At 47.0% G+C, this 1,046,179-nt stretch overlaps 394 protein-coding genes across 394 annotated transcripts; 200 read left to right on the top strand and 194 right to left on the bottom strand.

The window, feature by feature from the left end:
- Positions 1 to 506: 506 nt before the first annotated feature.
- On the top strand, positions 507 to 4,317 carry N7483_006963 (carbamoyl-phosphate synthase (glutamine-hydrolyzing) CPA2; the record flags this gene model as incomplete). The annotated part of the gene is made up of 3 exons (XM_057090400.1): positions 507 to 858; positions 1,094 to 4,149; positions 4,210 to 4,317. The coding sequence occupies 3 exons, from the start codon at positions 507 to 509 to the stop codon at positions 4,315 to 4,317; spliced, it is 3,516 nt and encodes a 1,171-aa protein (XP_056945141.1).
- A 731-nt stretch (positions 4,318 to 5,048) lies between these two features.
- N7483_006962 (S-adenosylmethionine-dependent methyltransferase) lies at positions 5,049 to 6,899 on the top strand (the record flags this gene model as incomplete). The annotated part of the gene is made up of 3 exons (XM_057090399.1): positions 5,049 to 5,312; positions 5,503 to 5,799; positions 5,922 to 6,899. 3 exons carry the CDS (start codon positions 5,049 to 5,051, stop codon positions 6,897 to 6,899), a joined length of 1,539 nt encoding a protein of 512 aa, XP_056945140.1.
- A 271-nt stretch (positions 6,900 to 7,170) lies between these two features.
- Positions 7,171 to 9,361, bottom strand: N7483_006961 (tricorn protease N-terminal domain-containing protein; the record flags this gene model as incomplete). The annotated part of the gene is made up of 3 exons (XM_057090398.1): positions 7,171 to 7,375; positions 7,429 to 9,085; positions 9,148 to 9,361. 3 exons carry the CDS (start codon positions 9,359 to 9,361, stop codon positions 7,171 to 7,173), a joined length of 2,076 nt encoding a protein of 691 aa, XP_056945139.1.
- A 2,987-nt stretch (positions 9,362 to 12,348) lies between these two features.
- pex1 (AAA family ATPase peroxin 1) lies at positions 12,349 to 16,175 on the bottom strand (the record flags this gene model as incomplete). Its single annotated transcript, XM_057090397.1, has 4 exons — positions 12,349 to 15,581; positions 15,643 to 15,721; positions 15,771 to 16,007; positions 16,065 to 16,175. 4 exons carry the CDS (start codon positions 16,173 to 16,175, stop codon positions 12,349 to 12,351), a joined length of 3,660 nt encoding a protein of 1,219 aa, XP_056945138.1.
- A 295-nt stretch (positions 16,176 to 16,470) lies between these two features.
- On the bottom strand, positions 16,471 to 18,171 carry N7483_006959 (cytochrome P450; the record flags this gene model as incomplete). Its single annotated transcript, XM_057090396.1, has 6 exons — positions 16,471 to 16,867; positions 16,927 to 17,198; positions 17,252 to 17,496; positions 17,554 to 17,705; positions 17,769 to 17,960; positions 18,020 to 18,171. 6 exons carry the CDS (start codon positions 18,169 to 18,171, stop codon positions 16,471 to 16,473), a joined length of 1,410 nt encoding a protein of 469 aa, XP_056945137.1.
- Positions 18,172 to 20,886: 2,715 nt separating this feature from the next.
- Positions 20,887 to 23,242, top strand: N7483_006958 (uncharacterized protein; the record flags this gene model as incomplete). Its single annotated transcript, XM_057090395.1, has 3 exons — positions 20,887 to 20,969; positions 21,028 to 22,262; positions 22,329 to 23,242. The coding sequence occupies 3 exons, from the start codon at positions 20,887 to 20,889 to the stop codon at positions 23,240 to 23,242; spliced, it is 2,232 nt and encodes a 743-aa protein (XP_056945136.1).
- A 99-nt stretch (positions 23,243 to 23,341) lies between these two features.
- On the bottom strand, positions 23,342 to 24,950 carry N7483_006957 (Zn(II)2Cys6 transcription factor domain-containing protein; the record flags this gene model as incomplete). Its single annotated transcript, XM_057090394.1, has 2 exons — positions 23,342 to 24,821; positions 24,880 to 24,950. The coding sequence occupies 2 exons, from the start codon at positions 24,948 to 24,950 to the stop codon at positions 23,342 to 23,344; spliced, it is 1,551 nt and encodes a 516-aa protein (XP_056945135.1).
- A 549-nt stretch (positions 24,951 to 25,499) lies between these two features.
- N7483_006956 (DNA replication licensing factor MCM7) lies at positions 25,500 to 28,136 on the top strand (the record flags this gene model as incomplete). The annotated part of the gene is made up of 4 exons (XM_057090393.1): positions 25,500 to 25,814; positions 25,892 to 26,025; positions 26,091 to 28,008; positions 28,068 to 28,136. 4 exons carry the CDS (start codon positions 25,500 to 25,502, stop codon positions 28,134 to 28,136), a joined length of 2,436 nt encoding a protein of 811 aa, XP_056945134.1.
- A 2,271-nt stretch (positions 28,137 to 30,407) lies between these two features.
- Positions 30,408 to 32,015, bottom strand: N7483_006955 (acid phosphatase PHOa; the record flags this gene model as incomplete). Its single annotated transcript, XM_057090392.1, has 4 exons — positions 30,408 to 31,207; positions 31,270 to 31,560; positions 31,627 to 31,771; positions 31,833 to 32,015. The coding sequence occupies 4 exons, from the start codon at positions 32,013 to 32,015 to the stop codon at positions 30,408 to 30,410; spliced, it is 1,419 nt and encodes a 472-aa protein (XP_056945133.1).
- A 1,255-nt stretch (positions 32,016 to 33,270) lies between these two features.
- On the bottom strand, positions 33,271 to 34,041 carry N7483_006954 (class I glutamine amidotransferase-like protein; the record flags this gene model as incomplete). Its single annotated transcript, XM_057090391.1, has 2 exons — positions 33,271 to 33,395; positions 33,450 to 34,041. The coding sequence occupies 2 exons, from the start codon at positions 34,039 to 34,041 to the stop codon at positions 33,271 to 33,273; spliced, it is 717 nt and encodes a 238-aa protein (XP_056945132.1).
- An 824-nt stretch (positions 34,042 to 34,865) lies between these two features.
- Positions 34,866 to 36,068, top strand: N7483_006953 (alkene reductase; the record flags this gene model as incomplete). The annotated part of the gene is made up of 1 exon (XM_057090390.1): positions 34,866 to 36,068. The coding sequence occupies one exon, from the start codon at positions 34,866 to 34,868 to the stop codon at positions 36,066 to 36,068; it is 1,203 nt and encodes a 400-aa protein (XP_056945131.1).
- A 1,605-nt stretch (positions 36,069 to 37,673) lies between these two features.
- N7483_006952 (fungal specific transcription factor domain-containing protein) lies at positions 37,674 to 39,704 on the top strand (the record flags this gene model as incomplete). Its single annotated transcript, XM_057090389.1, has 1 exon — positions 37,674 to 39,704. One exon carries the CDS (start codon positions 37,674 to 37,676, stop codon positions 39,702 to 39,704), a length of 2,031 nt encoding a protein of 676 aa, XP_056945130.1.
- Positions 39,705 to 40,069: 365 nt separating this feature from the next.
- Positions 40,070 to 44,122, top strand: N7483_006951 (uncharacterized protein; the record flags this gene model as incomplete). Its single annotated transcript, XM_057090388.1, has 2 exons — positions 40,070 to 40,681; positions 40,739 to 44,122. 2 exons carry the CDS (start codon positions 40,070 to 40,072, stop codon positions 44,120 to 44,122), a joined length of 3,996 nt encoding a protein of 1,331 aa, XP_056945129.1.
- A 389-nt stretch (positions 44,123 to 44,511) lies between these two features.
- Positions 44,512 to 45,610, bottom strand: N7483_006950 (uncharacterized protein; the record flags this gene model as incomplete). Its single annotated transcript, XM_057090387.1, has 2 exons — positions 44,512 to 45,549; positions 45,605 to 45,610. 2 exons carry the CDS (start codon positions 45,608 to 45,610, stop codon positions 44,512 to 44,514), a joined length of 1,044 nt encoding a protein of 347 aa, XP_056945128.1.
- A 668-nt stretch (positions 45,611 to 46,278) lies between these two features.
- On the top strand, positions 46,279 to 46,675 carry aspf8 (ribosomal protein P2; the record flags this gene model as incomplete). Its single annotated transcript, XM_057090386.1, has 2 exons — positions 46,279 to 46,437; positions 46,505 to 46,675. 2 exons carry the CDS (start codon positions 46,279 to 46,281, stop codon positions 46,673 to 46,675), a joined length of 330 nt encoding a protein of 109 aa, XP_056945127.1.
- A 764-nt stretch (positions 46,676 to 47,439) lies between these two features.
- On the top strand, positions 47,440 to 48,446 carry N7483_006948 (40S ribosomal protein uS19; the record flags this gene model as incomplete). The annotated part of the gene is made up of 5 exons (XM_057090385.1): positions 47,440 to 47,457; positions 47,523 to 47,541; positions 47,755 to 47,812; positions 48,024 to 48,320; positions 48,377 to 48,446. The coding sequence occupies 5 exons, from the start codon at positions 47,440 to 47,442 to the stop codon at positions 48,444 to 48,446; spliced, it is 462 nt and encodes a 153-aa protein (XP_056945126.1).
- Positions 48,447 to 49,494: 1,048 nt separating this feature from the next.
- On the top strand, positions 49,495 to 51,314 carry N7483_006947 (acyl--CoA ligase; the record flags this gene model as incomplete). Its single annotated transcript, XM_057090384.1, has 3 exons — positions 49,495 to 49,594; positions 49,670 to 50,305; positions 50,362 to 51,314. 3 exons carry the CDS (start codon positions 49,495 to 49,497, stop codon positions 51,312 to 51,314), a joined length of 1,689 nt encoding a protein of 562 aa, XP_056945125.1.
- Positions 51,315 to 52,293: 979 nt separating this feature from the next.
- On the bottom strand, positions 52,294 to 53,718 carry N7483_006946 (uncharacterized protein; the record flags this gene model as incomplete). Its single annotated transcript, XM_057090383.1, has 1 exon — positions 52,294 to 53,718. One exon carries the CDS (start codon positions 53,716 to 53,718, stop codon positions 52,294 to 52,296), a length of 1,425 nt encoding a protein of 474 aa, XP_056945124.1.
- Positions 53,719 to 54,490: 772 nt separating this feature from the next.
- N7483_006945 (uncharacterized protein) lies at positions 54,491 to 61,253 on the bottom strand (the record flags this gene model as incomplete). Its single annotated transcript, XM_057090382.1, has 8 exons — positions 54,491 to 54,529; positions 54,584 to 55,330; positions 55,362 to 56,948; positions 57,015 to 57,264; positions 57,330 to 58,681; positions 58,741 to 60,537; positions 60,609 to 60,906; positions 60,976 to 61,253. 8 exons carry the CDS (start codon positions 61,251 to 61,253, stop codon positions 54,491 to 54,493), a joined length of 6,348 nt encoding a protein of 2,115 aa, XP_056945123.1.
- Positions 61,254 to 61,783: 530 nt separating this feature from the next.
- On the top strand, positions 61,784 to 62,648 carry N7483_006944 (uncharacterized protein; the record flags this gene model as incomplete). The annotated part of the gene is made up of 2 exons (XM_057090381.1): positions 61,784 to 62,552; positions 62,611 to 62,648. The coding sequence occupies 2 exons, from the start codon at positions 61,784 to 61,786 to the stop codon at positions 62,646 to 62,648; spliced, it is 807 nt and encodes a 268-aa protein (XP_056945122.1).
- Positions 62,649 to 63,037: 389 nt separating this feature from the next.
- N7483_006943 (Zn(II)2Cys6 transcription factor domain-containing protein) lies at positions 63,038 to 64,213 on the bottom strand (the record flags this gene model as incomplete). Its single annotated transcript, XM_057090380.1, has 1 exon — positions 63,038 to 64,213. The coding sequence occupies one exon, from the start codon at positions 64,211 to 64,213 to the stop codon at positions 63,038 to 63,040; it is 1,176 nt and encodes a 391-aa protein (XP_056945121.1).
- A 1,587-nt stretch (positions 64,214 to 65,800) lies between these two features.
- N7483_006942 (uncharacterized protein) lies at positions 65,801 to 66,417 on the bottom strand (the record flags this gene model as incomplete). The annotated part of the gene is made up of 3 exons (XM_057090379.1): positions 65,801 to 66,160; positions 66,223 to 66,320; positions 66,384 to 66,417. The coding sequence occupies 3 exons, from the start codon at positions 66,415 to 66,417 to the stop codon at positions 65,801 to 65,803; spliced, it is 492 nt and encodes a 163-aa protein (XP_056945120.1).
- Positions 66,418 to 66,804: 387 nt separating this feature from the next.
- N7483_006941 (uncharacterized protein) lies at positions 66,805 to 68,445 on the top strand (the record flags this gene model as incomplete). Its single annotated transcript, XM_057090378.1, has 5 exons — positions 66,805 to 67,183; positions 67,261 to 67,372; positions 67,455 to 67,759; positions 67,830 to 68,037; positions 68,112 to 68,445. 5 exons carry the CDS (start codon positions 66,805 to 66,807, stop codon positions 68,443 to 68,445), a joined length of 1,338 nt encoding a protein of 445 aa, XP_056945119.1.
- Positions 68,446 to 69,822: 1,377 nt separating this feature from the next.
- N7483_006940 (FAD-binding oxidoreductase) lies at positions 69,823 to 71,374 on the top strand (the record flags this gene model as incomplete). The annotated part of the gene is made up of 3 exons (XM_057090377.1): positions 69,823 to 69,911; positions 70,036 to 71,177; positions 71,238 to 71,374. The coding sequence occupies 3 exons, from the start codon at positions 69,823 to 69,825 to the stop codon at positions 71,372 to 71,374; spliced, it is 1,368 nt and encodes a 455-aa protein (XP_056945118.1).
- Positions 71,375 to 72,429: 1,055 nt separating this feature from the next.
- N7483_006939 (uncharacterized protein) lies at positions 72,430 to 74,419 on the bottom strand (the record flags this gene model as incomplete). The annotated part of the gene is made up of 6 exons (XM_057090376.1): positions 72,430 to 73,479; positions 73,534 to 73,595; positions 73,653 to 73,735; positions 73,796 to 73,954; positions 74,025 to 74,194; positions 74,252 to 74,419. The coding sequence occupies 6 exons, from the start codon at positions 74,417 to 74,419 to the stop codon at positions 72,430 to 72,432; spliced, it is 1,692 nt and encodes a 563-aa protein (XP_056945117.1).
- Positions 74,420 to 75,234: 815 nt separating this feature from the next.
- On the top strand, positions 75,235 to 76,068 carry N7483_006938 (Minor allergen Alt a 7; the record flags this gene model as incomplete). The annotated part of the gene is made up of 4 exons (XM_057090375.1): positions 75,235 to 75,261; positions 75,325 to 75,410; positions 75,474 to 75,870; positions 75,970 to 76,068. 4 exons carry the CDS (start codon positions 75,235 to 75,237, stop codon positions 76,066 to 76,068), a joined length of 609 nt encoding a protein of 202 aa, XP_056945116.1.
- Positions 76,069 to 76,230: 162 nt separating this feature from the next.
- On the bottom strand, positions 76,231 to 77,948 carry N7483_006937 (amidohydrolase family protein; the record flags this gene model as incomplete). Its single annotated transcript, XM_057090374.1, has 4 exons — positions 76,231 to 77,012; positions 77,065 to 77,373; positions 77,445 to 77,576; positions 77,633 to 77,948. The coding sequence occupies 4 exons, from the start codon at positions 77,946 to 77,948 to the stop codon at positions 76,231 to 76,233; spliced, it is 1,539 nt and encodes a 512-aa protein (XP_056945115.1).
- A 1,069-nt stretch (positions 77,949 to 79,017) lies between these two features.
- On the bottom strand, positions 79,018 to 79,969 carry N7483_006936 (uncharacterized protein; the record flags this gene model as incomplete). Its single annotated transcript, XM_057090373.1, has 2 exons — positions 79,018 to 79,589; positions 79,720 to 79,969. 2 exons carry the CDS (start codon positions 79,967 to 79,969, stop codon positions 79,018 to 79,020), a joined length of 822 nt encoding a protein of 273 aa, XP_056945114.1.
- A 617-nt stretch (positions 79,970 to 80,586) lies between these two features.
- Positions 80,587 to 81,834, bottom strand: N7483_006935 (glycoside hydrolase family 28 protein; the record flags this gene model as incomplete). Its single annotated transcript, XM_057090372.1, has 4 exons — positions 80,587 to 81,045; positions 81,127 to 81,268; positions 81,294 to 81,547; positions 81,607 to 81,834. 4 exons carry the CDS (start codon positions 81,832 to 81,834, stop codon positions 80,587 to 80,589), a joined length of 1,083 nt encoding a protein of 360 aa, XP_056945113.1.
- Positions 81,835 to 87,519: 5,685 nt separating this feature from the next.
- N7483_006934 (uncharacterized protein) lies at positions 87,520 to 91,038 on the top strand (the record flags this gene model as incomplete). Its single annotated transcript, XM_057090371.1, has 1 exon — positions 87,520 to 91,038. The coding sequence occupies one exon, from the start codon at positions 87,520 to 87,522 to the stop codon at positions 91,036 to 91,038; it is 3,519 nt and encodes a 1,172-aa protein (XP_056945112.1).
- Positions 91,039 to 92,066: 1,028 nt separating this feature from the next.
- On the top strand, positions 92,067 to 94,642 carry N7483_006933 (uncharacterized protein; the record flags this gene model as incomplete). The annotated part of the gene is made up of 3 exons (XM_057090370.1): positions 92,067 to 92,334; positions 92,391 to 92,657; positions 92,823 to 94,642. The coding sequence occupies 3 exons, from the start codon at positions 92,067 to 92,069 to the stop codon at positions 94,640 to 94,642; spliced, it is 2,355 nt and encodes a 784-aa protein (XP_056945111.1).
- A 627-nt stretch (positions 94,643 to 95,269) lies between these two features.
- N7483_006932 (uncharacterized protein) lies at positions 95,270 to 95,756 on the bottom strand (the record flags this gene model as incomplete). The annotated part of the gene is made up of 2 exons (XM_057090369.1): positions 95,270 to 95,409; positions 95,702 to 95,756. The coding sequence occupies 2 exons, from the start codon at positions 95,754 to 95,756 to the stop codon at positions 95,270 to 95,272; spliced, it is 195 nt and encodes a 64-aa protein (XP_056945110.1).
- A 656-nt stretch (positions 95,757 to 96,412) lies between these two features.
- N7483_006931 (putative glycerol dehydrogenase) lies at positions 96,413 to 97,489 on the bottom strand (the record flags this gene model as incomplete). The annotated part of the gene is made up of 3 exons (XM_057090368.1): positions 96,413 to 96,612; positions 96,680 to 97,060; positions 97,129 to 97,489. 3 exons carry the CDS (start codon positions 97,487 to 97,489, stop codon positions 96,413 to 96,415), a joined length of 942 nt encoding a protein of 313 aa, XP_056945109.1.
- Positions 97,490 to 98,413: 924 nt separating this feature from the next.
- On the top strand, positions 98,414 to 99,388 carry N7483_006930 (inositol oxygenase; the record flags this gene model as incomplete). The annotated part of the gene is made up of 1 exon (XM_057090367.1): positions 98,414 to 99,388. The coding sequence occupies one exon, from the start codon at positions 98,414 to 98,416 to the stop codon at positions 99,386 to 99,388; it is 975 nt and encodes a 324-aa protein (XP_056945108.1).
- Positions 99,389 to 100,058: 670 nt separating this feature from the next.
- Positions 100,059 to 100,397, top strand: N7483_006929 (uncharacterized protein; the record flags this gene model as incomplete). Its single annotated transcript, XM_057090366.1, has 2 exons — positions 100,059 to 100,219; positions 100,304 to 100,397. 2 exons carry the CDS (start codon positions 100,059 to 100,061, stop codon positions 100,395 to 100,397), a joined length of 255 nt encoding a protein of 84 aa, XP_056945107.1.
- A 3,844-nt stretch (positions 100,398 to 104,241) lies between these two features.
- N7483_006928 (putative NAD binding Rossmann fold oxidoreductase) lies at positions 104,242 to 105,420 on the bottom strand (the record flags this gene model as incomplete). The annotated part of the gene is made up of 2 exons (XM_057090365.1): positions 104,242 to 104,982; positions 105,094 to 105,420. The coding sequence occupies 2 exons, from the start codon at positions 105,418 to 105,420 to the stop codon at positions 104,242 to 104,244; spliced, it is 1,068 nt and encodes a 355-aa protein (XP_056945106.1).
- A 262-nt stretch (positions 105,421 to 105,682) lies between these two features.
- On the bottom strand, positions 105,683 to 107,499 carry N7483_006927 (uncharacterized protein; the record flags this gene model as incomplete). The annotated part of the gene is made up of 4 exons (XM_057090364.1): positions 105,683 to 106,403; positions 106,475 to 106,611; positions 106,671 to 107,100; positions 107,183 to 107,499. 4 exons carry the CDS (start codon positions 107,497 to 107,499, stop codon positions 105,683 to 105,685), a joined length of 1,605 nt encoding a protein of 534 aa, XP_056945105.1.
- Positions 107,500 to 110,204: 2,705 nt separating this feature from the next.
- Positions 110,205 to 111,622, top strand: N7483_006926 (uncharacterized protein; the record flags this gene model as incomplete). The annotated part of the gene is made up of 5 exons (XM_057090363.1): positions 110,205 to 110,375; positions 110,459 to 110,569; positions 110,638 to 111,029; positions 111,089 to 111,153; positions 111,213 to 111,622. The coding sequence occupies 5 exons, from the start codon at positions 110,205 to 110,207 to the stop codon at positions 111,620 to 111,622; spliced, it is 1,149 nt and encodes a 382-aa protein (XP_056945104.1).
- A 720-nt stretch (positions 111,623 to 112,342) lies between these two features.
- On the bottom strand, positions 112,343 to 119,653 carry tor (putative TOR pathway phosphatidylinositol 3-kinase TorA; the record flags this gene model as incomplete). Its single annotated transcript, XM_057090362.1, has 3 exons — positions 112,343 to 112,732; positions 112,827 to 119,458; positions 119,527 to 119,653. 3 exons carry the CDS (start codon positions 119,651 to 119,653, stop codon positions 112,343 to 112,345), a joined length of 7,149 nt encoding a protein of 2,382 aa, XP_056945103.1.
- Positions 119,654 to 121,129: 1,476 nt separating this feature from the next.
- On the top strand, positions 121,130 to 122,389 carry N7483_006924 (SDR family oxidoreductase; the record flags this gene model as incomplete). Its single annotated transcript, XM_057090361.1, has 5 exons — positions 121,130 to 121,151; positions 121,220 to 121,271; positions 121,331 to 121,463; positions 121,530 to 121,820; positions 121,883 to 122,389. The coding sequence occupies 5 exons, from the start codon at positions 121,130 to 121,132 to the stop codon at positions 122,387 to 122,389; spliced, it is 1,005 nt and encodes a 334-aa protein (XP_056945102.1).
- Positions 122,390 to 122,672: 283 nt separating this feature from the next.
- N7483_006923 (mitochondrial 37S ribosomal protein bS1m) lies at positions 122,673 to 124,080 on the top strand (the record flags this gene model as incomplete). The annotated part of the gene is given in 2 exon segments (XM_057090360.1): positions 122,673 to 123,518; positions 123,538 to 124,080. 2 exon segments carry the CDS (start codon positions 122,673 to 122,675, stop codon positions 124,078 to 124,080), a joined length of 1,389 nt encoding a protein of 462 aa, XP_056945101.1.
- A 501-nt stretch (positions 124,081 to 124,581) lies between these two features.
- Positions 124,582 to 125,133, top strand: N7483_006922 (40S ribosomal protein eS17; the record flags this gene model as incomplete). Its single annotated transcript, XM_057090359.1, has 3 exons — positions 124,582 to 124,694; positions 124,757 to 124,988; positions 125,053 to 125,133. 3 exons carry the CDS (start codon positions 124,582 to 124,584, stop codon positions 125,131 to 125,133), a joined length of 426 nt encoding a protein of 141 aa, XP_056945100.1.
- A 506-nt stretch (positions 125,134 to 125,639) lies between these two features.
- On the bottom strand, positions 125,640 to 126,632 carry N7483_006921 (Rtr1/RPAP2 family protein phosphatase; the record flags this gene model as incomplete). Its single annotated transcript, XM_057090358.1, has 1 exon — positions 125,640 to 126,632. One exon carries the CDS (start codon positions 126,630 to 126,632, stop codon positions 125,640 to 125,642), a length of 993 nt encoding a protein of 330 aa, XP_056945099.1.
- A 1,035-nt stretch (positions 126,633 to 127,667) lies between these two features.
- Positions 127,668 to 131,408, top strand: N7483_006920 (SH3 domain protein; the record flags this gene model as incomplete). Its single annotated transcript, XM_057090357.1, has 4 exons — positions 127,668 to 129,399; positions 129,466 to 129,547; positions 129,598 to 130,064; positions 130,126 to 131,408. The coding sequence occupies 4 exons, from the start codon at positions 127,668 to 127,670 to the stop codon at positions 131,406 to 131,408; spliced, it is 3,564 nt and encodes a 1,187-aa protein (XP_056945098.1).
- Positions 131,409 to 133,862: 2,454 nt separating this feature from the next.
- Positions 133,863 to 135,328, top strand: cwc25 (U2-type spliceosomal complex subunit CWC25; the record flags this gene model as incomplete). The annotated part of the gene is made up of 3 exons (XM_057090356.1): positions 133,863 to 133,888; positions 133,987 to 134,642; positions 134,709 to 135,328. The coding sequence occupies 3 exons, from the start codon at positions 133,863 to 133,865 to the stop codon at positions 135,326 to 135,328; spliced, it is 1,302 nt and encodes a 433-aa protein (XP_056945097.1).
- Positions 135,329 to 135,702: 374 nt separating this feature from the next.
- N7483_006918 (putative AP-2 adaptor complex subunit beta) lies at positions 135,703 to 138,190 on the bottom strand (the record flags this gene model as incomplete). The annotated part of the gene is made up of 5 exons (XM_057090355.1): positions 135,703 to 136,819; positions 136,878 to 137,306; positions 137,362 to 137,726; positions 137,789 to 137,864; positions 137,943 to 138,190. The coding sequence occupies 5 exons, from the start codon at positions 138,188 to 138,190 to the stop codon at positions 135,703 to 135,705; spliced, it is 2,235 nt and encodes a 744-aa protein (XP_056945096.1).
- Positions 138,191 to 138,967: 777 nt separating this feature from the next.
- N7483_006917 (ER membrane protein complex subunit 4) lies at positions 138,968 to 139,651 on the top strand (the record flags this gene model as incomplete). Its single annotated transcript, XM_057090354.1, has 3 exons — positions 138,968 to 139,099; positions 139,170 to 139,516; positions 139,576 to 139,651. The coding sequence occupies 3 exons, from the start codon at positions 138,968 to 138,970 to the stop codon at positions 139,649 to 139,651; spliced, it is 555 nt and encodes a 184-aa protein (XP_056945095.1).
- A 242-nt stretch (positions 139,652 to 139,893) lies between these two features.
- Positions 139,894 to 143,689, bottom strand: bna5-1 (kynureninase; the record flags this gene model as incomplete). Its single annotated transcript, XM_057090353.1, has 8 exons — positions 139,894 to 141,174; positions 141,284 to 141,544; positions 142,053 to 142,301; positions 142,411 to 142,478; positions 142,556 to 142,701; positions 142,726 to 143,036; positions 143,091 to 143,437; positions 143,494 to 143,689. 8 exons carry the CDS (start codon positions 143,687 to 143,689, stop codon positions 139,894 to 139,896), a joined length of 2,859 nt encoding a protein of 952 aa, XP_056945094.1.
- Positions 143,690 to 144,501: 812 nt separating this feature from the next.
- N7483_006915 (short-chain dehydrogenases/reductase) lies at positions 144,502 to 145,520 on the top strand (the record flags this gene model as incomplete). Its single annotated transcript, XM_057090352.1, has 2 exons — positions 144,502 to 144,804; positions 144,939 to 145,520. The coding sequence occupies 2 exons, from the start codon at positions 144,502 to 144,504 to the stop codon at positions 145,518 to 145,520; spliced, it is 885 nt and encodes a 294-aa protein (XP_056945093.1).
- Positions 145,521 to 145,812: 292 nt separating this feature from the next.
- On the bottom strand, positions 145,813 to 147,142 carry N7483_006914 (uncharacterized protein; the record flags this gene model as incomplete). The annotated part of the gene is made up of 5 exons (XM_057090351.1): positions 145,813 to 146,195; positions 146,264 to 146,413; positions 146,487 to 146,796; positions 146,873 to 147,017; positions 147,117 to 147,142. 5 exons carry the CDS (start codon positions 147,140 to 147,142, stop codon positions 145,813 to 145,815), a joined length of 1,014 nt encoding a protein of 337 aa, XP_056945092.1.
- Positions 147,143 to 147,967: 825 nt separating this feature from the next.
- N7483_006913 (HesB/IscA family protein) lies at positions 147,968 to 149,014 on the top strand (the record flags this gene model as incomplete). Its single annotated transcript, XM_057090350.1, has 2 exons — positions 147,968 to 148,291; positions 148,649 to 149,014. The coding sequence occupies 2 exons, from the start codon at positions 147,968 to 147,970 to the stop codon at positions 149,012 to 149,014; spliced, it is 690 nt and encodes a 229-aa protein (XP_056945091.1).
- Positions 149,015 to 149,686: 672 nt separating this feature from the next.
- Positions 149,687 to 151,249, bottom strand: N7483_006912 (putative eukaryotic translation initiation factor 3 subunit EifCl; the record flags this gene model as incomplete). The annotated part of the gene is made up of 2 exons (XM_057090349.1): positions 149,687 to 150,808; positions 150,944 to 151,249. The coding sequence occupies 2 exons, from the start codon at positions 151,247 to 151,249 to the stop codon at positions 149,687 to 149,689; spliced, it is 1,428 nt and encodes a 475-aa protein (XP_056945090.1).
- Positions 151,250 to 153,028: 1,779 nt separating this feature from the next.
- On the bottom strand, positions 153,029 to 155,339 carry N7483_006911 (putative C6 transcription factor; the record flags this gene model as incomplete). Its single annotated transcript, XM_057090348.1, has 6 exons — positions 153,029 to 153,446; positions 153,525 to 153,872; positions 153,925 to 154,110; positions 154,180 to 154,331; positions 154,415 to 155,113; positions 155,196 to 155,339. 6 exons carry the CDS (start codon positions 155,337 to 155,339, stop codon positions 153,029 to 153,031), a joined length of 1,947 nt encoding a protein of 648 aa, XP_056945089.1.
- Positions 155,340 to 161,173: 5,834 nt separating this feature from the next.
- Positions 161,174 to 162,275, top strand: N7483_006910 (BTB/POZ domain-containing protein; the record flags this gene model as incomplete). The annotated part of the gene is made up of 3 exons (XM_057090347.1): positions 161,174 to 161,253; positions 161,310 to 161,436; positions 161,490 to 162,275. The coding sequence occupies 3 exons, from the start codon at positions 161,174 to 161,176 to the stop codon at positions 162,273 to 162,275; spliced, it is 993 nt and encodes a 330-aa protein (XP_056945088.1).
- Positions 162,276 to 163,416: 1,141 nt separating this feature from the next.
- Positions 163,417 to 164,724, top strand: N7483_006909 (branched-chain amino acid aminotransferase, cytosolic; the record flags this gene model as incomplete). Its single annotated transcript, XM_057090346.1, has 3 exons — positions 163,417 to 163,831; positions 163,918 to 164,498; positions 164,551 to 164,724. 3 exons carry the CDS (start codon positions 163,417 to 163,419, stop codon positions 164,722 to 164,724), a joined length of 1,170 nt encoding a protein of 389 aa, XP_056945087.1.
- A 303-nt stretch (positions 164,725 to 165,027) lies between these two features.
- N7483_006908 (AAR2 splicing factor family protein) lies at positions 165,028 to 166,449 on the bottom strand (the record flags this gene model as incomplete). Its single annotated transcript, XM_057090345.1, has 1 exon — positions 165,028 to 166,449. One exon carries the CDS (start codon positions 166,447 to 166,449, stop codon positions 165,028 to 165,030), a length of 1,422 nt encoding a protein of 473 aa, XP_056945086.1.
- A 626-nt stretch (positions 166,450 to 167,075) lies between these two features.
- N7483_006907 (40S ribosomal protein uS11) lies at positions 167,076 to 167,750 on the bottom strand (the record flags this gene model as incomplete). The annotated part of the gene is made up of 3 exons (XM_057090344.1): positions 167,076 to 167,396; positions 167,548 to 167,620; positions 167,684 to 167,750. The coding sequence occupies 3 exons, from the start codon at positions 167,748 to 167,750 to the stop codon at positions 167,084 to 167,086; spliced, it is 453 nt and encodes a 150-aa protein (XP_056945085.1). The 3' UTR covers positions 167,076 to 167,083.
- Positions 167,751 to 168,158: 408 nt separating this feature from the next.
- Positions 168,159 to 170,177, top strand: N7483_006906 (prephenate dehydrogenase (NADP(+)); the record flags this gene model as incomplete). The annotated part of the gene is made up of 7 exons (XM_057090343.1): positions 168,159 to 168,253; positions 168,655 to 168,715; positions 168,764 to 168,875; positions 168,950 to 169,098; positions 169,166 to 169,765; positions 169,823 to 169,954; positions 170,022 to 170,177. The coding sequence occupies 7 exons, from the start codon at positions 168,159 to 168,161 to the stop codon at positions 170,175 to 170,177; spliced, it is 1,305 nt and encodes a 434-aa protein (XP_056945084.1).
- A 1,964-nt stretch (positions 170,178 to 172,141) lies between these two features.
- Positions 172,142 to 172,828, top strand: N7483_006905 (uncharacterized protein; the record flags this gene model as incomplete). The annotated part of the gene is made up of 1 exon (XM_057090342.1): positions 172,142 to 172,828. The coding sequence occupies one exon, from the start codon at positions 172,142 to 172,144 to the stop codon at positions 172,826 to 172,828; it is 687 nt and encodes a 228-aa protein (XP_056945083.1).
- Positions 172,829 to 173,133: 305 nt separating this feature from the next.
- N7483_006904 (uncharacterized protein) lies at positions 173,134 to 173,717 on the bottom strand (the record flags this gene model as incomplete). Its single annotated transcript, XM_057090341.1, has 3 exons — positions 173,134 to 173,544; positions 173,591 to 173,656; positions 173,706 to 173,717. The coding sequence occupies 3 exons, from the start codon at positions 173,715 to 173,717 to the stop codon at positions 173,134 to 173,136; spliced, it is 489 nt and encodes a 162-aa protein (XP_056945082.1).
- A 1,344-nt stretch (positions 173,718 to 175,061) lies between these two features.
- N7483_006903 (uncharacterized protein) lies at positions 175,062 to 175,692 on the bottom strand (the record flags this gene model as incomplete). The annotated part of the gene is made up of 4 exons (XM_057090340.1): positions 175,062 to 175,257; positions 175,318 to 175,349; positions 175,403 to 175,543; positions 175,681 to 175,692. The coding sequence occupies 4 exons, from the start codon at positions 175,690 to 175,692 to the stop codon at positions 175,062 to 175,064; spliced, it is 381 nt and encodes a 126-aa protein (XP_056945081.1).
- A 1,264-nt stretch (positions 175,693 to 176,956) lies between these two features.
- N7483_006902 (putative protein kinase) lies at positions 176,957 to 178,433 on the top strand (the record flags this gene model as incomplete). Its single annotated transcript, XM_057090339.1, has 5 exons — positions 176,957 to 177,201; positions 177,269 to 177,603; positions 177,663 to 177,964; positions 178,019 to 178,184; positions 178,249 to 178,433. 5 exons carry the CDS (start codon positions 176,957 to 176,959, stop codon positions 178,431 to 178,433), a joined length of 1,233 nt encoding a protein of 410 aa, XP_056945080.1.
- Positions 178,434 to 178,652: 219 nt separating this feature from the next.
- N7483_006901 (mariner-Tc1 transposon family protein) lies at positions 178,653 to 180,194 on the top strand (the record flags this gene model as incomplete). Its single annotated transcript, XM_057090338.1, has 1 exon — positions 178,653 to 180,194. The coding sequence occupies one exon, from the start codon at positions 178,653 to 178,655 to the stop codon at positions 180,192 to 180,194; it is 1,542 nt and encodes a 513-aa protein (XP_056945079.1).
- Positions 180,195 to 180,969: 775 nt separating this feature from the next.
- On the bottom strand, positions 180,970 to 182,307 carry N7483_006900 (ankyrin repeat domain-containing protein; the record flags this gene model as incomplete). Its single annotated transcript, XM_057090337.1, has 3 exons — positions 180,970 to 181,668; positions 181,753 to 182,250; positions 182,305 to 182,307. 3 exons carry the CDS (start codon positions 182,305 to 182,307, stop codon positions 180,970 to 180,972), a joined length of 1,200 nt encoding a protein of 399 aa, XP_056945078.1.
- Positions 182,308 to 184,954: 2,647 nt separating this feature from the next.
- On the top strand, positions 184,955 to 188,995 carry N7483_006899 (putative cytosolic regulator Pianissimo; the record flags this gene model as incomplete). The annotated part of the gene is made up of 4 exons (XM_057090336.1): positions 184,955 to 185,299; positions 185,391 to 188,522; positions 188,573 to 188,733; positions 188,809 to 188,995. 4 exons carry the CDS (start codon positions 184,955 to 184,957, stop codon positions 188,993 to 188,995), a joined length of 3,825 nt encoding a protein of 1,274 aa, XP_056945077.1.
- Positions 188,996 to 189,590: 595 nt separating this feature from the next.
- Positions 189,591 to 191,342, top strand: N7483_006898 (uncharacterized protein; the record flags this gene model as incomplete). Its single annotated transcript, XM_057090335.1, has 2 exons — positions 189,591 to 191,248; positions 191,309 to 191,342. 2 exons carry the CDS (start codon positions 189,591 to 189,593, stop codon positions 191,340 to 191,342), a joined length of 1,692 nt encoding a protein of 563 aa, XP_056945076.1.
- Positions 191,343 to 191,498: 156 nt separating this feature from the next.
- On the top strand, positions 191,499 to 191,813 carry N7483_006897 (uncharacterized protein; the record flags this gene model as incomplete). Its single annotated transcript, XM_057090334.1, has 1 exon — positions 191,499 to 191,813. One exon carries the CDS (start codon positions 191,499 to 191,501, stop codon positions 191,811 to 191,813), a length of 315 nt encoding a protein of 104 aa, XP_056945075.1.
- Positions 191,814 to 192,094: 281 nt separating this feature from the next.
- N7483_006896 (quinate permease) lies at positions 192,095 to 193,984 on the bottom strand (the record flags this gene model as incomplete). Its single annotated transcript, XM_057090333.1, has 5 exons — positions 192,095 to 192,391; positions 192,462 to 192,896; positions 192,956 to 193,342; positions 193,459 to 193,829; positions 193,888 to 193,984. 5 exons carry the CDS (start codon positions 193,982 to 193,984, stop codon positions 192,095 to 192,097), a joined length of 1,587 nt encoding a protein of 528 aa, XP_056945074.1.
- Positions 193,985 to 196,167: 2,183 nt separating this feature from the next.
- On the bottom strand, positions 196,168 to 196,998 carry N7483_006895 (uncharacterized protein; the record flags this gene model as incomplete). Its single annotated transcript, XM_057090332.1, has 3 exons — positions 196,168 to 196,782; positions 196,847 to 196,953; positions 196,977 to 196,998. 3 exons carry the CDS (start codon positions 196,996 to 196,998, stop codon positions 196,168 to 196,170), a joined length of 744 nt encoding a protein of 247 aa, XP_056945073.1.
- Positions 196,999 to 197,831: 833 nt separating this feature from the next.
- N7483_006894 (uncharacterized protein) lies at positions 197,832 to 198,848 on the bottom strand (the record flags this gene model as incomplete). The annotated part of the gene is made up of 1 exon (XM_057090331.1): positions 197,832 to 198,848. The coding sequence occupies one exon, from the start codon at positions 198,846 to 198,848 to the stop codon at positions 197,832 to 197,834; it is 1,017 nt and encodes a 338-aa protein (XP_056945072.1).
- A 4,088-nt stretch (positions 198,849 to 202,936) lies between these two features.
- Positions 202,937 to 204,895, bottom strand: N7483_006893 (C6 transcription factor; the record flags this gene model as incomplete). Its single annotated transcript, XM_057090330.1, has 2 exons — positions 202,937 to 204,711; positions 204,772 to 204,895. 2 exons carry the CDS (start codon positions 204,893 to 204,895, stop codon positions 202,937 to 202,939), a joined length of 1,899 nt encoding a protein of 632 aa, XP_056945071.1.
- Positions 204,896 to 205,540: 645 nt separating this feature from the next.
- On the bottom strand, positions 205,541 to 206,604 carry N7483_006892 (NAD(P)-binding protein; the record flags this gene model as incomplete). The annotated part of the gene is made up of 3 exons (XM_057090329.1): positions 205,541 to 206,267; positions 206,322 to 206,503; positions 206,566 to 206,604. 3 exons carry the CDS (start codon positions 206,602 to 206,604, stop codon positions 205,541 to 205,543), a joined length of 948 nt encoding a protein of 315 aa, XP_056945070.1.
- Positions 206,605 to 207,478: 874 nt separating this feature from the next.
- N7483_006891 (uncharacterized protein) lies at positions 207,479 to 208,445 on the bottom strand (the record flags this gene model as incomplete). Its single annotated transcript, XM_057090328.1, has 2 exons — positions 207,479 to 208,129; positions 208,194 to 208,445. 2 exons carry the CDS (start codon positions 208,443 to 208,445, stop codon positions 207,479 to 207,481), a joined length of 903 nt encoding a protein of 300 aa, XP_056945069.1.
- A 484-nt stretch (positions 208,446 to 208,929) lies between these two features.
- N7483_006890 (VOC family protein) lies at positions 208,930 to 209,712 on the bottom strand (the record flags this gene model as incomplete). The annotated part of the gene is made up of 1 exon (XM_057090327.1): positions 208,930 to 209,712. One exon carries the CDS (start codon positions 209,710 to 209,712, stop codon positions 208,930 to 208,932), a length of 783 nt encoding a protein of 260 aa, XP_056945068.1.
- Positions 209,713 to 210,993: 1,281 nt separating this feature from the next.
- On the top strand, positions 210,994 to 211,671 carry N7483_006889 (uncharacterized protein; the record flags this gene model as incomplete). The annotated part of the gene is made up of 1 exon (XM_057090326.1): positions 210,994 to 211,671. The coding sequence occupies one exon, from the start codon at positions 210,994 to 210,996 to the stop codon at positions 211,669 to 211,671; it is 678 nt and encodes a 225-aa protein (XP_056945067.1).
- Positions 211,672 to 213,063: 1,392 nt separating this feature from the next.
- Positions 213,064 to 215,096, top strand: N7483_006888 (sugar porter family MFS transporter; the record flags this gene model as incomplete). The annotated part of the gene is made up of 7 exons (XM_057090325.1): positions 213,064 to 213,146; positions 213,221 to 213,684; positions 213,741 to 214,102; positions 214,185 to 214,334; positions 214,408 to 214,619; positions 214,674 to 214,766; positions 214,853 to 215,096. 7 exons carry the CDS (start codon positions 213,064 to 213,066, stop codon positions 215,094 to 215,096), a joined length of 1,608 nt encoding a protein of 535 aa, XP_056945066.1.
- A 1,490-nt stretch (positions 215,097 to 216,586) lies between these two features.
- N7483_006887 (uncharacterized protein) lies at positions 216,587 to 217,480 on the top strand (the record flags this gene model as incomplete). The annotated part of the gene is made up of 1 exon (XM_057090324.1): positions 216,587 to 217,480. The coding sequence occupies one exon, from the start codon at positions 216,587 to 216,589 to the stop codon at positions 217,478 to 217,480; it is 894 nt and encodes a 297-aa protein (XP_056945065.1).
- A 165-nt stretch (positions 217,481 to 217,645) lies between these two features.
- On the top strand, positions 217,646 to 218,465 carry N7483_006886 (uncharacterized protein; the record flags this gene model as incomplete). The annotated part of the gene is made up of 3 exons (XM_057090323.1): positions 217,646 to 217,828; positions 217,887 to 218,237; positions 218,331 to 218,465. 3 exons carry the CDS (start codon positions 217,646 to 217,648, stop codon positions 218,463 to 218,465), a joined length of 669 nt encoding a protein of 222 aa, XP_056945064.1.
- Positions 218,466 to 218,879: 414 nt separating this feature from the next.
- Positions 218,880 to 220,567, top strand: N7483_006885 (uncharacterized protein; the record flags this gene model as incomplete). The annotated part of the gene is made up of 6 exons (XM_057090322.1): positions 218,880 to 218,993; positions 219,074 to 219,235; positions 219,303 to 219,651; positions 219,705 to 220,318; positions 220,367 to 220,483; positions 220,541 to 220,567. 6 exons carry the CDS (start codon positions 218,880 to 218,882, stop codon positions 220,565 to 220,567), a joined length of 1,383 nt encoding a protein of 460 aa, XP_056945063.1.
- A 99-nt stretch (positions 220,568 to 220,666) lies between these two features.
- N7483_006884 (uncharacterized protein) lies at positions 220,667 to 222,028 on the bottom strand (the record flags this gene model as incomplete). Its single annotated transcript, XM_057090321.1, has 1 exon — positions 220,667 to 222,028. One exon carries the CDS (start codon positions 222,026 to 222,028, stop codon positions 220,667 to 220,669), a length of 1,362 nt encoding a protein of 453 aa, XP_056945062.1.
- Positions 222,029 to 222,577: 549 nt separating this feature from the next.
- N7483_006883 (putative MFS phosphate transporter) lies at positions 222,578 to 224,841 on the bottom strand (the record flags this gene model as incomplete). The annotated part of the gene is made up of 4 exons (XM_057090320.1): positions 222,578 to 223,947; positions 224,006 to 224,134; positions 224,190 to 224,332; positions 224,396 to 224,841. 4 exons carry the CDS (start codon positions 224,839 to 224,841, stop codon positions 222,578 to 222,580), a joined length of 2,088 nt encoding a protein of 695 aa, XP_056945061.1.
- A 3,040-nt stretch (positions 224,842 to 227,881) lies between these two features.
- On the bottom strand, positions 227,882 to 228,373 carry N7483_006882 (nuclear transport factor 2 family protein; the record flags this gene model as incomplete). The annotated part of the gene is made up of 1 exon (XM_057090319.1): positions 227,882 to 228,373. One exon carries the CDS (start codon positions 228,371 to 228,373, stop codon positions 227,882 to 227,884), a length of 492 nt encoding a protein of 163 aa, XP_056945060.1.
- A 4,414-nt stretch (positions 228,374 to 232,787) lies between these two features.
- N7483_006881 (SUR7/PalI family protein) lies at positions 232,788 to 233,490 on the top strand (the record flags this gene model as incomplete). The annotated part of the gene is made up of 2 exons (XM_057090318.1): positions 232,788 to 233,108; positions 233,239 to 233,490. 2 exons carry the CDS (start codon positions 232,788 to 232,790, stop codon positions 233,488 to 233,490), a joined length of 573 nt encoding a protein of 190 aa, XP_056945059.1.
- Positions 233,491 to 235,178: 1,688 nt separating this feature from the next.
- Positions 235,179 to 236,345, top strand: N7483_006880 (mannitol-1-phosphate 5-dehydrogenase; the record flags this gene model as incomplete). The annotated part of the gene is made up of 1 exon (XM_057090317.1): positions 235,179 to 236,345. One exon carries the CDS (start codon positions 235,179 to 235,181, stop codon positions 236,343 to 236,345), a length of 1,167 nt encoding a protein of 388 aa, XP_056945058.1.
- Positions 236,346 to 237,398: 1,053 nt separating this feature from the next.
- On the bottom strand, positions 237,399 to 238,443 carry N7483_006879 (enoyl-CoA hydratase/isomerase family protein; the record flags this gene model as incomplete). The annotated part of the gene is made up of 2 exons (XM_057090316.1): positions 237,399 to 238,012; positions 238,212 to 238,443. The coding sequence occupies 2 exons, from the start codon at positions 238,441 to 238,443 to the stop codon at positions 237,399 to 237,401; spliced, it is 846 nt and encodes a 281-aa protein (XP_056945057.1).
- A 496-nt stretch (positions 238,444 to 238,939) lies between these two features.
- On the bottom strand, positions 238,940 to 240,651 carry adaB (chromatin-binding transcription regulator ADA2; the record flags this gene model as incomplete). The annotated part of the gene is made up of 3 exons (XM_057090315.1): positions 238,940 to 239,008; positions 239,072 to 240,463; positions 240,559 to 240,651. 3 exons carry the CDS (start codon positions 240,649 to 240,651, stop codon positions 238,940 to 238,942), a joined length of 1,554 nt encoding a protein of 517 aa, XP_056945056.1.
- Positions 240,652 to 241,487: 836 nt separating this feature from the next.
- On the top strand, positions 241,488 to 243,851 carry N7483_006877 (serine/threonine-protein kinase; the record flags this gene model as incomplete). The annotated part of the gene is made up of 6 exons (XM_057090314.1): positions 241,488 to 241,509; positions 241,651 to 241,806; positions 241,894 to 242,671; positions 242,747 to 243,162; positions 243,226 to 243,590; positions 243,654 to 243,851. The coding sequence occupies 6 exons, from the start codon at positions 241,488 to 241,490 to the stop codon at positions 243,849 to 243,851; spliced, it is 1,935 nt and encodes a 644-aa protein (XP_056945055.1).
- A 1,183-nt stretch (positions 243,852 to 245,034) lies between these two features.
- On the bottom strand, positions 245,035 to 247,987 carry N7483_006876 (coatomer subunit beta'; the record flags this gene model as incomplete). The annotated part of the gene is made up of 6 exons (XM_057090313.1): positions 245,035 to 246,240; positions 246,299 to 247,567; positions 247,622 to 247,653; positions 247,719 to 247,740; positions 247,792 to 247,854; positions 247,970 to 247,987. The coding sequence occupies 6 exons, from the start codon at positions 247,985 to 247,987 to the stop codon at positions 245,035 to 245,037; spliced, it is 2,610 nt and encodes an 869-aa protein (XP_056945054.1).
- Positions 247,988 to 248,762: 775 nt separating this feature from the next.
- On the bottom strand, positions 248,763 to 249,594 carry N7483_006875 (complex I NDUFA5 subunit family protein; the record flags this gene model as incomplete). Its single annotated transcript, XM_057090312.1, has 3 exons — positions 248,763 to 248,826; positions 248,881 to 248,985; positions 249,047 to 249,594. The coding sequence occupies 3 exons, from the start codon at positions 249,592 to 249,594 to the stop codon at positions 248,763 to 248,765; spliced, it is 717 nt and encodes a 238-aa protein (XP_056945053.1).
- A 448-nt stretch (positions 249,595 to 250,042) lies between these two features.
- N7483_006874 (putative disulfide isomerase) lies at positions 250,043 to 252,448 on the top strand (the record flags this gene model as incomplete). The annotated part of the gene is made up of 4 exons (XM_057090311.1): positions 250,043 to 250,263; positions 250,336 to 250,417; positions 250,449 to 252,017; positions 252,083 to 252,448. 4 exons carry the CDS (start codon positions 250,043 to 250,045, stop codon positions 252,446 to 252,448), a joined length of 2,238 nt encoding a protein of 745 aa, XP_056945052.1.
- Positions 252,449 to 253,029: 581 nt separating this feature from the next.
- On the top strand, positions 253,030 to 253,805 carry N7483_006873 (cytochrome b-c1 complex subunit 10; the record flags this gene model as incomplete). The annotated part of the gene is made up of 5 exons (XM_057090310.1): positions 253,030 to 253,053; positions 253,106 to 253,167; positions 253,467 to 253,520; positions 253,592 to 253,739; positions 253,797 to 253,805. 5 exons carry the CDS (start codon positions 253,030 to 253,032, stop codon positions 253,803 to 253,805), a joined length of 297 nt encoding a protein of 98 aa, XP_056945051.1.
- Positions 253,806 to 255,033: 1,228 nt separating this feature from the next.
- Positions 255,034 to 256,898, top strand: N7483_006872 (amino acid permease; the record flags this gene model as incomplete). Its single annotated transcript, XM_057090309.1, has 3 exons — positions 255,034 to 255,292; positions 255,358 to 255,469; positions 255,551 to 256,898. The coding sequence occupies 3 exons, from the start codon at positions 255,034 to 255,036 to the stop codon at positions 256,896 to 256,898; spliced, it is 1,719 nt and encodes a 572-aa protein (XP_056945050.1).
- Positions 256,899 to 257,443: 545 nt separating this feature from the next.
- Positions 257,444 to 258,414, top strand: N7483_006871 (NAD(P)-dependent oxidoreductase; the record flags this gene model as incomplete). Its single annotated transcript, XM_057090308.1, has 3 exons — positions 257,444 to 257,488; positions 257,551 to 257,902; positions 257,927 to 258,414. The coding sequence occupies 3 exons, from the start codon at positions 257,444 to 257,446 to the stop codon at positions 258,412 to 258,414; spliced, it is 885 nt and encodes a 294-aa protein (XP_056945049.1).
- A 7,828-nt stretch (positions 258,415 to 266,242) lies between these two features.
- On the top strand, positions 266,243 to 268,044 carry N7483_006870 (C2H2-type zinc finger protein; the record flags this gene model as incomplete). The annotated part of the gene is made up of 3 exons (XM_057090307.1): positions 266,243 to 266,999; positions 267,152 to 267,922; positions 268,019 to 268,044. The coding sequence occupies 3 exons, from the start codon at positions 266,243 to 266,245 to the stop codon at positions 268,042 to 268,044; spliced, it is 1,554 nt and encodes a 517-aa protein (XP_056945048.1).
- A 1,476-nt stretch (positions 268,045 to 269,520) lies between these two features.
- N7483_006869 (uncharacterized protein) lies at positions 269,521 to 270,087 on the top strand (the record flags this gene model as incomplete). The annotated part of the gene is made up of 1 exon (XM_057090306.1): positions 269,521 to 270,087. The coding sequence occupies one exon, from the start codon at positions 269,521 to 269,523 to the stop codon at positions 270,085 to 270,087; it is 567 nt and encodes a 188-aa protein (XP_056945047.1).
- A 725-nt stretch (positions 270,088 to 270,812) lies between these two features.
- Positions 270,813 to 272,732, bottom strand: N7483_006868 (GMC family oxidoreductase; the record flags this gene model as incomplete). Its single annotated transcript, XM_057090305.1, has 2 exons — positions 270,813 to 272,411; positions 272,487 to 272,732. The coding sequence occupies 2 exons, from the start codon at positions 272,730 to 272,732 to the stop codon at positions 270,813 to 270,815; spliced, it is 1,845 nt and encodes a 614-aa protein (XP_056945046.1).
- A 957-nt stretch (positions 272,733 to 273,689) lies between these two features.
- N7483_006867 (uncharacterized protein) lies at positions 273,690 to 275,037 on the top strand (the record flags this gene model as incomplete). The annotated part of the gene is made up of 5 exons (XM_057090304.1): positions 273,690 to 273,851; positions 273,900 to 273,936; positions 273,986 to 274,059; positions 274,133 to 274,512; positions 274,593 to 275,037. The coding sequence occupies 5 exons, from the start codon at positions 273,690 to 273,692 to the stop codon at positions 275,035 to 275,037; spliced, it is 1,098 nt and encodes a 365-aa protein (XP_056945045.1).
- A 145-nt stretch (positions 275,038 to 275,182) lies between these two features.
- Positions 275,183 to 276,709, bottom strand: N7483_006866 (ERG4/ERG24 ergosterol biosynthesis protein; the record flags this gene model as incomplete). Its single annotated transcript, XM_057090303.1, has 2 exons — positions 275,183 to 275,194; positions 275,249 to 276,709. The coding sequence occupies 2 exons, from the start codon at positions 276,707 to 276,709 to the stop codon at positions 275,183 to 275,185; spliced, it is 1,473 nt and encodes a 490-aa protein (XP_056945044.1).
- Positions 276,710 to 277,168: 459 nt separating this feature from the next.
- Positions 277,169 to 279,668, top strand: N7483_006865 (OPT family oligopeptide transporter; the record flags this gene model as incomplete). The annotated part of the gene is made up of 2 exons (XM_057090302.1): positions 277,169 to 278,050; positions 278,145 to 279,668. The coding sequence occupies 2 exons, from the start codon at positions 277,169 to 277,171 to the stop codon at positions 279,666 to 279,668; spliced, it is 2,406 nt and encodes an 801-aa protein (XP_056945043.1).
- Positions 279,669 to 280,470: 802 nt separating this feature from the next.
- Positions 280,471 to 280,871, bottom strand: N7483_006864 (uncharacterized protein; the record flags this gene model as incomplete). Its single annotated transcript, XM_057090301.1, has 2 exons — positions 280,471 to 280,779; positions 280,860 to 280,871. 2 exons carry the CDS (start codon positions 280,869 to 280,871, stop codon positions 280,471 to 280,473), a joined length of 321 nt encoding a protein of 106 aa, XP_056945042.1.
- Positions 280,872 to 282,561: 1,690 nt separating this feature from the next.
- Positions 282,562 to 284,721, bottom strand: N7483_006863 (SH3 domain protein; the record flags this gene model as incomplete). Its single annotated transcript, XM_057090300.1, has 1 exon — positions 282,562 to 284,721. The coding sequence occupies one exon, from the start codon at positions 284,719 to 284,721 to the stop codon at positions 282,562 to 282,564; it is 2,160 nt and encodes a 719-aa protein (XP_056945041.1).
- Positions 284,722 to 285,957: 1,236 nt separating this feature from the next.
- N7483_006862 (putative cell division protein kinase (Ctk1)) lies at positions 285,958 to 287,414 on the bottom strand (the record flags this gene model as incomplete). Its single annotated transcript, XM_057090299.1, has 5 exons — positions 285,958 to 285,990; positions 286,044 to 286,199; positions 286,282 to 287,127; positions 287,197 to 287,299; positions 287,359 to 287,414. 5 exons carry the CDS (start codon positions 287,412 to 287,414, stop codon positions 285,958 to 285,960), a joined length of 1,194 nt encoding a protein of 397 aa, XP_056945040.1.
- A 778-nt stretch (positions 287,415 to 288,192) lies between these two features.
- N7483_006861 (uncharacterized protein) lies at positions 288,193 to 291,128 on the top strand (the record flags this gene model as incomplete). The annotated part of the gene is made up of 5 exons (XM_057090298.1): positions 288,193 to 288,228; positions 288,322 to 288,414; positions 288,499 to 288,584; positions 288,661 to 289,349; positions 289,405 to 291,128. The coding sequence occupies 5 exons, from the start codon at positions 288,193 to 288,195 to the stop codon at positions 291,126 to 291,128; spliced, it is 2,628 nt and encodes an 875-aa protein (XP_056945039.1).
- A 993-nt stretch (positions 291,129 to 292,121) lies between these two features.
- Positions 292,122 to 293,258, bottom strand: N7483_006860 (uncharacterized protein; the record flags this gene model as incomplete). The annotated part of the gene is made up of 1 exon (XM_057090297.1): positions 292,122 to 293,258. The coding sequence occupies one exon, from the start codon at positions 293,256 to 293,258 to the stop codon at positions 292,122 to 292,124; it is 1,137 nt and encodes a 378-aa protein (XP_056945038.1).
- Positions 293,259 to 294,466: 1,208 nt separating this feature from the next.
- N7483_006859 (uncharacterized protein) lies at positions 294,467 to 295,508 on the bottom strand (the record flags this gene model as incomplete). The annotated part of the gene is made up of 5 exons (XM_057090296.1): positions 294,467 to 294,681; positions 294,768 to 295,031; positions 295,094 to 295,180; positions 295,233 to 295,369; positions 295,438 to 295,508. The coding sequence occupies 5 exons, from the start codon at positions 295,506 to 295,508 to the stop codon at positions 294,467 to 294,469; spliced, it is 774 nt and encodes a 257-aa protein (XP_056945037.1).
- A 560-nt stretch (positions 295,509 to 296,068) lies between these two features.
- Positions 296,069 to 299,950, top strand: N7483_006858 (uncharacterized protein; the record flags this gene model as incomplete). The annotated part of the gene is made up of 1 exon (XM_057090295.1): positions 296,069 to 299,950. One exon carries the CDS (start codon positions 296,069 to 296,071, stop codon positions 299,948 to 299,950), a length of 3,882 nt encoding a protein of 1,293 aa, XP_056945036.1.
- Positions 299,951 to 300,861: 911 nt separating this feature from the next.
- On the top strand, positions 300,862 to 301,251 carry ccpA (the record flags this gene model as incomplete). Its single annotated transcript, XM_057090294.1, has 1 exon — positions 300,862 to 301,251. One exon carries the CDS (start codon positions 300,862 to 300,864, stop codon positions 301,249 to 301,251), a length of 390 nt encoding a protein of 129 aa, XP_056945035.1.
- Positions 301,252 to 301,647: 396 nt separating this feature from the next.
- Positions 301,648 to 303,726, top strand: N7483_006856 (lysophospholipid acyltransferase family protein; the record flags this gene model as incomplete). Its single annotated transcript, XM_057090293.1, has 1 exon — positions 301,648 to 303,726. The coding sequence occupies one exon, from the start codon at positions 301,648 to 301,650 to the stop codon at positions 303,724 to 303,726; it is 2,079 nt and encodes a 692-aa protein (XP_056945034.1).
- Positions 303,727 to 304,998: 1,272 nt separating this feature from the next.
- Positions 304,999 to 305,395, top strand: N7483_006855 (uncharacterized protein; the record flags this gene model as incomplete). Its single annotated transcript, XM_057090292.1, has 2 exons — positions 304,999 to 305,250; positions 305,285 to 305,395. 2 exons carry the CDS (start codon positions 304,999 to 305,001, stop codon positions 305,393 to 305,395), a joined length of 363 nt encoding a protein of 120 aa, XP_056945033.1.
- A 1,098-nt stretch (positions 305,396 to 306,493) lies between these two features.
- N7483_006854 (uncharacterized protein) lies at positions 306,494 to 307,330 on the top strand (the record flags this gene model as incomplete). The annotated part of the gene is made up of 1 exon (XM_057090291.1): positions 306,494 to 307,330. The coding sequence occupies one exon, from the start codon at positions 306,494 to 306,496 to the stop codon at positions 307,328 to 307,330; it is 837 nt and encodes a 278-aa protein (XP_056945032.1).
- A 770-nt stretch (positions 307,331 to 308,100) lies between these two features.
- N7483_006853 (uncharacterized protein) lies at positions 308,101 to 312,540 on the bottom strand (the record flags this gene model as incomplete). Its single annotated transcript, XM_057090290.1, has 7 exons — positions 308,101 to 308,652; positions 308,703 to 308,953; positions 309,003 to 309,249; positions 309,304 to 309,750; positions 309,803 to 312,085; positions 312,172 to 312,360; positions 312,460 to 312,540. The coding sequence occupies 7 exons, from the start codon at positions 312,538 to 312,540 to the stop codon at positions 308,101 to 308,103; spliced, it is 4,050 nt and encodes a 1,349-aa protein (XP_056945031.1).
- Positions 312,541 to 313,667: 1,127 nt separating this feature from the next.
- Positions 313,668 to 314,692, bottom strand: N7483_006852 (uncharacterized protein; the record flags this gene model as incomplete). Its single annotated transcript, XM_057090289.1, has 2 exons — positions 313,668 to 314,474; positions 314,531 to 314,692. 2 exons carry the CDS (start codon positions 314,690 to 314,692, stop codon positions 313,668 to 313,670), a joined length of 969 nt encoding a protein of 322 aa, XP_056945030.1.
- A 2,730-nt stretch (positions 314,693 to 317,422) lies between these two features.
- N7483_006851 (uncharacterized protein) lies at positions 317,423 to 319,470 on the top strand (the record flags this gene model as incomplete). The annotated part of the gene is made up of 4 exons (XM_057090288.1): positions 317,423 to 317,486; positions 317,572 to 317,633; positions 317,718 to 319,232; positions 319,354 to 319,470. The coding sequence occupies 4 exons, from the start codon at positions 317,423 to 317,425 to the stop codon at positions 319,468 to 319,470; spliced, it is 1,758 nt and encodes a 585-aa protein (XP_056945029.1).
- Positions 319,471 to 320,321: 851 nt separating this feature from the next.
- N7483_006850 (uncharacterized protein) lies at positions 320,322 to 321,362 on the bottom strand (the record flags this gene model as incomplete). The annotated part of the gene is made up of 4 exons (XM_057090287.1): positions 320,322 to 320,665; positions 320,719 to 320,786; positions 320,841 to 320,958; positions 321,023 to 321,362. The coding sequence occupies 4 exons, from the start codon at positions 321,360 to 321,362 to the stop codon at positions 320,322 to 320,324; spliced, it is 870 nt and encodes a 289-aa protein (XP_056945028.1).
- Positions 321,363 to 322,434: 1,072 nt separating this feature from the next.
- N7483_006849 (uncharacterized protein) lies at positions 322,435 to 323,863 on the top strand (the record flags this gene model as incomplete). The annotated part of the gene is made up of 5 exons (XM_057090286.1): positions 322,435 to 322,575; positions 322,638 to 322,764; positions 322,839 to 322,962; positions 323,027 to 323,466; positions 323,550 to 323,863. The coding sequence occupies 5 exons, from the start codon at positions 322,435 to 322,437 to the stop codon at positions 323,861 to 323,863; spliced, it is 1,146 nt and encodes a 381-aa protein (XP_056945027.1).
- Positions 323,864 to 324,882: 1,019 nt separating this feature from the next.
- N7483_006848 (4-hydroxybenzoate octaprenyltransferase) lies at positions 324,883 to 325,905 on the top strand (the record flags this gene model as incomplete). The annotated part of the gene is made up of 1 exon (XM_057090285.1): positions 324,883 to 325,905. One exon carries the CDS (start codon positions 324,883 to 324,885, stop codon positions 325,903 to 325,905), a length of 1,023 nt encoding a protein of 340 aa, XP_056945026.1.
- Positions 325,906 to 326,597: 692 nt separating this feature from the next.
- Positions 326,598 to 329,948, bottom strand: N7483_006847 (Sfi1 family protein; the record flags this gene model as incomplete). Its single annotated transcript, XM_057090284.1, has 2 exons — positions 326,598 to 329,821; positions 329,885 to 329,948. 2 exons carry the CDS (start codon positions 329,946 to 329,948, stop codon positions 326,598 to 326,600), a joined length of 3,288 nt encoding a protein of 1,095 aa, XP_056945025.1.
- A 386-nt stretch (positions 329,949 to 330,334) lies between these two features.
- N7483_006846 (uncharacterized protein) lies at positions 330,335 to 330,628 on the top strand (the record flags this gene model as incomplete). Its single annotated transcript, XM_057090283.1, has 3 exons — positions 330,335 to 330,397; positions 330,461 to 330,556; positions 330,608 to 330,628. The coding sequence occupies 3 exons, from the start codon at positions 330,335 to 330,337 to the stop codon at positions 330,626 to 330,628; spliced, it is 180 nt and encodes a 59-aa protein (XP_056945024.1).
- Positions 330,629 to 331,139: 511 nt separating this feature from the next.
- On the bottom strand, positions 331,140 to 336,014 carry N7483_006845 (pentafunctional protein ARO1; the record flags this gene model as incomplete). The annotated part of the gene is made up of 3 exons (XM_057090282.1): positions 331,140 to 331,169; positions 331,231 to 331,275; positions 331,335 to 336,014. 3 exons carry the CDS (start codon positions 336,012 to 336,014, stop codon positions 331,140 to 331,142), a joined length of 4,755 nt encoding a protein of 1,584 aa, XP_056945023.1.
- An 897-nt stretch (positions 336,015 to 336,911) lies between these two features.
- On the bottom strand, positions 336,912 to 340,210 carry rat1 (5'-3' exoribonculease Dhp1; the record flags this gene model as incomplete). The annotated part of the gene is made up of 5 exons (XM_057090281.1): positions 336,912 to 337,449; positions 337,521 to 339,307; positions 339,371 to 339,496; positions 339,551 to 339,831; positions 339,904 to 340,210. 5 exons carry the CDS (start codon positions 340,208 to 340,210, stop codon positions 336,912 to 336,914), a joined length of 3,039 nt encoding a protein of 1,012 aa, XP_056945022.1.
- Positions 340,211 to 340,846: 636 nt separating this feature from the next.
- Positions 340,847 to 344,385, top strand: N7483_006843 (uncharacterized protein; the record flags this gene model as incomplete). The annotated part of the gene is made up of 5 exons (XM_057090280.1): positions 340,847 to 341,122; positions 341,182 to 341,232; positions 341,288 to 341,483; positions 341,553 to 344,257; positions 344,314 to 344,385. 5 exons carry the CDS (start codon positions 340,847 to 340,849, stop codon positions 344,383 to 344,385), a joined length of 3,300 nt encoding a protein of 1,099 aa, XP_056945021.1.
- A 386-nt stretch (positions 344,386 to 344,771) lies between these two features.
- N7483_006842 (isoleucine--tRNA ligase ILS1) lies at positions 344,772 to 348,532 on the top strand (the record flags this gene model as incomplete). Its single annotated transcript, XM_057090279.1, has 9 exons — positions 344,772 to 344,896; positions 344,953 to 344,963; positions 345,014 to 345,117; positions 345,212 to 345,427; positions 345,499 to 346,262; positions 346,322 to 346,702; positions 346,767 to 346,885; positions 346,938 to 346,993; positions 347,048 to 348,532. 9 exons carry the CDS (start codon positions 344,772 to 344,774, stop codon positions 348,530 to 348,532), a joined length of 3,261 nt encoding a protein of 1,086 aa, XP_056945020.1.
- Positions 348,533 to 348,792: 260 nt separating this feature from the next.
- On the bottom strand, positions 348,793 to 350,592 carry N7483_006841 (cytochrome P450; the record flags this gene model as incomplete). Its single annotated transcript, XM_057090278.1, has 5 exons — positions 348,793 to 348,921; positions 348,978 to 349,848; positions 349,921 to 350,045; positions 350,111 to 350,298; positions 350,361 to 350,592. The coding sequence occupies 5 exons, from the start codon at positions 350,590 to 350,592 to the stop codon at positions 348,793 to 348,795; spliced, it is 1,545 nt and encodes a 514-aa protein (XP_056945019.1).
- Positions 350,593 to 353,716: 3,124 nt separating this feature from the next.
- Positions 353,717 to 355,119, top strand: N7483_006840 (putative integral membrane protein Pth11-like; the record flags this gene model as incomplete). Its single annotated transcript, XM_057090277.1, has 6 exons — positions 353,717 to 353,852; positions 353,910 to 353,929; positions 353,991 to 354,027; positions 354,077 to 354,144; positions 354,198 to 354,568; positions 354,636 to 355,119. 6 exons carry the CDS (start codon positions 353,717 to 353,719, stop codon positions 355,117 to 355,119), a joined length of 1,116 nt encoding a protein of 371 aa, XP_056945018.1.
- A 763-nt stretch (positions 355,120 to 355,882) lies between these two features.
- Positions 355,883 to 356,809, top strand: N7483_006839 (ankyrin repeat domain-containing protein; the record flags this gene model as incomplete). The annotated part of the gene is made up of 1 exon (XM_057090276.1): positions 355,883 to 356,809. The coding sequence occupies one exon, from the start codon at positions 355,883 to 355,885 to the stop codon at positions 356,807 to 356,809; it is 927 nt and encodes a 308-aa protein (XP_056945017.1).
- A 7,377-nt stretch (positions 356,810 to 364,186) lies between these two features.
- N7483_006838 (stress-regulated transcription factor RPN4) lies at positions 364,187 to 366,256 on the bottom strand (the record flags this gene model as incomplete). Its single annotated transcript, XM_057090275.1, has 1 exon — positions 364,187 to 366,256. One exon carries the CDS (start codon positions 366,254 to 366,256, stop codon positions 364,187 to 364,189), a length of 2,070 nt encoding a protein of 689 aa, XP_056945016.1.
- Positions 366,257 to 372,991: 6,735 nt separating this feature from the next.
- Positions 372,992 to 373,447, bottom strand: N7483_006837 (uncharacterized protein; the record flags this gene model as incomplete). The annotated part of the gene is made up of 1 exon (XM_057090274.1): positions 372,992 to 373,447. One exon carries the CDS (start codon positions 373,445 to 373,447, stop codon positions 372,992 to 372,994), a length of 456 nt encoding a protein of 151 aa, XP_056945015.1.
- Positions 373,448 to 375,337: 1,890 nt separating this feature from the next.
- N7483_006836 (fungal specific transcription factor domain-containing protein) lies at positions 375,338 to 377,077 on the top strand (the record flags this gene model as incomplete). The annotated part of the gene is made up of 4 exons (XM_057090273.1): positions 375,338 to 375,344; positions 375,410 to 375,975; positions 376,037 to 376,749; positions 376,813 to 377,077. The coding sequence occupies 4 exons, from the start codon at positions 375,338 to 375,340 to the stop codon at positions 377,075 to 377,077; spliced, it is 1,551 nt and encodes a 516-aa protein (XP_056945014.1).
- Positions 377,078 to 378,662: 1,585 nt separating this feature from the next.
- Positions 378,663 to 379,109, bottom strand: N7483_006835 (histone H4; the record flags this gene model as incomplete). Its single annotated transcript, XM_057090272.1, has 3 exons — positions 378,663 to 378,688; positions 378,749 to 379,024; positions 379,100 to 379,109. 3 exons carry the CDS (start codon positions 379,107 to 379,109, stop codon positions 378,663 to 378,665), a joined length of 312 nt encoding a protein of 103 aa, XP_056945013.1.
- Positions 379,110 to 379,923: 814 nt separating this feature from the next.
- hhtA (histone H3) lies at positions 379,924 to 380,574 on the top strand (the record flags this gene model as incomplete). The annotated part of the gene is made up of 3 exons (XM_057090271.1): positions 379,924 to 379,948; positions 380,126 to 380,233; positions 380,297 to 380,574. 3 exons carry the CDS (start codon positions 379,924 to 379,926, stop codon positions 380,572 to 380,574), a joined length of 411 nt encoding a protein of 136 aa, XP_056945012.1.
- Positions 380,575 to 382,060: 1,486 nt separating this feature from the next.
- Positions 382,061 to 382,888, bottom strand: N7483_006833 (uncharacterized protein; the record flags this gene model as incomplete). The annotated part of the gene is made up of 1 exon (XM_057090270.1): positions 382,061 to 382,888. The coding sequence occupies one exon, from the start codon at positions 382,886 to 382,888 to the stop codon at positions 382,061 to 382,063; it is 828 nt and encodes a 275-aa protein (XP_056945011.1).
- A 476-nt stretch (positions 382,889 to 383,364) lies between these two features.
- N7483_006832 (ribonuclease H-like domain-containing protein) lies at positions 383,365 to 384,123 on the bottom strand (the record flags this gene model as incomplete). Its single annotated transcript, XM_057090269.1, has 1 exon — positions 383,365 to 384,123. One exon carries the CDS (start codon positions 384,121 to 384,123, stop codon positions 383,365 to 383,367), a length of 759 nt encoding a protein of 252 aa, XP_056945010.1.
- A 2,396-nt stretch (positions 384,124 to 386,519) lies between these two features.
- Positions 386,520 to 388,383, top strand: N7483_006831 (MFS transporter; the record flags this gene model as incomplete). The annotated part of the gene is made up of 2 exons (XM_057090268.1): positions 386,520 to 386,859; positions 386,918 to 388,383. 2 exons carry the CDS (start codon positions 386,520 to 386,522, stop codon positions 388,381 to 388,383), a joined length of 1,806 nt encoding a protein of 601 aa, XP_056945009.1.
- A 701-nt stretch (positions 388,384 to 389,084) lies between these two features.
- On the top strand, positions 389,085 to 390,116 carry N7483_006830 (Mpv17/PMP22 family protein; the record flags this gene model as incomplete). Its single annotated transcript, XM_057090267.1, has 2 exons — positions 389,085 to 389,632; positions 389,699 to 390,116. The coding sequence occupies 2 exons, from the start codon at positions 389,085 to 389,087 to the stop codon at positions 390,114 to 390,116; spliced, it is 966 nt and encodes a 321-aa protein (XP_056945008.1).
- Positions 390,117 to 390,499: 383 nt separating this feature from the next.
- Positions 390,500 to 392,530, top strand: N7483_006829 (exonuclease V; the record flags this gene model as incomplete). The annotated part of the gene is made up of 2 exons (XM_057090266.1): positions 390,500 to 390,931; positions 391,019 to 392,530. 2 exons carry the CDS (start codon positions 390,500 to 390,502, stop codon positions 392,528 to 392,530), a joined length of 1,944 nt encoding a protein of 647 aa, XP_056945007.1.
- Positions 392,531 to 392,718: 188 nt separating this feature from the next.
- On the bottom strand, positions 392,719 to 394,238 carry N7483_006828 (heme-dependent oxidative N-demethylase family protein; the record flags this gene model as incomplete). The annotated part of the gene is made up of 5 exons (XM_057090265.1): positions 392,719 to 393,484; positions 393,542 to 393,665; positions 393,739 to 393,791; positions 393,849 to 393,951; positions 394,025 to 394,238. The coding sequence occupies 5 exons, from the start codon at positions 394,236 to 394,238 to the stop codon at positions 392,719 to 392,721; spliced, it is 1,260 nt and encodes a 419-aa protein (XP_056945006.1).
- A 2,635-nt stretch (positions 394,239 to 396,873) lies between these two features.
- Positions 396,874 to 397,114, top strand: N7483_006827 (uncharacterized protein; the record flags this gene model as incomplete). Its single annotated transcript, XM_057090264.1, is given in 2 exon segments — positions 396,874 to 396,976; positions 396,993 to 397,114. 2 exon segments carry the CDS (start codon positions 396,874 to 396,876, stop codon positions 397,112 to 397,114), a joined length of 225 nt encoding a protein of 74 aa, XP_056945005.1.
- Positions 397,115 to 399,739: 2,625 nt separating this feature from the next.
- On the bottom strand, positions 399,740 to 401,640 carry N7483_006826 (dolichyl-P-Man:Man(6)GlcNAc(2)-PP-dolichol alpha-1,2-mannosyltransferase; the record flags this gene model as incomplete). The annotated part of the gene is made up of 3 exons (XM_057090263.1): positions 399,740 to 399,997; positions 400,051 to 401,518; positions 401,582 to 401,640. The coding sequence occupies 3 exons, from the start codon at positions 401,638 to 401,640 to the stop codon at positions 399,740 to 399,742; spliced, it is 1,785 nt and encodes a 594-aa protein (XP_056945004.1).
- A 209-nt stretch (positions 401,641 to 401,849) lies between these two features.
- On the top strand, positions 401,850 to 403,860 carry N7483_006825 (RNA-binding snoRNP assembly protein NAF1; the record flags this gene model as incomplete). Its single annotated transcript, XM_057090262.1, has 2 exons — positions 401,850 to 403,080; positions 403,106 to 403,860. The coding sequence occupies 2 exons, from the start codon at positions 401,850 to 401,852 to the stop codon at positions 403,858 to 403,860; spliced, it is 1,986 nt and encodes a 661-aa protein (XP_056945003.1).
- Positions 403,861 to 404,560: 700 nt separating this feature from the next.
- N7483_006824 (U4/U6-U5 snRNP complex subunit PRP3) lies at positions 404,561 to 406,294 on the bottom strand (the record flags this gene model as incomplete). The annotated part of the gene is made up of 1 exon (XM_057090261.1): positions 404,561 to 406,294. The coding sequence occupies one exon, from the start codon at positions 406,292 to 406,294 to the stop codon at positions 404,561 to 404,563; it is 1,734 nt and encodes a 577-aa protein (XP_056945002.1).
- Positions 406,295 to 406,598: 304 nt separating this feature from the next.
- Positions 406,599 to 411,870, top strand: N7483_006823 (DNA-directed RNA polymerase I core subunit RPA190; the record flags this gene model as incomplete). Its single annotated transcript, XM_057090260.1, has 5 exons — positions 406,599 to 406,783; positions 406,823 to 407,359; positions 407,419 to 408,626; positions 408,679 to 410,162; positions 410,233 to 411,870. 5 exons carry the CDS (start codon positions 406,599 to 406,601, stop codon positions 411,868 to 411,870), a joined length of 5,052 nt encoding a protein of 1,683 aa, XP_056945001.1.
- Positions 411,871 to 412,437: 567 nt separating this feature from the next.
- N7483_006822 (FAD-binding oxidoreductase) lies at positions 412,438 to 414,201 on the bottom strand (the record flags this gene model as incomplete). Its single annotated transcript, XM_057090259.1, has 1 exon — positions 412,438 to 414,201. One exon carries the CDS (start codon positions 414,199 to 414,201, stop codon positions 412,438 to 412,440), a length of 1,764 nt encoding a protein of 587 aa, XP_056945000.1.
- Positions 414,202 to 415,037: 836 nt separating this feature from the next.
- Positions 415,038 to 416,133, top strand: N7483_006821 (uncharacterized protein; the record flags this gene model as incomplete). The annotated part of the gene is made up of 2 exons (XM_057090258.1): positions 415,038 to 415,315; positions 415,545 to 416,133. 2 exons carry the CDS (start codon positions 415,038 to 415,040, stop codon positions 416,131 to 416,133), a joined length of 867 nt encoding a protein of 288 aa, XP_056944999.1.
- A 447-nt stretch (positions 416,134 to 416,580) lies between these two features.
- On the bottom strand, positions 416,581 to 418,361 carry N7483_006820 (Zn(II)2Cys6 transcription factor domain-containing protein; the record flags this gene model as incomplete). The annotated part of the gene is made up of 4 exons (XM_057090257.1): positions 416,581 to 417,420; positions 417,481 to 417,624; positions 417,677 to 418,210; positions 418,302 to 418,361. 4 exons carry the CDS (start codon positions 418,359 to 418,361, stop codon positions 416,581 to 416,583), a joined length of 1,578 nt encoding a protein of 525 aa, XP_056944998.1.
- Positions 418,362 to 419,048: 687 nt separating this feature from the next.
- On the bottom strand, positions 419,049 to 421,607 carry N7483_006819 (TFIIH/NER complex ATP-dependent 5'-3' DNA helicase subunit RAD3; the record flags this gene model as incomplete). Its single annotated transcript, XM_057090256.1, has 4 exons — positions 419,049 to 420,839; positions 420,902 to 421,018; positions 421,066 to 421,522; positions 421,591 to 421,607. 4 exons carry the CDS (start codon positions 421,605 to 421,607, stop codon positions 419,049 to 419,051), a joined length of 2,382 nt encoding a protein of 793 aa, XP_056944997.1.
- Positions 421,608 to 421,702: 95 nt separating this feature from the next.
- N7483_006818 (ubiquitin-protein ligase RKR1) lies at positions 421,703 to 427,224 on the top strand (the record flags this gene model as incomplete). Its single annotated transcript, XM_057090255.1, has 9 exons — positions 421,703 to 421,887; positions 421,980 to 422,256; positions 422,313 to 422,706; positions 422,766 to 424,491; positions 424,551 to 425,395; positions 425,450 to 425,863; positions 425,918 to 426,291; positions 426,343 to 426,642; positions 426,703 to 427,224. The coding sequence occupies 9 exons, from the start codon at positions 421,703 to 421,705 to the stop codon at positions 427,222 to 427,224; spliced, it is 5,037 nt and encodes a 1,678-aa protein (XP_056944996.1).
- A 941-nt stretch (positions 427,225 to 428,165) lies between these two features.
- Positions 428,166 to 429,259, top strand: N7483_006817 (uncharacterized protein; the record flags this gene model as incomplete). The annotated part of the gene is made up of 2 exons (XM_057090254.1): positions 428,166 to 428,602; positions 428,671 to 429,259. 2 exons carry the CDS (start codon positions 428,166 to 428,168, stop codon positions 429,257 to 429,259), a joined length of 1,026 nt encoding a protein of 341 aa, XP_056944995.1.
- Positions 429,260 to 429,765: 506 nt separating this feature from the next.
- ppm1 (protein C-terminal leucine carboxyl O-methyltransferase ppm1) lies at positions 429,766 to 430,956 on the top strand (the record flags this gene model as incomplete). The annotated part of the gene is made up of 2 exons (XM_057090253.1): positions 429,766 to 430,018; positions 430,085 to 430,956. The coding sequence occupies 2 exons, from the start codon at positions 429,766 to 429,768 to the stop codon at positions 430,954 to 430,956; spliced, it is 1,125 nt and encodes a 374-aa protein (XP_056944994.1).
- Positions 430,957 to 432,272: 1,316 nt separating this feature from the next.
- Positions 432,273 to 433,810, top strand: N7483_006815 (SUN domain-containing protein; the record flags this gene model as incomplete). The annotated part of the gene is made up of 2 exons (XM_057090252.1): positions 432,273 to 432,602; positions 432,692 to 433,810. 2 exons carry the CDS (start codon positions 432,273 to 432,275, stop codon positions 433,808 to 433,810), a joined length of 1,449 nt encoding a protein of 482 aa, XP_056944993.1.
- A 757-nt stretch (positions 433,811 to 434,567) lies between these two features.
- Positions 434,568 to 434,864, bottom strand: N7483_006814 (uncharacterized protein; the record flags this gene model as incomplete). Its single annotated transcript, XM_057090251.1, has 1 exon — positions 434,568 to 434,864. One exon carries the CDS (start codon positions 434,862 to 434,864, stop codon positions 434,568 to 434,570), a length of 297 nt encoding a protein of 98 aa, XP_056944992.1.
- A 971-nt stretch (positions 434,865 to 435,835) lies between these two features.
- N7483_006813 (uncharacterized protein) lies at positions 435,836 to 436,768 on the top strand (the record flags this gene model as incomplete). The annotated part of the gene is made up of 2 exons (XM_057090250.1): positions 435,836 to 436,271; positions 436,359 to 436,768. 2 exons carry the CDS (start codon positions 435,836 to 435,838, stop codon positions 436,766 to 436,768), a joined length of 846 nt encoding a protein of 281 aa, XP_056944991.1.
- Positions 436,769 to 439,453: 2,685 nt separating this feature from the next.
- Positions 439,454 to 440,284, top strand: N7483_006812 (HpcH/HpaI aldolase family protein; the record flags this gene model as incomplete). The annotated part of the gene is made up of 1 exon (XM_057090249.1): positions 439,454 to 440,284. One exon carries the CDS (start codon positions 439,454 to 439,456, stop codon positions 440,282 to 440,284), a length of 831 nt encoding a protein of 276 aa, XP_056944990.1.
- A 54-nt stretch (positions 440,285 to 440,338) lies between these two features.
- N7483_006811 (uncharacterized protein) lies at positions 440,339 to 440,959 on the bottom strand (the record flags this gene model as incomplete). The annotated part of the gene is made up of 1 exon (XM_057090248.1): positions 440,339 to 440,959. One exon carries the CDS (start codon positions 440,957 to 440,959, stop codon positions 440,339 to 440,341), a length of 621 nt encoding a protein of 206 aa, XP_056944989.1.
- A 188-nt stretch (positions 440,960 to 441,147) lies between these two features.
- N7483_006810 (fungal specific transcription factor domain-containing protein) lies at positions 441,148 to 441,558 on the bottom strand (the record flags this gene model as incomplete). Its single annotated transcript, XM_057090247.1, has 1 exon — positions 441,148 to 441,558. The coding sequence occupies one exon, from the start codon at positions 441,556 to 441,558 to the stop codon at positions 441,148 to 441,150; it is 411 nt and encodes a 136-aa protein (XP_056944988.1).
- Positions 441,559 to 442,165: 607 nt separating this feature from the next.
- Positions 442,166 to 442,636, bottom strand: N7483_006809 (uncharacterized protein; the record flags this gene model as incomplete). Its single annotated transcript, XM_057090246.1, has 1 exon — positions 442,166 to 442,636. One exon carries the CDS (start codon positions 442,634 to 442,636, stop codon positions 442,166 to 442,168), a length of 471 nt encoding a protein of 156 aa, XP_056944987.1.
- Positions 442,637 to 443,302: 666 nt separating this feature from the next.
- Positions 443,303 to 444,912, bottom strand: N7483_006808 (uncharacterized protein; the record flags this gene model as incomplete). Its single annotated transcript, XM_057090245.1, has 2 exons — positions 443,303 to 444,463; positions 444,514 to 444,912. 2 exons carry the CDS (start codon positions 444,910 to 444,912, stop codon positions 443,303 to 443,305), a joined length of 1,560 nt encoding a protein of 519 aa, XP_056944986.1.
- A 396-nt stretch (positions 444,913 to 445,308) lies between these two features.
- On the bottom strand, positions 445,309 to 446,181 carry N7483_006807 (uncharacterized protein; the record flags this gene model as incomplete). The annotated part of the gene is made up of 1 exon (XM_057090244.1): positions 445,309 to 446,181. The coding sequence occupies one exon, from the start codon at positions 446,179 to 446,181 to the stop codon at positions 445,309 to 445,311; it is 873 nt and encodes a 290-aa protein (XP_056944985.1).
- Positions 446,182 to 446,917: 736 nt separating this feature from the next.
- On the top strand, positions 446,918 to 447,616 carry N7483_006806 (fungal specific transcription factor domain-containing protein; the record flags this gene model as incomplete). Its single annotated transcript, XM_057090243.1, has 1 exon — positions 446,918 to 447,616. The coding sequence occupies one exon, from the start codon at positions 446,918 to 446,920 to the stop codon at positions 447,614 to 447,616; it is 699 nt and encodes a 232-aa protein (XP_056944984.1).
- Positions 447,617 to 447,684: 68 nt separating this feature from the next.
- N7483_006805 (uncharacterized protein) lies at positions 447,685 to 448,260 on the top strand (the record flags this gene model as incomplete). The annotated part of the gene is made up of 1 exon (XM_057090242.1): positions 447,685 to 448,260. The coding sequence occupies one exon, from the start codon at positions 447,685 to 447,687 to the stop codon at positions 448,258 to 448,260; it is 576 nt and encodes a 191-aa protein (XP_056944983.1).
- A 401-nt stretch (positions 448,261 to 448,661) lies between these two features.
- Positions 448,662 to 449,645, top strand: N7483_006804 (uncharacterized protein; the record flags this gene model as incomplete). The annotated part of the gene is made up of 1 exon (XM_057090241.1): positions 448,662 to 449,645. The coding sequence occupies one exon, from the start codon at positions 448,662 to 448,664 to the stop codon at positions 449,643 to 449,645; it is 984 nt and encodes a 327-aa protein (XP_056944982.1).
- Positions 449,646 to 450,049: 404 nt separating this feature from the next.
- Positions 450,050 to 451,289, top strand: N7483_006803 (putative transsulfuration enzyme family protein; the record flags this gene model as incomplete). Its single annotated transcript, XM_057090240.1, has 2 exons — positions 450,050 to 450,205; positions 450,261 to 451,289. The coding sequence occupies 2 exons, from the start codon at positions 450,050 to 450,052 to the stop codon at positions 451,287 to 451,289; spliced, it is 1,185 nt and encodes a 394-aa protein (XP_056944981.1).
- An 82-nt stretch (positions 451,290 to 451,371) lies between these two features.
- On the bottom strand, positions 451,372 to 453,144 carry N7483_006802 (Zn(II)2Cys6 transcription factor; the record flags this gene model as incomplete). Its single annotated transcript, XM_057090239.1, has 3 exons — positions 451,372 to 452,083; positions 452,149 to 452,626; positions 452,853 to 453,144. The coding sequence occupies 3 exons, from the start codon at positions 453,142 to 453,144 to the stop codon at positions 451,372 to 451,374; spliced, it is 1,482 nt and encodes a 493-aa protein (XP_056944980.1).
- Positions 453,145 to 454,893: 1,749 nt separating this feature from the next.
- Positions 454,894 to 456,233, top strand: N7483_006801 (IST1 family protein; the record flags this gene model as incomplete). Its single annotated transcript, XM_057090238.1, has 2 exons — positions 454,894 to 454,914; positions 455,112 to 456,233. The coding sequence occupies 2 exons, from the start codon at positions 454,894 to 454,896 to the stop codon at positions 456,231 to 456,233; spliced, it is 1,143 nt and encodes a 380-aa protein (XP_056944979.1).
- A 750-nt stretch (positions 456,234 to 456,983) lies between these two features.
- N7483_006800 (AP-2 complex subunit sigma) lies at positions 456,984 to 458,866 on the top strand (the record flags this gene model as incomplete). Its single annotated transcript, XM_057090237.1, has 7 exons — positions 456,984 to 457,553; positions 457,658 to 457,682; positions 458,189 to 458,228; positions 458,282 to 458,321; positions 458,375 to 458,404; positions 458,476 to 458,706; positions 458,765 to 458,866. The coding sequence occupies 7 exons, from the start codon at positions 456,984 to 456,986 to the stop codon at positions 458,864 to 458,866; spliced, it is 1,038 nt and encodes a 345-aa protein (XP_056944978.1).
- Positions 458,867 to 461,624: 2,758 nt separating this feature from the next.
- N7483_006799 (sulfotransferase family protein) lies at positions 461,625 to 462,630 on the top strand (the record flags this gene model as incomplete). The annotated part of the gene is made up of 3 exons (XM_057090236.1): positions 461,625 to 461,769; positions 461,847 to 462,123; positions 462,195 to 462,630. 3 exons carry the CDS (start codon positions 461,625 to 461,627, stop codon positions 462,628 to 462,630), a joined length of 858 nt encoding a protein of 285 aa, XP_056944977.1.
- Positions 462,631 to 465,136: 2,506 nt separating this feature from the next.
- Positions 465,137 to 467,361, top strand: N7483_006798 (arylsulfotransferase family protein; the record flags this gene model as incomplete). The annotated part of the gene is made up of 4 exons (XM_057090235.1): positions 465,137 to 465,253; positions 465,328 to 465,456; positions 465,545 to 467,039; positions 467,096 to 467,361. The coding sequence occupies 4 exons, from the start codon at positions 465,137 to 465,139 to the stop codon at positions 467,359 to 467,361; spliced, it is 2,007 nt and encodes a 668-aa protein (XP_056944976.1).
- Positions 467,362 to 469,532: 2,171 nt separating this feature from the next.
- N7483_006797 (putative MFS transporter) lies at positions 469,533 to 471,587 on the top strand (the record flags this gene model as incomplete). The annotated part of the gene is made up of 2 exons (XM_057090234.1): positions 469,533 to 470,361; positions 470,440 to 471,587. The coding sequence occupies 2 exons, from the start codon at positions 469,533 to 469,535 to the stop codon at positions 471,585 to 471,587; spliced, it is 1,977 nt and encodes a 658-aa protein (XP_056944975.1).
- Positions 471,588 to 472,153: 566 nt separating this feature from the next.
- dph5 (diphthine synthase) lies at positions 472,154 to 473,206 on the bottom strand (the record flags this gene model as incomplete). The annotated part of the gene is made up of 3 exons (XM_057090233.1): positions 472,154 to 472,751; positions 472,819 to 472,943; positions 473,072 to 473,206. 3 exons carry the CDS (start codon positions 473,204 to 473,206, stop codon positions 472,154 to 472,156), a joined length of 858 nt encoding a protein of 285 aa, XP_056944974.1.
- A 1,056-nt stretch (positions 473,207 to 474,262) lies between these two features.
- On the top strand, positions 474,263 to 475,291 carry N7483_006795 (uncharacterized protein; the record flags this gene model as incomplete). Its single annotated transcript, XM_057090232.1, has 1 exon — positions 474,263 to 475,291. One exon carries the CDS (start codon positions 474,263 to 474,265, stop codon positions 475,289 to 475,291), a length of 1,029 nt encoding a protein of 342 aa, XP_056944973.1.
- Positions 475,292 to 475,582: 291 nt separating this feature from the next.
- Positions 475,583 to 476,783, top strand: N7483_006794 (transcriptional regulator SPT3; the record flags this gene model as incomplete). Its single annotated transcript, XM_057090231.1, has 3 exons — positions 475,583 to 475,714; positions 475,874 to 476,137; positions 476,181 to 476,783. 3 exons carry the CDS (start codon positions 475,583 to 475,585, stop codon positions 476,781 to 476,783), a joined length of 999 nt encoding a protein of 332 aa, XP_056944972.1.
- An 825-nt stretch (positions 476,784 to 477,608) lies between these two features.
- Positions 477,609 to 478,350, bottom strand: N7483_006793 (blue light-inducible protein Bli-3; the record flags this gene model as incomplete). The annotated part of the gene is made up of 2 exons (XM_057090230.1): positions 477,609 to 478,079; positions 478,147 to 478,350. The coding sequence occupies 2 exons, from the start codon at positions 478,348 to 478,350 to the stop codon at positions 477,609 to 477,611; spliced, it is 675 nt and encodes a 224-aa protein (XP_056944971.1).
- Positions 478,351 to 479,149: 799 nt separating this feature from the next.
- Positions 479,150 to 479,629, bottom strand: N7483_006792 (F-box domain protein; the record flags this gene model as incomplete). Its single annotated transcript, XM_057090229.1, has 1 exon — positions 479,150 to 479,629. The coding sequence occupies one exon, from the start codon at positions 479,627 to 479,629 to the stop codon at positions 479,150 to 479,152; it is 480 nt and encodes a 159-aa protein (XP_056944970.1).
- A 564-nt stretch (positions 479,630 to 480,193) lies between these two features.
- N7483_006791 (U4/U6-U5 snRNP complex subunit SNU23) lies at positions 480,194 to 480,844 on the top strand (the record flags this gene model as incomplete). Its single annotated transcript, XM_057090228.1, has 1 exon — positions 480,194 to 480,844. One exon carries the CDS (start codon positions 480,194 to 480,196, stop codon positions 480,842 to 480,844), a length of 651 nt encoding a protein of 216 aa, XP_056944969.1.
- A 350-nt stretch (positions 480,845 to 481,194) lies between these two features.
- On the bottom strand, positions 481,195 to 484,030 carry N7483_006790 (baculoviral IAP repeat-containing protein; the record flags this gene model as incomplete). The annotated part of the gene is made up of 4 exons (XM_057090227.1): positions 481,195 to 483,313; positions 483,369 to 483,478; positions 483,534 to 483,830; positions 483,893 to 484,030. The coding sequence occupies 4 exons, from the start codon at positions 484,028 to 484,030 to the stop codon at positions 481,195 to 481,197; spliced, it is 2,664 nt and encodes an 887-aa protein (XP_056944968.1).
- Positions 484,031 to 484,518: 488 nt separating this feature from the next.
- On the top strand, positions 484,519 to 486,027 carry N7483_006789 (phosphatidate cytidylyltransferase; the record flags this gene model as incomplete). The annotated part of the gene is made up of 1 exon (XM_057090226.1): positions 484,519 to 486,027. The coding sequence occupies one exon, from the start codon at positions 484,519 to 484,521 to the stop codon at positions 486,025 to 486,027; it is 1,509 nt and encodes a 502-aa protein (XP_056944967.1).
- Positions 486,028 to 486,735: 708 nt separating this feature from the next.
- On the bottom strand, positions 486,736 to 487,667 carry N7483_006788 (DNA-directed RNA polymerase core subunit RPB5; the record flags this gene model as incomplete). The annotated part of the gene is made up of 3 exons (XM_057090225.1): positions 486,736 to 487,261; positions 487,387 to 487,469; positions 487,563 to 487,667. The coding sequence occupies 3 exons, from the start codon at positions 487,665 to 487,667 to the stop codon at positions 486,736 to 486,738; spliced, it is 714 nt and encodes a 237-aa protein (XP_056944966.1).
- Positions 487,668 to 488,039: 372 nt separating this feature from the next.
- bfr1 (putative nuclear segregation protein (Bfr1)) lies at positions 488,040 to 489,801 on the top strand (the record flags this gene model as incomplete). Its single annotated transcript, XM_057090224.1, has 3 exons — positions 488,040 to 488,159; positions 488,368 to 489,519; positions 489,592 to 489,801. The coding sequence occupies 3 exons, from the start codon at positions 488,040 to 488,042 to the stop codon at positions 489,799 to 489,801; spliced, it is 1,482 nt and encodes a 493-aa protein (XP_056944965.1).
- A 659-nt stretch (positions 489,802 to 490,460) lies between these two features.
- On the top strand, positions 490,461 to 490,930 carry N7483_006786 (uncharacterized protein; the record flags this gene model as incomplete). The annotated part of the gene is made up of 2 exons (XM_057090223.1): positions 490,461 to 490,478; positions 490,613 to 490,930. 2 exons carry the CDS (start codon positions 490,461 to 490,463, stop codon positions 490,928 to 490,930), a joined length of 336 nt encoding a protein of 111 aa, XP_056944964.1.
- Positions 490,931 to 492,479: 1,549 nt separating this feature from the next.
- On the bottom strand, positions 492,480 to 493,115 carry N7483_006785 (uncharacterized protein; the record flags this gene model as incomplete). The annotated part of the gene is made up of 1 exon (XM_057090222.1): positions 492,480 to 493,115. The coding sequence occupies one exon, from the start codon at positions 493,113 to 493,115 to the stop codon at positions 492,480 to 492,482; it is 636 nt and encodes a 211-aa protein (XP_056944963.1).
- A 414-nt stretch (positions 493,116 to 493,529) lies between these two features.
- Positions 493,530 to 494,686, bottom strand: N7483_006784 (Gfo/Idh/MocA family protein; the record flags this gene model as incomplete). The annotated part of the gene is made up of 2 exons (XM_057090221.1): positions 493,530 to 494,593; positions 494,650 to 494,686. The coding sequence occupies 2 exons, from the start codon at positions 494,684 to 494,686 to the stop codon at positions 493,530 to 493,532; spliced, it is 1,101 nt and encodes a 366-aa protein (XP_056944962.1).
- A 466-nt stretch (positions 494,687 to 495,152) lies between these two features.
- Positions 495,153 to 496,080, top strand: N7483_006783 (NAD-binding Rossmann fold oxidoreductase family protein; the record flags this gene model as incomplete). Its single annotated transcript, XM_057090220.1, has 2 exons — positions 495,153 to 495,488; positions 495,541 to 496,080. The coding sequence occupies 2 exons, from the start codon at positions 495,153 to 495,155 to the stop codon at positions 496,078 to 496,080; spliced, it is 876 nt and encodes a 291-aa protein (XP_056944961.1).
- N7483_006782 (NAD-binding Rossmann fold oxidoreductase family protein) lies at positions 496,081 to 496,284 on the top strand (the record flags this gene model as incomplete). Its single annotated transcript, XM_057090219.1, has 1 exon — positions 496,081 to 496,284. One exon carries the CDS (start codon positions 496,081 to 496,083, stop codon positions 496,282 to 496,284), a length of 204 nt encoding a protein of 67 aa, XP_056944960.1.
- A 92-nt stretch (positions 496,285 to 496,376) lies between these two features.
- On the bottom strand, positions 496,377 to 499,747 carry N7483_006781 (glycoside hydrolase family 35 protein; the record flags this gene model as incomplete). The annotated part of the gene is made up of 8 exons (XM_057090218.1): positions 496,377 to 497,704; positions 497,763 to 498,253; positions 498,292 to 498,434; positions 498,481 to 498,615; positions 498,667 to 499,048; positions 499,107 to 499,409; positions 499,477 to 499,553; positions 499,613 to 499,747. 8 exons carry the CDS (start codon positions 499,745 to 499,747, stop codon positions 496,377 to 496,379), a joined length of 2,994 nt encoding a protein of 997 aa, XP_056944959.1.
- A 1,255-nt stretch (positions 499,748 to 501,002) lies between these two features.
- Positions 501,003 to 503,856, bottom strand: N7483_006780 (tRNA (cytosine-C5-)-methyltransferase; the record flags this gene model as incomplete). The annotated part of the gene is made up of 4 exons (XM_057090217.1): positions 501,003 to 501,324; positions 501,385 to 503,478; positions 503,570 to 503,769; positions 503,833 to 503,856. The coding sequence occupies 4 exons, from the start codon at positions 503,854 to 503,856 to the stop codon at positions 501,003 to 501,005; spliced, it is 2,640 nt and encodes an 879-aa protein (XP_056944958.1).
- Positions 503,857 to 504,430: 574 nt separating this feature from the next.
- On the bottom strand, positions 504,431 to 506,113 carry N7483_006779 (mitochondrial processing peptidase; the record flags this gene model as incomplete). Its single annotated transcript, XM_057090216.1, has 5 exons — positions 504,431 to 504,821; positions 504,891 to 505,585; positions 505,652 to 505,729; positions 505,785 to 505,910; positions 505,964 to 506,113. 5 exons carry the CDS (start codon positions 506,111 to 506,113, stop codon positions 504,431 to 504,433), a joined length of 1,440 nt encoding a protein of 479 aa, XP_056944957.1.
- Positions 506,114 to 506,484: 371 nt separating this feature from the next.
- Positions 506,485 to 507,453, bottom strand: N7483_006778 (SDR family oxidoreductase; the record flags this gene model as incomplete). The annotated part of the gene is made up of 1 exon (XM_057090215.1): positions 506,485 to 507,453. One exon carries the CDS (start codon positions 507,451 to 507,453, stop codon positions 506,485 to 506,487), a length of 969 nt encoding a protein of 322 aa, XP_056944956.1.
- Positions 507,454 to 508,418: 965 nt separating this feature from the next.
- N7483_006777 (uncharacterized protein) lies at positions 508,419 to 509,960 on the bottom strand (the record flags this gene model as incomplete). The annotated part of the gene is given in 3 exon segments (XM_057090214.1): positions 508,419 to 508,898; positions 508,918 to 509,823; positions 509,877 to 509,960. The coding sequence occupies 3 exon segments, from the start codon at positions 509,958 to 509,960 to the stop codon at positions 508,419 to 508,421; spliced, it is 1,470 nt and encodes a 489-aa protein (XP_056944955.1).
- Positions 509,961 to 509,975: 15 nt separating this feature from the next.
- On the top strand, positions 509,976 to 510,443 carry N7483_006776 (uncharacterized protein; the record flags this gene model as incomplete). The annotated part of the gene is made up of 1 exon (XM_057090213.1): positions 509,976 to 510,443. One exon carries the CDS (start codon positions 509,976 to 509,978, stop codon positions 510,441 to 510,443), a length of 468 nt encoding a protein of 155 aa, XP_056944954.1.
- Positions 510,444 to 511,105: 662 nt separating this feature from the next.
- Positions 511,106 to 512,353, bottom strand: N7483_006775 (uncharacterized protein; the record flags this gene model as incomplete). Its single annotated transcript, XM_057090212.1, has 4 exons — positions 511,106 to 511,174; positions 511,213 to 511,248; positions 511,295 to 511,490; positions 512,118 to 512,353. 4 exons carry the CDS (start codon positions 512,351 to 512,353, stop codon positions 511,106 to 511,108), a joined length of 537 nt encoding a protein of 178 aa, XP_056944953.1.
- Positions 512,354 to 513,421: 1,068 nt separating this feature from the next.
- On the bottom strand, positions 513,422 to 514,090 carry N7483_006774 (uncharacterized protein; the record flags this gene model as incomplete). Its single annotated transcript, XM_057090211.1, has 3 exons — positions 513,422 to 513,467; positions 513,574 to 514,014; positions 514,086 to 514,090. The coding sequence occupies 3 exons, from the start codon at positions 514,088 to 514,090 to the stop codon at positions 513,422 to 513,424; spliced, it is 492 nt and encodes a 163-aa protein (XP_056944952.1).
- A 1,126-nt stretch (positions 514,091 to 515,216) lies between these two features.
- Positions 515,217 to 516,474, bottom strand: N7483_006773 (rRNA 2'-O-methyltransferase fibrillarin family protein; the record flags this gene model as incomplete). Its single annotated transcript, XM_057090210.1, has 4 exons — positions 515,217 to 515,448; positions 515,509 to 515,987; positions 516,061 to 516,206; positions 516,348 to 516,474. 4 exons carry the CDS (start codon positions 516,472 to 516,474, stop codon positions 515,217 to 515,219), a joined length of 984 nt encoding a protein of 327 aa, XP_056944951.1.
- A 727-nt stretch (positions 516,475 to 517,201) lies between these two features.
- Positions 517,202 to 518,018, bottom strand: N7483_006772 (uncharacterized protein; the record flags this gene model as incomplete). Its single annotated transcript, XM_057090209.1, has 3 exons — positions 517,202 to 517,444; positions 517,467 to 517,694; positions 517,746 to 518,018. 3 exons carry the CDS (start codon positions 518,016 to 518,018, stop codon positions 517,202 to 517,204), a joined length of 744 nt encoding a protein of 247 aa, XP_056944950.1.
- A 1,943-nt stretch (positions 518,019 to 519,961) lies between these two features.
- Positions 519,962 to 522,292, bottom strand: N7483_006771 (CCAAT displacement transcription factor COY1; the record flags this gene model as incomplete). Its single annotated transcript, XM_057090208.1, has 3 exons — positions 519,962 to 520,673; positions 520,742 to 522,110; positions 522,169 to 522,292. The coding sequence occupies 3 exons, from the start codon at positions 522,290 to 522,292 to the stop codon at positions 519,962 to 519,964; spliced, it is 2,205 nt and encodes a 734-aa protein (XP_056944949.1).
- Positions 522,293 to 522,683: 391 nt separating this feature from the next.
- On the top strand, positions 522,684 to 526,506 carry N7483_006770 (uncharacterized protein; the record flags this gene model as incomplete). The annotated part of the gene is made up of 4 exons (XM_057090207.1): positions 522,684 to 522,837; positions 522,894 to 523,510; positions 523,605 to 525,521; positions 525,580 to 526,506. Coding segments are annotated over 4 exons (3,615 nt in total), but the record flags the coding sequence as incomplete, so codon positions are not given.
- Positions 526,507 to 526,906: 400 nt separating this feature from the next.
- Positions 526,907 to 527,445, bottom strand: N7483_006769 (U6 snRNA-associated Sm-like protein LSm7; the record flags this gene model as incomplete). The annotated part of the gene is made up of 3 exons (XM_057090206.1): positions 526,907 to 527,034; positions 527,092 to 527,163; positions 527,268 to 527,445. 3 exons carry the CDS (start codon positions 527,443 to 527,445, stop codon positions 526,907 to 526,909), a joined length of 378 nt encoding a protein of 125 aa, XP_056944947.1.
- A 994-nt stretch (positions 527,446 to 528,439) lies between these two features.
- N7483_006768 (Zn(II)2Cys6 transcription factor domain-containing protein) lies at positions 528,440 to 530,340 on the top strand (the record flags this gene model as incomplete). Its single annotated transcript, XM_057090205.1, has 2 exons — positions 528,440 to 529,052; positions 529,118 to 530,340. The coding sequence occupies 2 exons, from the start codon at positions 528,440 to 528,442 to the stop codon at positions 530,338 to 530,340; spliced, it is 1,836 nt and encodes a 611-aa protein (XP_056944946.1).
- Positions 530,341 to 531,662: 1,322 nt separating this feature from the next.
- Positions 531,663 to 532,725, top strand: N7483_006767 (intradiol ring-cleavage dioxygenase; the record flags this gene model as incomplete). Its single annotated transcript, XM_057090204.1, has 2 exons — positions 531,663 to 532,381; positions 532,455 to 532,725. 2 exons carry the CDS (start codon positions 531,663 to 531,665, stop codon positions 532,723 to 532,725), a joined length of 990 nt encoding a protein of 329 aa, XP_056944945.1.
- Positions 532,726 to 533,086: 361 nt separating this feature from the next.
- N7483_006766 (fasciclin domain-containing protein) lies at positions 533,087 to 534,958 on the top strand (the record flags this gene model as incomplete). The annotated part of the gene is made up of 3 exons (XM_057090203.1): positions 533,087 to 533,121; positions 533,153 to 534,128; positions 534,248 to 534,958. 3 exons carry the CDS (start codon positions 533,087 to 533,089, stop codon positions 534,956 to 534,958), a joined length of 1,722 nt encoding a protein of 573 aa, XP_056944944.1.
- A 343-nt stretch (positions 534,959 to 535,301) lies between these two features.
- N7483_006765 (PAN-complex poly(A)-binding subunit PAN3) lies at positions 535,302 to 538,001 on the bottom strand (the record flags this gene model as incomplete). The annotated part of the gene is made up of 8 exons (XM_057090202.1): positions 535,302 to 536,329; positions 536,387 to 536,542; positions 536,605 to 536,749; positions 536,812 to 537,003; positions 537,275 to 537,575; positions 537,625 to 537,679; positions 537,741 to 537,806; positions 537,929 to 538,001. The coding sequence occupies 8 exons, from the start codon at positions 537,999 to 538,001 to the stop codon at positions 535,302 to 535,304; spliced, it is 2,016 nt and encodes a 671-aa protein (XP_056944943.1).
- A 1,113-nt stretch (positions 538,002 to 539,114) lies between these two features.
- N7483_006764 (clathrin-mediated endocytosis regulator UBX3) lies at positions 539,115 to 540,712 on the top strand (the record flags this gene model as incomplete). The annotated part of the gene is made up of 2 exons (XM_057090201.1): positions 539,115 to 539,249; positions 539,306 to 540,712. 2 exons carry the CDS (start codon positions 539,115 to 539,117, stop codon positions 540,710 to 540,712), a joined length of 1,542 nt encoding a protein of 513 aa, XP_056944942.1.
- Positions 540,713 to 542,825: 2,113 nt separating this feature from the next.
- Positions 542,826 to 547,352, top strand: N7483_006763 (pleiotropic drug resistance family ABC transporter; the record flags this gene model as incomplete). The annotated part of the gene is made up of 2 exons (XM_057090200.1): positions 542,826 to 544,520; positions 544,581 to 547,352. 2 exons carry the CDS (start codon positions 542,826 to 542,828, stop codon positions 547,350 to 547,352), a joined length of 4,467 nt encoding a protein of 1,488 aa, XP_056944941.1.
- Positions 547,353 to 548,329: 977 nt separating this feature from the next.
- Positions 548,330 to 550,210, bottom strand: N7483_006762 (ferric reductase family protein; the record flags this gene model as incomplete). The annotated part of the gene is made up of 1 exon (XM_057090199.1): positions 548,330 to 550,210. One exon carries the CDS (start codon positions 550,208 to 550,210, stop codon positions 548,330 to 548,332), a length of 1,881 nt encoding a protein of 626 aa, XP_056944940.1.
- Positions 550,211 to 551,854: 1,644 nt separating this feature from the next.
- On the bottom strand, positions 551,855 to 552,788 carry N7483_006761 (putative 2-deoxy-D-gluconate 3-dehydrogenase; the record flags this gene model as incomplete). The annotated part of the gene is made up of 3 exons (XM_057090198.1): positions 551,855 to 552,304; positions 552,378 to 552,593; positions 552,657 to 552,788. The coding sequence occupies 3 exons, from the start codon at positions 552,786 to 552,788 to the stop codon at positions 551,855 to 551,857; spliced, it is 798 nt and encodes a 265-aa protein (XP_056944939.1).
- A 532-nt stretch (positions 552,789 to 553,320) lies between these two features.
- Positions 553,321 to 555,665, top strand: N7483_006760 (uncharacterized protein; the record flags this gene model as incomplete). Its single annotated transcript, XM_057090197.1, has 4 exons — positions 553,321 to 553,430; positions 553,489 to 554,783; positions 554,835 to 555,120; positions 555,176 to 555,665. 4 exons carry the CDS (start codon positions 553,321 to 553,323, stop codon positions 555,663 to 555,665), a joined length of 2,181 nt encoding a protein of 726 aa, XP_056944938.1.
- Positions 555,666 to 555,874: 209 nt separating this feature from the next.
- On the top strand, positions 555,875 to 556,774 carry N7483_006759 (SDR family NAD(P)-dependent oxidoreductase; the record flags this gene model as incomplete). The annotated part of the gene is made up of 3 exons (XM_057090196.1): positions 555,875 to 555,936; positions 556,001 to 556,431; positions 556,503 to 556,774. The coding sequence occupies 3 exons, from the start codon at positions 555,875 to 555,877 to the stop codon at positions 556,772 to 556,774; spliced, it is 765 nt and encodes a 254-aa protein (XP_056944937.1).
- Positions 556,775 to 557,021: 247 nt separating this feature from the next.
- On the bottom strand, positions 557,022 to 558,328 carry N7483_006758 (NAD(P)-dependent alcohol dehydrogenase; the record flags this gene model as incomplete). The annotated part of the gene is made up of 2 exons (XM_057090195.1): positions 557,022 to 558,203; positions 558,272 to 558,328. 2 exons carry the CDS (start codon positions 558,326 to 558,328, stop codon positions 557,022 to 557,024), a joined length of 1,239 nt encoding a protein of 412 aa, XP_056944936.1.
- Positions 558,329 to 558,988: 660 nt separating this feature from the next.
- On the top strand, positions 558,989 to 560,268 carry N7483_006757 (D-mandelate dehydrogenase-like dehydrogenase; the record flags this gene model as incomplete). Its single annotated transcript, XM_057090194.1, has 6 exons — positions 558,989 to 559,075; positions 559,125 to 559,223; positions 559,276 to 559,507; positions 559,584 to 559,666; positions 559,719 to 560,000; positions 560,062 to 560,268. 6 exons carry the CDS (start codon positions 558,989 to 558,991, stop codon positions 560,266 to 560,268), a joined length of 990 nt encoding a protein of 329 aa, XP_056944935.1.
- Positions 560,269 to 560,383: 115 nt separating this feature from the next.
- Positions 560,384 to 561,805, top strand: rpl17 (60S ribosomal uL22 domain-containing protein; the record flags this gene model as incomplete). The annotated part of the gene is made up of 5 exons (XM_057090193.1): positions 560,384 to 560,394; positions 560,553 to 560,700; positions 560,899 to 561,112; positions 561,400 to 561,587; positions 561,656 to 561,805. The coding sequence occupies 5 exons, from the start codon at positions 560,384 to 560,386 to the stop codon at positions 561,803 to 561,805; spliced, it is 711 nt and encodes a 236-aa protein (XP_056944934.1).
- Positions 561,806 to 562,920: 1,115 nt separating this feature from the next.
- Positions 562,921 to 563,634, top strand: N7483_006755 (putative haloalkanoic acid dehalogenase; the record flags this gene model as incomplete). The annotated part of the gene is made up of 1 exon (XM_057090192.1): positions 562,921 to 563,634. One exon carries the CDS (start codon positions 562,921 to 562,923, stop codon positions 563,632 to 563,634), a length of 714 nt encoding a protein of 237 aa, XP_056944933.1.
- A 661-nt stretch (positions 563,635 to 564,295) lies between these two features.
- On the top strand, positions 564,296 to 565,816 carry N7483_006754 (uncharacterized protein; the record flags this gene model as incomplete). The annotated part of the gene is made up of 5 exons (XM_057090191.1): positions 564,296 to 564,332; positions 564,381 to 564,472; positions 564,524 to 564,577; positions 564,663 to 565,037; positions 565,109 to 565,816. 5 exons carry the CDS (start codon positions 564,296 to 564,298, stop codon positions 565,814 to 565,816), a joined length of 1,266 nt encoding a protein of 421 aa, XP_056944932.1.
- Positions 565,817 to 567,858: 2,042 nt separating this feature from the next.
- Positions 567,859 to 568,863, top strand: N7483_006753 (chitin binding protein; the record flags this gene model as incomplete). Its single annotated transcript, XM_057090190.1, has 1 exon — positions 567,859 to 568,863. One exon carries the CDS (start codon positions 567,859 to 567,861, stop codon positions 568,861 to 568,863), a length of 1,005 nt encoding a protein of 334 aa, XP_056944931.1.
- Positions 568,864 to 569,323: 460 nt separating this feature from the next.
- On the top strand, positions 569,324 to 570,726 carry N7483_006752 (Zn(II)2Cys6 transcription factor; the record flags this gene model as incomplete). The annotated part of the gene is made up of 2 exons (XM_057090189.1): positions 569,324 to 569,360; positions 569,423 to 570,726. 2 exons carry the CDS (start codon positions 569,324 to 569,326, stop codon positions 570,724 to 570,726), a joined length of 1,341 nt encoding a protein of 446 aa, XP_056944930.1.
- A 567-nt stretch (positions 570,727 to 571,293) lies between these two features.
- Positions 571,294 to 574,196, bottom strand: N7483_006751 (glycoside hydrolase family 55 protein; the record flags this gene model as incomplete). The annotated part of the gene is made up of 2 exons (XM_057090188.1): positions 571,294 to 573,899; positions 573,959 to 574,196. The coding sequence occupies 2 exons, from the start codon at positions 574,194 to 574,196 to the stop codon at positions 571,294 to 571,296; spliced, it is 2,844 nt and encodes a 947-aa protein (XP_056944929.1).
- A 1,960-nt stretch (positions 574,197 to 576,156) lies between these two features.
- Positions 576,157 to 577,628, bottom strand: N7483_006750 (aminotransferase-like domain-containing protein; the record flags this gene model as incomplete). The annotated part of the gene is given in 4 exon segments (XM_057090187.1): positions 576,157 to 576,360; positions 576,371 to 576,620; positions 576,676 to 577,061; positions 577,149 to 577,628. 4 exon segments carry the CDS (start codon positions 577,626 to 577,628, stop codon positions 576,157 to 576,159), a joined length of 1,320 nt encoding a protein of 439 aa, XP_056944928.1.
- A 1,812-nt stretch (positions 577,629 to 579,440) lies between these two features.
- On the top strand, positions 579,441 to 582,210 carry N7483_006749 (uncharacterized protein; the record flags this gene model as incomplete). Its single annotated transcript, XM_057090186.1, has 2 exons — positions 579,441 to 580,013; positions 580,102 to 582,210. The coding sequence occupies 2 exons, from the start codon at positions 579,441 to 579,443 to the stop codon at positions 582,208 to 582,210; spliced, it is 2,682 nt and encodes an 893-aa protein (XP_056944927.1).
- Positions 582,211 to 583,969: 1,759 nt separating this feature from the next.
- On the top strand, positions 583,970 to 584,494 carry N7483_006748 (uncharacterized protein; the record flags this gene model as incomplete). Its single annotated transcript, XM_057090185.1, has 2 exons — positions 583,970 to 584,009; positions 584,061 to 584,494. The coding sequence occupies 2 exons, from the start codon at positions 583,970 to 583,972 to the stop codon at positions 584,492 to 584,494; spliced, it is 474 nt and encodes a 157-aa protein (XP_056944926.1).
- A 2,196-nt stretch (positions 584,495 to 586,690) lies between these two features.
- N7483_006747 (uncharacterized protein) lies at positions 586,691 to 590,340 on the top strand (the record flags this gene model as incomplete). Its single annotated transcript, XM_057090184.1, has 2 exons — positions 586,691 to 587,373; positions 587,424 to 590,340. The coding sequence occupies 2 exons, from the start codon at positions 586,691 to 586,693 to the stop codon at positions 590,338 to 590,340; spliced, it is 3,600 nt and encodes a 1,199-aa protein (XP_056944925.1).
- Positions 590,341 to 590,932: 592 nt separating this feature from the next.
- Positions 590,933 to 594,323, top strand: N7483_006746 (ankyrin repeat protein; the record flags this gene model as incomplete). The annotated part of the gene is made up of 2 exons (XM_057090183.1): positions 590,933 to 591,034; positions 591,090 to 594,323. 2 exons carry the CDS (start codon positions 590,933 to 590,935, stop codon positions 594,321 to 594,323), a joined length of 3,336 nt encoding a protein of 1,111 aa, XP_056944924.1.
- Positions 594,324 to 594,602: 279 nt separating this feature from the next.
- On the bottom strand, positions 594,603 to 595,596 carry N7483_006745 (RTA1 domain-containing protein; the record flags this gene model as incomplete). Its single annotated transcript, XM_057090182.1, has 3 exons — positions 594,603 to 595,054; positions 595,124 to 595,366; positions 595,446 to 595,596. The coding sequence occupies 3 exons, from the start codon at positions 595,594 to 595,596 to the stop codon at positions 594,603 to 594,605; spliced, it is 846 nt and encodes a 281-aa protein (XP_056944923.1).
- A 564-nt stretch (positions 595,597 to 596,160) lies between these two features.
- Positions 596,161 to 597,692, top strand: N7483_006744 (Zn(II)2Cys6 transcription factor domain-containing protein; the record flags this gene model as incomplete). The annotated part of the gene is made up of 3 exons (XM_057090181.1): positions 596,161 to 596,229; positions 596,297 to 597,147; positions 597,212 to 597,692. The coding sequence occupies 3 exons, from the start codon at positions 596,161 to 596,163 to the stop codon at positions 597,690 to 597,692; spliced, it is 1,401 nt and encodes a 466-aa protein (XP_056944922.1).
- Positions 597,693 to 598,057: 365 nt separating this feature from the next.
- On the bottom strand, positions 598,058 to 599,389 carry N7483_006743 (Hsp20/alpha crystallin family protein; the record flags this gene model as incomplete). Its single annotated transcript, XM_057090180.1, has 1 exon — positions 598,058 to 599,389. The coding sequence occupies one exon, from the start codon at positions 599,387 to 599,389 to the stop codon at positions 598,058 to 598,060; it is 1,332 nt and encodes a 443-aa protein (XP_056944921.1).
- A 2,043-nt stretch (positions 599,390 to 601,432) lies between these two features.
- On the bottom strand, positions 601,433 to 601,705 carry N7483_006742 (uncharacterized protein; the record flags this gene model as incomplete). The annotated part of the gene is made up of 1 exon (XM_057090179.1): positions 601,433 to 601,705. The coding sequence occupies one exon, from the start codon at positions 601,703 to 601,705 to the stop codon at positions 601,433 to 601,435; it is 273 nt and encodes a 90-aa protein (XP_056944920.1).
- Positions 601,706 to 603,009: 1,304 nt separating this feature from the next.
- On the top strand, positions 603,010 to 604,816 carry N7483_006741 (flavin monoamine oxidase family protein; the record flags this gene model as incomplete). The annotated part of the gene is made up of 2 exons (XM_057090178.1): positions 603,010 to 603,379; positions 603,552 to 604,816. The coding sequence occupies 2 exons, from the start codon at positions 603,010 to 603,012 to the stop codon at positions 604,814 to 604,816; spliced, it is 1,635 nt and encodes a 544-aa protein (XP_056944919.1).
- Positions 604,817 to 605,020: 204 nt separating this feature from the next.
- N7483_006740 (putative nucleoside transporter) lies at positions 605,021 to 606,559 on the bottom strand (the record flags this gene model as incomplete). Its single annotated transcript, XM_057090177.1, has 1 exon — positions 605,021 to 606,559. One exon carries the CDS (start codon positions 606,557 to 606,559, stop codon positions 605,021 to 605,023), a length of 1,539 nt encoding a protein of 512 aa, XP_056944918.1.
- A 1,999-nt stretch (positions 606,560 to 608,558) lies between these two features.
- On the top strand, positions 608,559 to 610,280 carry N7483_006739 (putative pyridine nucleotide-disulfide oxidoreductase; the record flags this gene model as incomplete). Its single annotated transcript, XM_057090176.1, has 1 exon — positions 608,559 to 610,280. One exon carries the CDS (start codon positions 608,559 to 608,561, stop codon positions 610,278 to 610,280), a length of 1,722 nt encoding a protein of 573 aa, XP_056944917.1.
- A 195-nt stretch (positions 610,281 to 610,475) lies between these two features.
- N7483_006738 (uncharacterized protein) lies at positions 610,476 to 611,576 on the bottom strand (the record flags this gene model as incomplete). The annotated part of the gene is made up of 2 exons (XM_057090175.1): positions 610,476 to 611,502; positions 611,557 to 611,576. 2 exons carry the CDS (start codon positions 611,574 to 611,576, stop codon positions 610,476 to 610,478), a joined length of 1,047 nt encoding a protein of 348 aa, XP_056944916.1.
- A 539-nt stretch (positions 611,577 to 612,115) lies between these two features.
- Positions 612,116 to 612,969, bottom strand: N7483_006737 (uncharacterized protein; the record flags this gene model as incomplete). Its single annotated transcript, XM_057090174.1, has 2 exons — positions 612,116 to 612,872; positions 612,938 to 612,969. 2 exons carry the CDS (start codon positions 612,967 to 612,969, stop codon positions 612,116 to 612,118), a joined length of 789 nt encoding a protein of 262 aa, XP_056944915.1.
- A 1,534-nt stretch (positions 612,970 to 614,503) lies between these two features.
- N7483_006736 (histidine phosphatase family protein) lies at positions 614,504 to 616,269 on the top strand (the record flags this gene model as incomplete). Its single annotated transcript, XM_057090173.1, has 3 exons — positions 614,504 to 614,633; positions 614,696 to 614,852; positions 614,919 to 616,269. The coding sequence occupies 3 exons, from the start codon at positions 614,504 to 614,506 to the stop codon at positions 616,267 to 616,269; spliced, it is 1,638 nt and encodes a 545-aa protein (XP_056944914.1).
- A 126-nt stretch (positions 616,270 to 616,395) lies between these two features.
- N7483_006735 (uncharacterized protein) lies at positions 616,396 to 618,247 on the bottom strand (the record flags this gene model as incomplete). The annotated part of the gene is made up of 7 exons (XM_057090172.1): positions 616,396 to 616,590; positions 616,647 to 617,054; positions 617,106 to 617,472; positions 617,544 to 617,702; positions 617,759 to 617,883; positions 617,942 to 618,035; positions 618,099 to 618,247. The coding sequence occupies 7 exons, from the start codon at positions 618,245 to 618,247 to the stop codon at positions 616,396 to 616,398; spliced, it is 1,497 nt and encodes a 498-aa protein (XP_056944913.1).
- Positions 618,248 to 619,345: 1,098 nt separating this feature from the next.
- Positions 619,346 to 620,832, top strand: N7483_006734 (M20 family metallopeptidase; the record flags this gene model as incomplete). The annotated part of the gene is made up of 5 exons (XM_057090171.1): positions 619,346 to 619,447; positions 619,517 to 619,899; positions 619,964 to 620,350; positions 620,413 to 620,540; positions 620,600 to 620,832. Coding segments are annotated over 5 exons (1,233 nt in total), but the record flags the coding sequence as incomplete, so codon positions are not given.
- A 213-nt stretch (positions 620,833 to 621,045) lies between these two features.
- N7483_006733 (uncharacterized protein) lies at positions 621,046 to 621,312 on the bottom strand (the record flags this gene model as incomplete). The annotated part of the gene is made up of 1 exon (XM_057090170.1): positions 621,046 to 621,312. One exon carries the CDS (start codon positions 621,310 to 621,312, stop codon positions 621,046 to 621,048), a length of 267 nt encoding a protein of 88 aa, XP_056944911.1.
- Positions 621,313 to 622,457: 1,145 nt separating this feature from the next.
- On the bottom strand, positions 622,458 to 623,192 carry N7483_006732 (DUF3716 domain-containing protein; the record flags this gene model as incomplete). Its single annotated transcript, XM_057090169.1, has 1 exon — positions 622,458 to 623,192. One exon carries the CDS (start codon positions 623,190 to 623,192, stop codon positions 622,458 to 622,460), a length of 735 nt encoding a protein of 244 aa, XP_056944910.1.
- Positions 623,193 to 624,135: 943 nt separating this feature from the next.
- On the top strand, positions 624,136 to 626,010 carry N7483_006731 (putative general amidase; the record flags this gene model as incomplete). The annotated part of the gene is made up of 2 exons (XM_057090168.1): positions 624,136 to 624,444; positions 624,499 to 626,010. The coding sequence occupies 2 exons, from the start codon at positions 624,136 to 624,138 to the stop codon at positions 626,008 to 626,010; spliced, it is 1,821 nt and encodes a 606-aa protein (XP_056944909.1).
- A 99-nt stretch (positions 626,011 to 626,109) lies between these two features.
- On the bottom strand, positions 626,110 to 627,109 carry N7483_006730 (oxidoreductase, short-chain dehydrogenase/reductase family; the record flags this gene model as incomplete). Its single annotated transcript, XM_057090167.1, has 3 exons — positions 626,110 to 626,524; positions 626,599 to 626,913; positions 626,994 to 627,109. The coding sequence occupies 3 exons, from the start codon at positions 627,107 to 627,109 to the stop codon at positions 626,110 to 626,112; spliced, it is 846 nt and encodes a 281-aa protein (XP_056944908.1).
- A 1,383-nt stretch (positions 627,110 to 628,492) lies between these two features.
- N7483_006729 (superoxide dismutase) lies at positions 628,493 to 629,246 on the top strand (the record flags this gene model as incomplete). The annotated part of the gene is made up of 3 exons (XM_057090166.1): positions 628,493 to 628,534; positions 628,603 to 629,079; positions 629,139 to 629,246. 3 exons carry the CDS (start codon positions 628,493 to 628,495, stop codon positions 629,244 to 629,246), a joined length of 627 nt encoding a protein of 208 aa, XP_056944907.1.
- Positions 629,247 to 629,447: 201 nt separating this feature from the next.
- On the bottom strand, positions 629,448 to 629,987 carry N7483_006728 (uncharacterized protein; the record flags this gene model as incomplete). The annotated part of the gene is made up of 2 exons (XM_057090165.1): positions 629,448 to 629,673; positions 629,728 to 629,987. 2 exons carry the CDS (start codon positions 629,985 to 629,987, stop codon positions 629,448 to 629,450), a joined length of 486 nt encoding a protein of 161 aa, XP_056944906.1.
- Positions 629,988 to 630,353: 366 nt separating this feature from the next.
- Positions 630,354 to 630,688, bottom strand: N7483_006727 (uncharacterized protein; the record flags this gene model as incomplete). Its single annotated transcript, XM_057090164.1, has 2 exons — positions 630,354 to 630,513; positions 630,570 to 630,688. 2 exons carry the CDS (start codon positions 630,686 to 630,688, stop codon positions 630,354 to 630,356), a joined length of 279 nt encoding a protein of 92 aa, XP_056944905.1.
- A 452-nt stretch (positions 630,689 to 631,140) lies between these two features.
- On the top strand, positions 631,141 to 632,856 carry N7483_006726 (TPR domain protein; the record flags this gene model as incomplete). The annotated part of the gene is made up of 1 exon (XM_057090163.1): positions 631,141 to 632,856. One exon carries the CDS (start codon positions 631,141 to 631,143, stop codon positions 632,854 to 632,856), a length of 1,716 nt encoding a protein of 571 aa, XP_056944904.1.
- A 231-nt stretch (positions 632,857 to 633,087) lies between these two features.
- On the bottom strand, positions 633,088 to 634,810 carry N7483_006725 (glycoside hydrolase family 47 protein; the record flags this gene model as incomplete). Its single annotated transcript, XM_057090162.1, has 4 exons — positions 633,088 to 633,173; positions 633,230 to 633,404; positions 633,463 to 634,507; positions 634,575 to 634,810. The coding sequence occupies 4 exons, from the start codon at positions 634,808 to 634,810 to the stop codon at positions 633,088 to 633,090; spliced, it is 1,542 nt and encodes a 513-aa protein (XP_056944903.1).
- A 2,352-nt stretch (positions 634,811 to 637,162) lies between these two features.
- N7483_006724 (histidine biosynthesis protein HIS4) lies at positions 637,163 to 639,897 on the top strand (the record flags this gene model as incomplete). Its single annotated transcript, XM_057090161.1, has 3 exons — positions 637,163 to 638,009; positions 638,075 to 639,634; positions 639,698 to 639,897. The coding sequence occupies 3 exons, from the start codon at positions 637,163 to 637,165 to the stop codon at positions 639,895 to 639,897; spliced, it is 2,607 nt and encodes an 868-aa protein (XP_056944902.1).
- A 576-nt stretch (positions 639,898 to 640,473) lies between these two features.
- On the bottom strand, positions 640,474 to 641,501 carry N7483_006723 (uncharacterized protein; the record flags this gene model as incomplete). Its single annotated transcript, XM_057090160.1, has 2 exons — positions 640,474 to 640,784; positions 640,841 to 641,501. The coding sequence occupies 2 exons, from the start codon at positions 641,499 to 641,501 to the stop codon at positions 640,474 to 640,476; spliced, it is 972 nt and encodes a 323-aa protein (XP_056944901.1).
- A 664-nt stretch (positions 641,502 to 642,165) lies between these two features.
- Positions 642,166 to 643,117, bottom strand: N7483_006722 (rRNA-processing protein UTP11; the record flags this gene model as incomplete). Its single annotated transcript, XM_057090159.1, has 2 exons — positions 642,166 to 642,939; positions 643,022 to 643,117. 2 exons carry the CDS (start codon positions 643,115 to 643,117, stop codon positions 642,166 to 642,168), a joined length of 870 nt encoding a protein of 289 aa, XP_056944900.1.
- Positions 643,118 to 643,559: 442 nt separating this feature from the next.
- N7483_006721 (uncharacterized protein) lies at positions 643,560 to 644,149 on the top strand (the record flags this gene model as incomplete). Its single annotated transcript, XM_057090158.1, has 2 exons — positions 643,560 to 643,716; positions 643,893 to 644,149. Coding segments are annotated over 2 exons (414 nt in total), but the record flags the coding sequence as incomplete, so codon positions are not given.
- Positions 644,150 to 644,984: 835 nt separating this feature from the next.
- Positions 644,985 to 645,875, bottom strand: N7483_006720 (putative transcription initiation factor TFIID, 31kD subunit; the record flags this gene model as incomplete). Its single annotated transcript, XM_057090157.1, has 1 exon — positions 644,985 to 645,875. The coding sequence occupies one exon, from the start codon at positions 645,873 to 645,875 to the stop codon at positions 644,985 to 644,987; it is 891 nt and encodes a 296-aa protein (XP_056944898.1).
- Positions 645,876 to 646,682: 807 nt separating this feature from the next.
- N7483_006719 (putative lipin Smp2) lies at positions 646,683 to 649,166 on the bottom strand (the record flags this gene model as incomplete). The annotated part of the gene is made up of 4 exons (XM_057090156.1): positions 646,683 to 647,607; positions 647,667 to 648,552; positions 648,627 to 648,986; positions 649,058 to 649,166. The coding sequence occupies 4 exons, from the start codon at positions 649,164 to 649,166 to the stop codon at positions 646,683 to 646,685; spliced, it is 2,280 nt and encodes a 759-aa protein (XP_056944897.1).
- A 611-nt stretch (positions 649,167 to 649,777) lies between these two features.
- On the top strand, positions 649,778 to 652,090 carry N7483_006718 (fibronectin type III domain-containing protein; the record flags this gene model as incomplete). The annotated part of the gene is made up of 3 exons (XM_057090155.1): positions 649,778 to 650,016; positions 650,080 to 650,273; positions 650,355 to 652,090. The coding sequence occupies 3 exons, from the start codon at positions 649,778 to 649,780 to the stop codon at positions 652,088 to 652,090; spliced, it is 2,169 nt and encodes a 722-aa protein (XP_056944896.1).
- Positions 652,091 to 652,184: 94 nt separating this feature from the next.
- Positions 652,185 to 653,304, top strand: N7483_006717 (uncharacterized protein; the record flags this gene model as incomplete). The annotated part of the gene is made up of 2 exons (XM_057090154.1): positions 652,185 to 653,161; positions 653,223 to 653,304. The coding sequence occupies 2 exons, from the start codon at positions 652,185 to 652,187 to the stop codon at positions 653,302 to 653,304; spliced, it is 1,059 nt and encodes a 352-aa protein (XP_056944895.1).
- Positions 653,305 to 653,783: 479 nt separating this feature from the next.
- N7483_006716 (tRNA guanylyltransferase) lies at positions 653,784 to 655,240 on the top strand (the record flags this gene model as incomplete). The annotated part of the gene is made up of 8 exons (XM_057090153.1): positions 653,784 to 653,797; positions 653,850 to 653,939; positions 654,155 to 654,286; positions 654,341 to 654,385; positions 654,442 to 654,617; positions 654,698 to 654,786; positions 654,864 to 654,968; positions 655,028 to 655,240. 8 exons carry the CDS (start codon positions 653,784 to 653,786, stop codon positions 655,238 to 655,240), a joined length of 864 nt encoding a protein of 287 aa, XP_056944894.1.
- Positions 655,241 to 655,397: 157 nt separating this feature from the next.
- On the bottom strand, positions 655,398 to 656,318 carry N7483_006715 (uncharacterized protein; the record flags this gene model as incomplete). Its single annotated transcript, XM_057090152.1, has 1 exon — positions 655,398 to 656,318. One exon carries the CDS (start codon positions 656,316 to 656,318, stop codon positions 655,398 to 655,400), a length of 921 nt encoding a protein of 306 aa, XP_056944893.1.
- A 715-nt stretch (positions 656,319 to 657,033) lies between these two features.
- Positions 657,034 to 658,759, bottom strand: N7483_006714 (WD40 repeat domain-containing protein; the record flags this gene model as incomplete). The annotated part of the gene is made up of 6 exons (XM_057090151.1): positions 657,034 to 657,171; positions 657,249 to 657,375; positions 657,472 to 657,809; positions 657,938 to 658,004; positions 658,077 to 658,176; positions 658,450 to 658,759. The coding sequence occupies 6 exons, from the start codon at positions 658,757 to 658,759 to the stop codon at positions 657,034 to 657,036; spliced, it is 1,080 nt and encodes a 359-aa protein (XP_056944892.1).
- Positions 658,760 to 662,184: 3,425 nt separating this feature from the next.
- Positions 662,185 to 663,452, top strand: N7483_006713 (class I SAM-dependent methyltransferase; the record flags this gene model as incomplete). Its single annotated transcript, XM_057090150.1, has 2 exons — positions 662,185 to 662,492; positions 662,561 to 663,452. The coding sequence occupies 2 exons, from the start codon at positions 662,185 to 662,187 to the stop codon at positions 663,450 to 663,452; spliced, it is 1,200 nt and encodes a 399-aa protein (XP_056944891.1).
- A 950-nt stretch (positions 663,453 to 664,402) lies between these two features.
- N7483_006712 (Set1-mediated histone H3-K4 methylation subunit Swd1) lies at positions 664,403 to 666,092 on the bottom strand (the record flags this gene model as incomplete). Its single annotated transcript, XM_057090149.1, has 5 exons — positions 664,403 to 665,459; positions 665,532 to 665,672; positions 665,732 to 665,820; positions 665,909 to 665,970; positions 666,023 to 666,092. The coding sequence occupies 5 exons, from the start codon at positions 666,090 to 666,092 to the stop codon at positions 664,403 to 664,405; spliced, it is 1,419 nt and encodes a 472-aa protein (XP_056944890.1).
- A 185-nt stretch (positions 666,093 to 666,277) lies between these two features.
- Positions 666,278 to 667,428, top strand: N7483_006711 (uncharacterized protein; the record flags this gene model as incomplete). The annotated part of the gene is made up of 2 exons (XM_057090148.1): positions 666,278 to 666,308; positions 667,061 to 667,428. The coding sequence occupies 2 exons, from the start codon at positions 666,278 to 666,280 to the stop codon at positions 667,426 to 667,428; spliced, it is 399 nt and encodes a 132-aa protein (XP_056944889.1).
- A 122-nt stretch (positions 667,429 to 667,550) lies between these two features.
- On the top strand, positions 667,551 to 673,022 carry N7483_006710 (DNA-directed RNA polymerase II subunit RPB1; the record flags this gene model as incomplete). The annotated part of the gene is made up of 6 exons (XM_057090147.1): positions 667,551 to 667,679; positions 667,746 to 667,902; positions 667,965 to 668,035; positions 668,100 to 672,501; positions 672,554 to 672,944; positions 673,007 to 673,022. 6 exons carry the CDS (start codon positions 667,551 to 667,553, stop codon positions 673,020 to 673,022), a joined length of 5,166 nt encoding a protein of 1,721 aa, XP_056944888.1.
- An 878-nt stretch (positions 673,023 to 673,900) lies between these two features.
- N7483_006709 (ubiquitin ligase complex subunit HRD3) lies at positions 673,901 to 676,632 on the top strand (the record flags this gene model as incomplete). Its single annotated transcript, XM_057090146.1, is given in 5 exon segments — positions 673,901 to 673,964; positions 673,995 to 674,129; positions 674,215 to 674,800; positions 674,820 to 676,144; positions 676,205 to 676,632. The coding sequence occupies 5 exon segments, from the start codon at positions 673,901 to 673,903 to the stop codon at positions 676,630 to 676,632; spliced, it is 2,538 nt and encodes an 845-aa protein (XP_056944887.1).
- Positions 676,633 to 676,772: 140 nt separating this feature from the next.
- On the top strand, positions 676,773 to 679,761 carry N7483_006708 (putative DNA repair protein Dds20/Mei5; the record flags this gene model as incomplete). Its single annotated transcript, XM_057090145.1, has 5 exons — positions 676,773 to 677,438; positions 677,506 to 677,600; positions 677,708 to 678,851; positions 678,899 to 679,306; positions 679,360 to 679,761. 5 exons carry the CDS (start codon positions 676,773 to 676,775, stop codon positions 679,759 to 679,761), a joined length of 2,715 nt encoding a protein of 904 aa, XP_056944886.1.
- Positions 679,762 to 679,833: 72 nt separating this feature from the next.
- Positions 679,834 to 681,867, bottom strand: N7483_006707 (amidase family protein; the record flags this gene model as incomplete). Its single annotated transcript, XM_057090144.1, has 1 exon — positions 679,834 to 681,867. The coding sequence occupies one exon, from the start codon at positions 681,865 to 681,867 to the stop codon at positions 679,834 to 679,836; it is 2,034 nt and encodes a 677-aa protein (XP_056944885.1).
- Positions 681,868 to 682,644: 777 nt separating this feature from the next.
- On the top strand, positions 682,645 to 684,370 carry N7483_006706 (putative MFS allantoate transporter; the record flags this gene model as incomplete). The annotated part of the gene is made up of 4 exons (XM_057090143.1): positions 682,645 to 682,848; positions 682,907 to 682,937; positions 682,994 to 683,278; positions 683,340 to 684,370. 4 exons carry the CDS (start codon positions 682,645 to 682,647, stop codon positions 684,368 to 684,370), a joined length of 1,551 nt encoding a protein of 516 aa, XP_056944884.1.
- A 751-nt stretch (positions 684,371 to 685,121) lies between these two features.
- On the bottom strand, positions 685,122 to 685,643 carry N7483_006705 (amine oxidase catalytic domain-containing protein; the record flags this gene model as incomplete). The annotated part of the gene is made up of 3 exons (XM_057090142.1): positions 685,122 to 685,241; positions 685,286 to 685,529; positions 685,591 to 685,643. 3 exons carry the CDS (start codon positions 685,641 to 685,643, stop codon positions 685,122 to 685,124), a joined length of 417 nt encoding a protein of 138 aa, XP_056944883.1.
- A 69-nt stretch (positions 685,644 to 685,712) lies between these two features.
- Positions 685,713 to 686,543, bottom strand: N7483_006704 (amine oxidase catalytic domain-containing protein; the record flags this gene model as incomplete). Its single annotated transcript, XM_057090141.1, has 2 exons — positions 685,713 to 686,353; positions 686,534 to 686,543. The coding sequence occupies 2 exons, from the start codon at positions 686,541 to 686,543 to the stop codon at positions 685,713 to 685,715; spliced, it is 651 nt and encodes a 216-aa protein (XP_056944882.1).
- Positions 686,544 to 686,791: 248 nt separating this feature from the next.
- Positions 686,792 to 687,425, top strand: N7483_006703 (uncharacterized protein; the record flags this gene model as incomplete). The annotated part of the gene is made up of 3 exons (XM_057090140.1): positions 686,792 to 686,984; positions 687,102 to 687,172; positions 687,270 to 687,425. The coding sequence occupies 3 exons, from the start codon at positions 686,792 to 686,794 to the stop codon at positions 687,423 to 687,425; spliced, it is 420 nt and encodes a 139-aa protein (XP_056944881.1).
- A 64-nt stretch (positions 687,426 to 687,489) lies between these two features.
- Positions 687,490 to 687,999, top strand: N7483_006702 (dihydrodiol dehydrogenase; the record flags this gene model as incomplete). Its single annotated transcript, XM_057090139.1, has 2 exons — positions 687,490 to 687,667; positions 687,740 to 687,999. 2 exons carry the CDS (start codon positions 687,490 to 687,492, stop codon positions 687,997 to 687,999), a joined length of 438 nt encoding a protein of 145 aa, XP_056944880.1.
- Positions 688,000 to 688,176: 177 nt separating this feature from the next.
- N7483_006701 (M3 family metallopeptidase) lies at positions 688,177 to 690,473 on the bottom strand (the record flags this gene model as incomplete). Its single annotated transcript, XM_057090138.1, has 4 exons — positions 688,177 to 688,387; positions 688,445 to 688,946; positions 689,018 to 689,144; positions 689,202 to 690,473. The coding sequence occupies 4 exons, from the start codon at positions 690,471 to 690,473 to the stop codon at positions 688,177 to 688,179; spliced, it is 2,112 nt and encodes a 703-aa protein (XP_056944879.1).
- A 1,187-nt stretch (positions 690,474 to 691,660) lies between these two features.
- Positions 691,661 to 694,197, bottom strand: N7483_006700 (OPT family oligopeptide transporter; the record flags this gene model as incomplete). Its single annotated transcript, XM_057090137.1, has 4 exons — positions 691,661 to 692,104; positions 692,162 to 692,395; positions 692,453 to 693,867; positions 693,936 to 694,197. 4 exons carry the CDS (start codon positions 694,195 to 694,197, stop codon positions 691,661 to 691,663), a joined length of 2,355 nt encoding a protein of 784 aa, XP_056944878.1.
- A 2,606-nt stretch (positions 694,198 to 696,803) lies between these two features.
- On the top strand, positions 696,804 to 698,492 carry N7483_006699 (uncharacterized protein; the record flags this gene model as incomplete). The annotated part of the gene is given in 5 exon segments (XM_057090136.1): positions 696,804 to 697,050; positions 697,070 to 697,392; positions 697,458 to 697,721; positions 697,798 to 698,064; positions 698,157 to 698,492. The coding sequence occupies 5 exon segments, from the start codon at positions 696,804 to 696,806 to the stop codon at positions 698,490 to 698,492; spliced, it is 1,437 nt and encodes a 478-aa protein (XP_056944877.1).
- Positions 698,493 to 699,208: 716 nt separating this feature from the next.
- N7483_006698 (Zn(II)2Cys6 transcription factor domain-containing protein) lies at positions 699,209 to 700,981 on the top strand (the record flags this gene model as incomplete). The annotated part of the gene is made up of 2 exons (XM_057090135.1): positions 699,209 to 699,279; positions 699,334 to 700,981. The coding sequence occupies 2 exons, from the start codon at positions 699,209 to 699,211 to the stop codon at positions 700,979 to 700,981; spliced, it is 1,719 nt and encodes a 572-aa protein (XP_056944876.1).
- A 1,343-nt stretch (positions 700,982 to 702,324) lies between these two features.
- On the top strand, positions 702,325 to 703,389 carry N7483_006697 (Ldh family oxidoreductase; the record flags this gene model as incomplete). The annotated part of the gene is made up of 1 exon (XM_057090134.1): positions 702,325 to 703,389. One exon carries the CDS (start codon positions 702,325 to 702,327, stop codon positions 703,387 to 703,389), a length of 1,065 nt encoding a protein of 354 aa, XP_056944875.1.
- An 819-nt stretch (positions 703,390 to 704,208) lies between these two features.
- Positions 704,209 to 707,508, bottom strand: N7483_006696 (putative serine/threonine protein kinase (Kin4); the record flags this gene model as incomplete). The annotated part of the gene is made up of 2 exons (XM_057090133.1): positions 704,209 to 706,071; positions 706,153 to 707,508. The coding sequence occupies 2 exons, from the start codon at positions 707,506 to 707,508 to the stop codon at positions 704,209 to 704,211; spliced, it is 3,219 nt and encodes a 1,072-aa protein (XP_056944874.1).
- A 3,241-nt stretch (positions 707,509 to 710,749) lies between these two features.
- On the bottom strand, positions 710,750 to 712,363 carry N7483_006695 (senescence-associated domain-containing protein; the record flags this gene model as incomplete). Its single annotated transcript, XM_057090132.1, has 2 exons — positions 710,750 to 711,618; positions 711,688 to 712,363. The coding sequence occupies 2 exons, from the start codon at positions 712,361 to 712,363 to the stop codon at positions 710,750 to 710,752; spliced, it is 1,545 nt and encodes a 514-aa protein (XP_056944873.1).
- Positions 712,364 to 712,841: 478 nt separating this feature from the next.
- Positions 712,842 to 713,696, top strand: N7483_006694 (Ser/Thr protein phosphatase superfamily; the record flags this gene model as incomplete). Its single annotated transcript, XM_057090131.1, has 2 exons — positions 712,842 to 713,234; positions 713,277 to 713,696. The coding sequence occupies 2 exons, from the start codon at positions 712,842 to 712,844 to the stop codon at positions 713,694 to 713,696; spliced, it is 813 nt and encodes a 270-aa protein (XP_056944872.1).
- A 326-nt stretch (positions 713,697 to 714,022) lies between these two features.
- dus3 (tRNA dihydrouridine synthase DUS3) lies at positions 714,023 to 716,379 on the top strand (the record flags this gene model as incomplete). Its single annotated transcript, XM_057090130.1, has 3 exons — positions 714,023 to 714,228; positions 714,283 to 716,232; positions 716,298 to 716,379. The coding sequence occupies 3 exons, from the start codon at positions 714,023 to 714,025 to the stop codon at positions 716,377 to 716,379; spliced, it is 2,238 nt and encodes a 745-aa protein (XP_056944871.1).
- A 469-nt stretch (positions 716,380 to 716,848) lies between these two features.
- Positions 716,849 to 717,658, top strand: N7483_006692 (uncharacterized protein; the record flags this gene model as incomplete). The annotated part of the gene is made up of 1 exon (XM_057090129.1): positions 716,849 to 717,658. The coding sequence occupies one exon, from the start codon at positions 716,849 to 716,851 to the stop codon at positions 717,656 to 717,658; it is 810 nt and encodes a 269-aa protein (XP_056944870.1).
- Positions 717,659 to 717,849: 191 nt separating this feature from the next.
- Positions 717,850 to 720,739, bottom strand: N7483_006691 (uncharacterized protein; the record flags this gene model as incomplete). The annotated part of the gene is made up of 4 exons (XM_057090128.1): positions 717,850 to 719,377; positions 719,434 to 719,471; positions 719,525 to 719,642; positions 719,706 to 720,739. Coding segments are annotated over 4 exons (2,718 nt in total), but the record flags the coding sequence as incomplete, so codon positions are not given.
- An 852-nt stretch (positions 720,740 to 721,591) lies between these two features.
- On the top strand, positions 721,592 to 723,235 carry N7483_006690 (uncharacterized protein; the record flags this gene model as incomplete). Its single annotated transcript, XM_057090127.1, has 1 exon — positions 721,592 to 723,235. One exon carries the CDS (start codon positions 721,592 to 721,594, stop codon positions 723,233 to 723,235), a length of 1,644 nt encoding a protein of 547 aa, XP_056944868.1.
- A 704-nt stretch (positions 723,236 to 723,939) lies between these two features.
- Positions 723,940 to 725,080, bottom strand: N7483_006689 (uncharacterized protein; the record flags this gene model as incomplete). The annotated part of the gene is made up of 3 exons (XM_057090126.1): positions 723,940 to 723,966; positions 724,094 to 724,409; positions 724,482 to 725,080. 3 exons carry the CDS (start codon positions 725,078 to 725,080, stop codon positions 723,940 to 723,942), a joined length of 942 nt encoding a protein of 313 aa, XP_056944867.1.
- Positions 725,081 to 725,192: 112 nt separating this feature from the next.
- N7483_006688 (uncharacterized protein) lies at positions 725,193 to 725,458 on the bottom strand (the record flags this gene model as incomplete). The annotated part of the gene is made up of 2 exons (XM_057090125.1): positions 725,193 to 725,224; positions 725,245 to 725,458. The coding sequence occupies 2 exons, from the start codon at positions 725,456 to 725,458 to the stop codon at positions 725,193 to 725,195; spliced, it is 246 nt and encodes an 81-aa protein (XP_056944866.1).
- An 832-nt stretch (positions 725,459 to 726,290) lies between these two features.
- Positions 726,291 to 729,035, top strand: optC (uncharacterized protein; the record flags this gene model as incomplete). The annotated part of the gene is made up of 8 exons (XM_057090124.1): positions 726,291 to 726,436; positions 726,500 to 726,630; positions 726,708 to 727,242; positions 727,298 to 727,796; positions 727,856 to 728,194; positions 728,250 to 728,381; positions 728,446 to 728,631; positions 728,703 to 729,035. The coding sequence occupies 8 exons, from the start codon at positions 726,291 to 726,293 to the stop codon at positions 729,033 to 729,035; spliced, it is 2,301 nt and encodes a 766-aa protein (XP_056944865.1).
- A 73-nt stretch (positions 729,036 to 729,108) lies between these two features.
- On the bottom strand, positions 729,109 to 731,300 carry N7483_006686 (Zn(II)2Cys6 transcription factor domain-containing protein; the record flags this gene model as incomplete). The annotated part of the gene is made up of 2 exons (XM_057090123.1): positions 729,109 to 731,157; positions 731,214 to 731,300. 2 exons carry the CDS (start codon positions 731,298 to 731,300, stop codon positions 729,109 to 729,111), a joined length of 2,136 nt encoding a protein of 711 aa, XP_056944864.1.
- An 849-nt stretch (positions 731,301 to 732,149) lies between these two features.
- On the top strand, positions 732,150 to 733,096 carry N7483_006685 (putative BAP31 domain protein; the record flags this gene model as incomplete). Its single annotated transcript, XM_057090122.1, has 4 exons — positions 732,150 to 732,170; positions 732,356 to 732,490; positions 732,548 to 732,651; positions 732,715 to 733,096. The coding sequence occupies 4 exons, from the start codon at positions 732,150 to 732,152 to the stop codon at positions 733,094 to 733,096; spliced, it is 642 nt and encodes a 213-aa protein (XP_056944863.1).
- A 516-nt stretch (positions 733,097 to 733,612) lies between these two features.
- Positions 733,613 to 734,916, bottom strand: mdm12 (ERMES complex subunit MDM12; the record flags this gene model as incomplete). The annotated part of the gene is made up of 2 exons (XM_057090121.1): positions 733,613 to 733,988; positions 734,039 to 734,916. The coding sequence occupies 2 exons, from the start codon at positions 734,914 to 734,916 to the stop codon at positions 733,613 to 733,615; spliced, it is 1,254 nt and encodes a 417-aa protein (XP_056944862.1).
- Positions 734,917 to 737,685: 2,769 nt separating this feature from the next.
- On the bottom strand, positions 737,686 to 737,841 carry N7483_006683 (uncharacterized protein; the record flags this gene model as incomplete). The annotated part of the gene is made up of 1 exon (XM_057090120.1): positions 737,686 to 737,841. The coding sequence occupies one exon, from the start codon at positions 737,839 to 737,841 to the stop codon at positions 737,686 to 737,688; it is 156 nt and encodes a 51-aa protein (XP_056944861.1).
- A 5,033-nt stretch (positions 737,842 to 742,874) lies between these two features.
- N7483_006682 (uncharacterized protein) lies at positions 742,875 to 743,183 on the top strand (the record flags this gene model as incomplete). The annotated part of the gene is made up of 1 exon (XM_057090119.1): positions 742,875 to 743,183. One exon carries the CDS (start codon positions 742,875 to 742,877, stop codon positions 743,181 to 743,183), a length of 309 nt encoding a protein of 102 aa, XP_056944860.1.
- An 8,390-nt stretch (positions 743,184 to 751,573) lies between these two features.
- Positions 751,574 to 753,534, top strand: N7483_006681 (zinc-coordinating transcription factor SFP1; the record flags this gene model as incomplete). The annotated part of the gene is made up of 3 exons (XM_057090118.1): positions 751,574 to 751,917; positions 752,078 to 753,140; positions 753,220 to 753,534. The coding sequence occupies 3 exons, from the start codon at positions 751,574 to 751,576 to the stop codon at positions 753,532 to 753,534; spliced, it is 1,722 nt and encodes a 573-aa protein (XP_056944859.1).
- A 1,442-nt stretch (positions 753,535 to 754,976) lies between these two features.
- Positions 754,977 to 755,730, bottom strand: N7483_006680 (uncharacterized protein; the record flags this gene model as incomplete). The annotated part of the gene is made up of 3 exons (XM_057090117.1): positions 754,977 to 755,229; positions 755,350 to 755,434; positions 755,496 to 755,730. The coding sequence occupies 3 exons, from the start codon at positions 755,728 to 755,730 to the stop codon at positions 754,977 to 754,979; spliced, it is 573 nt and encodes a 190-aa protein (XP_056944858.1).
- Positions 755,731 to 757,122: 1,392 nt separating this feature from the next.
- Positions 757,123 to 757,584, top strand: N7483_006679 (uncharacterized protein; the record flags this gene model as incomplete). Its single annotated transcript, XM_057090116.1, has 1 exon — positions 757,123 to 757,584. One exon carries the CDS (start codon positions 757,123 to 757,125, stop codon positions 757,582 to 757,584), a length of 462 nt encoding a protein of 153 aa, XP_056944857.1.
- A 121-nt stretch (positions 757,585 to 757,705) lies between these two features.
- On the top strand, positions 757,706 to 758,098 carry N7483_006678 (uncharacterized protein; the record flags this gene model as incomplete). Its single annotated transcript, XM_057090115.1, has 1 exon — positions 757,706 to 758,098. One exon carries the CDS (start codon positions 757,706 to 757,708, stop codon positions 758,096 to 758,098), a length of 393 nt encoding a protein of 130 aa, XP_056944856.1.
- A 1,215-nt stretch (positions 758,099 to 759,313) lies between these two features.
- On the bottom strand, positions 759,314 to 760,965 carry N7483_006677 (transcription initiation factor IIA large subunit; the record flags this gene model as incomplete). Its single annotated transcript, XM_057090114.1, has 4 exons — positions 759,314 to 759,353; positions 759,410 to 760,386; positions 760,703 to 760,804; positions 760,948 to 760,965. The coding sequence occupies 4 exons, from the start codon at positions 760,963 to 760,965 to the stop codon at positions 759,314 to 759,316; spliced, it is 1,137 nt and encodes a 378-aa protein (XP_056944855.1).
- A 740-nt stretch (positions 760,966 to 761,705) lies between these two features.
- Positions 761,706 to 763,697, bottom strand: N7483_006676 (WD40 repeat domain-containing protein; the record flags this gene model as incomplete). Its single annotated transcript, XM_057090113.1, has 1 exon — positions 761,706 to 763,697. The coding sequence occupies one exon, from the start codon at positions 763,695 to 763,697 to the stop codon at positions 761,706 to 761,708; it is 1,992 nt and encodes a 663-aa protein (XP_056944854.1).
- An 852-nt stretch (positions 763,698 to 764,549) lies between these two features.
- On the top strand, positions 764,550 to 766,782 carry N7483_006675 (Kelch motif domain protein; the record flags this gene model as incomplete). Its single annotated transcript, XM_057090112.1, has 5 exons — positions 764,550 to 764,736; positions 764,807 to 764,893; positions 764,966 to 765,094; positions 765,160 to 765,459; positions 765,512 to 766,782. 5 exons carry the CDS (start codon positions 764,550 to 764,552, stop codon positions 766,780 to 766,782), a joined length of 1,974 nt encoding a protein of 657 aa, XP_056944853.1.
- An 844-nt stretch (positions 766,783 to 767,626) lies between these two features.
- Positions 767,627 to 768,499, top strand: N7483_006674 (alpha/beta fold hydrolase; the record flags this gene model as incomplete). The annotated part of the gene is made up of 1 exon (XM_057090111.1): positions 767,627 to 768,499. One exon carries the CDS (start codon positions 767,627 to 767,629, stop codon positions 768,497 to 768,499), a length of 873 nt encoding a protein of 290 aa, XP_056944852.1.
- A 2,398-nt stretch (positions 768,500 to 770,897) lies between these two features.
- On the bottom strand, positions 770,898 to 772,325 carry N7483_006673 (uncharacterized protein; the record flags this gene model as incomplete). The annotated part of the gene is made up of 1 exon (XM_057090110.1): positions 770,898 to 772,325. The coding sequence occupies one exon, from the start codon at positions 772,323 to 772,325 to the stop codon at positions 770,898 to 770,900; it is 1,428 nt and encodes a 475-aa protein (XP_056944851.1).
- Positions 772,326 to 772,536: 211 nt separating this feature from the next.
- Positions 772,537 to 773,646, bottom strand: N7483_006672 (5'-methylthioadenosine/S-adenosylhomocysteine nucleosidase family protein; the record flags this gene model as incomplete). Its single annotated transcript, XM_057090109.1, has 1 exon — positions 772,537 to 773,646. One exon carries the CDS (start codon positions 773,644 to 773,646, stop codon positions 772,537 to 772,539), a length of 1,110 nt encoding a protein of 369 aa, XP_056944850.1.
- A 765-nt stretch (positions 773,647 to 774,411) lies between these two features.
- On the bottom strand, positions 774,412 to 774,750 carry N7483_006671 (uncharacterized protein; the record flags this gene model as incomplete). The annotated part of the gene is made up of 1 exon (XM_057090108.1): positions 774,412 to 774,750. One exon carries the CDS (start codon positions 774,748 to 774,750, stop codon positions 774,412 to 774,414), a length of 339 nt encoding a protein of 112 aa, XP_056944849.1.
- A 1,790-nt stretch (positions 774,751 to 776,540) lies between these two features.
- pbs2 (mitogen-activated protein kinase kinase PBS2) lies at positions 776,541 to 778,502 on the top strand (the record flags this gene model as incomplete). Its single annotated transcript, XM_057090107.1, has 3 exons — positions 776,541 to 776,946; positions 777,014 to 778,044; positions 778,101 to 778,502. The coding sequence occupies 3 exons, from the start codon at positions 776,541 to 776,543 to the stop codon at positions 778,500 to 778,502; spliced, it is 1,839 nt and encodes a 612-aa protein (XP_056944848.1).
- Positions 778,503 to 779,524: 1,022 nt separating this feature from the next.
- Positions 779,525 to 780,304, top strand: N7483_006669 (sulfotransferase family protein; the record flags this gene model as incomplete). The annotated part of the gene is made up of 1 exon (XM_057090106.1): positions 779,525 to 780,304. The coding sequence occupies one exon, from the start codon at positions 779,525 to 779,527 to the stop codon at positions 780,302 to 780,304; it is 780 nt and encodes a 259-aa protein (XP_056944847.1).
- A 309-nt stretch (positions 780,305 to 780,613) lies between these two features.
- Positions 780,614 to 782,394, bottom strand: glr1 (glutathione-disulfide reductase GLR1; the record flags this gene model as incomplete). Its single annotated transcript, XM_057090105.1, has 3 exons — positions 780,614 to 781,047; positions 781,110 to 781,942; positions 782,021 to 782,394. The coding sequence occupies 3 exons, from the start codon at positions 782,392 to 782,394 to the stop codon at positions 780,614 to 780,616; spliced, it is 1,641 nt and encodes a 546-aa protein (XP_056944846.1).
- A 1,374-nt stretch (positions 782,395 to 783,768) lies between these two features.
- N7483_006667 (uncharacterized protein) lies at positions 783,769 to 784,202 on the top strand (the record flags this gene model as incomplete). Its single annotated transcript, XM_057090104.1, has 3 exons — positions 783,769 to 783,943; positions 784,006 to 784,070; positions 784,146 to 784,202. The coding sequence occupies 3 exons, from the start codon at positions 783,769 to 783,771 to the stop codon at positions 784,200 to 784,202; spliced, it is 297 nt and encodes a 98-aa protein (XP_056944845.1).
- Positions 784,203 to 787,202: 3,000 nt separating this feature from the next.
- Positions 787,203 to 788,931, top strand: N7483_006666 (uncharacterized protein; the record flags this gene model as incomplete). Its single annotated transcript, XM_057090103.1, has 3 exons — positions 787,203 to 787,290; positions 787,348 to 787,770; positions 787,874 to 788,931. The coding sequence occupies 3 exons, from the start codon at positions 787,203 to 787,205 to the stop codon at positions 788,929 to 788,931; spliced, it is 1,569 nt and encodes a 522-aa protein (XP_056944844.1).
- Positions 788,932 to 789,542: 611 nt separating this feature from the next.
- On the bottom strand, positions 789,543 to 799,385 carry drs1 (putative ATP-dependent RNA helicase DRS1; the record flags this gene model as incomplete). The annotated part of the gene is made up of 8 exons (XM_057090102.1): positions 789,543 to 790,386; positions 790,444 to 790,756; positions 790,824 to 791,300; positions 791,553 to 791,900; positions 792,023 to 792,093; positions 792,199 to 792,252; positions 796,920 to 797,563; positions 797,655 to 799,385. 8 exons carry the CDS (start codon positions 799,383 to 799,385, stop codon positions 789,543 to 789,545), a joined length of 4,482 nt encoding a protein of 1,493 aa, XP_056944843.1.
- Positions 799,386 to 800,011: 626 nt separating this feature from the next.
- N7483_006664 (GNAT family N-acetyltransferase) lies at positions 800,012 to 801,662 on the bottom strand (the record flags this gene model as incomplete). The annotated part of the gene is made up of 2 exons (XM_057090101.1): positions 800,012 to 800,084; positions 800,137 to 801,662. The coding sequence occupies 2 exons, from the start codon at positions 801,660 to 801,662 to the stop codon at positions 800,012 to 800,014; spliced, it is 1,599 nt and encodes a 532-aa protein (XP_056944842.1).
- An 872-nt stretch (positions 801,663 to 802,534) lies between these two features.
- On the top strand, positions 802,535 to 803,369 carry N7483_006663 (uncharacterized protein; the record flags this gene model as incomplete). Its single annotated transcript, XM_057090100.1, has 6 exons — positions 802,535 to 802,593; positions 802,648 to 802,758; positions 802,808 to 802,824; positions 802,880 to 803,025; positions 803,074 to 803,154; positions 803,238 to 803,369. The coding sequence occupies 6 exons, from the start codon at positions 802,535 to 802,537 to the stop codon at positions 803,367 to 803,369; spliced, it is 546 nt and encodes a 181-aa protein (XP_056944841.1).
- Positions 803,370 to 805,644: 2,275 nt separating this feature from the next.
- Positions 805,645 to 809,119, top strand: N7483_006662 (uncharacterized protein; the record flags this gene model as incomplete). The annotated part of the gene is made up of 3 exons (XM_057090099.1): positions 805,645 to 805,807; positions 805,949 to 806,938; positions 807,000 to 809,119. 3 exons carry the CDS (start codon positions 805,645 to 805,647, stop codon positions 809,117 to 809,119), a joined length of 3,273 nt encoding a protein of 1,090 aa, XP_056944840.1.
- A 95-nt stretch (positions 809,120 to 809,214) lies between these two features.
- On the top strand, positions 809,215 to 810,724 carry N7483_006661 (putative gelsolin repeat protein; the record flags this gene model as incomplete). Its single annotated transcript, XM_057090098.1, has 2 exons — positions 809,215 to 810,425; positions 810,481 to 810,724. The coding sequence occupies 2 exons, from the start codon at positions 809,215 to 809,217 to the stop codon at positions 810,722 to 810,724; spliced, it is 1,455 nt and encodes a 484-aa protein (XP_056944839.1).
- A 1,050-nt stretch (positions 810,725 to 811,774) lies between these two features.
- N7483_006660 (D-arabinono-1,4-lactone oxidase) lies at positions 811,775 to 813,502 on the top strand (the record flags this gene model as incomplete). The annotated part of the gene is made up of 1 exon (XM_057090097.1): positions 811,775 to 813,502. One exon carries the CDS (start codon positions 811,775 to 811,777, stop codon positions 813,500 to 813,502), a length of 1,728 nt encoding a protein of 575 aa, XP_056944838.1.
- A 3,124-nt stretch (positions 813,503 to 816,626) lies between these two features.
- N7483_006659 (Zn(II)2Cys6 transcription factor domain-containing protein) lies at positions 816,627 to 817,842 on the top strand (the record flags this gene model as incomplete). The annotated part of the gene is made up of 3 exons (XM_057090096.1): positions 816,627 to 816,815; positions 816,874 to 816,971; positions 817,050 to 817,842. The coding sequence occupies 3 exons, from the start codon at positions 816,627 to 816,629 to the stop codon at positions 817,840 to 817,842; spliced, it is 1,080 nt and encodes a 359-aa protein (XP_056944837.1).
- A 1,352-nt stretch (positions 817,843 to 819,194) lies between these two features.
- N7483_006658 (J domain-containing protein) lies at positions 819,195 to 821,644 on the bottom strand (the record flags this gene model as incomplete). Its single annotated transcript, XM_057090095.1, has 6 exons — positions 819,195 to 819,352; positions 819,424 to 820,362; positions 820,418 to 821,075; positions 821,159 to 821,385; positions 821,459 to 821,543; positions 821,615 to 821,644. 6 exons carry the CDS (start codon positions 821,642 to 821,644, stop codon positions 819,195 to 819,197), a joined length of 2,097 nt encoding a protein of 698 aa, XP_056944836.1.
- A 600-nt stretch (positions 821,645 to 822,244) lies between these two features.
- N7483_006657 (ABC transporter) lies at positions 822,245 to 824,561 on the bottom strand (the record flags this gene model as incomplete). The annotated part of the gene is made up of 8 exons (XM_057090094.1): positions 822,245 to 822,271; positions 822,323 to 822,416; positions 822,473 to 822,630; positions 822,679 to 822,789; positions 822,845 to 823,029; positions 823,377 to 824,164; positions 824,232 to 824,278; positions 824,466 to 824,561. 8 exons carry the CDS (start codon positions 824,559 to 824,561, stop codon positions 822,245 to 822,247), a joined length of 1,506 nt encoding a protein of 501 aa, XP_056944835.1.
- A 2,373-nt stretch (positions 824,562 to 826,934) lies between these two features.
- N7483_006656 (uncharacterized protein) lies at positions 826,935 to 827,327 on the bottom strand (the record flags this gene model as incomplete). The annotated part of the gene is made up of 1 exon (XM_057090093.1): positions 826,935 to 827,327. One exon carries the CDS (start codon positions 827,325 to 827,327, stop codon positions 826,935 to 826,937), a length of 393 nt encoding a protein of 130 aa, XP_056944834.1.
- A 3,791-nt stretch (positions 827,328 to 831,118) lies between these two features.
- N7483_006655 (uncharacterized protein) lies at positions 831,119 to 831,534 on the top strand (the record flags this gene model as incomplete). The annotated part of the gene is made up of 2 exons (XM_057090092.1): positions 831,119 to 831,331; positions 831,394 to 831,534. The coding sequence occupies 2 exons, from the start codon at positions 831,119 to 831,121 to the stop codon at positions 831,532 to 831,534; spliced, it is 354 nt and encodes a 117-aa protein (XP_056944833.1).
- An 824-nt stretch (positions 831,535 to 832,358) lies between these two features.
- On the top strand, positions 832,359 to 834,027 carry cp8 (putative carboxypeptidase Y; the record flags this gene model as incomplete). Its single annotated transcript, XM_057090091.1, has 4 exons — positions 832,359 to 832,934; positions 832,993 to 833,356; positions 833,432 to 833,904; positions 833,956 to 834,027. 4 exons carry the CDS (start codon positions 832,359 to 832,361, stop codon positions 834,025 to 834,027), a joined length of 1,485 nt encoding a protein of 494 aa, XP_056944832.1.
- Positions 834,028 to 834,481: 454 nt separating this feature from the next.
- N7483_006653 (SDR family oxidoreductase) lies at positions 834,482 to 835,813 on the top strand (the record flags this gene model as incomplete). The annotated part of the gene is made up of 4 exons (XM_057090090.1): positions 834,482 to 834,585; positions 834,643 to 835,109; positions 835,161 to 835,420; positions 835,481 to 835,813. 4 exons carry the CDS (start codon positions 834,482 to 834,484, stop codon positions 835,811 to 835,813), a joined length of 1,164 nt encoding a protein of 387 aa, XP_056944831.1.
- Positions 835,814 to 835,927: 114 nt separating this feature from the next.
- N7483_006652 (fungal specific transcription factor domain-containing protein) lies at positions 835,928 to 838,452 on the bottom strand (the record flags this gene model as incomplete). Its single annotated transcript, XM_057090089.1, has 5 exons — positions 835,928 to 836,689; positions 836,739 to 837,314; positions 837,375 to 838,092; positions 838,147 to 838,327; positions 838,356 to 838,452. 5 exons carry the CDS (start codon positions 838,450 to 838,452, stop codon positions 835,928 to 835,930), a joined length of 2,334 nt encoding a protein of 777 aa, XP_056944830.1.
- A 421-nt stretch (positions 838,453 to 838,873) lies between these two features.
- On the bottom strand, positions 838,874 to 840,540 carry N7483_006651 (aminopeptidase P family protein; the record flags this gene model as incomplete). Its single annotated transcript, XM_057090088.1, has 2 exons — positions 838,874 to 840,255; positions 840,429 to 840,540. 2 exons carry the CDS (start codon positions 840,538 to 840,540, stop codon positions 838,874 to 838,876), a joined length of 1,494 nt encoding a protein of 497 aa, XP_056944829.1.
- Positions 840,541 to 841,047: 507 nt separating this feature from the next.
- N7483_006650 (SSH4 family protein) lies at positions 841,048 to 842,807 on the top strand (the record flags this gene model as incomplete). The annotated part of the gene is made up of 3 exons (XM_057090087.1): positions 841,048 to 841,534; positions 841,611 to 841,916; positions 841,993 to 842,807. The coding sequence occupies 3 exons, from the start codon at positions 841,048 to 841,050 to the stop codon at positions 842,805 to 842,807; spliced, it is 1,608 nt and encodes a 535-aa protein (XP_056944828.1).
- Positions 842,808 to 844,446: 1,639 nt separating this feature from the next.
- pdeA (3',5'-cyclic-nucleotide phosphodiesterase PDE1) lies at positions 844,447 to 846,148 on the top strand (the record flags this gene model as incomplete). The annotated part of the gene is made up of 4 exons (XM_057090086.1): positions 844,447 to 844,479; positions 844,667 to 845,240; positions 845,290 to 845,361; positions 845,421 to 846,148. The coding sequence occupies 4 exons, from the start codon at positions 844,447 to 844,449 to the stop codon at positions 846,146 to 846,148; spliced, it is 1,407 nt and encodes a 468-aa protein (XP_056944827.1).
- A 311-nt stretch (positions 846,149 to 846,459) lies between these two features.
- Positions 846,460 to 847,449, bottom strand: N7483_006648 (alpha/beta fold hydrolase; the record flags this gene model as incomplete). Its single annotated transcript, XM_057090085.1, has 1 exon — positions 846,460 to 847,449. The coding sequence occupies one exon, from the start codon at positions 847,447 to 847,449 to the stop codon at positions 846,460 to 846,462; it is 990 nt and encodes a 329-aa protein (XP_056944826.1).
- A 719-nt stretch (positions 847,450 to 848,168) lies between these two features.
- Positions 848,169 to 848,363, top strand: N7483_006647 (uncharacterized protein; the record flags this gene model as incomplete). The annotated part of the gene is made up of 1 exon (XM_057090084.1): positions 848,169 to 848,363. One exon carries the CDS (start codon positions 848,169 to 848,171, stop codon positions 848,361 to 848,363), a length of 195 nt encoding a protein of 64 aa, XP_056944825.1.
- A 417-nt stretch (positions 848,364 to 848,780) lies between these two features.
- N7483_006646 (amidase) lies at positions 848,781 to 850,724 on the bottom strand (the record flags this gene model as incomplete). Its single annotated transcript, XM_057090083.1, has 3 exons — positions 848,781 to 849,904; positions 849,958 to 850,529; positions 850,597 to 850,724. 3 exons carry the CDS (start codon positions 850,722 to 850,724, stop codon positions 848,781 to 848,783), a joined length of 1,824 nt encoding a protein of 607 aa, XP_056944824.1.
- Positions 850,725 to 851,069: 345 nt separating this feature from the next.
- gwt1 (putative GPI anchor biosynthesis protein Gwt1) lies at positions 851,070 to 852,627 on the bottom strand (the record flags this gene model as incomplete). Its single annotated transcript, XM_057090082.1, has 3 exons — positions 851,070 to 851,218; positions 851,310 to 852,462; positions 852,532 to 852,627. The coding sequence occupies 3 exons, from the start codon at positions 852,625 to 852,627 to the stop codon at positions 851,070 to 851,072; spliced, it is 1,398 nt and encodes a 465-aa protein (XP_056944823.1).
- A 2,968-nt stretch (positions 852,628 to 855,595) lies between these two features.
- Positions 855,596 to 856,465, top strand: N7483_006644 (bZIP transcription factor; the record flags this gene model as incomplete). The annotated part of the gene is made up of 1 exon (XM_057090081.1): positions 855,596 to 856,465. The coding sequence occupies one exon, from the start codon at positions 855,596 to 855,598 to the stop codon at positions 856,463 to 856,465; it is 870 nt and encodes a 289-aa protein (XP_056944822.1).
- A 573-nt stretch (positions 856,466 to 857,038) lies between these two features.
- On the bottom strand, positions 857,039 to 858,469 carry N7483_006643 (acyl-CoA dehydrogenase; the record flags this gene model as incomplete). Its single annotated transcript, XM_057090080.1, has 3 exons — positions 857,039 to 857,405; positions 857,463 to 858,311; positions 858,372 to 858,469. 3 exons carry the CDS (start codon positions 858,467 to 858,469, stop codon positions 857,039 to 857,041), a joined length of 1,314 nt encoding a protein of 437 aa, XP_056944821.1.
- Positions 858,470 to 858,809: 340 nt separating this feature from the next.
- Positions 858,810 to 859,890, bottom strand: N7483_006642 (dihydroflavonal-4-reductase; the record flags this gene model as incomplete). Its single annotated transcript, XM_057090079.1, has 2 exons — positions 858,810 to 859,384; positions 859,461 to 859,890. 2 exons carry the CDS (start codon positions 859,888 to 859,890, stop codon positions 858,810 to 858,812), a joined length of 1,005 nt encoding a protein of 334 aa, XP_056944820.1.
- A 659-nt stretch (positions 859,891 to 860,549) lies between these two features.
- On the top strand, positions 860,550 to 861,029 carry N7483_006641 (tautomerase family protein; the record flags this gene model as incomplete). The annotated part of the gene is made up of 1 exon (XM_057090078.1): positions 860,550 to 861,029. One exon carries the CDS (start codon positions 860,550 to 860,552, stop codon positions 861,027 to 861,029), a length of 480 nt encoding a protein of 159 aa, XP_056944819.1.
- Positions 861,030 to 861,823: 794 nt separating this feature from the next.
- N7483_006640 (SIMPL domain-containing protein) lies at positions 861,824 to 862,567 on the top strand (the record flags this gene model as incomplete). The annotated part of the gene is made up of 1 exon (XM_057090077.1): positions 861,824 to 862,567. One exon carries the CDS (start codon positions 861,824 to 861,826, stop codon positions 862,565 to 862,567), a length of 744 nt encoding a protein of 247 aa, XP_056944818.1.
- A 104-nt stretch (positions 862,568 to 862,671) lies between these two features.
- Positions 862,672 to 863,116, bottom strand: N7483_006639 (uncharacterized protein; the record flags this gene model as incomplete). The annotated part of the gene is made up of 4 exons (XM_057090076.1): positions 862,672 to 862,735; positions 862,823 to 862,867; positions 862,894 to 863,050; positions 863,098 to 863,116. The coding sequence occupies 4 exons, from the start codon at positions 863,114 to 863,116 to the stop codon at positions 862,672 to 862,674; spliced, it is 285 nt and encodes a 94-aa protein (XP_056944817.1).
- A 371-nt stretch (positions 863,117 to 863,487) lies between these two features.
- N7483_006638 (Zn(II)2Cys6 transcription factor) lies at positions 863,488 to 865,770 on the top strand (the record flags this gene model as incomplete). The annotated part of the gene is made up of 3 exons (XM_057090075.1): positions 863,488 to 863,771; positions 863,811 to 864,765; positions 864,820 to 865,770. The coding sequence occupies 3 exons, from the start codon at positions 863,488 to 863,490 to the stop codon at positions 865,768 to 865,770; spliced, it is 2,190 nt and encodes a 729-aa protein (XP_056944816.1).
- A 285-nt stretch (positions 865,771 to 866,055) lies between these two features.
- Positions 866,056 to 867,969, bottom strand: N7483_006637 (alpha-keto acid decarboxylase family protein; the record flags this gene model as incomplete). The annotated part of the gene is made up of 3 exons (XM_057090074.1): positions 866,056 to 867,698; positions 867,748 to 867,883; positions 867,955 to 867,969. The coding sequence occupies 3 exons, from the start codon at positions 867,967 to 867,969 to the stop codon at positions 866,056 to 866,058; spliced, it is 1,794 nt and encodes a 597-aa protein (XP_056944815.1).
- A 2,239-nt stretch (positions 867,970 to 870,208) lies between these two features.
- Positions 870,209 to 872,809, top strand: N7483_006636 (Six-hairpin glycosidase; the record flags this gene model as incomplete). The annotated part of the gene is made up of 2 exons (XM_057090073.1): positions 870,209 to 870,273; positions 870,346 to 872,809. The coding sequence occupies 2 exons, from the start codon at positions 870,209 to 870,211 to the stop codon at positions 872,807 to 872,809; spliced, it is 2,529 nt and encodes an 842-aa protein (XP_056944814.1).
- A 772-nt stretch (positions 872,810 to 873,581) lies between these two features.
- Positions 873,582 to 873,881, top strand: N7483_006635 (uncharacterized protein; the record flags this gene model as incomplete). Its single annotated transcript, XM_057090072.1, has 1 exon — positions 873,582 to 873,881. The coding sequence occupies one exon, from the start codon at positions 873,582 to 873,584 to the stop codon at positions 873,879 to 873,881; it is 300 nt and encodes a 99-aa protein (XP_056944813.1).
- A 686-nt stretch (positions 873,882 to 874,567) lies between these two features.
- N7483_006634 (uncharacterized protein) lies at positions 874,568 to 874,850 on the top strand (the record flags this gene model as incomplete). The annotated part of the gene is made up of 2 exons (XM_057090071.1): positions 874,568 to 874,599; positions 874,667 to 874,850. The coding sequence occupies 2 exons, from the start codon at positions 874,568 to 874,570 to the stop codon at positions 874,848 to 874,850; spliced, it is 216 nt and encodes a 71-aa protein (XP_056944812.1).
- A 38-nt stretch (positions 874,851 to 874,888) lies between these two features.
- On the bottom strand, positions 874,889 to 875,143 carry N7483_006633 (uncharacterized protein; the record flags this gene model as incomplete). The annotated part of the gene is made up of 2 exons (XM_057090070.1): positions 874,889 to 875,058; positions 875,116 to 875,143. 2 exons carry the CDS (start codon positions 875,141 to 875,143, stop codon positions 874,889 to 874,891), a joined length of 198 nt encoding a protein of 65 aa, XP_056944811.1.
- A 550-nt stretch (positions 875,144 to 875,693) lies between these two features.
- On the top strand, positions 875,694 to 877,084 carry N7483_006632 (anaphase promoting complex subunit DOC1; the record flags this gene model as incomplete). The annotated part of the gene is made up of 2 exons (XM_057090069.1): positions 875,694 to 876,180; positions 876,246 to 877,084. 2 exons carry the CDS (start codon positions 875,694 to 875,696, stop codon positions 877,082 to 877,084), a joined length of 1,326 nt encoding a protein of 441 aa, XP_056944810.1.
- Positions 877,085 to 878,025: 941 nt separating this feature from the next.
- leu2A (3-isopropylmalate dehydrogenase LEU2) lies at positions 878,026 to 879,530 on the bottom strand (the record flags this gene model as incomplete). The annotated part of the gene is made up of 7 exons (XM_057090068.1): positions 878,026 to 878,258; positions 878,332 to 878,830; positions 878,853 to 878,960; positions 879,081 to 879,176; positions 879,231 to 879,299; positions 879,360 to 879,380; positions 879,480 to 879,530. 7 exons carry the CDS (start codon positions 879,528 to 879,530, stop codon positions 878,026 to 878,028), a joined length of 1,077 nt encoding a protein of 358 aa, XP_056944809.1.
- Positions 879,531 to 880,314: 784 nt separating this feature from the next.
- N7483_006630 (CDP-diacylglycerol--inositol 3-phosphatidyltransferase) lies at positions 880,315 to 881,378 on the bottom strand (the record flags this gene model as incomplete). Its single annotated transcript, XM_057090067.1, has 3 exons — positions 880,315 to 880,683; positions 880,756 to 881,132; positions 881,207 to 881,378. 3 exons carry the CDS (start codon positions 881,376 to 881,378, stop codon positions 880,315 to 880,317), a joined length of 918 nt encoding a protein of 305 aa, XP_056944808.1.
- Positions 881,379 to 882,415: 1,037 nt separating this feature from the next.
- On the bottom strand, positions 882,416 to 884,275 carry ptcA (type 2C protein phosphatase PTC6; the record flags this gene model as incomplete). Its single annotated transcript, XM_057090066.1, has 3 exons — positions 882,416 to 883,345; positions 883,377 to 884,011; positions 884,122 to 884,275. 3 exons carry the CDS (start codon positions 884,273 to 884,275, stop codon positions 882,416 to 882,418), a joined length of 1,719 nt encoding a protein of 572 aa, XP_056944807.1.
- Positions 884,276 to 884,837: 562 nt separating this feature from the next.
- On the bottom strand, positions 884,838 to 886,714 carry N7483_006628 (putative RNA splicing factor (Pad-1); the record flags this gene model as incomplete). Its single annotated transcript, XM_057090065.1, has 4 exons — positions 884,838 to 885,096; positions 885,154 to 885,630; positions 885,690 to 885,998; positions 886,059 to 886,714. 4 exons carry the CDS (start codon positions 886,712 to 886,714, stop codon positions 884,838 to 884,840), a joined length of 1,701 nt encoding a protein of 566 aa, XP_056944806.1.
- A 719-nt stretch (positions 886,715 to 887,433) lies between these two features.
- N7483_006627 (fatty acid alpha-hydroxylase) lies at positions 887,434 to 888,672 on the bottom strand (the record flags this gene model as incomplete). The annotated part of the gene is made up of 3 exons (XM_057090064.1): positions 887,434 to 887,587; positions 887,643 to 887,891; positions 887,945 to 888,672. 3 exons carry the CDS (start codon positions 888,670 to 888,672, stop codon positions 887,434 to 887,436), a joined length of 1,131 nt encoding a protein of 376 aa, XP_056944805.1.
- A 1,151-nt stretch (positions 888,673 to 889,823) lies between these two features.
- N7483_006626 (alpha/beta fold hydrolase) lies at positions 889,824 to 890,792 on the top strand (the record flags this gene model as incomplete). The annotated part of the gene is made up of 1 exon (XM_057090063.1): positions 889,824 to 890,792. The coding sequence occupies one exon, from the start codon at positions 889,824 to 889,826 to the stop codon at positions 890,790 to 890,792; it is 969 nt and encodes a 322-aa protein (XP_056944804.1).
- A 2,014-nt stretch (positions 890,793 to 892,806) lies between these two features.
- Positions 892,807 to 894,024, top strand: N7483_006625 (uncharacterized protein; the record flags this gene model as incomplete). The annotated part of the gene is made up of 1 exon (XM_057090062.1): positions 892,807 to 894,024. One exon carries the CDS (start codon positions 892,807 to 892,809, stop codon positions 894,022 to 894,024), a length of 1,218 nt encoding a protein of 405 aa, XP_056944803.1.
- A 981-nt stretch (positions 894,025 to 895,005) lies between these two features.
- Positions 895,006 to 896,132, top strand: N7483_006624 (uncharacterized protein; the record flags this gene model as incomplete). Its single annotated transcript, XM_057090061.1, has 2 exons — positions 895,006 to 895,269; positions 895,350 to 896,132. The coding sequence occupies 2 exons, from the start codon at positions 895,006 to 895,008 to the stop codon at positions 896,130 to 896,132; spliced, it is 1,047 nt and encodes a 348-aa protein (XP_056944802.1).
- A 3,323-nt stretch (positions 896,133 to 899,455) lies between these two features.
- Positions 899,456 to 901,076, top strand: N7483_006623 (uncharacterized protein; the record flags this gene model as incomplete). Its single annotated transcript, XM_057090060.1, has 2 exons — positions 899,456 to 900,311; positions 900,373 to 901,076. 2 exons carry the CDS (start codon positions 899,456 to 899,458, stop codon positions 901,074 to 901,076), a joined length of 1,560 nt encoding a protein of 519 aa, XP_056944801.1.
- A 647-nt stretch (positions 901,077 to 901,723) lies between these two features.
- N7483_006622 (CeGAL family transcription factor) lies at positions 901,724 to 904,696 on the bottom strand (the record flags this gene model as incomplete). The annotated part of the gene is made up of 5 exons (XM_057090059.1): positions 901,724 to 903,221; positions 903,275 to 904,041; positions 904,094 to 904,205; positions 904,279 to 904,532; positions 904,601 to 904,696. The coding sequence occupies 5 exons, from the start codon at positions 904,694 to 904,696 to the stop codon at positions 901,724 to 901,726; spliced, it is 2,727 nt and encodes a 908-aa protein (XP_056944800.1).
- A 1,371-nt stretch (positions 904,697 to 906,067) lies between these two features.
- N7483_006621 (coatomer subunit delta) lies at positions 906,068 to 907,815 on the bottom strand (the record flags this gene model as incomplete). Its single annotated transcript, XM_057090058.1, has 4 exons — positions 906,068 to 906,971; positions 907,039 to 907,235; positions 907,289 to 907,732; positions 907,813 to 907,815. The coding sequence occupies 4 exons, from the start codon at positions 907,813 to 907,815 to the stop codon at positions 906,068 to 906,070; spliced, it is 1,548 nt and encodes a 515-aa protein (XP_056944799.1).
- A 456-nt stretch (positions 907,816 to 908,271) lies between these two features.
- Positions 908,272 to 910,750, top strand: N7483_006620 (uncharacterized protein; the record flags this gene model as incomplete). Its single annotated transcript, XM_057090057.1, has 3 exons — positions 908,272 to 909,366; positions 909,430 to 910,325; positions 910,366 to 910,750. The coding sequence occupies 3 exons, from the start codon at positions 908,272 to 908,274 to the stop codon at positions 910,748 to 910,750; spliced, it is 2,376 nt and encodes a 791-aa protein (XP_056944798.1).
- An 801-nt stretch (positions 910,751 to 911,551) lies between these two features.
- N7483_006619 (uncharacterized protein) lies at positions 911,552 to 912,599 on the top strand (the record flags this gene model as incomplete). The annotated part of the gene is made up of 3 exons (XM_057090056.1): positions 911,552 to 911,620; positions 911,761 to 912,072; positions 912,276 to 912,599. The coding sequence occupies 3 exons, from the start codon at positions 911,552 to 911,554 to the stop codon at positions 912,597 to 912,599; spliced, it is 705 nt and encodes a 234-aa protein (XP_056944797.1).
- A 48-nt stretch (positions 912,600 to 912,647) lies between these two features.
- Positions 912,648 to 913,973, top strand: N7483_006618 (uncharacterized protein; the record flags this gene model as incomplete). Its single annotated transcript, XM_057090055.1, is given in 2 exon segments — positions 912,648 to 913,622; positions 913,635 to 913,973. The coding sequence occupies 2 exon segments, from the start codon at positions 912,648 to 912,650 to the stop codon at positions 913,971 to 913,973; spliced, it is 1,314 nt and encodes a 437-aa protein (XP_056944796.1).
- Positions 913,974 to 914,779: 806 nt separating this feature from the next.
- On the top strand, positions 914,780 to 915,705 carry N7483_006617 (ankyrin repeat domain-containing protein; the record flags this gene model as incomplete). The annotated part of the gene is made up of 2 exons (XM_057090054.1): positions 914,780 to 915,188; positions 915,215 to 915,705. The coding sequence occupies 2 exons, from the start codon at positions 914,780 to 914,782 to the stop codon at positions 915,703 to 915,705; spliced, it is 900 nt and encodes a 299-aa protein (XP_056944795.1).
- A 1,560-nt stretch (positions 915,706 to 917,265) lies between these two features.
- N7483_006616 (DUF803 domain membrane protein) lies at positions 917,266 to 918,802 on the top strand (the record flags this gene model as incomplete). The annotated part of the gene is made up of 8 exons (XM_057090053.1): positions 917,266 to 917,275; positions 917,339 to 917,364; positions 917,470 to 917,560; positions 917,622 to 917,712; positions 917,766 to 917,926; positions 917,983 to 918,096; positions 918,128 to 918,275; positions 918,337 to 918,802. 8 exons carry the CDS (start codon positions 917,266 to 917,268, stop codon positions 918,800 to 918,802), a joined length of 1,107 nt encoding a protein of 368 aa, XP_056944794.1.
- A 729-nt stretch (positions 918,803 to 919,531) lies between these two features.
- N7483_006615 (uncharacterized protein) lies at positions 919,532 to 922,625 on the top strand (the record flags this gene model as incomplete). Its single annotated transcript, XM_057090052.1, has 3 exons — positions 919,532 to 919,748; positions 919,869 to 920,638; positions 920,697 to 922,625. 3 exons carry the CDS (start codon positions 919,532 to 919,534, stop codon positions 922,623 to 922,625), a joined length of 2,916 nt encoding a protein of 971 aa, XP_056944793.1.
- Positions 922,626 to 924,117: 1,492 nt separating this feature from the next.
- N7483_006614 (putative importin beta-2 subunit) lies at positions 924,118 to 927,153 on the top strand (the record flags this gene model as incomplete). The annotated part of the gene is made up of 3 exons (XM_057090051.1): positions 924,118 to 924,219; positions 924,366 to 926,990; positions 927,052 to 927,153. 3 exons carry the CDS (start codon positions 924,118 to 924,120, stop codon positions 927,151 to 927,153), a joined length of 2,829 nt encoding a protein of 942 aa, XP_056944792.1.
- A 2,280-nt stretch (positions 927,154 to 929,433) lies between these two features.
- N7483_006613 (CVNH domain-containing protein) lies at positions 929,434 to 929,869 on the bottom strand (the record flags this gene model as incomplete). The annotated part of the gene is made up of 2 exons (XM_057090050.1): positions 929,434 to 929,630; positions 929,737 to 929,869. 2 exons carry the CDS (start codon positions 929,867 to 929,869, stop codon positions 929,434 to 929,436), a joined length of 330 nt encoding a protein of 109 aa, XP_056944791.1.
- Positions 929,870 to 934,512: 4,643 nt separating this feature from the next.
- Positions 934,513 to 936,395, top strand: N7483_006612 (putative C6 transcription factor RosA-like; the record flags this gene model as incomplete). Its single annotated transcript, XM_057090049.1, has 4 exons — positions 934,513 to 934,622; positions 934,691 to 934,990; positions 935,048 to 935,275; positions 935,327 to 936,395. The coding sequence occupies 4 exons, from the start codon at positions 934,513 to 934,515 to the stop codon at positions 936,393 to 936,395; spliced, it is 1,707 nt and encodes a 568-aa protein (XP_056944790.1).
- Positions 936,396 to 939,121: 2,726 nt separating this feature from the next.
- Positions 939,122 to 939,691, bottom strand: N7483_006611 (uncharacterized protein; the record flags this gene model as incomplete). The annotated part of the gene is made up of 1 exon (XM_057090048.1): positions 939,122 to 939,691. One exon carries the CDS (start codon positions 939,689 to 939,691, stop codon positions 939,122 to 939,124), a length of 570 nt encoding a protein of 189 aa, XP_056944789.1.
- Positions 939,692 to 940,426: 735 nt separating this feature from the next.
- Positions 940,427 to 941,525, top strand: N7483_006610 (putative 26S proteasome-associated ubiquitin C-terminal hydrolase; the record flags this gene model as incomplete). Its single annotated transcript, XM_057090047.1, has 3 exons — positions 940,427 to 940,468; positions 940,524 to 940,618; positions 940,703 to 941,525. The coding sequence occupies 3 exons, from the start codon at positions 940,427 to 940,429 to the stop codon at positions 941,523 to 941,525; spliced, it is 960 nt and encodes a 319-aa protein (XP_056944788.1).
- A 1,161-nt stretch (positions 941,526 to 942,686) lies between these two features.
- Positions 942,687 to 943,474, bottom strand: N7483_006609 (uncharacterized protein; the record flags this gene model as incomplete). Its single annotated transcript, XM_057090046.1, has 2 exons — positions 942,687 to 943,163; positions 943,205 to 943,474. The coding sequence occupies 2 exons, from the start codon at positions 943,472 to 943,474 to the stop codon at positions 942,687 to 942,689; spliced, it is 747 nt and encodes a 248-aa protein (XP_056944787.1).
- Positions 943,475 to 943,510: 36 nt separating this feature from the next.
- On the bottom strand, positions 943,511 to 944,041 carry N7483_006608 (uncharacterized protein; the record flags this gene model as incomplete). The annotated part of the gene is made up of 2 exons (XM_057090045.1): positions 943,511 to 943,931; positions 944,001 to 944,041. 2 exons carry the CDS (start codon positions 944,039 to 944,041, stop codon positions 943,511 to 943,513), a joined length of 462 nt encoding a protein of 153 aa, XP_056944786.1.
- A 743-nt stretch (positions 944,042 to 944,784) lies between these two features.
- N7483_006607 (uncharacterized protein) lies at positions 944,785 to 945,921 on the bottom strand (the record flags this gene model as incomplete). The annotated part of the gene is made up of 3 exons (XM_057090044.1): positions 944,785 to 944,853; positions 944,928 to 945,699; positions 945,806 to 945,921. 3 exons carry the CDS (start codon positions 945,919 to 945,921, stop codon positions 944,785 to 944,787), a joined length of 957 nt encoding a protein of 318 aa, XP_056944785.1.
- Positions 945,922 to 947,614: 1,693 nt separating this feature from the next.
- Positions 947,615 to 950,157, bottom strand: N7483_006606 (uncharacterized protein; the record flags this gene model as incomplete). The annotated part of the gene is made up of 5 exons (XM_057090043.1): positions 947,615 to 948,253; positions 948,308 to 948,451; positions 948,510 to 949,029; positions 949,088 to 950,003; positions 950,085 to 950,157. 5 exons carry the CDS (start codon positions 950,155 to 950,157, stop codon positions 947,615 to 947,617), a joined length of 2,292 nt encoding a protein of 763 aa, XP_056944784.1.
- Positions 950,158 to 951,151: 994 nt separating this feature from the next.
- N7483_006605 (Zn(II)2Cys6 transcription factor domain-containing protein) lies at positions 951,152 to 952,731 on the bottom strand (the record flags this gene model as incomplete). Its single annotated transcript, XM_057090042.1, has 2 exons — positions 951,152 to 952,162; positions 952,210 to 952,731. The coding sequence occupies 2 exons, from the start codon at positions 952,729 to 952,731 to the stop codon at positions 951,152 to 951,154; spliced, it is 1,533 nt and encodes a 510-aa protein (XP_056944783.1).
- Positions 952,732 to 953,203: 472 nt separating this feature from the next.
- On the bottom strand, positions 953,204 to 955,082 carry N7483_006604 (methionyl-tRNA synthetase; the record flags this gene model as incomplete). Its single annotated transcript, XM_057090041.1, has 3 exons — positions 953,204 to 954,476; positions 954,727 to 954,835; positions 954,899 to 955,082. The coding sequence occupies 3 exons, from the start codon at positions 955,080 to 955,082 to the stop codon at positions 953,204 to 953,206; spliced, it is 1,566 nt and encodes a 521-aa protein (XP_056944782.1).
- Positions 955,083 to 955,651: 569 nt separating this feature from the next.
- On the top strand, positions 955,652 to 956,824 carry N7483_006603 (NAD(P)-binding protein; the record flags this gene model as incomplete). The annotated part of the gene is made up of 1 exon (XM_057090040.1): positions 955,652 to 956,824. One exon carries the CDS (start codon positions 955,652 to 955,654, stop codon positions 956,822 to 956,824), a length of 1,173 nt encoding a protein of 390 aa, XP_056944781.1.
- Positions 956,825 to 957,325: 501 nt separating this feature from the next.
- On the top strand, positions 957,326 to 957,997 carry N7483_006602 (uncharacterized protein; the record flags this gene model as incomplete). The annotated part of the gene is made up of 1 exon (XM_057090039.1): positions 957,326 to 957,997. One exon carries the CDS (start codon positions 957,326 to 957,328, stop codon positions 957,995 to 957,997), a length of 672 nt encoding a protein of 223 aa, XP_056944780.1.
- A 180-nt stretch (positions 957,998 to 958,177) lies between these two features.
- N7483_006601 (uncharacterized protein) lies at positions 958,178 to 958,784 on the top strand (the record flags this gene model as incomplete). The annotated part of the gene is made up of 3 exons (XM_057090038.1): positions 958,178 to 958,247; positions 958,320 to 958,672; positions 958,737 to 958,784. 3 exons carry the CDS (start codon positions 958,178 to 958,180, stop codon positions 958,782 to 958,784), a joined length of 471 nt encoding a protein of 156 aa, XP_056944779.1.
- A 284-nt stretch (positions 958,785 to 959,068) lies between these two features.
- Positions 959,069 to 961,348, bottom strand: N7483_006600 (nonhemolytic phospholipases C family protein; the record flags this gene model as incomplete). The annotated part of the gene is made up of 8 exons (XM_057090037.1): positions 959,069 to 959,665; positions 959,721 to 959,923; positions 959,979 to 960,089; positions 960,147 to 960,533; positions 960,581 to 960,704; positions 960,754 to 961,018; positions 961,073 to 961,152; positions 961,220 to 961,348. The coding sequence occupies 8 exons, from the start codon at positions 961,346 to 961,348 to the stop codon at positions 959,069 to 959,071; spliced, it is 1,896 nt and encodes a 631-aa protein (XP_056944778.1).
- Positions 961,349 to 962,395: 1,047 nt separating this feature from the next.
- Positions 962,396 to 964,708, top strand: N7483_006599 (multicopper oxidase-domain-containing protein; the record flags this gene model as incomplete). Its single annotated transcript, XM_057090036.1, has 7 exons — positions 962,396 to 962,744; positions 962,832 to 962,948; positions 963,011 to 963,342; positions 963,394 to 963,548; positions 963,599 to 963,796; positions 963,850 to 964,267; positions 964,325 to 964,708. The coding sequence occupies 7 exons, from the start codon at positions 962,396 to 962,398 to the stop codon at positions 964,706 to 964,708; spliced, it is 1,953 nt and encodes a 650-aa protein (XP_056944777.1).
- Positions 964,709 to 965,001: 293 nt separating this feature from the next.
- On the bottom strand, positions 965,002 to 966,957 carry N7483_006598 (Auxin Efflux Carrier superfamily; the record flags this gene model as incomplete). The annotated part of the gene is made up of 5 exons (XM_057090035.1): positions 965,002 to 965,068; positions 965,132 to 965,208; positions 965,291 to 966,367; positions 966,444 to 966,610; positions 966,702 to 966,957. 5 exons carry the CDS (start codon positions 966,955 to 966,957, stop codon positions 965,002 to 965,004), a joined length of 1,644 nt encoding a protein of 547 aa, XP_056944776.1.
- Positions 966,958 to 967,664: 707 nt separating this feature from the next.
- On the bottom strand, positions 967,665 to 969,287 carry N7483_006597 (phosphatidylserine decarboxylase 1; the record flags this gene model as incomplete). Its single annotated transcript, XM_057090034.1, has 1 exon — positions 967,665 to 969,287. The coding sequence occupies one exon, from the start codon at positions 969,285 to 969,287 to the stop codon at positions 967,665 to 967,667; it is 1,623 nt and encodes a 540-aa protein (XP_056944775.1).
- A 625-nt stretch (positions 969,288 to 969,912) lies between these two features.
- Positions 969,913 to 971,678, top strand: N7483_006596 (uncharacterized protein; the record flags this gene model as incomplete). Its single annotated transcript, XM_057090033.1, has 3 exons — positions 969,913 to 970,263; positions 970,328 to 970,895; positions 971,011 to 971,678. The coding sequence occupies 3 exons, from the start codon at positions 969,913 to 969,915 to the stop codon at positions 971,676 to 971,678; spliced, it is 1,587 nt and encodes a 528-aa protein (XP_056944774.1).
- A 943-nt stretch (positions 971,679 to 972,621) lies between these two features.
- N7483_006595 (uncharacterized protein) lies at positions 972,622 to 973,984 on the bottom strand (the record flags this gene model as incomplete). Its single annotated transcript, XM_057090032.1, has 3 exons — positions 972,622 to 972,631; positions 972,732 to 973,622; positions 973,719 to 973,984. The coding sequence occupies 3 exons, from the start codon at positions 973,982 to 973,984 to the stop codon at positions 972,622 to 972,624; spliced, it is 1,167 nt and encodes a 388-aa protein (XP_056944773.1).
- Positions 973,985 to 974,064: 80 nt separating this feature from the next.
- Positions 974,065 to 975,216, bottom strand: N7483_006594 (uncharacterized protein; the record flags this gene model as incomplete). The annotated part of the gene is made up of 1 exon (XM_057090031.1): positions 974,065 to 975,216. One exon carries the CDS (start codon positions 975,214 to 975,216, stop codon positions 974,065 to 974,067), a length of 1,152 nt encoding a protein of 383 aa, XP_056944772.1.
- A 1,357-nt stretch (positions 975,217 to 976,573) lies between these two features.
- N7483_006593 (uncharacterized protein) lies at positions 976,574 to 976,789 on the bottom strand (the record flags this gene model as incomplete). The annotated part of the gene is made up of 1 exon (XM_057090030.1): positions 976,574 to 976,789. One exon carries the CDS (start codon positions 976,787 to 976,789, stop codon positions 976,574 to 976,576), a length of 216 nt encoding a protein of 71 aa, XP_056944771.1.
- Positions 976,790 to 976,898: 109 nt separating this feature from the next.
- N7483_006592 (uncharacterized protein) lies at positions 976,899 to 977,478 on the bottom strand (the record flags this gene model as incomplete). Its single annotated transcript, XM_057090029.1, has 2 exons — positions 976,899 to 977,318; positions 977,455 to 977,478. 2 exons carry the CDS (start codon positions 977,476 to 977,478, stop codon positions 976,899 to 976,901), a joined length of 444 nt encoding a protein of 147 aa, XP_056944770.1.
- A 394-nt stretch (positions 977,479 to 977,872) lies between these two features.
- On the bottom strand, positions 977,873 to 979,410 carry N7483_006591 (uncharacterized protein; the record flags this gene model as incomplete). Its single annotated transcript, XM_057090028.1, has 4 exons — positions 977,873 to 978,040; positions 978,103 to 978,541; positions 978,600 to 978,841; positions 978,898 to 979,410. The coding sequence occupies 4 exons, from the start codon at positions 979,408 to 979,410 to the stop codon at positions 977,873 to 977,875; spliced, it is 1,362 nt and encodes a 453-aa protein (XP_056944769.1).
- Positions 979,411 to 980,021: 611 nt separating this feature from the next.
- N7483_006590 (uncharacterized protein) lies at positions 980,022 to 981,231 on the bottom strand (the record flags this gene model as incomplete). The annotated part of the gene is made up of 4 exons (XM_057090027.1): positions 980,022 to 980,097; positions 980,171 to 980,728; positions 980,791 to 981,131; positions 981,196 to 981,231. 4 exons carry the CDS (start codon positions 981,229 to 981,231, stop codon positions 980,022 to 980,024), a joined length of 1,011 nt encoding a protein of 336 aa, XP_056944768.1.
- Positions 981,232 to 981,594: 363 nt separating this feature from the next.
- N7483_006589 (40S ribosomal protein uS8) lies at positions 981,595 to 982,313 on the bottom strand. Its single transcript, XM_057090026.1, has 3 exons — positions 982,159 to 982,313; positions 981,846 to 981,915; positions 981,595 to 981,792 (listed from the first exon to the last, which is right to left on the bottom strand). Exons 1-3 carry the CDS (start codon positions 982,289 to 982,291, stop codon positions 981,603 to 981,605), a joined length of 393 nt encoding a protein of 130 aa, XP_056944767.1. The 5' UTR covers positions 982,292 to 982,313; the 3' UTR covers positions 981,595 to 981,602.
- A 1,322-nt stretch (positions 982,314 to 983,635) lies between these two features.
- On the bottom strand, positions 983,636 to 986,592 carry N7483_006588 (karyopherin beta; the record flags this gene model as incomplete). The annotated part of the gene is made up of 4 exons (XM_057090025.1): positions 983,636 to 985,345; positions 985,447 to 986,250; positions 986,390 to 986,448; positions 986,553 to 986,592. 4 exons carry the CDS (start codon positions 986,590 to 986,592, stop codon positions 983,636 to 983,638), a joined length of 2,613 nt encoding a protein of 870 aa, XP_056944766.1.
- Positions 986,593 to 987,895: 1,303 nt separating this feature from the next.
- On the bottom strand, positions 987,896 to 990,694 carry N7483_006587 (uncharacterized protein; the record flags this gene model as incomplete). Its single annotated transcript, XM_057090024.1, has 5 exons — positions 987,896 to 988,440; positions 988,502 to 988,568; positions 988,623 to 989,366; positions 989,421 to 990,373; positions 990,451 to 990,694. The coding sequence occupies 5 exons, from the start codon at positions 990,692 to 990,694 to the stop codon at positions 987,896 to 987,898; spliced, it is 2,553 nt and encodes an 850-aa protein (XP_056944765.1).
- A 399-nt stretch (positions 990,695 to 991,093) lies between these two features.
- Positions 991,094 to 992,915, bottom strand: N7483_006586 (uncharacterized protein; the record flags this gene model as incomplete). The annotated part of the gene is made up of 3 exons (XM_057090023.1): positions 991,094 to 992,569; positions 992,622 to 992,826; positions 992,884 to 992,915. 3 exons carry the CDS (start codon positions 992,913 to 992,915, stop codon positions 991,094 to 991,096), a joined length of 1,713 nt encoding a protein of 570 aa, XP_056944764.1.
- Positions 992,916 to 995,850: 2,935 nt separating this feature from the next.
- Positions 995,851 to 996,714, bottom strand: N7483_006585 (uncharacterized protein; the record flags this gene model as incomplete). Its single annotated transcript, XM_057090022.1, has 1 exon — positions 995,851 to 996,714. One exon carries the CDS (start codon positions 996,712 to 996,714, stop codon positions 995,851 to 995,853), a length of 864 nt encoding a protein of 287 aa, XP_056944763.1.
- A 1,265-nt stretch (positions 996,715 to 997,979) lies between these two features.
- N7483_006584 (Zn(II)2Cys6 transcription factor) lies at positions 997,980 to 999,962 on the bottom strand (the record flags this gene model as incomplete). Its single annotated transcript, XM_057090021.1, has 4 exons — positions 997,980 to 998,810; positions 998,867 to 998,896; positions 998,980 to 999,123; positions 999,222 to 999,962. 4 exons carry the CDS (start codon positions 999,960 to 999,962, stop codon positions 997,980 to 997,982), a joined length of 1,746 nt encoding a protein of 581 aa, XP_056944762.1.
- A 1,886-nt stretch (positions 999,963 to 1,001,848) lies between these two features.
- Positions 1,001,849 to 1,003,929, top strand: N7483_006583 (uncharacterized protein; the record flags this gene model as incomplete). Its single annotated transcript, XM_057090020.1, has 2 exons — positions 1,001,849 to 1,001,915; positions 1,001,999 to 1,003,929. The coding sequence occupies 2 exons, from the start codon at positions 1,001,849 to 1,001,851 to the stop codon at positions 1,003,927 to 1,003,929; spliced, it is 1,998 nt and encodes a 665-aa protein (XP_056944761.1).
- A 2,229-nt stretch (positions 1,003,930 to 1,006,158) lies between these two features.
- On the top strand, positions 1,006,159 to 1,007,133 carry N7483_006582 (uncharacterized protein; the record flags this gene model as incomplete). Its single annotated transcript, XM_057090019.1, has 2 exons — positions 1,006,159 to 1,006,439; positions 1,006,497 to 1,007,133. The coding sequence occupies 2 exons, from the start codon at positions 1,006,159 to 1,006,161 to the stop codon at positions 1,007,131 to 1,007,133; spliced, it is 918 nt and encodes a 305-aa protein (XP_056944760.1).
- Positions 1,007,134 to 1,008,936: 1,803 nt separating this feature from the next.
- N7483_006581 (uncharacterized protein) lies at positions 1,008,937 to 1,009,791 on the bottom strand (the record flags this gene model as incomplete). Its single annotated transcript, XM_057090018.1, has 1 exon — positions 1,008,937 to 1,009,791. One exon carries the CDS (start codon positions 1,009,789 to 1,009,791, stop codon positions 1,008,937 to 1,008,939), a length of 855 nt encoding a protein of 284 aa, XP_056944759.1.
- Positions 1,009,792 to 1,010,319: 528 nt separating this feature from the next.
- On the top strand, positions 1,010,320 to 1,010,649 carry N7483_006580 (uncharacterized protein; the record flags this gene model as incomplete). Its single annotated transcript, XM_057090017.1, has 1 exon — positions 1,010,320 to 1,010,649. The coding sequence occupies one exon, from the start codon at positions 1,010,320 to 1,010,322 to the stop codon at positions 1,010,647 to 1,010,649; it is 330 nt and encodes a 109-aa protein (XP_056944758.1).
- Positions 1,010,650 to 1,011,632: 983 nt separating this feature from the next.
- Positions 1,011,633 to 1,012,472, top strand: N7483_006579 (nucleotide diphosphatase; the record flags this gene model as incomplete). The annotated part of the gene is made up of 1 exon (XM_057090016.1): positions 1,011,633 to 1,012,472. One exon carries the CDS (start codon positions 1,011,633 to 1,011,635, stop codon positions 1,012,470 to 1,012,472), a length of 840 nt encoding a protein of 279 aa, XP_056944757.1.
- A 483-nt stretch (positions 1,012,473 to 1,012,955) lies between these two features.
- N7483_006578 (CybS family protein) lies at positions 1,012,956 to 1,013,862 on the bottom strand (the record flags this gene model as incomplete). Its single annotated transcript, XM_057090015.1, has 5 exons — positions 1,012,956 to 1,013,121; positions 1,013,177 to 1,013,296; positions 1,013,369 to 1,013,435; positions 1,013,608 to 1,013,625; positions 1,013,730 to 1,013,862. 5 exons carry the CDS (start codon positions 1,013,860 to 1,013,862, stop codon positions 1,012,956 to 1,012,958), a joined length of 504 nt encoding a protein of 167 aa, XP_056944756.1.
- Positions 1,013,863 to 1,014,350: 488 nt separating this feature from the next.
- N7483_006577 (MDR family NADP-dependent oxidoreductase) lies at positions 1,014,351 to 1,015,388 on the bottom strand (the record flags this gene model as incomplete). Its single annotated transcript, XM_057090014.1, has 1 exon — positions 1,014,351 to 1,015,388. The coding sequence occupies one exon, from the start codon at positions 1,015,386 to 1,015,388 to the stop codon at positions 1,014,351 to 1,014,353; it is 1,038 nt and encodes a 345-aa protein (XP_056944755.1).
- Positions 1,015,389 to 1,016,530: 1,142 nt separating this feature from the next.
- Positions 1,016,531 to 1,017,682, bottom strand: N7483_006576 (NAD(P)/FAD-dependent oxidoreductase; the record flags this gene model as incomplete). Its single annotated transcript, XM_057090013.1, has 1 exon — positions 1,016,531 to 1,017,682. The coding sequence occupies one exon, from the start codon at positions 1,017,680 to 1,017,682 to the stop codon at positions 1,016,531 to 1,016,533; it is 1,152 nt and encodes a 383-aa protein (XP_056944754.1).
- Positions 1,017,683 to 1,019,048: 1,366 nt separating this feature from the next.
- On the top strand, positions 1,019,049 to 1,019,804 carry N7483_006575 (aminoglycoside phosphotransferase family protein; the record flags this gene model as incomplete). The annotated part of the gene is made up of 3 exons (XM_057090012.1): positions 1,019,049 to 1,019,151; positions 1,019,238 to 1,019,482; positions 1,019,541 to 1,019,804. The coding sequence occupies 3 exons, from the start codon at positions 1,019,049 to 1,019,051 to the stop codon at positions 1,019,802 to 1,019,804; spliced, it is 612 nt and encodes a 203-aa protein (XP_056944753.1).
- Positions 1,019,805 to 1,020,126: 322 nt separating this feature from the next.
- helA (putative DEAD box RNA helicase HelA) lies at positions 1,020,127 to 1,022,235 on the top strand (the record flags this gene model as incomplete). Its single annotated transcript, XM_057090011.1, has 2 exons — positions 1,020,127 to 1,020,485; positions 1,020,552 to 1,022,235. The coding sequence occupies 2 exons, from the start codon at positions 1,020,127 to 1,020,129 to the stop codon at positions 1,022,233 to 1,022,235; spliced, it is 2,043 nt and encodes a 680-aa protein (XP_056944752.1).
- Positions 1,022,236 to 1,022,825: 590 nt separating this feature from the next.
- On the bottom strand, positions 1,022,826 to 1,024,453 carry adB (adenylosuccinate synthase ADE12; the record flags this gene model as incomplete). The annotated part of the gene is made up of 4 exons (XM_057090010.1): positions 1,022,826 to 1,023,536; positions 1,023,593 to 1,024,044; positions 1,024,236 to 1,024,304; positions 1,024,414 to 1,024,453. 4 exons carry the CDS (start codon positions 1,024,451 to 1,024,453, stop codon positions 1,022,826 to 1,022,828), a joined length of 1,272 nt encoding a protein of 423 aa, XP_056944751.1.
- A 743-nt stretch (positions 1,024,454 to 1,025,196) lies between these two features.
- Positions 1,025,197 to 1,028,169, bottom strand: N7483_006572 (uncharacterized protein; the record flags this gene model as incomplete). Its single annotated transcript, XM_057090009.1, has 3 exons — positions 1,025,197 to 1,026,002; positions 1,026,043 to 1,028,004; positions 1,028,073 to 1,028,169. 3 exons carry the CDS (start codon positions 1,028,167 to 1,028,169, stop codon positions 1,025,197 to 1,025,199), a joined length of 2,865 nt encoding a protein of 954 aa, XP_056944750.1.
- A 1,611-nt stretch (positions 1,028,170 to 1,029,780) lies between these two features.
- Positions 1,029,781 to 1,033,053, bottom strand: N7483_006571 (Zn(II)2Cys6 transcription factor; the record flags this gene model as incomplete). Its single annotated transcript, XM_057090008.1, has 3 exons — positions 1,029,781 to 1,030,683; positions 1,030,746 to 1,030,798; positions 1,030,854 to 1,033,053. 3 exons carry the CDS (start codon positions 1,033,051 to 1,033,053, stop codon positions 1,029,781 to 1,029,783), a joined length of 3,156 nt encoding a protein of 1,051 aa, XP_056944749.1.
- A 1,624-nt stretch (positions 1,033,054 to 1,034,677) lies between these two features.
- N7483_006570 (MFS transporter) lies at positions 1,034,678 to 1,036,763 on the bottom strand (the record flags this gene model as incomplete). The annotated part of the gene is made up of 3 exons (XM_057090007.1): positions 1,034,678 to 1,035,470; positions 1,035,633 to 1,036,518; positions 1,036,667 to 1,036,763. The coding sequence occupies 3 exons, from the start codon at positions 1,036,761 to 1,036,763 to the stop codon at positions 1,034,678 to 1,034,680; spliced, it is 1,776 nt and encodes a 591-aa protein (XP_056944748.1).
- Positions 1,036,764 to 1,046,179: the final 9,416 nt, after the last annotated feature.

Here is a 1,046,179-nt window from a genome sequence, read left to right as displayed (position 1 = left end):
GCCAACACTGAGTTTAAAAATTTTTTCTCGGTAAAGATATTGAATTTGAGATGATATACTGAGATCTTGAGGCTTGAGGGTCTTTAATTAATCTATTTTAGCTCACCATATTCTATTGAGAGTATTGAGTATGCTGTATATAGGATTTTCTGGGGTCTCCACTCCTTAAATCATCCACCGAGTTCAACGACTGACTCATACTTAGGACCAAAAAGATAGTAAAAAAAATAGGGAAAAAAAGGTAGAAAATCAAAATATTGCAATTGATCTTTCTCTTCTTCTTTCTCTCTCTAAATCTCTCCTTCTCTCTTCTTCAATCCATCTTTCAACATACAAATTTCACGAAAGAAAAAAGAAAAGTGGACCCTGATACGGTGAAGCCAACGAACCAATTAGCGAGCCCGGTGGGGGAAAAAAAAGACCTCCCCGTCGACTCATCTTCTACAACTTATTCCCACCTTCGGGCCATTGGACCTTTCTAGTTCTTAAATTGAACTTGCGGCACGATGGTTCTTGCAGCTCGTTGTGGGCAAGCAGCCAATCTGCTGCGCCAGCGATGTCTCGCTGAGACTCGCCCGGCTCTCTCTCTCCGCGCTTTCTCCTCTCAGTCTTCTGTCCGATCAACGGCCTCCGCTCTGCGCCTGCAGAAGCTCCCTTCCCCGGCTCGTTCCCAGCAGCTGCGCTCTTTCTCCAGCTCGCTTTCTCGCCTGGCTGAGGCTCAGAAGACTCCCTCCGCTGAGTCTTACCTGGCCAGCGGTGTTGTCAAGCCCGGCAGCAACCTCGTTGATGTCAAGAAGGTGCTTGTCATTGGTAGTGGTGGCCTCAGCATTGGCCAGGCTGGAGAGTTCGATTATTCCGGTATGTGTAAAGGATTGATAATTTCTTTGTAGAGCATGATGGTCCGGTTGTTGTTTCATATCCATTGAGGGTAGACGGCATGGAAAAGCGCAGGCACACGATAGCTTGCCTTTTTCAAAGCCCCTGCCTTCTCTCCGCGGGGAATTCGCATTGGACATGGTCATCTCCGCAAGCACTTTTTATATATGTAACAAAGTCATTCAGACCACTGACATCTGTCTCTTACGTTAATTAGGTTCTCAGGCTCTGAAGGCCCTCAAGGAGGCTGGTGTCCAGTCGGTTCTGATTAACCCCAACATTGCGACTATCCAGACCGACCACAAGCTGGCTGATGAGGTCTACTACCTTCCTGTTACCCCCGAATATGTTACCCACGTCATTGAGCGCGAGCGCCCCGACGGTATCCTGCTTACCTTCGGTGGCCAGACCGGTCTGAACCTGGGTGTCCAGATGAACCGCATGGGTATCTTCGAGCGTTACGGTGTCAAGGTTCTCGGAACTAGCATCAAGACTCTGGAGACCAGTGAAGATCGTGACCTCTTCGCCCAGGCTCTGAACGAGATTAACATCCCCATCGCTGAGTCCATTGCTGTCAACACCGTCGACGATGCCCTGAAGGCCGCCGAGACCGTTGGCTACCCTATCATCGTTCGTTCCGCCTACGCTCTTGGTGGTCTGGGTTCCGGCTTTGCTGAGAACGAGGATGAGCTCCGTGATCTGTCTTCTCGCTCCCTGTCTCTGGCTCCCCAGATTCTGGTTGAGAAGTCCCTGAAGGGCTGGAAGGAGGTCGAATACGAGGTTGTCCGTGACGCTGCCAACAACTGTATCACTGTTTGCAACATGGAGAACTTCGACCCTCTCGGTGTCCACACCGGTGACAGTATCGTTGTTGCCCCCAGTCAGACTCTGTCCGACGAGGAGTACCACATGCTCCGTACCGCTGCTATCAAGATCGTTCGTCACCTGGGTGTCGTCGGAGAGTGCAACGTCCAGTACGCTCTGCAGCCCGATGGTCTTGACTACCGTGTCATTGAGGTTAACGCGCGTCTGTCCCGTTCCTCTGCTCTGGCTTCCAAGGCTACTGGTTACCCTCTTGCCTACACTGCTGCTAAGATCGGTCTCGGCCACACCCTGCCCGAGCTTCCTAACGCTGTGACCAAGACCACCACTGCCAACTTCGAGCCCAGTCTGGATTATATTGTCACTAAGATTCCTCGCTGGGATTTGAGCAAGTTCCAGCACGTCAACCGTGACATTGGTTCTGCTATGAAGTCTGTCGGTGAGGTTATGGCTATCGGCCGTACCTTCGAGGAGTCCCTGCAGAAGGCCATTCGCCAGGTTGACCCTAAGTACCTTGGTCTCCAGGGTGACCACTTTGAGAACCTTGACGATGTTCTTACCAACCCCACTGACCGCCGTTGGTTGGCTGTCGGCCAGGCCATGCTCCACGAGGGTTACTCTGTGGACAAGGTCCATGAGCTGTCTAAGATCGACAAGTGGTTCCTGTACAAGATCCAGAACATTGTTGACTGTAACAACGAGCTTAAGGAGATTGGCAGCCTCTTCGGCGTCAAGCAGGAGATGATGATGAAGGCCAAGAAGCTTGGTTTCTCTGACAAGCAGATCTCCCTCCTGGTTGGTTCTACTGAGGATGAGGTTCGCGCTCGCCGTAAATCTTTCGGTATTACCCCTTGGGTCAAGAAGATCGACACCTTGGCTGCCGAATTCCCTGCCGACACCAACTACCTGTACACCACCTACAACGCCACCTCTCACGATGTGACCTTCGATGACCACGGCACTCTCATTCTGGGTAGCGGTGTGTACCGTATCGGTAGCTCCGTCGAATTCGACTGGTGTGCTGTCAACGCTACTCTCTCCCTCCGCAACATGGGCAAGAAGACCGTTATGATCAACTACAACCCCGAGACCTACTCCACTGACTTCGATACCGCTGACAAGCTGTACTTCGAAGAGCTGAGCTACGAGCGTGTGATGGATATCTACGAGCTCGAGGCCGCTAGCGGTGTTGTTGTCTCTGTTGGTGGTCAGCTTCCTCAGAACATCGCTCTCCGTCTCCAGGAGACCGGTGGTGCTCACATTCTCGGAACCAACCCCCAGGACATTGACAAGGCTGAGGACCGTCACAAGTTCTCCCAGATCCTTGACAGCATCGGTGTTGATCAGCCCGCCTGGAAGGAGTTGACCTCCGTTTCTGAGGCTGAGCGCTTTGCTGAGTCCGTCGGCTACCCCGTCTTGGTTCGCCCCAGTTACGTTCTGTCTGGTGCTGCCATGAACGTCATCTACAGCGTCGATGAACTCAAGGAGAAGCTGCTTAACGCTAGCGCCGTCTCCCCTGACCACCCCGTTGTTATCACCAAGTTCATCGAGGGTGCTGAGGAGATTGACGTTGACGCCGTTGCCTCCAACGGTAAGCTGCTCCTCCACGCCGTCAGTGAGCACGTTGAGCCCGCTGGTGTCCACTCTGGTGACGCTACTCTGGTCCTGCCCCCTGCCAACCTTGATGAGTCCATCATGGCTCGTGTGAAGGAGATCGCTGAGAAGGTCGCTAAGGCCTGGAACATCACCGGTCCCTTCAACATGCAGATCATCAAGGCCGATGAGGAGGGTGCTGAGTCTCAGCTCAAGGTCATTGAGTGCAACCTGCGTGCCTCTCGTTCCTTCCCCTTCGTCAGCAAGGTTCTGGGTACCAACTTCATTGACGTTGCCACCAAAGCTCTTGTTGGCCGTGATGTTCCCGAGCCCGTTGACCTCATGAAAGAGAAGCGCGACTACCTCGCTACCAAGGTTCCTCAGTTCTCTTGGACCCGTCTGGCTGGTGCTGATCCTTTCCTGGGTGTGGAGATGTCCTCCACTGGTGAGATTGCTTGCTTCGGTAAGGATCTTGTTGAGGCCTACTGGGCTTCTCTCCAGTCCACCATGAACTTCCGCATGCCCGAGTCTGGTGAGGGTATCCTCCTCGGTGGTGATGTCACTCAGCCTTACCTGTCTACTATCGTTGACTACTTGAGCCCTCTTGGCTACAAGTTCTACGCTGCCAACGACCAGGTCAAGTCTCACCTCGAGTCTACCTGCAAGGGTGACGTCTCTGTGCAGGTCATCGAGTTCCCCAAGACCGACAAGCGTGCTCTGCGTGAGGTCTTCCAGAAGTACGACATCCGTGGTGTCTTCAACCTGGCCAAGACCCGTGCTAAGACCCAGCTGGATGAGGACTACGTTATGCGTCGTAACGCTGTTGACTTCAGCGTTCCTCTGTTCATGGAGCCCAAGGTACGTAATCTTCACTCCTCTCCACAATAGACCAGTTTATGCTAACCACTCTAATTACAGACTGCCCAGCTTTTTGCTCAGTGCATGCACGAGAAGATGCCCCGTGTCGACGGTATTCCCTCCGAGGTCCGCAGCTGGTCCGAGTTCGTTGGTGGCAAGCTCCTGTAAATCATGGCCCATTCTATAAAGCCACCAAAAAAGCCTCCTCCCAAACCCTTTGATACCACATCCATTGGCGTGATGTAAGTGGGAAGGAAGAGTGTATTACTGATAGATGGCTTGCATTTCCTTTATACTACACTTCTGGTCTGATCATGTATTTGGGGTTATTTATTCTTTAACTTCCCCTGGCGAAACAAGGTGGGACACAGAGTTGTGCTGATCCAACTCTGATGGGTTCAGTTTCTTCTGCACCATCGATGAATTGGGTCTTTGCGACTTGATGTGATTTGATTCTGGGTTTCTTTTCGTCTGCACTTCGGTTATTGTGTTTCAGCGACAAAAGAATTTTATTTTCTTTATAGTATTTCATATTCGATATCATTGTCTGTATATTCGCCAATCTCCACTTCAACTAAGTTATTCAAGTTTTTTCTAGTGTCCTTTGCAGCAAGTTGTTTCGTCTTGGGTAGTTCCTGGCAGTACATAGTCCACAACTTGAATGAATACCTAGATACCTATGTGTTACTAGTGGTAGTACAAATTATATGTAATAGTTCCTTTTAGCCCATTATCCGATGTTGACCAATATTGAGGTGGATTTTCAAGATTGCCCAGGTGTTCACCTTCAGGGCTGAAGCGAGACCGCTGACTAAGCATGCCAACGGCCGCCCGTGGGCATCATCGCGCAAAGTATCGAAGCAGTTGATTCAACCATCAACAAAACATTGAAACTTGAAATGGCTCCTCAAGAACCGCTGCCATCAGTGACTACAAGAACAGTTCCTGGTCCCGCGCCCAATGGCATGGGTAATGGGCTGTTCGCGACCGAAGATATCAAAGTCGGCGAAGATGTTGTGCATGCTAAAACACCTTTCGTTGCGATTCTTGATTCCCCTCGGCTGGAGGATACCTGCTCCGGATGCTTTGGAAAGCGACAGATGGCAGGCAATTCTGATCTGAAGGCCTGCACTGGATGTCGGGTTGTGAAATACTGTGATCGGGTGAGTTTATTTACACTAGTATAGTCACGGTGTTATGACGGGATCGCCCGAGGAATTCCTGTTCCGAGAGTTCTATACATCCATCTTGATGTTTTCTTCAAGTTCAACACTTGATTCCCTCTCAAAAGCCCACTTTCAAAGCATGCTGTTTTTTATGTGTCTTTTCTTCATGTTCTAACTATTCTAATAGGTATGCCAAGCTAAAGACTGGAAGTTTGCTCATTCTATGGAATGTAAAATCTTCCAGAAGCTTAAGCCTCAAATCCTGCCTAACAATGTTCGGGCCATTCTGCGTATGGTTCTGAGAACTGGCAAAGGGAAATACACTGCCCAGGAACTTGGTGTATTCTCCAATCTTGAAACACATATCACCGAGATTCAGCAAAACCAAACCCAAATGGATCGTGTCTCTCTCACGGCTAAGGCTGTTAAAGGCTATTCTGAAACTGATATGACTGAGGAGGCCATTTGTGCATATGCCGCCAGGGTAAGTCAATATACTCATCTTCACTGGCAATCTGAATGCTACTATTAGTACTCGTGATATGCATACTAGTAGAATGTACCCTATGATGACATGAAATTCATACTAATCAAGTTATCAACTAGCTGGATCTCAACTCCTTCAACCTCACAACAGCTCTTTATGACCGCATCGGTCTATATCTCCACCCATATGCCGCCTTGATCAATCACAGTTGTGACTACAACGCAACAGTCGGCTTCGACGGCGAGGAACTCTTCATCAAAGCAATCAAGCCAATCAAAAAGCACGAACAAATCTTCATCTCCTACATCGATACCACAACCCCACTCCAAGTCCGCCGCAGTGAGCTTTCGGAGCGATACTATTTCACCTGCAAATGTCCCAAGTGCAGCAAAGGACCAAACCCCAATCTCAACGAATCTCAAAACGAATCCCTATCCACATCTCCAGATACAGATGACAACCCCACTGCAATCGTCGAAACAGCAGAGCGGGACGCTCTGGAACTTCTAAACGCCGCCTCAGACTCAGACGCCGATTCTTCTACATCTATCAAGTCTCTGAACAAGGGTCTAAACCTTCTCGCCTCTTCAGCAACCTGGTCTCTATCCCGACAACCATATCCACAATTAAGAGACCAAATCATCCTCTCATACCTGTCGACAAATAGTTTCAGCGCAGCTTTCATACACGCTGCGATCCGGTATCTACGCGTTGACCCACTCATCTACAGTCCTGCACACCCAATCCGACAACTCCATGCGTGGATCCTCGCAAAACTAGCTATCTATCTCTCACAAAGCTTTGAGACCAAGCCGGATGATCCGGTGCGATTAGAGGATTTCCAGTTGAATTTCCATTTCATCCTTTGGTATGTCTTGGCTGATTTGGCTAGTCGGCAGATGGAGAGTTGTACTGTCCCCTCTTTCCGCACGTTGGTTGGAGCCAATTTTAAGCAGGTCAATGATGAGTTTAGAGCGCAGGGTATTGATTTGGGTTCGAATTCTCAGGCCAAGGCTTTGTTAGGTGGGGCTTGGGCTAATTTGGAGAGGCTTGTTGATGCGGCGTTGGAAAAGGAGAGTGTGCCTAATTTTGATTAAGTGTTGATTGATATCAATTTGTAGTTTTATCTTGTGTTCAGAATTGATACTGAGATTCACTTGGTTACTGAAGCATCTAGAATACTACAAACTGTGTGAATCAAGCGCATGCGAAAACTTGAAGCCGGAATTTGATAAGTCATGAAAATACATTTCGTCGAGTAACAATTTCTTAAGAAACATTGACATGAAAGAAGAAAAGTCAATCTATTTACATGCAACTGCGGATCGCAGAAGAACAACCTTGGACCTTGAAATCTGCAACATGCATCTACTCAAGCCATTCGTTAAGAAGGTACAGGGGCATAGAATCCTCCCAAATGGTATCAGTGAGAAGAGTCTTGTTGGTACCGTCGTAGTTCATGATCATGATCTGGCCATAAGGCTGGAAGGTGTTGTCGAAGAGAGAGCTCTCATCCTTGAAGCCGTACATACCAGTGCTCCACATGATACGGCCATCCTTGGACCAAACAGCGCTATAGAAGGTTAGTGTTTAGTTCTTTTCTCCCTAGTGATAATGTGAACTTACTGAGCATCGTTGGCCAAACTATCCGTAACACGGGTAAGCTCTGAGCCATCGGGATGAATGGTGTAGATATCGAAGCGGTCATCGTACCAACGATCACCGTAGGAAGTGGTGTAGTTGTTGTTACGGGTGAACACAATGCGCTCGCCATCGGGGGACCAGCCAGGAGTGTTGTCCCAACCATCAGTGAGTTGGCTGGTCTCGCCAGTAGTGAAGTTATGGATGTGCAGACCCAATGGGGCACCGCTCTCCATATCCCAGCGACGGTAAACGTAGGCGGTTCCATCAGGAGAGTATGATGGGAAACCGTCATTCTTGGTGTAAGAGACCTCGGTCAGGTTAGTGAAAGTGCTACCGTTGGCAGTGGCACGGTAGATAGCCGCGGAGACGGTGGTACGATCAGCGAACCAACCACCGAAGCCAACGATGAGCTCGGTACCATCGGGGCTCCAAGTAGGCTGGAAAGCACCGGACTCGCCCTCCTCGAGCAAGATAACTTCAGTGGTATTGCTGGTCGAGTAGACAGAGTAGGAGTTCAGCGCAGTGACGACGTCGTTGTATAGTGGGTCGGACGACACCATGGAGCCGTTGGCACCACCGAGAACCTTCTGAGTGGTAGCGAGACGGTTGACTACCTCGTTGTGCATAGGGAAAACATCCATGTAGCGGTACTCCCAGTCATCGTCGAAGCTCCACAGCTCTAGCTCAGCAGCCTGCTGGGTCCAGCTGGGAATGGCGTAGACGATCTTAGATCCATCGGGGGACCATGAGGGGTCACGGAGGTAGGTCAAGTTGAAAGCTTTGTGAGTAGAGTCAGTCTTAGTGTAGTGCACACCCTCGAGATCACCAGCCTTGATGAAGTAGCCGATGTTGCTCGAGTTGGCCACGTAGTGTTGACCAAACTTAGGGTAGGCGCCTGAGGTGTGAGCAACAATGTTCTTGCCGGTGGCAAAGTCGACACTGTAGATCTGAGACTCAATAACTTCCTGTTCTTCGGAGACACCGTGAGCATAGTAGGTGTTCTCGCGAGTGATGTTGTTATAGATGATTCGCTTTCCATCACCGGACCACTGCGGGGTTCCTAGGGCGTAATCATCTTCAAAAGCCACTTGACGGAAGCCTGTGCCATCTGGGCGAATGACATAGATACCCAGGGTCTGAGTATGCTCCCAGCCAGTGCCATCAGAGTGACCAGTCCAGTCAGTGTCACGGTCAGAGCTGAAGGCAATCCACTCTCCGCTGGGGGACCATGAAGGGCGGAAGTGGCCAGAGGGCCAGATGGAGCTGCTACGTGTAGAAGCAGTGTCGGTCAGATTACGAGCAATGCCAGTATCAAGGTCCTTGATCCAGACGTTGGCGGTAAAGTTGCCCTGAGTGGAGACATAGACAACTGACTTGCCATCGGGGGACAATGCACCGTTATCCTCAACAGAGGAAGTATCGGCAAGAGTCTCCAACCCTGTACCATCAATCTTTACACGGTAAAGATCAGATTGTCCAGCTCCACGACGCTCGCCAGTGAAGACAATCCACTCGCCATCTGGTGACCAACTAGGGTGGTAATCAAAAGCATTGGTCTGGTCACCCAACAACTTGGTCTGGTTGGTACCATCAGCATTGGAAATCCACAGTTGTGAGCCAGATGGTCCAATACGGTTCACTAGATATTGGTATCAGCATATGAGCCCCTTGAGCACTGTGGAGTAATGTATATCAACTTACTATAAAAGATACCCTTTTTACCCTCAATCGCTGCACGGCGAGAGATAGGGTTAGCATTTGGTGCAGCGGCAGCTTCAGCAGCACGCTTGGCATAAGGGCATGCTGGAGCAGCATTGGCCCCAGCAGCACGCTTAGCATATGGGCAGCCAGGAGTGGCAGCAGCAGCAGAGCCGGCAGCAAGGGCCGCAACGGCAACAGCAGCTGAGAATCGCATAGCTCGAAAGTCAGATCAACTGACAAACAAGAATGTGAAGATCAAAACAACAAAAGAAGAAGAAGAAAAAGAGAGGATCTTGACTGATTCTATCCAAGATGGGAGAGGATTGACGGCTATATGTATGTCCCAGGTGAAGAATGTCTAGTACTAGTCAGTCTTGGCTCTCTCCACTGAGGACCGTCGGTCACTTCTCTCCTGCCAGTGTTCTGCATGCCCAGACTGACCGTGGAGCACGGAGAAATAATCATAATAATTTTAAAAAAAAAATTAGATTGGGATCTGCAACTTCGGGACGACGCGACATCACGTCGGCGGTGCGGACGACCAAGCCTCAACTGGTAGAAAATCTGCGGTCATCATGAAGGATATGAACAGCGATTGGACAATCGGATGGTCAAATGGAACGTGGAGATTTTCAAAATAGTAATTGTCGCTGCCTTCGAGAAGAAATTATGATGTGATACTGACTGGTGCAAAGGCTCCACTAAATGGATGCGGGAAAAACCTGGAGGGAGACGGTTAGACCCCGTTTGAGGAATAGTGGCAAGGTCCAATAAGGGTTCAATGCAGTCAGTTAGCGTTGCTGATCATTACCCAGGGGGTCCATTTTTGATAACGTGGTCGCAATCAGATTGGTTTTTATTTTATTTCTAGACAAATCTACATCCAGGAAACAAGACCGTACGTGGGTCTCGGAGATATAGGGGAAGTCTGAATTCAAGTTGAAAATCGAAGATACTAGTAGTCTAGTACACCGAGTAGCATGGAAATAGTTATATCCATTGAATCCTTTCAGGTCAAAATGGACGATTTCACACATGTGCATATTGGATGATTTGTTCCGAGTCTATCTGGATCAGGTACTATACTCTAGATGCACCAATGAACTTGATACATTAGTATTAGACTAGCCAGGATCATTCTTACAGTAGTACTAGTGTATAGCCTTTTATGTATCAAGTGATCCTTCAATATTCCTACTACATACTACAAATAGTAAACATCTGAATCCTTTGTCGCCCAATATCTACCACACCTCCATGTATCTTGGCGTAGATTCCATGAAATTCACATCAATTGTAAATGCTCTAAGCGAAGCCTGATTTCCTCACATTTCTAACGGGAAAATAAGCAGTATGACCCTTGGCATCTCCACAAGTGTACTAGTAGTAGTGGGTCTTACAACCTTCTGACCGGAGGGTCCGTCCGACACCGCGAGCACTTGAGGGGGTCCTTGGCATAGACGTGGTACTTTGGATCTGCACCTAACCAGTATTGCAGTCTAACTTTTTTTTTTTAAAAAAAGAAAAAAAACCCTCAAGATTACATATGCAAGCGTGGCGCAGGGTTCACATATCTCTGCTGCCTATTATAATATTAGGTTGAGGCTATTCTTAGGAAACAACGCATGCCCTAACTTGATATTCTATTGACCTATGTAAAGTGATATCATTACTGCGGGGTCCAATAGGTAGAAGGTTCCTTTCTTTTTTTATTTCTTTTTTTATTTAAGTTCAAGCCACAGATAAGTATGCTTGATATTGCTTAGCATCACACATCATTTCTATAATGAGAAATCACTGCTCGGACGTTTCCGATCCAGTCCGCCGTGAATGCTATTTTTTACACAGTTACAAGGCGCTGTGCCAAGAGACTTTTTCATTTAATCAGTGGAGTCTTAACATTAGACGGATTCCGAATTAAATGCTCCGAGTTCAAGTTTGTATGTCGATCCTTCAATCCTTCAATGCTCACTGATTCATGAATTCTCTCCCAATTGGTATTGTCTGCCGCTTGATTGGTGAGATTGCCATGAAACGGATATATGAAATCAAAGGACTATGAGTGTCAAGCGAGGAGAATTAAGATGAAATCGGTTAGAGATATTCACAGTGATTGATGCGATTGAATCCATACTACAGTCCATAGTACAGCGGCATATGCGGAAACTAATACACATTAGGACCGAGACTCCATACGAAGTGGACTCAAGGTACGGAATAGTAGTACCTGGCAAACATCATGATTACTATTTAGCGACATCTATAGATCAAGATGATGAGTACGGAATACGCCGATATTAAACTTCTCACCATAGTTTTCTTTTCCCTTGGGCACGAACTCGGATATTCCATAGCCTCGGAGAGTATGCGGCATTGCATACATTCAATATGCATGCCAAGATGTCTTCAATGTATGAAATTGATATTCAAATGTTGACCAAATAAATGACTTCTTTTACAAATCCGGAATATTCGATTATTCATCTACTACCCAGCCCTGGAGGTATTAGTAGTAGTACCTTGATACTGGCTATAATCCATACTGATATTATGTATAGTAGAGCGGTGTCAATTGTCCCTGAAGCTAATCAGGATTTCAGCACTTGAGACTAGGAAGTTTTCCCGACTGTATATTAATTCAAGATCAGTTTGCAGGACCCTGATACAATGGCCATTCAAACGGGTGAATTTACGCCACTATCTGGATGCAGGTGCGAGAGTAATCCTGATTCCATGTAGGTACTAGTGCTAGTAGGACTAGTAGTACTTATGCTGTCAGACGACCCCTGTTAGCGATTTATCATCAACATTTGAAGGGGCGGTGGGGTTAATTACTAGTATAATCAATTCCGTGATTCCGTGAATAATCACACGTGGATTTCAAGGTTCTTCGGCGCCTCATCTTAGCTGAAAGCAGGAACAGAAACAGGAATACTGCTTATGGACTGAGGTCGTACTAGTAGAAGGTCCACTAGTATCACCAGTAGAGACTCGGACTGCGTAAAATCAATAAAGATACTCATCCAAATGCAACTTGAATGGAATAAATGTGTAGGTACAAGCAAAAGCAAAGTAAATAACCACAGGAACAATGCAAAATGATAATGTTTACAAATATACAGAAACTCGGACCTCGTCCAGATGTTCCCACTACCGATCCATCACAATCTACCCGTAGATACAGGGCTAGACCAAGGCCGATCACATCAAGCTTGTGCGACCTCCAATTTCATTTCCTGCTTCACCATTGGGCATTTCCCCGTTTCGCCCAACCACGAACTCTCGATAAATTCCATTGAAGCGACGGCGTTCTGCAGGGCTAAGCGAGGGGCGGGTGCTCTTGAGCGATCGCTCAATATGTTCCCACCGGACAATAATTTCATCACGGAGCTCATCGGCAGAGCCGTCGGCCCCGTTAGTTGCAGGAGCTGAAACGGAAGAAGTCCCAGATGAGGCGCCGCCATTCTCAAGTTGGCGTTGGCGGCGACGGGAGTTTTTGATTGCATCCAGTTTGGCTGCAACCACGGCTGGAGGGGGCATCGTGACTTTCCCGGACGCCTCCTCGGAGGAAGAGTAGAGAAATTGGATGAAGGATCTGCTGGATGTATTCGAAGGTGACGGTTTTGTGGCGCCTGACTTGGCGTTGGGCTTGGTCGCTTCGGCGGTGCGGTCACCAAGTGCATCATGCACTGCCTCCAAATGGGCATTATACACCACTGCCTGGATGTCAGCACCGGAGAATCCTTCCGTCTCGCCGGCGATCTCATTCAAGCGAGAAGCAACCTCGTCATTCATCTTCAGTTTTGAGCTGACCGCCCGAATGATGTCAATGCGATCTGCATGTGATGGCATATCGCAAAGCAAAGACTTGTCCAAACGTCCAGGGCGAAGAAGAGCCGGATCAATCAGATCAGGGCGAGATGTCGCCGCGAGAACATAGACTCCCGAGAGACCCTCCGCTCCGTCCATCTGTGTAAGAAGCTGGTTGACAACACGATCAGTGACACCAGTGGAATCGTGACCACGCTTAGGGGCGATACTGTCAAATTCATCAAAGAATAGCACGCACGGACGAGCTGCTTGAGCTCGTTCAAAGAGATCGCGAACACTCTTCTCACTGGCACCGATGTATTTGTTCAGAATCTCGGGACCCTTGACGCTGATAAAGTTCAAGCCGCATTCACCTGCCACTGCGCTAGCTAGCATGGTTTTACCACAACCTGGGAATCCATACAGTAGGAGACCAGATCGTAGTCGTAGGGGACACTGAGCGAAAATGGGCGCATATTTAGTTGGGTATTGCAGGGTCTCCAGCAGCATTTTGCGAGTCTCGAAAAGACCGCCAATTGCCGAGAAAGTTGTCGTAGATGAAGTGAGGGTCACGTTGCGGAGAGAAGCGGGCGTGAAGCCCTTCAAGGCACTTTCAAAATCATCGAAGCCCAGAGTAATCATCTTGGACTCCGCAGACAAATCCTGGACAGAGCGGATGAGTGCCTCGTTGCGAGCTCGAGCTACTAATAGTACAAGATCGCCCGGCATATACCCGTCGGTCTTTCCAGCAAGCTCAAGGAAATCTAGATCTCGGCTTAAAACAAAGCCATCGCCACCTGAAGAACTGGGCCGACTGCCAGGATTTGAAGGATCAAGCCATGAGTCTTGAGTGGAAGTACTTGTTGTACGTTGATGACCATTCAAAGCCCGAGTAGGTTTGTCTTGGCTAGTGAGTGTCTCCAGCACCTTGCGACGACCTTCCTTATCAGGGGCTCTCACGTTGATGATCTCTCGAACAACATGACCACCAATAATAACATTATTGAGGGATTCCTTAGCCTGTGCCGTAGCCAACAGTACCACTGATGAATTCATAGAACAATACTCTCGAACCATAGAGCAAATGACCTCGCTATTCTGGCGGCTGCGTCCGTTGTCTCCACCGACTTGCATCTCAGTCTCCATGGGACAAAGCTTGTCAAGATCATCAAGGACTACAACCGCTTGTCCGCCGAGACGAGCACACCAAGAAGCAGACATAAAAAGGCGATTCAAGACCTCTTTTATGTTTGAAATACGAGTCTCATCGGTCACCAACTTGCGACAAGAGAAATACTTGACGTTGAAAAGATGATCTTTACGGAGGCGATGGGCCAGAAGTTGTGCAAGCGCTGTCTTTCCAGAGCCAAGGCCTCCGGTCAATAAAATAGATGATGATTTTGTCAAGTTTGACAGAGACTGGGAGATCAACTTGTCAATCCCAACGAGGTGAGGGACAGTATCTGAGAGAGGATCATCCGTGGGCAGGGCAGATGAGCCCGAGCCAGATGGCCTGGGAATGTCAGCCTGAACCTCGATGTTGAGGATAGCTTCAGAGCCCAGAAGCCATCCAAACATGGTCTTGGTCTCGTCAGCCCCTCCTTTCAGAGGAGGGTCAAAACGTAAGATAGCACCATCAAATGAAGAAACCGAAGGATGGTTTTCGACCTTAGGAAGAACCATGCCATCAGTCAATGGGCCAGAAAACAAACCGATGTCGGAACCAGTACTGCCATAAATGACCTTCAGACGCTCAGCTAAGGCATCTCGAGACGCAGCAGTATCAGATCCGAACTTGAGCCCATCTTTCTTCTTGTAAGCATCCGCGATGAACGGGTACACCTTGAGTGTCTTCACCGCTGAGCGATGCAATTGTGGCGGAGCAGCTTCCACGCGCACGACTCCTCCCACCATATTCTCTGCACCAAGGGCCGTGCAGAGTAAAGTAGACATCGCTGCGTGTCGACTATCAGGAGCATCTTCCCAGGGAAGCAATTTAGCCACCAACTTAGTAGTAGGAGAGCCCGCCTCTTGAGATTTCTGTTCCTGTTGGGCCAATTGCTGCTGGGGATCTACCGGGGGCTTAAGACCTGAAGGCTGTACAATTGAGACGCATGCCCAGCTCGCACCCCGCAGTTCTTGTGACGCCAGTAGTTCTGGATCCACCCAAACGCGAAGTCCATCGTTCTCGTCCTCTTCTATTTCAGTCTCGAACAATTCATCTGCAGCCCCGCGGTCAACGCCGCGAAGGTAGAGAGCGCCTCGACTGCTGGAGTCAGACCGATTCTTCTGGCGAACCGTACTCGAAGCACTTCGTCCGCCAGTGCTCTTTCTACTACTCCCAGCGTTACTCCGACTGTCACCACGAGATTGTTTACCGGGCTTCGATCGGACTTTCGGCGCGACAATGACCTCTGCATCGGGCGCAATCTTTGCAAACGGAGAAGTTGTTGATGGGGTGGGGTCGAGGGAGGTAACGACGATATTCGCAGTAGATGTGGGGGAGAGGTGGAGTGCAAGCGGGTGCATATGCTCCGATTGCGCCGTGGCGTAGGAAGGATTGGGAAGAGCTCGGATCTGTGATAAGAGATTGAGTTCCAAAAATGTGGCATGGAGTTCAATGACTATTCAAAGACATATAATTAGTACCGTGCGATTGTTCTGCGATGGGTCGGGGAAACTTACTCTCCCAGTCCTCTGGGGTCAATGGCTCGATATTGATCGTATGCGCGACGGGCGGGTCAAGATGTACAAGTAGTCCGACCTGCACTAAGTTAACACACGACTCAAAATACAGCATAATGAGTCCAAACCTTCTGTCCCTCTGTAAGGCTTAGAAGTCTTCCAAATGTTGTGTCCAGCTCCACGGTTGAGATCTCTTGTTCTCTAGAGTAGCCGGCGCCGATGCCGTCGCGGCTTACTACCGGCGCAAGCCTTCGCTTGCTCGGCATGCCCGTCCATCCCAAGTAACATGATCGCTCTGGCGGAGCTCCATTCGCTTTTCCAGTCGGAGACTTGTATTGCAATTCGATTATGACATTCTGTGCAGTCTACAATCACATGAGTTAGCCGGAAAAGCGAATCTTAGACTTGTTCCTGAGACATACCGTATCCGCATTGACCAGCAAGGAGACCAGCGACGGCGGGAGATTGACAAGGCAGTTCTTCAAAGGAACAAGAGCGACTTCCGCCGTCGTGGAGGGCTTCTTGGGCGCCATGTTGGTGTTCATGAGAAAGAGGTGGGGAACGGGGGCTTCCCCGGTCTCTTGACTGCTCCAGGGCTGGGTCACCGCCCGGGAATCGGTCCACTGTGAACCTCGGCTGATTGATTGTGGCCTTTGAAATCGGGCATCAAATGCAGTTGAGATGCCGACTTGAGGTTCAGCCCCTGACGTTAACACTCTAAATTAAGCTAACTCCTACATTGATACACGAATCAAAACGCATACGAAGTTTCTAGCTTCCAATATATTCTTGCTCTCTCACATGCTCTCCATCCGTGAAATCGAGCTCCTACATACTGGGTAGAAGTGCCGCATCACTTTTCTCCCAAGGATACAATTCCTCCAGAGATTCAATGAGCTCTTGATGCTTCTGGCTTCTTGGGCTGACAGATACTTTGTAAGGGGCGGGGTGGCTGATGACTCCTCCTCCTGTGAAGTTCGGTTGAATATCCTGGACCTTCCCGTCCACTATATGCTTCGAGATGTTATACACAGCCAGAATCTGGGCCACGGAAAGAAATATGTTCCCATCAGCCAGGACCCGGCCAGGACATGCTCGACGTCCGAAGCCGAATACATAGCGATGGGGATCGGGTGCTGGTTTATGCCCATTTGAAGATTCCAAGAAACGATCCGGCTTAAAAGTCATGGGCTCATCATAGACATCTGGGTCGTGAGTGAATGTCCTGTACTGGGTTAGTATCTATTCATAACCTCTGATTTCTCAAAATTCAGGGCTGCATACCATATGTTGGCAAGAACGAACGATCCTTTAGGGATAAAGTAGCCCTCGCACTCATCATCCTGGACTAACGCATGAGCAATATTCACAGGCAACACCGGGTGCCATCGGAGCACTTCCTTGACTAATGCATTCATATAGGGGAGGGATTCCCGCTCGTGAGCTTGAGGGAGTCGATGGCTTCCGATCACAGAGTCAATCTCTTCCTGGGCCTTGCGTTGAGCTTCAGGGAAAAGAGCCATAGCTAAGAAGAAACTGGACATGGAAGAGACAGTCTGGTATTCTCTTAGTAACAGTAATATACTGTGAGTGTTGTACTTTCTCTCACCGTATCTGACCCACCAGCATACAAATCTGCTGCTGCCCATTTAAGAATAATTTCTTCTTTGGATCCAGGTGCTACAGGATTGCGCTGCAGACAATTAGACAGGAAAGATGGCATAAACGAGTCTGTCTTCATTTGTTGCTTGACAAAATTGTATGGGATATCAGTGAAGGCAGTTGAATTGACCTTGAATTGCCGAGCAGTTTTGATAAAACCTGCACCAGGGAACCAGACCGGCAAATATTTTACTAGTCTCACGAATTAATCATCAAAGCTTAACTTATGTTCCTTGAAATCTCACTTACAGATTGGCACAAAGTCCACTAGCCATGACGTTGGGACGAGCGCAAGCGAGAATTCATTTATTGCTGTTTCGGCAAGATCCACCAAGGGATCACGACTGTGAGGTTCAATGTTATAACCGTATGCAATCTTCAAAGTGATCGCGCCAGCCTCTCTGGTTGGTGTTAAAAATCAATTGCGCTCAAGCTTTGGTCACTCCGATAATTGTTGCACTTACTTCCTTATAATTCCTTGAAGCTCATCTGGTTCTTTCAGTAGTCTTAACAACAAACGACTAACCTCCGATCTTTGGATATCGTCGAAGGATGAAAAAGATCCTTTGGTACCAATCTCTTGATGGAGAAACTTTCGAGTTAATCGAATGTCCTCTGGCTTGATGAGTGCGCCAAGGATTCGACTCCAACCCGACCTGAAGAGGTCAGCTGTCACCTCTCGGTTGAATGGTTGGGTTGTTTCTTCGAGTCTTACATATCGGCAAAATTCGATACTGGGCGCGACCAGTATTTACCAGAGCGTTTCTCTAGTAGCTTCAAAGCAATATCGGGATCGCTGAGTATAACCAGAGGCTGTCCTAAAACCTTCATGTAGCTGATAGGGCCTGTGTCAAGAAGCGTCAACATTTGAAGGTCCAAGTCGCTAATCCATTTTGAGAGCCGATTTTCGAACCATATAGCTTTTTGTGCTTGTGATAGCACTCCCAATCTCTTTCGTGTCGACCTGGAAGATCCAGTAAGTTACCGATAATAGGTAGTCCTCGAGGACCTGGTGGTAGGGGCAAATTCAGCTTTTCACGGCTGCGAATGGTAGTGATAAAATAGACAACCACGGGGAATATAATAAAGGTAAAACCCAGAAGAAGAGACATAGCGTTGTTGACGAGCTGCAAATAAGATAGTGACAATATTATCTCAAAGATTGTCAATAATCATGGGAATGGGAATTTAAAAATCTTCAAGTTTCCAGAAAGAGGGGGTGCACATCCAGGTGCCATCATGATGTCTTTTTTTAATCTCTTCCTTCGATGATTGTTCATTTTCGTAAACCATAACTGGCTGTAAAATCATTATCCTTGTAGGTAACACAGCAGAGAAGAAGTGGACCCAGCGACGAGGAGGATTTTGTCCAATAGGTCCATTATGATCGTTGAGCGGGGTTCAGTACGTCTTTGCATGAGGAAGATACTCCTGTACCCTCCTTGCTCCGAGTCATTTGGTCTCGTCTAGATGAATCATTTGCTAATATACAAGCTGTGATGGTCTCGGCGGCTCTCATCATCGCTATCACGGAAGGACTAAACATTCAAATGTTACTCTACTTCAACACATACTTCTCAGCTATTACCGTTGGAGAAAGGATCATCAATGAGTACATTTCCCAGAAGATAAAAATGACGCTTTGAACTGGAACATGTGAAACATCGACAGGGTGATGAAACCATGAATCATCCAAATGGCCCCTCTCTAGCTTCAACATTTGAATGATTCGAGTTGCCATATAGAATTTCAAATCGAAGGTATGCATCTCATTGCGTCTTATACCCACATAGTCTGTTCATAGGCTATTGGTATGACATTGAAATGTTCAATATCGTTAATCCTGCACGTCGTGGTGTCGCTGAGCAAGTTTACCAATCTTAATGAGATGCGAAGACTCGGAATCCCTCATTGAGCTATGCGGACCGGCCCGGTGCAGCCTATGTGGGACCGAATCCCAGGGCTGAGAGATTTTGGATGAAACTAATTAATCTAGTTATTACAACTTAAAGGATCCAAATACTGAATATTTTGCTTGGTCTTGGAACTTGAAGATACATCCACGGATTCTTTCCTTAAAACCAGAATGTGCATTCCAAGGTTGCCAACTTGAACCCGAACCTTCGAGTGTATGCGCACGGTTCAAGTTGTACCTTTGGCTACAATGCCCATTATATCAAGTGCTTAAAGTTACTACATAATCAAGGACCCATTCATCCCGGATACATACTCCATTGATGCTATTACAAATTTCCATGATTCGCTCGGTATCTTACGCGAGTAAAATATTAACAAAAATGTCGCTTCCAAGGGTCAAGTTCCAAGATTAAGGTTTCCACCTGGGCAAGGAAGGTTATCTACCACGTGTCTTACCTAATTGAGGGATTTTTAACGAACCTTGGAAACTTGAAGTTGCAAATTGTGCTATTACTTGCTTGCAATTCAACGACATGATCCAGGATGCCCAAGAATACCTAGTATCTCAACTTGAGCTTGCATGTGCACATGATATCCGAGTCCCTTGGTGCTTTACTTGAATGCTCTGCCACTCGGGGTGAAACATCCAGGATTATACTAGTACCACAAGTCGAACTTTCAATGTTGGAACATTCGAAGTATCTTGGGTGCCTAATCAGTCAATTGGTTCTATCATGATGTTCACATGCCAAGACCAGTTGACAGCTTGAAATTTCGTATTTATAGAATCTCACACCCGGGCACATGTGCCTATATAGCCACATTTCCATTCCTGAGTCATATATAACCTCCAGGGCTTGGAATGATGTATCGTCAGGCGGCTCTAATATAATCCGGATCCCATGACACGCATTATGTCGCGAAGACTCGCGTAAATCGCCCAGAATACTGAGCCGCAATCACGATTCTACCAGCCATCTTCTCCACTATATGGAAAAGACCCACTCATCGCCAGGACACGGCCCACGTGCTCGTGATATAATTAGTATAGATTAATTACTCCGTGTTCCAAGGTTCAAGTGTGTCAATGCAACATGTCATTATGCAGGGGGAGAGGGGAACTCCGAAACGTCAACTTGAAGTTATAATCCTTCCAACCTAGAAAATGCGCACATCTTTATACTCCCGTTGTTTTTTCATGAATTCTATGACCTTTACGTCTCACCAGGAGATCTAGGTACCTGTCCACCTCAGCACTGTTAACACTGCCTCGGATCTCACAAATCTTGAAGCCGAGGTAACGGAATTTTTAGCCTACATTGTAGGTCACGGTGCAGCAACTCTGAACATTCAATCCACTTTTGTAATAGAGTCTACAGGTAATTGCCCTCAAATCAGAATCTCAGAATACCTTCAAGTTGCCGATATATGGATCTCCAGCCCACACGTGCACTGACCAGATCGAAGAGCGCAAATCATAGGGTCAAAAGTGGCACCACAATTTTATGACGTGATGGATAGATATCAGAACCATCGCCCACCCTCTTCCGTACGCAGCTCAGTCAACTCTGTTAGCCTTAATCATGTCGCGACCATGGTAACACCGCCTGCCTCTCCTCCCTCATATCCATCCGGCTCAGCGCACCTACCCCATCCGTCAGGCCAATGGCCACTAAGTCCACCAAGTACTCGTACATCAATAGCAAGTTCAACACATCCAAAACCGACGACCCGCACTTTACCAATAAGTGATCATGAACTCCGCCGAGACCATAGCAACGCTGTGATCGAGGCTGCAAACCTCAGGATCAAGGATGAGCAGGATATGCAAAATATGCTTCACAGCGTCCAACTGTCATGCCAAATCTGGAATCCCGAAATTGAACCCGAGCACGAGACTACCCATCTATGTGAATGTGCCGTGCATAAATATTGGAAGCGAAAAGTCGATCGCCTAGAAGTCCAAGAAGCGTGGTCGAAAGCCGTGGTATACCCTGGAGAGAAGCCATATCATGACTGCACTCACCTACGTCTCTTTAACAACAACCCATACACTTTAGAGGTGTCATCACCTTACGGATTCTCCGGCGTATCTTTATCGGGGAGCTCAAAACCGGATCCTCAAAATCATGCTGAATTTCTTAATCAGACCATAGCACTCAACGCAAGTCTCGATGCGAAAGCGAAGATAGCAGCTCAAGTCCAGGAACCGTCCTTCAGCATTTGGGATTTGGAGCAGCTAGAATCTTGGATAACAAAAACCGCCCCCTCCAAGCCCCCAGAGAACGCTGATCATCCAGAAAAATCATCAAGGCGAGCAAGCTTTAAAAAGGTACTTTCTGTCAGGACATCAGATGAAAGGGCGGCAGAAAAGATAAAAAAGAAATTCTCTGTCGGATTCAAGCTTCGTGAAGACATCCTCAAAGAGGAAGAAGGTCGATGGCAAAATGACTACGACAGACAAATCGTGGCCATGTATCAGCAGGCCCTTGGAATCGTATCCAAGGTGAAAGAGCTTCGGGCAAAAAGTCCTTGTCAATACCTCCACCTTCTACGAGCGGGATATTTTGAACCTGTTCCTCTCGCTTGGAATGCAGATACTCAAGCCTCAACACCCTTGAGATTCTCAATTGATTCTGCTGTCGGTTGGCGGGGCATCACCCCTGCATGGAGGGCATTTGAAAACACCGCCGAGGAACGACTTTACTGGGTCCTCAGCAACCGAGATGGAGGCGGTGTTGTCCTCAAGCCTGACATTGTCTCAGCCCTGGATATGGCTCGCACCCGCATGAGTTCAGCAGTGGAGATACCCCCTGTATATCATTACCCTGATGATACCTGCCATGTTCACCTTACATCCCAAGGCTACTCAAAACAAGTTAAGAACAATTTCCGATCTTGGAGCAATTTTATATCCCCAACCGATGAGACTGCGATTCTGCTGGATGTCTCTGGCTCTATGGACTTCAGTCCTGCACGACCCAACTATAACAAATATCTCATCACTGGTTTTGTCAAGACAAGTCAGCCAAAAAACAAAGGTAAAACTGAATATTAACATTGGACCTTTTTTTGATAAATGCTTACAATTATTCCTTGCCATACAGAACTCGCAATGGCGATAATAAATCGTTTCATGAAGTCAATGGAGACCTACGATAATCATTTCCACGGATACCCTCTTGTCACCTTCTCGAGTCAAGCAAATTATATGGGAGTTGTCAACCAGCTGAACGTCAATGACGTCTGGAATAATGTTAAATTTGGTGGACGAACACGAATCATGACGGGATGGAACAAGATTAAGCAGCTGCATTTCCAAAAACACTTCAGCTCATCACAATATCACTCCGTTTACGGGTGGCAGCCAGGTGTGGATACCCCTAACCTTAGGCTACTGATGATACTTGATGGTGAAGCTAGTGATATGGATGAGTTTGAGCTTGAGCTCTTGAGTCTCTCTTGGGCGTATGTCACAATATTTTTGATCGGCATTGAAGGAAGTCTCAATCACCATCGCCATGCAAACCGACTACAAAGAATGAGTGAGGTCAATCCACGAATCTCTTTTGTAGAGGCACAAGGAAACGCTTCTGAGCGATTTATCCTCCATGAAATCCTCAAACGCCATCTCGGTCGCGATATCTCCATGGCCGAGTTCCGACACCTCGAGTACCTCCCCACGGAACTGTCCTCCCCTGTGACTATCCGTCAAAATATACGAGAATCAGCTGCTATCCAGCTTGAGCAAGTACCGGTTGAGCTACCATCCCTCGAAGAAACACGACACTGGCAGGTTCAACATCAACAGAGACCAGCTACCCCTGTCGCTGAACTACGGGCAGATCGTGATCCAGTTGAGCTACCTGCTACACCCCGGCGGTATACACCATTTCCTCCACCGGAGAGATTCAATTTCCCACTACCTTTCCCACTTTCACGCCCGCGACCGTTGAATGGCGAGCAATCTCCACAAAGTCCTTCGGACGATCCACCTCCGTACTTTGAGACTGCACAGTGAAAGCCTACGAATACTCAATGAATGCATGACAATTTTGCGAATATTTTCAAGTAGCCAAGTACAAGTAGTCTATGAAATCACTCGCGCGTAATAGTGATTTTATTCCCAGTTTAAATATTCCCACCAGGTCTTTACCGCGGTTTTCGGCCCGTCTGGCTTCCACATCATGAACACTGGAACAGGGTTCCGATACACGCCTTGCGTGGCAGCGGCATACGCGAGACATAAGCGCTGATGTTCCAGCGGAATCCTTTGTTCAATGGGCAGGGTAGCAAGAGGCGCCTCCTCAAATTCAACAACCCTTTCCACAAGTCTATGGGCGACCTTCGTATTCCAAAACCCTTCTCGTTTAGGATGGCGAGCTAGGACGGACACAGCTCTACGTCTAAGCAAGGGATCCCGACATCGAGCAGCTGTGAAGGAGACCATGGGTGTGATTTCAGCCTCTATGGAGAATAGCTTTGAAAGTGGTGAGGTGATGTTTTGTGGATCCACGCTAAGAAGTAAGATCTGTTCTGCTGCATGGATGATCGCTTCCCAATGAGACGCGTGGACGTCATAGTCCGATTCAATGTGAGATAAACAGGTCTTTGCATACACTGTACAAGTATGATGCGCGATTTCCATGGCGAAAATTGCGCGAGGATCAAGAGACTTGGACTTTTTAGCGGAATCCACTATGAACTTCTGGAAGGCTGCTTCCCAGGCTGGTGCCATCTGCAAGATCGCATTGTATTCTTGTTGCATTTTCTCCGTTGCTATTTCTCCGTTCTCGTTTAAAGACATCGATCCGTTGAACATTATAGTACGCCGCTGCATGGTTGTGGTTATAGCCCGAGCCTGCTCGATGTTGTCAAAATGCATGGGCTCCTTGTCCATCTCTTTAAAATCGGCCTCGGATTCAAGGGGAACAATTGCTCGACCAAGGTAAGGTTGTTGATTGTTGAGACGACACAGGAATTGGAATACTGGACTATCCAAGGCGCGATCGCCTGTTCTCGCTCGGTATCTCTGCATGAGTTGGAGTGCACCATCTAGGTGACTGAGTGCCTGATCTTGATCACCTCTCACCATCTCCAAACATATGAACAGGATACACCCAACAAGCACATGCTCGAATTCTTGACTTTGAGCCTTCGATGCAAAATCCACAAACTCCTTGATGGCTTTGTTATATTGCCGGAGTGCGACCACACTGTTCTGGGAAACGGAAGATCCGATGGGACAAAATTGCTCTAAACAGGCTGCGCTTACAGCTGCCACCGCATGTCGAATCATGGGTTGTTGATGGATGAGTTGTGGGATAAGCTGATTCCAGAGATCAGAGGAAATAAGTCCGCTCACACACCCGGCACCTTGCGCATAAAACGTGTTAAGGTACTGGCGCTCTTGCTTGCTACCCGGGGTCATCACTAGTGTGTGATCTGCACTGAAGGACATAGTAGGTCGACGATAAGCCTGTTCCAGTCTGGCTCGATGTTGCATTTGGGTTGCCGTACTGTAGCCATCGCATTTCCGTCCCGAGTTGACGCATTTTAAACAGTTTGGTTTTTCCTCGCCACACTTCACATGTCGAATCCTGTCTCCTGGTTAGTGGGATGTCATTGCTAGAAATAGGAGATAAAAGTGACACTTACTTGCAAGTGATGCAGCCAGATCGTGATCTGGCGGTGCCTCGTCTAACCAGCCTGCCCTGCCCGTCAGGCATTGTGGTTGTGGGAGCCAATATATGCCAAAGCAGGACAGGATCCTTTGCCCAACAGGTTAGTAATTAGGGGGGCCCATAACTCAGTTGGGGCAATACGGGGCCGGGATTATAACAAGGCTTGAGTCGCTTGACATCCCTGTCAGTTTAGTGGGGTTCAGGATTTATGCCTATTTAGTAAGGCGGCGAGTTATCCATAACTAGAAGGAATTAAAGTGCGCAGGTGGCAAACACCTTTCCAAGATTGGAAGTACAGCTGCCAGCTGGGCATGGATCCCTTAGCCCTGGTGACAAGGCTGGAGGGTACTTTGACATAACGAATCAGCTCAGTAACCTTGGAAATGACACCAACTGGTCAATTACAGAGTGGGTCTATTTCCACCAACCATCATCTCATACTCTGGTATTTCTTGGCGCGTTAGTGCAAATGTACGCGTTTTACGTGTTTCGCGTGTCTAGGGGCTGGAGATCCATTTTCGCCGCAAACCAGCTCCCCACCACTTTTGCGTTCTCTTCACTAACTTGAGCCTGCATCCCTAAACCCCCTTCGGCATGGCTTTACTTCAATATCATGCACCGGTGGATTACGCCGCCCAGTTGGATGCTTTCAAGGATTTTTTGAAGCATTTCAAGACTCTCCAGTCGACCTCCGAGGCTGCTGCGACCGAGGCCCTCGAGGACCTGAATATCGATGGTAACCGCACCAGTGATGAGTACGATTTCATGGATGATGTGGAAGATGAGGGCGCTACAACTCGTGGAGCAAGGAGGCGCCGGGAGCCTAAGCTCAAGTATATGCAAATTTTGCAGGACATCGCCAATCGAGATGTCGCACACATCTTGATTGAGCTGGATGATGTTGAGATTGTGAGTTTTCTTCGGCCGTATTTTTTTTTAAACCCTCCCTCTCTAGATTATCGAACCTAACAATTGCGCCATGATAGTTCGAGAAAGCTCTGCCTGAGGAGCAGCAAGACATGAAGCTGGTCGAGTCCATTCAGAAAAACACCAAGCGCTATATCGATGTTTTCTCGCAAGCGGTGGATGCGATTATGCCCAAGGAGACTAAGGATGTTACGTATGTCAATTGGATCTCAATGCCTCTTGTGACCATAAATTGACCCGATCGCTGATATCTTACAGGTTCAAGGATGATGTCCTGGACGTGATCATGTCGCAGCGTGACAAGCGCAACGAAACGATGGAAATGGCCGCAGAGGCTGATATGGACGCCGCTGCTACCGCAAGCATGTTCCCCCCGGAGCTGACCCGCCGATACACCCTCAACTTTAAGCCAATCACTCCCTCTGGATCCAGCAGCGACCGTGGTGGAAAGGCGCTTGCTGTTCGCAACGTTCGTGGTGAGCATCTGGGTAGCCTAATCACTGTGCGCGGTATTACAACCCGTGTCTCCGATGTCAAGCCCGCAGTTCAGATCAATGCCTACACTTGCGATCGATGCGGATGTGAAGTTTTCCAGCCCATCACCACTAAGCAGTTCCTTCCTCTTTCCGAGTGTCTGTCAGAGGACTGCAAGAAGAACAACTCCAAGGGTCAGCTGTTCCTCTCCACCCGTGCATCCAAATTCGTTCCATTCCAAGAGGTCAAGATCCAAGAAATGGCCGACCAGGTTCCTGTTGGTCACATTCCTAGAACGTTGACTATCCACTGCCACGGAGCCCTGACCCGTTCTCTGAACCCTGGTGATGTTGTTGACATTGCCGGTATCTTCCTGCCCACCCCTTACACTGGTTTCCGTGCCATTCGCGCTGGTCTGTTGACCGATACCTACCTCGAGGCACAGCACATCACCCAGCACAAGAAGTCCTACCAGGACATGGGTATGGATGCCCGCACCCTGCGCAAAATCGAGCAGCACCAGAACTCGGGTAACATGTACGAGTACCTTTCTCGGTCCATTGCTCCTGAGATTTACGGTCACCTTGACGTGAAGAAGGCTCTGCTTCTTCTCCTGATCGGCGGTGTCACCAAGGAGATGGGTGACGGTATGCACATTCGTGGTGATATCAACATTTGCCTGATGGGTGACCCTGGTGTTGCCAAATCTCAATTGCTTCGATACATTACTAAGGTCGCCCCTCGTGGTGTGTACACCACTGGTCGTGGTAGCAGTGGTGTCGGTCTTACTGCTGCGGTCATGCGAGACCCAGTTACCGATGAGATGATGCTGGAGGGAGGTGCCCTGGTTCTTGCCGACAATGGTATCTGCTGTATTGATGAGTTCGATAAGATGGAGGACGGCGATCGCACTGCTATTCACGAAGTTATGGAACAACAGACTATCTCTATTTCCAAGGCTGGAATCACCACCACCTTGAATGCCCGTACTTCCATCTTGGCTGCTGCTAACCCTCTCTACGGACGATACAACCCCCGTATCTCCCCCGTCGAGAACATCAACCTTCCCGCCGCTCTTCTCTCTCGTTTCGATGTCATGTTCCTGCTCTTGGATACTCCATCCCGGGATACTGATGAGGAACTGGCCTCTCACGTAACCTACGTCCACATGCACAACAAGCACCCCGAAACCGAGGATGCGGGTGTCGTGTTCACTCCTCACGAGGTCCGTCAGTACATTGCCAAGGCACGCAGCTTCCGCCCGATTGTGCCTTCCAATGTCTCCGACTACATGGTCGGTGCCTATGTGTCTATGCGTAAGAGACAGAAGAAGGACGAGGCCCGTCGCCAGCAGTTCTCGCACGTCACCCCTCGTACCCTGTTGGGTATTGTTCGTCTCTCGCAGGCGCTGGCCCGTCTCCGATTCAGCGAGGAGGTTGTCCGCGAGGATGTTGATGAGGCCCTGCGTCTCATCGAGGTTAGCAAGGCTTCGCTCTACAACGACGGTGAATCTGGAGCCGATCACACCCCTACCAGCAAGATCTACACCCTGATCCGTAGCATGTGGGAGAGTGGTGCTGCTGTGATTGATGATGATGAAGATAATGCCATGAGCATTCGACGTATCCGTGAGCGTGTGCTTGCCAAAGGCTTTACCGATGATCAACTCACCACTGCTCTCCACGAGTATGTGGAAGCGAACGTAAGTTTTTTCATCCTTATGATCTATTCTATGATTGAAATACTAATCTTGTTTCACAGGTCTGGCAACTCTCTGCCAATGGCGCACGTCTTGTCTGGGTCATTGCGGATGATGATATGATGGGTTGATTTACTTTTTTTTCAATGTCGTTTTTTCACTTCTCACTTCTTTTTCTTGAGGTTTATCGAACTCTTTTTTTTGTGCGTACCAAGCTGCATTCAGCGGAACTGGTAGATGATTCTTACGGCGATGGGTTCAGTGGAGAAGATCGTTCAAGGAGTTAAAGGCAAGGAGCAAGGAACTAGCATAGGAAAAGCCATTTATTCTCATGCTGGTAATAATTAAAACTTTTTTTCATGTCATCACCACGAACACACTCCTGATGTCCTGGGAGATGATTGTGTAGACCTTAAGACCTCTTCTTTGTCACTACCTGGCGAATAGCGGAGACAAAAAATCGGCTCATAGCTGAAGTATCTCTAGGGCTACATTTACCTAGTTTTAAAGCGGTTAGGTAGTCTAAAGGGGTTTCCTTGTAGGTGCCAAACCTTGGAAGAAGTTCAGCACATTAATACCTTGTTCTGTAAGCTCCGCCTTCTGATGTTCTCCGCCCTTTCAGCCTCGTGTCCCCATGACCTTTTCCTCCTGCACTCATCGCTTCCCTGTTTCTGTCCTCATCAACCTTACGAATTGGGTCTCAGGCTAATACACTAACCCCCTTTATCCTACCTGAGAATACCACTCTATCCAACATCAAGGTGGTCATCCTCGTCCTCCATTTCTTAATTCCAATCATATCAACAGACTTTGTTCAACCACTGGCATGGAAACACTTCGCTGCTACACATTAGGTCCATTTCGGTCCAGTATACATGACAAGGACTCCGAGATAAATGCCTTCGTCTCCAACAAACAGTTCCAAATCGAGTTGAAAGCCTCCAACTTTGAGAAGTCACCGAAACTACTGGCAGATTACCTCAGACATCTTGAGCATTAGAACCTTATTATCTGCCTAACCCGGACGAAGAATTTGAGGATCCTCTTGAAGAATTGGTTGACTGGGCACTGGAATATTTTCTTCCAATTTTTCATGAGATTCCACCATTGGACTTACATCAGAAATACACTCTCCACGATTGCTTATTTCCAGAGAATTTCCATTACTCACTGCATGCCGATCAGGGCAAGCTGTTGCCTATCTTCTTAGATAAGACTGGAGTCAAGCGATTCATGGGCGCTCTTCTCCCGGAGTCTAACGAGATGGATTATTCTGCATTTCCAATTTATCGCCCTGACGAAATCGAAATTTCAATACCAGACGAGAGCAGTGCCTTACCAGCTATTCCCCAAAAAGTATACATCCAAGGGAAACAAGTGCTTTCTTGAAATCAGTGGGCGCCGGGGATGTGAACAATCCATTCAGAGAGCTCAAGGCATACGCAAAAATACACTCAGCATCATTTTCCGAGCCTATAAACACATCTAGGCTACTTGGAATCGTTCATATTCCTTCTTCGGGTCGTATTGTTGGCCTTCTTCTTTCATACATCGAGTCCAACAATGACACCTTGCTTTTGATGGGAAAACCCCCCAATATAGCTCGATGAGGCAGAAATGGATGGCCCAGATTACAAGGTCTATAGAGGAGCTCCATGCTTCTGGTGCTATTTGGGGAGATGCCAAACCGGATAATATTCTAATAGATAGTACGCATCATGACGCGTATCTCATTGATTTTGGTGGAGGCTACACCAGGGGATGGGTGGATAAGGAATCAGCAAATACGTCGAAGGAGATCTTCAAGGTCTGCAAAAAATCTACGACTTTCTCTTTGAATAACTCTTTCCATGGCAAGAGTAGCCATTGAGTTGGTAACGGTCCTTGTCTGCACTACCCAGTGGATACTTACGTTTTACAAAAGTGTTCAACATGATCTGCATCGGAGCGCATGTGCTGGTTCCAAGTTCCAAGGTTCTCATCGAAAATTTGTACCGACGGTCTTTTCCTCTATACTAGTACCAGATGATATTTTGGTTACAGTAGTATGATTCCTCTATACCTAGTTTAGTGATATCTCTCATACTACCGGCACCACCAATCAAATGGTCTCCGATCGCCATGCTTTTCAAGTTTCATGTTCAAGCCCTTGCAATATTCCCATTGCATGCCTTCTCATATTCGTGAGCACTGGTATGTAACTTGAAGTACATACTTTTGTGACCATTTTACTAGTACGATTCACACTCATGTCCACCGTAAACGCATTATCTCATTCTCAGTATCTGACATCCAGTATCACATATCACGTATCGTGAGACAGCATAATTAAATAAATACAAAAATCATAGAGCAAGCACTAGATCCATATTGGATAGGCGCAACTATTCATAACTCGAAGCTTACAGGAAGCTAACGAGGGCAGCCATAACAGCAGCCACGGAGCCAATGGCGGGCATGTTCATACCAGCGCCAGAGACAGCAGCGGCAGAAGAGGAGGAAGCAGAGGAAGAGGTGGAGGCGGTACCGTTGGAGGTGTCGTGAACAGAGATACCAGTACCGTTGACACCAGAGACGTAGGTGGTACCGTTACGGGAGTAAGAGACACCAACGTCCAAGGCGTAACCAGCATCGTAGGGGAAGGGAGCGGTGTAGTTGTAAGTGGGGGTCATACCGCTGTAGGTGTCCTTGACAGCCTGCAGGATACCGTAACCAGCGGAGCAGGTCTCGTTGGTAGCGGGAATGGGCCAGCTAGCACGGTAGACGGAGTAGTCGGACTCGGAGAGAGGACCGGGCAGGGACTCGTTGATGTAGAGGTTGTAGTTGTCAACATCCCAGTTGGTGTAGCCAACCTTGTCAGCGACGAACTCGATGATGTTGGCACCACAGTCCCAACGACCCAGAGAGGGGAGCTCCCAGTTAGCAGAGATGGTGGCAATGGTGGAGTAGTGGGTGTAGACTGTGTCATCCACGGTACCAACGAGGTCCTCGGGAACAGCACCACCAAGCAGGATGCTGAAGACGCGGTTACGGTCAGCGTAAACCTCGGACTCGGGGACATCGTAGGTCTCGGTCTCATCGAAGGTCAACAGAAGCAGAGTGTTGTCCCAGAAGTAGGTGTTGTTCATCAAGGGCTCAACGAAGCTACGGAGCCACTCGGAACCGAAGGTGATGTTGGTGTCGTGAGCGTCATTAGTCATGTCTGCATTTCAGAATTAGTATTTACTTTCTTTTCTTTCAATTGATGTAAATCAAGAAACATACTGGGAGTGATAAAGGCCCACTGGGGGAGGACCTCGTTCTCGAGATCATCGGTGAAAGAAGTGAAGTTCTTGATCAAGCGCAGAGCAGTGTCGTTGCTGGAGACGGAATCGAAGGAAACCAATGGGTTGTGCTTGCGCATGTAGTCATTGGCATAGGTGACCTGGTTGGAGTAGTTGTAGCCCTGGTAACCGGGGAAGGGCATGTGCTGCTGGTACTCTCCCCAGGAGATACCCTTGGTGTTGAGCAGATCGGCAAGGGTAGAGACGTTAGAAGGAATATCGTGGAAGTTATCTAAAATAAGTCATGTTAGGTTCAAGCTCCGGGAGATCAGATAAGATAGGGAGAATGATAATTCACCATTGTCCATTCCGTAGTTGTCACCACTGGCAGCAGCAACGTAGTTAGGCTGCGAAGGGTGACCAGTTCCGTAGTAGTTGGTCAAGGTAATACCCTTGCTGGCCAACCACTGCTGGTTGGTGTCATTGGCAGCATTGACATAGTCCTATTCGTAGTTGGTAAGCAAGTGAAGGGCAATCGTTCATACTGGGAAAGCAAATACTTACGACGTTCTCCAACCAGACCTGGTAGAAACGGTCGAAAGCCTTACCCGTGACGTTGGTAGACCAGGTCTCGGGCACAGTGGTCGCCTGAGCAGCCTTAATGGCAGCCAGAGCAGGCTCAGTGGTGGTGATGGTAGCACCGGCGGCCATGCCGGCCAAGGCGAGAATAGCAGTCACTGCAGCCATTGCGCGGAACCTTTTCAAGAGAGCTCTAAAAGCGAGAATCAAGGTCAATTAGAGAGAAGGAAGCGGCTCACAGTAACTGAAAAAAAAATTCAGCTGGCAATCGGTTCCTTTTATAATATCTCGCGTGCTTAGCGGACTTCGGAGGTACCTAGCGCAGGCACATGGGCATCAGATGCGACCGTGGAGATGTATTTCCCACGCGCAGGGGAGATACAGATAGTATGAACGAATTAAAACATCAGATTCACGGCACGTTTTTAACTTGTCTCACGCTAAAGTCCACTTGAGGTGGGGGTTAGAAATAATTCCAGTTCAATTGGCGGGTGGCTGGTAAATGTGGAGTTGGGCGGAGGCTTATGTATGGTTAAGCGTCCAGATGCCCCGGCTAACAGCCCACTTCTGGTACATGTATACATTGCAAGGCGTAACCAACCGTCCCCCTCTCCCTTGTTCGCCTGCATCGAATCTCTCAAATTGCTTGTTTTTGCTTTTTTCCCTTCGATCGGAGTAGGCCGCCCGTTCATATCCGGGAAGTATCTCCATCCACACCAAAGAATTTCAAGCCACCACGGGACTACATATTAACGCTAAAAAGGCTAAGAAATACTCGCCAATTCGGCACGTTTGAGCCGGCCCCCGAGTCGTTTGGTTCAAAGGACCAATCGGACAATTCGAATTTGCCCTATTTAGCGTGGATTTATGTTACTCCAAGTTCTTCTAGACGTTCACTTCATCCCACGTGCGCAGCTCAAGCGGATCTCCAGGGCTGAACGTCGAGAAAGGGCCCACGGGGTCGAAAGCTTGTTATATTGGGTAATTTCGATCGTACGAGTCAAAGAACATTCCAAGGAACACATGTACAGCTATGGAATAGTAGTTCCTCAGCACTAACTTAGTGCTTAGACATATGAAGTATCCTCGTCTATACGAGAGTCATCGGGAATACCTAGGTACCCAATGAAGCTAGTATAAACGAGGGTGTAAAGTATTCCGAATTCCGTCTGGGGCCACTTTGAACTTGATGGTCAGGTACGCGCGCTGTGGAGATTCATGGGCAGATATTCAAGTTCTAAGTCGCATGTTTGAATATCATTACCTATTACAGACCAATATATGGAGTATGTTCTTGAGGCTCATATCGGTTCGGTACTTCCAAGTTTATAGTTAGCTTGAACTATTACATAAACAATGATTAAAATCATTAATTAGATTCTCTGCCTGGTTAACTATCACTATCGATCTTCCGTTGGCCCATTTAAAGTGTCTCAAATACTTCAACAGCGGCAACGGCTGTAGAAGCAGCACTGGCAGGGTTTTGACCAGTCACCAATCGACCATCAACAACGTGGAAGTCATCCCAAATACCATCTGAGCGTACATCTATATCCATCGTCAGCTCCAATTCTTAAGAAGGAAAATGGATTAGTCACTTACAAGTCGCACCCAGCCGCTGGGAAAGCTCCTCCACCATCTCAGTATCCAGGGCTCTCAATTCACCCATGATACCCATCGTATTCTCCGCCTCGGTAGTAAACCCAGTAAGCTGTCGTCCCTTGATAATCGGCTCGCCCGTAGCAAGATCTTTGATGTTGGCAAAGATGGCAGGACCATGGCAAACAGAAGCCACGACTCCGCCATTCGCCCAGACTTGCTCGGCGATATTCTGCAACGCGCTGGCAGTGGGGTAATCGATCAGTGCGGCGTGGCCAGCAGAGGCATAAAACAGGCCATATTTCGAGGCATCCAGATCAGCAGCCTTGACCATGTTGTCGAGTTTCTGGCGGAAGTCGCTGTTCGTGTCATTCCAGATCTCCAGATCCTCGCCGTTCAGGAAGTCGGGCTGCTGGGAGAGCCAGTCGGGTGTGTAACTGCCTGTCTCGGAGGAGAGGTCTACTTCGAAGCCGGCGGCTACGAGGACCTTGTACGGGTGGAGAGCCTCACTGATGAAAAGACCAGTGGTTTCCTTTCCATTGAAGAGGGCGGCACTGGCCGAAGTGATGGAGATGAGAGCTCGACGGGCAGGCATTTTGTAAGATGTTGGTGCGTTGATAGTAAGCTTGAACTTCGAGTTGAAGAGGGGATTCGTAGGCTGATCTTTGGATCTTTGGATCTTTGGATGTTTTGTTGTTCTGTTGTTGCTTTGGATGTTGAATCAATCAGAGGCATCACGACCTTTTATATTCTTCCCCGCCATAGCAGTCATGATAAAATAATCTCGTATCTGCACTTAGCATGAGTGGCTGATTCGGATCCGGAATCTGCTCCGGCTTACTGCATACGGATTTCTGGAGAAGAAGATGGTAGATTGATAATATTCAGGATCACTGAGTTCAGATGTCAGCACCTAGACTCCGTCCATTATGCATACGGAGATAAGGACCCTGAAAGGGCCTGGATCAGCGGTCCTCCACTCCTCGATTCCTTGACTCCGTGAGTCCGTATAACGTGATGACGGAGTTACGGAGCGGTGGGGTCTGTCTGGCCATCAACCAATCATGTTATCGTTATCTAACATTTAAAGAACGCGACTCCGAAACTCCGTGAGTAGATCGACTGATTCTTTTTGATGCTAAACATGTTCAAATGTGGATTTGTCAATGATGTGAAAATTGGCATTGTGTATAATAAATTGACCCACTTGATGCTAATACAAATAGATCTTCTTGTGTCCATGAAGTTCTGAAGATTCCAAGCACCTAAACCCAGATCAGTGTCAGCTACCAAGATCAAGTTCGAATTCGAAGCAACTTGAACACAAAATATATTATACTACCTACTATATTCAAAACACTCGATCAATTACTACCACCATCTGCACTCGAGTCTACTACATAACTTGAATCAGCCACCATGGGTTCAATTGCAGAATACACCCCTTCGGAATCCCGACTTTTCAACCCACTGACTATCGGCGATTCCACTCTTCAGCACCGTGTTGTCTTTGCACCCTTAACCCGCCTGCGCAATGATGACAATCATGTTCCGCTGCCACTGATGGAGAAGTACTATGCCGACCGAGGCTCCACACCCGGAACGCTCGTCATCTCCGAAGCCACCTCAATTTCACACGGCGAAGAAGGCAACGCAAACAACCCCGGTCTAGTCAGCGAGAAGCAGGTTGAAGGATGGCGCAAAATTTACTCCGCAGTTCACGCGAACAAGTCAATCTTCTTCCAGCAAATTTGGGCTATGGGTCGAGCCTCCAACCCCGATTTACTGGCTACTCGAGGTTTCCCTTATAGATCTAGCAGTGCTGTGCCAATGAAGGGATCCGAAAATGTACCCCGAGCAATGACTGAAGCCGAGATCTTGGAGACAATTGAAAACTTTGCCGAGACTGCGAAACGGGCTGTTTTGGCGGGTGCGGATGGTGTGGAGATCCACTCTGCACACGGCTATCTTCTTGATCAGTTCCTGACTGCCAGTGTCAATCAGCGTACCGATAAATGGGGTGGATCTATTGAGAATCGATCTCGTCTTACCCTCGAAGTAGTCAAGGCTGTGGTTGGAGCTATTGGCGCTGGAAAAGTGGCTATTCGATTTTCTCCATATGCTGGATTCCAGGGTTCCGAAAAGTCCGATTATGTGGAGCTATACACATATCTCATCTCTGAATTGAAGAACATGAACGTGAAATTCGCTTATCTCTCACTTGTCGAGGCTACTGGTGATCCAGGTGCCTTGATCTGGAATCAGAAGCAGGTCCACGAGGGAAAGACTCTGGATTTCATTCTTGAGGCATGGGACAATTTGTCGCCTGTTATCGTGGCAGGTGGTTACCGACCAGATTCTGCGGCTTGGGCAGTCGAGGAGAGGTATAAGAAGTGGGAAGTTATGGTTGCTTTCGGTCGCCATTTCATCTCCAACCCCGACTTGGTTTTCAAGGTCCAGAATGGCATTCCCCTGGCACCATATAACAGGCCAACCTTCTATAGCCGCAAGGAGTGGGTGGGCTATAATGACTATCCATTCAGTCAGGAATTTTTGGACAAATACCCGCAAGCTGTGCACCCCATGACTGCAGAGGAGAGTAAGGAACTTGGAGGGTTATAGACTTATCGTGCATTAAAGCCTGAGATGTTTCTGTTGTGTTAGCCTTGTGTCATAACTTTTTATTTACGTTTAGAAGACCAACAAAATTTGAATTAAAGTCACATTGAAAGACAGTATCTCTTCCTTCCAGTATAAAAGGGGGGAAACAATTGGCCTGGGCATGTATTTTCAACACTTGGTCATATGGAAATAACTGGCTCTCACTTACTAGTGGTATATTGAGCTAGATGGGAGTGCCTCAAGTCAATAACTTTGGAAGGTATCAAAAGGATCTAAGGTAAAAAAAAGAAAGGTGGGAGCAGGGATCGAACCGGGGACTTCTAGATTTCGCCAAGTGAGGCATCAAAATGAGCAAGGTGATGACAGCCTCAACTTTCAGAAAATCATAACAAATCCAATAAAATAGATAAAAATATAAAAGTAATATCAAAAGAAAGAGCAAAAAGAAAAAAGCTCCGCAGAAGTCTTTCACATAGTCCGTTGCATGCTTTCTCACGGTGGTGTTCCACTTAGGCAAGTCTCACACTCGCTGATGCTACTGAGCAACCCTCAGTCCCAGCATTCTAGACTTATAGTATCATAGTGTCAAATCACATCGGGATAGACACGATAGCCCGCTGAGCTACTGGGATGTGGATGGTTATCTGGACTCCCAAATTTACCCCTATAACTGAGAAACAGTATCAACGCCAGAGTTTACAGGCACCCATCACCAGTTGACCAATTTTGAGGAAGACTTCTATAACCCACACCTATGTGCACTTCCAGGGTTAAAAATTTTATTTCGCCAATTTGCCCGTAACTTTTAAATGTTAGATTATAAAAATAGAAAAAATAAACAAATAACAGACATGCCTGGAACCCTCTAATTTTTAGTCTCTGATCTGTATCAATTTAACCGAGTCTTGTTAAATGAACGCCCCTATCCTAATTAGGCTTATCTACTCCGCCCTTGTAGGCCGTAACATAGTCAACTGGTGACCCGACACTACCTACACACGCTATAGAATTGGAGAGAATTAAATCATAGCCTCCAAATGTTGCCAGGCTAATTCAAAAATGATTTTCTATGTCGGTTTCTGCGGGCCTTATAAGTTGAATATTGTTGAGAATAACAACATCGAGGCGGGATTGGGGATTTCCACCGCGGAACCTTGTAATCTGGAATCTGACAAATCTCTCCCCCACACCACCCTTCACCCTCATGAACTGGTGCGAGTCCCTCGAATCGGTATAAATGCACAGATATGCATGACCATACGGGAAACTCAAGGACAACCATCGCAGATGCAGGCATCGTGAAACCCATGAGAAAGCAGGTCGGACGCGCTTGTGATGGATGCCGAGCAAGGAGAGCCAAGTGCGATAATGAACGTCCATGTAAAGCTTGCCGCCGAAGAGATGAGCCTTGCGTACAAACTGGACCAAATGGATCAACTGAATCCAGACCATCAACCGAAACAATGAGGTACGGAATGCTGCTGTGATCTCGATAGGTTCCTCATCTAATGATAGGGTCATAGAGAGGTAGAAAGATTGAAAAGTCACATTAAAAGCGTTGAAGATGAACTGCTCTGGTACAAATCACAATACCCAGGGAACTCGATGACCAGCACAAGGACCAACACAAGGACCAACACAAGGACCAACACAATACGAACGACCGACTCACCTGGTCAAACCTCTGTACCGGGCTTGGAGTGGTCATCTAGCCGGACGACTCATTCATCGCCAGAGATGACCATTTCACAAAAGATAGGATATTCTGACCAAGGGTCTCCCTGGGAGGGAATCCAGATCGGTACTGCTCGCTCCCCAAACACCTCCTGGTATGGACCCTCATCACTATTTTATTTCATTGGGCGCATGAATAGCTATCTGGGTGCTATTCTCCAACAGACCCAGATGTCAAACCAAATGGTTCTCCATGCCACTGCGAGTACATTATTAAATGGTACAATGGATGGAAGTCAGGAAGAGGTCTCGGCTCAGCAAGCCGCCCTTTCCGAAGAGAACCCTTTCACAGCTGGAGAATTTCTCAGCCCAACTCAAGAAGAATACTTTCTCGATTTATTCTGGAAGTCCTACCACACATGCCTATTCCCCATAGTGAATGAAGCGGAATTCAAGGCTCATTATCAGTCACTTTGGGCCGCATCAGAGCAAAAAAGGAAATCATGTGCGCTTGTCGATATTATGGTAGCTATTTGCATGCAACATGGTGTTTCCCAGCTGGACCCCCAGCAACAAAAGTCCATAATCGACGGGGATCCCAGTGTCGCTGGATGCTGGTACTTCCGACGTTGCCATCAGATAGTTATTTATCAGCTTGAAAGCCCTACCATATCGACTGTACAGACTCTCATGCTGTGCTGTATATACCTGTGCAACGGCTCATTTCAGAACATGTCAGCTACCATGGCTGCTCTTGCCGCGAGAGCAGCTTATGCCATTGGCCTTCATGTCACCCCTTCGCCTACTTTACCAGCACCGCAACGTGAGCTAAGGAACCGCGTATGGTGGGCTCTTTATGAGCTTGACGCGAAGGTTGGAATGAAACTTGGTCGTCCCTTTCTTCTTTCTCGTTCTGCCACCGAGCCTGAGCTTCCTGATGATCAACCTGAGACTTCCAAAGATTCCGGATCTCATTTCGCTCATTTGGGCGATAGCAAAACCTGGCTCAGTTTTCATCTCTACAGCTCGAAAATTTTCATTCTTGCGCGGGAGATACACGAAAAGTTCTATGAGAGGGATCTCAATCTGACTCAAGGTCAGGTCATTTGGGACCACCCCCAGTTGTTGGAATCACACGCCGAGTTTGTACAGGCTCACGCGGGAAGCCTATACCAGTGGGTAGACGAAGTACCCAACGCTCTCAAGACAGATCGAAAGGAGAACGGAACGCCCTTCTCTACAGATGGAACCAAACTCAATATCGAGCCATTTGCACCGATCTGGCTCCAGCGCCAGCGTCTTAACTTGGAATTGATATACCACACCCTATCGATCAACATCCACCGACCTTTCATATCCTTCACCCCCGGACCTACCATGAGTATAACTGAAAACATGGCCACTAAATGTGCTCTTCATGCAATGGCACTCATTAACATAATACATCAAACGCTATCTTCAACAACCATTCTTACTGGCTGGCACGAGGCTTTTCAATGGCAGTGGAATGCATCCATGACTGTTGTCGGTTTCGTACTGGCTTACCCCCGCGGGGTCTTAGCTCCTAAAGCGATTCAAGCGATTGAACTGTCCATCGCTGTTTGCGAGATTTTCGGAGAAAAATTCTCTGTCGCGAACAGTGCAGCAACAATCCTACGAAACCTTGGTCCCAAGATCAACTTCCTGCAACAGTATCATTCAGACATTCACCCTACGCTACAGGAAGCTGGGACCGAGCAAGAAATGCACACGGATGGAATGATCAAGCCAGCAGCTGGTACTGAATGGCTTGATAATCTCATGGGTGGGTCCTCAGAGCTCGATAGCTCTCTCATGATGCCGATGCAAGATATGTTCCAGATGGCGTATTCAATTGAGCAGTGGATTGATTTGGATAATTTGTTACCGACATTGGAAGGTGAATCATGGAATATGCAGGGCCCTAGTTTAGGTACCTTTTGAATTACTCGCAGTCTAATTTGGATACATTGGAGATTCAATATAACTTCAACTTGAATCCCATCAGGTCTGAAGGAATGAACAACTATTACTACCTAGAGAAGAGAAATCTACAGAGTAAAAATTTCCTCCTTTCCTTCTTTCATACATAACCCAGTTTTGGTATGAGAGTTGGGTAGATAAAGGCACTCGGCTTCCAGGGTTTCATTCATGGATACTTCCCATAAGGGAAATGTGGCTTTTGCTGATGGGCCGTTAGCGCCGGTCAGCGTTGGGATGAACCTGCAAAGGCACCACAAGAGAAACGAAAGTCGAACCTTGCCTCTCAATACGCAGTTGAATTAGCCTTCATATATCGACTTTCAGAAATGCCGGTTCGTTTCTGGCGAAAAAATAAGACAAGAATAGAGAGCTCGGTTGAAAAACAACGTACGGACACACCTCCTACTCACACATCTACTGATAGTGCGGCTGGAGCGGGGTATCAACCAGCACCCTCTTCAACCACACCTGCAGACCTCACAGAAAATAAGACTCCGAGTCAGGATAACCCCTTAGAGAAGAAAGGCCAAACAGCTAGGATACCATTCCAGTCATTTGGGGACTACCTAGATGCTCACCATGCCGCAGATGGATCACTATGGGAGCAAGCGTTTGAGGAACTTCGCAAGGATGAGCCTGATTTAGTGGCTTCTTTTGAGCGTGTCGTCGACTCGGAAGATGACTCCAATAGCGGCCATGTACATGCGAGTGGCCAAGACCGCCAACAGAGGATGGCCGCCCTGGTCGACAAGAAAATCGCACAAATGAACGATCGCAAATGGCGACTCAGCATTGGAAAGACAGATATTGAAGTCCGAGAGAAGGTTGACCAGATCGTGAAAATAATCATGGTCGCCAAGGACTTTGTATCCTCAGCTGCCAGTATTGATCCTGTTCATGTCGGGCTACCGTGGGCTGGTATCTGTGTTCTGCTTCCGGTAGGTCTTGCTATCTGTAGTAACTGGAGAAGGAACCCCCCTCTAATACCTTTTTAGCTCTTAGTTAATGACACGACTCAGCGGGATGATGCACTGGCTGGACTGAAAACCATTTCGGAGCTCGTAAGGCGCTTTACAGAAGTTGAGAGACTGTACTTGAAGGATGAGCAGGAAACTACCAGTCAATCGCTGGAAAGATCAATCGTGAATCTATACCGACAGGTTTTGGAGTATGAAGCACGTGCAGCATGCCAGTTTAATCGGAACACCGCTCTGCAGATTGCTAGAAGCATAATCACGGCAGATAACTGGAAGAGCATTCTTGATAAAATTAAGATGGCAGAGGCGGACTGTGAGAAGGTTATGCGTCTCCTCGACGCGAAGGACCAGCGAAGCCGATTCCATTCGCTGGAGTCAACAATTGAAGCTCAGAATCGTCGTGTTGAAGATATTCTTACTGATCTGAGTCGTTGGGATAAGATGCAAGAAGAGATTTTGGCTGAGACGAAAGGCATCAAGAAGCAAGCGGAAGAGTTTCGTCACAGTGACACTGAACGCCAAGTCTTGGAACTTCTTCGAACGACAGATTATGCAATGTTGAAAGATCGAAATCCAGCCAGAGTACCGAATACTTGCCAATGGTTCCTTCAGCACCAAGATTTCCTAGACTGGAAGGATATCACCAAACAAAAGAGCTTGCTTTGGGTATCTGCAGATCCCGGATGTGGAAAATCTGTGCTGGCAAAGTCCTTGGTTGAGAACGAGCTTAGACCGACTGATTCTCGAACCACATGTTATTTTTTCTTCAAAGATGACAATGATGTACAGAAGAGCCTGACTTCAGCTCTTTGCGCTTTTTTGCATCAGTTGTTTGGACAAAAACCTTGGCTCATTAAACATGCATTACCTGACTTTTCCAAGGAAGGAAAGAAATTGTCTGAAATCACGTCCAAGCTATGGGATATTCTGATCCAGGCCTCGATGGATCCGGCTGCGAATGAAGTCATTTATATCATCGACGCTTTGGATGAATGCGAGAAGACCAATCGACGTCAATTACTTGATAACTTGTCCCATATCTTTGAAAACCAGACACTCGGTGATGGAAAGATCAAGTTTCTTGTGACAAGCAGGCCATATTTCGATATCGAGCGGTCTTTCCGTACAATGATCCAGTCTTCTAACATGATTCGCCTCGAGGGCGAGAAGGAGTCCGATGCGATCAGCGATGAGATTGATCTTGTCATCGAAAGACAGGTGCCTGAGATTGGCAGAATGATTGAACTAAGCCAGAAGGAAGAGGCACTTTTGTTGGAACAACTTCTCAGTATTCCGCATAGGACATACCTCTGGCTCAAGCTGATATTCGAGTTCATTCAAGAAGAGCTTTCTCTCAAAACGAAAACAATTCGTCAGATTACCGCTTTGATTCCTGATTCCTTGGAAAAGACATACAACGCAATCTTGGATAAAAGTACGGATACTGAAAGAACTCGAAAGCTGCTTTTTGTCATCGTCTCTGCGACGCGTCCGTTGAGCTTGAGAGAAATGCGTATAGCTCTGGCTATTGAGCGCGACAGTCGTTCTTACGATGATCTCGATCTGGAGAAGAAATCCACGTTTGCGACTGTGGTCCGGAACCTCTGTGGCCTTTTTATCAATATTGTCGATGATCATATTTACTTGATTCATCAGACAGCCAAAGAATTCCTGCTCAGCGAGAAGACTATCAAATCTGACTCTTGGAAACATTCATTGAATCCGGTGGAAGGTCATCTTGTTATGGCTGAAATATGTGTTGCGTATCTATGTTTCACGGAATTTGAAGAGACAATGAGTAGCGCTGATCTCGAAGCGGATGAGCTCATGAATACGCACCAGCTTCTTTGGTATGCTGCAACATGCTGGCATGCCCATGTTCGTCAAGCTCAATATAAGTGCGACTCAGAATTGACGAGTCTTGTCTTTTCGCTGTGTGATTCCCGATCATCAGGTTTCGAGGCCTGGGTCTCTGTTTTGAGACCAATGCTTGAAATTGATGGGTTTGCCTATTGGGAGAGCCGCACGCCTTTGATGGTTCTCTCCGGTTTTGGGTTGCATACTCTAGCAAAGACTCTCTTAGACTCACTTGGAGAAAGTCCAAATAAGAGGAAGAGTAGAGCTAGTGGTGGAGCCACAATGAATGCGAAAGACGACGAGGGCAGAACTGCATTATTCTTAGCCGCGCAGAATGGACATACAGAAACAGTAAAGGTTCTCATTGAGTATGGAGCGGATCTAGGAGTGCCGAATGAGATGGGTACCACGCCTCTTGCAGCTGCAGCTAGATCGCCATTAGGTGCAGAGACAGTTGAATATCTCCTCGACTGTGGTGCAGATATGCAAACTACGGAATTGAATTCCGGGTACTCACCTTTAGTCTCTTGTTTGCGCAGCTTGCAAGGACCAAGTATCCGAACTATCAAAGCGTTTCTTGATAAAGGCGCAGGCCTGGAAAGTCAAGACAATAGTGGCTGGACTATCTTATTCCATGCTGGTTCAACAAATAATGAGGAGATCATCAACTACCTTTTGAGTTACGGCGCAGAGTTGAATCATCAAGATTTCTCCGGAAACACGCCACTGATACATACGGTACTTGGAGTGTGGCCTCGTGCATTTCAGGCTTTACTCAATGCTGGAGCTGATGTCAACATTGTGGATTGCGATGGAAGAAACGCATTATTCCATTGTGCTCGTTCGCAGGTATTTGAATTTGAGGAGCAACCCTACTATGACATGGCCGCAGCTCTCATAGAGCATGGTGCTGATACAGAAGTGGAGGATTATCGACACCGAACTGCTCTTCTAGTCGCATGCAAAGGGTCCACAGGCGGAAAGAAAACAATATTTCCAAGAGCCATCTTGGAGCTTTTGCTTAAAGCAGGGACTAATATTGAGCATAAAGATTGGGATGGCAAGTCTGCGTTGTCTCTAGCTGTGGAGGAAGGCCATAATGAGATCGTTCAACTGCTCATCAGTCGGCATGCTGACCTCGAAAGCCGAGACAAATCTCTCTCCACTCCTCTTTCTCATGCTGCACGTGAAGGCCGGTATTCCACAGCCAAAATTCTCATTGAAAATGGGGCAGACATCAATGCTGTGGATAATATGGGGGACACTCCCCTAGGAATCGCAATTGGTCAATTCCGCAGAGAGAATCTCAAAAATCGCCACGGGAAGCCCGGTCTTACATTGAAGCAACGGATGCTCAATGAAGTTGCTGGACTGCTTTTGCTCTGTGGAGCTGACTATAGCCTCATAGAAGAGGGAGATCGTGCCATGTTGGAGTTGATGGCTGAAGAGGCAGAATATGAGATTCCACATCTATCAGGTATTCGAGGCGTTGACGTTTCGGTGGCTCAGTTGAACGCCCCTACGGATAGAAGAAGGAGTATGTAGGCTCAATGTGAATGAAAGACAAAGAGCAGAGCAGACTGCAATACAACCTTGGAAGAAGCCTTGGCAGTTTCCCAGCACTCTCATTGTTATTCATGGACCCTGCACAGTGTCAAGAGCTCTAGAGACCAATGTTTTCTCTAATTCTACGAAGATCGTACCATATCGAATTGAACAGACCGAAATTTGAATATCAGATTGGTATTGCTAGGACGCCCGCTATGGATTGTGTTCAGAATACTGAAAAAGTTCACCATCTAGTATAAACACCTCGAAACGCTCAGAATGCTCCGCAAAAGACCCGTCCCAGACAAAAGAAAAATAGTAAAGAATTGATCAACCAAAGATCAAACAGTGGAAGAGTGTAGAAATCAGTAAGAAAGCCATCGACTTTAACGCTTGCGCGAAGCAAGAGCAGCCAGTCGTTTCTGGCGCTCCATCTTCTCCTGCTTGGCAGCCATCTCCTGGCGCAGCTCTTCTTCATCCTCCTTGCGAGCATTCTTCAAGGCAAAACGATCTTCGTCCTCAACATCGTTAAAGCCAGCCTCCATGTCCGACGAGACGTCGGAGTAAAAGCCATCGTCATAACCGTAGTCCTCGCCTTCATCCTCCTCGTCAGTACCGAGATACTCGTTCTTGCGGTGCTTCCCATGCTGGCGACGATCGTTGCCACCGGTCTTTCCAGGCAGGCCTGCAGTTCCACGGTAGGCTGGTGGCTCGGGAGTCTGGGTTGGCTTGGCGGTGCCTTTGTAAGACAGGCTCTCGGGGGATGACTTGCGGGAGGGGAACTCTGGCGTACGCGTACGGCGTCGCTCGCGAACTGATGGCTTCGGAGAAACTTTCTTGCCACGAGTCTCAGCACGACCGAGCTTCTTAGCGTCCTTGAGGCGCTGTTTGAACTCGCGGTGACTGTTTCGGGCCTTCGGTTCGGTCTGATGGTGTTGAAGGACGCCCACCTTTGGGGCTTTGTCCTGCATGGCCTTAGCCTGTGCCATGAGGTCGGCGAATGAACCCTTGGGCGGGGCCTTGGTTGGAGCCGCTGGGGCCGCAGTTTTAGTAGCCTTGGGTGGAGCAGGCTTGTTGGGTGCAATTTTCTTAGCGACGGTGGTGCCAGCTGTGCCGAGCTTTGAGGCAGGCTTGGATGGAACTTTGTTCGTGGTGGAAACCGGCTTGCTTGCGGTCTTGACAGGAGCGGCGGTAGTCACAGGTCGAGAACCAGGTGACTTAGCAGATCCTGGGCCTGCAGGGCGAGTAGGGCCAGTCAGTTGGTCTTCGGCCTTGCGCTTGATTCCTCCATTGTTATTTGCGTTCAAAGCGGGCTGGCGTCCATCGCGATTGGTAGCAGAGACAGCAGGAGCGGCAGGAGGCTGAGAGATGGGAAGTGGGCTAGCCTTGCCGGTCTGCAGCGAAGAGAGAACCGAGTCGAGGAACTATGCCGGCTGTCAGTAGATAGACTCGAAAGAACAAAGAAAAGTATAGACATACACTCATCTTGGCAGGCTCAAAGCAATAACAATACGAAAGTATGTGGTCGTGGATGTTTAAGTAGGGCGAGTAGAAAAGCAAGTGCTTCGACAATGATCAATCAGTATGACGAAGTAGAAAGCTTCATGACTCCGAACGCGAGACCATAGAAATGGATCTCCGCTCGGAGAAGCCGAAAATGCGCGCCACTAAAAGACAGAAAAAAAGAAGTTTCGGAAACGCAGGAGCGAGAGATGGTGCAGGAAGAGTCGAAGCCGCTCGTAGAGATTCCTGACGGCTTTATATAGACAATGACGATCCCAGTGAATGAGCGGGGAAAGAAGCCACGCCCAACATTCACTGTCGACGACGTTTGAGTCACGTGCTTTTGTTTGCGCCACACTCGCTTAGTTGGTTTTCTGCCGGGCGGTAGCACCGCCACACGGAGCCGCAACGCACTTTTCCCACGAATTTGGCATCAGATTTCTTAACCATCTCCAACCCGAACTCGACGTTGCAGTCTCCGCCCAAACTCGCGGTTAAATCGATTGTTTCTCCTGTTCTTCAAAAGAAACGTCAGTCACCCATCACCTCTCTCCCACCGTTATTCTACGATCACCAGTCGTTATTCACCCAATTTTCGCATATTCGCAACCAAATCCACTGACATTGAATTCGCACACAGTCCATTCAAAATGAAGTACCTCGCCGCTTACTTGCTCCTCGCCCTCGCTGGCAACGAGTCCCCTGCCGCTTCCGACGTCAAGGAGGTCCTGTCCTCCGTCGGTATCGATGTCGACTCCGACCGCCTCGACAAGCTCGTCGCTGAGCTCCAGGGCAAGAGCCTCCAGGAGGTGAGTGATCTCGAAAATTCTTGAATGCGCAATCGAACAGAATAGTCGACTAACTTTTCAACTACAGCTGATCGCTGAGGGTTCCGCCAAGCTGGCCTCCGTTCCCTCCGGTGGTGCTGGTGCCGCTGCCGCTGCCCCCGCTGCTGGTGGTGCCGCCGCCGAGGCTGCCCCCGAGGCCGCTAAGGAGGAGGAGAAGGAGGAGTCTGACGACGACATGGGATTCGGTCTCTTCGACTAAATGCATTCCACCTCACGACCTCAAAAGTAACGGCTTGGAGGAACAGACATCTGGATGGTCTAGTCAGTTCGGGAAGGAGTTTCGCCAACTGGTATCTCAAGTGTGCATCGTTCAGGCTGTTTTGACGCAGTTACGAATTTTTCATATCTAAGTTCGAAAGAGCTTCTACTAGCCAATCCAGAGAATCTATCCTCCACTACTGTTCTATCTTGTAGTCTGTAAGATATCATGCACCGCGTGCTTCAAATGTCCCTTGTATTTAGATGCGCAGTGACGTATGGACCCCGAGTGCCCATCTTGCAATTGCGAATATTTCACCACAGTTGAGCCAACCTACTCCGCATATACATTTTAATGAATGTGAAATGCGTAATCTTGAATAAAGATCATCAACTTTATATCAAGATGTATCGACCCCATTTCCCGCATCCATGCAGAACTGGACCCATCATGATTGTGTAACTTAAATACGACAACTTGCATGCTCAAGGCACAACAGATTTAGCACTGTAAATCGGCGAATAAAATGTACATATCAAGTGATGGTATTTTTGTGACCCGTTATTTACAACCGTAATGTATATTACCTATTTCGGACTAGTATGTTAGGGCTTAACCTACCCGTCGCTTAGGCGAGTCCCTGCCCACCTCACCAGTTTCAGTGTAGGCGAGATCGCTCTAGCGACACGACAATCCCGACAACCTATCTTCCTTCGCTTTTCGTGACCGTTCGAAAAGCGACCTCCAAGGAAATAACCGCTAAAATGGCTGACATCGAATACGTGAGTCCCCATCTTGTCATATACGTCTTGCGCCCCAGAATGATCTTTACTAACTCATAAATTAGAACGCCGAGGAGGCTGCCGGTACGTCTTGAGTCAACCCTTTCCCCTGTCTATTTCCGAATATCGTCAAGTGGTGGAGCGAAACTGTTGGGAACTGAGTGGAGGAACGACAACATCTCATATCGAAGAGCCCGTGGGAATGAAATTTCGACATCGCATGGAACGAAGGGGGAAAAGACGATATTATACACCACGACCGAATGCCCAGGCCGCTGACAGGAATTCGCACAACAGAGATCAAGAAGAGAAGACAGTTCCGCAAGTTCTCTTACCGCGGTATTGACCTCGACCAGTACGTTCACCCTTCAACTTCAACCATCCGCCACCCCCACTCGCGACGTGCATCTCGAACTTGTGTATCATATAAAAGGAGCATGGATATTATGACCGATCATACCGGCTCTTTCTTTGAACCTCGTTCTCAGACCATCATGTCGCGAGCAAACACAAATTTTCTACCGATGAAATTTTTTAAGACCCGCAATCTAACATCAAGCTTTTAGGCTCCTGGACCTCTCCTCCGAGCAGCTCCGCGATGTTGTCCACGCCCGTGCTCGCCGTCGCTTCAACCGCGGTCTTAAGCGCAAGCCCATGGGTCTGATCAAGAAGCTCCGCAAGGCTAAGCAGGAGGCCAAGCCCAACGAGAAGCCCGACCTCGTCAAGACCCACCTCCGTGACATGATCGTTGTCCCCGAGATGATTGGTTCCGTCATCGGCATCTACTCTGGAAAGGAGTTCAACCAGGTTGAGATCAAGCCTGAGATGGTTGGCCACTACCTTGCTGAGTTCTCCATCTCTTAGTACGTTTTTCTACTTTTGTCGATCTGTCTTGATATATGTTCTAACAACCCAACAGCAAGCCCGTCAAGCACGGTCGTCCCGGTATCGGTGCCACCCACTCTTCCCGTTTCATTCCCCTGAAGTAAACGATTTCGAACGATTCCCCTTGGAGTGGCGTGTGGTGGAGAAGGTGCTGGAAAACGAAAAATGGAAACCAGCACCATCAACTGGGTTCCTTTATTCAGATTGTATTTCCAGTCCGGGTCAGCTGTTTTCAGCTAAATTTAAGATCTTGTCGGCATAAAAATTTTGAGGATTCTGACCTCTCTTCCGGCTTCCGTCAATTTGGCGAAGCAAAAGAATACCCTTCTACTAGTTACATTTATGTTGCTGGAGAGGGTATGAAATTCATGATATGATAACTTTCATTCCTGCAACGACGTAGAAGATCAACCGTAGTACAGCCATAGCAAGCATCAAAACATTTGAGGTTGATTCCATGTCTACACCAGCCACGATCTGAATGTACATACCAGTATTCGGTATTATAGATATGATATACATACAGAGTATACAGACGGGGTATCGCACATATGCAATCATCCGTGCAAGTACGTCTTAAAGGAGACAAGACTTACGATTTTCCTACTAAGAAATCGAAAGAGGGGCCCTTGCTTGCCATCTGGCTTGGAGAAGTGAGACTGATCGACAATAATTAAAGCTTCCTCTCCCAATATATCAGAAAATGCCGGATAACGCCGAGGAAACTTAGAAATTTTCTCTACAAGTCTTATCACCTCTATTTTGTCGTGATGAATAGCAATACGAGCACATATGCAGTCAGCCCCTAGGACTTTTTATTCCCTGTTGACTTGGAAATATTCAGTTCAGCCCATCGAATAGCCCACAGACCCCTCATCTTACCCCGGCACTATTAGCACCAAGTGGAGGCCATTTCGGGTATAGATAACCAGTCCAGTAGTGGACCGAGGCAACCCGCTCCCCCAGAACCGAGAAGGGCGGATTGAAAAGCGGCCTTAATTCTTCCTTCTTACATATCTCTAAAATCTCTCTTTGCAAATTTGTACCTATATATTGGTCGTTCCGACTCCTGCAGAACTAGTCCATAGTCGCACAGCACACTGACGCATTTACCCCGGATCGACGCTTGGCTTCGAGTCTCTTCCCCGCAATATGCCGGTTGCCTCCAATTATCCGCTGGTCGACATCCCCAATGTCGACCTCTGGACGTTCCTGTTCGAACGAAAGGACAGGCCGTTCCCAGATGATAAGAGTAAGTTAGCAATCTCCATCACATTCTCACATTCCTACGGGAGCCATTCTTACTCATTTCTTGCGTTGCCACCAGTCCTTTACCAAGACGCCGAGACAAAGCGCCATTATACCTACAAGACCCTGAAAGATGGCTCGCTAGAATTTGGCAAGGGTCTGAAGGCCATATATGACTGGAAAAAGGGCGATGTGCTCGCCCTCTTCACCCCTAACACCATCGATACCCCAGTGCTGATGTGGGGAACACTGTGGGCGGGCGGTATTGTCTCCCCCGCGAATCCGGCCTACACTGCAGACGAGCTAGCCTTCCAGCTGAAGAACTCCGGAGCAAAGCTTCTTGCAACTCAACCCTCTGTTCTTTCTGTCGCTAAGGAAGCCGCTAAGAAAGCTGGTATCCCTGATGACCATATCATTCTGGTGGGCGACCAGCGCGATCCACAGGCCCGGTTCAAGCATTTCACTTCCGTGTTGAATATCTCTCGGGCAACCCGGTATCGTCAACAGAAGGTTACACCGGACTCGGACTTGGCGTTTTTGGTTTACTCCTCCGGAACTACCGGTGTGCCTAAGGGTGTCATGCTATCGCATCGGAATATCATTGCCAATGTACTGCAGCAGGCCCTTGGGGAAGGAGGGAATCTGTCGTGGAATGGCGGTCCTGACGGGAAGGGGGATCGGATTTTGGCATTTTTACCATTTTATCACATCTATGGTATGATTGACTTCCTTTATTTCAGTGCTTGGAATTTCACTAACTTTTCCCCTTAGGATTGACCTGTCTCATTACTCAAGCCTTATACAAGGGTTATCACCTGATTGTCATGGCAAAGTTCGATATTGAGAACTGGTGCGCGCATATTCAAGAGTACCGCGTCACATTCAGTTATATTGTACCTCCAGTTGTGTTACTATTGGGAAAGCACCCAGCGATCGATAAGTACGATCTTTCGAGTTTGCGCATGATGAATTCTGGCGCGGCGCCACTTACTCAGGAGCTGGTTGAGAGTGTATATTCGCGCATCAAAGTGGGTATCAAGCAAGGGTATGGTCTCAGCGAAACCAGTCCTACCACTCACTCCCAGCGATGGGAGGACTGGCGTGAACACATTGGGTCCGTTGGTCGTCTGATGCCTAACATGGAGGCAAAGTATATGACCATGCCTGAAGATGGCTCGGAGTCGAAGGAAGTTACCACCGGAGAGGTTGGCGAGCTTTATCTCCGTGGTCCCAATGTATTCCTGGGTTACCACCAGAACCCAGATGCTACCAGGGAGTGCCTGTCTACTGATGGTTGGTTCCGAACTGGAGATGTGGGGTACCAAGACTCCAAGGGCAATTTCTTCATTACAGATCGTGTGAAGGAACTCATCAAGTATAAGGGCTTCCAAGTACCTCCTGCCGAGCTGGAAGGCCTACTGGTTGATAACGATGCTATTGATGATGTGGCCGTGATCGGTATTGAAAGTGAGTCTCACGGGTCAGAGGTACCGATGGCTTGTGTTGTTCGCAGTGCGAAGAGCAAATCTTCTGGCTCGAACGAGAAGGATGAGGCCGCCAAAATTATCCAGTGGCTGGATTGTAAGGTCGCTCATCATAAACGTCTGCGTGGAGGTGTACGATTTGTGGATGAAATTCCCAAGAATCCCAGTGGAAAAATCCTCCGTCGCATGCTAAAACTGAGGTTCAAGGATGAGTTGAAGGGACCCAGGGCCAAGCTGTAAATTCACTTTGAGACTTTATACACAAAGACTGGGGCGTATTTTTAGTTGGCATTCAACTTGTTAGCACTTTACAATTAGAGCATTGAATCTGAGAATCTGCTAGTGCACATGTGTAGTATATATTATTAGTAGTGGTATGTGGTACTCACATGTGCAAGTGCTGCCAGTGGTAGCTACTAGCCCTGGAGGTAACCCTAGAATACTATGTAGTAGCACTGAGATGTAAAGATATATATTTCAATCCCGACCAATGGTGTTAAAGCGGCGGGAGTAGAACAGTACACTATACTGAATTGGGAAGTCCCGACACACCGGAAAAACTTACGATTTAAAGATTCCTCGTGACTTGATGTTCCCAATGTGGAGCTACCTGTGCGTAAATTCGATCACGTGAATAATTTCCGATTTCCAAATTTAGACACGCTATACCTATTTGGGGGTTTCCGGCAAGACCCACCACTTTCCAAGGTTCAATGTTTGATTTTCCTCATTGGTCTGAGCACCTTCAAATGTTCAAATTCTATAACGCCGGCTGTAGTCCGTCAACCACATATGCAACTCACTGAGCTAGACTCCATTCACTTAGCCTTTCTAATCCTTAACATGACAACAGATAGTATTAGCCACTCTTTCTAGCCAACAGCGTAACCGGTTGCCAGTGAAGCTGTCCGCTCCTATCTTGCTGCAGCGCTCTAAGTGCACTCATCCATTCTTTCGAACTAGGCACAGAGGGCACAGTCTGTTTCACCTGATCAAAAAGCGCCGCGTTATTCTCGAATGATGAAATCCACATTCGAATGTTATACTACATTAAGTAAACTTGGTGATTATCACAAAATCCCTCCTTGGCATTCTGGGCCCCACAAGGCTGAGAGTCAAACAGCGACAAGGCTGGAAGTTAGTTTGTCAATTAACAAATCATCTCTGACATTCCAACATGGTAATGTCCAGGTCGAAGTCTTGGTATCCGATCCTGGTTTCAAATTGATTGTAAGATTTCCAATTTCTCATCTGGGAATGGATCTTTAGAGATTGAGCTAGTGGGGATCTTTTCGGACTCCGCATGCAGCACGGACATAAAGTCTCGTTCAACCTTCCAGATAAACGCCAATTCATTGAAGAAGTAAGTACCAATGAATGCACGTGTTGCTCCTGGAGAGAAACAAGAGTACTGGTTTGATTGACCAATTAGAGGGTGAATAACCAACTTCATCAGGCTTTTTTCATGCTGACATGCGTGGATGCGTGTGAAGAATTCCTTCGCTAGACTCTCGCCAATTGCGCAATTTATCATGCAATCCCGAATAAACCATCTGCGACATTCAATATTATCAATCGGACGAAAAGTCAATGTGCTCATTTCAAAATCCGACAAGTCACGGGGTGGGATCGGCATCCTGTTGGCATCCGTTTGAGGTAAACAGTTCAGCAGCAGATTGAGTTCCTTCAGTCGAGGAAATCGGCCTAGAGCAGTCCACATATCGGTCTCGAGGCCCCGGTATCGTTGTACACATATAAGAAGCTTCTGCAGAGATGAACACCTGTCTGCTAGCTGCAGAATATCATGGGTCGAGAATATAGGCCCAATTTGTCCTCTTGTTTGGAGCCTTTGAAGTTCTTGGTCACCCCGTTGGGTATACCCATGTAATTTCAGCTCGTGCAGAGTTGATCCATGGCGAGGAAGAACCGAATTGGCTAAAAAAGTCGATAAAAACTTGCCAAAGAGAGCAAGATATGTTATTGAGGGCAGAGATTGGAACATTGAATCTGCAGCCTGCCAGAATTCTAAGCTGTCGTGGTCCCCAAGAGGTGGAAATAAGGCAAGTGTGAGCCTTGTTAAGCGCTGAAAAGGATGAATATCCACGATAGTCTGAAGCAGCGCCGAGTCTCCAATACAGCCGACTGTCCATGATTCTAGTAGACTAAAATCAGTAATTATTTGCCAGTCCTCGAACTGCCCCGCTGTAATTTCGCTATCAAGAGGCCAGGATAGTGTTTTAAGCTTGGCAGGTGGCTTTTCACTGGTGGTTCCCTCCACCTTGACTACTTCGCTAAAGCGCCAAGCTGAAAGTTTATAACCATTCCGACTCCTTTGTAGTGCAAGCTCCTTGATATGAGGCGCAAGTAGTATCATGCTCTGCAGGACCCTATCGGGATGTTCAATAAAATTTCTGGAATGCGGGAATTCGGGACAGGTAACATGCACGGCATATAGCATTGATGAGAGAAGCCAGGCCCTCTGAATGATCGATTCTGGGGTAAATTTACCCTCGGAAGGCCAAGTGGTGAAGATGGAAACTCGACAAGTGGGATGATATTGCGAAATAGTCTCACAGAGCTCGACCGGGCCCCCCTTTCGAACAAAAAGATCGACATTGCGCAATAAAGGTATTTGTCGAATCATATTGAGAACGGGAGTCCAATCTCTACCGGAGTATTCGTAGTCACCAACAACGGGGATGAACGTATTCCCTAATTCTTCTCCGTGATCACGACTCGGAGGAAGGCATTTGAATGATTGACGAATTCTCCTGGAAACTCTGGCACGAATTTCTTCGCGATATATACGTGGTGAAACACGGTTTTCCACCACAATACTCAGTCGTTTCACGTGTTTGAGGATAGTTCGGGCATATGGTAGAGCAAGCCACTGGCATGTGTCGTTGGCTTCTTCTCTTAGGCGAACGATGAGATGTTCGTACAAAAAAGGTATACTGATTCTATTCCAGTGTCGATTTACTAGTGACAGTGTTCGGAGGCTTTCCTTAGACCTGTCCTCAAGTTCGCCTACCTGTCTATTCAATTAGAGCTGTAAGATTGTTATGTCAAGTAGGGAGACTCACATATTTCGCAATGATATACTTTATTTCAAGTGGTAACTGATCCATAGTTGTGAAAAGCCCCTCTGAATATTTGATATGGGGAAAGGAAGATTGAAAAGTATGGTAGTGATAAGTAGTGTATGGAGTAGGCAACAACTTGGAAGTTCATAAATTAAATGCATGAAGCTAAACCCGAAAAGGCAAAACCAACTACATTCAGTTAATTCACAATTTACTAGTCTCAAGTGCTTTCCATTTTACTCCATACATAAAAAATTAAACAAAATATCACTGACAGTCTATATGGCGTATAGTCTGAAATCCCTCCTTCAATATCTTCAATCTACCTCTATTCTAGAAATTATCCCGAATGGCCCCTCCAAGTTCCTTCACCTGCAAGATTGTCAGTTGAGAATAAGGGGATACAAATAGGAGCAGACCACTTACCAATGGGTTCACAATCATGGAGAAATGGTTCCCTTCCATGGAAACACAGGTAAAACTCTCCTTGGCTATGAGCTGATCCCAGCCATTTGGCCCAAAGTCAGTACGATTATCCAACAACCAGTCCATGACCTTGGGGTCAGTAGGCTCTCGCTTTGGTCGCGGACTATTGGCGTCCTTGCATACGCCTTCACGAGCCCAAATGGCAAGAACCTTCGGCTCAGTTCCACGCGGGAAAGGGCGCGCGATGTATGTATCCAGGTTCCGGATCATTGCCTCGAAGTGAGGGATGAGATAGGGTGGTGATTTCTTATTGCTCCGGTCACCAAGCACGCCCATGGAATCGAAGAAGCGGAAGAGTTTAGAAGGCACGGGTTCAAGCTTCACGGGGCAAGGGGCGTCGATTAAGATGAGCCTGGAAACGGTATCCCCCTTTGCCTGGAGTTGAAGGGCGGCCTCATAAGCCATGACTCCACCAGCGGACCAGCCGCCGATGTTATACGGACCCTTTGGCTGCCGACGCTTCATTTCCTCGATATAGATGGTTGCTACTCCATCAATTCCACATTGGAATTCCTCGGGGATCTTCATGTAGGGACAGTTCAGCGCGTAAACGCAGACATCTTCACCGATGGCTGGGATAGGTGCGTAAGAGGTGGCTGAGCCAGACCCGTCAGGAAAGAAGAAGACAGTCTCGCGAGCGTTTCGGGGACTCCCTTGAATGAGGAACGATAGCGCCTTTGGGGTGGTCTTCGGGGGGGGTCTTTGGAGAGATGCTCACGGGTGCTGTTTGAGATACTAGAGGCTTCGTGACTTGCTTTGTAGTAGCCTTAGGAGGCTGAGCGAGACGAAGCGCTTCTTCCAGTTGAGCGACAGTTGTGCATTGAATCAAAATATCGTCCGGAACGTATAGCCCTGTTTGTTCCCGGATACCAGCAGTCACTGAGAGTGACATCAATGAGTCCATACCCATGCTAGCAAGATCCGAATTGTCTGCGATTTCCTCCAGACCCACTCCCAACTCCTCAGTAATGAGGGTCCTGATGGTGGCATAGAGACTATTATCCCTGGGAATGTCCATTGCGCTGTCATAGCTCGAAGAAGATTCTTGCGAAGGTGAAGCTGTGCCAGATGGGCTACTGTTGTACCCGGAATCTAATACACCCGTCGAAACCTGCTCATCAGCATATGACAGAGCCAGGAATCTCTTCAAATGACCAAATGTTGGATTGTCAATGAAGAAGGAAGACGGGAGGTCAAGACCAAGATCCTCTCTAAGCTTTGCAAGAATTGCCAGCGAAAGCAAAGAGTCTAATCCAAGGCTCTCAAACGCGGAGCTATCGTCTAGCTCCTCCAGCTCGATGCTGCATTCATTGAGCACAATATCGAGAACCCTCGCGCTCGCAGGCTTTTCAAAAGTCACGGCGGCTGTGACTGGCTTCACCTGGGCCTGAGTTACTAGAGCGGGCGCTGCTGACCGTGAAGTAGGCTTCAAAGAAGATACAGTGCCCTTAGCCGCTGTAGGCGGAGCTGTTGCTTTTGATGCCTTGCTCACTGGAGGTAGCAGGTGATTAAGGAGCCTGCGTGGCACACACTGGAACTTGACGCCACCAGCCACACCAACAACTGTGTCCCCATCAAGAATATAGACGTCACCCTGCCTAACAGCGCTACCCTCCACGAGCGCCATTCGTGCATAGCATCGATATGTCTTATCATGGGAGATCGTGGCCCCGAGACGGAGCGACTCCCAACCGTGAGAGATGTACACTTGCTCACCAGATTCAGTTGCTTCGCTTGCATTGACAATGAACCCAGAAATATGGCACAAGTTATCCATCCATCGAGGATTCATGTAATAATCAGGATCTCTCTCCCCAGTTTTGAAGTTCACCTTTGCAGTCGCTTCAAATGCGGTTGCGTCAAGCACCACTTCATCCATGCCACGGAAGGTCTCGTCGTATTCAACCAATGCCGAAAAGAGCTTGTAGGCCATTCCCCGACCGACTCGGTGGGTGTTTGCATTGCCAACTGCTGTCTCAAGCTTCTTAATTTGCTCATGGACTAAATAAGCGTGCTTGTTCCACTTTCGGAGCCACTTTTCTGGATCGCCGTATTTGACCTGGCACACACCATACTCGACTGTTGTCTTGCCAGTCTCATCGACGCCGAAAAACTGGAACCTGACGGAGCCTTCGCTAAGTGTAGCTGCAATCCTGACAAGTTGTGCCTTGCTTGTGTCTGGACTCAGGACCAAAGGCTTTCCGACCTCCATGGAGCAAACGTTCATCCCGGTCGGGGCGGCTCCATCGAAGCCCTTCTTGTGCAGGTAGTCTCCAATCGTCAAAGCCATCTCTGCGTAGACAGTCTATGAAACGTTAGAACCAGTAGGTCACTTCTGGTAAAAGAAAAAGGGAAAGCAAAAGAAACGTACAGAAGGGCATAATCCGGCTCCATTCACGAGATGGCCGAAAATGAGGGCTCTCAGCTTGGGGTGAGAGACATCCGACTGCGCCAGGAAGGTGATAATGCCATCTTCGATCTTCTCCTCCAATATCTCCTGGACAGTAAGAGAAAGTCCTCGCTTGGCCGAAGGAGCCGAAGGCAGTTCCTCTTTCTTAATTGCAGATACTGCTGTGTCTCCCTTTGAGAGACACCAGTCGTTCTGGTATTGAGTCCAATAGCTACAGAAATTTAGCACTCATTAGTAAAAATGCAGAAAATTAAAAAGAAAATGGTGGAAACTGACTTTTTCAGATCAAAGGCGTATGAAGGAAGATTGAGAAGCCTGTGTGCGTGCTCGAAATCTCGGTGGTATTCACTCCAGTTGATCGAGAACCCGCGGTTGTACAGAGTTGAAAGACTGGATGAGAGCGTAGTCCACGGGTCTTCAGATCTGCGCAAGGAGGCAAGACCGACTGTCTCTGAGCCCAGGATAGATTTAAGCATCCCATTACAGATGGGGTGGCTGCCAACCTCTATCCAAACAGTCTCATCATCAATGATACTTTTGTCTTTCGCATCGGCGACTGCAGCAGAGAAAAGAACCGCTTCTCTAGTATGGCGTGCAAAATATTGATGGCTGAGTTCGCCGCTAGTTGGCTCCAATACTCGCCCCAGAAGAGAGGAAATGATCGGAATCTTCGGCGTGGACAGTGTAACTGAGCTAACCACAAACTCAAAGTCGGGCAGGATTGGATCCATTTGGGAGGAGTGGAACGCATATGCAACTGCAAGCTTCTTGTTCTGGATTCCTTGTGTGGCCAATTTCTCTGCCAGGTCATCAATAGAATTTTGCGGTCCACCGACGACGATTTCTTCTGGGCTGTTCTCGCATGTGATATCAAGATCAGTGCCAGTGATGTACTGAGCCAACTGCGATTGAGAACTCTTAGCAACTAGCATTCCATGGCTTCCTGTTAAGCAAAGCTTTTCCATAAGCTCTGCTCGACTTCCCACAAGGTGAATTACTTCACTCGCCGAGAGAACACCTGCAGCATATAGGGCAGCGTATTCGCCAATACTGTGACCAACCACTGCAGATGGCTTGATTCCCCACGAAGCCCAGAGATCAACTAGAGCCATCTGCACGCAGACTGTAGCAAGGTGCACAATAAGAGGCTGGACTGTGTCAAGATCGGAAATTGAGCCGTCAATCACAGGAACAAAGGAGACAAAGCCCTGTGTCTTGGCTAGCTTCTCGCAGATCAAAATGGTGGAACGGAACTGGGATGATGTTTCAAATAGAGACCGTGCGAGAGAGGAGTATACAGCGCCCTGGCCTGTGAATGCAAAGGCCACTTTCTGAGTCTGGATGGGACGATAGTCTTGTTCAGATGCAGCTGCTAGTGCTTTCTGGGCTGCTGATATGTCTGTTACTGCGCAGGAGAATCGGTAATTGTACATTATCCGCCGGGCCATGGTCGTGTATGACAGATCTGCTAGAGAGGCTGAAGGGTTTCTAGCTAAGTAGGCCGCGAGATTTTTAATGTTGTTCTTCAGTGCGCTCAATGATCGTGCGGAGACGGAGATCACCAGGCGGGATCTAGGATCAGCCTCTGATGAAGGCAATTTGAATGGGCCTTCTTGAATAAGTATCGCCTAGCAAGTGATTTTTGGTTAGTGTCAAAAGTGTGTAGAGGGACGAAGGGAGCTTGTACAGTATTGCCACCGGCCGCAGAAAAGTTGTTCAAGAATACCAGACGAGGTGAGTAGTCGGCATGAGGAGACCAGCGAGTCAGCTCCATGGGAATATGGAGGTTCCTTTCTGTGAGGTTCTTGGGGAATTTCTCATTGATGATGCCACTTTTGATGCCGACATTCGGAGGGATCGCATTGTGCTCCAGCATCTTCAGAACCTTGATCAAAGACATGACACCAGAGGCAGCTTCTCCATGACCAATGTTTGCTTTGATGGCTCCGACGTACAATGGAGAGGAGCGTGTCTCCGTGTGCTCTGACGCAAAGACCTCGCTGACAGAGAGCATCTCGTTGTAGTCACCGGCTTGCGTTCCAGTACCATGCATCTCAACATACTCAACCTCGTGCGGGTTGACTCCAGCTTCCTCCATAATACTGCGACAGAGGAACGCTTGAGCGCCATGATGGGGTCTTGTGATTGAGGCTGCCTCGGCTGAATGGTTTGTCTTTGAGCCCAAGATCACGGCGAGGATATTGTCATTGTCAGCTTCAGCATCCTCCAATCGCTTGAGGATAATGCTTGAAACACCATCAGCACGACAATAACCATCTGCCTCGTTGTCAAATGTCTTGCATTGTCCAGTTTGAGACAGGAAATAGCCGCGGCTAAGTCCAGCAAAGATGTCAGGGTTAGTCAGGATATTCACGCCACCAGTGATAGCAGTATCGCACTCTCCTTTGCCGAGCGATGTGCATGCAAGCTGAATTGCCGCAAGACTAGAGCTGCATGCAGTATCCACGCTATAGCTAGGTCCAGAAAACTTGAAGTGGTAGTTGACACGACCAGGGGTAAAAGCACGGATGCCACCGGGGATAAAGTAGGTATCCACGTCTTGGCCTGAATTCACTTCTCTCCAGTCGTCACCAGCTTGACCGTAGAAAGTTCCAATTCTGTTTCTCTGTGATGATGGTGTCCGTCCTGCAACGCATCCAGCCATCTCAAGAGCCTCGTAAGCCGTGATCAAAGAAAGCCTCTGGACAGGGTCCATCTGGAACGCTTCTCTGGGAGAAACGTTGAAAAATCGTGGGTCGAATAGCCCTGGATTCTCAACAAATCCACCAAATCTTGTCTGGGTTGTGTTTTTCCTCTTTGCAGATGGATCATAGTGAGTATCGATGTCAAAGCGTTCTTTCGGTACCTCGCGGTGGACATCACGCCCGTCTCTGAGCAACTCCCACAGAAGCTCCGCGTCCGCCGCTCCAGGAAATCGTCCAGAATAGCCAACGATGGCAATTTTGTTACTTCTTCCGGACGTCTTTGCATCAGTTGCCTCCGGCTTGGGGAGTATATCACTGTAGTCTTGTAGTCCAAGAGCTGCAAGCAACTCACGAAGCGCAGGCTTGTCTCCGAATGCGAAAAGCTTGCGGTCTGATCCCTCAGCAGGAACAGAACTCGAAATTGTCCCACAGAGAGTTGGAAAGACAACCTTACTTTCAAGGACGTCCCGTACCTGCTCCACAAGCAGCTCGTAGCCATTTTTGCTCGACGTTGTTATTCGGTGCGGACTCAGAATAGACTTCTGCTGATTCATTTCTCTGAAAGCCTTCTCACCGCACCAGCCACGAAAGACGTCCTCAGCATCTTCCATGCTGTAGAGATGGGGAGCATTTAAGCATCCCGCGGTAGGTGTGATAAGCCTCACATATTGCTCCAATGCAGGACGCTTAGCCAGCTCCAACAAAACTCCGAATGGTCCAGTGACCACGATGGAGTCGCTGTATGACTCTTTAGTGTAAGGGCGAGAACCGGGTGTTAACTGTAAAAGAAGAAAATTCATTGTTAGCCTTAATCTGAGGTTTGGTCTCGAGTATAAACGTTGGATCGTACCTGTTGTAAATCTTTCTGTGTGAGAATGGCTTCTACATCGGCTTCTAGAATCCCCTCAAGGGTCATCAAACCATAACCGCTGGTTGAGTCATCAGTTCCCAGGCTCTGAAGCTCTGCAATGCGCGAGATGTAGATTCCGAGCCTGAGGGCCAGAACAACCACCAGCGGTCCGATTTTCGATAGTTCTGTGACATCTGCAGACACGGCTAAAGCTGTTGCGGCGAGGAGGCCAGCCTCAAAGCCTACAACTTGAGCGGCTTTTGAGTTTGACGATACCAAGGATGTGTCTTTGGAATGGCTGATAGAGCAGAGTGATTGAAGTTAGCTCTGTGTGTTTTATTCCGTATTCTTTATTCCTTATACTTACAGAAGACTACCGATCTGATATATGCAGAGAAGCGCATACTCGAGGATAGGAATATTCCGATCATGAGATCGCTCAATAAGTTCCACGATATCTGCAAACTGTGGAATCTGGTCTCCGATGTGCTGGGGTTGTCGAGACACTTCCTCCCTTAATAGGAAAGCAGACTGGCGCATGAAATCTTCCAAGAGAGGGCTATCATGGCTGTGAACCAGTCTCCTTAGGACTGATAATCGCTCGTCCGCTTTATTATCAAAGAAAATTATACTTGAAATCGACATCTTGGCCGGAAAATGTTGAATCCCGGGCTCCAAGTTTCGATGTTGAGTCTTGAGGTTTTTGGATATACCAATGCAAGGGAGCTCCCTCACGATAAATCATACAATAATATACTAAACTACTATCTAACTTCATTCTTACTAATTAATCTAATCTGCCTTGTTCAAGCTTACTTCTTAGAATAACGTTGTTACACTGGTAGGCCTGAACGTGCGCCTAAATCTGCGCTAACAGAAAAAACGGTTTTTGAACTTGGAAGGATTCGGTGACCGAACGCGTTATCATTTGGAGCTAAGAAACGTGGCGTCGGAAGTTCGATGAGCGCCTGAAGTCGATCATCGAATGTTTAATTTTGTGAAAGAGTGGGTACTATCGTTCGGGCTTGAGTGGTTCCTGCAAGCTATGGTCCAAGCACAAAAAGGATGCCTTACTCCAGGTGAAGTAAATATTTTATTATCTCAACAAGAGCCAGCATCTCGGAATCCGAACAAGCAAAACAAAAATCTCAAGTCAGACATCTGTATCTTTAAAAATGGGCTCCATCTCCACACCCACAGCTCTTACCCTTGAGGGCAAGGTCGCCCTCGTGACCGGCTCATCTCGCGGCATTGGCCGTGAGATCGCTCTCGGCCTTGCCGTCCGCGGTGCTGATATCATCATCAACTACTTCTCCAATGAAACCAAGGCCCAAGAAGTAGTCAAGACCATCAAGCAGTTGGGCCGCAACTCCGTCGCCATCCGGGCTGACGTCTCCTCATACGAGTCCATCCAAAAGCTCTTCCGTGAGGGCCACGCCGCATTCGGCAAGATTGACATCGTTGTCTCCAACTCTGGTGTTGAGCACTTCGAGACAATTGAGAAGACCACCCCCGAGCAGTTCGACCAAGTCTTCAGCGTCAACACCCGTGGCCAGTTCTTCGTCGCCCAGCAGGGTTACCAGTACATCTCCCCTGGTGGAAGCATTGTCCTTATGTCCTCCATCGCTGCCAACCTGCGTGGTCTCGCGGATCATGCGCTTTACTCTGCTAGTAAGGCTTCCATTGAGGCCTTTGTGCGCTCGCTTCCCAGTGACTTTGCCCCTAAGCGTGTTCGTGTGAATGCTATTGCGCCTGGCGGTATTGATTCTGATATGGCGGTTGAGAATGCCTGGCGTTATGTTCCTGGTGCTACTCAGGATACACCATATGCGGAGGCAAAGGAGGCCCTGGGTAAGATGTGTCCTCTTGGCCGATTCGGTTTGCCAACAGATGTCGCCAAGGTTGTGGCCTTCTTGTCCTCTGATGATGGTGGCTGGATCAATGGTGAGTTCGGTAGAAGTCGTGAGATTGTTTGGGATGATAGCTTACTTGGACATTGCAGGTCAAACAATCACTATCTCCGGAGGAGCTGGCCGATAAGCATTGGTAGTTGGGCTTCGAGTTTCTGTTTTTTCCTCCCCTTCTTTAGGAAAGAGGTCAGCCATAAAGAGAACTTGACATAAACATGCATATTACCTATTATTTAAGAATTAGAGAATGATACATGACCTATCACGCTGTCGAACGCATTTCTTTTCTAGAATAAGATACATCAATATCTCACAAAGTTGGATGATAAAGATACTGACCTGGGAGAGTGTCAATCAAAGTGCCAATAATGGGTGTTAAATACTTTTTTTCTAAATAAGGGGGAAGGGCTCTAAGTCTGTAATCAATGAAAGCATTGAAATAGTATCTCAATCCACCAATCATGACAGGAAAACGCCTCTCATCTATTAGTAATCTATTTACATTGCAAATTGTATAGTCTATCTACCGTTCATCTGGTAAAGTTCCCATTCCTTGCAAGTTGACTCCCACCCATTACGTGTGATATTCAACTGCTGCTCGATCAATTCTGCCAGTTTTACACACACGAGTGTTTGGTGGTCATACTCTAACTCATGATCAGATGTCGGCTGGACAAGGGCAATCCCTCCCGTTGTAGTTGATACCAAGTGATCGTCCCTCGATGTGCCGTTTTTAAAGATCCGGAGCAACTTCTCGACCCTGGCCAGATGACCGAACACGATTTCAAAAGTCAATTTCACATAATCGTCTTTGTCTAATTGGTATTCCCCAATGTACGCGGACTGACGGATCGATCCATCGAGATGAGCAAAAATATCCTCTCTGGAGATATCAGTATGCGCCGTCGACATACTATTGGCAAGTGAAAGAGAGCTTGAGCTTCTGGTGGAAGATTCGGTATGGTATGGCATCACAAAGAGAGTTTGTTGGTAATGTTGTTTTGCTCTATCATAGATAGCAACAACGCGGTCAATGAATAGAGCGACAGTGACCAGAGAGCTGTAGTGGTGTTGGGAAAAGCCAATGCAGTTTAACACACGTTCGCAAAGATTGATTGACTCTCGTCCCTGCTCGAGACATGCGTCGATGGGGGCGGGATTGGTTCCTGTGAGAATGGGGTGTGTGGAAAAGAAAGAGAAGATGCTGGAAACACAGGTGCATGTTGCTGTATCTGCGGCACAATTGCCTAGGCTAACCGTAGAGCTCATATCACTTTGATTCCAGTTGCTTGATAAAGGAGAGGAGTCGGTGAACATCTCAGTAAACATTTCTGGGAAATGATTAGAGTTCGGGAACTCGTGGGGTTTGAGGCCCATAGTTAGGTCGTCGAGCAGGGGTATGGAATTTATCGGAAATTCGTCAGGGATCTGTGCGTGTCCGGGATGCTGGAGCAACAAAACGGGGTCGCTAGTTGATGGTCGACGATGTCCCCCTGCAAGCGTGGTTTGATCGTCTGCGGATCGATGGGTCGATGCACGGTTTCTGCCCGCCCGTTGAGAAATGCCATAGACGCAGTTTATTTTGTTCTTCACGCAGCGTTCGCAGGTGGGGCGCGCCTGAGAGCAACGTACCCTTGCTTCGTTGCAGGAGTCACAAGAAGCTCGGGGCTTGCGTTGTCGAGATGTTGAGGCCATTGTAGACTCCCGAGGTAGATGGCAACGGGACTTTTGGGAGGTACTGTGGATGTGACGCTTTTTCAAGACAAGGTTGAACTTGTTGAACCACGATCCTGCTCAGATGGTCTCCAAGAGATCACTGGGCATCTCACTTACTCTTCCTTATATAATCCACACCCGTCTCCATCGTCTCCTCAATCAGCCATCCATAGGGCCCGCCGCCTTTGCCTCTGGCCCCCATGGCGTCTTCTTCCAACCTCACAGCTTGCGAGAATGACTCGGAGTATTCATTCGAAACCTAAGGCTGTAAATCCTGAGTGGTTTACATTATCTCCAACTTCGTATAAGTGGAAACCAATCAACTATGGCATATGGGGTCGCCTAATAGCACTGATAGAAGGGTTATTGGTTATCGCACAGCTTGCCCCATTTTAATGCAGCATTAGCACGTTTTAGACGTTTTATGATGGATCTGACCCGAAAAGAATAAATAAAGTGAATTTAAGTGATATCCGGGTAATTATGCTTCAAGTTCCGCTTGGTGGCGGACTACAGTTGGAAGGACCCAGAGGGACCCACGGGTGGCCCCGGCCCCCGGTGGCTATGCCTAATATCCACAACGGCCCGGGGACCAACCCGATCCCGGGAAGTGTACAGAATAACAACCTTGGAATGACTAGCGTTTATTAGCGTAACGAAGGAACCTTAGTGATCACAGTCTAAGAGATCCATTCTAAATTTATGGATACAATTTCTCCGAGTCAGAGTCGCTTAGCTGCTCATGTGAAACATGGAATATTTAGGGCATCTCCGGACTCCTCCGTATAACTTGGCAGTTGACGCAATCTGGACTCTTACAGACTCTCAAAGTGTGGATGCTGTCTTCATATTGTTGGATAGATCCAATAAAATCATCTAGACTCCCGGCGCCGACGGAGGATTAGTAAACTGATATTAATAAACTGATATTCCTACCTAGGTAGTATATTACACAATGTCTATACTAGTACTGGATAGGATAACCGTGCGAACTTCAAGTTGAAGAGTGGAACGGAACTAGAGCGGAAATCAACAAAGTTCAGAAGAAAGCCATTGAGGTAGTAAGAAAGCGAGTAAGAAAGCTATATGCATGAATGCTGGTGGCCCAAAATGGTGTGTGATGAGATTTAGTGTGAGAGATACTTTTAACTAGGCCTTCTAAGGCTGCAAGGTTGCATAATGTATGTGCCAATACGGAGTACTCTGGAAAAATTACCCGTTGGGGGCCAAATATGCCCACCTGGGCAACTGTGAGACTCTGTGAGTGCTATTTTACAATACGAATACGGACAAAAGTACATCCCTCGGATATGTAAGGCAGTGCTTAACTCTAAAAAAAAAAATTAAAAATTAAAAAATTAAAATAAATTAAAATAAAATAAAATAAAATAAAATTAGAAATATTGAAATTAACCTCGGTGATTGTCAATCATTTGATAAGAACTGGATACTAGGTAGTAATAGCATAGACTAGTAGAATTCAACATTAGATAAAATCACTATGCTCTCCAGGGCTAGCAAGGTGATCATGAACTCCGGAGTCCGGATCATGGAAAATTCCGCTGTTTACAAATCAAACTTGAAAATCTTCTCAAACTCATACTCATTCCATCTGATATCAGTTGTAATACCTCCCCATTTCCATTCGCCATCGACCTTCTTGTAAGTCAGCGTGATGACTGCATGACCATGGCCCTTGGCCTCGATCTCCTCTAGTCCAAGTCCGGTGTATCGCTGGTGGGCCGCACGGATCTGGTGATAACCCTCAATGAGATCTGGTGCGATTTGCCGATACTTAGACGCCCCCATCAAGTGCTGAGTGTGGATCAATGGGTCTCCAAGAAATTCGGGTGCGGACATCATTTTCACAAAATCCGCCGCGGGTAACTGGTCGTCCTTGAAATCATTCACGGCTGCATAGTGGATCTTTCGGCCGGTCAGCACTTTCCCAAGGTTGTCGTCTCATGCAGCAGTGAGACATTTCTTACCTTGACTGTTGGCGCCAAAATATTTGCTAGACGGCTCCAGTTTTTGGTATCGTAGCTGTCTGCCCATTCAAAGGTGAGCTCGCTGCATGCGAGATAATCTATGGCTGAAATTAATTTGATGTTTTTTTTATCTGTTTCATGCAAAATGGATATGTGCTTACCAGAAAATGAGATTTCAGTGCCGGTAGAAGCCATTGTAATGGTCAAAGAATTGTCCTTTGAGAGAGAAAGAGAGCAGTTGAGAGATTTGTGGGTTTGTAGAGATCTTTCTGCATGTTTTTATTTGTATAGATTCGAAAACAAGGCCATACATCACCCATGGAGTTCGGTAGCCGATCAGCAATTATGGTATAGATCTTGTTCGGTGACCGATCAATCCATCGACAATCGAGTATTCCACTTACGCCCATGTCCAACAATCCCTCGAATCCTAGGCCCTCCACGTAAGGAACTAAGAAAATCAAAGACTAGAACGCCTAATAATGCCTACGTCGGCCTCCAAACCATCCCTAGAGACGTGCCTATTTTTGTCTCGGTAAACCCTTCTGTCTTTGCCAAAAAAGAGAGTCAAGTCAAGCCAATATGTTGAATTCAAAACTGCAGAACCAGATCACAGACCTGAGCGCAGCAGCTCAGATCCTCAACTCTTCAGTTGAAGCTCTCATCGCAGAGTGGAAATCTGATGATGCCGAGGGCAAGACTCTTGACAATGGTGTCCTCCTGCCCACTCAAGCATCCTATGATGCCCACAAAACCATCCTTGGCGCTGTTGGCAAGATCCAAGAACTGGTTTCAAGTCCGCCCATCCGACTGATCGAGACTTCGTGCCAATTCTATGAATCGCGTGCGCTGCATATCGCAGCAGAGCACCGGATTGCGGACCTTTTGGCTGCACATGACGAGCAAGGTTTGGCTGTGACTGAGTTGGCAACAAAGGCAAACGTAGACACAGACATGCTTTGTAAGTTTTCAAGAAGACAAACAATATTTAACTAAAATCCATGGATGCTGTATTTGCTAATGTCACACCGGTGGTAGTACGCATTCTGCGAGTCTTGACTTCCATTGGTATCTTCCGGGAGGTCTCTGACCGATCTTTCGCCAACAACCGCGTTTCAGCAAGCTTGGTTGGAAACGAAAGTCTGCGCTCGTACCTTATGGTCTTGTATGGATCCTTTTCAATTCCTCCCGACGGTCATGTTTTTGGGTTTTGGGTGACTAACCTATTCTAGCTCGATCTGTCATTACAAGGTTTCTGAGAGTCTTCCGGCTGCTGTTCGACAATCTGGCAGTGGATATACTGCAACCAACACAAACACAGCATTCAACATTCGCCATGAGACTGATCTGTCTTTCTGGGACTGGCTAAACACGAAAGTCGAACAGGATGATGGCACTGTGGGACCACGACCAGAACTCGACTACTTTGCGAAGGCCATGACAGGTATCGGTCGAGTCAGTAGCACGGCAATGATTTACGACTACCCTTGGGATTCACTTGGCAATGGAACTGTTGTGGACGTTGGTGGTGGAGTGGGTAAGTAATAATACTGCTCCCAGACTTCTTTCACTATACCAGTCCTTCAAGCTGACTTAAATTTGACTAGGTACACACTCAATGAACATTGCGAAGGCATATCCCGAATTGAATTTCATCATTCAGGATCGCCCAGAGGTTATCGAGAAGGGTGTGGCTCTGTGGACTAAAGAGCTACCCTCATATCTGCAGAATGGCCAAGTCCAACTGACTCCAGGAGACTTCTTCCAGACCCAATCAGTCAGTGGAGCCGCAGTTTACTTCCTGCATACAATTCTGTAAGTTTCCAACCATTTCCCCTGCATGAGTATTTTTACATGATGAAATAATAAGCTGATATGTTGTTGATCAGCCACGACTGGCCCGATGCGGAAAGCATACAAATCCTCAAATCGCTGACACCAGCCATGACGGCCGATTCGCGCGTACTGATTGGCGAAATGGTTATCAACAATTCTTTGGGCACCAAGGAAATCCCCGACGCACCAAAGCCTCTGCCGGCTGACTATGGCCTCTACAGTCGCTACAGCCACGAGCGGGACCTAGTCATGCTGTCGCTGTTCAACAGCAAGGAACGAACCATGGATGATTTCCGCGCGATTATCCACGCAGCAGGCCTGGTAGTGGAGAGTGTTTACGAGTGTCGCAGCCATATGAGCTTGATTGAGTGTCGGCTGGCAGTATAGAAGAGCCGATGGATGGTAGCAATACTACTATGAATATTACCTGCGAGGTTTCATATAGTTTACCTAGGTACTGAACTTTGTAACTTGTAACAAACCTAAAAAGCAATACAAGAGTTTGAAAATACATACTAGTAGGTAAAATGTGAAGACCTGCAGGCTGCAGCCCTGGAGCCACCTATAGTAATCTTCAGGTCGGAGGCTAACGGAGGCTAACCAAAACCCGGCAAACGGTCCAAGAAGGATTCACTCGCATACAGGTAGATTCCAAGCTTTTGGTTCGCCACCGCCATGTGCATACAGAGGCTGACACATGCATTTGAATACGTACACGTAGGTGTCTTCCAAGGTTTATTGGCCCCTGAGGACTCCGCTTGTCCTAAAAAACTCCGAGTTTGATCCTTCAAGCCACCCTTGTCAGTGGACCCTCGCTGTAACTCCGTATAATAGCGTGCGCTTAATCTCACCCGATTAACCTTGTATAAATAATGCACAAAATTTGGAGTAGAATTCATCTATTTTAGCCCCTAGTCTATCCCTTATATAGACTAGTGGTTTGAATGTCACTTAGCCTATCTATTGTCAAAGGAGGCGCCATGACTGCAGCAGCACTAGTCTGTTTTCAGTAGGACCGTGACACGTCGATCAAGCATAAGATTATAGTAGCAGTTGCATGATGAGATCAAACAAAAATGGAAGAGAAACCAAGACTAAAAGATTATATTGTTCGTTCTCTTGCATGTAGCTCTAAGCCTCGGTTGTTTACGGCATCTCAAGTACTACAGCCCCAGATCTCGACTGCCTAATACTACTAGTAGTATGCCCAGGTGACAGGCATAAAGGCTATACGGGGTACGGATTACGAATCAGGAATAAAAAAAAATCAAATTCAGCTGAAGTCTTAGCATTCAGCCTTCGCAAACCTTGGAATTTGCTCACGCAGCATTGATCCTTCTGTTTCCTTCACTACCGATCCATCTTCCCGCGGATCCACCTGTATAGTGTTGACCCACTTCCAACGTGTCTCACAGGAATGAGGATGTAGTCCGATACAATAATTATCATAATCACATTCTTCATGGCATGCTCAAAATCATAACTACCGATATCACCTCGGTGATCGAAAACGGGGGCTGATGTCGATGACCGATTGGAGCGTAGAGTACAGTTGCAAAGGAAAGGAAAAGCCCACCACGCCACTTTTGCAGCTTCAAGTTCCAATCTGCTTGCTTTCGTCCGTTCTCCGCTTAATTGCTATCCCCGTAGTGACAGAATAAATAGTCCTCTCGCAGATACAGGCTAGGAATGAACATTATTAGTACCTATTAGATATACATTCCTCTCCACAAACCTCGATAGACCAGAACTATTGCATTAACAATGAGCGACACTACCAACGTCAATACATTGGCTTCGGCACTCCAGGCCGCTGCCAAAGACTCAAGCGTTCTCCTGCCTGGCACAGCAGGGTACGACCAATCCATGCACAGATGGGCTCCTAACACGGAGAAGCGAGCGGCAAGTCCCTATCAACGAATTCTCCCGCGTTTAGAAGTAGTGCTGATTTAGTAAATTCAAGGCCATTGTACTCAGAGCTTTGAATGCGAAAGATGTCTCCACTGGTGTTCTCTTTGCTCAGGCCATCGGATTGGAGGTGGCAGTAGTCGGTGGTGGACACGGCACAAACGGGTCTGCCGCGACGCCAGGCCTCTTGATCGACTTGACAGCCATGAACAAGACCTCAGTCGATGTTGAGAAGAAGACCATCACCGCGGAAGGTGGCTGCCGTTGGGAAGATATCGATACCCCGCTAGGCCAGCACGGTCTAGCTACCGTTGGCGGCCGTGTAGGCAACACCGGCATTGGTGGCCTTACGCTAGGCGGTGGAGTGGGCTGGCTTTCCGGAAAATATGGTCTGGTCGCAGACAATCTGCTCTCCGCAAAGATCGTCCTCGCAGATGGGCGTCTCGTCACGGTATCCACAACTGAAAACGCCGATCTGTTCTGGGCCGTGCGAGGCGCAGGTCAGTGCTTTGGTGTGGCCGTTGAATTCACCTACCAGGCATATGACCTGGCACACCCGATCTGGGCTGGCCAGTTGATCATGAAGCTCGATGCATTACCGGCCGTTGTGGACTTTGCGAACAGCTTCCCAGAGCAGAACACCGCAAAGGCGGCTATGAACATTGCTATGGCCGGCCCACCAGTAAACATGTTGACCGTCACGCTGTTTTACCCTGGTGGGAAAGAGGGCGCCGAGGCGCTCTTTGCACCATTGCTTGCTCTGGAGCATGTGGCCAACACCACCACCGAAAGACCGTATACTGAGGCTAATGGTATCCTGACACCAAAGGTTCCCTGGGGTATTCGTCGGCAATATCACGGAGTCGCCTTTGCCACGCCGCTGCGAGCGGACTTCGTCAAGTCTTTGGGTGAGGACCTGGCGGAGCTGCGCTCGCAGATCTCACCCGATGCTGCACCAAGTATGATCATGTTGGAAATGACGCACAGGGAGAAGATGGGTTCGGTTCCTGTTAACTCGATGGCGTTCGCTGGTCGTCAGCTTCATCAGGTCTGCTTTGTTGTGGCTCAATGGAGCATTCAGGAGCACGATGCGCTGGCGCGACAGTGGGTTTCCAAGACTGCAGCAAAGTTTGACGTTGAGCTGGAGCGTACAAAGAACGAGGGTGCTGATGTTGACCTGGATGCAGTAAGAGTATACTCGAACTATGACGGTAGGTTTTCCCCTAGAATGTTGTTAGGTGACAGGTTTTTCTGATGTGAAAATTTTCTAGGTCTTCTGCTCCCTGCCGAGCAGATATTTGGCACCAATCTGCCTCGCTTAACCGCTCTCAAGAAGGTTTACGATCCCAAAGACGTGTTTTGCACATCATATTCCCTGCTCCCTAAGGAGCCAAAGAGTCTGTTATAATTTGTTATGCGTTGATAACGTGGTTCAGTACCAGTGAATGAGTTTATGTAAAAAATAGAGAATGCAGCCTTTGACATTGACTTATACTCTCGTCAATCCTCAGTTGTTTTTGTGGATTCAAGTCACCTCAATATTAGCTAGAGGGAAGTAGTACTAGCATATAGCCACAAATGGTTCAAACATTCACGGCCATGCGCATTCCTTCAACACTGCCCAAGTAATAATAGATAAAAGGGGGAAAAGAAATCCAGGAACAGGGATCGAACCCAGGACCTTCAAAATCAGAAATGCGTGAATAGCCTCAACATCTCTCACTTGATACATCCATCCTCAACACATAATCCTTTCCATCTCCCTCAATTATTTTTATTTTAAGGATTTGAGAGTTGCAATAGAAAGAGAAAAGCTGAAAGTATGATCGATAAAAAAATTCAAAATTCAAAAAAATAAATGTCCCTGACCGTAGCCAGAAATCCCACCCACTCGCTAGTATTATCTCTGCCACCGAAAAGCGGCCCGACCCACCTCGATTTCAATACCTTTGTCCCCGGTTGGGTCGCAGGCCGCTGACTACTAGGCCAGCAGAGCAGAATCCATACCTGGGGAGCTTTTTACTCAAATATATGGGAGCTCTGGTTCCTTGAATGGTCGACTCTCTCTACTCCGTACTATGTATTATTATTACTATAATCCATATTTAGATATCAGAAAAGAACTAAATTAAATTAAATTAAATTCAAGTTCTCGATAATCAATCCATTCCATATGATTTTAGTTTTAATGTTCCAAGGTTGGAAGTACGTTCAAATCTTTCATTATTTTTAAATGAGCTGCGTAAGAAGTAAGTTTAAATCATTAAAATAGACCAGTTAGAAAGTACCTGAGTATATGATACATTGTATTCTCAATTTTATTAAAATTAGCATGTTCAGTCTTCTGATGTACATTCGTAACCAATCACAACGGACATCTTGCGCAATCCTCTCCCAAAAACCTCGTCATCTCATTAAGAGAGACAATAATTTCTACCGGTATACAGTGACTTGGTGAATAACTTAACCTCCAGCTTCCAGAGTCATGTGGATCTTCTCACGCTTCAAGAAAGCAGAGGCCACGATCATGACCGCTCCGGCCGCCACAACCAAATAGTACAGGTCACCAATAGAATGAACGATTGCATGATTCACCACACTCTGCAGCTCCTCAGACAAGTTATTGTAGACAGTACTGATCGATCCAGAAAGCGTCTCGTGAATATCCTCAGATCCAAGTCCAGCCGCACTCAAAGGCCCAACCAATCGATTATAGGTAAGATTCTGGAAAAGAGTTCCGGAAATGGTCAGGGCAATGACGATGGCACCAATCTGGGCGATATTGATAAAGGCAATTGCGCCGGCGATAAGACGGCCCTCAACTTTCGCTGGGGCAATCGAATATCCAGCTTGCGAGGTTGCTCCGGCTCCGACCGCGATCAGGACACTGTATCCGTAAATCGCAGATGTTGAGGTTGTCAATTTCACAGTTGACATCAGAGCTCCACCGATGAGGATGGTGACTCCGCTGAACAGGTACCAAGGCATGTAATACCCGAATTTAGGCATCATTGCGCCGTTGAGGAGCATGAAGAAGACGAGAAGGAAGACAAATGGCAGGAGTCGAACAGCCGACTCGATCGCATCGTCGCCTCTGAATTGGAAGAAGAGAGGAATGTAATACAGTGGGACGAACATGGCGGCTCCACAGGACGCAGTCAGGATGTGCAGGAGGACTGTGGTGCGGTTCTTCAGCAGCTCCACGGGGAAAATGCGCATGTCTTTGCTGGTAAGGGTAGAGAAGCGCTGTGTCACGCAGAAGGTGATCAGCGTGACTCCGCAGACGACGAAGCATGCGATGGTTCGTCCGTCGCCCCAGGCCCAGGAGACACCTCCAAAGGTGAGTGCCATAATCCATGTTACATAGATGGCTGCGAAGAGTAGTGTACCTAGCCAGTCCATGGCAGCCAGTTTCTGGACATATGATCGAGACGGATCCGGCTGGACGCCGGGCACAATGAAGAGGTAGACGGGAGCAAAGACAGCTCCGATGACCAGGTTAAGGTAAAATGCCTATGATGAAGGTTAGGAATCGTATCCCACTTTTTTGAATTTGGGAGATCATACCCAGCGCCAGGTGGCAGAGCTTTGAACAAATGCACCACCAATGACAGGTCCAAGGATGGTTCCTAATAAGGTCATTGGAATCTTCTCTTATCACAATGCGTACTGATGATATCACTCACCCACACCCCAGACCATTCCATTGATTGCCATGTAGATTGGTCGTTCTTCGAGTGTCGTAAGTACCGCGGTAAGATTAAGGCCACTTCTCAACTGTTAGCCCTCTTTCATATCCTGTTAACTTCCAAGAACATCATGAACTCACCCTAAATACATTCCGGCACCACCAGCTCCAGCAATCACACGACCGATAATGAGGGCATTCATATTTGGAGCAGCTCCGCAGATGGCGCTGCCGATCTGAAAGACAATGATGCTTGACACCCAGAGCCATTTGATGTCCCACAAGCCATAAGCCTTTCCACTATATGATGTTTATCTTCATTAGCTTCACTGGTTCAAGTTCGTTTCTCATTGTTTATCGTGAAACATACACAGACAGGAGCAGGGCGATGGACCCAAGAGGGAAACCACTGCCCAGCCAACTAAGCTGCTCGATTGCATCGAACCTCTCAACGACAGCACCCTGGATATCGGCGACAATGGTGTTATCCAGTCCATAAAGGAAACTTCCGGTATTGATCGCGATGGCTATGACAATCCGCTATAATTTATTATTAGTCAGAGTGTAATGAGACTACTATTATCAAGGTGAACTCACGCGCCATCCAGACATTGGACTTCCAGTTGCTGTCGTGTTCTCCTGGACCTGGTTCTCAGCCTCATCTTCCTGGCTGGACGAGGAGCGGTAGACAGTTTCGCCCACGGGCACATCTCCGAGAGTCTTCTCCTGGTCGCCATTGGCATGTAAAGTGGGAGGATCCTCCATCGTTTCGAATAGAATTTGCTTCCACTTGAAAGTATAACAGATTCGATACTCTGAGTAGAAGTGAGCTCTTAAGGATCAATTGAGATCAAATGAGCGTCCCTGAATAAACTTTTTATATAGAGACAGGAACTATTCCGAGCCTCTATAAACCCTGAAGATCAAAGAAAAATGGAGTAATAGCTTCAAGTTCCAAGGTTCCTAAGACCCGAAGATCCGAGTTTAGAATACGATTTCTAAGCTCTATGGTCTGGAATGTATTGTTTCAATTGTTTCAACCCTACTAGTAGTAGTCTAAAGTCGAGGGGAATCAGATGAATCGAACTATTTTCGGCTGTTCGGTTGTTCTGCTCGGTTGTTCGGTCTTTCGGTCCTTCGGTCAAGAAGCTGAACGAGCGAGGGCACTGTCCTCGCCATAAGATCTTCAGCCGAAAGTTAAGTCAAAAATCCACAACGGATAACTAACTTATAGAAGGCTAGCTGGAAAGTTAGTTGTAATCTTCAGGGATGGGGCCATTTTCTTTGTTTTTTAGTCTCGGTTCTGTATCACTAATGTGGTTCGATGACCGAGGCTGGATTGCGAGTGGCTTCACGGTCAATATGAGCCACCCGCAACAAACAACTTGAAAATGCCGGCAAATATTGAACCATCGGTAACCGAGCTGTATCCATTTAGAGACTTATGGAAGGCCATCATACATTGATCGCTCGATTGTCAAGTGATATTTCACGAAGGGGACACCCAGGATAGTAGTTCCTGTTTCGGTAAATCTATCTTGAATTTCCGGTCTCGGCATTTACTTAGACACTCAGAAAAAATGGCTCCAAAAATTGCAATTGTCTTTGTGAGTTGAATTTTCTTTGGGAAAAGCAATAATCAAAAAAAAAATTAAAGTTAACGTATTCAGTATTCCACATGGACACATGTCCAGCAGTTGGCCGAAGCTGAAGCAAAAGGCATTGAGTCGGCAGGAGGACAAGCCGATATCTACCAGTGAGTAGCATTAAACCAAATTCCATCCCTGTCTGTAAGTCGTATGGTCTAATATGTGGTCAGGATTGCCGAGACTCTCCCCCAGGACATCCTGGAGATGATGCACGCTCCGCCCAAGTCTTCATACCCGGTCATTAGCCCAGAGAAGCTGGTCGAGTATGATGCAGTCCTCTTTGGAATTCCAACCCGCTACGGAAACTTCCCAGTGCAGTGGAAGTCTTTCTGGGATAGCACTGGCGCCATCTGGCAGAGAGGAGACTACTGGGGTAAGTATGCTGGTATCTTCGTGAGTACAGGAACACTTGGTGGTGGCCAGGAGTCCACGGCCATTTCGGCTATGAGTACATTGGCTCACCACGGCTTTCTGTATGTTCCACTGGGTTATAAACCAGTGTTCCCACTCTTGACCGATATGTCGGAAATCCATGGTGGTAGCCCGTGGGGTGCAGGCACTTTTGCGGTAAGCTTCCCCCCTTTTCGGAGTCCTGCTTGAAGAGGAATCTCAAAATTAGAAATCTCAAAATTAGAACGAGACATCCTAACAAAAATTATACTATAGGGACCTGATGGCAGTCGTCAGCCGACAGCCCTGGAGTTATCCATTGCTGAAACTCAGGGAAAGACTTTCTACGAAACTGTCAGCCGTGTCTCGAACTGAGTTGCAAATGAACTCTCGTTGCATATAGACTTTTCAACCAGAGCATGATCAAATGATATATGAGAATCAAACAAACTATTTGTGGTACTAGTACAATAAGTAATCAATGTAGTACAAACGGGGATGAGATACTCTTCGAGATGATGTAAATCTGAAATTGATTCAACTCGATTCATTTCCATCCATAGGGAGCATTCTCATCGTTCCAGAGACCTGGTGTTCAAAGTCATCCGCGCCGGCTTTCACAATGGCAGCCTGGACTCTCTTTCGACTGGCAAGAAGCTGCTGTGCAATCGTGCACCAATCGACTCTTTGCTCTGCAATGTTGACTTCGTCAAGTGTTGGCTTGAAATCCACAGGAACGAGGCTACCATTCTGTTTACAGATCCGCCCATCAACAATGACCATGTCAATATCCCGTATCGATGAGTGCAAAATAATAGCCGCAACGGGGTCTTCCTCGGCGGCACAAATCATCCCTGGGGTTTGACCATCGAAAATAACCAGGTCAGCTAACTTTCCCACCTCAATCGAGCCGATCTGCTTGTCCATGCCAATGGCTCGAGCGCCCTGGATTGTGCCGAGTCGGAAGGCATCCTGCGCGGATAGATCCAGTGAGCGCGGATGCTTCCCCTGTGCGACAATGGGGTCGTTCTTTCGAGCCCGTGCATTTTGAAGTACCATGCGCATTTGTGTGGGTATATCACTCGTGTTATTACTATGACAGTCAATTCCCAGAGAGCTAATCCCAGCGCAATCCTCCCGAAGACACATAGGATTTCCTAGGCCCATCTGGAGCTCGGTCTCTGGAGTCGAGGAGATCCAAGCATTGGCCTTCACAAGCTTTTTCACGTCACTATCAGTTAGATTTGTCGCATGAGAGAGCAGGATATCCGGCCCGAGAAGGCCATAGCTGTCAAGAAGATCAACGAGAGAAGAATCACCTACAGTGCATTTAGCCAGTGTATCCCCACTTACTGGGAGCATGTATCTTACAAGGATACCCATGTACACAGTGGGTAGTAATAACTTGGACGCCAGCTTTGCGGGCCTGGCCATGTAGTCCAATGACAACGTCTTTTGGAAGGAAGTACCCATCAAAGGCGAGGCCTAAACGGACTCGGTCATCTGCCCATGGGGCCGAACGAGCGAGGTCATTAAACTGATTCTGTACCCAATCGCCGAACCAGTCGTCTAGGTCTGCAGGAACTAGCTCGGGCTTCCATGACTTAATCCGATTAGTGGGCGTGTAGCAGAAGATAGATCGGATCCCAGATGCAATAGTGGCCTCCACACCATTGGCAGCTAGTTCTCAAAAATGAGCAAATGCTTCGACAATTTAAGTTAGAAGGATTTAAGTAGTGCCAATCACTTACAGTGTGCTGTGGAGATGTTCATATGAGCATGATCCACAACCGTCGTAGTACCTGCATCTAGCGCTTCAAGGCAGCCTCCCAATTGGCCCCAGAAGATGTCTTCCGGCGTAAAGTTCACTGCTTGAAGAAGTCCTACAGGGATGAGAATCCTGGCACACAAATGGGTTGAGGAACGGCTGGGTCCGTACCAGTTGGCATATACTCCACAAGAGTGTGGTTTGCATGACGTCCCTTTAGCTGGGTCTGCCAGAGGTGGTGGTGGGTATCAATGAAACCAGGAGAAATTATTTTGCCGGTGCAGTCTAGGATCTTAGTGTCTGAGTACTTAGTTGGTGGCGGGATGTCCCGCAAAATCCGGGAGATCCTATTGCCCTCGATGAGCAATGAGTGACGTCGGAGAGCGACTACATGGTCGCTTGTGTCACCGGAAGGAACAAGGATTGTTGCGTTTGTGAGAAGAATTGAAGAAGCCATTTGTTGGGCGTTAGTGAAAGCTGCCGGCATCTTCTGCAGAGTGACTGGGTGTATTTATGACTTGGAAGTTTGTAGGGAATGGATACAGGAGACCTTGGGCAAGTGTCAGGCGAGAACCTGAAGTCCTTACCAATCCCTCGGCCTTTACCAATCAACCGCAACTGGAACAAAGAAAACATGGTGCTTGCGTCGATCGGCAAAGGCCCAGATCCTGGAAGGCCAACATGCCATGCAATAAAGACAGGGATCATGGAGTAAGGATACTACGACAGCATGCACTTAAGCGGTACTCCGCATAGGAGAGTCGGTTCTCGTGGTCACCGGTAGGCCTAATGACGTCTCAATTTCTCCAACTTGTTGACACGCGACACTGGGACATGATTCAAGGTTTTATTTTATTTTGTATATCTGTTGGAGTCCATATAGCAAACATACCGAGGCGTATTGACAAAAAATAGTATGCATATGGACTGGAATGTGCTAGTATTGAGGTGCAGCGTTTGCGTTCTCTGAATCTCGGTGTTGACGCGTTGTTTGATTTCATCTGGTCAGTTGTTGCGGTGTGTCTTGCTATCCAGTAGGTTGACCCCCACGCATCCTTAGGGCTGCTACCTTCGAGATTTCTCCTCTTTCTAGAGTAACTGAGTAATCCATCGGTACAAGAAGAGATCGGTATAAGAGATCGAGAGTGTCTTTGTGTTTGAAAGGGAGTATGCAAGGGGTGAGTTTATCATGCTGACCGGTATGCGCGGATTTACTTTTTACCGAACGTGCCTTCCATCTTAGGTAGGCTTCATCACATTCTTCTTTCAACAAGACTTAGTGTCGAAGAATTGACATTTCCAAGAGTAGGAAAAGAAAGCTCTTTCACCCAATTTGCAAACTCGGACCAGCCATCACAAGGAAACTTGGAGATTGAACTCTTCTGCCTCAAATTTACAATGTTTACAGGAAAATACCCAGATCTCCCCCGGGGCACATGTATAAGATCCCGAACGTATTCATATTTCTGAAATTCAAGGCCTCTTGCTTCATTCTCTGTACCATTTCAAGAGGCCAACAAGTTATATATCACCCTGAGACACATAAAAATGTGCATCTAAGGGAAGAAACGCTTCACCATTGCATCCACATCCTCCTCCTTGACTGCATCAATCTTCTCGGCCGCAACCTTCTCAACAGCTTCCTCGACTGGCAAATCTCCATTAACAAGATCAAACCAGCCATCTGTATCAGCTCTTGCAAGCAACTGATCCGCAACAATCGCCACATCCTCCCGCGTAACACTTCCCCTCCCCTTAGCGGTAATTCCCAACTCCACCTTCCGAGTAGCAGGTTCATCAGTTAGCACACCAGGCCGAAGATTAATCGCCTGGAATGGATGCGACGCAAGCGCAGGATCCTGCTTGCGCTTGGCTGCCAATGCAGTCATGTACTCGTCGGCCTCGAGCTTCGCTGCAGCGTATGTGGGCAATCTCTCGGTCTTGCCAACCATGATACCTGCCCAGGCGTCATCGGGCATCCAGCTGGGCTGGCTACGACGGCTGCCAATCCAGGAGACCATGAGGAACTTTGAGACACTGGGTGCAGCGAATGAAGCTGTCATAAAGTGTTTGGCGGCTTCTTGGTCGATGGCGATTGTGCTAGCTGGTCCACCTTTTCCGCCGGCTCCTGTATATTTTTCACATTAGTTACGCTATATATCAGTTCCAACCTTGAGAGGATTGTTAAATTGTTTTGGTTGGGTGAGATAGATCCATGGGTATGCTGTGTTAAGAGTGAAAAGTGGGGTGGAACGTACCAGCCGACCAGACTACAAAGTCCGGAGTTACAGTGTCGATGATCTTTCGGGCATCGGCAGCGCTTTTCACATCTTCGAGACTCGAAATCAACACATTAAGCTTGCCCTTGCGGCCCTTGCCGAGCGCTAGGATCTCGCTCTCGTGGTCTGGGTTGCGCACTACGCTGGTAACGCTCCAGGCGCGGTTCAGAAGAAGTGGGGTCATGTATAGGGCCACCTTGCCGTGGCCACCGAGGAGAAGGACTTGCATGGTGAAAATGAAGGTTGATTGTCGCTTTAGGGAGTTGTTGAGCAAGATACTTGGAGATTGATGTTGGTATGCTCAAGTGCTACCCAGGTTGTGAGGGACTGATCGAGGGATTGCGGGGAGCTGTAGCTGTTCAGCTATGACGTTATGGAAAAACGCAACTGAGCAACATCAGCTTACATTTGTCATCGAAACTCAGGTACTGCGGGTCTTGAAGATCAGAGGAGTTGATTAAGAAGAAAATCTCCATTTGGCAATCAGAAATTGTATTTTTGTGATTATTTAAGTAGGGAATATGGCTTTATGGCCTTCAGGTCTACTTGAAATCCTCTCATCCTAAAGTTGACCCCTCAGGCATAGCATTGATATGATTTTTCTCCAAGTTTACTGAACTATCAATCCATTACTCTACCTAGGTACGTAATTAGTCCTGTAAAAAACAGGAAGTTACAAGCATCAAGTGCTCCTCAAAAAAAGGATCCTTATTATGAACCTGGTAGAACACAGAAAACCTGATTGGAGTAACCAGCATCGGAGCAACCACCTGGGCACTCAACCAAGAAATCGAGTTAACCGGTCGATAGTATTGAATCAATATCTCGATGATACTATACATGTATCTAGCAAGACGCACCAGATGGCACATTCTCGCACTCATCACTGGTTGATCCACCCGTGACACTAACGTCAGACCAAGTCCAGTCTGAGCAGGCACCCGAAGCACACAGGATGTAGACCTCGGTCGCATCACTTTCGACAGTTCCAGTCACACTCTCCACGGTGAGGTCGGTGATAGGAACACCATCAGTAGGGGTACCAGTAGGATCGCCGTTCTCGTAGTCCTGCTCAAACACAATGCCGTAATCGGTGATTCCTGAAATCTGAATGTTTGAGAATGTGACCTCAGAGACAGATCCGGTAGTTCCAGAGTTTGTCTTGATGCGAATACCGTTCTCCGAATCCTTCACAACAGAGTTGGTGATAGTCACGTTCTTCACAGTGTTGTCGGAGCGTCCACCAACAGAACCGATAGACAAACCATGGCCGCCGGAGCAGGTACCACCTGTGAAAACGATGTTCTAGAGCCGCGTTAGTCAATTTATTTCGTGTATATCTGCTCAGATCGTGTATATCTGCTCAGATAATATTCTATCACTCACTGTGCCAGAATTGACAGCTAGGCAGTCATCCTGATTCATGACAACGGCGTTACTAATAGTCACGCCGGTGCTATCGCCAACGTCAAATCCATCAGTGTTGTGACCACCATTAGAATCACCATCGGAATCATCGATGGTGATACTTTTTAAGAACCAGATTATCGGACTCAACACTGAATGCCTGGACGGGTGTGTTCTTGATGTTCAGACCGGTGATTGTCGAGTCGTCCAAGCTATGGGCATAGAAGAACTTGGGCTTTGTTTTACCACCATTGGTGCCTTCACCATCCCACCATCGCTCTCCGCCACCATTGATGGTATGGTTAGAAGTTCCAGAAACGATGATGTTTGAGCCAGAGATCTCAATCATGGGTCCATCCCATTCCTCATATCCGAAGGTAGTCTCGCCACTGAAAATGACCTAAACGATGAATGGTTTTTTAGTACAGTGTCCTGGATCCTGACTGAGGTTGTCCATACCTTTGTACCGAAATTGAGATCGGTCAGGTCCAAGGTCTCACCAGCAGGCACCTCAATGTTTTCCAACACGATTGTGTTACAGGATGACTTGCTGGCGCTGGCGCTGGCAGCCGAGTCGAACGTGCAGGAGGTTGATTTCTTCACCATCTGCGAAACCCGAGAAGGAGTAGGTGCGCCGAGTGCTACGGCGGATCCCATGGCTAGCTTGGACATGAAAGAGGCCCGCATTTTGTATAGATTCAAGTTTGTCTGATCAAGAAATGGGAAAGCGAATGTGAAATGAGACCAGCTCAATTGATACCAAAGAATAAGAAAAATGAATGAATGTGATTGAGAAAAAGCGATCGATATTTGGGCATATTCCAGTAGGTATATAAGGACCTCGATCTCAACCTCTCATTTTGAAACGCCGACAGAAGGACTTCTTCAAGTTCCGCTCAACCGAGACACTCAGCATCCATATCTGGCAGGGTCCGGTTTGTAAGATAATCTAAGTGAAGCTGTGACAGCATCCCCACATAGTCTATCATATCCCCAAAGAGCTGTTTGCTCCACCATGTAGTACTATAGAAGCTGATCTGCAGGGGTGCCGACCGTGCTACGGTAAGAGTAGGGAAGATCCCAGAGTCTCTCCCGCCCATGTGCTTGAATTTCGGGAGATAGTCGGCGAACTTCATAACTCAGTCGGGATGGGCAGTTTCAGCACAAGACTAGCCAAAGTCTGTCCCAGTATATTCATGGATAGGGGGGTTCGATCTAGAGCGTTGCAGGACCGTCGGGCAAGACCTTGCCGAGTGGGGCAATGCTCGAGTGGGCAATGCTTAGTTTCTCTTAATCAACATCAAGCATATCTGCGAGTTAAGTCCATATCCGTAGATTCATCTTGGCCAACTTTGGGATAAAGTTCTTGATACTTCAAGTTCAATGTATGCAGATGCGGTGTGGTGCTGCCATAAAACATTGTTTATTATGGACACTGGGATGATTCAATATTTGAATGCGTAAGCGATATCGCATCGGGCCAAAAGTTTGATATGAAGTATAGCATTGATTGAAACCCTGGTAACATCAATTGATCTGTTTGCGCGTAGATCGGAATGATCTGTGCCCAGGTGTAATGGAGTGATGGGATGAGACATCTGGAGTCCAGCATTTGGGGTTTTCGGTGTCATGACGCCCTCAAGTTGTCAAGCTCAGCCTTAACATTTTGAATATTGGATGACACGGCATAGCGTTAGTATAAAAATCAGAACCAATGAAGTATTTCCACGGAGACATAATTGATTGATTTTTCTGGATTCAGAAAATCTTTGAGACCTTCAGTCCGAGTCGGGAATGAATCCGAATGATAGGCCAGTGTTGTGGTGTTGGGTGTTTGAGTTGTTTGCAGCGCAAAACAAACAAATGGCAGTAAAGGGCGGTGAGAACGCGGCCCGTTGGGTCAACATTGGAGGTCAACTGGTACCACTGACTCTATGGATGGATATTAGACTATATCACTATGGAATCATTTCTGCTATTAAATCTTCTAAAAGGTTTGGGATCTAATTTACGGATTGCTGTTCAATCAAAAAGGGGGCACTTTTTTGGAATCTCCAAAAGTGAAAAACTTTGACTTTTACCAGTAATCTTAGGGATTTGCCTGTGTGTTTTGATACGTACCTACTCCAGGGCTACCGCCAGTGCGGTACTCCGGATGGATATATATCCATTCATCCAAACTTAACCATTTCCAAGGTTGAAACCGTGATGAACGTTTGAATATGTACTCCGTACTACCAGCGGACTACTACCATCATCTGAACTGTTTCTTCCGTCTAATGAACATTTGAAGGCATTCACCAAGCTCTAGAAAAATTTTTTATTACAAAAGTACTACTAGGTATGTACCAGTTGGTTAAACCGATGAAGCACTCTATGCTGGCGGTACGCATCTGGATTCACGGTCGGCCCCAGCCCCACCTGGGGACCGTTGAGAACTTGAACCTCTTCAATGTTGTTAAGTATCATACAACGGTCACGGTCACGGTGCCATACAGCAAACAACTGTCCATCATGGTTGTACACGTTGCATAGATCCATCCATGGATGGATCAAATAATGGCTGCAAGGTCCAACACTCATTGGTTACTTGAGTGACTCGCTCCCAAAATCCCCCAATGATCAATGAGAACACGCCTTAGTTGGGATTACCACCCACCATAGGGTCAGCCCAGTGAGAAAAAAAACAGAACCGATCGCACGCTGAAACAACGGCGCCGCGGGGCATGCAATTACAGCCCTGGAGTCTTTCCACAATGCGGAGCCATCAAGTTGGGATTGGTGGCCCACCAAGGGATCAATTTCCCGACCCCAACGCTCACCTTCATCTAACTTGAATCCGCAAAGCTTCCTCAGACGCTCCTCTTTGTTCAGTTCCTCCCGCAGGAACACAAAATCGTTGGATCTGCCAGGTGGTCCAGACCCGGAACTTGTCAACCGATCGATCCCCCGAAAGCACGCGTTGGCTCCGGTACAGAGTCGATCAATGCAGGCACTGCATGATTTCGAGGGTGGCAATGATCTATTTGAACTTGGAAGGAACAGAATTGAATTCAACTAAATAGTTCTACGCGCGAGTTTATAGGTCTCCTTTCAATTCAATGCATGCACATATGGTATGGTCAAAGGCCGGAGAGATTGATAGATCCAAAATACGGAAATTAATTTCAGAGAGCCTCGACCAGCCATTCTCCACGAGACGGAGCGAGTACGGAGGTTCTGGTTCTATGATACGGATTACCGGTGGAGTCAATACCGGCTGCTCCACCGGTACCAGACATAAAGTACCAATTGTACTTTCGACATTCGACACCTGAGGGGAGCAGGATTGTATGAGTTCTTGTTATTCTCTTCAAAGTTTTCTTTTTGGTTTCAAATCATTGCAGAGAACATTGAATGATTTGATATAATCCATAGACCTGAATCCTTGACCTATGATATTACAAATTCTACTGGATGAGACGCAAATGAATCGTGCATCTGCAAGCGACATCAAAATTACTGAATTCCGCCTGATGTGGACTAGTCAGGGGCATCCATCATCTGGTCAACCAATGCGCTACACCGGGGAACTGAAGGACGGTTATTAGGGTGCCAGTACTATCACATCTTGGCATTGAGGGGGAAAGTGCGTGGAACTATATGGATTTTGACTGATTCTCAAAGAGGGGAAAGCTCCCACAAAGTGTGGATCTAAAACAACCACGCACTAAGAAAAACAAATTACCGAAGCGAGTTTCTCTGAATCTCCACCTCTTGCCCTGACTTATTATGATTCTCCAGGGCTGATGAAAAAAAAAAAAGAGATTTTTTTCCTTCCTCGGCCCACAGGTACGAGAGGAGAAAGTTCTCCGCGGCGTGGGCCAGAATCGAGTTGGGCGAAGCTTGCTAGGCGACTGGGTCCTACAACGGCTGTCAATCCTGATGCCCCTATAAACCCGCGGCCTAGAAACGCGCTAGACGAAGTTTGCTTGTTTTGGTCTTGGCTGCTGGTCTCGTTCGGATGGCTTGTCTCTGCTTAACGAGCATCTCTATCCTGGCCTGTGCACATGATCTCATAGGTCCACCAGGGCTGGGAAATGATCCGGAATCAAGATTGTTAATCATCTATCGATGATGCAACACTGGTCCGCGCGCCTCGGAAAAGAGGTCTGAAAATTTTCAAAACAAGCAATTATCTTGATGCAGAGTGGAGGATATACGATGAGTTCGTCGGAGAGGGTGCCCATTTGATGGTGGGAACTCCAGTATCGGCAAATGAGAACAATGAAATATGCGATATGCGATCATAGACTCCATTCGGAGTACTTCCTAGAATCTGAAAAGGAGAGGTATCTGTTTCGGTGGCACAAGATGCAAATAATAGCATGACATGGTACGAAGTAGATACGCGCCTTGAGATCAAATGTGTATGCTGCACGACGCAGGAGGTGCTGCACCATCGGAGAAATAGCTGCAAGATTGGCTAATTTTACCCATGACCAGGCCTACAGGGCGTGGCTGGAGCTGGATTTTCCAGTTTATGGGCAATATGACATACGAATAGTTGAGATTAATTGCATTGTTCATATTTGCCGTTATGCAAGGGGATACCATTTTGAGGCAAAATGATAACAGCCGATGCCAGTAAACACGGAGGAATCTGTGTAGCATACATCATAGGTGCGGCACTTCAGATCTATAGAATCAAATGTTCGGAGTAGAATGCCTCCTTTCAGGTAAACTACCGGACATTTAGTCTCCACCGATTGTACCGTCGAATTTGCGATCGTCTCCTATATCTAAATTGGAGAATTGGCACTGGAAAGGTTCCCGTGTTCCAGAGCTTCGGTACGACTAGTGCCGGTGGGCTACCTTTCTTCTTTCTTCTTTTAATGTTATGAGAACTTGATGGTACTAGCACTCAGTACCTGTAATCTCTCTTATCCTTTCCCGTCTATGCCCAGTATAGGTATGGAATAATGGATAATGGACTAGAAAATTTATCAGTATATGGAGAGATTACAGAACTCGTGACTCGTGTTAATAAAGCAAAAATTCAATATTCTCGGTCAAAGCTCGGTATGGACACTTCAGATGTCTCATCATCCTTAATTATGAGATCAAACATTCAGATAATTGAAGGCGACTGGGATACTGGCAGTGGCGCTCAGCCCCAGGTTCCACATGCCGCTGCACGAGGAAAAATACCAGGTAATTTCTGTTATTTGATTACAGTACTTGGGCACCTAGGTAATGAAAGCTGCAAGGGACCAGACTATTAGTGCTATCAGTGGTTCCCGAGGTCCTATGATCTGACCCTAATTGTATATTGTAGGTAAAGCTCCACTTAGACTCCATAGAATATAACGACGTCCACCTTGGGCATTGTGGCTCGTAATAAAAAATAAATAAATTAATGTTACCCGATTACAACTCCAAAAAGGTCCATCCATGGATGCACTTTACGGGGAACCTCCATGATTTGACCACATAGGTAGCTTAGGAGTAAACAAACAAAGAATCAGATAAAAACCTCAAATATTTTCCAACCCTCCAAATTCATTATAATTATTTTTAAAAGAACAGAAGTGTACATCATAATCTAGATCGAGCAAGTGGACATGACGATCCGGATCCAGATCCCAGGGCTTTTTTTTTTTCAATTGAATTTTCTAGTGTCATACACACCAATTTAAGATTACCATACAATACCTGTCATCAAATCGGGTACCTCACTACACTTTCCCTCCCATTCTCGACCTCCAATTGCATTCTTCAAAGAGGTCCTGTCATATTTTTCGCTTTTTCATTCATTTTTTCATTCCCTTTTCCCACCCTCTACGCTCGTTCAAATTGAATCTTTGGCTTTTCCATCTTTTCCAGCCACGATTTACCTGCAGCTCCCGATCTCCCCTATCGATTCGACTTCCCGTCCATTCCCTCTCGTGTGTGATCAATCAGACCAATTCGCCTTCAACTTCGCCTTCAGCGCACTTGATTGGTGCTTGAACCCCCCTGCACCAGCTTGCAAATCGGCACACGCTACGCGAACAATTGAACCGCGGGGGTTTATTGGATTATTCTTTACGCGCGCATTTCCCCCCCTCTCAGGAGTCTACTCCATACAGCTCTTTACTCCATACTTTCCCCTCAAACCAACTTGACCGGGTACCTGACGGTCATGCCGCTCTTTTTATACCCTTTATAAGCAAGACCTAGTGAGTATTTGAAGAGGGATATGGCAAAAACCCCCTTCAATTCTAGAGTCTAACTGGTACTGCTTGAATAAGTCGCTAGTCACTATCGTTACCCTACTCCCCGAGACCCTATCGTGGGAACAATAGCCGCTCTTTTTACCCCCTACATACATACTTCGGTCCCTAGATCCCGATGATGAACCGATTCCGGAAAAATAAGAAGGTCAAGGAAAACAAGGAGACGTTGGACGAGTTGGAAAATGGCCCATCCACTTCCCCCTTCAGCTTGAAGCTGTCGAAAAAGAAAGATGCCGCGGAGGAACAAAAAATACTCGATCTTGCCGATGTCCTCCCTCCCTCGGATGATTTCCGCACTAGTTTGCTGATGCCGAAACTATCAGCTCGATTTAGTATGCTGAGAGAACAAGATGATCCCGCCTCAAAGATTGGCAAGGCCAGTGACGATAGTGTACTGTTTCCGAAGCGGGCATCCCGATTGAATCTTTTTGGACACAGCCCAGCAATGCTAGCAGATATCGACGAAGTTTCCTCCAATGATGGCAGCCGACCTTCCCTCGCCTTGGGCCGTACCGACTCGTATGCTTCTGGTGGTGATGGAGGATATGGAACCGATGATGATCGATCGCATGGGAGCATTATGAGCCGAGCTCGTCGAGCTGAAGGAAATAATTTGTTTGGCGGCCGACAAAAGGTGTACCGAATCCCTGCCCGCTCTCCAGGAGCATCCTCGCCCGCTACTGAGAGTCCACGAGGAATGGGCAGAGTAGTATACGATCACGATCTGAATATGTCGGCTTTTCAACGCATGAGACACCAGGAGAGACAAGAACGGTCCGACGACTTAGGCCATGAGATCGCAACTCGTGACTCGGAAGATGCTCCTTCTATCTCCGCAAATCGTGGTACCTTTTCATCGACATCATCCGGGCATGCCTCCAATGCTCGCTCCTCGACCGCAGCAACTTCTATCGATGAGTTCCAGTTCAATGTATCTCAGCCAGAACCACAGTCCTCGATTGCAGTTCCAGTCCTGGACTCTCCTGTCGAGGGTCGTCCTTTCTCTACTGCGTTGAATGGTCGGCCTGGCTCGGTTCGATCTCGACGTTTATATGGCCAAGGTTTGACACAGAACGTGCAAAACCACCAAAATTCAACACTGAATCGATTGGAAAGCTTAAGTCGTCATCGTTCCGGAACTCCTGATCTTTTGAATCGTAGCTACTCTCGGAGTGCGACCAACCTTCGAGATCGACTGCAGAAGCTTTCTATCGTCGAGCCCAATGGTCCTCGGCCTGCCAGCCCGCCAACATCTGCTACTTCACCGAAGCAGTTGCCTCCCCTAGACACAAACCCCAGAGACCGTATTTCTCCAACGGCTGCCGCCTTTAGCGCATCCCCTTTGAGTCCTCCGGCTAGTGAGAATGAGGATGGAAATTCATTGCTCGCGGCAGCACTCAACCCAGAAGATCATGGAAAAGCCACCGCTATGGGTCTTTTCAACAGACCCGCCACAGGCTTCGATGAACAGCAGTTCGTTCGCCGTCAGCTGCAGTTGCACCAGGGACGGGATACCCCACCCCCTCTTCAGCCGTCTTCTCCACGTCGTGTAATGTCGCACGACCAGCCAGCTTGTGCACGTGGTCTTTCTAAATCCAGCTACCGATCCAGAGCTGAGTCGGCTTCATCACATTACAGCAGCGATGCAAACCATGGAGTGGATTACTCTCGAGCATCCAGTGTAGAAACATCTCCTCGTGTTCCTGGTGTGAGAGGTTACTATGCCCCGTCTACGAACAGTGATTCCGGTGATGAAGGAGAGGACCGTCGTTCCTACGAAATATCTTCCATGACATCCATGACCACAGACCAGGGTCATTCTCTTCATCGCTCTAGCATTGCGTCTAAACCGTCTACCCCCACTGGGGAACAACTTGAGACCTTGCCTGAGGTTAGATACTCAGATCTTGGCGATCTCAAGCCAATCGAAGAAGATGTGATTCCCGAGGAGGCCCACTCAGCTTCCGAAGCGTATTCGATGATGCCAGAAAGACCGGATTCTCCTACCATCCAAGTCCCTGGCATTGGCCTTGATAGTATTCGATCTCATCTGCGCTCTGTCAGCGAACGATCGACTGCCTTCTCTCCCCCTTCGCCCACATTACCTGTGGCTGTGATTGAGCCTAAGAAGCTCGAACCAGAAGTATCTGTCGTCGAGGTCCAGCCCAGTCCTGTACTGGAAGAACGCCTCCGTGTGAACAGCATTGTTGAGTCCATTGAGGCGGAGACCTCCAGCAACCGAAATTCATCCCGCCAGTCCGCGGGAGAGACTACCAGTCGGGGCAGTGAAGATTCATCCGATGCGGGACCATCTTGGCAACGAGAGTTGGATTATCACCACCACCGACGCGATGGCAGCACTGAAACCCAGAAGGAACAAGAAGAGTTTGCGATGGAGATTGCTGAACGCCGCCGAAAAATCCAGGAGAAGCTCCGAAGTGTTGCAGAGAGCGAGAGCCGCTGCAGCAGCCCGACTCCTAGTTTGCACAATGTTGACGGCCCTAATGTCAAGGCTGGTAATGCTTTCTCTATTCTGAAACATATGACTGGCAAGCAAAGCACGCCAAAGAACGACCTGTATGGTTACAATAGTTCTTCCACCCCGTCTCTCATCCCTGATGACATGGCGCGCGAGGAACGACCGTCTCTGTTCAGCCGGCACTCCAACTCTAACGTTCCCCAAATTCCCACTGAGCGGTCCCTTCGATCCCGTATGCCCACCCTCAGTCGTAGCGCATCACGAGAGTCAAGCCGAAGCCGAGCCACGTCTCCGCAGCCCGGCTTCCGGGCACCTCGAGATCGCTCCAGCTCTGATGCTTCCGGCCGATCTAAGAGTCGCACTCGGTACCGTGAGCGCGACGATCTCGAAACTGTAGAGGAAGGAGCCGTCATTGCTCATGAGAATTTTGTTATCCCCGACAACTTCGAGCCCCCTGTGCCTGGCTCCATTCCAAGCTCCGCTCGGCCATCCATGGATGGCATTGATTCTTTCCCATACGACCGTTCGACATCAGCCGCCTCGGGCAGATACCGAAGCGCTAGCAGATCTGGAACCCCAAGTTTCCATTACGAGCGACCTTTCCAATTTAGTCCGGCGCCTAACCCAGTTTCGATGATCGGTGCTACACCACGCCCTTCTCCTGCCACTCCCGCCTACTCTGCAAATGCAACACCCCCTTTGAATGAGATTGCCCCAGATCAATCATCGACCAATCCTGCCTCTGTGTCTGCATCTCAAGCACTACCCCAACGTGCTCCGGGCCACAACATGCTGCAGAAGCGCCCAGTGAACAAGAAGCTCATCTCCGAGCCCACCTTGGTATCTTGTACTTCAAATGTCCCCACTGTTGGCCTTCCAGGTGGCGCTGCTCCACCATTGCCTCCTATGAACCCTCGTCGTCGTCGTGGTACCCAAACTATTCTGTCTGCTTTTAAGCCGGAATCTCGAGTTTCATCCCCCGCTCCAAGCGTTTCAGATGAACATAGTGTGTTCCCCGACGATGAGAAGCACCCTCAATCCCGCAGCCGTCTGCGCAAGAAGTCTATTGAAGGACAGGAGGCAATGCTCAGTCCTGCTCCAGCAATCCCACAATATCCTCCACCGGCAATCCCGGTTGATGGGGGCATGTTCTAATAAAACATTCCATTCTTTGTTCTGATTTCCTTTTCCTTTTTTGATCTGTCTGTCTTGGTTGCACAGCATATATCGGGCCCTGTTCACGTTCACTTTCTCGACCACCTCTTTCCGGTCTCTTTTTCCTTTGACTTTTGACTATTCATGACCATATACCACCTGGTGCATTTCTGAGCGTATATCTTCAATATCTTGTCTACTCTACCATCTACTGGATTTCTTTTCTTTATCTCTTTGTTTTTCTCATAAATATCCAGCGCCAAGGTGTAACCAGGTGTACTATTTGTTAGTTCAGTGAACAAATTTCCAAATTTGGCAATTTTATTTATTGGTGAACAGACTTGTGATGCCGTAAAATTGTTTATCTAAATAATTAACTCAGCAATACTATGAGACTGGTACTACGCATGCATATGTGCCTAGTTACATGCTGGTGCCTAGGTGGTATGCGTGGATTGTTAGTACTAAAAGTCACGTGGACCACTTTACCCTGATTCTGAACTATACTAGAAGAAAGATATTAAACAACAGACAGTATACTAATCTAATAAAATTGAGTATAATGGGTATCAGTAGCTCATTATAAAATATTCGATCTGTAGGTTAATTGGCAGTGCTCAATTATGCTCAAAAAACCCTAGTACTTAAATAAAGATACTTATTTAGTGAAGTCCTGGCATCGGTACCTAGATCGCGTGGCAATGAAAATAGTTTGACCCGCGTGGTATTTAGGCAGCGACGTGCACCGAAGTGAATGTGCGTGCGTCGAATCCTGGGAGAAGAATACTGTTCTCTTATTGACTCAAACTGCCGCCACTAAAAGTGGGGACCCACCCTTCCCTTTAAACATTTTCGCTCCACGCGAAATCCTTTTTCCTCCACGCGTCTCCACTTCCCCACTTACCTACTTACTTTCGCACCCCACCCATCACACTTGACCACGCATATCAATTTCGTATTGTCACGCACCTACCCTTGACCTATCTCGACCAAGCCGAGTCCGAGGAACCGAGTTTTGAGGCCTCAAGATGGCAGTTTTATCTGTCATGGCCTCAGAAGATCCAGGGGATGAGCGTATTGATCCCCACGCCCTGGAGAAAAATGCAGACTGGATAGCCTCACTCCCGGCTCATCTGCTTGGTGAATGGGGCGTCACTCTGCCTGATCCATCTGAGGGATCTTCTGATGAGGAGGAAGTACTGATCCCAATGAAGGGTGCTTACAAAGTCCTCCAAAACTATTGGCGACGTAAGATTCCAGGGTCCGAGTGGGACGATTTCACTGCGGATATACTAGGTACGTTTCTGAATGTATATTGTAAATTGCAAAACTTACTAATAAATGCGCCATAGAAATGAGTTTGGGGAGATTGGAGGAGGAAATAGATTTGGAATCGCAGATGGAGGTGGATAGTGGCTCAGTGAGGCCACAAGCACGCATGTTGAGCCTCCTGCTCGTCATAACTGAGCGGATCAAGGAAAGGGTGGGCGAATTGGAGGGCGCTGATGATCAGAGCCCAAAGATTAAGGCTGAGACTATCAAGATGAAAAGAATGCTTGCTCAGTCAGAGGAGTTGTATGAGGAGAAGACATCAATGTTCGGGGAACAAATGAGGGCCTGTCTGAAGCGCTTTCATTCACATTGGGAGTCTTCACCTCTCTCTTCTTCTTCTTCTTCTTCTTCCTCATCCGACCCCCCTCCACCACCTCCATCTCCATCCCCGACCCCCTCAACCGCCACCATCATCGTCTTGAATGATGCGTCTTCCTCTGCTGTTATTTCAGACCTGAGAAGGCCCGTCAGTGAACTCAATTCAAACTCACCAAACCGGACTGTGAGCGCGTTACCTCAGTCCCTTCACTCACCAGAAACTGCTGTTGTTTTGACGCCAACAACAACTTCCCCACCATCGTCTCCAGTCACTTCCGCCCCACGGAACACTGAGAAACCGACTACTTCTGAGCAGTGGACGTCGCTCTCTACTGTCCCAGAGGTAGTCGAGGACATGGCGCCACTTTCGCCTTCAATTGCCGCTGACCCAGCAAAGGGCAGCAAGCGCAAGAAGAAGGGAAAGAAGGCCAAAGGGAAGAAGCAGTCTTCTGAATCCACCCCCCTGCCGACCCCGACTTTGGAAGCCGCGCTTCCCGAGACGTCCACCACTAGGGACGTAGCCACGCAGACCGATGAGCATGTCAAAGACGTGTCCACTCAGACCGACAAGCATGTCAAGGAAATGTCAACCCAGACCGATGAGAATGTCAAGGACGTGACTACTCAGACCGATGAGAATTTCAAGGACATGTCAACTCAGACCGATGAGCATGTGTGGTTTGCTGCAACCCCGCACCTCGAGAACGCGAACCAAGTCGAGCCCCCGGCAGGCTCTCCCATCCCCCCTGCCAACAGTGCAGGCTCTAACGAGGCCGGTTACCCCTCGTTCCAAACAGCGACGATGACAGCCCAGGCCATTGCACCCCCGTCGCCAACCTCCTCTGTTACCACCGAGGACCAGCAGCTATGGAACCCGTGGTGGAATATGCATTTCCACAGCCGCACTCAGCTTTTCTGGCTATTTCAAGATGATCGACTTGAGGCGACCGAGCTCTCTGCCTTGACCCGCGCCAATAACGATTCTCCATGCCGATTCTTGCCCGACTGTCAGCAACATACAGGCCACAAGCTGTGTTGGTGTCCAGAGTGTCAACAGGGTCTGACTCCGCGTTGGTGCTGCTGCGCTCACTATCCCGACTACTGCATCAACAGTTCGCGCCCACAGCAACAGGATGTGATGGTGTTAGATTACCCGGATAGTCAAAGTTTCGTCAGATCGTCACTGCATTACGTATCTCGGTTCACCTTTCCCGGACTTGCTCAAAGCACCGGTGCCGCTAGAGTCACTCCTGCTGAAGTCACTGCCGCTGATACCCCCAAGGGCCCCAACAAGCCCCCGGCATCCACCTTCAACAAAAGAAAGGCTCAGAGAACTGGCGCCGCTCAAATCACTCTTGCTGAAGTTAACCCCACTGGAGCCACCACTGGTAAAGCCACCGCTGCCAAAGCCACCGCTGCCAAAGCCACCACTGCCAAAGCCACTGCCGCTGGTACCACCAACAAGCCCTCGGCATCCACCTCAAACAAAAGAAAGGTTCAAAGCACTGGTGCCGCTGAAGTCACCACCGCTGAAGTCACTGCCGTTGATACCGCCAACAAGCCCTCGGCATCCAACTCAAACAAGAGAAAGAAGGCCAACAAGAACAAAAGAACCCAAAAGAAAAGAGCCGAGGAACATGAGAAAGAGCAAGCCATGGGCTCCTCTGCCGAGCCTGAGCCTGAGCCCGAGCCAGCACCCGAGCCAGCACCCGAGCCCGCGCCCGCGCCCGAGCCCGAGCCCGCACCCGCGCCCGCACCTGAGCCCGCTTTGCCAGCTCCATCCCAGGAGTTGTGCCCCCAACCCAGCGATGCTGCCGAGGTAACTCTTGACCCACCATCTGAGAAAGTGGTCGTTTCTTTTCCCCAGCCGATTCCTCAGCCTGGCCCTCGCGTGCGTCGGCTTTCCTGGCCACTGTCCGTGCTCAGCGTCGAGGAGGCATACCCACAGTCCTAAACGTGGGGTGCAAGGTTGAGTACGCGTGTGGAAGCCTTTCAATGTTAGATTACTGTGAAAGTATCGAGGCCAGAGATGACGATTCCAAAAAAGCCGCTGACGAACAAGCCGCCAAGTCCCGCACAAAACCCTGATGGTTGCCGCCACCAAGAATGCCAACTGAGGTCAATCCCGAATTTCCCTGCTGATAACACCATTTCCACTGATGACCATGCCACCGTTAAAGAAATGGCTGAGCCCGATACTCAGAAAAGGTGCTTTTCAGTTTGGGTTTAACACCTCTCTCCCATTGACTCTTATGATATTGACGACGTGACGACGAAATAAACACTGCACGACCTGATGACTTTCTGAACCTCTCTTTTTGAACCCTTTTTACCTTGCCGATTTGACTTGCCACTTAATTCCCAACCTCAATGGCTTGAGTCAGGCGTCAAGAAAGAACATCACCTGGTCTGAAATCAAAGGATGTTGCTGGATCCGATATCAAAATCCACTCCAACTCAACGGCGTGATACTACTGGAGTTCTTGGTTGCTGCAAAACCACAAAACCACAATCAACTGCGTTCCAGAATTCAAAATCTCTTACCATATTCCCAAATCCTTCGAATCTTCATCTCGACATCTCAGACCATTTCAACACGCTTAACATCCCAAGCCACATCCGCATTTGTCGCTTTCAAGGGTTTCCACTGAGTCTGATGTGCTTCCGAATTCTCTTCCCAAGATCTCATAATAATCAAATCAGACTCTTCTTGGCCCTCATCTTAATTCTCAAACCAAAATCAATTTTTGTCGCTTCTGGGTTCCATATCTTGACAGCATCAGATTCAACTCTCACAGTGCTGTTACCAGTTTTTGATACCCAACATAAATGAAGCGGCTTTTGGTTCTTTTTAGTTCATTTTGAGGAGCTCCAACCTTTAGTTGTAATAGTAACACCCTGGCATGTGGTAAAATAATGCTAGAAGGTGCATAATCACGAACAATTAGCTGTATACGTACTACTTAGACCTCGGCCTACTTCCTAATGATGTAGAGGAAAGAAACATACATACTACTAATACCTCGCGAGGTCTTCTTTCCAGGCCCGACAGCGCAAGTCCGAGTCATGATAATTAGCTTTTTGAGAGAAAATTCCGACATTACTTTCCATTATTTGACAAGCGGGTCATTGCTTCGATGGAGAATGTGGCTGGTGGAGGAGTGTATACTTGAAGGGTCCGCCCGGCTAGTGAACTGTGAGTATTACCGCGAATACTGCGTTGAATAGTTGAAACAAGAGGGATACTCGCCATCAATAGTCAAGTAGGATGTTGTTCCTGTAGTTTTTGCGGATGGGGATGATTCTTTACCATTGAATGGAGATGGAAGAGGAGATATTAACAAGTGCAAGATCCAAATATGTGAATCAGGTAAGCTCATATTTTACCATAATGACTAATGAATCGCAAACGGATGAGTGATCTCACTGTTTCCTTTCAAATGTTTGGTGAATTCATGCCTGAAGGCGAAGAAGATAACAATGAGATGGGCTAGTGGAGCCATGCACAAAGACAAGGGGTCCAGGATGACCAGTTGACGGCTGCGCTCCCGGTAATTGCCAAGGGCCTTCATACTGAAAAATGGAGTGTGCAACAAATAGTAAAGAATATTTGAAATATGTCTTGAATAAATAAAATAGAGTCTATTAGATTTTCTTCTCTGTAGAGCCCATCAATATGTGCAAGGTATCATCAGTCATGTCTATACAATCCTCCAAGAACTATTTACTGCTTGTCCGGGAACCCAAAGGTCACGCCAAAGGCAGGGAAAACATATCGCTCGAAAGAGTTGGTGGCAGCCAAAGAGTCGGAGTACTTCTTGATAGTAGCGACATCCTCAGCATCCAGCTTGATCAGATCCTTGCGGTTGGCCTCGATACGAGAAGGAGTAACGGACTTGGCGAGAACGGAGGAACCACGGGCCACTAGAGGAAAAGAAATGTTAGAACGATCATGCACATAAATTGGCATTGATAATTGTGTTGGATTTACCGTGCCAGCTCAGCAGAACGGATGCAGGAGTCACGCCTCGCTTCTCTGCAACGGCCACAATGGGCTCAGCAGTAAACAATGGGCTACCGGTGCTACCAAGGGGGCTGTAAGCGGTAATATGGATACCCTTCTGGTTGCAGAAGTCGACGATCTCCTGCTGGGGCAAAGATGGATGGTTCTCGATTTGGTTGACGGCAGGAGTGATTTCAGCCTCGGCCAGAAGCTTCTCAAGGTACTCAACACTGTAGTTGGAAACACCAATGGCCCGAACCTTTCCGGTGCCAATAAGCTTTTCCATGCTCTTCCAGGTAGTGACGTGAGAGTGGCTGTGATCAATATCCCGGGAGCCATCTGGCAATTTGGGGAAGATAGGGTCGGTGCCTGTTTGTTTATTAGTTGATTGCTTCTAAATCGTTTACCCATGGAAACAGTATGGAAAGAAAGCATACCATTGGGGTTCATAGCCAAGGGCCAGTGAACCAAGTATAGATCCACATATTCCAGACCAAGATTCTTCAGACTCTGGTTAATTCCCTCCTCGACCTTAGAGTGGTAGGTACACCACAGCTTGGTGGTCACGAACAGATCCTCGCGCTCAACAATACCGGCATCGATGGCCTCCTTGATACCCTGACCAACCTCGTTCTCATTGCCGTAGCAAAGAGCAGCATCAATATGACGGTAGCCCACCTTAATAGCGTGGCTTACCGCGTTGGCAACCTCTCCGGGTGCGGCCTTCCATGTTCCCAGGCCCAATGCCGGGATCTCAGCGCCAGTGTTGAGCTTGATATGGATATCTACGGCAGCCATTGTGATTATATTGTATATATTATCGATTGAGGATTTGAAAAGAGAGAGAAACGAAAAGAAGAGAAATGCAAAGCAGTAATGGCTCGTTATAAAGATGGACCGAGAACCGACACTTTTTCTCCCCACGCGGGGGTACGCGGGGGACTCTTCAACCCCACTATTTGGTTCTTCATAGCCGATTTTCCCCTCGATTTTCCCATCAATCATAATCCTTGAGATTCGATGACATTCTTTTCCCGGTTAAAGTCGCACACGATTCCCTTTTTTGCCTGAAAGAATACAATAATCCAGTTCAAGTTCCATTTGGAGGTCACGAGGGTTACACGTGCAGGTATACATCATTTTCGTGCAGTCTCCATTGGAAGGACACGGCGCTAATTACCTAAATCGACCGATTCAGCAAGATCGGAAACCAGAATCCTAAGCTTCTTCATTCTTGGTTCTTGCTGACATCAGTTTCTCCATGACGATGATTCACACGGATCATGATTCGCCCCCGCGTTCACCTACTGTGGGGCACCATCTCCCTTGATTGTAGGGCTTCTCGGCACGGATTCTGGAATCCGTGATCTATGCTCCACGAGGCCTACTCAAACAAGACATGGCTGCAAATCATGGGCAAGATCTGGAGAAGCCTAACAGGGAAGAGAAATCTTCTCCGTACCTGTGTGCTCACCATCGGAAATCTAGATGCGATCTGCTATCTTGGTAGCCGTGACGATGGTTACTCTATATATGGATCTGACTTCCTGGAAATTCTGGGGTTGATCAACTACTCTATCGATCGCGAATAATAACACTTGAATTTCTCACCTGTGAGATCATCTCAAGCTTTTATATTGAGCGCCTTGCAACTCTTTTCAGACTGCATACCAAAAAAGTTCTTCAGTCTTCTCAACTTCCAACTCTACATACACATACAAAATGGCACCCGTCGCTATTGAGAGCAGCCCACCTCCCACTGCCAACAACTTGAAAACCCGGGATGGCCAGGCTCTTGAGGAACTTTCCGATGCCATCGATGAGGTCAACGTCCTCAAGGCCAACATGAAGAAGGAGAAGGAAGCCCTCCAAGATAAGGGACTATACGATGAGTCCGAGTTCGACAAGGAGAAGGACAAGTCTGGTTTCCGTCAATACCAAGACGCCTGCGATCGAGTCAAGAGCTTCTACAAGGAACAACACACCAAGCAAACTGTCGCCTACAACCTCAAGGCCCGCCACGAGTTCCACACACAGACCCGCGCCGAGATGACCATCTGGGAGGCGATGGAGAAGCTTAACACCCTGATCGATGAGTCCGACCCCGACACGAGTCTCTCTCAGATCGAGCACCTCCTCCAATCTGCTGAGGCTATCCGTCGTGACGGCAAGCCCCGCTGGATGCAACTCACCGGTCTGATCCACGACTTGGGCAAGCTGCTATTCTTCTACAATGCCCAGGGCCAGTGGGATGTTGTTGGTGACACATTCCCCGTTGGATGTGGTTTCGATGATCGAATTATCTATGGTCGGGATTCCTTCAAGGACAATGAGGACTTCGGTCACTCTATCTACGATTCCAAGTTTGGTATCTACAGCCCCGGCTGCGGTCTTGACAAAGTTATGCTTTCCTGGGGTCACGATGAGTACCTTTACCACATCGCTAAGGAGCAGTCTACTCTTCCTGATGAGGCCCTCGCCATGATCCGATACCACTCTTTCTACCCCTGGCACAATGCTGGTGCTTACCACGAGCTCATGGATGAGCATGATAAAGAGATGCTGCGCGCTGTCAAAGCTTTCAACCCCTATGACTTGTACAGCAAGAGCGACGGCATCCCCAGTGCGGAGGAGCTGAAGCCCTACTACATGGAGCTCATCAACGAATACTTCCCCACCAAGGTTATCCGGTGGTAAATTTGGAGACACACTTCATATACATAGACTTGATCTTTGCTTTTCGTTTTATCCCTTCTTATAAGATTCCCATTTTTCCTTTATTACGATGAAGCGTTGTTATATAAAGAGATATATGATCTAAATGAATTATCATTTCCAGCTGTTCTTGGATATTTCAATCAATACTCCCCTCAATTTACTATAGTGTTTACCAATATCGTTGAAAGTCTACGTTCGGCACATGGGCCATAGTCATCAAAAATCCAACTCATGGTCTAAAAATGAGTATCTCATCTATTTGCTTACCTTTCTCGACATTGCACGAATTGATCTGACAACGGTCACTCCGACCCTTTGGGCAGTTCTCACCTGCAGTGTCTATGTTTCTGATAACATCCATGGGTGACAACCGTGCAATTGAACGAATTTCTTACATGGATCCATACACTTCGACCTGCGTTTTCAATCACTCTTGAAAGGGCATATCACTTACATTCAACAATTTTGATATGTTAAAGTCCATACGGATTCTACTTGACATTAGCCAGACTACCTGACATGACTTTTGTTGCAGAAGCAACCAGCCATGATATCTTTCCTTCAGCCCGCCCTCTTCACTCTCCTGGAAAAAGAGAGACTCGAGCAAGGAGAACAAAGATGGCTCCCTTTCAAGATTTGGTTGCGCCAAATGATGCCATCTAAGGCGATGATGGACGTCACTGCGATCTACCTTTACGAGGATTTCTCCGCGAAGAAGCAGCAATGGTTTAAGTGGCCGAAGAGAGACGAGAATCATCCCTCTTACTCAGTGGTGGCGAAGGAAATCGTCTGCCCATGGAGAGCCCCGGAGTACGATGAATACTGAAATTTCCCTGCCGACCTTGTTTACCGAGATGCGAGTCCTCGAAAGTTAAGCTAGTTCCACCGAACTAGTCCTTCGGGCGAGTACGATGAGTTGCTCGACCAATCTATCGACGAGAGCGTCAAGCTCGACGACATGTCTCTATGTCAGGAGCGGTCGCAATAAGATTAATCCCCTTTTCTGGCTCTTGGTTATCATCCGAATTGCGGCACAAGAGTCGCGCGAATGTACCAGGTATTATAACACTAATATCTAAAAGTGACATTCATACACCACAGGAAAGGATGTATGCAGGCATCTATGACCTCTGAAGCCTCAACAGAGAAGGCGTACCGACAATTTCCAACATCACCAACTACAAGGATATCTTCTCATTCACGGACAAGATGCGTGACCTTTCCCCTACCAAGTCAGAAGAAGTAGTTCGAGCCAACTTAGCAAGCTGTCTCCGTGGAGCAGCAAGTGGAGGAACAACTTCGTGGTATTCATCCCAATTATCCGACTTCGAGCGTTCTCTCAGTTACGCCAAGCTCATTGCAAGGACAAAAGAAAAACAGCTACCTAGTAAAGAGGGGAACCGTGAGGCAGTGTATTCGAGATACACGGGTCGATCCAGCTAGACTGAAAGAACAACACCAACCAACAAAGACAATGTGTCCGGACTACCCGTAGGGGTCAGATCAGAGATGTGTAGGAGTGTGTATTGTCTTCTAGTATCGAACGCCAATCTTGTACGTACAATAACACAACATAACATAACGTAAGGAATGAACAATACCGAAATATCATACCCGTACGGTACGTGTAGTAGGGGACAGGGTACCCCACTACACTAGGTAGCTGTACGTACTGGATTTTCCCCGACAGGTGGGGCTTTCCTATTCTGGTGACCGCCGCTTTATGAGGGCGCTCAGGCTCAGGCTCAGTGAGTAGTTTGCAGTCTGGGGCTCAGGCTCACTGAGCGAGTCCGTAGGTCACTGAGTGCTCAGTAGTTAGTTAGTGGCAATGTCAAATAAGTGGCTTATTCAGCAGCATTGGCTGAAAGGGGGCATCTAAATGGCACCCAAGCTACTTCCTACCCATAACAAAAGTAGTATCAATCATCAACCAGGCCGATTAATTTTTCCATTAAGTTGTTTAGCAATTACTGGGTCATTTGAAACCCCCTTTATCACAATATCGATTCAAGGAAATGGGGTTCCAACTTCAGGGTTACTGCGCGGTGATCTATGCGCTCAATACAGTCCGTCCCTGATATACGGGTTCGGCCAGGTCTATGGCGATGTACTTCAATGACCAAAAATAAAACCAGTTATATTTCACCAACTTCGATTGTCTGTCAGATTCGGGCTCTCAGTATCCAGTCAAATGCTGACAATGTGGCCATATACAAACTGGTACGGCCAAACGCATGTCTATCCGCTAGAAAGAATCGAAAAAGAAAAGTCATGGTTATGCGAGGGCCATGACTAGATCTGGCCATCGCGGTAACGCCATTTTTAAATGTAGGTCCACTAGCTTTCCTTTAAAAAGATAACATATTAGCTCTGGAAATGTGGAGACACTATGAAGAACAAAGAGTAATTTCATGCTTCATGAAACCGGCCTCAAGTTAGCCAGGAAGAGAATCATACCAGAAGCTAAAGACACAGCAAAAATGTTCCCATCCTATTAATCGGCATTTTATTGACACATTTTTGCTTCGTCATTCACGCGGACGCATTGGTCTCCAGAGCAGCAATCTTCATCAACGTTGCAAAAGAGTGCATCTAGCAGAAGAGGAATCAATCAAGGTTAGTATATGATATTTCCCTCTGAAAAATACAAGGTAGCCATACTGATGCATTCGCCATCAAGAATGAATGACCGTGGAACAGCAGCCCCAGCAACTTGAACAGCAGCTCCAAGAGCGGTGGCAAGGAGAATAGTAAAGAATCTCATGATTGTTGTAAATTTTCGGTTTGGAATTTTTGTGGAGGAGAAGTTGGTTTTCTTTTTCTTTTCGAAAGCTAAGATTTCAAGCTTGAGTGTTCTTGTTGCAATCTTGGAGGGAGGAGAAGATGGATGATAGTTCTGAATCTGGGTACCGGATATCTTGCTATTTATGTTATTTTCTGGATTATGTTCTCGACAAATCTTCACTGACACATGGGCATCAGTTCTATATTGCACTGTTGATTATCCAGAAATGGAAATTTCAGATGAATAATATTTCAGCATTGGAAGTCGATTTCCAATCTGGAATGGCCCATGATCATTCCCGTTGATCGGATAGCTAAAGTCAGGGCCAAAACATTCGTGCGAAACCCGTTAAAGCTTTTTGCCTGGCAAGGCTCGCGTTGATCAGCAGGGGCCTGCCCCAAATCTCAGCGTGCTTCAGGGTCTAGCTCCACCCTTGGAATCCTACCCAGGTACTGGCCGTGGACCCCGGGGCTGAAATTTGCAGAATTTGCCGGATGATCGGCAACGTTCCAAGAAAGATTTGTCCTATTTATAGCATCTGTATGGTGAGATTTTATTATTTCTATAGGGAAGGCTGAGATCTACCCACATCCCGCTTTATGACAGGTCACAGCAGCGTGGAAGAGGTCACCACTTTATACATCATGATAGCTGGTTCCTATACATGGCCAGAACCGGGGTGATATCCTTTGTACTGGAACTCCGGACCCTGCCAGGCTTCTAGAACCCTCTTTAGTGACGGGAAGATGGGGAGCCCTGCTTATTACTTTGAACCTTGTAAACAGTAATTTGTTTCAATGGGAGATCAAAACAGCTTCATTTCTGCGGTGATGAATCAGGTAAATATTAGAAAACACTGATTGGCACCAGTAATTACAGTTACCTACACCACTTCACCTTCAATTGTATCTCTTCTAAGGTTATTGACAATCTGGTGCCTATATTTCCTTCCAAGGTTTTACAACCGTCTACCTCCTCCATAGATATTTTAACTTCCTTCCAAGGCTTCTTCTTTATCAATATTCTCACAAACTTTCCCTCTTCATTGATTCTCTCTTTTACAACCATCTTCATCTGGGCATCCTCCTTCTCAGTCTTTGTCCACTATAACAACCAACAATGCCCTTCCCCAAGAAGACACGCCCACCTTTCAAAGATGCCTCCTTCACCCTCCTGCCGAGAAACAAAAGCCGGGGGTTATTCAAGTTGCCTTCAATCGTTTGAAGATACCCCAGGTGCCAATATATTTTGTCACCTGCCAATGTATATGTCACGCGATATACCTGTGGCTTTGCAAGGTTCGTACACAAAATGGACCACTCTTAACTTCAAGTTGAACTTGCATGGTTAATTACCGAAAGGTTAAGAAGAGGAAATGAATAGGATCAATTATTCAAATGTTCACAACCGCCAATCTACTTGACACTCTTTCAAGAGTCGTTCTAGAAGGGGAACAGGGGATACCAAATTCTTCACTCCTCCGTTCCCCCAATTTGAACAGAACAAAAAAATACTCTGGGTATTACCGATGGGGCACTTTTTCCTTGCAGGATGAAGCTAAATCAAATTCACGCTAAATGTGGACGACGATTTTAGACCCAAGACTTTGCCATGGTCTCTGGAGTTCAATTTTGGATATCCTGGATGACACTGTGACTGAGCATAACCGCCTGCCAGAAGATCAAAGAAACCTACACAGCTCATTAGACACATATGATCTAATGAGAGCGAAATATTCACTATCCATGCAACCTTGGAAACCCCGTCTCTTTGAACCATTCAAGTCGCCGAATTAATCAGAGGAAGACAGGATAGTGAGTGGCATCTTTGACATTCTGAAAAATCATCAAGAGACAAAGCACTTTATATTCTCAAGTGTCGATTATTCTCTCTCTCTCTATCTTGCACAATGCTATGAGGCTATGAGGCTATACAAAAAGACCTGGACTCTTTCTGAAGTACTTCCTCAGTTGCAATATAGTAACTTGGAGTCTATAACTCTCTAATGAATGTATGTAATTGAACACCGAGTCTACCCAACACGAATCTATAATTTCGAACCCTCAACCCGGCTCCCACTCTCATCAAAGAATATCTTCTGTCCAGAAACCATAGCTTCCTGCAAGGCAGCTCCAATTCTGACAGCCTGCACAGCAGACGTCAAATCCAACGGCAAAGCCTTATTATCCAGAACCGCAGCGGTAAACTCATTCGCCTCAGTAACAAAAGCATACTCAAATCGATCCCAGTAAGTCTGAGGGATCTCACGTCGAACACCCGATTGATCAGACAAGTGTACAAGGTTCATCTGGGGCTGTGTATTAACCGCCAATTTACCCTTCGTGCCAATAATCTCAGTTGTATCTTCCTGTCCCGCAGCCATCATGCGAGATGCATAGAAATACGCAATCTTTCCATCGTGGAACTCGACAAGACCAACTGCGTTATCGCGGTCATTATGTTTCCGGAGATCAGGTTCAACGGCTGTGTTTCCGACAGCGGAAACGGATTTAACTTTGCTGTTTGCGCCGAAGAACCATAGTGTGAGGTCGATGTCGTGGATGGAACAGTCGACGAAGATTCCGCCCGAGAATTCGGCGTAGGCAACGAAGAAACCGCTGGGATCGAGCTTGTCACAGGTTTGGCTGCGCAGGATGGAGGGGGCACCAATGGCTCCGGCTTGCATCTTATTGAAGGCGTCGCGGTAGGAGTTATCGAAGCGACGGGAGAATCCACACATCACTTTGAGGTTTGGCTTCGTGTTGGCAGCGTCGACAACGGATTGGGACTGGAGAATAGGAGATTGGAGTTAGTATATGGGAGGACGAGAGATGTACTTGTTATCTGGGATTCTCAAGTATGATATTGAGCTGGTTATTCAATACTGGAGTAAACTTACCACTTTCACACTGGTCGACAGTGGCTTCTCGCAAAGGACATGCTTGTTGGCATTAATGGCCTTAATCGCTTGTTCGGCGTGTACAGCTGTTGCAGATGCAACCACAATAGCTTCTAAGCCTTCGTGCTTGAGCATGTCATCGTAGTTCTGGTATAGACGCACACCGAATGGCTCAAGGTGCTCCTTGCCCCATTCGAGCTCGACGGGGTCAGGGGTGCTAGCTGCAACTAGCTCAGCTCGGGGAGTTCGTTGGAGGAAGTTGAGGGCATGGCGCTTGCCCATACGGCCCAGGCCAGCACAGCCAATCTTTAATCTTGGAACAGACATGGTATATATACTTGTGAATAAACAAAACAGTGCAATGCAGAAGCAAAATTAATGAAAGGAGCTGGAATTTGTAAGGAGAATGCGGAGTCTAAAATCCGAGTATTGAGTGGAGACTCCAAACCCCGGAATTGGGAATTCGTGGGGTCGGAAAGTGAGTTCCTTTTCCCCACAGTTCATTCAATTCCCATAGAAGAACGAAACCGATATGGAACAAATAGATAAATTAAAAACATAGAAAATTAAATGAGACATGTTCAATCCATTATTCCACCTTCTTAGATGCCCGCTCGGCCTTCCGCTTCTCAGCCTCAACGGGATCGGCAAATCCGTCACCGCGCAACCAGCTCAACGCCTTACGCACACCGCCACCTTGAACAGCGTCAGGAGTGCTGTCCAGGATTGAGCCCATAAGGGCCCATGACAGCACAAATACTGTCAGCTCGTAACGGCGTGTTCCCTTCCAAAGCTTGCGCTTAACACCAGTCTTCCAGGCCGAGTCCACGGCAGCACGGAAGAAGTATGTGAAAAGTCCACGGTTGCTACTCAGGAGTAAGAATGGCAGGGATCCCATAGCACCACTAAGGAAGAAGCGCTTGGTGGGGAGTGTTGAGCCTGGAAGTCTGTTGTTGAGCAAGCAGACACTGCCCCAGAGCGAGGCAAGACTAGTGGAGAGAATGGTCGTCATCACCAGAACCTTCTTTAACATGCCACTAATAGCAGCCAAAGGCTGGGCCTTGATGCGCTTGAAGCCAATAAGGCCGTAAACCAAAACCACACCGCCAATTAAACGGGCAACACGGGGCACCGAAAGCAAAATTTGATGCAAGAATGCGGTGCTGCATCCAGGCAGACTTGGGTGTAGTAATGCGCAGGCGAGATTTGCGATCGAGGGATGCGCAGGTCCAGTAATCGGGGAGATAGCCTTGACCGCTGCTGGCAAGGTGTTGGGATCATTGGGGTGGAGAATAGGAGAAACGAACGACCTGGGGGTATTGTTAGTATAAAAATACAAAGCTTGTATATGCTGGCTCAGAGCCTAATATTGTATACTTACGGCCAGCGTAGGTCCGCAATGGATGAGAGTGAGTCCACAATCTGCTCCTTCTCCGGCCAGGCAACATCGGCAGAGAGCGACGCCGGGCGGTCCTGGATGTATCCCATAGACAATCGGCGAACGACCACCTCAAACCACTATAAATAATCAGCAGGCCATTCGATAGAGGAGTAAAATTTTGAATTTCATAACGAACCTTGGGGGTAGTCTCGCGATCAAAAACAAAGGCATGGAAAAGCTGTGCACACGAGACTGGCATCAGCAGCCAGCTGCCGAACCACCATGGGCATTTGCCCAACAGCCCATTAATATCAAGGGCATCGTAAAGGTATTCAAGGGATTTGGTCGATGTCCAAATAGCAGCCGTCAGGCGTAGCTGGTCTTGTGGACAACCGCCGAGTGCGAAACCAGCCAAACTGGCACCGACAGCGGGCGCATAACGCGACGTCAACGCACGCGAAATATGCGGGTTTCGCTCGCGGAAGGGACGAGCATCATCGCTACGGAGATTTGATCGTAACCTAGCGAGGAAGCGATATATGAGACGATGGAGAAGGAGGAGGAGCGAGAGGGAGATGGAAAGACGGAAGTTAGGAGAGCGGAGCAGAGGAGTGCGGGTTTTCGTCCTATGCGTTGTGATGTCAGTTATGAGTCTACAGTGATGACATTGACTCCATGGATGCTTTGAAAATCTTTGAATTGCCTTACTTTGCTGCTTCACCCTTTACACGGCTCATGACCAATTCGAAGAGCTTCAACGCGAGGCCTGTGCCAACGAATACACGCATGGAGGCGCGGAGCGCGCCCAGGTTATGACGACTCCTTGAAGAAGTGGCCGAATCATCGCACAGAGCTGAAGACAGTTTGCTCTGCAATGCCGGTGCACGTTTACCGGCGATGTAATAGAGAGCTCGATATTCTTTCGCGCTGAGACACAGACGAACAGCGTTGCGAACCGCGGGGTTGATGCCCGGCGTACCCCCAGAAGCGGAGGCCGGAGCCTCTGGAGCACTTGGAACAGACATGGTGAAATTTGAGTCCAGATTCCAAGTTCAGTCCATCGCAAAGTATTTAAAAGAAAATCCAAGGTTGGGGTCCGAGGAGTTGGGGGTCGCAAGAGAATGGGGTCCAAAGAAGATAAGCTCAATACGGCCCGAACCTCGGCATCTACTTCCAAGGTTGAGAGAATCAATCTAGGTATACTCTGTACTGGGGTCATTACTTCTAGACTATTTATCTCTTGAATTGATTTTTTCTGAAGTCTTAGGGTCGGGTTCTATTTGAAGTCAGGGTACAATGACCATACTTCGATCTTGAATTTTTTTATCCTATAATGGGGGCCAAATCCTTCCAGCTTACTGGGTCCCAGTGATGTAGGTGAAGAACCCACTGTTTATTTTTGGACAGTAGTAACTAGGGGGGCCATCAGACTATACTTCAGGGCTGTATTTCTCCCGGCAAGTGGAGCTTAATCAATTAAGATGGCACCACTTTTATGAGGGCGCTCAATTTCAGGCTCACTGGGTACCTAGCAGTCTGGTCTCTCACGCCCAAAGCTCTGGAGACTTCGGGATGTGGGCACCTGGGCAGTCACCAGGCCCTGGAGCCACCTGGAGCCCTCCAGGGCTGGCCCAGCCATGGCTGACTAATCAAACACTAAGCACATCGGAATATCAGTAAATCCGGATAGACGCGGTAGCGCAGATTTCAAAATATCAGACGAGATTATGCTTACATGTCCAGTCTACATGTAGTTATTCCACGATAGATAATTACAAACATATGATCATTTGAATATAATTGAAAAAAATACAAATTCACTTCTCATACCGATATCTCAATTGCGGAAGCAGTACATTCAACACCCAAGGTTATTTTGCAGGGCCTGAAACACGTCCTGAAACGAAACTTGAAGGAGCGTGATAGAACCTTGGAAGGGCACCTGGGTATACCCTCACGACCTACTCGTGAAACTTTGCTACGTTCCCACTGCGAGACTCGCTACATGCAGATTGGATTTGAACGCTTGTTTGTCCGATTTCCTACCAATAGTTGCTCTCGTTCGTTTTCTCAACTGCCACTTGTCACTTTCTCCCTGGGGATCTTGGTTCCAAGGTTCTCTTGAACCCATTTAGCTTTCGATGTCCAGATCTTCTGATATGATTCCTTGTTGGTGCTCGTCCCATATCTGCCATGTATCCCGCAGCTGCATGACCGTCCCCACGTGAAGAGTTTCACATCTGCGCTTTGTTTCAACCGAACTTTCTCGCTGTCTATGCCGCTCTTAATCTTGCCTCTACGCCCACGCCGATCAGTTTTCAATCATCATTGGAGCCTAGGAGCTGGCAAGCTTTCAGAATCGTCTTACTCATGTCTTCCTAATAACTGATTGCTCGTTCTATCCATGGTACTGGATAAAGGTTTATCAGCATTGACAGAAAACGGGTCAGTGGTGGATCCCACATTCATATACGAGATCTAGATGGTTCCTCGGGAATTTTTGCAGGTTGATTTCTCCACATTTTGGCAAATGTGCTTGGACCCCTCTGCTCGCGTGTTTTCTATGGAGACGAAAATGCCGAAGACATGATTCGAGCACTTTGCAGAGGTCCAAGCAAGTGACAAAAAAAGCTAATCTTGGTAGGATCCTTGGTTATCGAGTTTTCAAATCCAATAGCCGGAAGCCAAAAGAATAGAAATGTGGATTTGAGAGGATGCATATCTGGTCCAAACATTTGAATTGTGGTATGTTGTTTAAGGCGGAAAAAACAGCCATTTATCTTTGAAAATGGTTCGTTATAACTTGTGATGATGAGCTTGAATCATGATTTGACCTTTTAAGTTACAAGATTTGAACCAAATTGATTAGTGAGTAAACGCCTCTCTGCCAGTGCGGCTGATGTGGAGTATTCAAATGTTATACAGTTTGGTACTATAAAGCAGTGGCGCACTTGGTGTTATCTAGCGTCCCCTGCTAATTAGACGAGTCCCTCTTTCAAATGTTGATCCAGGGGGTTTTTTTATGCCACACGTTTCTGGCCAGATTATGCACAGATCCGTGAAGAATTCAAATTTCCTGCTTCAAATGTTCAAATGTTGTTATGTGCCATATCCCGTATGAATATCCTCATCCTCACAAATGTGTACTCATTTTAATTGTCCTGGATGTTTCGAACTTCTAAACTAAATCTAATTTGGTCCTTTTTCTCCTTCATAGCATAACTAGGGCATTGTATTCCACTTATTCAGGACATTGCAAATTGTGTATAAGTCAACTATTGTCCCCGCTTCAGCCATGTATCTAAATTTACTGTTTGTACTCCGTAGATCATGACCAAAACTCTCAGAGCTATGAATATCCCCACTTCAAAGATTCGGCACAGCGGCTAATTAAACCTTACCAGGGAAGTGTCCTATTCAGACTATTCAGACCAGATCGTACGCGAATATTTGAGGGTCTGATCGCGTAAGTGGAGAACGCGAACAGCTTTACTCCGTCAAAATGTTGGGAGGTGGCAATCAATCGTCGGCTGTTTTTATTACTATTTTTTCACTCTTGAACTTTTCCAACGCCTCCTGAGACAACGAACCATTCATTTATAACTCCAGATCCACGGAGATTTGATCAGATCGATTCCGATTCTTTTCGTGTGATCTAAATGGCAACCGACTAACATTCGTTTAAAGTCCTCCCCATATTTTTGTAGGACGATTACTACAAAGCGACAAAATGACTTCCACGGCGGCCCATATCGAGCTTGTCGGGCACAGCCTGGCAATGTTGACAATAGAAAGCGTTATGATGGGTCTTGCTATAATCGCGGTCGCCTTGAGATGCTTTGTTCGATTGTATATTGTTCGATCATTTGGCTGGGATGATTCAGTGATGGTCGGCGCATTAGTACGGGTCCACTTACCGATGAGGAGAAATCGGACCCTTGACAACTTGAACTTCAGTATGCTAACGAGGTTCTTCTACTATAGGTCATTTTCATCGGACTTTGTGTCTGTAGTATTTGTGGAGCAAAAGATGGTGTTGGGCATCGACTCGTGGATTTTGGAACTGATGTCTTATTATTAGAAAAAGCACTTCGGGTAAATCATCCAAGTCTCATACAGTCCGTTGAATCATGTTCGCAATGCTAATATTTGTGCCCTGACAGTGGTGGTGGTTAAGTCAGATTCTTTATATCTGGGCCTCAGCTGCTGCTAAGATCTCTATTGCCCTGGCATTGCTCCGTCTGGCAGTGAAGCGATGGCAAAGAAATTTCCTATATTGTTTAATTGGGTTGGCCCTTGTCATCGCATTACTCTTTTTCTTTGTCTTGACATTCGACTGTCATCCTGTTTCCTACTTCTGGAAACAAGCAGATCCTTACGCAAAGGGACACTGTACATCCGTTGATGTTTTGTTGATTATCGCCTACTTGTACAGTGGACTTACGATCGTGGTTGACTTTTCCCTCGGTGGCTTTCCACTTTTGTTGGTCTGGAATTTACAAATGAACTCTCGGACCAAGGTGGCTGTTAGTGGAATTTTGAGTTTGGGTGCTGTGTATGTGAACCAAACCGACATGAGTACAAGAGGAGCAAGACAATACTAACAATTAACAGTGCCAGTATCGCTGTGGTCATTCGAATGCCGTTCCTTAAACATTATGAGGACACCGACTTCCTTTGTATGTGATCTCAATACTTGTGATGAACACATGACGCTAATTTTGAATCCTTATCATAGACTCGACTTACCAAATCGCCATTTGGACTATCATCGAAACAGGACTATCAATCATCGCTGGTAGCCTTATCACCCTTCGTCCTCTCTTCCGCTGGTTCCTCGATGGAAGCCGTTACGGTCCAAGCAAGCCTTACATCAAAAGCAACACCCCGAAATATCCTCTGGCTAGTTTGGAAAGTGTGAAGCTCGGTGATATCAACTTGAAGCGTTCGAGTAATGACCCAAAGTTCTGGCGCCCAGATATCAAAGAAAGCCACAACATGGTGACGAGCGTTTCATCCCCAGAAGGCCCACGCTCTTCTCACTCAAATAGCAGCGAAGAACCTTTAGATCCGAGCCATGGAACTCGCTATCCCTACAGGGTCAATGTTCATGAAACTATAACAGTGGAGGAGAGACGTGGGGAATAGATAGCCCTGGAGATCAACTGGGCATCCAACTTTAAATGTTCAAAGGATTTTCACTCCCAGTGGCACCCACATGCACCACTGGATCATGTATTTATTCAAATTCTAGCTATCTTAATGTTTTCTCTAATTCTTCCTCATTCAAGATTTATCTAGAAAATACAACTTGAATGTTCAAGTTGAAGTTGGGTTGGCAAGGGACTCAGAAATTAGAATAGCACAAAGGATCATCGCTTTCTGTAAGGATGACATGTCGAACCATAAACTAGGGCACCTGGGCAAGATTTCAACCGGGTTCATTGACCGCCATTATGGTAGGGCATGTAGTAGTAGCGGGTACGAGCACTGGAGTGGATATCAGTTGACAGAAATTGGAATCTAGCTTCAAAATTATTGACTAAGAACCTCCAGAAGAAACAATTCCAATAAAGTGGATATCTTGATGGTTTATTGCAACTTGGATCATTGCAAGCAAAATTTGAAACTAGAAAAACGCAACAAGTCCAGAGGACATTATGGACTCTCACGTGAGATTCAACAATAGACGACCCGCAGGAGGAAACATTGAACGAAAGGTAAGGCAAAAAGAGTATGGAAACAAAAAAAGGGGCCGGAGAGGCAATTGTAAATACAAACATGACAGAATAAAACAAAAAGCGTGAGAAGGAAATTTAAGTTGAATCATATCGCATCACAGGCACATTGGGCTTCAGAGCATAGTGCTCACCAGAAGCTACACCATCCAATCCAGTGCTGACAGATGTTCTCCACATTAGTGGCTTGTGCAAGAAGCTTATCAACCTGGTCACTGATGTTGAGCTCCTCGTAATGCTTGAAGTCGCGGCCAGTCAGCTTCTCTCTCACTCGGGCTAGAACTTGCACAGCCCGGGCATTTTGAGCTTCCCGAGCCTCTGCAGGAACACCCTCTTGAGTATCAAGAATGCCGCCTTCGAGAATTGAGGGTCGGCGGTGACGAGAGAAGTTACTTGGTTGCACACCATCAGAGAAGTTGATGCCCTCAATGAGCGACTGGCGACGTTCAGCGGTAATAGATGAACGGTCGGGGGATTCTTGGGTCCCGAGACGCCAATTGATCAAGGGGTCGTGAATGAACTGGAAATAAATGTTAGTATCTTGTTCATTCACATGGAAAGCAGAGTAAACCAGTGCGATTGTATATATAAAAAAAAAAAGGGAAATTACTTACAGCTTCAAGAACTGCCATCAATGAGTCCTTGTTCTCTCGGAGGACACGCATAACAGCCTCGCAAGTGATACGGTAGCTTCCTTCGATGTTGCTTACTTCCATAGCAAACGTCAACATGCGAGTAAGTCGGAATGGAACCCTTTCGGGGTACTTTTCACGGTGCATCGCGACCTCGAAGCAGTCACCGAAATCGATGTGAACCACCCGGCCAGTGACACGATCCAACAACAAGTTCGAAGGATGTCGATCACCCAGACCAAGAATGTAGCCGACCATCGACATGACACCAAGAGACCTTGTGTAGTTGGTACGTCGTTCAAGCCAGGCTTCGGAGCTTTTACTCTTGAGCCAAAGGACCCTGTAGAGATCTTTGCCGGTGGTATTGTCCATGGCATAGCCGAACACTTCGACCTTTTGCATGAGAGTGAGACTGTCATAGTCAGGTGCCATCTGAAGCATGATTCGGTGTTCGATGTTGAGCAAGATTCGACGGCTTTCACGGTATTCCTTAATGAGCGCGTGTAATGTGTCACTGTTGCAAACCCAACCTAGCAGACCAGAGCTTTGTGACAGCGGGATAGCGGGGAAGCGTTGAACCGAAAGATGACGCTTGAAGCTCTCACTATCGTTGTCAAGAAGTGTATTACATAGTCCGAAGAGCTGCATAACTCGCTCGTCCTGACGAATATCTTCATGACCCTTGAGAGCGTACATGTAGGAATGGCCGGTGCTACCCTTGAGTGTCATCCGTCGAGGTCTCTTCTTTGTCTGAAGGACATGGAGAATTGGATCAAAGCTGATGATGCGAATAATTGGACGGCCACTCTGGTATGTTCCCGGCACGGCCAGGTCCAGATCACAGCAGTCCTTGAGACGAGGAGAGACATATTTGAGATCCAGAATAGACAGCTGGGGTAGTTGCCTGCTGATCTTGCGGAAAACGGTGTAGTAGAGGTCCCATGCTTGATTCAGATCTCCAATCTCATCGGTCTGGCGGTAAAGCGCACAGTAATGCTTGGCTTCAGCTAGATCACGCCCAAAGGCTTGAGCGAAAGAAACCTCACGGAGAGTCTCCGCACCCTTGTCCAACATGTCGTGAAGAGGCGCGAGAGTTGCAAACATGCCCTCAACATTGTGATCACCAAAGTAGAGACGGGAAGCTTCCTCAAGACCTTCATGCCAAAGCTCGTGCCATAGCACTGCCACTCGGATCAGTTCGTGACTGACAAGATCGGCCTGCTCGACGAGCTTTGCGCTGTGCTGTCGCATGCTTTCCATGATGCTGCTAGCAGACTGTGATCGTCGAGTTACGTTCGACTTCATTGCCACGGTCAAGGGATACACAAGTGCTTGAGGGTGTGTCTTGCCAACCTCAGCAAGCAATCTGTGAACAGAGCCTCGAACCCTGATGTTGGGTTGATTAATGCGTGCAATGAGTTGCGGTGTCACAGAAAGCCAAGTATCGATATTGACAGTAGTAAATCCTTCGGTGACAACGGTGTTGACTTCATGGTCGCCACCATGAGCGAACCACAGAGTAAGCAATCTTAGGGTATCTTGCAGGGAGGATGAAGACGACAATGCAATGGATCGCAAGAAACCGCGGATAGCAGGGATGACATGCTCTGTGACAATATGAGCTGGAATTGGTGATGGTTTGCCTTCTCGGTTAGCTTGGTTGGCAATCGCGGTGACTACCTCGAAGTTGGCGAGGGCCCAGGCATGCCAAGCCTTGTAGGAATCACGGTTGTATTGAGTGGCCGCTGAGTATGCGAGAAGAACATCGCGGACATACTCGGGTCGCCAATCGCCCTTCTGAAGAGCAGTTTGCCATTCGCCCTGTCTGAGATAACTCTTCGATAGAAGTTTCTGGAATTTCGCGACATCCCCAACTCGCTCACGTAGGCTGATTGCATCAGGGTGGTTCGGATCCATGATACCATTAACACCGTTCATTCCGTGATGCTCTGAATGAGAGATCATGGTGGTGTACTTGGACAGGTCATCACTCAATCCAGAGGTGAATTCCTTGAGCATCTCCAAGGATTCTTGTTGATGCCCGTTAGCCCAACTGAATTTCAGTCGAGCGTAAGTGACCTCGGGCGGTGCAATTGTGCGCGTTCCAGAAGCATCGGTGATGACAGTTTCCAGGTCAGCAAGTGATCGCTCAGCAAGTCCCATGCGGTTCGATTTACGACAGAGATTGGCGAATTTGATGGACATTTCAAGATTCTCACGAGGCGCTGTGACGAGTGCGCGGACCTTGAGCATCCGCTGCCATACTTCCACATTCTGCTGGCAGCCGAGTAGTCGCTGATTCCATGTCTGGCGCATTGCCTCCTGTTTCTCAGGGTCACCAACATTCTGTTTGTATTTGATGATCTCCTCAAGTTCGGCAAGCATTTGGACGCGGACGACAACATTGTAGGCTCGGTTATAGGACTCCCCGAGAAGAGCCGAAAGTTCAGTATCCAGCCCATTGCGTGCCTTCTCAATATACATGTTGGCTTCTTCAAACTGGTTACGGTGAATTGCGAGAATAGCACCGAAGAATGAACGATCAGGAGACTGCTCTTTCATCACGCCGAGGTACGAGTCCATTAACTCCCACTGGCGGCGGCCCCACGCGGCAGCTGCAGCAAGAGGAGCAATGGCTCTGCGGTGTTCTAATGAAGCTTGGTTCCATTTCTCCTGGGCAAGGTCTGAAAGAACCTTCCACTCGCCGAGAGCATGAAGACAACGCATTTTGCCGACAGTGATACCAAAGGAATCAGGATCCGTCTTTTCGCGTCTCTTGTAGGCAGCAAGAGCCTCGTCCCATCGTTGAAGCTTTTCAAACCAAGTCTCCTTCAACTCCACATCACGGTACGCTTGCGCCTTGCGCAGGATACCAATCGCAGCATCAGACTGCTGAAGTTGATTGTTAATGGTGATGAGAGCTTCAACGGCACCCGAGTTTTGATCTTGCTCGAATTCGAGTTCTTTGTAATGTAGAGCCTTGGCAAATGCGTGACATTTGGCTGCATATTTGCCAAGAGTGCGAATATCGATCGGAAGGGCCTTATCGTCATGCTCCATGAATTCAGCAAGATTCAGCAGAATCTGCAAAATTTCTGGCGAAATGTTGGGTGAAGTGAGTGCCTTTTCGATAGAACGAACCAACTCTTCTTGATATTGGTCATAGAGCTCAGTCCAGCAAGACACAAAGGCAGCGTTGAAGAGATCTCGGGCCAGCGGTTGATAGATTCCCGCTAAACTGGCACAGGCTCTTAACGCAGGAGATGGTGACTCCTTCAGAAGCTCGACACTGAATCTGCGAATCCACTCTTGCCAATCTTCACGAGTAGACTTTTGAGAAGCATCCCATGCATTCTTGAGATGTTGCTGGTTAACGACCATTTTCTTCTGGCCAATTTCCGCAAAATTTGTGTCATCAAGAGGGAATGCATAGTTTTCCTCGGGGTTCAGGTCTTGGGGTAATGGATCTCCTTTTTGGAGCTTTGTCACCAAAATCTGATAGTTGACATGGCTGATTTGCTGCTGCTTGAGGACCTTGTTCAGCAAGTGGATGTAGTGCGTGAAATCTTGTCCAAGCTGGAAGATAAGAGCACAGATACAATCCATCGCAGCTTGCCGCAGAATACGATCGTTGCCGGCCACAACTCGAGATAGAGAGTGAACCATGAGTGATGCAAAGTCGGAGACGTTGACTTGTCTGGAAAGTTTGGTCAAGCTGTCAATGGCAGACTTTCGAATGCTTTGAGGGTGTTGCGACCCATCGAAGAGGCGGACAATGGAAGGAATGATGAGATGCATGTATTCTTCTCCACTGGAGCCGAAGATCAAGAAAGCATGCAATATTTTCTCCGATGGCTGACGACGAGGCGTAGTATCCTTCTCAAGAGTATCCAACATCAAGGGGACAAGGCCAGCCAAGTACTTCCGGAATTCTCCCTCCAGAGATCTGGCAATAGCCTCGATTAGAGACAAAATCGTGCCTTGGACTTGGTATGAAGCATCCCAGAATTCACGGATCACCTCAATGATTTCGGGCAAATATGCTCGAATGTGCTGTCTGACGATGTTCACCAGAATAGCCATTTGGTTGAAGTAAGACTCGAGACGACTGGCAGGAGAGCTTCGAATAACCCCAATGAATCCTGGGATGATCTGACCAAGGAATGGCACACACTTCAAGCCCAAGGTCTTGAAGATGGTCACGATCGCGTCAATCACAGCAGAATGGTACTGGACCAATGAGTTTTCCCTCAAGATATTTTGCAATAGGGTATGGATGACTACAGTAGGGTAATACTCCTCATTTGATGGAGTCAACCCCTGCATGATCAGCGCGACATCCGAAACATTCTGAATCTCGTTGATGTGATGGACATCCGGTTCCACGTCGCTTATCTGTTGATACTTGTATGGATCCAATGCACCGAGAACACCGATGAGCTTGATGGTCTCCTTTCTGAGAGAACCAGTTTGCTCAGTCTTGGTGATGTTGATCAGGACATCGAGGAGATGCGGGTACTCGAGATATGGTTCAATCACATAGCCCGAATTACTGGCCAGTTGTGCTAGGGTTCGCAAGGCAGCTTCTCTCTTGGTATGCGAGGACAAATCTTGGAGGGAATCCAAGATGATTGGCATGATCTGTGGTAGATAACGTCTCATCTCACTCCCACCAACATCCGCAAGCTCGCCTACAGCCTTTAATGTGACAGCAGCGACACCAGGGTTGCCATCTGTTGCTTTGGGCAACAAGGCAGTCACCATGGGATCGACGTAAGACCTAATCAGCTTGGTCGCATTCGAAACAAATAGACTGATGAGCTGAGCGGTTTCTTCCTTTTGGCGAGCTGTACTTGCGAAACCCAACCCTGTCAGGAGGTTGACTAACAGCTTTCGTAAGGGTGGGAAGACATAGGCTGGGTTCACGCTTGAAAGGCGCCCGATGATACAGATAGCCGCTTCTTTGACTTCAAAGACCTCATCATTAACAGCAAGGAACAAGCATCGAATGTTCTCCGGTCGTGCCAAGTGTCGATCAAATTTTGCGTCCAATGACCACAGAACTGTACGTCGAATCTCTGGATCGGCATCGCCAATTCCAACTGTCAACAACTTATCAATCACTTCACTGACCACTTGAATGGAATGACCACTCGTCTGATTAATGATCGGATCATGGACAAAAAGCTGGCAACAGGTAAGGGCTGACGCTTTTCGGATCTCTGGGTTATCATTCTCCACATAGTTTATGGCCACGTCTCGAACAAACTCATTTAATATGTGCCCGGAGAAATCGAAGCTTCCAAGAGTGTGAAGCGCCAGTGCAATCTCTGCATCGGGATGGACATCATGTGGCACGAAGTCTTTGGCAAATGATGGCATTGGGGGAAGACGATTCTCGGGGCAGCCCAATGGCCTGAATGGTGTACCACAGAGAATTATGCTGAGCATGTCAAGAAGTTTCTCTTGAATTGTGGGTTTGATGGGCGGAATGTAATGGGCCATGTCAACAAGGGCCTGTGTTAATGATTTGCTCAGGCCACAGGCAAAGATTGGATCCAACAAAGCCTCCATGTATTTACTGAGGGCTTGTCCAACAGCCAAAGAAAGCATGCTAATACATTCAAACATTGGAGCCTCGTTAACATTCATGCGGTTCCTTGCCTTCATTGCAAGTCCTTCCCGAATGTAAATGATAATGCCGTCTAGGTATTGAGCAATTGCCGGTCCGACTGCATTGGCAATCTTTCCAATAGCAATGAAAGCAGAATTTCGCTCCTTATCTCTCTTCAACTGTGCCTGAAGATAGATCATGAAGCGATGCAAGTAGATCTCAATAAAATCGGTCGGGGCGTATGATGCGAGGATAGGAATGGTAAGGACTACTTGGGTGCGGATTTTGGTGTCGCGATGGTCCTTGAGGCGAAGCACAATCTCACAGGTGTTCCTGAAGTGGTCATGCATGAACATGGTACCCTTCAAAATCAATTCTTTCAGAATCAACAGAGATCCATGAATCCAGTCCGTATTATGAGATTTCAACCCAAGCAAAGCCTCTTCGTAGATACGGGCAAACCAAGATTGGCGGACTTGTGCATCTCGGGCCACAATGATTTCAAGGCACTCTCCTACTGCCTCAGCTGCAGTCTCTCGAATAAGCACTTTTATGTCACGGAGCGCAACCCAAACCAGCTCGAATATCTGGGGCACAAAGCCGTACAGGAGGGTTGGTGAGCCTTTGGCTAGCTCTCGGATCACAAGTACTGCAGCAAATCGCCTACTTTCCTGGCGTTCTGATTGAAGCCATTCTAATGCAGACTGAATCTCACTCTCCACCAGCTCTGCAGTCAGGGCTCCGCCCGGTTTAGCCAGTCGGCCCAGCGATCGGGCTGCATACACCAATACCACGTTATCATTGCTTCGGAGGGCGCTGCGAAGGTAGCTAGCGAATCGTGTCGTTTTTTGGGCCGAATCGACGCCGTCGAAATCGATTAGACGGTCAAGGGCGAGGAGTCCTCCGACTCTCTCATGTGCATCACTTCCCGTTACCACCAGCTGGGCAATCCGCTGGCTGACAGCATTGTAGAATTCCACGAACTTTTCGGACGGCCAGTCTGTTGATAGTCGATAGATGTCAGACGGGTCTACCAAAAGCTTCCAATATTTGGGGAGAGGGTCATACCTCGTGACACGGATAGAACATTATCGTAGAGCTCATAGGCAGCTCGACCCCGGGTCTCCTCATTCTTCGATTTCAAATCCACAAAGAGCCTCTGGGTCACATCGGTCATAGGGCCTGGTTGCGCCATGTTTGCGAGCTGCACCCCAAGGTGGACATTGGAAGCCAACCTAAAGGGGAAAGCAGAGACGCAGACACATTAGTGATGAGGGAGGGAGCGTTGGAAGTGTGAGGCTCAGGTCGATGTCCCGCGCACAGACCACCTCGGGTTACCATCCACCTGACGTCCTTCACCCTGCGCCCGGTAATGGTAACACTTGGTTAACCTGCTTCATAATCTACCTGGTTGATATGAGAACTCGCAAATAACAATCCAATAAGTTGGAAATTCCAATTAGTCAGGTTATAGGGTGTAATATTCTAACATCATTTTTCCGCCTATTTTTAACTATTTTTTAACTATTTGGCGGCCACGATTACCCAGGTCTGGCTCAACTAAGAGATCTAGACATCGGTGGACTTCAAGGTTCTCAGTGACACAAACGAATTACATGTACGGAGTAGTAATGCACGTGAGTAACATAGTATGTATTTGACTTAAATGTGATATATCAACTTGAATGTGGGGGTGAATAGCTGCCTCGTGAGTCGTACTAGTTAGAACTTCAATTCTTATATTTAACATCATTGGAAGCTTCAAATAGGATTTGAAATAGTGAAGGTATGTACCGGGGACTCCGAGTAGTAAAAAAAATCAGCAAGTAATCGTCAGTAGAGTAGGATACGAATCATGTGATATCTCTGGATGGTCTATAACTACCCCTAGGCATAGATAGTAGCACGAGTCATCTTGAGCTACAATACATACTACCGCCAACGAATGAGCTCTAGGAGAGCATTTGGAATATCAAGAGAGTGGTAGAAGCAGTTCAAGTGGATGGTATTTAGTAACACTTGAGGTACTATGCATACTAGTACATAGGTCTAAAATTCAAAGAATGCTCCCACTCTAGCACAGATTAATACTGAAAATAAGAGCACGAGTTGGGGTTCATTGCAACGGTGGAGGCATAGAAAGCTTGATTTTATCTTAATTTTAGGTCAGGCTACCAAAAGACACAGCCAATGCTACTTAAATGTTATCAAAAGCAGTCCAGATAACATTCACAGTCTTAAATTCTGGGATACTACTAACTAATAGAATAACAGATTTGGCAGATGACTGGACAGATGATTGGATCAACTTAAAAAATGGATGATGAACTATGGTCTTAACTCCTAAATATCGGAGTTTAAGCTGACAGTTTTGAAAATGAATCGCACTTTAATTAAGATTCTAACGGCATCAGCGGATCTAGTCGGATTTATGCAGGTTTTATGCACAGTAATTTTGCATTCGGAGATTCTCAAGGTTGTTATTATCGGTAATCGACGGCACCGAAATTTTTGGTTCATGGGTGGGGATTGATGACGATAGAGGGGCCATCATGATGGAAGACCATAAAAAGAAGCGTGACGCCCATGGCCTTCATGCCTCTTATCATAATCATTTGACTTTGAGTGATTCAAATACTAGTAGATTTTCCTGTCAATCAACGTTGTCACAATGGTTAAAGTCCTTCTTACTGGTATGAAACTTCCTATACTTCCCAAGTTCATACCTATATAGACCTCTAATATTTGGCTTATCGGACAGGCGGTAGCGGCTTTATCGCTGCTCACATCGTGGACGTTCTTTTGCAACATGGGTATGAATCAAAGGCCTCAATGGATAGTTCTTCTTTACTGACATCATTGACTTGGTAAGTTTTGAGGCTGTGGTGACTGTTAGATCCGAAGAAAAGGGCAAACGCATTATTGACGCCCACCCTGACATCCCCAAGGGAAAGCTGTCGTATATTATAGTCAAAGACGTTGCTCAGGATGGAGCATTCGACGAGGTAATTGAGTCCTTGAATGGTCAATTATCGCTATTTCAAAGCTGATTTCTTTTAAACTTGATATAGGCCGTCAAGTCCACACCGCCATTTGACTATGTCCTTCATACAGCATCGCCATTCCATTATAACATCAGTGATCCCGTAAAGGACTTCTTGGATCCTGCGATCAAGGGAACCACAGGCATTCTTAAGTCTATCAAAGCATATGCTCCCTCCGTGAAGCGAGTGGTCATCACGTCATCTTTCGCTGCCATCTTGAACAGCGACAGGCACCCCAAGGTCTACAGTGAGCAGAATTGGAACCCGGTCACCTGGGAAGAAGCTCGGGATCATGCAAAGGTCTACCGAGCTAGCAAGGTAAGAGATCGTGCATCTCAAAAACTGATAGTCACCTCAGCTAACCGCTCTTCCTTTTTTAGACCTTTGCCGAGAAGGCTGCATGGGACTTTATCGAACAAGAGAAGCCTAACTTCAATATTGCTACCATCTGCCCACCCCTGGTTCTCGGTCCAGTTGTCCATTACCTGAATTCCTTGGATGCCATCAACACATCCAATCAACGAATCCGTGACATGATCCAGGGTAAATTTAAGGATGGACTCAGCCCAACTGGCATATTCATCTGGGTCGATGTCCGCGACGTTGCCCTGGCACATGTCAGGGCCATTGAGGTGGCTGAGGCAGGTGGCAAGAGATTCTTTGTCGTTGCTGGGTACTATTCTAACAAGCAAGTTGTTGATGCTATTCGGGAGACACATCCTCAGCTGGAAACGAAGCTTCCTTCCACGGATGTACCAGATGATTTCCCCAGCGACATTTATGAAATCGATAATAGCAGATCCCGAGAGATCCTGGGTCTAAAGTATAGGCATCTTAAGGATACCGTCTCCACCACGGTCGAATCTTTGCTGGAGGTCGGTGCTTAATCAGGTCCAAACATGGTGGCTTGGAATTTTTGACATGGTACATATGTGTATATCATGTAGCAATAGTGGCGAAAATAGAAGGCGGTATCCAAGTGAAATTCATAGCATAATTCAATGATGTAGATTGTAAGAAGTGGATGTCGGATATAGATGGCAGATGGAAAGTTGCGCTGTTGGCGTGTATTGCGCACCGTATTGATTGGCCCGTGTGCTTCGGCCAACTTTTCTTCGCGCGATTCCCCGGCGTCAGTTCAGCTCCATTACCCCGTGGCATTGAGTCAAGATGGCGACTGCCAGGATTTCGCCAACGGCAAATCTTCTTCGGAAGTCACGTTTATTTGCTCTTCCTCAAGCTCTGCAGCCACCACAGGACCCGCCGTCATCGAGAGCTGTTTTTGAGTCGCCAACAGCAACACTCCCTCATCCCATCCGAGCCTCCATCGTTACTCCGCCGAAGGCCCTCGCACGGGGCGATTGGGGTCTGAAACGTCCTCTCCCGGCTAAATCGACCTCAGAAAAGTCATCGAGACCCGTTGTTCGAGTTCAATCCCTGGATACTTATGAACATGTCACCGATTTCGAGTCCGCCGCGGACCACACCATGACCTTGGAGAAGTTGCAAGATTTGAACTTGCCCATGTCTCTTCCAGTCAAATTCAACTATTCGAGCAACGTTATTCCTCGTCACCAAAGTCCCTTCGAGACCCATGTCGATAACACAGAAACCAGCAAGACCCTCGGAGAGCCCGGCTCCAGACAATACCGACATTCCGGCCCTTGGTTGTCTGGAATGAGCCAGGCGGAGTTTGACCATTACCTGAAATCAGTGCGTACACAGAAGCCTGAATTGCTGCAAAAGTTGCGTGAGCGGTTTGAGGCCAAGCGTTTTGCGGAGGCCCGCAAACAAGCTCAGGACAACGGGGAGGACTTGGAAAACCTTCAGCCCGTTAAGGTCACCGATGAGGAGTTCCAAGTATACATCAAGTCCCTGCGACAGGATCCCTTCGCTCTGGGACCGGCTATTTTTGAGCTTCTGGATCTTCCTTCATCTCCTGCAGTGCCAAGTGAGCGTATCGGCAACCCATACTACCAATCCCCCGGCACCAAGTTGTCTTCCTCCGAATATGCTGTGACTGGTCCCCCCCAAGACACACCCATCCGCTGGTCTTTCTTACACGCGAACCCATGCTTTGACATACAACCACCCACAATATGGTCCCCAGGCCTTCCAACGCCCGGTGCAGACACGTATCCTGCGACCTAAGGGTCGTTTCAAGGGCAGAACTTCCAAGGCCATCGCTGGTATTGCTGGTATTGCCGTTGAGGACCTCAATGCCATGAGTTTCAGCCAGGGACCACCTGCTGGCTTGACCTTCTTCGATGCTACCATTCCTGGAGGTGGTAAGTACTGGGTCACTCCCATCCGTGCCTCTGTCGACTCAGAGGGCAGACTCGGCATTGCATCCTACCGTGCCACCGCCTCCGCGAAGGCACCTTATGGTATCGAAGATTACCAGAAGTCAAACGTGTTCACCATCACTGAGGCTGCTCGTCGCGACGCTTTTGTCGTTCCGCGGTTGGACAGGGAGCTCAACAGGGCACGTTTCACACCTAACAGCCGGACCGGTCGTTCGCAGCAGCAAAGCACTGATGAGGTTGCCCGCAACCTTGTAAAGAACCTTGGAAACTAAATTTTCAATGGTTAGACGGGGATTTAGAGGAGTATGAGCGGAAATAGTTTCAGCGATTTGTACGATTAGATTTGGTGCTTGTGTAAAGTACTACTCTCATTATCTTCTTTTAACATGTGATATAAATTCGATGCATCAATCTTATTTCTTTTTCTTATTTCATATCGGATACTAGTTCTCAAATTTACGTAGTCTTTGACTTGATCTTAGTCCAGATGTTTGTCGCCCTCAAGTCCTGCTTCGGTCCACTTTTCCTATCGAAAGGTCCCGGGGAATATAACTAGATATTGACGTCTTAAAAAAAGGCATAAAGTATTACATAATCCCAATTATGCCGCCCGGGCGGTCAGGCGGGAGCTCTATCAACACGTGATCTAGGGCTGCTCTAGGGCATGGATCCACACAAGACTAAGCGAGAGCAAACCGCCGACCTTATCCAAAACTGGTGAGACTTCACTTCCCTCGTTCGAACATCCTTCCAGCCAACAATTATCCGCCAAAATGGGTCGCGTCCGTACTAAGACCGTTAAGCGGTCCGCCAAGGTCATCATTGAGCGTTACTACCCCAAGCTCACCCTGGACTTCGAGACCAACAAGCGCATTTGCGATGAGATGTTCGTTTTCGCCCAAGACACCAAAATCCGACAAGTCAGTGAACTAATGATTTCGAAAATAGTGCCATCATTGCCTCCAAGCGTCTGCGCAACAAGATCGCCGGTTACACCACTCACCTGATGAAGCGTATCCAGCGTGGTCCCGTCCGCGGTATCTCCTTCAAGCTTCAGGAGGAGGAGCGTGAGCGCAAGGATCAGTTCGTCCCCGAGGTCTCTGCTCTGGATGTCTCCCAGACCGAGTCCGGCCAGCTCGATGTTGATGCCGATACCAAGGACCTGCTCAAGAACCTGGGCGTAAGTTACAACTACTCTTCGATTTGACGGAAATTTCACGAGTCTAACATGATATTTTACACAGTTCGACAACCTCAAGGTCAACCTTGTCACCGTCTCCCAGCAGCAGGTTGCTGAGCGCCCCCGCCGCTTCGGTCCCCGCTAAATTTAGCACCCTCGATAATATCCAAAAGTGCTTGTCTTCGGTCGACCCGGTTGGCGTTTCCCGATACTTGTTCTGGTTGGCGCTGATTCCCCGGCTATCATGGGTTTAGCTTGAGATTGGAGGCTATCTATGGATGAGGAATGAAAAAATGATTCCCTATGACAAAGGTGTCGCCGATTCCCCATATGGGGATGACGCTTGATTGCCAATATTTGTTCCACGTGTTCTAGTCCCTGTGTGGACCTTTATCCCCAGGTTGAACTACGTAGGGGTTTTGGATCTCTGATTCAGGAGACAGGCCCAGACCTGTTATCGATGCTACGCCCCCACTATGCCAATATGCCCTTTCATACTGGTTATTGTGCAGGCCGAGATCGAAACATGAAGGTCATATCGTAGATTTGTATTATTGATCCCGCGTACGCTATTTCTGATGCCTCTAGGGTATAATCAGTAAAATCGACAAACACATAGAACGCCCACTGATGCCATGGCCAATGCCATCTTCAAATCTGATCAAGCAAATCCTTCTCGTCTAGTTGGACGGTTGGCTGATCTCTGCGTTCTTGCGGAACATATCCTTCAATGGAACCTCCAGTCGCATCCTCTGGTTTCCACTGGGGTGCGCTCGCAGATGAACCAGCACTCTCCTTCTCTTTGATCTGGATTTCTATACGACCATTGCGAAGAGCAGGTGCTGTATCTCCTCGCTCGATCGCTAGTTCCTGAGAACGATCCTCTTGAATATTCAAGTTGCTCATGCCGTCAGTCACACTTGCAGTCGATAAACCTTCAGCCTGTGTCTGCTTTTGCTTCTGCTTCTGCTTCTGGCGTTTAGCTCTTGCCTCCTCCAGCAATTCGATATGGTTGGCGCGTATATCATCAGCCCTTCTTTCCCAGATAGGTGCTTCTGCCAGTTGTACCCGAATAAAAAGTGCCCGCTCTGCACACTCATCCGAGCACCATTTCTCTAGTTTATCCCGAGACACTATATCGACGCTGCGTCCTCGTCCGCCCGGTCCACTACCTTTAGCACCGTATTTGAAATGAAAAGTCTGACCCTTGGCGTTTGCCGACGCTTTGCGATTTTCACGTGGACAGAGTCCATAGCCACAGAGATCTTCGTAGTTTCGTTCCGTAATGAGATTATCGTAATCAGTCGGTCGGAAGACAAAGAGCGCAGACTTAAAAGTTCGTGCGTCTTCTGTGGAGGGTGCGGCAGGGTCTGCTGAGGATGAAGTGGGGATAGAGATAAGTTCCACGGTGCGGTCTAGGATCATCTCTTCGGCGACCTTCTGGGCTTGGATTTGATGGGCATGTTGTAGTGCAATTCCCAAGTGTTGGGCATTTGCACCTGGTCGGTTTGCTAGGTATTTCTCCTGCTCTTTTTTGGTGGGCAATGATTCGTATCCATGTGGTTGTTCGGCGTTGACAGCGGCGTATGCAGAGGGAAGAGAAGTTTTGAGGGCGGACTTGGAAGGACCTTGTGATGGTGACATGGTGGATAGAGTGGTCTCTTTACCGTATGTATGTCGTAATTTTCTTTGTTAACCTCCAGGGATAGTTCCGAGTCGCCACTGGAGAGAGAAAAAAAGAAAGGAGTATGGTCAAGGTCAAGTATATGTGAAGTTTGGTTTTGCGGGTTTTGGTCCCAAAGAATTACCAACGCCAATCAAACCCCAGGATTTTAATGCAATAAGGGAACAGCTTGGGCTGAAGCGGGGGTGTATTGGGTATATAAGAGATGAGTTGTCATTTATTATAATATTCATAAAATAAAATACCTAAATTTAACAATACATATTTTAAAGATGATCATATATAATTTCTAAAATTAAGTCGTCTTTTTTTTGCCCAGAAATCCGGGAAGCTGCATCGTCATAACTCCGTACTCGTGGACCTTATTGCAGGACACGGGACATAGCTATAACCACCCCTGACGCTAAGAGTTTATAAATTAAAATTTGTTGTAAATTTTTTTCTAATTCTCTACTAGAAATCTCCCCCTAATATAATCCATATATAAAATCGACTAATACTCCAGTTGCGCCCAGGTTTCTCTTATTAGCCGCTGATCGTCAGTGGAGCCTGTTCCTCATCCCGCCAAGTGACGACCACACCTCACACCTTCCTTTCCACCCCCCTCTACCCATCCGATTCGGAGATTCTGTCTTCTAACACATTATCTTTGTGTATTGATCAATCCTCTTGAGCTGTTGAGGGTGATCGATTCCCCTGGATCTCCATCGGTTTGTTTCCCCCCAAGGTCTACCCTTCTCCACCAAAGCCCCCCCCCCCCCTCATCTCCTACTCCTAGGCACCAGTTAAGTTCCATCCCCACGCTGACTGGTCTTCAGGCGAAATCCTTTCCTTTCAACAAACAATCAGTCTATCAAACATTTCAAACTCACTGCATGCTGAACGTACTGGAGCTGGTGCTCGGTTCTGTACAGTTCTTCCCCGATTGTCGTTACACACTTGGTGTTTAGCGTTCTCTCTTAGACCTCTTCCCCAAACGTGGTCGAACTTGCCAGATGTCCACCCCACCTTTCACCGTTCGAGCGGTCTTCGAGTACAGTTCGGGCCACGATGACGACCTTAGCTTCCCAATCGGCCAAATCGTAACCGTCACCGCCGAGGAGGATGCGGAGTGGTACTACGGAGTGTACACGGACGGCTCGGGGGCCAAGCAAGAGGGCATTTTCCCTAAGAACTTTGTCGAGAAATATGAGCCGCCGGCGCCTCCCCGACCCGCACGACCTACCAGGCAGAAGAAGGAACCGGAACCAACACCTATGGAACCAACTCCAGCTGTGACGGAGAGCCCAATTCAACCAGAACCGGAGGTTCCCGCACAGGCTCAAGAGGAGGAGGAGGAGGAAGAGCCAGAGCCAGCTCCTCAGCAACCTCCAGCTCCTCAATCTCCAGTCCTACCCTCAAGTCCACGTGTTGCTGAATTCCAGCCCTCTCCTCCCCAGCCTGTTCCTGCCCCAGTTCCCGTCCCCGCTGCTGTGCCGGCGGCTGCTCCAGCCCCGCCTCCAACCAAGGCATCTTCAAAGCCCCCACCCCCGGCGGTGGCGGAGAAGCCCTCAGGTAACTCGTTCAAGGATCGCATTGCTGCTTTTAACAAATCTGCAGCTGCACCGCTCGCTCCCATTAAGCCCAGTGGTCACCATCCGTCTTCCTTTGTCAAGAAGCAGTTCGTTGCTCCGCCTCCAAGCAAAGACTTCTACGTGGCTCCTCCAAGTCAGCCTGCAGCCAAGATTTACAAGCGAGAGGAAGACCCGGAGGTTAAGGAACAGCTTGCTCGTGAACCACCTGTTTCGGAGAGTCGGCCGCCGCCTCCACCCCCAGTGCAGGAGTCCGGAGAGGGTGCCGAGGATCAGCCCAAACCCACCAGCCTCAAGGATCGCATTGCTCTTCTTCAAAAGCAACAACTTGAACAAGCCCAGCGTCACGCTGAGGCTGCTCAGAAGAAGGAGAAGCCCAGGCCTCCAAAGAAACCCGTTGAGCAACCTGTAGAGCCGATCCCAGCTGATGATGAACTGGAAGAGGAGCAAGAGGCCTCTCCCATAGATGCACCAACTACTGCTCGAGATGCCAGTGTTGATACATTGAGAGCCAGAGCTCCTCCTACTTTACCTCCTCCGTTCTCCCCTCAAGAGGAGATCGCCAGTGAATCAAACGATGCCGACTACTCCGCCGCGGCAGACTCTGAGGATGCTGGAGAGACATCTGCAAGCAAAGATGATGAGGAAGAGCGTCCACGTCACGTACCACCTCCGCCAGCTCGCACGGTTGAACAGGGGGACGAGCCAGAGGAAGCTGAAGAAGAGGAGGCAGCAGAAGAGGAAGAAGAAATGGACCCCGAAACCAGACGCAGGATGGAACTTCGCGAGAGAATGGCAAAGATGAGTGGCGGTATGGGTATGATGGGACTTTTCGGTCCTCCGGGTGGTTTGCCCGGCATGGGTGGCCCTGCACGCAAGCCCAAGACTCCTGGCGAGTCCGAGAAGAGGCTTGCTGAAGCTGATCCGATAAGCCCGAACAATGCGGCTCCGATTCAAATGATTCCCCTTCCTGGCATGAACGTGAGCAGCAAACCGGCTCCCCCAGTTGATGTTGAAAAGGAAGAAGAGGAGCCTGTTGTGCCTGCTGTCACTGAACAGCATGGTCCACAAGAGGTTCCCGATGTTGAAGAGGTTGTTACTGAGGCTGCTCCTCCACGTTCATCATTCGACCGTCCTCCTGTTCCTCCCACTCGTGGTAAGATATCGATCCCCCATATATCTATTGTCAATGCAATATGTTTCAAAAACTTACACTTCACAGAACGAGCGGCTCCGTCCTTCCCCCCTAGAAGCTCGACCAGTGCCCACGGAGCAAATGGGTTCTCCTCCTCCAGTCCCTGGTGGTAGGTTTTACTGATGGAATTCACTGTTTTGAAAGGAATCAAACTAACAGTGTACGGTCAGGTCGTCCTGCTCCTCCTCCGCCCAGGCCATCGGGTATTGAGGAGGGCAATGAATCCGATGATGAATTATCCATTCATGCAAAGAATTTGTCTTTGGGATCCCCTAAAGAGGTGTCTGCCCCTGCAATCCCCGATTACCTGGATTCTCGCCGTTCATCAACCTATGACACCCCACCTCCCATGCCTCCTACGTCGACTGCTGAAAAGAGAGCCAGTCGTGCACCGCCCCCAATTCCAATGAATCCACCCATGCCGCCGGCGCAGAGCCGTGCTCCTCCTCCACCACCTCCAAGCCAGCCACGTCGACGTTCCACTGCTGATAGCCGCAGCAGTGCTATTGCTGCTCCTCGTCAAGCTGGTGAGGATGTTGAAGGAGAGGTCACTGAGTACGATGGTGATTACGACACTGATATTGCGTCTGGTGTCAAGCACAAGGATGCTCTGAGATCACACGAACGTGATTCGAGCTTTGATGAAGGCACAATGACCGATGATTATTCTCTACAATCCCCTCGCAGTCCTCTTGAATCACGCCCCCCCTCAGCTTCTTCCTCCTACTGCCGCTCCCAGAGGAGCTCCGCCGCTACCCCCAAGCCAACCTCCTCGTAATGCCCGCGCTTCTATGGATACTCCTCGGGGTCCCCCTCCACCACCTCCAGGCAGAGAGCCGTCGACTGATGAATATGCTGACGAGTATGATCCATTTAACTATGCTGATCCTCGTCATGGTATGCCTACCCCTCCGCCTCCTCCCAGTGGACGGCCTGAAGCACCTCCTCCGCTCCCTCCCACTGAGAGCTATGATGATTTGTACGATGAGTCCCCTATTCAAAGCCCATTGAACGAGGCACCCCCTGTACCCAAGCACGAGAAACGTCCATCTCTGGTGGCGCCACTACCTCAAAGCCAGGTTCCGCCTATGCCATCTCCCTCTGCAGCGCGCAGTGGGCGTCCATCTATGGACATGGCGAGAGGCCCTGCTAATGTCCGGCGATCCATGGATGTCTCTCGACCTTCCATCGACCAAGGGTACATTGCCATTGATGTGGATTTCGCCGAGCACACTCTTTGGTGGACTCAACCCAATACCTTGCCACCGTCTCTTCAAGGCCGTAAAGATGTTCTTTTCGAAGTTGAGGAATCTTCCTCCAGCAAGCGAGGCGGAAAGACTACCATATCCAAGGATATCTATATTTTATTCATCGATTATTCCCAAACCGTTATAGCAGTCCAGTTCGATTCCAGGAACCCTGCGGATGTCTCTTTGGAACAGCGCCATGAGCCTCCTCCACTTCAGCCTCGCCAGGATCAATTGGAACAGGCGCATAATCAAATCGGTACTCGGATTGCAGAATCAGTGACCTCCTTCCAAAACTCCACCGTTGGAGATGGAACTCCCTTGACTCTTATTCAGCAGCTACTGAACCCTCTGAACGATGCATTGCTCCCTGTGGGCAACCGAGCATATGGTGCTTTGGTTTACTCTAACCTAGCCAATGCCTCGGTCTCGCAGAATGACGAGATTCGCGCTGGTGACATTGTGAGCTTCCGCAACGCTCGATTCCAAGGTCATCGTGGTACTATGCATCAGAAGTACAGTTCTGAGGTGGGCAAGCCTGACCACGTTGGTATTGTTGTGGATTGGGATGGTACCAAGAAGAAGATTCGCGCCTGGGAGCAGGGTCGTGAAAGCAAGAAGGTCAAGATGGAGAGCTTCAAGCTGAATGACATGCGCAGTGGCGAGTGCAAGGTCTGGCGAGTTATGCCACGCAGCTGGGTCGGTTGGGAAAGTACCAAATAAGTCTACGAGGTCTCAGTATGCACTGGGATGCCTGTACTTGCCGGCATAGATTAGCCTTGGAGGTGGTGGACTTGTGTATGAGTGATGCTTGTCACTTTTTTATCTTCATATGTGTCCTATCGTCTCCCCCATTTTTTTTATTTCTCTGTCAACTGCTTCCCCCCTTTTGGCCATCCTGCTCATATGTTAATGAGGAAGATGCGGGATGGTTGCTCTTTTGTTCTTTGGAGAATTGAGCGAGCGTGCACCCTCTTTTTTCTTTCGTCGCCATCCTCGCAGATGCTGCATGATGAGTTTCTCCTCTATTATGACTTCCCCTTTCATTCTACATTACCTGTACCTATTTGCAATGTATTCATTTGATTCTACCAACACAAAGTTCAAGATTCTATGTGACTATGTAGTTCAGTAATAAGCCTTGAAATTTAGGTGTCGAGTAATTAACGTGATCGGTAAGCGAGTGGCCAATGTAAGCGAGTGGCCACCCCACCTAATTTTTTTCGCGTCCCGTTTCATGCACCTCTTTTCTATCAACCACCATGCCTCCAGATCGTATTCGACAGGCTAAAAAATTAGCCGAACAAGAAGGGCGTATCTTGTTAGCTATACAAGCTATCAAAAACGAAGAAATACGGTCTGTTGCCGAAGCTGCACATCGATTTGATGTACCTCGTACAACCCTCCGTCGCCGTATCACCGGTGATACTTTTCGAGCTGATACTCGCGCAAATGGTCATAAATTGACCCAACTTGAAGAGGAATCGCTTAAGCAACGGATATTGTCTCTTGATTCACGTGGAGCTGCCCCGACACAAGCTCACGTACGAGAAATGGCAAATATTCTACTTGCTAAGCGTGGTTCTATCCATATTCAAACTGTTGGTGAAAAATGGGTATATAACTTTACTCAACGTCATCCAGAGCTTAAATCTCGCTATTCACGACGATATGACTACCAACGAGCGCAACAAGAGGATCCAAAAATCATTCAAGAATGGTTTGATTTAGTCCAAACCACAATCCAGCAATATGGTATCCTCGCAGATGATATCTATAACTTTGACGAGACTGGATTCGCAATAGGGCTTTGCTCAGCACAGAAAGTGATTACCCGAGCAGAATACTACGGTCGGAGATCAGTTTTGCAGCCTGGAAATCGTGAGTGGGTAACTGCAATCGAATCAATCAATACTTCTGGATGGGCGCTTCCACCAACACTCATTTTCAAAAGTAAACGATATAACCAAGCATGGTTTACAGACCTTCCATCTGATTGGCGCTTTGAAGTTAGTCCTAATGGATGGACAAGTGATGAAATAGGCCTTCGCTGGCTTCAACAACACTTTATTCCATTAACAACTAGTCGTACGCATGGGCAATATCGACTTTTAATTCTTGATGGGCATGGAAGCCATCTTACACCACAATTTGATCAGATTTGTGCTGATCATCAAATTATACCAATTTGTATGCCAGCACATTCATCACATCTTCTTCAGCCTCTTGATATTGGATGTTTTGCAGTATTAAAACATTCATATGGTGATTTAATCGGCCAAAAGATGCGAGTTGGGATCAACCATATCGACAACCTTGATTTTTTACTAGCTTATCCACAAGCTCGTACTAATGCTTTTAAGCTATCTATAATCAAAAATAGCTTCCAAGCATCTGGAATTGTACCATTTGATCCTCAAAGAGTACTTTCTAAGCTAAATATTCAACTTCGAACACCTACACCCCCCTGGAAGCCGTGGCAGCCAATCAAGTGCTTTTTGCCCACATACACCTGCAAATGTTCATGAGCTTTTAAAACAAGCATCTTCTATTAAAGCTTTTCTCAAGCAACGCTCAAATAGCGCACCATCACCATCACACACTGCATTAAATCAGCTTATCAAAGGCTGTCAAATTGCGATGCATAATGGTATACTACTTGAGCAAGAGAATAAGCAACTACGAGCTGCAAACGCTATTCAAAGACAAAAGCGTACTCGTGTTAATAGATGGGTTGAATATGATGCCGGTGTATCTGTTCAGGAAGCTCAGGAGCACGAACAAGCTCATAACCAGCTCTTCCAAGCTAGAACACCAGCAATGGTCGCAGCACAGCAGGCTTCATATACTCCGGTAGCACGGCGCCCACCCAAGTGTGGTAAATGTGGCGAGTTAGGACATAAGCGAAATATGTGTATAGCTACAGATTAGACAATTTAACGGCGTTGTGGTTGAGATAATCTTAAAAAAGTAGAAATAACTTGGGTAGGGTGGCCACTCGCTTACATTGGCCACTCGCTTACCGATCACGTTAAGGCACAAAGGCACCAATCACATGAGAGATGCGTTCTGCCTGAGGCTACCTTCAAGCGCAACTTCCATATCGGGTCTCGAGTCTAACCTCCAACCTCTCACTTTCTCTCCACCCCAAGCTTTCTACCATACACAGCCGTCAATATGGGTGGTGATCTGAACCTGAAGAAGTGAGTTAATTCCACTAAGATTCTCCCTGGATAATTTCAAGCAACCAGAATCGTCCCCAGCGCCACGCAAGAAGAAACCTCACTAACCCATCCAACAGGTCATGGCACCCCTCCCTCCTGCGCAACCAGGAGCGCGTCTGGTCACAGGAGCAGAAAGCCCTGGAGGAGCGCAAAAAAGTCGATCAACTCCGCCGCGAACGTGAAGAAGAGCGTCAGATCCAAGAACTCCAGCGTCTACAAGAAGCCTCCGGCAAACAGAAGCAACACAACCGCGTCGACTGGATGTACCAAGCACCTTCTAGCGCGACGGGCCACTATTCCGAAGAGATGGAAGGATACCTACTCGGCAAGCGACGAATCGACGGCATCCTACTAAAGAAAGATCCTGATACCGCGAAACTGGAAAAGGGTGCAGATTTAGTCGGTGCTAATGCTGCGCAAGCTGCGGCGCAGGGCCCTTCTATTGGATCTGCCAGAGATACCATGTCAAAGGTTATGGCTGATCCGCTTCTGGAGATTCGAAAGCGGGAACAGGCAGCTCAAGAGGCTTTGATGAAGGAGGCTATTAAGAAGAAGGAGAGAGAAGAGCGGCGGGGAAGCAAGCGGGACGGAGATCGGGACCGGGATCGCGAACGCAGACATCGCGATCGTGACCATGACTCAAAGAGAAGACGCTACAGTGATGAGGGGGACCGGGAGAGAAGTCATCGCTCATCGCATCGGCGTCGGTCTCGATCTCCCGCTCCCGCGGATGGTGAGAGATCTTCGCGCAGACATCGCAGTGAGAGAGACCGTGACCATGACCGCTGTCGTGGGGAAGATCGAGACCGTCGTGATGACCGCGACCGGGAACGATACCACGACTACCGCGATGAGCGCGACAGAAGAAATTCAAAGTCAAGCCGTCACGACCACCAAGACCGAGATAGCAAACGAGACCAAGAACATGATCGCGAGCGCGAGCGCAACCGTGACAATGATAAAGAGCGTACTCGATCTCCTCGCCGCTCGTCTCCTCGTCGACGCAGTCCTTCTCCACGCCCTAATCCACGCCCTAACCAAGATCGAAGTGACCGTGTCCATAATCAAGACAACCGCCGGGACTATCCTCGACGCGATTACAACAATAATCAGAACCGGCGCGACTCTGGACGGGCGCCTCGCCCAGCACAGCCCAGACCTGACCCTAAGGCGCTAGAAGAGGAGCGAGCACGCAAACTAGCGGAAATGCAATCCAACGCAACTGAACTGGAGTCGGAGAGACGTCAGCGCATTGATGATATCAGTGAAAAGGAGGCAGCAGAGAAGGAAGCCGATGATCGGCTACGATCAGACCGCGGTGCGTTCATGTCTCAAGTTCACAAGCGTGTGCAAGAAGATAGCCTCGACGAACGTATCCGTCGCAGTCGTGGTGGTTTGTCCAAGATGGAAGACGAATAAGGGTCATTTATGTCATATGGAACATCAAGTTCTCCTTTTTACTGTGTATTACAACTTACCCTTTATGAGCTGGGCTTTATCCTGTGTATTCAATACACTCAGTTTCTTAGCGACGATATCCAATTTTAAAAGACCACCAGTTGGTATTGATATTTGAACTTTGAAACAGCATTATTCAAAGTAGAACCGTAGAAACCAATATGAAAGATCCCCAAAAGTGCCGGTAGACTGTTGAAAACAATAAACACGAAGTATAAAAATTAAAGATGAACCATTCCCTATGCTATGTCAACTCGTATGAATAACATGACGCAACATTTTCTTATCTACAATTACAGTCCATGGACCCTCGAATCCATCTCACGAGAGAGGAGTTAGAGTAGCAGCAACTCACCCGTAGCTGCTCCACCAGCTAGTTGGCCCTGGTAGACCTGCTGGGAGTTTTGCGTCACGACATATTGATTTTGGGCACCACCACCACCTATATCACCATCATCACGACCGCCTAGGTTCATTTGAGCCATTTGCTGCGATCCAATGCCATTGAAATAGGAATCTGCCGCGTTGATAGCAGCAGAACCGGGGCTTGTACCCGTGCCAGCAGTAGGGTCGACGCCAAGAGGGAAGCTGGGCGGAGGAGGAGCATTGATCGGACTGATCGGGTTGCCCGTTGTAGTGATTGTGGCAAGGCCACTATTACTAGTTGATGCTGGAGCGACGTTGGCTGTGGGAGGGTTGTATTCAAGCATGCTGGCGGTGCCATCCTCGATGCGGGGTCTTTGGAGAGCCGGACTGGGTTGTAAACGACGAGGTCGCGCTGCGCGGAACACCTGATGGATGGGCTTCAGGTAGACGGTGGCGAGAGTGCCAACGTTCAAACAGAGTTCCTCCAGTGTGCGAGGGTCGAGTTTCTCGCTTTCGGCTGTGATAGGCGGCTTCTGGCCCATGACGACTTGCTTCGCGGTTGCGGGGTCGGTCGAAAGAAGACGCCAGTACATGTAGCCACGATCTCGTAGATCGGGATCATCTGTTTCCTCCGTGCACCACTTCAGCACCTGGGGCACGAGCTGCTGACCCTTGGTCGGCCGTTGAATGAAAAGCTTGACGGTGGCTGTGAGCAAAGCTAGCTGCACTTCGATCGTTTCGTCGTGGAAGGTAGCCAAGTAATCTTGTAGAAGACCGTCTGAATTGTCGATTCGGTCTGCATATTGACCGATGATCCAGATAATGGCTGCCTTTGCCTCGGGCTCGTCCAGGTCGTCAATGTTGCGTATCACGTGGCTGATGATGCTCTCATATTGGTTGGGGTATTTGCGGAAAATGTTGCGAATCACAACTGTGGCCTCTTGAACAATGTAGGGAATCTTTGCATCCACCAGTTCTAACAATGTATCGATACATTGTTTCGCGGCTGACTCGATCTTGATTGCAAGTTTTCCAATGGCACGGACTGCCTTGCGCACAAAATGGACATCGATTTCAGTGGCATATCTAGAGTATTGTCAGCAAAAGAAATTGTAGAATTCAGGTCGAGGAAAGGAGGACTGACTCTCGGAGCTCCGCTAGGACCACCGAGATATTATCTTTAGTGGTCAGCATGAACATCAACTCCAGCTTTGTCACCTTGACGTAGATGGGGTCGTTATAATTGCAGAAGAATACCCGGATGTCATTTCGCAGAACTTCAGGTCTCTTTTGGAGGATGAGGATGGCATTCCGCAAAGCGAGGTACTGGATCTCTGGGGGTTTGGCGAGGAGAGTGACGAGAGGCGGTGACATTTTCTTGCTTAGTGAGGTAATGTGCTTTTTGTCGGAGATGTAGTTCATTAAGTAGAGGATTACACGGCAGGAAGTGAGAACGACTGCAGAATTTGAATGAGATAGCCGTGGAGTTACTCGCTCGGCCAGCAGAAGTGCTTCGGCAGTGTCCTGGGGAACATAAGACATCAAGGCTTCGAGAATGTAGGTTTGACCCCATCTATACACATTGTCAGCACACCTAATTTGGGATTTCAGAATTAGAGCAGTCATACTCAGAGCAGTCCGGTAAAATCGAGACCAGCTTGGAAGCACTGGTATAGTCGATGGTCAACGAGATCGATTCACTTCGACCCCAGATATCCACCAACGAAGCCAGCACGCTGGAGACGACTGTCGGGTTCTCATCTTTAAGCATTCGATTCAAGCGATCAATCAAATCGGAATTTTCCACCGTTTTCTTATCGTGTTCGTAGAGTTTTGCGACGCAAAAGGCAGCTGTTTTGCGGACGTAAGGATCATTGTCCTGCATGAGGCGCTTGAGAGGTTGGAACGTTGCTTCAACGAATTCGCGCACATGGACATATGAGATAGTTCGTAGGGCAAGCGCTCGGACTAGAGGGTTATTGTCTCCCATATCCTATCAATAATATCAGCGACTTTTCTATGGATTCAGTTATGATCCAAAAATAGAGGCCATACCTCGACTAGAGTAGGTAGTGCCTTCAAGGCGACCTCTGGCTTCATCCTGGAATAGTTCACCAAGAACAAGAAGCACCTGTTTTCATATTAGCGAAAGCTTCTTTTGTCGAGTGTTGACGACATTAGAATAATCACGTATAAGACGGCAACGTACATCTTCTTAATCTCCAAACTTGGCAGGTTCATGCACTCGATGACATCGGGGAACAGCGCAACCATATCATTATTGCTCATAGTCATATTCGCAACGATCTTCTTCAAGGCGATCTTTTTGGCCGAGTAATTCTTGTCTTTCTTGCCGCCGCTTTGCAGCTCGGTTCGCAACTCGGCAACCTTGCCCTGTGCAGTACGCGGAAAATGTGAGCCATAGGTAGGAGCATATGGGGAGAATCCGATAAACATGGGGCCAGTGGGATGTGGGGGTATGAACATGACAAGAAAATAGGTAGTAACAGGCTATATAGCGCTGCGAAGCCCGCCAAAGGCCATCGCATTAAAAGCGCAAGAAGCATCCTGGTGTGCGGGGAAGAGGGGAGGAAGTCACTTTCGGACTTTTGGGTTGGAAATCAGACGATCAGACACGGTACGTACCCTAGCGAACAACTTCGCATCTCCCCCGGAACTCATGGTTGCTGGACGAATCGCAGTAATTCCTTAACGGGCGGTTCCTTTGTATCAGTGGCTTGAGTTCTAGCGGCCGTGCAATCAATCACATGCGACAATTGAGTTGGCGATCGTCGAGAGTCAAAATGAGATTCAAAGGAAATATCAGAAGGTTTGGAGAGTAGTAAGAGAGTAAGAAAAGTATTTGTATTTCAACGAGTTGTGACGGTTCTGGCCGGAATAGGGACGAAGGTGTATAGGGTCGAGGGTAAGCGTTCGAGAAAAGGGCGCGAAATCGGGACTTTTGTCACTACACCACAACAGGATTGGTTTAATAAGTGATGGAAATCATTGATTTGGCATGACCAAATGTAAGAGGCCAAATTGAACGGAGATTGGAGAATTGTGTGGAAAGTAGAAAAGGTGATGATTTCAGGAGAGAAAGGAGAGTCCAAGGCGGAGTGGGAGAAGCTGCGGAGGGAAACTCCAAGGTGCACGCCCCATTTCCCACCTTTACGATCTTTTGACCTTCCACCACCACCATCTCCAGGTCTACAACCTCATCATATTAAAACTATGTCGTCGCCTCTTCCACCTCCCCCTCCACCACAATGGGTTGTTGGGCTGAACTCCCCTATGCCACGTCCTACCAAGGCCGCTGCCAGTATTCCGGATCCACCAGGCTTCTCCAGCCGGGCAGGTAAACAGGTAAGATAGCCAATACGGATACAGCTCGATTATTGAAGTCTACTCGAGAAAAGTTCTAACAAATAAACAGCAGAAGCAGCAGCAGAAACAACCGATCGAAAAGAAGCCCGAAGATACCGACACCTTGAAGCTCAAGAAGGCGTGGGAGATCGCCATCGCTCCCTCCAAGCAGATCCCGATGAACGCAATCATGATGTACATGTCCGGCAACAGTCTCCAGATCTTCAGTATCATGATGGTCTTTATGTTGTTCAAGGGTCCTATTCAGGGTTTGATCGGTACCAACGCCGTGTTTGCGAAATTTGAGACTCCTTCGACCCGCGGGCGTTTGATGGGTGTGAAGGCCGTCTATGTGCTTGTACAGCTGGGACTACTAGCCCTGGGAATCTGGAAAGTCAATGCTATGGGTCTTTTGCCGTATGTTATAAATTGTTTTGGAGAGACTACGTTGATCCCAAGTACTAACTCTCTTCTAGGACAACGAGATCAGATTGGCTGGCATGGGAGTCGGAACGACAGCCCCTGGAGCGAGCTTACTTTGCCTTTAGGTGATAAGCTCTGCTCGCACGGAGAGCTTTGGATCGATAATACAATATACCGCAAATTCGCATTAGCAGAAGTTTGATGATAGTCTCTGAGAGTATGTATATGAGATATTTGAATCTGAGACAGGGTATAGACATGGCTTGATGCAATATTTTCAACCAATTGATCATAATTTCGTAAACTTCAATAGAGCACACTTCTTCGTAGCATGCATGCAAGACTTACTCAGCCTTGACAGTTGCATTCTCTCATGACATCTCGTTGCTTGGCGCGGTACTGAGCTTCCGAGCCTCTTCCTTAAGTCGACGCTCCTCACGCCACTGGGGACCATAATGAATCACAATCCAAAGCAAAGGTGATGTACACAACATCACGAATGCAATGAACGTGAAACACCAGCCACGACCCATGGCAGACAGCATCAGATCAATAACGGCCGTGGCCCCGGCTCCAAGTAAACACCGAACGAAGTTATTCGCAGCTGTAGCCTTGGCAGCCTGAGTAGGATATAGATCAACTAGAATCGTGCTGACAGTATTAAATGATCCGGTAAGCGTCAGTCCCGTGAAGAACAAAATGGTGGTTGGTGCAGCAAGATGAACCCCATAGTCCAAGCACCATCCAAAAGCTATAATACATAGACTTGCTATCGTCAGCAACGGAAACGCAATCTCGAGGCGAGCTTTCTCAATAGGAAAATTGCGCAGGTCTACAAAGCGATTGTTGACCAACGGGAAATCCAGTCGCTTTGCCAGACGTCGATAATTGAAGTCTAGAAATTTGCCATTCAAGAGAGAAGCGAGGCTAGATCCAAGACCGAATGGGATATAACACAGGCCGATTTGGAGATCATCTAGCCCATATAAGTCTTTATAGATCGAAGGAATCGTCGCACTGATATCATAGAACCCGGCGAAAAGGATCGCATTACACAGCAGAATGATGCTGGTATCCTTCTGGAAAACGATGGCGAGAGTCTTGTAAGGATTTGGGAAACCAAGTTTTCGCTTTTCTGGCCTTGTTGCTGGGACGACATCTTCCTCTCGAGCCTTGCGAGATTGAAGGTAATTCAGCAAAGACATATTCCATTTCTGGGCTGGTAGGGATCCATCTCCCACAACACCACGGGCCGTTTCAGGGAAGAATATGATGAATGGGATGAGGAAAGATCCGGAGAAGATCAACAGAAACCAGAAAATCGCCCTCCATCCGAGATACTGTGCTAACAGGCCTCCGATTACAGGACCAATCGAAGGACCTAAGAGGGAGCCTGCTGTGACAAATCCCATATAGGAGCCTCTCTCGGATGCCGTAGCGACATCGGAGACCACACCAGAGGATAGAGCGATGGTAGTGCTACTTCCTGCACTCTGCAGACATCGCAGGACGAACAGTGCTGCATAGTTATTCTGCAGCGCAAGTCCAATATTGGCGGCATTATAAATCGTGAAGCATATCAAGTATGCTGGTCGTCTGCCAGCTTTATCGGCGAAGTCTCCGATGAACATCGGCGATAAGCCTTGGAAAATCTGCACGGTTCGGCGAGTCAGTCAAGTCCCCGAGACGGTGATTCAAGAGGTATGTCTTTTGAATTTCGATTCAGTTATATTTTTTTCTTTGGATGTAGAGATAACGAACCATGTAACTCGTGAGTGTCAAATTAATCAATGAATTGGAAACATGAAGATCTTTAGCCAGAGTATTCAGTGCTGGGAAGTAGATCTGTGAGGAGACTGGTGAGAAAAACCCCGCCCATGATGCCATAAACACGATAAATCGCTTCTGGCTTCGTGTGAATACTGAATAGTCAACATCGCCAACCTCTATAGGGCGGTTTCCCGTACCCTGATCTTGTGGGTTCTCTAAATCAGGAGAGAGTGTTGTTTTTTCCATTGATATCTAGAGATCCATCCACAGATAACGGGTATAGATGCTCAGATGGGAAACTCCAAAGAAAAGAAAAGTCTCCAAATTCCGAGATCGGCAGAGCAAATCACAGGTTCTGCAACATCATACCTGTTTTCTGGATCTACTGATGGTGACTAAACGTAAAGAGTTGGAATGTAGGGCCTGAAATTGCAATATTTGAAATTTCTTCCAATTGAAGGCAATTGTGGCGCCGGTACATTGCCGAGTAGCCGAACCTGTTCTACAAAGCGGGTCTTATCAATCATCCCTACGGAGTAAGCTGTACTCCGTATGATATAATTTGATTTTACTAGTAGGAGCACGAATTCATTAGTATGACTTCAAGGGACATACCTAGTAAAAAGTACTTCTGAGAATGAGTGTGATGAGGCATCCTCTTTGATTGCTTGTAACCTCAAGTCAAGTCAACTGATAGATTTTGATTATTCAAAACAGGTATGCAGTACATGTTGAGGCATGCTTATTGGCGAGCTTTGACAGCTTCTCGACATGCCTCCAGAAAAATTTGGCAAAATTCCCAGGCTTCCACGTAGGTGTTATACAATGGCGCTGGTGCTACTCGAACCACATCGGGTTTGCGTTCATCGATGACAACCCCATTTTCTTCTAAATGATGGAGCACATGGTCGAGCAATCCAGGTTGAAGCCTCAAGCTCAGTTGGGCACCTCTTTCCGCTGGGTTGGAGGGAGTGATGAGAGTGAAGGGCTTGTCTTCAGGGGGGGCAATCTAGGGGGTATTTCAGTAGCAGATGCTCAAGGTAGCCAGTAATGTTCAAAGATTTTTGTCGAATCTCCTTCATACTCGCTCGGTTGAAGATCTCGAGAGAAGAAATGACAGCGTTTATGTCAAGCACTGAAGGATTGGAAAGCTGGAATCCCGCTGCGCCAGGTTGGGGCATGAATTCTGAATTCGGCAGATAGTCAGCATATCTATGCATGTTTTCTTTTTCTCTTGGCAACGAATTTCGAATAATCACGTACTATTTTCCATCTTGAAGCGTGTCTTGCTATCATGTCCCCACCAGCCAGATAAACGGGGTCGAAATGATACATCGTCGCCGGTCTGTTTTTCATCTACATTCCCATGCCGCTCGTGAACAAATAGTGCCGCCATTCCGCCTGGTCCGCTGTTGATATATTTGTAGGTGCACCATGCTGCAAAGTCCACATTCCAGTCATGCAGGCGCAGATCTACGTTTCCAGCGGCATGCGCACAGTCCCAGCCAATAAGGATGCCCTTAGAGTGAGCATGAGCTGTGATACGTTCGATATCGAAATATTGACCGGTATAGAACTGGATTGCAGAAAGCAACACCAGGGCTGTACTGGAGGCATTATCATCAATCACCTTCAGGATCTGCTCGGTAGTCAAGATGGGATAATCCAGGTTTTCTGGCTCAATCAACACCATTGCGTCCTTTGGATCGAGGTTGTGGTGCTGAATTTGAGATTCGACTGCATACTGTGGTCTACATTAGAAGAATCTTCAAGCAATTCTGGTTATCACGCAACGTACATGGTCACTAGGAAAAGCCTTGCCTTCCAGAATAATTTTGTACTTTTCTTGGGTAGGACGGTAAAAGCTAGACATGAGAAAATGAAGATTGGCAGTCAATGTACCCATGACTGCAACCTCACTCTGCAATGCTCCCACGATAGGAGCCATCGACTTTGACCCGGCAGTATCGACGTCAACGAAAGGAGGAAGTAGCTGATCTTCATGTGGCACAAAATGACCCATCACACCCTTTGTTGCCCACGTTCGCAAGTACTGTTCAATGTAACTGCGTGTGCTACGAGGCTGCACACCGAGGGAGTTGCCACAGAAGTAGATACATCTATCATCTGAGGCTTCGTCGCTTTCTTAATTCTAAATCAATGGCTGTCTCAAATCGGGAATTAATTCGCGTGATGCTTACCTGCACTAGCGCCGGCTACCAACGTAGTTCGCTTAAGATCTTTCTTGGAGGGAATGATAAACTCATCTCGAAAGTGACGGAGTGGATCTTTCTCGTCAAGAGCCGCCGCATATTCCCTTGTGTAGGCTCGAATATCATCATGGTATGGAAGTGGGGGTCCTGATTTCATCTCACGAAGATGTTGCCGCGAACCCATCTTGTGAATTGGCGAGATAATTGTCTTTCAGTTCTATCACGTTTCAATCTGCCAACTCCCCGCGTTTTTGAAATGAGAAACGTTTGAACAAGAGAAATCTCAAGTGCTGGAGAACTCCATCAATAACCCCGCGATTGATTTCCTGGTTATATATTCTGCCACTACTTCCCGCTCTTGCCCAGGACTCGGAGTCATCCCAACTGACAGCACCAACTTGAACGTTCATAAATGCCTAGAGAATCTAGGACTGAGAGTGCATTTGACGAAAGGATGATTGCTCGTTATGACAGCCTCCAAAGTTGCTTCAGTTCAAGTTATATTGAAACTTATCGAGATTCAAAAATTTGCGGCAAAATCATTCGGGCTACTTGTATGCCCAGTGGCACAACGGTCTCAACAGCAATTTTGGTAACAAACTTGTTGAACTGGTCTCTCAGTACGAATCCTTCCGAATTCCCGTCAATGCGATATTTAAGAATATCAATGTGTCATACCAGTTGACGGTTCAGAGCACCGACTCTGAAGAATGTGGCCCACGATATAAGCATAGATCCATAGCGGGTCACGGTAGAGTGGACCCTTGGGGAATTCCGCACGCTAGTGTAAAGATTGAACTTGAACCTGCCCTTCGTGGCCTTGCAACTTCGCAAATAATGGGAATAAGACGCGGGTCTACGCTAAAGTGCGCATTCTTTTCAGTTTCAATTCTTCAATAATCGATACAAAAGATCCGCTTAACCCTTTCAACACTCCATTCTCTTCTCAAGTCCTTCGCAGCGCACGAGTAAAGAAGAATCACCGAAACTTTCACAATGGCTCAAACTTTGACACAGGTGCGGGAATGGAATGCAGGTTTACAGGCTCTCAAGCCGGAAATGGTGGCTGTCTTTGTTGAAGCGACCAGCGGCATCGGAAAACAATCAGCCATTAAATTGGCTAGCGCGGTTGACGAGCCCGTTATTCACATTATCGGCCGCAATGAAGTCGCCGGTGCTCAAGTCATTGAAGCTATGAAAATTGCCAATCCAAGGGGTACTTACAGCTTCAAATCTGTGGATGTTTCCAATCTTCGCCTCGTCGATAAGGCTTGCAACGAGCTCAAAAGTCAATTTGAAGTAAGATCTCCTGTTTCTCTCTCCTGGAGCTGTCTCATTTAGCAAAAAAGGTAAGCAAAAGAGCTTACTAAACTCTTCAAAATATCCTGTCCCCACCATGAAACTCAGTCTAACAACTTTATACGAATACAGAGACTGATTCTGGGATCGATCAAAACCATATGTTGCGATACTATTCTCGCATGAGATTCATTGTCAATCTCTTACCTGCCCTTCAAGCTTCTAGAAATTCCCGCGTAATTAGCATCCTGGCTGCTGGTAAAGAAATCATGATCGAAGAGGACAACTTGGACCTGGAGAAATTCTCTCTTTCTGCTGGCAACGGCTACCCAGCATCGATGACCTCCCTCGCTTTTGAAAAACTCGCTGCCCAGAATCCATCAATCAGCTTCCTCCACGTCTTCCCAGGTATCATGGCCACCCCTCTCATGAAGACCAGCGTTGGATTTTTGATGGGTGCAGTGATTGGATTTTTGTTGAAACCGATCTCCATCTCGGTGAGGAGAGTAGCGAATGGAATACCTGGCTATCGACCTTCCCCAACTTCGCACCCACGAACTCAGGTCAAGGTACCTATATTCTTAACCACAATGGAAAGGATGCAACGAAACAAGCGCTCATGGCTGAGCTCCGAGGAAAGGGATTTCCCGAAATTGTCTGGCAGCACACCTAAACCACCTTCGACCGAATTCTGGCGTGGGACTAGCTTTGCATGATTCCTTGAGGGTATTTTCCAGAGGTGGCTTGTGAAAACCAATTATGCAGAGGCGCAACTGTTTCTTTTTAGGGTTGAGACACTTTTCATTGGGGTAGCTTATGGATATGGCGAATTGTTTCCATGACAGATCTAGATCTTTATGTAATACTAGCACTTGAGTATAATTTTTGTTCCTGCTCTTCTGTGTCGGCCGAATAATCCATTCCAGCTTCCTGAGTGTGATGAGGTGGTAGATTTAAATCGCTACAAGTGTCCGCAGATTCTTGTCCAACTGACGGAGACACAAAGATCTAGAGAGAATTCATCACCTCCTCGACTTTAGCCCGGCTTCTCTTCTCAGCCCCCACAAAAGCCTCAAGAGCCTCAGCAAGTCGCTTCTTAGTTTCAGGATCGTTCTCGTTTTCAAGATCCAACTGTGCCCCATTGTTCGCCAAGTAATCTACATCAGTAGCTGCCAACACTCCATCCCAACCAGGTGTAAGCGGGTCAACCTTGGCAATCTCTTGAAGCCGGGAGGGTGTGAGAGCCGCATCCTTGTAAGGATGAGGTGGCTTGGGGAGACCTTGTCCAGGCTGTTGCGAGCTATCATATGGGCGCTGCGACAGCTCCAACATTACTTGGTGAGGGATAGTTGCTGAGTGACAACCGATTTCACCAGCTGCCATGGCTTCTTCTGCGGATAAAAAGCTAAGAGAATGGTCAGTTATAGCATAGTGGCGATACGGTTACTGATGTACATACCCAGCATGCTTGATGAAGTGCTGCTCTTTGTCTCCTTGTACATCTGCTTATAAATCTCAACTATCTGGATAAACCGAGATGAGAATGGATGTAGGCGCGCAGGATCGGCAGACTTTGGCCACAGTGTGAGATCAAGGTGGGTCGCAATGTCTGTTTAAATGTTTATTGTCAGCTTCAAATTGATCTACAAGCTGGTAATCCAACAAGTTTGAAAGCAATTTACCATTGTAGTAAGGGCTGATGTACAAGCAACCAGCTTGGCTTGCTGCTATTGCTTGGTGAACACTGAAGACTGCAGTGCCGAGGGTACGGATTCCTTCCTGGAGGAGAATTGGGCATGCGCTCAACGCAGGACCAGTGACAGGGATCTTGATGCAAAAGCGATCCTTCAAAATACCGACATTTTCGAATTCGCGTGCATACATCCGAGCGTGTTCCACGGTTTTCTCAGTGTTATAAGCACAAGACGGCAGAGTTTGAAGGAGAACCCGGCCTTTGATATTGTCAATATTTGCCTTGCACATCAAGACAGCCTAAAAACACCATTAAGAAGTGTCCCAATATCGGTATATCAACTAATATATGAGAAGAACATTGGAATGAACTTACCACTCGGGTGTAAATTGCCAGCCAGCCAGCGTCTTTGTACTCTTTCGCAACATCCATCAGAAGTTGTTCATTATCAGGATGACACATCCGCTCATGAACAATGAATTGGTTGCTGGTCACATCATTTGGTATGACAGGAAGAAGACTGAGCGTGAAAGCTGGGTCCATGTAGTCGAGGTCCACATTGACTATATTTGAATTAGCAATGAATCACCACCAGTCCAAGTATGAAGTTGATACTCACGCTGCGTGGAAAGAACATCCAGCCATGATTGAGTAGAAGCGCTTCCCATTTTGACAAAAATATGATAAGTATAACAGATGCTCAAAGACTAGATAGGGTTGAAAGGCTGAGAATCGATCTATGGCTCTATGTTCTAACTTCGACCACAATCAAAAACGAGGGATTGAAGATGTTTCCAAGATTAGAGAAAGGACAAATGAATTTAAGAGACAATGAACAGATGGAGGGGAGCCTTGCGGGAGTGCACCCCACAATCCTCGAATCGAGTACCCTTTTCGGTGGAATAGCGGCTTCTTTGCCACATCCAGCTATTCAGGCGAAGCTTACTGCAGCGGCTATCATTGCCTTTACAGTAATTGTTCCGCGAGGAACTTCAAGTTGCTTCTGACCATAATGTGCACCAGGCTCACAATTCACAGTTTCCTCTAGAATTGGGATAACCTCGATCAATATTGAATCCACCATGGATGTCTCGTTTCATACTGCTACATGAACGTGAAGCAAAGATGTGGTTTTTTTTGATATAAATCACACTTTTGTTGTCTGCAAATGAAAAGGCTATTAGTCTGGAGTATGAATCTGCTTTATCAATTAGCACTGCAATGAACTTTGCCTGCAGTGTATAAGAGATACCCATATCATCTATAGAAGAATGCAACCTTCAACACCCCGCGATTTGGGTCAATAGAGTTGATTCTGCCACCGCCCTCGCTGCCGCCTCCCAGGCTGACCAATCGCGCCACTGCCGATCCAACAAACCGATATCTGTAGATGAGCAATGCGATCAAGTCTGAAAGCCATCTTTCTCCTTCCAACAAGTTTCTAAAAGAGAGCAATTGTGATATTTCAACATGAATCGAGCTATGCGAGGTTCATCGCCTGTCCGCAAGCTGTCCCAGCGACCGGGCCGGTTCCTATCCTCTCAGCCGACCGCACGTCTCTCTTCATTCCCCGTCGGCGAAGTCGCTCGTCACCAGAAACCACTGATTACCTCCGGACCATCGTTTCAGTCATCTGTGCCCGGATCCTCTGCCTTGCGATCATTCCTGCGTTCACCTGTTGCATCATTTTCATCATCGGCTGTTCGCCCAGCCAGCACCAAGGTCCTACAAAACCCGCGAACCGGAGAAAATGGAGAAACACTCATGATTGGTATCTCTGATCGAGCTGTGGAGGTAGGTTCACAATTTGTTCATGTGACTTGTTTCCCTTTGCTTCGCTTTGCTTCGCTTTGCATGAATGTGAAGCTGTTGTCTTGTTGTGCATTGGATGAGGGGAAAGTCCGGGGACCGGCTTAAGCTAGTTCAAGGATCATCCAAGCACATACGACCACAGGGTGTGGAGAACAGGGCTTCCCGTCCGCTCAGCCGTACTTAAGCCACACGCCGGTCAGTTAGTAGTATGGTGGGTGACCACATGCGAATCCTGACTGTTGTATGTCCTCTTCTTTTTTGCATTTTTTTATTGCTTCTTCTGCTTTGTTGTTTTGCTCGTCTTGTTTTATCTTTTGGTATCAATCTAACAGTCTCCAGCGTTTACGTGAAATTACCGACCCGACATCTTCTCCTGCTGCTACAAAGGAGGAGAATCCTTACCACCACCTCAGAATCACTGTCACTAGCGGTGGCTGCCATGGTTTCCAGTACATGATGTCTCTCGAATCGGCATCCAAGATCGACGCTGAAGAAGACACCATCTTCGAGGGCGAAGCAGAGGGTGCAGCGGTTAGTTCTGCCGGACAAGCTAAGGTCGTTATGGATGAACCCTCACTGGAGTTGTTGTCTGGTAGCACTGTCGATTACACCACCGAGTTGATTGGAAGTCAGTTTAAGATTGTGGACAACCCCCGTGCTACAAGCAACTGTGGCTGTGGCACGAGTTTTGATGTGATGAGTTAATTGCATTAAAGCAACATTACCTTTGGATTGTGCTTAACTAGCTTCCTCTTTTTCCTGCGTGTACAAATATGGGCATTTGTGTGGTGAATAGATAGGTCAAATTGCATTGATACCCTCTTCTCCTTTGAATATTCTTCTCTTTGGTCTGAATTATGTGTTTGTGGTGTATTTATCTCATTAAGTGGCAGGTCAGAGAAATAATAATTGGTCTATGCATTTCATCAAGTCTTATTTTTTTTCTACCTCAACTCTCATACACTCTCCTTATAGAGTTAGTCACTCCATGGAGAAAGAAGCAGAACAGCAGACCGGGGGAAATATGAAATTGTACGCCCTCCTGAACCATCGCGGAACCCCTGATTTTTAAATCCATAAGGATTTCTTAGACCAGGAATCAAACATAAAAACAGATCACAGGAAATTGTGAAATAATAAAAAAATTGTAAAAAAGGGCATATAGCAACCAGGGCAATGAGGACAATATGAAAAATGAGGAAAACAAGGGGGGCGGGATAATAATATGAAAGAAAAAAATCATCTCGAGTCATGTCCGTTCTTTCTTGCAATGTAAGAAGTCCATTCTTCACTTTTTTTTTCTCCAACCTCACATGACACCAACAAATGTACACACCGGACTAAAGAGGATGTGTAGATTCATGTCCATGTGCGCGCTTAGTAGACACGAGCAAGGTTGCGCAGGTACCAATCCACAAGGCGACGACCAGCCTTGGTCTCACTGACGTGGATCAGGTCATCCTCAAGAGCGTAGTCGAGGTCGTTGGCGATGACGGAGTCACCCTCAAGCAGACCACCCTCAACCCAGCGGATCTGGCGGCTGCGCTGCTTGTTAACGAGCAACCAGGAGCGAAGCTGCTCAGGCTGGACCTCAAGGAAGCCAGCGAGCTTCTTCAGATCCATGGTAGTGTACAGCTTCAGGTAAGAGCGAATGGTGGGGTTGAACAAGGTGTTCTTAACCTCATCCATGAAAATGGCGGTGTGGTGGTCGACAGGGTCGACGTTGTGGGCAGGGTTCTCGAAGTCAGGAGGAGTGGGGCTGATGAACTTGGGGCAAGCGGAGCGGAACAACTCCTCGAAGACGGGCAGAGCCTCAGGGCCGCCACGCTGCATGCGGTGGAATTGCTCACCGTACTTCTCGCGGACGGCAGTGTGGATGGTGTCATCCAGACGGGTAGGGTGGAGGGCGACGCAGATGGCGATCAGGGCGTACATCTGGTCGTTCTTCTTGGCGATGGCATCGTAGTTGTTGCCACCCTTCTGGAAGTTCTTGGTCCGGGAAACGTAGACCAGGATGTGGCTGAACATGCGGATGGCATCGGCGTAACGGCGCATCATCATGTAGGAGAAACCGACGTAGTAGTAGGTAGTGAAGTGAGCGGCCATCACACGGGCGAACATGGCCTTCTTGTTAAGCTCGATGTCATCGAGGGTCTTCAGGGCCAGGCTGAAGTCACCGAGCAGACAGTGCACACGCAGCAGACCGATGATGGAGAAGTAGCCCAGCATCTTGTAGAGAGGGCGGGAGCCGTACTCGCCGGCGACGGCAGCGGGATCCTCACCACGCTTGATGGCGGCCAACTGCTCGTTAATCTGGGAGCGCTGAATAAGCGAGTAGAGGACGTTCAGCACAGAGTAGCAGCCCCATGTGTTGGGGTTCTCGCGGAGAAGCTGAGCTTCCTCCTCGTTGGATCCGGTGCGAGCGACGCGGTTACGGTAGCGGCAGAACGACTCGAATTGGTAGATGAACTCGTCAATAACATCCCAGGCCCAGTAGTACTAATTAGTAGAAAGAAAGAAAAAACAATTGGTCAGCTTTGTTGTTCCCATTTGGTCTCCGCAATATAATTCCGTCTCAAATGTTCATTTTCTTTGTTTCTCAACGGGGTGGTGAAGATCGCATCAATGACCTACCGAGGGAACTTCCAAATCGACGGGGCCTTCGGAGTTGAGGATGTAGTGGAAGAGACTGCAGTAGTTGTCGTAACTGGCGAACTTGGTCTCCAGGGTGGCCTGGTATTCCAGCGGGGTAGCAGCAGCGGCGAGCTGTGCCTGCAAATCCTGGGCTTGGGAACCACCGAGCGAAGTTGTGCGGTCCAGCTCGCTCATGCTATCATCGTAGTTGACCTGCTCACGGTAGTCGTTGACCAGAGCCTCCTCCTCAACATCGGACTCATCGTTCAGGTTGGGGCGCGCATTGGCGCGGTCTTCATAGGACATTGTGGGAGGGTCGTAGGAGGAACGGAGGGGTTGCGAGGTGAAATAGAACCAAAGACAGAAATTCTCTGATTCAAGATGCCGAGATGACGGCAAGGAGCGGAGGCAAGAGATGGGTGTGGGGGTTGCACGTCGTCGGCCTGTGGGATTTACCACCCGAAGTTGAATTTTGAGGGTTTTCGCTTCGCTGTTTGTGCTTATCTTATCTGCGCATAAAATCATATGCTGACTAAGATTTATGCTTTATGCACTTACAGTATACTATGTTTTGAGTCTTTTGACTATATTAGCCCTGAAGTACTGGGGTTTTTTACTTGAATTACTTAATAAAACCTTTGAAGATATTATTGGACTGGAATTTGAAGGTAAAATCCCTATCTCTACCTAGGTACTATATGTAAGGTCTAGTTCCAAAGGCATATCATGTACTCCGTACTAGCCAGTTGATTCGTGAGCCTGCTTCGTTTGCTACATGAATATCAAAAATCATGGTGTTTTTTTTGGATAAAAATGGGATTTTACTAGACTTCTACATTCAATAGAGACCTACGAACTACACATTTGAAAACTATGATATTACTACTACCTAAGTACCAGTGGCGAAAGTGTAGGCAGGTGCTCCAGAGCTGCCCAGGTGCGCGCCACCGCGATCCTATTGGGTTACAAATAACATTTACCGATAGTATCCATGGCTCAAAATCCATATATCATGCCATACTAGTAGAGACTCGGACGCCACATATGCATGTCTACTATCATTCTCGTCGAGTTTTATTGTTCTGAATACTAAACATGTATACAGACGTCACATATGATGTCTTCTACTTATTTCCAATGTATCGTTTTGGCCCTGAAGACCTTGGGAGCCTTAATAGTCTTAAGGAGTCCAACTTGAACTTGAATTTCACTATAATCATTAAACAGATTCGTTGGTTGAGCGATATAAAGGGGAAAAAGAAAAACACACATTGAGGCATAGGGATATTGCGAGAAATGGCACAAGAACCAAAGTCACTCCAGACATGAGTTCAAACCCTTGGAATTGTCACGGTGTTGGCATAGTAGAGCCAACCTTGGGAATATACTTCAATTCATCCCAGGGGTGAGAGAGCTATAAAGGGTCTTTTATGAGGGAAAAAAGACCCAAACAAAGCAGGGTTCATGGAGTAAATGCACCCATCAAGTTGTTTCCTGCCAGCCCAAATTGCGATTGGTGTTAGGGTGAAATAGGACTTGTGTTCCCATCCCATGGGGCTTTCTAGCCCCGGAAATTTATTCCGGGCGTGTGAGGCCGTGAGAATAAAACAAGTTGACTCAATTCTCACCACCATTTCCCTTTTCCGAAGAGGAAGGCAGGTGCTACCGCTTCACAGCTTCATCTTACAGTTGTTTGCTTTCATCCCTGAAAGTTTTCTCTGGTTGAACAGATGATGCCATGGGAGCGATATACACTTTATACACCAAGATGAGAAGGTAGGGATTTGAAACCCTTTTTGCCCCGAGTCTCTTAGGCCAGGACCAAATCTTCATCGAGGGTAATCTCCAAAGTCATTGGACCATCAATTAATAAGCCCCTCTTATCAGCCGGGATACAGGCGTTAGAGATTAGTGTTCTTCTATCTTCGATTGTGGAAAAAATGAGTTTTTTTTCTTTCTCGCTTCCGTTCTGTTTGCATCCTTCAACATGCTCCTTGCCCTGTCTCTAGCCCCCGTCCCCTTCCGATCGCCCTCACATCCATTCCAAGACGACCAAGACGATCTGCTGGTAAGCTACGCGGCCCCCTATCTCGTTTCCTGATGTCCTCGGAGTTCAGCACCGTCGAGAATCGCGATGGCATCAAGGGGAAGCCTCGCTGTTCCGCGCTGGGAGAGTGAGAGGATTGTGTTGATGGAGTCTGCAATGGGCTTGAATCGCTGGCTTAGGCCAGCCCCGATATGAGACAGTTCGATGAACGCATATCTAGCCTCTTCAATTTCTTCCAACTGATAGACAAGAGCATGGAGAGCTGATTGCACAACACCGACAAGTTGGCTAGGGATTTGCCGAAGCCCATACGAGACACGGTAAAAACGAAGACATTGCGTGATTTCCACCGCGGATTTTCGCCAGTTTTTCCGCAATTGCAAAGCCATGTCCCCATGCTCATCCCGTTCGATCAACCTCTCAAGGAGACTCATGACTGCGTGAAGAGAATGGATGCTGGGTGTGTTGTCAATATCGGGAAACGCCTTCGAAGGGTTGTCGATCACAGAAGACTCCAAGGGTATTCTCACTTACCGGAGTACTACGAGCTGTGGAGTCGACTGCTGTCCAATCTGTGATGCTTCCGGCCAGCTTTCTAGCCATTGCTCTAGACGGTTGTAAGGAACCTCCGCTTTATCCAATAGAGACCGGAAATCTTGGCGGAGGTTCTCGTCGTCGAACAATTCATGTATATGAATATTGATCTCCGTCAATTCCGCGAGACCCGTCCGCATCATAGGGAGACGTGCCGGGTTGGTGGAATAGCTCGCTTGATTCGATCGCGGATATGGAATCCAGTCAAAGTCATTATCGGCCCCCAGGTCACAGTTGGATAATGGCTGCACCATGCTGGGATCCTTCTGGAGCTTCGTCGAGATTTGTCTTGGTTTGGATTAGTGTGGCTCTACTCCCACACTTGAACACGACCACTTACATATCCATATTAAATATTGCCCATGCAGTGATCGTACGGACTCTTTCCATCTCCTGTGACAATCGCTTCCCCTTATATTTGGCATTTCGATTCCTATGATGCCTAAAAAGTCCCAAATCTTTCCCCATATGGATCGCCTGCCCCAGCATAAGCCAGCTCATGTTTCCTTTGCCTTGACAAAAGAGTCTGCGGGAAAAAAAATTCAGCCTTTACGATTCAAGACAGGCATCGCAATTTTTGTGGTGAATCACATACACACAACACATCAAAAGAAGAGCCTGGACAGTTGTTAGGCGTGGGGCTCCTTCTTCGGCACGTAGCAACCTTTCTGTCTCCGCGAGAAAGTTTCGACCGCGCGAGAAGGTACTCTCCGAGTCTGAGAGCACATCGGGACGATCCGAGTACGCCTGTTTGCTCAGTGTCAGAAACAACAAGTTCAGGTTCAAGGGGTACACGGAAACAAAAGGAGAGAAAAAAAAGATGGCCGTACACTTGCTACAGCCAAAATAGCATTGACCAGCACTGGAGAGCAAAACTCAGACTCTGGCAATCCTCGCCTCATGTGCTCGAGAAATATTCTTTGATCAAGAAACTGCGCGCATGGGTGGTCCCATGTGAAATAAAGTGAGACGAGATGCGAAACAAGGTCATTATCGATCGTGATTTCCGTCCACGGTTTAGCCGGTACGTTAAATAGCGGCACATCGCAGAGACTTTCCAAGCTGACTCGTGCGTATGGATTAAATGCAGTTTTCGGAGAAGCCTTTGGCTTGTCTTGCTCTGACATACTAGAAGCTGACTCAAGGTCTGAAGGCCTTCTGTTTCTGGCTTTCTCCTGTTCCATGAGTCGGGCATCAAAACTGCCATCTACGTCTTCGGTTATGGACAGGCTCGTGGCTGACAGAACTTTGGAGTCCGTGAATCGAGTGACAGGACTCCCCACGGCACAAGCGATATCGTGGAGGGATCCATTATCCTTGACCAGTCCCACGATTTTTTCTAACTTGTCCGAATCTGCTGCACGTATGGCCGACAGCAACGAATCAAACAGATCTTTGTAATCTGACAACTCTTGGATAGTTCGTTTCACGGCAACTTTGCGTCTCAGATCTCGGCTTGGGTCGAAATGACAGTCATTTTCGGTACCGGCGCTGATACAGGCCTTACAAGGGTTAGGAGGCCCAGAACACTATATCAAAAAATATGCAACACTCGTTAGCCTATGTTACTCTACCCCAACCCCCGCACGCTTCGAGGATCGAAGGACCGACCTTCCTCTTGGCTGCCTTGCATGCCAAACAGGCAGTTGAGTTCTTTTTTGCCTTACTAACGGCTATTTGCGTCTGGGGTGCGAATGTGCGAGGTGGACCTGGTGCCAGGGCAGGAAATGACTTCGACGCGTCGTGGTGGCTCATTTTCCGCACCATCAAGTTATCGATCGTATGGTTGATATTCTAAACCGTATGTTACGGACAAGCTGGGTGATGGTCGATCGCCATTCGATTGTTATCTATGGACGAAAGGGTTAGCCGGCCACGTCTCCCGGTCATTAATGGGGCATTCTTATAAATCAGACCTTGGTCGCAATTATACCGCCACTTGTAATCAGGCGTGGACAATCTTGGGCCAAAGTACCAACGTATTCATCAAAATCGTGGCGGTATTCGAGGAACGTGCCGAGGATGGCGATGTTGTAGTGTGTTTCCCCTGTTCTTGATTCCAGACCGAGGGGAGGCGAAGAGCGCAATCGTATTTATTGGGGTGATTCATTACACCTGCAGGCGACAAGAGACAGAGAAAAAAAACGGGCGAGTCCAGGCGAGAGGCGGGGGGAACTTCTTCCACCACAAACACATACACACCAGGGTCGGCGGCTGTGTTACAGCCCGGGGTGTGTGGTCTGGTGGATCAGTGGCCCAATATCGAATGGGGAATGGTGATTGGAGATGGGGTAGATCCAACAGCCTGGGGATCTTTTGTGCCGCTAGTCACATACAATAATGCCAGGGGTGGTAAGGTCTCCCATCAGAACGAGGACGTGCGGTTCAACGGGATATTTGCGAGGAAGCCGATGCGCTCTAGCGTGACGGGTATTCCCCAAGTGGGAACTATGATACCGTCTTGAAACAAGGGCTCAGCAATCCTTGAACGCTTTTTATTACAATGACATCAAAAAAATGGGGAAAGGACAAAGGCCTGGAGACTTATTGAAAGATCGACCTCGGATTTTTCTTCCGAAAGACCAAAGATACAATTGACTTGCGATTGCCACGAGAGACTTGAAAGAAATCCGCATCCGTAGAATGTAGCCAGAGATGGTCATCCAATTTTCGACCAATGGTGAACGGGTTCAATTTTCTATGATATCCTAAACCGGTTCCGTTCAGTGGGGAATGCATCCGAACACCCTCGCCTCTAGAAACCGGTTGTGGAGAATCGAGGATTCTCTCTCTATGTATAATGACTACTTAGGTACGGAGTACTGACTCGGATAACCTGGCCGACCTTGCGTATGACTACATAAGTGAGGTTCCCAGGATCTATCTCTCTTTCTAATTGGCTTCGTTGCCACACCATCTGAAGCTCATGGCAATGCAGCTTTGGATAAGTCGTATCATGCCACAATCCTGGTCATCTTTTCAGCTACACTACTGTATATGATACGATTGAACCGGAGGTATTCGTTGCTTTGCAATGATGTCAAGAATGTTTGCACCTCACACAAGCAAGCAGTGATACAAGCAGTATCAACGACATGCGACCGTATTTCATTTCTGGGACCTGCCCCTGGTTTATGTCTTGCATCAAACGGCTGGCTTTGTGGCAACATTGAGGAAGATCATCAGATTATTCCAAGGTTGAGATGATTTGTAAGTTGGTTGTCTGGAGAAACTCCGCGGAGTACTTTTATCTGGTTCCCTGGGGTTCAAGTTCCAATCTTTTAGTAAGTTTGGTTACTCATTTTTCAATCTATTAGTATCATGATATTCCATATATCTCTTACTAGTAGTTCATCTATTTATATAATATTATCTTGAAAACCGGATTTCTAATAAAGTTTTCAGATCCAGCCGCTCAAGTCAAAGCTCTGGAGATGCCATTTCAACTCTTCCGGTGCTATTGATTGGCCGGTAACTATCCGACCAATCGGGTATCTGGAACCATTAATATGGTGACTAAGTAGACATATCATCCATGTAACCGATGGCAGATGAATTCAACCTTTTGACCTGATCATTTGAACAAAGTTCATATTCCGAGACCCAATCGCGGCTACGAGTGTCCACCGAACAGAACCCTGGGAATCCTTTTCCTACTCGGAGTTACCAGACACCTGTCACCCGATATTGTGGATATCGGTTTTAGCTACATACCCATGAGCACCAGCTCTTTCTATATTCAGACTAGACAATATCCACCTCAAAAATGTGGATACTTGCTTTTGCGCCATGTATCGGGACTTTTTCACCCGCCGCGCGTTGAAAAGCGCCTGATACTAGTACATGGCTATAAGCAGGAATCTTTTATACTGAGACTAAAAACCACAGGCAATTGCAAGGATCATAATCCAGTCGTTGCTCACATGTGCAGTCATTTTACTCCAATTTTCAAATCCCTGCTGTCTGTTTTTATTTTTATTTTTATTTCCCTTTTTTTGCTTTTTCTCTATGTATTTCTTTTTTGGCTCTTTCCTTTTTCAATTTCTTATATAAATTTTACTGTCATTTATGTTTTGGTTTAAAAATTTTTCCCCCTACTATATCTGTGTTCCTAGCTAAAAGTATTCAAATATTATATAGGTCTTACATACCTTTCATGGACCTCGGTACATACGGAATAACTAGGGCCAGTCGACTCCGACCAGGCATACTAGTGCCTGTAGAGGTTTGAGGACTTGGACCTTAATCGATTGGTATATTAAGGAACTTGAAGCGCTTATACTTTTATTTACGCAGAAGTCCGTATTACCAGTGGACCCCAAGGTTTCAAGCTTGTTTTCTCCAATTCGTCCAACACTGAAGTGCAAGCAATGAGCCGTGTGAGCCGTGTCGGCCTACTCGCACTTATGTCGATGTCCCTACAACTCCGAGTCCCTCCGTACAGAACGCGGGCAGGTGGATACATAACATGATCTTGACGGAGTCCGAAGTAATGTACTATGTACTTATGATGACTCATCAGTTCAAGTTCAAGTTTGCAAAAATCTCAAATTCTAGACAAAAATCCTCTCGGCACTCGAATCTCTTGACGCCCCTCTTGCTTCAAATGTTCAAATTCTCCACTCCAAATCACCTCGCAGATCGTAATATGCATGCGGCCACATGCGGTTTCCTAATCCTTACCAGGTCAGTGGTCACCGCGTTAAGAATATCCATGGATTATATCCAAGATTGATATGCTTACGTAGTCTTTCATAATTCGCTCTCGGGTTGGCTTTTAGATGGATGTGAGAAAGCAGCTGGAAGGGCTTGATGCATTTCCTATTGGGTAATTTTGTGATCACCAAATGTACCAGCCTGAGGCGTGTGCACATATGCATGTGCCGGCAGTAGGATCGCCATCCCCACTGTAGATACTATATGATACTAGTACGTACCTTTGTCAATGGACAATCGGAGTCGGGCCCAGTACTCCGTACGGCTCTTGACAAAAGCCATATCTTAAGTGCCGTGATACATAGATACTTTCCAAGGTTTTGGGGGCCGTTACTAGTATTATTATTATTTTAATTTTTTTTTTTATTATTAATTTTTTCTTTTTTCTCACTCAAAAATGTTCACTTTGTATTCCATTGGAGTTTTTTTTATTCATCCAGATTCAATATTTATCTTAGTTCCTAATAGAAATCTCTCTACCTCGTACTATCAAACAAGTCATCAACGGTCAAAGCACAAGCCAAAACCCTTTAGCATGCAAGTGAACCTATTAGTGAACACGGGATACTTAATCCAAACAACAAATATATGAGTCCTCCCTAGCATGGTTACGAGTCATGATTATTTCATTTTGGGGCCAAGCTACCTATGTCACGTCACGTCAGACTCCCGTGGTTGTGGGTTTATCGCATCCATTCTCTCGGGTCTCTCCATATGTATGTTTGACGTGACTAGTATATTAGTCTGACAGCTTTGGGATGCTCAAACCGAGGGTTACAAGAATAATGCCTGCACTTGGGCACATTTTTCCTTTTTTGCCCACTTGCACCTCAATGTTAGTCGACCGGGTCCCATCCGAACCTTATCAGCGGGTTACCCCGCCTTGAAATTACTTCTTTTCTTTCTTTGTTTTCATTTTCTTATTTAATTTCCACCCCCAAATCCTTCGTTGATCTCGCTAATCTAAACCCCTGCTCTTTTAGTGTGATCCCGGCTTTGAGTCTTCTTTTCCGTTGCATTAGTGTAGATTTGGCGGTTGTGGCTGATAATTTTGGTTGGTGGAACCGTTGAATGGGATCTATTTTGGACGCCTAGCGCAGGCTAGTCTGACATGGCTTGCATGTTTTACGGCTAGGATACTACCGGAAAGTTGTACTTTCAACTAGCTGCTTCAGGTTCAAAAATATTCTCTTGTAGTCTGGGCATGGATACTATTACCATGTAGATCGGAAGACTCCGTGCGTTTATTTCCATTTTAATGTCTAAATAGAGAGGACCTTGTGTTCAGTTGCTTTTTAATGTTTCTTTTTCTTATTCTATCTGATTGCTTTGCTCACATGTGCACACCGTGACCTATATTCAGACTGGATATTGCCTCGTAGTTGCCAGTACCTCATATGTACTATTTTTATCTGTAACCTTAGAATCTGAACCAGCATATGCCCACAGGCGCCATGTGCTCTTTCTCTTCGGAGATACCTGGTTTAATATCAGTCAATCACGCCACTGTTCATTACCCTAAGTGCTCTATATTCAAAGATAAAAGCATACGTACTAAATCACATCAGTGTAATTCTTGGTATAGCTCCATTATTTTACTAGGTACTAGTTACATACCAAGTTGGAGCGAGTTGTCTGAAAATAAATAAATCTCAAAATTTAGGATGTGAAAAGCACTAGATGAATGCCAGTAGCTAGAATTAAGGGTAGTTTGGTGTAGTCTAGGACCGTGGACGCACCCCAGGGCTATAGTATGGATGATTATATCCATGATGCAGCATTTGAATACACCGCTTCTTTGCAATACCTCCAGGGCTGTAAGTACATATGCAGGATGTTTGACCAATACCCTTGGAAGGAACCAGGACACTCTGTGCATATCTGTGAATTCAAACACTTCAATGAGAAAACATTTGAATCCATCACTTATGTGCCAGCTGGCGTTTGATCATTGTGCCAGCACGAATATTCAACTGAGTATGCTCAGGCTTTAACTTCATTCTGTACTAAGATGCCCTATATATCAAAGTAGTTAGAATTTGAGAGCGCGTATGAACTGATAAATACCTGTAGATTTTCCTGAAAATAGTTTAGCGTGAATCTTGGAAGACTTATACAAATTCATTCATAATCTAACCTTGGGAAGAGGTGTAATGCAACTTCACGTGTACTGTGCACTGTCAGCGCTGCGTATACGGGGCACGTGAGCGCCCGAAGCCCTTAAGTGCTGGAGAAAGAACCATGAGATTCATCATATTAACGAATATGGACCACCAGCGTGAGCTCCTGGACCTGAATATGCCTATAAATTTTGAATTATACTCAGGCTACCGTGATATCTCGGTAATATGTAGGAATACGCTCCAATCCCAAGGTTGATGGCCACATCCGAGTCCTTCCAAGGTTAGAATGCCACAGCTAGGCCGCGAACATAACGTATTTGCTAACCGTAAGAGCTAATCCATGGATATTATCGATATAATAAATTCTGATAATATTCAATCATCATGCTCAGATGGGCCGAGAGCCGAAAGTTCGAAAAGATCAATTGATGGAATCGCGACTTTATCGTCGATTGTACAGTCTCATTGAGGTCCTCTCCTGTTCCAAGGTTGAAGTCCTGTCGTAATCAAGTCCTGTCGTATTGCCCAGGTGAAGTCCTGTCGTATTGAATGAAGGTGATATGTACCATTCTTCAAACTTCTCGGCGCTGACGAATTCTTTTCTGAAAGTCTTCTCTGGCAACCTGGTTATCTTCCTCCCACACCTTTCGTTTACCTCCATCACACTTTTCGTTTACCACCACCCCTTTCGTGTATCACACGTCCTCAATTCATCAAGTTCTAGGACAGCGTGTCACTCACTCTGTCAAAATGTCTCCATCGCCTTCGAAGATGACCATGGATGAAAATGTCAACTCTCCTCAGCTCAGTCAGTTTAAGACTTTCAAAGAGTAAGACTACCTCGACACTTCAGGCCTTTGTTTCTCCATGAACTGACTTTCCAAAGTTTCTTCCTGAGCGAGGAGTACAGTGACATGCAGATCATCTGTGGAGACAGCATCTTTCCTGCCCATAAGATGGCTGTTTGTACTAACTCGGCCTGGTTCAAGAACGCGTGCCGCAGTGGCTTCCAGGTGAGTCTTCATGAAAATATTCTATCAGACCTTTAACAGAGTGTTCCATATAGGAGTCCTCGGGAATCATTCAGCTGCAGGAGATGGACCCTATTGTGTTTCAGAGAATTCTTGAGTATCTGTACAAGAGATCATACAGCATTGAAGGAGTAGCTTTGGACGCTTGCACCCCAGTTGGCAAGACCTCTCCGAGTGCTTGTGCTTTCGGAAAACGAAAGGACTCTAACCCGCACGGGTGGCGACGCAAGGGCACGAAGCGTCAGAAGATCATCTCTCTTGCTGAAATCACAGGTGCCGACAAAAATATTAATTCAAGCGATTCTGCTGGGCCTTCCAATGCTGGATCATTTGTTACCGAACCCTCTGTTGCCGAACCTTCCATCGATGAATCTCCCGTCACTCCTCCTGCTGCAGATCGCAGCTGGCCGCCACTCACTATTTGCCCTCCGACTTATTTCCACGCCAGAGTGTTCGGCGATGCTGATTTTTTCATGATGGATGAACTCAAGCAACAGGCACTTGCCAAATTCCGAATTGCGTTGCGCGGCATCAACGAACTTTGGAAAGTGGAGCTTCTCATCTCGGAGCTTTGGTCCAAAAATGCGAACTACACCCAGCTCCGACCCATTCTTATGGCGAGTATCCTGCACCATCATTCTCGAGCTCACGACCATTTTAAGGGCGTCAGCCGGGAGTTTCTTGATTCTCAGCCCGGGTTTGTTTCGGACTTCTGTTTGTCGATGGTGAATAGTTTCATTTGGGATGACCCTGGCCGAGAGAGAGTATTTGAGGAGAAACTCATCCCCCTCAGTAACGAGATACTTGACGCTTCGCTCTAGTTCACCTCAGAAGTGTAGGTGAGGGTAAGCTTGGGATTTCTTGTTCTCTGTTTCCTCTTACTTGTCTTCGTTTGTTGCCTCTGGGTGGATGGAGAACTGGGCATGGTCTGTCTGATTTGTGATAATCATTTAATCATCCGGCTTTTTTCTTTCTTTTTTTTGTGTTATTACTTCTCTTTTTTGCTCTGGATGAGCACACAATCAATGTTGCACCTCGCCAATTCGGCATTATGAGGATGCACTAATAATGGAATTTGTTTTTTTCCACACCCTAGGTATCTTCTTACTTGTAACTGACATGTAGTACAACGTCTCCTATTTCAGTCATGGGCTTCTTATTTTGGAAATCCGTGCATGAACGAAGAACCTTGGAATATTATCCCGGATATATTATCCACTCGATTGAACATGGATCGCTGATAAAGTTGCAGACTCGGAGTCTGTGCAACACGCCGATTTTGATGTGAACGCATGACATGATTTGACATTTTCAGTACTTCAACCCTTACCAATTGACTCCTAAACAGTCGAATAGACTTCCCCTATCTGGTCATCTGAATCAATTCAGTAACATTGAATATTCCAAGTTGATTCTACGGAGTAAATTCCATTTGTCATTCTTTTGAACGGTTATTCTCGGCATTTCCATAACTAAGTGGGCCATTATGGATCATCGATAAGGGAGAGATCTGATTGCTCTGTTACTGAAAGGGCGTAGACTATTCTACTCAATTTACATGAATGTCGCACAACCGTCCACAATTGGATATGAAAAGTTGAATAATTATATGCACTAGACTAAATTCGCTCAATTGAGTTGACTCCTTTAGTTTATCTGGTACTGATGGCAAAAATCCACATTCCTTTGCCGCTTGAAAAATTTTTTGTTGGCTCGGCCCTGATAACAAAGTCCGGGGCAAACCGCGTAATACATAAGAGCCTGAGTCATTCCTATTGTCTTTTCGTCTATAAGATCAACATATTTCTTATTTGTTGTCCACGGGTGCACATTTAAAATATTCATTCTGGACCAAGCTTTTGATCCACTATCCATTGACTCATCTTCACATTTGAACATCTCACATCTACATACATAGTAAACAGCCATTGATCTACCTCATCTTGAATTTCCAATATCATCATGGGTTCTATCTCTCAACACCTGGCTGAGCTCGATGCCTCGAATTACAAGGTCACCCGATCTACCACTCTGCGTGATGTGCCTCTTCCCGGCTCCCCAGAGGAATTGAGCCACTCCCACTGCACTGACCACATGGTCACTGTTCGATGGACCGATACCAATGGCTGGGAGACACCCGAAGTGAAGCCATACCAGAATCTCAGCATCCCACCTACAGCATCGTGCCTTCACTACGCTACTGAATGTTTCGAGGGAATGAAAGTTTACCGTGGCTACGATGGCAAGCTGCGTTTATTCCGTCCAGACTGCAACGGTGAGCGTCTGAGCAACAGTGCCCAGCGCTCTTCGCTTCCTGGTTTCAAGTACGACCAGTTGAAGAAGCTCGTTGCTAAGTTGATGCAAATTGACGGTCCTCGTATGTTCTACCCAACCCAACTATACACCAAAAATATACTACATCTCTATTCTTGAAAATACAGTACTAATATATCATACTCTCAGGCTGGCTAGCCAAGACCCGTTCAGGTTCATTCCTCTACATCCGCCCTACTATGATCGGCAATGGCCCGCACCTCGGCGTCCAGGTTCCTAAGGAAGCCCTTCTCTTCGTCATTGCCGTGCCCTGGCCCGACACCTCGAGCACGGGCTTGAGACTCTATGCCTCCACCCCGGATACTATCCGTGCCTGGCCCGGTGGCTTCGGATACGCGAAGCTGGGCGCAAATTACGGACCATCGTTGCAAGCACATGGACAAGCCAAGGCCATGGGATTCGATCAGATTCTCTGGCTATTTGGTGAGGATCGTCAAGTGACAGAGGCTGGTGCTAGTAACTTCTTTATTATCTGGCGGGATGCGAGTAGCGGCAAGTTGGAGCTTGTTACTGCACCCTTGGAGAATCAGCTTATTCTGCCTGGTGTTACTCGCCGCAGTGTACTTGAATTGGTCTCTGAGAGACTCTCCAACCAAGCTGTTGGATCACTGGAGCCGCTGAAGGTTGTGGAGCGGACCTTGACTATTGCGGAGATTGAGAAGGCTGCGGAGGAGGGTCGAATTGTGGAGTCTTTTGTCTCTGGCACTGCTGTGAGTTTTATTCTTTTTCTAATCGGAGACACTGAAGCTGACGATGAATTAGTACTTCATTACCCCTGTTGCTATGATTCGGAACGTCAACACTGATATCAGCACACTGGGTCCCAATGGCGAGCCTGCGGGCTATGCTGCTCTTATTAAGTCTTGGCTCGAGCACATCATGTTTGGCAAGGAAGAGCACGATTGGGGCTACGTCATTGAGGACGAGGAGAACTAAAAGGCTGAGACATATTAACCCCCACTGGATAGAATTTGGAATTAGATGGCGAAATTAAGAATTGGTCCTACAGTTATTGCGTGCGATGATCTTTGGATCATGTAAATAGTGCTTTCAGATCTTTGAGGTCTAATGTCAGAGATGAATCATGATATGAGATTACTGCAAAATTGCGGATTTACACACTGGATACTATACAGTTCCACCTGGGCAAACTCTAAGACCAGAATTTGGTACGATTAGGCACTTGACGTAGATTCATGAGCTTCATTATTTTTAGTTCTAGATGCACCGTAGTATAGTTTAAAGCATGGTCTCCTCAGAATCGACGACCATCGGTGCATACTCGCCAGTCTCCTCGTCTTCGTCGTTATCCTCCATGTCGAGCTCAATCTCTTCCCCGTCCTCAAGACGAACCATACCACGCTTAACGAATACCTCATGCGTCAATTCCCAATCATATTCCTCTTTCAGCCATTTTTCTAAATTTGAAAGCTCTTGTTTAACCCTAGATGTTGAATCATCTTCAAGAATTTGGTAAACGAGGCGTCGGAACTTCTTGAGCAGATCACGAAGGAATGCACCACCGTCATCTCCATCCATCTCAAAGAGCCCACCCTCAACATCGTCACACCGTTGAAGCTGTCGTAGTAGTAGAGCCAGGAATTCAGCCATGAACGGTTCCCTATCCACAATAGCAGAACGGGAAGTTAGAACGAGTTCAAGCATGCGTTTCCATTGCTGCAGACACGAGTAATTCATCATAGTCAGCACCATCAGGAACGTGAATTGCACCTCTCCAAGAAAATCCCTCTCGGCCTGTTCCTCATCGAATGAAGGCTCGCCTGTAACAGGATGTACCGCACGGGATAACCGGTGGATAAGACTCCCCAATGCCCAAGATCTATCTTGAGCAGCTTCTGTCCTTTCACGTCCAATAGCACCAGCTGGCCAAGTGTGTTTCAGATCAATCGGAAGGAACCAGATATCTCGTTCCTGTTCGCCAGTCGTTCTGGGAACACCGTCTTTGTCTACTCTTTGGGGATCAAGTCCAGGGATATTGTCCGCATCACAATCAGCCGTGCTAGCTGAGGTAACCATCCACCGCGAGCGAGCATCAACGTCGATATTCGGAGGGCCGATGATGCGCATTAAGACATTGGGCGTTATGCAATCAGTAAGACGTCGCCAGTCTGCACGTCCGCTTGCTTCGGTTTCGTCATCATCATCAATCAATGTCACTTCGCTCTGTGTTGAAGTCTGAGCTATATCTGTCGTGCTTGATTTAGGAACACGGCTTCGAAACTGAAATAAACCTCCACTTTGCCAGATCGCGCCGAGATTGGCTTTGTACCGCATGGCTTCTTGGGAGTCTGAATCACTTTCACTTCGCAATGAAGCCAGAGACTCTGTGTCTGTATTCCATTTCCAGATCAAGATCTCTGGCTTGGACTGTTCACTGTGTTTCTGTTTCTGTGGTACGAGTGATAACTCTTTGTATTCGTGTTGAGTCGCTGTGACGTCGCCGACGTAGAACCAAGCTCCGGAACGAAGTGAGAGACTCTCCGTGGTCCCTGTATAGAGAAAGTGCCATCCATTAGGGAGGTCCTTGATACCATGAAAATTGGCCGTTGAGGTGAAGGTTATTAGATCGATCCCAACCAGTGTCTTTGGAGGAAGCTCGGGGAGAAGGATTGTAGATGAAGGTTGGATGGAGGCCGACATGTTGACCGTGGGCTGTTTTGACTTATTTGCGAGGGGTTTAAGAGGTGATAATGAATCCGGCAAGGAGGGAAAGAGGTGTATGCGATTTGGTTGGAGAAGAAGCGCGCGGCGGTTAAGTGGGATGATAGCGGGAGGAGAGTTCAATAGGACATTATGTATTGGTCTGATATATTGGTGCGCAAAGCGCGGGGCTTTGGGATCGGAGGAATTGATTGGCGTTTATAAGTTGGTATTTGAAGTGATTGTCAAGCTCTTCGCAGTTTTTTTGTCTTTTATCGGCAGCACGATAAGCACCCGGCACTGCGCTCATGTTCGACTGCATATAGCCTCTCGGCGGCAAATAGAACTAATAGGAGGCTACGGATATACATACTATGCGTTTATACTACAAGTTAAAACATGTATAATAATTACTCAGAATTAATTAATGAATTCAGCAGTCAGAAGACTCCCCAATCTAACAACTAAATCTGAGCAGAAACTTTTCAGGGTATGAAAATAATTGAAGACCAGGCAATGAGGGCCGTTCTTCGCGTTTATTCCATCCACAAGTGCAGGTAGACCCCGCAGGCAGCCCCCAATCCAGCAGCGAAGCAAGTCGCAATCGGATAGATGACACAATGCCCGCACATATCTACAGACGACGACCACGGCGACCACCCTTGCGACGAGTAGAGTCGGAGGGAGTGGGGGTAACGTCCTCAATGCGACCAATGCGCATACCAGCACGGGCAAGAGCACGGAGAGCGGACTGGGCACCGGGACCGGGGGTCTTGGTGCCGTTACCACCAGTGGCACGGATCTTGATGTGGAGGGCGTTGATGCCGAGCTCCTTGCAGCGGACAGCAACGTCCTGAGCAGCCAACATGGCAGCGTAAGGGGAGGACTCGTCACGGTCAGCCTTGACCTTCATACCACCGGTAACACGGGTGATGGTTTCACGGCCGCTGTAGGAGGGGAAATATAGGTTAGCTTTTTACATCTTTGATTTGCGCAGTCTATGAGATTCCCAGTCGTGCATCGTTCCACTAATTTGAAGATAGATTGAAGACGGAGGGTTTCGGAGTAATTGAGCAACATTGAGCAATGGGAACGTACGAAAGATCGGTAACGTGAACGAAGGTGTCGTTGAAGGAGGCGAAGATGCGGGCAACACCGAAAACGAGCTTGCCTATAATGCGATTGTCAGAAACTGATCATATCCTCAAAATGTCGAATTTTTGGTGCAACTCACCATCACCGGCGAGGGGGCCGAGGGAGACGTTCTCCTTGACGGCGGGAGCCTTCTTTTGGGGAGCCATTGCGACGTTTGTTGGATGGAGTTGGCGTGGATGGAATACAGAAAGAAGAATGAAGAAATCGTCAAAAAAGAAAGTGGATGTGTGCCCTCGGCTTCAAGTTAACTCTGATTGGTCCATATGGCTGGAGTGGATAAGCGAGCCGATGACTAAGAGATTACCGGTATGACAGTCGGCCCGCCGGGCGGTGAGACCTTAGCTCCTCTCGCCTATTTAATTTTTTTCTGGAGCGGAAACTACTTGCATCTCTTTACACTGCCATTGATCTTTCAAAACTCTACTGATCTTGTAAACGACCAGGGTCTTGGACTACGAAGATACAATTGGACAGAAGCTGACACTTCACGACCGGAGGAATAGCAGCAGAGAAGGCGAAGAAAGCCGAGTCAGCTTGCGTGACTCATTACCAATATGGGACGCACCAAAGAAGATGCCTCAATTGGCATCATCGGAATGGGTGACATGGGCAAGATGTATGCCCATAAGCTCAGCGATGCAGGATGGAGGTAAATAACCAGCATTGCATTTTAACGACTACGCCATGTTTTTCTTGAGAAGGTAAGCATCTACTCCTACTCCCTCTTTCCCTCTTCCCTTCGAATGATGACTTGAGTGCATTTGGCTCGAGTATGGTCGTGGGTTGTGCTGCATAGCCATTCTGGTCGTAGCGCAATCCTGGGCTGTCAATGATGTAAATTATCTCGCTACCTAAAATTTTCTTGTCTGATTGAAGTTCTTCGGAACTTTTCGAAAATCTCTATCTCGTTTCGCTCTTGACGTGCCTTTGAAGCATACGCTAACAGTGAATTACGATAGGTTCTTCTTTTTAATATTCAATCGTCGATGGCCTTATGAATTTACGATGGTGGTTCATTACATACTAACAAATTTTGCTTTACTTCTCAAGGATAAACGCCTGTGATAGACCTGAAAATTATGAATCGTTACAACAAGAGTTTTCCTCTAAAGTACGTCTCCCGCTGGGATCATCCCGCCCAGACGCTCATCGTATATAGAGAGGTGTCACCATCTTCCCGAATGGCCATGGGGTTTCCAGAATTAGCGATTTCATTCTTTACAGTGTAGAGGCCGGTGTGATCGACCGAGTCGTGGCACAGTACGGGCCATGTATGTTTCGGACCCATTTGACCCATGCTAGCCCAATGAACCAATATAATTCTGACTTGTGGAATAAAACAAAGCTACCAAAGTCGGTGCCGTTGTCGGTGGTCAGACCTCATGCAAGGCCCCCGAGCTTGCTGCATTCGAAAAGCACCTGCCGAAGGATGTAGAGATTGTATCGTGCCACTCGCTGCACGGCCCAAAAGTCAATCCAAAAGGACAACCTCTGGTAGGGGTTTAGCCCCATCTTTATTTCCTTCCAGACCAAGCCGTCATTGACAAGCATGGTGTACTAGGTCATTATTCAACATCGTGCCTCCGATGAAGCCGTGCAATTCGTCGATTCGATCCTCTCCTCGTTCGGATCCAAACATGTCTATCTCACCGGCGAGATGCATGATCGAATCACTGCTGATACGCAAGCCGTGACGCACGCCGCCTTTTTGAGCATGGGTACCGCATGGCAAGCCAATCAACAGTTCCCCTGGGAGATGTCACGCTGGGTTGGTGGTATCGAGAACGTGAAGATCAATATTACTTTGCGTATTTACTCGAACAAATGGCATGTCTACGCTGGCCTCGCCATTCTCAACCCAGCTGCCAAACAGCAGATTCGACAGTATGCCGAGTCCGTGACGGATCTGTACAAATTGATGATTGGAGGCCATCGGGAAGAGCTCAAGGCTCGAGTGAAGGCTGCTGGTGCATCCGTGTTCAAAGAGGGCACAGAAGCGCAAGATCTTTTATTAAGAGATGAAGTGCTGGATCGATTCTCTTTATCCAACCGGTCTCGTGAGGCGTCACCTCCAAACAGTCATCTAAGTCTACTGGCCATCGTGGACTGCTGGTCGAAACTGGGCATCGTTCCTTATGATCATATGATCTGTTCCACTCCGGTATTTGACAAGCAAATTGAAAATGTTTTTCAGAATAGTGCTCTAATAATCTTGCAGCTTTTCCGCCTCTGGCTCGGTGTCACTGAATACTTATTCCGTAATCCTGAACTTCTAGAGGAAGCACTGGACACAGCTATTGATGACAATTCTTTCCGATCAGATGATCTGGAATTTACATTTGCTGCACGGGTAAGCACTCAACAAGGGACTTTGACCTCAGTCTCAAATACCACTAACACGATCAATTATCTTATAGGCTTGGTCTGACTGTGTCTCATTTGGAGACTTCGAATCTTACCGCGATCGCTTTGAGCGCATTGCCCAGTACTTTGCTCCTCGCTTCCCAGAGGCAGCTACGCTTGGAAACGAGATGATGAAGACAATCCTGGAAAAGACCACCAACCAACCTTGATTTGTCCAGGCTGCAAGATAAATTGAAATTGAATGAGATATGTGACAGTGGATAGTGGGCATCTGTACAATAGGGAAGCTTAACCCCGAGGCCGCAGTTGATATTTTATTGATGTTATGTTAATTGATGTACTTGACTAGATCAACTTGAACTAAGCCTTCACGTGTTTAGCTATCTTTTTTTCGTGTTCTGATGCAACTATCAGATTTAAGACTCCCCGCGTGAGTTTCATAGAAGAATACTTCAACTTTGTGAACTTGAATCATGTTTCATCACTAGCAGATAGTACCTTGAACTCGAAATGGAATTGATGATTGAAGCCTTGAGTTTCATAACACCAGTGGTACTACGATATTCTATGCCAGTGACCAGTAATTACTGGACTAGTAGGTTCGGACATCCGAGTTCACCTGCACTGCCCACTCGAGGCTTATACTAGTAGAGTCATCTGCCCAGGTGGTTGAATACTACCTAGGTAGCTGTACGTACTGGATTTTCCCCGACAGGTGGGGCTTTCCTATTCTGGTGACCGCCGCTTTAATGAGGGCGCTCAGGCTCAGGCTCAGTGAGTAGTTTGCAGTCTGGGGCTCAGGCTCTCTGAGCGAGTCCTTAGGTCACGTGAGTGCTCAGTGAGTGCTCAGTGATCCTGCTCATGATCGTTCGCTGACTCATCGCATTGGCTGAAAGGAGGCATCTAAACAGCACCCAAGCTACTTCTTACCCATAACAAAAGTAGTATCAATCATCAACCAGGCCGCTTGATTTTTCCATCAAGTTCTTGATGGCCCTTCATTTCCACATGGTCATCAATTCCTCATATCTCAATATCTTCAATGTATTATTAGCTCTAGACTATGGCGCATACCCACCATATAATCCATATCGCTTTCACTAACCGTCTTGGTTACCAATATAAATAATACTGATATCTCCTCCATTTTCTCTCCATCATATCTAAGTCTTCCTTTCTGAAATGATCATTCTTCACTACGAGCTTTGCTATTGAGATCAGACAACATCTTCAGTGTCACCGGGACTATTGAAGGATGCATCCGACTCTAAAAAGGAAATCTTCCGCTGCCGAAAAAGACGATCTTGTCAAACGCAGAAAAATAAACCGACAGATACAGAATGGCTATATGTTTGGCGCCTATGCAAAGGAGGATGCGATCAGAAATAAAGACAAGCGTTTGCCAATAACAAAGGACATGTATGCTCAGATCCTGAAGTCTTGGATGAAGTATGTTTTCATACAACTTTATGTTGTAAAATTAGTATTAAACCGGATTATTGATTTGACTACAGATTTATCACGAGCTACAATCTCACAGAATATGACTTGAGGCCAGGCAGCGCGACTCCGGACCACATCACTCTCAAAGAGTTTATCCGTTTCTATGTATACGATGCGAAAGGAAGGTTATGTGAGAATGGTCGACTAGTGATGTCAAGTGTTATGAACTGCGCAGAAAGACTTTTCGGTGGATTTGAAGAGAAACTTTCTGTCACGATTGTAGAAGAAGATCGGCTGGAAATTTACAATATGAGTGCGGTTTAATAATTTGCGATCTACTTAAGAGTAAGTCACGCTAATCGTGAATAGTGGATCAAGAATACTTTGACCGCAAAAGAAAAAGTGATTGAAGATGTTAAGTCCCTAAATCTTAAGTTTTCAACAAAGGACTTCTTAAGAATAGTCTCTTCCTTGTGGCAAACAGATCATTGCAGGTTTATGCCTGGATTACTCAAAGTTATAATTTTACTGGTACTTTAACTATATTTGTTCACTGGAGTAAGAATAGGTGCCTTTGTTCCAGCCTATGACCAAAGGTTTGAAAGAGGTCTCTAATATAAAGTATTCTACAGGACGGCAAGCGGGGGGGCCACAAACCGCTCCCATTGCACCGTTTTTTCGCCGCCCCCGACCGCCTGCCCGGCTCCGCACTGCCCCTGCCCCTTTCGGCATGGTGCCCACTGCGGCCGCCCGACTGGGCTTAGTGCCGCAGTGGCCGCTTTTATCGCCCGACTTGTCCGTTGGTCCCTCTATAAAAGACCACTTGCCCTCTTCTCAAATCTCCCACGCACTTTCACTCCTTGCCCACCCGGGCTCCTTTCTTCTCGCCCCCACTGACCTTCGACGCATTGACTTTCAGCCGGATGCACTGCCCCTTTCATTTCACCGGCGATGCCGCTCGATCCGCCGCCCAGGCTGGTGCAGCCAGCGCGGGCTGCGACGCGATCTAGTCGCTCAGGGACAAGCGTCCTGGGATGATGCAGCTTTCAGTTGTTCGTCTTCTCTCCCATATCCCATCTCCAAGAGAGTGACAGGAGTTGCATGTCACGAAACTGGCTCGTTCGCGCTCCCCAGAGCTCCTAGCCTCTGCCATTCCTTTCCTGTGACCTTGGCCTTCGCCATTGCAATGCCCCGGATACCGTCCTTGAGCCCGCGCGCCCAACTCCATCCGCCACGTCAGCTCCGTCTGAGGTTACATTGCACAGCCCTGGCGTCGCTGATCCTCGGGTTACCTGCTCGCGAATGCTTTTTCGCCCCGCTGGGGACATCGTCGGTCTCCACGGTGAACGCTGCACCTACCCAAGGGAGCCTTCGATATCACAGTCGACTGAACTCCATGGATATATCTCATAGCTAAGAAAGTCAATATCTATTCAGCATCAAAGAACAGCACACGTACCTTTTCACGGCGGAGTCAGGCAGAGAAAGGATAATTCCTTGAGGTTCAACGTGCTGCCATTTCCACCCAAACCGAGAATACAATGAAATCGACCTTTTTGTCTTACTTTGCTTCGCGACATCAGCATCCGGCCAAAGCCTTTGCACAATGACACGCAAGGAGCTTGGAAGAAACATTCTTTTTCGATTGGCATTCGGCCTATTCGCATTTGGATGCTTAGGCCTGGATCTTTGTCTTTTGCCGTTGATATGCAATTGACGCTGCTATTCCTGGACCTGCTGTGACAAGATGATCAACAAAATCTTTCTTCTTAATGGATCAATCTCTCTTATCCGTTCCAGGTCAACAAAGCAGCGTCGGAATATATTTGGGTTAGGGATGTCGCCATCCCAGAATAGCTGCGGACAACTAGACCAAAGAACTGAGCACAACAACAGAGCTTCAATTCTCTCTTCCGTAAGCGCCCAGTTTTTGGTGATATTGGTAAGCTTATTCACTTGCTTCTCGCTCAGGTTTTCTCCAGATTGTGATGAGAAGCTTTGGAACCATGCATGACGTTCAGAGAAAGCAGAGTCATCCCGAATCGTCCGCTTCAAGTTCGAGGCGAATATCTGATGAAGAGCAGTTATCTGCTCTGGGGATTGAAGTATCTTCTTAAGCAGGTTACCGGTTTCCTGGGTTAATCAGTACCTGAATCCACGATAAGTCTGAGAATCTCACATTGTCACCAGCCTCACGAAGTAATAGCTCGAGATGCGAAAGGGTAGCACGTAATGCTCGGTCAACCTATCAAGAATTAGCAAAGGTTGATTTCGGCTGTATCTGAACGACTTACTCGAAAGCCCATCTTAAGTGTGATGTGAAGTTTGGATAAAGGAAAGTAGCTCAAACGTCCCACTAGAGTTGCTGCGCTCATGTGACAGGTTCTAGCATGAGCTTCTCCTCATTCGGAAAGAGGTATGTGGCTTGGACGCTAATGCGGCAGGGATGGGATATATGTGCCCGGGCACACATATCCCATCCCTGCCGCATTAGCTGCATTGGCCGCAGTTCAGACGCTTTCTACCATCCAGCGATCTTAAAGAAACAGGTTTTGGTGGCTGCGCCCCAGTTCGCATTCTCTATGGTTCGTGCCAATATATTGCATTAATGCCAATCATTAGGCGGGTTTAGCGCCAACTTACCCGGAGTGACAGTGAATAACTATCAAATGGAAAATAGCCGGTATATCCAATTGGCCCGGTGATACAGAAAGCGGGGTTTAAGAATATAGGTGAGACAGCTGGTTCATTCAGCTGCAAAGAAGCGTCAAGCGAAGATGCTTCCGCATGCCAGCAGTCGATTTGGAAAGAGACGGACTCGTGATAAACATTAATGAGCATACCTGGCTGGCATCGGCAGATTGCTTCATTCATCGAAAATTTCTACCCAAGCTCACAGTAGCCGTATGGCCCGGAAGGTGCGCTACAAGTGGTCGGTCCCCTTGCCGATCTACCGCCCACCGGCTAGACCATAATGAGTAATGGGGCCAGCGCTTGCCTAATCGAAATCCCCATGACGCGCTCTTCAGTGGGGTAGGCGTCCAAACCGTCGTTGGATCTCCTCAATAATCAGCGAATTGGTTACCATGTTTACATTAGTTCATATGCAGCCCAAAAAGTCTGATATAGATTGCTACTTTTCGGTTTATTGTCGACATCCGTCACATACTCGAGCTGCGGATGATCCCAAATACCGCATCTGGACTGCACCTACAACGCATCGGTAGTCCCTCAGTTAGGGTCTGCTGCCGATGGATGGATCTTTAGAAGCGTCCAGCCCAAATCGGGGCGGTGGGGTTGTGTCTTCGTGGGGACTCTTATCTGCAGGTCAACCGCTGGAGAAGTATATGAAACATCTTGGTGGGTTTACAAGCACCTCCATAAGCCGTATATCTCCCATACCGTTCATATTTTAATAATTTGTTATTTCGAGCCTGACAAATTTGTATTTCATACTATGTAGAATATAACAGTATACATTGAGCGTGATACCGTTGTGAAATGGTATTCCAGCGGCTTGCTTCCGGGTATTCTTGCCAAGTCGTATTGGAAAACCCCCCCATAACAAGCTATCCAGTCCTGAAGTGTTTATCCCATGCGGTGAGCCCTAGAGTCCCCTTTCGAGAATCTCCACGCGAAAGAATTGTGACCTAAGACCCCTGCGTGGAAGACGTGGAATATTCGCGTCTGTCGCCCTTTTTGATGGTACCCGTGCCATCCGGATATATGTGGTGAGTTCGAGCTCCGCTGCCGTCTGCTGGTGTGATTCGGGCGCTGATGATCAGCGCCTTGTCATTGCGGTTGAATTGAGACTGATGGACAGGGCTCGTGCCATCGTTACGATGCCTGCAGGAGAATTGTGAATGAAAGACTCATTGATGGGAACTAATGTACGCCAGCACTTACAAAATCTCGATAGAGTCAATTTTGCCGACTTTCTGTGACAGAATTAGTAAAAGGAAAGACTTCCATAAAAGTTTCAGTAACCAACCTTTACGGCACCGTTCTCCGCATATATCTCGGCAGCCTGCTTGAAATTGGGCGGGAGTAATTCCTTTTTGAATCCTAACCATCTCACAATGGTCTCGCGGGCGGTAGAAAAGCTCGAGACATGGCAAAACTTCCTGGGTTGCTAGTGATTGGAGCCAATAAGAATCAAAGACAAGAGGTCTTTGTGACGATCAAGATAATGATATTCTAGACGCGGAGTTGTGAGGCTTTATATGTCGACCAGGTCCTTGAAATTCCGTGGCTATGTTATTTTCTAACCACTCCCCTCATCTTTCTGTTCAGGGGCTTTTCTCAACTGTATCAGTTGCCGCTGAACCCATTTCCACCGTGCGCCAGGGGTGCGTCACAGTAATGTGTAATATAGACCCAAGTACGCATCTAGACTGCAGTAGCTGGACATGTTCATCGTTAATTAAAAGCTCGGGCCGCTACTGATTTGTAATTCGCGCGACGATAGAGCGGCTCTCACCCTAAACTCACCCGGGCGACACCTAGTAGTATGGTGGGTGACCACATGAGAATCCCTGCTGTTGTATGTTTTTGAATTTTCGCCCTTTCTTTGTTTGATTATTTTTTGTAGAATTTATTTTGTAAATGTTGGTGACTATTTACTTTCCCCTTCTGTGTTGTCCAAAATCCGGTTATTCACGTCTCTATTTCTATTTCTCGGTTCTTCGTTTCAGGGCCGATGCGCGCAACGCGCGCGTCTTCCAGTTCATTGGAGCGGGGCATCTACGATCAGTCTAAATTAGAACATAGAGTCTTAGTGATAGGTAGAAATAGATACTAGGCTACTTTAACAGCGACTGTCTCTTTTAATGTGGTGATCAAAATGTATATGGTTATTCTTACCATATACCTTTAGCTGCAAAGCTAAGACGGATAGAGGTATAGATGGGATACGTGTGCCCGGTCACACATATCCCATCCCTGCAATATTAAAGTTTGCTGAAGTCATCTCAGAGGTGCTCTCGTCGATAAAGTGACGTTGGAAGGGCCGTGAAGTTCGGCGGCTAAATCTCACGAACGTCGCACCTTGGGTTTCATGCAGAGAACCCGCACGGTAAGGGAGGAACTTTTGTGGTTATGTAATTATTTTAGAAATTAATTAATACTACATACTCATTTCTAGTGCAGCTCCTAGGAATTAATATAACTAACTAGTTGACTTGGTAACGGTGTCGACATGTTGTTGCCTAATCCATAAGGCATCCATGAGTGGCCCATGCAACAGATATCGTACAGCTCTCATTTTCTGTTTCCCTAGATTTCCATCTTCATAGGGACTTCAAGCTTACAGTATCAGTTTTGTTTGTAACGCTTGACAGAATGTGCTAGCGAGTCTAGAACAATCGTGGAGTCTTTGAGACAGGTCACCTGACCTGGTAGTCTCCGCCTCCGTGAAACATGGAATTTGGTATGTGTATTTAATATCTGCATTATCTCCAACACCACACAAAGTTGAACAACTTGACTCTCTTATTTTGTCACCAAATAAATCAGGTATCTTACCTATCATCCATTTTCTCAGACCATGCTTCCATCGCTGCTACGCTCTTTCTCTCGGCTTGGACGGGCGTGGAGACCCCTTGACTTCTCCAATACAAACTTCACACGGATAAACGACAGTCAGAAGATCGAAGAAGAGACCATCCCAGATTACATTGCTTCACGGTATTATCCTACTCGAATAGGACAAGTCTTTCAGGACCGATATCAGGTCGTAGGGAAGCTAGGATTTGGAGCTAGTTCGACTGCGTGGCTTGCGCGGGACATGAAGTGAGACTCACCTAGCGCTAGTATCCAAGGATATGGTCAATACTGAACAGATCACACTCTATTACAGTTGTCATCGTTACGTTACCCTTAAAATATTCATTAACTCCACATCCTTGGGACAGCAGTTGGATGACGAGCTCAAGATGTACCAACGCATAGAGAGAGCCTCGAAATTCCACCCAGGTCGCAATGCTGTCAGATCGCTACTTGACTCATTTTACGTTGATGGTCCCAAAGACAAACATAGGTGTCTCGTGCATCCTCCATTGTGGGAGAGTGTGTTGACATTTTTGCACCGCAATCCGATACGGCAACTACCGAAACCAGTTCTGGCATTTGTGCTACAGCGCCTGTTCTTGGCGCTAGATTATCTGCACACAGAATGCAAAATCGTACACGCAGGTCCGTGCTCTCCTATCGTCATCTACTTCTTGTATTAACTGTCACGATAATTCTGTTAGATATCAAAGCCGACAACATCATGTTCGGAATCGCTGATGATTCAGTCTTCACTGACTTTGAAGAAAGGGAGCTTGAAGCTCCCTCCCCAAGGAAGGAACTAGATGGAAGAATAATATATGTGTCCCGGGAACTCAGGATGCCTAGGGAATGGGGAGCCCCCGTCTTATGCGACTTTGGCTCTGCTATGCCTGGTGGCATAGAGCATTTCGAAGACATCCAGCCTAATATCTATCGAGCCCCGGAGGTGATTCTGGAAGCCCCATGGACTTATAGTGTCGATATATGGAATGTGGGATGTATGGTAAGAAAATAGGTTTGATGATACCGGACAATATTTCTAAGACCTCAATCACAGATTTGGGACCTGTTTGAAACCGAATCGTTGTTCACTGGATACGACCCAGAATTTCAGACTTACCGAAGTCGGGCTCATCTCAGCGAGATGATAAGCCTCCTCGGTCCCCCTCCACTCAGTCTGCTTGCCCAAGGGAAGTCAAGCCACAAGTTCTTCTCTAATGAAGGTAGGAAAATTGCTTCTTTTGTCTGGTCAAATCCGAAACCCGCTCACTTTACCTGGTTTTCTAGGTGACTTTTGTGTTGAAACCCCATTCCAACCTCGGATCCCACTGGAGGAGAGAGAAACTACACTTGAGGGAGAGGACAAATCAAAGTTTTTGCACCTAATAAGGAAGATATTGCAGTGGGAGCCAGGCATGCGAAGTTGCGCTAAGGAACTAGCACAGGACGAGTGGATTTGTCAGAACTTATGAGTTTTACTGATTTTACAGTCACTACAGTAAAACCTTCGTATTACGAACCTGGTTGTAACGAATTCCTGGCTATAACGAACGCACGGCCCGTAAAAATTAAATTTATCATATATATAACGAATATCCCCCCTACTACGAGTTCGTCTGTTTTTTCCCCAATATTCGTCTTATACAGGTGATTACTCATCATTTATCCCTTTCCAGGTCGAAATTTTAGCGATGTCTACCAAACCGCGCTCCGCTATTTCTGTTGAACAGAAGAAAGCGATACGAGCATACAAGCGAGACAATCCTACCAAAAGCAACATTTTCATCAGCAATTGGTTTAAAAGCACCTTCCAGCGACCTATCGCGCTTTCCTCCGTTTCCGAGATCCTTTCAAAGAGGTACGCCTTCCTCGATGAGCAGCACCAGCGACAACTAGCCCAGCAACGTAACCGACGTGAACATTGGCCAGAGCTCGAGGACGTTCTATTTCAGTGGATACAGCGCGCAGAGCAACATATCACTATTACCAGTGCTACGCTCCGTGAGAAAGCAGAGTTCTTTTGGAAGAAATTGCCAAATTATAAAGACCTAGAGATGCCTACTTTTAGTAATGGCTGGCTACAAGGCTTCCAGCAACGCCGCGGTATCAAAAGCTTTAAGCAATTTGGTGAGCTTGCTAGCGTAGCAAATGCTGAAGATGAGATGGACTCTATTCGACAAGCTCTAGCGGGGTTTCAGCCACAGGATATATTCAATTGTGATGAAACTGGGCTATTTTGGAAACTGACACCTGATCGAAGCCTTTCTACACGCTCTTTACCCGGTCGGCGTAAACAGAAAGCGCGTATAACCATCCATTTTTGCACCAATGCCGATGGATCTGAGAAATTACCTTTATGGATAATTGGGCGAGCTGCAAAGCCACGAGCTTTCCAAGCTCTTGATGTCTATTGGCGGTCTAATCAGACTGCTTGGATGACTGCCTATATTATGAAAGAGTGGCTTTATTGGTTTGATCAACGTATGACTGGGCGAAAAGTTGTCCTTTCAATGGATAATTTCTCTGCCCATGAAGCTGCAGTAAATCTGATAAAACACTCTCAGATTCCTCTACAGAATACCTTGATAATATGGCTTCCACCAAACACGACCAGTAAATACCAACCTTTAGATCAAGGTATTATTAATGCTTGGAAGGTCTATTGGCGCAAAGAATGGGTCCGCTATATGCTTTGGGAATATGAAGCTGGAAGGGATCCTTCAGCAACAGTGGATATCTTAAAAGCTATACGCTGGGCTCTTAAGGCATGGGAATTCGATATTAATGCCTCGGTAATCACCAATTGTTTTCGCAAAGGTCTATATGGTTCAAAGGACCAAGCGGATACTCCGCTAGTACACCAAGATATATCGAGGGATATCGAACGCCTTCCAATCCGTGATATGATGGATATTAGCCAATTCTTAAACCCAGTGGATGAAGAGGTTATTGATTCACATGACACGATTGAAGAGCTTATTCTATCCCAGTTCCAAGGGCCTCAAACAGAGGATATTGAGGAGGAAGACACTGGGCAGGAGATTGAAATGCAGCCGCCGATCACGCTACCCGTGGCACTCTCCGCGATCCGAGACCTTATCTCTTTCCACGAGCAGCAGGAAACACCTGATGTAGCGTATATTAGGTGCCTACGGCGAGATGAGATCGAGATGCAGAGGAAAGAAGTCGAAAACAGAAAACAGAGCGATATTCGGGGGTATTTTCGTGTATAATAGTGGATGACTCCATATAACGAATTCCTGGATATAACGAATTGAACCTGTGTAAAAAATGATTCGTAATACGAAGGTTTTACTGTATACGCAAAATTAATCTTCACAAAGACCACGAGTTGATCAAATGAAATGACCTAAAACATTAGTCTATTCTTATGTGATTAAATATCGAAGGGCTTTTACGATAAAGTCTCGGCAAAAAATTCACGCCATCAACCCCGTTCAGAGAAGGAGCTAATTCTTTCATACGACAGGGTCAACTTTTTCTTCTTGCAGGACTTTATATATGTACATAAACCAGAAAAAAGGAAGTGGAGGACAATGAATAGGCTAATTCTAGAGAATAATAGTGGTACAGTCACTAGCAAAATCTGCTTCCTTAATGATCGGTTTCCTTTTCTCAGGGTCCACTGCCAAGCCCTTAGCGTAGATTCTCCCTTACTGGCCCGCGCAAAGTTAAGGGCCGCCGTAAAAAAAAAACTAAAATCTTTATCCAATTAGTACGATATACGATTACTATCAACTTTCACCACCCAATATTCAGCAAAAGGTGTAATCTTACTGTACATAAGAAGATATAGTACAATAAAATATGTATTATTCAACAGCCTTTAACTTATCAACGGGTGGTCAATAAAGCATCTACACCAAGGCCCTTACAGCGGGGCCCGAGGAAAGAAAAGCGATCACTAAAGAGGAAGCAGATTTCGCTGATGACTGTACATAGAAAACTCCTTGTCTAATTTCACATAGTTTGGATTGATTGAGATACCTATAAGCGATCTGCTCCTCTGTCGGCCATGGATTGAATGATCATTTGAACGATTTGGTGGTGGTTGAGCTTGTGGGCGATCTCTACCGCACTTTCGTCCTCCTTGTTCCTTCTACTAAGCTCAATGCCCTTGAATTTGAGGAGCTTGTTCACTAGGGGAACATTGCCATAAAGAGCTGCAGCAATGAGATACGTGTCCCCCTTTCGGTTATTCTGGCAATTAATGTCAAGTCGGCAGTCGTTCAAGAAGAGTTGAACTACGGACACTGAATGTATTTGAATCGCCAGCCAGAGGGGATCATTTTCTCCTTCGTCAACTGCGTTGATCCGAATACCGTCTGCCTTGAGAAGCATTGCCACGAGCTCATAGATGCCTTGATATGCGGCGGCTCTAAGAGGACTCATTCCCATATCTCCTTGGATGTTTGGATCCACTCTGGGAAAATTTGTCGCTGCAAGAATGCAGGAGACCATTTGAATATTCCTGCGGTAACAGGCAATATAAAGAGGTGTGGTTTGCCATTGCGGGATTACACTACCACCCCTGAAGTTCACATCCACTCTGCTATCATTCAGAAATCGCTCGCTGATCTTGTCACGCCCGAGGTGTACTGATAGCCAGAAGGCCGATCTACCCTTGCGGTCCTGGCAATTCACGTTAAGCTTTTCGCTGGATAAAAGCAAGTTGACTGCTTCTAGCTGGTCATGGCAAGTAGCAATATGTAAGGCGGTGTGCCCTTCTCAATCTTTTGTGTAGAAATCTATGTTTCCTTGCGCCAGTACTATTTTCATGGTTTTAAGCTCCCCGTAGTGGGCTGCCCGCATCAAAGGTGTTTCACGATCCTCATTAAGAGTTTTAACATCAGCGCCCAGCTTCAGGAGAAACCTGATGGCATTGACACTGTCGGAAATGTCGGCATGGTACAAAAATAACTGGTCAAGGCTCAGGCCACCCTGAAGTATCTCGGATATCGAGGTTTTCGGTCGAGAACCTAGCAGCATCCGCGCTATGAGTTCATCGATGAATTCGCCCTGCATCAAAGCAACGTGAATAGGCGTCATCCCCTCATTATCCGTCACATCAGGCTCTGCGCCACATCTAATGAGGAAATCCACTTTCTTGTGGTCACGCGTTCTGACACAGTGCCACAGCATGGTTCGGCCCTGGGCGTCCGGCGTATCGACCTGCACATTCATGCATTCCAAGACATCCAAAAAGCTCTTGATATTCTCGTGAGAGAGAGCTTCTGCAAAACGAGCGCGTAACTTCTCGGTGCTAGACTGAATGAAAAGTGAGCAATCTCTCGACCCTTTTTTATATCAAACGTAACTTACCATCGATGAATTCTTCGCGACTATTTGAGACACAGAATTGATAAGAGTTGAAGTGAGAAAAGCGTGTGAGGATAAACGGTGGAAAATGAGTTGCTCTGAAAGGAGGCCGTAGTTATATTTATACAACATCCTGTTGTCCGAGGACTCGCTCGAAATTATCGAATGTAATGCCAAGAGTAGTAAAACAGCACCTAGACTAGTCTTACCTAAGCCATAGATGTGAAATGGCTTTCCTTCTATTTGACTGACGCAAGCGTAGCAAGAGTGGTACAGTCGATAGCGAAAACAGCTTCTACCCTTATGATCGCTTTTCTTTTCTTAGGCCCTACTGCCAAGGCCTTAGCGCAGATCTTTTATTAATGGCCCGGCAGTAATCTAAGGACTATTGAATAATATATAATATATGGAACTGTATTTTCCCCGGTAAGATTGGATCTACTGCTGAAAGCTAGGTGGTAAAATGTTTAAAGCCCTGGTATTAGATATAATGTACTTTATGGTAGCCTTTAACTTATTACGGGCCAGTAATAAAGGCTCCACACTAAGACCTTAGGACCTAAATAAAGAAAAGCGATCATAAGGGTAGAAGCTGTTTTCGCTATCAACTATACCCAGAACACAGGAAAAGCCTCCTATCTAGTCTGCGATATGATGTTACAAAGCTAAGACTTAATTAAGAGTAGAAGTCAATCTTACCAGGTTTATCAGAGACTATAAAAGATTATAGATAGAGAATGATATATACAGAATAAGATTCCTCAGACTCTCAGAGTAGATGGTATCATGGCTACCAAGATTGTCACTCAGAAAAAGGCTAGTCTAAATGAAGAGAACTTTATTAGTTTGCTCCTCGGAGCTTCTCATAGTGATAGAATTTGGAAAATAATCTCTCCGTAAGTAAATTTAATATATATAAAAATCATTAGAACTCCTAGGAGCTAATTTAATCTATATAAGCTTTTGTACTTGTCTTAGGGCTTATATAGCTACTATATATAATTATAAGAGATTGTAACGGGTTGAACCCGACGAGGGCTTGTCAATCCTCGACGAAGCCCAAAGCCACGATCATGTACGGTCACGTTCGACGACAGTTGACCACGGACGTCTCCGCTTACAGCCCCACACGTGATCCGCGGAAAGACATATATGCCCCATCATGTACTATAGCTTCCTCTTCCTTAAGCATGAATGTAAACTGCATGTCGGCCTATATCGTTCTGCTTCAGTCTTTATAGAGCCCATCACAAACACCATATCATCACACAGACAGATAATATTTATATAAGCTTTAAGGGTTGTCCGGTAGAGGTAATTAACCGCTATTCAGGTTTTATATCACCACCCTAAGTAAGGGTATTAGGATTAATTAAAGCTTCTTCTAAACCTCTGCTAAATACCAAAATTCTATTACTATACCTAGAAATGATCGATCCAGTTAGAATAAATGAAACAGTAGGCTGCCATTCACTTTGGAATCGCTAATACTTTCTTTTTGACAAGTACGCTTACTCACAAATTAGTTATACTGGTGACTTATTTAAGCGGATTAACTAACTACGTTAATATACCAACGCTCTTCAGAAATTATGGCAGATCCCTTCGAAATACGAAGAGAGCTCTTCGCACAATTCCATCTTTACTATTTATTATTAATATATTATCAGCAACACCGATTTTCCTCTAATTAATTGTTTTGCCACAAGTCACATAACTCACAAAAATGTAATCGTTTTGTAAGGATTGAATTAAGGTAATAGTCTATGGCCTAACTCCGTTTTACGATCCAACCAAGAATTGAATAAAACCCTATGAAGTTATATAAGTAGTGTAGTGGGGTACCCTGTCCCCTACTACACGTACCGTACGGGTATGATATTTCGGTATTGTTCATTCCTTACGTTATGTTATGTTGTGTTATTGTACGTACAAGATTGGCGTTCGATACTAGAAGACAATACACACTCCTACACATCTCTGATCTGACCCCTACGGGTAGTCCGGACACATTGTCTTTGTTGGTTGGTGTTGTTCTTTCAGTCTAGCTGAATCGACCCGTGTATCTCGAATACACTGCCTCACGGTTCCCCTCTTTAATAGGTAGTATATCGCAGACTTGGACTCTCTACAATTTCAATACTTCCAATACATTTAGATAAACCATTAATCTACCTATTGATACAATTTAATGCATTTCTTCACTCAATTAATTAGTAGATGTCTTAATTCTCTATACACTACTCCGTACAAGCTCACCACTAATGAACCTTGGAAGTGCTAAGCCCCCGGGGCCCTGGAGTGGCGCCTTAGTCATCCATATGTTTTCGTGGACCAGGCTGAACCGATCGGAGTGGGACAAATCGACTATATGGGTGGTGATCGTCTATTCCAGACGTGACCTTCTTATTTCTTGATTTCAACAGTTTTATGGTCATGGCAGATGTGGATGCTCTGTGATCATCACGACTAACACCCGTGACTCTACCTGTGCGGAGATCTTTCCCCTCCCTTACACTGCCTACGTTTCCCCGTATAGCCCGAACCCTTGCGCCGCTATCGACCTCTCTATTCTCGGCCCTCAATGCAGCCTCTCGATACTCAGGATATTTGTCACAGATGATAAATTGCCCCTGTGGCTAGATGGAGCTTCATGGCTTCCGGACATACTTCAGCATTCTCAGCGTCAACCCAGCACCGCGTCTTGGGTGATGGACGCTCCTCATTCAGTCAAGATGGTACCTCAGTGGATGGAAGCTATGCCGATGGAGCTTCCCGATCGGTTCGCAACGGACGTTCAGGCTCTGGGGGCAGCATGTCTACAGCTCCCCGTGGAGCATCACTGGCCCCATCGTTTGGGGGCCCAGGTAGCTTCAGCGCGGAGCTCAAAAGCATGCATTCCCGCAGCATTACACCTCGACCCGATGGCACATATACAAGACGAGCGAGTCGATCGATCGGCGAAGACGATTTTCCGACAACCGAGGAGCGCCAGGCTGTCATAAGGGATAAGATCGCAAAGGAGATAAAGATTAAGACTGGAACCGAGAACATGCTGGAGGCGCTATACGCAAAACCCCCCTAAGCAGACCAAAGAGCAGCGCCTTAGAGTGGAATCGGAACTGAGCTCATCGAATCGGAAACTAGCAGAGCTGCAAAATGAATTGGAAGAGGAGCTTCTACGTGCGCAGGCGCCGTCCTCTACCCCTCCGCGCAGTCGACTTTCCAGTCTATTCCGAGGAAGCCCTATGCGCTCACCAACACGGAATAACATTAACACCGGACCCATGGATGAGGAGGAGGAAGGAGAGGGTGACATGGAGTCGCCAACTTATGTACTCACAGAAGCCCTTCAAGAGCTCGAGGTTGAGGGAATGTCGCCCGACTTCTATGTTGAGCACGCGAACAGCCTGGTCGAGCTATTCAAACGATACCCAACCTTGAAGTATGATCTTGCGTGGTCTGTATTTGGGCTCCGTGTCCAGGTTATGCTTCTTAGCGATAGCAAAGAAGTGGTGGCTGCCGGTTATCGGTTGACTCGTTACGCCATTGCAGATCGCAAATCTCTTCAGACTATTCGAGCGCTACACACGGATGAACTTGTGATATTGTCACTTGTCAAAGAGACCAAAGCAAGCATTGAAAGGGAACAGGCACTGAAGTTTGTACGCGCTTTCCTCGACGTCAAAGACGGAGTGAAGGAAATTTCTCGTGCCATTGTCAGAACGATCGTCTCCATCGCAGAGCATCATGAAGATCGCTTGCGAAATATTTCAATTATGACTTTGGCAGAGATATTAGTCAAGGATCCTGAACTTGTTGCCTCTGCCGGTGGTTTTGCTGCTTTGCATGATGCCTTGTCGGAAGGCACATTTGGCGCTTCAGAGAGTTTGATCTCAAGTTTTTTGCATGTCCTTGATACCCCGTACAGCCGAAAATACCTACAAGGCTGCGAACTAGAGGCTGTGCTTACACCTTTTACCGACTCATTAGCAGACTCCTTGCGCAATGGACGCTTAAAGTCCGCCGCTCGGGCCATCTCTGCTATGCTGAAGACCTGGCCTGGGTTGGTGATCCTTGCAAGACATGGGGCAAAGCCTTTGCGTTCTCTGCTAGAATCACTCCAGTACCCCGATCCTCAAGCTCGCGATCTCATTATGGAGCTGCTGTTTGATGCATTGCGAATCAAGCCACCATCTTGGTCGTCCTCTTTCCTAGCGGGCAGGAGGCTGACAACCTACGGTCGTGTCTCAAACCTGAGATCTGAAACCGAAACTAAGTATCAACGTGGCTTTACCGATAGTGCTTCAAATAAGTTTGATTTGACTGCCCACTTCTCTACTCTCATTCTGGCGGCTCTAATCGCTGCGGGCTTACCAAAGGCTCTTTCGGATCTCATCGAAGACGAACCAGACTTGTCTCTCAGACGCAAAGCTACTCTCCTTTTGACAGAGGTCTTGAAATTGGCACATCACTCACTGCCAGCAACTGTCAGCGCAAAGTTGCAAGTACTACCACATTTACTCCCGGCTGCAGTCAAATTCGAGACAGAGAATCACGATGTTTCAACATCAACTATTTTCCAAATTGAAAGCATTAACCGCACATTGGCACGCTCTGTAGCTGTCCCCAATGGCGTAGGCCGTTACAATGTTGATACGGACATATCGGCTTCTCTACTTCCAGGCGAGCAAAGCAAAGATAAGCTGAGTCCCTCCATGGATGAAACGCAGTTTCGCAATGCAATTCTGGAGACACATGTTTTGAATACTGTCAATTATATCAAGTGGAAGTGGGATCTCATCCACCGTCTCGTTGAAGGCCCGCTCACGAATCCCAAGCGAATGGACGAGGCTATCAAGGGCTCAAAATTCATGAAGCGCTTGATTGGATTCTACCGACCCTTTAAGTACCGATACTCCATGGTTCCGAACACAAAACCAAATCAACGATATGTACGAACTGGCTGTGCTCTCATGCGGACTCTCGTTCAGACTCCAGAGGGCACCAAGTATCTTGCCGAAAATAAGTTCCTGCGACAGGTTGCCGAATGCCTGGCACAACTGGATCGTATGAGTGGGCTGACATCTGCCTCTCCGTTGTTCTCACGAGAACAAATGGGCAACACCATGAGTGGTGGATATTTCGCGATGCTAGGCACATTGAGTGCTGACGCAAACGGACTTCTCATGATGGAACGATGGCACATGCTCAACATGTTCTATCACATCATTGAACTGCAAGATCGGAATGATCTAATTCAAACCCTTTTGGGCAATATGGATTATAGCCGAGAAAGTCATCTTCGAGTGATGCTGTCAAAAGCTCTCACAATTGGCTCCAAGGAGATCCGTATCTTTGCAACCAAGCTGCTCCGAAAATATGCTGTTGGAGATGCTATGATATCCTCGCACGTTGCCATCGCCAATGCGGAGTGGGTAGTGAAACTTCTTGTGACTCAGCTTTACGATCCCGATGTCACCGTTTGCCAGGTTGCTGTGAAGATCCTTGAAGAGGCGTGCAACCAGCGTGACTATCTCGAATTTGTGGTTAAATGTCGCCCTTCACTTGATCATCTGGGCGAAATTGGTGCACCACTCCTCTTGCGATTCCTTTCTACCTCCGTTGGCTATCATTATCTTGACGGCCTGGACTACATCACACAAGAGATGGATGACTGGTTTCTTGGTCGAAACGATTCTTACGTAGGCCTTGTGGAAGCAGCTCTATCCCGAGCCTATGTTGATCAACCACGACGGAATAGCTTTGCGCCAGAGGATTTGGTTGACATGCAGGATCTCGGAGTAGTTCCACCTCATTTCTACCGCGAGCTTGCACGCACCGCTGAGGGATGTAAGTTGCTCGAGCAATCCGGGCATTTCAATGAATTTGCTTGGACAATCCGTGACTTCCGCTTGGACGAGGAAGAGCACGAAGCGCTTCTCAAAGTCAAAGGATGTCTTTGGGCCGTGGGCAATGTCGGATCAATGGAACTTGGTGCAATTTTCCTCGATATTGAGATCGTGAAACGCATTGTCATGATTGCGGAGAGTGCCGGAGTATTGACCATGCGAGGAACTGCTTTCTTCGTCCTCGGATTAATATCTCGTAGTCGGCATGGACTCAAGGTTCTTCGCGAACTCGGATGGGACTCTGCTATCGATCAAGAAGGTGACTCCTTAGGTCTTTGTTTGCCGACTGATTTCCGGAAGTTGTTCTTGGTATGTGCACAGTATCTTTAATTGGTGTAGAGTATAGCTAACAAGTTTAGATCTCCTTCCCTGGCTACAACCAAAAATCAAGGCGGACGCCACAAGACACGCTCAAGGAGGCCACAACTGATCCCGATCCCACGAACCAGAAAATTCTGAAACACATCGTCGACATGGGAAACACTGTTCTATCCAAACGATCCGCAACGGACCTACACAAGTACGCTTTTCACCCACTGTTTCTCTCTTTCTCCCCTAGGCCCTAGGCTAGGTGCTAACTTTGAATGATTTCTAGCTTGAAATCCAAGCAACCTGAACGATTTCACCAGGTCCACCTTTTCCGAAAGGCTCTCTGCATTCTCGAGAGTCACCACTTCCGCTTACCAGCGCGAAGGTTTGCACTGGATCTTTTTGATAAGAGTGTTATGAGGCGCATCGTTCTCGAGGAAGATTCAGAATCTGATTCGGATTCGTCCGTCTAGTGTCGATGATATCCAAACTTCAATAAACCTTCTGTCTTTTTACGATTGATCCCCCTGTGGTGTTGGCGCTTTCTTCTTAGTCTTTGGGTCTTTACCAGGCCGCATGGTTCCTTCTATGCAATGATTTATCGACAATTTTATAAATACCGGACTCGTTGGAGCCATCGAAGGTTGAGATGGGTCACGATCTTGGTTTGTCTGCATTTGTATTTTGGTGTGGCGGTTTGCGTACGAATGAGACACGAATATCAACTCCTTGCTTTGAGTAACCGAGGGTGTTTTCTTTTCATTCCACTCTGTGGCATTTCAAAATTTGCCATATCAAAGTACTAGTAGTACGAGATACGATTGCCTCCCAGGATACTGCGTACTCCGTATACAAATATGCACTGCATCTCGTACCCCGTATGTCCGCAGTTGACGATTATCTAAAATTGACCCGCTTTGATTGCCGATCTCCATTCTCCTTCTACATTTACGTGGAGCCTCCCCCCGTTACTTTCCATGGTTTCTTTTTTCTGTCTCTAATAAGAATATCTACTTGAAAACTCCAATTTCACTGCACTGAACAAGTCTTTCATGAAGATCAGCAGTCATGGAGCCTGCAGCTGTATCACCCTCGCGCCCGCATTCAGCCGATGACTCGGCCCCGACCGTGGAGAGCTCAGACATATCTAGTTCAGAAGAGCATAGCAACCCAGAGGTAGAGATTGCCCCTCATATGATTGTGCGCTTGATTCAGTGTCAGCACTGCTCAAAACCTCTGCGCAACCCTTGCCGATTACCATGCGGTAATACTGTGTGTCGGGAATGTTTGCCACATGCTAGACCGCGTACTGGGATTACGTACCCAGTGGCTCCCGGTAGACATGAGGGCTTTACATGTTACTGGGAAGGGAAACGAGGATGCGTTGGCGAACATTGTGTTGTCGATTGCGGCACTGACATCGTCCTTTGCTTTGTAGCTGGACTTTTTCATGAGGAATTCATGCGGGTGCTATCGGATACCGACAATCCGGACCCACGCCATGAGGATGAGCGAGTTATTCGCTGGAGACCTGCAGCCACCCCTGTCTCAAAACTACAGAATCTCCAAATTGGTCACCGAGGATGGCTCAATGGAATTTATCAATTTGCTCTCGAGGGTCGCGTTCCCTGCGACGCCACAGATGTCTATTACGAAGAACCCAGTGGTAGTACGTCGGATGAAGACACGCAGACGCCCCAGGCTCTGGCACAAGATGATCGCATCCGATTTCAGAAGTTGAGAGATAGACTCCGAGCAGAAGTAGACTGCCAGGTGTGCTATTCTCTTATACTAGACCCTATGACTTTGCCTTGCGGTCATACTTTTTGTCGAACATGTATTGCCCGAGTGGTGGACCACTCAGATTTATGTCCGATATGCCGTCGCAAATTAGGCATGCCTACTTCCATTCAATCGGAGCCAACAAACTGGGTACTCTCGAAAATCATTGATCAATTCTTTGCCGACCAAGTCATCGCCCGACGAGAGGCCCTTGCGCAAGATGAATTAAGCATGGATCACGATAGGAGGCTACCCCTTTTTGTCTGCACATTGTCCTTCCCAACAATGCCTACATTTTTGCATATTTTTGAGCCCCGATATAGGCTGATGATTCGACGAGTGGTCGAAAGCGGGGATGGTAAGTTTGGAATGGTCATGTATAATCGCCGGGGTCGGCCACAAGGTGATGAGATAGGCAGTGCGCCATTCATGCAATTCGGTACACTGTTAATGGTTGAACGCTACGAACTGCTTCCTGATGGACGTAGTCTTGTCATTGCGACAGGTGTATCGCGATTCAAAGTGCTCGAAGCAGACATGCTGGATGGATATCACATTGCTAGGACGGAACGAGTGGATGATATCTCGCTTGCAGAAGAGGAGAGACTGGAGGCGATGGAGACTTCAACGCATCAAAATCCATATGCTTTGCCAGAGGATGATATCGTTGAGCCGCCGTTGGACTCGATGTCTACTCAAGATCTGATGCTCTTGACTCGAGAATTTATTCGCAAACAGCGCCAGTCGGGTGCACCATGGCTTCACCCACGCGTGATGTTGGCTTATGGGCCTGTGCCCGTAGATGCAGCTCGATTTCCCTGGTGGTTTGCCAGTATTTTACCAATAGCCGAAGAAGAAAAGTACCCCATCTTGTCCGCAACGAGCGTCCGAGAACGCTTAAAGATTAGCGCACGATGGACAAAAGAACTAGAGGCTCGAGACTGGTATGTACTCAGAGGATCAACGTCACCATTCAGCTTTCTCACGTCTTCATTTCCCCGCAGGTCATCTCGCTCGTCTCTCAATGCTGTCTTGTGACTAGCCGCCCCTCTCCTCGTCCTTTGCCTCATCCCAATAGCACTAAGTCCCCTCTCGACAATATTTTCTTCTCTAACGCCGAATGTGCTCACGTCGTTTACACCTTTCTCTTTTTCGATTTCAATATCGATTGGTGGCTCGCCCTTCCCGAATGCTATGCGACAACTGAATAATCGAGACCAGGAACAGCAGACTAACACGGATGATTCGCCTGCCACGTATATCCCACGAACGCTTGTTATTGGAGCATTTCTGGCAATATTTCTTGGTCAAGTTGGCATCAACGTTTTGCAGGTCCTGCGAACTGGGCGACGTCAAAGGAGACAAGCAATGGAATTACAATTCCCGCAGCCTATTCCTCCACAACCACGAACCCAAAATTGGGGAACGGAGAGAAATAATGGAGCTCAGGCTGTGCCAGATGATGGAGAGGGTACCCAAGTCACTGATTCCAGACCTGCTGCTGGATGAGCACCCCTATTTTGAACACTTTCAAGAGTGGATTTTAAGCCCTGGTGGCTTAAAGTCAACGTGAGCTTTGTAACATATTTTTGACGAGATTTACAGACTAGAATGGATATCATTTATGACGCGTATGAAATAATTCTCTTTTGAAGGAGTAGCAAATTAAAAAACACAGAATGATAAAGATAAGGACACATTCTTCTCAGTCTACTAGGTGACCGGTCATGGCCAATGAGTTTTGGTGCACTAATATGAGGGAAGGATCAATTAGCCAAGCTCTTCAAGAATCAAGATATCAAGGACGTAAAGTATTTGAATCCAGATGGATGGAAGGTAGTTTTACCTATATTCTCTGGGTCAAAGGGAAGAGATGCATCAGTAGTGGTAGAAGTGCCGGCAGCGCTACTCATAGAGTGCGAGGCAGGTAATCCCGCATATAGCTGATTTGTTTCCTCTAGTCCTTTGCCCGATGTCTCTGGAAGGTAGAAAATGGCAAAGATGAGTCCTAATAGTGAGACTCCAGTAAAAAACCAGAAGGTTCCCGCTGGTGTTAACCCAGAATTAAGTAGCAAATATGGGGTAGCCTAGACGTATTATAGATGGTGGTCAGTATCTAAATGCAGACAATGGCTTAACTCCGAGTCGGGATCTCACCTTAGATGTACCGATACGATTTCCGAAATGAATGCAAGTAGCCAGACTTGCACCACAAAGACGGACGCGTAGAGGAAAAGTCTCTGCTGTGACGAGATATTGAATGGAGTTCCACCCCATTGCCCAGCCAACACCAATAAAATACATGAAAACGATTGACCCAACTGCGGCTTGCATCGTTGAGCTTGAGTGTTTATTTGAGCTCGATAGGTTGGAGTAAACTGTTAGGAAGATAGAGTCATAGATGAGAGCCAGAACTTGAAGGGTAATCCCTATATAGAGGGTTTTCTTTCTGCCCAGTCGGTCAATGAGCAATACTGCGCATATCAATGCAGATATTAGTTTGACCAGTCCAAATATCGCCGTGGCGAAGAGCTTTTCGTCTTGTCCACTGATACCAAAAAGACCGAATAACTCCGGAGCATATGCTAGCTTCTGTTAGCAAGTGCCCATCGATGAAAGAGAAAAAAGAAGAAAAAGAACATACTTGTTACCGAGTTTGGTCCGGACCATTGACTCAACACTTGTAAACACAGGATAAAAATAATGCGACGCAGATTGGACCGCTGAGTGAAGAGCTCTTTGAGAGATGAGATCAGGTACCAGCCAGTAGTCTCTTCTTCCTGCTTCAGTTGCTTTCTTATATTTCGCATCTCTGTCTGAATAGCTGGATCCATAGGATGCAGACCCCAGAGCCTTGCAAAGACCTCACAGGCTTTCTCAGGGGTGCCCTTTTTGCAAAGGAATCGAGGACTTTCCTCACAAAAAAGTGACAGAATGAATAAAAAAACCGCCCACATGGCTTGAACACTTTGTGGCACAATCCATTGAGTTGAGCTGGAATTTGAGATATGGATAGATGCGCCCCAAATAGCAAAATACTAACCCTTCGATGTCAGAAAATTGTCTTCGTACGACGAAAGAAAATGTTTTTAAATCACTCTGAACTCACCCCAATAAAAATCCCGAGATATTCAGACATCCCATACATACATACCATCATACCGCGAATTCTTGGTGGTGATATCTCTGCCAAGTAAACGGGTGCGATGACTCCTGCTTGACCAATGCCCAATCCCATGAAAAATCGACCGATATAAACATCATCAAGAGTATGAGATGTTAGGAAGACAATCAAACCGACTATCCAAATTAAGCATAACTCTCTCATTGTCCAAAGAATTCCAATCCATTCACATAGAAGGAAACCGAGGATTGCCCCCGGAAGACTCCCCATATGAACCATGGACGTAACATTGGATAGACGATTGGCTTTTTCGGTAGCACTTAGACCAGCAGCGTCTAAATGGAATTTTCGAATAAAGGATTCCTCTGATACTGTGCTTGCAATAAGTCCTTCGTCTAGACCTTTTGGAAGTAAATATTATTGAAAATTCATAACCCTCGGCTTGCAGTTGACACTTACCTCTTGCCGCTCCTGATAATCCAAAGCAGAGGGCCCCATATAGCAACTTTAGTGTAAATTCTTGAGACAAGAGGTTTCTCATCAGGAAATTAGACATTTTTAAAAATTTCTCGGCATAAAAGCTGATAATTATGAAGGTAAGAAGAACGCCGAGAGGGATGAAGAGAAGATCGCTTTCTGATGTCTGTGATACCATCCTGGTCACATGAATGTCAGAATGATAATGCTTCTTAGTAGTAAATTGAAATTGACCATTCAGTTCAAATTGTACATAGGTGTATCTCCTACGCGGCCTATTTCCATGGACACCGAGTTCACTGTGGAGACAAGGTGGGCCAGTATGAGTACCTTGTGACGGGGATTAATAAAATAAAATCAAAAATCGAGACGATGGAAGATCCAAATCGCAATAAGTGACTTGGCTTTGGAAGTGAAACCATTAAGTGAAAATCCAAGATATTGGAAATATCTTTGCCTATAAACCACGGTCATTGCATTCAGGTTCAGGACCTTACTCTGCTTTCTTCAAAATCCTCTCTGTTCTGGGATGAGCATCCTTCTTGAAAAGGAATTAACTTTTATTTTGATGATCTTTGAAACAAACAAGTTTTTATAGGCTAATATATTACAGAAATGGACAATAATCCATCAATGAATGGATCCCTGAGCAGAATAAGCGGGGACCAAAGGAACCGGTTATTTGTCGCAACCTTCAGCCCTACGGCAGGGCTGAACTCCACATTTATTCTAGTGTAAATTCGAAGGGGTCAAGGTTAGGCAGCAGCTTTCTTGCATTATGATTCCAAGGTTCAAGCTGTACTCCATATTATTCTTGCTGATAAATTTGTCGATTATTGATCTTTACGCTTTAGCTGAGCCAGCGGGAACATCTATAAACAAGAATCCACGAACAAGCAGAATAGTACCCTGCAATTGTTTTATTTGGATTGAACAAATGATCTTTTACTTCGATTAGATCAATCAGTGTTTTGCTACGCACTTGCAGTAAAGAAGTAATCAAATCAAACCCATATCTTTCGCCGCTCAATAGACATCAGTTCCAATAAACGGCATAGAATATTTCTAACTGCAGGCTGCTCGATTTGTTCCGAATTCAATAAATATCCTATCAACATTCTGTTGGATCTCTGAACACCCTCGTAGTTCTGAAGAGATCGCAGATCAATGTAAAGTGGTGTAAGTAGATCGAGGAACCGGCCAGCGACGAAATCGTTTCTGGAGCAAAATCGTAGCACTTGAAGACAAGAATCAAGGAGGCTCATTATTTGAGGAATATCGTTTCCCTTCCTAGTAAAATGTGATTGACACACACTGAGTAGCATCATACTCACTGCGTCAAAAGTTGCATGGCTAAATTAATCTCAATTAGTCAGGGTAGAATCTCTTAAGAACTTAAAAGCTATGTAGTACACTCACATAACTATCCAGCAACGGGCAAAAATATTCTCTTGATCGTATAGAAGGCAGATTATTCGTGCAAGCTGGATTGAGAATGAGGTATAAGTTGAGAATATCGACTCCTGCATCTGGTAAATTATACGACTTGGATCTGTGGTATCACCATCTTGGCTTGTGTCAGTCCGAAGATAAGAGTCGATGAAACGAAAGTATAGTAAGAGTTGTGTGTCGATGAAAAGAGTATGCATAATATAAATCGCGGTCACTTGCTGAGGACTAAGAGAAGCATCTACCTCCCCAAGTGTAGATAGATGTAAATTTGGTGGAAGCTCATGATACCATATGTTGAGATTCTCAGAGCCTCTGTTAATGTCGGTCCGTAGATCGGATCCTAAAATTAAGTGTGTTATCTTCTTATACTCCTCCACCACCATGGCGATCATTTTGGCCATCTGAGATTGAATCTTATTAGCAACAGTGAAGGCTGCACCTTGTTCCTCGGATATTTCAGCTTCGATATTTTGTATCTGAAGTTTTGTTAGCGCTTTCATCAGAGTGAAAGGCAGGACTGACATACCAGACTTATCTCATTTTGTAACAGACTGGATTGATATCCAAGAGAATATGTGACCCATCTTTCAAACATTAGATTATGGGATTTCTCGAAAATGCATTCAGAATCCCGAGGGGCAGCATACCCTTCGAGGGAAATGAGTGTCCTAACGAGTCTGCGATGCTGACTCTGAGCACCTCTTTCTCCAGTGTCCTCCCTCAACTCTCTTGTGACTTGGCTTCTGGCAAGATTCAGAGCGGAGACTAGAATTTGTGAGATTTGAGCAGAAATTCTCAAAAGGAGGTAGGTCAATGTTTACCGATGAGTGTCCTCGCTGTCGTGCTCTTGTCCATTATACAGTTCATGCATAGACAAATGAAGACTCGGACTCTTTGTACTGACTCCAGTGGGACAATACCATTCAAAACAATAGAAGCGCGATAGAAAAATACTGCTCGGGCTTCTTGAGGGACTCTCTCTGCATCATAGTGACTTCTAATTGCGGCTAGAGCACAAAATTCACTCATATCTCCAACCGATACGTTTTCATCTTGATAGACACGATAAAGTAGCTCAAGTGCTTCATCATGGGTTTTGATGAAAAATAAAGTGGCTGCACATCGAAAGAAGCCATCCACAGCATAGTGAGCAATTTGCTCGTCAGGAAGACCGTGGACCGTAGATGTCTGGTAAGCCTCAAGTGAGGGCTGGGAATTGAGTAGGGTCGGGTATGCTGCTGTGCCGGTATAACATATATTAAGCATATCATCTTGGTTCAAGTTGGTATATTGCGCAACTCGAAATGTGGAGCCGCGACTGTGGTCCAAGGTGGAAGATGACGCCCCTTGAGATGAATCGCTTTCAGTGATCTTGCCGTTGCTTGCACTTAATTGCTCGACAAGTCCTTCAAGGTATCTATTTCTCTGTTCAAGAGCTCTGATCCTTGCATTTTGATCTGTTTTCCTTCGCTTGTCGTTTACTACGTACCGGCACTCGACTTGAAGCTCTCGGCACTTTCCGCAGGGTCTTTGTCCATCGCACTGCCAATGAGGTGATGTTAGTTGGCTCGGTATCCAGCATATATCTGAGGGCTGCTGTAGAAAAAAGAAAATCTTACTCGGTTCCGGGTCGATCGGCATTTTTCACATGCTCTTGTTATGTGTCGTTTTCTTTCAGCATAGTGGGAATGATGTAGTAGCCCTGGAGGCCTTGGAGCAAGGGGTTGACTACTACTCATATCCACTATACCCGCTATATGTACTAAAGGATAAAGCTCAAACCAAAGCATCAGACCCTGAGCACTTCCAAGGTTGAGGCTTGGAGGCTTTATGCAGCCTCGGAAATTGCATGTGGTGTCACCTTTTACTGCGACGATTAGACTTTCAATTAGGACCTCGATTCTCCATCAACAACTTATAGTGAGCGAGTGACATCATGTGTCTACATAGCACTTGTCCAACCTGGGACCTTGGAAAGGCCATCTCCGGATTTTGGGCGTGGATAAATAGCGAGGTGGGCTATCTGACCTAAATGCCCGCATTTTCTCGAGTCCATCGGCGGATACCTGGAAATAAACATTTTGGATGCGGTGCTCTTCCAGTCTGCACATGTAACATCATCTTTATCCTGGGACCCTACATATTAGCGGCTTCAAATTTCCAAAGGAGGAAGGGCCCTGACACCTCCTATTACTACATGAAGTTATATTTAAAATCCAGCTTCAGTTTTTATTTGTCGTAATCTTTGAATGATATCATATCAGTAGAATGACTATTTGAACTATGTTGCTACCTCATAATGTAATGTAACGTACTTGAGGGACTATTAGTAATCAGGGTCAATTCAAGTTCAAATGTTGGAATGATAGAAGATGCATTGAAAATTTCATATTGAAAAAAGATACTAGAAATGAACTAAAGAGCTGATCATTTATTAAGCATAAGGAACATAGCTATCGTAAACATCGTGATTCTTAAAAGCGCTGGGAGCCAATAGTCTTCGATCCGTCAAGGTCGGAATCCACACGAGGGTCAAGCTTGTTGGCGACATCACTATCGTGAGGGCCAACAGTGTGCTGAGGAGTGTGGTGGTGAGAGCTGTAGCTACTACCAGCAGCGGCTCTGCCTCCGATATCCTCATTCTGCGACTTCTCAAAGGTCTGAGTCGTAGTCGGGGCCTTGTTACCAGAAAGGTGCAGCACACCGCCTCCACCAAGGCTTCCCTTGTGAACATCCTTATCAAACTCAGAGTTACCAGTGAAGGTTGCCTTGCTGCGGTCGCTGTCGACACGAGGATCGGCTTCGTTGGCAACGTTGCTCTTATGGGGTCCGGCTGTCGACGATGCGGGCCCGGTGGAGGAAGAGTAACGGGCATTAGGAGAGTCACTATCGACACGAGGATCCATCTTGTTCTCTAGGTTGCTGTCATGGGGACCGGCGGTAGAGGTGGCAGGACCAGTGGAAGGTGTGTGAGTAGATGGGTGGTGGGAGGCAGCATATCCAGCACCAGCACCAATACCAGCATATCCAGCGCCATGACCAGAAGAAGTGTTGTGTCTAGCGTGGTGGTCTTCCAGACTGCTATCAACCCGAGGGTCCGCCTGATTTGCAATGTTGCTGTCGTGGGGACCATAGTTGGATGATCTGGCGGAATCGTAGGTGGATCCGACACCACCAGTGGCAGTTGGAGCAACATGGGAGGTGTTTCGCATAGCATGAGAGTCAAGATCGCTGTCGACACGAGGATCGGCCTTGTTTGCAATATTGGTATCATGAGGACCGTAGTTATCGGTAGTTGAGCCGGTCAAGTTAGACCGGTCGCTATCAAAGCGGGGATCGGCTTGGTTGGCAACGTTGCTGCCATGAGGGCCATAGTTGGAAGACTCAGGAGAGTCATAGGTGTTACCAGTGGCCTTCTCTGCCTTTTCCTCTGCCTTCTGCTCCTTATGATGGGCAATGGTGTCCTTGACTTTGTTGATGATGCCTGACATGATTGAAGTTGGTTGAAAGAGGAGATTTGAATAAGTAGTTGTTAGATTCAAGTTGTAACTTTGAAGTGGATTGAGTAATAATGAGGAAGCAAGTGATATTGATTGATCTGGATGAGTATTGAATGACTGCCAGTGTTAGAGTGTTAGACTGGTCATTGAGCGAACTATATACTAGATTTTCAGGCCCTGTGACGCCATTGCAAACAGTTGGAGAGACAACTTGAAAAGAGTAGATGACGTGCCCCGCAAATACGATCGCCATAAAGATCAAGGTAGTGTCAGTGGTCAATTTCATTGAGTTTCAACGTGTTGACCTGGTGGAGTTAGATCCCTGAACAAATAAAGATAGTATCAAGGAACAAGAGCTGACATGATCATAGGTAACGTCATCCACCGCCACCATCCATGGATTTTCTTTTTTGCCTCAAACAAATACTCAGCCCTATGGAAATGAAACAATTGTATAGTCTTCCATATCAAGCTAGAAGGATCATACGTAAAGATCAACAAGATCAACGGCATATTCATCACCAAGCCTCGTTGCTTTCCCCGGCGATGTTGAGTTGATGACGACCTTTCAAGGTTGGAAGCCGACTACTAGTGCAGAGTGATCCTCTACAGAAGCTGTACATGTAACTTCAGCCATAATTCCGAATCAAAGGACATCATGCATTCTGAGCTCATATTGAAATCTCTTGGTTCACAGCATCATTGAAGCGATTCAACTGTTGATTCAAGTTGCGTAGTCAACTTCAAGGTGATGTCATCGGATATATATTGAACCGAGGTCACGTGTGCATCGGACTTAGTAATCAAGGAACTTTCCATGGATCTCGGCCCAAGTGGACCCGTGGATTGGACATGGATGGTTCCAATTTCCAAGGTTCCTTCAGGAGTTCTCGAAGCTCTTCAACCCCCGGTCAATCCTTGCTATAACCTGCATACATGGCAGACCCGGGTTGGACCTCCCACATTGCACCAAATGCTTCCAGTTCAACGACATTGATCCAAGACTGGCAAACTTTGTATATTCCCCAAACCGCAAGTTTGAATAATCGAAGATCCCGAATATCGCTCAAAATCGAGAAGATGAAGCGTCCGCACCGTATCCGAGTCGTTCAATGTGTTGTTATTCTTCGCTAAGGAGCCTCAATAAAGGCCCTCTCTGGATGGGGACTTTGGAAACAATATATGCACAGCGAAAAAAAAGTCAGCATCGACAAAAGTCTCAACTAGGTGGGTATCCAATCCTCGCTCAGAGCTAATACGCTGTCATTTTTTGTCCATCAAGGACTCAGAATACCCAATGTTCATCATGAAGTAGTGGAAAGAAATACCCACCTATTACTGGGGGTGTGCTGCTTACCGCAAAGGTCCATGCTCCGTTGTCAGAACTGTCACGAATGCTTATAACTGCTAGAAGATAAATGGGGTTAGCCTTGACAAAAGTCTCCACTCAGTGGGTAACCAATCCATGGTCAGATCAGATCACTTATAATCAGTAAGCTCCCGAGCTCAGTGTACACACTGTGATCAGATTATCATCATTGGTCATTGGCAAAAGAACCCACATATCATTGGTGATGTGCTGCTTACCGCCAATTTCCATGCTCCGCTGTCAGAACTGTTATGAAAGCTAATAACTGCTAGGAGATAGATGGGGTTAGCCTTGACAAAAGTCTCAACTAAGTGGGTAACCAAACCTCGCTCAAGGCATGTCTTTTTCCATCATTGGGGTTCAGAGAGACAGGCTACATGATAAAATCATCGTGGTTTGGAAAGGAAACCCACCTATCATTGGTGATATACTGTCCCGTCGCAAAGGTCCACCTAGGCCTTGTTTATCAAAGAATAATCCTGAATGCTGACAACTGCTAGAAGGTCAATGGGGTTAGCCTTGACAAAAGTCTCAACAAAGTGGGCAGCCAATCCTCGCTCAGATAATGTTGTTATCATCAGTCTGTTCTTGAGATTCAGAGAGACAGGTTTAATTGAAGGTTGATCATCATGTGTTGGAAAGGAAACCCAGCTATTGTTGGTGATGTGTTGTTCCCTCGCAAAGGCCGATGTGCTTTGGTTGTTCAAGAATGGCCATGAATGTTGATGACTGGTAGAAGATGGATGGAGTTAGCCTCGACATAATTCTCAACGTATGGGTCAATCCTCGCTCAGGTACATGCGTTGTCTTCAAAAGGTCACCGGGCCTTAAGAAAGTGAAGAATCTCATCATTTCTCATTGGAAATAAGTACTTACTGTGTTCATCTTTTGAAACATTAACCGAGACTCACCTTCATTGAGAACGACACGCGGGCTTGAAGTTGAAGTCGATTGAAGTGGGGAAACATGTTGATTCAGAGTGAAACACAATCTCAACTCAAAGGCTCGATGTCCATCGGCCTTTTGCCGCTCTGAGAGTCCAAGTCTGTCAAATTTTTGCCTGGAAAAGGTACTCACGTTTGAGAAGCCGGCGTGTAATGCTTCAAAGAAAGGATGGCCTCAAGGATCCAAAGCACACGTCTGAAACACGCTTGGAGCTTGTGGCCGCAATTGGCCATGGAAAAATGTGGTTGATAGGAACAGAGAGGAAGAATTAACAGAAATTTAGGAGTAAGAGGAAGGAAAAGAAAGTGTCAAAAGGAAAATGGGGAGAGTGAAGGGCGATTGACGCTTGACACCGCGAGGGGAAGTGGTCTGAAGTATGGCTAGGTTACGGTCAGTGTGAAATTGATTGTTTGCATATACTAATTAACGTGCTAGAACCACATGAAATGCTCTTCTAATCACGGCCTAGGACTCTCCATGTAGAATGTTGAAATTTTATATGGTTGTCTTGAAAATTATTCCCGAGTCTCTTTCGTCCGCAACGCGATCCTCAACTGCATCTATATCGACCTCGAAATCTGTACGTACATAGTAATATTTGAAATATCAGATAGTTCCTAGTATGTCAGCTCTGGGTATACGAATCAAAAAAGCAGGTGCTTATGTGCGTGCATGGGAAAAAGGAGTACCTCCGGGTCCAACGTTGTGTGCGGAAAACTCAACGTGATAACTTGAAGTACATTATACTACGACAAATCTAGAATAGGGTGAGATTAAAACACTACCAGGAGTATGCTATAGACTCTCGGAATTCTCAGGTTGTTTTTCACTATGCCTTAAGACAAAATTTATGATATCTCAACATTTGGACTGATAGTAAATACATGTAGATATTCCTACTAGTTCTATGATAAATGCACCGTAACGTACATATGGACAGCCTGGCCGTGAGTAGTACCTAGGTGCGCAATTGATGATGTGATTTGAAACAGTTGCACTTGGTAGCAATGAATAGCCCCAGAGGGAGCAGATGAATCATTGTGCTATAACTTCAAGTTGAACACGTATGCACAAACACACAGAGTGTGCACTTGCTTATAGTAGAATTTTGATGGGCCTGAGTTCTGCAACGTTCTCTTTGACGGTCGAATCACATCTGGCATTCACGGCTTTATATCCAAAGGAAGCGAGCCATTGGTAGCATGGCCCTTTAAAGAGGCTCAATTCTTTGAAACAGTTCAAGTTATAAAAAGGAAATACAATAATCTAATGATCACCATACACATGGCAGCAGATAGGGTGCCAGCGTCAGCAAGTTTGATGATAAACCTTGGAACTTCAAGTTGAAGGACCTCTGCGTAAGCCCAGGGCTCGGTAACATCACGTGGGCAGAAGCATCAGACGCATAGAACTCATCCAACACATGTAGCCTCCAGACGTCCTTTGTCCTAGAAATACTACCTAATGTATGTAATGAAATCAGTACACAGCAGTCTGCGATATTTAAAGCCATTGCGGTCGCCCTTTGAGGATGATAAAAATTGACCTTCGATTTGGCTTGTGAATCTCGGAGTCTGCAGCTTCCTCCTCCTGACCTGTCTGGTTTTCTTCATGTCTCATTCAAGCTTCGGAGCTGGAATATTTTGTATCACAAGGGTTTCTGTGGACAAGTATGAGGAGGATGGTGCGAGGTCCAAGATTCACAAACTCTAAATCGCTGATCAAGAACCCAATTAACGATTTACCATGTCTTGCAGGGAGATCCCTAGAGAGGCCCTGATAGCCAATCCATTGCTGAAAAAGAGAACTCTGGTACTCCGTCCAAAGGATAATTTAGGTTTGTTGAGAAACCAGTAGATGAATTTTCAATATCTGGGTCAGTGGCAGGTGCTGGAGCCGAAAGCCTGTCACGGAGAATAGACTGCGGGATGGGTAGCGAAGTGGATATGTCACGCGGGATTTCCAGAGAGTCCAGCTTTCTTTTTCTTGAAAGGGTGGCACGCTCCATTAAAGACGAGAGGTCAGTCTGAGTTTTATCACCAGTAGCGAGACCCTCTTCTTGCCACTGGTTATAAATCTCCGAAGCGACATCCCATGCCTGATTTGTTTCTGATGAAATTGGACGAACAGAAAGCTCAGAAAGGATAAACGCCATGGCATGCCGCTGCTTGTAGGTTTTACAAAGCCATGCCCACTGTGCTGTGGCCTCGTTCTTCTGTATCAGGTTGGCAAATTTGACTATTTCGACAGCCATTTGAAATAGCTCGTCATTGGTGGCCACTGGGGCTTTTTTTGTCTTCTGATTATTGAGAAGGCTGACAACTCGCGCTTTGGACAGGGAAAGACGAGCAATGACAGCCGTCAACCATTGTATCGGGATGTTCAAATCAAATCCTTGTAGGTATTGTTCTTCAATGCGAGTAGCTAGAGAGCTCAATATTTTTTCTTGCTCAAGGACGGGAGATGGAGTAGCCTCAAGGTTTAAATTGACGCCTGCCCAATACAAGTTGATCATCATCTCGCACTGAATGATGCATAGTGTGATATCAGTAAACCCCGATTGAGAGTGTGGCGGCATGATCATCTCTGGTGAGAGGTCGTCAATATCAATGTTGGAGGGAATTTTAGTATCGAACATCTCTGGTCTGATTTGAGTGTCAGTTCCTTGATCTTCGGAGCAGAGCATGTCAAGGATGCAGATATGCCACCACAGACGGCGCCGCATTTGGATATTGAACGGAGTTAGCCCCGAAAATTGGCCGTCACGATGAACGCCTTGTCCTTGTGCAACACGGATCACGATGGCTGTTTCTGCCCATGCGATCCTGGGATCAATCCAGCGTAGACACAAAAGAAAAATCACTGCAGCTTGCAGAACCTCAATTTCTTTGGCATTGATCAAGTTCGCTGTTGCCAAAGCCTGCTCCACAGCAAGACGAGTTCTGGAAATGCATAAATCACGATCCTGGTTGAGGATTGACAAACATTGCTCTTTCGTTGCACTGACCATGGCTGAAAAAGATATGGCTAGAATCAGGGCCTTCAAGGGAGAATTTAGACTCGATACGGCCTGTGCGCACGCTTCGTGGATCATGGCCTCGATTGAACGCTTGTGCAAAAGTGACATCATGGGCGCGACATTCTTCTTAAAGATACTCCATAATGCTTGGATCTGTAGCGGCTCAAGGGGAAGATCGTGGGTCGGCTCAGATCTTGGCCGTGATGGTAGCCCCAGAATTCCTACCGAGGGCAAATGGAATTGACCATCAACGATTTCATGGGATGAGCTGTTCTCTGAAACGTTATTGGATGATTGTTTATGAGCCATTTCGAGTGCACCGACGGTCGATTGGTAGACCCCGTTGCCTGATTGAACATGGGGATCTCCTTGGTCTCTAATGACAGAGTCGCTGATAAAGGCTTGAGCGTCTGGAGATTGCGCAGCTATATGAGCGTGTTGGGTTTCCCCATGATAGGCCTGCGTGCGAGGAGTCGATGCATTGTCATTGACATCAGATGAGGCTTTTAATCGCTTGATCTCTTGTTCCAAGTGTCTAAGTTGACTTAAGATTGTCGCAACTGGAGGTCGATTCAACTTACGTGGGGCCCGTTTGTTCTCCGGGAAGAAGCACTCCACATTAGCTTGAATACACCGACCGCAGGGGTGCTCTCGGTCGCAGCGAACTTTCCGCTCGTGGCAGCGAAGGCAGCTTCGTGACATCATCTCTCATCCACTTGAATCGAGGTGAGATTCAATAGATGCACCGAACTTCAGCCTGCAGTCAATTCCAGTCATACACTTCAATGAGGAGCCAATTCCAAGGTCGTCATAATCAAACCACATGCCTCTAGGTATAATGTTGGGGTCCGAGGAGTATGTGTTCATGTTTCACAAGAGGCCATTTTCCAATGCGGTAGATCTAGGGCGGGTCAATTGAGAAACGGTTGGTAAGCATATGGAATTGCTCAGGTGGAGACGAGTCCACCTGGGTAGTCGTCCTTCCAAGGTTAGTGTGGAAAATGTGCGATGCAATTCAACAATCCGATACGCTAGCCCAGATACGGCAGACGGAATAACAATATACCGTCTGATCAGTCAAACCGGGCGGTGAGTTTAGAGCCTTGGCAACATTCCAAGAACCACCCGTAGACCCTTCTTCACACCCTTGCAAGTCTAATTAATTATGAGCATGCCTTCCAAGCTTATTGATTTTGATCTTGTCCAACAAAGGGCCAATTGAAAAGCTCGATTCAAATTTTCGAATTACTAATTTGATACTATTAAAATTTTGAACTAGCGGAAGTGATTTTGATGATTGAACAGAGAATATTTGAAAGATCAGTATCTACCAGCTTTGATAAATCTACGCTATTGCATATAAATTATCAAACAAATTTGCCCAAGATCTCCTGAATGGTATTCTTCAGCTCCTGCTCGGACATAATCCTGAGACCCAGCCGTGCATTCCAGTTGAATTCCATGAAGTCTCCCCCCCTTATATCCCTCCTCATACATCATTTGGAAATAGTAGTTGATGATAGCAGACTTGTCACCTTGCTTCAGGCGTTCATCTGACTCTTCGATCAGTTTCTTGACTGAAACTTGTTCCGGAGTACCAAAATCGATACCAGTGACCTCAGAAACTAGTTCGGTCATACGCCGCTCGGTGATGGCAGCGGAGCAGATATATACAGGCTGATTGGCGGCGGAATTAAAGGCGCTATCAGTCTCCAAAAGCTTAACGATCGCGATGGCGATATCAGACAGGAGTGAGACAGCGATCTTATTATCTCCACCGTTGTGGAAGACAGCTTTCTTTGTCATGATGTTGGGCCCCAGAACGCCGTACGGAAGAGTCATGTCCAAGAAGGCGCCATTGTTGACTGAGGTCCAGGTAGTGGGACCATTGGCGTTAGCCATGACAGAGGTAAGGTACTGGCGGACCAGAACCTTGTCTTTAGCCACAGGGAGATTGATGGCCAAAGGCGACTCCATCATAGTTGTAAATTCAGATGGAATAAAGCGCTTCACAGATGCAGCAATGCAGGCATCAATGATGATCTTCTCGGAGTCAAGGGTCGGGAAGGGAACGGCACTAAGCATGAGTTAGCTAATTTTCAAGCACCAAAAGATCATGGAGTTCAAGTACCTGATGACAACATCTTGTCCTTTGAAGATCAATACCAGTTCCTCCTTCTTTGCATAATCTACCTTGACACTCTTGAATCCCTCGGGTGTAGACTTGCCCGAATCCTTACGTTGGACAGCGGTCACCTCATAGCCAGCGGCTTTCAAGGTACTAGAAATCCGAGAGCCGAGAGTACCGGTAGCCTAAAGATGTGCAAATATTAGCCACTGTGAAGAATTGATGGCAGTTTGTATGAAACGCATACCCCAACGATAGCTACTCTTCTGGTGGTAGTATTCGCCATGGTGATCAATACTATTCAAATGTTGATAAGGTTAACGAATTAAAAAAAAGTCGCTTGGGAATGAAAATCCGACGAATTTAAGTAAAAGCCTGTCCTATAATTTATCAGCTCGGAGCTTCACAGTTGGCACGCCGAGTGGCTATCTCCACCTTCAAGTTTGTCATATATCGGATTTGAGGTCAAGACCGAGCAGTAAACTATCGCCACACGGAGCCGAGTGGATTGAAATGCGCCAAAAATCAAATAGTGGGTCTCAATTTATGAAAAATAGAGCCAGATGATTAATTTGTGACCCCAATTTTGGATCTATACTATTCTACTAGTAGATTATTGAACTTGTTATCATCTAATGTGATGCCACACAGACCGTGGTCGATATATCACTTGAGCTTTCAAACTATGCGTCAATCTATTCCAGTTATCAACTAGCAGACGGGCAATTTTTTCAAAAGTTTGGCTTTTCCCTCTTCTCAGCAACCAATACATCAATTTTGTGGGAGACTTCACATTTTTTTTGTTCCATCTTAAGAAATATTCCCGTTGTTTTCCACCTGGTGTATGCACTTGCGAGTGACGCCGCTTAAGACTTCGTTAGATTGTATTTATTTCTATTTAGACGTCGATCTGTCTGATACTACCTATATTTCTCTATTAAAAAAAAAGGTCTGGCCCTAAATATTTCCCTTTGATCCAACTTTAAATTTTGAGATTCGAGTCATTTAAATGTTACATTAAGGTAGTTGAAGCGGAGAATGAAACATGCAATTATGGTATGGAAACTCAAGATCTATTTCTTTTGAATCAATAACCGAAATCAAATCGCCACATATAAGAGATTCCACATTAATTTACACAGAAAAATATTGAGCCAGTCTCAGTGCTTCGCAAATCCACTGTCTTGTTCAAGCCATGTCCCAAAGTCTTTGAGGTCTGGGTTGATTTTTTTCAACTCGGGAATGTTTGCCTTATAGCCGCTGTCATGGAACCACTTGAACATATAACCCATGTCTTTCATTGATGCCATGAAGACAGAGCAGAGAATCCGGTATGTCAAAGGAATCGGCTGGCCCGTCTTTTGCTCGAAGATTTGTGCAAACTGATCGTATGTCAATTCATCTCCAGCAAGTGACAGACCATCATTCTGGTACTGCTCTGGGTGCATGAAAGCCTCGGCTCCAAAGAATCCGATATCCTCGGCCGCTACCATCTGCAAGGGCTTGCCCTTAAGTGCCATTTTGAAACTGGTCGCAAAGACCTTCCCGAAGAATCTGGGCGCAAGATTTTCATAAAAGGCCGAGGGGCGGAGAATGAACCACTTCATATCTGTATTTTTGCTTTTTTGGACGAGGTGATGTTCGATGTTGTACTTGTTTATGAAGTGCGGAACATCGGTGGGAGTGTCGTAAGATGCATTGCCACCTCGATCCACAGAGCTGTATACGAAGTATTGAACATTTTGCTTCAATGACTCGTCAATGAGAGCCTTTCCTTGCTTCTCCTCTAGTGAGCTGTTGCCGATTGCAACCTTTGTATTATAGTGAGTACCAAGTCTTCGATAAGAATTGGTAGACAGGAGACGCTTAGCTTACCTGAACACTGTAGACTCCCCAAATAGCGGACTTCGTCACCTCACGTGCATTTTGGAAAAGAGCTGCAGGATCGTCCAAGTTTCCCTCAACTAGTTTGATGTTGGATGATAACTCCTTCAGCTTTTGGGCAGATGAAGAGCGGGTATTTCGCGTGACAGCAAGGATCTCCAAGGGGGACTTTTTGGCGATAAGGTTTCTGATAATCGAGCCTCCTTGGGTTCCGGTCGCGCCAGTAATTAGAACGGCTGGCATTTTCACGGTGAGAGATGTGAGTTTTTCAAGTTGTAAAAAAACTTGAAAAAGTCAAGTTTCCAATATTTGAAGGTTCAAATGTTGTAGATTTTCAGATGTTCAAGTTGAGGTCTAGTATCAGAGCCTAGAGGTGGAGGCGGCACCTGGCGACTATATAGTACCTTGAATGATTCTCTGGGAGATGAATGGATGAATTTAGAATATTTGAAATTCAGTTAATCATGAGAATACTGCAGAATTCAACTCGAACCCTGGGCTTATTGAAATCATTATGTCATCGCCACGTCTCGGGGTTCAAACCAAGACCGAGCTTAATAAACGCGATATGATTAGAGACTCGGGCTTGAGTTGAAAGCCCAGATTAGTTACCAAGAAACTCAATCATCAGTTTTTCATTGATCACACTTGAATTGATATATCAAGAAACAGAAGAGACAGTATCAAATATCAGACTCTTTCAAGTTTTTCTAGATTCCAAACAAGGTCATGCTGACTCAATACGAAGCAGAAGACCAGGTAGCAGCTCAACTTGTCCAGGTCTTGGTCCACGAAAAACCAGATGAATCGAGCGTTCACCTTCAGTCAGAGAAACACTATGCTGGCTAGACTTAAAGCCAGACGGAACCTGATATCGCCAATCGCCACCGAATATCCCATCATAAGCCCCTTTGAACTTCGAAGTGTCACTAGCAGGAATCTGCACTGAGACAGATAAGACACCTTGAACACCATTAGGGTGCTGAGTCAGATATGGCTCTACTTCGTAAGGCACACGATTCGCGCGAGGTGTTCTGTCAAGACACCAGAACGGTAGAGATCCTGGTGCCACCGTACTACCTTGTGCATCTCTCGAAGTGCAGACTGCCCATTTTAGGACAGTGCCATCTGGTTTTGTGCGACCACCAGGGATGGGATCTGTATAGGAAAATTCTGTGTCTGCGTCTCCGATTCGCTTTTGAATAAGTTTGAAGTCGCTTTCTGTGGGCAACGTGAAAGCCCAGTCGATTATGGTTCCTTCCGCCTCATTTCCCCAGCGATGCTGCTGGCGTCTTTCGGGGTCGATATCGTCAAAGAAGGCAATGAGTTCCAAATAAACGCCGTCTGGAAGTAGAATCAATCTGTTGGTGGTGAGTCCATCGGCATGGTCTCCACCTGGGGCTAGGAAGAACTGGCCCTCGATGTGTTCGGCGATCCCGAGGAGAGTTTTATGAGACACGAGAACGACGATGTGATCGAGGATGGGAATCAGTGGGGTGTTGTTAGACATCTTGGCATTCCCAGACTTTCAAATGTATGGGTACTGTCACAAACTTAGTTTTGAAGACAAGGAGATGAGTGAGAGGTGTAACTTGACTCCTTGAGAGTTCCCCGCACCACTTTAGATAGCTGCGGAGTAAGAAGACCCCCGCAGATGATTCAACTTTCCAACAAAATAACGACATTTGAACATGTCTGAGCGCCAATTCTTCTTAGAGGAGCAGATGTGCAGTGAGATTCAAGTTTGTAATTTTTAACCTCTGCATAAGTCAAGTTGAGCACGAACTTGAACCTCAGGCTTGGAAGTTGCCACATGTGCAGTGGATATCTACTATCGGTCCTACCAGTACATAAATATATACACGAGGTCCGCTGCTCAGTTTGCTCAGTTCAGATACTAACATTTGAATCTTCCACTCAAGTGCTTCAAGTTCAACTTGAAGGGCATACATCTCTCAGAGGTATTTTCTAGTATTAACATCATGATATACCTGCGCATAACCTTGGAAGTGTTAGCAGGTACCAACCAAGTCCAATCACTGGCACGCCCTGGCGTCGGAACACGATCGACTCGGAATCACTGGCACCACATCATGATGCAGTTTGTGAGGCATCTATGGTCCTACTAGCTGTTGCCGCCTGATAAATGCCCGGATGTTGGTTAGGGGCCTGCGCTCAAGCATCTAGGCATCTCGGCCCCTGTGCCCAGGTGGAGGTCCCGAGATCGCTGGCGCCCCGGTCCCGCGGGCGGGATATATGACGCTTACTAATCACCTCGCCCCGGGGCGCTAGCACTTGAGTCCCGAGATCCCGAGTCTTGATTCTCCTGAAGACGCGTTCGTGTCTTCCAACATTTTAATCACGCCTTGCTTGCGTACATATTCAAATGTTCGCACGAGTGGTGTGTTTGAATTGTTTCTGCGTGACCGAAAAGCCCCGAGAAAAACATCAAATTAGCTTCCACTGGAATTTACCGGCCTGTTGCCCAATCGTTTCCAAGGTCGATAAAATCAGAGCCCGGTAGACTAACCACTAGCGCGAGGCGTGCAAGCTACCATCCAGGCAGCAATGCAAAATGAGGCTAAAATAAAGAAACCTGTCCACTCGCCGGGCAAGCTAAGCCTCAAAGTGGAGGGGCGATATTAATTGGGGCCAACATTTAAAAAAAGATGAAAAGAGTCCGGATTCAATATTATAGAACTTCCTCCTTAAAAATTTCAAATTCTGCCATCGCTCACTTTCTCCAAACATTTGAATAGGCAGCTTCTGGCAAAGGCCAGAAAATATCGCAATGTCGCCCACACTCACCACCCTGGTCATCCGGGCCCACAAGGTTATTACAATCGGAATTTTCAGCCTCTGGATAGCCGCCGCTGTGGGCTTTATGAAAATCGATTTTCTCGTTATGGAAGAAGACGAATGGGAATTTTTCGACCTCTGTCTCTCCACCAGTCTCCTGACCTGGCTGGTTTGTCGCTTAATTGTGACGGTCCGGAAGGACATCTGGGGTGGGTCCTTGGTATACCGTTTAAGCAGCGCGCATCACCACCAATCACGACTCGATGCACTCGTGTTATTCATCTTCTCTTGTGCCTGGATATGGGAAGTGCTATTGAAAATGATCATCATGATTTGGCTGACCGTGCTGGGGGGTGCTGTATATGCATTCCATATCTACGGCGATGCCATTGCGGAGATGGACGCAGACACCGAGAATGGGATCGAGTTTGACATACCAGAGGCCTTGGAAAATATAAAGAAGTTCAAGACGGAGATGAAATTTGACCCTGCCGAGACTTTTGGGTGGATTCCACCCAAGATCATGGTGGCTTGCCTCGTGCTAGCATGGATTTCGTCTAGTACGCTAAGCTTTTATGTTGTTCGCGTTGGTTGGAAGTCATTGAAGGTGATTTTCAGGCTTCCTTCAGAGGAGTCTGCTGCCAGTGCGCCCAAATTGTATGTGGCTTAGTTTCAAGTTGTTTTGTTGTTACCCTAGAGATTATCCGACGGAATCAATATTTGAACGAACACCTGGGCATACAACAAGCTTCCAATGAATTTCTTTGTAGATCATCTCTCTCTAAGTGTGCACGTACACAGCCAGGGCAATGATCGTCATCTTTTTTAAGTTACTAGTACACACGCATCATGATGCACCCAAGACAGGAACTTGAAGAAGAGACATAGATAGAATAAGGAAATTACCGCTCTTGAAAAGGATATGAATGAAAGGGTGAGCTTTCAGGCAGTTTGAGTTGGTCGCTTTGGATCACAGGGTCGAACTGGCTAATGGAGATTAAAACGGTGCATTACCGTTCATTTCAAGCAATAATGCATTAATTATTAGAGCTAACACCTTCGAATGCCGAAGGGACAAAGAACTTCCAAGGGTTGAAAGGATAATGAGTCTTATATAGAGCATGGAGGAGAGGAAATGAGTGGTGTCTACCTACTTGGGACCTGACGCGCCCACATGCATAATAGGTTTTGATATTCTAGGCTAAGACTGCGAAGCACAAGCTCATATGAAACTCGACGCCTAATGCATCCTTTCGATGCAATTGGGGAATTATCCTGTACCTAATGCAAGTAATCAAATGCAGCATGGCCAAAGAAACACGAGAACCATTAAGAAGTTCGCTTTCGTCATAAACAATCTCGAGTAGTATTTCTGCCTATGAATAATTCGCCGAGTGCTTCTTGGCTCGCTGGGCGCCCAGAAGTGTGTCCAAGGTTGTTATAAGATTTGAACTTGACGGATTACTCTTATGACGTAGAAATAATATTCAAATACGAGGTAAGGCCCCAGATAAATTGCCTCCAGCTGGTTGGTAACTTGTTCGGACCATACCGGAATCATGGAAATGAACTGGATGGCATATTGAGACTCCGTCTATTTCATGACACTTGCACGTCCCCTTCGGAGTGAGCCGCCAAGTTATGCCACGCCGCCAAGCGAGGCTATACGGATGACGGGGGCCATTAGATGTACCCGCCAAGAAGGTCTTTCTTGGACGGCAGAGGCGTCGTTGTCAATGGGAAAGGCGGAAAAGTGGACCCTTGAACCACTCAGAAAACTACTCTCATCCATGGATGAAGTGCCCGCCCCAGATTCTGACCCCACGGGGTTCCCATTCCCGCTGCGCACGAGCAATCGATGGCTGGCTTCAGGTCTTGGCCATTCTTCCAATGCTGGGGAAATACAGTTACCCCGGAATACCGGATTTGTCCAACCGGGGTGATTGTAATGAAATGAGTGCTATATAGCCTGAGTATTGTCGGATTTCTTTTTCCCTGACTCTTGATATACCGATTGACTTTCGCCAGTGGCTTTTGAATCTACACGTGGCGTTTCACAACCATGTTTGGATTTTCAAAATATTTCGGTTTGAGAGGCAGGGCTCTCAACCTTGCTATCAGCTCTCTTGGGAGTCTTGATTTCCTGTACGAATAGTGCCGCCTCATGAATGCACACTATATTCCTCGAGATCATATTGATTGGCTAATAAATGCTTTAGACTATTTGGATACGATCAAGGAATAACAGGTGGTCTCCTAGACCTACCGTCCTTTATCAAGTACTTCCCAGAAATCAATCCAGATGACCCACTCATTGCAGACTCCCCGTCTATCAAATCGCAACGCAGTCTGAATCAAGGCATCTCTGTCGCCTCGTATAACTTGGGTTGCTTCTGTGGAGCCATATTGACGATATTCATTGGAAATCCCCTTGGTCGACGACGAACTATTTTCTGTGGCTGCTGTATTATGGCCACAGGAGCACTCCTACAGTGTACTGCGTACCACCTACCACACTTCATTGTGGGTCGCATTGTGACCGGAATTGGAAATGGAATGAACACAAGTACAGTGCCTACATGGCAGTCGGAATCATCAAAGGCCCATGATCGTGGAAAGATGGTCATGATTGAGGGTATGCTAATCACGGCTGGAATTACTCTGAGCTACTGGATCAACTATGGTGAGTAGACTTTCTCACTATTCAATTAAGTCCACGTGCTAATAAATGTAAACCAGGAATGGCATTCATTGGAGAGTCTGAGGTGGCCTGGAGATTTCCCCTCGCCTTTCAGATCACCTTTGCAATAATCATTTTCACCTCTATCCTCAACTTACCTGAGTCTCCCCGATGGCTTGTGATGCAAGGCCGAGATGATGAAGCCTTGGATATCCTTGAATGTCTCAATGAGACGCCGAAAGATGACCCCTATATCCAAGATGAACTACTACATATTAAGAAAACAGTCAAGGAAATGTCCAAGGGCTCATATAAAAGTCTTTTTAAAATGAGCGAATACCGAGAGTTTCATCGAGTTGCTCTTGCTTACATCAATCAAATGTTCCAACAGATTTCTGGAATCAATCTGATTACTTACTATGTGAGATAATCTCTTTTCTCATTTTCATATTGGCATTCTCATATTGCCAATTCTCCTGAGCTCTGCTAATAAATCTCTCCAGGCACCTTCATTATATAAGGAGATTGGTCTTGGAAAGGGAAATACTCCCAAATTGCTAGCTGCATGCAATGGTACAGAATATTTGATGGCAGCAATTATTCCAATTTTCATTATCGAAAAAGTTGGACGTCGCCCACTCATGCTTTTTGGGGTAGGTCAACAGTACACAACATTTGAATTTCATGCCTTACAGACCTGGTCGACTAACAGAGTATCTAATACAGGCTGCTGGAATGTCAATTTCGATGGCCGTCTTGGCGGGTACCAATTATCGATTGACTCATCTAAATGATAGCCAAGCTGGTATCGGACAGGCTGTCTTCCTTTTCGTATTCAACACGTTCTTTGCCATTGGCTGGCTTGGAATGACATGGTTGTACCCAGCAGAGATTGTGCCCCTTCGGATTCGGGCACCTACCAATGCGCTAGCCACAAGGTACAAAATATTCTAAATTATATCACTATACAGTCTAACTAACACTCTGACTAGTGCCAATTGGATCTTCAATTTCATGGTCGTGATGATCACTCCCGTCGCATTCAACAGTATCGGATATAAGACCTACATCATTTTTGCGGTCATGTAAGTCCGACTCGGTGTATCCAAACTTCCTTTGTCCCTTCATTTCATGTGGCACATGATAAGAAGAGTCAAGCTAACTATAGTAGAAATGCCTTTATCTTCCCCGTTGTCTACTTTTTCTTCCCAGAAACGCGATATCGCTCACTCGAAGAGATGGACACCATCTTCAAGAAATCTACCAACGTTTTTAATGCTGTGACTATCTCTATCAAGGAGCCGTATCGCTACGACAAGCATGGTCAGCTTAAGCCGGAGTATTTGGAGGAAGCTATTTGCCGTGTGAGCGTCCATGAAGCGGGTGAGAAAGTTGAGAGTGAGGAAAGCCCATAGGTGGGCTGCCGAGCCATTCATGTAATTGCCCATGAATTGGTCCGAGTTCTGAAGTGCTACTATATAGTGTTGTGTTTATCCAATTTACAGATATCCTTGCTTCGATTACGTTCGAAAATCATGACTCCCTGCTTCAAGTTGATTCTGGCCTCTACGCAGTAGAACCGCATTATAAAGATAATCTACCAAATTCACACCTTACCACCAATCATTAGAGAGAATCAAGGTACTCTCAAGTCAAAATTCTTTCCAAAGTTTTCTTTTGTTCCTTTGATCCGAGCTCACAGGTCTTTGAGCGGAGAAGATGGCGTTTGTTGTTAATCATAATTTGTGGACCATGTCCTAGGTGGATCTCACAACGCTTTGATGGATTTTCGACGCCCTGTTTGTGATAAAGAGAAAATAAATCTTCTCCATGAAGCTGACATCTCGAGTATTGAATTGAATGAAGGATTGATAAACTTCCTTTGACAAGCCTGATCTTGACCTCGCCCTTGATCTCTTTGAGAATTCTCTAAAAGTTCGAGGTCTGTTTCTTTCATTCTAACGGTCTCCGGGTCTCGGGCTTTGTTGTAGACTTGCGCCTTTTATGAGTGATTGTGTCTTTTCCCACATAATAGTGAGCCATTTCTATGTTAAATCTTGTTTCATCCAACATCAATTTTCTATACTCCAAAAAATTTCAACTCCATCTTCTGTATACAACAATGAGTACTAATCAACCGCAAAGCAATAAGAGAAAGAGAGAGAGACTGGGGTAGGGAAGCAGCCCAGAGCCGCTCCAAAATCAAAGAAATCAGGAGCGAAAACAATTGGTATGTCTATACTCCTGCATATCGAAAACTTGATAATTACGTGAAATGTCTAATTTCAAAATTTATTTCAGATTTAAGCCATCTACCAGAATGTGATGGGAGGCCGCCTGCGTGGGCAGAGGCAAGTGACAGCATTTCACCGTGACCCAGACTCCTATATCTGAGTCCGGAGAATCACAAACTAACCTGACCTTCCACTTGAACAGGTTCGTCCTGATCTGTGTGAGACACTTGTGTGGTTCAAGGCTTATTACGCAGGCACACAAGCGTCGGCTGATCGGGGATGTTACGGGATTCTACTAGACGGAAACGCTGGTAAACGGGCATATGTGGACGAAGAAATCATTATCACACGACTGTAGGTTGACCTTTTAAAGATGACTTATGTCAATTAAATCTATTCTGGCTCAATAGATTTGCTAATTGAAAGTTCGAATTAGGGGAGGAGCTTACTCGTCAGATGGCGATTCGGGCGAATTGAGGCTATACAAAGACCAAACATTCGCTGACCGGATCACTGCAAAAGACCTGCTTCTCTCCGTAGAGCTAGGTCAGCCAATTGGCATCATTTTGGGTATGCTATTCTTTATTATCAAATCAATTGACATATTTGATTCCAAGAGTTATTGACTGATACTGCTCATAGGCGATAGACTTTCGGTTTTCAAGACAAAGATGCCACACCGATTCAATGTCATGAATTTCTTTCTTGCCACGGATATATGGTACGAAAAAATGGGTAAATATGTCGGAACGTTAGTTCGTCCTCAGAAAATTGATCTCACAAAAAAAAGTTGGTGGGCTGTTAAAGGCTCTCCTCCTCCACCTACCGACCGAAACTGGGAGATGCGACCGGAATGTCAGACATGTTCTCAATGTCATTCAGAGCACTATCGCGTCTACGAAGCTGGTTGGATGTGCCTGAATCACAAATGCACCAAATTCTGGAAGCTTGATGGAGGTGGTACGCCACCCAATAATCCCGCGTACCATGATAAATTCATGTCTTATCGATTCAATTGGGACGTGACCAAGTACCTGAGCAGGCTCAATTATACCTTGACTACACCGCCTCTAGTGATAACTGATGATAACCAGAATGATTACAGAGTTGGAACTATGTCTAACACCGGCATAACATGTCCACTATGCGGGAAATGTATACCTCGTATGCATTTTCTCGGCTGGAAATGCGCGCCTGACCGTGAGGCGTTTGATATCAACGAAAACCAGGATTCCAAAGAAGAATGCCCTTGGAAGCTTATTCTTAAACCTCGAGCAGTACCACTTAACTGGGTCACCCCAGCTCCTCCCAATGATATCGATTCCTTCTACGAAGCTCCTAGGGTCGAAGCCCAGAAAAAAAAAATCCAAGTTGAGCTTGATGTGACTTCTTTGAGTCCTTATCGCAGAATCAAGTATACAATAGGCGACGTGAGAACAATCACGCATCTGGCATCGAACTCTGAAATGAATGCAAGAGCATTTGGACCTGACTATCTATTCCAAAGCTTTCAAACTAACGGCCTTGGTCCTCGACGACATCGTCTTGGAGTCTCAATGGGTTAGTAACGCGTTCTGGCTTTTGATTTTCCAAAAAATCTGGAGCTAATCAACTGACTTTGTTCCTAGTTACTGGGGTTCTCACGGGGCATTTCCTCCGGAATATTGTGAGTAAAAGAAAGAAAACCGAATATCTCGTCTGAATGTCCTTTACTAACTAAGCATTAGGGAATGCCATACAAGTTTATCGTTCCAACACTTTCGCAGTCTCTCAGTGAGACTCACCCAGATGTGCGTCGTGCCTATTCTCGCTTGCAGTGGGCTACACAAAAAGTGACACAGGACTCAAATTTCGAGTACAAGAAACCAAATGAGCTGCTTCTTCTTGGCTTCGCAAACGGTATGGATATTGGTGTTAGTTTGTACTAAATCCGTGACAATCTTGTTTTTCAACGCTAATTATGTTTTGAAGTATCATGACGATGGAGAGAAGACATTAGGCCCGACTATTGTTACCCTTTCTTTGGGAGCAAGAGCGGCCATGTACATTCGCATGAAGAAATATTACTTTGAGGGTATGAGAAGTAATAATGAACCCATCGAAAACGATCCTGTACTCGAGGGATGCCGCGATTATAAAGCTCGAAAAGAATTGAAAGATCGATACGAGGCAGGCGAACTCAACAGGATAGAATATGCTGAAGAGCGAATGAAAATCTTACAACTCACTAAAAGCAGTACAGCACCGACTCTTATGAAGATAGAACTTCATCACGGCCATATGCTTGTCATGAACGGGGCAAACTTACGGAAATATTATGAGGTATGTCAATGATTTCTAATAACCTACATTTCCCAAGCTTTCTGCTCCCATCGGAACATCTGAAAGAATATGTGACCTTTCTGACCATTTTAGCACATGGTGGAACCTGAGGGAGGACTGCGTTTTGCAGTTACAGCCCGTCATATCCTCGAGTCAAAGGTTGAGGCGGCTGACCGTTGGATGGGCGATTGTGATATCCCTGAAGATATGATCTACGATGGGAAGTGATTGGGTTAATATTAGCTTACAGAAGTTGGTATTTCCGAGTGAACTCAGCTATTCATCTCGAGTTCCTATCGTTCCAATTTCCTTGTGATTGAATTTCTTTCCTTCAAGTTTCACATAGTTTTGTCTTTTGGCTTATCCTGTTTGAAGTTATGTGTGCATATTTAGTAAATTTGATTTTTTCCTAAAAGAAGCTTGGAATAACTCTCCTCGAATCTCAGATATCATTTCAAAATAATAAAATAATGCATTATTTAGCACCCAAATGTAGTTCATACACTTTCGCTTCAAACATAGTATGGCTTACGTAATACACCGCGCGCGACTCAGACGCGAATCTCGACAATTCCCCATTCCCTATTGTCAAGACCCACCTTGAATGGCAAATACATCGTAGGTAACAGATCGAGCCTGAACATGACGAGCCTCAAGTTATCACTGGCCCCACCGGCTCTGGTGCGGCTTCACGATGCACTGATATGCCTGGCGAAGTTTAGTGACACCGTCGCCATCGAGGCGGAAAATGACCTAGTAAGCTCAGCTTGGCATCTATATGGCTGCTGTCAGGCACGACTCGCACGAGGCTAACGCAACTTGTTTCAAAATTCCAGCTCCGGTTGAGCGCCCTTAACACTACCAAAACAGCCTTCGCTTCTTTCGTGTGCGAAAAGGATGCATTCTTTGAGTCGTACGAGTTCAGCATAAATCGAAGTAATCGGACCTCATTCCAAAGTCAGGGTGGCGATCGATTTGACTGTCAGATATTACTTAAGGTTTGAATCAAGCTGCCCAAATGTGGGAGATGAAGGTGATGATCAACACTAACTATCCTTCTTCCAGGCCTTGCTTTCCGTCTTCCGTGGGAGGGTCGATCGCAACAAAGACACAGCTGTAGAACGCTGTGAAATGGAGCTGCATGAAGATCCCCTACAGACTGAGTGTCGGCTGACTATCAAGATGATTTGTGGACTTGATGTGATCAAATCATACAAACTGATTTATGAGCCTGCTTCGATTCAACATGCAGTGTTTGATCGGCGAAATGCAACTAATCAGTGGATCGCAGATCCGCGGTTCTTAAAGCAAATTGTTGAACATTTCAGCCCATCAGCAGAGCAGCTAGATATTTGTTCTGATGGCGAGAGAGCTGTTTTCACTAGTTTTACCACCAAGGTCATGGAAGGAAAGGGTATGTTGCTGGTGTATTCTGCGTTGTCGGTACTTGTCTAACGTTTTTTACAGAGATTCTAAAATTCCCGGTGCATACTTCAGTCGCAACCGACAAGAGAGATTTTGAAGAGTTTCTCGTCGAAGATAACATGCATATCGCCATGAACCTTAAAGACTTCAAGGCAGTGGTTGCTCACGCCGAGACGAGTAGTGCCACGGTCACGGCACGATACACTCGGCCTTGTAAACCGCTCCAGCTAGCATATGGATTTGAGGGAATCAATGCCGAGTTTACGATCATGACTCGTGGCGGATCAGACGGCGAAGATGTACCTACTTCGACACGGGCTTCACTTCCTCAGCTCTCACGGCAAACACCTGCTCCTGTGGCCACGCCTGCCCCGATCTCATTCAGCAGAAGTGATTCTTTGCGACCAACACCTAACACACAAATGCCGCCTCCTCTGGTACGAAACAGATCTATACGGCCGCTGAATGGAACTTCAACACAGGAACATCTATCCCAGCGACCAACTTCGGAACACCCATCAAATCTGACATCAGCATCGGCCTCGATGGACTTCGACAGTCTTTTCGTGCCTCAGGACGATGACAGACAGTGGGATGAGATGAATGAAGAGGAAGAGCCACAGGACATCCTTGGGTGGGATGCAACGGGCGGTCAGGTATGTAATGATCTTTCAGATGCCAAGTGTGTTGCTGATTATATCCAGGACGCGTTCGAAGGAACACTCCGTGACGCAGAACCAGGTTTCTCAAATTCTCGGACATCCCAAGATCCGACAGCTCAGGACGATATGGGTATCCCACCGACACAACGAATGTCCCAGGTACTTTCTCCACATCATCCTTCCTCTCATATTCGCAATTGATCTAACATCTCATAGGTCCGTGGACTGGGTCTGTTCGACTAAACATATTGCCGGACAACAAATTCTTTGGACAAATTTCTCTTTGGTTTCCCCTCAGACGCGTCGTGCGGAGTATTGGGGTTAGACTTGACTCCATTTTGATCAATCCACAATCAGCCAACTCGTGGCACATCCAGCCCCGACACCAACCACCCTCTTCCGATCAGCCAGGGCATCGGCTAGAGGAACCGACTTGTATAACCCGGCCACATTGCCGTGAGGATCCGTTTCTGGCCCACAATTCCCATGCTCGCCCCACCCGAAGGCCGCCACGGACCCATCGCGTAGAAGGGCAAGGACATGCTCGCTACCAACAGCAAGCTCATCCAAAGCAGGAAGATCAGGCGGAGGAAGCTGGCCACGATCGTTCCGGCCCCATGCAATAAGCATGGAGTCAGATTTCTCCATAGAACCTATATGAGCATCGGATAAAGACTCGCCAATATTAACATGAGCATATATCCCATGCCAACTAGCCCCAATCTGCCCCAATCTCCACTTATCCGCCGCACCAGCGAAAGAATCCACACTAGCTTTTTCCATTTCTTCCTCGCGTGTACCTTCAGTTCCAGTTCCAGCTCCGTCCGTCTTCCGTTCTCGTATCCGTAACCGTAGTCCCTCCGAATCCACCACATCCAATATACCCCATCTATTCGCTCTATCCCCGAGCACCATGAACTCCATTTCTGTCTTCTTTCCAAGTAAAACAGTAAATTCTCGTCCGCATACAGCTCCCGTTGTTGCAAATGGAATCCCATTGATGCGTCTGGGTGTCCATGAAATTTTCTCTCCCTTCAATTCATCACCGAGCTGGCCTTTCCGCGCCCCGCCCCAACCATAGACCTCTCCATTTGAAAGAACAGCAACAGTGTGTCCCATACTGCTCGCAAGCGCCGATATCTGCGTCCCTGAAGGTGGGAAATCAGGTATGGATGTCCCGGGGATGATCATTGTAGTACCAGTATCACATCTTAGGCCGAGCTCCCCTTTCGGTGATGATCCAAGAACGAAGACCTTATCTTGATGAGTGGGTTTCTCGTCTCCGGCATTGATAGCTGCATTTGCAACGAGGATAGATCCCTCCCATGTAGCGGAGACATGTTTGAATGTGTCTATCCTGGATCCGGTCATACGGTCTGTGATAATGACTCTTCTAAAGCGTAAAAGGTTCTCTCCACCATTTCGCGGCTGCTCCTCGATAAAAGAGTCCAGGTTGTCCGGATCCGGACCGCAACGCCAATCTGTATTGCATCCTGAGGCGTAAACGTGACCTTGGTGTGTTAATAGCAGGGTATGATTCCCGCCTGCGACTATCTGAACGATATTGTGCTTTGATGGGATTTCGGACTCTATTGCGTCTGTAGATTGCTGCATGGAGAGACATTGATGTGGTGTGGAGACGTCTTCTTCGTGGCCGAGTCCCAATTGTCCTGATGCGTTGGAACCAAATGCGAAGAGATTCATGGTGCTTATTTCCCTCCTTCTTTCAGGTCGTCCTATTGGAATGTGATATTTCTTTTGTGGTGTGCAAGTAGATACTTCAGGTGGGGTGCTGTAAAAGAAATTTGTTACGTAAGCATAAGGGACGCGCCCGGGCGGCCTCCAGGGCTGGATCACAGGTGACAGCCCTGCATGTGGAGGAGTACATAGTTCCGAGGTCAAATGTTTGAATATCCTATCTTTACTGAGAGATAATGTTCCGAGTCGTGTTCGTCTATATTCAAAAGAAACCGGATTCTAATCGATAGAATCCATGATCATTTCAAGCCCTGGAAAAGAAGCAGGGTGTGTGAGGTATCAACATCTAATTATAAACAGGCGCCATGTCAATGCAACTTGAAGTCATGCAATGTCCAATGCAAGCGGTCTAATGCGCTTCATCCAATATAAACAGCCCAGAAAGAGAGAAGAAAACTTTTCCAAAAACCCCGTGAAAAGAAAATACAAGAACCAAAAACAATGCCAAAACAAAACATGTATAATATGTACTAGAGAGGTCTGTAGGTGACCACCCTATGAGTGTTTCTCACTCGATGAGAATGTATGTGACTCGCTCGATAATGTGTGTTGCTGAACTTGCTCACTGGTAAATGTGTGCTGTTCGCTGGTATATGCGTCGCCGTTGGCGTCTGATAATGTTTGTTCCTCAGAGGAAGCCACACGCACATTGCCAGGGTTGTCATGTCGCTCAGCATTGACATAGACATCCTCATCAACCTCAGCAGCGGGGGGTAGCTTGAATTCATCCTTCTCCTTCTTCATGGAGGATCCAGGCTTCTCCAAGGGGCTCATGCCCTTGAACATGGGGCTGGTGCGGTGGAAGTAGGTGTGAACGTGGCCCTCCAGCAAGGAGTCGTCGGTGTCCTCAAAGCTTTCCTCGCCCTGGTCTTTCTCAGTGAACTTTGCGGCCATGGCAGACTCCCACTCGACACGGTACTCCTCAACCTTGTGCTGGTAGTCCTTCTCGGCATCATAGTTGCGATCAAGATGCAGGACCAAGCGCTCGTACAATGAAAGGTGCTTGGGGTGTACTGCAGGGCCGTGATATTCTTTCTCTTCGCCCCGTCGGATGTACTGCCAGCGACGCTCTTGCTCCTTGAGATCCAGTCCGGTTGTGTCAGGTAGGAAGAAGAAAGTCAGGAGCGCACCCGCCAGACCAAACCAAGGAATAACCAGGAATTTGGTCTGGTTGGAAATGTAGTTGTAAAGAACAGCTGCCAAAAGGGCACCGGATTTACCGGCCGCTGCAGACAAGCCGTGGGCTGTGGCACGAATAGGAGTAGGATACACCTCAGCAGCAACGAGGAAAGTCACGGAGTTCGGGCCAAATTGGTTGAAAAACGAGCCAAGGAAGTACATCGCTTGGAAAGCTTTGATGTGTGCCGAATCGGTATAATAAGCGTACTTGAAACCGGGGATTGCGTACAGAACGAAACACATGATGAAACCCAAGATTTGCATCTTCTTGCGACCGTAAAGCTTGTTGTCGATAAAGAAGGAAGCAAAGTAGTAACCAACAAGGGAAACTCCGATGTTAACTAAGCTCCATAGCCACGTCGGCATAACGGAGTCGGTGGATGGGCTAATCACAGAGATAAATTCACTCTGGAAAAGCTTGTTTCCGTAGAAAAACATATCGTTGCAGAACCAGCCACCAGCAGTGGCAATCAACCGGGGACCAAAGTATTTGAATGTAAGAGCCAACGAGTCCACATCGTAGCCAGTGACGGACGCCTTCTTCTTGGCTGCGGTCAACTGCTTGCTAGCTGCCTTCATGTGGTAAGCACGGAAGTACACAAGCCAAAGTGTTCCCACCGCAGGAATGGCGAAGGAGATTCGGTAGGTCCATTGTGTTGCCACTTCGGAGTAAGGGGGGGTTGCCGCTGCCGTGGTGGAAAATGAGGAGACAAATGATAAGCAGTAACTGGTTGAGAAGTTGACCCCAGCCCTGCATCAGGAAGGCACTGGTCACTTTGCGGCCACGATGCAAACGATCCTCCTTGGTCGAGATCTTTCCTGAACCCACAGCATTCTCCATTCCACTTGTCGCAGTCATAGGGTATTCACCACCTATATCGATGATTAGAATTCAAACCGTTTTCCTGATGGCGAATGATCAACTTACCAACACCGACACTGTAGAAGAAAAGCGACCACGCATAGCAAATGATCCAGCCATTCATGGTCACACCCCATGCAGCTGTGAGCATCACTAATCCAATCAACATGATAGTAGCATCTTGAATCAAACCCCAACGACGACCGAGCCTATATTTCCGCGTTAGTTATTTTCCCTCAGTCTTTTCTTTTTGTTCTTTTTCTGATGCATACCAATCACCAATAATTCCGACCAAAATTTGACCAAAGATGATTCCAATGATCTCCAAGTAATCCACGGCATTGATCCACTGCTGGTTACACGTTGTGGCCGAGTCCCAGCAATCAGGCCAAGTTTTTTGAAACAAGGGTTTGATGTTGCCAATTGAGAAGAGCACATAACCTTCCAACCCGAGACCGGCACCGGGTAGAACCATGTTTCGAAAATAATATGAGATAGGTGAGAGAGGATCCTCTTTCATCATCTCCCAGATGTTACCGAGTTCACGTTTGGCCTCGGCAGCATCGTAGGAGCTAACGAATTTGACCTTCTGCCCTAATGGCAAATCTGCCCAGTATGTTCCGTCCTTGGTATAGCTATCGTCCGGTCGAATAAGCTCGTCGAAAGCGCCTCTTTCGTGAGCTTGCATATCCTCCAACGGGTTATGTGTGCCCGTCATATCGGGGCCATGGGGGGGCCCGTAATCCGAAATCAGCCATGGCGAATTGACTGCCGAGCTTGACGGGACAATTTCAAGCGAGGGTGGCGAGTCTATTGAACCAATATAACCCGAGAGTGCCCAAGTCGAGGAGAAGTAGAGGAAGGTAGGAGGGAAGATAGGTAGTAGGAGGGAAAAAAAGGTTAGGGTAAAGTTCCTAATCCGGATTGTCAGATCTTATAAGGAATTTTTTAGGAAAGAACGGGAGATACGGAAGAGAAAGCCCCAGCCAAGTTGTGCTGGAGCATTTTGCTGGGCAATTACTAGGCATTACTAGGTACTAGACTACAATGATCAAGTGGCAAGCTCCACTACAAAATTCCACATCCAACAACGCGTCGGTATCCTCTCCAGGGCTGGTAAGATAAACCACGATAAATCACGAAAAAATTAAGGAAATTATGAAAATAATGTGAAATAATGGAAAAATTCTTAAAAATTAGGAAATTTGTGGTTCGCACGAATTCGACGAATGCAGCCTAGTGGGGTCACTGGACTCGAAAGATTCTCCGTTAACCAATGATTGTAGCACGTGGGGGCAGAATTTTGTCCACATCTGCAACTCTTGCATTTACCGCCTACGAGAATAGGAACACTAGATCTGCGGAGTCCACCACTGCTCCAATTCAATCCCACACTAACGCCCAGACCGACAGGTGGTCGCGTGAGGGGTTGAAACGGCTTCTTAACAGGATCAATTTGATGAACATATTGCTTATGATTTTACAGAAAGATAGGACATTATTGAGATATGAAAGTGTACCTTGCGAATCAAGAACACCTCCCTTCGCCTCTCGCATGCATTCCAATGGTTCCAAACCGGCAAAATTCCAGGAACTCAACCGAATTTTTCCACACGTGCACACAAACGTGTGCACACGTGCCGAATTGCCTGATTTGTGACTAGTGTCAGATCTTGCATCATATCTTGTTGAGCTACTGTAGGGTTTCGCAACAGCCCACAGTACGGAGTGCAGGACCCTAGAAAGGATCTGACGTTGCCGCGTTTTAACTTCCAAACTAACATCTGGGGAGATCCTGCTCCATCGACCAGTTAAATACCCGGATGAGCGCACATGCTCCCCTTAGCGCCCTTGGGTGGCCGGATACTCCCCGCTTCAAGCTGGAAGAACCGGACCTGGACTATCTTGGATTCTCTTGGGCGCTCTTGGGGCTTTCTTGGTCAGTCTTGGTATACTTGGATATCTTCCGGCATATGTTTTGAATGAATAATACGGATACGGAATCCATTACCGCTGTATCTTGTTCTCATAGTCTGATATTCATGTCATCTGGATCGGCATAGGAAGTACATCGCTCAAAGATAACTTGGACTTATAGCCCCACCGACCCGTTGATTGTCTATCATTGCGGGACTGAATATTATTTCTGCTGACGAGTACCTATGGACGCGCTTGACATCTTTTCCGCCTATGTACTCACTCTCATTCGGCTCCGGGAGCTATTCAGAGCTGGTCTGCGGAGTATGTAGCCGTCTATTCTACAGTGGCAAGGCTACCTCGCACTCAGTTTCTTTTTTCTGCCATTTCTTCCTTTTCCCCCCCTTCTTTCTCTCTTTTTGCTTTTCTCGGGCAATACATCCTTACACATCGAACCTTAGAACTGACAATCTAGTCTCGTGTTGCGCCCGGTCGCGGGGGTTGCCTTCAGGATTACAAGTATGACGCGGGTATTCCGTCTATCAAAGCTTCTTTCCAGGAACTGCCAGGGACTGCCGAGATTCCGGAGTACCGGAATTAAATGATTATCGGAAACCAAAGACTAGCTCCGGGATTGTAACCAATAAGGATGGCAGTGACTTTTCTTACTGGGCGCAGATATCAAGGCAGCCGAGCCGAATGCCGACTCTTGCAGAAGCCCAGCCACCTTCTAGAAAGTTTCCAGACTGGGGAAGGCGCCCCAAGCTATTCCTGATCCTGCTGATCTTGAGCCAAGGGCCCAGGTTTATGAGCTTCCACCTCAATACGGAATAGCTTTATCGGCATGCCACATGGCGTATGGACTCAGTGAGACATTCATACCCCGTCTTGACACATCATTGTACGTAAAATATTCCATCTTGTACATAGCCGACTCCCTGTTAGAGGTGGGCAAGGTTTCCATTCAATGTTTTCTCAGCGGGGCACAAGGATCCGCAACGATGGCATCCGACAAATGAAGCGTTCCGGTCTGGACGAAGTTCACGAAAAGTAACTGTCTTTTTTGGGTTGCCTTGAATGGTAGTCCACTTTTAGGTATCTGAGTCATCCTGTTCACTAACCCGTGTAACTTTTATTTTGGTATTATAATGGTCCAATCGGCTGGATAAGGCGCTTCGAGCGTCTCATTCAAAAACAACCGAGTGTGCTCAGGCTTAACTACATCATGGTAGATGATCGTCACGGTCTTCAAGTTGGGCTACTTGGGCATCATACTACATTTAGAGAAAAAAAAAAGGTATGTACATTGAGAATTCAGATTCTTACTAGTAGTAGTAGTACGTAGCCCTGGAGTGCTCAGCAGAATGTTTTCATTCAGCCGCCCAAATGGATTCCAGTGTGCAGGTGCATGCATGCACATGTGTGATAATATTACTATCTCTTCCTCGCCTGCAACATTTGAACATTTTGAAAGCACTTGAGTTGAGCAGTGCAGTGCCATTAGGGCTCAGTCAATGCCAAACCAGCCAAGCCAAGCCACATGCACATGCACATGTGTGCATCTTCAACATTTGAAGTTGAAGGTTATATATGTATGCTACTATGTAGTAGCACTTGACCCGGAGTAGAAGTGCTATGGATATATTCAAAAAATCAATCGGCTGCACATGTGATGGCCTACATACATGTAGGTACAGCACTTGAGCTCAGATATCAATTGATAGTATTGACATCCGAGTCTGAAACAATCGTACCAGTACCTAGTACCATGGCAACATCTTGGACTTGAACTTGAATCACTCCGAGTCGGAATATATTCAATCTATTTATCTCTACATTTTTCACCCGGACTGTGCAGACTGCATCACAGAAAAATCACCCTGTACCCAAATAATATCCACAACGAACATCGATGCCTTCCATAGCCCGTCACTCTCATCCTTGACTAGATTAACTCGATACTCTCCTCCAGACATGAACTTCGGCCCGTCCGGCTCAGCACCCCGTCCAGGCGGACAGTGCTGTGCCTGTGCATATGCCGTCAGAGAAGCAGTGTTTGCGCCTTCTGTGTAATTGATGCGAAAATTGCTGAGAATGTGTAGGGTATCCAGGGGACCGACAGCTTTTAAGACGCCTTCCTTCATAGCAGTGACGCCGGTGGTTATCTGCGGTTCGCCGGAGCCAATCTTGAGTTCGAAAACAGCGTCCTCGCCTGTCATGGAGGATTCGAATATCTCGGGGTCATGGCGGTCGAAACCAATTACGCAGCGGTAGACAGCATCTTGGATGGCCTCTCTGGTGGTGAGGTTGGGGAGGTGGATTGGGCGTGCCATGTTGGATCTTGAAGATTGTAGACTTGCTTTGGGGGTGTTCGCTAATGCGTTTTAATTGGAATTGAATGCTCTGACGTTGAATCTGTTAACTTGAAGTCAGATAGCCCGTGTTAGCAGTGCATATTTATATTCTTGATTCACCTAGAGATTACGTCGACCTGTGGATTCGTTGGTATATTCCGGTCGGGGATAGGCGGACTTAAGGAAGAGGTGGACTTAGTTAGCACCGAACAGTCCGACTTCAGTGACCAGGACCTTGTTGATAAGAGGGGTGAAAATGAGCCCACCTATTTCCAAGTTCAATCTTTCATCGTTTGTCTTTGAGAAGGGTGATGGTCGATCAGAAGGCTGTAAACGCTTTGGGATATGAGCCAAGTTGCAATATCCGGAAACTATGTCTCAAAGTAAGTCTTAAAGTATATTGCGCCTGCAAGCAATGCCAAAGTTAACCGAATTTTATTGAAAAAGAACTCTATTGTGCTGCCAGTTCCACAGCTTTTCAATGCCGGAACGCAATCGTGGGTTGGCCGTTGAGCCGGGGATAGAAAGGCGCAGTATTGAAGCTGAACCCCAATTTGGCTCGGAAGCAAGACTGTGACTGTACTGTAGAGCCATGAATAGATGAAGTACATCCACTGTAGCTCAGAGAAGCCTCCAGAGCTTGCTCGTCCGAGCTTCGATAAGAACGGACTTGACCCGCTGCCCAGGTGTGTAGAATCCTTTTTGGCGTCAGCTCTGGACATAATTTTGACCGCATTAATGAATCATTTTGGGTGACATACCGCTATACTGCACGCAAAATACTTGTCAACAAAGCTATTTGGGGAAATGTAGGATCGTTATTCCTGGGGCAGTTCACGCCCTGAATGAACTGCCCAGATGGTGTGTATTTTTATAGGACATTCAATCGAGCTCTCCTCGTAGCTGTTGCGGGAGAATGGGTTGTTAATGGGCAAAATCCACAGTCTCAAGGGACAAAGCTATATCATGAACTAAGGGAATCAGTAGCATGACTCAGATATGCGACATGATTCTAAGGCACCTGGTCCGATCTCAGTCGCGGTGATTTCGCTTAGAAAGCCTCATTGGGAAACGCGATTCTCTGATCCTGGCGTCCCATTGGTCGATTCAAAGTAAGAGATGCAGATGCGAGCAAACATCCTTAAGTATGGTGAGTTGGCTGTGGTTTTATTGTTTACGCGAGATCACTCTCTCACTTCGTCGTCTTTCCCAATTCGGACGTGTGTGATCTTGGAGCCTGCGTGATCTTGGGTGATCGTTCTGCCTCCCCCCCAGGTTATAAATAAATCTCTCCTGGCTTTTTAATTCTTCTTCTTCTTTTTCCCCACCATCCCTCCTCACACAACAACTTCTTCACTTTTTCTTTTTGTATATCTTTCCCATCCTCCACCCTTCCACACCATGGTCTTGTATCATCCATTGACGCGTCCCCACCTTGACCTTGACGTGACCCCACTTTGTTGACATGACATGCCTCTGTCTACACAGATTCACTAAGTCCATATCACTCTGCTTCCTCTCTTGACCCTTCACTGACCATGGTCTTAGGAAAAGGATCTTACACAATGGTCTCTGCTAGTCATCAACCACCTTGATGATATCAACTCTCTGTTGATGTGACTTGACTCTGCTGATATGAACCTACTCCTGTCCTGGTCTTGCCAAGGTTCACCAACACAGCCTTACAGATGTCTTCATCTTCTCTTCCTGGCATATCTTGCCTCTGACGCGTCTCCGTTTGGTGGTATGACCACATTCACTCTACTGGTCCTTTTCCCCTTCAAGTTGCTGCCTCGGGCTGCTGCCTTGCCTAACATCTTCTAGGCAAACATACTTTCTGGTCTTCGCCGGCCTGATACAATCTTCCCTTCAAACAAGTTCACAATATCGACCAACTTTATATGGCTTTCCCCCATGGGCTTCTATCAAATGATCCTGGTCATCTCTGATCTTCACAAGTTCTCAACAATCTGCTGGCTCTCCAGACTTTCAACAATTTGTCAACCATCTTTCAGGTGAGCCTTCCGTGCCCATGGTCTCGTCCTGGGATTTGTATTTCTATTGCTCTACGGAGTCCTGCCCACGGTGCCACTAGCAACACCCTTGCTAAGAGGAGATGCGTTCGGTCTTCTCAAGACCCTAGGTCCAATGCAGAGCTGCAAACCCAATCTTCAATCCTCCTCGAACACCCTTTACGCGTTTTATCAACAAGTCACAACCTCAATCACCATTACATTGATGCTTTTCCTTGGGGACCTTCCCAGTTTTCCAACAATCCCCACACCGTTTCAACTCAATCAATCTTTCAAACTTCTACACCAATGTCAACAGAAGTGATACATATCTGGTTTTTTGATGGCACCTGCTGAGAAGAAGCTCGGGGGTGGTGGATATTCCCTTGTGTGATGCGAGGACCCACAACCGGCATGATGGAGCTGATGTCTGCGGCTTTACAGTTATACTGAGCGTTGCTTGCAACCTTAATCCGATGTTCCCATGAGCAAATGATGGCATCGGCCTGATGTGTTGACGGGTCCTGCTTATTAAGGCTCTGGGGCCCACCAAATATCTATGAACTTGTTGCCTCCTCCTGCGCTCCGATGTTCCCATGAGTGTCTACCCGCCGGTTCGCCGGTAGATGGTGTTCGCGTTGACGGGTCCTGCTTAGCGTGGCAGTGCTTCAACTTTACATAGCTCTATAGCAGTGGTCAAAATTCGCTCACTTCCCTGTCTGTAACGTCTAACGGTCAGTTTCATTGTGGGGGCGGCGAGGCATGAAATCGGTCACATTAAGGAGGGGGTGGTGGAGGGGGTTTTCTGCTCCGAGGATGGGATAATCTAAGGGGGTCGTTCCTAATGAGTTGCACTATAGAGGGATTGCCGCTCTTTCTAAGAGACACTTCCCAGTGAAGAGTGCCGCGAAGGGATTACTTCCTATGAAATGCTTCCCTAGGGGCTGCGAGAGGTGACGAGGGCAGTGGTCGGTGGACTGGGGTGTGCATCAACTTCTTTTTTGTGCTTGACCATTTTGATTTCCTGTTAGCTGCTGGGCATATCTTCTCTGAGCTTTTAGATCTTATGATCCCCTATCTTCTTTGGGTCCTCAGATACATCAATTAAACCCCTTTGCACCCCCAACACTTTCAAAGCTCAAACTAGTCTTCCTTATTCGTAATTCAGACTTGGTGTAATCATTATTCTTGAAGCGGAACATGACACAATATTTGAATCCCGGGGGTCCCTCTACACTTCACCAAGACTACCCTACATTTCACGATCTAGCTACCTCCACGAGAGAGTCGATTTAAGTGGGCCAGAGTATCGGCATCTACATGTCGCCGTCGATGAATCGATGATGATTTCTGGAATGTGGGCTTGGAGTATCACTACATGTCATACCCGGATCGAGAGTCAACCCCGTACTTATACTAGCAGCAGATGGCTTCGACATATTATTTCATACTTTATTTACCCCGCCTCTCAGAATAATGTTCTACTGAATTGTTCCTTGATCAAGGACATTCCATACACGTAAATGTGGAGGTAGTGGTGTGCAAGATCCTCAGTGGCGGGCAACATTCCAAACAGCTAAGCTCTCCATCACCCGATTCACCCCTTCCGATCCAACCAAACACGATCCACCAAGACCCACAATACCGATGAATGAAGTCCAATGTCTTTCACGATCGTTCTCATCGCGGGAGACATGCTTGGGCGGATTATCCCCGTGATGACAGCCACTCGATATGCAGGATCGCTCCTGTCCTCGCTTCCTCCTGCTTGTTAGCCCACGCAGGGAATGATGGCGTGCATTCACGAATCCAACTCTCTCGATCGCGTTGTGCTGGGATATAAGGAGGGAAGGGACACCAGAATCGCAGATCTGTGGTTGTCACTGAGTCGGGCAGGTTGAGCGCATCACGGATTACAAGGATATCAGTACTGTGAGGGTCGTTCCGTTTCTATGAATTTCACAATACTGACTTTGATCTTTCTTCAAGACTAGGATTCTATTTGTCTCCATCTAAATATTATTTGAGCGTCGCTAGTATAAGTGGGTGACAATGACGATGAGGCTCTGCCCCCGCAATGCTGACACCTGCTGACACCTGCATCAGAAATGGCTCGACCTGATTTCAAGAGTCTCTTCCCCATAATAGTAGCATTCATAGCGTTTATCCTTACGCTATTATGTCTATTCGCAGGGACTCAAAGAAACCTGCTTGATAATGCGGACCTCCTAACAGTACGTCTCTATGTTTCACCCCGGATTTACCAAGAAAAAAAGCAACCATACAGTGCCAAAGGCTAATTTCTCCACCTGCGTCACAGCTATACACCCCAAAAAGGCGATTTGACCTCAGATACCTATGCCTTTTATTCCATCCACGTCATGTCATACTGCCAAGGGACATTGGGAACAGTTGAACCAGGTACCCCGGGCGGCACACGCAATGTAACTGAGTGTTCGGACCGCCAAATACTCTTCTCGTTTGATCCTACCGAAGACTGGACCGATATCACACATGGCCCGACATTAGAATGGCCGCGTGTGATCAGCGATGACTTTCATGCTTTCCGACTGACTACCCAGTCAATGGCCGTGCTATATTGCATCGGTGTGAGTGCCATAGGAGCCGTACTCCTAGCCCGGGTGGCATCCTTTATCGCGCATAGGGCCCAGCAGGGACTATTTGAGTTTGGGTTCCTAGTGGTAAGCCACATCTCCTGATCCTTACTTTGTGCTCGCACCTCTGCGCGCATTATACCTTGCGTTGTGGCAGAGCCCAAAAACGAGAGAAGTAAAGAAAAAAAAGTGACCTGGCTAACTTGAATGTGATTAGCTCGGATCCCTCAGTATGAGTATAGCGTCTATTATTGCCACGGTTGTCGCCTTTGAATTCGTGGCTTTGATTAATGCCCACGGGGATGGGTCGAACGTTTCGGCTAGATACGGCGACAAGTTCCTCGGTATGACTTGGGCTGCGGCTGGCCTACTTCTGGCGGGGAGTATCGCTAGTTTCGTTAATGTCTTTGTCCGGGCGCCAGTGGAGGAAGAGCCTATGGTTGTCTCCAAAGATGAGGAAGAGGGCTAAATGAGACTTGGTGTGAGTGGGCGAGTCAATGAATGGTAGACGAGTTGAAATAGCGGGGTTAAAGACGAGAACTGTCGGCAGTGCTTGAGCGCATTACGATCCGACGATGATGCACAGTTCGGGGAAACTCGTACAATGTAGAATAAAGACATGTAGGAATTTTTGGTTTTTTCCTCTCTATTTTTTGTTTATTGTTTTGAATATTTTTGAGGACTATATGATAATGCCACATGAATGAAACCACTTCAAACCAATCAGATATGAACCATAAAGCGGGAGAGTGACAAAAATGACAGGAGTCTAGTAAGTTCAAGTCTTTTTTAGTATACTACCCCCCAAATTTCAAATTTAGTCTTGATTTAGTCTTGATGCCCGGCGACTTCCATTTCACCGGAGTATTGATCCTTAGGAAATCCGGCGCTAACTTGTTAACCAATAGATGAAGCCATTCGGGAACCTTCTACGGTATCAGGATCAATTAAGCCAAGGATTGGGTGATGTCCCCCCGCTTCAAAGAAACATGAGACCCGCATAGATGACCGATGATGCGAGGAGGATTCTAGATGATAGAGTAAACTCGAAATCCTCCCCTGGATGATCAAAGTACTCATCTGCGACTAAATGAAAAAAAAAAAAACTGGGTCTGATGGACAAGAATGACCTATCACGAGAGCGTTACTCATGATCTTAGTTACCGTGATAAAGTGGAGAATGCGCAAAAACAAAAGGGTCGATCAAGTTGTATAGATGCAGTGCGACTATCGCGTATCAGATGCGATGTCCTTGAATGCCACCTAGTCAGCGCCGCAAAGCCCGCAAAGTCTCGTAGGACCACAGTACTCCGGGATGGCTTAGTATAGCCTGGGGTCATAGGTTGGGTAACCTGGGCTAAGCCACGTTCAGCCAATGGTTCATGAGGCCGGGGAAACGTTCGGGCATGCGGAGAATGTACATGACGAAAGTGACGATGTTGTATGGAGTGTTGCAAGTTTGCGGGATTTGAGGGTCCCTCATTGTAGACGGGGAAACCCGGGGAATCTGTTCATGTCCGTTCTATACTCGTCGGCCGGTGTATTGATAGGGGATTTAGAATGGAATGAACAAATGATAATAGAGTCTGGTTAGTTTAATAGCATGAAGGGGGAATTACGGGCCAAAAAGGGTTAAAGTGGACACGATTAGGTCCCGACGTAATGCAGTATGTACGCCTTTGGGCTCAGGTTGTACTATGGGTTTCAGTTACACTGTAAAATTATCTCAGAACATCGTGAGAATGAATGAAATACTTCATGAATGATCAAGGTAGAATGTAGAATTTAGTACTAGTAGTCTACTTAGTATAGAAACAATCATAATGACATGAAACAAGGCGGACAAGAGTTCCGTGCGCAGCCCCCATATAATGGATCGATGAAGTCATCCACTTTTTTGATAAACCGGCAACCGTGATGGGAAAGGTGAGAAATTGGGTAATTGCTACTTTGAGTAGGTGGCTCTTTCTAAATAAATACACCTTTTACATTATACAAAACCATAAACAGTAAAAACCCCTCAATCCTTTTTTTTCTCTTCTTATAAATACTCTCATGTCCCCCCCAATCCTTCCCCTGCATATCAGCCACCCACCTTACCCTTCACATCAAGTCTTACTTCCTTAATTCTTTCTATTAATTTTCTTTCCTCCAATCATGGGTAAGAAGGCTATCCATTTTGGCGGCGGCAACATCGGCCGTGGCTTTGTGGCGGAATTTTTGCACACTGCTGGCTATGAAGTTGTTTTCATTGATGTGATGGACAACATCATCTCTGCCCTGCAATCCACCAAATCCTACCAAGTCACCGAAGTTAGTGAGGACGGTGAAAACACCAAGACGATTACCGATTATCGTGCCATCAACTCCAAGACCCACGAAGAAGATGTTGTTCAGGAAATTTCCACCGCTGATATTGTCACCTGTGCCGTTGGCCCCAATGTGCTCAAATTTATCGCCCCCGTAATCGCCAAGGGAATCAACATCCGCTCCACTCCTAAGCCCCTGGCTGTCATTGCTTGCGAAAACATGATTGGCGGTACCGATACTCTGCACGGCTATATTAAGGATCACACTGATTCGGCCCGACTGGATTCTCTCGGTGAACGTGCCCAGTTCGCCAACTCGGCTATTGACCGTATCGTTCCCGCGCAACCAGAAGGCAGTGGTTTGAACGTTCGTATCGAGAAATTCTACGAATGGGTCGTTGAGAAGACCCCCTTCGGCGATGTTGGACACCCCAATATTCCCGCCATCCACTGGGTCGACGACCTCGAGCCCTACATCGAGCGCAAGCTATTCACTGTCAACACCAGCCACGCTACTGCTGCCTACTATGGCAAAAACGCAGGCAAGGCCACCATCGCGGAGGCCGTGCGTGACCCGTACATCAAGAGTGTGGTGCGCGATGTTTTGAACGAGACTGCTTCGCTGATCGTCGACAAGCATGAGATCTCTGCTAGCGAACAGCAGAAGTACGTCGAGACCATCATCAGCCGTATCTCGAACCCGTATCTGGAAGACAGCGTTGAGCGTGTTGGTCGTGCCCCGATCCGCAAGCTGGGTCGCAAGGAGCGATTCATTGGCCCTGCTGCTCAGTTGGCTGAGCGTCATGCTCGTTACCAGGCTCTTCTGGGTTCCGTCGAAATGGCCCTCCGTTTCCAGAACGTTGAGGGCGACGAGGAAAGTGTGGAACTAGCCAAGATTCTCAAGGAAAACTCACCCGGTGATGCTACTGTCCAACTGACCGGCTTGGAACGCTCGCACCCTATGTTCCAATCTGTGGTGGACATAGTTTACCTGGTACAGTCCGATTCGAAGTAAGTCTTGGACTATTTTTTCTTGCAAACGTGGAGTTCCATACTGATGAATTCTCTACAGGGAAGCTGGACAACCCCGTATCTGATGGGATTTCTTTTGATTGATTCTTGCTAAAGCATGGAGCCTGGGCATAGGTATACGGCGTGTCGGCGAGCTAGCTTGTTGGTTCCTTTTTTTTTTATTCTGGTATGACTTTATGATTCTATAACTATGACTAGCAAGGCGTAATTGAGCCTTGAATTTTGAAATGGAAACAAATCTTTTATAAAAAATGAAGTTTCTTGTACATTGTAGTTCAATTAAGTCAGCGGCGTTTTGTGTGCCTTGTTTTTCCTTCTTCCCCACGATCTGTAGCAGCCACCATGCAGCCACCTGGATGTGATCAAGATACCTCGGCCCTGTTCCTAACCCGACTAGCTTTGATGCAATACATACGCAATTAGTAGCCTAAAAGTGACTTCAGGTACCCAGGGTTCCACCTTTGAATCCCACCTATAGAATAACACCGGGTAAACACAACTCCTTTATCATGTTAATTTATCATGTTAACCTTGGAATTGTACTCGAGTTCAGGAAGTATTAAATCATGCATGCCTCGTCACCTTTCTGCAATGTGATGATTCTAAGTTACTATATTCCCGCTATTCTCCGACCCTTGACATGGATGTGGGAATACTTCTAGTCTCCGAGTCCATACGGGTCTCTGTACTCCGTGCCGTTGCAGCATAATTTGAATGTAACATTTGAAATTGCAATGGATTTTATTCAGCTTGAGAGTAATTGGTGGTCTGAATATACCAATTCCACCATTGGCATTGCTTCAAATGTGTTTCAAGCCTCGGGTGGCCATGGCCCATGTGCCTCAAAGAACTACAGATTCATTACCACATGTTCACTCAGTGCTGGCACCAATCTACATTAAATGCCTCAATTGATCAGTTAACATAGCCTTGGAAGATTCGGAGTTCTATAATCAGATTTTGGTTATTGGGGTGTCTAAAGCATCACTGCCTGCCAATTGATGACAGGCAATGCCAGTGTCACACAATACCACACTTACAACTTACTATCCTTCCAAACAGGCGCTCTCTTCTCCACAAAAGCCCTCAACCCCTCCTTAATATTCTCCCCATCATTCAATCTCTTCATCCAAGTCTCACTCAACATGCCCGTCGCCTCATCCGCCCCAATCCCTTCCCAACCCAGCTTTATTCCTTCCCTAGTAACCAGCACCGCATCAGGACTATTCCCCGCAATAAACCCCGCAACAACAACCGCCCTCGAAACAACCACCTTATTCCCCTCCTCCTGACTCAAACCCTTCACATCCACAACCTCATTAACAAGTCCCCACCTCTCAGCTTCTTCGGGTAGGATATTCCGACCTGTAAGCGCCATCTCCATCGCTCGCTGTTTACCCACAGTCCGAACAAGTCGCGGTAACGCTCCTGCTTGGGCAACTACTCCACGCTTTACCTCAGGTAGCCCGAACACAGCGCGCGAAGAAGCAATCACCATGTCGCTGTTGATGGTCATTTCGCTACCGCCGCCAAAGCAGAGTCCATTTACGGCTGCTATTACGGGTTTCTTGCCTTTTCGTCGAGCTAGACCGCCGAACCCGCTTGTTGGCATTGTCGTACGGGTATTTGTAGTAGTGCGGTTATTCCACTCTGCGTGATGTTAGTTTCAATTCGTAGGTAAATGGGTCAGTTCAATATGCGGAGATGGGGATATTGGGAGGGTTGTAGTTCGGTGGAGCTTAAGGGTCAAGGTAAGATAAAAAGGAAGCTCAAGGTTTGTGTTATAAGTCGAAGGATAGGTGCAGGTTGGAAGCAGATGCGGTATTATGTTCAACTGGTAAGTTGGTACCTTTTAAATCGGCTCCTGCGCAAAAAGCCCTTCCTGTCCCTGTGATAATGCCCACTCTCACACTTGGCTCCTCATCCATCCATTCCCATACTTCATGCAGATCAACATGTCCTTGCGAATTGATGCAATTCAACCCGCGAGGTCGGTTGAGGGTTACCAGAAGGACGTATGGTGCTGGGAAGGAGAGGAGTGCATGTTCCGGGGTTGGAGGTGGCGTAGTAAACTTCGACATTTTGAATGATTCAGAGAAGGTTCTCACATGTGCAAGAGTTTATAGAATCTTGTAGTAAGTTTGTTTAGGTCTGATTCAATTGCGAATTGCCAGTGTGCACATCGACATTTTAAAGTAGGTAAATGAGGTTGGGGGTTCAGTGCGGAGAAGATGGAGATGCCGAGGGCCGATGTGGAGAGCCGGGTATCTATATCCACACTGATCCATTGTTTCGGTCTATAATTCCGTTTCACCAGGATTATTACTACCTAGGTAGTGTTTTAGTACTTCCCGTGGTCTTCGAAATATTGTACAAGAAGTCTTTCTACGAAGTGATAGTGTGCAACTTGAAGTTCAGTTAAGGTCATAATATTGGAGTATCATTACCACCCAGTGCCTGATATATCCACAAATCAATTCCACCCATCTTTCACAAGAACGCCTGAAACAAAAACGCTACAAATAGGCGTGGATATCGAAAACAGAGACGCTTCCACAGCCTCTCCAAGGATCAAAGCTAGCTCTTGTTGATCCATCCGCTATGTACCATGAAATCGTAGATTCGGCTGGTTTTGGTGCCCTCGATCTAAGTGAGTGTATTAGTATGAGGAGAAATGCTGAATTTATAACTGATGAAGAGAGAACTCACCTTGCAAATCGTCCGAGCATCCTTCTTTTTCAGATTTCCACCTTGCTTCATAGCCTCCTTCAATAGAGTCTCTTTGATGACCAAGTATGGCTTTGGCATCAGGCGCAGCACGTTACAGATTTCAGTTTCTTCCGTTGTGAGGAGATGGAGATCTGCCGCCCCTTCGCTATCCAGCTTCCAGGGTGAGACTCCACTGAGTGGTTGTATGATGTATTTCGTCTTCGCGGGGGTTGGTGGTGCGGCATCGCCATTGATCGCGAAGAGACGATCAAAGTCATTCATGGGCTCATTGTCAGAGTCTGGCTGCTTGTGTGGGCTTGCAGCAGTTTGAAGACGAAGTGGAAGTTCGGGGGTTATGAGCTGAAGAGCCGCAGATGGCGTCTCCGAGATCTGGTTTTGCTTCGGGCGTGCACTAGCAAAGCGATCGAAGGAGCCCTGAGGTATCATTCGCTGAGCACGTTGCTGCTTATCCTGCTCGTACTTCTCGCCTGTCTTCAGATCTCCGATGCCCATCTGCCGCCACTCTTGAAGCTGCCCAATTGCTAGCCGCAGATTGTGTTCATACTCTAGTCCTTTGTTAAGCTCCTCGAAGTCCTTCTCGTTCATCATCCGAGCTAGAGGCTTCGCTTTGTTAAGGAGATCTCGCTCTTCCTTCGAGCGCTTCTTCTCTAATGCGGTGTTCTTCCGGTACTCCAGGAGATTATGCTCAAAGAGCACTTTCTTACGCTCTGTACGCGCTGTGAGTCGCGAATTGTAAATATCGACGACCGTCATCTTCAGCTCGGTTTCGGCGTCTACCTCTCCATTGGCACTAATACCCGCCCCGGGCTCAAACGCCATATGCTGAACCGCCTCCTCCGCATCGTTAAGGAACTCCGTTTCAAACTCCAATCGACCAGGCATGTAACCCTGCACTTCGTGGCATGCCGGTACACTGGCGGTTGGCTTTTGCTTCGGTGTTGTAGGCGGCGCTGCCTTTGCCGCTTCCTTGCGTTCCTCAATGCGCCGTTTCTTATGTGACTGGAATTCATCTTTGGGTATAGCTTGTTGGAGACTGTGATCGTCGGGGTCGGCACGGTCGGGAAGTGGGAAATTTGAGCTGTCTATGTAGGTATCAATGTAATGGTCGCGAACCTCATCCTTGCTGCGATAGCCACCAATATGGTCGGCGATATCGGCCCAGGAGCCCAGTCCGTAGATCTCGGCGCCCTCGAGCAAGAGCAGCTCTTCATCAGCTCCCCATTCTCCCTGGAAGATAGGGACTGAGTTTTGTTCGATGACTTGAAAGGGGTGAGATGATGGATCGTGGTTTTTTGATTTCTCCCCGGCGGCAAAGCAGGGGACGCAGAGGTCGTATTCATGGCAGCTAGGGTGGGCGCAGGAGATGCGGACCTAGTAACCCATTAGTCTTTCATTTCAACAAATATTACTTCTCCAAGCAGTCGGAAAGCAAAAAAGAAAAAAAGAAAATCAACGGCGCAACTCACAGTCGAAGTCACATCAACAGAGCACACGTCACAGTGGAACTTAGTGCCAGCCTCGGTGCCGCGCGAGGCGGTCTTCTTGCGTATTACACCCATCGATCCTTGGGTCCTTTCATCCTCCACTGAATCCGAAGCCGTCGCGAAATTCCAAAGTCGCCCTCCAGATACCTGAGAGGGCAATTATGGAAGGAGATAAGATCTGGGGGTGGAAGGAAGGAGGTGATGAGGTGTGATAGCTGGGGTAAGATCTCCGCGTGATGATCTGATCGGGGAGATACGATTCGTCCAAAGGTAACAAGGATTCCAAGAAAGAATCCCGGTAAGAAACAAATAGAAAAAAATTGTAGAAAAATCAGAAAAATTGGTATTAAGTAACGATTTGATCAAGTTTCCGAAATTGAGGTTCATCAAGAGTGGAATGCTCTTTGGAGTCTCCATTGACTGTGTGGCGCAGTCGTTGTCCCGGTCATGTGGCTGGTAACTTTACCAATACAATTATATTACACTATTATGACTAAAATTACAGCCCTATTGGCCCCATCTTCATACTTAGGAGCCCCCGTGTCAATCAGCCCCGAGGGGAATCTTCGTATCCCCCATACGCCACTTTCCCCCCCCTTCTCTCCCCTGGACATCTTCCTTCTCACCATACTTTGTTTGTACATCATTGCCACTCTTTCCCTTACCAACAATATTTTCAAAGGGGGGGAAACAGAAGAAAACAACAAATTTCAGAAAATTTTCGACGGAGTGAGAGAAAAGAGACAGGTAGGATCATCTGTGCTGATCCTGTCCCGTTGGTGTGGTTTCAAAAAGGGAACTTTCAGATGTTGACTTGTTTGGTGGCCCAGTCTACAACAACCGCGGTCTTGGTATTCGATCTTGTTAAAATCAACTGATACAAGAATCATAACCTCACAAGACCGCCCATCATGTCCTGGAAGCTCACCAAAAGTATGTTCAGTTGGTCTCCCTCTCCATGTCCTTTGTTCCCCTCAAAATTCAATCGGTCAACCCCTCCTTAGGCGGATGGTTGTGAAACATTGAGGACTTCAGGGGCTGAACTATGTGGCTGACCAATTTATTTACTACCAGAACTGAAGGAGACGCACCTGGCCCCTTTAACTCAGGGCTTCGGTCGTTCCTCGTCTACTTCTACAATTAAGGGAGACTCAAATGGCGGTGGTGATGAGACCCCAGTGACTGCCCAGGCCCCGAGTGTTTCTCAGGCCCCCTCGACAAATGGCATTGGTAAGATGGAAAGCATGAAGACTTCATGAAGCATTATATTCACAGGGGCTTCAGGCTAATCTCCGTGCTTTTCTCACAATCTTGTAGTTGCCTCAGAGTCTCTTGTGTCGCCTCCCGTGGCCCCAGTGAACCCCGGTATTCTCATTGTCACTCTCCACGAGGGAAAGGGACTCGCTCTCTCCCCGCAACTTCAGCAGATCTTTAACTCTCATTTCCAAAACAACTCCTACGCCGCCTCATCATTGCGTCCCAGCACTTCCTCCTCTTCGCATTCCTCTCATGGTCAAGGTGGCTCCTATGTGAACTCAGCCCGCCCACAGTCCACCAGTGGGGGTATCAACGCCGCACCGACCATCCACGGCCGTTACTCCACCAAGTACCTTCCATATGCGTTGCTCGATTTCGAAAAGAACCAGGTCTTTGTCGACGCCGTGTCGGGTACACCTGAAAGCCCCCTATGGGCAGGCGATAACACAGCGTTCAAGTTCGATGTCTCCAGAAAGACCGAGCTGAATGTCCAGCTGTACCTGCGTAACCCTGCAGCCCGAACCGGTGTCGGCCGAAGTGAGGACATCTTCCTGGGAGCCGTCAAGGTCCAACCCCGCTTCGAGGAGGCCAGCCAGCCCTACGTGGAAGACCCTAAGTTGAGCAAGAAGGATAACCAGAAAGCCGCTGCCGCCCATGCTGAGCAGGAGCGCACCCAGGGTCAGCTGGGTGCTGAGTGGCTTGACCTTCAATTTGGAAGTGGTTCCATCAAGATTGGCGTGTCGTTCGTTGAGAACCGCCAGCGCAGTCTGAAAATGGAGGACTTCGACTTGTTGAAGGTTGTTGGCAAGGGAAGTTTCGGCAAAGTCATGCAGGTCATGTAAGATGCAATACCTTTTTTATCACTGCATATTCTACTTTTGGACGACTGACTCATCATTTTGACATGGAACAGGAAGAGAGATACCGGCCGAATCTACGCCCTGAAGACCATTCGCAAGGCACATATTATCTCCCGATCTGAAGTAACACACACCCTCGCAGAGCGCTCCGTGCTGGCGCAAATTAACAATCCTTTCATCGTTCCTCTGAAGTTCTCGTTCCAATCACCAGAAAAGTTGTACTTCGTGCTGGCATTTGTCAACGGTGGAGAGTTGTTCCATCATCTGCAAAGGGAACAGCGATTTGACATCAACCGCGCTCGCTTCTACACTGCCGAACTGCTGTGTGCCCTTGAGTGTCTCCATGGTTTCAAGGTCATCTACCGTGACCTGAAGCCTGAGAACATTCTGCTTGATTACACTGGCCACATCGCTCTGTGTGATTTCGGCTTGTGCAAGTTGGATATGAAGGACGAGGATCGAACAAACAGTAAGCATTTATACCGTTCTACCTTAGACCGTTTTTTTCCAGTTTCTAACCAAGACACGCTAGCTTTCTGTGGAACTCCCGAATACCTTGCTCCTGAACTCCTGCTTGGTAACGGTTACACCAAGACCGTGGATTGGTGGACTCTTGGTGTCTTGCTCTATGAGATGCTGACAGGCTTGCCACCTTTCTATGATGAGAACGTCAATGAGATGTACCGCAAGATTCTACAGGAACCCCTGACCTTCCCCAGCAGTGATATTGTACCACCAGCGGCTCGGGATCTCCTTACACGACTGCTGGACCGCGATCCCCAGCGCCGTCTTGGTGCCAATGGTGCTGCAGAGATCAAGTCTCACCATTTTTTTGCCAACATTGATTGGCGCAAGCTTCTCCAGCGGAAGTATGAGCCAAGCTTCCGTCCTAATGTGGTATGCTAACCCTTCTTCCCCGTGTCATTCAAAATAAAATATATACTAACGCTCTTAATCAAGTCGGATGCTCGTGATACGCACAACTTTGACGATGAATTCACATCCGAGAAGCCTCAAGACTCATATGTTGATGGTCCTGCCCTCTCATCGACTGTCCAGGAACAGTTTGTAGGATGGTCGTATAACCGTCCTGTGGCTGGTCTTGGCGACGCCGGTGGCAGTGTGAAAGACCCATCATTTGCCAGCATTCCCGAGTAAATCAAGAAGAAGAATCAATGAGCAAAACAATTCTATTCTAAACCAGGGATTGCCGCAAGCTGCTTGTCCCGTCGACTAGATCGAGCACAATCGATGTGCAAGAAGGGCCACATAGACACGATTCTCCTTTGTACTGTGTTTTTGTCTCGACCCACATATCACCAATCTTGATCATTCATCTCTTCCTTTTTTTTCTGCCTTGTCTTTTGTTTCCTTCCCATCCAAAGGAGTCCGCGGCATCCCGGTCTCGGAGCCTGTTTCAGTTTTCGAGACTTTTGTTTCCTTTCCCTGTCCTCTTATATCATTCCTCCTCTCATCCACCCACTCTCTTCCCCCATTGAGCGCTTTGATCATGTTTGTCTCCTGGTGATTCCATCTCAGCGTCATCGAAATCGCTTTTAGGCAGGTTCCTTCCACCCTTGTTTTTTCGTTCGACATTCTCAAGCGGTCCTTACCTGTCGTGTTGTCCTTGTCTTATGTATGTTTGGGTATAAGAATGCCTTTCCCCGTACTCTTGACATTTTACAATTGACAATGCCAACATTTTCTTTGAGCTAAGTTTCTAGCGTAGTTGGGCTTTTAAAGTATATGTAGTCTGAGTAGTTTATCACGTAGTCAATGCAAGGGTCACGGTCATACTAGTAGTAGTAGCAGTAGTAGTATCGCGGACTCGGACTTGGATACCAGTAGTGTTGATTGTCCAATTTCCAAATCATACATCGAATACTAGACTATGCCACGTGTAATTCAAACAGTCAGATGTGGCCGATAGTGCCATATATCTTGATGCTTAAGGCCTCCGAGTCGTCTGAAGTCGAGCATCTCTACTACCGAGTATTCGTCCAATTATCCCTTCGGGTTCCGGAATATTTTGCAATGATCATGATCATGAGAGGGTAGCACATGGAAATTATCCTATGGAGACCGGGTTGACGTTTTAGGTTAGACTTCAAACGTTATCATTGTCTATTTGATATCAGGTATACTACCAGGATCGAGGCTAGGTAGTTGTGCGGCAATTAAACTTGAACAAGAAATAAGAGAAAATGAAGAGAAGAAAATCAAATAATAAAATAAAAGTTAGAAGCACGTTAAGACGCCGCTCGCATCAATCGGAAAGAATAAAATGGTCTTCTATCAACACTTCGCCCGAGAACGTACGAATACAACCGAGTTGATCTTTTTACTCCTCATCACCCTCTGCTTCAGCCTCTTCCTCGAGTTCATCCTCGGCTTCGGCTTCGAGTTCGGCTTCGGCCTCGGGCTCCTGGTCATCATCCGCATCGATATCAATGAGAGACTCCGATGATGGGGGCTCGGGAACGCCACCTTCCTTTTCAAGGCGAATGTATTCATCCCACTCAGGGAACAAGTCATCGTCAGTTGACACGACATCAGGAGCTCCGGGAGGAACACCAATCAGACGAGCAACCTTGGTCTTGCCCGAGGTCTCGAGAGACTCCTTCCACTTGACAACGAGCGCAGGTGCGCGGCTGGGCTTGTATGTTTGAGCTAGGAGCACAGCCTCGGCGATTCGGTTTGTTTGGATCAGGAGATTGATACAACCATCGACGTCACCAAGAGACCAGAGGGTAGAGAAAGCAACGTTGTGAAGACCAGCCTCCGAAGCCTGAGTAACCAAGGCGCGAAGACCATCGCGATTGTTGCTGGCAGTATGTAAAAGAAGAAGGGAGCCCACATCCTTAGCGGATGTGTAACACTCTGCAGCAAGAGCAAGGTTCCAGCCAGCTAGCGCGGCATCTCCTAAGCTCTTGTATTTGTGTGTGTTCTCGACATTAGCATCATCACGGACAATCTGAAGGGCAGTCTCAAGATCGTTTAGTGACAGAGCCAAGTCAAAACGGTGCTCCGGATCCGTGGCGACTTCCAGCGCAATTTCTTTGTATCCTTGACCCTCGAGAAAGCGAGCGACCTTGTTCATCTGATCCTGAGGCACTTCTTGAAGCAGCTCCGCGGCCGCTTCCATATCACCTCGCAACACGACGGTTTGGTAGCTGACCATGCTGAGGGAGAGTCCAAAAGAAGTAATAGTAAGGGACTTGTCGATCAAGTAGATTCTGCCATCTCGGGGCAAGTATCCCAGGATGTATGATGGCTGGTCGAAGTGGGAGATTGTGTAAGTCTGGTCACCCACCAGGTAATTCAAGCGGTTTGCGGAGTTGACGTAGTTGAAAATGTCTCCAACCCAGGTTGCGCTAACAACGGTTTCATTAATAGAAGCAACCAGTTCAACAGCCGCCTCGACACCATCTTCATCAGCTTCGCCATTGTTGACACCTTCAATGAATGCCTCCTTTGAGTATCGCAAGACGTAGAAAGCGTCCTCGCATGCCAGTGCAACGAGCTCGCCAGATTCGGACCAGTAGACCTGCAATTAACAATTAGTATACCACACCTGAAAAAGAATTCCTCGATGCAGAGCTTACCTCCTTGGGGTCAACTTCAATTCTTCGGACCAGACTGCCAGACTCCCAATCGAACAGACCGATTCCACCCTGGCCCTTAACACCAAGAAGGCAGCCGCTGCTCAAGCCCTCTGCTTGGAAGCCAACATCTAAGCCGCCAGTTTGCTCCTTGAAATTCTTGAAAATTTTGACGCTAGTTGCTGATTCTCGGATAGCATAGTCATTGCTGTTGTCTTTGGAGCCCCAAGCGAAGTCCAATGCCTGTCCAAAAGATCTGTTGCGGAACGCCAGTGATGTGTAGATGATATACTCGCCATCACCGCAAATGGAAACAAATCGTCCATTAGGAGAGTGGGTCAGAGTTTGAGGGTACACCTCGCATGTTCCCAAATCCTTTGTTGGCAGCACAAGGGGTTCGCCATCTTTGAGTGTCTCATCACCGCCCTTGATGACAGCTGACACAACCTCGCTGTTCCTCGCCCAGATGAGCTTTCCGGATGTATCCATTGACACAGCAGGCTCTTCACGACCCATCTTTACAACAACCGCACCATCATCGAAACCCATTGCGACTCCCTGCTGGCCCCTCTGGTAAGCAACACACCATGCTCGCTCTAAGCCGTAGCTAAGTGACTGCTCCAAGCGGTAGGTATTGGCGTGCCAAATCTTGATTGTTCCATCTTCGGAACCTGAAATGATCACAGGCAATTCGGGGTGGTAGCATGCGAAAGAGACGTTGCTGGTATGGCCTTCCAGTGTGGCAACAAGGGCCTTGGTGGTGTAGTCCCAAATCTTGATTGTCTTGTCATCGCTGGTAGTCAAAATATAGGGCTTGTCGGCGCCTGGGTAGTAGTCGACGTGATTGACACCCTTGGTTTCGTGGGCCTCGAGGGTCGAGTTGGCGTGAGAAGAGCCGAGATTCCAGATCTTAACGGTCCTATCCAAACAGGCCGAAGCGAATGTATTCGTATCCTTGGGATTGATCGACATTCCCATCACGTAATGGCTGTGGCCCTCGAAGACCTGGACACACTTCCAACCCTTCTCCCAATCCCACAGCTTAATCGTCATATCATCACTGGCGGTGAGAATGTAGGGGAGGGTTGGGTGAACAACGATTGATCGAATATAATCCGGGTGAGCTTCGAAGGAGGTAATCTTCTCGGAGGTGTTGTAGTTGTACACACGAAGCTGGAAGTCGTCCGATCCACAAACAATCCAGTTCTTGCGCGCAACAAATCGACCGGCGCGAACGGGGACATCTGTGAGCTCGAATGTTTTAATGATGGACTAAAATGGGCTTGTTAGTTTATTGACGACACAATTGACTGTCTCAGAGCATACCTGTGTCTCGTATGACCAGATGTAAACGTGACCTATTGTGGTGAAGTGTTAGCATACAGGAGGTATAGCTTGCGAAATCGCCTCTCCTCAAACATACCACTGTACAATGTAGTCAAAATCTATTGAAACGTCAGTGTGAGAGCACCTCAAGGATCATAAATGAGACTTACCCATGGCTCTGTGGGGTGGAAATCAATACCCTTCACCCGCTCTGAGCGGGCAAAGAGCTGCCTCTATATGATACCATTCTCGTCAGCAATCCACCAATTCCGAAGATGCCCATCCCTCAAAGTCATATCTCTCATGCCGTCTGAGACAAATGCCCCGGCATTGAATGAATCGGCGTACCTTGATGTCGAGCCGCATGTTGTGTGGGGGATGCACGGAGTGTTTGTGTGATGCGACGGTCTGGCGTACACGAACAAGGAAAGATCGGCGAGCCGCTCAGGGAGCCCGAAAGGTTAGATACAGATGAAGCTCTGTACCCGTAGAAGATCGATTGAGAGGAATATCGAGCTTTTCCAGGCTGGAAAGTGAGCTTGATGGCGTTCAGGGACAATGTATGTGTCCACAAGGGATTCCCGCGCTCACCGCCTTCCACCTGATTCGAGATCTGACCCACGTGAAGTACGCAGTATAGGTTGATGGAAGTTGGACAGATAAAGATTGTCAATTTATGGATTGAGATGGATAACCTATTTGTAACAATCAATGCATCTATGTAGGTAGTATCGACGTATCTTGGAAATGCACATCATGATGTGGATACTGCCTTCAAATATATGCTAGGTACTACTATCAATAGTGGGTATATAGTACATACTCCGTACTATGAGGGGAACTAAAGCTCACGCTGTCACTGGAGGAGCGTCAAGCCCTGGAGTTCAAGTCTACATTGTAAAGCACTTGAATTCAACTGTATCGTCAGTGGTAGTGGCTAGAACTTGATCTTGGAGAGATGATAAACTGGGATCATGACGCATCCATGTGTTTTGTACATGTGAGTATAAAATTCATTCATTCGCCAAAACATGAAGTTGAAAATACTAGAGATTGGAAAGTAAAACAAGGGAATTTATTCGAACATCCGCTCCTCTAATAGTTACAGAAACTTGGCTTATAAGCCTATTTCCGCGATCACTTAATTGCCGCGCTCGAAGTAGGTCCACTGACCAGGAGCGGGCTTCTCTTCCAGTTCCTCCCACCTATAAGCAGTCAGCAATCTAAGCCAGAAAATTCAAGACTTGGATTGAACTTACACTTGCGCCTTGTGAAGCTCATCAACCAGCTTCGACTCAGCCTCTGCAACCTGAATAATCTCTTCGATCAGGCCTGCACCAATCTGCTGCTCAATCTCGGCAACTCTGTTACAAGGATTAGTCTCCGATCCTGTATACCGGTAATTCTGCACAATAAGTAACATACTGCGAAGCTTCCAGAGCGGGTTCATTCTCCCATTTCATGGCCACCTCGTGGAAGTCAGAGTGGTTGTTGGCTGACTCGCTACCCTCCTCAATAATCTTAACCCACTCGGCTTCCTCTTCCGCGGTACGGGTAGGACCCTCAGTGGTAGCAGACAGAGTCTCACCATCCCACTCCTCACCGCGGGCGTTATCGCTGAAGTCCCGCTCCTGCGAAGCGGCGTAGGCGAACGCGCCGTTCTTAAGCTGAAGTTGAGCGAATCGTTCGGGCTCAGCGCCAACGGTCTTCTTCGCGCGCTCTAACCACGCATCAAAGCCGGGAGGCTTCTGTGACTCAACAATCTGGAGACGGTGGCGGGTCAATGCCTCGACGGACTTGCGGTAGGCGGATGATTCGGGGAAGGACTGCAGCTTTTGCAGGGTGTTGGTGTAAAGGAAGATCAAAGTCGGGCGGGGACTCGGGTGGGTGATGAGACCGGTCAATCCGGTAGGAGCAAAAGGCTCCAGGTACCGGGGCTTGACATTGGCCAACAATCGAAGTGTAGACCTCATTATGGTGGGTTGAGATGTTGAACTGGGGGAGGTTTGCTGATTGCGGAGAGCCCAATTGGTCAGGGAGCAAGTTCGACGGTCGGGACCCGGATTAACTTAAGTTCCTCCGTAACCGTGAGAAGCAGGGGCAAGCCACCTTTTTGTTACTTTTGTTATCTTCACTCACGCGCCTCAAGCCGGCCCTTTGGTGTGTTGTCTGATTGTCTTCTTTCTACCGCTCAGGGCTTGGTGAACCATCCCTGCTACTTCCACGCCTTTTCGATATTCCGCGCCCATCCTGCGCAACTTTTCGCCCCCTCCGTTGTCCGATGTGCCACCTGTGATATTTCCGTAATTGCACCCTTCGACGGCCGTCCTTCGTTTTAATAGTCTCAACTAGCCTCGACGTTCTACTCCGTACTCTCTTTTCAAACCCTTCCTTGAGGTTGATTCCAAAATTTCCGCAAAAATGAGGGCTTCCTGGCTAGGATGGTCCCTCATCTCTTTATTGGCCGTTCCGACACCGTCCGCATCTTCAGACGTTGAATCGATCGGTGTCAATAGATTACAGAAGAGATCGAGCAAGGGCCTCGACCCTGAAGAGCCCTCAGTGTTCAATGGGTTGGATGTGCCCCCGCTGTTTCAGCTGACCCCGGAGAATTTCGAGGAGGCAACTAAAGATGGCACTTGGTCAGTACTCCTTATGTCCAGTTATTAGTGTAGGATGAGGGGCATCGTTTTGGTTCTGACTGTTTTTTTTAGGTTGGTTAAACACTACTCTCCATCCTGTGCCCATTGTAGGAAGGCTGCGCCCTACTACCAAACCACCTATGAATACTATTATGTGAGTGATTGATTCCCCTTTACTTTCATAGATTCGACTCGTCGTGTTAATATATCACTTTAGACCTCAAATCCCATTGCGCCAACATCCGGCAAGACCCCCCAATCCAAAATCCGTCGACTCGTTCACTTCACACTACAACTTCCACTTCGCTTCTATGAACTGTTTGGCCCACGGAGATCTTTGCGAGAAACTCGGTATTACCGCTTACCCGACCTTTGGATTCTACGAAAATGGTGTACAGAAGGATGTATTTGTTGGCGCGAAGAAGATTGACGATCTGAGTAAGCTCATTGAGCAAAAACTCGAGACTCTCTTCCCTGGATCCCGCCCTCCGCAGGGCATCAAATTGCCCGAGGTTGGCGCTACTACTGTGGATTTCTCTGCTGAACCGGACTCAGTGTATGACAATGACAAGCCCTCTGCTCCTGTTGTAAAGGATGAAGAGAACCAAAACGAACTGGCATCCCAGAAGGACTCTGGTTCTGCCGTTGATACCAAGTCGAGCACTATCACCGTCACAAAGGAGAAGCCCAAGAGCGCGCCTCCCAACCCGCAGGGAATTTCAGTTCCTCTGACTGCCGAGAGTTTCCAGAAGCTCGTGACTACCACTCAGGACTCCTGGTTCATCAAGTTTTACGCCCCTTGGTGCCCTCACTGTCAGGCTATGGCTCCTAACTGGAAGGAGATGGCCAAGGAAATGAAGGATGTTCTGAATGTTGGCGAAGTTAACTGCGACGTTGAGACCCGGCTTTGCGGGGATGCGCGGGTGAATGCCTTCCCCACTATTTACTTCTTCCGAGGTGGACAAAGAGTGGAGTACACTGGTCTGCGTGGCCTGGGTGATCTGCTCTCTTTCACTAACAAGGCTATTGGCCCTTACTCGGAAATTGAGGATGTGGATGCCGCTACTTTCAAGGAGCTGGAGGAGACTGAGGAGGTCTTGTTTTTGTACTTCTACGATCACGCAACTACCTCAGAGGACTTTGCGGCCATGGATCGTCTTACCCTCAGCCTTGTGGGTCATGCTCGGATCGTTAAGACCAACAGCGCTGCATTAGCGGAGCGCTTCAAGATTTCGACTTGGCCCCGTCTCCTGGTTGTCCGTGATGGACGTCCTAACTACTACAATGTGCTTGCCCCCAAGGACATGAGAGATTTCCGTCAAGTTCTGTCTTGGATGCAGACCGTATGGCTACCAATTGTCCCAGAACTCACAGCTTCAAATGCTCGAGAGATTATGGATGGCAAATACATTGTTCTTGGAATTCTCAGCCGTCGCCGTTCCGACGATTTCAAGCAGTCCCGGCGTGAGCTGAAGGAAGCTGCTTCTGAGTGGATGGACAAACAGATTCAACTGTTCCGGTTGGAGCGGTCTGAACTCCGTGATGCCAAGCAATTGCGTATCGAGGAAGCTGATGACCGAAATGACCAGCGCGCTCTACGAGCTGCCAAGAACATGCGCATCACCATCCGTGAAGATGACAAGAAGCCCGTTCACTTTGCCTGGATCGATGGTGACTTCTGGGAGCGCTGGCTGCGCACCACTTACGGTATTGATGTTGAGAATGGTGACCGTGTGATCATCAACGATGAAGATGTAAGTTCCTTTGAACACTCCTCTTTGTATTTATTCCCTCTTGAGACTAACTTTTCTTCTTCCAGAACCGTCGCTACTGGGATACTGCTTCTAGTGGAGCTACCATCATGGCCTCGCGTACTTCAATTTTGGAAACCATCCCTTTGGTCATTTCCTCGCCTCCCAAGCTGTCCCCCAAGTCTACCATTGGCACCTTGGAGTCCTTCTTCTTTTACACCCGCTCCTTCCTTGGCAGTCACCCCATCCTCTTCTTTATTCTCCTTGGTCTGGTTGTTGCTGTGGCTACTATTTTTGGCCGTGGCCGCTTACTTCGCCGTGCCGGTCTCGGCCGTGGCGGTATTCTTGGTAATTCTAACGGTAGTGGTGGCTTTTTCCACCTGGATGGCAAGGAGGGATTCTTGAATGGAGGCTCGACAGGAAAAGTCGACTAATGAGAGCATGTACAGTTCAGGTGTTTGGCTGCACGGATTCTTATAATTCTTTCTTTTTCAATTGTATTTGATTGATTTCCAGGCTGTTTTCATTATGCGCAGTCTCCATTTGGTCTTTGCATGTCCGAACCTGGGGGTGTTGAAGCACATACGTCTATTTCTTTTATTGTTTACTTTCTCATAAAGAACTCAGAACACATTTCCGCAAACCTGATCATTCTGTCATTAGTAGATTAATTATAGACTATAAGTGAGTACTATATACCATGTCCTTGTAGTACATAATGAGTATTTGAATCAATTATAAGGCCTCTGATTGGACAATTGGGTTTTGCTCACGTGAAGGAGACAAGCTCGGCTTCTGATTGGCTATTCGGGCACTCCCGGTTTTTGTCGACCTCGAACATTAGAGTGCCAGCTCCTTGTCCCTCCAGCAATTCCCACGACTTGCCCTCGCTGACACAATGGTACGTTATTGAGGTTATAGAGACTTGTTTCTCATTAAGTTCCCTTGATCCATTCGAGATCTCCCTTGACTCCCCTCGATACGGGATCAAGTTGGACACATCGCGTCATTGAATATGACCTCGGGATGGGCGCGGAACGTACGACCACCACCTTGAGCAGATTGCTAATGATGTTTGTTTTAATTTATAGGTTTTCACTCCTACCCTCCGCCGCGCTGCGGCCCAGGCCACCGCCTCTGCCTTTGCCCCCAAGTGAGACCTCCCCGAACGGAACCCGACGTCTTTCGACATTGAAATGTCAAAATCCCGAGATGGAAGGTGTACAAGGCCGGATTGCCAGCGGACTAGATGAGGAATTGTGCTTTGATGAGTGACCCTTTTGGATTACCTCTTTGCCTTGAACTTATCTATCAAGTGTGGCTTAATGATGGCTTGATCATTGCCGCGGCCGGTGCGGTCGGTACAATACCTCACATCTCGGGAGATGACCATTGATAGTCGACATATTTATAGCACTGGACCGGACTAAGCAACTAATATTATGTTTGCAGGATTGCCATTCCCCGTCGTGTTGCTGGCTTCGATCTGAGCAGCGCTGTCAAGGCGTAAGCTTACCCAACCTTTTTCGGTGTTTTATCACCATAACTGGAGATTTTTTACTGACGGTTCACTTTAGTGGTACTCTTGCTGGCTCCTTCGGTGTCTTCGCCGGTACCGCCGCTCTTTTCATGCTCGGCGAGGTTCCCCGTGTCCGCCGTGACATCCTCCAGCAGTTCCCCTTCCTGGACACCTACTACGACCGCACCATTGCCCCTGAGGACAACGTAAGTTCTTTCATCTTCAGGTATTTCGCTCTGTTTGGGTACTAACTCCTGTCATAGCCCTTCTAAATTATCTTTTTGGGGATTGTAAAAACCTGGAGCGCGTGTGATCACAATATTGGCGATGGGAGGACGTGTGTAGAATATCGATGAAGTCTTTTATGTTTTGAATAGCACATAGAGGCAACCGTTTCAAACCAAATTCATGGTTTTATCTTCTTTCAATGCTGTGCCAGTGGATATCATTGATACCTTATAGACCTTCATGAGTTTTCGGTTATTCGGGTAAGTCCGAGTCCTGACCTCCAAGTCGGGACTATACAACCTGGGTACATAGTATCAAGTACCATACGAGCACGAAGTATATCAGAGCTTCAGCTTCATCTGATATCAGAATAGTATCCGCCCTGTGATGACATGTTCAAATATTATCAAAATACGCTTCTCCTATCCAGGAAGGTCCATGCTGTGACGTAGATAAGGATTGATTGATATATGGGCAGCCCAACGCCATCAGGCTTATCTCTGGCCCCTGTTCTGCTTCGGCTGATAAGGAATTCTCGTCTCGACGCCTGGAGTTTCCCTGATGAGTTTAGGGAGCTTTCCTGCCAAGCTAACCGGGGTAGCACGGATCTCATCTTTTGATCGAATAGCAAGACGTTTGAGTTCGTGGACCACGAATCACAAGGTCTATGGTGCGGAGAAGTCCATGCGTTGTGCCCAAATCAAAGGATTCCCTAGTCTTTCCAGGATGCGGCTTTCACGGAGATTGGTCTATCAATTAGTTTATTTGACTGCATTGCATTATGTGATACTCCAGGATTCGTTATCAGACTGTGTCAACATGTGGAGAAACGCCCATGCGGTCTTCTTGCCGCTCGATCCATCCCGTTTTTGCCCCTGTTTTGTGCCACCCCTCATTCCATAAAAGCTTCCGATTGTTTTCTATGGTCCCACCAGATCAGTTTCACGGAGTGTGGTTGGTTCTTTGACACAAAGTTATCTCGTTGTTGTCATGGTAATCATAGCGCGGGGATAAGCCAACCTTGCTATATCGCCGTCATAGATAACCACACAGATGCCCCTAGACGCGAGACTTGTGAAACCTTGATCACACTTCATTTAAATAAAGCCAGAGCCCCGTGGTCATGTCGGACAGTCCGATATCTGTACATGTGCACTCGAGCGATAACTCATAATCTCGCTGTTTACACATTTATAATCAAATCTTCTTATACATTCTCATCTCCTTCTCATATCAATTCCTCCACGGGCAGTGGAGGAAACAATCCCAAGAATGGGATCTAAATCCTTGGATTCGGGTACACATAGAAGACCCTCGGCGTATAATGATTTCCAGCATGCCCAGGTAACCTCTGTGCTTGCGGATGGCGACGTGCCATATGCAGACCATGAACTGGACGCCGATGAGCGAGTGATTATGGCCCTGGGTTATAAACAAGAGTTCAAACGTGAATTCTCCCTGTGGACAACCTTTTGTGTCAGCTTTGCTGTCCTGGGATTGCTTCCCTCTTTTGCGAGTACAATGTATTATGGTATGTTTCTCAAAGTCTCACCTCGGGTATCCACACAAGCTAACACGGGGTTCGGGATGGAATAGGGCTGGGATATGCAGGTACAGCAGGTATGGTTTGGGGCTGGCTCATTGCTATGGTCTTCATCCAGTGTATTGCTATGTCAATGGCCGAGCTGTGCTCGGCTATGCCCACCAGGTATGTCAACCAGCTATACTCGTGATGATATCTGAATCAAGAAAATATGTGATATTAACTTAGATATGCTCTTCTATATAGTGGTGGACTCTATTATGCTGCTGCCGTCCTTGCGCCTCCTGGTTGGGGCCCTTTCGCTGCTTGGCTTACAGGATGGTCAAACTGGATCGGTCAAATCACCGCAGCTCCCTCAGTCGACTATGCGCTGGCCGCAATGATTCTAGCTGCTGGTTCAATAACCAATCCTAGCTATGTCCCACAAAACTGGCAGATCTACCTCCTCACCGTTTTGATCATGATCATCCATACCGTTATCAGCAGTCTTCCCACCAAGCGAGTCGCCCAGTTCAACTCCTGGGGCTCGACATTCAATGTCCTCGCCCTTGTGGTGACTCTCATCGTCATTCCTGCAGCTGCAAAGAACAGTCCCAAATTCACCTCATCTCATGAGGTCTGGAGCCACATCACGAACCAAACAGATTTCCCCGATGGTGTTGCCGTCCTCATGACCTTTGTTGCTGTGATTTGGACCATGTCAGGCTATGACTCGCCCTTTCATCTGAGCGAGGAATGCTCCAATGCTAATGTCGCCTCTCCACGCGCTATTGTCATGACTTCTGGTGTGGGTGGTGTTATGGGTTGGTTCCTGCAACTAGTAGTTGCCTACACCGTGACCGATATCGAAGCCGTTATCGATTCTGAACTCGGACAGCCGTGGGCATCATACTTGCTACAAGTTCTGCCACAGAAGGCTGCGCTAGGTATTCTTTGTCTGACTATTATTTGTGGGTTCTCTATGGGTCAGGGTTGTATGGTTGCTGCTTCTCGTGTGACATATGCCTATGCTCGCGATGATTGTTTCCCATTTTCAAATTACTGGAAGCAGGTCAACTCATACACACAGACACCCGTTAACGCTGTGGTTCTCAATTCTGTCCTTGGAATCTTCATGTGCCTATTGATTTTGGCTGGAACCACTGCCATCGGTGCTTTGTTCTCTATCGGTGCCATTGCTCAGTTCGTTGCCTTCATTATTCCTATCTTCATTCGTGTCTTCTTTGTCGGTCACCGTTTCCGCAAGGGACCCTGGAACCTTGGTCGTTATGGGCCTTTCATTGGTGGTATGGGAGTCGTTTTTGTTGCTCTCATGGTGCCTATTTTGTGCTTGCCCAGCGTCACAAAAGGAGACCTTACCCCAGATCTGATGAACTGGACTTGTCTTGTGTATGGTGGACCGATGCTCGTTGTTCTGATCTGGTGGTTTGTTGATGCCCATAAGTGGTTCACTGGTCCGAAGGTCAATGTGGAGCATGCGATTCACCATATCCATGATGAGCCAGAAATCAATGAGGGTGTGGATCCTACCCCTGCTCAGGAAGTGGAGGCAACGAAGGGGTCAGATAAGTCTGATGATACTCTTCCAAAGTAGCGTTAAGAGTATCTAGGCTTCCCTTCCTTTATCCTGGCTGGAGTACATGAAGTGCTATGGTGCATTTACATTTAATTTGTCTTCTATATATGATATAGTGGGAGTCCGGTGCGAACCATACTATCTACATCGAGGCTCTCCCATTCTTTAATTCATTTCGATACAGAACTTCAAGTTTCTAATGCCGATCCACTTTCCTGATTATTCAGAAGTTGAAATTTTCTTTCAAAATCCTCAAGATGACCAATCTTCTAATAAAAGAGGGTAAAAAAGACGATCTTCAGGGTTTCCGCTCCTGCTCCACCCTCCGCCACTGCGGAGTCTAACCCGCTTTCGGGTTGTATATAGATCGAGCTTGGCTTTGGAATCATTCTATTCAATTAGAATTAATCAGCAGGAAAGTAGATCTGAGTGGATTTGTCTCATCTTTTACGAGTATAAATTATGTTCAATTGTCTCTGGCTGTTGTAAGTAACACCATCTGATCAACTGAACTTCAAGTTCTCAACTAGACCTCTCAGGTTATGGTATATATACTTCACAAAATGGCTCTCCGAATTGCCTGGATTGGCCTCGGCAACATGGGTCGGGTGAGATATCATTCCATCCAATATGAACACATTGAAGTCCATAAATTAACAGACCAAACCAGGGCATGGCCAGGAACCTCGCTACACAGGGTCCCCTCGACACCCCATTGGCAGTCTTCAACCGCACGACCTCACGCGCAGAGACCTTCGCCTCAGCAAATCCCAACATCAAAGTCGCCTCCAACTTAGATGATGCTATCACCAGCTCAGACATCATCTTCACCTGTCTAAGTGACGACCATGCCCTCCGCGAAACCATCACTGAATCCCTCCCAAACGCCAAGAATAAGCTCTTCGTCGACTGTTCAACCGTCCACCCAGACACCACCACCGAAATCGCAACCACTCTCTCAGCTCATGGTGCCTCCTTCGTCGCTAGTCCCGTCTTCGGCGCCCCTGCCATGGCAGAAGCAGGTTAAGTAATCTGCGTTCTAGCAGGCCCCAGCTCATCCATTGACCGCCTGAAGCCCTACACGACAGGCGTGATATCGAAAGCGAACATCGAGTTCCGCGATAAAGAAGTTTGCAAGGCCTCCCAGCTTAAGGTTCCGGGAAATACCTTTGTGTTGAATATGGTGCAGACGATTGCGGAGGGTATGGTTGTTGCAGAGAAGTCGGGACTGGGAACTGAAGCGCTGCAGCAGTTTATCGAGGCAGTTTTCCCTGGTGCTTATGATGCTTATGCGGGAAGAATGCGCAGTGGTGATTATTTTGAGCGCGCTGAGCCGCTTTTTGCGGTTGATCTTGTGAGAAAGGATGCACGCCATGCGATGGATATGGCGGCGAGTGTCGGTGCTACTATGCGTGGTGTACAGTCTGCGGATGCTTATTTGGCTGATGTTAAAGCCGAGATGGGTGTCCGGGGTGATATTACTGGGATTTATGGGGCTGTGAGACAGAATTCTGGGTTACCTTTCAAGAACTAGAAGGGATCAAAAGTTGTCGTGGTACTATCCAGTGTACCTAGTACTAGGGCTACCTGCCCAGGTGGGCTTGGATGTATGATGCTCTTATGTCAGACTGTCAGTACATAACGTCCCCCAAAGTGAGATAGATTGAACACATATTTTGAGATTTCGTATTCTTTACTTAAGTGTGAGATTGAAGTAGGAATCAGGATGGTTTCACACGGTTGAGAATCTCACTACTGTCACCCCACTAATCCCAAAGAGGAAACAGTGAACATCCCCTAAAGTATCATGTCCAAAACAAACTTCTAGTAATGCTAAGCGACGTACCTGAGACAGGGGGTTTCTAATGTTATTTTATCTACATAGGTCTTACGATTCCTATTAGACCTCAATTGAGCATTCCTACTACGCGCAACCCTTAGAGTGCTATGTACATAATGAAGCCAGCAGTACTCGTTGCGATCAATTAAGTTAGCCATTGACGCTAGCGCATGCGTATGTCGGCTCTATGTATTCAAATCTTATTATTATTAACCTTTGACTGTAATTCTCAGGCACGTATGTATGCACAGTGATCTTGCTAGCTAAGAAAATCTGGCATACTACTCAAGTACTGTGTCTACTACCATCACTAGATACAGTAACTTGCAGCACTTGAATCCTGTAGTATGTGTATACAAACGCCGAAAATACTAAAATCCCCACAATCGTAAAAAGAAACAATAGGTACCCATGCCCAAGCCCACTCAATGCAAGTGCTAAAAAGTGGGCGATCACCCTCGAGAGTTTTCAAGTATTGGGTACCATAGAGCACCCAACTCGGCGGATCATATATCGTTAGTAGCGAGATTTGAAAAGCCAATCAAGAAGCTTAGGACACATCAGAGCCAGCCACGACAGATAATCAAGTGAAAACCGCCACGTGTCTCACAAAAAACACAAAGCCGAAGACTACCTCTTTCAACCCCTCCAAGTACCCTGTACACAGTTATCTTGAACGCTGGGATCCCCGGGGAGAATCCTGCGAATAGATCCACCGGCCCCCTGGACAAGTCCCCACAAGCTGTGCGGTGGGCACTGGACATGGATGCAACGGAGAAATAAGTCGATGGGACACACAGATATGCTTAAACTGACTCCAGATGGGGGGCATCCACATCCCCTCTTTCTTTCTTCCCCCCCCCCCCCCTGACACGAGGTACGCAATATGCGGATCCACATTTTTGGTTCTATTCAGATGGTGAACTCTATCTCCAATAACGCTTTTTGTCTTAATTAATCTCGTACTATAGGTCTGGGTAGAATGTTTAAATTATCATGGTAATCTGAGGAAAATCCGAAATACGGTGTGTACCAAAATACACTCATTGAAAATAGTTGATTTTCGATGTCATAGCGATCGGGTAGAGAGAGTATACTTTGTACTATTGAACTTGATGTCCAGATGAAGTTATGTCGAAATAATACTCACGATGTTTTTTTATGTATATCCATAACTCCGTAATTTTTTTTTCCTTTTTCTCATACTGAAGTGCTGGCATGGATACGAACTGGAAAATTAGACAACCGGTGAGAAATTACCTCTCTAGGAGGATTCTTGGTAAAACAAAAAAAAATTGAATCTGGTTTCGAATTCTACAGCCTTCCTAATTTAGGAATTAAATTCAGTCTCATTCAACCTTTTTTTTCTAAATTATTTATTTTTCGTGACCTCCTTTGTCTGCAACACGGCTGATGCTGTGCCGTACCCGATCGACACTGTCAGGGGGTTACTGCGACTGGCGTATCTTGCCGAGGGATGATGTATGCGGTTCCTGGAACCACATTCGGGTCTTCGCCACAGTTCCTTGCTGGTGGATCTTTGGCGACTGTTCCTGAATCGGGAGGACCCATTTTCTTGCCGATTTTCATTAATTTCAACATTTCATACAAGAGAGGGGTTAATTATCGCGGTAAGCGAGCTGTACTGGGGCAAAACAAGAGAACTCTTGGGGCCAAAATCGTCATATGAGAATGATATTCTATGGTTCATAAATAATGGTCGGGGAGAATATCGGTATTAATGTTGTAATTTTACCGTTCTTCAATTCAAATTTTGGAAATGTTCGGGCTTTTTCCTCCCGCCACTCTCAACAAAATAACAACTACGGAGAGTGTACACTAAAGGGGAGAGAGGCTGCATCTTAGGCTTCCGAATGCCCAATCATGAAAGACAAGATCTCGCCGTAGTCGGCATGCATAACTCAGGCAGCCATGGACATTTATGATTTAGATTCAGATTTCAGGTTTTTCCTAATTTTGTATTTGCGGTTTTTTTATTTTTATTTTTTTATTATTATTTAATTTTATCTCCTTCTCTTCTTGGCGCCTTGCATTCCAATTACGCATAACCTTGGAACTGCAAACAGTAATCTGCTGGATTACAATCCACGGCTCCGACTTTTGATGTATCGTTTGCCTCTAACTCTACTAAACCTGGTACAATCAATCATATGCAATTCGAACCCTTTCTTTGAAGTTCAAGTCCTCATTATGAGTCTCTTTTCAATATCGGTTCCATGGAAGATTATTGAAAACCACATGACGTGGCCAAGTGGCAGGGGCAAAGAAATTCCCTGTACTCCGTAACTCATAACATTAAATATTCTCGTATCATTGAATACTGTGAATACTGGAAATATAACTATTTCATCTCAAATTGAATTTTTGATATTTTTCATATATTTTATCTTATTTTTTTACTCTCATTTTTTTTGCCTTTATGGGATTTCCAAGTCCACGGTACTCCGTACAGCGGCTAATAATAATGAGAACAACCTCCGCGGGCATTCCCTAACCCCCCCGATGGGAAAATCAATGTCACCGATCCACCTTTCAAGCACATGGATAATACATTATTCCGGTCTATTGAAATTTTTAACTTGAAGACTCGGAGTATTCCGATGTGATCTTTAATTAGTCTCCTCACATGGTACATTCGAAGCTGTAATATTCGATATACGGAGTAGAGAATGCATGTGATGTGCGCGTTTCGACCCCAATTTTTTTTTTTAGCGGGATGCATCCAAGGACCTTTGAAGCAAAAAAATCCCCCCCAACTGACCCAACTAACTAATGAGCCTATTAACCTATGAGGTGGGTGGCGCCCATAATCCTCTCGTCCGCTGGGGGCCGTGTGATTATATGATTGGCTATAGAGGATCCTGAAACTCGGCGATCCGGACTTGGCTTCAGGTTTGCTTTCCGGCCTCTGCCGGGATAAGGCTCCCAGTTCGGATGAGTTACGGGTTGGGCAGGTCGGATGTGTACCTTTGTATAAATCTCTATACCGATCTGACCATTCGGTTCACCATATGGTCTTATGCGGAATTCCTCCGTTTATACCTAGGTATGTTACCAGGGTATAATGTTCTACCGTAGACTCCCGACTCTTTTGTATACTATACCAAGCTGTAACTCTTGTGCTCTCGTGCCCTCGTGAGGTCCTACCAGTTCGGCCGAGATGAGAGCGGAGACAAGAAAGCGGGGATCTACATGATCGTAGAACCCGGCGCGCGCTATTTTGTCATCGTTATGGGCCTCTACGGAGTAGTTAATGTACAGTGACCTCAATGTCGGAAGGTAGCCCTACTGGCGGGGAACCCGAAACAAAAAAGCAAAGGGGGACGGCATATGGGGATAGACGAGGATTGCCGCGGGTCCAAAATGACTTAAGCTTTTATTCCGTAGAATATACGGACATAAAGCAGTAAAGGGGAAAAGGGGAACCACAAGAAGACTCCGAATAGTATTAAAAGCCCCCAAAAAATGATTGTATGTACTCCGTACATGCCGATCCTTAAGTGGATTGGGGATCTCTGCGCTACGTTAGTGTTGGATTCGAGGGCGGAGTTCTGCAGCGTCAAGCTATAACAAAGTTGAAAGTATCCATACGGAGGACATACGGTATAGCTATGACAAAAGGTAAATCCCTTTGCCATGGAATAAAGAGGATCCGGAAAACCGTCTCACCGTAGTTTTGAAGCGGGATCCGCTAGTCCTTTCTTTTCTCTCACCTACCCTTTGTTTTTTTTGCCTAACTAAGGCATCACTAACGCCGTAAGTGCAACTTCTCGTGGACCGAACCGTCTCGGGAGCCCCTGGGTGTGGAGCTCGCCAACTCCCGGCTATGCTGCCGATGGGGGGAGTCCACCTGATACAGAACTGATTTTAACCTATGATTGCTCCGGGATGGAGTTTTCGGATGTCCACTCTGCCTTCGGAGTACGGAGAGCTAGTACATACTATGACTAGTCACTTGAATATTTTGCCGTAATAAATACACTATAATTTTTTAGGCTTGATCTATTCCACTATTTTACCCTCCTTTCACGTAATGAACTTCAATTTAGGGGGTTGAATGAGGACCTGAACACACCGTGAATCATACACAGTATAGTCAAGCCACATTACATAGTAGTCCAAAATGTTTATCCCGGAAACCGCCATCCGAAGCCAGCGCGCAACCACCGCATACCGAAATTAAAATTAGAAGGTTAAGCGAGAGGCTGTCTCACTAGTCACTTTCACACTCATTTCTTCTATCTGGCCTGCCTTTTTGGTCGTAGCTTGGTAACAAAGTCACTAATACCAAGAATTAACCCGTGGACAAAAGGACGGAATTAATTCTCAGTTCGCACGGATCTCACGGTCGACTCTGCTCAGGATCTGATAGTTTCAAAAGAAGGTCACGAGGTATGGTCAGATCCGATCATTGATTATTTCTGCAGAACCCTGGTCGAAGCCTTTTGCAGGTCCACAATCGAAGCGGGAGAAGCTCTTACGAATTTCTGTTGGTGGAGAACAGAGGGGCCAGGGTGGTACCTGTACACCTGAACAATATCAGTTTCGCTTATGTTATTCCTTACTCAAGATCTTATTATTTTATTATTGAAATATCAAATCATTTTGCATCCAGGGGTGATGCTGGCAGTAAGAATGAGACAACATGGTGTTTACTGTAGTAACCCCTGGATATTACTTTAGGTAATAATGGTCGAGATCGGGCGAACTTCAGCGAAGCCGGAACTCACATACGGAATTAGACACGCGGTCCAATAAGCGGGTTTTATGCAGAATTCTTTTTAGGAATCTTTTATATTTTTATAATGGAATAATTTCATTCCTCGTAACCAGGGGTACATAGTACAGAGTAATTTTGATTGTGGTCGATTTATTCCCTCTTTTTGTAATTTTGATTTTTACTTTAATCCGCGCACTATTGCGGACCATATGTTTGAAGTTTTTTGATGCCGGAAAATAAAACCCCAAATGTTACAAAGTACCAAATTGAAGTACCAGTTAGGTAGAGATACAGTAGCGTCGATGGGGAACAGCCATCCGGCTCCGGCGCAGTACATAGAAGGCGGCTACGGCGCATCCACTAAAGTATGTACTAGTCTTGGGCATGCATGTTACAGAACCAGCTTTGAGCATATGAAGATTGACAACAAACTTACTCTCATGTGATTCAATATAACATGCATGATATGACGAGAAGGAGAAAGAAAAAAAAATAACCAAGATGATGGCTCGGGTACGAGAAGAAAAATAATCGGGGCTTGGATCTCTCATAGGGAGAAGTTCCGTCTGCATGCACCAAGAAAACACAGCCTGCAGGTCTGCATGGGGGTAGGAGACCATTATTGGATTAGGCTGCACGGTAAGGTAATATCTAGGAACATCTCGTTGCTTTTCTTCCCTGGATTATTCAAGGCTCACACGTTGTAGTGCTTAAAAGCTCTCGCGTCGGGAAAGGATGACGTGCGGCCAACCCGTTGAGGGATCAGTGCGAGGGACCTCGACCGTTCGGTTCGTGCACTCGTTCCGAGTTACTAGCGTATGGTTGGAGCGATCAGCTTGAGGGAGCTTGGAGGCCCGCATTTTCGTAGCTCTGATTGAGCAGAGAGGCAAAGTGTGCAATGGCATTGCATCTCCCTGCATGAGATGTGTGATCTGTTTACCTGCGGGGCGTGTCAAGCCACTGCGGAGCCAGGGTCAGGATGTCAGAACGGAGGTCTCCAGTCTCCAGTCTCCAGCGACCCCAGTGTTTCCAGGTACTCCAGTGACTCCAGCTCTCCCGTGTAAACCCCTCTCCAATGGGACTGAAGTTGGGAACCACTGGAGGATATACGGAGTAGAATTTATGTGGTTCCAAGATGATTATTTATGCTCCATAGGTGGTACTTTGTATATACATATGGGTACTATACTCTACAAGAAAGTTATTATGATATTTACTACTCCGTACATAACCTCGGGATTCTCTTATACATGTATAGATCACGCTGATATTTACATTTACAAATTCGGCTTCTTAAGTAACCGATTGATTACTATGAGTAATTATCTGAATTGTTGCTTACTATTTTGGAGAATTGTTTCGCCTAGGCACCGATCTGATTTCTTCAATTGCTCTCACCCAATCATTATATCACCGGGAAGGTATACTCGGTACTCGGCCCCGTGTGCCTAGGTGGTATAACTTCACTGAGGCCGTAATCGGGAATCACAAATATCATGGTCACAAACTACAGATATTCAAATGTTTGGCATGTAATTTTTTATTTTTGCGCTTTAAACATTTATTTTTTATGCTATAGTTATCCTCAGTATACCTAATACTACGGAATACGGAAAAAAAACATAGATTCCGATTGATCTCGCATATTCTTATAGACGGATCTGTCCACGTACTCCGCTTGCGCTCACGGTCATTCCTGTCTTCGGAAGACGGCCGCGCCCATCGTCATCGGAGAACCAGGATTATCGGTATGTCTGAGTCAATACTATTTTACTTTACTTTTAGTATTTTTTTTTTTCTTTTTCAATTCTATAATTTTTCAATATGATTTTTCTTTCTCATGAATATAATAGAAGATGATAGCTATATCAACATTTGGGCATCAAGAATTATAATGATATTCCTTTTGACTTTTTTTCTCTTAATATTTAGGCTCATCAATGGTTCAATCCGTTTTTCCGGATTTTTTGATTTTTTGGTATTTCCCGTCTTTTATACCGTATTGTAATAATACGGTAATCTTTTCTTATTCTTTTTTTTCTCAAATTTTTTTTTGATTACGAGATTTTTCCCTTTTGCAACACATTTAGTTTGGTTTAGTAACCATCTGGTAACTTTTGCCCGCCCCCCATTTCCCTTCCTTTTTTCCTCCCCCATCACAATTTTTCTTTTGAAAAAACTCGAGTGAAAATTCTTATCTTTGATCTTCTTCCACCACTAATAATCAAATTGATTCTTCATTCCGGGGGAAAGAGATCTCATCAACATTCCGTGACGCGAAGCAGATCTGAACTAGTTGTTGTGCTGCGAGTTAGAGACCCACTTGCACGCCCGCTTCCCTGGTGGATACAGAGAACCCATCGACGCTGACAACGTGCGGATACACCCAAAAAGTTCCCACACGACTTTCTTCGGTGGGTGACCGTGGGGAAATCTTCCTCAAAGCCTCTTCCTTTCCTCTCTCCTCCTGGCTGCTGATAAACTGACCTTTGTGGTGGAGTCAAAAGAATACATCAATTGATCTTCCTCGTGACCTGGCCACCTTTCCGCCTCCGGAAAATTTGCTGAAAACAAGGAGCTTGAAAATCCTCACACCCGTGAACACCCCCCTCGAGAAGGACGTGAAAATTTGCAAAAAAAAAGAGAGAGAGAGTTGCGGATAGATTTTCGATGATCGTTTGATTGAGTTCGATTATCCAGACCTTTCACTCCCTCCTCAAATACGCGCTTTCCCATTGTCTTCCCCTTCAACTCCGTCGAATCCCCAAAAAAAGAATCAAGATGGATCCCCGATCGCACCCTTCGCGGCCTCCCTCCACTACCCTGCCTCAGGGTTCCACGCCGCTGTCAACTCCTATTTCGAGTATGCCTATGCCTCAATACTCGATGCAGCCGCAGTACCCTGTGTCTCAGCCGCACACTCTGCCCCCGCTGCAGCCCCATCATTCTCAGTCTCCCGCGCCGCATCATCCCTACATGGCTCAGCCATACCGGCCAGACCTTTCGCGCTATCCCGCGTCTACTCACGACGTGTACGGGGGATCGACTGCCCCTATCATGCCGCACACGACCGTCGGTGGTCAGCCGCCGTCATTTTTGTCGCATCCTAATCATTCACAGGGCCACCAGTCTTACCCCCCGCCCCCAAGCGTGTTGCCTCCCGCGTCATCTGCGCAGAGCTACCCCCAGCCAATTGCTCCCGCTCCCCCCCGTGACCGTCGCGACTTCAATGGTCTCCCCTCCGGAGCCTTCAGCTACTCCGATGGCAAGTCTTGGGGTATGGGTCCCGACGTGAATGGCGCGAATGGCTCACCTTACGGGGCCAAGGAACCGCCACGGACGCAGGTCGTGGGCTCTCAGGGCCGCCGTGGTATTCTGCCGAGTGTCCCGGGCCGCGCGACTCCGGTCGCCAACGGTGTCAATGGCGCCGCGAAGAGCACTACCATTCCCGCCAAGGACGCCGATGGCAAATTCCCTTGCCCACACTGTAACAAGACCTACCTCCACGCCAAGCACCTTAAGCGCCATCTCCTCAGACGTGAGTTTAATTCTTGTTGTCCTCGGCGATCTGCCAGTTGGGCTGTAACAGATTCTTTACTTTCCCCCTCATTCCTTTTTTATTTTTATTTTCTCTCTCTCTCTCTATTGGATCATGCAACTAATGACGCGTCTTTTTTGGGAACTTTATAGACACCGGTGACCGCCCATACATGTGTGTTCTTTGCAAGGATACCTTCTCTCGCAGTGATATCTTGAAGCGTCACTTCCAGAAGTGCTCAATTCGTCGCGGTAACCCAACGGGCGCGACCCACTTGTCGCACCCCCAGGCCCATTTGAAACGGTCGCAACAGGCAGCGGCCGCCGCTGCTGCGGCGAACCCAGTGAAGCCTTTGGATGAAGTTAGTAATCCCGTCCCATCTGCCAATGGTGTCATGGGTGCGCAATTTAGCGATGGGCATGTGAATGGAAACGGAATGGCCGTTGGCCGTCCCGGATACCAAGATCAGCAGCATCTGGGGTTCAGTATGTCACCGGCCACCGGCATGAGCCGTGGACCTGGTGACAACGCGTATGCCGATCAGGCATCCGCGCGAGCCTCCTGGATGGCGCCCAAGCCGAATCCGTACCTTATGCACTCTGGCCCTGAAGCCCATGGTCAGCAACTGAGTGTTGATCGTCCTCTTGAACAGGTAAAGCCCCTAGTCACTCCAGACCATAAACATCCGGTTATGTCCGGCCCCCATTCGAATCAGCCGGGTGTTGACTGGACTTCGATGTTTCAGCACAATCCCTCCGAAGGTTACATGAACCCGGTTTTCCCTCACTCCATGGCCGCCGGTCAGGAGCCGATCCACGCCCCCGTCGATGCCGAGCGCAAGTTCTACCCCGCCACGACCGCGGGCGGCCCCGAAAGCGGTATGAACGGATTATACCTGGCTTCGACCACTCTGAGCGGTGATGGTAAGTTATTATAAAATTTCTGCTTTTAATCGAACATCCGTGGAAGTTCGTACAGAAGAATTATTCTAACCGCCAATCTCTTTCTCTTCTTTATAGGTACCGTTCAGCCTGCACGACAGTAAACAACTCGGTGGGACCGATGAGGCGCGACAGTTTCAGTTGAAAGAGTCTAACAAGATTTCATATTGAGGGAGAGAGACAAACTAAGAAGGGGATGATAGCCTATTCTGACCATCGTGAGGACTCCTTAGACCGATTTCCCCGCATACGATGGATGCGATTTGTGTTCGTTTGCAGTCTTGATTTCTTTTGATAATGTTCGAGGCAGCTCCAGATATGGCTTACTTCCTTTTCTTACTCTCCCTTTTGGGTTCTTGCACTTTTTCTTCTGCCAAAAATGATATGTTTTCTTTTTATTGGGGGCATTTCTTACCTTTACTGCGATACCGTCGTCCATCCGGTCCACCCGATTGCACGCGACCTTGCGTCGCAGTGGTTGTTTTTCTGTGAATTATGGCGTCCAGTCCTGGTTGATTTTTATTCTTTCCTCTCTATTGCCTCGATTTGTGTATTCTGCGTCCTTGATGGCTTTATTTTCCCGTCTCAGATCCCATCCGGTGTGGGACCGCATTCTTCTCTCTACGGCGAGTACAACTTTACGGTGGTTGATTGCGAGTCTGGTTGTTTTTATTATGCCCTTTTGATGGGGGCAGATGGTATGGCGGGTGGTTTCGTTCGGCGTCCACAACTATAGACATGGGCATGTGTTCTTTTGCGTGAATGATTCGACAGAGAAAAAAAAGCTTTATGGGAAGGCTCCTTGTGTCGAATTGCAGGTCGATTATTTCTCTTCCTTTTTTTTCTCTGATTCTCTTCTCTGGTTGCTCGTTCGTTTTTTCTCCCCCGATGCATCTGCATGGTCTCGTTCTTGTAAGTAGAGTCAGCACGGTACGGACATATCTGCTCGGGTTTTTTCTTTTCTGGTGTGATTTAAGGTGTTGTGTTTTTTTTTTCCTTTTTACATCTTCATTTTTAAGGAGGGAATCTGTTCTACTGGAAAAGCATCTAGAAATAGACCCGATGATCCATTATGGTCCACATGCAGTTTTATAGTAGTATGTAAGCCGATGATCCGGGACGATCCATATAATATGGGCTGGACTGGACTATAGGTACTAACTACTCCTTCTGCACGCATGGAACAAAAGAAAAAAACTTGGAACTTTGATAGACTAGATCTCATCAAGCAAGATTTCCTTTCATCCGCATCTTATTGTTAAATCATCTTCCACTTCTTCTATTCATTAAATACTCCAATTATTTTTAGCCTCCGAAATCTTCCTGCGCAACGTCATGTCCATAATCCCCCACATTTGATTGGATCATCACAACCACTCGGGAGAAGTTGGATTCGGGATCTCTGAACCCCCCGCCAGACCCTTCATATGCTCCGCTTCCGATAACCTTGGCCAAACCCACTTCCCACTTTCTCCAGGTTATCCCACTTTGTGCTCCGTGATTCTGTGATTCCGGGGAAACACAATCCATCTTCATACACCACCAGCGGCCCAGCGCAAAAGCCACACCGCAGAGCCGCCATGTCTACCAACCGACCCTTCCTTTCTAACTTCCTGGCTGCTTTCCGAGCCCAGTCTACCTTTAAACCAACTCAGCAATCATCTACCTCTTCGTTATCACCCTCCTCGATCTCTCAGAGTGCTCGCGCCCTTGCTTCTAAAGCCGCAGGTTCCGGCTCGGGTCCATCAGCCTCGTCATCTCAGTCTCAGTCTCAGACAACTCAGCAACCTGCATCGTCAAATGCGAATGCGAATGGAAATGGAAATCCAGCTTCAACCTCCACATCTTCCCAGCATCGCCATACCCATCATTATCATCACTCCTCAGAATCATCTTCACCTCCAACTCCTGCATCCTCAACCCCAATACCCATAAATAGCGGCCCAGCAGATCGCCGTCGTCGTGGAAGCGATAGTTCCAGTGGTTCGGGTGGATTCCGGGATGCGTTAGGTCCGGAGAAATGGTATATTGGAGGACGGACACCAGCGGGCGAAGAGAGGTTTTATAGATTAGGGATGGTGACAACAGGAGGTGGGAGATTAGGTGGCGGAGGAAGAGTTGGGAGTATCGATCAGCTGAGTTTGTGATGAGTATGAGATGATATTCTCTTTATTCTTCTCTCTTCGATTCTGATTCTTGATTCCTCACTTTTCCTCTACCTGTCTACGCGGTCAGAGAATGTCGATTTAACTTGGCGAAGTTGGTTACTATCAAGGTCGATCGAGTTTGAGATCATGGATTCCTTCAGTTTCCCTACATGCAATTATGAGGTCTACGTATGTCTTTTCAGGTCCGGGTTGGGCCTAGGTTTTTCTTTTTTGGCATGAAATATCTGGATTCTTTCCACTACTGGGTACCTTTCATTTGTGGCGTTGGTTCTCGGAGTTCAGCGTTGAGTTCTGATACTCTGCTTTTCTTCATTTCCTTTCCCTTTCTTTTCATTACATGGGCTGTTGAACCCCAATCCAGAGTGCTACCGGTGTCATTCAAGAAAAAAGATAAACAGTTACAGCTGTTGCGTTGCGTTTTTCGAGGGATAGAGCACCTGAGTGTTCTCTCATGTTGATACGTATATGGGGACTTTGGGAGTCTCCTATGCTTCCTTTGGTGATTATTTGATACAGTTTCTCCTGGAGAATGGAAAACAAGATGTGTTGATGTACAGTGGAATATTTCTGTTGAAAGATCCTCTTTAGTATCAAGTTGTGACTATTTTCCTATAAGGTTACCATTCATTAGATCGAGATTATCAAGTGGTACTCAAGTCTATCGAGATGACAAAACCTGAGTGCAACTTCCAAGGCTATTTGAGTTATTTCACATCCTCCTTGATGATATCCGCCGCCTTCTCAGCAACTGCGAATACAGTCGCCTGAATGTTTCCTCTTGGTTCCAGGGGGAAAATACTAGCATCCACAACTCGGATATTCGAAGTGCCATAAACCTTCAATCGAGCGTCGACAACTCCACCATCTTCCTGAGGCATCATGGCACAAGTTCCACTAACATGATACATTGATAGAATCAACTGCTTACACAGCTCCTTAGACTCCTCCAGGGTATCCACAGGCTCCGGAGTATGTAATCTCTGACCTCCCTTCTTGAGAAGCGAAGCTAATGGTTCAGTTTTGACAAGCTTATCCAGCCAGATATTGTGACGAGCGTGCATTTCCAAATCAACTGGATGGCGTAACATTCCATGATCAATAATTGGTGCAGCGCTTGGATCAGCGGAGCCGATATGAACGGATCCACGAGACAGTGGGTAACTAAGCAGAGAGACAAGACTGATGAAGAGCCCTGGGTAAGGCATACCGAAAAGACGTTTCGGGTTATCGCCTTCAACTGCAGGTAATTGGAACGGTGCAAGAATATACTGTGCTGTGGGCTCGGATGAATCCTTCAGGACAGTTTGCAGGGCCTCGAACTGTTTCTTGTGTGCAGGAGGTGTTTCGGGACTCTCGATTGAGGCCTTTAATCCCTGAAGCATCTGAGCATGCTCCTCCTCGGCGATATTCAAGCATGGCATAAACGCAGAAACAAATGGTGCCATGCCTAGTGGTCCTGAGCCATTCTTCTGATAGGCAGCCATCGCTGCCGCTGCAACGTTCGGATCTTTGGCCATATCACCGGATGGAAGTCCATCTGCCACTTCGTATGAGAAGGATACGATTCCGTGATCTTGCAGATTCTCTCCAACGCTAGGATTTTCGATAATGGGTTCGATTCCTTGGGACTGCAGGATCTTCTTATCTCCAATACCTGAAAGCTCCAAGATCTGAGGAGTCTGCGTTGCTCCCGCAGCCAGAATGACTTCTTTCTTAGCCTGAATGCTGTATGTCTCCGAGCCCTTTTGAAATTTGACACCCGTAGCAAGGACTTCCTCGCCCTGCTTCGCCAAGATGATATTTTGCACCAGTGCACCAGTCACAACACGGAGATTAGGTCGAGCCTGCACATCTGGTCCCAAGTATGCAGCCGCCGAATGACTCCTGGTATGTGTTACAGGATCGATAGCACCAGGTGTGACAAAAGGACCCAGACCAGCACCATTAACCGGATCTTCAATCTGCGGATATCCCAATCCCTCAAAAGTCTGCATCCACGCCTGGTGGTATGGCATATACTGATCACCGAAAGATACTTGGACAGGTCCACTGCTACCATGATCCTGTTGTTCGAACTTCATACCCTTGAAGAACTCCCGATTGGCATCTGAGGGTGCAGCCGCAGTTTGAGACTTGCGAATATACGGGGATAAGCCATCCCAGCCCCAGCCAGGGTTTCCCAATGCTTCCCATGCATTCAATCCAGTTCGAGATGGGTACACGACCATTCCAAGGTTAATGGCAGAGGAACCACCAAGTGTACGGCCTTTATTAGCTAAAATGATGCGACCGTTAAGTTGTTCCTAGTATCTCCAAGTCAATACTAACATCCAATTGGGTTATGTGGATTGGATTTCGTTCATTAATTAGGCTCGTACCTGGGCAGTTGATCGGAAGTTCCAATCGAAATCCGGGTCTTCGAATGTAGCCACACCTAATCCTGGAACTGTCAATCGAGGATCTCCGAGTCGATTTGTACCTGCTTCAAGGACGATAACGCTCAGGTTGGGATCTTCGGTGATTCGACTGGCTACCACCAAGCCAGCGGTTCCACCGCCAACTACGATGAAGTCAAATGCAGCATTCTCAAGCCCATCAACAGACTCTGTATCGAATGAAGCCATTGTTTTGATCTCAATCAGGAAATATGAGATCTAAGAGTTGAAGGATTCAAATGGTGATGTGGAGTGCCTGAGGGGTACCTTAGCTTTTCTAAGGAGTCTATGCCCCTCCTATCATAGGATTAAAGTCCCGGCTACGGAGTGTTCCGTACCCCGTATGGAGACATGAACGGCATCCATTTGCTCCGTAGACGCTAGCATTATAGTGGCGGATTGGGTGGGCCAATTGCGTAGGTCATAGAGTTCAAGCACTATCACAACAAGGCTCTAGATTGGCGTTAATTCATCTCGGTAATTAAGTCTGGTAATCCCTAGGGGTAGACTGATCTTTGCACTTGATGGTGGCAAATGCTTCTCTCCAAAATGAACGGGTGATAGGTCATTGTAGTGTCTATCAATGGGACGAAAGGAACTCGAATCGCCACCCCAGGTTCGATCTGTATTCACACACTAAGAGTGATGTACCAACTAAATACAGTCATAGTCCCCGATAATTGATATCCACAGCCGGCAAATAAGCACCTGAAACGACATAGCCTTCCAATGTTCTACGCTAACCCTCACAATTCCCAGATTACAATCAAACCAGGATAGATCATTTAACACATGGGGAAAACGCTACGTGTCAGAGATTTCTAGTGCTGATGCAGGACAGACAACAATGGTATAGCGGTATGAGACTAAATCCTTCGTCTTTATTAGTATTATCGTAGCGCCGCACAACTTAACTACTCTTAGTATGGTCGATCCGCGATGAACCCGCTGTGGGGTCGAAGGATCAAGGTCTGAGCACAAATGATGAATAAGAACGAACTCGCGATCAACTCCGAGACAGCCGCGAGGGTATTCTAGAAGGGTGGACTCGTTATTGTCTCCTCTTTCTTGTACTTTCAACTACAAGTATGGAACTCTCATAGAGTCAACTCCACCAGCCCCGGGAAATCACTATATTGAGCCACAATGGGGAGTTATGGACTTCAGTCCAAGGAGGGTAGGGATATGGTGATTGTCATCCTGGTTTTTGGATGGATTGCGATTCTCTCGACAGTTCTACGGGTGGTATCCAGGAGGATGAGGAAGGTTGGTTTGGGATTGGATGACTATTTCATGCTACTGGCGACAGTGAGTTCATTTATCTCTTATTTCGCATTTCACTGCTAATTCAGATAGTGTATGGTGATTGTATCGACAATAGTCGTGATTATGAGTGTGGATTATACCTGGCGCAACAGAGTGCATGGCTAACAGATCGATAGCTGTCACCAAAGGAGGCGTGGGATTACATGCGCTGGATCCGGTCGCGTGGGTGGATATTGAATTTGTGTTGAAGGTACGATCAAGGATATCAATGCATCTCAAGGTTGAATTACTCGAATGTCGTAGACTGACAATGTCTTCATTAGATGATTATCGTCTGTCAAGCCCTCTATGGAGTGGGTCTCGCCCTTGTCAAAACGTCCATGATGATCCTTTACTATAAACTATTCGGCACAAAGAAGAGTATGCGACTTGCGATTTACACGACCGGCGCAATTGTATGGGCTTGGGCTCTCAGTATCGTTCTAGAGTCATTTCTGCTCTGTCACCCCATTCGATATAATTGGGACCCTAAAATAGCAGGAGGTGGATGCGGCAACCGAAATGCAGCCTTTGTCGTGGCTGGTGTGTTGAACATGGTCACCGATTTTATGGTCATGTCTCTTCCAATTCCATACATAATGAAGCTCCAGTTGCCGATTGGGCGGAAAGTGGGATTGGTTATTGCTTTTAGTCTGGGACTCTTGTAAGTGAAGCATACTCCCCTTGTGCATCGTTGGGGAAACTTCTTTCATGAGTGAGTTACTAACACAAGAGATCAAACAGTGTCAGCGCCGTCAGCATGGTTCGAGTGGTCAGCCTTTTACGCATCAACTTCGACGATGTCACCTATACCCTTCCCTTACCTCTTATGTGGAGTATCGTCGAGGAGCAACTCGCTATCGTTGCAGGAAATCTACCCCTTCTTCGCAGGATTTTCTCTTCAATGCTTCCAGGAAGTTGGATTGGGTCATCAAATCACAGAACAGATAGTCACGGTCAATCATATGGGTTTGGCGCGAAGAAAAATTATGCTATCACTCGGATGGATCAGGGGTCTAATAAGAGTGAGATCACTTCTCAAAAGATGAAACATGGTGCCCAAATCAGCCATACCAGATGGAGCGATGATGGTATGGACGGAAGTTCAGATGTTGAGTTGACCTCCAATGTGGCGCCTCCAGGCGGGATTCAAATATCTAAGGAGTTTCGAGTTGATTCGTCTGATTGAGATTTGAAAACTTGAATACCGATTGAATATCAAAAATAAATATACACTATAACTTTATGCCTTCATTATGACAAAACCATCAACACCCACATATCAATCAATACCGTGACTCCGGTATCAGATCCGCTGTTCTGAATCTTGGAAATTAAACAACATACTATAAGAAATCCGTTAGCAAAAAGTCAAAACCAGCTAAGCAGAGATAACTTACTGGAATGAAAAGATATGGAACTTGTTTCTCATATGCCGTCCACGAAGCACCATACTTGTACCTACACTTATTGATATCCCGCATTGCTCGATGCGCAATCATGATCGAAAAGAAAACGGGGTAGAACCACGGAAACGGGCTTTCAAAACCAGTGATTAGACCCCATGAAATAGCGAAGAACATGTCACAACTGTAGTGAACCTTGCGAGCAAGTCCATACCATCCATCAGCAAGAATGGTATCTCCATTCTCAGACACAATGGTCTTCGGATTATGAACTTCCTGCCAGGGAAGCTGTGGGAATGTGTTTCGCTTCACCCAAGTTCCACGTTCCATCATACGAAAGGAGTTCTTCTGGCCATTGGCTGTATCCCAGACCCAATACACAAATAGGTAGGAGATGAAGAATGCCGCCAATGCAGGTCGACTCCATGCATATGTGGATGGCTCATGATTTGCCAGGTACAGTGTGCAGTGACAGTATGACATGGGTACACCGGCCATATTCCAGAACGTCAACATGAATCCAAGTTTCTCTTGATACATGTCCCATGTGGTGGTAATGAGATGCTCTGCCTTGGCACAGGCGTTGGCGTAAGTATAGTGAGCCATCACCAGGAACAAAACTTCGCCAGAAACATAACCATATCTTTCGTACTGGCGTGTGGCCGCCGCACAGCTGAGACCAAAAAGGATAAACCAGGGAATCCGGACTTCGTAGAACATCTTGAAATCCATGATTCCAAAGAGGCGGGGATTCAGCTCAGCCCCCATGAAGAAATCATAAATGGGGTAGCCAGTGATGCGATGTTGTGTACCTCGAACAAATGCTTGGACATAGGTGATCAAGCTGTTGAGATAACCAGAAAGAATGGCAACAGACATCAGGGGTCCAAATTCATCCAAGAAAGTGTAGATGGGAAACAGTCCAGTGCCGTGCAGAAAAGCCATAACCACAATAGTCAAGTAAAAGCTGGTATAGGCAGAGCAATGATACTTGAGCTGTTGACCACCCAAATGAGCAAGAGGCTTTCCATAACAGGTAAATCCAGGCATAAAAACGTAGCAGACAGCCTCAAACATGAAGTAGGTCCAATAGATGCGCCAGGCACGAACGTGGGGGAATGCACCAGTGTAAACTAGGTGGCACAAATGCTTCCCGAAATCAATATAGGACTGATCCTTCTCAGGCAGAGGAAGCTTGCCATCATAGTACGTAGCACCAATCCACATGTAATACATCAACAAGGGAAAGCCAATAATCAAGCCTAGACAACCGACTGAACCGCCGAATTCGAAGTGACCTGAATCATCGACCTTGGGATCCATGCCTGGCTGCCAGCCACCAGTGATATGCTCCAAAGTGGAATCATTTAGCTTAACTTCAGGAGCTATCTTGGGAGTAATCGCTTCCTGCTCTTTTTGAGCCCGTTTCCGGGACTTGACCTTAGTTGCGGCCATGCTGTGTTGGATTGACCAAGTACAAAACCTGATGGTGATTTAGCGAGGAAAAATATCATCACAATGAATTCCCTATGAAATGAGAATTTCACTTCCTATTTAAACGATTGTCGCTGTCCCTTTTTAAAGAGTCATCTATTCATTGAACTTGCTTGGCCATTGTATCTGTGTCCCGTTTGGGTTTAGACCCCGATTCATATCGGGGACTAATCTTCTGCTGGCAGTGGGGCAAGCAAGGATGGGTCTTGACATGGATATTTTAAGAAAAGTTTCATCTGGTAATATTAAAATTAGAGCTGTGCTATTAGTCAATTGCAGTTTGATCCACATATAATGGGAAAGAAAATGTAAAAGAGGTGACAGCGAAGATGAGATAGATCAGGAACCACTTACCCAAAATGGTAAAGTGACGTCAGGTGACCTTATCACCGGGCATTAATCATCTCAGCTTATCAATCCATGGATGGATCCCCGGACTCTTCTCAGCTTCTCCTCCATGAATCTGCTGGGCCGATGAATTACCAGACCCTCAGCATGGCAGGCGATGCCTCCGAGTCATCACGGGAGAGGATAGAAGAGTCATCCTCTCCCAATTTACACCCGAATGCCACTTCGACTCCACGAACGCAAACCACCTCCGCACAGAGCTTCACACCCCGCTCGCTCATCGTCGGCCTTATTATCGGTGCATTGATAACCTTCTCCAACACCTACTTTGGTCTCCAGACGGGATGGATCAGTACTATGGCAATGCCTTCTGCCCTGATAGGCTTCTCGGTCTTCAAGGTGTTATCGAAACAGCTCTCGTTCCCGTTTACGCCGATTGAGAACGTCCTGATCCAGACCGTCGCCGGGGCTGTGGGAACTATGCCGCTTGGATGTGGATTTGTTGGTGTCATTCCAGCCCTGGAGTTTCTGCTCAAGGATGGCGAGGATGGGCCAGCGGGTGATGGAGGTGAAGGCGAGGGCGGGCCCCTCAAGCTTGGATTTTGGAAATTGGTGATCTGGAGTCTGGGAGTCTGCTTGTTTGGTGTTGTATTTGCGGTTCCTCTGCGAAAGGAGGTTATTGTACGGGAAAAATTGAAATTCCCTAGTGGCACCGCCTCTGCATTGATGCTCCGGGTTCTTCACGGGGCTGGAAAGAATGAGAAGGTTCCGGTTGAATCTCAACATAGCTCAGTCGAGCTCAATCAAGAGACAGGAACATCACAGCTTCCCTCGGAGGAGACAAGTGGTCTGCTTCTGAAAGATGGCGAGGCGGAGGATCAGGCAACGGACCAGAAAGATTGGCGATCGAAGATGCGGTTGCTGATCGGTGCCTTTGCGGGCTCCGGTCTTTATGTAAGATTAGCCCATATTCATCAACGTGATATCTTTGGATATCCTCGCTTCTCGCTCTTTATTTTCCATTTCGAACTTCAGCTGACATCCATAGACCGTGTTTTCGTACTTTGTTCCATTGATTCACGACATCCCACTATTTGGTGTGGATCTTGCTCGTGACTGGCTCTGGACTCTAAACCCATCTCCTGCATATATTGGCCAAGGAATTATCATGGGCCCATCAACATGTATGCATATGCTTTTTGGTGCAGTGCTTGGGTGGGGTGTACTTTCACCTCTTGCCAAAGCTCGCGGGTGGGCCCCCGGGGCTGTTGATAGCTGGGAAGATGGAAGCAAAGCCTGGATCGTTTGGATCTCATTGGCAATTATGCTTGCAGACTCTCTGGTCAGCCTCGGCTGGCTCGTTGTAAAGCCCTTGATTAACAATGGTCCCAGATGGCTAGCCCGGTTCCGCGCTACACGACTGGGTAGATGGATTGGTCTACACCTCCAATCTTCTCAATCACAGGACCATTCCTACGTTAATTACTCTGCCCTGAGTCCGGGTGGATTACACGATGATGGAATCCATGATCAATCTGCCCCAGCCGTCACCAATGTGGAGGAAGAAGAGGATGCGCCACCATCCCAGCTCATCTCAACCCGCACAGTGATCATCTTACTTCCCCTAACACTGATCTTGAATGTTATCTGCATGCACTTCGCTTTTGGTGATATCATATCTCCATGGCTATCTAGCCTAGCCACTCTTCTCGCCCTACTGCTTTCTATAATGGGCGTCAGAGCTCTTGGTGAAACAGATCTAAATCCAGTATCTGGAATCAGCAAACTCACACAACTTCTCTTCTCACTTGCAACACCCGCATCTCACTTCTCCCGCCGGACAGCACTTGTCACAAACCTACTGGCAGGTGCAGTCTCAGAATCCGGCGCTCTCCAAGCAGGTGACATGATGCAGGACCTGAAAACAGGACACCTCCTCGGCGCTAGCCCTAAGGCCCAATTCTACGGCCAAATGATCGGTAGCGTTGTCGGTGCCGTCCTCTCAACAGCCGTCTACAAGATGTACGTCAATGTATATGAAATCCCAGGTGAAATGTTCCAGACCCCAACAGCGTATGTTTGGATCTTTACTGCCCGTCTGGTCACCGGCCAGGGACTGCCAGATATGGCATGGCAGGCATCACTGATTGCAGGTATGATCTGGATGGGACTTACAGCACTGCGCATTGCCGCTGCGTCTCCTGCTTTTGCGCGTGATGGAAAGCCTCCCGCGTGGAGAGACTGGATTCCTGGTGGAATTGCCGTTGCTGTTGGTATTTTCAATGTTCCTTCCTTTACGCTTGCGAGAGCCATTGGCGGAATTATCGCTTGGTGGTGGTCTCGCCGTCACAGCTCGTCCACTCAATCTCATCAGAATGACGGATCTGCTCAGCCAGGCTCGGCGGACTCCGCTGCTAGAGTCGAGGGACCTGTTTCCACAGCACAGGCAGCCGAAAAGGCAGATGCTGCCACCTCCACAATTGTTGTTTTGGCCTCTGGTCTTATTCTTGGTGAAGGTATCATGAGTATCGTGAACCTTCTACTTGCCAGTGCAAAAGTCCCTCATCTGTAGATGAATAGAATGGTGGACTGACTTCTGCCCACCAAATGCATGTTTAATTTTCATTTCTATGTGGAAATCGTTAGAAATTTGGTGGTATTTATCGCGGCCGCTGGAGAACAATAACTCTATCATCTAAATTTTTCATTTTCATTAGATCTCTATGAACATTGTCTCAGGGGTCTTGATCAGAGGTTTTATGTGATAGTAATGGTGTTCTTGATTGTCAGAGACATTCCAAACAACTTGAAGTATACTCAGGCTGTATACATATTAAAGGACCACCCTCCACTCTCCTCTCATTATCCTAGACTCAGCCCAGAGTAAGGTTGCGAAGCTCGATAGCATCCAGTTTTCTCGTCGAAATTGAAGATTCTAGAAACCTTTCAGTGTTAACTGTATTAGTATCATAACCCAGGTAAAGATAAGGCCACTTCTTGATCAGGTCTCGTACAACTCAAAAAAAGAGCAACCAAGGCACGGCTTGTAGTATGGAATACGCGTAGATGGAAAGATGGTCATTACATTCTGTGGTGGCAGCGACTCATATGGAGTCTACTGCATGACTAATATATGAACTAAGGCTATCCCCAATTGGGGAGCGTTGTGCAGGTGCCCGAAAGGGCTACAAAAGGGTAAAGTGCTAGAATAGTGGTAGGGGCTAGGCCCGCAGCAATGCCTCAAACAAAAAAAGGGTGCACCGTCCTCGGTGTACGAAACAATAAAAGGCCATCGCTGTAAAAGAAAAGGTCAGGGAAGCAAATGCAAGTCACCGTTGGCGGTGAAAGGACAGGAGTGAGTCACAGGGTTAGAGCTATAGGCCGCAGTAGTTCAGCCAGTACCTCTTCTGTTCATTGGTAGGCAAATGCCGGAGCTCGCAGCGGAAGTCGTCCTCTGCGTCGTCACGGACCTCTGTAAGCTTCTTGTGGCTGTTCGAGATCCGCAGGAGGCGGGCGGCTGCACGTTTCATTCTGGACCAAGTAGCGACCTCTGGAGGGGCGTCCTTGCTTTGACTCTGAACATTTGCGACAAGGAGATTGAGCCCCATATGGTATAAAACATGGAATTTCCCATCATCAGTCATTAGGCGCATCCACTCTTCCGCAAGGCCCTCATCATCATGCTGCTTGGCATCTAGTTCATTAGATCATAGTATCAATACCATGTACCTTTTAAAATCAGCTCAGGATAATAAAAACTTACTTCAAGCCGCATGGTTAGTATAATGTTGACAACCAGAATGTGAAGATAGCAAAGGTAATGCTACGGGAGGACCTGAAATAGGGAAGGAATATGCCCTGTGTGTGGTGTGCTGGGGTAAGAGAGTGTGTGATATTTGTAGAGTTAGTACCTAAAGGGGAAGCTAACTACCATCAATCACAGGACAACTTGAACCTTGGAAGTTATACACGTAGGTAGGCATATACACCTGGTAGATAAGGAAAAAACTAGAAGTATAGTCTGACCGTTAATGTAAAGAGGTTAACTGGAATACTGCTAGACAGTCAAATAGTCTATCACCTGAGTAGCCTAAGTAATCTGTAACTATAGGAAACTTTAGAACTTACTTTAGTTATCTCTTACTTTAGCTATCTCTTCTCAGATTACTTTACCCTTATAGAATATAATGCTTAGGGGTGAGGTAGTCGAAATTTATTACAGGAAAGAGAGGTTTGGCTTGCAAGACATCCATGGATGTTGGCATTAATCTCATCCGCTACATTTGGAATCATCAAACAGTCAATTTATCTTTACTTAGATTATTATAAGAATGCTAATAAGTTATCTAGGCTGCTCAAGGATGGCACACTACTGCAGCTATACCAGTTACTCGACTTTGGGATTTCAATCAGGTACAGTGAGGAAAATCTGAGTCCCTAGTAGGGAAATTGGGGAGGGTATTGTGCCAATGTATTTCTTAAAGCGTATACTCAGAGTGGACCTTAGATAGACTAGTACGGACTAGACCTCTTTTCCTACTTGGGTTGCAGAGCTTTTTCAAGTTTCCTCCCCGGCAGAACAGAGGGGCATAATTAACCTATAGCTCATCCCTATGGTTACCAGTTGCCTATATCCAACTACCTAGCAGCTAGCCTTCCCTTCCAGGTAATCATTCAGGTAACCCTGTAGGTAATCCTGTAGGTACTTACATGCAAAGAGGGGTATATCACCAGTTACCTGTACATAATACTGACTGAGTATTTAACCATGTGAACATGGCTGTAGTGTCACTGTGTCTACTTGACCGAGATTCCTGGCCAAGTCCTTCAAATGTGGAGTGCTGAGTAGATATGTACCTTGCCCTATTTCGCTGCTATATACAGTGCTTCGCGCGGCACGAGGACTTGTACTTTTATACTTGGTATGATTGCACTATAAGTCCCTTCAAGTATCGAACTCTATTTGACAACTCTTAGAGAAAAAAAAGAATATGGACTCAATAAACACTACTAGTACACATGCGATAGTATCGTGGAAATTCGATCACTATGGTACAGGTTTCTGGGGATTCCGATTCATTCACGCTCAGTGTCGCCAACTGCCCACAAAGAATAAAAGAAATCTAAGCTAGAATTAACTCGGGCACGTAGAAAAGAAGAGTAAAATGTAAGCGCAAGCGTCACGTCTGGACTGGGTAAATCTCGACACTCAAGGATGGCTGTTCAAAAAGAAATCGACAACAGGATGTTCAAATGTTGAGAGAACGTCAGTAATATGCGACATGCAAAAGGGCGAACAAGAAAAATAAAGGGAAAAAGAAGAAAAAATAAAACAGGTTCATCAGGACGTAGAGATTGAGTCATACATGGTGGGCTCATCCGTCCAGCGGGACACTGAAGAGAAACAATAGTTCAATAACGACTTGGTTCAAGGAAATGGGTATCTCGGTCATCAGAAGTTGTGATTAGGGCGCAATGGGCTTCCTGCTAATCTGAGTTCCAGATGGAGAGTTCGGTATGGAATTTGGAAGAGCAGGAAGATTCCCCCTTGGAGCTGGGACAGGTGGTCCTGTTGCAGCTAGCGGACTTGACCGAGGAGCAACTTGAACGCCGGGAATGTATGGTGAAGACATATTACCAGCACTGTTGCTGCGTTGACGCTGGTTAACAGGCATTGCAGGTCGTGGCATTCCGCCATATGGACCAGGACTCATTGATCGAGGAGGCATGGGATATGGGCCTGGACCTGGAGACATTGATCGAGGTCCAGGTCGCATTCCTGGACCTGGTGACATGGATCGCGGGCCCGGCGACATCGATCTTGGCCCGGGACTCATAGCGCGAGGGATGGGAAATTGGCCAGGGAGCTGGCTAGAAGACATCGAACGACCGGGGTAGGCACGTGGAGGGGGTGGACCGCCGTAACCAGGGCCTATGGGTGATCTGGGGCGTACGTCTCCGGGATAGAATCGACCTGATGGTGGACCACGGCCTGCTGGGGACATAGAACGGCCATTTGGACCTGGACCCATCATAGGGGGGCCACGCGGACCAGGCCCGGGAGGTCCACCGGCTGGGGGTCGAGGACGAGGTTTCACAGGACGAGCAGATAGACAGGACCTAGGAGCAACTCCTTGCTTGGAGCGATCAAGGCGAATGCAGAGAGCCCATCCATCGTCGTATTCATGAAGCATGCGGATTAGGGTGCCAGCTCGAAGTTCAAGCTCATCTTCCATAGATGGGTTGAAATCCATTTGCACGCGATGTACGTTAGCTGGGGCTGGAGCAACGCCTCCTGCAATGCTACCAGGGCCCATAGCAGCCGATGAAACAGATTCACCGTCAATGCTAACGGGACTTGGCGAATTAGGTGGGCGAACATCGGATTCCGTTGGCTCAGGCTGGCGAGAAAGTTCGGGCTCATGAGAAGGCTCTTTATTAGATTCGTGCGATACTACCGCCGCGGCACCGACGATTCCAAGAGCGCCAAGCGCAGCACCTTCAGCTGGCACCAGTGCAGGCGCAGCATTAGATGCCGAGGACCCAGGAGGAGATGCAGAATTCATGTATTGAGCGGTCATGGGTGCGTTGCCAGTATTGAAGGGATTAACCGGATCCGTGAATGGATTCGAAGAACTGCCTGCGGTCTTGGGAGGCGTAGGAGGTGGGATATCAGTAAGATTGCGCGTGGCGATTGCGGCCGATCCCATCGCTACACCACCTGCTGCTGCGGCACTGGCGGGGTTGAACGAGGCGCTGTTGCTTAGATCGGGTGCAAATTGGGTGACCGGGCGAACCTTGAGTTGAGGAGGAGTCGAAGCCCTTGAGGGAACCATTTCCTTCATTGGTGGAGGAGGTGGAAGGTCCTGAGCGGTGAAAAGTTTCTCTGTCATGACCGGCTCATCTCCATTGTTGCGTCTCTTCTTTCGAATGAAGAAGAATATCAGAGCTGCAATCACACCCACGCCCAGGATGACACCGATAGCAACACCCGCTTTGGCCCCAGAAGACATGCCTGTGGACTGGGAGGAAATGGCACCTGTATTTGACGTTGATGCAGCTGAATCTGTAAGCGATGCAGTCTCTGTTGCACTCAAACCAACACCAGCTGCATCTGACCCAGTAGAGGTCTGGGTTGCCGAGGTCACGAATGTGGATCGAGTCGCACCCGTCTGTGCATCCTGAGTAGCAGTCGTGATGGTGCTGTGCTCGGTCTTGGAAGTCTCCGCCGTGGTTATCGCCTTCTCAGCCTCGGTGGTTGTCTTCTTATCTTCAGTAGTACTCTTTTCGGATTCTTTGGATGTTGTCTTATCGTCCTTGGTTGTCTCTTTAGCCTCCTCGGTTGTTGTTGTCTTCTTTGCCTCTGCAGTAGTCGTCGTCTCTTTGTCGGTTGTCTTCGTAGCAGCAACAGCTGGTCCAACGCCAACATTGCTATCATTTTTGCTCGTCGTAGTGTCGGCATTTTCAGTGGAATAACCACCAACATCACCAGTAAAAGTCGCATCGAGGGTGGTATAGACAACCACAACATTGCTATCATCCTTGTTGTTGTTATCGTGACCCCGCTCCTCTAGGTCACGAGCCTCTAGAGGGCGGTCATGGGTGTGCGTATGCCCGTGTACCATTGTGACCGTGGTGCCGTTGACTCTCGGACAGATGGTTAAAACAAAGTAACCGCGCCTGTAGGAAAGAAAAAGCTATTTGACAATATCGCTAGCTCCACAAGATTCTTAAGATTCCAACGCGACTTGAAAGCCACCGAGAATGACGTTCGGTTAGTCAGTGCACAAGCGTGTTATGCGGAATGTGGTGTGAGATTCGAAAGAATGGACGACTGTATGATCAAGCTCTGCTCGATACAAGTCTGGATGAAAAAAAAAGAGTGACAGCGACGTCCAGGTCGTGATTGAAAGAGTGTGTGAAGGAGACAAGTGCCCTGAGATCAGCGACCAGCGATGTATTACAGGAGATGAGCACGAGTGAAGGGAAATGCATTATAACCTTGGAACACAACAGACCGATGGACCCGTGGACCCTGATCGAGTATTGGTATTGAAATATTACACAGACTAACCTATATGGGTAGATGATCGGTGGAATGGATACATTTTATTGGGGAAATCAATACGGTACCTAGTATTGAATATGTTATTGCATCAACCATGGAAACCATCTCAATCTGCAATCTAATCTTCTCCCTTTCAAGTTGCATGTACTTGATGTATCTTGATGAGATTAGATACATTTAATTTTAATTCACTTAAAAAGTAATTCACTCTCTACTCTGACATTATACCTCTTCTCCCACAGAGTAATTCATAAATCCTCGATAAAAATATCATGATCAGCATTACCTTCAGCCCCCAAGCGGGATCAAGTCCTTCGCTAAGCCCAAGAACTCTTCCAACGCGGGGCACGGACACCATCCGTGTTGGTGGCTGTTTCACCCACGGCCCGCCCTTTACTTCTCATTGATCAATGGTTTTAACTGCAATTTCCGGTTCTCCCGGATATTACTCGGACAAGGGAAAGTGCAATCAATTAAAATTAAGTCAAGGGGAAAAAGTCAAACATACATCGCATGGCCCCAGATCGGCACCGAGCGGGTTCGAGGCTCGTGTTTGCATACGGTGTGCACATGTGCATTGAGGTACAGGGCTATGAAGGGATGCAACTCATTATGCTCTGGACTATCGAGATTGGTATTTTAGATGCTAGTGGGATCGGGATCTCATTAAAGCATACTTGTCAGAGGTAGTACTCGGCATGCTTCCAAGGGGAAATTATGATGTAAAAATGGCTGTCAAGTTGATGTGGCTGAAATTACTGGGCATTCCTGTGGCGCTCTCGGCATATCGAGATTAAGGTGTGGAGAAGTACGGGTGTTGGAGGGCCTTGGTAAATTAGCGACCGTTGGAAATCGACTTTCAATCTCGTAGTTACTTACCTCTTCAGCAGAGAGTCGCTGACTACTCTCATAACATACCATCTGGCGGACTAGGTCTCGGCCTTTAGATGATGCACCGGGCAAGATATCATCCCAGGACTGCGCCGAGAAGGGGTGGAATTCTACTTTGCCCCAATCGGGCAGCACATGGATACCCTGCATCCCGGTTATTTAAATACTCGAAATCTGCCACGTGAGAGCAAGATGAGAACGAGGAATGTGGTAATGTGGTACTTACTGGCCAGCTATTTTCATCTGGAGTGCCTAGCCTCTGGAAGATAGAGTGGATCAGTGAAAGATCACTACCCAGGGGCCCGGAATCAAAAAGGGACCGATGCCCGACGACGGTGGCTTCCGCAACCACACATCCTGCTGCCCAGAGATCTAACGTTGTGTCGTATCCCCGATATCCAAATAAAATCTCAGGTGCGCGGTAGCAAGTCGTTCCCACATCGGTGATTTTCTCATTGGAAATCTCGCACCCAGGATCGCCCTCCTTCCAGGAGATCCCAAAATCAGCCAAATATGCTGGCCCATCAGGCGAATCCATGAGGATATTGGAGGGCTTGATATCTCGATGGATGATCCCAATTTTGTGTATATAAGCCAGCGCAGAGAACATGTCTTTCAATATGGAACGCGTCTGGTTGGCAGTGACCAAGTCACGCCGAAGAAGTTTTTCAAAATCGAACCGGAAAAATGGGAAAACGAGCACTAGTCGCCCTTCATCCAGCTTAAATGTCTCTATCAAGCAGACAACATTTGGATGAGATGCTTCATGAAGCAGTCGAATTTCCCGGATAGCATCGTGGGGTGCTGTCATCAAATGAGGGACGGTTATTTTAATTGCTCGCACAGATCCGTCCTCTGCATTAGCTTTGTAGATGCTGGAGTGTAGACCATCAAAATGGGGAGAGCAGGCTGTGTAATGACCAAATTTTTCACCAGTTGACGATTCAGCAGGTGACTGGTTCTCCAACTGAGAGTTTAGGACGACATCTTGGTTGGAGCCTGAACTATGAGTTGTAGTGGCTCTAGTCTCTGCTGCATCAATTCCTTCCTGGCATTTATGATCGTATTCTTCCTAAGCAGACTGTCAGTTGACTAAATATCCAAATTATGAGAAGTTATAGCAGAATGCCAAGAGATGGACCTTTGAGGTAGATTGATCGTAAGCTTCATTTTCATATTGTCTGGCCTGAGCTTGAGCCTCGGCAAAAGCAGCTGTGGAGGATGCTTGCTGATATGCCGTGGTACTGAATTAAAAATCAGCACAATCAATTAATTTGAGAAGAAAAGAATAAAAATTGCTGACAGAGATTGAATGGCTCTTAATCGGTCTGTGAAGCCCAAGTCCTGATGCCAATCCATTGCTGTAGACAAAGCTTGGGAGATGGTGTGGAACCAACAATAAAGCCACTAACAATGATGTCATGTGATTCCATGAGCGGAGAAAACGGGCAATTCCGTCATGCTGAATGAGATTCTGATTGGTGGTGAAATTGGTGAATAAAATGAATTCATTTTATGCATTTGATATGCAGTATACATGCACTATTAATCCTCTAGGAAATTAACAATCAATAGCCACAATACTCCAAACCATATGGAGTGTCGTTAGAAGTAAGGGAACCCAGTTTAACTGATCTTGTGCCTTGTTATGTCTAGAAAAGCAATAGATCGGCGGATAGCCCCCGTTTTTCGCCTGAGGCATTAAGCGGGTCAAGTATACTGCCATTTCAGACGAACTGCTCTATAGTTGATTTATCACAAATGACTCCAAATTACAGTCATTGGAGAGGATGAAAAAGAATTGAGAATATTAAGAACTAGTTCAAAAACCCACTTATCTGTTTTTTTCTGTAGATATATCCATTGTGCCCTGTCTATCTGGTAATATCCACAGCGGCTCTGCAATGGGCCATAGCGCCACACCGCCTTCCACCCCGACCCGGGCCCCCATCGTCATTCCACAGTTCCCTTTCCCCATAGCCGTCCTCGGCGATCGAATGCCACTCCCCGTTCAATCACTATCCCGCATTCATTGGCATTCAATCTCGAGTTCTTCCATCTAGCTGGCCTTGCTAGTGCTTTTTATCTATCCTGATTATGCGCTGAATGCGCTTTACTCACCCTTGACCTTGAAATCATGGAGCTATCCCGGCAGGAATACCCAGCGCTGCTGGTAAGATTGACTCCCCAAGCTCTGAATCTCCGCTCTGGATCTCTCGGCAAACCCTACATTGACCTGTTTGGAGACAATCTCACACCTAAATAGGCTACTTTGCACCCCACCCAAGCTACAAATGTCTTAAATGAACGTATTCGAGTGATCAACAAGATTCACACGGATATCGCGGACTTTCTTCAGGTATGAGAAATGGTGCCCGGCTACTCGGCAAATTCACATTCTTTGATTTGCGGGGTGACACCAATGCTGACCTCAGACTACCAGGAACGCCGTCGCGTGGAAGAAGCATATGCTCAAGGCTTGCGAAAGCTGGCAAATCGCACTGTCCTCGACAATGGGGCTGCACTTGGGTAAGTCATCGGTCCTGCAATTGAATAAATACACCCTTGTGATAGCGCTAGTGAACACTTCTAACATATATGTTAGTATCTTTCAGATTCCTTGGCAGCGCATTGTCAGCGCGACAGAGGCGTTAGCTGTATCACACGAGACCCTTGCGACCAAGATCGAGGAGGATGTTGAGCGCGCGCTCAGAGAATACAGTACCAAGAACCGCGATATGCAGTCCATGCCCGGAGTCCAGAGCAATCTTGCAGCATTGGCGAAAAACATTGAGAACGCACAGGATAAGGTTGAAAAGGCCAAGAAGAAGAGCACCAAGAACCCCAAGCAGCTGGCGACTGCAGTCACTACTGCAGAAGAAGTCAGTCAGCAATGGGATTCGCGTGCGCCTTATGTATTCGAGCAGCTGCAAGCTGTGGATGAAGGCCGTCTGAATCACCTCCGAGACATTCTTACGCAGCTGGAGACCCATGAAGTGGATCAGGTTGAACGTGGAAGGCAAGCCGCTGAGAGTTGCTTGAATGTTCTCCTTAATGTGGAGACAGCAGATGAGATACAAACCTTTGCAGCGAAAATGAAGGGCAGTCGCAACCCGCCCCTGCCTGCCACACCACGAAGGCAACCGTCACAGGTGGAAAGCTCCCCTGTAGCACCGCCATCGGCTGAGATCCCAACTAATGCGCCCCTTCCTCCTACCCCACGCGCTCAAGACGATGCGGCTAGTCAATTCTCTGAGAGGTCGGACAGACAAGCACCCCTTCCAGTACTACCTGGTGAGTTCTCAATCCCAAAATAGCTAAATTCGTTGCATAGTTTAACATTTCGTAGCACCAGAACCACAGCCACGCCACACTCCATTGGGAGGCTTAAGGCGATTGGGAACCGTCATGGGTAGGCGAAAGAGTATGGCTGCGGGTCCCTCCGGAGGCTTTGACAAGAAGGCAGACAAAAAACGCAGTCCATTCGGGCCTTTCAAGAGAAGCGATTCTGCTAGGGAAATGCAAATTCCAGAATCCCCTCCATCTACAGCAGACCGACCCGGCACCTCTTTTACAGAGGAGTCTGCGCGACACCCCAGCATTTCGCAAGACCCCAACCCATCAGACACGATAAATGCGGCCCCTTCTACCTATCCAGAATATGCTCCCACCAATGGTACTGCCCACTTGGCTCAAGCTGGAATTGTCAGCAATGGGACTCATCAAACTCACGTTGATTCGGAAGGATTCACAGAGCGTCCTTCGACGGTAGATGACGTCACGCGTGCTCAGCGAGAGGCAGCGGGCTTGGACGAGTCCGGAATGAATCTTACCATCCGGGACCAACCAATCTTTGAAGATGAGAGCCAGGCCAGACAGGCTATGGATGATATGGCAAACACTCTCCGACTGCGGGCCCAGCACTCTGGACTTCGACGGAATGCAGGCACTATTCGCGGTCGTCGCGATGTTCGAAACACCGTCTTTGTTGGCAACCCAAGCCCGGATCTGGCCCCTACACAAGGGTCGCCTGACCCATATTCCCCGTCTTCTCCGATTAGACACACTCCCTCTCTAAGCATTGCAACAGACGACCATGCTATGTCAGACACAACCTCGGTGCGGTCAGGGCATACCGTACACGGATCAGGCGCAAGCATGCACCCCGAGCTGTACGAACCAGGATTGAATGCGTCGATCATTGAAACTGTCAATGCCTGGTTTTCCGAGAGCACTGTGACCAAGTCTTCTGTTGTGGGAGAGCTCGCTCTAGCTCACAACGTGGCTCCTGGCTTTGCGGCAGATTCGGCCCGCATCCGTCTTGAGAACTTCCCGGTACTAGAGAAGGTTGCTGCAAATCCTAACTTTGTTCATGAAGTGCCTAATGGCCCAGCGGAAGAAAAGCGAGGCGAATACGACCTCCAGCTCGGCAGTATTTCTCGGCCGATGCCAACAGTTGCCTTCAAATACCAAGTGCATCTCGACCCTAGCAACGCATCCACTTACTGCCCGGTTATCTTCAAACCTGTCTGGAATCTACAGGAATATCAAGCCAGTGCCATCATCTTCTACTCCATTAACCCGGCCTTTGTCTCACAATCAACCGGCCCCATTACCCTGAAGAACCTGGTGTTGACTGTCGGCCTGGATATTGCGAATGAAGATGAGACTACCAAGCAGCCACGTGAGAGCGTCGCTCATGCCGCTAGTGCTGTTATGCATCCTAACATCGGAGCTACCTTCCGCCGTAAAAATTCCACTGTTCTTTGGCGTATTCCAGAACTGGAAGTCAAAGCTCCTGGAGCTGGCGAGGATGGAAAATTCCTCGTTCGTTTCACCACATCTACAGCTGGACCTCGCAAGGGCAATGTCGAGGCCAAGTTCGAGCTCCACACCACCGATTCTACCTCTCGATTGGGTATCAGTCGCGCTGTGTCAAAGCCTTCTCAGCCAGAGGTTGATCCATTCGCCGATGCCGGCTCTCCACAGGGAGCCCCATCCCCTATTCCAAGTAACTGGCAGGAAGTGCCAACTCATCGTAAGTTGATCAGCGGCAAATACGTTTCTTCCTAGAACTGGAATAATCGAAGTCTCCTTTTTTTGTTCTCATATACCTTGTCTGCATTATTTCTCTCTTGACTATTTCTTTCGTTTCTTTTCTCTATTTCTTGTCCCCCGATTCTCACACTCACGTTATGGCAAGGAGGAAAGGGTCGGGCTTGATGACATAGCTTTCTTTTCTATTCCCCCAATTCTCTTGCAAATAGCGCTCTTTTCTTTTCGCGGCTACGGATGTAGTTAGGAATTCAAGTGTCATGTTTCTCTTTATTCGTTGTAAAATCAACTCTTCCTTCATTTACCACTACTACTGGAAGATCGCACATCAGTATAATTAGCAGTGAGGTGTAGATTCATGTGCATAGTTCGGGTATCTTGAGTAGTACTAGAACAAGGAAAAAAAGAAAAGAAAACCAGCAAGGTCAGGAATCGAACCCAGGACCTTCAAAATCAGAAATGCGTGAATAGCCTCAAAAGCCTCACTTGATACATCCATCCCCGAAACATAATTCCTTCTATCTCCCTCGATTATTTTTATTTTAAGGATCTGAAAGCTGTAATAGAAAGAAAATAGCTAGAGTACAGTGGGTAAAAAAAACCAAAATTCAAAAAAAAATAAATGTCCCTGACCGTAGCCAGAAATCCTACCTACCCGCTAGTATTATCTCTGCCACCAAAACTGGGCCTGGCACCACAATTTCAATACCTTTGTCCAACGCGTCGCCAGCCGCTTAACCGCTAGGCCAGCAGAGCGGAATCCATACCTGGGGAGCTTTTTACTCAAATTTATGGGAGCTCTGGTTCCTTGAATGGTCTCCGCTACTTACTACCCTTGCATTTAGATATCAAAAAAGAAAATTCAACTTAAGAAGCCGGTTCGAATTAATCAGACAATATCTAGTCCATGTAGGTAAATTGAACATTAAATTATATCATTAAGATTCATCTTTTCCCAGTCCACATCTTTCTCAGTCTTGATTCCATGTGTGCTGCCGACCCATAGGGCCATCACTCAACCTCAGTCTTTGGAACATCAGTATCAAATCTCATCCTCATCCACCGATCACGCGCCTCTTCAGCCTCCCATTCTTTGTTTTTACAATTCTCCTTCGCCTCTTGCAACCATCCATCCCAGTTCTTCGTCGCAGGGGCCGCATGAGTCTTCTTAATCCACCCAATCTTCTCCGTCGTGCGAATAGAGTCCCACAAAACCTGAGTAAAGTTCGTACGGACAACATCTTCAAGTTTATCCACTTTGTATCTTGCCTCCATATTCCAAGTCTGTTTGGGCTCTGTCAATAAAGCCATAGCCCAGTAGGCAAGGTTAAGAATGATATACCCGAGACCAACAGCGATCTGAATCTTCCAGGAGGAATTACTGAAGAATATAATAGCAGCCATGAGAAGAACAGTACTGGCTCCAAGAAGAGATTGGTGAAATCTTCCACGGAAGACATAGTCACACACTTCGGTACCAGCGTAAAGCTCGCGCGCAATCTCCTCTTCGCACTTGACAGCGATAAATGCTCCAGATCGTGTGCGAATCACGACGTCGCCGGGTGGTACATCGCCTTTGACATTTCGGACGGAAAGTTTGGGTCGCCATTGGGCAGACATACACGCAAAACTGGTGGATAGCGACATGGTGCCCAGACCAAGGAGACCAACGGCGTCGTGCTCCACTCCGGCCCAGACGAATAAAGCGATGGTCATGAGGATCGAGGCGAAGGTGACTATGTTCAATGGGCAAAATTTGTGTAGCGGAATGTGCGCTTTGTCGGCGGGTGTGCCATTCTTCTCCGGATCTTTCTTTTGGTGTGTAATATGATAGGATTGGAATTGGTAGGGAACGAGTCCGTTCACGTCGTGGATCACGTCGGCGAAAAAATTGAGCTCGTTGAATTGATTTCCGGAGTGTACGCCGACAACGGTGACATCTTTAACGGCGGGTAGTCGAGGTGGACGATCGGTGTCTAACATTGTCTCGGGGGCGGGCAGGAGACGTGGGAAGCTGCCAAATGGTGATGCGGTAATAGCTTGTGCGTGCTTCTCGATCGCGGATCCTCCGACAACTGCCAGTAAACCGACGATGTCGAAGCTCCAAGTGACCTCCGCATCATCGACTTTAAGTGGAAACCAGACCATCTTGCCCTTTGTATTGTTTACTCCTTTGCGATTTCTCTGGAGGAAAACAGAGTTAAGAGGCTTAGGAGAGGGAAAAATGTACAGTGACAAGGGGAAAAGAAACCGCTATCACCGAAGAGCATGGGTAAGGCCCTGGACAAATGCAAAGCTGCATAGTGTACTCTGAGTGGCCCACATCCACATCACTATGGGGGGCACTTGGCCAAAAACAAAAACAAAGGCAACTAGCGACCGGCAGCAGCCAAGGGATTGTCTCCGGAGATCATAGCCAACGGTTGACTGTTTTGTGGATAAGCTGGCGGGACTCTGCATGAAAATATTTGTCCGACTAAGCTAGATGCGTCTTTCTTTCATGGATCGACCATGTGTGTATACTCCGTACCAAAGAGACATTACGGAGACGCCTATCACTACCCAGGTGAAATGACGCACGAGTAGTTCGTTGGATTGGGTTCAGCTGAATTGGAGGGACCATTAGCATAGGTCCTAGCACATCAGCTCTAAGGCAGAAACGGGATGTCTGCATGAGCCTGCAGAGAGCACATTCTCTCTGTACGGGTTTCTCCGTTTGTGTACTCTGTACTCCATAGGAGTCGAGTCTTCATAAACTTCATGGTATAATCCACCTGAATAATAACTATCAGAATTTTTCATAAAATCAATACCCACAAAAAATGGGGAACTCACCAAAATCCAAAATTTCAGCTTTGACTGAGTTTGTGACGAGACTGGAGAAGCGGAGATGCAGAATTGGTGTGGGGATCCACAGATGAGCCAGCCACCACAACACTCCAACCTCCTATTCAAGAAACTAATGGCAGCTGATGCATTCTAGCCCACAAGATCCACAATTTGAAGCAAGAATTAGCGACCTTTAAACAAATCTATTGGTTATCTCAAATGACAGACAAAGAAGAAATTGCACCTGGGAAGTGACCAGTTCACTGTGCATGTTCTCCACCGGATCTCCCCGTCTCTCGAGCCCTTTGTCGATCATCTCGAGATTGAGATTGACAGATTATGGTCCCCTCTTCTGACTCCACCGCAAAAATGCATCTTGAGTTTATGTCTGTGGTGGAGTGCATATGTACGAAGGCTTGTCGCGACGATCTTTATTCCAATGTTCCAACATTCTGATAAATGTACGTACATACGGAGACTCCGTGCTCCACAGAAGTTCAGCTACTTCCAAGGTTGGTTTCTACCAACTAGATCTTCTCATTCGATAGCGCCTGTCGTCCAGCATCACTTCCTGACGTCAATCCATCGAGGTATTTTTTCGTTGTGTCGTCCAAACGGGATCCAGCGAGAAGAACGCCCATGATATGTCCCGCTAGCTGTCCCTGGGTGATGATACCACAACGAATCACATCGCTCATCAAATCATAAGTACTATGTGGTTTCAGCCCCCGCATGATGCGCTCTTTGATGTCTTCGATTAGCTTTTTTTTCTTTTTCTTTGTTTCATTTGTCCTCGTGCGAAACAAGTCGTGCAGGTGTGATACTCACTGCTCAATGCCCAACTTGCAGGTTTGGTGATCTCCACCTTGTATGGGCGGATCCACGACTTGGGATACGAGGCGCGGAGTCCAATAGGGTGGCCTAAGCTCTTTATCGAAAGGGTGCTGGTTTTTCGGAACTCAGGCGAAGTGATCTCCTCATCTTTTTGATCGCCAGCCCCCTTTTTAGAATCGGCTGGTGCATCGGCTGGCTTTGTTTTCGCGTCTTCGTCCGACTTCGTTGTCGCATTGGGGTCCTCGGCGTTATCAAGGTCTGTAAGATCTGTTTGTTGTGAGCAAGATTTCGATGGCATCATTCATATTTTGGATACCCACTTTCTTCAGGCTCCGGATGCTCCTCGTCCGCGGCAACGTGTTTAGTAGACTTGATACCCGTCAACTGCTCCAGAGCTAGTTTATCCTCTGTATAGTTATTAGCACTATGTCCCACCGATAGTTTCATGGGAGAGCTGACTATAGACGATAATCCCATGCTCGAAACGGGCATTTGCGGAGTAGGAGATGAGAAAGAACACATCCACAAACCCGATCAAGCGGATTTTACCAGCCCATTGCTCATCATTAATGGCGAGTTCCCATGGGTGAATGTCACTGTGGGATGTCAGCTTTTGATCTCCAGCGGTACTGTCATTGTTCTGAAGGTAAAGACGAGAGCGCACCAGTCACATTCCAGAGTAATATCATTAACAGATCTTCCAAATGTTTCCAATACTCGATGATAGGACGCCATAATGAATTGAAATTTGAGAATCTTGGGATAGAGTGATTCGAGTTTTCTATGGGATGTAATATGTTATTATGTTCAAGTTGAGAATTGTTCAATTATTTGACCAAAAAGCCACTGAGACTGGTAGCCACTCGGGATAGAGTGGATCTATGTATGCTGCATGACCCAGATTGTGTCTTTGCATCTTTGTGGGTCTGAGATGGGGCGTTCTTCAACCCTTGTATGCTGACGTGTCTGTATCTGTGTCTGTGCTCCAGTGGATTATCCCTCCAACCCCTCATGGGTGTCATGGGTGGATTAGAAGCTGCATGATGATAGGTTCTGTCTGCCCCGAAAGTTCAGCTGCGGATATGAAGCCCTCTTAGGCGATTTGACGATGTTTTTCTATATTCCAGCGCCACCTTGGTGCTTGATCGGCTGGACCGGCTCGGCTGTATATAGCTCGTGCTCAAGGGACAGGCGGCACATAATTGGAATCACAATCCCCTTCCAAGGTTCCACCTCCATACTTTCAAGTTTAAATCCATTTGACGCAAACTTGTGGATATCATCTGGATTGAAAAATGAATTCACTGGGTACCATCAAGTCAGCCCTGTCAGACTCTCTCATTTCCAATTCAGCACTCAAAGAGGCGTTCGACATTGCCAGCTTTGTCACCGATCGCACCAGTCGATTCAAGGATGTTGCCTTTAATTCGGACCAGAAGCATAAACTCCGACGTATTCTAAACCACTTCCTTACCCCAAGTATTACGCCAAAATTTGTGGATGATGAGGATATCACATCTCACGATGATGGCGATGTCCCAGACGACTGGCTGGCCAAGGCCGAGGACGATGTCAAGATGCCTTTTCGCATGATTGATGTTGACACGATGAACATGGTTCCTACATACAGCCTTGGCTTGCAAGATCAGTACTGTATTGTGTCACATAGCTGGAAAGGCTCTGAAATCACGTACGGATACTTTGGTGAAGCCAAAACATTTGAGCCCAAGGAAGACTACGTGCAAGATGACTCAAGTCTCCCTTCAAGCGATGTAAGCAATGTTGTCAGCAAATGCAAATCCGATATCGCGGAGCTGGAGGCGAAAATCGAGTCTGCACTCCAGTCTGTCCGTCCAAGAGCCGATGGGCAGAGACCTGAAGACATCAAAACTTTGCTTGAATGGTATATCGACGCCAATGGTGCCGAGTACGGCCTGAGAAGCTCACAGAGAGCTCTTCACGATGCGTCCTCCGGTCTTTCAAGTGCAACGCGTGAAGCCAAATATTATCGCTCATTATGGGAAACCATCAATACCCTCACGGCGGAGAACTCATCTACTACCGAGTCTGAGGCATCCCAGAAGAACCCAGAGATGGAAGAAGTGGACTCAGCAATTCTGAAATTAGAGACAGAAGCAGCGGAGCGACGCAAAAATGCAGAGACACGATTCCAGAAAGCCTCCGTGGCTAGAGCAGAGTACGATGGTACGATCAAGTTCTTCGACCACAATCGCGAGCTGTGCTACGGAATCGAAGCACTTTTGGTCGCATTGCAAAGAATCCGATCTTCGCGAAAAATCCTTGAGTCCATTGCTCAGTCCAAGAAGCTCTTCGACGCTCACTTCCCCAAGGGCGGAAAACGCTACGTGTGGCTTGATACCTGCTGTATCAACAAGGCCGATAGTTATGAGTTGACTGAGTCTCTGGCATTGATGGGAGACTGGTACACAAATGCAGATCTCTGCCTAGTGCATGTTGATACACCACGGTCGGAGTCGTCGTGGATTGAGGAATGGAAGTATTGGAAGGATCCTTCCCACGTTCCTGTTCCTCTCAACATGGTCGAGTTTGACCAGATTGGTGCTGATGGCGCCAATGAAGAGGAGAAGGCAAAGAATCAAGTCGAATGGGCCACGCGTGGATGGACGTTACAAGAGTTGGTTCTGAGCAAGGTGACCTACTATGTGAACTCTCACTGGCAGAACCTGGTCAGACCCATTGAGGTTATTGGTCCTCTATACTTCCTGCGGCCTTTTATCCAGCGTTATTTGTGTCACCCATTTGTCAAGAGATTCAAGACAACAAGTCCCGAGATCTTGGACACACTCAAAGAGCTGCTTTCTCCTACCTATCTCAAGGAGGGAATGACCCCGGAGCATGAGCTCGCGGTGTTGCTTCAAATCTTGGGATTCTCAGTACCAAGAGGTCTGAAAGAGAAGACTGCTGAAGCACAAATTGGTAAAGCTGTTCTTGCAGCCTCTGGACAGCTTCCTGCTGTATTAGAAGACCTGATTACAAAAGAAAGTGTCTCTGATGCATCCAGCTTGACAAAACTCAGAGAGAAGGAGAGTCATCTTATCGACAAGATAGCTGTTTTCAATCATCTCTTGGGCAGTCTCGTAGGTCTCACAGACAGTACCATCCTTGAAGATCGAAAGTTCATCGCACAATTCAGCAAGTGTGAGAACATGAAGAATTGGATTGTTGGAGATGGCCTTCTGGATTCCTCTGCTAGTACCTCTCTCGTCACAGCATCTCAACGTGTGACTACCGTCCCCACAGACCAGGCTTACTCTCTGATGGGTATTTTGGGTGTGCGCTTCCCTGCTTTCCCTGCCGAGGGACTTCCCAAGGCACTGTCACGACTTCTGGACGAAGTGGTTATTGCCTACAACGATGTTTCAGTCTTCAACTGGACTGGAAAGCACCGTGGCAGCCCCCTCCATGGAAGATCGCTATACCCCTCCAACATTGACGCGTTTGTTGACCCTGCCAACAATCCAAAGATCATGTCACAGGCACAGACCAGCAAGCGAATTCTTGACTTGTTCCGGGCTCAGCGAGTACGCCAAAGTGAGACGGCTAGCAATGTGAATATGCTACTGGCTGAGATGTTGGCTCTCACCAAGAAGCTACCAGAACAATGCTCCGTATTCGTTAAACTGAGTCTTCTTGCTACAAAAGTTAAGCAGGTCAGCTTTGATAAGCTGGAGGCTCACATTGGTGAGTTGAAGGGTATTGTCTCGGAGCTCAGAGACTTCACACCCAAGGAAGAAGACCCTATCACCCAGGATAATTCACTGGCTGGAAGACTTGGAAGCGGGTTTGACCGAATGGACTCATTTTCCAAGTCCGTCATGGCAACCAAGTTCGAAACTCCAAAATTTGAAGTGCCCAAGATGTCCTTTGGATGGAAGAAGGGCGGCTCAAAAGTAGTTGAGAAAGAACAGCCCAGCGAGCCTGTCACACCCGTCACACCTTCCGTGCCAGAGCCCGCTCCAGCTCCCCCTGTCGATCAATATGAGCATCTGAACAATGCTATCCAGCACGTCATTGATGTTCTCAGTGACAAAGTTACTTCTCAACTTAGTGCTGCTAAGGACTTGCCGCTAGATGTCAAACCCGAGGCCGCCGATGCTGAGATCAAGACTCAGAGCTTGGAGGAGCAAGAGGAGAAGAGAATGGTCTGCCCCAATCCTATCGTGGTGAGCAGCGGTGGTATTCGAGGTATCTTCGATATTCAGCGAATCATTGTCACAATGGTTGAGCCTGAGGTTCTACGCTCTCGGGTCCGAACGGCAGTCCGTGGACAAATGATTGACGGCTGGTGCACTATTAGTACCGGTCTCTCCATGACACTTGTTGCCTTCTCTTGCGAACGAGATGTCCTCGCCCAGCAGCTCGATCTAGCGGAGGTTATCAAGACCTATCTCGAGCCTGAAGATCCCACGACTCCAGAAGGCGAGAAAAAAGAGAACAAGAAAGATGAGGACAAGAAAAAGGATGAGGGATTCTTCGACCAAATCAATTTGAAAAAGACACCGGAGCAAGCCAAGCTTGCCCGAATGATCTCATTCGTGCAAAAGCAAACTCTGGAAGGTATCGCTGGAGAATGGGTTCTTGCCAGATTCTCAGGTGTCCCTAATGCGAAGTGGTTCCTCTGTCTTTTGGAGCTGGGCGCCGGAAATGATTTCTATGGACGTCGTATCCCCACAGATGCCTTCAGCTTCGAGGATGCTGCTCCTGAGCAAGGTCTGACTGAATACTGGCATCAATTTACCATGGAGAAGAAGGCACGAACTTGCGACACGCTGGATATGTATCTCAACCGACAAAAGATGTGGCAAGCTGCTGGTGGGCAGCTGGATCAACTGCAGAAGGTGGAGAATCCCTCTCAGGGACAGGGCAAGGAGGGCATCCAAGGTGATTTGGAGACGACATGGGAGATTGTACAAAATGTCTCATTGGATAAGGTGGTTAATCTGGGCAAGATGACTGGATTGGGCATTGGTGGACTGGGAGCTCAGCTCTGGGCTGATCATCTGGAAGGACGCATCGAAAAGGGTGCACTGAAGCGTGTCCCTGTGTCGCTACGAGCACCTGTGAGAGATCTTGATCACAACCGGAAGCTGCTCCCTGCTATGTTCCACGCTGGTCGCGAGATGCATATGTTCTAAGCGTGAGGATGATGATATACATGTATGACATTTGAGATTGAAGAGCGAAACTGCGTAAGAGCAGGGAATTTGTGTTGACAATTGTACTTTTGTCTCAGGTACTAGACTGTGATTACCTTAATCCTCTTCCAGATTGACATTATATGTTTTACAAGCTTACTTCCAAGGTTGGACGATGATATCCATAGCTTTTCTCAAACTTCAAATGTTGAAGTGACTGTCTCGGATGTAGTCAACTGGTGTACCGTACCCAGGTTGATACTAAGAAATCCGATTCCCAACAATCAACTAGTTTTTCACCTTACTCGCCGATCTTTAAAAACATCAAAAGAATCACAGTTTCTTTTCAAGTCGGATCATTTCTAGTAAGGGATGTGAACCTTGGAAGCGTTGCAGAATATGCCAGGTACAACCTTGCCCTTTCAAGGATGTCTCCCTGTCCCTGATCCCTTCACTTTTACCAACTCTCGGCTCATTCTTGAAAATGATCAGCAGGGCTCACCTACTAGGATACTCTTGGTCTTCAACAGATCGTCGCATTCCCCTCTCCAATTGCTAACAGACTTCTCGTCTGAGTAGTGCTGCGATGATGATCAACGCTCCAATGCTCCTGCATTCCGACCACCATGTTGTGCTGTGACTGGATCACAGCAATGTTTACTTTGATCGACTGTTTTTTGCGTGCCATGCTCCTGCGAGGAGACATCTACTTAAATGCTTTCAGCCGCTACCGCCATCGAGAGGTTTGATTTCGACCATACGACAATCGACAACCCCGGCCTTCCGACAACGACCACGCTCGCAGCAAAGTACCCAACTCCCAAGATGCACTTCGCTACAGTAAGAAAAAACCTATTGATTTAGAGTTCATTGATGTTAACCAAATGATATAGTTCCTTGCCTCCGCGGCCATGCTCGCCCTGGGTCCTATCACTGTCCAGGCCGGCATGCCTATTGCCAGCGTTGAGTTCCAATCTTGGGAGAAATGCGACGTGGGTGCTCCAGCTCTCGGTGAGCCCAAGTTCAAGGCTTCAATCACCGCTACCCCCGTGACTTGCGACAAGACCACCGTGAACCGTGACTGGAGCATCGACAATTTCGCCTTCAAGGCCATTCTTGACACCAAGGATGCCCACTTCTGCTCTGGTGTCACCGTCTGGAACAACGACAAGTGTTCTGGAGAACCAGACTACTTCCTCCCACTCGATGGCAAGCCTGTTGTTCAGGGCCAATGTCTCCCTGATTTCCTGGATGCTGGATTCCTCTCTGTCCGACTTGAGTGTGATTTCTTCGGTGCTTAAATCACGATCGGGGCCCCTTTTGAGATTCCCTGGGACTATGAAGAGTTTGATCCTTTTTATGTGTTGATTATTATCATGTACGGCAATTTTAATCCAGGAAATAAACCAGAAAAAGACACGAAATCCTTGGTGTCAATGGAAAAAAATAACAAAAATAAAAAACCGAAATACTTCGTACTCGTAACGCGTCTAATCGTGCCACATCATAAACTTCCCGCCCCTCATCTTTTCTTAGCCCGCTTTTAGCCTCTTTTCTTTTCTTTTTTTTTTCTTCTTGCATTTCAACGCTTTCGTCTCCACACAAACACTGCATGACCGTTACACCTTGCCTCATTTAATTATCGGAGTGCGTCCGATCTATCAATTTTGTCGTGAAGCCCCATCCACGCGCCGATCATGGTGGGCCGAGACACCTCCCGCCGGATGATCCCGTGGCTATATGATCTGGTCTTATGGCTCTTCACGTGTGCATTAGACCTCTTCTTCCGCGAGATTTATCCTCGAGGAGCATGGAGAATCCCCGAAAGAGGACCGGTCCTGATTGTCGCCGCCCCTCACGCTAACCAGTTCGTGGACTCGGCGATTTTGATGCATCTGCTCAAGTCGCAGGCGAAACGACGCGTCTCTTTCCTCATTGCTCAAAAATCTATGAATGAACCTTACATTGGAACTCTGGCGTCATGTATGGGCGCTTTACCAGTTGTTCGGTCTATGGACTTGACCAAACCTGGAAAAGGTAGACTCTATTCACCTGACCCAGAGAGTGATCCAACTCTGATCAATGGCATCGATACTGATTTCACGCAATCTGAATATGTGGTCGGTGGTTCGCTCACCGTGAAAGGTCCCGATGGACCGCAGACTACTTCAATTGAAGAGATTATCAGTCCTACTTCCCTCAGACTGAAGAAGGCATTTGCCGCCCCCTTGTCTGATGACGCCGGTCGCAAAGGTGCAACTTTCAAGGTTGCCCCTCATGTTGACCAGAGCCGGATGTTTGCTGCTGTCTATGAAGAACTCTCGAATGGGGGCTGCATCGGAATCTTCCCCGAAGGAGGTAGCCATGATCGTTCTAACTTGCTGCCACTGAAAGCCGGTGCAGCGTTGATGTCTCTGGGAGCTTTGGCGCAGGATCCTAACTGTGGATTGTCGATTGTTCCGTGTGGCATGAATTATTTCCATGCACACAAATTCCGATCTCGTGGTGTGATTGAATTTGGACGACCGATCCATGTCCATCCTGACCAGGTTGAGGCTTTCAAGGCTGGTGGTACTAGCAAACGCAATGCCGTGGGCTCACTTCTTGAAACTATCTACGAGGGACTTGAGTCCGTCACTCAGATTAGTCCTGATCATGAGACTCTGATTTTGGTTCAGTCTACCCGCAAATTGTACAATCCTATCAGCAAGAAGATCCCCCTTCCTCTTGTCATTGAGTTCAATCGTCGGTTGCTGAAGGGTTACACGCGACACCGAGATGATCCCCGGATTCAAACTCTCAAAAAGGCTGTGACAGAATACAACACACGCCTCGAGTCTCTGGGCATCAAGGATCACCAGGTGGAGTGGGGAAATATTGAGGAGAAGCCATGGTGGCTCATACTAATTACCTTATTTTATCGTCTTTGCAAGCTTCTTGTTTTGAGTGTTGGAACACTACCGGGGACACTTCTTTTCTGGCCCGTTTTCGTCACGACCAAAGTGATCTCCGAAAAGAAAAGAAGACGTGCACTTGCAGCTTCGGTTGTTAAACTACAAGGACACGATGTCGTGAGCACGTGGAAGATTCTGGTTGCTATGGGACTTGCACCTACACTGTACGCCTACTACACCATTATAATGACTGCTTGGCTTCGATACAACAGACAGGACGGTTATTACACACATTCGGTTCCCTGGTGGATGACTGCAAACACCTATGTCCCCAATTTCGTTTCCTTGTGGTTTTTCGCCATGAGCTTCTACGGTTTCATGGTATTTGTCAGTTATGCAGCTCTACGTTACGGTGAAGTTGGCATGGACATTATCAAATCTCTCCCACCCCTTCTGGTAGCACTCAACCCACTATCATCTTCATCTTTGACGGATCTACGTGCTCACCGTGAGGCACTTTCCGAACGAGTCACTCAAACGATCAACGATCTCGGATTCGGTATCATGCCCGATATCGATGCTGAAATCCCATCTGATTCATACACCCAAGATGCTTATCAGTCTACTCTGAAGAGTATGCCACCCAGTGAGCCCGAGAGTCGTGAAAGCAGTCGGAGTAGATCCGATGCACCTGCCTCTGCACCTCGCATGAAACCACTGAGCTCTGTGAACTCAGAGGGAGACTTGGAGGAAGTTGATCGGAAGATCCAGACTATCAAGAAGGGTAGAGGTCGACGATCCAACACAATCAATGGATACGAGACGGGTGAATCTATTCTAAAATATCAGCCGATCATCGAGGAGGATAAAAAGAGGAAATAAGCTGCTTTGCGATATGTTTTGACATTTCAAAGTCAGACCTACATGTATGCGAGATTTCAAGTCATTTTCTTCGTGTAGATTATTTTTGAATCGATTTTTTTTTCTCTAGTTCTGTGCCGTGTAGGATTGGAACTACTAGTAGAGTAGTAAGTACTAGAGCCTGCAGTTCTAAAATAGATTCAAGTTGAACCAAGTAATCTCTTTCTACTAGTATCACTTCAAAATGGTCTAGGGTTGTCTCCAGAGCTATAATGGGTGCGGCCCTGGATAGACTTGCCACTAGACCATAAACAGACTCGGCCATAAACATCAGGGTATACTATACCCAGTTGCTTTATTCCTCCCATGGTTCCCCTCTCTTAAATCGGTAGAATCTCCGGTTTTTTATGATCAAAGTATTCCAAATTTCATTGTCTCTTAAATATGGACTCAATTTGATGCCATGAGCTCTACTCTCCACACAATCATGGATGAAATGGCGTACCCCAATGCGTTCGGATATTTCGCGAAGCTCCTGGTTGAAATCAGAGTCATTATTTGGGACTTTCTTCTGCTTGAAGTCAAAGACCACAAAGACCACATAGAAGCATTCAAGAATCCCCTCGCGATTCTCAGCTGCAGCTCTTGGATTTACGGTGGCATGGATATCACATCATTCCCATCGTAACCGAATACCGTTTGTTGTTATAATAAGCGATAATTATACTACTTTTAGATATATAACCGTGAAAATTCCGTTCAATCACCTACACATACAGAACGAGAAGATCTTAAAGGACAAGGTTACCCTACAATACTACATATCTTCATGCTTTTATTCGGCGCCAGGATCCCAACAAGAAAGCTCATATCGAGATCCATCCGCTAGGTTATAATCATCCAGAATACACTGACAGGGCTCGTACTCTCAGTTGCTGGAACAAGGTCACCGATTTATCGGAAGTTCTGAAGCAATGGTCACATACCTCCATGTTGCATGTACAAGTTGAATTGGTGGGAGAACTTTGGGTCAAGGGAGATAGACCCAGTCAGTCTTGGAAACGCGAAGTTTTGAACTGGTATTCTATCCACTATAACTTTCATCGTATTATCGCTGACCATGATATTGCCATCCTCCCTTTCTCCATATTGCCAGATTGGGAGTACGTGCTGCCACCACGGCTTGAGAGTGTATTAAACGCACAATCAAATGAGAGCTCACCATCTATACTTGAGAAGTCATTTTACTGAAGTACGACAAGCACAGTGGACATTGTCACAGCTTCAGCGTCCATGTCTCTCAATGACTGGCTTCTTAAGACTCGTTATCTATTCGACAACGAACTCGACCTCAATTGGGCATCCTCGGCTTATCACTTTCGGCTAGAAAGATTCCAGAACTGGTTTAAAGACCAAGGCTATTTAACTCAGGAATGCGAATCTAATTACGAAAAGCGATTTCTGGCTGATTTGGAGTCGGATCATAAAGTTGTTCTGAGACAGGATCCATACTTGGGTGCGGCGCGCCTACGACACCATTACTTGGTATGTCGGCATAACTCTAATTATAAAAAGGCAGCTAGATACGGGGCTGATTTTGATGTACCCGGCAACGCCGAATGTTATCCCCGTTCTATCTGGGACACTCGTCTCTGGTCTGCCTTTGATCAAGGTGGCCTCGGAAGGTTGACAGGGACTGCCCCCATCTTTCAAGTTTGTGATCTTCACCAGAAGTGTTCAAAATGTTCGACATATCAACATTATAAGAGAAAATTTCCAGTTATACGCAAGTTCAGTGATGCTCTGAATTGGTGGGGATTTCAGGCTCCGTATATTTTCGAGGACCATTCAAAGTTCAGCGAGACAGTAAATTGCGAGCTCTGTTCAGAGAATGGAAGTCCTTGCTTTTGGTGCAATAAATACAAGCAGAAAGCACAGAAGAAGTGTAGTTACTGTCGAAAATGGGCTGAGACATCAACCTGAGCTTCACAGGTTTCATCTGCTCTGAATACTGATTTGCGTCCTCCTACTTCTATATTTCAATTCAATGTCATATCTTGCTCATGACTGATGTATATAAGGCTATTACTCTCAGTTTGAACCCGAGTATTATTAATTCCATGTTAGAATCAAAGGACAAGGTTTGGGGCATATAAGTATAAGTGGTAACGATATTGCTAATAACCCCAAATGTTGCCAATCAGACTTCTCCAAATTCATCCAGAGATTATCATTGCCAGTAAACACCATACAAATGATGCTCAGTGCTTGGATCTCGAGGTTAAAATCCATGAAGATCTTGTTAGATTCGTCCCATCCACTTCAAAGCCTTCAGTACTATCGTGCCCCGCCATATTCTGGAATGTATGAATGACTCTGGAATGTTGTGTCCAGCAATCAACATCATCCACTATGACCTAGATCAGCATCTCATTGTCCATAAGGGGATTGGAATGCTCGATTTACTCTTTAACTGGTGCCCATGTAAACAATTGACCCTCCCCCGCCACCAAGTATGACGCAAAAATTCATTCATACGGCGTAAACCCATGAAGGGTCAAGTTCATCGCGTTTCATCTTAATATCAGTGCCATTCCAATGACTCCCCGCCTCCCAAAGCTCATAATTCCCACGTAGAGGAATGAATGAATGAGTGCGTATTTAAAGAAGTGACTGTCACCGGTTGTAGGAGAGCATCAATCATCAAGCCTCAGTACCTCAACCACTCTGATTCCTTCAAGTAATATACTCCTCTCTTCAGATTCTATAAATCTTCAAGTTGGCAATCATGCATTCCACAATAAGCACTCTATTCCTCTTCTCCACGCCCATCCACGCCACAATCACGGCCCGCGTCTGGACACATTTCTACCCATCTTGTCCTGGAGCGCCATTCGCCGATCTAACAACCTATGAAAACTATGAAGAAACCGCCCCATCAAAAGACATCACTGCTGGCCAGTGCATTCAAATCGGTGTCCCATCATACGAACACAACCTCGTCAGCGCTCTATCTATAGACGCTGAGATCCTTTCCCAAGAAAAGGGTCACCCCTTCCCACCCGAGAACGCTCCAAACTGCAACATCACTGTTCACGAAGTGCCAGAATGTATCGAAGACCCGCTCATCAGTAGCAAGCTGCATAATGGCGTGGAGGTGAGCTCGTGTCATGAGCGTAACTTCGTTGCGTACAGTGATGTCTGGGTGAAACTTGTCTGTGAGGGTATCCCGACAGAGGAGACCGAGTCTCTAGAAGATCAGCAGAAGGATACCCCACGCATTGATCAGACTGCGGCTGTGCAACAGTCGGCTGATGTGCAGACTCCTGGATCGAATACCAATTCGTGGCATTTGGCGCAGACACAGAGTTCTGAGAGGGAGCCGATACAGGAAGGTCGTGTCAATAACGCTGGTCATGCTGAGAGTGATGCTATCGTGCATCGCATTATGGAAGCTTTGAATAAGAAGCATAAGGGAATCAACCTGGTTTCTGGGAAGCATAACTCCACCCGTTCTCTGAACGCGACTCTTGCTCAGAATGGTACTGCGCATGGTAACCACACCGTCATGTCGAGACGGAAGTTGTCTGTTCTTCGCAACCGGGCGGCCCGTCTGTATTACTAGGGATCTTGTTTGTGATTTGTGAAGTGACTTACAGCGCCTTTTGTTTTATATGCTGGATCATGAGAAAAGATTGTGTCAATAGTTAGCAAAAGAAGATTTTGGAATATAATCATGAGCTTCTCAGTGAGCCCAAAACTACTAGTATTAGTACCGTAGCCGTGTATAAGAATAGTGAGAGTCTTGTGCTAAATGGATCCGGACTCAGCCCAAATGCTTGGTTCAAGTTGGGCTTGACTTCAGTCACTTCACATTATCGATGTAGACCTCTTTTACTACTTGGGTTCCTGCACTTTTACTTATCGAAGGAGGGAGGCAGAATCAGCTTACAGCTTATCTCTAGGGCTGCCAGTTACCTATATCCAACTATTCACATGTAGCAGCTAATCTTCCTTCCCCTTCAGGTAACCCCGTACGTAACCCCATAGGTACTTACATAAAAAGAGATGTAGATCATCAGTCACCTCTAGATGCTTCTGACTGAGCCCTCAGGCTGTACTTAAGTATGTGAACACACTTAGCCAAGTACTTAAGTGCTTGGGACATACCTTTCCCAATTTCGCTGTTACAGTGCCGCGCGAAGCGCGGCGTGAGGACTTGTGAAATATGTCACGTCGGATGTCATGCTAAAATGATGAAATGCTGGGAATGACGAGCTGATTGAAGAAAAATGGCATTTAATGACATATGCGCTCGATAAATGCATACAGAAAGTAGAAAATAAGAGGAAGGATATCTCAGAAGTACATAGTCCAGAAAGATGCTCGCTAAATCTAGAAACCAAAGCTATCCAACAATGAATTAGCATCTGGTTCATGGAACATCGTAGGAGGCGGCTTCGGCTTCTGGGGCTGTTGATCCTTCTTTTCACCCGAGTCATCACCTCCATCATTCTTATTTGTGTCAGGCGACAAAGCAGAGACAAGAGGTCGGATTGGTAGATCAGCGACAACAAGACTGCTTCGCCGGCGGAGCAGCTTTCGGTAGTCGATGCCATTCTCATGTAGTTCAAGTGCGGGCTGGTTTTGTAATGTATTCGAATTTGGTGGGCTACCAAGAAACTCCCAGTGGCGTACTAAATCGAGGGCAAGAAGATCACAGCCCATACGATCGTATAGTCTGGCATTTCGTAGGACGAACTCCCATTCTTCGACTGGGCGGACCTGAGAAGCACCTTTGAGTGTCTGTAGCGTTTTTTCGCGAAGCTGATGGTAGAGGACCACTAGGGCGGGATCGTTCGAAAGATAGGATTTGGACTGGAGTGTAACACGCCCTGGACTTCCAGGCGAGGCAGGGGTAGGCAATAGGAGGGTCTCGATTGGTGACTGTACATGATTAGAGTGATGATGTGAAGGAACGGAAGGGTTTCACTTACAATTAGAGCTCGTACGGCCATGTCCCGCCGTCCAAGCATCCAGAAAGCCCAGGAGGCTTGCCATCGGTTACCTTCGGACGCAGCGTCTGGGAGAACTTTTTCCTCGAGGAATTCTCTCAGAACTGGACCATTGTCTCCCTCATAGGCTCGGATAATGGTAATTGCAAGTTGAATATCACCCATCTGGTTCGCGATGACGTTGGCAGCATCGCGAAGATGATCCGCCAGAAGGAAAAAGGAGGCGGCGTATTCTAGTGCAAATTAGCTCACTTCTTTAGAGGGTTTCTTTTCGACACTCACCAAATCGTCGTTTCCCGAGGAGGGCATAGGCATTCTTTAGCGCGGATGTCTTCCATCGTGCCTCTTTGAAGTCATTGGCGAGTAAACGTTGAGTAGGCCCTTGCTCACGATGCCAATGGGCAATTCGCCAGAGACCTTGGAGAATATTCTTCTTTCTCAGAGCGAGATAGAACAGAGTGCAGTCAATGGGGTTCTTTTCCTCCGTCTTGGTGTATTCATTTCGAGCAACAGACTCCAGTTGTGCTTTCTAGTATGAGGTTAGTTGAGGTCTCACATCGTAACACAGAATGAACCAGCATACCAAAGATGTCAAATCCGATAGCCACATGAACAAACCGCTCTCTCTAGCTGCCTTCCATGTCAATTTACCATTAAATTGGCGAGATACCAGGTCTGTCAGGATATCCTGGCTACCGCTGTGAAAGGCCCAGACAATTTCTCTCCAAGAAACGCGGTCTTTGTTCGCCACGCCTTGAATTTTTCGCAACATGTGCTGTCGGAAGAAAAGAAGATATCGAGCTGCATTATCATCCATTGACCGCCGGTGTTTTTCTACAGTTGCAACGCATTCGATGGTATCCACGAGTCGGAATTGTTCGTGGCTGGAAAGTTGGGGCAATGCGATACGAGCCAAGTTCTCGTTTAGAATTGCGGAGATAGTTTCATCGACAACTGATGATTCTTCATCTTCGCTAGAAGCTTCAACAAATGAGGAGCGCATCTCCTTAGATGCCGCCTTTTGTGATACCTATAAGTCATTAGCTCTCGAAAAAGACCCTATCTGGAACTATGCAACATACCTCTTGTTCTTCGTAGAAGCTTTCCGTTGGCATATCCAGAAATCCATCCAGATCATCACCCTCAGTATAGAACTTCAGTTTTCTGTGAAGGTTCATCAGAATTGAATGCACCAACGTTGACTTGCCAGCCAGAATGCACTGCGCTAGAAACTGTGGGTGGAAGACAGGTAATGGTCCATTCAACCGACTGACAAGGTCGAAGAGATCGATAGTCGATTGGCCACGAGAAGGAATTCGCAGACCAGAAACAAGACGATCTGCTGCATCGATATCTTTGTCATATATGAAGAGCTGGTTGCCTGCACCAATGACTAGATGACCGTACGTGAGCCAGCACGAGTCACCAATTGGGTGAGGTGTGAGATCTCGTATCCATATTTCCCTAATCTGTGTCCATGAGGGTTGAGAGTCCAGATAATCATAGCGCAATTGAGAAAGCAGAATGACCTTGTGTGGGAAGCCCACAGCTAGGATGGACTGCATATCTGGAGTAGAGGTCCAATCGAGATCTCTGATAATATCATGCTGAGGAAAGTGCTCCTCGAATTCCAACTGAGCATTGTTCGTGTCCCAAATCGTCAAGTGAGTCCGATCCTTATCCACAAGCGCGGCCTTACGAATAGTACTTCCACTAGCCAGCGATGGATTCTCAATGCCAGTGTTAACTGTCGATTTGAGCAACCACTCAACTTGTGAGTTTTGAGAATCAACTTTAGCTGTCCAGGTACGAACAATACCGCTATGAGTGTAGGAGAGCGCAATATCAGGGGCAAACGCATCAAAAGAGCCTGAAGTCTTGGCTTTAGGTCCTGCCGGATCAACAGGCAGAATGTAAGCCAGATCCTCTTGCAGCCCCATGTCAAATGTGCAGAATTTTCTGAGCTCGCAGCTTTCCTGCTTTTGCTTGGTGCCAATCTTTTCTTGCTGCGGGTCCCATTTGAGTTCCCAGGCTATTCCATGCATGTCGGCACCAATTGTCGCCACATAGGCTAGACCTGGGCTGCCATCTGGCGTGGGAAGCGGGAGTACACACAGTGGCTTACTTGGCAGAGTGAACGGCAAATGCGCCAACTTCTGGGCGTGGTAGGAGCTGAAGTCGTAAAGAGAAATTCCATTGTGATGGAGATTGACGAGAAAATTGCTATTCTCAATCATGCAAGTCCGGTGAATATGTTCATCAGATAGCAGCACGCTCTTATGAACAAGTGTTGACCCCGTTTCGCGAGTCTTTTGCTTCCAAATCATAGCCTTGTCCTCGGAGGTTCTTGAAATAAGGGTGTCACCAGTGGCGTTTCGGACGATTTTTTTCACGGGAGCAGTATGCCCAGACCAAGATGCTCTGGGTACGATGCGATTCCTCCGATAGGACGGATCAAACAAGACATCCACTCGCGAGTCATACCACTCAATCCGGCCATCGAAGTGATGGACAATAATACTGAGCTTGTCTTCGGAGGTGTTACTTTGGAATGCACGAATCTGTGCGTAATCCTCTTGGATTCCCAGATTCGACAGGAATCCGAAGTCAAGGCCTTCTACATGCAAAACATTGAACACGCTCAAGTGTGTTTTCGCCTTTGATCCAATGTCCTCCAAAGCCCATGCTGATATATGACCTTGGCCATCAGTTACCAAGCAAATCTCAGGACTCTTGTTCGCAACTTCAATGAGATGCTCCAATGCGTGATTTTCCTTGTTTCCTGAATTTCGTTCCACGGCGCGCTCTGTCGCAACACAGAAATCTCGACTGTCCAAAATGAAGCCATATCGCCTCTGGGGTCCCTCATTTTTGTCTGAGGCATCTCGGGGTTGTACAGATGCTTCCATGTCAATCTCCGCCCAGAATTGCAACGCCGTAAGAGCGTGGTGATCTGTCACAGCCCATACGCGAATCTTATTGTCGGCGCACAGGGTGTAGAGGACGTTGTCGGCGGACTGTTCTCGATGATATGGAAGTCGCCAATGAATCCCAGTGATGACATGCGGATGAGGAAGATACGAGACCTCGAATCGCACCTCATCTGCTCCAAATGCCAATCTTCTCCATATCTTGGCCAGGCGATCATATTGTCCTACTGTCACCACCAGTCCCGCATCGGGAGAGAACTGGGCAAATTTGACCGGCGTTCCAAGCTTTCGCTCCCATACTAAGCGTGGCATGTCATCTAAAACCCAGAGAGAAAGGCGGGAATTTCCTAAGAGCAGCTCATTTGAGGAGCCCCAAGATAAAGTGTGAATCGGCTCGTCGTCATCGTGTGCGTGGAAAGTATGGGCAAGAGACCACTATAAATACGCCATGATGTCAGTCAGTCGTTTCCAATAGCTGCGCGACAAGCTCATTAGAGAACTTAGAGCTCCAGTATGCGCACCTTGGGTGTCTCGCCCTTAATACCCCACGGTTGGTAAATGAACACATCAGCGCCACCACAAACAGCAATTTTGCCTGATGCCTCGTCGAAGGCTACCACTTCTAGTTTATCGGTATCATCGACGTAGATCGTTTGGAGGGGGGTTTGCGGGCCGCCGAGGATAACCAGTGCATGACCGGATATGTACGCCTATGGTGAACACACAGGTACTAGTATTAGCGCAAGCCTCGGGCCGAGAATATATAGCATGGAGCAGGTATAGAAATGATGCGATTTAGGATGACCTACAATCACACGAAGTCCATCCCACAGCGCAGTGCTGAACGACTGGAGCTTCGCTGGGGGTCTCCCCGGCAGGACCGCTCTCATGGAGGCGGGTCAATCGAAAGGTGGCCACTTTTTGCGCTTCAGGCCACGTTAAACCATTGCCAACTTAGATGGCAGAAGTCTTGATAGGCAAGAGATTTGAAGATATTAAGGGCGGGAGATCATGCCAATGCCAGTTGCTGGATGATGCTTGTACGGTAGGACGACGAGCCCCCCCTGATTGGGTAACTTTTGTCAGGCAGAATAATCGCCTGACGACGACAAGATCATCTGCCACAGACGCTGATTCCGATCTATGAGTGGTTTAAATCTCACCGCTTAACATACCGCCTTCATACCCTTCTACTTTCCGGCACTAACCTGATTTAGCCAGAACAGACATCATCACAGATTCACAGCAAAGACATCTATAAATTCTATAGATACTCTTTGTCTTCATATTCAAATATTTTCACAAGGAATAGGAGTTGGATAAAGTGCCAAGGAATAGCGTGATTTCCAAGGTCGGTGCCATGCACAGTTACTTACACATGCAGCTTGATTGAAGCCGGCTACATTACTGCAGAGCTGATTCGGGAACCTTGTCAACTCAAATGCCGTGGGTTCATTATATCAAAGTGCAATTGAATGAATCATGAAATTGTCTAAGAACTCAAATAAGAAAATCACTCTGAAGTGCCCAGCTTCTCCCTCAAAAGGACGGCCTCTCTATTGCATGAGTAGTCTTAATTTGTCTTCAAGTCCTTTATATCCACGCCAGATAAAATCCGCTTCGTTAAGAGAATCAAAATCCCATATCTGACGCTGAATTTTTGAGTCTGCAAGCGGGTATGGGAATCCATCTGAGGATTCCAGATAATTCGGCTCCAGGTTGTCAGAAGCCTGACTCGTCTTTTCTGGGGCCTCGAATGCATTCTCCATCATTTTGCTCCACTCTTTTATACGAGAGACTCGAACCATGCGGGATATGGTGAAGATTTGTAGAATTCTGCGTAACTCTATGGCATAGGGACGACGTGCAATGAGCTCTGCGAGTATAACGGCCGATTCCATTGCTATCGCTGCTCCTTGGGCCCTATATATTGACAATGTGTGGTCAGCAGACACACCAGGAACTTGAACATCAATGAGGAAGTAGGGAAGGAGGGAAAGAGGAATTGAAGGTAGTCTCACATGTATGGGAGGATGGGATGCGCCGCATCACCCAAGAGGATAAACCTGCCACTTGGATGTACCCATTTTTCATTCAGCTTATGCTCATGCAAGGTCCAACACTGAGTCTGGTCAGTGAGTTCAAGCAGTTTTTGTAGCTTGGGATCCCAATCTTGAAAATATTCCCGCAAGACGTTTATGTCTGCTGGTTGTGGGCCAATCGTAGGGGCTCCAGCGGGAGCAGGCAGGGTGAGAACGACATTGAAGCTGTCGTCTCGATCCAACTGATAGCAGATCAAGTGAGATCCTGGTCCATACCAGGCCTGGATGCCACCTGAATTGATGAGACAGCTGAGGTCAGGATCCATAGCAACAACGGAAGCAGGCACCATCACTCGATAAACCAAATTCCCGCTGGACTGGGAGGGATTCTTTGGGCCCTGGAGCAATTTTCGGCACACTGAATGTTCGCCGTCGGCACCAAGAATGATATCAGCCGTAAAGGTTGTTCCTGTGGACAAATTTACGGATCCTGCCTCGAAGTCGACATAGTCCACGCGAGCATCTAACTGGATATGCACGCCCAAGTCCAGTGCTTCTTCATATAAGACGCGGATAAAATCTGCTCGATGGATAACGAGATGAGGATAGGCCGATCCGTGATTTTCATCCGAGTTGATTATTTGATTATGGAGCTGGTTTCCCTTATGAGACCGAATAATCAGGTTTCGTGGTGCTATGGCCTCATTCTCGATCTTCTGCAACACGCCCAATCCCTCAAGTACTCGGGAACAGTTGGGAGGAATCTGAATACCAGCACCAATCTTTTTATCTCATCAGCACTCTAGTTCTGGGAATAATGATAGAGACATGAACTTACATCTTGCATAACAGGGGACCTCTCCAATATTGTGACCTTGAAATTGGCCTGTCGTAGCCGGATGGCTGCAGTCAGTCCGGTCAACCCTGCTCCAATGATCAACACCGACTGAAAGGTGTCAAGCTCATTGCTTGTAGCTCCAAGTAACTTAAACGAAGGCATTGTTGGAATGAACTTGGAGTAGTTAGATGGAATCCAAAGTCACGATTCTATGTGAACATAGTAGATATAGCAGTATGGATTCCTCCAGGGCTCTTAGATATAAATAGAAATCTTGGAATACTAGACACTTGAACTTAGAATATGCACAGTGCCCGTTTGATTAGTATTGGAAAGTCCTTTTGCTAGCAGTGTCACTATCTCCAGGGCTCATATGTGCATGCATAACTTTCGAGTCATCATGATGTGTACTACTATGTATGCTGTGGCTTGATACTAGCTTTCTCACTCTGTATAATCGTTGGATATAGATGGTCCCGATTCCATGGTTTCAAAAAGCCCCATAATTAACACTGAAGAATCCTCGGGCCGTTTTAATCTGTAAATGTTCATTTTTATCGCTCTGACGTCAAGGTAGCAGGATAAACTCTTGGGAAGGAAAGAGTTGCGGGCTTATACTTTCTTCAAAACGCCGTTTTTCCATTCAGGTACTAGTAGCTTTTTCCAACCTTCCTAATTGATCATGACAAGGAGTATAATAATAATATACGAGCTTTTCTAGCCAGCCACCTGGGCATAGGGCTGTGTCAACCGAAGCTGGACTCGCCATTTCTAGTAATTACTAGTACTGGTAGTAGTACCTACGAGTTTTGTGTTTTCGAAAGAGAATCTATGGATGCTATTAGTGTAATTTCTATTACTAGAAGTCTACAGGCTTGAGATCGTATGACATGCAATACTACTACCTACTAGTAGTACTAGCACTGAGCATAAATGCACGCACGGATGAAGTTCATATGTACTAGTATGTCTTATATCGGTCCCATAACTTGAAAATCGATCAATAACTCAAATGTGGAAATGTGTATAAGTAGCGGAAATCAATGTCATACCATTTTGAATGATTTAAATCGAGATTTCAACTCGAGTGATGTGATAGCGTAATGATCCTGATGGGTGCAGGTCATGATCATACACGTATACCTGGCAGACTCCAATGCTCTATTTTTGATACGAGTTGATAAAGATAAAGGTAGTTCATTTATTCAGTTCCTAACTACTAGCATTGATGAAAACATCGTGTGTTCATTACGAATATTCGAAAAGGTAAATTTGAAGGTTGAATTTAGGGCCAACTTGAAAGGGACTACTTCGGGGATCATTCTCCTTGCGGCAGTGACTTCTAGAGGCATATCTAGCGCGTGAGGCTAATTTAGTTTCGTCTGGTAAAATCAATTCAGCGTTTGAATTCAGACATGTCGCTTCGAGGAACATATCATATTGGCCCCCAAACGCAATGAACCCTAAACAATGCCTGGGCCAACGCACATGAACCTTGGAAGAGTAGCCTGAGATCACCCAATCGCCCTTCATCTGATTTAAACCTTCACAAATATACGGCCCCCGGGGCTATGCAGACCCTTTTTTATTTTCCATTATCAATTCGCCCCGCTCAAGACAGAGGCGCAGGGTATTCGCCCAGAGGAGAAAAGAATAAATAAATTACACGTATTATGCATATCACAAACTAGGCTAAACCCTTAACGCTAGACCCTTAGAAAAAAATGACAATTTGAATCTTTCATCGGGAATTAAAAATTGTGGATCCTTTGTCATGATTCATGAATAGACAAGCGCCACAACTTCACGGCTACGTGTCGCTCTAAATGTCTTGTTTTCTATGTCCTCGACTTAACTGCTTATTGACAACTAATTAGTCTGATGGTACGATCTCCACACTATTCACAATCCTGATAAAGGAGATAAAGCGAGATTGTTTTTCCAGCGTTACATCCTGTTAGATTGAGGTATAAACTCTGACGACTGGTACTGCCTAGGTGAGTATGGGGACTCGGACATGTCGTATCCACTCACGGACTCATGCATTCATTCATGCATCTGGAAAATTCGACGTCACTTTGGAAGCGAAATTAGGTCCATGATGATACAGAGAAGATCTTACAATCCAATTTCCGAGAATATTTCCGAGATCTCCGGCTCGAGTCTTCCACATGGTAAGATTGTCGCGTGGGTACTATTATTACTATTTCAATTCCATAGGCCCGTCCATACCTAGTACAATGTCTTAGAAGATAATTATTGGCATCAGTTAAAACCTTGGAGTTCTAGCAGTAAGTGTCAATGATTATCTGATTTTGGTCACAAATGAGGAACCATTCGCACTTCGCACTCTTCCAAGCTTCTTTCCGGGCCGTTTCTCGTATTTGACCATGGCATTTTGAACTTGAATTGTTCAGCCACCCAGGCACCAGGCCAGCATGGTGGCGTCACCAATTCCCGGTGGTATGGGGCGGTTCATCAGGGAATTTGCATTCGCACACATGTGCATGTGTTGACTGACATGGCTGTATGATAGGTGGGTCACTGGCAGCTAACATTGAAGGCGAATTATGGCTCTCTAGGCCTCAATTTATTCTGCGCTACGCAAGCACATATGCATGTGCGGACTTCGCGTATGCATCCTTCCATCGCAAGAGAACACTAGTAGCCTTGGAACCTTGGAAGGCTCAGAGAAATAATCAGCCCCGACATATGAATATGTTCCTGAACGCTTTGAATCTAACTATCAAATATAACTCAAATTTATAAATAGTTATATTGGCCCCCTTATACTCTGTAGAGCGAGTTTTAAGACCAAACTGTTGGATTTTGTCAGATATTCTGGTGGCGTCGAGCATTCCAGCTTCATATTCTTTTGGTATTGAAACCATAATGAAGATCCATTCACTCTTTTGGTTTGCTGTAGGAACTGTTGCTACGTCGAAGTCGATCACTGGTATTTTACACCTATGGATTGTTCTTGCTGGAAAATCAAAACGCGGCTGTATTAATTGCTCTAGCTAATGCATGACTCTGTTTAGAAGCCTCATACCCTTATGGAAACCTCCCCACTGATCCCCTTCCTGCGTGGATAAAATGCAAGGTATGAGTTGACTCGATCAATTGTAGTGCTGAGCAAATACTGGTTCATCTAGATGCTAATACCAGTACTGATTGGTTAATATAGTCTGGTTCTGATAAGGCACCATGGTCTGGTGTTTCTCCTGCAGGAGAAGCCCCTGACACTGGTGTGACTCGATACTATGATTTCACTATCTCTCGAGCCTATAATGCGCCAGATGGTTATAATAAGAGCGCGATTCTGATCAATGGCCAGTTTCCCGGTCCCATGATTGAGGCCAACTGGGGTGACATGATCTCTGTGACGGTGAACAATCAGATCTTAACTGAGGAAGAAGGTCTGACTCTCCACTGGCATGGATTGCGTCAAGAAGGAACGCCATGGGAAGATGGAGTCCCTGGTATTACTCAATGTCCCATTATTCCCGGGGGCAAGTTCACCTATAAGTTTAAGGCCGATCAGTATGGTACTAGCTGGTATCACTCTCACTACAGCGCGCAGTACACTGATGGTGCCTATGGGCCTATGGTAATCTATGGTCCTGTTCAGTCTGGTGCTTCCTATGACCTTGATGTTGGTCCCGTGATGATCTCGGATTATGCTCACCAGTCCTATTATGAGATTCTGGAGATGATTCTCTCTATTCCTCCATCATTCCCCAATGTTGACAATAATCTCATTAACGGACATGGTGCAAACAACTGTAACACTACCGACTGTGGATCTGGCGCTGGCCTGGCTCAGTTTAACTTCACTTCTGGGAAGACTCATCGTCTCCGACTGATGAACGTTGGCTCCAATGCAAACCAGAAGTTCAGCATCGACGGCCATGAGATGACCGTCATTGCTAATGACTTTGTCCCACTCGAACCTTACACCACGGATGTCATAACTCTTGGGGTCGGTCAGCGCACTGACGTGTTAGTGAAAGCCACCGGCAGTGCCAAGAGCTCGTACTGGATGCGCGCATCGATTGACATAGCCTGTCTCAATGCTACTGCCACGTACGAGACTGTTAAAGCGGCAATCTACTACGAAGATGCTGACACCAGCGCCTGGCCAAACTCCACCTCCACTGCCACCTGGGAGAGCAACAATTGTCGGAATGACCCGCTTGACACAACTGTTCCTTACTATGCCCAAAAACCGCCTAGTACAGTTGCAACGACCCAGACCGTGGAAATTGACCTTGGCGTTAATGCTACAGGGCACTATCTCTTCTTCGTGAATAACTCCACATTCCGCTCAAACTACAATGCCCCCGTGCTCCTGCTCGGCCGCAACGGCAATTTCTCGATCGATAACCCCGACCTCAACCTCTACAATTTTGGCTCAAGTACTTCGATTCGATTTATCGTTAATAATGTATATGCGATGCAGCATCCTATACATCTTCACGGACACAATTTTTGGGTTTTGGCCGACGGGCGTGGAACTTGGGACGGTACCGTGACGAATCCTTCTAACCCCCAACGACGGGACACACAGATTTTGCAGCCTGGTTCAACTGATGATCCCGCATACATTGTGTTGGAATGGCGAGCGGACAATCCGGGTGTGTGGCCCTTGCATTGCCACATGTCCTACCACGTTAGCGCGGGATTGGTACTAAATGTTATCGTAAGTGGAGCGCCTTTTACCCCATGCAGGCCCCCAAATCTAGCAGGACAGGAGAGAATTCCACGAATGAAACGTGCAGATTACGCATGAGACTAGTTCTGACCCTTTTTTTCCCTTACAGGAACGACCGGACAAGATCAAGGATCTTGACATCCCTGCTAGCATGGCCCAGACCTGTCGTGACTGGTCTGTGTGGAGTGGAAACGAGTATGTGGATGAGATCGATTCTGGGGTTTGACAAACATACGTAAATATTCTGTAATTAAGATTTTAGGGGTTTGAAGTCTTTTTCTTTGTATCCAATATGCTGCAGTAGAATAAACACGTTATTATACTTCGTGGCTGGACTTCTTTCCCGTAGTTACTAGCAGTGATCGAAGTTCTTCTCCAAATCCGGATACTATTTACTTCATGCCAAATCCTTTGCAGACTCAAAGCCAAGTATTTTTTTTTCGCCCCCAAAGAATGGACTGAGTGGCTTTTCTTCCAAGGTTTAAAATGCGCACCTGTTATGTCTGAACGGCGTACTCCGGGATGGCGCCAAACTCAAGTGCTTACTGCGTATACGTACCCCGTGCTAGTATAATTTTGCTGAAAGGAATCCCTTCATAGTCATCCTGTTCAATAGGATAATGCTTACATGGATCTTAATAATAATACATCTGGACTATGAGTAAAAAATACCGTATGATGGATTCACGATGTGGGGGCACGGTTCGGCCCACTATGTGTCATCCATGTGCCCATGGGCCATGTGAACCCGACAATACGAGTTAAGTGGGCTAGGGTAATTAAGCACTGAGTCTGCACATGTTAGCCCCACTGGCCTAAGTACTGGGGTCCGATAATCATAATTTGCGTGTACGAACCTTCGAAATGTATAATAGCGTTAATATATTAAGAAAATCAAGACTTTTATGATTAATTATGCTAGCTATCTGTAGAACAGGATCCACAACTCGGCACACGGGCACCTGGGCACATTTAGTTACGTTTTATGGAGGTAAAACTTGGAATACATGTACAATTAAATTCGTTTCTCTATATACTAGTAGTGACAGGATCCAACTTGAACCCGGGTAATACAACCTATCTCCTCTCGTCGGCAACAACAGCATTGGGCATACGCGTAGCCCGACTATCCGCATTTGCACTGTAGTTGTTAAGTTGCCCGAGTTCTTGATCGGGGTATTCCTCCGAGTGAGACATCCGTGAAAAGCCATCAGGAATTTGTGACCCCTGGCTAACCCCCATTTTGCCGAGCGGGTTGGATCTCTTGCTACTGGAAGAGAAATCGTAGTAGCCGGTGGCGGAATTTTGGGTGCCAGAACCAAATATGCGAGTAATCAGGGGTCGGATGGGTGGGATTGAACCACAAATGATAATCATCCAAAATTCGAGACTGGTCCAGATGTAAAGAGGGTATGTTTCCCCTGGATACTCTAGTCAGTAAGGAATATCATGTCGGAAAGCATAAGTCACTTACAGGTCAAATCGGAGCGTGCAGTCAATGTAGACAGTAAGGTGACTTTGACAATACCAAAGCATCCAGCACTAGGCACAAAAATCAGTCAAGTAGACATTCAATAATGATGTGCCATTACTTACACGATACCCAATCCTAAGAGAGCAATTGTTGCTAGTCGTTTCTTCAGAGTAAGGGATGTCTTGATAACAATGCTGACTGGGAGCAAGGCGAGGGTAAAATCGGCCAGAACATTCCACGCTGCATCAAAGGAGATCATGTTAGACTTAAGTGTATGATAAGGTCAATTAGGGAAGTAAATTACCTCCAACAAACAGAGCATAGTCGGCTTGGACCGAACTATTCCAGCATTTGGCGTTGGGAACGAGATCCCAAAGAGCTCTTGGTGGATCACATTGAGCAAAAGTGATGATACAATCCACCAGACTGAACGTAATCAGTGAAGCAATGAGAGCGTACAGAGCCCATCGGGTGATTTTATTATTTGGTCCGATGATTCTCAGAAGCTGCAAAGCAACTGATACTTTGCCAGCCACGAGGCCGGAGATTCCCCATTCTTGAGTGATCCAGTTCCACTTGACACAAGTGACCTTTTCCTGATCACTCAGATCGGCAAGATGTCGAAATCCACCTTGCTTGGCCATGTATGTAGTAAAACCGCTTAATATAACGAAAAGAACCTAGTTTCACATGGTTATTGATATTGTCTGATATCAAGTCAAGACTGATTGCTAGGAAATGAAAGAAATCAAACGCGGAAAGCCATTCAAGGAGCTCATACTACTGTGAATAACATTGTCCAGTCATCTTTGCCCAGCTTAGAAGATAACGTGCGGCCATAGAATCGTAATGCAACCACGAGAATTGCAATGGCACTTTCAACCCAGAAAAGGGCAATGATCGCTGGGCCTCGATCGGGAACCGCCGCGCCTGACATTCTGTTTCAAACAAAGAGAAATCCAAGCCAGCGGATATAGGATCTAAAGAACTAAAGAAACAAAGAAAATAAAATGCGACAAAGCGGGAGTGGTTGGAGACACAAGAACCCCTGCAAACTATTATGCAGTATCGTCCATATATGAACAACTTCCATCCACCTTTGGCCACTCTGGGGGCCAAAAGTAATTGTCTGATATGCCATAAACTATTTTGAGAAGAAATTCTATTTTGCATTTGTCTTGCGTATTTCCTTGCGGCCCCACCAACCAGTGAGGTCACTAAGGACATCGGGATTCGCTCGTACTTGGTGCATTGCAGTAAGACGAACCTTGAAGTGCCCCCAAGAGGGATAATAACGGGATAAACGCCTCATTTCCAGATCTAGTTAAGTCGGATGAGGTGATATACATCGCTTCAGAACATATTCGGTATGTGTTAATGATTGGGTACGATTAAGCCTGCATATGCAGGGTCTAATCCCATCGTGGCTCTAGCGTCTTTGGTCTTAGAAACGGGCTGTGCGTAAGCGATGTTACTAGTATGTATCATTAGAGAATAATTTGGGATGCCTCTCTATCATAGGATGAAGCTTCGATCATCCATCAATCCCTACTAGTCATTCCAAGGTATATTACCCCTCATGTTATGATTACTGCCTTGACCGGGGTGTATAAATCCCCAGTCCACAGCAGGGCTGAAAAAAGATTCGCACTTCCAATGTTCTTTTGAGTCGCTTTTCTTTTTACCATACTTCTCCAATTCCTCCCCTTGATCAACATGGAAGCTCTCGTGGAACAGGTTCGCTCTCTGGCCAAGAATGGCGACGAGAAGGTCCGCAAGTCTATTCTGGACACCTTGCAGTCGTTGAGAAACTCAATCGAGACCCCCGATGATACCATTCAGCGTTATACCTTCTATGTATGTCAAATCTGGTGCGCGCATTTAAAGTTGATAATACTAATCGTTCAACTCTCATACAGAACCTGCAGCTTGCTGCCCTGCGAGTCGGAGTTAACCTGAAGCTCTTTAACTACCTGGCAGAGAGCGAAAAGCCTCTGACAGTTGCTGAGCTTAGCGAGAAGACAAGCGCAGACCCAGTCTTTCTAGGTATATCACGATTCCCTCCTACGTTCCTCCCTCATAAGTCGAAAGATAGAGCTTGGCTAAATATCAACAACTAGGCCGCATTCTCCGTTACCTGGCTTCATTTGGAGCTATCAAAGAGACAGAGCAGGATGCCTTCACCCACACTAACATCACACAAACATTCGCTGTGTCTGGATTCCAAGCTGCTGTCTGTCACTAGTGAGTTACTCTCTATGGGCCAATTGATATATAAACAAATGCTGACCAATTGGTGCGAATATAGCTTCGATACCATGGGCCCCGCGATTCAGAATCTACCCGACTTTTTGAAGGAGACCAACTATGCCGACCCTGAGAACAGCGCCAACACTGCCCTTCAAAAGGCGTTCGGCACCGACCAGCCCGCCTTTTTCTGGCTTCAGACTCAGCCAGAGAAAATGGGCTTTTTCCAGGAGTACCTCACTGTGAACCGCGCTGGAATGCCCACATTCTTGGATGCCTACCCAATCCATGAGAAGGCAACTGGATTAAGCCCAGAGCGGGCGCTTTTTGTTGACGTTGGCGGTGGTTTTGGTCACCAGGCTATTGCTTTCAGGGAGAAATACCCTGACCTCGAGGGACGTGTCATTGTTCAAGATTTGGCACCCACTCTCCAGCATGCCCTGAAGCATCCAAATGTGGAGACCGTTGAGCAAGACTTCTTCCAGCCCCAAGCTATTCGGGGTATGTGTTTAGCCCTTCTTCACTCCAACATATGGACTATTTACGCCAAGATTAAATGGAGTACTAACATTTGCTTAACTTAGGTGCCAAATTTTACTACCTGCGAAACATCTTCCACGATTGGCCTGATGACAAGTCCCTAGCCATTCTCAAGAACATCATTGACGCTTTAGCGGAGGATTCTGTGATCCTGATTGATGATATGGTTTTGCCTAACGTCGGAGTTCACTGGCAAGCCGCACAGTTGGATGTTCTCATGATGACCACTTTGGCAGCCCGGGAGCGTACCCAGGATCAGTGGTATAAGCTGCTGGAGAGTGCTGGCCTGAAGATCAACAGTATCACCCCTTATACTTCTAGTCTGAAGGACAGTATCATTGAGGCTGTTCCTGCTTAGATCAATAGCTCTGTTCAATATGGATAGTTAGTCTACGAATAATAGTGACAATTACTTTTCAATTTCAATTCGTAAGCTCTAAATCTTTCAAAATTTTACAATCAACTCTCTATAGACGATTTCCATCCCAATTTCTTTTTTTTTGAGATCGATGGACTACTACTCCAAAAAACGGCTTTCGTCCAAATTGGGGCTGATTCAGATTGTAGCCACGTGAGGCCCAGGAATCACATTATACACTCTTTCTGGCATAGCAGCATACTCAAAATCGGCAATTCTTCAAAAGATGATTTTCTTCAAGGGATTGATAGTCGGCAAATTTCTTGGAAGCTCTAAGGCCAGCACAGTAAGCCCCCACATGCCACTAATACGAAGCGTGAGGTCTAGGTGCTAAACTAAGTCTTAGAGTCCACTGGCAGGAACTTTCACCTAAACAGTAAATAAATGACCGCTAACAATCTTACTTTAGCCCCATCAAGCCACATATGCACTAAAAAGTGACACATCATCATATGGGGAAGTAATCCTTCGGGCCCGACCTGCTGCCAAACTACCAAACAGGGATGGATTCTATAGATTATCTTAACAGCATAACAGCATAACACTATCGGCATAAACTTGCCGGCATTTCTGTGGAGCACGGAGCACGGAGCACAGCGTCCGCTGGAAGCTGAATCATGGTTTCATCCCATAAATCGATTGGTCCCTGTTATATTCGATACGAGAGGATTCACCATGACGTCTTGGAAGAGCGCTTAACTCGTACAGTATGTGGCTTCCGATAGTTTTGGCCCTCTTTCATGGCTTGGAGACTAAGAGAGGAGCAGTTGGAGACTCATATAGATGAAAATCTAAAAAGGTGAAGCCATAAGCGAGCAGACCTAGAGATTAAATTGGAATGTATCCTCTTCATTCCGGTGGTATTCCTTTCTTACAAGCTATTTCTTCTTCCTTCAGAGCCAAAATAGTAAATCAATCTATGAAATATTGAAGTTTGAATCAATTCATCCCAAGACACAATGACGACTCAATATGGCAGTATCAATGACCAGAATGGTGACGAAGAACCCATCGACAATGGCAAAGCTCAGGCTCTGCCCCAAAATGTCGTACGGGAGCCATTCAGCTTGACTCCATACATGCAATTAATGCGACTTGATCGACCAGCCGGCTTCATCGGCTTCTACATGCCCTCTGTTCTGGGTCTCGTCTACGCTGCAAGCATTGCCGAGCCATCAGCCGTGAGCCCAGTACAGTTACTGCAGATGTGCATCTTTTTCTTTGTTGCCAATCTCCTCATTCGCGGTGCAGCCTGCACCTGGAACGACAATATCGATCAAGAATATGACCGAAAGGTCGACCGCTGTCGCAATCGACCCATTGCTCGAGGGGCCGTCTCCACGACCCAGGGCCACATTTTCATGCTGGCGCAGACAGCCGCTCTAGTATGGCTTTTCAATTACCTTCCCCGTCAATGTGATGTGTACTCTATCGCTATGGGCGCCTTATACGTTCTCTACCCCTTCTGCAAGCGGTTCACTCATTACCCACAAGCTATCCTGGGTGTGCCTTTGGCTCTTGCTATCATCGTTTCTGCATACTCGTTTGGTGTTCTTGAGTCTCTCTGGAACAGTCCTGACACTGCCAAGGCTACAATCGCTTTATGTGTTATTGAGATTTTTTGGACTATGATCTACGATACCATCTACGCCCATCAAGATCTTCAGGATGATATCAAGGCTGGAGTTAAGTCCATGGCTGTTCGATTTCAGAACAGCACAAAAAAGCTTTGCACTATTCTTGCCATTCTGCAGGTAGTTCTGCTTGTGTTGGTTGGAATTTGGACTAATATGACGACTGGATACTTCCTTGTTGGGTGCGGAGGAAGTGCTGTCTCCCTGGCTGTGATGATTTACACCGTCGACTTGAACGTGCCGGCTAGTTGTGCCAAGTGGTTTAAGCTGGGCTTTGTTTTCGTTGGCGGAAGCATGAATGCTGGGTTCTTCGTGGCGTATTTGGAGAAACTGCTTGCTCATCAGTAAGAGATAGGGCTCGCGTTTACTTTCGCTCTACGGTTGTCGCAAAGTTGCGATTCAAGTCGAGTCCATGCATGTAAATGGCACTGGCACAGACATACTAGTACTAATTCTGCCTGAGCTTGAAATTCCACATGTTGCTGGGATCATTATCACATTAAACATGTCTTTACGATCTTCAAGTTCACGACTATATAGGGGATTTTCATTCAACACGAAATCCCTGAGCCATCATACTACCGAGTTTGATCACGGTGTTATGCTTCTTACCTCTTCAAAATTGCCATGTACATCAAGGGTCCTTTGGTCTTTACTTCATCTCCTGCATAGCTATCCTTATCCCTGCAACTTGAAGTCGATATCGATCTCTTAAGATTTTCAAAATATTGTATATAAACAGGTCTAAGTCATTATATTTAGCTCAAGAATCCAGATGGTGTTCGTTACATTCATTTTCATTGTAGTCTGAAATACATTGCTTTATGCTCCAAGGCTCAAACAAAAAGCCAGATATCCACCAACCCCTTATATGCTGCGCCGATTGATATGCATGCTGAAACAAAACAAAACACCCATCACAAGATACAGGGTAGAAAGTATGGTTGTCACATGTACAAAAGCCCGTAGGGCCAAGTCAATTAGAAAATTTGATTGAACGGAGAAAAGAGACGGGACGGATCATATGTGGGAGGAAATACTCATGATCGTCGAGATGAAGATTTTCGACCATCAGTAGGGGACTCCGGAAGGTCATCATCTACAAACCGCACGCTCGTTGCGATGGAGTTCCCTCGGCCAGTACGAGACCGTCGAGAAGAAGCTGACTGGCCAGTCGATGCTTCGGCACGAAGTAGTCGACTGGCAAAGGGTGTGTGTAAGGGAGTAGCAGGTGTTGTGGACATTTGTGCCAAGGCTCGTGCGCGGGCAGCTCGTTTAGATGGGGAGCTCATGTAGTTCGGTGTGGCTAGTGGAGACGCGGAGACCGGCTCCTGCGAATTCCTCGTAATGTCGGCAAGTTTGAAGGGGGTTTCGACGGTGTTGCGATACCATGGATCGAACAAAGATACAGGGCCATCCTCGACGGGGATGGTTGAGAAGCGTCCACGTCCAGGTGTCAGGGTAGGTCCAGCTGAATCTCGAGCTTCGATCTTGAGTCGAGCACTGTCCAACCAAAGACGGAATAGATTCCTTGCGTGTTTTCGTGAGGTTCTTTCGCGCATTGCCTCCGATGTTTCAACTGTGTTTCTCATCTGGAAAATGCGAAGGCTGAGCTTGCGCATTGCCGCTCCTGCCTGATGGAGAACATGGTTACGGTGGAAGTTATCGGCATCATCTTCCATTTCACGACGAATAACAAAAATCTCTGACATTTGGATCAGTTGAGCGTATGCAGCTCGGTGTAGATAATGGTAATCAGCATCTTGGTAATCTTGGACTCGTTTAAGTGCTTGTGTATTCCAGCTAGAAAAGCAATCAAATGCATCATCAAGTACCCTAGCACGGTCAAGTGTACTTGCTTGCTGCTCCATATCCATGATGTCACTGGTTTTAGATCTCCAAGCAGTGAGTGCTCTAGAAGCCAAGTTCATCTTGATTTTTCGGCGCACCTTAGCATAAGCATCTTTACGTCGTTGCTTGGCCGAGTCAAGTGTTGCTTGACGCCAGTTCTTCAAAGAACGTTTCATTAAAAAATAGAAATGTGCATCTTTGGCCCAGCCTTCCATTTTCTGATTCTTTTCATGCTTTGATCTCCAGGCCGTGAGAGACTCTTGTGCTAGTCGAGGTGCGTAGAATTCAAAGGCCGTATACTCTCTCTCCCGTTGGAGGTGAAGTCGGTCACGCCAGAGAGCTAATTTGGCACGTGCCAAGTCCTCATCTCGGTGCTCATCATGGACCTCCGCATTGAAGAGTAAGCGAGTATAAGTATCACGGGTGTTCGTGACGAATCGAGTAAACACCTCGCGCTTGATTCGTTGCTCATGTATCCGACGCATGAGCTGGAATCTTTCCATGAGAATCCACTTATACATGACCTCCATCTTGAGTCGTTCATCAATTCGGGCTTGGAGAGCCAAGCATCGGAGCGTATCGTTCCAAGAAGTCCACGCATTGCGCTGTACTCTGAGTCGATCCTTCTCTTGCGCTTGACCAAACATGCGAGCCTTCGAAACCCATTTTGAAAGTGCGTTTCGAAGAACCCTGGTATTCACCATGTCGGTGACCTGAGCAGCGGCTGGGGCCAACCGAGATTGAACTTTCCATTCGTCAAATGTTTCTCTCAACACTAAGTAGCACCGGGTATCTTCAGCCAAATTTTGTGCGGTCCCAATGGATTGGGCCTTCTGAGACCATATTTGGACGGCAGACGCCAAAGCTGACCGCCTATTATGCACTGCTATTTCATGCTCACGTTCTCGATTGGTCCGAAAGTTTTGTAACCAACATAAAAGTGAGCGTCTCTTAAGACGATAGTCATACCACTCGGGCGCACGTCGCTCACAAAAGCCCCAGAACCATTGCCAATATGACGCATGCTGTAGACTTCGTTTGTGGACGGTCACCGCTTGGGCTTCTGCTTGCTTGAGATCTAAAATTTTCTTGCGCCACTTATTGAAGGGCCTTTGCAGGGCAAACCGCTGAGCTTTAAGTTCATTGACAGCGGTGATCTCCCGCCAAGCATTGAAGTATTTTACACCCAGGACATGTTTTCGGGCTGCAGATGTCCGAGCAACCTCCTCAGAGGTAAGCTGGGCCCAGTGAGTGAAGGCTTTTGTCATAAGATACAAGTCACGGGCGCGATTGGCACGTTCATCAAGGTGCTTGAAAAAACGGTCTGTTCTTGCCACATGACGCTTTTGTTGAATGACTGATTTCCATGGCTCGAATGCCTGCCGAAGTAAAGTAGTCCTATCACGATTTACAGCAATTGTTTCTCTCGCTTGGCGAATATGTCGTGTCTGAAACGCACGTTTCAGCCACTGTGTCAATATCTTGCGGCACATTGCCCGTTGTCGATACATATTGAATGTAGATGCATCCCGGAGCAAGTCTGACAATTGAGGACGATAGAGGAGCTCAGGCGGTGGCTCTTCCTTCTCAAACGAGTCCTGTTCTAGGGCCTGCGACGCACTAGATCGCGATTCCTGAGACTCAAAGCTACCAGAAGAGGTCACAGAGGCTGTGCGCCGAGATTGTGAAGGGGACACCATTCTTTTGGAACGGTCCCGGTCAACAGCAGCCCTTGCCAACACGCCATTAGTCAAGGGCGCAACTTCTTTCTCCAAGCTCTTTTTCTGAACATCGTCAAATCTACTTATCAAGCGCCGACCAACATCCAGGAATTGAGCAATCAATTGCGTGCGGTCTGGCGATTTAAGTGACTGATTGTGCGCAGCATTAGGTTTGGGGGAAAACTTTGGTTTCAAAAAGTCGGGTTTTCCAGTTTGTAATCGTGACATTGATGACCGAGAGCTCGGCCGTTCAATAAAACTCCTTTGAGTGCCATCATCTCCAATATCAACGGTGGTGTTAAATGACGCTCGTCTCCGTGGGGTTATCGGGGTTCCATTCGGGGTGGGGTGGTGGTGATCATGATCGTGCGTTCTGCCGTGGGTAGCATCAACCGTATATGATTCATTTGCCCTTGTTTCATTGATTCCAGTCGAGCCTTCTTCGCCTCCAAAGTCAATCACGATTCCCATATGCTGAAGCGCATTCTCGAACTTGTCAAACAAGGTCGGCCCCTCCACATCTTTGCCCCCCATTTTGAACAAGAACCGTAGGCACGCATGCCCTGGATCAGTATCAAATCCATGTTCACCAATAACTTCATCATATGCTGCAAAAAGCGCTCGGAATGGTAGCCGTTCAACGTCGCGTTTGTGTTCAGCGCGAGTGACAACTTGGTAAAGGAATCCAACATCTAGAGTTTCACGTGCATGTCAGATCAATGATCATGAGAGCTGTAAGAGAAAGTGTTCCCTACCATCATCGGTGAGAGATGAGTTCTCGTCGGTGACAGCGCGCTGCTGAGAGGATATCGGAGGCATCGAAAATTCGCGACCTATGGCGCGCTTGTCGCATCTGGGTCATAAAGCCGACGGACCAAATAAATCATCGCGACAGCGGGATTGACCCGGAGTGAAAATACAGGCGCAGATACCAGTCTGCGCTCAGTAACACAGAAAGCAAGAAAAAAAAATATCAGATCAGAAAAATCGGGCTCAGAATAAGGCCATGGGCCGCAACTCGAGTTGTTTTGGTGGTCGCGATAGAAACATGCTCCACAGTCACGTGTAGGTATGCTGAGGTAAGTATTTAGTGCCTCAGGCCGCAATAAATGATCTAATTCCAACCTTCCACTTCTTCTCTTTGTCTTTTGGAGCTTCGAATCAGACAATTCATCCTGTTTCTAGTTCATCCCAATTCTATCAAAATGCCCACGAAGATTCGACCAGTTGAGAAATTTGCCAAGGCTACAGCCCAGTGCTCTGTAGAGGTATGTTTTGCTAAACGTCAGAAATCATATGATCTACTAAGCTCTAACCATGGTGGTTATCAGGCTGCGGCATATGGCAAATGCGTGGTTTCGGACTACAATTCCGTTCAGAAGGACATGTGTGCCAAGGAATTTATGCGATTAAAAGATTGTTTCCTTGTATGAAAATCCCTTGGCTTGATTAAAGGATCCTCGCTAATAGGTCTACAGGCTGCTTCCAGAAAGGGTTGAACAGGAATCATGATCCTATAAGGTTGTTTGTCTATTTAAATTTGCTTCATGGAGTTTTGGACATAGCACAAATCGCATTATCACTAGCAAGCTTAAAATGAACTGTAATTTGACCCAGTATTTGAAAACCTTGAGATCAACATATCTGAGATCACTGATATAACTTGAAGTAGACTCAAGTTGCTTAGTACGGTGGACCAGTGGTCCCAATTTATAGCACACTGGCAAGACAGCAGTTGAATCAAGACCAATGCCACATTGGTCGCGGCATAAACATTCAATATTAGAACTACATCAGGATTCAATGTTCATGGATGAAAATTGATGCTGAGGAAACTTAATTGGAAAACTTGATATGTAATAACATTTGGATCCAGAATGAAGTAATAAAATCATAATAAAAGCCGAGAGTACTGATCTCTTCTTTTGCTTTTTGTGGACATGTGGACATGTTAAAGAACAGCGCTGAAATTGGGAATTTGAAAGAAGAAGGCTTATGTTTGGAACCCAGTTATACTGACTTGGTACCCATAACCGCATCCTGAATAAAAAATAAATTAGTCACCGACAGGATCAAGATTATATTGAAAGTGGGAACTTACTCTAGCAACGTGGTACAAGGGTGTGATACCGGTCCACTTGTTGAACTGCCGAAATCATTAGTATTCAAGTTCAGTAAATAGAGAATTTCATAATGAGTACATACCTGGTGAACACCCTGGCCAACAAGAACCTCCAATCCAGGGATGGTCTTCCAACCAGCATCGGCAGCCAGTTGCATCAATGCAGTGACGGAAGGCTTGTAGGCCATCTCGAGCAGAACTCGGGGAGACTGCTCATCAACGGACTTGCCAATGAGCTTTCCATCGACCTCCTGGGCTTTCTCGAACATCTTGCACAGTGTTTCACGCATGGTAGAGTCGATGGGACGGTCAGCGGGAATGGTGCCAACAGCGATGCGAGGAATGGTATCCAGCTGACTGTAGTCGTCCACAACGCGAATGTTGTAGCTTGTCGGGAAAGTAGAAACCATGCCCTCAAGCTTAGCGGCAGATCGTCCAACAACATAGATCGGGGAGTATCCCATGTTGTGGAGGGCAAAGATAGCAGCACGGGCAGTGCCACCGCCACCAACAACCACAGCACTCTCCTCGCCCACAGCTCCGTAGAAACCCTCATTACGCAGAGACATGATCATTCCTTGCCAATCAGTATTGTAACCAACAAGTTTTCGTGATCCGTCAGCGTTATCAACGGGAACGACAGTGTTAACTGCACCGATGATCTCAGCCTCCTGAGCGACTTCATTGAGCAGCGGCATAATGTCAAGCTTGAGGGGAATTGTTACAGAGGCACCACCGAATTCGGGGGCATGAATGAAGTCCTTAACATCCTCGACATTTGTGGTCTCGAGGCGGCCGTACTCATGGGGAAGGCCCATCTCAGAAAAGAGAGTGTTGTGGAGAGGAGGCGACCGTGATTGGGAAACAGGAGAACCGAAAATGGCAAACTTCTTGGTTTTGATTTCACCCATCAACGAGAGACCTCTGCGGATCTCAGTTGCAGACAGTTGACCGGGCGCTGCCTTGAAGGGCAGGCTGGGATGAGACACCGGGGTCATGAAGCCATTCAAAATGCGGCTAAGCTGACCGTTGTCACCCATGTTGATGGCAATCAAGGGGATGCTGTGTGCTTGGGCTGCCCAGTTCTTGAACTTGCGCAGAGCGTTGTTGTCATCGAGACTGTTAGCAACACCCACAAGCTTGATCACATCACCGTACTCCAGTGCCCTGTTGTAGGAGGGAATCCATGACATGTTAGCCCATGAGAGCTTTCCTAACGGGTCGTGGTGCGACGCAATGATCTTCGAGTGACCCTTCATCTCGGTGACGGTCCGAAGCATCTCATCGGGGAAAGCAATCTCAAGATCCACAAATTCAGCGCCAGAGCGGAATGCCAAGCGGTACAATTGCATTGCAGCCTCATGGGCATCGTCAGGGAAGCGACCACCTTGGCTCTTAGTGCGGATAGTGAAGATAAGAGGCAGGGCAACGCGCTTGCGGAGGTAGGACATTTGCTCATTAACAAAATCGACTGAAGGAATGTCATTGTCGGACTTAGGATCCTTGAGCAGATCGACACGGAGCTCTACAGCATCCGATCCAATGCAAACTTCAGTCAAGATTTCGCTGCAGTCTCGCAGGTCGGGCAACGTCAGAGAGACGAAGAAAGTGTGGGGTTTCTTTTGGATAAGCTCGAGGTTATCTGTTTGACCAGTAACAACCTTCATGAAACGGTTGAAGTCTTCAGATGCCAGGGCAAGTTCGGTCTGGTTTGAGTGCTGGCTGTAGTACTGGATGTTGCTACATTGCTGGAACCAAGGCTTGCGACGCAGCCACACGCCCATCATGTCCTCGACATAGGCTGGCCGAGTCTTATCAATGTTCAGGAAGTCCATGACCAGGTTGATATCGCGCATCACAAGAAGAACGTTACCCTTGCTTTGATGCCATTCGGCCAGGAGCTTACGAGCTTCGGGCATCTCCACAACACCACCACCACAAGCAAAGACATAGCCGTTTGGTCGATCGGTCATGCAACGCTTGAGCACAGCAAGTTCTTCATCACGGAAGCCTTGCCATCCACGCTCCTTTATCATGTCTGGAATCGACATACCCACTGTGCTTTCAAGCTCAGTGTCCAGATCAATGAAGGGACGATCCAGACTCTTCGCAACCCAGCTGCCGGTGGTAGTCTTTCCAGCGCCACGCATGCCGATGATGAAGATAGAAGCGCTGGCCTTTTCTTCCTGTGTGGTTGTAGCCACTTCCTCTTCAGTCAGTTCCTTTCCTTCGATTTTAACATTCCAAATGCCCTTCAGCGCATCCCACCAGGCAGGCCATGTCTTTCCGACGCACTCCTTCTCGAGAATCAGAGTGGGACGAGGGGTAACAAGCGATAGAACACTGAAACTGAAAGCGACACGATGATCATCATAACAGTAGACACCACCTGCTGGCAGACGAAGAGTGGAACGCTCAATGCCGTCAATTTCAAGACCATCATCATGCTCCCGGCAAACGACACCGAATTTAGCCAACTCATCCTTCATAGCTTTGATACGGTTGCACTCTTTGACACGCTGGTTGGCAATTCCATAAATGCGAGTTGTGTGGTTCGAACCATCTCCCTGAGCGACGGCCGCGAGAACAGAAGCAGTAAGGAAAGCATCCGTCATGGGCTCCATATCGACGTTCTTTAAGGGGCGGAGGGTACCAGTGCTGGGGCCAGTAACAGTAGTCGAGTTATCAGTTTGCTCGACCACGCAGCCCATGGGCTTAAGAACGTCAACAGCAAAGCGAGCATCACCCTGCAGCGACTTGGAACCAATGTTAGGCACTGTGCACTTGGTGCCTGTGATGGCAGCAATTGCGAGAGGGTAAGTGGCGGAGCTGGCATCACTCTCAACAACGTACTCCGCAGGGTTCACATAGTGACCCTGAGGAATGTGGTAAGTATGCTCCTCAGTGGTGGACTTCTTGACATCAATGCCGAAAGATCTCATCATGGCAGTGGTCATGTCAATGTAGGGCTGAGAAATGGGCTTGCCTCCGACCAGCTTCAGTGTAACCGGCTCCTTTGCGTAAGGAGCACACATGAGGAGAGAGGAAACGTACTGAGAAGACACCTTGGCGGCCAAGTTAATCTTACCTCCGGCGAAACCGCCAGAAGCAGCGATCTTTAGAGGCAGACTACCCTTGCGTTCCATGTACTCAACGCCGGCACCATTGACGGTCAATGCATCGACCAGATCGCCAATGGGTCGCTGCTTCATTCTGTTGTTACCAGTGAGGACACTGTGGTCAACACTGCTCGGTGTCGCAAGAGTAGCCACGGTTGTCAAGAATCGAGAAGCAGTTCCAGCGTTGCCCAGGTACAGAGGTGACGGGCTAGCAACAATGTTGCCGCCCTTTCCATTCACAACGAGCACCTCACCCTCCTCCTCCCAAGAGAAGGTCGCGGCACCCAAGCGCTCGAGGGCATTCAACATGACTTCGGTGTCATCGGAGTGCAAGAGGTTCTTGACACGGCAAGTTCCTGAACCAAGGGCAGCAAGTACAAGGGCTCGGTTAGAGATAGACTTAGATCCTGGAGGTGTGCAGGTGACATCGAGAGTCTTTGGCACGCCAGGGTGAACTTCCACACTGGGGGCCAGGACAACGCCAATATCTTGGTTTGATACAACACTAGCCTTGGGCTCGTGGGTGCGTCCAATTGCGGAGAGTAGGACAACCTTCTTCTTGGGACCATCGTTCTTCTTGTCAAGAGCCATGTTGAAAAGCAGCTGATCGACAGAGCAGTGCTTACCAGCTGTCAACTTGCGTACACGAGAGTCTTTCATTGAAGTAGGCAAGCCGTAAGCGGAGATACACTTAACAATACGAGCAACGGCAACACCCTTCAAAACTCCCAGGTGCCGGGCCAACTCAGCCTCCTTGACCATACCAATGGCAACACATTCTCCGTGGAGGATCTGGGGAGTCAGAATAGCCTCAATTGCATGACCAATAGAGTGACCCCAGTTGAGCAGATTGCGGAGGCCACCCTCACGCTCATCTGCAGATACAACATAGGCCTTGTGGCGAGCTGAGGCCAGGATTCTCGCCTTCAGAATATCGTGAATGCCATCGAAACGGCCTTGGCCGGGCTTGGCTTCGCTACGGACAGCATTCAGGATAACATCTGCATTGTCTTCGAGAGCAGTAAACTCCTCTTCGCTTGAGATTGCAGCGGTCTTGATAACCTCGGCCATGCCGTTGATAAACTCTCGCGCAGGAAGGGTCTCCAAGAATTCGAGATCAATGTAGATTCTTGATGGTTGCCAGATGGCACCAATGAGGTTCTTTCCAAGAGGTGTGTCAATTGCAGTCTTGCCTCCAATTGAGGAATCCACCATCGCAAGCAATGTAGTGGGGACTTGCACATAGCGAACACCGCGCATGTAAGTTGACGCAACAAATCCAGTCAGGTCACCGATCACGCCGCCACCCAATGCGATGACAACAGTATCCCGGCCACATGGTGGGCTCTGGCTGAGCATCCAATCTTCAATGTCGGCCTTTGTCTGTCGGGATTTTGAGCTCTCTCCGGGGGCGGCATTGTAGACCAAGAGGCGAGGAGCGGGGGAAACTGATGAGGCAGCAACCTCAAAGGCTTTTTGAAAACTGGGGGTATAGATGGAACCGAGATTGGTATCGGTGATGAGGACGTAGGTGGTGGAGGGCAAGCCACTGACCAGGTCTGCTGCGACATAGTTGCGCCACAGGCCAAAATCAGCAACAATGCTCTCCTGGCCCAAGATGCTGATCTTGGTGGGCTCAGTCATGATGCGTGCAGCGAAGTAGTGATATTTGTTTGAGGATGCAATTCGGGCTCAATTCATTCTGCAATTCTTTTAGTATAACCCTCTTTTCGGTGACTGAATTGGCGGGATTTCCCCCACCGACGGAGCTAACGATGCAAGGTGCGCACAAATCTGGGGATAGAAAATTGACACCACTACTCGAAAGATTAATATGAGATGGCTTACCTGGACTGCTACAGCCAGCCTCAGCAAATCACCCCGAGGAATGCAATTGGGAATTATATGTAGAAACAACGACTGTCAAGTTGACTCAATTCTTTCCCCTCCGATTTCGCGGGCAGTTTAGATTGACCGCCTTTGTGAGTCAGTACTTGTGGGCCACTAGCGTTGCGACTATTTACTCCACGGTGATTCATATGTGACAGATCATTCTTGACTTGAAAGATAAAAATAGTATGAAAAGTAGAATTGTATTCCCCTTGCGTGAAGAGCTCTGTACCTCATGGTAATGATTCCATCATGTTCATCCGAGTCCGACTTCGGAAGTCATATAAAACATTGAAAGCCCTAAAGACTGGCATGTTCGCTACTATGCAGAATACATAATACCCGCCAACCCCCGCGATTACTAGGGGATCTAATACTGATGAGGCAAAGCCCCCGTAAAAAGTACCGAGTTCAGCATCCTTTCCATATGACCTCGGGAATGGTGAAATTAGTCGGACTAATGGAAAAGGAAGAATAAAAATCCAGTTGATGCGGATTGCGATTTACTAGTACATTTTTTTAGTTGTACATGTTTTCTTTTTTCCTGTGAAAGTTCATCCAAACGCCATTGCTATCACAGACAACCTCTGATCAAGGCCCCTGAGACAATGCTCATAAATTCTTAGATATTAGAAGAAACATGGACATAGATCAGTAATGTCCATAGCCACCACCACCTCTGCCTCCCCGGTTTCCTCCTTGTTTGTTGCCACGGTGTCGGCCTCCACGGTAACCACCTCGGCCACCTCGATTGTCTTGGGAGCCATAGTTATGTCCACCCTGATAGTCTCGAGGAGGGTACTGGTGAGACATTCCGCCTCGTGGGGGTGGGGGTGGGCCTCGCGAGTAGTCACCCGCACCTTGCTGAGGAGGTACCCACCCAGGAGGCATCATGGGCATGCCGCCCGGGGCTCCTGCTGGTGGTCCACCTTGGGGAATGTTCATGAAACGAGGGTCAATGTGCGCCGCAAAGGGATTGGGGCGACCTGGGTTGTAATCATTATGACCACCTCGTCCTCGTCCTCGTCCATTATTGAATGGAGCGCCTCCGTATGAACGACCTGAATGTTGAGCGCGGCCCTGAGTAGCGCGAATGTCTGCCGAGTTCAGCATTGGAGTTGCGAACTTGACCCCACGGAGCAGCATGGACTTGTGGAGGTGAGAGGATTTTGGAATCACGTAGTTAACCCTAGTGAAAAAAAAGTTAGTATTGTACAAAATTAAATCTTGAGAATGGGTGGGGGTTGAGGTTCAACTCACGTAAGGGAACGGTCATCATCTAGACCTGGCATGCCATAGTCCTCCAAGTTGGAGACTAGAGATCCATGTGGAATGTATGTATCGCTGCGTTCGACTATGCCGGCTAAGCCATCACTGAGACGCATGTTCAAGGTATGCTGGGGAGGACCAGGCTTCTTGGAGTAGAAGTTTCCAACAAGGTCTTGATAGAGTTGGTGTTGATCAGAGAGTAGCAATACTTCGTGGCCATGAGTATTACGAATCCGCTCTTCTTCAGTCAGAAGAGGATACTTCTTCTCCATTGCATTCAAGAGACGCTTCTCATCAATGAATGGAAGTAAAACTACACCTTGCCAGGCAAACTTTTTGCCGTTGAGATCCACGGGGAAGTCTTCGGGATAGAAATCGATTATTTCACTCTCGGGGTTGCTCATAAGGTCATGGAACACTTCCGGTAGGGCGTGGTTAGAGGCTGCCGGCAAAACTCCCATCAGCTGCTCGAAGGGTTTGAATGGCTGGCCCTTGCTAAATTCGGATAACATATCACAGATATCCACAAAGTCCGCGGCGAACGGAGCGTAATGGTAAGGGTAGTACCAAGTCCACGAAGGACAGCCCTGGAAATAATAAAGCAGCACCCAAGCAAGACCTTCCGCGTAGGCGCGGGCGACCTTGTGACGGAATTCATGATCCTCGGGATCAACACCAAACTTCTGCTCGTAGTATCTATCGGCATATCCAGGTTCCCAAAGTCGGACAGTATCCTGGGGTTCATCATTCTCCTTGGGTTTGGGAGCAGGGGGAGGGGGTGAATCTCTGCCTGGAGTTCCCGAGTCTTCTTCCTGCTTCTCCGAGTCTTCCTCATCCGCCTTTCTCTTTCCGAGAACCGAAGGTGAAGTCTGTTCAGGAACTTCAGTTGGTGTGTCTTCTCCTGTAGCCGATTCACTTTCGGTAGTGGGTTCAGCCGCAGCACCACCTCTCATGAGCTTGCTCTTGAGTACAGCAGCAGCACTTTTATTCTCCATATTGGCGCGATACACCGCACCTCTGTTTACGACCATGCTGTGGGTCAAGTCCCTAGTCTCTTTGGCCAAGTGGCCACGGCCTGGAGTGATGAGCTCCAATCCAGCAGGTGGGGCATTATCGCCGCCTTGTGATCGATTGTGAGTTGGCCTGTCATAAGATGGGGAGCTTCGTCGTCGCTTGCTGGCGTGGTCATTCCGAGCCTTTTCTTGCTCCTCGCGTCTCTTCTGGTTAGCAGCCTTTCTTTCATCGACCTGTCTTCTGCGTCGGAAAATGGCATCCTCTTGTTTGGCGACACCTTGAAGAATCATTTGAGCTCTGGCGAAGTTGACCTGACCATCTTGAGTCAAATAACCTCCCATGGCCGGAAGACTGTCACGCCAGATAGCGATAAGAGTATCGATACCATTCTCACGAACATCCAAGGCAGGAAGATGGGGCAAGAAATCGTTTCCAACGAAGAAACACATGAAAACCCAATCATCCAGAGCTCGCTCGAGATCAAAGGGAAATGGCTGCTGAGGAACATGCAATTCCGCAGCCAAATACTCTCTCAAAACCGAGACATGAAGCCAGATGAATGGTTTGAGCGCAACCGCGTTCTGCTTCTCGTCAAACTCTCCACTCTTTTCCTTCGCTTTGCCCGTGCATTCCTCAGCCTTGTGACCAACCTGTCCACACAATCTGCAGGTACGAGGCTTGGATTCCTGGAAGAAGACATCTTCACGCAGGACTCGGAAATGAGGTTCATGGGTCCCAAGTCCCAACATGATGAGATCGGCGTCCTAAGACGATCCTTGTCAGTCTTGTCGGGCGGAAAGTTCAAGATGATATTGTCAAGCACTTACAAGACCATAGATGACATGGCGCGTATTGGGGTCGTGCTCCGGCGACGCTCTTTGTGATCGCACGAATTCCATGATTTTGTGCTCGCCTTCTCCAGGGACTGTAGCGTCGGAGATGATAATTTTAAGCTATTTCAAGTTAGCGGAGGGTTGTTCTTGGATGTATTGGTGGGCTAATCTCACCTTCTCCCAAGCAGGATCAGTGTTGAGCTTGTAAGAAATCCAGTAACGCAAAGAAGCAGCCAGAATATCCATGAATGGAGTTCCGGGAGTGATGACGTTGCTATCCCAAGTCTTATGGACAGCCTGCTCTTCCATGACAGAATCCTCGCCCCTCTCTGCACGCTGTCGTGCCAGGAGCTTCTGGAGCTCTTCCTTCTTCTCGTCGTTTTCCTTAGCTTCTTGGGCGGATCGGAATCGACGCGAACGCTGCTGGTTCATCTTTGCTCTCGGCGCAACACCATCTGTTTACAGCCAAATGCCATGTCAGTTATACTGGTTGCACAAATAATGTTAGTAGAGGGTGCATCACATACCGATAGCAATCATGAGCAGTTTCCTTGGGCGAACCATATTGACAACCCGGTCAGTATACTTGAAGATCTCAAGCATCATCTCCTGCTCATTGGCTGGTGGGGGTCGCCCTTCGGGGTGAGTACAAGGATGAACAATACCGTTCATATCCAAGTACAGGTTATCCATCTCCTCTCCATTGGGGTTTGGGCGCGTTGTGTCAACGGGAATTTCTTCGCCATCGACTTCTTGGGGCAACTCCTCAATCACCTGAGAGATGATCTTCGGATATTTGGTGGAAAGCCATCGGAAGAGCGCTGGGACACCCATAGTGGCGACGCGACAGCAGATTGAGCTTCGTTGGTCTTATCGGTTCGATGCGGCGCTCAAATGCGACTTCCGGGTAAATCTGACAGCTCCCTAGTACCCGGTATTTGTGAAATCTCGAGATAATAGCTTTGAAACACTGTCGCCTGGGAGACTGGATTCAGGCAAAAGTCAAATGGATGCAACCGCGTCAAATTTCGCGGCGCAGTTTGGTGTTGAAAGGAATCGAAAGTCTCTGCGGCGAGGTTATTTCCGGCGCCGGCCTTAGTCATGCAGAATGAGCGGTTCTGCAACAAGAGCCTGAGAGACTTCTATGGTTGGCGGAGTGGAGTTTTTTTGTACAAGGCAGAAAGGGGGGACGAAAAATCAATTTACAAAGATGTATTGGGCTGTTTACAAAAGATCAATATTCTTTTCTTCTGAGATCTCTCACAGATGTTTGAAATTCATAAGTAGAAAGCTTCTCAATATAGAAAGCGGTGAGGGCTTCAATCCAAGGCGGTCAGGGAAGGCCAGCTTTACTGCAATCGGCATTGCCCAAGCCCCCGATCCCCCGTTTGTTGACCTTAAAGACTTTCGATGCCTGCCAATTCCTGCGCCCTCGGCCGGCGGTGACCATGATATTGAAATCCTGTTGCGATGTTTCGAATCCTTGAATCGCAAGCTCCGGCCAAACAAACGGCAACGGATACAATCGACGTTCTTAGCAATCGATTGCAGAGTGCCACTTTACTAGAAGATCGACGGGCCGCAATCCAAGGCCTACGAAGCTTTGCAAAGCTCTATCCAGCATCTGTTGCTTCAGGAGGCTTACGGTCTCTTATCAGCAGCCTGCGCAATGATAGCGAGGATGTCGACACCTTGAAGGTGGTCCTAGAGACCCTATTGATGCTATTTACCCCAGATGAGAATAGTGTCAGTCATTGTGGTGAATCATATGGATATAAATACGGATATGCTGACTGTTTCTTCAGCCTGAAGCGTCAGATGAAATTGCTCTCTGGCTGGCAGACGAATTTACCCAGGTAATTGTCCTTGATCTTGGAAAAATACAGGGCAATAGAGCTAACAGTGCACCAGCGACAAGATAACATCACCATACTCTTAGACCTCCTCGAAACCCGAGACTTCTATTCACGTCTTTACTCCCTCCAGTTGATGTCCCACATATCTGCTGCACGACCAGAGCGAACACAGGAATGTATTTTTACGGCACCTTTGGGTATTTCTCGGCTAGTAAATGTGCTGACAGACTCGAGAGAGCCGGTCCGCAATGGTATGTTAGCTTCAACGAATTTCATCAGACTAGGAGTTCAAGCTAACAAATATTTTACCTATATTTTAGAGGCTCTAGTACTGCTCATTGTCCTGACTCCATCTTCGGAAGAGCTACAGAAGCTTGTTGCGTTTGAGAATGCATTTGAGATCTTGTTCTCCCTGATAGAATCCGAAGGCTACTTAACCCATGGCACCGAAGTAGTGGAAGACTGTCTGTCTTTACTCGCCCACCTCCTGAGATATAATATATCAAATCAGTCATACTTTCGGGAGACTGGCTGCGTGCAGAAGGTAACAAGGCTTCTCGCTGAGTGCCAGCAAGACCTGGAGGGTGACGAGGCCCCCTCACAGTGGGCCCTAGTGCAACGCGACAAGAATGTGTGGGGTCTTCTGGCCATCATTCAACTCTTCTTGATTCGGGGTGGCAAAGGGACTCCCAGCAATCAGACTGCATTTTGGCAACACGGTGTGACAGAGCAGGTACTCAGCATAGCCTTTGGGCAGAGATTCAGTGTCAATGTCACAGCAAAGGCTTTGGCGACATGTGCAGATCTCATACGCGGCAACTCACCACTTCAAGAACGCTTCGGAGATATTGAAGTCTCATGGGGCTCACATTCGCCTGGGAATAAGACTGCCAACGGGAGTACAGAACCAGAGCGAATCAATGTTATCGAAGCTTTCCTGAAATTGAGTCTCGAGCCTTCGCCTAACAATATGTTAGATGCTCGACTCGCGGCCTGCGAGTGTATGAAAGCATTCTTTGCTCACCATCCTGGTATTCGGATGCACGTGCTACGACGTGCTATCGAGGGACATACTAGTGGACAAGACCGCATCCCTAATATTCTGTCCGTATTGCTCACGCCACCTGACTCCCGAGGGAACGCCGATCCATATCAAGTATGGATGGCTTGTGTCTTGATGTCTCACCTCATTCTTGATGACCACGAAGCCAAGTCTACTGTAATGGGCGTTACCGAGGGCGATGCTGAAAGTGGCGAAGAGGTTGTCACAAGTGTCCAGTCCGTGGTTGCAAACTTAATCACCGGGCTTCAACGTGGGGACGATGAAAGAATCACAGTCGGCTATTTAATGCTGCTATGTGGTTGGCTCTATGAAGACCCAGATGTGGTCAATGATCTACTTGGAGAAGGAAGTAGCATCCAAACACTGCTACAAGAGATCAAGCACCAAAGGGTACCTAGCAAGTTGATTCCTGGTCTTTGTACAGCACTTTTGGGAATCATCTACGAGTTTTCTACCAAGGATTCACCCATCCCTCGAGTCACCCTTCACAAGTTGCTCGAGGAGCAACTCGGAAGAGAGCAGTATATCGATAAAATCACGAAGCTAAGAGAATGTCCATTGGTTCGTGACTTCGAAGTTCTCCCCCAAACAGCAGCTGGGCAACTCGAGGGGGGACTGCCCGAAGTGTTTTTTGACCAGTCATTCATTGAATTCCTTAAGGACAACTTTAGTCGCCTGATTCGATCGATTGACCGCGAACCGGGCTTTGAGGTCTCAATCGTTGCAAATGGAGTTGAAAAGGGTGTTTCACGAGAATTGGTAGACTCTTTACGGGCAGAACTCGAAGATCGAAGTCAATCCATTCAGAAGCTCGAAACAGACCTTGTCGATATCCAGCGAAAACTCGATCAAGAATTGTCAGATCATCGAAAGACGAAGGAATCGAGCTCATGGGAGCTTTCAAAGGCCCAGCAAACTCAGCAGCAACTTCAGTACGGCCGCGATCAGGATTTGGCAAAGCTCGAAGCGCAGCATGTACAGTCAAAGAACGAGCTGCTCAAACAGCATGGAGAGCAGCTTCGTGCAATTGACAATCAATTGAAGCAGGCCTCGGCTGAATATGAAAGAAAGAGCACAAAGCTGCGAGAACATCATGAGCATGAGACTGCTGGGTTCCAGAAAACTATTCGCGGGTTGGAATCTGAGCTGACCAAGACTCGAGACCGGCATGTTGGTGAGATCAATGGCTTGAAGAAGACTATTCAAGATCTCAATACTTCCATTGGTCAGTCTCAAGAAGGCCACGCGGGTGAAATTTCACACCTAGAACAGCAAGTTCGGACACTAGAGTCTACTATTGCTCAACTCCAGGACAGTCATACTGGAGAGATTTCCGGCCTCAACAAAACAATTGAAGAGTTGAGGTCGACCGCCGGAAAATCTGGCAAAACTCATGCTGAAGAGACTGCGGCGTTGCAGAAAACTATCCAGGGATTGGAGTCGGATATCAAGAAATCAAATGACGCCCATTCGGATAAGGTTCAGGGTCTCCAAAACAAGTTGCAGAGTGTGGAGTCTCTCCTTGCATCGACCAAAAGTCAACAGGAGACCGAGGTCGCAGGGCTCAGGGAGCAGATTGGAACTTTGGAGTCGAACCTGACGGCTGCTCAAGGACAACAGAACGGCGAGGCTGCTGAGCTCAAGAAGACAATCGAGAGCCTTCGCTCAGACCTTGATGAGGCCAAATCAAAGGCCACGAAGGATGCTGAGGCCACCAGTGAAAGTGTTGCGTCGCAAATTTCTGCGTTGGAAGCACGCGCCGCTGAGGCTGAGCGTAAAGCCAAGGAAGCTGAGTCGCAAGCACAAAGCGCCAAAGAGGCACTTAAGCAGGCACAAGCCCAATTTGAAAAGACCCATTCCGAAGTTCAAGAGAAAGAAGAGGCTCGGCAAGCCACCCAGTCAGAATTGGACGATCTATTGATTGTCTTCGGTGATCTAGAAGCCAAGAGGAGCGAGGATAAGGTATGCTAGCTTCTTCGTTATCATTCTGTTGAACTATTACTAACTTCTTTTTTCAGCAACGTCTCAAGGAGCTGGGTGAGGAAGTCTCGGAGGATGAAGATGATGATGAGGATGCGGACGAGGAGTAGAGTGAACAGCCTCGCCTTCAAATGTTGTACATACTACTGCAAATCCCAACCTAACCCTGTTTTTGGTCCCCTTGTTTGTATAACTTGAACTTGAACCCACATACTTGTAGCTCAAATTTATCAATCAAACATTCATGACTTTTTCCAATACCTGAAATGCCAATGGTTAATTTTTAAAACATACATTTCCTTTCATCTATTTCATCCTTGTCTCTTCAGACCAATCAGTATCAATAATTCATTATGATTCATCGTGAGACCTTTGGCATTGTCATAAAAGCGGTGAGAGAATACCACGGCAGAATTCCATAGTGGGGTGACTCATCTTTTTTATCTGCCCCTCCTGTGTCCCTCGTTCTTGTTGAAATCACCAATTCACCATCACCATGTCTATGGATTTTCCCGCCGAAGAGGAGGCCGTCCTCAAGCGGTGGAGAGAGATTGACGCCTTTAACCGCCAGGTTGAACTGTCCCGTGGTCGGAAACCATTCACCTTTTACGATGGACCTCCGTAAGCACTTCATTGTTCCGTGCTAAATGAACTATTAAGCTAACTAGGATCGGTAGATTCGCAACAGGTAGGGCTGCTATACTCTGATTAGCTCTCATTCATTCTAAACGAAACCAGGTCTTCCCCATTATGGCCATCTCTTGGCATCCACTATCAAGGATATCATTCCCCGATACTGGTCTATGAAGGGTTACTATGTCGAGCGGAGATTCGGATGGTACGTGTGATTTGTTTAATTGCTTAATTTTCTGTTATCCCGGTTTCATTTCTGACTAGCTATATAGGGTGTGTATTTGATCTTCCGGTTCTAAATAGGTTCCCTTGCTAACGTCCCCACGGGATTGCCACGGTCTGCCCATCGAATACGAAATCGACAAAAAGCTTGGCATGTCTGGCCTGCAGGCCGTTGAGAAATTCGGTATTGAGAAGTACAACGATGAGTGCAGGGCTATTGTCATGCGATTCTCTTCGGAATGGCGCCAGACCATTGAGCGACTTGGTCGTTGGATTGACTTTGACAATGACTACAAGGTACGCGGGTTGGGGAAATATATCCACAGGTCGATAACCATAGGCCTTGCTAATTTCTTCGCTGGAAATAGACTATGGACCCATCTTTCATGGAGTCTATCTGGTGGGTTTTCAAGGAGCTCTATGACAAGGGACTTGTGTACCGAGGCCACCGAGTGATGCCGTATTCGACCGCCCTCAACACGCCTCTCAGCAACTTCGAAGCTCAACAGAACTACAAGGATGTGCAGGATCCCGCGGTCGTCGTGACTTTCCCCCTCCTGGATGATCCAGAGACCTGTCTGCTGGCATGGACCACTACCCCGTGGACTCTTCCATCCCACACAGGTCTGTGTGCTCACCCTAACTTCGAGTACATTAAGATTTGGGATGAAGCCACCAAGAAGCACTACATCCTCCTGGAATCCTTGCTTCGAACCATCTACAAGGACCCAAAGAAGGCCAAGTTCAAGATTGTTTCTCGCTTAAAGGGATCTGATATGCTGGGATGGAAGTATGAGCCTCTGTTCCCTTACTACTATGACGAATTCAAGGACCATGGTTTCCGTGTTCTGAATGATGAGTACGTCACCTCCGATGCTGGTGTTGGTATTGTCCACCAGGCGCCTGCGTTCGGTGAGGACGATTACAAGGTCGCGGTTGACCACGGTGTGATCAACGAAACCCGCTACCCTCCCAACCCCGTAGACCCGAATGGTCGCTTCACTGAAGAAGTTACCGACTTCGCTGGTCAGCATGTCAAGGAGGCTGATAAGGCCATCATTAAACACCTGAAGGGCACTGGGCGTCTTCTCGTTGACAGCCAGATTACCCACTCATACCCCTTCTGCTGGAGGTGAGTTTTTCTATATTTTCTACATTATCAGTGCCAGATTCCATATTAACGATGAACAGGAGTGATACACCCCTGATCTACCGCGCTGTGCCCGCTTGGTTCGTGAAGGTTACTCCCATTATTCCGACCATGCTTGACAGCATTGAGAAGTCTCACTGGACTCCTGACTTCGTCAAGTCCAAGCGTTTCGCCAGCTGGATTGCCAACGCCCGTGACTGGAACATTTCTCGTAATCGTTTCTGGGGTACCCCTCTTCCCTTGTGGGTTAGCGAAGATTACTCAGAGATTGTTGCCGTGGGAAGCGCACAAGAACTCAAGGAGCTTAGCGGCTACGAGGGTGAAATCCATGACATCCACCGTGACAAGGTTGATCACATTACCATTCCTAGCAAGAAGGGTAATGGTGTTCTGCGTCGTGTTGAAGAGGTTTTCGATTGTTGGTAAGTTAAAGCTTTATGTGAACAAAGTATCTGGTTTCTTGAGTATGCTAAAACAAGTTACCAGGTTCGAATCTGGCGCCATGCCCTATGCTTCTCAACACTATCCTTTTGAGAAGAAGGAAGAGTTTGAGCAGACTTTCCCCGCTGATTTCATTGCTGAGGGTCTTGATCAAACTCGTGGCTGTGAGTATATCTACTCTGGTTCATTTCCCTTATGTTACTAACAATTTCACAGGGTTCTACACCCTCTGTGTCCTTTCAACCCATCTCTATGGGCACATTCCATTCAAGGTTCGATGACTTCTTGTCCTTCAGGTTTGAGACTTGACTAATTATATTTTGCAGAATGTTGTTGTCAACGGTATTGTGCTGAGTGACGATGGCAAGAAGATGAGCAAGCGTCTCCAAAACTACCCAGATCCTACTTTGATCATGGATCGTTACGGTTCAGATGCTCTCCGTCTGTACCTCATTAACTCCCCCGTCGTTCGTGCCGAGCCCCTCCGTTTCAAGGAGTCCGGTGTCAAGGAGGTTATTAGCAAGGTCCTCCTTCCTCTGTGGAACAGTTACAAGTTCTTCGATGGCCAGGTGGCTCTTCTCAAGAAGTCCTCGGACGTTGACTTTGTCTTTGATCCCAAGGCAGAGGCCACTAACACTAACGTTATGGACCGTTGGATCTTGGCCAGTTGCCAGAGTCTGCTCAAGTTCGTTAACGAGGAGATGGCTGCCTACCGTCTTTACACTGTTGTGCCCCGTCTGTTGGCGCTGATTGAAAACACCACCAACTGGTACATTCGCTTCAACCGCAAGCGTCTTAAGGGTGAGAATGGCGTTGATGACACTTTGCATGCCTTGAACACACTCTTTGAGGTTCTTTATACCCTTGTTCGAGGCCTGGCACCCTTCACTCCCTTCCTTGCCGACAACATTTACCAGCGCTTGCTTCCTCACATTCCCGAGCCTCTCCGTGCTGAAGACAGCCGCAGTGTTCACTTCCTTCCCTTCCCCGAAGTGCGTCAAGAGTTGTTTGACGAGGTTGTTGAGCGCAGAGTTGCGCGCATGCAGAAGGTCATTGATTCCGGCCGTCTCAGCCGTGAGCGCCGATCCATCGGTCTCAAGACCCCACTGAAGTCCTTCGTGGTTGTCCACCAAGACCAGCAGTACCTGGATGATGTTAAGTCTCTCGAGGGCTACATTCTGGAGGAACTTAATGTTGTTGAGCTTGTTCTCACATCTGATGAGGAGAAGTACAACATCCAATACAGCGTCAACGCCGACTGGCCCACTCTGGGTAAGAAGCTCAAGAAGGACGTACAGAAGGTCAAGAAGGCCCTGCCTGCGCTCTCCAGCGAGGATGTTAAGAAGTACGTTGCGGATAAGAAGATCTTGGTTGATGGCATCGAGCTGGTTGAGGGTGACCTTGTCGTCAAGCGAGGCATCAAGGAGGATGCCAGCTCATCGGGTATGGAGCCCAACGCTGACGCGGATGTCATCACTATCCTCGATGCGAACGTTTACCCGGAGTTGGCTCAGCAGGGTCTTGGCCGTGAGATCATCAACCGTGTCCAAAAGCTGCGCAAGGCCGCAGGCTTGGTGGCAACTGATGACGTGAAGATGGAGTACACTGTGCTTTCCGACCCTGAGAACATTGGTATCAACGAAGCCTTCAAGTCCCAGACTCAGGCTATTGAGAAGGTCCTGCGTCGTCCTCTTGATGAGGTCGCGCTGGTTGATGGCAAGGTGCCCGCCGCCGATGAAGCAGGTCTTATCTCACAGGAAGAGCAGGAAGTCCAAAACGCGACTTTCCTGCTGCGTCTGCTGAAGCTATAGATTAGCACTTGGGTTCTTTAGACATCAAGATAGCAGCTGTAGATATCTACCAACAAAATATCTAGCCCATGTTCATTTTTATGCATCTCAATGAATTGATTTCTTGTTTCTCTATATTGATACATCGTACTCACAATCAAGAAAGTAGAGAGGGAAGCTGTACAAGGGAGATTTCATCCGAACACGATTATCACATTGAAGACCACCCATATCAACCTTGAAACACTCTATGAATCAAATATTCAACTCCAAATTCTTGATCACTGCGCCTCTTGTGGCCGCTTCGAGATCGTCAACCATAGGTCCCTCCAGTACCCAACACCACCCTTGACCACAAATTTGGCTTCTGGCTTATCCTTAAAAGACACTGGCTTGTAGCGACGAAAGAACTAAAGCATTCAGTTAGCCAGCGCTTCTTCCACAAATCCGAATCAATCAATCTCACCCGCAAGGGACCCTTGAAAAGCTCCATCATTGCAATATCCCTTCCCAGACAGACACGAGACCCATATCCAAAAGCCATATTATACTTATTATAAAGCTTCGCCCTCTCAACATTCAACCACCGCTCCGGACGAAACAATTCCGCATCATCACCATACAGTGCCGGATCCCGATGCACAATGTAGGGGTTGCTAGTGATCTCCGTACCAGCGGGTGCAAAATTCCCATAGAGCTCTAAACCCGGCTCAGGGACATATCGAGGAAAGATATTCGGTGCGGATGGGCAAAGACGCATGGTCTCCTTCACACAACCCACATAAAAGGGTAAATGTTCAAGAACCTCATCATATTGCGGCATCTCGGAAATCAGACCCTTACGAGTAGCCTCGTCAATTTCTTCCATCATTCGCTCATAGGCCTTGGGATTTTCTAATAGAAACTGGATCATCGCTTGGAAGGCTGTGCCAGTTGTATCTGCTCCAGCTAAAAGAACAAGGAGTACTTCTGCACGGATATACTCCAGGTCTAGGGGTTTACCTTCGTCTGTGCGAGCTTCCAGAAGCATCTGGAGGAGGTCGACGCGTTCGATCTTCTTGTCGGATTTGATATCTTCGAGACGCTCGCTGATAAGACGATCACGGAAACGCATGAGAACACCAATACCTGAGTCATCTTCTGGTTTTGCGACGAGGTACTTTTTCAGGAAGGTAGTCTTTACCCATGATGTGAACGGGTGCAGACGGGCAAGGAGACCAAAGGCTGGAAGGCCGTCGTGAAAGCCTTGGATAAGACCACCAATGTCTTCGCCCTTTTCAATGAACCCGAAAGGAGCACCAAAGCCAATTTCACTGATAATGTCGTAGGCCATATACCTGAGTGGAGTTTTGTCAGTTTCGGCTGCTGAATACGATATTATTCACAGATCAAAGTGGATATAAACCTACACTGCCCACCAGGAGAAATCAAATGCTTTGCCAGACTTTACGAATGTTTCATCAAGCTTAGTACTCCACTCTGTGATACGAGCATCAATCAATGGCTCCATTTTCTTGATATTCGTGAAGCTATACTGTGTTTATTGTTAGACCCATCTGTATTTATGATATACTTTTTGGTCCTCGTGTTAATACTTACAGGCCCCGCAACATGTTTTCTGAATACAGCATGAGTCTTGTGTGATCTCATGTTAAACAGACTCTCTGTTTCACCAAAACTTCCCGTAATGTAATGGCCTGTTTTATCGGCATTGCGGTGGTAGACCTCTGGGAGCTTGGAGTGGTCGCTGACCAGCAGCAGAGTGGGGGTAATACGAACAACGGGTCCTGTGAGAAGATATAATGTTAACGACTGTGTTTATTTAATAGATTGAAGCTCCTCAATTTACCATATTTCTTATAAAGTTCATAGCATGTCAAGTACTCAGTCTCTTTCAAGTTCTGTGAAGTAATCCAAAGACGAGTGACAGACGCCCAAAAGGGACCAGGGAAGGCAGCAAGAGGGTGAAAAAGGCGATAGTAAACAATTTGATAAACAATCTTGTAGGTAATGTAGACTAAAAGAGAAACAATGATGTTAGTCACTGTCAACAGTGACAACACATTCTCCGCGAGACCCATGGTGCTGCTTTAGAAATCAAATGCCAGCATCTGGTTGATTGAAAGAGTTCTCATGCAGAAACAGAAGCTCAAAAATAGCCGCAAAGCAGAGTCACCCCTCTGATTAGCTTGACCTCTGCATAGTAAGAGAACCAAAGTCATTGGCTAGCGGAATTGGCCGACAGGTGCACGACGCAATGAGTCTAGCTTAGTCTAGTCTGGACTTTACTGGGTCTAATCCCAAGGCTCTAGCAGATCAGCAAGCCTGGGCAGACCGCTCATTTTCATTCACTCTACTGCTCTATTATATGTCTATGAACTACCGGTTCCTGCATTACTTCTCACGCATCGCGGTTATATGATCTGCGGCTCCCGTCAGCCACATATAGACATCTGGAACGCCTTTGCTATAAGTCCTAAATTTATTTCGGTAGGTCTAGACAAGAAAGCGAATAAATAAACGAGAGAATTTTGCTTGGAACTATTCAAAATAAGGAAAGATCATCGTTTGTGGGAGAGCCATGGAGAAACACGGGATATCAAATATTATCAAAGGGGCAGTGAAAGCCGTTAGCAACGTCTGCGACAAAAGATCGACATTAATATGGGCCCCGGTAAAGGTCCATTTGCCACAAGTGAACAACCGCACAACACACAGCGTCCGTAAAATGCCGGGGAGTACTCCGTAGCAGTCAAGGGCTCAGGCTCAAGTGGGACTTAGTTGTGGATGTATCATGTGGTTCCACTCGAGACCTCCTGAGTCCTAGCTTCCATGACTCCGTAAATGTCAATGGATTGTTCGACTCAGTCCTGGAGAGGGTTCAATTGAATGTATGTGAAATCAAAATCTTCACGAGAAGCCTCGTATAACTTAATTTGCGTTTAAATAGATTGAGTCCGATAGTTCATCCTTCTGCCGATGTGGCGCCCTTTAAGAGCACATAGTGGACAAGCCAGTTGTCAAACTCATACTAGGAGTTAGTAGGGATCACAAAGTACATCAAATGGAGAATTTGAAGTCGGGCCGAGGCGTATATGTACAACCGAAGGATCATCTCCATAAGACTATTGTGATACCCCTGTTAGGCCAGTGTTTAGGAAAAAATTTGACAGCGGAGTTCCTCGCTAGTTGCATATGATCCTGCAACTTGAATGAATATTCGGCTGTACGGCACTATTGTTAAGCCTTGGTCATAATAATAGATCCTGATATTTGATAACCATTCTCCGCTTTTGACAATCATTATAAAAAAGAAAAATGATGATTTGCCTCGGAAAATTATCGGTGCAGATCTCCAACGGTGATCGATAGCCCGGAAATCTGTGCTCAGATACCAATCCCAAGAATGGAAATAGATTTACAGAGCAAGCGGAGATGGAATTCCGGGACCTCTTGGGAACCATCATGAGAGCGGGCTGGAGGTTTTCGATCGATGGGGAATGGGGGATGGGGCATCTCATCAACGGGAAGAGATCTCACTCCGTGCGGAGGACTCCATACAAGAAGTTAGGACGGGAGGACATGATAGATTTGACATGCAGTGCAGGTTTCATAGTGATGCATGTGCCATGTACATCTGTTTCATCTTGTTTAGATGTTTCTGAGCTGTCATATTTAAGCCGAGGAATCATTTTAGGGTCCTGGAGTCGGAAATATGACGCCCAGCCAATCTCGCTTAACACGCGGTTGAGTAGCAAAAATTGGAGACACTCATGACCCACTTGACATTTTCCCTCTCTCAGTCCTTTTTTCGAGACGGCTCGGGGAGGCAGCTCCTGCAGATCGAGGCCTTGAGTCATGTTAACTTCAGCGATGGCTTCAAAAGTGGGTCTTGTGGAGTCCATTGTCTTTTCTCCCTGCCAGAATAACCTAGCATCCGAAACATGACAATCCCATTCATCCTAGCATGCGGAAATCCCTGTTTAAGTTCTGAACAAGAAAACAAGAAACAAAGGAGAAAGTCAAAGGACCACTTTTCTGGCCAGTCAGTGCCGAGAAAGGTGCGAGACATGGTTAAACTCTGAGAGACGCGCTGTCACTTGCAGCTAGTGCCGCGTGGCGCACCTGGCAAAATCCGACAAATAATCAAAGTTCCGTTAGTTAAGAAAGAATCCATGGATGCTTCCTTACTCAGAAGTTACTAAAAAGTAACCCGACTAGAGGTACTAGTCAAATCAGTATGTAGCTCAGAAAAGTTATCCAGAGATTTCCCATTAGGTAGATATACCCGAGTCTCGGGGCCCACGTCTGGGCGCCTTACGCCTTGGTCCTCTAGATCATGATTCTGGTGAGATTGTATCGATGAGATCGGGAATTATCTCAAACTATCAGATTCATCGTTCTAGGGAGATAGTTAACCAATTTTGAATTCCTTTGGTGGTGGCTTCGCCCAAGGTTAAGGGGAAATTGAGTGTTCCCACTAGCACTAGATTAGCAAATACGAGACGTTTTCATGCTAAAAAAACCTTCCAGTCAACAATCCCTGTCAACAACAAAAATATGGTTGGGTCTTGCCTCGATGAAGTGGATCTCACGAGGTTTCTAAGGCTCTCGGCACGGGGCTGACGGGTGACGGCAGCTTCCAACGCGTCTGACTGACGAATGAGAGTAACGATGTAGGGTTGTTTAATGGATCCCAGTGTCCATCAAGAGACCTAAATAGCCCGATGTCAGAATTACTCCAGATAGAGCACATACGGAGTAGGAGGAGAGCATTAGTACATGATCGACAGACCGTGACAGGATGAATGTTTGGTTCTGCTCTTATTTTGGTAAGCTAATGCCAATGCCCTCTCTCCTTTTCTTCTGTGGCAAGCTATCTGGGATGTGGCTGGTCTAGAATTTACAAAGATGCGCTCGAGAGATTGGCTGCTCGTTTTGAAGTGTTATTTGTATGCAAGCTTTGAGGTCTAAAGCTTAAGGGACGTGCATTTGCGAATAGTCTTCGATAAGTGGAGTGGTTCACGGAGTAGAGAATCACTTTTTCCGAGTGCAGTTTCATTTATGTCCTCTTTTATCATCCCCTGGCTATCCTGGTGAGACTCTTCACCTGCTTGGTAGCAAATCGATGCATCTACCAACTCCGAAACTGGACACCTAATCGTTTCTCCTGGCTCCCTGACACATTCATTCTTTTAATTCACCATGGCAGGAGACCATGGCTCTCAAGGCCATACAGTCGTGGCCATTGGCATTGCTTTTGCGACCTTGACATTTTTTGTACTCGTTTTGAGACTCTTTGCACGAATTTACGTTTTGCGTAAGATGGGTCTCGATGATTGTGAGTAATCCTCAATATCTCTCTTGAGTACAAAAGTTGACTAACATTGATCTGAAGATCTCATTATAGGCGCATGTGTAAGGAGATATCCACACTCATAAAATGTATGATCATGAACTTACCGGATGAATCAAACAGCTTCTAGCTTGGGCATTTGTCGGAGCAACTGTTGCTGGTAAGTGACTAACTTCTTATCTGAATGATAGAATTCTAACAGGCTATAGCTGTCAAGAATGGACTTGGACAACATTATGAGTATACCGATAAGAGCTTGCTCATCAATTACTCCTTTGTGGGTCTATATCTCCCGTTTTAACAGAACTTCTATCTAATACTCTATATCAGGCTGTCTGGCTAAGTTCGATGTTCTATCTAGCTTGTCTCGGATTCGTCAAGACTTCTGTCTTGTGGTTCTATACCCGACTTGGAGACCGCTACCTCACCCGAATGTCCTATGTCATGATGGCCGTCATCATTTGCCAAGCTGGTTCCTTCGTACTCGTCGCTGCATTCCAATGTACCCCTGTTAGCAAAGCCTGGACAGGCACAGGGAATGGAAAATGCGTGAACATCAATATTTTCTATCTCTGCAACGCCGCTCTCAACATCTTCACGGATCTCCTAACCTACACACTTCCGATCCGAGTCGTTCTCAAACTTCAGATGCCCCAGAAGCAAAAGGCCATCCTCGGCGTCATTCTCTGTCTAGGTCTCTTGTAAGTTTATCTGATATCATTTATTCCACAGCATTGTCCTCGATTCCTAACTTATCCATGTCTCTAGTACTTGCGTCTCTTCCATTATCCGAATCACCTACATCCCCGCCATGCTCACTTCCGCGGACTATACCTACGCCATTAGCGGAGCCATGTACTGGTCCATTATTGAAACCAACATCGGAATCCTCGCGGCCTCAATTCCTTCCTTCAAAGCCATCGCCTCACGATTCCTACCCCGCTTCATCGGCGAGTACAGCAGTGGACGCAAATATGGTCCGTGGTCAGGCACTGTCGATGCTCGGAAATACGGATCTGGGTTCACCAGAGTCACCGACCCCAACAATGTTACAATGGGCACTATTAATGGTGAGGATATCGCTATGGGTACCCAGATTGCTGCTGGAGATCGAGACAACTCGAGCGAGGATCGGATTATCGTCCCGGATGGAAAGATCTTCGCACAGACGGAGATTGAGACTACGGTTGAATCCACTGATGATTATGATACCTCACGCGAGCAGGCTCGCCGGTCAAAGCGGCGATTTTAATATTAATATGCACAGTCTTTCTTTTTTTTGAGAGGGGGGGGGGGTTTTTTCATTTTTCCTTCTCCTTTTTTTCCTTTTCCCACTGTCTCAAAAAGCCGAGTCAAGACATGGAATGTCATGTACAGAAATTGACCCCAATCAACACAGATCTCAGCAGACTCTTGAAAATAGAAGTATCACTTTTTAAGTTGACTTTCAGTTCCACAATACTACCTTGGATATGATCATGATAGGTTGGTGGGGCGTACAGTAAACGGGTTTATCTACGAAGGATCCATGGATCTATTAAGTCTGCATAAGTATGCATACGAACCACCTCAAATAGGCTGTCACAAACATGATCTATCAGATTAAGTTGACCGAACTACTCGATCACATTTTTTCTGCACAGATATTCTCCTAATATGCAGCCACAATATAGAACATGTCATTTTTTTGACCAGTCTCATGATGAGTCAGCACCACCCGGGCCAATGGGCTAATCCTTAAAAGGCATGAGGCTCCTTCCATTTTGTCGCCGGGTTCATCTCCTCTTATGCGATAACTCTTAGAATCATCTACCAACTGGCCTGAATCAACGATAAGAAAGGGAAAAAGAAAATATTATATACATATTTCCCCCATGGAATTTGGCGAAGTGGGGATGATGATGCCGCAAGATAGCCGGCGAGCGGCACAAGAACGAGAACTTGGCATGGGCAATGTGAACAATCGATTGTCTTTTATAGCGCCCACTTTTCCACCCTCGACAGGGGTCTCATCTATGCCAGTGGAACACAATAACATCAACTCACACAATGAACAAATCACACACTTCGCCTCTTATGAAGCAGCCTGTCGAGAAGGAAACCTGCACACGGTACACGCCGTGATCTCATCACAACCGCAATCCGCTGCGTTTCTCCACCATGGTCTGATCCTTGCTCTCGAGACTGGAAATGTCGACGTAGCCCGCTATCTCCTTTCAAGCGGTGCTCCAGTGACCCCAAACACACCTGTACATATTCTCTCCGCACCACCAAATACCCAAATCCCACTTTTCGAGCTCCTCGCGCAATCGGGGTGGGGCCCGAATATTCCCGGCGACTATGGCGCTGTGCTTTTACCCAAAGTCGTGACCAATCTCCCTGTTCTCTGCTGGTTTCTGGCCCACGGCGCAAACCCCAATCTTGGCGCGCAGCATGACAGCACTGATATAGCCGCTCAGCCGAACCCGCAATCATGTGCTGCCCTGGAGGCAGCTGCCGCGCGGGGCTCGGTGGAAGCGGTGCGACTACTCCTCGATGCAGGGGCATCGATTCATTATGGCACGCCACTCCATTTTGCGGCAGGGGCCTGTTCGCCTGGGATCGTGCCACGCAGTGTGGTTAGTAGAGAGTTCGATACGAGTCGGATCCCTGTTATGGCGTTGTTGGTGGAGCGGGGTGCGGATGTGAATCAGATGGGCCAGTCACGGGTTGTGGTGCATCACCCGATCATGTACGCTGTTATGGCTGGTGCTGTGGAGCGGGTTAAATGGTTACTGGAGCAAGGAGCTGACCCCGAGGCCAGAGGGGCTTGGGGCAGTGCGGCGGAGTATGTGGAGATGGTTGGCAGTGAAGACTTGAAGAGTGTTTTGCGACAAGGGATAAATTTGAGGGCGAATGGAGGTTTACATGAGAGTTTGACTATTCGACCGCGTGTGCAATAACGATTGTCTAGGACGGCGGACATGGCTGGGTCATAGAAGTTGGTAGACATACGTACGATACACGAGGTACATAGATGTACACCTGCATTTATCTATTCGTATTTTGATACCTAAGTTAGAACTGATCTATTTTGCATGCAATGAACGACTTCCAATCATCTTCAGCCATCGATACATCGCGGTAACCACCACATTTATACTAACATCAACATGATTTGTGAATATTTCATTGAACTCATTGTACTCGAATATCACGTTGGTTTAAATGTACATTCCACGTCAGAAGAGAATGAAAGGATTCTCAAGTGCTTAGTTTTGGTCTCAGCGCGACGGAGAAGACCGGCAGCCATAACTCCTCTGAACGAGTGCCATCTTTCTTAATGTAAAACTCAGCTTTCACTCCCAATCAATGGGTCAAACCAGAACCTCGGGGGCTGCTTCGTGACCTCGTTGACTTTATTGGGAGCCCGATTGAGCCCTTTACAGATCCAGAGCAGCAACCTGACCTGACCTTCGACATCTGTCACCTCGTTGAACGGTCATTTTCACACCCGTATAGTCGCATCATTTTCTTGGTGGTCCTTTTGGACAATGGGAAGCATCTAGATTGTGTCTACTTCCTGATGTCGCAGACTTTTCCCAGGTTCCAGATAAGAAAAAGGAAGGGGTGTGCGTTAGACGATAATATACCAACAGAAGTGACGTAGACGAGGCGTAGATATGCAGCGGTAGGTAGTAAGGTAAGAAAAAAATACGACTTGAAGTGAAGTGAGAGTGAGTTAAAGAAAGCAGAAGATCGTGAGATTCTATCATGTTGCTAGAGAAATGGAGAATGGAAGTATGCTATGCCAGAATGTGTACTGTAGAGAAAGAAAACTAGACATATCAGTCATCTCTCACTTCGACCTTGTTTATTATCGATGATAAAGCAAGGATGGTGAGCTAGGTGGTTGGAATTCATTAAGGGGAAATGGGATTTGGCCGTGTGACTGTTGTAGGCCCCCGTTCTCTGCCTGAACAAGCCAGGTGTTTTCGCTGTCTCCAAGCCCCCGTCTTAATATGAGGATTTTTTAAGTTCCTTCACGTCGGAAGTCTTTGAAAAAATGGCGCAGAATGGCCCGTGAAATCCATGAGCCCCATTTCATTCTCATGGCAGATTTCCTTGACGAGATCTTTGAGCTCATGTCGATGTACAGCCTTGGCAAAGCTTACTGCTTTGGCTTCTTTGGGTTCTTTGAAGAATCGGATATTCTGGTAGGTGGTGCTGGATGAAAGTTTGGATGGTAAAAGCACCCGGAGCTATGAGTCAGCCTGCTTATATGTGGCTCTCTTCAGCTCTCAGGTGGTCAATGATGTGGAAGAAGTGAGGTATGTCAAGTGGTAAGGTGATAAGGTGATGTACCTAGCACTCTCCAGGGCCGTCTTATAACCTACTTAGACTGGCCATGTCACATTCCAAAGCTATTAACAAATGAGATATTTGATTATGGTTATATGTGCTATGCCTGTTGCGATATTCACATCTTGCAGCAACTAATCAAGCGGGCCGATCAATTATGTCTTAAGATCACGTTCAGCAAGCGGTTTAAGAGTTTGTGCTCGTTGTGCAGGAACTGCATAGAGGGTGAGCGATGATCTAGTTAGAAGCCACCTGGTTATAGAGCTCTTCCAAGAAGAATATCATGGTCTTTGGGTTCAACATCACCAGTTGACTCTACTCACTATCTCCGATCTGTTCCGACAAGAATCGTATCGTTACTATCAAAATGCGGCCCGTATCGAGGCTTACAGACTCGTTCTGACACGATAATCAGACGGACCAAATAGACAAATAAGTTTTTGAGGGCTGAGACGTGATGAGCAACTCAAATTGAGCTGACTTGTTCCAATTACGGTTCATCATCTTACCACCAGCCGAAATTCATTGCTACATGAACCCATTTCTTGTTTCGTAGCATATTTCTGAGGTCATCTTGAATCATATCAATGACAGGCTTGTTATGCATGCACATCTCCAATGTAACGATCACACAATGAAAAATTCGAATTGTTTCTCAAACTACGTGGTATACCGGATGCATGACATTGTCTCACATAGCCACCACCTGTTATGCAACCTGTCTTGAAGAACTCCACGTTGTTTGAGCCCCGATCAACGCTTGTATCTGAGACAACGTCAAGTTATCCACTTCGAGCATCTCAACGTTGTCAAAGAGCCAAGAAAACTACCCCACTAGTGGTCGAGTCTCAACATGACAGTTGGAATATGGTTCCCGTAGCTGTAGATCATTCTAGCATAGCCACCACTTAATATGCAGTATTCTGTGAAGATTGACAAGTGACAATTTAAGCACTGGCACATTTAGGCATCTACTATACAGTAAAACATGATCTGATACCACACCCACCATCTAAAAATAGTCACTCATAACACCACCAGGGCACCATGCACGCAACCTGCCCAGGGCACTGATGATCACCTAACCACCATACCATGACACCATGAGATAAAAAAGCCACTGCAGCCACCCTGCAGCCACTTCATAATACCACTCAAATAAAGCAACCCACCACGTCGATCTCCTGATCCGAAACCAGTTTAGCGTATATACGAAATAGGTGCAGATGACTCATCACGCACCTCCACATACGGAAATACAGAAAGAATACTCACCTGGCAGTGTACGAATACGAAATACAGACCCATCAGGCTATCCGTTATCGATAACCCTTACAGATTACGCTGCTCAAAGTGGGTCCCGAGGTCCCGACTCCACTGTATTTTGATTTTAATTTCCATATACGGAGTATGTACGGAGGTCGGTCCGGAAAGTTCTCGCCAGAAATTATAATTTCTTTTTCTTGATATATTACCGGCCCTGTATGTCAGGTGTATAGCCTGCTGTATATTGGATGTATTGCCGTGTTACGTACTAGGCTAAATATTGCTTATAACACCCGTGGACACGTAGATCTTTATCTTTTACCCCGCCTACAGTCCGTACACCCCTTCACACTTTTATCCCACCTACACAGCTACACTTTTGTCCCACCTATACAGCTACAATGAAGACCAATATTGCGCAACGTGCTGTCATTGTATACCTAAGGGCCCAAGGACATGCCCCTAAGGAGATCAGTGAATTTATGAATATTCCACGGCGTACTATAGGAGACATATGGAACCGTGCACTCGAACGAGGTTTTCAGCCGAATCAGCGACCATTCAATATATCAGATGAAATGTTAGCTGATAAAGCACGTTCTGGGCGTCCATCTAAGCAAACAGATGAGCTTAAAACCACACTTGGGGCGAAAATCCGTGTAGACCGCTATGGGCGTGAGAAAACATGTGAACAGCTAGCTGCAGAGCTACGCAGTGAATCAGGTTAGTTATTCTAAGATTTGATATTTTATTTAGTGTGTTATTTAATATGTTATTTAGTATAATATTTGATGTGTTACTTGGTGTGTTATTTGATATGTTATCTCATATGTTACTTGATATGTTATTTCCTCTAATATTTCTTCTATAATTAGGGATTAATATATCAAAAACAACAGTTTGGCATGTACTACGAAAAATTGGCCTACGAAAAACAAAGCCTACACGTAAGCCTGGGCTTGCCGCTGAGCAGAAAAAACAACGTCTTGAATGGTGTTTAAAACACGCCCATTGGACTATAGAAGACTGGAAGAATGTGATTTGGACTGATGAAACTGCGGTTGTTTTATTACACCGTCGGGGTGGATATCGTGTATGGCGTACTTCTAGTGAGCGGTTCGTCCGAAGCTGTATTCGAGAACGTTGGAAGGGGGCCTCTGAGTTCATGTTTTGGGGTGCTTTTTCTTATGATCAGAAGGGCCCCTGTCATTGTTGGGTACCTGAAACTACAGCCCAAAAGCGTGAAGCAGAACACCAAATCGCCGAATGGAATACTGAATTAGAGCCTATTATGCGTGCAGAATGGGAGCTTAATTCAGGTATACAGCGATTAGGGCTACGCAATAAGCCTGGAAGACAACCTCAGTGGAGATGGACTCAGAAGAATGGAAAGCTTGCACGCAATTCGAAAGGTGGAATCGATTGGTACCGATACAACACCGTGATTTTAGCCCCAAAACTACTTCCATTCGCCCAAGAATGTGCTCGAATTCGAACGAAAACAATAGTTCAAGAGGATAAAGCACCAGCCCATTCACATCACTACCAACAGCGAATATTTGATATAATGGGGGTCCAACGAATGATCTGGCCTGGAAATTCGCCTGATCTAAATATGATTGAACCTGCATGGCCTTGGATGAAGAGATACACTACGCGAAAAGGAGCACCTAAATCGCGTAAAGAAGGGATTAAAGTATGGGAGGCTGCGTGGCGTGATCTACCACAGGCGCAAATTCAAGCTTGGATTGAACGTATACCATGGCATATACAGCAAGTCATTAGACTAGAAGGGGGCAACGAATACGGTGAGGGGCGTGATAAATTAGGTGAAGTAGCCCCTAGCGGGTTAGGTGATAACGCCTATAACAGCGGCAGCGGCAACGACAGCGACAGCGACAGCGACAGCGACAGCGACAGCGATATATGGGAAGATATGTGAATATTTACTGTTTCAAGCTGTTATTATATTTCAGTACTATATATTTCCGTTTTATATACATCTTGATTACGCGATATATTTCAATATTTACTGTATATAGCCTAGTGTGAGAAAAAGAAATTATAATTTCTGGCGAGAACTTTCCGGACCGACCTCCGTACATACTCCATACAACGGGGGGTTAAAAGGACGAAGTTCCTTCATCTACTCCCAACAAAGTAGTGATAAACCGTCTTATCTACAAGCCACTTACTCCACATGTGGAACCCATGGCTTTCTCCGCCCGCATGGAGAGCTGACACAGGAAACCCAATCCCTTTCTCCGATCATTATGATTGCTTGGAACTCATTAAGCGGGAACCCTGGAAGAGGGGGTACATAACAAGGGAATTAATGATCGCTCGCTTTATGTCTTTTCTGTAAGTCTTCTCTCCACTTTCATGTGAGTGAACTCCACTTTCTACGTGTACATGTTACATGTTACTGCTACCCTTAGGATCTCTGCGCCTATCAGTTTATTTAGATTATTGGAGAGTATTCGCACGGACTTGGTGGAAATTCAATTGGGGTTTGTGTTTATCCAATCATGGATCTTTGAATTTGTATATGCGATCAATAGGTATTGTGCCTGTTTGAGAACTTCCTTACCTGTAGGCATCAGAATACATGAAACTTGTTCACTTGGGTTTGTTTAGAAATCGATGTTTTGGATTTGTCGGATTAATGTTCTGATTGCTCACTCCCGTCTCACTTTGCATCATGCTCGTAGATCGATAAGGCATAAGAAATCCAAGGTAATTGGGGCCAGTAATGGTATAACGGATAGTTTCAAGGCTGTTTTAGAAAATACTGTGAAACGAAAACGAGACGAATTCCAAGTGTGGACATCAATATCAAGGTTATCGGACCAATATAGCTCGATTTGATGTCAAGATCTGGAACTGCCGGTGCATATGGGGGGGTTATTGGGGCCAGATTCGAAACAATATGTAGAAAACAGATAAAGTACAAATTTAGGTAGTCGAAACAAGAGCTATTGAGGGTCGAGAAACTCGACTCTTTCCATATCTAGTAGCCATTTATCAAAGCTACTTAAAAATTTCCCAATAGAGTATCCTTCAGGGATTTTTCCTTGGGGGCCAAAAATATGGTTCGGCTCCGAGGATTGTACGAGATACGGGCTTATATTTGTTATTTAAGAACCATTGAAGGAAGAAGCGAGATGGGGGCTAAAGAGCAAAATAAACAAAAGATAAACATTGAGGTATGAAAAGTGTAAGAGGGGGGAGAAGAAAAGAAAAAAGAGCTAGTGTGGACTCGGCGCAGCGGGAGAACAAATTAGGGAGGCATTGCGGTGTCGCGGGGGCCAATTTTTCACATTCATTGCTTCCGAAAGTGGCATTAGTACGGAATAACTAAGTGTGATTTATGGAACGCGGGAAGCTTACCCTGCTAACGGGGCCAGTTAGGCCAATTGGACAAATTAGTCCAGTTAGCTCCATTAGCTGCTTCCAGGATCAGCAAGTATGATTGGATATAAGGCTTATTTGGTGCTGTATGGTTCCGCAAGCTCCCAAGCCGCGGGCGGCTACTGTCGAGTGGTGATCCGTGCAGCTGCCGACTGGGATGTTTCAGTTGGGTTTTTGTGGATGGAATCAATTGGAGGTGGGGCTTTCGGTGGGTTCTTTTGGAATTTAAAGCAAGCCATGTACACCATGTACTCCGTCTCCTCCGAGTAAAGATACTTTTTGTGATCAGTAGATGCACGATGACTTACTCCCGGTAGGATGTAAAAGCTACAAGGGTGTGAAAGTCTCCCTAGTGGTACCATTACTTGGTAAGTATCTACAACGGTCAACATCAGACATGGCAGGTATTAAAACAGAACATTTTGAAGGGAGAAAGAAGGATGTACTAACTACAGTTTATGCAAAAAGAATAAAATTGGACTTGAAAATATTCAAATGTTTCATAATCTATGTCACTAACTATACAATCCATGTTGTTTTCCCATAATGTACAATTTTTGGCCATATTTTCTTCGATATGGTACAAAATCACAAAAGCCAAAGACTGTATACGCAACAATAAATGGTCAATATACAACACCGCCTTTTTCGATAAAAATTCAGAAGCACCAGCCAATGCAGAAGTGGATAAAAAACAAAATTGCAAAATTGCATGCAAGCCATCATCGCGTGAGATCATAAAAAGCAAACAAGAGGAATGATAATAATAATAATACATAACCATATGAAGTTCGTAACAGACATGAAAGAGCTGCAAGCGAAGATAACACACAAAACAGACCCATACACACAAGATACATGCATTATTTTCTTTTCTCGAGAATGTTGCGAACATGGATCAGATGTGCCAAGATACCCGCACACGTCAGGCGAGGCAGGGGGGATACGATGAGGCCATCCACCAACAGTAGTGACAAAAGGGTGGGGTGCGTCATCTGGTGTGGTGGTTTCTGTGATCGTCGACGTATGGTCGACGTCAGCCGAAGCAGTGGAGGACAGATTGGAGTATGACGTCAGTGGCCGGGGTTATAAGGCCACAAGGCCACAATCATCGGCAGTCCATAGTCCCGAAACGGAAGTAGGCACCGACGATCTGGAACCCAATGTGGGTCGCATCTCTGGATCGGGATGGGTGTGACGTCATTGCTTCTATTGGTCTGAAGTTCGACACCAAAAGAAAAACTCAAATGGAATTTCGGTATTTTGTTCGTCATGATGATGATCTACCCCCTGCGGATAGTTCAGTCTCTTCCCCGACGACGCTGCTTGCCTGGCCAATCAACTTCAGGGTGAACCACTCGCATGTGTCGAGTGAGAGCATCGTTGCGGCTGAAGGTCTTTTCTTCGGTACACAAGTGACACCGCACTTTTTGCTTGCGTGCATTGTGAATGGTATCTTCATGGCGAGTCAGGTCATAAGGTCGAGAGAAAACAGAGTTGCATGGCTTTCCAGTGGATGGGTTGATGCGCTCGCACTTGTGGGGGCCAGCCTGAGAGTTTCGTAGAGTAGTGTCCCGAGTAATCAGGTGTCCACCAGGAGATGTCTGCCGGTGTGCCTCACGCTTATGGCGCTGTAGCTTAGCAGGAGTCTCAAATCGGAGCGTACAGCCATGGTATGTACAGGTGTAGGTACCCGCATCCGAGGAAGTGTTGCTGGGCCGGCTGATGCCATTGCCAATGGACTTGACGTGAGCTTGAGGAGTCATGTCGGCAGACAGGTCGCTGCTGGAGTCCACATGGGTAAGCCCGTTCAGAATCTTCGGCTGCTGCAAGTAATTGGGCTGCGGTTGGTGGGTGAAAGAGAACCCAGTCTGCTGAACGGGCGCATACTGTGCAGGGAAAGCGTCCATCGTGGCCATGGTGGAGGGTTGGAGCGAGCTAGAGGTCTCGCGACGCAGTCCAAGAGCATCTCCAAGGTTGAAGTCGGCTTGCTGAGGAGGGAACAGAGGAGCCATTGCCACATCTTCACCCTCATTAAAATCCAAAACCGCATCCTTAGGCGACATAGTCTTCAGATCAGTAGTGTTTCCTGAAGAAGACATGTTCATTCCATGCTGAGGCATAGGAACACTTGTAGCCATCTGCGACTGGAGAGCCGAAGCACTGATAGCACCAGCGAATGGAGAGTTCTGGCGGAAGGGTGATCGTTCACGCTTCATTCCAGCCACTGGAGACAGAGAGCGGGCGGACATGTGGCCCTGGTTAGCAGCTTGCAGTCGGTCGGCAATGACATTTCGCGAAGTCAACATGTTCTGACCCATGGGCTTGGACATCTGGGGAGCAGCCATAATGGCCGGGTTGTACAGCTCGTCTTGGTAAATATCCGAAATAGTGCGATCAAGCTTGGGGATCCCAATGGGCATGCCAGTGTTGCTGTTGTATTCTGAGAAGGCGTCGCCACGTAAGTATTGGTCCATCCACTGGTCAAAGTCAGGAAATCGGGTCTCACCATTGGACATCGACTTGGATGCGTCCTCGAGCTCGTCAAGGCTAGTCTGTGGGGTCACAGGCGAGTTATGGCTCAGTGTGGAAACTGAGGGGGCCAGAGAATGTGAGTACTCTTGTTGTTGCTGCTGCTGGGGAGGTGAAGGATGTTGCTTTGTCTGTTGATCCAAAATCGCCCTTCTCATCGCTGATTCCGCCTCGACACTGCTACCATCATTGATAAAAGGATCGTAGTTTTGAAATGCGGGCGCGAGGAAAGTGTTGTGGAGCGGTGTCTGCACCGGGGTGGGCAGCGGCTTGGAAGAGCTGTCCGATCGGCGATGTTGCTGAGCAGCAATGTGAGGAGAGATGGTGGCACCGGAGGGAGCAGATCGTGACGAGACTGAGCTTGGCGAGGCCTTGTGAGTAAATGGGAGACGAGCCGGGCTCAACAGCTGCAAGTTACTATCCCAAGCTTGATTGCCGGGAACAATAGGCTGTTGGGCTAACATGGAGGTGTAGTATTGCTGATATTGGCCGATATATGGATGTTGTGAGGAAGGCGAGGCGGAACTTTGCTGAACGTCCAAAGACGGGTTATAGGAAGAGACCGGGGTCATCGAAGGAGCCCCGAGAGACTGGCTGTCGACCGCCTGAGGGGGGTAGGGGATGGAGAAAGTTGGCGAGGAAAATGTGGGTGAAGATGGAGCGGAAGATGGCGGAGAGGCGAACTGGTTAGGTTTGTACTGGAAAGGCGGTTGCAGATACGACTGCTGGTACTGCTGGGAGTTCTCGGCGAACTCAGGTGGGAACTGATCGTCTTGTATGATGATGTCTTCTTGGTGGTACGGATCGGTGATGAGACCCTTACGTGGATACATAAACATTATGTTATCACGTATAGGACGTCAGGAGTGGAGAATGAGGGTGTTCGCCACCGGGGATGGCGAGCTCTTTATACTGTGGAATTCCGCCGGCTGCAGGTCCGAGAGATCCTTGGGAATCGATAAACGAGGCGCAGTTGTTTGGTTAAAAGTAATGAGAAGAGTCTGGAAACGTCGAGGTGGCTCGTGATCGATATGATAAATGGTACGGGTGAACCTTAATAATGTGAAGTCTGGGACAGAAGTATGGGGGATTAGTGATTCTGGAGGATGACTCGATAGAGATTGGAGATGACACAAAGTACCTTTTGAATAAAGATAGAGAGATAAAGGTGTCAATATTATGAGTTATGAGTAATGGGAAAAAGAAGGTGATGACTGGGAGTGGGAAAGATTGGGCTTAAAAAAGGTGAAATTGATTCCACTTATACCCATGACGTTTCCTCTCTTGTAGGGGCCACTTAGGTAGGGAAAATGCTTTGGTGGATACTTGAGACGTTATTCATCGGGGAAGCCCGAAATATTTCAGTATTGTAACAATAAGATCGACATTAGATATCTCTACTTTGACTCATAATGGTTATTTATCATAATGGTGTTACCTATTTTTACCATTATAATACCATTTTTTCTATTCATATGGTATTTTTCTGTTTTTTATTTTATTTTTAATTTTTTAGATTTCATTATTTTAGATTTTATTTTTATTTGATTTATTTGATTTATTATTTTGATTATTTTATTATTTTATTATTTTATTATTTTATTATTTTATTATTTTATTATTTTATTATTTTGTCCCACCGGGTCTCTCTTAGTCCCACTGATCTACCGGAGATTGTCTGTGCTTTCAGTATTTTGGACATTTCTGCTCTACAACTGGTAGAGTATTTCGGGGCGGTTTGTACTTTTTTTCCTCTTTTTTCTGGACCTTTTTTTCGTCCCCTTACCCGTTTAGGCTTTAATATGGTGATGAATATTTTTATTCTTCATTTTTTCTGAATATCTGGGTACGGAGTATTGATACCTCTTCTCTATTATCGGTGGCTTTTGCGGAGACAGCCACCACTCCACTCACGCAACAAATAGATTCAAATCAATAAAATGAAATATGTACAATAGAAAAATGAACTAAAAAAAATTAAAAAAAAAAATACATTACAAATTACAAATATTATTCATAATCATACGGGAATACATACTCATCACCCCCGAGTTTGAAAAGAAATATTCTGCCTGCATCGACCCGGTTCCCCCGAAAAGAGTCATATCGGACGAGACAAAAAGAGTAAACCTAGAGGAATTAAGCTAAAGATCCCGAGCACTCAGTACGATTCGCTTAGAAATGGTTCAAATCGTGCATACCCGAGCCAATCTCGAAGATCGGGTCCATTTTTAGGACGTGGATTCCGACAGGGCTGAGCCACACCTTGTTTTGGATCGGGGTTTGGGGACTTTCCGCGTGACCAGCTGTCCTGTACATCTTTAGTGCGTGGAACGGAGTCGAGAGAAATGGGTCCAGTACTCCGTACATCCGTACGGAAATGCCGAGGTCCAGTCAGTTCAAGCCACAGCTGTCTGCTGCGCCACAACGTGGGACCCTTGCATTCTCTGGGGTAGAACAACACATCGCAAATGCCAGCTTCTGATCCAATGCAGATGAAGATTATTGAATATTGCTAAACCTTTCTAGGAAGGTCGATTGAAAGGAGAATTTTGAGAATTTTGATTTACGAGGGGTCCAAGATGGTTTTTTTTGTCAAAGCTCTCTCCACCTTGGGGGTTGTTTCATTCCGTTTCCTGAATAGGCAGAGACCCCCAACTTGGGCTCAAGGTGCGAGGTACGGTGTCAGCTGGTGTTTAAGAGATCAGCTGACCCCATATTTCTATCTAGTAAATAGCTAATCTAGACGCGGCTCGGTCAATCGAACTTGATAAAAACAGTACTGCCTACTAGTAAATGTGAGACTATCGTCTCGGCTACAAGGGGAACCAGGGTTGGAAGGTCACATGGCCGGTAACAATGCCCAAGTGAAGAGTCATCATTGATAATCAAAAAAAAATCGAGTCATAAATCACACCATCAAAGACTAGAAACAAAGTACGGAGTAGATTGAGTCACAGTCACAGAATAAAGAATTTCATCCGAATGATCGGATGATTAGAATTCCATTGGCTTGATCAAACCACCGGGGGAATTCTTTCGCTAAACCCTGTATTCGGCTAACTCCCGAATCCCCGCGTGGATAATAAATCCACTCTAAATTTTTGACTAGAAGAATCTGGCATGTAGTACGAGGCTATCATCGGCCAGCTGAATCTGCATATCAGATCGGATGAACGAACTCCGACTGGGGGAGGCCCGAGTGTACCGGAGATATCTCTCCTTGGGCCTTAGGCGCGAGACTAGAGACTAGCGAACCCTCGCGTGACTCAGGGCCGCGGAAATAGCGTAGAACCGAAAAAAATTTCTTTTCTGTCATGCACCAAAACGTGCAACTAAGCCTTAGTCCCGGTGCCTAACGTGGGTCCATTACTTTGTGAAAAGCTGAAGAATGCCACGAGACCAATACAGGCAGAAAGAATGAAAAAAATCCTCGGTCGGCGTTAGTGGTTTAGTGCTGACCCGGGCGCCGAGCCCTTACGGGTCCGGGGTGCCGTGTGAACCGAACAGTCTAGCCCAGAATTTCCGATATAGCGATCATGACTACGCTCTTCTAGTCTTGGCGTTTATTGATTTCCTCGCGGCCGAGATGCTGTTCCAAGTTTATTCTTGGATCCGAGACAAAAAGTCCGAGACAGAAAACGTGGCCCTTGTCTGGGGAAGTGGCGAGATCTCGACTTATCGGCCCACTGCGCCCACTGTAGCCGTCGCCAATTCTATCTTAGATATGCCAAAGTAGACCACCCAGTACCCAGTATGCAATGAAGACCGCAAAGGAATTAAAAAAAGGAAATAAATACGAAGCAAAAAAAAAAATTTATCCGCGAATACGAAGCGAAGCCCAATGTACGCAGCCTCTGGAGCCTCTAAAGTAAATACGCAAGGCACCACGTATACTATACACTCAGTATTCACATACACGATATCCTGAACTGGGGCATCAGCTCGTGTAGTCAGGATACGCATAGACCCCTGCAGAAAAAAAATTTCATCGGGATCTTATGCCGAACAAAAAAGATCAGTACATTAGTGTCAGCACTCTAATCCGGAGTACGGCAGACCGGGAGACCGAGTGTCCAGCCCTGCAAGATTTTGACAGCCATTGTGCATCGTAAAATAGCAACCAGGCTAATGCAGGAAAAAATTTTCCATGTGAATGATTGGCTGCTCCAGTCACACTTGGCACAGCCACAGCGCTGGTATGTGCGGGTACGCCGTGGTATAGCGCTAATGGTATTGTGTATTGACTCGAACGCAGCCCTGAAGGGAAAAAGGAAGAATTCTCGGGGCCGCTAAGGCCTTCTGGAAGCTTTGAAATCCTTCTAGAGGACTCCGGCATCTCGGCACCGGGATTCTCCGTTGGACAACGCATCTGCTTTTTTGCACTATGAAAAAATTTTCATGGTTGCATCTTGATGACACTTTTTATTCCTTGAGTTACCAATGTTACCAATCCTTTTTTTTAGGCTGGTTTAGACTAGCGTCAGCCTCTAGTCTGTTTTACATGTTTGTGCCTTTTACATGGCTGTTGCACAGATTCTGCAGATTCCCGATTTGTTCCGATATCGCTATACTTCGAGACTTCATACGAGGAATGGAATACACCATCCCTTGTACTCCTAAAATAAAATTGAAAAACTTTTTATGAAAAAATTCTAAACTCGACAGGGGTTTCAGGAGGCTTCTGGAACATTGTTCTACATAAACCACGTTTGCTACCACATGCAAGGGATACAAATACTTCGTGCGGTTACCTACGCCGTACATGATAGACTTCGATAACTCGACAGAGCCTAAGCCACCTGACACTTCCTAAATACACTAGACTAAAACCACTAGAATCAAATACCAATTCCCGATTGACAAGGAGGCTAACAAAACAGGAAAGGCCCTGTCACTTGACTCAGATCCTCGGGGTTCTTCCTTAAGCGATAGTCTACAACAACCCAGCCTTGATTCAATGCAAACAAATCGGATTGCGCGTCCTAGAAATTCCAGAGTTGAAGTGAACACACTCCAGCTGAAATTGAAGCAGTTTAATCCAATCAAGCCCATGGAGTCGCATGTACTTGATTGAATACGACGATCTCTAAACTCTGATAGGATGGATTGCTTTGTGCTCTCGTGGTGGCGCTATAGTATCCAACGAATCCACTTTGATCCTTCGATCTGAGACACAGTCGTCAAGTATTGTGGTGACATTCGTACCCGTCTCTCCACTTAATCTTGTCTGTCGTTTGCATGTTAGAGAATGTTAGACCTGTCGGGGATTTACTCTGTTTCCACGGAGATCTAGCGGGTTTGTACTGCGAGTATTGCTAAGTATACTCAGATTCATGGATTGATCACTTTTCACATGCTGATACAAATTTTGTAAAATGGGAAATTTAATTTTGTATATTATTGAAATTTAAAAACGAGATGTAAGAAACATCCATGTCTTCCAAGGTTTCGTAGATAATACGCAGTCCACTTGTATTAGGTGTGGCGTTTATCAAGATAATAATCTAAAGATTAAGGTGTGGTTAGAGTGGCACAGAGAGTACCCACTGTGTGACGGGCCGAAATCGCCTCAGCTGTCATGTACTCACCGCTATTCATACTGACTTTTCATAGGCACTCAACGAGTTTGGTGGTGAAAAAGAGGACAACAAATATCGATAGTGCTTTACAGGTATGACATCCATGGATGTTGGTTCGACTACGGAAGAGAAATTAGAGAGGAGTTACGGGAATTCATATTTATACTTGAGCACAGCATGGTGTTTATAGTAAAGTTTGGAGGGATGTCAACACTTTGATTTCAAGTCTTAGCAGACAGAAGGTATGTAGCATGAGATGAAAAATGAAGGGTGCAAGAGCCTCAGAGATGTCTGGGATAGAGTGTGGATATGAAAAGGCTGTGACAACTATGGACAACAGCCAGGCCTTGGGGCCTGAATAATCAGACATGTATGAAAACAAAGTGTATTGACAAATGGGAAAAAATAGAAGGATGGAAAGAAGAATGTGTAGAAAGATGTAGGGCTTTAAACTTGAAGACCTTGTGCGCTCGGAGCTTCCTCCCCGCTGTGCGCTGTGGGCCCTGCAGATTGTGCCACCCCTGCATGTCGTGGATTTGGTTTATGCACTTGGAGCTTCTTCTCCCCTGTGCGGCGTCGTCCCTGCAGATTTTGCCACCACCTGCATCGTCGAAATCGGAGGGGGAGGGCGTTGGAGGGAGGAGGGAGGGAGAAATTTATCATGGGCAGGTGGAGTGCGGAGAGGAGAAGCTGTTGTACAGGTTGATGTTAGCAAGATTGAGTTTCGAAAAAGACATAGTTGACTCACATGTCCACCAAAGCCCAGATATAAGACACACAGCAGACCAGGAGTGACAGTTTGAGAAGAGGATATTGAAATTTGTAAACATATGGAACATATGTTGATGGATTGTCAGAGGAGTTTGAGACAACACGTTGTTGACAGAAGGTTTTATTGGATTGATGGATGGACGTGTCAATGATCATGGTGTCAAATGTAAGAGAATATATCAATAGCAGACGCGTCAAATGGATAAATGTCAAGGAATTGGTTGTGGAAGTCACGTCAGGAATGTTGTGGTAGAAAGGTGTGTCAATAAGGTCATGATGGAGGGACATTTCAATGGTCATGATGGTGTAGTATAGCCTTCGTCAAATGTTGATTGATAGAAGGATTTATCAACAGCAGACGCGTCAAGAAGGTAAACAAATGTCAACCAAGTTATCATGAAGGTCACGCCAAGAAGGTTGTGGTAGAAAAATGCATCGACAGACTGATATCGACAGGATCATTATAGAGGGGCGTGTCAGAGCACGGCCATATCCATAGAGAAAACGAATGACAACCATGTGGAAGGTTGTGGTAGAAAGATGTGTCAACAAGGTCATGAATCTTATTATGGTGCAGTATAGACTTCGTTAAAGGTTGATTGATCAAGAAGGTAAAAACAAACGTCAACCAAGTTGTCGTAGAAGGCCATGCCAGGGAGTTTGTCGTAGAAAGATGTGTCAACAGAGTGGTGTCAACAGGATCATGATGGAGGTCCTGACAGGTTCATGTCAACAGAATGAATGTCAACCATGCGGAAGGTTGTGTGTGGTAGAAAGATGTATCAACAGAGCGATTTTAACAAGGTCATGATGAAGAATGCCACGGCACTACCTAGTGCCTCAGAAACAATAGAATGATCGCAATACTCGTGATCCACTCTACAATATCGACTTCGGACAAGAGATTTGGATATGCTGGCGGATAGAGGATTAAAGCAAAATTAGTTGTACTCGCTTCAATGCGTTTAAAACTCCCATTTTTCTTCAGTCTCAACCCAGTCTGGTCTCCGGGGTGCGTTCGCTAGCCTGTATGTCACATAACAAGTATTAGACCACTTGTAAGGTCCCTCGACAGGCACAGCCATTCGGAATCCTGATATGTGTCTATAAGAAGAGTTAGTACCTAGTATAGGGTATTTTGTTATAGAGATTTCCACATACATCCTTCCAGTAGATTGATTGTATGTCAGTTTGGAAAGTGTGGCAGGGAACAGTTGAAATCTACAATATAGAAGCTTTCTTGTAGCCTCTGGGGATAATTCCGGTATCCGCTTGCAGGGTATGATCATAACCAAGGAGCTGCGGAACAACAGGACATGAGTGTTTCATAAATGTTTTGAAGGCTGACAGTTCTGCGGGCTCAAAAAATGCTGCTGCCTGATTTGCGCGCTGTTGTGGTAGACTCCATTCTGTCCCGATGACTGGTGTTTGACAATATAGTCGTAAGAAAGCTGGGGGTTGATGATCGTCGCTCTTAAGATGACAAAGGGATGTCGTTGCTGTGAATCCAGGACCAATGCTATCTTCAAGATCTTCCTGGTGCATGGAAAGCGAAACTTCTTCAAGTTTGGTAGTGATAACCCACGTTCTCTCAGGCAATTCGAAGTCTGGCTGGGCCGGGGTGACTATTTCAGTACCTTCAAGGCCATCGAGGAAATCGGATTCACCGCTACGCATTGCAATGCGAAAAGTTGTGGTATGAATGGAAAGGGGGAAAGTGGCGACTATCGCAAGAGGGAATGAAGGCAGAGAGAGGCCACTTTATCGGCAGCGAGTAGGAGCTGGCGCGGCGGGATCGAGGTTCGCTGATTTTCTCTGCTGCTGCGGAGTCTCGATGATCTGCAGGTCTTGAAGTACTCAGTGGGGAGTGACTTCAAGTTGGTTTTGGGAGAGGTTTGTGATGAGCTAGCCAGGTCCTGTAGTGGTCACAATCACGCAACGCCTTACGTAGCTCTTAGCTCAACCCATCTTGTACATGAAAGAGCTCAAGTGCGCCTATGGTGTGTTACAAGTCCCAGGACCGCGTTTCGCGCGGCGCTACCTAGGTATATGTAGCCAAAAAATTGGAAAATTATGTACCTGGCTATGAAGCTCTGTCAAATGGACGCCCTATATCGCGATAAGCCTGATATTTAATTAAGTACTTATGTTTACATACTACTTCCAGGGCTACCCAGCTGGATACTCTTCTATTTATGTAGATACCTTTAGGCGTAACTACAGGTATGCCTCCAGGTGTCCCTACAGCTGTATCTATATGATATAAAGGGGGTAGGCTAAAGGAGTACCTAAAGGAGTACCTAAAGGGGTAGGCTAGTTGACTGCTGCATACCCGTATTGGCTACACATAATATTGATAAGGAAGAAAAATAATAGTATTGAGCCAAATGTAAACACGAAGCGATCAACTGGAATAATGCTGGGTGGTCAAAAAACTTCCAGTACCCCAGTAGTAGAGGTCTTGGATCTTGGATTGGATTGGATTGGATCTTGGATCTTGGATCAACATGCAACGAGGCATCTTTCTTCGTCAGGAAAATATCAATGGAGTTTATGAAATTGAGTATTCCCCGGTGATAGCCCAGTCAAGGTGTTATGTTTCGCCTGATCCTACCAACATGGTATCCAGAAGCAGACCGGGCGGATCGTTGCTCTTGGAGTTTTTTCCACTCATCTCCATCTTTTTCAACAGCTCTTAAAGAAGCTACAATGAAGTTCAGTTGTCCCGTTGAATCCTATCACAAAATCATCATGGAAGAAGCTTGATTTGGTATTTCCATGTCTTTGGAGGAATGACGCGAAGATTGATCTGTCACACTCCGTTGCAACATAATATGAATAGCAAGATTCCCTGGATTCTCTTGATTCTGAGAAGAAGTAGTATTGCATCAAATTCCATACTAAACTGGGTGGTTAGAGATGCAAAGGCACATACCCCAGAAAGACACCACAGAATCAAAACTTGGTTATCGACAGGGCTCGCCTATCGGAACACCTTAGGCGATCCTGATCAAATTTCCACATTTTATTGATTTGAATGACTACGCAATTAATTAATGTCGAGTTTCAACCTTGGAGGTCTTCTAAGGTTCTAAGGTTAATTATGACTCCACCAAGTCAGGTTAGCGGGCTTTCCGAGGTATTCCGAATTTTAGCGCCCCCTCCCTTATTCCAACCTACATCTCCAATCAAGGTGTCTACAATGGCCACTAGCCATACTGACAACGATAACCCGATCAAACGGCGCCGCCGGATCGGTCGATCCTGTGATGCATGCCGTAGAAGAAAGGTTCATTCCGAACGTCTTCCCTATCACTTCGAATTACTGACTCTTGGACCCAGATAAAATGTGACTTGGAAAAACCAAAGTGTAATTGGTGCTTCCATCATAATGCACCCTGTACTTTTTCTCGTCAGGCGGCGGAAACAAATACACATTTCGATCGACTGTATGTATGAGATTATCGCCAGAATTACCGGTTTCAGGAATTGATTTTGCTTACCAGACCACCTATGTCACGCAACGTTGGTCCCTCTCCTAGGGTGCGACCACTAACTGGATCAATCATGCAAGGTTTGTTATCAGATTCGCTCTTTGAATCCAGCTATATTGGTCTTGGTTTGACCAACTATTGATAGCGTCGGAGCAAGAACCCACTCTGGGGAGTGTCATGAAATTTGCGGGTGAGAACCTTGGAAATATCCATGCATTCAACGGACTTCCTTTCTTCTCTGAGAGCGGTCGGCGCTGGATTAAAGCATGCTCTGGTGAAGAACTTACTCTGCAATATCGACCTGCTCCCGATGACTCTTTTTGGCAATCCCCAGTCATTGGAATTAATATGGACGCCTATGCAAACCCATCTTCGCCTCTTAGTCTGCCGAGTATCAGTTCACTGCGAGAAGATATTTCCACTTATCGAAAATCGGACTTTTCTCTGTTCTTCCCTGTCATTGATTCTTCTCTGTTTGAGGACACCATCAAGACAGTCTACCAGAGCGGAAATTCCTTGGCATCGCCCGAAATAATCAGCGCCAGGGCATGTGTCTTTGCATTTTCAGCAATGGTTTCCATCATGATTCGCAAAACTAAAGGCTCGGCGCAAATTCTCGAGGAGCAATATACTCGGGAGTCATATCGCCTACTGGCACCAACTCTGAACAAGATTGTTAACGTGGAGGGGCTTCAAACGCTGGTCATACTTGTGGGTCTCTCAAACATATGAGTCTGTCTGCTTTGTGCGCTGCGCTAATTAGATTTCGCAGGGCATCTGTTCTCAGGCTATTGCCGGTGAGCTTCTCGTAATATACAATCTCTTGACAAGTGCCACGAGATTCGTCTATCGTTTAAAGGCGCATATTGATCCTACTTTGTTGTACAATGAACCAACCCGATCTCAGTGTCACCTGAGGAACTTATTCTGGGTGACATACTTATGCGATAAAGCGATTACACTCGGTACTGGGCTACCACCTATGCTTGCTGATTCAAACTGTGATCTCATCTTACCTACGAAACCATCAAGCACAGTGGAAGGACTCCAATGGTCCGGCAATCCATGCCCTGGTTCCTTCTTCCACACTGCTATTAGACTTTCCATCCTTCACGCACGGATTTATCAAGAGCTATACTCGCCAATCTCTCTGCGTCAATCTAATGCCAACTTACTGAAGAGCATTCGAGACTTGGACCATGAGGTTCATGAATGGAGTGAATCTATTCCATCAAACATACGGCCGTCAATGCTACCAAAGAACCAAGCACCGGAAAGTGTCGACATGCGCACCACTGTCTTCCAGTTGCAGTACCACCACTGTATGGTCATGATTCATCAGGCCAGTAGTCGGTGCTCTTCCTGGGTTGAAAATCAGGATACCCGGGGTATGTACTCTAGTCTTGCCATCTCTGTGGCTGCTAGCAGGTCTTTATTACACAAGTTTCTGGACTACCAGATGGAACTTGATTCTCATAATCTTCTGTATGAATTCCCACCGGGACGAATACCCCATTTTCGCCATTCATCGAACTAATTATATCCCAGATTCTCACTTTCTTACGTGATTCATGCTATTGTGATCCTCTTCTGCAATATCTTGACCAAACCTCTGGACCCTGATAATATACAAGACCTGCGCCTTATCTGCGCGACTCCCAAGCTACTCAAAGAGGTGCATGAGCGTTCAATCGAACGTAACAACTCCACAAGTATCGATTTTACAGAGGATTTTGGTGTGGAACTGAGACGAATCGCTCAGGCAGCGATTGAAAAGGCACTTCGGGATATTGGACGTGGCGATGAACTGTAGTGCCAGGAGTCAACGTCTTTCTTTTTTGGATGGAGGTAATAAACACGACAACCCTTTTTATAATACTATAGACTTCTAATTCTTATGCTGGTTTATGTAATATTATTGCGAATTCGCGAGAGGGTAGATACTTGATGGTCCCGGAACGCGTCACGCGTCGCTTTGTCGCTTCATGTATCGGTCGGCACAGGCATCATGCAGCTGGCACTGATTTTCAGTAGGGCGGCTTGTCAATAAATTAGCAGTGGGCTGTTTCGAATTGGATTGAGGTTTGTATGGATTAGTTTCAAGTTGGATAAGGAAATGGAAAGGGGGGGGGGAAGGAAAAGAAATTTTAAAATAAAAAATAAAAATAAAAATAAAAATAAAAATAAAAATAAAAAAGTCGCTCGAAGCCGCTCAGGCGGGGATTCGAACCTACGAGTTTCAAATAAATGGCACCATGACTACTCGGCCAACCGGCAACATATCAAATTAAATACCGCCAAGCGGGATTATGACCCACTCTTTCTATGGCCCAAGCCCATCCACTCAGCAGTACCATTTTCACTTCGTACGCTCACAATATGCAAATTAGTAGTTCAAAAATTGTGCTATAGGAATCATCACTCCATAACACACAAGTTGGTGTGATTTTGGCTGAAATTAACCCAATTTTGATGAAGTTAGATTTCGAGTGTCAAAGTTGTAGGAAAGGTGGAAGTATATACCTCTACATATATCATGGACAACCCATACAATGAGCTTCACTGGCAACTTCAAATGTTCAACCTTGGAAGAATTTTATGATACCTGCGAACACTATAGTCCCGAGCAATTGAATACAAATTTACAATGCACTTAAAAAATCCCCATCATGAGGAAAATTTAGTACAGTAATGGGCGAATCGTGGAATTACTAGTAAACATGCACATGTGATGTTCAAGGTTAAGTGCTAGCATGGACTTGCGGACCACTATTATCTTTACGGACTAGACATGCACGAACGACTCGAATTGATTCAAACTAGAGCTCAAATATTCTATATGGAAAGATGCAATCTACAATGCCTACAAGTGACAAAACTATTGAAGTTAAGAATAATGGGACTAAGGGTTCCAAGGTTTATCCGCAAGGTTTGGACCGAAACAGTAGTAGAGAGAAGACGCGAAATGGCCCCTCTCCTGACGTGCATGAAAACAACGCGAGACATGCGTGTCAAAATGACGACAAGAGCACACAGGTAACGATACACGCAACTTTTTTTTTTTTAAAAAAAAAAAAGAACAGAATACATGATACGAGACTACGAAGGATGATGGAAGACAGTATTGAGTTTCAAGTTAATTGTATTCGTATCGGATCACTTCATTAGAGTAAGTTGATCCCACCACTTGTGTGGTGCCAGCCATTTGATGAGGCCGCTATGATACAGGAAAGCTCAGAAGCGAACACTAGCAGACCCATAGTGGACGCGAAAAGTGGTAATCGTTGTAAAGAAAAATTCAAACCCAAGACCCATGACGATAGTAAAAATCAGAGAACACCCCAACGTCCCATCATACCGATTGTAACAACCCGGAAAAGAGAAAAGACATAACAAGCTTAACCACCGAAACCGTACAGGGTGCCTGAAAGAAGAAAATGGTTAGCGACGCGTTGTGGATACAAGAGACGCGTGAAAAACTTACGGCCCTGGCGCTTGAGAGCGTAGACGACATCGAGAGAAGTGACAGTCTTGCGCTTGGCGTGCTCAGTGTAGGTGACGGCATCACGGATGACACCCTCGAGGAAGGTCTTGAGAACACCACGGGTCTCCTCGTAGATCATAGCGGAGATACGCTTGACACCACCACGACGAGCGAGACGGCGGATAGCGGGCTTAGTGATACCCTGGATGTTGTCACGCAAAATCTTGCGGTGACGCTTGGCACCACCCTTGCCGAGACCCTTGCCACCCTTTCCACCTGTCGTAACGCGTTAGAAAGACGCGTCTTTGGTATAAAGATGTTTGTCATATGGGAGAAGTGGATAATACTTACGGCCAGACATATTGTATGAGGTATTAAAAAAAGGGGTTTGTGTTTTGAAAAAAGAGGAGGAGTGGAGACTTGAAGTTGTTGTCGAGAGTTGTTGAAGGGAGAAAGCGGATGGAAGAAGATTGGGGCAGGGGATATTTGTATCAGAAAGAAGTGAAGACGCGGGGAGTTGGAAATCACGCGCTAGTGGGAGGATCAACCAATGAGAATGAAGGATCCGATCCGGCAGGCGTGATCTACCGGGCCCCTCCCAACCGAAGACTGTATGGGATGCCGATGATTGATCTTGATCTTTTGATCAGTACACCGCGAAACATGTAGATCAGAAAATGAAAAAAATGTCAATGGTATCCAGGTAAGATCAAGAATGTTCTCCCATGAGTTGATCAACATATTGGTATTTTGGGTGGCCGGGATCAAAGAGAATGGAGGAGGAAGTATTCCAGTCTCGTGATCCTCAACGCTGATTGGTGGAGAGTGAAGAGTCTCGCTTATGAGAATAAAGTGGGTCTATCATTGGATCAATTACACTATGTAAGAACATTCTATGCCTTAGGCGCCTAAGATCAAACGCAGATCAAACGTAACAAACTTGTAAATTCCATGAAATCTGGTTATCTCCCCTTTGGTTGATCTGGTTCCCCCACTCTGATTGGTCCATTTTCCCATCACCCAGATCACTCCCTTTCCCCCTCTTGCTACAAATACCTTTCCCCCACCCACTTCTCACTTCTCTTCTCCATCCACCACCCCGACAACCAACTTCATCAACCACTTTGGGTTTCCATCAAAAACTCCACATTTTTCATCAAATCCAGTCCTGAAAAATGGCTCGTACCAAGCAGACTGCCCGTATGTCTTCCTTTTTATTACATTTATCCTCGCTGTCACTGTCGCTTCACCTGAGATGAGTCTTGGAGTGCGCCCCCACTTTGGTGTTACGCCTTACTTATTCGGGTTGAAAACATCGACGCGTGGACGCGTCCCTTACACAAAAACAACATTTGACTAATCTCACTTCTCTTACAGGTAAGTCCACTGGTGGCAAGGCTCCCCGTAAGCAGCTCGCCTCCAAGGCCGCTCGCAAGGCCGCCCCCTCCACCGGCGGTGTTAAGAAGCCTCACCGTTACAAGCCCGGTATGTTCATCCCGAATCATCATATGATCTACTCTCAAAGACATTACTAATAACTCTTCATAGGTACCGTCGCTCTGCGTGAGATCCGTCGCTACCAGAAGTCCACTGAGCTTCTGATCCGCAAGCTCCCCTTCCAGCGTCTGGTTCGTGAGATCGCCCAGGACTTCAAGTCCGACCTCCGCTTCCAGTCCTCTGCCATCGGTGCTCTTCAGGAGTCCGTTGAGGCCTACCTCGTCTCTCTGTTTGAGGACACCAACCTGTGCGCCATCCACGCCAAGCGTGTCACCATCCAGTCCAAGGACATCCAGCTGGCCCGCCGTCTCCGTGGCGAGCGCTCTTAAATGGCCTAATATGGTGCCTTTTTCTTGTTGACACTTCTGGGAAGGCGATAAGGGGTTCTGTTTTTTCTTTTTTACGATCGGCGACACAATGATGGGTTTTGCTTTCGAATATCAATGGGTTTCGGAACAGGGTTGTTTCTGAATTTTGCGTTTTTACTATTTCGCGTGATCAATGCTACTACCATACCTTCAACTTGGGTGGTTAGTACGTGGGCATGTACATTACAGGATTTATTCCTTACCACGGTGCCTTAAGTGCCTTCTCATGACATAGACGCTGAAATGCGATATTCTATGCTCCTATGATTCAATCTCTTTCCACTTCTTTCTACCGTAGTCAATAGTCCTTAGTACAGACCAGGTCCTTCCGGTGTTGTTTTGATTTGGACGCGTTGTGCCCCCCCACTTGATCACTGGGTTCGGTCGCGTCGACCCTGTCCGCGGCCATGCCTTCCAAGGTTGATCTTTGACGGGTGGTGTCGCCACTCCACAGAGGACTCAAATCCTTTGTTTGGATTTTCTCTCCATCACAGAACCATGTTTCACTTCTTTCAACTCTACGAAGGTCCCAAAATGCTTTCTTCATTTCATCCAGATTTCCAAGGTTGCATTATGCCCCTGGCCTTGCTGCTATGCGACCGGGAAATGCACGTCCATGCATAACAACTGTACCTGAATGAAGATCTGAGCAGGATATGTACACCGAAGCATACGGTGTTAGATCCAGCCAAGTCTAGATTTACTCTGAGGAGGACATGACTACACTGACTCTGTCGCTGATTCTGAGCATTGACAGCTGAACATAGAGGCGCACTGACCAGGACTGTCTGTATCGAGTCATATGTGGATACCGGAGGTATACCATGATCCAAATTTCTATTCTTGATTTTCAGCCCCAACAAAGTAGAAAATAATTCAAAATGAGATATATGGATTCAAAAAGTTTGGAGAATTCTTTGACACCAATATTCTCATGTTTTCATATGATTTGCATGTAAGATCATGATATTTCAATTTGATAATGTTAAACAAGGACCCAGTCTAAGTGGGGCATGGCGCTTTGTCCATACTCCATCAGTCCTTAAGATCAAGGCAGCAAGGCAGACATCTAGTCGTATGACCAACCTTGGAAGTATGTGAACAGCTTCCAAGGTTCAAGGTCCAAGCCTAGGCGTCTACCAATCTGTTTATGGCGTCTGGATTCATCCGAAACGCGCGTCATTGTTGGTGTTTCTCTTAAGAATTATCCCTGATCTGTTCCATATGAGAAGGCGAGGTGAGGGAGTCGGTCGGAAAGAGTATCTCTGTGGAGATATTCCATGATTTAGGCATAGAGTGCAACATGTGGACTATGTATGTTGAAGAAAATTCATTTAAAATGGAGGGGAATTAGATGGGCAAAGATGATGATATTGAACCTGGACCTTAGCCTAGAGCTATCAAAATGGGTGGAATGATGAATGTGTAGTCCCTGAGCAGAGATAGCTCAGACAAGCACACCACAGCGCTTGGTAAAGTTTTCGTTTCTATTCTCTTCAGCAGCAGCAATTTTAGCGTGACGATCAGCATCTGTATTCCACTCGCGTGGAATACGCCAAAATTGGATATCCAATCCTTCCTCATCTGCCCGCTCTATCTCCCCAAGTAGACACTCCCAGAGATCCCGATTCTTGACCAAATTTCTCGAATTTGTTCGCCATTCCCGGCGAATCCATCCAATTATCCATGTTGTAATCCCCTCAACAACGTAGACGGAGTCCGTTGCAATGACCATGGTTTTGAATCCTTCCCCAGACCAAATTCGGAATTGACAGGCTGCGATAACAGCCCGTAGCTCAGCACGGTTGCTTGTTTGAGGATGGAGGTCATTTCGAGGACCTTTGCTCTCAAGGGCGAAGCGGACATAGTTGTCTGCTGAGTGTGATTCTGGCCTGAAAACAATGCCGCAGCCAGCCCTGGGGTTCGCGGTACCGTTACCGAGACACGCCCCGTCTGTGTAGACGAGGAAGCTTCTTGGATTTTGTCGATGAATGAAGCGTTTAACCGGGGGTGTAGCACGGTATCCAATACCAGCTGGGAAGAGGAGCTGTGGGGTGATCTCGTCATCCGGAGGGATGAACTTCTTTGGAATGAGTCGCCCTGTGCCGATTCTCAGTCCGTTCCTCCGATCTAGTACGATGTTGTGATCGACGGTAGGGTTGTAACTGATAATAAATCCATGCTCGAGACCGGGATTAAAGGTGGGGTCACCGAGAATAAATCCACGTGGGCGATCATTCGGGGGTTCAATAGGGCTGTCTCTAGGGCGAGACATCGTGTGGACGAAGGAGGGTGTGGAAGGTGATGTGAAAAAGAGAAAATGCAAAAAGGCCAATGAAATTCAGGCGTGAGATTGATGAGACAATTTTGACACACTCTAGGCAGAATACATTAAAACTGTCTTGTTTTGAAGTGATCTGTCACAGCTAACGATGGAAAGCCTTTGGAAGGCCCGAAGGATATTTTTGCCAGAGACCCTCGACTCGCCTCACCCCTTCGGCTTGAATAAAAAATATCCTCTGGTCATTTTCTTGCTAGAAGTAGTAGGTACAATGTTCTACAGGTTGTAAAAGTTCACACTTATTCTACTAATTTTGGTTTAAGGCTAAACTCAGAGATTGAGGTAAAGACGATAATATTCAATTCAATACAGGCCTAAGGGCCAACCTTGGAAGAGCTATAAAGAAAACCTAACGATAGATGGAAAACCTCAAAGGTAAGAAACAGAGACTGTAAGTAGGTAGCTTTAGCTTAGACACGTGCACCAATAATTGGGGCAAAAATACTAGGAACCTCGTCAAACCGAGCAGCGAAATCAGCATGGCCATTTGCCTCTGTATTCCACGAGGGTGAAATATGCCAAAACTCGACGTTTAGTCCTCCGTTAGGTCGATTACGTGCGTTTTCTAGTTCTTCAACTAGACATTTCCAGAGATCATAGTGGCAAACCAGGAACCCATCCCTTGTAACCCAGTTCTGATGTGCCCATGCGTGTACCCGAGTTGTAATACCCTCGACAATATACTCAGAGTCAGTAGCAATTACCAATTTGTTGAATCCATCTGAATCCCAATTTCGAAATTGGAGAGCCGCAATTACAGCACGCAGCTTAGCACGCTGAGTGGTTGGAGTATGATCCTCCCCAGAAGGTCCCCTCATTTCAAGGGCAAAGCAGGAATAGTTTCTATAATCATTATCGATGAAATTAGTTTCACCAAGAGCCCGAGCAGATCGCGCATCGCCCTTATAGACAATGCTACAGCCGAACAGTGGGCCCTCGTCCTCGATATCTAGATATACGCCATCCGTATAGATGAGCATACATTTATCATCATCCCGGTTGATCAAGCGGTTTACTTTATGCGTCACTGATGCATGGGGTATTGTAGTAGGAGGAAAAAGGGTCTCTGGAGTCTCCTCTTCATTGGGAGGGACGAATGCCTTAGGATGGATATTAAGACCACTGGGACCATCCAGAAGCTCGGGGCTAGGAGAATCGCCTTGCCTCATTTTGCAACGTTAGATTTTGTACTTGAGTGAAATTGGACTGTAAGGTATTAGTGTGATTGCAGTGAATAAGGCTGAAGATCTGAAAGATGCTGATGGATTCAAGTTGCTGAGTCGAGAGATAGCAGTGGATGACCTTTATTTTATACCAGTAGATGACATCTCGATCTCCATGGCTTCATTCAAGTTTCAATTCCTACATAAAGGACTCTCCCGCTTTGTATTCATACCTATCTTTGTACTATTCTATGAATACATATATCTTTTCTTTGCAATCTACAGTGCAGTTGTTGGTCGAGTATAGACATACAAAGACTGCTGGTTGCGTGTCTTTCGCCACATTTTTGAAGCTCTGAAGGCACCATTTGAAACTAGAAACGTCAGTTCTAATTCCAGAAGTCCATACCTAAAAAAAATATTTTTCATTTGGGACACCTTTCACCCAGTGCGTTGAAAGAGGTAAATGTAAACTTACCACTTGACCGGGACTACCCGTCAATGTAATATTATGCCCTATCTCTAGGCATTGATGGCCTGAGGTCACAAACCCATCACATTAATCCATTGATCCTTAGTGCTTAAACAATGAACTTTGATCCTGGTCTGGTTATTGAATGAATACTAATTTCAATCGAAGCCTGCATAATGAGTCATTGTTCCTCGTGTATCAGGTTAATTCGAGCCATTGACTTCGTCTGGAAATTACCTGTTGACTGATTCATCTGGCATTTTCTCAAAATCGGGACCAATATGTAGCACTTGTATATATCATCATTTGGTCCATCATCCGACATGTGCATACTACTACTATGGCACCTCAGTATAGTACATACTTGAATTAATTTGTGCCGATCCATTCAAAAATGATCCATGCGTCCATGGCTTACAAGGCTGGCATAAGTTTCCTGGCCCGAACTTGCTCAGCCTCAAATGGGCCGAAACTTGAAGGATGTCTCAACACGCCCTGTCGGAGACGGGACCCAACCTTGGAGCCTTGGAAGGCAGCATCATCTATGCATGATTCGTAATTTGACCCGCTGACGTGCATACTATTGGAACCAAATATTATGTACATAATAGTGTACATAAGATGAATAAATTAATGTTCAAATGTTGACGTGAGCTTCTAAACATGAGCTTTGTAAGCACTTGAGATAACCTTGGAAACTCGTAGTTAAGATTAACCCCGCGACCCAGTGAAAGCTCAACAGCTCGGGGCGGGGTTAGACCAAAACCGCCCACTTGATGCAGGGCAACCGTCATATCGGGTGTGGCCCTTGCACTAGGAGCATTAATCTCGAATCTCAATCTCCGAAACCCGAAGCCTCTCAGTATGTACTTTGGGTAAGAATGCTCGGGGTTTTGGACCGGGGCCTCGATTTTAGATTCAGTATTAGTATATAGTCGGTGAAAGTTTCAAATATGATACGTGGAAACTTGAAGTTAGAAAGGTGGATAATGGTATATCATCTATTCATCAAGGTTCACACTACATGAAATTCTCGAAGATGCCAAGACTAGATTGATGTCTCACATTGCGAGCTGACCACTTAAATGCTTACGGTGTTGCCGAGTACCCGTAGTGACCCGGCGCACAATCAAACGTGGCTTTGCATAAGGAACCACGTGACATACCCGTTTTCATGTACTTTATACTGAGCTTTGAAAGAATTGAAAAGGGGGTTTAACTTGAGAGTATGATTTATTATATGTAGATATAGAGTAAAACCTAGGAATTATGGAGCAGCATTTAAAATATCTTTTTTTGAAGTGGGATAGTCATATCACAGCTCTCTAGATCTCAGGGTCACCTTTATACAGGAGAACCGTGGAATGACTCAGGCTAAATGCATAAGTTGAAGGTCTGATGTGGATCCCAACACCAATGGATTCTTTCATCATTTTACCTTGTGAATGGCCCAGAGCTGGCTCCCTCACACTACCTATGGGCGCTTAAGTTATGCACAACCCAACATTAAATCCAGAGACCGGCATACCTCCGGGCCCAACCTTGGATGAGCAAGAAAAAAAAATTAAAAATTAAAAATGAGGACGCCACGAAAAGGGACCTACGTATATCCACCTGGCTTAATTAAATAGTGGCCCTTGCCCTGAATTGGCGATTTCTCTGTTCAATTTCCATATGTTTTTGTGATCTTAATTGTGATCCTAATTGTTTGTGGTAACATACTTCGTCAATTTACCACGCTGATTCCGGCATAATTGCCCCCCCGGACCCTCATCGGATCTCCCCCCGCAAACAGACCATAATAGGCAAAAAGAAAACCAATTTACACCTCGGCTCGAACTTGCACATATAGTTCTAGCTTTCTCTTCAAGTTCTCCACAATCGAGTGTTTACATTCCCCGACTTATACGACATCATAATCTTGCCCACAATGTCGGACATTGAAAAGAGCCCCGAAAAGGGCCAATCACCTGAGAAACTTGAACCTACGACTCGAACTAAGATCCCATACTGGCGAATGATCTGCGACCAAGGTGTTGTCACTCAGGAAATTATCGACTATCCCTATGTTGGATCTGGAACAGATGAGGATCCCTACGTGGTGACATGGATTGACAACGATCCTCGTAACCCTATGCTTTTCAGTGATGCAACCAAATGGGGATATACCATGATCGTCTCAATTGCGACCCTGGCTGTATCATTGGTCTCATCTGCATACACTGGAGGTGTCCAGCAAATCGAGGACCAATTCCATATTGGAGACGAACGTAAGTTATACCTTGCCTCATATATAGCCTCGAGAAGTTTACTAACTAATATTCATAGTTGCCACGCTCGGTGTTTCGCTTTTCGTCTTGGGTTTCGCTATTGGACCATTGCTCTGGGCTCCTATGTCGGAACTTTTTGGTCGCCAGATCCTCTATGTCATCACCTACGCTGCTCTTACCCTTTTTAACATCGGAACAGCCTGTGCACAGAACAGTTGGTCGCTGATTATCCTTCGATTCTTCGCTGGTTCTTTTGGATCCTCCCCACTTACCAACGCTGGTGGAGTCATCGCCGATATGTTCCCCGCAAAGCAGCGAGGTTCCGCGATGAGTCTCTTCGCCTCCGCACCATTTCTCGGTCCTGTCCTTGGACCTATCATCGGTGGTTTCTTGGGAATGAATGCTGGCTGGAGATGGGTCATGGGCTTTTTGGCTGCCTTCTCTGGAGTTGTCTGGATTGTGGGATCTCTACTTATGCCCGAGACATATGCGCCTGTCCTTCTTCGACGCCGTGCTGAGAAGCTTTCTAAGCTCTCAGGTAAGATCTACCGCAGCAAGATTGAGATCGATCAGGGTAAGGTCTCTCTTACTGAGGCATTCAAGGTCGCTTTGTCCCGCCCCTGGATCCTCCTCTTCCGCGAGCCCATTGTCTTCCTGTTGTCGCTCTATATGGCTATTGTGTACGGTACACTGTATATGATGTTTGCGGCATTCCCTATTGTGTATGAGGAGGACCGTGGCTGGAACCAGGGTGTGAGTGGATTAGCCTTTTTAGGTATCATGGTTGGTATGCTTGCTGCAATTGTCTACAGTCTTTGGGACAATAAGCGGTATATCAAGACCGAGGAAAGGCACGAGGGCTTTGCTCCCCCTGAGGCTCGTCTACCTCCCACTATGATTGCTGCCATCACGATCCCTGTTGGCTTATTCTGGTTCGCCTGGACCAACTACCCTTCAATCCACTGGATGGCCAGTATCGCAGCCGGTGCACCCTTTGGCTTTGGAATGGTGCTTGTGTTCCTCGGTATCATGAACTATCTCATTGATGCATACACCATCTTTGCAGCTTCCGTCTTGGCCGCCAACTCCGTTCTGCGTTCATGCTTCGGTGCCGCATTCCCTCTGTTCACTACTTACATGTTTGACAACTTGGGTATCCACTGGGCCTCTTGCATCCCCGCATTCTTGGCTCTCGCTTGTCTGCCCTTCCCCTTCTTGTTCTACAAATACGGAGCTGCGATTCGCAAACGCTGCAAGTTCGCCGCTGAGTCCGATGCTTTCATGCGCAAGATTCAGGAAATGGCCAAGGCCATCCCCTCTGAGGAAGTCGACGTCAAGTTCGATCGCACCGAGGCTCCGGCGCCCAATGAACCCCTGTCCAGCGACTCCGACGAAGGATCCGCTGTGCAGCGAAGCCGCAGCCGTGCCCACTCCACAGCTTCCTCCTTAAACCGAGTTCCTACCTACGAAGGCAATCCATTTGATATGGATCGCGTCAACACCAAGGACTCCTTCAAGAACTAATTGACACCCTCAACACATACCCCTACACCTGAACATCCTCTCACGCTCGTGGTATCAAATACCGATGCCCGTGCCTTATAATCATAGTTTCTATTGACCGTGTGCATTTCATCACCACATACGATTATCATTGTTGTTGCATCCCACAGAGTTGATTTCTGTGCGCTTATGGTCTATACCCTTACCCTTTAAAGGGATGAGTTTATGCGTTTTACGCATTTCAAAAAAAGCGGCGTTTCTATTAGATATGACTGAATATAATGTATTTTCCAAACACTTTATTCCAATGTAGATCTATGGTATCAGATTGAGATCTCGGCCCAACTTACAAGGTTGAAGTATATGGATCGGAGTTAATCGGGAGTCATCGGTCGGCAGCCGAGTGCCGAGTTCTGCTTATTGCGTGCGCTTTGATTTTTAATCGTGACTACGCTATCCTATAGATTATTTTTTTTCTTCCCGCCATTTCTCCATTTTGCGAAAAAAAGAGTTATTTTTCTCTGTCTGTCCTTTCCCTTTCGATATATCCTTCTAGCCTTGAATCGCCCGGTCAATACCTCCGTTATCGCTCCTTTGTATTTCGCCCTTATCGCCACAATCGGACCTCCGCCCCGATAGGTTGGATTATTTCGCATCGGCCTTTGTCTTTCCTTCATTGCACCAGAGATACGAAGTCGATGTGCTTGAAGTAAGCCTTGGATATGAGTTTATTACAGAGGGGGCTCACAACCCAAGTGTCGGCGTTTGCGACCCGTTCCCGCCCTCAGTCGATCACCTTCGGAGTTCGATCGCCTCTGCGCCGAGTACGACAACCTCGACGATACAACTCTCAAGCCCCTAAGCCCGAGACACCGAATGAGGGTCACCATATCGCTCAACCGAATGCCAGTGCTACTGCCGCAGGCGCTGCTACGCCAAATACTGCGACAGCGGTGAGCCGGTCTCGAGCGTTTCGCGAACTTGTGAAGGCCAGCCCTTTGGGTACATTTGGAAGATGGTATGCTCGTGTACAGAGTGAGAGCCCATACAAGACTCAAATTTGGAGCTCCATCATCATTTATCTATTTGGTGACTTGGGTGCGCAACTATTATTCCCATCGGACGATCAAGCGCCTAAGGCCGGTCAGAATAAGGCAGCAGAGCTGAAGAATGAGGATGAGAAGCCGAGCTTTGGAAGCAGTTATAATCCATGGAGAACGGTGCGACACTTGATGATTGGAGCAATCTCTAGTATTCCATCATATAAATGGTGAGTACAGCAATCTTCTATACGTCGATTCCGTCCCATACAGCATACTAATCATGAAACTCGCAGGTTCATGTTCCTTCATAATAACTTCAACTACTCCTCGAAGTTTCTCTCCATCTTGACCAAGGTTGTGGTTCAACAAATGTGTTTCACCCCTGTCTTTAATACCTACTTCTTCAGCATGCATTCCCTGCTTGCAGGTGCCAGTTTTGAAGAAACCTTTGAGCGCTTGAAGAAGGCACTGCCCGTCAGTATCACCAACAGTGTCAAGCTCTGGCCGGCGGTCACCGCATTCAGCTTCATGTACGTGCCACCAGAGTTCCGGAATGTCTTTTCTGGCGGAATTGCTGTTTGCTGGCAGACATACCTGAGTTGGTTGAACCAGAAGGCCGCTCGTGAAGTTCGAGAGGCTGAGGCTAAGCTTGAATCCGCTGCCTCGCACACGATATCTAGGAACCTGCTCCCTGCAGCTGGAACTGCATAAAAAATAAAGCCATATTGGCTTTGGCTTTTGGAACTTGTACAGATTTGATGTCCCGACATATTGGCGTTTGGGGCTTTGCCATAGTGTCTTTCTCGGAGCGTTGTATTTGCAGATACCAAGATTAGACCATAGATTATTTACCAATAGACTAGAGTTTCCTTTCGTTTATTTTATCTCAATATTAATATAATAATCTGAATTGTTATAACTATTGCGACGAATGCTTCATAATATAGTGGATAAAGCGCCAATTATCGGTACCGGTTTCCTAAAACAACAGCCATGGATATCTCAATCTAACGCGCAATAACGCACTCCGCATCTTCAACCCCCGCAGGCCATGAGCCTCCTTGATTGTCGCAGGCGTTTCCTGCCCTCCACAAATGTCCCAGCATAATGACCCTGACAGCAGCGACTACGGATCTGACTTCACTCCGGATGAGGAAGTGCTAATTAACCAGTTACTTACACAAGTGGCTACGGAGCACGCGCCCGCCGAGTCCGCCACCCCAACGAGTTCCTCCACGCCCAGAGCAACCCCTGTCTTTGCGACCGCGAATAATTTAACCCCGACAATAGCGGCTGACACTGCGCTTACTGGATCTTTACAGCCTGCGTCTTTCGCGGCTATTGTTCCGGATATTGAAGATGGTATTGAGCCACCAGCTGCCAGGTTGCCTAAGGTACTGGGTCGGGAAAAGCCTCGTTCACCGTGGAAGCAATACACTCGTCAGACATGGACGGAAGTCTCATCTGCGCGCACTGGATTGGCGGGGGAACAACCCAGGGCGCAATCAACAGTGCCCTTGCGTCTGGTATGTGAAGGAGATTCGAGACATGTTTAACTCGCAAGTTGCGACAGATTTGGATTTCGAATTGGGCTGACGTATTGATATCCGAAGCGTTTAGTTGAAGACGCTAATTCAACAGAAGGTCGGCAAAGAGAGCGAGAACGCGTCGCGGCGCGTGAACAAGAATGGACACAGCATGAGCAACTGCTGCCGACCTTGGATCCTCGGTCCCCCGTTGAGCGATTCCGAAGACCTCCTCACAAAGCTTTCTCTGTTACGGATCTGATTTCACCTGCTTGGTGCGAGCTACAATATTGGTATACCTTGACAAAACATGGGAGAAAACGGAGGACCCCGGCCATGAAGACTGGTAGCGTCGTGCATAAGAGCCTCGAGGATCAGATATACACTACTGTTCCTGTGGAGATTACCACCAAGGAGGATGCATGGGCTCTACGGATATGGAACGTGATTCAGGGATTGCGAATGTTGCGCCAATATGGAATCACGCGCGAACTTGAAGTTTGGGGACTTATTGATGGGGAGTTGGTCAATGGAGTCATTGATCAGCTTTCCTATGAATGTCCGGATTCAGAGCTTGAAGCCACGGCTGCGAAATTCTATGAAGATGCGGTGGCGTCGAGAGCTGCTTTACCGGAGTACCAGATGTCGCTCTCCGATTTCTTATTATCTTCATCCCAGGGTGGGCGACGACTTTCAGATCTAGGACAGACTGATTCGATGGATTTGGGTGGAGCGGTAGATCCTGCACCTACACAGGAAACTTCACCAGCTGCGTATGACCTCCCACGAATTTACATGACAGATGTGAAAACGAGAGGTAGTCGTTCTATCCCAACAGTGAAGAGCACATCATTTCGGCCCACTTCTCTCCAGCTGCAGCTTTATTACCATATGCTCAGCCGCCTTTTGACGAGTGATGATGTGACAATCGATCTCCTCGCAGAAAGGTATTTGCTTGACCCTGAAAAGCCATTCACCGACGCCTTCATTATGGAAGTTGGAGGTCTTAACGATGAATTTTTTGATGCCCTTTCCTCTCAAGAATTCGATCTTGATGATCCGCCAACACCAGAAGATGTACGGAGGATCTCGCATGGTTCTGGTTCTGGCTCATCCAGTCCACCACGAGCAAGTCAAGACTCAACAAGTATCTTGTTGACTCACGGAAACTTGTCCAAGCTATGGGCCTACATGAAAGAGCAACTCCGATACACCTTCATGCCAAATATCCCAGAAACAAGGTCCATCGCACCATCTATTCCACATCATACTCAACCCGAGCTGCTACAGGAGTATCCTACTCTACTCTCACCTGTGCTCACAGCGCGGTTTCTATCCTCAGCTGCCACAGATAACCTCGAGTCACGACTATTGGGAAGCCGATCTTTCCTATTTGATCCTAATAACATGAACGCATATATTACTGAACAAATGGAGTGGTGGCGCGGTCAGCGTGATCCTAACGGAGTGGGTATCGCAGAAGCGTGGAAATGCCGGATTTGCGAATTTCGAGATGAATGTACATGGCGCCAAGGACATGAATGGGCTCTCGCAAGACGTAATCAAAGACGGAGCACCAGTGCCTCTGCAACTACTTGAGGCTCTATCATAGATGTACGATATTGGATAAGTAGATTCACAAAACTACTCAATGAAAACCTTCGAACTAGAACTTTCACCTCTACTCCCACATACAAGCTTGGTTTAATCATGCGGTTCATACCTGTTAAATTAATGAAAATTGAGAATAGAGGTTTAAAGCTCAAGATTCTATTCCAACTTGAATCTCACATTGGATAACTCCGCATCTCATCCTCCTTCCCAAGATCCAACCCAGCAGCAACCTGTTCCGCATGCTTCGCGTCCAAATATTCCAACAAAACCTCCGCATACTTTTCCTTCCCCTTATACCTCGAAACATCATCTCCCCAACTCCGAACAGCAGACGCCAACCGTCCCGGAACATACGGCTCCTTAACAATCTCGGTGACGGGCTCAAAATACGTGCGAATAGTAAAGACCACCCCACCAGACCGCGGTAATCTTCTGAGAGACTGTCGCTCAGATCGGAAGAAATGATGCTCAATCGCTCGATTCTTCTCCGCCGTATTCCATGATACCTCTTCCGAGTCTTCAGATCCAATACTAGGTGACCAAGCCAGCTGGTCATCTACCTGGATAAAGTAATTATTGCGAAGAACAGGTTCCTCAGGTCGAAGACGACGGAAGAAGTTTGTCATACCGCGCTGCAACTTCTCACGGAATTGAGGCACGTCACCGGATGTGTGAATTTTTTCTAATGACATCCCGAATTTATCGCTTAGTCGCCAGAATCCCGCGAGGAGGATCGCTCCTGCTAGGAGGTAGTATTCACCGTCTGGTCTCTCAATCATTATGGCGAGGTCATCTTGGACGAGCCTTGCAGCTGTTGCCATTGGGTCTTCTGGAAGTGGGCGTTGAGTTATATTGAATGTTTCGTGGGTTACTGTGTTGGTTATTCCAGTTGGTGTTTTCTGGAACATGTTGGGATATCGCTCGGGTAGGTAATTGCAGCTTTGAGAGGGTTAGTTTGAGTCATTTGGAGTGGTCTGCTTGGTTTATTGTACTTACAGCTCTTCTAGTAGTTCTATCGCGGCGTCCATGGCTTCGGGTGCTGTTCTGTAGCACTTCTCGCCGCGTTCTTCGATGCGCTTGGATTTGTCGGCATGATACTTGAGGTAATGATTATCGAGTTCTTTGTCAGATGGAGGTATATGTTAGCTGGAGTTCATTATAGTATTTTCGTGCATTTGCAGATGAGCTCCTACCTATCCATTCATCCCATTTCATACTCCGTAGGCCCATTGTCGTGAAATAATTCCTAATTAAGGTTTCAGATACAGAAAAATACTCCTATTTTGAATGGGTATGCACTCACGGGCCATATCGAAATGGTCGGTAGGGAATGGGCTTCGAAGTGTGAACATCCCAGTCAGGGTATGGGGCAGCAGTTGGTCTCTTGAAATCAGACGGTGTCCATTCTGATGCATGAAAGATTAGTTATGAAATCTTAAATATTTATGCGTCATACAATTATCGAGGAAAGCGACTTACCTCCGGGCTTCCTGATAACCTTTTCTCTGGCACCTGGTCTTGATGTAGACTTCTCCAGGTCTGGAGTAGAAGGCCTGGGTGCTTTATTGGACGCATTCCATTTTCGGACCACAATGGTAATGATGTATGCACAAATATTCAAAACCAGGAAAACACCTATCGTATCCTTGCTTGGAGTAAAGCTCCCTCGTAGGGAGTCTGTCGCTATCGCCATGGATGCTGATGAAATGTATGGACATGTATCGAAAACAATGCTCTAAAAGGTCGTGGATGTATTCATAATAATATAATCCGAGAATAATCGAATATGAGACATGCAATTTAGTACATCCATATAAGCGATACCTGAATGACTGAAAATTGTAAGGTCATCAGATAAAGTAGCTCTATGTAGGCGGGGTCAACTGGTGCCGCTTTAACGATAACAGAGGTGGAGTGTTCCCCGCGTACATCCCAGTCTGGCTGCATTCGACCCATTTAATAAGCACCAAGCTTAGTTACTCTAAAAGGACCCACAACTTGTTTACAGCCCTGGAGTTATTGACCTCCAGCATCCTGTTGCTATTGTACTGATTAATATTACCATCTACTAAATGATACTCGGGATAGATGATGGTTGAAAGGGAATGATGGATTGAGCTCAACATCAACATGTGATAGAGTATATGACAGGAATTGAACTGTCAAGGGTGTGGACTTATAGTGGGAAGTATGAAAAGGTCAAATGGTACATAGTGGAAATTACAAGAAAGAAATAAAAGATTGACCTTAGAGAAACCCGAATGTACTTGTCCACTCATGTATGTTTGTTTGTTTGTTGGAGGTTGGGTTGAGATTGTTTTGAGATTGCACTCGGAGCTTCCTCCCCGCTGTGCGTTGTATGCCCTGCAGATTGTGCCACCCCCTGCATGTCGTAGATTGTGTTATACACTTGGAGCTTCTTCTTCCCTGTGTGTTGCTGTTTCTGCAGACTGTGCCACCACCTGCATTGTCGAAATCGAAGGAGGGAGGGCGTCGGAGGGAGGGGGGGGGCGGAGGGAAGAGGGCCAGGTGGAGCCTTAAGAAGTGGCTGCGTGGAAGGTTAGTAAGTTCTTTTTATTGATAAGAGTATGGATCACTTGCCTGTCCACCAAAGCCCATAGGAAAAAAAAACAAAGACCCATTAGACCGTGAGAACCATCAAACCAGACCATGGTATTGTATTGCAAGAGAATGTTTAGATGTGTCAAAGACATCTCAAACTTGTAAGAAGATGTTGATCATCAGAGGAAATCATCAAGTAAGATAAGATTGAATTGCTAAATTCATGTTGATGAATGGATAGACTAATGGATTGACGGATGAAGCCTAAGGTCTTGAGAAGACCGAACGAGTCTCCTCTTAGCAAGGTGTTGCTAGTGGCGCCGTGGGCAGGGCTCTGTAGAGCAATCAAAATACAAATCCCAGGACAAGACCATGGGCACGGAAGGCTCACCTGTGGGATTGATGCCTTGACCAAGGTGACATGTCAAGATGAAGGTCATGTAGTTGATAGGTCAATGTTATGATGGATGATGTATGGGTTGAAGGACGCGTCAACAAGTTTATGTCAACAAGGTAATGTCATGTCAACAAGTCATGATGGAAGGACGCGTCGACAAGACGTCAATAAGGTCGTGTCAACAAAAGAGGAATAAAGACAAGGTAGTCTCAGAGGATATCAGGTCAAGATTGCCATTAAGAGAAGAAAATGTAGAGAAGTTTTGGGGAAAAAGGAGGAAGAAGTTCTGAAGCAAGAGAAAACCTGGGAATTTATACCCTGCTGTCAGGGCTCCCAATGTTGGAAGGCGTACCCAAATCACTCGCACAGCTCTTTAAATCGACCAATAAGAACCTTGGGATCACCACGGAAGTACATATGCCTCGTTCTCCATACATACATGGCTGCCACACGATGCTTGGTTACCTCCCCACAATCTGAGGCTCTGGAATCAGTGGAGATCAACGTCAATTAACCGAAGATCACCCACATAGAATAAGCGAGCCAACGAGACTTGAAGAATCAGCTAAGCGAATCAAGAGCACATGGACAAATGGATCCATCTTTATCACAATGACTCTTGAGGGTTAAAAGGACCCGTGGACCTCAGGATCGGCGGCGAGAAATAATTTGACTCCATCATAACCTTGGAACCTTGGAAGCTCACTCTTTTGAAATCTTTCCTCTATACAAGCTAGATTATTTTCAACACTATACATAGAGCATGTTTATTCTTTTTTTGATGTCGAGACTCGGGAATATTTTGAGTGTCAAGTCCACATACTAGAAGCGGGCCGATCCGGCATGGAGTTAAGCTTCCCGAGCCCCGGAATTTTGAGTGTGCCGACCTTGTATAATAATAATTGTTATTATTTGCGCTATGAATAAGTGGAGAGCGGGTAATGACAGGTCAAGAATGCACTATTCTGGTCAGATTCAGAATCTCGTCGTCTACTTCGTGCCACGTAGTCATACATAAACAAACTGCAGCCACTAGAGGTCCCCGGTAAATTGGGCGAACAGGGGTCATCCAGAGTCCAATAAAATCATATCTTGACCCTCCTTCTTGTCACAACAAGGATACTTACTTATATGACCTGTCATACCTACTGGACCTGATAGGCACTGGTTATGAGCTGCCTATAATAAGCCGCGATTTCTGCACGTCAGTGTCTGTTTCCAGTGCATCTGTTCAGTCTTCAAAATGTTCCCTCCAGACATCGTAAGAAAATAAAAAAGTGTTATAATTCCTCCATAAAAACGTGCAGATATATTTGACTCGTTTATCGCTCTATTTTTTTTCGTTGCCATTTTTCCTTTATCTTTCAGTATGGCTCCGAAGCCCCGGAGCCCTGAGATAATTTGTGCTGAATCTATTTCCCTTAATCATCTTCTACATGAGATTCCAGAGAAACCGAGCCCAAACCGAGTGAGTAATTTCATCTTCAGCCGGGTCGCACCATAAATTCCCTTTCACCAAGGAACGTGACTTGGTAGAGACTCTCTCGTTCCTTTCTAAGACCATCGATGGCTCTGAATACATCCCCGCAGTCTGTGTTGAGAAGGATTAAAGTGGAGACTCCCTGAAAGTAATTATCGCAGTCAATAAAAGCCGCCCGAAGGATAATGACGACATTCTTCGAGACCTGAAAGAGGGACTCGAAGAGATTTTTGAAATACTCCACACTGCAGATTATGGTTGTATGTCCCTTCTCTAAAGCTTTGATTTGAGTGTACTAACAGAAAGTGTAAACCAGAAAATAGAGAGATTTCTCGCGATATTGAAGCAAAGCTTCGCGAGTCTATCATTGAGATGTGCTCTGCCCGAATACTGAGTCGTCTGCGCTTAGTCCCCAACAAACGCAAAAAGACCCAGGGGTTAACCGACCTCAAGGAAAGATTGGCTAAAGCCAGCAGGGCATTCAAAGTATAGAGCATCAGAAGCTCCAGAAAGCGAACCTGATTGAGGCATCAGTGCAAACTTTATCGAGTTTGAAGGATGTGATGCAGTTGATCACCAAATGGTCTAAATATCAAGTTCCAAACAGCTTGAATGAGTTCCTGGCGGGAATTTGGCGATTGAACAAAGTAGAGAACCTATCTAAACTCCTGAAGCTCATACCAACCGGCAAGTTTGGCTTGGTTCAGGACTCAAATTTTGCTACCAGTTTATTCAATATGATCAGCAAATTGAGCAGATATCACAGGATTCCGAGGGTTCTCTATCGCTTCGCCAAGAAATTCCCACTTGCTCGAAATATGCAGGTTCAGCTAGCAGAGCTCCCTCCAGAAGCCTTTGATCGACCTGACCGGTCTGGGTATGCACCAAACATTCAGGATGTTGCATCGCTCTTAGTTATAACCAATGGGCGTGGCTTTGAAGTCTCCGAGATCTCGAAATGCATGAAACTGGCCAAAGGCGAAATCCCTTCACAGGGGGTTTCAAAGCGGACATGAAAGATTCTCAAGGAATCAAAAATCAATTCTGAGATTCAGCTGATTGCGTATTGCGAGATCAAATCAACACCGGAATTGTTTCCTCGAGTAATCGCTTCCAGTAAGGATGCCTGTTACCTTTGCAAGGCCTTCATTGAGATGCATGGACGAATGCATACATCGCGGACTCATGGGAGATTATATTCTGGATGGAGAATTCCATCGCTCTGGCAGTTCAAAGATCTACAGAAGAAATTTAACAAGGTTCTCTTGGAACGAGCCGGAAACACCATTGGTGCGAGAGTGATGAACTCTCATGCTTTCCTTCACCCTCAACCTCCTTACGAAAGCACCATTTTTCCTCTGTCAATCTCAACTGCAACAGCAGCTATGTCACAGTCAACAAGCACATTAAAACCAGCAAGTGTATTGCATCCGGCGAGTACATCAAGATTAGCGAGCATAATGCATCCAAGGAGTGCGTCGCGTCTAGAGATCATTTAAACAAGTCCAATAGAGACTACAGTGACAGAAGAGCCGATTGTGAATGGAACAACGACATCAAATGCATCAATAAAGTCTTTGGATACTGTTTTTGATCTTGCTATAGGAGGGATGAGATCGCTCGGGAGTACTATGAGAAGCGGACCTATCTTTGTATCAGGTTCTCTTGAAGTTCACTTCGACGTGGAAAGAGTTTCAGATTCCGCATCAACGACAAAGAAATTTCAGTATACAATTGAAAGTATGGAGTCCAATTTCGCGAGAGAAGCTCCGGATGAATCGTTGGTTATTGATCCATCAGGCCTCCTGGATGAAACAACATACGAGCTCTCAAAAGATGGTTCTTGTTATATCACATTCCAAGATACTACTCTGAGAATTACTTCCTGTCCGTGCGAGGGCTAATTGTGTCATGCACATATGGATAATAGAATATCTTGAAGCGCGAAGCGCATGAATCCTAAATACATGATGGAATACATGGACAATGCTTCTTTACTAGGCAATAATTTCTATATAGACAAGCCTTGGCATCATGACTTAATAGACTAGGTGCTGCATTTTATTCAGGTTCCATCATCGGGTCGATCACCCGAATGTGGATCAGACAGCATGCGTGCTCAGTTCTTCTCATGAACAAAAAGCAGCAAGGCCTGTGTACTAAAACGGCAGGAGAACGCTAAATCATGGTATCAATGACATGCTAGTTCGAGCTACATCAAAGATAACGTTGCTGGTCTCGCGCCATTGACCATTCTGGTTAAGCCGATGCGAGGTCCTTCCTTATCTTCATGTGCTGGAAAGAGGGGAAGAAATGCATGCAACATCCGTCTGTTTAAGGCCGATGGATCCGGGTTTGCATGTAGCAAGGCTTATCGCCTGAGAAAAGCGACAATCAGCCAGTAAGATGGGTTATCAGCTGTGAGGGGCTGCTTATCGTTGACCTTGGAAGTATTGTGTGAACTCATAGAGGGATTTCATTTCCTAATTGGGTAAAGTGAGTCGTGAAATAAAGTTTTACCCCAGATTATCAACATTTGAAGAGAATTGCATTAAGGATTTAGAATATTTGAATCTTTCAAGGTTAGTAGGAATCTACGTGACTCGTCTCAAGGGTGCTGACGTGGATGGACGACTTAATTCTAGATTGAGGCCAGAATCATCCTCTACAAATGAATATTTACACGTAAACCTTCAAAATGGTATAGATACAATAATGCTTCGAAAATTTTGCACAAGTAAACACAATAGGGGACTTATACAATGCCGGACTCAGCCCTGCGTTGTAGGAGGCAGTATTGGCCCCACTTGCGCTGGAATTGATCAGGAATAAATGGCAAGTCTGGCACCCAGATTAACCGACCCAGAAGTCCTGTCTCAGCCGTGTCTAGGAACCTTGCACAGGACAGGGTCTCCCACTGAGTGTCCTGGAGGATGTAGTGAGGCTCAAGCTCAGTTTCCTCGCGCCCTGGGAAATAGGAGTCGACCAAGAAAGAGCATTCGGAAATATCAGTCTGAAGAGCCAGGTTAGCGAAGTAAACTGAAAGTCGTGGTTCGTTACACTTACGTATTTGCTAGGATCTTCCAAATTGAGATCGTTCATACCAGATGGAATCTTCGACGCACCCTCCAAGCGACCGAGAGGATTCGAAGACTCCGGAAACTCGCCCGGTAACAAACCGCGGAACTCGCTGCGAATGAGCTTGGCGCGCATATCTTGTGGCAGGAAGTACGATGAGGGGAATCGATACCACTCTTTACCGATGCAGACCGAGTTTCCTGTCTGAGCGACATCCACCTGCTGCAACGGCTCAAAAACCTTCAAAGGAGCATTGTACGCTGTCACCATTCCTAGAATGCGCAGCATGCCGGCATTGAGAGCCAACAGAACAACAGACGAAGCAACAATAAGCTTGAGCTTCGTGGGAATCCGGCCCATTAATTCCTTTGGATTGCTAGATCCAAGATAGGTAAGAATCAAATGGAATGAGAGAGCGGCGTTCAGGGCGAGGAATGGGTATGCGGGGTACATGAATCGCTCCTCCTTGTGAGGTTGAATTGTGAAGATTGCAAACCACATATAGAATGGGGAAGTCAGCGTAATCGAGCGCATAAATTTCTGGACGGCCGAAGACTGAGAACTGAAAATGACCTGCAGCACTAAAAGCGGAGCTGCTAGCATAGCGAGGACAAACCAAACATTGAAGTTGAGCAGCAAGTTTCTGATGTAGAAAGCCCAAGGCTCGACGCCAAAAATTTCAGGTCCCTTGCCTTGGCCTCCAAAGATATTGTAAGCTACAATATTCCAGGGAACAAGAACCAGCTTGCGGAAAAAGGCATAGTCCACGGCAACCTCAAGAGCTGCAATGGCAAGACATCTCATGGCGCCGTCGATAACAGCGAAGAGAAGCGAGCCAAAAGAGCCAGAAAGAATTGAAATAATGCCCTCCGAAGCCAGAAGAGGCACGATCAGAGCCCCTGCGAATGGCCAGCCAACAATCGCACCAAGAGAAAACCACATGATACCCTGAGCGATTTTTGGTCCACCTTTCAAGTCCAAAAACGCAGCCAGCCCAAGCATCGAAGTGTACATAGTGAAAGTGGACGGCAGGAAGGCAGTCGAGGCATGAAACATACCAGGGCTGAAGATAACGACCATAAGGAACAAGAGACCAATGCGGGGATTAAGAGATCGGCAGATAGATGAGTATAACCTAGTCTGGCATGCAGCACAGAAAATGGCCAGGAATACTCGGATCACGTAGAATTCGGAGGTCTTAGAGTGGACAAATAACGAGCCCAGCTTTCCAACAAAGGCATGGAGAGACACGTAGAGCCAACTTCGGATGGAGTAGACAGGGGAATACTCCCATGTTTGAAGCCCATATCCATGTTGAAGGTAATGAGCTGGCTCCCAAAAGTTGAATATTTCATCGCAATCTTGAATTGGGGCCACGAATGCCGCGAGGCCATTGGCAAGGAGGCATACGTAGAGTGTAATGTTTAGTGGGAGATAGAATGGAGATGGAGGAGGGCTGTAATTGGGATTATTAGCTACTACTATCAAACATCTATGTCAGTGAGACTCAGTCCCATACCGTTGTTTTGCTTTTGGAGTATGAGAATCTCCAGAATTGGAGCTCTTTACCCCGGCCATCTTTGTGCTGGATGTTGCAGATGTGTTGAATAACGCCAATCTTCGGCGCTAAGATAAACGATAAGGCGGAGCTTGTCCGGTGGCCGCTACGGCAACTGACGCAGATCCGCAAAAAAAGTTCCCGCAACTTTTTTTTTGAGAAGAAAGTTCCTTCAGTCGCAACGCATTTTTAAGCCAAAGTTTTTTTTTGCTTTCTTATCTGCATCATCATGAGCGACCAAAACACTGTCCCCGTTGAATCTGCGGGTGTCAGTGACGGCCCTCCTTCGAAACGACCCTGCATGGTCGATACGCCGCCTATCGCAAACACACCGGACGATGGTAGTGATTTCTACAACACTCCCTTGAATGCTGGAACGCCAGTGATCGGTGCGACCCCGGAGGCTATTGCGCCTGTATCAGAGACATCGGGGGTTGCGTCTACGATGCCCATGATCCCTGGGTTGGGCCTTGTCAATGCATCCAACGGTCAATCTGAGGAGCAACCGGCGCAACCTATCGCTCTGGCACCAGTCAAACAGGAGTCAGATGTACCTGTCAACCAGGAAGAGAATGGAGATGGCTCGAATCAGGCGGAGGCCAATACTAATTCTGCCCATGAACATCACCAGACTCCAGCTCAGGCTGAGCCAACGGTTGAGGCGAACAGTGATGCGATGGAAGTCGACGTGAAAGCCGAGCCCAGCAGCACAGAAATTCCCACCGAATATACGCAAGAACAGCCACAAAATGCACAAGGAGAAGAGGAGGAAGAAGAGCACCCTGAATGGGAAGTCGACTCCGACCCATACGTATCATCTTCCGACAGCTCGACCGATTCCGACTCCGATGACAGCGACGACGAGGATTACCCAATTCTTAGCCCTGAAGAACAAGCCCGGATACTCATGCTTGCCGAAGGTGGCTCCGATGACGAGGGTGATAAGGGCAAATCTGGTAGCTATATCCGTTCGACCAACGAGGTTGCGGATGAAGTTTTGCCCATTCCCGAAGTCACCATTACTCCCGAGATGAAGATCATCTACCTCGGAAAAGTCCAAGCAGCTATTGACAGTGCTGTTCTTGTCGAGGCAAACACATCTGGTGAATACCAAGTCCTAGAGTCTGGTTCCCTGCTTTGTTCAGAGGACCGCAGAGTTTTGGGTGTCGTATCTGAAACCCTTGGCCGAGTTGAGCACCCGCTGTATACCGTTATGTATCCAAGCGCGGAAGAAGTGCAGGAAAAGGGCGTGGTCAAAGATATGCCTATCTACTATGTTGAATCTCACTCTACCTTCGTCTTTACCCAGCCACTCAAGGGTATGAAGGGTAGCGATGCCTCGAACTTCCACGATGAGGAGGTTGCTGAGGATGAAATGGAGTTCTCCGATGACGAAGCTGAGGCTGATTATCGCAAAAAGCTGAAGCAGAAGAGACAAGAGAGGAAGGAAGGCAAGGACGGTGGCAAAAAAAAGGGACCCCCCAGGACCTTCAAAGCTGAGTCAAACTGAACTCAACTACGATGAGGAAGGAGGCGAAGAGGGCTACACACCGCTTGCTCGTCCAAAGAATCTCCACGAGATCATGGGCTCTCGCGAAGCACCCATCGAGGGTGGGGAGCGAGGACCTAGCTTCCGTGGAGGTAGAGGTCGTGGCGGCCGAGGCACTGACCGTGGCCGCGGCGGTCGTGGGAGAGGTGGTGGTGGACGAGGCGGCCATGGTGAAAGAGACCAAGACCGTCGACCTCAGCATCAACAGGCCAGCGGTTCTTCATATGGTCAGCCAGCTCCGTCTCCTCAAGTTCAGCAAACTCCTTACGGCCAGCCGGCCTATCCCCAACAGCAGCCCGCTTTCAGCATGCCCCAGCCTTTCGCTGGTTTCCCACAATATGCCCAGCAGTATGCGCCACAGCAACCGGGACAAGCTCCTCAAGGCGCAGTTCCGTCACCATTTCCTTTCCAATTTCCTTTCCAACCTGGCTTCCCTCAGCAAAATCCATTCCAAACCATTCCACAGGGGGCACATATCAACCCTCTGTTCTTGGCCGCTTTGCAGCAACAGCAGCAACAGCAACATTACCAACAGCCTCAACAATACCAACAACCTCAACAATACCAGCAACATCAACAACCTTCTACACAGGCACAACAGCCGAACCCATCTATGAACTTTGAGCAGGTCAAAGCCCAGTTGGATCTGTTGCGGAACTTGAGCAATGGTAACCAGGGACCTCCTTCTTAGTTTTGCTTTTAATACCTTTTGTTTCCCATGTTCACCTTGGATATTTCCAAGGTTGTGGCATGATCTTGATATTGAAACATTTTGCATTTGGAGCGGGGTCAATGTGGTTATATGGATTTAGGTTTAAAAGTTATTGATTTATCGAAAGGCATGGGAATCTCCCCAAGGTTGATGGACATATCAAGTATAGAGTACAAGTCATTACGTCGCGCTTCGGCTGACACTGTAGTAGCGAAAAAAGGGAAAGGTATATCCAGGGCTCCTCAGCACTCGAGCGCTTGGCTAGGAAGCTCAGTTAAATGGACACACTGGCACTCAGTGCTATATCATCTCAATCAGATCAACTTGTAAGCACCCTGTAAGCACCCATGACTGCCCAGGTGTTCACATCCTCTCAGGCAGCCATGTTCACATACTTAAGTACTCAGTCAGAAGTATCCTTAAGTGACTGTTGACCTACCCATCTATGTATGTAAGTACCTACGGGGTTACCTACGGTATGACGTGGAAGGGAAGGCTAGCTGCTTATAGTTGGATCTGGGAAAGTGGCAGCCCTAGGAATAAGCATAAAAGTGCAGGAACCTAAGTAGTAAAAGAGGCCTAAGGCCTACGTATTCATTCGTAAAATAAAATAAGGATTTGAGATTCTTACATGATTAAGAAAAGAAGAGGACGACTCTTGTCCTTAGCTATCACCGCCTCAGAACTCGGCAGGTTTATGGCTCTTCGCCAATGCCCAGAAATTCTCCATCTTTGATCGAGTCAAAGCTTCTTTAGCGGCGCTATCCGACTCACAGATTCTTGCACCAAGCCATCGCCTGAATGCACGGGTCTTGGCCTGACCCTCCCAAAGAAGGGTGCAAGAGTTGTGGCTGAAGTCCCGTGGTTCGCCTTTATCATCCTCCGTAGACAGCCACAGTGGCTGACTTTCACGGTTGTTGTCCGATGTAGTTGGGCCAGGATTCTCGGTCCAATCAATACGGTTGAGCATCAGCTTGCGGTAGGCGTTAACAGAGTGTTTTCCACCCTCAACAATCACGAGGTTCAACCTCGGATGCACGACGCAAATCCCAGTCAACTTATTTTGCTCTGCATTCTTGCTAACCTTGAAACGATTCCTTCCGCTCGCAAGACTGTCAATCCGGTAAACGGATATGTGGATGCCAAGGGCAGCATCCTTTTCTTGTTGAGATTCTAACTTCTCGCGGCGTTGATCTTGGGTCAACTTGCGTTCTTGGTTCATGATCTCGTGCTGCTCCTTGCGGTCCGCAATTTCTTTGTTCACACGAGCTTCCACCGCTGTTGGATCTTTAACTGCTTGTTCTCCCAGCACTCGCATCAGATTGGATTTCTTGACCTTGGGCGCTGGGGCTGGCTCAAGACCCAGTCGGATCTTCGCTTGTTGCTCTTTCAAATCCGCCATGCGGCGCTGTCGACGAATCTTCGCTTGTTCCTTTGGAGTGAGGTACATTGGCTTCTGAGCGGGGACGTTCTTCTCTTGAGGAGGCTCGAGGAGGATTGGGTGTTGGATATAGTGGGTGATCGTACTGTCGGCGGTGTCGATTTTGAGATTTGCTGGATCATCAATGGCAGCATAATCACTGCCATTAATCAAGCCTTCATCCCACCATTCTACGGCCGGAGGAGCTTGTACAAGATATGATTTCTCCACCTCCATGTCTTCATCGATACCCGCTTGACGAGCTCGCTCTGCAATCCGTCTCTTCATATCCTCCAATTGTGCCTGTCGGCGCAGAGCAGCCGCCTGTTGCACATATTTGCCCTTTTCATTGAAAATGAGTTGTCGAGACTGACGTGGCTTTGCGACGGTTGCCTTCGGGTCGAGGCTAGGATCGAAATAGGGATTGTTTTTGATTTCTTCAATAGATGGCCCGGATAGATCGAGTTGCTTGCCACGAGGAATTCGACCGCCCTTAGATTGTTGGCGGCTCTTGCTTCCTCGAAATTCAGGCGCAGCATCAGAAAGCAGGGCGGGGTGAAGGCCGACATCGAGACCACCACGGGCCTTAGAAAGGCCCTCGTCGTCGAAGGATTGAGGCTGTTGGTAAGGTGCGGGGGCTTCGGATCTTTGGGGAGGGGCATTTGCCTTTGCCGTAGCTGCTGCAACTCTAGCCTTCATCTGCTCTAATCTTGACATCGCAGGACTGGGTGCTGGTGGCGCAGGACTAGGACTCGACTCTGCCGGGGGAACGGGAGGTGTCGCACCGCCGCGCGCAGCTTGTAGACGTGCGCGCACAGCTTCAGCCTTCGCTCTGGCCTCAGCCACCATCCTTTCAATATCGACTTTGCCAGCAGGGGCACTGCCTTGGCCTGGCGCTGGGGACCCATTATTTGAGCGGGTTCTTTTCTGAGAGTTGCTGCCGTCATCCTCAGGGTGAGGACGCTTCAGCGCGTTGCCCGAAGTATCCGCCATGGCTAGTTGCGAGGATATAAATCCCGCGTTAGCTTTACTAGCAGATGTTGACGGAACAAATGAGCAAGAAAGCACAAAAAATCTTGGAAGGAAGAAAAAACACCAAGCTAAGATCAATTGAGGCAAGCACGAAGATCCATGGTCGCTGTTGCCCAAAGCGGGAGTAGGCGGTGGAGCTGGGCAGAAAAAAAAGTTGCTTGAAGGTTTCAACTCTTCCGCAGTAGAAGCATCATTGGAGACTGCTCCTCCAAGACGATTTCGCAGCGCCAGCGTTTTCTGTTGCTCCACTGAGCTACAGGACACAATGGCGACCTTTTCGCGCCCAGTCGCCTCGAGCATTGCCGGGGTTGGATTTGACGTCTACTCCGATGAAGAAATTAAAAAGCTATCAGTGAAAAGAATTCACAATACTCCAACTTTGGATTCTTTTAACAATCCAGTTCCTGGTGGTCTCTATGACCCTGCTATGGGCGCATGGGGTGATCATATGTAAGTGTTCGCATGATACGCTTCCTATCATATTATCAGCTCGTGTCTAATTTGGGAGGAAAAATTCGCCTCGATCAGCTGTACTACATGTCGTCAAAATTCTTGGTCTTGTACCGGCCATGCCGGCCACATTGAACTTCCGGTTGCCCTCTACAACGTTACCTTCTTTGACCACATCTACCGCCTTCTCCGGGCCCAATGTGTGTACTGCCATCGCCTGCAAATGTCTCGTTCGCATGTGAACCTATACACCTGCAAGCTGCGCCTTCTCCAGTATGGACTTGTTGATGAAGTTGCTGTTGTTGACTCAATGGGATCCCCCAAGGGAGCGCCAACAAAGGGTGGAAAGGGCAATGCCGATGATTCTGCCGACGAGGAAGAAGATGAAGAAAGCATCATGGACAAGCGTACCGAATACGTTGAACGTTCCATCCGAAAGGCCCAGAAGGACGGACGACTGGATGGTTTATTAATGTCTGGCCACAAGAATCCAATTGCAGCAGAGCAGAGGCGCGAGCTGGTAAAGACTTTCCTGAAGGAGATCAACAGCTACCGGAAGTGCTCTAACTGCAGCGGGTATGTCACCAATCATTCTTCGCTCTCTATTTTGCTTGTCGGCTAACATTGAGTTCAAGTATTTCTCCCGCATTCCGAAAGGATCGTTACAACAAGATTTTCAAGAAAGCCCTCCCCGAGAAGTCTAAATTGGCCATGTTACACGGTGGATTCCAGGCGCCCAATGCTCTGGTTCTGCTTGATTCTGAAAAGAAGGCAACCGCCGAACTCAATGGTACACGCTCCGAGAGCGTAGTCTCAGAGACACATGGTGCCGAAGAAGAAATCCGTCGTAGTACTGCTGTTGCAGCCCAAACCGGGGTTGGACAGGAGTTCATGAGCTCCGTCGAGGTTTACAGCTGCATAAAGCTGCTCTTCGCCAAGGACGGCGAAGTCTTGCAACTGGTCTATAATGGTCAACCCGTTCCAAAGGGAGCGGTTGTTGTCAATGCTGACATGTTCTTCATCAAGAGCCTCATGGTCCCCCCTAACAAGTACCGACCAGCCGCCCAACAAGGCCCAGGTGAGATCATGGAGGCGCAGCAGAACACTTCCTTCAACGCTATTCTTAAGCAGTGCGACCAGATCAATCAGATCAGCAAGGAGATCCAGAACGAGAATGACGAAGAGCGGACTGTGATCCGCAAACGAACTTATGGCGATTTACTCTCGTCAATTATCGTCCTGCAAGACCATGTCAACGGACTGATTGATAAAGAGCGAACTTCTGTCACCGGATCGGCCATTGCGTCATTGCCCAACGGTATTAAGCAGCTTCTTGAAAAGAAGGAAGGATTGTTCCGAAAGAACATGATGGGAAAGCGTGTCAACTTTGCTGCCCGTAGTGTCATTTCGCCCGATCCTAACCTTGAGACCAATGAAATTGGTGTGCCTCTTGTCTTCGCCAGGAAGCTGACCTTCCCGGAGCCCGTGACACAGCACAATTTTTGGGAGTTGAAGGAGGCCGTTATCAACGGTCCTGACAAGTATCCCGGTGCTTCCGCGATTGAAAATGAGAATGGACAGGTTGTCAACCTCAAGTTCAAGAGTCTAGATGAACGCACAGCGCTTGCAAACCAACTGCTGGCACCGTCAAACTGGCGTCAAAAGGGATCGAAAAACAAGAAGGTCTATCGTCACCTCACCACCGGTGACTATGTTCTGATGAACCGTCAGCCTACACTTCACAAGCCCTCTATCATGGGTCACAAGGCTCGTGTGCTGCCTAATGAGCGAACTATTCGCATGCACTACGCCAACTGTAACACTTACAACGCCGATTTCGATGGTGACGAGATGAACATGCATTTCCCCCAAAAATGAGCTTGCTCAAGCCGAAGCCCGGATGCTTGCTGATGCTGATCATCAGTATTTGGTTGCTACGTCCGGTAAACCTCTTCGAGGTCTGATTCAAGATCACATCTCCATGGGAACATGGTTTACTTGCCGTGATAGCTTCTTTGATGAGGAGGATTATCACCAACTCCTCTACAATTGTTTGAGACCCGAAAACTCACACATTGTCAGCGATCGCATTCAACTAGTGGCACCTGCGTTTGTTAAGCCCAAGTATCTATGGACTGGAAAGCAGGTGATTACAACAATTCTCAAGAACATCCAGCCCCCAGAGCGCGCTGGTCTTACTCTGAAGAGTAAGTCATCTACTCCTGCCAGCCGCTGGGGCGAGGGTAGCGAGGAGGGTGATGTCATCTTCAAAGACGGAGAGTTCCTGTGTGGTATTCTCGATAAGAAGCAGCTTGGTCCGACTGCTGGTGGTCTGATCGATGCCATTCATGAAGTTTATGGCCACACCATTGCTGGAAAGCTGATGAGTATTCTCGGTCGCCTTCTCACTCGATTCTTGAACATGCGGGCGTTTACTTGCGGTATTGACGATCTTCGATTGACCAAGGAAGGTGATCGCATGCGTAAGGAGAAGTTGGCCACCGCAGCTCAAATGGGTCGCGAGGTGGCTTTGAAATACGTGACACTGGAGAAGACTTCCCTGTCGGACCAAGAGGACGAATTGAATCGCCGACTTGAAGATGTTCTTCGTGATGATGCAAAGCAAGGTGGCCTTGATAGCGTTTTCAACGCCCGCTCTGCCCAGCTTTCCTCTGAAATCACCAAGGCCTGTCTCCCCGCTGGTCTTGCCAAGCCTTTCCCATGGAATCAAATGCAGTCTATGACAATTTCTGGTGCCAAGGGTTCCGGTGTCAATGCCAACCTGATTTCCTGCAACCTGGGACAACAAGTTCTGGAAGGTCGTCGTGTACCAGTCATGATCAGTGGTAAAACATTGCCATCTTTCCGTGCCTTTGAAACTCATCCCATCGCTGGTGGTTACGTTTCTGGTCGTTTCTTGACCGGTATCAAGCCTCAAGAGTACTACTTCCACGCCATGGCCGGTCGTGAGGGTTTGATCGATACCGCTGTCAAGACATCTCGATCTGGTTATCTGCAGCGTTGTTTGATTAAGGGTATGGAGGGATTGAGAGCTGAGTACGACTCGTCTGTTCGTGAAGCGTCAGATGGATCCATGATTCAGTTCTTGTATGGTGAGGATGGTCTGGACATCACCAAGCAGGTTCATCTCAACGATTTCGGATTCCTTGCTGAAAACCACGAGTCTATTTTGGAGCAAGTTCAATCTTCATCCTACAATGCCCTGGCCAAGGACGAGGTCTCCAACTGGCACAAGGATGCCATGAGGAAGGTGCGCAAAACCGGAAAGATTGACGCTATGGATCCTGTTCTGTCTAAGTATCACCCTGGAGGTAACCTGGGCAGTACGTCTGAGGCATTTGCCCAGGCGCTGAAGAAGGTATGGAATGCTTTATTATATTTCTGCAGTTCGAGTCCAGAGTTTACGCTAATATCCGTTTGATCTACAGTATACCGATGACAACCCCGACAACCTCTTCAAGGAAAAGAAGAAGGATCTCGAGGGAGTTCAGAAGCTGGTGGATGGCTTCAAGAAGAAGTTCCCGAAGAAGACATTCGACGCTATCATGAACATGAAGTACATGAAGTCTATCATCGACCCCGGTGAGGCAGTCGGTATTATGGCTGGTCAGTCTGTTGGTGAGCCTTCAACACAGATGACATTGAACACCTTCCATTTGGCTGGTCACTCCGCAAAGAACGTCACACTGGGTATTCCCCGACTTCGTGAAATTGTCATGACTGCCAGTGCTTCGATCATGACACCTACTATGACTCTCCTCCTGAATGAGGAGATTCCAAAGGAGGATGGAGAGAAGTTTGCCAAGGCTATTAGCAAGCTCACCATTGCTGAGGTCGTGGATAAGGTTCAAGTGAAGGAGCGAATTGGTGCGGGTATCGGCCACGCCAGGGCGAAGATCTATGACATCGACATCAGCTTCTTCCCTGCTGAGGATTACACCAAGGAGTATGCTATCATGGTTAAGGATGTTCAGAACGCCTTGCAGAACAAGTTCATTCCCCGTCTCTCAAAGCTTACAAGGGCTGAGCTCAAGAAGCGAAATGAGGATAAGTCTGGAACGAAGGCATCTGCCGCTGCTCCCGAGATTGGTGTCTCTGTTGGCAGGGTTTACGAAGGACCCAGTGGTCCTGACCGCGAGGACGAACCTGCTGACGACGATAATGAAGATGATGAGGATGATGCCAAGCGATCCCGTGGAAACCAGAACCGCAGTAACCAGGTTTCTTATGAAGGACCCGATGACGATGAGCAGGATATCATCAGGCGGCAGGATGAGCAGTCAGATGATGATGATGATGATGAAGATGCCAAGACCAAGAAACCAAAGTCCGCGACTGACGTCGAAATGCGCGACGCCGACGACTCAGAAGAGGACTCAGACGACGAGGAGGACAGCAACAACCGTGAGGATGATGTCAAGAGCAAGTTCGAGGAAATCACCAAGTTCAAGTTCGACCCCAAGAAGGGAACATCATGTTCTATTCAGTTGCAGTACGACATTGAGACCCCCAAGCTTCTGCTCCTCCCACTGGTTGAGGCTGCCGCGAATCACGCAGTGATTCAGTCCATCCCTAGCCTCGGAAACTGTGTCTTTATTGAGGCTGATGCTTCCAAGGATGAGCCTGCCACCGTCCTCACCGATGGTGTCAACTTGCTCGCTATGCGTGATTACCAGGATATCATCAAGCCACACTCCATCTACTGTAACTCTATCCACGATATGCTCCACTACTACGGTGTTGAGGCTGCCCGTGCCACCATCGTTCGTGAAATGGACGCAGTTTTCAAGGGTCACAGTATCTCCGTCGACAACCGTCACTTGAACCTGATCGGTGATGTGATGACTCAGTCTGGTGGATTCAAGGCCTTCAGCCGTAACGGCCTGGTCAAGGATTCCACCTCTGCGTTTGCTCGTATGTCTTTCGAGACTACAGTCGGTGCTCTCAAGGAGGCTGTTCTTGAGAGAGATGTTGAGAACCTGAAGGGCCCCAGTGCCAGAATTGTCGTTGGTCGTTCTGGTACCGTTGGAACCGGTGCCTTTGACATCCTTGCCCCTGTTGCATAGATGATATAATACTGGGAGTATGGTTTCTCTTATGTTACTTTCATTTATGCATGTGTATATTCCTCGCAAAATCTTGTATCCTCCCTGTCTCTTTACTTGTTTTATTTTCCGCTATGTTTGCCATTTTGTGCCATCTTGACGTGTCGATGATCTGGAGTTCTGTTCAGCGGAAACACAAAAGTGCGTGTCCCTGTTCATATAAGCATATCTTTATTTTAGTTAAATAGAGTTCTCAACCTCTTCGCCAGGACTAGGTATTATTCTACTAGTATGTATTATCAACACTGACTCCGTAGAGACTTTGAATCTTTGATTTCAAGTACAAAGTCTTAAGTATGGCACATCTATCCATGCACATCCCTTTATTTCAGTTCGTCCTAGCCATGCAGCTTCCAGGTGTTGTATCCAAGAAACCCACCTGGGCACATACTAGTCCATGATTTCGAGCTGCAGCTGGAACCCCAAGTTTGCAGTCGGACTCACGCGTAGCAGGAGTAAAATGGACTAAAAGGTTCGTTAGCATATTTCTAATTTTATCACGAGGACGAAATAACACAGCGAAGACACTCACTCAGACTCTCCTCTCCATCCAACACATTTCCAACAATCAAATATATGAGTGGGATCATATTGGTTCTTCACCTCCAAAAGCCGATCATAGAAAGAACCAAAATAAGTCTGTTCCCAATCTGGCTCCAGGTAACTTGCTTCGTTCAGATAGGCACCTCCACCAGGACTCAGCGCCTTCAAAGGGTCCACCGTGTGCAGAATGCCTTCAGCAGTGGATTTCAACAAGCTATCATCCATTGGCTCGAGCCATTCGCCAACATGGATGACATGCCAAAGGGCGTCCCGCCAAGCTGGGTTAACAGCTGATGATTCGTCGGCGTTTGCATTGGTCAGAGGAGTCTCACAGACAATCTGGGTACCGCTGAGGTCGAGAAGACTTCTGGCTGTTGCAATCCCCTGCAGCACACCTTCCACTAGCTCATCGATGGTTTTCGGATCAGTGAATACCTTGGTGGGTATCAATCGCGAAGACAAAAGCGAAAATATTCCAGATGGCTCGGTGACTTTGGCGTCGGCCGCAGTCACTGACAAGTATTGAGCATAATTGGTGTATGAATTATATCCGTTCTCTGATACAGAAAGATCTGTGCGATTGCTGAGATACTTGTCAAAGTCTGCAGTAGCAGCCTTCAGTTTTGATCCATTGTCGCCATATACTAGTACCAAACTGACGGCAAGTTTTTCAGGAAAGTATTCGATCTGACCTGTGATCAGTTGAGAAGACCAGCCAATCTGTCTCTGGGCATGTTCTGTGAGAATCTCACGCAAGGCAACATTCTCTGTCGCATTGGTCTCGGGTGTAGCATTGGTGAAGTTTGCAGTGAAGGTGTATGTGTGGATGGGCAAGGATGGAAAAAGCTGCACGCGATACTTTGTGAGAACCGCATAGGTACCACCTCCACCACCTCGCATGGCCCAGAATAAGTCAGGATCATTGCACTGGTTGATGACACGTAACTCTCCGTCGGCAGTGACAACTTCAAACTCCACAGCGTTGTCAGCCATGAGACCGTAAGTTGTTGTAAAAGACCCAACACCACCACCTTGAGCAAATCCGCCAGCAAGGCCTACAGACTCTTCATAGCCTCCCATAATATCCATCCCGTGGCTATTAAAGAAGCGGTATGCATCCTGAGCAACAACTCCAGCGTCAAGCTCTCCAACGTTTTGACTGTTCGATGCAGGACAATCATGAGCTGTGAAATTGGAGTAAAATGTGAGGTTATCGAGGTTCTTCGTCCAGATAGCAAGTGTATTCGGAACAGAGGACCTTCCGTAGAAGTCATGACCTGTATTCTTCACACTAAGACGGATGTTGTGCGTCGTTGCAAACTTGAGCGCAGCAGAAATATGCGATGGATCACGAACGTCGACATAGTATGAAGCCAAGCGACCAATTGAGCAATTGGCATAGGTGGTCTCAGTCGGATCAGATTCCAGAAGCGTACATCCAGAACTCTGACAGGTCTCCCAATTGAGCCAGTAGGTCTGCCCGAAGTGTTCACCGCGAATAATACTATCTCCGTAGTAATCCTCGACGACTTCACAAGCCTTCGGATCATAATGAGCCGAGCTTTTGTAGCAAGAAGCAGCAATGGGAATAGTTTGATGGAGATTACCATCAACACTGGTGTTCAATTGCTGCCATTGGCTTAAAGAGGGCCAACATTTTTGACCTGGTCGGCAATCGTAACTAGCAGCAGTGGCAGATGCAGCTAGACCAAGAGAGAGGAGAAGGATCGAAGAAATAGAGCTGGCCATTTTGTGCCAAATTGAAATGTCTCACTTCGGCAATAATGATATTTGGCGCAATGATGGAGAAAGCTGTGCTGGATCTTGAGATTTATTTTATCCTGGCTTCCAGTCCCTTTAAATAATATTTGTGAGAATCAGCTCCAGAATCTGGCTACTGGCATGTCATCAACCGTGACAACTTCCTGGTTGGAACCTTGGAAGGATTGAAGATCATCGCTGCGACTCGGAGTCTGCGACATAAGCATTCCATAGAAGGAATCCAGTACGAGGCGCCACGGAGAAACCGTATGCGAAAATAGTCAACAAATCAGATTTAGAAAAATTGAACACAAGCAAAGTCTAAGCTTTTCCAAGGTTGTGGCTTTTGAAGCTTTTTGTGGTGATCGTATATGCAAAGGAAATCTGCAGGGCATCGAAACCCTTTCCTAATCGGGACAGTGCTTATCACTTCCCGTTTCAAGGGTTCAACACTTAGTGCATAGGGCTTAAACTATCATCATCCTGAACCCTTGAATAACAGCGTAAAATTTATTAAATTCTAGGCTATCATAGATTTTGAGTACGGATTACTCCGTAACTCACTGGCTTATTTTCCTTTCCAAAACCAGTTCGGGAATGTAGCTCGGTTAGCACTCAGCCACCTGCGCAGTTCTAGAGTATAGTATAGTGTTAGACTTCGCCTTGACTTAGTCCGAATCTCAAGTAGCGACTAAATTATTATAAAATAGAGATCAAGACCGATCATAACTTGAACCTTTTTCTCTACACGATTATTTCCATCACTTCACATTATCTATTCATTTGCAGGTTCTTCAACACCTTAACGCCTATACCGATCATCAATGGCTGTTACTTCAGAGCACATCGCCATTGCAGAGTTGGTCATATACATACCTGTCACTCTAGTTACCATCCTTGTCGTTCTTCGTCATGGATTCCATAAGCAGTTGGGATGGATCTATCTTTCTATCTTTGGTGTAATCCGCATTGCTGGTGCCATCATGGAAATCCTAAGCACCAATCATCCAGACAACGCAAACGATAAAGAATGGGCTCTCATTCTACAAAGTGTCGGTCTCTCTCCTCTACTTCTTTCAACTTTGGGACTTTTGAAAAGAATGTAAGTATTCCTCAAATCATGCACATGTGGTCAATTTCTAACCTTTATACAGCTTCGATGAAACAACTCAACATGTCCCATCGGATCCAAACTCCAAAAGTAATCTCATAGTAGAGGTGCTGGGTTTTCTACCTATTGTTGGTAGAATGTAAGTTCAAATTCTCATCTTACTACTGGGGTATCTGGAGTCCTTTTTGAACCCTTTAAATGCTAACCATGTCCATCACAGCATCTCAATCTTCTCCAAACGAGCGACTGCCATATCTCGTCGCAGCAAAATTGTTCAAATCCTTCATCTTCCCGCCTTGATTGCCTTGATTCTAGCAATCAGCGGCGGAAGTGACCAAGCTTCATCGAACGTATCCGACCATGCAGGAGGCAAGAAAGAAACCCAAGCAGCGATCATAATTTTCCTCATGATTTATGTTATCACCTGCCTACTTTTCGTCATCACGGTGAAAGATCTCCGTGAGATGCAGCCAAGTCAACAACGTATCTACATCTGTGTCTTCTTTGCATTGCCCTTGATTGCAGTTCGCTTGCTGTACAGCTTGATCAGTGACTTTGGTCACGATGCGAAGTTTTCGTTGATCGATGGTGATCCAAGCGTTCAGCTGGGGATGGCTACTATTGAGGAGTTCCTGGTTGTTCTGATGTATACTGTTTTGGGTGTTATCACACCTCAATCTAGTATTGATCGTGCTGTTGGAGGTGGAATTGTTGCGCCGGATGTTCATGCATTGGAAGACGGTCGCACTGAGAATCAGGATGCTTACTTTGCTCAGGCTGGAGCTCGAAGTGCCTACTACGCCAAGTAGGGATATGGCCCCGGCCTGGAGGTAGTGGTGAAGCTCGACGAAGTAGCTGAATCTGCGAGTGGTCCCAACTTCGGAGTGCTGCAGTTACCAGTGTTTGAGAGGCACTGGCAAGATTGAATGTTTTCCCGGGTGCGATATAGATGGAAATAGGCGCAAGGTGTTAGTTACGATGGTGGATTCTTTTTGTTTGAACTGTTTTTAAGGTTGTTGGCATTGGAGACGATATTAAAATTAGTATTAATGTGATTGTTTACGAACTTGAAGAAACGCGAAACTCAGAATATTATTACTTGAAAATAGAACACTCTGTTTCAGATGGATGGTCATCCTTAATTTTTCCCTCTCAATCAATGCCAATTAGCTCTAATTTTCATTATAATGCCCAGGTGCCAACTTCAACCGCCGAATTAAAAATTTAAGTCATCCAAACATGATATCGTAATCTATCTAATCCTCTACAACTCCACTGTAGCAGTCGCTGATGGTTGTAGCACTCTCTTCCAGTGATAATGCTCGGGAGCTCATTCCTCGCCGCAAGACTTGAGCCATAGCTAATGCTTGATTGATGCCCATAGAATGACCGATCTTATCCAGGCAGTTCATAATCCACTGACGAAGCTCCTGACACGCGAGTCCGGAGTTAGCAGCAATCAATAAAGGCCACATCAGACTGAACCCCCCTGCTGCTGTCACCTGAAATGGGGCGGAAGCCTCAATATCATTGCCATCATTAGTTTCTGATCCTGCACCAAGATTAAAGGGTACACTGGAACATATATCTTCCACCAATTGATGGGCAATAAGTCGGCTTTGACTCGCCAACGCACGTTGTTGCCGACGATGGGTCTCTTCCGATGTGAATGCATCAAGGCGCTTCACGGTGTCGATGATCAATTCGTGGACGAGAATTCGGGCGGAGCGGTAGTTATTCCACATGCTGCTTGCTGCAAGATTCTCATAGATATGGTAACTATCTCCCCAGACGGCTCGAGTGATGGCTTCCCCGTTGAAGATAGGAACCTTGACTATTCTGTAGTTCCAAGAAGCTGGGACCGTAATGAAAAGTGATGTGAGATTCGCATCGATGGTCAAGGCCGCACGAATAATCTCGCCAGGATCTGTAACGCTTCCGTCCTTCATTGAAGCGCAGAAATTACTCAAGCGGATGACTTCCAGGCCTAGTTCATCAATAATATGATCATTTGGGTCTCGGTATTCCTTTGCTTTCTCAGACAAGGTGAAAAGGAGCGGCGAACTGTATTTTTCTTGGTAGATCTTGCCAATATGCTGCAGTCAATTGTTAAAATAGGCCGGCTTTTTTTTTTCTCACCAGGAGATGAGACTTACAATTTGTGCACGTAACTGGGTAAACAAGTCCAATCCTTCCTTCCGGGTCAATTGATCAACGCCCCGGAATTCTATCAATCTGGTCGCACCCTCCATATGTTTCATCCAACGGTCAATGAAGGAACCATCGGAACAAGTCAGACACTGGATTGAGTTAGCACACAGCTAAGCTTTCATATTTATAGGTCAGACCCACCTCAAACATGCCTAACAAGACCACTGCGGCCAGAGTGTCATCCCTCTTTGACATCGTGATGTTAGCCAATGCCTTGTTGGTCTCCGATAACGCCTTGGTGTACTCATGTCGCGCTTTCAACATCATTTGAGGTGATAGTCGAATATTGGACAAAGCGGCCAGCCCAACCGCATTCAGCGCAGAATTCACCGCTCCATTGGCGGGATCGGTAATCAGAGGCACGAGGTAAGCCATATGCCCCTTTGAGAGGCCACCAGTAATGTAATGAGAAAAGAAATAACCTTTCGCTAGATCTTGTGCCGGGTAATCCAAATTATTGATTGTCGGAGAAAAGCTCAAAGCCCTAGACGAGAAAGACGCTTCCGTGCTTGGAGGAGTGATCGCAACAGGCCGTTTCTTCCTTGCGGCGCGTTGAGCCCGACTGATTACCTCCTCATTCTGGTCCCGGAAGCTTAAATCAAGGCGGTTTCGATATCCAGGACATTCCACTTTGGCCCTGATACATGCGCAGCATGACGGTATACTTTGGTCGCACTATTGAGCTACGTCAATCCCTGTCCTTGGCCTTTCTAGGATGCGGCTGTACACCCCTCAAAGGAGAGAGCGCTATGTGGGTCCAACATACCTTCAATCGTCTTGACCGACATCTCTCACAAGCAGCACTTGGCTTGCCTCGATAAACCATGCAAGCAAATAGAAAAAGATAAAAATAGATCGAATTCAAGATCAATTGACCCTGTCCAGAAGAAGTCAACGATGAGTCGTCCCACTATGACGACCCCCTGGTTCAGGTATGACGAATTCAGAAAGGTTCAAGCTTTTGAGCAATATAAATGAGAAGGTGGGAATCGGTTTGGGTAAGTATTTCGATGGAATGGATCGAAGCTTAAGAGAGGGAGATGTGGAGTATGTATAGATTGAGCCCTGCATATGACCTCTCAATATGGCTTAGTCTGGCCTGTCCCGATTGGGAAGGTGTTTCGATCTGACTCAGCAATAATGGATCCATCGGGGCCACCTGGGCATCGATTCATCCATGTCTTATCGTCATCAAGGAGCTCCACTGGCATTGGGTAGCTAAATGCAGGGACTATGGCCCGAGTATGGTTAGTCTTCAAGACATCACTGTAGACCGGAGTAATTGATATCGGTTCAAAGCCATGAATTTGGGGGCCGGAATCAATCTTAATATTTTCTTCAAATCCAATTAACGCCATCCATGCTATGTAGTTTTTATGCCCTATTATACAGTAAAACACAAACGCCTGTTGATTAGTACCAGAACCCAAGAACGCCGTTATTACGTACCATAGAAAGAAAAAAAGAAGGGGAAAACGTGAAAAATTCAAGGCCAGAGAAATATTCAAAGAGCTTACTGCGCATCGAGCATCGCGAGGTCTTCATCAATATCGTCATCGAACTCATCCACGACTTCGACCGCGGTTGTCACAACACCGTCCATTTTATGACCGTTGGTGAGGTCCTGCTCCGCCATACCCTCTTTAGCCTTGCGCTTGGCCTCATGATTTTCGATATCAGCTAAGCTCCAGGTAGAAATACCTTCTTGATCCCGAGCCTTGAAAGGTTGCGCCATAGTGCGCAAGAAGTTTTTCGCATTTGAGACAGCCATATCTGTACTGAGGTTGGTCTCGCTGTCCAGCATCGCTTGGTTGATCCATTTGGGAAGTTGATTGCGCTTCCGTTCAAATCGGCGATCTGCCAACACCATGACTCCATAATCATCCTTGCCACGCAAGACACGACCCAAACATTGAGCGGCATGTCGCATAGCATCGAATGAGAGGAAATCATTCTCTCGGATACGGTAGTTTTCGCGCAGGAACTCCAGGCGAGCTTTGAGAATACGAGACTCGGTGTATTGGAATGGGACACCAATACACAACACAGCTCGACCATAATGGTGATCAAAATCGATACCTTCCGAGACTTTTCCTCGAGCGACACAGAACATGATTGCTCCGCGACCATTGCAGCAAGCCGTTCGATAGGTCTCCAAGGCAAGTGCGGATTCTTGTGCATCGGGTGTTTCAACCATGATCAACTTGAAATTCCAAATTTGATCCAAGATACCCATGCCTTGCCACATACTGATAATGGACTCCATGTAAAGGTATGAAGGGAAGAAGACCACAATACCATCTGGTGTGATACGTGCGAACTCTGTGAGAAGCGATCCGTAGTTTCGCACCACACCAGGGTCGTTACGAATGCTAAAAGATGATGAGACCTGAGCCTGATCGGAGCCTCGGGTGACAACCATAGGCAAGAACGAGCGACGTGCTAGCGTCATGCTATATGATTCTTGCATGACGGCAGTAAAGCCCAGCATCTTCGGGTACATCTCCAACGGGGACAATGTTCCCGAAGTAATGACTACAGAGCTGAAGCGGTCGAATACAGGCTTGATTGCAATAGCGGCATCCAGACACGTGAAATGAAGGATCGGGTTTGGCACAGTGGCTGTTTCTGATTCGAACGGCTCAAGGATCAAAACAAAACCTTTGTCATAAGTTGCGACAAGTGTCGCGAAGGTTGCCACTTCCTGAAGTGGTTGGTAATCCTCAATGTTCATGAGCTCAAGCGTTCGCACAAGAGAGGTCAGCCGCTCCGCACAGAATCTCAGAGGTTTGCGCTCAATATAGGTGAGATCTTTCAAGTGGGTTAGGAAAGAAGGCGGGGTCTCCGAGATGGTGTGCGTCACCTTCATTCGAGTCTTGAGATATTCAATAAATCTCTTCAGGAAAGATACGAAATGCTCGGCACGGCGAATATTTCCAGGAACCGCCTCCTTCAGAAGGTCATCCGGCAGAACTGGATTTGAAATGAATTGGTCCTCCTCTCGGGCTTGTTCTGCCTGCTGCAATCCTTCCACTAATTTTGAATATTCGCTTTGAAGCTTCTCAGCATCTGTGCTTTTCATCTCTTCGATCCTGCGTTCGAGATTGTTGGCGCCTCTGGTAGCTTTCCGAAGGGAGTCCTGGCTGATGTCGATGCTGAGAGATTCAATACAGACGTTGTCGATGTTGTGGGCCTCGTCAAAGACGACAATGCAGTCCTTGGAGAGTTCTCGGGACACTCTTTCAGCGATTTTTGGATCGAGGAGGTAATGGTAGGAGTAGATAATCACGTTGCACCATGGCATCTATCATGTATCGCATTAGTTCATGAGTATTTTTCTAGGGTCACTTATCAAATTGGACGTACCATGCGACGAGCAGAAAAGTACGGACATTGTTTATGTTCTTCGCCGTATTGCAAGAGATTGTCAAGGGTGAACACGCCTGGGGGGATGAGATTATGCGGTTCGAGAAGATCGAGGTTCTAGATGGATTAGACAGCGTAAGAATCGCAGATAGTTCAGCACATACATCATGATATATGCAAAGATCCACGTCTTCACCGCGCTCTTTCTTCTCTTTGACAAACCCAGCTGTCAAGCTTCGGCACCTAGCATCCACAACACTACCACTCTTCTCCCGTTTCACAGACGGATGAAGACAGAGATTCTTTCGACTCGTCAAGCCCAGGCCTCGAAATTCCTCCTCAAAGCCCAGCTCCTGTGTACGATATTGCATCAAGGATTTCAGCTCTGCCAAAGCTTTTTCGATCTCGGACATTGTTCGTGAACAATAGATAAGCTTTCTATGCTCTGGGTAGTGTTGCTGGTAGGCGACGATCAAAGAGAGCAGAGAAACGGTTTTTCCTGTGCCTGAAGGCATTTCCAGCACACAGTGACCCCCTGCATCGAGGGTCTTCTTGAGATCGCACATGTACGCATATTGCTCGGGGTAGATACGCGGATACGGGAACAGCACCGGAAGATCACTATTTGAGAAGAAATTAGGTAAAGAAAGGCGAAAATGACACGAAAATGATGAAATATTGTAGCATACTCAATAAAGAACCTCATGGCGACTGATATCCCCGGAGCGCAGAGGCAAGGTAAGAAAAAGAAGTGACCGCCGAGAGAAGCTTAAGTCCGCAGCTCAGATCATTTCTCTAGCAATGACACAAGACCACGTGATTTCCCTATCGGGAGTCCGCAGTGAATTTGCTTATCAAACTATTCAATTTCAAAATCCTCTACTTTCTTCCCAACTCACCATTGTGATTCAGAGACATTGCGGATCTGGAACTTATTGCTCCAAACTTTTAGTCTTGGACCAGCCTCATATTCCCTCATTGGAGTCGTGCCGGTCCAGCTTTATTCAACTCCAAATCACTTTCCCCCACTATTCCCGCTGACCTCATACCCCACATGAGCAAAAAGTTCAAGTCACAGGCTTCCAGCAGTAGAGCTGCTGCTGGGGGGCTTTGGATCATTTGGAGGCTTCTCAGGTACATTTGGAAGTGATGGACGTGAACCGTCTTCACTGACGTACATTGCCGAACCCCCGGATCTTTCACGCATCTTTGACCAACGATTGGTTATTGCATTCAAGAATTTGCTCAAAAAGGATGAAATCACACGAACAAAAGCTCTTGAGGAACTCAAGGACCATATTTCCACAGTTCAACAGAAGAAGGGAACATTAGATGATGGCTTCTTGGATGCCTGGGTATGTATATACTTGGTCATTTATATCTCTAACGTGTGACTAATTTGTATCCAAAGGTCAAAATTTACCCCAGAGCTTCAATTGATCTTTCAAGAAGGGTAAGGCAGCTATCTCACGTTCTACAAGGCTCAATCTCCGGGCTAGTAGGCAAGAGAATATTGCCTCATCTTTCCCGGGTCATAGGTGCATGGCTTGCAGGCATTTATGATAATGACCGGCCAGTTCAACGTTCCGCCCTAGAATCATTTACTACTGTCTTCTCAACAGAAGAGAAGAGAAGCAACGTATGGAAGATCTACCAGAGCTCTACATTGGATTTTATCGACGATGTCCTTCTTCACCAAACACCCTTGACTCTGAGCGATGAGCGAACAGTCAAGCGGGATGATGCGGAAGCGAAATACTCGCGCGTTGTTGGAGCTGCATTGATGCTCTTCAACCGGATCTTAGGTACCTTCATCTCTTCATACATTAGAACACCAAAGCAGAACTAATCCCGAAAAACATAGGAAATTCACCAGATGACGATCTTCAGCGCAATATAGCTGAAATTGAGAATTTGCTAGGTAGCAAGTCTCTCTGGGCTTTTTGCAGTCACGAGGACCCCTTTGTACGACGGTCTGTTTACATTGTTTTACGATCAGCTGTCTCAAGAGAGCCTGCTTGGATTGATTGGAAATTGATTAGCTCGGCAATCATTGGAAAGGCACTCTCCATTTCGCAGCTTGGTTCTGCTTCTGAGCTATCTGAGTCCTTGCTCATTCTGACTGCATCAAGACCACAGGTCTGGACAGATGACTATACCTCAAAGACTTCGGCGTCCAAAAGACTGCGCCAATATATTCAGAAAGGCTCAGAGGGAGGTCTTGCAAACTTCTGGTCCAACCTGGACAAGCTGCTTCGTTTAATCCCACGAGAGGTCCTCGCTGGAGCCGATAAAACCTCAACCGATGAGACAGTAAAATTATCTAGCGCATCGGCCCTGACAGAAGCTTTTCAAGCGGGTCTCAACTCAAGAGAGGAGCCACGTCAGAATCTGATTACTGGATGGAAAACCTATATTCGGGTTGCGGCGTGGCTGGGAATTCTCATGCCTCAGGACCAAAGAGCGGAATTTGTCGAGAAAAGGATGTCCCCCTTAGTTGCACAGTATGTGCGACCTGACATCGAAATGACCCAGTGGTCACTTCCATCGCCGTCTGCGCAGGAGATTTGCAGCGATTTTCTCCTTACTGTCATTTCTCATGAACAGAGCCACCAGCTTGAGCCGCTGTGGACAAAGTTGTCAAACAACTTACTGGAAGCCGTGAAGCTATCATCACCTGAACAGTCAAAAGACTTCCGCTCCTCCCAAGACGCAGTGTGCGCCGAGGCTCGACGTTTCCTCAGTTTAGAGCCTGCAGTTCTTTCAAGAGTCACGGACGCACATTGTGAAAACCAAGCCCAGAGCATCTTTGAATCATCAAACTTATCTCTTCTTGAAAACTGTCTTGAAGTGGTCCGTTCTCGTAAAGGAAAGCCGTATGGAGCTGCTGGCGTTGTGGAGGAATGTGTCCGCAATATGCCTTCCGCTGCGAAGGGATCCCAAGATCTTCTCAAATTTGTACAGAATGATGTATCGGAGCTTCTCTTTTCACCATCAGGCGATCGACTCATTGCCATTGTTATGGAATGTCGGGAGTGGGATGGGTTTGCTTCCAGTTTCGATAATGTGGTTGAAAGGGCCATGGATCTCGAGCCGGAGCAGTCGAATGCACATATCCTACAAACCCTGCTTTCCAACCTTGATTTCAACGAGCTGGGAGATCAAACCAAGCTCACTTTGCTCGTGATGCGTGCCTTAGATAAGGCCTGCCGGGGAAGCTCTTCTCACTGGCAGATCATCGCATCTGTCCTTCAAAATCAAACTTCTCGGGGCCAATTAATGGATAAGATATTCCTATCTATTGTTGACATTCTATCCCAGGAAGAGAATATTTTGGATGTATTGCATGGTCTATCTCATCTTGGGAAGACCGTTCCCTCTGCTATCAAGGACTTTCAGAATGGACCCAATGGCTCAAAGTTGACCGGAAAACTCCTGTACCTCACCGAGTCGCCTTCGGAAGAGGTAGCTACCTTGACCGAGTCTCTGATTAGGTCCTTCAAGGAAACAGTTGTTGGTGATTCAAGCACTGCCTCTAAGATCGAGATTTTACGTCATGAGCTCAGCAACGCAACAGAGGAATCCTTATCGTGAGTGATGCTGTCACATTCTGATTCTAGATTTTACTCCCACTAATATTTTGTACTAGTATCGAGGCTCTTCTTGCAATCACGAACGATTTGATTGAAGGCATCAAGGAAGATGGAGATTACACACTCAAAGATATCTTGCCTGATTCCAATGTCTGGGAGAAAGCAATGGCCCCTTTCCTTCAACTTCCACCTAGACCCTCAACAACAATAACAAGTCCCCTTATGGGAATTGTTAATTTGACGGAACGAGAACTTTCAGAAACATTGAAGACATTGTGGCTTGAGGTTCCTCGTGATTCCAATCGCTGCACTGTTGCGTTCCGCCTGGCAGCCTTCACCATCAAAGTCTTGTCGAAAATCGATACCACAATGAAGTTGGAAAGTGCGGACTTTGAAGTCGTCATTTACTTCTTGCCTTTAGTCATTCAATTGATCGATGATGACTTGAGCATTGAGAACTGTAACGGGATTTCGGGCCTTGAGCTCGCGGATCAACGAGAGGAGTATATGGAGCTTGTGTTTGATGGACGCAGATTGATCAGCAATTGGATCTCTACCAATGGACCGCTGAAATCTTTACCTGAGTTCACAGTGTGCTCATATCTCATATCTTTCTGGGAGAGGAAGCTAGAAGAGCTCAATGGAACGTCTCCTGTGGACTATCGCGTGGGACAGTCTTTTGTCAAATTGATGACATCGGCGGAGTCACTCCAAGCTCACAAGTCACCTGAAGACGTTGCCAAGATTTGCCGGGAATCACGGAGTGCCAATGGAATACGCTCAGCAGCATGGTTTTCTGTGCTACGAAGCTCCATTTTAGCCAATTCCGTGGGAACCCGAATCTGCAATGAATTAGTCGCCGATTCAACGGGCCTTAAGCCCGAAGATCCTTCTTCACAGGGTAAGTCTTGGAATAAAATCAGCTTTGAAATATCTGGATACTAAACAAATACAGGACTTCGAAAGCTCGCGCTTCTGAACATCTTACTTTGTGGCGAAGAAGATGTGGTTTCGGCCATTCCTACTCAACGATTGGTCTTCCTTACCAAAAATCTCATCGACTGCCTTAAGTCAGAGATGACGTCTCTTGGACTCAGAGCAGAGATCTTGCAAACACTAGTTTTCATTCTTCCTGGACTTGCTGAAATCTATGGCTCACACTGGGAAGACATTACCGAGACCTTGAGTTTTGTTTTCCGCGAGGTAAAAGGAGGCGAAGACGGCCTTGCTGTGCTTGTGTCCTCTTTCCGACTTTTTGCTCGCTTTAAAAAGATGGCTGAAGGTGACAGCAATGATGACCTTCAAGACGTTTGGCTGGAGCATAAGACCCGCCTTTCTAATGAATTGGTCTCCACCATTGCGAAATTCGGTAAGTCTTATAGTCCTGGAGCTTCTGGAGGCACGATTTACTTACACTCGATAGATGCCTCGACCACATTCCACCAGCCTCGAGATATCGCGGTTGAACTTCTATGTCGCTTGATCAATACCATCCCAATTGGTAACATCGAAGACGTCAGTGGTGTCTTCCATCTCCTCACTGCTCACAGCCGCTCCGTTCAACGAACAGCCTACACAATTCTTCATCGTTATATCCCTCAAGCTCAAGAACAGGTATCATTCGATGTTGCTCTGTCAAAGACATCGGTTAGCCTGCCCGACGAGTTAATATCTCTATTGCTCGAGACGCCGACAATGAATACGGTTTCAACTTCGTTTGGAGATGACAAGATGTGGACCAGTGTGAGGTCATATCTTCTTAGCTGGAAAGTGGTATTCGACCACTTTTCTAATGCTGTATGTACCCACCTCTCAAACTATATGATATTTTACTTACAACTCCACCAGTCTATTCCGGTACAAGAGCACTATGCGACAAACATCAAGGAGAACAACGTCTTGATTCCGCTGCTCGAGTTCATGTTCAAATTCCTTGAAAAGTCACAGGGTAAGCTTGTTGACGCGTCCAAGCTTGAGATCCAGTCTTTTGAGCCGGACAACTCGGAAAATGCCGAGAAGGAAACACAGTGGCTCCTAGTGCATCTATACTACCTGTGTTTGAGGCACTTGGCGAATATGACCAAGAACTGGTGGATTGATACACAGAAACGAATCAAGGGGCCAGTGGAAACCTGGACAGAGAGATATGTAAGTGAAACCTCAACATGCTCCGTTATGACAAGCAAACATAACTAATTTTATCATTAGATCTCACCATTGGTGGCCGACGACGCAATTCGAGGCGTTACCGAGTGGGCTGCCACACAGGATCCCAACGAAGAGCGAGCCCTATCTGTGAAGATGTCTCCGCGAACAGCAGAAGTCATTGCCAGCATTCCAGTGGATGAAGAATCCCCCCCTGTTTCAATTTCTATTTCCCTTCCCCCAGCATACCCTCTTCACTCCGCCGTCGTGGTTGGCCGCAGTCGTGTCTTGGTTGACGAAAAGAAATGGAAGAGCTGGCTGCTCACAATCCAAGGTGTGATTATGTTCGCCAATGGAAACCTGGTGGATGGTTTGTTGGCATTCCGGCGAAACGTGCAGGGTGCTCTGAAGGGACAGAGTGAGTGTGCTATCTGCTACTCGGTTATCTCGACCGATATGCAGACGCCGAATAAGCGATGCGCCACTTGCAAGAACACCTTCCACTCTGTTTGCTTGTTCCGATGGTTCAAGAGCAGCAACCAGAGCACCTGCCCGTTGTGCCGTAATAACTTTGTATATGTTTGAGCGTGAAAAATGGATAGATAGGTGCGACTGGATATCCTTAAAATTCATAGAAACAATGTCTTCTGTTCTCTATCAAACCTTAAGTTACATACTGGTTGCGAGTGAGGTATTTCATAAATATCACCAAGTAGCTCATTTTACTTCCAGCTTACACGCGATACGATGCAGACCTCCTACAAGAAAAAAAAAGAAATCCAGCAAGGTCAGGAATCGAACCCAGGACCTTGAAAATCAGAAATGCGTGAATAGCCTCAACATCTCTCACTTGATACATCCATCCTCAACACATAATCCTTTCCATCTCCCTCAATTATTTTTATTTTAAGGATTTGAGAGTTGCAATAGAAAGAGAAAAGCTGAAAGTATGATCGATAAAAAAATTCAAAATTCAAAAAAATAAATGTCCCTGACCGTAGCCAGAAATCCCACCCACTCGCTAGTATTATCTCTGCCACCGAAAAGCGGCCCGACCCACCTCGATTTCAATACCTTTGTCCCCGGTTGGGTCGCAGGCCGCTGACTACTAGGCCAGCAGAGCAGAATCCATACCTGGGGAGCTTTTTACTCAAATATATGGGAGCTCTGGTTCCTTGAATGGTCGACTCTCTCTACTCCGTACTATGTATTATTATTACTACAATCCATATATTTAGATATCAGAAAAGAAAAAAAAATTTACCTTCAAAATTTCTAAATAGTCAATTATTTTAAATGATTATATTATTACTACCTACCTAGTAGTAGTACATACTTTGTATCCTACATACATATCTACATATCTTGAGGTGTTCAAGTGTAACTAGGTATACCGTATACCTAATGTATGTGGGTCTACTGTGGATAACAACAACACGTGATTTCAGCCTCTTCTCCACCTTTGGTCCGCAGCAAAAGACGTCTTAACCTTATGACCCACGACCCCCTGAAGGATTCCCGAAATCATGACAGAGTTATCGTGGAAAGAACAAGAAATAGACCAGTTCTTTGAAAGACGGCAATCTACCAAACAGCTAGAATGCGACGAATACGCTCATAAGATTTCCGGTGGCTCGATCGAGGCCGTTGGTGTTCCGGGTTCGTTGAGCTACACCGTTCTTTGCACAGATTGCCCAAGAGAACCGCGAAATCTAATCGTATCTTTACGAGAAGTCTGGTCCACTCTGGATACAGCCATAACACAACTAGCGAAATCAATACACGGCGACTTTGTACCGGAAGCCTCATTCCATGGTGAAATGCCTAATTCAAACCCATCTCTTCTTGTCTACACAATGCCATACCTGCAAGGCATCACCTGCCTAGAAGCATTCGGCTCCAAGCTTGAGATGAAACCAGAAGAGAAGGCTAAACACCTTCGCTTTTTCAAAGATTTGGCCAGGTAGCTTATTGTGTTATTTATCAATTTAGCTATTTAACAAAATGGCGTATTATTGATTACCTGTCCAGATATTTCGCTCGGTGCTGGTCAAGCCCTCAGCCAGTTGACTTTCAAGTCCAAAATGGTACCCAGGAGGAAATTCATCGTCAACTTACGAAAGTCAAGTCAACCCATTTCGAGTCTGTACTACCGGACGCAACAATCCTCGAGCTTCAACGCAGCCTCCCAGTCCTCTTTCAGCAAACCTACCCACAAGTTCTGACGCACAATGATATTTCTCAGACAAATATTCTTGTTAATGAGGAGACTTTTGAAATCACAGGTCTCGTCGATTGGTCCTTAGCCAAGGTACTTCCGTTTGGCATGGAGCTAGGAACTCTTATATTAGCAACTGGCTACATGGGCATCGGAGAATGGCACACTTATACCTGCCGTCAAAGGCTTATTGATGCTTTCTGGGCTGAGTTCTGGGCTCAATGTCAGATAGTCGATCCTATACGCCAGCAGGAGGTCCGTTCCATAGCGATGCAGGGGGCTAAAATCGCTTCCGTCCTGCACTATGCATTCAAGCGGAATGCTGATGGCACTTCATCCGAAGAATTGAATATTACTGACTGGGCATTGAGATGGCTGGAAGTTTCGACTCAAGACTACTAGTGACCATCTGCACATGTGTGTACAAATGCCGGGTTAGATATTGGGAATGTTGCTTCAGATGAGGGTTCATTCGTCAAGCTCCGCGACTTTTCAAGCTCGTCCGTGCTAACTTCAAGTTGATGCTTGTTAATAACTCTCATTTAGGGGAGAGTACAAGCCTTCTATTAAATATTATTTCTCTTGTCTTCCAAGCTTCAATCCGTATTTACACCTAGTTAGTAAATTCTGACTTTGATGCCTGAATTTTCTGGCATAAACTACCCTGGAACCTTGGAAATCGGTGAGTATTTTCAAGGCGATCAATCCGGCGTGTTAACATTAGAGAGATACTCAAATATGTATGGATTTTGGGAATTTCCGAAATTCCAAGATCGCATAGTTCCTAATCTCCACCACTTGGCCAGTTCTAGCGGGACTATTTACGTGGGGGTAAGAGGGTGAACCCCACCGCGTCCGAGCTTCACGAGCTTTACGAGCTTCCTCCACGTCTCCTCGGTACGCCCTTCATGGCCGCACCGCATATTCCAAACTTAAGCACACTCCGCAGAGGACGTGGTCGAGGCCGTGGAGGCCTCCGCGGAGTCGAGGATAGTCATGGTACACGCACAAGCGGCAAGGACCGTGTTGTGCAGGGCACCGATAATGACGCCAGTGTCTCCCGCCTGAGCGCCGTCGAGCTGGGCTATTTGGGCGACCCGTTTGCGAAAGCCTTGACGGCGCCTGAGAATGCAACAAGGAGACTACCAATCATCAATCGAGGTGTGTATTGAACCCGAAGGACCCTCGCGTCGGAGCTCAGGGAGCTAACAGCAGTTTTTTTGCTAGGAACGTACGTTCGCACCACCGCTATCGATCAACTCGTCGACCGTTTCCTGGGTTCACCTTCGCAGGACGGCACGACACAAAGAAAACAGATCATTTCACTTGGTGCGGGCTCAGATACCCGTGTCCTTCGCCTGTTCAGTTCGCGCCAGCCTTCCAATCTCATCTACCATGAACTCGATTTCGCTGTCAACACCACTGCAAAGATCCGCGCGATTCGAACCACACCCCTCCTCCAACGAGCATTAGGTATCGAGTCTTCTAGTAACGATGTTATCGTATCGGAAGCTGGCGATGCTCTCCATACAAGCTCCTACCATCTATACCCCCTCGATCTACGCTCCCTGTCATCGAGTAGTTCTCCGTCAGAGCTACTTCCACATGTTGATATCACCCTACCCACGCTTCTGATCTCAGAATGCTGTCTCATATACTTATCGCCAACGGAGGCGACAGAGGTAGTCTCATTCTTCACTGAACGTCTCCTTGGTCCGCAAACCGCTCCGCTTGGATTGGTGCTATACGAACCGATCCGACCAAACGACGCCTTTGGTCGAACGATGGTATCGAATCTTGCAACGCGAGGTATTCAACTTCAGACTCTACATAAATACGCTACTTTGGAGGCACAGCGGGAACGACTGCGCGGACAAGGATTTACTAGCGGTCAAGCGGTCGCTGATATCGAGTTCATTTGGAATCGTTGGGTAGACGAAGAAGAGAAAGAGCGAGTCTCTCGTCTTGAGATGCTGGATGAGATGGAAGAATGGCAGCTTTTGGCAAGTCATTATTGCATTGCATGGGGATGGAGGGAAGGGGATGATACTGCGGCTTTCAGTGGGTGGACCACGCTGCCGGCTCAGCCTGGTGAATGAGTTCTGGATATCTAACGTTGGTCTATATCTTGAGATTCGGTTCATAGATAAATATTATAACCTTTTAGTCGAGATTGCCGCTCAATTATACTCACCGCATACATAGGATCAATATGGGTGGGTCAATGCACCTGGACATGCGCCATGCTGCAAAAAATCAACGCCCTTGCAGGTACTCCGGAGTCGAAAGGACTTCCCCACCAAAGATAAGGTGTCATGCAACGGCTTTTTGACTCAAGCTATTTACTCTGTATAGATTTTTCAGACGCAAGGAGACATCTAGAGAGATAGGCCGCTCATCTGGTTAGAGCTGCTGACATACATAGGAGATAGATAACGGTCTATGACCTTAAAACAATGCGAGGAGCTAGTAGCAATTATGGAGCCATTCCAAGGTTGTCATGTCCACAAGCTACTGCTAGTAGTTCGAATACTACTCCGTATATTGAAAAGTACTAGCAACTTACTCTTGGAAGGAATTCTCATATCTTCTTGTTCCCGAGATCTACGCTCGTGCGGTAAAAGGGGCAACGGGTTACGGGACTCCCGAAAACTTGAATATGAGCATTGAAAATCAGTCCGTGGGATCAGCAGGTCTAGACTGTGTCGATAAGGACAACTCCGGTGGGTTTAATTGTGATTAGCGATGATATAGAATGATACAAAATGTGTATAGTAGAGTATCTGAGAATGTTGGGAATTCTTCTAGAACATATAGGATGAAAGGGGTCCGGGGTACTAGTATTTCTGGGGTATGAGCATCTTTCATCATCAGCTTTATCATGTATGTCAATTGATGATATCTCCCCTGAACAAAAGCTTGTTATAATAAGCCATTATCTCCGTATTCTGCACATTATAAACATTATAAAATACGTTCTTTCATGTGTTAATCTCCACTTGCCAAGCAAGAACCATCGGGGGACCCCGCATAATTATACATATGATTGGTCTAGTTTTGACACTAAAAAAGCACTAAAATATTAGTGTAAATATAACTATTGATCTCGAATCAGGGGGCTCGTTTCTCCGTATTTGGACCCAAATGGTCTCTTATTGGGGAGGAGATCTACAAGAGGGTCCAGGGGAGTTCAGGGTTCTTGGCCCCGTGGGAGTGTTTGGACCCTGAATCTAGTATTCCGTATTGGATGGTGTGATCCCCTTTTCTGCTTGAGTTTCCCCCCGTCTGGTTTCCTTTCCCTTGACCTTCATACTTTGCGAGCATTGTGTCCTTGTCCCAGCGGCCTTCGTTGCCCTAGTCATTCGTTTGATCCAACTTCTTATTCATTCGCTCTTTTTTAATTCCCACATTCACTATGAAGTTTGAGATTTCTTCCGCCCGTGCCGTTGCACTTGTCGCTCTCTTTGCAAGCGTCGAAGCCGCCCACCATGGACATTACCATGGCCACCATGAACCTCGTACAGTCCCAGAGAATACGATCCTCCAGAAGAAGAGTGGACAGTGCGAGTTCCCTAGTGATGCCGGATTGATTGCTGTCACTCCCAGTGAGCAGAATGCAGGATGGGCTATGAGCCCTAACCAGCCCTGTGAGCCTGGCAACTACTGTCCCTATGCTTGCCCTCCTGGTCAAGTCTCAATGCAGTGGGACCCTGAAGCTACTTCTTACAGTTACCCTATGTCTATGGTAAGTTTTCTACTAGCGAATGTGTCATATGCAATAAGATGCAATGACATATGCAAGGAGAATCCTCCCTGACAGCTGACGATCTTTAGAATGGCGGCCTATACTGTGACGAAAATGGCGATATTCAGAAGCCATTCCCAAGCAAACCCTACTGTGAAGATGGTACCGGATTCGTCTCCGCCATCAACAAGGCTAGCCAGGCTGTCTCTTTCTGTCAGACCGTGCTGCCTGGAAATGAGGCCATGCTGATCCCAACCCTGGTCGAGGAACTTGCTACTCTTGCTGTTCCTGGAATGTCATACTGGTGCTCTACCGCTGCTCAGTTCTATATCAATGCTCCCGGTATCAGCGTCGAGGAAGGTTGTATCTGGGGAACCAGTGATAATCCTGTCGGTAACTGGTCTCCTTACACTGCCGGTGCTAACACTGATGGCGAGGGCAACACCTACGTCAAGATTGGTTGGAACCCTATTTACCTGGAACCCACCACCCCGTTCCGTGATGTCAAGCCCGAGTTCGGTATCGAAATTGAGTGCGATGGTGACGACTGCGAAGGTCTTCCTTGCCGTATCGACCCATCCACCATGGGTGTTAATGAGATGAGCGCTCCTGATGTTTTCACTGGCGCCGGTGGTGCTACCGGGTGTGTCGTAACTGCTTCCAACGGCTCCAAGGCAAACATCGTTGTCTTTGAGCTGGGTGGCAGTGACTCTAGTGACTCTAGTTTCAGCGAGACTGTTTCCGTTCCCACCAGCACCGTTGCCCCCTCCAGTACCATTATCAGCACTAGCACCAGTACCAGCAGCTCAACCTCAATCTCAACCTCGACTTCTACCTCCACTCCTACTTCAACACCGACTACTACCAGCACCACTGAAACTCCTACTACCTCTAGCACCTCCACTGCTACTCCTACTTCTTCAGCCTCCTCAACCTCTACTCATACATATGCCCCTACCTTTACCGCTACTCCCACCTCTTTCCGCTACTCGAGCATCAAGCTTCCCATGTCCAGCCCTGGAAGCTACACATACCGCCCACAAGTGTTCAACCCAAGTGGCGATGCCGAGATCTCTTCGACTGGATCTGCCACTGGTAGTGCCTCGCCCGCCTCGACTTCCACCACAGCCAATGGTGCCTCTAGCGCTGTTATCTCCATGATCAGCATGGTCTTCGGCGCTGTCGTTGCTCTGGCCATTCAATTCTAAACCCGTCTCAAATAGTCAGGTGCCCCATTTACCAAGAGTGCGAGGTGATATCTCTTCACCTTATCTCATGTCCCTAGTGCAGGCATGCATACCTTTCTTCGATTCTTTCTGCACCTTTTTATCTTTTCCATTTCTGCATACCCTATTACACTATTTCTTCGTCCGCTGGACTCTCTCTTAACGACTTTCGACGTCACAATTTTTACTTTTTACGATTCATATACCTTTGCTCCTCAGCACTTATGTTCTTTTCAACGCTTCTTGAATATCTTTCCTGTTTGGTTTGCATTGGGGGTTTGGTCTATCCACTGGAGGATTGGTGACATTTTTTCAGTTAGGATGGTGATTTGTTGATATCACAAAATGGTTCAATTTATGCCGCATACTATCCTTAATGTTTTTATTTTTGGAATGCATGCCCTTCCTGGGTGACTCGAGATCCAAATTGGGGCACTGTACGAAGTAGACCTCAGGCTCGGGATAAATTCCGAATCAAATCTATGCGTGCACTGTCATATACTATTATTCCGAAATTTAAGTTTTGATTTCAAATGTTTAAATATGATATTGATATAATTTCTTTGATATGTCCACAAGAAAGTGAATATGTAATCCCATGTGCATCCTCGATAGATCTAACATCAATATGTTTCCAAATGCTTCATAAACATACATAGTTCAAGTTTCAACCATAGAACGCCACATCCCCAAAATGAAAATGAAAACGCCATATATGCAATTGATAGATCTTAATATCTCACTCCCTCATTTCCTGAATAGGAATAATCATATCCGGCCGCTTCGCAGTAACAGCAAAGCCATTGAGGTTTCGCGCCCGAACTTCGCGCATGTATCTTCTCTGCTCGTAGGAAACGTCGCGAATACCGGTGCTGTCAACGCCGTGGTACATAGTGTACAGACCGAATCCAATCAAGCTGACTCCAATACAGCCGGCGATGATACAGAAGATGTAAAGAGAGTAGTCGCTTCCGGTGCTTCGCTTCATCAGGGTGGACATTGTGTGTCCAGATTGTGTGAGGGTGGTAGGAGCCATTTTGTTGTGATTGTTGTGGATTATAGTTGCTTCAAGAGAGGGTTGTAGTATAGTCTTGTAGGAGAGTGATTGTAGTAATATAAGAGAGAGACTCGAGTTGTTATGAAGAGAGTGATCTTTAAGTCAATCATGTTAGTCAAAATATCAAAACCAAGTCCATTGCGTATCACATACTGTTATGAGTGGCTCCAATGGTGGAAGTAGCGTAGCACTTTAGAGAAAGACCGTAAAAGACCGTGGTGTATAGAAAGAGTGTGATAGTGAATGTGAATATGAAGATTGAGTTTGAATGAGACATGAACTGACAGGAGATTTGCGAAGCTTTAAATACAAGAGATTTCTCGCCCACGAATCCACGTCTACAGCCTTGTATCCCAAGTCGTAGACTCGTAGTTCATGAATCCCACTTGGACATCTAGATGTCCTAAAAGGGCTTAGTTTGTCTTGGTCCTCGCATTATGATGTCATAAACCGAGCTGCCCAATAAGAATCGAGAATTGGGATTTAGAGAATGGGTCCAATTCCCTGAGTTAAACCAATCAACAACGAGATCCAGATTGCAGTTTCTTATTTAGCCTACAATCCTGATACTCCACTTATTTATAGCTCTAATTTCTGTCTAATTTCTCGCCCCCAAGAAAAGAAAAATATGACAAACAGTTCTCTAATCTCAGCTCCCTCTAGAGACTAATTTGGGTCTGCCCCTCTTCGCGAACCCCCTTTATCTGGGTGGCACATCACTCCGATATCAGCCGCCTGTGCATACGCGTACCTAGACCTTTACGGTACTCGTGCTGGAGGTTATTTGAGTTTTTTTAGTACTCCAGTTGACCATTTCCCGAGGTCAGATTCCAGTTAGCTAGGGGATTTTCCTAAATTCCTTCCTTATCCAAATACATAGCGGCTAGCCGACGTCTTCAGGCACCCGCGTACTACATAGAGGAGTATGTAACCTTTCATCTGCATATACGATGAGCAACAACTTGAACGAAGACCACCCGAAACATCATGATGCTACTGAGACCACATCCATCAAGTTCGAATGGACTCCTGAACTCGTGAAGATTGGAACCTCTCGGGGAGCGATACACCCGTCGATTGGCCCTCTCGAAATCTCCAACGGCTTACCAGAATGCAAGTACCGACCGGATATGACCCTGCCAGACCCCGCAGATACGTGCGAGTGTCTAAAGTGGGTGGGGCTATCTGACCAGAAAATCATCGAGTTCGAACAGAAATTCAATGATTTATTTCCGAAATGCCAAGCGCCGAAATGTGGATATGATGAGAAATATCAGGCTTATGGACGTGGCTTTAATGAAATTACATTCCCTTCGATTGACAGCATGTTGAGACTGTTCATTCAAGGAATGGGCGATGACCATGAAGAGTTCCAATACACCCATAGTAAGTATTTTCTGACTATATGAAAGCGGATTCTCTTATTGATTAAATAACTGCAGTTGGTTATATCGAGAAGGGTATTTCAGTTAGGCTTCCGGCCTGAATTTGCCATATTTTGTGGATTACATAAAGATGACCCCAGAGCTCTTGAAGATCCCGATCTATTCGAGAAGACATGGTTTCGATTGGGACCTGCAGATATCATGGGTGATACTCTAATTTCATTTTGGGGGCAACTCAAGGAGTTCATGGTGACGAGATTGTTATATGAGGGGAAGGCATGGAAAGACCGGTATGGAATATGGTTGCTTCGTGAGGGAGAAGATATGGATCAAGCAAAGGCGAGAATGAATGAGAAGGAGCGTGAAAGATTGAGAGAGCAAGCGAGGGAGGAAAAGAAAGCCGACTTGGCACGTCAGAAGCAAGAGCGCGACAGGGAGTATGCGGAGGACATGGCAAGATTTGCAGAAGACAGAGTGCCCGCGGAGATGACGAACTAATAAGGCATCTGTAAGGATTATCAGTAAAAGAATCCGAGCAGTATCAATCATTGATTATTCCAGAGTCCTAGCTTCCAATAAACCATTAGAGTAGTAGGACTCAGACTTAGACTCGACTTCGGATGCTGTCCGCCATCGGAATTTCTCCGGCATCATAGCCGCAATCCAGCACCGCCTATAAATCACATGTAGTAAGCCCTCTAAATTGAATGAAAGTGTTGACTTATACTTCAATTCTTTAACATGAGCTGAAAGTACTCGCAATATACTGCCTTCGATGACCTCCCGTTGCAATAGGATGTCCACACGGCAACGCCTGGGTCTTGTGGAATGTCGCATTTAGCTGGGCCTTAACTGCGCCTCCATACCCTCCCCTGACACGTGTAACCCCTGAGCTAAAATTTATCAACTGAGCGCTTAGCAAGGCTGCTCATGATGAGGTATCCTCCCTTCATATCGTAACAAATTCGTTTACGTTGGAATCTCAAGTGGTCGTTTAAATCTCAGTGTAGCTCGCAGTAGCTCGCAGTGGGATGGGGCTCGATAGTATGCCTAACAAAAAGAAGATGTCAGTCATCTTAAGAGATGGTAGAATGGGCGCCAAAATCTCACAGATATTGCAGAAAGAGATATTGCTGGACGCGGTATTTTGATAGATTGGTGCAAATGGGCCGGCCGCTCTGTCGATATCACGACTCTTCATGAAGTGCCACCCGAGGAACTCATGCGTTGAGATATCAATGACTTAAGCAAGGGGATGTCCGCGTCGGGAATATAATCAAAATTTGTTTCGGCTATATCAATCGAGATGAGAACATGTCCGAGGAAAAACACGTTCAGTTGAACGAGTTGTATAAGACGCAGAAGCCCAAAAACATCGGGCTCGAACCATCTGACGCATTGCTGAGATTTCTGTAGAAAAGAAAGATCGCTGCTGTGCAGGTGATACGCGCCCTCTAGTTATGGCCTTGTACATAGACTCAGTGGCATCTGCATGAGTGGTTGTTGACAGGCTGGAGAATGCCGATCGGCGAGTTGTTTAACTTGGAGAAGTGAAGTGAAGCTTGTGATGAGACTCAGAGATACATATTCTTTCTCACGAGGTTTTCCATGGATATAAGCATGTCTCTCTATGATGTTTGTAAAAACAATGAGACCTCTATGTGTGGAAAGAGACACCTGGGGGCCAGGGTAGTTGCAAGCCCTCCTAATGTATTTTTATTCCTCTAAGATAGTATTCCTACTGTCATTGACTCTTAGTAGGATAATTTATAATATTCTCATATTAGAAATATCATATTTACTACCGAGGTATATTTTATATGAGCTCCAGGTACCAAAGTAGAGTGACAGTGATGGTTTCCTAATTAGGCGATGACACTACCTCCAGCTAAACGAGCCTTGGAAGTGAATGATTGTTTGTCCCCAGACGCGTTCCCACCTCCCTGACTATTTAATCTTCTTCTATCTCTCTTCTCCTTCTCTTCTTCTTTCCCCAGATCTGCCGGTGTCTCCAACCCGAGGACCCACAACTTAGCGCTTGCGGCTTACGTCTGGGTAGGGAGGGAGATATTAGCAGGTGTCCCGTCTTTCGGAGTTCTGTATCTGATCATTTCATTTTGAATACGGAGCGGAGCGAAGCGAGACGTTAAGCCCGTGATCCTATGACCCAACCGAGTCTCTGAGGTGCCACCCTGTACATATTCAAGCTCGGACAGCTCTTGGCGAGGTGAGGTGGCCAGGTCTCCTGCTAAGGCATGCATTCTGTGGGCGTCTTGTGGGCATCTTGTGGGCTTTTGGATTTCGACCGTGGCTGGTCAGCTGCCTAGGACGCACGCACCTGAACTTACTACTCATACTGAAAGCGCATGATGAAAATACTATATGCCGTTCTGAGCTTTCTTTTCCCCCTGCACCAGCACCCCATTCCCCTCCACATCATGTTTTCCTTCGTTTTTCCTTCGTGTCTTCTTTCGTGTTTTCCTTCGTGTCTTCCTCCATGTTTTCCTTCAGTCTCTCTCACACCCCCAAGTTCACTATATCCTCAAGTTGAATACTCCCTGTAACTAGAGACTATTCATATATATTTTGACTACCAGTGGTGGATTTCTTTTGTCTGTGATTCCTTTTGCAGGCGGTTATATAATGAAAATGGTCCTCAACTTTGATATTGAATGTATGAAATCGATCACTGTACCAGTATTTTCTAGAATTCTCTAGATAAAACGATGAAAGTAAATGAGATTATCTTCTCACGATTTCCAACTACTGTTGAATCATAGATTCCTTCAGTTTTTGGGGAATTCTGGGCTCCCCAACATTGGAATACCCCACGGGGTGAGTCCGGGGTTAATCCGCCCTGTGAGCGCTTGAGACCTCTGAGCAACTCTCCATAAAAGGCAAGGCTCTAGAGTCTCAGAATTTACCCCCACCCAGATAAAACTCTTGGCCGAAATACTAGCCACAGTCTCACTAACCCCAGCCAGACTATCGAATCGGTGGTGTCAAGTCTAAGCCGATCGGACATTATCCATCCCCTTCGGAGATTTCCCGTCAGACCCATCCACATACATCAACATATAAGAATGGCATCGGTATTTGGACACAAGTATTTATTCAATCATTTTCATATCTCCATTCAACTGAGCCAAAAGACTCTACTCGACCTAGTCAAAATCATTCAAGATGGGCTCCATCGGCGAACAAGAATTCACCGTTCCGAATCCCTTCCGGGCTCGCATTCTAAACGGCCAAGTCACCCCAATCGTGACAATAAAGTACGCCTTGGGCAACGAAGTCGCCACGATGGCTAAAATGGCCGGCTTCCATGGAGTCTTCATCGACATGGAACACTCAGCCTTTACTCTCCGCGAGGTCTCTCAACTCATTTTGGCATGCAACTACGTGGGCATCTCACCCATTATGCGATCTCCATCCAAATCGCATTGGCACATTAGTCGCATTCTCGACGCTGGAGCTGCAGCGGTTGTGATTCCTCATATTGAGTCTGTTCAAGAAGTTCGTGACATTGTTCACCATGCGAAGTATGCGCCCATCGGGGCTCGTGGGTGCACGAACAATCAACCTGCGTTTAACTTTCAGCATATCCCCACGCTGAAGCAGAATGAAGCATTGAACTCACAGACAATGCTTATCCCTATGATTGAGACACCTGGTGCTGTGGATTTGGCGGAGGAGATCTTTGCGATTGAAGGTGTTGATGGGATTTTGATTGGCTCAAATGACCTTACCACGGATCTTGGTATCCCTGGCAAATATGATGATCCTCTGTACTTGAACTCTGTTACAAAGATCATCAACGCGGGAAAGAAGTATGGCAAGCCGATTGGAGTTGGAGGTATTGGAGGTCGTCTTGATCTGCTGGAGCGATGGTTCTCGCTGGGTGCTACCTGGTCATTGAGTGGCCAGGATGGAGCAATCTTGCAGAAGGCGTTCAAGCAAATCGTTCACAATTATGATGAGATCAATGAGAGAGTGCAAAAGCAGAAGGTATAGATTCGAGATTTTGTTTTATTGTCTTCATAGTTAAGTCCATGTGTGTTCAGTTGATCAACCTTCAATGTTCTGAAAATCAAACGATTCATCCAAATACGAACTTAGCAGGGGATCCCCGTATGCATACTCATTTAGACCGGCTTCCATATTCCACAAAAGATCGTCTTCGAATATATCCCAGGATGGCAGAGAGCTTTCTGAGAGGTGAGTTCCGCCTGGTAGTATACCCGGAATTCCCTCGGGTGTGAATTCTGCTTCACTGAATGGTGCATGTAGTGACGATTGAGGATAAAAATTCGCGTATACCCTTTCGCCTCCAGATAATGCAGGTTGCTCCAAGGTATTGCGACTTTCATATTGGCTATCCCATGCTCTTGGATTGTGGGGCCGGGCTGCCGTTCTGGATGGTGACATTGCGGTCGGCATCTCCGATGCGGGATGAGTATTCGGCAAAGCATCAACTTGGAGCTGACGACTGTATTTTCGTATAACATACCGACGCAGCGCTTCGTAAACGGCAACGTAGCGTTTCGCATCAGGGAGTTCCCCGCCCATACGCTCCAAGGCGGCTTCGCCCTTGACCACTGCCTCAGTGCCCCGTCGGACAGTCATTCGATCAAAGTCCTTAACCACAGACAAGCAGAACATCACAGAAACACCAGCAGCAAACAGCATTTGGAAGTAACTTCGAGTGAAAGTAATTTTTTTTGATCAAATAGTTGACAGAAGAGTGTAATAGCTCCTGTGGCACATTCAATACATAGAGATAAGAGGTCTTTCGGGGGAATATTGTCTTGCTTTGGCACGATATCCATGGTCTTTCTGACCAGCAGTAGACGCTCTCTATGGTAAAGAAGCTCGTATCAATCTTGCATCTCATAGAGGTTTTTCGGGCTATGGAAAACTGGCGTGGATGATCGCCAATGTTGCAAATCCTTTAGTAGTTTGTCCAAACCGGTGTAGATAACGCCTCTCGCTGTGGTATCATTTTTCCCGCCTTGACGGGTTTTTTTGCCACCAAATTCGATATTAATTCGTGAGGTAATCTGACGTAGTCTGAGACAAGCAAAGAATACAGACATCTCAGTTGTTCTCATTGTTGTTGATGTCAGAGCAGATGCGGAGCCAAATGAGTCCAAGTCAAGAAAGGCGCCAGAGGCCTCTGCAGCTTCAATTTCCTCATCGTTCGCATCCACTGGGAAGCCGATTCGGATGTATCTCTCAGGGATTGCAAAGGGGCGTATCAATGTGATTGAACTATATCGATCAATCATGTAACACTCCCAGAAGACTCGTCGTTGAAGTTGCTCTTCCAGCAGTCCTATTTTTCGCTTTTGGGGAGTAGGTTTGTGAAGGCCTTGTTCTATACACATTCGCATTCCAAGCCGAGTGACCTCCCATATTAAAGTTCCTACAAGATATTTTAGTATTATGGATTTAACAGTTAGATAAAGGGGTCCTGGACCACCGAGAAGGAAGGAAATGAATCGTACCAACGTGATGATATATTGCAAACCGGCCTATCAGGAGAAGATCCTGAATAGAGGCAAGTCCCCCCGGAAAGAAAGCCATCATCCAGGTACTTCAATGCAGATAGGTAGTAGCCATAGGGGTGATGCTCGAATTCACCGTTGCGATATGGGAGAACTGAGCCTATGGCAAGGATCATGAAAGCTCTGAAAAGATCACGATTTGTATTCGAGTTAGAGCTTTCCTGTTGGTCTTCATTATCCCACACGAATACTCTGTTATAGGTACTCTGTACGTCACGTCGGAGCATGAAAGGGTTTTGGACATGAGATCCATTGAGACTGTTAAAAATATTACTGTCAGCGCCCTTGGTTCAAATTTAAGTTTCAAAAGTTTTCCATAGGTGACATACTACTTGTCAAATATTGCCTGCGCTCGCTCTGAGGTTGGGAGGAGCGCTGGCTTAACTCCAGCTTCAGCAGGCCCGGAGCCCTTGGAGAGATTTTGGAGAAGACTCGGGTCATGCTCACGCCATTCTGAATCCGCAAATAGGTGTCTCATAAAACTGTTGCCATTGTCAGCCAGGCATATCTCTGGGTCTTTTGAGTCTATCCACCTTATTCCGCCACCCTCAACAAAATTTGGCGAATGCTCTCGGCGGTCTTGTGGGTTAGAAGGACCCAAAGGCGTGGAAGATTCCTGAGAAATCAACTCATGCGATCTCGATTCTGCAAGTTCCTCCTCGAGGGACTTGACTTCTTGTTCAAGTTCTCCGATATACCTGGGAATGACTTTGTTAGCCATAGGCGAATTCACTTCTTGGTAGGGGTGGGCTGCATACTGTCTAGTGACCGAGTCACTCTCATCCACAGAAAGTGTCATGCATTCCTGTCCGTGCTTGACACAGAGGCTGCACTTGGGCCGAAGATTATCGCACTATTCTCCGTTAGCGGGATATCTCCGTGATGCAGCTATGACTTCAGGAGGCACGCACCTTGGTCTTTCTTGTGTGACAAAAGCGACATGCCGGTAACCGAGGAATTTGGCTTATACCATCTTCCACTAGTTGAGAGATATTCCCATCAGCTTCATTATTCTCCATTTCACGAGTAACTCGTCACGTGGAGAAATAATCCGATGGGGATGTGAATGCCGGAGAATATCCGGGGAATAAACGTGGCGGGAAGGGTCCTGACTCCCCGCTTTTCCACTCCAGCTTGAACCTCTTCCTGCATATGTGGCAGTCGCTGCGAGCGTGATCTACCACATGTGCATGGATCGATTGCCACTACTAGTAACCAAGATTTAGTTTCTGTGTACGTAAAATCAAAAAAAGTCTTAATATATGTATAGTCCTGATCTAGGATTTCGACTAGTACTAGTACGGATGTACAGTATTCAGGTCACCGGAATGTCATGAGAGTAGGTATTACTAAAACTTGAACATTCGAATTAAATTTGCAGATAGATTGATGTCACATGCTTTGGTGCTATATAGTATGCCTCTCATGGGTTCAAGTTCTCAAGCACTTGAGTGGAATTAATGCACTAAATAACATACCTAAAGTTATTCTGCACGGCATTTCTTTCATCTTCATTCAAGTGCAGGATAGCATTAGTATCATTCAAGTCAATCTCAACAGCCAGACGCTCAAATTTCCGGTTGGTATATTGAAGGATATACCGAAGAGTCAAGATACAGGTCATTCCCAGGGCTTGAAAGGCCAATAAGCAGCCCCATGATTCTCGATATTCAGGCTTATACTGATCCAGCCAAAAGTAATTCGCAAAAAGAGATGCCCAATTGGCACATGTATTTGCCAGCCCGATAGCAACGGCGCGTTTGATGGGTGGCTGCGTCAAGGTCGAGGATAGCCAGGCGTATGTCGTAGAGTACACTCCAAAAGTACCACAGCAAACGAGAATTGTGAAGGCATAGCGGGCCCAGAGCTGATCGGTAACTGCAATCAACAATATTGTTCCAACCATAGCGGTTATCTGAGAGATCCCCGAAGGAATTGAACGAGTTTGCTTTCGGTCAGAGAACCATGCCCATGACAGCGCCCAGATGAATGCAACAAAATAAGGCGGAGAGCTAAGCAGAAGAACAATGGTGCTGTTTTGAAATCCTAGTTGCTTAATGAGAGAAGGGAAGAAGTGAGAGTAGGAAATGGATGCCGTTGTGGACATTTGCATACAAGCAAAAATCCAGGTACGGACATCTTTCACAGCCAAAATGGAACCACGCGTTAGTGACACTTCCTCGGGATCAAGAATGGTGTCATTGCCAGCATCAATAGCGAGACGTGCTTGAGCCACAATTCTCTCGGCATCGGTGAGCCACTTGGTCGTTCCAGGAAAATCTGGAAGGGTGAAGAATGAAACAACGCCGAGCAACATTGTAGCAAGATCTTCAAGAATAAAGAGCCATTTCCATGCTGTAAGACCTGCAACCCCGCCCATGCCTGATAAAATACCAGCCGAAATCAGCCCGGCAAAAGCATTAGACAGCAGGATGCCACAAATAAGCAAAGCCATCCTAACACCAATCTCCCGCTTGGTGTACCAAGCGCTGAGGTAGTAGACTGCACCGGGAAATAGTGGTGCTTCTACAAATCCAAGGAAGAAGCGAACCATCAGAATGCCTGGGGTGTTGAACGTCGCCGCAGTACACCCGCTCACAAAGGCCCACAGAACGATACATGTCGGCTTGAGAATTGTTAGTAACCATATCAAATACACCATAAGAGGTCTCTTACCAAGTAAATAGAGGGGCGGAACTTGGTCATCATGACCGTGGAGGGTAGCTGCATGACGATATAGCCAGCTGAAAAGATCGAAATAGCAGTTTGATATTCTGCCCCCTGAAGGCCTGTATCCTCTTGGAGTCCATAAAGCCGCGCCTGAGTGATCGAGTTTCGATCAAGATAATTGAAAAGATAAATCAAAACAATGAGAGGGAGGATTCGCGTGTCGATTTTGTGCCGCAATTCTCGTTCGGTTTTCGCACGAAACTCGGGATCATATGAGCGATAAATGGACAGAGGATTATATGAGTCGGTTGGATGAGTATCCTCAACCCATGAATCTTTTTGATCCTTCCCAGGAGAGTCATTGCCATCCAGGGAGGTTTTTGAGTGAGAAGTGCGAGTGGACATTTCGATTTGGCTGGGGCGATTTGGGGATACCAGAAGCAACTGCCTCTAGCATCAGGCGAGCTGAGCCCAATACTTATAGCATATTGAGTCCTGCCCAGCCTTAGAGGTGGCTTTCTACACTAGAGAAGATTGAGATTTTCCCCAGACGGAAATCCCCACTTTTCCTGGGGAAGTCCAGGCTCATCGGAAAAATGCCGACAGCTGGGGGCGATTAAATTTGCCTTCCAATGTGCCGCCATTGAATACCGGTACCCAGTAGATGCACCTCGTAATCACATAAAGACATGTTAAATTTGAGGTAAGACTATTCGTCTTGGAACGTTGTTCCTACGTAAATGCGTCTGGATACGGAACCATACGCTTGCATTGAAAATGGATGTGGGCCTGGCATAGTATTCAATATCCAAACAGACGATCCGGGTTGTCAACCAGCATCTTCCGAAATTGATCGGCAGACAACCAGCTCTTCAATAGCAAAAGCTCCTTATTTGGATCTGCCAACTTGGGTTTCCCTGGATCGTATGACCCTCGGCTAGAGGCATCCACATGAGGCCAGTCACTGCCCCATATAAGTGCGGATGGGGTACTGTCCGCAAACATTTGAATGATGTGTTTCATTGGAGTGATGTCTTCTCCAGATCTGCGGTACAAGGCAGATATTTTCACATTCAATCTACCAGTATGAAGTAGCTGGACAAAGTCATCGAGGCTGGAGTCTCCAATATCGGCAGGAACTGCGCAACCGACATGATCTGCAATGATTGAAAGACTGGATATTTCAGGGTCGCTCATAATGAAGTCTTTCAATGAAGACCACAAAGCTAGAGGAAGCTGTGCTGAAAGGCCCCAGCCAAGTTGCTTGGATGGATATGACCGGGCGAACAGACGGATCTGTTCTTGCAAATTGACAGCATCCATCTTAATTCCACCATAGAAATAGTGTATACGACAATAACGGACACCCAGCTCATGTAAAGCATAGAAATCTTCGTTGGTCAATGCGTTCCAGTTTTCATCCATGCAAATAACACCACGGGCGACTAAGTGGGGGTATTCGGTTCGAATGCGGCGGAGATGGCCTATCAATCCAGCGGGACCATCTTCAATAGAAGCTTGGACTAGGACTAACCAAGATGCTCGGCTTTGCTCGACCCAAGCCTCTATGGGGGCTGGAGCGGGCGTATAACTGCGTGTAGGTTTGAATGGGTAGAGAGCTGGGTCAAAACAGTGGAGATGAGTGTCCCACATGCCCTCCACATTGAGCTCCATGATAGATGATTGGAGAACGAACAGTCAAATGAGCTCGTATGCATATGTTTTTGGATCATTTGTAAATAAAAAGGATCCTAAAGTGCTGAAGCTAAATAGGACCAAGCGCTCTGTTCAAAGGCGGAGAGAAGCCGACGTCACCCCATTAAGGGTCCTACATCCGGACATCCTCCGCAATCACTCCGCTTCCCGTCAGCAACAATTTGAACTCACCTGCGCAAAATGGTGGATGGTAGCCCGGTTGCACCAGGCTCTCAGTCCTCATCAAAACAACGTGGCCAGGCATGTGAGAGATGCTGGAAGCGAAAACAAAAGGTTCGGCCCCCTGTCCCCCTCCATTTACTGTGCCAATTATTAACTTACGGTTCCAGTGCGATAGGGCTCTACCTGCATGTACATCATGCGTCCAAGTTAATGTGGAGTGCGTTCTCCGCAAATTTGCTATTGAGCCAATTAGCAATAGCGGAGGTAGCCTCTCTCACGCTGCCATCCCTAGGTGAGAACATCAAGCAAGCTTGCATTCATACAGAATACCATTCTGACCGTTTATAGCTATGTGAATACCTTGAAGAGAAAACGCGATGAACTCACAGAACAAATTCAACAACGTCGAACAGTACGGCCTAGGAATACCACAACCGAAGTGCTGCAGGCTCCTAGGAGTCCTAGGTCCCCGTCGCGCCATGGACATGGCTTATCGGGTCAAGAATCCACTGAGCATACTGTTCAAGCTGCAATGGGGGAGATTGGGTTCCTGTCTCATAGTGCAATGGCAGAGCCCCGTGATGAAATGGGTAATTTCTCAGAGGCGCTGACGATGGGCCGCATGGTTCGAGCTGCAATGGCTCTATCTGGCGCAACGCCATCTCAGTCAAGCGTCGATCCTTACATGCTGAGGATTGCCTCAATGGGCGACTCGACTGTCGATATCGGTAGAGATCTAGCTGCACCTTTCCTCACTACCTTCCTTCAAACAATAGGATCACAATTCCTCCACATTGATTCGAAGGATTTACGGACGGATTTTGATGCTATATTCAATAACTCTTCTACTTTGTCAGATGACATTATCTCAATACCCGATGCAAAGATTTTTGTTGTCTATATTTATGTAGCTACAGGCGTCTTAGTCTCACAGGATTCAGGAGCCCTTCAAGGACTTGCTGGTGCCCTCTACCGAAAAGCTTCGAAACTGCTCCCAGCAATCATGAAGTCTGGCAATAGGATTGAAATGCTAAGTTGCATGTTGTCTTTGGCCCTCTACTCGATGCAAAGTCCACAGGGCGGATCGACATGGCATCTCGTTGGGTTGGCAATGAAAAAGGCAATTGCCTTCAGATTCCACAATGACCCGGAATCTTTGGGTACTATACCTTCTCATGCATTCCTTATGCGACGTAATATCTTCTGGAGTCTCTATAGCATTGACCGGTAAGCCCTCAAACTTGAACCTTGTGACTGATGAAAATCTTCTTAACGTCGCCTAGAACAGTAAGCACAATAATGGACCGACCGTTTAACATTGAGGATCATGAGATCACCGTACCCGTAAGTGTCTCTCCCGATGTCGCAGAGTCACAGCAATATGAATCAGAAACTTATATCATTCGCAATCAGAGCCCTGAAGAATATCTGGATGGTTCATCCAGTATGAAAAACATTGTGGCACGCAAGTCTATAGCACATGCTAGGCTTATGTCAACAGTTCGTGATGGGGCATCAAATAGCGTTCTCTTTCACTATAGCAACATATGTTACTGGAGAGATTCATTTCGAGGCACCAAGGTGCAAGCCTCTAATTCAAATTTCAGTCGAAAATTCGCTATGCAACTATCAAGCAGAGCCATGGTCGAGATGTTGAAGTCGATCGGTTCCACGCACATTGAGCCGAGTATGATCCATGACTCTCAAGCCATAACGAAGGATATCATCGCAACCTGTTCGGAGTATATTGAGGATGAGTATCGAAGCTCCGAGCGCGGTGAATTCAGTGGTGGATTTGTGGAAGCACATGATATATTCACAGCAGGTATTATTATCTGCCTCACTGAGAATCCCCCAACTCATTTGCAGACTTAGGCGCTCAAAACAAGTGTACAGCTCTGTTGACCGCAGTTGGGGAAAGATTTGTCGGTCTAAGGGTCTTCCGACGAGTGCTTTGGGCTCTCTCCGATGCTGTCTCGGGCAATCCGAAAATCGATCCAATCATCCATGAAATCCCGCCGATGGTTCCGGATGGCACTAGAGACCTGATAGTCGAACGTTTGCGATGAGTCGTGACTAGTCAGTGATGCAGGTCACGAAAAGTGGGCCATATCTTTATAGTATCGGACGACCGACGGAGAGTGTCCGACGGCGAAGTTCCGATGTATAGTACACCTCTTCAGCTTGACCGAATTATATCAGAACGGCAACGCGCAAATGTCTACTCGATAATATCATCCGAATCTGATATAAGTCGCTTGACTTTTCTCTACATTATGGCGCCAGGTATTGTTGACAATGGGGACGAGCCACACTCAACCATCAGCTCTGAGGTCAAGCTTACTGTATACATTCTTGATGCATGGAATGAGGAGGCCCTTGCCCACGCGAAAACCCTCTTCAATGTCATTCAACCCGGAGACAGTGGATTCTCTAAGTGGCGTCAAAACGCCTCGGCCCTGTTGATTCGAGGATCATACCTTACCGCGGACGATATTGCAAGCTGTCCCAACTTAATGGCTATTGGCAAGCACGGTGTCGGCATTGACAAGATCGACCAAGATGCATGTGCGAAGCGTGGCATCAAGATCTGCAATACACCAGGTGCCAATGCGCGAGATGTCGCCGAACTAGTCCTTGCTCTTACCATAACAATTGCTCGAGACATTCGGTCCATCACGACCCGCCAGATGATCAAGCCAGTTCCCAAGGAAACTTGCAACGGGCTTACCCTTTACAAGAAGACTCTTGGTATCATTGGCATGGGAAATATTGGGCGAACAGTTGCGGAGATATTCCGTGGAGCTTTCGATGCCGATATCATTGCTTACGATGTCTTCATGCCAGACAATGCTTGGCCACATCTCGAGCATAAGAGAGTTCAGGATGTCCAAGAGGTCATTAAAAATGCCGATATTCTCTCTGTGCATGTTCCTTTAACAAATGAGACCCGCGACTTGATTTCCTACAAGGAGATTCAATCAATGAAACAGAATGCAATTCTGATCAACGCGGCAAGGGGTGGGATTGTCAACGAGGCCGATTTGACCAAGGCTCTTGCTGAAGGCCATCTTTGGGGAGCTGGATTGGATTGTCATGAGCAAGAGCCACCAAGTTTTGAGAAGTATGGACCTTTGTGGGGGAATCTGAATGTCGTTAGTACGCCTCATATTGGAGCTGCGACACGTCAGGCACAAACTGCAAGCGCTATGGCAGCTGTGAACAATTTGTACGAACACCTTATGAGTCTTTCAAATTAGTAATGAATATCAAATCAAATTCGAACAATACCATTCCTCCCTGGATTTCGCCTCCAATTCGGACATGGGATTTTTACTTTTCAGCTTTATTGACCACTCCCACCGAGATCTATAAATTTTCTCTCACGCCCTTAAGATCACAAGTATTTGAAAACTAAACTGAAGCGGGCATTTAAACGGAGTGGATCATATATAGGTGGATCAATAATGTCAACTTGATTGGCTTAACCAAATCTATCCATGACTCCATATGACCGTTTTAGGAACTTGACGGGAGTGGGTCCGAGTCTGAAGATGGGGTCAAGCGTGAACATTTGAATCCGCCGACTATAAATTCAGATCCGTCTGGCTTCTGTCGAAAAAAAAATCAAAAGAATCCTTCTTTTCACTCCAGTCAGTTCAGAATGTCCTCTGTTGAGAATAAACATCAAGCGACTCAGGCACTTCACGCCGATGATCGTTTGAACCTGGTGACCGACGTTGCACCTCCACTCCACCTGTCAACCATTTTCCGATATCCAAGCGACCCTAACAAGTTGACCGTATCCGAAGATCCAGTTGTATGTCTATTCAATAAATCAAGCCGTGAGCCTTAGCTAACCATGACCCGTTCAGGCGGAATTCGACGGAACAAACTTCGTCTACTCTCGTGAATTTGCACCGAACCAGACCCGTTTCGAAGCTATCCTATCATCACTTCTGAAGGGTCATGCGGTGTGCTACGCCACTGGTCTCGCCGCTCTACACGCTGCATTAACACTATTGAACCCTCGCCGGATCTCAGTAGGCGAGGGCTACCACGGTAGCCATGAAGTAATTGCAGTCGTCTCTCGGCTCTCGGGACTTCAAAAACTCAGTCTCGATTGCCCACCCGAGGATCTGAATGAAGGAGATGTCATTCTCCTCGAAACACCCATCAATCCTTTGGGTACGGCTTTCAGTATCGAAGAATATGCCAAGAAGGCACACTCGCGAGGTGCATACTTGATCGTGGATAGTACTTTCGCACCTCCCAGCCTACAAGATCCTTTCTTATGGGGCGCGGATATTGTCATGCATTCAGGATCCAAGTACTTTGGTGGTCACAGTGACCTCCTTTGTGGTGCTCTTGCGACGAAGCGTGCAGACTGGACAAAACAACTTTTCGAAGACCGCCTAGCTCTGGGGAATGTCCTTGGAAACATGGAAAGCTGGCTCGGGGTGCGAAGTTTGAGAACTCTTGAGGTTCGTGTAGAACGCGCAAGTCAGAATTCGGCGAAATTGATTTCGTGGCTTCATGGTGCTCAGTGTGCCCCGTCACCAGCTCCGGGCTCCGAAGGAGCTGTTGTGCAGGCCGTACTTCAGAAGATCTACCATGCCAGTCTTCAGAATGAGCCATGGTTGAAGAAGCAAATGCCTAATGGCTTTGGACCGGTGTTCTCTATTGTTTTACAGCGGGAAGATCACGCAAAGCATCTGCCGAGTAAGCTGCATTATTTCCAGCATGCGACCAGCCTTGGTGGTGTTGAGTCTTTGATTGAGTGGCGGGCATTGTCTGACCCTCGAGTGGACCGGAAATTGTTGAGGATCAGTGTTGGTTTAGAGAACTGGGAAGACTTGAAGAATGACCTGCTCCAGGCATTCCAATCTCTCCTTCAAGTTTGAGAACCATACAGAGCGAGAGTCTCAAACTTGAAAATGATATAGTTGAAATGAATAATGAAGTGGGTATAGAGCATGATAAATCTCAAATCCAAAGCCAGTCCCGACCTAGTTTACCAATGTCAAAAATCCACTGTGTTTTGGGATTATTTGACGACTCGGAGTCCTTCTCCTGCCAGTGATCCCGTAATATCTTGGCTGCATTAACAGCATTTAAACAACTTGTCAATGTCCAAAATCTCTCCAGACAACCAATGAGAAAATCACGCTGGGCTTGCCATTTGCATTCCAACCCAGCGACGAATACTGGCCACAGAATGCATTTGAATAAATCTGGATCATCCTTTAAAGAATCAATGAGGCCCAATAATTCGGAGATCAGTTCATCTTGCACACTCTCTTCCTTGATCAATGCATCGAGGATTCTTCTTCCATATAATAGGGTCCCAAGCTTATAGGACTGGGAAAGTATACATAAGTTGGAAACTTCCTGGGCTGAAGGATTTCGAGAACGTTGCAGATTTGAGGCCCAGGCATAGCAATCAAAGTTTTGCACAAATTGCATCAAATATTCCGTCTCTCTTATATGTGAGGCAACTGTGGCTAAATCAAGTGATGCAGAACTTGAGATGCTATCTCTTTGCACCGAAAGACATTGGATAGCTGTTAAAATGTACTCTGGGCACCCAAGGAACGACTTCTCAACGGTTTCCTGGAGTTGCAGTTCTTGCTGACCAAATGAGCTGAACTGTGATAGTAATTTTGGACGCAAGAAAGTTGCCCCCAGAGTTTCAATTCTATCAATATTATTAAAAACTATGAGTGATAAAATTTGAAGATGTACCACTCTGGCATGACTCACAAATGGATTTGGTTGGTGATGAATCCCCGAATCTCTTGCACAGTCTCACCGGGTCCATAGTTGACACCAGCTTGAAGTTCTGATTGAGAATATAGAGACGTAATCAATTTCTTCACGCCTTCAAGGTGAAAGTTCCAGCCGTCTCCACCAGATTCTATCAGATCCAGGAATATCAGAAGGAAAATGCTGGCGACTGTTGTGTCTTGATTGCGCAATTGGTCATGTTGCACTGAGCGCGATAATGCCTCTATGGATTGGTGTTTAAATGAGAGAGCATCCCGATTTGCATTGATTAGGCCGGGCTCTGTGGGAAGATTTGCGTAGTGGAAAGATCTCCCTGTATTCACATGGTGCCGAGCAGCAAGTGCAAGGAGAGACTTCAGAAGAACTGGGTCCTTCAGGCCCAAGGGGATGAGGCTTCTGAAGGGATTTCGGTCACTGTCATATACGATGAAAAGTTTGCATATGCGTTCATTATCTGAAATGATGGTTAAATTCCGGTGCTCTTGGCTTTAAGAGGGTTGATGCTCACAATAATCGATATAATATCGGGATACTCTGTCCAAATTCCCGAGCAACGGATCCTGGAGAAACCCCGTTGGACAAGACATCGAGCTAACAGGTAAATCTAGGTCGAAGTCAGCGTGTGAAAAAGTGCCAGATGAGCGGCGAAGCTTCAGAATGCTCATGAGATAAATACATACCATTGAAATGCAGGTGCGAATGGAACTCCGACTCGGAGTTCGTCGCAGGCTTGACCCGCGCGGAGACAGATATCATATTATCATTATCCTCACTCGAAGACTCGGTATTATTTTGAAATGAGCGACCTCGCATATTGCCACGAATAGCAACACCCTTGACCCATCGAAAGGGCCTCTTATCAAAGCATTCCAATCCGGCCTTCTGGCATTTCTTGCATGGTGTACAGGTCTGATCACATTGAATTCGCCGATTGCGACATGTCCAGCATGGCTCAATATTTCGCTGATTCATTGCGAGTAGTGCAGTGGTTCTTGTCCTATAGGTAAGGTTGTTCTTGTGGTGTCATCCATGATCCCGTGTTGATCATGTCAGCAAACTCTGATGCCCCCAAGTTCCAACCTTAGGAAGTTCCAAGATTTGGACCTGAACCTTTGATTTATGATTCCCGTCGCCAAATAGGGGATAGTACTAGTTAACTAGGTGTACGGAGTAATGATTAAATCATTCTTAAGTTAAATAGATTGAATGACTATCTTGCACTGGCAGAGACTTGGAACTTCAAATGTTCACTGGCACTTACTAGTAATGACACTCGGAAGAAGAAATATTTACTCGAACATTCCAACTTGAAGGTTCCAATCCATAATCACGGGTATACTCAACATTTGAAGTTCCCTCAGAAATGCGCTATTTTCGCCGTCAATCACAAGAGACGACACCGTGACCGAGTTCCAGGGGCAAAGTGATAACATAGACCAAAAAAGCAAACCAGCCAGTGCGAGTCCTGATAAAGCATTTTCACGCAAGTACAAAATTCTAGGCGACAGAGATACTACAGAACAGAAACATGAGCGATCAGGAGATATAAATATCCTTCAAAGATATCGCCTAACACAATATGTTCAGGATCTTTTCAATAATTCCGAGTTGGAAAGTCCGAGTCGTTATACCTCACATCACCTTTATTTTGTTGAGGAAGATCTCCGAGAAGTTGTTCAAGAAGAAATATCAATTAAACTTGAACTCTCTATCCTAGGAAAGGAGGGTATAAAGGATACTCAAGCTAAAGAGAGGCTTGAGGTTTTGAACAAGAAATATTGGCTCTCGGAGCAAGAGTGGTGGCATTATCATTCGTCCCTAAGAGATGGATATGAGCGCAACGCGTTTGATTTTTGGCGCTCTGATCCAAAATGGTACACGCATCAAATACTTCAGGAAGATTGTGCTTCTAGGAATGGTTGCTGTTCCCGTGGATGTGGATGCTGTTATAGTCGCGAACCTTCTCCTACACGGAAACTAGGAGTTGGACATTGCACTGCTGAATGCAGCTGTTGTTGTGAAGCTCGAGGCTTTAAGATTCCCGAAAAGGATAAGGAAGCATTGAAAAAGAAATGTCGTGCAATTATGCTTAACAATCCTAGGCACCGTCTCGTTCGAGTTGCAACATGGGGCGTTCTTGGTAATTGCGCTGCAAACCCGCTCGATAAGATTCAACATGCTAGTAAATGATTGAACTTAGCTAAAATTTGATCGGAATGGCTTGACAAGAGGACAATCAAATTGCTATTGACGCTTATCAGTTTCAGAAATTCTTCCAGGGTTGCTTTTAGGAATGACAAAGGAATCAGATAATGATTATAATAACTATGAATTGGGCCCCAATTCAAGCTCCTCTCACTGGCATAGACTAGTATGAAGCATAGAGTAAATATGACTTTACCTAGGTACCCAAGCACAGTATAAATAGCGTGTCCAGCAACTTGAACTTGAACGAGAGCCAAACCACTAACGACAGCAATATTGGCGAACCACCACATTATGAAAATACACACCCCTGCGTTACATGTCTTGGATCTTAGATTTCCAGTAAGAATAAACAACTCAACATTTGACAAGGATCACTTCATCCCTCTTCCAAGGTTGCCTACTGTGCATTATGTAGATGCGGAGCCAGAAGTGGAGATGCCGCCTCATGCCCCCAACTTGAAATCCACCCCGCCTCAACATCCCTTCTCCAGTCATCCCCTCGACATCACCAAAATGCCTCCTTCAGCACAAACGGTGAGTTTCTCAGATATTCACACCCATTGATTACTCAAATTTGCACAAAGTTCCTGGCACCATGACCTCTTCCTCAGACTTGCTGCCTGGAGCTTACCCCGCATTGTTATCATTCCCGATTGCATATTCGTTTGCAGTGTACTCGAAGTCGAGATTCACAAGAAAAGTGTGTAAACTAAGCTAATATTGAACCAAAGACAAGATTAGTGTCAACACTACGCCTCCTTATCCCGCGTCTCCGCCTCTCGCAGAAGAAGGACAACGCCTCCTCTGTCGTCCAACGCCGCGAGCTCTCCCAACTCCTTAGCGAAGGACGCGATGCCTCCGCACGCATCCGTGTCGAAAATGTGATCGCGACCGATATTGCCGTGGAAGCCATGGAGATGGTGGAATTGTACTGCGAGTTATTACTTGCGCGCGCCAATGTGCTAGACCAGCTCGCGTTCGGAGAGAAGGGTACCCGCGCCAGATTGCGCGCCAAGGAACTACACAAGCGACAAACACAAGCTTCAAATGCGGCATCGACTTCTACGGCAGCGAAACCAGTAGAAAGCACTGGGTCCCGATTCGGGTTCTCGTGGCTAGGAGGATCGCAAAAGAAGGAGGCCCCGATCGCATCTGGCGGTACCGAAGATATCGTGCTATCGGAGGAAGAGAATGCCTACATGGATACTGCATTAGACGAAGCTGCTGTTGTTATCTTCTACGCCTGGCATCGGTTCCCTCATGAGCTGCGCGAATTGACGATGCTTCGGACTATGCTCGGAGAGCGATATGGCAAGGAGTTCATGGCGCTGGCACAAGAAAACAAAATCGATTCAGTCAAAGTTCCTGATCGGCTTCTCAGGGCATTGCGAGTTCGTCCACCAGGACAGGAACTTGTCGAGAGCTACTTACAAGAAATTGCGAAAGCATACGGGGTTGCATGGGGAGTGAGCGAAGAGCCCGAGGTGCAGCAGGCGCTTGGCGATGCACCACCAGAGTTCGTCGATGACCAAGATGAAAGTGGTGATCTTCCACAGACACCGAGTAAACAACGAGATCAGCCCAGCTTTTCTGAAGCACGGCGGGCATCCGAGACTAGCGAATTGAACAAAGCCACGCCTCCTCGCGGTCTTGCTACAGGCCGCAGTCCAGTCAGTGTAGCACCACCTGCTCCTAGAACGGACAATCCAAATCCCCGGGTCAAAGTGCCCGGTGAGGAGAAGGGGATCAATCCTCCCAAACAGGAATCCGCCGCTCCCGCAAAAAGCAATAATGGAATCCCCGAGTTGGACGAGTTGACCAGGCGGTTTGCAGACCTGAAGAGAAAGCCTTGAGCCTCAATCTAGGTGATCATCTCCACTTAAGGTGGTTCACTACCTTTTTTCCCTCCCACTTTTCTTTTTGCTTTTTCTCGACTTGATCTTTCAGCCTTGCATTTTCAGGGTCCAGGATTTCCCTCATGTTTTGTACTACCTTTGTGTATTGAGTCAGTCCGATTTACAACTTGTCACACTGCTCAATTTCCACCACTCTAGGAAACTTGGCCCAAGATTGTTTGGAAGAGAACCGAATATTTTAGACATAACAAACGGCGTTCTCTATCATGATTTTTGAATAATGGTTCTACGATAAGGTAAATCTTCCAAGGTTGAGGGCAAGAGAAATGCATACATAACCTAGACCACGATGCTACAAATTAGGACCCACAAAGTGACCTGCATAATACCAAATCCCTGGGTTCTTTCAAGATAGAAATGCAAGGCAAGTGTCAAATGCGAGATGTCGGTAGTCGCGCGGGCCGTTGGAACTAAAAAGGTGGAACCATTCCTACTCGGGTTAAGGTCTAAAATCCGATCTCGATTCGATGCATCACAGTCAGATACCAACACGAGATTCTTCTCTTCTTTTTTTTCTTCTTCTCCCCCCAACAATGTCGCACTCCTAATATGCCAAATTTGACCAACCCTCCGATCCTCTCCAAATCTACATTCCAACTATAGCCGACTCTTACTAGGCTCCTTCTCCTCATTTATTCCTCCCCCAATCGCCGTTGATCCCTCCGTTCCCATCTATAAATTCCCACCATGCCCGTTTACATGGTCCACGGTTTCCGGTGGCCTCGTGCAGGTTTCACAGGAATCCGGGTATACGTCGTGCTGCATAACTTGGAAGAGGCAGCCGCGGAATACATCCAGCAACCACTTACGACGGAGTTAATCAACGAGTCGTTCCAAAAAACACAACCAGATCTGGTGTCGCGATTGCCTGAACTACGCTTCATCGAGCAATATGACCCGTACGACGAGTCCAGTAATACCGTCAGTCAGGAACACGCCTATGTGGCATCTAGAGTCTTGACTATCCCCGAAGATGGATCTTCCGAGGATTCTGGATTAAATATTCAGGATTGTGTTGAACAGGGATCGGGTTTAACGCAGGATCAGGAGGAGGCGTTGGAAGAATTGCGCAATCGCTTGGCACCTGAGGAGAAGATTGGCTGGTTTATGGTTTACAATGGGGACCCTGAACGGTATTATCCACCTTCAGATGATGATAGTGAGGAGGAATATTATGATGAGGAGAGCTACACTGATGAGAAGTCGGTCGCGCCTTCGGAGACTATGACTGAACCGAGTACCCCGCAAAGCTATACGGTATGTTCTGTTCGGATATTTCTTTTTTTGATTGTTATTTTCTCACCTCCTGTTCATAAAGTGGGAGACGGTGTGGAATGCTGAATGCTAACTGGTCCGCATAGACTCGATTGACAAGACTTTGGAATCGTATGAGCACATCATAGCTTAGAAACTTCCCGGATCCCCTTGCAACATGCTCTTCGCTCCAGTCCTAGAGTGATTGAATATGTTGCGTATGAATTAATGACCCTCTTGCTAGTTTCTTAGCTCTTGAGGTGCAGGTTTACCCTCAAGTGCTGTTGGAGCGAAATTGTGATTGGATTTTGACGAGTTCCATGCCTTATGCTTGTTGATAGTCTGTGATTGTTGAAAGTATTTTCCTTTGATCTATGTGACTACTGGTGATCTTGTCTGCAAATTTCTGAGTGTTCAATTTAGCCGACTTCTTTTTCTTAAAAAAACTTGAGGGCATATCCCTTGCTCCTTGTCTACTCTATAACTGGTTCTCTCAATGGCCACCTATGATCCACTTTGATAGTAAATGGCGGTGAGGAGAGGCAGTATAACGAGGGGAGCTTCAGGGACCGCGGAGAACCTCTCGAAGTCGCGCGATCAAGCCAGCAAGACTCAATGCTATCCAGGTGATCTACTAGTCAAGATGGTCCTCTCATTTATTCTCGTTCAAAATCGCCAGTGAGTATGTCTATGGAGAGGAGTGCGCGGTCCAAGCCTGACAGACGATATAGGGGCAAAACACGACTGGCGAAATGGTACGCTCCATACAGTGTGAGTACTGCGATTCTTCATTTGGAAGAAAAAGGATACTAATTCTTTATCAGGATGAAGAGAAAGTGAAGCTCAAGGGCGAGGTTTGTCCACCCAGGCACTACGAACGTTCCGCACTCGAATCATGACCAACTAACGTCCGCCCTCCGCGCAGGTCCATCGCCTTGTCGCTCCTCGAGATCAGAAATACCAATCAAATTTTGTGGAATTCCGGCGCAGTACCAAAGTTGTCTACCGACGATACGCGGGTCTATTCTTCTGCGTCTGTGTCGATGCCAATGATAATGAACTGGCCTACCTGGAAGCCATCCACTTTTTTGTCGAGGTTCTAGATCAGTTCTTTGGCAATGTATGTGAATTGGACCTGGTGTTCAATTTCTACAAGGTATGATTGGGAGGGCTACAACATATATCCGACGGAATACTAATAGATGTATACTTAGGTCTACGCTATCCTAGACGAGGTCTTTCTCGCCGGCGAGATTGAAGAAACCAGCAAACAAGTCGTGCTCACGCGACTAGAACATCTGGATAAACTGGAGTGAGGACGATTTGCGGTCTGAACCGAATAGCAGGCGGACTTGATTCTTTGGATGGGAAAGCATCAGCAGCGTATACATCTTTTACTATGGGATAAGGAGTTTGGGAGTTTCAAATTTCCAAGGCGGAGTCTATCAATAATATACTCCTTTTTATTATCATCATTATTTTCATTTGTGGAAATCGGAGTAGTGAGATCGATATCACACACATGTGCAGCTGTCGGCTCTCTGAGACATGATTATTGAAAATGTTAATTTCCGCCGGACATGCCACTACTTTAGGGCGGATGTCGAAATCAATAACCAATCTGCAAGGCTATGCCAAGACCTGCATATCGTATTCACTTCCTGGGCTGGACAATGGACCCTGGAAGGACCCTGAATCAGGCATCCCATCAGTGCTTGTACAAGAACGCAGGCGCCTGATCTAACTGCCGAAATCATTGCCGCCAACACATTCCAGGCGGGGATCGGAGGATCAAATATGCTATTACTGGAGCAAGATCCCCTTAAGCTCAGATTGGGTTCCAAATGTCAATTTCAACCTCATGGTTCGGTTCTGGAACCCGACTTGGCCCCGCGTGAGGTGATTGCCCTCATCGATGGCGAACATCATGTCGAGGTCTTGGCATTAACCATATAATCAGCCTTGCTCCCTGCAGGACCCTGAATGTTCTTTGGGACCCTGAGCCCCTTTTTTTCTGTCTTGGTGTTTTCTTCTCAGTTGTTCCAACTGAATTTAGGATTATATCTTGAGTTCAGAGTGATGGGAACCTGAGAGACACCATGACATTCTCGGGATGGCATCATTCGCTTGATATGGACGAACAGCGCTTTACTTGAGAGTACTCGTATTAACTAACGAGTACTCCACCGCCAGTCGTTAACTGAACAGGTATTAACTACGACAGATCTCTAACATTTCAGGGATTTACAGAACTAAAAACACTCAGCTCAACTCAGTTCAACTCACAACACCATCGCTGATCCACCACTGATTCTCAACGACCCTGAACTGAGCGGGTACGCCCCAGGAGACGGGACGATCTCCTAGCCCGGGCGAACAAGGGACACGAGTCTTGATCAGTTCACTCGAACAATCCTCGGCAAAAGACCTACGTTATGTGACACTACTGCGACTCATTGGATACTCATACAGACAAACTGCAACTATCCGCGAATTCTCCCTACACAGCCTCCACCAAACAATCAACTGTAATGAGGCCCCGCTTATCACAGACCGAAGTCGATACCTGATACCCCTGTTGGAGGAGACCAAGGAAATGTTGATCATCACTTTACTCCGTATAGGGGTCGGGTTTATTGAGTTGGATCTTTCTTGGCCGGAGAGGGAAACGTTGGTCCGTTGGTGTTGGTCTCGACCATGAACAAGCGGGAGCTCAATTGCAATCAATTCGCGGAGCTAGTGGAGCGCCACTGGGTTATTGTTATGAAACGGGATATTGGATCCAATCGACATGTCTCCCTGGGCCCAGATGAATGAGGATCGGCTTTGAAAGTTCAAAGTCCCAGTTTCAAGGTTGAGGGCATTCCACGGACAACGGGCTACGGGGAATATTGGATTGCCTTCCAGAAGACTGAGTATACGAGGTACGAAGTACTCTCCATACACAAAGGAAGTACCATTTTCATGGTTACAGATAACCTTCAAACTTGAATCCATGTGAAGTTAAAGCCGGAAATATCTTTGAAATGTGATATCTTTCAAACTTCCCAATACGATCCATAATTCTTGTTACATTTAACATTTTCTTTTTTTTCAAGTTTTATTTATTTCTTTTTATTCTGTTTTTTCTACTCATCGTACATTACTCGACTCAAACCACGCATCCGTTTCAGAGGCGCATTCCCCACTGTGGACGCGTGTGCGTTTCCCCGCTTTCCACCCAATCATGAATGCCAAAAGCACGGATCGTCTCCTTCAGACCCGGAATCACAAAACTGGAAACTGGAAATTGATGGGTTTTTATCTGGAAGATCATCTCGCAACACAATTTTCCATTACCGAGTTTACGTGGATGGCTTGGCGCTGGCGTGTACGAAGATTTCACTGTCATAACCATTACAGAAACTCCACCCCCTGACAATCCCTGACATCCCTGCGTCAGCCTGTGACGTCTTGTCCCTCTGCGCCTCCATTACCGTTGATCATACCCTTGAGGGAATATTCTGTATGGAGAACTCCGTACACTCGCATGGGAAAAGAAAAAAAAATTTTGACGACGTCGTCAGTGTACGTGGATTGATTCAGATATGCGCCCCAAAAATAAATAAGTGGAAAAAATTAGAGCCCAGCGCCAGGGGCTTATTGAACAAAAGCCACCAGCAATTTAGCAGCCGCCGAGGGGGGAACGAGCGGAAACATCGCCACTCGCGGGGGTCAATCGCCCTTGGAATTATGGAAGAATGGTTCGCTTGATTTGATTGGCGACGCGCCTCTTGACAGATGTTCCACTCTGGCAACTTATCGGCTCTAATCGATCTTTGAGGATCAGCGTATTTTATTTCTTTTTTTCCCTTTTTTTCCTCTTTGTTTCTTTCCCCATAGCACTACATTCACCCTATCCCTTCTAGACCTTTTCGATTGTCTGTCCCTTCTTTTGGTTTATTTATCCACTTGGATCTCCCACCCCTTTTTTCATTTCATTATATATCTTTCACTCTCTCCTTCTCTCAAGAGCTTTTTGTTGTTGCGATTGTATAGTTCATTCCTCGAAATTCATATACCTATACGCCCATCATGTCTCTCATGCTTTCGGACAACCTGGCTCCTCAGCCCATGACTGATGTCTTCACCGATGACACCAACATTGACCGTCGCAAGTGCCACCGCACTGTGCCCATGAAGGTGCTGGCTCTGGGTGTTGGCCGCACTGGTACTGCCTGTGAGTTTGGATCAAAGTGAAGCTGTAGCTTTGCTCCAATTGCAAATAAACTGACTGGTTTTTGTTTCGCAAATTAGCTCTTCGCAAGGCTCTTGAGCGTCTGGGCTACGGAAAGTGCTACCACATGATGTGTGCTAGTGTTGAGAACCCGCCTGATTGTCTTATGTGGCACGATGCCCTGAACGCTAAGTACAAGGGTATTGGCGAGTTCGGCCGTAAGGAATGGGATCAGCTTCTGGGTGACTGCCAGGCTGTTTGCGACTGGCCCGCCTGTGCTTTCGCCAAGGAGTTGATCGAGGCCTACCCCAATGCTAAGGTCATTCTGACCACCCGTGATGTTGACCCATGGCACGCGTATGTTCGCCCTGTTGCAGAAAATACAGAAAACACAGAAAAAAAAGACAACCCAGCTAATATCTCAATAGGTCCGTTATGAAGACCGTCTTCTGGCGTGTCAGTGACCCCGAGCACAAGTTCGTTTCCAACTTCAGCTGGGCCGCTGGCATGTACTACCCCATGCTTAACAAGTTCTTCGAGACCTTCTTCCGTGGTGACTTCCCTACTCATGGTAAGGAGGTCTACAATGACCACGTTGCTGAGGTCCGCAGCATGGTTCCCGCCGATCGCCTTCTGGAGTACAACATCAACGACGGCTGGGGTCCCCTGTGCGAGTTCCTTGAGGAGGAGGTTCCCGACACCGCTTTCCCCCGCGGTAACGACATGGCCGACTTCTACAAGCGCTGCAGCACCCGTAACCGCCACCAGATAATGAACGCTGCTCTGCAAGCTGTCACTGTTGGTGGTACTCTCCTGGCTACTGGCTTTGCTGCCACCATGGCCTGGAAGCGCTTCGTTCGCTAAATCATCCTTCATCCTTCATAAAAGAACTAAAAAAGCCCTTACATCATTGGGCGACATTCTTTTAATTACTCCCTTCAGTTTGTGCAGGCGCATACTGGAGGATGTAACTTTTTTTTTTCGTGATCCAGTCTGCTTTCTCTTTTCTGGATTGGTCACATTCTATCATCTGTTTATTGGTCTCTATAATATTCCCCTTTACTGTCTGACGAGGTTGCAAGAATTTACATCCCGTTGGTAATTCTTGCAGTACATATATACATCTGTTTTTATTTACTTTTTGTCATCTTTCATTTGGGTTGGAAACCGGTTTCGGTCATTCCTGGTACAAGATTTACTATTTTTGCATTGGTTTGAAGAGCAAGGCACATTGGAGAATCCTCGCCGAGGAATGAAATACAAAAATGACAACCTTTACATAACGATCCTTCCAGTTTTAAGCAAGGGATGTAGGTCTCATGTACTTTAGAGAATATTCAAATTTGGACTTGAAAACCATTTTCACTGTACCATAGTAAGCACTTGAGTGCTACACAAGCTGTATTCCATGTACTAGTAGTCCACCTATTGATACTACCTAGTAGTATAAAAGGGATAATTATTCCGCCCTATAGCGCTGAGATGCCGTGAGCACGTTCCATTGCACGGGCTCAATAGTGAACTAGCTATTGTACAACCTGGGACCATTGATATAGCTGACTTCTAATTGGCACATATTTACTCCGTATAGTCTCCGAATATCAGTTTTAAAGAGACCCACGACCCTGAGTCCCTTTTTCTTAGGACCCTGGGATCCTCTTTGAAGGGGTTCAAATGTTTAATACAAGTAGAACTCGTACTCGTAACACTGACTCGGAGATTGCTTGGCCCAACTAGCGGCTTGGCAGGACCCACCGACTTAGTCAGAACCGTGACTTGCCCAGGTGAGGAAGGTTCAAGTTTACCAGCAATTTTGCTTTTGTTGATCAGGGTCTATCACGGAGTACATATTCTTTTTTTTAATTTTGATTTGAAGACTCTTATTCTTATTCTCATTTTATTCAATAAAACTGAAACTGCCTTGTCTTCAAGGGTCCTATTTCTAGTCGGCGCTTATGTAGGCAAAAGTACCGGCGGTGATTTAGAGCGTACGCAGGTACTCCTATGCTCTAATTGTGGAAGGTGATTCGTCGAAAAGGGCAACGTCATTCAGCTTGCGTAGTTACTAGTATCAATTACTTTGAATAGTAAAACCAGTCTGTGCGGAGTACAATTTGTTTTGTCCTGCTACTAGTACTACATAGGATGTAGTACGTATAGGATTCTTCTCCGAGTCTCATCCATGCCTCCGTACCAAGTGCTCCATACTAGACACGGGTGCTATGGGGCCCGGGTAAACATGTGTTCCCAAGCTAGTGTTCTAGAAAATTAAAGCGGGGTTAAAAGACCCCTCAGCGACAATACTCCGAACCTGTTTGGGCTTATTCAAAGGTTATCAGCATTTTGATCTGGCGGTACCCTAATGGGGTGCTTGGACCCTGTTCCGTTTGCATTGATATGTGGAATATCTATTCAATGGAAGACGGGGTCAACCGGAAACAGACTAATGGACCTAATGAAGCAGGGTGCAACTCTGTGAGCTGAGGCTTGAGTGGGCCGTGTTAGAATAGATTTGGCTTGCATCACCTGCGTATGCAATCTAGACCTTGTCTGCGCGTACAACATGCGAGTTTATACTAGGCCCCGGGTACTACGATACCAGATTACGGAGTACCAGAATCAGAAATTAGAATACTCTGATTCTGGTTAGCCACGAACATGTGGATTCTAGTGTGGCGTATGTATATCAAAGTTGAAATGAACGGTGATGATCAGTGGATGATGAATTGTAATTATTGATTCAGGGTGCATACGCCATTGCAGTACGAAAATCTGGATTTTAGTTCCAAAAAATGATTCTGCGCCAGTCAAATGTGTATGACGTGGCCTGGGGCAGGGGAAAAGAATTACCAGTACGGTATTGTAACACCACATAAAGTTTCAAATGGATGAGAGAGATGAGAGGAAGATCGTTGTACAATCCTGAAGAGTCTTCCAAGGTTCATGATCATATTGGAATTCTTCTATCCAGTAATCCATATTACTTATTCATATTGTTCCACTAGATATAAAAATTAAACATCAATATATCAATCAAGCCTCTAACGAGTAACTTCAAGCTACAGAACTTGGCTCTCTTGGCAATTCCTTATTCATGGGGCGATAACTTATCGCGCGGCTTTATCGTAGACCATGCCACGGTTCATCCAATCGTCAATCCTTCTGGCTCTCCACTCACTGCTACTCCGCTGGTGACAGTTTGGTGGACCGGCCTCGTAACCTTTTCTCTTCGATGAATTCTTGACTTCATCTCTCCTTGCATATCTGTACTTCTAACTCCTGATTCTCTCCCTATCCTTACTTTAATCCCTTCCCTTTGGGTGTTTGATTTTGGTTCCTTCTTACCGTGGAGTGATGTGAAGGAGGATCCATGGTCGCCACCATCTCTTCCTCAAGGAGGACATCTCCCTCCCTAGCCTTGCTCCTAGGTCTTCTACTTTATGTCCTTGGCGTAGTAGCAGAGGATCCGGTTGCTTTCTACAAGTCGGTACGTTGATCGCTGCATACCAATCACGCCATTTTAGCCCTTGTCTAATCATCTCATCTTTCCCGGTATAACAGAGACCTGATATCTATCCTCCGATCTTCAAAATTCAACATGTCGACACTGAGAAGCTGAGCCCTGGCTATATATTTATCACTCCTTATGAGGCTCAGAACCCCGGCCCTTACATCTTCGATAACCAAGGAGTATGATTGATATCCCAATATCCCAAACGCGATTGCGACTACATTCAACCGGAAAGCGCTGACTGGAAACCTCGGTTTTGAACAACAGGAGCTAGTATGGAGCGGCTGGGGTGTATCTGGACCGGGTAATGCCCACGGAATCCATGTATGTAAATATAAGGGTGCAGACCACCTGTGCTTCTTCCAAGGAAATCAACAGAAGGGATACTGTCGCGGACATGGCATTATCATGGATAACACATACCGCATTGTGCGATCCGTCCAACCCGGCGGCGGAATGGCATCCAGTGATATGCACGAATTTATGCCAATCAACGATGGCAAAACCGCCCTTATGACCGTCTACCAACAGCGCCAGTTCGATATGACGCCCTGGAACATCAAAACCGGAGTCGGGTGGCTAATGGAGAGTGTATTCCAAGAGGTGGATGTTGCGACGAGCAAAGTGATATTCGAATGGCGGTCTCTGGATCATGTCGACCCCTCCAACAGCTACACCTGGCCCGCGCATACCGATACCTCTGGAACCGGACTGAACGTTCACGAACCTTGGGATTATTTCCATATCAACTCGATCGATAAGAACTCGGATGGCGATTACCTCGTCTCGTCTCGTCACACTTGCGCGATCTATAAGATTTCCGGAAAGGACGGCTCCGTTGTTTGGCGACTACACGGTTCGAATCCGTCATTCCGCAATATCAACTTCAGCTTCTCCCAGCAGCACGATGCGCGCTGGTTGTTCGAGAATGGCACACACTCCGTCGTCTCATTATACAACAATGGCTACAACGGATTTAATCGCACCCATGCCTATTCCGCTGGTATGATCATTCTCATCGATCATGTCGATAATACCGCTCTCCAGATTCGCGACTACAAGCCTTACGTACACGACTTAATTAGCTCCAGCCAGGGTAATCTCCAGCGCTTGCCGAACAAGAACGTTTTCATGGGATGGGGTAACAACCGCTATGTCTCTGAACACGACGAAGAGGGCAACATCGTTCTCTGGGCTGAGTTTGCGGCGGGCCCCGTCATGAATTACCGCGCAATGAAGTTCGATTGGGAAGGTAACCCTACCGATTCTCCTGCTATGTGGACCTACTCTCGTACAGCGGATCCGTTTTCGCCGACGACCATGTACGTGAGTTGGAACGGTGCCACACGAGTCAAGGCATGGCGGTTCTTCGGTTCGGCAAATATGACAGGGCCGTGGACTCCCTTGGCTGAGACCAATAAGACCGGCTTTGAGACCGAGTATACCAACACTAGCTTCTATCCTTGGACTCGAGCCGAGGCTCTTGACCTCAATGGTGTTGTGCTAGGTCGATCCGAGATCAAGTATACATTCGTACCTTCGCCCGAGCTACGTGAATTCTGTCAAGATGAAACTTGCTCTGATGCCCCCGGATTTGGCTTTCCCGGCGAGGAACGTGCTGAACCGTTTATCCCACTTGCGGGTGTTAATACTGTGCCATGGGTAGACCCTGACCATGATGGAGCTATCTGGACATTCCCCTCTGAGTCTGGCTATCCTTCAATGACCGGCCCGACCACTCACAAGAGCTGGACCTCTGAACGTAAGTTGACATTTATCTACACTTTTACCCTTTCCATTTACTAATCGATTTCACAGCTTTGTATCTCTGGGGTGGCATTATAATACTATCATTACCACTTCTCGGCGGAGCCTATTATGGCTACCGCTCCTATCAGCGACGCCAGCGGCTGGATCCGTTGGATGATCACGAGTCAGCTGAGCCGTTGAACGGTATGGCTGAGCGTAAAGCTCCGATTCAGTCCAACGATCTCCCCTGGTGGAATTGGAAGCGATGGACTGGGGGAGATTATTTCTCACTTGCGGATCGCAGTCCACCACATCGGAGACAGCGAACCGAGTAAAAAGTCCCCATTTCATTCTATACTCCATTTGCATTGCATTGTCGGCCTGTCCCTTTTTTAATTCCTTTGATGTTTCTTTTCTACTCATTTCCTTTTCTATCTCCAACACGTATATACCACACGAAGATTACAAAATCTTTTAGATCGCCTGTATAGAATACTGAAATACAGATACCCAAATTCGAAACTCCGAGCTTTTTGTAATTTAATTAAGGCCGAGACACCCGGCACTTAATGGTTTTTTCTTCCTTTTTTCTTCTTTTTTTTCGCCTCCAGATTTTTCTCTTTTGGGCCCGTTGAAATGCACAGGTATCCACACATACGCGTCACCCCGTCATATGGATCTCTCTGAGGCGCTTCCGGAATTCTTCCACCTTTCGCGCCTCCTCATCAGTTTCTAGCGTATTAACAACCCCTCAAAATGAATCCCTCAAGAATCCACATATCGTCTCGAGGTCATAAACGAGCTCAAATCGTAGAGGCGAATGACCAAATTGGTTTGAATTCGTAACCCGCTCTTCTGGAAACGGAAATAGTCCGGTCCCTGACCCATTAAAGAGGGGCAACGGGTAGTCCATTCCCTCTATGGAATCTTATACGAAGTACATCTGGATACTAATTAACTCAATTGATTGATTGATACCCTGGGATACGATGTACGAGTGCACAATACAGATTCATTAATCTGATGGATATCGTAAGTCAATTTAATCGGCTTAATTGGATAGGAATTTACCTTTTAGCCTTTTCCCTTCACCCTGTAGAATACAGATACATAGTAGAAATTGAATGTATCGATCACCACACTGCAACATCACTACGAAACATCTCTCACACCTCTCGCGTTCAGTAATAAAGACTTGGCACCAGCCCTGCGACAAGACTGAAACGTGGATGTTGTGTGCGACGAATCGCTAACTTAGTTTTAGTTTCTATATGAAGATGCGAAGCTTTTCTCTATCTCCTTCACGGGCGCTCCGTTACAGCTGAGGAATCGATCGTCCGTCGATCAGTGCCGTGTTAAGCGTAGAAAATAAACACTTGTCCTTTGGATTCAAGTTAACTGAATGTACCAATGTACCAGTGGGAGGAGTACTAGCACGAACTACGAGTCTCCGCTGACGAGGATGGCTGTGTTAAGTTCCAAGGTTAAGTGTCGGCTATATTTCCTTGGTTCACTAAGATGACCGGGTATCATTAAGATCTCCAGGTGTGGCTGGAGAAATGTACGATGACTTAAGTGTAAGTCTGGGCAGAGCTTATTTGTATTTCTTATTCGTTATGAATGGATCATGATATCGATCTGGACTTTCATCCTTATGAAGCTATTTATGGAATTGTCAAACATCTAATAAATCTATGTAGTAGACGCTCAACTCAGATAATTACGTAGTCAGTAATTTACTGTATAAACGTGTATATTTCGTACATGTATTGAGCCCTAGAGTCCACTGCCAAGACCGCGGGCTGTCAAGGACCCGGAACTCGGGAGTACAAGTGGAGCGTCGTCGCAAGCCCCGTCGTGTATCAATACAGTCTGTATGAAGCAATACGAATCATTCCAATGTAAAGAAATTTAGAGAAAAGAATCATCATTGCAGAATGAGAATGAGAATGAGATAGTTGATATAGCATTGATCTATATAGATACTTCGATTGATCTAACTAGATGCACTAGTTGTGATTTATCCCTATCTTATACATATGTTATACGTAAATCTATGCAGATCAAGGGTACGTAAGTCATGACCCTTTTTCCCTGTGGACCATTGCAACAAACAGCCTCCAGCGGCTTCAATGGATCAAGTTCTCCTTTTCTTCTCCCCTTTAATTATTCAAAAACCCTATTTACATTTATACGAACACGCCAAATAAAGCGAATAAGAGAGATCAACTTGGAGAATCACTTGATCCGATTTTTTTTTTCCACCTTTCCTTTTCTTTTACTCAACTTGAACTTTTCTACTTATCTATCCATATTGGATTTCTATTGAATTTTTTTTTCTTTACCCCTTGAGATTGCGGGCCAATTAATACACGTCCCATCAATTGAAAATTACACGAAACGAAAGGGGTCGTCGCAACCTGACGTCGTTTTTCTCCATCGGACCGCCTTGTCTCCTCCATTAGCTTAGCCCCGGTGCTTACATATACTAGTACATTCCTGGGTCATGCCTCCCAGATCCCAGAACCATAAACCAAGTAATGCCCGCCACGCGCGTACGACTTCATGGTCGAGTGGCTATCATCATATAACCCAAGGAAACGGCACCGGTGAACAATCCGACTCAACATATCCTCCACGACGTCGTCGCGAGTCCCAAATATCTCTCGCCAGCGTTGACGAGGCCCCCTCCCCAGATTCCTACGGCCCCGATGACCCCGACATGATCCGCAATACCTCGATGGATTTGGATAGCCAAAAGAACCATGTTCGCAGCCGCTCGCAGAGTCAGGCCCAGCTTCACGCTCTGCAGCAGTCGGATCTGCCAGCTGCACCTCCTCCTTCCCGTCCCGCCGCCGTGACGTGGATGTCTCTACCGCGCAAAGGCCAATTAGCTTTACTTGGTCTTTGTCGTGTGTTTGATTTCTTGCAGATCGCCTCGCTGCAGGCTTACATGTTCTACCAGCTTAAGTCCTTTGATGAGAACCTCTCCGACTCCGATGTTGCTACCCAGGCTGGTATCCTTCAGGGTGCTTTCACAGCAGCCCAGTTTGCGACGGCGATCCCTTGGGGTCGTGTTGCCGATGCGGAGTGGGGTGGTCGTCGATTTGTCTTGCTGGTAGGACTTGTAGGAACTGCGGTGTCTTGTTTGGGTGTTGCGTTCTCCACGTCGTTCGCGCAGGCCGTGTTCTGGCGTTCATTTGGCGGTGCTATCAACGGTACTGTTGGTATTATTCGAACTATGATTGCGGAGAATGTGAAGGAGAAGAAATATCATTCCCGAGCTTTCTTGATTCTCCCTATTGGATTTAACATTGCTTCATTATTTGGTCCTGGTAAGTGATATACTGGTTTCATCAGCAAATTGGATTTTTTGAAAATGCGCGTGTACTAATTGAAATTCTTGCGTTCAGTTATGGGTGGTATGATGGCCGATCCTGTAAAGAGCTATCCCCGCTTGTTTGGCCCGAACTCTTCATTTGGAGGCGAGAATGGTGTAAAGTGGTTGGAACACTACCCATATGCTCTGCCCATGTTGTCTAACTTCTTTTTCCTGACCACCTGCGCCTGTTTGGTGGCCTACGGTTTGGAGGAGACCTTGCTTTCTTGCAAGGGTAAGCCCGGTTTGGGCTCATATGCTATGAAGTTCTTCGCTCGTGGCGTGAGGAAAGTTGTTGGATCTTCCTCTCCTCTGTACACAAGACTGCCTTTCCGCGACTACGAGGAGAGCGGCCCTCTACTTGCCGGTGCCTTGGATCGCTCTGAAAGCTATGAAATGGAAGAGAAGGCTACTAAGCCTGTCCGCACGAAGCGCGTGCTGCCCTTCCGCCGCATTTGGACCAAGAACGTCCTGTGCACTCTTGGAGCACAGGCTTTCTTCGACTTCCAGATGGGTGCTTTCAACAACCTCTGGCTACTTTTCCTGTCCACTCCTCGCTACGACCCCGCTGACCCCGCCAGCCCCGCTCAGAGCCTGCCTTTTATCTTTACTGGGGGCTTGGGTATGCTGCCGCAGAGTGTTGGCTTTGCCACTGCCATTCTTGGAGTTATTGGCATGTTCCTTCAGTTCACCATCTACCCCTCTATCAACGGTCGTCTGGGTACAGCCAAGAGCTACCAGTACTTCCTATCTCTTTTCCCGCTTGCCTACGCGCTGGCGCCCTATATTGCCTTAGCTCCATCTACCATTCCTCCTCCCGGTCAAGCCAACGGACCTTGGGTTTGGTTCTGGATCATCGTTGTGCTCTTCTGCCAGGTTACCGCGCGAACCTTCACCCTTCCAACCTCCATTATTCTTCTGAACAACTGCTCGCCTCACCCATCCGTTCTCGGAACCATCCACGGCATCGGCCAGTCTGTTTCATCCGCCTTCCGAACCATCGGTCCTATCTTTTCTGGTGCATGGTACGGTTCTGGTCTGGATATGGGTATGGTTGGTTTCGCCTGGTGGCTTATTGCCTTGGTCTCCGTATTTGGCTGCGTTGCTGCCATCTTCGTGTACGAGGGCTCTGGCCATGAGATCCTTCTTCCCGGTGAGGAAGATGAGGTTATTGACCATTAAGTGATGTGATATGTTGATTCTTCCTTATTCTTTCTGTTTGAACTGTACATTGCTTCAGACTTCATTTTGCATGTGAATGGTGTCGGTATGGTCGTGGGTTTTTGCTTTTGTTTCCCAAATATCGCCTTCAGTTCATCTATGATATATGCCTATCTGGCCAGATGAACGAGCCGATTTCTTGTGTGGATCTCGAGCCATTTTCATATTTGTTCTTGTTTTTCTGTCTGGATACCATTTCTCTTTATTTGCATTGTTCAGCTTGTTGCGGCCTGCAGATTCCATTTCTAATGTCCCCGTGGCGTTCCCGCTTTCATGTTTCATACGTTTGTGCCGGGCTCTTTCTCCTGTTTTCGCCTCGAAGCGAGCGCGAAAGGGATCAAATGGCAACTGTGGTCGTTAGAATATAGAGACCGAGTTGTTTTTCTGGTTACCATCAGAGAAATAACGCTCGCCTCCCTGTGCTATATACCTCAAAATAATAGACCATTTAACTTCACTTTTCTTCCAATGTAACTTGAAACTTTGAAACGTTCATTCATCTAAAATATTGAATATGTCGATATTAATCATGAGGTCTTGCCATAGTACTTGGCATAACTGGCATCAAAAGTCGCCTCGTTAACCGCAAATTGGCGAATGTAATCTCTCTCCAGATCATGTGTCCTCCTTCCAAGCAGAACAACACTGTGCAACGGCGCACCAAGCTCAACCTCCGCCAATTCCGTCAGAGTACCCACAACAAGCTTCTGATCCGGTGCTCCAACCCGCGCAGCACCCATCACCAAACTATCAGGAGAGTAAACACCTTCCTTGCGATCCTCCTCAACCTCCAACATCTGCTGCGCGCACTGCGCGACAGTCATGTAACGAGGAGGCTCGAAGATGCGTCGTCCGCGTGCCATGTTCTCCATGGATTGCTCCTTAACCTTGATATCCAAGAGGACGAGCGTGTGCAGACCAATTTGCGCGTTCTCGCGAATACGGTCGTAGAATGAAGATGGGCGCCAGTTGTCCAGGAAGAATACCATGCTGACTGTTTGGCCGAAGTTGTAGAGTTGGAGACCTGTGCAGCCGATTCCGGACATGATGGAGGCGTTGGGCACGACATTGGTTTGAATGCCGAGTTCTCGGGCCCGGAGGACCAAGTCTGTGTGTGTTGTTGCGCTGTTTAAATGTTAGTTGGTTGTTTTATATAGAAGTTGGAGCTAATAGTTCTTGATGATATACTTACCCGAATGGATCGCCAACAACTAGGAAGGCAACATCTGCCTTGTCTGCTCCTGCGAGGATCTCATCGCTGCCGGTTTCAACTAGTTCACGGTCTGCCTCGATGACTGGTCGACCATAGAAAGCTTCCTAAATATATCATTAGCGGAGTTCGCCTAATGCACACATAAAACTCCACCCGGGTGATTCCCCATAGTTTCGGAGCATTAAGGAACATATAGGAATACTCAAAACCGAGTCTGATAGATTCCACTTACAAGCTTCTCCTTGTCCACGAGCAAAACAGCAGTGTATGCCTCAAGATAAACCCGGTCCGCGCGCTTCACAATCTCCAAGCCACGGACAGTAATATCGGTCTCATCCGCGAGACCAAGACCAACGAGATGCAACATCGTTTCAGCAGTTGTAAAAAGATCAATTGAGTCGTAAAGAACGTAAAACTTCCCCTCGATAGAAAATAATTCCTTTGCCCCGCGGCAGAATCGGCCACACTTGCTCACCGCCCGGACATGCGGCGGAAGTGAATCTCCGATTATCGTGCTTTATCGCTATCGTCAGCCCCCATACAAGGTTCAACTTCCCTTCTCTCTCCTGGACTGTTTCTATCCTTCGAATCCAGCTTTCTTGTGTCGTAATTGACTAGTACAACTTCTATCCTGAATAGATTTATCTGGTCTTCTTGTCCATTCCTTTGAGCAGCTTCTTGGGTTGATTTAAGCCCATTTCGATATTGGACGAACTGCTGCTTTCGTCGTAATTACTGCTGTTGCAGGGAGCCGCCATTATGAGCTCTGATCGTCAGCCCAAGTATCGGCAGGAGATCCAGCAGGTAGGTCTTTGCCAACCCTAATTTAACTTCCTTGACAGGTACTATTGGGGTCTTCGGTCTTTTTCATGTCTTCAAGGTTGGTATCCTTGCTGTTGCGCCGGGCATACAGTATCTTGTTTAGGGTTGGTCTCTGTGCCCTCTACAAAATATGGAGATATAATTATATCTGTGAAATTAACGTTCAAAGAGTGAAAATTCTGAACATAGGGTTCACATATGGGCCTTGCATCATGTCGATGATGTCCTTCTGCACATATATGGTTGAAAAAGCCTGGGGTTGAAGCATGTGCAGGAGTAAGTGACAGGATGCCTCTTCTGCTCCAGTGGCTGCCAGCCCTGTGAGGCGGCGAAGCATGTGGCTAACCTGGCCCGTGGCCAGTTTGCCCTTGCCCTTATTGTTGCTCGTTTGCACATCTCGCTAACGAAGCTATTCGGCTTTGGACGGCAGAACATCGCTGTCGCCTAACTGACGCGTTGTTTATTAAATGGTCTTCCACAACATCTTTCTCTTTCTCTTCTTCAACTCCGCGACTTCGCTCCCACACCATCAAGAAACTTCCAATATCTTTCTTGATCCCTCGTGCTTCAACCTGTCGGAGTTTTTTCTTTCTTGCTCGCAATGTCTGACCACCGTTCCCGACTCATGGAGGAGGTCGTCGAGCTTCGTGGCCGAGAGTTGCTTCTCCTGGCACGGGCAAGCCTCTTCAACCAGGGGATTGAAGCTGGCTCTACTTCTCCCATCCCCCGACAAATCACTCCCCGTGTTGCTGCATTTTTCCGCAGCCATGGCTATGGTCCTAATGGACACGCTTCAGGTCCTGTTCCTGCAACTATTCACGGAAATATCTCCCAGCTGGATGGTTCGGGCGACGATCAAAGCCCTCCTCCCACCCGTATTCGGTTCCCAAACCCCGAGTACCACCAGCACCGAGTGCGGGCTTCTCCCACCCGCATTCGGTTGCCTAACCCCGACCACCGCCCAAGCCAAGTGCGAGCTCCTCCCACTCGCATTCGGCTTCCAAACCCAGACTACCATCAAGGCCGATTGGGAGCTTCTTCTTCCACTCGTATTCGGCTGCCAAACCCGGACCATCATCGAGGCCAAGTGCGAGGCTCTCCCACTCGCATTCGTCTCCGAAACCCGGACTACCATCGGGGCCAAATGCGAGCTTCTCCCACTCGTATTCGGTTCCGAAACCCCGAATACCAGCACCGCCAAGGGTCGGGAAATAACCCTGATGATCATCACCCACCTCGCCTTCGTCTTCGGTTGGCCAATCCCAATCCCAACCATCAGACCTCTGGTCCTGGGAACCGGAACCGGTCTTCGAGTTCTCAAAGCCACGCTACCAGTGGTACGACTCATTCAGGATCTGGCCATTGGAACCGGTCCTCGAGCACTCAAAGCCACGCTACCAGTGGCACAACTCGGTCAGGATCTGGTCATGGAGGCTCTGGCCATGATTACGACGATGAGAATCCCCGCGATGAGGATCCCGACTATGAGGATTCCGGCGATGAGAATTCCGATGATGAGAATTCCCAGGATGTGAACCCCGATGATGAGAGTTCCGACAGCGAAGGCGCAGAGAATGAGAATTACGTCGAGGAGGATTCCGACAGTGATGACCCGACCTACAGACAATGAGAACCCGGATAATAATAATGGATCGGGCAGCAATGGCTCGCACCATAACAATCCTGACCTCGGCCGTGACAGACTGGAAGCTCAAGGTGTTGGTAGTGGGGGCTGGTGGCGGCGGTACGATGGCATGTATGTATTGCTCTTGAAAGATCTGGAATGGCAACAGTCACTGATGTGCTTCGCTCAAACTCTGAGAATTTCCTTTGAGATGGCTTTGAAATTGAATCCATTAATCATAGAAAAGTATCAGCCTGGAGACCAAGTCACAGTACGTGGGCTTGGATGATCCTGGCTATGTATTTCAGTGATGATAGAGCCATTGCTGGAGCTATTGACCCATTCGCAGACGAACGACGCAAGACCGAAGAAGACATGGAGGATGCCGAAGACTCCTTTAAGACCAATGAAGATCTTAAAGCAACGATTGTTAACCTGATCCGTTAGATGATGTTTGTGTCTGGAGAAACGGCCGAGCCGTCCATCGACACTACCACTCTGATCGAAGATATAACTCGTCAGCAAGTCCTGGAAATTGTTTGTTTTCCCTTCAGTTCCTATATAGGCTTGGGGCTAATTTGACGACAGCTTACCCGCAGCACTCAGCTTGCAACCCGCCGAGGATCACGGTCTATCTCAACCGATGATCTCATTTTCTTAATCCGTCACGACAAGGCCAAGGTTTCCCGTCTGCGAACTTTCTTGTCCTGGAAAGATGTCCGGAAGAACGTCAAGGATTCCGACGACAAGGGTGGAGCGGATGCCGCTGATTTTGCTGGGGCCGATGACGCCGCTGGTATGGCCGCAGGTCCCCAAGATGTCGCCAACAAGCCGAAGAACAAGCGGGCGAAGGTTGGACTGGCATGGGACGTTCACAGTTTTTTTTCCCGTACAGATCCCGGAGCGCGACGACGAAGAAGATGAAGAGGAGGAGGAGCAGAACTACGCAACCCTTCAGCGCCTCGCTGCCGCCGACGAACGTACCAAGCACATGACCAGGGAGGAGTACGTTTTCTGGTCCGAATGTCGCCAAGCTTCGTTCACCTACCGGAAGAGTAAGCGGTTTCGCGAGTGGGCTGGCTTCGGAATCGTCACTGAGTCCAAGCCTAACGATGATATCGTCGATATACTCGGCTTCTTGACCTTTGAGATTGTCCAAACTCTTACAGAGGAGGCGCTCAAGGTCAAGGAGCGCGAGGATCACGAGAAGAATCGTGGTGGCGCGGATACTCCTGGTGAGAGCGCAAAGAAGCGCAAGCGTGAGACTGGTCTGTTCGACCCGCCGGAGGAGGGCAGAACTCCTATCGAGCCCCGTCACATCCGAGAGGCCTACCGAAAGCTACAGGCCACCCCCCAGCAGGCAGTGGCCATGCTGCTGCATAACGGGCGAGTGCCGTCTCGCAGCAACCTGCGCTTGGTTAGTATCTCTCATTCTATTCCCTGCTTTTTCGGTTATATGTTGCTAACTTTGCTTTCAGATCTAATTCACTTACCGTAGCAAGCTGAGGGGGTTCTGCGTTTAGTTGTGGTTTTTTTTTTTCTGTTTTACGGCGTTTTGTGGGTTTGCGAAGATACCCATGTCAGCTAGTCTTCAGTTTCTGGCGGCTTTTCATTTTGTCGTGGGCACCTGGGTTATTTGAGCCTTTTCAATTTGATTTCACTTTTGAGTGCCAATAGTTCCAAATCTTTGATCACTGTCGATGCGTAGATTTCCTAAAGAAGACATAAGTGTTGCATGTGTGTTGCTTTGATCTGTAGATAGTGAGGCATGGCTACGGTGCACATGTGAACTTGATGTGATAGTAGTATGTGTTCAAGTTAGGGATCAGGTGATACTAAATACGTCAACTGGTATAACACCTAACCTTGAAATCTCTTAACAGATGGGAATGCGATCCCGGGCAGTAAAAGACTAGTAGGTCTTCGAGTCTTCATGAAAGCTTCAAATCACGACCTAGTCCACGACTCGGACTCTCTACCCGACTGGACTGGGCATTTCAATATTAGCATCTACTAGTAACCTTGTAGGCCAGAACTTCTAATATTGGAACTACTGCCCAGGTGGTAGATAACTTGGAGCCAACATTTGAATGGACTGCCAGTGCATCATTCAATGTTGTGTTAATATTTAAGTATCAATTGAAGAGTTTATATATTAGTAATATTTGAACGCGATGTCCTGATATTTGAATCAACAAATTGAATGCATCATTTGATTCTCAAAAGGCTGAGAATATACGAATAATTTCATGTTGCAAGTAAATGAATCATTGAATACCACACTGAGCTCATTTCCGATGAGTTTGGCGCCCTATAAACATTATCAGCACTGGTCCTCCAACCCCCAAATCTGACGTGAGTCCAAGGTATTCAATTTCAACTTACACTCAGCCAACTCCTCCGTACTGAGCTCTCGAATAGAATTAACAGCAGGTACATTCCCCTGCACAGCTCCCTTAACCGTCTCAACGGCTCTACCGATAATTCCCTTCCTAGCCACGACGTGTGTTGCGAGCTTCGCTTCAAGCTTGATCAGGCCAATTCGCGGATCAGTAGGACCTCCATCATGAACTCCATCGCCCATATCCCCGATCCAAGCCTTTAATGTTGGCGAATAGTACTTCTGGACTGTGGCTGGGTCGGCAATAATAGTTGCTGTACCGGAGATAGAGGCCCAGGCTCCGTTCACAGGATCGAGGAAAGACATGTTGGTTTCCTTGGGATGGAGTGTAAGGTCCATTGTTTTGCCGGAAAAAAGGTTTGTATGAAAGATTAGGTCGATACCGCCATTTTCCTATTGCAAATAATGTGTGATTAGATGGTTTAAGACTGGTGATGTGGAGTTGATAATTTGAGCTTACCTGTGCGGCTAGAGCCATGCATCGTGATGTCAAGAGTTCACCATCTGACTGCTTAGTCGTTAACATGCCGAACTTGACCTCTGAGATGAAGTCGACCAGATCCTCAATCTTCTGGGGTAGAGGCGGGTCTTCAAAGCTCTGGGTCTTGTACGGGTCCACGGCATGTTGGCCTGTACTGGTATTGATAGATGGGTCGGCAGACATGATAGTGAATTTGGTGATATCGAAGAAGATATGATGTATTGAAAAGCTCAATGATTCACAAAAGAATTTCTATTGTGTTTTATATCCTTCTTTTCTGTTTGCGATCTTGGAAGTATATGGGCACGTCGTTGTGACGTCAGTGATAAGATAATCCGGATTAGGGCTCGATCTATGAGTAAGGAGCTTCAGATCGAGTTGGATCGAATTGATCAACCTGTTAGTGGAGCTATTGAATGGTCAATAGAATAAGCCAAGGGAAGTGATGTGTCACCAGGGAACTTGCTTGAGCCTCGTAGATGCCCAGATTGGAGTATCATAATCTACCAATTCATTTAGACTGAAACTGTAAAAAGGTAGGTAGGAATAGAAAGATATTATTATTATTAGGTAGAAATCATAATAAGGCATCACAATGTCTCAAGACTCAATAGAGCCTCAATCCTTCAGCATTTCTTGTCCATCGTGCAATACTCATAGCTTGTCGATCGACGATTGCTCGCAATCGAAAAAAGGGCTATGAGCTTCAAACATTCGTTCACATTTTAATGAGACCTCAGATAATCCGCAATGCTCGACACCAAATGTGGCAAGAGTCCTTGCTTCTCACCGTTGTAAATGCTATAAGTGCATACACATGTCAGCATCTTCTAGGTATTCTTGAGACAAGCTTGGGTAAACTAACCGGCTCACAAGTAACCATACCAATTTGATCATAATAGCAATTGCTACAACAACAGTCACTATACCCAAAACCAATGTTAGCAATCAAAAATCATATCTACAAAACATAAACACAGCATCAATATGGATCACTATTCTCACCTTCGCGAATCAAATTCCCAATCCGCTTGTTTCTGTAATACTTCTGGTGTCTCTTCATCCACGTATGCACCAAATTCGCACTGCAACTCTGTCCCTCAATAACCCAGCAGCCACCTGATTCAGGTCGACACTCAAGATGCCATCGTCGACGCTCCATGATGCCACGAATTTTAGCATTGCAGAAGACTTCATCTGTGCGGAACGAGCATTTCTCCATGGGACATTCGAGCCTGCGCTCGAATCGCTGAACGAGCCAGTCAACTTTAAGGTGTACACCCGTATACACTAGGCTGTAGAAATGGCGGCAAGTGTGTTTCAGAGCTAGCGCATCTGGGTACAGGAGATATGATGAGATCTGGAGGTGGATTTCCGAGGGAAGATCCAATAATACGGTGCGACGTCTTCTCATTGATGATGTTGGTGGATGGGGTTGTTCTGAATCTTCTGATGAAGGCATTGAGGATTCCATTGTCTGTGATTGGGTTGGGGTGGATAGGAGGTGGGATGAGAGAAGCAAGAGCGCCGGGGTTGGAGAAAGAGGGCCGGATTTACATTTTAAATGTTTAGGTATATTCCACAATACGGATGCCTATTGTTTCAGCCACTTTTGCTAGCTTATATTCAACAAGTATCCATCTCCACACGAGATAACCTCGTTTTCTAGACCCCGGGTGCCTTAGCCTATTTTTGGGGTTGCCTTGAGTCTGACATGGCACGAGGTGGAGAAATAACGCTGTCAAATTCCAATTTCGTATATGCAGTAGGTTCTCGACAATATATGGAATCTTTTCTTCCAATAATAGTCCCGACTTGATCAAATCCCACTTTTTGACACATCTTATGCACTTCTTGTATAGACTCGATGTAAATTGTTCTCGAAAGACCCTTGATTATCTAATCCATCACATGAATGGGCAGAATATTCCCACCGCCTTCTACAAACCTCCCAAGCTTCAAAGTTCAAGCTCATTTGATTCTACTTAACATCACCTTTCTCACAAACCTCATAAACCTACCTACAATGTCTCAACAGAAAGGCGCCTACGGCGGTGCTCCGGCCTCAGATGTCGAGTTTCGGACCTGGGACAAAGAAGAATATGCCAAAAAAGCCGCCGATCAAGAAGCCAAGCGAAAAGCCGAAGGCAAAGCCCGATACGAAGCAAAGCTGCTCGGAAAGAAATACCATGCTCCGGTAGACTACAGCTCTCTGGAAGCCACCACTGCGCGTACCTCACGATTGGATGTGGCGTCGATGGTCGGCAAGACAACTATTGTACCTGCAGGAGCGGCACTGGGAAAACGCGGAAGAGGAGCGGGATTCTACTGCAAAGACTGTGATTTGACATTCAAGGATAATATCCAGATTGTGGAACACTACAACAGCAAGCAGCATTTAATTGCGACTGGACAGAGTGGAGATGTTATGCGGGCTTCTGTGGAGGAGGTGCGGGAGCGGTTGAGACTGCTTGCTCATCGGAAGCGGGAGAGAGAGGAAGAGGAGAGGAGGGCTTGGCAGCTCGATCTTGGAGAGCGACTTCGTGAACGAGAGGAAATTGATGCAAAGGAGCGGGAGGAGAAGAGACGCAAGCGGGCTGAGAAGCGGCGCAAGGGTGGCGATGGGGTTAAGAAGGAAGATGATGGCTGGGAGGGAAGGTTGGGAATTATTGCTTGAGTTGGATGGAAAGATTGCATGAAATACAGACCTACTTTATGATACCCATGGCGTTCAGGGCATGTTTTTATATCTCAAAATTGTTGTGTTTACGAGGACTTGCATCTTACTCAGTCGCTCACTTGGTCACCTACTGGTTATTCTATTAGGTATCATAATAAGTAGCCAGAAGTAAAAGAAAGCAACTCGGGTCTCTTTGTTGTGAACAGTACTGGTATTGGGTATACCGAAAGCAAAATATGAGGACAATACTTGAACATTTGAACATGGACATATCCTTCCAAAACGCCGAACCAAGACCCATAAAAAAAATAACAGAAACCAAATAAACACCGCTGATGCGAGGTCGTTTAATCAATGCATTCAATAGCCTCGAGCCTCTGCATGGCCCGGGAACCCTCCTTCTCGAACTGGCTCACAAGCCGTTCGCATTCACGCTTCAATCGCTCCTCGCCATTCTTCGCATTCCACATGATCCATTCCTCTACAGACATCTTCTTCTCCGGACTAGTCAATCCGCGCTTTACACCACTGAGAAGCCCGGCGATATCGGCGTTCTCCTTGTCACTGGCTTCTCCGAATAAGGCTTCGTCGACGTCAACCGGAGTCCAAGGTTGACTCGAAGGTGCGAATCCAACATTGAAGCCACGTTTCGAGGGCGATGGAGTGGCAGCTGCCAGTGGTGTCCGAGCCTGCAGCTCTTGCGATGGCACAAGTTGGCGGGCAGCCGATGGCCGAGATGAGGGAGGTCGGTTCTCTGCATCAGAAGATTGCGGGGACATGGAAGACGTGCTCTGGTGGGTTGATGGAAGTGGTGAAACAGGCCGATTCGACTGTTGAGATGTCCTCTGCGAATTGTTTCCACGAGAGCTGTGAGACTTTGTGATGGACTCAGCGAGATGTTCTTCTTGGGGAATGTCGCTGAATCGTTTAGTCGTTTTAGGAGGCACAGGTGTTCTTTGTTTCTTCTGTGCCTCTGGAGAAGACCCAGAGGGTTCAATCATTTCGACTTGGTCAGGCAAATCATCCGGAGTCTCATAGCCTTCGTCATCCACAGATGGTGACAAAGGTTCGTTTTGTCGGTGATCAACCTGGTCTTCCATCACAGTGTCCTCGATTGGCTCCTCTTCCACCGGTTCAGGTGCAGGTGATGGCGCCTTCTTCTTCGACTTCTTACTCTTCTTTGCCTTCTCTTCTTTCTTCTCTTCTTTCTTTGAGGACTTCTTCACAGCTGGCTTCTCTGGGGTTTCGACTTCCAGCTCTGGCCCCGGTTGGGGCTCAGGCTGATCCACAGAGTCCTGGTTGGCAATTTCCGTAGACAAGAAAGATTCTTGCTGTTCTTCAGCAGCCTCATCATCAGGGCCAGCTTTACTTCCGGAGGATTCTCGTGATTCTGATTCCTTCAATTTGTTTTCGCCTCTTTTGCTACCCTTTTTAGGTCCTCTTTTCTTGGGCACTTTGCCTGCTTTGGTCCTCGGGCCTGACTCTTCAGCGGCCTCTTCAACCACTTCCGTGGCCTCAATTTCGTGTTCAGCATGAACATCTGGTTGCTCCACAGGCTCCTCCCGATCTGCCGGTGGGTCTTCGGGCTCTTGTTTGGAAGCAGCCTTTGGTTTTCTACCAGCTTTTTTCTTTGAAGTACGGGGAGCTGGCTCGGGCTCTGGTTCGGCCTCTAGCTCCGGTTGCGTCTCTGTCTCTTGTCCATCCGTGTGTTCAGGCGCAGCCTCCTCAGGTGCATCTTCTTCTAAGCCTGCCTGGATAGCAGACTCTAGTTCCGAGTCACGAGGAGCGCGAGCCTTAGATTCACTGTTGGACATCACTGAAACGTCAGAAGCCTTTCGGTTCTTGGAGGTTCCCTTCTTCTTGCGACCCCGTTTAGGCTTCTCCTCCTGTGGTTCCTCTTCAACAGGAGCTGAATCTGGCATTTCATCATCGTGGGACTCATAATTGTAGGTTGGAGAAATATTGCTGCTTCCTGCGCGCATGTTGCGGCGCTTGGTAGGAGGCTCTGGAGACAAGTCTTTCTGCTCATCAAGAGCAACGGATTCAGAATCATATTTGCTGATTTCTTCGCTCGCTCTCTTTCTTCCTCGTCCTGCGCGTTTTGGTTTCGAGGGTTCAGACTCCTCAGGCTCGAGTTGTTCGGGTTCGTCGTCCATGTCCATATGGTTTTCTGTCTCAACATTCTCCTTCTTTTTCTTGCTCTTAGTCGATTTCCCTTTGCCCTTCGCTGTCTTCTTTTCCGCCTTCTGCTTAGCGGGTGCTTGTGACATTATGCTTTGGTCCATTGAATCATCGATATCCCTGCGGGGGGCTTCGGAGGCGACACTGTTCACAGATTGGGTGGAGAGACGTGATGACGCTTTTGAAACGCGGGTTTTCTTAGCCTTCGCTCCCTTCCCCTTCTTCGCGGGGGCTTGTCCATATATGAAGAAAGAACAACCTGGAGAACGGCGGTGGTGTTCCTCACTAGGAAACTATTAGTCTGAATCATCTTCTGTGCCAGGCAGGAGCGGGGGCTCACTATGGGTCATCCTTGGGTTCCCATCCATCCAAGGATAGTTTGCAGTATGCACAACTAGCCAAATCATTACTGTCTTCAGTCGGGCAAAAATACCATCCAGCCTCGGCCATCTAAAATATTTGTGAGCCGAAATTCAAAGAAGCCTGGGATCAAAGAATGATTTACTTTTTCAGATTGGCAGACCCAACCACGCTTCCCATCATGAGGCCACGCTGATCCAAATGTAGCCAATCGTGCTTGTGTAATGCGATCGCTGGTCGGGTCGTCAATGCTGGCATGGTTGGAGCTGTTCTGGTAGACATCCATAGTAATTGCCCATCCGCAACCAGGAGAGTGCTTCAGATGCTCTGTAATTGGGTTGTCATCCTCCTCCCATCCATCTAATGCTCTACCGCACTCGAAACATGTCGTGTTATCGGGGTTACTCTCGTAGGGTTTGTAGAAGAATCCTGCGCGTGCCAACTAGAGAAGATTCGCGTTAGCTCCAATCACTTCATGATCAAAGAAAATTTGCTCAGATTTACCTCTTCAGGCGACGGGTTTGAGTGTGGCCAGCCGATAAATCGAGGACCTTTAACGCCGGACGATCGCCGCTTGTCAGGCTTGAGTACGGCGTCAAAGCTGGCTAAACGGGCCGCGAAAGTGTCCATTTCGGATCCCATGATGCAATTGTAGTTTTGAGGACAATGAGTCCTCAATCCGCAGGTCGTAAATCAAGTCGAAAATCGAAAATCGGCGCTGGTTATCGAGTGGGCGAAGGGCGTGTTTGTCGGTGTTGATATGGTCTGTTTACACCTGCGGGCGGCCGTTGATAGCGTTGTTATGCAGATACGCGGATCCACGTGATTTTATTATGTCATCTTCCCCGACGTCAGACTCGCGGGAATCTTTTTGTTGAACTTGATGATGAACCAGCGTGGGACGTGTCTTGTTCCCTCTGCTCTTACCATTGATTTCCATCGACCACGCTCCATGACCCAGGCTTGTGATTCAGCTTGACCTGCCCTTTTTGAGCCGTGTGCTCCGCTCCTTCATCTCCCTTGAATCCGCAATGATGCGCTCAACCGTATGTCCGAGCTCGAGCCCCAACCCTAAACTCACTAGAATATGCTAGCTTGGGCCTTAATACTGATCCTTGGCCACCATGTAGATGTTGCCCTCTCGGAATGGCGGCCCTTACTCTCTCTGGCGTCTCCAAACTCGCTGCTCATCTCTTCCGAGATTGCCCGCTTCGACTCGTTATTTCGCAATTGATTCCCGGTCGACCTCAGACTCTCCTTTACTACTATCGGCGAACTCGAATCTTGCGAAATCCCCATTTTTATACAATGTCTCTTCACTGTCATCATCAAAAGCCTCATTATCAACATCTTCTTCGCTATCGGATGCGGATTGGGATCAAAACCCTAACTTGCAGATCTCGAACTTCTCCGAGCTCCCATCCAAGGATTTTGGAGTCAATCAACACATGATCATCAATCAGGAATTCAAGGAGGCCTTGCGACAAATTCTGTGGCAGTTCCGAGCACCCATTAGATATGCATTTGCCTACGGATCGGGCGTGTTTTCCCAGAATGGCAGCGCAGCTTCCTCATCCCCAACCCATCCCTCAGCGCCGGCCGCCATCAAGAACATGCAACAGGGATCTGGAAAGATGATTGATTTCATTTTTGGTGTCTCCTACAGTCAGCACTGGCACGACCTGAACCTCACTCAGCATCGTGACCATTACTCTGGCCTCGGCTCGCTCGGTTCATACGCTGTTTCGCAAGTCCAGGACCGCTTTGGAGCCGGTGTTTATTTCAATACTCATATCACAGTAAACGGCACACTGATTAAATATGGTGTCGTAAACTTGGACACTCTATGTCAAGACCTTACCCAGTGGAACACCCTGTATCTCGCAGGTCGCTTGCACAAGCCCGTCAAGATTCTTCGCGATCACCCCAAGGTGCGATTGGCAAACCAAATGAATCTCCTCTCGGCATTGCGTGTGGCTCTGCTGCTTCTTCCGGAGCGGTTCAGTGAATTCGAACTTTACAGCACCATTGCTGGCATCAGTTACATGGGTGACTTGCGTATGGTCCTCCCAGCTGAGGACCCTGGCAAGGTGCGCAATATCGTTTCCGGGCAGATGACGCACTTCCGGCGCTTGTATGCACCACTCATCAACAACTTGCCGAATGTCATGTTCCAGGATCCGCGTTGCAGCCAAGCTGATTGGATCGATGATCCTGATGCTATTCTCGGTATGGCACAAGATATGGACCCCATTAAGCGTGGAAACATGGTGCGACGTCTGCCAGAGTCATTCCGCGAGAAGTTGTACTTCCAGTACCAGGGTCGATATGCGATCCCTCGGGTCGAGTTTGACAAAATGATGGAAGAGAACAATGAAACAAAGCAAGAAGTCGTTCGACGTCCTCAGGGAGGTCCTTTCGAACGTCGTATTGCCGGTGATGATAAGTTGCAAGAAGAAGTCTCAACCTCAATCATGAAGACAATTCGCTGGCCTAGCACCATTCAGACTATCAAGGGACCCTTGACTGCAGGCCTCAGCAAGAGCTGGACTTACATCAAGGAGAAGCGGGAGAAGCACAGGAAGTCACAAGCCGTGGCTGCTGCATCAGCTGCCAAGTCTGACACAAAAAAGGAGTAAATCTTCGCATTTGAGGTTTTTGAAGACATATTGCACAGACTCTCGAGGGTCGGATAGGCATTCGTGGGCGTTGTGTGGCATTTGCATTTGGTTGATTGTAACTGGGCATCTATGCATGTGGGAGAAAAACAAACACATATTGTATATAGGAAAATATTTTAATAAAATGCTGTTCTACCTAAAGATGCGATTCCAACTTGAATGTCTTTATATGTGCGCTACTACCTAGAAAGATTGCCCTAGGAAGAAATTGACATATAGACATTCAGTGTATTCATCTAGCTCGATCAGCAAACATGGCAGAGCATTACTATGTAAAATTCACGTATCAGATTCAACCTCCTTCCGCGCGTAGAAAGAATTCGCCAGTACGCCATGCTGCCCATAATAGAACTTTTTAGTTTCGTTTGTGTGGTGCAGTCAAAAATAAACAAACTAAACTCCGTGCCTGATTCTCGCTGGCCTCTCAGAATCTGTAATCACTGCCATCGGTGTGTGCAGATGTCTCCATGGCAGTTGTTACAAGAATCATGCCTTTGTCTGAGAGGTCGAGACTCATATGCGCATGGGTTGTGGGTCCCCAAGTTGCCTCAACCGGATCAAAAGATCGAGGTGCTTTCATTTGCTTAACACGAAGAAAGCACCTGGAGACCACACCTTTCCAAAAACCATCTCAAATAAATTTTTTGTCACGCTTCGCGTGTCCCTTTACAGCACCCATCGGTAAGAAGCGTAACGACCAGCAGTCTCAGACTTGCGAATAATCTTCACCACCTGACCTCGGCGCAGTCCCAGGTACCGGGCCACGGGATCAGACACCTGCATGCGCGGCAATTGGGACTCCTTCAATCGGTACCGCTCTAGCAGACGTGCCTTCTCCTCGGGGCTAAGCAGAACGTGCTTAGGCACCAGCTCGTGGCGGGTAATGTTAACCAGCAGATCCTGCTCCTGGAAGTGTTCACAGATACGGCCGGGGACACCGCTCAGCAGACGGACAGCGGAGGGGGAGATAGGAGTCTGTGTGACGAAGACACCGGTGTGGAAGTTGCTCTCGTCGACGATGTGGTTGAATGCGCGGACCTGCTTGGTTCCAACACCGGAAGAATCGGGGCAGAAGTCGACGTAGATGGTGCCGCAGTCGGGCTGGGGAGACGGGTTGGATTTGCTGGGAAGGGCAGTGTATTTCAATTTCATTTCCTCAGTGGGGCGGGCTTGGATCTTCATCTTCGAGCGGCTGAGGAGTTTAAAGCGCATTAGCTTTTGTGTTTTCTTCTTTGCATTCTTCAACAGCCAGTATAGATATTTCTCAATGGAAATGCTCAAAACAATGCGTCGAGCTGGGTTTGAGGGGTTGCATACTCAGGGTATCCCATAGGGTCAGAATATCTGTTTCTGAACTCGATCAGAGATACTTGAAGCTCTTCGTCGGAGACTTCATAACCCTGTTCCACCGAAGCAATTATGATCAGTCATGGATCTCCCGCTATCCAAAAGGATCCCAATAAGCTTCAAAGCTCCAGAGAAGGAAAACTCACTCGGTCCGCGAGCATCTCATAGACAGTTCTCCAGGTGCGCCAAAGTCGGGTCATCTCCTTGTCGGCCTCATCGCCGGCGCTACGGTGGGATAGATCCCCATCCATGATGAATTGAATTGAGGTAGCTGTAGAAGAAGAAGAAGAAGGATTGGACAAGAGGACAAATAGGAAGAAGCGCAACTTGTAGAAACCCGATCTCAAGGGGACTTAGAGGTGGAGGAGGTCGCGGAACCAGATAAGAGAAAAATCGGCGGGAACTTTCTGCCAGGCGAACTTCACTTAGTCAAAGCGGAGAAACTGACCGAACCGTTTTAATTATTCACTAGCCTCCTTTCCCCCTCGTGGGCTTCTTTTCTTGTACTTAGGGAATTTTCTTTTCTTTTCTTTTCTTCGTGAATTTTTCGTCACTTCTATCTTCTCCCAGAGAAGCAATTCCTTCCTCCACATTCACTTTGCTTTGTCTGACCTTCTTTAACAATGGCTACTACTGCCCCTGCTGCGGAGCCTCGGGTTAAGCCCACCAGGCCCGATGAGGAGGCCTACAAGGCCAGTCTGGCCCAGGCCGAGAAGGAGCACACTGCTGCTCAGGAGAAGCTGGTATGATACTTTTTATATTGTCTATTCTATCTACTGGACTTTATTCTGAATTGCGCACAATCCAATGTTCTGCGGTGATTGTGGCGTCAAGGCCATGGTGTCCTCGTGTCACCCTATGCCTTGATTTTGTTCTAAACCTTTTGGAGTCTATCACATTTTTTTTAAGAAACGGTTAGAAATAATATCAATTACTAATGCGCATCTAAAGAACGAGATCAAGGCCAAGTTGGACAACGCCAAGCCCAACAACCAGGACTCCCCCGTCGTTAAGAAGCAGCAAGAACTCCGCGCCGAGCTCTCCTCCATCCGTCAGAAACAATCCGGCTTCAAGTCCTCGCGTACCAGCATCCAAGAGAAGATCAATGCTCTGGAGTCCACCCTGAAGGCCCGCATTGCGGAGCAGAACAACTCGCGCGGAAAGATGTCATTCAAGAACGTCGAGGAGATCGACCGGGAGATCGCCCGCCTCGAGAAGCAGGTCGACTCTGGTACTCTGCGATTGGTTGACGAGCGTAAGGCTCTGTCTGATATCTCTATGCTCCGCAAGCAGCGCAAGGGCTTTGCCGGTTTGGATGAGGCCCAGAAGGGTATCAACGAGCTCAAGGCGCAGATTTCTGAGCTCAAGAAGACTCTTGACAACCCCGAGGCCAAGGCTCTCGGTGAGAAGTATGGCGAGATCCAGAAGGAGCTGGATGCCATCAAGGCCGAGCAGGACAGCGTCTACAAGAACCTGAACGCTCTCCGCGACGAGCGCACCAAGCTGCGCAACGACCAGCAGGCGAAGTACACCGCGATCCGCGAGATCAAGGACACCTACTTCAAGGCTCGCCGTGCCCACAAGGAGTACGAAGATGAGGCCCACCGCCAGCGCCGTGAGCGCCAGAAGGCTGAGCGCGATGCCTTTGAGCGTGAGAAGCGCAAGAAGGTTGCCGACAAGAAGCTCGAGGAGGCCTCTCAGCTGGCCTACACCGACGAGATCATCACCGCCCAGGGTCTCATTCGCCACTTCGACCCCGCTTACAACTTTGCGGCTCTTGGTCTTGATGAGAAGAAGGATGAGGGTGGCGCCTTCCGTGCCGGTGTTGGCCGTACTGTCGATGACTCTGGCATCAAGGGTATGAAGGTTGTCCGCAAGGATGAGGAGGACTACTTCATCGGCTCTGCCGGTAAGAAGGGCAAGAAGGGCAAGAAGGCCGCTCCTGAGGCCACCAAGTTCAACATGAACGTTGGTATCATCGAGGAGTTCGGCAAGATCAAGATCGACCCTCCCATGAACCAGTCCGATGTCCCTGCTGTTATTGAGAAGCTGGCTGCTAAGATCACTGAGTGGAAGAGCACTCAGGCTAGCAAGACCGAGGAGGTGAGTTTTTATTTCACTTTATCCTCATTATTTGCCCGTTTTCGTTGATTACTAACCTCTCTTGTTACATAGAACATCAAGAAGGCCAAGGAGGAGATCGCCCGCCTGGAAGAAGAGGAGGCTAAGGTTGAGAAGCCTAACGGTCGTAGCACTGATGCCGCCAAGAAGCCCGCTCAGGCCAATGGTGCCCCTACAGCTGAGGCCGAGTTGTCTCAGGAGCAGGATGCTGCCGCCGATGCTGCCGAGGAGCTGGAGAAGGCTTCTTTGGAAGAGCAAGCATAAGCAATTTCCGAGACAAATTTTTTGTTTTAATCTTTTCCTCTCCCCCTTTTCACCCGTCGCATACTTGCAGTCTAGCATTGTGTCTAGCATTTTCCTCTCTACCACTTTTGACCCATGTGCATTTTAATCTTCGCGTTTATACATTGGACAGCGTCTGTTCTGTTACCCTCAAAAGCCAGAATTGATATCTCCTTTCTCACTTGTTATCAACTGTGTTCTTTTTTTTTACTAGTTAATAAAAACCTGGTCAATAACAGACCAATTATTATTCTATACTATTTTTAAGTGAAAAGAATTCTGTTACCTAACTCCTCATACATCCATATCACCAGGGCGCTAACACGGCCCGAACCTGGAACTTGAAATGTAGATGACTCAGCCCGTAATCCCCGGAACTGCGCCACATCCTCCACTTTGTACTGCAAATCGATCCGCGCGTTCTTCTACATAATTCCCCCCTTCCCAGCGCTTCCGCCAAGGTTTTTCTTCTTCCATCTTGAGGGGATATTCTGTATTCTTTTTCTCCTTCAACCTCTTACTTACCCTCTATACGTTGATTCTTATCTCAATCCAATATACACTCATCTTCCGAACACTCCTGCAGCACTTGCAGATCGGCCGAATCCTTTTGACAGCGGCTCCACATTCAAGTCTTCGAGATGTCTTATAACAAGCCCGTACGTCACCCGCAAATTCCGAGTGAAATGGCCCCTTATTCAACCCCCACCTTTTTATAGTTCCAAACTATAATGTATACCTAGATCTAACATTTCTTTGAATTAGACAAGCCCCCCCTCCCTCCTACCCACAGCAGGCCTATAACAACCAGGGCCCTTACCATCCCAACTCCCCACCACCTCAGGGCGCATCGGGTGAATACTACAACCAACAGGGAGGCTACCCTCAGCAGGGTTATCCTCCTCAGCAACAACAGCAAGGATACTATGGCCAGCAGCAACAGATGTACTATCCCCCTCAACAGGGCTACCCACCTCAGCAGCAAGGTTACTATGGTGGTGGAGATCGGTACGCCGGTAACCAAGGCCGCGGCGGCTCTGGAGCCGGTGGTATTTGCGCTGGTGTAATGGCTGCGTTGGCCTGCTGCTGCTGCTTGGATATTCTCTTCTAAGCTGGTGGTTGACAGCATCACGATATTGGTCGCCGGATGCGGATGTGGATAATACGTTGAAATTCATTGCGGGTCGCGGACTTTCGGGTTCGACTTGAAGCTGTGAACAAGACGATAGATCCATCTTGTTTTATGATCTGAGGGGATGAATACTCCGTATACAGTCTGAGTGTTCGTGTCTCTCGTTTTTACGTTTTCCCTTTGCGATTTCCTTGGTCTTGGTTTTTTCCTGGCGTTGGTTGAAGACAATTCTTCTGGAGTCGAAATCGGTCTCTCGGCTTGGTGTCAACATGGTTTTGCTTTTATAATCCTTCTTTTGATTGTTTTCTCTCGCACATATCCTTGGTTTTATCTGTTATTCTGGGCGCAAAAGCACCCGACGTTGGGTCGTGGTCCATCGACCTCTGTTCGTATACAATTCATTCACTCTTCATCATTCTAGACCAGATGGACGTTGAAATCCTCTAGCACATCAAAATAATCATTAAACCCATATTCTATCTCGGCGCTAAGAGTTCTTAAATAGAACATGTCTAACTTATACCCGTGGACAGCACTTGAGCGCCTCCAGGGCTAGCCTGCCCCTTTGGGTCCTTACATGCATGTGCATAAAGTACTAGTAGTCCAGATGTCGGTAGATATAGACCTCCAGGGCCTAGACCTCTTTTCCTACTTGGGTTTAACTTGAAGTGGTTGGTCGAGTTCAAGTTTCCTCGCCGTCTGGCAGAATACCCAGAGACCATAGATTTACCAAGAAATTAGATTGTTCTTTTGTTTATTCTATATAAACATGAATACATCCCTCTTAATTTAGATGGATGAGTCCGAGTGGCCGACGATACCTCCGAGGAAGACGCAGGCTCCGTTGCCAATCCCATGGCGCACGTGTGGGAATCGATTGAAGAATTTAAACAATGGATCAGACATCTCATGGACGAACGACCAAACGAACTGGCTTAGGGGATACTTTTCACTCTCTCACTTTACCTATCTCTTACTTCAGGATATCTCTCACTTCAGCTATCTCTTACTTAGATAATCCCTAGGTACTAGTTATTATTACCACCTGGCTGGTTACCTATATCTAACTACATAGTAGCTAGCCTTCCCCTATAGGTAATCATATAGGTAACCCTGTAGGTACTTACATACAGAGAGGTACTAGTATGGGTTATCGGTTACCTGTAGATGCTACTTTCAAATGTTTTCACTGTTCTGATTACATTAAAAGTTCCCTCATGCATAAGATCCAATCCATTCAAGTGAACATTCGAATAAGGAAGAAAATCAGTACCTAGGTAGTATCGATTGGCTAGTAGCTCAATATAAAGCCAGTACCCGACATGTGAAGTTCCTAGGTAGTAAAAAGGGTCTAAACCCCATATTACATACATCAACGCTGTAAATGAATCCCATGCGCATCACATAAATCATATAATAACCTCATTCAATCCACCAGAGACGAAACAGACATGGACTCGAATGCATAAAAACATAAAAATAAGAGGGTATCGCAATCCAATCATTTTGGAATCCCCATATATGTTAATTAATACCGACTCACATCACTCTCATCATGTCCATAATCCAACGGATCACGAGGATCAATTGTCCTCACTCCTGAGCGATGACTCCTCGCCCTTCGAGGCGGCCTTGTAGAAACAGAGGACACAGCCGAAGACTCCTCCTCAACAACCTCAATCATATCCCTTCCATCCGAGGTCGCCGTCCCCGTCATCGACTCCTCAACAATAATATGATCGCGATCATCCCGTGGACTAGGTCTGCGCCGATAACTAGAGCGTCGATCCCGCTCTTCCACAACCTCGATCGTGTTATTGCTTCGGCTGCGTCGTGATCCGGCCCGTCGACTCGTTACCACGACTTCTTCGTCAAACGAGGAGGAACTACCCCGTGCTAGACCGCCGGGGTTTAGGGCTAGGAATGTAAGGTATAGAATTAGGACGACGCCGCCCACGCTGCCGAGTACTATTCCTGCAACTGTGCCCGGTGGAGGACTCGAGTCCATGCGCCCGTAGGATGAAGGAATGGAGAATGTTGTGTATCGTTTTGTGAGGTGTGATGAGAGGTCATTGTTATTGTTTGGGTTGGAGTTTAGGGAGAAGGTTGTGGTGAGTTTGGTTTCGAGGGATAGGCCCGAGTCCTCGAGGGGAATCGAGTCCATGATTCCGGTTCCCTTTTGGTCTTGTTTTTGGTTTGTGTTTTTGTTCGAGTCTCTGATTGGGGTTGAGTGTGATCAGCTGAGATTATCTGATAAGACAGTCTTAGACAGATGTTGTGTTGCACAGCTGGGATTGGTGACTGAGAAACCCCGTATAATATGAGTAGCTCCGTAAAAGTAGTGACGTGGATAGAGGAATTCGCCTGTCAATTCGGAATGGAATGGAAGAAAAGAGAAAGAGGAGAAAGTGAAATGTCGAGGGTCTAGAGTCCAAAGTGAGGTGGCTGGGGATCGGCGTGGGGCTAATTGTTTATCTTCCTGTGACCCGCTTTACTCTTCAAGTTGTCACCTTTTGAACTTTTGAACATCAGAGAATACACCAGTTGATTTCATCTATTAGTATGGGTATAGATATTCTCATTCTCCTGGATACACAGTTCCACCCTGGCGTCTAATCTCATCCATAATCTCCATCATATGCACCGTTGCAGCCCATGGCATGATACTGCTCTCCTTTCGTCCCTCCAAAACATCCAAGGCAGTATTATCGGCTTCCCAAACAAAACCCAGTCCTATCACGGGGAATCTGTATTCCTTGTGCTCATACTCTTCCTTCTCAAAGAGCACTTTTGACGCGCCTCCGTATCGTTTCTGCTTTTCCCACACAGTGAAGAATTCGGGGACAGATGTCGCATCGCCTGACACCTCAACATGGCCATTCGTACCATGAATCACAACAAACACTCTACCAGGCGAACCCTTTGCTTTGGTAGTGCTACTTGCAATACCCTGACGACCACCAGGATACTGAAGAACCGCAGTCGTAGCAACCTCAATCCCTTCTTCCTGGCTCTGAGAAGCCACGATGCGCGGTATTTCCGTATTCCCCGACCACTTTTCTTCAAGAGCGACAGCAAGCCATGTGAGAGAATAGATCCCAAGATCTAGCAATGAGCCAGCGCCGAGCGACAAATCTCGATACCGAGAGGTGATAGGTAGAGAGGGGATATCGATCTCCGAAGCGAAATCCGCAAAGACACGAGTGATATCTCCAATCACTTTATCCTGGTGCAACAACTCATGCAATTTGCGATACAGAGGTCGGTGACGAAGCCACATCGCTTCGGCAATGTAAACATTCTTCTCCTTGGCCGCTGCAAAGATTTCTCGTGCTTGTTTGGCATTCAAAGTGAACGCTTTTTCGCATAGGACATTTTTCCCAGCTGCTATTGCTTGCATGCAGTCACGGTAATGGTAGCCATGTGGGGTACCGATGTACACGATATCGACGTTGGGATCATTACAGACCTTCTCGTAGGAGTCGTAGAGCTGGGGATTCTCATTCGGACAGTACTCTTTCACGAATTTCTGCCCTTTCTCCAGGCTTGATGTGCCGATGCATTGGACGATATGCTTTACTTTGGCATCGGGTCGGTCGATCGTGGAGTCTGAGACGAACCATGAGGCTATTAAGCCGGTGGCTTCAATGAAAAATGTCAGTCTATATGGTTCATCTTCTTGATCGGGATATTCATACTTAGGATCCCCCAACGGATAGTTGGCACGTTCGACATGTTAGAACGTTGGAAGTTATTAGATTGGGAAACCTGGGAGAGGAGATATTTATGGATTCCAGTAGAATTAACATAGAATAAGTTAGGACTGATCAACACGTCAGCTAGCAGTTCAAGTTTATGAACAGGTTTAAACAGGAAATTCTGTCCGCTAATGTGAATTACCGCAATGTGCAATGCAATAATCTGCATCGACGGAAATCAAAATCCGATTGAAGTAAATGCGGGGAAAAGACCAGACAAGCGGGGATTCTATCTACAACTATGTAGTTGATTGACATCTCTTCAGCTTAGCTATAGAGCAAATTCATAGGATTGAGTTGATTCCGGCTTTTCAACACCTGGGCACTTATTGGGCTTACAGTACTCTATCTGACGAATGAAGGAATTATCTCCGCTCAACTGATCACTATTAATATCATCCTTCTCATCAAAATCAAAGCTCATTCAATGCGCATCTCTTAAAATGGCACCCACGGGACTAAAAAGACTCCAAATCGGTGTTGTTGGCCTCGGTCGAATGGGTCGACGCCACGCTCTGAACATTCTCCATCTCACTCCTCGCGCAACCCTATTATGTGCATGTTCCCCTGCACAGGCTGATATCGAGTGGGCAGACCAGAATCTGACCCAATATGGCGTGCAAATATGTTCCTCATTTGAAGACATGGTGAAGGTTCCCGGTTTAGAAGCAGTGATCATTGCTTCATCAACAGCATTACATGCAAGTCAGAGTCTCTCAGCGCTTGAGCTGGGCATTCATGTTTTGTGCGAAAAACCAATTACTTTGGATATTGAAGAGGTAAAGCTCTCCATTCAACAAGTCTATCACACCTTTTTTAACTACAAATTAGCTCCAAGCTATAATAAGCAAAGCCCAGTCTATTCCCGAGACAAAGATGATGGTGGGGTTTACAAGACGCTTCGATGATAGCTACAAGGATGCCAAATCAAAACTTGAAGAAGGTCAAATCGGAAAACCAGTTGTCATCCGTTCTCACGGTATTGAAGAATTCGACGAAACTGGGTTCTTCATCAATTACGCTAGACAAAGTGGTGGGATATTCGTCGATACTACAATCCACGATATTGATCTTGCTTTATCCTTCTTGGGTGAAGATATCCAACCTAAAAAGCTTTGGGCTACCGGTGTGATAGCAAGGTATCATGAGATGAAAGAATTTCATGACTCAGATAATGCTGTCGGAGTGGTAGAATTCTGGGGTGGGAAAATCGCTCATTTCTATAACTCTCGCACTGGGAACCAGGGATATGATAATACGACGGAGATCTTTGGTACTGGTGGGAAGATCACGGTGAATGCTGTGGCACGGAAGAATAGGGTCGAGGTCACTTCGAAGAATACTGTTCAGAACGATATTTTATCTACCTGAATGGATCGTTATGAGCATGCGTTTGTGAACGAAGTCAATGAGTTCACGGCTGCGATTTTGGATAATAAGGAGCTCCCTATGAAGCTGACCTCGGCATTGACTTCATTGAAGATCGGATTGGCATTACAGCAGAGTCTAGTTAGCGGTTCTCCTATTCGATTTGACCAAGAGGGAAACCGGATTATCACAAGTGCATCACTTTAATTTGAGAGACTATAGACATTGATCCTTGCATTTGCACTCATTACTATATCCTTTTGTTCTTCAAATATTCACATTTCGCTGGTCAGTCCCGATCAATAAGCACCAGCACGCTTCTGCCACTTGGGCTGGTCTACAGACTCAATACCACTCAAAGCAGTGAGAACCGGAAGCTCGTAGATAAGCTCAAGGTCATCCAGCTTAGCACCACCCTCCTGCTGTGCCCACAAGGAAACAGCGATCCAGTTTGTGCCTTGGTAATTGAAAATGCCCTGGGGAACAGGGTAGTCTGTCTGGGGACCAATATTGTTGACGTATTTACCGTACTGGTATCCGTTGACATAAAGCTGGACTCGGTAGTCACTCGGGGATGTCGAGTTCTTCAAGCTAATGTAAAGTGGGATGTCATAGCCTTCGGGCAGGTTGAGATCAAAGCTTGTAGTGTAGAAACCAATTCCAGGCTTGGAAAGACCAGTAAGCGGGCTGCTAGATTTCCAGCTACCACTTGGAGGATCAGGCTGGTGGTAACCTTGGCGCTCTGCATACAGTCCACCCTCATTCAGAGGACCACGCACAACATCTTGGTAGTCTTCGCCGCCCAGATTACCTGTCAGCTTCCAGGTGATTGCATCGGCATCTCGGCCTGATAGGGTGTAGTCCATAAGACCGCGAGGATCTTTCATGTATTCGCTGCCGACAGTCCAGTCTTCGTCCAGACCCATGTTATCAATCACAACTGTGAGTACGTAGTTCTTGCCAGCGGTCAAGGTTGGAAGCGAGTAAGTGACATTGTAGACCTCTGTGGCGCCTTCTCCAGTCCAGGAACCGAGGTAGGTCTCATTGAGCCAGATAGAGGCACCAAAGGCCTCGCCACCTTGAAGGTACGCAAAGAACGACGACTCACTTCCTGTAGCAACAAAGTGACCGCGCCAGAGGAGGTAACCAGTGTGGAAACCATAATCAGACGAGTACAGGGAAGTAGGCGTATTGAGCGGGTTAACGCTGTTATTGGTGTATGCGTGGTCAGCCTTGGGCCAAGCGGAGTCATCGTAGGAGTTCTGAATCTCAGGGAGCGTGTCAATGTACTTCCAGCTCAGGCTCTTCAGCGATGGCAGGGAAACGGTTGGCTTGGTATATTTAACACTTGTTGACCAGATACCATTCTTATCGACTGTGACAGCGGTCTTCTCGCCGTTGATGTAGAGAGTCTTAGCTTTGGATGGAGCTCCGAAGACCTCAACAGTAGTGGTTTTGTTGAAATCAGCAGTAAGATGGAGCTCAGTGCCAGACAGGTATGCAGTTCGCACGAGATAACCGGCATTGACAATGATAGAGGAGTTGGTGGTAGCCTGCGAGCTGTATCCTGGAGTTGTGCCTGAAGTGGGAACTTCTGGAGTCCAGTAATTGTAGGCGGAGTATCGATCTGCAGGTATGGTCAGCGATCCTGTTTCAAATTCATTTTCTCTCTGAGCTTAGCTTACCTAGAAGGAGAACCTGCAGGTCACCAATCTTGACGATGCGGCGAGTGGCGGAAACATCCCAACCGACAACAATTGCACTGCCGACCTTCTTAGAAGTGATTCCAGATGACGAGCCCTCGACCACGGTAGCACTGGATGCACCGGAAACTGCAAGTTCGTGGTGCTCGCCAACATCACCATAGAGAACGAGAACCTTGCCGCTGGCAAAAGACTTCCAGCTAAAAACTTCACCGGTGGAGTACAGGATGTTGGTACCTGCGACGTCATAGTCCACGACATGAATCTTCGAGTCACGACTACCAAGAGTAAGGCTTCCACTAAGCTGAGGAATGGTCAGGTCACCAGCACTTGTAGAGACCGTGAGCTTGTAATCGGCAGAGGTTTGGCTGGAATAGTCATTGTGTCGGACGACGTAGAATGAAGTATCCGAGCCATTGCTTCCAATGAGAGGAGTGACAGCAATATCCGAGTTTGTCGAGTAAGCCGAAGTACTCAGAGTACCAGGTTCCGTCAATAGGTAGGCCGGGACACCTTTTGGAAGTTTCCAAGCAACTTGAGCTCGCTGTACTTTTGACGGGTAATGTTGCGAGACTCAGTAATGGCAGATCCGTAATCATAAGATGTGTAGCCACCTGGGTGGCCCAGGTTGCCCCAGTTAGTACCACCGAAGATCTACATTGGTCAGCTTCATATATGACGCTGGAAGGAGAAAGCATACCATATAAAGGTTCAGGAAAGCAACGCGGAAGCTGAAGTTGTTCTTGTAAAACACTCTTTCAAACTCATAGTTCAGAAGCTCAGAACAGTTGTAGTAGCCACTTCCTCCCCAGGGATCAAAGGATCCACCTTGGAACTATTTCTTGTCAGAATTTGGCTTTCCTGTATCCGCGTTGTTTTGACATACCTCGACGAGGGCGTATGGTGTTGTTGGGCTTTGTTCCATATGCAGAGTATAAAAGTTTGTGGGCAGGTCACCACTGGGCCAGGTATACGGGCTAGCACAGTCAAAGCCAAGAGGATAGCTATCGTGTCCGTAGATATCTACCTCTCCTACTCCAGTACCTGGGGCATTATGTCCCTCGGCTCCTGCGTCGTTGTTCATCAATGGAATAATGACACCAGCGTTGCGAGCTTGGTCTTCAACGTATTGCATGTAATTTCCATCGGGGAAATCGGTATCATAACAGCAAGCCCCCGAATACTCATTCTCGGGCTGGTAGAGAATGATGGGACCACCATTGGTAATTTGGGCTTTGGCAATAGTGCCTGCAACATTAGCCATATAGCTAGTATCCACTATATTAGTACATTGAACCAGAATTTTGAACATCTGACATGACATACTTGTTGGTTGCATTCAGGTATGCCGGGGCAGTGGTACGCAGAGTGCCATTAACCCGTTGCAGCCAGCCTGGGAAACCACCACCAGATGCTTCAGCGTTGATATAAGGACCAGGACGAGCCAACAAGTAAATGCCGGCTTCAGTGGCGGCATCGAAAAATTTGTCCAGATCGAAGATCCCGTCGGCACGATATTGACCAGGCTTGCCCTCCAAAAGAGCCCAATCAACGTAGAATGAAACGCAATTGAATCCGAGGGCCTTGACCTTTTGGAAAACATCAATCCATAGGGTGGGAACAGGCAACCTACACAGCTCGTATCAGAACAATGATCATGACCTTTATGAACATTCAATTGAGGAAATAGACATACCGGAATGGGTGAAATTCTCCGCTAAAGAGCATGAGTCGCTCGCCATTGATGAACAGCGAGTTCTCATCCCAAGTGACCTAACAATTGATGTCAATAAGATGAAACATAAGTCATATAGAATAATCAAATCACTCACATATTTCTGGAGAAGAGCCCGCTTTGCGGGGTCCGGATGGTCTGTAATGGTCAACCCATTCAGCTTATGAGTGATAGCAGCGCCAGCAGCCTGAGCTGCTAGGGCTGCCACAGCCCAAACAGACAAGAGCTTCATCGAGACCCGACGCCAATCAGGTGAATTGAGAAGCTTGAAAGAAAGAAGCTAAGAGTCTAGTAGAGGGGAATCTACTATTTTGCTCTGACCCTTTTTCCTTTTTTTTACTCCAGGGAATCCATGCAAGGGATCGTCACGCATTCTTATATGAATTTACCCAGAGACCAAGCATCTGAGCAGCAGTACTTCGTACTTTCGCACTATCCCACGATCAACAAGCGAATCATGCTTCACCTCCGGATGAATGAATAGTCGGAGGATCAAATACCGACCCGGCGCGTCATTTTCCACAAGTCCCTTCACGGCGTTCCTCCTTGTTAATTTCGTCATTTTGCTCATCGACAGGGGCGTAAGGCGGGGGTTGACCAGTCGTCTGTTACCGGTGCTCCGCTCGTGCATGCAGGTTGAAGCATAGTCAGAGGTACCGTCGTAGAGAAGTGGAGTTGCAGGGGTTACGTTCAAGGTAACCGGAATGATGATCCCCCAGCTCGTGTTTGTGATGCGGGGGTTGCACCACCGCGATTTTTCCGTTTCGCGCATAGTCCATGGGGGTCCATGGGGGTTTAAGTTGAGTAGAGGATCGAGTTCCTTGCAGGCCAGATGTTGATCTGCATTACCTTCAAAGCGTTGAGATATTATACATTGCATGAAGTGCTGATTAGTAGCGAGGAAACGACTGCAGGTATCCCGTGACTAGATCACAGTGCATCTACTAGGATCATGATACCAATTATACCGACTTTCACAAGTACTAGATACATCATACATGTACTACATCATTAATATTAAATCCGTAAAGCACTTGAGACCCCGTGCTTAATTAAGTTCGGAAACAAGAAACGGTCATAGCAGAGCATTGCACCACTTTTAATTAAACAGTAAGCCCTTAGAGTCTCAAGTCTGCGGGGAAATGAAAACAACTCTCAAGACGAAATTAACCGTTGCCGGTGATTCTCCGAAATAAATGCAGATCTTTAGCCTCGGGTAAAAGAAGGATTTCTCAGAATAAGGGTCTAATTTTGAGTCTTCTCGATATTTGAGTTGCTTGTTGCCTTAGATGAGGCGATATCTTCATCTATGGCTGTTATGGGTCAGAGATTAGATCGATATCAACTTGAATATTTCATTGAACGAGTTAAACGCCATCATATTGCTTTTTAGTACATTCAGTGAGACCCGTCTGTGCAAACGGCTATGAACCCCATATTTTCAGGCCTTTTAAAATAAATGGAAAAATCAAAGCGTGTCTCAAGCTCTAAACAGTGGTGTTGAAGCGGTCCTCCTCACCATCGGCCTTGTTGTAGGTCTCGCGGCTGTCAACATGCTCCTGCTCATCTTGTCCAAGCTGAAGGTTCTCGCTCTTCAGAGCTGCGTCCTCAGCATCAACAGGGGTCTCCACAGTACTGGTTTCCGGAGTAGATTGGTTAGCAGCTTCGGCCTTCTGGTTCTTCTGTGTCGAGTTGATGAGAGGGGTATGATCGTTGTAAAGACGCAGCAGCATGGCGCGGCGCTCCTCCTTGGGAAGCATGAGGTTCAAGGAGTACAGAGAACGCCAGAGAGGCAGAACCATACGCTCACTGTAAAAATCAGGGTTAGAAAATTGATCTTTGCAGCTACAAAATTGGATTAAAACTTACGTGAAACCACCCTCCTCTTCGGTGGGCTCAACGTGGAGGATACTGCAGCCCATGGGGATATCGCGAACCTGCTCGCCAATTTCGCCCAGGTTCTTCCAGCCGTTATCATTGAGCTTGGGGAACATCTCAACGAGAAGCTTGCGCAGGGTCTGCTTGTTTGTCAAGAAGACGGATCGAGAGGGGCCCAACCAGGGCTCAATGATCTTCAATCCATCGGTCTGGATACGCCAGCGGCACACATTCTCGCGTTGAGCATCCTGCTTCACGAACATCTTCACACCACAGTGAACGAACTTGATACCTGAGCCCTCGTTCATGATGAGGATATCACGGGCCAAGGGGCTGGTGTAGTAAACTGTTCGTACCGGGTTGGCCTCAGCATTGCGCACCATGAATCGATCGCGAGGGAATCGCTCGGACAACTGGTAGAAGTCGTAGATTGGTCCAAGCTCGGGGTGGTTAGGATCCAGGTACTTGTAAGGATCCTCCTGGGGCTGCTTCTTCTTCAGAAGCTTGTCTGAAATGGGTGCAGCGGCAGGAGTGCTGTCACCAGACTGCTCGGCCTGAACAGGGCCGGGCTTGTGAACCGGGCGGTCACCAACAAGGACCTCAGTACCGTCATCAAGCTTGGTCTTCTTGGCTGGAAGAACCTCCTCGGCATCATCAGCACCACGCTTCAGGGTAGCATCAGATGAATCAAGAGTCACAGAGTAGGGTGGCTGGTTGGTTGCTTCGGCCACGGACTCGTTCTTCGCAAGATCCTCCTTGGTCTCCGGGTCAAGCTCGGCAACGCCATCGAGGGAGTCCAGCTTCTGGTAGGGCTCGCTCTCGCCATTCTTGCGAGAATCAAGCTCCGTGACGAGAGAAGCCACTGGTGTCTTGGGCATCTTAGCGATGACATTGATGTTGTCCTCAGGCTTGGCCTTAATCTCAGCTGCCTTTTCGAGGACAGTGATGAAGAAACCACCGGTATCCTGGAGGTGGGGGTAAACACGCATGCAGCGCTCGAGGGGCAAATCAGCGGTCTCGCCAGTGGGAGGGAACAGACTGGGAGAGAATCTAGCCAGACCCTCAATGCCCTGTGAATCTCTCTGCTCCTCAATTTCCTTCCAGCTGGTCCAAATGCGACCTTCACGGTCCATGACCTTCCAGTCCTTCAGACCAGGCTTGCGCTTCAGGCCGGGAAGCTCGCTGCTGCAGTCAATGATCTTGACGTTGACAGCGCCACCGCAGCGCTCAATGGCAGCGGCAACAACAGCCTCGTTCTCAATGGGGTTCAAACTACAGGTAGAGTAGACAACACGTCCACCAACCTTAAGCATCTGCAAGGCACGAACTAAGATACGCACCTGTGTGGTGTGCAGTCCCAGGCCGTTGGCGGGGTTCCAATCCTTCCAAACATTGTAGTTCTTGCGGGCAGTACCATCACCGGAGCAAGGAACATCGGCAAGAATACGGTCGAACTTGAGGTATCGGCCGCGCTGGGGCTTACCATCCTCGGCGGGATGAGGAGGAAGCTTGATGGATGGGTACATAGTAGCATCGTGGTTTGTGACAATCAAGTTGGGCGAGCTCAGACGCTTCATCTGGTGGATAAGCATGTGCGCACGCTTGTAGTCACTGTCGTTGGCGATCAATAGACCACTGGTACGACCATCGTCATTCAATCCCTCAGGACCGATAGGCTCAGGAGCAGCAGTTCCTGCCTTGACCTGCTTGCCAACCTCCACAACAGACTCCTCCTCTCCAGCATGAATCATTTCCATCAGCTGGCAGGACTTGCTACCGGGGGCAGCGCACATGTCCAAACATGTCATACCAGGACGCAGATCCATGAGAAGGGGGGGAATCATGCTGACGACTTCCTGTCGACTAATGTTTCCGACCTCGGTCTCGGCGACAAGGAACTTCTGGAAAGAAGAAAAAGGCCCGAAGCGGCGAATAACCTGCTTGGGGGTACTCATCCACCAAGCAAGCTGATCCGGGTACCACGAGACTGGGCGCGGGGGCTCGACGAATTCGCCCTCATATTTGATAGAGGTGATCTCAGGAATGTAAAAGTCCCGAAGTCGCTTCTGGACAGCAAGCGCATGGCTAAGCATTGGAAGGGAAATTATCAGAAATTACTCTTTGAAAGTAGTAGCAGCAACAGTAGGTCTCGGAGGCGGGGATGAGTTCTACTTACCCACGCGAGCCAGTGAAACGGAAGCTGTTAGGAAGATCCCGTCTCAGATAAGTCCAAAACTCCTCCTTCTCCTCTTCTGGGAGGAATTCTGGCAAATTGTAGTAAGTCTCGAACTTCTCGTTCGATCTGGTAATCTGCTGCCAGCTGTCGTCGCGACGGACGCCGCCACGACCGCCGCCACCTCGACCACCTCGGCCAAACTGAAGCAAGAATAGGTATTAGTTGGATTGAATATTCGAAGGCAAGGGAAGTATGATATATACCTTCTTACCGCCTCTTTTACCCATTGTGATTGTAAATTTCCTGAGGTGCAGTCTAACTTAACTTTCAAAAAAAATGCGGTCCAGATGATGCGCGCGATTAGATAATCCGTGCCGCCGCCGCATTGAGCTCCAGACTAGGTATCAGGAGGGTGACTATCAATCTAACTTAAGGATTGAAAGTATGCCAGAGCAGTAAAATATTCAAACTTGAACATCATGATGGTAGTATAGTAGAACACGTTTCACATGAAATGTGAGGTAAATTCACACGAAGTTTATGAAGTTTATGCTGACCGGCGCGTATACGGAGCCTGGTTTGAAAAAGCCTAGAAAAGTCTAGATAGTGTATATGTACGAGATAATTTTGATTGAGACGCAGATTCAAAACAAAAGAAACAAAGGAGATAGTTTCGCCTGTCACATCGTCGGCGACAGACTGTATAGTCTACTATGGCAAACCATTAATTGCTATTTCACACACAAATCAGGGTCCAAAATCAACCCAAGGCAATGATTGATAGTACATTCAAACCAACACACTGGGAAGAGTGTCGGAGGGCCGTCTCTCTTTCGCAGTTGCAGGCACCGGGAAAACAACTTAAGAAAGGTTGCGAGACATATCAGCACGGATACGCTGGTAATCGAAGATACCCTCAATGCTACCGACAGCACTCATGGCAAGGTCCTGGTCCCACAGCTTGCGGGTGGCGAAGTCCATGACATCCTTCTCGGTAACAGCACCCACAGCACGCTCAACGTCCTCGGGGCTGAGGCGGCGGCCAGTGGTGATGATCTGGCGACCGATGTCCTCGGCAACAGCGGTGGTACCATCCAGGGAGAGGAGGATGGAGGCCTTGAGCTGAGCCTTAGCACGCTCAACCTCAGCGGAGGTAACGTTGTTGCACAGACGAGACCACTCGCGGAGAGTGAAGTGGATGAGGTCATCGAGAGCGGTCAGGTTCTCGGAAACCAGGTAGATACCCCAGAGACTAGTTTAAATGAGTTAGCTTTGTTTTTTCTTGTCATTATCACCCAGCTATGAAAGTGTCATTACTTACCCAGTGTCACTGTAGCTGGTGGAGAAGCTCATGAAGCTGTTAGCGAGCTGGTGCTTGCTGACAGTGGAGCTGAGCTTGCTACCGAGGAAGGGAGACTGGCCCATAGCACGGTCCCAGTTACCAACGATGGCCTGGGTGACCAGAGCAGTGAAGTAGTCGTCATCCTTCCAACTGACACCCTCAACGGCGAGAGCAATGTGGGCGGAAGGAATGGTGTCATCACGGAGACGAACCTCAGAGCCAATGAACTCGGGGGTGCGCTTCATCTCAGCAGTAAGGGCCTGAGCAGCGGAGGTAGGGGCCTTGCTGGGCAGGCTGCCGAAGTGCTCCTCGGCGAGGCGGACAAGCTGCTCGTGGGGGATACCACCAGCACCAACCAGGACCATGCGGTCGGCAGTGTAGTTGGTCTTAATGTAGTCGGTCAGGTTGTCACGGGAGATGGTCTGAATGTTCTCCTTGGGGCCGAGGATGGTGCGGCCAAGGGGCTGGCCCTGGTAGGCAGTAGCGTGCAGGTGGTCGAAAACAACCTCCTCGAGCTGCTTGTCAACCTCCTCCTGCTCGCGCAGAATCACATCACGCTCACGCTCAATAGCACCGGCTTCGAGCTTAGAGTTCTGGAGGATATCGGAGAGGATGTCGACGGCCTTGGGGACATCGGCGTTGAAGGACTTGGCGTAGTAGACAGTGTTCTCGCGCTGTTTTTCTCTCTGGTTAGCGTTTTATGATTCGATGGATGAATTCGATGGATTTTCCGGTCGTACCGAGGTGTAAGCGTTAAGGTGAGCACCCATGTTCTCAATCTCGAGCTCCAATTGGTGCTGGGAGCGCTTGTTGGTACCCTGCAAATAGCTGTCAGAATATGTTTTATCATGGTCGGGAGGAATTGAATCGGACCTTGAAGGCAAGGTGCTCAAGGAAGTGGGCAGTTCCGTTGGTCTTGTCAGTCTCTGACCGGCTACCGGCATCGATCCAGACACCGACGGTGGAGGTCTGAGCCCATGGGGAGTGCTCAGTGGCGATCTATGAGGCATTAGTAAAGCTGCAGAGGTATTGATTCTGTTTTCCGCGCATACCGTGAAGCCGTTGGAGAGGGTGGTGGACTGGGTGGTGGAAGGCAGCGCAACCGGTGAAGCAAAGCCTCGCTTGACGGGCTGAATGGACTTCAGGGCCGCCTTGGTCCGGAGGGCCTGGTTAAGGTTGAAAGCTAGGCGCCGGGAAGCCATTGTGGGTAAATGGAGTGTGTAGGAGGGGGGAAGGGGGATGGAGAAAAGAGCTGGAGTCGCCCTGAGGTTGAAGTTCGGAAGTCAAATTGTTCGCCCGGCGCGCCAACCAATCACATGACCCGCTTTTCCAAACCGCCATTCTCGTCCCGATTACTTCCATGTCCTTGTATGAGAGATGCAGTTGGTTTTGGTCAATTGCATTTTATAATATCTAGGATATCTTTGGAACAATTGGTCTAATTCATAGGTACATCAAAATCATTCATAGGACCAAAAAGTCTTGTTCTACTCGGATTCCACGCATCATCCCAAATACGGCTCAATTCATTGGCTCTGTACCACTTCTCCCCTAAAGGGCTCATTATTCAACATTATACAAATGCACTCGCAAAGTGCTTAACATTCTCCTCCATGGAAATATCTGGCGAGAATCCAAGCTTGAATGCCCTCTCATTAGAAAATTCCGGAGTCCATGTCTGCACAATCTTATCGACAGCAGCATCAAACTTCTCCTCAACCAAAGCCAATCGCTCCTTACCACCAACAGCCTCCAAAGCATCCAACATCTGCTGCACATTGACCCTCAGCCCAGGAAGATTAACTGACCGCGAGACACCAAATTCCTCCGCAGGAACATCGCGTGCGTGAATCAAGTTCTTAATAATAGTATGCGGCGAGCAGATCCACATCTCAACGTCCCTCTTCACAGGAAGAATAGCTTTCTTGCCGTGGAATGGCTCGCGGATAATATCGCTGGCAAAGCTGCTTGCAGCCTGCGTCGGTGCGCCTGCACGGACAGTGACGGTTGGAAGTCTCACAGAGCGGCCGTCTATGAAACCACGTCGAGAGTAATCCGTTATCAAAGTCTCAATGATGAGTTTTTGCGATCCGTAAGAGGTCGAAGGTACAGGAGGGAAGTTGAACTCATCGGGAAGGAGCCCTGGTGGTGCGAGACCGTAGACTGCGAGTGAAGATGTGAAAACCACCTTTACCCCGGGCATAGTAGTGCGTAGTCGATCGAGAATGTACCTCGTTGAGTCGAGATTAACTCGAGTTCCTAGCTCAAAGTTCGCCTCGGCGCCACTAGACATGATTCCATGGAGAAGGTATACAGTCTCAAAGGGGCGCGAAGCACTGATCAATTCGTCAACCTCTTTAGGTGAGGTCAGGTCTGCACGCACACAGTTCAGCCGACTGGCGTGCTGGGTAGCAGACTGAGGGACTTTGGGTTCAACAACATCCGTGATGGTCACTGTCGTGGACGAAGGTGTTTTCGCGAGAAAAGCAGCAGCTAATTCTTGGCCGACATAGCCACCGGCACCAGTAATTAGTATAGACATGCTGTTTGAAAGAGGACCCGCTGTGAAACTGCTAGTGAGGATATCAATGTGAATAATTGAAGAGGCTTTGACAGAGTACTAACGTATGCTACCGTTATATAGTCCGAGGGAAGAACACCCCCGCGGGGTTCTTAGGCGGAGTCACCCCCTCCCCACGCTCATCGTGTTTACTTGATATGATGACAACCAATGACACAGTCCTATACACAAAGGCCAAGCTCTTCTCACACGCAGCAAATCCGATCCACTTGTTATACTTAGGAGATGGAGGGTTGTCCGATATTCGGTCTCGGTGAGAAATCCGACTGCCGAACCTGGCTACTCGGAAGCGTCAGAACGCGGGGAAAGTCCGATGAGACGGAAAATAGTTGACATGTGAGTGGAATGGGATTTTTAGATCAGAATTATCAGATAGAACATGAATATTGATACACATAGCATCCTACCAACTCATGGAGCTTCAATTAATCTTTCAAATGGCAATTTCAATCCTCATTTTTCGTTATCAATCTGGTCTAATCAAAGAAGCACTTCTACCTTCAATGTTACGGGTTCCGCCCTTATGATAGTTCTTGTTCGTTACCATCTGTAGCCCTTCCGGGCATTCGCATACCGCTCCCCGATTGGGGAGAGCTCTAGTTCTTGTATTAGTCTACGGTAGGCTCCCTATGAGTCGCTGCCATTACTCCGTACAGAATGTAACGATTATCTTTCCCTCTACTCATACTCCATACAACATTCAACCTCCCTAAAAACCCAAACTCCGGTCGCTCCAGCAGCCTTAAACCCATGCAGATAGTGTAAATTTGTGCCCCTCAGCCAGTCTCACCCCCATCGCCATTCTCATTAGCACCTTCTCCCTCATATTGTTCCGTATTGTAGCATTCGTCCCCGCCAGGAACTCCCGCTCACTCAAAACGAGCTTTTTTGTTGCCAGTCGGAATGTGCTCCTCCTTCGCTTTCCATCAAAGGAGATTTGTAACGGGTGATTGCATCCCTGGTAAGATAATCGGCAACGTCCCTTTGAAAAGAACTCTTTTCTCTGGGACCTTGCAAAGGTCCAAGAAGAGCCTTTGTAAACTTGCCGTTTGTCGAGCATCGACTAGAGCATCATGGTTCATGCCCACAAGGTCGTGGCCCTGGAAGAGCAGTGTGAATAGGAATGGCAGAGTCAATGGGAATGAATGTCCTTTGAAGCATTTTTCTCCAATCTGATCCTTCATATTGAGTCTGAACTCATGGTAGAGCATGCAGACCTTGTCTTTCGCCGGGAGCTTGTGCCTGACCTCCTCCTCGTCTAACCCTTCTCTCAAGTATTCGACATCAAATGCCCATGATCCCCAGGAGACGAAGATGGTTTTCTTAGAAATCATCTCTCCAAGTTTTTCCGCAACCCTCTCTGCGTTCAATGTTCCGTCTGTTGCACAGCCTTGTCCCTTCTCCATCTTGTTTTCCCAATTTTACTCGGTAAGGTACAAATCCCTGGAAGTCCTGTGACCAGGGCGATCGCGAGGGTAGCTTTGTAGTCACACCCTTACTGTAGATCGGCATGCAATTAAGCTTCTTTGCCCCTTTGGAATCAGAGATCCCAATTTGGTAAACTTTATGACTGCGGGTTGAGAACTCCAGGTCAATGTGGAGCAAGTCAGAAGTAGCGTTCTCATCGAATTTCACTTTCTTCAAGATGCTAGCCATGGGACCTGACTTGGGACTCCATTGTTCTGATGCGGCCTTCAGGAACAAGTCCCTGACCTTAACCATTGAGGCTTCACAGAGACTCGGAGTTTCTGGAGCCCAGGATCTCATGTGATCTTTACAGTAGCGGATGCCTTCCCACAAGGGCTTGAGACAATGTTCGCATGATTCTTGGCCGGGCTCTGCTTTCAGGTCTTGGGTCAGCAAAACTTTGTTGAAGTTTTTGCGGGCCTGACAGAGTGCGCATCGTATTCTCGGATGAACTCGGCCATGGTTACGCGTCAAAAGACCTGTTGCAGACGAGATTGTGGTGTTGTTCGGGCAAACCTCTGTGCCCAACACTAGACTATCAATCACCATTTCGGGCCCCGGGCATGTGAGATTCAGTTCTCGGTAATTCGGACATTGAGCCCGATGAACTAATTCGCAGATATTAGCAATGGCGTAAGAAAACAATAAGTTGTATGTCGTACCTTCTCTTAGAAGCTCCTCGTTCTTTTCGTTCTCCTGGTCATTCTGGTTCTTGAAGGGACTTGTCAAAATCTCAATGACCGACTGTCCGGACAAAATCTCAATCTCTTGGACATCTGCCAAGTCGTCAACAACTGACTCCTCTGTCAAAACGCCATTCTCTTCAGCATCCGAGTCTGTCAACGCCCCTGTCTTGTCGAGAACCTATTGCCTCCATTAGATCATACTCATTGTTCAAAGAAATAAATGTAACCTACCTCCAAAGGGAGGTCTTTCCCTTCTTCGCAGTGTCCTGCGGCAACATGGGCCTGATAATGCGATTGGGCTCTCCCTGGTGCCATCTTTCTTTCCTGTAGATGCGCAAGGCATCTATTGACTTGGCAAATCTTGGGGAAATGAGTGCTCGAGTGATAGCTAGCCTTGTTCACTGTCTCAAACTCTTCCGTGCACCCAAGTTCCTCGCGGTATTTGCAGTAGAAAACCTCGTCAGTGTGAAAGGACTTGATATGATCCTTCAATCTTCCGCTGTCGGTGAATGTGCTTCCACAATCCTCGCATATGAGAATCTTCCCGAGATGGACAATATCGCTATGATTGTCGCAGGCAGCTTTGCTGTGATATTATTTCTCACATCCGGGGTGTTCACAATGGAATTTCTGTCCAAGATGGACAATTCTGAAATGCCTTCTAAGGGCATCTTCCCTGCGGAAGGTTTCATCGCATTCGGGGTCTTCACACTGGAATGTCTTTCCAAGATGGTCAGAATCCACATGCATTCAGAGACCAACTTTATTCACAAATTCATTTTCACATCCAGGCCATGAACATAAGAATCTCTTCCCAAAATGGACAGAATCAGCACGGTGCTCAAGCTGACTTAGCTGGGGGAATACCTTTGTACATCCAGTATGGTCACAAGGGAAAGTCTTCCCAAGATGGACATGGTTGATATGGTTTCGACGATTGTCTTCCCTAGGGAATTTTTCGTCACATCCAGGATAGTTACAAGCAAATTCTATCCCACTATGGATACTGACATGGCTCCTGGCATTCTTTTTATTGGTAAATGTCCGTTGGCACCCTTCACGATCACAGTATTCGCAGTAGTAAACAACTCCAAGATGGATAAACTTGACATGCTCGCGGTAACCAGTTCGAGTCTTGTAGAATTTATCGCATTCTGGGTACGAACAGATGTAAATGGCTCCATGGTGGACAGTTTCCGCATGCTCATCAAGATCCTCTTTGCGGTAACATAAAATTTCACAATCAGGATGGCGACAAGTGAATATTGTGCCACGGTGGACACTGGCGTGTGACCTGGCCTCTTTTCGACTGGTGAACTCGAGTTGACACCCATGAACACGGTGTTTGCAGTGGTAAATAATCCCACTGTGGTCTCTCTTGATATGTCTATTAAGACTGCCTGTCTGGGTAAAATCTTGTCCGCAGTCGTCACAAATCTATTTCTTTTTATCCATGATCGTCACGTTGATGGACGTATCAAGGGCAAAAGGGCAAGCAACCAGGACGAAATGCGAAGGATCTGGGCAAACTAGATAAGAGGATTCAAATTAGAATAATTGCTCATACGTCGGAGGATTGGCCAGCAGGAAATCGCTGATAACTCTGTAGATTATTTTGGATGGAGAGGATGGAGGTTCTTGATTCTTACCTGATTGATCAATTCGACCAAGAAAACGTGGATCCAGATTCCAACTCGATGGATGTCTACAATTGTGAGCAACTCACTGGCAGCTACAAATGGTAGGACAGCCAGGGGGTTGTAGAGGGTACGAACTGGGAGGAGACTGGGAGTTCCTGCGATGAGGAGGAGACTGGGAGTTCCACGATGGGACGAGAGGATTTTACTGAATTGTCGACATGAAAATCCTCTTTAGCCAAAAAAAAAGAAGAAAAACAAAAAACAAGCAAAGAGGAAAAGACTAGGACTCTTCCATCTCATGGTCTCCAGAGGAATACACAACTGTCTCATAAATGAAAAGATCTGAGACAGGGGGGAAGGTCTTAGTAGGCTCAGGATTAGGATACTCTTGACCTTTGAAACAACTCTGTCCATCAGCTACATGGTTTCCCACATGGTAACCTATATAAATACCTGGATGGTTACCTAGGTACCTATATGAATACCTAGAGGGGAAGGCTAGCTACTATATAGTTAGATATAGGTAACTTATAACCCCACAGATATCTAAAGTAAGAGATATCTAAAGTAGAAGTAAGATATATCTAGAGTAGTAAGAGATAGCTAAATAAAGGGGGATATCTTCATGTTTAGATGTAATAAATGAAAGAAAAATATAGTTTATCAAATCTATGGTCTCTGAGTATTCTGCCAGACGGTGAGGAAACTTGAAAAACCACTGTAAGCCAAGTAGGAAAAGAAGTCTAAAGTCTATCTCCATCTTCTGACATATTCGTGGGCAGCAGAGATGTTACTACTACCAAACAGCACATCCAGGTCGCTGATAACTGACCATTCATGCCACTTAATCCTCCCCAACAGTGCATCGGAAATAGGACCAAGACCGGTAAGCTGTGCGATCCCAGGCAAAGAATAGGGGTTCACAGCATACACATGGCAGGCACTGCCTGACGGGATGCGTGGTGCAAGACGGAGGTCACGGTGAGCATCTGATACAGAGCTCCACACTCCAGCTTCCGCCGTGTCAAGACGCTCATGGCCATCCTGGATGGCTCCAAACCAAGGCATAAATGTTCGCCGAAGGAGTGTCGCCGGTCCAACTGACCCATGAGGAACGCAAGGTAAGGTCAGTCTGACCTCTCCACTCATGCAGATGAATCTCTTGAAATCTATCTGAAATTCTTGACGACATTTCTCATCGAGCATCCATGGATACATCGCTATCGTATGACCAGAGACCCGGGACTGTGGGGAATCAGAACTAATTTCCCACCAGCGACGTAGGTGCTTGTGGATGCCAGGCAGCACAACAGAACAGTTATCCTCGTCTTCGTCAGTAAATGAAACAGGGCCTTGGACAGCATTATAGCCACGACCGGTTGCAACGCAGTCTCCCAGGCAAGATCAATGTGAATGAATTTTGTATCTTCTCCAGGACATGCACTCTTCGTGTAGTACGGAAATGAAATGAGTTTCCATACATGGTTAGGTCTGATAGCCACGTATGCAGCATAGTAGCAAATATCCTGTCTGGTGAGCTGCTGGGTTAGAGATTGGAACATGCCGCGATTCCAACCCATCCGATGGCGTGAAACAGCTGGAGTATAGTGATAGTCGTAAAGGTTAAATTCAATATGAATTAGGTGTAGTAAGCTAGTGACCCACACATTCAACATCATAGATAACTCATTGACGCCTTCCATGTGTGAGATATCATCCTCCAGCCATCCAAAAAGTTTCGGAAGGACGACATTTCCCGTCTCATAAAAATCTTGTAGAACATCTTGAAACTGATGCTTGGCAGTCCCATAGATTCGTGTCAAAATGTTCTCCAATGTGAAGCCATTCTCTGCTTATCCCTGTATTCTAGGAACGGGAGGGGGAACCTTGATTCGATATGAACTTCTTCCAGTAAAATCCGGAATTTTCGAAGGGGTGAACCAGGCAGTTTTGCCCTTGACGAAATTGTCCCAGTCCCCATCCTGTCTTGATGCGTAGTCCAGTCGGCTGAGATGATCTTGATGTTTGAATTGGCGGGGATACAGACCAAGGTATCTTGCAAGGGTTTTAGCATGCGCGAAGCATAGTTTTTTGGCTGAAAAAGTCGAGATTTCGGCACAGTTTTTCTCAACAGAATTAGGCGATCAATCGTTCCCACGTCCACGGGTTCTGGGTGAAACGTCTGGATCATGGATTCAGACATCTGGCAGGTGCAAGTTGGTTTTCGGGGTGACTTTCTCTTGGTCTTCTTCTTCTCATTCCGATGGACTCCGTCGTGTCTTACACACCTTCTCCTCTTCTCAGGCTCAGGTGCATAATCCTCATCAGCTTCAGAGTCAGTGTCAGTATCACCCAGTGTATCCTTAGCACTATGATCAACCATAGGGCCCTCTGCATCTCCAACCTCTTCATCTTCAGAGTTATCAATAAGGACAAGGTTTTCTACAACAATAGCCACCTCACCGGGCGCCCTCTCAACCACGAATCCATCAGAATCGAGCCGTAGGGTGTGTTTCGTAAACTCCTCCTGGGTTAAACGCTCAGTTCTTTGTTGATTCACAGCCCTGGCCAAATCTCCCTGGATCATAGTCCTCTGACGGCGGTGCCCACGTCCAGTACGATTCAGCCCGTCGGAGATTTCACGGTTCGCTCCAGAGCCGAGCTCTTGGTATGGAATGTTCTTTCCCAGAGCTTTACTGATCAGCTCAGCCAGAGAACGAGTCGTGATTCTTTTAAACAAAGCATCAACTGCATTTGAGACCAGGTGTTCAAGGCACGCTGCCTGATGGACTCCATATACTGCATGTTCTCAAGGTGTTTGCAACCAGAACCTCCCAAGCTCTCCGTTCAGTGGTTGCTAGCACGTATCCCAATCGATGAACCACAGCAGTTCCGTCGGGTCCTCCATGGCATACGCCAAAATTTCCTAGGATGTCACGGCTGCGGTAAAGCCCTTGCCATCGATAGCGTAGCTTCTAACCTTCAAGTTGGAAGTCGACAGCAGGTTGCCCTTAGCTTATGTATCACGGATATTATGGAAGACTCGGTCCTTGACTTGCAAAGGTTTCAGTCGAGGAATCTTGGGGCTGTCAAAGAAGTGCAATTTTTTATTTTCTTTCAACCTGTTGAAACGATACGTGACGTCTTGAGATGGTAGCATCTCTCTGTAGGGCCCGGTTTGGTACGAAAACACGACTCAGTATTGGTTTTACCCCACAGAAGAGTACTTCACGTTGGGCCGCCCGCTTTAATTGACAAAATGGCATCTCTCTAATATAGAAGGTGATAGAGAGACATTCCGGTGTCTAGTTGCATTAACAGTAACACTCCCCGGGAACAGTCATTAAGAAGGGCTCTCTTCAGGATGGCGACTTGGTTAGGGGACTCTTTCCGGCTGCTTTGTATTCTGGTCCCCTCTTCGTTGACCATGGTTCAAAATCTCCTTATCGACTACGCGCTTTTCGGCCAAACAGCCACTAGTCACCACGCTACGATGTGTGGACTCGAACCCCAATAACAACCACCTGGCACATCTGGGCAGTTTTCGGCTGAAAAATTTGCTTAGTCAGAAATTCAAATAGGGCTCTATGGATACTATGTGCCATATACTATGTCCCATATTTCCATAGGTTTTTTCTACCTATTATGTGTTACTATATTTCCATAGGTTATTTTTACCTATTTACCTATTATTTCTATAAGCCATATTATACCCTGTGTTAGAGACGGTTACCAAGACACTTCATCATTTCAATGCGTGCATTTTTCCCAAAGTGAGACCTAAATTTTGTGACACAAGCAATCGTACATGGACAGAGAAAACCAGTCACAAGCGAAAAGAACAGTGGATACATCGCGGAACACGAGACGCCTGAGGGAAAAGCCAAATAGAACAAAATAAGAAAAGACATGACAAAAGATTATAACCCATTTATGAGGAGCGAGAGTAGATACCACCAACGATACAGTGGTCACGCTCGAAGGGCTCCAGAGTCAGCTGCTCCTTGGGCTTGATCTTCTCCTCACGCATCTTCTGGACCTCACGGGCGAAAACAACATCAGCAGCAGCTGTGCTGTCGATACAGCTGGCCTTGATGGAGATCAAGACACCACCCTGGTCCTTGAGGAACATGTGGGCGTTGAGGCCGACGATACGAGCTTGGCTAGAAAAATGAGTTAGTATATAAAATATCGACTAGAGAGGAATTTAAGGGGTGAAATACTCGGGTTGTGCAACGTCGGCAAATACCACATCTACCATTGGAACTAAGAGGCGGTATCTTAGGGGGTGACGGGCATCCTCAACAATGGGGATGACGTTGGTACGGTGAGTAGCCATGCCAATCAGGTCACGGCCGGAACGGTGAGAGAACTCAACGGCGTAGACGTTACCGGTAGGACCGACGATATCAGCGACGTGAGAGACGGAGGTACCGGAAGCACCACCGATGTAGAGAACCTTGGCGCCAGGCTTGATGTGGACGTTGTCCAGACCACCCAGGATACCGGCAGCCAACTTGGAACGGAAAGGGTTCCACACACGGTACTCGACCTTGGTGACAGCACCATCCTCACCAGTAGGGCCCTCGACAGAGATACGCTTCTCGCCGTAGACAGCCTCACCGGGGGTCAAGTTCTTGGTGACAAGCAGATCCTCCTTACCACCACGGGCAACGAAGACACCGGCGTGACGGTGGGGCTCCTGATTGGGGAAAAAGCTTGTTAGCGGCTGAAATCCTCAAGTACTCGAATCAGCGGTGAATTAAGAAACTTACAATGATGACCTTAGCACCACCACGGGCACCGGCGGCACCACCACGGCCACGAGGAGCACCACGGCCACGGGGAGCACCACGACCGCCGCCACGACCGCCACGGTCACCGAAACCACCACGGCCACCGCCGCGACCACCGAAACCACCTTTAATGAAGACCTCGAATCAGCAATGATGTTATAGGGAAAAGATGCCAGGCAGTTGAACCAGCGTGTCATTCCGCTGGGTAGGTCGGTAGAGGACTATTCATGGAGCCTGCCTGTAAGGTCAAAAATTGGATCACAAACCTCGACCACCGCCGCGACCACCACGGTCACCACCACCGAAGCCACCACGACCACCGCCGCGACCACCGCCACGACCGCCACGGTCACCACCGAATCCACCGCGACCACGAGGAGCGCCGAAACCCATTGTTATTAAATGTGTGTTGTTGGAATTGAGAGGGAAGAGGTCGAAAAGTTGAGGATTGAGCTAAATGAATACTCAAGCCGCAAAAGTCGAATAGGGTTCTCAAAGAGAGAGAGTCGATTCGATATTCAAAAAATTAACACAGTATTTGAAAACACTGAGTTAGGCAGCTGTACTTTTATTGACAGGAAATGTTTTGTAGAGTGCGGTTCAAAGCCGGTGCTGCTCGTTGATGCGGTCGAGATTTTTTTGCGCTGCGTTGGATCTTTCAGAAAATCAGAACGACGCTAGTCTGTCTTGGGGTTAGCTTCAATTAATGGTGGATTGGGTCACCTGACCTATCTACTATAGCGAGGTCACGTGAATTAATCACCAGTGTTTTTGTTTTTTTTTTGACCGCCTGGCAGAATACTAGATGAGAGGGGCAGAATCAGCCTACAGCTACCGATTGACCTATTAGCTACAGCCTACCCCAGTAGGTACTCTTGTACGGAGTAGGTACTTAGGCACTTACATACATAGAGGATTATATTACCTGCCACCATTGTTTCTTTTTTTTCGTGATTTGAGTCTATGATACCCTTTTATGATCTTGGTTGAGAAAAATTCGTATAATATTGATAAAATATGTAAACTGGCCTAATAGGTCATTAAGCATCCACCCAAAAACAGAATGCCTCGCTATATACAAAGAGAGAAAGAAAGAAACGAACAAAGAAAAAAGCCCAGACTAACTGTAGAAGTAGTACACAGCTGAATATTGGATTTCAAATGCAGATGCCATACCCTTACAAGTAGTTGGAGAAGAGCCTGAAGCAGTATCAACTCGATAGACAGCCTTGTAGTCACCAACAGTTCCTGATACAGCTTCCAGGTAAAGCCAAGTAACAGCACCGTACTCGCCCTTGGTGGCATCCGAGGGAGCATTAATTGAGTCCTTTTTGTTGGTCATTGCAATACCGTACTGCTTTTCCTGAGTGGTATCAAGGTTGAACTCGGGTGTAGTAAGGTTGTAGAAAAAAATGATGACCCATTAATTCGAGATTGGCGGGTGGGAAAGTTGCATACTCGTTTGTTGGGAGAGCAATCTTGTATGCGATAGTGGGCAGATCTGCTAGGAGATCGGGCTCATTGGCAGCGAGGCAGGTGGCATCGTAGAGGTTTGCGACCGCACCAATCGCAACAGGAGTAGAGCTCGCGGTGGAATCGGCACAGGTATAGTTCTAGAAGGTATTAGTAATTTATTTTTCAAATACAGTAGAGGAAGTACATACTTGAGTACCCCGTCCAAGAGCGACATAAGTAGCAGTCAAACCAGTTGGGCTGGGAAGGCTGGATGCAAAGGCCGGCAGAGAGATCTTGGATGTATCGCATGATTCGGATGCCTTGGTAGGCGAGGATGTATGCCTCAATTGGTTGATCTTCTTGCTCACTTTTCCATAGTACTCCAGGAGATCATCTGAGTAATCGTATGCGTCGTCATAGAAGGTTGCTGGGGCAGCAGTTGATACTGCCACCAAGCAAACTAACCAGGGTAGGATATACATGGTTCAAGTTGACTTGTGGATGTGTCAAGTTTTGTTCGTAAAATATTAGGAATAATTTTTTCAATTTGTTATACAGACAGCACCAGGCTGAGAGTAAAGCAATTGTAGAAGAGGAATTAAAGGAAAGGAATTTCTTGTTGAGGAAGTAAGAATAAAGAAGGCTGGATAAGCTGGGTACATATAGATGTGAAATGCATCCAAATTCAACTCGGTAATCTCTCTATCTTCAGTGCGAAGCTCAAATATAGAAACATCTGTCTAATTCGAAACAATAAGCCCGGTCTACAAAAATAAAAAGGATCGATGCACGCTGCATGTACTAACAGGGAAGGGTGGTTAATGGGGAAGTATCATTGGTTCGGCAACGCGCCGAAGACCACCAGTCCAGCCTCTTCATGACTCTCATTCGTCACATCGAACAAACAACTTTGGCTAATTCAAGAGAGGATCGCGCTAAGCAAAACACTTTCTGTGTCAATGAGCACGGAATGGTCCTTGGATCCCGGCGATCAGACCCTTTGGAAGTTATGGAAGCGAAGGTACTCTAGAAATTCCCCGGTTCCTATTAATAACTACACAATCTCCGCTAGGAATCTTCCGTGTGTGATAGGCAGTTGAAGATGTACATGAAGACTGCTAATATCGGTTAGTCTGCAGATATGCAACAAGGGTATGGTGTCAGAGAGCTCCCTGATATTCCCTACAGGCGAAGCGCCCCCCGCTAAATCATATAGTCCCATTGTCAATAGATCATTGGATAGATCTCAAGCGACAGCTGTAACAAATATAACTTATTTATTTTCTTGTCTGTTTCTCGGGCAGCCACTCGGTAGCCCGACTTGGAATGACCATTCAAATGTTGCGGGGAGGCTGGCGGATGGGGCTGGGACAGCTTCTCGGTGTGGCTGCCGGCCATTTTCCAATTCTACTATCAGTCATCCAAACTTGAAAATGCAAGAGATGAATATGGCCCACCTGGTGGAGTGAAGGAGCCCGTATTACTTTCAATCACTTCACTAAAGCAGCCACATGAGAACATATCACGATGTATAGGGACATAGCGGGAAGATTTACCCGACCGATGCCTATATATGGATCAATACTATGACCGAAGTATAACGATGAAGGTGTGGAGTACTCCGTACCCAAGCCGATGTATCTTCTACCGAGGATAATGAGGGGTCACGACAATATAGCTCCCAAGTATAAGCTAAAATTGTACTCAAAATTTCCAAGGTCGAACTACCAGTAGCACCCGGAAATATTACTCCGTGAGGACCCATACCCTAGTGCTTATTACTGAGCGTGGAGTATAGACGATAGCATTGAACTTCAACATTGGAGCCTTGGAAGTAATACCAAGTCCCATATGACTTGCCACCCCCTCTTTCCCATATATCACAACGTGCCAAGTCTAAATGATCTGGGAAAATCCGCCAAATTGACCGGGTTTGCCGAATTGATACAGCATGTGCACCGGCCATCAAACTTAATGCATGGCACATGAAGCGAGATCCAAGAATAGTGAATCCAAGAATAGTGAACCCAAGAATAGTGAACCCAAGAATAGAGAAATGACTCGAGTTACATTCTGTATTCCACCAGACAAAAATAACTAGACTGTGTGTTAAAATAGCAATCTGTAGAAGAGAACTTTTCATAGATAGTTATTAGATTTCAAATGTCATTGGTAGCTTGAAGCTTGATTGACTGTACACTGGCTGACTGGGGTCATAAACAAAAAAAATATACCCAGTCGGAACTCATCACTGCCAGCAGTCCTCATTCCCGAGACGCCGTGATTGGATTATTTCCATGAATTAAACAAAAGAAATTGAGAAGAAAGAACTCCGAGCCCACGCTGGTGAATCATTGAAGGATTTGTCCTCGATTGAGACGTGTCCAAAGCCATCAAAGCATATGTACTAGAGACTGAGAGTGGCTTAAATCGCTTGATTAAAGCCCTCTTGCTGCCAGTCATCGGCTTGCAGCTGGCTATTTCCACTGCCGCTGCCCATACCACTTCCAGACCCACTATTAGCATAAGCTGCAGCTGCAGCATTGCCGACGGCACTCATGGCACTATGTTTCTCCATCTCGACTGTGCTCATCATGTAAAGAACAACAAAGAGTAGAATATGAAGAGCAAAGCAGTAGCCAGCGAATAAGTTTCGACTGGTTCTGTTGGCCATGATGATACGGGTTAGTGAGAACACTATCCGCTCGGGCAAGCTCATACGCTTGTATGCACGGGCTGATTCACGACCTCGGAAAGCAGCGAATGGCGATATCCGGGCCTCGTAAGCTGACTGGTATCGATCCATAGACAGCCCTGACGGTGAATCCGAGGAGGCATATACAGATGTTGAACTAGGCGCATTTGCAAACGAAGAAGCGGATGTAGATGCACCCTGACCGCGGCTGTAGGTAGAAACATATCGAGTCTTCTCATAGAGACTCAAGTTATCCTTTTGCAGCGTAGCAACTTCCTGTCTCAGTGTTTTGACAGTGCCGTACAGCTTGGACAGCTCCTCTTCAAGCTCTGAATTCTTCTTCTTAAATCGATCCCGCTGGGCCTGAATCATGGGAAGAAGGCCGGAGCCACCGCCCACGGCTTCTCCTGCACGAATAGCATCCATGGTATTTGCGGATGCACTTTGATCGAACCCAGAAATGATTGATGATGTGGGGATGCCGCACCCCGGCGAGCTGAATGCGGGTACCGAGACGAGTAAGTACCCGCTACAGACATGGCCGAGGATGGGAATGCATTCGCAGCCTCCTGCTGGACACGGAGGAGATCATTTTCTAGTGTACTAGATAGACCTCGAGATTTTTCAAGCTCTTCCTTTGTTGTCGAAAGCTCGCTGCGCATAGCTTCAAGCTGTCCTTGAATGTCACGTGAAGACACTCGCAGCACAGCCAGTTCATCATTTAATTTCTTATTCCGAGCTAGGAGAAGTTGCTCTAGAGAGTTCTTTCCATTTGTCTTCGTAGCGTCACCATTGGTGTTGACTGCGTTCTCAGCCGGAGTCTCGTCCACATCATCATCGTCGCCTGCCGTCAACTCAATGGATTTTATCATTTCCAGCTCACGACGGATTTCATCGTAGTCCGAGAATTTATCCAAGCGAGAACGAAGCTCGTCTCTTTCTGTTGACGCCTTTGATGCATTTCGCTCAGCCTGATGGAGCTTGCCCTCCCAGGTGTGTCGTGTTGAATCTTTATCGAAGCGTGCAGCATCAAGCTTGCGCAGTAAAGATAAGTTCTCCGATTGCAAGCGCTGGTATGCGGGGTCGTCCTCAACAGATACTGGTTGATCGGTGTGCGAGTGAGACACAGCCTGGGCTAATTCTAGGCGTAGTTGCTCGTTCCGTGCTTCCACGTCTGCCAACCGCAAGCTGGTCTTCTCCAAATCAGCAGAAACAAGTTCTAGCTCCGCAGCAGTCGCACCACTTCGGGCGCCATCATTGTCTTCATCCTCGCCTAGGCGCTGGGAAACCTCGTAGCTTGCCTTGAGCTCCTTTATCAAGCGGTCCTGATTCTCCACTTTCTCTTCCAAGCTCTTCTCTTTCGCGGTCCAGTTGTTCGTCTTCTCCGTCAATACGGCTTCCCAGGAGGCCTCGATTTCCTTAGCTCGGGCCTCTTGATTATCCTCCAGCTTCTTCCGTGCGCTTCGTTCTTCTTGAAGGCGCTTCTCAGTTTCCTCTTGCTGACGAGTAAGACGATCAACAGATTGTTGCAACTGATCCCTCTCGGATGTGAGTTTGGGAACTGTTTCTTCGGAAAGTACTAAGGAATCCACGGAGGCTTCGAGGAGAGGGTAAGGGTCGGGAGCTTCGGACAACGAGGAGTACAATTGGAGGAATGACGATGAAGAAGACTTTCCCTGGTTCGTTAGAACGTCGATGAAGGATTGATAGGCCTTTAACAGCCCCTTATATTCGGTAAGTTTAGCCTCGTCCTCCAACTTCTTAAAGTCTTTGGTCCTTTGCGCTACATCTTTCCTTTGGACAAGAGAATCCCGCTGGTGTTCAACGATCTCGGAGGCAGTTGTATCAAGTTTAGCGATCGTGTTGGCTAGGTCAATTCCTACAATGAGTTAGTACTGTACGAAGGCTGTTGACATCAGCATGATGAGGCCACCTACCACGCCAAGCAGCAATAGCACGCTGGAACTTATTGGTCTCCTCAGACAGCTTAGCAGAGACTTCTGGCACAGCATCTTGTTGCTCTTGGGCAGCAAGACCCTCTGTAATAGCGAAAGAGTCCATGACCAACGTTCGAATCGGGTAATCACTGTTCACCCCACACCGACATACAACGGCCAGAAGACAACGGGGAAATCGCGCGGAGCTGCAACAGGACACGCGGCGCACGGGCCGATATTGTTCCGCCTTGATGTATCAATCCAATCTAATAAGATGAAAATTGCTTTTAGAGAATATAGCTTTTGCCTGTTCTTTGTATTCGATTTTTGGCTTATCTTTCCAAGGTTGGTTCCAAGTATTGTCAGCTTGGTTGTCTTGATAGCCGCTGGCACCCGGGGCTCTTGTTCCTGAGTTAGTATGTATGGCCCCTGAACCTTAGTCTTGGCCCCAGTCTTACCGCCTTCCAGCTCAACCTCAATGCTGCGCGGGGATAGAGTGTTCTAACAAGCTAGCCATCATGGCTTCTGATGATGGGTTTGGTCCTCGAAAGAGGCGTAGGCTTGGTCCTCCTGGGACAAATCCCTATGTCCTTAGATCTCTCTTTGAGAATGTTCCGGTGGAGACCGAGGACAACCGCGACGTTTACATCACCTGTGTTGAATACTGGGGTAAGCTATCAATGACGGAAGCTCGGGCGAGTTGCCTGCTAACAAGGAACTGGTAGATGAGAACCTATACATTGGAACTTCTGCTGCAGAAATTTTACATTTTGTCTGTCTTCCACCTGCCTCCGACGATGATTCAAACGAGCCCACGTTTATACTGGCATCGCGGCTGCCTATCCCATTCCAAGCTACGCCCTTGAACAGCGATCAGTATGGTGTTCAACAAATAGTCATCCTCGCATCAGTGAATAAAGCCTGTGTGCTGTGCAATGGTACCGTTACATTTTATATGTTACCGGAGCTAAGTCCAGCATTTGGCAATACCAAAGTCAACCACTGTCGATGGATCGGTGGGGTGGATCTGGATAGGAACGCCGAATCCGAGGGAAATCCGGTCGTCATGATTGCGGCACAGAATAATATTATGCTGGTGCAGATTGGGGAGGAGGCTCGTCGCATAAAGAAGATCGGGTTTCCCGGGTGCCTGGTCGCAGCTCGTAGAGGTACCATTGCATGCGCCGCTGATTCGCATTCATATTCGTTGCTTGAGGTTGAGCATCAGCAAAAGATCCCTCTATTTTCCATCTCGTCTTCAAATGAAGTCTTCGAATCCGGACAGGTGGAGGATATTGTCCCAGGTCCTCAGACTCCCCCTGAAGCGATCTCCCTCATCATCGTACCCAAGCTCTCCCCCCAGCGATTCACATGGACACGGCAGAAGTAGCAGTCTAAATGCATTTGTGGGTAGTATGCTTCAGCCGCATGCACAGACGCCTCAACAAACCCAAGCACCATCACCAACTGGAACTCCAGATCCCTTCACTGCGACCGGGACCCCCCGACGATCGAGCTCAGAAGAAAGAGAAGATGAACCCTCTCAGAAGAAGAATGAAGATAGTCCAGTATCCGACTCTTCGCCCGCAACTTTTGAGAGTGCAAAGCCATTGCCACCGTTACCGCCGAAACAAGTCTCAAAGCAGTTGCAACCTCACGTGGTGTCCCCGACACCCTCTGAATTTCTTCTTGTAACTGGAAACAAAGAAACAGAGCCCGGCGTAGGTATGTTTGTAGATCTCGATGGAGAAGTTGTGCGGGGTACAATCAATTTTCATCGATATCCAAAGTCTGTTGTCATTGATGCTGGCGAAGACGACCAATCTCTCCAGCCAGACAACGATTCTAAGGACGAGTTTGTGCTTGCTGTAATTGAAGAAGGCGAGGGAGGAAGTCGACTGGAAATTCAACGTTGGCTCGACGACCCAGCAGAGATCGAGCGCCAAAAGAGATGGCTAGATGTGCCCTCGTCAGAAAAGACCAATCCGGTTGGCTTGAGGCATACTATTAGTCCCAGTCACATTAACCTCGAGGATATCGGGAAGCTTTTACGAATGACTCCCCTGAAAACCCCATTGCTCACACCACGTGCTCCAAGTGCAGACCCTCGAACGGAGGCATCCATCGAGCATCTTCAGAGAGAGAAAGAATTGTTCGAATCACAGGAATTAACAGCCAATGTTGCTTCCAAGAAAAATGAACCAGGATCAGACTCAGAGGCGCAACGAATGGCCGAAGAAGCAAAATTTGCAGGTGGCTTAGGAAAACTACAAAGCAGTCTCATACTCTGGTCAGGCTCACAGATATGGCGCTTAGTAAAGAATCCATTGGTGATTCAGCTTGAGGATTCACTGCAGCAAGCCCTCCAAACCAATGACAGTGGTCATATTACTCTGCAAAGGGATTCTGTCATGACGTTGATAACGGCAATCCAGGACATTGAACCTCAAAATGAGTCCGAATTTATTGGACTTGGCTATCTGAAGCAAAAGGCAAGCCTTTTGTTATTTGGTGATCTTCTCTCCATTCATCCGGACCTTCGAAGCAACTCAGTGATCAGGGGCACTGAACAAGCACTGGAGGCTGGTAATTTAGATCCTCGTTTAGCCCTCCTTTTCATCCCACTTCTCCAATGTGAGGTTCTTAAAGGGCCTCAAGGCATCTGGATTCATTCCGGCCTCGCAACTATGACAGACAAGTATATCAAACAAGTGGAAAAGATAAACAACGAGCTTTCCAGGCCGGCTGCCACTCAAGGCCCTGTTTTGAATATGCTGAAGCGATTCCTATTTTCTTGGCAACAGAAGAGAGGTTATGGCAGTATTACAGATGAGACATATGTCCTGGATAGCACTGATGCCGCTCTTCTCCACTTGGTCTTGGAACAGGATGCCCACCTAGGTCAGGAGCAACGAACAGACTCACAGACTCGTGCTGAGTTGCATCGGCTGGTTGATCATTGGAAAGGAAAATTTGATCGAGCCGTGGCACTTTTGGAACAGTACAAAAGACTTTACCTTCTGAGTCGCCTTTACCAAGGCCAGAAGATGATTCGTAATGTTCTTCGGACATGGCGAAGAATCGTCGACGGAGAGCCGGATGCTGGTGGAGAACTCACCGCACCAGGCGTTGAGGTACAGATGCGTAGGTATCTGGTTAATATCAAGAATGTACAGCTGGTGGAAGAATATGGCTCCTGGCTTGCCGGACGAAACCCTAGCCTGGGAGTCCAGATATTCGCGGATAACTCTAGCCGCGTGCGACTCGAGCCCGCAGATGTGGTCATCTTGCTCAAGGAGCGCGCGCCTAATGCTGTCCAAGTTTATCTGGAGCATTTGGTCTTTGTTAAGAATGTGAGTTGAGCGTTACCAAACGTCTCTTAGTGGGATAAAAATACTAACAGAGCTACAGTACACCCAATATGCCGATGATCTCATCTCATACTACTTGGATGAGGTCATATCTGTACTTGAGTCCTCACCCGCGGCGCGGACTTCGCTCTCAGAGTCATACTCCACATATCGAGCTTTGGCTCCACCAAAGCCGACATACTTGAACTTCATCACTGAAAACACACCAGATGAGCCATGGTGGCATTCTCGACTTCGTTTACTGCAGCTGCTGGGCGGCACCTCTGGCACACAATTCTCCTCAACGCCTCTACCTTCTGGCATCACTTACTCTATCCCTAACGTGCTGGCACGTATTGAGCCCTTCCAAGACGATCTAGTTTCGGAGAGCATTATCTTGGACGGTCTTCAAGGCCACCACCGCGCGGCGCTACGTCTCCTCACTCACGGTCTGGGTGACTACGACTCCGCTATCCGGTACTGCCTTTTTGGTGGTCCGCGAAGTTCGACCGCTTCTAATAGTACACAGCCGGAGCTTGCAGATCGCGACTTGCAATCCGAGCTTTTCCGTGACCTTCTCGATGAATTTTTACAGATCCAAGATCTTTCCGATCGTATCGAGAGAACTAGTGATCTTCTCGCCCGCTTTGCTGCGTGGTTTGATGTGCGTGAAGTTTTGGACTTAGTTCCCGAGGATTGGAGTGTCGATATCCTGGGCGGTTTCCTAGTGCATGTATTCCGGACACTTGTCTCCCAGACCCGGGAGTCTCGCATTGAACGGGCTCTTAGTGCTGGTCTCAACCTGCGCATTGGGGTTGAATACAACGATAGCATGGAAAAATCGGGGCCTTGGGTAGAGGACGGGGAAGGTGTTCGGCGTCTGAAGGGTGGTGCTGCTACACTGCCAGTAGCCCTGGCTGATGGTGCTCATGTTGAAGATGATGAAGAGTTTGGGGAGGTGGTGTCGCCTGGAGCTGGAGACGAATAGAGCATGACTCGTACTCTACAGAGAATCTTATGATACCTATGCAATTTTACTTGTTTTATAACGACCAAGCGAAGTGTATTCTCTACAAGTCCATGATCCTTTTAAGTCTGTTTTTCTATCGAACTTGAGAAGTCGGCGATGTTGTAGTCATCTTGCATTTCTTTCCTAGGATCTCCCAAGGAGTCCTTGGATCATGTATGGAGCGAGGTCTTTATCATACATTACGTCCCATGTGAACAGATAAAAGAAAAAGAAAAGTTTTCATGGAGGATTCGTTCCCTTCGTAGCTCTCGATGAGCGCGCACTCCGCGCAGGAGCCCAGATTCATCTTTCTTAATTGCGGCCACTCCTCGGGCCACCAGATGACTGGCATTCATTGCTTAATTGAGATAATGATCCCTTACTCCTCGGGCTGCACAAATGGGTTAGGAATCTCCTCACTGCCATCAGCGGGCGAGATGAGCACGATCAGTGTGCCACGGGCCACGATCAGACCCAATGAGCGGGTTGTCTGGTTACCCTCGTCATCTAGCAAATTGGTTAGTACACGACTAGAGTTGATATCTGAAGAATAGTTAGACTTACCCCGCATCGACTCCTTGACGTCGTCCAAGACAAGGTTCATCAGCTGATCATATCCCTTGAGAATTCCGGTGACTAGATAGAAGGGTCATCAGCAATCAGCATCAAAATCATAGGCAGCTGCATGTATATCCGGATTTGATATGAAATCGTCATGCGGCATAAAACAAGGGACCCACCTTCACGACCGCCATTGAACTTCACCTGGACTTCCTTGTCCATATACTTGTTCAGATCAAGGATGTTCTCCTTCTTGGGCTTCTCTTGCGCACCGCCACCACCGCCACTTTTCTGTTGAGGCTGACGGCCACCACCACGGCCACCACGACCACCTCGGAATGAACCACGTTCAGACATGTTTAAGCGGGGGGTGATGTCAAATGGGTATTAGAAAAAAAAAAAGAAGAAATTAAAATTGCTCAGAATCCAGCTAAGCCCAGTTAGGAGAGGAAGACCGGAAGTACAGGGTAAGGGGGACGAGATGATGGGGTTCAGATAGGTGATGGAAGGAGCTTCTGGATATGAGGGATTTTTAGCGTGTTGTGTTCTGTTCTGCTGTGACACGATAAAAGCTCTCCAGTCCACCTGCACACTGTTATCGGGTTGCTTCCGCCCAATGGATTTCCCGCTGTTACGGTAATATTACCGTCACCGGGAATGTCTAGAGGGGCGGAACCCGGTAATTCATGCCTGAAGGATTGGGCACACTATCATCTAGGCATCCATAATACAAAACTATGAAGATTCCAAGGTTGTGACGAGTTTCATGTTTATCCCTTCTTTTTAAGTCAAGTGGACTCCTCGGAAAAAAAGGCTTATTTGCAGTGATCGGCAATAAATCGTGTTTTGGCCATGATGAGATAGATGGCTACCTATCGTATACAGCTGCTCTAGTGTGCACGGGGACTCGAGCATGGGCTGCCCATGCCTCCAGCGGAAACCCCCGGCGGGACTCCGCTGCCTCTGGTTGGACTAGTTCGACCGCTCTGTGGTTGACAGGCTTGTTCATTGGTCGTCCTCTCTTTTTAGTGGTAATATATAGTGGTGAGACATGCTTAACAAGCTTCTTAAACCAATTCCACGGGACCTCGTACACCACTTGTACACACTTCGTAGACCCGCCCCATTTGTACTTGCGCTCCGCCCTGTCTCCGCCGGAACTGAATCTGGTAGCCTGACCCGCCCCTGTTCTAAATCCCTCGTCCCTCACAAGCCTTTTTTTCTTTTTCGCGTCTTTGTTGTTACCTTTCCCAACCACCATCACCTCTGACACCTTTGGTCAATACTTACATCCTGCAACGTCTCAGACCTGGAAATAAGCTATCCTTGCTGCCGCCGGGTAATTCCCACCATGGAGTCCCGCAACGCGATGGCCGAGCCATCTAACAAACGGCCTCGGTCTCCGACTGGCGACCACGCGCCGCAGTCGAAAGTCCCCAAAATGCATTCTAATCACCTTCAAATCAACTATCTTGCTCGCCAATACCCTGATAACCTTCCTCTGGTCGGCGCCGATGATACCATGCCTGCGATCATTCACCTGATCGCCGAGTACGATGGAGTCCTCCACCGCCATGAGAGTATTGCTGGGAACCTCGGCGCATGTCCTCTGGGTCCTATTCTGATCAAGCGCTTCGAGCGCCTGTTCGATGGACCTCCAAAGGTGCTTAAGTCGCATGGTAAAGATGGACCTACGGTTACTTGGCTGGATGTGGTTGAGTTCGCCAAAAACAAGCCAGAGCAATTCAATCTAGAGAAGTCTCGCAATGGAGTGCGCGTCTGCCAATTCTACACAAAGCAGTGTCGCGTGGAGATCAGTGAGGAGGACTTTGTGTTGATTGCTTCGGGCATGCCTCAAAAGATGATTCCCCCGCAGCCGATCAGCGAAGATGAGGAGAAGGAACTGGGCGCATTGGAGATACTGGAGAAGAACCTTCAGCAAATTATCCAGATGGCCGACCAAGGTAAGCTTTGGGCGTTCATACTACGATATACTGCGGTTATAGAATACTAATCCCTCTTTGTTTAGTGTCTGCGCGAGCTCGCCAACTCAGTTACCGCTTGAAGAACCGCCGCACTGCCATTGTGAGTCGCCGAGAGAATGATGCAACTCTTAAACCCCGTTCTACTGGAGAACCTTGGCGCGACCTCAACCGCCAGCCTGTCTCGGCGCACAATGGACGTTCATCTCAGGCGTCACCTCTCGGCAGCGGTTTTGTCGCTGTGAACGCTGCCAACCCAGCTCGGCCTGACGCCGAGGCCGCCGAAGACCACCCCCAGTTTGCATTCTCTCACTCCAATACCGAGAATATCACAATCATAAATGGCACTTCCATCAAAGGCGCATCACCCACTACTCGTGCCGATCTGATGAAAAAGTTCTTTACTACAGCCGATCGCCAGGCACGTGGCTACGAGGATACAGCTCCGGCTCCAGCTACTACGCCTAACCCTCTACAACGTCCTCTACCACAACCCGCCGAAGCACCAGAATACAACCCCACAACCAATCCCTACAACACAGCCTCAACACCAGTAGCCATACCAAGCACTCCATCTTCTCTCCTTCCACCCCCAAAAGCCAGTAGCCAGGAAAAAGACGACGGCGGCCCATTCAAGCTGGAAATGGTAGCCCGCATGGATGAGCTCCAGCGCGGTGAGCGTGTTGTACCACCCTGCGATCGATGCCGTCGGCTTCACATGGACTGTCTCAAGAATCTAACTGCATGCATGGGCTGCACAAAGAAACATGCGAAGTGTTCCTGGCGTGATGTGAAGGAAGATGAACTCCGTACGGTCTGGGCATCAAGCTCATCGCGTACCCGAGAGAGAATGGACAGTGACCACGCAAGTTTCCAACAAAGAACCTCCCCAGCTGCTACAACCTCAGCTGCTACAACCTCAGCAGAACGACACGAACCCTTTGACCCTGTTTATGCCCATCATACCCGTCGTGAATCTGCACCCAGTGCTTCTCAAATTACCCCGAAGTCTGCTGCGCCTGTTAAACTTCCTTCTCAGAATAACTCGCCTCGCAGAGCAGTGAGTGAGACGGAGGGTGGCCAGTCGCACCATGGTCCTGCTCAAAATGCGTCGGATGAGGACCCTGATGCTAATCAGCGATTGATGCAAGCTATTCTTGATACCGTGGATCATCATAAGCGGGTTGCGGCTGCTGTGCAGGAGAAAGAACGAGGTGTCGAGCGTGGACCAGACCGAGGACCAGACCGTGGAGATGTATCTCATGATTGAGACGCTGATCGCTAGAGAGATCGAGATAATGACCGTGACCGAGACCGTGACCGTGACCGTGACCGTGAACTACGACTGGTTCCATCTTGATGCCAGTATCCATGCCACTGATTGATTTTTGTTGTTCTGATATGCTAGCGGGCGAATTTGGGTGGGGTCTATTGAGCGTAACTGATATCCACTGCCTGAACATGTGTTTTATTGATTCCCCTGGAGGCATATTGTCTATCTGCAAATGTACACTATCAAAAATTGATTTTATGAACTAGTAAACTCGCATTCTAGTATGACTAGTAGGGCTAATAGGCCATTGCCAGTGCGCACCATGAACATTTAAAGCTTATATTGCGAGGCACTTCCAGATGCCTATTTGAGGAAATGTTCACATCAATCGCTTTTGAATGTTCCTCCTATCTTGTTGCGATCCATGCCCGTGGCCCAACTCTAGTCTGAAACCTTGCTGTCCTATACATCCGACGGAACTATGGATTATGTAAGGCCTGAAGTTAGTTATAACTAATACCTCATTGAGATACTCTATCATCTATAGATATCTGTGCTACCCCAGATTCAAATGTTCCCCGCACGGAGCGGATATACATTAATCTTGGGCGTCGATCAGTTTCTTATTCGGTTAAAAATTAGCCATTGATTATAGATGTATCACTTCTTCTTACTATCAAACTTCGGATATACATCAGCCGTGTTCCATATGATGATATAGTCCCCACTTTATTATGCTTAGGATATGCTGACCAAGATCAAAAAATCCTAAGGTTATTTCTGTTCTGGAGAAGCCGGCTATATTCTCATCCACAGTGTGATCTCATAGATTACCTAGGTATGGATAGCTTCGAGTCTTATTCTCATTCTCCATATAGATCAATGTCATTTTCATTTAGAACTAATGCAAGTCCTGCAATTGAAGTCAACATTTGAGAACTCCCATCGGCATAGATAGCTCGCCCTATTGCCGGGTCCGACGGGAGTACAGTAATTCCGCCGCGTTAAGTGGGCGGGGCAGAGTCTGCGGGGTGAAACTCAACAGCTAGTTAGATGCAAGCAAAAAAAATATGAACGAACCAAGTGGTGCAAATCATTCGAAATTTAGCATTACCTGATCCATTATTCATAGAAAAAGTAGCCCCCCCTCCACCATACACATTCCCGCCCGATTTGCCGACAAGGGAGTAAATCCGGTCCGGAATGACTTTATGACGATATAAACGCACCCCGGATTTCCTTCATTTATCTCAATTCAACTTGTTCATTTCTTCTCCTGTAGTTTATCTCTATATCCAATTTCAAAAATACAATTCACAATGGATCCCTCCAAGGTTAATATCCCTCCTATGAAAGACTTGACAGTCGACAACATCACCGAAAATGTCCACACAATCAACTCCCTCTGCGAAGACCAGCGCATGAAATACATTCTCGAACGTCTAGTCACCCACCTCCACGACTTCGCCCGCGAAACCCGTCTCAGCAGTGAGGAATGGATGACCGGTTTGCGCTTCTTGACTGAAGTTGGTCAAATCTGCACAGAAGTGCGCCAGGAATTCATCCTTCTTTCCGATGTCCTCGGTCTCTCCATCCTTGTCGACTCAATCGATCACCCCAAGCCTGTCGGTTCCACCGAAGGAACCGTCCTCGGTCCCTTTCACACCCACGATGCGGAGGAGATGCCAGCTGGAGATTCCATGTCGCATGACCCCAAGGGAGAGCCCTTGCTTGTTGTTTGTACATTGAAGGATATGCAGGGAAATCCTATCGATGACGTGAAGATTGATATCTGGGAGACGGATTCTACGGGCCACTATGATGTGCAGTATGCAGGACGTGAGGGTCCAGATGGTCGTTGCATTATGCGTTCCGATAAGGAGGGTGTCTTCTGGTTTAAGGCCATTACGCCTGTGCCTTACCCTATTCCCCATGATGGACCTGTTGGACGGTTGTTGAAGAAGCTGCACCGTCACCCGTACCGCCCTTCGCATATGCATTTCATGTTCCAGAAGCCTGGTTATGATCATTTGATTACGTATGTTTACTGCGATTGCTTCCCTTTTTCTCCCTCTTGAGCTTTGTTGTACTTGTTCTGACATCCTTACTAGCGCTCTCTACCTCCGTGGTGACCCTTACGAGACCTCCGATGCCGTCTTCGGTGTGAAGGATTCCCTTACCGTCGATATTGGCAAGGCTGGACCTGAGGTCGCGAAGAAATATAACGTGCCTGAGGGTCATGCCCTCCTCACCTACGACTTTGTTCTGGTGAGTGACGCCGAGACATTCGAATTGCGTTCGGAGAACTCCAAAATTGCTCTTGACAAGCTGGGCCGGAAGGTCAAGATTATTAACGGACTCCCTGTGCCGGATCTGGATTAAATCTGAAGAATTATATACTTGAAATGTGGACAAATGGGAACTATAGGCACAAATGTGATATCCGTACTTGATGACCTTGCACATGTGAGATTCGATTGTTTCTGATACCTCGTAAATGGATTAATGATACACTGCATTGTATCATGTCATTCTATAACTAAAGTTATTTCTTGTAAAGAGAAAGGAGCATCGCCGCTCAACCCGATTGTGTCTCCTCAATTCCAAAAATATCCGAACTTCCTATTCAGAACACTACCACTGGACGCAATTGCCTTGATTGCTTCCTATTCTATTTGAAAAACGACGTTTGTACCACAATAACCAACCTACCGCACCATCAGTGCGTCCGAACGTGCCGAATATGGCTATTCGTCGCATCTTCCTTGCCGCTCGGAAGTTAGTGCGACCTTGAGCACTTCATTAACAGGCAGAGCGGCAGTCCCAGTATTTCTGAATCATTTGAGAAAATCAACACTTCCAATATGAGGTCGATACTATTTCTTTCTATAGCGATCTCGATCTGCTCCGCTCTCGTGATTCCAGATCAAGAGGCTGTTCTTGATACCTTTTGGAAGACTTCGCCCGATACAGAGAGATCGTCTTACAAAAAGCTACTCGCTAATGAGCCCGACTCTGAAAATCGGGTTCAGCTTGACACCGAGTCACTATGGGGAACTTTCGCATCTCAAGTTGAGCCGGTGCGAGGCTCAGCTGTTTACCCAGCTTCAGGTTTGCTGGAATACGATGGGCTTAGCAAGAGTATGAAAGTATTCAGCAATAAAGAATACAGCAAAGATGACCTTATGACACATGATGAAGACTCATTCCCTGGTCCTGGTCCTGGTCCACGACCTCATCCAGGTTATCCAGGTCAAAGACCACCACATCCAGGTCCTGGATACCCACACCATGGACCATGTGATAACCCAGCTCTATGTCCCGGAAACAGGACAATCTGGGAGCTGATCAGCCAAAGTCATAGAACAGCACGCTTAGCAGAGATGATCAGGAACGACGATGAGCTGGTCAAGTTACTCAGCAATGCGAGTGCGAATTACACGCTCTTCGCACCAACAAATCGAGCATTGGATCGATTAATGACTCACTTCGACCTACCATCCATTGCAAGTATTTTACGGTATCATGTTATACTTGGAAGAGCGTCTTGGGAGGATCTACGGGCTTATAGACATCAGACACTCGCTACTACTTTGAGTGCGTCTACATTGGGTCAGGGGAAAGGTTCAAGTTTGGATACGCAGAAGAAGAAGAAGAAAAGAAAGGACGATGATGATGATAAGGAGAAGGACAAATATAGGGATCATCTACAGCGACTTCGAGTTGATGCAATTCGAGACTCGGTCTTGTTAAACGGAGCGAGTGAGATCATTGCCGGGAATATTGTAAGTGATACTTCATCTTTCTACTCTCAAATTGCATACCCAATCTACCAATTGAACATCAATTTTGCTTTATTCAAAAATGAGACCCTTGAACGTCAACTCGTCACTAACATGATCAGATCGCATCAAACGGCATAATTCACCACATCGATATACCACTAACTCCACCTCCAAATACAAGTACTCTTCTCAGGCTCCTTCCAGAACACTTTAGCACATTTACATTTGCCCTCTCGAAATCAAACCTGGAGCCTCATTTCGACGCTACGAATCGACACGGTGGAACAACCTTCGCACCAACAAATAGTGCCTTCCGGGCCCTAGGACCGCGCATAAATGGGTTCTTGTTCTCGCCGCAGGGAGAAGAGTGTCTGCGTGCTTTACTTCAGTATCACATTGTACCGGATCATACTATCTATTCTGATGCAATTTATGTGGATAGAGAGACGGCGGAGGAATTTATCAGAGGTAGTGGACATCATGGTCGAAAGCCTGGAAGAGGGCATCGTCGAAATCCTGAAGGTAGGAAGGGTCGGTATCCTGTTGTTCATGTGGATTCGTCGACATTGCTAGAGGGTTATGATATCAGTATGGATATTATGCGACAGGGATGGAATACTGAAGTAAGGATTAATGGGTTCTGGGAGCCGCGTATTGTTGATTTACTAGCTGGGGATGGGGTTATACATGTGGTGGATCAAATATTGATCCCACCGAAAACAGTGGGTAGCCGGGTAAAAGGCAAAACAACTCATGAGGAACAGCTGGGAATGCTTACTGAGGGATTGGAGAACTGTGGGAGGATTAGGAATCCTAGGATCGAGCTATAGGATCATTATTGAGCACATCTACGCATGCTTTGTTCTACGTCGATTATATCTACCAGAATGCAAAATTTGAAATGGATTTCTTCATTCTTTATCAGTGTATGTTTCCATGAGATGTGCGATGAAGCATTGTGGAGTAAAAAGAAAAATGGTAGCGAGACGAATGGGATGCCTCTGGGAGGCTGCAGGATCAGCCTGGAGCCGGCTATGGATAGCTCCGGGTGGGAAATGCATGTCAAAAGAAGATTGGGAAACATGTCAGCGAGAAAGTCGTTCACAGGTCATATCATTCGCTCCAAGAATCCAGCAAACATAGAGTGGCACAAAAGCTGGATCTTCGAGGAGCTTAATGAAGCCTTCTTGCTGGCTTCATCAATGCCTGGAAGGAAGATTCAAGCGCTTTCTTCACCTCCTTGTAGCTGACAATAAAGCAGCTTTGCTCATCCCGACTCACAAGAGTGACCTTCTCATCACTGCCGGCGTCGAGCTTATTCAAGCAAGTTAACACATGACCCAAGTCAACCACTGGTTCTCCTTGAGCATCAACCTGGTGAAAGACATAGTCTCGGAAGATCTTCAAGAAGTAACGCTCCCCATTCTCAGACCATTGACGATCATGTTCGTATTCTGGACGTTCGTTGATGAAGTTCAACTTCGTCATAAGACGCACTAAACGACCATTCTCAAGCTCGCGGCTAAGATCGGATGTGAGTTGGTCATCAAGGTGAAGAGCGGAATCGAAAGTCGACATCAACTGCGAGGAAATCCCGGTGATGAAGGTGTCAATGTTTCGCTCTTGGTCCTTTTGCAGTGCGCTCAGCAGCCAAAAGACGGAGTTTTTCATTTGCGGGCTATATGCCCGGGAGAAGTGGTCCATAGCCTTTGTTTGGTGGTGCATAACGTTGGGCGAGTTTGCACCAAGGGTGAGAATCAATTGACCGAAGTTAACGAGATCCTGCCTTTGCAAATCTGCGATGGGCCTTTGGGTGTCAAACTGGACCACGTCGAGAATGGCACATGAGTTCAGGCGGACCCGATTCTTGCCTGTCAGAAGCACTTTGCTGGGTTCCAGGACGCGCGCGGCAAGACCATTGGTGTGGATCGCCTTCAGGGCATTGGCAATCTGGGTCATATAGCCCCAGAGAACCTGCTCGGCAATGGGCGTATTGTGACGACCCTGGAAACGGTTTCCAGAGCCCAGATGTTGCTCGGCTAATGTCTTGGAAAGGGGGTGGTAGTCGGTGACAAAGATCAGCGAGCTGTCTTGGAAGCTTCGACTAGTGAATGCATCATGGACTGTTACCACACTACCGCTGCAAACACGCTTCCAAGCCTGGACAGACCGAATAGCCTTCTCGTTTGTCAAGCGGAATCCTACGAGTCAGTTAGTTTGCAGGTCTTTCTTCGTATTCGTTTGGGTCATAAACATACCCTCCAGTCGACGGAGGACGTAGAAATTTCCATCCTTGCTTGATTGCGCCTTGTACACCCAGCTAGGATAGCCAAATGTTGCTGCATTCTTCTGATGACTCAAGTCCAAGGGTACAAGTGAGTGAAAGTAATCGACCTGGCCAGGAAGTTGTGTGTCTAAAAGGCATGTCAGCGGACTCGTTCCCATGAGTACTAGTTTTCGGTAGTGTGTAACCTACTGGGCAAGGTTTGTAAAGTAGCTGCCGCCTTCTTCTGCAGCTCTTCTCGGAAGTCGTTGGGGAGAAAAAGGTCATGGACGTTGCGTTGGTACCCAAGTGTATTCGAATTGTGAGGACCGATAGGGGCGTAGAGGTGATATTGGACCTGAGAAGGAGTTAGGACAGGGTCAATGGGGAGCAACATAAATTTTAGTATTCCACACATACCGGTTGTTGGAAGCCGGTTTGGTTTGCAAAGAATGTAGCTTGTCCGAGGGCGGCAGCAGTATCGTGGGCATATGGATTGGTAGATACAGGTCCAACAGCTGTGGTACCGGACAGAGGAGTCGATGATGTTACGAAAGGATCATATGCAGCTGACGCAGAAATAGCGCCGTTTCCATTACCCTGGAGAGATGCCTGATAGGAAGTGTCAGCGGGGTAAAAGCCAAGACTAGCGCTGCGGTATTTGTATTGATTCCATTCCGAGACTGATATAGGATCCCAGTCGTCGGATAAAGCATTTAAGCTTCTGCTGGAATGATTCTGGTGAGAAGCCAAGGATCCCAAACCCATTGTGGTGTATGATGGGACATAGTCGAGGACTTCTGAAATTATGTGGGGAAAAGAAAAGGGAAATAGAACGAGCGCGTCATGAAGTGCAAACAGGGAAGGAGCTATTGAAACATACCACATGACCATCATACACAGCAGGCACAAACTCCTGCACCTCTGTCCAATCTGGGGTTCCTGTTTCCTGTCGCATCGGCGTACTCGTGTTGGAGCCTTTTCCAGTCAGCGGGGATGACCATGGTTCTGGGTCAGAAGCCATACGGGATGCAGCAACTCGGGGTTGAAATGGGGCTGCGCTGGCGGCTTTGGGGGAGATTGTTGATTTCTTAGGTGCGGAGGTGCCGTTGCCAGACAAGAGAGAGGGGGTGAAGCTCGGTGAGTCCACGTTGAAACGTTTCTTATTGCTGATTTTGAGACCACTACCGTTAATAATCGGACATTGAAACCTGAGAATTTAAGAGAAATTACCTGTCCGACTGGTGTGTTGCATTGATTTTCAGCGGATCATGATTGAAAGCACAGCCTGGAAATCGATCAACATCAGATTTTCTACTCTACCACATTCCGATGCAAGATGGATTTACCTTTGTCTTCATAGCGACAACGACCATAGATTGTCACATTGCGACATAGCGTATCTTTCGCGTTCTCTGTGTTCCAGTCTTCAATCAGTATACTCATCCAATCATGATTTTTGTCCTTCTAGCCCAGCATTTTCATCCTCATATCCTCGGCCAAGGTTCACGACTCGAGCTAATTGCGACACACTCACCTCGGGTCTTCATTTTCGGCGATCCTGTAGTGCGACGGGCGTCGTCCAAAGCAGGCTTGCCGGAGGAGGCCATTATGGGCTGGCTGATACCGACGGGACGAAACAGGGCGGATCAGCGTGGTGAGATCTCCATTGAAACGGGATAAGCGACGAAAAGATTGAGTTGACCGAGAGGAAGCCACATTCCTTGGGATGTGACACTATCCTACGGCAGTTGGCAGTTTGCAGTTGGCGCGTCCCCAAGAGTAAGTTCCCAAGAGCTGATGGTTAAGGATCAATGAAGCAATGGACAAGGAGTGAGCGAGTCGATTCATCAATAAGGAGCACCACACCGATAAGGATATTGGATCCAATGCGGCTCCTCCCACCAGAATTCAGAGCTGATACAATCCAAAGAGACGCGGGGCGAAGATGAACTCGAAGGGGGCGCGTGCACGGACCAGGCGGTCAGGCCCGCGATCGAATTGAATCTACATCAAGTGCTTGACTTCTTTGAGCCATATCTAAGTTAGATGAACTATGGATCTGAATTTGAACACTTAGGTCTTGATATGTGCTATAAATTTATAATTTGTCCCTCTTTGACTGAAGGAATTAACTTATGTCAAGTTGCCAGTGGCTATTATTTTGGGTTGTCTCGTTTGTGGGCTATCTCCGAGTCTCGAAGCTACAAGCACTGCAGTGCATATCATACTCGTATTGCCACATAGGGCCGCCCTATATAACCCCGGGCCCCCAGCCACAGTGACTTCTAGTATATCTGCCCAGGATCCCAGATGTCTTATCATGGTAATAACAGCCCGGAATATATATTGAATTTCCCCATTAAACTCTAGATAGGAACCCGCGGACAATCTTATCTTCCATGATGTAATCTACCTGAGATATACCACGGCATGATCAAGTGCTGGTATTCATTGAGCCCTAGAAACTATGTAGACAAAGTTAGTTAATAGAATAACTAAAAAAATACTAGGGACAGTCCAAAAGATAAAGAAACCGCAAACTTGAAGTTCCATAATAGTCAGCGTGGTCACCATGTTCACTTTGTCTTCACCAAGTTGTACAATTTGTACTGTACCCAACCTTGGAAGGCGGTATGACAGGCGGTGTCCCAATTCGTCCATCTACATGTCATCTTGGCCAGGACAGCTCCAGTGCTCACGCCTGCCACTTATCACTCACCATGTCCACTCCGGACTTTGATCTTGATCAGCTCTCTGATGCTGAGAGAACTGCTCTGGACACATATACAACAGTGACAGGCCAAGAACTTACAGATGCCATTCCGTTATTACGTCGGTCGCAATGGAACATCCAGGTTAGTTGCTGTCTACTTATGCGCAAGCTTAAACTACATACTCACCCCCGCAATAGATCGCCATAGCCAAGTTTTTCGATGGCGAGGGCCCAGATCCCCTTGAGGAAGCTCGCTCTGCGCTACCACAGTCTACTCCCCAACCAAATCGGCAAACCCGAAACCTGATGACAGAGGACCTCACTGAACAACTGTCATTCACGGCACGTAGTAGTGCTGCCGATGCAGCCCCAAGAGTCGATACCCAATCAGATGATCAGCCAGTTTATCGACCACCGTTGATCATTGCCTTACTATTCACTCCATTTAATCTAGTCTACCGACTCCTTTTTAGCTCTTTCCGTCTCTTCGGGACCCTATTTCCCTTCCTACCTCGACTGTTCAATGCCACCGCAAACCCAGCCCTCCAGGGCACACGAAGAAACACCACTGGCCGTCGTGCCCTTGGTCCAAAAGACACCGCCGCTCGATTCATCCGCGAGTTTGAGGAGGAACATGGGTCACAGCCCATTCCGTTCTTGGAGAATGGGTACAACATGGCATTGGAGAAGGCCCACCGCGATCTGAAGTTCTTGGTAGTCATCCTCTTGTCCCCTGAACACTATGACACAAACAGCTGGGTACGTGATACTCTACTGGCGCCGGAGATAATGGAGTTCATCAACGACTCCCGGAATAATCTACTTGTGTGGGGTGGAAATGTCAAAGACTCCGAGGCATACCAGGTTTCCAACTCCCTCCGAGTGACCAAGTTCCCTTTTGCGGCTGTGATGGTCCACACACCCAATGTGTCTTCAACAGCGATGTCAGTGGTGGGTCGCATTGCAGGTCCTACTACTCCGACGGAATTTACGAACAAGCTCCGCAAAGCTATTTCCTCGAATCAAGAACCGTTGGAACGAATTCGCGCTAGCCGCGCCGAGCAGCAAGCATCTCGGAGTCTACGTGAACAACAGGATTCCGCCTACGAGCGATCATTGGCTATTGATCGAGAACGGGCGCGCCAACGCCGAGAAGAGGAGGCTGCTCAGCAGCGAGAGGAACAGGAGGCGGCAGACCGCCAAGCTGCGCATGAGAAGCAACAGCGTGATCTTGCACAGTGGAAGAAGTGGCGGGTACAGTCACTGAGTGCAGAGCCTGGCACTGATGTCAAGGATGCCGTGCGGATCAGTGTACGACTACCCAATGGAGAGCGGATCATGCGTCGGTTTGCAGCCGACGCCGAATTGGAAGAGCTATATGCGGTGGTGGAATGTTACGAGGAATTACAAGGGGAGCGGGACTCGGATGTATCCGAACCGGAAGGGTTCGAGCATAAATATGGATTCCGACTTGTTTCACCAATGCCTCGGGCGGTGTATGGGGTGGAAGATGGCGGAACGATCCGTGATAAGATTGGACGGGGAGGCAATCTGTTGGTGGAGCCGATTGATGAGGATGAGGAAAATGAAGATGAAAGTACATGATTTGCATTATTATTTTGAGAGGTTGCTTGTGTCTCAAATTTGGATAAATCATGAATCAAGATGAACATTGGAAGTAACTAATAACACCACGTGGGCAGCTGACCGTGATGACTCCGAGTCGGAGCCCTTCACTTGCTATGAATTTATATATATCTATTCCCCCCCCAGTCCGTCTTCATTGAGTTGGCCTACTCCAGATGTCCGAGTCCGCAGTACTTGAACCTGAGATACCCCTAGTACTACTACTAGTAACTTGAATCGATAAATTGAACTTCGAGTTCAGATCAGTTCAACTTGAAGTTTTAGTCTAATATATACACTGGTAGCCTTGGAGGCATCTTGTAGTAGTATTAGGTACTAGTAAATGACCTCGGGAAGAACCGTGAAATCTTGAAATCTAAGTGAGCACTTGAGTCACCTGGGCAAATGTCTTGAGCGTGCGTCACGGTGTCAGCTCAGCTCAGCACCCGTGATGCAAGGGGGTTCCAAGATTCAAGTTGCAGGATGATAGGTCTATCGACTAGTAAAAGAGACATGACCACATGTCAGCCTTTGACATCTGGAACATTTGAACATCATAATGATGACGTGTAAATTGCCATTGCCTCCAGATGTCAACTGGTCCATACATTGCTCTCCATTACAAAGCTTAAGTCTGTATACATAATCCTGTTGGCTTGCCTGATTATTTCTTGTAGCCCAACCTTGGATATCGCACTTGAGTAGAGTCCTCTAGATACATAGTTTATGGATAGTGGCGATCAAAGTTGGAGGATGGGTGATGCTCCATACTCCGTATTTTGAGCTAAATCAACGCGTACATATGGTGGCGCGTGCCCAGGTGGCCTCTGGTTTACGGAGCCAATGTTGATCATTTAACCAAAATTAATATAATTTTTGGGGAACACTTTCAAGTCTGGAACTTTACATAAAATATGAACCATTCAGCCTTCAAGTTGCCAGTGGAATAGTTCAACTTGAGCTAACTGGGTGGCGATGTCCAGTTATACTAGTACTAGAATTAGACATTTAGATAGTATATTAGACTCAATGCACACACGTACACCTAGTATCTGCAGAATCTCCGAGAACGATGATGCAAGTGATCATGATGATTTGATTTACTCCTAGCCCCCCTATACTGTATACATACTTCAAGGAGATTACGGGCGTAAGTTCGTCCGTACGGACGAAGATGGAGCGCTGAGTCATCCCGGAAAGCCGGAGGATGTGCATCCGAGGGGGCGGAGAGGAAGGTGGGAACTCTCCGCGTGGGCCCGACAGTCGGAAACAAGGGGCTCCGGCCCACTTTCAGTCTTTATGAGAATTCTTTATTTCTTCCATACAAAGGATTATATTAAATTGTACGGAGTAGTACATAATTTTATACTTAGGTACATATCATTGTAACTTGATTGTAAGTTCTCCAATTCTAATTGGTATATATGTAGCTATTTTACTTGAATAGAAAGATAGAAGAGTATGAAGTGTACTACCTAGTGTAATATGTACTCATAAACACATAACATGAATCATAATTGTTCCGAGTCATGGCTTCTGTGCATTATCTCAAAGTAGTTTAGGGCCCAAGTATTCAAATAGAGAATTCGCCAATTGATCCCTTTAGACAGCCAATGTCTCCATAGGATCCAACAAAATCCAGAAATCCAGAATAATCTATCAAAATCCGACACTCGGGCCTCGTCCGGAATCCCCTTGAACCGCTTACCGTTTGGTTATCGGAGATCCAGTCTAAATTTCGCCCGAACCCGAATTCGAATTTTCGAATTTTCGAGATGATTATTTTTTATCAATGCTAATCCTTCTTCCCTATTTATCTTCTTAATCCTTCACTTGGGTGTCTTTCTCTTAGTCTCTTCTTTTCTTTTCCTCTTTTAGTCATATTCTCCCCTTAATATTCCCCTCTTAATCACAACCCTAATTATCAATTTCATCACTCGCCCCGCAAACAAAAACAATATCCAACTACTCCACTCGACACCTCGCCAATTGATGGTGATTTCCCTAACAACTTTATTTCTTTTCCGTCATTGGGCTTCGATACCAACAACAATCGATACTTTTCTTATACAGCTTCAAGGTCTAGCCCACCATGTCGCTGTTGGGGACTTTGAACCCCAATTTACCTGAGGCCGAGCAATCGGTCTCAGTCGCGCGCGAGATCCATCACCATGACCCTGCCGGTAGTGTCAGTACCGAAGAGACAATGATGGGTGAGGAGGATAAGGTCGAGATCGCCAATGAGGAGCAAATCGAGGAGGAAGTGACCCGTCTGGCCCAAAAATTGACTCGCCAATCAACTCGCTTCTCCGTCATCGAGGGCGAGAACACCTTCCTCGAGACTCCAAAGGAAGACTCCACTCTCAATCCCGCCAGCCCCAACTTCAGAGCCCGCAATTGGATGAAGAACTTACTCGCCATTACTTCTCGCGACCCAGAACGCTACCCGCAACGCCAAGCAGGTGTATCATTCCGCAACCTTAGTGTGCACGGTTTCGGTAGCCCTACCGATTACCAAAAGGATGTCTTCAACTCTGTCTTGCAGGTTGGTGCCTTGTTCCGCCTGGCTACTGGTACTGGTAAGCAAAAGATTCAGATTCTACGTGAATTTGACGGTCTTGTCAAGAGTGGCGAAATGCTGGTCGTGCTAGGCCGCCCTGGTTCCGGTTGCTCTACTTTCCTGAAGACCTTGGCTGGAGAGATGAACGGTATTTACAAGGACAAGACATCCGAGATGAACTATCAGGGTGTCTCCGACAAGCAAATGAAGAAGCAGTTCCGTGGCGAGGCCATCTATACTGCCGAAACCGATGTACACTTTCCCCAGCTCTCTGTGGGTGATACCCTCAAATTCGCTGCTTTGGCCCGTGCGCCTCGTAACCGTCTGCCTGATGTCTCGCGGGATCAGTATGCTGAGCATATGCGTGACGTTGTCATGGCCATGCTGGGTCTTTCACACACTATCAACACCAAGGTTGGTAACGATTTCGTTCGTGGTGTCTCTGGTGGTGAGCGCAAGCGTGTCAGTATTGCCGAGGCCACCTTGTGTGGTAGCCCGCTTCAATGCTGGGATAACAGTACCCGTGGTCTGGACAGTGCCAACGCCCTTGAGTTCTGTAAGACCTTGAACCTGATGGCCAAGTACTCTGGAACCACCTGTGCCGTCGCCATTTACCAGGCTTCCCAGAGCGCCTACGATGTCTTCGACAAGGTTACAGTGTTGTACGAGGGTCGTCAGATCTACTTCGGTCGCACTGGTGACGCCAAGCAATTCTTTGTTAACATGGGTTACGAATGCCCCGATCGTCAGACTGATGCTGATTTCTTGACATCTCTTACCAGCGTCAATGAGCGTATTGTGCGCCCTGGCTTTGAGAATGTGGTTCCTCGTACCCCCGATGAGTTCGCCGCCGCGTGGAAGAACAGCAAGGAATACCGCGAATTGATCAAGGAGATTGAGGAATACAACTCAAGCTTCCCTCTTGGTGGAGAGGCTCTGCAGAAGTTCATTGATGGTCGCAAGGCCATGCAGGACAAGAACCAGCGCACCGGATCTCCCTTCACCATGTCTGTTATGCAACAGGTTAACCTTTGCATGATTCGTGGCTTCCAACGTCTCAAGGGTGACGCCAGTTTGACTCTCTCCCAACTCATTGGTAACTTCATTATGGCTTTGATTATTGGTTCCGTCTTCTTCAACTTGCAAGATGTCACCTCAAGTTTCTATTCTCGAGGTGCCCTTCTTTTCTTCGCTGTCCTGCTTAACGCTTTCTCCTCTGCCCTTGAAGTAAGTTGCACAAAACCCAGTGTCAATCATAAGACTTCGAGACTAACAAAGGATACTTAGATCTTGACTCTCTACGCGCAACGTCCTATCGTCGAAAAGCAAGCTCGTTATGCCATGTATCATCCATTCGCCGAGGCTATCGCTTCAATGCTTTGTGATATGCCATACAAGCTTCTCAACGCCATAACCTTCAACGTGACCCTTTACTTCATGACGAACCTCCGCCGCACCCCTAGCGCTTTCTTCGTTTTTCTGCTCTTCTCTTTCGTCACCACCTTGACCATGTCCATGATTTTCCGAACCATTGCTGCCTCCTCTCGCACTCTTTCCCAGGCTCTGGTGCCCGCCGCCATCCTGATTCTGGGTCTGGTTATCTACACTGGTTTCACAATTCCCACCCATAACATGCTTGGTTGGTCTCGCTGGATGAACTACCTCGACCCCATTGCCTATGGATTCGAATCCCTAATGGTCAATGAATTCCACGGTCGGAGTTTCCTGTGCGAGGAATCCTCCATGATTCCTTCCGGTACTGGTTACGATTCTCTTGCGGATGCCTTCAAGGTTTGCAGTGCTACCAGTTCTCAGGCTGGATCTAATTATGTCTACGGTACCGAATACCTGGCTCAAAGCTTCAACTACTATGACAGCCACAAGTGGCGCAACCTGGGTATCATGATTGCTTTCATGGTTTTCTTCTGTGCTACCTACTTGACTGCCACCGAGTACATTTCTGAGTCCAAGTCTAAGGGTGAGGTCTTGCTTTTCCGCCGTGGCCACGCTCCCAAGCACGAGTCCGGTGACCTGGAAAGCACTGAGGTTATTGGTTCTGCCGAGAAGACCGATGAGTCTGCCCAAGGAGCTAGCGCCGGTATCCAGCGCCAGACTGCCATTTTCCAATGGCAGGATGTTTGCTATGATATCAAGATCAAGAGTGAGGAGCGCCGCATTCTGGATCATGTCGACGGTTGGGTCAAGCCTGGTACCTGCACTGCTTTGATGGGTGTTTCTGGTGCTGGTAAGACTACTCTTTTGGATGTCCTCGCTACTCGTGTCACTATGGGTGTTGTCAGCGGTGAAATGTTGGTCGACGGTCGCCAGCGTGACCAGTCTTTCCAGCGAAAGACTGGCTACGTGCAGCAGCAAGACTTGCATCTGTACACTACTACTGTCCGTGAGGCTCTTCGATTCAGTGCTATCCTTCGTCAACCTGCCGATGTCTCCCGACAGGAGAAGTTGGACTACGTTGAGGAGGTTATCAAGCTTCTTGGTATGGAGACCTACGCCGATGCCATTGTCGGTGTCCCCGGTGAAGGTCTCAACGTCGAACAGCGTAAGCGTCTTACCATCGGTGTCGAGCTCGCTGCTAAGCCTCAATTGCTTCTCTTCCTGGATGAACCTACCTCTGGTCTGGACAGTCAAACCTCTTGGTCTATTCTCGATCTCATCGACACTCTGACTAAGCACGGCCAGGCTATTCTCTGCACTATCCACCAGCCCTCTGCCATGTTGTTCCAGCGTTTCGACCGTTTGCTGTTCCTTGCCCGAGGTGGTAGAACCGTCTACTTTGGCGAGATTGGTGAACAATCCTCCACACTTGCTAGCTACTTCGAGAGAAATGGTGCTGCCCCGCTCCCTGCTGAGGCCAACCCTGCTGAGTGGATGCTTGAGGTTATTGGTGCTGCCCCTGGATCCCACTCTGATGTCGATTGGCCTGCCGTCTGGAGAGAAAGTCCCGAACGCCAGGGTGTGAAAGACCATCTGGCTGAGCTCAAGAACACACTCTCTCAGAAGCCTGCCGATGAATCCAGCAATGATCCTTCTAGCTTCAATGAATTCGCCGCTCCCTTCCACGTCCAGCTTTATGAGTGTCTCGTGCGTGTTTTCAGTCAGTACTGGCGCACTCCGGTCTACATCTACTCCAAGGCCGCTCTCTCGATCTTCACTGCCCTCTACATTGGTTTCTCCTTCTTCCATGCCGAGAACAGTCTCCAGGGTCTCCAAAACCAGATGTTCAGTATTTTCATGCTGATGACTATCTTCGGTAACTTGGTCCAACAGATCATGCCCCACTTCTGTACCCAGCGCTCTCTGTACGAGGTTCGCGAGCGTCCTTCCAAGGCCTACTCCTGGCAGGCATTCATGGCCTCCAACATTCTCGTCGAACTCCCCTGGAACACCCTCGCCGCTGTCCTCATCTTCGTCTGCTGGTACTACCCCATCGGTCTGTACCGTAACGCTGAGCCTACCGATGCTGTTCACGAGCGTGGTGCCCTGATGTTCCTGCTTGTCTGGTCTTTCCTCCTTTTCACCTCGACCTTCGCCCACATGATCATCGCTGGTATCGAACTCGCCGAGACAGGTGGTAACCTTGCCAACTTGTTCTTCTCCCTTTGCCTGGTTTTCTGTGGTGTCCTCGCTACACCCTCTGAGATGCCTGGTTTCTGGATCTTCATGTACCGCGTCTCCCCATTCACGTACCTCGTCTCCGCTATGTTGTCGACTGGTGTCTCGGGTACAGACGCTTACTGTGGCGCTGTTGAATATGTTTCACTCAACCCTCCTTCCAACCAGACTTGCTACCAGTACATGGAGAAATACATCGTTGCCAACGGTGGATACCTCCAAAACCCCAACGCTACTACCGACTGCTCTTTCTGCACCATCGATTCCACTGATACCTTCCTCGCTGATGTGGGTTCTTACTACTCTGATGCTTGGCGCAACTTCGGTTTCATGTGGATTTACATCATCTTCAACATCTTTGCTGCGGTGTTTATCTACTGGATTGCGCGTGTGCCTAAGGGCAGCCGTAACAAGAGCTCTTCTTAAGTGATTGAGCTTTGTTGTCTTCTCTCTTCTTGATACTTTTCTTTTTCTTTTTTCTTTTTGCAAATATTTTTCAAATCTTTGTTATCTTTGGGACTCATTTTGCTGTTAGATGTCCACTCTGCTGTACACATAGATTCCTATTTTCCACTCATATTGCACATGTGGCAGGAGGTAACTGAAGTTCTAGATTAGACTAGAATCATCATATGAAATACATAAACATCTTCATATAAACCTGAAAATTATAATTAACTTATCTAAGTATCAGTAGGCTTAAAAATTAGGTTGAAGACTAGGCCAGGTAGAGTGGGTAATAGAGTCAGGGAAATCAACTAGTGACGGGGGCCTGTAAATTCTGGCCGAAATATTTTCTCAGTTAAATATAGGGGTAAAATCAGGAGTTCCAGTAACCATCCACATCGTAGTAGCTCAGCGGGCTATCGTGTCTATCCCGAGTTGATTTGACACTATGATACCATAAGTCTAGTTTGCTGGGACTGAGGGTTGCTCAGTAGCATCAGCGAGCGTGAGACTTGCCTAAGTGGAACACCACCGTGAGAAAGCATGCAGCGGACTATGTGAAGGGCTTCTGTGGATGGGCTCTTTTTTTGCTCTTTCTTTTGATACTATTTTTATATTTTTTACCTATTTTATTGGATTTTTATGATTTTTTGAAAGTTGAGGCTGTCATCGTCTTGCTCATCTTGAAGCCTCACTTGACGCATTCATCGCGAAATCTAGAAGTCCCTGGTTCGAGTCTTGCTCATTCCGTTTTCTTTTTTCTTTTCTCTAGAACCAAGAGCCTTTTCATACCTTTCAATGTAGGCCTCTTCTGCTACTTAGGAGTCTGAGTACTAGGATCTAGGTAATTACAAGTTCTGAATCTGTATATCAATCCTAAGGTCCATACATTCGTTAAAATGATATAAACAAATCTACACAAAGACAGAAAATTCAACGAAAGAACAAAGTATGATCTACCACGTAAAAGCCTCTTCAGCAAAATCGATCACAGCCCCCTTCCCAATCCTGTCCCTTGTCGCCATGCGCACCTCATCCGCAAAGGCCCCAGGCCCGCAAACCGATACTAGCGTCGCACCAACTCTGTTCGGTAAGATTTCATCGAGAACCACATCTGGCCTACATCTCCCAGAGAACATCTGTACCGTCTTTGATGGAGAGACGATATCAGCCGCACGGCGCGGTTTCGAGACGAATAGCTTAATGACGAGAATATCGCGACGAAGCGGTAATTTCAGGATCTGGTCCATCCATTGGCTGACCCACGAAAGATGATCTGTGGATCGGACGGACCAGATGAGGTAGACGCGTCGGGTAGCTGCTGTCTCGGCGGCAGAACGAAGGACTAGATCACGGGCGTAGAGGAGATGATGTGTTATTCCGGCGCCGGCGGAAAAGAGGACTGCTGTACCATAGCTGGGTGGATTGGCTGGGTGTGAGCCGTATGGACCTTCTATGAAGCCTGAGGAGTGTAGAGTGCGGTTTGGTTTCGAGAGAGCGAGATTGTATAACCGGCGGGTCATACCTTGGCGAGCACTGATGATGAGGGAGACTTCTGTTGGCTGGGGACGTGAATCGGCGCATGGATCATGGAATGAGAGATCAAAGCCTTGTTTTTCGAGGGAGGAAGGTGTGAGAGGTGGATCCTGAGATGTTTTTGAGTCGAGGCATCGTGTGTTATTCGTGTTGCATCGGGGCTCGGCCCAGGCAATGGAGAATGGGTGTGACATCCACCAGGATACACAGGGAATGTAGGCGAAGACGTGGCAGCCGGGTTTGATGTCGACTCGCTTGGGGAGATGGAAGGTCACTCGGCATGCTTCTCCTGGGAGCGCCACTACTGTCATTCGAGTGCTACCGTGTTTGGGGGAGATGTTGAGGTATGCAAGACGGAGGAGTCGGGTACTGCGCTCGAGAACCCAAATCGCGGCGACGGCATCAATCCATGGCTTCTGAGGAAGGGAGTCTATGTTGAGATGGAGGTATACGCCGATGAAAGCTAGTAACGCGAAGAGCTGGTGTAGATGCAGGAATGTCTCGTAGAAGGCATGTCGGATTGGAGATGGGGAGTGGAGGGCGAGGGCAACCATAGAACATGTGCCCAATAGTCCCCAGGTGAAGAAGGGTGTATCTCTTAGGCGTGCGAGCATATCGGTGAAATTTTGCTCCGCGCAGGCGTTGACGGCCCATGCTGCAGTATGGGTGATGGCTTCAATTACGACAATGCGACCGAGCCATCGATGAAGGAGATTGTAAGTGTCAAAGCTGATATGGAGTATGGAGATCAAAGGGTTGTTTCGAGTTGCCAGGAGAAAAAGCGGGACCATATTAAAGACTGCCAGAGTCCCAGAACGCCCGCGGAGCTCTGCTACCAGAGCCTGCCCCTCATTGATTCCATAATCCAAGAATAGGCAGTATACAACTTGGCTAGTCAAGTACAAGGTGATCAAGATGGTTTGAAACCGAGATGGTAGAGTACCCATGCCGATGGCGGATGATAGCTGTACCTCCCTGTTGTGTCGTTTCCTTCCCAATGGAGCATACAGGAAGTACTTTTTTAACCAAGGCCACCATACTGACTGTTCCTGGCTCCAATATGTCTGCTGTCTTCGATTGGAGGAGGTAGATGTGAGCTGACGAAGGTATGCATGGCTTATTTGAGCGATCCGGCCGCAGAAAATGATCAAGGCCAGGATGATGAGCGACGAGTAGATTATCCGAGCGATAAGCACATCGAGAGGGACGTCCACACCACCAAGCCCCCGTGAAAATTCATATATGTACGTCACGTTGGCTCCATAACTTCGTGCCGCAACATGCGGAGGAGATGTAGCCATTGAAATGCCCCAGACTCGCTGAAGGGCTGTTGGGTGGGATTTTTGAAGATGGCTCGAGTTGACGAGGCACAGTTGAGTGTAAGAGGGCGACCAGAGAAAAAAAAGACGTCAGATCACAGACCTGGCTCGGACGTATCGAATGGTTCTCGGGGTTGGAATCGAATCAATGTGTAGACGGTACCGGTGTTGATGATGGTTAGACTGGGGCAGCGTGACGAGGGCGCTCGGGCAAGAGAGGAAAGGGAGAGAAGGACCAGGAATAGCGATGAAAATGCAATTTATGATCAAAATAAAATGCCCTTCTATAGTGAATGACGGGCCAGATGCGGTATTAGCGAGCGATATTAATCACGACTCATGGTTTGAGTGAATGACGCTGAGATAAGATGAGATGAAAAGGCTGGTAAAACAGCGCAAATGATGATGACGACAGCTAAACAAGTGTCCTGGAATCCAGCAAGATTCAACAGATCACCTGGGCACAGATCTGCAGTTGCCCACCAGGTGTCTTACAGGCATCGTCCAGGGCCCAGGAATGTTGTAGCAAGGGAGGAGGCGACCAGGTGGAAAGGTGAACACGTTTTTTTAACCCAAAAGAGTAAACCCGAGGTGTAAAGACAGACAAAGTGGTTATAATAGTATCAAACAAGAATTTAGAATGAAATCACAAGCGTTTGTGGTCAACAAAGAGCGGTAATAAAGAATTATCTATAGACCCGGAGAAGATGCGCGATTCAGGAACCAGCCGATCGGCAATGAGTGATGAAAATAGGGAAGAAATTTGTAGAAGATTCAGGATCAAGCTTTCTGGTGGACAATGGACTATTATAAAGAGTAGAACAAGTGGTGCATCACAGATGACATGCCACATCCGAGGACGCACGGTTCTCCTTATTGTTTGGACCAGAGGTCATACTCTGGTATAGTACAGAGTAGTCCTCACCAGCTCCTCCTGACCTATCGGGGTGGCTCCTCCGATGACCAGGGGTTGACTAGTGTTTCTTCAAGATGCACGTAGCGTAAAGCCAGAGTTCTGATTTGCTGGCTAATTTGAGGCCCAAGGACCCTTGCAGATCTCCGACCGGCGTAACGCCCTGGGAAGGGTACGAGCAGGACCTCACTAATGGGACTTGATGGGGCCTGTCATTTCGGTCTCTGGATGAATCCACACAAAAGGATTCCGTTATCTTGGAACTCGTTGAAGCTAGGAACGTGGTCAGGACTTAGCGAACAAGTTCAAACAGTGGCTGTACTAAGTGTTTCAGAAGTCTCAAGCAGAACCCCATGCTGTCAAAATCAACACTGATGGAGCCAAGTCGATGGTTTGACTCAGAGCAAACTCTATCAAATCGTATGATCCCATGCCTTCTGAGTCAATGAAACTGGTGACTCGTTTGATCTACCACATTCCTTGTTGTCAGATTGTATTCAAGGTGGAGAAGATGGAAAGACAAAGCCAAGAGTCCCAAGACAAATGGCTTGTGCAGTATGGCCTGATATTCCGGGCCACAATCGCCTGCCAACTAACTAACTGCTAACTACGGGGCTCATTGTTTCATGTTGAAATGCAATTTTCTTTCTCTATATACCAGTTAAGTGCAATGACAGGTTCTTCCAGGTATCTCAAACTATAGCTTCATATATTTACCGCCCCATCCAGCCACCGTCCACAGTAATCACATCGCCTGAAACATAGCTGCTAGCGGCGCTGGCCAGGAAGACAACCACGCCCTTGAAATCCTCCGGTTTACCCCACCGACCAGCGGGGATTCGAGCCATAATACCAGCATTGCGGTTAGCGTCATTAATCAGGGCCACGTTCATATCAGTGTCAATGTATCCGGGGGCAATGGCGTTGACATTGATGCCCTGACTGATCCACTCGTTAGAGAGGGCCTTGGTGAGCTGTCCAATACCACCCTTGGATGCTGCATAAGCGGGGACAGTGATACCACCCTGGAAGGTCAGGAGGGAAGCGACATTGATAATGGAGCCACGGCGGCCGGAGGGGAACTCGGATGCGTCGCGAGACAGCAGATAGGCGCCGAATTCACGGCAGAGAACAAAGACGGATGAGAGGTTGACCTCTAGGACCTAAACGAGTTTTCCTGTGTCAGTACATGTAGTGATAAGGACCTGGATTTTCTGTGTTTCATGCACTACTCACCTCATCCCAGTCCTCATCGGGGAACTGGTGGCTAGGATGTCTGCGCTGAATACCCGCACAGTTCAAGAGAATGTCTGGCTTGAGTCCCTGATCCACTACTGCCGGTACAATATCCTTAACTGCCTTTCGGTCTGACAGTTCAGCAACGTGGATATAGGCTTTGCGACCAAGGCGATTGATGATCTCGTCCTTGGTAGTTGTGTTGGAGGCATCTCGCTACTTGAATGATCAGCACGTGTCTCTTTCGATCTTCCCATACCACCAAATGCGAATGCGTACCTGAACCAGAATAATATCGGCGCCCGCTTCGGCCAGGGCAAAGGCCATAGCCTGGCCAATGCCTCGTGTGCCTCCAGTAACAAGGGCAGTTCTGCCACTCAAAGAGAAAAGAGATCCCACTGTCGCTGCCATTTTGTGCTGTGTAATTGATCAAGAACAGATTGAAAACGATATGCAAAGAAAGAAAACTTCAGAGTAACACGCGGGACCAAATATTCATATGACGCAGGCCAGTATTTCCCCACGCGCGGGGGTCATGGCTGAAAGTAGTAAGTACTATTCCCGACTCAATAGCCGTCGGTAATTGACTTCAAGTTGGGATAAAAGCATAGCCATGAATCTCATGATGCATTACAGACTCCAGACAAAAGGAAGAATAAAATAAAAATAAATATTAGGGATTTACATATGAGAAATATGGAAGAATGAATATCCCATTTTTTCAATTACTCTATCGTAATGTCATCAATTAGAATGTATAGACAGAATCCATAATGTGATTTCCCCCTCCAAGACTGTCAAGGGTATTTCCCCACAAAATCCCACGCGGAGAAATGAGATGAGTAATGGCACCCGAGCTCCTCTTTCTGTGGGTCTCCAAGAAGTCGGCCTTTGTCTCTTCTTTCCTTTGCGATAATCAGTTTTAATTTTGGGCCGAATCGACATGGAGTCTCCGTCGCAGCTCGCTTCCCAGCCGCGGCGGCCCGACAATACTTGCAAACGCGTCTCCCGAGCTTGTCTGCATTGCCGACAGCGCAAATCACGATGTGACCTGTAAGTTTTCCATACCCTGTCTCCAATTTTGGGGCTGGTAGGCTGATCCCCTGAACAGCGATAGCAACGGAAATCCGGGGAAACCGCCATGTCAACGCTGTGTTCGGGAAAATCGAGAATGTGTGCTTGGGGGCTCTAATCGCGGAGGACGACGAATCCGCAAGAACAAAATCAAGAATTTTACCCCCGCGACAAATCCGTCGCCAAGGAAAGACTCAGAAGAAACCGCCAGCCCTACGAGTTCCGATGCTCGTCGCGCCCCGTCGGTGTCCTATCCCGGGCCTGTGGTTTTTCTCCCGCCAAACCCACAGGCAACGGTTTCTGTCGTTGTAGAAGATGAAGACGCCTCGATTGACTCGGTGCCGCGCAACCCATCTGACGCATGGCAGTGTCTCACAGGTATCGCCGCTCAAACTGCGATTGTACCGACGGAAAGACGAGGTCATGCTCAGTCGGAGTCCGGTAGCTTCTCAGCACACAACGGCTTGCGCAATGGCATCGTTTCAGAGTTTAATGCCCCAAGCACTGGCATCAGAGCGTATCGACTTGTCCAGTCGCGAGCTTTAGATCCGACAACTGTGTGGCAGCTGGTTTCTCGCTATGCTGAAAATTTTCATCCATATCTTCCTCTGGTTCCTAGAAAATACTTTGAGCGCTCTGCGCTAGATGATTTTGCGACCAATGAGAGACATCTCCTTACTGCTATTATCACAATTGCATCAAAGGATTTACTTGATCGGCCAGAGATTCACGAATGCTGTTCAAAATACATGCTTGAGCTGATCTCGGCCATCTCAGCCGGTGCTGAATGCGATGTGGATGCTATTGAGGCTCTTCTTTTGCTCGCTGAATGGGAACCTCATGGCCTAAGATCTCGCATTGAGCGCGTGGGCCGTGGAGAGGAGGACCGTGCCGCGTGGATGCATGTTGGTTTAGCCCTCCGCTCGGGTTACTTTATCGGACTTGATCGTACATCATTCCGAGGCGACCCATATGGTGATCAGGCTACTGAAGCTCGGCGACGTTTAGCGTGGGCGAGCTGCTATGTCTCCGATCGTCTGATATCCGTGCGCATTGGACGAGCATTCTGGTCCCGTGGTCCCGGCCCCATGACTGGTCTTGTCAGCCAGGATTTTCCTTCGCTGCAGCCAGTCAACGAAGGCGATGAAGATTATTCAAAAATATTTCAGGCCATGCTGGATCTTACACAGCTGTATGGGAATGTGCATGAAGTATTATATTCTGGAATGCGGACAAGCAATCAGATGATGCTGATGGGAGATTATGTCAAATATGTCGATGACTTTCGCTTAGCCATCTTGAGATGGAAGTCTCTATGGGGTCCTTTGGATTGTAGGTCACTTTACCAGCATTTTCTCTGCACTCGTTCTAACATATAACCAGGTTCGGCGCCCATGCGAGCTACGCTGCAGCTATCATACGAGTACTTACGACTTTACACAACCGCATTTGCATTTCAAGCTGCTATCTCCCAATCTCTAGTTAAGCCCAAAGCGGATGGCGCTTCTCATCGAGATCAACTGCGAACTACATTCAAGAATGTCGCGTCGATGCAGGATTCTCGGTTCATCTACGAGTCTGTCGACGCAGCGAAAGCTTACCTGACTATCTTGGTTGACTCGGTAGATCCAGAGAGGCATTTACATTTCATGCCGCTTCGCTTCTATCTGTAAGTCACTTTCCCAGATCCACGTTTTTTTTTCAAGCCGACTAACAAAATCCAGCTATGGGATCTATTCTGCAGTCTTCCTCTACAAGGCCCGTTCATTTGGAATGATGGTCTCTTCCGAAGAAGCCAAAGTCCAGGGTCTAGTTGCTCGAACCACCGAAGTCCTCAAACACGCAAGTGCAGGCCCCGATGATATCGGATCACGCTATGCTCGCCTCCTTGAACTTCTCTGGAAATCCAAGCCATCTAATATGGCACCAGCTGCAGCCGAAACACCACAAAACACAGACTTTGCAATGCAAACTGCATTGACCAACCCTGTATCGGATCCCTCTTACATGGATTTCAGCCCTGCCAACGATTTCTCCTGGTTAGATTTGGAGGCTGTGGGTGACTATGTTTCCGGCGACCCCGTATCCGGCGGTCTATTGGGCCTGGATGCCTTCCAGAATCCAGCCGACCCATACCAGTCCGGACAGGACCGATCACAGAATTGGCAAGCATCAGCTTGGCTTGGCGATATGAGCAGTAATCTTCTATTCTAGGTTATTTGGTGTTGCGGGTCAAACGCCGCTTAAGATACGGCAAATGATGCGGGGCGGAGCTCCTCTCGGAGAATCCCCCGATACCACCGAGGGGTAACCGAGGCCGGGATCCTTTTACCCCGGATTATCATTCTTTCGCAAGCTCGAAAAAAAGAAGACAATCTCCAATTTTCCTCATTGCGAAACTTCTCAATCACCTCACATTAACAATGTCGTCGTCGCCTAATGAAATCCGGGGCCGATTGGCCCTCATCACTGGCGCATCAGGAGGGTAAGTCTTCACCCGGCGTTTAAGAGATAGTCGACGGAGACTGACTGTCGGTTTTTTGAGATAGAATTGGCGCAGCATGTGCAGAACAACTCGCGGCAAAGGGCGCTCACCTCGCGCTTACATATGCGACCAACCTAGAATCGATGAACAAGATTGTCGCAGATATCCAGTCCAAATATGCCGAGAACAAGCTGCGCATTTCGATTCACCAAGTCGATGTTGGAAATGCCGATCAAATTGAGGCTATGTTTCAACAGATCGACGCGGAGCACGGTCAACGACCTGATATCTTGGTTTCGAACGCCGGGTATGGAAAGCGGTTCCCAAATGTGTGGGATATCACGCTGGAGGAGTTCGATTACACGCTGAATATCAATCTGCGGGCATCATTCATTCTTGTAAAGGGCGTTGTGGAGCACATGAAGAGTCAGCGCTGGGGACGCATTATTTTCATGTCGTCTATTGCCGCCCAGGGGGGTGGAATAAACGGATGTCGTAAGTGTCTACAGCCATCACTATTATGCCTCTGTTTGAAGAAAGGTCGGTTCTAATTTGCCATTCTTTAGACTACGCTGCGTCCAAGGGTGGCCTTACCGGCATGATGAAGAACCTTGCTACTCGTCTCGCCGAACACAACATCAGCGTCAATGATGTAGCCCCTGCTATGATTGGTGAGACTGGAATGATTCCTAATGCTGCTGCAATCCCTGAGGTAGCTGCTGGAATCCCAATAGGTCGGTTGGGTACTGTGGAGGAGACAGCGAATGTCGTTACCATGCTCGCCACTACTGGATATATGACAGGTCAGAGTCTCTTGCTGGCTGGAGGTCTGAAATAAGGCGTTAGTTCTGCACATAGATAGTTAAATATGAGATATGTACATGATTATCTTAGATTTCAAACGAAATAAAAACGCGAGAAAACATGGATCAAAACTTCAAGTTATTCAACAACTACTTAAACTACAATTTTCTGAAATTCGGCATGGCAATCTCACACTGGCAATCTATTCAAATGTTCTCTCCGGGTATTTTCAAGTCATCAACATCATCATCTCATCACAAATCCAAAATTCTCCCAAAAAATTACAGACTAGCCCGAGCAGATTCACTGGGACCTTCAATAATAACCTTCACAACGGGCCGTCCTTCCTCATCAACACCCTTACCAGCCAAGGCAAACGCCCGCTCACCATCTTCAAGCTTGATCCGGTGAGTGACGACCTTAGCCTCTGTAGTTTCCATCTTGCCACTCTGCAGCAAAGCAATAGCAGCGGGGTATGCATGTCCATCATATCGGAAAGTTCCGATAATATCAACCTCACGCAGAGCAGCCGCACCAACGGGGAGAGTCTGGATGGGGTTACCCATGCCAACCTGCACAAGGACACCACCAGCCTGGGAAGCATAGATTCCAGCCTGGACACAAGAAGGCACACCAGTGCAATCATATACTCGTGTGAAATCCGGAACCGTCAGACCATCGTCTGAGCCAGCCGCCTCAGTCAGCTTCGCAGCCAAAGATTGGGCATTAGCAAGGGCCCAGGCCGTCTGCTCCGCGTGAGGCGCATCCTTAGGCGGGGCTGGATTCGCTGGATCACGAAGGGGAATAAGAGCAGTCTTAAGGCCGAGACCAAGGGAGGCGGCGATCTCAAGGCGGGAGGCATCGATATCAGCGACAAGGATGGAAGTGAAGTTCTCATTTGTGGCGAGCGCAGATGCGAGTAGGAGACCAATTGCACCAGCGCCGAAGACCAGTGCAGCTGTGGCTTCACCCGTTGAGCGGGCGATTGCGACCTGCTCTGGTGTTGGAGGACGAGAGCGACGGATGGCATGAAGGCAGACGGCGAGGGGTTCCACGAGGGCACCGCCTGCGTCGGTAACATTTGATGGGAGTTTGTGACACATCTCCGCTGGGTGGTTTGTGCGCTCCATAAGCGTGCCATCTAGATGGGGGAAGACCTTTGCACTACTGCGGAACTGCATTGAGGGACAGATATTGTAGCGGCCTTGTTGGCAGAGGGAGCATTTGCGACAGGGAAGTCCGACTTCCAGTGCAACGCGGTCGCCAACTTTGTGGCTTGTGACGTTGGGACCAATGGCTGTTACTGTACCGGCAGATTCGTGACCCAGACACATTGGCTCGCGCACGACGAAGTCGCCATTGCGGCCGTGGGAGTAGTAGTGTAGGTCAGAGCCGCAAAGACCAGTGGCTTGTACGGCCACTTGAACCTCACCGACTGCCGGAGCTGGGAGGGTGCGCTTCTCCTGTAGAGAGAGTCTTGTTAGTTTATGAGTCTTCTATTGTAGTCCCTGGGGAATAGAGTGTTGCTTACCACTCGGAGGTCCTTTGCACCGTGAAGGACGAGGACAGTAGCAGATGATTCAGACATGATGTGATGTGATGCAACGAGTACCTCGTGAATTAGAGAATTATTTCAAGAACAAGAATGAAGGGAAGGAGCTCTTTTCACGGCATCTGGAAATTATTCCCCTCATGGGAGCTCCCCCCCACGAGCACAAAGTGGGGGAATATATGATGATGCGGTTGGCCCGATCATCCACGGATTTGCTCCGGTCGGGGTTTGATCTAAAAGGGGAAGTTATCAATAGCCGTGATGCCGTGGGGGGTTATGCGATTTTCCGTGCTTCAATAGAGAAAGTAATGGATTTTACGATGGAAAGATATAATGTGAAGAGAGTATCAATAGTTTAAAAATGTGTTTTAGTTGGAAAAGAGGGAATTATACATCTATAACGTGAAGAATCTTCATTTTCATAGAGATGGAGTATAGTATGATGATATCACGGAAGATAGCTTCCTCGGCGATCTCCACAGCATGGGGGTTTAATGAACCCCGCGATAGCCTATTGACATGACCTTTTTTCTTTTCCCGACCGACTTCATCCAATTGACATATCTCTGCTGTGTATCCCTTGTACTCCCCGAGACTCAATCTTGACAACTCTTCAGCTCCATTGACAGTAAGTGCGACTCGCTTCCCAACCAACATCATGCATGTAGCTCATGGCGCAAACAGAATTCATTCACAATGCCTTCTCAAGCCGCTCTCCTCATTGGAGCCATTGCGCATTCGCGCAAGGAATGGGAGAGTCTCTCCTCTATTCTGAACCTCAAGGTAAATACGCGCCGAGCGCTCTTACCAGATAGCTTGCTCATAAACTTAGGAATTCCCTACCGGAACTCGCGAGGAGTTCTTGAAGAACTGCAAGGCAGGACACTACGATGATGTGGTCGCAATCTACCGCTCAAACACTTCCAATAAGGTGCGTAATTTGCGGTTTCAGCAACGAAATCTCCAGCTAAGCACCAGATTAGTATACCGGCAACTTCGACGCCGAGTTGCTCGCTGTCCTTCCCCCTTCGGTCAAGTACATCTGCCACAATGGTGCTGGATATGACAATCTCGATGTGGCAACCTGCTCGCAGAAGGGTATCGCAGTCTCTAGCACACCTGTCGCAGTGAATAATGCCACTGCCGACGTGGGTATTTTCTTGATGATCGGTGCTCTGCGTCAAGCCTATGTGCCCCAAGCAGCTCTCCGGGCCGGTGAGTTTGGATAATCTATAATGTTAAACTATGAATTTGCAAAAGCATGGTCTGACTATGAAAATTTATGGTACAGGCACCTGGCAAGGACAGACTACTCTGGGTAACGACCCCCAGGGCAAAGTACTAGGAATTTTGGGAATGGGAGGAATTGGTCGCGTAAGTATCCCAGTAGCGATCATGAGGTCTCTATCTTACTGACAACGATTAGGAAATGGCGGTGCGAGCCAAGGCTTTTGGCATGAAGATTCAGTACCACAACCGATCTCGACTCCCTGCCGAGCTTGAGGGTGATGCGACATATGTTTCGTTCGATGAGCTTCTGGCCAATTCCGATGTTTTCAGTCTGAACCTGGCATTGAATGCCTCGACGAGACATATCATCGGTGCGAAGGAGTTTGGTAAGATGAAGGATGGCGTGGTTATTGTTAATACCGCACGTGGGGCCCTGATCGACGAGAAAGCCTTGGTCGCGGCGATCGAGTCTGGAAAGGTAAGCGCAAAGTTTAGCGTCCGCTATATTTTGTTCAAGCTGACGGATTTTTGTGCAATAGGTTCGCTCTGCCGGTCTGGATGTATATGAGAATGAGCCTGCGATTGAGCCAGGTCTTGTTACCAATCCTCGCATTATGCTGCTCCCCCATATTGGTACCAACACCTATGAGACTCAGAAGGAGATGGAGATCTTAGTGCTGGATAACCTGCGGCTAGCAGTGGAGAAGGGAGAATTGATTACACAAGTTCCAGAGCAGAAGAAATAGACCGGATAGAGTACAAGCTTTAGAATAGAATAATTTTGATTCATTTTCATTCCCAGAATTTTAGTTGTGTTATTAAATAAACAATATTTTAGAACTGAATTATTACTTCCCATCCATGGATTCCAAGTATGTAGAGTGCTGTAACTAAATGGATATTTGGTGCCTTCCTACGGTGATGGATTTTCAGGCATCAATCTTGCCTAACGTGGAATAGCGAGTTTCATGTTGGGATAACTCAGCGCATGCAAGCCATGCTGACATAATATAATACCCAACCCGGTTAGCGTTAGGGCTCGCTTAGGGCCCGCGCGCCAAGCCGAAAAAAACCGCACCAAACTAGGAGTTCTAGTGTCAGCGGTCGTAGACGAAAAGCGACAACATCATCCCGACACCGAGGACCATCGACTTCCCCTCGCCAACTCCTTCAAGATGGTGAGTCCAGCACACACCTTTCCCCCGATTTCGTTAAATCGCCTTTCGAGAGACTCTGTCATGTTCAATTCAACCTTCCATACATGATTAAATGCATTTGGATCAGTTGCATCTTGAAATGACAAGACGAAGAAAAAAAAACTTAATCGGCCGACCTTCCACCATGATTACTGACGACTATTCTTCCTCGCTCTACAGGTCCGTTACGCCGCCCAGGAGATCGAAAACGCGAAGAGCGCCCGCGCCCGGGGCTCTTACCTCCGCGTCAGCTTCAAGAACACCCGTGAGACCGCTCAGGCCATCAACGGCATGAAGCTGCAGAAGGCTCTCACCTACCTCGACAATGTCACCAAGAAGTCCATGGCTGTCCCCATGCGCCGTTACGCCGGTTCCACCGGTCGCACCGCTCAGGGTGAGTTCCGATCAGAAAATTCCTATTCTACATGCTGGAGGGTTTCGGAGTGGCAACGGTATCAAGGATGATTATGCTGGAGCAAATGGGATGTGGGAAAGAGTCGATATTACTACGACAACACGTGAAGGCGCAAATCACTTGTTTGATCGATGCGAGGGTTACTTGGGAGGATTATTTGGCGTTGGAATGGGATACCGTTGTCGCTTTGGGAATCGAAATTTTCAAAATTCAGTGTGGGAGATTTGTGGCTATCGATCATTCGACTGACAATCATTTGTTTGCAGGCAAGCAGTTCGGTGTCTCCAAGGCCCGCTGGCCCGTCAAGTCCGCCGAGTTCCTGATCGACCTCCTCAAGAACGCTGAGGCCAACGCCGACACCAAGGGTCTCGACACCTCCAACCTTGTTGTCCAGCGCATCCAGGTCAACCAGGCCCCCAAGGGTCGCCGCCGCACTTACCGTGCTCACGGTCGTGTATGTTTTTATTCCATGAAGCTGTGGCTCGAATATTTCGAACCTCCGGACTAACAATAAATCTTTAGATCAACCCTTACATGACCAACCCCTGCCACATTGAGCTGATCCTCACTGAGGCTAACGAGGAGGTCAAGAAGGCCCCCAAGAAGACCGACCTTCACCTGTCTTCCCGCCAGCGTGGTGCTCAGATCCGCCAGGCTCTCATTGAGGCCTAAACGGGTCGCAGGGGAAGGAGATGAACGGTGGTGAAAGAAAAAGGATTGCCGTGGACGGGTTGGCCGGAGTTCTTGCGCATCTGTATGTTGGAACGGAAATGAATACCGGATCATACAAGATTTTTTTTATAAGGTCATGGTACCAACACGGAGGAGAACCAAATAAAAAGTTTAAACAGCGCGGCTCCGGACGATGGACATAGGATTCTGTACTGCCCGATCCGATCATGATACAACGTGGTTTCTCTTCTGTGCTTCATTTCCCTTGGGTCTTTGTACTTCCTTCATAGCAGATGGGGAGCACGGCTGTCTGAAATAATATCCCATGTTTTATGATTCACATGATTTCAGGATGGGTTCTAGATCTACGTAGACTCATTCAAGTTCGCTTTCTGTTCTGCCATCGAGTGCAACGACCTCAGGCTCCAGGGCTCCTGGATTGGGGTAGTCCAGTTGTTCCGAGTCCTCAATTACACTGACCGCACGTACTACTAACGATATCTGGAGGTAATAGTGTTTTTGTAGGCCTTCAAATGTTGAGGTTGTAATTCCGAGTTTGGTCAACATTTGCACGTGTGAATATCGGGATGGAACTTGAACATTGAAGCTCTGGACCCAACTTGAACACCTGGGCACCACTGGTAACATTAACTTGGGATACTCGTAGTATTCAACTTCAAGTTGTCAGAGAGGCCCTTCTTACATTGAACTCGAAATTCCCGGCCACTTTTATTCCGGAGTCCACGGATGTCATTCAACTTCTACTAGTAGGCATACATATATCTCTGACCCACTCAGGCTAGCAAACTAGTAGTATGATATACTACTCCAGGCTACTACCTTCGTTTTTTTTCCCTTCTCTTTTTGGAAATATATGTGCAATAACTGGGGCAAAGATAAGGCGTGATGGACTCGGATGCATGTGGTCCTCGATGCAGACTATTATTGAATATAACTGGTCATAATCATCATGCATCTATGTGGTATATATGCACTTAGACTGGTATGAAGTGAGGGGATTTAGGGACTCCGAGTCGGAGACGTGCGGGGTTCCAACAGACTAATCCAAGTCGCTCTCTGTCTTCAAAACTCCTTAAAGTTTCTATTGTCTCATAATGTCCCAGCTATCTGACTACCGTCTCGTCTGCTTCGATGTCTACGGAACTCTCATTGACTGGGAGAATGGCATTCTAACTGCGCTTCAACCCATCCTCCAACACAGCCAAACCAATTTTACACGCCAGCACCTGCTGACCGTATACGGCGAATTAGAAAGTGAACAGCAACATCTCACCCCAGATATGCCCTACTCTCAGCTCCTCGCTACCGTACACCCTGTGCTAGCCCAACGGCTCGGACTCCCTACACCAAGCAATGAAGAAAGTATTCAGTTTGGCGAGTCTGTCGGCACCTGGCCCGCATTTCCCGATACTGTAGATGCCCTCCGCGAGCTTCAAAAACACTACAAGTTAGTGGTACTCTCCAACGTAGATCGAGCCTCATTCGCTCGATCCAACGCAGGAAGTCTCCAAGGATTCCGCTTCGACCTAATCATCACGGCACAAGACATAGGCTCCTACAAGCCCGATACACGCAACTTCGAATACATGAAAAAGGCCGTACATGCAGACTTTGGCGTGGATCCTAGTCAGATCTTGCAGACGGCCCAGAGCCAGTTCCATGATCATCAGCCTGCACGGCAAGCGGGGATCCGATCGGTGTGGATTGAGAGAGCCGGTGCTACGATGGGAAATCAAGTCGAGTCCCCTAGTTTTGATTGGCGATTTGCTACACTTGGGGAAATGGTCAATGCCTTGCAGAAGGAGTGAGTGGTGCAAAGTTATTGCTGCCTTGAGGATGATGCTGTCTTGCAGAACGCAATGTGGTTCCAGCGAAGGATACGCAGCCACTTTTACCGGAGGCGCGTCCGAGCAGTCTTGGCGAGTGATAATCTTGCTGCCTCAGCCACAAAGGATGCATCATCACTTGGTATGGCTTGAGAGGGGTGTCAATTTTCTGTGAAGGGAGTTGAGTCCTTCATAGAAAGATATCTACTCATATGGGAATACCCAGGTGGAATAGAATAATATTGAGCAGTTTAGATATGTACTGCCTATCATCCGGGTAAATATACAAGCGACCTCTAGTAAGTGTACTCCGTAGTAGAGCCTCAAATCGACGGAAATAGCGAATTTGGGGACAAACGTGGGACATTGACGTGGAGGCCCACAGTCTTCTGATCATCTTTTTGCCACATTTGCATTTCATACGTAGGTTTCAATCCATTTCATCCCTATTATCCATTTTATAATTAAACTTGGGACCCCTAGGTTCTACTGCCGTATTAAAAGTAGTACTAACCTTGGAAGTGTGACTCTGGGCATGGACCCTGCGCCTACGCGAAATCACCCTAAATTACATCTACCCCCAGTTCCCCGAATTCTGCACGGCTCCTTTTTTCACTCACTTGAATTATCTCCACATACCACAATGAATCGCATCCTTGGGAAATTCAGTCGGCGAGATTGTTTGTTTCGCTTTACTCCTTATCCCCCGCAATTACTGACCGCTATAGCCTCCTCTCCCGCCACATCGGCTCCAGCAACGAGGGAGACGACTCCCGAGCATGATGAGGACTCGCCTGAAGCCACACTGCTTCGTGAATTGGTATAACACCTTCAGTCGAACTGAGAGCTCGAGCAATCTTTGGCTGACTAGATGCGCCTTGATCAGAGAACCTTTTGCGAATCCAACAGCGGTCCAGAGAATGCTGTATGCGCCCTACATTGACCCCCCCTCTGAACCCCCCCGCAATCGCATATCTAGGTAGCTAATACCCGCTTCTCTCTCAATTTAGCAAGGAGAAGAATTCGTTCACCTCCCTCGCATTGTCGAGATCGCCGAGTCTAGCCCCTCCGCCGCAAAGGAAGCTGCCTACCGCATTCGCAAATACCTCTCCTCTCCAAGCAACACCTCGAATCATGCCCAGTACAATGCGATTATGGTCATGCGCATCCTGGTGGACAACCCTGGTCATACCTTCACTCGGAATCTCGACACCAAGTTCGTCAATGTCATCAAGGATCTCCTGCGCTATGGTCGCGACTGGCACGTCCAGCACTATTTGCGCCAGTACCTGAACACCCTCGAGAGTACCAAGCACGACGATATCGACCTCCAGCCCCTTCTACAGATGTGGGCCAAGGAGAAAACCAAGGGCGAACGGTCCTTTGTAAGTACGTTTGCACCATCAGCCTAGCCGATCATAAATGCTCACCACGGGTCCTTTCTTTTCTCTAATAGACTAGTCGTTTCCCCCAAGCCGCGGCAGGACAAATGAACCAGTCTGCGCCGTATCCGCCGCCTCGCCCAGGTGGCTATGTTCAGGCACCACCGGTACCGGTGTCAACTCTGCCTGATCCAGGGGAGCTAGCAGCGCGTGTGGAGGAGGCGAGAAACTCCGCGAAGTTGCTTAAGCAGTTCGTGCAGTTGACGCCTTTGACAGAAATGGAAGAAAACGAGCTTATCAAAGAATTTACCGATCGCTGCCGCACATCTTCACGACTCATTCAATCATATATCCATTCTACAACACCCGCGCCAGACGAGGCGACTCTCCTTACTTTGATCGACTGTAATGATGAGCTCTCCGTCGCGCTTTCACAGCAGCAGCGAGCTATGCTACGTGCTCGTCAGGCCAAGGGTACATCAAGCCCAATGGCAAACACTGGGGATGGTAACGGTTCCGTATCGCCTGCTGGTGAAATCGTTGCGTCTGGTGCGCGCTCAGGGAACTTGATTGATCTGGATGGCCCAGCTATGACGGGTGGGCGTATTACGAATGTTAGAGAGGATCCACTTAATCACTATGAGTATCATGCGGCGGATTTTGAGGTGCAGAATCCCTTTGCGGATAATTTTGCTACGCAAGATTCGGGTGCAGCGCAGCATGCGCAGAATTCCGCCCAGGATGGGCGTACAGTGCATTTCAACTCTACGGAGCATGCGTAAGCTGAGATCTTTTGCGAGTTACCTTGCCAGCTGCGAGATGCTTCGTGGTTGATTACTTATACCCTCGTCCCTGTGCGCTATTCTGTGATTTATGGTTATTTGAATTTTGAACTTGGCCTTTTTTTTAATCGAGTCTTTGCTGCACTTCTATCCACAAGATACCTGAAGCATTCGTTTACTTGTACTGAGCTGGGCGTATAGCTAGGCTGAATTTGAATGAATTGAGAAACAGTATTTGAAGAATAAAGAAAATCAGCTCGATGCATACCCGCACGACATAGGCAGCTAGGAGATTCATTACAATATGCCATGCAAGTTTACCGGCAACTTCAAGTTTAGGATTCTCCATTAGACGCGTCCATTCCTCAGTGAGAGTCTTCGGAGGCATCTGGTTATATGAAATCATATTGTTAATACCATGTAGCATTCAAAAATACTAGCTCGGGATAGGTACAAAAACTTATCTATTTCGTGATGATTCGGCGGAGGAGAAAACAAATAAGATCGATCGCCGCACGCACAATATAGGCCACCATGATATTGACTCCGATATGAAGTGTCACAGCTCCCATCGCCTTAGGATTTTCCATCATGAGTCGAAACCATCCTGCAACGATGGATTCTTCGGTGTCATCCTTGGCATCTGGCTACATGAGATCATATTTTTAATACCATGTACCTTTTGAAAAATAGCTCAGGATGGGTATAAAAACTTATATGCAAAGGTTGCTGGAGAAGGCACTAGTAGTACCATAGATAACGTATGTTGGTTTTTGTGAGATTGGATGGTGAAAAGTGTAAAAAGTGTAAAAAGAGGGAAGTTGAAAGATGTTTAGGGAAAATTGAAGATTGAAAATAATATTTGAGAATCAGAGGTGTTAGAAGGGATGGAGGACGTGATGGAAGAATTTGTGTATATGTGTAAGAGAGAAGGAAGGTGATATCTACAGGGAACATGTGGACCACTTGGGTGTGATCCTAAGTTCTAATAGGAGAAAATCTCTTTTATTCAACCTTAGAAAATATACTATATAGGGAAGATATAGTAAATCTTAGAATATTAGACTTAAGAAGTAGCCTTGGCTCTTGGGCTATTTCTCACTTTAGATGCCTCTCACTTCAGATATCTCTTGCTTTACCCTTATATATTCTTGAAGTTTTTATATTATGATGTTGGCCAGCCGTTATAAAATCCCATAAGCTGTAGATTAAACCAGTTGACCTATCTAAAAATGGGGAAGCGCCTGAGTCTTAGTGACCTAGATCACACCTGCATATACCCTGAATCAATAATAATGACAACATGATGGGCATGATATTTCGAGCTCTTTCAATACTAGTAGCTCAACTAATTAATCCCAGCAATCGGATTAGAATCCCTTGATTTTCCTGTTTCAGAACACCATGATGCCATTCAACCTGAAACTTGACCGGCGCGTGGAGCAAGCCTCGCCAAGCCCTAGATGAATGTCGTGAATACAGTGCTTAATTTATGGGATTGACAGGTACCAAATGCATGTAGGTAATTCCCCGAGATATCTTAAATGGAATTGAGTACTTGAGTAATATCGCCGGTCTCACCTGGCGCCCAAGGTGGGGGTATGGTCCCTGGACTATCTCAAGAAGGGTCAAGTGTTTCAGAGTGGATCATAGGGCTCTGGTTGGTGTTTTGTCAGTCAAATTCAACTTTGATGATCACTTATCTCATTTTGTCTCTTCGTCGTTTGTTTGTAGTTGATTGAGGGCTATGGTCTAACAGGGTCGAAATTTTTAGTGTGGATTATACAGAAAGGTTGGTTAGTACCTAGTATAAATAGTCTCTCAATTCTCTACAGGCCGAGCTTAATCTGATTCCAAGGTCTGTCTTCTCGGTCTTTTTTTTCTTCATTCCTTCATTCCTTCATTCTCTTCTTTTCTCCGGTCTGTGACCGTGTAGTCTTTTCGTTTCAATTCATTCTTTATATTCATCTTGATACGGTGCCGGTTTACCGATCAAATTTCATTCTTTTCAATAGATCATCTGTGAAAAAGATTCGTCCAGAATGAAGCAGTTCACCCCAATCGTCGCTGCTGTCGCTACTCTCACCAGCCTTGTTCCCACCGTTCACGGCCACGGCTTCGTCACTAGCCCAACACCCCGATACCCCGGTGCCGCCTTCGAAGCAGCCTGCGGTCAACAAGCCTATGACACCGAGACAGCCGATATCTACGGCAACGTACAAAACGAACTGACAGCCGAAGAAGGCCAGAGTGACTACAATGCCGCTGAGTGTGACATATTCCTCTGCAAGGGTTTCAAATACGCAGACAACAACGTCACCTACTCGTACACTGCTGGCGAGGTTGTCGACTTTGAGGTAACGATTCAGGCTCCGCATACTGGTCTCGCCAATGTCTCCGTTGTCGATACCTCTTCCAACACTGTCATCGGTAATCCGTTGATCTCCTGGTCTGTCTACGCTTCGACAGCTACTGGAGTTGCAGCAAACAACACCAAGTTCAGTGTTACTATTCCTGATGACCTCAGTGACAAGTGTACCACCGGTGGAGATTGTGTGCTGCAGTGGTACTGGTACGCCGCGTCTATCGACCAGACCTACGAAGCCTGTGTGGACTTTACGGTCGATGAGTCGGGATCTGGCTCGACATCTTCGTCTTCCTCGAGTTCCTCTACCTCCTCTAGTACCACTTCCAGCGTATCTGTTGAGACTCAGAGCAGCTCCTCGTCTGTTCCAACTTCATCTTCATCTTCATCTTCAGTCCCCTCTGAGACCCCAGCGGTTGAAACCACACCGGCTGTAACCTCTACTCCTGCAGAGAGCACTACCGCTGTCGCTTCTACCTCTGACACCGAATATACCACTCCAGCTCTGGTTGCTACTTCAACTTTTGCCACTAAAGTCCGTGCATCTGAGACTCCATCCGCAGACTCTGGCTCTTCCAGCACCACCGGAGTGGCTACTTCGATACCGATTCCTGTCAATGGCAGTCCCGAGCAGAAACTGACCTGGATTGAGAGTGTCTTCAAGTATCTTGTTGACAACTGATTATCAGTAAATTGGATCCTATGACCGACTTCATGTAGCTACTAGGCTATTTCCTGGTGGAATTTTAGCTGTATCTGTCTATAGAGCTGGGACTCAATAACACTGCTGATTTTTGGGCACTAACTTGATCCATGTTCAATTAACTCCTCGTTTTCAGTCATATTTGTACCAACCTCTCTAACCCACTTCTACCTCACATGTAAGTTAATGTTAGTGAAGAAAGGAAGATGAATAGATAGAAAATCTCCATGAATCCACCCAATCATGTTCCATTTTTGCCGACACCATACCCCTTTCCAGTCTAGCCTCGCTGACTAACATACTGAACCTTCAATCCTCCACCTCGGAAGAAGCAAAAAGATCTAAAAAATATTCCAAATAGAAGTACAGACGCCTATTCGAATAGATCCCTTCTAGTGACTGGGTCCTTTTGACCTACGTCGGACACCTGGATGGGGACATGTCGGAGCGGTCTACGCAACCTTCACCCACAAAAGGTACCTTTTACCGGCTTTTCATCCCACTAACCCCGTAAGCTAATATCCATAATTTCTTTTAGATTGTCCAACCTGCCAAAGGCGGCGCATCAAATGTGACCGCGGCTTACCTGGTTGTGCAAAATGTGCGAAGCGACATCTAGAATGTCCTGGTTACGGCCTCCAACTGAAATGGGGCCAAGGTGTCGCAAGTCGCGGTAGACTGCAGGGACAAACGATCCCAGTACACGAGGGAACCCATATATCCAACTCCTTGGTTCCAAGTCGTGCATTCGGTATTCATGATACTCCCATTGAAATCCACAGTCCAATCGACTTTCTACGGACTCAACCTACATTTCCGGAAAATTTAATGGGATCGCCCTTTATCGATCTAAGCTTATCGGGTCCCCGGTCTCCGCACGCTTCTCGGCTACTAGCTTGGTTCAAAGAACGTGTAGCACAGAGATTAGCATGGATTGATGGGCCTCAGAATCCTTGGAGACAAATTATCTTGCCTTTAGCTGAGAATTCGGAAACGGTACTCTCCTCTGTTCTCGCGCTCGCTGCACACGACCTAGCTTCTCAGTACCCATCGCACGATCCTTGGTTCGTTAAGTTCCAGGAAATCTCAAATGCGTACCAGAATAAAGCACTGGAACGTCTAGCTAAAGAGCTCGGCGCACTTACATCGTCTGCATCAACGAGCTCCAATCCTGATGCATCGATGACACTTGCATCAGTGATAATCTTATGCAATAATGAACTCTTAAAAGCTCAATCTGCAGGCTGGAAAATTCATCTCCTCGCAGCCAGGGAACTCATCCTCGCAAATACCACTGCGTCAACTCTACATGACCAACTTATCCGCATTCATGAATTTCTTCTTCAGGAATTCTACGCTACATCTGTCTGGACACATCTTACCGCGGACGATATGAACGTCATCAATAATATCAACACCGAACCAACGAGTACTGAAGATGCGGCGATTACAGATTTCATTCGCATAATCCACAAAATCACCCAATTGGAACGAACGCACCGTCTCGCGGGGACTATACCCCCATTTTCTCAAATTGAAGAAATCCACTCGCAAATCGAATCAGCACGGATAAAGAGTTTCCGATTAAGTCAAAAAGTGAATTTCTGGACAGAAACCGATAGAATTGATTTCGAATCTGTCATCTGGATGTTCTACCACGCAGATCTAATCTACAGTGCACAAGCATTCCCGCAACTCCGTGACGAAGTGATAGACACGGGTCATTCAAGAGATCAAATCTTAAACCATGTGAGACATCTTTCGGAAACGAGGAATGGGATGTGGGCGCAGGATCTTGTTTGGCCGCTTTTTATTGCGGGAACTGAGTTAAGGGGGGGATAGAGGGGGACAGAGATTTGTCGAGAATTCTTTCAGAGATGTTATGAGACTAAGTCGCACGTTGGATCGCGCGAGGGTTCTTTCTTTCTTGGAGACTTGGTGGAATTTGGAGGATGAGGGGGTTGCTTCTTGGATTCTGTTGGCTAGAGAACGGCCGCAGGATTTTAATTTTTTGCTTTTATAGCGTTTTGTGGTACTTGAAAGAAGATAATCTAGATAGGATTTACGCATATACAGATGTATAGGAGGCTTGGATGAAAGTGAGTTTTTATCATTGCTCGATCACGTATCTATTAGTAGTGTCGGCATAACTAAGTCCAGTTTGAACCCTTGAATACGGAATCATATGCTTCTAGTTTGATATAAGCATCGAAGGGAAAGAAACCCACGGGAATCTAAGATAAAGAAGAAGAAAAATAAAGTCTGGTGTTCAAGGGAACACAGACTGGAAGCATGAACATGCAAGGATAAAGAAGAAAAAGATAAAATTAACGAACATGAAGAACAGTAAATTCAGAGTCTAGATACCGATCATAGCAAGACAAATCATAAGTCTAACTAGACCGTGGTCTAGGAGGTCTGCTCGAAGAAGGCAATAGTCGAACCATAAACACTCTGGTTTGGAAGTTCAGGAACCAGACTCTCTCCACCGGTAGAGGTTATCATGTTAACAGAAGCCTTGGTGGTCAAGCCATAGATCTGCACATCAGAACAGTCAACCTCAACGATATTCTCCTGGCAATCCTCTGGATCGAGACAAGTCTGTGCGTAGTTCTCGAAGAAACTGTACAAACCGGCGCCGTAGATGAATGTATCAGAAGAGTTGAGAACGCGGAGACCCCATGACTTGCGGCATTTGGCTGTGGTGCAGGTGGAGAAGTCAGGATCATTCCACTTCTTCGCTTGAGGAGTGAAAGGTGTAAGAGCTGTGGGGTTGGACTGGTAGTAGGGAGTCTCGGTCTGAATAAGACCCATGAAGACGTTCTGCGCACTTGAGACTTGGTAGTTGTACAACTGGTGGTGCTCTGATGCAGTACCCCACAACCAGACAGGGCCCTGTGATTCGATGAGGATACCACGACCAGTGTACACATTGATCTGGGCGTGAGCGGCAAGGTCGAGGTCGTGGTCGGCAGTCCACATCCAGGTGTTCTCAAGGTAGGCACTAGCCTTCTCTGTAACATGCAGGAGCATGAAAGCAGCCATGCACTCGGACTTGGGTGTCGTCTTGACGGATGGAGTCTTGGGGCAGACATTGCCCTGGAGACCAGAGCCAGCAGCACCACCGATACGGAAATGGACGTCCCACATACCGGCGGAACCCTGCGAGGAGGCGGCGACGTTCCATTCCATGAGGATAGCACCGGGCGCGGAGCCCTTGGTCATGATGACAAGGTCGCTCATCTCGACAGAACCGGATTCTCCCTTTTCACCGACCTGGAGAGCGGGGATAGGGTTGCTCTCATCGGCGAACTTGCTACCGTGTGCCATGATCATGGGCCAGATTTCACCAGTGATCTTGATGTCCTTGGGAATCTTGATGGTATCGGTAATCACGTACGCTCCGTGATCAAAGTACACGATCTGATCGGTTGTTGCACTGTCGAGGACCTTCTGAATAATCGCGGTATCATCGGTGCTGCCATCACCCTTGGCGCCAGCAGACTTGACGCTGACAAAGGAAGAAGCAGGGTAAGACTCGTAGAGGGGCTTGGACTTTTCGAAGACAGCTCCATCAACCAGGAGATCAGAGGGCATGCTGGAGGTCTTGATAGTAGACTGGGTGCGGGCAGACTTGACAGCCTGATCGGCACCACAGGTACCAGTGCTGCCACTGGAGCCAGATCCAGAGTTAGCAGCGTGAGTGCTCGATGCAGTGGGTGTAACCTTGACTTCAGTTGCAGTGGCGGCAGGAGTAGAGGTAGTCTCAACCTCGCCAGTCGCACTAGAGGGAACGAGGGTAAGTTCCTCGGTGGTGGTAGGCTCGGAGTTAGCGACGGGAGTTTCAAAATCGCCGGTGCCGCTCAGAATCTCAGACAGCCAGCTGCTATCAAAGTCCGGAACAGAGTAAGTGGGGACGGCAATGATAGAGCGATCGCCAGTGCCTGCACCGGTGGGGAAGGCAGGAGTGGCTCCGGTGCTGGTCTCCCCGACGTGGGCAGCAAGAGTGCTCTCTGAAGAACCATATGTGGCAGGGCAAGCCTCGATGGTCTTGATAACAGTCTCAATGATAGTAACAACTTCCTCGTCGTCCTCGACGGCACGCTTGCTGAGGCTGGAGGATGGGGTGTAAGTGTTTCCTTGCACGAATTTCTCGATGACAGACCCGCCAGTCAGGATGGTGTTGCCATCAATACCAGCGACGGCAACCTTAGAGCCAGAGAAGTCCACATTCTCCAAGACCAGAGTACCACCACCGATGGGGATACTCTTCTTGGTCCACGCAGTGACGATACCAGTAGGAGTGTTGGTGAGGGTGCTGTCGAGCATCAGAACAGAGCCTACGGTCTGGTTAGAAGGCGAAGTGGACATGTTCAAGCCGACTTCACAGTTGTTGATGTTGACGGACTTGAAGGTCCAAGCCCAGTTCCAGTTCATGAAGATGGCAGTGTTGCAGTCATTGAAGGTCAAGTTGCGAGTAGTGAACTGCTGGTTGCCCAAGAACATGCCGTAGTTACCACCATTGAAGGTCAGATCAGACATGAAGCCACCAGAGCCATTGTCCATAAAGATACCCTCTTGCTTGTTCGCGGATCCACCACCCTTGACCATCTCGAAACGGATATTCTGCAAGCTGGTGGCCTGACCAACTTGCCAGTGAATACCAGCACCAGAGCCCTTGGGCATGGCAGTCAAATCAATGACCAGGTTTCGAATAGCGCGGAAAAAGTTGTTTTGGTTGGTATACCAGTTAGAACCATCATCTTCATATGGGTCGGAATCAATCACAGCCATGCCGGTGAATGCGGCAGCGGCCTTGATAACTGGAAGATTGACGGCATCACCGACAATCTGCGTGTAGTAGTACTGAACGATGGGCTTGGAGACCACATAGGTACCCGGTGGGAAGTAGACGATAGCGGGCGTAGTAGTAGATGAGTCGCAGCCCTTTCCGCATCGGTCACCAGAAGAGATAGCCTTGTTGATGGCAGCAGTATCATCGGTAGAGCCATCACCTATGTAACCATTAGCATATAAGTCATTGTCACCATTGTCGAATGGTTTTAGGACTGACCCTTAGCGCCAAAATCCTTGACATTGCGGAAAACCTGGTAGTCTGCATTGGTGTTGAAAGGAGCGACACCCTGGCGCTTAATATTGGCCATCCAATAACTGGATGTGGCCCGCTTTGAAACTTCCAATCCATTGGAGGCCGAGCTCACAGGGATAGCGCCGACCAGGGCAATTGGCAGACTGAGAAGCAAAATAATATGCGCAAGGAAAAGCATGATCGAGGATTGAAATTTGGCCATCTTGAAGCCCTTGGATCGCTGGACCAGCAGCGGAAGTTTGAGATCAGATGGATTGGACCCCTAAAAATGAAACTGTTCAGTAACCAGTACTGAAGATGTCTCAAAATTGTTTGGTAAAAAAAAGAATGAAGAATTGAAAAAGAATGAAAAGATGTATAAAGTGGACTGTTCACAGAACGATTGAATGTGAAGGCAGCACCAGGCTGTATACTTCCAAAGTGAATGAAAAAAGGACAAAAGAGAGTGAATGAGGAAATTCCCAACTCCAGGATGTAAGTCTCCTTCACTCTGACCCTAATCCCCTTGGAAATCAAATCAAAAAATTGAAAACCATATAAAACATACCCTAATGAGTTGGTCCCTGCAGCGACCCTGAGTTTCTTCCACTCCGCCTATCGCACGCGCCGGCGCTCCTGTGTAGTTCAACACCCACCAATCACACAGCCCCACCAAGGGCCTGGCGCACCCTTGAAACGTGTGATAATCAGGAACTGAAACGCTAGAACAGCAAATCACTGAGCTCGGTTGTAGCAGGTTGAGACCAAAGTACCTAGTTCAACTAGGATGGAGTTGTGATTTGTGGCTTGGATGGACTCGAGAGTGCACTCGAATTAGTATGCACTATTCAATTGGTCGCTGGGACTATAGAATATTCAATATTCTTCTGAGGATACAGAACACTTGCAAATGAGAAAGTGACAAAAGATTCCCAAATGATTTGAGTCAGGACTCTACGTTGCTAATATACCCTGCTCCGATCCCAAACAGGGTATGCCGGATCGCACCTGGGCACATTCCTGGATTTTTGGGATTTTTCCCGTCGCATGGAAGGGATTATGAGCCACGATAGCCTTTTCCAGGGGGTTATTATTCCCTTGGTCTAACACTGCTATGGGTGGGACAAGAGTCCCTATTTTCCCTGGTATGTGAGGCCAACCGTGGTGGAGCCGCCCCTTGTGGTGATACTCAAAGAACAACCAGAACACCTGTATGGGGAACGGGGAAGACGGGATGTTCTACGTCAGGAGATGGCCCACCATTCTCGGCAGTCTCTTGGTACTGGTATGGCCTAAGAGCGATCAGTGAGTTCACGAGAAAGCGCGTATCCTTCCTGATTGTTTGGTTGTCAGGGGTGCGGGTGTTATGGATGAACATTCCTGGACGCGGGGACGATGGGAGATTCTTGATGACGGAGTCAATTTCATGATCATAACACAAGGACTCATTTTACAAGTGGGAGGGCTAGAATCCATGGAAGGATTTTAGAGCCGGTGGCTTGGTGGCCAAGCTTTACCCCTGAGGCGATGACTGGCACTACGTGTTTAGTGGTTTTACTGGAGATTACGGAATACCTGCCATATGTATTCCCCTGCATCTGCACAAGCACAAGCTGCACAAGCTTGAAAGTCTTGGAAAGTCAGTAGGGAGCTCTTGTTATACAGAGTACTCCTGTATTATGCATATGATTACGACTTCATTCTTCCTTTTTCATGCTGTTCTGACCTGCCATCTACGAACCTCGCGAACCTCGCAGACCTTGCATGTCGATCAGATCCATCGACTGTGTGGACGTGGAGCAGATTGACACGTTTTATCTTCATCATCTGTTGCCAGGGAGAAATCTTTCATACGTGGTAACTTACCGGTCTTAATTGCCCAATGAAGAATAAACGACAGGTTCCCACAAGCATCCACACGTTTTTGTCCCACTACGACACCTTCATGATACAGAGTCCATTTTTATGAATTTGGATTCAGCCTTTGAAAATGTATAAATTTTAACTAGGCAACCAGAATATCCAGCTGGGTATATGTAATATGTTTGCCCCAATGCCACGCGTCCTTTACCCGGCACGGACCGTCCACCCAAGACACCCAACAGGGCCAACACCCAATTGCCGTGCATCGGTTGTAGCTGTCTTTCAATTCTATGAATAGGAATCTGCAAGACTCATCTTGATCATAATGACTCAGAAGCCATTCGCTCCACAACACGCGCAAGTCTACGTATTCCCTCCGTCAGGTGACACGGCTCTTCCCACGCAAAACAGAGGCGAAGATTATTAGTGAAACGAGCACTCGTTGTCTGGAGATTACCCTCCGCCACCTGAAATAGATTGCCAGGCGCTAAGCGCAAGTTCTCATCCGTTTGGGGCCCGCTTCGCTACGTCTACCGCGGACAGTGGAGCTGGCAGGGTAACCCAGATGAAGTACCCGCCAGCCACCGGCGTTGAGGCGGCCGGCAGGGTGACGCCGAGGGGCACTAAGTGCTCTTTGATGGCGTCCGCCAGTAAATGGTATCGGTCGGAATAGCTGGTGCAGAGAGTATGACGAATGTGAGACTCCAGCCAGTCACTCTGCATCAATGACGAGATCATGGCTGCGCAGAGTTGGGAAGGTGCTCCACCACTCCGAGACGACCCTCTGTTTTTGTCACGTCAGCTTACTCACGTGTAATACAGTGAAAAACAAAACATACACTTGTGATAGTCCATATGCAACCTTTTCAGATGCCTCTGTCCATCCAGTGCGAGTTCCTGGCCCAATTAATTTACTAAAGCTGCCATTGCTTAATGTATGGCCCCATTCATCAATGGGGCCGCCGTCCAGATACCGATCCACATCTACCAAACGGGGCACCAGAGCATGGTCGGTCGAGGTCTTCTCATCGCCCTTGGTAGATGGCCACTGTAAAAGATCATAGACATCGTCTGTAACCAGTAGCGCATCATACTTCCGAGCCAATCGAACAAGTCTCTCCCGATGGCGCAGGGACATAACCTTGCCCGAGGGATTGGCGAAGGTGGGGACCGCATAGATAATATGTTTGTAGATCTTGCGCCAGGGTCGAGGGGGTTTAATTTTCTAAGGCAGAGAGAGGTACTAAGTCAGCTGAGATATTTCCGCCATGGCATGCCAGGTTCAACCCCAGTTTCTAGGAGGTCCAATTACCGGTTCAGTATTGCCCACGGACAACGCCTCATCCTCCGCAGCACGTAACCCACTCCCCAAGAAATCTAGATCAATCCCTTCGTCATCTTCAGGTACGGCACGCACTCGACCCGAGAAACCGGAATCGTCCATCACGCGGCCAGCCAAGTGGTATGTTGGATCGACCATCCAGACATTCCGCGTATACAACGGGTCCGTGAAGACCTGCAACACGGACGCGAGGTTCTGACTTGCGCCACCGGAGATACAGATCCGCTGGGGCGAAATGGGGTGGCAGGGTTGGTAGAAGGAGGTTAGCCATTTGGCAATATCGACTCGTAATGGTTCCCAGCCTTCATCTGGGGCGTAGAGTAAGGCAGGGTTGGCAATGGAAGGAACGGTCAGCACGTCTGTGGCGGAGCGGAGGATATCAGGAGCGGGGAGGAGCGCGGGGTTCGGCCAACCGCATAAGAGGTCGATAGGGTCAGTCGGCGCAGCCATGAGGGGAATATGTATGGATACGGAATATATAGTAATTGATGACAGCACAAGTAGTAGCTCGTAGCTCAATTACTCCGTACAGGGGTTATTGTAAGGTACGGCGTGAGGTAGTACCACGTATCGCCCGTGGGCATCTGGTGGATCCGAGATCGGGCAAGATGCGGAAGCGAGTGCGGAACTATGAGGGGAAAACAGGGACACAAACAGGCACCAGGAACAGCCTGAGTCACGGTGCCACAATATTTTGTATATGATATTTTTTTAATGCTATTTAGTTGCTTTGAATATTTCTACCTAAAATATAGGCTTTTGTATCAACTACTACTAGAAGCAATACAATCAATATAACTAGTATACATTGGTGCCCAGATGATGCTAGTATATATCACTGCCTAGGTGGCACTACACATACTTCAAATTGGTACTATAATTTTTTTTTTCTAAAAAATTGACATCATGATCGATTTAAATGAGATCAGATATTGATGCCCGATATTTCAAGCTTCAAAGAAAAGCTTCTTCCAGGATAATGATCATATTGTGGCATATGTCTCAGTCTGAGATTTGCTGGACCAGTGATGCTCAGGGTACTTCTGGGCCTCTAATGACTAGCGCAGCCCCATTGCTAAAACCGGGCAAGCCTCGGATCAGTGCGGCAACAAGCGTGGCATTTAAATCATATTCAATTGGAGGTAATTTTTATGTGAGGCGAAATTATGAATGCCAGTGGGTGATCATCCGTGCATTTAAATATTACTAGTTGTACGGAGTCGCTAATAGTGCATTGCGGCAGGTGATCTATATAGTATTCAAGTTCCAGTTCCACTCCAGCCCTGGAGGCACTGTGGTTAAGTAAAACTAGCACTTGGAACACTAAATCTCTTACTTCCTAATAGTAAAATCCACTTCTTTTACTCCATACCGGTATTAAATGAGATTGGGTCAACTAATAATCAGATTAATCCACAATATAAATTAGGCGCTACCGGTACTGGCATACGAGTCAACCTTGGCTAACCTTGGCTGCGAGTGCTTCTCGTGGCTGTACAGAGTATGTATAGTGGGCTATGAATAGAACACTGCAGTCTAAGTACTGGTAATGGACCCCATGTACATCAAATTCAGCCTTGTCATCACTCTTATTCCACTCAAATGCTAGAATGATATGAGTATTCTCAATGTAATCTATATGTATATTCAGTTCAAGTTCTATTTATGCATCTCGGACTTTGGTATTGTAAGGATCCACCTGTACCCAAGGAACCTCCATCCTGCACCTAACGAGCTATTATTGGCATGGAAAGGAACCGGATCGAAGCTCCTCCGTTTTTACACCTGGTTTTTTGCCTGTTTTTACGCCTTGACCTTTTTTTATTCCATGTTTTTATTATTATGTATTTTGGGTAAGGCTCCGTAAAGAACTTCATGTACTAAAAAGAAAAAAAAATCACTAAAAAATATTAAAAAAAAAAAACCCGGTATCATCTTTTGCATCTATTTTATTTCCTCTCGCTTTTTCTTCTTAGAATTTCTCCCCCCTTTTTCTATCTATCTCGGTAGATTGGACTTCATTCCCTTATTACACTTCCAAGGTTGTGAAGGTTGTCCCACGGGTTTCTCCCTGCCATTCTTGCCCTCCTGCCGATCCATTCCCCGAACTCAACCCTGTTTTCCCCTCCCAACTCTCATCCCCCATTCCATGAGTCGCAGGGCCTGACACTCTTTCTCTTTGCCCTGCGCCTTGGTTAATTTCGACTTGATTCTTTTATACTCCTAAACTTTACCCCCCTCCATCTTCAAACATCTGAAACGATGTTGTCGGCTCCCGTTAAATCGGCGAAGCGCATCTCGTCTCTCTTCTCCTTGGGGAGTCACAAGGACCATAATTCCCCCGCTGGTTCACCAGGATCTCCAGCTTCCAACCCAGCAGATGGCTCAAATGACCGCCGACGACGCAGTAGCTCTCGGCCAACTCGCCATGTCTCGACTCCCAATGCGGCTTTCTCTTCCGAGCCACGAACAATCCCCAATGCGCCCCTGGATTTCGACTTGGAGAGCTTGCCTCCCCCGCCTTCTTTACTCGCCGTGAATTCCGATCTTGCGAGCAGTGCACCCAGCTCTCCCACATCCGGCCGTCCTCAGAGCAGGGGTCGGGAAATGAGTCGACCCGCCAGTGCGGTGGGCTTGGCTATTCCCGGTGCCACACCAGACTCCCGCCCGAGCACGCCATCAAAACGTAGGAGTTGGATGCCTGGAATGGGGGCTCGGTCGCGAGCCGGTTCGATAGATAAGCGGCCAGTGGCTCCTTCGACGCCGAGTGCTTGGATCGCGGGGTTGGATCAGAAGGTGCCATATGATCTTGGTCCATTGGCAAGGGGAGAACAGGTAAGATGAGCAAACACACCTGAAATTGAAATCAAAGAAAAACCCCAAAAAAAGCCAAGAACTTCCGCTGACTGGATTGATTTGGAAGGTCCCTGAATTGTGGAATGAACAAGGCGATACCTTTGTCTACTTGTTCCCTCAGAATACCGGTCGTTCACCGTCATTCAAGGTCGACTCTACGATCTTTGCCGAATCTCCTTCTCTCACTTACCTCGCCCGCGGTACCGATGCCAAAACAGGCCTAGAGCAGCCTACCCGCACGCTCTCTCTTATGAACCCGATCTCTCCGCCATTGACCCCGCAGGACCGGTTAGCAGACAATGACAATGATAGCTCAGGCAGCCAACGGATGGCATTTGATGATAGCCCGGACGATGTGCAGGAACTGCATCTATACCTGCCCATCCCCCTCAACAGTGACGTGTCGAACCCGCAATGTCGACTGAGCCAGGAGGATACTGAGACTCTGCTCCTTTTCCGAAACCTCTTCGCTTTCCTACTGGGCCAGTCCCTCATTGCAAGCCCGAAATCTGGGTCTCTATTCAGCATTTTCATGGATGTTGCGGTTCTCCTCGCTCGATTTGAGTTCACCAACCTGGACGGTTCCAATTTCGGTGAAACTGCCACATCCAGCTTCAGCAACTACTGCGACGAGTTACGCCTGGGAGATGTTCGAAAGAGTAGGGAGAAGACAATTGAGGCCATCGTGCTCGGTGAGCGTCTTCGTTACTTCCCCCTCTACGTGGAAGGTTTCACGCACGGTGTCGGCAAGCTCGATGAGATCAAGCAACTTCGAAGCCCGAAGTTCACTTTCATCCACCCCATCACTCAGAAGCGCCTTGAGCGTGGCTTTATCGACCTGGACACTCGTTTGCGTGGCTTGTACGCTAAGCTGGAGGACTTCGATTTCCCATCCGTTTTCTCCGGTATTGCCAACTCGACAACCTCCGTCGAAAGCAAATTGCTTCGCTTCAAGAATTGGAAGTCTGGCTTCCTCGAATTCCGTCGCTTCACTCTGCAGTTCTACCGACAGAAATACGGCAGCTGGCCACCCAAGGCTCGCTCCAAGAAGAACGAGTTCGAAGAGAGTGGATTGAACCGCCAACTTCTCCTGGATCTCTACCATGATTTCACTGACCTTTACGATCTCTTGGTTGACCGCACTTCGCTTACAACCCGCACCATCGACGCGTCTGGCTCGGGCGGCGACAACACATCCACAGACATCAAGGACGTCACGATTCGTGCGCTCCGACAATTGCTCAGCGAGTACGACCGTAGTACTCCTCCCGTGACGCCCCCAATCCCCTTCGATATTCCTCAGATCCCCTCTTTGCAGGTCCTCCACCGAAAACCCTTGGAACCCAAGAAGGAGGGCAAATTGCGAAGCAAGAAGTTGAAGAACGCCGACATCAATGCCGTTTTGATGGACTCTTATACTCGCGAAAGCATGCGTCCTACCACATTTATTGAAAGCTTTATGCAATTCGAGCGCCGTTGTGCCGCTGGCAAGACCCTTGAGGACATCACTGATCTGCGCTGCGGTCAATGGATCTTCCTCTACGCTGTCCTTCAGTCTCTGCCCATGCTGGTTGTTGATGTTCCCGATGTTAGATTCACTGAAGGTGTTGAGTACTTCCTCTGTGTTGCTCCTCGTGGTGGCGCCCCTTGGATCCAGCATGATACCAAGACTGCACGCAGCTGGTTTGGTGTTGCCGGTGGCGCGGGTGTGGTTAGTCTCCCCTCTGATGTGGTCATCAACGGTGTGGAAGGTGTCTACCGCCGCAGTCACTGCTGGCAGTTGGCTGAACAGTGGGCTGAGGATGGTGCCCTTATCGAGCCCCCTATGGGTGAGGATACATGGGACGAGAACGAGTCCTCAATCTCTTCTCCTTACCCTGCTCAGCAGTCTTCTACTGGATCCTCTTCCGAGCAGCAAGCCGGTATGATGCACATGCCCAATGGTGGCCTGACCCCACCGCCCCCTGCCATTCCTCGTCAACGATCCCCTGCTGCGGGTATGCGAAACGAGTCCCATCGCCACTCCATCTACCCTGGACTGGAGGCCTTGCCATTGCCAGCCGGCATCGCCCCTATCGAGCCCCCTGCTCGTCCTATCAGTCGGTTTAACCCGAACATGAGCTTTGATGATATCCTTCGGGAAGTTCCTAAGAAGGAAAAGGGCAAGAAGCACTAATTTGTCGCTCTTGCTTTCTTCTCTCCTTCCCTTTATTTGATCCTTCCAGCATCGTGGTCTTTTCTAGACTCAATAAAATCCTGGACTATACATGGTTCTGATTTTCTTTTCCCCTTTCTTGTTTTCTTTCCCTCCTTTTTTTTTTGGAATGTTTGTTGATAGGCGTATAACTGTTTCATGAACTCATTGGGTTGGAATTGGCGTGATGCACAGGGAAGATCAAAAGCGACCACCATTTAATGTATTGGAGAAGCATGGGAGAAGGCACAGCACCATCATCATAATTATCAGCATATCAGCATCAGCATCTCCGGTGGAAGAACCGTGTTCATTGTGTCTCTATCGGGTCTTTTCTTTCCTTTTTGTTTTTTTTTTTTGACTTTTTTTCTGTGCTGGATTCCCCCTGCTTCTCGTAATCTTTTCTTTTCTCTTAATTTTCATCCCCCGGAGACTGCCTGATAGAAAATAGAGATCCTAATATTTGCACAATTGAGATTCATTGTATTCTTATGGGTGTTTTGATTCTTCCTATTCCACTTATAAGAACCATGGGTCCTAAGCAGATGAGCATATTGGTAACCAACCATACTGTACAGTTATAGATCTGTTCCGTATCATATCAAACTTCATTTCCAGCTTCACCTCATCATCGTTATCTTCGATTTAAGTTTCTCTTTTGATGCTCTTCGTCTGAATATGAATCTTGTGGCGTGTGGTTCTGATCTCAACCAACACAGCCTCTACATGTCACACCGAACAATCGTAACCATTCGATAGTAGCACGCCTTATTTGACCCCTGGCAATGGTGAAGATACTACCGAACATTTGAAAATACTTCTGGTCCGTCCAAGTTCAAATTCTGACTTTACACATGAGCACCTGTTCGACCGAGGTATCCCTCTTCAGCCTCCTCACTCTCTAAGTCTCGTCTCACTCCCAAGGTTGACAATTTCCAAGTTTAGTAAGCCGAATAAAGAGGACTAGGACAGGTACCTGATACCTCCCAGATGATACGCTCCAAGTGTTGCAGTTGTGACGAGGCGTATATGTTTGACCACTTATACCCCTGTCCCCGCTGGGCAGCCTTGGACTCGGGCGGTAATGTCATCTGGAACATGGACTTCAAGTTCCTAACAAAGATTCAACTCCATCTCTGGAAGAATAATCGCCGAGATTCATGATGGTCTCACTCCTGCTGATGTTGTTGACTCTAACTCTCGGATATGCCTGTGGCCGAAGGGGGTTTTGGCCTGCAAAGGAGGTAGTGCACCAGGGGCTTAGAATCCGCAACTCGAGGCAAACCCCATATATTCTGCTCAAGCTCGGCAAAGTGACCTATATCCAACGTTCCACAGACCTTGTAAGGTTCCAAGGTTTGACTCCTTTGATAAACTGCAGTTGTCAAGAACTAATAATGAAAATAGTCACTTGGGATCAAAATCACTGACAGTTTAGTCTCATTGTTCGCAGTGAAACCTGGAGACCGGGTAGATCTTCTCTTTCTCCAGGAATCCAGGGCAATATACCTCCAAGATGATGTATTTCGAAAGGAGTTTCTTGCTGGTGTGATATTCACAGGCACAAGAAGATCAGAAGTCACAGTTGATCTGGATATCCGGATACTGAGAAAGGAATGGGGAATTGAATGGTATTGCTTCACATCGGAAACAGATCTACCTCAAGAGCTATCTCCTGGACCGTACAGTATTATCCAAAGAATATTGCACAATGTACGAAAGGTGTACAGTGACAACAACTATGGGTTTGTCCAAGCTACCTGGCCCTCTCGTGATCACAAGTGAGTATTATTTTGACTGAGCGATAGCCAGCCTTGAAAAGATACTGACAGTCTGTAGGGAATTTCTCGATCTTCGTCTTGCTGGTGAGAGATACCGCTCGCTGGGAAATGCCGTCCCTTCAAAAATCCACGCATCTCTATCAACCGCGCCACTAGCTGGAGTCAGAATAGGTGTGAAAGACATTTTTGACCTAAAAGGCTTACGAAGCTCACTTGGAAGTCTACCGTATTACGAGCTATATCCCCCATGTCAGCGAACAGCAGATACCGTGACCTGTTTGATCTCCATGGGCGCGGAGGTGGTTGGAAAGCTTGCGATGAGTGCCTTCGCACTTCAAGAGCATCCTATGCAAAGTGTTGATTATCAAGCACCTGTTAATCCACAAGCTGATGGCTATCAAATCCCAGGAGGTAGTAGTAGCGGTGTTGCGGCGGCCATCGCTTCATATGAATCGTTAGATCTTGCGCTGGTGACTGATAGTTAGTTACGACTTCTTATGGATTGTCGTGCAAATTTGCTAATCATAAGGGTTATTCTTAGCGACTGGAAGTGCAAGGATCTCAGCTCTACTTAGTGGATGCTTTGGTCTACGACCAAGCTCTGGAATTTTGTCCGCATGGGGTAGCAAGGAAGTGTATCCTGCCTTTGATACCCCTGCCTTTTTAGGCCGTGATTTAAACTTGTTTCATCGAGTGCTGTGCGCTTGGAAGAATGTTGATTCTGCAAGAAACTTACCCAGAAAGAAAGTGAGAGTCATATATCCTCGAGACTTTCGGTCTGTACCTACTACTGGACAACTAGAACTATTGGATAACTTCGCGAATAATATAGCAAGTATACTTGTTACTAGAGTTGAGGAGGGTTCGATAGCTGATGATTGGGCTGCAAAGCCGCCGGAACTAAATGAAGCTCTTGATACATACCTTTTCAATGTGAGTGACCTCAATACAAAACCTCGAATGGCTGAACTAAACCCCGGCAAGATCAATACACATGGCTTGTTATGCTGCCTACCAATCTTTCAATGAATTCAGATCAATCTATCTGCGGCAGTATGGGAAGCCACCCTTCAATACCGAAGTTGTCAGATGGATCTGGTGATCATTACAATTCAACCCTGATCAGCCGCTTTATTTTCTACCACAAGCTAGGGAAATTGGAAGTGAAGTCGACAAGAATCAACATTGTGAGGCTCAGCGCAGACTTCAAGTCTTTCGAACCTGGTTTCTTGAGAAGTACATGTCGAACCAAGATGAAAATATGATATTCATTCTTCCCATTGCTGCGGTTTGCCCTCAATATCGTGATGTATACCCTGATATCCCGGACTCACCATCTACTGGTCTGCGTGCAGTAACGCTGAGTCCGGCAGTGGGAGTTCCTGAACTGGCTGTTCCAAGTGAGTGGTTCCAATCTATGTCCGCGTGGATGAATAAGATGGTTATAGATTGTCTACTATGGGATGGTTTAATTAGTCGGTGGAATCTCGTACTTATCGAAGATAATTCGGAAAATAGAAAAAATGCCAGTTCTTGCTGGACTGATGGGTATTCCAGGAGGAGATTTGGAGCTAGTTCAGTTGGCTTTGAACTCTCTTGAGGCATTGTCGTTACCGACGAAAGTTCATACTGGAAAGCTTATGTTTGAACGTGATGCCGATTGAAGAATGAACCCCTATATCCTAGACGATCAAAGAAATCAGTATTCGGAATATGGTGCTCTTTCTGTATTGTCTTTTTCACTTAGTCAATCTAAATTAGTAGCGCGGTTCATGTGCCTAGTCGTTCGGACTCGTTCCAGGGTTCGCGTTAAGCTTATGCGGATTAGGATTAGGGGTTTCTCACGAAACGGGCTGTATTGTGGGGAAATTTGTTTACAATGTGCACTGCCCAGGTGGCAGGGAACTATGTACCTAGGTACTTAGTGGCGCGTGTGAATACGAGCCCTGGAGGCTGAGCTGCTGACTCTTCAAGCATTACTTGACCGAGTCAAACACTTCGAGTTTCATTCCAGTTTTATCAGACTTGCTGAATGGCACTGGTCCATTGCACAGAGCACCACTCCGCCTTGAGAGTTGCGCCCAAGGAATCTCACGGGCTGTGCACAGCTTGAGAGATCCGATCAGACGAAATGAGTTTTGTTCCGCTACCAAAGCCCCCCAGAGATCCCAGAGATCACGATAACACCGCCCGATGAGATCTGGGCAAAGCGTGAGGCTCTATCGACTGATACCTTTGCGACAGTAAATGGCTAAATAAAATCGACAGAATCTGCTCCTGCGCCTTACATTTCATTTGGAGACCAAGGCCTAACAGCAAGTGTGGGAACGTATGGCTCCCTGTTACGCATTTGCTGCCCAGTCCAGAATCTGGAACATAAGAACTCAAACAATCCAGGCTTGGACGCTCGTACCTCATGTGATGCCTTCCGATCGAAAATTGTCTGTCTTGAATACACCGGTGAAAAAGCATGGTTTGTTACATTCCGATCAGGACAATTTCTCAGATATGCCGAAAATGCGGACTCTGGATTTGGGCTACGGCTGGGTGATGGAATACATCCACTGCAGTCAAATGTCAAATTCGTCGAAAACCGCTGGCCAATCATTCGTTATGGAACAAAAGAGGGATTCCTAGTCACAACGCGTTTGTGGTGTCAAGATGGCCTTATTGTACAACAGATGCGTGTCGATAGAGCATCCGGCCCAGAGGAAATCAATTTGAATCTGAACTTGAGATTGTTCATGCAAGATTTGGACTATATCATGCCTTCGGACAACAAAGAGATAAAAGAGTACCAATCAAATACTGCGAAAAATGGGCATCGCATACTTCTGATGGGGAACTATACAGAAAAAAGCGAGATTGGCGTGCTGGTAGAAATGTTCAAAGATGAGAAGGCTCACATAATTCCAGACTTTCCTAAAAATCGCCAATCCAGACGCGCTGAAGAAGTCCCTGAGCCAGGAGACTCTTTGTGGTCTATACCGTTTGCGCACAAATTTGAAGGACAAAAAGCTCATGTCGAATATACGTTGACTTTAAAATTGCAGATGGTTCCATCTCACCTGGCATTGAAATTACTAGAAGCCCCGTCTCTACCTAATCGACGATCCCCCTTCCAATTTGGAAAGGAAAGCAAAGCTGGCCCATTTGCGGATGATATTGAAGCCAAGGTCAATTGGCATTGCCATCGGAACCTGGAGCATATTCTTTCCGTCTGCAGCATTCCTCTTTATTCAAATTTGTCAGAAGTTCCGAAGACTTTGAAGACAACTGGAATCGGCTATTCACCCCCATCAATTCCAACCGCACTGACTTGTGGAGATTTTGGAGACCATAGGGTCAGCGTATCAGGGAGCTAGTAAGTCATCTGAATGTGAAGAAATGAGATTTTGCTCCTGACAGTATTAGCTTTGCTTTCATGTTCATGTTAGAGATGTACAAGAGTCTTGACCCTTCCGATTCCCAGAAAAGTCCTTGGTTGGTCGACAATCAAGCCGTGAATCGCCTACGCAAAAGGATTCGTGAGACCTGTAAGGGTCACCTTGACTGGATCTTCAATCTTGACCTTGACGCAGCCTGCTCCACTAATCTCTGGATCAGTGGCAAAATGATAGACTCATACAGTGAGACAAGTGTCCCAAAGAACTGTCCCACCAACATGCCTTATCACATCATCAAGGTGACAGAGTTCTTAAGAGTAACCGAAGACTTTGCGGGTAAAGAATCTATTTACCAAAAGCTGGCAATACTCTGTGAGGGATGGTTCTCAAGAATTAAGGCGACGAAGAACATACGAACACCTACTTGGGAGCATGTCGAGGGCTCAGATATACCTTCATATCGCCTGGGCGATCATATTTGGATCTGGAAAGCCTTGAGAGGAGTTGAAGATCTCATGAACGAAATGGGTCCCCAAATCCCGAATAGTTTCATTCATCCAGATGAGCGCCAGCAGTTTCTGAAGTTGAAGGACCGAATTTCCACATTGAAAGCAGAGAGATTAAGAAGTCATGCAGATGAGGACGAGGAAGCCATTTTCTTCAACTCTGAGGATTTGCGAAAGGAAAATTTAAAGCGGTTTACAATCAAAAATGAGATCTTCAACAGACGCATGCTAAGTGTCACTCGGAGTGCAAGCGAGACACGATTTTTGTTACACTCACGAGATACGGTGCTGTGTTACGGAATGGGTTGGGACTTTTTCAAATCTCACGATGAGCCACTAAGAGAATTGATGAATATTCAAACGAAGCATGATGACAGTCTTTGTGAAGAGCCTTATTGGAAGGACCCTCTTCGATACGGATTGGCTATGTTGATGTCTCGCGAAGATCATCAGCTAGAGAGCACATATTCACCAGACAAAATGGAACAGTATGCAAGGAAGCTCCTACTATCCTCATCTTCAGAGAACGGCTTGTTCCCCGGTCAACTCAATGATGATAAGCAAGCAATGCTTTTTGAAGACGAAATCGACCGAGACTTTTATTTCCACGTGGGCTTTGAAATCCCATATATTCTATTGCGGTGTCAATGCCCTAAGAAAATACAACAACTTGATCCCGCCGAAGATGTGTCTCCTGAAAATCCGTTAGCATCCGAGCAAAGCGTGCCTCGTGACCCAAGACCCCAGAATGAGCAGAGCTATTCGAATCAAAATTTCACAAAGCCAGCAATCACACCAATGACGCTGAAAAGGCAAATTCCGTATGGAGTATTCGTGGATGTGAACAAAATAGTGGATGTCGCAGAAGAGTGGCTTTTCAAGGATCCAGATTTCCTGGGATTCACTCCTCCACAAGAACCGAACGAGATAAATGGGACCATAATAGCAGCATCGCATAGGCTTGGCCTTGAGTACGAGATGGATTGGGATGACATGGAATTGATGGAAGGGCGACATTCCGCGATTATGCTGGACATCCGCAAAAGCCGAAAGAGAAAACTCACGGCCCAGCAAAAGTGCACCGTCGTCAAAGTATCCAGGGATCGCCTATTGGCCAAAAGAAGACTTGATGAAAGCAAAAAGCGATTGATCAATATCAAGTGCCCAAAGTGGAGTATGGCAATAGCATGCTATGTTGCAACGCCAGAGTGTGACAGATCAAACCTCGCATCATTCTTCCAAAGACATGGGAATACCAAATCAAGCTTCTTCCATGATGATGTGGTAATAGGATTCAACACTTGGACAACTGAGCTTCATTGTCGCTTCTTTAGAGCCGTTGAAAAAGATGGAGATGAGTGGAAAAAACTACAAGAGCAACGATCCGCTGGAGGTTCAGATGTTCCAGCAGACCAAAAATGCAGCCGACAGCTGGCTGCAAAGCTATGCCGAACACTTGGACACGGCTGTTACATTGTGGACGATGTTTTTAGCTTCATGATGGTGGGCGACTGGTGTGATCGGTACTGGACATGTCATGTTCTCGAGACGTCGACCGTCAGCAGTGATTTGTTCCGGGCAAAATGGCGTCATAATAATCCACATTTCCCTCAAAGAAAGGTGCTTGAGCTCATCCTATTCAACAATGTTTTGGAGAACATACACCGAAGCGCTATCGACATCCTCAAAAGGCTTGAACAAGATCCGAGGTCAAGTTCATCTGATATGAGCGAGGAGCTGTACTCAAGCGTAAGCTTCAAGGACAAAAAGCAAGAGCTCCTCGATGAAACATTTCAGGTACTTCGCGTCTTGAAAGATAGTATCACGGGTATCAAGGATCTGATTGAGGATTGGAAAGGACGCGAGAGCTCTCAGGGGAGAGAAAGACCACGCTGGACTCGTAGCGATGAGCAGAAATATCGAAAGATCATTCAAACCCATGACAATGAGTTGGCAAAGCACGACCGCGAGATCAACCTTTTATTGTCTCGTATTGACTTTCTTATTGCCTTGGTCAACAATGAAAAATCGCTCAGTCAATCCCGAGATGTTACTCGTTTTACATATGCCACAGTCTTCTTCCTACCCGTGGGACTCGCTGTGAGTTTGTTCAGTATGAGTGGTGCTCCAGGTCGAGCTGCTATTCTCGAAGTTGTGATCACAGCAATCGTCGCTCTGTCAGTCACTGTCTTTATTCTGTGGTCAGCTATCAAAGCTCCAACTTCAATAAACGCCCGTCGTCTACCCGTGAACTTTGCCTGGATCGTGGATAACTTCAGCACATATCGGAAAAAACACTCGGCCACGGGTGATGGAGATGAAACTTCGACCTCTCGCCCGCGAGTCTTTAGGAGATCTCTCCGGAACACGTTGTTTAGCTTGTCAAAGTTGAAACGGCGAGATACGACCAAAGATAGCCATAGCGAGTCTGCAGCTTGAATGGCTATGGGGCCATCTTAGATCAGATGACTATACATAGATGTTTCCAGGGCTGATTGTATTCAAATTTCCTAATCTGGTATAGTGGAATCCCATGTTTAGCGTCCCATGGATTATAAAGTGGGGGCCAAATTGTACAATTTTCTGCCAGAAGTATTCATTATTTCCATATTTGATTTCTTCCAATGTAACAAGTGACTCTAACAAGATTTCTCACTTGGGACCTGATAGTGAGATTTCTTCATATTATACCATCACATTACTGAGATAATTAAAGAAAAGTTCAGTGCTCATCGTTGAGGAGAAGACACATTTTAGTAGCTGATTATGGTAAGCGGTGTATCTCGTATCAAAGGCGGTCACCAAATAACCTTTTCCATGAGATGGACCCCTTGTACTTATTTCTCGAGTCCAGATCCTGGAGTAGTCAAAGTTCCATAGTCTCCAGAAAGCAGAAGAAAAAATACTACTCGGGTGATACCAATATCACCCCCCAAAAATGGCTTAACGTATAAAATACTCGACCAATGCAACCAAATCCCATTAATTATAATATAACTGGGTTCACCTCCGCGGCTAAACCAGGCAAAACATGCCTCCATCCCGCTCAAGCATGACGAGCGATGGCCACGAACGCCTGGAACCACGGCTCCTCCGCGCCACCGAAAACGATGATATCCCAGCATTACAGAGCGTAATGGCTCTCGCCCGCGAATATGGCCAATTGTCAGACAATTTCCTCCGCACAGCGCTCATGCGCAGCGCCGAAACGAAATCGCATCAACGCAACGGAATACCTCCTCGGCCTTGGCGCAAAAACAGATGTCGCAAGCAATCGCCCTTCACCGCTCCTCCGCGCTGTCGAGCGCAACCATTACCAGATCGTCCGCTTACTGCTGGACGCTGGTGCGTCTCCGGATAGCTGTGATAAAGAAGGTCGGACGGCGCTCATGACGGCTGCCTGGAAGAATCATGCAGATGTACTTCAGTTGCTGATTCTGCGTGGCGCGGATGTCAATGGGCGGGATTTGCGCCGTAGAACGGCATTGCATAATCTGGCTGCGGATAAGGAATGTCGTTGGGGTTGGGATGAGGGTATTGTGCGATTATTGCTGCGCGCAGATTGCAGAGTAAATGTCCTCGAAGCTCAGGATGAACTCGGTCGAACAGCGCTGCATTGGGCTTGTGCGACGGGAAATTCGCGATTAGCGGAGCTACTGCTCACACCCGTGGATGGCAGGCCTAAGGCGGAGATTGATGCAGTGGAGCTGAGAGGGAAGACTGCGTTGCATGTTGCTACGGCGCATGATCGCGCGGATATCATCCAGCTGTTACTTCAGCACGAGGCCGCTGTTAATGCCTGTAGTGACGGTGGATGGACGCCATTGCACAATGCGTGTGATAAGGGGTGCGAGGCGATTGTGCGAATCCTCTTGCGCGCGGACGCGCATATCAATAGCCAATTGCTGAATGGAGTGACGCCGCTGCACCTGGCTGCGCAGGGTGGTCATCGGGAGGTGGTGGAATGTCTGCTTGAGAGGGCGGACCTGAAGCGACGGGTGCGAGATAATTTTGGAAGCACGCCGTTCTTGCGAGCGGCCCAATTCAAAAGGAGAGATATTGTGCTTTTGTTAGCGCCGTTTAATAACGTGGAGTCGCTCTCAGAGGATGTCAGACTCGCATCTGCGGCTTTTGACAGTACAATTGTGGACTTTGGAAATTTCCATAATGAGAACCGCGTGAAGCGCATGTCAGTTTATAATCTGCTTTATGGTAGGGATCCGGAGAATCCTCGCAAGCAGGCTGTTACGACAGTTCCCGCTGACAGTCGAGGGACGGATTTCCGCTGGATTCATTTGCCGGCGAATAACATGGCTTGGGTGGAGGCGCTGTTGACCAAGTCATTCATTGAAGAGGGAGCTCATGATGTGGATGGGTTTAAGGGGTTGGAGAAATCCTTCAACTATCAGCACCGTGGCCAGAAGATTCACTCGCATTTCATGCGTCCTTTATGCCAGAATACACCTCGAACAATGAGAAGGCGAGAAGAAGAGAAGACAGAAGATCCGCCTACGGATGGCCAGTCCGTTATTACAGACAACAGCTCTGTATATCGCAAACAGAAAGGAGCTGGCGCCAAAGGAGATCGAGGGGATTCGCTTGATGAATCCTATGTAAGCATGGCCGGGAAGAAAAACAAAATCAACCAGAAGCGTGGCAAATCGGGGAGTAATCCTGGGACTCCCAAAACAGAATCCAAATCGAAAGCACCATGGGGCTCCATGGATAAGGGGCGACCATCCCTAACGTCCATGTCTGGAAGTCTATGCAAAGATTCTCATTCTTTAAGCTCTGCTTCCAATGTCTGTGTCTTCATGCCTTACCTTCACTTTGAGACGACAGAGCGCAGACAGAAAATGCAGGATGCGATTCAGCGTGCCGAAAGATGGCGGATTGACCCCCAGGCCGTGAAGCGTATCCGAACTCGGGATGAGATGCTGATCGAGGCGCATATCTCATCATCAACGACGTCGCTTCATGTTCGCCGAACTTTGGACCAGTTCTTCTACCCCAACATTGATACTCAGAGCCGTGATCAAGACCAGGTCGTCTACCGATATCAAACGAAAGGACCCGGGCGCGAAGGGCTAGTCACTGATCCGAAGATCTTCATGGTTGACCAATTGTGGGTGTGGATCTTGGGCACAAACCTGATTGTCACTAGCTTTCCCCAGCGATGGGACCAGCCAAAAAATGATCCGCTCAACGTCCTAGATGGGATTATCGAGGACATTAATTCCAAGACTCGCGATCCTGTGAAGTCAGTGTATGATCTAGCAATTATAATTACTAATCGATGCTCGGGCGTTTTCGATCGACATCGACTAGGCGATGACCAGTATCAATTCTTGGATATGTTTGAGTCGTCTATTGGAATAGCTACTGATCGGGAGACGCTTCTTTTCCAGCGCTTTAATCATGCTTCTGCACAGGCGTCAAGCTGGTTGAAGAGTCATCGCAAGTTGAGCAAATTCGCTCGTAGCAGGAGTCTTTCAGTATCAGGACGTGATGGTGTGCCAGAGGAAGATTCTGAATACGACGATGACTTTTGCCATGCCGATGGCTCACCACTTTTCGTCGATGACCTGCTGGATATTGGCGAGGAGACGGATCTCCTAGCCGAGACAAAAGACATCCGCGATGAACTGAACATGATTCGAACTGTTCTGGAGCATCAAAAACACGTCCTCATTGACTTTCAGGAAGTCATTTGGGAGATTTATCAGGGTCAACACCGTTCCCAGTATGAGGTCAAAAAGCGCTTCAAGGATCAACAGCGCATGATTGATATGCACCTCAAGGATCTTGACCGCATGGACAAACAAGCTGAACGAATCTACCACTCCATCACTGACCTCCTGGATCTCAAACAAAAACATGCCAACGCCTTTGAAGCTCGCTTCGCCCGCGATCAAGCAGCTGGGACATCTCGTCAAAGCAAGACCATCATGGTGTTCACTATCGTTACCATCATCTTCTTGCCGTTATCTTTCATCTCATCTATTTTCACGATCAACATGGAAGAGTTCGGACACTTGACGCTTGCATACGTTGCAAAGTATACATTTGGTGTTGGGTTTGCGATTTCAATTCCCCTCATTCTAATTGCCCTTTCGGTGGATGATATCGGTGATTTCTTCCGCTATGGAAAGCGCCTCATCTCCCGCCGAGACCGAGAGCCAGATCCATTTGAACGCACTGATGTTAACCTGCAAACATTGGAAATTGAGAAGATCCTCAGTCTGGCAAGGTCACGCAGAAGTGCTGATCTGGATTATGGACCTAGTCTGTTGCCTGTTTCTACCCGGGGTACTACTGTCTCCAAAAGACCAGAAGGCCTTCATGTTAATGGATTGACGAATGGCATTTCAAGAAAGAGTTATGACCTACGACGCAGCGTGGATTATAGATCCACTTCATGATGATATGAGACATGACCAATATTTGTTCCTTTTTTCCCTTAGCATGTCTGTGTTCGATCATCTACCTATTCAGATCTACATTTTGCATCTACACCAAAAGTTGGTGATCATCTGTATACAGCTCAATTTTAGTCATACTATTTTGAACATATTATGTATGGGAAAACAAGACTATCTAAATGTAGAAACGCCGACCAATTTGAACTCCTGATGTGTCAAATGAAACCCAATGGATATTCTCCAACACTGCAATGCTGCTCATAGCCTCATCTCATACGTCTAAAGACGCATTCCCTCTGAACCATGCATCATATAGCTCTTCCCATCTCCAAGAATAACAGCCGGATGGTACACATTCATAATCACCATAGCGACGAACATGAGCAGTGCATCAAAGATATAAGTGAAAGCCTCATGTGTCATGAGATATCCAGAATATCCATACTTATACTCGATAAGGCGGTAGATGCATCGAATGAGAATCAGCGTGCAAACAGCATACAGCGCCAGGAGCACTGTCTTCCAGTTACGCTGCTTCCAGCCCTGTCCGGTTGTCCTCTGGATATCCGACGCGGCTTTTGTTGTGGGGTATTTGGAGATACGGAAATGGAATATCGCAGCTGTGACGACGAAGAAACCGAAGAAGAGAAGTTGAACAACTAGACCAAACATCACGACGTTGGAGCCTGTGTTACGGGTGCTTGTTTTATGACTAGCCATGAGACCGCCACCTAGGATAAGGCATTAGTTTAGTTCAATTCAAATGTTATGAGTATATTGTCATTGAGTTCTGAACTTACCGCCTGCTTGGAGAAGGAAGACGAAGACATCTCCAGAGACGAAGATCTTCGTCATCCATTTCACACGGACGATGCACAGACTTTCAGCATTGAGGTAGTGCACTAGTCTTCCGAGAACCATGTATACTGATGCGGCATACATAGGTGGAGCGAGAAGAATCAAGACGGATTGTATAGCGTAGATAGTGACGGAGCTCAGATTGTTGTTGGCATCAGCGCGACAGATGTATCCAATAATTTGAACTGGATGTTATATTAGCATTTTCCAATATAAAAGAGCAAACCTCAAAGCTGCATGGATAGAATCAACTTGAATACATACAGATTCCACCAATCACAAAAGGAATGAAGTAACGGCATCGTGATTTCGTTAATTGCCAAATATGGTACACTGTTGTTGCTGTGAAGAGGAGGATGAAGATCACAGCCGCCGCAATGGACGGATTATATCCGTAAAGATTCTCGCGATTCATGATGTCTTGTCAGTGCTAGTGGGTTGTGTAGCAGAATGCATAGTACCCATCTCCAAAAGGGGGATGAACGGGTACTTATATCAAGACTAGAAAATGCAGTCAATCCCTGTTCAAGTTCATTTCAGATTATCAATTCTTACTACAACCTGAGCCACACTCGCTACCCTGCCAAGATGTTTATTTGTCGGATCCACTTGGCCCACGCGGCAGCCTATGCGATATTCTCGCGTTGAGGTTATAGAGTGGTTCATTTGAGTATCTGAGCACTAACATTGGTGCACATTTTTAATGTCTGTGGGCCCAGTGAGACAGGCAGTGTAATTCCCCGTTAAAAGGTCCGAAATCCTCGCTTTAGACTTTTCAATGCCTGTCAACGGTTCGATATAGAACAATGTGGGTCATATAGTGGAACCGAGTCCAATGCGTATACGCGTATCCGTATCCGCAACGGTATCCGTATTCGAATCTGACTTCTTCTCAGATCTACCCCTTTGCAGCTCCAGACTCAAGTATCGGGCATAGAGTACGCAGGACGGGACTCAAACAAGTCGTGATTGATAGAGTATGGGACCTCGGAGAACTCATCGCAAAAGCCGCAATGGCTGTCCCCAATGCAAAGCGCGTCGTTTAAAGGTTTTTATAACCCCCGAGTCCTTGGACTACCCGGTCTATCCGAACACGTCTCTCATAATATCAGTAGTGCGATGAACGTTATCCATGCACCAATTGCGTTAAGCATGCGATCCACTGTGAATACATGGCTCCAAATGAGCCGCAACAAGGTTCTGATTATGAGACTGTCTCCGTGACTCCCGTCTCTACCGCATCCCCGGTGCCCCAGCCCCCAACTCAACCCCAGATCCCATCACAGCCGCAGGGTCATCCCCATATGGATCCTGTCAGCAATGTGGGGACAATTAGTGCTAATTCTCACCTGCATCATGATGGAGTCGTGTCTGAGCCCGAACAAAAGCCAACTTTGTTCGGCATCTTCCCGAGTGACATACAAGGTCCCCCTATCCGTGATCAAGAGGACTGGGCACTGGATTTGGAATTAATGCATCACTGGTGTACATCTACAAGCAGTACAATCGTGGCTCGTGAAGATGTGCGGCATGTTTGGCGTGTTATCATGCCGATGGAGGGGTACTCGAGTAGATACGTCATGCACGGTCTTCTCGCCCTTGCCGCTTTACATCGCTCGTCCCTGGTTCCAAGTCAACAAGAAAAGGAGCGATATATCAAGGCCTCTGCATTTCATATTAATAGTGGATTGGCGGAGTTCCGAGAACTCATCGCAGTACCTCTAAATAACAGGAACTGGCAGCCTGTGTTTTGTTTTGCGTCAATGATCAATGTGATTTTGTTAGCGACGCCTACTAGACTGGGTGTTTCTAAATTGCCAGCTCCGATTTCCAATGTTGTGGATATGTTCGCGAATCTCAATGGATTGCAGGCTCTTATGGAGCCATTCTTGCATTCTATTCGGAAGACCCAGCTTGCACCTATGGTTAATTCTATTTGGCTGGTGGATCCTGAAATCATTCCCAGGTAAGATTATCGATTCGCAGGAGAGTGGTAGATTGGATCCTGGATTAATATTTTGTCCTTTCAGTCCCGCTCAAGTCTCACAATCCTTGCTTCCACCCGATACCTGGGTTCAAGCCTCCAACCTACATCATTTCATTGACAGCTATGTTTTTCCACGGATGGAAACACAATCTAGCCATGGGAGCGCGGTGAACCCCCAACCTACGAACGATTCTTCGGATCTTCGAAGCCATTACAAAGTTGCTCTCGAGTCTTTCGAACGTGCTTGTCGCTCGATGGAGCTTGCCGGGCTAAATATTGAGAGAGGAACGATCTTTTTGTTCGCACATACGTTAAGCAAAGAGTTCCATCATGAACTTGAAGCGCATGAACCCGCTGCTCTGGTTATCCTGGCTCACTACTGTGTGCTTGTACAACTCGTTGATGATATTTGGTATATGAGAGGTATGGCGTCGCAGTTATTAGAAGATATTGAGAAGTATATTCGGCCTGAATTTCAGGAGTGGTTGGTTTGGCCGAGGCAGTGGGTTTATGAGCGGCGATGATACCCTTTCAAGTTTGTTATATTATAGATTACTAAAAGTGGACGGTTCTTTGTTTCTTAATTGTACTGTGAGTCCAGTCCTTTATATTCCTTTTCTGAAGTTCCTTATGATTACTAGTATTCCTAGTATATGCTCATACCTTTGCAACGTCTTTATACTAGCGTTTACTCATTCATTCTACAATACAGTTAGACTTGGAGAAGATAGACATGTTGATGTATACCACCCGAGTTAGACCCGAATGGAGATTTATTATTCAATCTTGTTCAATCGCAAAAATCACAACTATTAATTCACAAATTCAGAAATCACATATTCATCACTGAAAACACAAACTTAGGAAACCATATTATCTATCCTGTCCTTTACTGCACAGGAATCTTGACATACTCTTTCGCTTCTTCCTCCGACTCGCTTTCAGACTCAGGAGTCAAAGTCCGACTGCGTTCCACGACCATAGCATCCTTCTCATTGAAAGCTTCCCCATCTTCAACAAGAACCTTCTGCTTCGCCTTAGGTTCCTCAATCTTCGGAACGGTAACAGTCAAAATGCCATCTTCAAGTGTGGCAACAATACCATCGACTAAAACAGATGCCGGAGTCTCTCGTGTTCCCAAACGGATCTCCCGCTCAAAAACACCAACTTCACGGGCTCGCTCTTCCATAACAAGAGCTTGGTGCAAATCCTCGTTCATACCGGGTCGGTGAACGATTCCAGTAAGACGCAGTACAGACTCCTCGGCATCGTAGTCGACGTTCAGATCACTCTTCTTCGCACCGGGTAGAGATATCTGCAGAATGTAGGAGGCAGGTGTATCGAAGACATCGGCACTGGGAACGAAGTCGACTTGATTGGAGGTGCCGAAGGGGAATCCAAAGTACTCTGCGAGTTGGCGCATGAATGCCTTATCGGGACCACCGCGACGCTTACCATGGCCATGACGACCGCCCTTGTGATGACCCTTTCCACGGAAAGGACCTCCAAAGCCGAACATGGGGTGAGCGTGGTGGTGGGCGTGGTGGGCGTGGTGAGCGTGGTGAGCGTGGAAGGGGTGGGGTGGGTGAGGGTGAGGGCCAGGGAATCCAAAAGCACCAGGACCTCCGTGAGGACCATGATGATGACCACAACCACCGAAAGGTCCGCCAAAGCCATGCATGCCCTTGTGTCCCTTTCCGTGGGGACCCTTACCCTTGCATCCTCGTCCACCTTTGCCGCCGAATCCGTGAGCCATGCCGTGACGGCCCTTGCCGCCCTTGTGCTTGTGCTTGTCTTTGCGGCAGCAGCGGTCGCTGTCGGACTCAGACTCGGAGGATGAGCTTACTTCTTTCTCGTCGGTCTCAGCGACCTTCTCTGTGGAGGCGTTTGCCTCAGCGGTCTGCTCTGCGCGGGGTGTCTCCGATTCCTCGCCCTGCTCGGGCTGGTTCCATTCGCCGCGGCGGTGCTTGTGACCGTGACGGCCACGACCACGGCCGTGATGATCGTGCTCGGAAGGACCTTCCCATCCCCAAAAAGGAGGAGGGGGTCCGTGGTGGTGGTGACCTGGGCCTCCGAAACCCCAGTAGGGAGGAGGAGGACCATGGTGTGCGCGGTGGCCGTGGTGATGGCCTTTGTGCGCAAAGAAAGGGTGATCCTCAAGACCAGTGGTCGAGGGATCCCAAGTTTGGTTGGGGTGGTTGAGATTGTAGATGGAAGCCATCTTGATGAGATTTGGTATTTAGATCAGAGGGGTGGAATATTGGAGGAGTGATGAGATGTAGTAAGGGTGAGATGAGGAAGATGAAAGGAAGACCAAGGCAAAGAAGTGCGATGTGATCTGATTTCTAAATGAATTTGATATGGGGTGTTCGAGCTTTTTATATACTTGTGGATCCAGGCAGCCATAGTCAGGAGGAGTATGTACTCGTCACCCCCATTATTAGCCACCGGAGCTCTAGCCGTGCTCCACAATTATTCTGCCTTGACCAACTCTGCCCTATGAAACCCTGAAAACTTGATTCTATCGGAGATGCGAGCATTTCGGGAATTCACCGTGCCCAAACAGACGATATCCGAACAGACTGGAATCTTCAAAGAGGTCGGAGAGGCGAAACATGGAACCCGGATATATGTCCAATATGACCAAATCGGGCTTCCAAGTCCGAGTCCACCTGTGATTGGTCTATTCTTAAATACAGCTCGGGGTTTAGACAAAGCCGAGGCTCTGACTCATCGATCTGCGCCACACTCGGCCAATGAGCCACAGTGGCGTCGTCATCCATAGTGTATTAGTGGTCCTACTGTCTACGTACGAGCTGATCATTTTCATCACGTCGAGATTGCTGCGCTTCTAAATCACCCCTATGTATCGCCTATAGACATGAATCACTCACTTTCCCTCTCAATCTCAACATGATGTTCTACCTCGGACATAGCAACAAGATACCCCTTCGTCATACTTCCGCAGCTGGAGTAATTCCAGAACTTGCAATGCTGGCTAAGGTTTCAGCTGTGACTTAAGGGTTATGAGGATCAGATCTTGGATAAAAGAGGGAAAACAGCAACAAGATTGGTTTGCACCGAAGCATCACCTTTAGCTTCGCGTTCAAAAATATCGGAGGGAGGAATACAGGGAGGTGGAGGTGTAGGTGGTTTGAATGTTTTGCCCAATGATCTTGACATATCAAGTGATATCACCTTCGACTCGGAGTCAGGCTGATGTGTCAATATTTTATCACTCACCATACCTCTTCCAAGCTCCAAGTTCACTTCATACCCACTGCTACTAGTGTCGGATGAAGCCTGTGGGGCATAGACCGAACTATTGGACGATGTGATGATAGGTAGGCTCTGACTTCTGATCGATACAGATTGTTGCTTTTGGGTACGAAGTTTCTCAAATAGCCGTATTTTTGGAGGCAGGGATCTGCTGCACTTCGACTAACCTCTTCCCAGTTTTGGTCTTGATGTGATGAGAAAGCGCCCAAATCCGACTCGTGACTGTATTCTGACTCAAATTCTGGCATTCGAAAAGAAAGGCTCATACGGGATTCTTGGAGCAATCTTTCTTTCTTCTTCTTCAGCCACCGTGGCCTGGATGCATATCGATATAATTTGTCAACAGGGAAGACCAAAGGAACTGAGATCACAATAATAAGAGCGAGTACTGCCCACATAGGGTACCAAGCTGCTGATACTGAGAATCTGGTCATACCGAATATGCTCTGATAATATCGTTTGTTAGCCTCTAGCCTGTCCAGGGGATATCCGCCGTGAATGTCGAAGTACATACTGCAACAAATGTCATCGGAAGAAATATAAAAGCAAAGACGTTCAATTCTTTCACGGCTTCTCCTTGGGTCATTGTCTCGATGTTGAATGCCTGGATCCCACAGTTAGCAGTGCTCGGTCGCGGTTCGGGGTGAGATGAACAAACTAGACTGTTCATATTTTCAAGATGTCTCAGAATGACTTGAGAAGTCTCTTCCTGATAAGTAATATCCTCGGAATACTCTCGAGCCCTATCTGCAAGTGGCTGCGTTGCTGTCACATCTTGAAGACGCAGAAAGCGAGTTATTAACACTCATATGGCACGTAGGTGCTCTCTCACTGACAGGATATTTGTAGTTTCATCATGAATTGCGCGAGTCAGTTCAATCAACGACATTGCGCGAGAGGGATCGTGAATCTGCTGGGAATACTCGGTCAGTTTCTTTTTGTCATATTCCAAACCTCTTCCCAATCACCGAAAACATGAAGCAAGTCAGGGAATATCCAAAGAGGATTCTGTTCCAAGCGCTTCCATCTTTTGCCGCTCGATGTGAAGTAGTGAGAGCTCAGGAGCTTTGCAACCGCAGAGCTTGTACAGACAAGGAATATGTCTGTCTTTCCCTCTTGATGCCGCATTCCAAGTGCTGGTGGGACTACCCAGGTTGCAATCGGTAGAAAGCTCACTTGAGGATGGCTCGAATTTGCGGAAGAAGATTTCCCTGTCACTGGTAGAGCACATGGGTGATTTATCAGACAGTAGAACCATGATCCATATAATACAATCAATTATTTGTCCCAACGATGAAAGATCATAACGATACTAAGAACTTGAACCCACCAGCAGGGTCCTTCTGCGCCCGCGGTATCACAGATACATATTGAACCAAGGATGCATTCTAAACAACTTTTTCAAGGAGGTTAGGAGGCATTGTGGCGAAAGTGGTCCTGAGATATTCCCCAACAGCTGGAGTATATCGGTTGATCTGGATTATGCTGATGATTTGTAAATATTCAATCTTGCGAGTTCTGCCACTGGAGGTCATTTTCTACTACGTTGAAGGGAGTCATACCTCACAAGTGGAATATTATGAGACTTGGAGTTGAGCTTTTCTTCAACATACTGAGATAGCTTCTCCTTCAAATCTTCAACGCCATTTCCATGGAATCTTTGCATCGCAAAGAAATTACTGTTTGGATATTGGTACTCGAACAAGTCAGAATGACTCCGAGTTGGACCATTCCAAATTGTGAAATCATATAGTGTGACCATTTTTGTTAATATATGAATTTCAAGAGTCAAATTGCTACATAGAATTTAAAGTGAAAATTCTCATGCATTCAAGGGAAAATTCTCGAGTTTTTAATAGGCGTGTCATCTTGTCTGTGTGATGTGGACAGCTTACGCAAGGTACACAGCCCTGGACATGTATAGCCTTTACACAACCATAAAGACTCAGAAAATGTACTGGGATCCGGTGTAACAGTTCATGCAGGGTGAAAAAGCCACCCATTCTTCTTCATAATAGTAGAAATACTAGCGTGTTATCCCGATTACGTCCTTGATAAGAGCAAAGATATGAGGTGGAGAAGTGGAGATGAAATCGCCTTATCTTTTCACCAAGAGTCACCATCATCCGGCACGTTTGACACTAACTGCTTGGGCTTTCCTATCTGAGTAAGTGGGAATTATGATGATCATGACGAAAGCTTACATTGTGGGCCAAAACCGAATAAATCCCTTATTATAACTGGTGATAAGTAATCTTATCAATTTACATTAAGCTAGATTTGGCTTGATCCCGTGGCGTTGAAGTCAGCTGCATGAAATAAATCAAATAAATCAAATAAAATCAGATCTTGTTAGTAAGTTGTTACTAGTTTCTGGTATTTAATTGGTTCCGCCTGTACATACCGTATTAGATGTTTTAAAATGTAAAGGGGAAACCACGGGGGATAAAGAGACCTTGGCTGCTCACTTCTTCATCCTTTTGAATTCATTCAATCTTGAATATTCTACTTTATCTTTCAAACAATTAACCGACTTTTGTCTATTTGGTTCTAAACTCCATCATGGCTGTTCAACTTAATGCAAAACCCATATCAGCCTCCATGGATCAGGAAGGTCGAAATACTTCCTTCTTTGGTTTGACTCCAAAGTCAAGTGTAAATGCCCCGATTACACTTGAGTCTATGGAAGGTGAGGCGATGTTCGATACTAGGAATGCGAAACCAACTAAGACCCCCCTTCAACTTCAGCTACCTGTCAAACTTGACCCTTCTACCAAGACAGTCCTTGTCGTGGGAGCCGGTATTTCTGGACTCCGCGCCGCGTCCGTGTTAAAGAAGCACGGGTTAAATGTGGTTGTCCTGGAAGCTCGCGACAGGATTGGAGGACGAATCAACACCAGTCGAAAGGAAGGGAAACCAGCTCGGGATATTGGTGCGTAAAGCCGTATGAATTTCCTTTTCAGCAGGCTTTTGCAGGGGTGCTTGTTCGCTCAATTTGGAAACAACCCTAGTGGGTTTCTTCTTGAGTCATAAGTCTACTTTCCACAGAATGCTCTTCCTGAGGGATGAGGTGAACGTTTCTGAGACTAACAAAAATTAAATAGGCGCTGCTTGGATGCATGAGACTTCTCAAAATCCACTGGTTAAACTGGTCCCCAAATTGGGTCTTAAGTATTACTATGATGATGGCACTCCTTTGTACTATACCTCTGAAGGTCGCGCTGGCTCTCAGTTCAAGGCGAAGAAAGTAGCCGATGAGTTTGCGGACTACGCTGAGTGGTTCTATGAAACGCATCCTAACGCCCAAGATCGGAGTGTCGATGATTTCATACGAGACTTCACAAGGGAACACCCCTTGATCACTGACGATGAACGATTATGGGCTCCTCAGGCCGTTCGGGAAATCGAGCAGTGGATCGGAACGAGTACAGATCAAGCATCATCAAAGTACTTGAGCTATTTCGTTACCGAGCGAAATCTCTACATGAAAGATGGTTATGATACCATCGTGAAATGGACCGCTCAAGATCTTGTCAATAGTCCTGGATCAATCCATTTGAATCAAGTCGTGAATGCGATAAATTGGAGCGATGACCCATCTGCTCAAATCTCCGTCCAATGTTCAAATTCCACTGATGAGAACTCATTAAAAACGTTCATCGGTGATGCGATCGTCGTCACAACACCTTTGGGCACATTCCATCATAACCTCGTCTCTTACAACCCTCCTATTCCTCAAGATATCCAAAAAGGCATCGAAAACATGAGTTACGGTGCCCTTGGCAAAATATTCTTTGAGTTCACCGATGTATTCTGGTCCAAAGATCATGATCAGTTCATCTATTACCCCACTCCTGAAGAAATGAGTGAAGGGAGCGTCGCATCCTCCGATGGCTCTGAAGCACCGGACAGTATCTTGAACTATGCCACTGTGACGGTTAATCTGTTACTTGTGGCAGATAGTAAAGAGCTCTGCATCCAGGTCGTTGAACCTCTCACGCAAAAAGTGGAAGCGATGACCGACAAGGAGGAACTGTATGAGTTCTTCGAACCTCTGTTCAAGCTTATGCGCAAAGAGCCGTATAAGGCTTTGCCGCAAGTCACGAGTATCGAGTCAACTTGCTGGACTCAGGATCGCTTCGCTGGATTCGGAACATATTCTGCCGAGAAGGTTGGCGATAATCCTCACATTCTGATCGATGCAGTGGAGGGCCGGACAAATAGCAAGCTGCAGTTCGCGGGCGAACACTTGACTATTGCTGGCAATGGATGTGTGCATGGTGCTTTTGCAACCGGTGAGGCTGCTGCGAAGAGGATACTCAATACCCTTGGTGTTGAGTTTAATGAGGATCTGGTGGTTATTGGTTAAGGGTATTATCAGGTACTCAGTTCGGTGGTTACTTGATTCTAGATAATTCAAGTTATTATTAGTCCGCTGAATCAATGACTTCATTATTCAATTCAAGTTCATCATCACGAGAAAGTAAAGTACAGCAACTGAACGTAGCATTCTTCGAACAAGTACAGTGAGTATGTATGATTAGTTTGTCCAATAACATTTGACTGATCTCATTTATCGGCCAAAGTGCTTCAGCTCAAGATATCTTGCTGGGATGTAGGTCAGAGCTGTCACAACAAGTGTAAACTCATTAGCGACATCGCCTCCCTCCTCTCCAATCAACTTAGCGAGAGGACCGATGAACCAGGTCTCATCCATTCCCATACACCATGCCACAATGCCGAGGACGAACGCGACCCCTGCACCAATACCCAAAGGAAGTCGTGCTGGATCGTTCCATCCTTCCAAGTCATAGTTTTCAAATTTGCCCTTCCGGAAAATGAAATGCTCTTCGAAAAGGATGACGGTATACCCGGTGCACCAGTATCCCAACAAGCTGAGGAAATCCTGAAGATAGGTGTTCAGCTTCTCGCGACCACCGATAGACAGTGCAAGAATGCAGACAAAGCAGAAAAGTGTCCAAAGGAATCGAGGGACGCGCGCAAATGGTCGCGAAAGCTGCTGGAAGGAGATCGCAGAACTGTAGATACTAATGACGTTGACGTTGATACCAGATAACACGAGGAGGGTAAGAAGGAATTTGGCGAATCCACGGGGGTAGAGCATATCCTGAATAAGGTATCCAACACCTTGATCCTCGTATGCGTTGTACCATTCGGGCTTGTTGTTCAATGCAGATGCGACCACACAACCAGCCACCATGCCGATGGAAGTGGGGATCGAGATGCCGAAAGTAGTCATCAGGAAAACCTTGACACGACTCACATCGGCAGGGTAGTTAACGTAGTAGTCACTAGCCAAGGTACACCAGGAGGCACTGGAGCCATAAACAATGGCGATAAAATTGAGCAGAGCGCCGGACAAGGTAAGACCAGATGCGGTAGGAGGTGCTGAGGTATCGGCGTACTTTCCTGTTTCACCAAAGATGATGAGGAAAATAATGAAGAAGATAACCCAAGCCCATCGTTCGTAGATAAGAATGGCGTTTAATCCAACGAACGAGATGAACAGAGCGACGACAGCCAGAATGACAATTCCAAGAATCAAAGAGACATGACCATCCGAAACTGCAGTCAGGGCCAGACCTCCTGTAATACATGCGACAGCAGCCCAACCCAATTGCTGGATACCGTTCAACAGAGCAACAACCTTATTAGGCCACCAGCCGAAACTGTATCGACTCACACTGATCTGACGCAAACCGGTCGCGGCACCGAAGGTCGCACAATAGCCAGTAAGTGCGCCACCGAGAATCGAGGCGAAGATCGCGATGGGAATCGATTGTCTGAGAGACAGACCAAGCTCCCATCCTATGAATCCAGTCGCAAAGCAAGAGGTGTTCATGGTACAACTTGCCCACAAGGCTGCCATGGAGATTTCCTCCACCCAATGGACCTTCCTCCTGTCTTCTGGCCGTTTTCGAACAATGGCCTCAGACTCAAGACCCAATTTCTCGTCCACTCTAGCTTCCACAGCGCGCATCTTGGCCATGATGCCAGTCTCGGCAGGCGCATTGTTATCGAAGGAATCTTGAGAATTCTGATCGACAGTATAATTGGCCTTTTCAAGGCCTTGCTCTGGATCGGTAGCCATAGTGTGAGTGTACGCGACGAGAGTATAGGGAAGGAGAAATGCAAATAAGAAAAAAAAAAGTTTCTCGTTAACCTTGGAACCAAAAAAAACCTCACGTGGTAGTTTTTTAAAGGGGATTGCGGGGAGAGATAACGTTTTCCCATCTAATTAGTCTAATCAGTGAATAGAACCAATGAACAGCTTGAACGGCCGGACTCCGGCGAATAATACCACCTGAGACCGTCGCTTGCCACGCTAAATTAACGCATTCCACGCTAGTTATCCATTGGCTGAGTTGGCTGTTGTGCTTATCCGAATCTTGTTTGATTCCATTCCAGCTGCGGCTAGGATCGGGATTGTAGCGAATTAAAACAATTCTCTTGACAAAGATTTAATGCAGTTGATGTCTTGAATGAATGCACCAGCTCATGTCGGGTAGAGAGTGCTACACATTGACTCAGACGTCTGATTTCCACTTGTGGATTTTTTTGTGGAGTTTTCCCTTATGGAGTCAAAGGCTTCGGAGAACCTTATCTATCGAGGATTTGTGTATCTCAGCATTGGCAATGCAAGAGTGCGGTTGAGATATCTTCCCTGACATCGCTTATGCTTATCGTTCTTCTCCTCACTGGTCAATATTCATGGAGGTTTTTGCCTGTCTTTTCTCTCGGTCTTCTCCGTACACGACGCGGCGTGCCCGTGCAACACTCTAGTCCTTCCCCAGCCCCTTCGGGTATCAAGCACCAATTGGGGTGAGTGCCACTCTGTCTCCACTGTGCGGGCCTCTTTACCGAGTAGACAGCGTCTCAACAGGAAGTGCCATACCATATGGAAAAAGGAAAGAGCCAAGGTAAATATTAACTTCCTGTCATGTTCGAGTGTGCAAAACAGCGCACAGAATAGAAAACACGATTGGGTTGCTCCAAAAAATTGTGTGTGCGGAGATTCTCCTTTGGGCCGATGTGCCTTGGCTTTGCGTTCCTAGTTGATCAGGTTACCAAAAGAATGGAAACAACACCCGAGACAGGAAAAAAATTGGAGAGACATCACATCCATACTATATGACTGAATGGAGGCTCCAGATTCCCAGATGCTGATTCTTGACTCGGAAAATATTGAGCTCCTAGCTCGGTTGCCTTTCAACCCTCATTCGGGTTGGACAGGAACACAGATGCCACAGTTGTGAAGCGAATGAAAAATAAGCAATTTAGCATAGTGGAATACTTCCAACTGCCTTATCAACAAAGCCGAAAGTATTTGCTGTCAATGATTGGATTGAATTCGAGCCAAATGAGTCTATAGTCCAAGCTAGATCAAATGAAGATCTAAAGGTGTGGCATGATTGTGGGGCCTGAGGCTCACATCTACCACCTGACCCCGCACGAGGGGATTGTTTCTAACTTCTGCATCTCTCTCCTTCTTCTTCCTTAAAGTTCCCAAGACTCATTGCCAACATTCTTTGAATGCTGAAATATTGAAAACATGAAGAAAAATGACCTGCCTGATTCTCCCGATCGGTTTCAGTGGCACGTGCTGTGAAACCTTCACCGATCACCCCGAACGGTTCCGGGTTTCCCCTTGAGGATAGGGAGCTGACTCTTCCATCCTTCATACTGATCTACTGAGCTCCCAACAGTCTCGGAATGGATGTTCGGGAGCTCAAGAACCCGATACCAAGCGGGCTGAAGTGGAGCTGAGCAATGCCTGAGATTCCGATCCGATTCTACCCTGTGCATCTTGTAGCACGCCTACCGAAGATGAAGTCATGGATGTGTCAGCGAAAGTCTATGACAAGCTATATCAGCTTTATTAAAAAAAACATACAATAATTGGCGTTTCTGCAGCTAATAATGCAGGTTTTCTTCTACTGATATCAGCTCCTCGGATTCCGATTGATCGCGTGATTCTCGCCTTACACCCCAGGGCCCAGCTTCATATTCGAAAGTTGAATTACAAGCATTGGAGTCGTCCATACATCGATTATCCTTCCTCGAACAGACGACACTTATACATCTTTATTATGCCTGCCCGGCCGATAGGCGCTTTGCGCTCACGGCGCATTCAATGTACCAGTCTGCGCCCGGCTGTTCGTTCGCGTGCTGACACTGGTCAATGCAAACCCGTCTTCTGTACCACTACCTCGAATCTTCTCCCAGACAGAAGCTACGCAACACGAATTGAGCACACAGAAGCCTCCCCCACTAGTGATGTGCAAAAGGAACGAGTGGTAATCCTCGGATCGGGATGGGGCGGGTATACTATGTCGCGCCGGCTTTCCCCGCAATCATTTTCGCCCATCGTCATCTCACCACGGTCCTACTTCGTATTTACGCCGCTTCTTACCGATGCAGCCAGTGGGTCTCTTGATTTTTCGAATATCGTCGAGCCTGTCCGAGATCCACATGCGAAGGTCGATTTCATCCAAGCTGCTGCAAGATCAATTGACTTGAAGAAAAAGACTGTTTTATGTGAAGCTACTGTTGTAAAGAGTGGTGTAACTGAGACTCCACGTACCTCCGACGATGACAAGGAACTCAATGACAGTCATGAGGCCAAGTCCAAACACCCAACCCAGGACTACCGCTGGTGGGAACAGGGCGAGATGTTTGAAGTACCCTACGACAAGCTTGTTATCGCGGTCGGTGCCGTCAGTCGCACCTTTGGTACGCCGGGTGTCAGAGACAACGCTATGTTCTTCAAGGATATTGGTGATGCAAAGCGGGTGAAGCGGCGTGTACGTGAATGCTTCGAGCTGGCGGTCCTTCCAACAACCACTCCTGAAATGCGCGAATGGCTACTGCACTTTGCAATTGTTGGAGCGGGCCCCACTGGCACTGAACTCGCGGCATCACTTCGTGATTTCATCTACAAGGATATGATGGTTCTCTACCCTGCTCTCAATGGTATTCCTAAGATCAGTCTCTATGATGTGGCTCCCAAGATGCTGTCAATGTTTGATGAGTCACTCTCTCAATATGCCATGGAAACAATGAAGCGGGAAGGTGTTGACATCAAGACCTCTCACCACGTAGAGGGCTTGCGGTGGGGCTCCCCTGGTGACCCGCCTCCATATGAGATGGACCCGAAACGCTGTTTGACCTTGACAACTGCAGAGGAGGGCGAGGTTGGAGTCGGTATGTGTGTCTGGGTGACTGGCAACGCAATGAACAAGTTCATCAGCCAGTCACTTGACAAAGTGGCCGACTTCCCTACTGAATCCGTTAAACCCGACTCAACACCGGCAGTGAATGATGAAAACTCGTCATGGAAGTTCAAAAAAGTTTCAAAGACAGGCGCTCTTCTTGTTGACGGTCACCTCCGAGTACAACTACAAGACCATAACGGCCAGACTGCAGTCCTGCAGGACGTTTTTGCCTTGGGAGATAACGCAATGCCTGAGACTGGATCACCTCCAGCAACAGCGCAAGCTACTGGTCAAGAAGCAAAGTGGTTGGCGCAACGTCTGAACAAGAGTGATATAGATCGGATGCCATCTTTTTCTTTCAAGAATCTTGGCACAATGGCATACATTGGGAGTGAGCGAGCATTGATGCAGATCCCACATGACGGGAAGACTGGCGACCGTCATAGGTATCTACCTGAAGGTCTTACTGGAAGAACGGCATCTCTAGTTTGGAATGCAGCATATATTGGTATGAGTATCAGCTGGCGAAACAGGATAAGAATTGCCTTTCGATGGACCCTCAACAGGCTTTTTGGAAGGGATATCTCCCGCTTCTAGAGCAAATTGGAATTGGAATAGACATCAAAAATAAAACTCTTCTCATTTCAATGCTGCTCCTGAGATCTTAAACTAGTATTTCTCCTATATACACAGACTCACTCTCACTCTCTCTCCCTTCTCTTACTCTTCTCTCACTCTGCTCTCTCTTCTCTCTTACTCTTCTCTCTCTTCTGTCTCTCTCGCAGACACAGACTAGGACTGGTGCACCCAGACCATATGCCAAAAATCAGCAACAAATGAGCCACCATCTTCTAAGAGCCCTTGGAAAGCTTTACTTTCACCAATTTGTCCAAGGACAGAAACCACAAACCGTGTCACCAGATCTCTCATAGGGTCACTGTTGTCCCCATAATTTGGTGGTGTATTATCATACACAAAACGGACAAGTTTAACAATGGCTTCAATTCCGCTTGGATAAACCTTGAAGTTGGCCAGAGTCTCAAACATTTTAGCCAGGATCAAGGTGCGTAATGATTCAATAAGATATTTGTCCGCGAGAACGTAAAGGCGGGCTTGACCGAGGAAAACAGGTGTAAAGTCTTGGCGGTGATCTGTGTTCCTAGGAGGTTTGAATTCTAAGTTGGATTCATCGTGAAGACTTGAGTCGGTTGCAACCAAGGTTTCCGAGAATAATTCTTGTAAAGTGGTCGTCTGGATCTCTTTGTACTTGATTTCAATTTCAGTACTGTGGGAACCTTCAACCTGGGGATGGCAATCTGGATAAATTTCAGGCTCCTCAGGCTCAGGCGCAGGCTCCTCAGGTTCCTCAGCAGTTGCCCATGGTGGCCTATTACGACTGCTAGTGGCGGTCCTCATGTGTTCTCTAAGCATTTTCCTGGTCATCCCAGATAGTGCCGTACGTTGGCTGGGGGCATCATAAGCCTCAGCAGGTTCCGCTTCACCATAACCATAACCCTGCTCGGGCTCGATAGCTGGCTCTTCACAAGGCTCACTGGGCACAGCCTCTTCTGGAGGTGAAATATAAGACGGACTCGGGGGCGAGTAATTTCGCAAATAAGCAAATTCACAAAGCCGAGCAAATGTATTTCCGTCAACATCTGACCATTCAACGCGCCTGGTCTTTGCTTCGATCATCTCGCCGTTCATGAGGGAATTTAGAACCGGGGAAAGTCCGGCTATGGCAGAGGAGTGTACTGTGACTTCTTTCTTGTCGTCGCCATCGCCGATGACAAAAGTGAAAAGGGGCGAGGTAAGATATCTGGAAACCTCATTATTAGGCTCAGATCAGGGCATTTTGATATCATCGACTTACTCCCAGAACCTGCCTTCCATTTTGACAAGCGATCGAACCGAGAAAAGGAAACTCCACGATGGCTTTGCTTGGAAGAGTGAGAGGGTCAGAAATAGGGCGTTGGGGTTTCTACTAGTATTTGTAACATCATCCATTGGATTTCGTTTGCCCAACAACGCTCTTGCAGTTGTGTCGTTCTTTTGTTGCTTGATGTATGGAAACCTGCATAGGTGGGTCTTCAGGGCCAATTAAACATGATATGTAAACGCCAGAGAAACTTGAGCTCAGATTGGTTTCATTGCGAGCAGAAACCTTCTCGTGGCTCTAGAAAAAAGCTTCCGAGATATTAATTGTGGTGAAGGTTGGAAAGCTCTGATACTGTTCATGCTATGGATGTAACCTGTGAGCTTCAGTGGAATGTAGTTTTCTTGTGTTCCTCAGGTTGAGCTCGGTGTAGCTAAAAAGTGGTAGGGATCCTCGATTGAGATGTTCTTTGACAAGAAGACCTGGAATAGAAATAATAATTGGAATTGCACAAACCATAAAAATGAAACTTTCTCATTACCACGAACTAGGAATATCAGATTTCATGTTTCGCCATGCTTTTCAAATAATGATAGCATCCATTCTGAGTCTGTGTAAACGAGCTTTCATGATCACGCCATATTCCAGATAATTTCCAGAATTCCGTGACAAAGGGGCCACCCTCGTTCAGTAAGTCTTGAAAAGAGTCAGTCTGGCCAATTTGGCCAACAACAGAAACCACATATCGCGTCACCAGATTTCTCATAGCATCGGTGCTCCCCTCATGATCCTCATGTGTATTCTCGTAGACGAATCTAACGAGTTCTGCAATCCCTTCCAGTGCCGTTTCAAAGAGTTTGAAATGTCCCAGAGATAGAAACATGTGGTAAAGAACAATATTGCGTAGGACATCGATGCAATATTTGTCTGCTTGGATGTAAAGACGAACATGACCGAAGAAAACAGGTCTAAAATCCTCTGAGGCGTTGTGATTTTGAAGCGCCAGATTGTGCTTCAAGCGGACTTGTGCATCTGGGACGACCAGATATTTCGAGAATACACGTTTCAAATCTTCAGAAGGAATCTTCAGTTTCTTTGATGGGACCTCAATCTGCTTGGTTTGAGGCGTAGAAACAGGCCTATCAAAAGAGGAGGATGCTGATGATTGGTCGTTTTGCTGAGGGTTTATTGCTTGCCGCTTAGGTTCAGGCTCAGCTTGGGAAGGCTCTGTTAGCTGACGCTTGAGTACAGGCTCTTTATCTGCAACCGAAGAAGATTCCACACGCGGTAAAGATGGACGTGGGGGCGCGTAGCTGCCTAGATAAGCAAATTCACAGAGTCAAGTGAAAATGTCTGCGTCAATGTCTGGCCATTCGACACGTCCAGTTGTCGCTTCCAACATTCCCCCATTGATGAGTGCCTTGAGACCCTGCGACAGGCTGGCGATGGGAAAAGAGTGCACTTGAATTTCTTTCTTTTCGGCGCCAATAATGAAAGTGGTGAGGGGTGAGTTGATAAACCTGAGAGTCATTCATTAGACTCTCATCATGACAAGCTTCCAAGATTGAGATCGTTTACTTACCTCCCAAACCTGCCGTCTATGATGAAGTGGCTCGCACTGAGAGCCTCAGTACTCGATGGTCTTGTGGGGATGAGAGAGTGACACGAAGAGGAGGTAGATGAGAAAGGGAAGTTGGAAGGGAAATGGGAAGTGAAAGGGAAACTCGGAGGCTGAGCGGTATTGAGTTTGTTTGCTACAACCAAGAATTGATTTTGTTTGTCAAACGCTCTCGAGTGCCCAGAAGCCCAGGTGCTCGGCCAACTGGGCAAGAAGCTTGATTAAGAGGAACCTCAATATCATTCTAATCAGATTAACTTGTAATTTGAAGGTTTGCCCATATGGTATACTAGTACCTGCACATGTCTGGGTCAGTCGAAAATGGCCAATCAACCTTGGAAGCATGATAGCTTGGAGGTGAGCACCAGACCATCTTGAAATCAGATTCAACGCATCACTAGTAGAATATATCTCCTGGCTTTAGATACACAGGAGCTTCCAAGACATCATTTAGGAGAATGTTGGAAAACTCCCTGATTCCTTTCAAGTTCATGTCGCGTGCACACCATTGTGCTCCTCATAATTCTGAGCACAGCCTAGTTCAATATGGAGGTTTGACAGAGATGGCTTTCGACGAAATAATCTTAGGTGAACAAGTCCAAGGTTCAAATGTTTGAGTTGCAATCGTTGAAAGGTTTCAAGGGGGGAATATCACTCGGCTTCGGACTTTCTAGTTATTCCCTCAAAAGACACGGAAATACAAATATTCCGCCACATCCATCTTCATGTGAAATATTCTCATCTCAGCATCTGCTGTAACATATATCGAGAACTTACGTGACATCATATACTCGTGTTTTGAATGTGGCTTACTGTGAACCGAATAGGAATTGAACGTGGCTACGATCTCCCGATGGGGCGTTGGAACGATCGCCCCACTTATGTACATCTTTAACGCTTGGCTCTAGGCACCTTGAGCTAGTTACCAAGCTAAACCTACTCAGAAAACAAGGTTGACTCAGGCTCCTCTCGTGTGGGTCAGAGATTGAACTAGGAAGGGAAACGCGGGGCTCCACGGGGCTCCATGATGATCTACTCTTCACGTCTATGCTACATCATTGTTAATAAATGAATATGATCTGTCTTCAAGGCTGCAGTTTGATTCAACGGAAACTGTCCAAAAGGATTGACTTGACAGGAACCACACTGATTGGGTAAAGATCTGAGCGTGCAACTGAAACTGGGTATCACAAGCACCATGTCGATCTTGGATGATTTGTCTATAAGAAGGGACCTGCGAATCAATTGATGGCGAGGCTAGGACAATTGACATCCGAGTCTGGAGCTCAGGTACCTTCATTGATCAACGTATACATGACAAGAACCATGAGCACACCATTCAAATTACTAGCCCTCGGGCTTGGAACAATCGTGCAAGTCAGTGCTGAGCCTCTAGAGCCAACAAGTACATCTGCTGTTCCAGACTATTTCCAGACCAGCTTTGGCCCATATGCCGGCAAGTGCCCAGGTGATTTTCGTCTTTCAAAAATTTACAAAAGCTAACGGGGGAATTTATAGGCCCAACACAGGTCGGAGGTGCACCATTCCTTGCTCAGATAAACCCAGCTCCTTTTGGAAATCATTCATATGTGCCGAACACTCCCATTGTTACTGATGTCCCCATTATCGGACAGGCAGATGGTGCCGAGATATTCGAACATATGGGCAACCTCTCGTACGTATGAGTGATCCAGTACTACTAGTAGTAGAATTCCGGCAAACTAACATGACTCGAAAATAGACCTTACATGCCAAATCCATCGGGCTTCGGAGCTGAAGAATACCCCTTACCTCCAGGATCCAACATCACTCAGATGCATATGATTCATCGTCATGGATCTCGATACCCAACCTTCGGCGATCCAGTTCCCGTGGTCGATTTCCATACCCGTATATCCGAGCTATTAGGCAACGGAACCCGCTTTACTGGGAATCTCTCATTCCTCAACGACTGGAAGTACGAGCTAGGAACAGAGGAGCTGACCGCTCTTGGCCGCCAACAGCTGTTTGACAGCGGCGTACTTCATTGGTTCAACTATGGTCGCCTTTACGATTCATCTGCACCACTTGTTGCCCGTACAACAACCGAAGCGCGCATGCTGCAGTCAGCCGAGAATTTCCTCAACGGGTTCTTTGGGCCCAACTGGACCAAGAATGTTACCTTGGAAGTTATGATCGAAAGCTCTGGCTTCAACAATTCCTTGGCAGGAAATGAGGCTTGCAATAATAGTCACACTGATCGTGGGTATGTTGGTGATGAAGCAAGTACGCAATGGCAAAACAAATATTTCCAAAAGACGACAGAGCGATTCCGTCAGTCTATGACTGGGAACGCTAATTGGACAATCGAGGATACTTATATCGCCCAGACTATGTGTCCGTACGAGACTGTTGGTTTGGGCTATAGTCCGTTCTGCTCACTATTTACCTGGGATGAATGGCTGGGCTTTGAATATAGCCTTGACGTGAATTATTATGGAAGCTTTGGCTTTGGATCACCAGTGGGCCGGGCATTAGGTATTGGTTACGTCGAAGAACTAGTGGCTCGACTGCTTCAACATTACCCTCAACCCGATGGTGATTCCATTGCAGTGAATGAAACTTTGGATGACAACACTAGAACATTTCCTCTGGATCAGACGCTGTATCTGGATTTCAGTCATGATACCAATATTGTGGCGATTTTGACAGCACTTGGCCTCACGCAGTTTGCTGAGTTCCTACCTCTGTCTGGTCCCCCGCCAAATCATCAATTAATTACTAGCCACCTTGTTCCATTTGCGGGCCGTTTCAATATCGAAGTCATTAAAACCCCTCTACCTGTCCTGTCAAAACGATCAGAGCAGCCTGGTGACGCGGTTTATGAGTCCACAGGAGGTGAGACAATCTACGTGCATATGTTGATGAATCAGAGGACCATTCCTCTTGGACGCAGCATCTCACAATGTGGACAGCGGGACGATGGGTGGTGTGAGCTGAAGACTTTTATCAAGGCTCAGAAAGAGAACATTGCCAAAGCAAATTACGAGGAGAGTTGTTTCGGTGACTATCCAGTCCCGGCATATGGAAATATCACCACAGGTGCAATCTAAGGGAGCTATATCATAGGTCTTATGAGTTGCACATTGATTAACGAGAATCAAGTACGAAGATTGAGCCAAATTATTCCGTGAAAAGCGTCATTTATTAAATAATCAAAATAAAGTATAGGTCATCCCTTAAAGTCGGTAACGGAAGCTGGGTACCTGTTTATCTGTCTTGTCAAGCTGATCCGCAGCTTCGTCATAAGTGACCTCTCCAGCAGCCTGGCTAAGAGAGTCACGTCGCTTGTTTTCCCAGACGTAGTAAATGTATAGGACTCCCAGAAAGAAAACTCCGAGAACCAATCCACATAGGGATGCCTCGAGACCACTCTGAGAGGTACGGTTAGTAAGAGTCAAAATAGGGAGGAGTTTGGGCCATGACAAACCTGGTATACGGGATCCTGTGAAGCGTAGAAGAATTGAGGTCCCACAATGTTACCGACACAGTAGGCAGCAAAGACAGCAACACTAATGGTACTTCTCTTTGTAGCTCCAGCGACGTTAGAGGTAACGATACTGAGACTCAGTGGAATGTTGACGGCAAATGCAGCCACAAAGCAAAGGCCGACCAATTTCACCACCTTATGGGTATCATTCAGGGTATAGATCAGAACTAGACCAATAACTGAGATAATACAGTTGAAGATCATCGATAGGATTCGGGATTTGGGGACGTATGTGGCGAATCCTGCGGTGATGATGAGAAAGATGAGTTGAGAAAGGCCCATAGGCATTTGTAAGAGCAATGACTTGAAATCCGAGTAGCCGAAGCCTGAAATAATGATAGCGGAGAACTGTATTCTGATTAGGGCCAAGTATAACACACAAAGACACATCCCACTTACGCTAGTCAGACCTCCATTGCAAAGGTTGACACAGAATGTATACAGAACCAGCAGCCACGCCTGTGGGTCTTTCGCAGCATCCAACACTTGACTCCATTGGAATGAAGTCTCTTCCACAGATCCTGTCTTGTTCTTCATTGTCCGCTGTGTCGCGATCAATCGCTCGGTTTCGGTAAGGAAGGATGCCTTCGAAGGAGAATCGGGGAGAACGAAGAAGAGAACGATCGAGTAGCCGGAGGTAATTGCGCCCAAGGCGAGGAATAAAAGTCGCCAGCTTTCAATTCCAGATGCAGAATTTCCAATACCCCAAGCAACGACACCTCCGATGATATTCGCGATACAGTTTCCGACGAACCATGCACCTTGACTAAATGGAACGAGTATTAGTAACTAGAACATTGACGCCGTCTTTCTGGATATTATGATATTATCACTCACCGAGCCGGCTGCTCTTCTCTCTTGTAGAACATTCCAGTGATGAGACCAAATCCAGGTGCAACAGCAGCCTCACCGATACCGAGGAAGAATCGACATGTCACCAAGCCTGCGTAGTTTTGGCAGGCTGCGTGGCACATGAGGATACCACCCCATATAAATCTGGAAAAAAGGAAGTCAGACGGATAGTTCGGCTGGTGAAAGACTTTAATACATACACTGATACAGCCAGATACTTTCCCAAAGGCAGACGCACGATCAAGTAAGATGTAGGCCAACTCCAGGCCAAATATCCGAAATAAAACACCGCTGAGCACCATGTATAGTCTTTACCAACGAGATGCTGATTTCATGGCTGTCAGTTTACTGGTATATGTATGATCTTTATTGATGAGACATACCAGGTCGGCGCGTAGATTCAAAAGAGTCGCTTGACTGATTGCGAGCTTGTCCATATACTGAAGCATATAGCAAACTCCCATCACTGGAATCATACTATACAGATTTTGGTGTGAGCGCCTGTCTCCTTGAATACGTGAATGCACCTTGTTTACTTACAACAAATCCAATTTCCGTAGAAGTCGTCGTTCTTCTTCAGGAGATGCATGATATTCCACGAATTCTCCAATGGCTGTGTCCTGTCCAGTCTCTTTGGCAATGTATACCGATTTCTCGTCAACCCGAGTAGTTTCTCGTATCGAGGCCATGATGTGAGTGTGTAACAGTAACTTGAATAATTGAGCTTATAACCAATAGAGCATGTACATATAGTATGTATCAACTTGAAGTGATATTCAATTCTGAACTAGGAAGGAATCGCTACCCTATATACCATTTCACGTTAAGTTCAACCTCGTACTTCTATCAATGGATCAATATCGATAAGGCGCACAGTGATCAACTGCCCATCAAGATAAAGCATCTTATCTGCCTGGAAGCTGTCATGGACTATTAAGATGTCGCTTATTTCGGCCTAACCAATCCGCAACATCGGAAGCATTCGCTTGTCAACGTAATCGATCCTGTGGCAAACGTTAAACTGCACAGAATGTCCAGGCTCGGTCATCCCGATAGGAGAAGGATAAGACTCGAGATGTTGATGACAATTATTTTCCTATCATATAAATCTTAGGGATCAGATATCAGTTATTTTCCCGCGGGAAAGCTCGGAAGGAGTCAAGTGGCGCCAGCCCTCATATCTACAACAGATCGGCAAAATAGTCAACTGGATTGGTTCAAAGTAGGCGATGTAAAGAAGAGGATTGAGGATTTGATGCTTTCGGCTATTTATGACCCACTGATTGGTGGGCTTAAGCCCCAGGTATACGGGTTCGGCAATCATGAACTGTAATCGTTATCTTATGCACAAACAGAGAGCATAATTCTGACATTGTTAACATTAAATGCGGGGAAACTATCTATACTGTGATTCATGGACTTAAACAATATTTGAAATATCATGTTGGTGATTAGATATTGCTGACAGGGATATCGTGATGATTGTGTGATTGTGCTTATGGGAGAGAATTATGCAACATTTTGATGCAGTTTCATTGAAAACAATGAACTTGAATATCGATGGAAGGCTACCGATTACGGCACCGGAGAGTTATGGAATCCGGAGTCCATTCGAGATGAAGCGAGGGGAAAGTATAAAGAGAACTGGATCGGACGTTGGTGATGGTTTCAGACTACAAATATCTGGTATCTGGTTACACTGATTGTGAAACCTTGTTCACACTTGGATTTTATCATAATCAACACATTTTCCCCTTCATCTACAATCAGAACTCTCGAGATTAAAGAAATCCATCATGATGACTTCAATTTCCAACGAAGAGGTCCGAGCTACAATTGATGTTGCCCTTGAGAAGGCCAACAAGGAGCTCCGTGAGCTCAACACCTACGTGAGTCTTGAAACTACCTAATAGTGCTCTGAGAATACGACTGGAGTGGTGTTCACTAATAATATCCAGATCTGGTCAAACCCAGAACTAGCCTACGAGGAGCACAAGGCTCACGATGCGATCTGTGATTTCCTCGAGAAGCGGGGATATACTGTTACCCGACACGCCTATGGTGTGGACACCTCCTTTGAATGCATCAGTGGAACCGAGGGACGGCTAATTAACTTCAACGCCGAATACGATGCCTTGCCCGATATCGGCCATGCCTGTGGCCACAACCTCATTGCTACTAGCAGTATTGCAGCCTTCCTGGCATTGAGCGAATTGCAGAAGAAATATGGAATGAAGGGCAGAATCCAGCTCCTCGGTACCCCCGCTGAGGAGAATGGTGGTGGCAAGGCCAAGCTTATCGATGCTGGAGCTTACAAGGGTGTTGATATTTCTCTGATGTCGTAAGTCATTCTCATATGATTTGCATATCCTGATGAATGGATTATAATAGCTAACTTGTAATAGTCACGGTGGTCCAAGGAATCTGATTGGCAAGCCTTGTGATGGTGTAGCAGGAATTCTTATGAATGCCCGTAAGGAACTCTATGTTGAGTACTTTGGCAAGAACGCTCATGCGGGAGGTAATCCCTGGGATGGTGTCAACGCCCTCGATGCGTTGGTCCAGTGCTATAACAGCATCTCCACCTTGAGACAGCAGATTCTGCCCGACCAGCGTATTCACGGTGCCTTCCTTGATGTGCCGAAGGTTGCCAATGTTATTCCAGCCTACACCAAGTCTTACTGGCAAATTAGAAGTCCTACCCTTTCTGGATTAAACGATCTGATTACTCGTGTGCGCCGCTGTGTTGAGGGAGCAGCCACATCAACTGGTTGCACCGTTGAGATTAAAGAGTAAGTGGATACCGATTTGCATGAGATGATATCACAGTTGCTAATTGCTATTCGACATATAGAGAGGGTCTTTACACTGATATCGTCTTGAATGACACATTATGCGATCGATTTGCTGGTCATATGAAGAGTTACGAAAGGAGTGTTGTGCCGCAGCATGACAAGGTTCTTACAGGCTCTTCAGACGTCGGTAAGTACTCATCCATCTTCAACCATGATAGGAAATTGTGATAGCTGATATCTTTCTAGGGAATGTGAGCTACGTTGCGCCGACTCTTCACTCAATGTTCTCAATTCTAGCTCCCGAGGGCTCTTTTCCACATCACCCAACTTTTACTGCAGCAGCAGGAACAGATGAAGCTCATCATGAGGCTATTCTGACCGGAAAGGGATTGGCTCTGACAGGTTGGGACATGATGACGGATGACAGCCTTTACCAAGTGACCAAGGCTCAGTGGGAGGGACAGGTTCCTGCTAACTAAGAGTTGAGATGTAGTATAATATGAAGAATGAAGATATATGAACCAATCATAGTAGCAAAGTAGTTTTCCAATTTCTTAGATAACTGATGGTGTTGCCTTAATGATGTTGACAGCTTGTCTAATCAGCTCAGCTTCTGGAGAATTTAGCTCCACGTACTGGCTGAGATCAGCCCAATCTTCAGAGCCGAAGAGTGGTATTAGACAAGTTTCCGCTCAACCAAACTGCCAAGCTCTCCCCTTAGTTCCAATTGTTGTAAATGCGTACACAATTCCCAGCTCCGGATTTTGTGTAAGACATCTCTCGCAATCATCCGATGCCTGATTCTCCAGTTCTTGAACATCTTGGGGACCTGGACTGGGGGTCTCTGCTTCATGGAATGTCAGGACAGCGAGACCTCTGTTCGGGCTGACCAGAGCTTTAATTGTCAGATTCACTCTTGGACGGCCACTCTCCTCAGAAGAAGGATGCATGAAAGCCATGAAGGTCTTTTCTGCAAACAAATGTTTGTTCCACAGATGTCGCCAGAGGTCCGCTGATGCCGATACATCAAAGTTCTTCTCTGGGCATCCTGCCAAACCGCTTGAAGGAGGTCGTCGGTGATCAGAGACATATCAGTGTGCTAGATGAGGCTTAGAGAAGATATCCATGAATAATTGTGATTTTTCTTCGCATATGCCCAGTTCACATACGAATAAAGCCTTGTCTTTTGTAAAACTGGGATCGGGTTCATGTTGAATGGAACGAAGATCAGGCTGGTTTTTTACCTAAAGCTCTCTCAGGTGTCAAGGAGATTGTAAAGGTATAGGTATTTATACCTAGTGCCAGATTTTCGATCTAATATTGAAAAAGCACTTCAGTTCTTTCAAATTGCCAATCACTGGCATATTTGGTGGGATATTGCCCGACTACTGCCCAAGCCCCTCACATGCACCTCACATTCACACTGGAAGCGCCCACATAAGCGCCCGCAACTAAGCACAGGCTTCCCAAGTCAATCAATCCAGCCACCAGAATGAAATACGATATGGGTAAATTTTTGGCATCATATGTATCCAATCAAGACAGATATTGGCTACCAATCAAAGTTAAATAATGTCACTTGAATATTCAAATGTTGTTGGGACTTCCAAGTTTGTGACTAACCAGTTGACTGAAATCTCGTCGGCTAGTATTTAGTATTTCTTTACTACATCAACTGAGTAATAAAGAGTGCTTGAAAAAAATACTAATAGTAGTAGAAATTAATTATTGTGAAATAACCTGCAGTCTACCTAAAAGTTGAATTCTCAGCAAGGAAAGCCCTGGAGAAAGGCTTGTCTCAAACCATTAAACGCCAGATGATATGTGCCAGGAAACAAAATTGTCGGTGGCCCGTCACTCAACCCTTCAAATATCGTACATCATCCCCAGTACAGTTACCAACCAAAAGTCACCGCATGGTACTAATTTGGCTAGTATCATGTCGTATTAGATAACTCCAAATCCCTGCCATAGGTAGATGTGTTAGGCACGATGTCCCTGGAAACCGCATATTAGGAGATACACATACCGCTGTAAAGCTTCAAGCTGTGTGAATTTTTTTGCAGATTCAATGTTGACGTGTCACAAGCTCGTCATCATCATCTTAGGCCATCTCCTGCTCCCAGTCCGATAGAAGGGTTTCCTTTGAGATCAGAACCTTGTCGATTTTAGCATTGTTCTCTTGCAACGCTACTCTGGCGGTCAATAGCCCAACTTCCGCATCTTTAACAGCAATCTCAGACTTGTCTCTTTCTTCGACTGCCAGTTCAAGCTGCTCATTCAGTTGCAGAAGCATCTCCCTTCGTTCCTCAATTTGCTCATGGGTTGATTTGACGGAAGAATCCTGAGTCTGGGAAGCTTCGCCTTGGCCGTTTTGGTTCTCGGGATGAGTGATTTCAGGGAAGCCATGTTGATGAAAGCTGCAGCGGTCACCTAGGCCATTGAAGTAACAGTTGGCGCAGCATGGAATGAGATGACGGAGCCCAGGAATGATGACACAAGAAGAAAACATTCCGAGATTATGTTTGCATGAATGGCAAGGCTCGACAACTACACCGACACACTGCGCCAGGAGTGCTGTGATGTTTGAAATCCGTGAGGAAACAGTGTAGTAGAAGTCATCGCCGGTAAGAGTCTCTTTCCAGATTCGAATTCCTGGCTCGCGAACAAGTCGGAGCTTCCCTAACTCATGTAGCAGCTTCCCTGCAGTTAAGCGGAGACGGTGACCGCGAGGCCAGAAATGAGTTTGCTTGGCTTTCAAGGCCCAGTAACCAGGTGTCGGCCCATCAGCCCCTCGCTTTGGGGAAGGGTAATACGGGACTGTTGATCTGTCTTCCATCTTGGGTTCTGTTCGGCACCATTAGATATGCATAGAATTTTATGTGGTTTTCAACTCACCGTGAGAAGGATAGAGGAGAAAGGGTAAGAAAAAAGGGGTCTGAGGTGGTAGGGAAGTGGTAAACAGTGCGAGTAGAACTTGAAGAGAGAGAGGTCTGATCAAAACAACAATTTTGCCTGTTGATAACTCAGGCTTCCACCACTTTCCGCTCGCGACGAAAAGAGCAGGTAAACACAAGATACACAATTTTTCAATGCCACAATATTCAACCTTGGAACACTGTTCAGTCAACAAATTATTTTTACGCCGAAAATACCCCAATGCCTAATTATCTACTAGGGGTGTGGTCTCTACTCGGTCACTGGCATTTTCAGGGCTTTTGCTCCAAATTTTGATAGCTACATGATGGTCCTAACTCAAAGCAATTGATAGCTTTTCTCCGAGTCTGAGTATGTTATATAGGATTCGGAGGAAGATACCCAACATGATGTTAAAGAGAGAGAAAAAATAAAAAATAAAAGCGAAGAGAGACGAGAGAAGAGAGAACTAAGAAGAGAACTAAGTTCTAAGGTTAATATGAGCTTCATACATATCTGCGATATTTATATGCTCATCTGAGAACTACGTCGAATACTAGTAAACTCTTATCTCAGAGCTCCTGGTAGATGACTCCAATACCGCCAATACTAACTTGGGATAACACATCCGATGGCAAACCTTGGAACGTACTATCAACACTTCGATCATTGTCACACCATCAAGCTAATACTTGACTTCAATGTTGCTTATTTATTGTTTAGGTTTATGCTTATCATCTCCACCTGGGCAGGGATGTTGAAACTTGAACCGAGGCTTCCCCGCATTCTCCGCCCCGCGAGACATTGTAACTTGAATCTCTGCTACTGGCCCCAGAAGCATCATGACTCTATCGACAACTTGAATCATGACTTCCGCTGAACCCCCTTATATCGCAGTTGCCCGACGAAAGCAAGCTGCATTGGCTGCTTCTATCCCAGCTCAATGGAAATTACCTGAGCATCTCATCCCTGCGGGGATGCTTACCCCTGCCGAGTCCATCACTGAGGGTCCGAAGCAGTATGGCCGCGTTAATGTGATGAACATTCCTCGGACATGTGGTCTACTTACACTTAAAGAACTGGATATCACAGAGAAATATGATGTACGAGGACTTGTTTTGGCTATAACCGAAAGTAAGCTTACGGCTGAGGAAGTGGTTGAAGCATTTTGCAAGGTGTGTTTTTTTTCTATTGTCGCCCCCCTAAACCTCTTTGTTAATTCCATCTAGAGAGCAGCTATTGCCCACCAACTGACCCGTTGTCTCACCGAACCCCTATTTGAGCGCGCATTAAACCGGGCGCGGGAACTGGACGACCATCTTCGACGTACGGGAACTCCCGTCGGACCTTTACATGGACTCCCAGTCTCGGTGAAAGATTCATTCAATGTGAAGGGCGTCGATACAACCGTCGGTCTTGCTGCCCTGGCATTTCAACCTGCAACTTCCAACGCCGCGCTAGTCGATCTACTTGAAAGCCTCGGCGCTGTCGTGATCGCGAAGACAAATATCCCCCAAACACTTGCAACACTCGACAGCTGTAACAACCTCTTTGGGCGAACGCTGAACCCATTGAATCGACAATGGACTGCGGGTGGAAGTACTGGTGGTGAGGGCGCGTTGGTCGCGATGCGTGGATCGATGGTCGGGTTTGGAACGGATATCGGTGGGAGTATTCGTGTGCCGGCTATGTGCCAAGGTATCTATGGATTCAAGCCGAGTGAGGGACGTGTTCCCTTTGGTGGACAGGGAGGTGGAGGCATTCCTGGAAAGAGTCGTATGTCTCTTCAGGCTGTCGCTGGTCCTATTGCACGGTCGGTTGCGGATTTGGGGGCCGTTATGGCGGAGATTGTGCCTCGGGCTGAACTTTTTGGTGAGGACTGTATCCCAGGATATTGGCCTACGCCTTCAGTCCCGGCGACATTGTCACTGCCTCACAATTTTACCATTGGAATTTTGAAGACGGATGGCCTCGTTACTCCATTACCGCCTATTACTCGGGTGCTGGATGAAGTTGCTCAGAGCTTGCGTCGCACTCCCGGTGTGGAAGTTGTCGATATCCCGACCCCGCCAGTAATGCGCAAATGCCAAGCTGTTGCTGGTGGACTCATGGGTATTGATGGAGGATCCAATACACTGGATCTTCTTGAGAGCATGGGTGAATCGTTGATGCCCTGGCATCTTCAACAAGGCAAGTTTGGACCAAAACGTGGCAAACCGTTAGATATCTTCCAGGTCGCAGATCTACAGGCTCGACGCTCTGAGCTTGAAAAAGAATTGCTGAAGATGTGGACGCTTGGCCTATCTCCTGAAAGACGCGTGGATGCTATTATCTGCCCTATGGCGGGCCATCCGGTTCCTCCACTGGACAGTTACAAGGGTGTTGGTTATACCTCATCATTTGTACTCTTGGACTATCCAGCGGGCAACTTGCCCATCCGCTCATTTGCAGAATCCGATCTAGAACTTGGACGAAAAATGGACGCTCCATTGTTAGGAGGATGGGATAAGCTGAATCGACAACTATGTAAGTCATTTCCTCCTACAGGGCTGTTCGCAGGTTCTACTCTTCTAACAATCACAGGGGACGAGAAAATAACAGATCGCCGTGTGTATCTTGGCTCTCCATTGGGTGTTCAGATTGTAACGCCAAAGCAACGTGACTATGAGCTCTTCCAGGCTATGGAAATTGTAGATAGAGCAGTGCAGGGACGTGGGAACACTGCTCAAGCAAAGCTGTAGATATGATCGAATTCCTACAAATACGAAACCAATGTTTTTAATCTCATTCAATTCCTATTAGAGGCAAATTTCATCTCCTGAAGCTATTAAAGTAGGGACTTAAAGACGTCCTTTATGAACAGCACCACCATCAGTCGTAATCACGGCACCATTAATGTGACCCGCAGCCCTCGATGACAAAAACACCACCAACCCTGCAACATCTTCCGGCCGTCCCAAACGGAGGTTAGGCGAGTACTGCTCCAGCTCTTTAAACCCACCCTTAAGCTCAATCAGTCCACTAGCCATCTTAGACGGATAAAATCCCGGTGCAATAGCATTCGTCAATATGTGTCTCGGCCCAAGCTCAACAGACAGGTTCTTAGCAAGATGAATGGCAGCAGCCTTGGAGACGGAGTAACTGGGTGTTGCGTTCTCTCCGATCGTACCAATCCCGATTCCAGCCACAGAGGCGGTAATGATAACTCGTGACGGGTCTTCCAGGGTAGCCTTTGCTGTTAGGAGAGGTGTGAGTCTATTTAGAAATGTTAGCATTCACTACTTTAATCCTCTGAGCTGCATTCAATCTATCAATTGGTGGATTCATACTTTTGAATGGTATAAAAAACACTCTTCACGTTAAGATCCATCACCTTGGAAAATGCTTTCTCAGGGTGTGTATCGAACTTCTCGCCCCAAGTTGCACCTGCATTGGCAAATAGGATATCAACGTGGTCAGTCGTTTTGCTAATTTCAGCGGCTAGTCGGTCCAGCTCTTCCATCTTAGCGCTATCAGCTGGGACTGAAATTGCCTTAGCTCCTGGTCGCTTATTGGGCAATGCATTGAGTGCAGCGACGGCTTCGTCACATCCTTGGGCTTTGCGAGAGGTGATGTAGACCTTTGAGCATCCTGCTTGAAGAAGTCTGTAAAGCCCACGTTAGTTTCATTGCAATTCATGATACACGTGTTATTTGTTATGTTTTTGGGGTATGGAGCTACGCACCCTGAGGCTGCGTGGAGACCTAGTCCGCGCGATCCACCGGTTACAACGGCGACCTTCCCCTCAAGCGAGAAGATGTTCCCGAAATCGTTCAATTTCACCTGATCTTCGGCAGACATTTTGGTTGATTTGATGTTGAAATTTTTGGATAATGATTCATTCAAATATTGAGGAGTCTTGAGATTTGGGGGTTCTTATTAGCTTGGATCTGCGCCGAATGGCCTCGGCTTCTTCACGGCCCTCGGAAACCCCTCAAATGCATGGCTGGGGGATTAGTAATTCGGTAACTTCCCCAGAATCCATCTGAGGTCCTGTTCCACTGCTAACTAAATTGAAAGTAATAATAAAGTCAGCAGTATTTAATGTTCAAAATGGTATACATGGAATAGCGCGGTATAGAGACCAGATTAGCACCTGGGCAGATGAACAGTGGACTAGAAATAATGGACTAGGCTATTATAACTAAACTAGTTAACTAAGTGAGTCGACACCTAACAAGAAAGGCGTGAAAATCGAAAATTAAACTGCAAGATATATCACTAGGCGGTCAGTTGACTACTTACCGCCTGCGTGGAGTCGTTATGGAGCCAAGTGGGGCGATAATGTATACCCAGTGGGCCAGGTGTAGACCTTTTTTACTATGTACTCCGGAATGTTCTTGGGTTGTAGTGGTTTTTCGTTTCTTCACCACCTAGCATAATACATACTCTAGTTGGCTATATGTCGCAAGATGTATCCCAAGGCACTGCGTGGCTGATAGTTTACTACAGGGATACCGAGTACTCCAAGTCCGTACTATTTTAGGACGTGATTTTTTTATTTCTTTCCCTGAAATCTAACTTGAAATATAAGGATTATAGTACTATTTGATAGTGGAGATTTAACTGGTTAAACACCATTCAAGGAACCAGAGCTCCCATAAATTTGAGTGACGAGCTCCTCTGGTAACAGCTCTGCCCTGCTTGGCCTAGCGGCTTAGAGCGGTCGGCGACCCAGACTCGACGGGGACAAAGGTACTGAAATTGAGGTGTGCCGGGCCCTTTCTCGGTGGCAGAGAAAATACTAGCGGGTGGGCGGGATCTAGCCACGGCTAGGGTATCATTCTTTTTTTAAATCTTTTTTAAATCTTTTTTTTTACTCATTATACTTCTAGCTTTCCTCTTTCCATTCCAACCTTCAGATCCTCAAAATAAGAATAATTGAGGAAGATAGAAGGGATTATGTGTTGGGGATGGATGTATCCATCAAGTGAGCCTCCTGGGGATATTTACGCATTTCTGATTTCGAAGGTCCTTGTATAAAATAGACTGCGGATATAATGTGCTCAATCTCACGCAATCTCCCCCACCATGCGTACCTTGTGGGTAAATGGAGGGGTGCGTTTGAGGGGACATCTTATAAGGGACCTTGGTGACAGCTCTTCATGATTACTTTGATTATCCCAAGTTTCTTTCACCATTCAACCACTTTTTGCCCTCAACTTAAACCATCACGAGTCAATCATGATATCTCACACCCTCCCCTCTCTCCCTTATGCCTACGAGGTAAGTCAATTCATTCTGAGCGCTAACACTTTATCTGATGTTCAAGTTCTAATACATACTACTCTCAGGCCCTCGAGCCCGTGATCTCCAAACAGATCATGGAGCTCCACCACCAGAAACATCATCAAACCTATGTGAACAACCTAAACGCCGCTCTAGCCGCTCACGCAACAGCAACACAATTAAATGATGTTTCTGCCCTGATCTCTTTGCAGCAGAAGATCCGCTTCAACGGCGGTGGTCATATCAACCACTCGCTTTTCTGGAAGAACCTGACTCCTCCGGGAACACCAGGTAACGATCTGACTGGTGCGGCGCCTACCCTGTGTGAGGCTATTATCTCCCGGTGGGGAAGTGAAAAAGCATTTAAGGATGCATTTGGAACGGCTTTGTTAGGTATTCAGGGCAGTGGATGGGGATGGCTGGTCAGTACCGGAGGACCGAAGGGTCGATTGGAGATTACCACGACTAAGGATCAGGATCCGGTCAACTCTGATGTTCCTGTCTTTGGAGTTGATATGTGGGAGCATGCATACTATCTCCAGGTTCGTTTTTTCTGATCCCATCTGCTGATGCTGAATGCAAGACTAACTTTTACATATAGTATCTCAACAATAAGGCTGGTTACATTGAGGGGATCTGGAAGATCATTAACTGGGCTGAGGCTGAGAAGCGGTACACCGCTGGGGTTGAGAATCCTTTGAAGCTGTAAACATGAGGACCTCGGGAGTATTACGTTCTCAATATGCGGAGGTAGTTGAATCACTCCCCAGTAATAGTCAGAAATGAATATTGAAGATGAAATCAAGTGTGAAAGAAAGGTGTAGCTTGATTGATGAAGGCAGTGGATATCTAGTTGCCCGTTATAGATGTAGATGGGCTATTAACAAAAACAATATGAATGAATACAATTTCAGTTGTATCCCACGATTCCGACTCCCAGGACAGATCCATCCGTCTCGGTCATTGTAATCTGTCGCCCAACAACTCCCTTCTCCGAGACCCCGAGGTCCAGCCTCTCTGGTAGCTCGATGATCACGTCTGTTTGGAAACTTCGAGGAGTTTGTTTCGCTAAGTCTAGACGGAATTGGTGCAAGGGAGGAGCAGCTGGCTGTCCTATAGACAAGTCACCATATTTCCTGAATGATCCATGTTAACAAGATTCACGGGGAGGCTGTTACATTGAAACTCACTCAATGCGCATATCTACTTGTCGAAATGCACGCAAGGCATTGTAGGTCTCTGCATCATCGATTCGGAAAATGGCTTTCGTGCGGCTGTCTGCCTCCGATTCTCGAAAGAAGAGTGAATATGAAGACATCGACGTGGAAGACATTATCGAGTCTGGAGACGAAGAGAGCGATGACTCGGGACTCGAAGACCGGCTGTTCATTGGAGGGAAAAGGACGGCAATAGTGCCTCCAACCGCTGGACGGTTACTGTTTCCACACATGGCGATTGTATAAGGATGACGGATTATGAACAAGAGAAACACTGTAGAGTCTAGGGGATCAAGGTAGGTTAAAACAAAAAAAAAAACTCCACATAATAATTCACTAACGAGAATGAATGCTATATAAGGCACCACCCCCAAGGTTCACCACCAAGGTGAGCGGGATCGAGCAGATAATGCGGATCCGCTCAAATGCGCGCAGTGTGGGTCATGGTGGATCAGTCCCGCCTCCACTGATCGGCTGTACATCCCATTTCAGTCTCATTGCAATCCCATTCCTCGAATCACACAATGAAAAGAACATGAAAAGAACCAAAAATCATGCGGGGAAAAGAAAAGACTGGTCACAGGTTGTAATGGCATGACTCATGCGTCCACAGCCAGCTGCCTCGACTTGATGTTGTTGTGGTTGTCCTGCGCCTGCTGGTTCCGATGCATTTCGATCCAACGATGAAGAAGTGTGGTTTGGGATTCGCCCGGCCCGAGGACATGGGCCCATCCTGGGAATGTGGCCATAGGCCCTTGACTGGACATAGGTGTTAGTATCGACAAGGTTCGTCACACAGGGGAATATGATAGTACCTGTAGCGAACATTGACGTGGATTCCAAACACCTTCTCGATCAGGATGATGAATGTGATTGACAGGAAGATACCGGCAACCACTTGCCAGGTGGGCAGATTGACGGGAGGAGAAGACATGTTGAATGGCAGGAATGTCACGACTCGGGTGAACTTGGCTCGGTAAGTGAAGTTCTTGGAGATACCGTGGGGCAGAGGACCTGAGACTCTTGAGAAGTAGGCCAGGATAATAATGGGAGTTGTATTGAGGTAAAACGATAGTGGTAATCCTGTCTGGAGGGGAGAAGAAGAAGAATGAAGATGGGATGGTTTTATCCCTGTACTTTGCACCTTCCATTTGAAACTCAACAACAGGGAAGGAGCAGTCAGTACGAACCTCAACATTAGCTCTTTCCCTCATATTCTTCCAGATAAATTGCCCTATATTCCCAACTTTGAAAGTGAAATTGTCGTTGTGCTTAAGTGAGGACCTGTATAGTTCGGATCCAATCAATTCGGGATCACTTCGCCCCACATCCCCCGCGGTCAAATCCCACGAATATCACTTGGAGAGCCAACTAACACCGGACACCATGACCAAACCAGGTGATACTAAAGCATGGTGTCAGGATAAAACGCCAAACAAAATCTCGGCCGAGGCTGAGTACTATGATCTGGGCAGCTTTCATCGTCCCATCTCAACAAGCAGTCCAGATGCCCAGAAATGGTTTAATCGTGGCCTCATCTGGGCCTATGCTTTCAACCACCAGGAGTCTGTCCGGTGCTTTGAGCAGGCGATATTGGCAGATGCATCATGTCTGATGGCACACTGGGGTATTGCTTTCGCCCTGGGTCCCAATTACAATAAGCCGTGGCAGCTCTTCGATGGGGAGGATCTTTCGCTCACCACGAGACGAGCCTACGGAGCCATTGTAGAAGCTAGGAAGCATGCAGAAACTTCATCATCTGTAGAGGGAGCCTTATTGAATGCATTGCAGTATCGATATCCTCAGGCAGAGCCTGCTGAAGACTGCACAAGTTGGAACAACCCATACGCGAAGGCTATGGTCTCTGTCTATCAAGCCTTTCCAGATGATTTAGATGTCATTGCGCTCTACTGTGATGCCCAAATGAATCTCACTCCTTGGAGCCTGTGGGACTTGCAAACAGGAGAGCCCACTGCCGGGGCACAGACTCTCGAGGTGAAGAAAGCGCTGGATCGCGCGTTAACTCGCGAAGATGCCCTCAGACACCCTGGTATCCTGCATCTGTACATTCATCTGATGGAAATGTCCCCGACGCCAGAGAATGCTTTGCCAATAGCAGATCATCTCCGTGGGCTTGTTCCTGATGCAGGGCACTTGGAACATATGCCCACTCACCTAGATATTCTCTGTGGTGATTATCGCCGAGCGATCGCATCTAACACATCTGCCATCCGTGCAGATGAAAAATTCCTCGCTAATCAAGATTTGGGCCACTTTTATAACCTGTATCGGGCCCACGATTACCATTTTCGAATTTATGCCGCTATGTTGGGTGGTCAGTCTAAGACCGCGTTAGACACCGCAAAGGAACTAGCGGATTCCATGACAGAAGATCTTCTTCGAGTGGAATCACCTCCCCTCGCCGATTGGCTTGAGGGATTTGTTGCGATGCAAGTCCATCCTTTTATTCGGTTTGGTCGCTGGGAAGACATAATTGCTCTCCCATTTCCCGCCGATCGGAATCTTTACTGTGTCACCACAGCCATGCTTCACTATGCCAAAGGCGTAGCGTTTGCAGCTACAAATCGCGTTGAGGAAGCAAGAAAACAACAAGCGGAATTTTTGGCTGCCACGAACTTAGTTCCTGACTCTCGGACGATATTCAACAATACCTGCCAAAGCATTCTTGTCGTGGCTGCACAAATGTTGGAAGGAGAAATTAAATACCGGGTCGGAGAATATGATGAAGCCTTCGCCCATCTTCGGAAGACCGTTTATCTAGATGACAATCTTCCTTACGATGAGCCCTGGGGCTGGATGCAGCCGACTCGGCATGCTCTGGGTGCTTTGCTACTTGAGCAGGGCCGAGTCGAAGAAGCAGCTGAGGTTTATGCTGCTGATCTTGGCATTGAAAAATCCCTCCCCCGTGCCCTCACACATCCGAATAATGTATGGGCTCTCCATGGGTATCATGAATGTCTGCGTAAGCTAGGCAGAGTCGCTGAGGCACGAATTCTGGAGCCTCAGTTGAGGCTTGCTTTGGCCATGGCGGATGTACCTATTCAGTCATCTTGCTTCTGTCGTTTGCGGATTGTCAGCTGAGAATACCCTGCTCTGATTTTATTGAAAGATGATGGCTTGAACATTTAAGCTTCTACTATTTTTCTAGCTTTGAGTGGACAAGCAAGCCTTATCTTTGAAGGCCCTGGTATACTATTAGACGAAGTTTAAACCAATCAAATCATACTTCAAAGTCAAAAATGTGAGTAAATATATTCATTCAGAGCTTATCCTCATGCCTATTTACTGGAACCAAGTGCCGACATGAATATGTTAGGTACGCTTCACACGCATAGGATGAGCTTCAGTATTGAACACAAACTCGTTCTGGTCACCTGCCTGGACCTGCCATTCGGCATCTATAATAGGTGTTAGTATATTGTGGTATCAGGCTGAGTCAATGAGGAAACAATACCTTCGGCGTGAGTAAGGTATGAGTACTTCATAACTTCGGCGAACAGGAAGCTCTCCTGGTTGTCGTCCTTCGTGCCACCACCTGCAGTATTCACATTGCTGACGGCTGCAAAGCCCGAGTCAGTGCGGCAGGTAGCGTTAATGGCCACAAACGCATTCCATACCCAGTCACGGTACTATCACATTATTAGCAAATAATACTAACTATATTTTTTTTGAGAATCCGATACTTACCACGTCGTCGCCAGTAATACGGTAGGCATAGTAGAAGCTTTCAATAACCTCCGGTCGCAGGACATAGTATCCGTTGGTAATGTAGAATCCTGCTTTCTTGTAGAAAGCCTTCTGGTTACTTGGCACCCGGCTAGGGTCCCAACCCCAGGAATCAGGTCCGATTTGGGTCAACGTGGAGTTGTATGTAGCTTCACAGCCATGAACAAGCTCGAGACCAAAGTCAATGAAATCCTGTCGGCCCAGCACTGAGCCGCCAAGAAGAAAGCTTCCACCGTCGAAGCAGGTCAAATGCTGCGAGCTTAGATCATAGTTCCCGTTGTTGTAGGAAGACAGGAACGTCAACTCGGGTCGGGTCTGCGGGTGTGACGCCAAGTGCTCGATTGTCGACTCGGCTGCAAGAACCCAGCGATCCTTGTATTGCGCAAAGCGCGTAGGGTCGTACACATACATTTTAATCAGGTACTCGTAGAACGAGTCATCACCGCCATTCCACGACACCGCACCATCGGTGAATTGACCATTGGCGATGCTGATGGTACTGCCAACCAGACCGGGGAAAGGCTCTCCGCTGGACGGCTGAGGGTTCAACAAGTGTGACTCGGCCCTTTGGCTGATGTTGGCATACTCCTCATCGCCTGTCAAGTCAGACAGACGCGTCCATTCTAGGACTAGGGTTCCCGTGACTGCAAGGCCGTTCGTAGTGGCACCGTTATTTTCTTGCGCTGTGATGTTTAGTCCGTTGTATGGAACTCCAGATGGAGTGTCAAAGGCAAATTTGAGCACATCTCCAAGGTTCTTAGACTGAGTGAGTAGCGTATCAACACGGTCATCTGAAACTAGGCTAGATGCTGGTCCAGTTAACAAATCATACCCGGACAGCATACCACCCAGGTATCGAATGGTTGTCTCGAACAAGCTGACTTGGTCCGAAGTCTGAGTGTAATCGATTTTGGCGACATGGTCCAGGATCGTGTTGACTGCGTCTGCATTGCCCATGATGATCGCCGTGGAAAGAGCATCGACGGCTGAAGCTCCCCATCCGTTTCTATAAACATATTGCGGGTTATTTTTTGCCCTCTCGAATTCAAAATTGGTCCAATGGGAATGCTTACCTTGAATCACCATATCCATTGCTTACCGGGTGCAACTCATCATGCGGGAAAGCATATTTCATATATCCGTTCCAAGCATGCTGGAAAGCTTCCTTGACCGCGTCGGCTTTTTCTTGATCACTCGAGGATGACGAGGTACTCAACACGGTCTCAGTGTCTTGATGGGGATGCGGAAAAGCGGTCGCTGATCCCATAAGGCTCAAGGCCGCTAGGGATAATGACAATGTGGTGCGCATCGCTCCGTTGAGGGGCTATTTTGCCCAAGACGAAAGAGTGTGAGTTGTTATAGGTATGGATAGGTAGGGAATGAGGAAGAAATCAATACAAGAAAAACTGCGAACAAACAAGTTATAGAAGAGTCGCTAATGAGTGAACACCCGGCGGGTCAATGCGACTATTAAAAACAAGTGGATCATGGTATGGAGGAGTGGGGAAGTGGGATCGGGGCATCGCAGCAAAAGGGGAAGCCGGGGGAAGCGTCACACGCTTTTTGTTTACTCCTGCAACTCTTACGGCCCGCATCGCCTAGGATCCCCTCGTTCCTGAATTCCATTCTTCTGCAAGGTCCACTTCTAGCACGCTCCAGGGGTCTCGGAACTTCCTCTGCAAGGACACTCCCTCCTGGTTTGTTCCAGAGGAATGCTGCGCCTGAGCTAAGACCCGACGCTTCCAATACCGACATACCTCATAAGATTCCGATCGTCGACAACTCTTTCCCCGTCCCTCGAGTCGATTCTTCGAATTTGGATATGTTGTATTTGGATAATGAGCATGTGACGCTTCAGGGTCTTTAAGTTCAATGTTTATACCGCCACCGGCACTATAGGCTTGGATCGTCGGGTGGCTGGCGGAGACTCGCCGGAGAGAAGACTGTACGGCCTCGCACTGACGCAGCCAAGCTTCCCCCTCTTCTGCCCAGGCTCATATCACATCTGCTGATGGCACCTAAGAGACCCCGGGATGCCTATGTCAACGATACTGCACGGCATGACCAAATCGCATGTCTCATTTTCTTTCCATGTTGAAATCGTGGGGTAGGCGATCGGCCGGGGATTTCTCTGCATAAGCAGCATAACCCTCCTCACTATATTCTCCATAGTGGATTGCTCACTCAGCTCTGCGCAGTCACCATTCTCGCGAAGAGCATTTTAGATGCCATGTCCATCAAGATCTTGAAACCTGTTGATAAGATGGAATTCAAGTCGAAGATACTAAGATTAAGCACTGGCAGCTAACAATTCCGAGGTTGAGGTGAAATCCCACCCAAGGTTCGTTACCTTATGCAGGGTCCGTTCATATGACATCTGACCACCAGGTGTATACTTTACATTTTCTATAATTCAGCCAGAGACTACTGCATACTATGGCCTGATCGTCCTCTCAATTTCGAGGAATGATCTAGTGCTGGTGATCTTGTCCATTCTAGCTCAATCAGATCTTCCCGATGTCGGCATGATGGCATCTGAAATAGGCCTGGCGTCAAGTCTATAATGCTCAGGCTGTACTTCGTACATCATTGAGCTTTTGGTCTCACCGTAGACATTAAACTTGAACATATATTACTAGTACAAACTTGAAGGAATATTTGCAGTCCCTTTGGGCCTAAATGTCTAATAATGCTCTATCATGAATCACTAGCATGATGGCTAGTATACATGATTGAGACAGTCATTGTTCCATCCAACCTTGGAAGACACACTAGCCTCCAGTAAACTCAGGCTTGAAGATATCATCAACTTGAAGCCCATAGTACTTCAAATGTTGTAGCCTCCTTAATGGCCTCCGAGTCAAAATGAGCCCTTTCTGAATTTGACACCTTGCTATTTAGGCACCAGGATCGATATCTTAAGTATTTCGCCCAATTTGTATTGTGAATTCTCAGCGATAGAGAACTTCATGGCAAAGGTCAGTTATGGAAAGGGAGAGTGTGAGAAGAATAAGAGAAAAACTTGAGATAATTACTAGCACTTGGTGAGTCATGTTTGATCTGTATACTGAATGGGTCCGGGTAAACGTTTCAGACATTCAAGTTAAGAATCAATGTCCTCAATGCCATTTAGTTTTAAAAATTTCTGAAAGTAGATAGTGAGAGGGTCTTCTTAGGTCCAATAAGACTGAAAATCTTCCAGATTTCAAGCAAATCCATATCATCCTGGCCTATATCTTCTCTCATATGTACTAGTAGTCTTAGTCTATAATCCAATCGGGAGCCGAGAAAACGTCATCAGATGCTCCGTACTATATGAAGAGACTGTCAGATCCCGTCAATAACGGTAAGACACAGCAATCAAGTTTCAAACAAGTCAGATAATTAATAACCTTGGAATTGACACGTATGATCAATGTGAGTAGAACAAACATCTCATACTAGATTTCATGCAGTATACAGTGTGGTCTAGTTTGCGGGAGATGAATCAGCGGGATGTGGATGCGGGATCCAATTGCACCAAAAAAATAGGTGACACTGAAGAGTCATCGCTGCCACACCTCTTTCCCTCCAACCTTTTAGAGGGGATCTTACATTTCTCCGGGAATCCGGGCTTTTCTCCTCTTTTATACTCTCTCATCCAAATTTCTCATATTCCGCCATGGCCACACCATTCCTTATCTCCTACCCCTCCACCCCCACCTCGGGCCTCTCGCTCAAGCAGATCGCCTACTTCGGCCGGGTGCTGGTGAAGGTCTCTACTCTCGCGGAAGCAGAACAGTTCCTGCGTCAAAACTTCCGTCACCTCGATGTCTTCGTTGACGCCACCTCCATCACTTCCGCTGGTGATCTGGTCGACATTCTCAACGCTGGTGCCGCCAAGATCTTCATCACCATTGACCAATTGAATGCACTCTCCCAGGAACAGTCCGTTCCCTCATCACGATTGATTGTCAACGCCTTTACCGCCGATCAACTGGAGACCGTCCTGTCTTGGACTCGCGAAAATGCCCCCGAACGCACCGATATCAGCGTCTGCACCGAACCTTCTGCCGCCACTACCGCCGCCACAATTCTGAACATTAGCTCCGATTCCTCACGTCTCTTTGTCAACTATGGTGAGAAGGGGATTGTGGAGGGTCCCTTGAAGCAGGTTATGCAGGAGGGTGCTATTGCTATTATTCCCTCCAACTTGTTGACCGTTGAGCGGGATGCGCCGGGTCAGCTTTCTGCCGCTAAGCTGCTATCTTCGCGCGCTGTCACAGACCAGGCCAATGGCCTGTATGCCACATCTGTTACCGATGAGCGTGGATCCTGTCTTGGTTTCGTTTGGAGCAGCGACGAGAGTATCGCTGAGGCTCTGCGCACCGGTACCGGAGTCTACCAGAGCCGCAAGCGCGGATTATGGTACAAGGGCCAGTCAAGTGGCGATGTCCAGGAATTGATCCGCATTGGCTTTGACTGCGATGCGGACTGCTTCGTATTTGTTGTTAAGCAGATCGGACGAGGTATGCTACTTTTTTTTTAACCTTCTTTGAAGATATAACTCCATGCTAATCATGACTGATATCAGGCTTCTGCCACCTCGGTACGGAAAGCTGCTTTGGCGCCTCGGCTGGTCTGTCGCGTCTTCAGAAGACCCTCCAGGCTCGCAAGGCCGATGCCCCAGCCGGTTCCTACACTGCTCGCTTGTTCAATGAGCCCAAGCTCGCCGCGGCCAAGATTATGGAGGAGGCCGAGGAGCTGTGCACTGCTACAACCAAGGAGGAAATTGCTTTCGAGGCCGCCGACTTGCTGTACTTTGCTCTGACCAGGTGTACTGCCGCTGGTGTTACTCTCGAGGACATTGAGCGCAACCTTGACCTTAAGAGCTTGAAGGTTAAGCGGAGAAAGGGTGATGCTAAGGGTCCCTGGGCTGAGAAGGCCGGACTGGCTGCTCCCCAGGCTAAGCCTACTCCTGCTCCTGTCCCCACTCCCGCCCCTGTTGAGGACCGCTCACGCATTGAGATGAAGCGCATTAACACTACCTCAACGTCCGCCGCTGAGGTCAGCGAGTTCCTTAAGCGTCCTTCTCAGAAGTCAAATGACGCGATTGTCGGTCTGGTCAAGCCCATTATCCAAGATGTTCGTGAGCACGGCGATGCCGGCGTACTCAAGTACACTCACAAGTTTGAGAAGGCCACCTCGCTGACCTCCCCCGTTATCAACGCTCCTTTCCCCGCCGAGCTTATGAAGCTCAGCCCTGATGTTCAGGAGGCCCTTGATATTTCTATTGGTAACATTGAGCGCTTCCACTCTGCGCAGAAGAGCAGCAATGATACTCTGCAGATGGAGACTATGCCCGGTGTTGTCTGCTCTCGTTTCTCCCGTCCTATTGAGCGCGTTGGTCTGTACATTCCCGGTGGTACCGCCGTTCTGCCTTCCACTGCCATGATGCTGGGTGTGCCCGCCATGGTGGCTGGCTGCCAGAAGATTGTCTTGGCTTCTCCTCCCCGTGCCGACGGTAGCATCTCTCCTGAGATTGTATACGTCGCCCACAAGGTTGGTGCTGAGAGTATCGTTCTGGCTGGTGGTGCTCAGGCCGTGGCTGCTATGGCCTACGGTACCGAGAGCATCACCAAGGTTGACAAGATTCTGGGTCCTGGTAACCAGTTCGTGACTGCTGCCAAGATGCTTGTCTCCAACGATACCTCTGCCGGTGTTAGCATTGATATGCCCGCTGGTCCCAGTGAGGTTCTTGTCATTGCTGACAAGACCTCTGTTCCAGCTTTCGTGGCCTCTGACCTGCTGAGCCAGGCTGAGCACGGTGTCGACTCCCAGGTGATTCTCATTGCCGTCGATCTGAACGAGGACGAGCTGCGAGCCATTGAGGACGAGGTTGATGCACAGGCTCGCGCTCTGCCCCGTATGGATATTGTTCGTGGCTCCCTCGAGCACTCCGTCACCTTCGTGGTGAAGGATATCAACGAGGCTATGGCTCTGAGCAACGATTACGCCCCCGAGCACTTGATCCTGCAGGTTGAGGGTGCCGAGGCTCTCGTCGAGCAGGTCCAGAATGCCGGTAGTGTCTTCATTGGTCCTTGGACCCCCGAGAGCGTTGGCGACTACTCCGCTGGTGTCAACCACTCTCTGCGTAAGTTTCCTTCCAAATTACTTCATATGATCATCTCTGTTCCACAGACTAACATAGAACTAGCTACCTATGGCTACGCCAAGCAATACTCTGGTGTTAACCTTGGCTCCTTCTTGAAGCACATCACCAGCTCGAACCTGACTGCTGAAGGTCTTCTGTCCTTGTCGAAGACTGTCGAGACCCTCGCTGCGGTTGAGGGACTTGACGCGCACAAGCGTGCTGTCAGCATTCGTGTTGCGCACATGAAGAAGAATCGCTCTTGATTGGTTATTCCCCTTCTCTATTTTCTTTTTTTTACAAAAAATAGTACTTTGGTCCAAGTTGTTATGATGAATGTGCGATGATATTCAAATAGCGAAAAAGTCCCGTTTGGTGTGTAGGGATGGCGAATGAATTACATACAAGTTATGATTATGGTCTTCAAATTTCACTCGTAGTACTAGTATTAGTCCCTCATATAGTAGTCTGGGTAGCGAGATACTAGCGTAAAAGATACATTGGACAGCTATGAGACTAAAGAACAGCAATAGGACGAAAGACTAGTGATTTCAGGGTCCACATACTTATACCAGAAGTAGCAACTATACTTCCAAGTTTAAAGTAGGATAATGAACAGCAAATATAGAATCATAAGCTTTTTATTTTATCATTGCTAGCAAAAACAAGCGGTATCATAAATGTTCGAATAACCCAATGCAAGAGAAAAAAAATCATCGATATAGTTTTGGCACCCAATGTATGAAAATCAAATCAAGCCCAGCCCCGACATCGGATCCGATGCCACCAGAAACCCACCGCGCCCACACAAAAAGGAAAATGCAGAGAGAAGTAAAAGAAAATCACAGCTGTGCAACGTCATTCAGGATCTGCACCTCCTGACCCGGCTTGAAAGCTGGAAGACCCAAGTATGGGCAACCGTCGCAGCGGAAGGCATCACCAAGAGCACAGCTACCGCACGATCCAGTCTGCTTGCCCTCGACAGTGAAATCAAGCTCGGCGAGATCATCTGTGTTCAACTTCATCACGTTCAAGTTCTTATCAGCGTTTGCGCGACGCTCTTTATCCTCCGCTTCGAGTCGATCCGCTAATCCACAAGTACAATCCTTGCAGGCCTTCCGCCTGCGACCAGTCTTGGGCTGGCACTCTGGAGCTATAAACATATATTAGCATTGACTTAATGAAAAGTAGGATGAAGGAGAAACATACGAGGCATAATAGGTCTCGTTAAATCCTGCTCATCAAGAAGAGAGTCCTCATTAATCAATTCGTCATCGTCATCCCGATCATGGTTGGTTCCGTTCAAGCCATTCAATGAAAATCCAGTTCCATTTGATTGTATTCCCAGCGGAACCACGGCAGGAGCAGTAGTGGTAGTCTTCTTCTTCTTGAGACCGAACTTCAGCGGCACGGCGGACGATTGTTCGTAATTTGGTTTCTCGAATCCAGTCGAGTTATGTACCAATCCAGCTAAAACAGCTTCCATTGCCTCTGTCACATCGAGTGCTTTATCTTCTGTTTGCAGCTTTGCGCCAGCCTTCATGGCTGGTACAAGGGTAGTATAGACATCTCTAGTGAGAAGTTGGAGGGCCTCGGCGCGTCGTGAGCCATCGACGTCAGTGAGGACGAGGACAAGATCGTATGTGTTCGAAGGAAGAGTGACTATGCCAGCGGAGAGGCGATCGAGCATTTGCAGGTCGGTCGAAGTGCGGGGGAAGGAGGAGAAAACGGCTCGTAATTTATCCTCTTGTGTAGCAATGGAGGGGGGTGCGAGAAGGAGAGTACGCGAGGTGTCGACTGGCTTTGATGGCGGGGGCGCCATGAAGACATCAGAGTCATTAGTATCAATGGTCATGAATGAGGGCGCCATTGTGAGTTTTGTTTATGAGAGTAGAAAGGTAGGAAAGAAAGGAAAAAGTGGTCAAGTGAGGGGTGGCGACAATTCTCGAGTCACCGATAAAAGATAACTTAGTCAGCCTTGAATTTATAATCTGAGCGGAACCCGTTACTCAGTTAAGATCCTATCAGCTTTCAGGGATTACTTCGTATACTTAAAGTGGATCGGAGACACTACTTTGTACGAGCTAGTGTTAATTAGGAGGGGATATGCTGCCCGAAATGGGATAGGGAGCACGATGGCCACTTAACTGTAAGTATAGAACGTTCAAAACTAGAAAGGATGCATTATCAATCCTATCGCCATGAATGGCGTTGTCTTCTCAACACAAATCTGAATGAACGGATCCATACAGAGTACTTTGTGATTGTATACGAACTGGATTACTAGGAAGAAGAAATAAGATAGTACGAATAAAAAGCAATGTCTGAAAGAATGTATCCCGCTCGGCTCCATTTTTATTCCCTTTTGATGGGATCGCCATCTATACATCAATGCGCCTGGAACTCCCTATCTATGCTGGTATCGATACAGATAGAACAAGAAAAAGAAACAAGAATTTAATCACACAGAAAACCAATGGCGGGTTGGACAATAGCCGCGGGTCATCAACTCATAAGGAAGTCTTGGGAATCGCTCAGCGCTTGCGCTCACGAATCTTCCACTTGATGCCATCCTTGTTGGTGCCGCCCACAGAGTTGTCCATCTTAGCTCGTTGCCATTCAACTTCATGCTGTGCAGCCTGAATCTCGCCGTGTTGCTTTTGCAGAGCGTCCAGCTTGTTCTGTCGGGCCTCGACAGCCCGCTTGCGAATTTTGCGGGCTCGGCGGGTCTCAATGAGTTTTTGTCGCTCGGCAGCGAGTTCCTTGGCGGTCTTCTTGGTCTTGGTCTCCTCTTCACTGTCCTCCATAATATGGACATCTTCACTCTGATTGCGCTTTTTCTTTATGGTTTGTTGGTCACCGCGGTCATCGGCAAAAACAATCTTGCGGGACTTTTGCTTGGTGGATTTGCCGGAATCGATGTCATCAAAGTCGTCGAATCCATCAAAATCATCATCGTCGGCCTCTGAGTCGTCTTTCTTTTCTTGGCTCTTCACACCCAAAGCCTCATTCATACCACCTTGCAGCTGAATCTCGCGCTGCAAAGTCTCAATTTGGCGGCGTAGTCGTTCTCCTGCAGTTCGTAGATATCCTGAATCCTGGGTCTTGAGCAGCTTGATAGCATCATGGCTCAGTCCTGCAGCAGATGCTCGACCAACACCACCTCGGCCATGTTTTCCTTGTGTCGCATTCTGGCCACCCATCATACCGAAATGAAACTCATCGGGATTGCGGTCGCGTGCCTTCTCTTCGAGACGCTTGAGCTTTTCCTTCTTGGCATTGTAATCTTTGGCACGGAGCGAGTAATCCTGTTTTAGTGGTTAGTTTCTGATTTCTTGTCCATATATATTTATGCGCTGAATAACCGCATGAAGTCAGGCAATCACTCACTTTGTGCTTCTCCAGAATACCCCATTTCTCTCGGCCCCCGATCTGGGCACGCTCCTTGTGGTTGCGGCGCTGGACCGCATTGCGCATGGAAGACATGCTGAATAGTTTTTTGTGGCGAGCTTGTAGGGGATCAAAGGATGGTAAATGACCTTAAGAATGAATGACCAGGAATAGTTGAAAATATCAAAAGAGCAACTATTAAGCTCACTTAGTCGCACAAGTCGTGTGAGTAGTGGATAGAGAAAGTTGTACGGAAGTTTTTTTTTTCTGCCTTCTCCGCCCGACTCGGCTCCTCGCGCTCCGCATCAACACACCTTGCACCTCACTTATGATCAGATATCTCATGTTACCTATTAATACCGTTTTCCCCAACGAATACTCCTTACAACTCTGTTGCTGCCTCTAGCTGTTTCTTTGATCAATATAAACCCATTGGCCCGTACGCTTCAGCTTTTCAGCTATTCTCGGCGCGAATCACCTCTAAGCGTCTGATCTACATCCATCGACCTCGATCTCGCTGATCGAGCTCACCCGTCCAATGGCTACACCCTCCTCATCCGATTCCTCTCCTGCTACTCCTGCACCCCGCAAATACAATCTCCGCAACCCACTTCCTCTCTCCGCCACCCAAGAACAAGAAGTTAAGCAGCTGTGGTATAAGCGTGTCCGGGCTCGCTGCGCCCCAGAAATTAAGGGTAGGCAACCCCTCTTTCGAATGTTACCTCTATGATGGTCGGATCTCTTTGTATACATCTATTTATATCTATAAATATATATGGAAGCTTCCCATATGTCAGAAACATTTGACCAATTCCCTATATCAAATTCCGCCGGAGAATGAATGGTTGAGCTAACATCAATCGCAACTTAGCATTCGCGGAATGTGCTGTTAACCGTACGGTCACTGCGACATGGGTATGTCGCCAGCAGCGCCTTACTATGAATTCATGTATGGTCCAACATGCCAATGCCGAGGAAGAAGATCGAGCCCGCGAGGAATGGTTCGCAACATTTGAAGAGCGACGCCGCAAAAAGGAAGAAGACCTTGTGCGTGTTGAGAAGCGACGTGAAGAGGTTATCAAAATGATGCGCGCTGATGAGGAGCGTCAGCGACAAGAGAATCAGGGGAGGTAATTTACTTCCATATCATTTCTTCTTTCCTCTCATTCGACTCTTCGCGAAAACTTCCTCTTCAAATAACGGGCCGTCTTTCTGAGTCAGTTGTACATTGCTGTAAATGGGTTCGGCGTCTGATGATCTCGTCAATTTGTTACCTTCACCTTACCTCTGTCACACTATTTGACCGAGCTCTGGCGGTTGAATTACATATTCGATTACCGGAAGTTTGGGTCTATCCTTCTCGTTCTTGGTTCTCGGCTCTAACAGGTGTTACTTGGACACCTCCCGGACGCCGAGCCACTGATCCTATTTGATGTCGTCCTGATGGAGTTCGCACGCTTGCTCTTTCTCCCACCTCAAGGCGCAAAAGGCTGCAATCAGGCGTTAATTTTGCTGGGCATTTTGTTCCTTTATTCTTTTTTTTCTTGCATGTTCAACCTGATCGCACGACAGGTTAGAACTGGATCTGTACAGTACACAACATTTGAAGCATTTGATATTTCAATGACCGCAAGGTTCTACCATTGTAATCTTTCTTAGGGCATTGTAAGCACTTTGAAGCTATCTGCTCCCTTGGTATTTGCAGATATTGAGACTACCTACTGCTGATGGGATGAGGCGGCCTAATCGGCTTCAAAGTGATTAAATCGGTATGTATAAAATGGGCCACTGCATCGAAGGTTGTTGATGGAACGGCCCTTTTAATGTTGGCACTTTTAGTGGTCAAAAATGGCTCAAAAATATGATGATATTATCATCCAAACGCCTGATACGCCACCTGGTCCGCCCAAGATGGAGATAAAGCTAGAACAGCAAGATGAAAGCAGGTCAGAACCATGCAATTCTACGCATCGTTCATATTTTCGTCTCCGTCAGCATCACCCGCCTCGCCCATAGCAGTATCTTGCCCAAATATATCTTCCATCTTTCCATCCTCATCCTCATCTCCCTCGCCCTCATCCCCTTCGTCGCTCTTGACCGCACCAGAGCCCTGTGGCGCATCTGGCATCTCGATCTCCTCTTCTCCTTCACTCTCCCACTCGTCCTGCATATCCCACCCATCACCAGTAAGGCAGAATCGCTCTGGGGGCAGCCGCATACCAGCCATTGTGATACTTTCGTTCGGTGCACCAGCGGCCGGCCCAGCATTCGGTCCGCCATGCACATCAAAGCCTCGTGCAACACCAGGCAAGGCAGTACGGTTTCTCTCCGCAGCCACATCCATGAGGAATTCCTTCGGTAAACCAGTTTGGAATTGATAGTGCAGTCGCGATGCAATACTGAGTCGCAGCGCAGGAAGTGAAACACCGTTAACTTCAGCGGAGTTGGCGTTCTTTCCGGTATTTCCACTCGCATCACCTACTGCAGCGTTGTATCCTTCGGTAGCAAGGTGTACAGAATCTTGGAGGATATTGGATGTGTAGCGGTAGGCGAAATCAAGGAGTTGGAGGGGCACGCGATCTTGGTAGGCGGTTACACCCAATGAGGCGAGCAGCATATGGATAAGGCGCACGTCGCGTGGACGACGGGATTTGCCACTATCTTGTAAAGATGTTCCCGGAATCTGAGGCTGTGCGGAGTTTGTTGCTGCTGTCGCTGCGGGGGCTGTGAGGGAGAGTTGAGAGGTCGGCGCAGTGGTTGGGGCTGTGACGCCGTTTACGGCTGCGTCTGCTGGGGGCGTAATTGGTTGCGTTGTCGGCGGCGCCGAGCCTTGATTTTGGCTTGGAGACGCCATCTTTTGATTATTGGTATCCTGGATATAGCGCCGAGATCGCCGAGATCAAATGAGGTGAGGGAGGTGAGGTAGATTGAAAGAATGATCACAGGTCGGGAACCGGCATAAAAGTAATTTCGAATGGTAGACAATTATGAAGAAATTGGCCTGCACCATTCAATGGAGTTTCAAGGAAATCTTGAGAATGGTGAAATGAATGGTGAAGTGAATGCGCAGGGATCAGGTAAAGCCGAGAGGGTATTGAAGCCAAAAAGCGCGCGGGAGCTGTTTGATATAACGCTAACCGCTTTGGGTAACGCCGAGGGACTGGAACTACTGAAGGTCCTCCATAACTTGACTATGAGATCCGAAATTGAATATCCATGATCAAAAGAATTCTTTAAATGCCAATCATTATAGTACATTGTTTCCTTGAAGTCCTGCATATACGTTGTATTTGGGTATTCTATGGTATTTGTACGCCAGGTTCATTTTTGATATTAAACCATAGGCTTCATGCAAAAGCAACGCAAAGTGTTAGGCAAGAATCAAGTCGTAAAACAAACATTTCAAACGCCATGAATGCAAAAGAAACAATCAACAATAAAAACTTGCAATGAAACGTTGTATGTAATAATGCTGGATCCAACACCGGTATCTTCATGCAAAAAGTAACAATAAGTGTTGAACAGGGTATCTCTTTGCCGTGTGACAGTATCAATGTTGTGAATGCAAGTTCTAGTTTAGGTGGGGCCTCACGAATTAAACGTCGAGAGCATAGCGAAGGGCATGGCTATCATGCAATGCAATATTATGGCGAGAAAATATTCAGTCATCTTGTGAGGACTTCGTGCGAATGGGAAGAGACTTGGTCTCAGCAGGTTTGATCAGTTCCGGTAAAGGCTCATCTTCGTAATCAGATTGAAGGTCTTCCAGGTCTTGATCGCCCTCCACAGACTCCAGAATAGAGCCCGCGGGGTTCGACAGGGCTGAGCCCTGTGAGATATAGCTAGCGCCGAGATCAGTACCTTCCCCATCGTCAGGGTAGTCTTCTCCATCGCTGAGTTCATCATCATAGTCTTCCTCGTCCGCGTCTTCGTCTTCATCCGCAACTTCGTCATCGAGCGGCTCTTCATCTTCATCTTCGCTGTCGGTGGTAGAGAAATCATCCAGATCTTGTGGTGTGTCTCGCCAGTACGTGAAGTCGGTATATTCTTCGCCGCCTGAGTGCACCAAGAGGCTGGTAGGAGGGAAGAAATGGTCAAGCAGCTCCTGCATCGTTACATAGCTGCTCTTGTATTTGTTGAGACTCAGTAGGTCCAACGAGACTTCCGCGTTCGAATTAATAGTAAAGATGCGAGTGGACGGAATGTTGACAGATCGATAACTCAACGCATCAGTCAATCGATTGCCAAATCCAGCACAGAAGGGGTTTTCCTTCCCGCGGAACAAATTGAGAATGTCCCGGAGACAGGCCATTTTGAAAACTTCCGGCTTGCGAAGATAAATCTCTCGTCTGAGTGCGGCCATGGTACGATCAGGGCTGCATATTACAGGGCCCTTGGGGAGCCGGTACCCATCCTGGTTGACACCATAAAGATAGGTTCTGGTGGTATCAGCCTGTCCCACAGAGCGACTTGTGAGGTACATTATGTTATAGCCATTGTTGACAATATCGGTGTATAATTTGGCGACTCCTGCGTGCGTCCAGTCACGCCCGATCATGTTCAGCACATGGCCCAATGCATCCGACCTATCGAGATTGTTAGCTTCAAAGTTTTGAGGACAAGGGGTTCCCTGGTGGTTTCATACTTGGTGATCGTTCCATCAATGTCAGAAATCACAAGCGGTGTGTTTCCATTCCATAAGTACATCGACGCTGTACAAGTCGCCTTGTTAACGCTGAAAGACATGATGTTGCCCCCAGGTTTCAAATTCAGAGCCTTTAGCTGGTCACTGGTCAATCGCAGCGTCTTGGCATAGTTGCGTGTCTCCACAGCAAAAGAATCATGCATTGGAGACTGGGGAGGTGTCGGAAATCCCGGTTGCACGTCCGACTTTGTTCGATGGTGGCGTACTCCCATTGAAGGCTCCAGACTAACAGGGCTATCGCCTTCACTGTGGTACCCTGGATCCGAGATTGCGTCGTCGTTAATAGCGGCGTTAGGTCGCATGGAGTTAATCGCTGCTCTCCGGTCTGCTGCTTCCTTTGCTTCTTCGCTACTGTAGATCCAAAGATTCCCGTGCTCATCGGCGCCAATGAGTGCACCAATATCGTAGCTGCCCTCGAGCTCCTCCGCAAGAATCTTACGTGCGAGGACCTCGGCACGAAGTGCATCTTCTTCATTACTCTTGTAACCGGTCATGTCCAACATAAGATCACCTGTCTCGGTAACGTGCGATTGAATGTTGGAACCATTTAATTTCTTGGACAGATTGATAGCTCGGGACTTTGCCTCTTCGACAGATATGGGAGGTGGACTACGAGAACGAGCTCGTGAGTCAATATCTTCGTGATTGGTTGAGTCGATTGACGAGGCCAAAAGCTGCTCGGTTGCAGCCCTGGGTAGGCTGGTCGAGAGAACATTTTCGGACGCCGAGTGATCGAGGGAAGGTTCGCTCGGTTTATTGAATGGATCATGCTGGGAGGGACTTGAATCCGAGTCGCCAGGAGACCGCGACAAAGGCGTTATTGCACCTAGTCAGTTCGAGAACATTATTATATGCTTCCTAAGTTATAAAGAAAGATTTATGTCCAGGAGTATGAAATACCTAGATCTGTCGTAGCTCGTGACGGCCGTGACATCAGCATGGTCGGTGGGGTTTTGATACCATCAGAGACGGCATCGCCATTCTTTTCCAGGTCTAGATAGTCTGGTTCGCCTAGCGATGACGCAACATCGTCGCTAGGTACTTTTGGACTGCTGGCAGGCGAAACCAGCGGGGAAGTCTGTAACGATGCGGGGATTTCGTCGGTTGTTTCAAACACAAAGAAAGCCTCGCCGGCTTCGCCTAGCTTCATGGCATAGTCTTGTTTGATCCCATTGACCTTAAATTCCACTTTCTTCTCGAACGGACGCAGAAGTGAGAACTTGCCAAAGCGGACATGGAAGGGCGAGCAGGCAAGGGTGCCTAGGTACAGATTAAAAAAACCAGTCAGTCTTTGGGACTTAAGGAGCAAGACTCAATGACACCAAACATACCATCTTCCTGTTCTATGACGATCACATCAATAGCTCCGCTCAAAGTGGCAGGATTGATCGAGTTCCATGTCTTCGACACCGAGCCACTAAGACTTCGCACGTACTGCATTCTGCCGAATTGGGTCAGACACCCTCGATCTCGACTGGTTACGAATAATCAAGCCTTAAGAATTAAGAATGAATGAAATCTCCGGGGAGCGTAGGCGGAAAAGGAGGGGAAGAAACGGATGAGGAGTAAGAACAAGAAATTGGAGGAATCGCCGCCTCTAAACGGCCCATGTGACGCTCAGCTGACAAGGGACAGCTGAAACCCTCCACCGATAACGATAAAGCCGCGAAAATGATAGCAACAAGTATGAGATTTCGGATCAAAAATAGAATACATTATACAGAAAGAGGAAAAGATATCAAATCTCCAATTTACCCCAATGATCGATCTAACGGGCCACCCCGGGATCTGTTGGTTCATCAACATTCAACGCCCAACCGTTTCTTAAGTAAGCCGCCAACATCCGCCGATTTGCACTTTTTTACTACGAATCAAAGTTGCCGAGGCTCAATCTAAGAGACGGAAGCATTTAGTTTGCATTGGTGTTTGCAGTTTTGTTTGCATTGTACATGTGCATGTTTGCAAGAATATCTCTACATTAGTCCCTAACGGGTTAGCGGCCGATCGCTGTTACGCTAACTCCAATTAGGGAGACCCTTAGGTAACACTCCATGTCACGTGGTTTTCTTGTCCCACTCGACGGGCGAAAGCCGATCAAGAGCAAGACTCCTCTTTCCTATTTTACCTTGAATTATTCCCCGCCTAGCCCGCGTCCATGGGTAGTCGACGCTGGGATGTATGAGCCATTCTACTACGCCTTTGACGCTTACCCAACCGTCATTCCCCGAGTGAGGGTACGAGGCGTCATGGCTCTGTTCCTGGCAGTGTCCATTCTATGGGCCTTGATCTGGTGAGCTTACAATGGATCCGGAATCGCTTTTTTACGTCGTCTTCGTGCTAATCCCCGGAATAGGCTTCTTTACCGTGCGTGGCAAGTCTGTCAAACATCAAATGAAGTTTTGGTCGAGAAGCTGGGTCTAGATATTCCGCCGCCGCCGGAAGTCACCCTAGAGGAAATTACAGCTCGGGAGATCCGTTTGGCTTGGAAACAACCCGACTTTCATAATTCCATACATAAGCATATCATACAGGTGAATAATGTCAAAGGTATGTGTAAATTTGTTACGATCGCAACTCTTTTTTCATAATGGATGGAATTACGATGCTAACCAAGACTTTATCTAATAGTTGGCGAGTCAAAGCGAGCAGAGACTGCAGTGGAAATATTGAATCTTATCCCGGGAAGCATTTATCATATCTGTGTTTTATCCGTCAGCGCAGCAAACTTCCAGACCCCCAGTGCCATCCTCCATGTCCGAACGAAATCTCTTCCGATATCCAGAACTCAGCAAGATCCTCCCGCCGGCGGCCCGACAATTCGAGCATCAGTACCACGATCAACGGCCGGTCTGCCAACTCCATCTGCACCTGTAATGGCTCGCGAGCATAGTGCTGGACAACTACCAGGAAAGCGACCATCCGCGGGCCGTAAAGCGTCACCTGCGACTGCAACGGATTTTATGCATGGAAACTCTGACGAAACACCGAGGGGCTCGTCAAGAAATGATCGCGAAGGAAGTCTGGAAAGTCTCGCCGATCGACTGAAACTATTACAACAAGAAAATGAAAATCTCGAAAAACAAGTTACAGAGGAGGACGACGAGCATACTGTTCTGCTGAAAGATCTGGAGAAACAGCGTGACGAGCTGAAAAAGCGTGTCAAGGAGAAGGATGAGGTCAGTGGAGATCTCAAGAAGCATGTCTCGAAGCTGGAGAGCGTAAACCGCACTGTGCAAGGAGAAAAGTCCAAGCGGATGCGACTTCTCCAGCAGAAAGAGGCGGAGCGCAAGAAACGCAAGAACGACATCACTCGCTGGCAAGAGAAAATCACCCGAATGGCTAGCGATGCATCGCAAGTTCGAGAGGATAAAATTCGTCTGGAGGAGGACGGCGAGACTCGGGCTGAAGAAGCCCGCGACAAGGTCGCAAAGGAACAGGCGGAGATGAAAGTCATTGATGATGAAATCCAAGATAAGGGTGGTCGTATCAAGAAGCTTGAGGAAGAACGGCAGGGTCTTCAAGGCGGCGACAATGAGGACGGAAAGGAGTTGGACAGAATCGATAATGAGCGGGCTCGCCAATGGGAGCTGAAGCTGGGAAGCCTACATGCTAGATATGCTACTCTCGTTAATCTGCATGCGCAGGCCCAGCAACAGTACCAAGAGGCTCAAGAACGCCTCAAATGGCTAACATCCCAACGGCCTGGCAGCTCGGGTCCTTTTTCTTTACCTGCCTTGGACCTAGATATGTCGAACGCAGGAACGATCCGACCCCGTCGACACCGCAGCTCTTTAACCAGCAATGTTTCCTCGTCTTTGAATTACCACGGTGTCGAATCAGTTTTCCCTGGAGGACTTAACTATAATCCAACCTCCTCCAATTCCCCTACCTTCGCACCCTCAACTTTTTTCAATATCAAGAACGGGATGACTCTTCCAGGTCTCGCCGATCCCCCCGAAATCATGCGCTCTGATGCCGAGACCGCATTTAGCAATCCGCAAATGAGCCCTCGAGCGGACGCACTGCTCCCGTCAGACCTTCTCGGGGACGAAGAATCGCCCGAGTTTCCACGGCCCATTGGGCGCGCACGTTTTGCTACAATGGATTCAAATATTGGATTGGACAGTTTTGGCCATGGCCCTGTCTCGCCTACCTCTTCTGGGAGTAGACCTGGTAGTATCTTCGCTAGCCCGATGGAAAATCTCAATCGGCAGGACTCCGACTCTCAGCCGGGACAGCTGTCTACTGCTGAGGAAGCTCCAAAGAGTGCATCACGAAGACTTTCAGGAATTTTTGGTTTCCATCGTCCTCGTGGGAAAACCCTCGCTGATGAACCCCCCCATGCTGGGGACCTTGAAGCCTAACCAGAGCCAATCTTTCCCCCGCAATGTGGATGAGCTAGACCCGATCGGGTCACGACGTCGGAGACTTAGTTATACAAGCAACTGGACAAATGCGATGTCCTTGTTTCCTCGCAGTAACACGACCGGTGTCACTACTGACAGCTCTTCCGATCACGCGCCTTCTCGACGAGCTGCCTTTTCGAGCATCTTCTCCGGCGGCAAGTTTGGATTTGGCGGTGCTGGCAGCCGTGGCAATTCCGATCTTAGCACGGGGTACAATCAATTTAGTCCTCGTCATGATCCCATTGATCCATCATCTCTTCTCGGTAGCGTGCGGCGTGGCTCTCTTTCTCCACGACCATCCTCCACTTTCTCTTTCGATAATCAGAACCAGCTTCCTCACCCTTCTACCGACAATCGTCACTTTGGGTGGCCATCTACGGATCAAATTGGGCATCGTAACAGTCCTCTAGGTCTTGATTGGACATCACCATCGACATGGTCACGGGCGCCTTCTCGCCGTCCGTCAATCCAGTATGGCTCATCTGGACATCTACCAATGAGCCTTGCAGGAGAGCCTGATCTATTTGAGGACACCTACGATCGTCTTCCTAGGCCGCTGCAAGCACCAATTGGGACTCGTCCGTCATCATCGCATCGGCCAATCACCCCGAAGCTCAATCCTGCTGCACCATCTTTTATGGGAATATTCTCAGGGAAGAGATCCGATAGGGATAGAGACAGAGATAGAGACAAGGACTCCGATGTTCCTTTTGATCTTCATGTTGACGATGGGTCTCCTTCAGAGCCTCGTACCTCCCGTTCTCTTTCCCACTTCACAGGCGAGTCATATGAGTCTCTGGAGCGCATGCCGTCTAGCACGTCGGTAGACAATGCGTCCAAGGAATCTTTCATTCGCAAGATCACTCGCAAGGGCAGCTCAAGCAAATTCAGTTCATGGAAGGACCGGTCAGGATTCTTCTCGAAAAGAGGTGAATCATCACAGGGCGACATTGATGAAGATGCAGCCAACGAGGCCCAGCTAGCGAAGAGCATTGACAGCACTGTCTCTAGCGTGCCATCTGGAGACCGGTCCACTCGCAGCAGTCTCGGGTTTTTTCTCTCGCAAATCACGCAAGTCTGACAAGGCGAGCGAGACCAGCGAGCGCGCCAGTGAGACTGGCGATGAAGAGATCCAAGAGATCCCAGAAATTCCAGAGATTGTTTCTTCATGATCTGGAATTTTGTCCTTTCACTGTTTCCTTTCCTTAGATTCTGGAGTTACATATACCTGACGGCTTTGGCTGAACCGGATTACATTTGAGTCAGTAGCGATCTTTTTTAACAACATTCAAATATGAGTTAATATTATCCTCGGTGGTGTCCTGAAGTCTCAAGTGCTGTAGACTAGTATGTAGCAATTGATCCAGAGTAAGAACAAGATGCAGTACTAGTATTTCAAGTTTAATTTTAACTTATGAAAGACTTGTTGGATTCCTTCTAATGTTCGAGCTCTTAATTTCAAATGTTCGGATTTTCAAGAGTAAATTCTTCCCCCATTCAGCTTGAACATTTTTGAAGCTGTCAAACATCGTCAACCTTGGGAGAGTGGGTAGAGGCGGAGCGGGTCAACTGGATACCTTATCGCACAAAATGACTCGACACCAAAATCTAGCCACTCGACATCACTGCAGTCTGCAAGCTACACACCAATATGGCGAATTCAATGTATGTAGGTCAAGGATACAAGTTTTTCTATACACTGAACTAACCCTGCCAGGTATGAATACGTCAAGGATTTTGAGCAGCCCGATCCTCTGCTGCCAAATACTTGGATCGTGGTCCGCATTGATGGAAGAGGATTTCACAAGTAAGACTCATCACCCACCCAGAAGGATTCAAGTTCTCCCCAGTCTGAATCCGGCTTGTATCTTTGCAGTATAATGCTGCTGAAAGTCAAGACTTCGATCATCCAACAATGTTGAGCGCTGGCACACATCTAAGGTTAACATGAAACGTCATGTCCAACCTTTTTCTTTAACATCAGCTCCAACGTATGTTCAATCCGTCTAACCTTCATATTAGGCTTTCGGATTTCTACAAATTTGAAAAGCCCAATGACCGCCGTGCACTGGATCTCATGAATGCGGCCGCCGCCGAAGTCATGAAAGATCTTCCAGATCTATGTATCGCATACGGCGTCAGTGACGAATTTAGGTATGCCAGTTCTGTCATTATTATATCAAGCTTTTTTACTAACCATGTCTCCAGCTTTGTCTTCCATCCCAGCTCTCAGCTCTTCGAGCGTCGAAGCGCGTAAGTAAACTCTCTTCTTCATTGCCATCTTGAAGGCATCCGCTTACAAAATCCAGGAAACTCGTTACGACTATTGTCTCGACATTCACCGCGCACTATGTCTATTTGTGGGCTACATATTTCCCTTCAAATCCCCTGAAGCCACCTTTTCTTCCCTCATTTGATGGGCGAGCTGTCCTTTATCCTTCCTCGCGCATTCTGCGGGACTACATGAGCTGGAGACAGGTCGATTGTAAGTTTTCCATACTTCTTATCCCATTATATCTATCTTATTTGGTGTCTTTTTGCCGGATGACTGACCAATTCGTTCAGGTCATATTAACAACCTCTACAATACTACCTTCTGGACAATGGTTCTGCAGGGAAATATGAGCAATACTGAAGCAGAGCAGGAATTGAAGGTATTTCTTTTCTACTCCGACTCGGACACTTCAAAATAGTTGGAGGAAACTTGAATGGTTTACTAACGCTCTTCTAGGGTACCGTTTCTTCTGATAAGAACGAGATTCTCTTCAAGCGGTTTGGCATCAATTACAATAATGAAGAGGAAATCTATAAGAAAGGCAGTGTACTCTATCGCCAGGTAATATGTTTCCAATATTTCTTTCTACGTGACTTCGCAGTCTAATGCTTGCCATTTAGTATGCACTTCAAGAGCCCAAGGCTATCCAGGCATCCACAGAAGATGAGGCTGTAGTCCCAGAGGCACAGCAATCCAAGACGCAGCAGGAGAAGTTCAAGAAATTGCGCCGTAAGGCACAGGTGGTAATTGATCATGTTGATATCATTAAGGATGAGTTTTGGGAGCGTCGGCCGTGGATCATTTCTGGCAAACCGGGCAAGTTGCTAGAGTAGAATTGATAATGCGAGTTTAGCCGAAGAAAATTCAGATATGTCTATTCATGATTCTATGGACATTTTAACCAAACAGAAAGGGTATCTTGATCGCGTAAAGGAACGCGTATGCAAAGTCTATACATCCCAACTTCTAAGTATACAGGATATGTCCAGCTCAAGTGCTTTTGCTCTTCTTTTCCTTCTTCTCCTTCTTGTCCTTCTTATCTTTCTTCTCCTTTTTTGATGTTGAGTCTCCCTTCTCAGCATCATCGCTGTCTTTAGTCTTTTTGCTCGACTTCTTCTCCTTCTTCTCTTTTTTGCTCTTGGAGTCTTCTGTGCTATCCACTTCTGTCTCTTCTTCCATCGAGACAGGTGTAGGATAATCCTCCTCATCAACCGAGCGCTTTGTCTTCTTCGATTTCTTCACGTCACCATTCACCTCCTTAGCCTTCTTCTCCTTCTTCTCCTTCTCCTTCTTCTCCTTCTCCTTCTTCTCCTTCTTCTCCTTCTTCTCTTTTTTCTCTTTCCGCCTTGATCGGCGCTCCTCCTTACTCTCCTTCTCCTCATCCGAAGAGCTAGAAGAAGCAGATACCGAAGTGTCTCTGCTATCCACACTCTCCTTAACCTTCCTTCTCTTGCTCTTCTCCTCTTTCCGCGCAGCTTTCTCCGCCTTCTTCGCCTTGCGCTCATCATCCTCATCGTCATCACGCTTCCTCTTAGACTTCAATGTCTTGCTCTTGCTCTTCTCCTGTTCCTTCTCCTTCAAATCTTTCTTCAGATCATATGTACCGGCTAGACCCTCTCCACGCACGAAAAATCGGTACAATTCACTCGTAAGCGCATTTGCAGTCGGTGTCGCAGCAGGCGCTTCCTCGCCCACACTCTTCAGCGCATCTTCGAATCCGCGTAGCCACCATTGATTCGTCGCAGAGTCCTTGGTCACTTTTTTGCCCACGCCGTGGTTGTTCTGCTTCCGGGCTACCAGAATAGGACGTGTAAGACCGAGTCCGCCGTGTGGTCCGGGTCGCGAGTTTTTGTTCAGTGGGTTTCCGGGGCCATCCCAGCCGTGGCGGATTAGGTATGCTTTAGCATCCATTGTATAGATGTGAGGATTGGTCTGTGGTTTCGAGTTGACAAGAGTAGAAGGGTGGAGTTTGCGGTGTGGTGGGTGTGCAGGCTGGGCCGTGCACTTGAGAGTTCGAGGTTGAGTTGATTATAGATTTTTCTCACTCTCTATATCAGTTTGAGAGGATTTCGCTTGGTATTTGGGTTGAGGGTGTTTGTGATCCCTTGGAGAGAAAAAAGTTCGATGAGAAAAAAATGGTTCCTGGGCGATAAGGATTCTCCGCTCTGATAAGTGTGGGTCAATGGAGGTCACATGATCTCCTTTCTATGGAATCTATGGACTCAATCACTTGAATTTGAGGTTCGAAGTCTGCGTATAGTTGAATTTCTCTCTATTCTCATAGTTTGTCTGAAGGCTAAATTGCCTCGAAGTATTGCTGTATGTTCCTATCTAGTATATACGAGATACCAGGTCAAATGGCTTTCTAAGTAGGTACCGTCCAATATTGATCAATAAGCCATATTGAAAGCCCTAGAGGTCTACATTCAACAATTTTTTCAAGTTTTTACTATATCAAGTATACATACTTGCTGCTATAGATGACTTCACATGTGCTTGAAATGAATTTTGGTAGAAATTAAAATGATAACATGACTCATTGTCTATTTTCGTCCAGGTGCCTACCGGCCGAACCCCCACGGTGCACAGCAGACAACCCCAGTCCCGGTGTCGTTTGCCCCAGGACTTAATAAGGTCGGAACCGGTCTTTCTGCTTCTTCTCCTTCCGAGAAGTCTTCGAGCCAGTCTGAGCCTGGGCATCACCCTCTGTGGGTTTCCATACCCGCACGAAACCATCTTCACCGCAAGTGATGACCGATTGAGTCTGTAGAAATTAGTATTAGCCAACGATTTTTGCCACAATAAGACTTTGATAGGGTTTTCTGATAAAATAAAACATACCTGCTCATCAAGATGTACCGATCGCACCACTTCGTCACCGTGGGCACCGGGTAAGCGCCACAGGTTATCCATGTCAAATTGCCAGTTGGGACTAGAGACCAGTGGTACCAGATCCAACCGCTTGTCACTGGAGATTAAAAAAAAGAGAATTGCATTAATAACCAGACAAATCCATAACAAGACACGTGTGGGAGGTCCCAATAAGAACTGGTTAGAAACATACATTTTATTTCCGGCCGCGATATACGGTCCCTGTGCACCGACGCAGACCTGCACGACATATTCGCAGCCCAACGGGTCACGCACATCGTTGAAATCCGTAGGCTCGGGCTCTTGGCCAGGCTCATCAGGGTTTGTGGCGGGGTGCACGGAGAAATGCTCGTCGTGGCTCAGGGCATAGATGGTATGTTCGGAAAGGAAGCCTGCATGGTGTACTGAGCCGTGGTTGATCACTTGCACTAAGGCCTCGTCTTCGTCGGTTACTGTTGTATCATAGATATTGACAAGCCCGTCCGTGCTTCCGGAGAGTAAGATATTACTGCGAGTCGGGTGATATTGCAGCTGTGTATCGTTCCGGCAGCGTGGCCGATGCCAGATTAGTATTTTTTGGAAGTCTTTGGGGCGATATACTTCCCCGTTAAGGGATGTCGGGACTATTGGGAAGAAGGTATTTCAAGTATACTACTCACCTCGGTGACATCGTCATTATGGCTCTCCACATATTGCTGGCGGGGTGCCTGTGGAGATCTGATATCCCTGCAGCATTAGTTAGTCATAAATTCCAGGTTTAAGCATGGGCCTATGTCAGGCTCATCGAAGGGATCATACCAGAGTGAAACAACGGCTTGTGATGATACAAGCTCTGTACCAGTCACAATGGTGTTGGTCTCCGGGTTACAGGCGATAGAAAGCACAGGAGCATTTCTCGCTAGAAGACCAAATGATTAGCCAGTGTATACAGAACGAAGATTTTACAGGGCCGATCCGGCCATCCTTGCATGAATATGCAGAAATTCTCCGATACCCGTCAAGCTGATCCCTGGATTCTGCAACTAGGGGGTTGACAGCCCGGAAAACACTCCCAGGTAGTGTACCACGCGTGATCAAAATAGGCCGGGATCATACAGAACCACCTCCTGTGGGGAAGCCAACAGACATGGAGATAGAGTATATCAAAATCGAGATCAATGAAAAAGCTTACCTGTCTCAACCTCCATCACCATCTTCGCAGATCGAACATCCCAGACTTTCATCTTTCCCTCTCGACCACCAGTCGCCAGCAACTGGGAGTCACCAGCTGCGTAGCTTCGTAACGAAGTGACACCTCCATCGTGGGTCTTTCGGGAGATTACCGAAATACCGCCATTGAGATTAGCGGCATCGAATAGACGCAAGGAATCATCAGATGAGATAGCGGCAAATGCGCCAGGCGCGGACGCCACAATAGAGTAAATGTAATTGTCTGCTGGGAGCGAGAGCGAAGAGGCGCCCGTTTCTCTCAGGGTGTACATTGTTGTAGATCTTCCAAGGTTGGATGCCCAATATGCACAGTTCTTGATAATCCCTTGCTGGGTTAAGATGAGAACTCCTTCCGGATTCGTATCAAGTGTTGGATCCTCCCTTTGGTGCAGCTGATGGATCGCTTGTGGCTGGTAGAAGGCTAGAAGCGCGGAATGATCGTCGCCGCGCGGACCTTTTTTCTTTTCTTTTCTTTTTTTATGTTCTCTTACTCGGCAATGAGGGTGCCGGCGGTGTGAGATCTTTTGTGTTGGTTCACTACTGGTGATGTTGAGGTTTTCTCTCTATACTGCCAGTGGGAGGTTTAATCCGAAAATTTCCTTATTTGCCTTGCGTGGGGCTCAGCACACCGCTGTCTATTTGGTGTGTTTATGGACGAATACAGTAGAATATGCAACAACAAGAGTTTAGAATTACAGTAGAAGTTAAAATATGATATGAGATTTTTATATTCTTTTTTTTGTCTCTTTTATGAGAGGAAATTATGAAATGTGTGAACAATCCACTTATGGGTGGTCCATGAACTACGGAGTAAATAGCGTGGGCTCTCCTGTCACGCGTATCATGACGCAGAAATGCAAGCAAGCGACTCATACTCTATTTCATAATCTTAATTACTCCACTTAAGCATGATTCATGATCGTTGATTATCTGGTATGCACTGCACAGATCTCCACGCGAATCCTGAATGTATCAATGTACGGAGTACTCCGTATGTACGTCAATCCTTATCTCGAGCGCTGGCTTCATATTTACCCGGATCTACCACCCCGTACTCCATAACTGATTTGAATTTATAATGAATTTGACCTGTAACTCTGCTCCGTACGGAGTCAGGATTTCAAAGACCGAAGTCCATATGTGTGGATCCAAGTCAGCACCAATCAAAGTCCTTTGGTAGTAAAAGAGTCCAGGATCTTCGGGGACTCGAGTTAAAGATTCCGTATGTCACTCCGTACATACAACATTTGAATGTAAATGACCCAGATGCCCAGGTGTACATGTATACATGTACTCGTACCTATGAATTCAGAGTAAGCATCGGTTTTAAATGGATTTGACACCCCAATGAAAATTGCGCCCATCTCTGTAAACCCCGAACTGACAAGTGGTCATCGCCCGGGCGCGGATCGACAAAGTACATCCCGACAGGTCACCAGCTAAAACCTTGCGCAGCAAAGCGAAGTGGGGTACTCATCCGTCTTCGCAATTGGTACTCGACATCCCTGCAAGGAAGCAGCTGAAGACCAGGGGTTGCGCCCGTGAAACGAGAAGAACAAAGAGGGGGATTCTGCGAAACCCAACCACAGAATACACATCTCTTCACCGTTCCTCTGGGTTTCCCAGGATTCATGTCAGAGTTGACAAAGACAAACCCAATTCGGGAGGATATGGAGGAGAAAAGGTGGATCCGGGACCTTTAGGCGTATCGCCGTCATAGCGATCTCGTAACCAAAGTGGAGGTCTGGGTAAAGCAGGGAAACCCAGAACCCAGAAAAGTGGGAGGCAAATTTGGGTGGGAGGAATTAGGCATATTAGGGATTTTTTTTTAATCAAAAATCTAAAAATCCGTGGCAGCGGCTGATCCAGTCTCTCGGGGCCAAAAGAGGAGTGTACAATGAGCAGGGATTAGAGGGGAAACGAGATGGGAAAACGAGATGATACATAACAGAAGTTGAAAGGTTACTATTTGGAGATCTTGGGTGGTAAATTGGCGTCCGATCCTCGTTTAACCAAATCCCAATAACCTGGATAACAGAACTGATTTATGAGACCATTCAATCGGGCACGATTTCCGTAGTGGGGAATCGGGAATCTTTTTGATTCGTAGCGTCACATCCATGGACCCAAGGCTTTGGGACAGTTGAGGGGGGTATAAGAAAAAGAGACTTAAGCTGAGGGATGCAGGGATTCTATGGGACCCCAAGTTCAATCGCGATGCACGAAATCAATTGGGACGCAGGTTGGAAAGGGGGGGGGGGGAAACCATGGATCTTGGGTATCTGCGTCACTCCTCCCCGGTTCCCTAACCTGATTAAGCGGAGTTGTCCGCTTGTCACTCGATTTGGCAGAGATGATGGGGGCGAATTCCTCATGCGTGAACGAACACTGGGTACCATGCAGAGAGGAAGTTTCTTTAGCATATCCATTCCCCTGGGTTATGCGGTCTGTGCTGGAGTATGTACCATGTTCATGTCATTTGTACTGTGTATTAGGTACTCATAATTTGAATACTCCTTTGCTGTTAGATATGATCAGTCTTGTCTTCACGGGGTTTTTTCTTTCTGATTTTCATTTTCTTACTAAATGATTTGTTTTTCCTTATCCCCCCGATGATGGACCAAAAAGGACCCAGAAGGAGGAATGTAGGCTCCAGACGGTCCGCGTTCCCGCCCGGGGTGGGTCTCAGTATACAGGTCGATCACTAAGACAAGGATGAGGTTTGTTCTAGAGGGAAAGGGAAAATGAAAAGGAAGTTATAAAAAGATCGAAAGAGATGGAAAAAGATTGAATATCGGAAGAATGAGATGATGATCCCGTAAACCCGAGACTCTGGATTGACCAGGTTCTTATGTCGAATGATCACCATAAGAAGTAAGAAGCTAGTAAAGTACTAAGTACTAAGTAATGAATAGGTTAAATACTGAATACTGGTAATAAAGTAATAACCTTGGAAAGTAATAAAGAATTAAATTTTATAGAAGAAAGAGACAAAAAGAATTAAAATAAAGAATAAAATAAAGATAAAATAAAGATAAAATAAAATAAAATAATTAAAAATAAAAAATAAAAAAAAAGGTAAAGCTGAAGTAATGTATGTACTTCTCTTCTTTTATTACTACCAAGTTCTATTTCGCCCCTAATCCTAATACTCTTTCTCTTTAATACCTTGAAACTTCATCCTCATCTTTCTCTCTTTCTTCCTTGTCGGCTCCTTTATCCGCCCCCACTGCTATCCGTGGGTCTAGCACACCCATCACGGGGAACCTCCCTGAACCCTTGTCCTTTGACGAATTCCAAAATTCCCCCGTCCTTGGGATGTGTGTGTGAGTGTGTGAGGGTTGGGGCTCTGTTCAACACTTTCTTTTTTTTCCCTTTTATATTCGAGTCCTTGATCTCGAGAGCTTGTATGGTTAGACACCTTGAGTGTTGATTCCTGCCCCTCGTCCTGGGCTGCAGACTGCAGTGGCTGGGAAAGCTTCATGGTACCAAGTACCTTTACTTTTCCGTTCTGTGCGATCATAGATCGTGAGCATTGGGGGTTTCGATCATCGTTGTACCCGAAGTCCCTTGTGTGACCCCCTCCTCCCTTATCCCTCTCTCCTCCGACCGTCGCGCGTGTGATTCTATCAAGAAAAAAAAATATCACTCTTTCAAGATGCCGTTCGACGACGACCGTATACGACATTTGCCTCCAATGCCTCCAATTATTGCGAATTCTCCTCCTCCAGCGAAAAGATACAAGTCCTCCGAGTCGACGCCTGCCAGCGATATCGGTCGCTCGAGGTATTATCATTCTGCATCCCTCCCATCAAGCGAAAGGGCTCGTTCACGTCAAACGTCCACCGCTATGGACATTTACACCATCACCGATCGAGATCCATCGGAGAGGGACCGTCGGAATGCTCGTTTCACCAGCAATGGCTCGGTCGCATCACAATCATCGCAAATATCACATATATCACATGTTTCCCAATCACCTCCTGTGATCATCAATAATCGCAAGTAGGTTGCTCCTATATCGTGTTACCCTAGTAGCCGCGATAGAATGAAACTCATTTGCTTCTCTTTAGAATCCCTGAAAAGTACCCTCCGATCGTCGAGAATGGCCGATCGTATCACGGCTATCACAAGGGCATGTACCTGCTTCCCTGTGACGAGGAGGAACAAGATCGCCTGGATATTTTCCATAAACTGATGACGGTCGCCCGAGCATCCGATGGGTTGATTTACGCGCCCCATCCTGAAGATGCGCGTATCCTGGATTTGGGCTGCGGAACGGGGATCTGGTGTATTGAGGTCGCGAACAAGTTCCCCAACGCATTTGTAGTTGGAACTGATCTGGCTTCGATGCAACCCGCGAATAAACCCAAAAACGTCGATTTTCATTCTCCAATGGACTTCGAGGGTCCTTGGGCAATGGGGGAGGATTCATGGGATCTGATCCACCTACAAATGGGAGCTGGGAGTGTGCAAAGTTGGGCGAGTCTCTATCGACGAATATTCGCCCATCTCCGCCCGGGTGCTTGGTTCGAGCAGGTGGAAATCGATTTTGAGCCTCGATGTGATGACCGTTCTCTTAGCGGATTGGCGTTGCGTCACTGGTATTCTGCTCTCAAACACGCAACCGAGTCCAGGAATCGACCCATTTCTCATAGTTCGCGTGAAACTGTTCGCAACTTACAAGAAGCTGGCTTCACAGAAATTGACCACCAGATGGTTGGCTTGCCTCTGAACCCCTGGCATAACGATGAGCATGAACGCAAAGTGGCTCGCTGGTACAATCTTGCGATCTCCGAGAGCATCGAGCCGATTAGTCTGGCTGCTTTTCATCGTGCCTACGGCTGGTCCGTTGACAAGATTCAGCGCATTGCTACTGATGTCAAGTCTGAGGCTTTCAACAAGGATATTCACTGTTATAATATCCTGCATATTTATCAGGCGCGCAAGCCGCTTGCCAATTAAACCATATGATTGGTGCCAAGGCGCACCATACGCCGTTTCTTGCATATTCTGTTCCTTTCGGACAGAAACTGGTTTGCATGGACATGATGACTTCGAGTCTGGTCGCGAGAAAGCCTTTCTCTCCTCCGGGGCTTCGGTCGCTGTTGAAAATCACCTAGCATCTGGGATGCAACGCCACATGAGTGACCACAGAACCCTTCCTCCAAGCCAACCCTGCATCCCATTTATGACCGAAATCTCACTCGATATCCTGGTCACGCCAGCCTGACAGGCAGCTTTCAAGGATTGAATTAGAGACAGGATCGACCGGCCCGAGATCATATTCCATCTACATCTGATGAGATGTCGAATCATCGGAGTCAGAATTTCCACAAAAAAAACGGAGATATTACCTCATGACTTGCTTTTCTATTGGACTTGTTTTTTTATTATGCTACTTCAGCATGGTTTTGGCGTTGGGCCGAGTTTGTTCCGTTCCGGCTTGTGGTATATACCCAGGGTGTTTCACCTTAGCTTCTGTGGTTATCTTTGCTAGCCAGACTATTTGTCTTTGTGAATCTTTTGGTCTTGTTTGACACCTTCATGTAACTTTTAAATAGCATCGGTTATATAAGGACATTCCTCTGAATGAGTTCAGCTATCTCAAACTCGTGTCTACGTGCTTCAAAGTTTACTACCACTGGCAGTAACTTGAATATAAAGATGCATTCATCTCAGTCACCGAAAACGTTGTTGATCAGCCATCTTGTGTATACTGAGTTAGGAGTAGGTCATGTAGAATCCGAATAATTCGAATCTCTTTCGTACTTAAGAACTTGAAAATATGAATACATCAACTCAATTCATTGAGATGGTATCAAAAACTTGGATGCCTCAAACGCCAACAAAGAATACCTCCCTGAACGCCTCCTTGTATGCATGCAACCAACGAACTGATAAACTTTTGTCTCTTAACGCCGGCGGTTTCGTCCAGAGCCACGGGAAGCACCACTCGCGCGAGACTCCTCTGCCTCGGTGCCTTCACGGCCTGCACCCGGGGTTCGTCGCCGCATAGTACCAGGTCCAACAGCGATAATTTCCTCCTCGCTCTCACTATCCGAGATATCCAGGAGAACAGGCATACTAAACGGCACAACGTCCCCATCCTTAACATTATCCATTGTGATCGCATCCGGCACCTCATCTTCAAGATCCAGTCGGCGCTGATGCACCTGTTCAGCGGGGTGTACGTCAAACTCGTCCTCCCGCTCCATGTATTCCACGTTCTCTTCGACTTCACTGAAATCCGGCGCAAGTGCTGACCATTTCTGTGGACTTATGATCGACCAAATGTACACGCATCCGGATTCGAGTCCACAGGCTACCACCATTGGTCGACCCGGGTGCCACTCGACGACACCGAGTTCCTCGCGTGGACCTTCGAGGATCTTAACGAGGGATCCATGGCTTCGTTCCCAGACGTAGATATCGGGATTCATGTATGTGGTTGCAGTGACGAATTCACCAGTCGAGGAGAATGTAACGTGGTTCCAACTTAAGCGGTTAACAACATCCTGGAACTTGTGTTCCACGTTAAGTTTTATTGCGGCGGGTTCGAGGTCAATGCCTAATTGAGAGAGGTCGGGCATTATGACGGTGCGGATAACGCGATCTGAGCTGTTTACTAGAAGGTCTCGTCCGTTACTAGCGAGGCGAAGGAGGATAACCACTCCGTTGCAGAGACGCATGGAGTGAATGGTTGTGCAGGTTTCGGTTTCGATGATGTTGATCCATCCTTTGGAGGTCCCGGCAATAATGTGGTTTCCGAAGGCTGTGAATATGGTGACGCAGGTTGACTGCTTCGCATCTTGGGCGGCTTGCTTCGCTGCAACTGCTGGGTCTACTTCTTCGCCGTTTGAAGGCAGAGCTCGATGTGGAGCGGAAGGAAGGATTCGTTTAATGGGTGTTTCTCCGGAGACATCGACCAGGACGGGCTGGTCTTCAAAGAGGGAGGCAACGAATAGAAGACTAAATTGGAGTTGAGAGGTTAGTGATTAGAGCAATAGGGGCTTCTAGCTGGGAGTGGTGAGAAGACTGTACTGGTTGAATGGGTGCAGCTCAGCGATGTATACTGGCGCCTCAAATCTAACTATCCGTATGCGAGAACCGTCTTGAAGATCCCATAGGGTACATTTCCAGTCCTGTGAGGAGGTGAGGAGGTAGCGATCACATCGAGACCAACTGCGACAGCCATTAGTATTCCCTGCTTGAGTGAAGTGGGGTTTCGCTATATTGCATACCTGAGAGACTGGATCTGACGAGTATGACCCTTCAGCTTGCGCGCGACGCCATTTGTCTCGATATCAAATATAACGACAGTTCCATCCACCTGTAAAGCACATATAATCAGCGCCATTCCATCTCCATTGTATTGAGCTTGTCATTGGCGTTTTCAAGTCCTTGGAGGGTATACGAACTCGTCCGGATGCGAGGTAGTCACCGGTGTGACTAAACTTCAAACATGTTGCATGGCCACTCCCTAGAAACAGTTAGCACTGGTTTATGACTCCGTAATTGTAGGGCGCGCTTACTGAGCTTCTCAGTCAGTGTATCAGGATAATCCTGAGCCAAAATAAACGGGTCAATTAGCGAGAGATTCATTGCGGGGGCGCGTGATATGATGCAGTCTCAAGAAGTGCCAGCCTGGAGCAATGGCCAGGGTTTTAATGAGAGGGTCATTCAGAATCCACAGAGTCCCAATAAAAAAAAACCTCAAAGCCTGAAGGTTGTAACGGTGCAGGGAAGATTGTCCTCAAACCTTTTCCTTCTCTTTTAATCTGGCGCTCATGGGCGGCGGCATTATGGATGGCGGTGAGGGTGAGTAGCAAAGGCGGTGAGAAGGGATTCCCCATATCCAAACAAGACAAACAAGATCTCCACGCTATCCATGTAGGACCAATCTGCACTCACTCAAATGTTTACTGCCCTCACAGTGTACCTAATTAGCCTGAGATCATACTTTATGCATAATTACTTTAATTCCAGTCTGGTCAAAAATTTGCAATTCAAGTCTAGTACAAAGCAAGTGCCAGTGGTATTTGATTTTGTAGTATCACTGGCATCAGACCTGCTGCCACCGACATAGTAGATTCACTCTTAACAGCATAATACCAGTGCTAAGTAGTGGAGTCTTCAGACTCGGAGTGAATGAATACTATCACATATGCTTTCCATAACTTGAATATGAGATTAGTCAAACCCAAATAGGTAGTAGAACTTGAATTAGTATTCAATGCTTCAATTGGGTCATTCACTGAAGACCTTCATAGATATATCAGACAGCCCGAGAGCTATTTCCAGAAATTTGAACTTGGCTCTTGACTTGACTCTTCAACTTGAAGTTGCAAGATCTCCAGATTCCACTGCTGGTAATTGACATCAATTGATCCCAAGCTTCAACCAAGTCCAACAAATATCGACCAGTTGCGCCTGTTGCTTGTCTGTCGCAATCAATTCTTCTCTGTTGAAAAGAGTAGAGATAAGGATCCTGATTCCTCAGGCACCAAATCTCCCTGTTTCTGCCGGCTTCTCGTGGATTCATCATCTGACACCGCCTGCCATTTGGGGAGTCCGTCAACCAGCGCCGGGCGCGCTAGTGAGTCCAGGGAAAACTCGAGCCCCATCAGCGGGTGAGGCAACCTTTACCACCTCCCTTTCAACCTCAACGCCGACACACCCTCATCGCCTCCCCATCCAAGAATATCGCGTTTTGCATCGCGATATCTCTTCAGGAGCCTCCCCGATACGCGACCACCAGCGGATTCCGTCCCTTCCTCTCCTTTTTACGGCTTCGTTACGTCCGGGGACTCTAGGTCGCCGGCGCCCTCGTGGCAAGGGCTGCCAAAGGCCTCAGCCGGCCAGCTTTTCTTTCCACACCACCTTCGTTTCATCGTCGCCGCGTGTGGAATCGGCTTTTACGCTTTACACTTTCATCTAGTCGGTCTTTGCGGGTTTTTTCCGTGTTAATCACCCCAGGATCCTTCGTTTTCCCCCCAGCTCCCGTCCACTCCGACCGATTACGAATCCCGATCTCGACGTTTCTATCTCACAACCGCAGCCATGTCTAATGTCTTTTTCCCCTTCTCCAAGGCGCCCTTGCGCACCGTCAAGGAGATTCAATTTGGCCTCTTCTCGCCAGAGGAGATTAAGCGCATGAGTGTCGTTCACGTCGAATACCCAGAGACCATGGTATGGCCTAGATCCACGCATCCCAAACTGGCCACCATAAATTTATCTAATCACGAACAACATCAGGACGAACAACGCCAGCGCCCCCGGACCAAAGGTGTAAATGATCCTCGTTTGGGTACTATTGATCGTCAATACAACTGCGAGACCTGCGAAGAGGGCCCCAAAGAATGTCCTGGACATTTTGGCCATATTGAGCTTGCATCTCCAGTTTTCCATATCGGTTTGTGATGAAAATTTGCGACTTGAACATCTCGTTCTTTACGCTGACACTTTTCTCTCTAGGTTTTTTGACGAAGATTAAGAAGCTCCTCGAGACCGTCTGCCACAACTGTGGAAAAATTAAAGCTAACCAGGTTAGTCATCCCTTCCAGGGATGGCAAATCTTTCAGCGTATTTTGTTGCTGACATCGAGACCAGGCTGATCCCAAATTCTTGAACGCTATTCGGATGCGAGACGCCAAAAAGCGCTTCGAAGGCATCTGGAAAGCTTCGAAGGACGTATTGGTCTGTGAGGCCGACCCCACTCCAGATGATGAGGACTTCCAAAAAGAAGACAGGAAGAAGCACCTCCACGGAGGATGCGGCAATGCCCAACCCGTTGTTCGCAAAGAAGGAATCACCCTTGTCGGTACATGGAAGCCTAGCAAAGCTCAGATTGAGGAGGGCGCGCAAATAGAGAAGAAGGTTATCACTCCCGGGATGGTTCTGAATATCTTCCGAAACATTTCTGTCCAGGATGTGCGAATCATGGGCCTCAGCAATGACTACGCCCGCCCGGAATGGATGGTTCTTACTGTTCTTCCCGTTCCACCTCCAACCGTCCGCCCCAGTGTTATGATGGGAGCCACAAGTGGTTCACGGGGTGAGGATGATTTGACCTACAAGTTGGCTGAAATTGTGCGTGCGAACCAGAACGTTCAACGCTGTGAACAAGAGGGTGCCCCAGAACACGTTATCCGTGAGTTTGAGTCCCTTCTGCAGTACCATATCGCCACCTACATGGACAACGACATTGCTGGTCAGCCCAAGGCCATGCAAAAGGGAAACCGACCTGTCAAGGCTTTGCGTAGCCGTTTGAAGGGTAAGGAAGGTCGTCTGCGTCAAAACTTGATGGGTAAGCGTGTCGATTTCTCGGCTCGTACTGTCATTACTGGTGATCCCAATTTATCCCTGGAAGAAGTTGGTGTGCCATATTCGACCGCTAAGATTTTGACCTACCCTGAGGTGGTCACCCCCTACAACATTGAGAAGCTGCAGAGGTTGGTCTCTAATGGACCCAACATTCATCCCGGTGCACGATACATCGTTCGAGACAACGGTGAGCGCATTGATCTTCGTCATGCTAAACGTGCTGGTGCTCAGCAGCTGCTTTATGGCTGGAAGGTTGAGCGTCACCTTGACAACGGCGATGTTATTCTATTCAATCGTCAGCCTTCGCTTCACAAGGAATCTATGATGGGTCATCGCGTCCGCGTTATGCCATTCTCGACTTTCCGAATGAATCTGTCGGTCACATCTCCTTACAACGCCGATTTCGATGGTGATGAAATGAACTTGCACGTCCCCCAGAGTGAGGAGTCTCGTGCTGAACTCTCGGAGTTGGCCCTCGTCCCGAAGAACATTGTGTCCCCTCAGCGCAATGGTCCTCTGATGGGTATTGTCCAGGACAGTCTGTGCGGTATCTACAAGTTAACTCGTCGTGATGTTTTTCTTTCCAAGGACCAAGTCATGAACATTATGCTCTGGGTTCCTGAATGGGATGGTGTAATCCCCCCTCCCGCGATTCTCAAGCCTCGTCCTCGTTGGACCGGAAAGCAGATGATCAGTATGGCTTTCCCGTCTGGGTTGAACCTATTGCGTATCGACAAGGATAGTTCGCCTCTCTCTGAGAAGTTTAGCCCTCTCAATGACGGCGGCCTGTTGATCCATGGTGGACAACTCATGTACGGCATGCTCTCGAAGAAGACCGTCGGTGCAAGTGGTGGTGGTGTGATCCATACTATTTTCAACGAATATGGCTGTGACCAAGCTGTCCATTTCTTCAACGGAGCTCAAAGAATTGTCAACTACTGGCTTCTACACCATGGTTTCAGTATCGGTATCGGTGATACGATTCCCGATCGCCGTACCATTGAAAAGATTGAGGAGGCCGTACGAGAGCGCAAGCAAGAGGTCGAGCAGATTACAGCTAGTGCCACTGAGAACACCCTGGAGGCTCTGCCTGGTATGAACGTCCGTGAAACCTTCGAAAGCAAGGTCTCTCGTGCTCTTAACAACGCTCGTGATGAGGCCGGTTCTGCTACTGAGAAGAGTTTGAAGGATTTGAACAACGCCATTCAGATGGCTCGGTCTGGTTCTAAGGGATCTACCATCAATATTTCCCAGATGACGGCCGTCGTCGGACAACAGTCGGTGGAAGGAAAGCGTATTCCATTCGGTTTCAAATATCGTACTTTGCCGCATTTCACGAAGGATGACTACTCCCCCGAGTCCCGCGGATTCGTCGAGAACTCTTATCTTCGTGGTCTGACTCCCACTGAGTTCTTCTTTCACGCCATGGCTGGTCGTGAGGGTTTGATTGATACCGCAGTCAAGACCGCCGAAACTGGTTACATTCAGCGTAAGCTGGTTAAGGCTCTGGAAGAGGTCATGGTTAAGTATGACGGCACTGTTCGTAACTCTCTTGGCGATATCATTCAGTTCATCTACGGAGAGGATGGTCTTGATGGTGCACACATCGAGAACCAGCGTGTTGACATCATTCGCTGCTCCGATGAGAAGCTCCGCGAACGCTTCCGTATTGATCTCATGGACCCTGAGCGCACTCTTGGCCCCGATGTTCTGGAGCAAGCCAACGAGATTGCTGGTGACATGGAGGTTCAGAAGTACCTCGACGAGGAGTGGGAGGCTATCCTCAAGGACCGTGCTTTCCTGCGTACCGTGGTTAAGGAAGACGACGAAATGATGCAACTGCCCATCAACATTCAGAGAATTCTGGAGATGGCACGAACTACATTCCGCATTCGCGAAGGCACCATCAGCGATTTGCACCCGGCCGAAGTTATTCCCCAAGTGCAGTCTCTCCTGGACCGCTTGGTTATCGTCCGTGGTGATGACCCCATCTCACGTGAGGCACAAGATAACGCCACCCTGCTTTTCAAGGCTCAGCTGCGTAGCCGTCTCGCCTTCCGTCGACTCGTTACGGACTATTCGCTTAACAAACTTGCCTTCCAGCATGTCATTGGTGCTATTGAGAGTCGTTTCGCTCGTGCTGCGGCTAACCCCGGTGAGATGGTTGGTGTTCTTGCTGCTCAGTCTATCGGTGAGCCTGCCACTCAGATGACCCTGAACACTTTCCACTTTGCTGGTGTGTCGTCCAAGAACGTCACTCTGGGTGTGCCTCGTCTTAAGGAAATTTTGAACACTGCTACCAACATCAAGACACCTTCCATGACTGTCTACCAGCAAGGTCAAGAGACCTTCAACAAGGAGGGTGCCAAGCAGTTGCGAAGCGTTGTCGAACACACTAGCTTGCGATCTGTCACCGAGGCAACTGAGATTTACTACGATCCGGAGATTCAAACTACTGTCATCGAAAACGATCGAGATATGGTGGAGTCATACTTCATTATTCCCGAGGATAGCGAGAATCCTGATCTCCAGTCCAAGTGGCTGCTTCGTATCGTGCTCAGCCGTTCCAAGCTTCTTGACAAGGGTCTTACTGTGCAAGAAGTTGCGACCAAGATTAAGCAGGCCTACCCTATCGATATTGCTGTCATTTTCAGTGATAACAACGCCGACGAGCAAGTTATCCGTATTCGTCAGATCAATGATAGCAAGGATGAGGACGACGAGGATATCGAGTACGATGTCACCTTGAAGAAGCTCGAACAGCATCTTCTCGACACCTTGACCCTCCGTGGAGTTCCCGGTGTGGAACGTGCTTTCATCAACGAAAAGAGCCGAGTTCGCGTGCTTGAGGATGGTACTCTGTTCACCAGCAAGTCTGATCCTCTCTGCAAGGAGTGGGTTTTGGAGACTAGCGGTTCCGCTCTTGCTCCTGTTCTCGCCATTCCTGGCGTTGATGCTACCCGGACATACTCTAACCAGTTTATCGAAATTTTCGAGGTCTTTGGTATCGAGGCTGCACGTACTGCTGTGCTTCGTGAGTTGACTCAGGTGCTGGCCTTCGATGGTTCATACGTTAACCACCGTCACTTGGCTCTTCTGGTCGATGTGATGACCGTTCGTGGTTACCTGACTCCTGTCACTCGTCACGGTATCAACCGTGCCGACAACGGTGCCCTGATGCGTTGTTCCTTCGAAGAGACTGTGGAGATTCTTCTGGAGGCTGCTGCCTTTGGAGAGCTTGATGACTGCCGTGGTGTGTCAGAGAACTTGATTCTTGGACAAATGGCTCCCGCTGGAACGGGTGAGTTCGATGTCTACCTCGATCAGAATCTGCTCAATACCGTTGTTTCCAACAATGCACGCTTTGGACTTATGGGTGGTGTTGGCGCCAAGGATGCTATCATTCCGGATGGCGCCGCGACTCAGTACGACACCGGATCCCCTATGGCCAGCTCTCCATACCTAGCCGATGGCGACCCAGATGCTAGCTTCTCGCCCATCCGCCAGCCTGGCGCAGAGAGTCCCGGTGGAATCACTCGATACCAGCCTTCCGACTATGGCTTTGGTGGACTTAGCCCTGGAGGAGCTCGTAGCCCAGGTGGCAGCTACTCTCCTACTAGCCCGTTCAATACCAGCCCGACATCTCCTGGATACTCTCCATCCATGAGCTATTCTCCCACGTCGCCTGGTATGGGTATGACCAGCCCTCGCATGACTTCTCCTGGCTTCTCGCCCACTAGTCCCAACTTTGCTCCGACGTCCCCGGCTTACTCGCCAACGTCCCCGGCTTATGGACAAGCTTCCCCTACGTCTCCGTCCTATTCGCCTACCTCACCTGGGTTTCTCGCCGACTTCTCCGAACTACAGTCCTACGTCGCCCAGCTTCAGTCCAGCCTCGCCTGCCTTTAGCCCGACTTCACCTAGTTACAGTCCTACTAGCCCTGCTCTGGGTGGCGGTCGTCACTTGTCTCCGACTTCTCCGACCTCACCTAAGTACACCCCAACCTCTCCTGGCTGGTCTCCCACGAGCCCCCAGTCATACTCGCCAACGTCTCCTAACTTTGCTGGTGGTTCCCCCACGTCGCCAACGTCTCCTGGCTACAGCCCAACTTCCCCGGCTTACAGCCCGACGTAAGTTGATCAATTTCAAACCTCTTGTCTATAGGATGCCCAGCAACTAACACCTATATCAGGTCTCCGCGTCAGTGATAGTTGGACAGACATGGCATGCTTAATCGCAGCTTATGCTGCACCATTGTATTATCATCAACCGGTTCAACTAAACCACAAAAAGAAGAATCTCGCACATGACATCTCGGAACTGGATGGTCATCTCTTTTTTCACGATCTGTGGGCTTTCCACATATTCCATTGTATCTGTTTTTAGCAACGTTCAAACCCACTTTTGGGGCTTTTCATCATTTTTTAACTTTGCACCCCAAGATGCCCTAAATTCAGCAGTCAATCAGTTTTTATCAATGAAATTGTGAACGACTCTGCGCTCCTTTCTGTTTCCTACTAACGGGTATGGATGAGAGTGGTCTCCTCTGGTGTGGTTAATTGGATTCATTTCCAACTGATCATACCGACGGTGTATCATTCTGAGCTTCCATTTCGAGGCTTTCCTGACCGTCTAGAAGTTTTCCTTTTTTTTTCCCTTTTATTTGCATGACGAGCGCAATGGGGCTTTGTATCTGGTTTCTGTTTCTCCTATTCTGTACACAGACTTTAGGGAGTTGAATAAAAAGAATTTAATGACAGTTGTTTTAATCCAATCTGAGTAGACTTAACATTTATTTTAACATCTATTTATCTTGATATCATAATGTATACTATCTGGCTCTATATCTATTCAAGAGTATCTGTTGTATGGAGTATGGAGTACATCATGGCGGTATTCAAGCTGCGGCGAGCCCTGGAGTCAACGCTGATTCGCCGTTCGGTAAAACCAAGCTCCGTCAAGCCAAGTGTCCCGTTGGAACTACATCATCACCGCCCTCATCTTTGTGATTCTTACTTTAAAAGAGGTCGCAAAGGGTCGAAATGCGACTCTTTCTTTTGATCGATACTCAGATTCCTTTGCAATCATGAGGACCTCGCTTTCTAGCTTATTGCCGGCCCTGCGTATGCGGCTTCTCCCCACCCTAGAACGTGTCTGTTTCATATGCTGACCCATTACAGTGCTTTTAAACTCATATGCAGCAGGATCGACCCAAGCGCCTCTAGGCGACAGTGAATCCCCTGCTGTCGCTGGCGATGCAGAATATCAACCCTATCTATTTGCTCCAGGAGAGACAGAACCTCGGCCTATCAGCGGTGAGAAATGGCTTCCGGACCCCGTCGCGTGAGGGGGTTGATCATCTATCCAGCCTGCTAATATAGCTTTGCTTTCCCAATAAAGATCGAGTTCATAATGTCTGGACTACCTTACGAGCCGTCGAACCCTCCGTCTCTCATATCGACAAGCCTAAAGGTTTACTCGGATATTCCTTACATTATGGCCGTGAAGCCTTCCGGATACTGTTTATGAATGGGCCCGCCAAGGATAAAGCCGATCGAAAGCTCAGTCCTATCGTCGCAAGAGCAGTGGACGAATTAATAGCAGCTGCAGATGACGATCAAGATCCAGATGCGATCTTTCTTCTTGCGGAGATGAACTTCCATGGCAACTTCACCCACCCCCGCAACTTCAGCGAGGCCTTTTTGTGGTACAGTGATCTGGCCTGGCTGGATGGCAATAGTACAGCCCAGTCCATGGTCGGATTCATGTATGCGACAGGAATTGGTGGCGCAGTCGAGCGTGACCAAGCGAAAGCATTGATGTATCATGAATTCGCCGCCGAGGGAGGAAATACACGATCGGAGATGACATTGGCATATCGATACCATACTGGAATCGCAACACCCAAGGACTGCGAGCATGCTGTTGTTTATTATAAGAGAGTGGCTGATAAAGCGATGGACTACTATCGATCTGGTCCCCCCTGGTGGTCACGCCATGATTAGGGAATCCTATCGCTGGGCAGACGAGGAGGGTGGTGTCTATGGAGAAGGGGCTAGCGTTTCAAGCTCCGGACTCAATGCCAAGGACCCTAACCTAGCTAACACTGAGTCCAGTGTGGAGGATGTCTTGGAGTACTTGGATCTCTTGTCTCGCAAGGGTCAGCTATCGGCCACCTTGCAACTGGGCAAGCTGAACTATGATGGAGCTCATGGATTGCCGCGTAACTTCCCCAAAGCCATGAAATATTTCAAGGCTATTGCCGTGAAGTATTGGAAGAAAGATGGCTCTATCATCCCGGGCACACCTGCGGGGCTTGACAAGACAGCTGCTAAAGCGGCAGGGCATATTGGTATGATGTATTTACGTGGAGAAGGAGTCAAGCAAGATTTTGCTCATGCTTATGGTTGGTTCAAGCGGGGCATAGTCAACGCAGACCCCCTCTGTCAATACCATATGGGCTTGATGTACCTTCACGGTCTTCACGTTGCTGAGGATGCGTACAGAGCGTCATCTTATTTCAAAGGTGCTGCTGAACAGGATTTGCCAGCCGCCGAGACAAGATTGGGTGTTCTGTTTTTGGACCAGGGTGATGTGGCTACGGCTACACGCTACTTTGATCTTGCAGCCCGTCACGGCTGGATGGAGGCGTACTATTATCTTGCAGAGATGGCCAATCTTGGGGTGGGCAGACAGCGACACTGCGGTGTAGCTGCAGCTTACTACAAGATGGTTGCTGAGAAGGCAGATGAGATGCACTCAGCCATCGCAGAGTCCAATGCGGCCTACGAAGCAGGGGACAAGGAAGCTGCCCTTGTCCCAGCGATGATGGCTGCGGAACAAGGATATGAGCATTCTCAGGCAAATGTTGCCTATTTGCTAGATGAGCATCGCTCTTTGTTCTCACTTCATAATCTCCTGCCATGGGCTAGGAGAGCCCCTACCTCTTTACTGCGCAATACCGCACTCGCGTTGATTTACTGGACTCGCTCTGCTAAGCAGGCTAACATTGACTCCTTGATCAAGATGGGTGACTACTACCTCGCTGGCACGGGCGCTGTGTTGGATGCAGACAAGGCATCTACTTGCTATCACAACGCCGCGGAGGCGCATCGCAGTGCACAGGCATTCTGGAATTTGGGATGGATGCATGAGAATGGTGTTGCTGTGGACCAAGACTTTCATATGGCCAAGCGATACTACGATCTAGCCCTAGAGACCAACAAAGAAGCATACCTGCCTGTGAAGCTCAGTCTGCTGAAGCTGCGAGCCCGGGGCTACTGGAATCGAATCACCAATGGGAACATTAACCCTATTCGGGATGATGAAGGTAAGATTTGAATTATATTATATAGGATATTGTGTGTTCAAGTTCTAACACCAGCATTAGATGTCAAGCTCCGCCGTACACTTGGAGAGTGGTTCGCCGCCTTCTTTGAAAATGCTCAGGTCGATTATTACGCAGACCTTTATCCAGATGCTTTCCATGGCGGTGCTGAGGATGATGGATACCGTGGCTTGGAATCCGATCATCCAGACGGGTATTATGATGACTTAGAGTTTGACATCGACGAAGGCATGCTAGAAGGCCTGCTCATCGTTGGATTAGCAGCCACTCTCCTCGTACTGGTTTACATTCGACAGCAACAGCAGCAGCGGAATCGACAGAACCAGAATGCTGCGAATCAAGCTAATGGTAATGCCAATGCTAACGCCAACGCCAACGTAAATGCGAACGCTGGTAATGACCGAGGATTTTTCCCTCAGCCTGGAGATCCTGAATTTGCACAATGGGTAGCTGGTGGCGTGGGCCATTAATGAATCTTCCAATGTTGTATTTAATATGCAATTTCGTTTATTGTAAACCTTATCGATAAGGCAGCTATTTCCATCTTCCCAGATGAACTCTTCGAACTCTTCCATCTCTGTAATCTTCCTACGTCACCATCTCATAAAAAATGTCAACCAACGGAAATCCAAATAAGCGTCGTCGCCTTGACGCGGCTACGGCTCTTTCAAGGCCATTTAAGTCGCCACTACGCAGGCCTGCCCCAGAAGCCTCATCTGATTCCACACTATCTAAGCCAAAGTCAACACACCCATCACAAAATGACACCCCGTCTGTGTCTCAAGGAGACAAGACTGATCAGAATCAAGACAAATCAATAACTTTATCAAATTTACCCTCAGTTAACGCAAGTCCTCGGGTTCCCCGAACTCCCGTCTTGAAGCCACCAAGAAAGTCTCTCATGGCCGACCCTGAGCTTTTGGATCTACGCAAACAGCAACGTCTGCTCCAGTCACGCATCGCAACACTGCGTACAGATCTAGACAATGTCCGACAAGCACTGCGGATTGAATCTGCCGGGAAAGAGGGTGAATTGGAAGGCCTGATTGTCAAATGGCGACTTGTCAGTCAAGAAGCAGCCGATGAGGCCTTTTCCAATGCACAAGAACGCGTGAGTCGCATGGGTGGAATGTCAGCCTGGAACGAACGCAGTAAACGTGATGCGGTGCAATGGGACTTCGAAGAGCCACAACCACGTAATGATGAAGCAGACCTAGACATCGACGTACCAGAGGATCTTGTCCAGGCCCAGAAGAAAGAAGAAGAAGCAGACCAGGTCAGTTTGTCATCTTACAATTCTCAAATCCAATCTTTCCAAGGTTTTGAGCTGACATTAGTAATAGGAATTCACGATGGAATACATGCTCCGAACACTCAATATTGAACACAAGTTGATCGGATTCGACTCAACTACGGGTAACTGGATCCGAGATATCTAGTTTTGAGTGGAGAAAGAAACAAAAAAAGAGATAAGGGAATTGTCTTCGCATTGATATGATTCGATATTGGGGGCCTATCGTTTCCAAATTTACTTGTATGTATTAGCCTCGGGTGGAACCCGCTCTTATCAATATCAACCAGACTCTCCTCTCCGCCCACCCCCGCACTCTCCTTCTCCAACTCCCGCATGTCGCGTCCCTTGAAGCAAAGAGAAATCGCCTGCGCCCGCTGTTTCCGCTTGAAGCGGAAATGCGACCATGCTAAACCTACCTGTGGCGAATGTCGTCGTAAAGGTGCTGAATGTTTGCCAGCTCGGTCTCGTAGGACCGGGGATAGTATAACAATTCCCTTAGCCTATTTGAAAGAGTTGGAACGGAGAGTGGCTGAGTTAGAGGGCCATTCTCGAGAAACTGGTACGAATGTTGAGCTACGAGATGTTGGTGTTCAGACAGATCCAATTGAAGAAGTCGATTCGTCTTCAAACAATTTGTCCGTGCTGTGGGATAGTCGAGATAAATCACCGTTTTGGAAACAAGATTGGGCCCCGGAATATGGCGTTCTAGCTCTTCATGAACGTCCTTCTAGACCTATTTCACAGATGTCATTTACAGATACCTTCTCATTGAATTCGGAAACTCTGAACTTTCTACGCTTTGACAAAAGCCCTGTCTACCCAATGATAGGCGATGACTCCCCGTGGCTGACCGAGCTCTATACGAATATCTATTTCACAATATCACATCGCGAGTGGCCATTTCTGAATGAATCGACGTGGAGACTGTGGCAAAGTGAGAATAGTTCAGGCGGACGAGAAGAATGGCGGGTTTTCTTCCTACGCATGGTGTATGCGATTGGTGCATCACTTTGCAGCATAATGCATGGAGATTCTTCTCATTATATTCGCTCAAGAGAGCTTTACGAGTCGGCAATGAGCTACTATCCACATGTGGTAGGACATCAGTCGATGGTCTTGCAGGTTCAAGCATCTCTCCTTCTGATAGTCTACGCATTACATTCTCCATCTTCAGAAGAGATTGCCACCAGTGTGTCCTCAATTGTGCCTTTTTGTACTGCTGCAATGACCGAGATAAGAAAATATGCACGGACAAGTCGAGATGGAGAGGTCACTGCCGCATCGGGTGAAGTCTTGACGGAAAACATGTTTATTGCATGTTACATGTTGAATGTTATAATTGCGTCTGGGTGGGATAGACCAGTGTCCGATGCGTATCAAGCAGTGGAAGATGATGTAAGTCGTTCCAGTCTCTTCCTACAGCCCTAGACTAACACTTACAGATGCGCACTCTCGGAGACATTATTCAGCCACCTGTGAATACGAACCCTGCACTCGGCCATCTATTTCGACTGCGAAAGATTCAAGCCAATATCAGGAGATCGCTGGAACGATCCCGTTGGCAAATATCAGAAGGAAAAGATGCCCTTAACTCTTCCCTGAAGTCGGCTCTCGATGTATGGAGACAGGAGATCCCGCAATATGGAACATCGAATGTGTCATGCGGCTACTACCACCCCAACTGGATGACGAAATTGTACGACTACAGCATCTTGATTTTAATGGAAGACAAGCACAACTTCCTCGACCATGAAGGAACAGAAGATATCTTCGCTGCAGTGGTGGAAGTATGTCTCAAATACCGTCGCTTACAAGAAGAAGGACATGTGTTGTGCTTTACCTGGTCTGCAGTAAGTTACATCCCGAGTCTCAATAAACACTGTGTTTGCTAACGATCTCTTAGCTCGTTTATCAATTCCGAGCAGGAATCATGCTCCTTTACCTGATCTGGGCAACAAGGCCTATTACAGATAACGCAGAACTCCAGCAAGAAAATAGCACTTATCACTCCCCCGAGGCAATGGAAGCCTGTACAAAGACCCTGGCCTGTTTCACAGATCGCTGGTCTGATGCTCTTCCATATTTGAAGGTGTTTGAGTTCCTGCAGCAAAGGACTCTTTGGGATTCGAGTGGAACTATTCCTGGTGCTCAGATTTTGACACTAGAGGAGGCTGAGGCCTATTTAGCCCAACTGAAAGAAAGACATCTCCACCGAGCCATCTTGGGAATGATAGAGGATATGATGTATGGGGCACTCACGCGATACGAACCGATACCAGATGATTTTACGACCGGAATACTGTGAATATTGTTTCAAATTGAATATCAGATAATGTACATCATTCGATAATAAGAAAAAATGCGAGCTTATTACAACTCACAGAAGAATTAACTTCCCAGCTGTAAGTCCACCGCTTGTGTTAGCTATAATGAGAACAATAGTCTGCTTGAGTGCTGGGCTTGCCCATTGTGTCCACTTTTCATCCCGTTCAGAGACGGGATATGACGTTTGAATGGACCACTTCTCGCCATTAATGATAGCTTTGCATGGCTGACCATTGACATAGGCGGAAAGTGTGGCACATTTTGAAGGTATAAACCCTTCAATATGGACAAGGACCTTTGAGTCAAGGATCTCTTTTTTCTGCACATTCACCGCAAGTGCAAGTTCCAACTTGGTGTTCCCAGTCGGAGAACCATTTCCCAGTGCAATATGATCTGAATCTAGAGCAGGTACAAGGTGTGGTTGAATCCGACTTTTTGTAGCCATCTCAAACGCAAACCCATATCGCAACAGGCTGATATCCTCATATGCTTTCCCAGCAAAAGTCAAACTGACAGGCATCTTGATGTCCTCCATGATACCCATCGGAACAGAAATAGTCGGCACGCCAAGATGGCGAATAGGTCGATTTCCATTCGAGTATCTGACTCCATTACTCCAAGCATACCGCGAAGCCTGTTCATCAACATCTGCATTCGCAGCACCAACATCTGCGATAGCAGGAAAGACAACAGCATCAAGACCAAGTTTATCCATCCACTTCTCAAAAGTCTCTTTGCGTGCCTCTTCCAGAGCTAGAACCGCCTGTTTCATTCCTGGGATCTCGAAAATGGAGGATGGCTTCTTGTTCGGATACTCAACGATCTCGTTCCAGCGAGGTTTATTAGTTGCTTCGGGTGTTCCAAGTAGCGATTCTGGCGCGAGAGGGAAAATAGTATCAGGTTGCACGCGTGTGAGTGATTCGAGACCTGTCTGGCCGTTCGAGACTAAGAAATCGTCCCATGCGTGCGCTACAACCTCGCATCTTTCTTTGGCAGCCCAACCTTCTGGGAGATTCGCGACTGTGACAAGTTGGCCTGATCCTGCGTTCTTTTCGTATGTTGTCACAAGTGGGAAGTCTGTCTCGATAACTTCGGCGCCACATGCTTCAAGGGCTTGACGCGCTGCTTGCCAGAGCTTTATGATTGATTCTCGAGGGTGGACTCGACTGACAGGTAAAATGCTGGAGTCATCACCCCTAATATACATTGACGGGATACCAATGCGCTTTCCCTGTAAGGATGATTTATCCTGGAGGATGGAGAAAGTCTCCGGTCGGATAGCGTCTATCGAGGGTAAGGGTGTGATAGATTGTTCGCGGTAAAAGTCCCCAAGTGGATCTTCATCGGATGTTGCTAATACGTCAAGCACTTGAAAAAGATCAGCGACTGTCCTAGTGTGGGGTACTAAGACATCGCAAGTTGGGTAAAGAGGGAAGACTCCACGAAGTGGAAGAAGACCCTTGGATGGTGTATAAGCGACAACAGCATTATTTGATGCAGGTGAACGACCCGACGAGACAGTTTCCGTCCCAAGAGAAAAGGCACAGAAATTCGAGCTCGTAGCAACAGCCGACCCATTCGATGAGCCAGAAGCATAGGCAGCTGCTAAAAAGTCACTGTTGTAAGGACTTTCAGCACGACCCCAAACTCCACGCTGCATGCCACCATATGCCATGGCAGGCATATTAGTCCTGCCTAGAAGAACTGCACCAGCCTCTCGCAGAATACGCACGCAAGTAGCATCTTCATTTGCAATTAAGTGCTCGAATGCGGGTGAGCCATTCGCCACCACCATTCCCTTGACTTTGATATTGTCTTTCACCAGGTATGGAATACCCTCCAATGGCCGTGGAGGATTTCCTGAGACTCGTCGAGCATCTGACGCAGCAGCCTCTTCGAATACGGCTGGGTTCAAAATAGGTATGGCACTGAGTTTGGGTCCATTGGCGTCGTAGATACTGATACGTCGAAGATATCGGGCGACGAGGTCCACACTGGTGAGTACTCCGGATGAGAGGGCATCCTGAAGCTCGGAAATACTCGCATCAAGCACGCTGAACTCTGATTTGGTGTCTGACTGAGCCATATTGATTGTGGAGTTTGAGTGAATTCAGGGTTGTGTTTAGATCCCGGGTGGCAAATCAGCTCATGAATCGATTGTACCAGTTGGAAAGGCGACTCAGCGTCTACTAGTATGGTCGTTCAAAAAATAGTGAAGTGCTCTTGCACTTGAAGTTTTATCGCCAGCCAAGTCCTTCAAGTTGAAATATGGGGACTGGTTTATATAGATCATCATCTGAAGATGTCTGGGAGCGGACAAGAGTCCGCTGGTACGGTGGATTTAGGACCCGAGGTCAGAGTGCCAATGAACAAAAGTGCTTCAAGTTGGAGAGAGAGTTACCAGTCTTATCGGTATTATAGATCTTAGATCTAGAATGGTACTTGCCACTTCGAGTTTTGACAATTATCCAATTGTTGAACGGTAATAGTAGTGAGGTTTAAATCAGTCCGCTTATCGATAGTAGCAGACACCAGTTGACTGCTAGTACTACGGCATTCAGCTCTCCTCCATTCTGGTTTCAGTCTTAATTCAACCCGAAGTGCTGATATTATCCAAAATATTGCAAGAAATAGGACCAATAATGATGATTATATTTGAACGATCTAATCCCCACTACTTCTGCAGGTCATAAGTGGGGAGTAGAGCGGGGATTGTCCGCATCTGCTATCTATGAGAAGAGGGTTATCAGCTTGGCGATTAAACCCCGCTCGTCATTATCTCAAGTATAAATCAAGAGTTATCTGACTAGAATAGTCAGTAATTCCAAATATTCTTTATACTATAAATCAGTTTGAAGTCATCATGGAGTTGAAGGACCCTAACATCAACCCGATAGTAGAGAAACATGGAGTGGATCCGACTACAGTGGAGAAGGACGTTGCACTGGGCCAGGTTCGCGACATCGGAGCCGGTCTTTATGCGGAGGCCGAGCAATTATCTGCTGAAGAAGTGGAGCAGGAGGGTGCACAGGTTCTGCGGATCTTGGACTGGAGACTCATGCCGATTGTTCGTGGGTATACTTCGCTTCTTGCGATCTAGTACTAACCGTGACCTGGTGTTTCAGCTCTATATCACCTATGTCATTCAATTCCTAGGTGAGATGCCAATTGACAGGCTAATTGGATATTGATCTAATATTGAATCATATCAGACAAATTGTCTCTCAACTATGCATCGGCATATTCTTTTAAGACAGACCTTGGTTTAGAAGGACAGCGATATTCCTGGGTAGCTGCCATCTTCAACTTTGGATATCTGTTCTGGGCGATTCCATCGAACCTGATATTGCAGAAGGTACCCGTGGCCAAGTACATGGGAGTTATGCTTTTGACTTGGAGTGTGATCGTCATTGCGCATATTGGTGCAACGAATTATGCCGGAATCCTGGTTCTCAGATTCATACTCGGCATGGCGGAGGCAGGAGTTAGTCCATGCAGTGAGTTTTCGTGATCGATCTAACTTGAGCATAATTACTGACTGCTGAAATTTTCTTTTAGTGATGGTGATAACGTCCATGTTCTACAAACGCTCTGAGCAACCACTTCGGATGGCTATCTGGCTAAGCGCCAACGGCATGGCGACTATGGTAGGAGCTCTCCTAGGATTTGGCCTCGGCCATGCCCATGATGGATCTCTTCACAGCTGGAAGCTAATTTTCCTGACAATCGGACTTCTGAACTTCGTTAGCGGAGTCATATTCCTATGGCTTATGCCTGACTCTCCTAGCTCAGCACGATTCCTGACGCATCGTCAACGCGTCATAGCAGTGCGCCGGGTAGCTGAGAACATGATCGGAGTGAAGACTAGAGAGATCAAGCTCAAGCAGGCAACGGAGTGCTTGTACGACATTAAGGTCCTCTGCTGTGGAGGAATTGGTATTGCTTGTGGTGTCATCAACGGCGGTGTCTCCAACTTCGCTTCTGCGCTCATCGAAGGTTTCGGTTTCAGCGGTATATACGCTACTATTCTCCAACTGCCACTGGGCGCAATTGAAGCGGTTATCGTCCCAATTTGCGGTTTGGTCGCAACCTACGTGCCAAACTCACGATGCATAGTACTGGCCGTCGTATGCTTGATTCCATTTGGTGGTCTACTGGGGATCCGTTTCACAGATCTTGATCACCGCTGGACTCTTGTTGGATGTTCCTGGTTACAATACGTCGTTGGCGCACCGGTCATTGTGTGCTGGAACATACTTTCCACAAATATTGCTGGTCATACTAAGAGAGCATTTGCTAATGGAATATGGTTCACGCTGTATGCGGGTGGGAATGTCGCTGGAGCGAATATCTTCTTCTCTCGTGAGGCACCTCGTTATTTTTCTGCGCTGACGGGGCTTCTTCTCTGTTACGCTGGTATTATTGTGCTATCTGCTGTTGCATATACTGCTATGAGATGGTCAAATTCCGAGAGAGAGAAGGCTGCCGCTATGAGTGAACTGTCAGATGATCTTAACTCCTCAGCCATCTTAGATGGATTCAAGGATATGACGGATATGGAAGCCAAGAAATTTCGATATGCACTGTAATATAAGACTTGATGAAGAGATCTTCGGTCAACATTTGGGTTAAGGGTTTTGTCGTATAAATTCTATTTGGTTTATCTTGTTCAGAATATAAGAAATATAATAGAAAAATCTGGATTGCAACACAGAATGGTAAAAGACATTATGACAGTCAACTGGCTGTTTAAATCAGACAAAATATGTGCAGCCTATATTACTGTTGGTACTGCATAGATCCACTGTAGTTGTTACTAACATGGATTCCTCTTGATACATGTCCCCGATAAGACACGTTTAAAGAGAGAGGAATAGAGGCCCAAGGAAAGCCTGAGGCTTGAATATCTAAAGTCAAGCAACCCTACCGGCACTCTACGGGAGGAAAGCCTCTGCCAGAATAGAAGGTGTGCTTTGGTGAAGGGAGAGAGGAAGTTGGAGTTGAGGTGATAGTATGTACGGGAACGTGTGGTCCAGAGGTCCCAAGTTTTAACAGCCTCAAGTTACATGGTGAGTCACCATAAAAAAAAGCCCTATATACAGACTTAGCATCTGACTGCTCTTTTATCTTCAAACAGTAATGTTAAATTTGTTATGATTAGTGAATTCTGTAGAATAATAGGGATTTGTGTCACCCACAATGGTAAAACAAGTAAATAACAACCATGCAAGATAGTACGGACATCTATTCAATACGCCACTTCCAGTTTTTTAACTAGCTTCTCATTTACATGCGGTCATTTTTCTGTATGCCAGCCTCTATTGTGAGCCCAATCATGACTTAAATACCCAGCATATCTTCCGTGTATGGGAACTTGCGTACCTGATGCTCAATAGCACCATAATCACTCAAATTGGGTACAATGTCACCCTGGTGAGTGCTATCAAGATTAGAATATAGCTATAAGGTAGTGACTTAAGAATGATTTTTTCCCATCGGCTTACCTCTTGCAGGAGCAGACCCTTCTGATGATGATGGCCAAAGTATTTTGGCGATGGCAAAGGTGCATTATGGTTATTGCGAACGGGAAGCTCTAAGCAAACACCCTGAGAACTAGCACGGCTTGCATCTCGGTCGTGAAAGTTGAATGGAGAGAAAATGATCGAGCTGGCGCTTGTGTGTTGTAAAGTGTTCGGAATGTCGCCGGAGTGAGGGACATGATGGTTGCCGAGGTTGAACCATATTACCCTAAACTTTAGTTAGTGTGGTACAGAAAAACTATGTTATTATGGCAAGATCACAAACTTACAAATCCTGTTGCTCGATGTTTTCGCCATCCAGATATCGGCTGAAGTCAACCATCGGGCTATCTGTATTGAACGCATTCTGGGGACTGGCACTCCGTTCTTCGTCATCCTTCTATTTCGTCACTCAGAGGTCGTTCAACGCCCAGGATGCCGCTTTTCCAGGAGCTCTCGATCCATTAAATGTCAGGTGCGCCGGAGTCCCGATGCCCGACCCTGGCATGATCCGGTAGCCACGCATCTCACCCCAAGCATTAGTGGACTCAGTATGCAGCACAATGTACATGCTCTGGGAGTTTGCTGTCCAGTTGAGTCCACATTCAATCTGGATGGGGGTTTGATTCAACCCCATGGTGGAGAGCGTCTCGCCTTCCGACCACGGGAAAACCTGGTCCCGGGGCTCTACATTGACCTTCATCAGCGTATTTTTCGTGCCTAGCACGTCTAAATCGGCCTTGAAATTGATGACATGGTCGTGCATGCTAGTCGCGAATTGATCATGGACGCGGTAGCCATACTTCTCACTTTCCCCGGGGATATAGTACGCTCCCTGGATGTAGCCGCTCGCGCGGACCTTGACCTCAATGGTACCGTCCAAATAGAAGATGTAGTCGACCGTGTAGTCATAGTTGCCGACCACGGCTGTTGTCCGTAGCACCAACGCGGTCTTTTGGGTTAATTTAGATGCGAATGGCACGGGGAATACGCGCACTCTACACGCTTCTTTGCCGGTGGAGGAGGGAAAGAAAGTGGCGATGAACTTCTGGCCTCCTCAGTATTTCTAAAAATATTTCCAAATACTAGCGTCCACAGCACTTGAGGTGTGCTAAATAAGAAAATAAATGATATATGTAGAACCAAGGAGATTCAAGTTGGGATTCAGTTAGTAGCGAAGACTCGGAAGCATCATATCTAGTTCTGGTAGAGGTAACTTGAATTTGATCATACACCTGGGCATAAGTCGAGATTAGTTCATACTTGAAGTGGAAGTAAAAGCCCAATGGTGGAATTGGTATCTATAATTTCGCAGTTCACGCAAAACGGATCCTTTGCACTATTGGGGCCCGAGATGAGTACTAGTAGACATTGAAGTATGGCAATTCTCAGCCTATAAAGTCCTGGTATGTCCTCCAACTTCCCCGCGATAATTTTTCTTCCTCACATGCACATTTGCCACGCTAGTTGATCCGAAGTAAACACGTACCGATGGCTCTCACACTCTACGCCACCGCCCCGCGTGGGTTCAAGTTTCTCACTGTCATTACTACACTCACGGTCTTGCCTCTAATGATCTATTTGATTCGTCTATACCAACCCCAAAATTTCTTTTCAACTTGGCACATTGACAGGGAGGATGTAGTAGTCCGGCCGCTGTCATATATTCCACCCATTGGGCTTGGTACATGGTAAATCCCGAAGTCTAAGGTGGAAGTTACACTGAGCACTGAACAAATCGACTTCAAGTTTGTGCAGTCATTTTTAAGAGATTTCAATGACTGATTCGTCTTGTGAATAGGCTGCAGATGTCGTGAAATCCGCACTCGAAACTGGATACCGTCATATCGATGCTGCGTTGATATATGGTCTGTGCGCGCTCAAAGAGGAGCCCAACTATTCCCTCTAACTTAAGTGCTTTGAGCTTAGAGTTGACGTTAGATATAGGAAATGAAAAAGGTATTTCCAGCTCGAAGGTCCCCAGGTCCTCACTGTGGGTGACAGGATAACTGTGGAACAATGCACATCACCCGCCCGCGGTTCGACCAGCGCTAGAACAAACGCTTCGCGACCTCGGACTGGATTACCTCGATTTGTACCTTATGCACTGGCCGGTGGCCTTTGAACCAGGGAGTATATACGATACTGTCGTTGATCATGGCGCCGATCTACGTGAGACATGGTCCGCCATGGAAGATCTTGTTCGGGAGGGCCTGGTCCGGCAGATCGGCATTTCCAACTTCAATCAGGCACAGACCGAACAGATTCTTCGCCATGCGACGATTGCACCTACTGTACATGAGTTCGAATGTCATCTCTATTTGCAGCAGTCTGAGTATGTGAAGTGGACCCTCGACCACGGGATGCGTGTGATCGCCTACTCGCCCCTTGGCAACATGAACTGAATTTACAATTCATCAATTACACCACTGTTATAAGACCCTTCGCTTCTCTCTTTTGCCTCCGCAAAAGGGTTGACGGTAGCACAACTGGCTTTAGCTTGGAACATGCATCGCGGCGTGATTGTAATCCCGAAAAGCGAGCACATTGAGAGAGTTGCGGAGAACTTTGTCGCGCAGTCAGTATCCTTGTCTGCGGCAGATATGGAATTCCTCAACAGTCTAGATCAGAAATCTCGTTTCAACAATCCTAGTAAAGAGTGGGACGTTCAACTTTATTCCGGATTGGATGGGATCTAACGTTGGAAATGTTTTTCTTTGGCTTCATTCAATCTCTAGAAAGTACTACTCTGCCATGCGATGGAGATATTTGTTTTCCTTTCTCAGAACATGGCTTTCACCGTGATAGCAGATTAATCAATGAGAAATTTGCTAGTTTCCACAACCCATTAGGATAGGTTTCTTTCAGACTATCAATCAAGCCGAAGTGGCGAGAACCTTGCAACCAAGGTCTTGCAAATATGCATCCGAGGTCGGAGCCCTTCCCAGCAACTCCTCCACTGCCTTGTGCTCATCTTTGCTACCGCCATGGTCCAAAATCTGACGTCGATACTTCATGGCTGCCTGTTGGCTTATAGGTGTTTCCTTGAAGCCCGATGACCACATGTCCGCTGCTAATGTCCGAGTACTTCCCAATCGGTCTGTTAGCGCTTTGCTCACATGGGCTCATAGAAGTGTAACTTACTACAGGTATGAGTAGTAAGATGCCTCCTGGCCCCACACATAGTGCGAAGTCGTGGCGTGCCCGTGACCCCAATTATAGCCATTTCCTGGGCCATTCAGACCTGTTGTGGTTTCCAGAGTTGAACAGTAAATTTCAGAGATATTCATTGTCTCAATATCTTGATGGGTATCTGGATTGTGAATCTGCATGTCGAATCTGCTGAACGCGACCTGTCGAAGAGTGAGTATTCCTTGGTTGAGCTGCTTAGCATCGCCAAGATTCCGGGCCAGCGCAAGAGGAAACTCCTTGGGAGGCTGTGTGGTATCTTTCTTTTCTTGAGCACTCAACCAATGGCTGTATTTCTCTGGAGAGATGTAGGAATAATGACAGCTGAGTCTTTGAAGGCATTCGGGGATCCAGCACCAGTATTCTAGTAATTGACTAGGTGCTTCGGTGAAGTCCGTCACAGTGCGGTGGCCGTGGAACATGGCATACTTAGATTTACCCACCAAATCGTGTATACCTTTCAACCCAAGAATTCATTAGCGTTTTTTTAAGTCCCGACTGCGTTTAGAAGATCGTGATGATACTAACAATGCCCCAGTTCATGGAATATTGTAATAACTTCTGCGTGTCTCAGAAGCGCTAGCTCTGCCTGAGAAACATTGCACACGAGAGCTGTCACAACTGGTAGCTGTCGTCCATCTGTATCTAGGAAGCTCTATGCGAAGAGTCAGAACATCATACCCAAAGAGTCTTTATATGATACTGAACATACAGGGTATATGTTGAAGTTAGCTGCATGGTTATACTTTCCAGAACGAGGGAAAATATCAGTGTACAGGTATCCGATCAGACTCGGAGTAGCCTGAGACTCCTGTTTCTCCCAAACGGAGAATAAATCCACGTCTGGATGCCAAGTTTGAGAGCTGGTCGAGACCTCTACTTTCTTAAATTGCAAGCTGAATAGTTCTCCGTATAATTCGAGCATACGCTGAATAGTCACTTTGGCGGGGAACCATTGTGAGATGTATTCATGGTCCACCTGGTTTTGCTCCTGTAGCATCCTTGTGTGGTAAAATTCAAAATCCCATAGGTGAATGGGGCCATTGATTTTCGCCAGCCCTTGCAGCTCTGCAATCTCCTTCTCAGCCAGTGGCTGTAAAGCTTCCTGAAGATAATCCAGAAACTCATTGACGCGGCCCGGCGAGCCCAGCATCTGCCGCGTAAGCTTTTGCGCTGCGAAGGAAGGAAACCCTAACAGACGAGCGGCCTCATCCCTCAGCACAATGATCTCGCGAAAAATATCCACATTAGCCTGGTATCGGGAATTACTCCCTAAGTAGACTTCCCTGCGGGTGTCGAGGACTTGGCACTCGGCCAGAATGAGGTTAACGATTGTTCTGGTAAGAGGGATTTGATACAAGCCTTCCCGATTGTTTCCGCCCGCTCCGGTCGGCAGTCTATGTAATGGCACTCCGGCTAGCTGCTGTTCGCTCTTCCAAAGACAGCCCGGATCCGAGCCGAGAGTCTCCATAAACTGGACGCGAAGCTCGATCAAGCGACGAGAGATCCAGGTAAACCGATCACGGGTCGGGCCGTTCAAGTTCATCCCGGTTTCCAGAAACATCCAGTGGAATTTATCAAGTAGACGGATGTCTTCTTCACCCCTGACATGCAGAGAAGTATCATTCTCTCGTACATGATTTACCAAGTTGAAGAGTATGTGATTCTGGAATATATTCAGATAAGCCTGGTCCACCAGACTGATCGCCTGAGAGGATGCTTTCCTGATCTTCGGGCTGGTAGAAATGGCTTGAAAGAGAGCCAGATATTGGACTCGATCTTTGACCTCATTGTCAATACGAGCCAAGGGCAGAATGATACTCTCGAAGCTGGCAGAGGTAATTTCTGTACAGGAGCTAATCAGGTGAGTGGTCGCTTGCTTGGTGTGATAGATCAGGTCTTTCGCCTGTTCTTCCAGATCTTCTGGTGAGATGTCGAACCTTGGGGGACGAGGCATAGTATTCGGTGCAGCTGGCTCACACATATTTATAAACAGGTCAAAGTCCAGAGGTAAGGTGAGTGAATATTGATACTTAAAATGTTGTTGTTATAAGGGTAAGTGGCTTAGAGATAAGAAGACTTTATTAAATAGCGACTAGGATAAAATGATTCTACTCCGCAGGTAAGTTGTAATTAATGGAAGGTATTGTACCATTATCCAAGGGAAATAATTTTAACGGTATCAATACACAATCATCGGACCCCGGGGCCAGGGGCTGACTGGCGTAGTGGTCCGAGGTCTGTCCCCCTGTAGACATAGGACACGCCTCAGTGGCGTTCGTCCCCCTCGGCAGCCATATAGCCCCCGGGGCCAAGGCTATAGTAGGTACCACCCATCCAACCTTGGAAGTATTTCGCATTGAAGGACGGGACCGTTCTAACTTGAAACTCTACACTCAAACCAAGGTGCATGCACGGTTAGATCCAGCTGCAATAAACCAGGGGTGGCCTAGCTAAGCTTCCAAGGTTTCAACCGTAGTCCACGGGGTCACTGATGTATTGTCACACGCTGTTCCGCTTATCGTCTTATGTTCTATTCCGTTCTTACAGCCCTGTCCCTAGGTACTAGAACTTCTATAAGATAGCACCTGGGCAGCTTTGATAGAGTTAAATTACACTCCCCTTCTCTTCTGATGGGCCCTTTGGGTTCTTCCTTGGTTTCTCGCATGCGATAGGATATCAGGTGTGGTTTTGGTCCGGATCGAGCCGTGCACCGTTGAGTGTATAGCTGAGACTCGAGAGCGTTTCCCTCTTCCAAGGTTCACTAAATACTTTTTAGGTATGATAGATACTAGTGGAAACAGCCCACCGCGCAATATGCAGGCCCGACGGCGGCTGATAATAAATAACCTTAGAACTAATTGATGGTACCAAATGGGTGCAAAGCTTGGGAATCGTGATGATATTGGCTCCCCTGGAAAGTTACGGGTGGAAAAAGCAGCTGTTCGAACTCTCCATAATCTACATAGCCCTGGAGATTTGATATCACGATGTTCCTGCATTAATTTTACTACTATGAATTTCATAAAGTTCACCAACCAATTTGATCGCTATTAGTACATAGAAACAGACATACATTATAGGACAGTCATTCAGACGTTGCATTTGAGTATAGTACTAAAGCTCTGCTGAGGCATCTGACAACCCTCCAGTGCTCGCAGCTGTACCCATCTAATCAGTATACAGACATAAGTCATAATTTCCATTCTCATTGTTTCCCCAGTATGAAGGGAAATCCACCGATTTGCCAGCAGCTCCGAAGATCGCAAATGACATGATGAAAACAATGACAGAAGTACCACCATCCAAGGCTGCCGAAACCAGATAGTTGTACTTGACGAATATGTTAGGGTGGTAGCGTCGCAAGTACCACTGCGATCCAAATCCGATAATGAAGAAACTCATGATGGATGAGTTAATTCCAACACAGAGATATCCGATATAGTACAGTAAAACAGATGTGTTGACATGATTCATGCCGAGAGATGGGAATTTTTTGTGGAGGAAATAGAAGGGAAGTGGGCAGAGAAATCCGAGGAGGATGGAAAGACTGCACCACTGGTACCGAGAACCGACTGAGAATAGTTCGTGGGCTAGACCTCCCCATGCAACAGACTTTATTAAAGGTCAGTAAACCGTTAACAATTATTATAATTGAGGTTAAATGCATACCAAGGTGTTATATTGCTGGACTTGTTGTCCAGACCAAATGTTGGTACCTTCTACAGACAAGAGAATCTCTCGCTGGTTGGTGACGATCTCATTCATCATGATGTAGTTGAAGATGGCACCAATGATAGTGCCAATCATTTGCATAGTAAAAGTGACACGAGGGGCCAAATGGCCGTATTGGGCGAGTTTGAGATCTTGAGATAATAGAGCGCCTTGGATGACAGAGTTATACCCCTGGATGGATCAGTCAGTATTATCAATTGAATGCCTAGGCAGGAGATGGAAACTCACAAACAGAGTGAAGTACATATTGGCCACAGGATTTCCTGGTTGGATGTATCCTCCAATCAACTGAACAATTGGCTGGATGATGAACGTAATACCGGTTGTTGCTTGCATCGCTCCGAATATAAGCAGAAATGCCCATGCGACCAAGCAAGAAACGAGGAATCCCCACCAAGGTAACGTGGAATCACCCCTGTAGAGACAGATCAAAGCCACAGTAACGGAAAGAACCAGGACAAGCATATACCACCAGTCGGGGACAGCCTTGTAATTCATCATCAACTTGTAGTGGGGATCATAGTTGTCCTCGTTCGGGTCAGCCTTAACTTCCGAGCTCCAGAATTTCAGGTTCCAGTTCATAGGGTTGAGGTTTTGAATGATAGCACGGGGGTGGAGGATCTTCAGAGCTACACTCATTTCCTTCCAGTGCCAAAGAAGCATGTGGACAATTCCAGCTGAGATACACATGTTCGAGCCCAGAATGTTAATAACATAGGTTGCCGAGAACCAGGGGAGGCCTTCCACTGCCAGAGCCGCTTGGTCGATGCGATTGTCGGAGCCAATTACCAACGTTTGATTCCACTCAAGCTGGTTTGCAATAGTCGCATTCTCGCTGAAGAGAACCTGGGACAGGAATGGAAATCTTTTTGCCTCCCAGACATTGCCGTAGTAAACACCGGAGAAGACAACCAAACAGAGGCACACACCTACGCCCTGACTGATAAGACTCTCGACAGGGTAGTAGAGGGGTGAGTAGCCTCCAGAAATGTAGTCCCAGTCAAAGCAGAGAGAGAACAGGCCCATTCCTTCGTTTCCATCGGAGCCACCAAAGATGTTTGTAAAAGTGGCACTCTTTTGGTTCGCCAGGCAAAAGATACTGACACCCGTCAAGATCGGCATGATCCATTCAGGGAAGATTTCCCAGCAGAAAATTGCTAGAAAAACATATCCAAATACCATGAGAGGCTTTCGAGTCTCAGAACGAGGGCGATACAGTGTTTCCAACATGTTGTTAACGGGAATATTGATCGGCCACAGCATAGCCTTGGGGTAAACCAAAGTCTTGCGCATCAATCCTGCAATTCCATATCCCAGCATCTGTGAAGAGAACAGTAGGAAGATGGACATCGCTGCGTTGAGCTTGGCGTCATAATAAAGTCGCTCCACTGCAAGAAGTTCGATTCCGGTGGCGGCGGTACTCGCGGAATTCGCCATAATAATGATGGCCAGGTGCTCTTTGACGTTGAAGGGATGCGGATTGAGCCATTTCCCTATCACGCCTTTTCTCGGGATGATAAATGCCATACCCTCACCCAGAAGGTATGCGAGGACGGCAACGAAGACAGTTGAGACGGTAACGGTTTGGGGTTTGAAGTAATAGATCGATGAAATAACACCTCCGAACACTGCTAGACCAATGCCTACATAGAAAAAGTTCAGTAAGTATGTGAAATGTAAGCAGATACTTGCATGGGATCATCTTTCTTACCCAAAAACCATGTCCGGAATGTGAAGCAGTTCAAGGTCGGATCATCTTGAACGTGAAGAGTATGTGTCAAGATATCATCTTGGTCGGCAGGATGGTGAATTATTTCATCATCGCCATCTTGTCCTCCCTCTTCCATATCCTGGGAAGAGTCAGTTGTAACATCCACGGGTACCTTTTTCTCATCTACGATGTCGACATCCCTCGACTCCCCCAAGGACGAGACCTCGTCCTCGGGGTGGGAACTAGACTTCACATCTGCCATATTGACCATATGAGGACAGTCAGATTTGCTCAAAACAAAACTACTTTGACCTACGCATTTTCAAAATGAGCGCGTGTCACTGAATTTGTATTTTACTTCGATAAGCTAGACGGGTATACACTAGACCAATGTGAGCAGGGGTTGGGGAAGCCACTGAACGCCACCCACGATTTGACTGTATAGGGAATAGATTGCTCATTAAATGATACGCTGTTATCAACTACCATCAGCCAATGAAGCCGTGCTATATAACCCAGACCGATTTTGTCCGCCGCATACGTAGTACCCCGTCTCGTTCTCCGCACCAGAAGTATGGTGGAAGACTATTTCCATTGGTCAAAGCATATCTCACAGGTCGAAGCCGGTCCACAAAAGCTTGTATTCGGAAGGATTTGAATTTTGAATTCATAATTGACAGGGGTTATTGGTCAATAGAATTGATCGAAGTCCCAGACCAATGCGGCCCTTATCAATGAGCTCGGGATAGCCGACGTGGCTCCGCCGAAGCTAAGCTTTTAGCGTGGGACACTAATGTATTCGGGGAATCGGTGCGCCACATGACTGTTCTCAATAAGTTAGATCGGTTATTCGGCAATTTTCATTTGGTGCTATGTGGAAGGACTAGCATTTTGCGGGGACACTAATAGACTCGGGTTAATTGGAGGATTTATCTCGGAAAGGAAGCGAGGGGGGCACACCCCTAGTATCGATCCCTACATAATGGACGAAAACCTGCTTCTGATGTGAATTCAATGTTACATCGCATTACCGAATATGCTGACCTAGTTTTATTCAATTACTAAATATCAATGAGAGAAATGCATGTACAGAGGGCTCAGTACAAGTATGAGTCAAATGTTCTTAGTCTCTATCAGGGTGCGATATCAAATCCTACATATGCCCATGTTTCGCTTCAATTTTACTAGTACAACTTGAATCTAGTATCGAGCTAGATGAATTGACCGGCCTTTTCTTATTCCCGATGCAATTTTCCAATCAATAGAAACAGCCGATATACGGAGTGATATAACTTGAATTTGCCGACCCAAACAAGGCTGACCATCTTGCTCAGGCTAATTGGCGGGTCACTTTGGGATAAATTGAGCCTCTACCTTCCTATTATAAGTAGGCCTTGAAGTACCTGTGGACGCACGTATTCTAATTGATCCTCTAAATTGAAAATCTCCAACTAGAACAACCTTCGAATGGGTCGAAAGGTGAACCTTGGAAATGGAACCATAAACAATTTGGAGGGGACCGGGGCAGGGGCTGTTACGCCCCCTTAGTCAGCAGCCAGGCCTCCAGCCCTGGCTTCAAATGTTCCACCTGCCCAGGTGCCCACCTGGGCACCTGGGCAACCTCCAGGGCTTCCAAGGTTGGTTCGTCCAGACTGCTACTGGCATCCAGATTCAGGCACGTCTCATCCCCATATTTCCGACCATGTACCACGTTCCAAGGTTCACACCAAGGCCAAGCTGGGTAATCCTTACTGTGATATATGTACGACCTCAATAATGTATCGTTCGGATTCGTTCCTATAATTTGTTGCCTGGAATATGATATGGCCTAGTATTGATACAATCCAAAAGATCATTTCTAAGTATGTAATAGGTATTGGCTATATTGACTTTTGGAACCAGGCCTAGATGCACATGTGCAGGCTATGGCTGTGGATAAGGCTAGGGATTCGCTGTGACAACCCATCTAGCGGCACACGGTGTGACAAAACAATGAACATCTGGAAGAAAAGTCCCGAGGTCAATCAGGCCTGAGCGGGAGGAGATTCCATCCTCGTTGATGCACTCGCTGATCGTGCAATTCATGATGGACTGAAGAATTTGTCCATCCAAAGTCTCCGAGGAACATTGCTTCCAGTAAGCTGGCTCAGCAGATCCCGCATATAAAAGTAAAACTTGAACTTTCAAAATAGACCGAAATAGAAAGCTAATTTGAAGCTTGACATATGGATCACCGACACGTCAATCTTACTCTGAAGTCCGTAGCTGCTACACTGAGTGAGGAGTTGTCTAAATGATTGTCTCGTACGTCCCAGGTGTTTCCAGGACTCTGGACCCCACAAAAAGAATGGAAATTCAATTTCCAAGCCCTCAACCTTGGAAGCCTTTAAATGTTTATCTTATTCTGCTGCCCAGGTGCTTATAAGTTATAACCAATCCCGACGCGAAAGGGGCGTTCCGACTGCTATGAGCCTGGACTGCTAGTATGTACTAGGTACCGATCTACTCCGTACTCCGTACAGATCTGCTACCCGTCAATGTCATAAACATTGAATGGACTCGGAGTCGTCATCCCGGACCCACAGAGCTTCTGGATATAAATTTCGAGGCGTACGAAAATGTCTTCATGGCCTTGCTTCAAGTTCTCTTATGTTTTGCATGAAAAGTCAAATAGAGGCATTGCTCAAGTGCTGGAGTTCGCAACAGGATGCCTCTGCAATTTAATGACGGTGACCCCCCCGGTATGACCCTCACGTACACTGGCGGACTCGAATTGTGCTCGTGATATTTACATCAATCTCATTCAACCCCGATTTCTAGCCATATTGAAGCTCTCTCCAGTCAAATAAGCCAGTCCTGATCGTGCTGATGGCTATTGCTTCCATCGGAGAAATGATCCAACCAATAAGAGTTCCGATCTGGCGACTGATCTTTGATCAAGGCTATGTTTCCCAGGCCGTCCTCAATCATAGCTACAATGGCTCTGGCACCGATGAAGATCCATACCAGGTCTTCTGGCTGGACCACGACCCGCGTGATCCTATGGGGTTTTCTGTGCCGTCCAAATGGTTCATCATGGCCCCTTGCGGCCTTTGCTACGCTAGCGGTGGCGTTGGTGTCGTCTGCCTACACAGGGAGTCTCAATGAAGTTATCTTGGATTTTCAAGTCAGCGAGGAAGTTGCCCTCTTAGGCATCTCATTCTTTGTTGTAGGGTTTTCTGTCGGGCCCTTGATCTGGGCACCCCTGAGTGAGCTCTATGGCCGTCGACCTATTATGATCGCTAGTGCTACTGGTCTGACCGCATTCACGGCGGGCGCAACTGGGTCTAAAAAATATTTGAACTTTAGTTATCCTCCGTTTCTTCGGAGGGGCATCGGGATCAGCGCCTTTTGCTGTGTCAGGCGGAATCATCGCGGATACTTTCCCTGCCATCACCCGCGGCATAGCCAGTGGGTTGTATTGTGCCGCACCTTTCCTGAGGACCAACATTAGGGCCCATCATCGGCGGCTTCTTATCCCAGTCAGCCGGTTGGCGCTGGGTTGAGGGTTTGGTTGCGGCATTCGCTGGAGTACTGGGAATTCTTACTATACTCACACTACCAGAGACGTATGCCCCGGTCCTATTGAGGAAACGCGCCGAGCGTCTCTCGGCCATGACGGGTCACGTTTACCGAAGCATGCTCGACATTGAGAAAGGCAGGGCATCCCCGGCGACAGTCTTCAAAACTGCTCTTTGCCTGCCATGGATTCTCCTTTTCCGTGGACCTATTGTCCTACTTTTCTCGGTATACCTCTCCATTATCTATGGCATGTGAGTATCTTAACATCGGCATTATCGATAGCCATATTTCAGTGCGTTAGGCTAACATCTCCATTATTTTTTATCTCCTTTTCGCCGCTATACCCATCGTGTATGAGGGGAACCGCGGTTGGAGTGAAGGCCTCAGCGGCCTCGCCTTCCTGGGGATCCTGGTCGGTATCATTATCTCGGTGGTGGCAACATTTCCAAGGTATTTCCGATACAAGAAGAAGACACTTTGTACCCCCGGTCGAGTTCCTCCCGAAGAAAGACTTTTTGATGCCTTAATCGGTGCCGTTGCGCTGCCTGTGGGGCTTTTTTTGTTTTGCGTGGGCAAACTACCCTTCCGTGAGTTTCACCAAGCTCTAAAGCATCAGATTAAGATAAACCACTTATCGCACGTGCTAAAACGAGACTTTAGGTTCATTGGATGGCATCCATTGCGGCCGGAGTTCCATTTGGGTTCGGCATGGTGATGGTGTTTCTCCCCGTCTTGAACTACCTGCTCGATGCGTATACTATTTATGCTGCATCTGTTATGGCGGCTAAAGGTTCCTTGCGCTCAATCTTTGGCGCTGCGTTCCCCCTATTCACCAAGCCTATGTACGACAATCTTGGCATTCACTGGGCCTCCTCTATCCCTGCTTTTCTGGCCCTTGCATGCGTACCTATGCCGTTTTTGTTCTATAAGTATGGCGCGGTCATTCGAAAAAAGCGCATTATGCTTCACAATCGGATGCCTTTATGGAAAAGATGATGGGCCAGAAAACGCTACCAAAGAGTGAAACTCAGAGCGAGGGACCTTCTGATTCATCAGTGTAATATGGCAAGCATCGAAGATCGAGGATGAGAACTCTTTCGTTCGCTTGGTAAATCCCGTACTATAACGCGATGGGCTCAAGTGCTCTATTGTTGGAAGAAATGAAGAGGAATTGATGGCTTCCATGGAAATATCTCAGTATCCAGTTTCAAATGTTAGCTAACAGAACAAGGATTTCGTCCCAGACTACCATCCAGATTGAATGAACCATGTTTACATCTCCCACTGCATTCACCTTAAACCGGTAGCAACAACCTTGGAAATCCAAATATAACTGGAGAATTGAACCACCAGGCAAATACCAACCTTGGAAGTTCTTATGGATATAAATAAAAAATATTATTGGCAATAGAAACTCATCTCTTTGAATGTTTAGAGATTGTGAAATAAACAATAAACCAGATGTTATCGCTTCAAGTTCACGAGCATCAGTGGTCTGAATGTATTGATGCCCCAGGCAGAAGTCCCATAGTACACGACGCGTTTGGGGGCTAAAATGGATCTTTCTGATGAATTTTCTATCTTCGAACTGACAATGTGAGCTGACTGAAAATTCGGCTTTCATTCTATCTCAAGGTGTTGGATATCCAAATAATCACCACTTGAGTGCGCAAGTTACTCTCCAGCGATGCACGAGATTGTTAGTTCTCAGAATGACCATTGAACCTCCGATAAACGGCCGCATCGGGGCTGCTAAATCCCGATCTGGATGTACGACCTGCAAGTGAGTTATCTTTGAACATCGATTCTTCAACGGCCCACCGCTAATTCTCACCAGAATTCGAAAGGTTAAATGTGGTGAGGAGAAGCCGAACTGTCTCCGTTGCTCCAGTACGGGCCGAAAATGTGAATATCAAAATGATCGGACCTCTACATTGAGGTCTACCACACCACCTTCTCTCACCCCTACCAATGCGCTCTCTTCATCTCCTGATTCGGGTCGGAGAGAACGATATGCATTCGAATATTACTTCCAACACGCTGCTCAACATCTCGCCGGTGGAATGAAAGTCGACTTCTGGACTAAGGTCATCCCCCAGATCTGTCGCAGTGAGCCCGCAGTTTGGGACGGAATGATTGCAATCAGTACTTTGTTTCAATATCCCAACCAGTCTCTGGATTTCACCCTTCTCAGAAATCGTCGTAAGGGGTCGAATTCACTCAATCAGATTCAGCTGGAGGCTTTGACATGGTACTCGCGATCAATATCTAGTGTGCACTCCCAAATTGAGCGTGGCACTGCAGATCCATATATTGCGCTCATGAGCTGTGTCCTTTTTATATGTGTGGAGACTATTCAAGGCCGGATGGAAGAAGCACTACAGCTATTCAGACAGGGCGTAACCTTGATCAGTGAGCTTCGCACTCATATTTCGCAAGGGCGTGTTTCTGTCAGCAAGGTTGCACTTCTAGAGCAAGCCATTATTCCCCTATTTCTGCGGCTGGGTTCAGTCTCTTTGACTATCTCAGGAACTCAACCGAGTGATATCTTTGCTTTTGTGGGAATTAATCTAGACTGTGAGTTCAAGTCAGCCGAACAAGCCAGAACCAGTCTAGCAGTGCTCTCTGCGGAGGTCGTCCTCTTTGAGCGCGAGACGGTCATGTATCTCAGAACTCTAGATCCGGATTCTTCTATGGACCCAATCATGGTCTCCAGGAAAGAATCTCTTAGAGCTCGAGTCTCCCGTTGGCATGGATTTTATACCAGAATGTGTGAAAACAACCTCAACTCACAATCGCCAATTGAGTACGACCCCTTGCTTCTCATCTACTATACTACAATGTCGATTATTCTCTCAAGCTGCTTGATATCACTCGAGACTGTCTATGATGCCCATCTTGCCGACTTCGAGGCTATTGTTGAGCAGGCAAAATTATCACTTCTTGCCTCCACAAGGCCGGATGGCTCACAGCCACCCTTCACATTCGAAGTAGGCGTGGGTCTTCCGCTGTTTCTAACTTCAATGAAATGTCGGCATCCAGTAGTGAGACGACAGGCACTGGAACTATTGAGAAAGGCGCCCCCATTACAGGGACTTTTCAAATGCACACCTAGTGCCCTTTTAGCAGAAAGTTTTATGATGCTGGAAGAGAGTTACAGTTTCGCTCTCCAACAGGCAACGATGACGGCTCAAGCTGAAGAGACTGTCGCGAGTGAAGACTCGGAGAATATGCAAGCCGCTCAGCCAATGCACCAGTTAGGGATATCACAGGGAATACAGGTTGCGGAGGAAGCTCGGATACATTATTACTGCGTTTTCAGACCCAGTGAAGGGCTTCCGCCGGGAGTGAATGAGGAAGACATTGCTAAATTTGGCGACAATCCCAATCAGCTCTACTTGCGTTTTGGACAGAATCGCTTTGATGCAGGCTGTGGGTCATGGAGGCAAGTCTTTGAATGTATTCCATTTGGGGGTGGCATGTAATACAAGTGTCAACTGGGCTCAAGTTGGTGTTAAAAGCAGTGTGACGTATATATATGCGCTTCTACTGATCCTGTGCTATTGATTAAAGATCATCTTATTGAATCTAAATGTTTCCAAAAGTATCAAGGATTTTCTGTACTTCCACATGGGATGAACATGAATTTGAAGTATTTATGGACTAGCCAGTTGACTTGCATGGCATAGGCTACGCCGATAAAATCAGGTAGTAAGAAACTCGGGGTATAATTACTAGTACCGGCAGAATAAATATCCAGATGTCAAAAGATTCCAATGTCTATTAATTAATTATTTAGATGGCGATGAGTTGACATGCCAAATTCATCTATTTGTTGTGTTGGTTATGAGGCAAAAAGTGAGTGACACCTTCAACAAATTGGGGTTGTAGCTCAGTTGGTACGAGCGCTCGCTTTGCATGGTTCCACCAACCTTCATGCGAGAGGTCTGGCGTTCAAATCGCCACTGCTCCATTCTTTTTTATCTTTTTTTTTTTTGCCCATCCTAATTTCTTTTTTATCTCAATCTTTAAATTGATAAAAAATAAAAACTCTTATTACAACTCAGCATATAAACTAATTTTTATTCCAACATTTGAAGTTCTTGCCAGATAACCTGCCAGTAGACATCCATCCAGACATCCATTCAGGCGCCCAGCAATAAACACCAGTTGCCAGTGACTATTACTACTGCTAGTATAGATATTGAATCATTCACGTCTTTTCTTCTACTCGATAATAACTCATTCCTTTAATATTGGAATATCTGTTAGGTTTTCCTGTTAGGAGGCAAAATGGATCCGAGTCTGATTCAACATCTCAAGTTGCTAGCACCTGGGCAGTTCAACATTGAATTTGACATCTGGAAGCCCTCGAGTTCTGGGGATTTTCTTTGGTCCGGGAATATATACATACATCCGAGTCATGATCAAGTCCTACCGTCACGGTTGCAAAAGGTTGAGATTAAACCATTTCTCCCATCCCATCTCCAATAGTACTCTTGCAATATTACCTGGACCCTGGTGGAAAATGTCTCCAAATATATTTACAATGTGTCATTGAACAATGTAATGAGTTTATAGTACCCGGTCCAGAAACCACAGCGTAGACCTCGAGCACCACCTTAGGTGGACATCGGGAGTACTCCGTGTATGACGGGACACATCCGCTTCTCATTACTATAAAGCGGGTCCATACCCCAACATCCAACATATAGAATCTCAACTTGAACTTGAACATTACCTGCGCATCTCCCCCTCCAGGGCTTCAGTACAAACATTGAAAACAATTCAAAAAGAATATTCCACTCAACCCCATTCATCTATCAAAATGACCGAATCTCAAAAAATGCACCTAATCAAGCACGAAGACCTAAAAACCTTCGTAACCTCCATCCTAATCGCCAACGGCACACCCCCAACAGACGCAGCCACCGTCTCAAACTGCCTAGTCGCCGCCGATCTCCGCGGTGTAGATACACACGGTAGTAACCGAATCCCATCATACATGGCCCGAGTCCGAGCCGGGCATCTAAACCCACGTGCCACACCAAGCCTTCAAACCAAAACGCCCGTGGCTGCGCAAATCGACGGACACAATGGGTTCGGATTCGTGTCTGCACACGCAGGTATGGCCAAAGCGATTGAAATGGCTGAGACCTATGGTATCGGAATGGTTAGTGTGAAACACTCGAATCATTTCGGGATGAGTGCGTGGGTTGTTCAGCAAGCACTTGAGAAGGGAATGATGTCTTTGGTATTTACGAATAGTTCCCCTGCGTTACCGGTTTGGGGTGGGAAGGAGAAACTTATGGGTGTTTCGCCAATTGCTTGTGGAGCTCCTGGTGGTACGCGTGGACGTCCGTTTATACTTGATATGGCGCCTTCTGTTGCGGCTAGAGGAAAGATTTATAAGGCTTTGAGACGGGGTGAGAAGATTCCGCTTGAATGGGCGCTTGATGGGGATGGATGTCGGACGGATGATCCGGCGAAGGCGTTGGAAGGTGTTATGTTGCCGATGGGTGGACCGAAGGGTTCTGCGTTGGCTATTATGATGGATGTTTTCTCGGGTGTGTTTTCTGGGGCTGCGTTTGCGGGTCAGGTTGTTGGTCCTTATGATCCTTCTAAACCGTCGGATGTGGGTCACTTCTTGGTGGCTATTAAGCCGGATTTGTTTATGAGTATGGAGGAGTTTCGGGAAAGGATGGATTATCTATATGAGAGAGTGGTTGAGTCGGAAAAGATGGAGGGGGTGGAGAGGATTTACTTCCCTGGTGAGATTGAGATCATTACTGAGGAGAAGAGACGTGTTGAGGGAATTCCTTTTGCAGAGGCGGAGATTGCAAGCTTGAATCAAGAGGCGGATTTGGTGGGTGTTGAGCATTTGAAATTGTAAATTTGACAATATGAATATGGGATGAATGAATATTTTAATTTTTTACTGTTTACTTCCAAGGTTCAGATAAAACGTCAATTTTGAGAGCCCCAATTATACATTCATTCTTATGTATGTCCTAGCTAAATCCCATACTCATGTCAGTCTCAATCGAACAGATAATCTACACCCAATATATCCATGGATAAGCAACACAGCAGACTGGGAAGAATTAAAACTACCAAAAACTTGAACCAAAATAAAGATGCTGGTCAACTCATAGAAACCATGCTGATCGAAAGGAAATCGCAAATAGAACTGTTATCACAATTGAATTACCGTCTAAGACGACCTTCCACATAGAGCGGAAAATTAGAAATAGAAGGTAGGCACAAACCAAGATCTCGATCCCGATCTCGAGAATGCGATGATGGTGCTAAGAAGATAAAATGGGGAATTCGATACTCTGAACTGGAACATAAATGTTCCATTTTACAGTCAGAGGTAATAATGACAGGAGAAGGAAAGGTGAATCACAGGTAAGAGAAAAAGAGGAAAGGAAAAAACAGGAATTTGAAAAAGACATTAGGGGAGGGAAAATGGGGGGAAAAGAAAATGTATTCTGACAAAGGAAATGAGAATGCTAGATAAATTAATCAGAACAACCGATGGGATAGAGAAGAATCTCGCTTCATGCAGAAACACACAAGGGAGAACAAAAGCAGGGTATCACATGGTTTCCCAAACAACCTCGCTGCTTCGTTTGAAGAGGAAGGGAAGAAAAGAAAAAAAGAGAGGACAAATTGAAGCAAGAAGAAAATAAAACCCATCGGTGTCATTTTACTGACCATCACCAGCACGGGACTTCGCTCGACGGCGGAAAAAGTCCATAACCTTACGAGCAGCACCTGAGCTACCAGAGTGATGAGAGGAATCCCGCTCATACTCATAAGCATCGGCGAACTTGCGGTTGTTCTTCTGGAGCACATTCGCTCCACGAGCAGGGCGACTCACTTGCATAGACTCGCGAGGCAGACTGTCATGGGCGCTATTGTAATCATCGTAGTAGTTTGGCTTAGATCCATAGTTGTGGTTTCCTCCAGAATACTGATCATCGCTGTTTTGGTAGACATGCTCGGAAGAGAAGTTGGCAAAGGTTTCATGGGTCTGGTCGAATCGATTTCCAAGCTCCGCAAATTGCTGATCAATCTGAGCCTCGTAGCTAAGTGGCTCGGGCTCACTGCTAAGTTTCGAATCATCGTGCACCTCATCGCTCGGTCCCTCGTTCACCATGCCCATAGTCTCCTGTGTGCCGTAGCTAGTTGCACGAGGGCGATTCGGCATGGGTCCAGTGGCTGGACGCTGTGGAGGGTGCTCTGCGAGACGTGGAGGCAGGGAGGTTTCCTCAGGAGTCTGTGATCGGGTCCCTGTGAGGCCTCGAAGGGAGAAGGAAGCCGGGAGCAGAGAGAAGCGACGGGGACGACTCTCCCCAGCCTCGCTGGCCTTGCGGCTGTGCGAGTGTTGCATTGATCGGCGGGAATCCATGGAGACTCGGGAATCTTCACGAGGCACATTCTCCTTCATGCTGGTAGGAGGGTATCGCTTGGTCTGTCGCGCACCACGAGAAGCAGCGCCCTGTGCATTGCGACCACCCATGATAGAACTCGAGCGCCCAAACAACTTCTCGCCAATGCTGCTGACGGTGTTGGAGCGCTTGTGAGCACTCTTGGCCGGTGGCTCTTGGCGCGGCGTTGGGTTGAAGGCAGATGGTAACTGTTGGGTGCTAGGACGACCAATCGAGGCGCTGGATGATTGCGCAGGGTTCTGAGGGAAGGCAAACTGTCTGCTCTTAGGCTGTGCCAGACGGCCTTCGGTATTAGTTGCGGTGACCATTGGTGCCACAGGTTGTCCGCGGGAAGGAAGACGACCAGTGTTGAAAGATGCCATAGATCCACCTGTCTGAGGACGCGTTGATGGGGGTAGAGGTGCAACTGGGACTGTGGTATTCGGTCCACTGAGAACAGGATAATCTGAGGTGGATCGTGGGAAATGAGTAGGCAACGGCTTGTCGTAGTTGACGGGTGGCTTCTCAGCACGGTCCTTAGCTGGTGGCTTAGGAGGAGCCTCGGTAATCGGAGCCTCCATTTGAGCGGCTTCTCGGGGATGTGACTCGGAGCCTTCAGGTGGGTATTCACCTCTTGTAGTCTGCGACTGAGGAGCAACGTACTCGACCTGGACTGTTCGGCGCTTAGCGTCACGCGAGGTCTTGGACTTTTCACTGGGAGAGCCTTGAGAGACGTCACCAGCGTGATGGCTCAGTCCACCAACAGCAGAAACGTTGCCTTGGCTAGTCTTCGGTGGTTCACGGACAGAAGCACTACGTGCCAATGATGATTCGTTTTGATTTTCAGCTGGAACAGTCGAATTGGCAATGTCCGCAACGTTGGTTGTGCTGCTGGTGATGTGCGAGACAATGTGAGAGTATTCACTCAGCCAGCTGTGGCGCGCAACCTCGAAAAGATCAGCTCGTTTGCGAGGATCAGGAACTAGAATACGTCGCAAGAGATCACGAGCGTGTGGAGTGACATATTCGGGAAAGGTGAGTGGGGTCGTGACAATGTACTTGTACAGTAAGTTGATGTTGTCGCCGTCAGGGTTCGCAGGGTCGTCATCAAAGGGAAGGTAGCCAGCTAACATAGCATACTGTAAAGTTCAAATTAGCAAACAAATTCCACAACGAAAGCAACAACAACCTAGGCAGAGGTGAATGCCTGAAAAACTTACCAAAATCACACCACAGCTCCACACATCTACCTTCCGTCCAGTGTAAAGAGAATCGCTCACAACGAGTTCTGGGGCAGCATAACAAGGACTTCCACAACTGGTTTGCATCAGATCACCACGGCGCAATCCATCAGGGCCAGGCTTGTCCAATCGCTTTCTTTTCACATATTCCTTATTTGTCAAATTGTATTCAATCTCCTCCTCCAATTGATCAATTGGATTGAAGCTATTGGCAAATCCAAAATCCGTGATGATGATGTTGCGATTACGATCCAGTAACAGATTCTCCAGCTTCAGATCACGATGCACAATACCCTTTTTATGCAGGTAGCCTACACCAGAAACCAGCTGGGCAAAGAGTCGACGTGCGGAGTTATCCTTGAGATAGCGATTGTTTAGAATGTAGTCGAACAACTCGCCACCAGACGCGTACTCCATGATGATACCAATGTGGCGGTCAGTTTCCACCATCTCATGGAGTCGGACGATATTCGGGTGCGCAAGCTCGCGGAGAATCGAGATTTCACGATAGATCTTTGGTAGGCGCGAGGGATTGGTACCGAGTGAGTCTCTTCGGATCAGTTTGATCGCAACTTGAATGCTCCCATCTCGCTTCCATCCCAACTTGACTTTTCCGAATTCTCCTTCACCAAGCGTCTGGCCCAGGATATAGGAACCAAAGGTGGTTTCCTTGCGCTTGACAGTGTTGCCATTGTTGGAATAATCGTGGCGGCTTCGGTATCCAGGAGTTCGCCCATCATTTGTGCTCTCAGACCCGACAGGCAGGGCCGTGTCACCACCCTCCACAGGTGATGCACCCGTTTGGCGCACCTGTTCTCGCTCCCGATCTACAAATGGGTCGCTCGCCATGACAGAGTTAATAACTGTACTTGGCTCCTTCACCAGACCTTGTTCCGAGGGATCCTCCATGCCGTATTCTGTGGAGCCCATGGGGGCAGAAATCGGTGACCTTCCGGGCTCTTTTGACGTCTCCTCCAGGGGGTCTGCTCGGCGGGTCCGACTCTTGCCGTTCCGGTCGTCGCGTGTCCTGTCACGATTTTCCTTGCGGTCGGATCGACTCTTGCCACGAGAATTTCCGTCCTTGTCTCTTGACGAACCATTGGGGCTGCGACTGGTGTGCTTATGGGAGGAAGTCCTCGGAGGAGGAACTGGGGGTACGCTTAGCATATCGGGATAAGGGCGCACATTATTCTGAACCGAAGAAGTTGCGTGAGTCGACACTGGCGCGGGGACTGGCAATGCCGGCTGGTGGGAAGTGCTCATAGCCGATCGAAGCTGATCCCGGATCAGCTTTGGAAATGGCTGTGGAACATGATTAGCAAATTGAGGGACCATGATTGAATGTCATAGGTCTCTTCTGCTAAGCTGACAGGGGAAGAGGCAAGTTTGCGAGAGAACCAGAGAGGGATATTTTGCACCACAGTAAAGGCAAACTACGTACCTTTAGGTAACCGCCACAGACAATTCACGACTTCGACGGAGTGACGAATCCCTGGGTTAAAGCGTGTCAAGGCTAATTGACCAGCGACCGAGGCCAATGGACAACAATTGACGCGCCCGACAGCACCAAGCCCCTCCCGAGGGTGATTGGTGAGGGATTCGGGGAGGTTGGGCGATCGGTCGCACTCACTGAGTGTCGACCTTCAGCCTCAAAACTGTGAAGTGGGACATGCGCGTTAGTGAATAGAATATCCACATGAAATGCTTATCGGTAATCAAGAAAAATGTGCAACTTTATGCAAGACTGTGGAAGTGACGGAATATTCGATCGGAGGAATGGGGGGAAGGGAAGGAATGTCACGTCGATTTTATCGCGCTCCAGGGAATCAACGCACAAGGGACCACCCGCGAACTCCACTTGACAGCTTGAGAAAGACTTCCAGATGAAAATCGAGGAAAAGCAATCCAAAAAAACGCGTAATGAAATCAAAAAATGGGGGGAAAATCGAGAAAATAAAAGAGGAAGGGTGGGATGTACCTTCAGGTATGCAGTGTGCAAAGTCCCCTCTTTCTGTCCACGGGGAAGGACTAAATTGCCAAGTTGAAAAAGGTCGGAGACAACAGGAGCAATGTCTCAGACGCGATTAGAGGTTCAGACAATGCTTTTTCAATGCTCACTGAACATGATTTGAAGATACTCGGGGAGACGGGACAGGGGGGAGGGATTTGACGGGAAGCACCGGTCGCCCCGTTCAGCCTAAAAAAAGGGGGGAAAGAGATGTAAGAAGAAATGAGGAAAAGAGCTCAGAGCTGGATCCGAGGAAGAATCAAAGAAAAGAAAAGAAAGAAAGAAGACGCCCAGCCCACAGATTCAGGGAAAGTGAGAAAGAGAGGGAGAAGGAGGAGATACGAGCAGGTTTGGTCTTAGTGTCGTTTAGTCTGGGGGAACAAGCGGGTCAAGTTGATGACGATACAAGGGAAACCAGCACCCGATATCAATACAGATTTCAAATGTTGTGATTGATTGAAGAATATAGGATTGAACTGTCGTAGTATTCAGTTAGTCTGGTATGTTTGGATTGTTCAAGTTCATGGTAACTAGTATACTACTAAGATGATCCAGATATCTACTATATCATCCATGATGCTACTAACCCTAGTACCGAGGATGATTCCAGATATCTCCATCAGTTCCATGAATATAAATAAATCAATCAATCAATAAATAGAGAGTACGGGGTACAGAAAAATGGGGGAAATCAGGCCTATGACCAGGTTTATGGCTGCACTATTCATGGGTTGCGTCCAAAGGGACAGGACGTTTATCCCAGTCCCTTGCTGCGTCTGTGATAGAACGAAAGAGGGAGGTCCGAGAGTGGAGAGCTTGAATGAAATCTTCAAGTTGGTATGAAATTGGAACTTGAGGATCATTTGGGGGCCAATTGGTATTGAGACTTGAAGTTGATTACTAGAATGCCTAGGTGTAGTAGTGAGAATGGGGCTGAAGCCTGACTATCATCATGATAAACTAGGCATACATCTACCACATGGGTAGAGATGATACCTAGGTACAAACATACAATACTCCAGGCCTGATATGTTTTGCATACACCTACATTTACTGGGTCCTCAAATAGACCATAATAATCCCGCAACTGGCCGTTTCAGATCAACTAGCACACTTTAATCAAAAAAAGGGGGCGATGAGAGGACCGGTGGTTTCGCATTGCGGAAAAAGTGGGCTCGCTTGCTAAGATCGTCATTAGGCCCGAACTTGGTCTTGTAATGCTTTTCAATTGCATTTCCTATCCAATTATAGAGTGTATAACTTGTTGTTTTCAGACTGGAAGCTTGGTTCTTTCAATTGGAATAGCTTCATGGTAGAGTTCGGAATAAAGGGTGAAGCTCCTAGCTATATCCCATATCCCATATCCGCGTCATATACATCATATGTGGAACTACATATGTGCACCATTGAACTTCAATGTTCCTGGAGATTTGAGGAAAGCGCTTAATCAGTCTCAATTTTCTTTTCATAAATACCCAAATTATGAAAACATTTGCAACATTTTGAATCCAAAGATCTCCCCGAAACTTGGTCCATGCGTTCCCCTGATCGCCCCAAGATCCCTGGGTATTATCATTCGGGCACCATGGTTCACTTTCAGCCAGACCCAGCGTTTGTACCAGATCGTATTGATCTTGGATCAATTCAAAGTACAAAAAAAATACCACGGGAGAAAAGAAACCTTGGAAGCTCCAATTTATGGGCGCATATTTATTTCGATCCAAGTTTATCATTCGTTCCTGAATCATCGAGGAGAAAAAGAGGTCCGCGCGCAGTAGATTTATTACGGGATCCACCCTGAGGACTCCACTATTCATGTTAACGGCGTTACGGGCGACATCTCCATCACGGAAAACTCCACGTTAGCATTTCAATGGCCTCGGCTCAATACACCATTCTCTACAGTCAGTGTCTATCCAATTGTGTTGCGGTTTACACCTTCTCTCAACATTTTTGCCACTGATAAGCCTTAATTGGTTGTCAAGGTCGGCCAACTGTCAAGTGGATGATGCGTTGGCAGTTGGACTGATCCGCGTTCTCTCATCCAATCGACCCCCCCCCATGGCTTACCCCCTTCCTGATGACGCACGGCCATCGATAGATTATACTTCTAGGAGCTTACCGATGTTCTGGGTTATTCAATCAAACGGATAGAATTCGCCGAAATGGCGCCTCCCACCCCAAACCTTGATGTGGGACCAATCGTATTCGCCATTGTCGTGGGCTAATATGCATGAAATAACACCCATTGTGTCCATTAATGTTTGAGTGGAGTCCAAATGAAACTAACTTGAATGTTTTTATTGGATAATATCCCAATCTTTGGTTCAACCTCGGAAGTTTGGTATGAAAATCAGTAGCTGGATTGCACTATCAAACTATCTACAGAGACCAGAGAACTTTACGTCCTCTTGCTCTAAAACAAGAAAATAATGAAAATTGAACCGAAGACCTGCCTGGACCGAGGAAATACCTAACCGATACAAGAAAAAAAAACCACAAATCGCCTGCAAAGGAAAAGAAAACCGCCGAATGTCATAAACACATGCTTATGGGAGGCCAATCCTGTCACCGCTTCCCACCAGACATCGTCATAGGCGTGCCGCCAAGGGATGTCGTTCCCGAAGCACCGTATGCAGGAGGTGGGGTGGGGTTAGATGGATCCCGCGAAGAACCTGATGGACCAGCTTCATTTGAGAACTCGCCTCCATCTCCGCCACCCACCACGACTTGCTTCCCATCACGCATCCGACCCACAACCATACCTTTAGCAACGGATTTGAGGAGCGCCCGTCGACTCACACCTGTGGCATCAATATAGACCAGACCGACGTTCTTGACACCACCAGTCAAATTACTGGCTACGTCGCCTGCCTCGGGACCATACTTGTGTCCGATCATCGCGCTCGTAGCAGTTGAGCCTGTAAGCAAGATATTCCGTGCGCCCTCCGAGATTCCATCTGCAATAGTAGTGAATGCAATCATGGATTTGTTCAGGACACCGGGCTTGTAATCAGGTGGCGGGTTACGCTTGTCAAATCCCTTGGCCTTTGTCTCGGTGGCATTGTTGCGTGCAAGTGATGCACCCAGGTTCTGAGCTACTCGCTCAACCTGACCCAGAGTGCGAGCTGAGAAATTAGCTGCGCTATCTGAGAGCGTGCCGACTCTACGGACGTGCGCATGGGTCGCATCGGAGAAAGTCAATGGCTTCGGGTTTGGCTTGGTCTTCTTAGTGAAGCTCTCTGCACCGCTCGTGAGGGCATTCGCCAGCGAGGTAGATGTTGCAACAATCAGACGAGATGCAGTAGCGGAGGTCTGGACGATGGTCGAGTTTTTGTACGCGGGATGTCGTGACATGGCCAGGTACTCTTCAGAGACGTTGCTGATACTGACGCGATTCCCTTCTCCCTCTCCAGGAAGCTCAATGTTGACTGGTACTGTTGGGATGAACGGTCGTTAGTTGTTTGTCGGTAAATGCGAGCGTAATTGTTTTGGGAATAACTCACGTTTGGATCCTGGTTTCACGTCTGGGTCCTCTACCACTTGGTATCCCTCGCCCAACTCCCCGACTACGCTGCCATCCTCCTCATCGACAAGCACAATCTTTCCATGCGCTTCCCGAGGGTCACCCGATGTGATATATCCCTCGCCAGGCGCATAGTCAGCTGGATTATACGCCCCATATGATCCAGTGGAATTGTACGCCGCGGAGTCCTTGGACTTTCCTTCAAACTTTCGAGGAGGGTTCGCGTGCTCCAAAAATGCCGTGCATTGAGCGAGGATTGTTTCAAATGTGTCGATATCATCTTGGGTCACATTTTGAGGGCCAGAACCGATCCCAGGGAACTGAATGCGAAGGAAAGCGCCGGGTGCAAGATCCCAACGAGGAATAAGGTAGCTATCGGGTGGCTGATGGAAGATCTGAGTTGTTGCCGGTAAGGCCAAATCCAATTCAGGTGGAAGATACAGGTGAAGGTAGAAATCCTCTTCGGGTGCCTCTGCGCCCGCGCCAACTGCGTATGGTGGGATATTAGATGGTGAAGTAGCTGTTGGGACCATAAGTAACGAGAGGGTTTGTGGTCCAGATGGGGTCAACTCCTGTTCCTCTCCATCTTGGATATGGAATGCGCGGATATTGTTGACGCTGTACAGCAATCGAGGATCATGCGAGGTGCTTGACATGATTGTAAAGGTTGTCTGCCGACAATAACAACAGTAACAGTGACTGTAGTATGTAGAGATGTTGATGCCCGCAATCAAGGAGCCGATAACGTAGATAAGCAAATGACGTCGTAGCCCTGTCACCGAACTTGCAGGAAAGAGAAAACTTGTGTTTTGTGAAAGGGACAAGGGTAAAGAGTATCACACAAGATCAGAAGAAAAGTCCATAGGCGCCAGCCAAGCCTAGAGAGGGGCACTCTTTATGAATATCCCGGTCTGGGCGCTTAGATAACAATGGCGTGGGAGGAATAGTCCACCTGGGCATGCTCCGCCACATTGCCCATAATGTATTCCAGTGTATTCCCCGGGTTTGCACCGCCACAACGCCACAGTCCCTGTCCAACTGAGCTGAACTCGAAATCATTGGACGGTACGAGCTTAAGTGGTTCCAAGGTTATTCTTTATTTCTTTACTTTGGTGGCAACCTTCTTTTTTCTTCATGGCCAACTTGCAAATTGTGTCAGATCTCCACTTGGAGAAACCGGCTGCATACGATGTATTTGAGATTCCACCTAAAGCACCTTATCTGGCACTCCTGGGTGACATAGGTGTCGTTGCTGATGAGGGGTTCTTCCCTTTCATTGAGACTCAATTACGACAATTCAAAATTTTTTTCTTCCTCCTTGGGAACCACGAGCCTTATCACCTTACTTGGAAAGAGACCAGTCAAAAAATACATGATTTTACGACATCGATAAATGACAGACGTTCTGAGGATAATCCATTCGGCAAATTTGTCTTCCTAGACCAAACCCGATTCGACCTGTCACCAAGTATAACCATTTTGGGATGCACATTATTCTCCAGAGTCGCCGACCAGTACCGTGAGCAGGTCAGTTTCGGATTAAAGGACTTTTACTACATCCAGGACTAGACAGTTGAGGACCATACTGCTGCCTACGAGGCCGATCTTAAATGGCTTAATGACCAAGTCACACAAATAACAAGCGAAGAACCCCAACACACTATCATTATTTTCACACACCATAGCCCTTTGGGTGGAGATCCACGTGGTGCTGATCCCAGACATGTCAATAGTCCGTTATCATCTGGATTTGCAACGGACTTGTCGATGGAAGAATGCTGGAAGAATCCGAATGTTCGCCTGTGGGCTTATGGACACACACACTACAATATTGACCTTCTGGATGAGACAAAGGGTAAAAGGATCATGAGAAATCAGCGAGGATACTATTTCTCAGGCTCAGAATTTCAATGTGGAAAAATGTGTTCTTGTATCGGATTCTCCCCGGTAGAGAGAGCATGCGATCATGAACTTACCAGTGAAATCTAGAAATATTTGTGAAATACAAAGAAATAAGAAAAATCAACTTCTAAATAAACTATTTTATCGGAAATTTGCCATCCTGATTAAGTTCAGATTAATCATATTTGATTCTTTGGATTCAATGATATTGGCGCCTACATTCTTAGGCATCAGCGTACACTTATCTTCTGACCAATCATAATGTGTAATTACTGCAAACTGCGCAAACTCTCGCCACTCCGCGGTATTTGAGATTTGATAAGATCGGAGTCCTCCGCATTTTTTTTTCTCAGGCTAGGATTCTCGCCCAGGACCTATTACACGGCTAGTCTACAATTAATTGGCTGCCCAAAATGTCCAGCATGGATTTGACAGCTCCCACCCCTGCAGATGCCAACATTGTCGTATCCGAGGCGCATGTCCCCAGTCGTGACATCGGCGAAGTTGGCTCCGGCACTGAAGAGCCTCCCTCCAAAAAAGTAAGACGGGAGGAGCCCTTAACCTTAGATGAAAATGGTCGCGTACCCCGCGAGAAGGGTATTGCGCCTATCAAGTTCGAGTATGTGTTCTCTACCTCTCTTCAAGCGTCCCTCGGCTAACAATGACTTATAAGATACCGTATCAAGAATGCTCCTAAGATCGCCCCTATCGAACCTGAAATAAGTCCCGACGATGCTGCTGAAGCCGCTCCCCACGATGATCGCGATGGTGATAATAAGGGCAAGAAAGATAAGAAGAAGAAACAGACGGGTCAGAACACAAACCGCAGCTTTGGAAGTTCGAAAGATCTTAAGGGTCTTTGCATGTCGCGAATGCATAGTCCTGAGTTTTCTCCCAAAGAGTGCAAGTTTGGAGAGAAGTGTCGCTTTGAGCACAATCTGCGTCTTTACTTGAAGGATTACAAGCGCGAGAACCTCACAACTTTGAATGGAATGTGTCCGGTCTTTGAGGTGCGGGGCAAATGTTCTTCTGGCTGGAAGTGTCGATTGGTTAGCTCGCATTCTACTGAGCGAGAAACCGAGGATGGTCGAAAGGAGCTTATTCTTCTCGAGGACAAGGAGCGCATTGCGAATGCTAAGCCGCTCGTCTCCTTTGCGGCAGAGGATGGCGTTGTGAACATCATTTCCAGCGATGCTAAGTTCTTGCTTGCCCGGAAGCGCGAGGTTACTACTCGGGCTAACGCTGTCAACGACTGGCTTGTGAAATCCGGCAAGGAATTAGAAGCATACCGAGTTGAGAAAGATAAGCAGGAGAAGGAGGCCGCACAGAACGGTCAAACTGAGACGCAGCCTGAGACTGAGACTGAGACCGTCGATGCTGAGAAGGCCAAGCAGGAGAAAGAAGATTTGCGGGCTCAATTTACCCAGCCACCTTTCCTCCCTTCTGAGAAGCGCCGTATCTACTTTGGTCCCGAGACCCCAACATTGGCTCCTCTCACTACTCAAGGAAATATGCCCTTCCGACGACTTTGCACGGATCTGGGTGCCCAATTCACGTACTCGGAAATGGCCATGAGTATGCCACTGGTTCAAGGTACAAATTCCGAGTGGACCTTGTTAAAGGCGCATGAAACTGAGATGCTTCCGCCGACCGTTATCCCCGGAGATAACATCGTTCAAGGCTACGATAACTCCAAAGACTTCAAATTCGGTGCCCAGATCGCTGCCAACAAGCCTTGGCAGGCAGTTAAAGCCACTGAGGTTCTTTCCAAGTTCACACCTAACTTGCGTGTGATCGATTTGAACTGTGGATGTCCTATCGAGCTTCTGTTCCGCGATGGTGCTGGTTCTGCTCTGCTGGACCACCAATCCAAGCTGGAGAAGATTATTCGTGGTATGAACCTGGTCTCCGAAGAGATCCCTATCACAGTCAAGATTCGCATGGGAGTTAAGGATAATCAACCCACTGCTTTGAAGCTGGTGGAGCGTCTTCTTCTGGGCGGTCACGAAGCTCAGCTTATGGGCTTGGGTCCTCCCGGCGCTGCAGCCATTACTCTTCACGGACGAAGCAGACAGCAGCGCTACACCAAGTCAGCTGATTGGAGCTACATCGCAGACTGCGCGGCTCTTATCAAGCGCATGAATGAGAAGACTGATCTGGTTACCGATACCATCCGTGAACCCGATGCTCGATTCCAACCCAACGGTGGAAAGACCTACTTCCTCGGTAACGGTGACTGCTACTCGCACGTCGACTACGATGACCACATCCGGAACGCTGGCGTGGATTCTGTCATGTGTGGTCGTGGTGCTTTGATTAAGCCTTGGCTCTTTGAGGAGATCCAGACTGGACAGTACCTTGACAAGTCCGCATCCGAGCGTCTTACCTATATTGAGAAGTTTGCCAAATATGGTCTTCAGGCTTGGGGTGCTGATGAGTATGGTCTTGGTACAACTCGTCGTTTCCTACTGGAATGGCTGAGCTTTGCCCATCGCTATGTTCCTATCGGACTGCTGGATCATCTGCCTGCGCAGATCAATGACAGACCCCCGTACTACAAGGGTCGTAATGAGTTGGAGACTCTTATGGCTAGTAACAACTACAAGGATTGGATCAAGATCACGTAAGTTCCTCCAGCTTTTTCGATTTATCTGATTGTTATGAATGATGTCTAATTTGGAATTATAGTGAGATGTTCCTGGGTCCTGCTCACCAGGACTTCCGATTTGAACCCAAGCACAAGTCTAACTCTTACGAAGCAGAGGGCTAAATTGACGATCTTGGGAGAGGATTAAAGAATAAAAAAAGTCATGTAATTTTTGCATATAGAAATATGTTACATGCATTTGCATACAAAGGCCGTCGTCATGGGAGTTATATCAGTAGCATGTCCTTGGAGTAGTAGCACGCTGCACAGAACCTTGGGATCAGCGTGCACATGCGCTGACTCGGAATTAACCTAATTACGGGGACGGGACCGCACCGAAACACTATCTTTAGCCTGAGAACATGAATCATAGCGGGGTTCAAATGTTGATTGATATTGGTCATAGAAAGATAGTGCCTTGATAAGCGCTCTATACTGTAGATCTATGCTGGATGGGGTTATAAGAGGCGCACAGGAGTCGGTTCAAGTTTATACTCCAATCATTCCCCAACATCACTCCAGACTATTAATCTGAAGAGCCTACCCAAGACCCGTCCTATCACTTCCTCGGGCTAAAAATATCCAGACAAAAATGCTTTCTGTCGGTCTGCTGGGCTGCGGAGAGATCGGCCGCTCAATTCTATCAACAATTGCCAAGTCTCCTATTGATGGCATCTCTATCGACGTGATATGCTGCAGAGACAGGCAGGACGAAACAGCCCGTGATTTATTTCCCAATGCAACAATTGTGCATTCCTGGTCAGACTACCAAGGTCCAACTCCCAACATCGTCGTCGAAGCTGCGGGGCAAAATGCCGTCGTTAACCTCGGCCCAGCGATCCTCGCAGCGGGGTCCGATCTATACCTACTTTCAGTAGGTGCACTCGCAGACAAAGAACTCCATGAGAAGATGCTCGAAGCCGCAAAATCGGGCAATAGTCGAATCGTCATAATGTCCGGAGCACTTGCGGGCTTCGACGGATTACATTCCTTGCGTCATTCTGGATTGGAATCCGTGCTGTATCGATCAACAAAACCACCCAAAGCTTGGAAGGGAACGCTAGCGGAATCCCTCATTGATCTTGATAAGATTGATGGTCCAACTGTATTCTTGAAGGCTAATGCTGCAGAGGCGGCTTTGAAGTTCCCTCGCAACGCTAATTTGGCGGCAGCTGTTGCGCTTGCGGGAATCGGGTTTGAGAAGACTCAAGTTGAATTGGTTGCTGATTCAAATTCTTCGGGAAATTTGGGTCAGATTATTGCGGTCAGCAAGAGTGCGACGCTTACTCTTCAACTAAAGGGTGAAGGCTTTGCTGGTAATCCGAAATCGTCACAGATTACAGGGTTGAGTGTTGTTGCAGCCCTTACGAGCCGTGTTGCACCGATGTTCTTTGCAAGTTGATAGGATTTCAAGAAATAAGAGGCCTATATCAGGATATTGCTGTCTCGGACTGATGTTGGGAGAGTCAAGCATGTTGCACAGATGATTCAAGAATTATAGAGATAAAATATCAGTGATATTGAAACTTGAAGTATCTAGATGTGTAAGAAAACATTTGAACTTTAGAAAACTTCAACTCCAATTTGAGCTGATCAAGATGCATCTGGCCAACACTCAACAATGGTATTCAAACTGCCGTCAACAGTTAGGACGGCAACTGCACCGTATTCCAGCGGATCACCTTCATAGATCACGAAATCTCCCTGCTGCGTTTGTTCTGAACTAGGATTGTCAAGACGTAGTATTTCATTGACCTTGTGACTCACAAGGTCAACCGCTTGCTGTGTCGTCAAGTCTGCCATCTTCTTGGCAAACCCAGCATCAACCGCCAGAAGATGAATACCGGAGTCAGCCCAATGTGCCTGCGCAATGCCAAAATTTACACCGGCATCGACAAGTACCTTGATTGGTGAGACTGTTAGTGGAGGACCTGTGAGCACATCTTTTGTCTCCCAGGTATCTGGCATTGGGCGAAGACCAGTAAAAATCAGAGGAATCTGTTCCTCTGCAAGCTGAGCTGCGACAAGTGGAGCCTCCTCGGCACCGTAGAGGATAAGATAAATTTCCGGAAAATCGCGTTTAATCTTGATCAGATGAAGGATGTCATGGTGAGTAAGAACATGAGCGACGAGCGGGAGGGAGCCATGCGCCACGCGACTGAACACTGTATCCGGCTCGTGGGCTGCCGACAGAAGCTCACGAAGTCGACTGATCTCTGCGGAGATCGTTGGCGTTGAGGATGTTTTTCCACGCTGTCCAATAACAAAATGCAAGGCGACATCGTCTTTTATTATGGCTCCATCGAGGATTGTCCGATTACCACTTGTCTTGAAAGCTGTTGAGACACCCTGAAGGAAGGAATTCTCTGATACACTAGAAATCATTGGCGCCACAACGGCCCTTGTGATTCCTCCAAGCCTTGCACGATTGAGATCCTTTCCTGCTAGCCGGAGCCCATATTTTGCATATGTGATATCCAGTTCTTTGGCATTCATTGTTTGAGGTACTATCCATCCGTCGCCAGATGTAGACTCCATCTCAATCTCGGATAGCCCCATGTGATGAACAAAAGCAGTCAATCCTGGGATTATATGCCCATTCTCGAGATTGAGACCGACCGCATCATTCGAAACTGTAGAGCAATCTTCCAGTAGGCCGATGCATATAACTCGACCACTTTCCAACACCATGGTCAGATTTCCGTAGGCTGGAACGTCGAAGCCGGAGAATGGAACTAGAATGCTTTGTATTCCAGAAATAGCAATTTTATCACCAACTTTGATTGCCTCATTGACGCTAGCTTGGAGGGTTTTCTCTGGTTGAGGCCGCATCTGTGGAGCCCTGGGCGGTCGTATTTGACTCCCTTGCGTTGAAGCGAACTTCAACGATTCTTTTAGGTGATCAGATGAAAGTATTGAAACACCATCGATATAAACCTGCAAAGGAGTTGCACCGTTCGCTAGCGGATGGCTGTCCCAGATGACAATATCTGCGTCGTAACCAGCTTGGACATATCCTATCCGATGATCCAAGCCGAGAGATTTAGCGGGCGTACTTGTTACTGACCGCAAAGCCGTTTCTTCAGGCAGGCCAAATGCATGACCCTCGGCTGCTTGAGATCTATGAAAGGATTAGTGAGAAGTTCATGCTTTGGACCTAAGCCATCCACCACTCACAAGAGAAATTTAGAATTCAACTCCTCAGATGAGCCATCCTGTTGAGGTTACTATTAGTGAATGTTCCAAGAGAGATAGTGGGTTCACCTACAGTTTTGTAGGCGACAGAAACTCCATGCTCAGCCAAAATCTTGCCCGCATAAAGGTTAGAGTCGTATGCCTCATGCTTGTAATGAGCAAAATGCGAAAATGTCGCGATTGTGATATTTCTGAGACATCAAAATGTTAACCAATGATAAAAAATATAGGCATAAATTTACGAGGGTGCTTACCTTTCCGCTTTCTTCAGCATCTCTGGTACTCTCCATGCCTCAAGCGCATGATGAAAAGCCTGGATATGAAAGTTAAACTCTTCGCTATGTCGGATCATCGCCTCCATATCTTGTGGCTCATAGCAATGAATATTCACGCCAACCTGTCCACGTAACATTGAAACTAGCAATTCTAGCCCGAGATCTTGTGGTAGACCTCCCTTTACCAATTTCTCGATGGATCTGTTATCTCCTTGCTCATAAGCTGCCGCCGCCGCAGAGCACCATTTGTCCTGTTGGTGTCGAAGCTCTTGAGCTTTAGACATCTGTTCTCTGAAAAGCCATGCTGTTCCCATTCGAGTGTGACCATAGAGTCCTGCAGGATTTTCTCCACAAGCAATCTTGATATAACGACGTTTTGATTGCTGGGGAACGCCGTGCTCTAGAAGTAACTCTTCCACCACCTGCTCACGATTTTCGCCACTTAGGAGAACGTTCTTCACAGCAATAGCCTCACCACCGATGATATTTGCCGAGCCGGGCAGGATAAGCGAGGATGTGACACCTCCAGATGCTATTATCGTCGCAGCTCGATCATATGGTTTCAAGGCATCTAATGCACGAGTAAATGGAGTCAAAGGGCCTGAATCAGGGTGTACCTCATTCATGTCATCCGTTGCGGAGAATGATGGATGAGGTGTACCGATGTGATGTGAGTGCATATCCACTAATCCTGGAGTCACAAACCTCCCTTCAAGATGGAAGACAGTGATATCATAATCCTTTTTAACCATAAATTCATCGCCAGTGGGAAATACACCCACGACGACACCATCATCGAAATGGATGTCGACGCTGTAGTCGAGAGTTGACTGGCCGTCGAACAGTGTTGCATTCCGTAGAACGATCGCATTACTTTGGCCTGACTTTGTATTATACCGTGGATTTGTCCGATTCACAGATGGTGGGAGATCATAGTCCACTGGGACTTGATCAAAGTCTTGACATTTTGTCAAATAATCGTTGAATTCTTTCTGTTGCTTTTCCAGAAGGTATGCTGTTGCGGGTTGAAAGCTCGAGTTAAGATGCGGAAGAAGTGAGAAGTGAATGAGGATATAGAGCACTCCAATAAATGAGACTAGGTATCGATTGAAAATATTGAATCTCCTCCTGGGTTCCCGCATGGGAATGATTTGCGATGTATGCCCCATGTTGCAAGCCAAATTAGGGGAGTGGTCGATGGCTGAAGTCGAGTGTAGGCCGAAATCCACCTATGCCAGGATTCGCGGTACGGATATCCCTATTTACAAAGGTCAATGCCTCGGTAAGCTGGTAAAAACGTTCGATAGGATAGGTACCCTTTGGCTAGCACGTTATCTCAGGCTAGGCAACACTATTTTAGATCTGGTTAGCAGTTTTCCCACATAATTCATATCTAATTGGATTTTTAGCGTGCGTTCCCGTTACCCCAAGTTGGTTAGAGTGTACGGAGTCCAGCGGGATTTGATATGGGGCGGGGAACTTGCATCATCCCTTGAGAGCTTGAAATGTGGGAACCTAGAAGTCGAGGCCTTAGAATAGTGAAAAACATACATCTGTTCTTCGTCAAAAACATGATACATGTCAGCACTTGAGGAGAGTGATCTGTAGAGTCTCCGACTCGGAGATGTGGAGTCCGAGGAATTGAGAATTGTGCGTGAAGGTCACCAATAGAACCACTAGGGGAGAGCACTTCAAAGTAGTAATAATTTTCTTCTAACGTTTTTTATATAAAAGACTTTCTGGTTCCCTAATCTTGAAAGGCTCAAAATTAATTCTCTTCCTGAACATCATGTCTAGCTTCAAGTTTTGAAGTCGCGTTATTCTATCCTTGTACCGAGTCACCAACGAAATCTAAGTCCAGCAACATGACGAGACTATCAAACACAATTTTAACACTGAAGCCACATTTCGACGAAGATGGCGCATCTTATATTTCCGTTGAATTGAGACTTGGATGCCCCCAAGCTAGTCAAGGACAGCCGTTGTTCGAATATGACAAATTTTGGGGCAATGTACCATCTCACCCATATACCGTGAATGACATCCATGCTAAAGATGATGTCGGACTTCTGTCTTTCCATTTCCAAGCTCCTGACCCCGTCAACACCCCATCGCTCGAGAACTGGGTTGTCAGCCGGGATTTGGTAGGCGATCTTATACTAAATTTCAACGTCTATCCTCGCCAAGTCGATATCACGACCCCATTGGGTGCAAGAATCGACCTTCGCCGTGATAACGGTGGTCTGATGGCCACAGGGAGATGGTTTCTCCCGAAACTCCTTCAAGATCAGGAGCGCATATATACGCTGAAATGGGATCTTTCCGATGCCCCAGAAGGCACCCGTGCAATCTGGAGTTTTGGAGAAGGCCCTGCTCCACTACAAAAGCAAGGATTTTGGAAAACTCTGTTTGAATCCGTATACATGGTTGGTCCTGTCCAAAGCTTCCCAGAACACTCAGCGGAAATTGAGTCGACTAGCAAGGCGATCACATATTGGTTTGGACACTTGCCGGAGAAGGTGGATCGCGTGAAGGGCTACAACTCCAAGCTTTTCCCGAAGATGGGTGAATTTTTCAATGATGTCGACCACAACTATCGAGTTTTCTTCCGTCAGTCAATTCGAGGCTACGGGGGTAGTGGATTCTTTGACAGTTACGTCCTCGAATTTGATGACACAGTTTCCAAAGAAGATGACTCTGCACTCCAGTCCATTTTCACCCATGAAATGGTGCATAGCTTCGCCGTTGTGAGTGAGAGCCGCGAGTGGACAACTAGCTGGTATGCCGAAGGGATTGCGGAAATCTACAGCTACATGTTACCATATCGATTTGGTCTTTGCGACAAAGGATACCTGGACAGGATCTGCAATATCCTCTTACGGACGTACTTTACCAGCCCTTTAATCGATATTGAAATCCACGAGTCGGAGAAGATCTTCTTCAGCAACTGGTATGCCGAGTATATCCCGTATAAGCGCGGCCATGCCTACCTGCTTCAAATTGACAGCCGTCTTCGTGCGATGACTGGGAGGTTAGGACCTGACAAGAATGGTCCGATGGATGACATCGTGATCAATCTGGCAGCTCGTGCGAAGCTGGGAGAAAATATCACGAACCAGCACTGGCTGGATAGTCTCTATCCCTATTTCGGTAAGGAATTTGCGGACAGAGAGCTTCAAGCTATGTTGAATGGATCGTATCTAGATCTGAGCCAAGCTTTTGTGTTTAGTCCGGCAATGCCGTTGCATGATGTCAAACAAGCGGTTTTGCAATTTGGATTTGACAAGACTAGTGTCAATAAGAGAGTGGTCTCTGGATTGGTTAGTGGATCTGTCGCAGATAAGGCAGGTCTTCGGGATGGTGATCATATTGTGACACACTCACGGGCTCAAATTGCTGCTGATATAGAGGACTCACCATTTTCAGTCACGGTTGAGCAAGATGGAAAGTCGAAATTGATTACGTATTTGGCTCATGCGGAAAAGATGGTGACTGTTTGGCAAGTTTGAACATACCAACCAACCACCTGTGTTAGTTAGAAAACAAGAAAACAAGAAAAAAGAAAAGAAAAGAAAAGAAAAGAAAAGACAAGGACTGGGATTGAACCCAGGAGCTTCAGAATCAGAAATGCGTGAATAGCCTCAACAGCCTCACTTGATACATTCATCCTCAACACAGAATCCTTTCTATCTCCCTCAATTATTTTTATTTTGAGGATCTGAAAATTGCAATAGAAAGAGAAAGGCTAGAAGTATAATCAGTAGAGAATTAAAAAAAAAATTAAAAAAGACATTATCCCTAGCCGTAGCTAGATCCCTCCCGCTCGCAGGTATTTTCTCTGCCACTGAAACTAGGCCCGGCATACCTAATTTCAGTACCTTTGTCCCCGTCGAGTCTGGGTCGCCGACCGCTCTAAGCCGCTAGGCCAAGCAGGGCAGAGATGTTACTGGGGGACCCCTTTTTACTGAAATTTATGGGAGCTCTGGTTCTTTGGATGGTGTTAACCCGGATCCATATTCGCCAGGCGCTCAAAAAACTACTGCATCCCGAGTAGTAAAAGAGGGCTATAACATTCAAATGATCTAACAACAATTGTCGGTTTCATCAATTCGATGTTGAATCATATTTTTTCGGAACATTGGGTTTTATTTCATTATTTTGCAGAATGATAGCCTTGAATCTCACTCTATCTCTGATCCAATATCTAGCTTTCTCAGACTTTGTACAAGTCGCCCAAGTCCTGTATCTCGTGTATCGGCAACTTGAGTGTAGGCAAGGCGAAATCTTCCCGCCGCATGAGAATAGAAAGCCTTCCAGAATCAGCCCCAGTTCAATCAATGGGAAATCATTCTATTATGATTACTTACCTCTGACGGGTTGAGGTATACCCCATGTTTCATAAGGTATCTTGTCAGCTGCATCTCTGGCGAACCATCTCCTCCATTTGCATTGTTACTAGGCTCTTGGAAGTATTTGAGCCAAGAACTAAGATCAATCCAAACAAACAAGCCTGCATTAGAAGGTGAAAATGGGATCTTGTGCTCCTTAAGGAACGTGGTGGTGCGTGTATGTGCTTCGCTCAATTTGATCTGATACCGCCGTATATATGAGGAGTGGAAATCACGATCATGCAAGAAAGCAGTGAAGATCCGATCGGAGAACGATGTTACCCAGGTTGATACCCTACAACAGCAATTAGACTACAGTCAAAGCCTTGCAAAATGTTGCTCCGAGGTGGGTATCCTAGAAACTTACGAGATTCTGCGGCAAGACTCTTTGAGAATAGCATTCTGTGTGATCAAGAAGCCTAGTCTCAAGGCACTGAGTCCAAAGTCTTTTGAGCAGCCGTATAAAACATGGACCATTGTTGGGTCAATTCCTGCGATACCGATACTGAGAGCTGAAGTGAAACTTTCCATCTTTGATGCCCGATTTGAACTTTTAGCATCGGCGTGAATGGCTGATAAGGCGTAGATCTCATCAGATATGAGGTGAAGTCCCCGCCGACCGCAAAACTGTGCCAGCTTTTCCAGCGTGTGTCGAGAATAGCATCTCCCTAGAGGGTTGCACGGATTGCATATAAGAATAGCACGTATGCGAATCCCGTCCTCGCAAGCTTTCATATAGGCGACTTCGTATTTTTTGACGAGCGCATCTGCGCTTGAAGCATTGAATCTGTCAAAATACTTATTCTCTAGATCACATTCAACATCAACAAATCTTATACCATTTCGTGATTGCATGTCGTGTTTGAACATGCCGTAGTTCGGAGTTGCCAGCATGATTGCCTCGCCCGGATCGCATACTGAGAACGAAAGAATATCAAGAAGAGACGATACCCCATTTGCACCCATGATATGTTCTGGTCTGATCGTTTGATTGGGATTGAAATTCAGATTGATGAACTCAGCCACAGCTTTTGCGAGACTGGAGGAGCCTGGCGGAGGCACAGTGGAAAGATCTGGCTCATCTCTTATCAGTAGTGAACATGATAGTCGCTATATGAATGAGGATTTACAGTCTTCCGGTTGCAAATTCAGGCTCAAAATAAATGATCGCATCTCATTTTGCATCAGATCATTTAATGAGCTCGTCAAGTCCACCAGCCCGTTAGGTGCAGTTTGACGATTGTATGGTGACATGGCCTCAGCTTCACGACTTAGATCCATCATCAAATCACGAGTGATATTGGATTGACCCCTCTTCGAGGGTAGAGATGGATTCACAATCATCGCGAAATCCAATGAAAATTTCTTTTGAGTGGTATTGAGTCACAATACTTCGGGGTTTTGGAGACAAAAGGTTGTGGAATCGATATCGCCGTTATGTCGACTTATCACTTGTACAGTGAAAAGAGTTTATTTGATGAAAAGGGAGGGGGAAAATAGAATGAGTCAAATTGGATCAAAATAGCCAGAGCTACCTACTATTAGTTATAATTCAGACAGTGAACATAGTAAAAAAACATCTTAACACACTGCATATTTTCAAATTGTACCTCCAAGTCGTAGTCTCGACTCTCAAGTAGTGTGGGGAGGATGGAAACCCCTCATTAATATCGCAGAGCTAAGAGCTCAACTGTTTTGGCTGATTAATATTAGTCCATGCTAATTAGCTGATAGATCTCCTAAATTCCCCCAATTGACTTGCAGTTCATCTGAAATTGTGGCGGGGTTGCGTTCTCGCGACCCCAAAGAAGTTAGATTATTCCTCCGGTTAATCCCACTAGTCGAGTCACTTTAATCCTTTGCATAATCAATGCGCCCAGCCGACATGGATCACCAATCTAGAGAACCGGCCTATTGGATTATTTTTCGACCATATCAGCAAACGTTGGACGTGGCTTGATATCTGAGTCCTACAAAATGATGTCGAACGGGCTGCACGTCTTGCGATAAGAGCGTGAGAAAGACGTATCACCATAACTTGAAAGATCAGGAGGGAGGGTGACTGGCTATATTTAATTGCAGAGATTACTGGCTTCTTTTTCTTGAAAGATTCACGTCTTTTCCTTTTTTTCTATTCAGGAAGGAGTCTTTATAGTGCTTGATCGCAGTCTCATCGATGGACACAAAACTTGCCATCAGTTCAGAGAGGTCCCCCGACAGGAAGTTGCCGGGGGATATTGACGATGAAAAATCCAGGAGCATCACTACAGATGAGGAGTTAACTGGGGATATGACTCCCAGTGCATCTCATCTCGAAGACTCGTAAGTCTTGACGCAGCACCATTCTGGCCACTTTGAAATAACAAAGTTGAAGGATTTACCCAGAGGTTCGAGCTGCGGTACCCCGACAGACGATGATGCTCCCTCAAATACTTTCCGTGCATGGTTTCTGGGAATCTTCTGGACGATTGTCATTTCTGGAATGAATCAATTCTTTGGCATGCATAATCCTGCTCGTGAGTCAATCAGTTTTCTTTTTATAAACCATATTGTACCTCTCAGGATGATCTATTTACTCACGGCAAGATCATAGTTGGCCTGTCCGCTGCACTCATTATTATTGTGTCGTTGCCATGTGGAAATCTAATGGCACATATCTTACCTACCCGACAATGGTCAATATTCGGAAAATCTTTCACCTTGAATCCAGGTCCATTCAATCGCAAAGAGCATACTGTGATCACCATTATGGCTGTGGCAGTCAGCTATTACGACTCCGGTTCTGTATCCAGTTTTGTCTGGACAGCCCTGATCAAGTATTTTGACATGGATCTTCCACTTGGTTACCGCTTTTTGTTTATTTTGACATCACAAGCTTCTTGTATTGGATTGGCTGGAATTTTCCATTCTGTGCTGGTGGATCCGTCTTACTGCATCTGGCCATCTGCCCTACCGACCTGTACCCTTTTAGAGGGGATGCACAATAAAACATTCCAAAACTTCACCACAAACGGATGGAAAATGCCCAGAATGAAGTTCTTCTGGATTGTACTGGCTGCTGCAACTGCCTACCAGGTCCTTCCTGGTTATTTGTTTATGGGTCTTTCTTACTTTGCCTGGGTCACCTGGTGAGTTTTTACCCTTGGGGCTCAAGATATAAGAATTTACTAATCCTTAGATCAGGATATCGCCGAATAATGTGACTCTCAATCAGGTGTTTGGCGCTAACTACGGCATGGATCTGTTCCCAATAACTTTCGACTGGAATGAGATCACTGCCTACATGGGCTCACCTCTCATGGTTCCTGCATTTGCGATTGTCAACACATTAGTGGGCTCCATATTGTTCCTTTGGATCATATCCCCAGCGCTCCATTGGAGCAATGTGTGGTGCGGTCATTATACGCCGTTTTCTTCTTCGTCTATCTATGACAACACTGGCCAGGCATATGACACATCGAAGGTGTTAACATCTGACTACAAGCTTAATGAAACAGCTTATCACGCATATTCCCCTGTTTTCCTTTCAACTACTTCCGTTCTATCTTATGGACTAGGTCTTGGATCGATGTCATCCGTCATTGTACATTCAGTCCTTTTCCACGGCCAGGATGTCTGGAAAGGCTTGAGGACTGTCTTCACGCCAAACAAACTCGTTGAAGACAAGGATATCCATGTCAAGGTAAATTCAAATTCTTGCTGGTATAACTTTATGAATTTTGCTAATTTGAACACTCCTAGTTGATGGCCAAATATAAGCCTGTACCTTTATGGTGGTATGCATCCTCGTTCGTGGTCATGATTGCTTTAAGCATCTTCTTTGTGGAATACTACGACACCGGTTTACCATGGTGGGGAATCATTCTCAGCCTAGTGATAAATCTTGTCCTTTTCATTCCAATCGGTCTCATGTCTGCGCTTTGCAACGTGACTGCATCGACAAACATACTAGCTGTTCTCATTGGTGGCTATATCTGGGCAGGTAAGATGGTGGCTGTGGTAATTTTCAAAATCATGACTTTCAATACTACCGGAACCGCCATGGTAATTCTGCGTGACATGAAGACTGGTCGTTATATGGTAAGTTCTGCGAGAAGCCTATGATTAAGACTAGTGATACTAACTTATTGTTTAGAAAGTTCCGCCTCGAGTTGTCTTTGCCGCACAGTGTGTAGGTATGCTTGTCAATTGTGTTGTTCAATGCGTTGTCAATGATTGGGCATTGAATCACGTCGACGGGATCTGCACTGCTGAGGCTACGGGTGGTGTAAGTCATATTGGCGCCGAAAGCGCTGCTATGTGAGAATTCATTACTAAATATCTTAATTAAGCTATCTTGTCCGATCGCGGAAGCGTACGAATCAAGTATCATATTCTGGGGGTTGGTTGGTCCTCGCAAGCTTTTTGCTCCTGGAACGATGTATAATTCGATGCTTTATTTTTTCTTGATTGGTGCCATCCTACCAGTTCTTGTTTGGGCTGCTAGCCGCAAGTGGCCTAATAGTATTGCGAAAAAGGTATTTCGTTTTCAGGACGAGAGACATTTCTTTCTTTCTGATCAGTGATCATATAGTAACCTCCAAATCAGGTTCATATTCCGATCATTATGACTAGTACTGGTGCAATCCCACCTGCGACCGCTATCAATTACATCCCGTGGGCCATGATTGGGATTTACTTCCAGTTCTATCTTAAACGATATAAGACGGACTGGTGGTCAAAGTACAACTACTTGCTCTCTGCTGCTTTGGACGGAGGTCTTGCAATTTGTACTTTTCTGATTTTCTTCTGTCTATATTACCCTGGAGTTAGTTTGACTTGGTGGGGAAACAGCATTGGCTCCAATACAGCAGATGGCCTTGGGACTCCATTGAGGACTGTTCCACAAGGCACGACGTTTGGTCCGAAGACTTGGATTTGAGAGCAACGTATTGTGAAGTTATTGAAATTGCGTTTATATGATGGCAGATGATCATTCTCAGCACGTGGTGCCTTTATTTTACTGAACAGAAGCTCCTTCTCTTCGGAATTCTTTCTGTGAAATGGACCATTTCTCCCTTCGCATCTAAACCATGGATTGCAAAAATAGGATCTTGGTCAGTTCCTATCTCTTGATTCGCAGGGGTAGGAATCATGACAAGATATGGTTTCCAGCCAAGATCTAACTTTTGTAGCAGAAAACTGAAGTAATCTTGCCAGTGACAAATGCAATTAAGCAAAGGCGTCTGCGTTGGATATCTTCCCCGGAGCATAGGGAGAAGATTATTCAATACTTTGTATATCAGCTGTGAATCAAGACAGACACTGCATACTAACCATAGAGTCCAGAAAGGATTCTCATGATATGGTGAAAGTGCTGCATCGTCTGTCCAGTCCATACCTGCAAGTATTCGGAGAACAGTATCGGCCCAGAGATTAGCCATAGGGGAAGGGTTTTGAGAACGAGTGAAAGAGCTTTGCTGGGTTTCTGCGTGTTGACTGATTGTGTCAGATGCTTTGGATCTATTTGCCAAGTCTTTTGTTTTTGCATGTGCTTTGATCACTGGCAATTGTGATATAAAATCATCGCTCAGCATAACTTCCGCCGCGCAGTAGTGGAGATAGATTCTGGCTGCTGCATATGTCTTGAATACAAGAGCTTCGATGCCCAAAACAACGCCATCACCATTAGACAGCGATGATTCATCCGGGCTATATTCAAGTTGATCTTCTTTGGGTAAATCCTCGGGACCAAGTGCACTATGCCATGACTTCAAAAGAAGTTTGAAATGAGGAATGAGCGCAACAAGTGATTCCAGGGAATGAAATCCATCATCTTCCTCAGCACCGGATTCATGTATCTGTGATAACAAGCCCTGGAAACGGCTGTTGTACCATTTTTGTGCTTTCTGCATAACTTCCGACATGGATTCAGAATCGTTCCCAAAGCACGAAACCAGCGATAATCGCTGAGACAAAAACGATGCATCGGTGCAGATCATATAAATTGCGACTCTGCTATCAGCAAAGTTATGTGCCAACATTATCGGTACGGATATGAGTTTGTCTATCTCAGTTCGCCGAAAAGGAAGCAGATGAGCTTCCCACAACGCATGGAACTCTGCCCATGCACAGAGAAGAGAACGCCCCGAACTTGTGAGTGAAATTGCTCGATAATTTACTAATACTATAGCTTCGGCGCCTTTGATGTGTGTACGCACAGCAAGTGGAGAGCCGGACTCCCATTCAAAAAGGAGAGCAAGCATTGCAGTCAGAAGACAAGACTCGGGCTCCTTCTGTGATGACTCGGCAGTAGCGTGCAATAGCGAAAGCGCATCTTGATAGTATTCAAAGGCAAAAGTGAAATGTTGGGTGCTTTGGTCTGAGAAACGATACGCATATGAATGACTCCGGTCTTTTAGACTTCCGTTTTTATTTGCAAGATTAGAGGCAGATAGAGATAGTAAGGCGAGCGTCACCATTGGTGAAACACCAAGCCTTTGAATGCTTGGTAGGTAAGATGGTGGGAGTCGAGTCATCAATCTTTCATGGCAGTGATTGTGGTAAATATGGTATGTGGGATCTTCTGATCCGAGTCCTTGTTGTGGATGCGTAGTGGACAATAGACAGCAATAGTACGATTGCTGCTCTTGAAATGACGAGGAACCAACTGAGAAAATATCCCTATCATTCATCCATCCAAGCTCTGAATAGAATAACGAATTGCACCTAGAAGGCGAAGCGAAGGAGGATTGAGAAATGCCAGGTGATACAACGGTTGGCGATGTAAAGCAATTCGAAAAGTTCGTAGTCAAGATGCGCTGTAACCCCGAATCAATTTGCACATCCCCCATGTCAACTGACTCAACCCTGGGAGGAGAATTGCCATCATAGATCTCGTTGCGAACAGTATTTGTTTGCTGAGACCTGTTCTTTGCCAAAACAGCCTCTGCTCTGTTTGCAGTGGAGGAGGTCACGTCCAGGAAAGTATAATGAGTCTCATAGCCGCTGCACTTCCGTTTCCCACGTTGACATCGAAGGCATTCTGGCTTCGTCTCATCACACTAATATGAATGTTAACCAATTTAGGATTGACAACAGGGCGGGGAGCTATACCTACTTTTCGACCTCGTTTCCGACATGAATGGCATCCTGCGCGTGTTCTTGTGATGGATGTTTTCTTCGGGCGAGGTCGAGGAAGATACATATTGGGAATCTGGTTTTGTGGAATTGGGCAAGATTCAGTAGCGTCAAAATGAGGGGAGACATTAGTGCCCGGAGTCCGGGCTCTTATCAACACCCCTGGAGGATTGTCTTGTCCGCGTAAGCCTGGCCAATAGATGCATGGCCACTATCAGCCTCTTCATGGAAAAAGCCCATGCCCCGGAAATGCGAGTACTAGGCTCTGGTGTGTTAGGCTTCTAGTCAGTATTTATTTGGTTAATATTGCAGTGGAAGTTGTTTAATCGATGCATCCTACTTACATCTAGTTCTCCCGATATTTGAGTATCTTTTGTATGAGATCACTATACAACAGGTACATTGGGACGAGGAGAGTGGAAGAGAGCCTAGAACCTTGGAAAAGAGGATGAGGAAGCAGAGAGAAAAATGAAAACTTGGCACTAATTTAGTTCCAGGAATTCATAGAAGGTTGCATTCAACGAATGCTCATCTCTAACTGCCTGATAGTATAATGTATACTAAGTAGTCAACTGGTGAATATAAGACCTCGGGAGATCTCACAAAGGGCCCACCGGATCACGTGCACTTATACCCGATGACGTCTGCCAGAAAACTCCCCATTGAGACCACTGTCATCAATCTTGGAAACTTGCATCCAGGCTCCTCAATTCCTCTTGTCCAGCTTGACCACGCTGGCCTTGTAGTAGTCTTTGACTCTTCTTTTCTTCCCTTCCTTCTCGCAATTCTCCTTCCGCTTTCCTGGTGTTTGTTTACTCAAGCCAGTTTGCATTGGAGCTTTGAATTTCCCCAACCCCTGTTCATCAGCTCCAATAATCAGTTCTAAAGAGTTGATCAACGTACCAATCTCGCCAAAATGACTCTCTATTACAGTCTTGTACGTTCTACTTGCGAAATCTCTCTACACCTGCTCTGTCTACTTGAATCCGCGCCTGCCTCAGTCGCGGTGTGGTGGGAGCCTATAGCCGCTGCAGTGACCAGCTCACCTCAAATCCCCCGCACTCCGAAACTTCACCGAGGTGCTATGAAATGATAGCAAATTAACATGCGTGCTTTGAATAGGTCTTCCTCCTCCTGGTGTTTGAGATGGCCGTTTTCCTGGCTCTCATCATCCCTCTTCCCTTCACCATCAAGCGCAAGCTGTTTGCCTTTATCTCGGAAAGTCCGATCATCGCGAAGCTGCAGTACGGCTTGAAGGTAATTTCATACTCTCTATAGGACCACGTGTGGTATCTCGATTAACAATTGTTTCAGATTACCTTCATCTTCATCTTGATTTTGTTCCTCGACAGCGTCAACCGTGTCTACCGTGTCCAGCAAGAGCTTGCTGCCTTCTCCAGAGATGGCGGCGGTGTCGGGTAAGACATTCCCAAAATACCCTCTCATCATACAGCATCGTATCTAACTAGATTTGCCAACAGTGCTGCCCACCTGGGCACTGACCGCATGGAGGTGCAGGCTCGCAAGTTCTACTCGCAGCGTAACATGTACCTTTGTGGCTTTACTCTTTTCCTCTCCCTGATTCTCAACCGCACCTACACCATGATCCTCGAGGTCCTCCGTCTCGAGGACCGCGTCAAGCTGCTGGATGGTGACAAGAAGGCTGGTGGTAAGGACTCTGCCCGTATCGCCGAGGCTGGCTCCGTTGGTGAGATTGGTCGCTTGAAGGAGGAGCTCGCTGCCAAGGACCGTGATATCGAGACATTGAAGAAGCAGTGCGAGGGTCTCACTCGCGAGTACCACAAGCTCGGCGATGAGGTCTCCTCCGGCAAGGCGGATAAGAACGAGAAGAAGGGCCAGTAAATGCGCCCTTCATCTTGGATTTGGAATATTAGCCTCACTTCGCGCTCGTTGGGCTCTGGTTGCGCGATTCATGCTTGTATATTCGCCCTAGCCATGCGCCCAATGAGTCTACGCGGCTAAGTTGCTTATCCGCTTTTCTCGCCAACCGATATTCGCGCTGAAAGGCTTCCTGGAAGTGCGTTTATTCAAATGTTGTTCATAAATTTCTATCCTAGTGCGTTCTGTGGCTCTGGGAGAGGAGGCATCAACGCATTTTCCTCGTTGCTAGCAGATCGGAACTTTCTCAAGGAGTTTGGAAAACCCAATAGTGCTTGATTTTGGAAGGATATCAATTTTGTTCAATATTTTAACCAGAAATAACGCTGAATATCCTGTATTGCAGATAATTTTATTGTATTGCAGATGATTTTATCTTAGGTGATCAAAAATAAGTTTTCTTAAGTGATATGTCATGAACTTCGTAACTATAAAGATGGCCCAGTATGGGAACCCTCTCAATGCACCCCGGCGGTTTAATTAGATCAAAAAAGTCCAAAAACTGGGGTAAACCAGTTCCTCCTCAAAAATGCGGCGCACCTGTGCCAGCACAAAACGCTCCACTTTACCCACATTCTTAAGCACCTGTTTCCCATCCTCCTTGCGTCCAATCTCACTTTCCACCCGAATCTCCTGCAACAACCCACCCTGCCGCTTCTGCTCCGCACCGGACTTGGGTCGTCCGTCTTCCCCAGGAACCTGTCCACTCGACGCTTGACTCTCAGAGCCAAGTAGCGCATCCGCATCTTCGGCAGAGAGGAAGCAGAAGTGTACACGCTTCCGTATATACGCTATGACGGCGACACCATCGAAGGTGATTCCGGTCACATTGAGTTTCAGAGGAAGTCCGACGAAGCTGGGCATCGGGTAGTCGAGTAAGATCTCCGCCGTAAGCGATAGGCGCACATCTCCGGCGTATTTTGCGTGACAGAGGACTTGGACGTCGTCTGGTCGGCGTTCGCGCATGCGCGGGGGATAGGAATGGAGGGGTCATCGATTACTGATTCGACAGATGGTTGTGGAATATCGGCTGGGTGGTCAGCGCTATTTCGGTTGGAGCCGCTGCTACCGGTATTTTGGCCGATAGATGGATGGGAGGGATGTGTGTTTGCTGTGGAGGGACGGGAGGCTGAGTGTGTCGTGTCGAGATCTGGTTCTGGGCGCTGGGATTGTGCTTGTTGTCGCTGGTGTATAGAGGGACGTGGAGCGTAGGTGCCTCTGCTGTGGGGATCCAGGCCTGAATCTGACCAGCCACTTGCGACGGCTGCGAGAGGGGTTTGCGTGCCGGAGAGACCGCCCAGTGACATTAAATGATGGTAGCCGAGGTTTGATGTGCCGCCTGGGATCCCTGGGGTTCCTGCGCGAGGCAGGAAGTGCGGATTCAGATGGTCGCCCAGTGGAAGGGGGGAGCGGAGTGCGGAGGGTTGAAATCTCTCGCCTGGGTATGGGTGGTGACTGAAGCTGTGAGGGCTATGGGCTGCATGGCTCATTTGTATTTCATCTTCGTAATCAGAATGGGACCATTGCTCGATGAGCTCCTCGGAGGTAGCTGAGGTGTCGTCATCATCCTCCTCGTAGAAATCGGAAAATGGTTCACAGAAATCTTTGATCTCGAGATCGGGTCCGATGGTGCCAAACTCGAAGGAATGACATTGGACAGAGCGTATGAAGCGCGGCAATGTCACCTCCTGGAACTTGTCATGAACAAACGAACGAATGCGTTCCGCCAGAGCTTCTCCATCTGGACCAGAGGTGGCTGTTGCCCAATCGACTTCGATGGACATTACATATGCGATATGAAGCTGACTTTGGGTTTCTTTTCAAAGCTCCAAAGAAGCGCGAAAGGAGGAACTGGAAGCTAAGGAAACCCGCCGGTTGACGCGGTGCCACGTGACTAATTAACGACATTGCAGATCATCAAGATGAGATCTGTCATTCCTGAAGTAAGCTACGAGCTAGAAAAGATCTATAGATGAACATTTATTATTTTGTCTGGTAAGTGAGTCTTCAATTGAAGATTGTTCTTGTTGTTAATGGCAATAGATTGTTTTGATCCTTGTTCTTAATATAGCGGCTAGCCCGCGTCGCCAAAATCTGGTACCGGTCATAGCGATCCCTCAGCTGTTGGCTTTAGCGTGGCTGTGTATGGAGCACTACTCCATCACAATGATTGAAATCGCCAAGTCGCACCCTTTTGATGTTCAATAATCAGCCAGGATCTTCATAATCCACTTTTTCGCCAATCCTGTGAACCATTCATGCCAAAATATTGGAACAGGTTCCTCTAGTCTAGCATACGTCCAATCTATGAACAAGCTGGCTCAACGGATCCTATCCGTGGCAAATCTGGGAGTTGATCTCAAAGCTCCGAAGCCATCGATTGTGCCGAGTCTTCCATGTATGGTCCTCGAGATGCTCTGATCCCCACCTTCTCTCTCAACATCAGCCAAGATTTGACTTTGATTTACCGCCCAAGGCGGCCCAAAGCGGACCTGGAATTGAAGAGACAAAGGAGGAATCTAAGGGATTCAAAGCTAGGTACGGAGTACTCCGTATTGGGGGCCATCACAGTGGACGACCAGGGGTTGTTCCTCCCTAAAAGCATGATTGCGTCAACAAATTGGCAACACTAACCTCCCTAGCTCCTGAACACCCCCTGATCACTTTCAGCAATGCCCCCAGCAACACTGTTCCTCCAAGAAGAAACTCACTTACAAGTCTCTCACGTCATGAGACTCTCACTTTTCCCTGTGTGAATAAAAAAAATAGATATCAACATGAGTGACTGCATCTACAATCAGCTGATAATTTGACTATGCGGGCCTAATGCAACCCACAATTATCTGTCCGCGGTTGCCAACCTATCGATACACATGGGGTCCACAGCTCGCGTTTATTGCCACTGATCTATTCGCTGGACTCCAAACCCCGGTGGCTTTGCGAGTTTCTGAGCTACTGGTCATACACCAATGGTCGCTCGATCACCCCTCGCACGTCCTTTCCTCTTTGTCTTTGTTGCCTTATGGGTCCTTCCAGCCACCATTCACAGCCGTGACAAGGCTCTCGTCATTGCAGTCGGAGATTTTTTCTCTCTCTCGCACGGGAAGTTTCAGGCCAATTTGTAAAATCATTAGAAAAATGGAACTTTCTAGTCTCTTTCCTGCCCGGTTTATCCAATTTACGAGTAGACGCAAAGACTCCTACGCTCTTTGTCCATGGATAAGACGGTGGGAGATGGCCCGTTGCCCCGTAACTCCGAGTCGCCCCTCGGCGCCCCAACGTGCATGTGGTTCGAGTTCTTCTCCATGCATAACAACGTGGTCAACACTGATATGATCCATGTGTGCGTGGCTTAATCTGATCTGCAGTTATCTAACCCTTTTTCATATGTAGGAGGGGCTCAGAAGTGTACCGAAGCTTGATGAACCATTGAGCTTCTATGACACTTATGTGTCTCTCATGGTAGAAAAAGGTCTATAGAGGCTAGAGCCCAAATACTATGATCCTGGCCCCTCAGAGTAATTCCATCAAAAAGTTGTTTCATCTATAAAATGGTTTAAATCTGTCCCATATTATTAAAGTATTTTTGCAAGGTTTAATGCCTGTCAGTACTTAACGCGTACAAGCTCAAGCCCCCATGCAGCACTCCACCCACAGGGATATAACCCATGTATTGCCTCCACAACAAGATATCATGGGTCACGGAACCTTGGAAGCATGTGGAATACGCTAAAGACCTGGTCTTTCACCTCGAACTCCTCTCGACTCTTCACTAGGGCCATTTAATATCCCGAGATGCAGCCATGATAAGCGCGAAGGATCCAAGCACACACAAAGACTCGGTGGGCTTGGCTGGAACAGGATTCCAAGTTGAGGATCAAAGCTTTGAAGTCAGATCTCAAGACAGGACTCGTCATCATCTCGCTAACGAATACCTTTTCCCCCTATTTTTGAGGCGGGTAGACCAATCGATACCCTAGCCAGATGGAACATGTGAGGTAGTATATCCAATATTCATTCAAGAGAAAAAGCTAAAACCAGGCTAATGAGATGGCAATGTATTATCGACCAGAGAAAAATTGAGAACATGTGTACGGGTCAAGAGAAATTTAATCGGAGCAGCATTCCCGAGCCATCTCGGAGGGCTGTGCCCGTCCCGGCCACGAGCAAGGGCAACACAGCGAATTAGCGATGCTACCCGATGAAAAAGAATACAGTCAAATCTCGTAGTAGCCCGAAAGACAAAGAGGCGTACACAGGAAGTAAAAAAGCAAAATCAATACAACAGGTAAAGTATGAAACCCAAATCAAAATGAGAAGCCCCCAGCCCGCAATGGGATTGGGGGACAATGTGCGCATTATCCTCTTTTTCATTTCGTGAAGCCAGAATTGGAGAGCAGGTTGTGTACAGGCGTATATCGCCCTCAAGTATGGGGCCAGTGGCCAGATAATGTCTAGAAAGATCGTATTAGCGGGATGAACCCTATTTGGCGGGATGTATTTGATTAGTTCATGAGAGGCACACTCACTTTTTGAGTAGACAAATCTAGCCACTATTTGGTGTGCTTTGGGCAGTTGTAGCCCGCACGTCGCCGGAAGTGCTCCTTCACACCGTGGCAGGAAGGAGTGCCCTTCTTTGCGCAGGCGACAACGCCGCCTTCTTCGACTGAGCAGCCGCAGTCATAGAGGAAGATGTAGACAGAACACATTTTGGCGGGGTGGAAGATGAGATTGGAATATCTGATGAGGGTGGAAGTATCGCGGGAAAGCTTGTGAGATGTGATTGAGAATTGATCACTTTGTTTGATGCTGTTGATGAGATATTTGGAGAGGATTAACGGCCAGCTTTATAACTTCTATACAGCCTCTTCGGAGTAGCTGTGCCGCAGTGCATGAGCAAAAAGACTCATAGACTCCCCAAATTCAAGAAAGAGAAAAAAGAAAGAATTGGATTTGCTATCGGAACTCTCCCAGGCGCTGCGCAGGACACCCAGATGCGCCATATGCATCTAATGACTTAGTGGTCACTCGCTCGGTGACGAAAGCCCGACGGAGTGGATGGCACAAACAAGAGAAAGATGCGCTGGAAAATTGTTCTATGCGGGTACTATCCCATACCAACAGCAGACAGGGTAGGCGGTTATGTGGATCATTAGAGGGTGGCGTCCAGTACGTTGCGCCTGATGGGTTCGGTTCTGTGGACACCAATAGCGAGCAGGGGATGTATCAAGGCTGTCGAACTGTTGATCACTTCGGCCACACCCCAATCTCCATTAGAGTTCCGCAGCTGCAGCGAGCACTTGACATAATCCCGTAGAGTCCCCACGTCCTCATCCCGGTGCGCTGCTTGCCCGGCAAATGAGGCTGCGTATCACACCAACAACTTGTGCTTTGCAGAATCAGCCAGGCACAGAGTTTAGCTCATCTGACAAATGGTCTCCTAGAGTTCCATCCCCGAATATTCAGCTCTGAGTCAGTGCACATGCCACCTGCCACAGTCCCCGTGGTAGTAGTGGAGATCGGGGGCGGGCACAGCAAGTTGAGTCAAAGAGAGGAAAGGGGGCCATGCAACACAAGGCACATCTAAACAGATATGTTGAATAAACCCACTCGAGTAGTAAACTGTGTATTGCGGTGAGAAAAAAAAGACAAGGAAGAGATTTTGAAATCCGAAGCTTTTCATCAGATAAGCCCTTTGAACACCTCGATTCGGTGGGGGAGTTGTGAATGGAGAAAGCATAGACTTCCCACAGCTAATGATTTCCCGCTGGCAATGAGGAGCAGAAGCTTGGCCTCCATTTTCATGATGAGAGAGCGATTGATACATCTCAATTGTCGGTAGGTCTAGAACTTTGAGGCATTCTTTCTGTGCCTCCATATAATGGCCCCCAACCTTGAGAATGCGTAGGTCGATGGAGCTCACAATAATGGACTTTAATGGCGCAGTTGGGTGATAGTGGAAATAAACTCAGAGAAGCTGCACTGTGACGAGACCTTATGCCCAGTAATTAGTTTAAGCGAGAGTTGAATGAGCTCATAGTAGGCGCAAAAAAAGACCCTCCTGCTTCTTGCGGAACATGTTGGGTGCAGCGCCGATAGCGGAATCCCCCTTTTTTGCAATTTAGTGACATGATGGACTGGAATATCGGAGATGAATGGAGAATTCAAAAGTCATTCTCAACCTATAGATTGCTACTAGGGCTGAGATGACTGGTAAAGAATGACTGTGCTTCAAGGTGGCGCAGTAGCGCTCATGAGCAATCGTCGCTGAGGCTCTCTTGCTGGCGCCCGAGCCCCGGGAGATCGACTCCGGGCGAGTGATAGGCCGAAGCTAAGGGCGGCAAAGCACAGCGACAATCCACAGGCTTTGCTCCACTGTCACCGCATCATTTTTGGCGCTGTTGGTTAGTGAATATGCCTTGAGGGCTGATGCAAGGTGAAAAGACAAAGAAAAGTTAGAGAACAAGTAATTAGCGTTCTTTGGCTCGCAGGCGGATTCTACCACGTGATGGTTCATTGTTTATCGATCTATGCAACTTACCCCTGATTCCCTGAAAGAGTCACCTATTTTTCCATCTCCACATTTCTAAGGTTCCTTGACTGAGAATTTTTCTTGTTATCACTTTGTACTATATTCAGAATGAATTATGTCGCCTCTTTCAAACTTAATTCATTTGACTCATTTGTGTATACATCCGTCCAGGACCATCCTATCATCCGGCATTGGGGAAGCACATTCAATGTTCGAATTTTTTTCTTCTTCTTTATTTTCAGCTCTAAGGTCCCGGGAGGAATGCCCCTAAAATAATGAAGTACCAAGCTTCAGATCCATCATATGGATGAAGTCATCCAAGTATCTCACTACAGCCCTGGAGGGGCTAGAGAACCACCTTGAGTAAATCATACCTCGACTGAGCTGGCAGGTTCCTCAGACTCCTCCAGTCGCTACGTTCTGTCCCTCGTATAGTGAGATTTTTTGATATCTCTCACCCTCTATCGCGGTGATCCTTTATCATGGCCCTGTTTGGCTTCGATTTGCGGCAGCGCAGGAATCCAGGATCACATCGCTTGGCCTGGTTAGGTGATAGCATTTGTCTCAGATCTCGATATGAGAGATGAAATAAGAGGAGAAATGAGAGATAACATAAGAGATAAAAAGACTGGTTTAATTGTTGTAATAGGCTACCTAATGGACGTGCCAGTGGTACTTATCACACCACACTTTTGCCTTACAATATTGGTACTTGACTTTGTTACTACATACCAGGCTTCAGGTAGTAAACGACATAGGTGCCTAGGTGCTGTGCTGTTTCAGCTATCGATCACGACTTTTGCAGCTTCAACCCGAAAAAGATATTCCTCGCCATCTTCCTTTTTCGTATATTACATTACAGATCCCATTCCACATACTGTTCTAAGGTTGTGGGAAGATATCAGACAAAGATAACATTGTCACTTGATCTTTCCTAGTACCAGTGGTATCTACTACTCCGTCGTCTCCATTTAATTTTCTCACACTTGCATCATCTCTGACCTCTAGCAGGCTATGAGTCTCTCTCCTGTTCCCACGCTAGCGTGGACCCAAAGAATTCCCAATCAGTCCCGAAACAAACTCTTGATCCCTTGAAAACAGCGAAGAAACAAGATGTGAGAGCAAATCCTGCATCATTTTTGTATTCAAGGGTCTGTATCCGAGTATGAGTCGTTTGGTGCCTTCGATTCTAGCTTCTCTTTTTCAGCATTGACCTCCTTTACGCCGCGACAAGCCATCCAGAATCTCCCTCCATATACTCATTAGCCAAAACTCCCCTGGAGTCAGCAATCAGTGCCAACTAATCAAGCGCTAGGCAGTGACCCGGGATCAAACCACGAACCTCTCTCCCGCGACGACCCTTCGAGCTAAAAAGAAAGCCTCCGGGGACAAAGAAACGAGGAGGATACAATTCACGCTAGGCAAAAGGATTCCATGGCCGAACTCGCGAGGAACATAGCAGAAAAACGGCGTCTTGTTTTTCTTCATAAGTGTCGGTGACGGCCGAATATACACCGACTCTGATGCAATAAAATGGCCCCAGACGAAGATTTTGCGAAATAGGCCCAGTGTGATGGCATTTTGGCATCAAATTACCCTGGAAGATCAGACTTACTAAATTTTGTACTTGCGATGGCAGGGACCCCGAAGGAAGAGCATGAAGCAGACATCTTACTCCGTCCCGATGAAGAAGAACATGGCTGCAGACTCGGAGTGACCTAAAGCAGACAATACGATCAGGGAATAACATCACTGGGTCATTTGCGGGAAGATGAGAAAATTATCAACAACATCATCCCGTATCTTGTAATCAAAGAAGATCTGTGACATTTGGAGAGCTCGAGCAGCCAAAAAAGCTTTGCGAAAATTTTTAATTCATAATAGCAGAATTGGGCCTCTTAAAATGTTTGGAACAGAAAATGTCTGCAGCCCTCTACAACCGACCGGATAAGCTTTCAAGAGTTGAATTTCCGGACTTTTTTTCACTAGTTCTGTACTTGACAGGATATTTCTTGCATTGTGAAAGTATCCCATTTGGTGCTTTTTTAGTGTACTCCCTCCAAAGGTTGCCTTACGCGCGAAGTTTTGATGTGCTACATATCGGAAACACCTTCCCCACCTTGCAAACAAACAAGACGATCGGGACTTCGGTTAAGGCGATCATATTGGGGATAAAACGAACTGACACAAGCCAATGATGTCACTGGCCCACCTTTCTGGAAATAGGAAAGACTCGCGCCCATCGATAGGCCTGGAAACAAACCGGAGCCGAGAATGCATGTGGAAGAGCGGATATACATTATTGCAAGCCGGGGATAGTCGGGGCGAATAAGATGGTAATGAAACATATCGGAGTCCGTGCAAGGTGTGTCAATCTCTTGTTTCGAGTGCTGCATGAAAGGTGGATTCTCAGGAGCCTGTGAAATCTCATAGACCACCCACAAGGAGCGGTTGCTTTGTTGCTTGGCCCCCTCATCCTAGATGGGGATCTTCCTCGGTGCCTCTTTGGCTTTCGGCTCGCCAGCGGGGCCCGCCCGGTGCCTGGACACAAGAACACAAGGAAAACACGAAATCACAAAAACACGAATTGTGCAATTAGTGATTTGCAATCGGGGGGCCTCATCTGCCAAGAACATGCATATTTGCCATGGCTGGGAGAATGATTGTTAACCCTGACCAAGACCAAGACCAAGACTGGTGTGACCTAAATACCAAAGCCAAGAGAGGCGAGGTCGAAGAATTGGAAAGATAAAGGACTAAAGGGATGCTAGTTAACCAATAGTGACGTCTTGGGGGATGAATTATTCCCCCTTTTTTGCTTTTTTTCTGAGAATCCTCTGTAAGCCAAGACAAGTAAGAATTCCTAATATTGAAATCTCACATTATGGGCGATAATCGCGGGGGACTTGGTCTGCATGACCTTCGGGTATCCACTTGCCCCGGCTGAGTTGTGCTGGGATCGACGCGCCTTTGGGCACGCCGCACATCATCCATACACCGGTATGCCCCTCCTTCTCCAAGGTCCACGGATGTCGAAGATATATAAAGTCCGCCGCTTCTACCCGGAAATGACTCTTCATCTTACTCCAAGCCTTTCTTCCCACAGAAAAAAAAGTTCCAAACTTCCATTCCTCCAAAAAGTACTCTTTGCCTCTACCCAAAAGAACCAACTTCACCTACTAGTACACCAACTACCAAAAAGTCTTAAAAATGTACACCTACACTCCCACTCACCGTTTCCTCGTTCTCTCTGCTGTCTCATCAGCTCCATTCAACCCCGCAAACAAGTTCCTTGTCTTGTCACCCACCGAGTCTGGCCCGGACCCTCGTATCTATGATGAGCAGGCCGTGGCTGAATCTTCTTCCACCGGAGAAATCAGCCCTAAGATGGTCCCCAAGTCGCACCGCTCAGACAGTTCCTCGTCTGTCTCCTCCATGGAGTCCCAGTCTGACATCCTTCCAAGTGGATTCCTTTACCTCGGTCACACTTCTCGACGCTACTCCACAATCTCCCAGTGAATTATGAACCGTTTACTTCACTTTTGATTCGTGCCTTTTTTATGAAATTGTCTTATCACACCATCAGCGACAGATGCATTTTATTCCGACGGTGGATCTGGTCATCCGTTCATCCATTCGTCCTCGGCTCAACCTCGTCTCACCTTGGGGCTTTTCCCAATCAAGGGACTTGGTGGTCGACCACCCTGGAGGAAACAGTGGAATATTGGCGGGGGGTGTTCTTGGCGTTATGAAATTAGGGCTTGCTGGCTGCCGATTATTATCTTTTTGAATTTTTTTGTTACCATCATATTTTGAACTTCTTTTATGATCTTATTCTCTTGGATACATACAACTTGAATATTAAGTCATCCGGGCAAATTTGAAACCTCACATCCTTCCCTGTAAATGATACCACGTATCTTCCTTAGCCGCTACACAACGGGGGTGACATACCTCATAAAGCCACCCATTTGCACAGCCCATACAATAGTCACTAGATGCTAGGGATAAGATCCCAAATGCCTGCCAAGTAGCGCCAAGGTGATGCGATGGTGATCCGCCAAGCCTACTGTTTGATATACCCGTCTTGGCTCTAGGACGGAATCCCGCTCCATCGTGGATCATGTTCCACAGCCTCGACAAGTTTGGATATTCTGAAGATCTCAAGATCCCTATTTTGTGTTGCCAATCCTGCCAAGTGTGTATCCATGCAGAACGTTATCCATTAGGTCAATCTGACGTGTATCGCTACAGGGAATAAGCCCAGATGCCTAAACGGAGTGGGGGACAATAATCCTTTCATCATAGCGAGCCGTTTCCCACGTTCGCACTTTAAATTGTAAGATTGGTCTCGGAAATGATTCTCTATATCTGATCCTCCTATATTGGTCTTTTCGGTGAGATATTGGTGGATACCATATTCCCCATACCCCTCGTAGTTATGGCCCCTTTTCCGCCCCCGCATCTCGCATTTCGGTGAAGACCAAGAGTGATGATGTGCAATGTATAAGATTGACTTGTTTACTTTTTATTCGATCCTCTCCAGCTGCACAATCTAGTATCTTCATCCAATTATATGTCATTTTTCCTGTCACATGTTCAGATCCAGGTTGATGTGTCTACGTTGCACGCTTATCTCCGGGGCGGACTTCGGAATTGTAGGATACGCCGATAATAGGACTTGCATTGTGGCGGCATTCCCGCTTCTGGCGGTGGCTGCATGCACATACATCCTGCATCAGCACCGGGATTATGGGGTTGATGTTATAATCTTTATCTGCACTATGCCAATGTTTTTTTGCTGGGCATTATACTAGTATCGGTTAGAAACTCAATCAGCCGGCTAATTAACCTTGGAACTTGGCGCAATCTTAATTTTTACCCTGAATCCTTTTCGTTTGGGATTTGAGACATGCCATCTTGAAATATGAACGCCATTTTTGTCTCTCACTGACTATTTATGCGCTTGGGCCATGATTCGCTAAAATTACTACTTTTGGAGAGCCTAAAGAGATTCCAACTCTAGCTTATGCTCTAATGGAACTAGTAGGAGATAGTCCCCTGTAATCGCCACACTTAATCTCAATTAAGAATCATTCATTGCGAAATTTGGCCCCAGAATAAGGTATCAAGTTGGCTTAATCAGAGAAAATAACAGTCTTCATAACGCTATACTTCTACCCCGCCTGTAAATCTGTGGAGTCAGTGGAGTGATGACGGCACTTTTGATGTAGCGGTGAGCAAACTAGTTGAAGCACTAGAGAATATGGCCCACAGTCCACCAGTCGGTTAAAATAAATGATCGAGTTGGAAGCGTGGAGCAGGTCGATATTCATATTCCACCCATTGTGGTAACAAAAGAGAGTGCAAGATGACACTGGTGCTAGTACTTATGGAATAATCATCAGTCCTAAAACATATGGGAATATGACCGCTGGAAGTAGTATTGAGAAGGCATATTAATGAGACTACATGGCTCAAGTGCTGTCCATGAAAGGACAAACCCCCATTATCAAAGAAAACGGTCCCTCGCCACCGAGGCATACTAAGAAAAACAGGCCCACTGGCAGCTCTATTTGAAGCTCAGGTAAAATCATGAGGGTGGACATCGGTGATTGGTTTTGTGAGATCATGTACACATCTTGGAAAACAAGCTTAGCCGGATCCAGGCAGATATTTCGACATGTCAGGTGCCGATGGGCGCTCAATCTCGAGCCAGGGTGGCTGAAGCTTGTTGTGGGTCGCCTAATTGCTGAAGACTATCCTGTCCGGTGACTTTCTGCTAGACGTGGGTCAAGGTCACTGACAGCTGTTTGGAGGACTTTGAGTTTGTCCAAGTAAAAATTCGTTGATCCATCTCTTTGGCTGTATGTCGTAGGGTCCCAGGCCTCGAGCCTCACTGAGTCCTTATAGGTCCTGGGTATAGCAAGGTCATATTCAGGTATTCAAGTTATTTTAGCATAGATCAACTGAGCTGAATATGTTGATGGTCTCATTTGGTCATACTAGCCTGGCACAGCGCACTCTATAGCCAGTCACCGCTCACGGTTGGATGATCTCGGGTTGCAACATTCTATGTGTCTCTCCAGGGCTTGAAAAGACTGTTGTGGTCTGCCCAGGTGGTTAAAAATCATATCTTACCTTTGAAAATCATGAACTAGATTCAGAGGACTCCGATGAATGAATTGGTATCTGAGGGACGTGTCTGCCTCTTGCCGGTGGGCGAGTCATTGATACAGGTTCATGTACATAAAACCAAGACGTATGTATGTGTCTTCACCTGTACCAAAATAAAAAATCGCTAGACATTCACTCAAGTGCTGTTGTACAAAACAATCAGACGCATAAAAATGAAATAGTTTTTACCCTGACCAGGTAGTGAATGATGGTAGTAGAATTTGAACCAAATACGGAAGTTGGTAAGTAAATCTCACTTCCGAGTCATATTTACTATATAATCTAGTAGTAATCTATTCCAGTTCAACCTTGAAATGTATCAAATCCCCTTCAAATTATTCACTGTACACGATCTAGTACTAGGTAGATTCACATACTTAAGTACAGGACTCAGTCCGAGTCAGTACTAGGTAGCATCTAAAGGTGACTAATGACCGACACCTCCGAGTCTTTGTATGTAAGTACCTACTGGGCTACCTGTTATATAGTTAGATATAGGCAACTGGCAACTCTACAGATATCTAAAGTGAGAGATATCTAAAGTAGAAGTAAGAGATAGCTAAATAAAGCGGGATATATTCACATGCATGTTTAGATGTAATAAACAAAAGCAAAATATAGTCTATTGGTAAATCTATGGTCTCTGAGTATTCTGCCAGACGGTGAGGAAACTCGAAAAACCACTATAACCCAAGTAGAAAAAGAGGTCTAGTCTATACTTAAATAGGATTCTTCCTCTCAAATTATTCTTTCTCTTCCTCACAACTTCCAAGGTTCAATTTCTTACTCCTTCTGAACCAAAAAAAACCCCAACTGCCAAGAGCTTATCAGTTCCAAGGTTTGCCACATTTCTCTCCCTTGAATTATATTACCGGTGACAACTATATGGAGTCGTCCAGGGAGGGGGGGGGGGTGCTACAGAATACTATTGACAAAGTATTCTAGATTGTTTCACCTACCAGAGCTCTGCTCGTAGCTTTTTAGGTGGCGTGGAGAGATCAAAGGACAATTTTCCTCGGCTTGGAGACAATGGTAGTAATTGCGATACCCTTGCCAGCAATGGATTCGACTGCCCCTTTGGGACTTTCATTCCTCTTCGAGTTCTCAAGGCCACATCTACATCGGCCCTTTTTTCATCCTACTTTACGTGTGTGATGAACGGGTAGATCGAAGAAAGCCCTTGGGAGTAGATGAATGAATGTCTAGCGTTCTCTATCGTGAATATAGCGACGGGTTCCAGTAGTATTCAGGTCGTGGCGCAATCTTTCATCCGATTTTGTACTCTCGATGCGAGAAAAATGCCCAAGGAAAGGATATTGAAAGCAAATAGTAAAAGTAGGGTTCATCTTATCCTAAATCCCTACCTCACGTGTGCTTCATAGTCGTTGGTGAGTTGGCCTACGGCAATAACCATTTATTGATACTGACTGTGAAAGAGGCACTTAGTATCCATATCGGTATAGATATTGAGCTGCAGGGCTCTATGAAAGCAATCTTTTCAAGTTTTGGAGCCATGGGCGTAATTAGAGCCCTCTATATCTCAGAGGTATCAGGTTGTACCCCAGTAAGCAATCTGAAATGCTCCCCATCTCCATAGAGTCATGCTAGCTGAGGTGTAAAGCACATAGCATCCTTCAAATTTCGTTCTGTAGCAAATTGTGCAATATGGTGCCGCTATTGCTATTGAACGGTTTGTGTATCATAGTCCTTCTGTATAGAACATGGTACTGAGTGGTGGTAGATTATCTGGAAGGCGTTGCTTGAGTTTTACTCTGGTTTTGATGCCCAAAAAAGTGCAAGTTGTGCCAGAGGTGAAGGTCAGCGTGGAGGAGTCGTCCCGTCTGAACGAGACAGTCAGGTAAGTTTCATCAGCCCGGTGGCCTTGAGCCCTTTTCGATGGTAAGAATACTCGGCCAGACTTACCTGGCTCCTCAGGTTAATTATTTTGATCTTTTGGTGTAGTCAAGCCGTCAGTGGATGAATATTGTGATGTTTGTATCGCTTCAAGTTTTCTGGTCACAACCCGAGGCAGACAATATCTCAATAAGCGCTTCGACGCTGGTGTCTCTCGCATCCTTATATAGCCATCAGCTTGATTCAGCTCTGAACATCTATTCACATGAATATTGATCTCTGTTGGAGGAATTTCATGATGTGCATCGCGTAAAGGTGATGTGCTAAGTATGCCTAAGAGAGGAAAAGGGAAAAATGAACACCAGGACAGTGTGGCGTCATCTGATGTGCCTGTCACTAAGTGCAGATGATGTTTGGACAAAAGACCAAAATCTGTGTCGCCCTCTACCTTCTGTGATTATATAGTCCCTTTATTCATTCGCCTTATGAAATTCCTTTGTTGCTCTTTCAATATTGTCAAATTTCTGCTAGAAGTTGGAACTCAGCCGCCCAAGTGTTATGGGAAACTTGAAGCTCTTAGAACATTTGATCTCTTCCGCCTGGGCCGGTATAGGTCAACTTGAACTACTAGTGCTTCTAAGGTTGGTTCAAATGTTTTATCCGATGTGCTTCACCTTGGATGAACTTGGAGTTGCCGGTGGTAGTATGAGCTGCAGGTTGTATCAATTGATTGTTTCGGAGGGAAATTTGAATGGCAGTTGAAGTCCTCGATAGCTGATCATAGCATTGAACTCGAGCCGTTCCAACCTCCAGGCCTGGGGGTTCAAGTTGGAAGTTCAAACGGCCTGGAGGTGGGAAGTTGGGGTACTACGAGCACATCCAAATGTAATATTTCCCCCTCAAATGTTATTTTTTGAGCTGCATATATTGATCCTAAGAATATACAGCACTTGAGTCCTGGGATGGATTGGTTCAAATGTTGATGAGTACAATTTGATTCGTTCCTTCACTGCACATGTGTTCAGTGTACTCAGAGTCCGGAGTCTCCGACTATATTAGTACCAGTTGACTTCAAGTTCACGTTCGGCATGAACTTCAAGCTGCAGTTTATTTTGGCACCCTTCCAAGGTTTCACACCCGTGCAGCTGTGGGGCTTTATGATAACTTAAAATATCGTCCATGATTATGACCAATTGAGGCAGTTGATGCTAACCCTGGCCCTTCTTTGATATCATGGAGAGCTCGGAGCTATAGAGTACCAAAATAGTAATCTTGTGCCGAGGTCAGATGACCCGAGCCCAGCTGAAGTCCGCCACATCGGATTCAAAGTACGGACATTTGGATAAAACTGTCCGGCGGTGGAAGTTTCAGTGATGAAGTTTAATTCAATAAAAGTAATCGTCTAACGCTTTTTTATCTTGGTATGGTCAATGCTGTCACTCATTTATGCGATTTCGCCAAGATAATCACGTTGTGCCGGGTTCAATTGATTGAGAATTAGCAACGCCACCAAAGACCCACATGGGAAGGTCAGAGCATATGCAAGATTGAGGATTAAGAATACACCGAGTCCGAAGTATACCCAGTGTTGATGATCAAGTCTCTTGTAACGATTGAAAGCACCTGTCCAGGTGGGATTACTCCAAGTGGGTTTTCAAGTACGCGTAAATATAGTGATTAGTCCAATCGTCGTTAAGTCTGATGGCGTGAACAAGAATAAATTGCAGCGATCAGACACTCAACTTGAAGTGCTGGCGTGATCAGTGTTGATCATTAATGAACACGTTAGAGAGTGGACGGAGGGTAGTGCCGGGCATACGGAGCTATTGAGGGATCCCTCAACAAGTCCGATTTAGTGGTGCCCACCTATCCCGATCGAGAAAAGCCCGACTCATGGGCGTGGGGAAACCGCGCGGCAAGTGACTGCATCAGGGGGGGCAGTTGGAGATATAGGGGAAATAGGGATTGACGGGATCCCGGGATATCATGCAGCACGGAGTACGCGGGCCCATTTCATTTAGATCTGAGGGTCCAATTAACAGCGGGGCGAGTTCGTGTGAGGACAAAGACGCTAATTGCACCGAATGCTTCTGCCGCGTTTCTAGCGCCAAAGCCAAGACACCGTTGTCTCCCGACTGAAACTTTGGTTCTTTGTGCCCTATATAATAGAAGACTATTGATTGTCTTGTCGATCAATAACGAGGGGTAATATTGTATACCAGTAAATGATGACGATAAAGAGGTAGAAAGTGGATTCTGTATAGGAAACTCTCCTTTCTCCTCTCAAAGTTCTCTTCTCTTTTTCCCCCCTTGGGAGGAAATAATCATACCTGCATAACCAAAAGCTCGCTAGTATTCACCCGGATAAACGAATGCGACATACTCCGTAGTGATTCAAATGTTCCCCTAATACGTAGCGGAGCCCGAGAAAGTTCGCCACCCCGAAATCTTTGCCCCTTGCATAACCCCAGATCTGCTGAGATCTTTATTCTGCATTCCCCGTTCGATCGATCCCGAGAGCTCAAAAGGAAGGTTGAACATTCTCGGCATCAAATATGAGGTGGGCCTGCCGGTTATTGGATTCAGAACCATGGAAGAACTGTCAAGTAACAAAGAATAAGAGGCTCTGAGGGAGTCCTCAGTAGAGTAAAATTACTGGTTCCAAAGGTAAGAGACTCCACTATCGGCAGTGTCAGTGTGAATATCTCATACTCCGATTCCGTAGTCAGTTTTCCCTAGTCATTTATGAACCTAGGTACATTCTTTGGTCTGACCATGTGAACCTTGGGAATAACTCCTTTTAGATGACTCTTAATCTGAAGTACTTCATCTAAAGTCTTGAGTCAGACATAAAACAGTCATAACTATATAATGTAGATGCATCAAGTTCTCTGTTAGTCATAGTCAGAATTAATACGCTAATGGTGTTTCAGATGGTTATAATACAAGATCATGACGTTCCTGCAAGCGGTGTGTCGTGTCATCATGGTAGCGATCGGCAGCCCGACCCCGTCATCGATGCATGCCAACACCCAGAGCTTCTGCTGTTCTTTCCCCAGTGCGGTCATTCAAGCATTCTAAAATCCCCAGATACTAAATCCCCCACGATATACTACCCTTTTCTATATATCAAATTTGACCTACCAATAGATTATTCATCTTTATTTGGGCGTACCTGGGTATTATGGGCTTGTATGGTAAATTCGACGGTTGCATGGGGCCATCACGTGGTTGTGTAATACCGTGACAAAACTAGTCCTAAAGCGGATCCCCTCAGTGATAGTAAAAAGGGCGTTTCCGATGAACAAGAGAGTCCCGCTTCACCCAAATCTTCCCCCCTTCTTGTGCTTCTTCTTCTTTTTTCTGGGATCAAGTTCTTTTTGAATCTGCTTGATCTATTTAAAGTTGAAGCTATCCGTGAAGATAATCATCAGAGGCGACCTCATTGCCACTCCAAGGCTCAGCGTTCCGGGCTCCAGTACAAGAGCGGGACATCATCCGAGGGTGGACACTCTCAAGAAACCCGCCCAAAACCGCCATCGACCAAAAGTCCCCATCTGTCGAGGGGCAATCCGTACAACTTCCTCTTCCCCTCGTCGTCAATTTTTCACATTTGAAGGTCCCTTCGATTCGTGCTTCAACACCGGAAACCTTCTTTTTACCTTGCCAACTCTTCCCTCCACCCCTCGGTTTGGCGTGCCCTTCGCGCAAACCTCGGACAGGGACCAGGATTCACAAAAAAAAAGTTTCGAAACTAAATAGATTCAGGCCCGATCACCTTGTACTAGTGTTGTTTCTTTTCTTTTCTTTTTTTTATTGAACCCCCCCCGGCAACCACATCAAACCCTAAAATCGCTTTTGCATATCAACCCCTCACGATGACTGGCGCTGCTCCGATAGACATCGCCACGCGACAGTCGACCTCGGTCTCACCGCCGGGGCAGCAGGCCTCAAATCTGACGTCGGCGCTGCAGAAAGCCGGCAATGGCGAACGCACCGGGAGTATATCGCATCACCCGAGTGGAGGTCTCGGGGTGTTCAAGGCCCCGCCGCCTCGTAAAGATTCAATCGGTGCCGCTTCAGCACAATGGGGAAATGGAACCAAGCCTATCTCAATGTCCGGATCAGCTCGCGATAAAGGTCGTCGGGAATCTCTGGCAGGTAGCTTAGTAGGTGGTATGAGTTGGGGCGGTGTTTCGGTTGGAAGCTGGATTCGTGATGAGTGAGTAACCAAAAAAAAAATACTGGCCCATTTCCTTTTTTTTCGTATCCAGGCGCGCAGTGCGCGCACGCGCGGAAGGAAAACCCTGTGTGCTTGCGGGATTTGTTGTTTCACGACATCGAGACTGACCATGGGATCTTTCCTTTTTCTTACTTTACAGCATCATCATGACTGGCACGTCCCCCTTCGCTTTCCAGTCTCCTTCCTTCCACTCGTCCTCATATCTCCCGAAGCTGGAAGCTAACTTCATGCGGGACTTCTCTTGCTGCGGTGTCACGTTACCGACACTTCATGACCTATTACAACACTACGAAGAAGCCCATGCGACGAAATCGCCCAACCAAGGTCATCGTCCGAGCCAGGGTGAGAATCGAGCTGCCTTGGCAGCAGCCGCGATCGCACAACAACAGAACCAGCAACATGGCAACCAAGGGCGTGGCCTGCAGCCCGATCGTACCCTAGATATGCAGCGCAAGCTGGGCCAGAACCCCATTACATCCCAGCACATTGATCTAGACACAATCGATGACATGGAGTTGGACGAGCCTATGGGAGATGACGATGACACCATGTCACAGCTCTTCTCTCCTCAGTTACGCGAAAGTGGTCAAGGTGGATTTGGCAATCCCAACCAGGGCCCGCAGTTAAATCTGGGTATGCTTCCAAGCCACCAGGGTTTCAACACACCCTCTCAACCTGGTACTCCGATCGGTTCTGGACGCCCTCTTTCCCTGCAGAATAACCCCACTGTTTCTTCCGTCAATACTCCCACTTTAATGGCCAATCCTCTTCAGACCTCCCAGTTCCGAAATACCCCGGATTCGTCAGCACCTGGAACACCAGTGGAAATCGATGAGAGCGTGGTAGGTGGGTTCGGAGATTTGACTATGCAAAATAACGCCATGGGCCAAAACCAGGGCCAATTCGGACGCTTCCTCGGCGGCAACAATGATATGGTTGATCTGTGCATCGATGAGCCAGCTAAGCGCTTGTTCAGCCCCACAGGCGGTATGGGATCAACGAATGCTCATTTCAAATTGAGCGGAGCTCAATACGGTCCTAATAGCGATATTGCGCGACGGATCCGTGAGCAACAACTTCTGGCTGGGGTACCTGATACTACCTCGATTCTTCCCAACGAAGAGCCTAAACCGTTCCGATGCCCTGTCATCGGCTGTGAGAAAGCATACAAGAACCAGAACGGACTCAAATATCACAAAGCTGTAAGTGATTTACTTCTCAAAGTATATATAAACTTGCGTATAGAACCACTTTGACTAATCTTTGTCTCCCTTATTACAGCACGGTCATAATAATCAACAACTTCATGACAACGCCGATGGCACATTCTCAATTGTCAATCCCGAAACATCAGCACCTTACCCTGGCACCCTTGGTATGGAGAAGGAGAAGCCATATCGTTGTGAAGTTTGTGGCAAACGCTACAAGAACCTTAACGGTCTTAAATATCACAAATCCCATTCGCCGCCCTGTAACCCCGATTTCCAGCTTGCAGCAGGTCGCAATCTGAACCTCGGCGGCGGTGTCATGCAGGGACAGAACATTAATGTTGCCGGAGCTGGCCTCCCCGGAATTGGCGAAGAAGGTCTTCTTTGAAATTCCGCCTCTTCCATAAATAATATCCTCTCTCGTGCTATTTGACGTGAATGATCTTAACGGGTCTCATGGGGTATCCATATACGCTCCCACACATGATGTCATGACCGGTCTGGTGACTTTGGAGTTTGATGCTTTTGATTTTTCCGACTGTTTCTCTGGGACGTATCTATTCGCCTTTTTGCTTACTTCCTTCCCCTCACACCATGGTTTTTTCGGTGTGAACATCTGAACTCTCTCATATCCACCGGCATATTTGTGTTTTCAGCTCGATATCCCTCGCCGTTTCCAGTTGCCCTTTATTTTAGGGTCTGGTTATAGAGCGTCCCGCCACCTTCTCCCAAATTTCCCCCTGATATCCCTTCAATACCCACTCTTTCTCTCTGGGCAATCAACACCTCAGCAAGATCTGGCTAGAAGAGCTTTCTGTTTCTGTTTTTCTGTTTGTTTTTTCTGTTATTTGATATCTGTGCACGAGGATTTAGGAGGGAAAGGAAAGGTATCAAGGGTGCAATTCTTGTTTTGTATTTTGTTATTAAATCGCGCGTTGATGCATGTTTATCTGCGTTCTGCACGGGTTGGCTTTTTGATCTTTTTTTTCTCTCGCTTTTATGAACCTTTTCTTCTCCATGTCTCCATTTTTTATCTTGTCCAGGCCGTTAAGGACCCTCCCGGGATCAACCCTTAAATCGTGCCTCGGTTCAGACATATGGAGTTCATCCTCATTTTTTCTCAAAGGGATCAACGAGCACAGCTCTTACCCTTGACTTGATGTTCGTTTCTTTCCAGTTGACTCAGTTGCTCATGAGCCGGGATTGGAATTGGACTTTGAAAACTACAATCAAAAGTACGGTTATTTGGCGTCGGATCGTGTAGATATGATTTGTTTTTTGATACACTTTGAGCTTTTCGTCTCTACTGTTTTTGATATTTCTGAAGTTATCGCTTTATATTTCCACTGGCATTACTCTTCTACTACCTCGATTCAGCGATTCAAGTTTTTCAAGTCTAGTTTTATACATGCAGTGCAACATGTACTTGTAGAGGTAAATTTGTAGAAATCGTGAACATTTAAAGTGCCAGTGCGTTCCAAGGTAAGATATCCACATGTATACTTCAAGTTGCAGGATGTGTTTGATTCATTATTCATTCAAGACATAAACAATTCCCATGGAGCTAATATAGACCAAACCACCAAATTATCAAAACGACAACGCCGGAACACCTGCATAACCAGTCCTCATACACATAATTTGTCTCGGATATTGGGAAAGCCCGTAGGGTGACCATGGATGGAACCATTCGGCTAAGGTTAGAAAGGCATGGGGAATACCCTCTGGGAAATCATAAAGTGGAGTCACACGAAAGACCAACTCTGCATTTTCCCAGAATGCTTCAATTAAACGCGCGCGGTTTGCCATAATTGACAAGACCATTGCCTATCAAATTAGGGTTAGTTCTTGAGGTTGATGAATAACGAGAATGGGGGGAATTTGTACAGGTAACTTCATATGCTTGATCAATCGTCTTTGGCCCATCTGATAGATAATCAGACGAAGGACAGTCATAATCTCTCCACGAAAGAACTTCTTGTTGTCCCCTTCGGCGTTGACAAGGATGACTGCCTTGATTTGAGGCAATTCGCCATAGGCGGCGACTGATACTTCCATTGCCTCCGATGATTCTGCGCCATTACTATTTGGGAGGCCTTTGGAATCCAGGGCAGAGAGTCATTTGCCCCTAAAATTGTGGGAACGTTAGACATTTTCCAATTGAACATTGAGGGGGTTTCTAGGCAAGGGATGTGGTACATACGCTATATCGAACCAGGGCCAGTCTTTTTTTGTCATGTTTCGGCTGTCGCAGCGCATCTTATCATAAGACATGCTCATCCCAGTAACTATGAAAGACACGGGAATATTCATCTGGAGAAATGAACTCGCGAAGACTCCCCAATTCACCCTTAAGCTCTTTGATGGTCTCAGAACTGAGAGCCGGCGCCTTGGCATATGGCGCGAAGAAGCGGGGATGGTCATTCGAGTTCCTATCGAGTGACATAGGTTGGACAGAGATGCTGAGGGCTTTAAGTTGCTCCGAATCAAATCGTTGCTTCCCGGGGGCCTGATTGAGGTCCTGATTCAGTAGCCTCAGGGCCTCGCGGAGATTGTAGCGCTCCTGAGATTCGACCATGGTCATGAAGATGAAATATTGAATTGATGAATTTTCAACTGATGGAACAGATTTCACACGAGAAAACGCGGGATTTTAAGTGTCTTGTAGATGGTGGGTCGAGATCAAACTTGAAAGAGAAGCAATGTGGAGTTTTGGGTGAAAGTAGAAGATCCGAGCACGGTTCCCCGGGGCCGTTGCCTCCGCGACACGCCTACTCTTACAGTAGTCTTCCAAGGTTACTCTTGGGTATTATTACTCCGTACCCGGCGTCTATAAAGACCAAAGACCCACTTAGTCATCACATCTTCTATTCTGATAACCTTCGAACTATGTTTACACTTTAATTCGTCAAATCATCAGCCATCGGGGCTTCATGGTGCGTGATAAATTGAGAGAAAAGAGATTTCCGTTCTATTCTTAGAATTTTATTATTTTCTCCCTCTTATTCCCGCGCCTTTCTTAACCCCAAACTTGAAATGCAAGGTATCCGGAGAACCCATGCATCAAGTAGCGCTCAGCTTGAAGTGCTTAAACCCAGGCTCTTACACTATCGAGATCTTAACAACACTGAATCTAGGTGCTATAGTATTGAAGACATTTCCCCTCTAAGGTTCTTACTCAAGTGCTACCCAGGTTACCACATGCAGGTATACTAGATGGCTGACACCACTACTCCGTATGTGCATAATAGTACCAGGACTAGGACTTATGGCGCACTAGTACATAACCATGGACCATACCATCAATCAAGAACCACTGGAGTAGACACATGATTGGGATCGGGCCTCCCGGCGCGTATATACTAATGTACATACGACCCGGATGCGAAGAGGCCCCTGGGCTCCACCTGCATCCTACTGCCTAGTAGGTACCCACACGGAGTACATACCTATTCAAGTTATAACCTTGAAATAATCCATATTATATTAATATTCCTACGAGTTTCAGTTGACCAACACTCAGGCTGACAATTGGGCAGCGTCGAGAGCCCGTTAAGCGCCCAGCTACCTCAGGCGCTGTATCTTTTTTTAAACCCCCTCCCCTGACATCTGGACAAGAGGGCCCTTCAAGTTGACAACAGCACTTGAGTTGATACCCTCAAGTGCTACTATGCGTTTACGCATACGTCACGGTTTTGCTCACCTAGGTAGCATGCATGTCCTGAGGTCGGCGCTTATCTTCCAAACCACCTACGAGTCAGGTTAGCACAGCCTTCAAGTTCAAATGTCCAAATTTTGACATCTGGAACCTCAAGGGCTTGGAATGCATGCTATATAAGGGCTCTCCATTCCCCCTTAAAGCCTATGTACTTCAAGTTTCAAGTTCTGCCTAACCTTCAAATTGTCGGAGGATATCGATTATTCACACACCACGCAATTTCTACTGTTTTCTGATATATTCTACTATCCTTTCACTATGCCAGTCAATCCTGTTCCCCGGGCCGACCTGAAGAACTTGAAGCTACCTTCCAACCCTCAGACGTGGCGTGCCGAGATAGATCAACTTGGGCTTTCGAAAGAAACTGTACATGGTCGCAGCCTAGCTTCGGCTTCCCAAATGGGCTATGATCAGTTTCTACTTCTTCGAGTTTTATGGAATGTTCGAAAGGGAAAAAACTCTTCTGCAGTGGATTCTCTGTCCAGTCTCCTTTCTCTGGGAGATGAGTTAAAGCAGGCTAAAATCAGACTGAATGGATACAAGTCATGGATTCAATATTTCCGGACCTTTGAGGACTCAACTATTTCGGAATCGACTTTCGCTCTTGCTCACCATTATCGACTGGAGGTCACAAAGACGAAAGAGGACGATGCCGCTGTACACTTTTTTACTCCTATCGCACAGCGTACCAGATCACAGGCCTCAAAATCCCTACTTTAGAGCAAACCTAGTAGAGGCAGCCAATCACAGGTTTTATCGACTTTCTCCGACGATGTCTTCGTGGATTCTCACGATGTGAGCGAGAGTATCGAACGCGAAATTGGGGGTGCGTCTGGTACAGATGGAGAGCCAAGTCCTTTCCAGCCTGAGACCCCAGAGTCTCCTAGAGTCTCCTAGTCTGGACAAGATTCTTCATCCGCCGACGAAAGACGAGCAAATTGTCAACACAGCTTTGCTTCTATTTCTTAATGCTCTGACTATCCATTTCCGCGAAATCACTTCAACCTGGACATTGCATCGAAAGGCATTCATCGCAAAGTTTAAGCAAGCAGAGTATGAAGCCCGAACAGATGGATATCTCCATGACTACTCTGGAAACCCCAAGATTCTTCTGGAAGTGAAGCCAGTCAAGCGCAAGGAGAAACAGACCTTTATTCAAATGCAGGAGGGCGCGCAGATGGTTGCTTGGATTGCGAGTGATGATCATGCTGCTCAGAAGGCGAATAAGACGTAAGTCCTGGCCTGCTACGATATCAATTTAAACCTGCAATTTCTAATCTTTTTCGCCTTTTTTTCTTCAACCCAGCCGCCTTCATATAGCCCAAGATCGCCATGAGATATTTATCACAGTTTGCAAGTATGATGACGCCTACCTTAAATACCTAGAGGCGATTTATCAGTGGAAGAAGACAAAGAACCTTCTTTTCTTTGCATGGAGCAGTTTTGACCTTTCCATACATTGCGACCTGAAAGTATAAGTCTGGTAGCTCCACTAATTCTGGCAATTACGTTGCAGGCCGGCCTCACAAAGACAGCGTGATTGCTCATTAAGTGGAATATTTGACATTGATCCGGCCGGCGTGCACATGTCGTATGGATATTAAATTGGTTGCCCTCAATTGGTGTCCAAGTTGTATGAGCCGGGGAGACACCCACTGCGTCTAGGTAGTGGCTAGTATTCAAGTCGGCATTATGGTTTCCAGGGCTTCAAGTTTGAAATGGCGTATTCAAATACCGACAGTGGTCTTTCAAATTTTCAATGTTGTTTTCAAATGTTCCAAGTTTGCTTCAAATGTTTATCATTTTATTACTAGTAAGTAGTATGTTCAAGTCCGAGTCTATGCTTCAAGTTCTACATTGTATGCCTAGTACATACATAGCTTGAACGTTTCACCCAGGTTGAGATCAATCAATTGCTACCTAGTGATCTAGATCATTTTTTTTTCTATCCTGGGATTTGACGAACTTCTACAGAACAAAAAGCCGTGCTAGTATGTGCTAGTAGATGATAAATATGAGAGGCATCCGTTAAAAAAAATTGATTTGATTCGTATTGAGTTACCTGGGTGGACTTGCAGTTCATTCTAGTACATAAATCAGGGGCATTGAGGCCCGAAACCCGTAAAGCAAGGACCCATCCTCGTTGCAGGCGCCACGAGCATTAAAGGCTCGATATTTGGAAGTGAAGACCAGAAAAACATCTGAAGAAAATGGATGGAAAACATCACGCATCAATCAACAAGCTCCTTCTTGATTGAAGGCTTACCAGGGCAGAAAGGAAAGGAGATAGATTCGTTAGGGGAATTGAGATGTCGGCTATACCGACCAGACAACGAGGAAAAACACTGGTTTTCGGTTGAAAGAGACGCGTCAGGAAATGGAAAGAAGTATTACAGACGTAGCGCGCAAAGAAACACAGGACAAGCGGTAAGATGGCAGCGCTGCGAAGTTACCATTCGAACTCGCCTTGTCCTTTGTGGAAGACATATCTAAGGTATGTTAGCAATGAACTGATATGCATTATTCAATAAAGAGGATGACTGACTCTTTCCCACCACTGGTCAAGATGCCATCCTTCAAGGTGCACTTCCACTTGTTCTTGACGCGCTGAACCTTATCGTAGGTGCAAAGCATGACTTGGCCCTCTGATTCATCAGCATCAGCATCATCAGCGAGAGCATCATCTGGGTCGTCAAGGTCAGAGTTGATCGCATCCTCGTCTGCTTCCTCACCATCATATTGGCCAGGAATGCGAGGAGTGTTGGAACGGGCTTGAGTGAGGTTGAGATGCGTCTCGGCTACGGCACGTCGAGCGGCGGCGGCCGGAGACTCATGCTCATTCAGAGGGCGAAGAAGACCACCTGCCTGTAGTTCGAGCATCTGTGACTTGAGATGTTCGCGAAGCAGATGATCGCCATGACCGTTCTGAGCTGCCTCACGGCGGCGAGCAACCTCAGCCTTCCAGTCGGCCATAGGGTCATCACTGCCACCGTCTGTTTGACCATGACCCATGGGCGGATAATTGGATTCCTGCTTGATTTGAGGCATTTGCCCATTGGAGGGATGCATCTGGGGGTACGCCTGCTGGCCTGGAGCTTGGGACTGAAGTTGATGAACAGAGTTGGCTGCGTTGGCACCGTACTTCTGCTGCATAGCACTAATTGCACGTTCACGAGCTGCCTGAGGGTTCGTGGGGACTTGCATTGGGTGATTCATGTTGGGCAAAACAGGCGGGCCGTTGGTCCCAGGCTCAGTTTTGATGCGGGGTCCACCCATGGGAGCTGCTACTTGAGCATGAGCCTGAATAGGAGCAGGAGCGGGAATTTGTTGGGGAATGGATTGCGGTAGGGAGATGGGAGGAGCGACATGTTGTGGTTGAGGTTGATGTTGAGGAGGACGAGGAGCATTAGATGGAACAGTAGCCTGAGGTGGCAGAACTGGAACTTGCGGGGCAGGCTGGGGTGGAGGAGGATCCCAGGGGAAGTGAGCAACGTTCACAGATGAAAGCTTTTGCTGCCATGTCTATTATTTTAAAACAAGGAGAAAAAAATCACTCGGTCAGTAAAATGTAGGGGCTTTTGGATAGCGAAAAAGCATTGTAGATGGAATGGGGTCAATGAGAGACGGGATTGGCTTGGCGGTCTGAGCGGGTACAAGGCTGCCACGTATAAAGGGAGCCTCCTCAAAAGGTCAGTGTTCCCCCATAAGCACCGCCTCCCGCACAACTTCGGGTCTCCCCGCTTTTGGCCGCCCCATAACCAGCATGCCAGACATCCCCGAATAACACCAATCCCAGCCTCGAAAATGTCCCAGAAGGTGTCAAAAGTCAACAACTCACCTCACGCAGATCGAGCAGTGTCTTCTGATCGACACCGCTCTCCTCAAAGTCGACCTGAGAAGCATCGCAGACCTCCTGGATGACACGCTCGAATACGGGACCCTATGAGTCAACTGATATTAGCGAGGATCATCCTACAAGAGCAGATCTATGAGAATGAGGGTCTGGATGAGGTGCCCAGCATGTTGTATCAGGATGTCACTTCTGCGACCGTATAGGGTAAGATGTCGCGAGCCTGAACTCACCACTTGCTGGTTGGACATGTTTGCGGAAAGGGTGTCTGTCGGTCACCAGGAGAGAGGTAGGGATGAGGTGATGAAAGAGTGAAAGGTGAAATGCAGAATCGAGAAACAGTAGGAGGCAGTATCGAAGTCGGACTGGTTTGGCAAGTCAAGGTAGCTTGCCGTCGTCGCAACGGGTGAGGCCGTCGGAGCGGTAGTCGATCACACCTCTCAGAGATGACGCAACGGCAAACTAGCAAGGCAGTGTGTAAAGCTTAAGCCTGTGAAAAAGAAAATGACTAATACCAAGAGGAAACCAGACAATTCCTGGCGAAAAGACTGGTTTGGACAGGGAGATTTAGCGATGAGTTTCTGAAGGTGTAAGTCAGGCTTCAGCGGTCGAAATCCCTCCAGTTCCCGGCGCTTAGTCATTCAAAGGACCGCCCTCACCTCCAGACCTGGGTGGGCAGTCAACCAAGGCAAGTTATCTAGGCACACTATCAAGACAGTATATCAAAATCGAAAAATACGAATAGTAATGATATTTGTACACAATGCGCCTCCTATGGCAATTTAGATACAGCGCCTGAAGAATCCTTCCCGAGAAATAAAAGAAAAGAAAAGAAAAACTCCCCAGATTAAACTAAGCCCTTGAGACACGGCTCCATTACTCCAAGCAAAATGAAAATGTCTCAGGCTATCAATGCTCAACAGATCACCAAGAGACCGGGGGTATAGAAGATGACATGAAAACGTAACAAAGACACAAAGACACAAGTCCACTACCGGATGGTCATGGCCTTGGTCAGTTGGGCCTTGCTACTAACACCTCCTTCCCGAGATGCCGAGGCACTGCTACCAGGCTTGCGCTCAAAGACCTTCCAGAACTTCAAGCTCTCATCTGCTGCGGCGGTCGCCAACATCTGGCCATCAGGGCTGAGACTACTGTGTAGAACGCGGGTTTCGTGTGCGGGGATTTCCACGTTGCGCACCAAGGTAGGGTAGCTCCAAATGCTAAGGGAGTTATCAGGAAAGCCGCTTGAGCTGACAATCTCGCGGTAATGGTTGCTCCACCGGAGGCTGGTTACCTGAGAGCCAGTGTCGATACTGTTAGTGCGAGCACCGGTTGTTGTGTTCCAGAAGTGGATGTGACGATCGTAGGAGCCACCACCGGTTGCCAAAAGGTTGAGTTGCCAGGGGCACCAGCTAAGAGCCTTGACAGCAGCACGATGGTTGGTTTTGGTGAACTTGGGAGCACTGAGCGAGCGGGCATCCCAGATGTTGACCAGATTATCGTTACCACCAGTGGCAAGCTGGGCACCATCTGAGCGCCACTCGAGACCACAAACCTCCGAGGTGTGAGAGACAAGCTCAGCGACCTTGTGCTGCGCAATGCGGACATCATGATTGAATACAAGACCACTTCGGGCACCCGTTGACAGTGTGTGTTTAGACCAGCCCATCACACCAACACGAGAATCATGTCCGTGCATACTGCGCAGCTTGGTACCCTCCTCAACATCCCAAATTTGAACCTCACCGGTTCCCAACCCAACACCAACATAGGCGCCATCGCCACTCCACTTGACACTGCTTACATATGTGTCGGGAGACGTCTCTAGAAGGCAGTTCACAGAGCCAGACTCCGCAGACCAGACATAGACATTGCGCTCCAAGCCAATAGCGACCTGGTTTCCAGAGCTCCAGTCCAGCAAGTTGAGATAGTAGTCGTCGAGCAGACCTGGTGCATCCAGAACACGCTCGGGAGCCGTCTGAACGCGTCGACGGAACTGAGCAGCGTTGGATTTAGCAGGACGAAGCGGACGGTTGTATTGAGCACGAAGGTCGATGGGCTTAGAAGACTCTGGTGGAGGAGGCTTGAATGCAAGAATACGAGTGTTAAGGCTGATATCACAGGCGTTTGCCAAAGAGGACTCATAAGCGACCTTGTCAGGTGCCGGTCGAGTGTAAGTAGACGACTCATTGTCTTCCAAACCCAGGCTCTCAAGCGCAGCTGTTAGATCATCCTCGGCTCCACGACCGTTGATATCGAACGCACTAGCGGCAGAGGAAAGAACACTAGATCCGGAACCTTCGCTCACTCCACTCTTGGGGCGCTGGTTGTCATCAGGCTTAGCAGCACCGGTGGTAACAAGCCCTTCGCTGGCAGTGCGATTGGGAATGAACCGATCGCCAGAGTTGTGAGGAATGCGGACGGTGGTCTTTGCAGGGCGGGCTCGGGTCACAGGAACTTCTCGACGCACACGCTCTTTAGCTGGAGATTGGGAGGATGAAGGACCGGTACCAGTCAGTGACCAATCTGAGACACCCAGCTCCAGGTGCTTGGGCGACTTGCACTTGCGACGAGCGATGTTGGACTTTGGCGAATCGCGGTGTGTTGGACGAGGTGCCTTGGAAATGGAGCCGGATTTTGTAGGCCCGGAAGAGGATTTTGTAGTTGAGGAAGAGGCTTTTGTAGTTGTGGAGGAGGACTTGGTAGCTGTGGAGGAGGACTTTGCAGTTGTGGAAGACTTTGAGGTTGCGGACTTCGCAAAAATTGACGACAGGTTACCGCCATAGATTGATTGAGACTGGCCGCGACTAGCCTCTGAAGCCCGTGGCGGGGTGAACGGTGATTCATTGATTGATGCTTGGGGAGTAGCAACAGAGCAAGTGTGGGGAGAAGGAGTCAAAGGCATTCGACCCCCTGCAGTCTTAGAAGAAAAGAGACCATGGTGGCTCTTTTTCGGAGTGGTCACAGAGGCAGCTGCCATGCTGATGACTTGTAGACCTGGATGAGATAGATTAGGAGATTAAGAGATGGAGCTAGCCACAAAGAAGATAATGCAAATGATTCAATGCAAGATCAATTTAGGAACTGAGGAATAAGGAGATAGGGTGAAGAGGGAATGAGGAGGGACCAGAATAAAGACGAATAAATAGAATTCCACATGCAGTAAGGACAAGTTCTGCCGGGGCAACCGTTACCTCAGGTACGGAAGCACCTTACCATTTCGGGACTAGTGAAATCCTCCAGACCCACGAACTTACAACTTTCAACGGTGAGTACTATCAGAGCAAAATACACCCTATCCTTATTAACCTATACAAGGTTATGATTGTGACTTATGGATGCAGCCTTTCAAATGAAGTGAAAACAACTGAAAACAGCCACGTGGGAAATGTCGTCGTCTAGCTCAATGAAATATTCCTACAACCATGATTGAAAGGGAGAACCGGAGTACCACCACCTTCTTTTTGAAGACAATTTAACCCATCATATACTCATGGATATCATAATATCACCTCATCAAGCATATACTTTCATTCTATCACTTGTAATTCTAGAATCAATCCCTCTTTAAGCTTAGCCCAAGGTGTACTACTCCGTAACACGATTTGGTGCAACTGTGCCTAGTACAGCTTCACCGCCTTATATCTCCACCTCGGACCAGCAGAAAATCATGGTCAAGGGCGGTAAGATAATTAACCTCCAGGCCCGCGACCCATTTTATTGATTAGTAATCTCACCTTGCGTCCTCCTTGTGACATCACCATCAAAGACGGGTGGCCTCAATCAATAATCCAATTCGACCCCATCTTGCAGTGCTCATTTAGTACTCTCGATGCAGCAGCAGGGTGCATATCTGTTACCGGTCAGCCTCACGGGCGATCGCCCCGCTACGGACTATCGCCCCAGTGTGAAGAAGGCTGAGGGCCGTGTCCCCGCATGTCTTGTCAATGCCTCGGCCACATACGGAGGAAACGATCAGATCTACGCCTTTGGTGGATTTGACCAATACACAGATGAAGGCTTGTCTCTCCCCTTTCACTCCAATCATTCTCCCTTGGATCAAATTCAGCCTTAACTGACTGATTACAGTCTACAATCATGTGCTCCGCCTGGACTTGAACACTCTCCGATGGGATTTGGTTGACAACTACGGTGATATCCCAGGTGTCCGTATGGGTATGTCCACATTTTTCCCTTTGTGTCACCATTGAGCCATAGAGCTATATCTTCTAACTTAACCTAATCCAGGACACACTGCCACATTGTATCAAGGCAACAAACTGATTGTTTTTGGCGGCGAGAACGAGCATCGCGAATACCTCTCTGACGTTGTTATCCTCGACCTTCAAACCTTCCACTGGACACTCCCCGAGATCAGTGGCTTAATACCCCGCGGAGAGCACGGCATGCCGCCGTTATCCATGATGATAAGCTTTTTATAGTAGGTGGTGTGACCGGGGAAAACAATGTGATTTTAGATGACTTGACATATTTGGACCTCCAAACATGGACCTGGTCTCGAACATGGAGCTTCACAGCTCGATTTGATCACACGGCATGGGTCTGGGGTAATCGACTATGGATATTTGGAGGTTTGGGTCCCAACATGGAACGAACGACTGATATCTGGTGGCTCGACCTCAAAGGCTCCCCCTCCCTTGCCGGTATCTCAACCCCTCAAGGTACCGTGAACTCCCCGGATGCACGATTACCTGTTGCTCATTACCCAGCTTCTGTTTCTAGTCCATCTGCCCAGATGTCCCCCCCGCTCTGGAAGCTACGCTGCCAATTCAGCTAGCGTCCAGGTGCGCAACATTGGGCGCCGTAAACCCCTTGCCCCCGGCGCTATCTCCTGTCTTCGATTCCATTCTGGCCCCAATGTTCCTTCTTTGTTTTCTGGGACTCATTTCCAATCATTTGCATCCGGAGTACTTCTTGACTTGATTACCCCTTCGGAGACTGTCCGGTCACAAGATTGTAACCTAGCCGCGCTTGAACTCAATTCCTTGCGTTGGCAACGACTAGCTGATGGAAATGAGATTTTCAGGCCTGGCTATCGATGGCACTACTGCACCGTCAATGAAGCCGGAACAAAGGCCTGGTTGCTTGGGTGCAGTCTTGACCTAGCGAATGCTACCGGGGCGGGTGACGAAAACTTGATGAGTGAGGTTCTTTCTATTGACCTAGAAAAATATGGCCTGTTGGGGAATGATTTGTCTACTGAAGTTCCCGAGCAGGATTCCCCCTGGCCTGAGAGGTCTGGGCACTCGCCAGCATCAGGCTTGGGAGCGGATTTATCATATGTTTTCGACCAGCATCCCGAGTCTGGTAGTGGTGCTGATTTCGTCATCACCGCCATTCGTGACGATGAAGATATGATGAGCTCAGTTGACTTTGACACGCCCGCTGGATCTCCAACCCACAATCAGGCAACTTTTGTCGAGTCCAATCCGTCGACATCGGAACCAATCCATGTTCACAAAATTATCCTACAACTACGGTGGCCGCACTTTAAACGCCTTTATGCGGCGCAAATGGCTGAATACCATACAAAACGCATGCACATTCCCGAGCCATACTCAGTCGTGCGTGCATTTCTGTATTACCTCTACACGGATAGTATCGCTGGTCATCCTGAGTACTGTTCCAGTGTGGTTGATGTGGCTGGCATGCTAGTAATGGCTAATCTCTATGACATGCCGAAGCTTCGGCTTCTCTGCGTGAATCGTCTCGGTCGCGAAATCGATGTGGACAATGCTGCAATTGTCTGGGAGCGGGCTGGGAGAACCAACGAGCATTGGCTGATGCGGCGGGCCGCTCAGTTTTGTCTTGCTAACTGGGGTCGCATAGTGCGAACTGATGGCTTCAAATCTCTCAGCCATCAGAGTTTGATTCAGCTCTGTGAGGTTGTGGATACTGAAGGTCGTATCATTGCCGGTCCAGAGTTGGAGTTGGTTGGAGATGGATCGTGTGATCATGGGAAGGGAACACGCTTACGCCTAGGTTCTACCACAGATGATATGTCTGAGCTTGATGGGGATGATGAAGGAATGGAAATCTCATGAATTGTCTGAATCTGCATCTTCGTCGGAGTTTTTGGGCGGTTATTCTAATATCTACTATTTCTATTTCCAGCATTTTTGACCTGAACGCTATCTGCGCATTCCATGATGAATTGTTCCAGCGCGGAAATGCCATGGGGTTTGCCATTGTTCTTTGTAGTTCACCTACAGCTAGGTAACACCTGAAATAAAAAGGCACCTATGTCATGACTTTTTCCACAGAACCTTGACTGGTATATAGTGTTATTTCATTTCAAGTGTCAAGGCTCACCTAGCCACAGGACTACTACTACCTAGTAGTAGTATACTTAGTAATAGTACTAATAATCCAAAATCACTTCATATTCAGCACTAGCACGCATTTGAATTTGCAACATGGATTGAATTATTGAAAATCGGAATTCAATTTCTCTATCGGCGCTCTTACATTATCCTCTGGTGCAATCAATCCCCGATGTTTCAATCCCCGAGTATTTCAAATCCCGAACTATGCAACCCGCAAGACTTCAATCACCCCCATAAACATCTGGATCGTTCTATTAGTTATGCAGCCACAATAATTGCATGCACATGTCGGATCATTGAACTCGTCATCAATCTCTCAGCTGATACCACCTAGGTAGCAATATCTAGAATGTATTACAAATTCCAGTGGTAAAAGTGGGCTCTGACAACATGGATTTGAACGTATAAATATCCTCTGCACCCCCAGGGATCACACTGGCATTCAAGTTCTATCTACAATCATACTCTTCCACAACTTGAACTTGAACTTGAAGTTTGACATCACGAATAAATTGAGAAAATCAACTGCACTGATTCAGCTTGAACATATTCCTCATCAATCATGGGTGAAACACAACATAAGACGATTGCTCTGCCAAGGTCCGGTGTCAAGTTATTCTACCGTGAGCAGACCGCAGCCATCGATGCACCAGTGATTCTTTTACTTCACGGCTTTCCATCCTCCTCCCACCAATACCGCAACCTGATTCCACTCCTAGCAGTGAGATACAGAGTCATTGCGCCGGATCTTCCCGGATTCGGTTTCACGGAAATTCCATCAACCTTCAAAGTGGACTTTGCAAGCCTAGCAACCACCATTGGAGAATTTATTGATCAACTGTCCATCTCCCACTTCGCTATGTACATCTTCGACTACGGCGCCCCTACTGGGCTACGACTCGCTCTTGAAAGACCAGAAGCAATCACAGCAATCATCACGCAAAATGGAAACGCGTATACGGAGGGATTTGGTGACGTCTGGGGTCCTATCCAGGACCTCTGGGCCAACCAAAACGCCAAAGAAAATCGCGAGAAAGTTGCTGAAGCGTTACTGACTCTGTATGCTACCAAGTTTCAATATGAGGATGGCACGCCTGATATCAGTCGCATTGCACCGGAGTCGTACTTTCTTGATCAATCCTTAATGGAACGTCCTGGGAATAAGGAGATTCAGTTGGACTTGTTTTACGATTATCGCAATAACATTCTCCTCTATCAGGACTTTCAGAGATACTTTCGAGACTCGCAGGTTCCGCTTCTTGCGGTTTGGGGTAAGAATGACAAATTCTTTATTCCTTCTGGTGCTGAGGCTTTTAAGAGGGATTTGCCTAATGCGGAAATTCAACTCATCGATGCTGGTCATTTCGCTGTGGAGAGTGATACGGATTATATTGCAAGAGAGATTTTGCGGTTCTTTAGCAAAAATGGCATTTGATGCTAGGAGCCGTTTTGATATGGAAGACAGAAGGACAGACAGTCGTATCTGATTAAGGGACTATAACACACAGAGTAAAGAGAGGAAGAATAAAAGAATAAACAAATAATACTTGGGCCATCGCTATCCTGTCCGCTTTTGAATAGTTTCATATCCATCCCAATTTTGCCATCTCATCCACAGAGAATCCAAGTAATAGAACACTCCCTGAATAACAGGCTACCGCAAATGTGTTTGCTGAAGTAGCGATTTTTTGGTGGAACCGACGAGATTCTGTCGGGAGACAAAGTAGATCTCTTCCGTTCAGCGTGATCCAGCGGCTGTCGCGCAAACCAAGTCTTAAGTCCTTTGCATTCTGAGAGGACATGCCAGAGCTTCGGGAGAATGGAAAGTGGTGGGCGAAGGAAGATGTGTCGTGGTTGATGATGAGACTCCAATTGTAAGGTTTGCAACTACCAAGTGAAACTGAGGATGTATCCACAGTAAGGACCTCCAGACATTCGCCGGTTTCTGTATTCCAGATCCTCGCTGTCATATCCTGAGAGACTGATGCTATCATCTGTGTATCGTGGGAAAATACCATGGATGTGATTTCTTTTTACTATGGCCTTCCAGTGGTTGTTCGGTTCTTGTCTGTAAATCCCGGATCCACAGGGATTTTTTGAACCGCCATGCAATTCGGGATGAATCATAGGAGAACAGCACATATGCAAAATCGGAAGAAGCGTGACTTTCTAGCACTTGCTCGCACTTTCCTGTTCGTGTATTCCAGATCCGTATTGTCTTGTCAGTAGATGTCGAAGCCATCTTTTGCGAGTCATGCGAAAATGCCACAGACGGAATATAGCTATTGTGGCCCTCTAGCACGTCTTCACAATTTCCAGTCTGTGTACTCCAGATCCAAATTGTTTTGTCATGGGATTTGGAGCCTGCTGCCACTAATTTCGAATCATGAGAAAGTGCTACTGATGGAAGGTCTCTACTGTCTTCCAGCCTGGGTCCACTGCCTTTTCGTATGTTCCAGATGTGTAGCACAGAACCTGCTTCATACACCACCATTTCTGAATAATGGGAAAACATCAAGTGATCAATACCATATCCCATCCGAGTACATTTTTGAGTTGTCTGTTGGCATATTCCTGTTTGCGAGTCCCATATATGGAATGCGCCATCGGAAGATACTGACACTAACATGCTCGAATCATTTGAGAACACCATTGAGCTTGTTGCAGAGATAGTATGACTCTCTATGTCTTGCTCACTAGACTCATTGTCTATCTCCCAAACTCGAATTGTCCGGTCACGCGAGCCTGATATAAGCAGTTTTGAGTCATGTGAGAAGACAATTGACATAGCATCTGCGCCGTGGCCCTTCAAAATCTGCTCGCACTTCCAAGTCTTTGTGTTCCAAATCCGGATCATATTATCGAGATGACCTGATACTAAAAGCTTTGAGTTAGGCGAGAATGCAAATGATCCAGCATCTTTACTCAAGCGTGCGCTCTCAATTTCATGCTCACACAGCCCCGTCTACATGTTCCGGATTCGTATGATGTCTGGTTGCCCGCGATTCCGAACAGGGGATGTGTAAATCGTGAGGTCATGTGAACACGTCATTGACCGCCAATCATCGAATCTCTCCAGAGCTTGCTCGCATTTACTTGTTTGTGCGTTCCAGATCCGTATAGTATGATCATAAGATAGTGAAAGAAACTTATCCAAGTCGCGCGAGAACGCCACTCTTATAACCTCAGCCGTATGGTCCTCTAGTATCTGCTCACAATTCCCTATATTTGTATTCCAAATTCGGATTGTGCTGTCACAAGAGGCTGATACCAACGTTTTTGAATCGTGTAAAAATGCTACCGAATTGACAGTGTCACTATGATCTTCCAGTACGTGCTTGCACTGCCCCATCTGAACATCCCAAATTCGAACTTTTCGGTCATAACTGGCCGAAACCAAGAATCGTGAGTCATGAGAAAAGGCCAGCGAGCTCACAGTGTCAAGATGGCCCTCTAGAGCCTGTTCTAAGCTCCCCGTATTCAAATTCGAATTATGTCATCCATAGGGGCATGGGCTGATGCGATCTTTGTCGAGTCGTGTGAAATTGCCAAGCATTCGACTCTATCTAGGGAGTCAATCATTAATCGACATGAGTCCCAATTCTCTTTGACTTGCGGCCGGAGCGAGAGCCAGCTTGGCATACTTCTCTCAAATGACTGTCGGACAAGACTCTGACGCGGGGCGAACACAAGGCTGAAGAATAGATCTACAATGGGGCTTCATCTATAATTGGAATATTTGTTCTAATTAATCGAATAGCATCCTTGACAAAAGCTAAAGAGTCCCAAGAGCTCATAATCTGCTCTTTGTCAGTCAAGTCGTGCTGGAGTAGCTAAATAACCATACCTCTAGGCTCTAGCCAGCTTGCCAAAGATTCAAAATTGATGAGGATATTTCCAGACTGTCCCATCAATGCCAGCACTTCAATCCAATGAAGGAGATGATCTTGCAGGAACTTGGTGATTTTCTGATCGTCTTGCGCCTCACGTTTCGAGTTAATTTGATGATGCACCCAGTGAAGACAAGCGTATTGTAACTCTGATGGTATGCACTGCTCAAGGTGTTCACGGTCAATCTCGGATCGACATATCCCTGGAAACTGTAGACTGCAGATATTCTCCTTCAGAGCGGTCATGACGCCGAAGCATTTGGTTGCAATGATTTGGTGTGCGAGTTTCTCATCCACCACAAAATCAACCTCCTCCATGATAAGATAATCACGGAATGATTGGTGTAGTAGCCGTACTGGCAAATCGATGTTTTCCGGGACGTCTAGAACAGAAGGTAAATTCCGGAGTCTTGTCGTTACTTTCTCGAGACCAATATCTAGAAGACCTGCTAAGGCCTTCTGGGACAAGGGCTCAACCAGGCTGATTATAGTGCCAACAATGAGCTTGAAGCTTTGAATGATTTCTTTTCTCTTCGCCTTGTTAACTATTTGATTTTGCAGAATTGGAGAGTAAATATGCATCAGTTGCGAACCATGATCATTGCCCATAGTATCAAGTACTTGCTGGAGTAGTTCATCGGGGTCTCCCATTCTCCAGTTGTCAATAAAACGACATATAGTTGCAGCAAAGATGAAAAGGGGCGAAGCCATATCGGTGAGTTGCTGGGTGACGGCTTCTGTGGGCCATAGCTGTGGTAATCTCTTTTGTTCCTTTAAATTATTGAAGTTATCCCGAATTTCAGTGAGTTCCTGGTGAAGGAAGAGAGATATATCGGAGTGGACGGTCTCGGTGGGGATTTTATGCAGTTTCAGGGGTTGACAGATGCCAGCGTTAGAAGGAAAATGACGACGCACTGATGTTTCAGGTCTGCTGGTCACAAATACACGAATGTACAACGAGTTCATGGAGGGTGCTTGAGATAGAATATCAAGCAGCAGCTTTATGTCATCTTCACTCTCACATTCGTCCAAAGCGTCAACCACAAATGTTAGCGACATTCCAGTTGTCCGTGATGCCGTTATCTTGATTAAGGGCCCCAAAATCAGATCACTAAACTGCCGACGGATAGCTTTGCTCAGTATCTCTGGATTGGTATCAAGTACATCTTTGATGATTTGTGCAAATCCCGAGACTCTTGAGGCAAGTTGATGAGCTAAAGTCGGCACGAATTTGACCAAATTTACCCTATCAATCTCGCCTCTTTCGAAGAAGAAACTAGCTCCAAGCTTGTCCTGCTGATCGCAAGTTCGAGCGACGGTACGAGAAATGGTTGACTTCCCAGTTCCTGCCATGCCGCTCAGCCAAAACATCGGTTTCGAGTCAGAATCATCAATCCAACGGTAGATATCGTCGAGTAGCTGCACGCGGGTATCCTTTAAACACGTCGAGTGCTATTCTTCGGCATGGAAATCAAATGAGGCTCCTTCTGCAATTTGTAGACGGTCTAGAACTATGGTATGATCGATATTACGAACAAAGATGCTGTGAAACCCCCCGTGAGAAATATTTTCGAACTTCGGTTTAATCATAGCTTACTCTATTTGATCCACTCTTTGCTCCAGTGTTATATTGATAGTTAGTATAAGGAGATTGATTCATTTTGAGATTTGATCTGTACTTACACCCTTGAAGTGCTTCGATAGCTGTCCTTGTTCTTTTGAGATCTGCAGTGGGGACATCTCCGAGCAGCTCAACTGCGAACGCTGCTGCTGTCGCCGCCGCATAGCGCTGCCATCGATCATTCTTATGAGAATCTGCATAGTCGCATATCCCACGAATAACCAGACAGGGGAAACAATCCATCAGGCCAGCAGCCTCCATCTCTATACATAGACATCGATGTCCTGTATCCTCTGATAGTTTATCCCTGGTGGCTGCGTCTTTGATCAGTCTATTCCCGGAAGCAATTATGCCGTAATGAAGCTCTGGCTCGGTTGATTCTCTCCCTTGGCGCTTAATCTCCCAGGCGGAGTTACACATGTTGCAAGAGATGCCACCGAAATGGTCATGTTGTGATTTGAACAGCCGATCGGTCTCGGAGCCCTGATGGCGATAATCTGTCTTCTGCCGTCTTATCCGAGGATTGGCTTCAAGCATTGCCTGGAGAAGTGCGGGTATTTTGGATGGTGAAATCTCATGCCGGGCCCGCAACCTAGTCAGTACATTGAGAAGGACCATTGGTGGTTTATCGAGATATCCCTTTCGCTCCCAAACACCGTTTGACTTTGCTTTTCCAAAATCATATTGAATCACTCCTCCACTCGTCCAGTCAGGCTGACTGACAACAATGTCACCAAGACGAACGTCTTGACCTAGATCAGGCCTAGCGATGCCTCCACCGATGCCCACCAACAAGCCGATCCGGATATGGGGAAATGTGTGAATCAAAGCAGATGCGGTAGTAGCTGCCGAGGTATTCCCGTATGACCCGGCGGGAAGTGAGGCGATCACAATGTTATGTCCGCTGACCTCACCCCATTCATAGGAGTTTGTATCGGAAGAAGGTTGTATGAAGCTTTTTGGTGGACTATGATGATCGTCAAGCAAAGCGAGGGCTGCTGCTTGCTCAATGCCCAATGCGGCTATCCATGCAACAGTATATAGGTCAGAATTTTCAAGGCAAGTTGTCATGGTGATAGCTTATAAATGGTTGTGTTAATGCCCAGGTATAAAGCCTTTAAGTTCAAACCTATAACTATGGACTAAAGCCCCCTCCGAATAAATAAGTCCGGTCCCGGGGGCCTTACTATAACAGCTAGCTCTCACTTTTACTTTAGATATCTCTCACTTTAGACTCAGACATCTCTTACTTTAACCTTGATGTATTATAATAATAAAACAACTTCAGGGCTGTTAATGAGCTAGGCGATCAAAATCATTAATGAAAATGGGGTTTGGCTACATGGCTGTTACTATAGGCCCCCATACTCTGGGAGTCTGTTTTGATTCCCCGCTTGCATCTATACGTGGCAATTTCAAGTTGTGCGTTCAAGTTCTGACCAGGATCTCTACCCGAAATCCATTTATACCCAACGTCAACTTATAGAATGCTTAGATGTTGGGCGTCAGGCTAGATAAGCACTTTAGCAAAGAAGGTCCGGCCCGGCCCTATTGTGTACTTCAAACAGTTTGCTCAGCGACTCGGGCGTATTCTATAGCCACACATATATGATGATAAGTTTCTCAGGAAAACTCCTACTTGAGAAAGTAGCTCATTGAAATAAGTTAATAATGTTTTCTTCCTTGCCCATGCCGGTTCAAGATGCCTGTTGTCTTGATATAAATCAGGTCCAATCATCTTGCGACGCATCACAACTTCCAAGGTTGTTCCAAAGACTCGGATGCAGTGAGACCTCAACTCCTGGACTTTTCAGACACCCTGTACATCTTTCAATGCTATAAACAACTGCGGATATTTCCCTCCGTTGCCACATCAGACATATCTTGGCCTTGCCAAAACCTCTGAACTGTTGTCCAATAACGATGAGCATCTTCCATGATCAATCCACAATGTGAACCATGCTCAAAACACGCCTTCTCGACTTTATATCCTCGGGAGCGCGCATCCCGTATGTGGGATTCCACGTCTTCCCATTTGACCATAGCATCTTCCTTGCTATACATGTAGAGTCTTCTTGCCTTAGATCCAAAAGAAGATGGGTCATTTAGCTGCTCTCGCAAGTCTTGAATGGCACGTATCAGGCGCGCATGTTGTAGTGTATTCATCACCGCCATAGCGGGGTAGAGCAATGTGGCTCCCATGAATTGGTATCGGTGTCTCGGGCACTGATGTACGTGCAGCAGCGTATGCTCTTTGAAGACCATCATCTCCTGGGCAGCAATCCAAAATAATCCCCTTCAATTTTGAAAAGAACCAGATACCCTGGTCAGACTCTTCTTTCAATGAAAGGGCCAGTTGAAGGGCGGTGTTCCCTCCTCCATGAGAAAATAAATGAAGTAAGATACCGCCCTGGTCAGTCACATTTTGGGTGTCCTTGCCGATCCCTTCTATTATTCGACGAATTACAAGTCGAGCTGGACTGAGATTGGCACGAATCCAGCTGAATGGTCGGAGCACGGTAGTGGCGAAATCGGTTGTGATAAGGAGAATTGAGGTGTATGGGTAAATCTTCCGGTATTGCAACACGTATTTGTTGATTCGTCGGGGGGTTGCGCCTCAGGTGCATAGAATTATCAAAGACGGTGAACTTGACACGATTCCATTTGCCACCTGCGACTCATACAGGTATATATGATCACTGATGAGTTGAAGAGGCTCAAAAATAGTATCTGGGGTTCTTTCTGAGGTCATTGCAGTTGGGGGGTACCTGGCATGTAAGGAAGAGGATCCACGATCCCCCGCTCAAGGGAGTTAGTAGGTCCGTGCTTCAACGCCTTTCATGTGCTTCACATCCTTGTCTTTGACTAATATTCCTTCAATCAGGCAACATTGAATCCGAATGATTATCACCTAGGTTTGTGATATGAATTTACAGAGCCCTTAAGGAACCTAGATACCCATCTGGTGCCATAGATTAAATCCAACGGGTAAGAGTGGAGCATCTTGAGTCGTCGACGTTTGCACTCTGGCTTCGGAGTACAATTTCCAAAGGGAAATGACCTTCAACCAGTCCTGTACTCTGTACTCTGTACATCTGACCATATTGACCATATTCCCTCGGTAGATGAGATGACTAGATCAACCGAATAAACCCTGTTCAGGAAGAAAGTGCCGACCAAAGCCGATATACCCTGGAGAGCTGAAGAGCAAGGGTCTCTCTTTCTCATTGTACATGAATGAGAGCTCTTAAAGAAGATCAAGCTAAAGAGTGTTTCAAATTTCAAAGCTCTGTACCTAGTCTCTGGGTCTTGAAACTTGTTCATGAAACACGGCAGCATATAGGACAACAATGTGTTACTCCGTGATGTCAAAACCTGCTTTTCGGCCGAGGGAACAGCTTGATTGGCTGGTTTGCCAGCCGGGTTAGTGATATGAATCTGATCTGGGAGACGATCCTCAATTAAAATAAATTCTTGCTTGATCTGTGCTGTGACGCAGGAAAGGAGCCCAAAGTGGATGCTAAATGTAGTAATCCTGGGGCCCTGTCTTGTCAACTTACTAGTAAAGCTGAAAAAAATGAACTCTCTAGAAAATGTAAAAGAAGACTTAAAGGGGGCGAAAAACAAGAAAAGAAAAAATACCAAAAAAATTTTTTTTTATATTTTCCACGTAATCGCTACTAGTAGTAGGTATTCCAGGACTCGTAGGAGGCTTTGTCTTGATTCAAGTTCTTGGTCTTTTCTCCCCACTTTATATTATCTTTCCCTGTTCAGAACAGGTGACTTCACCTTTCACTCTCACCATAATCATCATCTCATTCCGTCCCCCATTTCTTTTTCTTTTTCTTTAGAGAGCGCCGATCCCCGGTGCAGCCCGAGTCCAAAACGGCCTGCTCAATACAATTGCACCGGCCCTTGTTGTCGGTCCGGCGTCCTCGCCCTCCATAATTTGACCCCGCGACATCATGACCGCCAACCGCGATTTCGCCTTGGAGGTCCCCCCGACCGAAGATGACCGCAGTCCAGCCACCGGAGGCATTTCCCCCGTCTGTCCAATTTCTCCAGGCATCACACCTGGAGCCCATTTATCCACTCCTACCCTCCTCCCATCTCGCGATACCCCCGCAGGCATGACCTCCTCATCAACACATTTGGGCCAAATCAACGCCGCCCGACGGGGCGCCGGCGCTACCGGCGGTGCCTCACCTCGCCCTTTGGCACAGGCTTCTATGAGCGCACAAGGAAGTGGAGGATTAAATCAAGATATCATGGCCAAGATGAAGGCGTTCTCCCTCTCTCGACAAGGTGTCCCATTGCCGCATACCGCGTCCACGGGGAGAATACCCACATCCAATGAAATGGGCGCAGGTGGTGCTTTGGCAGGAACTCCCCCCAGTCCAACCGCGACCGAATACGAATCACTGGGCTTCTTCCCCAGCGGTCCCGGGCGCAGCCAGCCCCGCATCGCCTAAGCCTTCGGGGATGGGTAGGCGTATGAAGCCTCAACTGAGGTTGTCGGAGATGAGCGGCGGATCGCCTCCTCCACCAAACGGCGAAAGCAAACCAGCAGAGCAGAACGGTGGAGAGTCGGCCTTCAGTAAATATGCCGAGTTCATCGACACAAAAGCCGGGACTCTGAATTTCAAGAACAAGGCCATTCTACATGGCGGAGGTGTTGAGTTTTCGTCAGGCCACAGCTTCAAGATCTCTCTGGATGAAGTAGATCGTCTAGATGAGCTTGGAAAGGGAAATTACGGGACAGTTTACAAAGTTCGACACAGTCGACCTCAACTTCGGAAACCAGGCTTGGGCTTGAGTGGCATTGTCAGTCGGCCAATCGGCCTTGATGACAGCGGTGATACCGCAGGTCAAGAAAATTTGTCAGGAGTGATTATGGCAATGAAGGAAATTCGATTAGAACTGGACGAGGCAAAATTCGCCCAGATCATCATGGAGTTAGATATTTTGCATCGTTGCGTGTCTCCCTTCATCATCGACTTCTACGGAGCATTCTTCCAAGAAGGCGCAGTCTATATGTGTGTTGAGTATATGGATGGTGGTTCCATTGACAAGATATACAAGGGCGGCGTGCCAGAGAATATTCTGCGCAAGATGACACTGTCCACCATCATGGGTCTGAAAGCGCTCAAGGATGAGCACAACATTATTCACCGTGATGTCAAGCCGACAAACATTCTTGTGAACAGTAAAGGCCAAGTCAAGATTTGCGATTTTGGTGTGAGTGGGAACTTGGTGGCTAGTATTGCAAAGACCAACATCGGTTGTCAAAGCTACATGGCACCTGAGCGTATCGCAGGCGGCGGTATGCAACAATCAGGAGCGCCAAGTGCTGGGACATATAGCGTGCAAAGCGATATTTGGAGTTTGGGATTGTCGATTATTGAGTGTGCTATGGGAAGATACCCCTACCCGCCGGAGACGTTTACCAACATCTTCAGCCAGCTACACGTGAGTAACATTTCCCCTATATTCGTGATTTTCCCAGTTTCTAACAATTTTCAAAGGCAATCGTTCATGGAGATCCTCCAACTCTTCCTGAATCTGGATACTCTGATGAAGCACACTCATTTGTGCGTGCCTGTCTCGATAAGAACCCGAAAAACCGACCTACCTACAGTGCGTTGATCCGCCACCCATGGCTGGAGCCTCTCATGCGGCCACCAAGTGAGGCCGAAGAGGCTGCATCTGAGGAGGCTGAACCTGAGGTTCCTGCGCCCGGCGAGAAAGTCCCGTCTTCTGTGACCGAAGACAAGGAAGTTGCCGATTGGGTACTCAAGCAACTTGAATTGAAACAGCAGGGTCTTCTCGTAGCCGGCGAGAAGCCTGCCCTTCATACCGTGGCTCTGGACAAGGTCGGCTCTAGTCCTGCTGAAGAGAATCCACCCACAACATCGCTGGATGGGTGAGGTACTAGACTTTTGATACACTAGCATTGCATTTTCCTGTCGTCTACACTACCAGATCATATGATATCCGTCGATAACTTATTCGCCCCGGAACCAGCGCTGTCATCGTTAACCAGATGAATGATACGTTCTCGGGGGAGGTCACTCTCTGACCTTCCACGCCCAACGAACACGCGCCGAATATAACCGATGCATGTCTATGATCGCAAGCACCTTTACGCCTTGGACCACCTTGTATTTGATCTATTGGCAATCATTTGGATTTCATGAATCTTCGCCAGGCTGTTGTTAGCGAGGGACTCTTTCATAGTGCTGGAAAGAGAGATCCAGCCGCCGCATTGGGCGAACCCATTTTCTTATTAGCCGTATATTATGTTATTACGATGGATCCGATCACATTGAAATGAAAATCTTGAAAATTTAACCTGTTACCGATGATAGATCTCAAGTGCTGACTTGCTCACCATCGATCGTACTGGGCGTCTTTATAGCCATCTTGGCATATTTATGGCATGTCTATACGAGATGAGAATTCTTGGTCAAGTTCAGAATTATCAGTCACTATTTGATGGTTATTTGTAGATTCCAGTAAAACTACGATTTAATCGAATTTGATCGCTTTACGATATTGATTGGATACTGATATAATCTCTGGTATTCTCTTGTAGACACTCATCCAACTTGATCTCGTCAACTCAAGTCAATAATGATGGATCACGAACCTTGAAAGGGGTGGGGGCGGTAAACTCAATGCTCCAGTGTAGATCATGATTCTCGGGCTGGCTGTTTCGCCCCTGAAACACAATTTATCATAAAAATTTGCATTTACGGGCGCTGGGATTCCAGTTAACGAGTATTTATACCCCAGGCATCAGGCTTTTCCATTCGATCCAGGGTGTTTAGTGCATATATCCCTTGTTTGAAGGGAAGATCGACACAACATCAGCCTCAGGCTGTTCAGGCTTCAGTGATATTACTCCACAACTCCCTTAATCCGACCACGCACCCCTTATCCCTTCAATATGGGACAGAAACCATCTGTTCCAAAACCAGGAACAAAGATCCAGGTCATAGGAGCAGGTCTTCCACGCACTGGAACAGCATCATTCAGCGCGGCGCTAGAAACCCTCCTAGACGGACCTATTTTCCATGGAGGTACGCAAGCGACTCTAGGTCCACCAGACCAAATTAAAACATGGATGTCAGCACTTAAGCATTGGGCTGCAGATAATGCATCTGATAGAAAACCCGTGCTACAGCTCTTGGAGCGCCAATTGGATGGATACGCTGCAACGACCGATTCACCCGGTGCACAATTTGTGCCTGAATTGATGGAATTGTATCCAGATGCAAAAGTTATCTGTACAGTGCGAGATCCGGTAACTTGGGAAAAATCTATGAATCAGATTATGCATTATACGTTCTTGTGGTTCTTAAGAGGCGTTCTCCTTCCTTTACCTGGCATGAGACACTTTATTGATTACCTTGGCTTGTTGAGTGTGCAGTGGATCAGACTTTATGGGGAGGAGATTCCTACTCGTCAGACTTATTATCGTCATATTGAGTGGTTGAAGCAGGTTGTTCCTGAGGAACGACTTGTCTTTTATGATGTGAAGGATGGTTGGGAGCCTCTTTGCTCTGCGCTTGGCAAGGAGGTCCCGAGGGATCAACCGTTTGCTCATATCAATGATGGAGATGCGATTGATAAGATTGCGAGTTTGCATATTCGTCGTGGGTTGACACGCTGGGCGGTCATTTTTGGTGTTTTTGCGATAGGGTTGATGTGGGTTTTATACAAGTAGACCGTGAGGAATCTGCATGCCATCCTGATCAATGTATTAGAGCAATCAATCTCATTTGTACTAGGTAGTACTAGTACTATTAGACATAGACAGCTTGTTGTGGAAATAAACCATTCAAATGTCTGGTTTCAATCTAAATGCTCTTGTCAACTTGAACACCGGAGGAACATCAAGTCTATATGCTATAGAATCACATCATCATGATATGCAATTGGAGCGATCTCTCGCAGACTTCAAGTTTAACTTGAATAACATTTGGTATTGTTCATTGCATCTTTGATGCAAAAGACGTATGTATTATATCTATATTTATCGCATGGTAACCAACTCCTCAGCACTGGTAGGGTGAATGGCAACACAGCTGTCGAAATCAGCCTTGGTGGCACCCATCTTCACGGCAACACCGAAACCCTGGAGCATCTCGCCAACACCGAGACCCAGGATGTGGAGACCAACGACCTTCTCTTGAGGACCAGCACAGATGATCTTCATCTCAGTGGGGTTCTTGGCCTTCTCCTCGGCTGGCATAAGACTGTAGTACATGTTGGTGAACTTGGTGTGGTAGGTCTTAATCTTGTCATCGCCATATTGTTGACGGGCCTCGGGCTCAGTGAGACCAATTGATCCAACCTCGGGGTGAGAGAAAACAACAGTGGGAATGTTCTCGTAAGAAATCTTGGCGGTCTTGAATTCGGCGGGGCCGAAGATACGGCTGCCGAGTTGACGACCAGCAGCAATGGCAACTGTATCTTTGGGTTAGCAAATTACTCTTATTAAAAACCACTGATAGTATTCTTTGACATACCTGGAGTCAGCTCAGCCTGACCAGTCACATCACCGAGAGCATAGATGCCCTCAACAGAGGTGTTTTGGTACTCATCAACCACAATGTGACCGCTAGCGTTCAGCTTAACGCCGGGGATATCCAAGTGCAGATCCTCAACCTCTGGGGCACGGCCAACAGCCCACAGGAGCTCGTTGACCTCGATTTCAGAACCGTCATTGCTGATCAGCTTGATCAGACGGTCCTTGCCCTTTCCGTCACGGATAAGCTTGATCTCCTTGAAGCCGCCGTGGCCACGGTGGAGGTTGACACCAGCCGCCTCGTAGCGGTCAGTCATGGTCTTCTGAATCATTGGGTCGAACTTGCGCAGGAAGTTTTCACCACGGATGAACATGTGGGTCTCAACATCCATGGCGTGGAGGACACCGGCCAACTCAACGGCAATGTAGCCAGCACCGACGACAGCAATCTTGGGAGGAAGCTCCTCAATCTCGAAGAAGCCATCGCTGGTAATACCGTGCTCAGCACCGGGCACCTTGGGGATGTTGGGTCGGCCACCAGTGGCGATCAGAATGTGCTTTCCGGCGTATCTTGAGGTGGTTCCGTCCTCGTTGGCGACCTCGATAACCTTGGGCTCGACGAAGCGGGCACGGCCATGGACGAGATCAATACCCTCACGGCTCCAGTTACGCTCGTACATGCCGTTCAGACGCTTGATCTCAGCGTCACGGGTCTCCTTAAAAAACTTGTAGTTGAACTTAGTGCCCTCGGGGATATCGTAGCCGTAGTGCTTGCCCAGGTGAATGGTCTCGTTGACAGTTCCGGCGTTCCAGGTCATCTTCTTGGGAACACAGCTATTTTTTTTTCTGATTTTAGTACAGTGTTCCCAATAATTTTGTCTTAAAATATAATACATCCGGACAAAAACTTACCCAACGTTCACACAGGTACCGCCGGATCGGCCACTCTCGACAATCAAAGTCTTTGCACCATACCAGCCAGCTGCGCGACGACCACTGCCACTACCACCACTACCACCTCCAAGCACGATGTAGTCGTACTGCTGGACCTCAACAGGAGCCATTGTAGGTGAGTTCTGTCGTGAAACGGGAGAAGAGGAAAAGTGTCGGGATATCGAGGAAAGGCGTGAAGCCAAGGCAATTGGATTTGTAAGTTGAGGCTTGGACGCCAGGATTCGGTTCACAGCGGGACGTTGAACAGTATGGATTTTCTTGGATGAAGACCGGGTCAAGGAGGAGCGAACGCTGATCCGGGATGTGTGGGTGGGGAGTAAGCGGGAGAGCATGGAGAGGGGTATGTACAAGATGTAGATAATAAAAATTGGTGACGATACCAGTGATTGATTGATAATGATAGGAGTCCAGATGTGCTCTTCACCGCCTTGAATGATGTGATTTCTCATCAACTAGAATAGCGTGGAATTTTGATTTATTCTGATCATTCTTGATTCTCTATGTAGTATGTTGGACCTCCGACAGTATGGTACTTTGTATATCTTTTGAATTTGTCATATAACTTGAATGCAGTAACTTTTGCTAGTGCATGTGTACTCCCATATCTCAAGTGCTAGGTATCTCACGCCACTACACATGCGTCGCATTATGAGCATATTATCGACAAAATAGTAATATTTGGATATTTCATGGTCTTTGATGTCTTTTGTCTGCTACTTGTAAGAAATTCAATAGGCATTTAAGTCCTCAATATTAAGCGTTGAGATGTTCCATACTAATTAATGTCTAGGATATACTACCAGGTACCGGGTACCTAGCACTGGGGATACCTTATGCCGCTTATGCGGGTAGCCGCGATGAACTACAACCCCGTACCCCGGAGTACTAGTAGGATGTCTAATTGTTGCTCAAGTACTACTAGGAATAGGTCTATGATAAACGATAAATTTCATATAGTTGCATAACTCGAGATTAATATCTAGTCGCGCATTTATCTGATGTTATGGAGTTATTATTCCTTTAAGCGCCCATACTACTCTCCCACCATACTACACCACAACACGTCCGAGTCTCCAGAATAGCACCTTTTCTCAGTCATTTTATTTTACTTTCATTTCAATTTCAATTTTATTTTTTTTATTTTTATTTTTTTTTCTCCAGAGCGTCCAAGGTTCCAAGCCATGAGTGACACCCATCTACGGTACTACATTTCACCATAGTCAGTAGTAGAAGACACTACACAGAGGCCTCTTCAGCAGGTGAAAAGGCTTCATATACAATAACACCTCCAATTTATCCCTTGGTAAATTTCCAAGTCGGAACAACGGCTCATCTGAAACAAGAGCCTCCAGCAAGAATTTCTATGATCACCCTTATCCCTCGAGCTCTCCTTGTTTATCAGTTCACTCACATTCATAGAGAAAGAAGAATGCAAGGGGATGATTCAACCGCCACCCCTACCAATTAAATGCACCAAACCCCCCTTTTCATTCTCCATTCAGCTCATTTAACTCAAGCGCTGTTTTGATTCATGAGAGCAAGGCATTTTTCGCGTCCGTAGTAAGCAGGCTCCTTTGCAGCCTCCCCCTGTGAAGCTAATTATCCGAAACCCCAGCCATTACCTAGATATACGTCGATATTCCCAGAACGACCATTCCGTTTCCTTTGCTCCCAAATTTACTCTCCAATTATACCCAGTTGCCAATATGCGTTTCTCATCCGTTGTTGTTATCGCCATCACCCTAGCTTTGGGTTCGGCTAAGGAAATCAACATGAGTTGCCAATTTGCCCAAGATCACACCGGCATGGTTCAGCAGCCCTATTGCTGCCGTGATATGACTTCTGCGCGTGGAAACCCTAAGGCCAATGAGGCTGAAGACTGTATGTTTACTACGTACCACAACAAAACTTGAGTCCAATCACTAACTCAGATCACTACCCAGGTGTTCTGCTTACGAAGCCCCAGCTCTGTGAGGATCAATCTCGACCTGCATGCTGCTACCCAATTGTAAGTGCCCCTTGCTAATGAGCTTGGAGTGGTGTGCCATTTTGGTACATGATAATAACCGATATGTCTCTACAGGGCCCCAAGAAGATTTGTACCTCCCACGTCATTTTCCAAGATGCGGCAGATGTTTAAATGAAACATAGGCGATGTGGTCGTGATAGCCACATGTGCAGATACAATGCCTTGCGACCAGGGAACCCTTTGTGTCCATTTCTCGAGTTTATAATAGTCTTTGAATACCAGGAATACATATCATGATTTGTTTTACTATGATACATAAAGAACACCATACTAGCGCAGAGTCTTGTTTCATTGAAGCCTTGCAACAGGACATCAATTCGATGCCCTGTTAAAGGACTTGAAGACTCAGACCAGGGAAGTAGTTTGCCCCTCCCGAGGTCGTACCTAGTGGTCCGAGGTCTGTCTTCATAGATCATAGCACTTGAGCACACGCCTTGGTGGCCTTGCCTCCTTCTCTCAAGTACTCCGAGTCTCCATGCCATCGCCGTACATAATATATGGCTTGGAATTGATATATTTTCTTATATAATAGGGCCTCCAGATGTCGGATCAATCTATATTATCACAGTCACGGTCCACTGGCATACGCACATGTCTGCTCTGTCACCCCCGGGGATAAAATTGAAAGCCCTTCAGGCATATGAGGCTAAAACATCAATGGAAATGTTGCACATGTGAATAAATTTCACCGAGCTATCATTATCTTCAAGTTAACAGAAAAAGGAATCGATGGATAATTCCAGTTGAAAATAACAATTCATTGAGCACTGCTGGATGGATCGACATGCCAACCTGGGCAGGTGGGTCTCATAGTGTATCCACATCTAAATGTAGCCTATCAGCGTCAACTTGTACCCACCACGAAGAGTTTTCAGTATGTACATTGTGAAAAAAGAAAAAAAAAAAGTGCAAAAAAGAATTCTCAGGTTATGGTTTTTTAGGAATAGCCGAACGGGGGGGGTCGAACCCCCAACCTTGAGATTAAGAGTCTCACGCTCTACCGATTGAGCTAGCCCGGCAGGGCTGGTTGGAAGAGGTTCAACTTATGGCTTCATAAGCAAAATACTCCAAACCTTGAATGTTAGTTACCAGCCTTCATTTTTGACATTATGATCCTCGTACTATTACTCCGTAGTGTGTATGTCTTTAACCTTGAGTGGGCGCTGAATAGTTCAAATATTTCTAAGATCCAATCTTGCAACGTTCTCTACTGAAGTGCATCGATCATGGAGTGGTGTCTCATAGACTGGATCAAAGGAAGGCATAGCTTCATCCCATATTCTCCAGATCTTATTTCTGTTGATATTATCTCAAAGGGTGCATTCCACAGATCTGACTTCTTTCATTGACGATCCTGATCAATTTCTAGATGATTCCAAGTAGGACCCCGGATAGCCCTCAATTTTGAGTAGTATACCTAATACTACTTAAATTTGAGCTTTCAGATGTTGGATTACTGGAAGTCAGAACTCTGATATCTATGCACATACATCTGTAAGCACTGAATGTCAAAGACAGTGTTGTATCATGTCTCAATAGATACTGCATTGTAAGGTAGATATTATCCAGCAGTTTGCAAGAAGCAGATGTGGAGGGTTCAAATGTTCAAAAATGTTGCTTCCGACTCATCCTTCCAAGACCCTGAATGCAATTCCAAGTTTGAGTGCAATGCTGTGTTGAATTATCGATTCTACTATCAATCAGTAGATAGTAAATATAAGCCGGGACTAGTTACCTTCTAGTACTCCGCAAAAATGGGTGGATAATACTATCCAACTTGAACCTTGGAACCTTTGGTCCTATGGTCGATCTCTCCCAAACTTGAGACATCCAAGCCTTGAGGCTGCCAGTGCTGTCTTTAAGCGAGTAACCACCGAGAACTGCATGTGGTTAGTCTAATTCTAGACGAACTCGAAGAAATCATTCATCATTACTCATTACGCTTCACTCTGCTGTACAAGATAACACTGTCGACACAATCCAAGCCTGACCTGAAGAAGTTACCAAAGTACTGTTTGCGGGTATCGGAATGCGCGTCGACTTCATGCCCAGGTGCATATCACCCCTACGAATTACGTATATCCAAATTACGCGGCACTGTGGCAGGACCTGATCGTGAGCTATGGCCAAGAACATTTGAAGGTGGAGAAGCTCATCTCCGGGGACATCTGGGCAGTCATGAAGATGCCCGGTTCAGCTTCAATGCATGAATATCATGACCGAGAGACTTTTACTCCATATCATTCGTTAGATTGCGTGATCAAGAATCTGGTTGCCTTGAACTGAGTCAAATCAAGATGAGACTCGGCCTGATTCTTGAATTGTATAACGATCGTCGCTGCACGACACAAGTACAGAGTACATTCTACACACTCGGAGTGGCATGCATACACGAGAGCCCGAGACCCACGTGAGGGCTTTTCTTTTTCCCAGATTAAGATCAACTGCATTGAATTGAAGGGGCTCGAGGGCTAGGGGTAAGCACTTTACTCAATATTAGATCGAAAGGCATCCGAATAGTCTATCATACAGTAACCTCAACTCATGCAACACTCCCGAGGTCTAATGATCTAGGTGGATAAGAGTTCATCACTCAAATCTCTCAACATCCACTAAAAATCATGATATTCCAAGTATAATTTGCGCTTAGAGTTCCCCCAACCATATGAGGTCTCCATTCATCCCGGGTCGGGCCTTCTCATGACCCGATTTTTTTTTTCCAAATCAGACCATATGACCGAGGAAATGTTGCAAAGGAGAAAGAATACTAATCCATACCCAGTAGGGTAAATGGTGATCGTAGAATTCTATGAATCTCAGAAGGTCATATAAAGTGGATATTGCCCCAGTGGATCCTCCCGTGGTTTGAAGAGAAAGTCGAGAACTTAGTAACAGGAACCAGATTTTTCACAACGGAACTCGACCGAGAACCCCAACGCGGGTCTCTAAGGAGCACTGAGATTCTCTCTTTTCAACCCACTGGCCCCCCCTATTCCTACTTCACGTCCCACTCATTGCCGCGTGTTCCATTCTATAGCTATCTTCCCCGGATTTTTTTTTCTGTTGGTTTCTGCCTCCACAGCGTTCCCGATCGCATCACGGGAATAAATCATGCAATGGCTGGATCGATCTCGATGGACGACTACCCCCTTCTATGCCTTTGTCGTCGCCGTTATTGCATGCGGAACCATGCCTAAAGGTGTGTCGCGTGCCTATCTTCCAAATAGAGAGTCCACATGCTAAATATACCATACAGGTTATGATGAGGGAGGGTTCAGTTCGAGCATGTCGTTAACATCTTTTGAAAAGGACTATGACTTGATCGCAGCGGACTGGACAGGCAGCGCGTCAGCTTTAACCAACAGAAAAGCCAATATTTCCTCATTTCTAACACTAGGCGCAGCCTTTGGCGCCTTAAGTTCTCTATATTTGAATGATAGACTGGGTCGCATTCTATCATTTCGTCTGGCAATCATAGTCTGGGCGATTGGAACCTTTATTCAGGTCTTTTCGTCCGGAATCTATGGCTTATTACTCTTTTCTCGCATTTTTGCAGGGTTAGGTGCTGGTCTCCTCACTGTGACCTCCCCTATGTATTTGTCCGAAGTGGCACCAAAAGCAACACGCGGTTTAGCAGTGGGGTTATCAATGGTAACTTTACTAGGAATTCTTACACTCGGTATGTCTTCACAATCGTCATTATTTTTAATCTGGTTCTTTGTTACGGCCCCTGTCCGGGGTATCTCCAAAAGTACAATCTCACTAACCCCATTTTCTCCTAGGCTTCTTCATCAATTATGCCGCCAGTCTCCACATGGCCGCCACCCGCACCCAATACCGCCTAGTCCAAGCCATCCCATTAATCCCTGTCGGTTTCGTCTTCTTCCTATCCTACTGGTGCCCCGAAACACCAAGATACCTCGCCTCAAAACAACGCCATGATGAAGCGAAACAAGTCCTCGCCCGACTCCGCGGGAAAACAGTAGACGATGAATCCATCCTTGCGGAATTCGACGAAATCGATACCCAAGCTAAACAACGCGCTCAACTAGCCTCAATCTCAAACTGGCAAGCTCTGAAAGAATCTCAACTAAATCCAAACTACCGCCAGCGTTTCTGGCTTCTAATGGCCCTGCAAACCGTCGCTCAATGGTCCGGCGGAAATGGTATTACTTATTATATCTCTACCATCTTCCAGTATGCTGGTATTACGGGCTCGAACGAGTCGCTTATTTCTTCGGGCGCATACGGCATCGTTAAGCTGGTCTTTACTATGGCGTTTACATGGGGTCTTATCGATCTATTCGGTCGTCGGCGCTGCGCATTAACGGGTCTTTCACTTCAACTTGCTGGACATATTTATATGGGTGCTTATATGGGCCTTCAACCTGGTTCGGGGGATAATACCAATGCGTCGAATGCGGCGATTGCGAGTGTTTTCATTTATGCCGTTGGCTGGTCCATCGGTCTTTGTACGATTCCGTATTTATACGGTGCGGAGATCTTCCCGACGAGAATTCGCAATGTTTGTTATGGTGTTAGTATGGGTTTGCATTGGTTTTTCCAGTTTTCTGTCGTGCGGGTTACGCCCAATATGTTTGCTTTGGATGTTTGGGGTGCTTATCTCTTCTGGGCCCTTATTTGTTTCCTTGGTTTGATTATTTTGGGTATCTGGATGCCTGAGACTAAGGGGGTTTCTATGGAACAGATGGATGAGCTTTTTGCGGGTCCTTGGTATATGCGTTGGAATGCCCGTGTTAAGTCGGTGGATTGTGATAATGCTTCCTTTGAGGATGTGGAGGCTCATGATCATCGTGATCAGCCGAAAGCTACTCTGTGAAATCCCAGGCATTTTTGTTAATCGATGCCTTGGTTTGAGTGGATACACGCCTCACCTGAGCTTGAAAGCTTGACATCTCTGTCCTCGGGGTTTGACACACTCTCACCTCTCCTTCTCTTGCGTGCTTGCAAGATACATACTCTTTTATACCCGTTGTATTTAATTATTAGATTCATTCTACTACATATTGTGGATTGGTTTGTCTTGTGCTTGGAGTGTGCAGATTCAACTCCATATAGGCATATACATAGGCAGGCTTCAAGTTAAAAGTTAATGTTTACACCTTTCAACTAATGATCCGAGTCGGAGTTCAACTTGTTCAAGTTCTTATAGCATCAAATTAGATTAACTAAGATTAAGATCCATATTGTACATGTATATAGGTTGTTGCTGCGAGCAGCTTGATGCCCATAAGGACAAATTTTATTGAGAAATCTCAGGAGTATATATACTCAACCAAGAAAGATCGTTAAACTTTTGACAAGAATATTTGCATCGCTACCAAGTGGGAATCATCAAAAAGCCATCCAGGAAGAAATCTATTTTCTTTCCAATTCATCATTCACGTCAGAGTACCGGTACTCCTTTTGATTTATAAATCCAAGAGCCAATCACTGCGCCTGGTGCCAGTTCGCTTCAAAGGGAGATGTCATATTCGTCGTGATGGGCTGCGCATACGAGAATGCCTCGAATACTTCCGGTGTGATTTCGTAGGAGCGGGGATCATCAACCGTCATTACGGCGTTGGGCATTCCGCCAAGTAAATGCGTTGGTGGCATTTGTGGCATATCGCTCATTGGCGATAGGTCGAAGCCTGAAATTTGCTGTTGGTAATTGTAGCTGGACATCATTGGCGTGGTGGTATTTTGTGCCGGTGTAGCAGGTTGTGAACTCATCGTTGCTCTGCTTTGTTGCCGCTGATGTTGATGTGTGTGTGCTTGTTGACCCGGGGAGACATGCCGAGATGGATTACTGCTGACAGATGGGGATTGGCTGTGGGTGGTAGAGTGAGGTCGTGGAGGTGGCTGCTGTTGCTGCTGTTGACGTTTTTCGGCGTCCGAGGTTGGGGCGTGAATGTCAATTTGTAGCTTTTGAAGCTCCTGGTAGACGAGACTCAGTGCGGTAGCCATGACGGGGTTGGAAACCTTCACTCTTTCCAGTGCAAATATGCAGAACTTCAGCTTGTCGAGGGTACCCGGTGCAGCGTACTTTAGGGCCTGGATCTCGAGTAGGAAGATCGATGCAGCTGTGTAGATGCTGTAGGCGAGAGAGAGGACGACGTGGTTATCGCCGAATGTTCGCCGGAATAGATCAAACAGGGATAATATTGAAGTTGCGGAAGCCATGCATTGAATTAAGTGACTGGTGTCGTATGCATCTTGTCGTGTTTGTAATAGAGCGCGAGAGCAGAGTATTGGGCGGTGGAGTAGGATATTGATTGTATGGTACAAGCAACTACATGCAAAGATTAGCAAAAGGATGCACATTATGTCGAAAAGAAAAGAAACATACTTCAAGGTCATTATATGGCTTGGTGGGCAATAGGGTGGGAGATCCGTGGCTACCAGCTTCAAGTAGTCTGGAAGCTCTTCCCACCATTCGCTCAAGTTCTTCGCCTGCTCCTGGACACATTCGAAGAATTCCGCCTCTGTACTTTGCCGCATTGGGTCGTAGATGTGGATGAGGATCTGGTTCAAGATTTCGGCCAGGCCGCACATCCTCATAAAGCACGAAGTGGAGTGTGCTTGCGTTGGCGGGTAGTGTGCTCCATCAGGGAAGGTCACACCATGAGGTGTCCAGATTTCGATTTCGGAGGTGTCATCCACTGAAAAAGCTGTCAGCACTGCAAAGCATCGGCGGTAAATTCGTGTGAGATAAAATTGATGACTTACATATCATGCGTGGTGGGCTAACCCGGGAATGCTGCATTGCCGGGGCCCGACCGAAATACAAAGCCACAATCTTATCCCAGAAGTAACAGCTCCAAAAGAGTCGATTGCGAATTTCAATCTCCTCGTCAGTCAGTTGGGCTGTGCCAGGATATTTGCGGCTGTCGATTGAGATACCCAGGTCGTCCAATAGTCGAAATGCCATTCCACTGTATAGCCACGCCTGTGTCCGGTTTCCACGACCACATTCCTGAGCACTGAGGAGAAGAAGGGTCTGAATGGTTGGAATCTCTGCATAACCACTTTGTAGTGTCTCAAAGAGTCCAGTTCGCGCCCGTTGATAAAATTGGGCACCGCCATCGAAGGCGTCTAGGAGTGGGCCGATTTGTGGCTCCTCCTTGCACCATCGTACAGAATGAGAGAGGATAGCGTTGAGTAAGACGTCAGAGTAGTATTGACCATTTATTTTCATATCTCCTACTAGATAGTCAGTTGACTGTAAATTGCCGTCATGAGCATTGGAGAGGTAGGCGAACGGGTAAAAGCTGGACGATAGACAAAGTTGAATAGTGGCTGAATCCAGCACCAATGTGAGTCGATGAGATATTGGAATGGCTCCTGCGATTAAAATACACCTATTAGCTTTCCACTAATATCGCTTTCATAGTTCCTTAGATTTAATGCTTACCGGCATGGTAGCCATCTGCTCAAAGGCCCGTTCCCGCCACGCACTGTTAATCAGACGCTCCTTGCGGGCTTCCAGCTCCTGAGCAAAATGTGTCGTTGAGGTTGTCTCACTGACCACCCCGCTGGGTAGCTGAAACAAACTGGTCGGGCCATGGAAGGAAATGCGACCGTCATTTTCCACATTCAAGCCATCAAAATCCCGCGCCAGATCCTGTGTTTCGTCGTGTTCGACCTTGATCTTGCGACCTGCGCTGGAGCTCGATTCCGCCACCGAAGCCGGCGAGCTCACCTTCCTCGCCTCTACATCGGCTTGCTGATTCCTCAGTTTCGTCAATATATCCTCTAGCTGGGCGACTCTCGATTCGAGCTGTTTAGTGTAGGACAGAGTTGGGGCTCTGTGATAACGTTAGCCGGGATTTGTCTCGTAGTACAACGATGCAAGCAAGGATTATTCTCGATAGAGCTTGGACATTGATCAGGATAGAATGGGGTATTTGCCCGGTTATTAGACTTACAAGCTGTAGACGCATGCTTCACCACGAGCCGCGCATCGTGAGCATGACGGAGAAGCTCCGTTACATTTGACCTATGACCCAATTGCTTGTCAGCCCATAAGAACTTATTCGGAATCTGACCGATTACGCGCATGCAAAATCGAATCAGTTCTAGTATAGTAAAAGCTTGAACCCACCTTGCGTTTCCGACAGGCTTCACATGAAAAAGCGCTTTTTCTTGGAAGCGTAGTCTTTAATGGGATATCGGTCATACCGGTTGATGATGAACCTTCTACCACCATGACGCAACCTTCACGGAGGGGGAATCGCGACACGCGACCTCCATTGACTGGGAATATATAGAAAATTCAGTAGGTCGAAAAGAGTTCTGTTGGGTATATGTGGGGGGAGGCTAGGAAAGGGTAGGATTTTCGGAGTTGGATTCGGAGAGGGGAAAGGAAAAAAAGGGAATTGGTGCGTGGGGCGTTTTAACCCTTTGATATCGCGGGGGGATGTCTTTGTGCTATGGAACTTCAAGTTGTTCAAGTTGTTCTATCTTATTTTTTATTTCTCAATTTTTTTTTATAATTAATTCGATCAAGTTCGCAATAATTCCCTTTTCTCCTCATGGGATGCCCCTGGATGATTGGTCTTAAAAAAGATGCGGTATATTATTTGGAGATACTGACGTCGGATCCCAGCTAGAACCACTTTAGCCCGACCAAACCAAACTCGACCGGGTTTAGCTTGCATTAAGGCTTTTGGGAGAGAGATGGCAATCTTGACGACGATCCAATCAGGAATTACAGTATGGATCCCTTGAACGTTGGGGGTTAACTGGGCCGGACTCCATGGCTGCAGGGAAAAAAAACCTTGGAAGGAAAAAATCTCCCTGGAACAATTGGAACCCACGAAGAACCTTTTAGTGGCGGTGATAGATGAAGTCGATCATTTGATCTGGACTACTTGGTACTAGTACTCTGTACATCTAGCGTTAATACTAACTTGAATGATACTACTCCGTATATTAATATATAATATATAATATTATCTTATTATCTTATTATCTTTAGTGTGCAGGATTTTCCTCTCTTGGCCTTCCCTTTTAGGCCATCTTAGTCTTGCCGCTTTAATGAGTATATTTGAGCACGCTCAATACTAAGTTAGTGCTACTAGTACTAACCGTGATCCCGAGATTACCCTATATAGAGTCATTTCCAAGGTTACGGAGGAGTAATAGGAAAATAACATGCAATTAATTGATTCAAATAACCTTGACGTTCACGGAGACTGAAAAACAATGTGTATTCATCGATGATCTCCGAGATGGGCACCTGGCATCAGCGCCAATTTCAAACCACCTTATACGGTAGTTATACCTCCCGTACAATTCAGGGTCGTACTCTTCTATACGACGCTTTAAACTCTTGGACCAGTTGTAGTTTGGAGGAGATTCATTGCTTAAATGAAGCCCTCGCATTTCTGGTGGTCTCAGGGATAACAGCTCTGAAGGGGGGATCAACTCGAGGTTTGAACTCGGTCCGCCGATGCTTTGTTCCACGTGGTTGATTCGTCGCTAGTCACTGAGGTCCATGCTGTTTATGGATGAAATGCGTCTTCCGGGTAGTTTGAGCTGTCTTCAGGTGAGGAACACTCTGATTGGAGGGGTTTCAAATGTTGGGACGTCTTTAATTGAATTTAGACGGGGACTGGAATGTTTCATCAGCCTGTCTCTTTGGTCTCTCAAGTTGATCATAGAACGCCTGGAAGCTCGGTATGATTCTCTCGAGTCGTCTATCTAGCTGAATTCTCTCTGTCTCTTGCATTTTCGTCTTCAGAACCGGTAACAGGGGGCCAACCACGTCCCATTCTGCGTTTCTGTGTCAGTTACCGAATGGGTCACTCACACCCGTGGACGTCGAGTGAGAGGACATAAAATAAACCAGATTGAGGTTAGGTCACTTGAAGTATTGACTCGATCCTCATCGGTATTTAATATCCTTCCACGTAGAGTAACGTTTGCCCGCGATTGATGGGAAACACCGAGTCAATTTTATCCATACAGGATGTTTCGATTTTCTGTCACGTATTTCACTCCAGGCAGTAAGCGAAAGTGGGATGATATGAGCGCATTCTGGAATATCTGTCTGAATATCATAGTCGGCTATCTTATGGGTCTTGGGTCAAACTTCAACTGTCAGCCTGCATCGTAATGGATATTCTATTCTTGAGGTCATACCGATGCAATATCTACTTGATATTGACCATATAGTATTAAACTGGGGGACGTGAGAAAGAGTATCAATCTGAGTTTAAAAATAAAACTGATTAAACTCACCTCCAAGGGCCATAAAGCGACTTTGCCGTATGATTCTTCTCAATATCAAACTGATGTGATCGAGAAGTGAACCTTGGAAGTTTCTCTAGAAAGACGGTTGCCAGGTGGGAAGTGGCCCTAGGCCACTTATGGACCCCAAGAGTAGTGTAAACAAGATTAATTCCTGAATATATGACTGATGGATGATAAGGAATTTATGAAGATGTGAGGACTAGACGAAAACTATCTGCCTTTTAATTCTCTGATAGGAGCTAATCTTGATTTGGATTTGTTTGCTCATAATGTCTGTCCGTTTCCAGTAATTCAAGCTCTGTCAGACACATATAAAGTCACTTTCTCCTCCTTACTTCCTTTCTTCTTCTTCAAACACTGATCCTCATTGTACCCATGTGTCAGGGGAAGAGAAGTGTCAAGGGAGAAAAAAGAGTGGCGCGGAAACCTTGATATGGATCTGAACTGTCCATCTTCATCTCACTTGCAAACACCTCGCAAACACCCGGTACGCAAACACCATAGATAAGTGATGCTGTAAATGCTGATTAAGACTACTGGTTAGATGGATGTCACACTCGGTCCACCTTTCTTCTTTGTCTACATGGATTATTATATCCTTAGCGGGGAAGACCACACAGCGATGATAAGCATTCACCAAATCAACGCAAAGGCAGCAGATATCCTCAAGGATACGCGAGATCGGATAGATGGTAGCAACTCCAACCTTTGTTGCCAGGAGTCAATATCAGGCGCATCGTCCGTCAATTCTATCACGCGAATTCAAGCGATACCTCTTTCACCATCGACATGACGACCAAGAAGACCTAGAAGGCTGTGAATGGATCCAAAATCATTACCTCCCTTGCCAATGTCGAATCTTTAGTCATCCCACCCGATGGAAATGCGACGATCAAGTTAAACCTACAATGGATATGCTGTTACTGCGGCAAGAAATGTTAGTCCCCTTCAACCTCTACTATGTGATATTGGATGAGAATTCGACTATCATTGCAACATCTATCAAGGGGACCATGCTACTGACTTCAACATCATGATTTTACGCTCCTTGAATCTCTCCAAGCTTTCTCTGCAGAAGAAGGAATTGAATGGAAGTGGAGCACCTTTCATAATGAGAGTTCTGAGTCCTGGATGCCTGGATGCCTGGGTTAACAGCTCTTCGCATTCGCTGATTTTACCCCCTTGCGCGTTCGTCCAAGGCCTCCCAGATACCTGCTCGAAGGAGGATCAAAACTTCGCAATATCTAAGCAGAAGTTGACGAACAGCTGGAACAAGATGATCAATGAGGTTCTTCTCCTTAGAGGTCGTCCACATTTTGTCCGCCTGCGAGACAAATAGGCCAAGCCTCCGCCTAAGCAGACTACGATGTCTACGAAATGGACAGGTTCTTCCAAATGGTCCGAGCGCAAGATGATTTCGTAAACTTCAATGGCCCTTTCACACCCTCACCTGACTGACCCAACTCACTAAACTATCCAAAAATCAAACTTTAGCCTCTATGATAAAGATAACCCCCACGAAAGGTTGCCAGCAGACGAACATGGAGTACGGGGGAAGAAAACACGGAAGGTCGGATACGAGAGATTCCATTCTACGGACAGAAGAGTGAGTCTTTGAAAAATCCCTCGGTAGCTTTGTCATGAGCTTTAACGTACATTACACTACAGCCATGAAACCAACCATTGGGGGGGGGGGGAGGAACTTGGAAAACAACCAGGGAGCTGTAAGGCCAAACCGTACAGTACAACCAGACACCTACACCTGAACGCCAGCCAGAACCATCATCGATCTTATTCATGTGGAAGAACTGATAGTCCCGCTCGAAGGCATTTTGGAATGAGGATTTATGGATACTGATGAAAGTTGCTTGACCTTCACCGTGGCCGAAAGAATCACGACGAAATTGAGAGATATGGGCTGGAATTGAACATATTGAAAAGTCACTATTCTGGGCTACATCAAGGGCGTGGAGGTACTCCTACTGGGAATTCTCGGATGACTTGTCAAGAAATCAAGTGATGAACTCACTTCACTTCAATGAAAGCAAGAAGACATATGAAGGATCATGTTGGAAACGAATTGACCAGACTGAGACGTACTCAATGATTACCTTTAACTTCAACTTTAATAAAGCGGCGACAAGCTTAAATAGGAAAGCACCGAGCAAATCAGTAAATACTCTCTCCATGTATGGAGTACACCTGGGCGTTGTACGTCAGGCACTCCACAATTCAGGAGGATTTTCCACTGCAGGAAGATTTACCCACTGATAATAGGAAACTTTAGCGCTTTAAAATGGTGTGATCACTAGTCTGAAACTATAATTCAGGTGGAACATTTTGAATCAAATCTATTTTGGAGTAAATTCGGGGTAAAAAAGTACCAGAAATCGGGTATGGACATTGTACACACAGATAGGGAAATAAAAAGTGACAGGACATGGAGAATAAAGAAATGAAAATAAACATAGATATGGAAATAATCAAAGCGAAAAAAGGCCTCAAGATTATTTCTTACCCTTGAATCCCTTACCCTTACCCTTACCCTTTTTATCCTTGCCCTTAGACTTGGGCCCATCTCGGTCTGTCTTGCCCTTTTTCCACCCAATGTTTCCATCGTGTCGCATCTGCGCATCATCCAATCGTTTCTTATCCTTGTTGCTAAGCTTGACCTTCTTAGACTGAGCATTCGGCCCATTCAACGCCTCCGCACCCATCTGCTTCGCTGTCCGTTTTTGTTGTTCCGACTCGAACCAGGTACGCTTGGGTCGAGACATAATCTCTGCTCCATGCTTCATCATGTTCTGACCCTTGGTAACCTGCATCTCGGCTTGAGACATCTGCTTCTCGAGCTTCTCTTCCTCCAGAACCTCCTCCACTTCTTCGGCTAAATCCTCAGCCTTTTGTGCCCATTCGTCTGCAATCGCAGTATCCACAACACGACTGGCAATCTTGGCGCCCTGCGCTTTACCAGCCTTGACGGCAAGTTTGACAACCTTACGGTCGGGTTCAGCGGCAATAGTACAGGCCTGACCGGAGCGGCCCGCACGGGCAGTACGACCGACACGATGCAGGTAGATTTCGTGGCTCTGAGGGGCTTCGTAGTTGATAACAGTCTCCACTCCCTTGATGTCCAGACCACGAGAGGCCAGATCGGTGGCGAGAAGGAAGGCGACCTTGCCGTCACGGAAGCTTTCAACACTTTTGATACGCTGGAGAAGAGGGTCAGTAAATGAGATTATGCATAGAGTTTGTTGGATTTCCTGGAAACAGGAAAAATCGGGAATCGGAATCCGATCATACCTGTTCTTGGCTCATAGCACCATGTAATTCAGTCGCTTTCAGTCCCAACAAACTGAAGATAATGCGGACTCTGTGAGCCTCCTTCTTTTGTCGGAAGAAGATGATCACGCGACCAGTATAGATCTCCTTGCACAAATGTAATAAGTATCCAAGACGCTTATCCTCGCGTCCAGGGCGTAGTCGGACGAACTCTTGTGTCAGTGTGACGGCGGTCTGCTTCTTAGAGTCCACCTGAAGTCGCATGGGCCGGTTCAGACCAACGCGAATCAGCTTGTCCACGGTGTCAGTCATGGTGGCAGAGAAAAGCATGGTTTGACGGGACTTGGGGATTGTAGTCAAGATTTCGTTCAACTCATCAGCGAATCCATCCTCAAGCATTCGATCGGCTTCATCAAGAACCAGAATTTCAAGGGTATCGACAGTGAAACTAGGCGAATTACGCATGTGATCAATGAAACGACCGGGAGTGGCAATAATAACATCAGGTCGCTTCTTCAGGATGTTCTCTTGTTCACGAACGCTGAAACCACCGACAAGTTGACAGAAGGTGACATCAGTAAAGGTAGCCAGCTTGATGGCGACATTGTAACATTGGACCGCCAATTCACGAGTGGGCATGAGAATAGCGACACGGGATGTAGGAACCTTGCGAGGACGGAAGAGGAGACGTTCAAGAATGGGGACAATGAAAGCACCAGTCTTTCCGGAACCAGTGACGGCACTACCGACGATATCCTTACCCAAGAGGGCCACGGGAATGGCCTTGCGCTGAATGGGGGTTGGGTCAGTGAATCCCACTGAGGCGAGACCTCGGAGAATAGGACGAGAGAGGTTGAAGTCTTGGAATGTGCTCTTCTCGAGGGCCTTGTTGTCGGTCTTCTCTTCGGGAGCGAAAAAGGCTTTGCGCTTCTCGGCTTCCTCAGCATCCACCTCGCTCTCCACGTCGGATTCGCGGTCAGATTCTGCAGCGTCGTCATCGGGGTGGTTCACTGGGGTAGCAACGGAGTCGTTATCAGATGCCGCATCGTCGTCGTCCTCCTCTTCGTCGCTGTCTGCCTCGGCTTCAGATTCGTCCTCCGGTCCAGAGCCAACCTCAGGACCTTCAGCATCCTCAGCCTCACTCTCATCCTCGCCGTCAGCACCCATACCAAAGGCATCGGTAGCCATCAGCTCGTCATCCTCGAAGTCGACCTCCATGCCACCTTCCTCGTCGGAAGCGTCCTCGTCTTCACTTTCAGGCAAGCCCAACTTCTTCTTCTTCTTGGCAGCAGCAGCCTCTTGCTTGGCCTTTCTCCGCGAGATAATATCATCGATATCAACTGCCTGCTTGTCTCCACGAACGGTCTCACGGGGCTCCTCCAAACCCCAACCATCGAATCCTTCAGTAACGCCGTTAGTGGTCGCGCCACCAACATCGAACTCGAACTCGGGATTCAAGGCGCCATCATCGTCACCAATACGGGCAAACTCTTCCTCCTCCTCTTCCTCCTCAGATTCCTCAGTAGGCGCAGCCTTGCCCTTTTTCTTGTTCTTGTCCTTGTTCTGCTGCTTCAACTTCTTGTTCTTGTCCTTTGAAACCTCCGCCTCGCGCTTGCGCTTCTTGTTGTCGGATTCTTTCGCAGCTTCCATCTCGTTCAATTCCTCATCCTCCTCCTCGTTGAAACGAGGGACATCTTCATCGTCGGAGAGCGTAAAGACGAAGTCGTCGTCTTTGGCTGCTTTGGGAGCCATTGTAGAGGCAGGAATCGAGGAACAAAGTTCACTCGTAGGGATACGTAAAATTACCTGTAGCCTCGTAACTTGGTCAAGAAATGGGAGAAAAAAAGGTGACCAAAAAAGAATCGAGTAAGTCCCCAACTGCTTAACCCGATCGGCGAAAAGAAATCAACAGCAGAAAAAAAAAAGTTGGAGGGCGGTGAGGAGATATGGATGGATCCGTCCACGGCCCCGGTGATTTTGATTCTTACTCAGCATCTGAAAACCCATGACCTCGGATTTGCATGACTCTCATACATTGCATTACTTTTATTACATCTAATTTCTATTCTGAATTCTCTCAAGGGCTAGATCTTTCAATGGTATCAGTGTGAAATAATTGCCATTGGTTGGATTATGCTGTTACGAAGAACTATGGATATTCTATAGTAGATGATCAAGATACAACTATGTAGCATTGGCAGCCCCTGGGCACTTGGGATATAACATTAGAAATTATCTGAGAATGAATTCAATTGAGTCGGAATGCTAGTGCTAACTTTCCCCAGGTTCCTAATAGGAGGCCCAATTTTTATTGAATTTTCTGATTTCTTTTTCCGACACCATTCTCGATTCTTCCACGCTCCATCCCACAGTCATGTTTAGCTTGCGGACTCACGAACCATGGACTCCATAGAAGGCCGAATAATACGAGCCAGATAGTGGGCATCCATCCTAAAAAAAGTGTGAGTAGCTTGAGAAATCATATTCAATGAACCGAACTCACCAAGTAGAGTTCTTCATTCTGATTCCCTTCAACACACCCTGCTCTTTGAACTTGAACTCACGCTGTAACCACTCTCGGAGCCAGTCATACGACTTATCCTCATTGGAAGGGTGTGAAAGTACCACAAGAAGGGTATGCATTGGATGCATACTTCCTTGGTAATACGGAACTTCCAACGTGGGCTTCCACTCGTAACAAGGACTACCTCGAGGGTGCTTGATATCAACAATAGATAAGATCATATGGATCAATGACCAGCCAATGTGTTTGTGGGTGGCGTTGGGGGATACGAACACCTGTAGCTCACCTGTCCACTTGTCGACATCCAGCTCACTAACCCTTCTGATGTAGGCGAATCCGACGATGTCCTCAATGTTATCAGTCTTGTCATCGTCTGGCGGGACGGCTACAATGAAGGGGAGGTTATCTTTGCGGCACCTTTTGACGATCTCTGTCACAGTGGATTGACTCATGGGATCTTCATATGGGCTGACGAAAGAATTTGCGGCATACCACTTGAAGATTCGGTGAAGAGCAGGGACGTCACTGGATTTGACGGGGCGTAGGTAGGCGCTGGCGCGGGCTGGATTAGACATCTCGCGGAACGCTTCGATCGTTTGCCAATCCGCGCCCTTAAGCGGAAACTGCTTATTTGCCTTTTTCTCGGCAAGAGCCTGGAACTGCAAGTCTCTGAATCCCATATTCTCCATTTCAAGACACTGCATATTGAGGATAAAGCTGTTTGAGGTCTCATGCCAGTGAAGGCGAGTTTCCTCATCTTTTTCGTCTCGTGGAGTAGGAAGGTGCTCGATATCCTGAATCATGAGAGAGTACCCACCATCGGGGACTGCAGTGCCATCGTAGAACGGCTTATGGTAGATGTTGACGACATTAGCCTGCATAGGAATCTTGAGCAGCCATTTCCAGAAACACTCAAGATAACCCTCCCGATTCCAGGAATGTGTTGACGAAAAGTGCCAATTGCACCCAAAGTCGTGCTGCACGTATCCAGGAGGGTTGCTCACAGTTGTTGGAAAACCTTGGGGCGTGTAATCCCAGTTCTCATCGGGCTCGGAACCCAGTGTGTAGCTATTGTAACCTTTCGAGTTGAGCTGTGGCCAGCAGGAGGGGGACTCTTCGTACTTCTTCCACTGAGACAAGAACTTCTCATCAGTCCCACTTGCAGCACGCCAATTCACTTCAGGATCTGGTTCGATGTAGCCCTTGTCGGGGATGGAAGTAGGCGGCACAATCAACCACGGGTGTGCTGCTTCCACACCCTCGGCTTCCAGGGGCTGATGAAAAGATCTGTAAGCGTCGGAGTTGCGGTGAGCTCCAGGGCCGCGCCGAAGAATAGGTAGAATCTCATTGCATGCGTTGTCCTCCTGCTCTCTGACGTTTCTCTGGCGCGCAGCGCGAATAATCGGCTCTCCGATAGCCTTAGCTTTTGCAAGGGCATCTTCCCAAGTGATTGGCGCTGCATCTCCACCCAGGTCAAGGATTTCCCCGGTGATTGGGGCACTCATGTTTGCTTCACTTGTGATGAACTTGGAGGAGGTTTGAGGGATGGAAGGGTGAGGATACGATCTGGCAGAGGAGTGATATCCGGAATTCTCGAGGGGATCAGAAAGAATCAGTTGTAGTAAAGGTTTCGGTCTTCAAATCAAGGATTTGATAATCTTGGTAGCAGGGGTGATCAAGCGGGGCTGCTGGTATGATACCCAGGATGATGTGCGATACCAAAGAAGAAGTCGTTGAGTTCGAACTGAGGAAGGATGGCCGCGGAAGTTCCCTTCCAGGAGCCCCAATAGCGGTAGGAGTTTCCAAATTCAAACCATCAAGCAGTGATGGATATTTGGCTCATAAGATGATAGGACCAATAAAAGGTTTAGGATTTCCAGAAGTGCTAGTCAGTACTGGAAGGTCAACATGATTTAAAGACCGCAGAGAGTAGCCAAAGAGTCCAGAGGAAGAACTTTACAAATCTATCATTTACAGGTATTTTTGCCTATTTGAGTGTTGAGAGGACTGTTTGAAAGAGCTTGTATCAGAGAGTTTACTTTCACTCTGCACATCTTCAGCTCTGAGTCTGTCTGTTTTTCTAGTCGGAAGACACTCAATCTCCGATTGAACACAGTGATTGAACACAATTTGGGGTTATATTGACTGGGAAAACAGCAATTAATATATACTGTATTGTCAATTCTACAGGTTTCAAAATCTATTTTGAAATTCGACTTAAGTTATGCCCATGTATAGAGGAAAACATACAGGCGATATGATACCTCGGTGGTGTAGTATAAGCGGGCCTACCAATCAACTTCTACCCGCTGCACACAACTTGAACTTCCCCCCTCTCATATCTTCAGTTTTTAAGCACAAAGCACAATCCAGCAAAATGTTATCAATTTTACGAAAAGCACGCCTTAAGGATAAAGAAATGCGAATTCTAATGCTGTATGAGAATCGGGAGAACTATCCTTAGTTTGATTGGATGCTAAGTGAACATAGGGGACTGGACAATGCAGGCAAAACCACCATTGTGAAAAGAATAATGAATGAAGATATTACAACAGTCAGCCCGACTCTAGGTTTTATTATCAAAACCATTGACTTTATGGGGTAAGATCCATCATTATTCAACGAAAATCCGTGACTAACCAAGAAATAGGTACAAGCTGAATATTTGTGAGTCGCACTGGGTGTGAAACCTTATGGGACTAACAGCACTGACTTACCCCAGGGGACGTGGGTGGTCAAAAAACACTCCGATCATATTGGAAGAACTATTTTGAAAAGACAGACACCCTAGTCTGGGTTGTGGATGCAACTGATCGACTCCGGGTGGATGACTGTCGTGAGGAGTTAGCTGGTCTGTTGCTGGAGGAGGTTTGTCCCCACCCGCAAATTCTCGGGATCCCGAACTAACACCAACAGCGTCTGACGGGAGCTAGTTTGCTAGTTTTCCTGAACAAAACAGATGTTGAGCAATGTATGACAGAAACGGAGGTTCGAGAAGTATGTGGATACCCCTTGATTGTCATCAATTTCCCGAAATGGAAAGCCGAATCATTTGAAGTGGGCTAACTTTAATACTACAGCGCCTTGGTCTGGATTTAATCAAAACACACAAATGGACTATCCTGCCATGCAGTGCCATGTCAGGGCAGAACTTGAATGAAGGATTGGAGTGGGTGGTACAGGATGCGAAAGACCGACTTTTCCTCTACTAATTCGATGGTTGTCACTCTGCATGAATGGGCCTAATAGAGGAACGCTAACATAGCACCATGTTGGGCACCCTGTTTAATTTCTTTTACAAGGAAACGTTGCTGCAAGTTACAACGTTGGGCTGAATCTTTCTATATCATCACCCTGGTGATAGAGAACTTGGATCAATTGATATGGCGTTGGGGACCGGTCTCTTCCGATAGGTTCGGGCATATATTATTAGAAGCTTTTTGGTTGGGTTTCAACCAAATTCAAATGTTAACAAGACCTAAATTCTTATCTGCTTAAACATTTGAATTGATTCATGCGGTGTATCATTGGATGCAATGTACTTGAATCCGATAGCTCAACTTAAATCTTCATAGCGGTCCTGCCCAACGGGTGACCACATATGCCCAAACTTGTGGAAGCATTTGAAACCTGAGGATGCACAACCCCAACTAGCGTGAAAAATAATTCCAAGCACTGGAACTTGAATTTGGAAGATCCTGAGAGCAGAGAGGTCATTTACCATTTGAATTTTAATTGTTTTAAAAAGCTTGACCAGAGAGGGCTAAGCATTAGTATTTCTTGTACCACAATGCCCCCATTGAATTGGTGGAACTAGCGCACCAGTGGTTCCAACATGCTCATATCATGAAAGCCCTCTTGAAACAGTGTCTAAAATGAAATAAAGACTGACATTTGACGTTCGCGGTATGCATTCCATCTGCAGCAAGTGGGGCATTCCAGCCTAAGCTTGACTGCACATGTGGTCCACAGTCTAGAAGTATGACGCCGCCGCTTTTAAGATAGTACAGTCAACCCGAAATAAACAGAGCATAGCTTCGGAGTTTCAGACCATCAGGACCTTTCTGCTTGGATGTCCACGGCCCGGGGTCCACGGGTGTATTGATTGCCCGATGATGTAATACTAGTATGAGTTCAACATGTTTATGATCCGAAGAGTCAACCCATTACCTAATTGAGACAAACTTGAAATCAGCAGTGTGGACATTGAGCATCAAGTGGTACCGCATCGACAACATTCCTGGGCGTTGGAGTCTTGCAGAAGCCAGTTTTAGCACTTGAGTAGAAGCTGTCTTGGTTCTTCCACAGCAGTGCTCTATCTTTGGTATTCATGGCGACAGGTAGCTGAGAAGTATGTGTATCAACTGCAAGGACACTCACTTGGATTTCTGAGATTTCCAACCGGTCGACTAGGCAAATTGTTTTCCATTACATCTGGTTCAGTATAATATTATGTTTTCCATATATGGCACCTATGTTTATTCAAATAAGAATTCCTAATATCATTACCATGTACATAGTACTAGTTAACTTGTACTGCCAGTGGTACCAGTTGACTTACTACATTTAAGTACCCCGTAGTCTTGATAGGACTACGGATTCCGAATTCACGCAAGTAAAGAGCAAGATCAATATCATTATATTTGAAATTCAAAGGGAATGAATTTTTCCCAAGTCATAATCACTGCCCACTGATAGGTGAATACAGTTGGAGGCTTATAGAGATTTCAAAGTCTCCACCTAGCTTTTCAGCCTCATTGCCGCGGCGAACTCCTATGCCCAGGTGTCCATATTGAACTCAATTTCCAGGAAATTTGTATAACGGGACATTTTGGACAAGCTTGACATTGGACATGTCTAATACGAGTACAAAAGCCGGAGATAATCGCCTAGGTGAACTCGATGTGTTGGACCTTAGACTTTGCAACTCACCGCTACATGTTACACATAAAAAACACGTAAAAAGCGGCAAGTGAAGAGTCCTAAAGGGGCAATATCTCATGTTAGCTTCACGAACTCGCACTAACAAGCACTAAAAAGTCCCTGAAAGAAAATTTCGGAATTTCATAATTTCGGCATTTCGTCATTTCGTCATTGCGGCCCATGGAAACAACCAGCGGGGCGTGAACCAGGAAGCGATCCCCACAACCTTGGAAAACCTTAGCATAAACAAACATTGGATTTGGAACATGTATGACTTCGAGGTACACTTCCCAGATATAGTATGTAGTATATAAATTTGGTTGTAAAAGAAATCTAGAAGTTTTGAATGCTTCTTGTTGCTTAAGATGAGGGAAGGGATGATCAGATCGGAGGAGCCAATGACCTGTAGTATGGATCTCGCGCATCCCCATCTAATTTAAGCAGGGCGGAGAAACTCAGCCCTTGGATCTTCCACTCTTTTCCACTCTCCTCCCTATTTCATTCTTTTCCACCCAAATTCTCCCTGGTGTTTCCCTAGTGTAGCGGAAACGCGCAAACGGGATCATGACATCCACCAAGTCCTCTGATGGTCCCGAGGACGTGAACGATTTCCTTCTGCGCATTCGGGAACTCGGCGAACGCCGCGATAAAGAAGATGATGAGCGAACCAAGAGATTGGAGGATGAGATTATGCAGGGCAGGAAAGAAAGACAGGCCCGTCGAGCTGGTAATAAATTTTTTTTCTCTCCCTTGAAACAACCCCTCATTGAGGATCCCGCGGGCTCTTGTCGTTGGTAGAGTCGGCGTTCTCAAAACCCCGCGCTATGTTGACCCACCTTGCCATGAGATGCTGACACGGCGATGGCAGAACGAGCACGATCGATAGCCGGCTCACCTACATTAAATCCTTTGCGACTCAGCGTTTCATCGATCGGACAACCCTCTATTGAACCACCGGAGCATCTCGAGCCGACGGTACAAACGGCAGACCCAGAGCCAGTCAGTGGAGCGAAATCAAGCCAGGAGTCAGAGACCCTATACACAGCGGATTCCAGACGAGGATCGGTTCAGGATATAGGCTCGGAATCGCCACGGTCCTTGCCGCCGTTGTCACGAAGTCGGACGGGGACTTTGTCGTGGCAGCAACGTCCGTCGTCGCGTGAACTGGGTAACAGATCACCGGGCTCGACATCACCCACCCGATCTAGCCACTTGCGAACAACATCAAGCGCGTCAAATGACAACCAACCGTCACGTGCATCTGTCGCATTTCCACTTTCCTCAAAAGAACCGTCGTGGTTTCGACAGACTCCGGATCTAGGAGTTAGCTCACCCGTGTACCGTAAGCCGGAGGACGAACCAGAGAGCCAGGTTGAGCAGGACACAAGCAATCAGATCCCGGAGATAAGTGATGAGTCGGCGGCGGAGCCAGCGGAGCCAGAGAAGGTAGAGAGACCTGAAGAACGATCTCCGTCTCCCCCACCAACGGCCTCCACTGTTGGGGATAGCAATTTTAGCAATCGCTATTCAAGCGTGTCATCGGTTTCTCCACCTCCTGGTCTAAGATCGCCCGAGCAAGTAACGGAAGCCCCAAAGCTTGACCCTCGACAGACTGACTCGTTCGAGGAACCAATGCTGCCACCTTCCCCCACACAGCGACGAATGTCACCTGAGCGTGCTCGTTCCACATCTCCCACCAAAGGTCTTGGTGGATTTGTTCAAAGTGCTATGATGCGGCGATCAGATAGTGTGTCAAAACGATGGAGTGCCCAGATTCCTCAGGGTCGCCTGAGTCGAAGCAATTCTATTGTCAGCAATCGCAATAGTGTTGCGGCTCCTAGCTTCACAGCCAGCTTCAGTGATATGACCCCCCACGGCAGCCTCGCGACTGCCCAATGACACTTCGCCTCTGCCTACAGAGCGGCCTAGCTCAAGCTATAGTGATGCTTCCGTGCAACCATCCGAAATAACTGAAAGACCTACAACCCCTTCATTTTCAGGCAACGATACCATGCGCTCTGAAGGCAGCCCCACTAGACCATCCGCATATGGTCACTCTAGATCTGCCAGTTCAGTCACTGTTGACAGTATGGGTGGTGATGGACCCGGAAGTCCTTTCACCTCGAGAACAATGGACCCCAGGCGCTGGAGCCCTACAAAGGCTACTTGGCTAGAGAGTGCGCTCAACCGACCTGAGTCTCGACAGCAGAAGCCCCCTCCACCACAACCACCTGCATGGGCACAAGCGCGCCAATCCAGAGGCAGCGTCGACATGGGCCGTGCCAGTCCTTTCAAGGAGGTCACGCCTGTAGGCTTGATGCGGACACCTCCACCTGGGGGTCACTTCAAAAAGCCTAGTCTATCTGGGACACCGTCAGCTCTTGGTAGTCCCACTGCAGCCAAGAAGGCATACCTTCCGGACACATCGCTGGTTGCCTCAGAACCCGAGTCAGAGCTAGCAAAGACTGTGCAAGAGTCGGAGTCGGAGCCAGAGCGCAAGTTATCCACAGTTGAGACTGTCGAGCCTGTCGAGCCTGTCGAGACCCTCGAAGATGAATCCAGTCCTATGGTTATACTTGAAGACCCGTCACCGAAATCTCGGGGAAAACCATCATTGCAATTGGAGAAGGTCCCAAAGCCTGACTCTGTTCGGAAACTCCCTCTTATGAGCCCCAGGACCAATTTCTCTCTTCCCACTAGGGAACCGCTACATAGGCCCAAGCCCCAGTCTCCTGTGGTTGACTTCCGAGCAAACCTGCGCAAGCGAGAGGTTGTTCAGGACAAGGAGAAGACTCAAGAGCCGGAATTCAAGAACATGTTTGGAAAGCTGAAGAAGACTGAGACTCGCAACTTTGTGGCACAAGACGAGCTCAAGGGCAACATTCTCCGAGGAAAGGCGGCATTGAACGCTACAGGTGGTCCCAAGAAATCGGATCGAGTGGACGAATTCAAAGAGAGCCTTGTAACCCAGAAAGCAGCGATGAAGGCTGGAGGAGGTTCTATTAGGCGGAACACTGTCGGAGAAAAGGACGAACCTCCAAAGCCAGTTGAAGCGATCCCAGAAGCTATTGCGAAGCGTAATCTCATGACCAAGACACCCAGCATTCGACGACCGAACACCGACATCACCAGCCCTACAGTTCCTGCTCCAGAGTTAAGCCCCTCGCGAGTCTCACAGACTTCGCGCGAGCTAGCACCTGTATCGCCAATCATCACTAAGGAGGAAATCCCCTGGGAGTTACCCCGGGACTCATTCCAAGAATCCTTCCCATTCCCAGCCTCCAGTGAGCTGAAACCCGTTGATAAAGAGCCTGAATCCACATCGATTCCAGTGTTGAACCAGAAAGATGATGTATTGGAGACCATAACCCCGGTTGTGGAACCGGAACAGGAGGAAGCCTCGAACGATGTAGCCAGCCCAGTTCGTAGCTTGCCATCGCCACCAGTCGCCGAAGCTGCAAGCCCAGTTTTAGCCGCTAAAGGAAAGCTTGCAGGGAGAATCAACCCTGCATTGGCTGGTCTTCTTTCACGTGGACCGCCAGTTGCAGCCGAGGGACCCAAGAAAGAGCTGCCTTCACCATCCGCTGGAGATTCTTCTCCTGCATCGCCCTCTACTCCTCTCACTCATATGACGAAGTCCCGTGCCAGAGGCCCCAAGAGACGGGCGCCCAAGGGAGCCTCCGCTCCCGCTGTCGAAGCTGCTGAAGATATTACGGAGGTTGGTGCTATCTCCTCTCCCGAAGCCAGAAGTTTTCAGACTACTCCCGAGCCTGTAGCTTCTCCCAAACCTACTTCTGTGAATGTTTCCAACGAAAAAGTGGTTCTCGATACTGAAACCGCACAAACAGGAAGCCCCTACATCCGGACACTTCAAGGAGTGAAAACCAGCTTCCAGAATGCTCTCAACAACGGCCTATCACAGAAACTGAGAAACTTGTCACCCACATCTCCCCGAGAATTCACCACCTCCGGCTCTCAACTAGATAAGAGCCCCCCCGAAAGACACGACCCCAACAAGAGAAATCAGCCCCTCGAATAGACCCCCCTGTGCCCCCAAAACCCAGTTCATCGCCCTCCCCCTCCCCATCTCCATCCAGTCCTACGTCGAGATATCAGTGGGGCCAAGCACGCTTCATGTCATCATCTCCATCCCCACTCAGAACCAGCTTTAAAGAAAACCGGCAGAGAGAGGAGCCATCCACACCTTCCTCTCAGCAAGCCGTTCCTGGTTTGATGGTTGCAGATTCATCTCCGCAGAGCAGAAGTAGTGCGTCACCGCCGGTCCCTCCTAAGAACCCCGACATTTCGCTCAGAAAGCCTATTGATCCTCGCAATCGACTATCCCGCAAGATGTCCGCGCCATCACTCGTTGCTCAGGCCGCAGACGCGCGTGAGTTCCTTTCTACCTTTTTCAAAACGTTTCCCAACCCGCGCGACCGAATGGATATTGATCCACAACTGGTACTTGCGCATAAACCGGATGATTCAAAGATCCGTACGGTCAAGCGTCAAATTTGGGAACTCACCGGTGATGGAAAGAGGCAGGAGTTGCCAATTAACCAAGAGTACGTGCTGTACGAGGGGAGCATGTACGTTTGTGTGCATTTGTTTGAAGTAGAAGGCAACGGTCATTCAGAGGTTTACCTCTGGTCTGGCGACGATGTCCCTCAGCCTGCGCTTGATGATGCACAAATATTCGCTCGCAAGGTCGCCCGTGAGAACAGCTGCAAATTGGAACTGATTCGTCAGGGCAAGGAGCACGTACGGTTCATTCAATCTCTGGGTGGAATCATTATTACCCGCCGGGGATCTAGTTCTTCTACCTCCTCTGCTCTCTACATGCTCTGCGGCCGTAAGCATCTGGGTCAAATGGCCTTTGACGAGGTCGATTACTCCCTGCGCAATCTATGTTCCGGCTTTCCATTCGTGATCTCAGCACCATTTGGCAAGATTTACCTGTGGAAGGGCAAAGGAAGTGGCCCTGAGGAAACTGGCGCCGCTCGATTGATCAGCATGGACCTCGGCTTGACCGGTGAATTTGAAGAGGTGGAGGAGGCCAACGAACCCGAAAGCTTCTTCGACGACTTTGCAGGCTCTAACGAGGCCAATGCACTGCTCACCTCGGAATACTGGGCTCTGAAGCCGAAGTACGATCACTTCCGGACACGTCTTTTTCGTGTCGATCACGAACTGGGTCAACCACCCCGGTTCTGGATGCGTCGTCCTGGTTCGGGCTCCCCGACTGTTCGCCCAAATGATACGGTGCAAGAGATCGAACCCTTTTGCTACAAAGACTTGACGGATAAAGATATCTATGTACTGGATACTTTCTTCGAGATCTATGTGTATGTACCCCATTTCTCCTCTACTAAGTTTTGATTCTTCTCTAACCCCTCTTAGCATCGTTGGTGAACACGCCTCGCAAAAGTCCGCCGACTTCGCCTCCGCGGTTGTCTTCGCTCACGAGTATGGTATCCTTGCCGCTTCCCTTGAAGACCGACCCTTTATCCCCAAGAGCTTTGTCTCGCTGGGTGGTATTCCCGATCGATGCCAAAGTGCGTTCCGCAAATGGGACCAGCGATCTTCTCAGGCTCCTTGTCTCTTCCCTCTCGATGTGGCGATTGAAGCGATTCGTTCTGAGTAAGGGATGATACGATGTATTCTGTACCGTCTGCTTGCATTTCCTGATTTTTCTCTTCTTCTTTGTGTTTCTTTTCTATTTCTTTTCTATTTTTCTCTCTCTCGAATTTCTCGGCTTTGTGGGCTCTTTTCGCATTTCTCTGTGCATATTTCGGTTGAGAACATTCATGGTGGCAGGAGTCTTAACTTTCCCATGGTGTATTGTGCCCTAGAGGAGCATGGTGGGAGCATCTATCTGGGTCGTACATGTGTTACTTTTGCTATCTTCTGCAAAGCTCATGTACAAAATATGGTTTTTGATATAGAGGAGTTTTGTTTACTAGTATTCATGATTCGAGGTAGATGAATGTTACTAGTTGGTTGAAATGGTCTTACCTCGCATGCTATAGTGTAGGCTGTCCACAATGATTCTACTATTGCCATTAAATCTAGTGGTAATATGGATGAGTTATGTGCTAGATGATGCTCTCATCGCCATGGTTACACCAAGGACACATGTTCATATGTACTACAAGTACTCCTACTTCCTAGTAAATTTCACGGGTATTTCTTTATCACTTCCGAATCAGTATGAATGAATCAAGGATATAATATCAGAGACCATAGAGGATAGTTACTAGTAGGATCAGATCGTGTCAAGAATCCAGATCGGGATTTCTGATTGCGTAGACTAAACTCCATTAAACTCCGGACAAAGCCACATCCGATCGGTTATTTTCCAAGGTTAGAGGTTTAAGAGAAGACTGGAATATAAGATTTTCGGCCATTAGAAATAGGCATAGGCACAGACACAAAGAGAGCGGGGATATTACCAATCCATATAAATTTCCGTGAAACTTGAACTCCGAGGGGATTCGGAGAATAGAGATGAAAGAATAGAGAGAATAACAGTATCAGGTGGGGGATTTCAAGAATCTGGTGGGCCGATATCGATGTCGCAATTAATCTTTTTTTTTCTTTACTAGCGAGCCGTTTCTTCCCCCTTTCCTTCACTTCCCAACTCAACTCAGATAATGTGATAGGGACAATGCCGTGATACTCATCAATTACAATTATGGATCCTTGTATCGCCCGTGAGCTGTCAAAGCTCGACCCTCTCCCGTTCCGCGCTTCATCCGATTACCTACATCATACTTGGGCGAAGACCTTTTTCTCCCGCCCAGAACTCTACATTCGTCCACAGACTATCCCCGAAATCCAACAGTTAGTCACTCTCGCTCGTCGCTGTCGCCGTCGACTGGTCACTGTCGGTAGTGGTCACTCTCCCTCCGATTTAACCTGTACCTCGTCTTGGCTCGTGAACCTCGATGATTTCAATCGCATTCTACAAATTGACCCGACCACCCAACTCGTCACCGTTGAGGCTGGTATTCGATTGAGTGAACTGGGTGACAGACTCGAAGAAAATGGTTTAACGCTGGAGAATCTGGGAAGCATTGATAGTCAGTCAATAGCGGGTGTGATTGCGACTGGAACTCACGGTAGTTCTCTGCGCCACGGTCTCCTTTCGGAATGCATCGAAGCTTTAAGTCTCATCTTACCAAATGGTCAGCTTGTCCGCTGCAGCGCAACCAATAACCCTTCTCTCTTCCGCGCCGCCCTTGTTTCCCTAGGTGCCCTTGGTATCATCGTGGAAGTTACTTTTAAGGCGCGTCGCGCGTTCAACATCGCATGGCGCCAGGAACGATACTCGTTAGCACAGGTTATGAAGGAATGGTCGGCTGACCTGTGGACATCTCATGAGTTCGTTCGGGTCTGGTGGATGCCATATGAAAAGGGTGCGATTGTTTGGCACGCAGACCCAACCGATCTCCCGTTGCGCGCACCTCCGAAGAATTTCTACGGTGAGTGGTTCGGATACCACGTCTACCACAACTTGCTCGCTCTCTCATCATACATCCCACGCATCCTGCCATGGGTGGAGTGGTTTGTTTTCGGTATGCAGTATGGTTTCCGACCAGGGAGTACCGTCATCGAAGCTGTTGAGCCTGCACGCGCAGGTCTGCTAATGAACTGTCTGTATTCTCAATTCGTGAATGAGTGGGCTTTACCCCTGGAGCAAGGTCCTGAGGCGATTACTCGGCTTTCTGCATGGCTACACGGTGATACTCAGACAGCGAGAATCCCATTCTCCAGTAAGGATCTATACGTGCATTGTCCTGTTGAGGTTCGCGTCTCCGACTCTTCCAAGAATCCTAACCCCCGCCCATTCCTCGATCCGACTTGCCGTGATGGCCCGACCCTCTACCTGAATGCGACACTCTATCGGCCGTATCTCCGGGATCCGCCTTGTCATAGACGATACTATGAGGCCTTTGAGTGGCTGATGCGGGACATGGGCGCCAAACCACACTGGGCGAAGAATTTCACGGCTCTCGGATCAACCGAGCTGCATGGATTATACCGTGAGGATATGGATGAGTGGATGAAGGTTCGGGAGGACGTTGATCCCGAGGGAATGTTTTTGGGCGAATGGCACCGTCGTAACTTACCCCTCTTCACTTGGGGTGAGAAGAAGAACAGTGCTGCCCGAAGCGAAGAGCATGGACTCCCTCTTCTTGAGCGGGAAAGCGAACTTCGCCAGGCTGACACTCGTGGAGCGGGTGACGGGGTTGAATGGATTGGAGATCGCCGATGGAAGAGTCACGAAGTGTCCGAGCTAGCAGAACAATACGAATTGCCGCCTGATCATCCGGCGTCTACTTCGCCCACGGCAACGAGTGAGGAGAGTTTTGATTTGCTTGCCAAGGGTGAAGCAAGTATTGTATTTCCCCAAATTTGATCGGACAGTCGGGCTCCAATGGGGCAAACATGGGCCCCCCCTCTCTCTATTCCTTCTATCTCCGACTTTCGCACTGAATCTCTCTCTTCTTTGGTTCATCTCTTCTTTGGTTCATCTCTTCTTTGCTGTATGTCTATGTCATCTGTTCCCGACAGTATGGAACAAGTCGGGTGGGCGGTCCGCTTCCGATATCCCTGGGCGTAAGAGAAGCAGAAAGAACACGAAAAATTACATTGTCCTGCTGATCTGACTCGCATCCTCTGTGTTTATTGGATGATGAGTTCGAGGGCGCTTGCTGCATGGTGAATCACCAATGTACATAGGGGTCCCCGCTAGCTCGGGTCGAATCTGACAGATTTGGGCCTTGAAAGTCAGAGGGATGAAAAAAAGGGGGTCAGAGATGAGAAGTGAAAAGGAAATAAATAAAAAAACAGAAAAAACATCATGTACACAATAGCACACGCAACTGATCCCCCTTTTTTTGTTTTTCTTTTTTTTTTCAATATCATTTAGATCTGGTCGTTAAATAGAGAATCCATCTGCACATATCAAACCAGTATTCCCTCGTGGACTTCAGGATTGAAATTGAAATTCTCATGAACCGCACTAGTTGTAGACCTGCAGATCTAAGTGCGTCGCTCCTCAGTACTCCGGTTCAACTTACCCAGTAGCTAAGAAAAAAAATAAATAAATAAAACTTTCCCTAAAATCGGAGATGATCTTGAATTTGGTATAGTGAACGGAGAGACGGACATAATGAAACCTTAGCGGAATCTGCATTTACCGAGTGTTGTGTTGGCTGTGCTGGCTATGGCTATGTTGGCTCAGGCTGTGCCAATGTCCCCAAGCCCTAGTATCGGGTAGAATCGTAGATGAACATGGAAGTGTACGGTGTACTTCGTACAGTGATTGAATATCGATAGATCCTGGATCAATATTTGAGACTTCTAACTCACAGCCCCCTTAGATTCAAGCATAGATCAACATTGTAAGTCTCATGATGCCAGTGCTTGAAGTTGATACTGAATTTCAATGCAAGTATCACCGTTGCATACATTGGAACCTAGTTTTGTTTTTTCTTTTCTTAATTCCGTTCAATTGTAATTTCCACTAGGCTTTCCATGAGGATATCTCAGATCAACGAGATCGAGCCCACTGGTTCTGATTAGGGCCGTGATGCCCTGTCAGCGCGGGATTTGATCTGACACCGTACACTGTTGCCTTGTTGCGCTTGTGTTGCCCTGAATCGGAGCATCCAGACTAGGAAAGGAGAAGGTAAAATAATAAAGCATAAAACATAAAAAAAAAGAACCTGGAGGAATGGAATCCATGAGTGTAAAAGGAGGCATTAAGGACAAGCATTAAAATACTTTCAACTATGCGGCCCAAGTGATTCCCTGCCTAATTGACCTCGGTATATGATGTGCTTGGTACACCAGTGCTAGTACTAGTACAGCTAGTACATTCTAACTAGTACATCTGTACTCTGTACATCATACCGTTTGGGTCATTTGGAACATTTTGATGTTTTGTGCCTGCAGACCAAATGGCAACCCCCGTCCTTCTCACTCTCTTCCGGGATTACCCATGATCATGAACATATCACGCCGTACCACGTTTCGATGCATTTTGACCAGGATATCACCTGATACTACTTGTCTTGTACGCATTGACCCTTTAATGGTGGATCAAAGCACGTCAACTTACTCTATGGTTGGTTCTATTCCTTTTGCCCCCTCTTGCCCCTCTATTGTTTCATTTTGTACAGATGGAGCTAGGTACCCGCTGTCAACCCGATTACTCGAGCACATTCAACCTTGAAAATGTTATGTTTTTTCATCTTATGTACAGTGTAAGTCTCTTGCTAAAATAGGATTGGTGTTAGAGTATCCATGTATGAGATACATAGATTGATAACTAGTGTACGACTAGTACATTACCTGATTAAAATCTTCTCATGATGAGATTTACATCCCCACCTTCGTTATACATGTCGAATAACTTCTCAGCCGCTACCTAACATTCAAATTCATCGCACGTGTGGTCCTTGAACCCAAATCTTGTAGTACAAGAACGTTACCCATTATCAAATATTCAAATATGCCAACATTTGAATGGGCACAAAGCGTTGACAAGTTGAATTACTCCGCTTGAAGATCCACTGACGGCTCGGACCGTGTTAGTGCGGGTGGGTAAGACTTCGTACATGTGGAAAAGTGTCTGAAAACTGAAATCTAATACAATATTCAAATGAATACAGAATACAAAGAATAGAATTTAGCAGAATTTAGCAGAATTTAACAGAGCTAAAGCTATTAGTGGACATACTCCGTACTGTGCATCACGGACTAGTACTGTGTAGACCGAGGATTCAAGTTAGGGTAAATGGGTAAATCGGGTATTGTAGAAACCAGTAGAAACAATAGAAACACCCTTCCAAGGTTGAATTTGATACTAAAATAGATTAAAAAAAACGGAGATGCACCTAAAATGAGCAGATGCAATTTCATCCAATAATCAATGCGTCGATTTTCGGTTCCACTCGCCGTGCACTGGCATCCCTGCTTCCAATGTCGCGAGACCTTGAATGCCCCCAGTTGACTTTCTTACAGACCGCTCCACGTCACCTTTCTGTATCTATACGTGGAATCCCCAGGTTCTTTTAATATATCAATTATACCTAATACTTAATATACTTCCAAGGCTATGTAGGGCGTCAATTGAAAAAAAACCGGGTGAGTGGAAAAGCTATGATATCAAAGGTCTATGCAGAAGAGCGGCTGAACTCCATATCATCCACCCCCACCTGCTCGATTCAATTTCTCTTTTTTGCTTTTTTATCTGGCTTTTTTGCTTTTTCTATTTTTTATTTTCGGTGTTGTTATTTATTATTTTTCCTTGAAGGATTCATATTGAACCCCCCCCTGCTAGGCCATAGCTTCTTGACCTTGACCTTGACCGCATACTTCCACTACTTTCTTCCCTCTCTCCTTTTTTACAGAGAGTACTTATTATCCTATATCTCTGGCTATTTTATCTTGAACTTTTTTTTTCTTTTTCCGGTCGATCCTATCTCCCTTACTTTATACTCTATCTTAAATCCTCTTATAGCCTACGTGTCCATATGTCGTGGCAACCGAAGCTTCGCCCAAAGGGTTTTCCTCATAGCATGGATGATTTTGCTGTCGCCTCATTATCAGAACTGGATCATCGTTCCAGGGCGGCTGATGATAAGAGAGATCAGCGAGTCTTTCGCGTGAAGCGCAAGCACGTTCTAAAAGCGTGTGATCGGTGTCGCGTCAAGAAGACCAAGGTATATTCAGTACCCCAATTTGTGAGCGCAGTATCACTAATTATATGTGCTGTCTTAGTGCGATGGGAAACAGCCATGTAATCGCTGCTCAGTCTATAATCACCCGTGTCTATTCCGTGAGCGAAAAGCTACACAGACAAAGGTGTACTCCCGAGGGTAAGAACACCACCTACTATATACCCCGCAATGCACTTAACGTGATGATTCTATGATTCTAATATCCACTTCTATCAGATTCGTAGAAATGCTCGAATCTCATCACTCATTGGTAGTCAAAGCCCTCCAAAAACTCTACAAATTCTGCATCAACAACGAAGGATTCCCAGGAGATCCTCTGGAAGAAGCACCAGACGGACACCCACTAACACACGCCATCCTCGACCGACTCGGTCTAATCAAACAAGCCGAAGAAACAGCCGACGAGCCCGATGAAGACTCCGAAGATCTACGCTACCTCCGTCTCCTCTCCACTTCAACAGAATGTAGCGCTACAGCTGAACCTTCCCCCGAACCAACTACTCCCCCTGAACCATCCCCAACAAGACTTACCGCATGCTCAAATCCCATGCCCACTCCCCCGATGACAAGAAACTCGCATCCCTGGAACTGGGATCTTCAGTCCGTCCCAAATACCAGTCCTGCGTATAGTACTTTCGCTCAAGACCCGGGATACCAATCTCATCTTATGAGTTTATCCAGATCGGGTCTGCCTTCTGTGGATCTAGGCGATATTCCTCCTCATGTAGATATTGCTCCTGCGACTGCGGTATCTGTGCCTGTATCGCATGCGCATGCGCATGCGCATTCTCATCATCACAGACAGGATCAGTCGTTTACGTATTATCTGGATGGATGTGGAGGGGCAGATTCGCAGGTTGATGTCAAACCGACCAGATTACATGGTCTTATACCGGAACATCATCAGATGGGGTTATCGGGTGATATGCTAGGTGATTTTGGGTTCCATGGACAAGAGTCAAATTACTTTCCTGGTTTCACGCCTGGTTGGTCTTTCCCTTCGGCATAGACCTATGATTTTGTTTGGATGGGCTGCTGGCAGTTATTACATTCCGATTTTCGATTCTTATCTATATTGGATTTCTTTTTCTTTACCGAGATTCTACTCTTTCGTTTATTTCATTGATCTTTCCTGAGATTGACTGATCTAACCTAACCTACATTCCCCCTCTATTTCTTAAGCATGATTCATGATTGCAAATTGTGGTGTTGGGATATCCATGCATGGAAGATGTCCGGAACATTTCTTCAGGAGTTATACTTGATTTGAATCAAGAACGAATTCCCTTTTTTTACCCTTTATTTCATTCTCGATCATGATTAGTTGATACGAGAGATATCAAATTCAGGTGCTTCAATTTCCCTGTTCTCGGTGTTCAGGTAGACCATGTTTGTTAGAACTGTGATTAGGATTTGATTTCGAAGGTTTCGCAACCTGATGATCAGATATGGTATTTTGGTTTGGACTATGAGGCTACATGGACTCAGATATTATTATCATGAATGAAACAAACTCGGACTTCTGATATTGTTGAACATTGTTCAAGTTATTAGATACTATTCCATTATGAAGCGGGATTACTCTTTCTAGAAAATTGAATCTAACATTGAGTGCTTGCATGTGGACTTAATCTCGGATTCCGAATCTAGATAACCCGTACTAGTTTGATGAAGTAGCTATGTGGCGGCTTCATTAGTTTGTTCATATGCATGTAATAGAATCTGCACGGACATCGCCACATCAAAGCATCACTCCTTACCATCAAGCATCAACCCAGGAACCTGACAACCCGACAACCCTAACACGGTGCACAGACATCCCCGGAACAACCTGTCTCTGGATTCTCGTGTGAGCTTAAACCATCTAACTAGAACCCTCTGCCTTGCTTCTTACTATTGCTAGGTGCAGGTGGTCTTAGCGGTGACATGGTAACAAGGTCAGCCACTGTAGCACGAATGCACGCAAGGACGCCATGGCCATGCAAGACAGCTGCAGCAGTCCACTCAAGCTGTACAGGTCGAGACCCCAGACAATAATGCACCAGTGACTACTTTGTATGTTTGATTCAAGTACTTGTACACATTAATAGAACTTGAGAAGTTTGTGTAGGTAGTATTTTTTGTATTCCCGTCTATTTCTGTTGGACAGAATCAATGAGATAAGTAGATGAACCACAAGTGGAGTATTTAATGCATAGTAAAAAAACATGAACCCCGAAGAACCTGATGGGAAAAAAAAATAAAATAAAAGCAATACAAAAAAAGGGTTCGGTGAAGAGAAAAATCCAAGACCAAACTTGATCAATTAAATCAGAATCGTCAAGTCACACTGGTCCTGGGTACAATGCTAGTCAAATGCGATCAATCCTCAACATCCGTTTCTGTGTTAGTGTCGCTGGTATCGCCTGCGTCGCCGTCGGTGTCACTCTCTTCCTCGCTGGAGGAATCGGATGCCTTCCGGGCCTTCTTCTTCGGGGCTTGACCGGTCTTCAGTGCCTGCATCTGGCCCGCGATGGAGTCTGAAGATAAAAACAAGTTAGTATCTAGCCGATGGCAAAATCGAGGACACACAGATAATAAAAAAACTCACCCTCGTCTGGTTCACTAATGTCGTCCTCCTCTTCCAAGGCAGCTGCCTTGGCAGGATCATCAATGTGTAAAGTAATCTCCATCTTATTGTCTAGACCCAGATAGCTGTCGCAGATCATATGCATGACGAATGTGTAGTCGCCAACCTGCGGAGGAGCCTGGAACTGCATCTTAAGGGTCTGAACGTTGAATGTAGGCTTGCCGGCCTCGTCGAGAATCGGCTTGTCGAATGTCGTGAATGTGAAAGGAGGCACGGCCATCTTGCCTTGCTTGGCGTCTGCGAGGAAGATGTGCCAGCGCGGAGAGTGGTCGCGAGCCAAGTATGGTGCGTGCGCAAGTGGCGGTTGTACCTTTTCAATCTTGGCTTCCACTGTCTTGCCATCAACAATCTTAGTAGTGCGGTTCTTAGCCGGCTTGCGGCCCATCAAAGCGTCCAGATCATCATCATCGGGGTCAATATCCTCTAGATCCAACTCGTTAACAGCTGGGATAGAGGTACAACCTGGTGGGATGAATCGGGCCTTGACTACCAGCTGTACCAGACTGCTTGGTGTAATGACCTTCTCTCCCATAACCTTGAAGAATGCCTTGGATACTTCCAGAACTGGTAATTGCTGTGCGACTGAGATGGCCTCGGCGTATTGCTTTTCAGAAAGGAGTCCAGCACCGAGAGAGCGGATACGTCGCTCACCCTCGGGTAGCTTCATGAAAGATTGGACTGTAAAGTGGTTCTTGGCATCTTCTCCTTCCACGGACTTGACAACGGCGTCGGTGAAGTTGGGGAGTTGAAGAAGGGGAGAGGAGTTCGCAGGCACAGCCTGAATCAAGCTTTGCGAGGCCTTGTAAGCACCGATGATGGGTCGGAGGTTACCAAAAGCGAGAGAGATGGCAGTAAATGCCTCAATGAGAGAGAGGGCGACGGGGGCAGCTTCGTATTTTTCTAAAACGGAAATATGTTAGTCCATTCTTGCGATATATGGAGAAACCGCACTTACCAGCATTCAGAGTGGAATCACCGAGATCAACACGACCAACATAAGCCCAAAGCAAAGCCAGGGCCTTTCGACGGGTGTCACTGTCCAAACTCTTCAAAGTTTCACGATCCTTAGCGGATAGGAACGAAGTCTCCTCCGCCAAAACCTTCTTTTCGAGCTTCGCAAGGCCCGATTCGGCCTTGGCTCCCTTGAGGACCTCCTTGAACTCTTCACCAGAAGATAAAGCATTCATTATGCCGTTATCTGTGATGTCGTCCTTGTACTCGCGGAAGATGTTTCCAGCACTGGCCACAAGGACACGCTCCTTGGTGTAGCGCTGAGTTCCATACCACCATTTTCCAACGATGTAGGGCAGAAGAACACCCAGCAGGGCACCGTATACCAGCAAGACGTACTTTCCGTTACCGTCCATAACGATAAGCTTGGGCAGCGCGATTCCGATGCTGAAGCTTTGCTTTCCGTCAGGATGTCCATATTGAAGGTAGTTGTTTCGGATTTCCTCGTCAGTCAGCGCCTTGTAAGCCTTTGTGAGCTCAACGAAGCGGTCATTCAGCATTTCAATGGTTTCATTCTTGGCGGGGTCGGGGCGGACTTTATCAGGGTGGTAAACGAGGGAAAGACGCTTGTAGTGGCGGGAGATGGCTCGCTCATCGGCGCTCTGTATAAAGGTACTTTATTAGCACAGTCTCATTAGACTAGGAAGCCCGTTTCATTGTCCAAACCATATAGCACGCCACGTACCCTTGAAACTCCCAAAATATCATATGGGTCATACAGCTTTGCGGTGGTTCGGGCTGTGACGAGGATAAGGTAGACCATCCATGCCATCACCGCATATCCTATAACAACTGTTGCGATGCGCTTGATACGGCGCTCCTTGCGTAAACGCTTGCGCTTTTGCGCCTCAACGAGGTCGGCATGTTCAGGCTTGAAGTCGGACTTGATGCGGGGCGCAGTATTCTCGAGTTCTGATCATAGATCCTTATCAGCAAAAATTCCTAAGAAATACTATTACCACTATTACTGGTGGTTTGGGCTCACCTTTGCTTGGTCGAAGCAGGTTGTAGGTAAGAGGGAGGGTCACAAGGCCGCTCAATGTTAAGATGAAGAAAGGGAAGAATTGACCCTAGCAACCAAAGTAGGTTAGCCCAGCTCATTCTGTTCCATCCGATCCTTTCGTAGATTTCCTTCTCCTACCTGTTCATCATATGTGTAGTCTGACGACATCCTGCGGCGATTTCAGGGCGACAGCGGTAGCCGCCGCGAAATTTAAAGATCGTGTGTGTGTGCAAGTCTGGTGAGCCACTCGAGGCGCGACAGATAGTCGACAGATTAGTTCAACCAAGCTGTAATCAACGGACACCCAGCATGGTCCGTAGCGAAACTAAGGAAGGGGAGTAAGTATGGACACACTTCCTGATCTGGTGATGACCGTGTCCTCAAGCAAAGCTTCACCGCCTGCTAAATAAGATGCGCGCTTCTTTGTGTGGCGCGGGCGGTGAGGGGCGGCCAAAATTTGCCAAGCCAATATACGACGGACCCGGTGATACTATTACCCGTGAACCCCTAAACGTTATCATTTGTCATCAATAGGTCCGTTCTCTCAAGCCCTAGTACATTTAGTAAAGCCGATGCTTTCTAGTTATATTAGTATTGTTATTCTACCTCAAACTTGAAGTTCATGAAAATGTGCGCTTTGAGAGAGAAGAGAATGTGTAGTGTGAGGTGATATCAACAACCGTGGACCAACGGTGCCAGGTTCTAACAGCTCAACCCGTTTGCAAAAACTCAGAAATTAGCTATGCAATATCTCCAAATCCTGCTATTTTATGAAATCTGCCCCAAGATCCGAATCTGAATTGAATTATAATTTGGCTTTGTCTGGGCATTGAAGCAATCACGTACTATCCGAACATTCTCCTCTGTTGTGTCAAATAGCTCCAGATCAAAGCAGCGAAGCAGTCTCGCAATACCGAGATTCATCCACAGATATGCCATACTATCGGTTTGTTAGCTTACTTATTGGAAAAGATGAAGTTTCCAAGGTTATCATACTTGAAGCCAAGACACCCCTGACTTCCCTTCGAAAACGGAACCAGGTACTTTTCAAGGCTCTGGCTCGATTCCATCCAGCGTTCAGGAACGAACATAAGAGGGTCTGGGAAGATGTTTGGATCTCTAAGAATGAAATGATTTGACATACTCACGGGAGTCTATCGATCATTAGAATCCAGAAAATATAAAGCAGGATATAAACATACTCCCGGTGTTATCACCCAATTGTCAAAGAACAAGGTATCTTCCGGTGAAATTCGTGGAAGTCGTGATGCGACTACACCTGTGATGCGAACGCCTTCCTTAATCACCGCACTCTACTCTGTCATTTAGATGTGAGGTGTGATTCAACAAGCGTAGCAATGTACTAACCAGGTATGGCAGTCTTTCCAGAGTCAGCTGGAGACCAAAGGAGATAACTGGTGTCGTGAGTACCATGAAGAAGGTAGTATAGTGAAGTGCCGAGAGAAAGATGCGCGGAATGGTTGAAAGAACCTTTCCGAAGAAATAAGCACTCTCTGAATGCCCAGCGTGGGATTCTCGGTAAAATGTCAACTCTGGGGAGCAGAAGACCGGTCATTAGCTATCAAAGAACTGAGAGAGAGAGACTGCATAGGGCGATTTAGACTTACTCTCATCTCCGAATGTTTTCACACCAGCTGGCCCCGCACAACAAGCTGCATCTATCTTTCAGTGTTCCATCCTTCGGTTATAACAGGGGCTGGGAGATTTCCCCATGGGCATGATTTACCTATCGCAAGACAAGAAAGGAGGGACTGTTGTGTCAAGAGTCGGTAGGCTACCGCTGATGACAATGGTTCGAAAGGTAAATGGTAAAGTCCCTGAAACAAGTGTCCCCGAAACTCGTAATTAGAAAGGCCAATAAAGAGACCGGTAATCGTACCCGAGAGCATCTCGAGAGAGAGACTGCTTGTCTCGCGGCCTTGTTGAATTATCCCTCTAATGAAGACAAGAGCTAGTTGCCGATACCACGGGGCTCGTAGTTGTTGAATCGAACTGAGTAATGAGTGCACGGTTGCTGTTGTTATTGTCTGATGAGGTGTTTTGGTAACATCTTGGGACAGGCTAGTGTTCACTCTTCTTTCCAAAGTGAACGAAGGGTCGTTGCGATAGCGGCCACTTACAAGAGCGTCCATGATGGAATCGGCAGAATTTTGAGCCGGAGAAGACTTCTTATCAGATAAATCCACATATTGTGAGGCCTCTGCAGCAGCGCCGAAGTACATTTGCTGACCAGCATGTAGCAGCAATAAATCATCAAGAAGGGCAAATATCTCGCTTCTTGGCTGGTGGATCACACATATGATGAGAATGCCATTCGTGGCTAACTCCTTCAACAGCTGCATAATATCAAGTGCCATTTTTGCATCCAAGCCAGATGTTGGTTCGTCCAACGCTAGAATTTGGGGTGCGGCCACCAACTCTAGCCCAATATTGACATGCTTTCGCTCACCTCCAGATAATCCTCTCTTTGCGGTGTCTCCTACCAGTTGATGCCGGACCTTATCAAGTCCTAAGGCGGATATCAGACTATCTACAAACATCTCGAGGTCTTTGGCAGGACATGAATTGCCAATCCGAATGCGGGCCGAAAAGAGAATGTTTTCTCGCACAGTCAAATTTGCAATGAGGGTATCGTCTTGCGGAACGTAGGCAACCAGGTCCTTAAGCCTTTGAAACAACGTTAGTTATGGTCCGAGAATAGCTTCGGGATGGATCTTCACTCGGTACAATTGACCTCTTCATCATTGACATATACAGATCCTGTTGTTGGTTCAATGTGCCCTGTGAGTATGTTCAACAGTGTTGCTGGGAATGATCAGCATTCACTTCAGGTCTGAATCTTGAATCCACAATTCTCACATTTCCCAGCGCCTGAGGCTCCCATTATCCCGGTACACCTCCCTGTTCGTAGTTTGCCATGTTGTGGATGAACAATATCACCTTGTTGAGATTTGATCTGCTTACTCACTCCCTTGAATGAGAGCTCAATCTGTGATCTGGCAGGGGCAATGTGCAGGAAGTTCTTAAAAAGGAATCCATCCGGTGGCCTGGTTCGCTTGAACATAAGCAATCCTCCAGGTCTGAGATCTTTTTTTTCTCGTTTCTGAGTGACGCCATACGTTTTAAGCCTGATGAATTGAGTCACTAAGGAGGATCTTCGATTGAAAATACCAATTGCAATACCAATCAGTAAGAGATCCAAAAGAAAGATGAATAGGAACCCTATAGTCGGGATCTGCCGAGAGCTTCCCTCTGGGAATGCCGAGAGAGCAATGCAACAAATTGGCCTCATTGAACCCAAGGGACAGAAGTGATTTTTGGGGCACGAAATCTGGCTCTGGCCTCCAGATGGACAGTATGATCCAGCAGCACAGACTGAGGGCTCATATTGCCCTTGAGGTCTGTCACAGATATTGTGAGACTCTTGGAGTCTTGTCAATTCACAATCTCTTGTTGGAGGACAATATTCCGGAGGATGTTGCACAGTGTTGCTGGGACCTGCTTGCCATTAGCCTTTGAAGAGGAACATTGATAGTACTAAGATGCGGCATACAGAAAAAACCATCCGAACATGCTTGATTAGTAGTCAATTGTATTGGTTGCGCTCCTGACAGACAGGTGGAATTTGAAGTAGTCGCCATATCACAACATTTGAATTGAAAGTGAGAGTAGAAGTGCAATGAAATTCAAAATTCACTATCATTTTTCTTCTTCTAATACCCCGCCCCGTCATGCATAATACCATACAGCTTTTAGAAGGAAATCCTCAAGTGATAGATGTGGTTTATCACATATGCACATGTGCCCAGGTGAATTATGGTGTTCTTTTATCTGTATAAGCTTCCAAGCTTCCACAAATCGATACTGCTTACTCCGTACAGAGATTTCTCCAAACTCTGCATGCCAGAGCAGGGTTTAAGATAACGGACTGAATACGAATAGGAGGCAGCATCATAACATCAAATTTGCCTTGGTGCATTCCAAACTCAGAACCTTGGAAGGTTTCAAGGTTTTTCATACTGTAATAATATTTGAACCTTCTTTATGCTGAAAAGATGCTGGCATAGGTACCTAACATAAGATGCGTAGATACACATGAGAATCCAGATGTCTCGTTTGCAAAGGTTTTTGACTTTGTCTCCCGGTACTGGGTATTCAGCCCTTGCATATAGACTTGAAATAAGAAAAAACAAAATTCTGCAATGATGATCAAAGACGGACCAATGAAGAAGGAACAGTGACTCAGATAGTTCAACCGTACAGAATGTCAAGTGAGTATATGTTACTTGTAATTTGAACAGTACCCACATTTACTTTCAAGGTTTAAAGACCTTCAATGTCCAGAAATCTGAAATATGGGAACTTTTCTTGCTGAACAATACAGTGTAAAAGGTAGCCGACAGAGCAGGACAAAGTAGTCAACTGGTATCGGTCCGTGAGCGGTGAGAGGACAACACGGCAATTACTAAGGCTATCTTAGACCGCCTTCCTGACCTGGGTAGAAATGGAGTTAAAAAGGTTTAGAGTACAATGTTTACCGCCTTATATTCCGCCTTCCTAAAATAGCATATGTGGCATAATGAAAGCGGTAAAGGTTGTACGCAAACTTTTTAACTGTGGAGGGCTGACGTGAGTCTGCATTACGGAGTAAACATTTGAATAAATACTAGTATGTTCTATAGTATTCAGGGAACTGCTAGGTAGGTAAAAGTTATGCAGATATGGGACAGACTGATTTAGATAATTGTAATATATTCAAATTCGATTCATGGATGTATGGGCAGATTACTCAATGCCATCAATGCTAACATGTACAATTCGGATCGAATATCTTCCGTCTTCTTTCACTGTGGCAGCCTAACCACTACCTCTGAAGGTGACAGAACAGATCGACACTCTAAACATGCGAGCCTCAAAAGTTCTTCATGCATGACTCAAAGGGAACTCAAGTGTCAACAACCGAAGTCGGACACGAACTCAACCTATGAGCCAGACAGAAAGGTTTGCTCGTGACTCATCCATGTCAGGTGTGCAAAATCGTGGTCCAGGATCCACATGGTCGGGTCAAAAGGGACCAATCCGATAACTTAGTATCTTCATTGCTACGAGTCAGGAACCCGGGTGATCCATGTGGTCTGGTGTTCTCGGTGTGTCGATGGCTGCAGGCGCGCTGTAGTGGGCGAAGGACATTTAGTCCTATGGCCAAGATTGACGGGCTTTTCTTTTGTTGGATGAAAATAATAACAAAAAATCATCGCAATCAGAAATCGGGGTCGTAATTTTCATTTTGCTTTTTTGATGTTGCTTCCGACTGGAAAGACAAGAAATTGGAAACATGTAATCGTTCAATCTCCAAGGGTACTGGGTCGAGCTCTAATGGTTGTTCATGTCAGAGCCAGATCGGTATAAAATAATAAAATAATCCAGGATAAGTGACTTACGAGTCGATGTAGTCAAGACCGCCGAAATATTCGAGCATGCGGTAACAAAGGCTCTCATCATCACCAGGTTCACCACCAAAGAGACGACACTGCTCGTCCTCTAGTCCTCCAGTTGCCATCCGTGGGGTCGCATCACGGATCTTCCATGCTGTATACCCATTGTGCCAGGTCGGGGCAGGTACCGCGCCCGGAGATCCACGTGAAATGCATACGGTTGAATGATTGGGCACTGGTGATTGAACCAAACAGGACTCCGGACTCCAAATAGATGAGACCGGTAAAAGAGAAGTTGAGATTTGATTGACGAGAGAGACAGAATTGCCTTTATTGAAATTTGATCTTTGAGATGAACGAGGACGAGTTCGGCGTCGATTATGCCTCTGGCCCATTCTTGATAGGGAGAGGAGATGATTTTTGGGGGAGGGGAGATCCCCGGATTGATGAATGACGGGACTGAAGAACTTTTTAAAAGAAAATTGACCGTCACCCCCTAGAGGACGAGATGAGGTACAGAAGAAAAAGTCAGATCCGATCTGCTGCAGGGGTTGAAGAGCTTTTAATAGCTGCATTAACGCCCTATGGGGGCCATAGTGACTCACGCAGGGAAAAACAGGCAGAGACCCACTTTTTTCTTTCCATGGTGGAACCACGCAACATGAGACTCCGGCAGATCACCTTATGGCTTTAAAAAATGGCGCCAAACCCTTGTCAATTACAGGAAAAAAGGCGTGATGTGATGCGTCATTTGACGCTAATTCATCTCGCGTGATTTTCTACCATAACTATGACTCTATATAATTGAAGTCTTTTTTTCTTCACACCATTCAAGCCTAAATGTCGAGCTACAAATTGAGGCATTTTAACAAGGAATGAGAAAAAATGATGCCATGTTTCGGGTTTCACGCATTCCTGCATAGTGTACATGGCCGAGAACCAGCTGCCACGTTGGGGGACAAAAAGAAAAAAAATCGAAAAAATTCTTGGCCCGGGTTCTGGCAGTCTTAGCAGTCCTGGAGTTAAGGATGACTCCAGTGCCGGTTAGCCTTGCATAACTCTTAGAGGACCTTAATGGCTAGGGCCGTACGGTCCGAACGGCGATCACATCAGGCAACGGAGAAAAGAGGAAATCGATCCTGTTACACCCGATTTTTTCTCTCCTAAGTGACACAATATGAGCATAGACCATCTCGGAGTATCTGGCTAGGCTCCGGATGCTTCACGCTATTGACAGCTCAGACCATGTAAAAAAATTTTCATGCCCCTATTTGAAACATGATGACTCCTACACTGCGAAATAATTATTGCTAATAGGGCTATGAATAATAGGAGGTCTCGCACGTGCGTTTACATCACGTAAACCTGTTTCTTGACTTGGATTATTATTCATATTTGAACCAGATTATTCATGTTTTGCCACCCCTGAAGATTCCATGAATAAGATCTCAGATGACCAAGCAGACAGTAGTAGCACTTGAGTGCGACCAAATCAAAGCTAACCTTAGCTCCCAAGGTTCATTGATGTTCTTCATTGGGGCATGTTGGGACACATGCATCCTAGAACATTCTTTGTGTGGCAGCCAGAAATGGCGCATTCCAACCACCACGCCGACCACGGATTCTGCATCAACTGGTCTAATTGGAACACGTGGGTAACATCAAAGACAGGCAAATATCCCTGTTCTGAATACTCTCCCTTGCAGGATCTCGACCGCTTCTGGGTCCACAAATACCGTGTGAGGCAGTCATCCCTGTCTTCGCGGCTGTGGAATCGCCTAGAAACTAACGCTTACTGCGACTCTGCACATATGATCACTCATATAATATTATAACTTTTTGTCTGGATCGAGCGTAACTCACATTTGTCTTACTAGTTTATTCTTAATTGGGAGGTTAAATTGATGTTGGGATGAAATCACTCGGGTCTAGGCGCCCCAGTCGCACACCGCTAGGCTGAAATGCTCTCCCTGTCTACCTCATTCGATGCTTTCCAGATAATAATCTCCACACAACAATTCATCAGGCCTTCTTTGTACGGAATAAATAGGAACGATGGTCTCAGGCACCTAAATGCGCCTAAAGCAGCATGTATCTGACTTGATACTCCGGACTCAAGTGCTATTGGCTGGCGCGCGGTTACTGGGAAACATGATCCGCGGTAGTACCCAAATCCCAAACAAACACATAAATATTGGGCAACAATCTTCAAATGTTTGCAACAACGTTTGAATACTAATCTCTGGATCTGGCATCATTGCCACTCCATATATCCACATCTACATGTATTGAATCTATAACTCCAAAGAGCCACGTTGTATCATATGTAATGCACAACCTTGTGTGGGCAAAGAGCGGTGACATTCGAATGTTGCTTTAAGCAAGGGCATTTGGTGAAAGAATTCCATCCAAAGGTTACTAATAGTTCTCTATATTCTGGAATCTTCCTTCGGATCAATTGAACGATGGAAATACTCCAGAGGACTACATTCTCAATGCAGGGAATACTTAACAAAATTCAACTTGAAGAACAGCAAGAACAGCAAAAATTTGAAACTACCAGGAGTAGGTACTGTGAGTGCCTGCCCACTGGCAGGTGTATCACCCAAGTGCTGGCATGATTTACAGCATCTACTGGCAGCTTGAATGTCAAATTTGAACCTTTTCAAGTTGAAAGAGGCAAGATTTTATTTCGCCCAAGGACTCGTAGGGAGTACTACTTTTGAAGCAAATATACATAGTGCTATGGATTATGTAGTATGTATTAGTTTGCCTCCGAGTCATTCTCCTATTAGCACTTGAGTGTTTGCACCGTGACTCCGAGTCCAGACTTCAAGTTCCAATGTGCGTCAGACTAGAGTAAATGAAACGGTAGACATCTGGATTGATTGATTGTCTGACATGAGCCTGGTGGTATCAATCATGACCATCATAAGACCTAACCTTTTGCAACATTTCAGTTTGAATCCAATTTACTAGTAATGGGCACCAGGCACCTGGGCGCTGACACTTCTCGATGAGACCGAGATTTCCCAATATTTTTCTGGTAAATCCAGTGAAATTGCAAAATTCTAGAAAACGAATCTGTCCGAGTCTTCAAGTTCAGGCATCCTAGTAATAACACCTGTGGTATGTAAAAGTAGTATTAGCAGTAGCCAGAATGGCTTAAACCGTCAAGTTCAACCTGTGACATCTGGAACATTGGAAAAGTTGTTCAAGTTCAACAAGTTGCGGGCCAAATTGAATATATCCATGCAGTGCTAGTGTGTGTACCAGTAGGAGAACTGAGGATTGCCAGTGGCTTGTTTAAGGCCTCTCGGGTTGGATTCAAGTTGTGGCTTGAGGCTTACGACGAGACAATATCAGGCGATGAACTAATGATGAGAGGAAAGACTTACTAGTAAGCGAGGCATACTTTAGTTTAGTCAATTTATGGGGTAACCTTGGAACTTGAATGGACAATCTCTTGTGGGTATTTGAGAAGATTGTTTAATTTAGACTTGGAGTGGCGGAGTTCCCCCTATTATTCTAACTCACGAACCCCATAAATAACTAGAATATCGGGGGTTTCCAAGGTTCTGCTCAGAGTCAAAGACTCAAAGACCAGATTTCATATTCCTATGCGGTAGTGCTTTTCACAGGGGGACATTCACTTGCTTGACTGCTATTTTGGTGATATCGCATTGACTCAACTGCCGGTCTGTGGAGCATGTGCTAATGCAAGTCAAAGTGCCGGACCAAAACCTAGAAAAAGAAATGCCGAAATGACCTTTCTCCATATCAAGACAAGTCTGATTGGTGGGTCACTCACTTTCCATGGGGAGAAAGAGAGAATCTGGAGGACCTGGCAACTCTGGAGTGCTGGGGAAGTGGAGCAGGGGGCTTGCATGTTAACAGGCCTCCAGATTGATGGAAATGGGAGGAGATGGCAGTGTAAGAAGAGAATGGTCATTCCAAAGTGACGCCTTTCATCCATTTTCACACAAGGGTAGTCCATCAAAGGGCCAGTTTAACTTCTACCGAATCGGGAATGACTGGTCGAAAACCTTATGGCTGGCGTTCTGGGTTCCCTGGCAAATGCACCTTTTCCCGATCGTTCACTTTGCTGCGCTCGTTGTATCGTGGTCGTCGAGCGTTTTCCTAACCGTCAACCTCACACAAAGCCAGGTCTTAGGTGCTCCGCCTTATGTCCAGTCAATCTATTGGATTTGCCAACTTTGCCCTCGTTGCGGGTGTGATTATTGGACTGGCCACGAATGGACCCCTGTCGGACTGGGTTTCAATGCGTGCGACCAAGAAAAAAGGCGGTATTCGAGAGCCAGAAATGCGTCTGCCAACGATGATCCCCTATGTCATTATCGCGATATTGGGTAACTTCATTGTTGTGACTGGAGGGTATGTTTGATTCCCATTCCCTTCACTGTCTCAGATATACTAACATATGACTAGTATTTCGATTAGATCATTGTGATTATCGGTTATACATGTATCGGAATTCAGGTCGCTGCATTGCCTGCCATTACGAGTACCTATGCCGTCGACAGCTACAAGCCTGTTGTCGGCTCCAGCTTCGTCGCAGTTACTGTCAACAAGAACCTCTGAGGCTATGGCTTTAGCAAGTTTACCACCCTCTGGACTGAAAAATATGGATATCTGTCTGCCATAATAACCAACATGTGTCTAACAACGTTGTAATGCTCTTTTGGCTTCTTGTTTTCGCAGGAAAGAATTATTTCCGCCGGTGGACAGCGAACTCGAGTATTTGGAACCCACATAACAATTAGGTTGTTGGCGATATTGTGAATCCCCAGTTCTTCTTGGAGGAGGAAGAGAAATCCTGTCCTTTAAATTCGAGATTGTCATATATTGTCACATAATTCTATTCACTTCGCATGTGGTTGGTTTGCGTCAATTGCTCTCGTTGCGAAACAACACCTACCATACTACTTTCTTGATCTCAAAATCATATCTCTCACTTTAAATATGTATGAAATTAATGATTCAAACGGAGCACAAACACTACATACACATAAGGAGCTCGGAACATTCGCTCGCAGGTTCTCCGTATAAGATTCCAATTGATGGATGCTATGAGATACATACACATAGTACTTGCTTGTAATATCATCCGAACGATGCATGCTTCGCTAAGTGGGGACCTTGCGGATTTTTATCCATCTTCGTAATATTATGGCTTATTTGAGCAATCCCATAACATTCGAGCAATCTAGAATCTTGATAATCCTGTCGCCTATTAGCCTGTTATCTTTACCCCAAATGACAGTAAACCCCGCTTAGCGACCGGGGCCCCGACGGGGTTATGATCTGGGGCTCTGACACCACGGCAACATTTCCCCCTTCCACTTTCCATCTTTCCTTAATTCTCACCCTCAGCATATTCTCATTTTGGAAGCTGCTGTACCTTGATGTTACTGCTCTCTCTCGCCGGCCTTATAGGCCTCTCATACGCTGGTAGTCAGCAAGTTCTGAGCTCGGGAACTACTACCGAATCCAACGGCTTTAGCGTGTTCCAACATAAACACAGCGATCACTCAATTCGTATCCGACAACAAGATGAATCGATCTGTGCGGCTGGCTCAGCGCAGTATATTGGCTGGCTAGACATTGGATCGAAACACTTTTTCTTCTGGTACTTTGAAAGCCAGAATGACCCCGACAATGATCCGTTGACGCTATGGATGACAGGTGGGCCGGGCGGGTCTAGCATGATCGGCTTATTTGAGGAGACTGGACCCTGTTTTGTGAACGAATTCGGGAATGGAACATACTACAATCCCTTCGGCTGGTCTCGAAACTCATCGGTGCTCTATGTTGATCAGCCCGTTGGCGTCGGATTCTCTTACCTTGATGAAGGCGCTGAGATCCCTGGTGACTCCCCGACTGCTGCTATCGATATGCAACGATTCCTTCAGCTTTTCATCTCTGACGTTTTCCCCCAACATCTCAACCACCCATTCCACTTGTCTGGTGAATCCTATGCCGTAAGAGAAAGCCCATTCCGTACACCCGCTTTTAGCACACTGACATTAAATAATACAGGGGAAATATATCCCAGCACTTGGCGCGGAGATCGTGAAACATAACAAGCTCTATCCAAATGAGCCTCAGATTCAATTGCGAACATGTCTGGTCGGGGATGGTTACATGTCTCCAAAAGATACTACGTTCGGATACTGGGAAACCCTTTGCACAACCAATCCTGGAGTCGCCGAGCCAGTCTTCAACAAAACCAGATGTGATATTATGGCGGCCAACATGCCTCGCTGCATGGAGGTTCTGGATACTTGCGTCAGACGTCCTGATCCCGCTCTATGCGATGCAGCTTCGAAGGTCTGTTATGAGGGCATCATTGGATGGTACGACGACGAGTCCGCATTTGCGGGCGGGCGCAATCGATTCGATAGTAAGTCCACTTTCTCCAGAAAATACGATACTTCAGTGTATCTTCTACTGGAAGAAATGCTAATAAAAGCGATAGTTACTCGACCCTGCGAGTATGACGATATTTGCTATATTCAAGCTGCATGGATAGATGACTATCTCAACTCAAAAGCTATTTGGGATGCTCTTTCGCCGCCTGGACATATCAAGAAGTTCAATGTCACTTCCGATGCCGTCTCATACGCATTCACACAGACTTCGGACTTGGTGACATCCACCGATTATCAAGTTAAGTATTTGTTGCAGAACCAGGTGGATTACCTTGCCTACCAAGGAAATCTCGACCTGGCGTGCAACACAGCTGGTAATCTGCGCTGGGCAAACTCACTGGTGTGGGAGGGCCAGGCTGAGTTCTCATCTAAGTCTCTTCAGCCGTGGAAGTCTGTGGTCTCTGCGACTGGTAAGAATGAGACGGTTGGCACGATGAAGGAAGTCAGAGTTCGCACGAGCGATGCTTCGGAGAAGGAGTCCCGCTTTGCTATCGTGACTGTGGATAATGCTGGTCATTTCGTAAGTCTCCCCAAATTTTAGTGGTGGGCTATTGCTAATTTGGATCTTTAGTTGCCTCAAGATCGACCTGATGTTGCGTTGGATTTGATGACTCGGTGGATTTATGACTTGCCCTTTATTTGAGCAACCTGTTGCGACCTGGCGTGGGAGTCTGCACAGTCTCGCAGTTTGGCCTGCTAATGTATACCACACGAAGTATTGAGCTCCACTTGAGTTGATAGTTCACACAAGAATAGTATCGCGCAGGCCTTTGAATCAAAATACTTGCACTCATTATTCTTTCCAGCGTCCGTGGGCGGGTAAACGGCTCATTCGGAGTATAGCAATCGGAATTGTAGACGGAATTACATGCAGTATCCACTTTTGAGTAGCGATCGACATGTTTTGGAGTAGATTGTGGTACCACTCTAATCAATCAAGGATGTAAGGGAACCAAACTGAGCTTAGTAGATCATGCCCCTCATTCATTCGGTGTAACTATAAAAAGAGCCTGCCATCCTTGGAGGAAATAAGAAGACATGATACTATTAAGTACAAACATTGGAAGCACTGTAATCACTCGCAGAATCTATCAACTATGGGGGTTCCATCTACAGAGAAGGTTGCTTTTGTCACCGGTGCCAATGGTATCAGTGGTTTTTCTATTATCGAGCATCTTGTTCGCCAACCCAAGGAAGAATGGTAAGTCCTATCCTTTCAGATTCGTCTGAGATTTTCAAATAATAACCTAGAATGTAGGAGTAAAATCATCGTCACCTCAAGAAGACCTCTCCCCAACGCCTGGATCGATCCTAGAGTCGAGTTCGTGGCAGTCGACTTTCTCGACCCGGTCAAAACCATCATCGCCAAGCTAGAGGATATCTGTGCTGATGTTACCCACACATTCTTCACCTCTTACGTTCATCACGACGACTTCAGAGTCCTCCGAGATAAGAATGTCCCGCTATTTCGCAACTTCCTCGATGCTGTAGATACAGCTTGTCCGAATCTACAGCGAGTCTGTCTCCAAACAGGTGGTAAATACTATGGTGTTCACCTTGGTCCTGTTAAGATCCCTCTAGAGGAATCTTTTCTTCGGTATGATGATAAAGGATTCAATTTCTACTACAACCAGGAAGATTATCTTAAGGAGGTTCAAGCTCGTCGGAACTCCTGGTCTTGGAATGTGATTCGTCCGAATGCTATAAACGGTTATGCACCACATGGTGAGTTTTTTCTATGATAAATTACTTTGTCTCAGGGACTAACATTTACAGCAAATGGAATGTCGGAGGTCTTGACAATTCTCATTTACATGCTTATTTGTCGTGAGCTGGGTCAACCGGCTAACTTCCCTGGAAACGAGTATTTCTGGAACTCCATTGACGATAACTCGTACGCACCCAGTCTTGCAGATCTATCTGTCTTCGTGACCTCGCACGATCATTGCAAAGACGAGGCTTTTAATCACGTCAACGGTGATGTCTTTGTGTGGAAGCACGTTTGGCAGGATCTTGCAGCTTACTTTGGTATCGAGGTGAGAAGATACTCCTCCCACGTCTTAAGAACTCTCATTCTAATAAGGATGTCTTGATAGGTTCCCGAGCCGAAGTTCGATAAGGCTGCTGGTCAAGCTAATACGTTGGCCAATGAAATTGACATGGTTGAATGGGCAAAGGATAAGCGTGAAGTTTGGGAACGGGTGGTGAGTAAGTATGGTGGTAAAGCCGATGCCTTTGATTGGGGTACTTGGGGCTTCTTTAACTGGGCAACTGGAAAGTCCTGGATAACTATCTCGTCTGTCAACAAAGCGAGAAAGTTTGGCTGGCATCGGAATGATAAGACTTTCGATACGTGGATTGAGACTTATCGGTCTTTTGAGAATGCTGGAGTACTTCCTTCGCGTCGGGCATTGTTGAAAGATAACTGATTGACAATTATCGTGGAAGTTCACATCACTGAACAATACCATGATAGATATTGAGATGAATGAATTGTTCTTCCGGCTTATTTCGACTGTAGAGATAGCCTACCTATGGGTGTCTTATGATTGTGGACGAATTATCAAATCAGGATCCAAGTAATCACCAAACAGGTCCTCTAACCATTCCATCTGTCCTGCAATGGTTTGGTGCCCCGATCGAATAGTTGGCTCGGCTCCCACAGGCTCATGAGGATGTGACAGGAAATGTCCAGATATATCACCATTATCATACATGGAGGGAATTGGTCCCTCTGTTGCGTCAAAACGCAGAGCTCCTTGCTCAAACTGGAAATCTCGTAGCGTTAGACTGGACCAATCAGTTGGTAGTGCATGGAACAGAAACTGGGTTGATCCTTCATCTCGCTGTGGCTGATGAATGCTAACTTCAGATTGAGTGGACTGTTCTGTCAAACTCTCATTCGAGAGCTGTGAATATTCCATATTCCCTTGTCTCAAGACTTGAAAAATCATCGAGCCAAGTCTTGAGACATTCCGGATCGTTTTGCCAGAAACCCAAGTGCGAGTACAGTAGGACTCAAGCAGCTGAACAGCTCGAAGAGTGATACTACCGTACTTCAGTCTGAAGGCCGGTTCCTTGATAAGGAGACCAAGAGATATGATGGCAGCAGTGATCAAGTAATGAAAGAAAGGAAATGTGAAAATGTCTTTTTGCTCCGGGATTTGCAAAAATAACTCAATCACCTTGCTGGAAAGACTCATACTGATGACTTCGTTCTCAAAACTGGCTATTTTTTCCGTGTGGCTAGACCTCAATTTTTGCAACATCGACGTGTGGATCATGAGACGTAATGAGAGCCAGCGCTATCTTTGTCAGTCATTTTCTCACCAGATGGGATAATAGGCGACTTACCACTTGCATGAGTGTTTGTTGTTTGACCAACCACCAAGATGCGTCTTGATAGTTTATACATGGGCCTTCCATTGCGTTGTAAGCAAATTGAGATGGTATGTCTTTCTGGGCTTGCGAAATCAAGGCCTCCAAGTGATTTTCCATCTCCCTTTGCCGGCAATTGGAACTATTGGGACTATAAATACTCTCCCAAGTTCTTCCAAGAGTCTTGGAGTAGGTGATCATTGCGGTAAGAAAAGTGATGGAGTCCACCGCTTGCAAAGGCGCACTTGAGGACTCTCCACAAGAGGCCGTACTTTCATCGCATTGTGATATATCATCTGGGATGATTTGCGGTAGGGGCGCAGTAATGTTTGCATCTTGAATCAGGAATGGTCGCCTTGTCTCAATCGCAAGTCGTCTGTCTAGGAGATATAGACACCACCAGAGCCGTCGGCACATCTCACGCTTTTGGTTATCATTGCCGCCAACTGCGGAGCTTGCTGTATGGAGATGCAGAGAATACGCATGAGAAACCGCAAGTGCCAGGAGTCTTTCCGCTTTTCCGATAATATCCAGGCGGAATAGATAGATGACCTATTAATTCTTGTAAGCAATTGCTCTTTGATAAATCCCGGGCTTTATGGGAGACAATACAATAAGCTGCAATCCTTGCAAAAAACGGATCTGGGATATGCAGCCCTCAGAGCAGTCCATTATATCTCCCAGGAAAGTCATTGCAGCCCGGTATAGACTCCACCCAGCGGAATGTCGACCATCCTCCTGAGATATGCGAGGTGACGCCGTACATCGACCAATAGCAAGGCATAAAAGAACCTGACAAGTCAATATTTGATCGTCTTCGTCGTTCGGAACTTCCAAGCCAGGTATACGGTCTGCGTTTAGCACCTCCCACATCAAGTTATAGTGTGCATATAGCGATGGCAGGTGAAGAAACGGATACATGATATGGATTTCATCGCAAAATACAGATAGGAATTTATCCCACTGAGATCTGTCTGCGTCTATGCCATACACACTGAGGGTAGTACGAAGACCAGATGGTTCATGGAGCTGCGAGATATCATCCTGTAAGGGTTCTGGAGTCAACGCTGGTGAAGGCATTGCTGGAGGTAAAAGATCCGGATGAGATGAGTGCAAGTACTGCTTGAGACGTTCTTCCACCTCATCGAGATTTGCTTCAATCGACTTTTTGACCTGGCATCCAGTAACAATTGCAGCTTCGTTTTCGTTTTCATTTTCATTGGAGTCGCAAACGACACGCGATTCTGCGTCTGATATTGACCTTGAGGCCACCATGTGCATCAGCCTCTCTAATCGCGCTAGACGAAGAGATAGATCATTTGGTGACGGGCTAAACACATTTCATCAGTGAAATATCCAGATAGTAGGGGCTGCTTGATATTACCTAGAGCTGTCCTGTGCTTCGTTCCCTTGAAGGAATTCCAGAGATTCGCGCACGGAAGCTGCAGGATATTTCCCCATTCGACGACGCATATCGATACCTTCCCTATCACAGCCTCGGCCATATGACAGACATGGCGAGCAAGGAGATGCACCGTCACACTTATCTTCGTCAACGAAAGGAACTATTCTGTGAATGGTTCTTCATCTTACCTTGGTTTTTCGTCGACGGCACTGAGCGCTTGGCAGGTTCAGTATTTTGGTTTTCGAGACATGAAGAGTGATGAAACTCACCAAGCTTGAGAGACATACTTGCCTCGTATTTGCCTCCTCTTCGAGCTTCGTTCAGTCTCTTCTTGGTTTCCAGGTTGGGTCGACCTTTTGTTAGACCTGAATTTGGTACCCCTTCGCAACATCCTGATCAATACCAGGAATTTATACTCAGACAAATATTGTTTGATAGGTCATCTCATGAGAGTCAAACGCAATAAGCGACCCCTCGTAATTGCCAAGTGGTTTTCGGAGATGCTAGCCAAGTGCTCCGATGAGGATGCAAGTTGCTCGAAGGAGTAAAGATTGACACTGCAGGCAGGATAAACGGAGTTATGCACTGGTCAGGAACCGGAAGCTCCACTTCAAGTTGAATGAGTCTAGTGATAAGAGAATGGAGCGAGCTACTGGTATTTACTTATATTCAAAATTTCCCGCAAATGCATCTTCAAACGAGCCTACTATACAGAGTCCCGAATAATAGCGAGCATTTCATCACCCTTAGGTGCGGTGGTGAGGTTCTCATAACCGCTAGCAGTGACAAGAATGTCATCCTCAATACGCACACCACCAATGTGCACGTACTGCGCCGCAACTTCAAAATTAATATACTTGGCAAAAGGTTGCTTGCGAGCATTTGAAAGAGCCAAAGGTGAAAAGTACAGACCCGGCTCGATAGTGACCACCATGCCTGCTTCTAGCAATGGAGCAGACAGTGTGCAGGGGGCGCGACAGACAGCGATATTCACAACTGGACCATATCGAGACTTATCGAGCTCATTGCTCATGGCTGTGATCTCTCTTTCAGAGACATCGTGGACCTCAAGTCCGACATGGTGACCCAGTCCATGAGGGAAGAAAGTCTTGTTCACACCTGATGCGCGAATCTCAGCATGTGAACCGCCTTTCAAAACACCGAGCTTGATTAAACCCTCAATGGCAATGTCGTGCGCAAGATTATGCAGCGAGAGAAATCGAACACCTACTCGAATTCCCTTGATACACTCTTCCTGCATGCGCTCTACGAGCTTGTAAATATCCGAGACGTACTTGCTGGGCCATTCACCCTTAAGCGGGAATGTTCGCGTGACGTCGCTAGAGTAACAATTCCACTCAGCACCGGCGTCGAGACATACCAATGGCTTTCCGGCAAGAGACTCGTTATTCTTTCCATAATGCAGAACCGCAGCGTTAGGTCCCGACGCAGCAATGATACCATATGATTGGTTTCGTGCACCATTGGAGATACAAGTATCGAGGAAGATTCCCTCAATTTGAGATTCATTGGTCATCTTTTGAATTCCTTCAAGAACCTTCCGGTGGGCGAGCGTGGACACTCTATTCGCCTCGCGAATCATTCGGATCTCATATTCATCTTTCACGCCACGAGCAGCATTCATAGCAGGCATAAGCTGAATTGAGTCCAGTGGTAGCTCCGTCGGTAGTCCCTCTGGAAGCTCCGATTCATGAACCATATATAGCAAGCTGTTCTGTACTCGGGTACTGAGCCATGCCTCCAGCTCCGGTCGCAGGGAGGATTTGTATAACACACGATCTACGTCATATCGATCTTGCGCATTGTCTCTATCGAGGGTCGGGCCCATCCAAATCGCGCGGTGGAGATCAAAATCAGGTACGAAGAGCGTCAGACGGTCCAAGCTGATATCGTATGTTAAGGCGCAATCGGGCTCCTCGACACCACTCAGGTAGTAAAAGTATCGCCGTTGTCGGAAGGGACGCTCTTGATCCGAGTCACGGAGGAGAATATTGGGTTGGCCAGCCAAGAAGATCAGGCCATGGGAGATGCCGAGTTTGCGAGCTACATTGCGCGCATGTTGTTTAGCTGTGATAGGGAGGCTTCTGGTTAGCTTATCGGTTCATCCCGGTCGGGGTTTCTGCGGAGGGTAGGAGAACTTGTGAAGAAGGGGAACCTGAAGGAAGCCTGGGAGGGATCAAGGTCACTACACCTTGAGTGTAGGACTTCCTAGGTTCCCAAGCCCTCGAGGGAGGTCATACCTGGGTACTTATCACAGGAGGTCCCTATGACGGTAAGGTTGATTTGATAGGAGTCGATGGAGTTGATAGTGACGTTTGGCCCAACCAAGGGCACCATAGAAGACACCCCCATGACTAGGGGATTATGCTGAATAAAAGTCTGTGCGTAAAAGGAGTCGAGGGGGAACTTGAAAGTGACTTGAAGTGACTTCGTAAAGGGAATTAGGCTTTGCTGCAAGGAGCCACGCGAGAGGGGAAAAGATGGCGATAAGCGTTAGACATGTAGGATGCACTAGACTAGTACACTCGCTATAATTACTTTTTGTGAAAATAGGAGATTTCCTCCTTGTTCACCTTGAGCAATATTCAGTTCGGAGTATATAAGGTATAAAGTATTATTATTCTCTACTAAATACTATTATATCTTAAGTATTATCTGTCTACCTGCATAGTAAGGCTGACATTACCGGAAGCGTCTCGGTCTCGGGAGCTCAGGTGTAAATCCGCCTCTTTACTATTCTGCCTTTTCCCGCTTTCCTTCCATCTCCCACTATCTCTCTCTTCTATCTTTTGTTTCCTTCCCCCTCTCGGTGCTTTTTCGACTCTTTCTTTCTTTTTTATTTTGGCTGGTCAATGAACGATGCAGGGTCTTGAGGCATCGGGCCCCGGTGCACTCGCAGGCCTTCCATCTACGCTGAGAACAGTGATAGCCACTACGACGACGTCACCGCTCGGGCAGGTCTCAACAGCGATTCCATCCGTTGAAACTCCATCCTCCCTATCACCACAGCAAATTGAAGCCAATTTACAATATGTACTCAAATCTCTCTCGGCTGGATATGCCAGTGAGAGGGTCGGTGTTGCCGGTGGCAATTCGACCGGCTCAACCGGCTCGACCACCAAAGGCGTCCTGATCGGTCTCTTCTCAGCGTTTGGATCGGCTGCCATCGCATTGACGATCCTAGCGATCTTCTTTTTCTTTAAATATACCAATCGCGGACGAATTATGCTCGATCGCATGGGCCGACCCGGCGAGTACGATGACGAACAGGCGTTTGCGCGGGAAGAGGAAGTGGCCCTGGAGGCCATGGATGACTTATCACGGTCGGAATATCTTCGAGCCAAAGGTATGTTGATTAGAGAAATGGAATCAAAGGCAAGAAAGTGTTTGGAGTGAACTCCCATGCTAACAGGCCCGTGTAGCCTTCGTTCAAGCCAATCCAGCCGAATCGATGCAAACCGACATATCCCTATCACAGTTCCTAGCCATTCAAGAAAAGGGCGTTTCGGCATGGGAATTCCAGCCCGAACTGGAGATTGCAAACTGTTTTGTGGAAGGTCGCACAGAGATTGAGTTCTTTGACTCCGAATGCAGCGTGCAGACCAATTTGCCCATTCCCAAGCAGAACGATGTTTACTACTGGGAAGCCAAGATTTACGATAAGCCAGAATCGACCATGATTGGTATCGGCCTCACGACTAAGCCTTATCCTCTATTTCGAATGCCTGGTATGCGATTGATCGATTCTCTCTAGTCTTGCTCTTTTTCTCTCAATGCCTTAGGCTAACAAATTACTATCTCTAGGCTTCCATAAGACATCCGTTGCTTATCAATCAACAGGCCATCGCAGACATAATCAACCGTTTACCCCATCTCCATACGGGCCTCCTCTTCTACAAGGCGACGTTATCGGTGTTGGATACCGCCCTAGGTCGGGCACGATCTTCTTCACACGAAACGGCAAGAAATTAGAGGATGTGGCTCATAACTATCGCAGCCAGAATCTATTTCCGACAATTGGGGCGAACGGCCCCTGCAGCGTGCATGTCAACTTTGGACAAATGGGATTTGTTTTCATTGAAGCCAATGTTAAGAAATGGGGCTTAGCCCCCATGACCGGGAGCCTCGCCCCGCCCCCACCATATGGAAGCGAGCATGGCAGCATTTTGCTTGAGTCGGGCCGTGAAAGTGCTGCCCAGATTTCCCAGCGTGTCTATCAAACTCATACCGCAAGAAGCTCCAGCGTTGGTCTTCCCCAGGCGGTCAGTCCTGGCCCAATTCGCTCTCCGACTGACATCTCCCTTGCTCAGCTGGCCCATATCCCTTCCAACGAGGATGTTGGTGAGGGATCCAGTCGGTTTGCCGATGGCGACGATGGTTCTACTCTAGTACCTCCATTACCTGGGGCTCCCGATGAGGATGATGTACCTCCTCCAGACTATTCAAGCCCTGGAAGCAGTCGTCGAGGTAGTGATGCCTCGCTAGAATTCCCTCCTCGAGAGTCTGATGAATTTCACTCTCCCCCAGAAAATAACGAAGATTACCGGTCTCAACCACTGCCCAGTTATCAGGCGGTGATAGATCGGGAATCTCGTGATCATAATGACAATCATTCATGATTGGATTAGTCTTGACACAACAATCTCTCTATTTCCTTATTATACGTCTTTGTCCGCAAACATACCCCCAATATGGTGTTTCCCACGGTTCATGGGTTTCTCAACACCATCAACTTTTCATTCTTTTTGTTTCTTATTTCATTTTTAGCGAGTCCACGGATGGCGTTTTTAGCTGGGTCGGTCCTGGGAATAACTTGTCTTTTGGTTCCAAGGTTACTGTTCATGTTTGGGAATCTGGTCAGGAAACGGGGTTCGCCCTTTGTTTTATCGAAGTCCTGGAGCAAATCTCAGGACTCCACGAAGTCATGTATAGGGGAGCACAGCCATCTCTCGCCTCTCTTTCGCTCTTTCCACTGTTCTTTGTTGTGATATCCTTTGTTGACAGCAGGCCTGTACACTTTTGTCATCTAGCAACTTCACCAGGGCTCCCTGGGAGAAGTCCTGCTGTCCAAGCATTTACTATAGCGCAATCCCTCAATCTGGCTGTTTTTGCGCCTTTGATAAATTCCATCTGTTTTCTATCCTCTAGTAGATCTCATCTGTATCTTTTATGAAGTAGATCCGGGGAAATATCTCACGTCATTATGCGGGCACTTATCGCTATAGCTTTATCTGCTCCACTCTACCAGAGTCTTAGACGACGATCCAACGAAAGAAACATCTGAGCACTAACATGAAAGAACTGTGTATTGTTGTCAAAGCCTGCAGGGCGCAATGACACTCTGAATGCATGTATACAAAGAAACCATGTTAGTTGCATTTCTTCTCCGCCATCACTTCACTGAGTTCGGAAAGTGGATTGAAACGCGGTGGCCCCCCACAATCTTCGCGCATCCTTATCCTTTTTCCCCTATCAAATCCCTAGGTAAGTGTTGAAGATCCATATAGCTCCAAGGCTTTGACTCCCCCTAGTTACTGAATGTCTCACCAACTCCAGATCCCGTAGCCTCCGCAGCTCTGCGATCCGCGCCCCACCAGTCTGGGGCATATTACATCTCGTGAGCTTCGTAGCTTGGCGACGTGATTATACGAGACCAATCCTGCAAGCGCCAAGTCTGTAAAGTTGCCAAAATAACCCCGACCAATCGTTTCCTTTTTCTTGAATTCTGCTGCAGGGTGCTTGTCCATCCCTGCTCAAGGTTGCCCTTTGGTCAGTTGCACAAACTGGGGAAGATCTGGAAAGGTCCAAGTAACCAGAACTCTCAACACGATTTCCCCTAAGTGATAACGGGAAGATCCTAAGTCCTTCCTGCCAAGTTGTTGCTCTTGCCCTGTATAGTGTTGCACGAGACCTCTTCCGAGCAACTTGACTTGAGACTTCGACCTTTTATTCTCACTCTTAACCGCGCGCATACATTTTTTTTTCGCATTGTTTCTGACCTGCAGGATATCTCGCGGTGGTCTGAATTACAATTTTATCCACTCATATTGGTTTACCTCTATTGGATTATTCTCTGATATCCACTAACCCACCTTTGCACCCTGCTGAAAGGGTCAATCTACATGGACTTTTTGGTGAAACTGTCGCATTTTTGAAACAGTATCAACCTGTAACTCCTCTCTTCCTTGGCTCGGATCCGCTTCCAGTGGGCTATTTTTGGGTGTTTCACGAATCGAGCCATCTCAAGCTGTGGACACAATGGGCAATACATCGTTTCAGGTCATTGTTTTGGTAAGTGAGGTTCATATCTGCTAAACTTTTTCTTCGGACGTCATGTTTAAGCATGGGTGTACAAGCTGGTACTCAGCTTTTGCTTTTTCCCTGCATTTCTCGGCTGCCTTTGCAGACCGGCTCGAGTTGTAGCAGATGAAACCCTGCCAACCCCTTCCTGGATACACTCGCTGACCAGACTATCCAGGGACCCACTGGTGGACCACGTGAAGATGCTGTAACTGGTATTCTCGTCCGATCAACGTCAACAAATTGGACTCGAGGATCCGTCATCGCTGTTGATGCGGGAACTATGCTGGCTGGGATCGTTCGTTTGATGGAACCACATATCCCAACTACGAAGAGCGGCCGCGCAGGAGCTGTCCTCAAGAGTGGACCCTTCAAAGGATTGAAGCTGCCAAACAAGAGTGCCCAAGCTAACGCTGCGCACGTGTTTCGCGATATCATTGGCGGTTTTTTTATCACGCATCCTCACCTGGATCATGTTTCAGGTCTGGCAATGAACACCCCGATCATCGAAGCGGGAAATGGGCCTAAACCCGTTTCAGCTCTACCGTCTGTGCTGGCTGCTATCAAGAACCATGTGTTCAACGATATTATCTGGCCAAACTTGTCTGATGAAGATGGCGGTGCCGGTTTGCTTACATACCAACGCTTAGTGGAAGGTGGAAATCCGCGGCTCGGTGTCGGAGAAACCAGAGGCTATATTCGTGCTTGTGATGGACTCACGGCAAAATGCTTGAGTGTTAGCCATGGCCAGTGTAAGCTACGCTACCATCACCAAACTGAAACCCATCACCGTGCTGGTAGCGTGGTGTTCCACTCCAATGATTCCAGACTCAGCCGCCGTGGGAGATCCGTGGACCATTCTAACGATGGAACGTAAGATATGACGTGTTCTGAATATGGACCCTGCTTCACGATGCTAATTTATTTTCCAGTTTCTACCCCCCCTGGATCACCGCGTCTGATCGGCAACCAGCCTATTATGTCCTCCGTGGAAAGCTCAGCATTCTTCCTTCGGGACGATGCCACTGGAGATGAGATCGTTGTATTTGGTGACGTTGAGCCTGATTCGATCTCCCTAGAGCCACGAAACAGGCGTGTTTGGGAAACCGCAGCGCCTAAAATTGCGACCGGTAAACTCCCCGCCATTTTCATCGAGTGCTCTTATACCGACAGCGTCCACGATCCATATCTATATGGTCACCTATGCCCACGCCATCTTGTTGCAGAGCTTACTGTTTTGGCCGATAAGGTCCTGAACGTGCAGGAGCGAATGGAAGGAACTGAGAAAAAGCGGAAACGTCCCATAATGGGTGAGCCTGCTTTCGCAGACCCTAGTCCACGCAACAAGCGACCGCAGAGTATCCCTGGCAAAGGCCGTTCCTCCGTGGCATCCCGAGGCCCGTTCAACGAGCCTCTGGACAACATGGGCGAATTCATTGATTTTGATGAATTTGAACCGCCGGACTCATCGAGATGGGCCAAGTCGTCTAAGCCTCCCTTGTTGGGATTATCGGTCTACATCATCCATATCAAGGAAACACTTAACGATGGTCTCTATCCGGGTACAAGAATTATCAAAGAACTCCAGACTCGCAGCGATACGGCCAATTTAGGCTGCCAGTTCTTTCTTCCGGATCCCCAAGATCCACTTTTCATTTGAGAACTGAATACTTGGGCATGGGTCGAGATCGGTGTTATTTGGTGTTGTGTGGATATTGGAGTTTTGTTGGGATGGCATTCCTCGATCTTCATTTTTAGACTTGGGTTCTGTGAACTGGGTTGGACTATTCTTTTCTTCTTGTTTACGATTGATGTTATGTTTAGAGACTATGACTTACTTGTTGATATGGAGTACTCGATAGAGATGGAACTATCATTGATGAGCATCAGAATAACTATTACATGCTTTGAAGCCTAACCAGTTGAAGGGTTCAGTTCACATAATCTCTTTCGCAATAACATGTATGGTAACTATAGACTACTCCAAAACTCCTCAACAAGACTGGCAACCTCCGACACTCTCTGTCTCACAACTCCATGTCCAACCTCCGACACAACAGCCACATTCCGCATCTCAACATCCTCCAAATCCTGCACACTGCACAAATCATCCAATTCTCCTAATACACAGAACCCAGGAACCCCCGTCTTCGCCGCCGCCATAAACTCCGCGTGTTTCCCCCAAACGCCTCCATCCCGAACAATTCCCACCACACTAGCCATATGACCTTCATGGACCTTCATCTCCCAATCCCTCACAGCCTCTGCAACCACTTCCCCATTCGCAACTCTCTCTTCCCAATCATTAGGAACAACCAACTCCCCACCTTCAAGCCACTCAATAACCCATTTCCCAGCCTCCTCTTCCACACCATTCCCGCCAACCAAATACTTCTGCTCAGTACTCGAAAAGCCCTCGAATCGAACCAATCCCGCCGGAGCAATAAGAACCATTGATTTCACGCGCTCAGGCCACTGAGCCGTAAACGAGGCTGCTGTAGATCCACCAAATGAATACCCAAGTACATGTGCAGCGTCCCAGCTCAACGTATCAAGAACTGTAGTAAGGAGAGAGTGGAATAAAGAAGTTGAGTGTGGTAGGATTGGTGTATCACTCAACCCGTGACCCCATAGATCAACGAGCACGCAATGCGTTGCTGGGAAACGTGTGCTGAGCTCGTGAGCTAATGGGTAAAGTCCTATTGCTGGTGTTTGGACTCCATGGATAAACAGGACTCGGGAAATTGAGTCCCTGCCATCCTGATTCAACTGTTGGTTCTGTTTTGGTGGCAGGGAGTAATAGGCTATGCGACCAATTGGTGTTTCTATGTATGTGGCTTTTGGGAGGAGTTGGCCAAATTTTGAGGTGAATGTAGATTCGGACGGTGCTTTTATTGGGGTTGGAGTTTCTGTCGGTAGGCTTGAGCCTGGCCGAGGGAGGATAAGTGTGTTTGATGTCATTCTGAATGGAGTCGGGGTGCAGAGCTTGAATGTTGCCAGTGGTGAGATGAATGGCGTTGGTGGGATTGTTTAGATAAGAGCGTGCTGCATGATAAGAAGCTTGTAGTGGGGCAATACTAGTATAAAGTGACGAATCTGACGATGTTCAGATTCAAGTTACCTATCATTCAAGTTGCTCTTAGCCTTCAATGTCGACATTCGCTTCAGCTTCAGCTTTTTTTCGTGGGCCCGTTATCTCCGAGTCTGTCTCGATCTTATTTTGATTCATGTAGGTCTCAGAGTCCCATATAAAACTCAGGGTCTAGCCCCACTTCCTTTCACAAGAAACTTGGAGATCATTCTAACTCTTAGGGCGTGGAGATTTTATTATTTTGATTCTTTTTCTTCTGCTTATACCTTGTTCTCATCTTCCAGATAATCGTTATGAGTTTGGTTGTCGTCGATAACAACAGTGGTCGATGTTGAAGGCCTAGGCAGCGTGTTTCAAATTCGCCGAACAAGTCGAGCCAAATGCAGTTTTTACCCTCCACGAAAGGTGAATCAGCGATGATATGGATTATATCAATTCAGCAGTTGGGCTGAGGAGCGAGGCCAGCGATTTGAACCTTTGGTTTATTTCCTTGAGAAGAATGGCCTAAGTAAGCTCTCAGGCATTTGTCTCCTCCTGAAGGCGAGACAAGAGCAAGAAAACGAGGAGAAGCTTACCTGGATAATTCAAAATGTCCGGTACTCTTCTCTCCTACGCCGTGAAGGTCTATTACATCAACAGCGCCTGGTGGATGAGTATTCAACCAACCCGCACCCAACTCACTGGACCACCCAAAATTGACCCTTATGATGAAGAGATTCCTCTGGAACGCTTGAACCGTTATATGGAGGTCCTTAGAAACTATCATCTGGTACCGCCAATATGAAAAGAGAGTGGAATAACCGCGTTTCCAGCAAAGCGCTCATATTGACAAGTCAAGGGGTCAATGACCAGTCTCGGCCTCCATGGATGAGAGCTGACTCAGAGGTTAAAAGCGATACTGATAGCGATCATGGCCCACTTGCCGGAGATCCTACTTTGTAGAATCTCATGGAGCTTCCGCTCTAAGCTCTTGATTTAACTGATCAGGAGGATGAAGTCCTATGTGAGCGTATTGAGGCAGCGGAAAAAGGGGGATATGTGATTCTGAGAGCTCGTTTCAACTTAAACGAATTATAAATCTACCTACCCTCCATTTGGACCTTGGACCATTTTTTCAGTAACGTTGGGCTGAATTAGAGCATAGATATCCATGGTAGGTACAATAAGTTGAGGCATCAGGTGCCTTAAGATAGCAAATACATTATGCAGTCTGGGCCGCCTTCACACCAGCCAGAACATCTTCCCACACACTATCCTTACCTGCCGGGATATGTAAGCCTGGTGAAGCTTCCTCGGACTCACTTGTGCCAGGTGGGCGGTTAGCAGGTAGATCCAAGATGCCCTCTCCATCGCGCGCAAAGTCAATCAATTCCTCCTCAGTACCCCAGTCACTCATAGCCATGATACCGATTGGAACACCAGTGGCAGGATCATATCCAGCAGGGCAGTTAATGGCGGGACATCCAGTGAAGTTCGCCAACCATACGTAGAGCATGTTTCGGACGGACTTTCCTCCATCCGATACGCCACGAGCAAGGTCTGCTTCACCTCCCTGGATGTGCCAGCCTGGGAGCGGTGTTGATGGTGTTAGAATCAGTAGACCTGGATGCTTTTGAAAGAGGTGGGCAAGGTGGGTCATCAGAAGATTACGCAGGCGCTGAGCAGCAAGTAGATCTTGTGCACTGATCTGGTACATGCCTAGTGACACAAAGACCTTATTAGGGGCGGTGAGATCCTTGATTTGCTTTGCGTCAACGCCGGACGCGATATCGGCCATGATGGTCAATACATGGGCCCGTTGACCATCTGTGAGATATGGGATCGCGATATCAATCACATTGTAACCATTCTCACGGTAGTAGTCCAGTGCCCGGTCGAAGACTTCCTTGACAGGTGCCTCGGCGCGATCATTCCAATCACGGATAATTCCAATGGTCTTGGTTCTCTTTCGGTCTGCTGGTGGTGGGGTTGGGTTGGGGAAGAGGGAGGAAGTTGGGTCCTGAGATGCGGGTGCTGGTACTGCCATCAATCGATAGGCCAGGGCGAGATCATCGATACTGGCAGCCATCGGACCGAGAACACCGACTGTGGGTGCGAGACTGAGAGAGGGAGCTCCAGATACGCGACCATGTGAGGTCTTGAGGCCCCAAATACCACAGAAAGATGAGGGAATACGGATTGAACCTCCACCATCTGCGCCAAGCGCAAATGGTACAAGTCCGGCTCCAACAGCGTACGCAGAGCCTCCAGATGAGCCACCACAGTAGTATTCGCTGTTATGAGGGTTTCTTGGGGTTCCATAATTGGGGTTGTTGTTGGTAGTATCTTTTGAGGTTAGCTCAGCTCGACGTATTCGAGTATGCATTATGTTTGCTCACCTAAGCCTAGTTCATGCATAGTAGACTTTCCAATCACAATTGCACCGGCATCTTCCCACTGTTTCACACACCAAGAAGTGCCATCATTGCCAGCCTTGAAGTCCAGTTTCGTTCCCAGAGTCCGCTTGTAACCCGTGATGTGGACCTCGTCCTTAATGGCAACAGGAACACCATCAAGGGGACCAAGCGACTTGCCTTCCTTGTATCGCTTTGTGGATGCCTCTGCAGCAGCACGAATTAACTCAACCTGCGACTCCAAGAAAGCAATCGAATGCTTGCCTGGTGGCTGGACATCGCGACGGACTAGAGGCAGCAGGGTTTCTATCACGGTCGTGGGTGTCGCCTCGCCTGAGAGGTATAGTTCTTGATAGTCGGCCGAAGTGTAGTACCCCTTATTGCCCTTGCGCTTGGCGACAGTTGGGGCCGGTACGTCGGGTAGGGGATTTTTCAGGACGGGAATCACGCTTGGATCAGAGCGTCCAGCATACTGGTGGAGGTGGGGGATATCGCGGATTTTGCTGAAGCCAGCTTCTCGCCAGAAGTGACTCTGGACAAAGCCAATATTCTGTATTCTGGAACAATATTAATATGTGGCCTGTGACCATGACTGGTGGCCCGAGGAGCTAGACCCGAACTCACAATGTTGCGCCGATCAGGAGAGGGATTCCTCGGAAGACTGGAATGGACTTTTTGTCTTCCTCTTCTTGGCAGGGCACTGCAGGTCCCTCGATCGGTGGAGGATAGTTGATATAGGATGGACTCTCCATTTTCAAGATGTTGTCAGTAGTTGACTGAGGTAAACTGGGAGACCTCGGTTGAGACAAGTTATGGATAGTTCAAGTGGGGCTATTGAAGCTCCACCAATCCATGAATTCCTTGTGGAGTTGAAGCTCTTCACATGCTTGTACGATGATGTCACATGATAGAGCTCTCAATGCAATAGGACATAATACAGATCAAACGCGATATAAATAGGATTATGGAAATCTACTTGACGTAAAACAGCGAGAGATGGGTGGCACAGTTGGGGATCTCTAAAATCCCCCCCAAAAATATTGACAGAAGTTAACCAGTGTATATGTAGTAGTATAATCATACATTGATAGTACAGTTTATAGACGCAACTTAATGTTGTACTTGTCCATCCCCAATGCAGCACCAGTCAAAATCGCAGCATATACGACCAAAATAGCCATTGCCTGCGAAGTATTGACATCCAATGTTGGAATGCTCAGGTTGACCAACCCGGTCAGTAAGTTGGCTATTAAAAAGATAGCCAATCCCCCCACGGTTAAACGCATGAAGAATACGACTGGTTGCAAAAGATGTCCGTTCCTCTTCTCCTTCCTTACCAGACACCCGGTGCACATTCGGGAAGAACACAATTTCAGTGAGGCAGAACAAAAAGATTTGAGCACTGTTGAAAGCTGCTACCCACAGGACGTATGGCATATTAGCTAGACGTCGTGATACCATCATACTAGCGCCGTAGCCGAAGGCGTGGTAGGAGTTGAAATAGAATAGAGTTGACCAGAACATCACTTGAATGCCAAGGCTAATGAGAATGGACTTTCGTGCCTGTAGGGGTGATTTGGATAATGATGTTCCTCGAGGGATAATTCGGGTTCCTACACCTCGACCTGCAATAAAGATGGCCAGGTATCCCAAAAACGAGAAGATACCTTCTCGATTCTTGGAAAATAGGTCAGGTCCTCGAGGAGAGATGAGGATGTAGCTTTTCAGATCAGTGGACTCAAGGGCCACCTGGTAAAGTACCACAATGCCAAGGGCTAGTGCTTCATATGAAGGGATCAAGACAGCCAAAGTGTCAAACACCTCGACAAATGGTGGCAAAAGACCCAGTGTGAAGAAAAAGTTCCAGTGTACACCATACTCCGTGACATGCTCTGCATAATCCAAACCCTTGACGCTCCATAATCGAATCAAGCCTAAGACGAGGAGAGGAACGGAGTGTCGCACAGAGCCGATCAGTCTTGCCACCAATGTACGGTTGGGCGATTTAGAGGCTCGACTTTTGAGCACCGCACGCGCAGACACCACACCGGCAGAGAAGACGAATGAACCCACACCTAGATCCATCAGAGAGACACCCCAGTTCTCAACCTTGCCAAACCGGCGAGGGAATACTCGAAAGTCTACCGCAAGAATCGCAACACATGTAACAATCATCATTGCCGCTCGGTAAGTCGTCAGGAAAGGATGAATAGGCAGCGATTCTTTTTCATTTTGGGTGGCCGCATCTTTGGTATTCTTGCGGGGTGGTTTAGCTTTTTGCGGGGAGCGCTGGGCGGGCTGTGTAAGGAAAAGGAGGACGGCCGGAGTGATGAGGAATATGTTCAAGAGAAGTGGCGCGGAGGAGTATGCCGTAGTCGCGAATAAAATGGCTAATACATTGAGCAAGAAATCGGCCAATAACGCGGCGGGTCCGTAAGGTGAGAAGAAGGATAGACGCGATTGTAAAGCAGACCACAGAAGGACCGAGGTCTGCAAGCGAGTAGTTATTAGTAAATTGATATTTTTTATCATATATATATATATAGAAGGGCTCCATACCGCTGCGACAAGTGTGACCGAATTGATGTCCTGGATGCTGCTCCCGGAGAGGTTCGAGACGAAGGCCTCTTTCCGGGCTTTGTAATTGGGATCCATAAGTGGAATAGCTTAAGAGGGTCTCAGATCTGATACACAGTCAAGCTTGCCTGAGTAGAGGCTCCCATTGATATCCGAACTCCGTAAGTCCGAATTGGTTGTTCAGGGATTTCAGGGATTGAACCTTGGAAGTGGTGGAGTTGACTCGCAGGAAGCTTTGGGGAAAACGTGGCATGGAATCACCTGATGCTATAGAGCCCCAACTGATATTTTTTGGGAATATCAGCCAACTTCAAGGGCTGTATTATTCATATTGAAAAGAAAAAAATGCAAGGATTTATTCTAACCACTGTATTTGTCCAAATATTCAAAAAATTCTTCTTATTATGCACTTTGTTTACGGAGTGAGGCCACAGTACAGCCTCTTATCTCCGATAGCGATAGCGTATATTTAGTAGGGGACCTCTAGCACTCCGACAGCACCCAATCGTAAGCTATGTAAATGTCACCCCATCCATTGTTCCGGAAGCTCAAATTATCGTCCGATCCTTTCTTCCGTATCCGATCTGTTCTTCCGTATCCGTGCCAGGTGACTGACGAAAACTGTAAGTTGCAGGATTCAAGGATTCGGGGGTGCTCGGCCGATGTTTAGCCCCAAATACCATTGGTCCAAGTAGCGCTCTGGGCCCCAGATGATCTGAGGCATCCATAATTTAGTACTAGTATTTTAGGCACGGACGAGGCTGTCACAGAGATGATTTCGTATTCTCCTTAATTAGGGGGCATTCCGGAAAAACGGGATCCAGATATCCGGTCGATCGTATCATGTTCACTATCCACTCCGAGTCATTTGGAGATGCAGTTAAGGATTCTTGAATGAGATCCACGTGTGCATTGCAGGCTCCATAGGGAGCACAAGATCTATATTGGGTAACTAAAATACGGATCTCGCAATGAAGATCTCATAGGTAAAATTGGTTTGACACGAGGCTGCCGCATTTCTTTCCAGGTTGTTCACTAAAAAAGCCACATGGAGATTAGTCTGACTGAAGATTGGTCATACAGCACTTGAGATTAGTCAGGGTATTTGGTTTCCCAGATGCTGGATTCGACAAAGTTCAATTAGCCAGAATGTTTGCCAGTCGAGGGCCCACAGTGATCGCCCCAGGATTGTCTCTGGATCCACGCACTTTGTTCGTTGGGACCTTTTGAAACCTTGGAATAGCAGAAGCATACTCCGTGTTCTGTAGTCAGACACGTTATCTATGCAATAAGCTGTCAGTATGAGGATCTAACTTGATGTAGAAAGAGGGGCCTTCCAGACGTCCCGATAAGGCTTTGTAGAAGCACGAGTTGCAAGCAAGGTTATTAATCCTTGAACTCAGTGCAGTCACTGTAACGTTAATTTACATACACATGTGCATAGTAGATAGGCGTTGCCACGCCCCTCCAGTTTACACTAGTGCTCGGTACTTCTGCAGTGACATACCCTATCAATGTTATCCATGGATATTGGGACAATTCAAATATTGAATGTTGAGCTTTGGCAGTGGGTAGCATATTGACTCGAACCTCCCGAGTAGATTCAAATACTTGAAGTAGATGACCATACCGAGGCTCAAGGCTCAAGTGGCCAGGCAATGAAGTAGTGGGTACAGCTTTCGCAATGGAAAATGCTTGAGGGCTAAAAAGGTTGCTCATGACTCGGATGAATGGCATTGTGGATCTTGTTTCATCTCTAATCGCCCCTAGCCCTGTACAGTTTCCTTGAATTGACTCCGAGTCCTACTGCGAAGGCCTCGGAACGGTATATCAGGTAGAAACATTCATTCAGGCTACTATGATTCCACCTGTAAATGGGGTGAGTTGAGGTAATTGGGGCCAATCCTCTTGGAAACTAAAAAAATCAAAAATTAGTGTGACAAACTTGAATCATCCACTGTACGGAGTAGGTAGAAGTTCAGGATAATGATGCCATGAACATGAAGGTTATCGGATCGGTATCGGGGCGCGGGAACGGAGACGGACAGTTCCATAATTAACGGCAAATCTGAAATCCTCCTTCTTTCTATGGAGAAATAACTTTTGAAATGTGGAAATGCATAGATTTTGAGTGGAGACACATTCGGCTAATGTATACAGCCTCGCGGTTCCAAGTGACTTGTAAATCGTTCTTCCGTTCTGGCCCCAATACTCCATCATGCAGCTAATGAGTCCGCTATGTAACGGAGTAACCGAATACTGATGCATGGATAGTACTTTGGTAAATCTCCACCGTCGAACGGAGGCTTTGAATAGTATTTTAACTTGGTGCTCGTGTTTTCGAAACACCCACTTGGTCATAAAGCGGGCCTTGGATCCAACGGGGCCGGCGCCTCGACTGAGGGGGTAAAGGACCAAAAAATGGAATAAAAAAAAGCGCGATGCCCATAGCTTCTAGTATCCACACCGTTCATGCGCCAATCCTTTTTTATTGGCTATCCTTAGAGCCTGGTTCAAGCCATTTGGTGCGCCGCATGGTAATTATCCCTTTGGGGCTTGGCTTTTATTCAAGTTCTAGCGACGATCCGGAGAAAGGCACGTAATGACCTGCCAAGTGACAGGGAATCTTATTTAAGTCGCTGGATTCCCTGCATGAATATTATACCCCATACGGAGCACTTTCGCCTCACACCCCCGATAACTCAGCAGGCCATTTATCAGTTGGGCTCCAAAGACCCATTTCACCTCCTCGGCTTCGTCGAACCGAATCTATTTGATTTTGCTTTTTGTGCCCTGTCCCTATCTAGCGTGATTCAGATATAAGAGAGCTTGGGGCGGATCTAAGGGAGTCAACTTGATCTCAGACGATAAAATATACCTGAAAAAAAGTTGAGTGCCTTTCATGCTGAGTTCTCTACCTCCAGTGACCAGTGCGGGATTCACGGTCACAGAAAACCCTTTCTTTAAGTTGAATCACTGGACGACAGATCGGATTCTTCTGCAAAGTCTTGGGTCGAGTTTTGAGAAACCAAGGACACGACAGACTATGAGCACCAGCAGCAAAGAAGGAGGAGGCTCGGTGAAGAAGCGGGACCCTCGCCCTGGGGCAAGAAGGGTTTCTTCTCTATCTGCCGAGCAGCTGGAACGAAAACGCGCCAATGACCGAGAAGCACAACGCACCATCCGACAAAGGACGAAGGAGCACATTGAGCAGCTTGAAAGTCAGGTCGCCATGCTTCAGAATCAACTAGCTGAGATGCAGCCGCGAGTCGATCGATTTGGAGAACTTTTGCAACATAACGCCGCGCTGGAAGACGAAGTTAGTCGATTAAAACAACAGATGACGACGCTGATGGGCCGACCTGTCTTCGCGGCCACTGGTGAGCAGACTGGCGCTTTTAGCGGCGGGTGGTCGGTGGAGGAACGATCAGGAAATACAGCATCCAGCGTTCCATCAACTAATACAATGCTCTCTCCGCACTTCTCTGGATCGTCTCATCCTTCGCGAGCGCCGTCTGTTGTCTCAGCATCCGCACCGAATCGCTCGCCTCATGTACAGGATTGGCAATCATACAATAATACTCGATCGCCATCATTGGCGGATTCATCCGATCCTGATTTTTCAGCTCGAATGGATCCATTTGGGTTAGATGGGCAGATGAGCCAGAAATCTCGACTGGTGCCATCTTCTCTCCCTGTTGGAGGGCCTCAAATAAACTTGGGGAATTCAATAAGCACTTTAAATTCACAATCATCTGAGACTGCGTTCTCTCAAGCCTCAACTCACCGATCTATACCTATGTCCATGACACCCTTGGCCTCAACTGCACAGTCAGGGCCCTCATTCCAGGATTCCTTGCTGCAAAGTACACAAAAGGATTCAGAATATTCATATCCTTCGTGGGTTCCGCAGTAATGACTGTCTCAAAGAATGAAGTACCGAGAATGTTCAACAGGATTCGAATGCTCTCCATCAACACCGATAATTCATTTAAAGTGACTGCGCATCAGGTGAGTTTAAGCTCCTCATTAGACAAAACCAAATTTCCGCAGCTGATATTTTTGTTTTGCTCTTTAGTGCCCATACCATGTGTCCAAACTTGACAGCAAGTCGCGATGAACTGCCAGTGAAGTTGCTGACGTCCGACAATGCACAACGCGCTGGAAAATACAAGCGGCACGCTCTGACAGGTCATCGCCAAGTTCCAAGGTTGAGATCTGCGCCCCATCCACAAACAATCGAAACTTCCAACGTTGAATCATACATGGTATCAATAATTGGGATGTCCAATATGCAAATAATGAATAAAAATACAAATCAATTCTAGAACGATGTGATATTGAACAGATCATAGAAATCTCGATGCATGTACTCCTAATCCGCAAATTACACTTCAGAGTCTCAAAAGCATATCACCGCTGCACGGTGGTTATTGGAATTTATCGCTGAAAAATAACGAGAGCCTCAAAAGCAAGCGCCCGCTCAGAGCTAGTTGGTGTACTGCTTCTGCAGCAGCTTGGCGATAGTTGTAAGCTGGATGTTACTGGTACCCTCATAGATAGCACCGATCTTGCTATCACGGAACATCTTCTCCGCAATTCCCTCACGGACGAATCCCATACCACCCATCCACTCAACCGCAGAGCCTGCAACGCGACCGGCGACCTGTGAGGCATACAGCTTGGCCATGGCGGCATCTTGAACGAATTCCTGGCCGGCCTCCTTCTTGCGAGCTGCGTTGTAAACAAGGGCGCGGGCGGCAGCGATCTCAGTGTATGCTTGCGCAATCTGGTGCTGCATGCCCTGGAAGTTACCAATCAACTGACCAAACTGCTTGCGGTCGTTCCAGACATACCTGTCAAGTTTTATTAGATAATTGAAACATGATTTCCAGTGCGTGTTTCACACTTACTTCGCAGCGTTCTCCCAGGCACCAAGCGCCAGACCTGTCATCTGGGCAGCAATACCAATACGACCCTCATTCAAAATGTTAATGGCATACTTATATCCTTGACCTTCTTCACCGAGAAGGTTGCTCTTGGGAATCAGAACATCATCAAAGTTCAGCACGCAAGTACTGCTAGCGCGGATACCGAGCTTCTTCTCTTTCTTGGCAATCGAGAAACCGGGGGTGCCCTTCTCAACAATGAAAGCGGTGATACCCTTATAGCCTTGGCTAGGATTAAGATTGGCGAAGACAATGAAAATACCAGACTCCATAGCATTGGTAATCCACATCTTCGACCCATTAATCTTATACCCGTCCGCCGTCTTCTCCGCCTTTGTCTGCAATGCAAACGCATCCGAGCCGGAGACAGGCTCGGAAAGACAGAATGAGCCAACAGTCCCGGTACTCAGCTTGGGTAGCCAAGTACGATGAGATCGGGCATCACCATACCGCATGATCGCGGTGTTGACAAGGGTATTGTGCACATCAACCATAACACTAACACTGGGGTCCACGCGGGCGAGTTCCTCGATCGCGACGATGGCAGCGGTAAAGTTCATTCCAGCACCACCGTACTCCTCGGGAATCTCAATACCCATAATTCCCTGCTCGAAGAGCTGTTCCACTAAGGTTGGGTCCATAGTCTCGGCTTCATCCATGTCGCGCACTTTCGGGCCGATCTGCTCCTGGGCGAACTTGGAGACCGAATCGGCCATCATGGTTTCGATTTCGGATAGATGGCTGATCGGGGTGGGGGTAAGGTCGGAGATGTCGGCATCCTTTCGGCGCTGTGTGGTTGAAAAGGCGTAGGCACTAAGTAGAGGTAGGATGGATGTTAGCATATGAAGGGGAGTTGGAGCGGGTTCGGGATACCTTTGAACGGGGCGGTAAGAAGCTACACGCTTGGTTGATAGGCGGGCCGAGGGGACATTTCGTGACAGTGATCGCAGAGTGCGGGAAAGAGAGGCCATTGCGAGTATCTACTATTTACTAGTAGAGGGTTGTTGAGGGGAAAAGTTGTGAATGGATCATCGTTGTTAAATCACAAGGGAAACAGTGTAAGCCTCGGTTATCGGCGGACCTGGAGATCCGCGGGGACTAAGTGGGGCTTATTTTACCTAGGCTATGTACAACCACACATGTAGACACTGTTCTTCTTCAAATTATTATTTTATGGGAAGTTAAAGCGAAGGCTATTCTGTTCGGTATTATAGAATGTATGATCAATGTACAATGAACTTGAATTTGCATTATAACTATTATGTAGTGAGGTACTCTAATAAGTGTATACTACTTCAACAAACATTTGAACTAAATAGACGACGCCTTAGCCCGGAAACCCAGCTGCTGGTTGACAATATCATCAATGATAGTAGACTCCGAGCGCCACTTCGGACCAAATGTCTGATCCGCTGCGGTGGTATCGACAGTCCAACCTCCCTGGAAGGGGCCTTGCAGCTTGCATCCAAGAGCGGGATACTTCTCCTTCACATAAGACACAGCTTCGTCCCACGAGACCACCGGACGAGACAGAATAAACTCCTTGCCAGTTTCAATATCAATCTCCAATGCCTTCACATGAGCGTCCGCGACGTCACGCACATGTACCCAGGCATTCGCAAGCTGAGGCTTCTCAGAAAACAGAGACATCCAAAAGATGCCGTTCATACCGCCGAGATCTTCCGCACTCTGTTGAATCAGGCTATCACCCAACACAAAGACTGGATGGAAAGTTATCAGGTTATAGTGAGGAGTATTGTTGACGAGGAAGTCCCGGGTGGCTTCGTGGGCCTTGATCTTGGAAGCAGAATACTTGAGCGCGTGGCCACTAAAGCCCTCTGGGAAGGTCGCATCAAGGTCAACAGGGTTGGGCTCTCCAGTGTTATCTATATGTCATGAATTAGTAGCTTATTCCAATTGAATACTGCATAAATACTAGTAGATATTGGGGGGGTTAAATACCTTTCACAGAGACACTCTGAGAAATGACAGCATTTGCCGGGGCCAGGGCCAGCACTGATGAAACTATGACGACTTTCTTGATCTGTTTGAATGCCTGGGCGGCATTCAAAATCGCGAGAGTTGCATTAACAGCGGGATCGACATAGTCGCGGTGGATATCATTGCCGCGCCCAGGCATTGGAGAGGCGAGGTGGAAGACGTAGTCCACACCATGAAGATTCTCGCTAAATGCCTCTGGCTTGGAGAGATCAGGGAGCACAACTACTTCGATGTTGTTGCTGAACTCGGGATACCGACTTCGAACAAGCGACTCCTGTTCAGCCTTCCGGATACTGAGTCGCACACGGTAGCCAGCCTGAAGCGTGGAGGCCACAACATGGGAGCCAATGAAGCCTGTGGCTCCAGTGATGAAAACAAGAGATTTAGACATGCTGGCCGATAGAAAACTGAAGCGAATTTCTCAAGGTGATACTAGGTAGTAGCAATAGGTTGAATATTTGTGTGATTTATGATTCATCTTGGTCTACTTTTCATCCTTTATATATGCAGTCCCGTCTATAATATCCATCGAATTGATAGTATGAACATTCAAATGTTTTGAACTTGAATTGATAATTCGTCAGACTGATGATTAGACGTCTTGAATATGTTGAATAATCAAAAATTCATCAGCGCCAAACGTGGGATATTGGTCAAATTCCACACCGCTTTGTTGAATAATCATTATATTCTTGACTATACGAGAACACGAAGACTAGAAAACTCCTAAAATCATCAATATAATCATCTCCGATCATTTCTCATCCTTAATGAGGATTATTTATTATGATTATTCATTATGCCGATATCAGATATCTCTGATCAATCTCAGGCTTGGAAGGCGTCCAGATGTCAACTTCAAGTTGAAGTTTTGATCAAAGCCTCATCTATATAGCCTCGTAGTCTCCCATGCAAATGAGAAATCCCAAAAACTTCAAGTTCCAACTTCAAGTTCTTTAGCCTGAGCCAATCCTGCCAGTGGAAGTCAACATTTGAACTTTCCAAACCTCTCAACCCTCATTCTTAAACTATAACTCTATCATACCCATCATGCCTCTCTGGCAGATTTATCACCCGACCGGCACGTTCGAGGACAATGCTACAAAGCATGCATTCGCCCAGGATATTACGAAGATGTACACCGACATAGGCCTACCCTCCTTTTATGTGGTCACCCACTTCTACAAAATGGATGACGAGAACGTTTTTGTTGGCGGAAAAACCAATGAATCTGGCGAGACACCTTTTATCCGGATTGTGATTACCCACATTGCCCTTCGTATTCCTGATGTCGACGCAATGTACCTTCGCACTACTTCCCGCATTGACAAGATCATAAAGCCGTATGTCGCAGATAAGGGATACGATTTTGAATATCACGTTGATGAGACTGAGCGGAGACTTTGGAAGATCAATAGCCTAATTCCACCTCCGCACAAGAGCGAGGCAGAACAGCTTTGGTTTAAGGAGAACCGTGCTGTCCCTTATGAGGGGGCTTATCCCGCCGTGCTCAGTCAGGCCTCTATTTGAAACACTGGAGGATATGCTTGAATAGGAAATCCGTCGAAATAGTATATCCGTTTACTATGTAGACCTTCTACTACTCGTGGAGGTCTTTGGACGACAAAGCATTATTCCAGTTAACCTCTTCATGTTTATAGTTAGCCGATGATTTTTATTGTCTTCCTTATCCAAATGTGCAACTTCCAGCCTGAGATATCCAAGATTATATCGCAGTTATCCTGCTCCTTTGGGTATCTCTCTTTCTATCATCTATGTAGATACTCCTGTAGCCTAGGCTGTAGATAACCATGTAAGTAACCATTCACCTAAAGATGAACCTTGGGAACTAACAGTCCAGCTGCCACTGGCAGTGGGTATGCACATGTGAGTGCTTGCATAGTATGATTATGTAGTAGACAAGTCGGTATGTAGCGACACCGTGACCGTGACATGAACTTGAAGGAGTTTTAAATGCTTTTTATTCTACAGGAGGCACCCTGTTCTGGTGTACTTATAATTGAGATATCTTATCACCATCTACGCCAACTCGGCTTGAAGAGATCTAGTTGGTATGGTTCCATCGCCTTACTTTCTCGCTTGACTTTTTGCTGAGACCAGGTGGGTGTAGACCACCTAGTCCTCTCAGTAATCAACTTCTCCCTCACACACCACACAGAACACGCTTTTCATCCTCACTCCAGTTCCTCACACACCTTTGACTTGCCTAAGAAGACACCATATAAGACACCCCCACCCTCAAAGAAGTTCGAAAGAGCAGAAAACTTCTTCATCTCCATTCTGATACCGAATCAGCAACCAAAATGACTCCTTTGACCATCGAGGTTTCTGGAACTTCTACACACTCTCGCCAACCAGACCTAGCCGTCATGAGAGTGTATGTGAAGTCTCAAGGACCTTTCGAAAAGAACGTGACAAGTCAAGTTGCAGCCGCTTCAGACAACCTTCACCATTTTTTTGACCAACTGTCCCGGGACATCCCTGACGCGATAGCATCTTTCTCGTCCACTCATCTTTGCACCTGGCTCGATAACCACCATCGTCAAGATTCACAGAGAAGGAGAAATTTATTTTACGCAAGATTGTCATACAAAGTCTGTTTCCACAGGTTCGACCTACTGAGTGAGGTTGTGGAAATTATCAAGGCATATCCCCGTGTTGAGATCCACTCAATAGAGTGGCAGTTGACCGAGGAGTCTGACAAAGCTTTAGCCACTTTGACCCGCAAGATGGCTATGCGTGATGCGATCTTGAAAGCGACCGATTTTGCTGAAGTCGTTGGGCGGAAGGTTTTCCCAACTAAAATCCATGATTCTGGTTCGAGGCGCCTTTATCCACCTAATCAACCCTCTGTGCCCGAGGGTGGTCTCTCAGCTCAATCATATCGATCTGGCAACCTGAATTTGGGAAATAATCATCGACATGAGGCCATTGATACAGAACCAGAGGATATAAAATATACTGCGTCTGTTGAGGTCCAGTTTACGGAAGTTGATTCGGATGACGACGATGATTCCGATGATGACTCGAACGATGATTCAGAATGAGAATTGATTCAGTCGTTTATCGCTTGCTTTTTTCTTGATTGGGTATTCATTTCTTTCTAAATTGGTCACAAAGTCTACAAATGAAATCGATTCTCAGTACTCCCTCAAAATCCAAGCAGTGGCTCATCATCTTGCTCCACCTCAAAGTCGAATCGAACTAAATCTTCTCTGTATGGAATGAAATATGTACTCGTAATTTTTTTTTCTTCACATTAGCAGCCATAATTCAGCATTTGTGACTTGGAATGGACATACCTTTCATGCTCACTGCTTGCTTGATATGCATCTAGCGCCGCACGACTTCATGGTAGCTTACTAGAGCATACTGAAAGCCTTTACTTTTCTCTGCAGGGACAGTGATCGAGGGCCCTCCAACAACACGTCTTTCAGTCTTCACGCAATCCAAAGTTTTTAGGCTCTTTATTTCAGTCACAAATTTGTTTCTGATTTCCTCCGATGTGTCGGCCCTGAACTTGAAAAGAACTATCTTTCATTAGTTGACTTCCTTGAGGAAAGATAGACAGACTCACCGATATGAACGATTGTCATTTTTTTCAAAGTTTTATTGAGACAATAAAGTGCAGGTTATAGAAATCATTTTTTGGACCAAGAAATTTGCAACTAACTAGTAGATAGAGGGACTCTCGATTCAAATGTTATTATTGAAATACTAGACAGTGTCGGCACTAGGTAATGCTATGATGTCACGGGTATGTTCCGCCCAGTCTATCCGACATTGCATGATACTGACTATTACTGACTGTTGCATCCAAATATACTCTGCAAAATAGGAAAAAAATTCAAAGCTCTCACTATTCCATGTGATGAAGAATAATTCTAAAAAGGAGTCGACTGTATAACAAATCAAGATACAGCTACGCATTATGGATGGATGATCAAGTCGTTTAGTCATCGCTCGGATGACTCCCGCACAGAACGGAAGCCATCCGGCAAGTTCCTTGAAGAGATCTAACACACACTACTATTACTCTGCACCGAATATTCTAGAATCGAACGGCACAGGAGCTGATATGGATTCCCCGCGTCGGAGTCGGAACCGTGCCGCATGCAGGCGTTGCCAGAGACGCAAGATTCGATGCAATGGCGAGCTTCCTCAGTGTTCGGCATGCAAGAAGGCAAATGTGGCTTGTGTCAATGATGGAAAGCAAGAGGTCAACCGCACGCAAGTCTCTCGCAAATGCCAGTGATAGACTCGCTTCAATCCATACTAACATATTATTAGGTATATCGCAAATCTGCAGAAGCGCGTCCAGTGGCTTGAGTCACTGGTAAAAGAACATACCAACGTACGACTAGAAGATGGACCTGATTCCCAGGCAACGGAGACCTTTGACGAAGATCGGATCGAATCCTCATCTACTGCAGATCAACATGCACAACCTTTGAGTGAGACTGTGGACCCCCAGCCCTCTCGCACACAACCACGACAAGCGCACGAGATTGGGCTTGTCTCATTGTTCCCTGGCGGGGAACCACGATACATAGGCCCATCCAGTGGCTACTTCCTCGCAAATCTTGTCTTTTCTAGTGCTGGTCGGCGAAGCAAGCCACCGGGCGCCCAGGATATTGGACATGGATCCATATCTTTGTCTAATGAGCTCTTCAACAGCCCTACCACCCTCCCGGGCCGCAAAGAAGATGCGATCGAGCTCTCCTCGAAGTACTTCTCATACATTCATATTCTCTACCCATTTCTACATAGGCAAACACATATGCAGCGCGTCGAGAAGATGTATTCCATCGCCAATAGTCCTCCTGATCCGCTTACAGCCTTCCACGTCTATATGGTTTTAGCTATTTCTGCATCCGATCTCTCCCGGCGTTATCGAATTCGACTTCCTGCCGAAGGCTACTACACAGCTGCTACAGAATTCTTCAAAGATGCCTGCGTTGAAGGGTCTCTTGAGGGACTCCAAAGTTCACTCCTCCTCATGGTCTACGCCTTGCACAACCCATCATGTGGAGTGAACATATGGAGCCTCAATTACCAGTGTCTTGGTGCTTTAATTGACCTGGGTCTTCAACGCGATGTTCGGTCGTCATCGACTTTTTCAATATCTTTCTTGCAACAAGAAATGAGAACCCGGATTTTCTGGGTCGTGTACAATTTTGATCGGACACTGGGTACCATGATGGGGAGGCCGATCGGGGTTCGGGATGAAGCATGTGAACTTAGAGTGAGGTAGATCCTCGAAATTTTGCCGATTTACTTTGAACTAACTCTCATTCAGTTCCCATCAGATGTCGCCGATCAAGATCTTAGTACCGAGTCAGCACCCGAGCGGAATCTCCATGAGAGCCCCGTGTCACCCATGACCTTCTCCATCCATCTTTTCAAATTGGCTCGAATCAATTCAGAAATCAAATATGTCATGCACAGTATCTGCAGAGAAGCTCCCAGATATGCCTACCCACCAGTGACTGATATTCATGGATGGCAAAGAGACATGATGGATCAACTTCAGGCATGGTACTCGGATATCCCTCAACTACACCAAATGACATCGATCCGTAAAATTTGCGAGATAAGGTATCACGAGATGATGATTCTTCTTTTGCGGCCTAGCCCAGGTATACCCGACCCCTCTGAAGAAGTATTTTCCCGTTGTTACAATCACGCCGTTGATCTACTCCGAGGGTTTGGCGAGCTCTACAAGCAAAACGACCTTAGATACAGTCGCCTCGTCGTTCACTCAATATTTCTCGGAACTCTCATAATGCTACACTGCCTATGGAGGCTTCCACAAATAGCCTCTGCCATTCAGATTGATGATTTGGTGGCTGATACAGGCATCAGTTTGAATATTCTCAGCAGCATTGGCGAGTACTGGACGGAGGCAAAAAGAGTAAGGGATTGCATTCATGAGATATCAGGCGTCACTGTGCAACGCTTGATCAAGAGCCGTGGACTTGATACATCCTCACGCAGAGGGAGGACGGAGCCCAGTCTTGTTGCGACGTCTACTATGAGAAGTACACGGAACCAACCCACAAGTACTACAGAGATACTTGATCCAGTTGGCTCTGGTGTAGATATTACATCCACCATGAACACATTTGATTATGATTTGGGTCTGGACACGTCAAGTTGGTTGAATGACTCGATGTCTTCTGGGTTCATGGATATTGCTGGTGTTCCAGATTTTGATTCTTTAATGTGGGATGTTTTTAATGCTACTTAAAGCAGAACGAACAAGTTGGCCGCAATTTGGACCAACATTTGAAATTGACACAAAAGTTCACTATTCATTCTAGGTGCAAAATATCTATCCGTGCCTTCTTGTCGGACATTCTCAAGGCAGTCAAGTACATATACCCGAAATACTAGCAGATTCGTCACGCAATATAATCTAAAGAATCTGGAACTAACAAAAGAACAACAAGCAGGTCATCAACTTGAAGAAACATTTGCGCAAAACAAGCATTTCAAATGTTCAAATCACAATAACAATCATCGAGGAATTTTTTCACTTCTTTCCATTAATGCCAGCAATCGTATCCGGAATGGTTTGGGGCGCGTCATGCTTGTCCATATGGATCTCCACAAGACGCAATGGCTCAGGATTATCTTCACCAAAGCTCTCTGCCGAGCCAAACTGATCATCTGCCAGCAGTGTTTCTAGCTCGCCCTTCGTGCGAACACTGTATGTTCTCATTGTACCAGGCTTCGCATTGAAAACAGTGGGAAGAAGCCGATAATTCCAAGGCTGGATGTCATTATAACTCTTATCCCAGCCATGAATGTAGCGCTCAATCGTGTATCCATCGTTACAAATCACAAAAATGATCGGACTCAGCTCTTGGCGAACGAGTGTGCTTATCTCCTGCGCTGTCATCTGGAGGCTTCCGTCTCCGGTGAAAAGGATCGTTCGTCGCCGGAGTGAGTTTTCAGATGCTTGCTCTTGTTCCCGCGCTGCTATGGCAGCACCCACTGTTGCGCCCATGGCGAATCCGATTGAGCACCAGAGAAGCTGGAAGATAGGTTGAACACCACGTGGGTAGCGACACCAGAGGCCGCCAAAAGATGATGTTCCAACATCCATTGCGAGGATGTCATTCTCTTCTAGCCATGAACCGACGCGCTTCCACAGCCAATCGTGTGTTACTGCAGAGGTCGGATCGATTGTGCTATCTCTCATCGTTTGAACAGATTCCTTCAAGGAGAAGCTCAGGGTTTCTTCACCACTGGCAACTGAGCTTGGCGGAGATGATATTCCACTGGGTGTAGAAGACGGCGATGAATTTGAAGGTGATTCGGAAATAATGTCAGACAACTTTCCGAGAACATTCTCCAAGTGAAGATTGTTATGGACAGTTTCTCCTATATGCACACTATCTTGCTGGAAAACAATTTTTTCCACGTCTGGCAAATCATCCTGAAAACCTCCGTTATTCAGATCGGTTGGGCGATGTCCAAGCAGAAGAATTAGGTCACTAGATTTCACTTGTTCCTGGACTTCTTTTCTGCAAACATCGCCACAATACACGCCTCGGAAGTTAGGTATACTTTCATTGATAATTCCTTTGGCCATTGGGTAACAGAAGCAAGGGAGACTTGAATTCTCAACAAAAGCTCGGCTGGCTTCAAGGTTTTGGTATCGACTAGCCAGACTATCGACGATGATTATTGGATTCTGTGCTTGAGACACGCGATTCTGAATTGTTTTCACGGCTGTTTCTTCTGCATTCGTGAATTCAGATGTCGCGAGTCGCAACAGTAACGGGTGTTCAAGGGGAGATGAATCAATGTCCACTTGCACCATATCCATTGGGAATCCGATATAGACCGGCTTGCTGGAACGATAGCACTGAATGATTGTATCATCAATCAGCTTGGTTGCCTCTAACGGGTCATCCAAAAGAATAGTCGCGCTAGAAATCCGTTCGCTCATCTTCATGAATAAGTCGAAATCACCATCTGCGAGCGAATGGTGTATGGGTAGCTTGTTCTCTCGAGCAAGGGCAGATGGGAATCCAACAATATGGATTATGGGAACAAGCTCAGCGCAGGCACCAGCAATGGCGTTAATGGCAGAAAGTTCGCCAACTCCAAATGTGGTGACGATTGCTGAAATTCCTTTGATCCGAGCATATCCATCGGCAGCATAACCTTGAAGATATCAGATGTATCCATCAGAGATATCTGAGCATCAACTTACCAGCATTGAGTTCATTTACGTTGCCAATCCAGTTCAGACCGCAGTCGTCTATGTAGTCAAGGGCCTTGAGGTTGAAATCTCCTGGAATGCCAAACACGGCTCTGATATCAATTTGGTACAGACGGCGGAACAGGTACTGTGATTTTCCAACAAGATTAGTCCCAAATCCTTCCAATAAGAACCAAATTTAGATGTAGGAGGAGTTACCTCTGCGAGATGCATTTTGGTTGAGAACAACTGGATTTGTGGATCGGATCTATGAATGTTTCGGTTCCTGCGGAGAGCTGAGCCGATAATAAGATTGATACAAGTGAATTGTTGAATTGTTGGTACTATGTGGATTTTGATTCAATCACTTGTTAGATTCTAGTGAGATGCTTGTGCGTTACAGCCCCATCTTTATAGACTTTTTTGAGATGCAAATTCCCGTTAATAGCCACTAGCATTGCTATGGAACGAGGAGTATAGTGTGACTTTGAATTTTATCATAAACTTTAAACTCATTGTTTATGGAATTCTGTCCATAGCTTTTTCCCTTTTAAAATACCAATATTGTCCTTATGCTTAGTTGCCCAGGTGGATGTTGCCTCTTGCATTACCCTTTTAGGTGTCGTACACCTAGATCTACTGCATAACATACGAATCGGGTAGCTTACACTACCTCAGATCAAACTTGGAACTTCATTGGCTCAATTTATCTGGAGAAGATCTCAACTGAGCAAGGATTCTATCCCTAGTTTACATTTCACATCATGAAAAGCCTTCGTTGATACTGACAGGGTAGGACAAGCCTTAGGCGGCATAGTATTTTCGGAATATCAAAACGGTTATCAAAACCAGATTAGGCATTTGAAACATGCATACTGACAAAAGTTACGCATATGATATCACAGAAGCTTGGAAGATTCTACCAGGCGTCTAGCATGCATGCCCTAGTGCACATGGATGAATCTGGTGACATTTTAGCTCGCGGAAAAATGCGGCGAATATTATGGTACACCGTCTGATTTTCCATTTTAGGACATATGAGAAAATCCTACCAGCCTTGGATTTTGATAGTAATGCATTGAGTATGTGGTATGAGAACCTTGATCTTGGCTAATAGAGACAAGGGTCTACCTGTCACACGATCATCGAGTCGATTGTCCAAAAATGGTCACTTTTTGTATAGTTTCATCCACGTGCAGCCACCGGCTCCGAGTCATGACCTTAAGAGACTACTATTCCGGTTTATGTTCAAAAACATCGAATTCACGTTGTTAGGTACTATCACTACTAATATATCAAGTTAAGGACAGACTAGAGAGAAGGCACATTGGAATATTGGAAGCTACATATGTTAGAATAGAAAAAAGTGATAAGACATGCTACGGACCAATCTGCAAGGAGATAATTCGGTTTTTTATGATCAAGATATTCACTTCAAATGTTCTACTGGCACTTTAGTGCACACAAGTGCTACATAAATGGATGCCTAAAATTCCAGACATGACTCAACTTGAAGGAGCCGTCATTACACTCTCATAAATTCAATGTTTGAATGAACTGACTACTTTGTAGGTAAAAATCTTGATTTCTGCCTTCATCATCTCTGAATACCTTTTGAAGATTATACTTGTCTACTTGAATGTTAATTGAACTTATCACTGGCATGATCAATTGATGTTTCTATTTTTGAAATGCAACCTTGGAAGTAGTTCGAGTTCAAATCCTTAATCACTACCTAGGTAGTACTATCAATGTATCATCACACTCAAAGGTTATTCAAAAATGTTGTAAAGACTACTACTCAAGTGCTGCTAGGGTTTATTCCAAAGAAATCGATAGGCCGCACACCTAGGCTACTTAATAATTCAGCATTGGGGGGCACTCATTCAAATGCTGTGCTGAAACAAATAGTTAGGCAGGTCATTGAACCAGTTGGCTGTACTCAAAAACGCCAACCAAAGTCAAATGATAGATATGGATATAGCACTTCCAAGGTTGAGTATCCAGATGCCATCATGATGTTCTGGGCAGCCTGGAGTACTACATAAGAAGAAAGATTTATCTCTCCACTTCCCGAACAATGAGCAATTCATGCATTTCTAGCCAATCCCTACCACTGCTACCAGACCCTCGAGGGCCAAGATTTTATTCTTCTTGAGATCTCGGGGCTCCTTTTAATTTAGATGAACATTTGAAGGGGACATATGACCCGATGATGTTTTGAAAAGACATATGGAAGTCGATCTTTTCCCAAAATCGAGGACGAGCCGAGGAGGCTCGCTTGGTTTTACCCCGACCTCCCCGCACGAGCTCAAACGAGGAAGCTAAATCACACATCTATGTCTGGCTTGAGACTTGGCCGGTAATTTTGGCCATTAAAATGAACTTGATCTCCAAGCATGCATCAATTGTTTCGGACCTTCTCTCTTTTTCCATTTTACTTTTTGACCTTAACCAACCTTGAAAGGATACTATGTTATCCACCACGCTGGTTGCGTTTTTGACGCAAGCGCTGCTAGCAGCTGCAGTGACAGCCAGGTAGGTCAATTATGCCAATATCCGGCTATTCTTATGCAAAAGTCTCAATTAATGACATGAGTATCTTTACAGAACCTTGGATGTCTATCCTGAAACCTTCCAGCTCTCGTCTGGCTTCCAGGAGTATAATGAGTCCTCTTGCATCACTTTGACTCCATCCGACACTCTTGCTACGTTGGATTATGGCACAGAAGTCGGCGGTTTTCCTTTCTTCCATGTCCAGTCCAAATCGGGAAATGTTCAAGTGGAAGCCAAGTACACCGAACCCAAGATTGGCTTAGCTGAGCCATTTTCCGATGGACCATGGACCTTTTCAAATGGGCTTGCTGGAACCTTCCGTGTAGAGACCTTTAATGTGACTAAACCGGGCTCCGTTCAGTCTTACTTTATTCAGGGTGGACTGCGCTGGCAAAGCCTGCGACTGCTTACCCAAGGTACCCTTGAGATTTGCGGTGTCGGTATCAAGTCTGGAAACGACCGTACACCTGTCAAAAGCCTCCCAGGATACTTTGAATGCTCGAAGAAACTGTACAATGATATCTGGGCCCTCGGACCGCGCACAGTGCAGCAGGCCTGCATTGAGGCGGGAACAGCAACTTCAACCTGGGACGTTACTGCAGATGGTGTTCTCCTTCGTGGACAACAGCCAGCAGTGTCAGTCTTGGGTGGAAACTTTGCCAACTATACCATGGAGTTCACTACCAAAATTGTTCGAGGTGGTACCGGTTGGAAGGTCGCCGCCGAAATCAGCGGTCTAGGAGCTTACTTCGTTCTTACAAGCGAGTATCCTGTTGCTTCTACTTTTGTCAACACCAACCGCACCCTCGTGCCTGCTAATACACTAGCTGCTGGATACGGCTGGAACTTGGTCAACCAGACTACCTTACTGACTGGAAAAGTGGATTATTTCCCCGTTCCCTTCCCTGTCAAGGAAGACGAGTGGTACAAAGTCTCTACGGTTGTTAATGCAACTGGATATGGTGTCACTATCAACGGAACAACTATCTTCGTGCCGGTGGCCAGTCTTCAGATTGTTACTGCGCCGTCTGGCAGTCTCTCGGAAGGTACTTGGGGCTTCGGACCGTATCAAGACCAAGTTGCATACGTGAAAAATGTCAACGTCTACTCGAATAATGGCACTCGCCTATATCACAACGCCATGACATCTGAATCTGTCCTGGAGGAATATGGTGTTATGTCCAATACTCACAATCTTTGTCTTGACGGAGCTAAGCGTGACCGTTTGGTTTGGACTGGCGACTTTGCTCACACGCAGCGTGTCATTGCGGCTAGTACTGGTCGAGATGATTTTGTCACTGGAACCTTGGAGTACATCATGGCCCGCCAAGCATCTTCTGGATCCAACGCAGGGTGGTTCAGTATGGCCCCTGCTATGGGCGCAGCAGCCAAATACACCAACACATACGACTCTTTTGGTCTCCTTGACTATCAGTTCCTTTTCCTGGATGCATTCGCTGATTACTACTTCAAATCTGGAAACAACACATTCTTGGAAAAATACTGGGGACAGATTAAGGAGGGCGTGGAGGTTGCTCTTCCTCTTGTAGACAAGTCTTCCGGGCTTGCGGTGCCCGTCGGAGGCATTTTCTTCATGGGTGCCAGTAACGGAACAGCCCCATCTGCTGCTCTTGTCTATACACTCCAGAAGATGGCGAAGATCGCGGGGATTATGAAGGACACTACAGCCGCATCCACCTGGAACTCTACTGCTTTGTCAATTTCAAAGGCCATTAACCTTCATCTCTGGAATGAAAATCTTGGAACATATGCATCCGCTCTGACCACTCCCAATGAGACATCCATTGCGGGAACAGCATGGGCGATCCTTGCAGGCGTCGCGAGTGAGACTCGTGCTAAGTCGGCAATAGAGGCACTCTCTTCGCTTCGTACCGGTGTTGGATACAAGGACTCTACCTCCGTCGCAAGCTCGTCCAGTACTCAAATTTCGACATTCCTTTCCGGCTTCCTACTCGAGAGTCTCTTGAGGAATAGTCAGTCAAGCTCTTCTCCCTCCAACATCACACGAAATGCTATCAATGTTCTTCTCGATCAAACGTGGGGATCCATGATAACCGACGCTGAAACCTACACTGGAGGTTCCTGGGAGTATGTTGATGCTGCGGGTAGCCCTGGTCTGGGCCTCTATACTTCCCTCGCCCACCCCTGGGCTAGTTCGCCTACTTATGTTCTGTCGGACTATGTTCTCGGTGTTCAACCAGCCTCTGTTGGATACAAGCAGTGGACCTTCCGCCCTGCTATCCTTGATATCGATGTTACTTGGGCTCGCGGCCGTGTTTCCACTCCTCAGGGTACTATTACGGCCTCTTGGAATCTTACCCAGAACGACATTGTTTTACGGGTCTGTGCACCTCATGGTACCAGTGGCTTGGTTAGCTTGCCATTTGTTGTGGATTCGTACAGGCTCAACGGCAAAGCGCAGGCTGTCCCGACTCACAACTTCGAGGCCAGTGTTGCCGGTGGATCATGCCAGAAGTTGTCTCTTACACGGATGTAAGGTTTTACAGGGTATTTTGGATGGAGAAGTTCAATGGTTGGATTAATGAGACGATAACTATCACTTCAGTAGATCCGAGTCACATATTTAAATTCAAGTTTTCAACTTGAATACTACATATTACTACCTACTACTAGTAGTAATATTCCAAAGATAAAGTTTGAAAAGAAGTTCGGTGCTCATGCAATATTGAGATGTGATAATCATATTCTGCGGATGATATCTAATTCCTCTGAGAATTTACCATCGATTTAGTTTTTTAAGAGTATCATAAAATCAATTGACGCAATTAAAATATGGGCCTCTGTGACATACGTTCGAGTCCAAATGCGCTGCCGGTTTGAGTGTCCGGATCAGCGTTAAACGTCGGGATTAGCAGCTTCTTTTCTTCTGTCTTCAGCTCTATATAGAGCTCAAACTTGCCACTTCTTCTTCTTCTAGCTCAGATCAAGCATGGATTGCCTCGCTTCTTCTGCTCCTCCTGTAGCCTTTCAGCAGTGTTTTATCTTCAGGTTTCAGGCCTTATTTATCAGGTGTCAGATAACATTGAATGGTACCTAATACAGTTTCCAAACTAAGCTCAACATGGCCACTGCCGAGGGGTCCAAGGGTAATTCCAAGGTTCCGCTCTACCTTTGCCTGACCTCAACTTAGGTACATTTACCTGGAATTTGAGCCAAGAAAGGGATTCATTGGACTGTTCATTCATTCAGAATACGGCCCAGAACGATCAAAGTATCAATCATCATCATCACCGTCTCCCTCTGCCACGATGGTTACGCCTGGAATTCTTCAGCGTCGTCTTAACAAACCGACCTTGACGACTGAAGCCAAGTTCTGGCCAGGTGGCATTCCTTCTTTCATCGAGTCTCCAACAGAGAACTTTAATATCGAGCCTTACGATTTCCCTCCGATCGTGAAGGGCTGGCATCGCTTTGTTCGGGAAAATTGGGTCTCGAGTGACGATGAAACGGATGACTCCAAGGCTCAACAACGTCGATCCCTGATTGAAACCTGGGTCACTGCCCAGCAAGATTTCCGAGATGTATGTTCTATGATTCCCTATATATAAATCATGTGCATAACCATGCACATCACGATGTGTATATCTCTAGATATAGAGGCTAATATAGAATAGTCATATATAAATAAGGCCCTAGACCTAGAACAGCGATTTTCAAAGAAGGTAAGATTTCTATTCTTTTTGTTCTTCAATAATTGGTCCCTGATTATGTTGGGAGGTATCTGTTTTTTGACCTATTTCAATAGGAAATCTCTAATTATGGCTGCTACTATCATAGTAAGCTTGTCCCTTGGGATTTGTATCTTACTATAGATACCCCAAGATCATCAACCAGCTGGGCACTTTGGTTGAAGATTCAGTTGATGTTCTATGATTACAATAGGATGTATGGTCATGGCGCAAATGAAACATTTACAATCACGCCAAAGGAGAATGATTTTTACTCTTGATAATATTAAGCGGTACCAGGGTCTAGAGACTGCTGATTTCGGCATCATAGCCTTTATAATGTGGGGGAGGCAGTCTATGATTCCTACCACCCCCCTTCAATAATTGTGGATGATTATGCGCTGAATACCGGCATGGTACTTCTTATTCTTTCCTACGTTAATGGCGTGCCTTATCAAGGCTACCGAATTCGTGCCCTGGGTTTCTTCTCTTTATGGGTACCCATAATAGGGACAGGAAAGCGATTGTAAATCCTTCTAGAGCCATATGGACAGGAGCAGAACCCAATGGACAAGAGGATTGATTTTCATGATAAAGCGTAAGTTTAAAAGTCTAGATCCATGGCTACGAGTGATATGAATTCAACTTAAAATCTCCTTTTATAGGCTTGACATGAAAAAACCGCTTCTAGAGATTATATTGACTGAGTCAGAGGAGCAAGAGGTGGACGATGACGAAGTGGAGGACGCGTTGATTGAACTCGCTCCGGGCTACGTAGAAGCAGAGGCAGAAGGAGACGGACTGGCAGAAGGGTTTGATCTATTTGGCTCGGGATCTCAATCCGATTGATTCCACTGACGTGATGTACATAAATGTCACATGCATGCTTAGTTTGCATGGCGACCATGTTGATGCTGTTGGAACTGACGACGACGACGGATGCTGTATGAGCCTTTTTTGTCCTCCACTTCCTCCCAGGAGTCATCGTGTTGTTTTATCTTCTCGGCATCGTGATAGTAACCACCGAGGTCTTCACCGTCTTCATCAATTGTTACACCTGTTGAAGATACTTAGTAATCGTTTTCTCCTAACCGGGAGGACTTGCTGTATAAACTCACTTTGAGTTTCCCAGTTATCGGCATCGCGAGGATCGAGTCCTCTTTGTGCGATGGTCTGGGCTGAAGTGAAGGTGACCTTACACGCCGTTGTCTGGGGATATATGGTCTTCTTTGTCTTAGCTTGGACGTACTTGTATACTCAAGCCGCTGGCGTGCTCAGTTCTACTCAGTTAGCAAACCTTGGAAAGCGGCGAGTCCGAGTCAGTGAGCACTAATCCAGAACTTGAAAGGGCAACCAAAAATCGCCAGGAGAAATCTACTAGTACCTAATACCTAGGTCCAGTATATATCTGTGGGCTAGTAGTAGTACTAGTAGTGCCTACTATGATAGGCCACTATGTAACGGACTCCTAACTTAAGCATAATTATTCACTTTCATCTGATTCATAGATATTAAATTTGAACCTCTAATAATGATATCAAAACTCATGAGAGAAAGGGCCAAGTTGATATTGTAGTGCTCCTTATCAATCTGTTATCGTGATCATACTAACCATAAGCGGGAAGCCGAAGTGCGTGTTACTACCGTAAACAAGGCGTCTTACAAAAAGTTCCCGGTTTGTGACCTCTCACTATGCCACACCTCCGGCGCCAACCTAACCCACATGATCTCCAGGCGCAAGGGCCTAATGCCCCCGGGAGTCTCCGCGCGCAATTCCAAACCCCGCCAACTCGACACACCCCTTCCAACCCAACTCATCGACACATACCCTCTTCCGAATCCCATGAGATAACTCCAGAACAATTGCCTCCAATGGCGCCTCCCTCGGGAATCCCCAATCCTTTCTCCATTTTTGGACGTGGAAGACTAGCGCAGCCTCCACCACCTCCTGCTGAATTGGTGGATGATATGGAAGAGGATGAGGTGTTTGGTGACGCTGATGACGACTATGATCCTAATGCGCGAGGCATAGCACAAAGTGAATATGATGTTGGCATGATGCCAGAAGATGACATAGACCCGGACGATGAGATCGAGGATACTGGTGATCTAGAGATCGAGGAACTCGACGCAGAGCTAAATAGGCAATTTGAAGCCGACGAGGAGATGCATGATCGAGGTACGAGGTTTACTCTTTCCTAACTTTGTTCTACTTAAGGAATTGATCGACTGATTTATAAACAGAAAAATCACCTTCTCCTCTCCCACCTAATGTCCGTGAGATCTCATCCCTCGCTTCCTGGACCGTTTCTACCTCCAAACCTGGCTGCGGTGTCGCGGCTCTTCGACACCCTTCCCCTCAACAATACTGGCAGTCTGATGGCCCACAACCACACTATCTGACCTTGCACTTCTTCAAACTTGTCGCTATTGTACGCATTCGTGTGTACCTCGACTTTGAGCTAGATGAAAGCTACACACCTACAAAGATGATCTTTCTAGCTGGTATGGGCGGGAATGACCTTGTTGAATTCGCGACCTGGGAGGGAGATGGCCCATGTGGCTGGGTTGATGTACCCCTAGAGGGTGTTGGAGGCCGGAATGGTGGCTGGGTCCAGGAAAATACCCATTTGCGCGACCGCAACGCTAAGAATAATCGGCACAAGTCGCAAGCGCATGGCTATGATCATATCCAGCAAGGTGAAGGTTCTGATGCAGAGTCGTTTGATGGTGTTGATCCGATTAGTGACGAGCTGGATCCATACTGTGGCAATGTACTCAAGGCGATGGTTGTCCAGATGCGCATCGTGGAGAATCATCAAAATGGAAAGGACACCCATGTGCGTGGTTTCCAGGTGTTCTCTTGTGATGATAACCGCGCCAAGAATGCTGCTGCTCCATCGGCATCTGCAGATGCTCGCGATCGTCATCGTCGACACAGTGCACGCCAATCTCTTCGTTCAAGTATCCATGATCCTGGTCAACATGCCCGGTTGGCAAGTGAAGATCTTGATACTAGCAGACTAGGCGCAGCATCTGGTCTTGATGAGCCTGATTGGATGGGTGAACCTGTGATTCGTTAAATGCAACATTGGAAGGCTACAACAAATCCGTAATGGCGTTATGTTAAACTGGAGTTCGTGGTTTCGAGATACCCAGGTCCTTTCCCTTTTTCTGGGCTCAATGAATGTATTTCTAGTCATAAAAGTACAAAATTCGGATCAAGCACATGCTCTTTCCTTTGATGCGATCCATGTTTACAATCATCCTCTACTCTTGCTCTTAAACACTCTCCTTTGAGGTATCCTTCTGTCAATACTTCATGAGCTTGCCTGCCAAACGTCTTTCGTTTCATACTCATCCCTTATAAAAGACTCTCTCGACAATTCGATGTTGCCGCAGATGATACGCCTACTACTCCGAAGAAGGTGATCAATGCCCATCTTCCATTTGCAATGTCCAAGGCTCGAGACACCAATAAAGCAGCTTACTGACCAGACATAGAAAGAAGCTATCGATCCAATCGCCGATTTGTCTTCGAAAAGAAAGGGACGAGGAGAATGAGCCACGACCCATACTGATAACACCGCCATCCCAGCCGCCTCCTCTACCAGCTCCTTCCGTGGACTCTCATCGCATCCACTGGCACCTTCTGATATGGCGCAGTGCAGTGGGAATGCAATTTATACTGCTAAATCGGCCCCGGACATATGGAGAAAAGGGCTCATACCCGGATTGGGCTTCAAATAGACTTAAATGTGAGCTCTACCATCGTCACCAATACATCCAAAAAGAACGGGATATTGCGAGTCATACCTAGGTAAGTTTTAAAATCACTTCACTAGCAACTCCAATACAAGATGTCCAGTGAAATTCGGCAGTGCTAACATAAGTTCGGATTTACAGGAAGATGTTGTACAACGCATCTCAGATTCCATCAAGGATCCAAAGGGTATTCAATTTTGTCTACACTATCATGTCTCATATGCAAGCCTTCTTATATCGCCAGTCTCGTTTTATATGTTTACTGGAGCAGCTTCTCAAGCTCAGCGGCAACAGCATCACCGACCTGAGCGGTGGTAGCCTTACCGCCAATGTCACCAGTGCGGACACCAGCCTCAATAACGTTGCTAACAGCCATCTCAATGACCTTGGCCTCAGTGAGCATGCCGAGGGAGTACTGCAGCATCATAGCGACGGAGAGGATAGCAGCAACGGGGTTAACGATACCCTGGCCGGCGATATCGGGAGCAGAGCCTAATAATATGTTAGTTAGTATTTTTCCAACCAGGAATAAACGATCCCAAAGAGGGGGTAAAGATCAACATACCGTGAATAGGCTCGTAGATACCGTTAACCTTGGTCTTTCCATCGGGCACAGCAGTCAAACTGGCACTAGGCAGAAGACCCAAAGAACCAGGGATAACACTCGCCTCATCACTAATAATATCACCGAACAGGTTGCTAGTAACAACAATACCGTTCAGCTGACGAGGGTTCTTGATCATAATCATAGCAGCAGAGTCAATAAGCTGGTGGTTAATCGAAACCTGAGGGAACTCATTCGCCATAACCTCAGTGACAACCTTACGCCACAGACGGCTAGTAGCCAGGACGTTAGCCTTATCCAGACTTGTTACGGGGAGAGGAGGGTTGTGCTGAAGAGCCAGGTTAGCGGCAAGACGAGTGATACGCTCAATCTCGGCACGGGAGTAGGGCTCGGTGTCCATGGCGAATCCGGATCCGTCGTCTTCCTTGCGCTCGCCGAAGTAGATTCCGCCGGTCAACTCGCGGATGATGTTAAAGTCGACACCACGGCAGACATCGGCCTTCAGGGGGGGAGCTCTCCACCAGGGAGGGAGCGGCGAAGTTGCAGGGACGGAGGTTACCGAATGTGCCCATCTCCTTGCGGAGGCGGAGGATACCCTGTTCAGGGCGGACGGCACCAGTACCCCATTTCTGTGTTGACTATGTTAGTTTTTCATTCTGTCTGGTGCAATTGTGTGGAAATTCGTTGTTTTATGAGTCATTTTCCGGGGTAGCAGTGTGTTTGGGAGAGGAGCCAAGGTTGGTACGTACAGGGCCACCGATGGCACCGAGGAGGACGGCGTCGGCGTTCTTAGCAGCGTTGAGAGCCTCATCGGTCAAGGGAGTACCGTGGGCGTCAATGGAGGCCTAGCCTGAGTTAGTTATGAGGCACTCTTGGTGAACGCGTTGGTATAGACCTACACCGCCAAGCAGGTGGTCCTGGAGGTTGAAGGTGACATTCTCACGGTGCTTCTCGAGGACGCGAAGGATCTAGAAAGGATGGAGTTAGGATTAATTGGGAAGTATGTTGTCAATATAGTCAATTCAAACCTTGACAGCCTCAACAGTAACCTAGAATTTTCATGCAGCGTTAATTATTTGGTCCTATTTGATCCTGTCATAGCCCCAGGGAAGCTCCATAGTGGGGATTGTTTAGGATGACAAGCATACCTCGGGACCACAGTGGTCACCACCAAAAACAACGATGTTAAAAGCAGGCATTTTGATGTGAAGAGTAGAATATGTCAATTGAAAAGCACTCAATTGGTTAGCAGGATAGGGAGCTTTAAAAAAGGTGGCATGCGGATGAAGTCGACCCCGCCAACTCCGAAATCGGCGAGCCGCAGCCCACACATTGGCTTAACACGGCGAAGTTAACATTACACAACAGCCACACGCGGGCCCAAATCGGTCTTATTTAAATGATCTTCCTTATGTCCGGTTACCCACGGCTATGATAGTAACAAGCTTCTTAGTTTCATAATTAAGGTTATGTAGTATATATACCAGGTAGCAATGGCATGCATTAAATGATGTAACGAAGGGAAGAAACACTAAGGATGTGAAACTCGAAGAAGAAAGAGAAGAAGAAAAAAAAAAGTGAAGGGGGAAAAAGAAGGCATATTCAAGAAGCAGCAGGGATGCAAAGAAGCAAGAAAAAAAAAGATCAATGCGAAAGAAAGGACACAACCCCATGAGCACTGTACAATGGTACCAGAATCCAGACCATACCTGAGGACCTCGATGACCCTTCCCAAGACGCCTACAAAAAGGATTGGATTCACCAAGCCAACCCTCGGGATCTGAGGCGACAGCTGCTAGCGCTGGCGGATCTAAGATCCCTTAAATCACAGACCGAAGCTCCAAAGACATGCATGACCCAAATTAAGGGTGTGGAGATAAAGCGATAAGCTGAGCAAAGAAGCTAGCTTATTTGGCTTGACAATATGTCAAATAAAAAAAGGCAGAAAACCCGCGAGTTCTTAAAAGCGATGTCCAGACACGCTCACGCCTTCTTGCGGTTACGGCGAGCTTGAATATCGCCCTCAGCCAACCACTTGCTTGCATGAATCAGCTGAATGACATTGACAAACTGCTTGAAGGCCATGAGCGGGAAGGCGATGAGGGTGACAGCCCAGGGCAGGGTGCTGTCGATCTTGTTGGCACGAGCCAGCTCCAGAGCACCGGCACTCCAGGGGCTAGAGAAGAGGCTAGCAGGGACGGGGTGGGCGGGGTTTCCGGGTTGAGCGGAAAGAGGTTGGGCGTCAGGAACAGGTTGCAGAAGGGAGGGCGACAGGATGGGCGAAGAGAAGGACAGCAGGTAGAGACCGATGAAGAATGCTTCGTTCATGACGCAGCAGGCAGTCAACAGGTTCTAATATACCCATGTTAGAGATTTGAAAATTGGATGTAAATGGAAGGTTAGGGTCGTGAAACATCTTTATACCTTGTTGGTGTAGTACTGGTGTAGCACCCAGCTACGGCTAGCCTCGACATTCTTGTGACTCGAACCAGATCCACCCATAGTCAGAGTGGCGTACATGTGAATCCAGTGACTAGCCAGATCCAAAGAAATGAGGATCTGGAAAACGATGGCCCAACGAGGCCAGGCGGAGCTCAAGAAGACCAGCAAGCAGGCAGTGGTGCAACGATCAGTGACCATGTCCAATACAGCACCGAAGGAGGTTGACTGATCACACTTCCGGGCGACATGTCCATCCAAGGCATCCAGGGTACATGACACAGTATACAAAATCGAACAAGTGCGAGGATGGAGGGGCATATAGTAGAGTGCGGCGACCGCAAGAACGACTCGGGAGTAACCTGCAGGCGAGGAACCCCATGTTAGCAAGGAAAGAGATTCCTACAATATTGAAATGACAAGGAAGGTACCATACCAATGAGATTCGGCCAGAACAAAAAGATGTTCTCGCGAGGCTCTTCCGACTCTACAACATCGGAGCTTTGGTTTGAGCGCGCGCTCTTGGATGTCGGCGCAACACCATTACCTCCCTCGCTCTCCTCCCGGCGGGCAGCTTTTTGCCCTCGAGTTCTAGGTTCTGAGCTCATTGTGAGATGTAGGAGACTGAAATAAGGAACTTAGGAAGTGGAAGTGAAAGATGCGGCGAGAATAAGGGGGGTTGATAATCCAAATAAGCAAACGAAAGTTGTGCTTATCTAAGCGCTACTATCAGCTCCGCGGCTCCGGGACGCGATCTCGGCGTGTTTAAAATGGGTACTTTTGCACGATGAATTTGACTTATAGATCGGCGGATATTCAAGGATTTTTTTTGAGACTGGAAGTTTGAAGTGGCTGAATCTATGGCTTGATTTTCTTCACGGCAGTTGACTTAGATCGGTGGGAATTATTCCACCTATATAATATCACTCATTATGGGGGCCAGGAAGCTGAAATCCATTGGAAACTCACCTTTGCTGACACGTTGTCAGATCAGCGTTTGGGGGCTATCTATCTAGGCAAGAGTACTTTCTCTTGAAACAACTCAGTTGAGAAAAATTACTTCTTTAGAACTTCGTATGACGAGTCTTACGCGTGGGCGAAAAATGAAGATGCGGGTCCGCAGATCTACATGATCCTTTTGCATCGAAAAAGGCAATGCTTCTAGCGTGGAAGCCTTAAAGCCGATGAAGTCATAGATAGGCATTGTTTAAATGAATAGTCTTCAAATGTTGGATGCCTATTTCTGAGCTCCATGCAGACCGGAGGAATTCACCTTGCATAAAAGAAACAATGGCCAAAACATACGACTCTTACGGGGCCCGGCTTTCAAGTTATAGAGTGGGAACTCGGGAGAAAAAGAGAAAAATTATCCATACTAATGAAGTAAATGGAACTCATATGGGGAACCTTGGGGCAGATACTAGTGAAGCATCCAAGACTATAAGGTTCTCAGTGAAGATACAGATTCCCGATCCATACAAATGAAAAATTAAACCACAATGCAGATATCCATGTAACCCCCAGACAAAAGAAACTCGCTGTCAAGCTGAGCGTTGGCGAACCGAACTATTATGTGCAATCGATCCTTTGATGGATGAAAAATATTTACAAAAGGCATCATGTCTAGAAACTTCAAGGAGAGCTCTCATGTCCGTGACCTGCGCGGATCGGTGGCATCCTGACGCCGCCACTCGCGAGACTCCTTCGATCCCAGACTACCCACACCACCCTCAAGACGACGTTCCCAGCCACCTAGTCTGATAACGAGACATGTAGCATTGTCGCCTTCTTTGGTGACCTCGGTGGCAAAGCTGACCACATCCCGAGCGCCTTGTTCAGGTGTTCTGGCCTCCTTAACAATATCGACCACTTCTTGATCAAGAAGTGTGCCGCTGATACCATCGGACATCATTACTATGAACGAGTACTCGGCTGGTCCCATTTCGATGCGGTTAACCTCTGGCTCAGCGGAGACGCCAATACGCTTGGATTGCACGTCACCAAAGGCACGGGTATTGGCAAGGCCACTCATGCGTTCCTCGCCGAATGAGTCTGTAACGAAAGTGGCAGCGTACCGACGCAATCGCGCAGCTTCTATGGGCGATGATGGGTGGTGATTAGAAGTGAGAGGGATTGCCTCGCCGGTGGCTGTGGAGCAGAGTAGAACTCTGGTATCACCAACATGAGCAACTAAAAGGCTAGAAGGACCTGCAGGATGCCAAAACGGTGTCGGGCTAGGAGTAGAGATCATTGCAATAGATCCAGTACTACCGCCCTTGAATCGTGAGCGACCGCCAATTTGCGGGGTGCGGGTGAGACTGGGAGAGTGAAGAATCTCGTTCTCGTTCAATGGCTTCTCAGCCAAGGCCATATCATCGTCCCGCTTGGCTGCTTGCGCTTTGACGAAGTCTAGATCAGCGCGCAGGAATGCAAACTCCATGACCTCTTCGATTGACACCGTGTCGTTAGATACGGCGTCTGCGGAGTCAGCACCGTAGTAAGAAAAGTAAGGTGGCTTGAATCGCTTAAAGTAGCCACCGACTAGACGTCTCCAGCTGTTGAGAAGACTCTTTTTCTAGATCCCCGATCCGCCGTCGGTTTCCCACCTGCATGACTGGAAGCGAATCGCCTCCATTCACAGGTTGCTGGGGCCGGAGACTAGACTGGACCTGAAAATCTGCGGCCGCATTTTGAATGTATTCGTGCAGATATTCCTTTAGGAAGGTACTGCATTCCGCTCCGCCGTGGCCATCAAAGATTCCAAAGTAGAATATTTGCGGGTCGCCGCTGGCGGTGTCTGCGGCACGGGATTCCCGTGGATATCTTGAGGATCGATTGATGGTCAGTGATGCTGGCGGACGCTTTGCAAACGCAGGAATATCAATAACGCCGGCTTGGTATGAATCTTCATTTGCTGGTCGGGTGCCACGGGCTGAGACTGCTCCGAAATGATGCTTCGCACTGCGTAGCGGGATTCTCACAACTGTCGTTTCTCGGTCGATCAAAGGCTGAAACGATGTTGGGGAATGTGAAATATCGCCCGTATGCGGTACTGATTCGGAACGAGGTAGTTTGTGAAATGGGGAGGTCGGCCCCCGAGGATCAGGATGAAGTGATGACGAAGGTAAATGGGTAACGAAGTAGTCGCGGAACTGGGGCGGCTTCCTCTGGACTGGAAGCTCATTGGATGTCTGGGCTTCTGAACTGTAGTATCGTAATTGTCGAGGAGGGGAGAGGGCTGCTAGAAAATATGATATTTAGCTTTCAACGCTGAATAGCACCAGGAGGATGCTATAAGGATCTTCCATGAGGGTTTCGGAGATAAGCCGGCGTGCATTGGAGCTCACTTACTGTAACACCCGGCCAAGGCCCAGGCCCGGCCTGTTACTCGCCTCGCTGAAGTGACAATCATGAATGGCCCATGGATCGTGGTAGAGAGAGTGGTTTGTAGAAGTGATTGGAGTGATTGAAGTGAAAAGACATTCAAGTTGGCGTGGGGGAACATTGCTGTTTGGCCCGAGCGTCGGCAGATAAGGCGACAGCCCCGGCATATCTATTCATATCTACTCCGCGGGCTTCGGACTCCAGGCGCGCCGAGTAGTACTTATCTATTTATAGAGCCTAGGAATGGTGAGATTATAATCGGGCCCATATTATACCTGCATGGTATTTCCATTGTGATTGCTCATCACTTGGGCAGCTTTTTATCTGATCTAATGAATCTACGTGGAAGCAAAGACGGGTCGACGCTATGAACCGCCACGGGTCAAAAAGTGGACCCTGAAGTGGAACAGAGCTTGGAAGAAATACAATCAATATCTATTTTGATTTCACGATTGTTTCTGATGGGGGAAGATCACGCTCCTAGAGAGAAATCATTGGAAGTATGGAGGCTCATCGCAATGAGCCAAGGGAGATAGAGCATACAATATGAAGATTGGCACCTACCAGGAGCAGAATCGTCCGGAAGAGCCTAAAACAAGACGCCAAAAGGGATCTGCCTGAAAAGAAAGTGCCACGTTAGATAGTACAGAAAACAAGAGCCGGGCGCGTGGGTATGAAGGCGTTTAAATGGCCTTGGTACGCGAAAACAAACTGCTGTAGACGGCATCCACAACGGGCTGGGCAGTGATCTGCTTGCCGCCGAAGAAACGTCCGTTCAATCCTTTGATGGCGTTCTCGCCGCCCTGGACACGGTCGAACTTCAGGTAAATGTCGCCCTGAGAGCTTGGATCTAGTGAGATGTGAACAACGTGACCATATTTTTCCTCGCACTCCGAGCGAACGTCATCTTCCAGCTCCTTGATCCAGGCTTCGCCTTCCTCTCTGTTAAAGTAGTGTTAATAAATGAATAACTCAATAGGGAGACATGAGAAAACTTACTCGGAGGCGTCAAACATGTTACGAAGCATTACACATCGACTAGCCATGTTCACATTGACAGGCAGGGGCTTAGTCTCGGTCTTGGGTCGGAGGATCTTCTGCTGCTCGTCGGCAGAAGGCTCGGGTTCATCTGTTCGGGCAAGTTTCCTCATCAACGCATCTCTACTGTAATTGTTGAAGTTTACACCCGCCACATCTGTATCGTCTAGGGCACTAGCGCCGGTGCCTTTCTCGGATTCGCGACCACCGGCACGGTCAAAGTTGTTGGAGCCACCGGCTTGAACACCGCGGCCTCCGTGGCCGGAAAAGGAAGAGCCCTGGAAACTGGGTTGACTTGCAGAGGAGCCCTGGGGACGAGTGGAGCTTGAATCCGGGGTGAACTTATCGTTGCCAAGGCCAACGCGAATGGCTCTACCAGCAAGATCAAACCCGTTCATTTTCTCCAAGGCCTCACGAGCCTGATTGGGATCACGGAACCTAGAATAATGTTAGATTTTGATCCAAGGACACCAAAGAATATGGATGGGATTTCTTACTGGACAAAAGCGTAACCTTTGCTGCGACCAGTCTCGTCCTTCTGGAGCTGTACAAACTCAAGTTCGCCGAACGGTTCGAAGACATTCTGGAGGTCGGTTTCAGTGATGCTGAAATGAACATTACCCACATAGAGTCTGTGAAATGGTGCCGAGTGCTGAGGGCCTGAACTGGCCTCGGGATTGCGGGCCTGGCGATTCTTCTCCGCCTCGGTCAATTGAGCGATGATAGGGATGCCTAGAAGTTTCTGGCCGGTGAGTTGAATGGCAGCGGGTACGGATTCTTCGCTCTTGAATTCAACATAACCGACACTGGCAGGAAGAATTGTGTTAGCTAAAGCTATGACTGGTTATTTAGGGAAAACAACTCACCCTTTAGATCGTCCGCTGACGCGGTCCTTAACGATTTGGGCCTCCTTGACGGGGCCAACCTTTTCAAAGAAGGCCATCAGCTCTTTAGTTCGCAGACGAGCTGCCAGTTGCTGTACGAAAATTGTTCGCTTGTCCCGCTCATCTTCATTAAGTTCGGGGGACTTGCTAGGGCTGCGACGGGGGGTTTGGCGACGAGCATCGCGCTCACGGCGAGGAGGACGTCGGTCATCATCACGCTCGCGACGGGAGGGGCGGTAATGTCTATCATCATGAGGGGAGCGCGAACGGCTGTGAGCGCGTCCTCCACCACGGTAAAAGTCGCCACTAGAGCGATGGTCGTCAAAGCGATCGCGATCGCGACGAGGGCGACGTCTCTCACTTTCACGGCTCCGGCTTCTCTTCCGGCTTCTATGGCTACCGTTAGCACTGCCATGCTCGCTGGGCGGGCTTTTCATCTCCTCATCGCCCTCCACATCTCGGTCGCGGCGACGATCACGGCTGCGTTCGCGGCGGCGGCGTCTATCACGGGAACGGTCACGGTCGCGACGTTCAGAGTTATCAGCTCGGGAGCGATCATCATGGTCATCCTGCTTGGGGGTTGCTTCAACAGTGGCGGCGGTTGACTCAAGAAGAGCCTCCACGTCAAGTCCGGACATCGTGGAGATGGTCTGTGTGTTGGCTGCGGTTGCAATGATAATGGGGGTTTAGAGAGTTTAGTCACTTAGAACTGAGTAAGAGGATGAAAGACAGAAGATGTTTAACTTCCAGACTCCTCTGCTCGGTTTTACGAAACTGTGCGGGTTGTCTTGAACGAACGCGCCAGGTAAGATGGTGGTGAGTTAACGGAGTCTTGAAAGACGGTTTGGGAGCGGTGATGTGTAGTCACGTGGGATATAACTTTTTACAATTCCTGCCTTAAGGCATCAATTTCGCCACTGTAGAACCAGGGAAGAGCAATAACCTGGGAATTTGTGCAATTGAGGTGCAATGGCTAATATCAAATTGTATTCTGGTTTATTTTGGAGGGATATCAGTCTCATGGAGTCATAAATTAGTAAATAGACTATATAGACAGGGCATTGGAATTGCCATTAGAATTAATTGATAATGTGCACTAATAAGTGATACAGGAAAGAATAAGTGTGGCTTAATCGACTCTCCAGGATCTTGGTCGTAATATCCAAGGGAGGTCAGTCACCTATACAAATGAGAAAGACAAATTACCCAAACGCCGCTATTGCCACAGTTAAGGGCAGACATGTACATCCTCCCTTCCTTGTGATTTCGTAGAGCAAGGGACTTGACGTGAATTCGTGAATGTGAAGAGCCTGCCACTTATGCAAGGATCTGAACGTAACGGTGATTTCGTGGTTTCTTACTGAGCCTTAGAGCCCTTGGGAGGAGGGGTCTCCAGCTCAGTGCCGAAAATGCGGTCCCAGAATCGACTGGTGACACCGAATCCATTCTCGAAGTCTGCATAGTGATGCTGGAGGTGATATTTCTTGAGCTCCTTGTAGTAAAGAGGGAGACTAGATAAAATTAGCATGGTTCAAAAAAGAAATCATGAGATATTGGGATACTCACTTGCGGTGGTGGAGGAAGTAGTGCGTCAAGTCATAACAGATGTACCCAAAGACACCGCCACAGAACACTTGCACGGCCGCAAACCAGTCGTAAAAGAAAACGGCATGGGCCAGCTTCCAGAAGGGCGCTGCCAGGATGATGAACAAGGTGGGTGGCATGACCAGTCGGTATTTGTCCATAGGGAGATAGTGGTGAATACCATGGAGCAAGAAATGCAATGTCAGACCGACTCGGTTATCCGGAAGCCATCTGAGGACATGTCAGTAAACTAGACTTAGATCGTAGGGACTGGGGTTTCATACTTGTCAATGTGGAATAGAAAGCGGTGCATCAAGTATTCGATCAATGACCACAGGAAAACACCGCCGAACCAGTATGCAGTAGCAGCAATAGGATTGCCCAAGCCGGCTGTTCCGACTGCGGTTCCGTAGAAAACGGGTGGCAGCCAGATTATGGGCACCACATACCATGCAGTCTTGCTGAGAGGTTCCAGGAAGTTGCCAAAGAGTGGAGCTGACTGTCCACCCTTATAGTGACGGGGTCGGTGGATCTGCTCCAGGTAGAACTCCTTCGAAAAAGTGCTGTACCAGAGCTGGGGGAAGAGAGGCTTGCTGAGATCCAAGAATTTATGGGTCTTGAAATCTTGCGTGTAATCGGTGTCGATTGAGAGGTCCTCCTCGCGCGACATTCCGGTGGTTTGGTACACGGGTCCAGAGTCTGCATCATTCGTTTCCACGCCAGAGGCTTTGGCCTTGGAAGAAGCGGCGCCGTTCGGGCCCAGGAAGCCGATGTGGTACTCGGTCAGGATTTCGTAGGCGGCCTCTGAGTGCTCGTGGGAAATCTCGTCTTTCATGATCTCTGCGGCATCCTTGCCTGCGTAATCCAGGATCAAGTCACCGCCACCGGGGTGATCCTGCACAAACTCGGTCACATCGTAGACGTTGCGCCCAATTGTGATGTAACAAGATTTGGCATTGTTATGCGACTCGACCTCGGCGGCCGTGAAGGTTGGTAAAACCCGTCCCGGCATTCTCGAGGGTAATGGGAGGGAAAGGCAGGTAAAATGGTCACGGTAGGACAAGTCGCTGGTCAACCGGTGGAAATACGGGAGTGAGCGGAGTTGATCTTTTCTCGGAGGTGGCGGGATATTTTATTCAGGGGAGGCGTGGCGTGACAAACAATCGGTCCGCCCCGGCAGAATTTCTACTATGTAACTCAACCTCAGATGGTACGACGCATGATCCTTCCACTATGAAATACTATCAAAATGGGTGCTCCTAAGGGTTGGAGATCTTATTTGTCGAGAAATCACGATTGAATCATCAAGTGAGACTTTGGCTGACCGACTTGCACCACAGGCATTTGAAAGTTGGGATTACAGATCTGAACAGGCCTAAGTACTATAACACGGCCCTAAACTTGAGCCTCTAGCCCTGGACCCTAGCACTTATTAACTCAAGTTCCAACTTGACATCATCCAGACTAATTTAGTGGGAAAATTTGCAGTGTTGACATTTCGACACTGGCATTTCCTTGAATTTCAGACCATGTGATTATTGTTTAATCGAAATTGACATGCATAATTCGGTATGGCTGTTATGTTAGATCAGGCAATTCGGCCCCCTTCCAATCGGACAGGCCTTCACCCGACTACCCCACGGCTACGGCTCAATTATCTTCTATGTTGACGAAATCTTTCATTTTTATCTTTTATTCTGCATATCTACCACTGAGCGTGACGTCTATTCAATTCCTTCGATCGAGTAACAATACCTCCCGCTTCCATTAGAGCACGAGCTGTGGGACAGTGGGAGTGCTGTGCAATTCAGACTAGGCGCTGTCACGGTCACGACGGCTTCCCTGTTACTAAACCTGGAGTGTATTGTTTGACATTCAAATGTTGTCTCCGACTCTGTCCCTATTAGCTCTCTCGAGTACTCTTTCTGTCGGGTGGGACGGGGACCTTTCGGTTTTCGATACGGTATGCAGCGCTGGTCTCCTTAGCGGGAGGACCGCCTGTGCCGACTAGGCTGTGGTGACTCATTGAGCTTCCCCACTACTCTAGTTAACTAATTACTTCAAGTTGGAAACTCGTCATATAAGACCCCCCCTCCAGGAGTCCAGGGCTCTCCTCTGTGTTTCCTTCAAGTTCTCCACCTCCCCCAACCTTTGCTTGCTACCATGGAACACTTCCAACATACCGCCCACATCGGAACCCACTCCTTGAGCTACGCATTGCGAGGTATTCCTCGGCAGCGCGGCGCTCCCCTTGTGATAGTCCTTACAGGGATCACCAGCAGCGCGCTAGAATGGAGTGCGGTGTGTCGACATCTCGAGAATGAGGCATCTGTGCTGCTGTATGAGCGAACTGGCTACGGTCAGAGCGAAGCATGCCCTACCGCCGAGCCGGACTCACTAACAATTGTGGATGAGCTGTCTCGGCTACTTGTCGCCGCGGCTCTGCCACCCCCGTACCTAGTGGTCGGTCATTCCTGGGGCGGAATTCTCGCGCGGGAGTTTCTTGCTGCCCGCGGACCTGAGGCGATCTGCGGGATGGTGTTGGTGGATGCCGTCCAGGAGCGGATGCTTTTCGAGACATGGCCGGATCCCTCGATCGGAGCCGTCACAGAGGGGCTGGATTATATGGAAGTCGTCGGACTGACCCGCGATTATCAGCTAACGGAGGTCGAGTGGGCAGAGCTTATGGCGGAGGAAGCTAGCTCACACCACGAGCAGCAGGCCACGCGCGAGCTGCCTTATCTGCAGGTCAGTCGTGGCGTCCTAGCCAAGAAACAGCAACTTCTCCTTGGGCGAGATCTCCTCTGCGGCCAGCCGCTTAGTGTGCTCCGGGGCAATTCGCATCGGGACCAGGAGCGGATGTACGATCGGGGCGTGGCACAAGGGTTGGGAAATGAAGCCGAGCGAGCGGTTTTTCGAGACTACCTGGAGCGCTGGGACGCTAGTGAAGAGGCCTTCCAGCGTGAACTACTGAATCTGTCGAGTAACGTGCGCTTTTCCACCACGACTGAAAGTGGCCATAATATTCAGATCACAGAGCCAGAACGCGTCGCTGATGAGATACGCTGGGTCCTACAAAGGACTTCGTCTGTTTCCAGAAAATCATCACCTGATTATCAACTATCGACCTAACGGTCACTGGACACTATCTTGAACCCAGATTTTGGCAGTGCGAAATATGACATGCCATCCCGGACCTCCTTTTTGGCATTTCCTTTGTCATCTCACCCTTTTCCACCAAAAGCGAGAGACAAAAAGACATGAAAAGTTGTAAGAACCAATGCAACCAGTCTCCCATGTTCAAATAGACATACTCTTTTGGCCGTCTCCATCTAATATAAATTCAATTCCATATTCGTCTATCCGAATCAAACCATCAGGATCGTGATACGGGTGTTTGTCTACACTTCTATGGAGCGCAAGTTGTGTTGATGAACTCTATGCGCCGCGGCATATCTTGATTCAAAATCAATGTTTATAAATCTGAAACCCTTACTCGAAATTTGCCTTTGTTTTATCCATACTACTCCGTACAGCCTCAAATATCTTAAGAGGGGTCGGCAATGGAGCGCGGTTGAGGCCCCGGGGGTTGGGTCTTTAACTTGAACTTAAAGTGCCAACGATCAAATGGATACCGCAGTTGTATTCAACAATTTTCTACATACTACCAAACATTATTAAGAATCCAACTTGAAGCTTTTGGGGGTCGTGTATCTTTTCTATGGTGGCCCATATAAAAGATACCCGGAAAAAAGTGGGCGCTGACGACGTTAAGTCTGTCGGCTAGGTACACCCGGATGTAGGCCAAAGTGATTTACCGTGGCATATAGGCCAACATCTGAAATTCCGAGGATCGGAATTCTTTAACATGCGGAAATCATACCTGTCATTTTTTTTCTCTTGTAAGGGTGGACCATCACAGTGCAATACGACGGGGTCCACAAAGGTTTAGAGCTATGGGCATTCCCCGACCACTTAAGACCAGGATAGATTGCCTTGGGTCCTGAGTTAGTTTCTGTTGGATAATTTGACGAAGTCTCCCATTTTCCAACACCGAGTCTTCAAGGCTATTGGATGGAATCTCGGTCTTTATTTCAAATTAGGTATAGGGTCACGCCCCAAATGCAGGCCATGTAAGCCACCTTGGGTAAGATCCATTCAATGACCACATCTCTAAGCCACCAGTCGGCTTCAGCATAGATCCAATTGCTTAGCTATGGAAGCTTGGAACTTGATTTTTTTTTAATTGTTTTTTATCTTGTTTTTTATTTAGCAAAAATACACAAATGCATATCCACTCCGTGGGAAAATGCAAGTCGGAGAGAAAGACCAATTACATCCCAAGGAGATGTACATTCATGTAATAATATCAAAAAAGAGATCAATTCGGAGGGCTTCCGAATAATAAACCCACCTAAGATGCTAAGATACTCTTACTACCCTTAAAGTGGATGTGATATTGGCATATCTTTTGACCATATTCCTAAATTGGCATTGGGGTTATTCTTCATCTTACACCAAATTTCTTCTTCTGTTATTGTACGGGACGATCCGAGAAGCCATAATTCGAGTGGAGACCCAGTTTCCGATCCAATTATCATTTCCAACAATTGACTTCTTCACTATTGGATCGACGGTGATTTTAGTGCGAATCCTTCAGTCTCGCTTGGTCCACCTATTCAGTGTGTTAAGGGGAAAACACAAAATATCCGCTAACTTGACATCCTGCACATGCACATGTGTGTTCAACTTGATTAAATCCATTAGATTTCGGGAACTTCATGAAAATATTCAAATTGAATGCCTCATTACATTTCATTAGAGCTCATACAAGTTACAAGCTTGGCCCCCATCTGGTTACCAGAGAGACAAAGGGCATTGTCCATTTTATCGGGTACTCGAAAACCCATAATTTAATTTTTTCTTCATCTCTCTCTTTTGTCCACCTTTTTTTCCCACCTATTCCACTCTATTCCCACAATTTTCCACAATTTTTTTCTCCCACAAGGATGATTTGACATGGCCCCAGCTCTGTGCTAAGTGGATACCCCTTAAGCCCCGCTGTGGACATTAGGTGTTGCCCATCTTAAAGCCAGAGTTGCCCACTCTCTCCCTTGATTCTCCTTTCCTCCCCCACACAATCAATATGGAGAGCTCAGCAATGAATCCAATTCTGGATTATATCCAGAAATTACCATTGTACAAAAAGGGCCTTCCATGCGGTCAACCAGTATGTGTGATGGTCTCCCATCATATTACACACACCGCCGACCTCATACAACTGGCTGCAGAGCTTGGTCCACATATCGCAGTGTTTCAAGTTCAGGCGGATTTTATCGAGGATTGGAGTCAAGATACCATTGATCAGTTGACATATCAAGCGAAAAAGCATGCATTCATTCTGTGGGAGAGTAGCCGGGTTCTTAATGTAACCGTGAGTGTGATGGGACGCGGATACCCACAACAAGGGACCTGTTCAGCTCTGGGAGATATGATCCGCACGAAATACACAAATGGTTTAATTAAGCCCGCAGCTTGGGCGGGAATGGCAACATGCTGGGCAGCGGGTGTGCCATATGATCAACAAGAGAAAGACCTGTTGATTCCTTCCCTTCGCAAAGCTGCTCGTCAAGCTGTCGCAACAACGGTCAAGACGATTCAAACAGAGATCTCCGCCGAACAATCAGAACCAACCCCCGAGGAACCCAAACCCTCCCTCTCTCCTCCCTCTACAAACGGCTGGCCTGAGTTCAGCAACGATAACATGGGCTATGCCCTTCGAAAATCCTCAACTATTTCCGTCACCGAATCCGTTACCATGCAACCTCACGTTCAACCCGATGATGGCATCCCTCCCCCACCTCTCCTTGCGCGCGGAATGGCCCTCCTCCTCCCGGGCTCTATAAATACTGCTTTCACACCCGAGTATCGTCAGTCTACCTTGGCCGCTACATGCGCCAATGCAGACTTCGTCATCGGTATTACGACCAGCGAGCCATTCTTTCACAATTACCGTGGAAACACGCTATTAGAATTAGCCTCAGAAGATGGTCACGGGAGCTATACCTCGGATGGGGATTGTTTCTTGAGATACTCGCCATACATGGATATGGATATGTCCCTGGGATTGTTTTCTCTCATTCCCCCGGACTTAATGCACGACTATGATGATGACCTCGCTCGAACAGTGAATGGAGATTCTTCACACGAGTCACAGTCTCCATGTGCTGCCAAGTTATACTATATGATAGACCGTGCCATGAAATTACGAGATGCGAATCGTAAAGAACATGGCACTGTCTATGAACCGACCGATCTGACTGGCCCTACAATGTACCACGTCCCCATTGTTGTTCTGCCATAAGCCCTTGTCACTATATCTCTTGACGACCTTCTCTCTCTATCTTCCTCACTCCCGCTCTATATCTCTACCTCCTACTTAACGCTACTTTAACCACGAACCGTCATGTCTCTTCTCGATTTACGTCAACCCTCACCATGTGCATTTTATTTTCTTGGATCATAGATCAGGCGTTCGGTGTAAACATTGTGTTCATGAAAGTGTCCATTTTCAAAGCATTTGAGGCTATGTCGCGAGTGTTTTGCTCTGAAGACTCGGAGATTGCGCTGAAAATTTCAACATTTGAGGAGCTTGTGGTAAAATTTGTCACATACACGGTCGACAACATTGGAAAAATTGTAGTCATTGGATCTATTGCGTTTGGCCCATTGATCCAAGTTTTTCTTTTTTTTTACCCCACTGTAGATCGATTGGCATATCGGCCCTACTCTACGTAGTGAACCACTTTCTTTCCAGGCCTCCGGCACGACACCACATGTGCAGGAATCGAGCCAAATTTAGACGAAGGAATATATCTCCTGGACCCGGTCAGCTTTAAGCCGCAGTAGTGATCACCAAGCATACTTAGCTCCATGCACGATGATGACTCCAATGGTCCGAGCCCTAGTGCTCCCTTACTCCGAGTCCCCCAGATGGGGGCTAAGTATGCCATATGCGCGCAATGTAATGAGTTACAGCGACAATTACTCGCATTATCTGATGATCAATGATCAGTTAAGAAATTTGAAATAAATTTGAAACTCTGGGAATTTGAAAAGAATTGTTCGAGTGTATGGAGATGTGTATATCGTCTCGATGAGATGAATATCCATGGATGACAGTGAGAGTATAGTCAAACAACTAAAAGATGGAGATATCATCAACGTCAGTTTCAGCCCCTGGGGGCCATGAGCCTTCAAGATCATACATATAAACCCGCTTAATCTCTATCTTGGTTGATGTATATTCCAAAACTCATTCAATTCCCAAGCGACCATCTTCATTATGCCTGAATACACAGCCTCCGATTTTGTCTTTCACTTCGGCCCTCAGAACACCGTCTTCGCTGAGGTGCCTGGGGTAGACCGTACCTCTACATTGAACATCTCCAAAGAGAACCAGAAGATCATCGATAATGCAGATGACATTGAGGCAATCATACCTCATGGAAGATTCCCCACGGATCCACAGCAGGAATATGACTGCATTGTCCAATGTGACAAGGCACTCTATCAATCTGGGAAAAAGCTATTCGATATAAACGTCGAGGTAAGCTCAACCCAAGCCACTCCAAGCACTGAGTTTAAATTTTGCAAACTCCAAATAATTCAATTCCTAACATATGACAGACTTTCTGGTTCCTAGACGGCGGTCAAGACGCAGGTCTCCTTATCACCGATCACAAAACCACCCTCCTAGGTCCTGACGAGGTCTCCGCACACCTATTCTCACGCGTACAACGCGACAGGAACCCTCCTCTTCAACTCGCTACAATGGGTATCAACCGTACCTGGCTAGTTGCCTACCAAACCGGAGGAATCGTCTCAAAACTCCGTCCCGCATACCCACGTCTAGCAGATTACCTGCGTTACGGAAGTCAAGGCCAGATCATCTACGTGAGCCTGAGTCTCTCACAGCCAGGTTGCTTCTTCGCTGCTTGGAAAGATGGTACAGTTGTATACAATTTCCCTGAAGATAAGGAAGGGTGTACATCTTGGAAGGACCTTGATCGTCAACTTCGTGCGTCGGAAGGCTTAAAGGTTAGACTGGGTAATGAACCTGAGATTGAGACCTTGGGTATTACTGAGGTTGCTGAGGGTTCTGAGGAGAACCCGCGGAGAGATTCGAAGGTGAAATCGCTGAGAACACCAAAAGAGACTCCGCTCGACTTGGACTTGAAGATGGAGAAAGAGATTTCTTCGGTTTCATCAACGATGATTCTTAAGATGGCCCCTGCTCCTCTTTCTGCAGCTCTCCTGACACCTGCACCGACACCTGTTCAAGAGCCTCTTCCGTCTCCGACTCTTTCGAGCAAGGATAGCTGGTTTGAGGATTTTAGTAAGAATGTGGTCACTCGGGTTCGCGATATGGAGATTCAGCATATCTCTCACGACCTAGTGGATGCTATATAGAGTCTTGAGGTCTAGCATTTTGGAAGGTTTGAGCTCGATAAGAGGCTGAGTTTGATTCGGCGTTTTCTTGTTATACCTGTCATTGTCTCTATTGTTTTCTTTTCTTTTGGTAGCTGTCCACGGTGATTGTTTGGCATCCTCGACCCGAGCCTACTATGTAATAATGATTTATGAAGTTTTCAATCCATTTTCTTCCAGCTTATCTCAAATTCAGACCTTGGATTTTCTTCAAACTAAAGTTGAGGTTCATTGTTCTCAAAACTTCCCTTTCATTAGTGCAATAAAGGTGGGCTGGATTCTTCACCCATTCCCAGCGCCTATCAACTAGTGCCAGATGATCGAGCTAGTCAGTAAGACTCGGATGCAGGTTACGAAATGAGGGATTGGTCAAATCATTGGAGTTACCCTTTGGTTTCTTTTGGTTTTTGCCTGCAGCAGTCATCATGATATTCCGAGAAATCTCATTTAGATGGTTTATAATTGGATATACCTGTGTCAACCTTGATCCTTTGCTCCACAAATCTGCGATTAGTCATGGGCTTGTTTGTTTCGAAGATTGATGGAGCTTTTCATGCTGCTATCCTCACTGGCAGACTGATCAAACGAATCAGCTGCAACATATCACTGCACGCTCAGGCTGCAATCCACGTCATCCATGCATTGCATGCTGACACGTTGACCCAGTACCCAGCTGAGCTCTGGTACCGCTACTGATTTCGCCAAGGGATATGTAGCTTGAAGGGCTAACAGTTGAAGAATACACCTGGTCATGTGGCAAAGGTCACTTACAATAGTGTGATCGATAATTCAAAAAGTTCCTTCAACTTTTTGTGGCACCTCAAGTGCTGGAGTGAACTTCCGATGACTCGGAACTACCTACATCTGTATACATTGATACATGGGCACCCTGGTGAAACCACTTCCGCATGTGCGTCTCAACCTTGGAAGGCCTTCAGCCCAATCTTCACTTATATTCGATTCTAGTTGTACCATGCGCAGCTGACCTCGGAGACTTTGCACTTGGTACGCCATGGGGTTTCAAGCATCATTTAACAACCGCAATGATGGATTGCAAGTTGGCCAAAACAACGGTCATATCTTCACTGGTACTAAGGATTCTACTGAATCCAATCATTCAAACTTGAAGGTCAGTGGGACGTGACTAAGTACCATTTGGACCCAAGATCACATTTTCGAATGGGAAAGAACTGATGATTTGCTTTTGTTTCAGGCTCTTAGTCCCGAGCTTGATAAGAAGCGAATCGAAGCAGATAAGGACGGTCTTCTCTATGATTCGTACCGCTGGGTGCTCGAGCACAACGATTTTCGAAGTTGGAAGGACGCTGCTGACGGTCAGCTATTGTGAATCAAAGGTGATCCTGGCAAGGGCAAGACGATGCTGATCTGCGGAATTATCAATGAGCTTTCAAAGCAAGCAGATCAAGACAATACGAAAATGCCTACTTTTTCTGCCAAGCCACCAACAATCGTATCAATAGTGCTACGGCAGTTCTGCGAGGACTTATCTACATGATCGGAAAGCATCAACCTCCACTTAAGACCCATATTCCACCGAGATTCCTTGACAATGAAAACGGATGGTTCGAGCTATGTGACGCTCTCCAGAAAATCCTCAGGGACCCAGACATTAGAAGCACATACTTGTTAGTTGATGCAATCGATGAGTGTACCATCGATCAGAAGAGACTCCTCGAATTTCTTAGACAGCACGCATCAGTCAACCCCCGTGTGAAATGGATTTTGTCGAGTCGCAACGATCCGGTGATTGTGAACCACCTCAACAGGAAAACAGAACGAAAACTTCATGGGAATTAAATGAGAAGGTTCTCTCAGGCGCTGTGGAATCGTATGTTCGTCACAAAGTCAACGACTTGGCGAAAAACCATGATTGCACACCAGATATACAAAATGCAGTGGAACAGCATCTGATATCTACTGCGAACGGGACCTTTCTTTGGGTAGCTTTGGTGTGTCTGGGACTCGCTGATGTCGAGTTCTGGGAAGTTGAGTATCAACTGAAATATTTCCCCCCCCTGGTCTTGACGAGCTCTATGTGTGAATGCTAGATAAAGTGAGGGGGTTGAAGACTCCAACTGCTGCTATATGCCCTTCGATTCTGCGCAAGGTGACAACAGTCTACCGGCCGATAAAATTGTCAGAGGTGAAGGGTTACGTTGACTTGCCCGAGAGAGCCTCAAATAATACTCAATCCATGATAAAGCTAGTTGGATATTGTGGGCAGTTCGTTACTCTACGAAGAGACACAATTATCTTGGTCCATCAATCTGCTCAAGAATTTCTCCTATCGCAGGCATCTGAAAAGATCCACCCTGATGGGATACAGCAGACGCACCGTTCTATTTTCTTGAAGTCTCTACAAATCCTCAACACCAAATTGTGTCGCGACATACTCGAATGATGTACCTAGACAGATGAAACATTTGAACCTTCCAAGGTTGGAATTTTACGTCCTTCAGATCAATCAATGTTCATGCATGTGTGATCCATTGATCCTTAGTGGTACCGTTTTAGAAGCCATGATAATAGAGAGTCACGGTATATCTCCCCCCGAGTCGGGAGCCCTTTAACATAGTATCTGGTTGTCACAACATAATCAGACATGCGAGACATGGAATCCTCTCATTTCGTTACGAGAGCCAACATTTTGAATGAGATGGTTTATGAAGGGCCGTGATATACTTCACAAAACCAAGAAATATTGTGTGCACTGTAAGTTTCAAGTTGTGATAATAGTATGGAAATCTAGGCCTTTGATTTGATTTGAACCCTTGGAATGTAATTTAGTTGACTTTCTGCGCGATGCCAATGCCACCTAGTCACAGGCTAGCATTTTGTGATGTTGATTTGACCAGTTTGGGGCCCTTGAAATATTCCATATCGAGGTAAATTAAAGGAATAGCGTTGAGACACTCGATTTGGTGGGTTGTAGCTGACCCTAGTATGCACATATGGTATTGTCGGGCTATATAGCTGGTGTTTTAGGGACGGTGACCGCCGGGCGGGCACTACCTTCTCCCCGCTTCTCCCCCTCCAGGGCTGGAGGTTCACGTGCCCACGCGTGGCTGAGTCAGTATTGAGCCAAATCGGGAAACGCGTCATAAGAACTGAGTATCTCTCACTTTCCAAATGTCAATGTTCAGACTTCTCTGTTCATCCACCCATTGAACTCAAACAACTATGGATTCTCATCTCAATGGAAACTTGCTCTGAATCCCATATGCCCAATAATTGTCCTTATACCCCTCTCGGCTAAGAATTTGAGTTCAAGATCGACATTCGCCATGAAGTCTGAAGAGGTGGGGTTGATTTCGCAGCATCGACAACGAACAACACGTCTTAAGCAGTCTTGTCTTTTGATTGACCATGGTTCACGACCCTACAATAACTTCTTGGAAGGTCCAATAAATACAACGAGCGGGTCCAATACAGCAAAGATCATCTCACCAAATGGAGATCTGATTATTGAGCACACCGATCCATCTTCGACAACTGGCAAGATCGCTTGGCAAGTCTCAGTCACATCTCTCAAAGAGAATTCTCGATACTTTGATGCTATGCTAGATCCAGAAAAGTTCTCGGAAGGAAGATCTCTCGCTCAGCAACTACAGGCGCTGGAGATTAAAGCTGAGTCGCAGCCGGGGTCAAGCTTCGATAGCGGTAATGAGATCTCTTTGCCTGTCATTCAATTTTCTGAAAATCCTGTGGTCAAGCTGTGTGGTACAGATATCTTGGGACTGTTCATGAAAGTGTTATGCTTGGAATCTATGAATGATACCACCAACGGTCTCTTCCAAGAGGCCTTGAAGATTGAAAACCCGGCTACTATTGCAAGGCTCATTCAAGTTGCCGATTCTTTCAGCTCCACGGATCGTGTCGAGCATGTATTGCGACTAGTAAAATATCAGTATGGCCCGAAAGGGAAGATGTCAATATCGCGTTTTGACGCTGCTTTGGTGGATATGAAAGAAGAACGGATTCGTCAGATTATCTTCATCTCAAAACTTCTTAAAGACCATGCCATATTTCAGGTCATGACCCATACCCTCCTCATACTTGGATCAAGATTCTGGAACAATGCACCAGAAGGTCCAGATGTCGATTCCTTTTACTGGAACTATCTATCTGATAATATTGAAGGTACACCACTCCCACCTTGCGTATTCTGCTACTAGAAGCTTATTGAAGGCTCCGAATACAGAGGAACTATACTATCGACGGCAGTGCGTCATGAATACTATCACTGACCTTCAAGCGTACTTCATGCGCGCCTATGGAGTATTGGACGATCCAAATCCAAGACCAAGCCCGGCTCCAAACAGGATGTTAGGCGCTGCATTTTCCACATCAACCCAGACAACTCAGTTCCAATGCCGCGGCGGTATGGGAAATTCAAGTCAATGTGACACATTTGAGTTGGGTCAGATGATACGCTTCTTCGCTATGCGTAGCAGAACCGTCTTTCTCGGGTCAAATATCATCGATCCTGACTTCAATTTGGATCCTTTAGGTAGTGACGATGGGGTTGATTTCACGCAACAAGGTCCAGCTTCGGAAAGCATCATCAGCATCATATCTACTCTACGGCGATATCCAGACTATCAGGTGGATTCTTATCACGGAAGCTGTGGGGTACGGCGTCGTCTACTCCCAATCATTCCTTGCATTGAAAAATACCTCTTGGATGCACAAGCTCTCCTCGGCGTGGATTACAGAATTTGGAGCAGCCCAGTCAGTCGTTGTGAGGCGGAATGGATCGGCGGTATGAAGAATCTCACTGTCGATATTCGACAGGGAATTATTGCTTCCATCTCGTCCACTTCAGGCAAATTAATACGATTTAGCACTGCAGCCGAGTATGCAAAAACCTTGTTCACAGCGAAGAGCCGCAATTGGGAGGCATGATTCAGCTGGCTTGGCGCGTTGAAGCAACATTCTCACTCCCTGACTCGAAATTACGAGCTCATACGTCACTTGCGGCTCTTCGTTGTGATAGGCTGCTTACGCAGGTGACCCATGAGTAGCAAGCACTTGGGCATATCACACAGTGACATAATGATGGTGTTCTGGGCAGCGCAGAGGAAACAAAAAAGACCGGTCTGGACTTGGTCGAAGCCATCCCCTGGCAACTGTTGGGTGTCCTAATCTGTTCACATGTGTTTGTTGGGACTACATGCCTTGCATCAGCTGAAGATTTAATTCGAATATCAAGATCTCCGAGTCGTCTGTATATTAGCGAAGACCGGCAAAGTTCAATTTTCATACGAAATACTAGTTGTATTTGCAGAAGCGCAAGAATATTGATATGGGAAGCAGTACTTTCTTGTCATTCTAGATAGCTCTCGCATGAAAGACGAACTTTTCCCTTTAATCTCGATTCTAGAAATGCCCAGTTTTATGTTTCAAAACAATGTCAATATAAACCACAAACTTCAAGTTGAAGAACGCACGAACCAGCACAATTCAAGATTGACAATTTGAGACAACCTTTGTTCAACTCTCGATACATTGTCTCCAAGAGAACCAAGCCAATAAAGCTTGAGCACTATCACTTAACAAACTGGATCAGGCCAGGAGTATCCCATGTCAAAATCCAAGTTTGGTCCCGTTGGGAAAAATGAACCCGTAATCTGACCGGTAGCAGGATCATAAGGGAAGTAGTCATCATAAGATCCTTTACCAGAAACTGATTTCTCTGGTTTGATGAACTGATCCAGTAGATCCGGCTCGAGGCCATACGAAGATACAGGTATCGCAAGCGGAGTATCGGACTGGTCCATTGGCGAGCACACAATGGAGTCCATCTCTGCGGCAATAGTATCGACTGAAGTTGTCACCGAGGCTGTTGGCAGGGTTACAGTTGGGTCGAACGTAATATCGTCCACAATTTGGTCTGCTTCGAGATTTGCGGTATCTTCGATCTCTGTTGCATCCAGGAGAGAAGCGGCAGATGATTCGTCGTTGTCATTACCCGAGAAATCATCAACGTCAATTCCAACATGTGGTGCTAGACGACGGAGGAATCCGTTGCAGAGCTTCCAGGCTCGCTCGGATGCGAGATTTGATTTGGATAATGCTGACAGCCAATCTAAAGCTTTCTTTGCTGCCTTAGATACCATGACCGCTTTCTCGGGGACATGCTGAGCTCTGTATGCAAGCTCCAAGAGAAGAACAGTAGCAGCTTGCATGAGATAGTGAAGAGTACACCACCATGGAGAGATCCGAGAAAGAAGCGCTGCATCTGGGGTATCCGGGAATAGTGTCAACATATGACATGCAGATTCGACACATTCAGCGGCTGTCTTGCTACAGAACTCGTGTGTTTTATCGTCTTCAGCTGGCGATGGATCAAGTCTACACAAACAAGGGCGAGTGATACCAATTTTGGTACTGTAGAATAGGAAAGCAAGGCCCATTCGATGACCAAGAGGACATTGCGAGGTTTGTGTGGAGGTGAAGTCATAAGCCGATGGAAGATTCATGAACCAAGAATCAATCTCCAGCATCAAACTCTGAATCGTGAACTGAGTGCTGGCCCATGGTGACTGCAAGGCCTCGGGGCTGTAAAGCTTCACTGCCATGCGCTTGGCGATAGTATTGAGTGAGGTCAACTGCAAAAAGTACAGCGATACACAAGGCGGCAGACTCTTTAGATACTCAGCTCGGATCATTTTTGTGTCACCCTCTGCAGGCGTATCATTGGTGTCCGAGTCAGCATTAGAGTCCAAGCTAGCCACACTATTGCTGAATGACATGCGATCAAGAGGACTCAAAGTACCACGACCCGAAGTGCTGATCAATTGCGAGACCTCTTCCTTTTGAAAGTCACTTTCGTCAAAGGGAACAGGCAGAGGTGTCGTGCAGTAGTCATCGGTGATGCAAGATGGTCGACCAGTCATGACGGAAAGGAGATGATCAACATTGTACAGTGACCACCAGACACGATACCGGATCTCTTTAGAAGTATCCGATGTGCAAGGGCCCGCATTGCGTAGATGTAAACCAAGAGCTAATGCGCCTCGAACAGCACTTCCAGACAGTTTCCATGCCCTAAGGAACCTATTAGCATAATTTATGGGCAATCTTGACGAGAAATACTGTACCTGTTAATGTGCCCTGATGAGATCATATAGAAGCACGCGAGGCCTTCAACTTGAAGTTGCTGGAGATCGGGATGATGCAAAAGCTGATCCTCCAGACTGAGCACTCTGGCTCTCGCAAAATACAACTCATGATCATCTTCCTCTTCCTGCCAATCTGCGTTGGTCAGCTGACCATATTTTGCCGCAACAGCAAAGATAAGGTTGAGTATAGCCAGCCATTTGTTTCCCGGTTTTAGGGTTGGCTGACTGAAAAAGACCTGGAATTGCGAGACAAATGTTGAGATACCAATTATTGGGAATGATGGATGCACAGAGGTGAGGTAAGCATTTAGAAGCTTGGTTGCAGTTTCTCGCGATGGAACAGCGTGGGGATCAACTTGATCCTTGCCAGGGATGTCCAGGTCATCGAGATAGTAGTTGGATGCTGCAATCAAAGGATCAACGGGATTCTCCGGTCGAGGAGTCAGTGTAGGTGATGGTAGACCATTGTCATCACCTGAATTTGACATGCTTGCAGACCAGGCCTCGCATTCATTGTTGACTTCTCTACTCAGTTTCTGAAGCCAGTTGAGCTCAGAGCTCTTTCCAATGAATCCTGTTGCCCGTGCAGTTTCGTCTCTGTTGAAGTCTTCCTCCGTATGATCGATCAAATCCAAAGGCGTGGTTGAAGATGATCGAGAAGGTGGTGGTTCAGAATCACAGGATGTTTTGTTCTCTCCCCTTGAAGCACTTCCATCAGAGTGAAGTGCAAGATCTGGAGCAGAGCCCTGTGTTCTTTTAGATACGATATTGGCCGCTTGGGGATTCATGGTCTCTTACTGCTGTCAACGCAATATTCACCAACTGCTCATCAGAAACGCCAAAGCGACTACTAAGTCGCTTTATCACGTCCTCATAGGCTTGGACTTTAGCCGAAAGGCTGGCAAGTTGCCTATACCATAGTATTTTCTGTCAGCCTCACTAGACGAGATAAAAACTTGCTGTATCATAGGGATATCTCTTACCGCTTAGACTTCTCACGTTTACCATCCGTGTAGCAACAAATAATGCCAGCTTCACGGCAATTACGACAGCCAGACTTATCTCCAGTGCATTTTGTTTTCCTTTGCCGACATGACTCGCACGCTCGACGAACATGCCGACGATGAAATCTGCCAGGGGAGGTAAAAGCAGATTCTGCCCCTTCGGCTAGTCGAGGAATGGCCATCTTCTTTGCACCTAGTTCAGAATCGGTTCTCTGAAGCGATGGCATACTATCCTGTATCATTTGAACCAATTTAGTCAAACTCCCGTGAATGTTAAGGAGGGTTTCGGAATATGACATACTATATCTGAAAATTGATTACAGGTCTCTGCATCAGCACATGATAGCTTGAATAGGCTCTGCTGCTCGGTCCATGATGGGAAGTGGGTGCTACTCATCATGAAGAACAGAGATTATTCTATTTTGAGTTGTGTCTGCACTAATCAGTATCCATTCGTCGGATGTCTGGTAATCTTGTTTGGCATAGAGTCTCAGGCTGATTCACCTTGAAGATTCAATGGCAATGTAGAATCTGCCAATATCGAATTGTCAACAAAGAGGCGAGGTTGAGGAAGACGCTGGGATTATAAAGCTATCGGCAGCTCCGACCTATGAAAGAAGTGGGATATTGCGTGCAGGGAACCAGGAAGTCTGGGTCTGGCTACGCACGAGATCCAAACTCTGTAGCTATTGATCTTATTCCATCTATACTGGATATCTTGGTAGCATCTCGGTGAGCTCGCAAAATTAGCCACTGTGCGATGTAAAACCGCCTATGAAGCAAGTGATTTGCCTCAGGAACCAGAACTAATCATTGAGGCGAATTTGAGGTCTTTTTGCAAGTGCAGCTGTCTTGTTCGCCATTGATGGCGCCGTTGCATTCCAGAGGTCTCAAGTGGAGTTGGATTCGCATATTGGTCAGTCCATGGATACCATGCCCCACGATCATTAAGTTAAACAACACCATCCAGCCATCTATCGGTTTTCGGTTTTTAAAACCGACAGGTTCTGAACTCCGATCTGAACCTGAGGGGACGTACGTGTCAGTAGCACTTTAAGCGATTGTATATAGACGGAGTCGGAGTCACCGATCTTCGCCAGTGTTCTTTTTGGGATATTCTTGCAATTGAGAATTGCGATTGACTTGAATCGACTCAGCTAGGCCAGTTATGGAAAGTGCTCGTGCTCACACTCCACATAGCAGATGGAAGAAGCTGCCATGGCCTAGACCTAAGCAGTAGAGTCAATCTGACGTTTCCTGGTGGTGGCGCCGAAGTTTGTTGATGCCCCTGGTTACCATTGAGTTTGGCCCTGTCTGATTCGATAGCGGCCGCAGCTGCCCATGGGTTAGAGAGTAAGGTACTAGAAGCTTTTAAAGTTAGTCCCCAGAAGGGGCATCCCAATTAAGAAAGTTGCTACGTGCCTGCTTGAACCCCAGAGAAGTCGAGAATCCATAATATTGACGTCGTTGACGTCAACTGGTCGTGGGTTACGCTAGAATGACTGATTAGGCCATCACTGCGGGGAGGTTACCGATAAAGAGTGCATTGACTCGAACGCCGTATTATTTTGAGTCTAATAAAAGTTTCAATTTTGAGTAGAGGAGACATGGCCTGGCAAGAAAAAAAGGGTCTTTGATGTGAAAAAACAATAAGAATGGGCTGAGAACACGGATTCGAAAGTAAAGAGAAGAAAAGGGGGAAATAAATGCCAGAAAACCACAATCAGAAAGTCATTAGTATCCCACTCTATACAAGCCACCTGCAGAACTACTCAATTAGGAAGTTCTCTGCAACGCTACGGACATCCTTGGAAAAGCCGGTGCTCTCGCCTTCCATCTCCAAGAGTGAGACATCAGTAACATCGACATCCACAAATGGCTGTGTCTTAGTAAATCTGACACTCATAGGGAAGAACTGATCCTCATCACCGTCGGTAGTCTCAAATTCGAAACTGCCGGAGGGGTTCGACTCATCAACAGCACCGAGGTTCCAGTCCAGGCTGTCACCCGAAACTTCATACACAGCATCGAAGCTGGAAACAGAAGGCTCTGAAGAACCATAAGGAATGGTAACAACGACATCCCGAAGACTATCACTGCCGGTCAGCTCGTACTCGACTGTGACGGTGGTCGAGTCAGAGCCCTTGTTAACCCACACGGTGAATGTGATGGGCAGAATATCGGCATTATCAGCCGAGCTAGCGACACGCCACCGCAAAACACCAATGGCATTATTTGTCGGGAATCGCTTTGTGGTGTCCTTGAGCTGGATGGCAGAAGAGCTAGTGAAGAGGGCCTTGTCCACATTGGGGTGGGTTCGGAACTGGGCACCCTGGGTTTGGTTGGCGTGTAAATCGAGACGCAGTTTTGTGAAAGACGGATCGCTAATTCGCAGCTGAAGGTCACCCTTGACTTCAAACGACTTCAAGGAACCTTCGCGGGTGAGGGTTGCAGAAATGGTTTCGGCAATGGTTACATGGATAGGCTCACGGTCCGCTGTCAGGGACTCGCGGGCAGAGACAGGCTCTTGTACTGGTGTAGACACTTGGGGAGTGACCAGAGGGCTCTCCTCCTCGGCCTCGGGGCCATAGTCACCACGGACCTTCTCGTAGATATCGGTTGCCTTGGACTTCTTGCCAAGTTGCATACCCTTGCCACGGGTGGGGAGAGGCCTAGATGTTTCTGTCAGTTAAACATATTCCGAAAAGAAAGCATTCGCTCCCGAGGAAAATTTCATACTTCGCGAATGTCTTCTTCTTCTCCGCTTCATAAGAATCATAGGTATCCGGCACTGATGGACGGGAAGGTGGTGTGTAAACAGGGTAATTCGGAGCTCGGGGAGCAGCACTACGGCCTGAACGAGCAGCCTCCTTGCGCTGCATCTCCAACTGCTTGGCTTTCCGCTTCCGCTCTTCGCTAGCCTCCAATTCTTTGTTCTATTGACTCGTGTTAGCCTACGTTTGGCCCCGCTTTCATCATTCAAACATACTCGCTCAATGATCTCTTGGATTCTCTCTTCATGACTCTCCATCTCCAAGAAGGTCTTAATCTGGGCCAAGGACAAGTTCTCCCGGTAACCCAATGTGACCAACTCATCGAATGCGCTCAGTAGCTCGAATGCATTGCGCACGATTTCACGCTCATCGAGGCTCTTGCAAATGCTGGTAGTAACTTGAGCAAAGAGGTGCAGACTGTCGATATCCTGAAGAATGTTGGATTGACGGTTGGTGATCAGGACGATGTACAACTCATCCAATGGCTGGTACACGAAGCGCACGTTGTCTTGCTCGACAGTGGTGTGTTGAGTTCCCGAATCCGCAAGTTTAGGGAATGCAGCAAGAAGGGCTTCAATTCGAGACCGAGAAATTTCGCGGAACTGACGCGAGAGGACCGCTTTGCCTCCGCGAGTACATATCGATGCTGCGAGAACGACCTATTGAAGAGAGGGCGAGACCGGGTCAGTCGAAGTACGTTGCGGGGGAGGTCTGTTAAAAAGGAATTGGTAATATTTACCATTGTAAAACCCGTATAAAAGCACTAGTCAGAATCTGAGGGGAGGAAATAGCAGTAAAAGGTAACTTGATGGTGTGGGGAGCAGCTGAAGATGACGCCCCTGTTTGATGTTTAGTTATCATCCGGTACAGCTACTCTGTTCTCTTTCATTGAGAGGTGGTCCGTGCACACCGCTTTCCTTTCCGCCTTTCGCTTAGTCGTCAGGCCGCGAACGAACCTCGTAACATTTTTCCTTTATCCCCCTCTTACCAAGACTTAGTTTCTTCCCTCACCTCCGTCCTTTTCAGCTATTCATGTTTCTTGACATGGATCGAAGTTGAATAATTAGCCATTTACCGACCTTCCTTCCTTTTCATTCTACCGTATCACCCTATCCACATGGTCTAGACCCTGTAAAGGCCGCAATCCCCCAAATATCGCGACTCCTTCCCCATACCTCACTTTACAACGCGTTTTGTAATGACATCAACATCCTCACTACTTCATGCCAGCATGGAGGTCCCCGTAGGTGAGGACCTCGAAATGGCTTCGCCCTATCAGGGCCAAGTCGATGATTTTGATATCGATATCGACCTCATGGACGACCATGCCTCCAACATGGATAGTGACATGATGGGTGCCGATGAATTTCCCAACACCTCCCAACCCTCCCTCTTCCAAAACGATGTAACATATGATGCCGATATGGTCGATGAACCCTCTGAGGGGTCCATGGTGGATACCGAAAACATGGCCGATGAAGACCATGATATCGACGTTCAGTACGAAGTTACCTACGAAGCAGAGATGGTAGAAGGTGATCATAGCCAAGATCAACCGGTGGATTTTTCTCTGTCTATCGCTCCTATTGAAGCTATTCCGACTGCTGAAGTCCAGATCAATGAGCCACAGGTACCCGCCCCAGAAACTGCGACAGAGGTCAGCGAGAAGGTTCAGGAGGTTCAGGCTGTATCGCCCGTAGTTACCTCTTCTGAGAACCCTCAAGAGGAGCATATCAGCCACGAGACCCACCACGAGAAAAATACCTCAGTGCAAGACAACCAGTCTGGACTTGATAAGATTGAGCCAGCTCAGTCTCATCAAAGTTTTGACGCGGGTGTCGATCAGGTTCCAACCGAGGCTGGTGAGCAAACTAACCAAACTACTGTGGTCGAACCGGTTGAGCCGAATGAGCCGGTTGAACATTCGATCTCGGATGATCATCCTGTTCCCAACCCCTTGGCAGATGATTCGGGAGCCTCCAAGGCCTATCTGCCCGAAACTGATGCTGTAATTGCTGCGCAGCATGAGACCCATGTGTCCGAAAATGGTCCTGTCACTTTTGATGAAGAGGTTCTCCACCCCATCAAAGTCATTTATGAGGACAGCGAGATTTCTCTGTTTCCACCTTTAGAGGGTGATTCGGCTGAGACTTTCTTCCTCCATGATGAAAGTCTGGCCTATGAAGGTGTTGGTAAATTATTCAGCTCTCTGCGCGAAGTTCTCTTGGATAATGTTACCGAGGATGATGTTCTTGTTCTTGATATCGATTGTCTTGGTATCCAAATAACAGAGGTGAGCCCAAACCCCATAATATCCTTTTTTTATGGAACAAAAGTTGCTAACTAATATTGAAAGGACTCCTTGCACACATCCAAAGTCACTTTGCATCAGATCCTGGAGATTTACCTTCGCCTTTGCCACAATGATGGCAATCATGAACCGGACGATTTCTATCTTAGTCTTTCCAGTAGACCTTCTCTTCCAAATGAGTTAGCAAGTCTTGATGCTGGTTCCAAGGAAGGCAAAGGTCTATCCCAAGTGCAACTATGGGCTGATTATAGCCAGGCGGATGTTGCTGCGGAGGAGACTGCTGCCGCTGGAGAAAAGTCTGCTGCTGAATCACATGTTCAAGATGCCGAGCAAGATCAGTCAGCCGATGCACAAGGCTTGTCAGGTGATCAGGTCACTAGTAAAGTTCAATACTCCACCGAATTGAATGAAGTGACAGCTACAGTAATAGAAGGCGATAACGATACCACCGTTCAGCATGATGTTGAGCCTGATTTTGAGTTCTTGCCTGAACAAGCGAAAGAAGAAGTGGATGAAAATCCTCAAGGTGTCCTCAATGACAACGAAGGTGCTGCTGATGTGCAAGATGATTTTGAGACCGCTAGAACGGAGACTACCAACACAGTGGAAGCGGATTCCGAGGCAGTCATAACTAGTGCGCTATCCGAAGATGCATCTGCGGGTGCTACATGCGATCCAAACAGTGGTCACCACTCCGACCATGATGACCAACAGCTCGGCAACGGCGAGCTCGATGAAGAGATCGATGAAGGTGATCATATTGAAATCCACGATACCAGCGTCCCTGAAGAAAATCACAAAGATCATGAAGATGACCATAAGTCTCATGATGGCAACTCTGCAATTCCAGGTGCTGGAGTAGCCTCGAAAGAGCAAAAGCAACAAGAACAAGACGACGCAAACCCAACGGATGCTCAAGAGCCTGATTTTGACCTCAACACGTATGAAGAGTCAGAGTCCACTTTGGACAATGCCGCACAGGACGATTATTGGCAAGGAAACCCCCCTTGAACCAGAGGATGACCTTCTCGGGATCGCTGAGGATGTATTGCAATCTCCCTCCAAGGATGGCCAAAACAAGAACCTCGCCAACGCCGAGAATGTGGATTCGGAGAACCCCGATGAAGAACCAACCGGTGCCTTTTTGGAGGATGATTTCGACGACCAGCAATCAACGGAGGATGAGCTCGACTATGACCCCGAACTGGATGTCGCAGAAGGACTGGAGCTTGGCGAAATCGACACCTCTGTTACTGACTCCCACACTCATGACACTCTTTCCACCAAACGGTCTCGGGAAGAGGAAGATGAGTGGGACATTACGGAAGCTACCACCCCCGAACTCAAGCGCCAGCGTCCTTCGTAAACGGATATTTTTTTCTTCCTTTCCATTTTTTCGGCGGCATTCTGCTTTTCTCAATTGCTAGCAAGCCTAGTCCTGATTCCTCGGGATCTTGCTAGCCTTGCAATAATGACAGTTTCGCCATTTTTTACTAATTCTGATACTCAGCAACGTTTACGACTCGTGGACTCTTTCACCTTCAACATCATATGACACAGGTAAGTCAAATACTCGCTTTTTTCTCGTTCCTTGGCCTACCAGGTGATATTCCTTCCCCTCTTCAATTCTTTTGGGACATTCGAGTAGAGCTAGTCTGCAACTTTTGTTTTGCCTAGTCCTCTCGCATTCCCCTTTTTTTCTGTTATGTCGTTATTATCCCCCCCTTTTTTCTGTCCTTGTTTTCCCTGCATGATACCACTTGCGATCAAAAAGTTGTTTCGGGGCGTCCATGGGAGTTGTCGTTAGTGGCCGATCTTCTAGTTTCTACCTCATCCATAGTATTCGGCGTATGAGCGTGGAGAGCCCTCCTATCTCTAGTTAAATACTTGGTATTGGAAATGAACACTTTTTCCTCCCTTAATCTTTTCCATTTTGGTAATGTAAATTATAGAACGCTTTTGACCGGATGACTCTGAGAGCCGGTTTCAAGTTGTCCTTGATGCCAGGTGTGGAGGCTATAGTACGCCGTACTTATGATTAAGCGCCGGACTAAAATAAAATATATCTTCAAGTTTGGGCTGATCATTTTATTCTACCCAACTGACAACCTCGAGTCACGCTACTCTGGTGGAACCCCTTCTCTTTACGTGTGTGACGTATGGCAAAATGTTTGATAAACTGAAGGCCAAGGTTGACAACTTCAAGTTGAAGCACAAACATGACAGAGATGTGAAGGTATCAAACCCAACCTTGGAAGAAGAACAAGAGCAAGTCCCGCATGTCCAGATGTCCATAATGATGTCTCATGACCTCCTCCCATCTATATTATTCTGAGACTTGAGATATCCATACTAACAGTCTTAACTGAAATTTAGGCACTGGTCAAGCCACACGAGGACGAAGTCGAACATGCACACATCCCAACACCCCCACCAGACAATGCGGGGCCCTCAACTCGCCCTGAGCACAGGATTTCCTCACTAGAAACCCCGAAGCAAGAGATAGAAGATGTGAAAGACTCCTGGCGTGAGGCGCTTCAATCCCTACCTCTTGAGAAGCAGGAGGCTCTGAAAGCCATGGGTCTCGATCAACTAGAATCCGGATCTGTAAACTTCAGCTTCAACGACTTGGTCGAAATTGTGAACGAAAGACAGAAAGAATGCGAAAGCAAGTTCTGGCGTATATCCGTTCGTGGGAAAACCATCTTTCTTCGGAATTACACAACATCAATCATTGACTGGGTCGAGAAGACCGGAGATATTGCTATGCAGTTTGCACCAACTCAGATAGCATTGTCGTAGTCCATTATCAAGATTGGCCTACAGGTTTGTACTCCTCTGACCATTTTCATCAATATAATTTCAAATTAGTTATTGATCTTCACTATTAGATCCCCCTAGGTGAATCAGAACAAATGGCAGCACTTCTTGGAACCACCGAAAAGATCGTGCGCATTATCTGTCGCGGGCAGGCTTATGAGGAGATCTATCTCAATCCAAAATCTCAAGGTTCTTTTGATTCCGTTACAAAGAATCTTGAAACTGGGCTGATCAAGATATACGCTACCTCTCTCGATATTTTGGCAGATGCCGGTACCCTCTTCTCCAAGAATACTGCACAGCGCACGTTCGAAGCCATCGTCAATCCAGAAAAGGCTTCCGGTGCCCTCTCAGATATTGATGAGCAGGAAACTCAACTTCTCCTTGATATCTAAGTCTGCGAAAACAGACGCAGTGTGGCAGCCGACGAACGTTTGGTCCGAATGATCGAGATCTTGAATGCCCCGATAAAACATATCGATGAAGGAGTCAAGCATCTTCTTGAATATCTCCATGACAAGGAGCGCAATGAAATTCTAGAGTGGATCTCATCAATTCCTTTTGGCAAAAATCACAATCGCGTCAAAGAACGTAGAACTCCAGGTACAGGTAACTGGATTATACACCACGAACGCTTTCGTGATTGGAAAGAGAATAGTTCTCCAGGTCTGTTTTGGCTTCAAGGTTCACCTGGTGCCGGCAAAACCTTTCTCATGTCCTCTGTTATCGATGATATCCAAGATCTATTAAGTGACTTTCCAGATCATGAAGGGTTTGCTTTCTTCTACTGCGATCGTAACGATACCCTGCGTACGCAAGCCTTGTCCGTTCTCCAGAGCTTTGTACGTCAGCTTTCGACTACTGAGCGCAGCCCAGAAAGCATGCGTGTCAAGCTCAGGCAAGCATACAATCTTGCTCGAAACAGGGGCACTGATTTTCAGTTTGAGCAGTGTAAGGAGCAGATCCTTGAGTCATTGAACATATATCCGAGGACAATCCTCATGATCGATGCTATGGATGAATGCAACTCAGAGAAACGGTATAGACTCATTGATGCCTTGAGGTCTTTCATCTTGGAGTGCAAGAATACTGTTAAGATTTTCATCTCAAGCCGACCTGATTCAAACATCAAGTCTCACTTGGCAAGTGTGCCTAGCGTTACCATTTCAGCCAGTGATAATCATGACGATATCGAGAAATTTCTTGATCTTGAGCTAGATCGACTTGCCAAGGATAAAGGTATCCGAGTTCTTGGACGTCTGAAAACGGAGATCATGACCAAGTTGCTTGAAAAATGCCAGGGAATGTTCCAGTGGGCAGCTATGCAAGTGCATCGGCTCAAGGACTGTACCACAGCAACGAATGTGCGGCAGATACTCGAAAGTCTTCCAGTTGATCTGCAAGAATCCTACGACAAAGTCTGAATTCAGATTGAAGCACTCGGAGAGCCTGATCAGACTCTTGCTAAACGTGCCCTCCGGTGGATCATGGCCTCTTTGAGACCGCTTGAAAGCCATGAGCTTTTATTAATCATTCGCATGGGCCAAGATGGTCGGGCATTACCTCAGGAAGATAATATTGAAGAGGACTCTTTAGTATTGCTCTGCAAGAATTTCATTATCCTTGACGCTGAATGTAATGTGTGGCGGTTTGCTTATATATCTGTGTTGGAATATTTGGAATCGAAAACTAGTTGGACTTTACCATGGGCTCATCATCATGCCGCCAATGTTTGTCTTTCTTATTTGATCAACTACTACGAAGATTGACGGGGGATTCCAGCTTAACCCAGAATTCCTCATTAAAAGAGCCAGCTCTATCTCCAACTGTGACTCTTATGACTCTAGGGATAGGGTTCTCGCTTCTTTAATCGTCTTGAAAATTACGAATTTCTGGTGGGTTAAACATGTCTACCTGGCTCAAGGTACTGAGAAGAAGACGCTCCAGTCCCATCTTAATGCTTTCCTTGGACCTCCTGATAACAGCAACTATCAATACCGGACCTGGTGTCGACAAGTCACGAATTTTACACCGAGCCAGACGTTTTTCGAGCTAGATTCGATCGATTACTATGCTGAACGTTCACGGGATGCTTTGGCCATCTTTCACTCCCAGAATTCCCTGTCTTTGCAATTTGTCGCTTTGGATCCGCAGACGCTCTGAGAAGCTGGCGAGCTTATGCAAGAAGCTATGTCTCTCTCGTCAATGAAAGAGGCGAAAGTCCTCTCAGCCTTGCCTGTCATGTCGGTCACTTGGCAATATGTCAAATGCTTCTAGAGGATGGAGCTGATAGAAATTTGCGTCTTGAAGGTGAATGAGGAGGTACTGCACTTGTATCGGCTGCATCCTCTGGTAATTTTGAAATTTTGAAGTATCTAGTGGAGACGGGTGCCGATGTGAATATATTGCTCGGGGAAAAGGAAGGATTTCACGACAATGCTCTGAGCGCAGCAATTAGTTCAGGAAATGTTGAAACTGTACGATATATTCTGGAAAAGACCGACTATGATGTTAATATGCCTTTCCAAAATCTTTTGAGAGGCATTCATTGAATCTGGGCTGGCATCTCCCCAATATGGGGAGGGCTAAATCTCAGGACAGAGCCATATGCCAAGGATACGCAATTGGAATGGCGGCTTGGGCACCAGGAGTTGAGCTCTTGAAACAAATTTTGAATGCCGGTGCAGATGTGAATCAATCCCTGGAGAGTGAATATTGGCCAAGCGTGCTTGCAATCAAAATTGACCTTCAAGAGGTTGAGAGTATCGAATTCCTAGTCCAGGAAGCAGGGGCAGCTCCGGATATGACTTTCAAAATCGGTCCCTGTGGTAGCCCTCTCGTGGTAGCATGTCTCGCTGATTGCATTGTTGATATTCAATATAGGATTATGGAGTCTCTATTGAATGGAGGTGCAGACATGAACATGCCACTAGAGTATGGAAGGTTTGGCAGTGCCTTGGCGGCTGGAGTATGGCGCTATTACGGTGAGAGAGCTGTCAAATTTTGATAGCAGCCGGTGCTGATGTGAACATGTTCCTCGAAAATCGCGACTTCAGTACTGCGATTACATTTTCTGTAGCAGTACCACGATTTGAACGGCCTAGACGTGAAATTATGGCACTTCTGGTCAAAGCCGGTGCTGAATTGAATCCCAAGGGCTCTGTTAGAAGGTATGGTGGAGCGCTTATGGCTGCTTCATGCTTTGGTCAAGAGGAAAAAGTCCAATTTCTGATTGATGCTGGGGCCGATGTGAACCAGAGGTTTGAGGGTATCCCTTATGCTACTGCTTTGCAGGCAGCCCAAGCAGATTTTTCAGAGAAAGATTGGGAGTGGGTTCTTTATTTCATTGATAATTTTGGTTATTGCGACTGGAATGGAGATTTTATATGGCTGGAAGAGGATGAGCTCAAGCCATTTTTTAAGAGGCGGAAAGATCGCATTGCATGCTTACTGAAGGAGAATGGCGCAATAGCTTGCTTTTTCAGGTGTCCCACTGGCTGAGATTTCTCACAGACTGTCAGAATTTTGAATATTTGTTAATGTCAGATTGTTCAGCATTTGAACCTCGTGCTTGGTATTGTTACAGCATCGATGACTTCTAAGATCTACTATAGAGGGATAACCAAGGGTACTAATAGCCTGAGCACTTGAGATTTCAAGTTCCAATAAGTGCCAAGTAGGAGGGGGAGGCAACATTTGAAGGATGCTACTACACAATCTTGGACATCTGGAACCTCACATCTGCAGGCTTCAACATTATGTTGGATAGCATCTACTTCAAGTTACTACATAGTAGTGACTCGCCTACTACAAGTAATTACAGACTTGCTCACGCATCGGGTCACATATTGGGTGCCAGTGTATTCAATGGCATCAAACAAGGTATTCGTAATAATCTAAACATCAAGACCCCTGGTATGATGTTAAATTCTAGCTTGAACATTTGAAGGTTTGGAAGCTCGGTCCAATGCTGCGTCGCTTGGGTGGAGTGGCTGGCTGTACACCGACCTAGTACGGGGTACTCCGTGCCCAGGTGCTGCATAATGGCGCCCCTCTTAGCATAGCCCCATTTTATGACATCGTTTTTTATATTAGAGCTTCTGATTTGTAGAAAATAGAAATGGCTGCAGGAAGAACCACTTTTACTAGATAAAATCCAATACGTGGGCCAATTAGAATCCAAGTTGATACAAGTACGACTTGACCAGTTGACTGATATCAACTTGAACTACATAATATCCAGCCTAGTAATGTTAACAGTGCCGCCTAAATGAATAAAAGCTCATTTCCGTCAAATTCTCTCACAGATCAACATCTGGTCCTTGCCCTTTAATTTCAGCCAAGTGGAGTCCGGCTATGTATAGACTGTAGCCGAAAGCGGTGGTGAACAATATCGAGGACGATCATATAGTATGTCTTACACTTCTAGTCAGGGTCCAATTTATGAGATGAACTTGAGTACTTGACGATCATAATAAATACTAAAAAAAAAAAAAAGTTGACTGAATATACTAAAATTGATCATTTTATGTATACACAACTTGGAACACCACTAAGTATAATTATACTAATGCTTAGTCCTCAGTACTACGACTCTTACGCGTCCCGATCGGCCCAGTCTCGAAACGGAACCCCACCGCACGCAGGCACCAAACAACTTGCCTTTCAACCTTCCCCTTACTCATCATCATATTCCCTGCAGAATTCAGAAATCTCGGGCGGGCTCGTTGTTTCTGTTCCCCCGATACCTCTTCTGTCGCTTCCTGATTTCCTTTAGTGTGGTGTTGCCGCTATATCCCTTCATTTACACTCCGAGTCGCTCGTTCCCGCAGCCCCCCGATCCTCAATCTCCCTCGTCGGCACTGGAGGCCTTTCGACAGTAGGAGCATCGGCTCCAAAGAGATACATACCATCAAAATGCTTCCAGACAAGTATGAGCTTGCGCTACCTCTCTCTCTCTCTCTCCTCGCCATAGACCGGTGTGGACCAGTTGGCCAGACACTCTAACAATGCGCGCGCTATAATAGATATGTCGGGCTAATATTAGCCATCCTGTCAACAATGGCAATTGGTAGGCATCTATCGCTCCTAATAATCTTGCGGGGAAGCTATCAGCTAATACATGCATTATTAGGAACAAGTTTCGTCATTACCAAAAAGGTTCGTCCGCCTACGAAATCCGGAAACCGAAAGCCTCGGGGCTGGGAGCGACGAGCGAGATCGTGTCTACGGGGGGGATTTCAAGACTAATGCGCTTTACGGCAGGGTCTATTACATGCTTCCGAACGACATGGTTTCGAAGGCGAAGGATTTTCATACCTGAAAAGTCCCATTTGGTGGGGAGGTGTTGTCACACGTACGAATACCACCGAGGTCCATTTTTGGACACGCAGGCCAGATTGCTAACAGCCGAATAGTCGCCATCGGAGAAATCGCCAACTTCGCCGCCTATGCCTTTGCGCCCGCAATTCTCGTGACACCTCTCGGTGCGCTGAGTGTTCTGATCGGGTACGCACTCCCCTCCCTCGAATCCACAGCCACCTCACTGACAACAAAACAAGCGCGGTTCTAGGTTCCTATTTCCTGAACGAACGATTGGGGACGTTGGGTAAATTGGGCTGTGCGATGTGCCTTCTGGGCTCCGTCGTTATTGTTCTTCATGCGCCCCCTGATAAGCCCGTTGAAACGATCGATGAGATTCTTGGATATGCAGTGAAGTTTCGTATGTTTGCGATTGTTATCTGGTGTGGTTTTCTCGGATTTGGCTAATTCCCGCAGCTTTCCTCCTATACTGCCTCGCAGTGGCCATCTTCTCCACAGTTATGATCTATCGAGTCGCCCCGGTACACGGAAAGAAGAACCCCCCTCATTTTCATCTCAATTTGCTCTACTGTCGGTTCGGTCTCTGTGATGTCCGTCAAAGCCTTCGGTATCGCAGTTAAGTTGACTATTGGCGGTAACAACCAATTCGTGCACGCCTCTACCTATGTTTTCGCCATCGTTACCGGCTTCTGCATTCTCACTCAGATGAACTATTTCAACAAGGCATTGAACTCATTCTCGACTTCCATGTAAGTGACCAATAGGCCAACAGTTTTACCCGACATCGCTAAGACAAGTTTTCTTTTGCAGTGTGAACCCTCTCTACTATGTCACATTTACGACCGCCACGCTCTGCGCTTCGTTCATCCTTTTCCAGGGATTCAATACCACAGATGCAGTGAACACCATTTCCTTGCTATGCGGATTCTTGATTATCTTCACTGGAGTATATCTACTCAACCTATCACGACACGATCCCGATGGACGCAACTTGTCCAACTCCAAGCTTGATGACGAGGGAGTGCCCACGGATGGTATCGCAAGCTTCCAAACTCGACGATCCATGCAATCTCGTCGCAGTTCCTCGAGTATCGCCTTCCTCAACGGCAACGGTGACCGCGAGGGACTAATTCACTCCTATGATATTGAGAACCATGCAGGCATCGGGCTGGAGGATTTGGCAGAGGACTCCGATGACGGTGAACCGGGCCCGACTATCTCACCCGAAGAGCGTGATCGCACCGTGAAACATACCAGGCATAATAGCCAGATCTGATCGCCGCGGAGTGGAAGCCAGCGCCTCCCACTTCCTTCACGAAGTTACTGCCGCCACGCTCTTCTCCATTTTCTTCCCCAACATCTTCTCCTTTCTCCCGATCTATGATCTTTTTCTTATGGTGCTTCACGTCACCCTCTCATCCTACCCCCCCTCTTCCCCAACAGCCCCTTGTATTTTTATTGTTCTCCAAAAGACCCGAGTAAAGAAACTCGGGCTCTCTCATATCAGGCACTGGACATGCCGTATGAAATGATTGGATATGACTCTCTGGGTTCTTTGAATGGTTGAATTCCCCTTTTCCTTTTCCCTGGTTTCCTATTTTCTTTTCCTTGTTTTCTTCTCATTGTGTCACTTGGTAATGGCGAGAAGGCATATTGTATATACGGAGTGTTTATCATGGAATTTCATTTGCAGTTAGAGTGGCATTTATCACATTCTCAGCCTGTTCAAACCTTGGAAAAAGAAGCAAAAACAAGAAAAAATATTATATTATTGTCAACAGGTACTAGTATCAGGAGTATCAGGAGTATCAGGCACGCAAACGTATGCGCCGACTCATCAAGTGGGGCTCTGTTCCGATGATGTAGCTAAGTCAAGTCAGCTGTTAAGGAGCATTTGCATCCGAGTTCAAACTTGAAATTATCCATCACTTCGAGTCCTAGTCCCCTTCCAGGCCCCAGTGAATTTGTACATACATCTACCCTCTAACGAACCGGGCAAACCACCATGCCCGGTCTACTGCGGAAATTGGTGATCGTCGCCGCAGTTGACGGGCTGATTCTGCACGCGCACGGCGTAAACGGACCCCGCCATAACAATGGCAGCAATAACGAAGCCTCGTCTATTCGCATCGACTACAAAACTAACAAGATAAATGCCCTACCCCCTTGTTCCGCTGAATCTCTGGAAGGTCATGAGTATCTAGAGGCGTATGGACTTGTCGGTAAGTATTTTACCTAGTCAAGCCACGCGGATAGTAGCCACAACTGGCTAGCCGAGCTTGGAAACGTGGATCTTGACTTTATTTATGGCGATTTAATAATAATCTAATTGATTAATATAGGAATTCTATCCGTTGCTTCTTACTCTTTCTTGGTTTCCATAACTCAACGACAACAGGTCGCGCAAATCCAGGGTCGACCTATCTACGCCGTCTCAAATGTCGCTATTATCCCCCTAGCCTCGCAGTCGGACGCGACGCGCGCAATCACACAAGCTAGAAAGGAGGTCTCGCAGGACGAGCCTAATTTTGATTCGGACTCTGATGATGATATCCCCGATAATGTGGCTGATGGTGCAGATACTGAAATCGGTAGTACGCCCAGTTCGCCGAGTCAGGCCGCGACCTTTCATACTCGTGGTGCGAGTGTGAGTAGTATCGCGGAAGATGTCATCGGAAAACGCGTGCCGTTTGGTCGGTTTGCGGCCAATTGGATTTCCAGGAAGAATTTGGGATTGCCGAGACCTGGAGCCCTGACGCAGGATGTGCCTGAGTCGCCGTTTGATGACCCGTTAGGCTTGTCTGCTGGTGATGATAATGATGCTGCTGCTGCAGAGGAGAATAAGGGGTTGGAAAGTGGCGATGATTCTGCACTGGCAGAGGTCTCTGCTAGCCAGAAGAACAGTGGGAATGTCAGTCCCAAGACTGAGGATGATACTCGTCCTGGATCTAATCAGGCGATTGAGCTTTTGCCGAAGTTGCTAAAGTATACGAAGTTGTTGTTTGCTTCGCATAACTTCTTCTTTTCGTATGATTATGATCTGACGAGGTCTTTTGATGCGCAAGAGGTGCGGACGGAACATCTTCCTCTTCATAAGGCTGTAGATCCTGTGGTATGTGTTTTTTAAGCTCGATCTGTTATATTTTGAATCATTGCTAACGGTGTTATAGTATTTCTGGAATAAGCATCTCATGTTTAATTTCATTGAAAATGGAGCTCATGGTTTCGTTCTACCCCTTCTCCAAGGCTTTGTTGGTCAACGAGAGTTCACAGTCACGAGCCCAGAACCCAAAGAAAAGTCTGACTCTTCAGAAGAAGAGCCGGTTGAGGCAAAGATTCTGGGCGATAGCCAAGAAGCGACGTCCGTAGAGACTGAAGTTCCCAAGCGCAACTTCCTGTTGACACTCATCTCGAGACGCTCTGTCAATCGACCTGGTCTCCGTTACTTACGCCGCGGTGTAGATGACGAGGGTAATACAGCCAACACTGTGGAAACTGAGCAGATTCTGTCGGGCCCTGAATGGAAGCCATCTGAGAATGTCTACTCATACCTGCAAGTGCGTGGCTCTATTCCGCTGTACTTCTCGCAGTCGCCATACGCCTTCAAGCCCATCCCAGTGCTGCACCACTCTGCCGAGACTAATCAGCTCGCTTTTGGACGACACTTCAGAGAGATGAGTCGCAGGTATGGTAAGATCCAGGCTGTGTCCTTGATTGATAAACATGCTGGAGAATTGAAGCTTGGTGAGCAATATGAGAGATACACTGATGTGTTCAACAAGGCTGGTGGGATCGATGGCTCACCTCTACGCTTGGAATGGTTTGAATTCCATAATGAATGCCGTGGAATGAAGTTTGAGAATGTCTCTCATCTTGTTGACCGCGTGAAAGAGACACTGGAAGAGTTCGGGTACACTAGCGTTAAAGACGGCGCGGCATCGCTGAAGCAGGCCGGTATCGTGCGCACCAACTGTATGGACTGTCTCGACCGGACTGGTGTTGCTCAATGCGCTTTTGGACAATGGGCGCTGGAGCGCCAGCTTCAAAATGAAGGCATCGCGATTGATCTTGGCGGCGACTCATCGACTCAGTGGTTTAATACTCTTTGGGCCGATAACGGAGATGCAATCTCCAAGCAGTACTCGTCGACTGCAGCCCTGAAGGGTGACTACACCCGCACTCGCAAGCGAAATTACCGAGGCGCGCTGAACGACTTTGGTCTTACTCTATCGCGGTACTACAACAACATCGTGAACGATTACTTCTCCCAGGCCTGTATCGACTACCTATTGGGTAATGTCTCGACGCAGGTCTTTGATGAATTCTCCGTGGAACTGCAGACCACTGATCCGGGTATCTCTGTGGGCAAGATCCGTCAGAATGCCATTGATACCAGCTGCAAAATTGTCATCAGCAGTCCCCGTGAAGAGTTCCTTGGCGGATGGACCATGTTAACTCCTCGTCAACCCAATACACTACGAACCCTTCCATTTGAAGAGTCCGTCCTCCTTCTCACAGATGCCGCTGTGTACAGCTGTCGCTTCGACTGGGAAACCGATAAGGTCCTCTCCTTCGAGCGCATAGATCTACGCTCAGTCTCCCGTATCCACTACGGCACTTATGTTACCTCGATCTTAACAGAAAGCCAGTCGGATGAGCGCACTAACGTGGGTCTCGTCATCGTGTATCGTGACGGAGATGAAAACCTATTACGTGTGAACACCCGTTCCTTGCAAAGTAATGTTCGACCTGCTACTCTGGAAGCCACCGCCAGTTCTAGCAGAGAATGGGATCTCGTCTCCTGGCTGCGTGGAAGCAAGCGTGCGACGACCCGATTCGTCGCTTTTAAATCTCTACCTCTCAACAATGCAGCAGCGAGTCCTCGTCTGGGGCCCACAACGGGTACTGTGCGTGAACTTGATCGTGTTCGGTCGATTTGTCTGGATATTGAACGAGCTATGCTAGCGGGTGTTGGAGAAAGTACTGAGACTGGATCGATTGTCGAGCAATCGGATATTATCTCTCTCCGAGATGCAAAGAAACGAACTGGTATATTTGAGACCTTGGTCTATGATATCAAGAAGATGGTTTGGGCATAATATCGCATCCATGAGTCGAGCGGCAATCATGCAATGGCCGATATCATGTATCATTTGGAAAATTTTAGCCTCTCCCTCTTTGAATCATGACTTCAGTCATTTCACAGGGTGCTTTACTAGGTCCCCAGTCACCAGAAGTCGAAATCTTGACTAGATATGCAGTGCATATAATTAACGCACGAAGTCTATGCACACGAAGGATAATTTCTACTCCATAGATATAAGTCGCTCTTGTTACTCCATACATACTTGAAAGTAAACTCGGCAGAATCATGAGATCACATAAAGGCGGTGAGTCCGTGTTTATTAGCTTAATATCCCATTTAACTTAACAGTATCTTTACTCTTATGGGAACCTTAAGACTCAAGTGCTCGGAAAAGCTACTTAATATAGTACCTACTCATGTACCTACATAGGTAACTGGTAGTGCGAGAAGTAATAACTTGAACCCTAAGAAACCCCGTGACTGACGATGAAAAGAGTCAACTGGTTAGTTCAGGTTGAATATCAACGTCAAGGTCAGTCTCCATATGCAGGCCCCTTATTGATAGAATTTTCAGAGTCAATTAGGGCTAGCGATTCAAACATTGAATGTTTATTCGCAGTTATAAAATTGATCCGAGTCCCTTTCCAGTCACTATAAGAGGTAATTCGTTCCGTGACTTTCTGACATGGCAACACGTCACTTCAAGGTCCAAATTTTTCCTCTCAAAGAATAAAATTTTTGAAAGAATACTAGTAGTATAAAAAAAAGTATCCTCGTGCCACCAAAATATGCTTATAATTATCGTATAAAAAGCCCTGAAGACTCGGAGCCCATTCTCCAACCTGGCATTTGGATTTCACATGATTGGATATAAACCCTGCGGGCACTTGAGATATAACTAATTTCTCATATACTCGATGAAAGCAAGATCATGATGGAATAATTGATCAATCCGAGTAAACACTTATCTAGTGATTCAAGTTTTCAGATTAGTGGCTGTGATACACGCAAGCCACCAATTTCATGCATATTGGATATGTAACAGGCTCGGATCATCAAGATAGTGATTATCTATTTGTCGCTCAAGATTGGAAATTAATATACAGTATCTCTTCAACCATTCGCTTCTTATGTAGACACTTACTGCTTCGTTCTCTGTTCTATTCTATCTGTTTTATATGGGGGGGGTTTCAAGTCCCGCGATAAAAACGGGTTTACCGCCTTTCCCTTTTTAGCCGTTCGCCTCTCTCTACCTCACTACAGTTTCTCTTGCTTGTCCAAATAATTTTTTTTTCCTTTTTTTTTTAAGGAATTTTTCGGGTTTACGTCTTTCATCACCGCACCGTTAAATTTCGTCCAGGTTTCTGATCTGATTTTGTAGCAGATCAGAGTTGGTTTTCTGGGGAACGAAGGGGAAGTCGTTCCCACACTCTTGGCGGGGCTCTCCTTGTGCCACACGCACTTTTACACCTCCGGTCGCAAGTCGACTTGATCACAGCTTCAACATGGATTGGCAACCGCAAGATGAGCCATTGAGGCAGCTCGCCTGCTGCCTCAGAGATTCTCTCAATGGTCAAGACAATGCGATCCGAAAACAGGCCGAAGAGGTATCGTTCTCAAGCAATTCAATTTTTTTTTTGCCCAAGGCCCAACCTTGCATTTCCCCCCCTCTTATCAAACCGCAGAACTGAGTTGAGCGACGACGCAGATGCAGTCTAAATAATACACATACTAACTCTGATATTACGGTTAGATGCTTTCTCATGCGACTTCTTCCCCAGACTATGTCAACTATATCACCTACATTTTCTCGACGCCGCAGCCGCCCTCCGGCGTCGGAATGGACGAGGCCACTTACAACCTTGTGCGTTTCACCGCAACCATGAATATGAAGACGAAACTCTACATGGCCTACCACACGATTCCTGAGCAAAGCCTGAACTTCATCAGATCCGCCGCTCTCGTTTCCCTGCGGGACAGCAACCAACAGGTCCAGCGAGGTGCGGGGAGTATCATTACGGAACTGGTGCAGCGCGGTGGACTGCTGGCTTGGCCCGAGGTTCTGCATGAACTTCTTGCTCTGGTCGGTAACAGTTCCGGTGATGTGCCGCTCTCTACCCAGGAGGCTTCCATGGCTGCGCTGTTCAAGGTGTGCGAGGATAACCGCAAGGTCCTGGATCGCGATTATAACGGACAGCGCCCGCTCGATGTGATTATCCCCAAGCTGTTGGAATTCACCGGTCGCCAGAGTCCCCGAGTCCGCTCGCTTGCTCTCAACAGTATTCACATTTTCCTCCCTCACAAGCCCCAGGCTTTGATGAGCTCCCTGGATCTTTTCTTGTCGCAGCTTTTCAACCTGTCTGGAGATCAGGACACCGAGGTGCGCAAGATGGTGTGCCAGTCATTTTCCCAGTTGGTCGAGTTCGCCCCCGAGAAGCTGATCCCCCATATGGAGGGTCTGGTCAACTATATTCTCATCCAGCAGCAGAACGGGGAGGATCCCGAGCTTGCTCTGGATGCCGCCGAGTTCTGGATTGTCTCAGGAGAGCAGGATCTCCTACGGGATTCACTGGGTCCGTTTATGCCCAAGGTTATCCCGGTTTTGCTCCGGAACATGATCTATGAGGAGGATGACGTACTTCGTTTGATGGAAGATGGAGATGATGCGGATTCCGAGGATCGTGCGGAGGACCTGAAGCCGCAGTTTGCCAAGTCGAAGGCCAGCCGTCTGGATATGTCTAAGCAGGGTGATGGAGCCAATGGTGGTGCTCAACAGCAACAGGAGCAGGAACAGGATGAGGATGACTTGAGTGACGGCGAGATCGAAGACTCGGAGTTTGGAGATGACCCTGAGGATGAGTGGACGCTGCGAAAATGCTCCGCTGCTGCGCTAGATGTCTTTTCGAATGTGTACCACGACCCTATCTTTGAGATCATTCTGCCGTACCTTAAGGAAACTCTGCGACATGCGCAGTGGCCTAACCGCGAAGCTGCTGTTCTGACATTGGGCGCAGTCGCAGATGGCTGTATGAATGCTGTCACCCCTCACCTTGCTGAGCTGGTTCCCTACCTGATTTCTCTGCTGAACGATGCTCAGCCCGTTGTGCGTCAGATTACCTGTTGGTGCTTGGGCCGTTATTCAGAATGGGCGTCACACCTCCAGGACCCATCTGAGAAGGAGCGCTTCTTTGAGCCGATGATGGAGGGTATTCTTCATCGCATGCTTGACAACAACAAGAAGGTTCAGGAAGCTGCCGCATCCGCCTTTGCTAGTCTAGAAGAGAAGTCAGATGATAATCTCATCCCTTACTGTGCGCCCATCCTCCGTCAATTTGTCCAATGTTTTGACAAGTACAAGGACCGCAACATGTATATTCTTTATGACTGCGTGCAGACCCTTGCTGAGTGTGTCGGAAACGAACTGGCGAAACCTGAGCTCGTCGATATCTTGATGCCTGCCCTGATCACCCGCTACAACCAAGTCACCGATCAGTCTCGCGAGTTGTTCCCGCTGCTCGAGTGTCTTGGGTATGTTGCTGCAGCCTACGAGGATGCTTTCTCTTCTTTCGCGGCCCCTATTTTCCAACGTTGCGTGAAGATTATTTATCAGAACCTCGAGGAGGCCATCGCTTCAGCAAATAACCCTGCGGCGGATGAGCCTGATAAGGATTTCTTGGTTACTAGTCTTGATCTTCTCTCATGTATCATCCAAGCCATTGACTCGGAAAAGAGCGGCGAGCTTGTGGCCAACTCCCAGCCACGTTTCTTTGACCTTCTCTGCTACTGTATGCAAGATCTCAACTACGAGGTTCGCCAGTCCTCCTACGCCCTCCTGGGTGACTGCGCCATCAGCATTTTCTCTCATATGGATCCATTTGTCCCTACCATTATGCCGATTCTCATCAAGCAGCTTGACCTCGATCTCATTCCCGATGACGACAGGCATACCGGTTTCAGTGTTCTTAACAACGCGTGCTGGTCCTGCGGTGAGATTGCCGTGCACGAGAAAAAGTCCGACCTTGCTCCTCACGCCGAAAAGTTGTACCAGGGTCTTCTGAGTATCATTGACAACCAGGAGATTATCGATTCTGTGAATGAGAATGCCGCTATGGCACTCGGTCGCCTTGGTCTCTGCTGCGCCGACCAGTTGGCACCACGCTTGAGCGAATACGCCAACATCTTCCTTAAATCTATGAGTAGAATTGAGTTCAGTCGCGAGAAGGCATCTGCCTTCCTTGGCTTTAACCAAGTCGTGATGAAGAACCCTCAAGCCATGGAGTCATCTCTCGGAACCTACTTTGCGGCCATCGCGGCGTGCGGAAGCAAGTCGCTTGCTTTACATGATGACTACCGGGATATCCACACCTCATTCCAACAGGTACGGTTTTCGTCCTTCGATCTCAATTTTGACTATCAAACTAATCTAACCCACTGTTCAGGTTTTGCAAGGCTACAAAAATATGATACCCAACTTCGATTCGTTCCTCTCTCAGTTGCCCCCTCACGTGAACCAAAAGCTACGTTCAGCCTACCAGATTTAAAGGCACACTCAGCACATTTATCACAATCACCACCCCCCCAGCGGTGGAATCAGACCTGCATCTACCGTGATGGTTTTATGAACAGTGCGACACATTTTTTTCGTATGTCTCATATTTACTACATCTTACCGGTGGATGTCAGGTGGATGCCAGGAATGACAATGTCTCATGCCTCATGCGATACGTTTCTCTGAGCTTTTCATTATCCTCAAATTCAAATTTATTTTCTTTACTTTGAGCGCTGGGGCTGATTATACCCTTTTTTCATTATGACCTAGAAACAGGAGGAATGACCGGGTAGGAACAAAAAAAGAATTAGGTCAATAATCATGAGCAGAAATCTCTCTCGACTGGGCGTTCTCTTTTTTTCAAGTTATATATACTCGGTGATTTTCCCTCGCCGTGTTCCTCTTTACATATTCCATTTAAGCTGGCAAGTGGGAAGAGTTGAGTCGAAGGAACCTGGGGGAGGAGCAAGAGGATCTCCAGAGATATCTGGACTTCATCTACCATTATATCTGGACAACAACGATCAGCATGGCTATCTGATATCCTAACATTTTTTCCATTTGCTTTTTGCTCGGCTGTCTACTCTTGCATGTTGATATGACCGGTTCCCTATTTGGTAATGCGTCGTTTAGCGCTGACTTTTACATTCCAAGGTTCCTAGTCGGATCCGACGACTGTCCCATTGTTCCTAGATAGATAGATTAGATAGATTCTCCTATATAAAAAAAAGCCCCAAAACAACCTTAGCACCTAGGTAGTTTTGAGATCCTTAACCGCGATAATCCTTAAGCTTCAAATAGGCGATGTGGCGGTCGAGAACCCGTGGACCCCTCATTTCAGGTTCTGTGGACTCGGAGTTCAAATGTTGCAGCACTTGAGGTTCGAGCTCGGGAAAAATGACCAGAAATTACAAGGATCTGGACTCGATATTTACATCATTGACCCCTCACCGGACAAAAGTCCTGTGCTCCAGTCTCTTTTTCTTGCCTCTTTTTGTACATTGCACTCCGGGCTTGGTGCCAAGAGGAGAAGCGGGACAGGGTCCAATATCCATCTGGAGTACCGAGACCCTGATTATCATAACCTAGGTTGGTAAAATTGGGGTAGATCAGTTCTAGCATATTTGGGTGATTATAAATTATCAACAAAACTTGTAAATTAGGAGCGTCTGGAATATTCACTATTAACTAATACTAATTTCGTTATCTACTAGTAGCACTTAAGTAATGAATAATCACCGCTAACCGAATCAAATAACCTACGCCACTAGCTTGAAGTTGAATGCAGTACTAGCACTAAGTACTCCGGATGTACTCCGTAGTACATAGCTTTTGTATTCCATCTTAGTTCAAGTTTTTCTTAATCTTATCCTATCGCCTCAAGATGCCCTGAGAGTCTATTCCAGGATCTTCGCTTAACTGACATCCCGGATGTCCAAGCTTAATATCTTCCGACAAAGTTGACAGATAATTAAGTTGTGGATTTAGTCTTTAGTCTTCACCCATGGATAGGGCTTTCCTCTTACTCACTCATTTAATATGGTGTCATTTGAGCTCGCCTTGAAAACACCTGGGCAATGCAGGGTCTTGGTGGCGGCTTAGGTACTGCATGTTCCAGATACAATGCTGCAGATTACTATTACTGGCTGATAATACTTACACCACCCCTGTACTACGATGCGTGGCGATGTAAGTGAGACGAAAAGATTCAAATGCTAATCTAGGTACGCAGAGATCAAGAGTCAGACTAAAGGTTATCGGAAATTTACAGTTTCAGTGTAAGCTGCATAGTGTAAGCTACGTCCACGGTAGCGCTACCCAGGTGTTTAATAATATCATGATCCGTAAGCATGGGCTAGACAAGCCTCATGATTCATCTGGAAAAGCAGTGGCGAAATATAAATTCATGTCATTTCACTTGCCATTTGTATTCTTAGTGGCACACTGGCACATTATTAGGGAGATACCGGGCTGAGATGAGCTGTTTCGGATCCGAATCAAAGTCCCCGAAAGGAGAAATCATCCAGAGTTGAGACATCCTCATCAGGGGGTTAGAATCGCGAGCCAATTGGATACAAGGACATGGATGATGCGTTGGCATTCAGCCGCAGTGCTCTCACTCGAGTGCTTCATATAGTTCTACCTAGAATAACCTCGGTACTAGTACCTCTAGGTGTCCGTCAACTGGTAAACTTATGGCTTCAAAGACATTCTGACCGATATAGTGGGACAAGCATATACTCAAGACAAATTCTGATTTTATGTACTCCATTTAGAAACAATCCATGAAGCGCAATCGACCATTCTCGTTCTTGATACAATCTGCCAGGTTTACCACATCCATATGCTCACCACCTTCTTCATCATCCAGTCGGGCACTTAGCATAGGCTCATGGGTAGGGCCCTCCAGTTTAAGGTTGACGTCGGATGCATGATCAGAAAAGTTATCGGCGCTCCAGGCGAATTTACCTGTCAGATCCGATCGAATCAGTCTTCAATGAAGTTCCGACCGTTGAGTTTATTGCATATCGTTTTCCTTTCCTTTTCTTTTTGTACAGTAAGGGATATTACTTACCTTTCTTAGCTCCGAGGAAATCATCCAGATTTAGCTCGGAGTATGTTGCTTCTCCAGTAGGTTTGCGACAATATGCTGTCAAGACATGTCCACTCTTGAGCTCGATGTTCATTGATGACTTGTGAAACCCCATGTTGAGTGTAATTTCAGCTGTTTCGGATAAGGGATTCTGTCTTGGATCTCGTCGCAATGGAGGATGGGAGTGGGAGTGCAGTATCACTATTTCAACTCAAGTTAATTCAGGATCTCCAAGACTCAAATAATAAGGAGGAGAAAAACGGCGTGGACTGTGATATACAGTAGAACAGGACTTGCCTCCCGGTATAATGTTCCGATGGGCATTTTCGAATCTTCGAATCCTTGGGGGCGTTTTCCCTGCATCATGCTTCCCTCACTATGACCTGCATGGAATTATTGGAATAGGGGCCCCTTCTCTATACCCTGTATTCCATACTAATCCGTAGTTATCTCGCAGCCTACTAATTTCCCCCTCGATCATCATGACTTCAGATAGAGGCGTTGAGGTGGGGCTTCAGCCTCACAATTGCCTTGCCTTATTATGGGCGTTGAGTGCGAACTGCCAGTGGTATGCAATCTAACAAAAAAGTAAGTTGACGCTAATGACTTTAATTTACTTGGGGGCTTTGCTAGTAAATAGATGAGAAATTACGAAATTGAGAAAAAAAAAAAAGTAGCTAGTTGTAGCTGCATGGCAGGTATACGTACTTCAAGTTCGTGATCTACCTATTCTAGGCCCTTCAAAATGATCATTCTAGGCAAAAGGGTAAATGTTAGTACATTGAAATGTTTTTTTTTCTCATCTGATCGTTGATTGAGAATTTCGGGGTTTCTTTTCTTTTTCTTAACTTCTTTTTCCCGTATGGATCTACTACTGCGCCTTGTTGGAAGCACTCTATTACAAGTTACCATTATGTTTGAGGGTATTGCTTTTTTCCGCCTGCAAATCCTAGCCTTATTCTAGCTTAGTGGAAATCTGAAACCATATAGATCGACGGGGGAGACTGACGTTCCAGATGTCCAAGCTAGATTTGAACCAAATCTCTGGTAACCAGGCATCAAGTTCTGCTGGACCAAGCCCTGGGAAGCTACTTGTTAATCCATGATCGACGACTCCACTTCGTCTAGGATGACCTCTTTTGGCTTCTTAAAGTTGATTAGCGGCTGTTGCCTCCCATGGACCGTGCTTTTTCTCTATGCGGACTCTTTTTGGATCTTTTGGATCTTTTGGATTCGATGTCATCTGGCAGGACGGGAGAACCAAGATGTCGGGTCATGGCGCCCAACCTATTCTTTGTTGAAGCAGGGTCCAGGTCTTGGGGGCCTAAATATCTTCATTCTATTAGGGAATAGGAACCTCTGGTTCAGTTTAGTCTTAGTTCTTGGCTAATATTTTACTGGGATAGGAATCATAGGATTGATTTAATGGGTCAATCTGCCAGGAGGAAACATTTTCCCATGGTCAATCATTTGCCCGAGGAGATATTAGCATGATCGTCTAGTGGAGTCCCCGCATGGGTCTGTTGTGCTCTGTGCTTTTCTCTCTGTACTTTGGGAACAGTTAGGGATGAGATGAAAAGAATCAAAATATTGAATATCAAACTCCCCAACAGAATTAAGAAATAATTTAAAAAGAAATTACATCTAGAAGCCTGAGGTATGAAATAATCAAATCTCCGTCTGCGATTTCTTCGAGGGATTACTACATATTGGCCCCCAACTCCGGAGTAATTCTGAAATGCAGTCCAGACTAACCTCGTTGGGAGTCATCTCGCGAGGGATTGGTTCCTATAGGTTCTTTTTTACTTACTACACTAATTGTTACTAAGAAAGTACACCAAGTGGATCCACTCTATGTACAGAGTAGGTAGTTCCACTCTCCAGATTATTCAACTCATTGCGGAGAACCGAATATGCCCGGGAACAAGTCCATGGTTCCCAACAACTTCGCATATTATTCCCAATCTAGAAAACCTCATCAGACATGATCTGGATGAAGCAACTGATCAGATTCTCTATCTCAAGTGCTTTCTCTCATGCACTCCGTACTTCGTACATGTATGTAAGTACTAGTTACTTCATACTTGGCACTCTATAGCTTACATTTTTTACATCATGAAGCCACGTGTGATGACATTGCTTTTTTTTATTTTATTTTTGCCCCTCATTCTCGAGGATTGTCGAGTACTATCTCCATGTTGAGTAACCAACTGGTTCGATCTCTCCCGAGTACTGCGTACCTGTAAACCCTGTCCTAGCTGCAGTATGCAAGTCTACCCGAAGTGGCTTCACCGACCAGATCCTCCCTCTCCAGGAGAAAAAAAACGTGGGAAGTCAAAAAGTTGAAGCTGGCGGTCACTGTAACGTGACACAGGAAGCTCTCATCTTTTCTTCAAGAGCGCCATGAGCCATTACAGCGGACAGTAGATTCCCATCGAGGCGGGTTTTATTATCTATTTCTTTTTATCTTTTTTTTTTATCTTTTTTTTTTATCTTTTTTTCACTTTTTCTTTGTTTCCAGATCCTAGGGATTAAGCCCTTAGCTATGGTTCATCTTTCCCTTTCAGTTCCTACGGAGAGTACCAATTCAACAGGGACAGGGATTCCAATTGTTCCAGCCCAGTGGTAACATGCAATCTATCCTTGTTTAACCAACTCTCCCGTCCCCCCGGATTTGCCCAGGACCCGTGGATGATGATCCCGATTCTTTGGTCTGACGACTATCATCGAGTTGTTTTAGCTTGAGGGATTACACAAAGGAAAAAGAAAAAAGAAAAATATTGAAATCTCCTGATCCTCGATCCCTGTAATTCCATGTGGATTGTGGATTCTTAGATGTCCCCCGTCCTGCACACTCGGTTGTCATTACCGAGTTCAGTTCGCGCTCCCGTCTGACTCACCCTGATTTACGGGTAAAAACGGCGCCTTTCCCATGAGAAGATGAGAAGAAGGGGAAGAAAAAAAAAAAATGAAAATATGAAAAAAAAGAAAAAGGAAAAATTCATTTTAATAATGACCCACGGGGCAAGTCTGGGATGGCGCAGTTCAAGATCTACATTCCCCTTTACTCTGCTGGGCATACGGTACAAGCTTGGCAATCCTGACGTTTTTTTCTCTCTCTCTCTCTCTCCTACGATCCACAATCCAGGGTCTGCTCAGATCGCCGAGACTACTTTGCTCAGGTCGATCGATGATGCCCCAATCATTCGAGACCATGATTTTTCTTGAAACTTTTCCCCTAATGGAGTAGTACATATGCTTCCCGGGAGATTGGTCTAAGCGGAGTAGGCGCAACAATCCCTCATGGCAAGATGAAACGAAGAAAAAGAAAAGAAAATATCAGCCACCCCCCTTTAAACACCCCCCTGGATCTTTGAAGCGATTGTGTATCCCAATCAACAAGATTGATGATCTACGAAATGCGGGATTATTTACCTTGTTTCTTATTCGTCCAAGGTGAGCTACCCCATCTATGATGAACGATGAACTACGATGTAGTTTTTTTCGGTTTGCACTTGGTTTTGGCTAGACCGTTCATTTCTTTTTCTTTTTTTTTTTTTGCTTATTCTCTACTATTCTCTATTATTTTGGTTATCCCCGCTTTCTATACTATCGGGATCCCAAGAAGGGAAGCTGTGATGGACTAATTCATCGGAAGATATCCTTGGGTTCTCCCGGCAAGACCCAAGTAAAAAACAGACGAAACAGACGAGAGGGTAAAAAAGGACCAGACAAGACCAAGAAGAGAATGAAGTTGAATCAATTTGATTGGTTTACCCAATTTAATCCCACCGGAATGAGAGCTCACATGCCGCTAATAGTGGAGACTCAAGTGAGCAACTCAAAATGATTTATGGATGCAGCTAAACCCATCAAGGCAGCTGTTTAAGGCCCCTTCCCGTCAAATTAGACTCTGTTCAATGGCCCGGACCCCCAGTTCTGTGCGGCCATGTGGTCCTTGGTCTAAATTAGCCCTTTAATAGCGCTTTAGTGGCTCTTTGGTGACTCTTTACGGAGTAGTGACCTTTTACCTTTTACTAACCCTTTGGTAACCCTTCAGCTGAGTAGACTATCCTAGGGACCCCTGCAGAGAGGCTCAACTCCCAAGATCGTCACTGGGGAAGCAATAATCATTATTAAAATAAAATTGAATTAAAATTAAAAAATGATTAATCCATAATTCCCATAAAATAATAAAAATAATATTAAAATAAATCCAAAAATATCCGTGATTAAATCATAGCTTTTCTTTTTGCACCTGACTAAATTCGTCTGCCATCAACGGTGCGCGCGATCCAAGCTCACCTTCTCCAGTCATCGCCATCTCCACGCTTTCTTTTCTTTTCTTTTACATCCACTTCGCGATCTTGGCCTCCCCCCCTTTAAACCGTTTCCTCGGGGGCCGTTCTTAGGGTCATTTTAAAATTGTTTTGACTACTACTTAAAACCTAACCCACCCTGCAGGTGCTCGTATCTTCCACGCGGGTCAATCATCTCCATTCCCTCAACCCTAACTTATTTTTGGAGGATCGACTTCAACTTGCGATCAAAGATTCTCTATAAACATCGTCTCTCGACCTGATTATCCTTTGGAATTCCACCACAGCAACTTCTTCCTTTCTTCCTCGACCTCAATCGACTCTATCTTCTCGAGTTCCAATCTGGTTACCCACTTGGAGGCCTGATTACCCATACCCCTCCAACTCGGGCTTCTATCAACTATTTCCACCCAACTAAATTCCCCCAATATCAATCAAAATGGCTGGTCCAGGTGGTGGTCCCCCGCGCAAGAGCCATACTAAGTCGCGCAATGGTTGCAAGACATGCAAGCGGAGACACATTCGTTGTGATGAGTCCTTCCCACAATGGTATGCCTTATCACTCAGATGAGATGAAAAAAGAATATGTCCATTCCAAGGTTCTAATCTAGATCTAGTCGCAACTGTACCAAGCACAACTGTCGTTGTGATTATCAGGATATGGCAGCTACACAAGGCAGTTCCCCCTCAAGGCGGGGTCCCGATCTACTAATGTCGCCTGAAATCGAAATGGAGATTGACAAGTGGCACCGAACTGGCATTCCTCCTTATCCTGAACTCATGCAGTGTCCTCAGTCTGGATGGTCTCATCTATCACGCGCGGATTTGCGCCTGGTTCACCACATCATTGGGCTCTCGATCGATTTTCATCGCCGCGGTCTTAGTGGTTGTACCGTTTGGGCACAGAAAATGCCCAAGTATGTGTTGTCCTAGATTCTCTTTTCGATATCACCTTGCGCTAACCTATCATCTAGTTTCCTTGCTATTGCCCTATCCAATGATTTCGTTATGAGCGCCATTTTGAGTTTATCTGCTTTTCATCTTGCCTTCCTTACTCGCGACCAGGAGACCAAGCAGTTGGCCTACCACCATAAAGTCACTGCCCTACGAGGCCTTCAGACTGCTATTGGTGCTTTCTCAAAGGAAAACTGTGAAGCTATTCTGGCGGCTTCTATCTTACTTTCATGGCAAGCAACTGAGCGGTAAGTCTAGACTTTAGTTCTATTTATTTCATTAACTAATTCCGTATCTAGTCAAAGTTGGGTATCATTGCAACAGGGCATCTCCTCCGTTCTTGAATCGATGCACCCATTCTGGAAACAAGAATCAGAGCTGGTTCAACTCGTCGAAAACCAACGCGCCTTAAGCGCAGGATCCGATTACTCACTTTCCATCGAGGACGATCTGCACCAACTCGATCAAACCATTCACGGGCTACAAATCGCCCAGAAGCGAGTCTCACATGACCCCGAATATGCGCAACGACTAGCAGAACTCGTCGACTACGTGCAACAATTCAGAAAAGATTACCCCAAGCAAACATCCGACCAGGTCTTCGAGCGCATCCAGATCCTACGACGCTGGCTATTCTGGCTCCCTGCATCTATGCTCCGAGGCGGCGACTCCGACATCAACGCTTTAGCAGTCCTCTCGCAGTTCTTTGCCGTCGGCGTAGCACTCGACCACTTCTACCCCGAAATGGGCGGCGCATACCTTGGCGCTCTATCCATCGGCCCAATCGAAGAAACATACCGAATTCTAGCAGCACACAGCGCCACAGATCCATACAACGCCGAACTCCGTCTCGCAATGACTCTTATGGATCTACCCCGACGAGCCGTCGCACATTACCGTAATCGTCTGGCTTGGTCACCTCGTCCATCCGTCGAGCACTACTCTCCCGGTCCTTCAAGCCCTTACCACAATCAAGGTCTACACGAGTACCCTCTAGCCTCATCTTCTTCGCCTGCATCCGCTTCTCCTTCTTACGCTGCATATACCCCACCACTTCAGTCTCCACCCGCTGTGACTGTCGCTAGCTCGCCATTCCATCTAGATGGATATATCACAGCTGCTCCTTCGCATACGCTCTACCCACCTTCCCCTCAACTTCTCGATACACATGACCCCACGCTCGGTCTGACTGAATTGACGCATTCTAATATGTTGCCCAGTTCCTCAGCATACACACCTCCATATGGCACTGAGGCGCTCTGTGATATGCCTCGTCAGGATGAGATGAGTCTGAATATGGATATTTATGCACAGGCTCATCATTACGATATCCCGGGTATGGTTACTTCTGAGACTTGCTGGTCATGAGTCTTGGAAATATAACTTGGGATATTGGGTGTTTTGTTTAGAGGATATTGATGGGATGGCGCAAGAGATAACCAATACCCGCCTTCACTTTGGGCTAGGAGTTTTTTTTATGGGTTTCTTTTGTTTCCTATGCATTCATATGTTTTTGGTTTTTTTTTTTGGGAAGCATTTCATATATTTCATTGTTTTGTATCTCGGATGGGCATATTCGTTGGCGTGTCATACATTTACTACAATCTCAAGAACTTGATTTTATTCGGATATGATTTTTCCTGCCGCGTGGCTCGTACTGGTATTTGATAGCTCATAAGTCCTAGGGCCGCGCGAAGCGCGGTGCTAAAGCAAGGAAATTGGGAAAGGTATGTGCTTAGCTAGGAAACTCTGTTGAATGGACACTATATCCCAATCTGATTTCACTAGAAGACCATATTTATGCATTTAGCTGTACTATTGATTAATCTTATCCGTAATAGGTAAATGGTTACCTACTCTGAGGCTACTCGTCGGTTTACTCTTCTATGTATGTAAGGACATAATGGAGTAGCCTAGCCACTGGCACTCTGGAAGCTCCGAGATTGGAGAAGGAAGAAAAATAGATGCATTCAAATGTTGATTGGATACTACCTGTACACCTGGAGGGGTTAACTGGAATGATGCTAGGAGGTCAAAACTTCCCCAGTACCCGAGTATGTGGTAAGAGGGTCTATCTAAGGTCTACATGTAGGTACTACTGCACTTCACACGTTCGAAGGCCGGTATTTCCCTAGACTCGGACTTTTACGGAGTATCAGGAATGAAGCTCCGTATACATCCAGACGTCAGTCGGCATTTTGAACAAAGACCTGAAACACCCAATCTACAAGTAGTATAGATCAGCTCCACATGGGCATGAAGATTAAGATCTCGATCTTGATGGCCTCATAGATAACAAGGTCACACAAACTCGGATCACATCAATCTCAAGCACTTGAGTGCTTAGCCCAGAACGTTGAGTTTAAATCCTGCAACACATGAACATGTACGGAGTAAAACTAAGAATAGAAATTAAAGTAAAGCAAGCTTGAACAGCTCTACCTAATTCCATTGGTTAATACCCTCGTATTCGGCCTCGTTCCTCTTCCGCGTTTAATTGTAGATCATTTACGAACTTGAAACCCCTGGTTCATACATATCATATGTACGGAGTACTTTGACTCTTCTCGGAAACTTGAAGTAGTGTGGCGGGCTGAAAGTTCATCTTCTTCTTAATGCTTGGTTGCTGCGGTACATACCTGCCAGGCTGCCATCGGCCCTCCTTGCAGATTTCAACCGTTAACTTTCATTTTGACTTCAATGCGATTTTTCTTCACTCCCTTGCGTCATGCATACAGCACATGGATTCCTCGTGGGGTCGGAGTTTCAGATTGGAGTCTACGTTGACCTTGTACTATTTTGGGATGCGGTTATTTTCTTCAAGGTTCAAGTTGTTCACCGCACGCGCTTGGAGGTTTAATTTGGTTTGTTTTTGTGATATCATGTATCATATTCATCTGCATTCGAACGGTCGGAGTTTATCTAAGATCTTCAGATTGATGCCTTGTTTTGTTCGGCTGAGAGATATTGATACTACATGTACTAGTATGTATGCGGGTATGGATAGATTGTCGGTGTAATGTACATCATGATTTTATTACTAGGCTGTGTTAAATGATACATCTACTGGACTTGATATCTTGAAATTTTCATGATTTATCACACTGGTAGGTATCTAATATTGATTGCTTACTCAAAGAGAAACTCAAAGAGAAATCTCAACCTTGGAAACAACCTACCAGAAACATGTCGCCCAGCGCTCCGCAACCTCCAAGGCCGAAGCTATCAACCCCAAGGAAGAGCTAGCCAAAGCCAGATATGACCAAGCGAAGGCGACCAGAGTGGAGGCTGACGCCAGATATGAGGTGGTGGGTTTTCTTTGCTACCCATATCTTTCTCACTATGACCATTCCATCCTACAATGGTAGCATGTCTAAATATGTGATGCCTCAGGCTAGTATAATCATTTCATTTAGAATTAGTTATTTTATATCTTAGATGAGTATATTTATTAGTGGTATAAACTTAAAGTTATAATATAAAGGATTGATTTCATCTGATATGATTTTTATACTATAGGGGCCTATAATAGTAAAGTAAGAGATAGCCAAAGAAAGATAGTTTAAGTAAGAGGTGGCTTAAGTGAGAGATAGCTCACCATAAGTAAGAGATAGCTAGACTGAGCAGGGACTGGTATCTACAGCCTTCTTCAACATGTTCAGTACTCCCATTGTTCCGGGTCTTCATGCCTAGTCCAGTTTGGTTCTTCAGAGCGCTTAGCTAGCCCATATGTCACGTAGAACAGAGGTGACCACTTGTACGGTTCATCCACAGGTACAGCCATGCGGAATCCTAATATGTGCCTATAAGAGTTAGTACCTAGTATGTGGTAATCAATCATAATTAATTAATTTCACATACATTCTTCCAGTCAATTCATTGTAGATTAATTTGGAAAACGTAGTAGGAAATGGCTGGATTCCACAACGCCTAAGTTTTCTTATAGCTGGTTAGCCTCTTATCGGGACAGTAACTAATAAGGTATATAGTACTTACTCGTAAACATTGCGGAACTCGCCACGAATCCGATCTCGCTGAGGTCTATCAAGACCCCAGAAATATTCCTTTGTCAAAGGTACTCCCGGCACCCTTTCCTAAACAAAAACTGCCTCATAGCCTCCAGGAATCATTCCAGTATCCGGTTGCTGTGTGTGATTGTATCCGAAGAGCTGAGGAACGACTGGACACATTTGTTTCATGAACGATTTTAAGGCCAAGAGCTCGGTAGGCTCGTGAAATGGAACAGCCTGACTAGCTCGTTCATTTGGTGGGCACCATTCCGTGCCAATGATTGGTATCTGACGGTAAATGCGTAGGAAGGCTGGTTTCTGGTGTTCATCACCCTTGAGATAACAGAGGAACTTTCCAGCTGCAAAATCAAGGCCAATAGGGTCTTCATGGTCCTGCTTATGCATAGAAAGTGACACTTCTTCAAGCTTTTTGGTGATTATCCATGTTCTCTCGGGCAACTCCAAGTCTTTTTCGGTTGTAAAATCAGGGATAATAGGGTCTACGTGGACATGTCTGGGCATAGAAAGTGACACTTCCTCAAGATTTTTAGTGATTATCCGTGTTCTCTCAGACAACTCCAAGTTCGGATGGGCTGGGGTGACGATTTCACTACCTTCAAGACCCATAATGAAAGAAGATTCTCCAGAACGCATTATGACGGCGAAAAGCTGTAGTAGGAGCTTCTGGTGAAAAAGGTAAGCTGGCTGGATTGTAAGAGGCAATAGAGATGAATAGTGGTGAACGTGAGAGAAGAGACCAGTTGGAGTCAGTTACTAAGAAGCGAGTTAAACGGTTTGCTATCAACCACCTAGATAGTGCCTAGGTGCACTACGTACTAATGGATGTTTCCATATGTAAGGGTAAAGACAGGAAAAGCTAAATTGGATACTAGGCTATGCAATCATGACGATTCAGAATATGTCCCGGGCCCTTCGCCAAATTTGGCTTAACCTTTATACATCTATACTTCCATGGATGCATCCTCGCAAAAAGCGAAGCTTGGCTTTTGGGTAATCTATCAGCTCCATGTATCCTATATTTCTATATTGATGGAGTTACAAGTTGAGCTCCAGGGCCATTTAGCAGACAGGGTCCATGTAACAGGAATCCCGATGTAGACGGCGAAGGTCCTGATTGATTCCAAGTCTATCTTGGTGAGGTGTATACAGGCTAAGCCAAATTTGGCGAAGGGTGTCCATTTAACAACGCGAGAAGCGCCGAACTCACCGCCTACACGTGATCTATGACATAACGTTTTGCACCCATGGATAGCTACCGATATCAACACTCACATCAAGCTTGTCAAGCTACGATCAACACCTCATTTTCCACCGCGCCGAGCAAACTACAACCTTCCAGACTATTCATCTGACCGCAATCATTTCAAAATGGCCGACACTGGTGGTTGGAGCACCATCGAGTCCGACGAGGTACGGCATATCTGAACTGAAGCTCAAAACAATTTCACCTGCTAACAATCTTTAGGGTGTTTTCACCTCCCTCATCGAGACACTGGGTGTGCAAGATATCCAATTTGAGGAATTGATTTCTCTTGATGCAGACACAATACGGTCCCTTGGGTAAATTCCCCAGTACCAGCATCATCCTTCCAACAACCAAGAAACCCCAAAGAAAGATACCTAAAGCTAACATGTTCTACCCAGTCACGTCTACGGCGTCATCTTCCTTTTCAAATGGACCCGCGAAGCAGCAGGCGCCCGCGCCGAAGCCCCGATTGACGGATCATACGACACAACGGCCACAGAGAACAACGTCTTCTTCGCAGCACAAACAATCCAAAACGCCTGTGGCACACAAGCCATTCTCTCCGTAATTCTAAACCACGATAACCCACCTGCACCACTCCCAGCGATCTCCCTGGGCTCTGAACTCAGCTCCTTCAAAGACTTCACAACAGGCTTTCCCTCGGAACTCCGTGGTGAAGCCCTCTCAAACTCAGAGGCCATCCGCTCAGCACATAATACCTTTGCGCGCGCGAGTCCCTTTGCCGATGAAACTGCCAGACCTCAAGATGAAGAGAACGCAGCGGATGTTTACCATTTCATTGCGTATACCTCTGTGAATGGAACTCTGTATGAACTTGATGGACTCCAGCCTCATCCTATTAGTCATGGACCCTGTGATAATACTTCATTCCCTGAGACGGTTATTGAGGTTCTACGGAAGAGAATTGCGAGATATCCGCCCGAGGAAACACATTTCAATCTTATGGCTGTGGTTCGGGATCCGAGGATTCGCGCAAAGGAGATTGGGGATGTGGAGACCCTGGAAAGAGAGCAGAGGAAGAGAGCTGCATGGCAGTGGGAGAATACTTTGCGTAGATGGAATTTTGTGGGCTTTATTGGGGAGATGATGAAGGGAGTTGTTGGTATGAAGGAGGGTCAGGATGCCGAGGGGATGGCTTATACCGAGTGGGTTGATGCGGCGAAGAAAGAGACAAGGAAGAAATTGGAGATGAGGCGGTGATTCCTTCTTAAAGGCACTGCTAGTTTTTATCTCTTGGAAGCAAAGCTTGATATCCTTATGTATGGAGTATGCTGAATGATCTTAATCCACGAGTCTCACGAAGCCTCGATCTGTCCTGGAAATTGAATTTAGACTAAGCACGAAAACAATACTAACTCGATAAAAATAAAATACTCCTATTTAAAAGAGTAGACATAGAAAAATCTATATAAGTTATAAAAGTAGTGGTGGTCCAAAAAAAGGTAAAAGAAAAAAAAGAATGCGCTGGGAGGGAATCGAACCCCCCCCTGCTCTTGAATTCACTTTGGAAGAGAGCAATCCTGAAGAACTTATTAGTACGGATATTTAGTGTGAAATTGGATGAGTGAATCCTTACCTAACCACTAGACCACCAGCGCTGGTTGGTTGATAGAGCTTGCTAGTAACAGGTATTGAGAGGCCTTGTTTATTCCGTATGTAGACTTTTACACTTCACACGAATCCCACCCATACATCAAAAACAATTTTATATCTCCACAAAACATTTCAATTGATTGCTTTTCCATGAAATTTTTGATAGCACTTCATTTATACATCACTTGAGGGTCCGTATTTCATCATGCTTGGCTATATCCGATGTATTATTACTACTGTTGGCTCTATATATAACTCCACGGGTACTGGCACCTTGTCATCTGCAGTTCCGCCCTGAAGACTTGTCAGACTTAGACATGACGAGGTATCTCTTTTATATTAAAAATTGAAGCTTCAACTTTCAAGTTCTTGATGATTTTACCAGCGTCCTCCAGGCTCCACCTGGGCATCGATTAATTCCTACAGAGTTCAAATGTGCCAGTGGTTAAGATTAAGATTTCTAAATCACTACCTAGTAGTACTACATCCATAGGACTCGGATCTAACTTCAAGTTCAAGTTGAATCAAACCTCCCAAGGTTGGAATTTTGGAATTGATTCCAACAAATGTTCACATGTGCAAATGTTCGACTTGAAATGTTGCACATCCATGGATGGTTCAAGTTATTGTGTCTCTTAGTAGGTAGCAGCAACATGAAAATTGAAATGTAATGGACAGTGTTTCCTTCAAATGTTTGTTCAAGTTCACCAGTCCGGTGCAATCCAATAATCTTTCCAGGCGTCGCCATTATCCGCATCTCTAAATTCATCAATTAGTCCCTCCACGCCATCTTTTACCCACTGTCCATACCCCGCTTTCAACCAGCTCTGTCCATCGCTTAAAAAGCCTCTCCAATCTCTGCGACCGCCATTCTCCCCCAAACCAATGGAAATTGCCATGTTGAAAGAGTTGTGTATATGAATCTGGCCTGACCTGGCTTCCGTTGCTCAACTTCGCCCTATTCAGTGGAAATGGAAGGAGTAGACGGAAACCTGTCTCCTCCGTGTCATTGTGATATCGACATGTAGGCTCACTGTATAATCCTGTTTTTACAGGATCACCGTCGTTCATGGCTATTTCCCCGTTCTCATACACTTTGTTAAATAACCATCGAATTTCGGTATTTAGATTTACCGTTGCGGAAGCTGTAAATAAAAGGACTGGTGGAATAGATCCCTCTTCATAAGGTCGCATGCTGTTAAATTGCTGACGTGCCGCAAATGCCTCTTCATCGTGGGGGGACCTCTAGACCAGGCGCAATAAATTTGAAACGGGGGGGTCTTCACTCGTGTCAATAATGAGCGAATAAAGCAGTCTTGTGGCACATGAGCTGCGTCCAGGTCTGTATCGGTAAAGAACGGCGTAAAGTCAGGCAAAGGAAGATGTGAGCCAGGAGGCATTCGAGATTCAACGGTAGCTGAGTAGTGCTCTATAGCAGCTATGTTACTCTCGATTTGAGTATCGCAATAGGGAATCCATGACCATAGCTGCATTTGCATTCGATCTCTTGACTCCTCCTCAGGTAGCCCGACAACAATCGTGCCTAGACGAATCATGTAGATCCAGTGGGAGAGGAGGGTCTCTAGCGGATACTACAGTTCATCAAACCCATCCATAGGATCTATACTTTCCCAGTTCATTATAGTCATCGGGAAGGAGGCCCGATGGAGTTGTTGATCATAGACAACACCAAGACAATGCGGACCTAGGTCGATAGAAGTACCATAGATCACAACATATCGCTCCTTCCCGTCGAGCTCATTATCTTCATCGGGGAAATACTCGTCGCAGAGCTGCATTTCAAGACGGCCGACCCAGTAGAAAAGTGACGGCTCAGAATCATAGATCAAATCCAGGAATGAATTAAGCGACGGAATTAAGCGCTTGCGAATGGCTTCTATGTCTGTATTTGACTTGCGCCAGAACAACTTTTCGCGAGCCATTGCATCAAGGTCGGGGGTGTCTTTTTTGTGGCGGGCCATCCAGCCATATGCGACCAAGTAATTGTGTAGTCTGGCGCAGCGTTCATAGTCGAGAGTGCCGTCATGTTAATGACGGGAAGGGTTCTCGTCGGAAACTAACGCGTCCTCAATATCGAGGATCTGTTCTGGAGTGGTATTCATGATGTTCTGGAGTGGTATTCATGATCGTGGACAGTCCTGGGCATGTCGAGAGATAAACAGAAGTTGGATAAAACGGCGACTCCGATTTGACCTGGGGACAGTGGCACTAGTACGGAATATTAGTACCTCAGTTTTAGGCTGCAGCGCAAATTTACCAATATTACAGGGACTGAAAGCTCCTAGGTAATCTTGAAGTAAACGCCACTCTATCATAAACAAAGAATTAAAATTAGCTTCAAGTTTGATTTCTCAATTCCCACCTAGCTCCTTCATCGAGAAATCCGCTTCATAATTCTTATTTCGTGAGGTGAAAGTACATCATAACACATAATAAAAATTATTATCTCATTAATATTCAATCCCGAGGTTGCAATGGGGAAACTTGAAGTCCACCTGTGGTGTTAGTGGCGACCGCCAAATGTGCGTGTGCAATCTATTGGTAGCAAGTCCGACACTACTGGTATTACAGAGTTACAACATTTGAACTTGAATAGCTGGGCAAAATCTTGCAATAAGCAATTCTATGAGCCGTGACATACTCGATTGATCGAACTTGAAGTTGGCCCGGGTTCAACATTCGCACAAGTCGGGTATACATGTATCATTCATGAGATCCACCACGAAGCAAGTGCAATAATAACATAGATCTTGACTAAAAGAGCTCTTTTCAACCTGTGAATGAAAGGCTTAGCAAATTTGAGACAACTTCCACGAGTTTGAGAAGAAATGCCAGTGCCTGCAACTCACCAATTACTCCTTCCCTCCCGAACCACGTATCCAAGAATGATAATAGCAATAAAAAAGTCGTTATACTAAATGTATCAAATTTTAGAGTCATATCGTTGACACTCATACACCAGGCAAGCAAGATAGTCAAGGGAACTACCATTAATGCGTTTTGCATACAGCGGCCCAAGGTGAGAGATATAGCAATATCCATATTGCCGTTCACTGCGTATTTCACCGCAGCTGTATCGAGTGATATAATGGGTAGGATGACAAGACCAACAAAAGAGGGCGAAATATACTGGTCCGTCAATCCCTGGATGCTGTCTGTTGCATAATTTGTATTCAAGGCAATCAAGGTAGTTGTGACAAGCATTGTTACCACGATAACCGGTATGGTAAGTCTTGGTGTTGAATCATCAATTAGTTCTACTAGAGTCACATCCCGGTGATCTCCTGCTCCTGCACCTATCTTTGCTGCAACATGTCCAACTTTTGCAATCTCACGACCCACGTCACCTTCTTTGATCCGCTTGCGCCACATGATGTTTTCCGTTGGTTTGAGAGGAGGTGTGTCCCAGAGTTCTCGGTGAGTCTTGAGGTCGAACAAAAGCCAAAGACCGGAGGATATCATGATGATGATGGATGTACCGCGAGATTGTGCTAGAATACCCCCGGCGTCTGTGTTTGATAAATAATGAGATGCTGTTGGGATAACCAGAGATAGAACAGCGAGAAATAAAAGTATAGTGATGGTTTCAGTCTTTTCCCTGTTAAATCGCTGCTCAAAGTATCGGATGCCGCCTAAGAGGAAGCAAATCCCCGTCAAAAGCAGAAGATTCGACAGGATTGTGCCAAGTAAAGAGAGACGCAATATGCTCAGTTGTCGATTTTTTAACGGTAAGATAGACTGTATTAGTTGGACGGCATTTCTAGTATAAGCAATTATTTAGTATATTGTCTTCTCCTGGATATCTCATTCGTGCTTGCGTAAACAAGGACATTGAATTGGGAAAAGAATTTGTCAGACAGACATACCCGAAAGAGTGGATGATCAACGCTAGAAGCAATGAGCTTTTATCCATATATACGCCCAGCTCATCCGTTGCTAGACCCAAAATTCTGGAAGATGGAACGATTGCCACAAAATTCATAAAGAAAATCGCAATTTGGGAAGAAGATGTGTGCTGGACTGCGAAGCCCGCGGGGACGAACAGTAACAGGATGTTGCTCCAGTCTCTTAGAAAAAGAGTCCTCATCCGTGCGCGGAAAGGGAGCTTGAATGCGTGAGCTACATATAAAGGACCTAGTAAATTGGGCTTTAGGGAGGTTACATATGTCTTCTGATCAGAAATTTCCGATGACATGCTCTCGAAATCTGCATCATGATGGCTAAAATTTTTCAAAAACCTGCGGCGTGCGCGGAGCCTTCCAGTCTCGATTTCTTCAAGATCGATCCGATGAGATGTATTGGAATTTGTGGGAGTTTTTGATATAAGTGCTGGCTCCGGCGATGAAAAGCTAGGTCGCTTTGGCGATTTTACTTTATGAAGCTCTGGCGATGATGAGTTCCGCTGCCCTAGCCCTGGTAAGTTCTGATACCTCTCGAGCGACGGTAATCTATGTAGCTCCGGCAATGATGAGTTGGTATGAATAGTTGCCCTTAGATTCGAGACAGAGGGAAAGTTTGGAGGTTGCTCTGGCTCAGCTTCACCGGATATGGTGCCTTGAGCTCCTTCAAGTTCAATTGAACGGCCCCGGCGGCCAGAACGTCTCCATTTCCTGAAAGGATTGTAACCCGGTGCGCTTTCTTCATCATACCATGCCAAATTATGAGCCTGGTGACGATAAATATCTGGTATAAATTATTAAGATGGATTGTTCCGCCTCTTGTCATGGGAGATTCGGCACTTTGGGGCAGGCATACGCATAATGGATCAACAAGCGCAGTTGTGGTCCAACGAAGAAAAAGTTGATTGGTATCGACTCGGAGCTGAATGACAACAAACAGGAAGTTTATTGGTATTTTGAAGCCATGAGAGGAAGATTTAATTTAACGAGTCGAGGTCAAACATGACTAGTCCATGTTCAAATAGTTCAACCTTGCAATCAGTCTGGCGGGGTCGTGTTGTTTTTCAGCCGCACCTTTGGAGCGGGGTCACCATCAATTGGATGGGTGATCACCTGGGCAATAATCCGTAATGTTAAACATAAAAGACTGGACTCAGAAGGTCGATCATTTCTGGATGCAGTGGGGGTACATCACCAATTAGCCATGGATTATGGTCAGCATTGGTCTAGTATGGAATATCATGATATACGGAATGTGTTTGATGTTGGGCATAAACGGATGGGAGGGCTATAATAGCACAAACAAAGCTAAGCAGAAGATGGAAACTCGTGCAGAGTGCATGGAGCAAAAGTATGAGCAGGCAAACATTAGAATATTCAAATGTTTGTACAAATGTGGAGTGGACAAATGCATAAAACATTTGGAGTCATAGACCTGGTCGACTGCCTCATCAATTGGCTGCTCAGTATTATGATGCCTAGGTAGTAGGTGTGTTCTTCCCCCGGGGCTCCAGGGTACCTACTACTAGGTGATCCGAAAGCTGAATAGCACGGTAGTTCATTAATATGATTTTCACCCCTGTAAGATTGGGACTCGGAGTTAAATGATCGTAAATTTTATGCCTGAGTTCACATCTACTAGTAGCAACTTGAAGTATTATGTAGTAGTCTCCATTCACTAGGTACAGCGCTATCCTATTTACCTAGATGATATTTACTAGCATCCACATCGTAATCTCATATGCGTCATGCATCGACATCCATCCAGATATCTGTTCAATAGTCGACAGCTCGTTTCCGAAGGTGTTCAACCATAGGAGCTGGCAATTCCTCCGGGTCAATCAGGTTCAACGTCAACAGGTCAGACCAGAAGAATAAGGCCCTGTCCTGAGCATATGCCAAGTAATCAAACTCATCCCCTTCATCATTATCGGAATCCACGGGTGTTGTTGGCTGGGCCTGTTCATTCTTCTCGTGTCCGTTCTCATGGGGAACACCGGAGACACCGCTACTTCCAGCGGTCATCTCGGCAATCCCTTCCTCCATACCTGGTATCTTGGCCTGAACAATACCCCAGGCCGCCCATTGTGCGGAGCACATTACACGCCAGAGGCGCGTTTGGTGCATCAGACGCCGCACTTCCAGCTCGAGTTCCTCTTCAATAGGCTTCTCATGAGAGGCGTATGCCACAGATGATGCCTCAGAGCAATCATCAAGAGTTAGCGGGGTGATAGCAGTGCCTGTGCCACCTCGCATAGCCGGGGTTGCCCAGGGTGAGGTGACACCGCCAGTTACGGCTGGGCGATGGGTGAGGTATGTCATCACAAAACGGTACTGGTCTTCGGGGGTAGGGTAGAAACGGTTGTTGCAAGCCCAAGGCCGCTCTTCGTCGTGGTAGTTGTAGCACCATTCGGTCTGATACAGTCAGCAATGAGCTTCATCATGTAAACGTAGAGCAGTATAACTTACAAAATGATTGGCGAATTCAAACCCAGCAGTGTTTGCTGACGAGTACTCAAAGTCAATGACCACAAGCTGCTTATGTTCATTGGCAGGGAGAAGCAGTGGTGACTGAGTAGCTGGCTCCATGCGAAGAAGGTTACCATATTGAGTCTAGAAAGTGCCAGGTTAGCATGGAAGTCATTGTATACCTCTCATTGTAATCACTTACATCGTTGTGAGCAAAGACAAGCTCTCGCTTGATCTGCTCTATACCACCGCAGCTAGAGATAAGCCAAGTCCGATAGTGATCAACGGCCTTTCGAAATGTTGCCCATGGCACACCACATACAAACCCGCGGGAGCGCCATGGTTCGGTTGACTCTTTAAGTTCATTTCCTGGAGACTGGAGCTCTTTGTCTAGCCAGGTGGTTACTTGTTCACAGCGGTCCACCCATTTATCCCAATTTTTGAAGATCACCGGGCCCCCTTCGCGTTCTTCTTCGAGTAATTCCATGCCATCATGCAGCTCTCTCATCCGCTTGGCAATTGCCCTCGCGGTCTCGGGAATCCTCAAGTCCTTGAATGTAAGGGGACGAGCTTCAAAGAACTCTTCAAAACGGCCATTCAGGAAAGTTCCAAGTACGCTGGGCCCAATATTCTTACGACCCAAACGACGAAGAATTTGCAATTCCTTCTCGCGATCAATCAGGTGGTCTACCTGGGGACCGTAGATGCGCAGCAAAAGTTTCCTGTAAAGAGTCAAGAGGTTAACATATGAAACTTAGCTTCGAGATCAGTTGTACTTACGGTGGAGGTCTTCGAGAAGACAAGGAGGCAGATCCATTCTCAATCTTGTGGGTAAAAAGACCTCTAGGAGGAGCGACTACATAAATGGCATTGGTCATGGCACCACTGAGCCGGACAACATCAATCTCATCAGCCATCTCCATCGGCATCTTGCGCCAGCCTCGAAGCTGGAGGGTATGCACCAGGCGCACAATCTCCGTCTTAAAGACAGTCCACGCCTCCCTCTCCTTCGATCGCTTGGTATTATTATCATCAGCATCGTTCTCGGCTGTGTTGCTGAAGTTGTACGCGAGGGTCTTGGAATTATCTAGATAAGCTTCCACATTTGGAACTTGCGCTTCGATATCCGTGTAATCCGACTCGGAGGCAGAGCCTCGACGTAGACCCTTCGGGCGACGGCGGGGAATGCGTTTAAGGGAATGGTGCAAAGCTAGACCATTCACGTTTGTAGGTCCCGCGAATCGTGCCAGGATATTTTCCAGTTGATCTAGCGAGAATGTGCTCCCCGAGGGTTGAGGAGGTTCCGCTGGGCGTTCCTCCTCATCCTCTCCGCCGTTCGCGCTGGAAGGGGCTGCCTCGGCGTGGCGTGCCTTGCGTGCCATTCGTCGAGTCTTTTCATGCTGTAGCCACTCGTAAACCTGATGGAAGAGGCCTATCTGGGGATCCTCATCAGATTTGATCGATGGTACACTATCATCCAGCGTCATCGCGTCGAGCCTCAGGCTCGAGGGTGTAGAGTAGTTGACCGTAGGAGACATGGAAGTGGGGGTAATCGGCGGGCGGGCAGTCGCCTTCGCGACAGGGGCTCGGTATTGCTTCAGGGTCGGTCCATCAGGACAGGCAGAGGTCGGACCGTGTGTATGCGACGAGTTTCGTGGATGATAATCTGTCACTGTTCCCGAAATAGATGGTGACTCTACTGTAGATCAGTCAAAAAAAGATTCTGAAGATCGAGAGGTGCATGGGCATAATGTCGTCACTCCCCCGCGGGGATCACCCGAAGAAGGAGCGGTTGGTGCAAGGGCGTTGTACCCATCAGGGCCAGAAGTCGCATGGGAGATGTAGTGCATTGGGCATTCTAAATTGTACAGACAGGAAAGGAATATATCACCTACCTGCTACTTCGGGGCCTGAGTTGGCATGCCCCTCGGTAAAGGAGGGCATGCTCTCCAGGTCACAGAATTTTTTTTTTCAAGAAACCTCCCCGATAGACTCAACAAGAGTAGTCGAAATGAACGTGTTTGAAAGTCACAGGTCAATTGTTAGAGTGCCAAGGAGGATATTCTGGAGAAGAGCACAGAGGCCAGATAATAACTAGCCAGTCTGGAGCACCTGGACTTTGTGGGGAGGAAAAGGTGAATCTTTGGGGACCCACGATCCACACTTGTCCCAGTGGTCACAAGGTATGCAAACTTTTGCTTTGAATATTTTCACCCTAGTATCATGCAATATGACACGATTTAACCAAATCTGGGAAATTCTTGATGGTTTGTTCAAAGACAAAGAGAATTGCCCCATATAAAACTCTCCTTAAGGGGAAAGAAAGTGGCAATTGATGCCTGGGGGATATGGCAACAGTCCAGACATCATGGACTATCAGCCGATTCCCGAGATAAGCAAAAAGCGAGATAGGTAATTGATCACGCTCACCGACCTTTGGTCTGGTTTTGAAACTCGTTGGCTGGGATGCATTATAATAGCGGATATATCGATATGTGGCGCAGATGGTAATGTGTCGCGTGAGGGGTGTTTTGTGGCGTCTTTGTGGGAAAACTAAGTGATGAACTATAGATCTTTGGAATAGAGTACCTCCTCTCATCTGAGGAGCACTTCAATGTCAAGAGAATGGTTGACTCCATAATAGAGGGGATGTGATGGAGAAAAAAAAACCCTCAATGGAATGAGGGGAACATTTAAGCTTGAACCCTTTGGAAGTACAGCTGCAACCCAGCTGACAGGCGGGGTATAAGGACTCGGCACGGAACCCTCCGGGGGCCGCGCGTGCATTAATGCTTTCTGTTATCCCAAATTAATGGGAAATTGAATTAATATACATAATGGTTGTTAAGATTGAGCACCGGGAAAAAGAACAGTACGCTGAATAAATCTAATGTCGCCGTTGGGGTTACCGAAGTCCCGAAGACGATAATGAAGCCATTTTTGCGTCATGCCCTGCAAGTCCTTATCGGACGAAACACTGAAATCCCAGATACGGCTTTCAGAAGGTGGGACACATCCTGATTTGGAAATTAAGTCACCTGGCCCCTGCAACCAGTCGAGATCTGCAGGATTCCCTCCCTCTTCTAGTTCAACAATGACGGCGACAGCATGAGCAGCCGGACGGCACAGGAAAAGACCTTGGGCAGGTGGAGCTTCGTGCAGAAACTGTAGGGCCTGGCGACGTATTTGAGGAAACCGGCATTTGAGCGCAGTGATGAAGAGTGGCAGAAATACACCAGTCTCGAATAAAAAAGGTGGTTGACTGCCATTATATCGGGTGGATGCAATCGCTGTGGGGGCATGATTGATGATCTGCGCGAATTCGGTTTCATAAGAATCATATAACATTTGATCGCGACAAAGACAGGTCTCAATCTCAATCAGGACACCGGTGTAAGTCATAAGTAATAGGGCAGTGTTGCCATCATGTTCATCATGAAAGAGAGATATCAAGGATTTATGCCAGCGATTGAGACGCTCCCTGAGATCCCTCTGTCTCTCTATAAGAATAAGACCCAGGCCACCATGTATCCGCTCCTCGAGGGAAAAAGACCAATGAGACTTTGTATCGACATTGAGGATTTTCATATCTCTGACAATACCATGGAGGGCATTTCGAGCTTCATCGATCGATGACAGTTGCACATCCATGTCAAGTAAATCCAAAGACCGATGGCTATTGGGGTTACCATCTGTTACGAGAGCCCAGGTACCGAAACGCCGGAAAATAGGATTGATGACAGAAATCAAAAATTCCCTATTCACAGAGGCCTTATTCCTTGAAGTATGGTCTGTGGGCCGGAAGGCATTGATCACCATATCCGCCCTTGTCTGCACAAAGTCAAGGCTGCTTGTCTGTTGCCTTGGAGCAATTCAATAGCGATGAACAGAATGCAGCTTACGAGCAGTACTGATAGATCAGCTGAGCCATTTTCCATGCGCTGTCGCAAAGCAGCCAGCGAGCGAGAGTACCACACCAGAGCCTCGTGGTGGTGGGGATGTTCTACCTCTGCAGGGTTATTGATAAGCCGAAAAGGTGATGCCTCATGAATTGGTGGTCGCTCGTATAGCGCACTAAGTGAAATTATGGCATCCCATATTGCAGGCTCATTTCGACACATCTGCAGAACTGAAGTTCGCCAGAAACCAGAGTCCAGTACGCCACATAACGCTGGACCTGCTTGATAGTAGTAATATTCGAACGCCCTTCGCTCTCGGTGTGCACTGATCACAGGGCGCTCTCGTGATAGAAAATCTTGGAAAAGACCAAGCTGTCTCTGCGGTGAATCACTCGCAGGGCGTGTATACGAGCATTGGCGCTTCGTACTGACACATCGCTGACAATGGGGCTGTTCTTCCCCACATTTAACGTGTCGCGCTTTGCAAGTATCACAGCCACGTTTGGATTTAGTGTGCCTTCGCATGTCCAACACAGAGATCCAAAGGACACTATTGGCGAGTACTGGAGATTGAGATAAAGTATTCAGGTGACTTTAATTGGTCATCACATGCCGATCACCTGGGCACTGATTCTCGTGCTGGAAGGTAATTGTTTCATAGGGAGAGAGGACTTGTGGTGTTAATAATCCACCTGGTTTAGCCCCACTCCAGGGCTGTCCACGGGTTTCGGGGTCGCGTTTCCAACACTCAGACGTTAATGAATGTTAATCTCAGAAGGAAATGATGGAATCTACGTTTCTCACGGAATTATCAGTCGAAAATCACTGGCTTCATCTGGTGCATTTCACCGCCATACATTCGCTGAGTAGTACTGCTGCCTGCATGTGGACATGCTAAGAAACACCGACAGGACTTGAACAACTTGAAACACCTGATCCGATAGACATAAAATGGATAAAAACAGAAATGACAAGCAGAAACTCATTAAAATATCATCTAATTCCATCCCTCGTGTGCTTTGATACCCTTTGCTGCTTTCTTAGCGGCCTTTCTTGCTGCCTCTTCTTCCTTGACTTTCTGTGCTTCCTGACCTCCAAACGACCCTCGCCACTCCGATGCTTTCTCAGGATTCAAGCTGCTAAATAAGAGAATTGCTTTGCTAATCTCATGACCGGGCTTGATGGAATTCGCATCCCAATGATCGGGGATTGGTAGCGCTTTCGCACAAAGTTGTGCGTTTATCGAGTCAGCCGTTTCAGGCATAAATGGGGAGACAAGAGAGGCAAGTAGGTGGATTAAGTTCACAGCGAGTCCAATAATTGCCGCATATTTTGATGACTCGTCTGCTGCAAGTTTGTTGTCGAGATTGTTTGATTGGAGAAAGAGATTGCCTTGCTGAGAGATAGACAGAACTGTAGCGAGGGCACCACGAATTTTGACAGCTTCGAGTTTGTCAATATAATCGGTAAGAAGTGTGTTAACCTGATTCTTCCATGTGTCAAAAAAATTCTCATGGTACTGCGTGTAGACTGGCACTATATCATTGAACTTGGCCGAGTTGACAAACTTCGCGACGCGATTGACGAAATTTCCCAAATTTTTTAAAAGAATGTTGTTATTAGCGCTGATGAATGAGTCCCAGTTGAACTCAGTATCACCGGTTTTTGGTCGATGAGAAACAAGGTAATAGTGCCAAACATCTGAAGGGACACCTGTTTTCTGTGCAGAGTCCCCGGATACACCAATCCCTCGAGATTTGGAAAACTTCCCGCCTTCATAGGTCAGATAATCTGTAGAGAGGTGGTGAACCTTTGTCCAAGTGTCACGAGTACCGATTTGAGTACCTGGAAAAATGACAGTATGGCAAGAAACATTGTCTTTTCCAAGGAACTGATAGACATCGTCGGGATTATGCCACCACTTCTGCCACTCGTTGGTATAGTTTGCCGTGATAGAAACGTAACCAATGCATGCATCAAACCAGGCATAGATGACCTTTACTTCATAGCCTGGCAAAGGAACAGGTGTGCCCCATTTAATATCTCTGGTAATGCTGCGTGTTTTCAAGCCCTCCTTTAACCAAGCAGAAGTTATTTCCTTGCCGTTGTTAGACCAAGCCCCGAAAGAAGCAGCCTGCTGGAACCAAGGCTCAATCTCAGATTGAAGCTTGTCTAGTTCAAGAAAGATGTGCTTTGTTTCCTTCTTGACTGGTGTAGCACCATCAACCTTGCATCGAGGGTTTTTAAGCTCCAGCGGATCTAAAAGTTGGCTGCAGAGGTCACATTGATCACCATAGGCCTCTGGATAGCCACTTGATGAACATTCTCCCTGAAAAGATCTATCCGCCAGAAGCGATTGATGCTGCTCGCAGTAAAGCTGAGTTGTCATTCCCTCCTTTAGAAAGCCATTGTGGTGGAGCTAGAAAGCAATTTTGGTGGAGCTTAAGGAATATTTCCTGAGCGGTCTCTGTCTGCAACGGAGTGGTCGTCCGGCCGAAAGTATCGAAGCTGATATTGAACCATTTGTAGACATCATCATGGATGTCATGGTATTTATCGCAAAGTTGCTTGGGTGTAAAATCTTCTATGAGTGCTCTCGTCTCGGAGGTTGTGCCATATTCGTCGGTACCTATAGAGTCGATAAATACTAGTACCATTATAAATATAAAACATTGCAGACAACCCACCGCACACATAGAGCGTGTTATATCCTCTTCCTCTACAGTATCTTGCAACACATCTGCTGAGAGCGTGGATTCAATGAGATTTCCGAGATGGGGAACATTGTTCACGTATGGATGGGCACTTGTAATGAGGATGTTGCATTCTCCGGGCACTGGAAGGACAGTCCCACATTTCTGCGGAGTCTGGGTCATATTGAGTGGAGTCAAATTGATATTAAAGGTTTCTCTTGAAAAACCTCAGTCTCGAGTATTGATTTGGTGTCAAGGAGCGGAAAGCAAAGAGTTTATCATGGAATTTTCTAATCCCTGCGATGACTCACGTTAATACTCTATACTAGGGGGGCTGTAACATCCTAGTGCTAAGTGACTAATCTCATGCACCATAAGTCCGTCAATTTGAAGTAAAATTAGAACTTGTGGGTGCAAGTCGAAAATAAACACTGATCTGGCTCCTGTGGTAGAACTGAGAGGTGAAATATACGTATTTCCATCGGCTCCAGCGATTGAGCATTCAATCATATTGTATTGAATACCCGGAGCATTGACTAGTAAAATAAAAGAAATTCCATGAAAAGCGCTCAAGTCCCCAATTTTATAGAGAGATGAGACAGATGAGACCGATAGGCAGTCAAAGTAGTAGCCTGTCCAAGTGGTCCAAAAAATTGAAGGCCTTGCACGTCCAGCTCTCACTTGCGCTTTTCATCAACAACTCTCACCCTGCCAGACCTCTCTTCCTCCACAACACCACCGCAACTCCCAAGATGCCCCAGAAAGCTACACTTTTGTGTTTCGAGACTGCTGGCTCGCCAGCCTCGATGAACCTGACATTCAAAGAATTCGAAATACCAGATCCCGGTCCGGATGAAGTTCAGATCGCTTTCATCTTCGCCCCCGTTACTCCAACCGACATCCTCGCGATTTCAGGGAAATATCCATTGAAACCAATCCGAAGGGTGCCAAGAGGGCCATACGAAATGACAGATCCTTACATTGCTGGGTATGATGGTGTTGCACGAGTCACAAAAATTGGCGAACTTGCTCCGAGACACGTTTACGACACAGATTTCCGAGAGGGTGACATTGTTGTCCCATTTCGCATGGGAATTGGCACATGGTGCAGCCATGCAAACGTGCATGAGAATTGGCTTTTGAATCTGTCTTGCAATCTATACGACCTCGACGAGCTTCGGCGAAGCTTCTCACCAATCGATATTGAGACATTCAGTTATCTTCGAAGCGTTTTCTGTACTGGTCGGTTTCTCGTTCAAGAGTCCTTCTATGATTTGAAGAGCCATCACTGTATCGTCATGAACGAACCCGTGGATCCTATTTCCTGGGCCATCATTTCTCTGGTGAAAGCCGAACGGGCCAAAGTTCTGGTTGTCCTTGAAGACCAGCCAGAAATGAAAGGCCCATCTCGACTTGATCCCCGAAAGCGCATACTGAAAGATCAAGGCGTTGATTGTGTTCTTTTGGAATCCGAAATTGAAAGATACCAGGAAGAGATTGAGAATATGCGGATCGTGTCTGTTTTTGATAGTGGGTCATCACCTTCTGTCTCACCATTTGTCCCTTTCCTCCGTTTGGGTGGAAGCGTGGTGAACTACGCTTTCTTGTGTGGCAGCGATACACCCAGCTCGTTGACCATTTCCTACTACCGTCGAGATGGAGAAATACCCTCGGGCCCCTTTAATGTAAGGAGCTTTCTGCAGCACTTTTACAACAGGCATATGGACTACACGGGGACTGGTTACTCACCACTTGAGATGGATGTTGACTACCCACTGAGAGACCTGGTACAACAGGGCCGGTTAAAGACGCCAACGATTAAGCGCATTCCATGGTCAGCTCGGGATGAAGTTCTGAAAGCAGTCAGCACGGTTGAGGAACAGGAAACATGGCGTGACATGTATGTCATTGATTTTGAGGCTTGAATTGAGGTTCAAATAATCGTTTATTCGGAGTGTATTTTACTGGAATGAGATTTTTATGGCCTGCAGGGCTGCAATCGACCTTATCAACTATCTCTCAAGAATCAAATGAGCAACAGAAACTCCTAATTCGATATCTTTTCACGCGGAGACCCTCCCTGATTGTGATAATTGGGGTTGGAGTCCGTGGGACAAAGAGCGTGATCTCGTCTGGGTACACGGGGAGCACCGTATATTGAACAATTGAAAAAAGCTCCAATTTTGTAGACCTTTGTAAATTTCAACATCATGGAGACAAAGAATAAGCTTCTCAACTCCATATTTTAGTTGAATAAGGTGGAGCAAAACATCAAGATCCATGGATTTAGGAATTTGATCCATCACGCACCGTTATTGCCATTTCTGACCGCCTGTATAAGATATCACCCCTGACGCGCTAGAGATCGATATCCATAACAATTCTTGCTTAATCGTCCGCGATATTAGAATGAATTGAGCATAATTATGGAACCCGCACAGTCTCCACCTACACCTTCTCGGCCACTGCCCAAGGGTCTACCCTCTCCGGCCGGGGCCATACAAGCTACTCCATCAGCTGATCCGCCACTGGTGCGGCGTCGCAATTGCGAATTAGACACTCACGTTCGCGTACAGCTATCAACATTGAAGGATATTGCCGGGTGGTCTTATACGCAAATTCACGAAAGATTCCCTCAAATTCCAATCTCAACTATCAAAACCTCATGCAAGCGAGCGCGGGAACGGAATAGCTTCGAGACTGGAAAGCGTTCTGGACGACCAAAAATCCTTACAGACAGTGATGTCGAGAAGATTCTATCAATGTACAAAAATGATCCGAGTATCCCGTACAAGGATCTTCTCGATGCGGTTGATAACAAGTGCAGTAAAGCTGCAATCTCTCGCCTCATTACTTCCCAGAAAAATCTCCCCAAACGACCTATCGTGAAGAAGCAACCTGTGCCGAAGACAGCTCCACCTGGAAGAATATTGGTTCGGGATCTGGATGCTAATGGTGTCCTTCGGCAACGGCCTGTACCAAACACCGAGATCTGGGCTAGGCACTCTATATCAGACCACGCGTCTCTTTCTAACGACCCTGCCGATCCCCCACCGCCACTTCCTCTCAATGCCAAGCCATGTGGAGTCGATAAGTGAGACACATTCTGCAGAATAGGCACTGTGTCTCGGTCTAAATTAAGGGTCCAAGTCGATCGCGGATGAATTACCCAGAAGATAACTTAAAACTGGTTTCTCCTGCTCGTATTCCTATTTATACCGCAATCCCAACCACTTCTTCCTGAGACCTGGATATTCTTTTTCTCATACTCCTACAATATGAAGATTTCCGGCGCAGTTCTTATTTCTGCTCTTGTAGCTACCGCAACGGCCTTTGATAAGTGGCAGCGTACGTTCATACACCAAGTGGTCTCCAGTATTGGAGACACAAAGAACCATCACTAACAGTTTGATGTTACAGCATGGGGAAAACGTGATTACTCCTGCCTTAACGTCTACCAAGGCATCCCTGATAACTCCACCCTCGCTGCTGGACAGTCCGTCCAGCTGCGCTTCAACCGTGCACCCACCACACACTGCTCCGACCCATTGGCAAAGTACCCTGCTAGCCAGTATGGCTATGGCGTGTGGCTGTATAACAACCCTGTCCGCCATCTGGATACCATCTCCTATGCGCAGTCTGTTAAACTTCTGCAAGGGGTTAATGCTACTTCTGGGGTAATTGATATTGAGATCCCGAAGGATCTGCCCCATGTTGCCGATGGCAGTGTCTGGTATCTGCGTTTGGATACTTCCTTGGATACAGCTCCTCAGGTAGGTCACCTCGTACTTTTCAAATCTTCTCTTCTTTGTACACCATGCTGATTTATTTTGCTAGATGCCGACGGTGTACAACGCCGCTGGCCCGTTTACTATTACCGCTTAGACGCATGTATTGGAGTTTGGACCGGCTCAAACATCTACATGATGACTGAGGATTACTTGTGAAACTTGTATTGATCATTCAATTTTATTCTGAGATATATATGTATAATCCTCGATATATGAGCCCCGGTGCCTTAGCTATAAACAAGTGGGACAATAATGAAAGGCATGTTGCCTGTATCCGTATTTCTTATCCATGCATGCAAGATGCTATAGTTGGAAACGAAATCAGGAAATGATATAATCACGAAACACGATTGAAGGCCATGTCAAGGATGCAGACTTTTAATCATGATAGGTAACGCTGTAGGCCTTGAAACCCTCAGTTGGAGCTGTGCTAACCAGGGTGAAGCTGCCATCGTTTTCGGCACTGAGGTATTGTTTGCCCTTAGCATACTGAATATTGTAGCCGTTTCCATTACCGAGGAAAGTGATGCTCAATGGCGCAGCCCGTGCAGAATCGTCAGCATCGATCAAAGTACCGCGAGAGCCGATCCATCTGCCGTCAAGAGCACTGGAGATGGTGAAGATTCCACTTTCCTCGTCGTCGTTGTAGTGGATAATCCATCGCTGAGCCTTGGTCTCGTGGTTATCGGTCGCCGTGGTAGTCTCGAGATTGGAGTTCTTGGAACTCGTAGGAGCTGTCAAGGCGGCACCAGCCTTCTCAAAAACAAGGTAGCGACCCTCAGTAAGGTATCCGACAACTTCCTTGAATCCATCTTCGAAGAACATGGTGTTGGTCGAGTTGTCCTGGTCACCATATGGAACAACAGGTCGTGGACTGGGGTATTCGGCCTCGCAATTGGAGGTCCCGACATAACTACCGTCGCTGTTAGTGGCCGGTGTCTCAGCATCTGGAATACTGGGCAGGGACAGATCGGGCTTTTTGCAAGGTCAGTCTAGTCACTTCGGAAGATATGATAGAGATGGTTCTTACGTTGTCGAGATCCAGTGCGTTGAGCAGGTCCGACATGTGGCTACGACGCCAAGCGACCATTTGGTCAGTTTCGATGTTCTTGTAGCCTCGCGCTGAGAGCCACTTCTCCAGGAACAGAATCTGGGAGTTGTGATCCGCCCGTTCAGTGAATACTCGGCCACCCCGAGTCCAGGGGGAGACCATCATGAATGGGACGCGAAAGCCTGATAGCGGTTAGAGTTGACCTCAAAGAACTTCAAAGTTCAAACTATTACATACCGGGTCCAACGAAAATATCACCGAAATATCCAAGTGGATCTTCCATCCATTCGCCGGGGGTATCCTTGGGAGCATGGAAGGGGCTGACATGGTCACCAAATCCACCAGTCTCTGCGAATAACATCAGCTCTCGTTGATTTTCTTACTGTGTTGACAGGTGATACTTACCATCATAACTGATCATAAGCAAAGTTGAAGAGTACTTTGGACTACTAGTGACCGCATCTACGACTTTCTTCTGCAACCAGGCACCATCCTTGGGCATGTATGGAGGATGCTCGGATAGTTCAGCAGGTCCGACGATAAAGCTGATCTCGGGCAGAGTACCATTTGCAGCTGCCTCATAGAATGCCTCAAGACCCACGTAAGACATGCCCTTCTTTGCCAGGGGCGAAGAAGAGCTGGCATTTTGGTACTGCTCAAACCATGCGAGAGGATTGTCATCAAAGTTGTCGGTATCTTGGTACAACTGCCAAGAGACACCGGCTTCCTCGTAGAACTCATAGATGGTCTTCCACTTGAGGGGATAGCAGTTGATACCATCAGAATCGCAACCTTCAAATTATTAGCCGAGTTAAAGATTATCAAAGTTGTGGACCTACCTGGGACTTCGTTGTTGTCGATGTAGACACCACCCTGGTCCTTGTTCTGGGGGCTACCAGGAACATTGATGGAGCCACTGACCAAAGTCACACGATTGGGGTTTGTCGCAGTGATTTGGGCTTCCTACACAAAAGTCAGATTCATTGTTCCACAGTCTGGATTATGACCGTACCTGGTACATGTCACCAGAAGTCCATCCCTCAGCGATAGCGAACTGAACTGGGATGTCCTGGCGCTTGAAGTAGCCCCAACTCCAAGGAGTGTTGTTACGAGCCCAATGATTGTTGAGACCATGGTTGTAAGCTGCCTGGTTATCCTGGTAACCATTGTCACCAGCAGTCATGCATTGGATGGCATCGAGACTATCACCACCCTCGTATCCCAGATACCAGGGCAGCAAGTTGTTGGTCTTGTTAGACATCCCAGGATCAACCACTCTGTTTATGAGTCAGACCGAGAATACATAATTCGCATGTCAAGTTTCCACATACTGGTGCCAAACTGACTCATTGCCATTCACCTGAACATTAGGATCGCTGAAACCACGAACACCAGGCATGGTACCAAAGTACTATGCAGAATCTCGTCAGTCATGCTTCAATTTTCCGCAGGGGCACATATAGAGTTGCGATTCATACACAATCCCAGGAACGGTTTTCCTGCATGAAGATCACCACGTGTTCGATATCGCGTAGCTCGTCGCCCATTACAGGCAGACTGGCCAGGATGACTGCCAGCGCAGCCCCACGAACGACCTTCCAAGTCATAATGGCCGCGTAGTATACTCGAGACTCGAGAAGACCAAGATGATTAGCTTGTCAAAGGCGACAGAGAAAATAAATGTGAGCAGGAGGAGATCGAAGGCATTTAAGCCCCGGAACTAGAGTAACCATTTTGAGGCAAAGAGGGTGGCAGCTTCTATGCAGCCCAGCGGTTTCCTAAAGTTGATATCTCAAGATCCAATCCTTAGTCCAAAACAGGCCCACGTGTGTGCAGATCCAATGCACCTAAATGCATGAATCTTACATGTTTAATTGCACAAAGGAATATGCCCTGGTGGAGTACGGAGTAAGGTTTATCACTGTAGTGGCATTCTCCTGTATCGCTTTGTACTGTCTTAGTCTGTGGGGTACAGTTGGATCGCGTCAACCCGCCTCCCCACTTATGTCGAATGATACCATCTAATTAATCAAGATACAAAGAGATTTTACATATTGGACTACAGTTGCATCTAATATTCCAACATTCTTGGGTCCCTCCGAAAAAGTCACGAGTAGCAATACATTCTTTCGATTGGGTGTTTTAACCCTATCTTACTGCATCGTGTGGGGGAAAATAGGGATGACAGAGTCAAGCGGACAAAAACTTCTCTAAATAATGCGATTATATCTGCGATCCTTATTTGTTTTTCATCCAATAAAGTAAACCTTGAAGGGCTGCAAATATTCCAATTAGAGATTGGGTGACCAGGCTGTACATATGATTTAACTGTTGCGCTTCTTTTTCTCACTCATATCATGGATGTAGTACCACTTAAACCTAATCAGGACATGGGGTCAACCACCAACTCCACTCTCATGCACTAAATACGCTAAATACGCTAAGACTTCTTGGAGATCCTGAGATAAGCCACCAATACAGCACGTGGGATATACTGATCCAAACAGCTTTCTACTTTTTCCAATCAATCGACCAAGCTTGTTCTCCCTGCAGCAAGACACATAAGGAGGGGTACATGCAAAGGGACAGTGCGAAAGCACTAGAAGAACTGAAATCCGCTTACGGGCCCCGACTTCCCTCCGAAATGCTCCATCATGGAGAGATCACATCGTCGTCGAAGGCTTCCATATACACGGGAGTCGCCGTCATCAATACCCAGGAAATCCCAGCCTAGTTCGCGTACTTGGCTGCCCTGGTCCCTCGTGGGTGTGATATTGATCGCCCTCGCATATACATGCATACAACGACCGGATCTCTATTCATGGGAGTCCCGGCCAGCTCCAATCGAGTCTCATCGACATATCGGAGCTACCCGCCCTGGTATCGCACTTCATCCCGAAGAGCATATTTCCCGGCCGCCAATCACGCAGTACCTGGATTGGCATGTCACATCGGGCTTGCTTAGGCCCGATGGAGTCCTTAAAGATGTATACCTCATCAATGGTGAGCTGGGCCTTTAACATTACACTTGAACTAATATTCGATTCAAAAATATGTATGAATTCTGACCATGTTTTTCGATAAATCTAGATCATTTCCCTGGCCCAACAATAGAAGCTCGTTCAGGTGATACCCTGATTATCACGGTCACTAATGGGCTAAAAGAAGACTCATTGGCTTTGCATTGGCATGGTCTACACGTGGCTAGTAAGTTACGTAAATGCAAAATTTACTATTAAATCAACATCTTGAAACTGACGCAGATCCAGATGCCATGGATGGTGCCGTGGGGGTATCTCAATGTCCCATTGTCCCGGGCGCCCAGTTTACCTATAATCTCACAATCTCCACAGATCAGAGTGGAACTTTCTGGTACCATGCGCATGCAGGTCTTTCGAGGGCCGATGGGCTGTATGGAGGCTTGGTGGTGCATTCCCCATCGTCTTCATCCACAGTACGCGGTTTACTTCCGAGCCCAGAGGATGATATTAATCGCTATGGATATGACAAAGAGCTGCTTCTGCTCATCGGAGACTGGTATCATCGACCTGCTAGGGATGTCTTAGCATGGTATAAGACTCCGGGGAATTTCGGCAATGAGGTAAAGAACATCCAGCAATCCCAAATGAATTTAATTCTGACTGAATCTTAGCCAGTGCCAGACTCCCTAATTATCAACGGAGTTGGTCATTTTGAATGCTCCATGGCAGTCCCTGCACGTCCAGTGAATTGCATAGAACAGCAAGTTCATTCTATGCTGGATCTTGATGCTGAAAAAACTTATCTAATCCGTGTTGTCAATACTGGGTTTGTACATTTGATCCCTTTTGTGACTATGGAAACTGATTATAAACCAGATCTTTAGCGGGCTTCAGTCTTGTCTTTGACAAGGAACAATTAGATCTAATTCAAATTGACAGTGTGGATGTCGAACGAAATGACACAGACAACACGAATTCTCTTGGAATCTTGTATCCTGGATCACGCATGGATTTCATTCTCCATCCGTCTCATGATCACAAGAGCTCTTCTATGATGGTCCAACTAGATCGAGAGTAAATCTTTTCATATAATCCTACCACTTATGACCTCCACTAATCCTCTTTAGATGCTTCAAGTTTGTGAACCCAGCTCTGACACCAGATCAAACTTTTCCAATCAGCTACAACTCACCACGTAAATCCGCCAATTCTTTGGGCTCAATTTCATTACCGCAGATTCGCAACAAAGTTGATCTGAACTATATCCCTTCCGCAAAATCAGTCCTACAAGCCCTCCCACCAAAAGCACAACAAACACATGTGGTCTACACCAAAATTCAGAAAATGGCTCGTAACCACAATATCCCTTTTGGATACTTCAATCAAACTAGTTGGAGTCCACAACAAGATTCAGCTGCCCCATTAACAACTCTGCCAAGAACAGAGTGGGATAGCAACCAGTTCGCGATCTCAACTGGTTCCGATCCAGTATGGGTAGACCTCGTCGTGAATAATCTAGATGAGGGGCCTCACCCTTTTCATTTGGTATGTACCACCCGTGTATAATTAAGATTGAAACTGTAGATACTAATGTTTTTAAAGCATGGCCATCACTTCTACATAATGACCATTCAAAAACCATTCGGCTGGGGTTCCTATAATCCCTTCGAAAATTCCATTCCACCAGGTCTTGAAGGAAATCTCGAAAATACGGATGAAAACGAGTTTGATTCTTATATTCCGTATAATTTATCCCGTGTCACACTACGTGATACAGTTCAGATACCCAGTCGTGGCTATGCTGTCCTACGCTTTCGGGCTGATAATCCTGGTATCTGGCTGTTTCATTGTCATGTACTCTGGCATCAAGCGACGGGTATGGCGATGCTGATTGATGTAAAAGGAGGCGATGGGGATGGGTTTGTGCATGATGGAGTCTTGGGGGAGGCTATAGGAGGGGCTTGTCCTGTACCTCAGGCTACTTAGCATGAGGCGTAGAGTATTTTTAAGGCTACGATTTTCATTATACCCATAATACCTTGGAAAAAGGTACTTAGTTCATGTATCAGATAAAGTCAAGTTGGAGAAAAGTTTGAAAGTTCAATATTGATAGTAAAATATCCAGTCCTGAGAGTGTATCTAGGGATGTACTGCTCAACGCCAGTCCGAATTAATACGCCCGAAAAAGAGAGCATGTATCACACAATAAAGAAAGAAAAAGCGCCAAGCACAGCTTCGTTCACGTCATAAAGATACAGGAATGCAATGTTGAATACAATCTATGCGGAAGCCCATTCGAGAACCTCCAGAGCGCAGACGACTAGGATAAGAGTAGAGGGAAGGATCCTGCAAAAAAGAGTGTTAGTTTCAAGTTCTTGTTCATCATAGCGAAGAAGGACAATCACATACCAGACGACATAGCTCTGGAATAAGAGCTTCGACATAGCTCCAACGTAAACGTTGTTTATTTGACAAATCTGCGCAAGCTGTAAAGCAGATGGGGCGCCCGTGAGAAGGAAACAGACGATAATAAAGATAGGATCATCGAGAATACTGATCGGAACGAACTTGGCCATCAAGGCGATTAAGGGAGCCATGATCAAAGTTGGAAGAAGCATGCGCGCAAGGAGAGAAGCAATGATAAGTTTTTTTCTCCGCATTTGGGTGCTCGATATCGGCGAGAGCTTCCTCTGGTAGTGTATTCCGGGCTAAGTTGGCGCCCAGCACAACCAGGATCAGGGGAACAGCGACCTGGGAATTCTGTTCGATGGCACGAGTGACAGAGTTGCGAACGAATGTACCTTCATCAAAGAAGAGATGCTGTAGGGATGGGAATGAGGCGATAACGATCGCGACAAGCATGGCCCAGAGTGGCGGATTCATAAAGTCCCATAGTCCGCGTATGAAGCGACGGATCCCAGTTGAAGTCCATGAGAGGGTCTTTTGGGCTTTTGTGGGAAGGCGTGCATATAATGTGTCTCTCTTTTGGGCAAAGAAGCGTCGCACATGGTGGCCACTTCGACGGATGGATGTTTTGCATCGCTGCAAGTATGGTTGCTTCGTCTGATGCGTTTCTCGTGCGGTGGCTTCGACGTCGGGGAAAGATAAGATGTCTCCTGTGCTGGACCGTGGCAGGAAGGGACCTGTTGGTGGAGGTCCAATGTCCGATGGCGAGTCATCGGAGTAGAGGTCCTCATCGCCGGAATTTATTGAGGCGGCTTTTCTGTAGGAGTAGGCACGGGAGGAAACCGGGGTCTGTTCTCCAGACGCGAAACGGCTGCCGTTCGCATGGCCATTTGAGCCATAGAATTCTTGCGAGTTCCGGGTACGCACAAGTGGCTCATCTGGGTCTGTCTGCGCAGGATTATCGCTGTAGCGAGCCTGTCCCTGTTCAATCACTGTCTCTCCAGTTTCCTCTCGCTCCTCCTCTTCAAGATATCGGTCCTTTGGTGCCAACAGAACATGGTACCCCCAGCTCCAGCGCACCAGTTGACCTAACTGCTGGAAGATGAGTAGATATAAAATTCCTCGAGCCGCGACTTCATCATCATTATCATTAGGAACGCGATTCCAGTGGAGGCCCTTTAGAGTTGCTGAGAGGGAGATGACGAGGGAGATGGGGAGGGAATTAGAGTTGCCGAACACCTGTTTATTGGTCACATTGCCAGGATCAGCAGGGGCACTCTTAAATTTCTCAAGTCAGGAGAAGGATATCACATACCGCCATCGCTGTCACGAAATTGGACTGGCGTTTCTTGAATCCCCAACATCGCGTGACCACAAAGGCGCAGGAGTATGAGACCGCAGTCTGGACGACGAAGATGACAGGGATAATGGCAAGGTCGGTGAGTTTTTCCGCGGTCAATTGGGAGCCTAGTTTGATGAAGACTAGAGGTATGTATTAGAGATTGAGTAGCCCCAGCGATAGGGATCACATATTATCATGATCGAGTCTTGATAAGGGGACAAAAAGGCATACTCAGGCAAGGAGTGAATAGCATCACATTGAGGTTCGCCACGAACTTCTGAGCATCGGCATCGAATAGTCCCTGGCGAGCAACAATGTAACCTGGTAGACAGACACAGACAACCTCCAAAACAGCCTCAAAGACCAGCAGGACTAGGTGAAAGAAGGAGGGGTGATTTGATTGCATGGTTCCGGCGATAAGGCTGTTGCCCATAGGATCTTGGACCAGGGCATTGCTGAATGAGCGAGGAGCAGTAAAAATGGCCATGGAGGCGATATGGTGAAGACTTAGTAAAGTCCCCAAGGACCATGAGGCGAAATAAAGAAGAAGGGAAGGGGGGAAAAGTTGGAACGGGGCGAAGCTGTCAACCAAGATTAGGATTGTAGCCTACGTAAGAGACGGCGCCAAGTGCTTCAGGTTGGCCTTGATCCATGGATATACGTATTTTTTGCTACTATTCCCGAATTAACTGATCTATATAACTAAATTAAGTCTTGCTTATGAATAGAATTAATATCCAAAGATTCTTTCAGTACTGTACCATTGTGCAACACAAAGGAATATTTGAATATAGCACTTAAGTGGGTCAAAATGATGCAAAAGTGAAGCTCGTTATCAGCAACAAATCAAGGTGGATCATATCCGCACGTTGTGGTCCGTGCATGAGGATCATTCAAATGTTTCTACCTGAATTAAGTAGGTCGAAACAGTATACAAAGTACAGTAGTACTACTAATATAGGATATACCCAGTCTAATAAAGTAAATCTAAGCATTATATTCGAACATTTGAAACTAAAAGCAAACAAAATGGTATATATTACAGAAGAACAAAGTCACTCCAGTCTGGAATGACCATTTTTAAAGCGCATCAGGGTACTCCGTATTCAGTGTACAAGGACCCTGATGGCCAAGAGTGAAGGCCAAGAGTGATACTCGATACCCTCATTACTCAAGGGAGTCCTGGTCTTGGCTTCATGCTTCGCCCACATATCCCAGCTTCTCACCCATTTTAATGCGTTGGCCCTTTTGAACAGTCCAGGTCCATCCATCTCCCTGATCCTGGTCAGGCCAGCCAGCATCTGGTGATTGGCGTGAACTCAAAGGTGCTTCAAAGACCAATACAACAGTACTGCCCAGCTGGAATCCTCCCATCTCCTCTCCACGCTGCAAGGGGTGTCCACCAAGAGTACGGCTGGCGTGGCGATAAGTGGCCTCCACAAATCCGGGATCTTTCTCGCCGCGCTGAGCTGCCAAGGCCGCCGCCAAATCCGCAGCTGTGTCAGTCAGCAAACTGTTGGTGCGCAGCTCAGAATCAAAGTTGATTTTAATTGAGCCCACATTGGTGGCGCCAACAGGTGTGTAACTGAAGAAGCCCCATCGCCAGCGACCCAACAGCGCTACACGCTCATTGAGAGTGAACAGACCAGGAAGGTGTCGCTGCAGATAAGGCGAAACAGAGTACAGCTCACCCGCAAAGTGGCGACGGCTCTCTACAACCCACGCAGTAGGAGAGTGGAATCGATGGTAGTCACCGGGTGCCAAGTAGATTACGCAGTAGAAAAGAGCATGGTTGGCAGATGTCTTGGGAGAATACCAGGCTGTGCCATCTCCTCGAGCCAACTCCTCTTGTACTTGTACTTCGGAAGTGGTATTGGAGGCGGTGGAGGCATCGATCGAGGCACGACGCTTGGCTGGCTCATCAGGGTCACCTGACAACAATCCGGGAACAGTATAAGAGATTCCATTCATCATGGCGAACTCTTCATCCGATTTCATATTATCCACGTCCTTTTGGTTTTGCTCGGCGTGGGTATCAGTAAGTCGCTTGCTGTGGTCGGCATGGCTTGGTGTCGCTGATCCCAGTAGAGCATCCAGACTGTAGGTCATGCCTTTAACTTGTTCCACCTCTCCTCGCTCAATGGTACCAAACTGGAGAATACGACCATCGGATGGGGATAGGAGAGCACGGGGATCGGGATCGAGAGGGCGGACACCCGGTTTCAACTTGCGGTAGAAAAAGGCAGCCAAATTGGGGTAGACATGAAGGTCAGGCTCTGCCACCTCGCTAAGATTAACACCAAAGATCCATGAATACAGTTTGAAGCCTGGGACACGGAAATAATAGGGAAGCTCAATCTCATTGAACCGACCCCAGAGCCGGGACATGGCTTTCAGGGGCAATGTGGACATGATCTGGACCTGCCAGGAACCTGTCGGCACAACTCGAGGTCGGCGTGGCGGTTGACCCCCATTCTCCCAACCTTCTGCAGAATCATCACGGTCGCGATCGCGCTGGGATTTGTAGAAATGCAGCAACCCTAACAAGCCGATACCGAGTCCCACAGGGATAGGGTACCATTCCACCTTGGTGTTCCGCAGAGCAAATCGTAGACGAGAGCCAAATCCTGATTTATGATGTTCCGAATTATTGTCTTTTTGATACTGTCGCCATGATTTCGAGGAGAATTGGCGAACACTGGCCTTGTTACGAGCAACTGCCCGGAACGAAAGAACCTCCATCGACGCAGGGCCCCCGATCACCGGGGCCGAAGGGAAGTGGAGGGGAATAGAATGGTTAAAAAGGCGCTTGGCCATGGTTAGAAAATTCTATCCATGGAGATCAGCATAAGCTGTGCACAAGATATCCGAGGTTATTTCAGGGTCAGAATGTGACTTTGTTCCTGGGGATTTTCGCACCATATGCACCCCTGACCGCCTTCCTTATATGGATTATATCCCCACAGCTCACCGCCCTGTACACGTGAATAGGCTGATAATAATTGTTTATATTGTTGACTGAACTCTTTTCTCTTCATCCCACTACATTTATTACATGAACATTTTCTGCATCTGAATTCTGGGATTCCTCATATTATCATTCATCATTCCATGTACTTGGAGTGTACCCTGCCAATACGGCTTGGTATACATCCTTGTGCATGGACTTAGCGTCTTCTGCGGCCCGCCTCTTATCGACCCCGGTCTTAGCCAGATCTCCAAATCAACTCCACCTGTCCAGGTGAGCATTGTCAATTCTCTGGCCCCGCGGCCACGTCTACAAGTGATGAAATTCTAAGGTATCGCAATTACTCCATTTTCATATTCTCCTTTTGGGATATATTTTTTTGACATTTTATCTATATAGGCTTGACTTGTAACGTCATAGCCCATTGAACGCGCACGTCATCTACCTTATCGCGAGCTTCAAAAGAGGTTCAAAATGGCATCAGAACTAGAGGTCCCTGGTTCAACTCCAGACCTGGTCGCGGACTCCGTGCCAGAAAGGGAGACCAGCTTAGACTTAGGAGCAGATGTTGAGACCGAAACTGCAGCCACCGATCCAATTCCAGACACAATCACCATTCATATTCTCTGTCCTACACTTTCTGCCACGAGTCGCTTCACCCTCAACATGTCCCTGGACAGTACAGTTGCAATCCTGAGATTGCGTATTCAGGAGATTGTCCCGTCTCACCCAGAGCCCATCCACCAAACCCTCATTGTCCGTGGCAGACGGCTTCACTCACATGCCGATTCTAACATTCTTCGAGAGGCGCTGGCGCCCATTACTGTAAGTTGAATATATGTGAACCTCCCTCTTTATTCTCCTATATTGACTAGGCTCGATCGCATAGGGAAATGAGATGACTATTCATCTCCTACTACCGATCATCGCACCCGCTACTCCTCTTCAATCTCGTCGCTTCGGATCCACGGCCCCTTTCACAAACGGCTCTCATTCCGGTTCTGATGAAACACGGACCGCTACAAACACTCTTGGACATGATGTTGGCAATGGAGTTAATGATGGTGACCAATCTTCAAACCCTATTTCCGAGCTCGAACGAATGTACTTGAACTCTCTTCCTTCTGGGAACGACTTTCGTGGTCCTTCCTTTGCTCGGGATCCCACTCTCCCTTCACTTGCTGAGCTCGATTCACACTTCCAAAGACTTTCAAATCAGATTCGGATCGCTCAGGCGGCTATTGCCAGTAGTGCCGACATCGCAACCCAAACTCGGAATCGATTCCTCCATGACTATGGGCGGATTTCTGGCCGCGAATTCCGACGTCTGAATGAACTAAACCGGTCTAATCCCCTCAATGGTCCTCCCTCTTCTTACGATACTGCTACCCTGATTATGACCCGGAATGGTCCCCCTGGGCAAGACCCTGCTGCCTACACCGTCATCACTTCTAATGGTTCCCGATATCTCGCTCTCCCCCCCAGGCTCTGAACATATGCGGCCATTGGCCCCGGGCAGCCCCCCGATTCTCAGATCCCACCATCTTTTCGCCGCTCAAAACAATGTCGCAGGTAATACGGAGACTCCTAATGCGGGTCCTCCTGGTCAAGCTCCTCCTACCGCCGGGCCAAATGGAGCTCCTGATAGAGGAGGCCCTGACGGCATAGTTGCTCTCCCTCGGGACGCTGCCCAGCATGTAGTGTTCAACAACCGACCACGCCCCCGGGCCCAAGCCGCGGAGGGTGATGCGGGCGGCGCCCTCCGCCGCATCTGGCTGTTCATCCGCCTGTACTTCTTCATCTACATGATCACGGAGCCAGGCACCTGGACTCGGACCTTGTTCGTCACGATGGCAGTAGTGGTTGCCCTGGCATCCAGCTCGGACATCACTCGACAGGTCTACCGGATGACCGTGGGGCCAATCCAACGCCATATTGAGCGGCTGGCTCTAGCTGGTGGCCCGGGCGAACAGCCCGTCGCGGCCACGGCTGAGAACGGAAACAACCAGCCTGCTCCGGCTCAAAACGCGCCAGACGATATCTGGCAGTATCTGTGGCGGGCCGAACGGTCCTTGGTTCTTCTGTTGGCAAGTTTGATTCCGGGCATTGGCGAGCGACAGGTGCAGGCTCGCAATGCCGCTGAGGCAGAGGCGGAGCGTCAGCGCCAAGAGCGTGAGCGTGAACGCCAGCAGCAGGAGGAGGAAGTCCCGGCTCCGGATGGAGACCGGACTCAGACTTAAAAGGGGGGGTGAGGTGACCGCAGAGGTAACTACTTTAGATAGATAGCATTCTGCTAATTTATTCTTATTTCTTTTTCACTTCTGAGTGCTAATTTCCTCACCATCAAATTAGACATGACGTAAAGGATAGAGATATCCAACTTGGAGGCTGTAATCACTGGCAAGCCAGGGGCCCGGGTTGGGTGACTAAAATTCAAATGTTTGGCAAGGATCCGAGTCCAGGTATGAGGGAAAACAATTGATCAATCTATCGCACAGTATTTTTACTTATCTCTTAGACTAAGTCAAATGCTTATGGCTCCGAGTCAAGAGTGAAGGCTTCTGTATGATTCTCAGATCGTAGGTATGCTCCAGGGCTACATAGATATCAACCACACACTGGTAGATTCAATGTTCTTCCCTTCCTTCAAGTTCTCATGCGCCATGAACTTCATCATTCTTCCAAGTCCAAGTCGTTCCTTCTGTCATGCTCTTTCATAGATATACGAACAATGACCCGGATCTTTCAAATCGGATATATGACCATAGCATCTGCTCAAAGTCCCCTGGGTGATGAGTAGGTACTGCTCTAAATCGGTTGAGGTCCTTTTGGATAGCATTGATAAGATTAGTGTCGCATTTGTCCGACACCACCCTCATCAAATGTTCTGTTGACGGAACAGACAGTTTTTCCTCGATACAAACATGGATCAAAGGAAGCAAACCGCTGTAATGATATCCACAGATGAGAGTTGAAGTCTGCGCAAATAATGCCTCTGAGAGATCAATTTCTCTAGTGTACTGAAGGATATTCCTGGCTGCCTCTTTCTGAATGAATGGCAAGTCCCTAAGGCATGTGAACTCTTCTGGATCATAACAGAAGTGAGAATCAAACTTGAACCCCAGATTGCTTCCCAAACTTGGTTGAGATCGACATGGGTGGGCCATTCATGGAGAAGGCACTTTACTCCATACTGGGATATTCCGGCGACAAAAACCATCACTCTCTCGGTTAATGGCACGGCAGGGCCAAATTTCTCCAGGAGCCATGGTAATGCAGACAAGTCTTTATACGTGGCATTTGCAACCACTTTCTCAGGTAGAGGGAGAGGTATATTGAGACCTGGGCTTTGGAGAAGAAGTTGTAGAGTATCCAAGGTAGCTGATGCTGCCACCAAAACCTTCTCTGTAATTGGTACCGTCGAACCAAAATGCGTGAGGATCTGTCGTAAACCTGCAAAATGACCTGAGCATGCCGCTTTCTCCACTATCGCTACCATGACCCCCTTTGACATTGGAATATCCTCCAGTCGCTTATCAAGCAGAATGGCTAGTGCATCCCGGTGGGCTGCTGCGCGGATCACGGCTTGTTCCGTGATGCATATTGTGGAATTCCTCTGCAGCAAGAATTCCAATGTGTAGGTATTGTCTGCAAAATCTTCCAGGAGTTCTTGATCAGCCTTGATGACCATTTCATCCATAAGCGCTTGGACTTTTCTGGTGGCCGTCTGACCAAGCGAGCCTGATCCTCTCATATGATATTTCAACGCTTGTATCATTTCCATGACGGGCAATTGATTGTGTGGTGGTTCAAGTAGAAGCAAAAGCGTCCCTGCCGATTTGTTGTAACATGATTTAACAAACATTTTGTCACTGACTTGACTGACTTGAGTGAATGGCCGTCTATGTAAGATGGCCTTCAGAGTGGCAGGCTTCAAGTTTCTCATAGCAGGTAACAAAACCCACTCCGTGATAGGTAGAGGATCAATCTGGGTCTTTTCCTCAAGATCCAATAGAAAAGATACAACATCATCATTGTTGGCCTCCACGGCACAGAGAATTAATTTTTCAATGATTGGGATCTGCAAGCCTCCATTGTTCATCAGTATCTCAAAGACATCTTTCTCATGAAGAGAGGCTGCTTTGCATAATATCTTGTGAGTGACGATAAATCCAGCTTGCTGCCTGTGCAAAAGTGTATTGAGAATTGGGATCTCTTAGCCTCTGTTATCCAAAACTGACCACATGACCGCTGGACCTATAGGAAAATCAGGCCCACACTCATCAAGTAGAATTTCCATCATTTCAAGCGCATGACTGCAAGATGTCTCAAATGCCACCTCAGTGAGAACATCCTCGTTGACTTGAGCCCGGTGTTCCTGTCGACGAAGGATTTGACGCATTGCACCAGCACCCTCTTCATTACGAGCTGCTTCCCACAGAACAATTTCCGTCAGAGGGGTATCGGTGTTCAATTTACTCAAAAGAATCCTCATTTGGGTCTCGTTGGCATACTTTGCAAATCTGGCAATGAACTCTTGATCCATGTCAATATCCGCATGCAGTGCTTCAAGAAGTAGTTTGATTGCGCGGCCGTTCGCGTTGGCTGGACATGCCAGTATTTAATTTATTCGTGGATAGATTTTAGCATCGGCAGAGCGTCTTCGTAGAAAAAGCTGCAAGATGTCAAACCCACATCCTCCGTTTTCAACACAACCTCCAGCACTTTCTCGGTTACAGGCACAACCACAATTCCTGTTTCATCAAATCGATCAAGGAGGATTGTCATTAGTTTCAACCCGCAAGTTTCGTTCTTGGACACAGCAATAACCACTTGCGCGTCTATTTGAAGGCTTTGATCCGAGTCTCTAGTTCCAGCATAAATTCCCCCTGAAACTGAAAGACTGTCCATGACATTTTCCAGTGCCTTGCTTGAGAGGCTGTCGTGTCTAACCATTCTCAATATATCTGCGGCCATAGCAGAACACATGCAGGCTTTCATTTTGGTCAGTAGTAAATTCAATATATCCACGTGCCCATTCCACGAGGCATTCAATAATGCGTTTTGTAAAGGGTTCCTAGTATAAGGTTCAATTTCATAGTATTCCCAGAATTTATTAAACCCCTCCATAGGGTCCGCACCTTCTTCGAGCAGGCCATTCACAATGTGAATGAGACCTAATCCAGATGCAATGCTGAGAGGAGTTGATTGTATTATTTTCTCCTCCCTTGTCAATAAACTACGCCAGTTACGGTAGATAGTTCGCTGACGAAAAAGCCCATCCGCCATTTCTCGGAGTTTTGGGGTTGGAAGAGTGGCAATAGAAGCTTTAAAGTGCTCGGGCCAGTGACGAGCAGCATAATTTAGCAGCAGGAACCCCTCCTTTGCTACTCCATCAAGTTCCTCTGCAGATAGCCTCTCTGTCTGTTGCAGGAGAAGTTGCAAAGTGTACTCGGCTATCATGGCGTGACAATCCAGGCTGGAGAGTTGGAACCATTGGCCTGGACGCTTGATAGCGACAAGAAATTCCTTTACCGAGAAATGAGCCAATCTGATCTCATTATCTGAGCGCCGGAAAGTGACAAGGGAAGTTGTGCAGATTTTGATGACGTCTTCTGGAACCTCAAGGCCTGCTGCTTCTGCGACTTCATTCAAGATAAGAGGCCTGGCACAGAAACTGAGCCAACTGAGGATCAATTCGGCAAATTTGACATCAGAGGGCCTTGAGTTAATTCTCTCAATCACAGAAAGATAAATTTCTTCCAATGACTCTGGCATCGTCCTCAATGCCTCCAAGACTCCAGACTTGGTGCGGCATTCTTCAAGACGCTTTATTTGAAGGTCCGCCCAGCGAAACCGCCTGCGCAAAATGATTTATGTTGGTTAGGTACAGAAAGAAGTCAGCGGGATGCTACTTGAACATACCTTTTTTTCATTCTCCAGCAACTCGTCAATGATTTGTGCTTTCACTTCTTCTGGGGCGATTCTAGCGTCTAGAGCCTCAATTTTTAAGCGTGACAAAGGCTGAGATATCAGATCCCTGCCTCTCCTCGAGATCTAATGCTGTATATCCCTCAAGCTTTTCAATCATATCTGGCTCTGGGCGACCGGTCACTAGATTATGGATTTTGTTGCTGTGCTCTCTCTGGAACTCAGTAAGTAATGACAGCAAGACACTCCTTTCTCTGCGATTGGCTGACTCAGGACATTCATCTAATGCATCTAAAATGAGAAATACGTCGCCTTAGTAGGCATTTATGACACCGTGGAAAGTCTCGAACAGTCTCGCATTACTCGGATGACTTCCCTTTGTACCATGGTCTTTCCAAATGCTTCTGATGGGCTCATCAAGTGGGTTTGAATGAAGCTGTTGAATGATCCCCCTGAGCATATTCTCAACGCTTTGTAATTCCTGAACACTGAATTGAAAATACCAGTAGGCAAACCGCTTCTTTGGATCATCCCGGCAAACTCGGTCAATCACGATCTGAACGACCTTGTCATACCACATAACCTATTTACCACATCCCGCTTATTGAGCAGTCAGTGTATCGTCCATGTCTCTAGACCTGGCAAACTTACCCACTCCATGTAACCAAAAGATACCACCAGAGCAAGCCCTCCACTCTCGATAGTCTGTTGACTTCAAGAGCCAGTCACCTGTCCCTGGAGATCGATGATTCTGAGCATTATTCTGGGCATTGGAGAAGTCTGACCGAGATAGCCATTCAAGTATTTTTCTATCTTCGGCACCTGCTATCGTCAGTCTTCTAGTACCCAGAAATCTGATGGCAATTTAGGAGAGTCTACTTAGTACGACCGAATGAATTTTCTGAAGCTCCTCGATATTGTTGTCAATAGCTGTAAGAATTTCTCCAGCCTGCTTCTTCAAGTCTAGCACATAATCAGCAACTTAGTAACATGAAAACAATTAAAGACCCTTAACTCACAGCTCCAATTGGTGACAGCTGCCCATTTCTCAGCCACGGTAGATTTATCTTCCACAACTCCCCGGAGCTTCTGCAGTGGATGCTCGGTAAGGGAGATGAAGATGCTTCCAATCCGAGCTGAACACACATTTGTCAGACGCTTGTCATAGACCTGCTTCGCGAGTCTTGCAGAATATTCCTTGAACTTACCCAACACTTTCGCTGTGTGTCTTCCTCACTTCCGCCACGTATTCAAGTACTGCTCTGTAGATACCCACAAGAGCATCCTCGAGCTGCTTGTCCCCCGCACCCTTTGTGTATCGACGGTCGCTATCAATTATGGTGAAATATGCCAGCTTATCTGCCAAGTATTCAGAGGCTTCGAAGATAGCATCTCTGCGCTCAATATTAGTCTTGGCCATCTTGAGGGCGAGTTTGTCGGTTTGGGTTGGTTTTAAGGTGATTTAGAGCATCGCTTACCGTCAACCCCAGCGAGACTATTCCCCAGGCGCTCCAGGCTGTGGTTTGATGTCAGCATTTTGCACTGTAGAGCAGCATCAGGACCATACCATGACCAGTTGGATCGAAGGTCGCGATCGCTTTGACTATTTCCTGCACATTCAATGCGGACTCAAGGATATTCTGGGCAAATTTGCGGACTTGAATCTCACCCCCATCACGTCTGCAAATGGTCAACTGCTTCTTTTTATACTCGGTATATTTCTTTTCGGTCTCATTGATGACTTCTTGGATGGCCCCGAGTGGAGTCTGCCTGTCTTGGGATAACCAGAGTTTTTGCTTTGAATCCAGGCCATCGAAGGCTACTTGCCAGAGGTCCTTGGGTCCCGCAACAGCATGGTTGGAGGGGTCCTCCTCATTTTTCGAAGGGATCGTATGGGCAGATCCACTGGCAGCTTTATCGGCGTCACCGTCGGCTCGAGAACGAGAGAGCTTTGTACGAAATCTTCTTCAACATTATGTGCTAGCCAAATATTATGGTGAGTCATGAAAGATCGCACATTGTTACGAAGTACATTCTGTTGAATCCCCTCTTGCGATTCTGGCTAGTGCTGGCCCCGGCGCTTACACTGGCAGCTGCTGAACACGTCATCATGCATGAGGCTGTACTGTACGTATAAAGTGGTGGGTTTATCACTGCCCAATTGGTTTATGTTTAGGCAGGTGCCCAGGTGCCCGATGTTAAAGAACTCATGACTGTGTATTTATGCCCTTTTTGAAGCCCATACTGAATGACGCGTAGTAGATACTACTCCGACCATCACATTTACCGCCCATATACTACTAGTAATATGCATATGGTCAAAAGTCCAAATATTCAAGCACTTGAGGGATTTCAAGGTCAAAAGTGGGATATCAAACATAACAACTTTCCTTGGCAATACTTCAGTTCAATCTCTCTTTTGTAGTTATGACACACAAAACTATCTTGATTAAGCATGTACATGCGGTTGAGAGCTCTGAGGTGACCCTGGAGTTGATATGTATCAGACTGTCTTTTTGAGTGAGCGATCGACCTTGATTCTCAGAATACCAGCCAAAATAGTAGCTGCCGTTGCCATAGAGCCTGCATAGAAGATTGCGGGTCTGTATGCGCCCACTCCGCTCGATTCACCTCCAGAGGCATTCAGGATATAACCAGCAATAGGTGCACCCTATAAGTATAATTATCAGACTGAGATCATTTGATAATTTTATCAAAAAGGATCGAACTTACCAGAAGATATCCTCCAAGCCATCCACTCACAATCATTCCAACCGCAACAGATACCCTTGCCGATCCAAAAACATTTCCAACGACAGTGGGCATAGTAGAGAAGAATCCACCATTCGCAGCTCCATTGATTACCACGAATGCAATCAGCGGACCAATTGAGCTCGAGATAGGCCATAAAACGAACAGACTCAGTGCACTCATTAAGAGGGATATGAATAAAGTATTCAGTGATCCGAATTTGTCACACGCAAAGCCACATGTGAGTCGTCCGATGGCCGATGAGAAGTTAAAGGCTGCAACGAGACCGGCTCCAGCACTGGATGGGAGATTGAGAGAGTTGGTGTAAAGTGGCAAGAAGAATGCTGGCACGAAGAGTGGAAATGTGCCAATAGCACCTGTCAGCCAGAGGATAGTGAAGCGAGTATCACGGAATAGACTCCTGCAGACAAAAATTAATAATATTTCATGTTTACTTCTTCGAAGTATAAATCACGCACCATTCAATCATCTTCGCCGGTCGAATCGGTGCCCGTTCTTTGATCAGGTACGCAGCTGGTAGCCCGGTTATAATGATCATGAAGCCGAGGATTCGAAATGTCCAGGCAATGCCAACATTATCAAGTAGGGCATTCAGAATAAAACTGAGAACTGTGCCACCAAGTCCACCTCCAGCATAAACAATACCATTGGCAATTCCGCGCTTAGTCTTGAAATACTGCGCCGGCGTAACAGACACAACCTGGAAACCAGTCAGTAAACAACAAATCACCTTCACGTGGCCATGGTCAAACCCACCATAAAGCATAGACTGGTCCCAAGTCCTCCAACAAATCCCCAAGTCATAAAGAGTCCCACAATACTGTGTGTCGTGAACCCAGACAAGATACTCCCCAATCCAAGCAAGAAAATTCCCAATAAAGCGGTAATCCGCGCTCCAATCTTGCGAATTACCGTTGCGTTAGGAACGGCCAGAAGCGAGATACAAGCAGGACACAAAGATCCGACGAATGCCAGTGTCGAGGAAGAATATCCTCTTTTTTCCACGAGAGCTGCTTGCATCACACCCCATGTGTAGGATGCGCCGACGAACCACCATGTCACAACTGCGCAGGCGAAGATAAGAACCCAGCCGTACCCGCCGTCGGGAACTTCAGAGTCTGCTAGCAAGGATTGCTGCATAACTTCATCGGATTCCTGGCTTTGGTTTGCTGCGTTGGTGACATTGCGTTGACGTTCACCTTGGTTGTGAGTGTCTAGAGTTGGGAGCTCAATGGCTGTACTAGGTAGATTTTGTGGGATTGTTGACATTTTGAAGATCGTTTGTTTCTTGATTCCTTCCAAGGTTCTTCACTTCTTAAGTCCAATGAAGAATTTTGGTCTCTTTATAGAGATGTCCGATGAGTTAAGCTTGGCGTGGTAGCCAGCTCTTATCAATCAATGCCGGATGTTGTGGCGCTTAGACCCTGTCGTTTCGGGGTTTCAGGGACCAATCGCTGTATTTTCTAGGTATTAGCTGCAGGGGATTGATCTTAAAGTAGCGTATGAGCATTCAATTGCAGATTCGGAGATTTGAATTTTCTTCTCACTGGGCATCTGGACGATCTAGAGGGTTTATGCCCCACATGACGGTTATACTCGGGATGTAACTGAAGGGCGTGAGATGAGTAATCGTTACATGTTCAGACCTCGGGACTGGAAACCATTTCCAAGGTTTGATCGAAAGAAGAGAAGATGATATTGATTTCTATGGCTGACATTCAAATGTTGTCAATGACTTGGGCAAGGTAAACTTGAACATACTGTAGAGTTCAAGTTGGAACCTTTCATCGGATTTCACAGTGCTTTCTCCATTCAAATATGTAGATGTTTGCTGATAGATATATCAAAGCTCTAAATATGCATAGATTGATAAAGTAAGCTTAAAGCTTAGTTGGAATAGGCTCCGAAGCTGGTGCCATAGGACCAGTATCAAAAGATTCCTCCCCACTGAAATGCCTGGAAAATTATCAAACGTATTAGCATCAAATCCGACAAAATCCAAAAGGATGAAATCATTGGAATGACTTACCATCCTCGCTCAGCTCCGCCACTCAAGAAACTACAGTCTCCATTCTTGAGACACTCCCACCCACCTCCAACCCCACGGCCCATCCACTCAGGAACGCCCTCAGCACGGAGAAGTTCCGTTCCCCCAGCCAAAACAGCTGAACGATCAATCTTATCAGCATTATCGCTGCGCCGACGAAACGTGCTCATCCCAGCTGTGAATACAAAAAAGTCTTCCTGAGATGTATCTTCCGGCATAACTCCAGTCAACACACGACCCATTGCAATTAACGTCGCAGCATGCGAACATATCAGAACTGATTTACTGGTTCGTTGTTCAGGTGGGATATTGGCTTCTAAAGCGGTGATCTCAGCATCCAGGTCGGCAATAATACCTGCGAGCGTGGTTGCGGCGCGGTTATGTAGTTCCAGAATCGTCTCCCCGCGACGGGATGGGTGCACAAGAGGCTTATAAGTTCTTAAGTGCGCTTCTGGGACCAAGGATGGAAAGTGTCCGTGCATCGTTTCCGTTGTTGGATGGGGTGGGTGCTCGAAGAATGTTGTCGGGCCGAACCATTCACTGTATAACAAGCATTAGCAATTATTGTCTTGGGATGGTAGATAGTATCTACTAGGGCGTACCCAAGTCCATTTTCGATGTGGACATCAAAGTTAGATGACGGGTCAACATTTCCTTCCTTTATTCTTTGAGACGCATCATATCCTGCGGCTTGCAGTTCCTTGTGTTTCTTGCCCAGTTCCTCCACTGATGGTTGGATGGTCTGTAAGCAACGGTAGAACGGACTAGAGTACACTCGGAAGGGCTTCGGGTGGAACGCCGGATCGTTTATATATCTCCCAAGCTCATGCGACTGGCTAATTCCGTAGGATGTCAGCGCAGGGTCTGCAGGATTGCCTGTTGGTGTCGGGAATTGCGACTTGTAAGTCCCGGTGCTGAGATCAATTGTCCAATTGAGACGGTGCTAGAGTTGAACTAAGTTAGCTTGTTTGCATGTTCTTCAACAAGGTGGAATGAAGGATACCCACTCCATGACGAGTCAAATAGATTGTATCTAACGGCATGATGAGTACAGACAATGAGTCTTGTTAGTCCGTCCTATGTCTATTGCGGGGAGTATAGTGTATACGAGGCAGAAAGTAGGCGGTGAGCTAGAGCCTCGGTCCGACAGACTTCGCATTATACGGGGTTTTCAAGAGTCAGGGCTCGAGATGGCCAATCGACCTTATATGGTCTCTACGTGTTACACAAGGACTAAAGGTCATTGACCAGAAACACCTGGCATTGGAATACGAACCATGTACTCTGCAAGCTATCAGAGGCGGGGTATCTTCTGCTACTTAGATTACATTCCAGGGCCCAGCCCAAGTGTCATGCGAAACCAGTCAAAAGAGAAACTTTTCTTTTTTAAGATTCGTTTTTAAAACGACTCCATCTAGTAGAAGAAACCGAGGAGCTTGCCAGCAACGTGCTTGCGGCGAGCCTCCTCGTGGTCCATGATACCAGCGGAGGTGGTCAGGACAACGTAACCGAACTGACGAGAAGGAAGGAGCTGAGTAGCCCACTTCTCGAGGTCACGGAGCTGGACGGGGTAGCGGGGGTTGATGACACCACACTTGTTAAGACTGAGAAAGGGATTAGTAAAATGTTATGCAGTAATGAGCTTGTAGAAACTTACCGGCCGTTCAGCTGAATGACGATCTTGCCGGAGCGGTGGTCATCGACCTCCTCGAACTCGCCAATGTAGCCTGAAAGAAAATGTCAGCATGTTGCGAAAATTTAAAAGTCGTCAAATACTGATGAGCGCTTTGAAAACGTGTAAGATCTCCGCAAATAATCTATCGGGTACTTAAAAGGCAAACGTCGTGGGTGATTGAAACAATCCGCCTAGTTATCAACCCGAATATCCTCCACAAAACACCATGAAAAGAAAGAATGAAAAAAAAAATTGAAATGAAATGAAAAAGCGAAGGTGGAATTTTTTCACATACCGTGCTTCTGCATGACAGTAAGGAACTTGACGATGACCTTGGAGGAAGGACGGATGAGGACCTGGCGCTTGCCAGCCTTCTCGGCGTTGTTCATGGCGTTAAGCGCATCGTTGAGGACGGAGGTCTTGACCATTTTGGCGGATTCTCAAATCGAGGACGTGAAGATAAGAGGTATCTGGATAAGACCAGTAAAGTCAGCCTTCAACTAGTCTTGAGCGTAAAGAGTGCCCCCTTCCTTGAAAAGGAGTTCTTCAGCCCGTGCTGGATAGGTGATGCGTATCATCCTGCAGCGACCCCTTAAAACCCTGACCTAATAAAAGCATTTTTTTTTTCAAGCCTTAAGGGAATAAGAGGATGGCAGGATGATTGCTCACCCAGACTAGCTGGGAGGCTGATGAGAAAGGGCGTATAGAGTATACATACCTCGAGTGACTGATTGTCGATGGTTGGCGGGTCGGAAATGAAAAGTTTGAAAGATTGAAGGTTGGGTTCTGCTGACTGTGCGGGTCCAGGGCTATTGCCCTTATCACCACGGCTTGCAATCACGTGCCGATAAGGGTAATGGCCGGTTGGACCTTAGTAATCAATATCACGTGATTATCTAGGGCTTACTTTGTATACAATCTCAACCAGTGAGAAGATCCAAAATATCACTACATATTGCATTTTATAAAAATTCCAATGTGCCTTCAGCAAGGCTTTCCAAATGGTTGATCAAGGGCACCAAGGTTGGATGTTCATACATTGTTGTGGAAGGGTGGACTGGTGCAACAGCTTGGGCATGGGCGTTGGGGGAGGATGGTCGGAGTATACGGGAGATTGGAAAATTGAACAGCTTTTCATGAAACAACTCTTTTCTGAGAAGGGGAAGACTTGGCTCCTGGGATTACATGATGGGGCATACATGATGGGGCATACACGAGTTTGATGGGAGGGGGAGAATACATGAGGTCTTGGGCTACATGAGTGGGCAGATGCTATAGGATGCGAGGGGGTCTTGTCTAATTAAAAAGGAAACTTAGGAAGGGGAAGGAAAAGAGGAGAAAAAAAAGGGATAAAATGGTTTGTATCAGGAAGAAACTCAGAAGACAGAGCGTGAGGGGGATGGGTTAAATGGGGGGGATCATTTGAAGATGTCATCAAGGGGAGGGGAAATCGTGTGTATGAATCACGAACTGGGGTTGGGGGCGGGCTGAAATTCAAGAAAGCGGGGAATCTCGGAGCTCAAGAGGAAAAGATGGGGGAAAGTGAACAGAAACAGCGATACTTGACTGGTGCTGCTCAGAAGCACAATGAAGCAAACCCTCACCATCCATTAGAGCGTAGTCCAGGTTGGGCTGAACTATGTCGGGGAAAATCCGTGACACGGTCTTGGCTAGACGTTCCGAATGATGGATTAATATTCGGGGACTTCTGGAAACTACAGAAACTTCGTGTTCAGCGGACTTCCCGGTTGGACGAAAGCCGTAGAATGGATTTAGGCCATAGAGGTAGCAGTGCTCATGTTGATCTGGCGCTTAACCTGCTCACGGGTCCAGCGGGCGGTCTCGAGGGTACGAGGGCTGTATTGGCGAGTAGAACGAGTCTCACGGACAAGGGTAGTGACCCAATCGTTGCGGAAGTAGACAGCAAGCTCGCCGTTGGGGAAGGAGTCAGCGAGATCACCAAGCACACCCATGGCAGAGCGCATCAGGCCCTCGCTGCGGTTTCCCTCCTTAGAGATAATGTGAAGAAGCTGGAAGATGGACTCAACGAATGGCTGCAGCTGGACAACCTGAGGCTTGCCCTTGTAGGTGAGAAGAATACCACCCCAAGCGTCCATGATACCCTCGCGCAGGGAGACAATGTAGTCAACCATATCGTAGGGGAGGTCATTGCTAGTTGTGACCGAAGACGCCTGCTGGAGGACACCACCGACAGTGCTGAGATAGGTGTCGAAGGCAGTACCGATAGCCTGGGCAATGTCACCGAAGGTCTCCAAAATAGCAGGCTTGAGCTGGTTGGTCGAGGTGCTGAGGGTGGAAAGCAACAGGTTCATGAAGTCGTCACAGTAAGGCTGAACCTTTTCGTTCAAGGCACGAGCAATGTCGCTGACAAGACCAATGGCCATAGCGCACAGACCAGGCTCATCACGGTTGCCCAGAGCGTTGTACAGGAAGGGCTTGAAAGATTCCATGTACTTGATAAAGTCATCCTCAAGAGCACTGGCGATGGCACCGACTGTGGCGAAGATAACATCGGGAACGGTAGACTTAGCACCAACAGTGGACAGAGTCTGGAGCAGAACTTGCATGATACGGTCGGCCTGGGGCTTGATGTCGACCTCGAAGCGCTGCACGATGGCCAGGATAACACTGATCAAGCTGGTCTGCATCTCCTCAAGAAGCATACGGTCCTCGGTGCTAACAACCTGCTGCTGCATAGGAATGGTATGCTCGAGACGCTGAAGAATGACATCGGAGAGAGTGGCAACCATGTTCAGGCTGTCGTGGGCGGAGTTCATGACGAAAGAGTTGAGGACCTCATAGCCGGCGGTGCGAAGCTGGTTGTCAGCGTCCTGGCGCTCAGTAACGGCCAAAAGTGACTTGATGCTGTCCTCGAAGTGCTTGGAGAGGGGGTTGGTCTGGGAGCCACCGTCACCAGCGAAGCGGTCAGCAACGTTCATGAGAGCCCAGCAGCAGGAGCTGGCGATCTTGGGGCTGTTGGCGAGACCGTTGAACAGGCAAGAAATCAGAGGCTGCAGGTGAACATCTGGGTCAAGGACCTCAGGGCAGCACTCGCAAACACGACCAAGGGCATAGGCAGTGGAGTCGCGAACGGAAACAGAGCTATCCTCCATCATACCCAGAAGCACAGGCAGAGCCTGCTTGATCAAAGGCTCCAGAACATTGGGCTCAGGGCCATCCATGATACCACCGAAAGCAGCCACGGCAGCGTCCCGGCGACGCCAGTCCTCGTTACGGATGTTCTCCTCGACGAAAGAAACCACGGGAGGGATCACATCACCCTGGACACACTGAGCATAAAGTTGAAGAGCCTGGTAGGCAGCGCGGGAAACGTTGTACTCATCATCGCCAGCATCCTCATCCTGACGGCACATAGTCTGCAGCAAAACGGGAATAACCTCACGAGTGGCCACACGAGCAAAGCCGAAGAAGGGACGAGCCTCGACACCTTCCTGTTGAGCCTGTAAAGTGAAAGAAAAAAAACAAAGGTTAGTTATCACAATTCGTTTCGGACGGAAACCCCCTCTCAAATCTCCAAATGTTGAGACGGAACGGTACATACCTCAGCATTATCATCCTCAATAGCGATTTCCTCCTCACAGACTGTGCACCAGAACTCAATAGCGAGCTTAGAGACTTCCTCCTCCTCACTCTTCATACCCATGATGCTGAGTCCGAACAAAGCCTTCTCCATGTAGAAGCGCATCTTATCATAGTATGAGCCCATAATACGGTTAAGGCAGCCAAAAGCACCAGCTTGCACGCGAACCTCGTCGGCCTGGGTGGCCTCACAGACGACCTGCATAATGTAGTTGCGCTCTCCCTCATTTTCCATGTTTGAACGGACGAAATCCACAGCATCACTCAGAGCAGCAATAGCGGCATAACGGACATCCATGTTCGGCTCCTCACGGCGAGCGCCTTGAACGACGGCGGTCAAGATCGCATTGGAGTGGGCATTCAGGCTGGCGCGGAGATCGGCGTCTTGGGATTCACAGATAAAACCAATAGTGGCCAAAGAAGACTGCTTCAGGTTGTCACTGCCGCTAGCAACATTCTGGACGAGAATGTTCATAAGATCGGGCCATTCATTTCGGGGCAGCTCGATCGCGGCAATAGAAACGATCAAAGTGGCGGCGGCATTTCCAGCTCGGGTGTCGGAGTGCAAGGTCTTGAGCGCAAGCTCCTTGACCTGTGCCTTGGTCTCAACAGGGATGTTTTGAACCCACTGAAGCTGCACTTCACGCAGCTTGGCTTGGTCTCGGAAAGTGAAAGCGTTCTTCAGGGCAATACCAGCAGCGACACGAATGTGGGCGGGGGTGGTGTCGTTGGCCAGTTCCTGACCCAGGGTAACAAGGTAGGCAGCCTAGAAACGAAGGAAGAAAAAACAAAGAGTGTTAGCGGGCAACCTATTCTCCATATTGACAAGGTACCTATTTCAGGCTCTATAAAGAGCTGAAAGAAAGGGCATATTTCAAAGGGAGAAAGCACGAATAATCACTTACGAAGTCAACCTCCGCGGCGTGGGCGAGCTGCTGTTCGGCGTTCGAACGTTCCGCCGCATCTGTGTTCAAGGCTAGTCAGCGCGCGTCTCTTGTAGGAAGGGCGGATTTCCCGGGCTTCCGGGTCAATCTAGCTTCGAGCTTAGCGATAAGGATTAACACATACCAGGCGACAAAGTGCTCTGCAACACTTGACGAGCGTCCATGGTGGGCAGCAGAGAAATGTGGAGGGGTTAAGTGAGTGAAGGAGAGAAGAAAAAAAGTGAAAAAAAAAGTGAAAGGCAAGAATTAAAGCGCTCCTGTTGCCTGGTAGTCAAGGCAGAAATTCAAAGACACAGGAGTCACAAACCACCAAAATATGTGGGCGCGTGGTTGAGGGAAGAGAAGAAAGTTGGTAGGTGTTAGGAAGGGACGGGGTGTTTTTGTGGATATGACGAGGCATGCACCAGGTCTTTCCGCGAGGAGTCACAGAGAGGGAAAAGGTGCCTTTTAGTACACGCCTAGAACAACCAGGTCGAGGAAGAAGACAAAGACTCCTTGAAAATAGCAAGGGAGGAGTCTTAAAGCAGGATAATGGTTTTTTTTTAATGAAAGAGAATAAATTGGAGAAGGAGAAGATCAGAATGAGGGATGAAGTTGATCTGGGAGGTCACATCTGATTGGTTGACCAGCGGTAGATGGCCTTAGGCACATAAGTGCTGCCTTGCATATAAGGCACTAAGTCCCAGGCATCAACTTTGTTTCCTTAAATGGAAAATCCGACAATCTGATACAGCAATGTATGGAATATACTGCAATATAGAAAAGTATATGTTATAATCCTTTTGAATTCTGTCGTATACCATATGTCAAATTATCATATGTATCACTCACAAAGTTAATTGTGGTTGAGCTCTGCATAGATTAGAATTGCAACTGTCTTGGTTTGACCCTTTGTTTATGGGTCCTTTTTTTTTGCCCCTCCATATTCTACTTGTTTTGATTTTTCTCAAAGCATTCACTGGCCACTGAGTGGCCCCGGCGACCCATTCAATTTAGCCCTGCACACACACCTGGCGCAAACTATTTTTTCCGGTGGAGACGATCCCAGCTTGGTGCCTGACTAGTGGATGTGTCAAAGCAATTGTGGAAAAATATTTCTAGAACAATCTACTGAGCGGCAAGGGGTAATGGAATAAAATCGATGAATCTAAGAAATACCATTTATAGTCAAAGAACTACAATAGATAATGTCGTCATAGAGAGATACATTGGAAATCAGACTATCAAACTGACAAACACTGCTATTGACACGTAATATACCTGGGATGTAACTATCTGTTATAATGCATGGATGCTAAAAGAACTTGAAAAAGGATAATTTTGTGGTGAGAGTTATCTGTATCATGCAACATTTGAAGATTAATTCAACTTGAACATTTACTAAACCTTGGAACCTTGGAAGAGTAACGCCGCTACAGGTATCTTATGCTTGGAAGAAATAATACTCGATGATAATTCTAGAAAGAATCAGTTCTCATCCTGACCCTCATCCTCATCCTCATCCTCACCCTCACTTTCATTCTCACTTTCCTCATCTGTCTCTCCATCCATATCCAAAACATCAAACCGCATCGCATCCCCATACAGCACACAAACTGCCCTGCGAGCCTTTCGTCCATTAACATCCATCCGTAGCGGCTTTGACTTCAAGCCAGATGTTGTAAACACATGGCGAAGGATACCCGATTCGGATATTGTAGATGTGTCTGACATGTCGAGATCTGTAGTTGGGACACTGGGTTTTGATTCGGATGGGTGTGCATCACACTCCACATATTTGAGGATGGCTGATACCTCCTCCATCTTATTCGATAAGGCAGATGCGGGCTGGAATGGGAGGTTCAAGAGACGAGCGGGCGTATGGCGGTTTGACCAGAGAATCATAAGTGTATCATCGTGGACAAACTGAACTTGCTTCACTTCTCCCTCGGAGAGATTCAGCGCAGCTATCGAGGTGCTCCGAGTGGAACTGACGCCATTTACCGAGTCCAAGACAATGCGATAGATGTAGACTGTGATATATTAGCATCTTAATCAGGTTTTCCTCTTTACCGGACACAGTTGATAACATACCTAGACACTTCGAAAATAAAGACCGAGTTGCAACGTAGATAGAACATGGCTGTCCCTCCTCGCCGTCCTATAAGAAAATATAAGCATATTAATTTGCAGTAACAAGAGCAAACCGCCTCACCTCGTAGCTAATCTTCAAATCCAGAAAATTCTCATCGCAATCCGCATGAAGCGTAAGTGGTGATCGATGGAGGATCCCCCTTCGCTGTGTGAGTGCAATCTCCGCAAAGATTTTATCGAATTGGAGCCCAAGTCGTTTCGTCAGATCGTTCATCTTGGGTGCATCAACGGTTGAACTGTCGCCTCCCTCCGCTTGAACCTGACGCTGCTGCGCCAGCAATGCTTTAAACCCATCATAAAATGACCGATCATGGCCATCTGGGAGCCATTTATCAGTGATAGGTGTGGGAGGAATGGGCACGCCCATCATAGGAAGTTGGCGGATGAAATTGCGAAGAACACTTTTTTGGAGTGCGCCCGTGAGGTACTTCACTGTAGGTGGCACGTCGAGGAGTTCTCGCTTCTCGAGGAGTTCTTCTGATGTTTGCGACAAAGGTTCTGCAGTCAGAATGAGGATCTCATGCTTGAGATATCTTGAAAAGGCATTGAACTGATCCAGTTCTTGATTTGCATTGATCATGATGCAATGTCCTAGCAGATGCAGACAATCCAATGTCTCAACGATAGCGTTGAGCTTCGTTGTATCCAGGCCGAGCACGTCGCTCAGTTTGGAAAATTTTGATAATCCTACCAGCCGACCCAATAAAATTTGGCTTCGTTCTAGCGCTGGGAGGAGGCATTCGTGTGTTAGTCGCCGGATATTCTCGTATCCTCCGGCGACAGCTTTCTCCCACCTTTTATGTCCCTGTGAATAAAATTATTAGATAGCAAACACAATCAAAGCAAAAGGCAGACATACCCGCTCTCCTATGATATCCACCAAAAACTCCCTCATCGGCTCAAAGCAGTGTCCAGTAACCACGAAATGGTACATTGCCGTAACAAAGTCGCACTCGCATTTCTCTTTAAGATCCTCGGTAACACTGCGTAAAAAGCGCGCTGGAAGCTCTTGTGCGTTCTTCCATTCCAACTCAATCTGCCGCTGGGTAGCACTAATATACCGGAGTAAGTTCTGTAGCTGTGTTGTTTTCGATGCAAGGAGAGACAAGTATCGTCCAGATTTAGTGATGAAGCGGAGATCGAGGGTGACAAGACTAAGAGGAGTAGGAGTTGGCGATGATCCCGATTGTGATGGTGCTGGCGTCGATATCAAAGCATGAGTCGAGCTGACAGGATGAGATGTATGATGAAGAATCCGACGCGAGTTAGCAACTCCAGTGGTATCACCAATTGGAAAAGAGCCAATCTCGAAACAATCGAATATCCGTAGATGAACAGACCCATCATCAAATCCAACAAAGAGCACATCAACGGAGTCGCCCGTGTCTTTTACCGAGGAGTGAAAGATAGCATCGATCGATGGTCGTGAGCTAAACAGGTCATCTTCAGCGCCTGTCGCGGGGAGGACACTCAATTTTGGCAGCGAGCTTTCAATATCTATCGAAGCCAATTCGCGAGGTAGATCGGCCTTTAGCACAGATGCCGCTTTGGAGGGATGCACACCCGGGGCGAGGAGATCATCAACAGACAGCCGACCTGCAGAACCCTGTAGATGTTTCTGCATCGCTTTTCTATCTGTAAAGTTAACACCCCAGCCTAGACACATGACTTTTGGGGTACTATTCTCTTTCTCTGCACTGGAGGCGTCCTCGCCTGGACTCTGATACACTGGATAATGGTGGACTGTCTTCCCGCTATACGCGCTCATTATGCGTACAGAGCCATCACCACATGCGACAGCAAGCAAACGACCTGAGAAACAGATTATTAGATATTTTGGACGCAATCAGAGAAATACCAATTTGTCCTAGAATTTGATCAATACTCACCATTCTCTTTCCATGCCACCGCCCTCACCTCACCGTCTTCTTCATCGTCTCCTAGGTAGGGATCACCCCCAAAGGAACCCCCGAATACTCGCTGCCCATTGAGTCGGAATACACGGAGCTCTTCATCCTCGGTCGCTAGCGCGATAAGGTCCATTGTAGGACAGAATGCCAAAGTGCTGGGTTTACATTTCGCCGGAAGGAGTTTCTCCCCGACAGACGCGAGTTGGGGGCCTTGTTCGGTCATTTTGGTATGAATTGGATTTGATTTGGTGGGAATAGGTCAACCCATTCTGATCTGGACTGGCAAGATGTGTTGAGTCCCCTTTCTGGGGATCCGGGATGTTGGTTGTTGAAGTTGTTGATCGCGTGGATCGGATTCTTGGCGCGCTGGATGTTTGTGTGGGTGCGGGTGCTTGCACTACATAGCACTGAGCACATCTATGACAACTTTTGTGAACAACTCGATGATGATTATTTCAAGTTTTCAGATAATAACTTATTATTTACTGGGATCTTCATTGAATTTTATCAAAAGTTGTACATGTAATTTTCCATTTGTCGCACGTTTGTGCTACTAAATTCTATACACTATAAATAAGAGTCGAGGTGACCAGCACCCAAACAATATAGTACATTATCATCTTCAAAAAGGTTCGCCATCAAGCTCAGCCTGGATCATGTTCTTCAGATAACTGAGCTCGTCCATCATCTCCTGCATGGTAGCATTGCCCCTGAACGAAGCATCGCTGCGTCGAGACTGGGCAGATTCGCGACGATCATTCTCCGAAAGAAGGATTGGAGAGCCGTCGCGGCTCTGAGCAAGAGAAAGTGCCTGCATAGACTCCAGGGCGCTAAATAGTGCGGCGTGGCGTTTGGGATTGCTTTCTATCCCATCCATTTGATCGATTCCAAGGCCTGAGGCAGACATATGAGGAGGTGAAAGGGAAACTGTGAGCTGCGGCAGCCAAGGCGGAATATCGCCTGATGCTGAGTTCGGGGACGAAGGTTTGGAATGCACGGTAAGGTGCGGTGTGTTGGGATCAGTGTTGTACCCAGTGTCATGGGACGCCAGATCGGGCGTTTTCCATTCCTCGGGAGCCGGGGACTCATGTGACTCCGTAGGGAAGGTCGATGTGGAAATCATGGATTCGGGTGAATTATCCTCACCCTCAGTATCAGTGCTCCATTCCGAGAATCGACTGCGCTCGGCCACCAATCGTGAATTAGTGGAGTCATCTGCAGTCATACTGGAAAAGTGGCTTCGAAGAACGGCCTCATCCATGGCCCTGTCGCGCTCGTCAATGGCACGTACTGCTTCGTCCATGACAGAGGAAGGTGTATTAGGGAGAGACGGAAGCCTCTTGTCATTGACACAAGGGCCAGTTGGGGTCATGTCATCCGAGCTGTTCCGCATATGAGATGCACCCAGATGATTCGAGTTATTGGAAGTGCTGGGCTTGCGATTTTGCAGATGAGTGTCTACTGTGAGAAGATTTCGAGATTGACCGGGGATTCCGCCATTTGCTTTCAGAGCACGACGAGTTTGGAGACTGGAGAGACCCGCGTTCTCGGGATGTTTCGCTGATGGGGATACCGCACCAGAGTTGATACAGATACCAGGAACATTGCGGCGCTCATTAACGGAGCTCTCCTGAAATGTAGCTTTATTAAATGCCTCTGCCCTTGGCGATGGTCCAGGGCGCTTCTGAGTCAAGGCATGACGCAGTCCGAGGCCTCGCGGGGGGGATGCGGACCGCTCCTCCTTGCGGTGTCTTCTGGTGGCACTATTCGGCTGAGAGATACTCCGGTGAATCATGCCACCAAACGGAGATCTTTTAGGTGGGCTTGAAGAAAGCGGGTCCGGTTCAGGAATTGATGTCTGAAGGCGGGCAAGATTGGGCTTTGGTGGCTTGCGCGGGTTCATAAATTTGTCTGCTGGGTTCATCGTTCGGTATGATTCTTTCTGCGAGCTACCGCTATTAGAGCGACCATGAGACCGACTGTCCGGTAGTATGATAGGTACGTTCAGCACGTTCAGAGGCTGACCGGGCATAAGAGGACACTTCGTAGTAAAGGGCTCAGCCTCGCTATAGAATTCCACGTCATCGTTTAACAAGTACTAGTTAAAACATTAGCTTTGCGATTAAAAGCAAGGAATCGACTTGACCTACATAGTACCAGTATGTGGCACCCATCTTCAGGCCGCCCGAGCGCCATTGATTTTGATCGGATCCATCACCCATTATATCAGTAAATGTATGGCATCCTTTCCAGTGGCCTGGCCCCACACGTTTGTCTCTGTCCATCGCATATGGCTTGGAGAAATTGTCCCATGATCCGAGTAGCTTCACCGATCGAACATCGGGATTGGTTTTACTGAATGAGGTTAGCTTTCCGCGCAAATCGAGACCTCACAATATCCATTGTACTCACAGTAGAAAAGTCATGAGGGTGGTCGATATCATGGCAATGCAACAGTCGCTGAAGAAAGATATAAGGGCCAGTAAATGCACCCACAAATAGAAATGATGCAAAATTCTTGAAAGGAAAAGTATAACAATGAATGTGCTTGAAAGCGAAGGTGGAATGAAACCAGAGGGTCAGAAATGAAAAAGCAAAGGCACCGATATATTATACAGCAAGGAAAGTGAATGCAATGCAATGCAATAAAAAAACACCAAAGAAAGGAATGAGAAGAACGATGGGTGATGAACTTGAAGAGAAAAAGAAATGTCCGAGAAGCCCAAGCGAGGGAATATAAGGACAACAATATAGCCCGTGGTCCAGCCCGGATAAGTAAACAAATGTTTCTATAATTACAGCTCGCCCTTAGGTTGACTGTGCCTGTTTCAAACAATGACAGGTCTATTAATGGATTGTTCGAGAACCGTTTCAGTGGAGTCGAACAAAGCAAACGACCACTCCATGGCCTTGAAGACCTGACACAGGGGCTGGATGCTTCAGGAACCGCGAAGGGGGGGGGGGGGAAGATCAGGCAGCTAGTTGAGCTCGTTGTTGACAGGCAAAAAAGTAATTTCCCAAGCACACTGCAGGGCGACAACTTGGAACCAATAAGCGTGGTAGAACGCGAAGCGCCCGGATGTACCTGCAGGAGGCAGCAGGACTAGGATAACCTTGGAACTCGGCGCTTCGACGAGGCGGAATTGGGATTCGTGTTTCGGGAGGAATACGGGAGGAGTTGATTTAGTTGGAAATGTGAAATGTGAGCAGTGGCAAGAAGAGAAGATAGGGAGTGAGGGTTTTTTCTTTTTTCTTGCGGTGACGCGCGAGATCGGCACACTGCGGGGAATCATCACCGTAGATGCCGATCCACGGATGAGAGAGTCAATAAGGGCCCAACCATTCCAATAGCTGTGCGGATCTTAGAATGGATAAGATGAGCTCAATGAACCAAATATGATTTGAATATGGCATTGTTAAATCTTATCCTCAATGATAATAAAGTTGGCATGCAGATCAACATAGAAGGAGATTATCATCTACAAATGTGGCTGATGAACTCCGCCCACCAAACCATGGTTCTCCCCCCACTACTGTAAGGTACGCGACTCTCTAACTAGCTTAACTCTCCTATTTGGAAACACGCGACTTATTTTTGACAACACCATGAAACGGATCAACTCGGTAAAATATGCCTATGCTTGACCAGGAACAGAGAACTGCAAGGGTGGAATGGTTCGCCCCCCTGACGCTAAATTTCGTGATTCGGAGATCGCCCATCACTAGGATCCCGAGGCTCCACTTGGGCGGCTCCTGAAATTGTGCGGCGCCTGCAGATGACTGGTCTCATCTATGGCTTCATAGTATTCCGTATCGGGACTGTGGCGAAGCTGCCAGGTTTGCTTCGGAACTACGGAGTACGAAGCACGAAGCACGTTCATACTCGCTGTCGGATATGTTGGGATGCACAAGCCTAGCCATTGAGGCCAATTTTCCATTCAAACCAAGCTCAAACAGCTCCTCTCACCGTGTGACCTTCTGCAACTATACTGCCACAACATGTCTCTGTAGTACACAGCCTTAGTACTCCGTACTCAACCTTGGAAATAAGTTAATGAGGGGACAAGGAGGTCTTCAACATTTGAAGGTTGGGAGCTTGCGTAATATAATCCGGGATGACACCCTCGGATATTCAATTTCATACAGATCATATTGAAAGTGAACTAAGATGCCCACCCTTCATTCATCTCATCATCAGCTGAAAGCACAAAATTTGAAATTCAGATCGAACTACTCGGTGGAATCCCTCAAGGATCCGATACCATGACGCAATTGCATTTTTCCCTCTCTAGGGATCTTACTTGGGATTCTTGGGATTCTGGATAACACATTCCTACTAATCAAGAAAATTTTCCCGCCAAGTGCCTCTCTGGATGTTCCAACTCAGCTCATCTCCTAGAGCATGAAATGAACACGCGTCCATCCTTTCAAACCGGGAAAGTGTTTGACCCCGCGCTAATTTGCACTATTGCCCCCCTAAACTCTAGGGTATATGAGTTGAAAAAGGATTGTTTATTCGAGTTTCGAGCTTCGTATCTCAAATTTTAGGCTACCATTACTTCTTTTCCGGTAGCTTTCACTGAGGAGTGACTTGATAACACGGTATAATCTTGAATGAATTCTCCTGTATACGGACAGTTCCAACGCATATCTACTTTATTCAAATGTTAATATGTGCCCGTATCAATTGATATTTTTTAACGGCTGGATTTAATGCAATATTCAAGTTGGGATAATTTGTTGGATATGTTAGTATGAAGTTTTAATATGTTCTTTCTCGGGTTATTATAAGATGGTACGGAGTACAATAGCCATCTACTGATATCAGATCAAAAGGTGGATTGGGCCCAAAGGGTGATATAGTCAAATGTGGAGCATTGAACATATAGGCAGTTTGGCCGAGTGGTCTAAGGCGATTGACTAGAACCGGATAACAATTTATCCGATCGATATCAATTCTCTTCGGAGGCGGCGGTTCAAATCCGCCAGCTGTCGATTCTTCTTTTATTCTTTTTTTTTTTGCAAATGTTTTTTTTCCGACTAAATTTTGTCACTTATCTATCCCATTCATGATGTCGCCAAGGTTGAATCCGAGCCGGAATCTCGGTAATAGGCTGAGGACGCTGGCGCCAATATCTATGTCCCAGTGTTCCAAGTTAACTATATCATACCTACTTGTACATTTTGGTCGAGTCCATTTTATGCAACTATTACCAGACTGTATTTCTATACTCTAGAGTATTGGGATGAGTATTATGAAGCTATGTAGTAGCAATTCCGAATTTGCTGCAATGAAAGAGTAGTGATTCTTGATACCGCGCTCGCAAAAGAAATCATATGATCTTCAAACAGGCTAGAATATTAAAGAAAGCAAAATCACTATCTTCTAAATGCATGGTACCACTTCTTTCGACTCTTCCGAGTCTTTTGATCATAAACCTTGTTCACACCCCCCAAAACAACTTTCAGAAGCCATTCCGTATCTAACGTCGGCTCCTTCTTGCTTCTCCACCACTCCGTCTCTTCCCAAGTTACTGTGTCCACAATATCCCTCATCTTCTCCTGCCCACAAATCTTACCCAAATTATCATCCAGGTTCTCCAGAAACTTCTTCGCTTTTTCATCATCCCCAATCTGAAAGAACTGGATACCCAACTGATCACTTCTCGCGGGAGGATCACATTTATCCAGCGCAGAGGCCGTTTGGAAGATTGTATCCTGCGCAATGTGGCCATCCGTGAACGCTCCATCCGTGATGACAATAATATTCAAAGGCTTGACATTGACACTCGCGGGGACTTCTGTTATTTGCCAGTGGCTTTGACGATATCTTTGCATATTCTGCACACGCGCCAGGTATGGCTCCAGGATTTTCCTCAGTACCTCCCCGACGGGTGTCCATCCATCAGGATGTATATCTGAGAAGATCTCCTGTACTTTCTCTGTTTTCTTGACATTCTCATAGACCTGATTGTGATTTAGGAAGTAGATTTCTATCCCATCTTCGTCACCTTGAGTACATAGTGGGGTGATGACGGCAATGGCTTTTTCGAGTTCTTCCCAGCGGTTTCCCTTCATGCTGGTACTGTCATCTATGATGAAGATCGTATCAAATTTGCAGAGGCCGGTTGCAGCGGTGTCTGGGTTGGGAGCGGGTACTTGGGCTGGGTATTGTGATTCAATTTCCTCGTAAAGCGGCGGGTTCCAGTGAGCGTTTTGACTTTCTGGGTTCTTTCGAGCCATGTTGCCCTCTGTGATTGTGTGTTTTGCTGAGAGATGTTTTTGAATGTTCACTCAAGTCAATTTGATGAGAAAGAGTGGGAGGTTCTAGTGAGCACTTAAATATCCAAGGCCCTGGGTATTATGATGTGCAATCCAACCTTCCAAGACTGTGGTGAATATCGCGCAACAGAAATAGATTGATACAACTGGCAGTGACTAGTGATTCAAGTTTTGAGTCATTGAGTGTGTTGGGTTCAGTAGATGAATGATGTTTGCTATAATAAAGGAACTATCAAACAACAAAGATATATCTCATCCTATATAGTACTTAGGATCATTCACTTCCTTTGGTCCCAAGACATCAAAGCAAAACAACCTTGGAAGGCTGTTTTTGGGCGGCTTGTAGACGCCCAATTTAGCGGAGTCACATATTGAATGATCCATTGATATCATAGCCTTGTATTACTATTGAAACCATTATGGAGGCAGGTTACAATCACACTTCCACTAGGTCTAGGTTTGCGGAGCCATGTTTCTCAGGAACCACAGAATTGAATTCACAAGGCAGACTGGACATAACTGTAAAGGGAGCTATGATCAGGGGCTGAACCATGTTATTCCCCCTGGTAGACAGTAGGGTTATGCACGGGCATATTACAATTAACTAGCGTATGTAGAAGAGCGCATATAGACAACCCTTCGGTCGGGCTGGGTAAATTACTATAGGGTGCACATATTCGTTTTGCCCTATGAATGGCGGTTGAGTCACTTTAACCCTGTCAGGTGCTATTGCGGTTGCTTGCACATGTTGTGTTTGCACAGCTTGAGGCGGAGTAATGCCCAGCAGCCCAGGTGGTACGCACAGCCCCCAACATGGATCCAGTCAATAAGCTCAACCCCGCAGGGCAGATTAAATAACGTGGAGATACCTAATGATTAGTAAATAGACCAATAAGAAAAATCAACTACGTTGCGGAGAATTTTTAAAATGTCAAATGAGAAAAGAGAATTTAAATATACTAGACAGTAGTAGTCATGAGAATGTTGTCTAGAATAAAGTATGTCATAATCATGTCTGAGCACACTTCAGGCATAGCCTCCCCCAGGGCTGTAATCTCCCCGACCCAAAGAAAAGGAAAAGAAATTTAGAAAACAAGATGAAAGGAAGAGGCGAAGTAATAGAAGAAAGCAATATGTCAAGTAAAAAAAAGAGAAGTAAATGTAAAATCATGTCATGGGTATAGAGAAGAAAAAATAAAGTCCCATGAGAACACGAGAACCTAGCCTCAAATGCTCTCAATTCTTGCAGCAGGGGACATGTTATTGAAAGCGCTGGTAGAATTGGCAATTGCCACAGCAGCTCGTGAACTAGAAACGCCTGATACGGGTTCATCAGTAATGCGGCTCTGCTCTATTTCCGCATCGGTACCTCCGTGCAGAATACCTGGGTCAGCAGCGACAATATCCATGAGCGCTAAGGCCTGATCCAGTCCATAGGTATAACCAACCCAACGTAAGCATTGCACTACCCACCGGCGCAGTGGGTGGTAGGAATTCTCCGCAGTTCCGGCAATATACAACGGCCACAGTAACACAAGGCCACCAATGTAGCTATCAGGTGCTGGCATAGTGGAGTCATACTCGGGGCGATGGGCGCCTAAAGCATATGGTACACTGCGGCAGATGTCAAGGGCAAGGCGACTAATGTTTGATCGAAGTGTTTTGCAATGCTGTCGAAATTCCTCGGATAACGACCTCATCGAAGATGCGTCGGACATTTGTCGGATATGTGTTAAGAGAATTTCACTGATGATGATACGTGCACATCGATACTGACTCCATGTGTTGAAGGACCACAGTGTTGGGTATACATGATACTGATCATCAAGAGTAGTCATTCCACGACAGCGATTGTCGAATCCATAATCGAAGCGAGATCTCGTGTGAGTTTCGTAGGTGAATACGGGTGGTAAGGCTGCGAGCCAGGCTATTAATGAAGCCTCGATCGCCGAGGCTTGCGAAATAATCTCCTGATCATCGTTGAGTGCACCGGAGATAATGTCGGCTCTGAGGTTAGAGATGCGACCGATGATCATAATCAATCGGTTTCCATGAGCCTCGGCCGGGCGAGGTTAAGGATTTCCCTTGTGCCCTCCAAGAGGTAGTCGGGCACGCGGGCGTCTCGCTGCATACAGCTGATGATCTGTTGAAAATATTTCCCAGGTTAGAAAAAAATGAAAATTCGCCACAGATAGATGGTGAAAAAATGCCAGTAGTGGTACATACAATTTGATAGCGCAAGTGCAGGAACAGACGAAGACCGGCTTCGTTCTTTAGTTGATCAGGGCCTCGCAGTTCAAGCAGGGCAGTAGCACCAGATATATGGTTAGTCCAAAGAGCAATATCCTGCGGGGCTCGCGAAACAACAATCTAATGTTAAAAGTGGCAAAAGTGAGCTAGAAGATCCTTTTGAAAAAAAATAATAAATGCTAGCGTCGATCGCGAAGAACCTTGGAAAGATATCTTACCTCGTATATAGCAAGAAGCACGACGGCCCCCAACGCTTGGTTAGACTTTGCTTCTTCTGGATTGGCCAAGGCGGAGTTTAAAAGTTCAAGTGCAGAACCATATGACTTGCGAGCGACTTCTTTCAGTGAGACCTCTCTTCTTACCCGACATAGCATGGCGGATGCAACAGCGCCCATGCTTGCTCGGAGTGCTCGGACACTCGCAGGTCCGCCGGCGGATTGTTTCAAGAAATTGGCCATGTAATCCGACATCCAAAACGCGCCCGGAAACGAATTGCTCTGCATGAAATAACAAATCGCATCTTCCTGTGTCATTCCTGCTGGCTGTACTTCCATTGGCACGCTATCTAGACTTGATATTCTCGACAGCGCATACTGAAAGTGTGGATCATTGTCGAAATCGAACGGGACATCGGGCCCCACCTCCAAGGCAAGCGTGGGCGCCGAGTTCCCTTCTGGGGAAGCTTTGCGATGAGCTCGCTCTGATGACTGTTTTGATCGAGGGGCGACGCTAGACGATGCAGGTGGACTGGTCCTCTTTGTCTCCTTCCCTTCCGCCTTCGCTTTTCGTATTACCGACTTGCTTTCATCGCGAAACATGAGCGATAACTGATCCCGATAACCGGGGCATTCCCGCTTGGCTCTCACGCACTGCGAGCATGCCGGGCGGGCCTGGTCGCAGCGGATCTTGCGGGATCGGCATTGCCCGCAGCCTTTGCTTGGTTTGCCACAATAGACCATGATCAGGAAGGATCCTGGCGGTGGTTTAACAGATTTAAAAAGATGGGCATCTAACGGCTGAGGGGGGGGGGATAATAAGACGTTGGGGGCGACTTCAACAAAGACAACTGCACCGCCACTGGTCTGATTGGTAGGGCATGGGTCAGCCCCACTGAAGTGGTGCTCACCGTCAAATCGGCTTTCACAGAATGTCAAAGGGCTCCTCAGTTCGGAATACTGTGCGAGACATTTGATCGACAGAAGCTTGTCTCCCATGGCACGGTTATCAGATGAAGCTTTCCTAATTTTGGTGCCTGGATGGCTTTCATCGCTCAGCCACAGATTAAGCATTGAAAAGATGGGAATGTTGCTCGGAATAGTGCCGATAGGCCTACTTGGGTGAATACACTGCCACAGTGGGATATTGAGGTGGTAAAAGCCATTCTAGATGCCTAAATTTCGACGCTAGACGGCCCAAATGAAGGCACCTACATATAAACCTAGGCAGTCAACAACGAGTATACCTAGGTACCGTTCAAGGTATAGTTGAATGCTGGACCATCGGTTAATTCGGGATGACATCAGAATCAACTTATCTGCTTGAAGTGGCGCAATTCGATGAAAGACAATGCCTTCTACACACACGGCAGGATGACTTCAGATTCCGTTGTTCTGTTCCAATATCAACTAAATGGAGCAGCCATGGTTCGGTTCCAACTCCAAGTCCTCTCCGTAAGAACTGGGCACTTTCGGTCAACTGGTCAACTACTAGTAAATGGATATTCAATAACAACAACAACGCGTCTGAATAAACATTTGAACTCGGCCCATACGTACCCAGTGGATCTTCGATTTACACAGACTACTATATCATGATCTGAGATCATAATCCAGTGCCCAATGGCTTAATGGGGCCAAATGGATGCATCCATAGCGTCCACAGGTGGCAATCAATGTGTTCAAACATTTGAATGCTGCCCAGGTGCGCCTGGAAATGGATACAAGAAGGATTTAAATCTCACCGTGACTTCAAGTTATTCTTATCCTCGTCTGTATACGAGTACATGATTATGAGGAATGCTATTGTATAGTACCATTTCTAAGCGCCGTTCTAGGGTTGTTGGTAGTTAACTTGTCCGACTCCAGGGCTCGAAGTCTTGAAGTTCAACTTGATGTTATCCATGGATACACTAGCGTGCCCACATGCACATGTGCCAGTGCCACCTGGGCAGTGGGCATGTGGCTTTTGTCCAATCTCTACTAGACTACTCCTCCTTCCGAGGTCCTACTACTACTACTACTACTACTACTACTACTACTACTAATATAAAAAGCTAGTTTCATCTGGAGTAGTAACTAAGTACGAATTCCTCTCCCACTAATACCAGCAGCACTTCAATTATGAGTACATGGTATCCATGTATCCTTCAATTTACGGAACAATTTCCCACACCTGGGTATAGCCACAAATTCGCATTTTGTTACAGCCCCACATCCAACATTTGAACTATGATATATCGTGTTTTGGGATTATTGACCTATCACAATACTATTTTCGTGCAATCACGACGCGAGATCTCTGACAGGATTCCCCTCTCAAGCTAATGCACAATGAATCACGTACTGGGCTGAAGGTGGGTGACTACCTCGCGTCGGTCCACTTGGTTCACAGCCCAAAACACTGCAGTCCCCCTCTCTCCTGTTTCCCTACTACTCAAGTGCTCATTTAACCCTCAACCAGCCCAAAAGACAAGGTTGATAACGCTATGACAATTGAATATTTATTCGAAGGAAATGGAGGTCCATCCAATATCTCTCAAGCGGAAAAGTGCGTCCTAATTCCATTACACTAATAACTTGAAATGAGAGTATAGAAGTGTGAGCTGTACTGACTTAATTTACCGACAATGAATACCGAGGACGGTGAATCCGAGGAGAATATATCTGATTACAATGGGGCCGATGAAACCGAACGTGAGGACGAGCTTGAAGACTCCGAGCATGGGTATGAATATGACGATAAAGATCAGAGCAATGATCTGGAATTGAAACTCGAGAGGAAATTGAAGATCATGAGTATATCATCCCCGGTGATGTAGCACAACTGGTGAAGATTCGGCTCTTTTTGATGAACGATAAAACGGGCAACTACAAGTGGATGAAGAACTTTGTCGCCGAATGCACCTGTAATGGTGTTGTTGTTGCGACCACTCTTGCGCGGCATAGTCACCCAGAAAGGACAAATATTCACCCAGGATGGACAAATGGTCTAAGGAGACACCGTCGCTACTACGATGGCTTCTGGGAAACCGTGCAAGAGCGAAGCGCGGAAATGTGCCGTTTGGCCTTCGAAATCTTTGATCGATATGGAACTATAATGACAAAGTATAAGGACCATCCAAGACAAAGAGGAACTGGTATATGGGGAAGCGAACTTGATCAGGGCCCTCTTTTTTTCTTCGAAAACCTTCATATTACAGCACTGAAGCTACGCCGGAAAGGGCTGGGACAAAAAGTTGTGTCTTTACTCTTGGAGAAGGCCAAAAAATTCTCCTTAGCCAATAGTGTGAAGCCAGATGTCTATATCTTGGCGGGCTTTGACAATTGGACTCCCAAGGACTTCATGGGTCCTGAGTGGACTCTCCATGCTTTAGTCATACCTGGATATCTTAAAGCTGATATTGCATCACACTTAGTGGGCAAGTCACCAGAGGAACGTTTGATGATAAAATATCAAACTGAAGCAGTTGCTACTGACTTTTGGCGATCATGTGGCTTTCGCCGAATCGGTGTATCTGACTGTTTCGCATTTTCATTCATTCCGGACCATCCGTCCCATGCCCTTGCAGCAGCCTCCGATTTCAATCCACGTCGTAGCAAGGCTCGAGATCTTGAAAATGAGGAGCTCAGAGTTATCTATGAGATTGATTGCTCTACTGGCACAAGCACACTGAGAATGGAAAGGCTTCGCAACGCGTTGCCATTACATCATGCAGCTCTCACGCTGACGGACGAAGAACTGAAGGCCTTTTTCATCACTCATATTGATGATAAGATTGGCTGGGATCGAGTGACCAACTCCGAGGCTACACTCCTGCATCTAACAGCTTGCGAGTTCAAGCCCTTGAGTGCACAGTGGCTACTTGAGAAAATCCACGACGCAGAATCCTGGAAGACAGCCCGTGATATCGACGGGCATACCCCGTTTGAAGAATTGCAGGAGAAATTAAAGAAAATGCGAACGCAAAGTAAATGCGGCCTTCGAAGAATCAAGAACGTATCGGATCAATTTGACGGAAATCCTGACGCCGCAGTCTCTTGTCTCTGCTTGCTGTCCGGAAAGAATCCTTCGGCTAATAAAGCATGTTTCCGATATGGGTGTACATATGGAGAGAGCGTGGAAGGATTTATCTCCGTCAAAATGAAGAATTCTATGACAGGTCATGAAAAAAATCCCAAGTGGACTCAGAGAATTGAGGATGGCGGATGGGTAAGGAGCCATGGGTTCCTCGACTGCGATGTGCACCGGAGCCTCGCAATCCACCTGTCACAGCGACTGGGCTTTGTGAATATGTTCCAACTTGTGGTAAATTGCCTCAATGCGGAGAAGGCTCCTACTGTGGAAAATCTCGAGTGGTGCTGCAATACAATTTTGAACCAGAGGGGCTCGGAGTGGCCGCTGAATACATACATGCAGAGCTACCTGCGCCGTGCTGGAACGCAGAAGGGCTGCCGGGCAGTGCTTCGGAGTATTATCGAGAGTGCTAGACTCGCCGACGCGAACGACGAGGCGGGCCGCGGATGGGAAGACACGAATGAAATCAACGAGCCGTTTGGAATTGACATAAGGTACCCGGACCCCCCCCAGCCGAACCAACTTGTAGAAACGACCTTGAGTTTGAAGCTGCTGCCAGAGCCTGTGGCTACTAACACGGGGATGCTCAGCTTTGCTACCACCTGGGCACCCGTGGAACCGGATGGTAGATAGTTCCTAAATGTCCTATACCAACCTAGAGATATTTCTTACCTCTTAATGCCAGCTGGCGGGATAATTTCTCAATAATCTGAATATAACGTTTTGTCAATCATAAATAACGACGCTTTTTACCCTGAAGTATCTGTCATTGTCTGGGGGCCCGAGAGAGTATCAAAATAACCTGTAAAGTATCTGTTGATGTGATTAATCTCCCTCTAGGGCTGAACCTTGGAAGTCCGAGATGGGCCTTATTCGATCTCTCAGAACTTAGAAGTAGTATCTATCACACCTGGGTCCTGAATTTGTCCTCGACTAATTAATGCATACCAGTAATTTAAACCAATGATATGATTTGTCCTTGTTTTTTTACTTGAAAATTTGAAAGGGAGCAGTACCGGGTATGGATGTGTTGCTCCCATGCTCCCAGGATGGTTCTTTGGGATCGAAAGTCATGCTGGGCCACGTCAGTAGGTGGAGAGAAGGTGTATTTCTTTGTCTAAGAATCCACTGGCATTTGAACTTTGGAACATTTCATAGTGCCTTTTGGTCACATTCAAATATTTGATGTTCTGGCCAGTTGCCTTTCAAGGCTGTCACAACTTACAAGATCTATACCCAACTTGAAGTCCCAACCTGAGAGAACAATAACCACCGGAATGAATGATAATGTGTGTTTTGTTTGAGAAAATATCACTCGCAATGCCAACCTGGAGGAGTATTGGGAAAAGTACCATCGGGTGCTAGCGGGAGGCGACATGAGTCTTTGGGGGCCATTTTTGCTGCATTCCAGCCCAATTCCAATGATGCCATATCATGATGTGATAGATAGCGTCCAACTTCACCGCCGAACTAATTCCACACTAAAGAACAGAGAATTATCCAGGGATTTTGGAGAGGCTGAGCTTGGGATCAGGCACAAACCCTGGTCATAATCCCTGTAATGCCTACACCCTACGGGGTATGGAGTACGTGATTCTGGGCAGCGCAGCCTGCAGCCTGCATGCCCATGGCTCGGCTCGCAAAATCACCTAAAACCTCCCAAGGTTCTTCCCGAATTTATCAATTTGGTCGCAGTAAGTGGACTCCGCACTTTGATAAGAATCTATTTTTCTTTCAAGTGTGGATCTTTATGCATGTTGTCATCATAACTCATCTATTTCCTCCCACTAGTTTAATTTATCCTAGGTATTCCCGATCTAATTGTAAGATCATCCGAAGCTACTCCTTAGTGTTGATATTAATAGAATCATTTAATTACGAACAATATCATCCTCTGAGATTATCCATCAATGCCACATAGTATTGCAGTTTTGCGGATCCTTTAATCAAAGGTAAACCATCCTGATGCTGGTCAGACAGGGGGTAACAGCTTCAAATATGAGGCACCGTATTTCGTATGTCGGATAACGTTTGTATCAGATAGTTTGAAACAAAGAAAACTTGGCGCTTTGCCACATATTAGCATCCTTTGCCCCTAATTTACCCCACGGTGGGAGAGGATATAGCGGCCATTCAATACTAGATACGACATTTACCCCAAATAGTCTCCTCAAACGGTGATCCGTGTGTAAGAAATGCGGTTTAGGAACTACCCCACCTCAAAAATGAGTCTAACTGAACAAAGTAGATTCCTCGAAGGAGTAACTTGAAATCATATAGGGCGGACTCCACTCTTCCATAGGCTACCAATGCCTACCATAGCCCCCACGGATAACGGAGACACCGCGGATCTTAGCCATGAAACACAGCCTCTCCACTCTCATTGGTTTAATTCTGTTCGCATTGCTTCCTGGATTAGGAATAGCGTCGCCAAATCGGCTTAATGAAGCAATTAATTCGTCGCTCTTTCAACTGTTGACGAAGCTTGGCTTCATTCCCATAGAAACTAAGCATCTCACAGCCGCAATGAACAGTATTTCGCGAGCTTGGCTGCATTAGATGATGCACTAGCAGGCATCAGATTTAGACAAAAGTCGCGCACTTGTGGATCATAGAAGGATATAAACCATCTTGTCTGCCCCCATACCTAAGCTTTTTTTTTCTTCACTATTCCCAACTCACCAGCCACCAACCCACCCGGGCGAAGCCCTCTCTCCACCTATTCTCGATATCACTTTGACAGGCCTTGGATATTTTCATCTTACATCTCCTCGCTCTAAAAAGTTTATTGCCATCCCGACATATACACATTTCGCATATACAAAAACCTCAACCAAGTTTAATTTCACATCAAAATCCAAAATGGGCTCTTTCGACTACAGCGATGGCGTCTCTGTCGCCGAATTAGTCGTCTACATTCCCGCCTTCTTCATTTCTGGTTTCCTTGTCTTTCGGCAGGGTTTCATGACAAACTGTGGATACCTTTTCCTCACAGCATTTGCCCTCCTCCGAATCATCGGCCATGTCTGCAACCTTATCACACTCGAAAAGACCTCCAAGGACCTCACAATCGCATACATGATCTGCACAGCCATCGGTATTACACCTTTAATGCTTGCCTGTTCAGGACAACTCTCTCGGGCGTAAGTCTCACCCCGTATAACCTTATACGCTAGTGCCAAACACTAACCCACCCGCAGTAACAACGGTATTCGCGAACGCACCGGAAAGGGTTTCCATTATTTCCACTTCTTCGCATTCCGCATGCTCAACATTCTCGCCGTCGCTTTGAGTATCTACGGTCTCACTAAGAATATGACTCTCGAGGCAATGGAGAACCCACCAGCTATCTGCAAGGTCTCCATGGCTATCTACCTCGTTTCTTGGGTCATCCTCATGATCATGCTGTACATCCTCTGGACCCGTCGCGACGGTCTTGAGCCTGGTGATGGTCGCTGTCTCTTGGCTGTTGCCATTTGCTCGCCAATCCTGCTTGTCCGAACCATCTACGCTGTTCTGATCTTCTTCCTTAACAACGGCACCTTCAGCCTCGTCAACGCTAACGAGACTGTCGAGGTTCTCATGAGTGTTATCGAGGAGGTCGGTATCACCGTCGTCCTTATTGCTATCGGTGTTACCCTCCAATCTCGCAAGGATGGTTACACCAAGCCTGAGGATGAGGCTGGTATGATTCCTAAGTACGAGCAGACTGCGTATGAGCCTGCCGGTACTCAGTACCAGCAGCCTCAGTGGCAACAGCCTACTCAGTACCAGAACCAGAGCCAGAACCAGAACAACCGCTATGAGCCAACTCGCTATGAGCAGGCCCAGTTTTAGATGTTCTGTATAGAGATGTCTTTATGATTTGTTTGGATGGACCGGACAGTATAAAAGTCTGGTCTTTGTTCATTACCTCTTGATCTCACTTTCATCATGATCTCCCTGGTGGAATCTTGATTATGAGAGATAAATATGCTGCATTTAGGCGTTTATAAGCGAGAGGGATCTTCATGCATTCCCTTGCTCTTTTCTTCTTGGGATATTTATTTTACCACTAGATTTTGCTGATTAGCGAGCTGTTTGATAAACGAATAATTTTACACTTTTTTCTTGATTGATGATTGTCTCCAAGTAATCTCTAAGTACACGTTAATGCTGTCCAGATGTCTTCTTGATATCCACGTAAATTAAAATGGATGATCATAGGCAGTAGGTAGAGAAGCAAGTACAGCTAGACTCCGAAGAAATGCCAGGTGTGTACTTTGCCAAGATTCACTCCCCGATAGAATTCTCAGGGCTGCATCTCTCGGAGCAGCCTCAGGATTTGAGAGAAAGAAAGCAAGGAATCTTACATTGAGTTCTATTTGAAAATCTTTAAATGGACTTTGGTGCTCAGCATAAACATGGACGGTATCATATAGCTGCTGTGCGAGAGCGTCAAGTGCTGTATCCAGGTGTGACTTGGTAGTTGATGCCTTTTTTCTGGAAAGGGCAGGCCATATGATCAGCTCGATAGTTTGAAGAGGTAAATTATTCTTAGTCTTACTTTCTGTGTGCCCTTTGAGTAGTGAAGCAGAGCTGCCTTGCTGTGTCAGATATCAAATCATGTTGACTAAGGATGATGTCGAAGTAAAATCCCTTTCGATTTTGGGCGTGGTTACTTGCTTTAAGTCTGAGAAACAAAGGTAAGGTGAGAAGAAGCTCAAGATGGAGGTTGCAGATGTGTGATCGAGATTTTTGAGATAAGAGGATCTTAACGAAGCCTGCAGGCTTTATGCGCGATATCAGGAGATCTTGAATGAGGTGAGACTTCTATCAATAGTTATGGCAAAGTAAAGAATGACACCAGACCTTTTCAGCCTGCTGTTACTCGACTTTTACAGCCCGATATTGCTGAGTGCATGTACCTTCAGACCTTACTCAGGGGACATCCTCCACTCCTAGGATAGATTGATACACGACCTTGGAAAATACTACATACTCACTAGAACCAGAATCTCAGGATACTGAGAGATCCTCTAGAATCAAATGATACTGTAGCAAGCCCTCACGTTGCCCGAATTCACGCCGTGCTTCGAGCGACACTGTACTAGTAGCAGCGAAATTGCACGTGGGAAAGGTATCTCCTCAGCACTCAAGTGCTTGGCCAGGTGTGTTCACATCCTCTCAGACAGGGATTTCCACACACTTAGGTACTCAGTCGGTAGTATGGACAGGTGACTGATAACCTATACCTGTTTTTATGTAATCATCTACAGGATTACCTACGGGGTTACCTGGAGGGTTAGCTGGAAGAGAAGGAAGGCTAGCTGCTACATGTGTATAGCTGGACTAAATTGGTTCTACGATTTCTGCCCCTCTGTTTATGCCAGGCAGTGGCAGAAGAAAATAAAGCCACAGACACTCGAGAAACAAGTAGGGCCTATGTGAGGCTCTCGAGGCATAATTCCAAAGTTTTATAGTAATATCTCGGACTTCCGGACTTACGAGTCCAGTCCTACAAATGAGGGAGATACGGCTTCACACCTGAAGAAGTTAATAAATTTTATTATTGCTCATTAGGTTAACGCTATATAAATAATCTAGCACGATCTCGTGACCCCAGAGAACTAATGTTCCTCATTGACATCTGGAAGAGCCCTATGCTCGTTTTTGGTGAGACCCGGCATCCACATGGTGGCCCCGTTTTCTCTTTCCAGTAGGACGGTCATTAGAATCCGAATCCTCTTGGATGATACCGCGAGAACCATCATCATACCATTCACTAATCTCCCACTCAAAAGATGTAGATTTATCTTCACTCACGCCTTTTCCACGCTTTGACCGCATCAAACGACCAAGACGGCTGCCCTCCACCATCTCCTCGAACCATGGTATGCCATGGATTATACCACTTCGAACACTCCGCGAGAGATCTGGTGAATCTGGAAATGATGGTACAGTAATTGAGGACGTGGAAGTAGCTTCCTGTGTGGGTGCAAGGGATGAGCTGGAAATGCCGGTATATGGAACATCTTCGTCGGAGTCCTCGGGTAGTAGATGAAGATCTTCCAGAGCGTGTTGGTCCGCGCCTAGAAGACTTCCAATAGAAATGGCCAGGTAATCCGCTTCCTCTTCAGGTTCCTCAGTCCAAAAGCTTAGTGGTGTTCCGCAGAAGCCACAGAATATACGCTGGGTTTGGGGCGCGTCATGTGGCGTGAAGGTGCGTCGAATGGAGGTGTGTGTTTCATCGGGGAAGAAAGAAGTCGTATAAGAATGATACCAATCAAGTGGTACTCGTAGCCATGCTGTCAATGGAGTGCCTTGGAATCGACCTGGGATTATCACTATTAGTACAGAGTACGAGGAAGCTAGTGGATTGGGGTCAGTATCTATACGGCTGTCTCTACTGCTGTCAAAGTATACCGAAGCATGATCAGTCACATTATCAGGGATCTGGATCTGATAATGGATGCGACCGCAGGAGCATGATCCATGCAATGGCTCGTGGGGCATGTTGGTTGGGTTGTACAGAGAAACGTCGAAACTGCTAATGAGCAGCTACTAGCTAGTGAAGCTGCTAGGCTTGGGGTAGACCCGCTTTTGTGATAGGGACTCGAGAGATCCCTCAATAGGGATTGAGCTGCCTGAAATCGAGGTTGGCGGAGTAGTGGATTAAATAAATGGATTCGAATAAGATAAAAAAGTGCAAGAATGACAGAAAACTCGGGTATGAGATGGACCCTCTCTATGACGTTGAAGAGTGCCAAGACTCCAAGAGTCAAGGCCCAAGTTTCCTTCTCCGCATTCCAGCTTATCGCGATTCGCTATCAACTTCCAGTCTCTGCGCTTACTTTTCCACGGCTCCTCCACACTCTTTAGCACGTGGTATATTTACTTCCAATATATTTCTTTAAATACCTCCCTTTTCTCCTTCACTACCTTGCCTGATCATCATACAAACTTATACGGACTGTCCACAACCCCAGTGTACGCATACGCATACCACCAGTTTCACTGCATTCACCCGCTCCACTCTTCACAATGAACCCTGACGATGAAAATGACCGGTCGTCCTCGACCTCAGCGCCCAAGTCTGCATCTGGTCAGGAAAAGGATAAGCCTCGCCTGACTGATCAGGAGAAGAAGAATAATCATATTGCCTCTGAGCAGAAGCGTCGCGCTGCCATTCGAGAGGGCTTCGACCGCCTGACAGAATTGGTACCTGGCCTCGAAGGTCAAGGTCGCAGTGAGAGCATCGTCCTACAAAAGACAGTCGAGTTCATCCACCAGCAATTGCAAGAGCGTCATAGCCTTATTGCCGAAGTGGAGAACAAAGGTGGTCGAGTGGACGACTCCTTGCGGCCTACATAGGGACTCGCGGGGCACATTTTGATATTTATATTTACCTTCATCTGGCGGTTTCATTGCTTTTGAATTCCCCCTTCTGCTTGCGCTATTTTGCATCATGCTACCCATATTTGTGGATGACCTTGGGCCTCATGCATGTGCCGAGGTTCAGGAGGCGGGCCTTCTTCACCCATGAAAATGAATCATGCATCCGAACAACGAATCTCTTTCGCCATCGTCCACTTTTTACGGCACTGGTATCAGAATGAAACACTGAGTTTCCATACCCTGTTTCTGGAGAGCTTCTACTCGATCTGGCCGGCTCTGTCCGATCTGAAGTTTTTGTCCTGTGAAGCAACGACCGTTCTGATGGATTTCTTTTCTGATGTCGCATGTCGTATGTCGCATGTTTTAATACTTTTATACACATATTTTTGTACATTCGAGTTTTTGCCCTGGGGATCTAGGCAGAATGTCTTTATGGGTGTGGCTACGGAGCCACAAGGGCGTTGTCACCGGTCGGCTTCGAGTTTCTCTAGGTATACAAAATGTTGTAGTGGCAGTAACGGACTTTTATAGCAAATATGATTGCAGTGCCGTCTCACTGATCCCTGAATCTCATATCTCTGAATGAAACTTCTGTGGATGAATCTTCGGACAATGTATTCATCTCATTACCCGTCTTGATCACGATGAATGAGTACTTAGGCTACCTGAGCATAGTTCGGGCGCTACCGCAGTATTAGTAGTGATATGTAGCTCACAGTGAATTATCATTCCCTGCTAATTCTCTGCCGGACTATTTTGAGTTAATTGATTTTTTTTTTAAAATAACAGAACAATCCAAGACCAATGTTAACTATAGATCATGCCAACTTGAATCCTCCAATCGGGCCATGAACATAGTGGAGACAAGTGCGCGGACAAGCAACGCCCATCTATCTCAAAAAACCACCCTAGCTCCACCAATCTCCAACCTCATCCCTTCAACACCTCTCAAAACCACCATGTTTTTCTCAAAGAAACCCCTCCTCGACGATGAGGACTCAATCGATACCGAGACCTCAAACCAACCAGCACCAGGTCGCGGGGCACCTCTCCCCCGCCCACCACCACTCTCCCTCCCAGTGCTCAACGAGCTCCGCAGCAAGCGAGTAATCCTAGCCTCTCAATCACCACGTCGCAAACAAATCATCTCATTCCTCGGACTTCCCAATATCGAAATCATCCCCTCAAATGCCGACGAGGATCTTCCTAAATCCCTTGGTCCATTCGAATATGTGCTTGGTACAGCAACCAAGAAAGCGCAGGCGGTGTATACACAAGAAATCGATAACGAAGCACAAGGCGAACCAGCCCTAATCCTAGCGGCTGATACTATTGTCGTTGATCCAACCACTGAAACCATCCTTGAGAAACCCCGCTCAGAGGCTCACCATTTCTCTATGCTTAAGGCCCTGCGCGATGCACGCGATCATAAGGTTTACACGGCGCTTGTAGCTATGGCTCCCCTTGCTAGTGCTAGACAACCGGGCTATGCTATGGAGACTGTTGTTGAGGAAACACAGGTGCGCTTCGATCCCGAGGTTACGGATGAGTTGTTAATGGCTTATGTTCGTACTCGTGAGGGCGCGGATAAGGCTGGTGGGTATGGTTTACAAGGCTTGGGATCTATTCTCGTGGAGAAGATTGATGGGAGTTATGATAATGTTGTTGGATTGCCGCTTAAGGCGACGTTGAAGCTTATTCAGGCGGTTATGAAGAAGGCTGATGATGAGGAGCGCTTGGAGGGCGATCCGATTTTAGAGGCTTTAGAGGCGGCGGAGGCGGAGGATGAGTTCGAGTGATTGATTCAGTTACTTGAGATTCATGTTGGATTGGGAAAAATACATTTCACATGCAAGTTCAGGTTATGAGCATGGTTCCAATATGCTCAAGCTGTAAACTGGTGATATCTACGCAGCGGGCAGCTTTCAGTTCTTTGGGCGGGTGCTTGTATTTAGAATAGATCAAAATGATATATGCGCACTGGGCAGTATTTGCTTATTTATAACTTGCATGAACTTGACGTATTTACTAGTATGAATCAGGTGGTTGCATTATACCACATGCGAGTACAATCTACTAGCACTCTATAGGTATAATCTGTCAAAACTGTTATACAATCTGAATTCCTATTAGACCCATGGGTCATTCAAATTGAAGGATTCAGCCCGATATACTCGGGCAGACAAATGAAATTGTGTTCAACGACATATACATAGGCGGAAACGCCTGGAACCAGAATAAAAAAAAGAACCCAAAACAACCCTTTTCAAATCAACGCCACTCTATGCGTTCCAGATGCGGCGCAGAGCCTCGGTGACACCGACGTCGTTGGTCTCGAACTCGTACAGGCCGACGGCAGTGGTGAGGGTGAAAGCGCGCAGAAGCCACTGGCAGAAAGCGTAGAGCTTGGGCACACGCTGGGGACGGAAGTAGTCGACAATGGCGGCCCTACACAAGTTAGAAAAGGTCTGAGCAGGGCGGTGGTAGAATAAAGGCGTCTTACTCAAAACCGATGTGAGAGTGGGCAACCAGGAGGGTGCAGAGAACGGCATCCATAACGGGGTTAAGAGAGCCAGCGGCGAAAGGAGCAACGCTGAGAGGGATCAGACCAACGCAGACAGCACTGGAATTAATTAGTATTCAAGTAATCCTTTGTAGGAGCACCTCGATTTGAGGTGGATGTGGTATGACGAACCGCTCGAAGGTCCAGTGGTAGCTACCCTGGGAGGGCTTGGTCTCGGGGACGGGAACGGGGTCGTTCACTGAGATGGACTGTTAGTACCAGGAACAGCATTTTATGCTTCCGGAAGATGTTCCGCCAGATCTTCAAAGCTGTATAGTCCAGAAATGGACATATATATTGGACGTGTAATCTTCAAATTCGAGGCGGAACAATCTTCGGAAGTGGAAATTTGGCACGGGTCATAGACATACTGGTACCCTCGATGGTCTCTATAAGATAGAATTAACGCAATTAGCAAGTCTGTCCACACTAGTATTCCACATCTCGAGTATATCCCCAATCTTCAAGCGCAATGGCCAGGGTCTCGACTTACGAGGCAATGGGGGCAGGATCTGCTTCCGGGCGGAGGCGTGGAAAGCCACGGCCTGGGACACGCCAATATTCTGGCGCAGGGGCGACCGGGTCGCAATGGACCGGAACAATGATGGGCGCGCGAACGAAGCCATTGTGACGGAGTTAGAGAGGAGATGTAGGGGTCGAGGATCAACTTCGCGCACACGGATGAAGTTGGTGACAACCTCGGGAGTCCGACTCGGTATGTCATCCATTTACGGGTCAGGTGATTGGTCGAGAGGTTCCCGCGCAGCCGAAATTGGCCGATGCGGGCGGGAACTAAACTCTTTGCCGGATCTGGGGATATACTACTAGAATAGAGATGTATTTATGGATCTTAGTAGGATTCAAGGATATGGGTTACTGGAATGATGCATATTCTAGGATCTGCGATATCCAGATCTCATCCCATTTAGTTTCTTACCAGAACTAGGGATATCGAGTATCTCGGTATCTACTAGCAAGGTAGTACCTATGAACACTAACTACTAGTAGCATGTAAATGGACAAAAAATAGAAATTCCCAGTGTAATTGTGGCGGGTATCATCGTTCAGTATATAAATAAATCTAATTCTAGGTCCTCAGCTATAAAGCCATATTCTAGTACTTGAGCACGGCCTTGCCCATGTTCTTGCCATAGAAGATATCAATCAAACCCTCAGCAGAGTTCTCAATACCCTCAGTCTGGTGGAGCAAAACCTTGAATGATCCATCCTTAATCCACTTCTGCACATTCTCCTGGTGCTCCTTGGTGTAAAGAGGACCCATGTTGGCATCACCAACAATGAAACCACGGCAAGTGAGACGCTTGGCAACAACCTGCACTAGATTGGGAATAGGGTAGCTAGCCTCGTTGTACTGCGAGATCATACCACAGAAGATGATACGACCAAAGTTGTTCATCGCGTTCAATGCAGCCTCGAGGTGCTCTCCACCAACGTTCTCGTAGTAGATATCGACACCCTCGGGAGCCAGACGCTTCAGCGCACCAGCAGGCTTCTCGTTCTTGTAGTTGAAACCTCCGTCAAAGCCAAGCTCGTTAAGAATGTAGTTGAGCTTATCGTCTGAGCCAACGGATCCAATTACTCGCAGACCCTCGTGCTTGGCCAGCTGGCCAACCAGTTGGCCAACGGCACCACTGGCAGCAGAGACGAAAATGGTCTCGCCCTTCTTGGGCTTACCGATGTCGTAGAGAGATGAGTAGGCAGTCAATCCTGGCATACCGAGAGGACCCAGGAAGACACGGATATCCTCCAGACCCAGAGGGTTCTCGAGCTTCTTGATACGGACCAGGTTTGGGGTGTCAAGGGCGGTGTACTGCTGGAGAGGGAGGAAACCGATAACCAGGTCACCTTCCTTGAAGTTGGCATTGTTGGAGCGCAGGATCTTGCCAATGGTGTTGTTTTCAATGGGCTTGCCGAGAGGGAATGCGGGAGAGTAGGACTGAATGTGGGCGGGACGCATACGACCCCGCATGTAGGGGTCGTAGCTGCTGTAGAGGGATTGAAGGACTACGCCATTCTCGGGAGTGGCGACATCGGCATCGTACTCAGCATCCTCAACGGTGAGATGCTTGCCTGGGATAGGGTAGGTCGCAGACTCAGGGATTTCCTTGAAGATGAGGGTCTTGTTCACCATGATGGGCAATGTTTGTGAGAGTAAGGTTCAAATTGGACGATTGTGGGCGAATGATTAGAGTAGAAGGCGTACTATGCAGGGATGATGGAACTATGAACAAGAATCGTAAGGAATGCGCAACAGGGTTTATAAGAAGTTGAATGTTCTATGATGAAGCGGGGCAAAAATGAAAGGACCGAGGCAAAAAATCTAGATTCCCTGATTACTTATTATAAAGCAACGGTTCACCGATGGATCCGTCCCGAGAAGCTTCTTGAGGTGGTGATGCCTCCGGTACTTTGACCCTCTTTTTTTTTGTTCCTGTTTTTCTTTGTTTTTTGAACCTTGGAATTAGATTAGGTATTTGGGTGCTTACGGTTCCACTATAGATGCAATGATGCCTTAATTATCATGGATTATTTTGTTGAAAGGATTGTACTGTTTATTCTATTCCTCATATTTTTTTTTCAATAAGAGGCTCGACCCCTACTTCGTATCCGCTTCAATCTCCATATCTAAATACAGTGGAGTCCACGGATGAATTGAAATCAGTCCAAGCCGACGGACACAGCCATTCTGGGTAAGAGAGCCGTTTTTCACAAAAATGTCAAATCCTGGAATAGAAAATCGAAGTTAGAAATCAATTTTGTGCAATGAAAAATTGCATAGGTTGATTTCTCAGCACGGAGGAGACTACCAAATTTGGTATCATAGCGGGGACATTAAGTGGATCGATCTGAGTTAAAGTTATTATTGGTTCTCACAATTGGTCTCATCGGTTCATCGCGCTGCATGTCTTATGCCTATTATGGTCCGGGGTGCATTAACATTATTAGCTTCGAGATTTAATATATTCAAATGTTCCTGAGTAATATTAGTTTAATTAATATTACTTGATATGGCATTTCTTACTCAAGTGCTTATTTTGCGGTTATCGCCACATTCAACTTGAGGTTATTCAAAGCGACTACTACCGTAGAGATTACTAGTATTTGTTAACATTTGAAGGCTCTCGGTATGCTAACATGCGTGCATTAACTTCTAACTATTCATTAAGTGTGTAGGCTATGGAGGTATAAAACGTTAACAACTCGTAAACTCATCCGAATCGGACCAGGATCAAAGGGAGACAGGTCAACTGGTATAATTCCCCAATTCCCCAATCAATTGGTCCCAGCTAGGACCCCCAGCGCCTTGGAGATGAAGAAGTCTTTGCCCTTGATCAATTTGATAAAGAAGCTGAAGGGAACAAAACCAAAAATCTGCCCAGTGCCACCATTTTCACCAATAGGAACAACCATCAAGATACTGTCACCCTGGTCGTACTTTTTTCGCTCGCCTCGGCGGAGAATATCCACCTTGATGTTGTTTGCGGCGATACGAGCCTGCTCGACAGCCTTAAATCCAAGACGCACAGAATTGCAGTTGATATCGCCAGCCGCATAGATAGATAAGGGCGATGAGCTTTGCGAAGATTGAACACGTAGTTCTTTGTCGACCTTCACCCAGCCATCCGTGCCCAGGAAACATTCAGGAATGAAAGCGTTGTTGGGGGTAGAGCCGGTGGTTGGGATGTAAAGATCGGTAGTGAGCTTCTCGCCGCTGTCCAGAGAAACAATCCAAGAGTCGCCCGAAGCCTCGACATTCACCACGCGCGTGGAGACCCGCACATCGACCTTTCTCTTTTTCAGTTGGCTTGCAGCAGCAGAGCTAGCGGACGATTTGAGCATCTGTAAGACTCGGTCTGTCGCAGAGACCAGTGTGATAGAGACATCCCCAGACTCGGAAAGTTCACCAGCCAACTCCACACCGATTGGACCCGCACCACCGATAACAATGTTCTTGGCGCTGGCGATTTTCTTCTGGGCTGCCTCAAGGAGTTCCTGGATGTCATCGCGCCCGGACGCTTTGAAAGGGATGGGGAACCCGGTGACTTCACCCGTAGAAGCAGGAGTAGTGGCTCCGGAACCGATCAGGAGATAATCGTAGGATAACGTCCTTGCCTCACCATCATTAGGGGTCACCGATACGGTCTTAGAGGTTGGATCAATGTCAGTCGCAAGACCAGCAATAAACTCAAATGAGTCAGCTGAATATTGGGAGTATACACTCTCAATTGGAAGGAGATATTGGTCTGGCTGGAAAGCTTGAGGTTTGGCGATGATACGGGGAGCAGCAATGTTCCAATAGAAGTTCGGGGAAGGATTGATTAAAGTGACTTTAGCTTTTAAGCTTTGGATATCTTGCAGGAAGCTGTGAGCTGCAGTATTTCCCACAGTGGAAGCTCCAATAATCACAATATTTGTTTCTGCCATGATGCGCAATGACCACCTGTGAAAACCAGGTAGAATTAAGGAGAAGGGAAGGGGAAAAAAAAAACTTGAACACGATAAACGCACGGGTTGGTTAGGGGGGTTAGCCTTTATATAGCGCGATTTTAGCCTGCACAAGTGCCCCCCCACTCCACACCGGTTTTTGGGGAGGAGGAGTAGCTAATTTACGGCACCTGGGGGACCATGGTTTCCAACTTTCTACATGTCTACGTAGGAAGCATGTGTAAACTTGACAGTTTCAAGTGATCTGCCCGAGGTGTTTGTCATCCCGCTTCCCGCTCGGCAAATAAGCAGCAAATAAGCAGCGCTTATCAATGGGCCTTTATTGACATGTTTCCACCTAAATCTTGGAATAGATCAGGGGCTGACTCAGCAAGAAGCTTCATATTTGCAGATTTTGAGTTCTATTAAAGTCATAGCGATGATTATTTCATCCTAAGAATGAGTATCAAGTTGTACATTGTCTAAAAAAAAAAAATTGAAATGGTGGCGGAAATTGTGTTATGTGGAAGGATTAAAGTCAATTTTAACTTAGTGCAGAGAAATGGATCCTTGTGATCCCTGTGATCCTTGTGTGGTGGCGTTTACAGTAGGCGGTCTCAATTTTCATATGAATGCTAGATTCTGCCACCTGGTGAGGTCACATGACATATTACTAAGCCCGATAAGAAACAGATGCTGATTGGTGCCCAGGATCATGAGAGTGAGCCAATGATAGACGTTAATGCTACGGTCATTGTCTTGGACACCAATATGGATGATCAGCTCTATTATGTGCAAATAAGTTCTGGTTACGCTATTGCGACTTTGTGAACTGAGCAGGCGAGGAAACCGAGTCAATTGAAATATTGACAATGAAGCCCTGGAGATGATCTATTTGACCAGTCGGAGAAATCGGCGATCGGAAGTGCAGTCTGCCTTGCCGCTTGCATTAAGATCACTATCAGGCACCTGGGCGCATAACTACCTACAGAGTAGCCTGCGAGACCTTTGACCGGATGCCTACTGCTGGTCTTACCGACTCTTACGTGCAACACGCTCATTTGCCTAAAAATGTAATTTTCCCCCTGCTCCGTAAAGTACAACTCTTGATGGTATCTTGAGCGGTGAGTACCTGGACGTGATGGAAAGCACTAGCCTCTACGTACAACTTGAAATTATAAACCCTTCGGGCCCCCTTCTCTCCGTGCCCGCCCCTCTAAAATTATTACTCCCTGAGAAAGTCTCTGAATGTCACCGGGTTTTTTCTTGATCTGTCCATACGCTCTTCAAGGTCAATAATACCTGCGAGGTTGTCCAGCTTGCCATCTTCATTTCTACTTGGACTTACTCGTCGCCACCCCACAGAATGTCTGGTTCTATTCTGATGGAGCCAACACCCTCACATGATTTGACTTCCTCAGAAGACCAATGGAGTGATAAATCACCCGAAAGAGGTTACCATCGCCAGGGTGACTTCTTCATAAAAGGACACTGAGGCCAAGCGAATACATCACTGCATACGATGGAAATATCCATGTTCTAAGACTTGCAAAAGAGAGATTCCAGAACGAAGCTGAGTCGTTACGATATATACGCCGCGTCAGCGATGTCCCTGTTCCGACCTTGTACGGCTCAATCGAGGTCGATGGTGTTTATTTACTTATCATGGAATATATCGACGGCGTTGGCATGTTCCGACTCTCAGAAGATCAGAAAAAACTCGTCTTGGTAGAACTTAAACAGTTCATCGATACCCTCCACCGGATAAGGTTGAACAAAATTGGCGGACCTACAGGGGCTGTGATTCCTCCATACCGGGTGATGGACTGTACCGACAACGATTCTTGGACTTTGTAAGGAAGCCGAAACTCCAGAATATGTGTTTTGTCACAACGATCTTTCACAACATAACATCATTGTTGACCCAAAGACCCTGAAAATCAAGGCCATTATTGATTGGGAATACGCAGGCTTCTTTCCGGAATACTTTGATGCGCCTTTCTACAAAAGAATTGGCCCCTCGGCTGCAATCGATGAGGAAACCGATGATGTACCAAAGTTACTTCAATTTCTGAACCAATCCAAATCGAATGACTCTCACCACGCCAAACCGCAAGCTTGAAATCAAATGATCATACACTTTTATGAATAGTATGCATATGTGTAGTCCTGTATTTAACCGAGAGATATAGAAATATTGAGTCATTGCTGTCCTATAACCTAACTTATAAGACCTGGATTGCCTTGCGGCCTCAGGCAACAGTATCATAGGGCACGAAGGCACGAAGGCATCAAGGCATCAAGGCATCAAGGAACAGCCCCTTATCGATAAGAATCATGTGACCCGTATTTTAATTTTACTTTTTTCTTCGCGCTATGTCGCCTCTTTGCGGTGATCGACTTTTTTGCTGTCATCAATTTTCTTTCTTTAAACATTTAAAAAGATGCTTGGTGTTTTTCGCCAATTTGGCGTTGCTCAAGCACTCCGCGCCTCCGCGCCTCGCACAGTGTCCGCAAGATGGACTCCTCAACTGTGCAAGTTCAAGCCTCTCGCAACTCAGTCTCCTGTTTTGGTCCGGTCATTTCAGACTTCATTCCCTGCGCTGAGGGCCACCGCTCAGGCAGCGGCTGAGGAGACTAACACCGAGTCAGAACTTATTACCAAGTTTGCGGACTTGCAACAACGTGAACTTATTGATGGAACGCTTATTCGCAATGTCACCTCCCCTGTCCGCATGGGCTTGGAGACTATGACCGAGGTCCAAAGCCAAACCATCCATCAAATGCTTCAAGGAAATGATGTGTAAGTTCAATCAAAAACCTTGTCCTCGACGTTATAAGTTGGTTCATTCACTAACAATTTTTCCAGCCTCGCCCAGGCCAAGACCGGAACTGGCAAGACACTTGCTTTCCTTCTCCCTACCATGCAGAATATCCTTAATGATCCTTCCATCAACTTGCAATCCCGGGCCCGCGGATACAACAATCGCTCCTATGTCGAAGCTGATGATATCCGTGCCCTTATCATTTCCCCTACCCGTGAGCTTGCCGAGCAGATCGCCGCGGAAGCCCGGAAGATGACTCCTGGCACTGGTCTGATGGTCCAGACCGCAGTTGGTGGCACACAAAAGAGACAGGGACTTCAACGTATCCAACAGCAAGGTTGCCACCTTCTTGTTGGTACCCCTGGTCGTATTAAGGATATCTTCAGTGATCGCTCCAACGGTGTCTCCGCACCTAAGCTGAACACTCTGATTCTGGATGAAGCCGATCGTCTTCTTGACCAAGGATTTTCTGAGGAGATTGAAGAGATCCAGGCCCTTCTGCCCAATCCCGAGCAGGTCACCCGTCAGACCTTGATGTTCTCGGCCACTGTGCCCAAGGGCGTGATGAAGATGGTCGAGCGCACCATGAGATCCGACTACAAGACTGTCAAGACAGTTCGCGATGATGAGACCCCAGTTCACCTGCGGGTCCCCCAGAGAACTGTCTTCATTCGTGGCTACGAGAACCGTCTTCCTGCTGTCCTTGAAATCGCTAAGGAGTACCAGGCCCGTCAGAGCCAAGACTCTAACTTGCGCCCTTTCAAGGCCATCGTCTACTTTAACTCTACTGCCGAAGTGCAACTGGCCGCTGAGGTTTTCCAGAAGCTTCCCCGCGTCGAGAACGCCAGCACTGGCCGTACTGACCCTGCCCTTGGTCGCATGAATATCTTGGAAATCCACTCGCGCCTTACCCAGCGCCAGCGAACCTACAGTGCTGACGCATTCCGTCGTGCCTCCTCTGGTATCCTCTTCTCTTCCGATGTAACTGCCCGTGGTATGGACTTCCCAGATGTGACCCACGTCATTCAGGTTGGTCTTCCATCTGATCGCGAGACCTACATCCACCGCACTGGCCGTACCGCCCGTGCCAACAAGACCGGTGAGGGCTGGATCTTGCTCCATGATGGCGAAGTTAAGGAGATGGATCACATGCTTTCAGGCATTCCTCTCCAGGAGGATAGCCAGACCCTGCACACTCCCATGGCAGACATGTCCAAGGACCTCCACGACGTTTCTCCCGCCGCTCGCACTATTATTGAGCAAGTTCAGCAAAGTTCTGCCAGCATCGGATCTATCATCAAGCAGTCTACTTGGCGCTCTCAGCTCGGTCACGTCTTCAGAACCTTCTCTAGCAAGCGTACCGCCCTTGAGACTCTGAACAGACTTGCCCTTCACGGATATGGTCTTACCGAGCCCCCTACTATTAACCCCGCCCTTGCACAGAACCTTGGTATCTCCCGTTACCATGACCTTGTCAAGATGGAAGGTGGTGGTGGCCGTCGTTCGGACCGCCGCGGCTCTGAGAGGAGCCACGATAGAGAATCATCTGGCCGAAGCTTCGGTCGCCGCTTTGACAACGACGACCGCGGACACAGCTCTCGGGGCTCTTTCTCCCGTCGATCATTCGGAAATGACGACTTTAGCGAACGTCCTCGCAGCCGTCAATACCGTGACCGAGACAGCAACAGAGACAGCAACAGCCCATTCGGCTCTCGCTCTCGCTTTTAAATCGGTCAACGAGCGAGGATGTTCGATGCAAAAGATCACTTCTGAAAGCTCTGATTGACTAAAATCTTTTACTTGTTCTTCATAAATCTCTTTGATAGAGTGACCGTCCTTGCATCGGGTGGCGTTCTTTGTCTATCTATGTACAATATGTCGATTCCCTTTTTTGTTCTCACTTCTCTCCTCATGTGTTATATCATACTGCTACTTTATCTTGGTGTATATCTAAAGAATTTAAGGATTACGTTTTAATTGACAATTACTCTGTTCTTCAATCCTGCCAATATCATATATGTCCTATGTTTAATAGAGCGCTCACCCCCGAGTTATTGGTCTCTACCTAGGTACCATTTTAACACGAAACAGAAATGATTAAATAGGACAAAAGGTGTATATAACATTGAATTCATGTATCCAACTGTACTGCCAAAAATCCAGAAAAATGAACAAGAGAAATCTACTGCAGGCAGAGATAATTACAAAGATGAAGAAAACAGGAACACCTCGCAACAGCCTCAACATCCATTCCAGATCCAAGTCTTCTTTTTTACCTCAAATGATATTCTTTTTATACCATTTCGACCATGATCTATCTACGCGCGGGCAATCATATGTTCCCGAGCAGGACCAGTTCCAATCCACTTGATAGGAACACCACCAATCTCACGCTCAATGAACTCAATGTAAGCGCGAGCGTTAAGAGGCAAGTCCTCGTACTTCGTAACACCCATAGTGTTACTCTTCCAACCAGGCAGAGTAACATACTCAACCTCAAGCTTCTCCACAACATTAGGATCAGCAGGGAAAGAGCCTGTGGTGCGCTTTCCATTTGGCAGGATGTAAGCGACACCAACCTTGATCTCATCAAAGTCATCGAGAATATCCAACTTGGTAAGGTTCAGAGCAGTGTAGTGGTTAATAGCGTGCGAGTATCGTGCAAGCACAAGATCCAACCATCCACAACGACGCTTACGACCGGTTGTAACACCGAATTCACGTCCAACGCTCTGCAGCTTCTCGCCCTCAGCGTTGAGCTGTTCAGAGGGGAAGGGTCCGGATCCAACACGGGTGGTGTAGGCCTTCAGGACACCGATGACGTTCTTAATCTTTTGGGGGTTCAGAGCCAGGGCTTGGACAGCACCTCCGAGGCCGGTGGAGGAGGAGGTAACGAAGGGGTAGGTGCCGTGGTCGAGATCCAGCATCAGGGCGTTAGCACCTTCAACAAGGATGTTAGGGGAGTTCTCGTGTTGCTGCAGGAACTCCAGTTGGTCAATGATGTAAGGTTGGAGCTTGACGCGGTATTCCTAGGAATTGTGAGAAATGATATCCTGAGTATAATATGGATGGATTTGGATTTTACCTTGAATCGTGCAATCTCCTCCTCAACATCGTATGCCAAGTCGCCGAATCGGGCCCGGTAAGAGGTATCCAGGGTGCGGAGCTTACGCTCAAAGGTCACCTCGTCCAGAATCTCTCCGATGCGCACACCGCGACGAGCGGCCTTGTCACTGTAGCAGGGTCCAATACCCTTACCGGTTGTACCGACCTTGCGGCCACCCAGACCCTTCTCCTCGAGACCATCGACGACAGAGTGGAGATCGAAGCAGACGTGTGCGCGGTCAGAGATGAAGATGCGCTTGCCAGCGGAGGTCAGACCCTTGGTTTCCAGCTGACCGAGCTCCTTGAAGAAGCTAGGAACGTGGACGACGGTTCCCGCGCCGATGAGGTTGATACATGAGGGCGAGACGAGACCGGAGGGGAGGATGTGGAAGTCGTAAGTTACGTTCTCGTGAACGATAGTGTGACCGGCGTCTAAAGTGGTTATGTTAGTATGACCAAGTTTCTTTTATATTAATTTCACAGATTCTCATGGCGTATCTTAGATCGTAGGTTCGATCTGAGACATTGGTTGGGATCTTTAGATCATTCGTGATCTGTGAACCCCATCCATTGAAGAGAATTGAAAATTAAACCGCAGCGTCAAGGTATATAGTAACACGTACTGTGACCACCGGCAGCACGGCAGCACAATGTCGCCTGCTGCGACAGCATATCTGTGATCTTTCCCTTTCCTATATCACAATCCCATGAGTTAGTACCTGTTTTCCACTAGCGCTCTGGACGAGACACCGTCCCCGGTATTTGGTACTCGAGCGCGGGGTTTCGGCGTGATTCACATACCTTCATCTCCCCATTGACTACCCAGAACGATAGAGACCATGATTGTGAATGTGGGGGTTATCGATAGATATCAATTGCTGCACTCGGATTGGCAATTGGCGAACAAAAAAATGGTGCTAGTGGCGGGGGAGTAGAGGAAGAAGAAGTAGGCCCGGCTTCGGATAGCGGGGCAAGAAATCTGAGTATTCGGTGAGCTCCGGTGTATAGAGCAGCACGACAATCGCTTTTGTACTTGGAATAAGGAATTGAATGTCTGGATATGAGTTTTTGAAGTTTGGATCTTTATAGATCTATGAATAATTGGTCAATTTTATACGAATTAGACGTTATTTCTTCTACATGACTATGCGGCAAAGTGACTCACTGTACCTGTATGTAATAGAAATTATTTTTTCCATCGATATAACATGTGTAAGATTGGTAACTTTCGTATCAATAATACATACAAACCGATGTGCCTGAGGCAACAAGGAAATAATGCACGTGCATGTCTACGTACTCCGGATTAAGTATTATCCTTTAGAGTATACACTGAGTCCTCTACTTTGTACATACTAAGAACTTGAATAATTCCATTCAGACCATTTGAAAGAACTTGAAATCAAAGGTTGCCCAAATTATAGTCTATCAGATGCAAGGGTTACATACCCCGGGTATTTATTCAACAAGCCACAAAACACCACACCATCGCCATCATGCAAGCATCAAAATAAAACACATCTCTACACGAGATTCTTCAACCAATACAAGATCATCTCAGGACTACACGACCTGAATGCCAAATCAGACTGTGGAAAATGCAACCAACTGTCCCCCACCCCGGATCCATTCACGGAGACGTCCCAATTCCATAATACACTCGCGGTGCATCTCGCATGCAACATCCCAATGCTTGCGTACTTGAATATCTTCTTCAATACCACGTAGGTAGGCACTGAACCCTCCCTTCCGGCTTTGAGGAATCAAGTACTCATCTGCATCGGAAGAATTGGGGTCATGATTCTCGCCTTCATCATCGCCGTCTATCTTGAGACGAGATGAGTCTCCAACTCCACTCATCCAGTTAGGATGGAGTCCTGTTTGCATCGCTTCTTGGCGTGTATTGAAATGTAGGAGCATGCGACGATTGAACGAGTTCCATTCATGAATGTAGGAAGCCATATGGGAGAGATAATGTTTCCATTTATCCTCTGGTAGAACTTCTCTGTAAAGTCCCATCTGAATCCGCTTCGGCGCCTTGGGTCTTTTGGGTGGATTCGGGAGATTGAGGTCACGAGGTCGAATGTCACGCTCTGTTGTGGTTTGTTTCTTTGCACGAGACTCAAATGGTAATGTTGCGTGGACGTCATCGAGATTCTCGATTCCACCGTTGTTAGTCGTAGTAAACGGAGCCGTTTTAAGAATGTTATCCAGGTCAAACAGTGGTGCGCCGGGCTCTACATTCGATGCATTATTTTCAGTCTGGGCAGGCTGTACGGGAGAGTCTGGCTGAGAAGGCTTTTTCTCTTGGCTTTCTTCGGCGGCTGGTTGATCTGGCATTGATGGTAGAGGGATTTCCTCGTCAATATCCATAGCTTCCATATCGGATACTGAATCGGATGGCGTAGGAGGAGAGAGGAGTCTGAATACCATTGACGGTCTCATTGGCCTCTTCAGCCTCGGACGCTACGCTCGCAGGTTGCGGAGTAGTCCAAGCCTTAGCTCCAGCTCCTGCCCTAGACTGTTTTCTAGGACTCCGAGAAGGAGGCGTATTTGCTGATTGACGTGCCTTATCCTGCTCGGGAGCCTTCCAGTCAAGATTATTGAGCTCCTTGGCCCAGATGTCGGCATTGAACTTAGCTTGTGGGAAAGGTGTAAATGCTTGTTTTTGTGGCTGGTCTCCAGGTGGTACATCACCATTTTGTTTCACACCAGAAGCCCCTGCAGAGGGCATGGACTCTGCGGAAGCACTCTCAGGATTCAAAGGACTTGGAGGCTTCGAGCTACGTGTGGACTGTCCGTTAGATGAAGGTCCGAAATCAAAGGACCCAAGATTCCTCCAATCTTCGGCAGAGAATTTCTTGTGGATAGTGTTTAGCTTGCTAGGATCTCGGTGACCAAAGGCTGTAGATGAGCGGCTTGAAGTATCCTGGGTCGGTTCAGGGCTAAAGTTCGAATTCGAATCAGTACTGAAGAGTGCACGGCCAAGAAAATCGAAAAACGAGGGTAATCTATACCGCGTGGCGGAGCCTTGATGCTGGCTAGGCTGTTCCGGACGGGTCGAGCCTCGTCTAAATGCAGCGCTATCTGAATTATGTCCTTTATTTTCATCGCGGTCAGCTGTCAAGTCCACAAACGGGTGTGGAGAATCCATGCGAGGTCTCCGGGTGCCTCTGCTTAGCGGCGTTGGCGCTGTTGGCTGGGAGCGTTGATAGCTGCTTTGCCGGGTAGAATTAGGTTCCTCACCAGTTCCAGGGCTGGCGTCTCCAGTTCGATGAAAGTCGGCAAATTGTTGATTGGGTCTGAGTCGACTCTTTGGCACGGCTTTAGGCTTGGGGCCTGGTTGGGTAGGACGGTGTCGAGTCTCGGGTATTTCGTCTGAATCATCCAAATCACTAGAGCTGGTAGAATGCGCCGATGAAAATGAGTGACCTTTTGGTCGTCTGGGTTTGGGACTGGCGCTGTGGTGTCTGCCATCTGACGAGGGATATTCAGGACTAGGCGGGTTGGTGCGCGACGCATTGGAGGATCGGAATCCACTTGAAGACATGCGCGAGCTACTTTGTCGTCCAAGATTCGAGCTAGAGAAGAACGTCTTCTCTCCTCCTGTTGATGCATATCCTCTTCTATTCCGCTCAAACTCCTCGGTAAACGTTGGAGGCTCAGGCGCAGGTGGTGGCTTCGGCTTTCTCGCAGTTGGCGATGGAGCAGGTTCAAAGTACATGGTGTGAGGACGTTCGCTCCGATTATGAGTGTATGCAGAAGTGTTCCTCGCTGGTGGCTCATCTCCTGCGGCATTTCCAGGCGCGTATCCCTGCTTCTTCTTACCCGAGTTCGGAGTAGCCGATTGCTGCGCTCTGGTACTCTCATATGCGGACTTTCCAAACGGCGTATTCTGTTGTCTCGGTATTCCACCAGGTGTAGATCCACTGCCCGAACGTCCTGTTTGAGGATCAAATGATTGCCATGTCGGCCCGGTTGATCCCCTCATACCAGAAAAGCTCTTGTACGCGTCGGCTCTCGTTTGCGATTCATCCTGCTTCTTTTGCCACTGTTGCGATCCTGCTCCTGCTCGAGCATGTGAAGAGTATCGCTGCGCGCCAGCAGATGGTTGATGCGGTGTCGTACCAGGGGCATTCCACGAGGGATAGCTCGGTCTTGTCGGTTGAGGCTTGGGAGGAGTAGGTCTGGCTTGAGCGGGTGGTGGTCTTCGCGGAGCACTGGATTTTCCTGGCCCATAGACCTTTCCATATCCTGCGCGTAATCGGTCCGTATCGTATTTAAGTCGATGTTGCGGATCGCTTAAAATCTCATGGGCTGCTTGGATAGCCTGAAATTTTGCGATAAACTCTTGCTCTCGTCCCGGGTTCCTGTCGGGGTGAAACTTGAGTGCTGGAAAAGGTAACTTCCCGTTAATTTCGAGTTCTTTTTCTTGTTAGATTTGTCTGATCATAGCTCACCAAGCTTTCTAAACTGCTTCTTGACATCCTCTGACTCCGCACTGGGAGACAGACCCAGGTCTGCATAGTAATCCCGTCGAACGTCTGCCTTCACCATGTTGAATTCGTTTGTATCGTAGGACTAAATCGAGGGTATAGATTTGCGCATAATCGAGAGTTCGGTCAATAGTCGGAGGGTATCCTGCATGACCAGTCTAGGAGGTTGGGCTTGAAGGGTCAATATTGAGACAGTCTTTGGCCTTGATCAACAACTGGGGCCGTAAACGGTGTTGAAAAGGTATCGTTGAGAGAGAAAGAGGGAGGGTATCTGCAACTGTTACAGTAATAGGCTGGTGAGAGCCAGGCAGTATGAACGAAGGTGTGTACAAAGAGTGAAGGTGCAGGCTGCAGGATGCGCTGCGGCAGGGCTGATCAGATCTCGACAAGGCTGAGACAACTGGAAGTTCTAAATTGAAGATCGCGATGAATGGGCATGATACTGAACCGAGTCCCCGGGTATAATAAGAGAGAAGGACTTGGCGAGATCAACAACTCAAACCTCGAGAATTTCTGGAGGGGTGAACTGAGGTCCTCGACTCTTGTGGGCACCTGATGAGGCAGTAAAGTCAGGCAGTTAGGTCCAAGCGCGAGCGCGGAGTCAGAGTCGCAATCTCGACCAACGAGAACCAAGCCCTTTTGCGGTGTTGTCGTCAGCAAATGGGGGGCAGGGTTGATGAGTTGGCGTCGAAGGAAAAAGTGGATGTTTGTTTGGGTGCGGGATGTGGTGCTGCCCAAGGCATTGAGTCTAGGCCAAATTATGCACGAACCACAACCTTAGATCTTACATGAAGACGTTAATCGGGGAAATGAAATGAGATTCATTTAAAATTAATAATTTACGTAAAAAAATATTCGGTTGAAAAGTGGTCCAATATTCTTTTCTTACATACTACAAAGTAGTCCACGGCCCCAGGGTTCCATGTTGGTTACTGTAGATACCACATGTAGACCTCGGAGGTAGTTAAATAATACAATACAACTCCTCGCGGCGCTGTAGCAAGGAGATTTGGAAAGGTATGTACTTGGCTAAGAAGCTGAATTACATAGACACCCTATATCCCAATAAGCCTGAGATTAACAAACTTGAAGCACTCATATTTACATACTCAGCTGGACTGGTAATTGTATCTGTAGGTGAATGGTTACCTACTCCTCTATGTACGGAAGTACCTACAGGGTACCCAAAGGGACAGGCTACCTGCTGTATGAGTTGCGTATGTGGATAAGGAAGAAAAATAGTAGTATCAATGAACTTGAACCTCTCGTACCACTGCCAGTGGCAAGTACTAAGGAGCCTAGTAGTTACCTACTACTATAATGACCAGGTGTATAATTCCTCCAGGGCTCAACATATGGTTCCAAACCTAGACGCAAAGAATTCGAAGAGCCAAGAAACATGAAATTGCCAACTGCACCCTGCGTGCCCATAAACCAGTCCGTGTAAAGTAATCCTCTTTAACTATGCAAGTCCCAGAGTACAAATACCCAATGGTTGATGAAGGGGGAGTAAAAAAAAAAGGAGAATGAGCGACTTGCAAGGAGAGTGTAAGAGCTCAATGGACGATATGATAAAGCAAGGAACGCCGATCAACAACTCAGCCCAGGTATAAGGTAATGAAACCTCGGAAGGAAATAAGGTGAAATCAAAAGAACCAGAATAGACCAAAACTCAGGGTTCACCACCTGATGCGCCTGGTCCAGAACCACCAAAGAAATAACCCTCCAGAAGATCATAGTTGGGATTTTCACTCCAATCATGTTGGAAATCCATTGCCATACCAAAACCAAGATCAATACCCACGTTTTGGCCTAGGTTAGGTCCAAGTGGAGGCATATTAGCCATATTGAAATCACCATTAGGATCAGTCTCGAGTGTCTGATTATCTGGATCTGTTGATCCAAAATCCAGGAAGTCAAGACTGATGCCCTGTTGCCCTTCGGGATCCGTGGGCGGCATGCCATGAGGACCATTTGCAGCGTTAGGTGCTACACTGCCAGGAGAGCCACTATGTTGCGGGGAGGTAGGGTAAAAGAATTGCTGGGGATGTTGCGGCGATGTTGGGTTCTCGTACTTGAGATAATACTCCATGGATGGGGTACGTTGCACAAACGGGCGTCCCGGACGATCACCTGTTAGACCGCCTGATATGGGGTCTCCGTGCTCGGGTCGAATGGGGTAAGGGTGTCCTGCTGTTCGATTCTCTGGTCTTGACCGGTCGGCAAGAGGCGTATTATCGCTGAAGAGCTCGGCTAAGTTCATATCAAATTTGGGCATGGGTCGTGATGCCCGTGTTTGCATTGGTCGGCGTGGTTGACCTTGGCTTGCTCGTCGCGGATCTGTGGGTTGGCGTCGGCCTGAGTGAAGAGATCCAGATGCGTGTGATGATGAAGTGTTGATGCGGCTCATGTCAACTTGGGATCCGAATCCGGTGGTCGATAAACACATCTGCACAGTGGCTTTGCTCATTCGTTCGAAGGCATCCCGACACGCTTCGGCTGGAGGACATTTGTGCATCAGATCACCCAGAACAGACGTGGCTGCAAGAACAGTAAAGTCCACCTCGTCGAGGGTCTATTCACAGGGAATTGTTAGCCAGAAACAAAAAAGTTCATGCGAATTCAAGTAATACATACCAGACGACTGCGAACCAATGGCGAATACCAGATCGAGTACAAAAATGAGATTCCTAATGCACGTTAATTTTGATACGTAGAAGAAGGCACGAAGGATTTCTTGCATACCAGCCATGAATATATGATGGGTAGCAAGATAGGTATAATTAACAAGCTTCACTCGGTGTAGCTGTCGATAAATACGAATGACCTTCTGACCAGCCTCAGCCACATTCAGATAAACTTGATCCTCTTCGTCGCCCTCATCAACATTGGAAAATGAAGGGCTAGACACATCGTCAGCCGGGGTCAATTCCCCAGCCAATTCTGCAGGGACTGCCAAGCTTTGCTGATACAGCAAGATGATAGCTTGCCAATAATTCAACTCTAAGAGCTCAATTGAGAACCGGACGCCCGTATCAGGACGTGTTGGGGCGCTCTCTTGCCATTCCACTAAACGACGATGGACATCATGGCGCCATGATCGGAAAGAGTCAAAGCCTTGTAAGAAAGGCGATGTAAGTTCAGCATGGGGGAGGATAATGGAACTGTCTGTTGCGCGTCTTCGCACGGCGCGAGTTTGCTGGTATTGGAGAACGTCGTGGATCTCGGATTGCAGGACGCGAAGTTTGAAATAGTGGAAAGCCACATGTTTATACGTTGGGGCACCCTCGGGAGGAGTCAAAAGTCCGGACTTGGTAATATACTTGTCATCTATCATGGACGGGAATTCTGTGCTGATAGCCTGGTCACTGATACCAAATGGCCGTCCAACACAGGTGGCAACAAGTCGATCAAAACTGTACACACACCACCAAAGTCGGCGGCGCAGATCCCGTACCCACTCTCTTCGTCCTCGTTCGCGAGCATCTATGCGCGGTTGAACCTGGTTTCCGTCCTTGCTAGACTCGAGTCCGACACCATCCTCATAGTGTAGACCCAGGTCTACTGCCAAGCGCATTGCGACACCAACGATGTACCAGAGTCCTGGTGCAACCGGACGTAGCAAAGCAAAGCTAGCTAGCAGAAGTACTGCTTGGAGTTCTTCCAAACCACCAAAGCCTTCACTCGAAGAAGATCCGAGGAACGATTCCAAGTGCAGAATTGCAGATGCATGATACTCCTCCGGTTGGTACTGATGACTTGAGAGTCTGGGTCTCTTAGTAGTCGAGGTTGCCCGGTCACGACCCGCGCGATTGTCATCCTCAGAATTCTGGGGTTTATCATCGAAAATAATGCCGGCACCGATAGCAAACACGATATTAAGCACGTAAAGCGCACGCGGAGATCGGTTCTTCTCTTCGAGTAGATACGTACGATCAAGAAGCTCCATAAACTCACCACGATGAAGAATGGGCATCTGAGGATTGGCATGTTCGAAATACAAGTCGACCAGTCGTTCTGCAAGTTCCCGTTCCGGAAACGCCGCTCGCTTCATCATCGGCCGAGTTTGTAACCCGAAAAATGAATCACGCATCGTGCCACCACCTGGTCCAGCTGCAGCTGTCTGTGGCAAGCGCTCACTTGTGCGAATGGGAGCGCGCTCCGGCATGTTACCCGGAAGAGAGCTTCGAACAGCAGCAAAGACAACTCTCGCGAATGAAATACCCGACGTTGAGCCAAGATATCGTGGATCCGATGTTCCTTGCACAGAAACCATACCAATATTTGAGACCAAATTGTGTATCCTCCAATTTTCCTGATTCGCAGTATCTTGGTCCTTGTCCTGCGCTTGTTCTGCATCTGCTCTTTGCTCCAATTTGTTTTCATCCTTGGAACCGGCATTCTTCGATTTCCCTCCCTTCTCTGTAGATTCGCTTGATTGTCCATCATGACCGGAAGAGGAATGCGCCGCATCTCCATCAACCTCGGTCTTCACTGCGTCTTCCTCGTCAAAAGCCACAGCTTTCTTAAACTCGATATTATGCTCCGCAAGCTCCTTTTCTAGGTAGGCGACACGGGTTTCCAAGAAATATACGTAGCTACGCGGTATTTCGCGCTTAGTGATAGGGTCATATCCGACACAGCGGACACCAGCTTTTTCACAAGACTGGCATCGCGGGAGACGTTGGTCACAACGGTTCTTTCGCAGACGACAGCGATTACAAGCGGATACATTTCGAAAGGATGAAGAGGAAGATGATGCGACAGTAGCTGTGGAATGCGCCGTAGAAAGAGCAGGTGAGGTGGACGGTACGGCGGTTGAGGCGGAGGGGTGGGCGTCACGCGAGGCGTTGATGGTGGGGTCGGATTTAGGAGATGTTTCGGATGGATGAGGTCTTTTCTTCCCCGAAGCTAACGGTGACGGCGGGGAAGGAGGGTTAGGCATTGTGAGAAACAAACGAGAGCCGCAAACCTGCGATCATCTCTTGATGGTGGAGTTTTGCGGAGATAGCGGTCGGGTACAGCGATTGGAACCCCCGGACCGGATCAACATTCATGATAGATCGGGGCGAGTTTGGGGGATAAACGGGCTGGGCTTGAAGCTCAGTTTCGGTGACTTATTTTTTTTTTAATTTTCTTTTTGCAGAAATAATTAGAAAAGGAAACGGCCCGTAATTCTGGGGTAGACGGCAGTTGGTAATCGAGATGAGCTCTCCGCGGCGCCAGTACTAGTTCTGACACTTGACGGGATTAGATTATCCTCCGAAAGGTCCAAGTTTGGGATGCAAGTGGATGAGAACGGTGGTTTCCAGACGAAATGAAGATCGCTGACTCTTGCACCAGATCGAGACTATCACGATAAAGGAAGCGAGGCAAAATCAAGCAACTGGGCACCACGGTATGATCCGCTCAACGGAATTAAGGAAGAGAATCAAAGACTCTCTCACTGTAATAGGGTTCTGGTGGAGTTCAAGTTCGGAAGAAGTCGAATTAGGTTACCGGTCCTCTTTAAAGACTTTAAAGAGTTGCCCTCGGGCAATGTTAATGAATAGATGATCTCGGTACCCCAGGAAATTAGATCGGAGATACCGAGCAATGGGGAAAGTCACAGCGATATTAGATTCAAGTTCAAGTTAATTCAAGTCCGATCTCCGGCAATTCAACAGGCGCGAATACCGCCACAAGAGACATTTGATAAGAGGTGGAGTTCCCCGGGACACGGGGGATTATCATTGGTGGAGTAGTGGAGATTTTGACAGGTATTTTGAACCTTGGAAGAAGTATGGGGAAGAGATAGAAGAGTTATAAGGTAGAAGGTGAAAGATATGGGGAAGGTTTCATCTCTTTATATGATCATGATCCACATCCTGCAAGGTACTACATTAAGTAGATTCAAGTGGATATTCTTGGCTTGCAATTTCATGAATCTAGTGAATCTACTTGAGGCTTAGTCGGGAAACTTGACTCTACGAGTGGAGAAAGCACGAGATCATGATGAAACCTGATATACACATATGGATGAATGTGTAAAAACCACGAGATCCATTGAACTAATCAGTCCAGGATAATGAGAATCTATAGCAAGACAAGAGTAGACTCATGAGATTTTCATGAGAATGAGAATGAGAACGAGAATGATGAGAAATGTAAAGACAATGGTTGAATCGCAGATAGTAATCAGATAGCCTTCCCATATGCATGAGTATCATCGTAATGTAACCGTTCAATGCTCCAAATAAGATCCAAGGAAAACAAAAATTAACAAGAATAGAACAAGAAGTGAACAACAGAAATGAAACCCAAGATGATATAATGTCTTTCTCTCTTGTGCAATGCATCCCACTCTATGTTGCGCCGTTATCCACGAAGGAAACAAAAAAAGAATCATGAGGAAGAGGTGAGGTATCAAGGTAAATTCTAAGGAAGAAGAAGGAAGAGTTAAGAGTAAAGAGTAAGTCACTCTCAGAAGAGCGATGCTGTCGTAAAAGTCCGGTCCTTCTTAGAAGAACTTGGAAAGAAGTGAAAGAGGGGAGATGGGAGTTGACGGCATGAAAGCATGCAACGTACTTTTAGGTGCGGAAGGAAGCGGGGGCTGTGTCAGAGGGAGGGTGAGAAAGATCGATAGCATCCAAATCCAGATTGGAAATGTCATACTCATGATCAATGCTGGAGCGGAGAGATAGTAATCGCTGTTCTTCCTCTTCGAGGGAGTCCTCGGACATCACCTCTCGCTTCAACTCCGCCTCGCTGACTTCAGGCTCACGAGTCTTGAAGCGTTCGGGTTCTTCCGACTCTTCCATCCAGAAGCTTTCGATGGCACCAATGACGCAGACAAAGCCACAGGCCCACCATGCCAACACGGAGTATCCACTCTGCAGACCCTTGGAGTGCAGAAATCCAGTGATGGTTGGACCGAAAGCTCGACTTAGGCTTGCGGTGGATGCAGCTGCTCCATTGATGGAGCCTAGTACTTTCGAAGAGGGGGCGGAATTAGCGAGCAAGATGGCAGTTGCGGGGAAGGCGATGACATGGAGGGTGATCTTGCTGATCAGCGCAACATATGCGGCTGGCATCTGAAGCTTAGTCGGCAAGAGGATGAGATACGGCACCGCCAAGTAGAGGGGTGGCCATGCCAGCAAGACAAAGCGAAAGGTGCGTAAGGTGCCAAAGTGCTTGACGACGAATGGGAACAGCCACAATTGGGCGATCATGGAGTAAACACCTTGGACAGCTAGCATAAAGCCAATCGTCTTTGTGGAAAGGCCCAAGCCACCCGTGAATTTGAGCGGTAAAATAATCGGGTCGTCCGATTTGGGAGTGCTGAGAAACACGGGCATCAATTGATCAAATGACACACTGTGGCTGTAGAGAGAAGAAAAAAGCAAAAAACGTCAGCATGTAGGAACACGACAAAGGGAGTAAAAAACGTCGGAAAGATCCATTGTGGCGGGGAAAGGGTGGTGAGGGGCTGAAGAGGTGGGGAGATGAGGGGTGTTCAAAAAAAGAAAGAAGGTGCCAACTCACTAGGCTAAAATGCCATAAGCAATCATAGTGAAGACGACCTGTCGAGTAAAGATCTTGATCTTTGGCGGGGGTTTCTGACCCTCTAGGTCACACTCCGTTGATCCGGCGTCACTCACGGGGCGCAAGCAAGGCGATGATTCGGCACTTTCATACTCAGGCGGTACATCACCATAGACAAAGTACTTGGACTCGTCCAAGGGTTCGGAATCAACAGGAAGTTGCACACGGGAACGCCAGCATTGGCTGGAGAGCCAGTGGCCCAATTCGCGACCATAGTCACGGCGGTGCTTTTTCTCCGGATGAGTCTCCTCCAAAAACAGGAAACCGACAATGATGCCGCAAATAAGCACAACGATGCAGACCAGGTTGGGCAGCAGGAACGGGAACCGGTCAAAGAGCGTGTTACGCTGAAACAGGGCCGGGTAGTTGTCGCAGGGTTGGGCCAAAGCACCGCCCATAGCCGGACCAATGATGGATCCCAGGCACCATACAAAGGGCATGATAGAATATGCTCGTGGTTGGTGCTCTTTGACCGTCACAATCTCGGCAACGGTGGTTTGAAGCACTCCGATGTTGCCATTCAGCAGACCACCCAGGGCTCGCGCGATCATCGCTGTCGCTAGATTGGGCGCAAATCCAAATGCCACCATGCTCATCGCAGTTCCGATTAATCCCATAATGAGCACGGGCTTGCGGCCGATCGAATCACTGACTCGTCCCCAAAACATGCCAGCTGAGAATTCAGCAAAGGTGAAAGCAGAAGTAATCATCCCGGCGTAAAGCGCAATCTTTTGATCGTTGTCGGTCACATGGAATGATTCCACCATGTGGTACACGTACGGGAAAATTGACATGAAAGCAATTGGTTCGCAAATTCGGACAAGTGCTGGATTGTATGATCAGTATCTCTTTGGCTTTTTTATCTCTTCCGTTATTTCTGTCATGGGGAAGAAGTTTTATTTTGATATTGTTTTGTCTTTTTTCCCATATACTTCATAGATGGGATACGCCACAATAGCAAAAGCACCACTTACCTAAGATGAACAATTGCCGAATAGGAAACTTAGACCAATCCTCCCCGGTGCCATTTCGTTGGCGACGGCCTTGTAGACAAGATGGCCGTTGAAACATTGTGTAGATGTGAAATTAGAGAGTGGGGGAAAAGTCGAAGTCGTGAATCCCACCAAAGTCGTAAAATGGTAGAATAGCAAGAATTAAAAAAAACACCCCGATTCAGATGATAAGATCGAATCGAGAGTTAATCCAATGGAGGGGAAAAAAGTACCAGACGGTGCTTTTGATTCCCCCTTTTAGTTCAAGTTACCCCAGGTTAATGCGTCAGGGTTTGAAAGGGAGAGAATGCAATTGGCGTGAACAGCTGATTTGTTCGGAGCAAGGAGCGTGGATGTTGTTTTAGGGCTTGAGCATTGCTCCCCCTGGAAATTTAACCGTGAAATCCGATAAGGCAGGTCAAATCTTGGGGATCCCAAAGGACTATGAGACACCTGCAAGGGAGATTTGACACAATCTTCAACTTGAAGTGGAAACTTGAATGGAGCCTCGGAGGTTTTCTTGCAGAACCAAAAAAACAAGGAACACAGGGGGGGATGATCTTCGTTCACCGTAAGATCAAAGAGATTAACCTTGAATTTGGAATTGAAGTACTCAGGAGTAAATCTTCAACCAGGTGATGAAATATGAGATAGGGATATATTCAAGATCAAAAGAATTTTGACTTGAAGAGATTGATCTTGATCGACGAGGTCTGAGTTAATCTTGATCTTGATTGTTGGTAGGGTTGGAGATGAGAAAGGGTTTCCAAGAATGGGGAAGGGATCTATAAAGAATCTCAAGATTTATAGCGATTGTGATGAACAACGAAAGAGAAAATGTGTGAAGGGAAAGGGGAAGTTATTATATTAATCCACGGGTGTCGACAGTGGATAGCTCCATCTATAGATATGATCAGGCGCCAGAAAGCAACTAAAACGTCAACCCTTCAACATATGAATTTCGGTTACAGCTGTACAGAAAGCCGCAGGATGCATGGCAGCAAACATGTTCAATCAGGAATAAAGGGAAAAGAAAATTAAAAAAAAAAATTCCTTAAAAAGAATAGAAAATCAAAAATGAAAAATAAAAATAAAAATAAAATACAATTTAAAAGTCAGAATAAAAATCGATTTATCAGAGTGGGTCAACAAGGTCAACCAGGTCAACAGGTCAAAAGGTTCAAAAGTTAATGATTTCGATTTTGGATTTTCGATTCTGATTTGGATTTAACGATTTAACCATTTCGTGATCTCAGAGTATCGTAATTAGAATGCTGTATTTTTGACTATCTCTTTTGGCTCTTTTACTTGGAATTCTTACCTCAGATCTCACTTCTACCGATACATCCGTGTAATTTTCAATGTAAGTCATTGTAATTCAATTGTAAATGGTGGATCGGATCCATCCAATTTAGTCCTGGAGCTCTGGAGCCAGTAATAGGTAATTTCTACTATTTCTTTAATTTCTATCTAAGAATTCAACAATCCATCCTACCTGATTTTGAAATCTCTTCTCGATCTCTCGATTTAGGGGCAAAGAGAAACAAAAGAAATAATAATTATATTTCAAAAGTATAAAGCCTAAAAAGGGGAATGGGAGGCGGAAGAGCGGAAGAAAAACCCTAGATGCAAGGGAATACATCAGAAAAATAAAATGTCATTTTTATTTTCTTATTTTTCAAAAAAAGAAATTAAAAAAGAAAAAATATCAAAATAATAATAATTCATTAAAGACCCAAAAAATGTGCGGAGCCAATAGCTAAACAGAAGTATCAAAATGATGAGGGACGGAGACGAGCATTTTCCATCGTCATCATCGTCTCAGGCTTTGCGGAGCCAATGGTAATGCTTCCGAGGAATGGATTTCTCGCGAAAGAACCCGTCTACTCCCATATCTTACTTAGATCAGATGAGATATCTCCGGACTACGGGAGTACATGGTGAGCTGTCCTTCCTTCGATGGCTGTACTTGGAGGTCCCTGCAACCGGTGCATACTTAAGAGATAACCTGAATATCAAGTTTATATCCAAATAGTGACTTTTTAGATATTAAAATTTTTTTTTTTTTAAAAAAATAGAGTCATATCCATGAAAGCTGACTTGCCCCCCAGATTCTCAAGGTAACGTTCATACCTACCACATCCCGTCTAGCTTGGTTACGTTGTGCTCCATACACTCCGTATGATCAATGAAACCGGTAGACCCACGCCCCTGAGCCCGGGGAACAACAGGAGGCGACTCATTAGTGCCTTGCTAAAAGCGCGCTAACAAGATTCTCTCGTATGCCGTAAGGCAAGGATGATCGGCTTATATGAATTTTTTGGTCCTTTTGCCTTCGACTTACCTGGAGGGGTGGTTTTAGTGCGAATTAGTGAGATGATAGATCTAACATCTTCTGCTGTCCGCCTGCGCCTCCCCGAGACCCGAACTTTGGAGGGGCACACACTAAGAAAGATCGAGGATTAATTTAGAATTAAAAAAGTAAAAAAATAAAATAAATAATAAAATCTCTGTAAACAATCTAGAATCTCGACTCTTTTTTTTCTTCTTGACCTAAAAAAAAAGATAAATCACAAGAGTCTCGTCATATCTTTCATTTTGACCCACGATTCACGGAGTAGTGTCACGGAGTAAATGCGCAAAAGTACCCAGCCGCTTCTCTCTTACCACTCCACATACTGGAGACATTTGGACAACCTATATTTTACCTGGAAAAGACGGGAGATGAGCTGAACTCTCCTTTGTCGGGACTAAAGGGTCGCCTTCCCCGACGTTGTCACAGCCTATAATATTATTATACCGGATGGACTTCTCCGTATTCTTTGTGTACTCCTCCGTAAGGGAAAAAAAATGATAAAATTAAAATTCAAAAATAAATACTTGTCTGGAATAAAGGACCAGTGGATCCTACTGATGGTTCTTTGTTCTTCTTTCCCTGCATTGCAAGGCATAAAACAATTAATTACAAACAATGGGGGATAGCCCGTCTTGCATTAATCCGAACTTGATGTGAACCTCATATCATGATCTTGTGGAATAGGGCTGTACACTTCAGACTGGGATGTCATAAATACCTCTTTAATTCTCAAGTGCTCCGACTTGATTCTTTAACTTTCTCCTTCATCTTGATTTTTGTTTCCAAAATTCCCAGAGATGCGGTGTGGTGTGGGAGGGCATCCAATAAAAGATTGAGACCAGGACCTACTACACTATTGACATGCGGTATCGCCAGTGATACCCTTCAAACCGTTGAAGAAGCCTGTCTATCAACCAGACTATTGGTACCTTAGATTCTAAGTAGGCCACGTAAAATATTCATCCTTCAATGTATCCATCACTATGGGTCGGTTAACGTGCCTGCTAACTCCGAGGCACGCCAAGTGGCAGGTCACATTTTGAATCCTGATTAGGCAGACAGTTCAGATCGCATCTTGAAGAATCTGATTCCTGAAAAATTAGTTTTCTATGGGACACGTACATTCGATGAAACAGGGGTGCTATTGTATTTGATTTTTGTCTCCTTTTGGGCGGGGACTCCGTATTGGGGAAGGTGATGATCTTCCAAGGACCAAATTTGGGTATTACCAAGGTATCCCCGTGGAGCTCTGTATATTATTTTATGGAGCCAGCAAGTCTTCTCGAATACTTCTCATCAGCTGAGCTTGTCATCTAATTCACCGACACTCTGGGTCGCTAGACCCGCTTTGCGGCCGATCGCTTAAGGGAGAAACAGAAAATCGCCTCAACTCCACGGGTGCTCTTTCATTGTAATTTTTATTCCGAATTATTCGGCAATAAGAAAACAATGAATTTATCCATACTCGATACCTAACTTGAAATCATCGAATTCGTTCTATTGCATCTTGGAAATATCTATGTTTTTCATCTCAATTCTACCCCAGCTTTGGCATCTCCTAGATCTTCTTAAGCATGCATCGAGCCTATCCAAAAGTCGGTAAACTACCGACCCAGCAGAAGGGGCCAACGGGACCCAAGGGGCTGGAAAACTTTCTTACTAGTGGGACCATTATTGTAACACTTCCTTGTAACAGGAACGATACCCAGAGTATCAGCGATGTACGACAGAATATGGATATGCAGTTAATACTAGCCACGCGAGCCCAAAGGCGGGGCATCGGGGCATCCAGAAAAGCCGGTGAGAAATCCGCGCCAAAAGGGAAATGGAAAAAAACTGGGTCTCTGCGACGTCATCATGCTTGGGCAACAAGTATATGAAGCTAAAGTATGGAGGGGTGGATGAGGGGGAAGCCGGGAGGGGGAAGGCCATCACATTGCAATGAAATGATCAGGAAATCAGGAAGATGTACTCTGTAGAGATCTCCATTCACCGTGTTCAAGATATAGAAGGTGAATGGTTGAATCTGCAAGCTCGGAAGGATCGGCCACGAGTCATACCTGCAGTGGAGGCCCAAGTGCCTTGAAAAGCAAACAATGATGAGTTTTGTATGGAGTACTCCATATTGATACTGGAATTTTTCCAATATCACTATAGGCAACGATGACAATCAAAGAAAAGCTGTCTTTGGGAATTTGTTTACGTGAATATACCCATATTGGGAATAGTACGTAATTTGGTAGAATCCTTCTATGCAAGAAATACATGGAAGACAAGCATGCAGTTTGGAAAATCACCAACACGATGAGGCGAAGTTTAACTTGCCCGGGTGGAAGGATAGATTGAAAAAGCTTCGGCAATAGGTCGAATGATTGAAGCCCATGTAGCGGTGACGAGTCCCCATTCAAAGATGAAAGCATCTTTCATGCCATGCATCACGCGACAAGTGGCTCAGCATATCGTGTCTACTTCCATTGCCATTCGGACTGTTCGGAAGTCTTTAAGGCGAGGAAGTAAGGTAGCCCAACGGCTACAACTTCCGAACATGTTTCCTTTTTCACCCGTTTCTATTATTAATCTTCGGGTTCATGAAACAGAGGAAAATCTTTAGAGCCGGGCCCAACTCCGATGGAAGTGATCAGAGCAAAGTGGGAGCTTGGTTCCCCCGAACTCTGCAGCAAGGCCTGCTAGGTGGGGGCGACAAGGACCCTGGTCAATACTTCGGGGTTAGCACCAGTAACAATTAAAGACGGGGTTTTTGCTGCAGATAGGTGAAGTCACCGAATCCCTTCATCATTATCTTAAGAGGGAGGACCTGACAGCGGTGAGGTGCTTGGCTGCAGGTTGCTTTGTTGCAGCTTTGAATGTATAGGAGGTGAGTATACTTCGCCTCAGACGGCAACTCTCACACGTTCCCCGATGATCAGGGATGTTATCCCCGGTTAATGGCTTGATTCTACAGAGTACACCTGGGCGAGTTACACACATACACATACACATACACAGGAAACCTGTACTCTCGAGTCATTCTTTCCCGCTGAATTTTCTTCTGCACCGCCGGTAGCCGGAGGGAGGGGGTTTCCATGGACATCCTGGCCGATCATTTCAAACACAACTGGGAACTGCGTATGTAGCCCATGTGGCCCATATCGATATTCTGACCTCGACTCATTGTTGCCCAAGACGAGTCACAAAAGACGGTGAGTACTGTACAGGTCGACTACACCTGGGCACACACACCGTACAATAAACATGCAACCAAAAAATAGCATAGCAGCATACATGCTTCTATCTATGATCTCTCTCTCAAGTCTCCATTCTGAGCTCTGATAGTATAGTATAGATTCTACCGGGGATATCCCGACCCGCCCCCTTGGTGAAATTCCTCCTTGGAAAGCTTATAGACTGACAAATCGGGGAAGCTCCTAGCATCAAGTCGTGCTCGACGGAAATTATACGATCTTCCGCATTCTTTGTGATGTACGAAATATACCCTTCATTCTGATTGAGACTCTATGTGGATGATCTCATATTGCCCTCACATGCCTTTCCAAGCCATGCCCTATCCAGCAAGGGGGGGCAAAGGGGACCGACGCGAGAAACCTACTACATATGGAAGATACAGCGTATGAACAGCGGAGTTGTATCGTCACCCTTGCACGTCGCAACAACCGCCCAAGCAAATGAACGGAGTAGCCACCATCGAGATCGATCACCACAAGTACGGAATCCCCGACAGGATGTGCTGCGGTACCTCGGGAATGGCTTGGCCCTTGCGAATAGCCTTCATCTTTCCCGTAAAGTCAATCACTATCTCGGGTCTTAGATCCCAAAAAAATCAACGTTAGGCATGTATGATCGACAATCCCAGAAAACGATATGGTGCCAGAGTGTCGGGTTATGACAGTCGCATGGGAGAGTATACGAACTATGGTCCTGGGTCGGCAAGTCTAACCTCTCGTCCATAGAAATACGATATCAGCTGTCGGAGAATGTACCCAAGAAGTTTACCTGTATGAAGGATGAAAGAAGCTGCGGACACTCTCGGGAGCCCGTATTGTTGGGAAAATTCGGATAACTTACTTGTGTGTGTTGCGACGCTAAGACTCCTCTTTTTGGTCCCCTACATACGCCATCCATGTCAAAAACAGAATTTCAAAAAGTCATTGAATTGTGATCTATCCATTTCCCACATTCCAGCCACAGATGAGATCGCGCGGATCGACGGAAAGGCACGGAGTACATACATATCAGAACCAGGAACCCGGAAAAGAGTTCCAAGGTTGATACACAGTGGAGAAAAGCCAGGACACCTCCATATCGATCCTCATGACTCTATTCCGTACCCCGTACACTCCGTGCTGATATGAAAGGGAGCTTAGTTCGTGAAGTTAGGTACGGAAGAGGATCCATATGCAGGTGGCAGATCGGGCTCGATTCCTATGTTTTAAGGCGATCGAGAACTCCCGATCTGGAGTGGTGCAGGCCCATGCCCACCAAGTTTAACTATTGCTCGGTCTAGCCTAAAGTCTTTGGTCTACATGTACACCAAAGGATTATCATCACGGTGCCGCCATTTGCGATGTGTTTTCTGAGCTATACGTAACTTCCCGTGCGTCCCGATCGATCGAGAGAGTTGAAGTTAATCGAGAGAACAAGAAAGTCAAGAAAGTACGGAGTTGTAGTCTGGATGCTTCTCTTCAAAGATACCACAAGTACCGAGTACGGATAACACCGTGCGCGGAATTTCCACAAGTGTGATGGTCTTGTTATATTTGATTAAAATAAATCAATACCATTTCTTGCCACGAGCTTAACTCTTATCATCTTGGGGGTCTCGATCCCCGCGATATTCCAATGGTGGGTCAAGGATTGGGTTGACAGGTCCCCTTTGAGGACGGAGTACCGAAGACCTCCGGTTTCAATTATCGATCTAGACTTTTGGCTTGGATTTAGTGCATAATACTAACAATGCTGACAGATTGTGCATTGTCAACCATTCAACCATTGTTAATTGCAGAATTGATCAAAAGTACTTGATGTGAATGACTTGTATGGAGTAGTCATGGTCTGGGCAGTACAAACGTTGCAACTATCCCATACACGGAGTACAAAGAAGCCAGCCTCGGGGATACCGTACCTAATTTCTATCACCTTCTTTGTCTTTCACGCTCTTAGTCTAACTATTAGTCTAAGTGGAGACAACTTGAAATTTCATCATCATGTTCTCCGGTTCTCACATTCTACTCCAGTTGACCCGAGGCTGTATTGCAACTTGAAATTCCCATTTCTTAGATCCAGTCTTTGATTCAAATAATGCGATGGAGTAGTACTTAGTGTACCACATTTTTGAACAAATCCAGCTTTGGTTCGGGGGACTCAATCTATACATCCGCGAACCAATCACTAACGGGGATCGCCTTGAACCTCCCCTAGTCTGGATTGAAGCCCCAGTTTTTGCCCCTCTGGAGCCGCCAGGGGAAGAGACGGAAGACACCAGTTAAAGCCATGGAAAAGGAGATGTCAATCCTAGATCCACCATTTAAAACGGAGTATACGGCTAGTTTTTCCTTGGAATTTAGGAATGTATTTTTTGGGATTTTCTGCTCGTTTCATCTCCCCGACCAACAGGAATCATCCCTACCCCTGTTCCTTTTCCCACTTGTGCCACTTGTGGCAACGCAAGCCCCATCGGAATGCAGCATCCGATGCCGCGGTGACGGGTACAAAAATTCTGCTGGAGCCAGTTACTCGTCATGGAACTACACTTCCTTGCAATGATTTTCACACTATTGATTCGGTTCCTGGTCATGTGAGGTGGAAGTTCTTTGTCTCCGGAGAACTTGATCCACACCCTTACCTGAATCTGAATCTTTGCCACAAGAGTAATGTGGATTTAGTATCCCTACTTCCCCGCTGTTATAGTACAAGTTTAGCTGGTCTTGAAACTTTCGTTTCATTTGACGTTTTTTATTTTTCGGATCTCATGAATTGTGCATCTCAGGGGCGTGGTTCGTTAGTGGGCCCCCCCCTTTTGTGCCGTCTGACTTAAACGCAGATCCGTACTTTGTCAAAAGTTGACACGTACTTTAGACACTAGTCGTACTTTGGAAATTTTTCCTTTCCGTGCGGGGGGCTAGCTGACAGGATTCTGGACCGGCGGCAAAATTAGGCTCGTTGATGTATCCAAAGTGTTCAGTGGAGGCATGGTTGCACCTAAATTGTTTGCTTGGCCCCCGGGGCTGAGTATTACAGGTGTACAGAGCACTATTGACTACTTCTGGCTTACAAAAATACTAGTTAATGCATTTGTTTGATCTGGGTTGAACATAGCCGACACGGCACAATGTACACTTTGTACGGAGTATATGCGATGGAATTCGATCTTCCCGATCTCAAAGTTCTATTGCCCGATCTGGTCCTCATACGAAGTAGATAGAGCGCAAATGACTTTTCCACGTACTTTGGTCTATTCATTGACAGCTGCTAGTGGTTTGCAATGCTAGTATTTCTGAATTTCTTTTTCTGACTGCATAAAGCATACGAGGTACTTCGTACAAAGTAAACAATGCGATTATACGCCCTGCTCGGCAATCGGCACTTTGGACCAAATCTGAATATACCTTCAAGTTTGACTTAAATTTGACTTGAATCAAGCTATAAACTAAAAGATCTATGGATAAAACTGATGGTCACAGCGTCATTCAACTGTTTACTATGCTCATATGCAATCTCCACTAGTTTGAGCTTATCAGCACCGCCAGTTTTATAAAGATCGGCCTAAATATGCAACTTTCTGTTTCTCATGTATCAACAAAAGTACATGTCAAACCCCCGTGTATCGTACTTTTGCCCTTCCCCCGTTTGATCGGCTCAAAAAACCTGCTCCAGATGTGACAATCAATTGCTTGAACCAAGACTTCTGGCCAACCATGGTAGAAACAGGGGGTATCCATAGATTTTCGTGTCTTACTATATCGGGGCTCTCTTGCTATAATGAGTATCATTGGAATTCCAAATCAGTACGGAGTACACTTCCTGATACATTGAATCCCAGTGTCACTCCATTATCTGCTGCATGCCATAGTACCTTCACAATTCTAACTTCGGTTGGAGTTTTTTGCATCAGATGCATGTCG

The sequence above is a fragment of the Penicillium malachiteum genome, assembly GCF_028827825.1.
Source record: "Penicillium malachiteum strain IBT 17515 chromosome Unknown utg000003l:1.0-4950554.0:1.0-4952489.0, whole genome shotgun sequence".
In the NCBI taxonomy this organism is placed as follows: domain Eukaryota; kingdom Fungi; phylum Ascomycota; class Eurotiomycetes; order Eurotiales; family Aspergillaceae; genus Penicillium; species Penicillium malachiteum.
Note: the sequence above shows the minus strand (reverse complement) of the source record. Positions and strands in the feature narration are given on the sequence as shown.

Bases quoted from the DNA above. Each gene is read 5' to 3' on its own strand.
- N7483_006589 (XM_057090026.1), bottom strand. From the start codon at position 982,291: ATGGTCAAGACCTCCGTCCTCAACGATGCGCTTAACGCCATGAACAAC. The intron at 981,916-982,158 runs GTATGTGAAAAA...ATTTTCTTTCAG, and splicing joins TACTGTCATGCAGAAGCACG to GCTACATTGGCGAGTTCGAG. The intron at 981,793-981,845 runs GTAAGTTTCTAC...TCCCTTTCTCAG, and splicing joins GTCATTCAGCTGAACGGCCG to TCTTAACAAGTGTGGTGTCA.